At 41.3% G+C, this 1153433-nt stretch overlaps 3 protein-coding genes and 2 long non-coding RNA genes across 13 annotated transcripts; 2 read left to right on the top strand and 3 right to left on the bottom strand.

Annotated features, from left to right (window-relative positions):
• The first annotated feature begins 18293 nt into the window (after window positions 1–18293).
• LOC144930891 (uncharacterized) lies at window positions 18294–54639 on the top strand. The gene is made up of 3 exons (XR_013636366.1): window positions 18294–18361; window positions 53666–53769; window positions 54503–54639. It is a non-coding gene; the product is annotated as an uncharacterized LOC144930891 (long non-coding RNA).
• A 128846-nt stretch (window positions 54640–183485) lies between these two features.
• ANXA2 (annexin A2) lies at window positions 183486–234488 on the bottom strand. The gene is made up of 13 exons (XM_073303640.1): window positions 234405–234488; window positions 227477–227536; window positions 222243–222342; window positions 206140–206234; window positions 202507–202620; window positions 193054–193144; window positions 191299–191378; window positions 190844–190903; window positions 190025–190118; window positions 189168–189263; window positions 188135–188193; window positions 186179–186301; window positions 183486–183854 (listed from the first exon to the last, which is right to left on the bottom strand). Exons 2-13 carry the CDS (start codon window positions 227522–227524, stop codon window positions 183795–183797), a joined length of 1020 nt encoding a protein of 339 aa, XP_073159741.1. The 5' UTR covers window positions 227525–227536; window positions 234405–234488; the 3' UTR covers window positions 183486–183794.
• Window positions 234489–253528: 19040 nt separating this feature from the next.
• Window positions 253529–309484, bottom strand: ICE2 (interactor of little elongation complex ELL subunit 2). Of its 7 annotated transcripts, XM_073303631.2 has the most exons (16): window positions 309372–309449; window positions 308618–308874; window positions 307317–307421; window positions 293783–294050; window positions 291697–291816; window positions 287215–287349; window positions 286794–286916; window positions 285019–285178; window positions 278143–278327; window positions 276720–277683; window positions 272144–272322; window positions 267570–267699; window positions 259074–259158; window positions 258429–258479; window positions 256998–257256; window positions 253529–253751 (listed from the first exon to the last, which is right to left on the bottom strand). In XM_073303631.2, the coding sequence occupies exons 2-16, from the start codon at window positions 308644–308646 to the stop codon at window positions 253575–253577; spliced, it is 2970 nt and encodes a 989-aa protein (XP_073159732.2). In that variant the 5' UTR covers window positions 308647–308874; window positions 309372–309449; the 3' UTR covers window positions 253529–253574. The 7 variants fall into 7 exon arrangements, 6 of the variants coding, with proteins under 6 accessions (XP_073159732.2, XP_073159730.2, XP_073159731.2 ...); XM_073303629.2 differs by lacking the exon at window positions 308618–308874 and having other exon boundaries at window positions 309372–309484; XM_073303630.2 differs by having other exon boundaries at window positions 308618–309428.
• Window positions 309485–309646: 162 nt separating this feature from the next.
• LOC140894863 (uncharacterized) lies at window positions 309647–318092 on the top strand. The gene is made up of 3 exons (XR_012153966.1): window positions 309647–310173; window positions 312196–312328; window positions 314627–318092. It is a non-coding gene; the product is annotated as an uncharacterized LOC140894863 (long non-coding RNA).
• On the bottom strand, window positions 317367–862706 carry RORA (RAR related orphan receptor A). Of its 3 annotated transcripts, none has more exons than XM_073303639.2 (12): window positions 862454–862706; window positions 477893–477922; window positions 358077–358162; window positions 344271–344412; window positions 342310–342516; window positions 337958–338079; window positions 333717–333849; window positions 332927–333034; window positions 330814–330924; window positions 329822–329934; window positions 329093–329253; window positions 317367–318442 (listed from the first exon to the last, which is right to left on the bottom strand). In XM_073303639.2, the coding sequence occupies exons 1-12, from the start codon at window positions 862626–862628 to the stop codon at window positions 318382–318384; spliced, it is 1449 nt and encodes a 482-aa protein (XP_073159740.1). In that variant the 5' UTR covers window positions 862629–862706; the 3' UTR covers window positions 317367–318381. The 3 variants fall into 3 exon arrangements, with proteins under 3 accessions (XP_073159740.1, XP_073159737.1, XP_073159738.1); XM_073303636.2 differs by having other exon boundaries at window positions 342121–342516; window positions 862454–862705; XM_073303637.2 differs by lacking the exons at window positions 477893–477922; window positions 862454–862706 and adding an exon at window positions 413606–413798 and having other exon boundaries at window positions 317369–318442; window positions 342121–342516.
• Window positions 862707–1153433: the final 290727 nt, after the last annotated feature.

The raw sequence follows: 1153433 nt of genomic DNA, 5'->3' as shown, positions 1-1153433 counted from the left end.
TGATAGCTAAATTGATGGGTGAGTCTCCTGTCAACCTAGTGCTGTCTACACCAAGGGTTAAGTCCATTTAACTGCGTCATTCAGGGGTGTGGATTTTTCACACCCAAGTGATGCAGTTCTGCTGACCTAATTTTCTAGTGTAGACCAGGCCTCAGATTTCTTTTCTTTCTGTTTTCTCTCTTCTGAAATCTCTGGTGCCATTGCTCTACATGCTTACATTGAATCCCAGTCTCCTGAGTCCCAGTCCAGTGTCTTAATCACACACCATTCTTCCTCTCGTATATACTTAAGTGAAAACTCAGTTCAGTATTCTAAACACACTGATGGCGGCACACACAGCTCTGTACCGTTTCTTTCTGGCATGCAACGTATAAAGCCATTCTGAGGCATTATATTCAGGGATATCTTCTCGCTCTTGCTTCTGCACAGAAGATCCACAGAAAAGCTCTCAAATGCAAGGAGAATATTAAATTAAATGCACTGTACCGAGCCTGTGCCTCTTTTCTCAGTTGTCTTACTAGAGCATCTTTACCCATTTTCTGTTTTATTTACACATAACACCAAATAAGCCATCATCCTCTAAAAAGGGGGTTAACCATTGCTCAGGGAACCCACTTCGCAGTTCTAAATGACAGTCCAAATGTAGGAGCAAATAACTTCAACTTCTGCATTCATACTGGGAAGCAGATGAATTAATAAGACTCAATTTGTGGAACTAATTGATGTAATATGGAAGGCCAGGGCTCAATCTTACTGAAAGGCTATATTTTGCTCTTAAAGAAATTGAATCTATGTTGATTGAAGCGAGTTCATTAAAGCCACAAAAAATCTCTTGCCTGCTTCTGGATCTGAATACGCAGTTTACATGGGAGTCCTCCCGTTACTGCTAATATCATTCAGCATCAGCCAGTGCTTGGTCCAATAATCCTCAAGCAGAGAAGAGTGCAGAGCTCTATGCGTCTGTAGGCTTTTTATATTCCTTTGGATATTAGTGCAAGACAGAAGTGCTACCTACTAAAGCATAGCAAATTTAAAAAAAAAAAAAAAAAAAAAAAAACCTTGCCATGTTCGTTGTCTTGTCCTTTCACGTGTGGTAACAGAGTTTGGTCCCATGAATGTTAGTGGAAAATTAATCTCAAAGTCATGTGCACACACTTGCATGAAATGCATTTTTCAGTTCACACATGAATTTTGCTGAGAGTTCTCACTTTCTAATCAGGGGACAGAAATAGCATTACGTGACTTGTGACCAATCACAATTAACAAATCAAGTACTTGATATTAGAAATACAAGATGAATACTTGGGTATTACTCCATGAAGTTAAAATAATGCTGGGGGAAAAAACCTGTTAGGTGATTTGAACAAGTACATTCATAGAAATATTCCATGACAAAGAAAAGTAGGTACAGGTCATTGAACAAAATTATTCATAGTGAACTCTTCAGTCATCTATACTACTAACATTAAATTGAAATCCTTCTCAGTACTTCAGAAGCTACAGAGATTGGTGCATGAGAGATACAAATTTATCTCACTAGGCTTAATAGTTACTACTAGGCTGTTTTGTAAGCCACAAATTCCATAAAATTCCATTCCATAAAAGATTTGTTATCAGAGCAAGTTGAATAATTCAAATAATTTTGCCTCTTCTTTTCACAAAATATTAGATGAAAGAAAACGTTGAATTGCATATTCAATAATAATAGCTGACATTCAACATCTGCACTACGGTCCTGATAAAAAGCCCGCTGATTTCAGTGGGTCTTTGGAGCAGGCCCTAAATTGTTAGTTGTAAAAACCATTTTGACCAGCACAGCATGGAGTTCATAGTTTTCATATTGAATCTTCACAACTGTTCGCAAGATACTCATATGGGGGGAAAGAAATGCTGTAAAAAATACAAATCAAATCTTTGTATAATAAATAGAATTTACAATTTTGTGATCTGCCCTTGATTATTTGAGCTTATATTTTGTGTGAGAGAGTAAAGATAGTTCAAGCACAGTGAACTCACAAGGAGCTCAAGTATGATTACATGGTGATTAATTTTTTAAATCAAAGGACTATTTGCAGAATCTCTCCTTGTGCCTCCTTTCCCTCACTATTAAGCTCCGAATAACTAATAACTATATTATTGTTTCTTGATCATAAAGCCCAGAACTGGATTAGGAAGTGGTCATCCAAACATACTTACTATGCTCATGTTTATTTGTATGACCTCATATAACGTTTTGTCCATATTGCTCAACTGGCTGGCAAAAGCAGATGCATGCTTATTACAACACAAGGCACTCTTAATAATGTTTCTGGACTTAGCGGGGCCGGATTTACTTAAGTAAAATCAACACAGTCTCACTGCCTTCAGTGGAGCTATGCCAATTTACAACAGCTGAAGATCTAGCCCCTTCCTCCTTTTTTACTTTTAAATTCATTCTTAAAAACATTTTTCAGATGTATTAACTCCACAAACCCTGGCCCTTGCAGAGCACTGAGCTTCTCTAGCAGTCCCCTAGCAATGACATCTAGTTCATTATTTTTAATAATGTGGCATGTATCCAAAGCTTTTATCAGTGTCACTTCACTGGGCTTTAGTGTGTCAAAAGGTGCTCAGTGTATTAAGCCATATATTTCTACCTCTTTCTCGGAATCTGTTTTTAAGTTTAATTAAAAAGGATGCACAAATAGAAGCCTCTATGTATATTCTGTTTAACCAACACATTAATTCTTTCGAGGTAATGAAGTAGTAACTGATACAGCTTCATTAACATTGTAGAAGTGTACTTCATCCTCTAAGTTTTAGAATTTAAGTACAATCCATAGTATCAAACAAGCCTCATCCTGAAAACACCTATGCACATGCTGAACCTCAAGCATGTGAGCAGTCCCACTGAATTCAATGCTTGGAGATAAGCACACGTGTATGTTTTTCCAGAATCAGGGCCAACTTTATTTACAAACCCTGCACAGTGTGAATATGGGAGAAATTCACAACAATTCTATTCACAGCAGCTAGTGTCATATTTACCCATACATTTAGCATTCAGTAATGCAGAGTTGAGCCGATTTGAGAAACTGCAGAATAAATATTGATATATTATAACAGTCTATTACTCATTTTCTAAGTAAACCACTGATTTTAATTTACTTACAATTTTGCAGTAGCTTCAGTCCACAGAGAAAATTAGATTTTTATATATCATAGCAAATCACAAAGCCAAAATGTCAACTTCATATATCAGGCAATTACTTGTACTGTTTATTTTGGGGAAAAAATTCTACATATATTTACTCAGAAAACCACCCGGGTCCCTCCAAAATAAATAGAGGCTATAATTCTTGCCAAAAAAATCCACAGTTCCAGAGATCTGCTCATCAATTTCTTGCAGCATTAATGAGGAAAGGCGCTGAGATAGTCATTCATACTGTCTTTATGATAAGACTAACCTACAGGGCAGATCAAGATTAAGGACAAAAGGAAGACAAATGGATGGGAAGCATATCTAGTTCTGTTTTAATCCATACTTGAAATTTTTATTTACCATCTTAAGTTTGAATGCTATGCTCAAAGTATATATAGAAATTAGATACGCTCTTCAGGCAAGAAGCTATATAAAAAGGATGGTGTAAAGTTTTTGCAGTCCCAGGATTTTATGATCTTTAATTTTATTTGGTCTGCACAATAGAAGTTTACTGGGCAGTCAAAAATAATTATTCCCATTTTATCTGATTTCCAATGAAGGTTTTCAGTGAGATCTTCTGAATTTATAAATACAAAGTAATTGAATCAACTGTTGGACTTGTTAGTTGTTAACACACTTTTACATGATTAGGATGGGACTTCATCCCCAGGTAGTGTGGTCACCAGGGGACAGAGATACCTCCAGATATGGAAAGCCCTCCCTTGTTCTGAGTAAGGTGTGGATTTTGCTACTAAGCCATGATTTACAGTCATTTCTAAACACACACGGCCATTTATGACTTGCAAGTAATTAATGTTACTAAGTATAGAGAATACCAGACTAACAGTAATTGCTTAACAGCGGTAAATGGCAACATTTTAATGGTGAAACTTGCACACATGTAATATCCTCAAAAAACCCTTCCCAAGTTTCTGACTAGAACTGCTGAGAGACCAAAGAAGAGATCACCCCCAAATACGACATCTGAGGTTTTACCCAGGACATGCGGAGTAAAAATGAAAGTATTCTAACGTCCATTTTTGGATTATATTTATACTGAGAGGTCTATTATTTAGATGATATTTGGAAATATTTAGATCTGGAAAAAAGTCTGTTGCTAAGAGGAATAAAATGCAGGTTGTGATGGATAGGGACATGAGGACACAGCAGCACAGCTCTCTAGGTACTTATTACATGGCCCCAATATCCTGTACCTGAGCATGCCTCAAGACTTGGAAATCTCCCTCTGACCAAATATCTGGACACATACCCCTGACTACATGACAAGCTAACATCTTCTGTTGGATATTCTGTTGGCTCACCAGCATTCATGCTTTTGGGGAAATTTATTAGCTGGCCCACCTATCCCTAATGCACGTGCAGGTCTTGGGGAGTAGACATGCTTAATAAAGCTGAATGGTATTCACTCTTTTCTCAGTTCCGCTCCATACAATCCTGTTGGCATTAAAGTTTGGGTAAAATTTAGCCCTTTATTATACTCTCTCTCTGCTATTTCTAAGATAGTCATCGCCCTGGTACCTAGGCATGACTCTACTAAGTCTCATGAAATTTGAGATGTGACAATATGTCCTTTACTCCTCTGAGTGCCTTCACCAGGACAAATAGCTTCCCCATTCCTAGAGAAGATGTTTCAACATTAGAAAGATACCTTTTTGCTGGACACACAGTGTAGCTTCCAGTCTCATCACCACTTAGAGGAGCTACTTCTAGATGCAAGGTTGACTGGTGTTTGTTAACAGATGTTCCTGAGATTATACAGGTAGATTGATATTACACACTGCTCTATTCTTGGATTTTGTTTTCTGTTGCAATACCACTGGTATTTTTCACTTCTGATATAACACACTTGACAAACCCTAAGGAATTATTCTAACTTTCCGGTGAGGCAGGTAACTATTTTCCCCATAATAAATATATGGAAACTGAGGCACGGAGCAGTTATGTGAATTACCCGAGGTAACATAGGATGTCTATGGGAAGGCTGGGAATAAACCCCACATATCATCTACATCCCAGTCCTGCATTTTAAATCACAAGACAAACCATTCTCTCTTTAAGAGGGAATTACCCTGCTTAAGTGCCTTGTCAATGCTTTCTGTTGCCTTCTGTCTCCTCTGCTCCATTGTCAAATAGCTCTCATTCTATCTACCTGCCAGTACAATGGAAATTTCTAGCAAATAATAAAATTCATCACTAAGCCCCTCTAAATGTAGCACTAAGCCCTTCAAGTCCTTACTGAGTTAGCAGATTGGCCCAACTGATAACATTTCCTAATCCACATATTGCACATTTGACCCAATGGAATAATCATCATTGAAAAAGATTTAGAACATACTTAATTTGATTCTCAGGTTTCACTTGCTTTAACCCTATTCCCAGGGTCTGTGTCTTGACTCTCTCTCTTGTACGCATGCCCACACACGACACCCATACGAGACTGCATACCACTTTACAGGGAAACTGCCTGCTGAGCTAGCCACTTGTGCCAACTCAGCAATATAGCAACACTTCATTTAAAAAAAAAACACAACAAAAACACCCTTTCTTAGTTTTCTTTATTCCAAGCAGGTGGAAATCCTTTAATTACAACCACTCTGGGGTGTGGGGGGAGGTTAATGTATTTATTTAATTTCAAGCTCTGAAACCCCTGCTTATTATTTTGGTTGCAGTTTGGTATCTGCCTGCCAGCACTGAGAGCTACACAGCAGATTGTCAACTGATGTAAGGCTTCTATGAGAGGTGCTAGCCCTCTAGCTCATTCATCCCTCTGCCAGGTTCTCATTATCCAAAAACAAAAATAAAAAAAAATAAAATAAAATCTTCCTTCAAGCCCTCGTCAACTTCTGGCCTAACCAGATGGTGGGCCGGGGGGGACGGGCGGGGGACAGGACGCGGCAGAGAAGCAAAAGCAAAAACCTGCCTGTTCTTGCCTAGTAAATGTGCATAAAATTTACTGCCACTATGAGAGTCGGAGGGGGAGTCTAGATATATGCTAACATTTTATACCTGCCAACTTTGACAGACAGAAAGATGGGACATGCCATTAATCCAGCCCAGGCTCCTGGAGTTCTGCCTGTGGATGGTAGGGAAGGCTGGATGTTCTGAGTGCAATCAGGGGGAGGGATTTTTTGTTTCCTTGGGTGAAGGAAGGCCTGACAGCAACCTGGAAGCCTTTCCAAAACACATGGGAGCCCAGGAGGGAGTCTGAAAAAACAAAATGATTCTTAGCAGAAACAGGAAAGTTGACACCTCCATCATTCTGCAGCCTAACAGCAGCAAACAGGAACCTTGCTTACTTCCTCCAGATAAAGTTCACGTGGGGGTTGGATGCACTTATAGCCTGGCTGTTGATCCTCCTGATTATGCTGTATCGCTGGCAGACAAGGTGCTAGCTCACACCAAGGCCTCTAGGCCTCACTGAACACTGACAAATGCACAGCTGGGAACCAGTCTGGTTCACCTGTGTGTTAACATTGTTACAATAAGAAAAGGAGTACTTGTGGCACCTTAGAGACTAACCAATTTATTTGAGCATAAGCTTTCGTGAGCTACAGCTCACTTCATCGGACGCATACTGTGGAAAATACAGAAGAAGTTCTTATACATACAAACCATGAAAAAATGGGTGTTTACCACTACAAAAAGTTTTCTCCCCCCCACCCCACTCTCCTGCTGGTAATAGCTTATCTAAAGTGATCACTCTCCTTACAATGTGTATGATAATCAAGGTGGGCCATTTCCAGCACAAATCCAGGGTTTAACAAGAACGTCTGGGGGGGGTGGGGGTAAGGAAAAAACAAGGGGAAATAGGTTACCTTGCATAATGACTTAGCCACTCCCAGTCTCTATTCAAGCCTAAGTTAATTGTATCCAATTTGCAAATGACTTCCAATTCAACAGTCTCTTGCTGGAGTCTGGATTTGAAGTTTTTCTGTTGTAATATCGCAACTTTCATGTCTGTAATCGCGTGACCAGAGAGATTGAAGTGTTCTCCGACTGGTTTATGAATGTTATAATTCTTGACATCTGATTTGTGTTCATTTATTCTTTTACCTAGAGACTGTCCAGTTTGACCAATGTACATGGCAGAGGGGCATTGCTGGCACATGATGGCATATATCACATTGGTGGATGTGCAGGTGAACGAGCCTCTGATAGTGTGGCTGATGTTACTGATGTGTTACCAAAAATGTGTTTAGGGTTTATGAAATGCTTGTAAGTTGCTGCATGCAGCTCTCTCGTTTATGATATCTGTATCCCAGGTTATAAGGTAATAATTAAGTGCTTGCTCTGAAACTGGAACCCCCCCAAGTCAGGAGAGAATCATTACCAACTGTGAAATACTAGTTTACCACAGGACATGTTAAAGAAAGCCCATAGGTACCAGACAAATCATTGCAGAACATCAGAGGACAAAAGAGTTGCATGGGGACTCGATCCATCAGCTTGAACTTTGGGAGAAGAGAATAAAAATCCCTGACAGGAAGAAACCACATCTCTATGCTACTTAGACTTGGAGAGCAAGATTTCTAGGCATAAGCAAGAGATCCCCAGCTGCTTAGCCTGGGTTAGTCCTAAGAGGACATATAGAGCTTGCATATTACAGCAGCCTCTATTACCTTTTGGAACTCAACTCATTTGTGTGTGTATGTTTACCTGCTTTAACCTTGTAAATAACATTTCTTTTCTTAGTTAATAAATCTTTAGTTCATTTATTATAGGATTGGCTACAAGCCTTGTCTTTGGTGTAGGGATCTAAGGTGCAATTGACCTAGGTTACATGACTGGTTCTTTGGGACTGCGAGTAACCTGAATATTATTGTGATTTTTGGAGTAAAGGAGCACCTATCACAAAGGCAAGATTATGGGGGTGGCAAGATAGATTGGAGGGGACGGTCTGTGACTCCATGTTTAGGTTGTTCTAGTGCCTGAGGAGTTCACACTTGATACTTGGTTGGTGAAGTTTAAACATAGCACTTACAGCCAATTTGGGGTATGTGCCCTGCGTCTTAACCGTCTGCCCTGAGAAAAGGAGTACTTGTGGCACCTTAGAGACTAACCAATTTATTAGAGCATAAGCTTTCGTGAGCTACAGCTCACTTCATCAGATGCATATCGTGGAAACTGCAGCAGACTTTATATATACACAGAGAATATGAACCAATACCTCCTCCCACCCCACTGTCCTGCTGGTAATAGCTTATCTAAAGTGATCATCAGGTGGGCCATTTCCAGCACAAATCCAGGTTTTCTCACCCTCCACCCCCCCACACAAATTCACTCTCCTGCTGGTACTCATGCTCCTTAGCCACTCCAGATGCTCAGCAGATGCATGAGGCAGAATAAAATTCGGCTCCTAAACCCAAAGTTGTGCAGCATTAACAGAAATAAAACCATGGCTTGGCCATTAAAGTAAGCTAGCAGATATCATCCATCTCAACTGTCCCATTCAGAGGGCACACCTTAGTTTTTGGACACATCACTTCCCATTTTTCCACTCTGGAAAGCTCTCTTTACTCAATGTATTTCAATGACTCAATAGGTTAAAACCTATTTGTCTTGCTTATTTAAAGCAGACCAACCTTGGCAGTTGTGTCTCAAACACACAAGGGCCTACATTTTCAAAAGAGATTTGTGAGTTTGGGTGCCTCAGCTGAGACACTTTAAGGTGCGGAGCAGATTTTCAGAGGGCAAGTGCTCAGCACTTTTTGGGGGGAAAAGACATGTTTAAGCTGTTTCAAGTTGGGCTCCCCAAAAATGGAGGTAACCCAAAGACCAGTTCTTTTCGTAAACTGAGGTCAAGGAGCATGTATGTTAAGTAAGGAGGCACCTTTCTTTGTTTTTAGACATAATTCCTTTTGTGATATCCACACTAAGGATTATATATAACTGTGCAGCAGTCAAGCAGTCTCTCCTCAAGCCAGCAAGATCTCCATAGGAACCCCACTGGTGACAGCTGATATCAGTGCATTCCTCAGGCATCCTGACCATGCCACTCTCTAGTTACCCAATTTTTGCACTGTCCTGGTTTATCTGGCCTTTTGTGGGGGGTAACGCCAATGCTGGGGAGCCCAACTTGAAACTGCTTAAAAGTGTCTGTGTTCCTCCACAAGAGCTAAGCATTTGCCCTCTGAAAATCTGCCCCCACCTTAAAACATGGGCATTGTTTGGGGCGGGGGCATTGCCTGCTCAAACTGCAAGCCTCAGGCAGGCATGGAATTTGCCCTCCCCCTGTGACCCCATTGGCCTGACTGGAGCTGCCTCCCACTCCCAAATATAGAAGTCAAACTAAGCCTATGCCCTTAAAGTGTTTTTGTTACTTTTCATGGAAAAAAAAACAAACAAACAAAAAGACAGCCTCCAAGAAAACCTGTCATTTCACTCTGAAAGGGTGTTCCACAAGTGAAAATGGAGATCTTTCTGGGGAAAATGGTAAAAATTTGCCTTTGGGAAAGGTCAGGGAAATCCATGGTTTTGTGCTTTGCAAGATTTTAACAATGTTCATAGTGAAAAGCTGGGTTTTACTGATGGAAATATTCCTTCATCTAGTATATACTCAAGAAAGCCTCTGGATTACATTTGAGTATTTTGCAAAGTGAGAGGTAATAGTTTGACAGATTTATTAACAAGATGAAAGTAGCTGTGGGCCAAACTTTGAACTAGCTCAGAGAGACAGGTTACTGTAAAATGAGGCCAGGAAAACTGGACCGATAATGGAATGAAAAGCCTACAGGTCTGGAACGTGGTCCTGGTGAATAATGACCATGTATCATTTCACCATCTGATGGGAGTTTGGTGGCCTTTACTTAAGTCTGATGGCCTCTCTCCAGTTCCTGGCAGGCGGCTGTCCACATCACAAGTCTATAAGCTACTGTTGGCAGTAGCTGGTTTCAGCAGAGTGGTCCAAGATTAGATGGGCACGGAGTCTGAACTATCATTTCACCATTTGAGTGGCTGCTTTGGGTCAGAGCTGAGGTGCATTAGTGAGGCAGAAGAAGATACTTTCACTAATGTTATCCAGGCTGTATTTGTTATATAGATAAACAGAAGTCTTTAGTTTCTAGGACCAGAGCCAAAACAACTAATCCAGCACTAAATTCACATAAAACATTTTTATAGAAATGCTAAGATAAAAGGTATTAAAACCGTTTTGAAAGCAACACCATTTTGTGCAATGGTTAAGAAAAATCTTGAGGGAAAGTTGTCTCTAGAAACCACATTTATACTGCCTTGGAAACAGTCTTTTAAAATACTTTTCTTCCAGCACTTCAATTTAGCTCAATGGTACAGCCACTCCTGGGATTTATGATTTGCTAGGGGGGAATAAAGGGCAGTATACCTTTAAATAGTCCCCAGTACTCTTGAAAGAAGGTAGCAACTTCCTCTTTAGGCTGTTGTGAAAACGCCTTGTCTCCCTGATTTACACAGGTACGGAGTGAATGACTCAGAAGCTGAGGCCTGCTCAGCCAAACACCCATGTGTGCATGAAATTAGAATGTCAACATTTGATTCATGCTGCCAGGCTGTGACTGTGAAACAAATTATGTCAGTGGGTGGCAATTGCAATATTAGTCTAAGCAGATAACGTTTAGCTAAAAGGAGGGGCTCAGTCTGCAGTCTTCTCCCTACCAATATGTCAACATCATTAGACCTAGAAGGCTGGGAATTTTCTCAGAATGGATAAAATACAGAGGCAAACAAAGATGTTATAGGTTAAGAAAAGGGTTTACCATAAAGCACAAAACAGTGCAATTCTAATAAAGGCCAGGACTTACATTACAAACTTCTTCCCCCCCAATGCCCTCTCTGCACACACCAGAAAGTCCCTAAACTTCCTCAACACAAAACTTTAATTTAATGAAGGGTTTTTTAAAAAAAATTCTTGATTGAACACACACTTGAGTGTAAACTTACAACAGTATCACCTCCAGTACGTAAAAAATAAAATGTCTGCAGGGCAGGAGAAGTGCAATTTACTAATTAAATTTTTATAAAGAAAGCCGTGGAAATGTTTGGCTTGAGATATCACACTTTTTAAATAGAAAGTAAAAGCTAAATTTGGCTTCTTTTCAATTAAAGAGAGTTACAAATTAGTCTTTGGAAGTGAGAGAGAAAACAAGTTTTCAAAAGTTGCTCCTGGCACTTTCAAGCCCAAGTCATTTCACTCCCAGAGATCAACAGTGATATTTGAAAGACATGAAGTCAATATTTTCTAATAAATTAGATCTTAAAAACCTAGCCATGTTTGAAACCAGTTTTGGAGACATAATACTAGTTGTTTATTTTCGCAGTTTAAAACAACAACAAAAAATGAAAAAACAACTCCACCCTGAGAAGACAGGTCAGAGTTTCACACGAAACAGTTATTTTCTCCCAACTTTCTCAATTAATCCATAACAGGCCTTTAACTATAAATGAGAATTTTACCATGAAATTGGTCATATAGCTAGCTCCACTTTATTAGTCTCACTTCTTTTAACTAGCAATATGGCAAGACATCAATTTAAAGTTTTATTCCGTCCTAAACACCCATGTTGTTAAAGTTAATGCTGTGAAAAATCTAACTTGTAACAGTGAAATGTTTATGGAAGCAGCCATTCATTTAGCTGTAGAATGAGGCAACAGCCATCAGCCACATAGTTAATGTTCAGAAAGACCTTATTTTTAGGTGATTCTGCTGAAACCTAATCTACCAGTTTTACCTTCCAGCATATAAAAAATTAGCTTTATTTTAGGGATATCTGAAAGCCCCTTGAAGGGAAATGGCTTGAATGCTCCTGCCCTGCTTGTTAGCCAGTACTGTACATAACCCAGGGTATTTATACACCTTTGCCAGCACTCTTCTTCACTTTATTTTGATAGTAACCTGGGGAACACAGAAGGCTCAATGTTGCTCCTGCTAAAGGCAATGAGTTTCATTACTGGATCAAATGCTAATCACCCTTACTCACTTGAGACATTCCACTGACATTAACAGGCTAAATTAATCACTGGTGTAACTTAAGTAAGGATGAATTTGGTCCAATGGGAGAGTAGAGCTGGGTGCGCTCACTTCGATAGGGAAAAGATAGGGAACGTAAAGGTAAGTTCAAATTATTTACTCTTCATGCTTTGCAAGGATTGATGTCATTTGATTTCAGAACACACATTGCAATAAGGGGTGTCTCTGTGTGGGGGGGGGGTGGGGGGGCCTAACTTCCAATGCACAACCCAAACATACTTATGTTGCGCTGCAAATATAGCAATGGCATGTTGCTATAAAGTGCCCTTTAAAGCTTCAGGGTCAAATCTTGCTTGTCTTACTCATGTGAGTAATCCTTCTGAAATCAATGGGCTTGTTCATGTGTATAGAGTGTGTAAGATTTGGACTTCAAGGTCCTGCTGAATATAAATAGCTCTAATAGCTCTCATAGTATAGCTTAAATTTGCCACTTAGTGGAGACAGGTGATACAATACGGCCTTTAAAAATAAAGATAATCTCCAAAATATTCAGATGGAGAAAATTCAGGATAACAGATTGCAATACTTTACCTACTTCAGGGTAGGCTTTTTTGGAATCTTTTCAAACTAGAGTTTTTTTTCTTCCAAATCTCTCAGATGGAGTAAACAGGATTTTTTAAAAAAACAAAAAAAACCCAAGATTATTAAAATACCCTATTAAATTTCCAAAGCTCTAGCAAAAACACTAATTCACATAGAGAATTAAAAGTTACAGATTTGTCAGAAGTTAATGAAAAGATCTTTCTTCAGCTCAGTAAAACCACCACCACAAACATATGACAAGCAAAAAATGGGTGATTTAGAACATAATTTTCTTGTATTTGGACAACTCTATTAATAGCCCAAAAAAAATTTGCTTGGGAGAATCCCACAGGTTAAAGAACTTTGTTCAAATTTTTTAAAAGCTCCACTTTTTAACACTCTATAAAAATAACTGTATAAGCCATCTAAAGCTTTTCAGAAGGTAATTTGGTAATGTTGCTTACAAAGAGGAAAGGGGAAAAAAGACTGTTCTAAGACTGCAGGAAAGGTTCTTCCTTTATGGAGTAGTGACAGCCTTGTAACTTCTCCATTACGATGAAAACCATAGCATAAAGATTGCATTATCATCTGTGGTTAACTGTCAAATGCATTTTAATGCTTTATCTTGGAGAGCTAAGTTAAAAAAAAAAGCAACCCTCTTCGTCCTAATCTACCCACCTTTGAGAAAGTAAATACAGCTCATACTTGTGGGTCAGAATGTTGGGAGTTAACTGTACTCTTTCAGCTTCATGTAAATTCCTGAAGATCAGAGAGCTAAGTAAACAATATTTTGATGTAAACAGATTATCAACATGAGAGGAATGACCGTCTGGTCACCCGTAGGGGTTTATTCACTTAACACTTCCACCCCATAAAGACAATTGTGTGCAATCAATGCATATAGGGCCTTTCACTGAGTTGCTAAGTGACATGTAGTGTCAACAGAAAAATGCATGATGTACAGAGAGACTGCTCAACAGCCAAGAGAAAACAACACACACAGATGATATTTTAAACTTAATTCAGTTCGTTATGAAGATTGTGACAGGCACAGAAGCTGACCAGAATGCCATTCGCACTTCAAAAATTTGACTTCATAAAGTTCGATCTCCCATGTGTGTAAAGAGTTTAATTTGGTAACAAGTGAATCATGGTGCAGAACAGGAGCTGGTTCAAATAGGAAAAGCCAACTCAGCAGGGAAGCACTGAATATTCATTCAATGGAAGGCACAGCAGTCATTTTACAATCCAGGCTTCAATATATGAGCAGCTCATTTGTCTAAGATTGTATATGCATTCTCTCATTTTCCTCATCTCTGGAAACTATTTTAGTAAAAGCCCAGAAGCTGTTTTCAACAGTTGCTTCAGAATTTCTAAAGAAAGGAAAGAAACTTGAATGGCATCTCATTGCCCCATACAACCATGAAAACCCATTTTGTGGGACATTCTTGAAACCAACCCAGAAAGAAACCCTTAAGAGGTTTTGTATTTATTTACCCATTCTTTCCCCACCAACCACTTGATGGGCTTTATATTCAAATGCAAAATATTTCTGCCCTTGTTCTAAGGAGTCACTGTGATTTTTGTTAGATTCACAGAATAATCTTGAGAAATCCAACCTGTTGCCAAATATTATTTTAAAATAACTTCATGCAAAATGCAGAAAAGCTATAATCCCTAAAGCCCATCCTGACCACTTTCGGCTCTATTTCCGCTTAGCGCTATGTTCTTTGATTTCTAAAAGCCTATGAGGGCTTGATCAAATATATTGCTCATTGGTCAACCACACCATTTTCTATAGACCAAATTTCCTAAACTTGTAAAATGTTTTCCCCTAACACGATGCTGCCCTGTTCTGCATTCCCCAGAGGTTACTCTTGACAATCTATGGGCATGCAAGGCTTTGTAGTAGCACAGTAGGCAGGATGATGAGACTGAGTGTCTTGACCACAAACTTATTCGATTTTATCAGACAAGCTCAGCCAAGGTTGCAAAACCCCCAAGACTCAGTGGGGCAGATTTTTACTGCATCATTTTTAAACGGTTGTTTTTAAAAGCATCTTGCAATTTGATATTTTATAATCAGGATTTTTAGATGAAAATAAGAAGAGGTGGGGGGAACTGTTTGAAGACTTAATTTCCTGCCACTGTATGCAAGAAGTCAATTTTATGGGACTGTTATTGTAGTTTCTAAATTACAGGTAGTCAGACTCTGAGCTGTATGGGAGACAAAACTTCACAACAGGATTCGTAGGCCCAAAGCCTGCAAACATATGTGAGATTAACTTTAAGCATGCGAGTAGTTCTACTAAATTAAATGGGACAAGGTGAGCACATTATTATTCTGTTAATGCTTAGTGGTCAACCAAGAATGGGGCGTGATTGTGCTAGACACTGTACAAACACAGGATAAGACGGTCTCTGCCTCAAAGAGCTTAAAATCTAAATAGACAAGACAGAAAAAGGATAGGAGAGAGGGATATAACAAGCAGCAAGCTTGCAGGATCAGGGAATCTGTCAGCATTTCCTTAATAAAATAAAGGTAAGTCTTTCCTTAAGGAGTCATAAAAATACTGAGAAGAAAATAAAGAATCAAACTATTGAGCAAAGATAGATAATTAGGTTTAGGACCTTTACACTCAGTTGACCGACAAGAGTTATATTCTGAATTTCTGCAAATCTGAAACATGAAGAATCAATATGGAAATGTTTGCAAAAGGTATCCGGACACTTCTGTGTTTTGAAGGTGATAAAAACCAGTTTCCCAAACCTTCGACCCGCAGTGATACTGAACATATTACCAAATGTCTAAGTAGCTGCCATGGATATCTTTGGATTAATAGGTCAGATCTGATCCCTGACTGAGTTTTATTCTCATCCTTGACATGAGCTCAAAATGAATACTCAGTGCTAATAACCTGTAGGGGACTGGCAATTCTACTTGTAAGAATTGACTGCAGGGGTCACAGCTGGTCATTTGCCAAAATGCATCAGAGGAGAGGTTTGGTTTCCACACAGGGATCTCCTAGTGATGTCAAAGGGAGTTTTGTGTGAATAGTGAGGTTAGAATATCCTTCATGTATTTTTTAAACAATATGCTTTGGTTTTCACAACAATAAATATGAACAGCCAACAGAAAAAAATGACAGACACACAATTGTGCGAGTTCCAAAGCATTCACCTTGCTCCCAGCCATCCTCTCAGTGAAGTAAACAGGACTACTCCAAAGAGTAAGAGTGAAGTGAGCAGGATTCCCCTCCTCCCCACCCCCCATCTGTTTTATTCACATTTCTACTGAAAAAGTTACCTACATGCAAACAACACTTTACAAGCTGACAGCTGCAGAAGTTCTTCTAAAAAGGCTTTAAATACACACTTATTTTAGAGATGAGAGAAGAGTGTAAAATATTAGGCTAGATTTTCCCTATTCCATCCCTCTTCTGCTGCTTGGTTTGGGGGGCATGTCAGGGAAGGGGATCTCAAAGGGCATATCATCCTTTATAAGCAATAAACAGTTGTCCTAAACTATAATCTGCTCTAGATTACATTAGGGCGAGGGCAGTCTGAATTTGAGGACGATGTAACTCCCTGCTGGTCCCTGCACCCCACCTCCTGCTCCCAACGTATCTGGAGGGATAAGGTTGTTTTCCCTCAAGTAAATAAAGTTCCTTGTCAGTATTAGAAGAAAGCAACTTTCTGTGCTTCTTTAGCATGGTCACACAACACCGGTCAGTCATTCAAAGTATCTGTGCTTGGGAAAGGCTGTATCTAGGGACTGGTCCACTGGGCAAATATTCAGTTGCCTGGTAGCTCACTCTGAACTTGAAAATTTAATTTTAGATATTTTAAAAGGGACAATCTAACCAACATGTAGTCCGCTTACAATAAAAAAAAACACAGTTCTAGGCAGTTTCAGGCTCTGCTTATGCCCCTGTATCTAAGCTCCCTGTTTATTTTAGAAGTTTAATAACCACATCTTCCTGTCCATACAAATATTTCTGTCTTCCCGCTTTCCATGTGCAAGATCCACTCAAACAACAGGTAGAAATGTTTTAGAGTAACAGCCGTGTTAGTCTGTATTCGCAAAAAGAAAAGGAGTACTTGTGGCACCTTAGAGACTAACCAATTTATTTGAGCATAAGCTTTCGTGAGCTACAGCTCACTTCATCGGATGTGCAATTCAGCATTGGGATCCAGACCCCTGCTGCTCCCTGACAGCATGGACTTCTACACAGCTGTGCTCTGATGTTACCTCTGTGGTGCCCCAGAACTCCTTATAAGTGACTCCAACCAGTGCAGGGGGGAAGCAGATATCCTATCTCCAAAAGGCCATGGTGATCGGAGAGAAAGGGGAAATATGTTTATATAATGTATTCACCTAGTCCCAGACCCACAGCCCAAACCCCATGGTCAGAGAGGTTCTAGGTGGCCAGTGTAAGGAGGAAAAGATACCATGGAGGTGGCACTTACTCAGAACTAGGGCTGGTCAATAGTTTTTGTTTGAAATGTTTTTGATGAAAAAACGCAGGGTGGGGTTCAAAAAATGAAAGCAATATAGACAAAATTTGGGGTTTTTTTAAACCAAAACCCAAACATTTTTCAGTTTTTATTTCTCTTGCCATTTCTACCTGTTTACTCCAAGGAGGGGGGGAGGGGGAGGAGAAGAGAGAGAGAGAGAGAGAGAGAGCGCACGCACATAGACCCAAAAGAGAAAAACTTTCAGCAGAAAAACTTTTGAAAAAAATATTTTTGAAATTCTTCACGAAATATATTTGCCATTTTTCATTCAGCTATAACCAGAGCCATAATGCAACAGCTGCTTTTATGTTTTTGTGAAACAAAAGAATGTTCATCCCAGGGCTAAATGAGCTACTGAGTTTTCATATTAAACATTCTTACTTGCTGTTGAATGGGCAGTAATCAGGATGTAATTTTTTTTCTAATTTGAAAAAAAAAAAAAAGGGCAATAGCTATGGCACAGTAACTAAATAAGCTGCCTTATCACCTCTACTGCAGTAGGAGCTGCCATCCAGTTAGCTAAGAATTAAACCCCTACATGTACCTTTTACCTTAGGAGTTATACCACAAATAAAGGGCCTGATTCTGCTTCCATTTAAGTCAACAGGAGTCCATTTGCCACTGACAGTAATGGAAACAGAATGGGGCTCAAAAATCAGTTTAAAAATGCATTTGAGCTTTAATTTGATGAGTTCAGCAGTTGATTTCTGTAAATGCCCAACTCTCAGTTAATGCATAATCAGATGGCTATGCACACAGGACTGGTTTAGATTGTGAGACTGCACGGTATTATCCAAGGTAATCTTTGCAACACATTATATTCTTTAAAATATCAATATTGAAGAAAACAAAAGAAAAGCATTTAGATATTCTCTTTAGAGGCTCAATATAAGTAGCCTGTTGATCTCTGGTATGGTCTCAGAGACTCAAGACAAAGAGCAAAAGCTAATTTGCTGTGACCTCCAAAGGACTTGCTTCCCTGAAAACGTTGACAGGGCCAGCAATTTGCTACTGCAGCAACTCCTGCCTCACATTCTATGAGTGCAGAAGGCCTGACTGGCAGCAAGATCCACTGTGGTTCCACTTCATTTCAGAGGAGGTCGTTACCAAAAGCCCAGGTAAGAGATCTCCTTGTTCTGTGGAGTACAATTTTTGGGAATTCTCAGCACCACCGTGCTAAGGGGAGTTCCAAGTGCAGATGTCTGTACAATTCATGACTACAGTACAACAACATTCCCATTGCTTCCCTGTCATCTCCCCCTCCACACACACACACACACACACACACAGAGTACAGGTTGTAGGCAAGAGTTACTGAAGCTCAGAGGATCAGCTCTACTGCCCAGCGAATGATTCTGTTGCACAACCCTATGAACCTTCCCAGCCCACATAGTCAGGCTGTGCACTGTCTCCCTTTAGTCAGGTCTAGAGAAGAGTTGCCTGAATAAGGGATGGAGGATTTGACCCATTGCTATCTAAAGGGGACTTTGCAATAAAATATTGAGAGTCAAAATCACCAGTGGAATTAAGTTCAGGCTGAATGAAATCCCTGACTGAATCCCATAGCCACCCCAACAAATACAGAGGGATGGATTCTAATCTGAAATACAATTGTGTGTACTTTGAAAAATCCACCTGTAACAGAGTTTGGAAGCATTAACTCCCAGATGCCATGCACCTAGGGTGACCATACATCCCATTTTGATCAGGACAGATAGTGCCCTTTTTAAGTCCTGCCCTGGACGTCCTGACTTTTTTTTTCGGGGGGAAGCGGGGCAAAAGTGGGCATTTGTGATCATCAGTTGGCAAGAGCAAAAGGAACAAATGCCCAGTTTTGAAAAAAAAAAAATGGGATGTCCTCTCCTGGGGGCGGGGGGGCGATAGGAATGTGCAGGGGGGCAAATGGCAACTCTAGTTGTGGAGCGGCATGGGGCTCAGGTGAGCTGTAATGCCAGGTGACTCAGGCCAGCCCCTCACACTGGGGGGGGGGAGGGCAGGAAGAAGGGGTAGGCTCAGGTGAGCAGCAATACCAAGCGGTGTCCTGTTTTTACTTTGGGAAGTATCATCACCCTATACCCCCACTCAGAATTCGGCCATTACAGCCCAACTCTGCTCATTTCATAGGGGTCAGTTCCAACAAGTCTGGGGACATTGGTGCCCAAATCATTTACTCCTCTGTCACAGGATGCACTACTGAAGATGTTGAATCAGCAGGAAACAAAAGAAAGGTGGAAGTTTGTAGCAAACCTATGTCTACAGATTGGGGGAATGGGGGGGCACCACTACTTAAGAGCTTTAAAAGTGTAAAAAGTAGCCAATTTACTGTTATGGTTACACTTAAGTCAATTAAAATGTTTTATTAGCAAGGATCTGGATCTCTTACCTTCATTAACATTTAACAGTATATGGGAGAAAAAAGGTAAATAAAATATTATCTGGCTTTTTAAAGGTCATTCCAGACTCAGCATTATAAAAAGCTAGCAGGGAACACAGAATATGGCCCTTTGTGTGGGTACAACACCACTAGGCAGTGCAAAATATTAGTAGGAGAAAGACAGCAAATGAATATTCAGTGGCAGGTGAGTCTAAACTGCTACCGTTTAAAATATGCTTTACTGTGGCCACCCTTTTTTTTTTTTTTTTTTTTAAATCTGAGTTGGGATAAGATCCCTCCCCCCTGCAGTTAAATCTTACATTATAAATCATTCTGGCCATACAGCACTTTAACTGATGCTCCTGTTCTCAGCACCTGCTTTTAAACAACCCTAGGCTAATTTCATCAGTTTGGATTACTGCATACCTAATAGTCTGCATGCCTTTACCAAAGGAATATTTAGGCTCTTTCTGGAATCTGTGCCCTAGCTAGGCTAGAGGGTGCTTCAGGGGCAACCTCCCACTTATAATTAGAAAGCTATTTTTGGTTGCTGCATAAAACCTACTAGTACCACTAAAGTTAAGGGCTTGTCAGCATTTCTATTTATAAAAATAAAAACATTAAAGGATAGCAATAAAAATAATTCTGAGATGAATTTTACAAGGATTTTTATGAGACATTTTTATTTTTAAGTGATTTTATTTCAAAAAGTGGCCATAAAACTAAAGATGGAAGACTACAAAGTGGTTTTAATTTAGAATTCACCATGGCCTAAAGAAATATAGAATATTTCATATTAATGTAGACTAAAATATTAAGTTTATATTTAAAATACTGCTTTCCTTTACCCCTTTAAAATAATGCTTTCCTAGCTTCTAAGATTAAAGGGATAATTAAAAAATAAAATGTGAACCACAGAATTACCATAGCAAAATTACATATAATAAACCAGTCACCTCATACATATAAAAGTACTCAATACATCATCCTCTACATTGTAAACCTATGTATAAAAGCACAGAGTAAATCAGTTCTTCATCAAACTCAAAGCTTCATATACCATACATTGCAAAACTACATGATCAAAGTGCACTGAAAACCAACTTCAAGTAGAGGGGAAAGTGATAGCTTGGGAACCTTACAGGTATAAAATATGATCGAGATAAGCATTCACAGAGTAGGCTCAGCCAATCAGGGATCCTGCTGAAATAATGTGACCCAAATCATGTGATGTACTCTAGAGAACTGCTTGAAACTAAAACACAAAATACACAAATACACAAACTAAACTAACCATTGTAAACTAATACACAAAATTGTGTCCTGAAATGTCCATGGTCATTCAGATCGAGTAACTAGTTTTCTTCCCATATTTAAATTAAATTTTCACTGCTACAAACCCTTTAACAGGAATTGCCACATTTTCATGGAAGCTCAAACCCAGAAAATTTGAAGAGTTTTCAAATTTGCAATGGGTATTTCATGTAGCTCTTCCCCTCTCTATGCAAGCTTTATAATATATCTGCATATTGCTTGAATGTATATAACCATCTTTAAAAATAATTAAAATAATAAGAAAGGGCTTTCAGTATTTTTCCATTTGTTTCTTTCTAGTCATTTTAATAGAAGCTGGTATTTATGGTACAGATATATAAGCTAATGCACAAGCAAAGTGAACGATATACATTTTCATTGACTAGTAAAGCACTGTAGTGGCATCAATAGAAGTGATGACATTAGAAACAGTGGCTTTATTTTAAAGATGCTGGTATTCTAACAGTGGCTTATGTTATCAAGCACTCTGTAAAATAAAGCTACTATTTCGCAGTTCATCATTTTCAACAACGAAACAGAAGTACAATGGGATGAATATTTCTGTACTGGCTAGCTAGATGTCTTGGCCAGGTGAGTTGTTACAAAGGGCAAGACTATGAGTTCTGTGCTCTCTTTGGTCTGTTGCTACAGGTTCTATGAAAGGCTCCACTCCTGTAAACTAAGAGGGATCAATGCAGGTGCTACTGTCCACCCATGTGGATTTGCTTTCCAGAACAGGGACAGAGTCAGTAAATAAGTACCATAAAAGCTAACACTCTCCAACACATTTTTAATGAGAAATCTGGCGTTTTCTATGGGCTTAAGTTTTGAAGGGGAGGGCAGGTACTGTGATCCAATAATCCATTAGGCAAATTTCTAATGTAGTGGTTCTTTGCATACAACAATTTTATCATGCTTGAAATCAGTGCTAAGTTTTCAGTTTTTCAAAATTGTTTGGTTATGTTTCTGTTAAGTAAATAATTGCATGCATTGTTCAAGTCCATTGAACTCTCCAGTCTTGCAAGGCAAATGCTTCTTTCTCACACAGATTCAGTCAAATAAATTAACTATAAATAAATACGGTTAATCAGCAGCATTTACACAGTGGCTAAAAAGTACAGCTATGTAAATATGAAAACCAAGAGAAGGGAAAAAATAGGTATTTCCATATAGATCTAGGAACTGTACATCTGGGATGAAATTCTGGCCTCAGTGATCCTCATAGGGCTAGGATTTCACCTCCAGTGTAGGGTTTGAAGAAAGAGAAAGTATTCTATGTCTTTAGAAATTAGGAGGTGTTACTCAGAGAAACCCCCCCACCCCCCAGTGCTACATACCAATTAGCAGCTACAGAACAAGCTCTCCCATTTTATCCATTTCTTAAAATCTATTGACAGCTACAATGTTTTTGGATTTTTTTTTAAGGTTTTTTTTCAAGCCCAAACAATCTGATGAATTCATGAAATGTTTCAGTCGGCACGGATCTATATTTTTTGGTTGGGAAAAAGTTTTGGCCAAAAAATGTTGACCAGCTCTACTCAGAACACCCATAGAGATGGAGAGGTGGGTAAATATTATCCACATTTTATAGATGGGGAGACAGAGGGAGAAAGGTGCAGTGACTCGCGGAAGCCCACAGAGTAAGCCAGTGGCAGAGCCAGGATTAAGATGGGGGAGATCAGTACACTCCCTTAACCCTCAGGAGTCAAACCTGAAGTCTTCCTGTCACTCTGAGCTGTTAGTGCTAGTCCATTAGTAGCGGTAATAAAAATAATCTGTACTGTTCCATACGTGTAGAGAGCAAAATACAGATACAATAGGATTTAAATCACCATTACTATATCTAGGCAAGAGGCTGAAGCAATCCATGTTTTCAGACTCATCTCCTGAACAGTGGCCAATGCCTCAGAAGATATGTCTGGGGTAATTAAATGAAAACTCCATCACAGCTCACAGGCTGTCAGTTGAAACATACAGGATTAATTCTCACTATGTTTCAAAGGACAGGGCATAGAATATGTAAGGAAATAGCAAAGCAGGGAAAGAGAATGCTGCATAAGTTTAAGAGCAGATGTTCTAGGCAGAACAAAAATTAATATGAAACACTGGTTTCTACATCAGACAACCTCATTTTGAATTTCATAATTACGTTACATTGCAGCTCATTAATTGCGGTGAAAAAAAGCCTCATGCAGGAGTTTCTGCCTGCTGAGACAGCATGACAGAGCAGTCGACTCTCATGAAAAATGGGCACCTGCAGAAGGAACCCATCAGCATGCATGATAACCGGTATCAAGTGCCAGGTCAGAGACAAACCACAAAGAATTTGCCTCAATGTAATTAGAAGGTTTTAACAGAGCAGGTAATGACCTGAACATCTCAGTAATGTCATTTCTTCCCCCTGAAGAACTAGTATAAAATGCAATAAGTAGGCAAAATTAAAAATTAATACTTTTTCAGCTAACATGATAGAGGGAGTAAAGATTTTATCTGGTTCAACATATTCAATGCACATGTGTATGTACCTGCACCTCACCACAGCAAGTACTCTGATGAACAAAAATGCAACTTTGAGGGCAAATGAGGCATGAAACATATTGGCCAATAAACAACACTCAGAAGAAAGTCATACTAAATGTTATTTACCCAACAATAGGCTAGAAAATTTTGGAGCCAAGCACAGTCTTACAACAGCTCTCTGAGATTGTGCCTTATCTCAGACATAACACATCCTTTGCAAGTGGGATCACAGGTAAAATTACTGTGGTTGCATCCTATCACTTGTGATCATAGTATATAAAACAGATCTTAAATCTGGGGGCAAGAATTTAATAGGAGGTTTAGGAAAGCTGTTAACATGGCCAAAATAAAATAGAAGTAATATAAAACAGAGTGCTGGACTTGGATCATTCTCAATGGCAATACCAGATTAGCAGAAGCAGATGATTTTTTTTAAAAAAATCTAATTATTGGTAGTGCCTAGAAGTCCTGGCCATGGCCCAGGACCCCAAAGAGCTTACACGCTCAGTACAAGACTAAGGACAACAGATAGATACAGACAGAGAGGGAGCACAAGGAAACTGCAGCTTGCTTCAATAGCAGTTCCATGCCCATCATAGCAGAAAATAGGGTCCTGTAATAGGAGAGCTCTTGGCTACTGGAAAAAACAACAATTATTTAGAGCAAAGTTTGGATATATTCTACTTTCACCTCCAAACAAATGCTGGCTGTTGCTGCTTTCACACCATTAACTTATCCTATGTTCTGACCAACCACGAGCCTCGAAATAGCTACCCGGAAGAAATAAACTGAGTCTGAGATGCATGTGCTGCAGCTGCAGGTGGGCTTTTAAGCCCATGGGCACCCCACAATGCTACATTTGATAAAGCTCCTCTTTGCTCAATGTGTGGAGGGCCTGTGGGCTTGGGTGTGTGTAAGATGGGGGGAGAGCCAGGATCAGGGTACAAGAAATGAATCTCACAGGTATTTTCCCTGTTCTGTATAGTGAAAAAGCCAGACAGAATTTGGCCCAATATGAAGTTTACATTGTTTAACAATGTTATTCTTCTAATAATATCATAAATAGAGAAAGAGAAATGCTGCCCTGGATTATGTCAGCTTCTTATGACAAGCTCCCCTCCACAGGGCAGGCTCTTAGCCAGTCAGTACAGCCCTAAAATTTGGGCAAGCCCTGGCTACAGATTTCAGTCCAACCCCACAGCTGTCTCCACCAGTGGAGCTCTCCTATAGTGTCTTCCCCCAGGATAATGCCAGAGACAGGGCAGCACTGAAAATATCATTGCAGACCCCTGGGGGTGAAGAAAAAAGTGAGTCATCCTATCAAGAATCAGAATCAATACCATATGACTGACTTGGCCAACTAGACAGCACAAATATCAAACTCTGGAAGCATCAATGACAGCAAATAGTTTGCAAGCAATCCATAGGCTGGAGTGTTAGCCTAGGACAGTCAAGTAATCTTGAGTATCCAGCAAATTAGTAAAAATTGAACCTCATTGGTTGATAAATGGCCAATAGAGAGAAGGGTTAAAATAGATGGATTCCTTATTCACTACAAAGAGTTCACCTAGCTCTATCCTCCACTGTACTGAATTGGTCCCCTAATCCTATCACATGCCACAAACCCACAGGACTGACAGACCTCAGGCCCTCCACAAATGGAGCTAAGAGGAGCTTTATCAGACAGACATTTTCCATGTTGCAGCATTTTTATATGCAGCTTGTGGAAGTGGGAAGAATAAATAGGGCACCAGACTGGGACTCAAGAGATTTGGATTCACTTCTGGCTCAGTCACAGACTTCCTGTGGGACCTTGAGCCAGTCATTTGCTCTACTCTATGTCTCATCTATAAAATGGGGTAGTACTTCTCCACCTCACTGAAGTGTTGTTAGGATAAAAATCTATTAATGATTGGATACCACAGCAATGAGGGCCTTATAGGGAGACAGCTCATTTCTCTATATTTCTCAGTTATTCAAAGTCTATAGATATTTGGTCTATTTACATTGCACCCATCACTACGGTATGTGAACACTTAGTTTTGTACCATATAGTAAAACTATGTGGTTTGCTTCACTACCTGTTATCTGTACATACATTATGTTGCCATAGAGAAGACACTGGCTCTCTCAGGTATTAGTAATGAACTTACTATCTTTGGAAACAAGGTCTCTTTATGACCCTGTATCTAGGCACCAGGAGGACTGACAGCTCTAAACTAACATCTTAGAGATAGGATAGTCAAGCCCTCTCTCCATGGCAGGCAGAACTAACAGAGGACTAGTCCTCTATGTTTAATATTCCAAAATACGCATATTTATATCTAACATAAGACAGGCTTTGGACCCAATTCAGTCCAGTTTCATAAATGAATTATGAGTGAAAATGGGAGTTGCACCAGGTTACACCACACCTTAATTTGGGCCCATGCCTGTTGTGCATTGGTAAACTCTTGAATACACGAAGAAATTTGGGTAGAACTATCTTAAAAGTATTATTTGAGTCACACCTATATTCACCAGCCAGCAGGGGTCCACTCAAATTTTGTCATAAAAGACAAACCTGCAGCTGGATATAGATTTTCTAGGTCTGTTTGAACAGCCAGGACCATCCTGAGACTTTGAGTTCAAACCATACATACTGAGGTAAAGACTCCAGGGTCAAGTTGCAGGATATTTTTCTGTTAGTGCCCTTTAGTCCTATTTTCCATTCTAAAAAATCCTCAGAAATGAAAATGTGACACCCCCACATGTGAACCCAAACAGAGGTGTGCAAACCTGAATCTTACCTAGGGGTTTGTGGTGAGAGCTAACCATTAGAAAACCAGCCTCATCTGAGCCCAAATCTTTTTGAACCTCAGGCGCTACAGAAGTTCAAGAAAAACAGTTCTGGCTTAGAGACATTTTCAAACCTGTTTCATGCTCAGCTTGGGAGGGTTTTCTACTTTAATTTGAGGGAACTCATTCTCAGGAGCTCAGGTGTTATAGGAACCAGTTCCTCACTCTCATGTGTTATGTCTTGAACAAGCTGGACAAAATAAAGTCTTCAAAAACACATGAAAGTCAAAGACTAAACCTGGAGTAAACCAAGGCTCACCAAACCAGGCAATAAGTGTCTGGCATGTACTGACATGGCTATTTTGCTTCAGTAGCTCGGTAGTTTCATTATTACTAACATTCATCATGCAAATAGCTAGACAGAATGTTAGGGCTCCTCTAATTTTCAACAAAAATATTGACAAACAGCAACACCAGGACCTGACATGACCTCAGTTTTACCTTCTGAATACCTGCAGCAATCAGCAAGATCAAACAGAGTAGCAGCAATTTCTTTCAAAATTAAACCTATAATTAGTGCACAGTAAAAGGTGAGGGAGAACAATTTTAGGTTAAAAACCTCAAACAGTTCGCTGACAATTTAACACAATTTAGCAGAGCCATATGGCTCCCTTGATGAACTCAGCTTTAAAGTGCTTTACGAGCATTCATTAAGCCTTCCAATATCCCTCTAAGTATGTTTTGTTACTGGGCCCACTTCATTGGTAGTTAAGCCCAAACCTGAGTCTAAGAAAGGTTAATTGAGTTGAAAAGAAACTTGGAGGCCTGATTCCCAAGTTTCTGCTCTAACTAGTAGACCACCCTGTTCCTCCCCACCCCCCAAAAAAGTGAGTTTTCATAATCTGACATAGTTTAATTATACTACACATTTTTCTTTATTCTATTATTTCTGTGTTTGTGTTTAAGAAGCAGTTATAAAGGACTGATGGTAAATAGACTATATATAATTGTCATTTTATTCCTATTTAAAGAAAAAAAATGATCACTTTAAACCTGAGGTGAGATAATCCCAGAGGCATCATACAGAATCACAGCTGATATCTTGACTAGGGAGGAATATTTCACTAAAAGGAATCATCAGAGCTTTGTACTTTTCCATCATATTACAGTTTTGTTTGCAAGACTGAAATCTACTTTTCTCTGATACCTACTGCACACCTTGCACGCAACACTAAGTCCAACTCATCTATCAGGTTTTGAAAGAGGACTTCAATGGAGCTTCACTTTTTTCACACCTTTATAATTCATCACCTCAGAACATCAATAACTCATTGTGAATATGGGATTTTCATTTATGAAATGAATAAATCCTCTGCCATTTGCCCTGGCACCCCAATCTTAATACAATGCAAGAAACACAATTTTCCTTTGTCCTGCTTATCTGGATTACATACATCCTCAGCAAGATTCCTAGGGAAGTTCACAAACTATCTCACTATTTTGGCTTGAAATATGACCAGTTATATTCATATATATCCAGGGACTCCACTGTACTAGAATGCTTTTCTCAGGGCTTTGAAGTGGTATTCAATGGAATTACTAAAGCATAATGGACCAGGTCCTCCTGTCATACTGGTGTAAATAAGGAGTAATTCTAGTACAGTCAGTGGAGGAAAAAAGCAGTGCAAGTGAAAGGAGAATCAGACCTGTGTGTTCTTGATATCCTTCTGTATGCTACATAATCAGACACTCTCTTGAACCTTCTCTTTACTACAATGGCTGTATGTAGAGAGTCCTCACAAAAACTTAGGTAAGTTTTTGTTGTTGTTGTTTTTAAATATGGTAAAAGTTTTTCTGAGGCTTGGCTATCACACACAATGGATGAAACATACACCATCAGATTCTGGTATTAATAGTTCCCTATTACTTATATCTGTGAAAAGATAATTGATTTAACATAGTGTGGCAAATTGCCAGTATGATTATGATGGGTCCCACGCTTCCTCTTCTTGGGAGGGTGGGTTTTCAGGGTGCAGTTTCCTGCCCCTGAACTAGGGTATTTACTGTCCCGGGCCCGCTCTCTACTCCGGGTACCAGCCCAGGGGCCCTAGGGATAGTGGTAAACCACTTGAACTAGTGCTTCTTTCCCCTGGGCTACTTCCCTCTCCTGCTCTTCAGCTTGTGGGGCTTCCTGCCCCCTCTCTCTCTGCACAAGCCAGGCGTCTCTTTACCTAGGGTCTTGGTCTTCTAGCCAGCCATGGCACTTCTCCAAACTCTCCTCTACTTCAACTCCTTCAAACTGCTCTCTGCTCCAATTCCTTACCCTAGCTGATTGAAGCAGGGGGGTTTTATCAGGTGACTAGCTTCAGGTGCTCTAATTGGCTTCAGGTGCTTTTAATTAATCTATAGAAACCTTTCTTCCCTCTACAGGGAATAAGGCTTCTCCTCATCCTGGGACTTGCATATCTCTCCTCTATTACTCTCCTGCTGCCTTCTGGTCATGCTGTATCACAATAGTTACAAAACATGGATCCAGATGGGACACCCCAAAATTCATAGACTGGGGCTTTGATTCTGCCCATTGTACTCATCAGTCAGTTGCAAAATTTTTATCTAGAATTGTTACACTTACATCTGTGGTTGTGTGTCAGGGTCCATTATACAGGTCAGTCAAGAAGGACAGATTTTCCCAGAGACCCTTACAGGAAAGGAGATGTAATTTTCTACTGATCTAATAATAACCAAGATCTGTTTCAGTTGTAGAAATGTAGTGTTGAAAATAGAATTCACTTCAACAGAACAGCCATGCTGTAGGACCCACGGTGAAGCACAAATAGGAAAGAGAACTTTTTACATCTGCAACATCCTATCACTGTTTCTACAAGGAGGTGAAGCATCAAGAGCTATATCGAGTTGAAGAGCTACTCTCCTGACTCAGCTAGACAGCTGGACCAATTGGGTCTCATTAGCCTTCAGAGATAAAAGGTTGGTAACCTCTTAGAGGAGAAAATCTAGAGGCAGAAGCAAAAGCTTCTGTTGATTCAAGAATTAACAAAACAATTTATTGGGTTTTTCAGCTTCATCTCCTATCTAAGCCAGGCTATATAGTATGTATCAGGTAGTTCTCTCTCTCACTTAGATTATGAGCTCCTAACAGAGTCCAGGCTACTTGAGGCAGGGACTGCATCTTCTTCTATATTTTGTACATCACTGACAACAACATGAGTGATCAGCAATTTAATAAGATAAAGGGTGTTTTGTTTAAGCAAAATGTGCTTGAGACAAAGACCACCACTAAAAAGAAGTGTGACAGCAAATGATTTGGCAACCCCATTCATAGCTCTTTTCAGGACCTTGTGAACCTTCCAGGAGGAAACAAGCATTTCAATATGTGCCTCATTAATGACTTTTGCATTTTGTTTACACTACCCTAGTCTAACCCCCTCTAATGATACAGAGTCCCATGATGCTCTAAAATAGTTTGTCTTTCTGCAGATAAAACAAAATTACCACTTCATCCCACATGCTGTACTATACAATTGCATAACCATTTGTTAGGTCCTGCCTTAAAGCAAATTTCAAATCTTTTCTATGATCTCTTTTCAGAAGTGTCAAAGTCCTAGCAATCTAACTTTTCCAATTTCTTTTAACAATGTATTCTGCCATCTATAGCAAACTCCACTATAACTATCCACAGGTTATAAGATCCTTTGCTCCTCAAATGTACTGCACCTGACCTGCTAATTATCTGTCAAAAGTATGAATGAGGCACAAATCAAACTGGCAAAGAGAATTTGATCTAATCTTTTATTTTTCAATTTCTCAGTGTGTGTGACACATACATCAAGATGTATCTCGTTCTGGGACATCACAGCATGTTGGCACATAGCAGCAATTCAAGGCAATGCATCAGAAAGGCTTTAAAAGGCTTTTTATACTGGACAGCCGCGCACTAGCCAAAGAGTAAAAATAATTCAGTCTCAATTTATTGATGCAGATATATACAGTGTTTTCACAGATTGCCTGGTATCCCTGGGCTGATGATTATCCAGCTATTTCTCCGGTTCGACATTTTTCATTCCAACTTTTTCTCTTAATTTCTCTTAATATTTTATTAGAAAAGATTCAAAATATTATTTACATTGCAGTAGTGCCCAGAGGCCTCCACAAGAATGGAGGCTCATTATACTAGGCATTATACAGACATACAGCAAACTGATTTCAAATGGAGTTAGATGTCTAGGTGCTTTTAAAAATCCCATTAAGTAGGTGTCTATGTGCATTTTTAGGTGCCTAAATACCTTTATAAATCTAGCTTTGTCTCAAAGGGAGGAATTGCCTCAACAACAGTCACTGGTAGAGTTGCTCCCACCTAACCCTTAGCATAGACAAAGATGCTGTTTTCACTGGTGTAGCAACAATGGGCTATAATTTGGGGCAAATCCCCAGTTTACACCAGGCCTAAGAACGACAATTTACAGCTGGTCAGAACATGCACCTCCCCCATGGAAAAAATTCTATTTTTTAGCAAAAAAAAACAAACAAAACAAAACAAAAAACAAAAAATCAAAGCCCAAAACTGTTTCATCCAAAATCTTCCAACTGAAAGCTTCGATTTGCAAGTGCCACTGCAGTGCTTTATGGGAACTGTAATTTGGGTGACTCACGCTCTCATTCTCTGGTGTGGGTTGGGCTTCCTGACCAGACTACATATCCTGTGATGCACCCCGGTTTCCCCTCTTGCTGAAGAACAATGGTGCACTATGACAGTTCCTGGTCGCTAACAGTGTAGCATGTGAGATGTAGTCTGGCTGAGAAACCTGGTTCATAGAGAAGACGGGCATGAGGCAACTGAACAACAAGTCCCATGAGTTGCAGCATTTCTGAATGTTTCTGGAGTTTCATTTTTTTTAAAAAAAAAACAAAACCAAAGTCAACCTTTTCCAAAGAAAGCAGATACTTTTCATAGAAATCTGTCTTTAGTTGAAAACCAAAATTTCCCTCAAAAAACAGTGTTGGTGGAACAAATCTCACCACTTTCCTGTCCAAATGCAAGACTCACTTTTTCAACCCTTTCCCCCACACACCAATATATTAAGGGAGTGGATTTGATTTTATAACAGGAACCTTATTTCTGTGAAATCCTGCCGCCTCCCTGAGAATCCCTACTCCAACTGTGGAGCAGCTCTGTCCCATTTCTTCACTGTGCCAAATGATCCTCAGGATATGTCCAATTTAGAGAGCCAAGACATGCCCTTACTCTCCTGTTCTATTTCGCCTCCAAGCCACTTACTGCTGTGTATGACGGTTTGGCCTCTGGCATTTTCACAAACACTAAAGCTTACCTTTTAAAAGAAGGAACTAAAAAGGATTTAGATATTATAAAAAAAAAACAACTAAATGCTCCCATTTCTTGTGGCTTCAAAATATGAATGATCAGCTGGAACTGTTACTATGTGCATTTCTACACCAGTGCTGAGAATTTACTACAGCTCCATTTCACTTTATGCTCCCAGAAGAGAGCATGCACGAGGAATTTCAAACCCTAACCTATTTCATGCTGCCATCAAGGAACCTGCCAATGTATAATTTTGGCCAATTATTTGCCATGCTAAAAATGTGTTAGGATAATCACACACTGAAGGATTTCAATGCATTACCGTTTACCAGAAGCCTTTGTCTAACAAGGTAATTTATGACCTGTTCTGGAATCCAGTCTTTACAAAACAATAAATTCACACTTGTACTCAACTTCAAAGCAACCATTATCAGGAAAGGTGGCAGAAGGCATCAGGCTGCTGAGAGCTACATCAACAGATAAGTGAGACTTTAATGATTTTCTCCTCTAAGTCTGCTAACAGGACAAAGGCACCTCAGCTGCAGCTGCAGTTCAGCATTTGGCCCTGTTAATTGCAAAAGTTCACCACTGAATGTGCTACATCCCCTTTTGTGATGTGATAAAGGCTTTACTCACTCCGCTGCAAAAAAATCACAGCATTCACCAAGCTTTGAAAGCTATATCAACAACATACCAGTGCCCATTAAACAGCAAGCACCTTTTCTCTGGAAACACGGATATGTAAAAAACAGTTGGTATCTGTGTCCCAGAAAAGAAATCCAGCGGAGCAGCAACTGTTTCAATTTTAACAGCAGTTCACCACTGTAAAATGTATCTAGATTTTTGTATTTGTCACCCATCACTGCAGCATTTGAATGAACAAAAAGTAAGCTTGACCATCACCAAATTCTGCCTAACTCCTCCCCCCCAGGTGTAAAAAGAAGGCCAGATTTATTTCTGCTGCCAATCAAATAAAATCCTTGAGATTTGATTTGAAATATTCATTCTGGCCACCTTGGGAATTCGCAGCCTGGCGTGACTGGCATTTTTCAAATGATGCCAAGTTACTGGAGCAATAGCGGGGAGGGGAAGAAAGCAGGAAGCTGTCCGAGGGTGATTAACGGTTTTGGGTATCACCAATCTGCCTGATTAGCCACCCAGACAGCATGGGTTAGATCAGAAGCTGCTGATAAGGGGCAGTTCCTCAGACATGCTCTCTTGTTGACAGTTAAGAGCTCCCTACCAAGCCTTCCATCTCCTTTGGATTAATTAGTTGATGTTTGCACAGCGCTTTCAGATTTAAAGTGCTGAGTGTGATCATGGCTGCAATGGGCATGGCCTAGAATTTTTGTGAATATTTGCATTTAGAACATACATGGTACTAGTATGGAAGGATGAAAGTACAGCTGAGTTTATAAAGTGATCGTGTCCCACCTTTCCACCAGCAATAAAGACTTGTAGCAGAGAAATGTGGGTGAGTTTCAAAACTGGTCGAGGTCTTGGAAAGAGATTAGGAAAAAGACAGGTGCTCCTGGACACAGGTATGTGCACTGGAGGGCAGAGCACAATGTTGGTTCATTAGCCTCCAAATGTTATTGTGGACGTCCTATGTTGAGGCTGTGGTGGAATTGAAGAAAGGTGTCTTCTCTTGAACCAAAACATCTGCGTAACCCCAACTAGCAGGTGATCTGGAATATTTAGGCTGCTTTAGCTCAGGAGCAGTATTGAATGTTTTCCCCTGTGAGGAACTGACAATCTACTTTGCAGACAAAATCAATGGGATTCATACCAGGCTAACTGCCTCCATAATGGCAAAACCACCTTCTAGGGGAGAAATACAATCCTCTTCTAGGTTGAGTTTTGAGGAGTCTTGCTCCCTGAAGTTCTCTTTGTGTGAAGGGAAATTTAGGCTGCTGGCAGCATATTGGACTCTTAGCACCAGTGGGCAATAAAATCCAGCAAAAGATACTGAGTCTGTCTGCTGAGATTATTGATGAGTCCCTCACTGACAGGCTGGGTGCCAGGTTCAATCACATGAGCATTTGTTATATCCCTGCTCAAGAAACCACCTCTTGACACTCAATTATTGTCCTCACTGCAACCTTCCCTTTTGGGGGTAAGGCCCTAAAGTAGTTTTTAGTAGAAATGAATGAATAAATAATGGATCTTTTGTTCCAAGGCCCAAACTAAAAAAAATTATTTCAATTTGCACCAAAACTGATTGATTTTTCATTTCAGTGAAAACAAACAATATTGTTTCAAGTTGAACTAAATGTTTTGTTTGATTAACCAAAATTAGTTCATTTTTTTTAGTAGGTGGTTTTCCTGTTTTAAAAATATATTTGCAAAAAAATTTTGAAACAATTAAATTTTTAAAGAAAATACTTGTTTTGTTTTGGAAATGTCAAAATGTTTAAACATTTCCAATTTTTCTCTCTTTCCATCTGAAACTATTTGCTAAATTTGACCCAAATTCATGAGTAGTTTCAGTGACCCAAAAAAATGCATTTTTCTGGGAACCTGCTATTTCTGGGAACTTGCAGAACTTCTTTGCCCAGTTCTAATTTGCAGCAAAGTAATTCTGATGTCACTTGGAGACCTCAAACATCCTTCATGGCCTGGTGGGTGGGGGAGCCTGCACCATCTTTGTTCACAGAGGAAGTCTAGGGGTAGAATCCTGGCCTTACTGAAGTCAATGGGAGTTTTGCCATTGACTTCAATAGGGCCGGGACTTTATCCTGGGTGTCTATGCTAATTCTTCATGAAAAACATCTTCATGAGTTGCTCTGCCTGTGCTGGAAAGAAATGGGAGATGTCAACATCATCACTGTCTATAAAAACAAGGGTGACAGGAATGACTAACAACTATCGTGGTATTTCCCTTCCTAGTATTATGGGAAAAGGTTTTGCCCGAGTTGTCCTGAACAGACTTGAGACCCTTGCAGACAGAATTTATCCTGAATCACAGTGCGGCTTCAGAGCTGAAAGGTCTACTATCGACATGATCTTCTCGCTGAGACAACTACAAGAGAAATGCAGAGAACAAAAAAAGCCCCTTTGCATAGCCTTCGTCGATATCACAAAGGCTTTTGACTTTGTCAGTAGATGTGGACTATTCGCGCTTCTAGAAAAAACTGGATGTCCCCACAAGCTCTTAAGCGTGATTCGATCCTTTCATGAAAACATGTATGGCATAGTCCAATACAACAGCTCAGTCTCTGAGGCTTTCCAGATTTGTAGCAGAGTTAAGCAAGGCTGAGTTTGGGAACTCTGTTTGGGATCTTCTTCTCCCTGCTACTGAAACAAACTTTTGTTTCCTCAACTGAGGGAATCTACTTGCACACAAGATCTGATGGAAAGCTATGCAATCTTGCAAGACTCAAATCTAAAACCAAGACTTGGGAGGCCCTTATCCAGTACATCATCTTTGCCGATGACGCAGCGACAACCCACACAAAAGCTCATCTTCAAAGCCTAATGGACAGTTTTTCCAAAGCCTGCCAAGACTTCGGGCTTACCATAAGCCTAAAAAAAGATTAACAATGTGCCAAGGAGTTGAGGAAGCACCCTCCATCACGATCAACTATGAACTTGAAGTGAACGAGTTCACATAACTGGGGTCCACTATCGCAGTCAACCTGTCACTTGAAACAGAACTCAACATCCGCATTGGAAAAGCTGCCACAACAATGTCTAGGCTGAGCGAGAGGGTATGGCAGAACAACAAACTGATAAAACACACAACGATCTGTGTGTATCGTTCATGTGTTATCAGCACACTTTTATACGGGAGTGAGACATGGACCTTATACTCATCAGGAAAAGAGGCTCAACAGCTTTCATATGCATTGCCTTCGTCGAATCTTTGGAATAGCCTGGAGGGACAGAGTCAACACTGAGGTGCTCAAGCAGGCCAGTATACCCAGCATGCAAACACCCAACCAGAGATGCCTCCACTGGCTTGGGCATGTGTGCCGAATGAATGATAGACACAGAGGACATCCTCTACAGCAAATTGGCATCTGGAGAAAAACCCAAAGGATGCCCAAAATTGCATTTGAAGGATGTGTGCAAGCAAGACCTCAAAGAATGGACATAGATGTGGACAACTGGGAAGATCACACTCAAGACCGCAGCCTTTGGAAACAAGAGCTTAACTAAGGTCTCCGGAGTTACAAGAGGAAGCTGTCCAGTTTAGCAGAGGAGAAAAGAGCTCACAGAGGGCAGAGGCCAAAGGGTCAAAACATCACCTTTTAAATGTGCCAGATGCGGCAGAGATTGTCTCTCTTGAGCGGGTCTCTTCAGCCACAGTCGCGGATGCCATAAAACCAACTGAGTAAATTCTTTACCTCTCAGGGGCAGATACCCCTGGTCTCTTGAGACTGAAGGATGCCTACTATGCTAATTCTGTAGATCTGTCACCACCTTTCATACCACTAAGCAAAACGTTTTGTTCATTCACCTGAGACCCTAGTAAGGGCTACTAAGACTGAATGGCACAAGGGATACTGTACTTCACAGAGTGACATCACATAACTAGTTAGTGGTAAACGGCTGCTTGAAGCAGTGATATCATTACCTGAGATACGATGCCACATGTGAAAATGATGGCTCCAATGTTTGATATCACTATTGGGTGAGAAGTACCCTGAAACAACGCACAAGTGCGGCAACTAAGTGGGGGTCTGGCATTTCAGTCACTGCTCATCTCACATAGAACACAGCTGTGTGTGAAGTTAAGGCTTAACAAGCTGCATCGGCACAGCTGCACAATGCAGATGTGACACCGTAGCAGTTAAGTGAAGACACTCCTACACCAACATGAGAGCTTCTTCCGTCAGTGTAGTTAACCTTCCCGAGAGGCAGCGGCCTTGTCAACAGGAGAAGCTCTCCTGCTGATATAACATGGTCTACATGAGGGGTTAGGTCTACATAACTACATCACACAGAGGTGTGAATTTTTTACACCCTGAGCAAAGTAATTATACCAATATAGGTCTGTAGCGTAGATCTGGCCTTACTCTTTCCGACAACTCAGTTGCAGTTTTTCCTCTTTATAGTTTAATAAATAATAATAATAATAATTAATAATGCAGGTGTACTGTTACTGACCCAAGCACCTAGGAAAAACACAAGGCATAGCCAGATGTGAATAAAGAGCACCAGTAATCCACCAACAACAAACAGCTCTGCATCACAAAGGGAGGTACTCAAGCTAAAAGGCATTTGCCTTCTATCCATGGCTAAATGACATACAATTGAAGAAGAAATTGCTGCTGCGATTTGGAACAAACCTGCAGCAGGCAAGAGGCTGTAACACTTGTTAGAGTGCTGAAATAGACTGGTCAAGGCGATTTGGCCAGTGATCTCCAAGTTGCAAGAGACAGCTCTGCTACATTCAGTTCAGGAATAATTGTTCTTTAGATCGAAACAACAAAAAGACCATGATGACATGCAACAAATCAGCAACAAAAATCACAGACCAATTGGTTGTTCCTTGGGTAGTCATTAAGACTATTTAGGCCCAAGAGATCATTTATGCTGCTATATTTACACTCATCATGACCTACTAACAATGTAACTTATAATAAGATTATGGAATCACAGAAGTTACAGATTGGAAAGTCTTACTTGATCATAATACAAACAAATATAAGCCAGTAGATGATTAGTCCCAATATCATATTTCTCTGGTTTTATTCAATTAATTCCCTTCACATCATCTATGCCCTCCCATTTTTTAAGTTTTGTTGTCTTTTGTGTACTATTTTAAATTATTTTTAGGATGACACAAAGATTTGAGCTGGTCAAAACAGGTGAAGAATTTCATTAAATTAAAAAATATTTTTTTCTAAATTTGAAATTAATATTTTGACTAGTTGGATGAAAAGGGGAACTTGGGGAAAGGGGAGGATATTTGATTAATTTGTACCTTTTATTGAATTATTAGTTTTTTCACCAACTCTAATAAATACATTTCAGTTAGCTTCATACACTGAAGATCACATGCTATCTCACTTTAAGACAGATGAAAAACTTAATTCCCATGATCTTCTCCATAAAGCTCATAGCTCAATTCTCTTTTGACTGGCAGAAAGTTGTTTGGACTTCTTAAAATCCATTTTTTCCCTAGTGCCTGTAAAATAGTTGGATCAGTTTCACACCAGACCTAGAACGTGTTTCAGTATCTTCTCTTATCAGCTCTTTTACAAAATATTACATTCAGTTCAGACAACAAATATTAAATTATCAGACAGAAAAAGTTAGGCCCTATCCTAGCAACAGCAAAATTCTCATTGATTTCAGTGGGAGCAGTACTGAACCCAACGTTCATAAGTTACAATGTGAATTGTAACTATCCACCATAGTCTGTCTCTGTTACTGCCCCTTGCCACAGTTTTAGAAGAGTACGCACCATAGATTTTTTTTTTTTTGGTAGCTTAGAAAAGAAGCCATTATGATTAACAATGTTGCTACAACTTTCATAATCTTCATTTTGTTTTCTTTGGATAATGTGTACATTGCAATGACTTACATCTATCTTATTTAGAGACTTTCAAATCTGTATCTCATATCTTTATCGTATCTAGATAGATACCCATACTCCATCACATATCTTATTTTTCTTACTGATGTGCTTTGCTTATATGATGATGATGGGTGATCACTCGTTACTGAGTATGATCATCTTCCATGGGAGTTATGGGTCCTCAGGTGGCTAATAAGGCCAATCCTTGAACCACAAGTTCTATTACAATGAGAGCAGATGTTTTCAGGCTCAGCAGGAGGCTGTTGACCATGACTGGGAGCCAGTCTCTTCTTCGTCCTGTGCCTCTTGTCCTCCTCGGCTTGTCGACAAGCAAATTCAAAATGCAGGGGACCATCACGTAGGACTTCACTCCATTTTAAGCGATCCTGGGCAAGTGTGTCCCAAGTGTCAAAGTCAATATTACACTTTTTTAGGTTATCCTTCAGCAAGTCCTTATAATGCTTCCATAGTCCACCCACGTTACGGTACCCTTCTTTCAGCTGAGATAACAGGACCTGTTTTGGGAGGCGATGGTCTGGCATCCGGACAATGTGACCAGTCCAGCGGAATTGCTGACAAATGACCATTACCTCGATACTGGTGGTCTTTGCCTCTTCCAGAACACTTAGGGCATGGCTACACTGGAAACTTCAAAGCGCTGTTGCGGGAGCATTCCCACGGCAGCGCTTTGAACTGCAAGCGTGGTCGCGCTCTCCCAGCGCTCCTGGTAATCCACCTCCACGAGAGGATTAGCTCCGAGCGCTTGGAGCCTGTTTACACTAGTGCTTTAAACTTTAAACTAGTTCTGTCTTGCTGCGCTCAGGGGGGTGATTTTTCACCCCCCTGAGCCAGCAAGTTAGAGCGCTATAAAATGTAAGTGTAGCCAAGCCCTAATATTGGTGCACCTGTCTTCCCATTTGATCTTCAGAATCTTACGGAGACAGTGTTGATGGTGCCTCTCAAGGACTTTCAAGTGGTGTCTATAGGTTGTCCAAGTTTTGGACTCATATAACAGTGTTGGGAGAATAATGGCTTGCTAAACAAGAAAAGTCCTTTAATTGTATATCCTGGAACTTCAGAGAGTTCTCACCATTATTGTGCCTTTATCCTTCCAACAGAAAAGCCTGGGAATTGCTACTTGAAATGCAGGTAAAATAGCTGTATTTTGAAAGTAATATTTAGCCATAGCAGGGGCAGGACCCCTCTTGTGAAGGTTTCTTTGACTTGAGTTGTTTGGAGGGAATATTACCTGACTAGGAAAAAGAATACAACTTATTGACTGGATTTACCCTCTCTCAATGAATTGGTGTAATAAGCGCAATAATGACATGAACTTAGGCTAGACTTGTATTTAAACAGGTCTGATCGCAATGAATACATATATATCATGGTGAAGCAGCTTTATATACTCATATCCATGTAAAAACAGTCTGCTAATGTGGGACTATGCTAGCTTTCCTGGCATACATGGATAGGCAAGACACTTAACCACCTCTTCTACTGCAAGCCATCCTTCCACCATGATAGTAATACTGCACTAGTGCTATATGCTTCCTAGACAATGATGATATACAATAAAACAGTACTAGACTTTTGAAACATTTATAATTTTCATTTTCAAACGATAGCTGGTTTCTAGTTTCACGGAACTCATAACACAACTTATGTTGAGAAATGGCTAGCTGATTCCTGTCCTTTCAGGGACAAGCATGGTCTAAAGCCCAGGACTGAGATAGCATAAACTCTGTACGTTCCCTTCTGTGATCCCAAGATGATCTCAGGCTTCACCCTCCCAGAACTTATCATCTACACCAGACGTGACTTAAATAATTCCCCACTTCTGTAAGGAGAAATAGAGCTGCCGCCAAGACAATACTGGCAAGCCTCTGTCAGTGGTTTCACAACTGTCCTGTAGCTTTAAATGGTCCTCCACTTCCTGTACGAAAGATGAACTCCTTTCTGTTTCAACCTAATTTTACACTTCTGTAAGTTTCCAGCCCTTCATAATAACTATTGCTGTCTCTTTTGTCCTCTTCCATCTCTTATAACTACTTGTTTTCTCTCTTCTTAGATGTGGGTTGTAAGTGCTTTGGGGCATGGATTATCTTTTAGTTATATGTCTGTACAATGTCTAGCATAATAATAACAACAATTCTAACAGCAGCAGCAACGGAAGAGTGCTACATTACAAGTCACACACCCCAACACCAGAACAAACACATACCCACAACTGTATAATTATCCAGTGTATCTGATACAGAAAAAGGAATCAGTTACTAGTCATATCACAGCTCACAAATAAGCTTTGCAACACGAACAGCACATCAAGGATTATAGATTTACAATACTGCTTGACGTTCATTGCTCCAGCACAAGGAAACGTGGATCAGTGGAAAGCTTCTTGGTAGGTAGGCGGCAGAGAGGCCCAGTCTCAGACAGCTCCACCTACTTATGGGGATTATATGGCAACCAGCCAGAAAAGGTACATTTTCATGGTCAATGGGGAGACGTGAATAGACTGCTTTTGAAAATTGTGAGTTAGCTTTCCACCAATCATCCCCTACCACCCACACCTAACACTAGTAATATTAGCCTGGCCACATATCCTAGTGGGGAGTGCTGGAGACAAAGCAGTCTAACTGTTCTCACATTTTGAATTGCATATTTCAACAAGTAATGGATGAACTCAAATGTCCTAGTTTCAAACTTGCTCTAATATCATTGGTTGAAAATGTGAACTTAAACGTTACTGGGTATGTATTCTGTTTAAGGAGGGATATAAGGACAAAGGAGGCAGAGAAAAAAAAGCAGCCTATAAAACTGGGGTGAAATGAAGCAGAAAGAAATAAACAAATATACAGAGAATTTTGTGGATGGGTAGAAATGGCATAGAATAGTCCTATGCTCCCATTCTGAGAAATAACCAGCAAAGGATAAAGGAAATTGAGTTGCAATATATGGCATCTCCTGTATTTCTTCCATTAGGGTGAGGAGAGGAAAGGCAGCAGCTAGGGAATAGAAGAAGCTGGGGTTTCTGATCTCTTCATCAGAGTTCAATGGGAGGGCCAGGTCCTGTAAGTTTTGTATATAAATATTATACACTTTTAAATATGCAACTACTGCCTTATCCAAAGCACACTGGCATCCACAAGAGTCTGCCCATTGACTTCAGTGCACTTGGATTAGGCCCATACATTAGCGATGGGCCAAAATGGAAGGCCAAACCCACACCCCCACAAACTCTGGGAGAGTTCAATCCTGGAACCAGATCCAGTCTGGGTAGGTCAAGGCCATTAGTAATGCACAGATGAATTTACCATGTGAGTGGAGATTTTGGCCCCTGTAGCTCTCCCCCCTTTTCCCTCATAAGTTTCCTTTTTTTAATATTTGTACATTTGACACATTCACAGATTTGTAGGTTATAAGGCCAGAGGGGACAATTCTAATCATCTGCCCTCCTGCATGAAACAGGCCATAGAACCTCACCTATAAGCCATCCCCAAGGTGCAAAGTTAGTTGGGGGGAGCGGGGGAGAAGAGAGGGAGGAGGAAAACTCGTCCAGCCATCACACCTCCATCCATTTTGAATCATTACAGCTCTATTCAGCACAAAAAGCCCTGCCCAGACTCTGTTCTGTACAAACCTACTGCACATGCTGTTTTATTTATTTACTTTGCTGAACTGGGACCCTGATGCTGTCTCCAAGATGCCCCTCTGCACAGCCTTTCAGTCTCTGAAGTCTTTCGGGAGAAGGAAACAGCAGTGTTAACACACATAAAATGAATGAGTGAGTAAGCGAGTAGTCCTGAAAATTGCAAAACAACATAAAAATCACAGGATCTGGTAATTTATTGTTTGTCATTTTCCAGAGGCCCAGGTTTGTGATATAAATATAATTCATTTTGAAGTGAAAGCTTAGTAAAATTAAACTCCTGCTGTAGGCTATCCACTTTCAAGGGTGTTCTAAGGATAGGTGGATGGGTATAAGCCGTACATTCCAACCATAGTGCTAGAGGAACCAAGAACTGTAGTCTAGCTAAATACTATAAATGTCATAATAAAAAGGAATGTTGTCTAGTTAAATTCAGTTAAATGCATATATATTTCCCCCTACCCCTTGTAGTTTTATATCAAAGGCTTCTTTTTATTTTCATTCCTGCACTGTTCATGCCTGAAGTCTCAGGCTGGGATCAAAGTTTACTGGCAGTTTTAAAACATGATTTTCTATTTATAGAAATAAAAAGACATTTTACCAGTTTCAGTTTTGGTTTTTTGCACTTGTGAAACCCAAACTGCAGTGTTATAAATAGCTCTGATTAATCCAAACGTGGTCGATCTCTCTTGAGGTACAATTTTTTGTTTGGTTTGGTTGGTGGAGGGAGTAACTCGGAGGTTTTAGCCTTTACTAAAATGCAGTTTTACAAAGGGTCCTGTCCAGTCCTGCCCTTCTCAATGAGGCAAAACTTCCTTTTCATGTCAGCTAGATTTTAGCTTGTGTCAAGGATGGAAGACTAAGACCACAGGGAGCAACTATTTGCCACAAGGGCTGCCAGGCGTAATTTTTTGTATGAGTAATGCACAGACAATAGGAACACAGGAATTGCCAGACTGAATCAGATCCTTTGGTCCATTTTATCCAGTATCTTGTCTCTGACAGTGGCCAGTCCAGACACTTCAGAAGAAAGTGCAAGAAACCAGGCAACAGGCAGAAGTGGGAAAATCTGGCCCTGCCATGAAGGTCTCATCCTAACCCTTAATAGGCTATGTCTACACGTGGAGCTAGGGGTGTGATTCCCAGCTCATGTAGATTTTACTCATGCTACCTTTCATCAGAGCTAGCACCCTAAAATAGTGTAACCATAGTAGGATGAGGAGCAGTAGCCACCCTGAGTACAAACTCACCAGAACCCCCAGATGCACTGCTATTTTTAATGTGCTACATCAGATAAGAGCTAGCAAACGTATGCCTATGCGAGCTGAAAATCACACCCCTAGCCCACAGTGTCAGTGTAGCCTTACTCAGACATTGATTTAAGTCCTGAAGCAGGGAGGAGATTTTTTGTTTGGTTGGTTTTACCATTAACAGTATATGCAGATTTATTCTAGTTAAAGTGCGTCAAGTTACATACAAGTATAAGTGTTCAGGTTCTATAGGCCCAAACCTGCAAACTCATACAAATGGGCAGAACCCCATGCCCAGGCAAAGCTGGCTGAAGTCAATGGGCTTCTGTGCAGGAACAGGGATCCTAAACTTGTACTTATTACAGAAAAATATCTCACTAACAAGCCTTTTGAAAATCAATGTGGAAATTCACCCACAAGAGGAGAATGGCTCCACAAAAGCTATTACAGTCTGTCATATGGCACTACATGTTCAAAAAAAAAACCAAACAAACCTATGAACCCAAATTTACCCAAGTCATAAGATTAACCACCCTTGAAACATTTCCTGTCCTCATAAAATAATGCACATTTTACCCTCATTCAGGAAAAAGGATTCTCTTTTTTTAAAAAAAGCCCATAAATTGTTTTTAAGTGAGCAAATCCCAGGACAATTCAATGGTAACGAGACTTCAGGCTCAACTTTAAGCCATTGTGCCTTTTCTTTTTACAAAGCCACGAGTTAAGGTATGGAAGAGCTGTCACCCTTTACATTACATTTCCTTTGGCTGGTTTCACAGTTAAAAAAACCATTTAAATTATATTTAAACTTAGTGATATAATTATTTCATCCTAGTCTGCACAGAGCAAAATGTATTAATAAACTTAACAGCAGTAACTGCCTGGAATTTTTTTTTAAATCCCCTTTAAAAATAACCAATTTTACTCTAAAAACTGTCAAGGATGTAAGAGGGAAACCAGACTATTAAAAATTCCCAGGCTATGGGTTTGTGTCCAGCTATAGCACAGAGCAAAAAACATAATATATAAAGCTATACAAACCCACAAAGTGTAAGTTCTAAATTCCAAGAGTCGGCATTCAAAGGGTATTAGTGAGAAAAAAAGGACCCGAGTAGCACTATTCTCCTAAAAGAAGTGGGGAAGTTAAGTCTGTTTTTCATGGTTAAAGAGAAAGAAGTTAGGTCTTTCCCCTGGGAGCAGCTGTGATCTGATCACCACCAACAGTTATAATACCAACATCCACAGAATCCCCGTTAACAAGCCAATGCATCAGTGCTTCCCACATCTTGTCTGTTAGCTTACTGAGACAGGGGATGCACACTAAGTGCGTGAGTGCCACAAATCACAAGCTAAAATAGTCTTGCCTCTTCAAAGGGGAAGGAAGAAGATGATGGGGGTAGAGGGGGTAAGAAGGAGGAGAGATGCTTAAAGTGATTTACGACCCCCCTTTGAGAACAAGCCAGACATGGGCAAAGCTTTTTGCACCTGGGCCATTATGAGGCAACAAGGATGATCTCTCAAGGAGCAAAAGACATTCAAATGTACAAGTGGTAGATGGAATCATCCTAATCTTCCCTGGGATCAGTCAAGTTTTAATCAGAGAGAGAGAGAAAAAAAATTATATATATATATATATCTGTGTGTGTGTATATGAGATCTCTATTTCAAAAGAGCGAAAGGGAATGAAGATTAGAAAAAAGGTCTTGTGTATTCAAAGTGCTAATTCAGAACTTCTCTCTCTAATACACACATGAAACATTTTAATTGTCTGACTTGCATTCAAAAGCTTTATTTGCAACTCTTAATTGCAGGCAGCTTTGAACAAATAATTGAAATGCATGACTTGTGGGGCCTGCTTAAACAATTATAATGTGCTTTGCCAATAGATGCTGGGTCCCACTACCCTACCCCCATCTTTTTCATAATGAAAAGGAGCTAGCATGTTATTTGGAGCCAAGTTAAAACCTTGCTAATTTGCAGAGCTGAGATCTGGGACTGTGACAGTGGCCATACCTATATTACTGCTTGCATCAGCAAAATATGGCTCTAATAGTTCAACTGAATGTTAAGAAGACCTTTTCATTTTCTGCTGAGCGCATCCCTCTGGGAGGTTCTTTTCTAAATACAAATCCTTCATATGTCTGTTAGTTTTGCATCTGCATAAGATTTATGGAGCTGTTTTCCTGTAAATTCTCTTTGTATGATTTTAGCAGAGTCTCCCATTAATATATACACTCTTCCCCAGCACACTTAGAATAAGAATTTCAATGAAACCATATAATTTTCAAACACACTAAAGTAATCTGTGTCTGTGTTGACATAAAACTCTAGTGAGCAACGTACTCTATTTTTCAATTGGTAGTAATCTGCAAAGATGTGAGGTCTTTTGTAAGGAGGGACTGGGGGAGGGACAAGGACCAAATCGGCAAACTCACTTAAGCGTGCACATGCATATGCCTAATGTTCACAGTATACCAGTAAGAAAAGCAGACTTAATTCAGGTTCCCTTTCTGAGGCACAACTAGAATAATTGCTATATTTCGCACGTCTATGTTTGACAGTATCTTTTCCATTTATTGCTGGATGTGAGATAGGAGTTACATTTTGACCCTGACTACACTAAGCCCTAAAGTTTAAACCATGTTTAAGAACACAGGCTAAACTCATTTTAAATATTGGCCTACATAAACTGCTTTTTGATGATCAGTGTAGACTGGACCAAATCATTTACAAAGAAGTGTGTGCTTAGATTCCTACTTCTGCTGCAACACTAGGCAATATCAGAGTTAGCAGTACAGGCCACTTCATTCACGTTAGCAAAAAGACTTGGAAACCTTTAATTTGGGGAAAATAGTAATCTTTAAGAGCATCAAATCTAATGTTATATAGGTTAGAACTGGCCTTTCTATCTGAAAGCCTGCAACAGTGAAAGTTGTAATAAATGCCAGAGTTTTAAAAGCTATGCAGATATGTAGAATCCAGCCCTCTGCCATTCCCAAGCTACTGACTGCAAGGTAAAGACAAAACTTCTAGGCCATCCTACTAAGAACTTTGGCAAGATGTTCCTTATGAGCCCAATTCTGAATTCCTTTCTCTAGGTTTGATTCTGCAAGACGGAGACTGTCCTCATTTCCCATAGGCATTGACAGGGATCCACCACCTTGCAGGAATGAACCCTTAAACTATTTACACATTCAAATCTCACTGACTTCAATAGAATTTTTCCTTGGTAAGGGCATTAGTACTGGGATCACTGTATGGCCAATGTGAGATGCTGAGAATGTTTACACCTCTAGCTTAGTTTATTTTCATGCCAAACTCACATGGTTGAGCTAGCCAGGAACTTATCTCTAGTAAGATCACCCAGAAGTTCTGTATTTAGACTGGAACATCTTGGTGTAGGGAACTTGTACTATCTATGGAAAACACATGTGTAACTTTACTCACACGAATAGTCTCCTAGACTGCAATGGGACTACCCACCCGAGGACAGTTAGGCACAAGTATTTCAGGATTGGGGCCTAAGTTTGTAACTCATCATGTACATTTATGAAGCTGCATAAAGATTTTATAATAAATGCAATCACGCTCAGGAGTTTAATAACTCATGCTGAAAATATTGCCCATATTCACTATACGTTTCAGTGACTACTCCCATCAGTGACCCCTGTTATCTAAGGACAAGGGCAGCCAAGCAACCAAGATACTTGAAAGACTGTCGAGATGATCAAACTATTAAAGCAGATTGGTGTCTGATAATGAAAACAGAAAATTACACACCTGTAACCCTTTCTCATAACAAAGAGGGTAACAGAACAAAACTACACCACAGTTACTCACTTCTGAGGTTCTTTCAATGTGTCATGCAGTATGTGCCTGTCAGGGTTGCATTTCATTTGTGGCTTAATCAGCTAACATGGAGCACTCTCAGAACAAAGTGGCTATCATCTCCCTCCCCAATAAGCATTGTAATTGCATCATTTCCATAACAAACTCATCCTTCACCAGCAGGGGACCTGGAAACTTGAGTTCACTCTCAGATTCAGAGCCTGGTCTTTGAGCCAGCTATGTTTAATGCAAAACTTTGTAGCGGGCTAAAAAGGGGCAATTTCATGAGATTTTGGGATTATCCACTGGACAAAGGACTATAAATATTAATTTGAGAATTTTTACAATATAACTCACATTAGTCAGTGAAATTTAACATTCAGAACTGAAAACTCTAAACTTAATAAATAAGATGCAACACATTCTTTAGCACAGAAAATGTGGGTCAAATTCTCTGCTGGCATAACTAATGAGGTAAACTGATTTAATGCCAGAAGACCTCTTATCTGTCTCTGGTTACAAACAGATCACTTTCTTTCTATACCATCTATATTTTAATACATCACGCTAGGGTTATCCTTATGGGCAAAATAAGTGGAATGTTCTGGCATCTAAACCACATGACACTAACACATGAGGATATCTGTGTTACAAAAATGTAGCAGTGAACAGGAGAACTAGATTATATCATATAGGTATGAAGGAGAACTACTGTGTTGGAATATTCTATACTGATGCAAGCAATAACCTCATAGTCAATATTCTCACATTGCTTTCAGAGTTCAGTTCATGGCCCTCTTGGTGGTTTCCTTCACCCTAATACATACATCTGCTCTAGCTGTAGGTTCAGAAAGGCTAGAATTACACAATAGCACAAGCAGTTGCGCGTTTTCACTTAAAAACTTTTTTTTATTTTAGGCTGGCTAAATACATTAAGCTGAAAGCATTAAAGGATTACCATATGAATTGGTATATACCTAAATTTTCAGAATTGTTTGCACCCAATTTCATGTGAAATTACATGACTGCACACAGTTAAGTCCGTGCATTCAATTCTAAACATTTGGGCCTCCCATTCCATCTTCACCTCCCCTAGCAGGAACTGCATCAAGCCAGTAATAAGTTTCAAGATTCTAAAATGCATGCGCAAGAGAGAGAAAGAGATCAAGATACAGACTTTGGGTACTTTGGAGAAACAGAAAGAGTAGAACACAAATGGACAGAATCACATGATTGTCCACTACTCAGCTATCAGGCTTCTTTGCAAGAAGTTCAGGTGTTAGGAGAGCAGCATGAGTGAGTTTAAAAAGAGAGATAGGGAGGTGCAAAATGAAGTGGTTTGAGTGAGCATGCAGCCACCAATATACATTCTATAATAGAGATTTATTGCAATTCAGTATTAGAAACATTAGTACATCTAACATGGTCTACATTTATTCCAAGGTGTACCTCTGACACATGCAGCTGACAAAAATTACATTGTTCTACATACAAAGATATTTATTAACAGAGGAGGACAGAAATGCAGGTAGGCAAAATTCTTCCAGTGTAACCAACTGCAACACAGAGATGGCAGAAAACAAGTGACAGTGAGTTGACTGGTCTAATTGCCAACTTTTCATTCCATATCCTTGCTACAGCAACTTTAGCTTCATGTCAATTAAAGTGACTGTTTTAAACACCACAAAAATTACGTTTAAAATTGAAATGCCAACATATACATAACTACTCAGGTGCCTACAGCAACAGAGTTATTGCTGAGGTGTTTGAATGGCTTGAGATTTTCTGTTTGATTTTCACATAGGAGCATGATTTTGGAAGTAACTGGTGCAATCAATGTGCAAATTTGGACACATTTTGTGTGACAAGCATTATATCTGCAGATCAGCAATAGCACATCTCAGCCACTTTATCAGGGTGTGGAGGAGGAGTAGGGAGAAGGCTTGAGATCATGCTCAGAAACAAAGTGATTCTCAGATGCTTTTGTTCCCTGCTTTGTCAAACTCCTGCATTATTTTTAAGTAACAAACTCAGTAGCAATTCCCTCGTGTGAAAGGTTTGGATGTATAAAGCAGGAGTCAGAATACAAAAAGTGGATTATCTAGTGGCTTCCATACTCCAGTGAAAAGTACATTTCTAACTATCCGACATGATGCCTTATTGTGTGCTTAGGTCTGATTTTCAAGGATCCTGAACAATTCCAGTTCACCCAAAAGTTATTGGGAGAGGCAGGATCTCGACATCTTTGAAAATCAGATCATTCATGAACAGGAAACTGAAATATGGAATACTAAATGCTCTAAACCAGTGGTTTTCAAACTGTGGGTCACAACCCAATACTGGGCTGCGGAATGCAGGGCACTGGGTCACAGCGGCTCTGGTCAGCACCGCCAACCAGGCTGTTAGAAGTCCCATTGGCGGTGCTGTCCAGCTAAGGCAGGCAGATCCCTTACCTGTTCTGAAACCCCGCTGCATCCTGGAAGCAGGCAGCAGCAGATCCAGCTCCTAGGCTGGAGGGCCACGGGGATCCGCCTGCTGCCCCTACCCCAAGCACCGGCTCCGCACTCCCATTGGCCGGGAGCTTGGGGGGGGGTGCCTGCAGGCGAGAGCCGTGAGTCAAGTGGAGCCACTTGCCCATCTCCGCCTAGGAGTTGGATCTGCTGCTGGCCGCTTCCAGGGCACAGCGTGGCCCATGGTGCCCCATGGTGCCCGGACACGCAGGAAGCCTGCCTTAGCACCCCTGCTGCGCCGCTGACCAGGAGCCGCTGTACCCCAACCCCCACCCCAATCCCCTGCCACAGCCCTGAGCTCCCCCCAAACCTGGAGCCCGCTTCTGCACCCCAAACCCCTCATCCCCAGCCCTGCTCCTGCCCCCCAGGCCAGAGCTCTGGCCCCCCCCCACGCCCCAACCCCCTGCCCCAGCCCTGAGCCCCCCCCCAACCCGAAGCCCACTCCTGCATCCCAAACTGCTCATCCCGGGCCCCACCCCAGAGCCTGCACCCCAACCCTCTTCCCCAGCCCTGAGCCCCTCCCACACCCCAAAATCCTCATCCCCAGCTCCACTGGGTTGCAGGCATCAACAATTTTCTTCAACTGGGTCACCAGAAAAAAAGTTTGAAAACCACTGCTCTAAACCCTCTAGAATCTGAATCATTTTGGAACGGAGTAAGCAAAGCACTGAAAAGTATACCAAGACAGACCAAATGGGTCCTTCCCACGTGCAATGTGTATAGGCCAGATTGCTTATACTCCAATGGATTTCTGTGGATAGGAACAGTCTAGGAAATTCTGCAGGTTTGGTCTTGTGGAGTTTCCACTCTTCTCCTTGTGGGACTCTTCTCCCTTAGAGGACAGAGTGAAGGCAGAGAATGAGGTTTCCCCAAAAACTCCTGGGATTTTGTGCACCTCCCAAGAGTACATGCTTTAAAAAAAAAAAAGTGACCAGAGCAGAGTGGAGGATCTCACCCAAAGACTCTATAATAGCAAGGACAGCTAGAGATAAAGGATTGTCCAATGGTTACAGCACTAGCCTAGGAGTTGGAAGACTCCAGTTTAATTCCCTGCTCCACACCAGACTTCCTGGAAGACCCTGGATAAGTCACTCAGCTTCTCTGTGCCTCTTACTTAGAACGGGGATAACAGCACTTCCCTACTGGCTTGAGAGGATACACGCATTAAAATATTGAGAGTCACCCAGATACAGTAATGATGGGGGCCATATATTTACCTAAAAGAGGCAGACAAATTTAGCATCCAAAACATTAAAAAGCTGTGGAAGAATGCAAGTTTAATCAATGGCCTCTTGGTGTAGCCATGCTTCCATTCCTCTCCCTTCCCACCCTTCTCCAGTCTGCTTCTTTTCAGAAGCACTAACATTATGGCTGTTTGTCTCTGGCTAGGGTAGTGAATCTAAGTAGACCCTCTGAACTTCCTTTAGTAGTTGTTTTTCCTGCCCCCGCTCCTTGTTCAAATTTAACAACAAATGCACTGCTTAAATTGTGGCATGCAGCTGATTTGAACAGTGTGAATCAGATCTATATTAAGGATAGAGACAATTGAAATTTTTTTCACAAAAAAACAGTTTTCTGTCACAAAATGCAGTTTCATTGAAATTGATGTGTTTCACAGGAGCCTGTCAATTTTTTCAACATTTTCAACAGAAGAAAGGTGGAGTGAGTTTAGTCTCATTTCCTTTTGATGTTGAAACATTTCATTTCAATAAATTAAGAGTATTTAATTTTGACTATCATTTTGTTTAGATATTATATTAATTTTAAAATATTTAACATTGTATGCAATAATATAATGTTGCAACATTATCAAAATAAAACATTTTGATGGTTCTGAATCAAAAGTTTTCGGACTTTCCATTCTATGGGAAATTTTGGCTTTTTGCTCCAATTTGGACCAAAACAAATTTGGAAATGTCTAAGTTTTCCATGGAAATGGAAATTCAGTTTCTGAACAGCTCTAATTAAAGACTCAGCTTATATACATTCAACTCTGTAGTTATATGAACAAAAATATTTTTTCCTTGCAAAATCAGGACCTACAATTCTGCTTCACTTGTTTTTAATTTTACCTAAAATGCCTCAAGTATAGCTAAAAATCACTACTTGAATGGACTATTAATTGTAACTAGCAAAGAATTTGCTCAGCATACCACACTTGCACAGTTATTTAGCTAGACAGAACTGGTTGTGAGTCTGAGACACAGGCTCAGAGATTTCCAATCTAAGTGCCATAGAGTATTAACAGTCATTGTCAAAGCAAATAACCTGCAAGGCTGAACTATATTTGCATAAAAACAACCAAATAAATGTAAAGAAACAAATTAATAAAAAGAGTCAAAGTCCTGGATAGTTCAGAAACAGATAAGAGGTCACCTGGTTCCAGTCCTGCTTAAAATCATCAAAAGAATCCAGAGCACATATTTTATTTTGTTTGGCAGAAAACAGATTCTTTAGGGGGAGATTTTCACAGGCACAAATGGCGTTTGACTACCATTTGTGCATTTAAAAATCACCTAAATAATTTTGCAATCACAAAAGTTTCTATTTCATCCATATGTGCCCCCAAGTTTATGAGAGGAAGGGTTGCCTAGTTGTTAGGGTGCAGGTGTGGGGACCAAGGTTCAATTCCCTGCATTGCCAGACATCCTGTGGGACCTGAGACAAGTTACCAATCTCTCTCTGCCTCAATTCTCCATTTGTATCTCACAGAGGTGCTGTCAGGATAAATACTTTAAAAATTGTAAGGCGCTCAGATACTATGCTAGCAGGAGTCCTGTGAGTACCTTAAATAGATAAATACCAAGGCAAGCGGCCATCTAACAAGGAGCAGCAGCAGAGAGATAAAGGAGAATGAGTTCTTTAATTTTTAACAAGGCAAAGGCTAATAGTGGTTTCAGTGGTGGGAAGAGGACATAAATCTGAGTGGAGTGAATCGGTGAGGGAGTTTGAGGAGAGGAAATAATGGAACCAAAAGTAAATGGCACAATTCAAGGAATTTGGAGGTAAAGGGGAAGAGACATTGACCAACAGCTCAGGAAGGAGCTGGGGTCACAGAAGAGCTTTCTTTGGACAGGAACTAAATGAATGCTTAAAGAAAGAGGGAAAAAAGCCAGTGGACAGAGAAGTGAATGAGGGAGGGTGCAACAAAACAAGAGGGCATCAAGAAGATCAAGATGGAAGGTCCCAGGGTATGAAAAGCAAGGAGATCTCCAAGTCTGGACTAAACATGGACAGCAGGAAGAGGGGTGTGGAGAGAAGAGAAAGGAGTGGACAGCTCTTGCCAGTAAACTCAGTGTAAAAAGCTGGGGTAAGAAGAGGACGTAGTGGTAGCTAGGGAGGAAGGTTTGAACAGTCAAGAAGAAAAGATTTGCTGGGGATTGGAGATGTGAGTGGACAAAGGAGGAGAGGAAGAATTGCTTTGACAGGGACATAACTGAAGGAAGATAGCATGAGCTTCCAGACCCTAATAAGAGGTTTGTGATATCTCACAGAGACATGATATAGTCTATGTTAGAATCCCCTTTATGAAGTGCTTTGTAGCAGGTTTTTACAACTTCATCACCTAAGTAAGTTCATATTATTTGCTGATACTGCTCCAGGATCCTAACCCACAACAATTTGTTAGGAAAGAAGCAATGTATGTTATTACTATTAATAATTATTTAGATACCATTGGAAATATGCACAAAGATTTACAAAACAAATAAGGCAAGTTCCTGCACCAAATAGCTTTTATTAAAGTATTTATACTTATTACTCACATTAAAATAAATTAAGGTTTTTTTTAAAAGAACAATAAGATCAAAGCAGAACACACACAAAAAAATGACTGAGAAACATCTGCGAAAAATATCCCAAGTGTAATCAGAGAGTGGATTGTTCTGATATAGCAGTCTCCAATAGTATTTTTTTTGTGAAAATACATACACATTTTGAGGTCAAAGTTCAGAACACCCAGACAAGATCTAGAGTGCATTTCACTGTGCTTGTATGTTCTACTCCTTTCCCTCACTCCACGTCTGTCTTGTCTATTTAGATTGTAAGCTCTTTCGGACAGGGAGTGCCTGCAACTGTTTTTATATAGTGACTAGCACAATGGAGCACCCTTCTTGGTTGATCCTTGGGCACTACCATAATAAACATGGTTAATAACAAAACAGATGAAATGATAGCCTTGTATGTGGTCATGTAATTAAAGACTATCATAATGCAGACGCACAAAGTGATGCAATAAGGTTGCATGGGCAACCTTAATTTTAGCATTTCCTAACTTCTGAGCTTGACTTTGCAATCTTAATAATGTTGTTTTACATGCATGACCATCAGGAATACTGAATTATGAGACAAAAAGGCCCTGCACAAACAACGGAAACAAGAACTGAGTCTCTATATGGAATCTGACCATGGGGGATAAAGATGAGAAGATGAAGGTAAAACTCTCGTGTGCAATTAAATACAAACTGGTTCAAAAACCTATGTCTTGCTAATCACACTCCTTTTCACTCATAACACCCTCCCTCCTTCTAGGTAAGAACATTAAAAGACTTGATAAGAACCTGTAGGATAGGAAAAGATCATCTGGCCTCAACAACCTTTCCCTGCCTTGTCACTGTTCTTTACACCTTCTCTTGTACATCTTTTTCCGCCATAAAATAGTGAGCTGTCTCAATCTCATTTAGACTAATTGCGTCTCTGGCTTTACGGGGCACCTTATTTCCAATGTTTATTACTCGTTGCATTAAATAGTTCTGCCTGAATCCCCGGTATACTCTGGACGTAGTCTTCTCCCCCTTTATTTTAATGGCAACCCAAATTTTGATCTCCCGGACAACATGAACACTATCTCATCTCCCTTCATCGAGCTCCCAAGTCTACAGTCCTGTCATTCAGAGACAAAAGAGATGGACCCCTATTATTCAGCAATCTTCTATTAAAAATAAAAATAAAGAAAAAAAAACCCTAAACAAGGAAAGTGGCAGAAGGCATGTTAAGTGTTGTGAGGTACCCAAAACAAGGCACAAAGCGGGTTTTGTTTGTTTCTCATTTTTAGTCAGAAATACCTTAAATGAATCAAAGAAATACAGCATGCTAATTATCTAGGGCAGCATCAAGCCAATGATAGAAATAACGTTTGAGAACAAATCCTTCTTTCCTCTTTTCTAGCTTGTGGCTGCCAAATCAAACAGTGTATCATCTTGCATGGAACTTGGAATGAGGAGCACAGGTTGCAGGAGGGACGAGTTTGGAAGAAGTAGCAGGAAGTCAGTCTGTATGTACATGGCTTGGATGCTAGCTGCAGTTGAAGCACCTTTGTAAATAGTTCTCTTAATAAAGATCCAGTTGAGTTTTAAAGGCAGAGACTTTCAGTAAAAGTCATGGGTTTACTGACTGTTCCATAAATTAAAAATACCCTGACAAAATAAGGGGCACCAACCACGCACAGCAGCATCCAGTGCCCCGGCACCACAACCCTAATCCTGGCTTGGATGGAGATGGTGGGTGGGAGGACACTGGCCTCACTCACCCTGGTCAGTGGCAGATCATATGCCCCAGGGATTGGGCGCCATAGTAGAGAGTAAACCTGCCCCACACTCACTTCAGGCAGCAGTGGCTCCTGTGTTCCCCAGGGTAGAGACCCTGCTCTGCCCTCACCTTGGGCAGCAGCAGCTCCTGTGTCCCATGGGGCTGTGCCCAGCTCCCTGCTCTGGGTGTTGCAACATTGGCTTGCCAGATTGCTGTGCTGATCAGGTCTGGTGCCCCCCATCTGCCCATCATGACGAAGGGGCAGCTGGGCCAAATCTGAGTGGCATTATGACCTAGGGTTGCCAACTTTCTATTCGCACAAAACTGAACACCCTCATCCTGTCCCTTCCCTGAGGCCCATCCCCTGCTCACTATCATCCCCCATCCCCTGCTCACTACCTTCCCCCTTCCTCAGTAGCTCGCTCTCCCCAACCCTCTCACTTTCACTGGGCTGGGTCAGGGGGTTAGGGTGTGGGAGAGGGTGAGGGCTCTGGGCTGGGTCCAGGAATGAGAGGTTTGGGGTGCAGGAGGGGGCTCCAGGCTTGGGGTGGGGCCAAGGGATTCAGAGTGCGGAAGTAGGTGGTGGGTTGAAGCAGGGGGTTGGAGTGTGGGAGGGGGTGAGGGCTCTGGGCTGGGGGTCCTGGGTTTGGGGAGGGGGTCAGGGCTGGGGCAGGGGCACGGGCTTACCTCAGGCAGCTCCAGGTCAGCGGGGGAGCTAAGGCAGGCTGCCACATTGCGTGTGCCCCAGAAGTGGCCAGCAGATCCGGGTTCTAGGTGGGCCAGGAGGCTCCACGTGCCACTCTCGCCCGCAGGCACTGGCCTTCCCAGCTCCCATTGACCAGTTCCTGCAGAGGCCCGTGCAGAGCCCTGTGGCCCCCTCACCTAGGAGCTGGACCTGCTGGCTGCTTCCGGGGCGCAGCGCAGCACCAACCAGCACAGGTAGGGACTGGCCTGCCTTAGTGCCTCAGCACTGCCGACCAGATTTTTAACGGCCTGGTTGGTGATGCTGACCGGAGCCGCCAGGGTCCCTTTTCGACCAGGTGTTCCAGTCGAAAACCAGACACATGGTCATCCTATTAGGACCCCACACACCACATCGCAATGCCCAGAGCAGGGAGCTGGGTTCAGCCCTGTGGGATAGGAGCTACAGGGTGAGTTAGGGGGACACAGAAAAGTCACCAACAAATGGGAAAACATAACAAAAATCACACCAGCCATGACTTTTTCCTCCCACCATGACAAACCTGCAGCACCAACAATGACCTGGTCATCTTAGGTACTTACATGGCCCCAAAAGCATAGTATCTGTGGCTTCCCCATCTTTATGTATTTATCTTCACATATTCCTGTGAAGTAGGGCAGAGCTACTGTTCCATTTGTCAAATGGAGGCATGGAGACTGAGCGTCTTGCCCAAACTTACACAGGAAGGCAGAGCAGGCGATTAAATCTTGGTCTCTCAAGTCCCATGCAAGCACCCTAACCACGGGACCATTCATCCTCTCCAGTGGGATGCCCAACATCAAGGAGGCAGCAGCTCCCCGTGACGGCAGCACTCACCAAGTGAGCATGCAGTGTGGGGAGGGAGGAAGACGCAGGGCGGCTGGCTGTGGGCTGAGCTCCCTTCCCCTTGCTCCCACTAATGGGGCTGCTTTTCCTCCCCTGCTGCTGTAGTCCCAGTGCTTCCCACTGCCTACTTTGCAGCTCCCCTGCTTAGGTGAGTTGGACAGAGTGCATCTTCGCGATCAGGAAGAGGAACTGTGATATGGTGCTCAGCGCCAGGCAGCTCAGGTAGAGCCCCATCTAGCCTGAGAGTCCCAGGGTGAGAGAGAGAGAAGCAGGCTGGGGGGCGGGAGGGAGGAAGGAAGAGTGGAAAAGGGTGTGGGAGCAGACCCTGCTGCTTCAAAGCATCCCCAGCAGCAGCCTCCAATGTGCCTTCTCAAGGAGAAGGCAATTTGGGGGTGTCATGTTCCCCTCGCCCAACAAAAAGTGACTGATAATTTTCCAACTTGTTAACAGAGACAATGCAATCCCAAGCACCATCCCATCCTGGTGCCACCCATTCTGGGGGCACATGGGGGACTTTGCATCCCACCTATGTTGTCTCTTCTGTTGGTTTTGTTTTGAACACTTGCTAAATTGATTGAGGATAGTTCAGGCAGGGAGGGATGCCTGCAAACTCTGCAAGAGGCTGGACAGCCACAGGACAGAGTGCAGCAGGAGGAGGAGGTAGTTGCTAGCGTATGTTGTCTACATAATATCAAGTTTCAGAGGGTGGAGCCAGAGGGTTGGTCACATGCCCTCAGAGAACCTTTCAATTTTGCCCCCTTCCCACTCTCCACAGTTAAATGTCACGTCTGCTCAAGTCATTCAACTGCACTTGCACACAGTGCTTCAACAATGTAGCCACCAGCAGCAACAATGGGACATGCCGTGGTGAATACGAGGAAGAGAGACATGACCAGATGGAGGAAGGAGATTGAGGAAGCATGCTACCTCTTTTCAGCCTCTTGGCAATCAAGCCTAAGCAATGCAAGTTACTGATGCTGGCTGAGCATAAGTGCACCAGAAGAACCCTTTAGAGTAGGTGAAGACTGAACCATCAAGGACAAGAGCAGCAACAGTGTCAGTGGTGTTGGGAAGGCCATGTTAACTCTGCAGTCACAAGTCCCATCTCTCAGGGCATATCTACACAACAAAATTATGTCCACCTAAATTTACATCAGCAAACAGCCACTGCAGTAATTAAATCACTTTTATATGTCCACACTACATGCCTTGTGTCAGCGGCGTGTCTCCTCACAAGGAGCACTTGTACCAATTGTCCTGTCAGCATGGAGCATTGTGGGATGGCTTCTGAAAGCCAGTAACAGTCAACGTAAGCTGCACAGTTGACACTCCATCGACATTGACTCTACACCTCCCGTGGAGAAGGAGTTATAAAGTCAGCGTAGCAGGGCAGTTATGTCGGTAGGAGCGAAATTTTAGTATAGACACTTACACAGATAGGTCAACATAAGCTGCCATGCATTGATCGGACTCTGTAGTGTAGACCCAGCCTTAGAGGGGAGCAGTGTGGCACAACTAAAGATCTATTGAAGCCAGATATCCTTTCAGGGTAAACCTCCCCATTTGGACCATTTTATGCAGGAAGAATAAGATATGTCCAGTGATAGCTCATGGAATTCAGCGATGTCCGTAGTTAGATCACCTCGATATCAGGAGAAGATAATAAAAGCTATTGATTAATCTGGATATAAGCACCATAAATGAATGCCATCCTTAACAGAACATAGAATAAAACACATTCGCTACCCCCAGGGGCTTATAGTCCAAGGGCCTGATACAAAGCACATGGGAGTCTTTCCATTGCCGTAATGGGCTTCAGATCAGGTCCTAATACAAACATAAAAGTTGTCCATAAAGGAATATATCAGCAGCAAGTTATAACAGCTACAGCCAATACTATATAAGCTGGTTGTAGAGATACCAGAACCCATTTTGTATTAAAAATTTATCATGAAACTAAGTGCAGACAAAAGTAACTTTCATATCAGAAGACAAATACCACTGGTATAATAATAAAATAAAATAATAATAATAATAAAATATTAAAATATTAGAATTAGCTAAACTTAGAAGATAGTTAGATGGCAAAATGAATAATATATGCAAGTACAATCTAGAGTTCTGTTTTACGCATACAAGGGGAATAATTAACTGACCTGGAAACATGTAAATGAGAGCTTAGAAGCATTTCAAAAACAGCACATTCAATTTCAGTTACACACACAGAAGTTGCTACATTGTAATAATTAGATTTTTTTTAAACAAAAATTTATTTTGAATAGGAGTATTAAACATTATACTAATTACTGATTATTTTACTTTGTACCCAGGGAGAAGGAATGAATATTCATTAATTCCTAAAGCTACCAAACCTCAACAGACCAGACAGATTCCAATATAGCTACTGAGATAAGTATGGAAAACATTTGCTATGAAACCAGACTCACTCCACAAATCACGGCTTTGACTGTTTCACGTGATTAAATGAACTACAAGATACAGACAACAAATTGACCGTAACAGTTTTTAAATGTGAATTCTTTTTACGTAATCCCTTCAGGAAGGGCTTTCTATTAGTGTTATTTTGGGGAATACAGTAACTATCTAAGGGCTTGTCTACACTGGCAAGTTTCTGCGCAGTAAAGCAGCTTTTTGAGCTGAAACTGCAGACGTGTACACACCGCCAAGCCACTTTGTGCAGAGAAACTCCTCAGTTGCAGCACTGCAAAAAACCCACCTCTGCTCATTGTTTTGAACTTGGCTGCCCTGGAGGCAGGCGCCCCGCCCCTTTCAAAGCACCGTTTCTGACAGCCATTGCGTGCTGTGCTGATCTGCTTGGGGACACAAAGCAAACCATTAAGGTGGAATGCTCGTGCTGTTGAACACAGAGGCAGGTAGGGAGGGGTGTGTGTGCGCACACGCACACGTGCTGTGCAGAGAGCCCAGGGAGGGAGGCGGGGCCTGACGTCAGGGTTTCCCCCTCCCCCAGGACTGGTTGCTTCCTGCTGCTGTCTGAACTTACAAGACAGCGTGCTGAGACACTCTCTGTCTCGCAAAACACACTGTCTCCCCCCCCCACCTCGCCCCCCCACACACACACACTCTCCCTACTTCCAGGGCTGGATTAAGGCAGGGGCTTTAGGGGCTGTAGCCCAGGGCCCCAGCTCGGGGGGATGCCCACAAAAATTAATCACAGGCAGTGATCTCCAACTCCGGGCTGCTAAAAGTCCCGTGGCGCAGCAGGGGATGCCATGGCCCAAGGCCGCTCCCGTAAGCAGCCAGCCGCTAGCACTTCTCTGCAGCTGCTGGTTGTGGGGGGAGGCGGCTCCGCGCGCTGCCCCTGCCCCCAGCACCGTCCCCACAGCTCCCATTGGCTGGGAACTGGGCAATGGGAGCTACGGAGGTGGCGCTTGCAGGCGTGGGCAGCACACAGAGGCACGCTGTCCCACCCCTCCCAGGGGCCGCAGAGACGTTCTAGCAGCCAGCCACTTCCGGGAGCGGCATGGGGCCACGGCGTGCAGGCAGCCTGTCCGAGCCCTGCTGCGCCGCCAGTCAGGAGTCCCCTGTGTAAGCGCCTCCCAGGCGGAGCCTGCACCTCGCACCCCCTGCTCCACCCCAGCCCTCTGCCCCAGATCAGAATCCCCCTCTTGCACCCAAACTCTCTCACAGACCCCGCAACCCCCCCTGCACCACAATCCCCTGCCCTAGCCCCCTCCTGCACCAGACTCCCTTCCAGGAAAAAGACATGTATAGAGGGGCCCCACAAAATCTTATAGCCCCAGGCCCACAGGAGAGTTAATCTGGCCCTACCCACTTCAGTTGAAAAGCAGCTGGCAATGTAGTAGGATGCCCATGGAGCAATGGGATTGGGAAACCTGCAACATGTGATGCTGTGCCTGCCCCATGAGGCATTGCAAACCCTTCCCAAAGCATCCTGCGGCCAGCTGCACAATGGGATAGCTACCACAATGCTCTGCTCTCTTCGCCGTTGTAAGAGCTGCTAAGTTGGATGCTCTCCAGTGTCACAAGGAGCACAGTGTGGACATGCAACAGCAGTTTAATTTCAGCGTTTTCATAAAAGTGGCACAGAAATTTATGGCTCAGAAACTTGCCAGTGTAGACATACCCTAACTATAGTACCAAAAGGTAAAATTTCAATATCAGAGCTAGCCTTATGGGTGGGCAATGTAGGCAACTGCCCAGGGTGCTGTGGTCAGGGTAGGTGCCATGGTAAAGAAGCAAGGAGTGGGGTGGGGTGGGCCTAGGATACAAGGGCAATACGGCAGAGAGGGAGGGAGAGGCAGCAGGGGCCAGAGAGGATAGGGAAGCAGCAGGAGTTAGGGGCAATGGGGGGTGGGATGGCTAGGGAGCCCGGGGAGGCATCGGGGACTGGGGTGACAAAATACAAGTTTGCCCAAGGTATCATTTTCCCTAAGGCTGGCCCTGTTCAGTATATCCTGGAGATAAGTAACAATCAAAACATCTTTCATTCATTCATTCATCAGCTTTGTACTGCACACTCTAGTATTTATGCAGGCAAACCCTCCATTGGCTTCCCATTATCATAGCAACAACAGGGAAACATTTTTCTTTCACATAAACATAATGGCACATTGCATTCAAAACACAATCCATTTTCCAGGAATATTTCCACTTAACTTTCTATCTCAAATACCTGGAACTCATCCAGATTCTATGCTTTATTTTTGGTTACTCACTTGTTAAATCTGGTGAGATAATTGAGGCCAAGATTTTCAGAAGTGAAAAGTAATTTTTGGGTGCCCATCATGGTCATCACCTGAACAAAAACTAACCCTCCTTGAGATATGCCACATTTTGTGCTGATTTTGTGATGGGGACAAACCAAGTCTTAATACTGTGGAAGAAAAAAAAGGCGTTTTCATATTGGAAATTACCAGAGCTGGTGGTACGGCTGCAACACAGTCTCATGCTACTCTGCAGGAGATGCAGATTTCGTAAGTGTGACATATAAACAGACAGTTTAACAAAATGTGGAATTAATTCTTCCATTAATGCTTGGAGCTTGATGGGGTGATCCCCAATGCTAAGATGGTAAATTCCCATCTAACAGAATCGTACCGTACATGGTAGTGTTCATAGTTGTTGTGACCTTATTTAACTGAGAACTTCTTATCAAGGTAATTAAATTTGATAGCAAGGTACATAGCACTTGTGTCCCATCTGTGATAGGAGTATCCTCGAAATAAAGACCCCAAAGTCCTTGCTCTGTGTTAGTATAGCACTTAGTACAGTGAGATCTTGGTTCATGACCGGAGCTCCCACATGCTACAATAATACAAATAAATAAAATCCATCTGGGTCAGTACAGGTAGATTCTCTAGGACATCTTGGCCCTTTTTGGGAGAAGTAAATTATTGAATTCATTGCATCCTATTTTGTTTACTTAATATTTCTTTATATTTTATATATTGGGCAGAGTGTCTTTATTATAATGTGTTTTAATTTTAAGATTCTCAGAGGTTCCCTGGCATGAGAAACTAGAAATTAAGTTTCATTACTATTGAAATATTATTAGGCACATTTGAGTGCAAGGTTCTGTGTGGCATACGTAGCTATGCAACGTACGATTTTGACCTCTGTGTGTTACATCTTTGAATTGGAGTATACCCATAGGTGGATGGGTATACTCCAGGCTCATCTCTAGATGCCAATCTGCCCACAATCTCAGTATGGCCTAAAACAGGTAAGCAACAGAGTAAAAATCTCTGACTAAACAAATAATTTCATTTGATGATTGTGTGGCATTTCACTCTGATTTTCTGTTTAATTAGGTACAGCAGTACCTCTGGGTCTATTGAACTAGGCTACCAATTTCCCAAACTAACAGCTAGAATTTGTTGTAAGTAGTTTGTAGCCACTGTCTCTATAGTCAAAGTTATTAATGTCAGCCCTTCTTTAATTAAAAGTACATGGCTCTATGCCTCAGTTTCTATATTTTCTATTACCCCAAGTAACCACCAGCTCTTCCACTTTTCATTGTCAATCAGAATCCATACATGACTGTAAAATAAAGCTAACTAAATTTGGGTAAAAAGAGTCCAAGTCTTTAATTCCTATATTTTGTTAACTAATATGTCATTAGGCCATAAAGAATGCCTCAGCATGAAATCTGTCTCAATACATTTCTAACATAGGCCAGATTTTATCAAGAAAGGTCATGACCAGAGTTATTACCCCACTCTAAATAATAATTTAGACTCTGAAACCAGACTATTCACTCAGTTCTCTTATTTTGATGCATTCAGAAGATGTTGACAGCCCTCATTTGGGCACTCAAACTGACAGACACATTAAAAAGACCATTTTATGCACCTAAATACTGATCTACACATCCAAATTCAGATTGGAAATTGATCTGTGGAGTATTTAGCTGTGTAACTAAAGCACTGCACCTTTAAATCCAGTTTTACAGAGACAAGCAGCCACTGTTTTTATTTTAGTACACTGTCAGAAGAGAAACACACACATACACCACAAACACAACACACTCTCACAGAGATTTAATATTTACTCCTCCTCTTCAGAGCTTTTAATCTAAAATAGTGTTTCTACAAACTGAATTTACACAGTTGCTGCTCCTTGTGTATGGCTAAAACATAATTACAGTGCCCAGCATTTGAAAATTGACCCCCACACGACCTAGTGAAAAATTAAGTTTCATTGCAAGTTGTTTCCGAAATTCTGTAGTGAAAGTGCATTAAGGAAAAACAAAATAATCCAATTCCTCACAGCTCCTCCCGGAAAGAACCTAGATATTTACATACAAAAGCTACACACTGGCTCAAAACTTACTTCAGCTCCTTTGCCTCTACTGGGAATTGCACATGTGTGTTCCAAGGTGAGAACAGGGCCGAATTTGATTCAGATCTTTTTGCATTGTATTGTCGTTATTGCTAGAAACGCCAAGAGATTGAATCCTAGGTACCAACCACACATTTTCACATGGAGCTCCAGCCATGTTTGAACCAGTCTTAGTTCAACTCAAAGTCTGAACACGTACAGATGCAGTATTCTGAATGTTCTAGTGAGTAAAAATTAGTTGGCAACCCAAGTACTGGAGTCCCGGAAAAATAAAGCAGTACCAAATTCTTTATAACAAGCTATTAAACCACAGAGACAAAGGCCCTGATTCAGGAAAGTTTTCCTAGTCACTACAGCACTTAAATGCATGCTTAAGTTCTTTTGTGAATCTGGGACTAAGTACAGAAGTATATCAAAATGTGTCAGATAATTATTTCTACTTAGTCTTTTAGCAGATTCTGAAAACTTTCCTTCTTCTCTTTACACCAGTGATGTGGATTTATGGAATGTCATGATTGGTAGGAAATTATGACATAAAATGCATCATTAATATTTTAAAACCCAGTGTGATTTATATTATGTTATTTATCCATATAAAGAAGCTAATTAAACCAAACCCACTGAAGTGTAAATAGCATAAAACGTATTGTTCTGTAAACTACTGAAATCAACTAATAATTAAGATACTTGCCATAAGTCTAAAGCAATGCAGGTGGGATTGGGTGAAGCAGGCTCTGTGCGTGTGTGTAGGGAACACGAGACAGAATTATTTCCATTACTAATTTGTAAGGATTAATACAAAACATGCACTGAAACCTTTTAAAGAAAAATGTCACTTATATTAAATGTTAACTACTTGAGTCGGTGGAGGGAAGGTAATTATTTCAATTCTTACAAGAACGACAGAAAGAGAAAGTCTTGATTCACACACTTTGTAATCGGACTAGGAGGATGTTCAAAATTCATTACAGTACATTAAACTTGCACTGAATAGTTAGCTTCATTGCAAAATAAATAAATAGCCAATTCGCTTTGATCAGCAGAAATTCTGATAAAATCAGCAAAACACCAATTAAAATGTGAAAAATGTCACCTACTGTAGTTATTCTAATGGAACGGGAACATATAGGAAGGAACTGATTCAATGTTTATTCTCATATCAACTGTGACTTCAAACTGTAAATCATTACAGCTCTTACTTCTGTATCTCCTCCACAACCACAGCATTAATCCTATTGATGAACTTACTGTTTAGTACTAGAATAGCACTCACTTTACAGGGTAAAGGACTTTCAGCATGTGTATTATAAATTCCTATATTCAGGGGGCTACAATTGGGTCATAAATATGTGAGCTAGATTGAAAGTTGATGAGTAAGACTTTAGCCTGAAACTTTTTTGGGGGGGAGGAGGAAACGGGGGGGGGGGGGAGAAGAGATGAATAGTGGCAGTTTGTTTAGTTATAAAATTCTGTTTTGACTATTCTTAGTTTCCAAAACATTTGTCTGCTGTAAGGCTCATATCCTGCAAGCATGCACATGCTTAACTTTATAGACCTTTACACTGGAGCTTAAAGTTAAGCATGTGCATACATGTTTGCAGAATCAGAGCTTTGTATCTACAATATGGGTTCATTTTAAAAAAATACACCACATTTGTTGATAGGGCTAGGATGACATTCTCATCCCCTTGATCTATACTCAAGTTATCAAATGACCTATGTGTAGAGAAGGAATGAAATTCTCCTTCACCTGAAAAGTCAGCAAGGTGGCTAGTGTTGCTGTTTTCTATCAATGTTCTTTGTCTGGGGCAGCTGCTGAGTTTTGGTTTAAGTTGAGATAGTTTGGATGGATCAGCTCAACTTTTGAGCGTTTAGACTGAACGTTTTGAGTTTGGCCCACCACTCATTTGAAATACTGCATACCACCTGCCAGTCTTGGAAGTCCTTATGGATGTCACCACAGACATCAGCACTGAAAAAGCATCCTTATAGACTAAATGATCCCATTCACCTAGTTGTTAGGGATGGAAAATTGCAGAACATGAAGGAAAACTCTCTGTGGTACATTGGGTTAAGAGAGAATTAATAGATATACCCTGGCTGGGTTTTCTTTGCCCAAATATTTATTGCATGTGTCCAAGGATGGGGGTTGGCCCTACTATGTTCTACTTATTATTGTTAGGCCAAATCCTGAAGAGCTTTAATAAGTCTTTAATCAAGGAAATCTCATAGTGACTTGAACAGAAACTGAGTGAGAACCTCAGGGTTTGGCTCATTATTCATCTATTTATTGATTACCATCAGTGGTGTTCAGCACCATACAGACGGGGAAGACATGGAGTTACAACCTAAACTGTACACAGTACAGTTCTGAAACAATGCCCCAGGTAGTTTTGGATTGGATAGTTCAGTCTCAAATGGGTAAAGATACTTCTTTCTGAAAGGTCCTGTGATAGATTAGCATTGGCTGGCTTTGTAGCCGACACTTGTTTTACAGGAGGGATTTGAATGAAGACAAACCAATCATCTGGAACAGAAAGGAATCCTATCACAGACCAAGAAGTCAGCACAGAGAAGAGAAGGAGACTTGGGGTAGGCAGCATGGGAAAAGTGAAGGGAATGAGATGAGGAAGAAGCAGCAGAGCTGTACAGAGCTTTATAGTCAAGGATGAGAAACCCAAACTTGGAGAAAACTTGTGGGAGAGTCAGTGAAGGGATTCAAAAGTAATGACCACTCATAGGTAAGTAATCCACCTCCTTTTCCCACTCAAGTGCCCCCTCTTGCACTAGCAAAGGAAAGAAGCACCCTAACTCCCAGAGATGCAGACACACGCGGACTTTGACACAAGACTATTTTTCCCTGCCCTACTGAAGCAGTTGTGACTGATTGAACTGTGAGTGAAGCCTGTGATTGAAGTCTATGATTCTTTTTTGCAGACTAATTGGGAAAATACAGTGGAGACCTACCTAAGATAAGTGTCCCTGTAGGTTTATTAATAGAAATGCAGTATCTGGATGCCCTAAACCCTGTAGGAGGTAGCAGAAAGTCACCCTAATGTAAATCCAGCAGACAACTTTAAAATCCTTTAACTGGTCTTCTGAAGGATCACTAGCCCAAGAATTAACAGTCAAAATTTTTCTGCTGTAAAATCCAATTACTGAATGGAATCAATAGGTAACTTTTTTTTTTTTTTGGACTATGAAGTAAAAAAGAGTAGGGTTGATTTGCACAGTCCCTTACAAGACATCACAGTATGTCAGAGTGTTCTAGGTTCCTCACAGTGGCCTAGGTTCTAGGTGAATGGCTTCCCCCAAGACCACACCCAGACCCTGCCTCCACTCCACCCCTTCCCCCAAGGCACAACTCTCACCTTGGAGCAGCCATAAAGTCAGTACCTACGGTTATCACTGTGTTGCTTCCAGGATATTAGAGAGAGATAACATGGGTGAGTCAATATCTTTTATGGGACCAACTTGGGCCCAGGAGAGAAAGACAAGCTTTCAAGCTCCCCAGAGCTCTTAACTCAGGCCTTGTCTACACTGCCACTTTTCTCACTGAGCTGAAAGTTTCAGCTCTGTAAACACCCCCCTGAGTAATGCAACTTTCAGCACTGTAAAGAGACAGTGTAGATTGCGCTCCCAGTGCTGGTAGCTACTCCCCTTGTGGGGGTGATTTTTTTACAGCGCTGGGAGAGCTAAATGCAAGATGGAACAGATTGTTCAGCATAAGCAGTTAACACATATTTCAAGGTGAAGTGGTCTATTAACACCCCTTCAGATACAGGGAGGAAAGAAAGGAGGGAGAGGAAGCCCCTGGGGAGGGTGCTAGTGAGTTACAGATTGTTGTAATAAACCATAAATCCAGCGTCTTTGTTCAGTCCATGATTTTTAGTGTCCAGCAAAGTTATGTTTTTAAGCCCCCAGGCTCGTCTTTTGAATGTGCTGTGCAGGTTTCCTTTGAGGTTGAGGACTAATAGGTCAGATCTAGAGTGACTGCTTTGTGAAAAGTGTTTACTCACAGGTGATAGGGTGTTTTTGTCTTTTATCATTTTCCTGGGCAAGTTCATTCAAGACTGTAGTGACTGTATGGTTTCACCACCAGAATTGCTATTCATCCTAAAAGAAATCTTTCCTCAACCCCCTCTTCTGGCCTTCAAACAAACAACTCCTCGACCTCTTCAAGCTCATCATCAGAAGCAACCTCGTCACAGACCAGGACGCAGAAATACAAAGCAGCACCAGAACCTGACAGAACAACAGATGCCAAACCTGCAGACATATCTCCACTGCTGCAATGATCAACATCCCCCCCAACACACCTTTCGAGATCCATGGGTCCTACACATGCCTCTCAACATGCGGTGTACCTCATCCAATGCACTAAATGCCCCAATAGCAATGAGCCTGGGAACTTAATTTCATAATTTTGCTAGACAATAAAAATCTTGGCTGAATAGACACACTGGATCTATGGCCTATTACAACAATCTATAACTGACTAACAACCTCCCCTCCCAGCCACTCTATGACTTTATGGGCCATTTCGCCTTGAATAGTCCCTTGAAATGTGTGTTAACTACTTATGCTAAACAAACTGTTTCACCTTGTATTTAGCTGTGACACTCTGAGTAAGTTTCTCTGACCTGAAGAAGAGCTCTGTGTATGCTCAAAAGCTTCTCTCTCACCAACAGAAGTTGGTCCAATAAAAAAAAAAAAAAAAAGAGAGAGAGAGAGAGAGATTACCTCACCCACCTTGTCTCTCTTTTCCAGCAGTCATCTATAAAGAGCACACTGCCAAGATGACTCCAAAAGATCTGAGTCGTCTCCCATCAATTCTTAATTATGTTAAAAAACAATAAAGAAGGAAACTCATCCAGTTCGCATTAACATACATAAAAGCCATCACAGTCTGAGGGGAGGCTTAAAATTCGGGGTCAGATCCTTAACTTGTATATATCGTCACAACTCAGTTAGTTAAAGTCAATGGTGCTTTGACAATTTACATCAGCTGAGGATCTGGTCTGTCATCTTCTACCAACTCCCCATTGCACTTCAAGAAAACTCTCTCTACAGAGATTCAATCCCATGGTTCAGATCATGGTATCCAGATCCATGGTGAAATAGATAGGCACAACAGGCAGCAATTAAGGACAGAATCTCAGGCTTACCATTGAATATCCTTGGGTTTATGTCAGCTCTGTAACGTTATTTCAATGTAGCTTTTGTGGTTTAATAATTCATATAAGATGCCAGTGTTTACAACACCACCAGCTTCTGAGACATTCTTACTCAACTAATTCAGTGTTTTCTACCAGTCAGGAAAAAAAAAAGTACTCAAAATGCAATGTTATTTTGAAGTTCAGTAATTTGGATGGAAAGCAGCAGATAAATTGGTAATTGCAAATGGTCTGAAATTTGAATGATTGTTCCACTCCAATTAAATATACTGAGGAGTACACTCCAATAATTAAAAAGTGCTGAAAATAAGCAGTATTTGGAATTAATGGAAGCTATATATTCATCTTGTTGCATTTATTATTTTTAAATTATAGTTCCCACACATGAAGAAATGCAGTGAAGTTAAAATGAAGCAATTTTGTTGCTAAATATTGTCATTTAGATTAAAATATATGCATCTATTGAATCCAAAAGCCAAATGCTGCTGCTGCTTTTACAATTTGTAAAAATCTAAAATAAACTGCCAACCAGCAATGAGCAACAACAGGGAAAATAATGAAGCAAAAAATAGCAGGAGCCACAATTTTTCACACACCACCCCCAATAAACATTTCATTTTCCTGGTGTGGAAAGTACTTCATGAAAAATAGAGTGTGAACATGGCAAGAGACATGGACAAGATGAGAAGGTGATGCCTTATATTAAGTGTACATTTATATATAGTCCATGTAGGGTTAATAAATGATTGCTAGGTGTATTAATAAATGGTCAACTAATTGTTAGAGAGCCCAAAAGGTAAATAGGTTGCTTACAACAATCTATAACACCTTCTACCAATGTGCTAATTACCATCTATATTACTTAATGTGTGTCTAACATGCTTATAACACTTGCTGATAATTTATTAACCTTTTGTAAACGGATCCATAAAATGAAATGTGACCGATGACAAGTTACACACTAAGGGAAGACAATTGTTCCTATCCTGCAGCGAGTTCCATGGGAGCAGAACCTTGTGTGTACATACAGGCCATGGCAGGACTGGGGTCTAAGGAGACCCTCTGAAAACCTTGTCAAAATCGGTATTGATTTGATGGGAACAGAATTGTGCCCACTATTTTATCCAATATATAAAGGGAAATAGAACTTACTGTGAGCAGACAAACTCCTGGACAATTCTTAGGGCCCAATTCTCTGAGAAGGTAAGCACTATTTGCAAGGTGTGAAGTGCTCTCAACTTCTTTTCTTTAATGGCAACTGTGGGTTCCGAGTAACACACAGGACCAGACCCCTATTGCAGAATGCATCATAGCTCCTAATCAGTGCCCAAAAGAATGATCTTGGATGGGAATATTAATAGTGTTAATGACATGAAGAAAAAAGAGCCCTCACCCTAGATGCTCAAGAGATTTGGATAGTTCAGATAAGCCTGCAGATGCTTATGCCAGACAAACTTCAGGACATGGTGAGAGTTGCACATCATCACTAGCACGGAAATTCAGTTTTATGCTGTGCTGATAAAGGAGTGTTTTCCAAAAGCACTAAACTTCCTTCTAAAAATCCTACCACTTCACTACATATAGTAAAGTTTAACCGTGACTGGCATCATTTCCTTCACATTCTGGATAATTCAAGAATCTATTTTATATATTTACATAAGCTTTTACATTTTCCTTCACAATTATATATGAATTCTTATGAGCACTTCAACCACCATTTTTTCTCATCTTTTCATGGTATTATCCAGACCTTCTCTGGCTTTTTAATGGTTTCAGCTTGGGGGACTCTCTTATTAAATCAAAGAGTCACCATATTTTTCATATATTTAAACAAATTGACTAGGATAGCCTTTTTTATTTTTCCAAGAGGTCACCACTGAGTCACCTTTGCTAGCATTTGGCTCTTTTATTTTCATATCTTGGCACTTCCCTCAGTTGACCCAGAATTGGAAGGACCAAAATGCCACAAGAAAGACAGTTCTTATATTATGTTCAAAACCCAAAAGGAGATACGAGGTTGCAGAAATCCCACAGGAATGCCCGCTGTAAGGTGTCCTCCAGTAGAACAGACCAGAAGATGTCTGAATAGTTTAGACTTGAATTTGGAGCACTTACCTGAATGAAGACTTCTAGGATTTGACCATCGCTGTAGTCAGCATTGCATTTCCATGTCACTCTCCAATGTCATTGGTTGTTCTGATAGCAGCAGGTCCAAAACAATATGCTGTTAGATAAAAAGTATAAAACAGTGAAATGACATTTAAAGAAAAATCCAGGAAAATCAGTGCTAGCTGCCCTTTTTGTAAAGGGAAAGGACGTGCTGAAAGTGCTTACAAAACAGTATCAATAATTCTTCAGCAAGTCCATGTACATGAACACTGGGAAAATCTTTACAAATATATAATTCGTAAGTCAAGAAACAAGGAGTTTTCTTTTTGATGCTATTCAGTTATCTTGCTTATTTCCTAATAGTTCTACATCCATAAAAGGCCAAAGGACTCTGACCTTGGCAAACTAACTAAGCAGGAAAAGGCAATCATGTGTACAAGGTTGTCACCTACCCCACAAATTATGATAAAATATATCTCAGCATTGGAAAAAATAGCTGTATGTCTTCAGTGACATCCACTGTACTACATTTAAGGATTTGAATAGGACAGCAATTTATTTTGCAATAAATTGTTTTATGGTTATCATAAAGCATTATGTCTTCAGAGACTGAAAGGTGATGTTTTTATGGACTCCTGCTTCTTGTTGCATTATCTTCACAGCTCAGAAATTATCTCTTTTTAAAAAAGCCCCACTTACCCCCGGTTAATAAAGGATATCATACAATGGTTCAATTTAATAAAAGGAAACTCTGTGTTAAACAAAGGGTAGAAGGAACATATTTCTAACACAGAAGAGTTTCACAGTGAATGATTATCTGGTTAATTAGTGAAATAAATAATAATAATTGGCTGTCCCTCCTCATTAAAGTCTTTGAAAGAAAACAGCGCCCCAGAGCAGACTTCTAGCACTCTTTTGATTTGAAAAATTGGACATTGGTAATTACATTATCACTTTGCCAGAAGGCTAATCTTCCTGCATAACGTGAGACTGAGAGGAGGACAGACAGACTGGCTTGGTATGTAGAGGGAAAGATCCCCTGTTCTTTTACTATAGAGTGATTGTTTAAGTAAATCGAATAATTGGACTTGGTTGGTTAGTTGTTGATTTATCCCTGCTGTGGTGTCTGAACTACTAGGAAGTGTTAGGTAATCCGCTAATCTGAAGGGTTTCAAGTCTAAGTAAAATGTCAAAGCCCCCTTTCCTTCCAGCACATGTTCTTCAGGCTTTGCCCAACATCACTCTTGCACAGGGCTAAAATGCTTCTTCATGCTTCCCTCACTTTCTGGTTGCACTATTCTAATTCACGGTTTGCCAGGAATCCCTTAGAACTCCATCTTTAGCACAGAATTTAGAGTATTTGCCAAAGCCAGCACATCCAAACGTATTACTTGATGCTGAAGGAATTTCACTGGCTTCTAATGAGGCAGTGAATTGGCCTTAAGGGATCTAGTATCAATTTGATGCGTGCATTAAATGGAGTTACGCACACACCTCACAGAGTTAATCAATTTATCTAGGCATTTATGTCACTCTCATCACAGTAGTATCCGAGCACTTTAGAACAGATCCACAGAGGCCTTTGGGAGGAGCACCATAGAGAACAGGCCCTGAAAGGTATGTGTACGCTGCAATTAAAAACCCATGGCTTTCCAGCGCCTTTTGACTCGGGCCCACAGAGCATGGGGTAACAGGCTATTTAATTGCAATGCAGATGTTCAGGCTCAGGCTGGAGCCCAGGCTCTAGGACCCCGCAAGGTGGGAGGGTCCCAGAGCTCAGGCTGCAATCTGAGCCTGAACTTCTATATCGCAATTACACAGCCCCTTAGTCCAAGCCCAAGTGTGCTGGCACGAGCTAGCAGGGGTCTAATTGCAATGTCGATATTCCCAACGAGTCTTCTGTTCAGTAAGATGACACTGCACATTTTTCCCCTCCCAAGTACTTGCAGTTTCTCCTTCTCCTTCAAAGTTTCTTATCTTTGAAAACTCGTGGCGAACGGGGGAAGTCCCGGATGACTGGAAAAAGGCTAATGTAGTGCCAATCTTTAAAAAAGGGGAAGAAGGAGGATCCTGGGAACTACAGGCCAGTCAGCCTCACCTCAGTCCCCGGAAAAATCATGGAGCAGGTCCTCAAAGAATCAATCCTGAAGCACTTACATGAAAGGAAAGTGATCAGGAACAGTCAACATGGATTCACCAAGGGAAGGTCATGCCTGACTAATCTAATCGCCTTCTATGATGAGATTACTGGTTCTGTGGATGAAGGGAAAGCAGTGGATGTATTGTTTCTTGACTTTAGCAAAGCTTTTGACACGGTCTCCCACAGTATTCTTGTCATCAAGTTAAAGAAGTATGGGCTGGATGAATACACTATAAGGGTAGAAAGTTGGCTAGATTGTCGGGCTCAACGGGTAGTGATCAATGGCTCCATGTCTAGTTGGCAGCCGGTGTCAAGTGGAGTGCCCCAGGGGTCGGTCCTGGGACCGGTTTTGTTCAATATCTTCATAAATGATCTGGAGGATGGTGTGGATTGCACTCTCAGCAAATTTGCGGATGATACTAAACTAGGAGGAGTGGTAGATACGCTGGAGGGCAGGGATAGGATACAGAGGGACCTAGACAAATTGGAGGATTGGGCCAAAAGAAATCGGATGAGGTTCAATAAGGATAAGTGCAGGGTCCTGCACTTAGGATGGAAGAACCCAATGCACCGCTGCAGACTAGAGACCGAATGGCTACGCAGCAGTTCTGCGGAAAAGGACCTAGGGGTGACAGTGGACGAGAAGCTGGATATGAGTCAGCAGTGTGCCCTTGTTGCCAAGAAGGCCAATGACATTTTGAGATGTATAAGTAGTGGCATAGCGAGCAGATCGAGGGGCGTGATCGTCCCCCTCTATTCGACATTGGTGAGGCCTCATCTGGACTACTGTGTCCAGTTTTGGGCCCCACACTACAAGAAGGATGTGGATAAATTGGAGAGAGTCCAGCGAAGGGCAACAAAAATGATTAGGGGTCTGGAACACATGACTTATGAGGAGAGGCTGAGGGAACTGGGATTGTTTAGTCTGCAGAAGAGAAGAATGAGGGGGGATTTGATAGCTGCTTTCAACTACCTGAGAGGTGGTTCCAGAGAGGATGGTTCTAGACTATTCTCAGTGGTAGAAGAGGACAGGACAAGGAGTAAAGGTCTCAAGTTGCAGCGGGGGAGGTTTAGGTTGGATATTAGGAAAAACTTTTTCACTAGGAGGGTGGTGAAACACTGGAATGGGTTACCTAGGGAGGTGGTAGAATCTCCTTCCTTAGAAGTTTTTAAGGTCAGGCTTGACAAAGCCGTGGCTGGGATGATTTAATTGGGGATTGGTCCTGCTTTGAGCAGGGGGTTGGACTAGATGACCTCCTGAGGTCCCTTCCAACCCTGATATTCTATGATTCCCAAGCTCTCAGATGCATGCTATAACACTGCCACTGCAGAAGATAAAGATGCCCCTACCCAGCACAGAAGATTGGGCACAAAAGGCCACGGTAAGAGACAACAGGGTTTTTAAAAACAAAATCCAAATGTTTACAATAAATACCACAACAACTGCCCCCCAAAAATGTAGCGTGTAAAATCTAAATGACATACCCCAAAGATAAACCCAAAATGAAAGAGTACCCCCTTCACTTGCCAATATACCGCTGGCATTTGCATTCTCAAAGCGATCACCTGGAGGATTAATCCGTAGAGATTTCTCCGCACTCTCCTACCTAAACGCCTGCCCACTGGCCCCCCTCTTCTGCTGCCTTCCCTGTTCTCTTTCTACCGGAATGTGGTGCGTATATATTAAAGAGCTCCTGGCTTCTCCCCTTTTGCCAGCATGCTCAACACTTTGTTATGAGTCAGAGCAAGGCCTTCTCTCCCCCTCCATGGATATAAGAGCAGCTCAGACAAACTCTGAGGCTATGTCTACACTACCACTAATGTCGGTATAACTTTTGGCACTTAGGGATGTGACTAAACCACCCCCCAGAGCGGCGTAAGCTACACAAACATAAGCACTGGTTTGGACAGCTTCTCCTGCCGACATAGCTACCGCTGCTTGTTGGGGGTGGATTAATTAAGTCGACGGGAGACCTCTTTCCCATCGGTTTAGAGCAGCTATACGAGAGAGCTTACAGCGGCACAGTTGCATCAGTGAAGCTGCACTGCTGTAAGCTCTCTAGTGTAGACATTGCCCAAGTATCTTAGCTTCTCCAACAAGTGTGCCCTTGTTGCCAAGAAGGCCAATGGCATTTGGCCTCTATAAGTAGGAGCATTGCCAGCAGATCGAGGGATGTGGTCGTTCCACTCTATTCAGCATTGGTGAGGCCTCATCTGGAGTACTGTGTCCAGTTTTGGGCCCCACACTACAAGAAGGATGTGAAAAAATTGGAAAGTGTCCAGCAGAGGGCACCAAAATGATTAGGGGGCTGGAGCACATGACTTATGAGGAGAGGCTCAGGGAACTGGGATTGTTTAGTCTGCGGAAGAGAAGAATGAGGGGGGATTTGATAGCTGCTATCAACTTCCTGAAAGGGGGTTCCAAAGAGCATGGATCTAGACTGTTCTCAGTGGTGGCAGATGACAGAACAAGGAGCAATGGTCTCAAGTTGCAGTGGTGGGGGGTTAGGTTGGATATTAGGAAAAACTTTTTCACTAGGAGGATGGTGCAGCACTGGAATGGGTTACCTAGGGAGGTGGTGGAATCACCTTCCTTAGAGGTTTTTAAGGTCAGGCTTGACAAAGCCCTGGCTAGGATCATTTAATTGGGGATTGGTCCTGCTCTGAGCAGGGGGTTGGACTAGATGACCTCCTGAGGTTCCTTCCAACCTTGATATTCTATGATTATCATGGAAAGTCAGTTCATTCTATTCCAGGACCTTCAACCTCCCATTTTCAGCAAATAAGGCAAACTTATATTGTAGACCTTACACTGATTTAATTTAAATCAGTTTTTAAACCAATTCAGTGAAAAAAGTGCAAACACCTGTGTGGATGCTTATTTTGGTTTTAGTGTGGCTTATTGCAGTTTAACTCTGTTCCCAATCAACTTATGCTAAACTGAAATATGCCTGATTCAAACTGAAATAAGAGAGAGCATCCACACAACCTTTTGTACAGGTTTAACTAAACTGGACTAAAATCAGACCTTTAATTAAATTGATGCAACTTTCTCATGTACACAAGCCCATTGCCCAGATTGCTGTTTTTCCTACACTGCATCCCTAAAATTAATGGTAGACTTTTGGACCTTGCTTCTTCTTCTCAGACAATAGTGCGTTTAGACTTATAACTGCATCTGAATTAATTTAAGGTATGTAATGTAGAAATTACAAGTACTGTTTCCTCTATATTTTATCACTGCCATATTTGACACAATATGACAAAACTGTTTAAAATTTTAACATTTTGACTTCTCTGGATTAGACAAAGAATCACTTTAGGCAGGGAGTATCATATGAGCATCTAGAAAGGTAGGATCAATACAACCCTCCTTCAGCAAGCAGCAAGATAATGGTGCATAGCTTCTTGAATTACATTAAGTTAAAAAAAAATATCTTTATAACATCAGTCTTGCTCCATCATCAAGCTGTGTTTCCTACTGCAAAACTCAAAGGTTATTTTGTAAGCTTTCCTTGTATCGCACCTACTTTTGAGCTGCACCCCAAATTTGCCACACACTATTGTTAATTCACAGATGTGTCAGGGAGCTCTACCGGTGTTGCTGGTGAGACTTCCTTAACAGAGAGGAAAGACTCTGTATTGTTGAATAATGCAGAGGAGTATCTTCACCAGTGACTCATCAGTACAATCACCTATATTTACTTGTGCTCTCTAGCACCTTTGTTTCCTACATCTGTGAGTCTGTATTTACCTGTAGCTTTTCTCTGTTCATGGTGTAGGTGTTCCCTTGTCATTATAAAGTACTGACTCATGGCACCAAATCCCAAAGAAAACCACACTGAAATTTTAAGCACTTATTTCCCAAAGAAGTGTTGCCTTTTTTTTTTCAGAATCTTTTCCCCCACTCCTTGCCTATTCACAAGAGTAAATATGCTTTCAAATTAAATATCCAAGTCTGTTTTTCAGCAACATGCGCTCCCATCAACTGTCTTTTTAGAACTATCAAGCTTTCTTCCTCAGTATCTAGCCAATATGCCCAATTACGTAGCTGTAGGTTGCAATACCTGGAACTGCCCAGCAAATAAGGAGAGCCCACCCTCCCTCTCAGATACTGCAGAACCCAAGTAAACGCGTTGAAGGATCTTCTAGACTAGAATCAAAGGAGACTGGGGATTGCTGCTGCAGAGTACAGATGACTGGATGTAGAAGTCTAATGATTCAATTGCACCTACAAATCAGATAGCAAAATATTTAGAGCCCATCTGTTTTTGAGGAAAAACAGTTCTCACTGAAAATGTACTTGTTAATGTGTCCAAGTTCTAATCCTATTTGTATCTTGTTAGCCCTAGACTGAAGGGATAGGAATTAAACTGAAATCCCAGATTCTGATGCCAAGAGACTTAGATGTGTTTTACAAATAGCCCTTCACTTTATAACAGCCTGATCTAGAAGTTCAGCTCCGAACACCTCCCCATAAACTCTGGAGTGTTCAAAAGCCTGTCTATACATCCATGCCACAGCTGTTGAGTTTGGCTTCATTCCTAATCCAAGTTAGTGATATCAAACGGAGCTGAACGTGCCCGTTCGCCACTTTAATGTCCAATTAATTCCAGCTTCCCATTCCATGACAATATAACACAATTTGAATTAACTGGATGATCACGCCATGGAGGGCTAATATATTTATATTTTAATAGTGAAAAAATTTTATTTCTCTTTAAATTCATGACTATTTTCTCTTGACTACTCCTGCTTCTTTCTACCATCCAAGTGGCAAGAATCAAGAGAAACACATATACACACATACACGACATCTCTCAAGAACATAAACATCTCTTGGTTATCTGTAGATAAAGTTGTAATAAAGAATTCATGTACATCTAAGAAACCACACAGTAAGTGAAGGATCTCTAAAATTCCTCAGTAATGAGGAAAGTTTGGGGTGGTTTGTTTTTTTAAACACAGAGATGCAGTAGACATGTGGCAATAGTAATTTCTGTCTTCCCTTAATGATTTTGAGTTCAGTTGAAGTTACCAGCCAATGAGTTATGTAAGTTCTGGGCGGGCTGGAACACCATCTTCATGTTAGGGCAGCCCTGTAGCATCTTTGGAGCATCTACTCCATCTCTTGGCTCAAATAAAGAGTTGAAAATCCTGTGCACTCCCAACATGGGGTTTAGGTCAACTTACTCACTACCACTGACCACAAACCCCTGACTCTCCCTTGACCCAACTTTAGGGTCTTGCTGCATCTGCTATGGTACCAGAGGTTCTGCTACTTTAGGAACCTTCTGTGGACTTGAGCATGGTGGTAAGTTTCACCTTTTATAATAGCGTGGTACAAATTAATGATTTCTATGCAGTGTATGTATGGGAGAAAGGGACCAGACACTAATTTTATTTCACATTCTTTCCCCAGATATGCACTTTGCAATATAGTAGGTCTCCTAGCACATCACATAGCCTAGCCTGGTTCATATGAATTACATTTCCAAACAGCATGGAGTCAGAATTGTTCAGCTCTGTGATCCTTCTTTTACCTACTACAATGTCATCTTAAGTCATAACCTGACACTCTGAAATATTCCTATCCTGACTGAAAGCATAACTGCAGAGGACACAGAATACACCTTTCTTTAATACACCTTTACATTTAATATAGATTCACTTCTTACAAATATACTTTTCTACTTATCTAGCATACAAACAAAACCAAGAAAGCTCTCTCTAAACAATAAATCTCCATTATTGATCTGACTGGATGCTCCTTTGGAAATTCTTGGTAGAAAAAGAGAGAAGTACTGTATTATGTCTTAAAATGGGCACCTCTCAAGTTGAACCCCACAATGAGATCAGATGTTTAAATAAAAGTTGACAGCTGCAAATAAACCCTTTAATACTTCGGCATGACAGGTCCAGTGTACAACAGTTGGGTATAATGACCAACACCCAGCCTTAAGAGTATAAAATAATCAATAGAAGGCCCTTATCCTGCCATTAATAGCATGTGGATGGGCCCAACTTCAATGGCAGAATCAGGGCCTATGTGAAGACCTGAGCATTGAAAAAGGTTAGGAAAAAGGGTTCCTCACAGCTAGAGTCCAGCAAGGACTGAGTTAGTAAAGTGAAAACACACGGCTCAGACAGGGCTTCTTTGGCAGCAGGCTAGGCCCAGGGCAAAAGATTTATCCCAAGTTCAAACAATTAAAAAATAGGGCTTATTTCAGCCAGAGTTTAGGTCTCTCAGATGTCCAGGATCTCCTAAGACAAACAAGGCTGATTACTGGAGTCCCCAGATCACATTCCTTTTATGGTGACCTCTAGATTCAGTAACAGCTTAGTCCAGCCGCACGTCCAGCAAGGCTCAACTATCTGGCAACTTCTGCATTCAGGGCAGGCAGCCATGGCAATCTATTTACTGACTGCTGGAACAGAACTAGATCTGTCTCTCACCTTCCAGCCACAGCTTGCACACTCTGTAGCGGGGAGGTTGAGAACAGAGATGCAAGCTGCCTCTCCACATCCCAGCATGATCTCTTCAGAGAGGCCATATGAATACGCAAAACCCTTTATGGAATTACTGTAGTAGAGGCCAATCCAAAGCCCATTGAAATCAATGGGAGTCTTTCCATGGTGTTCAGTAGGGTTTGGATTAGCCTCTTATAGAGGAAATGCCGCTTACTTAAGCAAGCCAATATAAAACAACAGAGAGAAGTGGATCAGAAGTGGAAACCCTCATATCTGTGGAGCAAACAGGAATGTCTTCCTGGGTAACGACAGCCTGGTCCCATTTTTAAGCACATAGAATATAAATGAAAACATTAGCCCTTGCATTCAGATATTATGTGTCACCGCTTGTAAGTGTTCAAATTTAAACACTGAAAAAAAACAAAAATTAGTTTAAAACCTAGTTTAATTTGAGAGCAGGGCAGCTATGGGTCTGCTTTTCAAAGTGAGAGGAAGCAAACTCCCCACCAAAAATTAACTATTTCAAAAGATCTCATTAAAAGGTTTCGCTGTTTGCGCTGATTATTATGTAGCGGCAACAAGAATGCCTATAAATCTGACTGAATTAGGTTTTCAGGCCTTTATTCCAGATAATTTCTTCTCCCTATGTGGACTTTCCCAGGAAATGAGATTTAATGAGTCATAGTCCTCAGTGATAATCACAGGAGAGCTCATTAGCTTTTTGTCAGATTTGTACCTACTATCTGCCCTCAATATGTCTGACTTATTTGAGTTAAATATGATATTACAGAGAGAGTGGGTATGCACCAATGAAGCAACAGAGTGGATTTGAGACACTAGAGATACATATTTCCACTTACATTTACAGCCCATTGAGATCTGAGAGGAGAAAACCCCTCCCCTATTGACATCATTGTCTGGATGACACACATTAGAAAGCATTAAGAATGACATTTGATTTCCTAGGCTCATGCAGACTGCTCAGGAATTATTTTGGACCCATTCTCTGCTGATTCATGGCTACGGTCACTAGAGTACATTCATGCTCTCTAGAGTACAAAGCTACAGTTTACCATCACTTTGCAGATGCTTTGGGGGGCACTGAGATTGCCTAAGCACTGAGACAGGCATTCTACCCTACTCTATTCAGGGTCTGACCCCGCACCCATCACTGTGGCATTGAGTGCCCTCCATTAGTGCAATATGGGCTTGGTTCTGAGTTGATCTATGCACAGGCAAAGTATAGCTGAGCTGATGCATTAGGGAGAGTAAGCTGTGTCCATTCTTTTCCTGGCATACCTCTCCTCTCCCAGGAAGCAAGGACTAAATTGCAATTCAAAGTTCTCACACCGTCTCCTACGTAAGAACGGCCATACTGGGTCACATCAAGGGCCCATCTAGCCCAGTATCCTGTCTTCTGACAGTGGTCAATGCCAGGTGCTTCAGAGGGAATGAACAGAACAGGTAATCAAGTGATCCACCCCTGGTTGCCCATTCCCAGGATGGCAAACAGAGGCTAGGAACACCATCCCTGCCCATCTAGGCTAATGGCCATTAGTCCATGAATTTATCCATGAATTTATCTCCCATGTCTCCTGGGGCAGCACACTTATGTAGTGCCTCTTACTTGGGGAAGACTGCAAGGTGCCAATTGAGCCCTGAATGTTGTGACTAGCATCTGCCAGGTGTCCTTTCCTTCTGTCTCTCTGGTCTTTCACTCACAAGGTTTTTTCCAGAGTCTTATCTTACTTGAAGATGAAAACTTTTACTCTGTTAACAGAGCAACAAGGACCTTCACAAACTCCCATAATTTGCCAATGTATGCCATTCCTCCTCTGTTAGCCTGTAATGTGGCTACCTCAATAATAAGGTGCCAAATCCAGAAGGAAAGCAGAGGTTGGTGCTATTAACTGAACGTTAGCTTGTGCTGAGGCAGAGAATGTGCTGTGCTATACACTGTGTTAGCCAGTCCCTTCTCTCAGTGCTCTAGGGAAAGATCCTTCCCCCACTGCTTCTGCTTCCCTTTGCACGGGGCATGATTTCACCCAATTAATGTAAATAGCAGAATATATTTCCAAAATGAAATCCAGTCATATTGGTTCCACAGTGTGTTGCTGTAAAAAGCAGTGATCCTATATTAAGTGTGAGAAGGGCAATGGCAGGGTGTGTTATTTTCCCTACTAACTGCAGGTTGGGCATAAATACCTCAGGGGCATTAACAATTGCTTTCTTCAGCCTATCCTACCAACCAGCCTGGAGCCCCGAGGACTCATCCAGCATGGTGGGTTTTTGGAGTCACGTTGGAGTTGGATGTTAAAAACCTGCAGCTTGTACAGCTTTACTTTATTTCTGCAGCAGTCAGGGGAGCAGGATGAAGGGAAAAGGAGAGAAGATACATTATTTGGTACATTACACATGATTTTATTCTCTGCAAAAAATTATATGTGCAATTTGTTTATAAATGCAAATTAAATACCTTTCCACTTGGCAAGTGGAGAATTCTCCAGCGTTTGGCATCAAGGCAGCTTGTACTCTGCCATCTATTTCTGAAGATACTGGGTGCAGGTTTCTGAAAAAGCTTTTCTGGAGTACGAAGGTATTCCTAGTTGAGACAGGCCTAGTAGGTGGTGTCCAGAATATGATCAGGTTCAGGCATGAGGCCTATTAGGGGGCTCGAGTGAGGATCTGACAGTGCCAGAATATTGCAAACTTCTCTTGAAAGATTTCAGCCCTACTTTGTGCAAGGTCAGCTGGTTCCAGATTTCCACTCTCTTGGGCCCAACCTTTGTGAGAACAGCCATCTCAGCCAAATCTGGGTTGAAATAAAAACACAATAGGCCTCTTCTGATTTGGGATCTGTCCAGGTACCACACCCATGCACGCAGATTTGGATCCAGGAGTCTGCATTTAAACACTGCTCAATTTCAGAGTGATTCACATTCCAGCACCAACTGCTCCTTTAAGTTTAAAATCTGCATCATAACATGACACAGCTTGGAGGGAGGGGTGGCACTGATAGGTGGGGCCCATCAGCGGGCAGGAGGCACTGGGGGGCAGGGTTCTGATATGGTGGCTGCCAGTGGGTGCTCAGCACCCACCATTTTTTACCCATGGGTGCCCCAACCCCGGAGCACCCACACTGTTGGCGCCGATGCTCTCAGATGAACTTGCACAGGAAAATGATAATAGACAAACACCATATCACCTGTGGGTGAACACTTTTCACAAAGCGATCACTATATAGCTGACCCATCATCCTCAAAGGAAATCTGCACAACACGTTCAAAAGACAAGCCTAGGAGCTTAAATCATAACTTTGCTAGACACTAAAAATCATGGACTGAATAGACACTGGATTTATGGTTTATTACAACAATCTATAACGCACTAACACACACACCCCTCCAGCTACTTCCCGCCCCCCTCCTTTCCTCCTTGTGACTGCAGGGGTGTTTACGGGCCACTTCACCTTGAATGGTCCCTTGAAATGTGTGTTAACGATTTATGCTAAACAATCTGTTCCATGTTGTATTTAGCTGTTGGTTTCAGAGTAGCAGCCGTGTTAGTCTGTATCCTCAAAAAGAAAAGGAGTACTTGTGGCACCTTAGAGACTAACCAATTTATTTGAGCATGAGCTTTCGTGAGCTACAGCTCACTTCAAGCTTACGTTCAGATAAATTGGTTAGTCTCTAAGGTGCCACAAGTCCTCCTTTCCTTTTTGTATTTAGCTGTGACACCCTGATTAAGATTCCCAGACCAGAAGAGCAGCTCTGTGTAAACTGAAAAGCTTGTCTCCCTTTCATCAACAGAAGTTGGTCCAATACAAGATATTACCTCTCCCACCTTCTCTCTAATATTCTGGGACCAACGTGGCTAGAACATTGCGCACAACAATCTCAAGGATGCTATGCACCTTTGGGAGCCACACCTCTATTTACAGAGGGAGAGAGAAACTGAAGCTGGGCCTAGCAAGAATTCAGAAATATTCTTGCTTCTGCCAATTCTAGATGCACTACATTTCTAACAGAGACAAACCAGAATTTGACTCTTTTTAATAATCAAGAGCCCCTTTTGCTAAGATTGTTAATAGGGCAAGCTATACATATTTTTAAAATGTGTATAAAGCTATGCACTTAAATAATGGGCATTCTTCTCTCCTCTGCCCTCCCACCATGGTTTTTTGTTTTTAAGTATAATTCAGGACAACTGATACACCAGAGACTAGCACAGTGGTGCTGTTCAAGGTCCTGATGTATCCAGTCCCCACTAGGGTAACTTTATAGCAGGGAAATGAGTTATCATAGGATCTGTATTTTAAAAGGGAGAAAGGGTATGAGGATGGAGTAGCCTTATATCCCAGATAAACATTTGTGTAAAATCCAGAAGATCCTTTATATTCTGGATGTTAATTTTAATTTTGCTCAGTGTTCTCCATATTTACAATATAAAGGAAAACAACCCATGAGACTTACATTTATTGGCCTTTTTCTTTTGAACATATCTGCCGTTAAGACACAATGCTTCATAGCACCTTTCATCTTTCAAGACCCAAAGGGCTTATATTAAATATTTTATATAATTATCCTACATGTATACATAAAAAAATGTATTCTCCACACATATACTTTACATACTCTATACACATGCGTGCTGAAAGGCCGCCACCCTAGGAGAAGGTGGGGTGGGCAGCAAACCAACCAGTAATTTAAGTTCAGATTCAAACACTAACTGACTTGACCTCATTCACAAGGGACTGATTCGGGTGGCAGTGGACCTGCAAGGAGGCTATGTTCCTTTGGGATTTGCCATAAACAATGATCATCATTTTGTGTTCCCTTTCCAGGAGTGTTCGAGCAATATCCAACAAGTTCATGGAGAGAACCTGTTATGCTCAAATTCTACGGTTATTTATAACATTCAAAATGTTTATTGATTTGTTACATAAGTCAATCCAGTCAGAGAACAGAAACAGTATTATATACTGAACCAAACACAGAACAATGTTCAAAGATCAAATATTTGAACAAGTTGTTTGCAAGAAGCTATTCAAACAGGAAACTGTTTTTACAATAAAAAGGGCAAATTTCAAATAGAGAATTTCACAAATTGCTTATAAACAGAAAGGTGATAATACAATGAACTCTTCAGATAATTTACTGTTAGTTCTTTAATTTATTGACAGATTTACTGATGCAAAGGAATGACTTCAGTGGAGTTAGAGGGATAAATTTGGCCCGTAACATTTTAATTTATTTATTTCAGTACTTTTCATAATGCTCTAGACTGAAGATACACCAAACTGTTTCCCATCAGATCAGATGAAAGTGCACGGGATCCAGACTCCAAGTTTCAGATCTTGGCCATTTATTTCCCCAACATATTTTTGATTACCTGTTTATTCTCTAAGAAGGGTAGGGCTGCCAATAAGCCGACAAAAGATTGCAAAACAATGCCAGATCATCTCAGTGAAAAGCAGTTTCAAGAAGTATCCATGGCCAGTAGGAAGAAGTAAGGAGAAGGGAAAGATACTAGAACTCGCATCTTTCTCATCTGAGGCCAGATTTCCAGATCCAACCTTGGATTTTGCCCACTCACTTTTGCCTGTGCAATTTATTGCACCTACCAACATGAGTACACGCTCACTGCGCACTCACCAAAACACAAACACTCGTATTTGAATACTCTCAGGCATCAGTTGAGCTAGCTTTGTATGAAAAAAATTGGTGCATAACAGATCGCACCAGCAAAACTGGGTAAGTGGGGAATATTTGAGCATGAAACACCAGCAACTGGCGTAAGGAGGATAAAATTCCCCTGTGGTCTAAAAATCTTAGAATCTCATACAGCCCCCATTACAGTGACATCTGAGCACCTCCCAATCTTTAAGGAATTTATTTTCACAACACCCCTGTGAATAGGGAAGAACTATTATAGCACTGCACAGGTGGGGAATAGAGATGCCAGCACCCTAACCACTGGAACATCCTTTTTTCCTAAAAGACTCACCCAGCCTTTGAAATGAAATTGAATATGAAAAAAACATTTTTCCTACAAAATTTGCATGCATATCGATCAGGTCATTTGAGCTGAGTGCAAGCCCACTCCCTTTGCCTTCATCAGTACCCTAAAGACATTAATGGTTTACAGTATGACCTTGCATTCCTAGAACTACAGTGGAACCAAAGAGCTCAAAAAAATAATACTATCCAAACCCCGGTATGCCTCAGACCTCATGGCTATCTCAACTGAATCTAATTTCTCTGAAGCTGGGAACCCTTTGGATCAAAATGTAAATAATGCTTAGTTAGATATACACCCATATTTGGCTTCTTGAAGGAATCTGCCCAGGCAGCAGTGTGGATTGATGGTTGGAGCAACCGACCAATAAACTAGACTCTGCTACGGATTCATTGTGTAACCTTGGGCAAGTCACTGTCTCTGTCTCCCAGTTTCACTACCTGTAACTGGGGGAAATACCACCTTTGAGAGTGACTAAGATCATCAGATGAAAAGTCTTATGTAAACAAATACTGTTAGTTACAGATTGCGAGGAGATGACAGAACTATTTACTTCCAGGGAAGCTGTGTTTTGGGGTGGGAGGCAGTCCTACAGATCCGTCGTCTACTCTGTCTCTCTCCCTTCTCCCAAAAACGCCTCGGATCCCAGCGACTTTCCTTCTGACAAAGAAGTTTGCAGCCCAATAAAAGCACTTTTTACTTAGCCAGCAGAGGGTGCTAGAGAGTGACATGAGATCCTTTCTCCCCAGGCTATGAGCTTCTTGACCCACAGCCTCCAATTACGATCTCGGCATGTTGTACTGTCACTAGATTTTCAGGCAACCCACAAAGTTCTTTCTAAGCTTCAGCCCATTTACACATCTTTGTGTTTCTCACCTTTCTACTGCCCTGTCACCTCCACAGTAATAGAAGTGGAAATAACAGACTTGTGATGCCCCTTTTAAAGTAAGTTCATGGTATTAGTTTAAGACCTATTGAAATAAGGACACAAGAGAAGCACGAGTCTCATTCACTACCACTTCAGGGTTCCAGTGTCAGTTATTAATCAACTGAGCTGCACTTTCTGGGTTTATGATTTTGACGAAACCCCTCCATCTGAATTATGGCCTTGTGTGCAGCAGTGGGCCATGTATTATACTATATATAATTTTTAAATACAAAGACAAACAGCATGGAACAATTAGAATCTATGACTTAAAAGTCTAGCCCTCTTACCGCATAGGCAAACATAATGCTCTTCACTTTAGCCTATGGGTTCCACTTCATATGTGGTGTATTTTTCATACATCACAGCTTTTTATAAATGTGCTATATAAAAGCACCAGAGCTACTTTGCCAGCAAAATATAAGCAAAACAAATATGTCAGGGTAATGATGCCAGGACACTTCCTTATTGAAAAAAAGCAGTTTATTAATACCTTATTGCTACAAGCTAGATCTTATTATCATCTTGGGTCATTTAGAATCTTATTAGGTATTCTAATGGTGGATGAATAATCCTGTGATAAATTCTTTGCCATGTCCTTCACAGTTGTCATAGCAGGATCATAAACAGCATTTATAACAATCTAGCCTAGAGGAAAAGGCTTAGAAAGGTCTGTTTAGCATGCAGGAAATATTCAGATCGGCCATGTCTGGTTAGACTTGAGGCCCACAGGAGAGATACCAAAGTTAAATGTAGCATGGGCTTCTCTGAAGATTAGTTTTAAGAAAGGCGCTGCGTCAGGGACATGGGGACTAATGCCAGTCATGTGGCCACAAACAGAATCTCTCTAACAAATGCAGTAGCCAGTGTGGAAAAAAAGTAGTTACAAGCTAGGTCCTTAGGTGAGCCAATAATTGAACAGCACAGCTCATATTATTCGCAACTGTATGGTTTGCACTTCAATAATGTATTTCAAAAACTGTTACATGAAAGGAAATATGCACACAAATGGTGGTGATATCCATGTAATAAATTGCAAAGCCATGTGATAACTTACATACATCATGAACTTTGGAAGCCTCACCTGCATTCTGGATGCTTATCTCCCTCCTTCAAGTTTACTAACTCTCATTTCTAGTTATGCTGGGTCACATGGGATCAAATCTTAAACTATCATTGGTTCAGGAATGAATGCTTCTGTAATATTAGCAGTGAAGATGGATTAGTGGCTAAAGTGCAGATGAGATCATAAGTGCATTAAAAATGCAATTTTGTAACAACTTTAAAATGGCTAGTAAACATTGCATGTGCTTTCCTCTATCTACATATGCACATTCACACACACACCCCTTCTAGCACCATATAATAAATTACTAATGCATGTTGTTTCTTTTGTTTTTAGAGAGATTACCAATTCTGCACTAGTCCCTATTTTTTAAGGGCAGAGAATCTCTCTCAAACCAGCAGACTCTTTCCGAACAAAAGAAACTTTTATACTGCAAATACCTGTATAAATGCTTAAAAGGTCAAACAAAATTTGTTTTATTGGAAATGCTAGGTATACATTCAGGTAGTTGTATTAAAACTAGGATGGCCTACTGGAGGGGATGCTTTGGGCTGTATGTATATATACACATTTCCCGAGGCAGGTTATTTTCTTGCATTTGCATAAGCACAGGGATTGTGAAAAGTACCAAACTAAATTTACTTTGCTGAAATGGATACATATTTTCTTCCCACATATGTCAGCTTCATCAAATAAACTAGTTCTACAGCTCCATTCTCCATGAACTTTCAAGTAATTGAGTTCTGCTGATATAAACTTTCCCAGAAATTTTAAATTTGCATGCATAAGTATTCAATGCTGAAAAATGCATGGACACTCATCCAGCCAACAAATGGAAACAATATCGTCATGAGACTAGTCTGAATCCAAACTAACCAACACAAACACAGTCACTGATGCTGCAGATGCTTCTGCACGTGCTTAATTTTACGAGCAGGAGTAGCCCCAGTGATACCCAGGAAACTACACAAGGCAGTCAAGGTAAGTATCTGCCTGAGGGTTTGGAGGATCAATCGAGGCCATAGCTTGAATATCAAATACTCACAGTGAATTGTTTAAAAAGAAAAGGAGTACTTGTGGCACCTTAGAGACTAACCAATTTATCTGAGCATAAGCTTTCGTGAGCTACAGCTCACTTCATCAGATGCATACAATTGTTTGTGATCAGGTCTCAGGTTTGGTTTTTTTGTGTTTGTTTTTGTTTTTTATTAAACTGCTGAATACTTGTGAACAACAAATAAATGTGGGAATGGCCATCTACCCTGACATACTAGGTGAGCAGAAACAGAAAGTAAATTAGCCTCAACCAATTCAGCTCCCTTAAATGCTGTGCTATGCCCCTTTCCTCTAACCTTTTATCAGCTGCTTGTGAATTCTTTTGGCCAGGCCTGTGTCTCCTTTTATGTTTCTACAGTGCCCAGCACATGGGTGTGCTACTGGGTACTACAGGAATAATTATTGTAATTATGGAGATTAGAAGGATCACTGACGATATTAAGCTTTGAATTATGTGATTCAGAGCACAGATAGAGAAAAAGATTGTCTTTTCTAATTCAGAAAGGAGAAATAAGAAAAAAATAAGATACAAAAATGGTTTAAATTCAAAAGGAAATAGGGTTTCGAAAACTTTTCAAGTAGCTGAGTTAGTTTGTTTCAAATGAGTTCTTGATATGTTTTGTTGAAAAAGAATGGTTCTCCTCTAGCAATAACACACCATAAATGCTTATTACAAGACTAAAGAGACACACCTGAGCCACAATCATGGCAACAAACTGTCAAATCATACAGCAAACAGCGAGTAGCATATTGGAACACCCAACAAGATAAACAGAAGTGTCACAGAATTTTTTTTTTTTTTTTAAATCAGATGCAGTTCTGTCCTGAGACTTTTCTAAAAGCCACCTTGATCCTATGTGTAGGGAGCGACAGATTTAAATACCAAACTATTGCATTTTCCACTAGTGATCAGCCTGTGATGTTTCTGTCAGCAATCTACCCATGAAAGGCAAGATTTTGAAAATCACCATTTACAAGAAACAAAATATCACACCTTTTTCTGTAACAAAACCCTCTGTCTGAAATTTACTGAACAGCTGTAAAAAGAAGGAATAGCACATCTGAAAATGTTTCCTGTTTCAGGAGGATACTCCTCACACCAATACTCTCAAAACTGTACTGAAACAGACTGAAAAAGGAGAAATATTAGCGCTGTTAAGATCTCAAGTTAAATGAAAGTCTTCAGAGATTTAAAACTATCGAGTATAAATGCACTGCATCCCTCCAAGGCTGGCTTGCCTAATATAGTCACCTAGGTATATTAATTTATAGAAAGCTCTCTGCTATTAATACACTTTAAATTCCAGCCTATGTGGTTCTTATTCCTGGGAGTTAGTTTTGTACTGAACATTGGAATATAAATGCAGAAAATATCTGCTCTGCAGTTAGAGTTTTTTTAATTCAAAAAATGAGAAAATATGTTCTTGCCTTCGATTAAGATTGCTTCAGTGCCATCAGATCCCATTTAGCAAGGTACTTCAGGCTGAAGCAGAAGTCAGCATTATGGAGGTCAGCTCTGTACGAGACATTATCTCAAAATTAATCAGACACACACAGGATGAAATCTTTCCCCCTTGAAGTCAATGAGATTTTTGCCATTGAGTTCAGTGGGGCCAGGATTTTACCCATAGGTCTCAGTCTGACCTAATGTACATCAACCAGTTTCACACCAATGTAACCCCATTGGCTTTATTGGTAATTCCTGATTTACACCTGTATGCAATCAGACACAGCCCAATCACGTCACATGTGGTTCATACACAGCATTTTTATAATTTTTTCAACATAGATTAGAACGACCTGATTGCTATAGATATGCCTTGAGCTAAAAACTTTACATGACTGATGTCATCGCATCGTTACTGCATTGTACCCAGCACAATCCCGAGTTACTGGCCTTTGAGCTCCTAATTCACACACTTTAAAAACCAACCTTTTGGGACTTGTATTTATACCAGTTGATGAAGTTTTTCTTTCAGCACTTAGATGTTCAGATTTGTTCTGCAAAATACTTATCTGGGGACATTTTCGGTGCAGCTGGATATAAACCCACTGTGCAACATACCCAGTATTTTGCAAAGAGCAATTAATGCTAAGTGCTAATGATAAAACGTGCAAGTATAATCCACAGGTTCCCCGTGCTGATCCACAAAGGATGAGAGCTGTTACAGACCCTAGCTACAGAGCCTGGACTCTTTAGCTCATTTTTATGCGATTTAGCCGGTCATTCTTTTAGCTTTAGCTTCATCTTTAGCCGGTCATTCTTTTAGCTTTAGGAGTCGCAGGTTCAAGCTCCAATTGGTATGTCTACACTGCAGTTAAAAACCTGCAGCTGGCTAGTGCCAGCTGACTCAGGCTGCAGGGCTATTTAATTGTAGTGTAGACTTCTGGACTCAGGCTGGACTCTAGGACCCTGCGAGGTGGGAGGATCCCAGAGGTTGGAATGCAGCCCAAGCTGGAACATCTATACTGCAATTAAACAGCGCTGCAGCCTAAGTCCCCTGCAAGCCCAAGTCAGCTGGCATGGGCCAGTCACAGGTATCTATCTGCAGTTTAGACATACCCAGTGTGTCAGCCAAGAAGGCTGCCATCATATTAGATTCTCTACTCTACTCCACCAGCAACTAAGCCAGGCTATGGTAAAACACTCCTTGAATGGAGTGGCAATTGAAGCTTTCAGGATCAGGCACTAATACTGCCTGATTCCAGGGTCAAAGGTCATATCTGAAATCTTGTTGTAAACCTGGGAAATTACTTTTCAAATGAGGAGGAATTCACCTCCTACTATTCATTCAGAATTCTCTACATTGTTTATAGGAAAGGACATATGTGCCATTCATTATCACAAGAAAGGTAGGAACCAAAGTGTATCTGCCAAAGAAAGTACATAAATGTCTTTATAAAAAAGTTAATCCAACATTGTCCATTAGCAACAATGAATCAAGTTAGTGACTCCCCAGATGGGATGATTTAGTACTAGTAATTTATGGTAGTGTCCAAGAGTAAGAGTGAGATGTGAAAAACCCTACGTCTCTTACACCAATGCTGAAATGCCTGTGGGGGGGGGGGGGGTGAGTCTGCCTTCAATCATTCTGCTGAAAGCAAACTGAGTTACCTCTTTGTTGTGTGTGAATGTTGAGGACCCCATGGCCCCTGACAGCAGAGTGTCTTTGCTCCAATGTTCTTGACCAAAATTTACACTGACTCCCCACAGCTGGGCAGTATACTGTGCAGCTTCAACCTGGATGCTGAACCTGTCCCCAGATTATTTGGGGGGTGATGTCTGCGTAGGGTTTGTGAATTATTTTTAATTTGTTAATTATCTTTAGGTTGGAAGACATTAACATACAAAATAATGAAAATCATGCACATCAATAATGCCAAAGGTAACAGTTTTACAAATGTTTCCAGCTGTGACTTTGTTCCTCCATGCACTAGTGTACACTAGACAAAGACAGTGGATGTGTCTGCTGTGTACCATGCCCCAAGATTCAATCGCATAAAACATACAAGAAACATTGCAAATAGAAATAATGACTCCTAGTCATTCCAAAGAAACCCACCTGAAACTCTGAATGCATGTAGGACTCATTTTCTTCAGCCATGTATTTCAAGCACTGGGTTGGTTTGTTTTTTGGTTTGGGGGTTTTTTTTTGTTTTTGTTTTTTACAAAACTAATTTCAAATTAGAATATACAGTATTAAGTATTGAACACATTTTATTAATCTTCTACTGCAAGCAAGGTGTCCGATTGCCAGGCATGCTGCTTTTACACTTTACTAGGCATTTGTAAATACACTAAAGCAGGGGTGGGAAAACTATAGCCCACGGGCTTAAGCCGGCCCGCAAGCTGCATCACGCTCCTTACCCTTGGACACTACCATAGTTTACTAGTACTAAATCATCCCATCTGGGGAGTCATGAATTTGACTAATTTGATTCATTGTTGCTAATGGACAAGGTTAGTAAGAGTGAGCTGGTAAGAGTGAGAGCTGCAGGGGCAGTGCCTGCAGATTTGGCAGCATGTAGACCCACCTGGCTGCACCTCTACGTAGGAGTCTGAGAAGAGACATGCCACTGCTTCCAGGAGCCACTTGAGGAAAGCGTTGCTCAGAGCCTGCGCCCCCTGAGCCTCTCCCCATGCCCGAGCCCCCTGCCCCAGCCCTGATCCCTCTCCCACTCTCTGAACCCCTCGATCCCAGCCTGGAGCACCCTCCTGCACCCCAAGCCTCTCATCCCCAGCCCCACCCCAGAGCCCCCACCCCCCAGCCAGAACTTGCATCCCTTCCCACACCCCTTCCCCAACCCGATCCCCCTCCTGCCCTCTGAACCTCTCGGTCCCAGCCCAGAGCACCCTCCCACACCCCAAACTCCTCATCCCCAGCCCCACTCCAGAGCCCATACCCCAACCTCAATTTTGTGAGCATTCATGGCCCACCATACAATTTCTATTCCCCGATGTGGCCCTCAGACCAAAAAGTTTGCCCACCCCTGCACTAAAGCAATTGTCCTTTTGTATCAGTACTACTCAGCTATGAGTAAGTGATCTGGTCAATGGTTTGCCCACTGGAAAGATCAATCACTTCCAGAATTCCTAATAAGTGAATGTTACATTCCCACACTGCCTGATTTTACAGTGCCCAATTAGAGCTTAAACATCTAATTCACAGAAGAGTTCAGCATAAATGTCAAAGCTTGTTCCAACAGAAGTTGGTCCAGTAAAAGATATTTCCTCACCACCTTGTCTCTGTAATTCACAAGAAATAGATAGAGCCTTCCACTGTTGACTTTGGAGGACTATGACTCCACATACCATTATCTGCCATTAACTCTACCTGCACAACACAGTTAGGTCAAATGCATGTGTGACAAAGGCAAGGTGGCACATCAAATGCAAATACTGCCTGGGATGAAATTCATCTATTGTATCTTCATTTCTAAAAGCATGGTCTCTACTAGAATATACAAACAACAGTAAGGACAAGTCAATTATATTTGTATCCATTTATATTTTTTGCTACAGCAATAACCTACTGATTACATCGCTGTGGTGCAACAGCACCTGGAATTACTGCATTCATGCCTGGGCAGCCAAGTACCAGTAATTAATTAATTGTGACAAATCCCCACACCTAGGTCCTGCAATTTACTGTGTGCACGTAGACCCCTGAACCCACAGGAAGGCCCACTAATGTTAATTGCACTTGCTTTTAACACGTATTAACTTCATTGTAAAGGATGAAATACAGGCCTTCCTGGATATTTCCCTTTTTAACACCACACCACACACAATAAGTGGTATTGATACTCTAGCCTCAAGAAAGGAGATGGAAAAAAGAGCTGAATAACAGGCTTTCTGACCAACATTTACTGGATTCCATTGAGAGTATGAATATTTCACCAATACGATTACATGTGATTCAGATCAGCTTTAGAGCCGTTAGCTAAACAGCTGTCAATATCTTGATCATGAAATGCAACAGCATTACTCTGCTATTCAAAGCAATTTTTATTTCATGTGTAAGATCAGACCACACAACTGCCCAAAGCTACAGAAATAAATACAGTTTGGTGCTATCTAAGGTAGAAATCTGCTGAGAAAGATGTTTGAAACTGGCAATGAATGCATGCTCTGCAAATACTTTTTCTGCATAGATGTATGATGCACCAGAGACCAGATCTTATCATAAAAGCCACAGTAGCAGATGCTACTGAGATAATATTAGTAACGACATGGACATTCTACAAAAGTCAATGAGAAAAAAATCTTTTCAGGTATACCTGTATGTTGTTAATCATAATTAAGGCAGGTAGGACAGCTTCTTGGCAACAGATACTGAGTTCCCTTTCTTGGCACGCAAATCCTGCAGGAAAGTTCTCTCTTTCATCATCATTCTTTACACTAATATCATCCACTTGGAGTATGCCAGGTCTCCAAGAAAACTTCAGCTTTGTCAGTTGTTGATTCAACAGATCATGACATCATTTGTTGAATATAACTTTTGTGTGCTGAGGGGTGGGATTTCTCATTAATAAAGAAAGAGGTTTAAAAGCTAGCATTATAAACAAGTGCATACATTGTTATATGTAATGAGTTAGTGAATCCTGTCAAGTAATTGTGTACATCCTTATATACGGTACAACACCAAATATCAATGAATCACCAATATTCTCACCTGTATATAATATACCACTCCTTGTATAATAGGTATGCATACATATCTGGATATTTTTCAAAAATACGTACCTATAAACAGAGACGGATTTACCACAAAACATACAGTGCCCTGGCACTGGGCCCCCCCAAATACAGGGGGCCCCAGGGCCGGGCACTCAGACAGCCCGCTTCACAGGGAGGACGGTTCACCTGCAGCCTCAGGGGAACAGGCGGGAGGTACGGGTGGCAGCGAGCGCCACGAACGTGGGCCGGAGGAGCACAGGACAGCCACGCAGGCAGCCGGAGAGAAGCGGTGCTTTGAAGGGGAAACCGCCACCTCTCTCTGGCTGCCGGCCGCGTGGCTGCCCCTGCCCACATTTGCACCACTCACCGCTGCCTGGTGAGCAGTGGCTGGGTGCAGTGGCTGGGGGGCGGAGGAAGGAGGGCACGGCCAGGGGATGGCGCTGGCCGCCGGAACCGGCACAGAGCCCACAGGCAGGGAGGTGGCCGTGGGAGGTGAGCAGAGATGAGTGAGCGGAGGCAGCAGGGCACTCAGGTGGCTGCCGATGGAACCGTGCCCACCACCACCACCAGGTGGCTGTTCAGCCCACACAGGTCTCTGCCCGCTTCTCCGGGCCAGCCAATGCGGGGCCACACCAAATTCTGAAAAACCATGTGCGAAAACTGAAGCAAAAATCCTCAGCGGAAAAGTTTGAAAAGTACGATACTGCTGTTTTTACTCTTTTGTGGAACCATTTACTTCAACGAATTAATACCATCAGCAAATCTCTTCAAAAGGTTGATACAAATTTATTGAACGATGCACAATTGTTAGCCTCAGTTACAAGTTTTGTCATGAAAGTTCGAAATGACTACAGCTTGGTGGAAGCAGAGGCACTAACATTAACAGAAAATATAGGTTCCTCTGATATATCTGATAAGCGTAAAAAAACAGGAAGCTATTTTTCGATTAAACTAGAGACAACAAAATCAATTTAAAGGGAAAGAAGATCATTGTTGAGTCAATCAATGTTATTTGTGACACAATAATAGTGCAATTGCAGAGTAGAGGTGAATCTCTGAAAACTGTTGATTTATTTTGCGTGGTTTTTGACCAAAGTATGGATGAAAATGCTAAAAGCCACTAGAGTAAGAAATTAAGTGAATTCTACCGAGAGGACATAGACAAATCTTTTTGAAGATGAAGTGAAACATTTCATTCATTTTATCAAAAATGAGGCGGTCTGTGCTTCAAGATCACCAGTTGATTTGTACTTTTACGTGACAGTTTGCAGGCAACCTTTCCAAATGTAGAAACCATTTTGAAAGTACTTTTAACAATACCTGTCACAAATGCTTCTGGTGAGCGTTTTTTTTCTGTATTGAACCGAGTTAAAAATTATTTGCAAAATACGATGAGTCAGGAACATTTGACAAGTTCAGCAATATTGACAATTGAAAGTGCCTCTTTACAAAATATTACTTATGATGATGACTTAATTGATAATTTTGTAAAGAAAAAGTGTAGAAAAAAGCTATCTGAATAAATAATTTTTTTCAAATTGAGTAAGTTTCTTCAGAGGAAGTTAACTTTTATTTTTCCATTCATGCATCATCTATACTTTTTGTTTTTACACATTTTTCACGTTAGCGTAATGCAAATACAAGCTTTCATGTACACCAGAAGTTCTCAAACTGTGGTCTGAGAACTCCATTCAGGTGGACCAAGGAAAGGGTATGATTTTTTTTTATAAAGCGCTCTTATCCAAAGCACTTTACAGTAATTAGATAATGGTACAAACAATATTTGGAAAGTTCATTAAGTGGTCGGCCGAGACCCTCAACACTTTTCAAGGGTCTGTAAACAAAAAAAAAAAGTTAGACTACAAAAACAATCAAGGTATCTCACTTTATTTTCATTTACTTCCTATTACTTATAATATAGGAGGAGGATGAAGAAAAAAGAATGAAAAATAGGGGGCGGGGGAGATGAGAGAATGTTCTTTTTCTTGGCTGGGTCTAGTGGGGGGCCCCAAAAATGAAGCTGAGCACAGGGCCCCACTAACTCTAAATCCACCACTGCCTGTAAATATTCCTATAAAATACAATTAGGCAATTTAATGAATGAAAAATATCATTTAACTGTAACAGATTTTAACTTTTAAGCACATAAAAAATTAGGAGGCTAACTCAGATACTATGGTTACGGGGATCATAGAAGTATGATAGATTAGACAGTTTTTTCTGTTGTTTTACACTTATTTTCTCCATGGTGGTTATGCAGAGTCAGGCATGTTGCCACAAGTGAAATGAGACCCCGCCCATACCTCTGACTTTACAGAATCAGTGAGGAATAGGCAAAATTGTAGCAAGAGGGAAGAAAGGCAAAGAAAAAAAATAAAGGTGAGTTTGTGAATAACTTTATACTGTCAAGATGGGAAGAATCTCCAGGATCAAAACATTCCAGGGGTTATGTTTGCTAGGGGCAAGAAGATGAAGTGTATGCACCACTCGGTGAGCATTCTTGAAGGTATATCAATGAACTAATAACATCTTTGTCTACAAATCTCCATCTTCCATTTTTCCTGCAGAAATTTAGCCTTTTTTGGTCGAAGTATTTGAAGCCAACACAGATAACTAGTAGAGAAATAACTCAATGTTTCGTTTGGCTTTCACCATCATCCTACCAATCTCATCTGAGAACTTCTATTCTTTCCCCATCTTCCAAGCCTGTTCATTACTTTCTCTTGCTATTTAACTCCATATCTGTTATTAAATTCTGAAAGGCAATTTTAAGTACATATTAAATGAAAGATGTCATACAAAAGAAAGGCATATTGCATTTATTCTTTTTTTTCAGGTTAGTCAAGTTTTAGCTAAAACCTAATGCATATGTGAAATGCAACAGTATGTCTGGAGAAGGGTTCATGAAATTGCAATGAACTGTGGAAAAAGAAAGCAAGCAAGCAAGCCAAAGCTACTTTCAGTTAATTATTACATCAACCCTAATTACATTCAAATCTGAATTCACAAGACAAAAACTGCTGATCAGGGAATGACAAAATATTTGAAGAACTATGTAAATACAGATCCACATATACAGATATAGAGTTTAGCTGAGCAGTGACTAAGTTAGAGCATGTTAACAGTCTAAAAATGGCATAATGGCCAAAGACAGAAAGGAAATGCAGTGTAGTATGCAGGGATATAACTGCCAGTAGTGAGACCAAGTTATAAAAGAGGAAATTAAGGTGCAACACCAGCAAAAGCTCCTGCTGATGAGATGTACCATGGGGTGGAATTGTCTCCTTAGGGAGGCATGTGGAAGCTGCAACACTGGAATATATAAAAATAGAGGGGAAAATACATTCACAACGTGCTGCACTGGCAGAGAGATGGACTGGTCTTTTCCAAGTCTAACCACTACAGTATAAGTCTAGAAATGTGTTTTAAAAGCACCCCCTCTGCTTACTTTTGATTCTGTTTATTCCTGGCTGTATCTCATGTTAGTGAGATCCCATAGGGTTTAGCAATTAGCAGGAAAAAAGCAGTATGATAATCAGAAGAAATTAATGGTTTAAACATAATCTCACGCTTCCCCTGTGACCTGTTCCATGCAACTGGATACTTTAAAAAAAAACAAAAAACCCGAACAGTTAATTGATTCTTATTAAGAGAATTATCTGCCACAGAATGCTATTCACATAGAAAGGACTTTAAATTAAGATGATCTCAGGGCCAGTAAAACCTGTCCCTGATAGGGTATCCAAGGGAGAGGGGCTTTTGAACCTCTCCTCCACTTCCCTTTTACTCATACACAGAGGGGCCAAACATAAGGAGAGTCTTTGCGAGCAAGAACCCATATTTTGCACAGGGGTAGGGAGTGATAGGAAAATGGCAACGCTATTTCTTCCTCAGTCTCTGCCTGCAATGATCAGCAAGTCAGTCAGCTACAGAGGGGAGCACACACTGCACTCTCTTGAAAATCCTCCATAACTAACACAATAGCTTGTTCAGAAATACTATCAGCAGCCGTTGTTCATCAGGAGCTGCATTACATTTAACTAAGTCAAACGATAAGGGTAGTTATGTTCTGGAATAGGCCTCCAGAGTTTTTAAGAACAGGTTGGACAAACACCCATCAGGGATTGTCTAGGCATACTTGGTCCTGCCTCAATGCAAGGGGATGGACTTGACCTCTGAAGGACCCTTGCATCCATAGATTTCTATGGTTCTACAAGTGCAGAGCACACCTTCCTTTTATGATCTTCTGAAACGATAGACGCAGATTTTTTAAGGCCAGAAGGGACCATTAGAGCCTCAAGTCCAATTGCCTGCATAACACAGGCCACAGAATTCCATCCAGTTACCCATATACTGAACCAAGTGATTTGTGTTTGTCCAAAGCATATCTTCCCGAAAAGCATCCAGTCTTTATCTAGAGATATCAAGAGACGGAGAATCTACCCTTTCCGTGGGTAGTTTGTTCCAATGCTTAGTGGCTTGAAGGCAAAGCAAACTTGAAAATAAACATTAATTTCTTGGAAATCTATTCCCACCTGGACAAGTGTGGGAAAGATAGAGATTGTGAAAAAATCCCTTAGGAACAATATTTTCAAAACTTTTCCCCTTCCCCTCCCCCAATTAAAAAAATTAGACAAATTTCTACTAGCCCTCTCTAGGATATTACAAAAGGGACTGAATGGGCCAAAGACCACCTCTTCTGAAAGCAAATACTATTTTAGGACCCCTAATCTCAAGACAGAATTTGGTCTATATATTCTTTTCCAGCATGTTCAGACACCAGTATGCCTACTGGTAGCTAATATCTGGGACTTTCTAGTGGAAGAGAAATCAATGATTTAAAGGTATACTCTAAATGTAATTACACACATACTCCAGTCCTGGAGCAGAAAGGGTCAAACAACATTCAGCATCCTTCTGTTAGGAATGTAAGCCCCAACACCAGTAACCGGTTTGCCCAAAACAATTCTGCCTAAAGAATTGACTAATTAGAGATCAAGGCAGACAGCAAACTCCTGCTGCTCACACATCTCCCTCTCAAAGGACAAATGCCTCTATACAGAACCTTGCTTAACAAAATTTAACAACAACATCGCATGTCTTCTCAATATTGAATATTAGCACACTAGGAAAAGATCATGGAACACTATGTGTAACAGCGCCACCTAGTGATGCTTGCCATGACTATACTATACATTTGAACGTTCAGTTACTTCTTTTCCTTCCCTTCCCCCAATATATAAATAAGGTTGGAGGGGGTGGGGGCAGAGGAAACCTCGGCACAAAAGTTCTACAGTTGAGAATTTATATTAAAAAAAGTCAACAAGTTCATAATGGAAGGTCCCCATCACAACATGAATGTTGCCATGCTACAGTCAATATACACCAGCCCCTCGCTAGAACGCGTGTCTATATAACGCGAATTCGGATATAACGTGGTCACGGCCATGGATCCCAAATTTAAGTACAGTACAATTTTTTTGAGTTTTAAGTGACCTTGGTGTTCATTATAAGATTTTCGCCTGGGCAGAACTCGCCAAGGTACGTACGAATTTTTTGTTCTACCATCATTGCCATGCATGTGCGTACTTGCGTCGCTGAAATACACGAAGATGGAAGACGCAAGTTTCTCTGTGGCTTTCCATACAGGAAGACGGAAGTTCCTGGCGCCTGAAAGCGGACAATCAAAACAAGGCACACAAAGCATTTAATCATTAAAATCGCTTCCATTTCAAAACACAATTTCCACTGATGCCCCTGGTGAGTACAGTATCTTGCAGACTCGTTTTTCACGACAGTTCCGTGTTTTGATGCTATCATTAGCCCTCTATAACCTGCAAATACACCACTACATATACCTGTACTGAAATTTCGGTCACAAAAACATAATTTCATTTTAACGCAGTCCCTGCTATAACGTGATACTTGGCATGGATCCCAAATCCCCTGTTCTAGGGAGGGTCCGGTGTGCTAAGGTGCAACTTTGAAGAGCAGGAAGAGTATCTAAAAATCATACATAAGGCCGAGTTAATATTAGTCTTGGAACCTCAACTTTCTAATTTCTTGACTTCTGTGATTGAGGCTTGGAAGAAGTGTAGTGTATTTAGCCATGCAACTTTTAATAAAATGAATTGGCTAAATTCCCTCCACTGTTTTGAAAACCCCCACCTGTTTGTTTTGTTTAGAATCTTATCATGAACATTGCTTTATCCCTTAGAGTACTGAAAAGCAGTATGTCCCTTTCTAGAGCTCCTCTATTTCTGCTCCTCGACCATTGGGTGGGATCCCCTACCACTTTCTGATCCCCTCCAAGTGCTAGAATATTGCCCCAGACTACCTCAGCCACAAGCCCTGCCTCCCCACTCAGATAGGTTGCTGGCTCCACACTCCAGCTCCCTTTTTCTTACTGGTTGCAAGACATGGAATTTGGCATTGGGGTAAACAAGTCATGTCACAAGCAGTGGCCAGAAAGAGAAGGGAGTGTGTATTCTGGTATGAAGCAGGCCACCTCAGGAGGGCACACCAGGAGAGGTGAGGTGGATAGATAGTGAGAGCCAATTTCAACTTGCTCAGCCTAAGAGTCCCAATCTACACTGTCTTTGAGTGGGCAGAAAACTTCCCTATTCACAGTGAAGAAGGAACCACAGAGACACCTCCTGGCAGGAGACCAAGGCTAGATAGAGCTTCTTCAGGAGACCATCACAGCCATTCCATGCCTAGGGCAGCGGTGGGAGAGGGAAAGAGAATCAGAGCACAACAGGGCCAGAGCTTGAACTAGGTTTTCCAAGAGAATGATCTTGCCTCACACTGTGTTTCCTCCATATATTTTCTGTGTCTTATGGATCTGGCAGCCCTACAATCATGGAAAGTCTTCTCGTTTCATCCCTGATCCTGAAAACAGCTACATGCTTAACATCATGAACACATATAGTCCAATAGGCTTCAATAAGACTACTCCATTGCTTAGAGTTAGGCACATGCTTAAGTGCTTTGCAGGATCAAGCCCTCAAATAAAAATGCTTCATTTCTGCTGTCTGTCAAAGAGCAGGCACCCGCTCAATCACTGAAATATTATATTAATATCAAATGAGGTCAGAGCAGCTCTTTCCCCCCCAGACAACACCTGGCTGTCCTGCTTGTTTTTGTCATTCATACAGTACCGACTCTATGAGGACGTATTTTGTCATGTGATAAATTGCATGCTCAAAATGGCTTCTGAGGTCTCAAAGTCCACAATTAACCATTTCATATTCATAATGGTAAACATCAATATATCTACATCAAGAAACACTACCATTTGCATAAAATTTAACAAGTAGCAAGCCCCTTATTAATAAGTTAGCTGTATTCTGGTAGCATACCCATGACATTTTCTCTTTTAAACCTAACAATACTTGGTACAAAAATTACTGGTGGACATGCAGGTTTAACATTTTTTTGCAGACTCTAGTACACAAACGAATGTTATTAGGACCATAGGAGAAATGTACCTAATCTTCACAAATGAGTTTTCATGAATATCTCCTCTTTTACACTTCAAAACACTGATCATCCAAGACCATGTAAAGCATATGTTGGTTTTACCCACAGATACTTTGGTTTTGTTGACATTTTGCAACTCCTGACCTCACAGTCTCACCTTCCAGTGGGAAAATCCACTGATTCAACCATTATTTTTCCCCTCAACAAAGCTTCTCACCATAGAATTCAACATGCCTGAAAATAAAGCTGTCATATTCCAAAATGCAAACTGTCAAATATCTTACCATGAAATGTTCTGACATCTTTTGTCTTTAGGCAGAAAGACTTTTTAAAAGTTGATCAGCGCTGGATCCTTATAATATTGTTCTCTTACATTCTGTTAAGTTATTGAGAAGTTATCGATGGAAACTTGAGTTATCTGATGCAAACTGTCACAGTTTGTATGATTTTGGCAGTGGACAGTATATTCAATAAAGGATAAATTATTCATGTGCCAGGAAGGAAATAAATTTGGTTATGGAGAACCAGGCACTTTGGGAGGATCTCTCAGGTGCTACTATTCTAAATGCTTTCTGCAAGAGAACAGAAGCATGAGTGGACACACAAAACTACGGTGATATTAGAAACAAAGATGACCATGTGGTCCATACATGATGGAGATAAAGAATGGAGCAGACACAGATCGGGAAATGTGTTTAGATGTTTGTTGTATGGAGTCAAACTTTTTAATCTTAGAATTACGAAGATCATTATGTTTAAAAAATACTCCTATCTCATACAGTATGCTCTATTTGTTAGACATCCCAGATTAATGCTGCCCAAATAACTCTTTTTTTTAAACAAAGTGTTCAAGGCTGAAAGTGCATTTCAACTGCGGCCAGCGAACACTTAAAAACAATATTACCTTTACTTTACAAAAACAAAGTACAGATCTACACCTTTTAGAAAAGGCAAGCATTAGAGAGTATTGAAGTAAATGGTTTAAGTTACATCCATTTTCCCACTTCCATATAATCTGCCATCTCTACGTCCTCACCCCCACTTCTCCTTACTAAAGCCAACACAAAAAGTTCTGGAATTAGTCGACCAAGCCACTTAGAGGTATGGGGACACAAGTAAAGTTAGGAAACACTTTAGGGTCAACAACCAAGACATTTTAAAACATCATGGGCAATATTTTCAAAAACTGAACAGCGGCTTTGGGTCCCCAACTTGAGATACCGTAACAGGACTTTATTTTCAGGGAGCAGCCGCTCAGCACTTCTTGAAAAATCAGGCCACTAAGTTGTCAAGTTGGGTTTGTTAAACTGTACCAACCGAAAATCCTGAGTAACTTGAAAATATTGGCCCATAACTTTAAAATTCCTTCCCTGTTTTTTCCCCAAACTTTAAAGAAAAATGCTATCACGAGAAGAGAGGTGACACATAGAACTTCAGGGGGATTGGAGGCTAAACTAAGACGTATGCGTACGAAAAATTAGGTTTACAACGAGAGTCACCTTCAGCCATAGCTGCAGAGCACACACCGCTGCTTCAAAAAGCCAATATTACTCAACCACATAGGGTATTAGCTTCAGGCAGTTTGATATTTGTATTATTGCTAACACTCCTATTCGGATCTTTCCAAATGGTACCAAGCGTAAGCAGCAATTTCAAGGGATTAGAGACACATCACTAAACATCTGCCTTTGCCCAACATCTTCTATATCGGATGTTATCTAGTTTGGATTTTTAAGTGAATATAGTATTTAATTAGCAATTTTCTAATCTGCTGCGATTGTGAAATACTGATTAATCTAAATGATCACATAATTATAATGAAATCAGATGCACTGCTGATTGAATACAGGCACAATCTGAAGAAAGTGAAAGACTTTTAAAAAGATGTTGCACTTGCAGTAATAATGCGGAATTGGAAAACATTCTCAATGTTAACATTAAAACTTGGTTTCATGTATAAATATGAACACATACCTCTTTAGAAAAACATAAGAAATAAGAATATTTTAGACAACTGATCCTGTTAGTCCTTCTACCTCGATAGTCTCATGCATGAGGGAAAACCAGTTAATTACAGGATTTTTCACTAATAAGTGTTTTGTTTGGTTCATTTAGTTTTCATATAACTCAAACACTGTGGCTCTTTCACCCCCTCCTGAAATTGCTGGTTTTTTTCCCGGTCCTGGCAAAGGAAATTTGTTTCTTACAATGCAGTTTTGCTAACTCGTAAGCCTTCAAAAATCATGAGACAGCCTCCCAAAATTCAGAAGATTAGCTTTAAAATCATGGGGTTTAAGAGAAATAATTTTGTGTGTGTGTGTCTGTGTCGGGGAGGGGGAAGAATTGCCTTCTGGGTCTTGAAGCAGTAGAATTCACATTTCTAGCTTTTCTCCTCCAATCATGAGCGTTAGAAATTTACCCTCTCTTTTTAAAATGAAAGTTGAGATTTTTACTTGCTCACATGAATCAAGGAGCTGGGCTTTAACAAACACACCGAATAACTCATATTACAAACGTAAAAGTTGGCAGCACTGTAACATCAGTTTTCAAAGAGAAATTAATGTTTTGTGGTTTGCAGTTTAAAATCAATATTAGTCCTGTAATGGGGGGCATATCACCCCAGCACACTGGCCTGGCATCGCAGGTGAGCCCCTACCTCAGTCCCACCTGTGGTCTGAGCAAGTCCAAGCAGGCCTTTCTAGTATTAAAAAGCACATTCATCAGAGGGTCTGGTTTATTTAACAGAAAAGGACAACATGAAAACAAAAACAAAAGCTTCTGTCTGCTACTGCACCTGAAACTCTCTACCCCTGGTTGAATCTTATATTCTGCACCTCTAGCCACAGAGCACAGCACACGCAGGCCTTATTCTCTCCCTGGAGCTTGAGCCTGTAATAGTCTTTAGCCAAATACCACTCTTCCCCTGACAGCATGGAGCTCTCTGCTAAGCAAGCCCCTAGTAACTTCACAGGAAGTCTCATGCCCTGTTTGTTTGCCTGAGCTGATCTGGTCCCTAGCCTAGGAGCACTTTTACCTTGGGAATTGTTCCTCTCTCTCTGAGCCTCTGTTCCCAAGGAGGCACCACTAGGAGCAGCTTCCTACACAGTCCCCCTGAGGAATCTCTCCCCTCAGAGTCTTCCTCAAGCATGGCTTCCTATCTGAGTCCTTAGAAGCTTTTGTTAGGCCCAGGTGTTCCTTACCTAATTAACTGCCACCCAGCTTCTTAGGCAATTAACTACCCACTGGTAGGTCTGGGTTGGCTCATTCTCCTCAGGGGAGCCTGCAGCCCCTGCCTGACTTCAACTGGGGCCAGCCCCTGTGACAGCTCCATTTGGTCTACATATCAGAAACAAGTATTTCATTGGTAAATCTTTTCTTTAAAAATTACTTTGAGATCAAGTATAACCTTCAAAGGCTAACGATTAACCTGAGAAGCAAAAATGATCAAACAGACTGATCAATGAAGCAGGTGTTTTGAAAACATAGATTTCAGAATTTTTAAAATTGAGCTAGAAAGCATATAGCACTCAAAGAAATGTCTATGGATAATAGTGCTAGTAAAGAACAACTAGGCCATGTCTTGGTTCCAGGTTACACTGAACATTTCATTCTCCCTTCCCCAATCCCTGTATTTTTACTCAGGCTGTGTGCAATATGAGTAAATAAATTCCAGCTTCCTACATTCTCATGTTGACTTAATTGGATATGGTATTGCTCTCCACTTCTATCCCTAAAATGCTGAAAGCATTATTGGCACTATGATGATGGTTGCCACATTCCAGCTAGAGGTAACTGAATTGAGATGAAAGCGATACCAGTTATAGATACATGAATAGGTGAGTTACAATGTCCATTCTAACCTCCCTTTTGAGATGCTCATTAGTTATAGTCCTTTGGGGCTTATATATTTCATGCTTTGTCTTAATACAGGCGTTTTTAGTTTGTTTCTTTGTTTTGTTTTCTGATTAACTTAGGTGAAAAAAAAAGAATATTTCCCATGTTGGCATTAGCAGTTTTGTACTTACTTAAAAAATGGCTGAAGCCATTTCAAATTTAACTTTTTTATAGATCTGATTGGAAAATTTCAGCTAAGTCATTTTTACATGATGGCTGTTAAAAGTCAGCAGTTATATGCATGGACATTAGACGTTTCCTATTAATTTTTTGAACCATGGAACAGTTTATCATACTGCCAAAACTACCACAATTGAAGAACTCAACTGGCCAAACCGCTAGTTACTGGATTTACAAGAGACGCAGGCCATATATCTCCATAGCAAGGAATTTACACTGCCAGTTAAGGATGGCTTAGAAGTTACTGAATACTAAGACCCAAAGAAAAGAGTTTTTAAGAGAGAAATATTTCTGGATTCTCTCCTCCAAATAAATCGCTGGTCATATCATTCAATAACAATAACTAAAGTTCCAAGGACTCCTCGTTGTTTTTGCTGATACAGACTAACACGGCTACCACTCTGAAACCTTCTCATTTTGAGTTACCTATGATCAGATGTAGGATCATTATCCTGATTTCAGTGGATTACACTGAACATTTTCCTTGATTATGTGAAATCAGAGTTATCTGAATTTATCCAGTGTACTCCATAGCATTCAAACTATTAAAGATGTACTGTATTCATTTTACTAATCTTTAATAGATTAAGTCTCTAAAGAGGGTGTGCGTGTGTGTAAACAGCAAAATGACAATGATTGGTCAAAAATGAAAGCAGACTGCTTAGTCTAATTACTTCATTAGTTATCTGAATATAACACACATTTTATTTAAAATTGTTTATCTAGAAAAACAAGATTGCCACTGGAAACAAGAAATCCCTTAGCTTTCTTCTTTCCACTGGCAATCTGCTAACAGCAGCAAATTACATTCAAATTACACATCAACTAGTATTAGTATTAATTGTAAACCAACCTCAGTTCACTTAATTGTGGGCATAATGAAGTATTACAATTAGCCATAATATATTATTTAAATAAGAAATATCCATATTATTTAGAGCAGGTGCCAATTACAGAAGGCAATAAAGTATGCTGCAAAAATGCATTTCAACTATAAATTCCATTTTAGCAATGCCAAAGGTCCCTGTTGTTATAACAAAATGGCTAAGGGTACAAGCGGACACAGCTCCTTTCGGGGGGCCTGAGCCAAATTCTGCAACCCCACTGATTTCAAAGGGACTGTGTGGGACACGGGAGAGGATTATTGTAGCCAGAATCATAGACTTCTGAAGAATAGAACCTATAATGCAGTATATAAAACGTACATAAATTAGATACATCATTAATGACATTTCTCAACAATTCAGGCCTGGCATAAACTGGCACAATGTCGTTGGGTCCAAATTCAATGCCAACTTGCATCCCACGCTCAGTCATTCACATGCACCAGTACTTAGCTACTCAAGTCAGGGGCTTTGTTTCACATCTAGTTAACAACCACTGTTTGTTTGAGCTTTACTTTCCTGAAGGATATGGTAGAATGGACCACTTGGTTTCGCATGGGGTTGGGCAGCAAGGAATTCTAGGGTAATATCCTGGCCCCGTCGATTTCACTTGGGTTTCTATTTCCAACAACTCACTGCTTGGTCTTGGGCAAGACTCAAAGGATTGATTTTTAAAGGCCACGAGCATCTAGACGTTGACTTTAATGGGAGATGAAGATGCTCAGCAGTTTTGAAAATCAGGCTCCTAGTGTCTCTGCATGAGTTTCCCTAGGGGGATAAGAATATTCACTGAGAAGACTTGCTTTAAACACAATGTGCAAAGTATTGTAGTTCACGCATTTGCTACAGTTCAGTTTAGTCTGTGGTAGAACAGTGTCCCCACTGAGCTGAATCAGGCAATGAAATAACAGGCTGCTGTTGTAAAGTATAAAACATAGGCTAATCAATAAGAATTAACATTATATTGTAGGAAACTGACCCTGGAGCTGCCAAAATCCAAGTCATTGCTTGACATTTCTTACATCAGCCTTTACTATTAAAAGCTAAATGTAACAAATGTCAAGCGGTAAAAGGGTGTAAAAATGTAGATAGATTTTAGGGTCCCCAACTTTAAAACCGTTGAGTGTCCTCAATTCCCATTAACCTTCTTGCTAGATATACTCAATGCTTAGTAATTTTTTCCCCTAAAATTGTTAGCAAAACTATCCAATGAATGCTTTCTAACAACAACAATGCTTGGCACTGCTCTAGTGGTTTTTATCTTCAAAGTACTTACAAGCATTAGCCAGCTCCTAATGACACACTCTAGTAATGCAAAGTAAGGAAAAGATTTTGATCTGAGCGAGGAAAAGTTGAAGGAAAGAAACTGCAAGCTGAAATGTGCTGGGAGTGTGCTCAAGTTTCAGCCACAGGCCCACAGTGATAGAACTTTTCTTGCTGTACATTAAGATAATTTCAGCACACTACAATTATGTGCCTAATTAAAATTAAGAAATTAGAACACAGTTAAAAGGAATAATATTTTGCTCACAGCTAATTTCATTAAAGTATTAATGAACAGGACTCATTTTATGGCTAGAGGGCAACTACTTTCTGCGAAGTACTTCCATGCTAGCTAATTTATTCATGCATGAAAAACAATCCAATGAGAAATGAGCGAGCCGGGAACTGCTGGTCCTAATTAAAATATTTAAAACACCATGTCTATTCTGTTCCATCTAGCCAAATACCTAAGCTAGGAGTCAGCATGATGCCAATTAACATGGAACAAGCAAACACACAACACCCACAGATTCTGATTAAAGTGCATATAATTGTACCATACAATATATTGTTCTACACATATATGTAAATGTTTAATTAACCTGTGTCTAAATCTGCAATATTCAGGAATCGATACTTTAATCCCTAAACAAGTGGCAATCTGACTGCATGGCGCATTCACTTTTATTTATCACAGTGCTTTATTAGCAAAAAATATTTGAAGCCATACTGCAATCCACTTGTTAAAAGTATTTCTGAAGGAGGAAAAGGGGAGTGGGGGGGGGGAAGAGAGCAGAAAAAAGATTTTCGTCTCCACTCTTCAGACAGTGACAAGATTGCTAGTTGCCAAAGGCTTGTAAAAGGAACGCAGTGTTGGGTTAGCCTTAGGTAATACAATATTTTTTATTAATAATTGAAAGGAGAACCTGAGACTAAACCCATTTGTCAGTCTTGGACAGCAGCAAGAAAAACAAAATAAAAATGCTTCCTTTATCAGCCAAAGAGCTGTTTGGAGTGGAAGAACTCCCATTAGAGAACAACACTGAAAAGGCTCATAGAGAAGTTGGAGACTTGCAAACTTAGTAGAAAGCAGGATCGGGGAAGCCCTCTAAACTTTAGTTCACATACAGATGAGAAAAATCAGAGTTCAAGGAGACTTGAAAAAGCTGAAATTTTCCTCAGTTTGCACCAACACAGGTCTTTCTTTTTGAAAAGCTGCTTTTTTAAATTTCATCTTCAAGCAATTCGTGGGAAATCTAGTTCCCTACAGAGGTTCTTCGGCATTCTTCCCCCACCAGTTTCATTACCAAGTGCAGCAGAGGAAGGAAATCGCCTGCCCCTTGTTTTTTGGCTGACTGGGCAGGCTTTTTTCCACCCCTCCCTAACTGAATACAGTTTATAATATGATGGCTGAAATGTCGAAATTAAGAGGACCTAAGACTTGCCAAAAATCCCACTGGAGCAACTTTTATGAAAATTTCCCATTAACAAACCATGGAAATCAGTTAGCACTCTGTACTCATACAAACTAACATGTGATCAGGCCTCATGCACTGGTCACGGAGAGGCAAGTTTGTAAGAGATGAGCGTGCTTTTTTTCTGCCTCCTTTGAATTCCTCTGCGTTCATTGCCCTGGACTCAGTCAATGCTTTTGGCACCTTCTTCACACTCATCCGATTCCAGAGAAGATACTGAAAGCTCTAATCCTCCTGAGAGCTGAGGAAGCAGAGATATATGACCAGAAGAAACAGACATAAAGAGGAAGGTTGCTCAGAGAGACAGATTGGGGGATTTGAAAGTCAGATGAAGGAGCTGAAAGACCTAGGACGGGAAACTTGAATGACTCTAAGGAGCTCCTAGGAAGAGGTATTGGCCAGGGGAAATGAAAGACACTGGCAAAGGGAGCGGAGAAACATGTCTGGAGGGGAAGAGAACAAACAGAAGATCTGGGAGACAGTGCAGAAGAACAGAAACATGCAGCAGAGGAAAGACAGTGCAAATCTGCTGGAAGCAGACACACATATGCCAGGGGAGCCAGGGGACATGTGGAAGAGCTAAGAGATACAGATGAGGCTGTCAGCAGAACTCAAAGTAGGAAAACACTGATGGTTATATTCAGAGAGATAGGGGCTGGGGAGCTGAGAGAACTAGATAATGGAAGCTGAGCTGCTCAGTCAAAGTTCAAAGACACAACCTGGTGAGACCAAAATAAGGTATTATTACTAAGGATAGGGACAATGCAGGGTCAAAGTTCAGGGCAATTGTACCTGTATTTCCCTAAGAGCATCCACTCTAGGGTCCCAGCTCCTCAGCCATCACATCTCTTGGGCACAGATCCATGTCCCTCTCCCTCCTGACTGGGCTTTGTCAGGCTGCCTGCCTACACGGTGATATCTCCAGGAAGCCAGACTGCCTCACAGGCTAGCATCTGCACTTTGCTTTCTCTTCTAAGGCTATAAAGACCTGGAATTGCGACCCGGTCACCAATTACCACACAGCTCTTTATAAACAAGCACATTTATTCTTAAGGTGAAAGCATTGTAGAAAAAACATATAAAAACAATAAAAGCTCCTATGTGCACACTAAAATCTTACCAGAAGTCACTCATCAGTCTTATGGGGTCTCAGTAGACCAAAGGCCTTCCAACCCTTCCCAGGAAGGACTGGGGGGTGGGCCCTTGGACAGCAGGTCCTGTCTGTTCGCTGGATCAGAAAGAAGTGCTGGTAGGGTTTGGTTCTGATGTGCACCTAAGAGTGTGAATGTTTCTCTAAACCATTCAGAACTCATGTGTGTGAAAGTGGAGTAGGAAATATGAATACAGACTTTCCAGTCAGACGAAAAGGAAATGACAGAACTCTTAATGGAGGAAACCTAATAAAGATGGAGCAGAATAATACCCAGCAAAGCACTGAGAAAAATAATTGTCTTATGGGACTAAACAGGGACTCAGGAGATCCAAGTTCAATTTCTGGCTCCACCACAGAACAAGTCACTTAATATCTCTCTCTGCCTCAATTCCCCATCTATAAAGTGAGGATTATAATACTTCCTTACCTGATACCCTTTGGCTGTCTTGTCAATTGAAACTGTGATCTTTTCAAGGTAGGGACTCTCTCACTACATTTGTATGGTACCCAGCACAATTGGGTCTCAATCCAGTTGATACAAATAATAATAATAATAATGAATTTGGGGACACAATAGAAGGACATTAATAGGGGAGGTCGAAGTCTCTTGTGAAGATTTCACCGTAAGTCAAGAATAGCCTTTTTCACAGTAGTTTTGCACTTCCACTTCTAAATATAGTGTCCTACCAAAATAGAAATTAATGGGCAAAATAATTAAACTTTACTGAACCATATCATTTTGGGTATTTTCCTATTTCTTCTATGACAGGTCACCCATCATTAAGCCACTCTGGACTTCAATTTTAAATGTTCAACAGGACTTAAATATCAATATTCTGAACCTACATGAAATATGGATTTCAACCTTCCCTCTAAACTTGAGGTGCACATGTGTTGCAAGAGGAACTTACAATTAAAGCTGGGCAAAACTTCTGTCCAGTAAAAAATGCAGATTCAGGTTGACCAAAACATTTCACAAATTTGTGTCAATTTTGACAAATTGTTTGGGTCGGAAAAAGTAAAAGAATTCCCAAAAAGTCAAAATGTTTCACTTCAATATTTTTGAAATGAAATGTTTTGGACTTTTCAATTAGAAATTATTTTCTGTTTTAAAACTACATTTTAATCTCATTTTAAAACATTTTTGAAAGGGAAAAAAATCTCAAAAATCAAAATGAAATGTTTTGTTCAGGTCAGCTCAGGACAATCTTTAATTCATCTTCATCAATCTCTGAAAGCCACTAATGCTAATTATTATGAGACAGAAATATCTGAATTTCTTGAAGACGACTTGTACTAATCCACAACTTGAGCATCCTCCCTGCAAGCAGCCAGCTCACAAAGGGTCGTTACTCTCTGTGGAACTCTCAACGAGCCAATGGGAGTTCTGCAAAAAAAGCCGCCGCAGGATAGGAAAAAGGGCAAAGACTTCTACTTTAAGACTTGGAGTGGAACTTGAGCAGTATCCTCAGGTCCTCTGCATGAGGGTGAAATTCACCCCAAAAAATTAAAGGATCATCAAAAAGGGAGCAAACAGACAAAATCCTCTTAAGAAAATGTCTCTTCAGGCTGTTACTTTGTTTGATAATTTAAATGGCATTGCAAAACAGAACCTGCATGAGAGGCCTGAATTTCTGCATTGAGGGAGGAGAGGGAGATTTAGTTCTTGTTCAAAATAAGCATCTTAGGTAAATTTCAACATTTTCATGTACCAGGAGCAAAAGAGCACACTTCAAAGAAGAAGCCACATTTTTATGCATCTTTAGCCAGATAAACATTAGTCCTTCCCCTTAACCGAAGCAGCTATTTTAAAGAAGTTAACTGGATGCTTTCTAAATATGCATATGTTCTGTTGTCAGACGTCCACAAAGTAATGAACAGCTTCTTAATATTTAATAAACCTTGTATGTTGTCTCCAGGCAGGGAGCACAGACTGTTGATAGCCAGCTACTAAATGGCCATTAAAATACAGAATGTCTCTTTAAAATGTGCTTAACAAACAGGTTATATCACCTACCATGGAATCAGAGTAACAGCCGTGTTAGTCTGTATTCACAAAAAGAAAAGGAGTATTTGTGACACCTTAGAGACTAACCAATTTATTTGAGCATAAGCTTTCGTGAGCTAGAGTGAGCTGTAACTCACGAAAGCTTATGCTCAAATAAATTGGTTAGTCTCTAAGGTGCCACAAGTATTCCTTTTCTTTCTACCATGGAATTTGAGTTATGTCAGCTGTAAAAGTAGAATACTCCCATCCCTAAGAAAAACTGGATGGACCCACAGCAAGAGAAGTTAGCATGTCCAGCACTCCATTCAGAGTCTAAAATAAAACCTCTGCCCTGTGACAGATGCTTTTCCCTAGTGCTGTTAGAACTATATAGTATGTTGTGTGGTAATGGAGAGCGGTTCACAGGACTTACTGTAGTCAAAGGAGGCTATAGAGAAGTCGTTTATAATGCGACTTCATGGGAACCTTGTTTGTTGTCTCTTGTGTACAATGAAAGTACTAATATATTGCAATAATGATGTTCACTAATTGGATTTAGAAGCCATTAATACAGAACAATAATATTTGTGCACTTTGGTACTGGATTTTTATCTCATAAAAGCAAAAATTAATGCTAATGTGATCAGATGGAAATAGGAAACTCTTTAATGTAATTAGGACTAGATATTGCCTTTCCTGTGCTGGCACACCAGGAGTCTGAGAGGACATAGGAAGCCTCCATCCCTCCATGCATGCAGGAGAGCAGGATCTCTAGCCCAGATTTCCTAGAAATAAAAGAGAAATGATGCAACATAGAGGCATTGACATTCATAAACTTTCCATTCACTTTCTATGGATAAAAAAAACTGTGCACTAGAAATTAATATGGAGGGTCAAATTAGTTCAGCTGAACTCTAAGTAAGCTGGCAGAAAAATTTGGCCCAGTGTTTATTGGAAATGCATAGATATGAACACAATAGACAATGTGTTTTTAATTGAAAATCATGCACTAGTCTTTAAAACTAGTCTTAACTAGCTCTTTATAAGAACTTTATGGGTTGAAATGGCTTTTTAAAGCTATACTTCTTGATGTCTAATTATCTTAATGCTTGAAGAAAAGGAACAAACGTGATTAGAGATGAGTGAATAAGCTTTTAAAATCAGGATCCTCTTTGAAACTTAAAAACAAACTAGATCCAAAAACCTCAGACTGGTTCTTGTGAGGCCTGGGAGCCTCCAAAGAGTTAACTGGGACATAGTTAATGATTTAAATGTTACAGCGTCAAAAACCATTACAAAACATGTCCCTGCTGGAATGCAAGGGATACAATGGGAGTGTGTAATGACTACATATGATTTTACTCAGATATTTCTTCAGGTGGATAATCCATTTTTCTCCTTCTCTGCAGTGGGCTGTGGTCATCCTTTAACTCCATTAAACATATCAGAAATGGAGGAATGTTTTGAAAGGCCTTTACTTTCATAAGCATTTGAGAATCAAAGGAACTATCACAGGGAAAATACTTTTTAAGAAGGCCCATTATATAGAGTAACTAAAACTAGATGCAATATTTGTCATCAAAGAGATACCTTAGCGTGTTGCTGATGAGAATTTTAAATGCTTGATTGTGATACTGAAAAGCCATAGAAAGCCTGAATGGTGTTGTCTGCTCTAGATCCTAGAAGGTCCCTTGTTGCAGCAGCTACTCATAATGGAGATACAGCCAGAGGGTCAAGCTTCTACACAAGGAAGGGGTGTGACACATCTGATTTTAGCCCTGTGTTCTTCTGGGAAATGTAGTTTAGCGCATAGGTGGCCCTTTTTTTCCCCTGGTCTCTGTGTTTCTAATTGGTTAAACTAAAGAATGTGAGTTTAAGAATTATTATTTTTAAAATCTTAAATAGGGCTGATGAGTAAATATTGATAAGGGGTTCTTTGTTTCTGATAAAGTGAAGAAGCAGCTTTTAATTCTTCTAAGTGAGGGGTTTGTTGTATCCTTGGGGGCAGCAGTTTTAGGGTTATGAATGATAATCTCATTTTATAAAATAATTTGAACTGGGTGAATCAGGACGGAGTGTCGTCTAGACGCTGCTGGAAGGAACATGGAGTCATTTGCAGTGAAGTTCGTAGTGAAAGCATTTAATTGCATTGCAGTAGTTATGTTTATATTTTGCTAAATTTAATTATTTTAAAATAAAGAGCTTTTTGTCTTTCTGAGATAACATCTTCCCCTTCTAGTGTACTGCATGTCTGCCTGCCTACAAAATGAAACTTCACAATAACAAAAAGCACATAGATAGGCAGATGCCTTTTCTAGCATTTTCAACTAGATATGCTATATAGAAGCTTTTTTTCCAGCTAGGCATGCCTGTGAACAGACGGATCTTTGCACAATCTCTGGAGTAATGTACCTTCAGTGCTCGGATTGCTTCGGGGAGTTAGAAGAACCATTTGTGGAGTCAGGTGTCACTCAATGTGAGTAAATGTATCAGAATCTGGCCCTTAACTGCTAGTCCACCCAGCAATAGAAAAGAATAACTGACTTGGTGGCTTGGGAGTAATGTACTGCGTTGTTATGCAGTAAACACAGGTTTGTTTGGCAGTCTATCATTCCCAGGGGTACAAAGCTCTTCAACATTCACATTCAGTCCTTGAGTGGGAAAAGATCATCTTCCATTGTTCAAGAGTAGCCCATCTGGCTAATTGAGTAGCACTGACGGTCTCCAAAGGCCATCCCTTATCCCTTTTGTAAAGACAGTTATATACCCTTTTCTCATATAGTAAGGCTGGTAATGGCACATTATGGAAGAGAATAGATTCCTCCTTTCAACACTGGAAAATAAACACTGAACATACATCAAAATATTTTCTTTGTAAATCAGAGACTTTGACACCTCAAATCTTGAGCTGGGCGTTTAAAAGACTTCAAGTCTGAGCCGATAGTGTAATTAAAATAAATAAGCAAAGACTGTATGTAGAATGAAACAAAGCATTGTAGGTGTAGGTAGACTAACATGATTATGATTAATATTAAAAGATTGAATACTGTACCCATATCAACTTTTTGAATATTTCTTGGCTTAATAGTGATCTGCAAGATTTTCCAAGGTATATTCATGTGTAAATTCCTGGCACTAGTTAATTTTTATTCTAGCATATTATAGCTAAAAAAACAATAAATCTTTCACACACAAAAAAACTGGTACAGTTAGCTTTGAAATTGTCTTTCCTATTGATGGAGTTCCATGACACTATGCTTATACCCATAGCTGTCTCAATACGTATGGATACAGCTAGGCAACATCTAAGAAGAAGGGTCTTTAAGGCAAAGAAAATAAACCCTAAACACCCAGAACTGAATAACGAATGAAAAGTTTTGAAGCTCCCATGCAAACAGACTGGCTGACTGCCTATGCAAAGCAGAATCTTGAATAAAGATGCCACCAGTGCAGCATACAGGATCTATCATTTAAAGGCCCTATACAGCACGCATTACACAGGAAAACTCCTCCTGAAGTCATGTTGCTTAAGTCAATGGGAGTTTCCTGAGTAAGGAGCACTGAATATGGCCCTAATGAGGCAGAGAGTTATTATTCGGAAGGATCAAGGGCATGTTAAGAAAAGACGGAAATGCTGTGTACTGCAGCCAGCAGCTTGTGGTGCAAATGAGATGTGAAGTTATCAAGCAAGTTGCTTTGGTTTCACTAGTCCAAGTAAAACGTCCATGAAGGAAAAGCCACAAGTAGGTCAGAGAAAGTAGATGGGCTTATGTGAAAGAGCTGAAAAGAGCAAGGAGAAAAATATTGTGTTCTTTGCCTGAGGGAGAGATTTAAGTTGAGGAAAGAGAGGAAGGAAGAGAGACTGCTCTATCTACTGACAAAGGGAACACTTTCCATTGCGAGTCAGAAGTTAGCCTCTTAGATTACAAATAAAAAAGGAAAAAAATGGAAACTATTTCTAGTGAAAATACATGCACTGGGTATTAGAAAAGTTTGACTTGCTTCTGGCAATCTGCTCCAGAGATGGTTTTGTCAATATCTGCAGTATCCACAGCAATTTCAGGGTTCTTGTGGCAGATCAAAAGGAATTTTCATGTCTTTTTTAAGGCAGCCCCGAAAAAAAAAAGACTGATATCCTTCTAAGTACAGGGGAGAAGAGAGGTGTCCTCAAAATACAGGCATATTCACCAATGTTGGACTTGGTGAGTAAAGGCTTCCAGGGACAGGAGAGACGGGCCACTCAAAGTGGTCTGGGTAGTTGTGATTTCAGTTGGGTGAGATTTTTCAGCAGAAAGTATTCTCAGTGAAAATCAGATTCAGCAACATTGAAACATTATGTGAATTCATGTTCGTTTAGCTGAATTGTTGGTGTAAAAAAAAGTCTGAAAAGTTGAAATAATTTGTTTCAACATTTTTTAAATAATTTTGTGGATTTTTTTTATTCAAATGACTTTTTGGTTCAAAATTTCTTTCATTTTTTAAAATAATTCAAAAATGTTAAAAACACAGTTTAAATGAAACAAATATTTTGTTTGATCCACAATTAATTTTTTTCAACTTTTCAATTCACCAACAATTTTTAAAAATTGAAGTTTCGGTTTGACCCTAAATCGATTTTTTGGAGTTGCTAGGGGAAATGAAAAATCCATTATTCACACAGCTCTCATTGTGACCTACTGTCACTTCGAATGGTAGGATCTGGGGCTATGGGATTCATTTCTCTACCCCTCAGATAATGCAGTTGGAAGCATCACCATCAGACTGCATGGGTTCTCTGCTGCATCCAGATGTCTCTTAGGTTCACCTGAAACACATGTCCCCTCCTCTTTTATGCTGCCTGAGTTTGTCTCGGATCGTACCCCTTAATGCATAGCCTGGTAGCTTGCTAAATTCAAGCCCAAGACAATCAAAAAGTAACCAGAGCTGCCTCATGGGGCCACCCCACATGATAGATTTGTAATTTAAATTCTCTTGGGCCCTGGGATCACAGATCTGTGCCTGGTCAGCCACTGCTACAAGAGTCCTGGGGACCTCCAAGTTCTGGACACCACCCTGGAAATTTGCCTGTAGCTCTCTAAACCAGCCTGAGTCTCGATTCAGAGGGGCCAGGTTCTGCTCCCATTTTCTCTACTGTTAAAACTGTTGTTGAAAAATTTACGCTAGTGTAAATGGAATTGGTGTCAGACCAAGGGATTGCACTTTGATACATCTTCTGCATAGTGGAACACTTCCCCTGCAGCGTAAGGGATTTGATGAGGATTACCATAGGATAGTTAAACTTGGATACATAGTACCTATTATCCATGTCTCACTATATAACATGTAGGGAAGTGAAGTGGTGAAAGGGTCTCCTTGAACCTAGTTATTGCTAGAATCTTACTTCATGACTCCCTCTTTCTAGAAAGCCACTTCCAACTCTTTTGCACTTTGAGTGGAGAGAATAAGCCATGTCTGCCACAATGAGTCAACAGAGCGTCAGCAGCTTTATTTCCATATCTGTGGATGGTCCCTAGTGCCACAGAGCTCTGATTTCAGCTGGGCCCTGTATGTGCTACTGTAACACAAATAATAAAAATCATAATAACAAGGGACATGCTGATCTCTTAATTCAGGTTTCTGTAGTTGAAAACTAGTCTGTTTTACAAATTCAGGCCCTTTAAAACTTAAAACATTTCATCGTCTGCCACTTCGTTCAGGATTCAATAGCTTAAAAAGCTTTAAAGAATTTAACATCTATTTTATTTAATCTTTCAGCTTAGTGTGCATCAGCATCCAACCCTGAATGAAGCGCATAACATTTCGTTCTCATAAAGCTACCTAATAAGAGGGAGTCTCATTTTTCTTCTTTAATGCAATAGCTAATAAGCACTTTCACTTTCTGAACATTCTGGGTCTGATCCAAAGCTCACTGAAGTCAGTGGGAGTCTTTCAATTGATTTCACTGGGCTTTACAGCAGATCCTCTGAGAGGATGGTATTTTAGAACTTCAAAGAATTGCAAATGCTGATTGGTTGCTGTTGTGCCAGTCAATGATTCGTTTGGTTACCTTGACATTTCTACCCATTGCTAGATTAGTAAGAAATTAACTAACTGCCCCCATATATAATCACTAAAAACACATAGACTCGTGCTCTAAATAACCCAAAGATGTCCTGAATGTTAGTCTAAATAGTAAACAACAGAAAAAATACGTCATTAGAAGAGCCTGCTATCCTTCACCAGCCACATGTGCTGTGCTTTTTTAGTAAATTGGACTAACTTGAAAAAAAATAAAACTGCAGGTAGGATTTTACGTAGAAAACAGCTTTTTCATTTGGATCTCACCAAAAACCATTACAGACAACCTTCTCCCTCTGAACACAAAGACTTTATGTATGTACTGTAACTCTTTTCCCTGTGGGTTTGAAATTACACACAGTAGTGCCAAAGGTAAATCATTTCTAGACATTTATACATTTCTTGGGTTTGGTTTTGTTTTTTCCCTTTTCTCCCTCTTGTGGAATATATTTGTGGCCCACAGCAATCACTTTAGACTTTTTAGACACGTCCGGATAGAGATAGATGACACAAGTAATCCACTTATCTTCCTTTTCCATCACCAATAAAAGTGACAGCCTGCCTAATTAAGCCTAATAAAGCAGCAGCCAAGAGAGTGGCACAGCAGTGATCTAAAGAGAAATGGCATTGACCCATAGATACAGGTGCCGCCTTGAGGCAGTTCTGGTATTGCTTTATCTCCAACACATTACAGCTAGCTTATACCATATTCAAATGCAAGTAGCATGTTTTTCTCCTCAATTCTTAGATCAAGAACAAAAAAGAAAATCTCATCTAATCAAAAAAGGCACTGACAATTTTTCAGCCTCACATTAAAAGCAAAGAGTCATTCAGAACAGTGCACTCCATATTCTATTTTATAATATCACTTTAAGCTATTTCTTTGAATCACAGACATTTCTTTGTTAAAAAGGAAAATCAAAAATTCATCAGAAGAAGTTCTCTGGTTTCTTCTTCCTCCCTCCCCCCGCTTTCCCCCACCCCCACCCCTCCCCAAACAGGGCTGTAGCATTGGTTTTTGAGCTGGAACCAACGTTTGTAGAAGTTAGGGGTCCTTAAGCAATTATTAGCGATGAGAGTTTGACACGCTTGAGAGTTGTCAACAACTGACTTTAAACAAAGTGGAAGGAAAGGGAAATAAATGGTGCTCTCAGCAAAATTAACACGCAGCCCTGCAAATTAAAGATGTAATGTGTATTTTAAACAACTGAAAAAATCGTGAATTTTCAATGAAATGGCATTTTAAGTACATCTTTGCAAAAATTATCAGATTGTCAAATGGTATCAAAGCAAATCAGGTCCATAGCCATTCATGATATTTCCACATTTGCAAACAAATTTGTGTCTTGCTTTATTCTCTTTCTCTGTAGCTATTATTCACTCCTATTAGCCTAAGACGGATCCAAATTGTCTTAGGCTGTTTTTGTTTAATTAGCATTGGAATACTAGCACTTCCAGTGCATCTTGACTGGAGACTTGAGTTCACATCATGAAGGGATTCATTTAAATTTACCAATCACATTCTGTCTTTTGAATGAGATAGAAGCTCTTTTTGTGATCAAAGATCCCACAGTGTTTTGTGGAAAAGCCTGGGTTTTAACTGAAGTGCCCTTGTCAAATTCCAAAGTGCATGAAATTTTTACATCTGTTCTACCTAATGTTCCCCAATAGTTTAAACTTGAACAATTGTTACTTATCCCTCCTGAACAATGTCTCATGATGCCATTCAAAATGGCTCCCACATGGCTGCATTTTAACACTTAGTGATGGCTTTCAACAAAGAAATATTGTTTACACAGCATGCACTATTAGTCTGTGGAACTCATTGCCACAAGACATCACAGAGACCAAGACCATAGCAAGATTTTAAACAGGACTAGACATAAGAATATCCATGTATAGGTTTAAAATAAGCAAGCGTTCAAAGCATGAACCAACCTCTGATTAATTGCAGTTAGGGAGAAACTCCCCTGCATGCAGGTCATTTCATAGCTGCCTACTGCAGGGTCCACAGTCTTTCCTCTGGTACTAAATTAAACATTTAACATTTCAGTCTCATAAATCCACCTAATGAAAGGTAGTTTCGTTCCCTCCCCCATGACACAATAAGTAAAAAAGCACTTTCAGTTTCTGAACATTCTGGGCCTGATCTAAAGCTCATTGAAGTCAACAGGAGTCTTCTGAGTAGTTTAAAAAGAGACTGCAAATAATGCCTCCTCGACATTCCGTTACACTTTGGTTATCATCTATTGAACTACTTGGTCATTGCTGGTAGGCAAGTCTGTTTTTCACTTTTAGGGCCCTGCAGAGACTAAGGTACCTGAGTAATAAAGCTGCTGTGACAGCGTGGTTCTAATGTACATGTGCCAGTAGCTCTTAGGGTAAGATTCTCAGAGGTGCCCAAGATTCTTAGGGACTTAAGCCCCATTTTCAAAAACAACTTACTCCCAGGTGCCTACCCCTCCCAAATCAGGAATTATGCACCTACATGTCTTTGAGGATCTGAGCCTTAGGGGTCTACATTTTATTCGCTTTCCATAGAGCTGAGGCTGCGAAGTCACTTTAGTGCTATAAAAAAGTATACCTTAGGAGCTTCATTCTCCTTTGCCTTGTACTTTGGTTCATCATTTGCACCTATGTATAGTGGTAGACTAACACATACAAATCAGAATGGGAGCATTTTCCAGCCACTTTGCCTATCACCATAAGAAACTCTGGAGAATTAAGCACTAAAGGATGCCAGATAGCAGTTTTACTTCGAATTAATTAAATGCTACCTTTCAGAATGGTTATGGTTATTGTATTTGCAATATAATTGTGTTAGAGAGTTATGTCTCCCTAAAACAGTTTGATTTTCATTATTTCCCTCTTTGTTTAAATGTCTGTATGACTTAAGTGTAAGTGAAATAGTAGGTCTTTTTTTGTGCAATCAGAGGATGAAAGAAACACAGGAAGAAGAAAATGTGAATAAGCAGTCTTCAGGCTCACTAGGTGGGTACACCCTCATCTGCATGCACAATGTGGGAACTGAAATATAAACAGACACAATCTGCAACAGGACCAAAAGAAACTCGTCAAAGGATGGGAAATAGAAGATTGGTTGTCTTTTCCTGATTTGGCTTCAGATTTGCACCTTTCCCAGTTCTCAGATTGTGATTGTTGGAATTGTGTATGAACTAGCTATTCTTCTGCAGATATCATAAACAATAGCTTATACATTCAAAGAACTGTTATTAGGGCTGGTTTGTAAAAAGAGGGGGGAAAATATGAAACTTTTTGTTAAAATTTTCACAAATAATCAGAATCAGAAATGCAGAAAAAAATGTTAACTTGCTCAACACCAGGTCAAAAAACTGAAGGGGAAAAAATATTTCAAAATATTTTCCCTCCATTAAAACAAAATCAAATTTCAGAAATTTTCAGCCAGCCCCAATTATTATCATCAACTAAACCAATGATGTGGAAATTACATTGATCTGGAACTTCCACAGATTAGTAATTGCGGGGGGGGAATGGAAATAAAAATGAAGTTTAAGGGACAACATGCCTTGCAACCCTGTGCTTTTATTAACAAAGGATACATGGGCACTACCAAAAAATCCTAACCCTCGATGGAAAAAGGTTACATCCTTCTAAAAGGTTGTATAATACAAACAAAATGGCAAACACATATAACTACATGATTGGCAAAGTCAGATTCCCCACTTTCTCTTACATGAAAAGACTATTTCAGTTACCTTGTATTTCTCAGGTTGATAGTGCACTATTTTCACCTGCTTTCTTAGGCCCCACGCCTGCTTTGAAGCCCAGAAGATTCAGAGTGCAAAAATGCTCCAGTTACTCCCACTCTGTCTCCTCCCACTTCTGGCTCCACCCTCCACCAATAGGATGACAGTGTAGGAATATCTACATCAGCCCTGCTCCACCCATGAGCACAAATTAAGCACATGCTTAACTTTACTACTGGGTGTAATCCCACAGGATCAGGGCCTTAGATCCCAACCAAATAATGAGTTCTGTACACATTGACTTTGGCAGGGCTCTGGAAAGGCCCAGGGATTTCCCTACAGAGAGCTCACTGCAAGACCGGGACCTTGTTTTGTTTTGCTTACTAGATTACCCCCATCATCTTTTGTTTTCGGTGGTCTACTTTGTACCGGTACTTCCACCTTATTACCCATTTTATATTGCTCATCTAGCATTATTTTGTGAAACTCCAAAGTCCCGTTTCCCTCTGCCTCTCCTCCTTTGTACTGAACCCACAGCATAAATGACTCCTATGAGGAGACCAGAGAAGAGCTCCACCCCTACTGCAGCCATTGATCTAGTGGCATCTGCTGGCTCAGCAGTGCTAACTCAGTATAAACTGGTAATAAACTAAAATAAAACCCTTAACCCTTAATGAAGTGAAATAATGTAATTTAGTGAAAATGCTTGGCCCTTTTTATTATGATTATTTGAAAGTAACAGATGGAAGTCAGCTTGGGAACATAAAAGATAAGAACATAAAAGACATTTCTCTGCAGCGCCTTGGTCAAAGCGAATGCACAGTCCTGGGAAGCTACAAAAGTTTGCTTACCTGCCATAGCACCCTATTTATTTATAACACGCTTTCCAGTTCATGCAAATGGAACATTAACAGCATATGTTTTATAACTGTTTGCACTGATGGGCCTTCTAATGCATTAAAAGAATCTAGGCACCTTTAATGAGTTTAAAGAGTTGAGAATGGAAATCTTTTATCTAGCCCGGAGACCCAAGTTTCATCTGTCAGTGGGCTTTCTTGCAGCTGTGACACACCTCTTGAAAGATATCATGGCCGCAAGAATACAATGCAAGTCACTGCCAAGTCCAGCCATGAGTCCACTATGAACATTACTAACCTAATTTTCCAATGTGCTGCATTTCCCATTCACTTTCAGTGGAATTTGGGGGTGTTCAACTCTCTTGACAATCAGGCCACAGGTGGTGCATGAACCAGCAGCACCCCCCATCAAAAAGACATTCCCAACACAAATTACAAGCCACAGAGCTACCACACTAAGCTTTCTACTTAGCGAGGCATGTCCCACAGTACCTCTCGCTCTTGGGGTACAAGCAAGGCACAATGCATCGCTGTCACTCAGAAAGCTACATCACTCCTTTTAGACTCAAACTTAGCTCCATCTCACACTAAGCTGCTGTTATCTCACTATTTACTCCCATAACTCATTCATGTAAGAAATGAAAAATCTTGGAAATGGGGTCACAAAAAGATACATACATAGAAAAAGAAAGAACTCCCCAATCAACTCAAGTTACCTATTTCCTCATTTGGAGTCTAATTCAAAGTCCACGGAAGTCATCCTTCCATTGACCTCCATGGGCTTTGGATCAGATCCTTAGGCCCCAGTTCAGCAAACCACTAAAGCATGTGCTTAGCTTAAAGCAAGTGACTAGTTCCATTGACTTCGAAGAGACTAATTTCATGCTTAATGTTAAAGCACATGCTTAAACCTTTTGCTGGACTGGGGGCCTGGTTCGTACACCACTATACTATATATATAGCAGATAGTAGTGGAGGGTTAAGAGGTCCAGATAGTGAAAAAGAATAATATCCATCTGTACTTCTGTATGGCCACCTCTCCGCTCTCTCTCCTTCTCTAAATCCAGGTCAATGTCTGCTATCCTCAAGTAGGTGACATTGACAAGAGATTGCCAAACACCAGTTTCAATGAGGTATTACTTAAAAATTATCTTAAAAATACCATGGAACAGCTGCCAAAATATGACTTACATCCAAGGAAATAAACATTTACACACACACAATATGGTTAAATTGTAGAGCCTGGAATAGTGGAGGTCACCCTGCCAAAAATATGTAGAGTCACATCTTTTTTAATCTATCATGTGTCAGCATTTCTCTGTCTTTGTAGAGGATCATGGGAGTTTTCTATAGAGCCAGATCTAATGCAGAATGGCAGATGAAGGGTTAAGCAATGATGGTGCAGAAGAAAAGTTAGATATCATTGTAAACACTTTGCACACTTTTCATATGGCCTTAGCAATTAGTATATAGTTCTTCACCTCAATTAATAGTCACATGGGGGGAAAAAAGAAACACCAGTGCTCCAAAAGTAAATAGAAAATGCTAACCTTAGCATATTCAAAGGAGCATTTTAGCATGCAGCCATTAAGTTATCTCGTAGTTATTTATTTCTTCTGCTTGTTATTAGCTCTGTGAAGAATATTATTCTAATTATGTCAGCCCAATCAGCAGTATTGCATGTCCAGGCTCATTTCCATTAGTTTGAGCTTTGTCTTTCACACTGTGATACTAATTCAATGAGACATCAAACATTTAAATCGACCCGGGATGCCGAGGTCAGGCAGTTTTGCCCTTCCACTCTATTAGCACTCGAGTGTAATTGTGTTTGTCACTCTCCGCATGACTAATAGTATCAGGGTGACTATCAGAGCACAAATGAGCAATGCACTAATACATTATTTTGTTCTATAATATCAATATGTGTTTATTCAGTGGTTGTGTTAGCCAAGTTGAAATGTTCACTTTAATATAGTAACCTTAAACCATTCACTTAAACAGACACAGTCACTCATACAATTACGTTACAGCAATAGAATTTTGTCCAAGTGAGACAAATGAAAAAGTTGCTTTAAAATAAGCTTTGAGAACTAAACTTCAAGCCCTAAATTTGATCCCAGGCATCTAAAAACATCATAAATGATAAATATATAGAGAAAGAGAAAGCGAGATCCTTTAAACCATTTAAAAAGAGTTTGCTTCTTTAAGGCTAATTGTTTGGTCATTTAAACCAGCAGGACTTATGACAGCATCACTACATGCCCCAGCGAAAAAGAGAGAATATAGGTACATTCAGAGGGCCTCATTCTCTTTTTACTTACCACAGCCAAGGACCCCAATTCAAGAATGTACATAAGCATGTGCTTAACTTTGAGCATGTGCATAGTCCACAGGTGGAACTGTTAATGTGCATAAAACTAGGTACATGTTTAAGTACTTTCCTGAATTTGGCACCCTAATCAGGAAATGCTTAAATGGATGTATGCTAAAATGGGTGTAAGTGACTAAATAGTCAAACCCTGACATTTAAAAAAAAACTCAGTGTGACAGCTTGACAGCACTAATAGCCAAAATATCTCTCCCTCAAACTGATACAGCATCTGACTCTGAAATCTGACTCTGAATTGTTGTTCCATCACATGGGTTGAGAATCATTAAACTTAAAAACATGTCGTGCTTATAACGCTCTAATTTGAGAACGACCATATTTCCATAGCCCAGTGTCAATGGAAGTGAAGCAAGGCACACAGCACCAGTTTGAAAAGCAAGATACTCAGGCAGCGTGTAACCTCACACTGAACACTTGTTGGCAATGCCAGATAGAGTTGTGTAGTTGTGCCTAGCCAGTGAAACCTGAAGATGGCACAGAATTAATGTGGCCGAGAGCTGCTCAGCGAAAACGGCCTAAGAGTTCTACATAACCATGCTCTCAGTGTGCCTCAGCTATGATTTGGAGGGACCATTTTTAGAGAGAGGAGGGCACCGGAATTGACTCTTCATTCCTATTCATTCCATGCCCTTAGATATCATGGCGCAAGGGAGTTTACAAGTATGTAGACAGATGAAGTTGATAGCACAGAGGCTGAATTCTTGTTCCAAGCCTCTCCTCCCAAAAGCAGTCTCTTCAGATCATGGTAGAGGTGTAGCGGAAGGTGGTGATTGGGGCAGCTTTTATGATGGGGATACATAGGAGCATCCCCTCATTTCACACAGGAGAGTTGTTCAGTTGGCAATGGTGTCATTCATTGCTGACCTGATGCTACAGAAAGTGAAAACGAACATATAGTTTTGAAGTTTGCTGGGAAATTATATTTCAACTCCCATTGACTTCACGGCGGGCCAGGATTTCACCAACCGTATCAAGACATACACACTCTCACATTTTCTAGTACTACAGAAATTGACTATGAGGCTGATTTTGGCAATTCTGAAGAGCCAGAGTCAGAAATTTAATTCTTAAGTAGCATTAAATAATAAGCTCCTTCCAGTTATTTTTGCAAAAGTTTGATTCACTTCCCATCAACACGCAATTAGTCTCAAATATGCTACAAAAATTCCACAGCAAAATATTCAGCTTTTGTCCATTGTTAAAACAATGCGCTGAAAAAAAAGCATTAATCAGCTTGCAGAGATATAGGGAACATCCTCAGAAAACTTAGGCACCAGCCAAATGTGATAGCACATCCATTGCACATGTGGAAACCTAACATGTTTCAGCAGAGCACTTAAGCACATGCTTAATTTTACACTTATATTTAAGTCCCATTGAAGTGAAGCTTAAAGCTTACATTTGCTGATTCAGGACCCTAAATTGGTTAGAATCTGTAAGGCTAGAAATTGGCTCTGTGCCAGGAATTCAGATTTAAATTATGATTCCAAGTTTCAAGGGAAACTAAAGCTCTTCAACATCTATGGACTTATCAGCTCCTGCTCCAATGTTCCTGTTTACTGGCACATTTTCACATATGGCCACCGTATGTACTTGCAAGTGCAGTTAAGGATGCCAAACCAAAAATGAGTCTCATAACACTTAGGGTAATTTCTTTATTTTATTAGCAAACGGTTTGCCTATCCCAGTAACTGACCTAAATGTTCTCCTGAAATTCAGACTGAGCAGAACTGTTAACATTCAGAGAAACTTGACATGATCAAAACCTTTTGCTTGTGGCATGCTTCTGCACTTCCTAATGATCAACAAATAAGAAAAGCAAGCTTTGAGATCTCTAATCTGATAGCTCTAGAACAGAGGTTCAGAAACAGATCAAAGCTTTGGGAGATCAACCTGAATTTCACATCTGGAGGTTCGCACATCATTAAACGTTGGTGATCTGTGCTCTGCTTAAATTCTCAGCTTGTAATGAATTCTCAGCAGGCTGAGTTTGGCATCTCACCCAATCTAACATATATCTGCTCCAAATCATAAACTTCCTATACTGATGCTTGCCTGTGCACAGATATGCCTTGGAGTGGGGAGAGTGCAGGGGAGGGAAGTGGAAGTATAACTCTTCAACCTTTGCAGATGAATTCAACCAATGTGTGTTAATTGAAAAATTGATCTCTATACATACAGATTAGATTAAAGAGACACGCTTAAGTACATTTTAATAGTTTTTAGTTTGACCCTCCCTTGTGTGAACCCATTCGTTTTTATTTATTGTTTCTAATGGAATCCGTCTGTTTGTGCAGCAGCATTGTTAAGATCAGCACACTTCTCGGATTTATTACGTTTTCGCTCCCACTGTTAATTTGCATTGACAACACAAAGTATTTTAGACCTTGTCTACATGGGTGGTGGCATGTAGTATGTGTAGCTACATGCTGCAGTGAAAAGCAGCTACATCAGCATTTCTCAAATGCAGCCACCCGAGACTTTTCTTGAGGCCGCAGCCTCCTGGTCAGCCTTCTTTCCCCTCACCCTCCTTATTCTGTACCCCCCTCCCCATCTAGGGCTTAATTTGTCCCTGGGCTTGCCAGGGCTGAGTAATGTTTGTTAATATCACTTTTCACAGCAGACCTAGTAGCTAGCAAGTCTGTCTACATGCATACATACAAAAAAACCCAACCGAAAAAAGAAACAACAAGAAAAAAGACAAGAACATGCAAAGCACCTTACTTGTGTTTCTATTCTGTTTAGGTCCAGTAAAGAATAGAGACAACTCTACATTACTTTTATTATTGAGTCTGGAAAAAAAAATCCTACATAAATAAATGATGATTTGGACATGTATATGGTGCTTATTAGGTTTTCCTAAGTTCATTGTTTTAGGAAAAATTGTCAGAGTGGTGACAAGCAAGAGTTGGTGACAGCACTCGGCAGCTACCAAAAATTTGTTGCGAGAACTCCTGACCTAGAGGCAGCAGTGACAGAATCTGGCAGTAGGGAGGCAGCAGGACACGACACTGCTAAAAATAGCAGTGTGGTGAGTGTATGTATTGAGCTTTGTCGGGTATAAACCCGAAGATTCTAGTGTGTCTTTATTCTACTCATCTAACAAGTGTCTCACCATCTACACCGCTATTTAAACCCACATTAAGGAGGGGGATGCACTGTATGTACTCCACCTGCTACCGTAAGTGTAGGCATAACTTTAGATATTAAGTACAAGATGATGTAGTCCAGTGATTAGCAAGTGAGAATGGAAACCCAGAGCCCCGGTGCTTTAGTCTCTCGTCTATCATTGAGTTGTAGTGTGGTCTTGGGCGAGTCACTTAAGAATATCTTTGTAGCCCATTGAACACAATAGGAATATTCATGGATGTTGAACAGGATGGAGCCTGGGAAGCACCGAGTATTATTAAAGAGAAGCTATTTTGTCTAAAGCATTATCTATCTATGTCAGAGGGGTGGGTTAAAATGGGTCTCTGCCCTCATGTTTGCAGGCAAGGGTTTAAAAACCAGTTGAAAAAACAAACAAACACTTTTCTTTTTCATAAAAATGGTCTTTGAAAATAAAATCCAGATTTTCCATCAGAAATTTGACATTTTTGGTCAGTTCTAAAGTGTGTATGCATGTGTATGCGTGCACAGACAGTATAAGTAATTAGGGTTTTGTGCTTTCATATTTAAATTTAAAATCTTGTCAAAAATTTCTGAAAGAAAAATCGTATGGGCTCGGCTGCTCAGGAATTTTCTATGAAAATGTTTGTTTTTGACAAGGGGTGGGGAGGGGGAGAAATCTGTTTTCTGCCCAGCTGTAATTACACACCCACACACACAGTGTAAATGTATTATTTTGCATACTTTGTTTGCCTACCCAGTTGTGGTAATTAAACCCATGTGTATTAAATTTATTCTCATGTGATCAATCCTTTCATTTGACAGATCAAAAGATTAAACAAATACTTGGTTTCTACAAATGCTGTACAATACAAAACTGCTGCCGTTTAGTTGTAGCATCTTTGCTTTCCCCTGAAAACACACTGCTGTTATAAGTGATTCCATTTTTGGTTTATGGAATAGTTCTTTTCCCCAGTTTCCATTTCCAGTCACTCACACTCTGGATCAGCAACAGCTCTGTGGAGGCAGCACGCTGAGGCACCTAAGGGCAGGCATGCCACCCACCCTTCAGCAACCTTATAGCTCATTAAGGGTGGTAGGTGCTGCAGCAGAGGGCCCCAGGGACAAGAGTGGGGTGGGGGGGTTAAATTGGCAAGTCCATATGGATGAAGAGCATTGCCCAGCACCTGCTTTACCCCAAGGGGAAACAAATCAAATTCTTTGCATTCACTCTGCTGATTAAGTATGCAATGGAACTGTACTTAGAAAGGAATCACTGCAATTGGAAAGAATTTCTTGACTAGAGAATCCTCTGAAAATTGTATTGCACAGGCACTGGGGGCTAGGGATATCTTTCTTCAGCTGTACAGTCAGAGAAAAGCGCAGTACGGGGGAACAGGTAGTGGAGATTCAAAACAAAATTCCCTATAGGTATCCCAGGTTCAAGGGCTACATCTCTGTGGTTTCTACAAACCTCATATGTTAGGGAAGCACAGGAGGACTATACAAGAGAGGAACCCTACTGGATTTCTTGTCACCCATCCCTAGGGTTTCACTATAAGAGTACAACCTCTCATAGAAAAAAGCAGTTTGGACATTTGAGGATGAAGAGCTATTGAGCTATAATACTGTTAGATAAGTAGAGAGATACGTTGGAAGAAATACCTTTTATGGACCAACTTCTGCTGGTGAAAGAGAAGCTTTTGAGGTACACAGGGCTGAAAAAGATCTGTGTAGCTCGAAAGCTTGTCTCTTTAAAAAGAAGTTGGTCCAAAGAAAATACTACCTTGTCTCAAACACCCTGGGACCAACATGGCTACAACACCTCCGCACACATATTGTAATGGTCAGAAATTCCCTGTGTGCAGTAAATACATGCATTTGTGATTATAATATTGCATATATTCTGCAGTCAGTGTGGAATGAAGCAAAACCACACACAAACACAACAATTTTAAAGCTTTCAATAGAAGTGAAGCAAAAAAACCACAGCACCAGTTTGAAAGGCAAGGTACCCAGGCAGCATGTAACCTCACACTGAACACTTGGCAATGCCAAATAGAGTTTTGTAGTTTTGCCTAGCCAGTGAAAACTGAAGATGGCAGAGAATTAATATGGCAGAGAACGGATTAGAGAAGAAGGCCTAAGAGTTCTACATATCCATGTCCTTGTTGTGCCTCAGCCATGATCTGGAGAGACTATTTCTAGAGAGAAAAGGACACCAGAATTGACTCTCCCTTCCTATTCATTCCATGACCTTAGATATTATGTACAGGGGAGTTTACAAGTACCTAGATAAGTAAAGTAGATTGAACTCTTGTTCCAGGCCACTCTCTTCAGATCATGGTAGAGATGTAGCGGAAGGTGGTGATGGGGGTGGTTTTTATGATGGTGATAGTTAGGAGCATCCCTTCATTTCACACAGGACACTAGTTCAGTTGGCAATGGCGTCATTCACTGCTGACCTGCTGCATGCAGAAAGGTAGAAAGAACATCTATTTTGAAATTTGCTGGGAAATTTTATTGAACGTTTTGACAAAAGAAACAATTCTACCCTTTCCCGCCAGACTACGGAATAGAAAAAAAAATTAACCCTTCCACTGCAATTTTTGCACAAATGAAAAGCCAAGCAAACAATACAGCCATCAGCAAGTTGGAGGGAATTGACACAAACAGCATATTTTAGTCATTTATATGCTTTTTTTTTATTTGAAACCCCAGCTCTGTAGCCTGCAACACGTCTTTAGCATCTCCTGAGTAGAACATGACATTTAGTTCCCGAAAGGTTGTCAGCAGAGTTGTTTATATCACAGTGGTGAAGCGTCTGCTCATCTTCCCGCAGTGATGCTTCCTGCGAGCTGTAGTGTTGCCTACATCTCTTTCAGGGTTTCCAGTGGCTTTTGGAACAAGGTAAACTCAAGCACAAAAGCAACTCTGCACTCTCCTATGTCTTTATTTCTCCAGGTATTTCTTTAGTGTTCCTTCCCCCATTTTCCCCATCTACAGGCGGGTGTGGCAAATCACAAGTACATTTTTTTTAAACTACAAATTTTAAAAAGCTGCTGGTAAGGAGGAGAAATTCTATATTAAATCCAAACTGAAGAATAGCCCTACTAGACCAGCTCTATTTATTTCTGTATAATCTCTAGGTAGCAGTTACTTGTCCTAGAAGTCAAGAAATTCATACCTGTGGCTCCAGACCACTTTGGGGCTAGTTGCCTTTAATCAGAGAATAGTGCCATGGAATGAGACCATGTCCCCTTTGAGTCAAAAGGGGTTTTGCCATTGATTTGAATGGGGCCAGGATTTCACCCATTGTCTTTAAGGGGACAACTCACATGATTAAGGGCAGCAGTTTCCATTCAATTATTCTCTTGTACATAGGTTTTTAGATCACCCTCTTCACCATAGTATCTGTACAACTTCCAGGAGTACTTTAATCAACGTGATGAACATCTGTCCCATGTCGTTCATTCTATGTGTGGTGAGTGACCTCATTGTGTTTCTCTCCCTCTGCCCCTCCCGCTGATGCACTCTATGCATCCATCTACACTGCATCCATCTACACCACGGCTGGCCCAGTTCAGCTGACTCAGCCTCACCCTCACAAGGCTAGAGTTGTGGCATTGTAAAATTGCAATGTAGATGTTCAGGCTCAGGCTGGAGCTGCCGCCCGAGTCCCAGTCAGCCAACAAGGCGTATTTAATTGCAGTATGGATATACCCTATGTGTGAAGGTCCCCAAAATGCCTTGAGGTTGTACTGACAGATCCAGACATTCATCAGTACATTTCCCTCTACAGACAAATAAGCCCTGTGATTTTGGGTGGCTAGGGTATATTTCAAACCCTATTTTCCCCATTCACCTACCTCTGAAGTCAGCTCCAGCTTTTAGTTCTTTAGTTTCATGTCCCGTTTGGCTTTGAATTTTTAAAACATAGAATACGCCCATAAAGAGTGAACTGCAGAAGCCACAGTTCACAATTAATGTTTCCACATTGTTATTAATTTCAGGTTTAACTTCCAATTACTTTGGTTAGTCATTCCCTAGTTTCCTGCAAAAGAAAAAACAAAACAAAAGTCACGCAGGAACAAGAAGATCAGCTCAAAATATCATTTTACTGCAAGTTCTTCTAAAATACATGCATGCCCAAGGATGTTTTCATAGAATATTTCTAGAAGTACCATGTTCAATAATCATACATTTGGGAATTAAAGCTTTTCTAAGAAGCCCAAGGGTGTTAGGCACCCAACTCTTACTGAATTCCAATAAGTTTTGGGATCCTCACTCCTTGAGGGCTTTTCTTCATTACCGTGCTAGCTCAAGGTATAAATCAAATGTTCTCCTCTGGTTCTTACACAAAAATCTCTAGTTCAGATTAACTGGCATAGGCCAACAATTGGTTTTTCTTTGCTGTGTAGCCATACCCTCAGTGGTCTGGGTTAAAGCCAGAGTGCTGCTGAGCGCAAACTAATAATGCATTGGGGCCTCAGCTGCTCTATGCAGTTCATTCAGTTTCTCTGTGCTGATCAAATGTTGTTTTGCAGTGTGACCAACTTCACTTGAGCTTGGCTAATTTGAGAGGAGTTAATTTGAGCTAACACAAGCTGTAAGGCTCCTTTGAGGCCCCCAGCTTACATAAATACAAGAGCAGGTACGAGTAGCAAAAACACACACCCTTCCAGTCAACTGCAAGATAGCCCTGTCTTTGGAAGCACATAGTTTTAAAATAAAGCTGGTTGGCTGTTTCGCTAGCCAGGGAATGGAAATAAAGCATCAGGCATTGAGGCCATTTCCTCAAAAGATAAAAGCAAATCAACTGAAACCACTTGGAAATTATTCCCAAAGCATTTCTCTGCTTTAAGTGGAGAGGCGAGGCCATATCATTCCCCTGCTTTTTATACTCCACCCCAGCAGCCATGTAACAGAAAGGGAAGGACTTGCTAGCTAGCCATTTACCAGCTGCAATGCTCTTACCTGGTCATAGACATCATCTTGTTAAAAAACTTGCCTGTTCTTTATCTTTGTATTTGTCCAAAATCAAGCAACACAGCTCCTTTCCTCACACTCCTCCTCCAGACTGAATCACAGGAAAGCTCCATAAGTTAAATATGGCAAACCGAGGGGTGGGGAGAGAGAACCAGAAGATCTCAAACTTCTAGAATTCCATCATTGTATTTTAGAATTGCACATCTTTGGGGCTTTTCAGTGGCTCATGGTTAATTAAAGATGAAGAGAGAGAAGTTGCCCATGGAAAGCTCAATGTGGTGCAGAAGAGTTCTGGGTATTTTGCAAAATGGATCAGTTTAAAAACCAAACAAAGAGCACAAGGAAATTAAGAGAACACCAGCCCCAAATTATCTTTGATTAATTTTTCAAAGCTTACTCCCATAGTTCAGACACAGCCAGACCTTCCCTTATTGTTTTCTAATACAGACTGGAATTTGTCAGCAGAAAAAGCCATTATAATATGACTTGCAACTCAAGATGGGTTTTTTTCAAGTAACAATTTATTATACCTGCTTGAAGTGAGACACACAGGTGCGACATCTCAAGGGAAGGACTTGCCTTTATTTAGCAGACAGAACGAAGCAGACACGTCACATTTGCAGCCCTGGCCCTGACTTGAGTTTGTGTGAGAAATGTTGTCCCTTTGTTTGCTGCTGACAAGCGTAAAGAGCCACTTTCACTGCCGATAATAATGGTTAATTTATCACATAGAGCAGTGGCTGACCTTGTGTGTCCCAGCCCCTCCATCACCTTCACACCTGCTCAAGCTAATTGTTAGAGCCAAGTGTAAATGAAAATCAACTGGGCTAATAATGAATGGAGCCCATTACTCGCAACAGCACATTGCTTTACAAAGGTTTATCAAGCAACGTTATAACCAGTCCCTTAGTCACAGGTCCCTGTTTTCTAAATGAGGAGGATCATGCAAACACTTCAAGCCAGTAAATGAAAACAAGCTAATAGGACAAAAGCCCAATATTTGGCCCTGATTTTATAGCACCCAGGCAAGCCAAATCATGCCTTAGCATTAGGAAGTATAAATTAAAAAAAAAAGAAAAAAAAAGAAAAAAAAAGAGAAGTGTTTCTAGAATCCTGGGAAGGGGAAGCAAACTTCATCTTCACTCATGTGCCATGCCACTGTTCTGTCCTAAACTCAAGGGAGAAGAGGAGTTAATAGAAATACTAGCTCTTATATAGTGCTTGTCATTAACAGACCCCAAGACGCTTAATGTACTTGCAAACCTTAATAATATGCAAATCTAACTCGGAAGCCAGAGTTAGATCAACCCAGAGAATTTCCCCATAATAAAGCCAAACAACATGCAACATTTCACGAGCCAAATTTTCAGCTGGTGTAAGCTGCCGTTGAATGTCTCAGAGCAGAAATCCAAAATGCAGTGGGTTGGTTTGGATTATAGGAGTATCTATTCACGGGCATCTCACACTATTTCCCAAAAGAGAGCTCCACTTAGCTCAAAAGCTTGTCTCTCTCACCAACAGAAGTCGATTCTATAAAAGAGATTACCTTGCCCACCTTGTCTCCCCATTATTTCCATGTGTCACTCTGGCCATGATAAGACAAAGCAAGTTCTTGAAGGATCAGTTATTAGGCTAAGGGATTCAGTCACATAAACTAACAAGAGATTGCTGAAAGTGTAGCAGAGGATTGGAAATTGAGGACAGAGATATTTACAGGAGACACTGGTGTCTTTTTCATTAGACTCTCAAGCTCACAAATTCTCTTACATAAGGAGAATCCCCAAGTTGCCAGATAAATGTCTTTGAGGGGCTCTTTTGCATTTTTGTTCCCTTTTGGGGTGGAGGGGGGGGAAGAGTTAACTGTAATTATGGTCCACAAGCCAGTGTATTAATACATGTATGTTTCTATCATGCATGGAGTGCTTCCAGGTTCATAAAGGGTTTGCTTTAGCTTGCACTGATCTGCAATATCGGCCCCAAAAGCAACAAACAGCAGTATCACATAATGACAACAACCACTGAAAGCCCACATAAGTAAATATTTGCTTGCTTGTTTTAAGGGGTGATGCCTCAAAGAAAACTGAAGCAGAACAAGAGCCTGGAAAGGTGGCATTTGGATACAGCACTTTCCAAACCAGTTAGAACAGCACAGCTTCTTGAATTATACATAGATAAGCTGGCATTTGGGGAAATGTGGTGTGGTTTCTGATAAACAGCAGCCAGACTCTCCATGCAGATTTAAAAGATTTGACTGTCCTGCAGCTTGTCTGTGTCCTGCAGCTGTCCTGCAGCTTCTGACTGTGAACTCGGTTCTACATTATCCTGCAAGTGGCGTAGCTCAGTGCTACTCAAAGTGGTGATTCGCGGACCGGTGCCAGTCTGCGCGCACATTGGGAAAAAAAATTGCCGGTCCCCCACATCAGATAGCTTGAGAAGCACTGGAGTAGCTAGTCAGACCAGTGCAGATGCTACCATTCTGACTGGGCAGAACTTGCAGCCTGTTTCCATCAGTGCAAATGACTACAAAAGGCGCAGGCAAACAGAGGTCAGGCCCAACGTGAGCAGCCTACACATGCCCCCACACAGAACTTGGGCCAAGCTTACAGACTCTCCTGATGCTTATTTTGCACATCAAAGGGGTGTGCTAACAGCCTGGTCCTGGGGAGCATTGCTCAGCTGTTCCCAACTGGAAATCATTTTTCCATACACACACACCATGTGTCACTCCTAGGAAAAATAGGTTTGCTAGCCCAAATTGTTTAAGAACATCAGAACATTTATACTGGGTCAGACCAAAGGTCCATCTAGCCCAGTATCCTATCTTCCCACAGTGGCCAATGCCAGGTGCCCCAGGGGGAATGAACAGGACAGGTAATCATCAAGTGATCCATCCCCTGTCACCCATTCCCAGCTTCTGGCAAACAGAGACTAGGGACACCGTCTCTGCCCATCCTGGTTAATAGCCATGGATGGACTTATCCTCCATGAATTTATCTAGTTCTTTTTTGAACCCTGTTATAGTCTTGGCCTTCACAACATCCTCTAGCAAAGAGTTCCATAGGTTGACTGTGCTTTGTGTGAAGAAATACTTCCTTTTGCTTGTTTTAAACCTGCTGCCTATTAATTTAATTGGGTGACCCCTAGTTCGTGTGTTGTGAGAAGGAGTAAATAACATTTCTTTCTTTATTTTCTCCACATGAGTCATGATTTTATAGACCTCTATCATATCCCCCCCTCCCCCTTAGTCATCTCTTTTGCAAGCTGAAAAGTCCCAGTCTTATTAATCTCTCCTCATATGGAAGCCGTTCCATACCCCTAATCCTTTTTGTTGCCCTTTTCTGAACCATTCCCAATTCCAATATATATTTTTTGAGATGGGGCAACCACATCTGCATGCAGCATTTATATAGCAGCAGTATGATATTTTGCCTTATTATCTATGCCTTTCCTAATGATTCTCAACATGCTGTTCACATTTTTGACTGCCACTGCACATTGAGTGGATGTTTTCAGAGAACTATCCACAATGACTCCAAGATCTCTTTCTTGATTGGTACCAGCTAATTTAGACCCCATTATTTTATATATATAGTTGGGATTATGTTTTCCAATGTGCATTACTTTGCATTTATCAACATTGAATTTCATCTGCCATTTTGTTGCCCAGTCAGCCAGTTTTGAGAGATCCTTTTGTAGCTCTTCACAGTCCGCCTAGGACTTAACTATCTTGAGAAGGTATGTATCATCTGCAAATTTTGCCACCCCACTGTTTACTCCTTTTTCCAGATCATTCAGGAACATGTTGAATAGGACCCAGCCCAGTACAGAGCTCTGGGAGACGCTATTATTTACCTCTCTCCATTCTGAAAATTCTCAAAATGAAACATAAGCAATTATCAACATTAACAACCAAAAATATCTGTTCCACAGAGTTTGTCCAGATTCTCTGCTGATGTCAGTGGGTGCAGTTTAAAGGTTCAATGGAGCCAAAAGACCATGTAACGATCTTTTTTTTAAAGTGGTGACTTGTCTTACATATATAGGGTGACCAGATAGCAAGTGTGAAAAATCGGGACAGAGAGTGGGGGGGTAATAGGCACCTATGTAAGAAAAAGCCCCAAATATCTGGACGGTCCCTATAAAATCGGGACATCTGGTCATCCTATATGTATACAAGCCATGGCTGACCTGCAGTACATCATGCTCATTTGGGTTGGAAGGGATTTATAGGGGGTCATGTAGTCCATTCTGTGCATTGTAGGAAGATTTAATTTGTCACAGCACTTGAATATTACTAGATGAATGTCTAGTCTAACAGATCTCCAGCAGTTGCTCTTCTACAACCTACATAGGTAGGTTGTTCCTCTCCCTAATTTTATAACTTAATTATATAAACCTACATTGAATTGACATTTTATGTTAGACATGTTAAGTCCCATTACTTCTTGTTCAGTCTTCACTGACTAATGCGAATAATTTATTTAAGAGGTGGTGGGGAAAAAAGATCCATCCTATCAAGAGTTGCTAGCAAACTCGGTCCTCAGAGATGGGGCACAGGGCTCCACTGACTCAGTGACTTGATCTACAGACTTTACTACAATTAGAAAAAATGTGAAATCAAGAAACAAAGCAAACTCAGTACAGGCAGTTAAAAAAATTAACTAATTTTTAAAAATATTCCCCTCTACCATGCTTGGCATAGTGCTTAGTGTAAACACTGACTTCTTGACTGATAACCAAATTGAAAAACATTTCAGGAAAATCACCATACTTTCCCCACCTCCAACTCCCAAGATGCAGGCATAGATCACTGGAAAGATGTTCCAATAAACAAAGAGCTGCAGGCTATGTCATCATCCCCAGCCCCTCCTCCTCAGCTCAATTAGAATATATATTTTCTCCTCGGTCCTCTTCCTTTTATCTCTACTGCTCCTTATATTTTTCTGTGGTTTCTCTTTCACGCTCCAGCAGGGGTACAGAATGTTGTTGAGACCAATGCTTCGTTCATGCCCAGAAGGTCATTTGTGGGGTAATTTCTTCAGATGCCACACTGCAAGCCAATTTTGACCTGGCTACATGACCAATTAGAGGCTGCTCCATTCCTTGTTAGGATTGGGTACATTCACAGATACCTGGATACCTTCTGTTTTTCAGCACAAGTTCAGCTCTAGCATTCAGTAACCTAAAGAAAGAAAAATGCACCAGCACTGTGGTATCTGAGTAAGGGATTACATTAATCATATTAACTCAGTAACAGAGATCTTTACTATAGTCTGGAAGTGAAATAGTTCTGGAGATACAAATCTGATTTGTATTTGTAGCTTTTTTAATTGATAAAACAGCAGTGATATTTTACATACAAAGGCTTGTATCACCCATGCTAATAAGCTAGTCTAAACTTTAGAAGGACTAATTCAGCTTAAAAAGATAGATTTCCTGTTGAGCATTTTATTGCTTGGTTAGGATATCAAAATTAAGTTCTATCTGACAAAGAGAAAAAGGACCTAAAAAAAAAAAGAATTAACTCAGAAAAATCAAGGGTTCACTTTGCAAATAAATAAGTATTAATAAAACATTGAGATTAATATTTCCAAAATAATTAAAGCAACTAAACAAACTTAGAACAAGGTGCTATGAAAGCGTTACATTGTATGAAGGTGCTCATTAAAGAACAACATATAGTCAGATATAAGGGAAGTGAAATGAGCAGGTAGGTTACTGAGATCCGTTCATTAAGGTATTCAATAAATCCAGTAAAGGGAGGCAGCAAAAAGTGGTTTATATAATCAGGACACTCTACACCTCCATTAGGAATGCAGCATTTAAGAAAATTTACAAGCACTAACGTGAACTAGCGTTCCCAGCCTTTACAATTTGTGAGATGAACTCAGCCTTCCACAGACAGAATAAATTATGCTAATAGAAGAAAACTTTCTAAAAAAAGGCAACCAAATCTAAGAGACCTGCCAGCACTACTGTCATCGATGGAGCGATAACTAGTAAAGAGCAGATATCAAAGGCTGTCTTTTCCTTCCCCTTCATGCTCTGTTCTGTTTGAGCCCATGGTGGTCACAGTTCCTTTAACAATATTTATAATGAAGGAACAACGTTGGAGATGTCAACCTTGATTATTCAGAGAGGCTCCTCCTGCCCAGCTCTCCCTTTAGGCTAACTGTAAAAGTACCTGATTCCCAATTCTCAAACAAAAAAGCGCACAGAGCTTGAAAGCGGAGCTGACTAATAAAGTTTGCATATCCCTAAGAACAAGAGCACACAATGAAGAAGAAAAGGAATGGCAAGATTAAACAAAAACAGTAAGCTTGGATGGGAAATAATAAAAATTTTAAGAGGCAAGAACTTAGACTTTTTTTTAAACTCCTGTTCATTTACATTTCAGTGCATCCTGAGAAGCATCCGTTTCATCTCCTAGCTGCTGCAACAAGGTATAATGTACACCCAGGAAACTTAAATGAGTTTTTGGAGCTGGGATGACTGGAAGAAGTCTTAAGAGCTGTGAATTCTAGCGCACTGAGCTTGAACTCATGCTGCATCTAGAACAAAGGAGAACTCTGGCCCGGTGAAAAGGTTTCTGGTTTAGTGCTTTACTTTGGGGCCTTTGTTTTCTTCAAGTGTACATAAAGTACCTTCAAACAAACAAAAACTGGACTAACACATAATGATTTGCAATGCTGTAGCGCCTCTATGCGTCTCAAAGTGCTTGACAAACACTACTTAGGGCTAGAATTGTCTCAGCCATTGCTCACCCAACCATGGGAGTGAAAGCGAGTAAGGCTTTGCCTCTTCCTCTGCTCAGCCCTTGGCAGGGGCTTTGGAAGATGGGCACCAGTGCCCTGGACATGGGCAGTCTGACCTTGCAAGCAGCATGGAGTTCAGGAACCAGAGGCCAACAGGTAGGTCTGGAGTCAGACAGGAAACAGGACTCAAAGCCATGGGTCAGCACTGAGTTGGAAGCCAAAAAGAGATGTACCATAGGGTCGGCAGTCAGTTACGATGGTTCAGGGACTGGTATGAGGCAGAGGGCAGAATCCAGGAACAGGGTAGGGTCAAAACCAGGAGTCAGGAACAAGGCTGGGAGACAGGTGGCAGATGGCAGAGTGTGTAGCAGCAGCAAGCCAGGCTCCACCTTGTTGCACAGACAGCTTAGTGTGGCTCTTTCTGGCTTAAGTAGCATACCCAGCCCAATCAGTATGCCAGAGCTCTTCCCGCCACGTCCTTGTGCGCAGACCATTAGTGGATCAAAAGATCTTAGGGCTCCCAATTCTCCAGTCAGTAATAGAGCTGTTGCAGGGGGTGTTGTGGCTGCAGCAGAGAACTTGCAGGCAGAGAACTGGTTCAGGACCTGCAGACCATCACAGCCCTGTTCTCATTGTGGCTCTGGCTACTGCGGAGAGAGCAAGCACAGGCTGGGGAGGGGACAAAAAAGGAGCAGCAGAAGAAAGAGCCCCCCCAGTGGTCAGAGTAGCTGGCTAGCCATAGAGAGGGAGTGAGGGGAGTCACAATTTGTTCCTTATCCTGGTCCATATTTGGGGCAGATTGTAACATTCAAGTCTATCCCTTAAGCTTCCAAACACCTGTCTACATGAGAGACAGCGAGAGAGAGTCACTTCATCCACCTCCTGGGGAGAAACCTGAGTGCTGTTTGATAGCACACAGCTAGTTGCATAAGCAAATAGGGCCAGAAGTGATGAAGACAGTATCCAACTGAAGCTGCAGGGAGAATTTAGAGAGGCAGGATTACCTAAGTATGTAATCACCTACATGGGGGTTTGACCTATATACTGGGGGTAATAGCCCTAAACTTGCAAACATTGCTAAGGAGCCCTTGTCTTTAAGCCTTTAAATCTCCTTATTGATGTTTTCTAGATACAATGGTCCAAAGGTTCACAAGTGTGAGATCCCAGATTGCACATGCACAGTGTGTGCACAAATGTGTATTGCAGCTACAACAGCTAGCATCTTTAATGAGCACAAGCAATGAGCATTTGGGTTTACATCTCAGCCGGAGAGAGTGGATTCAGTCAAACTCAGCTACATAACTCAAGGCTCCATGGTTTATTTACAACTGCTAGTTAAAGAAGAGTTGTTTAAGGAGTGAGGAGGAATGAAATTAATTTGACTTTACCTTTCATACCAATGGACCTTGTTTTATGGCCTCTATCACAGAATAAGATGTCAAAGCATGTGGCTAATTACTGCATCATCATTACTCTAGGAATGATACACTTCCTAGCGTTTGTAAAAATATTCTTTAAAGTTTTTTGTTATGGAGATTAACTTAGGTAAAAACTAACCAATTTATTTGAGCATGAGCTTTCGTGAGCTACAGCTCACTTCATCAGATGTTTACCGTGGAAACTGCAGCAGACTTTATATACACACAGTTTATATACATAAAGTCTGCTGCAGTTTCCACGGTAAACATCTGATGAAGTGAGCTGTAGCTCACGAAAGCTCATGCTCAAATAAATTGGTTAGTCTCTAAGGTGCCACAAGTACTCCTTTTCTTTTTGCGAATACAGACTAACACGGCTGTTCCTCTGAAACCTGTCATTAGGTAAAAACTCTAGAAGATATAGTATATTAGAATGTACCATCTCAAGGCAACGGCTAACCAACCCTTTACCAGGCCAGAGCCTCTCCCCAGATAAAGCCACCATAGTTAGCCTTTCGCTGGTGCACATGCATACTTGGCTCCTCACGTCAGTGCTGCGTGTACTCATCAGGAGCCACTGTGTTGATGCACAATGCAATGTACCATGGGTGGGTATCCCAGGGTTCCTCTCACCACCATTCAGAACACTGTCTTCTGGGAAGTTTGGCAATGCATGATGGGGCAGAAGCTAGTCCCACAGGGATGACTTGGGAGAAAGGGTCAAGCTCCCAGCATGCACTGTTCTCCATTCCATAACATTACCTATGTCCCATAATTGTCACACATTTTTTTAAAAAATCCCACAAGCCCACAGAGCCCTCCTTTCTGGCTGCCATCTCTGACAGAAGCATGGAGCCTGCACAGCCTTGCACTAGTGTCATGAGCATTGCAAGCACAGGACATATGATCCTCCAGTATTTGCAGAGCCACTAGAACCACCAAATCAGCATGGAACCTGATTATTTCTTGGAGAACAGAGTGCTGTAGGACATAGCAAAAACCAGTTCAAGGTTGTTGGTGGCCTTCACAGAGCAGCTGCAGATGGTGGAGTGCTGATTCTGGGCCTGAGAAATGAGCACTGACAGGTGAGATGTATCCTAATGCAGGCTTGGGATGACTAGCAGTGGCTTCAGAACCTTCAGATGTGCAAGGCCACACTTCTGGATCTGTGTGCCAAGCTCACCTCAGACCTTCAGTGCAAGGACACCACAATGAGAGCTGCACCAACAGTGGAGAAGTGAATTGCAATTACACTATTGAAATGTGCAGTGCTGGATTGCTACCTGTCAGTGAGACATCTTTTTGGAGTTAGAAAATCCATTGTGGGGGGCCATTGTCATGCAAGTATGCCGGGTGATTAGCCATCTTGAGTGCAGGGGACTGAACTAGATGATCTCTCAAGGTCCCTTCCAGTTGTATGAGCCTATCTCCTACTATACAGCACTAGGACTCAATGTACAAGGCATAGTGGATGGATTTGCGGCAATGCGGTTCTTGAACTGCTGTAGGGCAAAAGACGGCATGTATATCCCTATTTAAGCACAAGAGCACCTTGCCACAGAGTACATCTGCAGAAAAGGCTACTTTTCTGTGGTTATGCAAGCATTGATGGATCACCAGGGATGCTTCATCAACAATGGTGGCTGGTCAGGGAAGGTGCATGACATGCATGTCTTTAAGAACACAGGACTTTTCAGAAAACTACAAGCAGGGACTCTTTCCCAACTGGTTGATTTCAACAATGCCAGTGGTAATGCCAATAGCAACACTATAAGACCCAGCCTTTGCTCCCGGGGCTCATGAATCCATACACTGGCCAGCTCAACATCACGAAGGAAAGATTCAACTACCATCTCAGCAGGTGCAGAATGACAGTTGAATGAGCTTCTGGTAGATTGAAGGGATGCAGGCATTTTTTATTCACAAGGTTGGCTCTCAGTGGAAAAAAACCACCAATGGTTATAGCTACCTGCTGTGTCCTGCGTGATATCCGTGAAGCAAAGAGGGAAAGTTGCTGTCAGGTTGGAGGGCAGAAGCGAAGCAGCTGTCTGCTGAGTTTGAACATACAGACACAAAGGCTATTAGGAGAGCTCAACATGGAGCTCTATGGCTCTGGGAGGTTTTGAAAGAGCACTTCAACAGTGAGTCACAATAATGCATGAGACATATACTGTGCTGTCCCTGGCCCTGCTAGGAATTGTGTGGTGCTTGGTGACCATCTATGACTATAACACTGTCAATGCACCTATTCGTTTCTTGCTATATATTTATGATTACATGGTCACTGATCCTGTGAGTCACTGAGATACTTGTTACTGTACAGTGTGACAGGAAGTGGGTGCTTTTAGCACTGTTAGGCATTCTGCACCCTATGTTGGGAACTAATAAATGTTATTTTCCAAAAATTGAATTTTATTCGGTAACAAAATCTGTGCAAAGAAAAATGTGTGCAGTTGAAAAGTACATTAAAACCTTTATATATTAATGGAACTGAGCTTAAGGGAAAAAAAGAGTATTCATATCCATTTTAGCTACACATAAAGCAACTGTGACTCTCGGTTATATGTATGTGAAGCTATGGTTGCCCTTAATGTATTCTGATGGGCAGTAGTTTGTTGCCACATGGAACACTGAGTGTGGGAGGGGAGGTGAAGGGAGATGGTATAATGGAGTTCTCTATGGACTGCAAAAGGAGGTGAGCTCATGATTTTTGAACCTATAGGTCCACAAGAGTCTGCAGTATCTGTTTGCACTGCTGGAGGAGCAGCGTGATGGCCTGGTGCATCTCCCTCTTTCCTGCTGGGACTTTTGCACCTTTCTCCTGTCTGCTCTCTCCTTCATACAGTATGCAGTATTCACCCTCCAGGCCCTCTGCTCACAGTCTGATGCAGCACGGCCTTGCAGGATCTCTCTGAACATGTCATTCCCAAGTCCTCTTCTTTCTATTCCTTTTCTGGCTTAGGTGTTCCACAGGTGTGGAGAGGGTATCCCTCCAGGCCACAATGGAATAAAAGTATATAAAAGTAAATAAGGTTTTTAAATGTTTAAGAAGCTTCTTAAATTAAATTAAATTAAATTAAAATGCAGAGGCCCCCGGACCAGTGACCAGGACCTGGGCAGTGTGAGTGCCTCTGAAAATCAGCTCACGTGCCATAGGTTGCCTACACCTGGTATAGGGCAATGGGACTGAATACTGACACTATTCCACAGGTGGTGACCATTTTAGCAGATCTCACTCTGGAAGGTGACAAAGGCACAAAGAGCAAAACTGCTGCTGGCATCCCAAAGTCACCCCGGCCTGTATGCTGCTAATCAGTTTACTGCAAGAGTGCCTGCTCCAGGTATCACTGACTGGGGTGAGAAAGTGCCCTGCCCCCTGGAAAGAAATAAGGCTACCCTCCCTTGAAACCTTCAGGAGGGAGTTGCAGACTACCTCCATTAAACTTTCATTGACATCTCTCAGCAGATTCAAGGGACATCCCTGGGTATGTAAACTGCTCATAATGCCCCTCACTCTACCTCTGCAGAGGAATAAAAAGCAGTTAACTACCTCTTCTAGTAGACAGGTTTCAGAGTAGCAGCCGTGTTAGTCTGTATCCGCAAAAAGAAAAGGAGGACTTGTGGCACCTTAGAGACTAACACATTTATTTGAGCATAAGCTTTCGTGAGCTACAGCTCACTTCATCGGATTTGTGCTGGAAATGGCCCAACTTGATTATCATACACATTGTAAGGAGAGTGATCACTTTAGATAAGCTATTGCCAGCAGGAGAGTGGGGTGGGGGGAGGTATTTTTTCATGCTTTGTGTGCATAAAAGATCTTCTACACTTCTGCATCCGATGAAGTGAGCTGTAGCTCACGAAAGCTTATGCTCAAATAAATTGGTTAGTCTCTAAGGTGCCACAAGTCCTCCTTTTCTTTTTGCGAATACAGACTAACACGGCTGCTACTCTGAAACCTGTCAGTATATCATTGTAATGAGAAATACAATTACACACTTACCTGAGGGTCCTTCCCCTACCTTGGGCTCACTGGTGCTCAACTGCCAGAACTGACTGGACTGTGACAGAGACTCAAACAGGTTCCAGCTATTCTGTGAGCCAGAACCCTTGGTCACACATCCCTCCTCCTCTTCTCTGTTCAGACCAAGGGCCTGTGACTCAGGCTCCTTGGAAGTATCCATGGTGGTCTGCAGGATGGCCATGGGATCTCTGCCAAATACGGCATGCAGCTCTTTGTAAAAGCAGCAGGTTTGCAGCTCAGCACTGGATTGATTTGGCCTCCTGATATGCCTGCCACAGTTTCTTCAGTTTCTTGTGGCACTGCTGCTGATCCCTGTCATACCCCTGCTCCTGCAACCCCTGTGCAATCTGCTCATAGGATGTCCACATTTCTATGGCTAGACTATATCTGTACCTGCACAGCCTTGTCTTCTCCACACAGGCCCAGGAGATGCAATATCTCCTGTCTACTCCAGGCCAGAGTGCATCTGGATGTGTAGCCTGTGTGGTCAGGTGGGCAATAGCACACAACAATGGCGAGCTGCGAGGTGTACTCCCCAACCTGGACAATCAAGAAAAGGCATTTCCAAAAATGTGTGGGGTTTTACACTGGGTGGGGGAAGTGGTCTGGTCTGAGTCCTAGGCAGTGGAGTTCACAATTGTGACTACAGCAGTCAGTGGAACAGCTGCTGGAGGACTGTTAGAGTTCACATAGGTAACATGCTGTCTACACCTGCGCTGCATCAAACTCAGTACATCAACCATGGCTCAACACCACCCAGGAAGGTGGCGTTACCATAAACAAAGAACTCAATATAGGGGGGAGACAAGTGTGTAGACATATGCACAAGTAGGTTGACACAAGGTGGCTGAAATCAACTTAACTCTGTAGCACAGAGCAGGCCATAGCCACAATGGAACTGTGATCCAGTGATCCTTGTTTTGTTCTTTATGTTACTATGAAGTAACTGGCTAATCCATTCAATAAGAAAACTCCATATTCACACTGCATCTTCTATACATATAAACATATAGAACTAGTTTAGAAAAGTCCTCCAGAATATACAAACTGTTCCCCAACTGCAGACCAGAAAATATTTCAAATATTGGCCAGAGTTCTGTGCATTGCAGAGCATAAGGGTCATTGGATGTTTTTATAAGTATCAGTAAAAGTGGCAGCAACAAAACAAAACAAAAATCAGTTAAAGCTTAAGGGGCTGTGCAGGTGAGCGAAGAGGAAGCAAAAGAGAACATTGGTACAAACAAATTCCCTTCGTTCAGGCATTGGACACTGGTCACTCTTCCTTCCTAATGCAGTTGCTACCTCTTCCCAGCTCTGTGCATTCCACCAGGTCATGTCACAATAGAAGTGATGGGGAAGTGGGAGTGGCCAGGAGTGACATGCCATGGAGTTGGCACCTGTGCTTCTGGCTGTCTTTTTTGGAGAGTACAGGGATGGGGCAAACTTTACTAGTGTCTCTTCCTTTGCTTGTTCACCACCATCTGAACCTGGAGAAACTGAATTGGAAGGAGGAGTCAACACTGTCCGCGGGACACAGCAGTTCCTTCCCGTGGAAATGACTGTGCTGCCACAGCTGAACTACAACTTTACTGTAGATCAGACAGGAAGAGGAGCCGGGCTCTTGGGCCAGGTGTATACTACAGACCTATAGTGGTTTAGGTGTCATTCAGGGGTGTGAAAAATCCACAGCCCTGAACGATGTCATTCTACTGACCTAAACCCCCACCCCACCCCACCCCCGTGTAGATAACACTATTTCAATGGGAGAGCTTCTTCCATCAACCCAACTACCGCCTCTCAGGGAGGTGGATTAAGTAGGCTGATGGGCAAGTAACAGGAGTACAAAATAAGGAGTTTAAACACAAATAGAGATTAGACACTAAGAGCATACTGTGTCTTTAAATGCACACAGAGGCGTCCTGAAGTACTCAAGGAGATACTCATGTATTTATCAAGGATCTGGTCCATTTAACTGAGCCGAAGTTCCAGTATATATGTCTCCACTAGCACTTCTATCGGTGTAACTTGTTTTGGTCGGGGGGTATGGACAAAGGTAGTTTGGTGGGAGACACTCTCCCGCCAACATATCTACTGCAGCTCACTGGGGGGGTTTAATTATGTCAGTGGGACAGCTCTCTGTCAGCACAGAGTGGCTACACAGGAGGTCTTACAATGGCACAACTGCACCAATGTAAGCTCTCTGGCATAGACATGCCCTTAAATTCATAACTCTGCTAGATACCAACAAACCTGAATTTAAGATACTGGATTTACAGCTCATTCAAAACCCACTAGCTCTCCTTTGCCCTATGAATGTAGGGGTTAACTGCCTACTTCACCTTGAATTGTCTCTCGTGTTGTGTGTTAATGCCTTGTCTATTCCACCTTGTATTTAGGGGACATTCTGAGTACCTTCCCCAGACCTGAAGAAGAACTTTGTGTAAGCTCAGAAGCTGGTCTCTTTCACCAATGAACTTGGTCCAATAAATATTACTTGATCAGCCTTGTCCCTAATATTGTGGGACCAACATAGCAACAACAACAGTGAACATCTATACCATGGGTTTGCTAAAGCAAGCACATCGGTGTTAGGGCAGTTGCTGAATTTATGGCAAGTTCTAGACTCCGGCCCAAATTCAAACATGGTGAAAGCAACATGCAACTTTTAACTTAATGGAGTGGACCCATTTACTTTGGGTCTGCATTTGGCGGTCTAGTGCAAAAGTGGGAGGACAAGGGATGCCACAACTGGGAAACAATTTTTCTCTTTGCCTTCTTCCATATCCCAGCCTCCAAGTAGTCTCTTTCCCTGTAAGCATTCTGGAGACTAGCAGAGCCCCCGACCCCGCAAAATCTCTGGTCATTTATTTCTTGATTCAGCTATTGAGAATCATCACTTGCTCAGAGCATCTTGCTGAGGCTGAGACTTCCTTACAAAATGGCATCTTCCAGCTAACATGGATATGCCATCACCACCGGCTATGAGACCTATATCATAGCTCAAAATCTGGTGCACTTAATCAAAATCATCATCAGTGTATAAGACCAGGCAGGTGACAAGCTTCAAAGTCTAGTGGAGGAAAGACACTTTTGATATCCTTATTAAAATCCTGAATTTCCTGACAAATCACTTTGGGGTGGGGGTATCAGCTTTTTAACATTTGCAGTGATGTGTACTCATGTATCTGACTGGAGGAGCCAGCCCTCACTTTCTAAGCCAGGCATTCAATTTAGATTTAATAAGACAGTAATTGCACATTAAATACGCATTGATTACCTAAAATGTATTTATTGAGATATAACAGCTATGTAACAGATCTCTCTCATATGTTCTTAGATATGCACATATTGTTACAAAGCCGTTAAATGGCAATAAATGTTTATCTAAAAAAATTAGCATTCAGCGAACATAAAATACACAACCTATTAAATCTAATTAAATGCATGCTGAAGACAATTAGAGCTCCTGTATGCTTGCTTGGATTTTCTGGGGAATGGAATGTTTTACATGTCTGTACTGAGTTTGAAATGATCAGTAACTTCATTCCGGGCAATTTCTGCAAGCCCAATGATTTGCTTCCTCCCATCATCTCTCCCTTCCTTCCCCTCCCCTCCCCCCCCCCCCCCCCAAAAAAAAACCCTGCTTTTTCCTGTCCGAACAAGTCCAGGTTGGAAATTTTGTTTTGATGTGAGAATTGATCTTAGATAAAAAATTGAAATTAGAAACATCAAGGTATTTGCATTTGTAAATAAAGCCTTTTCTGAGTGATGAAGGAATTATTTGCTGTGTTTTTTTAAGAAACACCTTACATTTGCAGACCTTTGTCTGAAATTAAACCAATTTCCTTAAATTAGAGCAGAATCCAAAAATCTCAGTTAAATTTCAAATTCACTTTATGTCTATTTCATACTGTTCCAAAGGAAGTACAATTGATACAATGATGTGTGTAACTGGTGCAATGGTTCTCTATTTCTGTAATGGCAGAGGTTCTGAGATGTGTCATTCACTGCAGGGCTGAACTAAATCTTAAGAGCATGGGAAAGTTGATCCTGCAAATACTAAAGCACATAAGTATCTCTCATATGGATGAGTGGTTGCAAGACCAGGCACTAAATAGGTGGTCTAAAACAGGTTGTTTCATAAAAATTTGAAGACTAGAAATTATTCTGCCTGTTGTCCATAGGTTGACTTCTGGGAGGCGGGAAGGAGGAGTGACATATGGACATGCTTTGTACTCGGATAACATCTGTAGTTATGTGAAATACAGTCTGTGATGGCACAGACTGGATTCAAACAAACTAAATATTGTACTGTCAAAGGGAGTTACAGGTGCTCAGCAATTCTGAAAAAATAGGCCACTTTGATTTAGGTGCCTAAATATAGATCTAGGAGGTCCAACTTCAGGCATCCATGCTTGGAAATGGCCTAAGACAATCAAATAAAACCCAGAGCAGTCTGTCTTCGGGTTTGGGTTTTAATTTTAGGAAAAAAATCTGAACCTAGACTGATTGCCAGTATCAGATACTAGTATGGAATTAATGTATACCCTAATCTCACTGTTCCCCAAACTCTGAAGTTTTTGAATTCATTCTGGGATTTGGAGATCAGGCCCATAGGGGACCTCTTACCATGCTTCTGTACTACTCCCTTCTGGTAGAATGTCAATTAGGTAATATAGCAGGTCAAAATGTTTCTGTTGGAACAATTTTCCCATCAGAAAATGCTGATTGCACTACATTTAAACATTTCACAGAAACATCATTTCTATTAAAAAAAATGTCACTGGAAATTTGAAATAATATTTCAACATCAAAACCAAAACCACTGGCATTTCAATATTATATTAAAATCAAAATGAGATTTGGGATTTTTCATGAAGATTGATATTTTTTGTACCAATTTGGATCTAAGCCACATTTCAAGTCCTTGGAATTTCCCCAAGGGACAGAAATTCCCAAATTTTGACCAACTCTAGTCATAGTAGTGGTGTGAGTTGCTGAAAGTCTGACTATGCGACCTCTGCAGCCTTTTAACTGCTATTTATTATAAGCGGCCACAGAATTAAAAATACTATCACTGCTAGTAATAATTCTTTGCATTTTTGTAGCAATGCTAATTAAACCTTGCAAAAACTTTGAGGTAAGTAAAACATTAGCACCATTTTATAAATGGGAAAACAGGCATAGGCAGGTTAAATAATTTGTTCAAGAATCTAGGTCAAGGAAATGGTTCCTGACTCTCAGGCATTTGCTCTAGTTACTGGCCCACATGACTGCGATGGCACAGTGAAAAATAACCTTGGCAGTTACTTAACCAACTATTAGAGAACAAAGAACTAGTTTTCTAAAGCTAGAGTTTGAGTGGCCATTTCATAGTTGCATGATTCATCCCTCACAACTAGCTGGAAGTCATTATTTCCCCCACTTGCCTAGACTGGTTTGGAGTAATTTTCTGACCATTGTTCTCAATCCCAACCTTAGCAACAGCAGCAAGAATGGACAGAGTGATGGAATGAAACTCCTAGGGCACCTTCTCCTGCACATTGCAGTCCCTCCAACCATAGCTAAGGCACATCATCAGTGTGCCCGTGTAAGAAAGCCTGCACTTCCGCTGCCAATTTGGTGATTAAGCAAAGCACTGCTATCAAATAGCATCTCAAATAAGAGCTAATTCACTTTTCAATATGAAGCAGATTAAAAAAGCCTATTGCTTAATAATGCACAAACCTCACTGAGAAGCAGAATATTTTTTAGTAAATGGCTGTTTATTAAGCACAAGTCCATTTGGGCTTTCAGAGTAAGGGAAGTAAAAAGAGTGAAGGTTATAAAGTAGAAACAGAATGTAGCTGTAACGTAGGTGCAGCTAATCATGTAAATTCTGTTTGAAGCCTCACTTGTCTGTTCTATTATGGATTCCATAGGCAGCTACTAATTTAGTGCAGCTGTTGCATTTCTAGTACATTAAAAATTCTCTCTGCTGAACTTTTGTAGAGGCTTTTGCATGACAAGTCCCAGTCGTTTCCAATTTCACAGTCACCAAGCTACAGTATTGCCATTCATGTTTGTACTCTAAACTACATCATGTAAAAAAATAGTAGCAATTTGAAACTTTTGGTAGCACTGGCTTTCATAGCAAACTACTCTGATCTGTCCAGGGTGAAATTTCCATGAGATAGGAGACATGGAATAGCTGTCAACAAGTTTGGAAAATTTGTTCAGAAATGCATAGCTGGCCAACGCTGTATGTCACACCATTGTCTTAGCTAAACAGAACTGAAGACAATAAAAAGATGATCAAATGCTTCTTCAAAATGCTCATGTTCCATGGTTTTCAACCACATGCTTTAAGAAAATTAAGATACATACCTCGATTACCAGCTAAGGAGGGGTAAAAAAGAATCACTGTCCTCAAAAGGGTTAACCCCACTAATTGAGCATTTAAAGCTTTTAATAGCAAACCAACCTTAAGTGCCTGACCAAGAACTGTACTGATTAAGCCTCTCTAGGCCCAAACAGGAGAGATGGATTCATTTTACTTCCCCCCTTTCTACCATCTACATAGACAGTACAGCTTTAGCTTCCATTTAACATAGTGAGTTTAGTAGCAGACAAATCAGTCAGGATCTGGCCCACTCAGTTGTATTTCACCTAAATAGTGACATATTACAAACAAATCCAGTAATCGTGGGGTAGGGGTGAGGGGGGAGAATATATTTGGCAGATAAACTCCTCACTTTCCATTTTAAATTTGACTAGGAGAAAATACTAAAAGACACTTATCAAAATAATTGCACTAAGCAATTTACTTGGGTTGAAGCATAACTAGTGCTTTTTTTCTTTCCCCCCGCCTCTTTCATTCTCACTTTTTGCCTAGAGCTAACTCTTTTTTGCTTTATATTGTCAACTAGGAACGGAGTTCCTGAGGAGACAAACAGGGGGTAAAGAAGACAAATCTGTCTCCTTTGTGTGAAAGCTGTAGGCCAGAGTTATCAACTCCTCAGCTATTCAAGGCAGATTTGCATATCCAAGGCCACCCGAGGCAGAGAAGGCATTTGGAGTCTGATTTTTCCACAAGAACACATCAGGGAGTGAAGCAAAATAAGGAAACTCCAAAAAGGATCCAAGTAACCACTCAAAAACTTTGAGGGGGAAAAAAAAGATTCCATTCAAGTACCTCTTTCTTGAAAGACACATTTCATACACAATGGAATTTCCAAATATACTTATTAAAGAAACTTTACAGACAGCAGCTTGGCACTCAAGAACTTCAAGACCACAGAATAAGAGGTTGGCATCCATTCCGTTTGCAGTGTGTGTTTATCTTAATACAACCAGCTTCTCAGAAGGCAAGGATCAGTGAAGGTCATAGCCAAAGTGGGGGGAAGAGGGGGGGAAGTAGCTTGCTTTATTAAAATAATCTTGTAAAGTATTCGCTCCTTGATGGTAGGGGAACTCTGTGCATATAGGTGCACATACAGTATGGTGCCTACATTAGGCATTTATTACTCCGTTACTCCAGGGATTAATTTGGATTTAAGTAAATCCTCCAATCACATTGCTGATATCATGCAATCAAATAACGCGATGGGAGGATTTACTTAAATCCAAATTAATCCCTGGAGTAACTCCATTGACTTCTTTGGTACTGTAGTAGCAGAGAGTCCTCCTGCTCCCCCACCCCGCAAAATATTCAGTAATATTTTTCCGCGCATACTTCTGACGCTTCCTGTAACAGTTGCCAGTGGAGAATGCAGCTTCTCCAAGCTGAAGTTAATAAAAACACATCTACGCTCCACAATGACACAGGAGAGGCTGGTCAGCCTTGCAACCATCTCAATAGAGCATGAGCTGGCCCAGACTGTGGACCTTCAGGAAGCAGTTCAAATCTTTGCAACCAAGAAGGCACAGAAAGCACCACTTTGATTATTCAAACAGATACAAATGCCAGTGTTTACTACGCAGACAAGAAAAGTTACATTTACTGTTCAGGCGCTGGAAAGTTAAGTGTTACTTAACATTTTTAACAAGGCATTTTAAGTTGTTCGTTCTCCTTTATTGGGCTAGGTAGCAGAGCAGTACCATGAGAGGAGAAGAACAGGAAGAAGGCAGAATTGAGACCTTTCAAAGTTTTGGCCCAAGCAAGGGGCATGGGGGCATCATTTGAGCTCCCCGCCTCAGGTACCAAAATGTTGTGGGCCGGTCCTGTCCCTAAACAAGCAATAAAAGACCAGAAGCCAACAGCAGTTTCTTTTTTTAAACAGATGGTTCTAAAAGTTATCAATTTTCTTCAACATTTAGCAGTAACATCAGAAATTAAACACATTATAGAACCATTAGGCCTGGTCCCACCCCTGTTGCTATTCTCGTTGTTTGTTAGTGAAATCATATTCCATTAATTTACACATCTTCAGAGGTGGCAGGAATTCAATGTTACAAAATTCACCGAACTAGCAGTTGAATTCTGTTCTCTTATCTCATGCCTGCCTGCTGCTGCCACCACCATTTTCCTTTAGGCTTAGAAACTTGGCAAATCAATTTCAAGTTTAAAGGTATAGTCCTTTATTCAGAGGATTGGCAGCCTTCTGAAACCTAGAACACGTTTCTCCTCTCATTTAGAAGAGTGATGTGGAAGATTAGGTGAGGACTGAGCATGTCTAAGAGGAGAAGAGATAGCAGCAGAATAGTTTAGAAGCTTTGACTAGCTCAGGTTTTTATTGGTCTCTATGTGGAGATACTTCTTACCATGAATGCTGCTTTATGCACTGCATATTTGGCAACAACATGACAGGACTCCATGTTTCTAAAAATTAAACTAGCTCTTGAAAAATATTTACAGAGGTACTGCAATTGCAGCTTGCATTCCAGCCATGTGCACACAGACTGGATTCCTGCGGCCTCCTTCATCTATGTTCCTTGCGCCAAGTTCCACCCAGGTGGCTACAAACGCAGCATAAAAAACCCAATTCTCATGCTTACTAGGAGTGTGGGATAGAGATTAATATCTCAAGTGTGTGTCATTTTGCAATCCTGCACTGAATTCCACAGTAACAAGACTGCAAACTCATGTCATCATCATAATGTGAGAGAAGGTGGGTGAGGTAATATCTTTTATTGGAGGAAGAGATAAGCTTTTGAGCTATACTTATAATTAGGAAGAAAAAACAATTTGAAGTACAGCTAGCCCAAGACTCAAAAAGTAATAGCAAAAAATAGCAAAAAAAATTAAGTATATCAGAAACAGAAAGCCTGCTAAACAACCAGTGGGGCCACTGGACAATTGATATGCTAAAGGAGGACTCAAGGATAAGGTCATTGTGGAGAAAGTAAATGAATTCTTTGCATCGGTTTTCACAGCTGAGGATGTGAGGGAGAGTCCCGAACCTGAGCCATTCTTTTTAGGTGACAAATCTGAGGAACTGACTCAGATTCAGGTATCAGAGGAGGCAAACTGGTTGAAACTATAGCAAAGAACAGAATTATCCGACACAGATGAACATGATTTGCTGAGGAAGAGCCAACATGGTTTTTGTAAGGTAAACCTGCCTCACCAGTCTGCTAAAATTCTTTGAGGAGGGTGATGGCAACAAGACTGCAGATGAAATTCAGTGTTGATAAATACAAAGTAATGCACAGTGGAAAACAACCTCAGCTATACATATAAAATGATAGGGTCTAAATTATCTGTTACAACTCAAGAAAGATCTTGGAATCAATGTGAGTAGTTCTCTGATTGCAGCGGCAACCAAAAAAAGCTAACCGTGTTGGGAATCCTTAAGAAAGGGATAGATACCAAGACAGAAATCATATTGCCTCTCTAAAAATCTTTGATATGCCCACATCTTGAATACTGTGTAGTTGTGGTCACCCCATCTCAAAAAAAAGATATATTGGAATTGGAAAAGCTTCAGAAAAGGGCAACAAAAGTGATTAAGAGTATGGAACAGCTGCCAAATGAGAAGCGATTAATACTGGGACTTCTCAGCTTGGAAAACAGACAACTCAGGAGGGGGATATGATAGAGGCCTACAAAATCATGACTGGTGTAAAGAAAGTGTTATTTACTCCTTCTCATAACTTAAGAACTAGCGGTCACCAAATGAAATTTATAGGTAGCAGGTTTAAAAAAACAAACAAACAAACAAAAAAACCCAGAAGAACCAGTATTTCTTCACACAATGCACAGTCAACCTGTGGTCCTCTTGGCCAGAGGATGTAGTGAAGGCCAAGACTATAACAGGGTTAAAAAAAAAAACTTAATTCATGGAGGATACGTCCATCAATGCCAGTTGGCCAGAAGCTGGGAATGAGCGACAGGGTATGGATCACTTGATTACCTGTTCTGTTCATTCCCTCTGGGGCACCTGGCATTGGCCACAGTCAGAAGACAGGATACTGGGCTAGATGGAACTTTGGCCAGACCCAGTATGGTCATTCTTATGTTCAGTTCAAAAAGCTTGTCTCTTCCACCAACAGAAGTTGGTCCAATAAAAGATATCACCTCATATACCTTGTCTCACATATCCTAGTACCAACATGGCTACAACACTGCAATCATCATAATGTGTTTAACCTATCCTTACCCACTCTGTAGACAAACTTCATCATCCAGGAAACTCAAGACCTTATTCCCAACTCAAGACCTCTACCCCCTTTGTAATACCCAGAAAGTCATAATATCTGGAAGACTCATTTATTTCAGACACTGTAGAACTCCCTCTTCAACAAATCAGTCAACAAAAGCAATTAAACACCACTCAGATGAACCTTGGGATTGAGCTCTTTTTGAGGGACAGTGGAAGCAGGGAGCTATATACAACATTTGCTCTACAGATATTTAGCATTTGTTTAGAATAAAGAATAGAGCATAGTGCCAGATGGTAATATACCATGGGTGGCTGGTGAACCAGCTGTTGGGGGAGGCTGCCCCTGCCCTGGAGTGGGTCTCTGGTCCAAGCCCTGGTGCGTTCTTGAGTCCTGGTGGCACACTGGCACACCCCCACTCAAGCCCCAGCCTCTGACAGCCTGGGCTAGGAAAGAGCAGAAAGGAACTGCAGAAAGGGTCTTGGGACAGAGTGTGGGTAGAGCCATGCCAGGTAGTTTGGGGAGGCACAGCCTCCTCCAGCCTATGATACCTGCTGCCCATGGTAATATTACACAAGTGCCACAAGCTGTACACCTTGGAAGTACAAAAGACTGTCACAAAACAGATATTTAGAGGCAATTTAGCTTGGTTACAAGCACCCAGTTCTTGATATAAATTGAAACAAACTAGAATTTTCAAGTGTAATAAGATTATCTTACTTATCGTGTCACTTTCCACTCTAAAGCATTCTAAGTTCTGTCCCTTATATAGCCCAGGACCACTAGACCTCAACAGCAAACTATACTTCAGAACAGAAAATCTCCCAGCTTAAAACACTGCTGAAAACCCTAGACCTTGGACCCCAAAAGATGATAGACTGCTTGATCTTCTAAATATATTATTCTTGTGGTTCCTGCAAACCAAATCGAGAGAAGCATATACTTTCTCTCCAAAAGGAGACAGTTACCCACCCTTGATGGCCAGAGGCAAAATGCAATGATTAAAGCAATTAGTGGCCTAGCGCTCACAGGAAACTATACAAAACATCAGACAACCCTGTGATGTTCAACAATCCCATTCTCAAACAAAAGTTAAGTAATATAAAACTTACAATCAGTTATGAACTACAGGTAACATTTTAAAGATGCAAAAGTCACTTTTGAGAATGGAACTTCAAGCCCCTAGATCATTTGAAATACTTTTGAAAATTTTCCCTTACACTACACTAGTCTACTCCTCACTGCATTAACAAGGCAATAAGAAAGAAACCTATTCAACAAACAGTAACTTTCCAGCTACACAGAGTTCTTCTTCAAGTCTGGTCTCGGCTAAATACAAGATTTAACAAATAGTTTAGCATCACAAGTACGCCTTGTGAGGTATCATTTGAGAAGTCATATGTTGACCATTACGATCCTGTTAAATTATATGAGTTACCGTTGTAGCTGAAGTTATACTATGTATGTTACTGAAATAAGTTGAGTCTGGGAGATGCCCACTGATGGCCTTTCAGTGGCAAAGGAGCAACTAACACCCTCAAGACAGATTTACATTTGGACTAGCTGGCCATGTGTAGATGGCCCATTAAAGAGAATCTGGTCTCCCAGTGGGCCTCTCCTGAAGCTCATAGACAATGGGGATTGCTTAACCCTTGACTCATCAAGGGACATAGAACATGTGATCCCTGACTCCATGTTTGAGAAAGCATCTTTCCATGCCCATGGATTGGGGTGGTATAAATTGGAGACTGGGACATCAGCCGAGGGCCTCCTTCCCCACTTTCTTCTTGTTGCTGTCAGAGTGACTTTGAACTGGGAAGATTGGTCTCAGGGTGAGCAAAGAATTCAGCCTTTATATTAGGAGCTGTGAACTGCAAAGCCCAGTGGGATGAGAAAAACTGCTGGATTCAAATCTTGCTTAGTCTGATAAAATCAGTCTACATTCTAAAGAAATAAAAATAAAGTTATGTAACCAACTTTCACCTCTATGCCTAGTAATTATAATCACTTAAAATCTCTGTAGTTAAAATTTTAATGTTTTATCCTTACCAGTGATTTTGTCTAAAGTGTTTGGGGAATCTGTTCCAATTACAAAGACTGGTGCATGTCCACTATCCTTTGACAAAGTGGCAAACTAATTAACGAGTTTGCATTGTTCAAGAGAAGTTCTTGAGCACCGTAAGATGGTACATTTCTCAAGTAAAATACTGAGGGGGGGGGGAATTTGCTAATGTCTCCTTCTGTATGGTTCATGAGTGGTTTGGGGAGCATTCATGCAACTAAGCTGAGTGTGTCCCTGAATATTGGTGAAGTGATCACAGCACCTAGAGGGGTTTGCTACTTGTCATTCATCCAGCATTGTGAGAGGCAGCCCAGATTGGAGAGTTAAGGGGACAGTGGTCCCACAGTTCCAGGTTGTACCCCAGGTGTGTGTCACAGCTGAATTCAGGGTGAAGTGGCCCATGAACACCCCTGTAGTCAGAGTGAAAAGGGAGGTTAACGGACTACAGATTGTTATAATAAAGGCACTGGATTTATGGCTTAAGACCATGATTTTTAGTGTCTAGCAAAGTTATAGAATTTAGGCACCCCAAACACCAAGAAATCTGTTATCAGAGTTCCTGACTCTAGATACCACAGAATCCAAGGAGAAAAAGGTGTATATTCTGGCCCAATATACTCAAAACTGCCTTTATCAAACAGCCACACTCCACTAGAGAAGTGGATTACATCATAGAATCATAGAATATCGGGGTTGGAAGGGACCTCAGGAGGTCATCTAGTCCAACCCCCTGCTCAAAGCAGGACCAATCCCCAATTTTTGCCCCATATCCCTAAATGGCCCCCTCAAGGATTTAACTCACAACCCTGGGTTTAGTAGGCCAAAGCTCAAACCACTGAGCTATCCCTCTCCGCCAATCATGGAACAGGCCACTCAAATACCCCAAGAGAACCTGCATCAATATAGAAATAAACCTCCCCTAGTTGTCCCTCACCACCCCACACTGGAACACATATGTGGGGTCACTACACCCCATACTCAATGGGGACCCCATCCTGAAACAAATCTTTCCTGAATCCCCTTTTCAGACCTTCAAACAACCTCTCAACTTCATCAGAAACAAGCTCCCCACAGACCAGGACACCAACACAAAGTGACACCAGACCCTGACAGAACAGATGCAAAACACTTCCCACAAAACACCTTTGAGATCCATGGATCCTACAAACACCTGCATACACAACATGTGATATAACTTATCTAGCACGCTAAATGCCCCAATAACTATGTGGGTGAAACCAGACAATCCCTATGGTCTCAAATGACCTCACACAGAAAAGTGGTAACACAAAAACACCACATCACCTGTGGGTGAACACTTCTCAAGGCAATCACTCTGTATCTGACCTATCAATCCTCATCCTCAAAGGAAACCTGCACAACACTTCAAACAAAACAAAACAAAACAAAAAAACCACACACACACACAAAACAAGCCTTGGAGCTTAAGTTCATAACTTTGCTAGACACTAAAAATCATGGACTGATCAGAGACACTGGATTTATGGCTGATTACAACAATCTGTATACCACTAACCTGCCTTTTTGTCCAATGAGGAGAGGGGCATTAACCACCACTTCACTTTGAATGGTCCCTTAGTCTAACACAAGTAGTTGGTCCTTATTCTATCTGTTCAGTCTTGTATTTAGCTGTGACACTCCAAGTACCTTTCCCGGACCTGAAGAGGAGACCTGTGTTGCTCCAAAACTTCTCACCAACAGAAGTTGGTTCAAAAAAAAAAAAAGAGATTACCTCACCCATTTTGTCTAACATCCTGAAGCCGACGTGGCTACAACACCGCATACAAATTGTTTGACACAGGTGATCACTTTTCTTTTGGATGGAAAAAATAAATAAACAAAAAACACACCCTACATTTCCCCCTGTGCTTTGTACTGAACACTTCTCTTTAGTGATGGCCTACATTTTCAATTGGTTTCTGAGCCACTGCAAAAAAAATCTTTTAAAGACAATAAAATGGGCTCCTGAATTAATTAGTACCTTCATTACAAAGCCAAATAATCCATTATATTATACAGTGAGACAGTGATAGAGTTTTGTGGACAGATTCCTCAGCAGATAAGCTGATGTAGCTCCAGAATCACACTGATTTACATCAGCTGAGAATTTGACCCAATAATTAATTGCCTGTATAGCTTCATAACAACATTTATCATCTATAAAGAAATTTACGAGAACAATGACAGAAGGATAAGAGATAACAATAGTGGAGGGAGGGGGTCTACCTCAGGTGCATCTGTATTCTCAAAAACTTGCAAACAGTTGATAGTCATTAAATACAATTTTTAAAATTAGCTTTAAATCTTGTCGTTTCCAAGTTAATGCAAACCTGCACCAGCATCCCATATTTCTCCTTCACAATACAAATATTTTTCCAGTGGTTTGCCTCAACAGCAGTAGTTGAATTTGGCAAGGTGCTGGATCAGTTTGTAGGCATGCATGAAATCAAGATTAGTCAACTGTGGAGTTACTTCAAATATGAAAAGTGTGTAGCCAAAGACTGACTTTTTGTTTAATTCGTGTCTTTTCTAAGCACAAATGGATTAGCAGCAGATTTGAGGTAATTAATTATAATTATCAACTTCCAAGGGCAATAAGGCATAATAGACTCATTACCAGAAATGTTTCAATTTGGACTATGCTTGGTTCTCTGTTCTAACACAGTATAACATTTGTTAAAATGTTTAGGGTCAGATACATTCCCTCACACTGAACAGTGCCTTTCTCCTCAAAGTAGCTCCATTGACTAAAGAAAACCCACCTGGACTCTTTTAAAGATTTTCAACCTATAATGGACAAATTCCCTTACTTCTGGGACAAACACCGTGGTCTTCATTTGAGTATGAGTCAATGGGAGTTTTACTTAAGTAAGGACCATAGAAATTCAGCCCTACAAATCCTTATTGCTATTGTCTTGACTTCCAAGCAAAAGAAGACCACCGCCTAGTCTACCACCCACCTCAATTGCATGATAGACTATTGCAAAATTACAATTTGTAAGAGCCACAATTATATTCTTAATCTTCTATTTGATGTTCCTCTAAGTACAGGAATATTTTACACCCTCAATTCATTACCAGGACATAGTTCAATGACACTCATGAACCGAGTATGTGGAGAACTCAATGCAGCCATTAATATACCCAATACATTGAAAACTCCACGCTGCTTTAATAAAATTCTACACATACCAGTACACTTGCAGTCTAAACCAGCCCAGCAACACCAAAACTGCCCTACAGTGCATGCTAAAGAGAGAGTGCCCATCACCACTTTGAAAGCAACGTTCTAACTATATCAACCAGTTTAAAAATCATTTAAGGAAGTGAAACTTTGTGCATTTTTCAAATAAAGTAGCTGTGAAAATGAGGAATTAAGCTAATTAAAACAGAATGTTTATTTATTTTATGGCCCTATGTGCACTCTGAAGGCTCAAATAACTTTCCAGCTTGTCTGTTTGGCTTAAGGACTATGTAAGATCACAAATAAGGTGATAGGGATTTCTACCAATTAAGCAATTATCCTCTGGGGGGTGAGGTGGAACCAACAGTTACTTTTGCACACTCTCTGGGCTGCAAAGAGGAATATTACAGACTTGGCTCAGAACTGTCATAAGTCTGAACCTTTCACATGATTTCAGTAGCGTATGTATGTCTGCTATCAGAATGGTGCAGGGCCTCTATGTTCTGAAATCCATTTTTACAATCAAGTAGGAGAGTAGAGACATATAATGGATTAATTAACAATGTTTGTGGATTAGATTCTATTCACTCTTTGCAATTACATGCCACCTAGTGTCCCAAGACATTACAACTCATTTATTCCTAAGGTGGTTAAAAATATACCTTTCAGATCACCCCATTTAACTATGTATTATTTTTATACCATATGCACCTCGTGTCTCTATACTGTACACAAAACATCATATTGTCTGGCGTACCTCTGCAACAGTCACCTCTTTGGGTAACTCAAATTTCCCCTCACCAAGTAAACTGACCTTGAGTCTCTGCTTAGTATGTGGCTTAATAGACTGAGTGCTGAATTTAGCAGATTGGCAATTCACATTGCATCCTATACACACTTCATTGCAATCATGTTTCAGCAACCCTTCAGTTTTCACCTTTGGACAATGATGGAGTTTCATTGGATCCCACTGAGAGGAAAAAACATTATATATGCTCTTTACACAGCTTGTCATTCTCAAATGAGTTGGGGTCACTTATTTGGGATATTCTGGCTCAATTTTAGCGTAATAGGATCAGGAGGCAATGTGTACAGTATCTTGCATTTTTTCTTATGGAACGAAAGGCCCCAATACAGCAGCGCACCTCTTTAATGTTAAGCACATGCTTAAGTCTATCCCTCTTCTGCAAAGCATTAAATATATGCTTAAATATAAGAATTAGGCAATATATTAATTTTAAGCATGTTCAGTGCTTTGCTAAAATGTGGCCTTATATATAAGGCCAACTTATTTTTTCTTTAAACAAGTGTTTGAATCATCCAATTTAGCAAAGCAAGTAGGACTAATGGAGTTAAAACATCTTCTACTGATGCAAAACTATTTTAGGATGAATAAGTCTTATACGGAGAGATGATACTAATGATTAAAAGCAAAATTGTGTCCCTCCATTTCATCAGGTAAATTAAGAAAGCAGAGACAGAAACATGGAAGCAGCTACTCAAAACAGACAGAAGAGATCAATCTGACACCTAAAATAGCAACAAACACTTTTATCACAAAAGTTCCTTTCAAAAAAATTCATGAGAATACATTTCAAAATCAAATGGAGTTTCAAGAAGCCACATAGAAAAGTCTCCTTTTCTACCCAGTCCACGTTTGTCACAGACTGACAGAAGGTACACGTTCCAGTTACTTTCTTTTGAGGAAAAAAAAAACATGGAAATGTATCCATTTTTCCAAAATGGAAAATTTCTGCAAAACATTCCATTCACAAAATAAAAAAACAAAAACCACCACACAACTTTTCCATTTGTTTAATATTTGTAACAGAAACCTTAAAGGATCCAATTTAGCCAGCTCCTTACGTGGAGACTTTTTTTCTTATTGTTTTTGTTATTGCCCCATGTGACGTTTGATTAGTTACATGGTGGGGCAGAAAAGAGGTTCCATTTTCAAAATTTTTCAGGAATTAAAAACTGAAACACTAAAAAAAATAATCCATGGACATTTTTGAAAAACTCAGAGCAATACATCTTTTCACCCTAGTACTTTATAATTTTCCATGTAAAGTGTGCAGCGAGCATTAGTAAAGCTTGTGTCTTTGTATCAAGCTTGTTGCCTGAAGAACCAGAATAACTTTAGTCAGCTGCACCTCAGAGCAGTTTTACTGAGTTTCTAGCTAAAACTAGGCTTTCCTCCAGTTAAACAACAACAATTTGTTTTAGTTTGATAGGTCCTAGTAAATAATGGTGTCATCAGTAAACATCTGGCTTCTTCCAAGCAGACTAGGAATCCAATGAGGAAAGTGTGTTTATAATTCTAATTTGAAACGCAGCACATTAATATGCTGATTCTCATAATGTTTGCCTTAACCTATTTGGAGAAATTATGACTACAAATATCTTGTACACAACACCTCTAAACTACCAGCTTGTACAAACAACATAAGAGCCGATGCAGCCTCATACTGATGATTAGAACCACTTCAAAGGCAATCATGATTAGCGCTTTGGCTCAAAGCCATATTTTACACATAAACAAAGCATCTGTTTCTGAGTTCTTGTCCCAAGCCAATAGACCCACCTCCACTATTACTAATAAGCACATTCAAGAGGGCCAGATGGCCCAGCTGAAACAGCCTTGTTTTTTTCTTGAGCGAGACATACTAGAGCTATAGAGCCAACATTGGCTCCAAATCAGATTTCCTTGGGCTCTAGGTACCAATAAGACAAGGTGTAAACTGGCTCCACAAAAGAAGAATGCAAATGCTGGGGCCATCCATTATTTAGAATTGGCACTAAGCCAGCTAGGGTTCCTCCTGAGCATCCCTTCACATAGGTACAGTGAAAACCGATGAAGTGCAGCGTGCTCCTGCAGGAGTCAGTGTACTGCAGTGTAGCTTGGCTCTATGCCTTGCAGGGCTCTGTGGACTCCGCAAATCCCTGTCTGCAGCCAAGCGGTACTGTTCAGCTGTCTTCACTGTATGTTGTACATATTTGACAATCCAAGCTGGGCTGTTGGAACAATCTGTAAGGTGCGGGTGCTGAGAGCCATTGAACTAAACTGGAAACCCTGTACATGCTGGAAACCACTTCAAACCAGGGGGTGCAGCAGCACCCCTAGTTCCAGCACCAATGAAGGAAAGCATCATATTTAGCAGCTGAACTCTCCTGAGCTCTTGAAGTTTACTGAACTGAACTGAAAATTACAGCAACTGAAAATGAGAGCCACATACAGCAGCACTTGGGTGACTCTACGGGGAAGCCCAGGACTGACTTGACCCAGGAGGACTAGTGGAGAGAAACTCTTTTGAAACGGACAGTTAGGTCATAGTTAATGACAGGGAGAGATCACCGTTCAGGTTCCTTGCACCATATAACTGGGTATTTAGAGAGCTTCCCTTCCCCTCACACCATGATGTACAGTGTGCTGTGTACACAGCTGACAGAGGTGACTGGGTTTCAGCAGTGTGAATGAACAGAGGGTTGTTAATTATATCATTATAAAGGACAATTCACTATAAATTGAGTTTCATTGTAACAGAAGCAAATCACTTATTCAAAGACAGCCCCCTCCCACACACACCCCACGCTTCACCTTGGGAGTGATAGCAAGCTTCTTTATCCTTCTGACAATAATGCAGCTGTGGCAAGCCCACCTCCTCTGTGCCACCACTGGGCTGCAGCCAGAGAGTCTTCTATACTTCTGCCTCTTGGGGAGTGGTAACTTTGGCCTGATCTACGCTACAGAGTTGGTCAACGTAAGGAAGTTTACATGGACCTAACTCAGTAAGCGTCCCACTAAAATGTAGCTCCCACCGATGTAACGCGCCCACTACAGCAATTTAGTAACTCCACCTCTGAGAGAGGCGTAGCGATGTAGTGTAAGTGTAGACACTGCATCGCTTACATTGACTATTGCTGCCTTTCAGAAACCATCCCGCAATGCCACACACTGACCATTAAATCAGTGCAAATACTCCTGGTGAGGATGCACATTACCGACACAAGGAGCGCAGTGTGGACACACAAAAGCAGAGTGACAAATCACAGAAGAAAAAGCCCACTGAAATGCACTGAAGCAACTCAGGACTTTTATTCCCCTTCATTATAAGCAGGTTCCATTGTAGCTTTAAAAATGCTTCAGGATCTCATGGGATGAAAGGCAAAATAAAAATGTGTAAAATATTATTCTTACTATTTCCCCCTGCTGCCAATCCTATGATCATTACAAGTGCAGACCCTTCACAGCATGGAACAGCAGAAATACTCTATCTGTGGGTGTGCACTGTCCACTGAATGACTCAGACATGGAAACAAAGATCCTGTTGTAGTAGATTTAATCCAACAAAGGTGCTTGGAATCCAGTCTATTAATAGAGCCACACTGTAGCAGAATGGTCTATCAGCTTTTATCACTTGAAGGATTCTATCAGGCAAAGATTATGGAATCGCAGGAATATAGGGCTTGAAGGGATCTCAAGAGGTCATCTAATACAATCCCCCTCCACTAAGGCAGCACCAAGAATACCTGGAAGGCATTTGTTTAACCTGCTCTTAAAAACCTCCAATGACAGGGATTCCACAAGTTTCCTTAGTAACTATCCCAGAGTTTACCTACCCTAATAGTAAGAAAGAATCTGCTAATATCTAACCTAAATTTCCCTTACTGCAGTTTAAGCCATTACTTGTTGTCCTTTCATCAGTGGACATGGAGAACAACTGATCACCATCCTCTAACAGCCCTTAATATATTTGAAGGATTATCGGCCACCACCCCAGTCTTCCCCGCTCCCACAAGACTAAACATACCTGGTGGGGGAGGGGTTGTTTTGTTTTAACCTTTCTTCATAGGTCAGGTTTTCTAAGCTTTTTATCATTACTGTTGCTCTCCTCTGGACTCGCCCCAATTTGTCCACATCTTTCTTAAGGTATGGTGCCCAGAACTGAACACAGTACTCCAGCTGAGGTATCACCAGTACTGAGTAGAATGGGACAATTACCTCCCATCTCACAAATGATACTCCTATTAATATACCCCAGAACAATACTAGCCTTTTCACAACAGCATCACATTGTTGGTTCATGTTCAATTTGTGATCCACTATAACCCCAGATCCTTTTCAGCAGTACTACCACCAAGGCGGTTATTCCCCATTTAGTAGTTGCGCATTTGAGTTCTCCTTCTTAAGTGCAGTACTTTGCACTTGTCTTTACTGAATTTCATCCTGCTGATTTCAAAATGGAAAATTGATCTGAATTCTAATCTGGTCCTCCAAAGTGCTTGCAACCCGTCCCAGCTTGGTGTCTTCTGCAAGTTTTATTTGTCTTTAGTGAAAATGTTGACTAGTACTGGACCCAGGACCAACACCTGCAGGACCCCAGTGGATATGCCCGCATTACTTGACAGGCAACCATCGATAACTACTTTGTTTACAGTCTTTCAACCACTTGTTTACATGCCTATAGTCATTTCATTTACATCACATCCCCTCGCTTGCTTAGGGTAGAAAACTTGGATCACAAACTGCTTTCTGCATCCTTACTCATAAAAAAATGGACCCTATTATACATACTTCAATAGCAACAGACATGGATGATTCCTATCTTCTCCATTTTATGCTTTTAGTTCAAAAGAACTAAAAGACTGCAGGAGTGGGAGCAGAAGGCACTTAAATATGACCTGAATTATCACCAATTTGCCTTCAATTCCACCAACTGCATAAAAAAATTGTCCTTTTGATGAGCAAAGCTGTTTTCTTCATCTGTGTCAGCCTTGTGACATTTGTCTAATTAAAAAGAACATTTGTATATTCAACAACACACACCACACACTAGTCAGGCAGGGTGAATTCTGGAAAAAAAACAAAAACGGTGCCCAAGAACGCTAATTAGAATCAAATCCATGGGCAGAAAACTGGCCTCCACAAAGATTGCTGGACAGCTGGGGGGTTAAACAAACATCTAACAAAATGCATCATTTCAAGCATTTCAGTCCCAGATTAGACCAATATGTGTAACTTGAAGCACCTATGTTTAAGTGCTTTGCTGGTCGGGGCCTACCTGAATTTGCTGTTTATGGAATGTACAAGATTTGACTTCCCTGACAAAGGTTGCCAACCGTATTTTACCAAAGAGACCTCAGACAGACGTCACTTCCCCTTTGAATAAATCTGAACACTGGCATGCTAAATTAATGTCAGATACCGCCTGCCATAGTTCCTCAAGTTCAAGATCTTTTGCCTGCATATTCCACTCCTGGTAAAATGCTAATGCCCAGTTTATTTAACACTTCCCTTGTGCCTTGAATTAGTTCACAGCATAGCTCTGGAATCCCTTGTGAGCACATGTCCCATTTGCACATGTCAAGCATCCGTTCTATTTAGTCCTCTCCCAACTGCTTAATTTCTGCACCAGAAACGTCCACTATATTCTTCTTGATCTAAACAGCTGATTTGATACCCCTGAACAAAAGGGGCCTGGTGTTTTGGTGAGCTCCCATGGGCTTAAGTACCACAAAGAGGGGCTTGTTGAATATACACGGGGGGGAAGGGGGAGGGAAGAGGGGGGAAGGGATAGGAGGCAGGCAATCTGATCTTTATGACCCACTGATTATTTTATCAATTAGCAGAAGTATAAAGTCTGTCCCCCGACCTAAAAGTACTATTTTATTTCCCTTTACTCTATTATTTTTTTCTTTTATAGCCAATAAAAGATGAAACCTCACTGAAGGTTATGTTCTCATCAATATTTTCACTAAATGACAATAAATTTTAAGTTGAACCAATCAGAGTTTGTAGCAGAAGCTGCTGCTACCATGACATTTGTTTGACTTTCTTTCTAAAGATGTATCACCACCCTTGGTACCACAAAACCCACCTGGAAACTTTTATACTGAATATGAAGTAGTTTAATTACCCTCTTTTGTTTTAATGGCAAATCTATACACTAGCACAATACAGTGTGCTTCAGTATTTCCTTCAGCAATGAATGGGCCCTGGGGAGCACAAAAAATCTTCCTTTTCTGTTTTTTAGGGCCTGATCCAAAGCCCACTGAACTCTAGAACAGCCTTTCCAAGGACTTCATATCAGGGCCTTACAGAATTTAACTTGCGCAGAATAAAAATATGGGAAAGTGGAAAGAGCAACACAACCTGGAGAACCATACACAGTACCGGCAACCTAGTTAAATGCAAGATGTCACATTCTTCAGCAAGAACTGTGAGGAATAGAGATTGGGCCATATTTTCAGCTGGAGCCCGTAAGTGAGGATTTGTATGTCGTTCTGTGGCTGCTAACTCTGGCACACAGGATGCTGTCAGGGCTGGTTCTAGGCACCTGATTGGTAAGCTGGTGCCTGGGGCAGCACGCTGGCTGTCCTTGGGGTGGCACTCCGGCAGCAGCCCTGGCGGCAATTCGGCCTTGCTGCTTGGGGTGGCAAAAAAACAGAGCCGGCCCTGGATGCTGTGGAAACCAAAGAAAAGTTTGACCCATTATGTCTATCTAAATGAAAATGACCAACAAATGACCTCATCTTTGCCTAAAAGCATCTTCTAGTCTCCCTCAACCCTTGTTTGAGCTCACACTTCCCTCTTTGTTCAATAGTATGGTACAACCCTTCAGAGGAACTCTACGCCTATTTCCCTATTAGGGCACTTCTCCCCTATTTTGCCAAGTAATGCCCATTTTGTGTGGATTAATGCTGCTTGGGTAGACCAGTCATGCCAGTTTCACACCTGATGGTATGAAACAATGCAGCATAAATTATGTTTGTCATGACAATCTCCAATGTGTGCAATGTCAAAACAGTGCCAACTTCCCCATAACGCCCTGCTCTGGAGGAGTGACCTTTAGGGCTTACACATTCATTCAATTCCCGACCTCTCCGGTGAGACTGCCAACAGGGTCACTACTTCGTGCAATTTGTGTTGTTGCTTTTTAAATGCCTGGTTCCAAATTCTCAAAATCATATTGAAAGCCCAACTGTGCAAGTTAGGGAGGGTCAGAAATACACACATGCATAGTAGGCATACATTCAAGCATTTACGTCCTTTTAATTTAGAATTGGACTGAGGCTGTAAAACTAATCGTAGAAACAGTTTGAGTCAAAAGATGACTGACAGTCATTACAGTTACTATAGACTTTGGCTGGAGCTAAACCTATGACTTGAGAATGAAAGGGTATATAAGCTATTATTAACAATTAGCACCACAACTGGAATCAGTTTGATTTGTAAAAAACACTTACTCTGAGATTGCTACAAGTGTCACAAAGACTAAAATTATCTAATTTTTTTAGATGGAGCAACTGAGACAGACAGGATAAGTGACTCACCCAAGGTCACATAGCAAGCCCTGGGACAAAGTGGGAAATAGACTCCAAGAACCCTGACTCTCAGACGCTTGTTTTAATAAGACCTCGCTACCTCCAAATTGAGGAGTTAACACTGATTATTAGTGTTTAAAACAGTCTTAATACTAAAAAAGTAGTCTTAGTTACACTGGAAGATGTATCCTGTTAGTGTGTTAACATGGTACTTTTGCCTACAGTAAAAACCAAGTACAGGTCTGCTTTACAATATATTAGCTGGTCAGCCCTACAGGAAATTGGCTGACATTTTTAGACACAACTTGTCCTGTTATACAGTTGATGCTGAGTCATGTTGAACATCACATTAGTTAATATGCTTTCTAACATGATGCATTTCCCCAGTGTAGATATGACTTGTGAGTGTGTTATGCCTACATTTAAGAAGAGGGGAAAAAAATCAAATGCACAATTACAAAATGGGGAATAAATGGCAAGATGGTGGTAGTAGTGCTGAAAAGGATACGGGGATATAGTGGGATCACAAATTGAATATGAGCCAACAGTGTTGGAAGGCAACTAATATTTGCCATTATGATCTCTCAAGATTCCTTCCAGCCCTACATTTCTATGGTTCTGTGCCAAAGTGCACATAGGACAGTAAATATCTCAGTAAATTTTGGATCAAACATACAGATTTGTAAGACCTAAAATACCCAATAAAAGAAGAGCACTATGAACTGACCAAAGTTGCATTCTGTTGCACAAAAGCTGATTCTTGTTCAGACAATAAAGTTCACAAGAACTGGAAGTTAATTTGCCCATTATAGGAATGAAGTAGAGAAAGGATGTGTGTGGCAGAAATATTGCCGAAATAAATACTTAGTTACACACACTTGGGAAAAAAAAAAAAACAACAACAATCAGTATTTCTCAGTGCTGGGAATGAATGTTGCTCAGATTCAGTGATATTTCATCTAACTCCCTTCTGCACTGTTCATTCCACACACTTATATCAAAAAGAGACATTTTAGATTACATCATGTCTTTTCCAAATCACCAAACATACAGTTATAAAAACCAGAGGTAGAAGGAAAACTTCTACTTTTGTTTAAGAATCCAGAAAAAATATTTGGAACAGCTAATGTGCATTCTAAATGGCTTATTCATACCAGTTGTAGGAAGGGCTCTAACCTGCCAAGAATGTACGGAAACAAAAGTCACACAATAATACAACTATTGTTTGAATGGGACAATACTGTTCAGATTAAGAGCTACTGTTCTGTCCTTTAACTCATACGGCAATTATACTTTTTATTGTGTTTTATCCGTGCATTAGCATTTGCTCTAAATCTTTGTCAGCACAAGCTCTGTTCTGTAAGTGTTTTTAAATTGCGAGTCCAATCCAGCAAACACTTATGGGAGTTGTACTTAGCATCAAGGGTACACCCTTTAACATAAATGGGATTACAAGGGATAGAAAATTACATTGCCAGACCCTCCCTACCCAACACACAAATTTGCACTGGTTTAGATCAACTGCTGTAAACTTCTATGTGGTTTAACTGAAACCTGTTCCCAATTTACTTCGGTTTAGCTGGATACTAATTTAATTCAGTTTGCCTTTTGTTTTGGTTGAACTAGATTAGTTTAAAATCCCACTTTCAGTTAAACGGGTACCACTCTCTGTATTGATAAGCTCTAATTTATGCAGCATCCAAATGCTTATAGCTTAACAAATAAAACAATGCCTGGGCTAAAAATATTCTTATCCACACCTTCATGGGCTTCATTTGTTTATTAAACCACACAAAAATAACTTGCTCTTTCCATTATTAAAAACCCTCCTGTATTGGTGAATGTTCCATTGTTTGTGATTTTAGCTCCCTTTTAATCTGATTTCTATCTCAAGAGAGGTATCAGAGCAGGTCATTCAGCTAACTCAAGGTTGGCTTCATGGCTTTGACCTGAACTAATCCAGAATACACTAAATACGGGTTTGAATTTTTTTTTAAAAAAGGCATTCAGGCTAAATCTCACAAGCTCTGTTCTCTTGCCTATATGCATGAGACACAGCAAGTGGGACACTCTCCAATGAAGCTTGTCAGTCCGTCCATTAGTTTATTGTAGTTCATTATTTTGAGCCTTTTGGCACCTTTCCAGTTCCTGTAACATGCTTTTAAAACACTGCATCAGTATCACTTATGATGAGAGGCTGAGGGAACTGGGGTTATTTAGTCTGCAGAAGAGAAGAGTGAGGCGGGATTGGATAGCAGCCTTCAACTACCTGAAGGGGGGTTCCAAAGAGGATGGTGCTAGGCTGTTCTCAGTGGTGGCAGATGGCAGAACAAGAAGCAATGGCCTCATGTTGCAGTGGGGGAGGTCTAGGCTGGATATTAGGAAAACTATTTCACTAGGAGGATGGTGAAGCACTGGAATGCGTTACCTAGGGAGGTGGTGGAATCTCCATCCTTAAAGGTTTTTAAGGCCCCGCTTGACAAAGCCCTGGCTGGGATGATTTCATTGGGGTTGGTCCTGCTTTGAACAGGGGATTGGACTAGATGACCTTCTGAGGTCTCTTCCAACCCTAATATTCTATGATTCTATCAACACTACTTACAGAAAAAGCAGCTTTATCCTGAAGTCACTGCTCTTCTGATTCCTCTCCATACCTCCTAGTCTTTTGAGCACAAAACAATAAAGAGACCAAATCCCACCTTATTAGATTTTCACTCTCTTCCACATGCCACACACGCATGCACACACCCCACAGTACTACTTGTCACCCAGGCAGGTCTTGCACTGCTGGGCCAACACTTGTTAAAGTAAATTAGTCTAGGAAAGACAGAGGAGGAACAGCTTCCCCTCCTCCCATTAAAATCTTTTAACATTCAAGCTTTGAATGTAACCAGAAAATATCAACCAACCAGTGCGGTTTTTTGCTTAAAAAAATAACAGAACAAAAAAACCACCCACCAACCCCACAGACCTAATATTAATTTATCAAGCTGTTATGCTGTCCCCCTGCACTTCCCCCACCCAACCCCTTTCCAGAAAGGGATATTTTTCTTGAACGTAGAGGATATTAAACCAGCATTTCATTTTGCGATTAAGAATATATTCACAAACTATAGGTTTGCAACGGGCTTGAGAGCTATCGTCTAGTAATCCGTCAATAGGAATATACGCTGTCTGGAACAACTAAGCAATTTTTAAAAAATTTAAATTAAAAAAAAAAACCCACTGCCTCTCCCTCCCCGCCACACACACACAAGGGAATACTGGGGACAGACAGTTCAGAATTAACTGTACAATAAAAAAAAAAAAAAACCCTCTAACACACCTAGGAGCATTTATCGTTCTAGCACAGATATTTTTTAAATTATAGCATTGTATGGTATATTAAAATGGATATCTGTTGCATTACTGATTTACTTAGAGATACAAAAGCAGAGATATTTATAATAAATGAATTGATAATCTTATTAGATTTATCCCAGTAAGATATAATGTATTGAGTCACATTTTGTAATAACTATGAAAAGCCAAGTTTATATTTTCTGAAAGTAATTAAAATATCTCCACATGCGCTAATATTTTACAAGTACTCATTGTTAAGTTTTGTGTGGTTTTTTTGGTTTTGTTTTTTTTACAGTCTACCTTAAAAAAGGGAGAACAATTCATTGATAGCTTGGAGGGTGCCACACCCAAACAGATCATTTGCAAAAAATAAAAAACAAACAAAAAGCAGTTCTTCAGGGGACAGTTTAATCTGTATGTTCAAAAAGTTGGTTTGAAGTCTAGTCCTCTTAATACTACCAGCTTATAAGTAAACTATTACCTAAAAATAAGTAGGTATAAAATAGCATGTTCATAGAACTTTGCTTTCTGGCAAAATTATTTAGACAGCCATTACATTAGGAAACCTCACAGTACACTTAACCTAGCTATATGTTTGATCAACCTTTTTGAGGTGTGCAATGTGAGTTTCCCATTAAGAAACAAGTACAATTATCTTTAAAAAGCCCCAATGAAAAGATGCAGCTCAATGGTATCTTCATTAAGATACTAACCTATATAACCTGGACATAAACAGTTGCTCCACCTAATTAAATTAATTCTTTCTACTAAAAAATTTTAAAAAGGTTTTCCTGACTGTAAACACATCACTCTGAGTGGGGAGGTACAGCACCCTAACAGCCATGAATAATTGGAACCATCTTCTTTAGCAAACTCACTTTAATAGCACATGTGCACATAAATTCTTCTAATTACTTTATTATCAGTAAAGATTGCAGAAGTGCAAAGGATGTTCAGAGGTTAGCAATTAAACCCTCAACTGCTAATATGAATACAGCAAAAGAAGAGAAGATGTGTTTAATTTCCCACTGAGAAAGCAAGAATAAGAATCCTTTTGAAAGAACCAGTTTCCATCAGTAAGCCTCAAATAATTGTTAGGACCAAAAACATTTCCTCTAAAGATTTCTTGTTGAGGGAGGAGGGGGGGAAAACGTCTCTTTGTAGCTAGGGCCATTATTAACTTGCTTTTTTAAAGGGATGTTTATAAAACCCTCTTGTTTTTGAACAACACAAAAACGTTTAGAATGAAAGGACTTGTTTGAGCCTCCAAGCCCTGTAATTTGCACTAGAGTCAGAAAGACCAATTATCACTATCTGGGATAATTATTCCCACTAAACGTGGCTTTAATTTTATATTCTGGGGAAAGTATTAAGTTGAAACAGTATTTTTTTTTTACATTAAGCTTTAGAAAAGGTTAGTCAAGAGTCTGAAAACGTAAATGTTTGTGGAGACCAGAGTTCACGATTTATTTATATTTCTTTTTTAAGATAGTGAAAGCTTGAAGCTTTCTCTGAGCTCCCTCTTGTGAGCAACTGCTAAAAATGCATCTCCAACCAGTTGCAATTTTGGATCAAGTTGTTTGTTTGTGTGTCATGCCCCTAAGGGTCTTGAAAACACCAAGCTATGGTTCCAAGAGTATTATTTGAATGTAAATATTTATCCCTAGAGGGAAACAGGTCAGTTTTCTGGGGCTCTTGTATATGAATAGGAGAAAACCGTTTCTAGCTGATATTTCTCCTGTGGGGCTCATCAGCTCCCACTGCAGTCAGCAAAATCAAACCTGAAGAACTAAGGGGCAAGCAGTGGAAAGCAGCTCCTACCCACACAGTGCAGCAAAACCCTGCTCCTTCACAACAAGACATAACTTAAATCACTTGGAGACCCGATAGCAAGAAATGTCTACTTTTGTTCAGTGTAAGAGGTAGATCTTGATTTAGGTCAAACTTGTAGTGTAGGCACCAGGACTTAGAAATCTGGGTCTGGTTCTTGACTAAGCCATTCATGTCTTGTCTCCTTACCAAGCCATTCTGGCCCTCTGTGCCTCAGTTTCCCATTTGTAAAATTGGGTTATTACCTCTCTGCCTTATCAGGGAATCATGACCATGATTTACTTAGGCCCAGATCTTCAGAAGTATTTAAGCACCTGGACCTGAGGGACTCACAAAGTACAAGAACAGGAGCTCTGTAAATATCTACACAGACAGAGCCATGAGCCACAGAAATAAGCATATTTCTTGTGATGGAACTCCACTCACTACGCTAGTGCCTCCTGCTGGTCATCTTGGGGATCAACTTCACAGGCCAGCAGTGTCTCACCCACTGTCACTTCTGCTCCTGGATCCACATTGCTCCAAGGACTGCGGCATCCTCTTCATGACACAGCCCTTTGGCTGTGCCACAATCTGCTCGCCCCTCTTCCAGAGGCCAGTACTGCAGTCCAACCACTTCCTCAGTGGCAAAGGGCAGGAGAACAACACCCAGATCCCATCCCAGGGACTCTGTAGATGGTAGCTATGTGCTACATCCCCTCCAACCTCTCAGTACATTTCCCTTAGCCATGGCCCTAGCACCTTCTTCCCCCTTACCTCAGGGCCTCAGAATGCCAGTCTTAGCAGCCAGCCAGGAGCTCTCTTTAACCTCCGCAGTCCCTGCTAGTAGCACGGCCCTGTCCAAGGTGTTGGTGCACCTTCCTTCTTACTAGGAGCCTGAACTTCCCGCATTGAGCTCCAGGCAGCTATTGACCCTGCTCTGTCCTCCAGCTCTTCTTAGATGGTTCTGCCAGGCCCTGGCAGCCCCCCTCATTGACTGCTTTTCAGGCAGCCTCCCTAAGGCTCCATTAACCCCTTACAGGTCAGGGTGGGGCAAATGCCCCATCACATTTTTGTCAAACAGCAGTGACACACCATTGTGATTGGACACTGTCAAGGTTCCTTCCCCACTCTGAACTCTAGGGTACAGATGTGGGGACCTGCATGAAAGACCCCCTAAGCTTATTCTTTCCAGCTTAGGTTAAAACTTCCCCAAGGTACAAACTTTTACCTTTTGTCCTTGGACCTTATGCTGCCACCACCAAAGTGTTACACAAAGAACAGGGAAAGAGCCCTCTTGGAAACGTCTTTCTCCCCAAAATCCCCCCAAGCCCTATACCCCCTTTCCTGGGGAAGGCTTGATAAAAGTCCTCATTAATTTGCACAGGTGAACACAGACCCAAACCCTTGTATCTTAAGAACAATGAAAAAGCAATCAGGTTCTTTTAAGAAGAATTTTAACTGAAGAAAAAAGTGAAAGAATCATCTCTGTAAAATCAGGATGGTGAATACCTTACAGGGTAATCAGATTCAAAACATAGAGAATCCCTCTAGGCAAAACCTTAAGTTACAAAAAGACACAAAAACAGGAATATACATCCCATTCAGCACAGCTTATTTTTATCAGCCATTTAAACAAAACAGAATCTAACGCATATCTAACTAGATTGCTTATTAACTCTTTACAGAAGTTCTGACCTGCATTCCTGCGCTGGTCCCAGCAAAAGCATCACACAGACAGAGAGGACCCTTTGTTCCCCCACCCCGCTCCAGCTTTGAAAGTATCTTGTCTCCTCATTGGTCATTTTGGTCAGGTGCCAGCGAGGTTATCTTAGCTTCTTTAGAGGTGAAAGGGTTTTTCCTCTGGCCAGGAGGGCTTTAAAGGTTTTACCCTTCCCTTTATATTTATGACAGGTGCCAATTAAAAACGTGCAAGTATTTTAGCATGCTTAACCTAACGGCACCCTGAGTAAGGCCTCAGCACTGGGTACCTCACGAGAGAAAGTGGAGATGAACTACAGTGGGCCATTGCAGTAGAATGCTGAAATCAAAGACAGAATGCCTATTGAATATAGGGGAGCTAGACTAGCCCCTAAGACTGTACTGTTACCAACTAACCCATATTTCTCACGATAATATGAGATAATCTAAGCAGAAAACCTAACATGTTGATCTTTCAAGCCTTCCTCTAGCAAACAGCCGCTAATGACTCCAGCCTATACCTTCTCCCAGGTAGCTCTTTTATATAGTTTCCCGATTTGCCCTGAGTGCCTGATTGGGCCATCAAGCTCCTGTGTTATGCCACTCTGTCTACCTGTAGGAGCGCTGACTTCACTCAAATGCCTCACCTGAGAAAGGAGTATTAGCCTATGTCTGCCCTGCCCTCATTCAACCCTTTACTCAAGCGACTAATGGCTTGTCTACACTGCCCTGCGATTGGGACTACAGGGGTGGGAACAGCAGTCCACACGACAGTGCCTTGCTGTATCATCCCTGGGTGGACACTGCCGGTGTGAACTGAAAGGGTCCTACTCCATATTAATGGAATCCTGTTTGATGAGAACTATGCTAAAGCAAACAAGGAACCTTTTAGTTCATGCCTGCAATGTCCACATGGGGGAGTTACAGCTCAGCACTTTGCCAGGCCCTGCTATTCACACCCCTGGAGGCCCAATTGTGGGGCAGTGTAGACAAGCGTATAGTCACTTGAGCAGCAGCTTGAAAGAGTAGGGGGCTGATGGCCAGATTTTCAAAGGTACTTAAGCACCTAACGATACAGATAAATCTCATTGGGTGCCTAGCTGCATCTCCAGGTGACTAAATACCTTTGAAAATTGGCCTGTTTATCTGTGAAAGAAACACAGCTAGAAAAAAAACTGCCATCATGGATAAATCCTGGCCCCATCGATGTCAATGGGAGTTTTGCTAGGATTTCAACCAATGTGTTTGAATTTTATTTATAGAGCAGGGTCTTTACCTAGACAACCATTGTAGGGATTTAAGAACAACTGCCCATATTAAGGAAGGGCTATATCAGCAATGTGCAATGATTTAGTCTGGCCCCGCCTGTGCCTCAAGAGCAGTGGTTCCCAAACTGGGGTTCATGAACCCTTGAGGGTTTGTGAAATGTATTGGGGGGGTTCTTAGAAAAAAATTCTGTAATGGCGGACAGAGCCATCCATAGGGACCCCAGGCGCAGAGGCCGGCAGCCCGAGACCCATGACCATGACTTCCTGGCAGAACAAGTTTAAGCTTTGTTGTAGTTGTGCATTGTTTGCCTGGACTGCTCAGGACCCAGATGGTTGTGGGAGGAACTCTTTAATTGCGTTGGCTTCTTAAATACCTTCATGCTGTTTCACGTCTGGTACTCCTTGATAAAACATGTAGGCAGCTTAATCGAAGTGATAAGAGCTACAAAAGTGAAATCTTGGAAGAGTTTCTGTTTTCATAATGTAATAAAATTAATAATGTCATGATAAATAGTATGTAATAAATGTGTCATTAAAAAAAACAAATTATTTCCCAGACTGCTGTTTCTATAATTTATCCTCAAGTAAGGGAGAAAATCCCTGGAAATAGTCATTTTTAGGAGGGGGTTTCACGAGATTTGATATTTTCGTGAAAGGGGTTCGCAGTTTGGTAAAGTTTGGGAACCACTGCTCTAGAGTCATGTTGACTACACAGCTATATGTCAACATCATTATTACTGTTAAGCATATTAGTCACACCCAGAGGCCTGGCAGAACTTGCACACTGCTGTGCTTGGCCCTGTACAAGCCCATAAGATGACACCTCTGCCCCAAAGATTTTATAGTCAAAAAGCATTCTGTTGTGTAACAAGCTCTTGAGGCCATGATGTGCTGAGAGTAGGACATCATATGTTTACCTCAGCTTTAAGAGCGAGGGGAATATTTTAAGACAATGGAACAAGCTACTTCCTGCCTGCAAAGGCTTTTATACACTCCCAGAGCTCTGCCCATGTGGCTCGCTCTCTGAGGAACCCTACCACGTTTCAGTTTGTAACCCCTCCTATTCCATGGGACTTGTAGGTTGGTTGGTGACTAGTCGTAGATTTGGTACTCATCGATTTCATTCATGAGCTTTGGGTCTGGCTTTGTGGACAAAGCACATAACGCAAGACTCTTGAGGCAAATATGATCATTGCGACATAATACATTGTATCATAGTTACAATACACTTGTTTTTCCTACCCTACCTTTCAAATCCATTCATCTGCCCTCTAATTTGGCTGGAGGAGGGGCAGCGTGGTTCACCTCTGGGGTTTTAGGGAAACTGGTATTTTAATTGGAAAGGCTAGTCCCCCCCAGTTAAGGCCCTAACCTAGGACTTCAGAAAGCCAGGTCCAGTTTTCTATTCCTCTACAGACTTCCTGTGTGACCTTGGGCAAATCACTTAGCTGGTCCGTGCCTCAGTTCCCCTTCAATAAAATGGGGAAACTAGCACTTTCCTACCTTACTGTGAGGATAAACACACTGAAGACTGTTAAGTGCTCAGCTATTATAGCATGATGGTCTGGTAAAGTCTGTGACTAGCTAGAGGGGTGGATGGCCTTCAGATAGAGGTACAGGACAGAATGAAGAGCACTAGAGATTTCCTTATCTCTGTTAACCTACTTGCTCTTGGAGGGCCTCAGTTTCCCCATTCATCAAAAGTCTAACAGCACGCAGAAGGTGTTACCTCGTTGTGCTGCAGTTTGGGCTCCTCAGACAGTGTTGTTGAAATGGAAATAATTATTAGTTGCTAAGCTAGTGTTTTGGATTCTCCATGGCCTTTGTGTACCATTGGGAGGAGAACTACAGCGTGCATGCATTGCTGACTAACTTCTGCAGGCAATGAAAACCAGGCCTTTCCTATGCTTGGGACGGCACAGATTTGCAAGGATATATTTTAAATGTCTCTTCCAAGCATAGTGGATGGCAAATGTTGTAGTGGCCATTTTAGTAAAATAGGGCTCGAAACTATACTGTTTAAAAAATTGCAATTCCACTTATTCATGCATTTTAGATACTGGCCTTGAAGAGAGTGAAATTTTTAGTGAAGTATTTCAGCATTGCCCAGTCCACAACACTAACTCCCAAATCCCACAGAGGCCTAATCTTGCAGTAAATCCATTTTGGGCAGAGACCCACTCTGCATTGCATGGATCAGACGTAGGATGAGGGCCAGATTTTGCAAATTTGTCACCAATGTTGGAGTCTCACCAAGGAATTGTTGTGAAAGTATGAACAGCATGATTCAAAACAAACATTTTAGGTTTGTACTCAAACATACCTGCACTTAAAAGGAAGCTAAAATATTTGTATATATTTAATTAAATTATATTTTTAAAGTATAAAGTATATTTTTTATCCTAAAAGATGTAAAGTCTGACTGTGCTTGGACTCCCACCCCCCCCCCCAAACATTGAGAAAGGTGCTTTAGGAAAAGAAAACCTGCATTAAACTAAAGATGCTTGGGGCAGTCGGTTCTTTGCCTTTTTGAAATGGGGGTCTCATTTTCACGACTGCTTTTATTTCTGCTCTATGTTCAGACAAAATGACACTGGCCTTCTAAATCACATAGGTTTATTTAATTTTGCTTCTCATTAACCACTTAAATGGAAATTCCAGAGAGGGGAATTTTGAATATCCTCTAGCAGTGAAGCAGAACATGTTAGCCATCAAATTCTAGTTGCTCATTCCATTGACTGGAAAAATGTCTGCCATCTGATTTCTTTTATAGGACCACATTTGAGAAAGCAAAAGTTTATAGAGCTGACTTATCTAATTATATTAAGTTAGTGATTTGCTGTCTCAGCAAGTAGTTTTAATATACAAATCAGAATGAAAGGTGTTTTTGTAAACAGGTGTCAATGGCACTGTTCCATCAAGCACTAAATTGGAGGTGGTCCTGAAAAAAAAATATTACATTTGTGCATGCAGATAGAGAGATTGCAGCTGAATTTTGGCAGTTGCAGACAGTGTTTCCACACCAAATCTTCAGCTCTGTGTAAAGCCAACTGCAGGTCAGCAAGAAAAATTACTTCATGCTTTAACAGCAATATGAACTGGGCTGCTGTTTGTGGCGCATCGTTGCCTTTCAGAAAGGTTGATTTAAAAAGAAAAAAATCTTAAATTATCTCCAGGGGGTAGAACAGTCTTTGCAATAAGGCTACAGGTCACGTAACATCTGAGGGACACAGCTGCTGAGGGAGGAAGTTAGGTTCCTAATATTTATATTGCACTGCGCACACACACACACGGCTTGGGCCCCCTCTGCTGAGCAGCGTGTAATTATATACAACAGCATCCAAAGAGCATACAGGGTTAAACCCCGAACCTGCATGGAAATACATACCAGCGTTCCCCTCCCTTTAGAGCTCCCTGTGGCCACAAGGGGCCCAGTGCATCATTGCCGGGTTGGAGCCCATTGCTTTTGTAGCTGTAAAACAGGATGGGTAAGGGCTGTGATTTTTTACCGATATAGTTACAGTGGTACTGCTCCCAAACATAGATGTAGTTATACTGGATATAAAGGACAAAGGCTCCAGCTGGTAGGAAGAGAAGCATCCAAAGCAAGGAATCATGTCCTGCAGAGAGAGGGATAAAATGAGGCCCAAAGCGGGTCATGAAAACCTTAAACAGTGCTAGAAAATAGCTTTTCTGACCCCAAAGTGTTTGTTTTTAAAATCTGCTATCATGGGCCTTTCCAAGGCTGAAAGAGTGCTGTGCCTCTCATTGGGAAGATGGAAATAGCCCCTTTCCAATGGTAAGTGGGAGGGTGGGCCAGAGCCTCAGATCCTTTTAGGCATTAGCTCACGTCTGTCATATTCAAGGTGCTGGGGGGCTGTGTTTTGGCCCCCTTACTTTGCACAGCATTCCCTGCAAACCACGCGACTGCGCAGCAACCTTCCACATACTGCACGTCACCAGTTGTGCTGCTCAGAACTTCCCTTGTGTCCCTGGGGCAGAGGCTGCAAGCACTTGGGCTGGGCTGATGACTCAGCTGGGCTTGGTCCCACTTCGGGGAAGGGGTAAAGCCCAGATGTCAGGAGCAGGGCGGCCAGTGACCCAAATCCCAGAGGGCCCCCTCAATGACACACCCCTCTTCTCGAATTACAATTGTGCATCCTGCCAAATGTTTTGCTATGCTTTTCTGGAGTTAGGGCACCAATGTAACCATCTAAGGTTGGGGTCAGAGCTAAATGAGAGGCGTAGAAAGGGCCTGATCCTGACACAAGTAGTCCTTGCTCCCTGTTTGGAAAAATCTGGCCCAGAATCTCCCTCAGGACTGGAAACCCATTGCACTTATTGACAATTGGGTTTCAACATTGACAGTCTGGAAAATATTAGAACTGAAATAAAGCAGAGCATGCTGGATGGGAGAAGTGAGTTACAAACGTTTATGAAAACAGAGAGGAAATAGAAGAAAGTTAGCTATTAATTAATTACAAGCCAGGTTTGATAAAATTTATAGACTAACATGATTTGGTCTCTGATGCCTACTCACTCTGCAGTTTACATGACTGGATTTAATTTTACCACTTGAGGTGTGTCAAAGGGGACCAGAAGGAAGGCCAGAAAGAGCCTCCAGATCAAGAATACCAAGGAAATTAAACACTGATTGTAGCTCTGCCAGCAATCCAGTATGGGACAGTTTTTCCCCCTAAATGAATTAAGAATAATCTGAAAAATAGGGCATGCTCCCCTTTAGAATTAGACATGGACGTGTTAAAGAGAAAAAGAAAAGTGCCAAGATTAGACATTCACTGAATGCTCCCAGCTCAAGAGGGGCATTTGAAACCAAATGAAAAAAACCTCAGTTTTCATTCCTGCATGGTCTGACTCTCTGCAGATTGTTGGATCCTGCTCTGAAATGTTTACCAGAGCCCTCCTACTCCCCCCAAATTCACAGTATAAAACTCCTGTTTTTAGATCAACATCACCACAAGATGTTGGATCTCAAACTGCCTCTGATCTAGCAATATTGCTCATCCAGGGTAACATGGAGAAGATTCCACAGAGAGAATAAAGAAGGCAACGAACAATGGATGTTTACACACCAACCTATGCTATGAAACAAGACACCCAAGAGAAAGACCTGTTTTCTTAAAGTAAAAATTCAGTTTTATTTGTATTTTAATAGAAACATTATAAGAAGAAGGCAGAGTCTTTCACAAACACATTTCAATTCTTTATCCTTGGAATGGTCATTTCTCTGGCCTTTTGCTTATAAGAACTTTGGTAAAGCCAAGCAATGCACTGTCATCTAGAGAAGTACAAGAAAGCAAACAATACCATCAGTCTTGCAAATACAGAGGTAAATTCAGGTTAGCTAGGCAAGTTGAGGATTACAGGAAGATGAAGAGCAGAAAAGCACATCTGTGGACATGGATTTGTTTGGTCACCGTTTTCAATCCTCTCCTCCACACAGGTTCAGCAGCGCCCTCTGGTAGTCGCCCTTTGTATCTTGCTACAAAATGAGGGAAGAAAAATGAAACGGAAACTTTATGAAGAAATGAAGGTTACATGAAGTCCTAGTGTGACTGCACTGTACTCTGGACTTGCAGGACAAAGTTCAAGTAGGAGTTTATTTGTAAGCTGAAGTTTTCTATAGTGTTTGGCATGTACCATGATAAAAGTGGGACCAGTAAGGGGAACTCTGGTATAAAATGAACAACCTAAGGGCAGAGAGCAAAGGGACACGATTCAATTCTGTCCTATGGTTACCATCTATTAGCTACCATCTATTACCTCTTCTCTAGGGTAGATTTGAATCAGTAATCTCATGGTGGAAAGGCTTCTTTATTAAACCCTCATCTGCCCACCCACTCTCCAATTTGGTTCAATTAAGCAAAACACAAAACATTTTGAATTGCACAGCTCTTCCCTTTTCCTGAATACTGGATAGAGCCCTGATCTCATTTGGAATACAATCAATAAGTAAACAATGCAGTATTCACGAAAGGGGCCTGGTTTACATTAGAAAATTAGGTCATTTTAACAGTCAGGTCAGTCAGGGTCGTGAAAAATCCATGTCCCTCAGCAGCACAGTTAAGCCAACCTAATTCCTTATGAGACCGTGCTAGGTCCATGGAAGAATTCTTCCACCAGTTTAGCTACCGCCTCTCAGGGAGGTGGATTAACTAAAGCAATGGTGGAATCCATCCTGTCAGAGCTAGCAGTGTCTACTCTGAAGCACTACAGTGGCACAGCTGAGCCACCATAGCATTTTAAGTGTAGACAAGCCCATAGAATCTAATGGACTGTAAGAGCTTTAGGACAGGAACTGATCTTTACTATGCATATGTGGAGTAAGAATCAGTTCCTGTCCTAACACTCTTACAGTCTAAATAGACCAGATGAATAGCGATACCTCCTTTTCTCCCACCCTCTATCTCCCTGGGGAGCAGAGGCACAGAAAAAGTAAGCAACTTGCTTGAGGCAACCCAGTAAGTCTATTACAGAGCTGGGGCAGCCAAATGATATTTTGGGCCCTATTGTTGGGCTGACATATAACGGTGACCTGAGAGTTCTAGCAGACAATGCTCCCATTGCTATGGGCAGTTATAATTCTTGTGTGAACTAGTTTAATATCCATCTAGTCCCTAATGGAATACATTGTATGTCACTCCCCAATATAAAGATATGGCCTTTTATTAGGAAACTCAGTGTAAATGAAAGATGTTTGCTCTCTCTGCCAGTAAAGAGGGACAGGGAAACTCCCCCTGTATATGAACCAAGAACATAAGATGTAGTCAGCCACATCTCTGCCCACCCTGTAGTGGAAACTGAACAAGATGTAAAGGACTACCTGGCCCCAAACTGTCTCCATGGCAGCTCTACAGCTGGGACTGCCACTGCCTACTCTGAGGGGGTACTTCCCCTTTTGGAAACCAGCAGCCACATACTTATTTCAGCTTTATGCTGCCACCAGGACTAACCCTTCCCTAGGGCCAGAGTCTCAGAGAATGCTGGGGGAGAGTGCACTAATAATGCAGGAGTGGCATGGGTGGTTGGTGCATAGCAGAAGTCATCTCAGAAGGAGCCACCTCACCCAGAACTGACCTCTTGTTTCAGAATTCCGCTGAGGTAAGAGAATGGGCCTGCTGGACTCAGGATTTTGATTTCAATTCACCCCATTGCCAGGCACCACTCATACAAATATTGGGTTGGGGAAGGAAGTTGAGACTCCTACATGGTGACTTGCGTGTGTGTGTCCATAACATATCTGGTGATCAGAGGCACAAGCCGCTGCTGCTGTGAACCTGTAACCAGGGAAACAAAGTCCCCGGTTCTCCATCTAATATTTATGGAGGAAAAAAATGGATTGAGACTTATCTTCCCCCACTCCTCAGGGGCCACAGACAGCGGTTACTCTAGCTCTAGGGCTACGGTAACTTCCACAGACAGCACAGCCTGGAATCAGGCAGGCATTTACACAACCTCTTTTTCCTTGGACAGCTCCAGAGCAACCTGATCTGTGGTTATTTTTTTCCTTCTGTTTGGCTTTCTGGGAAGATCCACCTTTTCCCCAGGGATGTGGACATTTTCCCACAGACTGGTGCACAGTCACTATATGCAGCCTAAAATCTGAATATAAATTTTGCTGGCTAGACTCTCAGGGCAGCAACTAAAAGCTAAGGGTGGGATTTTCAGAAGTGCTTGGCATTGATCTACTGCTCCCACTGAGGCCAGTGATAAATTCCCATTGACTTCAGCGGCTGCAATTAGACCAATGCCAAGTGCTTCTGAAAATCCCATACACTGATTATAACAAGGAGCCTTGTGATTTACCTGGATGAAATAATAGAGGGATTTTCCATATTTCCTCTTGAATTCACTCTTAATTTTCAGCATATCAACCTCTGAGCGGGAGACCATAATCCTGATCAGGATCTTATCACGGGTTCCTTTGCCCTAAAAGCAGATTTACATTGAGAGCTGTAGTATTGTGAAGTGAAAAAACAAGAGAACCAGTGTCTTGTGAGGAGGGAGAGAATCTACTGATGAACTGTACATTGCTGCAGGAAAAGGTCACAATCAATTACTTCTTTCTGCATTCACAACGCCCTCCTGAAAACCTGAGGAGCAAGCTTATTTTCCAAACAATACTGTCCTCCATTTGGCCAATATATTATTGTGCATTTTCCATTACAGCAGAAGCAGTACATTTTACATCTTTAGACACCAGCATTGGGACCCCAAGGGCTGCTGCAGTAACTTGCACTGTAGCAGGGTACTGGCTTTGCTCTCTATTCATTCTAGTCTATACAGTTTCTTACACCACCTTCATCTTATCTAAGCATTTTCCAATAATGCATTATACCATAAGGCTAACATTTGTCCCATGTGGTCTCTCATTCTCTCCCCACAGGGAGAATAGTGCATGTAATTTAGCGCTTTGTTTTAGTAGGGTTTTATTTCTGGGGTGTGGGTGTGAGAGTTTAATTCACAGTTTCTTCGTTCAGTGAAGGCTAATCAACGGTTACTCTAGAACCTGCAGAAACACTCTACTTCAATGTCACCACCCCAAAATGATGACTGTGATGGTATTTCAGTGCAGAAATTTTAAAAAATATTTAGCCTCCAAAGACCCCCAAAGATTATAACAATTTTAAGTTATAGCTGAGTCAGTCTGAATCCTAACCATTTGGCAGTGTTCCATTAAACCAATTTAAAGCACATGGGTCTGAGAGTCCTAAGGTTTAACCATCAGTTCAAAGAGGCTCGTCACAAATTTCTTTGGCATCTGGAAAGTTTCACTCATACTTGCTTAACAACTCTCTCTCTAGATAGCAGAGTTTTTATAGCCTTCTTACATAAAATAATCTTCCTCTTCTTTTAAACAATCTTGTTTCTTCCTTGGAGACCTTTTCTACAGTATGGTGACTGAACCAGGACACAAAGGTGATCTAACATGTAATGGTGCTCTAAAACAATTTCTTGTGACTTGTGTTCACTACCTGCATTTTTACATCCCAGAATTCTGGTAACTGCTAGGCTGAAGTCATGCACTTTCCAACGTTTCATTACTCCATTCCTATGCTCACTTTCTCTTGCTATGTACTCTGTGCATGGTGTCTCTTTTGACGCCTACCTACCTATGGGCCAGACACATTTCTCATTCACTTCAATGGGAGTCAGCTTGGGATATAGTTTGCACTTCATTTGAGTATCAAGCTTTGTTCTATCTGTTCATCTGTACTTCCAGCTTATCTAAGTAACTCTAGCTTTTGTCACTTTCCTCTATATTAATTGCTGCTTAACCCAGAAACTCCAGACTAAGTTTATTCTGGAAAAAGTGAACACTAATATTTCATCAAGGTATACTTTCCTGGCCTAAGGGAAAACATGCACATGAGAGACGGGTGCGGAAAAACTAACTGATGTTCACCACTGCTCTACACTTTGATGACAATAGCAGATTTGAAACAACATGTGTTGCGGGTTCTTACCGTTAGAATTCTCTCTGTTCTGCTTTTGCAAGCAGGTGCCATTAGTCTATTATTTTTTGCACTAAATACATCTGCTGACTTGAATGGACAAGATACATTAGATTAATTTTTCTATGCATACAATTTTTAAAGCATTCTTTTGAAGAAGGCCAGCCATGATGCCATCCGTAGGTATTCCAGTGCCATTTAAACAATCATAGATGTAATGGAAACTAAAGATTAAAATTTATTTAGACTATGAAGAGGAGCAAAACATTCAGTACTAAGAAACAAGGCCTTCTTTAGTCCACCCTACCTTCATGGAGTCATACAATCGGTCAGCAAAATACAACTGCTTGTTCTGTATACACTGGACTGCAAAGTGAAGAACATATTATTGGTTAAACATACTGCACACACTCAGATCTGCAAACTAAAATGGCTTAGACTCCTCCTTTATAGATCTGATAGTTGAACTAGGAGAGGGTTTTCAAGAAGATATGGCTTCCCACTCCCAAAAAACCAAACCAACCAACAAAAACCCCAGAGACAAATGATCTGTATTTGAAACATGTGTTACCTAGAAGTTAATATATTTAAGTAACTGTACCAAGGAAGGTTTTCAATGTAAACCCAGCGCCCTAAAATCAAATAAAGTATTTTTTTCTCCTCAAACTGCTATCACGTCTCACCCTGGTGTCCCCCCAGGATTCAGTCTTAGACCCATATTCTACTTGTCTAACACATTCTGGTCACATCCTTTCTGAAAATGTTAATGCAGATGACACCTAAATAGACTTCCTCTTCATGGTTCTGGCTTTTCTTCATTTCTAGTTTTGAACAAGAGCCTGCCTCTACCATAAATTTCTATCAACTCAGTGTATCTGAAAAAAATATCCCACTGCTATAACTTCCCTCCACCAAAATGCCACCACCTCAATCTCATTCCACAAACCACACATCCCTGTCCATTTCACAGAATACAGTCCCAAATCAACCTCCATTTTCAAGTCTCCAAAACCCACGGACTGGCTTCACCCCCATACCGCCCTGCCCCCCCCTTCCAGCCACCCACCCTCTCCAGTCTTTTTCAACCCTCCAGGTTTCCAAAGAACAAACCCTAAGCAAATATTTAATGCATCAGATTGGAGCTGCAATACCCCCTTTTTTACAAAGAGCCGAAGGAACAATTCAGTCTCCACTGAAGATTATAAACTGGAGATGAACTAACAGCAGATCATCCACTTTAAACAACTGGGTTCTGCCTCATCTCAGCAAGTAGATTGCAAGAGCACTGGAAATGTTTCACTGAAAGCCATTCCTAATAACCTTAACGATGGTTTACCTACCAAGATTAAGGAAGGCAACTTCCAGGTCTCCCTTGAGCTCCTTCTTGATGTTCTCCAACATATCACAAGGGCTGTAGCTCTTGTACCTCTCGAACACTATAATAAGGAAGAAAACAATTAAAAAGAACAGATGTGTACCTGAGTTGTACAGACAAATTCAGGGGGTCAGAAAGACTGTGTGCACAAAAAACTGCACAGTGCAACTAGAGTGGGGCCAGGGGACATTAAGACGTTTGACCACCAATATCTAGATACTATGCTACCTCATTTTCATATCCGTGAATGAATGTCTATATTTCAGGAAGTTCTTAATTAATCAATGATTTGGGAAAATGTTACTATATATTAGCTTGGTTTTCTCACTAGGATATATGAAAAATCACTGTGACAGACCGTCCATCAGATAGATATTGATCCAATCTGCATCTACTTCGCACTGTGGAATTTAGGCTCTCAAAAATAAAAGAACCTCTCAAAGGAGTTTCCTGGGTGGTGATTATGTAAACACCAGAGGCCACTCCTGGGATCCACTGACATAAGCTTTACATGTGTGATGTTTACATATGGCAATTGTATGCCTAAATGTAGGCCTTTGCAGGAGTGAATTTAGAGACCAATTTTGAAAGTGTAGCTTTTAAGATCTGCTGCTGGGTGTGTATGCATGTTCAAACAGGGAGATGTATTTACTCTAGAGATACAAATGTATTTCTTTTCAAATAGTCATGGCTCAGCACATAAACTTTTCACAAACATCGTCCTGTTTCCTGGGTTCTTGCGCTTGATTTAATCATTATTGCAGCCAAGCAATGACCATCTCCTTCTAACTCCTATGGAATTTTTTTTTCTTAGAACAGTACCTTTCTGGAGGTGGGGAATGCTCCTTTCAGTCATAATATTGATCCACTTAGCAACATCAATTCCCTTCCTCTTCTCACCAGCATCACAGAGGTCCTGTGGTTAGAATGTAAAGTGTTATTTTAGCCAGGGGTAAAATGAAAGAGCCACTGCAAAGCTATAGGATACCTCAGAAAACAAGTCCTACTAGAACCATATCAGAGGGGAATGTAAAGTGTAGACACATACTTAACCTAACCACTAAGGGGGATGCATACAGAAGGAATGGACTTACAGACCTGATGCTCAACTCACACAGGTTTTACATTACTATAATTCCATTCACATCAGTGAAGTTACTCTTGACGTCTCAGAGAACAAACAGGTCCTGGGTTTAATGGTGACAGGTGAACGGGACATTTACACAAAACTGTCAATAAATGTAATTCATTAAAAGAAAGATTTCTCCAGACTCTCTCTTGGAATCATCTGGGCATCATCATTTTTGAATCTCAGCAGAGGACCACTGCCCTATTATGAAACTCTACTAGGAAGTCTCTTTTTTTGTCCAGGTGTCCATGGAAGCAGTAAGACAGCTGTGTATGGGTGTCGGTGGGAAAGGGAGCCCCAACATGGAAATGGCTGAGCTCTCACGATCATAAGTGGCACACACTGAAATCAATATTATGTCCATAACATGCTAGGGAATAGGAACATGCACACTCTCTTTATGTGAAAAAGTAAGCAACATTTTGATATGGTCTATTCAGAGTTTTCCAAGATTTATTTTAAGACATAGTACACTTTGGGGAGTTAACTTACCACTGATCACCAGCACTTACCCTCGCATCTATGTCAATCAGCTCATAATCAATCACACAAGTGTCCTCAAACCTTTTACCCTTCAAACAAGAACAAACATTTAGCAGACGTATCCAAATTGAAATAGTGTAAGCTGCTATCTACATTTTTTTCTCTTAGTTCATGTTAGCCAACATTTGACAAATTAGCATTACAACACGTTCCATCTCCATTACAAAGGTCTGTTATGTTAGTTACTTTCTCGTCAAATTGCATTGTCATTCAGCATCTGCATCATGTTCTTTCAAATTGTCAGCTATGCAGTGACGATGCACATGAATCCAAATTTGCTATCAGTCAGATGGATGGATGCATTTCTGCTACAACTAGTCACAATCAATGTACGTGGCCTTCCACAGCTGGCAAGTGGACTGAGAAACATGACAGAATAAGGAAAACTAGACAGAGAAAAACGTATACCGCCTCAGAATCTTACCCTTGCCAGGCAAACCAGCAGCTTGCGGAAGTCACCAGAGGTGTCAGACACAATGTCCTTTTCCAGTTCTGTCTTGTACACTAGAATACAGCAAATACTTTTCTATTTACTGCTGACCCAGTCAACTGGAGGGATGATAGCTGCAAGTTACTTTAGATACTGTATTGGGAAGTCATATACGAACAACTGGCAAGTCTATTGAAACACAGCAACCCCAGGTTGTACCAAGGGTGGCACTGGTAGGATCCCTAGTGTAGGCAAGGCTCTGCCATCCAGGCTTGTTTTGCCAGCACTTATTAAACACAACCACACCACACCTAGGCTCTTGAGTGAGTGTTTTATTACAGCAGATTCAGATCACCAATCATCGATTTTTTAGACTGCTTGCAGCTAAGAGACAATTTTGTGCAAAATAACCAGTTTAAATATATATGCTTAAATAAAGGAGTGCTGTCTGTGTTTCTGGCCTGGCACTAAAGCATTTTATTTCTTATTATGGTAGCAATTTTCTTCATTGCTACAAGGCTGCTACTTTCCCTCTGAAATTCTATAGGCATCTATCCCTGGATCCTTCCATTTGACCATCTACATGGTTTCATCCAATTCATCACTATAATATTATTTTCATCTTATGCCATTAACACACAGCGGTCTTTGTTAATACTTTATTGATTCAGCCACTGCTACTTTATAGAATTGTTTGCAGCTATCAAAGAACAAATATATGACAATTTTCTCCAATTAACGCCAAAGAAAACACTTCTTGCTACCCATGAAAACGCTGGACACCTTTGTTACTGTTTGTGATGAATGCAACTTGAAACATGAAAGGGTCATAAGAAATCTTAAGCAATACTGTTTGATACTGAACTCACATTCAAATCACTTAAATCCAGTTACCATCAACTGAGAAATGCAGCTAGGAATGGATAATATCCTTAAGCAAAGTTTGCACGGGGTGGGGGGAGAGAGAATCCATGCTTTTATCAAGTCTTATCCAGATTTCTTTGTATGCCTTTTTTTGGCAGCTCTATCAATTAAGATAATAAAAAGGCTTCTTTAATAGATTCCAAATTCAGCTGCTCCACATGGACAGAATCTATGAGTAGGATTTTGCTCTCACTTACTCTGACTCTGTCTTCCTTACAATAAAAGTAGAAAATGGACTATTGTGGCTGTTTTCACAAAAGAGAAATGACTGGTGGATACTAGTTTACTACAAGGCCTGCAGTTGATTCCAAGGCACCAAACCTTGAGACCCAAATTTCTTCCTCCATGGAAAATGCTTCTGGGACTCAAGTTAATTTCAAGGCAAAAGGGTTAAGTGAAAACAACCTTTGGAAGGCATAATTCCAGCTAGCCACGATGGCACCTTAATTTGTGCATATTTGGTTATTAGAAAGGGAAGGCAGTGGATGAAATCCTGAGCTCCACTGACATCAACGGCACCAGTATTTCACCCTAGAACTCCTCCAGTATCCAAACAGTATGTATGGGTCCATAAATCATAAGGTGTTAGATACAGTATTTATAGTAGGCAGTTTGTCTAGGTCACGTTCAATTACACTGAAAACTTCATCAGTTATGCCAACATAAATACCTTTGCCTGTTGTATTTGACCAAAACACTAGGGATAATGAGAATCCCTAGGAAAGCCAATGGTTAAAAGTTTTCCAAACTTTCCCGTCACTCATACAAAAGGAGAAAACGGAAGGGCCTAAGTTCACTGTGTTGAAAACACGAACACATACTTACTTTCCTTGTAGACTTTGTTAATTTCACAAAGCTCCTGGTTTGTCCTGGAGCAGATGATCTCAATGAGAGTGTCTTCAACAGTCCCTAAACCCTGAAACACAGGTAAGGTTTTCATTTGACACTAAAAATGAGCAGACTGCTAGAATGGTTCTGAAACGTTTGGTACACACTTTGGTAGTACTCCTTTCTCCCACTCAATCTTTGAGAACATTCCCATCCCCAGGCAGATGTAAAAATTGTAGCTGCTGGTATTTTTGCCCGTGGTATTGACCCTACTGCTGATGGCTCAGCCTCTTTCTTCTCATTAACTAGTTTGCTACTAGGTTAGTGGCACAGCACTGAACACAGTGTGAAAATGACTTCTACTCAATATTTCGGTTGGGACCCATCCAACCACCCCCTGCTCCCTGTCCCCTGACTGCTGCCCTGAGATCCCCTCACTCCCTGCCCCCTTACCATGCCGGAGCCAGCCATGCCGCCATGCTGCCTGGCAAGAGCAGTGGGCCAGAGCGCTGGTGGCACGGCGTGCTCAGGCTGTAGGGGACAGCCGGGGCCTAGCAGAACAGTCCCGTGGGCCGTAGTTTGCCCATCTCTGGTCTAGCAACCAGTGTACAGAAGGCTAGGGTTCCAGGATGCTATTTCAGCTCTGCCAATGACTGGCTGTTCAACCTTGGGGAAAAGTGCCTTAGCTTCTTTTTTCCTCAGCTTGCCTATCTGTAAAATGGGGCTAATAATACTAGTTATCAACCTCCTAGGGCTGTCATGAAGCTAATTCATACTTTTTTAAAAGGCTTTTAAAAAGCCATGGATGAGAGGTGTTTAAGTGCCAAATATTATTCTAATAACCTTGAGATACAGTTAATAATATCAGTGATAAACCACAAGCCAGGAGTATTTCAACACCGATTTGACTGTCTCATTGAGTTTCTAGATGAGGTTAAGGTGTTGCTAGCACTATATATTTTTTTTCAACCTGTTAGTTTAGTGCACTGGATCAAAACCTGACCCCTTCGTATTAGGGGCTGAACTGGTCTCTCTCGTGCACACAAGACAACCCCCGACAGTCAGGTAGCAAAGCTACTATAAATATAAGACTTGGGGTGATATGTACTCGGAGGGCGGCACCTTCCATGCCACTGATCCAGCAAAGCGTTTAAGTGCATTCTTGACTTCAGGCATGTGAATACTCCCCATTTAATTTTCCATTTAAAAAGAAAGACAGACACTATTTTTATTTGATTTATTCTTTCACTGTTAAAGGCATTTGTATCAGAAACCAACAGGTCCTACTGAAAACAACAGTATCTCTTATTTCATGCCCCTGATCTAGCAAAGCACTTAAGTACATGCTTAACTTGAAGTTAATGGAACTACCCACATGCTTAAAGTTAAGCTCATGCTTAAGAGCTTTGCTGAATCAGCAGACCTAAAGTAAGGAACACTATAATTTTCAAGAGGAATTGTTGGTTTCTGGTGAAAATACCTTTTAACAGTGAGATAATAAGCCACATAAAAAGTCTCACCTCTACTTAGCTTTGTTTAAATCAAAAATTGAGACTAGTATTTTGTACCCACGGAGAATGTTATGCCTCCTGTATATTCTTTAGCTATTTTACAAGAGCAGAAATCAATACTGTAGCCCAAAACATACAGGGAGTTGGCAGTATTATTACCCATGTTAATACTAAGGAATAAAAGTGTCTTTAGCATGCTAGACTAAATATTCAGATTAATACATACATTTTGAACAAGCTGGATGTGTTGAAAGGACATGATAAAATATGTATTTCAAAGCCTGCTTTTGTGATCAAAGTCAAGATGTAATAATCAGGTTTCTATATTACTTGCCTTTCTTTAGAGCTATAGTAAAAACAAAATGTAGCAGCGCTACTTTGAACTATGTTGAATTACAACTGTTTAAAATAGAAATCAATGATTGGTGTTAATATAATAAGAAAATTACTAACCCATATGAAAAGGTGTCAGCTGATAATTAAACTCTATGGGAGTTCAGATGCTCCAAAACAGTGTAGTTCAATCAATATGCTCTTACCCTCAGGCTACTGGTCAATTGTTTATTTCAAAATTTTTATTATCAAAAAGAGAGCCAGAGCTATTTTATGAGCCCATTTCTTTTGCTGGCAGAGTTTTTCAATGCCTCATTAAATCTCAGGTATTTGTTATGCCAAAAACCCCACCTCCAAAATTCCTGACTTTATCAAGGAAAAGCATGTCATCAGCAAGATTGAAGTTATGTAGGTTACTTTTCTTATATAGGGTAGGAACAATACTCAATTCTGCTTTATGATAAAAGTAAAATGGTGGAAAATGCCTTCCACAAAATGTCCATACAGCTTTTCTGTATTAAAATGTCACCTTAGGGCCTGATCCTGAAAACTTACTACCAGGAAGAATGCTACAAAATGAAACCTAAAGGCCTGATCTGGCAAATACTACCGGAGGACTTCAGTGTGACTACCCAAGACAGCTTTTTAAATCTATCCATGATGCCTATAAATTGGGAAACTGTTGCAGCATCCCCCACAAGCTAGGTCCAACAACAAAAATAGATTAAAACCAAAAAAAGCCCAATCAAGCTTTTTTCCAAGCACATCCTATGGAGGAGTCATTCAAGTTGTGTGCTTAAGCCAATCATCATCATAGATGGTCAGAGTCAGTTACTGGACAGAAGGCTTCCTATTATGCCTACCATTTTGGGGCTGTTTGTCCGTGTAGGACTTGACATATTTTTGCCAGGTCATCTGGTAGTACTGGGCACAGTCTCCAGAACATAAGAATGGCCATAACTGGATCAGACCAATGGTCCATTTAGCTCAGTATCCTGTCACTGACTGTCAACTCTCTCCATTGTGAAAATTAACAATTTATTTCTACTCTTAATTTCTTATCTTTTAACCAGTTTCTGATCAGTAAAAGGACCTTCCCAGTTATCCCATGACTACTTAGTTTCCTGAAGAGCCACTGGTGGGGGCTGCAGAAAGCGGCAGTCAGCACATCCCTCGGCCCACGCCACTTCCTGCAGCCCCGATTGGCCTGGAACAGCAAACCATGGCCAGTGGGAGCTGCAATCGGCCGAACCTGCGGACGCTGCAGGTAAACAAACCATCCTGGCCCATCAAAGGATTTCCCTGATGGGCCGTGTGCCAAAGATTGCCAATTCCTGATCTAGCCTAAGCCACACAGAAGAGTCAAAGGTCATCTGTCTACAGGTCAAAACATTATTTTATATCTAAAAAATGGAGTAAATTATGAAGAAACCCACCATTCTGTAAGTGCTTCTTTAATAATAGTAGGAAGAAAGAAAAAAAAAAAAGAAGAATCTAATAGCAAACAATGTACAAAAAGGCTCACACATAATAGAAACAGGAAAATCCCCTCATTAGGTTTGTTCTAATAAATGTCTGGGGAAGGAGTAGAGATTAATAACAAAATACTTCTTATATTTTTGTTTTGCTTTCAGATATACTGGGGGGGAGGGGGAGGAGGCATGCAATGGAATTGTAATGAATACAATACTGTAGTTACCACAAACTAATTCTCAGCAGTAATCTTTTTCTGGAATAAAACAAGCTGTATATATATGAACAGGATTTTTCCCCCCTGTTTCAAACTCTCAAGATCTCTAGAAAAAGTACCCTTAATTCTGAAACTCCAGGAGACTTTGTGATGCAAATCTTTAGCCAGTTTAACAAATCATCTTAATTTTTGCTTGCATCCTATTTACGGGTAAAAAAAAAAAACAAAACAAAAAAACACAACACCCCAAAACCTGCATGTGCCAGCACAAATAAGTAAGTTTGAGGCCTCTCTGCCTGATCTGTGCATGTACATGGGCAAACGTGGATTTCATCCATACAAAAAGAGTTGCACTTGCATTTTTAAGGTTAATTTAAAGCCAGAATTGAACATTTGGCCCTGTGCATGGTAATTTGTTGATGCTCCTTGTTTACAAGATAGTGATATATACGAGTCTAAACATATCAAAAGGAGTTTATTAGACCAAGACTGCTTATAACTCTCTTAATGTATCGGAGCATATCTGACCCCAATGCATACAAAATGTAAACAAAAATTTCCGTGCCAAACCAGTGCCTCTTTATACATTAAGTATTCTCAAAGTAGGATCAGATCAAGCTTTCCACACTGGTTTTAGCATCCTACTTGTTTTGTTTTGGGGTTTTTTGGCTATAGAAAAGCAGAAGTCACTAAAAAAAAACCTCACATTTGCTACTGGCTTGGTGAAATCTAATTATAGAACACACCAGCAGTTTGGGTCATCTGCCCTGAGATAGGCACTCACGGTCATGAGCCACTCCAGACAGCATGACACTTGCATCTGTTCCAGAGAACGAGGCAAAAAAGCACATCAAAAATGTGCAAAGTGTAAAAATTTTGTATGTTCTGTACATGTCACCTATTTGTTCAAAGTATTCGGCCATTAATGCCTCTTTAATGTGTTTTCAGTTTTTATATTGTTGCTGTTGCGATCTATTTTTAATATCTAAACATGGAGTCAGTTAGACTCTGACACCTGTACAGTATGTGGCTTATTCTAGAACGTGTTTGATCAAGGGGACAGTTAGTCACTCCACCACAAGAACTCTACAGTGTGCTGCTGAATCTAGGAGAGTTTTAACTTGTTCATCGTTCACTGGTTACAACCATGTCTGTTTTAATTGCATCCCATGTGTTTTTCCCCCAATTTTGACATACTAGGAGTCTCCAAGACCCCAATGCAGAAATAGCTGAGTGATTTTTGGTCCAATATGAGGATTAATACCAAAAATTGCTCTCACCCTCTCTTCTTTTGCAGTAATTTCTCTCTGTGCTAGTCATTATGGGGGATTTTATGTATTTGACTTCCCCATAAATATTTTTCAATGAACATGATAATGATTTTTTACAAATAATTTTTTTGTAGGGATTTCTTCTTTTCTCATCTAAGATTCTCCTTGGATGTAGCTTATTAAGCAAGCTTCAAACAAAAGAAACTAATGAGTCAAGCCAAACTAAAGTCCAATCATGAACGGGCAGCATTTAACAACCATCGCTGAAAACTCTAACAGCAGACTCAGGATGTCAGGCTTCGGATCAGTGGAAGAGGCGGACATATGAGCTTATGAAGAGGACACAAGTACTCGGTCACCAAGTGAAAGTATAACAACTACACAATGCCAGAGGCAGTGGTTCTAGTGAGACCTTTGCAGCCTGGTCTTCTGACTACAAATACAGTACGGGGACAGTGACTATCCATAATTACAGACATATTAAAGACAGAATGAAAAACAAGCGTCATGATGAGGAATAAAATACAGCATCACTTGCCCCATAACCTCAGCCATGCGGAACGCAATGCCATCCACAGCCTCAGAAACAACTCTGACATCATAATCAAAAAGGCTGACAAAGGAGGTGCTGTTGTCGTCATGAATAGGTCGGAATATGAACAAGAGGCTGCTCGGCAGCTCTCCAACACGAGTTTCTACAAGCCATTACCCTCTGATCCCACTGAGAGTTACCAAAAGCAACTACAGCATTTGCTCAAGAAACTTCCTGAAAAAGCACAAGATCAAATCCGCACAGACACACCCCTGGAACCCCGACCTGGGATATTCTATCTACTACCCAAGATCCATAAACCTGGAAATCCTGGGCGCCCCATCATCTCAGGCATTGGCACCCTGACAGCAGGATTGTCTGGCTATGTAGACTCCCTCCTCAGGCCCTACGCTACCAGCACTCCCAGCTACCTTCAAGACACCACTGACTTCCTGAGGAAACTACAATCCATCGGTGATCTTCCTGATAACACCATCCTGGCCACTATGGATGTAGAAGCCCTCTACACCAACATTCCACACAAAGATGGACTACAAGCCATCAAGAACACTATCCCCGATAATGTCACGGCTAACCTGGTGGCTGAACTTTGTGACTTTGTCCTTACCCATAACTACTTCACATTTGGGGACAATGTATACCTTCAGATCAGCGGCACTGCTATGGGTACCCGCATGGCCCCACAGTATGCCAACATTTTTATGGCTGATTTAGAACAACGCTTCCTCAGCTCTCGTCCCCTAAAGCCCCTACTCTACTTGCGCTATATTGATGACATCTTCATCATCTGGACCCATGGAAAAGAAGCCCTTGAGGAATTCCACCATGATTTCAACAATTTCCATCCCACCACCAACCTCAGCCTGGTCCAGTCCACACAAGAGATCCACTTCCTGGACACTACAGTGCTAATAAACAATGGTCACATAAACACCACCCTATACCGGAAACCTACTGACCGCTATTCCTACCTGCATGCCTCCAGCTTTCACCCTGACCACACCACACGATCCATCGTCTACAGCCAAGCTCTGCGATACAACCGCATTTGCTCCAACCCCTCAGACAGAGACAAACACCTACAAGATCTCTGTCAAGCTTTCTTAGAACTACAATACCCACCTGCAGAAGTAAAGAAACAGATTGATAGAGCCAGAAGAGTTCCCAGAAGTTACCTACTACAGGACAGGCCTAACAAAGAAAATAACAGAACGCCACTAGCCGTCACCTTCAGCCCCCAACTAAAACCCCTCCAACGCATTATTAAGGATCTACAACCTATCCTAAAGGATGACCCAACACTCTCACAAATCTTGGGAGACAGGCCAGTCCTTGCCTACAGACAGCCCCGCAACCTGAAGCAAATACTCACCAACAACCACATACCACACAACAGAACCACTAACCCAGGAACTTATCCTTGCAACAAAGCCCGTTGCCAACTGTGCCCACATATCTATTCAGGGGACACCATCACAGGGCCTAATAACATCAGCCACACTATCAGAGGCTCGTTCACCTGCACATCCACCAATGTGATATATGCCATCATGTGCCAGCAATGCCCCTCTGCCATGTACATTGGTCAAACTGGACAGTCTCTACGTAAAAGAATAAATGGACACAAATCAGATGTCAAGAATTATAACATTCATAAACCAGTCGGAGAACACTTCAATCTCTCTGGTCACGCGATCACAGACATGAAGGTCGCTATCTTAAAACAAAAAAACTTCAAATCCAGACTCCAGCGAGAAACTGCTGAATTGGAATTCATTTGCAAATTGGATACTATTAATTTAGGCTTAAATAGAGACTTGGAGTGGCTAAGTCATTATGCAAGGTAGCCTGTTTCCTCTTGTTTTTTCCTACCCCCCCCCCCCAGATGTTCTGGTTTAACTTGGATTTTAACTTGAAGAGTGGTCAGTTTGGATGAGCTATTACCAGCAGGAGAGTGAGTTTGTGTGTGTATGGGGGTGGGGGGGATGTGAGAACCTGGATTTATGAAGGAAATAGCCCAGCTTAATTGTCATGCACATTGTGTAAAGAGTTATCACTTTGGATGGGCTATCACCAGCAGGAGAGTGAATTTGTGTGGGGGGGTGGAGGGTGAGAAAACCTGGATTTGTGCTGGAAATCACTTTAGATAAGCTATTACCAGCAGGACAGTGGGGTGGGAATAGGTATTGTTTCATATTCTCTGTGTATATATAAAGCCTGCTGCAGTTTCCACGATATGCATCTGAAGAAGTGAGCTGTAGCTCACGAAAGCTTATGCTCTAATAAATTGGTTAGTCTCTAAGGTGCCACAAGTCCTCCTTTTCTTTTTGCGAATACAGACTAACACGGCTGTTACTCTGAAACCTGTCAAAAATACAGACCGTATCTGTTTCAACCAGCAGAGGGCAGCATTTGATTGTCCAAAAGAACCAACTTTTTGACTACAATTTATTAAATGGTTTTGTTATTACCTGTACCTGAAATTTTTCTCTGAGCTAGGATGTCTGTTAACTAGTTCAGTCTGTTGCTGCCAACTTTAATTTTAAAAAAGTATTTGTGTGAACAATTTATATTAGTGAAAAACAATTTTAAAAACCCAAAAATTTACCTAACCAAGAATATCAAAAATTTAAGTGAGAAGGTAGGTGAGGTAATATCTTTTGCTGGAACAACTTCTGCTGGTGAGAGAGACAAGCTTTGAAGCCACACAAAGCTCTTCTTCAGGTCTAGGAAAGGAACTCCCAGCAAGGTAAGGGGCCACGCTACCTTGAATGGTCCCTTACAATAGATTCTAACTACTTATGCCTAACAAAAATGATTAGGGGGCTGGAGCACATGACTTATGAGGAGAGGCTGAGGGAACTGGGATTATTTAGTCTGCAGAAGAGAAGAATGCGGCGGGATTTGATCGCTGCTTTCAACTACCTGAAAGGGGGTTCCAAAGAGGATGGATCTAGACTGTTCTCAGTGATACCAGATGATAGAACAAGGAGTAATGGTCTCAAGTTGCAGTGGGGGAGGTTTAGGTTGGATATTAGGAAAAACTTTTTCACTAGGAGGGTGGTGAAGCACTGGAATGGGTTACCTAGGGAGGTGGTGGAATCTCCTTCTTTAGAGGTTTTTAAGGTCAGGCTTGACAGAGCCCTGGCTGGGATGATTTAGTTGGGGATTGGTCCCGCTTTGAGCAAGGGGTTGGACTAGATGACCTCCTGAGGTCCCTTCCAACCCTGATATTCTATGAATCTGCACCACCTTGCATTTTGCTGTGATGCTAGGAGTTCCTTTCCCAGACCTGAAGAAGAGCTCTGTGTAGCTCGAAAGCTTGTCTCTTTCACCAACAGAAATTGTCCAATAAAAGACATTATCTCACTCACCTTGTCTCTCTAATATCCTCGGTACAACTACATTGCATACAAAAATTTAAGTGACATTTAGAAATATGAAAGCCAAAACATGAGTTTTCTTGTAGGATTTTAAAAGCAAATCCTGGCACTGGTAGGTGTTCACAGTTTTTTTGCATGTGCACAAAGTTCGAGTCAGTTTTCAAAGCCATCCTTTCAGAGGCTCCTGGGGAAATTGGACTTAAGCACCTCCTTGTGTTCAGATTTTATGGAGGGAAAGGACTAGATATGAGACACCCTCTCACAATCAGTGATGTGACCCCGTAATTGGAAATGATTTATGTTCTATCACAGGAGTTTTTGGCTCTAGCTAACAACTTCTCTATTTTGTTTTAATATTGAAAACACTTTTTTTTAAAAAGTATGCAGAAATGCAATCAGGAAAGTAGTTTGCTTTCCAAATGCTCTTGTACAGGTGCCTATTCAAAGCAGCCGATCAGTTATGTCCTTAGCTTCATGTTCATTCTTCAAAAGTTATTTTTAAAAAGTAAGTGACAAACATTTAAATGAAAAATCTCACCTGGCCCAAGAATTTAACTAGTGGATACTGATTTTGGGTGCCTTATGTTGGACATCTGAAAACTGTAGCACTTAAAAATACGTGGCCATTTTTTAAAATCATGGCCTTAGGTAGCAATTCTAAAGGATGACAGACTTACTTGGAGCAACTTCAGTTTCAATTCTCATTTACCTTCATGGCACCTTTCAGTTCAGAAGCATCATACTGAGCCGGTGTCTTCAACAGGCCCAAAATCACTGCCTCCAGGTGACCTGAGAGAGCTGACTTCAGTGCTGCAGAAAGTTCCTTTAAAAAAATAAAAGGAGAAAATGATTAAAGCTCATTTTTGACCTCCAGACAATTCTGCCTTCAGTGGTTGTGAATCTCCAAGATTGTTACTGCTTTTCCTGGAGAGTGGATAAGGAAATGGAAGACAGGGTCTTTCAGTGAAATCTAGAGAGGAAAAATGAGGCAAGCAGAGTTTCCTTCACCCCTTTAAAAGAAAAGTATCACCAATCTGCACCAACCCTCACTGTCACTCACTGCTAGAGAGAATAATAAAGAGAGGCAGATGTGTCCATTTCCTAGGATGTGGTCAATTCAGGGAGCTACAGTTTAGCTAATCCATTCCAGATGAGCATGATCGATTCCAATTAACTTTGTGTGAAGTCTAATCTTTGCACTTCAGTGTAAAGGTTAAAAAGCATATAAACCAATGCAATGGGATTAGGGAAAACAAACAAACAAACAAAAACAAACACACACACAGTTTAATTCAAATGAGTTGGGGACTGTTAATTTCTTTCCTCTTCCCTCAGCTTTTCAACTTTGGGCTTGTCTACAGGGCACTGGCAAAGTGCACTAGAAGGGTGTGATTTGCAGAATGCTCTAATTACCCATGTAGACACTGCTGGTGCACTCTAAAAGGCACCTAGTTTGTGTTGACGGGAATCCAGTTCCAAACAGGATTATACTGACACAAATGAGCATCTATTAGAGCACACCAGCAGGTGTTAACACAGGGCAGCTAGAAAACACCCCTCCAGTTTGCTTTGCTGCACCATGTACACATGCCCTTCATTTCCTTTAAACAAATTTCTGCTTCAGTGGTGGAAGCAACAAACCAGGCACGAAGTCAGGGTAACACTAACACATGAAGTGCACCTCAACACTCCTATGGGGACAAGAGTTAAATGCATTAACGTTTCATTTTGTAGCTCTTCTCTCAAAGAGTGTGCATCTAAACATCTTCCAGCCATTTTACCGCAGGGCTTCAAACCAGTGAGCCAAGTGCAATGATACCATAAACCTGCACATGCCGTCATCACCAGAATAAGTGGTTGCAAGTACCATGGCTAGGTATATGAAGTGCTGAGGACTAATTCTATCATAAGTGAAACTCCCTAACCGGATGTAGAGAGAAGTATCAATAATGTTCTACGCTGCTTATAGTAAGTGATCTCTTGGCTCAGGGAGCTTCATTCAATGCTACTGGCATTTCCTGACCAGTTGGGCTCAGGAAAACAGAGCTTTTAGCTGATCATGAGAATGGTGTGAAGCCAGAAAGTCTCTTTTCCAGCAAAAACTATGTTATGCACACTGTAGGTGCCAGTTTAAGTGAGTTTACAGAGTCTGAGAGGTCTCCAGCTAGCTGTTCGTCACAGATACTTTAGGAGAACAGGACAAGTGTTCATTCACTTGAGCCAAAGGTAGATTAGTACAGCCCTGGTTTGGGATAAAATGCTAATGGAAGGGCTGGAAATTACTCTGTCTACATCCTTATTTCTAACTGCAGCGATGAAATTGTAGGGAGACAGTAGTAAGATCTGCTAGCAGCAGCATAATTTCCACATATCAAGCAGGGGATCCTTCCTGCCATTCTGTGCCACCGCTAGAAGTGAACCCAAAGGGAAACAGAAGGAAGCAAACACTTGCCAAGCTGCTCATTATTAAATCTCACACTTACAACCAGAAAAATGTTCCAAATTAAAATTAGAACATGGCAGCACAATCCCAAACGACTGTTGGCGAACGGATTCCCTATAGGGTTACAATGAGCAGAGCTCTGTGCAAGGACATACACAGGCAAGGTCCTAGGCAGCCTTGGATAACTCCTATAACACATCTGGAAAGGGAAGATTTAGCAGCTCCTGGGGGAGGGATGCTGGGTCCCAAGAGAAAGAGGGTCCAAACAGTGTTTGATTTTTCATGAATGGGAAGGGAGGCGGGATCATGAGACACACCCTTTAAAACAGAGATCCATACTATTAACAGAAGTTTGAGGACCTCTGCTGTAAGCCACAGGACACAGCAATTCCACCTTAGGAGGAACTCTAATTTAGCAATATAAGATGTCTCCAAGGAAATCTACAAGAGACTATCCCTAGAGAGCCCTGGGCAGGTGGAGCCCTGAATCATCAGACAGGATGCATCGATTCATGGGCTGTTTCCTGCTCTCTTAACACTGACTCATTTGTTTTCACAGTTGCATTGGAAGGTCTGTTCTCTTAGTTTCCATGGTTTCCACAGGCCACTCTACCTTTGGCACCAATACAATCCCATCTCTTAACTGGTATCTTTAGCATATTTGTGGGCTGGGAAAGGGAGGGAAATGAGTGAAGGGAATCAACATCTGGATAAAAATTCTGAAGATCGTCATCATGATCTCAGAACTTTGGCATATTTTTAATCAGAGCTTCAAGTCTTACTATTGAGGGTCCAGCTTATAACCACAGCTATCCTGACGCCCTTGCACAAGATGGGGGTTACACTCAGCTCTGTGTGCGCGTGCACGCCCAACTTGCATACACTCAGTAGAGTCTGCAGGTACCTAAATCAGGAATGCACAAAAGTTTGTGAATTTCAAAAACATAGCTCTGGATTTGTACTTGGTTTCAGCTGAGATTTCAGGGCTTCTATTTGGTGTCTGACAAATCTGAAAGAGATGCAGCTGTCAGAACCCAATGGGAATCTATGCATGTTTTTCCTTCTTTTATGTGGGCATAAAACTTCAATTAGAGGAATATTTTAAAACTTGTTCAAGAGAACATCTCTCGGCTCCCTGCTAGAAGGCTCATTTTACAGACAGCTATGCATATTTTATATAGTCTCCTTTTCATCATCAACAGCTTGGTACACTGGATAGTCTTGTCAGGATAACATCTGGTGATAATTTAGCCGGTGAGCTGACTTTGTTCAGTACCTGCATGATTCACTGTATAACTGATTGCAGTAGTTATTTGGACGGACTGTGTGAATGAAAGCTGGAAGAGTTTCCTTCCGCTAAGTTACCTGAACATGCATATCTTCCCTCAGTTCCGCTCCTTTTACTGGGTCCCAGACGTCAGGCATCACTTGAACAAAAAGGATTTTCACATGCTCAAGCACGCACACTGCTACACACACAATGGACATAGGAGAACATGCCTGGCTGGTGCTAAAACACTGGGCTTGATTTTTAGAAGTGTGAAGAACCCCTTCTCCAGGGGATTTCAGTTACAGATGTGTGTGCTTCGCAACCCTAGAAATCTGGCAGGAGAGGCACAGCTTTAGATTCCAATGGTGTCATAACCTGCCCGCAATAAGGTGGGCTTTAGAGAGATGGTAGCATATCCCCATCAGCAGCATTCCTGGTACTTTGGAATACCTACAGGAGTAATGCATCAACAGTCACCAGCTATTTCTTAAACTATCTTGAGCCAAGCTCAGCCACAGTAAAAGCAAGTGGACCTCCCAGTGAAATCAATTATAGTATGATCACTTCAAACCTAACCACGAATGTGACGGATAATACCAATCATAAACCAGTCTTGATGCTCTCGGTACCTTTTTAGTTCTCCTCTGATAGGCAAAGGCGATATCCTGCCTCTGTTCATTGCTGCGGTTTGTCAAAATGTTGATGATGGTGAGTTCGTCCACACCTACAAAGATAGAACGCAAAGGATTATTGAGAAATCTCCTCTTGCACTGGTCTCTTACTTATTAAAACAGTATCATTTGCTAGAAGTGCACTGTATGCAACACCCACAATGGGCTTCATTACTATCAACAATGTCCTGCCCTCATAGTAAGTGCAGCCAAACACCAGTTTTCAAAACAAGTGCACATAAAACATGTGCAAATCTATCTGTCCACAGACAGAGAAACATAGGTGCACTCAGGCATGCAACTGTTTGAAAAACTGGTCCTGGAACACGGAGATGATGTGCTACTTCTATCTCCTGCTTGGTTGAAAGTGTGTCACTCAGTCTCCTGCTAGGAAAGTCATGTGAAAGTATTTCCTGTAAAAGTGATGTGAAATGCAATTAATTACAGCCTGCTCATGTGGTTTCAATTGCGCAATTTCAATTAGGCTTCTTAATAAAGCAGTTATTTTTCCAATTCACCACAAATATTCCAAACACAGTGATCAGAAGAAAGGCCACTACCTTCCCTTTTTTTTCCCAGCAGCCCAGAGGTTCAAAAGGCTATGGCCCCTGTATGTCTACACTGCAATGTAAGCCCAGGGTCAAACTCAGACTCAAGCCTAACTCCCCTTCCATCTAAACACAAATTACACTAATCCAGGTCTTGGATCCAGGGTCCCAGGACCCTATGGGGTGGAGGGTCTGAGCCCAAGTCAAGCTGGGACCCAGACTGCAAGCACTATTGCTCTGCATCGTAGGTGGGGAGGGCTGCAGAGCGCTAGCTCAAGACCACCCTGAAAAGTCTACACCTCAGTTAAATAGCACCACAGCCCGAGCGCAGCGAGCATGAGTCAACTGATACAGGCCAGACATGGGTATCTAACTGCAGTGTAGATATACCTTACAAGTCCACCAAAAGTATCCCACAATCCCATGGGCTGACTTTCTTTTGTCCTCTGGACAGTCAAGTTTTCCCACACTGCACCACAAAGAGCAAGAGAAGCCACATTTTGGGAAGGCACTAGGAAGTCTGGGATGTGGATGGCTGGACTCAGGCCCGCTTCATGCGGAGTAGATGCTGGAGCCCCAAGTTGGGACGCAAGATTCAACAATTCTTAACCTGGGGTTACAAATGAGCGTAAACACTCAAGCCCTAGGTTAACAAACCACAGGTCTGCTCAGCTCTACTAGCCTGGGGCTTACATTGCAGTGTAGATTTGGATACTAATATCTAAATTGTATTCTTAAATTTATTCCCCTAAATTTGGGTTATTGCTGATTATGTACTGTATGTATCATATGACTTTTAAAGACAAACTTTGTATTTGTGGATAATCTAGCACTATACCCAGATGAACAGACACTTTTCTCAACCTGTGTATTACATAATTTTAACATTAGCTTTAAAAAAATGTTTATACTTTTTGATACCTATTGGAAGGAGCTATACATACACATTGCTTCCTGAAACTGTCACTAGGAGATGCAGGCTGAGGTTTTGCCCTAGAAGATGCTTCGTTATCCAGTCTTTTTTTTAGCAGTTGAGCTACAAAACAGTGACGTTTTAGTAACATTTGAAATGAAGGTTTCCAGATCAGTGTGTACAATACAGAGGAGAATTTGGATTCATTAACAGCTATGCTGCACTTACAGGGCTGGATTCACTGCCTGCCAACAGAATCTACATTAGAGGCACCTGGCTTGACCAGCCAACACTCCGTGCTCTGCTAGTAGACCCACAGTGTTAAAATGGAGCCTGACCTTCCCAAAGGGCTCTCACTCCTCTGCCTTGCAAACAGGCTGTCTTACACATCCCAGTCCAAAGCCCAATGAAATGAATTGCCACAGTTCTCATTGACTTCAATGGGCTCCCCATAACATCTGAAAAAGGAGGAGGAGGAGGAAAGCTGTACTGCAGTTAACCCCGTTCACCAGGGGCTATGAAGTGTTCCTGCACCTAAAACATGCTTTTATGTTGCCAATCAATAGGATTTTAATAATTGATTATTAATATATTCGAATACACTAGATGCCTGGGTGCTTCCTGGCATTAACTCTTTGAATACTTCACTCAAACAGAAAAATCAATATTTACATTTCAGCCACTAAGCACTAACTTTGTCCCAACTAATTTTTTTGGTGGATCTCTTCATGTAAAGACGAAGGTCTCTGCGTGCGCAGTGACCCAACCTCTACAGGACAAAAGAAACAATTGTTTAAAAAACCATTAGCCACCAGTCATCGGGAATAAAAACGAAACAAAAAGTACTGGAGCTGCCAGGGAACAAGGGGTTAATGAGATCTGCGTGGACAAGAGGGTTGGTGCAGTCACACTTCTGATGCTGAGTGGATCTGAACTGGTCTGTGGAGGTTAGGTTAGTTCAAGGCATTCTGATCCAATATGGTAGGCGGTCAAATTTTCACAAAGCCTGGGGTAAAGATATATTGCTGTTTAAGTGAAACCTTGTTATCAATTCAGGATCTTGCATCTCTAAGTTAATTTTCACACTCCACCTCCCTTTAATAAGAATAGCTGGTTTATAGAGGAGAAATAATACCTATTTCAACCTGGATTCAATTGTATGAAGCAGACAATATTTACCAATCCACCCCCCAAATGTCCAACACCCATTTAATTCTGTCTAATACTACAATTCAGCTGCAAGTTAGCCCCTAGATAAACTGTCCATTTTTATCAGATGTACAATACTGATTAAGCATAGCTGTCTGGACCTGCCACTCAAAGAAAGACAGAAGCAGAATGTTAAAATTGTAGGAAATATCCAGATATCAAATTCTTCCAACCAGAAAACAGTAGCATAGTATATACATGACCAGACAGCCCAAAAGGGAAGTCAAAAAGGTGGTCAGTGTTGTGTTCCAACAACATGCTGAAGTTTTCATTTGATTGAGTTCCGGTGGCTGATTATTTGTTCCTAGTCATGGATGTAATGATGCCTTTTGCAGCTGTATTATCTCATTGAGAGGCTGGGGCTTAGAAAAGGCAAAAACTATATACAGAGAATCGAATTTTGAAACCCAAGTGTCTAAAACTGGGGCACAATTCTGCATTTAGACACTCATATCGGATCTGTGATATGTAAAATAGGTATTTATTGGGAGTTGTGTGTCAATTTGTGAGCCCATATTTAGAACCGGGTTGCTCTCACTTAGATGCCAGGTTTGAAAAATAGAACCAAAAAGTCTCTACTATGCTCAGTTTTCCAAAACAATATTATAAATAGCATCCTACATAATTGTGCATATTATGGTGCATGCAATGGTGTCTGGAATACAAACAGGAGACTACAGAACAGAACTGTAATTACATACAGAACACACCCACTCTGGAAAAATCTAGCTTGTAACAATCATTCTCTGAAAGTTCGCTCATAATTATTGACCCAGTAAATACCCACTGAGATGCAGCATCTGACACATGGGGAAAGCCAGAGAAAATAAAATTATACAAATGCTGCCGTCTACAAAAGACAATTAAGAGGAACTTCTACAAGCCAAAACTAACAGGGCACTTTCTTTACATTGGCTTTTCTCCTGCTTCCATTGTTTTACTTTTAAAAATTACACTGAAACAAACAACCCACAACATGTCTTGGGAATCCTGCATGTAAATAGTTTCCTCATAGCAGCGCTGTAGCTTACTAACACCACAATGTCCTTACCTGCCGGCGGAATGCAACTACCTTACCTTTCAGGATTCCTAAGGAGTCAGATTCTTGTGAAAAATGGGTAGCATGAGAGAGTTTCCAAACTTTACACACTACTCCATTCATTTCCAGTCTAGCTTGAAGAATGACAAAGATAAGGCCCATCATTGCTAAACTGTCATCTCTGACTACTGTTACCCCACCACCAACTCCCTAGGATCTCCACTCTGTGCCAGTGGGAGAAGGAAGGCTGCCTTTTCATTTCCAATTCCTGAAGTCATCAAGCTCAGTGAAGTGTCCACATTGGACGTTCATGACGTGTCAACTCTCATTAGATTACAATTACAGTTGTCCCAATAAAAGATTATCTCTGTTCACAGTTCAGCCCAGATTCTATAAAGAAATCCACAAGCTGCATTCCTTACTCACATGTGGAGAAACTCTTGCTTCAATAGGGCTCAGAGAGCATGATGGTCCATGATTGCAGATCCCTTTGCAAAATCAGGGTCATAGACTGCTTCTACTTTTAAGTGCATATCCAGGGACAAAAAACCCTGGGAAGTTATCCCTTTGAGGTTCAACTTCCAAGTGAGGTGGGGTACAGCACTCTCCCAGCAGCCTGCCATTAAGGTGAGGTTTAGCAACCTGCTCTGCATCAAGTTTAGTCACACTAACTTCTTGGTTTGATACATGTGGACAGTCTTGGGTAAAGCTCTTTTCAGCTCCTTAAGAGAGAGAACGTGCCCCCCCCACCCCACACACACACACAAAAAGGCTTTTCACCTTTTGCTGCAGACCTAAACAATCAGTCTAGCTCAGAGCACTCAAGCTTCTTCTCTCGCTCTTTTTCCTGACTCCATTTTTTCCATCAGGGAAAGAACAAAGTCAGTAACTGATCCAAGGGATAAGATACCAGACTTGCTAAACCGGTGCAATCATTTTCAGATTCCATTATGAGCTAATAGCCTAGGCAGATAAAAATCAGCTCTCTTCCTCTTACTCAGAGAGGCTTTGTGTACATTGGGAAAAATGTGTTGCAGAAAAAAACGTGTTAACACATTTTAACTACCGTTATTGAAAACCTCTTGGCACGTTGTAGAGACAAATACGTACTAACTGAGTTACCCACAACTAGCCAACGTGTTTTTAAACATGACTGTTTCCTAACACAACTCACTGACCCAGTGTAGGAAAAGCACCCTCTCCCCCAACCTCTTCTAGGCCACGAGTCAGTCACAGGGTAGCTGGTCCCTATGGGCAGGTTAAGCCCAGCTCCCCAGAACCAGAACAGATGAGTCCCATCCAGCCAATTAAAGAGGGTGGGGCTACACCTGGGCCTATAAAGGGCTGCTAATAGGCAGCTGGTAGACTGCACCCTTAGCCCTGGTCTACACTAGGAGTTTAGGTTGAATTTAGCAGCATTAAATCGATGTAAACCTGCACCCGTCCACACGATGAAGCCCTTTTTTTCGACTTAAAGGGCTCTTAAAATCAATTTCCTTAATCCACCTCTGACAAGTGGATTAGCGCTTAAATCGGCCTTGCTGGGTCGAATTTGGGGTACTGTGGATGCAATTAGACGGTATTGGCCTCTGAGAGCTATCCCAGAGTGCTCTATTGTGACCGCTCTGGACAGCAGTCTCAACTCAGATGCACGGGCCAGATAGACAGGAAAAGGCCCGCAAACTTTTGAATTTCAATTTCCTGTTTGCATGGTCACCTGCAGCTTGCCACGCTGGCCAGAGCTCATCAGCAGAGGTGACCATGATGGAGTCCCAGAATCGCAAAAGAGCTCCAGCATGGACCGAACGGGAGGTACGGGATCTGATCGCTGTATGGGGAGAAGAATCCGTGCTATCAGAACTCCGTTCCAGTTTTCAAAATGCCAAAACATTTGACAAAATCTCCCAGGGCATGAAGGACAGAGGCCATAACAGGGACCCAAAGCAATGCCGCGTGAAACTTAAGGAGCTGAGGCAAGCCTACCAGAAAACCAGAGAGGCAAACGGCCGCTCCGGGTCAGAGCCCCAAACATGCCGCTTCTATGATGAGCTGCATGCCATTTTAGGGGGGGTTCAGCCACCACTACCCCAGCCGTGTTGTTTGACTCCTTCAATGGAGATGGAGGCAACACAGAAGCAGGTTTTGGGGACAAAGAAGAGGATGATGATGAAGTTGTAGATAGCTCACAGCAAGCAAGCGGAGAAACCGGTTTTCTCAACAGCCAGGAACTGTTTCTCACCCTGGACCTGGAGCCAGTACCCCCCAGACCCACCCAAGGCTGCCTCCCAGACCCGCCAGGCGGAGAAGGGACCTCTGGTGAGTATACCTTTTAAAATACTATACATGGTTTAAAAGCAAGCATGTTTAATGATTAATTTGCCCTGGCATTTGCGGCTCTCCTGGATGTACTCCCAAAGCCTTTGCAAAAGGTTTCTGGGAAGGGCAGCCTTATTCCATCCACCATGGTAGGACACTTTACCACACCCGGCCAGTAGCACGTACTCGGGAATCATTGTAGAACAAAGCATTGCAGTGTATGTTTGCTGGCATTCAAACAACATCCGTTCTTTATCTCTCTGGGTTATCCTCAGGAGAGTGATATCATTTATGGTCACCTGGTTGAAATAGGGTGCTTTTCTTAAGGGGACATGCAGAGGTGCCCGTTCCTGCTGGGCTGTTTGCCTGTGGCTGAACAGAAATGTTCGCCGGGGAAGGTGGGGGGTGGCGCTAGCCACGTGGTGGGGGGAGGCAAATGCAACCTTGGAACGAAAGCACATGTGCTGTGTATGTAATGTTAACAGCAAGGTTTACCGTGAAAGAGTGTAGCCATTGTTCTAGAAAATGTGTTTTTTTAAATACCACTGCCTCTTTTTTTTTTTCTCTCTCTTCACCAGCTGCATGTGTTTCAATGATCACAGGATCTTCCCCTTCCCAGAGGCTAGTGAAGATTAGAAGGCGAAAAAAACACACTCGTGATGAAATGTTCTCTGAGCTCATGGTGTCCTCCCACACTGACATAGCACAGATGAATGCGTGGAGGCAGACAATGTCAGAGTGCACGAAAGCACAATATGACCGGGAGGAGAGGTGGTAGGCTGAAGAGAGGGCTGAAGCTCAAATGCGGTGGCAGCATGATGAGAGGAGGCAGGATTCAATGCTGAGGCTGCTAGAGGATCAAACCAATATGCTCCAGCGTATGGTTGAGCTGCAGGAAAGGTAGCAGTAGCACAGACTACTGCTACAGCCCCTATGTAACCAACCGCCCTCCTCCCCAAGTTCCATAGCTTACTCACCCAGACGCCCAAGAACGCGGTGGGAGGGGCCTCCGGCCACCCAGCCACTCCACCCCAGAGGATTGCCCAAGCAACAGAAGGCTGGCATTCAATAAGTTTTAAAGTGCTGTGTAGCCTTGCCCTTCCCTCCTCCGCCACCCATCCTGGTGCTTCTCTCCTCCACCACCCCTCCTGGGCTAGCTTGGTAGTTATCCCCCTATTTGTGTGATGAATGAATAAAGAATGCATAAATGTGAAGCAACAATGACTTTATTGCCTCTGCAAGCAGTGATCGAAGGGAGGAGGGGAGGGTGGTTAGCTTACAGGGAAGTAGAATGAACCAAGGGGCAGTGGGTTTCATCAAGGAGAAACAAACAGAACTTTCACACCGTAGCCTGGCCAGTCATGAAACTGGTTTTCAAAGCTTCTCTGATGCGTACCGCTCCCTCCTGTGCTCTTCTAACCGCCCTGGTGTCTGGCTGTGTGAAACCAGCAGCCAGGCTATTTGCCTCAACCTCCCACCCTGCCATAAACGTCTCCCCCTGACTCTCACGGATATTATGGAGTGCACAGCAAGCAGTAATAACAGTAGGAATATTGGTTTCGCTGAGGTCTAACCGAGTCAGAAAACTGCGCCAGCATGCTTTTAAATGTCCAAATGCACATTCTACCACCATTCTGCACTTGCTCAGCCTGTAGTTGAGCAGCTCCTGACTACTGTCCAGGCTGCCTGTGTACGGCTTCATGAGCCATGGCATTAAGGGGTAGGCTGGGTCCCCAAGGATAACTATAGGCATTTCAATGTCCCCAACGGTTATTTTCTGGTCTGGGAATAAAGTCCCTTCCTGCAGCTTTTGAAACAGACCAGAGTTCCTGAAGATGCGAGCATCATGCACCTTTCCCGGCCATCCCACGTTGATGTTGGTGAAACGTCCCTTGTGATCCACCAGTGCTTGCAGCACTATTGAAAAGTACCCCTTGCGGTTTATGTACTTGCCGGCTTGGTGCTCCAGTGCCAAGATAGGGATATGGGTTCCGTCTATGGCCCCACCACAGTTAGGGAATCCCATTGCAGCAAAGCCATCCACTATGACCTGCACATTTCCCAGGGTCACCACCCTTGATATCAGCAGATCTTTGATTGCATTGGCTACTTGCATCACAGCAGCCCCCACAGTAGATTTGCCCACTCCAAATTGATTCCCGACTGACCAGTAGCTGTCTGGCGTTGCAAGCTTCCACAGGGCTATTGCTACTCACTTCTCAACTGTGAAGGCTGCTCTCATCTTGGTATTCTTGCGCCTCACGGCAGGGGAAAGCAAGTCACAAAGTTCCATGAAAGTGCCCTTACACATGCGAAAGTTTCGCAACCACTGGGAATCGTCCCAGACCTGCAACACTATGTGGTCCCACCAGTCTGTGCTTGTTTCCCAAGCCCAGAATTGGCGTTCCACCACATGAACCTGCCCCATTAGCACCATGATGCCCACATTGCCAGGCCCTCTGCTTTGAGAGAAGTTTGTGTCCATGTCCTCATCATTCTCCTCACCACGCTGACGTCGCCTACTCCCCCGGTATCACTTTGTCAGGTTCTGGATCTGCATATACTGCTGGATAGTGGGCATGGTGTTCAATGTGCTCCTAATTGCCAAAGTGATCTGAGCGGGCTCCATGCTTGCCGTGGTATGGTGTCTGCACAGAAAAAAGGCGCAGAACGATTGTCTGCCATTGCCCTGACGGAGGGAGGGGCAACTGACGACATGGCTTACAGGGTTGGCTTACAGGGAATTAAAATCAACAAAGGGGGTGGCTCTGCGAGAAACTGAATGGCCCCCCTCAAGGATAGAACCCAAAACCTCACGGATAGAACTCAAAACTGGGTTTAGCAGGCCGTTGATTTCACAGAGGGAAGGAGGGAGGGAGGGAGAAAATGAATACAAAACAAATCCGGTCTATTTCTTGTTTTGAGCCACTTCATCTATCTTTATAGATCTTGCTAGCAGCAGATTGTGCAGTACGACCACTAGCCGTCATCATCCCCTGGGTGCTCGGCAGAAGACGGTGCAGTATGACGACTAGCCATCATCTTCTGCTGGCTGGAGGTTAAAAGACAGTGCACTGCCGGTAGGACTGAATCGCCACGAGACGAAACTTAAAAGTGAAATGACCGGGTTGAGTCACTCTCATGTTTGCCCAGACACCCGATTAAAAGAGCACCCAGGACTACGTCGATGACGGCTACCAGTCATACTGCACTGTCTGCTGCCAAAAGGCAATTAACTGCTGCTGTGTAGCAATGCAGTACCACGTCTGCCAGCACCCAGGAGATATACAGCGACGGTTAGCTGAACGGGCTCCATGCTTGCTGTGGTATGGCGTCTGCACAGGTAACTCAAGAAAAAAGGTGCAAAACGATTGTCTGCCCTTGCGTTCACGGAGGGAGGGAGGGAACGGGGGCCTGAAGATATGTACCCAAAACCACCCGCGACAATGTTTTAGCCCCATCAGGCACTGGGATTTCTACCCAGAATTCAGATGGGCGACAGACTGCGGGATAGCCACCCACAGTGCAACACTCTGGAAGTCGACGGTTGCCTCGGTACTGTGGACACACTCTGCCGACTACATGCACTTAGAGCACTTGTGTGGGGACACACAATCAACTGTATAAAACCGCTTTCTACAAAAGCGATTTCTATAAATTCGACCTAATTTCGTAGTGTAGACAGGAGGGAAAGCGACACCACAGTGGAGCTAGTTCTGGTGGTGGGTCCCTGGAGCAAGGGAGCAAGGAAGCAGCCTTGGGGCTGGTGCTCCAGGAAAGTAGAGCTAATAAACAGGGAAGCTGCCCAGAGCAGGGGTGCCAGAGACCCCTGGGAGGCCTCAGGCTAAGGAGTAAGTTAAAAAGACTGTTGTTCTGTGTGTTTGCTAACCTCAGTTAAGAAAAAGAGCCTCCTTTCAAGACTGGGCATAGCAGCATATGCTTTGGAGCTAGGGAGAAGCACAGCCCAGCCCGATGACAGTCATACACACAACACTGTCAGCTTCTGCTCAGCCAGTGATTCACTGCAGCACTCAACCAACCTCTAAAACTGTTTAACAAAACAAAGCTTAATTCCTGGCATTTGAAACTGGGAAAATAAAGTCTGCAAGCATTAGAAAAGTGACAGAACAAAGGCCACAAATATTCACGTTAAAGTTTCCTGTTCACATGCTCTGGGGATGGAAACAAGTCTATTCATGGCTCTGGCATTTCATGGAAAATGCATGCTTGCATTTCAGTGCAGGGAAATATGCAGCTAATAATGTCTCTGAACAGGATACTGACTCACATTTGCTAACACAGGGTGGGGCAGAAGGGCTGATCTCATGTTGCTGCTTACTAAAGCTCTGGAAGTTAAAGTTTGTTTCCTTCAATCTTGATTAAAAGCAAACTTATTTTTGCTGAGCATATTTTTCTGGTATATTTCTACCTGTGACTAACAAGCAGAGTTGATAATGTTACTTTTTATATTGTCCTTTTTTTCTAGCATGACGACTCCTTCCAGGCTCAGAAAACAGACAGTTAAAATTTCCAACTTGAAAACCTTTTTATGAGAAAAAAAAATATTCTTTTCATCTACTGATAATTTTTCTTTCATACAAGCAGGCCTGCTGCTGCCATTGTGACTTCAGCATCATAGCTCAATCAGCAAGATAGGAGGAAGTAAAAACCTCAGCTGTGTAAATGAACAGACTGACTTATATTTGGTCTTTTGGGGGGGGGGGGGGGCTTTAAAAAGGGCCACTTATGAATGGGCTTCTCTTGATAAGCATCTAGGTACCAGAAAAGCCAGCAGATACTTGGATAGCCTCCCAGCAAAAAGTTGTGGCGTGCTTACAGCAGGAGGCAGCATAAGTGCATCAGTTTATTTATCACGAATCTTAGTTTTGCCTTTAATTTTCAAGGACAGCCTGGATGGAACGGCAAGGGACTATATCTCGGCAGTCCTGAAGGTAGGTCTTTGAATATAGGAATTTATCCAGGTGTGGTGTTTCAGGCTTACCAGTTTTGACATCAGCCCTTCAACTTTTAAGTACTTCAGATCAAAAAAGAGCACTAAGCTTTGTACAACTACCAAAACACTGGTTGAATCCACAATTCAATAAAAGTGCTGAGAAGGGATGATTTTTCAGAGAACTGTGCACCCACACTTCTCCAGGGAAAACAAATAAATGGTCTACCCCAGTTGGGGAAACAGCACTCCCAATAACCACCTTGTTTAAACGCAGCCATTGCTACCATGGTTTCAGCTCCCATATGGGTAGGTACAAAGATCAACTTGGTAACTCTGGTTGGATGGGGGAGGGTGGGCAAACAGATAGAGATGGAAATAAATAAAGACAAGGTTAGGCAAACGGCTTTAAAAGCTAGCACTGCACCACAGATAGCAACAAGATGGTGCCCAGTTTATGCGATTTCCTAAATAACAGCTATATAAAAATGATCAATTTTATGTTTATAGGAGAATAAGGGAAAATAGGAATGACATTCATAATTGTTAAGGGTAATGTGAACCAATGAGAAAGCTAGTATATTAATGAAGGCACCCAGTGATGCTGTTTTGGCATTAAACTTAAAATGCAATACTGTAAATAAATAAATTCAGGTTTGCAGGTAAGTTGGTGTGAACTATGCCTCCAGTGTGTTATTTCATGACAATCAGATGACTACACCATACAAAGTGCAAGGGAAGCATTACTATTTTGACTGTAGCTTTAGGCGCCTAAATATATTTGTAAATCTGGCCCCAAGGCTCCTTGAACTGTTTTGGGACTATCCAATTTGAATTGTGAGGTGTACAGTTTTATAATTCTTGGGAGAAATCCTGGCCCCATTGAAGTCAATGGGATTTCTGCCTTTGACTTCAACATGGCCAGGATTTCTCCTGTTGTATTTTCCTTTGTAGGGTTCTCTCTGTGAGGTATATTACAGCGATGCATCTCTTTGTTGCTACTATTAACACTCTGAACAAGTACATTTCTATGCAGTTTTATAGATTTCAGGGAGTATCTCCCAGAACACACTAGGCTGGATTTTCATAAATCCATGTCAAAGGAGGTTTCCTCTAAGATTTTATTCTCACACATTAAGAATATCATTAACATGCACAGGCATGCGGGACTATCCACATACAGAATACAAAAGGGGAAGAAAAATAACTCCAATGCCAAAACCACACCCAAGTGTTTCCTCACAGAATTTGTCAAGCTCTGAGGGAGGCACTCTCAATACTCCTGCTATGAAATAATTACAAGATAAAAGGGCATCCCGATAATTATAAAATGATCACAACATTCTCACAGTAGTACTATTGTCCAGACGCTGGGATCAAAAAGAATGGTGTGGGTTTAGATGTAATGAACCCTCTTCTGTATGCTCTCAAGCCAGAAACAAGACGGGCAATCTCCACTTTAACTTTCCATGCTTTATTGAACTGGACAACATGAGCGGTCCATTTGAATGCTTAGTTACCTACATAATCCAGTTGTCTGTTTAGCTATTTATAGCCTCTTATGAAATCCGCAGCTTTCTGCTCATCTTAAAACAATCCAAAGAGAATATATAGAATTATTCTCTTTCAATTCCATGATCCATTTATACAGCATTTTATATGTTTAAAGCACTATACAAACAATAATTACTGAGATGCATAAATATCAGTGATACTGGATGGAAACACAAGTTCGTATAGGTGGCTGCAGGTTTTATCAGCATATAAATATTGATCAGTCTTTCTTGTTAAAGATCTGGAAGATCCCACAAATATTTTCCTTTGTTTGCTTGCAGAAGTAATTCCTAATATTGTTATTACACTGTTTTTTCCTATTAGGTCATTTCTTGTCTGGCAGACACACCATGACAAACAAACATATGTTTAGACAGTTTGCAAATGGAAATTCTACTGGTCTTCTGCAGTAACAAAAGCCCAAGCTCCATATTCAAGTAATCAAACTACAAAGAAATGGAACTTTAAAGAATGGGTTTTCAGAATTCTTGTACTTTATCTCCCTTAGGCATGTTCTCTTTGGGTAGTTGTCCTTAAAATGGAACAGTCAACATAAAAACCAGAGAGTCTCCATTTACAAGTCCACACATTATTACTGTGAGCAACAACTTCTGGATAACAGATACAAGCCCAGTCCTGCAAAGACTTATACATATGAGTATGTTTTCTTATTATTTCTGTATCTGCAGCATCAGACACTACTTCTGGTACATTTAAGCAGGTGTGTTCCCCAGATCTGCCAAACAAATTCAGCAAATTGATTATTGTAGTTGAAAGAAAGTGAACAAACATTAGCCTGGCTTTTCCTGACAGGACAAGGCCTTCCATTTGCCAGGATATGGAATGGAAATTACAATAAATTAACAGCTTGATATGCTAGAGTAAATGTCTTGATCCAGAAGGCTTCACAGTACTTTTGAAATGTTTAGAGTTGCCCTGTAATCAGCACTGCAAAATATTGTTGATTAAAGCTAGACAAAACTACACACATACACAGCAGGGCCATGTACCCTTCATCAGCCCTCCCTTGTAAGAAGCTTGCTTTATTTGTTTTAAAAACATATGTGAATTTCAGATTTAAAAAGTCCACTCCTACTTTTGTAGAATGAGCTCTTAGAGAAAAGAAAATAACTATTTCTCCCTCTGTGTTGTCTGGTGGAGGTGTTTTGTTTTTTATGATAGTTAATTACAAAATAACCCTTGTAACTTTTTAAAAGAAAGCTTCCCTCGCATAGAAATGTCACGTTGTGAGGAACAGGCAATGGTTTAATGCCATCATTTGTTATGTTTCCTGGACACAACACTGAGGAATAAGAGAGGACTTTATTCAGATTCATAAAACTCAGCATTTCCTTCAGATGATAAGTGGCTCAGCTTTTATTAATGCGACTCTGTTCTGGCTTCTTGGCGAAACCTCAGCAATTCCAGCCACACCCAACTCTGTTTTCTGATCCAGAGCGGAGGAGACTCTGGAATATTATCCACACCCTTTCTTTGTTATGTAGGAGGATGAGACGGAGTTGCTGCTGCCCTCCATGTCCACGCTACAAGTGTAATGGAGCATTTTTGTAACCAGTTTGGGATGACAGGGTTGAGTTGTGTCCAGAAAGCAGTTCTTTCCCCACAACAAAAATACCACGCTGCCTAGCTGCATTTGTAAAAAATGCATTCTGTGAAAATCTGGGCAACTCTTCCACAGGGCCTGACCAGGGATAGATAGCCTGCAAGACACGGAGAGTGGTATGGGACACAGTAGAGGAGGTAGGGAAAAGGTTTTTTCTCTGTGGGAAATGTTGAGTTTTGGTGAAAAGCTGAAAAGTTACTTCAACCAAAAACTGAAATATTTCAACATTGAAATGCCACTGCAGCACAAGTTGCAGTTCAAGTGCTACATGCTCCCATTCTCTTCTGTAAACTGGAATCTCCAGTGGGGCTACTTCTCCCATAATGCACCAGTCTCCCCGCTTCGTGGGGGGAGATGGATCACCACCTTATTCAGACAGTCACCGTACATTATGGGAGATGAAGTGCAGCTGGGGAGCATGGTCCAGAGAGAACACTGGCACGAAGCACCCGAACTACAACTCCCATGAGGCATTACAGATCAAAATATTTTGGTTTTCAGGCCTTTTTTTTTTTGGACAATGATTTTAATTATTCTGCAAAAAGTAGATACTTGTTACAGCACCACACCACACACCAGCACTATTGAAAATCCAATTTTCCATTAAAAACAGTTTCAATGGAAAAATTTCAACCAGCCCTAACCAGCAGCCTAGGACACCTTGTTGCACAGAGAGCAGGGAAGATGGAAAACCTGTTGAACTGGTTACACAGGCACCCTTAGGACACAGCAAAAGAACAGGAATCAATTACTAGAAGACACTCATACTGCAGTGGGCTCTCTAATAAAGAGGATGCATGGCTACCTACCATAGTTACTAGCCCTGATCCTGCAATCTATTTAGTTTGTGCATGCCACCACACCCATCAGCAGTGAACTGTAAGACTGGAGTACAACTATTACCCTCGTGATACATGGACATAAGCCATGGTCTGAGCTAGCCAAACAACAAAACTGGTTACTAAGTCAGGTAGAAGTTGGAGGAGCAGCACAAGCAGGGCCTACGATACAGTAACATTTCAGCATCTTGACCATTTGCTATTTACGGCTCTGATTAGGCATGGTCACCTATTATCCAAGTTAAAATATCTGAATGGGAAAATTCCAGTTCAGAGATTATACTCAGGGATGTGACAACCACATAAAGGGCCATTTTAATGCTGTAATATTTTATAGAGGCAGTGGACACGGCACTAGACTGAGTCATGACAACAGGGTTCTGATCCCAGCTCGGTCACAGGTCTGCTGTGTGACCTCTTCTTAATTTCAATTGTAAATTCTTTGGGGGCAGAGGCTGTCTCACTATACGGTTGTACAGCCCCTAGCACGACTGGGCCCTACAATCAGCTGGGACCACCGAGTGCTAAACTGAATGCAAATAATGAATCATCATAATTATGCAACAATAAAATGATATTGTTTCCATTGCTGCATCACACTTTCCAATTGGGTCCCTTTACTTTTACACCCAACATTTCAAAATATTAAACTATTTTTCCATGGGGGGGGGGGGGGGGGGAAGAGATGAACTCCTTATCCTAGAAGACAAAAGATTTAAACGCACTGTTTAATTGGTTTAATCATTTTTTTCAAAGTTCAGATTAATCCCTGGGAAGGAAATATGGATTTTTATAGACTCGCCCAACCTTCCTTTGCTACAAACATTCAGATTTAATTACAAAACTTCATTCTCCTTCTAAAACTGTTCTACTGGCAATCTTAAGTCTTTCTCTGCCAAGATTTCAATAGTGCAAGTCATGAAGAAGAACACACAAAATAAATGCTCTGGATTAAGGACAGTAAGTGGTAGGTCAAGAAACACCACCTATCCATATTATATCATTTGTATATATATTTGTACATCATTTGCAAGTATAATGGCAGAGAGAGAGACCCATTTCCCCTACCTTTGGTCTTGATGGCTGTTTCAATGGCTGCAGCATCTCGGTCAGCATCAAAGTTGGCGTACGCCTTGACAGTGGCATATGCGCTCGGAGGAAGAGAATGCTGAGATTTAAAAAAAGCAAAATGACAGTCTTACACTTTGCTTGTGGTTAATGTATTATTCCCAAAAGGTAAAGTATCACTGTGTCATATTTCCCCCCCAACACCCCCACCCAATATGCACATGTGGGCAACCTATGAATATAACTGGAATTCAGATAAGAGCTACTGAACACCCAAATGTATTACTGTTCCAGGAATCTGCCCGCAGCAGTGCATCTGTCATTAGAGAAAGTTAAAAGGTTAAAAACCTTAAACTAATTGTGCTGGCTAGAATTCAAAGAAATTCATTCCATAAAGTTAGTATGGAAAAGGAGTTGAGTCAAAATGACAAAAGCCAGGAAAATTCAAATTTACAGCTGATAGTCTGCCTTCGATTCATACCGCTCATAATACTATGGTAGAGTAGGGAATCAGAATTAGTAGTGAATGAGTTATGTACAGTGAACCAAATGCTGTGCTCTAAGCAGCCGATGCATTTTACAGGATCAAAAACTTTTTAGCATTATTTTCAGGGTATAGTGCATCTTGAAAGCCCCCCAGTAATCACACAGGGAGCTTTGACATGCCTGGGGCCTGATTTCTACCCAAATTCACCAGCAGGGGGCTCACATAATAAACAAAGGTTTTCAAACACTTAAGACTTATTTCCTTTGTACCTTCAAATTCTTTAAGGCAGTGGCTCTCAACCTTTCCATACCACTGTACCCCTTTCAGGAGTTTGGTTTGTCTTGCATACCCCAAGTTTCACCTCACTTAAAAACTACTTGCTTACAAAAATGGACATAAAAATATAAAAGCAGCATAGTATTACTGACAAATTGCTTACTTTCTCACACTCATTTTTACCATATAATTATAAAATAAATCAACTTGAATATAAATATTGTACTTACATTTCAGCATATAGTATATAGAGCAGTATAAACAAGTCATTGTATGAAATTTGTATGGACTTCACTAGTGCTTTTTATGTAGCCTGTTGTAACACTGGGCAAATATCTAGATGAGTTGATGTAGCCCCTGGAAGACTTCTGCATACCCCTGTGGGTACATGTTCCCCTGGTTGAGAACCACTGCTTTAAGGTCAAATTGTTAAAGAAGGGCATGTATTCAAGGCATCCTCAAAAGCATCACAAAAGTTATCTGCACAACTATCTACCCAGAATAAAACAGTGGCATACACACTGTGCGCTCCTTTGAAAGTCTGAGCTACGCTGCAGAGACAGGGAAGCAAAAACATTACAGAATGAAACACCCATTGTTGTCCCTACCATTAACAGCCCTTTCAATCAAAGCAGCCAGAATTTGGCCCAGAGCCACACCACAGGATGCATGATTTTCCAGAATTGATACATTTAACTGCCAACAACAGTAAGTGGAAAAGCTTAATGCACTCCTGGAGAAATCAGTGTGCCTGAAAAATTCCTACCACAAAACCCACGTGTTACACAATACAAAATTGAAGGTTTCAACTGATTAACATGGCATAGTTGGATAACCTGGCAAAGCTAACCATATTAGCCCAGGAGAGTTAGAGCTGAAAAAGCAAGGTGAGAGATGGCACTTTGGTATCTCATTCCCTCCCTATGCATTGTATGAGCCACTGGAACTGAATATTAGGCTGACAAATGGTATCTGCAATGTAGACGGGAAAAAATGGTCCCATTTAAGTTTCAGGATTGGTTCTTCCCGAACTGCTCAGGCACTCAAAGCCATATGCTGCCCTTGGATATGCAAGTAGTTCCTACTGTCTTTCTATTGAGTTGAACAGTGTCTTGCTCATGCATCCAAAGGTATAATTTCAGCCCTAAAGTGGAAGCAACATGGGCAATTTGAGTAAAACCAGAGCAGAGAATGAAAATGCTTTTCACTTACACAGTGCCCTTCAGCTGTGGATCACCAAATGCTTCACAAAGGTAGTGCATTACAAAGGGGAAAATGAGGTAAAGGCCAACATTTCACAAGTGATGCATGACAGAGTGCCTCAGTTTTTTGGTGCCCAGATTGAGAAATCTTCAAGGAGCCTAATTCTCAGAGCAGGAGGGTGCTCAACTCTTGCCAAAAATCAGGGTCTCTTAAAGATAGCTGACACTGGGAACCGAAAATCAGTAGTCACTTTTGAAAACTGTGGCCTAAACAACTTGCTCAAGGTCACATAGAGCCAGTGGCAGAGTCATGACTAGAACCCAGGTTTCTTGACTCGCAGTGCTCTTCCCTAACCACAAGACAATGCTGCCTCTGAAAACTTTGTGGTAGGACACTGAGACTCTACCAGCAGTCATAGAGTTAGCTTCAGCTCAGCCTCCTCCTTCCAGAGAATATTGAGGGTAAGACTGAGATACTGCAGGGCTGGAGAGAGCAGCCAAATCAAGTTCCACATGAGAAATCAGGACCATCCTTAAGAGCAGTTGCTTGGGAGATGGGTGTTATTATGCCTTGGAACAAGGAGGCATCCTCATAGAAGGCTTGTCTATGCAGGGAGTTATTCTGAATAGCTATTCCTAATTAACTCCACATGTGGATGCTCTTACTCCAGACTACAAGTGCCTTGTTCCAAATTAGTTTTGTGGATTAGGCTAATTTGGAATAAGGCATGCTTAGTCTGGAATAAGAGTTTCCACACAGAGTTAATCAGGAACAGTTAATTCACTTTGAAGTCACATTTCCCTTATTCTGAATTAACTTCCATGTATAGAAAAACCTTTTCTCCCTACAGATCTGAGGCAAAAGGCACAAATATCACTGTCTGGACCATTCTCTACCGAGAGACAGCAGCTCACTAGTCATCCTAATCATTGTAAATCATCTGTATGGATAACATTTAAGAAGTTATGTATCTACACTGGAAATTATGTTCTTGAAGCCTTGAAATTAGCAGTAGCCTTCGACAGGTTCTGTTCTGACAGAGTGCGGTAGACATTTATCTTTCTGTCTGGTCATTGTGGCTCACAAGGAGTCTATTTACATACTGAGCCACCAGCTAATCAAGATTGTGAAATTGACAAGGGATTATGAAATCTATACAAAGGAACACAGAGCAAGAGAGTGCCTGGCTGATGAATAAAGATCAAAGGACTGTTTTGGTATACTGGGGGTGGAAAAAAGAGACTCAGGAGCCTTCACGTAGGGGACAAGCTGGCAGCATGTTTTGTCTCATGAAAAAAAGGAATACATCCAGGTCTACTTGGGGAAAAAAAAAAAAAAAACACCATTGGAAGGACTTTGGGGTGACCCTTGATCTAAAAGAAAAGAAAATATTCATTACGTCTAGGTTCTAGAATGCAGCCAATGAATTTTACATTTCCATTACTTCTACTTGAGATCTTTTGAATTTTTTCCTCTTTGTTAAATAAACTGCTGCTTGTTTTCACTATAAAACATACCTAAGTGCAGCGTGTTAAGCGAAGCAGTGATCTGAGTAAGTGATCTTGGTGAAACTGGTAAACTGGAGAATGCTACTTCTTTGGGAGCAGCAAATCTGTGAATATTGTGGGTAGCCAGTGGACCAGGAGCTGGACACTCATGGGAGATGCTCAGAGGGCTCGGGAGTTGGAACAGCCTATCAATAATATGCAGAGAAGAGAAGAGCCTGGGTAGGCTTAGAGGGGAGCGTTGTGTTGCCCAAGGCTGGTGGAGTCAGGACTGACCCAGAGCAAGCACAGATAAGGCTCTCACACTAAGGGCAGATGGTAGCAAGGTGCCTCACAACTCCAGGAAGCGTCACAGTATTCATTACTTGAAATTATCCGATTTTGGGAGGGTCTGGTTAATGGTTAATTTTAATGTTTGGTTTGACTGGACAATTCTCTGATATTATTTAGGATTTACGTTTTAATGGTTAAATGTGAATGGCCAAAGAAGTTTTTAATGAACTGAATATATTTGCAGTATTAACCCAGCTCTATTGTTTACTTGCATTAGGAGCAAGCTCCAAAAATAGGCAAAAAAGTCTGTGGTCACCCAAAACAGCTCTGCAAATACCAGCCATGAAAATGTACCCAGCCAGAAGAAGAAGGCAGTCAGAACTGCAGAGCTGGGATTCACTTCCTCCCCGATTACAATCATAGGCAACCACGAATTTATGGCACAATATTCTGCTATTCCATTGTGATATCATCATCATGTACTGTTGCAACATCATGGATCATACATAAAGCCACCTGTGACTTTCTGGGACTGCTCCACTAATACCCTAACACAAATGCAGACATGGGGTAAGCTAGCACAAGTCTGCTAACATTCATGGCCTCATGCTAGACCTGGTAGAATATTATGGGCGGGCAGGGGAGGAGAGAGAAATTGGGGTTTTTTTGTACAGAAAATTAATGGCGGGGGGGGGGGGGAGGAGCAACAGGGACACATCTGGTGTTTTGACCAAAAAAAAAAAACAAAAAAAACAAAAAAAACACAATACACACACGAACAAAAATAAAAACCACCAAAATTTTCAACTTTTAGTAATCAAAAACTGAAAAATTTCAGTTTTTCAATTTTTTTTGTGTTTTTTTTTTTTCAAACAAAAAGCTGAGCATTTCTGAAATGAAAATGAAATGAAAACACTTCCATTTTCATCAAAAAAAAATGATGTAGGAAAAAAAAGCATTTCCTGAGCAGCTCTAACACACACCACTTATACACCAACTCTGGAATTGGCCCAATCTCGGTCTTTTTCTCTTTCTTCTTCACTTCTCTTGTTGTTTGGATGGCATAAACTGTGGCGATGTTTCCCTCCCCTTCCTGCTGCTAACCCTCTTGTCCATCTGGAGAGGCAGGGAGGAATCACACCAACTCGTCTTAGTCTGTCTACTCAGAGTTCCCCGCATTGCCTTTAACATGTCAAGCAGCACAAGTACCAAGCCATCAGCTTTGGAGAATCCTTAATTAAACCCAGGGACTCCGCAAGAGATGTGTGGTGCCCTATGGGTCACATCTCTCTCTCACACCAGAGATGGAGTATCACTGGCCTAGCTTTTAGTCTGGGTCAGTTCAATTATGTGGAGTCTTATAGCCTCACCTTACAATCAGTACAGTTCGGTCTCAACCCTAATAAAGGCATCCTGGAAAGGAAACAAGACAGGCATTTAAGAAAAAGTCATACCAAATCTCTTTTCTAGCTCCTCACAGTGATACTTACATCTCCCTCAAGGCTGAGCTTGCCTAGAATTTCATGGACCGTGGACATCTTGAAAGGAAACTGGAGGGGGGAAAAAAGAGAGAGAGACTTCATAAACTTTTTTTTTTTTAACCAACAAGCTACAGCACATTAAACTAGCCCTGTTATACCATCACACCAAAGTTAGGACAATCCAGCAAGAGCTGAAGTAACAAGTAAGCGAGTATCTCAAGAGTATACAGTAAATGGCATACATCACAACTGGATAGGAATTGGTCTTCACTCTCCTATGTGTCAGTAGGTGACTATTATTAGTCTAATCACTTTTGCTGACCTTTTAAATTTCAGTCAATAAGTTTCAGGAATGCACTGATGTTGCCTAAATGCCTCCCGTTTACACCCTTGAAAAAATTCTACTCCTCATGATGATTTAGGACGCTCCCAGTCAAACAATACTACTGCCCAGGCAAAGAAATCAGACTTGTCAGATCTCCAGTAAGTTGAACTCCTACCAAAAAACAAAAAAACCACCACCCAAAAAGCCCGCAAACACATTTCCAAATCAATACCACTCATCAACTGAGGGCCATTTCCTAAAAATCAGAGTCATACTCTAATGACTGCTTTGCTAGATCACCACCACAGTAAGGATATTACATTAGTGATTTTTTGAACACACAGACACTGATCAACTTCTTTTTAGTATCAACAAAGTTATTTTAGAGAAACTGTACCCTTGGCCCAGACAACTGCCAAAAAGCAATTAAAAACAACTGCTTTAGGCAAATGATCTGCAACTCAGAGGTTAAATTCCTCAATCACAAGTCTTGAAATAACTTAAATTCGCAGAGGCCATTTGTATTTTACAGAAACAGCTGATGCTATTTGATCTGGAACACTTGAGCCAGAACACTTGCCTAACTTTACTACTTTGCACTTGAGTGGTTAAACAGTTTCTAATATTGCTACTAAAAAAAATAAATTACAAGCCAGTGGCACAAATAGTGATTAGCAGTATGAGTATCAGATCACAAATAATAAGGACCCCATCAAAATACAGGCCCCAAAAGGAACAATGCAATGGAGTAGGATAATCTGCATCATTGTGTGGGGTAGCCTCCGTTGCCAAAAAGCTTATCCATTTCACATCACAGCCAAGGCAACAAATTTCCTTCTCAGCAATACTTGGTGATGGAAACTAAGCATGCTGAAGTGTTTAAAATTCCAAAGACTATTGGTTTTTAAGCACCTAATATGATCATACTTCTAGATGTATGAAAAATAAGCCTAATGTGCATAGATTCTATAAAAACGAACACGTCAATTGGACAAGCTGATGCCATTATACCATTTTTCCCTGACAAGTCTGGTTTCTTTGCCTGGGCAGTACTATTGTTTGATTGGGAGGGTCCTAAATCATCATGAGTAAGAGGAGGAGAATTTTTTCGAGGGGTGTAAATGGGAGGAGTTTGGGCAACATCACTGCATTCCTGAAATTCTGGCAGGAAGGTAGGAGCTCCCAAATTCCACTAGCAAGGAGAGAAATGTAGCCATGTGTGTCACCTTCTGATGGTGCCACTGAAATAAGCAAAAAACAAAAAAAACAAAAAAAAAAAACAAACAAACAAAAAAAACACCAAGGAGTACTTGTGGCACTTTAGAGACTAAAATTTACCTGGGCATAAGCTTTCATGGGCTAAAACCTACTTCTTTCCACTGCATGCATCCAATGAATATACACACACAGAGAGAACATGAAAAAATGGGTGTTGCCATACCAACTGTAATGAGACCATTAACAATATTTATTAATAATTAATAAATAGTTAATAAGCATTAACTATTTCATCAGTTAAAATTGAAGGTTGCCTTCTAAGGACACCAGCACCAAGAAATCTAGTGGAAATGTCAAACAGGGAAAAGGAACTAGCTAGATTAGACAGAGGCATTTCTGCTAACAAGTGAGAAATGTACCCCTGCTAATACTACTAATCTTAGGCAGTACGCTATGTTAAAGTGTTGGAAACTAGACATTTGCACGTTTAGACCAACAGCACTGCCTGTACATCACCCGCATGCACAAATTTAGCACACATAGGATCAGGATATTTGTCCTCAGTACACTAGACCAAGAAACTGAACGAGAGTATATTCAACCTCCCTCTGAATTCCTCCCTCCCGGGGCCCTCAGCAATGCTCCTCCTGCTGCTAGTTCTCCTCTTTCTCCTCCCCATTACCTCGCTCCCCTGATCCATCTCCCTGCTCCCAGACACCCTACCCTGCCCACGTCCTTTCAGTCAGTCTTCCAACTGCCAGCCTGGCACTCAAGAGTCAGATGGGCAGCCAATAGCTCAGAGGCAGTTCACGTTTGAGGGAGTCCGTGAGTTCCAAACAGGAGAGATTTGCGGTGGGACTCCCTCTAGAAGAATTCTCATCCACTTCCCAATTGATGGAAACTCTCCCTCATCCTTGAGTTAGTATATCCTAACCCCTTACAATACAGTACCCAGTTTCCAAGTGTGGCTCTCTTGAAAGCAGATGAGAGTTCTAAGAGTCGATACCAAGCAAACAACCCTCTCTGTCACTCACATCAAAAGATGGGATGAGAAGATACAATCAGCCAGTGCTGCTAAAGACCATGATGATCTTGTCAGGAAAACATTCAAAAGAAAAAAAGCATTGGTCCCTAGATACCTTTGCAGTACTATATGGTATTGCTGAAAGAAGGGGCCCGGTGTAATACGTTATGTAAGGTAAGAAATAAGGCATTATATCTTTTAATACAAAAATAAAACCTACCTCTGCCCATATCCCCCAAGCACCATATTTTTAGCAACAGTATTATATTTGGCTAAGACGACAACATCATGAATGTTTATTTCTTTTCAGCCCCCACCCCGTCTGGAACAATCTCGGTGAGAAAAGAACAAAGTTTAAACTCCGCTCATTTTCCTATGGAATAATTAAGATATAGTATCTAAGGGAGGAAGTTTGGGATAACATCCACTGCATTGAAATAATCAGTCTTAGGACAGAAATCCAGAACAATCCAGGTCCAACCCTTAAAAAGAGGCAACAGAGAGAAAGACTTAAAGGTCTTGCACAAGCCTTAATCATGAGGATTGTGATATGGCAGTTACATTATGAAAGCCAAAGTACTTGTTATTTCTTAATAAAAGTTAATGTTACAAACAAGGCGATCTTTGTACTGAAGATGCTCTAAAATTGATCATCAAGACATATGACTAAGAAAACCTTTGGTCTCGCATGCCACAAAGAACTAAAAAGCTCCACTGAAAGCTGAAGTGAATGCATTTGCACTAAAGTCTTTCACACAGCAACAATCGCCAGACAGCTTTTTGCAAGCCTGCCATTTCTAAATCAAATAAAAACCACACTGAATCAGGCTTGTTGGAACATAAAACTTGAACGGAATCCAGTAACTGAGATAACACACCCTCTTGTACAGTTGAAAATGGTATGTTCATGGAGAAACCAAATAATGCTATAGCAACCAAAAGCCAATCAAAAGAAAACTGGCAGCATAATGGGAGTTTCTGTAAAATCAAGGTTGCAGATAAAGATCTTCAATTACAGAATAAATGTGAAGATAGTCACAAGTTCCTTCATTAGAATTTTGGCCCCATATCAGTCAAGACACACTCGCTGTCCTCAAGTAAACCCCCTTGTTACTGGTGAAGTTCTGACTAATACAGTTTGGATTTGGATGTATTTAAAATAAAAACCACATGCACGGTCTTGCTCTTTTTTAAACTGGAAGGAATCTGGGCCTCTATCCCCAAACCTTTAAGGCAAGACTTCATACTTGTAGACGAGCTGAAGCAATCTGTTTTTCTTTCAGAAGGCTATCATGTGATCCTGAATCACAATTTCACTATTTCTTTATTTTAATAATACACAGAGAAGTGAGAGACCTCAGTTATTCTTTGCTGAGAGAAGATGCCATTCAGATACTTGCAGGTCAATTGCCCACACTGTTATTGGTCTCTGTCTGAACCCCACCCACATAACAACCATCGGGCAATCTGGTGATAATGCTATAGGAGGTCATGTTGATTTAGACACAGCCTCAGCTCTCTTGGTTTCTGAGCACAGTTCAGATGTGTCATGAAAGAAAACATGCAGAGGTTCCAGAAAAAAAAATTCTAGATGTTGACTGAACAAGCAGCAGTCACGGTGAGAAGGCAGCTAACCTATGGTCCTACCCTGAAAACGTGGAGGACAGGAAAGGGTGTTCCCAGGTGGGGCAAAGAAATAGAGAATGAAAGAATGGAAGCTCTTACAATCAAAAGTCCATATGGTTTAAGACTTCCAACCAAGACAGGATGTGGCAACAGGGGAGCTTTGCTCAGAGGCTAGGGGGAAAGTGGGGAAGAGGAAGAAAAGTACCACAAAAAAGTAAAGGAACAGAATGTCTTTGAACAAGGACCAAAAGTCATATTTATTTGAACACGATGGTGACTGGAAATACAGCAGGTCAGGCTGTGTCCCCAAGCTGTACCCCAGAGCTTAGGAGGACAAATGAAGCCCCTGTCTGCGCTATGAATTGATTAAACTTGAAAGGAAAAGATTCCATAGGCCATATCTGAAAAACATTATTTCAATCCATTAACAATGCACAATATCTTAAGACTCACTCTCTTCCACCGGTCAATACTACGTAATCCAGGAGGGGTAGATGTTCCATTTTAGGAATATGCCAATTGCCTATATCATACATGAGTGCTTAACCAACAGTAAAGCTAGGACTTCTCTATATCTATATTTAAAATAGAATATTCCTGAGATCCTGCAGGAAAACCTATTATTAAAAACCATTCCATAAAAGAGCAACTAGAAAAATACTGAACAGCCACAGTGAGCGTACCACCAAACCAAGCAACAGAAGTAACATACAAATCCCACAACATCAACCCAAAAAGGAGATCTCTGTCTTACCACAAACCTACCCTGCACTTAATTTAGGAACTCAACAAGCAGGCAATGTCCGTGTATAGGACTAAGTGCATCTTTCAACTGAACTCTCTCAATGGCATAGAACATTAACCTTGACAGGTTTCAGAGTAACAGCCGTGTTAGTCTGTATTCTCAAAAAGAAAAGGAGTACTTGTGGCACCTTAGAGACGAACCAATTTATTTGAGCATAAGCTTTCGTGAGCTACAGCTCACTTCATCGGATGCACACTTTCCACAGTATGCATCCGATGAAGTGAGATGTAGCTCACGAAAGCTTATGCTCAAATAAATTGGTTCGTCTCTAAGGTGCCACAAGTACTCATTAACCTTGAGTAACTATGTCACCTCTTTCAGTCTTCATTTATTTCCACGTACAAAAGTGCTCTTTATTCAGAGTCCTAATGCATACTATTGCAATAGTTTTATGAATAGTGAACCCTAAACTGTCCTGTAACTGTCCAGTAATGAGCCAAATCTGTACATGGCCTCCCTGAAAGCACCCTAGTATTCCTCCAGTTATATTCCTCACTCATCCACAGCAGGGGTGGTGCAAAGCCTTCCCATCCTGACACCGATGCACAAGGCCAAAAGAGCAGCACAACCTCAGCAATTTTGCTAATGGGGGAAATGGGACATAAAACAGAACACCCCAGCCACACTACAATAGTCCATGCCAGACAGCACATACATTTGCATGGTTGGGGGAAGAAGGTATAAGAGGAGAAGTGAGGCTCAGTTATGGAGATTCGTTATCTAAAGCTACTTGTGTAGGAAGACTGCAGGGGCAGAAACTGCTAGAATAGCAACAGTGGCCCTGCTCCACCACACCCTGAGAAAGCAAGATTGAGCAAGTATTCTATTCTCTGTAACCCAGAGCCCCACAAGTGGGGCCCATTTACTCAGGTTATGTGTGGTGGTCACACTTTGTTCTGTTATGTCTAACATTAGCTTAGTTACACCTGAATGAAACTTGCATTTAAACTGAAAGTTTAAAGCTCAGCTAATTATCTAAAATAAATCTTCTCTGCAAAGCTTCTGGTTGAAAAGTGAATCTTACCTATGGCAAAAATCACTCATTCAAAAAGCCTTGATGTACTTTAACAGGGGAAGAAAAGGGAACTAGTTCTTAAATGACTTCTTAGTATTTTGGGACCAACTCCTCCTGGTAGGGGTTATTAAAGAAACCCCCTTTTTCTTCACCCCAGACAAGGATAATACTGACATATCAATACGGTAGTTTCATATTAACAAGTTTAAAAACAGGACTTATTTGATCATCTGAAACCACCTGCTTGTGCAACAAAACACCGAGAACCACCTTAAAAAGAGGTAGGGGGGGAAGAGAACAATGCAGCAAAAATTTTAAAAAGACGGGGGGGGGGGGGGGGGAGAGTTGGGAGACACACGCTACTCCCTGGAGGCCACACCCAACACTGCAGTCTGGCGATTTCTCTGACGAACAGCCACAACATCTAGCAGCCTAGCGAAGAGTCTGGTATTTGTAGCATAAGCAATTGTGTTAATTACTTTATTACAGGTTCTAGTTACTGCCTCCTAAGGCTGTTGTTCTATGCAGCCCCTCTCCCCGTTCCCCTCTTCTCCCTCTCTCCGGAGTCCTCTGCCAGCTCCAGTTACCTTACACCTCCTCCTGGGTTCCTTAAAATAAATTTCATCTGGAACATCAGAAGCGGGGTGTGTCCCTGGCAGAGGAAACTCCGGTGCGTTTCCTAGCCCTACACAGCCCAGCTCCCCTGCAGATACTCGGCTGGGAAACGGTCTTGCTCCCCGAGAGCTTGGCTCGGCGAGGCTGTTTCAAATACAAAAACTTTCAGAAACAACGTCTGCGAAACGAGCCGCCCGGTGCCCCGGGGCGCTTTTCTTCGCTAACGCCCCCGCCGCGAATGCCCAGGCGGTGCTAGCCCCCCGGCCGGGGGCAGCACGGGCAGCCAAGCGGGGGGAGGGGGCCACTTACCTGGGGCAAAGCACAGGCTGCGCCGGGCTCCTCGGGACTCAGCGAGGGAAGACGACGGCAGCTTGGGTGGGGATTTTGTACAGAGCCACATCCACAGTCTGGCCTAGTCCCCACCCCCTGGCGCTTCCCAGCCTCTCCCCCGCCCCTCGCCCAGCCTGCGGCGGCCTGAGGAGAAGCGCCCCACCCCAGGCTGCCTCTGACTCATCAGCCCTTTGACTCACGCCGGCTGGGCACACCGGGGTTTGGCAGCCTCCGGCGGGGAGGGGGGGCATTGCACAGCATCGAGCCCTCGCCTCCTGCTGCCCCAGCCCGTTGGTGGTTTGTTTGGGCTGCAGGGAGTTACGGTCAATTCGCGCTCTTTGTTCCTGAGCTAAATAGCGATGTGCTGTGAGCCTGCACAGCGCCGCACCTCCAAGCGCACTGCAGCCTCCCACAGGAGGGCACGTCTCCAGCACAAGGCAGGGCACTTGGGCAGCGTCAGCCTTGCACTGAGCACCCTCCGCTGGGGCCTGCTGTGTGGAGCACAGAAGGGGAGACAGTCTCCCTCCACCCTCAAGGAGTTCACAAGATAACCAGGCTATTCTTAATAATACCCAGCCCTTAGATCACGCTTTCCATCCCTAGCTTACAAAGTACTTTATCAAGGATGTCAGGCTAGGTATACCCATTTTACGTATGAGGAAACTGAGGCACAAGTTGGCACTGACATGCCCAAGGTCACCAGCTCAGCTGGGACCATAACCCAGGGCACAATAGTCCCACTCCAGTGCCCTAGGCCCAAGGCCACACAGTTGCTAACAGATGATTTAGCTATAGGAATAACACCTGCTGCATTGTTACCAGCTGGGGTATGCTCATTTATTAGGGTTACTCTTCTGGGCAGTTTGGGGAGGTTTCTGTCCTTCTATCAATGTACTGCTTGTGTCACTTGTGTTCTCATATGGAGCTCTACTTCTCCCTGATGCAAGTTCCCTCCCCATGGAGCTCTCCTGCAGGACCTAGATTCCCCAGGGCTAGGTTCTTCCAGCCCCAGAATCAGATGAACACACACACGAGCACTGTAACTCCCGAGGTGTGCACACTGCCAAGCCACTTAGTGCGCAGAAACTGCGCCGATGCAGAGCTCTAAAAAAGCCACCCCGAGGAGAGGCATCGAGGTTTCTGTGCTGTGGCTACAGCACTGCGATTGGCCTCCGGGAGGTGTCCCACGGAGGCCTGTTCTCGCCTCTCTGGCCATCAGTTTGAACTCTACTGCCCTGCCCTCAGGTGACCAACCGTCATCCCCACCCCATACATTGCTGTGCAAACCAGAGTCACGGTCTTTAGGAGCAGGATGTGATTAATGGCCCTGCACAATTGCATCCACACGACTCCAATGGTCGACTTTCCCACTCCGAATTGGTTAGCGACTGATCGGTAGCAGTCTGGAATAGCCAGCTTCCACAGTGCAATTGCCACATGCTTCTCCAGCAACGGGGCAGCTCTCATTCTCGTGTTCTTTTTCTTTTTATTTCTTCACCTGTTCTTGATCACATTATCAGAAGCCCCTATCTTTTTAAAATTAACCTATTAACCTTTACTTCTTGGCACTTTTCTCCTCTGTCCCAACTTTGTTTGTCTCCCTTGCAACATATTTTTTTTTCTAATCTTCATCACCCCCAGTTTGTACATTCCAGATATTTATCCTCCTGTCTCCCCAAACACAAACTTATTTACACACACACACATACACACACACACACACGGATTAGGGCCTTAATCTTGAACTCTTTCTGGTTCAGCTGTGGCCAATCCTGCATGTAAAGTCACCCCACCCTAACCAAACGATACACTGTGGTCATGTTGGCCTCTGCTTTTTTCACCCTGGGTGTTTCCATTCAGTTTGCAGAACTAAGACGACACAAATTGAGCCTATCACATTCACATCTTTAAGAGAAAGTGAAGCTGTCACCTCAAAATGATGTTTGAGATAAATCTGCTTAGCAAATGAAAAGAGGAGTTCAAGCCAAACTGATGTATAACCAGGGGGCAGACCAGCCTTTAGACTCCGAGAAAAATACAGATTTGCCACTCTCTTAAACTGATCACAGGCTACACAGAAGTTAAATATAAATATCAATTCAGGTTCTCAGGATAGTAAACATACATACACGACCACTATGAAAGAACAGACCTTCTCTGAAGGATCCTGCTTCAGTAGATATTAATCATTCTTTGTGAACATGTAAAGTGTTTAACCTCTTATGTCAGAACGTAGGATTTTCAGTAGTAAGGTCTGCAATAATTTACACACTAGAAGTCTTATATAATTGTAACTCTGCTGCGTGTTTAGATAGTACATTGTACATCAAAGCCATGTTTTATCCAACTCAATACAGCAGAGCCGGACATCGTGTTAGGTACTCCACCGAACAAGCTAATCAATGGGATGGGTTCTTTTCTGTGCAATGTAATTCCTGTGTACAGGTCATGTTCTGCTCAGAATTCAATTTACTTGAAACGCTTCCTTTTAAAGGGCTATAATTATCCCTGGGAAAGATCTTGTATGTAAGATAGATCTCACATACTCTCATTTGTATATTTTAAGGAATTCATCATTACAATAAGAAAAAAATGCAGGTGGAGTTAGGTTTGTATCACAGAAATAGAACTCCAGTTATATCTGAGCACATGGGAGGCAGTGTCCTCTAGTGGACAGGACACTGGACTGGGAGTCAGGAGACCTTGGGGTCTATTCCTGGCTCTGCTACTGATTTGCTGTTTGACCTCAGGCAAGTCACTTCATCTCTCAGTGCCTTCCCCCCCAACTTTTTGTCTGTCTTTTCTATTTAGATCATAAATTCTTCAGGGCAGAGACTGCCTTTTACTATATGTTTGTACAGCACTTAGCACAATAGGGCCTGAATATCAGTTGGGGCTTCACGATCCAATGGCTGGAAGTTGAAACTCAACAAATTCAAATGGGAAATAAGATATCATTTGTCAAAGTGAGAGCAGTTAACCACAGGAACAAGAATCATGGTGGATTCTCCAGAAAAGGCAATTTTAAAATCAAATGTGGAATTTTTTTAAAAAATGTTGTAGTTCAAAAGAAATTATTTGGGGGAAATTCTATGCCCTGTGTTATACAAGAAGTCAGACTAGATGATCACAATGGTCACTTTTGCCCTCGAAATCTATGAAATAATAAATAATAATAGCTGAATCCCTCAAGCTCCTGCAACTTCAGAGTGGCTAGAGGTTGCCTTTGGGATTGTCTGACGTGACTCTTCAGCCAAACAAAATCATGTTGTAGCAGAACTTCATTGTTCTGAAATTTGATTCTAGCCCTGTTATTTGAATTCAGCGTTGTAGTTTTGCTTTGTTTTCCTAATGGGTTGAGGTTAAAGATAATCCAGTACAATAGAAACACTTCTAACAACACTACATTTTATATTTCCACAACAGCTATGTAAACTATCCTAGACACTTACTTTCACCACAGCTACCGATGAAGGGGACATATGCTGTATGAAACTAAAGTACTGCACAGTTCCATGGCCACTGGCCAGCTTTGCATTGCCATCTGCCCCCCTCTGGCAGATGAACCGAATGAGAGAAATGAAATGGTCAGCTGGTGGCTGGGAAGTCCACTGAAAAGTAGAGGTCCACAAGAACAGGGCCATTTTCCAAAGATCTTGGCTGATCAGCACTCTACCTCTGTTCATCCATACCATAGCTCTTGGCCAGATGTGTTGCCTTTGATCTTTAAGGCAGCGCTACAGATCCACCTGATATTGCTCAGTGATAGGATGTGCATTTGCATTTTGTTGAAAAGTGTGCTAACTCACGGAGCCTGAGAGTTCTCCAGAAGTGAAGATGCTCAAGGGGGTAAATTATTCCATCAAGGCAATGGAATAAATTACACCCAACAAATTGCTTCAAGATTCACCTGTTTTGTATGATACATTAGGACCAATTTTCCTTAGTTAAGTCTACCCACTTCAGCCAGATGTTGTTGTCTGGGCTATGGCTTCTCAAACATTGATGAGATACAGATCTCACATTCTGCACTTATTTAGTGCCTCTCACTGGAGGATCTCAAAGCACTTTACAAACACTGCTTTGGATCTTAGGAGCCAACATTTTTGGTAGTTAGTAAAAGACCCCTTCCTCCTCTCTCCCATTCTGCTGGTGTGTCCTTAGCTTTCTCCTTATCTCCCAGTGCACCCTTATCCCTGGGCATGTCTTCTGCTACCACCTCTATGGTGACTACTTGCAGATATACTTCTCTGCTCTGTTCATTTTCATCTTTCTGATTGTATCTCATGACAGATCTTCCTAGATATCCCACCAAGTGGATCTCAGCTGAATTTCAGCTTTCTTCCCAAAGCCTTTCTACTAACTCTCTTGCCTATCATCACTGGAAATCCCCCCATCCTCCCTGTCCTTTGAATTCACAATTCACCTGTAAATGTTTGTCTCCTTTCCCGCCAGAAAGGTCTTTCCAGATACAGAGTAATGTCTAGGGGGAGTGGGATCTGACTGAGGGGAAGGGAGTGCTCTGCCCACTTCCTAGGAACACCTGCCAATGGTGCCAAAGAAGCATGCATGCATGCTAGGACTATAATTACAGGTGCAGTTTCAATGATGAAAAAGCCCTATTAAATATAGACACAGGCTAATAATAATAAAGCTGTTTCAAGGCAACATTGTACACACTGCTTTGCTAAAGTCGCCATTCCTGGTCAGCCTTGACTCGTTATGGCCAAATCCCACTCGGCTGATTGTCCAGTGCTAACAGAAACACAGTGTGAGATTAGCACTATGTTTACACATGTAGTGTAGGATATACAGAATGAATGAACGAACCCCACCCAAACAGGGCAGGTACCCTACTACAATTTGCTACCTATGTTACTGCCCTTCATTTATCACAAGTATTTAAAGACAGGCTTTATAGTTTTCTGAGCACACTGAATTAGTTCAGTTGGATTTCTAAATTGAAACACCAATGCCCAGCTATTTGGTCTTTCATTATGTAACATGGACCTACTAGTCTCATCCTATGGAGGTTAGAGATTGCGTACATACACAGGAAGAGAGAAATAAAAACACACTTGACAAATACCAAGAACTGAAAGTGTAAATGAGCTAAGTGTCTACACAGAGTGAATGAAACAGTCACAGGATACACAAACAAACATTCCTATTGTGTGGAATCATGTTTCAATGAATTTCCTGAATACAAGGAAGGATTTCCTGACACTCTGTTCTAAAGCAAAATATCTGGCTGCCTTCAGGGGGCTGCTCCAATCCATTACACCACTTTAAGTATAAAAAGACAATCAGACACTGAAAGGGGAAAATCCACCAAGCAGCCTCAGTGTGTCATTGGGGGGCAGCGACTAGTTATTCTGCCTGAATCTGAATATTTTTGCTGGCTTGTGTCTCAAAGACTCTAGGGACATTTTTTCAAAAATCTTCCACCATTGCTGAGACTGATTCAGCTCTGGTGTTATCGCTGTTAGGCATCTCAGGGCTTGGCTACCTCACACTATCCAGCTGCACACAAGTCTCTGTGTAGACCGTGCTGCCACACAATAAGAGGTCCCTAACTGCACTTGAATCTACTCCAGTTTCAAAATGGGACAGATCAAAGCCCATCAGGGAAATTTTTGTGTGTGGCAGCAGGGCCCACACAGACACTTAGTGCACAGCAGGCTAGTATAAGGTAGATTTACACCCCAGCTTGTGGCAAACTAAGTGTTCATATACACAAGCCCCTAGTGTAGATGGACTGCTGCTTCTGCCTGTGTTTTAAGCACCATCACAGTTAGGTTGTGAGCAGGATTAAATGACAGAGTACTTAAAATGTTGACAGCAGCCAGCTGTCTGGCTGCGCTAGCGTTCCCCTGGGTTGCTGACACCAGTGTTAGCAACAGTAGGAAATTAGGGAAAAAATGTTCCGAGTGCAAACAGGGCCTTTGGCAATTGAGGTGGAAACAGCATGTATAACTACTCCACAACTTGCTGTTCCTGGGGAATGGCATAGGAGCAACACTAGAAGATGGAAGCTTCAGAAAACTTAAGAGATTTTCTCCTTAGAAAGTTGTCACAGAAAATCAGCTCTATTGCTTACCAGCAAGCTACTCTTCCATTTCAGTGACTCACAGTATAGCTAATTTTGTAGTTTGGATAAACAACAGGCCCCTGCCAAAGGGTGGGAAGGTTGTAACAACGACTGATTTGGAGCAATAGTCTTGTAATGTTCAAGGAATGTAGTTAAGTATCAGATTCAAACTCATTTTAAACAATCCTTAGACAAGACACTCTTTCCCAGTAAAATGAATGAAGCAACTATGTATCAGTACCTATGTACTGTAGCAACTTTCCTGTATAAATACTTAAGATTGACAGATCTATCTCTACCATGCCTCTTCAAAAAACAAAACAAAACAAAGCACGCACACGCACACACACACATATCACGGAGATTAAAAACTCAGCACTGACAAGCAGCACTATAGTATTACAACAAGCAAACCCCTTTGGTGTACAAATTTTTCACTTGGCTTTTCAGACATAGAGATAGGTTTCTTTTTGGTTTCAAGACCTAGAGGATATCCCTCAAGAAAAGTAATTGCAAATCAAGCATTGCTGAGGCAATGCAGTGATAACCAGAGCCTAAACTGATGTTGATGAAATACATTCTGTTGAAACTTTTCAGATACAAAGATTGTTGAACTTTTTCTACAACCTCTCTCTGACACACAAACAGGCATGTGCACACCCCCCAATAACTAAATTACAGAAGGACTTTGTTGCTTTTACTTTCCCAATGTATTACTGAAGAGGCTGAGACAAATATAATCAACTTTTGTCCCACTTTTTTTTTCCAAAACATCTTTATATACACAAGGAAATCCATATTTTATACCATATTTTCAATGGTATAAACGCCACATTAGACAAAACATATGCATCTCACCACCTATACCATGTATACCCTTTCCTGTTCTGTGCTCTACCATATCTGAATAAAAGTGATGCTCAGGTTTTTTATTTATATTGTGGTCATGCCTAGGAGTCCAAATTGTGGACCACATGGAACAGAAAGATGGTCCTGTCCCAAAGAGTTTAAAATTTACAATTCAACAAATAAATATTCCTTTAGCAAACACAGTCACCAAAGCAGTAACTACTTAAACAAGTGTATTCAAATCAGATTTTAATTTAACAAATTCAAAGAGTACATTATCCTACTAAGTGTCTTCTGTGCCCTTTATCGGAAAAGGTCATTACACTCTCACTTCTCATATTTTCTACACTTTTTCCACCCTCAATAGAAATTTTAGAAGTCCTTTTCCCTTGGCATCTTCCAAAATCAGGTTCCATATGGATTCAAACCCCTCCATTTTATTGCTGGTTTTGTATATTCCTCATTTAAAAGCTGTTTTATCCAACTATCATGGTTACAGAGCAGGCTAAAGCTTGGCTCCTTTTAGTCCTTTTTGAGTAGCAAAAAATGCCACGTTAACCAATATCCCCTGATATTTAGCTACTCTACTAACCGATGTCAGTATAACTGCACCGCTCAGGGATGTAAAAAATCCAGACCCCCGCAGCAACGTTATACTAACTTAACCCCTGGTGCAGACTGTGCTATTTCAACAGGAGGCCTTCTCCCATTGACATAGCTACCGACTCTTGGGGAGGTGGAGTATCTATGCCGATGGGAGAAGCTCTCCTGTTGTCATAAGTAGCATCTTCACTGAGTGCTACAGTGGTGCTGCTGCAGCCCTGTAAGTGTAGACAAGCCCTTAGAGGGAAGAGTAGATAGTCAGACATTAAATATTTAGACTGTCAAGGTGCCCATATCCCACCAAAACACAATGGGAGCTGAAAGTGTAACTGTCTTAGGCCCTTTTGAAACTATAACCCCACAATTTCATCATCGATATATGACAAAGTAACTAATAAATATATCACTAAATCAGACAACATACAATCAAAAACAGGCCTAGAACACTTGCCACAAATCTCCATTTCCTATTTACTATCTCTGATGCCTAGGGCAGGGGTTCTCAACCTTTTTCTTTCTGAGCACCCCCCCCCAACACGCTATAAAAACTCCACAGCCCACCTACGCCACAGCTCTTTTTCTGCATAGAAAAGGCAGGGTCAGCTTTGGGGGTAGCAAGCAAGGTCAAAGCTGAAGCAAGGTATAGCTAACTTGGTGTCTAAGAAGACAGGGCATTCAGTGAAGGAGGGTAGCAGCAGTTAGCTCCATTTCTGTCAGGCAGAGTGAGACCTGCACTCTTGGAGCGGAGGTGCAGTTTTGAGATCTAGCTGAAGCGATTTCTGCCAGATAGTGGGTCAGATAAACATACAAATTGACTGTAACCTAAGTGCAGGGTTGGAAGGAAGGAAGGAATGAATGTTGCACAGCCTATGTGTAATATTTAACATATTTCATTAGCATCTTCTCTTTTGTAAACCTCTAAGAAATCCTTCTTTTATCTGAGCTGGAATGTTTTTGATTGTTGTATCCTGGGGACTGGCTGGTGTTCCCAAAAGGAACTGATTTCTGACCTCTTTAGGGAGGCAGGGAGAAGTGCAAGCGACATTAGATGTACAGTGTGGATATGGAGAGACAGCTGTCGGCTTTCCTCTAAAGCTGTCCCAAAGAAAGACTTGAAGATACTTTTGTGGCCAAAAAAGGGCTAAGGGACCAGCAATTCCAAGGCATGGCTGCAGAGATACAAGCTGTCAAACCAATAGGGATGCAATTACATACTTAAAAGTCAAAGGACACTGTACCATTCTTTATCCTGTCAGGCTGTGGAGTTGGCATGGAGGGGAACCTTTTATGTTTACATCTGTTCTTTTGATTCACAGATATGAGACATGACATGGGGTACATATCTTAACTGGTGAAGAGAGACAAACTTTGTTTACACGCACACACACTTAGTGCTTGTGAAACATGCCAAAGTGACAGTTGCTCTGATCGCTGATTGGCTTCTTTCTTTCTCCCTAGTCCCTCTCTCCCTTTCTCTCTGGTCTGCATGGCTCAGGGACTATCCCTGCCAAAGTTTTGGGTGAGAAATACAGAGACACCAGAGAACAGTGACTGCTCATTAATAATCTGCTATGGCTTCCGCTAAATGCTTTACAGTAGTTCATCAAGATTTCAGTACAATCGCTGATTTTCAGCCATGTGTTGCTTGGGACCATGTCAGAATGGACTGAAGGCTGGTTTCAGGCATGTATCACTGGAGCAGGTGGAGGGGATATTTCCAGGAAGTGGGAATAGGGAGAATCACTGGAAAATTTACCAACCTTGGATTCTGGTTCCTGCAGTGGTTCTGGGTCTGCCAGGTAGAAGTGCAGAATCACATGCTCCTCTTTGTCCAGCATGTACATACCCACACCCCTCATGCATGCTAGCTTACTTGTTGTGTGCTCTCCTTCAGGAACATGCTTCATATTTGGTCAATAGGGGGGTTATGGCACAATGCACATGTAATCAAGTACAATGGCAAGTGCAGACAGCCTCAGATTTACACTAAGGTGATTCATGTTTCTTTTGTGTAGCTACCAGAATAAACCTGTGTACAATGCACACCTATGGTACTGGGTACATTATATATAAAAGAATCTGAATTAAATAGGTGTTTGTATGGTCAGGTGATTCTCAGTGGGGATACTCTGCATTCTTTGAGTATAAGGAGATGTGGTGGAGGTTACTTTCTGTGCTCTTTTTTATGTTTGAATTCAAACTGCTATCTAAACTGCATTCCAGTAAAAGCTCATCAGGCACCATCTGAGAACACATATTATGGACAGAGCTAGTTGAAAAACTGCTTGAGTCCATGGGAAACATTTTCTCAATTAATTCCTATATTTTGTCCTTGAAAGAACAACTCTGCTTGTTCAGAAGTTTGGTAGGTGGAGCTCTGCAGGTATTGACATGTTCACTAGTTAGGGTGATGTTTATGTAGTTCGCAGAGATATGGGATAAATAAGCCTTCAAGTCTACAAAGGAGCCATGAATTCATAAATACATAAAATAGAAAGTGATTTATTCACTGCTAGAACAATTATTCCAAAACTGATTTTCAGCCATTACATTTATTATCTTCTTCTCATCCTGTTGATGGTTTTAAATGGGTTCTGGTAAAATGCATGAGGGACATTGAGTATAGGGGAAATTTGGCAGCACTCATCATTAGTAGCCGCACTTAAGTATTTGCACTAAATTCAAAAGGCCGTGTTCTCTACTTTCCTTGTAAATATATGCCAAAGGGGAGAATTTACTAGGGAAAATACAGGATAGCAGAGGGGGACTAGTTATGCTGCATCATCCCACTAAAAACACAGGATGGGGCGATTGTGGAAAGGCAGGGAGGCATGCACAGCTGAGGTGCCACTGTACTCTGTGACCTTCTCACCAACATCAACAGCACATCTGGGTCAAACTGACATGCTGCCACTGGTTTCTCACTAGTGCTTGTACTCCTGAGAATCCTCAATGGGTTGCACTAGCTGTCTAAGAAACGATTAATGACAGCTTACTTGGCCTAACTTCCATGATCTGTGATGTTGCTTTTTCAGAGGAATATTCCACTATCCCTCCTGCACCTCCTCCTTTTAGTTATGCACACTCCATTGATTGCATGATCCTCGTAATGCATGCTGGTTGGTGCAGGGCGATTGATTACATCAGCATGGAGGTGTGCAGCACTGCCAACTCCAGCAATTGTATGGAGAGTCTTATATTTGGTATATTTCTGAAAACCACACTCCTGGAATCCTATGATTATGTGAGAATCTCAGCTTTCAGTTTTAAAGAAGATTCTAATCCTCAGAGTTGTAGAGAAAAGCCTGAAAACATGACCCTAAAGGCTCAGAACCCAAAAGGTAAAAAAGAACCTAGATTCCCCTTCCTTTCCTCCCCCAATCTGATGATTTTCAACATTTTAGGTAAGTATAACACTGTGTATGGGATACTACCACAGTGTTCCTAAGCCCCTTTCTGAACAACTACTACTAATATGGCAGCACCTCAGGGAATGCAGAAATAAAAGCTGCACACTTCAATTTGGAGACCTAGACAGGTTGTATCATGCTCCTAGCTAATTGCACCATCTTATTACAGAAAAATTTCACCTGTATGTGGGAGACTATATAGGCTGATGCTCTGGCACAAGTTTTAATAAAACTGAGATGTTATCATACAGTCCTTGGAATAGCCTTTTTGAATATATCTATAGAGCTGCAGCTGGACCCATGCCATCATCCCAGGGAATGGGGCTGGTTGATTCAGACATATTCCTGGGAAAGAAAATTAGCGTACTGATTCTTTTGACTTCCGTGAAGAAGAGTATTACTCAACTGAAGATTAAGGAGCCTCCCTCCATTATGTTCTGCACAATATGAAGTACTGAAAGGTACATCTCTAGAACAGGCTATTTGTCAAAAAGGTTTTGTGAGGAGAGTTGGCTGAATAATGGTGTTTTTTTGGTTTGCTAGCAATTCTAAAAAATTGGAAAAAAGTTTCACTTCAGGTCAACCAGAATCTCCTCCCGACCCCGAGTTTTTTGGCAAATTGAGAAGGCATAAAACATTTTGAGTCAGATTGAACAAAACATTTAATGAATGACTATGAATGCGTAATGACTGGCACTGAATAGTCATTGGGCCAGGAAAAGAGAGTGAGAGTAACTCTGTAGCCTGGTGATTAGGGCACTCACCTACCATGTAGAACACCCAGTTCAAGTCCTGCCTACAATGACTATTTTATTATTTACACCAAGTGGAACAGCTCCCACAAGAGAGGTTGAGGAAGCCCCATTCCAGAATATCCCACAGCCCAGTGACAAGGGCAACCTCCTGCAACATGAGAGACTCAAGTCCAAGCCCTTCTCCATATGAATTGAAGCTGTCTCCCCCACATCCAAGGAGAGCGTCCTAACTACTGGGCTAAAAGTTACAAAGCAGGCACGACCACCACTGCTTCATTTCAACACCAACATTTTGATTTTTTGGTTCAGTAGCAACTATTCAGTGTACTGGACACCAATCTGCAAACAGTTTTGGGTCAAATGAAATGGCATCTTTCAACAAATAAACTATTTGCGAAACAAATTCCACCCTGCTCTAATTGTGAGCTAATTTACTATATACGAGGAACCAGGGACAAGTTTGTTAGATTCTGTAGTGAAAAATGTGCCCCTTCCCCTTTCCTCTGGTGATGCTATTTCACAGGCTTTACTACCAATCTCAATTTAAAAAATGCCCTGTATTTTTTAATAAAACACAAATCAATCAATGCTCAAACATAAATATGAACAGTTCTTGAGTTAAGGTCTTCATATAATTTTATTTTTAATTATCTCCAGTATTATACTTCATACAAAACTCCCACTTGGTCTTCAAGGCACTTTTTCCTGCACTAGTGTACTGACCTGCTCCTTAGAGAGGAAAATGAATAAGAGTGCGGAGCCCCATGGGCTCGGCCCCAGGACCAATCCCATTTAACTATTTTTAAACAGTTTGGAAGACAGAGTTGGAGTTTGCTGATGACTCCATTATCTTAATCAAAACAAAACAAAAACCTCCAGAGCACTCAACCCAGGAGTCCAGATGAGATATGCTTGGTACAGGATCCATGCAGGGGTGAGGGAAGGGCAAAGGTAGCTGCAAGCTACCTTTATGCCCTGCCTGTTCTAGGGCCAACTAGGGGCTGGTTTGCAACTTAGAAACAGTCTCATGGCTTCTCTAAATTATGCCCATCTGCAATGGTCCTCCCAAGGGTCAATCTGACAATTGGGAATTGCTGGAATACTGAGGCACTCCTGTCAACCTTTTCCTCCATGGACCCCCTCTATGCTGGGCGCTACAAGTAGTGGAAGATCGGTCAGACAAGGGTAATACATCCTTAACTGACCATTTAGGCTGGTTTAAAGTCTGTTTTGTGCCCCCACATTTGAAATGTAACTTGGATAAGTATATAGTAATACACATTTTCAAAAATAATCTAGTAATTCTGGTATAGGTTAGTGGCTCTGAACTTTCATGGCCAAAAACTTGAGAATCATTGTGAACAGTCAGACAAAAACATTTTAGCAAGTTTAAAAACAATAGCAAACACTATGCTAGTGAGCATTAAGCGAGAAGAAATAAGAGGACATATCTAACAATGGCATGTTCTTATGAGATGTACTATGTTCAATATTGCTTAGAAAAGATATAGGTCATTTAGCAACTTCTCAAAGGGACACTTTAGTGGGATATTACAGATATAGTGGGACTTCTAGAGAATGAGAGACTGTAAAAGGTACATTCATTTAGATATGGGGAAAGCTAGAGGAGACTAAAATGGAGGACAGTATTAAATATGCTGAAGGACAGCGTCTGAACTGATGATTTTCTTCTTTTGATAACAAGGGGTTACTTCAACTGGATGACAAATAAATTGAGAACAAAAGGAAATACCTCTTCAAGCAGCGCATCATTAAACAGTGGCCTTTACTGTGTGGGAGGTTCCCAAACTGTGATCCGTGGGGAGCTTTCTGGTCATATGGTGCCGGCTCTCCTCCTTGCTTCCAGCTGCTAAACTGCATTAAAAGACAGTGGAAAAATATTTACTTTCCTAATTTTTTTTGCACATAAACAATTTCTGTCATTGCCATGGGGATGTTTTGCAATTGCCAAGAGGAAGGGAGGAGCCCACGACAATCACATATAGGAAAGGAGGAGGTCCATAGTCTCTCCACCAATATGTGGTACATGCTGCGATAATGTTTGATTGCGCTTGCTATTGCAGGAATTAAAGAGGGGAAATTGCATTTTATGAACAATAGCCATTAGGGTTATGCATGCTAAGAAAGGGGACTTATAAAATCTCATGCTTCCAGATGTAAACTGATAGCCACATCTCACCCAGCAATGCACAACTGGCCAGCTATGTTACAGGGTATTTTCATCTTGTTCGGAAGCACCAAGTAATAGTCGCTAGTGAAGGGAATCTACTAGATTTGAAAGCGCGGTGGTCTGATCCAGTAAGGCAAAACCTACGTGGTTACGCAATGTGAAAACCTAACCTCATAAATTGGAGGAAGAGAAGGAGTTGGAGGAGAAAAAAAATCTTTTATTGTAAAAAGAAACTGAAGAGGAAGCGCTTACCTATTCATAGGACCTTTCCCACACTAATCAATGCCAAATAGCTCACCATGTGTCTCTGTTAAAAAGATAGAGAACCTCTTTTCTCCAGCTCACCTTGACCTATAAGGTAGTAGCAGTCCTTAGGTGGCCAAGGCTAAATGATACATGAACGATTTACTGTTTCCATCTGCTCTAGTGAAGGGCTGACTAAAAGCCTACCATCCATGAACCATGAACTAAACAGAGGCCAGATCACTGAAAAATCAACTGAAGTTCTCAAAAGCCCATTGAGGGAGAGCCAAACCAATGGAGATACCCAGGTGATGAATGCCATTATAAGAATTTAGATGACATACAGGAAGCGGTAACCAAATGTGAACCCACAAATTGGAGTAATCTAAATTTTATCACACATAACCATACTCTATTCTGGGCACAAAGTGGCAGGTTCAAAATGTAAGACCCTTTCAAAATTTGGCCCTAAAGGTTGTGGCTCATGTTCACAAAGCACATCAGTAGTAAAAACCAAGACCTAGACCTCAGGAGTACTTACTTTCCTTCACTCGCAAATCCCCCCTCTAACCAGTAAACACACTGCTTCTCAAAACATTCTACTCTGGATTGGGATTTTGAACATGTTTAAGAGTTCGTACTATCTTCACAGAATCCACAAACTTTTCTCTTCATTCATCTTCCCTCCCTACCATGGTTTGGTTACTAGCATGAAAAGAGCTCACAGCAGTAGCTGAGTACACAGCTCCATAACCAGTGTGTTTTGGGGTTGGTTGAAATCTATTTTACAAACACTTATTTTCCTGAAGAAATTCTCCTAAACACTTTCTCTAAAACATTAAATTGAAACCAGAAACTAGAGCTGAGGCCAGAAGCTCACTTAGGCTTTCAGTTCCTGTTATGTTTGCACTTTGATTAATCTAGTCTAATCTTGAGAGTTATTTTTGTACACAATTTCCTGTAATTAGAGAGATAATGATATTATTTCTGAGCAATCTATTGTGTAGTCCTCATCAACAACGAATTTTGTACACACAGGATAAAGTGTTGTTCCAATGGACAGAACTTCACTGATGCCATAGTGGAGGAAATGGAGTTGAATCTTTACCACAGCCATGACAGAGAATTTTAAAATACTTTTTTGTTAAGAAAATGAATCCATTCTAGATTTTCACTGTCCTCCTTTCTTGCTTCATCTTTCACTGGTCATTGATAACCATAGAAATCTTTACTGTGGATTCTTGAGGGCCAGATCATTTATAGTTGTGGATAGTTGACTGTATAAAAGCCCTAACACAGTGGTTTTCAACCAGGGGTCTGCAGATGCCTGGGGGTCAGCAGACTATGTCTAAGGTGTCCATGAAAGGTTGTCATTACCATAAAACAGTAGTTTTCAGCCTATGTCTAAGATACCCAAAAAGGTCTGCACCTGCATTTAAAGTTTTTTAGGGGTCTGCAAATGACAAAAGATTGAAAACCACTGCCCTACCAGGCTGCCAGTGCTGCTATCCAAAGGAAGGATGATTTTGCTCCCCAAACAGTTTTGGAATTATTATTTGCCTCACAGTAATTCCTAGATAATCCAGTTGGGGTTGGGATTCCAAAAATTTTCAATGGACTCCTAGGGAAAATACAAAACAGGGTTGTTGTTTTTGGTCCTGCAGCCCTGAATGAGGTCACTACGGGTGATCAAGATAGGTTCAAAAGTGAACCTACCTGCATAAGTAATGCCCAAGACTACTGGTGCATTACCCAAGGCTGACTCGAGAGTCATACTGTCCTGGGCCAATGCACCAAATCTCTCCTCTGCCTATATGCTGAAGTCCCCAAGATGATCAGTTTTGGCAACTCCAGGATCAAACATGACAGCATCTTTCCTCCTTGGTGGGAAGCTTGTCATGCCATTAGTTGAAGCATTGATACACTAGTTTAATCCCAAATTTCACCCACTATATGGGCCACTCAAAGATCTGCATCTCTGGGAAGAGGCATTCCACACATTTAATGCAACTTGCTAAAAGCAAGGGTGTGAAAAGAACCAGGGAACACAACCCCCTAATTTAGAGGTGGCCAACCTGTGGCTCTGGAGCCACATGCAGCTCTTCAGAAGTTAATATGTGGCTCCTTGTATAGGGCTGAAGCTACAGGCGCCAACTTTCCAATGTGCCGGGGGGTGCTCCCTGCTCAACCCCTGGCCCTGCTCCCAATGCCATCCCTTCCCACCCCCTCCCCTGAGGCTGCCATGCCCTCACTCTTCCCTCCTCCCCTCCAGAGCCTCCTGCATGCCATGAAACAGCTGATTGGGAGGTGCAGGGAAGGACAGGGAGGCGCTCATCAGTGGGGCTGCCAGGAGACACTGGAAGCAGGGCAGAGGGACCTGCTGATGTATTACTGTGGCTCTTTGGCATGTACATTGCTAAATTCTGGCTCCTTCTCAGGTTCAGGTTGGCCACCCCAACCGAATTCGTCATATTCAGAGTGGGCAAACTATACACAGACCCAGTTAATCCGGAACAGTTTGTACAGTCCAAATTTTATCTGAATCTGAAAATTTAAATGCAACAGTATATACAAATGATACAATGTATTACTCATTTAACCTTTAGATTCCTGTCCATTTTAACTGTATAATAACTGGGATTACACACTTTAATATATTATGAGAGTTGAAAGGTTAAGCCTTTCAGACACCCAGAAGGGAGGGATAGCTCTGTGGTTTGAGTACTAGCCTGCTAAACCCAGGGTTGTGAGTTCAATCCTTGAGGGGGCCATTTAGGGATCTGGGGCAAAAATTGGGTATTGGTGCTGCTTTGACCAGGGGGTTGGATTAGATGACCTCCTGAGGTCCCTTCCAACCTTGACATTCTAGGATATTAGGGCAAACTCAGCATGAAGTTAACAGGTCTATGTCCAAATATCAAATTCCTTGGTTGTTATAATACAATTTTTACTTTTATGCTGAAAACTATGCTTTGGATCCCCACCCTCAATTTTCTGGCACATGACTCATAAGCAAAATACTTCTCCATAGGAGGTCACAAAATGGATTTATGATTTGGATTTAGGATTTATGAATATTCATTATTCACTATCAAATATGTTGCTCCTTGTTAACATATTGCATCTAAAAGGAACAACTGAAGCAATGTCTGGGGAGTTAACAGAAGGTAAATAAAGATATAAATAAAATATAACAATATTGGTAAATTACAAAATATTTTATATTTCACAGAAGATTGGCAAATGTGCATTAAAAACTATCTGCATTGCTTTAAAACCTGTTTCTTTAATATATCAATAAGATTTAAAAATAAATATATAAATATATAAAACTAAGTATTTTATTAATCTTTAAGGGATATTAAAATACATTTGTATACAGTACATTTGAGTAGAACAACTTTGAACATAATGGTGCAATTAACTTACATAACATACAAACAAAACATTTTGAACAAACTCATTGCTAACTAAGGCCCTGATTCTGCATGTGAGTAATTTGTGTACATGTACAGCCTCAGTGAACACAGTCAAGGCCTATAAAAGAGCTCAGGCATTAAAACAAAGCTTACATTCTTTATCCTGAGTATTCAGGAGTAGCTCAACACCTCTCAAGATGAGACCCATACTAATTAGTTATCGGCAGCAATAGAAAAACCCTTCATATATAGCATAGAATTTAGCAATCATAATTTTCAGTTTTGAAAGTGTGACCTGCAAGTTGCCTATTGGATAAAACCTCGAGGGCGCTATGAAATATAGTAAAGTGCATAAAAAAAACTTTCCTTTGACAATAATTTTTATAAATGTATAACATTTATAAATTATTTAAATAACCTATGTATGTTGACAATCAATTTGTGGTGTATTGGCATTTATAATCTAATTTTTTAGCATTTTACAAAATGGCAATTTTACTGATATTCACTCAAACAGAAAACATGTAGTCACACCCATCGTTAGCCAAGAATTTTCCTCTCTGAATCTTTGTCTGAACTCACCCCTTTCAGCTTGGCTCCTAAACTACAAGTGAACTGCTGAGCCACAGCAAATGTCTGTCTTGTCTCTGTAATAATGACTAAAGCCCTCACCCTGCAACTTGTTGCATATGGGTGAAACTTTCTGTGCTTGCATGGAGCCCTACTGACTTCAACAAGCATCTGCCTATGAAAAGACACAGGACTGAGGCTGTAGTCATTCAGTACTACATTAACAACATACTGGCTCTTGAGGATTTGAAGTTTTGGAAAGAATTTAATGCCAAAAACTAATCTTGAGAAAACACAGAAGTCAATTTTAACCTTCTTATACTGTGGTGTACTGTAATGCTCACTAGGACACTATGCCAACAGGTATATCAATAATGGAATTCGAAAGACAACGCTTCTGCAAACATAACAAATGTTGCTCATCAAAAGCTGTTAACTACACAATCTTATTCTCAGGGGTAATATTTCCTTTTCAAACTGGGCACAACACACCCTGCTTTTTAATAACATTAACTAATTAAATTGAAACTGCTGATGCTGCATTTTACATTTAAAACCAGTACACAATTCAAATAATATCATCAAAAATACACATCTGCAACAAACTGGAAAAAGAATCAAGACAATTGGAAAAAGAAAGTATTTTTTTCATCTTTATGTAATATTGGTGTTAATTAATGCTTCTTTTCTCAAATTATATTTTTAATATAAAAACGAAAGCAGTTATGATATTTACTTTTGTCCACAGGTATTAATTGTAGACACTTGACTTTTCTTCTCATGTGCTAACTTAAAATAAGATGTTCACATTTGAGTTGCATTCTGTGAGTTAAGAAAGGGTTAAGGTATCATAGCATTTCACAACCTTCCTCAATATGGCTGTGCAGCTCTCCTCTGCCAGGGCATTCTGGCTTCTCTGAAGTATTATGAAAAATAAGCTCTTTGTTTGTCTTGTGCTTTTTCCAATCCATGTTTTCTCACTGTGGCTAAGCTATTCCTGCTTTGCTTGAGTTTGCTTTTATTTCTTTTTCCACTTTTTCATCTTATTTGCTTGTTTGCCATTATTTTTCTTCAGTTTCTTTGCAGCCACACCTTCATTTCTAACAGGCTTAGCTGACAAGGGATTGCTTTTTGTTTCCATGGATCCTGGCTTTTCATTGTTGGGTGTGTCTGTGTGCACTTTTGCCCAATTCATCTAGAAGCATTGGGGGAAAAAAAAAAAGTATTAGCTACTTCAGTCTGCATTAAATTTTAAACCTAAATATCTACAGGCTTATATTCAGAAATTTGCCAGCTACATCTAGTCCACAGGGCAGTCCTTTAGAGTATGTCACATTTATACAATAGATTAATATAAGGAACCCCTTGAAAAAAATACTGTTTGGATGTTCTTTACTTTTTAAAATGTCACAGTATTTGTACAAAATATTAGAGTGAATAGTTTGGATTTGTTAGTGGAAATTTGCACAGTTTGCGAAATGCATTGTTTACTCACTGCCCTATAGTTTGGGACTATGACAAATTCCATCAGAGGCTTCTCCAGACATAGATAATCAGTTCAATGTAAGTTTAACATTGTGTTACACTAAATCAGTTTACTTGTGATTTAATTTTAGAAGACACGGTCATTTTCGCACTGATAAATTCTTTCATAAAATTCATTTCTAACAAACTAATTATTAAAATGTATATCTTCATGCAACTTAGTCTGTGAAATAACGGAAAACACATACAGTGTGAAGGTGTTCATTTTTACTAGAAGGGAATAAGCCAGTCAAATAAAATTATGTTTATGTCTGAGACATCATAATCATATTTTCCTAAATAAAAAGGTAAATCACATGCCTTCAGACAAGGAGTGACATATGGCTCTTATTTTAAAAATAATCTTGTATAAAAATAAAAGGTAGCCATTTCCATGATTATTTCACGGTTTAAGAGGACATAATTTAGGAATGAGAATTTGAGTAACACCCTTTACCTCAGGCTCATCTCAAAAAGCCACCCGACTTGTAATTAGAATTTCTTCAAAGGCAATGAAGTTGTGTGGGACCAGAAGCAGGCAACAAGCTATTATATCTGCAATATGTTGATGAGAATTTGTCTCTCTTGATCTTAAATACTTTGGGGACTAGGTTGGGGGATTTTTTTTTCCTCTGTGGAACAGGAATACTGCTGTTTCTGCACATGCTCGTCATAAAAACACAAACCAGAGTGTATATCCAGAGGCTCTCCCTTCCCAAAAGAAGCAAATCAGGGTAATCAGTGAAATCAAGATGGGAAGAGGAGCAGTTATGTAAACTTTTGTTTAGAAAAAATCCCTCCTGAGATAGTTTGAGGAAAAAAAATGCGATCAAAAAGGACAGCACAAAAATCTGCCTCCAGAGCCAAAATTAGGAGGGAGTCCTTGCTGCAAACATTTTAGTCCCTGTTTAGTTGTGCTTGCGGAATGTTGATACACCAACTGCAGATGCTCCTACTGAAGAACCTGGCTCACCCGCTACACTGTCAGAAAGTATTGTTAGTCCACACAAGTTCAGCGAGCAAAGCTTCACCTCAGAACTTTCCTAGATACAACTTTACCACAAAACTGTGAAAAATCCATGTTTTAAAAATCCTTGTCAATCATAATCGGGTACCTGGAATAACAGCTAATTCTAGTTACTCATTAAATAAACAGGGATAGTTCCAGGTAAGTGAATTTGTGTGTTCTGTACTCTTGAGGGCTGTGGTATGAATTTTTCAACTAAGGATCTCAAGCCCAAAGGTGACAGACTAGTAAAATATCTGGTTTCAGAGTAGCAGCCGTGTTAGTCTGTATTCACAAAAAGAACAGGAGTACTTGTGGCACCTTAGAGACTAACAAATTTATTTGAGCATACGCTTTCGTGAGCTACAGCTCACTTCATCGGATGCATTCAGTGGAAAATACAGCGGGGAGATTTATATACATAGAGAACACGAAACAATGAGTGTTACCATACACACTGTAACCAGAGTGATCACTTAAGATGAGCTATTACCAGCAGGAGAGCGGGGGAGGGGGAGAAGGGGGAGACCTTTTGTAGTGATAATCAAGGTGGGCCATTTCCATTCCAAGGTGTGTCCATTTATTCTTTTATGTAAACACCACCCTGTAACAGAAACCTACTGACCGCTATTCCTACCTACATGCCTCCAGCTTTCATCCAGACCACACCACACGATCCATTGTCTACAGCCAAGCTCTACGATACAACCGCATTTGCTCCAACCCCTCAGACAGAGACAAACACCTACAAGATCTCTATCAAGCATTCTTACAACTACAATACCCACCTGCGGAAGTGAAGAAACAGATTGACAGAGCCAGAAGAGTACCCAGAAGTCACCTACTACAGGACAGGCCCAACAAAGAAAACAACAGAACGCCACAAGCCATCACCTTCAGCCTCCAACTAAAACCTCTCCAACGCATCATCAAGGATCTGCAACCTATCCTGAAGGACGACCTATCACTCTCACAGATCTTGGGAGACAGGCCAGTCCTTGCTTACAGACAGCCCCCCCAACCTGAAGCAAATACTCACCAGCAACCACACAACAGAACCACTAACGCAGGAACCTATCCTTGCAACAAAGCCTGTTGCCAACTGTGTCCACATATCTATTCAGTGGACACCATCATAGGGCCTAATCACATCAGCCATGCTATCAGAGGCTCATTCACGTGCACATCTACCAATGTGATATATGCCATCATGTGCCAGCAAAGCCCCTCTGCCATGTACATTGGTCAAACGGCACAGTCTCTACGTAAAAGAATAAATGGACACAAATCAGACATCAAGAATTATAACATTCAAAAACCAGTCGGAGAACACTTCAATCTCTCTGGTCACTCGATTACAGACCTAAAAGTTGCAATTCTTCAACAAAAAAACTTCAGAAACAGACTCCCAACGAGAGACTGCTGAATTGGAATTAATCGGCAAACTGGATATAATTAACTTAGGCTTGAATAGAGACTGGGAGTGGATGGGTCATTACACAAAGTAAAACTATTTCCCCATGTTTATTCCCCCACCTCCCCACCACCATTCCTCAGATGTTCTTGTCAACTGCTGGAAATGGCCCACCTTGATTATCACTACAAAAGTTTCTCCCCTCCCCCCCGCTGGTAATAGCTCACCTTAAGTGATCACTCTGGTTACAGTGTGTATGGTAACACCCATTGTTTTATGTTCTCCATATATATAAATCTCCCCACTGTATTTTCCACTGAATGCATCCGATGAAATGAGCTGTAGCTCATGAAAGCTTATGCTCAAATAAATTTGTTAGTCTCTAAGGTGCCACAAGTACTCCTTTTCTTTTTAGTAAAATATCTGTAACCTATGGAGCAAATTTGCTTATTTCAAATGAGCCAACACATTTATCTGCATTTAGTGTGGTTACTTACCTTCTGTTTTCTCGTAGTTTCTTGGGGTCTAGGTGGAAAGGTGCATGGGACTCTTCCATTATTAGTGTGATAGGGTAAAGGAAGGTTGGGATCTAATGGTACCCATGGAACTGAGAGGGTGGAAGGTACATTAGGCAGACTGCAGTGAGCTTTATGTAAATTATACGATGCTCTGGTCACTTTCCCAAGACAGCTCTGGTAAATTGCAACTGATGAATCTCCTGAAGCATGAGTCAATAAGTAAGAGCCTTCCTGCAAACTAAAGCACAGTCACATCACAAATCAAAATTCAAGACTTAATAAAAGGTAGAGTAAATAAAACAAATAGTATTTTTGCTTCTTAGTCCAACCATTTGATCTGTTCATAATCAGAGATGGTAAAAACAGTAAATGGCTTCTGCTGGATAAAGACTTGTTAAAAAAGAAAGGAGAACATAGCTGACACAGTGGGGCATCAAAGTATCTAATATTTACATTAAATATATTAACACACCTAAATAACGTATATAATCTGCAACCTGTTTATAAACGAAGGAATTAAAAAATATCTGGATGAAAATGCTAATTTATCTTCCATTTGTGTACTATTATCATTAGTTATTTAGGCCCTGATTCAGCTAAGCACTTGAGCACATGCTAAAATCCATCCCTTTTCAGCAAAGCACATAAATCATGAGAAAGCACAGTGATGAAAGCATAATTATGAATTCATACACTGGAAGCTTTTTTAATTCACCCAGGCTTATGTAGGTTTATAGAAAGTAAAGGTTCAACCAATTCCCCACCAGAAAAGTCTTAATTACATGTCATAAAGATTGGACCCAAAAACCGTGAAGCTCAAAACTAAGTAAGTAAGATGCTTCACATACATGCATGGCAAGAAACTGGCTTTTCGAAACACATTTCATATTTCCAAAGTGGCTAACAGCCTGAGAAAATTTTAGCAGTTAAATAATGCAAAATAAAGTAGAGAACAAAGCCGCAGAGAACTGGTGAAGACATATGGAGAAAAACTGTGCAACTATAAGTAAGGACAAGTGAAGCCCTGCAGGGGGATAAAAAACAACAACAATCTGTTCCCAGTACAAGCAAAAGGCTAGCAAAGCGTAAATGTTTCCCTTGAAGCACCAATGTTAGGGCCCAATCCTGCAAACTCAGTGAAGTGAGAAATGCCAGTGGGATTTACTGTCTGAGGAAGGTCTACTCTTGAGTAAGGGGGCTTGTAGGATCAAACTCTTATTCTGTACCCTATCTGTAAAGCATTTAGGGTTACTTTTTATGTACAAAAGAGTATGTAACTGTATTATCCAAGTTAAAATAGAAATAGCAGCAGAAGAGTAGACAATTACGTTACAAAAGAAAAAAAAAGATCTTTGGAGCCTCTGGGTGCTACTGCAACATAAATATTTAACAACAACAAAAAGTACTTACTCAATCACTTTCTTCAAGATATGTCGAAGTATATTTAATGGATTTGCAGGCCTGTGGGTAGAAAATTCACAGAAGGTAAATTTATAAGCCAAGAGAAAAGGAGTACTTGTGGCACCTTAGAGACTAACCAATTTATTTGAGCATGAGCTTTCGTGAGCTACATGCTCAAATAAATTGGTTAGTCTCTAAGGTGCCACAAGTACTCCTTTTCTTTTTGCGAATACAGACTAACACGGCTGTTACTCTGAAACCTGTCATTATAAGCCAAGATTTTCAAAAGTGACAAGTGATTTTGGGAACCCAATTTGAGACACCCTGAAGGAATCGGATTTTCAGTAAGTAATGTTTTGATAATCAGGTCCTTTTATGATGCCTCAAGTTGCTCATCCAATCAACAGAGGCACCTGAAGTCATTAGTTGTAACTGGAAATCTTGGCCATCATACTAAACAAAGCATTTGGGAGTCCTATCTAAATTTTAAACTAAAGCAAAAGGATAAAATCATGGTTCCACTTACACTCGGTGGGTGCTTTGCTACTTACGGATTAAGAACTATCATAAGAAATGACTTGGAAAAGGTTTGTTAATTCTGAAGCTGTTTCATCTTGATTTTTTTTTAAATTATGGACAATAAAGTTTACTTACTTAAATAATCCAAATTTTTCTTTTAACCGTTCTGGAGAAATCTCTTCAAGCATAATGAGCTTTGATGTAAAGGCATCAATATGTCCTGAAAAAAAAATTATTAATTGAATCTCTTCAGTAAAGAAATAGCAAGAGAGAACAAACCTGGTAAGAAAAGACTTTATTAAATGTGTGTAGAAGCCAAATCCAATTTAAAAAAGAATGTTACAAGTTTTGCTTATCTGAAAGTCAATCAGGTAAAAAGCATTTCTAGCCATTAATGCACTCTGTATAAGTATTTGCAAACAAAACTCTACATTGCTGTAATTTTTCTCTAAATATAGATGTCCATGCTCAGGCCTGTGCTTCCAAACTATGCTGGACAGAAAACAAAATAAAAAAATCTGGACCAGTTAAACAATCTCAGGAGCAGGTGGACTGCACTTATTAACCAGCCATACCCCATATCCTGCCTCTAAAATCCTGATGGAGTTCCCACTGACTGTAACCTTGCTCATTTTTGTGATAGTGTTCTGGGTATTCTGCATTAAACTTATTATTTGTATTATCATAGTGGCTAGGAGCCCCAGTCATGGACCAGGACCTCATTGTACCAGGGGCTGTATAATCATACAACAAAAAGACAGTCCCACTTACCATCTAAGCCCTGGTCTACAGTTGGGGTGGGGGAGTCGACCTAAGATACACAACTTCAGCTACATGAATAGCATAGCTGAAGTCAGCGTATCTTAGGTCGACTTACCTGGCCGGGAGGATGGTGGGAGTCGACCGCTGCCACTCCCCCATCAACTCCGCTTCCGCCTCTCGCGAGCTGGAGTTCCGGAGTCGACGGGGAGCGCATTCGGGGATCGATTTATCGCGTCTAGATGAGATGAGATAAATCGCTCCCTGATAGATAGATCACTACCTGCCGAGAAGACCTGCCCGAAGTATAAGACAGACAGACCAACAAGGGAGTATAAGGAAACAACAAGACAATATTGGTCAATACGATAAGCAATAATCATAGGGCAATAGCAGCCTAACCATTGTCAAGTTTTTTGTAGATCTCACAACAAAGTAGAGTTTTAAGGAATGTTTTGATAGAGAATACTAAGTTTTGCAGATGTTTACAGAGAGCTTCTCCCAAGCACGAGGGGCTTGACTTGTCAGTTTCAAACTAAAATTGTTTTATGATAAGAATGATTATGTTTCAGCACTTTACAGACTATGTGGGCTTTTCCTTTTGGGTTATATCTATGTTTGCTTTTATACTGAACTCCTCATTCTGTTATCCAAATACCTGGGTTCCTGTTTCTTTTTTCTATCTGGACTTTTCTTATCTGAAAAATTGTAATTTGCAAGTCTGAGTTTGCCATTGGTGACAACAATCTTGCTAAAAATGCTAAATGACCATTTTGACACAGATGTAAATCAGCGATTCAAACATCCCGGCTTGTCAAATTTTAAACAAGAGCAGGTCAGGAGAATGGTGAGGGTTGGCTAGTGCATCATATCCACTGGCCCACAACAACATATTGAGAGAGCTCCCTCCTGGAAAACCCCTCTCATTCTAGTTTCCATAGGGGAAATCAGAATTTCATTGTTGGAAATTAAAAAAAAATATATATATATATAAATTGCAAACTGAACATCATGAGTAGCAAGAGAAAATATTATATATTTTGTGGACTTCACAAGCTCATTACAAATCTGCAATTGTAGAACCAACGAATTTTAAAACAACCATTATATTCAAATGGCTCATCCCAGTTATTTTACATTCAATGCCAAACATTAGGTAATCCATTATTTGATGTTGTGGAAGATTACTGAAAAGACGTCTTTATTCTTAATGGATTAGAAACCGTAAGAGGACAACCGGCACAGAGCTGCTCTCATTCTACTCAGGAAAATAGAATATTAGGGTTGGAAGAGACCTCAGGAGGTCATCTAGTCCAATCCCCTGCTCAAAGCAGGACCAACACCAACTAAATCATCCCAGTCAGGGTTTGTGAAGCCTGACCTTAAAAACCTCTAAGGATGGAGATTCCACAACCTCCCTAGGTAACCCGTTCCAGTGCTTCACCATCCTCCTAATGAAATAGTTTTCCTAATATCCAACCCAGACCTCCCCCACTGCAACTTGAGACCATTGCTGCTTGTTGTGTCATCTGCCACCACTGAGAACAGCCCAGCTCCATCCTCTCTGGAACCCCCATTAGGTAGTTGAAGGCTGCTATCAAATCCCCCCTCACTCTTCTCTTCTGCAGACTAAATAACCCCAGTTCCCTCAGCCTCTCCTCGTAAGTCATGTGCCCCAGCCCCCTAATAATTTCCGTTGCCCTCCGCTGGACTCTCTCCAATTTGTCCACATCCCTTCTGTAGTGGAGGGACCAAAACTGGACGCAAAACTCCAGGTGTGGCCTCACCAGTGCCAAATAGAGGGGAATAATCACTTCCCTCGATCTGCTGGCAATGCTCCTACTAATACAGCCCAATAGGCAGTTGGCCTTCTTCGCAGCAAGGGCACACTGCTGACTCATATCCAGCTTCTCGTCCACTGTAATCCCCAGGTCCTTTTCTGCAGAACTGTCGGTCCCCAGCCTGTAGCAGCGCATGGGATTCTTCCGTCCTAAGTGCAGGACTCTGCACTTGTCCTTGTTGAACCTCATCAGATTTCTTTTGGCCCAATCTTCCATTTTGTCTAGGTCACTCTGAACCCTGAGCTGTTGATCACTACCCGCTGAGCCCGACAATCTAGCCAGCTTTCTATCCACCTTATCGTCCACTCATCCAATCCATACTTCTTTAACTTGCTGTCAAGAATAGTAACCTAGTCTTTTTTTATTAGCTTTTATCTAGGTACTTATGAAGGCCTGAAAATACCTTAATACACATAAAGGAATGACAAGAAGGGAGACAACTTAATTTTTTAAAATCTTTTTATTGGCTGAGAAACAACAGCTCCCATTTTAAACCAAGGGAGCTGATCTCAACTTCATTTACTGTGCTCACAGCAAGCATGAATGTCTTTCTTTGGAAACACATGGTATCAAGATCGTTCGCTTTGTTGCAAACTTGGAGCAACTGCACAGCAGCGTATGTCTATGCAGCCACTGCAGTGTACCCCTGGAACAGTGACTGCACAGATTCAATTGACCTCTCTCTGGCCTACCTCAGGGCTCCCCTTCACACAGATGTGAGTTGAAATCCCTCATTCTATGCCATTGATCCATCAATCCCACTCCCCACAATATAGAGTCGGGGGGGGGGGAGGTGTCAAGGAACATAGAGCGCTTTACATAGGCCTTTGTCAAGGTTCCTTCCCCACTCTGAACTCTAGGGTACAGATGTGGGAACCTTCATGAAAGACCCCCTAAGCTTATTCTTACCAGCTTAGGTTAAAAACTTCCCCAAGGTACAAACTTTGCCTTGTCCTTGAACCCTATGCTGCCACCACCACGCGTGTTAAACAAAGAACAGGGAAAGAGCCCACTTGGAGACGTCTTCCCCCAAAATATACCCTCAAGGCCTACACCCCCTTTCCTGGGGAAGGCTTGATAAAAATCCTCACCAATTTGTACAGGTGAACACAGACCCAAACCCCTGGATCTTAAGAACAATGAAAAATCAATCAGGTTCTTAAAAGAAAGAAAAGCTAAAAGAATCACCTCTGTAAAATCAGGAGGGTAAATAATTTACAGGGTAATCAGATTCAAAACATAGAGAATCCCTCTAGGCAAAACCTTAAGTTACAAAAAGACACAAAAACAGGAATATACATTCCATCCAGCACAGCTTACTTTACCAGTCATTAAACAAAAGGAAATCTAATGCATTTCTAGCTAGATTACTTACTAACTAACAGAAGTTCTGAGACTGCATTCTTGATCTGTTCCCAGCAAAAGCATCACCCAGACGGATAAACCCTTTGTTTCCCCCCCATCCCGATATGAAAGTATCTTATCTCCTCATTGGTCATTTTGGTCAGGTGCCAGCAAGGTTATCTTAGCTTCTTAACCCTTTACAGGTGAAAGGGTTTTGCCTCTGGCCAGGAGGGATTTTATAGCACTGTATACAGAAAGGTGGTTACCCTTCCCTTTATTTTTATGACAGCCTTCAACCTAAGTGGAAGCAAATTTGCAAGTATTTACAGATAAACAAAGTAATCAGCCTACATCATAGCAGAGTCTTGATAGCACTTAATCATTTTAAGTGCTTATCAACGTTTACATAACTACAAAGCAATAATGTTAATGTTGCCAAGGCATTATGGTTTAGATTTGCATTGAACATGAAGTGCGAATACACTCATCTTTTTCAGGCTGAAACTTCAATTATTTCTCAGCCAACATTATGAAACTGAGCACATTTCATTATGGGAAGAGGCCATGAAGCAGTTATACTGTAGGTTTCAAGGGAATCAGTACTCCACATATTAATATATTATACATACACGCAAAGCTCTAGCTTAAAGTCAACAAAGCCGGCAGACACACGTGTACATTTAGGTTGGACATACAAGCTGCAAAAAGGAGTCTTTATTGTTCCATTTTATTTGTTTTAAATAGTTACACTAACTGCATTGTGGTTCTCCTGGGATACCACAGGGTTCCCATGACACAAAGAGGAAAACTGCTGTATCAACTTGCACTGTTTCCCCCCCCCACAGGTTAGGGAAGGTGAGAATCAACAGCCAACGTGCTGGCTTCACTGCCTCTCAGACCCCACAAAGCTAGAACCCTGCTGAATTTCCATGGAAGAGCTGTGTAGACAGACAGAAGAGAGACGCATGTTACAGAAAGGGAACTCCCTTATTTCATGGAAGTAAGCATATTGACATATTTTATTTTCTGGTATTACTCCCAGGAAGAGGATGGTTGCCAGTATCATGCTAGTAGTTTATCATACACTTTAAATTACAAAGTATCTTAAAGCGGGTATGAGTATCATTAGGACTGGCAGTCATGTTTCAGAGCAAAAACTATTTTTACCTCAAAAAGAAAAGGAGTACTTGTGGCACCTTAGAGACTAACCAATTTATTTGAGGTGCCACAAGTACTCCTTTTCTTTTTGCGAATACAGACTAACACGGCTGTTACTCTGAAACCTATTTTTACCTCAGTGCTACTAGAAATGTAACCCGATAGACAGAATTTCACTAGCAGTCTTCCAATATACTTTTAGTCATAGCAAAAACAATTCAAAAGTGCAACACTCTAGGTTTATTTCCCACAGTAAAGCAGATGAATATAGAAAGTGATCAGTGTTCTTTTGCAGGAAGGTTAAAGGGATTCTGTCAATTTATGTCTGTGTGTGTCTACCTACTATTACAATTGCCATCTAGAATTACTACAGATGAAAGATTAGTGACAGAATATTTTCTTTCCTTTTGTTTACTTGATGAATATGACAACACTATGTACAATCAATTTAATTGTTTCCCCTGCCTAGGCACTAATCCTTTAAACCCTTACAATGAGGATTTTCAAAAGGCCTATGGAAGTGAAGTGCCCAACTTTCCAACTGACTTTCAATGGGAGTTTAGCACCTAATTCTCTTAGGCCCTTTGAAAACCCAAGCCTATATGCATAAATTTACTCAGAAGCATAGTCCACAGAGACTTCTCGCGTGAGTAGAATTACACCCATAGTCATTTATTTTCCTATTTGTGTGGTTTCTTCACATAGCAATGGAGAGAGAGAAAAAACAATTAAAATAGGAAAATGTGTTAGTAAAACCCATTAAAATTGACTGGTGAATTCAGAAGTAAGGATTACTTTTTAAAAAATTGACTAGATTTCACTCTATACTTTTAAGATTAGGATAAAAGGGGAAGTTTGTATGTAAAGGTTAGGACAAAAATAACTCAGCAGCTCTACGAAACAATTACAAAATCTTTTGCTATGAAGCTGTTATGTGTGGGGGTGGGGGGTGGGAACACCTAAAAGGGATAAACTCAGAACAACTGGAACCACAGGCCACAACAGTTGCTATAGTAACTAACAAAATAAGACAAGCTTTTTCTACAACAGGAAAATGAGGCAGTCCTAACTGTAGAACATTCATTCTCTATACAAACAGGATTCCTCTGACCACAAGCTGAGTGCCAAACTCATTTAAAAATACTTTTTTGAACAAAGTAGACATTACATCTGCTGTAAATTACCCTATTTATTAGCTAGCAGCAAGTTACCAATATAAAGATGACCTACAAACCTTAGTTAAGGATCCTAGTTACGTTAACGTGGGCCACATTACATATATGCAAGAGCTGGTTATTACAGATTTGACAAAAGTTTAGTCAAAACACAGGCAAGCTTCCCTCTGCAACTCTGGGGAAGGGAGAGACACAGCTCTACTTCCCTGCCTCTCCATAGCTCTGGTGATCAGAGATGCCCATGGCCGGGGTGCTCTGCCTCCCTATGCCCAGAGTTGGGGTTTGGCTGGGAGGAAGAGGACCCAGGCAGGGTTCCAGGGCCTCTGCCTCTCCAGCAGCCAGACTGGAATGGCTCTTGTCAATTTCACCCTGCGGGTGGCTGGGAAAGCAAAAAATTACATTTAGGCTCTCCTGAAACAGAGGTTTTTCTTTAAAACACTTTCCATGGAAAATGTGAAGTTTCCTCAGCTTTTGAGAAAGTTTCCTGCCAAAGTGGGACAAAACATTAAAATATTTGCAGAGAGGGATTTTTTTTTCAGCCAGCTCTACATATATGTAGTATTTTCTATTAGTTTTTGTTAAGTGTTTAGTTCAATATGTTTCTATTCACAGGATATGCCTCATGTCCACATTAACCTTGTTGTAGGAAGTTTAAGTTTTGCATTTCCGGATTTCAAAATTTTAATTGTACAATCGTGAACAAAGCATTAGACATTTTTTCCTTTGTAAGAGCTGTGTCTGTGGTACCTGGAGAGACAAGCGTTTTGAGAAAGCCACACCTCTACAAAATTAAGTCCTAAGTATTCCCAGGCTGTCACCCTGGCTTTAACCTCCTCTTAATTTTATTAAGATGATGTTGAAGTAAAAAGAAAATGGTACAGAGTTTAAGCATAGAAGTTTCTGGTTATCAGGGAATGAGGTACAGATTATCAAGGCGTGCGAAATTCAGTTTAGGAACGGGTGGCGTAAGAATCTGCAATCTCCCCGATTGGGGGTAAAAGTTTAATGGGGCGAAGTACCGACATTGAGATATGGGGGTATGTTGTTCATATAATGGCTATGTTCAAGTGTGTTCTAAGTTCCAAACTACATCCACTATATCTCCCATTGAAGAGCAGTATTTTTCCACAAGCTTGCTCTTTACTGACACATTCCTCCCATTCCATTTCAAACAGAAGTGGCTCCTCCCCTTCTTTTTCCTCTCTATCTTTCACATGTTAAGAGGACAGAGAATATTGAGGCCCCTCTTAGTCAGGGTTGTTTCTAATCACAAGGCATGTTGGGAAATAAGACCACAGGTGTCAGACAGACATGGGTGGGGACTAGCACACTGCTAGTTGAACATTGATGAGGATGAGGATTTTTTCACCTGAAGTAGGAGCAATTACTTGATGGAAAATGGCTTTGTTTTTCTAGGTAAGGTAGTTCTATGTTCAAATCTTCTGGGGAAAATTACAGATAAAACTAGAAGTTTTTGTCTACTATGTGATTTGATACTCTCTCCCTCATGTTAGGAGCTTTTGCTTAAAGATAACAAGACAACTGAAATCCTAATATTCTACATTCAATGCAATCTCTTAAAGATGTTTAGTGTTTCACAATTTCAAAACACAGAAATAGCAAAGAAAGGTTATAAAATGTTTTTACAGAATGCAGCGAAACCACAAACCAGAAAATTATTCCCAGTTCCTTAGATTTTTGAAACTGTACAATATTTTCAGTTTTTTTGTAATTAGCTGTATGAAAACTTTTGCACATGAAGTGTTTAAAGTGGAACAAGCAGTTTCAGAAAAAGGCAGGAATTGCTCTTGCAATTACGCTTATTTTTTTAAACTTTGACATATTAAAATTAAATATGAGAGTCACAATGTCTGGGACAGAGCGAGGTCAAAGAGGAAATTCTGTTTGCTATGACAGTCTCACTCACAAAGGCTAGAGCTTAGTAAAGGAAGACAGATTCAATGGTAGAACTTATTCAAATTCTCTTGCCTCTTATTTCATTCTCCGTTTATTCATCATCATCAAGGGGTTGAACACACAGGAAGTACTGCTCATCTCATATTGAAAAAAAAAATGTGGCACTTTACCTTTTCCCTCACTATAACATCAAACCAAATGACTCAATATTGTCTTAGCCAAATACCTAATCTCTCATTGCAATATGTAAATACTGTTTTGTTAACAAGTATCTTTAACATTATGGTTGAAATTGCAACAGGTAATAGCAAAGTAATAAACTAAGAGGCCCTAAGTGAATAAATCAGTTACCAAACGAAGAAAAACACCACTCTTGATTAAAATCCCAGATACAATACTCAAACATACAAATTGGACAAGAATATACACAAACTTACCAACATAAAATAAGCATTTAGAATGCAACAAGCTCTCTGTCCACAACCGACATATTTCACTTTCTGTAAGAGCTTCTACTCCATAATAGGCTTGATATTCTACTTTTGGTAATATGTACACTGGAATATGCTGTAAGTAAAAATAATATTAGCCAAAAGGCCATTAATTATCTACAAGTTATTACAGCACCTTAATTACTTTTTAGTATACGACAATCATCACAGCCTTCTAAATATCACTCACTCAAGAAGCAAGAGAATAATTACACAGGATTTTGGTACAACAGAACATTTTACATGAAACACTGTAAATTTAAACAAATATTATATTAAAGAAAGGTGAAAAATATAAAAAATAGAAAAATTACTCTAAGTAAGCTTTTATGTATAAGCAAACTACAATCTAATAAATTCCTAATTAGGTAAAGTTATTAGACTCTGCCATCTGCTGCCACCTCCAGGAATTCAAGAAAAATTAGACAATTGTTCTACTTCTGAAATAACCTATTAGAGGGAAAGGAAAATGCCATACATATTATATACCAAGAACACATTTAAAATCCAAAAATATAATTTCCATTTTAACACTAACATTTTGTGTTTAAAATACATAGAACATCAGTTTTCCTTTTATCTACAATGAATGGAAATAAAGCTTTCCCCCCAACCTAAAATTACTTCAGAAGTGTAGAGTTTGTACGCACAGCTTTAACTTTCAGCGGATGGAAGCACAACTATTAATAAATAACAAAGCTCATAATTATGATTGTGAATGAAAGCAGAAGCCCTGAAGAGCTGACAAAATGAGATATTAGAAGTCTTTAATCTACATGTAGACCTTCCCATGGAAGACTCCTTCACTATTAGTTCAAAGTAATTATTAATTTTTAAGATTTGAAATTGAGTGCAAATACTAAAATCCCATGAATCCCAAAATCAACACTTCAAAAATTATCCTTTTTGGGGAAAATGCGTTAAAACCTCTGTTAACATAAATCTCCCCCCAACACTATTGTCCCTCAGAGCTTGAGGGGAAAATGTGTAATACCATAGCAAGAAGCAAAAAACAGTCATCAGTGGGGGAGGTTTAGATTGGATATTAGGAAAAACTTTTTCACTAAGAGGGTGGTGAAACACTGGAATGCGTTACCTAGGGAGGTGGTAGAATCTCCTTCCTTAGAGGTTTTTAAGGTCAGGCTTGACAAAGCCCTGGCTGGGATGATTTAACTGGGAATTGGTCCTGCTTTGAGCAGGGGGTTGGACTAGATGACCTTCTGGGGTCCCTTCCAACCCTGATATTCTATGATTCTATGATTTAAGCAACGTACTAGGTAGTCACTTATGAGCATTTACAAGAAAGGAGCTAGTATCTAAACAGCGATAACTCCTCCAAATAATGTACTGATCAGTGAACCTTGGGGAATAATCAAAGCATAATGGAGACTGAATTCTGCATTAATAGAGATAGGCAATATGTGAGCATATTCCAAAAGTTTCACAGATTGTATGTGTTTTTAGGCATGAGGTAACATGCTAAATTCACCAAATGAAAGTCTTAGACTAGAGGATCTACTCAAAGCACCGGAATCCCCTGATGATTTCAGAGTAAGTTTTTGATTCCAAGCTAGGCAAAGTCTATACTGGAATATTAGGAATTCCCATGATACTGAGATAGACTTTTGTTTCTCAAGTGCAACCATCTGCTGTGAAACACTTCATAGCAGCTTTTTCAACAGAATGAAGTGGGTCTGTGGGCCTTCTGGAAACCGAGATATGATCTTCTGGCCGACCTGCAAACCAGATTCCTCCTACCATCCCCCTTTGTGTTCTGGGAAACTCTACGGCTGCCTCCAGTCTTTCTAGCAGTTTGGGACCATTTACTACCTTTACCTTTGATTGGCAAAGGACAGGGAAAAAAAGGCACGACAAAGCATTGTAGGAGTGACATGAGAAAATTCCACTTAAAATTTTTCTCCCTTTACTTCATTTCATTCAATATCACCTAATACATTGGTTCTCAGCCAGGGGTCCGAGGCCTTTAGGAAATCTCTGAGCAGGTCTCAGGGGGTCCACCAAATAAACGAAAGAGCAGGGCTGGCGTTAAGGCTGAGGGGCTGAGAAAGCCCTGCCCTGAGGGGCTGAAGCCAAAGCCTGAGCATCTTAGCTTCGTAAAAAGAACAGGAGTACTAGTGGCACCTTAGAGACTAACAAATTTATTGGAGCATAAGCTTTCATGAGCTACAGCCCACTTCATCGGATGCATAGAATGGAACATACAGTAAGAAGATAGATAGACAGACAGATACATATACACAGAAGGTGGAAGTTGCCATACAAACTGTAAGAGGCTAATTAATTAAGATGAGCTATTATCAGCAGGAGAAAAAAACTTTTGTAGTGATAATCAAGATGGCTCATTTAAACAGTTGACAAGAAGGTGTGAGGATACTTAACTTCAGGAAATAGATTCAATATGTGTAATGACCTAGGGACCCCTGTGGCATTGTGCCTGGGCAATTCCCCTGCTTGCTACCCACTAACACCAGCCCTGGCTTTTATATGCAGAAAAACAGTTGTGGCACAGGTGGACCATGGAGTTTTTAATAGTATTGGGAGGATGGGGGTGGTTCAGAAAGAAAAAGGTTGAGAACCCCTGACCTAATATACCAATATCAAGCAACATGTTTGTACCACCCAGGGTTACGTCCACCTCCTCTCCACTTCCAGCTATATAAAGGCTCCTCTGGTGCTGCTGCTAGGTCTGTTACAATGTGTTTCATATGCCAGTGCGGTTCTCTCTCTCTCCTCACCAAGATGCAAAAGGAAGGAGAAGTGAGCATTCTATAGCTTTACATGAGGGATTCTCCATAGCATAAAAAGAGCATGAACAACCCAGATCAGAAGGTGGAATTCCCTGATGTTTTAGTGAAAACCCTACTCCAATTTTATCACAAGGAAACCAAGGCCCACTACTGAAATAAATACAGGCAGAGCTGGCAGCAGTGCTTATAGTTAAGGTTGCTTAACACTTTCCATTACAAGACCCTGATTTCATTTGCTTATAACTTTGCTGAATTTGAACCATTCACCTGCAATTTTCTGAGTTTGCTTCATGCTGACCTTTCTTTTCAAATTTCAGTGTGAACGGCTGAAGCATTTCCAAGAATGGGTTTGGGGGAAAATACGATGTTTTTCCAAAGTTAAAACACACTTACATATCGATGCTTTGTAGCAGGGACTTGAAATGTGGCAGACAGGTCACTCTGATGCCAAAGAGGTACCTTTTGCTCTCTTCATGAAAATTCTCTTATATTTTGCTAAATTATAAGCTTTTGAAAATCATAATTTGCACGTGCTCAGTACAGGTTTGTCTGGTGCTGGCAACAAAGGCGTGTCTCATACTCCCCATCTAGTATCTGTCTCACATAGAGAAGACTCTGCTCCTCCCAGTTACTTCATTAGCTGCAGTGGTCAAGATGTTTCTGCTATGGATCTAAAGGTCCCAACCCTGCTGATGACCCATGTGAGGGTCAGTATGGTTCCACATCAGGGAATTTCTGGTTGTGTTCTGTTTTGTGGGGAGGGAGTGTTTCAGTTTGCTTTTTTTTTTTTTTTTTTTTTTAAAATGAGTAAATTATATTTTTCATAAAAAGGTAAAAGAATTTTAAAGTTGCAAAGTCAAATGCTAAAAAAGTTAAGAAATGTCAGAATTAAGGGGTACCTGGCACAACCTTAATTCAGCCCTCTTGTACATATGCAATTCCTAACTTTTGAGTGCTTGATTTTGGAACCTGAACATTGTTCTAATGTAGTTTTTTTGTATGTGATACATAAAATAAGAGTCCTTTGCATTTCTACAAGGAGTCCGTTGGCACCTTAAAGACTAACAGATTTATTTGGGCATAAGCTTTAGTGGTTTTTTTACCCACGAAAGCTTATGCCCAAATAAATCTGCTAGTCTTTAAGGTGCCACCGGACTTCCCTTTGTTTTTGTGGATACAGACTAAGATGGTTACCCCTCTGATACTCTGCATTTCTGCATCATCTTCCTAGGATCTAAATGCAATTTACAAATACTAATATTCCCACAACCCTTGTGAGGTAACTATAATTATTTCCATTTTACAAGCGTACAGTTGAGATTAACTGACTTGCTCAAGGTCACACAAAGTGTGAGAGCACGAGCAATAGAGCAGCGATCTCCTAACTTAATGAGACCAAATTTCCATTGTGGGAGTGTCACCACACTAAGTGTGAGGGATCAGACCCTAAAGTACTTAACTGCATGAACTAAATGGGGCTACACAAGTCAAAAGATATCCTTGCCTCTCTCCCTACAGAAAATAATTGCGCATCGGATAGAAATTGGACAGTTACAGAAATGAACAAAATACAAAAGGATGCATTAGTGAGGACTGGATGAAATACATTAAAGGAATAAGTGTGTGTAAACAATACTGCAGCGCTTGAGGCAATGCCTTTATCTCCTTAGAGCACTTTAAATAAAAGTTTTGTTAATGGAACAAGTTTCGGTCAAGCACATATGTAAAAGGTGCCAAAAGCAAGATCTTTACCTTTCTGATTTGTCTTTTATTATAGGATCGTGGCCCTGTCCTTACTTTTTGTACACTGCAACGTACGAGTAACAGCAGGTCATCCAGACTGAACAATTTATATACAAGATTGCCATCCTGAGGAGCTGTGTATTCTGACTGGTCTTCAACGAGCGTCTTAAGTTCACTTGGGAGCAATCCTTTTGAAAATAAATAAAAACAGAAAACAGGCTCACATAGTCTTTACAAGAAAGTAATTAGATTTTTTTCCCTCTCAGAGTAGAATAAAACATTTATTGTATTTTATCTTTTAGTTAGAGGTTTGTAAAATTGTCTTATCAAACCAGAGGGGTCACTTGCTATGAATTTCTAGATAAACCAAACCTAGAAAATGTCATGGACCAATCCTGTGTAATAACTAAAAGTATACTAAACACTTGCATATATTTTGCCCTAGTCACAGCTATTCTTATGCAAACAGAACACTAGGCTGCTGTTCTAATACAAATGGAGGGTCAGAGTCTGACCTCTGTTGCACCAGTGGACACCCGGAATGACTCCACTGAAGACAAAAGTAGTAAATCTGAATCTACTCTGCTGTAACATGGCAGATTCTGTCCCAAATACTGTGATCATCTGTGGAATCAGAGGTTGTTAGTGAATGTGAATTTAATTCTGTGATTTATTAAGATTTAGAGAGAAAAGATTTAGAATACTGTACACAGCTATAATCATAGTAGTTAGGAGACCAAGCCCATGGCTGGGGACAAGTGCTACAGGCTTAAAAAGACTAAAAGACCTAAAAAAAAGTGCCAGGGTTGCATGGGTACGGGAACTCTTATTGCCCGAAGCTCATCGTCAGTTTGGTTTAAAATGCATCTACTAAAATATAGAATTGCAATTAATAAAACTGGATGTCTTTCTTGGACCTATATAGATTTAGAGTAATACATAATTTTTGATGGCTTCAAAACACAGCAACAATGGTGTTTTGGCAGCTGCCATCTCTAAATGTAGGAGTTCTAGATTAATTGCTTTCATTGCCATCACTGCACATGACCTGTAGTTCTTTGCCTCTTTCTTTTTAGGTTTCATATTCAGAATAAAGACATTTTTAGGCTTTTGATCCAGCAGCTACTAAACTAGTGTATAATTTTGTGAAACACCATGTACGTGGCAAGATGTTTGATTTTTAACATATTTATGCTTCAAACTAAGAAAACTGACTTTCGAATGTCTCCCTCACCAACAGAAGTTTGTCCAAGAAAAGATATTACCTCACTCACTGTGACGTTCCGTACCTCGGGGGAACACCCAGCACCCCCATGTTCATCCTTGTAAAATGACTGTGGGGTATCCAATGCAAAGTTTGTCATATGGGGGGTCTTCGGAAGGCTCATGATGCACTGAGCATTGTTGTTAAAGTAATGTTACAGTAATTTATGGGTTTTAATTTCATGTATATAGTTATGATGCTGAAAATGTGTCCTCATGGCTTAAGGTAAGCCCAGGAAAAAGCTCCCCAAGACCAGAGGGGCAGTTCACAGGAACAAACGACATTGGCCTAGGCAACAGCAAAGGATCTGTCGGACTCTCGAGCGAGTCACCCCACTTCCTTTGGTCAGTTTGGGACTGTGATGAGGTAATGCTCACCTGACCCTGAAGGGGGGGCAAAGCCAAGAGGGAAGAAAGAACATGATACAAGGAGGGAGAGACATTAGCCATGCTCTTCCTCTCTCTTCCACCTCCATCTACAGACATCACCACCAAGTGACTGAAGCGCTGATCAAAGGGTGGAGCCTGGCTGAAGGGCAACCAGTCAGCCTGTGATAAGAAGCATCTAAGTTTGTAAGGGCACTGAAAGTGTTAAGATCAGCTTAGAATGCGTTTTGCTTTTATTTCATTTGACCAAATCCAACTTGTTATACTTTGACTTATAATCACTTAAAATCTATCTTTATAGTTAAAAAATCTGTTTATTCTACCTGAAGCAGTGCATTTGGTTTGAAGTGTGTCAGAGATGCCTTTTGGGATGCCTTTTGTTAAATTGACAAACTCACATAAGCTTGCAGCGTCCAGCGGGCACAACTGGACGCTGCAAGATGGAGGTTCCTAGGGTTGTGTCTGGGACTGGAGATATTGGCTAGTGTCATTCGGTTGCACAATCCAAGCAATTTACATGCCAGAGACTGTGCGTGAACAGCCCAGGTGTGGGGGTTCTCACAGCAGAGCAGGGTAAGGCTGGCTCCCAGAGTCAAGAATCGGAGTGACCTAGCAGATCACTTGTCCAGATAACACCAGACGAACGTCACACCCACCTTGTCCAAGACTCTGGTACTCACATGACTACAACTACAATGCATATTTCAAATGCTGACATCCTGCATACACTCAGGCCAGACAGAAAAGGAGTACTTGTGGCACCTTAGAGACTAACCAATTTATTTGAGCATAAGCTTTTGTGAGCTACAGCTCACTTCACAATGAAGTGAGCTGTAGCTCACGAAAGCTTATGCTCAAATAAATTGGTTAGTCTCTAAGGTGCCACAAGTACTCCTTTTCTTTTTGCGAATACAGACTAACATGGCTGTTACTCTGAAACCTGTCATCAGGCCAGATAGTCAGCCCATCCACTGGGGGCACACAAAAGGGCCAAAAAATCTATTTATGATGCCTTCTGAGAGTTACCTCCATGTAATAGCGCTGGATGCTTAACTGACCCCCAAACTGAGGAGCTGTGAGATGGCATACAAACCTACTTTTGCCCCTGTATCTCTGGGCCAAGTGTAAAAGAACAAATTTGTACCTCTCTGATTGAGGGCAGGTGTGAACACCTGAGGGTGTAATTCCCAGGTTGAGAGGATATACCCACTCTGATTGAGGGCAGGTGTGAACACCTGAGGGTGTAATTCCCAGGTTGAGATGATATACCCACTCTGATTGAGATAGTGTGCTAAAATTAGAAGAGTAGCTGTGGCGGCATGAGGGCTCGCTGCTCTGAGTGTGCACCAGCATCTCTGATACCGCAGCTACACTTCTATTTTTTTAGTACCCTAGGCTGATCACAGCTAGCATAGAATCATAGAATCATAGAATATCAGGGTTGGAAGGGACCCCAGAAGGTCATCTAGTCCAACCCCCTGCTCAAAGCAGGAGACCCCCTGCTCAAAGCAGGAACCCCCTCAAAGCATGGGTATGTCTCACTGAGCTGGGAATTACATCCTGAGCTGGAAGGGTAAATATATGGTTAGAGTGATGAAAAAAAATTGGATAAAAAAAATGGTGTCGACGAAACTACCTTTTTAAACCCTCATTTCAGCTTAATTGAAAGTTTCCCCAGGTTTTCTTCCTTTTACTATTGCCAGCACCACTCAGAGAGCTAACTTTCAACCACTACCGCCCTCTATCCCTTGCTTCTTAGTTATGGGGTTCCCCATTCATTCAGTATTACTCAGCTGATTCTGGCTTGCTGGCACAATGGCCAGGAGCATTAACACCAAAAGTAAGAAGAGAAAAATGATGTCCTATTGTTTACAAGTTGTACAATACCCATCTCCTTCTTTGGTCACAAATACCCAAAAGTCACCGTCCATTTATTTTCACCACAAAAGGATTAGACAATTTCTTTGGGACTGAAAAGCAGCACTTGATATTGTAAAGCAAACCTCCTTCCACCAGTTTGAATTGAATGGAACATAAAAAGATGGAAGAACACTCTGGAAGTACCTGTTACCTGCTGATGGTTGTTAAGCCAGGCCACAGAAGAGGTGCCCTACCTTAAGGAAAGGGGTGCAGGGACTTAGAGCTGAGACCAGAGGATGAATAGACAAATAATCCCAAAAGAAGCAGAGAACTAAGCCCTACTGGGAGAAAGACTTGTTTGGTTTGTACTGGGACTTCGGACTCTGCTACCCTTAAAGGGGTTTGAACTTTTGGAGCGAGCTGGCCAGAAGGCTGAGTCACATAAACCTCCGAACTGGACTCTAAACTCTGTCAGGAAAACTGAGGCAGAGAAGCTACAGCACTGTGTTCTGCCACAAAAATGCACATGGGGCAGTGATGCAGTGACAGGGACTAATTCTCATTGGCACAAATGATAATCAGACCGTAGATTTTTAGTGAAGATATAAATGAGATAGAGAATAAATGTATTTCAATATATTTTACAAATAATATGGCCATTTTAATGGACCATGAGTGACGAACACAATATTTGGAGTCCCACCAAAGCTTGAGAAGCTGTTGAAAGACCGGGTCCCTTCTTGGCCTGAAAGCTTAGGTACTGTAACTCTTTTTTGCTGGCTCAATAGTAAAATAAATCAAATAAAATTTTACCTTCTTTATACATTTTCCATCAAGGATCAATATAGCTACAAAGATTTTCTGCACATTTTCTGCATTTAAGCAGAGCATCCAAGATTTTCCTTATCACTCACACACAATAAAGTGCTGTTCCAAGCTCCATCACCTCTCCTCCACCCTCAAAAATTAACACATTTGCTACCACTACTGCTTTCAACAGGACTGAATTACGGCTTCTGTGGCTGCCTTATCAAATTCTCCTTCCAACTTTGCATACACTGAACACAACACTTACCCTTTGAAGCTCCCTGAAAATGTGAAGTCCATGTAAGTTTAGGTAAGCTGCTCATATTTGCAGCAGGCTCCACGCTGGAAGCTACAGTGGGTTTTGAAGGTGGTGGCACAAGGCTTGGTGTAGGATTAGAACTTTTATCACAATTTACCAGTGGCTGCTCAGGAGCTTTTGGGGAAGGCGGCTTAAGCAGTTCAGTTTGCATTTTCAAAATTTGTCCAAGAGGGTCAAATTCTTTAGACAGCCTTTTGAAAGGTTTTTTGGAAGCAATTTTCTTCTGGTCTGGGCTCTCTGAAGAGTTAGCCAAGCTACTTGATGAAGTTTGTATTGGGAAGGGTGATTTAGGTATATCTGCTCCAGAGTCTGGATTAGAACTGAACACAGCTGCTTTGCAATATTCCACACTTTTACATTCTGTGTCAATAATCAAACGTTCTTCATCAGTATCACTATTGCAAAAAGAAATGGGAGTCTCATTTACTTCTGTAATTTCAGATTCTCTCTTGAAACTATCAGTTTTAGCCGAAGTATTTAACTTCGTACAACTGTCCAATACTTTGTTTGTGGCCGTACCATGTTGCTCATCATTTAACTCAACTTCATCTGAATCAAGGCCTTTAATGGAGGACTTTTCATCAGAATCAGCCCACATGACATCACCAATCGATGACGGTAGTTGTGTCTTGTTCACATTCTGCATATTACTACATGCTGAAAATCCCTGCTCGTTAACTTTGCTTGTTCCCTCTTCAGCACCATCTCTTACAATAGATACCAACTGTTCCTCTATTTTTAGCTTGTCTGACAGAGTTTTACATATGTTAGCAGGAGGATTTTCCGTTCTGGATGTCTTCAAGGGCTTACATGTTGCTCCAAAGGTCTCCAATTCTGTGACATCATTGTCAAAGTCTAGATCCCTGTGGTCCAGAGTCTGAGTCCTTCTTAATTGACAAGCATCAGGAGGCATCTTCATATAACAAAGAAAAATTAAATCAACAATAAAGTGCATCACAGCAAAGTAAAACAAATTGCTAAATCTAATGCAACAGAGATGCACAAAATGTTGTACCCACCAGACATTATTTTGAAGACGCAAAGAAAAATATTTCAGTAATTTACGTATAAAACACCTCTAAATCCAAGAGTCACAAGAGCCTTTCAAAATATGAATAAAGGGAAGAAACAATATGAAAACTGCCATCTACGTAAGTCACACAAACAAATATATTTAAAGAGGGCACACATCAGTAATCAGACTAGATTGGACAGAAGCATTTAAGAAGAGAGAGATGCATTCAAAAAAACCTCACTCCATAATTCAGTGATAATAATGGAGAGAACCTTGTTCCCCCCCCAATATTACTGCAGAACACAAAGATCAAGGAAATAAGCTAGCATATTTTTGAAAAGACAGACAGCTACATACGTCCCACTGAAACATCTTTTCCTCAAATGGATTGTCCATCAACACAGCAGAGACTGGAATAATTGAATTTTTGGAAGTCAGAGTGTCCAGCGGGATTTCATGAAAAATCTGGTTCTTCTCTCTCACAGTTATCTCTTTTTTTGGGAGTGGTGAGTCAATATAAATCACTTTGACTGGTTTGGCACCTTTTAAGAGAAGGACAGGGTTTACGTTTCCCATACTCTAAAGAAAAATCATTAGGTAATTTAAATATTAAACTTCGTTCCTCTGACTTGTATTCAAAACCATTTTACAGTCAAATTAAAAAGGGTGAAAAAAAAAATTCGTTTCTATTGCTTATTCGTTGGGGAACAAATACATCTAGGAGAAGTGAAATTTATCAGGTTCCCATGGCAGTAATATGCAATAGGTTGACAGCTTACTTCAGTTTCACATACTATTTAAAAGTGCAGTTCTATCCTGAAAAGTTAATTTGTAAAATTAGCATTTTGGGGTCTCATATTCATTATATCTCACCGATTCCCATATCAAGTATGTTCAGTTTGCAAATAAAAAAAGATATTTTCTCCAACTGCCAGCCTCACAAACTGATCCACGGCTCTGAGCGTCAAGCTTGTTTTTTTCCATTTCATGTCTCATTACCAGCAAGGAATGTTCAGCAACCTAAACTATATCCTTAGCCACAGTCAGTTGTAATGCCCTCCTATTTTTAGACTTTGTCTTAAGTGCAACATTCATATCATAGACAACTTAATCTGAAGACAATGGAGATACCCTTGAAAATGTAGTTAATTTTACGGGGGGGGGGGGGGGATCAGTGAAATTAATCTTTACAAAATCATTTGAAGGTAAGACACACACTTTAAACAAAAAAAGTATACTGAAGAGTTTGGTTATTTCAGAGAATAAGACCACCCTCTTGATAACATCACACATGATGGGAGCCCTTTAAGTGATAAAGTGTTAATTTAGCATTCTACAGATTAAAGTGAAAACCATCAAATAGGTATGCATTGAGTCAATGCAGTTACAGATTAGACAGTTTGCAAATTTCATGTATTTGTATATGAAGCAAATATTTGTATTCACTCCTTCCAATCCCCTCTTGCCAACTCCCTCCCTGGTATGGAACTCCCATTATCACGGCTTGTCTACATGAACACTTATTTTACAGCAAGCTGGGGTGTGAATCTAACCTGCACCCAGCTCACTGCACACTAAAGCTACGTACACACTGCAGCTTAAGTCAGTATAAGTTACTCACATCCTTGAGAAACATAAGCGACGTTAAGTTATACTGACCTAAGTGCCAGGAGGAAACTTCTCCCGCTGACATAGTTCCTGTCCCTTGTGGGGGCTGGAGCAATTAAGTTGATGGCAGAGCTCTCTCCCTTCGGCTACGGCGGCACAGCTACATCGGTACAGCCATGCCACTGAAAGCGCTGTAGTGTAGCCATAGCCTAAGCGTCCATGTGGCGCTGCCAGCAAAACATTCTGCAGTGCACTTTGATCTGTCCCACTTTGAAATGGGAGCAGATTAAAGCACACCAAAAAACTTTGAGTGCACAGCACCAGGGTCAACATGAACAGAATGCACAGTAGACTGCTGTGGGATAGGTTGACACACCGGCTTACTGCGAGCTAAGTAAAAATTGGTTAGCAACTGTAATGGGAGGTGGTACAAAGTATTTCCCTACCCACCTAACTCCCAATTATTTGCCTTGGGTATTCAACAAATATTGAAGAAAATACATTTTTTTTTCATTCACACCAAATTTTGAGATTCCATATCACCATCAATTCACAATCCACTGACTCAAGACAACATTTTAACTTCTTTAACAAACTGGAGGAAACAAAGTGAAAAAATGGTCAGAAGGTAGTAGATACGTAAAAAAATTGGGAAGCCTATATTCAAACTTCTGCTAAGATTCATCTGCCAACAAAAAAATTTGTATTTGCATGACTTAATTGGTTTAGACTAGGGCTGTCGATTAATCGCGGTCAACTCAGGAGATTCACTCAAAAAAATTAATCGCAATTATAAAATTAATCACGATTAATAGCAGTTTTGAAATTTATTAAACATTTTGGATGTTTTCTACATTTTCATTTATATTGTATTCTGTGTAATAATTGAAATCAAAGTGTATATTATTTTTGAGTATAAATATTTGCACTGCAAAATAACAAAAAACAGTATTTTTCAATTCACCCCATACAAATACAAATACTGTAGTGCAATCTCTGTCGTGAAAGTGCAACTTACAAATGTAGATTTTTTTTTTGTTACGTAACTGCACTCAAAAAACAAAATAATATAAAACTTCAAGAAGTCCACCAGTCCTACTTCTTGTTCAGCCCTCTTCTTATTTACAGTGTCATCAGAAAGTGAGAACAGGCATTTGCATGGCACTTTTGTAGCTGGCATTGCAAGGTATTTACGTGCCAGATATGCTAAACATTCGTATGACCCTTCATGCTTCGACCACCATTCGAGAAGACATGCTTCCATGCTGATGATGCTCGTTAAAAAAAAGTGTTAATTAAATTTGCGACTGAACTCCTTGGGGGAGAACTGTACGTCCCCTGCTCTGTTTTACCCGCATTCTGCCATATATTTCATGTTATAGCAGTCTCGGATGATGACCCAGCACATGTTCTTCATTTTAAGAACACTTTCACTGCAAATTTGACAAGATGCAAAGAAGATACCAAAATGAAATTTCTAAAGATAGCTACAGCATTCGACCCAAGGTTTAAGAATCTGAAGTGCCTTCCAAAACCTGAGAGGGATGAGGTGTGGACGATGCTTTCAGAAGTCTTAAAAGAGCAACACTCCGAGGCGGAAACTACAGAACCTGAACCACCAAAAAAGAAAAATCAACCTTCTTCTGGTGGTATCTGACTCAGATAATGAAAATGAACATGCATCGGTCCGCACTGCTTTGGATTGTTATCGAGCAGAACCCGTCATCAGTATGGACGCATGTCCTCTGGAATGGTGGGTGAAGCATCAAGGGACATATGAATCTTTCGTACATCTGGCACATAAATATCTTCCGACACCGGCTACAACGGTGCCATGAGAATGCTTGTTCTCACTTTCAGATGCCATTGTAAACAAGAAGTGGGCAGCATTATCTTTTGCAAATGTAAACAAACTTGTTTGTCTAAGACATTGGCTGAACAAGAAGTAGGAATGAGTGGACTTATAGGCTCTAAAATTTTATATTGTTTTCTACATTTGTAAGTTCAACTTTCATGATAAAGAGATTGCACTACAGTCCTTGTAGTAGGTGAATTGAAAAATACTATTTCTTTCGATTTTTTACAGTGCAAATACTTGTATGCAAAAATAAATATAAACTGAGCACTGTACACTTTGTATTCTGTGTTGTAACTGAAATCAATATATTTGAAAATGTAGAAAACACCCACAAATATTTAAATAAATGGTATTCTATTATTGTTCAACAGCACGATTAAAATGTGATTACTTTTTTTAAAATTGCACGATTGAGACGCAATTACTTTTTTTTTTTTAAATCGCTTGACCACCTAGTTTAGACTAAACTACAAGTTTTTTGTGTTTTCTACTGGCAGGAGTTTCTTCTACTAACCTAACTTATTTATAGAACAGTACATTGTAACACTGGCCCTTTCAATTCCAGGAAGTTTTTACTAATTTGTTTTATGAAACTATAGGTGGATGTTTTTCTGAAGCTCTCTTATTATACAGTTAATTCTTCTATACCATCCCTACATTACTATAATTTATAAAATTTGCAAGGAACACATTTACTTACTTCACAAAGAGCACAGCTTACAATTTTAAAACACAAGGAGGGCATTTCACTGCAATAATGTGATATAAAATAGCGTGTCCAAACTCAATGTTAATTGCAATATCTCTAGAGATTGTTACTATTCTCAGTAACAAGGTAGGACAAGGTCTAAAAAACTATCAGTTTCTCTCCTTAAGAACAGAGAAGTAACTTCAGTAGCTGATTTTTTTAAAGTTTACTTTTTATGATAATTGCCATGAAACTGGACCTTTTTTCCTTTACAGAAAAAGAAATTTCCTTCTTGGCTCATTTCCAGATTATTATAGAAAACTGCCTCATGTTTTCCTTCAATGAATTTATGGAATAAATTAATAACTCCAGCTAAACTATATTAACTGAACGGATTTTTAACTGAAAAGCATAATAATATTGAGCAGAAAGGCCATGATACCTGCATCCTAGATGGCTGCTTCCTCCTGAAGCACCAAAATCACAGCTATAAAAATAGCTGAATTTTCATGCTCCCTGACTTTGTTTTTAAATGAAAGAAAAACCCAAACATGCAGATCATGGTACAACACTGAAATGTAATTCTGAGACAACTAATGGCTTTTATGAGATGGGATGGCATCTTTCAAATAATATCACAAGATTCTTCTTCCCACCCCCTTCTGCTTCATCAGAAGGAGTCTTGCTGTTCTTTGATATAGTTAATAGCTTTCACTTAACGGAATTATCTGAGATAGGTATTGGTGTATAGTGTTGCTACATTTGATATAGGTCACCATGACAGTAATAAATGTTATATAACTGAAATGAAATAATTCTGTTGTTGATGTGTGAACTAGATTAGAAACCAGCTTTGTCTCCCAGGGCCCCAGGGCTAACAGGTGGAAAAAAATATTTCAGTCAGAAAAATAAGTACACAGTAAACACACTGGAGATATTAAGGTGTGCCATTTTTACAGTCAATTTGTTGACCATAACTGCACTTTTACAGTTGACAAAAATATATCAGATACACATTAAACCATATTCACTGAAGATGATATGAGGTGTTAAATCACATCCATGTTTTGTTTTATTTTTTAATCTGATTACAGTATGTCTGGGTATATTGATTAATCCATTTTAAGTCATTGGTTTTTGCTTTTCAAAATGATCAAACACACTGGAAACACACAATATCTGAGTCAAAAATTCAAAAATTCTCAAGTTTTGGAACATCATTTTTGTAGGTGTTCATTTGCAAGGAAGAGCAACATACATACTCTTGAGAAGAACAAATCCTGTAGACTTTCAAAAGTGACACTGAAATGATAGGTGTGCCACATGTATGAAGTAATCTTTTGTTTTAAACCAGTGGTTCTCAACCTTTTTTTATTATAAAATTTATTAAAAAATTTTTAATGAAGGTGGAAATCTTAGGCAGTCTGTGGACCCCCAAGGTCCGCAGACCACAGGCTGAAAACCAATGTTTTAAACACTGAGATTGGTCATGACAATAGGAACAATTGACTTGGGTTACTTCTAACAGAGTGAGTGTATTTGATTTAGGCCTAAACTTTTAAAGGTATTTAGGCATTTAGTGCACACATCATTGCAACACTTAACTGATTCAGGAGCCTAAAGGTATGACAACATTACAAAATTAAGTCAACCTAAGTTACGTTAACATACAGTCACCGCAGTAATTAAATTGCTTTTGCATGTCCACACTACGCTCCTTGTGTCAGTGATGTATGTGCTCACCAGCAGCGCTTGCACTGATTTAACTGTCAGCGTGGTGCATTGCGGGAAGGCTTCTGAAATGCAGCAGCAGTCGACATAAGCAACGCAGTATCTACACTGACACTGCATCAACCTAACTATAATCGACCTAAGCACTACACTTCTCACGAAGGTAGAGTTATTAAATCGTTGTAGTGGGTGAATTACATAGAAAGGAGCTACATTTTACTGTGGACGCTTACAGAGCTAGGTTGATATATGCTGCCTTACGTCAACCTAACTCTGTAGTATCAACCAGGGCTCAGTCTCATTTTCAAAAAAGATTTAAACACTTGGAAGCCAAAAAGTGCTTAAATCCTCTCTGAAATTGAGATTTAGGCTCCTAAATCAGTTAGAAAAGCTACTAGAAACTTCCAGAAAGACTGTTGTGAACGCCGAGTAATTTTCTATGGGCCAATCAAGTCTAAAAACCAGAGTAACCCAAAAGGGCCTAAGCTCATCTCTCTCTCTGCTTTTGTTGGTTTTATTTTGTGTTCATTTTTTCCCTTTGCTTTTCTTTATTTTCTGATGCCAGTCATGAATGCCATGCCTATAGACTTGAAGTCAAGGAATTTCTCAGATTTTACCAATGAACTCTAGGTGATAGACTTGGTTTTGCCTGAACATTCTGATGGCAGTGCCACTGGTTCCTGTTACCAGGAAAGAGGGGGAAACTACATCTAGCTATGAGATTGTGCCTCTAATCCACCCTTTTCAATCAGAGAATTTACATGGACCAGACTCTGTATGCCTAAGGAAAGAGCCATAACCCCACCATGAAACTGTCTAAAATGACTATCCCCATCTACCACCAGACCAGAAAAGGAGTACTATTTTCTTATTTTTCCCTTCTCTTGTCTTCTTTTTGTTGGCCGGTGTGTGTTTATGCAAACTGATTTGACAAAACTTAAAAAGCCTGAATGCTCTATCTGAAACACAATCACCATTCCCTCATTAAGAAACAAAGCTGGTTTTGTAACTTGTAAATGTTTCCTGCACACTTAGATTAATTAAGTGGAAGGGTTAACGTGTAGTATGATTACTGAGAAGTTAGATCTCAGACCATTAAAAAGAATCCTAAGCTACAAGATAGCGGTGCGGTGCAAAAGAAACACCTAAGTAATCTTATAACAATGAAAACAGAAGCACATATTTGGCTAATAATTCATAGTGTTACAGGGAATCAATGTATAAGCATAAGTATGCATATGTAGGGAAAGACTATTTGGACAATTAGGATTTTGAAATTCTCTTCTCTGTGTACCTCTGGAAAGGTGACTATAAAAACCACAAACCCCGTGAACAAAACATACTGTACCTGCAACAGGGATCATTTTAACAGAAACTGGTATTTCCCACTGTTCCTTGTAGTTTAGTCCATGATTATTCAACAAAGTAAATAATGACTGACTATTTAAAACTACTTGTGGACAATATTTTAAAGCAAGCTTTTCAGCATTTGGATCCAAACTAATGTCCTAAAACAAATTAATAAAAAAAAAGAAATAAACAATGACATTTTAAACATTAACAAGCAAAAACAAGTTAATTAAAATATCCAGTTTTTTTTAGATTACTGAATAAAAAATATTTGAAAACAAATATTCAAACACAACATTAACGTTCGAGTTCAGAATCAAAGAAACTTTAAGGCAAGACCCTAGAAGTGTTCTCTGCATCCTATACATACATATTGTAGCACAAAAAATTACCAGGAAAAAAGGGAACAAAGAAAAGCAATAAACAGCTGCATGACACTTAAAACAAAACAACTCCCCCCACATCTCTCTCTCTCACACACACAGTTAGTACTTTGAGTCAGATAAATCACAAATACAAGCATATAACACAACACACTGAAGAGTCAATTTCAACTAATGGAGCATCACTCTTCTTGTTCATTAGAATATCATAGGATTCTCTTGTATCCTTGACATTTAGAAGATGTCATCACCTTATGGGCCCAGAAATAGCATTAGCAGTTCCAACACAAAAAAAAATTATGGTGAAGTTAAATATGCAGGCACACATCAGTGATCTGAGTAAATATTACCTTTCAAGAATGTTAAACACAAAATCCAAGTATGATAAACGCAAGAAATGCAGAATTAAGATTATGAAACTTGCCATGAATTATGCTTGTGCGTCTACACAAGCATGAGGATATTGTAATTGGAGGCATGGGGTGATGAGATGATGAGAGCTGGAATGATCAGAATTGGCAATGTGGGGAACTCAAGAGCAGTTCAGGACAGTACAAAAATGTGAGGAAGGAGGAACCACTAGCTATTTCTTCCTTTCTTTCAAGGTTCTTGCCAGTGAACTATATGTAGTTCACAGCAGCAGGACTACCCTTTGATGAACCATGGGACATGTTAATGGTTTCATCCTGACTTCTCTTGCAACTCAGACATTTCCAAGCCCCAACCCTCCAAAATCTCTGTGTCTCTTGAATGGTCAATGCATAACTTATGAACATAGCTCCTATATTAGTGTACAACAAGTTATGTAGAATACGTATTTTTTTAAAAAAGCCACATCACATGGCATTTGTGATAGGAGACAACTGCTTCTTATCACTTTATGTAAGGATACTAGTAATAATTTAAGATATCTTTTCAGGAAATAATCTAGCATATAGCCTAATAAACTATTTAACTCAAACACGGAGTTCACATTCTGTGACAAATAAATTCCATAAGGAGAAAAAAAAATCCTTTGTAAACTAATTTTTTTGTATAATCAAACTCTTTTCATTACATATATATTGATATTTTAATTAAAAAAAAAGATAATTTTAAAATGAATACAAAACTAGATCCTTAACCAGAGTACTTGTAAACAATAGCTCTATCTAAATTCATTAGAGGTTACAGATAGCTGGCATGTCACATTCTAAGGGCCTCATCCAACGTCTATTGAAGTGAACGGAATTTACTGCAGTGAGCATCGGATCAGGCTGTTAGTGCTATTTCAAACTTTAAAAATGGGAGGATGATTGTTGTAACAGAAACGCTACATTGATCATACACCACTAAAAAGAATGATGTGAATTACATTATTACATACATTATAACAACAATAGTTACTCACATTATGCATAGCAGAAGCTCTCTGTTCTGGAGTTGCAACAGATGCTACAGTTTTATAATCTACGGATAGCTGTAGTTGCGTATGCATGGCAGGTGACAATATTTTAAGAAATCTTGCCTTTCCCTTGAATAAAATAAAGCAGCATCAGACATTTATTGGCATCAGTGTTGGCATTTTGATTGTTTATATAAATTTCCTCTAAAAATGTAAGATTCTCATATTTTAAAAATATTCATACAGAACGGTTACCTTCCAGTCTCCAAAATAATTTAGTTATTAGCAAAGCAATGCAAGTTGTAACCTATAGTCCAAGCATGGAAGAATGATCTCAATCAATGTAGCATTACATAATGTAATGCATGTTTAATTCAGGTTATCAGAAAATAATATCTGAACTTAGAGAGAGAGAGAGAGATGTTACCAATGCAAGTAGTTTTTTCTCCAGCTTTAAGGTCAACTCTGTGCTAAATTTGCCTCCCATGATACTGGTGATTTCATGGAGAATGTAGAATTCAGGGTACTTCTTCACATGTCCAATACAAGCACGTAAAAATTGCTAAAGGGGGAAAAAAACAAAAAAGGATGTTACAAAGCCTATGTATCAATACCATAACAGTTTCATAAAAATTAGAATGCTGCTGCAAAAGTTACATCTGCCTGTATTTTCAGCTATGAGAAAGAATGCATATTTCATCCATTTCTGTGAATAGATTTGTTAAAAATATTTCTTTATTCTTCTTTAGAATTCAGTTTAACAGTTTGTGACAAGAGGAAAAAGGAAAAATTGAGGTTGGTAGAAGGCTGCTTGTTGTTTGTTTTAAAAGCACTGCCCCAAAAAGGAGGTGGGGAGGGATAGCTCAGTGGTTTGAGCATTGGCCTGCTAAACCCAGGGTTATGAGTTCAATCCTTGAGGGTGCCACTTAGGGATCTGGGGCAAAAATTGGGGATTGGTCCTGCTTTGAGGAGGGGATTGGACTAGATGACCTCCTGAGGTTCCTTCCAACCCTGATATTCGATGAACTTCTATGAACTCTATGAGGTGTGTAGGCGCTCATATAACACTGTGATGGAGGAAGAGATAGGAACCTAGAGAGACAAAGGGAATATCTTGTGGTTAAGAGACAGGAATGGAAGTCACAAGATGTAGATTCTATTCTTGGATCTGGCACTGAGTCCCTGTGTGATCCTTGGCAAATCACTGAGTCCAGATTTTTAAAAATTGGTCTTCAAAAATATCCACAAATTGTGGGCACAAACGCAATTAAGGTCTTAGAAGCCTAAGTATTTGATTTTCCCAAAAATCAGGTACTGAAACTACTAAATAACCTTAACTGCACTTACCCATTTGCAGCTACAAAAACAGGAGTTTGTATAAGGACCACATTTTCAGGCTGGTCTTAGATTTCTGAGGCCTCAGTTTCTTCAACTGTAAAATGCGCGAGACTACATCATTAATCCCCTAATTTTTCCAGAACTCTGAGTTCTTTATAAAGGTAGCAGAAAATAAGATGCTATCAGATAATGGGACATGGTTCTCTGCATGGGGTGTGTGTGAAAAAGGCTTTGCGGTTGCTGAAAGTAGATAATTAAGCCATTATAATTATAAAAGGTGGAAACATGCCAAACTTGGAAAAATTACATTCTGAAGGAACTAGGAAGGGAATATGAAAGCTTTTGGCTAAGTTATACATTGGTTTTAAGACTGGAGGCAGTATTAAAAGAACTAATTTAGTTTTCCATATTTAGGAAGGTATCAAGGGAGGATAGAGAAAAATTAAACATCTGCCGGCCTTGTTCCCAAGGGAAAAGATATTGGAAACAATGATAAAGAATTAAAACATCTATAAGTGTGAAAAGTATTAAAAGCAGAGCTCAGTATGGGTTTATTTAAGAAAGGATTGTCTAGATCAGTACTCTGAACAATCTAACTAAATTAATCAATTGCCAGAAGAGAAGAAAGTATATTCTGTAATTTATCATAAAAGCATTTGGTACTTTACCACGTTATGTATTACTCTGATCCAGAAAGCTTGGAAGTATTATAGAACCAAGACTACTGGTACGGATGAAATGTTGTTTTAGGGAAATGAAACCTGTCTTGATAAGAAAAAACAGTATGGGGTGGACAAACGTATTCAGATATAATTTGTATTGTGGTAGCACCTACATGCTCCAGTCCTGTACCAGGGCCTCAGAATGTGAGGCATTGTACAAACACAAAACAGAGAAGTATAGGATACAAATGTGCTTAATGGGTTTTTATTTTTGGTTGTTTTTTTTTTGCTGTTGTTTTTCCATTGCATAAAATACCATGAGTTTATCATTTTGAAAGTGGCTAAAAGTTCCTATGATCTTGTTTTGGGGGTTCTGCAGAGGATGAGGAAGGAATAAACAAAATCAGGGAAACAGATTACGGTAATCTTCCTATCTCCCACACTTTCCCCCCCAAATTTTAAAAGCCTTTAAAAAAAATAAATCTGTGTCTTTTTTTTCTTCTTCAAGAAGCCAGCTAAGTCATCTGTGACCGTGGTATTTGAGATCCATAGGTAACGTTTGTTGTTCTGCTGTACTGGAATTAGCACAGAGAGGGAAAAGCTCTCAGAAAACTTTTGGAGTTTTATGTAGAACGCAAATAAATACTTATTACTACTAATACATTTAGTCTATGGAGCTGTAATGATCACTGTTAATACAGTATATGAAGGCATAAGGAGTACTTAAAAATAAGGTTTTTATTCAGATACCAATCTGTAAATACATGTTTCGGCCAATCAGTTTGCATTGAACTAGTTAAGTCTTTCTCTCAGCAAATAAGCAACTTTCTTTGGAGGCTCAGCCTTCTAGTTGGACTCTGAAACACCCTTAATAATTCCTTTTTCATGGTATCTATTTTATGTAGGTTTCAGGTGAAGGATGCAAGGGTAAAGAGGAAGGGAATGTCCCCTGTGGAAACACATTCATTTGCATGTGAACCCTGGACGCGGAAAAAAATTACACTAATTTCACATCACCTACTCATGGACTTTAGTAATTCATTACTTGCACCAACTAAAAATTATTCCATTCTCTGTCTACAATTGCTGCTTCAAAGATGACTGGAGTCAAGTAATTTTGTTAAATATAAATCACAGACTAGAGGACATGGAGGAATGAGGCCACATTTTGTGACCAGATGTAGGGTCCTCTGTTTAAAAAAAAAAATGGACACAAACTGCAACAATAGACAATATATAACAAGGGTAGAGAACAAATTAAGGCTAATCTCAATTTTAAACAAATCTATGTTTTTATTCCTTATTGTTTCTTTTCTGAAACAACACTAAAGCTATAATGTAGAACAGGATTCTAATAATTGTGTCTACCCAAACTATTTCTCAACTACAGAACAAATCTGTCTTGTGTACGAGAAACTGCAAAGCAAGAAAATGTTAAGGTAAAATAAGATCAGCCTTATTACCAAATTTAGCTGAAGTAACTACTCACTAAGAAATATTGTAATTATTATGATGTGTGGACTGAGACAGTGCTCTGTGCTATAAGACAGAAAGTAACACATTTTCCATCTGGAAGAGTTTACCATTCTAACACAATAATAGACTATTTCACGTCAAGGTAAGTCACTACTAGAAATATACACAATTATCAAAATGTTTTATTTTATTAGTACTTTCTCCACTTCATCTCTAACAAATAAAAAAACTTCTAATTAAAATTTATATTTGCCAACTTCATATTCAGGGTCCCCCACATGTCTGCTCCCATTGCAAATTAGTACAGGAATAAGGCAGAAATTCAGATCTTGCCATTCATATTCTTATGATGCTCTTATTTTTGCCATTCACTATTTAACAGTTTTAAAGGAATATGTACCACTGTAGCAGAAAATATTTGGGACCTAACAGAGAGCTGCCTTCACCCTACTTCACTATGACATATGACATCAGATAGATAACACTGCCTTCACTTTTCTATGATAGTGATTTCGAGTGAGTCCAAGGAGGTATAGCAAAGTCTTATCTCATACTGAGGGAATTCTGTGCCAAAAATTAAAATTATATGCACATTTTAAAATTCTGCAAATTTTAACTGTCAATAAATAAATGTGGCTCCAGCCTGGCAGTGGGGAGCACTGGCCACTGGCTGCATTAAGGTGGGAGATCACCCTGAAGCTCCCACCTGCTGCAGTACAGGGACTTGGCAGTGAGGCTGCACCTGACCCTGACACGGTGCAAGGGCTGGGCTTGCCCCAGAAACAACCTGGGGCCTTGCCCCACTGTGCGAGGCACACCAGGTATGGCTTGGCAGGCTCAGCCCAACAGGATCCAAGTATGGAGGGGCTTAGTGCGGGGGGATCCAGGTGTGGAGTGAGAGGTTTCTGTGGTGGGGCAATCTGGGTGCGGGAGGCTCAGTGGGAGATCTGAATACACAGGGGCTCGTTGGGGGGTTCCGGGTGCAGGGGCAATGGGTTTCTGCAGGTGGTTGGGGCTCAGCATGGGGGTCTGGGTTGGGGGAGATGGGGTTTGGGAGGGGGGAGGTTTAGTGGAGGCAGTCCAGTGCTGGGGGGTGGGGCTTGATGGGGTTGGGGTCTAGGTGCAGCTGGCTGGGGCTCAGTGGGATGGGGATTGGGTGTGGGGGGCTTGTCAGAGGGGTCCAGGTGTAGGGAGGTAGGGCTTGTCAAGGTGATGGTTCGATGGGCCTACCTAACGGGGGAGCCCCAGCTGCTGCCGAAGGGACACTGCATGCTTCACTGATGACAAACTACATTTCTTTATTTATATTCAATTACCTCAGTTTACTGAATTTATACTCTGCACATCTGCTCATCCCTGGCTAGTATGTTATTTCCCCCCCGAATATTTTCATCTATTTATTCAATGAATGAATGCACAAACATTTCTGTTACCTCAGTATAAAGCAGTGCATCCTCAGAGATGGTATCATAATCCTGAACGCAACTCTTGGCTGCATTTTGTGCAAACTTCAAAAATTCTGCAATTTCACTGTTCAGAAATTCTTTCATTTGCTGAAACAAGAAAGACGACAAAAAAAGAGAGTCAAATTTTGAAGATAGCAAGAAAAAACAAAAAATAACCCCCCCCATAACTTAACTGTAATTGTAAAGGTAAACCCTTATTGCATATTTACAAAGCATCCAGTAGGTTATTTAAATCACACAAGAAGTGACATGTCTAGAAAGGCAATGCAGGTATCTTGGTGAAGAACTGAAGACATTATGGCCCAGATCTCACTAGATATTCTACACTGCTAGATCTTGGTACACCTCCACTGAAGTCAATACAAAAGAATATTACAGAATGGGAGCCTATTTCCTTAAGAAAAGAAGCTTCCTTCCTGCAACAAATATTAGTTTAACCAAGGAGCATGATGCACAGGCATTGTCAGAGCAAGTTGACACGAGCCCTGTCTACATTAGCACTTACAATGCTACTAACAATAGCACGCTAGCCCTGTTGCTGAAAAAAATGGGTACTAATTTTTCTAGTGTAGATATATCCATTGTCACAGCATAAGAGAATGGAATTGCCATAAATAAAGAACCACAAGACCATCAATGTAACGGAGCAACAGCCCCAGCCAATCAATCAGTTAATGCCACTTACAGGACTCATATCTAATGATGCACCCAGGGCTTTGGAGCTGTGCTCCGGCTCTGCTCCAGCTCCAGGCAAAAACCTGCAGCTCCACTGCTCCGGAGCTGCTCCGCACTCCAGCTCTGGGCTCTGCTCCAAAGCTCTGGATGCATCCAGCCAGCATGGGAAAGAAATACAGTAGCTCATTGTCTAGAACATTTTTGCTCAGAATAACTAAAAGAGTGAATATTTGTGCATTTCTACTCCAGTGAGTAGACTACGTGCTATAGCAAGTACTGAAGGTCAACATGAAGGTTTCCAATGGTGTTAATGAGTTAGTCTTGTATTACGGGATGCAGCCTAAGATATAATCAGCATATAGAATCATAGAAATGTGGGCTTGGAAGGAACCTTGAGAGGCAGGATCAAGTACACCTAGACCACTGCAGCAGTGTCTCTAACCTGAAAAACCCCCAATGATGGGAATTCCACAACCTCCCACAGAAGTGCTTACCTATCTTTATGGTCAGAATGTTTTTTTCTGATATCAAATCTAAATATCCCTTGCTACAGACTAAACCCATAATTTCTTGTCCTACCAGTGGACATGGAGAACAATTGATCACCATCCTCTTTATAACAGTCCTTAACATATTTGAAGACCTACCAGGTCTGGAGCCAGGCTGGAGCTCCTTTGTGTCCTCCCCCCAGACCTCTGCCAGCATTGCTCTGCCCGAGGTCCTGCAGCTCTCTCAGACAGACAGACAGAGCATCCACTCTCCTCCAGCTCTAACAGGGAACTGATCTTGCTCTGGCCCTGCAGCTCTTCTTATACTAGCCTGCTGGGCCCTGATTGGCTGCTTCCCACACAGCTGCTGTAGACAGCTTGAGGGACCTCTCTACTATCCTTTTCTGGGGCGGGATGTGGCAGGGCCTCCACCACCCGCCACAGAAGGACAGAGCCGTCATGATGCATCTAACTTCTAATACAGTTAAAATATTTGTCCATGACATTATGAAATTCTACATGTGTGTCCTCCACTTACTACTTATTTTATGGTCAATTCATCACTTTCATTTCTCCAATAACTACCATCATAGCAACTGACTTAAGGACAGGAAAGCCAGGAGGCATCAAGGCAACTATTCAACTATGTTTTTAGAGTAACATGACATCAACTATCCTAAAAAAGCCTCAGTAAAACAACAATGTACATTTTTAGTTATCTTTAAAAAAAAATCAAATTTCATTGTTGGGGAGATAAAACATGTCGGAAATTGGAAATGTTTAAGGACTTATAATTATTACAATCACATTTTTATCAAACGACTTTTAGAAAATTTCCCTTGGATTATTACAACAAGGAATATTAGGAGAAAAACAATTTTAACGCTTACCAAATACTGGGAATATTCTCTTTGATATGTTGCAGTAAATTGGTAGGATGCAGGGTTTTTTGAAAACTTAGTCATTAGATATAAATATGTTTTCTGCTCCTTCTCAGTTAGACTAGAGACATAAGGATACGGGATTCTGGGCTCTGGAAAAGGATTATCATCAGCTGTGGGTTTAACTTCCTCCTCAGCTTGAGCTGCAGCCTGTGTGTTAAATGATTTTGCATCTTCTACAGAGTTTATTGATGCCTCTACATTTTCTTCTTTATGTCTGAAAGAAAAGTAATAAGTGAAACAATTTACACTTTTCACATGAAGACTTGTATTTGAGAAAACTGATGCTGACAGTCATGGAAGACCTTAAGATTTCCAATCATTGGACAAAATACATCATAATTAAGGCTAAGTTTTATTCACAGGTACTTTTACTAAAAGTCAAGGACAGGTCCCAGGCAGTAAACAAAAATTCATGGCCCCTGACCTGTCCATGACTGTTACTAAAAATACCTGTGAATAAAACTTGTGGGGGGATGGTGCCCGGGGGCCCTGCGGGTGCTGGGGGAAGGCAGCCTGGCTGCGTGCAGGGGGAAGAGGGGGACAGGCAGTGGCTTGCAGCCTGGGATCCCTGCTGGTGCTGGTGGGGCTGGCAGGCTCCCTACCCGGCTCTGCACCACCCCCAGCAGCAGAGTTTGGGTGTGGGAGGGCACGGAGGGTTGGGGCATGGGACGGGCTCTGGGCAGCACCTACCTGGGGGGCTCCGGGAACCACGGCCAATGGGAGCTGTGGGAGTGGTGCCTGCAGGTGGAGCTGCCTTGCCACACCTCTGCTTAGCAGCTAAGCACGGGGGATGTCGCCACTTCTGGGGAGACCCCCAGGTAAGTACCACCCAGAGCCCGCCTCACCCCGTCCCACGCCCCAACCTCCTGCCCCCTCCCACACCCAAACATTGTTGCTGGGGTGGGGGGTGTGCGGTGGCCCGGGACTGATCTAGCAGCGACCAGCGTACCTGGTGCAGAGGCTGCCTGAGCTTCCCCTGGGCCAGGCACACTGGCCGCTGCAGAAGACATGGAGGTCCAAGAATCCTGACTTCCATAACCTCCATGACAAACTTGCAATCTTAATCATAATTAATAGAACAATGGTGTTATAACACCATTCCCCCATCTATATTTAGACACATCTAAATTTAGTCATATCCTAGGACTGATGAGAGTTTCACCACTGACTTCAAAAGAAGAAAAATGTGGTAATTATTTGTACTGGATCAACTCCACTTTTCCAGGAGACATCACATATAATAACATGTTACACTGGATATCTAGATGAGAGAGCTAATCACAAAACACAGGTCCTCTTTGTTCTGGAAATGTCTTCACTATGGATGAGGCCTCATTTCCTCATCTGCTGTCTGCTACTTATGTATACAATGTTGTAGCCACGTTGGTCCCAGGTATTACAGACACAAAATGGGTAAGGTAATATCATTTATTGGACCAACTGCTGTTACTCAGAGAGACAAGCTCTCTAGCTTAGGTCATGTCTATACTACAAAATTATGTTGAATTAACTTACATCAGCACACAGCCACCACAGCTACTAAACTCTTGTGTTTTTGTAAGCTTAACTCCTTGTGTTGACAGTACAGTTGATAGAAATGCTCTTGGCGAGGATGCACACTGCCATTGTTGGGCATTGTGGGACAACTCCTGAAAGCCAGTAACAGTCGATGTAAGCAACTCAGCGTCTACACTGACACTGCATCAACCTCATTACATCGACTGACTCTACAGGCTTGTCTATGCTGGCAAGTTTTGTCGCCCAAAATTTCCACACCTGCGAGAGACTTTTGTCTTTTCCCCTCCCTTTATTGTCAACAAACAGCCAGTGTACATACAACGCCTCCCCCCGCCCCCAATTTTATTGGCCTCCAGAAAGTGTCCGACAATTCCCATGCTGCTGCTCTGGTCAGCGGTTTGAACTCCGCTGCCCTGCAGCCGCCAACCCACCCCTCCCCCTTGCAAGCCCCGAGAATTTTAAATATAATTTCCTCTTTGGTGGCTTCCCAGGTAAGCATGGCTTGCCATTCCACCAACCGCACTCCTGCTTGGACCACTGGTAAGCTGTTGGATCTGATCGGTATATGGGGAAAGGAGTCTGTTCAGTCGCAACTGCAAATGACCCACAGAAATCGGGACACATATGGGCAAATTTCTTGAGGCTTTTCTCGAAAAGGGCTATGATCAAGACATGCAGCAGTGCAGAGTGAAGATAAAGGAGCTGAGGCAGGCGTACCATAAGGCGCGGGAGGCGAACCATTGCTCCGGTGGTGCACCTAAGACCTGCTGCTTCTATAAGGAGCTGAATGCTATCCTCAGTGGTGACCCCATCTCCATCGCCGATAGCCCCGTGGATACTGCGGAGGCAGCAGAAAGAGGAGGTAACCTGAACGCTGAAATTCTGGATGAAGAAGTGGAGCTAGAAGAGGATGTGGAGCTCCCAGCGGGGTCGCCCAGTGGGGCAGGCAGCCAGGAACTTTTCTCCACTCCAGAAGTGCTCTACGGGGAGCAGGAAGCAGATGAGACACCAGGTAAGTTGCTGTGGTTTGTGTAGGGAATCAAAAAGTGGGAGGCAGGTAATGTTTTGTGTGAGCTGGACATTGCCATGTGTAGCTAATCTGCACGGCCAAGCAGGGTGTCGATGGACATCGAGACCTGCAGGTAATCCTTCAGAGAGAGGCTCTGGAAAGTTTCCAAGTGGTACTTGTTAATCCTCTGCCACAGATTCCCAGGGATTGCAGCCTTGTTAGTTCCTCCATTGTAGGAAACTGTACCATGCCATTTAGCAATCACTGGAGCTAGAACCAAAGCGGCACATAGCTGAGCTGCATATAGACCCGGGTGAAAGCCGCAAGCATACATTAGTTGTGCCCTGGTTTCCCTGCTCACCCACATCAGTGAGGTGTCAGCAAGCAGGTTGGCTGCCTGTGAAAAAGTGTGAGATAATTTTAGAATGAGTTCCCTGAAAAGCTGCCATGCAAGCAGTGACTGTTTTGTCCGGACGCACAACCGCCTTCCCCCCACTCCCGACACTCACCATGATTGGGGTGCTCACAGAGCTGTGTGCCTGCCTAGAGTCAGTGAGAAAGTGATTGCTACTACTCGCAAAAGGCCCCACCCTCCTCTATGCCCACACATTCCTTTTCACTTCACAGCACTCCTGAGTTTCCCCATCACTCCATCCGCTTGCAGAATGATAGCTGGAGCTACACACAGTTGTGAGGTTTTACCCTTTTTACCAGTAAATAAAGGTAAAGAGTTTTTACTCTGTGTTCTACAAAAGCATATAGCAATCAATTCACTCTTGGGAACAGGCTTCTAAAGCATTTTGTTGCATGAATCTTGGGCCCCAAAATTGTATGTGGATGCACCAGGGAAGCAACTCCAAAGCAGACGTGTTAGTCCCCCTCATTGTCAAAGTGGTCCCTCAAAGCCTCTCTGATGTTAATAGCAGCCCTCTGGGCTCCTCTGACAGCCTTATCATCTGGCTGTTCAAACTGTGCAGCCAAGCACTCTGCCTCAGTGCTCCACATCTGAGCAAACATTTCACCCTTAGATTCACACAGATTATGCAAAGTGCAGCACGAGGCTATGACCATGGGAATATTATCCTCGGTAAGGTCTAGCCTGCCATTGAGACACCACCAGCAAGCTTTCAAACGGCCAAAGGCACATTCAACTACCATGCGGCATCTGCTCAGCCTGTTGTTAAAACACTCCTTGCGCCACACTCCATTTCTGCCTTCCCACAACATCTGGTGACATATGGTATCACCAGGCACTGTGGGATACATACTGTTGACAATGGTGCCCTGAATGTGGACATGATCTGTCGACAGGGAGCAAATGTAAACTCACTTTGGCGACTTTGCTTTTGTCGATTTTTTTATGTCAATGTTAGTCTCATCGACAAAACCTACCAGTATTGACAAGCCCTACTTTGCTTCGGGAAGTGGTGTTATGTCGACGCAGAGAGGCACTTATGTCAGCGGGACCCAAATTTAAGTGAAGACACTTCCACAGCTAGGTTGATGCAAGGCAGCTTACATTGCCCTTACCATGGAGTAGTGTAGACCAGGCCTTACACAGAGCTCTTCTTCAGGTTTGGGAAACATACTCGCAGTGTCACAGCTAAATACACAGCGGCACAGATTCTTTACCATAAGTAATTAACAAATTTCAAAGGACCATTCAAAGTGAAGTGGCCAATTAAAATCTCTCTAGTCATAGGAGGGAAAAAAAAGCTGAAAGGATGGGGGATTAGTAGGTTATAGATTGTTGTTATAAGCCTTAAATCCTGTGTCTCTATTCACTCCATGATTATTAGTGTCTAGAAACATTATGAATTTAAGCCCCCAGGTTTGTCTTTTAAGGTGTTGTGCAGGCTGCCTTTGAGGATGCAAACTGACAGATCAGCTATAGAGTGATCACTTTGTGAAAAGCATTCACCCACAGGTAATATGATGTTTTTGTCTTTTATCATTTTTCTGCATGAGTTCATTTGAGAGTGTGGTGATTGTCTTGTTTCACCCACATAACTGTTATTGGAACACTTAGTGCACTGAATGAGGTACACCACATATTTTAGGCATAGACCCATGGATATTGAAAGGTGTGTTGTGAGGGGTGCTGATTATCTAGAGTAGTAATACTCAGACCAAGGCTCAGGAGCTGCAAGTGGCTCTTTAATGTGTCTCCTGTGGCTCTTTGCAGGAGATGATATTAAAACACTGTGATTTAATTAACAACCAATCTAAGTTATTAACCAGTCAGGATACTTTTATTACATTATTAACCAATTGTAGAATACTTTGTCAGTCATTTTGCTGTGAGAATTATAGATATAACGGTGAATGAAACAATGAATTCACACTACTGTGGCTCTTTTGGGTAATATTGACCGCTAATTTGGCTCCTGAACCACAGAGGTCGGAGTACCATTGGTCTACATTTTGCAACTGATGTTCTGGCAGGTTCGGACACCACTTTGAGTCTGTTACTTATGTTTGTTAAACTGCGTGTCAACAACTTATAATCAACTAGGCCTCACTTACTCCTGAACCAAAGTTTTGATAGCAAATGAGAAGTACTCGACACTGAAGCCTCTTTTAAAATGGAAGACATATGGCTTTAACAGCAGGGAAGTCCAGATTTCAGAGAAGATTTTTCCCAGTAATGAAGCACACTATTCAGAGCTCCATTTATAATACTAAACAGTACTGGAATCAGTTGTTAAAGCAAGATAACACTGGCTGGACACGACAAGGAGGAGAGGCATGGAGGAGGAAATGGTCCTAGCAACAGGAAGCAAGGTATGTAATAAGATTGGTTCTTAAAACAACTTCAGTATAAGAAAGCTTACTGAGCCCTTATATATTTACAATCCCTATGCTTAAAAATGAGCATATTTAGGTTAACAAAATGAACATTAACTGCTGATCTTGGAAAAAACGTATTTTAGAGATTTGATTTCAGCACTAAAAAATGTCACAAGAGCTATTCATACCTAACAGTATCACGTCTGCAACTCTTAATACTTCACAGCTGTCTCACTGAATATAAGAATATGTCCATCCTTGTGGCACAAACTGGCAAATATAATTAAGCTGCAGCAGCAACAAGATGCTGATTCAGATTTGCCAATGTAGGAATGTCAAAAAATTCTAGCAGTTTAAATTGGCTATATTCAGCACAGTATTAAATGGCAACACATCAAGATTATTTCACTGTGCAATGCTGTCAAAATCTTCATTAGGGTGCATACCAAAATAATCCAACAGGGCCTTTCCATTCGTATTTGCAGTTTTACTTTATTTGAGCTGACGGTTTAAAAATTTGCCCTTCATTTTATGCAATCCACCCTCTTCTTAGCTACAGCTTCCATGGAGAGGGAATAGAAGCGTGGCATCTCAGTTAAATATTATCAGGGGTCCCTATATAGAGATTCACAAATTCCTGGAGTATTTGGAAAAGAACAGAATATTTCCCATTTGGAATGAGTTATTTCTCCGAAGTCCAAACTCCCCTGATCACAGCAATTCAGTAAGTCTCATCTCTGCCTCATCCTCTAATACCTCTCCACACACTCCTTCCTCCACCCTACAGCACCAAAATTGTCTTGGTAGTCATTTTTATAAAATTAAAAATTGAATTTAAGCAAAAAAGAAATTAGGGAACCGCCTGTCTCAAAAGAGCTAACTGCATACAGAGTACCGTATACAGTCATTCATTAGCCCGTTCATTTATAAGCTGACTCCCCAAGATGGATAGGTAAAAATGGGAAAAAAATGGTATGACCTTCTCATAAGCCGACCGTGTATTTCAGGGATTGGCAAACTTTGGCTCCCGGCCCATAAGAGTAAGCTGCTAGCGGGCCTGGACATTTTGTTTATCTGGAGCGTTCGCAGGCACGGAGCCCCTCAGCTCCCAGTGGCCGTGGTTCACCATTCCCAAACAATGGGAACTGCGGGAAGTGGCGGCCAGCACGTCCCTTGGCCTGCGCCGCTTCCTGCAGCTCCCATTGGCTGGAAACAGCAAACCATAGCTGAGGGGCTCCATGCCTGTGGACACTCCAGGTAAACAGAATGTCCCAACCTGCCAGCAGCTTACCCTGACAGGCTGGGAGCCAAAGTTTGCTGACCCCTGCTATATTTAAAAAGCTGGCATCACAAGAAACACTCAAAAGTTTTGCTAGAATTATTTTAATGTAATCTAACGAAAACCCTGCTGTTATAATAACTGAAAAAATATGTATTCACCTTCAAAATTACAGTCAGTCAATGTTTTAAACATCCATTTACTGATTTTAAAGTTTCATATTGTTCTAAGGTACTTATTCAAAAAGTCTTAAGATCCTTCAAAGTCCTAATCAGTCTCCGATTCACCAAACAGTTCATTAAACTCGGCTTCAGTCTCAGTTGTACCTGCATTGTCATCGTAGATGTTGGCAGTGTCATCTTCAGGCTCCGATTCCTTCTCATCATCAGTCTCTGTTGTGTCATCATCAAATATGGCATCGTCTTGTGACCCGTCGAGCGCACTACTGATACAGCATTTCCAAAATGATTTTTCTATCATTTCCGAGGGAAAGGACTCCCACAAGTACTTGACCCACTAGGTGACCAGATTGATTTCGGGCTTCATAAGATTCCCGCCTTTTGTCAACTTCTCCATGCCTTAGCACATCCATTCAGACCACATTTTGCATAGCCTGTCTTTAAAGGGTTTGTTCAGGCAGACATCAAGCAGTTGTAGGACAGAAGTTAAGCCTCCAGGTATTACAGCCAAAGTAGTTTTCATTTTTTTGGCCACATTTTTCACCTCATCCATCTTGTGTGCCCTGAACATGCCCCAAACGAGCACAGCAGGTTTCTTGAAAAGTGCTCGTGGTCTCTTATTCCACACTTTTCCCAGCCATTCAATAGTCCCTCTTTCATTCATCCATCCATCCCTTTACGTGTGCACGTACGATGATACCAGCAGGAAATTTCTTGTTTTTAGGCAAGGTTTTTCTTTTAAAAATAGCAATAGGAGGGAGCTTTGACCCATTGGCCAAACACGATAAAACCACCATAAAATGGATTTTTTCATCACCAGTGGTTGTAATTAAAACTGTATTTTCACCAACACCAGTTACTGTTCTGTTGATTGGGAGATCGAATGTCATCGGTGTTTCGTCCATATTTCGTATTTGTGACAGCTCAAATGCATATTCCTTTTGATGTTTTATAATAAACTTTTGGAAAGATTTGATTTTTTTCTTCCAAAGCTCTTGGCAGCTTTTGGCTATATATGTTTGCTGACAAAGAGAGACTGTAACGGTTCAAGAAGCGAGTACACCAACCTGCTGATGCGACAAACATTGACGGCTTTACTGACTAGTATTTGGCATCTTTCGACATTTGCAGAACACACAGACGAATTCCAGTTCTAGCGATGACATACGCATTTTGTCGACATTCTAACAACCCAATCAGTGAGACCTTTCTCCAGCTCAGGAAATGAAGCACACCTCATTGGACATTTTTTCTTGCTTCTTGGCATGTCTTTTAGTGATGTTTTATTTTTTCGCCATTCTCGTACTTGTGTCTCATTGATACAAGAATTCACGAGCAGCGGAGTAATTATTGTTTGCTTCTGCATATTCAACAACTTTATTCATATTCAAGTTTGAACGCTGTGTGATAAGCAGACCGTTTTCTTTTGATTTCACCATTGTTCATTTTATATACAAGCATGGAAATCTTAGAAAATAATAATTTAGTTATACATTTTACAGGACTTTATACAGAAACGTTACCTGCTTTATCACTGCCAAATTATTATTGTTCTTTGTTTATTTCAAAGCAGCCCTGTAGATTGGCATGTCTGTGGCGATAACAGGCTATTTAAATTTTATTACCGATTCCATCGATTCTGTGCGTTATATTTTCAGATTGACTCGAGATTTACGAGGTCCATTGGTAGAAATGCACGAAGAGATCAAATTACACAGCAGTGGACTGACACCAGTGCCATAGTACTATCGTTCATTGAATTTTTCAGATTGTCTTGTAAGGCGTAGCATTTTCATTTTAGCATTCATTTCAAGCCAAGCTAGTCCACTAAACGAAGCCTTTGCAACTTTAAAAGGATGCAGTATTGATATCAATAAATTATTTTACCATCAATATAAGTAAGCACTATAAAAATAAGTATAATATAGTCCTGTAGTAGAACAATACTAGGAAAAGCAAACAGCTAGTACTAGGAAAATTAAACTTTAGGGAAGCACGTGTTTTTAAGTGCTGTGTTTACATGGACATGAACTGAGAAAAATTGTATAGTCGATATCCATATGTTTTATTTATATTAATACTTCTTTTATCTCAATTATAACATAACAAATATACAATTTAAGTAAAAATAAAATGTTAGCAATTTTTTAAAGAAGAGAATCCAGAACTGACGTTCCATCGTCAGTGATCTACAACAGGGGTCAGCAAACTTTGGCTCCGGCCTGTCAGGGTAAGCCACTGGCGGGTCAGGACATTTTGTTTACCTGGACTGTCCGTGGCCACGGAGCCCCTCAACTCTCCGTGGCGCAGCTTGCCGTTCCCAGCCAATGGGAGCTGCAGCAAGCGGCGCGGGCCAAGGGACTTGCTGGCCACCACTTCCCGCAGCTCCCATTGGCTGGGAACGCCTAACCACAGCCACTGGGAGCTGAGGGGCTCCATGCCTGCGAATGCTCCAGGTAAACAAAACCAAAATGTATTAGATATTCAATTCAATAACTCAATAAAGCTTAAAATCATCCAATTTTGGTGTAGACGAGTTGATAATATGACCCCCGCTCTTTGATACTTCACTTTTTTACCAAAAAAAATCAGTTTATGAACGAGTATATACGGTATTTCACTGGCGGTCAGTGCCAAATTTCATCCAGGTCTTGGGAAATGCAAGTACTTTCCACAGGATGGTTCTATTTGCCTATGTGACAGGTAGCATCAGTCCAAGTCCTACTGGGCAGAGTCACAGCACAATGTAGTGACAGGTCAATGACTGACTAGGACTACTGTACTCCACAAAAGCCACTGTAGGAAGGGAAACCCGAACTCAGGTCTTGACATATACATGTAAATGAAGGAACTGATTTTCAAATGGTTGGTTTACTATCTATTGAGCGGAAATATTTAAACTATACATATTCCTGTAATTATTTGGTTTCTGAAACAGATTCAGTTATTTTAAAAAATACATTACTTATCCTATAAAAAACAAACAAAAAAAAACAGCGTCAGAAGACAGAGAAATGGATTAAAAAACAAAGTGTATACTCGGTTTACTGAAAAGAGGGCAGATTGCTTGTCACATTGCCTTAAAGTACTAAACACCTCTCAAAACACTGACTTCAAATTTGTATTCTGTTCATTTAGAATCCAATGCTCTGACATATAGCAAGAAAACTCCCATAAGCCTTACAAATGCTAGTCCTACTTTCAACAAGTGTTAGCAAAACAACAAGAAGAAACAAAAGTTGTGGCATTAACAGCACGTGTGCCAATATCGTTGCTGCTTTTTATTGCAACCCTTTTCCTTGCTAAATGTAGTTTGTTTAGCTTAGTTGCTCTTTGCTCTCTTCCTTGCCTATAAAGCGCCTAGATACTGCTGAATCTATGTAAATAGGCATAAGAATGGCCATACTGGGTCAGATCTAAGGTCCATTTTGCCCAGTATCCTGTCTTCTGACAGTGGCCAATGCTAGGTGCCCCAAAGGGAATGAACTGAACAGGTAATCATTGACTGATCCATCCCCCGTCGTCCATTCCCACTTCTGGCAAACAGAGGCTAGGGACACCACCCCTGCCCATCCTGGCTAATAGGCATTGATGGACCTATTCTCCATGAATTTATCTAGTTCTTTTTTGAACCCTGTTATAAGTTTATGGAGGGGATGGTATGATGGAATCACCTAATTCTGGCAATTAATTGATCTTGACTATTAGCGGTAGATATGCCCAATGGCCTTTGATGGGATGTTAGATGGGGTGGGATCTGAGTTACTACAGATAATTCTTTCCTGGGTATCTGGGTGGTGAGTCTTGCCCACATGCTCAGGGTTTAGCTGATCGCCATATTTGGAGCTGGGAAGGAATTTTCCTCCAGGGCAGATTGGCAGAGGCCTTGGGTTTTTTTGCCTTCCTCTGCAGCATGGGGCACGGGTCCCTTGCTGCAGGATTCTCTGCACCTTGAAGTCTTAAAACAACGATTTGAGGACTTCAGTAGCTCAGACATAGGTTAGCGGTTTGTTACAGGAGTGGGTGGGTGAGATTCTGTGGCCTGCGTTGTGTAGGAGGTCAGACTAGATGATCATAATGGTCCCTTCTGACCTTAAATTCTATGATTCTATAGTCTTGGCCTTCACAACATCCTCTGGCAAAATACTTCCTGTTTGTTTTACACCTGCTGCCTATTAATTTCATTTGGTGACCCCTAGTTCTTGTGTTATGAGACTGAATAAATAACACTTCCTTATTTACTTTCTCCACACCAGTCATGATTTTATAGACCTCTATCATATCCTCCCCCAGTCACCTCTTTTGCAAGCTGAAAAGTCCCCGATTTATTAATCTCTCCTCATACAGCAGCCGTTCCATACCCCTAATAATTTTTGTTGCCCTTTTCTAAGTCCAAAATAACTTTTTTGAGATGGGGCGACCACATCCGCATGCAGTGTTCAAGATGTGGGTGTACCATGGATTTATATAGAGGCAATAGGATATTTTCTGTCTTATTATCTATCCCTTTCTTAACGATTCTCAACATTCTGTTCGCTTTTTTGACTGCCGCTGCACATTGAGTGGATGATTTCAGAGAACTATCCACAATGACTCCAAGATCTCTTCCTTAAATGATAACAGCTAATTTAGGCTCCCATCATTTTATATGTATAGTTGGGATTATGTTTCCCAATGTGCATTACTTTACATTTATCAACACTGAATTTCATCTGCCATTTTGTTGCCCAGTCACCCAGTTTTGAGAGATCCTTTTGTAGCTCTTCGCAGTCTGCTTCAGACTTAACTATCTTGAGTAGCTTTGTATCATCTGCAAATTTTACCACCACACTGTTTACCCCTCTTTTCAGATCATTTATGATTATGTTGAATAGGACTGGTCCCAGTACAGATCCCTGGGGAACACCACTTCTCTCAATTCTGAAAACTGACCATTTGTTCCTACCCTTTGTTTCCTATCTTTTAACCAGTTACCAATAAATGAGAGGATGTTCCCTCTTAGGCCATGACAGCTTACTTTGCCTAAGAGCCTTTGATGAGGGACCTAGTCATCAAAGGATTTCTGAAAATCTAAGTACACTATATCCACTGAACCCCCCTGGTCCACATGCTTGTAGACCCCCTCAAAGAATTCTTTAAGACATGAATAGACATGTGTCAGAAGACAGAGAAATAGATTTAGAATCCCGTTTATTCATGTCTTTTAACTCAGACAACATCACCAGCCTTCTCCAAATGAGATAAAGATGGAGAGTCAGGGAGTGGGACACAGCCAGCCTCACCAAATGTATTAGGCCTCAGGCAGCAGGATCATAGAATCATAGAATCTCAGGATTGGAAGGGACCCTCAGGAGGTCATCTAGCCCAACCCCCCGCTCAAAGCAGGACCCATCCCCAACTAAATCATCCCAGCCAGGGTTTTGTCAAGCCTGACCTTAAAAATATCTAAGGAAGGAGATTCCACCACCTCCCTAGGTAAAGCATTCCAGTGTTTCACCACCCTCCTAGTGAAAAAGTTTTTCCTAATATCCAACCTAAACCTCCCCCACTGCAACTTGAGACCATTACTCCTTGTTCTGTCATCAGCTACCACTGAGAACAGTCTAGATCCATCCTCTTTGGAACCCCCTTTCAGGTAGTTGAAAGCAGCTATCAAATCCCCCCTCATTCTTCTCTTCCACAGACTAAACAATCCCAGTTCCTTCAGCCTCTCCTCATAAGTCATGTGTTCCAGTCCCCAAATCATTTTCGTTGCCCTCCACTGGACTCTCTCCAATTTTTCCACATCCTTCTTGTTGTGTGGGGCCCAAAACTGGACACAGTACTCCACATGAGGCTTTACCAATGTCAAATAGAGGGGAACGATCACGTCCCTCTGTCTGCTGGCAATGCCCCTACTTATACATCCCAAAATGCCATTGGCCTTCTTGGCAACAAGGACACACTGTTGATTCATATCCAGCTTCTCGTCCACTGTAACCCCTAGGTCCTTTTCTGCAGAACTGCTGCCGAGCCATTCGGTCCCTAGTCTGTGCATGGGATTCTTCCGTCCTAAGTGCAGGACTCTGCACTTGTCCTTGTTGAACCTCATCAGATTTCTTTTGGCCCAATCCTCTAATTTGTCTAGGGCCCTCTGTATCCTATCCCTACCCTCCAGCGTATCTACCTCTCCTCCCAGTTTAGTGTCATCTGCAAACTTGCTGAGGGTGCAATCCACACCATCTTCCAGATCATTTATGAAAATATTGAACAAAACCAGCCCGAGGACCGACCCTTGGGGCACTCCACTTGATACCGGCTGCCAACTAGACATGGAGCCATTGATCGCTACCCATTGAGCCCGACAATCTGGTCAACTTTCTATCCATTTTATTTTTATTTTATTTATTTTTCTGTCTTTGGAAGTTGCCAGTGAAAGGAGTTTTGCTTAAGTTTTTCTTCTTTGGTATCAGTGAGGAACCAGAAGATCAGACCACTACTCAAGGCCCCTGGAAGTCTCCTGCTTTACGAGGTCCCAAGAAAGAAGACAGAGACCAGTACATATCTGTCAAACCACTGGGTTTCCTCACATGCTGGGTAACAACATTTTTTTTTCCCCCTTGCTGTTTTGTTTTTCAATTAAAATAACAGAAAAAAAGCATGTTTTGAAAGGAACCAGACAGGCAACACGGAGAATACTCACAATACGTGAAAGAAAATACATACTTGTTTGACAAAATCCACAGTTCAGAGAGCGTTGGAGACAAAGAATATTTTTCATAAATGTCTCGTGAGAAAAACACTTCAACACCATTTTTTGGTGAAACATTCCTGTTTTAAAAAAAAAAAAAAAAAAAAAGACAACATGTAGTTGCAATTCAATCTCACAAAACACAGCACTGACTATATGGTTACTGACACCAACCTAAGAACAATATCTAAGTGACCGAACACTCAGAATTTGAAAAATGACTCTTTGAATCACTCAGAAATAAGGTATATAGTTCTGTGTGAAAAGGGGGAAAATGTTATCTAAAATGGTCACATCCTCCTCCCCCTCAGACAGATATAAACCCAATGCTTCATTTCAACATTAAAATGAACTTGTTCCTCACTATTCAAAAGAAAGCTTACAGATAGGATGGGGTACATTTCTAGAGCTGGTCAGAGAAAATTTTATGGAGCCATATTTTGTCGGAATATTGTGATTCGAATCTAAACACTTCGCAAAGTTGGGTCAATTTTGCTGGGATTCCATTTAGAAAATAATATGGAAAAAAGTTCTGACAATGTTGAAACTTCCTGCACTGTTGAATAGCCACTGAGAATTGCAGTGTGGCAGTCCCCCCCACCCAGTGACAGTCACTGCTCTGTGCCCCCATGCTGTACTTTAGGATTCTTCTGAATAAAAATAATGCAAATAATTATAATTTCTTCCTCTCTCCTACACTACCTGCTAAATAACCATACTGCTTCAAAGGTAATTACAATCCACCTCCCTAAAATATATGTGGTAATCTCAACCAGATAGGGTATTTTTTCAGTTTTTGTCCTAAACTTTTTGTCCTCTGTGTAGTGTTAGTCTGACATATTAAACAGGTCTTATTTTTCATCTTAGTGGTGGTTGTATTTCATTAGTGGGTGATTTCTTCATGAAACATAAAATTTGTCATTCTCTAAAATAAGCAATTGTAGATATGGGCCTTGATCCTGCAAAGGCTTATGAATGTGCTTACAGTTAAGCACTTGCACAAGCCCTTGCAGTGTCAAGGCTGTAAAATGTAAGCTCCTTACGGAAAGGATCTCATTTTATTTATCTGTAAAAATCATTGGTAGATCTATGTGCTGTGTTAATAAATGACCATTTAAAACATTATATAAAATTACTACAGGGGCATTAGCATTGCAGCATTAGTTCAATTAACTGCTGACCAACCCCCTTCCCTATGGGAAAGATGTGGGTGGAATGAAGGAGAGGAAAAACAAAAATATTATTTTTAATATGTGATCCCAGATGTGTCCAGTACCTATCACAGGTCAAGGCTAATGCAGGCATTGCTTGAAGCAGAGCCTCTGAACTGATCAGCTCTTAGTCCCATCCCTTGCTAGATTGCACTGCTGTGTCCATAGACTCTCCCACAGATTTCCCACCACTGCTTCCAAGCGGGAGAGTTATAGTACAGACAGGAAGCTGGCATTTTGCGCCGCATTGGTGCTTTTCAGTTGTTAATGGCTTCATTTTTATTTGTAGGCGATCACCGGGACAACAACGAGGCGGCAGCTCCTAGTACAGGGCATCAGACTTTCATTAGTTCTTATCCAGATCCCTCGCCACACAACGGGGCGGGGGTGAGAGCACGCGGTGGTTCCAGCAATCGCCTGTGCCCCGTCCACACTAGCGGGCCAAGTGCGGGGACGCCCCGAGCAGCTGAGCCAGTGGGAAAGGCGATGCGGAGGCAGCGAGCGGGGAATCTCGGAGGCTACAGCGATGGCGCGTTGGTTACACGACCTCAGCAGCAAGGGGATGGAAGACACCGGGGGCTCGCGGAGGCTCTGAGCTACACAACCCCGCTGCGGTGCGGCGGCCTGTCAGAGGGGCCCCGTCCCCCTAACGCGCACACACGCTCGGGACAGTCAGCGCAGCAGCGGTTTGTGCCCCCGCTCGCACACAGCACCGCGCCGGGGGAGACCCGACCTCAGCAGGGCCCAGGCGACAGGGTCCGGGGCCCCCATCGGGTCCGGGGCCCCCATCGGGCCCGGGGCAGAGCCACACGTACTCACCAGGTGAGCCGCTTCTCACCGGCCTCCATCTTGGCCGCGCTACCCCCCCGAAGAAGCCCGTGCCCCTTCTCCCGGCAACGGCAAACTATCCCTTCCACGAACCCAGCCACCCCTCCCTCACAGCGCTACCCAATCAGAACCTCGGAGCGCGCTGGACGCGGTCTCACGTGGGTGAGGCAGCCAACCAGAGCCGGAGCTCGAGCAGCACCTGCAGCTCCGTGAGCGGCCATCTTTGGTGTGGGCAGAGCGAGCGGCTCCTCCATTGCCCACACCGGCCCGCTCAGAGAATCCCACCCCTTCCCTCAGGGGGCGCTGCGGGGGCGGGGATTGATGGGCGGGAGTTCCCACCCCGAGCAGCCCGTCCCGTCCCGAGAGACAGAGCGGGGACGTGGGGGCGGCTCTCAGGCGGACTCCGGCCCAAGGCTGCTTGGTAGCAGCGTGGCCACGTCTGGGCTTCTTCAGAAGGCGCTTTGGTCGCCAGGGAGTTGCAGGGCTCTGGGCTCCTTTTATTTGGCGGTTGCTTATTTGGGCTGTTTTGTACTGGGCGACTTCAAGGCACAGTTAGTTTAAAACGGGTGTACCGTGTAGGCGTGGTGTTGGGCCCCTGCACAGGCAGTTCTCCGTCCCCCCTCCCCTTCAGTTAGGAAAACACACCCAAATTCATGAACTTTCTGGCCCGCCCACGTGCCAGTTTTTTGGTCCCACACTTGGGGTGCGCTTCAACCGTTCAACACAGAACTGTACCACATTGAGGCAAGAGACCCTGGGGATGGAGAGAGGGAGGATGCCCTTTTTTAACAACGTGAGTACACCCAGCTTTATTGTTTTCATATTTGGAATGCATTACTTACTGTTGTATGCAACAAAATTAGAACTACTGAAAAATGGAATTTGTATAAACAGCTCCTGCCTTCCCTCTGAATGGGGGGAGGGATAGCTCATTGAGCATTGGCCCGCTAAACCCAGGGTTGTGAGTTCAATCCTTGAGGGGGCCATTTGGGATCTGGGGCAAAAATTGGGGATTGGTCCTGCTTTGAGCAGGGGGTTGGATTAGATGACCTTCTGAGGTCCCTTCCAACCCTGCTATTCTAGGATTCTATGATGATTCCATGAAATGTGTTGGGCTTGTTTTGAAAGGTAGTGCCACTTTTTGCTCTCATGAGACTTGGCAACCCCATGTCCCCCCAGAACCACTGAGGGGAGACCTGCCTCCACCCTGTCCCGCTCCAAGGAGGGGCTGGGCCCCCTCAGTCTGGGCTGGGTGGCCCCCTGGATCTCCGGGCAAAGGGCGCCTCTGGGCATCCGGCCCAGCCTGGAGGAGAGGAGGGTGGGGCGAGCAGGGGAAAGGGATGGAGAAGAGGAGGTACACAGCAGGTGGGGGGGGGGTTAGATGAGGGGAGGAAAGAAGGCAGGCCCACTGACAGCAATTCTGGGCCCCAGGGCAGAATAGTCAATGGGCCCCCCACGCACACACAAGCCGTGCCCACGCAGACGCAGTCCACCTGACATTCGGGCGGTGCTATGTCTGTGTTGGCTAGTGCCCAGTGAGCTGCCGCCTGTGCTGCTGGGTGCGCTCTTCTGGCACGGTCAGGACTTCCATATGCCCACCCACTAAGGTTGCCAGCTGTCTAAACGAGCAGACCCAAAGACCCTTGCCCTGCCCCCTGCCTGCCCCTTCCCTGAGACCATGCCCTGTCCCACCCCTTCTCTGAGTCCCTGCCCCCTGCTCACCCCATCCCCCCTCTCTCCGATGTACTCCCCTACCCTCACTCATTTTCACCAGGCTGGGGCAGAGGGTTGGGTGCAGGAGGGGTGCGGGCTCTGGGATGGAGTTTGGGTACAGGAGGGGGTGAAGGGTGGGGCTCCAGGAGGATTTTTGGGTGTGGGAGGAGGTCTGGGGTGCTGGCTCTGGAGGGAGTTTGGGTGTGGGAGGGGGTGAGAGGTTGGGCTCTGGGAGGGAGTTTGGATGCGGGCTTTAGGTTGGGGCAGGGAGTTGTGGTACAGGAGGGAGTCAGGGGAGTGGTACTTACCTTGGACGGCTCCTGAAAGCGATTGGCACACCCCTCTGGCAACGGTTCCTAGGTGAGGGGCCCATGGAATATCTGGGCGACTGCCCCTGCAGCTCCCATTGGTCGCAGTACGGGCCAATGGGAGCTGTGGAGTTGGCACTCGGGGCAGGGGCCGTGCATGGATACTCCTTCCGCAGGGGCTGCAGGGACATGCTGGCTAGGTCCGTGAGCGGCACGGAGCAAGGGTGGGCAGGAAGCCTGCCTTAGCTCCACTGCCAGTGGCAGCCGCGGGCCCCTGCACCCTTTTAAATCGCCCAGGCCCCATGGCAATTGTCCCCTTTGCCCGCCCCCACCCCCATTGGCGGGCCTGAGAGGAGGGATGAAGCAGGCAGGGGGGCTGTGGGGGAAGAGGGTGGAGTGGAGGAGAGGAAGGACTTAGCAGGCAGCAGTGGGAGGGGATGGAGCAGGGATTGGAAGAGGCGGAGTGCAGGCTTATTGTACCTACCACATAGGATCCTCTTTCTTCCCTTGACTCCCTTTCAGGGGTGGTGGAATCTTCTTAACATTGGGGGGCCACGGGCACCCAAACTGTTGTTCCATCCCACAGTGCTGCCCCTTCCCCCAAGGCTCCTCCCCCCAAAGCCCCATTCCTGCACTGTCTCTTCCTCCCAAGAAACTCTCCCCCCTCCAGTTGTTCATCCTTATGGCCAGTAAAAAGTGGGAGGTCCATCACCCTCTGACCCCCACTGTTCTAGCACCCCTGCTCAGTTTCCTACAAGCACTCCCTTATGCCACTACCTTTTAATTTTCCACAGAGCCAGCTCAGCAGCCCTCCCTGTAAGAAATCAGCAGGGAATCACCCACTATGCATAGAGAAGAGTGCATCTCTGTCCTAATATTACAGCACTTAAGCTTTGAATAGAGAGAGAATTTTCTGAGAACTTACAGGTAAATTCATTATAGGAGTTTAAATTAATTTTAAATTAGGTCCTTTAAGAAATTTACCATTCTGTGTCTGCCCATTTCTTTATTAATAATGGAATAATACAACTCTTTCAACTTCCTATGTAGTTAAAACTCACTGCAATCTTGTGCATAAACTAAATTTCAACTTTTTAAAATTAATAGTAATTTTTTTCTATTATCCTTCAGAACTGAAAGTTTCCTCTTCAGTACAGGCTGAGCAATAACATTCTTCTATACTTGCAGGGGTTCTCAACCATTTGCTTTCTGAGGTTCCTCCCCAACACGCTGTAAAACCCCCCTGGCCCATCTGGAGTGGTAGGGGAGGGAGGGGGAATCGGAGTTCTGGTGGGTGGGGGCGGGCCCTCAGACATAGGCATAGTTTGACTTCTGTTTTGTTGGGGCAGGGCCAGGCAGGGCTTAGGCTAGCTCCGCACAGCGGGGTCTGGGGAGGGAGCGCAACCTAAACCCCACTGACTCAACTCAGCAGGCCACCCAGCCTGGGGGGAAAAGGGGGAGGGGAAAAAGGTGAAAACCACTCAGGGTGAAGGCAGGTGGTAGTTAGGAACTGTGTGCAGGTAGAGGTGTAGCTCAGGGTGCAGGGAGAGGGTAGCTTGGGGCTGTGTGCAGGCAGGGTGTAACTAGGGCAGGCTTCTCAAGTGCCAGGAGGTTTCCCTAGGGCCACAACAGCTTCCTGAGCCATGATGCAGGAGGCTGCAAAGCATCTGCCCTTCCCCCCACCTTCCCTGTTCCTCCTGGATGCACAGCCCTGCATGGCCCCTAGAGACAGGTATCATGCAAGTATTACTTGTCACAGCCTTCCAGATAGCTAAGTGTCATGTGAAAAGTGATTGATATTAACACGTCACTTTTCACAGTAATATTTTTATTATTGAGTCTGCAAAAAAACCCCTACATGAATAAATTACAGTGATGTGGATATGTATATGTGCTATTTATTTGCTTTTCCTAAAGTTAATCAAGTATTTTAGGAAGACGTGTCAGTGCGGCCACCAGCAAGAGTTGGTGGTCGCACTCTGAGGCCGCCAAAAAATTTGTTGTGAGTACCCCTGAACTAGGAGCTGTGTGCATGCAGGGAGTAGCTAGAGGCTCTGTGCAGGCAGGGGTGTAGCTCAGGTTACAGGGAGGGATTTAGGTAGGGGCTGTGGTCAGGAGGCCCCCTCTCTCATGGTTGCTACTCCCCAAGGGATCTGCCAGCCCCAGAGCCAGGTCTGTCTGCCTGGGTGGCTCTTACTGGGTCGAGCAGTCAAAGGGGGCAGGGAGCTGAGGAGCAGCTTCAGCCCTGGACACCAGGAGACTGGGATCACCACAGCTGCCCGCTCTATGGCACCAACCAGAGCAGCAGCTACCCTGACCTGACCTGGCCAGAGGAATGTGGCCTCCAAAGAGCGAGGAGGAGGGGTATTTGTGTGGAGCTGCCCTGGGACTGTCCCACTCTCGTTAAGGCACTGCAGTTTGAGGGGGGGCAAGGCCCCTCCATGCCCCTCCCAACTCTGCCCATGGGCTTGCGGCTTCTGCCCCGCCAGGCACTGGGGCTCAGGGCTTATGGCCCCCCTGAAACCAGCTGCAGATCCCCAGCTGAGAACTGCTGTTTTATAGTGAATTCCATGAAGAACTGCCCTTTTTAAAAAAAAAAAAAAAAAAGAGTACTTGTGGCACCTTAGAGACTAACCAATTTATTTGAGCATGAGCTTTCGTGAGCTACAGCTCACTTCATCGGATGCATGCCGTGGAAACTGCAGCAGACTTTATATACACAAAGAATATGAAACAATACCTCCTCCCACCCCACTGTCCTGCTGGTAATAGCTTATCTAAAGTGATTATCAGGTGGGCCATTTTGATAATCACTTTAGATAAGCTATTACCAGCAGGACAGTGGGGTGGGAGGAGGTATTTTTTCATATTCTTTGTGTATATAAAGTCTGCTGCAGTTTCCACGGCATGCATCCGATGAAGTGAGCTGTAGCTCACGAAAGCTCATGCTCAAATAAATTGGTTAGTCTCTAAGGTGCCACAAGTACTCCTTTTCTTTTTGCGAATACAGACTAACACGGCTGTTAATCTGAAACCTGCCCTTTTTAAGAATGGCTACCATCTTTCCATTATTAACGAGTGTGTGATTACAGCTGCCCTTTGCAAAAATGTTCTTTCAAAATGACCACCACGTCCCATTGTCTCCAGTAGGAGTGAGTGCCCCCATAAAACACTGAGATCCTCTGACAGCACCTTGTAACTATCAGCTCTTGTCTGTACATACAGGACCAGATAATGAAGAAGACTGGGACACCACCAGACTAATGCAGAGGTCAGAGATACAACTCAGAGGAAAGGAAAAGTACATGATTCCAGATCCAGTCTGCCCCTACTCCTGCTGCTGTGAGTAAAATGGTAGGCTTCAAAGGTACTTGGCCTGTCTGCCTTTCCTCTTCTCTAATATTCCTTAATATATATGGCAGCAAGTACAACTCTGATGTACAGCCACTGGCTGTATTCTTCAACTCTCTCCCCGCCCCTTTCCCTCACAGTCTCTTCAACTCAGCCTTACTCCATATTTGCCTTTCATATTGTCCCTCCTTCCTCTTCAGTGTTCCCTCTCACCCCACCATCTAGCTTATCCCTGCCTAACTAAACCCACCCAAACATGAAATAATGGAACTAAGTGACATTTGTTGCTATCACATTGTATGTGCATTGTATCCCTTTCCCTACCCTTCATGTGTCTTTTTTATTTAGACTGTAAACTTTTCAGGGCAAAGACTGTCTACTACTCTGTCCAATGCTTAACACCTTGGACCGCCATTCTTGGTTGTCCCATAGGCACTACCATAATAAAGCTGATTAAATAATAATAATGGAACAAGGGAATCTGTGAGATGAAAGACTGCAAGGTGGAGTGGAGAAGCATCCACTAATTCATCCCAGCACAAGGGTGCAGCCAACAGAAATGTTGGGAATCTCTGGCCTACTGCAAAGTGCAGTCTGATCCATTTATTCTCTGAGCTAGAAATCAGAAATCCTTTTTCAGTTTCAATCCTGTTCAAATCCCCCGTAATCATATTTTTTTTATTTCAAAAGGCCTGATTTACATCAATTCCTTTCCATAGAGTTATTTCTTTCACTGGAATAACATGAATTTTGACTTACCTGGATTCTCTTGAATCACAGACTCACGTAAACCCCCATGCACTTCAGTGATGCAGAATAATCAGGCACTAATAGCACTAGCTAGAGTAAGTAAATGCCTCAACTGCCAAAGCTTCCCCTACAAAGCTTTGTTAATATACATCATATTTTACTTGAACCAGCCTGTTATTTCAGTCTTGGGCCTGGTTGGAGGAAAGATGACCACCTACTCCACATTTCAACTCTGTGCAACCTTATCTTGACCTTCTTGGCCCAAATCTTCAAAGGTGTTTAAGCTCCTAGCTTCCATCGATTTCAATAGAAATTAGGAGCCTCAGTGCTTTGAGGCTCTGGGCCCTTGGCCTTGTGTGTATTCATTAGCACAGTCTATAATTCTAGGATCACATGCTATTTTTTCCATAGGATCCCTGTCTCATTCAGTGCACAGAATGGACCTGTTCTGTGGATGAATCAGGGTTATGTAGTGAAGCAGGTTGTTGTCTGTGGTACTCATGCATCGTTTGTTCAGAAGCGAAGGTTTGTACTAAATGAGAATTGTACCCAAAAAATTGTTAAAGTGATTAAATGCTGGTCTGGAGAGTTAGATTCTATCCTTGCCTCTACCACAGAGTTCCTTGGTGATGCTGGGCAAGCTACTTAAACCAAAACTTTTCACAGGTGGTCACAAATGCTTCAGTTTCTTGGTGCCTGGTGTGACACCCTGGGTTCTGATTTGCAGTACCGAGCACTCACATCTGCAACTGAAGTCTTGGGAGCTGTACTCTGAACACATGAAGCATGATATGCTAAGTACTTTGAAAAATCAGGTCCTAAATGTCTCAGAGTAGGCACCCAAAATTAGTAGATATTTCTGACCCTAATCTCTCTGTGCCTCAGTCAGTTCCACAAGTGTAAAAAGGGGGATAATAATACCCTCTCATCTCACAGAAGTGTTGTGAAATAAATACACACACATTTTTTTGAAGCACAAAGATACTGTAGAAAAGCCTATGAGGAAATTAATAATTCTGTCTTCAGAGCAGGGTTTGGATAGTGTGCAGTAAAAAAAAGGCATGGGCCACACATTAAACAAGGAGAAAACTAAATATTGAATAGCATCCATCCCCTGTACTGAATGTGGTTGGGATCCTGTGGAAAAAAATAGTACGAGATCATGTAATTAAAGACAGTATCATAATGGATACACACAAGGGGGCTGAATTAAACTTGCAGAGTCAACAGTAATCCTGGCATTTCCAACAGTTCAGTGCTTAACTTAATAATGTTCTTTTAAGGTAGTTTTTTGTGTGCAGTGGCTTCTCCACAATGCGATATCTACATACCTGAACCTGGACAGACTCTCTCTTCGTTACATGCCAGTACTGTTCTAGGATAACAGACCCTTGGATTCCAGTCCTCACAAGTGTTCACACTCCCTCTGCTAACATCCTTGATATTGTTATTGTTGAGTCTATATGTATCTAGTAATGTAGTGGGGTAAAGACATGCACCTAGATTCTTTACTATGCCTGACAGTGTCAAACGGTTGAACACTAAAAAACTGTATAGAGGTTTATTTGTTCAACAATCTACCATGACACATCTAGAGCTTGATTAACTTTGTACCTCTGTACAGCCACCAAGGAATAAATTTAACACGTAACACAATGCAGAAAATGAATATGATCCTAATGGAAAAAAATAATAAGACAAGTGTTTCCATTAGAAGCTGAAACTTTTATTACAGGATAACAGTACATAAAGCACATCTAAAATTGATGTGTTCAATGCACTTAATAAAGGTAATGTAATATTAAAGGTACAAGTTTCTAAGTACAATATAACAACATTCATATTAGAATGAAAATTGGAGTATTTAAAAGACAACATTAAATCTCTTATTTTTACAGTTGTATTTACAAAATGAATCAAAATACTTTTTCAGGACTCAGAGTAAAATAAACTGTTGAATATAAGCAGACTATTGTAAGAGTGAGTTTAAAAGAAGATTCAAGAAAGTGAAAAGTTAGGTGATAATGGGTAAAGATCATTAGCAAAGTTTTAATACAATACATTTTAACATTTCTCTTGATGGCTTATACTTTTATTGTGACTAGAAAAGGAATTTTTACATACTGTACACATTTACATGTACAGTATAATTTCATTTAAACTTGCATGTATTTACAGAAAAATGAGTATTACTCAATGAGGTTTGTGAAGTTCATGTGCTTAATCATCAAACCAACACACATTTGTAATCAGCACTTATTCTGGTCTCTTTACTTTAAACATTTAGTTACAGGAGAAAATATTACCAGAGGGTTTTGCATAATTGTTTAAGTTTAGTTGTTATATAAATCAGGGAGAACATTTTCCTAGCATAAAGTTTATGATGTATATGTTAGCAGATAAAAATTTAAGAGATCCTCCACTGATTGCTGTTTGAAAGTATCAAAAGGTGATGTAAATCAACAAGGGATTTAGAAATAAAATCATCATGGCTTGTATTTAAATAAGACTAACTCTGAAGGTTTTAAAAGTAATTGTCCTGATAGTGTTTGTAATTAAACTTTCTACTTATGAAAATATACCCATGGTGCAGTAAAGTTTGTATTTATTTTCAGGACAATAGTATGTTACTGTAAAAAAAATATTTTCCTTGGATTGAGGGTACAAAAGCAGTGCATGGAAGCCAAGAATCATGGCTTTAAAATTCACTACCTTCCCTTATCAAAAAGTGCAGTAAACAGAAACTTTACCTTTAATAAATTGCTCAAAAATCTTTGCTAAAGATCTTATAAATTCAGTAATATTACAGAAAAATTCTAATAAATATTTAAAAAGGTTAATTACCTCAGATATTTGATATCCATCAATTTTGTAAGAACTTAAATGACAATATTCGTGGGAGGAGAGAGTTGAAGCGAAGAGTAACTCCAAGTATGATTTCTAGATAAATAAAGGTATGTATAAAAATTCAGAAAATATCAAGTTCTCTGACTGACTGACTTCCACAAAGTCCATTTCTGCATTAACTTTAGGTGTCAAAGTTCATCCTTGGACATGCATGTGTCATTTTAATGAGAATCACATATGCATATATAAGGTCAGAATTTGGACATCAATGTTTCATGAAAGATTTACAGAACATTCCCATTGACAATAACTGGAATTAGGCATATAGGCATGATCATGTGACTTCTGGAATGGGAAGTGCCCTCCATTCCTGTTAGATTTAGGGGGAAGAAGGCACCCAGCACTTAGCAGGTTTAGGTCTATATCTATATCTCACATGGACTAACTGGAAAAGAGATCCCCCAGTTAACTACCTACTTCAACCCTTAAACTAGACAGCATTTTATACTGGGGAACTGGCTACATATTTTTCGTATGATGTGATATGCAGTGAAAGCATTTTAGCAACCCAATGGATAATAAACAGGACATAGCACATTTATCATAATATGAACATAGAAAAATATTTGATATCAAATATCTATTCTGTTGAAGTAATTTTCTCCTCATTAAATATACTACAGAATAATTTATATAATGGTACTATGTAGTTAAAGAGAAAAAACATGTCCCAGATCTAGTACTCTGATACAGGTACTTGTTGGACATATGTAGATTATATATATATATATATATGCTTGTGTGTGTGTGTATGTGTGTGTGTGTGTGTGTATATATATATACACACACATACATACACACGCATATATATGTTATAGACAGTGAAATTAACAAGACCCAAGGTGGTATTGTCTAGGAATAAAAGGGGTTTGTTTTTTTGTTCACAAAAGTAACTTATCTAGCACCACACATCAGAAAAAACACAAAAATAGCACACTCTAGTTCTAAACAGCTATGTCTAAAATAGATTATATAGTAAAACAGATATTATACAGCATAATGTGGTATTTGATAAACAGATAAATATTTGCACTGTGTAGGCTGTTTATAGCATAACTTTATCTATACAGAATGAAAGCAAAAAGTTAACCGTATAGAGGTGAGCAGAACAACATTAAATATGACTCAAAAGCAGAGACAAAGATAAAGTTGAAAGAACAGAGCAAGAGAAAATGTTTACAGGCCATTACAAATCCTTAAATTAATAGTAAAATAAGGAATTAGTTGCTGAAGTTTAAGAAAGCAGTAAACAAGAGATTGCATTTACATGCAGATGTCTAAAATTTGTATTTCTTTTTAAATCTATGCACAAAAAGTCATTTGTTTTTATTGCTTGACATTCAATTATGGCTAGAGTATTTTTAACCTTCTTTTTGTACTTTGGAAACAAGAATATGTTAAAGGTGCCATAAAAATGGACAACATTGAAATCAGTTTGCAAATAAACCTCCTAACACTGCAGTTCTTTATACATTTTAAAAAGCCTTGTCTGGGGTTTGTCATATGTTAAATATATTTAAATTGGGAAAATACACTGTAGCTTGAAGCCTCCCATTGGCCCAAACATCCAATACAAAAACACATCTCCATAAAAGGAGCAGGCAGACAATACAGTTACATATAAAGAAGCAGCCAGCTAATGTCCTAATAGTCAAAATATTTACCACTGTTCTTTCTATAAATTGTTTCAAAATTAAACACAAAAATGAGGAAAAATTTGGATTTAGAAAGATATTTACAGTACATATGTCTTTTGTGAAATAAAATTCACTGTATTGCTTATGAATTCTCTGCATTTAGGTATTATATAATTAAAGAGATTGCAAGTGCTTGTAAAATTTATGCATCTTTATTAAGATAGTTTAGGGGGAATTCAGTATATTAAGCAGATACAAACATGGAAAGCATGCGGATATTGCCTAAAAATAAAGTCTGATGTCATATATATTATGCCAAGCTAAACAACTTTCTTGTGAAGTGAAGCTCCAGAAGGTAATGAGATTGTGAGGAAAGATATCCAAGTGAATATTGAGGCAGCAAAATCTAAATGTAAAGAGTGTATATTGATTGCCTGCATAGTCAGAATATTTCATACATTTTTATTTTCACAATGTAAAGGGGCTAAACATTTCATGTGGCATCATGTTTTATTTCATATGTGGTTAGTCTACTTATTGCTCTAGAAGGTTATTGCTATATTCTACCTCTCATAAAGGCCAAAAAACCCAAACCCTCTGTCATTTGTCACTGGCAGTTCCATATATGGAATATAAAGGTAGAATACAGCTTTTATTGTGTTAAAATTCCTTTAAATACCTGAATAAAATTCAAAGAATGGAATAGATACTAGCAATTATCCTTTTATTAAATGTTATATATTTTCCCTCTTTACCTGGTGTCTTAACAGCATTATATTGGGCTGCTAAGGTACACAGTAATGGGAGCTGAGCGAATACTGCAGATATTTATCTATAAATGGTTATTTCAATTTTTAAAATTAATTTTTTCTATTGCATTTGGCTTCCTTGTATGTTTGCTTTCCCTGAACATTCCACCAAATAATTTAAGTGGCAGGAATATTCATGCAAATGTCACATTAATATTCAAACATGTTCATAGAAGGTGAATTTTAAAGTAATATATATTAATCATAAAAATCCAATTCTAAGAGGTGCACTCCTCCAATTAGGAAAAAGAAATATACTGAGTGTCCTAGGTGTCACAATCAAAACCAGCCAACACAGCTAAAATTTCAAACATTGAATACTCAGAGAAAACTCCTTATCACTAATTATTTCAGATTATTATACAGTAATTTTTCCTACAACAAATATTGATAAAATCCATTATCTGCCTGTGGGAGACTCAAATACAGAGCTGAACTGTAGAATAAATGATTAATTACAAACTGTGTGCACAGTTTTAGTAGTAACCCGGTTTCTGTATCTGTTTAAGAGTCCCTAACTCTGAAGACTAGGGAAGGTCTAAGCCAATCATTAGTAGACCTGGGCAAATTTTTTTTGACCCAAACTTTTTTTTTTGAGAAATATGCAGACTTGTTTTTGTGAACTCATGTTGATTTGGTTGCATTGTTTGCTTTGGAATACATATATTTTTAAAATCCAAATACTTTGACATTTCTGAAAAAAAATTGTCTCGGTTGAAAATGACTTTTGAAATTTGTTTTAATTTTATTTCAAAATATTCAAGCATTTTTAAAAACTTTTTGATTTGCCAAAAATTTCAAACATTTTCATTGTCAGTCTAATCCAAATGATTTTTTCCTTCTGACTGCTCAAAATTGCTAACGAATCAAAAAATCCATTGTTTACCCTTTATCATCAGAGAGTCCAGGAAAATACATGCACCAATGTCTGGGGCACTGAAATACAGAGGTAAAATTTATCTTGTAAACTGTACACATTGAACAGAAGTTGTGAATGATTTGCAAATATGAACAGAAGGATGTCAACCATTTCAGTAAATATCTTTAGACCTCTACCTTAGTCTTTACTCGTTCAGGATCAGCATTAGGGATTCTCTTCTAACAAAAATAAAAGAGAATGAGATCTGATCAAGAGACCAACCTTCTTAGGCAATTTTCTGTCTTAAAACTAAACCTGCATGCATTAGATAATCAACTGCATAAGCTTGTAGAGTGGTTACTTTAGACAGATTTCACTAGATTTATTTTTTTACATAAATGTAGAATTGGGATTCGTGTTATACAAGCGAAGAAAAAATGAAAACTCCCAAGAAAATGGAGAAATGATGCTTTTTAAAAGAATCATTTAAATCACATAGGTAAGATTTTGAGAAATCACTCTTCTTGCCCTGATTAAAGAGTCTCAAAATCTTGCCCATTGCATTTGTAATTTTTTACTTGTTTTTATTTTAGGTACAAAAGAAAGCAAAGCAACTCCATCAATTCTGCAGGGCTTCCAGAACCCAATATAGACATACTGTATTTGAAAAATCTTACACTAAATCCATAGAGTTTTGGCATTGACAGATTAGACTTTTCTGTTTCCTGCTACTACTGCAATTGCTGTAAGACTTAGATGTGGAAATGCAAAGATGTAGGTAGCTACAGTGCTTCTTTAAATGACATATTTTTGGTTTACAGTGAAGCACATAGAGCAACAGCAGGGAAGGTCTAATAACTTGTTCTCCAGGTATTCTTCTGGTTTTAATGGTGTTCTGTGCTATATGACTCAATGTAAAGATTGAATAATCATAGCATTTCCACACATATTATAGTGCATATGAAAAACTGAGTTCTCTTTGATAATTATAATTTAAACATTGAAGATTCATTTTTTGTTACAAAACACTCCTATGATTAAAAAATGGTGAACAGTGGGTCCTGAAATGAAATTTGAAGAATGATTTGTTTTCCAAGAATGTTTACAAAATTCTGTATGATTTTTAAAGTTCTATTTCTTCCTTTCTTTAATTTTTCATTAAATAAGACTGATGAGCAATGGGCTGGAAACTCAAATGAGGCACACATGGAGAGTTTAGACACATAAGAGTTCTACACAGTTCACTTGTGCCTTGGAGGGATGATGATATATTTTTCAAAAAGCAATTTGTCCCAGTAGTACTGGCCACCCTGTTGAAGAGTTTTAGTTGATCCCTGAGCACATTAGTTTCTGACTCTTAAACCCAACTCTGAAATAATAGGGCTTCTAGTGTTGATAACAAGATGGATTGTCATTCACAGTTAAGTCAATCATAAGGTGCTTATTTATTTACCCTTTTCGTCACCAATCAGCACAAAGAACTGTCAGAAAATAACTTTTATTTCTCTTTTTGAATAAAAGAAGGGCACAAAATGATTAAACAATTTTTATGACAGTGGCTTTAGGATTATTATCTGGCTGCCCCTCAACAACAAACAAGTGATTCAATCGACATTCCTTAGGAAAAAAAAGTAAAAAAAAAATCCTGTACAAATATGTATTTTTCCCTGAGGGATAAGGTTACACCCGCAAGTGCTCTATGTACATATTGCACTATAGAGGAATGAAGAACATGTGCAAAAAAGCAACAATGATCAAAGCTTACTAATCAATCCTTGTAATCATGATTCTGCTATGTTGTCTTGCATTTTGGAATGTCGTAACACAAATAGCTATATTCCTTTAATTAAAAACATAAAAAAAAAGAGGAGGAAATAAAACAAACCCCCCACACCTCTACTATGGCACATTCAATGAAATAAAAAGTTTTCCAAAGACAAATAGACAAATTCCATCAACAAAGTAATACAAAGTTCGTTCTTTTGTTTTTTGTTTTTGTTTTTTAGAAAAATTACATTACTTTCTTTCATTGTTTCACATTACAAAATCTTTTTTTTTTTAATCTTTACACAAATCACATTTTATTGCAGGAATATTTCAAGTGCCATCAAATATTTATAGAAGGGTTAAAAAAATAGAAGTCTCTCTAAAGTGGTCCAGACAAGGCTTTGTATAGAATAAATCTTTTTTCCACCTTCTATTTTTGAGTTAAGTATTTTGAATACATTTTTTATTCCACTGACAGCCTAGAAGCAGACACACACACATTCATGCATGTGTGCACACACACTCAGACCTTGGTCTCCATACTAGGATACATAAACTTTATAAAGAAAAACCAAACTTAAGAACAGCATCTCACATCACCTCATCCAATAGTTATTAAAAAGATGAACAGCATCAGTCACAAAAGTACATCAGAGTGGACCAACTGACACTGTACGGTAGTACCTCTTCTTTAAGAAAGCTTGAGAATGTTTCTTTGCCTTAGAACAGAAAACTGGATAGATGTCAACAACCCAAGACAATTTCTTTACAAATTATAAGGAGCAGCTCACTTAAGAGGAATAATTATTCCAATATCTTCAGCTATTCTCTGTAATGTCACTTTTTTTTGTGGTAGTGAGTTGGGAAGACTACAAAAGTTTCATACATCTGACATTCATTCACAGAGCATGAATGTGTATTTCAACTTGATATACTGCTGAACTTCTGGTCTTAGGCCCTTCAGAGGTTCTTAACAGACATAAGTCATCTGCCAATGTCCTGTTCCTATACTGTAGATTCATTATGACTAGCTATATTTAGAATCATTCAACATCCCCTCACAAAAAGGCTCTTTGGCAGCAGTAGTCTTTAAGTACATCTACCGCCCTGTTATCCTCAGAAAAAAAATCAGCCATCTTGACTACTAACAGTGATTAGGAAAGCACACTTATGTCAGGTGTACACTAATGGCCTGATTTTACAAGGTGCTGAGCACTCAGCAGCTCCCACTGAAGACAGTGAGAGCTGTGAGGGGTGCAACATTTTTGAAAATCAGACCACAAGTTATACGGCTTTCAGTTAGGGCTCTACTTGGCTTCTGGAGCAAACGTAATTGCTCCTGCAATTTTGTGTTCCCAAACAGTTGCATCTAGCAGCTAGATGTCAAATATCCCATCTGTTTGCACTCACAGACAAGGTAAAGTACTATTTACCAGAAAAAAAAAAGAAGGTAATGACAGAAAAAGGCCCAAAAATATTTAGCACGGTTACCTTACTTACTGTCAAACACAGGGTTTGTCTTTCACTCCTTGGAAAAGGTCAAGTCTTACTTACATTAGCTGACACTGGAATTAAGTTTAGTTGATCTTTAAGGGGCTAGCACCTGAGGCTGGTCACATTCAGAAATCTTTTGTTAGTAAAAAGCCTGCTTTAAATTAAATCCACAAATGCACAGATCAGAACGGAAATGCCACGTCAGACTAGTTATTCCAATAAAGTAAACAATGATTCCAGAAAACGCAAACTAAAAAGAACTGAGAGATGCATTTGACTGTTTTTCGCAGATACATTTTTCTGGGTCATTTTAAAGATTAGGGGCTCAATCCAAAGCTCCTTGCTTTGACTGTAAGGGGCTCTGGATCGAATCCTTGATGGTGAATGACTCTTGTGGGGGGCATGCAGGAGGGAATGAATGGTGAATGCTATACTCCTCCATGCTCTTTGACAATGCCCACTCATAACTTCAGCCTTTGCATTCATGAAAGTACAGGGACTTCTCCCTAAGTCTCCATGGGCACATCACTGTGAAGCAGGTGTAGAGAAGGTGAAGCACTGTCCCATCTCTGTCAGCTAGCAGAGCAGGATAGGGACACTAGGGAAGTAGAATGTGCCATCGGAGGCACAATCCATTAGAGTGTAGCAGCTCCATACAGACCCCAATGTGGGTCGCTGGTTAAATGCAATAATTCAAGCCTACGTGAGAGATGCTCAAATTATAAAAAAGGGAACACTTTATTTTGCCCATAATAACCCATTATCCTAATTCTCCCCTTAAAACAGTTTTACATCTGTGTAGCTCCATCTTCTCCAATTACTCCTCAGTTAACACAGTGTGAGAGGAGCATTAGGCCCCATAGATTTAAAGAGACACAGTCAACTTGAAAATCATTTGTCTGGAGGGTTTTTTTCTTAATAGTTACTGGCAACAACTACAGTGACTACAAATGAAATGTTAGTGAAAAAATATTCCTCTGTCTTATTAGTTTACTTTGTCTATATACAAAAAACTGTCATATGCACAATTTCACTGTTTTCCATACCCAGTTAGTTTCTACTTTGCTGAAAAGGCCCTTATTAACCTTAACGAACAGAGAAGCATAAAACCTTAAGAATTTTAATAAAACAACAACAGGCAATACTATTTAAAAATGTACTCTATACAAATGAATTTGAAAGACAAAAAACTTAATTTTATTAACATTCAAGTTGGCAGTGTCCCTTTAACACAATGTGTTGGAATGACTGCTATTAATTGTTAAAGTGCAGAGGCTCCAATTTGTCCAGGTAAATATACCATTCCTGCCATTTCAGTTTTAAAGAAAAAAAGGATTAAGTAGGTTTACCTGGGAAGTTGTTTAGGTATTTTATATATATACTTTACCACACAGATTAGTCACATACCAAAATCTTTTATTTAAATCTCTCTCCCTATCTCCTTCCTACACTAAAAAGAAAAAAAGTGATCATAGGAAAAGGAGCAGGGGCTGGATGGGTAGTGTAAAAACAATTACAGTGTGATCTTATACTCACACCAATCTTAGAAAATAAAGTTATTCATATTTTGGAGCATGCTGCCACTTCACAAGGTCTTTGGGGCATGAGCTGCCCTTTATTATATCTTTGTACAGTGCCTAGCAGAATATGGTGATAGCCCTTAGGTGCTACTCCAATTTGTTAATAACTTTAAGAAACTGTCTATATGGGAAAATGCAAAGTTTCACTTTGTTTCCATATAGCCCCAATTCAACACCCCAGTTGCTTCCAATTCAAAGGAGGCGGTTCCAGCTTTGCAGTGACTATTAAATGCCATTTCAGGCAAGCCACAGCTGCATAACACTTCTAACATGGGTGTAGACAACCGGGGACTAAACATTTAGGGATTGCATTAATAAATAAAGAAAACTGAATTTTGAACAGATTGTACATCTCACTTTATAATAAGTGGATAAATTTAATCCAAAATGACTCAAAGTGATAGTCAGTGGTTATATTATGATGTTTTATCTCTGGCTTCCCATATAAAACAGAAGTTGTCTACATTCCTGTCAGGCTTCATCCAATCTCAGAAGTACCATCGGAATGACACTGAGGCAGAAATTGGCTTTCCAGTGGCTGACTGAGGGCAGAGAGTTTGCCAAAGAAGAATTCCTGGATTAACATTCTGGTTCAATTGAGCTGGAAGATCAGGCTGCAATCCTAAAACTACTTTTCCAAATAAATATAGGGAGGGCTCCCTTCTCGTTCAAGCTAGATAACTTACCCTTAACGTTGTTTAATATGGCTCTCTCATTCAGAATTAATTTAATATTTTTAATTCTGACTTTTCTCCTCCTTTGGGACAAAATTCTGCCATCCATATTCAGGCAAAACTCCTTGTAAAGGGAATGGTAATTTGCATAAATAAAGACGGCAAAATTTGGCCCCTTATTAGTATAATGCATGGATCACAATCATTTTTGGAATTACACAACGTATGTTTATCATCTTACTGCTCATTCTATAGTCCACTCTCATGATTTTCGGGTTTCATGTAGAATATAAAATGCCTGCTTTCTACCAAAAGGATTGTGCCTTTATTTTATCAGTTTGCACTTATTTGATAAGCCTTAGAGAGTGCTTCTTTCCAAATAAACCTAGCTGTTTCTAGAGCCATACATATGTGCTCTAAAAGCAAAGGACTTCTCTGTTGTGCTGTGCTGGAGAAAATTGCTGGATTTTGAAAAACAGCCTGCTGAAGTCAATAACAAAATTCTCAGTGACTTCAATGGGACTAGGCTTTTGCTTTAAGTGCATTGTTTACCATGTGGAGTTTAAAAGTATATAACAGTATATATAACATACACACACACACACATATAATATATATATATATATATATATATATATATATATATATATATATATATATATATATTAGTATATGAGTATGTGTATATATTACACTCTGGTCAACATTTTCAAACATGGGTTCATAGAGTTGGGCATCCATACCCATATTTATACACCACAATTAAAGGCCCGATTTTCAAGGGTGCTTCACACTTGCAGCTGTGATTGACCTGCAGATGCTCAGCAAATTCTTGGCTGTGGGTGCTTGGCACTTCTGAAAAATCAGGGCTTTTATTTCAGAGGCTAAATATGGATTTAGATGTGCAATTTTAAACACACAGATTTGAAACTTTTGGGTTGTGTATAAAAATAAAAGCACCCTTTAAAAAGCAGCTGAGAAGCTAATTTGATTTTAGAAAATGTTCATCATTTTCAGACTCTAAAAATCAATGTCTTCATTTCAGGATGTGACCAGCCTGTCTTGAAAAGTAATGTTGAAAACAGCAGCATAAATACCTTCCAATGTATCAGTACCTTCCAAACCTTTTTCAGTTAAACTTGAATTTCTGGTGCACATGCAACACGACAATGAACACACTAGCATTTAATTTAAAGAAAAAGGTGCAAAATGAAAGTGCCTTATCAATTCAACAAGAAAAGCTATACCAGTAACTACTTTTTATATTAATTAAAACAATATATAAACATTATCTCTTTTTCTATATATAGTCTTCATGCCCATTTACCCTGTAATATATTATAATGCTATTGTTGCTATTGCTATGGACCCTTTTCGTGCCATTCTGCCTACTGGCAATCAATGGTAGATGAAAAATATTGTCCTTCATGAAACAATGAGCAAGTTGTGCAAACTGATGCTGAAACCTCTGCAGTACACACCAGTCGCTGGACTCTGCTGGGATCAACAAATTGATTGTTCTGTTGAAAGTCTGTGGGCAGTGAACTACAAGGAAAAAGAAACCTTCTGAGTTTAGTACCCTCATTCTGTGTAAACAGAGGTCAAAGATCGAGAAGTCAAGACAGAAAAAGGGTCCATATTTGTAGGCATAATGGAAATCATATGCATGAGAAAAACAAGTTCAACTTTGTTTCATTGTTTCCCATCCTTTGCCTGACCCCGACCGCCAAAAGATGTGCAGTGTGTTGGCTCCCTAGGTCTGTGCAGGGCCATATAAAGTGTCTTGGTTTTCTTTCTTTTTTTTCTTTTCTTTTTAACGTTTGTACTTCAGACATTCTAGAAGTGCTTAGGTGATATATTTACCCATCAATTTGCATTGCTGGCTCAAATTCTGAAGTGAACAACTCCTTGTACAATGGAGGAAAATGAAGTCGCACAATGTCTGGGTATATTGCTTTAAATGCCATAAGTTTTTCTGTATGTCGTCCACACAGTGCTCTTAAAGTAGACACTTTGCATATTAACTAGAAGAAAAACACACAAGAAAAATACAGTCATACACAAAACAGGCTCTCTTCTCTGATTTTGCTTTTAGGATCAACCACTTCTAGTTTACCTTGATTGTTTTCCTTAAAGATGAATTTTAGCAGCTAAAAGATGCACTTGCTTGTTTGATTCAAAGAGAGGAAATCATTAAACAGCACGGATTTTTTTGGGGCCTAATTCCACTTCTGTAGTAGGGCTGAAATAATAACCTGTGTGGCAAAAACATTCACTGGGGTAGTTGTGGGAACAGAGAGGGAAGGTATAAAGAGAGGAGACACTTGACGGCTTTTCATGAAGCTCAAAGTTAAAATTAGATTTCTCTAACCACTCTAGTTCTCTCTCCCCTCTACCTCAACCCTTTCTTCCCCCCTCTGGGTTCTCTTAGGAAGTGGTTGAAACTAGGCAGGCTGGATTTTGAACAAGCAAGTCTAGAAAAGGAGAGGGATACAAAGGCCAGATGAGAGCTGTTAGACAGTAATTATGCTGCTGTTACTAGTGTAGAATGCTTTCATGTTCAGAGGATGAGGCATAGTTTTTGGTGCTCACCTTTGTTAGAATTCCATCTTCTCGGTGATTCTTCTGCAGGACGTGCTGAAGTGCTAGCTGAATCTTCTGTTGGAGTTTTTCGATTTTTATCTTCTCCTGAAGCCATGAACGATCTAAATGTAAAGCAAGTGAATACTTCTGATGTTGCACACTGGCATCACAATATGCATAGAAATGTTCTTCGAGCCTATGCTACATTCATCTTTCCTGTTGCCAACCTCCCTTCCATTCCAGTGGAGTTTTATACAGGAGGTATTAGAGGATCTCGGCAAGCTTGAACCATATTTGTTAATGTGTCACATGCTCATAAGACTGTATTACAGAATATACAAAATTAAGCTAGCAATATTTTCATCCTGGAGATGACGAGATTATGTGATGAATGACTAACCAAAGGATTTTTGTTGCAAGGTTTTCTTTTTGACATGCAGAAAACAATTGAAACAAATAGTTTTAAGAAAAGCATATTTAAAAGAAATCATTCCTGTGCACTTCTTGGCAACCCAGGAGCATTACATCTGACATCGCCAAGGTGGCAGAACCAAACAATTCTGTGGTTCTTGCACTAAGAAAACACAACACTAAATACACTTGAGCTGCCAAATGGCAGGACAATGTAGCTACCATTCTGCAAATCAGGGGACACCTGCCACCCTTATTCACATGGTAGTATCTTTTGCTCCTCGAGGAGATCCATTAGTTTCAATGGAACTATTCACAGAGACATGTACAACTCAACAGGGACTAAGGGCAACAAAATTTGGGCATATATTAGGATGACTCATTTGAGCAAAATTACCCTTGCACCCACCTTTAAATATATCTGTTAAAGTAAAATCCAGAGTAGGAAATGATTAGGGAAGGGGCATACAAGAAGGTGATTACATTACATGCTTACGGGTTGCCTACCAGATTATCATTAAGGCATACTCCATAATAAAACCATCACTAGGTTCCATCAGACAAATGTAGAGTGATATTTTACATCTTACCTGCAGACATTAAAACAAATGCAGAAAACAAAGCAATCTCATCTTCTGTCAGGTGCATAGAACATAAGCTCTTTCCAAATTCAAACACAAAACTAATGAAGTCTTCACAACCTGCCAAAAGGAAGGTATGTATCATTCAGGATTTCTGAGGAGACTGCTTCAAAGTGATGGCACAGTTATTTTATTCTGAGGGAGGAGGCTAATGGATGTGAAATACCTACAAGACCAGGGCTCCTCTCTGTAAAGAAGTATGGATTGATGGTAGTTGTATCATAAAGTTGAAGCTAGTAGCCCATTATGGGCCATTTTTATACACCTCCAACTTCCCCCAATCTTCCTGAAGTTTTGTATCTTTTTCTGGTAAATTTGGTAAAAAGCAGATCATTTTATAACTTAAAGTCATTTAATAGACGTGAACTACCACTACACTTTCCAAATATCTAAACAATTTTTGGCTGACTTGATCTCTAGATGACTTGGCCTAAAATTTTAATATTGGTTTTGTTTTATTGATGAAGGAAGTGCCTTTGGTATTTTTGGGAGGGATTGCAGGGAAATGCATAAGGAGCTGTTTTAAAGTGTATCAAGAGCAACTGTACTATATATGTTCATAAAAATAAAATGACCTCCATCTGACTCCAGCTGCTGGGTGGTGCCAGAGGGTGAGGCAGGAAAAGGAGGAAGGAAGAGAAAGGAGACCGGGGGTGGGGTGGGGCAGGAGTATGGGAAAAATCATGAATATAATGGGTTGGGGACCTAGCAGACATGAATTGGGATAGGGGTGGCTCCCAACCTCGAAATGGGACTAGCTCTAGAAGATCCAAGAGGAGCAGGAACATCAGAGGAGACAGGACACTAATGAGGCAGGACAATAGTGATGAAGTGGAGTGCAGGGGAACCCAAAAACATAGACGGCAAATGAAATAGGATAGAGGAGATAGCCATGGAAGAAGATGCAGGGAACTGAGGGAGGCATATATAGGATGTATGCACAGGGAAATATGGAAAGAGGAGGACAGGGAAAAGCAGAGTGCTGCAAGGTTTTGATGTGGATAGGAGCCTCCCCATCTCTTCTTCCTTTCCCTTCCACCCCCATCTGCCATGCAGGTATAACTCAGATTACCACCACTATCACACATGCTTCCTACAATCTGCAGGAGGGGAGCCCCGCTTTAGAGGGCCTTGGAGGATTTGTTGGAACTGGGCTTTCCCCCGCAGATCTTATACACCAACCTGATTTAGACTTTTTGGTGCTCATGGAGAAAAAAATTAAAAAGTTAAGGTTGAAAGTATATTTTGGTGGAGTCCAGCTAGCAGCCCGCATACAATATTACTACCTGAACTGTTCATGTCCATACTTTGTACCTTTGGGTATTTTAAATACATGCAGAATATCTGTAAAATGATACAGCCAGTTCTTCACTGCCATATTATCCTTCAGCACTCAATGTTATCTTATCCAGCTTACACCCCATACACAAACTTAATAGTATCTCCCAGATAAAACTGGCAAAAATATACACAAAAGGTCAAAATGGCAAATTACTGGGAAATTGAAAAAAAATTCAATTTTTATTCAAGTGATCTACTTCCAATAATCTCACAGCAATGTTATTTTCATCTTTGTGTATATACGTTCTTGAAAGATTAAAAAGAAGACCAGGAGCTTTGAAAGGATAACATTGTGGTGTCCAAATTCACCCAAGAAATTGCTTTTCTGTATAGTTAGAATGTATCAAATATTACTCCAGTTATCAAATCTGGGTGCCTAAACTGAACGCATATTCAGATTAGCACTGACCTGTTTAAAACAGATATCTGGGTGCCTGATCTGAACACTAAGGGCCCAATTCTGCATTCTGTTACATGATTTCAATTTCCATTGAACTCAACTGGTCCCCAAATTTAGTCAACCAACTTTAAAAAGTGGACCCATACATAGTACCTTACATAATAAGCAATCCAAGACTAGATTTTGAGTTACCTTTAAACTTTTCCCTTTGTAAGCCTAACACAGTGTTTAAGTCCCAGTCTATTTTTTGTACATGGTCCTCTTTCAGTTTCTAACCTCTTTTCTACTTGTTTTTATACAGAGTACTTGAGATTTTCTTACCTAATGACTTGAAAACATCTGGGCTAGCGTACTTGCCGTCAAAGTATACTGTATTGTTTTGGGAGTCAAAGGCACGGCACATTCTGATAAACACAACCTCTAAAGATCCTAAATGCAAACAATACACAGAGTTGATTACACAGAGTTAATTATTTTAACAGAGATTTCAGTTACAAAATGGAAGAACTTTTTAAAAAGGGATTTTAAAATGTAATCTAGACTGCATTCAATATAGGTCCAGTACTCTACTGGTTTCTGCTGTTATAACTGAGAACGGTTTGATTTACCATGAGCATTAAAAGAAATCTCTAAAAAGTTAGTTACATTAGAATAAATCCAGTGTCCCTCCATTGAAGTCAAGGCAATTAAATTGGATTTACACTGGTGAACATATAAGAACTTCTCCATTTATTTGTAAACCACATCATTTGTATAATATCTTCCTTATAACAAAGTCTGAACTTCTGCCTTGAAAAGAGCTATTCACTGTTATCAAAACAAAATCAGAAATCTATATTATGTTCTAGACCCAGCCATTTGTACCCACTCAATACTTCCACTGTTTCTAATGGAAGCTCCACACAGATACATACACACACACACACACACTTCCATCCAGAACATCTAAGATGAACACATGTATCCAAGGAAAGAGCTATAAAACTTGTGTTTTTCAGTACAACCTAACAAGGAAATATCTGAAGTCAAAACTGGCTTCAATCATTTTACTTACATAACATTTCCCTAGGTTAAAAGCTCGTTAGAAGCAGGCCTCAATTCACCAACATACCTGCTTTTAAAAGCACGATTTGATCATTTTGACACAGTTCCATAAAGCCATCAATGCGTTTGGCAAACTCCACGACATACTGTATAGCTTCTGTTATTTTGACTGCACATAACTGCCACATTACCTCCCTCTGCTGTTGAAGAGAAAGGGATAAATCACTATTCAAGCTTGTGTAAGCCACTTTTCATAAAGGAAAATGAAGTTAAAAAGCAAAGCAGAGCTCCCAACCCTCGCCAACATTCATGAGTACAATTTAGGAGGCAGAGAGGGTAAACAAGCCTCATAGAGGCATATGTATACGTGCAGCACTCATTTACTGTTGGCAGTGAGATCTAGGCTGGGACTTCTTGTCTCAAGAGACAGATTCTCCCCTCAGACGCCTGGGTACTGCTTCCAGTGATTTACACTAGAATTGTATGCGTGCAACAGAAGGCAGAACTGGACCCAACAGACATAACTAAGCTCTCAAAAGCAATTCCATGCTTCTTACCAAGTACTCTGTTTCCTACTGAATTTAAATCAAACAAGGAGATCTTAAAATATATATATCCCATATTATTTATGGTATTGGTATCCAGTCATTTGCACCACAAATGCCTCAATTTAGAATGAAACTACTTATGTAGTATAAAAACTGGGACTTTTTAATACGATAAACGTTCTGCAGAGAACACAAGAAATATTTATCTGAACAATAGTGGGTTTAATACTACTTCCCAAGAACTGTTTCACTGGTAAGTGCTTTGTGACGTTCAGATGGAAGGTGCTATGGAAATACAAACACTAATTAAGCATCACAAAACCTTTGAGGAGGACAGCATTGTGCTACCCATTGTACAGGTACACCAAGGCACTGTGAAATTAAGTGACTTGTCCACAGTTGCAGAGTGACTCAAAGGCAAAACTGTAAACAGAAACCAGGAATCCTTACACCCAGTTCTAGGATTTTATTCTCCAAACAGAAATGCACTATCTTAAATAATAATTAACCTTGCACATTACATATTAAGCAGCCAGTGCAATTTAGGGGCCAGATTACAGCATGGCCCTATATTGTCATGCAAGAATGAAAACAGGAATAAGACACTTGCATTCTATTCCCTGGTGCAGCCTCCTTGCACTGTGGCTGGAAGTGCAGAGAACTGGGCAATCCTTCCCTTCCCTCACCCATCAAATGGTGGGCAGAGCCTCTGCTGCACTTCCCAAAGCTCTGGCCAGAGCAGCTGAGCTGGCAGAAGGGTTGAGTCCTTTACCAAGAGTAAAAGGTTCTTTAAGCCAGATAAATAAAAAGAAAACAAGCGAGAAAAAGTGGGACCGCTAAACACTGAGGATGGGGTAGAGATTAAAGAATTTAGATTTGGCCCGACACCTAAATGAGTGCTTTGCCTTAGTTTTAATATGGGTAATGAGGAGCTTGGAGGCAGTGGCAGGGTGGCTAATGGGAACAAGGAGTTGGAAGTAGAAACTACCACATATGAGATGGCAGGCAAACTCAAACAGCATAATGGGACCATATTGGGTAGCCCAGATAATCTCCATCCAAGAATATTAAAGGAACTGGCACAGGAAATTGTAAGCTGAATAGCAAGGAATTTTAATCAATCTGTAGACTATGACTGGAGAATTGCAAGTACAGTACCTATATTTGAGAAAGGGGGGGAAAAAAGTGATCTGGGAAACCACAGGCCCATTAGTTTGAGCTCAATTATATGCAAGGTCTTGGAACAAATTTTGAAAGAGAGAGTAGTTAAGGACATACAGGTAAACAATAATTGGGATAAAATACAACCTGGGATTACAAAAGGTAGATTGTGCCAGACCAATCCGATCTCTTTCTTTGAGAAGATAACTGATTTTCAAGACAAAGGAAATGCAGTAGGTCTACCTGGATTTCAGTAAAGCATTTGATACAGTTCCACATGGAAAATTATTAGTTAAACTGGAGAAGATGGAGATTAATACAAGAATCAAAAGGTGGGTAAGGAACTGATTAAAGGAGAGACTACAATGGGTCATGCTGAAAGATGAACTGTCAAGCTAGAAAGGGGTTACTAATGGAAATCCTCAGGGATTGATCTTTTGACTGATATTATTTAACATTTCCATTAAATGATCTTGGCAAAAAAAATAGAAATGAGCTAGTAACATTTGCAGATGACACAAAGTTTGGAGGTGTTGCCAATATGGAGGAGGAGCAGAATATCATACAAGAAGATTTGGATGACCTAGAAAACAGGAGTAACAGAAATGGGATGAAATTTAATAGCGCGAAGTGCAAGGTCATTTACTTATGGACTAACAACAACAATTTTTGCTGTAAGCTGAGGATGTATCAGCTGGAAGTGACAGAGGAGGAGAAAGACTTGGCTGTATCAGTCAATCACAGGATGATTATCAGACGTGACTATGAAAAAGGCTAATGTGAACCTAGGATGCATCAGGCAAGGTATTTCCAGTAGACATAGGGAAGTGTTATTACCATTATACAAGGCACTGGTGAGACCTCATCTAGAATACTAAGTCCAATTCTGGTCTCCCATGTTTAAGAAGATGAATTCAAACTGCAACAGATGCAGAGAAGGACTACTAGGATGATCAGAAGAATGGAGAACCGACCTTACGCGAGGAGACTTCTGGAGCTTGCAGGAGGTCAGACTAGGTGATCATGATGGTGCCTTCGGGCTGCACAGTCTATGAGTATTATACTTCTGCTTAGGGCTAGAAGTAGAATGATTGTCCCCAAGCGTGAGGAGCAGGAACAGAAGTATGACTCGGAAACCCAGTGTCAAGAATGAGGGCCTGCAGCAGAGCTAGTCTCAAGCCCCCTCATCAGTACAGCTGGCCTGCAGCAGGCTGCTTGATTAGCCACGCAACCGGATTTGCTGTTGAGGCTGGCTTCTAAGCCAGCAGCAGCTCGCTGGCTTTGCAATGCTCATGCCCACCAGTGTGCCTGCCCCTGTGTTACAGGGTTTCTGCTGCTCCTGTCTTGCACCTAGTCTTGCCTGAGACTCCAGTTCCTCTCCAGTTCTTGCCCTCTGATTTGACTCTTGGCTCTGGCTTCTAACTACAGGCTCCAGCTTGACCCACGACTCTGGTGCCCAGTTCCTGCCTTCCAGTTAGACCCTTGGCTTTGTTTCCTGGCTACTGACTACAGTTCTGACCCCGACCACTAGGCCTGCTGCCTTCTCCAACAACTAGACTACACTGCCCTCATTCCAGTTGGCTGATAGCCAGTTTCTTCCCAACGTTTCTCCCTGGGCAGCACAACTGTACATCTCCCCTTACACAAGGCAGGGACCAAATGCATAAACAAAAAAATACATTACAAAACTGGTTAACACACAAATAAAATGCACAAATACTCCAAAACATATACACTAAAAGAATCTGGGAAAGCAGCAATGTTGAAATGGACCCAAGGGTAATACCAAATTGCACATCAGTTTGCATGTAGGCTCTTGATTGAGCCTGACCCAGCTAACCTTTTATCCAAACTTCAGCTTTATTAAACAGTATTGCCAACTTTCAAGATTTTAACAGTAGTCTCATGATACTTGATACATTTCTTAAAGCACTAGCTCCTGGAGTCAGGCCATTCTAAGAGAATCTCAGCCTAAAAAAAAAAAAAAGTTTCCACCCCTCCAGGTTGTGGAGAAAAGCGTGAAAACATGAAAATGAAACATTCAAAAACCAGAAGAAAAATACCATGACCCAAATCTTATGGTTTTTAAATTAAATTCATGATTTTTTGAGACCTGACTCATAATGTTTGAGCACTTGGGATCTGAAATACAGCATTAAGATACTAGGCCATTTATTGATACAGCTTGATGTCAACGTAGGGAAGACAACACTGATTTCACTAATCCAGAGACTCATTCTACCATTTAGGAGTGGCACTCACTGGCTCCGTCTTTCTAACCCTTGTTCTTTAAGCATAGGTAACCAGGAGTATGTGCCACACCTGTAAAAACCCCACATGCAAGATCCAGAGAAATCACTACCCACTTGTGACTTTTCATTCCAGCTTATTACTGGTCACAAATTAAAGGTACAGGGTACATACTTCTCTCCTGCATACAAACAAACCAAAATTTCCTAATGGAAATAGAAAATTGAAAAAGCTGAATTTAACAGTTAACAGACTGTTATAAGATTAACAACTTTAAAAAACACCAGAAGGCCTAAATACGGTTTGTTTGGTTTTGTGTATTTTTTTTTTTTTGGTCATTTTATAATACCTTGTTCTGGTAGTTCTCAATTTCTTCCTGCAGAAAAGTCTGCCATGTTATCTGCTGTAGCTCTTCTCTCAAGTACTGGCAAGTTTCCATGTGTGACTTTGAAATATTCTGTGCAAGATGTTCTAAAAGAGAGAGCAAGAAGTGGCATGCATTAAAAGAGCAAACCTATCCCTGTGTGATTCCTGTCCAGCAGAAGAATGAACTGCAGAAATTATGGTAGAAACTTTAGTTATTATGAAAAGAACCTTAATCTATTTTCTGATAACTCCAATAGCTCCTTGGATTGTCCTTTTGAAAAATATTCTATGACATTTGCAAAAAGATACAAGTAAAAGAAAAAAAAATCCTGGTCCCTGAGGGTATGTCTATACTGGAGCTAGGAGCAGGTCTCCAGCCCAGATAGACAGGTTCATGCTACCTTTGCTCAAGCTAGCACATTAAAATTAGCAGAGTGGAGCAGCTCAGGCTAGCCACCCGAGCTTGGACCCAGGGGGTTGGGCAGACTTGGACACAGATGACCTCCCCGAGCTCCAGCCCTTGCTACAACATCCACATTTCTATTTTTAGTGTGCTAGCTGAAGCAGAGCTAGTGCGAGTCTGTCTACCTGGGCTGGGAGGCATGCTCCCCACTGCAGCGTAGACATACTGTAAGGGGCTATTTATACTGCAACTGGAGGTGTTGAACTGGTGAAGATTCCAGCACATGTAGACATACCCAAGCTAGCTTTAATCTAGCTAGTCCAGACACCAATAACAGTTGATCCATAGTAGCATGGACTTTAGTGCGGGCTAGCCACCTGAGTAAGTACCTAGCGTCCTGGGCTGCTGCAGCTTACCTGCTATTGGTATCCAAACTAGCTAGATTAAATCACCCCTGATTTAAATTAAATTAAAATATTCCTGCACTGTATACATATCCTAATAGCTCTGAGAGTGTTCCCACAGTGGTCGGAGAGCATCCAGTAGAGGGCAATGTACACCCATTTATGTATGTCACTGGTTCACAAGTGCAGCTATAGGAAATTTTCAATAATGAACAAAAACAGGTAGATTTGCTCTGTTATTAGTTCATTACCAACTTAAAGCTTAGTTAAGACGTCTGGGTGAACCTGGGCTGAAGTAGGCATATTGAGATTTGAGAGAAACAGCTCCTCTTTCCAGGAACAATGATTGCCAAATAGGTTTTTAGGGAGGAAAACCCATCTGAAGCTATGTAAAGGTGAAGCTCCCTGGAAACTTGAGAAAGCCTTGTGATCTGCAAACTCACAGTTTCACTTTGCTCTCAATGTAATGTACTGTACTAGCTGGTGGTCTTGGTGTTTTTACTGAGATGGAAACCTACCTGGGAAACTGAGCAAAAAATTAAACTCCTTACTAGGAGCCACAGAAGAGTGGCCCAGGAGTCAATGGGCGCATCAGTTTAGGATGGAGGCACATTAGTGGAGGTGGGGTGATGACAGCCCTGCTGGTGCTGTAAGCTGCTTCATGAATAAACAGCACTTCTTGCCAGGGCTGCCAAACTGGCATCTTTCTCCAGAACTAAATCCATGAACATTTGAAATAAGATAAATGTTTTCTTTAAAAAGGAATGTAAGGTATAGAGGACCCATCCTGCGAGATATCAGCTGGGACACTGACATAGAGGCTGCCTCCTTGGGAAAGGCAAGTTTCTTTTCTCTAGACATGATTTTTTAAAAAGAAATCTTGGTAGAGAATATAGTCTTTAGGGAACCAAGATAGAAAATTATACAAATGTCTCAAATTTTCCTTAGTTTTAAAGTAGTAGTGTAGCCATTTCGACGTGATGGAAGTTTACATACAATATGAAAAGTACTAGTGGCGCCTTAGAGGCTAACCAATTTATCTGAACGCAAGCTTTCGTGAGCTACAGCTCACTTCATCAACTGCATCCGATGAAGTGAGCTGTAGCTCACAAAAGCTCATGCTCAAATAAATTGGTTAGTCTCTAAGGTGCCACAAGTATTCCTTTTCTTTTTGCGAATACAGACTAACACGGCTGCTACTCTGAAATCTACATATAATATATTCATTCTAGAGGCCATCTTTCTTTTGCCAATATGCTTTGTTAAAACACATCTGAATGGCTTATCAATAACTGATTTGTACATATTTTGGGAAGAGGTTTTTCAAAGGCAGACGCCTAAAAAACTTGCCCTTAGACTTGCAACCTATCTCCCTACTCATCCCTATTTAAGCACATGGAAACAGATCTATTGAAGAGCAAAATCCTGGTCCCCCTACTTGCACAGTTCTGCAATCAGTGCTTCCACTGGGTAAACCACCATGAAGCTCTGGCCCTAAAATGTATCTGAATGGTCATCCATAACTCCCCTTTTAAGGCCCCTTGAGTCAGCTTTTCTGTGAAAGCTGTGTTTTTTTGTTTGAAAAATTCTTAAATAATAAACTCACACTACAAAACAGGTTGTTTCACATCATGCTAAATGGTCTAATTGAAGCCTTTTCTCAAGATCAAGAAAATTCAATAAAGGTTTACATTACAACCTTCAATAAAAGCTGATCATATGCACCATCTAAATTACACAACATAGGATATAAAGTAGTTGTTGCCACCACAGCTTTCATATGATCCAGCAGCGATTTCATACATATATACACTCAAAAACCAACATTAGAACCTAGTCACAACATCTGACAGCACGGGGAGGAGGATGTATTTGCAAGATACACTGGGCTAGATTTGATAGAGGGGCAAAGTACAAATCTAGGCCTCAATTCAGGAAAGTATTTAATCACATGCTTACATACTTTCCTGAACAGGGACCCTACATTGGAAAATACTTAAATATGGTCATTACAGTGTTTGGCCCTGTCCATGTTGGCCAGCCAAACCATATTACAAACCAGTTCAAAAGATAAGTAACGTAATAAACCACAACTTTAAGCCAGGCTCCAAACTCAGCATCTCACTTAGGATGAGCTAGCCTTCAATTCCCTTGCCTTTGTCGGGTTATCCTTTAATAATCACCCATGAAAACACAAACACAAAACCATTTGACTGAGACAAAGCTGCTGGCATAGCCTTTATTTTCCGATTTCTTCTTCTCATTTTTACTTATCTAAGGCTCAAATTATTTCAATTGAAACAGGGACGTAATCCTCTGGTTGTAATGTCACAACAAACTACACTGCAGAGAACTGGATTCCACAAGTAGAGGAGGAGGACTTCAAACAAAAAAAATAGGGAGTGGGAAATCAAACTTGTGTTATGCTGATTTGTCAAAGAATATGATATTTTTCAAATAGATTGTTTTACTTTTAGTGATGTTGTAAATGAGTATTTAGCATGAACGTTACAGAAATAAACAAAGCAGGCATTTTAAAACCACTGGTTGCTCAATTAAGCAAACTGGAATTTAAAAACCACTTGTGTAATGCTGGCAAGCCACCTTACAGAGCCCTTCTTAACACAAGTCACTAAAGTATTTTTGTGGAGTTCAGTATTCAAGAAGACATTCAGGGAGCAAAATGTAGGGCAGAACATTCTAAGTAAAGCTGTCGTTATAAGGGCCCTAGGGAAATTAACAGAACTTCCTAGAATTCATTCCCTAATGAATTTGGGACCAGATTCTCCTCTACTTCACACTTTCTGGAGTCACCTGAGTAAACTGAGTATAAATACCATCAGATTAGAACAGCATTCTAGACCCATATGTCACAGTTGCAAATGACACCAAAATAGTAGCGAATCAGGCCTATTCATTTTATGCTGGAAAATGGAGTAGAGGTAGGAAAAATATTAGGCTGATAATTAAAACAAAAACAATGCTATTCTTCATCAAATAAATCACTCAAGGAATATTATTTGCCCAGTTCTAAAAATGATTTTAACTAACTGCCAGCATTCGTGGTTCACCCCACCTCCAATAGGATTCTAAACCACCCAAATTCCACCAGCAAGGAGCCAGTGGGATTTGCTGGTCTGATTCTGTATGGTGCTGAGTGCCATCAACTGCCAGCTGAAGTTCAGGGTGCCGAGCGCTTCATGGAGCAGTTCTTGCAGCTGTACGAAAACAGCAAGGCTGTGTGTAATTTCAGAGCAGCATTCACAGAAGGCTAAATGTGTTACTCTGAATCCAAAGGGTATTAAAGCAATTACAATGGAAACTTTTCTCTCTTATTACCTAATTCTGCCATGGACACAGTTGGCGAGGTCTCCCCATTTGTAAAAGAACAATAAGGGAAGAAGCCCGATGCTGGTGTGTAGTCACATATTGGTTCTGGTTTGATTCCATTAATATCAAGACCCGACTGATCTGGAGAAGGTTGTATGTCTAAGTAGAAGCTGCTAACTGCAGAGTCTGCTTTGCTACCTTCAGGGGTATGCCCATCAATGTAATTACTGAGGTCATCATGTAGCTCTGTTAGCCCATTGGTGGTGATACTGTATGTTGGTGTCAGTGGTTCTGCCTCTCCAGGTTGCTGTTGGTGATCTCGCTGTTGCTGCTGCATTCGATGTTTCTGCACCTCTGCGTACAAGCTGTCCCTCTGTTTTTTTGACATTCGACCAAACTTTACAGCTGAAATACATACACAAAACACACTTTATTTCCATACATCATTACCACTGCACCATAACCATCCCGAGTGCTTAGATACCAGTGACGAACACATTCCGAAAACCTAGATCTGTGCAAGTATCTCCAGGTACCCACAGGAAACTCACAAACTTAACTACCACATTTCCTGCTACATCTTATATTCTTTAAATGGCAGTTTTAATAAAACATTTAATTTAACCATTTGCTTTTATTGTTATTTTGGTAGTTCATTAGCTCTCCAACTGTATAAATAATAGATAATATTCATTCCAGGTTCACCTCTACAGATGTCAGAGTTACAACATCCAGGCCGTCAAATCTGATCACTGTTGGACGACAATTAAAAATGAAATTTGGTGGTATAACACAAATAGCACAATTCCTATTGCATGTACACACATAAGTGTAGCCAACATCTGATTAGGTATAAACTGGTGGGCTCTGTCCACGAGAGGCTCAAATAGCAAGTTTTATAGAAATCAGGACTGAGGCGCATGAAAAAACTATAAAGCCATCTTGTGACAACAGACATTTATTAGTGTTCCAAGTCTGTCAGTGTGATAAACAAAAACATTTAGTCAATGATTTATAGTAAATAAATCCACAAGATAAATATGCTGCATGAAAAGATATATTCATGAACTTGCACATTAAAATCAGAAGTAAAAGACTTGTGTTGGCTTGGCATCAGTGGTTTTGCATATTACAGCACTTCCTAAGAACATGCTATACATTTTCTGGGACCTATCTCAGCTATAAAGGCTTCATGTTTTTGGGAAGAAAACTATCAGCATGTGTGTTTCTGTATCAGGTCAAACACTCCAAGAAACCTAGCCACTTATGAGACCAACCATTAGAGATTTTAAATAACAGTCAGGCATTTAATTCAACATAAAAAATAAGTCAAAGGCAGTAGGGTCCCATTTATTATGTGCACAAAGCAGTGCACTGTTTTCAGAACATTTTGGATTATGGGCACGGGACATTGCTGACAATATTGACTGAGCCAGATCCTCAGCTGGTCAATGTGGCTGCAGCTCCAGTTAAATCAATGGAGATGCACTCATTTACATCAGTTACGAATCTGGTCTTGTATTCTGTAATGTCCTTAAAATGTGTTACGTGAAATATTGCCTGTCCATTTTATTGCATACAAGTTGTCATGCATGCATACAAGGTGGGTTTAGTATGGAGAGCACTTAACATTTGGTCTTAGGAAGACATTAACTATCATGTTTAAAAGGAAGTTATAAGGTTTCTCTCTTTGCCAAGAAAAAATATTTTAAGTATTTTCATTCTGCAATTTTACTCTTCCATTCTCACACATTGTACATATCCAAATATTTGACTCATTCATGAATTGTAAATAATTCAGGTCTACACTGATCTAATGATTAGAGTCTTACTTTCAACAGTAAGAATCTGGGTGTAAAACACACAGAGCAAATGTTAGGACAGTTAGACTAAAAGTGGCATCTTCATGGGGTGACCAGGGACAAGCATGTTAGTTGGCAACTATAGCAAATGGGGAGAAAAAAACCCAAGTAACTGTTTAGCTCTCTGATAGCACTGACAGATTTTCATTATAGAATACAGTATATAAAAGCCACTGGGTATTCTCAGATATGAACATAGCATTCAGTAATGTTAAAGTCCTACATTAGGATTTATTTGAGCAGGCATTGTACTAAGTATTATTTTACACATGCCAACCCTGGAGTAGCAGCGCTCACCATCTCGAGACATCCCCACAGCAAGGCATTTCTGCAATCGACAGTGTTGGCAGCGGTTTCTGCTAGTTCGGTCAATCAAACAGTTCTTCTGACGAGGACAGGAGTACGTGGCATTGCTTTGCTGACTCCTCCTGAAAAAGCCCTATGATAAAATACAAGATGCTATCAATCACTGGATTCATAGGACACCATAGGCAAGATTCTGAATGGTATTCATGCTTAATAGAAAATTATGTTTAAGAGGAGCCCATTCATTAAATTAAAGAGCTAACTTTTTTTCCCCTGAGAAAAAAATACTTCTTTTCTAAAAAAAAATCCCCCAAAAAACTTTAAATGAAAAAATAATCTGAGGCAGGAAGAGTTTACACATTTCTTCTTTATTTTCAGAGATACTCTAATATACTTTTGTAACACAAATGTAACAACCCTTTTTGAGTAAGAGAAAGTGTTTCAAGATCAACTTCCTGGCCAGCCAGTGTCCTAGCAGAGGTGTTTTTCACTGCCATGGGAAAATCTAGGTGCCATTCCCGGTTTTTCCTGCTCAGCAGGGACAGCACATTCAGACCACAGGGACAGGGAGTGCAATGCAGAATCCTACCGCTCTACCTCCTTGGCAGATTAAGCTGTTGTTCTGACATCCCATTCTGTTCTTTTTGGATGGGAGGATGACAGACCTTGATGTGTAATCACAGAGGTGTGCGTGTAGCTGAATGTGTGTGCATGGGCAAGTGTGTGTGCAGAAAAAAGATGGAGGTAGATGGTCAGAGCTTCTCTCAGTCAGGAATGTGATCAACTCGTTATGGGGAGGGGGAAGAGATGGATTTTCTAGTTTGTTGCTAAAGTAAGTTCTTTCACTCAGTGAGGTGTTTTCTGTTCTTCTGAACTCTCTGTAATGGACAGTCACCAGGGTCATATCCGCAAGAAAACGTTAAAAACAATGAGAGCCTGGGTAGTGGTTACAACATAGTCCTGGTTATCAGGGCTCTTTGGTTCAATTCCCCACTCTGTCATTGGCTCACCTTGAGATCCTAGCCAGTTCACTTCATCTCTGTGTCTCAGACTCCCCACTCATAAATGTGCATGCATGAGTGTGTAATACCTACTTCACAAGGGTTCTGAGGTGGTGCTGAATGCCATAAAGAGGCATTTCAGATATGTGAACTCAGTATTTTAGTTTCACGTTAACACATAATGGACTAATGAACAGTATTGCAGAGAAAATAATTCCTCAGAAAGGCTAGGCACCCTTTAATTATTATTGGATATTTACCAATGTTTTATTTATTTGAAGCCCAAATCCTAAAGTACCTTGACACATGCACCTGGTGTCTAAGCAAGTGAGACAAACAGCATGGAGAAATTCTGCATCACAAGGAAGCAACTTCCCAGACGGTCTCTTGCAGACAAGAACATGACCCTAAGTCAATGCACAATGCAAAATCACATGAACCAAACCTACAGAAAGGTGTGGACAGAGTCCTACATCAGCTATTCCCCTTATATCTAAGAGTAGCTGACTGCAGATGCTAGGGTGACCAGATAGCAAGTGTGAAAAATCGGGATGGGGGTGGGGGGTAATAGGAGCCCATATAAAAAAAAAAGCCCCAAATATCTGGACTGTCCCTATAAAATCGGGACATCTGGTCACCCTAGCACAGGGGTGCACAAACTTTTTGGCCCAAGGGCCACACTGGGGTGCAAAACTGTATGGAGGACCAGGTAAGGAAGGCTGTGCCTCCCCAAACAGCCTGGCCCCCGCCCCCATCCGCCCCCTCCCACTTCCTGCCCCCCTCAGAACTCCCCACCCATCCAACCCTCCCCTGCTCCTTGTCCCCTGACTGCCCCTCCCAGGACCCCTGCCCCTAACCACCCCCCTGGGACTCCACCCCCCAGAACCAGCCCTATCCAACTGCCCCCTGTTCCCCATCCCCTGACCGGGACCCCCTGCCCCGAACCCCACTCCCATCCAACTGCCCCTGCTCCTTGACTTCCCCCCAGGATCCCCTGCCCCTTATCTAACCCCCCGGCCTCAGCCCCCTTACCATGCCGCTCAGAGCAGCATGTCTGGGAGCCGCGCCAGAGCCAGACACGCTGCTGCGCTGCACTGCCCTGCATGAGTACGCAGCCCCGTGGCCCAGAGCACTGCCTGCGCGGGGGACAGCAGGAGAGGGGCCGGGGGCTAGCCTTCCAGGCCAGGAGCTCAGGGACCGGGCAGGACTGTCCCGTGGGCTGGATGTGGCCCACGGGCTGTAATTTGCCCACCTCTGCCCTAGTAGATGTCCTCATACTGAAAAAAAAAGTGGGAGCTGAAGGTTCCTTCCCTCAGCCCTGTAGTGTTGTGGTGCTGTCTCTAATCAGCCACGCCTCTCTATTGTGACCCTGGTTGTTTCTTCAAGAGTGAGCTTTAAGTGACTTTAGTGTTTGTGAACTTTTTCAGCCAAAACCTTTTTGTGTGTGTGTGTGGCAGATTTAGGCTGGCCAAAACATTTTACAAATTTGTGTCAATTTTGGTGAATTGTTTCAGTAAAAAAAATTTTTTGGGGGGGTTTGGGGAATGTTAAAACAGTTCATTTTAACATTTCCAAAATGAAGTGTTTTGATTTTTCAGATTAAATTTACAATGGGATTTATATAACAAACATTTATTGGATCAGGGACTGGAATCTAGGTGTCCCTCTCCCAGGTGAGTGCCTTAACCACTAGGCTATGGAGTCAGTTTTACTCTCTGTCTCCGGCCCAATTAGTATTTAAGTATTTTTACAAAATGGAACTGCTTCAATGGGAGAGAATGAGAGAGACTAACCTCAAAACATCCAACAGCCCACTGGTGATGCACTCATGTGGGAGTAAGGTTGGGCAGAGACCAGTCCCTGCCCTTCATTTTTGTTGCTTTATATTATATATATAGTTTTAAAATGCCTAGAAACTAAACAGAGGATTTTGTTTGACCTGAAGAATTTTTTTTTCTGATTTCTAATTCACAGAAAATTCTGAAAAATTTTGGTTTTTGGTTGACACAAAGTTGGGTTTTTTTGTGAATTTTCAGAACTGCCAGCAAACCAAAAAATCAGTTATTCACACAGTTGTAATGAATAGTGCTGGACCGACATCACTGGAAACTGCTCTGAAGCCCTTTTGTTATCTGAAGGACAGTTGAAGTCCAGGGCCCTGACACTTCAGTGACCAAGAAGATAGCTCAATCTCCATGCTCACTGGCATTGTTAGTAACATGCCTAGTAAAGGTGCAAGTAGATACCTGCCCACTAGAAAATGGGACCAGGACTCCCTGGGCTGGATATCAACTTTACTGGTGACAGATGAAAGGTTCCCCTTCTCCCATTATTGGACCCCTAAACCAGCCAGTTCCCCAAACTGCCCATTCTCGTAGGTGCATTAATGTTTGTCCTAGTACATGAACTGTGCTATGTCTTCATCTCCTACTGCCAGACACTGGGATCCTGCAAGGCAACTTGATCATACAGCCATGGCCGAATTAATACATGAACAAACTAGGCACATGCCTGGGGCCCAAATTAGTAGGGAGGGGAGTCCAAACTGAGTGGTGCAGTGACCGCATCAGCCAGGTAGCAATACCACTCCCTCAGATTTGGCCCAGTCACCCCTCCATCATGACAAATGGGTGACCAGGCCAAACCTGAGTTGGAAGTGGGGCAGCCAGCATTGCTTCTCTTTGCCACTTCGTGGGGGGTTGGGTCAGCTCCTGCACCAGGGCACCTCACTCAGGAGCCTGCCTGGCCTCACCCTGCTTCCAGCAGTCCATGTCCTCACTGCTGCCTACAGGACTTGCTCAGCAACAGCCTCAAGACCTGTTACAAGTGTGGGGAGATGCACACACAGTGAGACTGTCCACACAGGGGACTCAACTGTAGAAGGGCAGTGGAGAGTCCGGGGGTGGACTAACAGGGCGGACCTGAAAGGGTTAAATAGGGAAGTGTCTGTGCAGCAGGAGCCAGTCACAAATAGATCTGGATAGGAGAGAGTTAACTAAGCAACAACCCTGCCACAGGAGCCCCATGTGCTTGTGTTAACAGATCACTAGCGCAGCTGTGCAAGTCAGGATGGGGTTAATACAAACACATTCCTACTACTGGAGCATCTAGTTTAGCTGTTCACTAGAGAGACCCACATTGTGTTTTCCTAGGACTCAGTGATGAGTTAATTTGGCCCTGCATGCAACTGGAAGAATGATAGCGTTCTTCTGGGTAAATCCTTAATTTGGGCAAGCAGACAATTTGTTGTGGGTGGCTACATTGCCAGTTAGCCTTTTTATATGGGGACAGTCTGTGGAAGGCTACTAAGGATCGGTTTCAAGCAGAGGGTTATTTTTCAATATTGTAACTGAGAAACTTACTGGGCTTTTTGCTCTTTCTAGATTTGTCCTAGAGACATATCTGCCCAGTACATTTTTGTGTACAATTTATCAACTAAGTTACAGCTTGCAACTAGATTTCAACAGTGCAGCACTGCCTAAAGAACCATGCCATCTACAACTGAGACCTTTAAAAGCATTTGCTGTTTACACCAGATGAATGTAGTGTAATGCTTTTAAAGATCAACTGTGCTATACTATGTGTGTCTACTGAAAACAACAGCATTTAAAGCTCAGCAAAGCCCAAGTCACAATTTTCAGAAATGGATCCAAACTTCCCCAGAGCTTAGGAATGTTCCAGTTAGGGGTTTGGGTTGTAATTAATGATGGGCAAACAAAAAAAAAGAAAAGCCAAATTTTACCTGAGTGGAGTTTTGTTTTTTGTTTAAAAATGACCAGGGTCATTAATTATATATTTTTGCCAATTATCTTAGAACTCTTTAACCCTTTGGACTCACATTATTACAAATGTATGTGTGAAAACCCTAACATCAAAGAGCTATTACAAGCAATTACAGTTCTTTGGAATTTTCTTTGAAAACAGAACACAACAATATACATTACTCTTGTACAATCTGCACTGTCTTGTCAAAGGTGTTGAGTTAGTCACGATCTTCCTGCAGGGAAAGCAGGGGTATGGGGGAAAAATAGAATATACATTAACATTTTTGATGGAGGCCAGCTAGAAGCCATATGCTCTCAGAATTACTGTTACCATCAGTATGGCTCCTAAACGCCATAGCCAAGTTAGGTCCTGTGATGGAGGGTATAAACTCCATACTGTCACAGCCACCAAAGGCTCAAGAGACAGAGTAGATAGCTCCTCAGCTGTACCTAACTGGTGGATCATCAACAGCTGGGATAAGAGCCTGCAAACCAGGCAGAAGGAGGCTGGTAGTGAGCCTGAGGGGACTGTATCAGCCACAAAACCGGCAGGAAATGGTGTAAGGAGTCAGAGCCAGGGGAAGAGCAGTGAGTCTGAGGAAGCAGACCGTAGCTGCTTACTACAGGGTCCCTGGGCTGGAACCCAGAGGAGAGAAGAAAGAGGGCCTGGTTCCCCTACCTGCCTGCAGGAAAAGGGATGTAAAAGCCTTCCTGCCTCAAGGGAGAAAGGACTACTGAGCCCAGGGTGAGGCTGAAGACCCGGCCTCAGGCCATTAGACTCTGTTTGCTGGACTCTCCACTATGCTAGAAAGGGGGTGAACTATAAGTGACCTGGCTGGAGGGCTGAGTGGTGAGAAGGGTCAAACAACCACAGTCGTGGAGGGGACTGTCGACAAGGGGCTACAGAGTCCAAGTGGCTGCTCCACTGTGCTTGGTCATGAGGGGGTGCACTGTCTGTGACTGACCCCTATACAAGCTCCACTGTGCAAGGCATCATACAAAGATATAAAATAAGTGACAGATCCTGACCCTCCCTAAAAGCTCACAATGGCGTCACTGACAGCACAATTTGGTTCAGGGTTTTCTGGTACTACATAGTTTGCACCGAAGGTGAAATGCCAGCCTTGCTGAAGTCAATATAAAACTCCCATCAACTTCAAATGATGCCAGGATCTCATCCTAAAGTCTCTTTTTGCATACATAGATTAAAATAGTTCTAGCAGAACAGAGAGGAGCAGAATTGAATGTTAGCTTCAACTCTGCCTTTCAAATTCCTATTTATACACAGCACACTATGTTTTTTCATAGAGTGCCAAAAAATCAAGTTTTTTGGGGAAAAAAGTGTAGGGGAACTTTTCATCTGCTTGTCAGCTTGGATACAAGCTTGTTAAAAAAGCAACTTTGAAATGTAAATATCAGTTTTCACCAAACCTATTAATAGTTTCAATAACTTTACTATTTAATGGGTGAGTATTATAGACATGTTGGTTTAGGTTCCTTCTTCAGGAGGGGAGAAATTCAATTGTGCTTCCCTGATGTCACAAATCTTACTTTATAGGTTCCCTTTCCGGCTAGGCACAGGCTGAAATGCTGATCTCATGTTTTGGTCTTTTGACAATTTTCATTTAATGAATTGATTCCTACAGTTCATTAGCTTCCCCTCTTCCACTGCTGTATACACATATGTCTTAATTAGCTGCTCATTGGCTGTTTAATTACAAGAAAACAGCTGACAGCTGCCTTGCTGCATACTAATGGCAGACGTTTTGGAATGATTATACACAAGCCTGTGACAACTAAGACTTATTCATAATCCCATGATTTATGGCTAATACTTAGAGACATCCACGTACCATTACATTTTGCAGTATTCTCAGCAACTAACAATTCTGAGGGAAAATCCTTTCCGATTTTAAACCAAACTCTTCAAATTTCTTTTAAAAACATAACAAGAGATAATTGTTACATGAAGAGGATGAACATATTCCAACTGTACTTGTAACCATTTTATGACAACTAAATTATTTTTTAGATTTCAAGGGGAAAGATTTTTGTGTAAGTATTTGTTTATAAAGATTAAGGGTTTAACAGCTCTGGAAACAAATGCAAAAAACAAAACTGGTAATTACATTTGAGACAGGTTTTCCTACAGTGTCTACCAGTTTATACAAAGCTCCTAATAAACCCAGTTTATAATATGATTAGGTTCCATCCATAACACCTCACCAGTTTTTATTGGAAACTGGTTTAGGCAGAACAGTATTTAAAAAAAAAAAAAAGAAAAAAGCAGCTTCCAAACAGGATTTAAAGGCAAATATAGCCAAAGTCAATGTGACCCTCAGAGTTAAGTTAAAAAAAATTTTTTTTTTTTATAAATCGGAGAACTTAGAACTAGCTGAATTCATGCATAAATTGAAGTCCAAGTGAAAAGAAAAACAAAAGTATTTTCCTTCAAAGCAACAATAGGAATACTCCAGTTGTATTTTTTACTGAAACAACTCTCACAGCTTTGAAGAGTGCCAAGAGAGTGAGTGCTGAGTGCCTTTAAACTTCTGAAAGTACAAGAAATGCCCTCAGGTGCCCTGTGTGAAAGGTGTTATGAAACTGAATGTATGCATTCAAGTAAGGAGAGTGGCCACACCTGTGTATTAACTGGCAAATTAGGCATGAGCTTGTCACCACTGAGAGAAGAACCTGAAACTAGTTGTATCCAGAGCGCTAAAGGCATAATTCAGAAGTAGGCATGGCAGTGCTCGATTTTTATTTTTTCATAATTTCAGCAGATATCAATCTTTATTTCTAAGCATTTTTCAATTTAAATTTTAACAGCTGTGGGAAATAGTGTGTGTGTGTGTGTGTGTGTGTGTGTGTGTGTGTGTGTGTGTGTCAGACAAATATTTAATGACAGATGTTAAATTCAAAAGTTTAAAGCTTTGTAACTGTTAAAACACAAATTGTCAACATCTCACATAAAAAATATACAAAGCTTTTATCCTTAAATCAAACTCTAAATTCTCAGGCATCATTTTTATCTTATTTTGCTTGTGTAAATTTTGATTATTATCGATGGAAATATTTTTTCAATTTATATGTCTGATGAAATTGGTGTTTACTGATATTTACTGAAAATCTAATCCTTCTAACCCTATTCAAATTCAAAACTCTGTTTCCCAATATCAAAGTATTTCACTGTAAGTCCCTACAAGCTATTCAGGAATTAAATTTAGAATATCAAGTATTACCTGAAAATAGTTTCTGTGTTTAGGGACAAAGCTGGAGATGATGCACTCAATCACTCTCCCTCTTCTAATGATTGTACCCAGCAGATTTTCAAGGATTGTGCTTACTAATCACAAATGAAAATTCAGTTCTGTCTAATACTGCTCAACAAAGCAAAAAATGACAATTGGAAGTATTACAGAGATAGGTACCTTCTTCCCTTCACCCTTAAACATGTTTTGTAAATTAACTCTCACAGAGGACATTAGCAATAGACAGATGAGGAAATTCATTTTTTTTTTTGACCAAAAAAGAGGGTGTTTTTTTTTAAAGAGGCATTTAAGCCCAAGTAAGAGGCAGGAGGCTTGCAAATGTTCAGTGAGGTTTTTATTTCTTTGTAAAACACAAATAAATATTAAATATAAATATCACTAGATTAAGGTAGAACAGCTAAAATCACAAGAAGTTAGGAAATGAAAGATTCCTGAGCAGCATTAACTTGGCTTCATTAAAAATGCCAAAGGATATAATAAAAAAAAATTGAAACCTGAACAGAAAACACTTCTAAGTATTATTAAATGTAATAATTACAGCACTGCAAAGGGGAATTAGGCCACGTTAACATTGCTATTGGAATCTTAACTTTTGTTCTTCACAGCTTTTTTGTGATTTCAGATGTGGAATCTTAATGCTACATTAGCGTAGATGTTTGCATTTAATTTCCTTGTATTTAATAATGTTAGCATTTAAACAATCCCATTTTGGCTTTGAAGTGCCCACCACACTGGGGTGAAAAGAGTGAGAGAGACAAAACCATCCAACTTCGCTGCTGTTATTGGAGATCATTTTCCACAAGACTGGCTTGAGAGGGTAGTAGCACTTCTGTTCACTTAATGATAATTTAGGACCCTGACTTCATTGGGATTTTGTATTAGTACAAGAGCCTACTCAAGTATCACAGTGCAGGACTGGGACCACTACCTTAATAGCTGCACCATCAAAGGAGAGTGTGAAACAACTAAAATTTAGGGTTTTGTTTTTTTTTTAATCAAAGGTTAGATTATGTGAAGAGTAGTATAAGAACATATAAAATTGCAGTGATTACAGCCACAAAAAGCTGGAAAACACACTGTGAGGAAATAGTACCTAACTGTTTCACACTGAGAGAAGCCAAGATACACCAAGTTGTCCCCCACCCAAAATTGCTCTCTTCAGTGAGACTTTGTTGCTTCTACTGTGGAAGAGTGTAACACAAACAAAATCCTTCTTTACCTTTACATCTGCCACAGCACAGGATTTTAAACATTTTTTAAGCCATGATCATTTATACTCTGAACGCAGTCATCCCCACCAGCACTCCCACATTTTTCACCAAGGTTAGGAAGATTTGAACTCTGTGAGTGCAGTATTGCCTTTTTAAAGAAGAGAACTATATGAACACACCCAGAGTGTCAGATACCTAGCAGACACGATATTTCATTTTAGCCCCAAAACTAAGAATGAGTGCAGGACATGAATGAGGTAAGCAGGATATTATTCACCTGGTTCAAGTGCATGTAGGCTTAGTTGTCCTGGCTGTACATAGTTATTATCCTATGGTCCTAATGCTCCAAGAACAGGAGAATATCCCTCACTTTGTTGTTTGGGCCTTTGTTTTATTGGGGTGGGGGAGGGCTTTTGCTTTCCCCACCATTAGCTTGGCTGACCTGGTGGGATTCTCAAGAGAAGATTAAGTTTTGCATTCTTCACTGCATAGGAGACCAGGGGAAACCATTTGCCTGACCCATATGGGAATCCATTTACACACCCCACTGTCAGGCTGGCATCCATCATTATTCTGATTGTAGGAGATTCAGACAAGGACCTCCTTGTCCTTCAATAAGTGAGGGATTTACATTTGTGAAGGAATAGCCATTCTGATGGAGGGATTCTCAATGAATGAACTTATGTCTGCTCAGGTGAGTTCCAATGGTTGATCAGGGGATCTTGCAGAGGAGGAGAAGCAGCATTGCTCAGAGTACTGTCTCCATGCAGATGGCCATGCATCTACTAGCTGAAGGCACTGGTAAAGTGAGACCTGCTAGCTTTGCCAAAAGCTCTTCTTGTGGAGATTTGCCCAAGAAACTCCTAGGTGAATGAGCTTCTCAGACTGGATGGGAGGAGCAATTCTGGTCATTGACAGAATTGTGAGTCTTGAAGATCTGGACAGTTCTATTCTATCTTCTTCACCATAGTATCTAAGGACCTTCCCACAGTGCCTTAGGCAATGTGCCTACTATATTATATGTGGCTTGTTTGCTTTCATCCTCTTCCCAATGGGAGACTGGACTGTTTGTGCAGTGTGGTGTTTTTTTCCATACAGACATGCTGCTACATGTTTATGTTAGAGAAAGTGGGTCAAAGAAATGCATCTTGTACTTGGAATGTGGTGGGGTTTGTGATCATCCTTAGTTCCTGTGGGAATTTGTTCCCAAGTCTGCAACCAGCCCCCAAGGAAGCTCTGTCTCCTGAACACTAGTTTTACCCTTACAGCAGAAAGTTCCACTGAGCCAGAGGAGTGGAAAGGTTGACCATAATCTTCATCCTGGAGCTTTAGGTGATTTTTTTAGATATCCTGTGCCCAGACTATTGACAACCTTGAAAATAAGGACAGAGACCTTGTGCTTGACTTGATATTCTATGGAAAGTCAAGGTAGAGTGTTGAAGGGCTGCCACTTCACATGAATAAGACTTTGATAAGAAGCCATAGAGGTACTGGTAAAATGAGATGCCCTGTGTCTCAAAGGTGGATGTCAGGATAACCACGCACTTTGGGAAAGCTTGAATGGACAATGACTATAACTGGTTGTGGCTTTCTTGACTTCGTATCTCAGGTAGCACTGGGGACAGAGGTAAACCAGAGTACAGAGACAGACCTTTGTGAGGTTGATCAATCACATGAAGGGGTTTTCTCTTGCATTAGAATAGCCAGTGTCTTCATTCAGTAAAAAAAAACCTTGACTACTGCTGTACTCCATCTGGACAGGACAAATACTGAGCTAAACTAACTGTTTTTTGTTTTTAGTCTTCACCCTCCCCCCCAAAAAACCAAACCAAACCAAAAAAATAACCCTGCTTTTTCCACTGAAAATGGAATGGACCCTAGGGTGATGACATGTTCCATGGAACTGTTCAGCACTACTTCCCAATTACTGGTGTCCTGAGGCGGGAAAAGAAACAAGAGGGTCAGAGAGGGAGCATCTTGAGATTCTATGCCTCGTCTCTGCTCTCTTAGAAAGCCCATTTGTATGGAGCAGTACCAACCTGGGAGAAGAAAACATTCGCCAATCTTCCAAGTGGGTTGTAATCATGAGCTAATAGAACTTCGCAGTCTGGAGGGGAAGCCATCTGAAGGACAGTATCTTTAGTCTGCTGGTATTTCTGTGATGACACAGGTTTTGGATTATTTAAGGAAATGAAGCAGACATTGAGGTCCACGGAGAGTTTGAAAGATTTGTCCAGCTAACTTGGTATGGTTCCTCTACAGCCCTGATGATGGGATCTTTTCTTCTATGTCCTGGAATCCACAGTATATCCAGAATCTCCAACAGAGATTCAAGCATTAGGAACATGGCTTTGCCCTTCTTCCTGTGCTCATGTATAGAGGGTCTATGGTTGTAAGGGTGTAGTCAATAAAATTCACGAGCCTCATCTCTTCATACAGGAAAAGGAGACCAGATAAAAGGATGAACATAGATATGGACCCTCTTCAGTTGATGACCTGGATGAATGCTTGGAGTGATTAACAGATCCCCCAAGAGATTAAACTCATTATGGCTCTTTCTAGTGTTTCTTCCCTTTTTGGGTTTGGTGTTTTGGAGGTGGGAGGAATCTCTTATCCTCTCCCTGTCCTCACCTCAAGTTGGAACTGCAGAGCAGTGATATCTGGCTGAGAACCTAGGAATACCGCAGACAGTCAGTACTAATGTGAAGCACATTGACTTTCTTTTAGAATCTCTCTCTGAACTCCTGCAAGACCTTAGACTTTGAGAGATGTGGCTGGAAACTGGGTGGCAAGCTGTGTAAAGAAATTAGAATGAACCAAGCTAACTGATGCTCTAAATTTCTAGGCATGGATGATGGGATGGGGAGGAGGGTCTTGCACATAGATGAAGATATGAAACACAAAGTCACTTGCTCAGGGCTGCTGGTGTGCATGGGTGTCCCTATCAAAAATAAAGAGGCTGATTTGAATAGAGTAGAGCAACCACCTGGGTTTTCACACTGCACATCCGAGTTGCCCTTTGGCTGAAAATGACTGGCTGATTCCTAAGGTAAGTGATGAAGAGGGGCAATGATAACTGTGACACAGTGAGGCAGCGTTCAGGCATCATGGCTTTGGCCTTCTCCAATATCATATATCTAGGACAAAGTGAACCTGTCAAAGCAGCAGCCTTGGCCAAGGTATGCGACCCTTCCCATCTCTCTTATGAAGCTGGCCCTTGAATCTTGAAGCTGCTCAGTGGTGGACAGAAGCTTTATCAGGATAAAATAGATGAAGATATTTTAGCAGAGCCCATCACTAAGGAAGCACTTGAACTTGGGAAATGCCCAGCTTCCATTACGATCCCCTCCCAGGAATCTCTCCCAACCAGGGCTGCTGCTAGATGGATGGGTGAGTCAGAGTAAAAAAATCTAAAATTCTGTCTAGAAGAGCACAGGATGAATCTCTGTCTAGCACGGAGACAGAAGCCTAATCTCTGAAGGTACTTGCAGTATCATGCGCCCAACAAGGGAAGCAGGCCAGCAGCTTGGGAAAGAGATGGCAAGAGTAATCTCTTATCCTCTGAAATGTGGGTTAAAGATGGAAAACCCATTAGTACTCGAGTGACAGCAGAAGGTACTCGCATGAGAGAACGATGCCCGCAAAGCAAGCCTGCAGCGGGGACGTACAGAATGTGTCGGGACCAGGTCGCGCATATGTGTGTATTTGCAGTATCGCCAGACAGGTGTCAGCATTAATGCGGAATTAATTTAATCTTCGTTGAAAGAAATTGACACAGAACAGAGGGTTAACACTGCTACTGAAATCTTAGTTTAGTGGACTTATTGAAGATTCAACTTCAGGAGAGAAAAAAAAATCCAGGCCTAAACCTCACACAGCAATCAATTGCACCACAGTGAACTTCTTCTTCTTTTTTTTTTTTTTTTTTTTTAAAAACCAGCAGGAAGGTTTTTATATCTTTAATACAAAAAATACACCCTGTACAATTTTTTCATCTCATGCTGTTTTCTATGCAGGATAAAATATATGTATAAGTCAGTACAATAAACTACAAACACACATTTACAAATGGAAACTTAAAAGCCTGAGATCTCAACTACACCTTTTCACTAGGTTTCTTTGCAATTTACCAAAAAACCTCCCCCAAAACACAACCAAACAAACAAAAACAAACCCAACCATGTATTTTACATTAAAAAAAAAAAAGAAATCAAGAAAACTGCAAATTCTATCTAAGTGAATCCATAAAACAGATTCATTGTGGCCTGCTGGAAAGGACTCATCTTTCTACTCCTCTTCTATCGCATCCATAGCACAACAGGAAGTCCTGTGATTTTGGAAGCTCTCCCAAGGGCTTGGGAAAAAAATCACACCAAGCTTATGCTTAAACTGCATTTTAAACTTGTTCCCCAATTTTTTTACTAGTTTTATCAATCAAACATAATCAACTTCACAGCAAAACAAAATCTGATGTTTATAAAATGAAAGAATCAAACTCAAATGGATAAACACAGATGTTTTAAGATTTAATTTTTTCCCCAAAGCTTACCTTGCAGCCTTCACATGTAATGACACCATAATGGATTCCTGATGATTTGTCTCCACAGATCTTGCATGGAATAATTTCAATTTGAGCTGCAACAGAAGCACGCAACCAGTTAATTACATTTTCTTTTAAACACCTTATAAAAGCGTTCCCTGATCAGCATTTGTACAGTGAAAACTAATAACCTACTAAACATTATACTGCATTAACTATTCATTGCTGAACTGTGAGGGTCCCCTTAGAGCCCTGGACTAAATTATGGCTGCTCGTTATATAATAGCTTTCAGGTTATTAAAATGGGTCATTTGAGAAGGTGTTTAAGAACCCACAAGAAGGCTAGGATCAGCATTTCAAAGCCAAAAAGAACTGGGGAGTTCACATTTTGGCTGAAGTACTAAATACTAAAAGGTTTCCTCCAATCTCCTTTCCTCAAAGTTGTTACAAAAGGTATAAAGTTTGTCCTGGCTGAAAATCCATTATATGAATGTAACGCTTTACACATAAGTGTCGTGGCCATCTAGTCTACACTACTGACCAGTTTTATACACAGATAAATATGGAAAATACTGGTAGCATTTTAAATGAAGGATCTCAAATTCACAAAAAAATTTAGATTGAATGTTTATTATTAATAATTTGTGTATTAACACCCTGAAACTGAAGAAGGGAGGAAAATATGGCAGTACTCTAGGTGCACTGGAGTATATCTTCTCTTCTTTGTATTTCTCTCCCTTTCTTGAGAAAGGGCCAGATGAACTCTATGAAAGCACTGCTTCTTTACTGAACTAAGTTTATCATGCTACAAAGCTCTTTCAGCATATATTGAAGTTCATAAGGTGCCCACCTGGGCAAGTAACACACATTACCAGGGAGTCTGTTCTGTGTAAATACCTAGGAATACATCCTCAAACTCCACCAGTGTATGTGGTTTGCATCCTTCGAAAGGTTCTATTACTAACAAAGTCTCTTTCCAAGCAGGACTTTTCACCAAGTATTGGTAATGTTTCACAGTTCAGAAGTCCAGTTTACTCTGTGTGTGTGTGCGCACGCACGCATTTTTTAAAAACGGTGTGTATCTGAGTGCTGTTGCCTTGTATGCGGTCTCCAAAATTCTGAGACTGGTTTGTGCAATGTTGTGGGACCAGGCTACATCAATTAAACTGGACTGCTCCATCCATAAGTTTCTCACAATCTCCAATGGAGTTTTTCCAAGATACAATGGGGTTTCTTACCATAATTTACTATCAGAAGAGCAGTTAATCTCCAATGAGGAGTTTAAAATCCATGAACACATTGTCTGATTACCTCAAAGAGACTTTATATTAACTTTGTTGAATTTATAGCTGTCCAACAGTAAACCTTAAAGTACATTACATCACAATGTTTGTGGGTACCTTAGCCTTTTTTCTCAGCATGAGTTCATATGGTAAATGTGTCTGCTTTTCTGATTAGAGATTGTGTATTGTTCTATGTACTGTTAAGCACTTTGAACACAGATAGTGTGAAATGAATAATTGTTAAGCAAGCAATGTCAGTTTTTCTTTCTGACCCACTTACATGCAATAGGGAGACTCACAGTTTAGGGTCAGGCATGTTATTGTAAGGGCCAGAAAACGTTAAATGAACATGTTTTAAATTTATTACAGGCATCTGGCAAATTAGAATGTTCCCCAATCCATATAAAATGCAGTGAACGAAGCAACTACTGAGGAATAGTAACTTGCTCCCATGATTTGAACACTAGCTACTATGCTAAGCTCAGGAAAGCAGCCCCAGCAGCTATGCAACTACACAGCTTCTTTACTGACATTTCTGTACTAGTGGTTCTCAAACATTTTCACACCGTGGGGCACTGTGTGCAACTGATTCTATACTGGGTACCTCCTACTTCCAGACATTTAATCCCACAATTTTCCTGGGGCAGTTATAATGATAGGCTGAAATGAAAGTGTCATATTAGGATTCTTAAGGAGACAGGACCCCTGAAACCTCTGCAGGCTTGCCTGTACCCTACATACAAGCGCCTTAATTTCACTTTGCTGTTCCGCTCGCACACTGAAAAGAACAGGGGAGGAAGCTACCAAGTGTTAATTTATATTATTTTATTAATATATTATATGCATTAGTAATTACTATACCACCTGAGTGCCTCACAAATGTTCATGACTGAAGCACCTCACAACAGGGCAAGTCATGCCTGACCAACCTGATTGCCTTCTATGATGAGATAACTGGCTCTGTGGATATGAGGAAAGTGGTGGATGTGATATATCTTGACTTTAGCAAAGCTTTTGATACGGTCTCCCACAGTATTCTTGCCAGCAAGTTACAGAAGTATGGATTGGATGAATGGACTATAAGATGGATAGATTGTCGGGCTCAATGGGTAGTGATCAACGGCTCAGTGTCTAGTTGGCAGCTGGTATCAAGCAGGGTGCGCCGGAGTCGGTCCTGGGGCCGGTTTTGTTCAACATCTTTATTAATGATCTGGATGATGGGATGAATTGCACCCTCAGCAAGTTCGAAGATGACACTAAGCTGGGGGGAGAGGTAGGTATGCTGGAGGATAGAGTTAGGGTCCAGAGTGACCTAGACAAATTGGAGGATTGGGCCAAAAGAAATCTGATGAGGTTCAACAAGGACAAGTGCAGAGTCCTGCACTTAGGAAGGAAGAATCCTATGCACCGCTACAGGCTGGGGACCGACTGGCTAAGCAGCAGTTCTGCAGAAAAGGACCTGGGGATCACAGGAGACGAGAAGCTGGATATGAGTCAGCAGTGTGCCCTTGCTGTCAAGAAGGCCAACTGCATATTGGGCTGTATTAGTAGGAGCATTGCTAGCAGATCGAGGGAAGCGATTATTCCCCTCTATTTGGTACTGGTGAGGCCACACCTGGAGTACTGTGTCCAGTTTTGGTCCCCCCACTACAGAAGGGATGCGGACAAATTGGAGAGAGTCCAGTGGAGGGCAACAAAAATGATTAGGGGGCTGGGGCACATGACTTACGAGGAGAGGCTGAGGAAACTGGGGTTATTTAGTCTGCAGAAGAGAAGAGTGAGGGAGGATTTGATAGCAGCCTTCAGCTACCTGATGGGGGTTCCAAAGAGGATGGTGCTAGGCTGCTCTCAGTGGTGGCAGATGACAGAACAAGAAGCAATGGTCTCAAGTTGCAGTGGGGGAGGTCTAGGTTAGATATTAGGAAACACTATTTCACTTGGAGGGTGGTGAAGCACCGGAATGGGTTACCTAGGGAGGTGCTGGAATCTCCATCCTTAGCCGTTTTTAAGGCCCAGCTTGACAAAGCCCTGACTGGGATGATTTAGTTGGTGTTGATCCTGCTTTGAGCAGGGGATTGGACTAGATGACCTCCTGTGTGTCTCTTCCAACCCTAATATTCTATGATTCTAACAGGTGACATAGCATTATCCTTATTTTACAAACAGGAAACTGAGGCATGGATATTAAGCAACTGGCTTAATAACACAGAAATTCTAAGACAACTTCAGGAATAAATCATCCAGCTCCCACTTCTGTACTTGAAATGTAAGACCCACTTTCGTCCCTGCTGTTGTGAGTTAACATCCTATTCGAACTCCTGTTGTCAGTCAATAGATAAGACTCAACTGGCCAGATAAACCTCAATATATAATTTAATACTCCACTTCTGTATATGTAATTCCTGTGTTGTTACATGTAGAAACTGATGTAATAAGGCTGTTTATATGTTATGACGAATGCATTCGTTAAAGTCTCATCTGAAGTTTAAGCATGCAATAGTTATTTCTTTACAAATTGTTAAGCAAGAGGACATTTGCAATTTGTTTCTGGAGAAATGTAACATGACTTCACAATACTGGCCTAAGGCTAAGTGATGAATAGTCTAAAAAGGGCAATAATTAGCCTAAAATGCATTGTCTGGAATGTCCTACGGCGATGATGAAATGGAATTTACATAAAACACAAGAAGGGAAAGAGTTAGACCCTGGGCACGGAAGCATTTACTGATCATTATGGATAAAGGGTAGTGGCACCAAATTAGATATGTTTTTAGAACTCTGAACTTGTCATAGAGTAGATTATCTTTAGTACACTTAGTTTCAATTATCACACAACATTTAATACTTAACCTTTACTTTTAACTTTTGAGCTACAATTCAGTGGAAGGAAGTTCGGAAGCATAAATTTCTTGGGATTGCCATAACCAATAATTGTATTAAAATTAATGCAGGGAAAGACATAAGATCAATTACTGTTTTAAGTGGTTGCTTTTGCAAATCATTATTAAAACAGAACCCTGTCACAAGTTCATATACCTCCTCTAAAATTATTAAAGGGCACAGCTACTTTATGGCTAGTGAATGCAAACTTTCTGTACATAAGCTACATGTTTTTCTTATAAGGGTGAAAATATGGTATCTTTTCTCTCATTTTTTAACTTTGACATACAACTATGCACTTGCTAAAATCTTGTTCATATGCAAACAAGATACATGGGCAACACTTTTGCATGTCAAAAATATGTTACAACTTGAGTTACTCACATTCCCAGTTCATGCATGAACAAATAATTTCTTCCATATGAATTGGAGAAAAAATAACACTCTTGTGGTTGCTTAGAAATGGCTATGGATACCTAGGTGACAGACATAGTTTGTACTGGTAGATTAGAATATTAAGAACATTTCATAATGTTCCAGAACCATACTGAAAGTGTCCTGTGCAGAAGAAGGTGGCACACTCCCACCCAGAAACGGAATTAAAAAACCCAAGCCACACACCAAGAATCCCAAATACAGGCTCAAGCTGGCAGTCACCTGAGTAGCACAACAGGCCACTGCAGAAATAACTCTTGAGAACACGAAGTGGCCATTGAGGGAAAGAGGCAGTCCTTCTGAATATCTATGGTATTTATACTGTCCCCATCACATTAGTGTCTGAGTACCTCACAGTCTAATAGTCTTCATCCTCACAACAACCCTGTGGCAGTACTATTATCCCTGTTTTACAGTTGGGAAATGGAGGCACAGAGAGGCCAAGTCACTTGTCCAAGATCACACAGAAAATCTGTGGCAGATCAGTGAATTGATCCAGTGTGTCCCAAGTGGTAGGCAAGTGCCCTAACTACTAGAGACTACTTTCCCATCCATCCCTGATGTTTTGATTTGGATGTTTTATTGACTGGCTATATTACCTCTTTGACATCCGTTTTGGTTGGTACAGTTTTGTTACATTTGCATTTTGAAAAATAAAATTATGTTTGTTTTAGCCTAATTGCACTCCCAACAGCCAACCAAAATCAGCACTAATTGGCATCTTTGTGAGCTGCCTATACTCAAAAAGCCTCCCTTTATCTCCTCTCACTCTGTGCTTCATTCCATCCAGGTCTGGAACAGTCTCCCTGCACTTCTCTGCCAAGAACCCTCGCTCACAGAGCCTCCCCAAAACTCATTTCTTATAAGAGCATAAGAACGGCCAGACTGGGACAGACAAAAAGTCCATCTAGCCCAGTATCCTGTCTTCCGACAGGGGCCAATGCGAGCTGCCCCAGAGTGAATGAACAGGACAGGTAATCATCAAGTGATCCATCGCCTGTCACCATTCCCAGCTTTTGGCAAACAGAGGCTAGGGACACCATCCCTGCCCATCTTGGCTAATAGTCATTGATGGACCAATCATCCATGAATTTATCTAGTTCTTTTTTGAACCCTATTATACTTTTGGCCTTCGCAACATCCTCTGGCAAGGAGTTCTACAGGTTGACTGAGTTGTGTGAAAAAATACTTCCTTTTGTTTGTTTTAAATCTGCTGCCTATTTAATTTCATTTGGTGGCCCGTAGTTCTTATGTTCTGAGATGGAGTAAATAACACTTCCGTATTTACTTTCTTCACACCAGTCATGATTTTATAAACCTCTACCTTATCCCTCCTTAGTCATCTCTTTTCCAAGCTGAAAAGTCCCAGTCATATTAATCGCTTCTCATATGGCAGCCGTTCCACAACCCTAATAATTTTTGTTGCCCTTTTCTGAACCTTTTCGAAGTCCAATATATCTTTTTTGAGATGGGCGACCACATCTGCATGCAGTATTCAAGATGTGGGCATACCATGGATTTATATAGAGGCAATAGGATATTTTCTGTCTTACTATCTATCCCTTTCTTAGTGATTCCCAACATTATGTTATACACTTTTTTGACTGCCGCTGCACATTGAGTGGATGTTTTCAGAGAACTATCCATAAGAACATAAGAATGGCCATACTGGGTCAGACCAAAGATCCATCCAGCCCAGTATCCTGTCTACTGACAGTGGCCAATGCTAGGTGCCCCAGAGGGAGTGAACCTAACAGGTAATGATCAAGTGATCTCTCTCCTGCCATCCATCTCCACCCTCAGACAAACAGAGGCTAGGGACACCATTCCTTACCCATCCTGGCTAATAGCCATTAATGGACTTAACCTCCATGAATTTATCCAGTTCTCTTTTAAACCCTGTTACAGTCTTAGCCTTCACAACCTCCTCAGGCAAGGAGTTTCACAGGTTGACTGTGTGCTGTGTGAAGAAGAACTTCCTTTTATTTGTTTTAAACTTGCTGCCCATTAATTTCATTTGGTGGCCCCTAGTTCTTATATTATGGGAACAAGTAAATAACTTTTCCTTATTCACTTTCTCCACACCACTCATAATTTTATGTACCTCTATCATATCCCCCCTTAGTCCTCTCTTTTCCAAGCTGAAAAGTCCTAGCCTCTTTAATCTCTCCTCATATGGGGCCTATTCCAAACCCCTAGTCATTTTAGTTGCCCTTCTCTGAACCCTTTCTAATGCCAGTATATCTTTTTTGAGATGAGGAGACCACATCTGTATGCAGTATTCAAGATGTGGGCGTACCATGGATTTATATAAGGGCAATAAGATATTCTCCGTCTTATTCTCTATCCCTTTTTTAATGATTCCTAACATCCTGTTTGCTTTTTTGATTGCCGCTGCACACTGCGTGAATGTCTTCAGAGAACTATCCACGATGACTCCAAGATCTTTCTCCTGATTAGTTGTAGCTAAATTAGCCCCCATCATATTGTATGTATAGTTGGGGTTATTTTTTCCAATGTGCATTACTTTACATTTATCCACATTAAATTTCATTTGCTATTTTGTTGCCCAATCACTTAGTTTTGTGAGATCTTTTTGAAGTTCTTTACAGTCTGCTTTGGTCTTAACTATCTTGAGCAGTTTACTATCATCTGCAAACTTTGCCACCTCACTGTTTATCCTTTCTCCAGATCATTTATGAATAAGTTGAATAGGATTGGTCCTAGGACTGACTCTTTGGGAACACTACTAGTTACCCCTCTCCATTCTGAAAATTTACCATTTATTCCTATCCTTTGTTCCCTGTCTTTTAACCAGTTCTCAAACCATGAAAGGATCTTCCCTCTTATCCCATGACAACTTAATTTATGTAAGAGCCTTTGGTGAGGGACCTTATCAAAGGCTTTCTGGAAACCGAAGTACACTATGTCCACTGGATCCCCCTTGTCCACATGTTTGTTTACCCCTTCAAAGAACTTTAATAGATTAGTTAGACATGATTTCCCTTTACAGAAACCATGTTGACTTTTGCCCAACAATTTATGTTCTTCTATGTGTCTGACAATTTTATTCTTTACTATTGTTTCAACTAATTTGCCCGGTACTGATGTTAGACTTACCGGTCTGTAATTGCTGGGATCACCTCTAGAGCCCTTTTTAAATATTGGCGTTACATTAGCTATCTTCCAGTCATTGGGTACAGAAGATGATTTAAAGGACAGGACATTGCTTTGATGCTCTTGACTCCAAGATCTCTTTCTTGAGTGGTAACAGCTAATTTAGACCCCATCATTTTATATGTACAGTTGGGATTATGTTTTCCAATGTGCAGTACTTTGCATTTATCAACAATGAATTTCATCTTACATTTTGTTGCCCAGTTACCAGTTTTGAGAGATCCTTTTGTAGCTCTTCACAGTCTGCCTGGGACTTACCTATCTTGAGTAGTTTTGTATCATCTGCAAATTTTGCCACCTCACTGTTTACCCCTTTTCCCAGAATATGTTAAATAGGACTGGTCCCAGTACAGACCCCTGGGGGACACCACTATTTACCTCTCTCCATTCTGAAAACTGACCATTTATTCTTCTCCAGGTAATCACCCCTCCCTTATTAATTCTCACATCCTTCCCTCTAATGAAATATTGTCCTATGCCTTTTCTTGGTCAGATTGTCAACTCTTCAGGGTAAGGAAGGAATCTAACTCTACATTTGTGAAGTGCTGTGTAAACTTACAGTTCTTTACAAGTTTTACAGTTTTATTATTTGTGTTATCCTGTGGAGAGTCCCAAGACCAGGGCCTGATTATGCTAGGCTCTGCAAGAGACAGCCCTTGCCTCAAATTTTTACAGTTTAAGACAAGTCAGACAAAGGAAGCATTATTCCCTTTTATGAATGGGAAACTGAGTAACAGATTAAGACTCCGATTCAGCAAAACACCTAAGAATGTTATCAACAGAACCAGTAGAAAGTTTTCTTATTAAAAGTTTTTTTCTGTAGAAAAATGAGGTTTTGTTAAAAACAAAATTTTTCTGCAAGGAATTTCATTTGACAAATTTGTCACTTTCCAAAACTTTTTCAGAACAAAAAATGTAGGGAAACAAATTCCAATTCTTTTTCAGAAGTTTTCATTTCAAAATTGTAGGGGCTCCTACACACTTTTTGACTGGTTTCCAACTGGCAAAAGTGAGACAGTCAAAGTGTTGATCGCAGAGAGAAGGTCACTTTTAAAAGCAGGTTCTTTCTCCCCACACACTTACTATTTCCCAACTGTATAGTAACTTGAAAGAATTGCTAAACAAAAGTGTAGGAAAACGTTCTCACCCCCAACCCTTTTGCAGAGGTTCAGAATTGCCTGCAGAAAAACAGACTGGATGGGAAAAAACAAATTGAGGGGAGGGGGGTAGAACAGTTTTCCCAGCAGTGGTAGTGATTAGTTTTGTGTATATACTCCTGTGGCATTGATTCCTGCTTCGCTGAGTAGAGATGGATTTAAGCACATGCTTAACTGCTTTGTTGAATTGGAGCCTATGCGCTCAATCCTGCAAAGCGCTAAGCATCTTGGCTCTGATCCTGCAATGTTCTTATGCAAGTGTTTTACTTCATTTACATCATTGGGACTACTTGCATGGTCAAAGTGGCTAGATTGACACTTCTGTGACTTGTTCAAGGCTGCACAAGTAGTTCACAGCAGAGTCAGGAGCTGAACCCAGATTTCTAAAGTCCCAGTCCAGTGCCTTAGCCAAAAAAGCTTCTTCCTCTCTACATAATAAATATTTAACAATGAAAAATCCTTTCCTGCATTTCAGTTAGATGTTTTCTACCTTATAGACTGTGCAGAATTTCTTTACCCCACACATTCAAATAGGGTGTTAAACTAGGTTAAGTATATAAACTGAGCTAACCTCCTGAAAGGCTGCGATTTGTGCTACACATCATTGCTACTGCTGTTTTATAAGTATATTGATTTAATTAGGAGTCATACATATTCATTGACACAAACAAGCAAGGTACGTGTAATGTGCTGTTTAAAGCAACAAAATCTGAGCAGAAACTGAATTAACAAGGAACAATTTTACTATATAATATTCTAATCCCCCTGCATTTTCAGCTTCATTACCTAAACAATTTGCTCTGTCATGCACCCTAAGTAATTCAACTCAGCTGCTAATTTCTCTCCTCCAAACATCTGCAGTTTCAATAAACCAAAAGCTAGTGGCAGCACAGCTCCACAAATTTCGTCAATATGTTACATTTAGTTAAGCGACCATATGACTGTTCAGATGCATTAAGCTATTTAAAACCTCATTCATTCTAGGACTATGAAAATGGCTAGAACAGCTTTGTTAGAACACATGCTATTTGTTTTGACAGAAACATATTGGGCCAAATTCTACTCAGTTACACAGGTACAATTCCACTGAAGTCAATGGGTGTGGTAAATGGGTGGACCCAAGAGCATCAAAGCATAAATTAAAAACAAAATATGAGGAAGAAAGGCTCCAGTGCCTGGCTTAAACTCCTTGTGCCTGAACATTGCTGGGACCCTGTCAGAAGGCCACTAAGAGTTTGAAAGTATGTAGATGGATAAACAGTATGGGGTCAAATTTTTAGAAGGATGGACTCCTGGCCTCTTCTTCTTTCTGGCACAATTTGGGCCCACAATATTAATTGCTGGTGAAAATTTAAGTCCTTCTGCCTCTAATACCCTGATTTGAGTGTGCCAGAGGGCAACTATGCTCTTCCATTCAGGTTCTTGTACCATGCGCATCATCCAGGTATCTGTGTGTATTGCTCTATATTACACCACAAGATGCAACATACAAATTTTAAGTAGCTCAAGCTTTGTTACTGAATTAAGAAACTTGCTAGAGTAACTGCAGGCTATATGAAAAATGGTCTGGAATCCATAAGGGTGTAATTACTGCTTTTTAAATAAGTTTTTGTTGTTGTGGCAGTGTCTTTTAACTGATCTGTTCAGTTGACTAACTGCCGGACAATTTTAAGTTGCCTGAGCATCTGCTAAACATTACAAATGGCTGGACCGATTTTTCTTCTACAAATAATACTTTCAATAATTAAAAAAACAACTGTGTAAAAGCAGATTCTCTTATAAGATAAAGTAGCACAACCTTCTAGAAGAATCACAAACACACAGGGAAGACAAGCAGTTACCTTAATTCAAAATTAAGTGGAAAGCATTTGGTGTGTGTGTGGTGGGGGGGTACAAAGTTCATCCCTTTCCTCATCCTTATAGTCCATAACTGAGCCAACCATGGGTTGACTTGATCTTGAGACACATGCAATTGTGTGGGCAACACAAAGCAGTTAAGAACTATTGAACAAAGTGTTGTGGGAGAACTCATTTGCATGGAGTTTTCTACCTCTCGATAAGCTGTCTAACTGTAAATGATTTCATCTTGCTCCTAGCTCTCCCCATTTTCTTGGTTTTACCTACACTTGAGCTAATTTCTTCCCTCTTGCACCAATGCTACTCTGGTATGTCAAGCTTATAATATCAAACACTTGACATCACGCATACATGTGAAAGACACCTTGACTTTTATCCTTATGTTCAGAGACACTTCCATTGGACTTCAAGCCATTCATTGATTTTTATGAACGCAACGGATGGCACTGAGAAAGGATAAAAACATTGTATCTTTTTATGTCTCTGTACAGGTGCCTGTTTGCTTGAAGGCACAGTTAGTTACACACACAAAACTGGACACTGTGGCTGAATAGAAGGATTTTTGTATTATGCAACAGACACCTGTCATGAACTAAACAGCAGTCCCTCTGCCACCCACAGTTGACTGCTGCCATAAGGCGAAAAAAGTGCAATCTAATTTGCATCTGAAAACTAGATGTTCTTCCCAAATGCTTGCGGAGGGCATGACAGGTAGAGATGGCTCTTGCATTGAACAGTAGCCACATTATGAAGCCACTTCATTGCACGCTGGAATACAATGCAACAGCAATCCACTAAGTGACAAGTCTATACCTAAGGAAGGATCAGGACTGTCACATCCAGAGAACGTGTATGACTCTGTTGCGTACATGAGCACAGATGTGCAAGGACAGCCAATAATGAAAATGCTGGCACCTAAGGTACACAGGCAAAACAGCTTAAAGCATTAACCATGCATGTTTTAAAAGTCTTCCCCAACTAGCTAATTATAACAAAATTTTAGACAATGTTTGTTTTTCTATTGGGAAGACACAAAGTTTGTTATTGCTCAAGAGTATTTGAAGTCAATAATGATTTCTTAAAGAGCAGTCAAACATTTGTTTTGGAAAGACCAAGAATGACATGAACTAAACAGATAAGAGAAGATAGTTCACATTTTGGTTTTCCCAACTTAGACAGCAGCATGCAAGCAGAGAACACAGCTATTCATAAGAAATACTGGACCAGATCCTCAGCTGATGTAAATCAACCTAGTGCCATTTTAGTCAATGGAATTATGACTGTACACCAGCTGAAGATCTGGCCTGTTATCAATGCATCTAGTCTTGAATTAAGCCTTCATTGCCAGACTGTTTACTTTAACTTCACTGTCTTGCTGGACACAAAATACATTTGTTTATTTCTACTTTCCATTCATCATGATTTTGTGAAGGACTGTGTGTGTGTGTGTAAAAGTGTTCCATCGGTTATTTGAAAGCTATTTCTTTGGAAAAAAAATCTCTCTTCATTAGCTGTAAAGCGTGCTTAAAAAAAAAATCACAGCTTTGTGAAATGCATGAAATTATAGAAGACTGGACATTTAAGAACAATTAATTCTTTAGATTAATCTTTTAGTGTATATTTTAATAACGTAGCAAGATGGTATTTAAGGATACTCATCTTGTAACATTCTTTGAGGATAAGACAACATACCAGGCATAACAAAAAACCCAATTACCAGCTGTGATCACAGATTCTGTCCCTCTCCCCGATGGAGAAGATGATGCAATCACCAACCACAGCATGTAGCATAATCATTACTTCACTGCAGTTTCAAAATAGATGAACTAAAATTACTGCAAATGGGAGAGGAGGAAAAGAGCAGAGAAAGGAGAAGGGGAGAGGTCCTCCTATACAAGGCCCTGTAGGTGCCAAAGCCAAGGTATTTTAAGACTGGTTTGACTATTTCAACAAGGTAAGAAAAGGCTTCCAAGTTTAATAAAATGGCAGGATCATCCTGTAACATGTTGGTTTCTCATACAAGACAGAGCTGGGATCCTTTCTCCAGTACCCGAATAGCACACATTTGTGAATCAAACATGTTTAAACAGTTCTGCCCCTTTCTTTTACTTTTATATTAACTGTATGGGCCATCCAAGGCATGAATGGGAGTGGAACAGATATGGGATATGTTCAATATACAACATGATTCTTAAATGCCATTTCAGTAAAACAGGTCTTCATAATCAGAAAAAATACATTGTGCAGCCTCATTTAAGAAATGGCAACAATATGCTTATCCTAAATCAGAGTTAACATTGGCTAGGACAGTGGTTCAGGAGATGGGCATTCTATTTCTGATGTCGGTGCTGTCCTGCTGTGTTAATTTGGACATCAGTCTGTGCCTCCATTTCCCTTCCTGTATAATGGAAATGATAATTCTCTACCCCAAATAATATCTTGAGCCTTAGTCTTTACAGTTAAATCCTCTACATGGTTGTCATGGAGGTGTGACTGCCCTGTAGTGCCTGCTACGTGTGGCACTGCAGGTACTCCCTTCCTCATTTTCCTCCTCCTGCCCCAGGGTTTTCTATATCTTCCAGGGTTCACATTGCTCAGCCATCCAGCAGGGTCACTGAGTTCAATACCCTTTCAGGATAAGAAGTCCAAATAAAAATCCAAAACAAAAGGCGTTTCTGACCTTTGGGGTGTCTCTGGAGCATATCCTCTTCCCAGTCCCTTTTGGGTTACCCTTCAGTCTCTCTAGCCCTCCTTAAATAGGAGGCCTCAGCTCTCCTCCTCAGAGCTGGGTTGTAAGTTAGCCAGCTTCTTTCTCAGCTGGCCCCTTTCCCCAGTTAGTACTTAGAGTGCACAGGACAGCCTTCTCCTGCTAGAGTCTGCCCTGCCATAAGGGAGGAAGCAGCATTTATCTTCATCCTTCCCCTTCCCAACTCACCCCTATTGTTTGGGTGAATGGACAGTCTCCTCCTGCCCTCTCTGCAAGGCTCCGGATCTCAAGGCCTTAAAGTCATACTGATGGGATTTCCTCCCATGAACCACTTACTTCCCAGACAACTTCCCCTCTATCAAGATCTTCTAGGTCCTTGTATACATGTCAGACCTTTCAAAATGTTAAAGGGCAACAACACCTCATCATGGGGACGGGGTGACTACTAGGCACCACTACCCTTAAGGGGGCAGGCTATCCCATCACACTGGTGCATAGCCAAATAAACTGGGACATGTATTAGGTAGCTTTATTGGGGTCAATTTGGAAATGAATTCTCCCCCCGACAGGCTATTTGCCCTTTTCATGCTTCTAAGGTGCTTTGAGATCCTCAGATTGAACTATCATGGACATGCAAAACACTGCTGCAAGGTGTCTTATCTCTAGAATTTCAGCTACCGTGTTAGATATATTTTTTTACATTTAATAAACAAGATTTAAGAACATAATTACATAGCCATAAAATACTGCCATTGACATGGCAATATCAAATATTTAGATGCACAAACACCCCAATTTACCTGTAATGAATTTTTTTTTAGATAAACTCAAGTTCAGCTTGTTGTAACAGCACTTGAGAATGGTGAACAGCAGCTTCTCTAAATACAGTTTCTGTTCTGAGTTGCTACTGCCTTTATTCAGTAAGCAGCTGGCAAACAAAGTTGACCCAGGCTGGATGATGTTACAGGACTCTAGGGTTCATAGAATTTTTGACTTAACCACTAACCTTGGTCACTTGTGAAAATGAGCACATAGCAGGGATACTTGTATGGTCCTATTGTTACATGCTGTACACTAGGGTGTTCTACTGCTAGGAGAGGCCAATCCACATTTTGTATAAAAAAAATAAGCTGGTAGGCCTGTGCTCCTGTGCTCTCAGGAGTGGTACCCTGAAGACTTCTGATCTTGAGGCTGTGTGTGTCCCCTTATGTCTTTTATCTAGCTAGGGGCTTGTGAAGTTTTCATAGTTGATTTTTCCTTGCGCATGTAAAGAAATAACGTGTACTGAATGAGGTCTACATATTGGTTTCTCTTTTGCTAGCGACAATGGAAAGGGATAGGAAAGCCAAATTTAGCACCTGCAGTGTAAATCTTGAATCATGCCATTTGACCAGCTGGTTGGACAATGGTAAGCATTTTTCTTGGAATTTTTTTTTTTAAACACAACCCAAATGCTTTCCATTTTTGGATGAAAAACTGAAAAAAAATTTTTTTTCAATCAAAAACCAGAAAATATAGAAATTATTTTCTTCATTTTGAAGAAGGCTCTCCCTCCCGCCTCAAAAAAAAATAAAAATCCATACTTTCATGGATTAACCCAGAGCAGAAGTTATCTCATGTTTCAGGCTAGATTTCCTACCATTAGCTGGTGAAATTCTAATTTCATTACATCCACATCATTTTCCCCAAGCTTCTTGTCCTCAAACACATACATTTCTTTATAGGAACATTTTTAAATGCTATGTTTTCCTACTACCTAAAAGAAAAAGCAGAAATGACCAAGTACCTAAAAAATTTTAAGCAAACATTTAACAGATCTGCCAGAAATATCACATCTCACTACACTGACCTTTATTTTAATGGGTTTTTTTAACATGTGGCAAGCATGCTTCTAAATCATTATATAACTATACTTAAGAAGCAACTGTTGTAGCCTCCATCCAAAAGGTGTATAATCATGCCATATGCAGGATTATGAAGTTAAATATAGCTGGCAGTTGAATTATGCTTGGTTTGCTTCATAGGGTGTCTTACACCAGCATTTTATAGTGTGGTGGGAAGGGTACTTAAGAGACGAACATTAGACATTTTTTAACTATACAAAACATTAAATATGGCTGCTTTTTCTTCAGAAGAGCCCCGTACATTTGTGTTATCTGTTTGCAAAATTACACCTCAGTTCAATAGCCTTATTACTATCCGTACTAGCAAAAATCAAATGACACCTACTATTACAAGAAAAAAGCAGGTGGGAAAGCTAATCAGCTTGCAATATTGTGTCAACATTATTAACAAGTTCAGCTAAATTCGTTAATGCTAACAAGGTGACAGTTAGGCTCCTGAATTGTTAAAAGGACACTTGTCAGTGTTAAGGAGGCTAAAATATGACCCACATTGTCGGTAGTGCCACCTTTTGCATCCTTTGCACATGCACACTTTTATAGTTAATAACACTGCAGAATATTGTTTAAAAAGCTGAGTGTGTTTAACAAACTGTTGCATCCCTATTCCTCTATCATAACACGTATGCATTAATCTGTTTACACGTACCATTAGGCTAAATCATATACCAGTTTAGTGGTAATTTCCAGAATCCAGAAGGTAAAATTAAACAGATGGGATCACAGTCAAGGTAGTGTCCCTTTAAATAGAGCATTTTATCATGACTTGGCTTTCTCCAGTGCCTTTGCTAGGGCATAGAGACTTCATTGGGGGTTTTGCCTCAGAGAGAATGGCAGGATGTGTTCCTTGGAGCACTCAGAAGTGCTACTCTGAGTGATTATGTTAAAAGCCTGTCAACCACAGATGGCATATAAGCCACTTCCCCACAAGAGAGCTGAGCTTTGATGAAAAACCACTCTAAAATCTGAATTTACCTTTTATAAAGTAAAGTGAGCAGAGAAACCATCTCACCCAGACAAGGAGTTCTTCCAAACTGAAGTGACTACATCTGCATTTAAAAAATATTTTCCTTTATTTTAGCTGCATGGGAACTTGATGTCACTTAAAAGATTTCCTTTGATGTTGCATGCCAAGTGGCACAATTAGTTTCCTATATAAAGATATACTCTGTCTAGTTTAAATTTTCATATTAAAGTGATTCATCTAATAGAAGTACAACAACAACCAAACATAGGCTCACAGTCTCAGAATAGTCAAAAAAGTTTCCACTCACTATCAGTCAACTTCTCTCCCTCGAAACAGATCTTCCTGGCTCCATTTGTGGTAAAAAGTTCTGGGCATTTATTCTGTATGTTGGGTTTCCTATAATACTTGGCTATTAAAAGCTCATCAATGTTAAAAATCATCAACAAATCAGGATCATCAGAGCTGTCTACTCGACCCAAGTCTATGCACCATCTCCTTATATTAATCCCTTTACCAGATCCAGAGAATTATTTTAACCACTAATAAAGATAAAGAAGTGTGTTTTTCATTAGCACCATCTCTAGTGCACCTATGCTGCTTTGCCTTTTCATAGGAAATGTAATCAGGTCTCTTAATTAAATAGCGAGACAACTATTTCAGAGGATGCCAAATCCACAGCTATTGCAGTCAGTTGCCTACTTAGTTTCTAGTGGCAAGCACCAAAAATATTGATTATAATAGATGTTTTCTCCATCTGAAGGGAAAGAAAAATGTATCTACAGACTTCTACTGACATCTATAAGCAAGAGGATAATTTGCAGTTCTTGTGCATTTCTTAAGCTGTAGATGTCACTGCAGTCAATGCATATTGGACAGTGGGAAGAGAAACTTAAACCTCATGCCAAACCCGTGTAAAAAACCCCACAGAAATTGGACTTGTTTTTGGCTTAATTGGCTTGCAAGTTACTTGTTGGCTAGTTTTTGGCTTGTAGCTTGTCAGGCTTGTAGCTTGTTACTCCTTTTTGTTTTTATCAGCTCCTGGCAAGCAGAGGCAAGCAGGGGTAAGGGGTGGGAGAGAGAGTCAGGGGTGCACAGCAGGCCCATCACAGTCCTAGACTGCACGCTGTGGGGATCTAGTCAGGGGGGTAGCAGTGTTAGTCTGTATCCACAAAAACAATAAGGAGTCCGGTGGCACCTTAAAGACTAACAGATTTCATGTATCTGAAGAAGAAGTGGTTTTTTTACCCATGAAAGCTTATGCCCAAATAAATCTGTTAGTCTTTGAGGTGCCACCGGACTCCTTGTTGTTTTTGTGGATACAGACTAACACAGCTGCCCCCTGATACTTAAGAACATCTAGCGTTATTATAGTAAAATGTTAAAAACAAACAAACAAACAAACAAGAGTTTTGGAAGAGATAAAACCTCAATGCTTCAAGGCATAAGCCAGCCTCTACTTAGTGGGTAAGTTATCCCATAACTAGCTATTGCAGGTTTCTTGCATCCTTCTCTGAAGTATCCACTACTGGCACTACCAGTGACAAGATACTGACCTAGATGGACTTTCATCCAGTCTGACAATTCCTAATATATAATTATTAAGCTATATACCCAAAATATGCTTATGAAAAGTATAAGAAAATAGTTGTTCTCTTCTTAATAATGGTAGCATTTAAGTAGCTCCAACTGGACTGAAGTTTATACTCCAACTTGCTGAACAGGATAGTAGAGGGGACAGTTTCTTTGCTACTGATCCTCTTGGTTGGCCATATAGTAATCACAAAGCAAACTGACAGCAAAAGTTAAAAAAAGTAAGGTCTCGTTCTCCATTGTGTTACTCTAGTTTCATGCTGGTGTGACTCCATTAATATGAATGGAGTTACATTAGTATAAAACTGCAGTAACACAATGGGGAATTGGGTCATTCAGCTTTATAAATAAGAGCTTAAAATTTGCAAAATGTTGTGAAATGTATAAAAAGATGCTGAACCATCTTAAGCAGGAGATACCATTATTTTAATTCATACTCGCAAATTTCTCTCCTCCTGGACATTAATACAATGGATTTTTGTTTGCAGAATATTTCAGTAAGACATTTCAATTTGCCACATGCAAATTTTCCCAGCAATACCCTGAAAGCAGCAGTTCACGGATCTAGGAAATTAGCAGTGCAATGTGATACTCAAGTGGATGGGAGTTCATAGGCTGTGTTTAAAGAAAACTGCTCAGATATCCAGTGGGCATGCTCAGATGTGAGTTTTCCATCACTTATAGGTTACAGCTCATTTCAGAATGCTTTCTTTAAACCACGCACTTGCACAGCTGCCCATTAGAATAATGTCCATGCCAAGATGCAAAATTCAGATGTTTTTGCTGTAGATTTTTTTCTGTGGTTCTCCTCCCCCCACTCTACCATATCTCAAAAATGGCTATGTTCAAAGCTTTTAAATCATCTTCTGTGAGAGACCAAGCATGGAAAATTTCATCTCCTCCCCCTCCTAAAAAACAGAATGGTTTAGAAAATTATAAGCCTGTGAAAAAGAGGAGATTCTAATGGAAACTGTTCTGCAACCATAATTAGAGTAGGTGCTACAATCTACCGGTATCCATCATAAATTCTTGTTTTGCACACCCACTTTACAGCATTTAATTTCCTGTCTGTGAATGGTAAAACCACCTCAGAGTGTAGATAAAACAGATCTGGTTGCTGTTCAGTATTAGTTATACTGATGATCTGAATTTGAAAAAAAAACCATCAACCATACATTTCCAAGGTATTTTCATATATGAATATTTTATGTTGCATCAAAATGTATCTAAGGTCAAATTCCACAGCAGCATGCTAATATATTGCTGAAAGTCATGAGAGCCTCACTATTATAGATCCTTAGTCACAGGACATCCGCATTATGTATATAGGTAAACTAAAAAGTTAAGTTTAACATATTTAACACTAACAAAAAATCTTCAAAATGACAGCGACATCATACTCTGCTTTAGATATAGAAGTGCCAAGATTAATGATTACATAAGTGTATCTCAGAGCCCAGGAACAATAATCAGCTCTACTGGTTTTATTTGTGTACATAGGTTATTAGAGTCAGCTGACACTCCAAAATCCAATTTAAAGTTGTTAAAACCCTTTTATGTATTTATTTTAGGTTGGAAGAAAATGGACATACTAATTCCATTCCCTTAGATTTGGCTTAAGGCAAAATAGGTTACTTTAACAAACAGGAAAAATTAAGCCTTGAAATACTGGCTGTAGCAACCAATATTGTCAAAAGAACAATACCAATAAAATCCGAATGTTTTAAAAGTGAAATTTTAAAATGAGTGCAAAACAAAATTAGCATCTTTCCCAGAGAGACAACTGTGTTGAGTCTGAGGTTTTTAATGACATCAGTCCCCAAATGACTGGTCACTTTTAGCAATAAACCTGCAAGAGAATAAATAATGGGGCTCAGTTTCCAACACCATTATTCACATAACTAGCCCTTCTTATTCAGATAAGTAGAATTACTTTCATTACCAGACACTGCTCCCTATGTCTCAACAGATTTTGGTACAGGAAATAGGAGCTTTCGTTACAGTGAATAGTCTACAATTGCAAATAATCTTATGTCCATAAAAGTTCTACAAAATTCAAAATATTCACCTTTAATTCTAACCAATATAGGATTGAAAACTAAGATTAGAAAAGTGGCTATTAGGAGTGTATACACTCCCCTTCTGCTGGGCAACATGACAGGAAGAATGGTGGATATGGACCTAGGTTTTTGTCTGGTTTTCAGTAGACAGTCCTGTTTTTAAATGGTTTGTCCCCTGCTTGGTACTGAGAAAAAACCAGATGTGGTTTTAGTGGTATCTCAAATGCGGGATGCCATTTTGAAGATGTGTCACTCTACCTCCACTGGCATGACCTCACACACAACCTGTGTGTGCGCATTTTTCAAAATGGCATCCTTCATGTGGAATTACCTCTGGCGGGGGCAGGGTCACCCCATTTTCAGAAACACTGGAATGTCCATTATTTTGGGGATGCATGAATGGCCACCTTATATGTGCCTGCCCTCCCAATCCTACCACACAGGCACATTTAGCCTCTCCGATGCCAATGGTACAAGCTGGACACTGAGCAGCTGTGACAGGTGTAGCCAGCCAGCCAAGTGTGCGGTTGGTAAATGGGCACTCTGCACATCAGGTTTCCCTCTCAGGGGAGAAGTTGATCACAAATTCCCTCTGTGGTTTTTATATGCTATGGAAGGCAACAAGGCAGCTACAGATTGCTAGGCTATTTGGGGAGCGAATGATGGCATTTACAGGCGGTTTGAGACCATCTGCAGGTTATGATCCTGTTTGCATGGATCTGGGCCTTCTGCTGGCACTGGTAGCTACATGTTCTGGGCATCCCACCAGCCCACTCTGCCTCTACTATTAGGGGGAGCCTGCAGTGTCCCAGGAACCAGAAATCTCTAGAGACAATGGGCCCAGTTTAGCACTGTGGCATTCCAGGTTCACTCCAGTTTAGCTCCCTTGATGTCAATGGAATTCTGAGAGAACAGCGGTGAATCAAGCCAAAGGTGTTCATTTATGAGATTTCTTATATATAAAGGGCCCATATATTGATGCAATGAGATGCTAATTCTGGTGTTCTTGTTTAATAGCCTCAGAATATGGGACTGCTATGGACTAAGTGTAAAAGTTTTTCCTTTATGGTTGTGAAGATATTTTCTAGTGTTCCCTAAGGTAAAGTCAATTAAGCAATAACTGCATCTGTGCTGAGAGTATTCGAAGCGTTAATATCTCCTCACTGATAAGTCTACAATTTTGCCTGTCTATTTATCACCAGCATTTAGAAATTATTGCTGTGAATGGTCCAGTGCCTTCATCCATTATCTTTGCGATCCTACCTCTTTCTAACAAAAAGGCAGGAAGCACAATGCATAATAGCGTTACCAGTATGACCTCAGCATGGATTAAAATGACAGCGAGCAATTAAATATCAGCTGATCTATTGCCTAGTTGATGCTAATATGTTCTGATGCTTTCAAAATTACTTCAGTTTTTCATCCCACCTATAGCTTGAGAGGGAATTGTATGTCACTGAGGACTTGTCTACAATGGAAAATGACATTGTGTTATAAGATGTATATCCCCACTTGGAGTTTGCAGTTCCTGAACTCTGGACTTAGCCTCTCTGGCTCCTACGCTATAAACTACAACTACCCGAGCCCTCAGGTGCCATTTCTCAACATCTCTGGAGCCAGGGGTGGGGACAGAATGGACAAGAAACTCCTGTTGAAGCTTATAGAGAGGCTTCTGCATGGGATGCTATGGACAAGTAGTGTGCTGAATCAATGATGAGTCAGGGTGCTCAGCTCCCTTAGTGGGAGGGGATAGCCTGACTCAGGGGCAGGAGCTGGATTCATTTTCAATTATAGCTTTGAGTTTGGGGAGGACTGGAGTGGAGAGAGACGCAGAGCCCAGGGAATCCGATTAACTCTCCCTCCCCACAAAGGGAGTCTGATCTGCTGCATGGCTCAGGCAGTTCTAGCCCTGCAGAGACCAGCATCCAGAGTGTCAGAGATCTGACCAACACCCCCCGCCCCGCCCCACAAAAAGAACTCTGGACCAGGGAGCCAGGAAAGGACCCTGCCCAACCGAGGGGAAAAGACATTGTAAGAGCCCCCATTTTTGTTTAAGCTGGCCAACATTCACAGCGCTGCAGCAGTCGTCCCCAGACTCATCCCCAGTTTACCATCTGCCTGGGAAGGTCCCAGGGATGAAGCTGGGGGTTGGGAAAAAGTTGTGAGTGTTGTGAAGTGGGGAACTGGTTGATTTATTAATGTTTAGTACTTAGTTAACCCTAACTCTTTCCTTTCCCACGTCCTATTTTCCTGCTCCAAATAAAGCCCCCCTTTGCTGTATTGTTACTTTGGGGACTCCATTCGAAAAGCACATTCTCATCTCAATATGTGGAGATTTACTTTGCATGACATTGGCCACATACATTAAATATGCCACATTCTAAAACATTAATGCAGCAAAGTGGAAAACACTGGAAGTGAGGCAGAAAGTGAAACATTAAAACTTGAGAATGTGCTACTTTTCTTAAAGCACCACAAATTGAAAAAAAGTGTTAATACTTTATTGTTCATATTTTCAGTAGACCATACAATGATGTCTTAAGAGGAATTCTGAATCTTAAACACTAAGATGATCCAATTGCTTTGGTTTAAAACATAATGTAACTTCCAGCACAAGGCCTCAGGAGAGGTGTATCTAGTGGGAACAATGAAGAAAATAACCAGCCTTCTAACTCACAAAACTCAACAGATTGTATCTATTCAAATACCTCATGAATTCCTAAGATAATTTTTTTCGAGTAAATTATTGTTTACCAGCCAGATGTCACTAAGCCCATTCTGTAGGTAAATGCTTTAGGAATTGAGTTCAAATTTGTTTCATGTGATTAACACCAAATTAAAAAAAAAAAACTGATACAAATCCAGTTGGATAGGAGTGGATGTTTATTAGCTGCATTTGGTTTGTGTTTGCTATACCAAATGACAACTGATCAAAAGTTAGTAGAGACTAATACAAAATAGTAGGTGCACTACTATAATCCTCCTTTCTATTCAAATACATCAAAGGACCTTACAGTCATTAATAAGCTAAACCTCACTCGGCCAAGGAGGTAAATAATATTATTGCTATTTTACAGCTGGGGAAGCTGAATCATAAAGTAGTTAAGTAACTTGAAGAAGATCACACAGTGATTCAGTCAGGGCCAGGAATAAGATCAAGATCTCCCATTTTCCCCATCCTGTTTTTTACCAACTAAACTATATCTTTGTAGGTAAATGAACTCACTATTCTCTTGCTACTTGTTAATGCTTATTTTCCAGCTTGCATTCTACCTTTGCCAGAAGATGAGATGAGAATAAACATCCATAAACAATTCAAAATTGTTTGTTTAGAAATGACAAACACAGTTGCTACATTATTTTTGATAAAGGATGAAAATGTTTAACTAGAACTCCCACATGCCTCATCTCAAAAAATACTTACAGTGCAACCCTGATTACCCTGAGCTACCAGGGGACAAGTGAAACTTACAGATAGTTGGGGCGGGGGGGGGGGGGGGGGAAGACGGGTGCCAGCAAACATAGTGCAGAAACAAACCTGACGGATGGATTATTGGCTAAGTTCAGGTCTAAAGATTCCTATATTCCTCAATGCACCATCCAGAAGAAAAGTAGACTTGGAATAACCAGGCATGCCAAATCCTAGACTAGTAAAAAACATTTTGAGAAGTAGAGAATTATTGTCTTGCTCAATTTGCCACTTGATTCTCCAAAGAGACAGAGCGCTGTCGCACATTAGTTTAGTTGAAATAACATGCATGGTAATGACCCATCGAAAGCTTCAATGGTTAAGTGCATCAATCTCTTTCAAATCATGATTTCCCTGAATGATACAGGAAAAACATGGAAAACCAGATATTTCACAAACCTTGGTGTATGTGGAAAATCCACCAAAGAAGGAGAAAAAATGTTTTAGGGGCTGTTGGTAACTACAGAAAAGTTATAGCAGTGTAAATTTGGACTAGCTCCAGTGAAGATAGCGGAGTTACTCTGAATTTACACTGTCCAAATAGATACGAATCTGGTCCTAGACACGGGCATATTGAATAGGAACAAATATGAATCTGTGCTCACTTACTTAGAGGGGAATAGACAAGTACAGAGGTGCTAAGAAATTAAAACCACAACAAGATGACCCTATTTGCATGATTTCCTCACCAATGGTAGCAAAGTGCAGTGGGAATTGAAACCCTCAGCTAAAAGAAACAGCTGTACTGATTTTTTCCCCTTTATTCGCCTGGCTACATATAAACGGATGTAATTATCTTTGACAATGCCATGAGTGTAATTTTCAAAACAGAACTATTACCATTGCCTCTCTTCTTTAATAATGCCTATACGACAACCAAATAGCTGCTTCACATCCTCAGCTGGTGTAAATCAACATAGCTACATTGACTTCAATGGAGGTACAATGATCTATACCAGTGGAGGCTTTAGCCCCTAGTATCCAATTAGGTTTCAATTATATACCAATTTAAATAAAAGTACCATAGAACATTTGCTGTACAATAAAAGAAAAGGGTACACTCTGCTGTCCAGACTCCAGAAAGCCAAACATGTGCAGTGGCATGGTGAGAGTTATGTATCCCTGTTTCAAAGAGCAAGATGAAATTTCGGTATAAATTTCTGCTCACAATAACACTTTAAAACCTGTAATTATTTATACTGTACTACTTTAGGAAGCCTGTAATTATTCTGTAAGATCTTGCCAATGTCTAATCTATTTCATAATTGCCAACACTGGCTTCAAAGAAATTAGTGACTGTGTTAAAATCGGTTTCATATTAAGTTACTATTGAAGCAAAGTAATTGCACTGTTATGCTACATGACTATAGTCTGCATCTGCGGGGTTGAGGGGAAGAATCAAATCTTATGCCTCTAGGCAAAAAAAAGGGGGGTTGCTAAAAAGACCTATGAGATGATTAAACTTGGGTACCTCTGAAGCTAGTCTGGGACCAGCAACTGTCCTGTATAGGTGGCAGTAGCATTGGAGATAGGCCACTCCCTGCTCCCTCTCCCAACATAGATTTATAGCTACATAGTCCATCTGTCCATGTTCTTGCACTCCCCAAAGAGGCCCTGTGTTTCTTCCACAACTCAGAGACAATGAACTGTGGAGATTTGTCACAAAGACCAGAAGAGTCTCAGGGTCTCTGCTGCTTTAGTTCCACCCCAAATCTTTACAGCTTTTAAACTACTTTTGGCCACAACACGTTGAAGTTACTTGCGGTGGAAGGAATACTCTCACTGCCTGAAAAATTTTACCTGCCAGATACTGAAAAATATGTTTCATTTTCTCTTAAAGTGGTTTCTTAAATCAGGAAAACACTTTGTTTCTCTTGTAGAGGAAGATATTTGTATTTCCCCTTTCATCCTTCTTCCTGCCTTATTCATAAGCAGCAGAGTTGTTAGCAAGTCCGGAATCCCTGCTTACATTTTTTGGTTTATAATTTAATCAGTCTGAGGCCCACTATTCTACACTTTGTCTTTAAGTCCTACTCACCTGAACCTGCCATTCAAGTCAAGGAGCAGGGTTCAATATGGCCCTCCATTTGGGGGCTAAAATACAGATCAGTGTAACAATCTGGAAACTGCCTGTTTTAAACACTACCTTTTAAAGAAAGCTATCAGTAGAACAAAGGGTTTCTCCCTCTGCCCGAGACATTTTTATATAAAAGCCACAGCAAGTTAATATTTGTCACCATAGGTAGGTACCCTAGGGACATGGGAAAAAATCACTCCTAAACCTCAGCCCCGTAAACACTTACACATGCTTAACTTTAGCCATGGAAGCATTTTCCTTGATTTCAGTGGGACTACCCAAGAGCAGAAGTTAGGTGCATGTGTAAGAGCTTGTCAACATGAGAAGTTATACTGGTATCAGATGTTATTTTTAAATAATGGTGTAACTTCCCATGTTGACACTCTTAGGCCTGGTCTGCACTTAAAAGTTAGGTCAACATAGGTTCGGTGCTCAAGGATGTAAAAAATTCACACCCCCGAGTGCTCTAGTTAAACTGACCTAAACCCTACTTAAATGCAGCAAAGTCAACAAACCCTCTGTCAATCTAGCTACTACTGCTTTGGGAGGTGGATTATATAGCTAGACAGAAAACCTTATTCTGGTATAATAGGGTCTTTTTTTGCTTTAGCTTATGTCACTCTGGAAGTGGTATAAGATAAACTGAAGAAATAAACTCTTATTCTGGAATGAGAATGTCCACACAGGGAGTTATAGCAGTTTAACAATACTGGGGTAATTATACTGGTATAACTTTCTATGCAGACAAGCTGTAAGTGTTTGCCGGATCAGGGCCATAGTGTTCCCACAATTTTCTTGAGCTCCACAAGTCTCAGCTGTCCATCACAGTGCTTGGCCATTCCTTGTGCAGATTTTTTGAACATGGTTAAGAATTCAAAATGTACAATCCAGACTCCAAACAGTGACAGAACCAGAAGCAGGGCAGGGTTACTGTAAGGTTTAATCTTGACTTTTTTTTTAACATTCCTACATTATTCTGATAAATTAAACAGTGTGGGGGAGATGGGGCAAAAGATAAGCGATTCAAATGGTAAATGTGGCTTTTGTTTGGGGTAACAAAAACTGAAGAGGAGGAGGAGGAGGAGGAGGATGGAAGGATGTCTGGAGGCTAAACTACTCGATAGGATGAGGCCGAAATAAGTAACTTGCTAGAATAGATGAGACAGAGCAGTGGCTGGGTAATAGGGAGGGGCAGAGGAGTCAACATGTTGTTTTTGCTGGATTACTTTCTTACATAATGAACCCGAGTAAGTGTTAGTTACTTGACGGTAAGGGACAAAGAGTCCACTGTTAATTTATTTTGTGGGCGGACATCCACGTAATCTAATAGCTATGGCCCAATTTCCAGTCACAAACCTCATGTCATGAGGAATTGCAACTAAGTGCCCTGTGTGTATGCAGAAAAGTTACTGCATTGTAGAAAGATATTTGAGCAAATAATTAATTTGGCTTTATAACACTTAATGGACAGATTGTCCCACTCCGTATCTCTAACTTGATAGGTAAAGCCTTGCAAATCCGCAGGTATCTGCTTTATATCTGTGGACCATTTCTGTGGATAGCAGCGCGGATGCAGATACAAATTTTGTACCCGTGCAGGGTTCTGATGGTAAGAGCCGGACGGGCAGCTGTGAGAAACCATGGCACAGATCGAAAAGGAGTACTTGTGGCACCTTAGAGATTAACCAATTTATTTGAGCATAAGCTTTCGTGAGCTACAGCTCACTTCATCGGATGCATGCTGTGGAAAGTGTAGAAAATATTATATACACACAAAAAGCATGAAAAAATACCTCCTCCCACCCCACTCTCCTACTGGTAATAGCTTTTCATGCTTTTTGTGTGTATATAATATCTTCTACACTTTCCACAGCATGCATCCGATGAAGTGAGCTGTAGCTCACGAAAGCTTATGCTCAAATAAATTGGTTAGTCTCTAAGGTGCCACAAGTACACTTTTCTTTTTGCGAATACAGACTAACATGGCTGTTACTCTGAAACATGGCACAGATCATCCACCTGCCCTAGGCAGGGAGCCTGAGGGGTGGGGATACTGGGCTGGGGGCTTCTTGGGCCCCTCGCGCAGGGCGGGTGGAGGGTCAGCCATGGCTCCTCACAGCTGCCCACCCGGCTCTTACTGTGGCCAGGCTGCGGCTTCAAGCCGCCCCCAGCGAGAGCTGGGTCTGGGAGATCTATGCTGGCAGCTGTGAGAAGCCTAGGCCTCTACACCTGCCCTGGACAGGGGGCTGGGACACTGGGTGGGGGGCTGCTTAGGCCCCTGGCCCAGGGCAGGAGGAGGGTCCACCGCGGCTCCCCACAGCTGCCAACGTGGCTCTCCCCAACCTGGCTACAGCCAGGAATGGGGGCGGCTTGGAGCTGCAGTCCGGCCACAGTAAGAGCTGGGTGGGCAGCTCTGGGGAGCCCTGGTGGACCCTTCACCTGCCCTGGGCAGGGGGCCTGATCAACCCCGGGGAAGCTCCACTGGTCTCCACACTTCCAGGCCAGCATGGAGCCCAGCTGGGGAGCTGTGGCGGACCTTCCATCTGCAGGCAGTGCGGGTGGGCGGGGGAGGGCTGAGAGCAGCCCCCAGATGGGTCTCCGCCCTCCCAGGCTCTCCACCCGGCTGAGGGCAGGTGGAGGGTCCACGACTCTGTGCAGGCTCCCCAAGGCTGCCTGCGGCTCTCCCCAACCGGGTTCCAGCAAGGGGGATGCCTTGGAGCCTCAGCCCAGCCCCCAGTGTAGAGCCCTGAAAATCCATGGATATCCGCATAATAATTTTTGTGGATAGCGGATTGGATGCAGATACTCATTTGTGTATCCGCGCAGGGCTCTACTGACAGGACACTCATGAACATGGACCTGCTACTGGCTGCATGGCAGAAAATACTACACCCCTTTGCATAAGCAGAGTGGAGGAAACTCCACAAATATCTGAGGAGTGGGCGAGGGCCAGATGAGACATACCTCACTCCTAACAATCAGTGTGATGATTTTAGTATGAGGAAGAGTTTATAGATACATAGATTTTAGACCAGGATGATCATCTGTCTGACTTTCTGCATAACACAGGCACAGAATTTCACCAAGTGCTTCCTGCATCAAGCCTGTAACTACTGGTTATGCGACAGGATCTTTTTTAGAACAACCACCAATCCTGACATAAAGACATCAAGTGACGGAGAATCCACCCCACTCATAGGTCAGTAGTTCTGAAGGTTTGTTACCCTCATGGTTAAAAACATGTCTTTTATTTCTTATATGAATTTGTCTAACTTTGTAAAGCAGAATGAGAGGAAGGTAAGTTCGGTGGCTAGAGCAGTAGTCTAGGATTTGGGAGCTCAGGGTCCAATTCCCTGCTCCACCACAGACTTCTTGTGTGACCTTTGGAAAGTCACTTAGCCTCTCTGTGCCTCAGGTCCCCACCCATCGAACGGGGATAACAGCACTTACCTAACTCACAGGGATGTTGTGAGGAAAAATACATTAAGATTATAAGATGCTCAGATACTGTGGTAATGTGGCTCATATAAACACCTGAAATAGACAGATAGATATTCAGCAACTGGATCTTGTTATGCCTTTGTCTGCTAGATTAAAGAGCCCTCCTGGTTGCAGAGGAAAGATAGAAAACACGAACCTTCAGGCTCAAAAACCAGAAGGAAAGTAAGAACCCAATTTTGAAAATAAAATAAAATAAAATAAAAAAATCTCGCGTTTGGTGTACCAAGCTAATGATTTTTTGGGGATCTGACTCCTGATTTTGAACTCTTGGGATTGTCACCCAGCAAAGATAATTTAACTAGTCTGTTGCTTTGACCATGTCATCCCTCTCTTTGGATTCCTCCACTGGCTCTCTGGTCTCTATCACATCAAACTTAGTTGCCTGTATTCACTTTCAAGGTTGTGCAGTCACTCCCCACTCTACCTAACAGCTCTCATTCACTCTCAAACTTTCAATGTGTCTTCTGATCGGTCCATGATGTCAGCCCCCTCTGCCCATTTGTTAAATTTTCAAACAAAGCACTTTGGGGATTTCTCCCATGCTGCTCCATATGTTTGTCCCATAAATTTTCATACAAACCCATGTCATTCCTTCAAATCACTCCTCAAAAAACTCTTTTGCCACGATGCCTGCAAAAACCTTAATAGTTAGGCTATTGGTGTGCTGACACTGCTGCCTATCATGCCAACCAATATTGTTCAACTGTTTCCTTGTAGTTCCCAATCTGTCTATACCCATCTGTTGTCTCTTGTTCTACACTTAGGTCTTGTCTACACTAAAGGGAAAAGTTAATCTAAGCTATGCAATTTGAGTTATGTGAAGAGCGTAACACAAATAGACGTAGCTTCGATCTACTTACCATGGGGTCCACACTATGCAAAGTCACAGAATCACACAGAATATCAGAGTTGGAAGGGACCTCAGGAGGTCATCTAGTCCAACCTCCTGCTCAAAGCAGGGCCAATCCCCAATTTTTGCCCCAGATCCCTAAATGGCCCCCTCAAGGATTGAGCTCACAACCCTGGGTTTAGCAGGCCAATGCTCAAACCACTGAGCTATCCCTCCCTCCTGGAGGACGCTCTCCCATTGATTCCCCTTACTCTTCTCGATCACATGGAGTACAGGAGTCGATGGGAGAGCGACCGGCGGTCGATTTAGCGGGTCTTCACTAGACCCACTAAATTGACCGCTGATGCATCGATCACCGCAGCATCCATCCTCTGGTAAGTGTAGTCAAGCCCTTACATTGTAAATTCTTTGGGGCAGAGGCTGTCTTTTTGTTCTGTGTTTGTACAGCACCTAGCACAATGGGGTTCTGATTTATGACTAGGGCTTGTAGGTGCTATGGTAATACAAATAATATAAATCCCATAAAAAGGAACACATTGGAATCTTCCTTTCTCTCTTGCGGGGAAGTAAATATTATTCTGTATATTGCATTGATGGCTAAAAGTTAATAGAAAATTAAAAAGTATAAGGCCATTGGGATTTGTACTTGATATCACTGAAATACAAGGCAGGCAAGAACTTCATACTGCTATGCAGTCTTTTGTTAAATCAATGGGAATATATAGGTACTATTGGGCTTCTAAAGCAGATCCTTATAGTTCCTATGGACAGAAAGGGAGTACAGTTTACAAGCTATTTCAAGACTCAAATTTTTTGTGCTGCCTCTGTTTTTGCTTGGCTTTTATTTTTAATTAAAATAAAAGAAGGAAAGTCTTGTGGTTAAGGCAGTGAAATAGGACTCTGAGTTGTAGCTTGGATCACTGGCTTTGCCACAGGCTTCCTGTGTGGCCATGGCCAAGTTACTTATTCTGACCCTCCGTCCCCTATCTCTCAAATAAGGATAATACTCTCGGTGGTGTTGTGCAGATAAATTAATGTGTGTAAGTGAGTTGCTTATATAATCCAGTAACAATTAGCATGTGTGCACACACCCACACACCAACACCACTACTGGATCAAGCACAGAGTAAGGAGCCAAGAGATCCTGAGTTCTAGTCTTACCTCTGCCATTCACTGTCTTTAATATACTTTGCAATTCTATAGCACTTAGAAAACCAGGCTCTGCCACTGGCCTGCTTGGGCAGGACACTTCCCTCCCTGTGTCTCAGTTTCCTCATCTTTACAATGGGAATACGATATTGACCTGCTTTGTAAAACACTGAGAAATCTAAAGATGAAAAGAGCTTTACAAGATAGGTTTTATATTATTAATTATTATTATTATATAATAGTTATACAACTATCTTCATTTTACAGATGGGAAATGGATATTCAGAGATTAAGTGACTTGCCCAAGGTTACACAATCAGTCAGTTAAAAAAAGTGTCTCAACTCTTACACCTAATTCATAAAGCCCCACCTCGGCATTCAAACCATTCCTGAACCTCAAATCCATAAAATGGGAATCACCAGCATTCTTTTGCATCTCCCTTAAAATCAATACGGAGCCAGCCTAAAAAGGTTGGGGGACATAGGTCAAATTTACATTTTGCAGAAGTAAGCTTTTACAAATTTAAGACCAACAAAAATAGTTCCTTGAAATATTTTTTAAAAAATTAAAATAGTCTATTTAAAATAATCATCATATTCTCCTACAATGATAGCACGGCATAAACACCAATCTGGAAAGTTGTGTTTCAATATTATGCTGATGTGTGAAAATCAGAAAGTGAAATTGACTAGAAATAGTATATTTTTGCTTCCGTTTATAGTCTAAGTGCCTATACTAACTGACTTAGTAAAGACAAAAAAAACAACCCCACCTCCATCCACCCCAACAACTGAACAGTGAAAACAAACTACATAATTGGAATAATTGTTTTTTAAAATTTAATTTATAAGCAAGAACAAATAAGTTTAAATACATGATTTAACTTAAAAGAACGCTGTCCTTTTAAGTGTCAACTAATATTCAAACAAAAATCAAAGGGTATAAACAAGTTAAAGGATAATTACTAAGTCTGTGGCCACAATATTTGAAGTGACTATGTAACTTGAAAGTTAATAGCATGTTATTAAAACATTTGTGCTTGGTTGCAGCATTCTATGCTTTGTTTCTGTTAAGGAAATGTACAAATATTTCCATGTAAACACTAGTTCTACAAAACATATTAGCTTAACTGTTACGGAAACAAAATACTCATTTCCATCTTTAATTGTAAAAGACACAAACCAAGACTGGCAAATGGTTACAGTAAAGCAATGAATTCACTTTCTCCATTTCATATATCATACTGTAAACATTATCATTTCATTGTCCTGCAAATCGCTGAACAATAAGGACAGGTCCTTAGAAGAAATGTGGAACTGCACATTTTTATACTTCTCAAAGCTCAGGAGAGCATGGCCTCTTTTTATTTTGAGTTTGCACAGAGAGGACAGTAAATCAGCCTACAATAAGCAGTTCAAAAGATGATGGAGAAGCTTCTGCTGAAATGTTAATGAAACCCTGAAAAGAAACATGTACAGAATTTTTATACTTCCAAGTTTGTTTAAAAACAATAGATTGCCTTTGATTTTATACACAATAACTTTTGCTTATTTCAGGGGAATAGCACCCAATTACATTTCTACAAATATGTATTCACCCGCACTCTCAGATGACCTCAGATAAGGGACAGAGGATCCCTCACACCAACAGTTTGAATTCCCTTTCCCATATGCAAGGACCTCAGCTCCAATAATTAAAAATTATGAAACAACAGCATGAGTGGAACTCCGGTAAAGTACAGGAAAGTACTTGGGAAAAGTACAGTCTGATGTAAAGGGACTCAGTGGCATTGGATTTCAATGGAGCTCTAGCCTGATTACTCCTAGAAGGAATGTGGTCCATCAAATTTAATATTTTGTCTTTAAATGCAAAAGATATAAATAATTATAAACTAGAAAGAGAGAGATGTTAGATTTCTCTTACACATCAAGGATAATATTCTTTGATGAAAAAAACTGGATAAAAGCCACTTCTAAAATAGACAATACAAATTTGTGGTACCCATCTCAAAAGCACCCATTAATTTTTTTTCTTGTGATGGTCTAACCCTGGATTTCTAAAGGTGGCAGGTACATCACATATCTCAGGCTCTAGTAGGTCCCCTTTCAAAAGGCAACTCTCAAATCATTCAGACTATTTTAAGAATATAAGAATGGCCATATTGGGTTAGACCAAAAGGTCCATCTAGCCCAGTATCCCATCCTCCAACCGTGGCCAATGCCAGGTGCCCCAGAGGGAATGAACAGAACAGGTAATCATCAAGTGATCCATCCCCTGTCACCCATTCCCAGCTTCTGGCAAACAGAGGCTAGGGATACCATCCCCGCCCATCCATGACCGTATCTAGTTCTTTTTTGCTCTGGAGTCACTGAGCTTAGGGGTATAGAAATTCCTGACCATCCACACTTGCATAACTTATGTGGAGGAAGCACAGAAGATTCAAATAAGCCATATGAAGGGAGGAGGCCTTCCTCCATGTAGCCATGCATTCAGACAGAAGTACTCTGTTACTGGACTTCCTTCACACTTCTAGTATGAGGTGTCCTTTTGCTCTCCCATGACTTTATCTTAAAGGTATGGTAAATTTCTAGTTCTTTGGCAAATATTGCCACATTTGTCCAAGTATAAATAACCTTATCTGATTATTTAGTATGCACAGAGTTCTTATTGAAAGCCTATTAAGTCAGTGTAAAGGCTCCCATTGCTTTCAATAGGATTTGGCTCAAGCTTTAGCCACAAATAGTATATATCTTACCTTTATTCCAGTGGTGCATGCATAAACATGATTTGAAAATATCATGGCTTCTTGATATTAGTATTAAAAATCAAGCACTGCGTAAAAACTAAACCTTGCTAAGCTTGTAGACATTATTCCTACGGCAATTACCATTTATGTTCTCATCCCACTTTTCTTCACGGTATTGCCAGCACGTAGGCATTCAAAAATCATGCGTAAGACCCCAAAAGTCATGCGACTGGCTTAAAAAAAATCATGAGTTTTTAAAAATAAGTTGGAGGGATGTAATTTATTTCCTGTTTTTGAGCTTCTTCAGTTCACATTTCCAAACTTTTCTCTGCAACCGCGAGGGCTGGAAATGTTATTTTTTAAATGAAAGCTGAGGTTCTGACATATTCACATGACCTCAGAAGCCGAGGCTTGAAGGAAGAAGGTTCAAGCTTTCCACAAAGTGCTTAGTACAGCAGCAAGAAAGAAGGCATGTTTCTGCCCGCAGAGATTATCCTCCCCATGGTGAGGTGGAATATGCAGTTAGAGATGCCTGATTTGCGATGAGGCCTGCAATAAAATGATGAGAGTTGGCAACACAGCTGTCAGGAGTTACCAATGAAATTTTCTGTGACATTTGAGATAAGTCTATCTAATTGGCCAATTTCATGGTAACACTCAGCAGATTTTGGTGGAATACACTAAAAAAACCCAAAAACAAAAAACAAAAACCCACCTTGGAAAACTGTTTCGCCTATTTATACAGTAATGTCAAATCAGAGCAAGATCCTCCATCATACACCAGAACCACAGCCACAAGCACTCCATGCCTGTACCCCACTGACTATTCTGTCTGCCGAGCACTTAGGGAAGAGTGAGTTGGTGAAAGCAGAAATGCACCAAACTACACAATCCAAAGATTTAAAAGGGCATATCACTCATTTACATTTGTATCTGCCCCATGTTTCCCATATCCTCGCCCATATTAAGTATACAATGAAGCAGATAACACAATAAAAGGTTATCAGATCATGACCACAATTTAAAGGAAGCCAATCTTATGCCAAAATGAAAACTTTTCCTTATTGCAAATGTTCCAGCCTCGGAAGCACTGATTGGTATTAAGGTGGGAGGGATAGCTCAGTGGTTTGAGCTTTGCCCAGGGTTGTGAGTTCAATCCTTGAGGGGGCCATTTAGAGATATGGGGCAAAAATTGGGGATTGGTCCTGCTCTGAGCAGGGGGTTGGACTAGATGACCTCCTGAGGTCCCTTCCAACCCTGGAGGATAATCTATGTTGGGAGATAAATTTCTTTTTGATTTCTGCACTATACTGAGCACTTCATGGAATGTTTCAACCTTTTCCAAAAGAGGAACTGGGATAGATCTGTGAACTCTAAAAGTCTCCCAACTGGCTGGCCCTTTAAGGGGAGTTGGGCCCAGTCTCACCTGTGACTAATCTGTTACCTACCAGGTGAGAATGATCCGGTGATTATGAGTTGTTCAGTTGGGGTGGAGACCTATTCCAAGTAGGCTGGCTTTCAGGAAAGTGGGAACCTATAGGGAACAGATAGTCCCTGGTTCAGGAAAAAAAAAAAAAACGGGTTTAATCTCTGGAGCTTGTGTTGAACTATTTTATTGTAAAGAAATAAAGCTGAAGCCCTGAGAAAGAGTGCCTGGACCAGACTTTGGGGGTGGTGTCAGTCCTCCCCGGACTGGGGAACCAGGCCAGCAGCCTTCAGCTTTGCTTTGAGAACTGCATAATTGTTTCCCAAGAGTTATTTTGATATCCTAGTCAATCTTTCTTGGCTACCGCATTAAAACAATAGCCAACATTATTAGCACCAGACTACAGAATATTTTAAGAATTACATTAACTTTTTTTGTATGATTCCTTGGGCAAGGGAGAAGAGGAAACAATAGGTAGGTCCTACTTAGATATATCCTTAGTTTTGTTATTATTATCATGGTAGTGCCTAGGAGCCCTAGGCCCTACCGTGCTAGGTGCTGTACAAAACAAAATAAAAAGGAAATCCTTCACCCAAGGAGCTATAATGGAAATTATATCTTCTTGTGTATTTTTGGTTGTTCCCTGTCATTTTATGTTTTTTTTAATACTGCAAGGCATTAGGGGAACTGTAGCTGTGATTTGTAAAGCAATTTGTTAGTGTGTGCACATAGCAGACTTTCACCTCATGCTAGTTAATTTTGATAATTCTTCATTTACTTAAGTGATAATTCATTTACTTAAGCAGAGTTCTGATAGACCCTGTGCTTAAATCTATGTTGCTTTATTCTTAAAAGCAGTTTTTGATTCAGTCATTGAACTAAGTATCTAAATTTTGACCAGATTATTTTGTAGGTACTTAGGGAGCTTATCTTTAACAAATACTGAGGATATTGCAGCAGTTGTGTTCTTTCATGGTAAAATATTTCCACACCTCTTTTCTTCAGCATTCAGAAGCTGAGAGCAACAATTTTTCTGCAAATTAACGGGTCACGCAGGAACAAATTTAAGAGCTTATTGAGTGTGCCAATGAAAGTGTTGATGGTGTCCCTGCAAAAAGTGCCAAAAGGTAGTAATAAAACCAGAACAGTTTTAGAAAACAATGTAGCTCTATGGACCAAATGTGAATGTTGGTACACTGGAAAGACAATTAAAGCCCATCTGGAGAAATGGTTTCCTCCAGTTGTCATAACTCTAAGCACTCTGGAAGGTTATTATATAACACTACTAAAGTAACAAAGACCTCTATAAGAACCGAGTTAGAATGGTGATGTCTATAGAGATGTCCTATACAGCTATCTTTCATTCTCTTTGTTAATATGGTATCAGGATGAAGATGCAAAACATAGCTGGCTATGAAGGGTACATGCTGATCAGGATCGAACAAAGAGCATGAGATGTATAGACTGGGTTATTACTCCTACTGATGCTAAAAATGGAATTAAGCAGGGGGACTAGCAGTATGCTTTGAACAGAGACTGACTGTAAGAAGAGTACAAGAAAGTGAATTACAACTGAAGAATGTTAATAGGAATGGGGAGGAAGTGAAAGTGATTGAAAAAGAAGTCCCGGGAATCTACACACCAAAGGAAAGGGAACTGCACAACATTTAGGCAAAATAACCATGACATATATCGCATACATATGCCAGAAGACACATTAATCTCAATATGAAATGGGATTATTTCAATCCTAGTTGAAAAACAACAACAATTGGGCCTGTCTTCACGCCCTTGGCTAAGCAACGAGCATGATTTTAACATCTTGCAAGTTAGAACCTTGAAAACATACAAAGGAATCACGTTAACAGTGGTGCAATAAAGGGCTCAGTACTACAAATCACTTGCTCATATGAGGAGCCCTTTTGCAAGAAGCCAGAGATATCAATCAGTCAACTGAAAGAGTTTTTTTCAGAGGAGCTGAGCACCGGCATCTCCTACAGCCCGCAACTGGATTGGAGAGTGCACAGCATGTTTAAAAAGCAGGACCTCAATCTATTTTGTTCCTAATATCATCTAACACAGACGTTTCAAACGGTGGTGCAGTGGTGGTCTACAGAAAACTGTGGATCACAGGGTGATGGTGCCCCTTGCCTCCAGCTACAAACTGCATTACCAGGCAGCTAAAAAATAAATTATTTTCCTAATGTTACCACATAACAATTGCTGTCATTTGCACACATATCATATGCAGTAGCAAGTGGAAGGGGATATGGCCCACAGTTTCAAGGAGAAGATCTGAGACACTCAAAATTTAGTCTCACACTTTTCTGTAGTGCAGAGACCCGTGATACATAACTTAATTGGTATCTCTTTCAACTGGAGTTTTTGTTACATCAAGATTTTAGTTGTTGTTCATTGGTGCATTAATACTTTATGTTTAGCTTCTTAGACTTTATGTATTAATAGATTTTGGGAGCAGGTGTCAAAGCATTTGATTCTCTTTCTTGCATTAAGTTGCTTGGATGGAGCATGCAAATTATCGCCATTAAAAACACATCTGAGAAAGTTTACCTTGATGTTTACCAATCTGACAAGAATTAGTGGATTGGTTATAAAATGTTCTTGTTTTTGTGTACTCTGTAGTATGATTACTGCATCATCAGAGATTCTGTTGCAAAACCAAAACACTGATATAATAAAAGAAAAAAAAGCACTAAGTGCGTTAACCAACTTTTTAAACAAGGATTATCTTTGCAGTATATCAATGCATAATCAAGTTTCCATTAATACCATTGATAGAAAACCACTCACTGTTCATAACTCAAGAGGCACAAAAACCTCCCCACAAAAAGTTCTGTTGTCATTTTTATGCAAGGTCATTTGATGCCTCTTTTGTTTAATTATATACAGCTCACCTTAAAAAATTATTACAAAATGGAATTAGCGCAACACTATATGGCCATCAGTATTTATATCTTTCCAGTTATAAATCATAACTCAGATGCATATTGTGAAATTTCTCAACAGAAAATTCAAATGGTGGACTTCTCTATAACCTGGTTCTAAAACCGTCAGTACTTTGAAAAGGACTACAAGCTTTAACGAAACTTTTAATTTTAAAGCACACTGTAACACCAATAGGAATAGACAGACAAGTATCAAAGAGGAGAGATTTTTGCCTCCTTTCATTGTTTAGTTTTTGTAAGAACATAAACTGATCTGCAGCCACTGGAAAAAAACAATCCTCTCTCTCCTAGATAAAAGTCAATACAGCTTCTTAACCCATCATATTGTCACAGTGTCATAATAAACTCACTGTATCAATTTATAACAAGAAGGGAAAACTCGAGACTGCAAAACCATTATAGAATATCTGTCAGTCTACCATCCCTAACAGATCCCTACACAGACAAATCCTTTTATAATAAAACCAAAGATATTTTTTAAAGCCCTCATTAAATCAAGATGTTTTTGTCTGAAAAAGACAAGCAAGAATGTACATATAGTTGCCTATTGCTAATGATGTTTTATGTAGGAATGCAACCCCACAGAGGGAGTCTAGGCTGCATACTAGATCTAGAATTAATTTTAGGTGGGTTCAGGAACCGAGTGAAAAGAATAAATATTTATATTCACAACCACACATACGCAGAGCCTATGCATACAGCAAAGTAATACAGCTTTGTTTTGTTCCTGAATTCTGACTGGGCTGTGCTTCTTATAACAATGAATAAGCTCAGGCTCTGTAAGGTTTTATTGAAAGTTAATGATTACTTTACTCCTTTGAGCTCCCCTTTTCCTGGCAAAGGGGAGCAAAAATCACGTCTGTAAATCACTTCACTGTGGTGAAGAAATGATGTCCCTCAACAGTAGACATCAAATGAAGCTGCAGCCATTAATTGTTTATACTGGGTCTATTTACAAAAGGATGAAATTCACCTAGCAGCACAGGGTCTGAAGAAGGCCCACAACTCAGTCAGACCAATGCGTTTTGCTAGTGACAAGTGGACAGCTGATCAGGAAGTTAAGGATGAGGGATTCTACACCCCTTCCCTCAGTAGATCTGGACCCTTTGCTAGCTCAGTATGGGCCAACTTGGAGGGGGACTGGATGCAGGTGAGAGGATGGGGATGGGCAGGACTATTAGAAGCTGCTTAGGGGTCACAGCTCCTGTTCCCATTTAGAGCCTAGCACAACAGTCAGAGATGGTGCAGACCTGTCCTGTGCCCTTGGGTTGGGGTGGATTTCTGTCCCCTCATGGCTTCCCACACAAAGTTTGTTTATGCTGGCTTTGCGTGTGGGTGGTGTGGACTTTCACCAATAAACGAACAGAACACAGATGGAAGGCATAATCCCACTCCAGATGATGGCAGGACAGCTATTCAAAACCACACACTAGAGACATACTTTACAAACTGGAGGTTTTTCTCTCATCTAAGACTATTTATGCAACATACTGCATTTTAAAACATTACCATTTATGTCACCTAACAGCTAAGAATATCTAGGTCTAGAGGTTTCTGATAAATTTTATACCCATTGTAATTCACCGCCTCTGTCATTAAAAAATGCAATGATTTCCAGTCAACAATGCTTCAAAATGCTTTAAAATAGTTCAAGCTGGTTATTTAACTTGACTGTCCCAATTATTTACAAGTACCTGAACTTTATTTAGTACTCGAGCTAACACGTATTTGTCATTTTCATTGTGCAGCAGATATTTTTCCATTTAACATGAAACCCTTCTAATTTCTGAAGTGTATTTATAATATATTGTACTAGATGTTTCCTGAAAATAAATAAAAACCTTAAAACTAGTTTTCTTGATGGGAGATGCCTTTTAATCCAGCATGTTGTGATAAACTACCTTGAATTACTGGTATGTTGTTCTTATTCCAGTTTTCAGCATAAAAGGACATAGCCTATAATGGTGTAAATATGTAAATATGAAACTGCAGAAGACATTATATACACACAGATACCATGAAACAATACCTCCTCCCACCCCACTGTCCTGCTGGTAATAGCTTATCTAAAGTGATCATCAAGTTGGGCCATTTCCAGCACAAATCCAGGTTTTCTCACCCTCCGCCCCCCCCACCCCCCAAACTCACTCTCCTGCTGGTAATAGCCCATCCAAAGTGACCACTCCCTTCACAATGTGTATGATTATCAAGGTGGGCCATTTCCTGCACAAATCCAGGTTCTCTCACTCCCTCACCCCCCTCCAAAAACCACACACACAAACTCACTCTCCTGCTGGTAATAGCTTATCCAAAGTGATCATCAAGTTGGGCCATTTCCAGCACAAATCCAGGTTTTCTCACCCTCCGCCCCCCCCTCACCCCCCCCCACAAACTCACCTCTCCTGCTGGTAATAGCCCATCCAAAGTGACCACTCTCTTCACAATGTGTATGATAAACATTGTGAAGAGAGTGGTCACTTTGGATGGGCTATTACCAGCAGGAGAGTGAGTTTGTGGGGGGGGGGGGGCAGAGGGTGAGAAAACCTGGATTTGTGCTGGAAATGGCCCAACTTGATGATCACTTTAGATAAGCTATTACCAGCAGGACAGTGGGGTGGGAGGAGGTATTGTTTCATGGTATCTGTGTGTATATAATGTCTTCTGCAGTTTCCACGGCATGCATCCGATGAAGTGAGCTGTAGCTCACGAAAGCTCATGCCACAAGTACTCCTTTTCTTTTTGCGAATACAGACTAACACGGCTGTTCCTCTGAAACCTGTCAAATAAATTGGTTAGTCTCTAAGGTGCCACAAGTACTCCTTTTCTTTTCACCTTACCTGATCACTCTCATTACAGTGCGTATGGTAGCACCCATTGCTTCATGTTCAGGTTCTCATAAAACCTCCCTACTGTATTTTCCACTGAATGCATCCAATCAAGTGAGCTGTAGCTCACAAAAGTTTATGCTCAGATAAATTTGTTAGTCTCTAAGGTGCCACAAGTACTCCTTTTCTTTTTGTGGATACAGACTAACATGGCTGCTACTCTGAAGCAACAAAAATAGTTAACCTCACACAATGGGAAATCAATCACAAGAGAAAATACTAAACTATGGATTCCTGCATTTATTTTTTCCCCCAGCACTTTCCTAAAGAAGTATTTCACTAGAAAGAAGAGGACCAGTACTGCTCCATCGAAGATTAACTAGACTATCTCAGAACTAGGGTTAAGGATTTTCTTTGAAAACATTTTAATGAAAAGAAGTTAAGAATTTTTGTTTTCACTCTGAAATAATAGGGCTAAGAATCTGTCAGGTGACATACTTAAAAGCCTGGAAAGAGACTCTAGAAAAGTTTTAAAAAATACTTTCAAAAGATTCCTTCGATTTAGCATATAAATTGCATTCACTTAATTAGTCAGTCATTCTAAAATGTAAAGTGCCTGCCTCTTTTAACCACATTCCATGCTAGCGAGCAGGCCAGGATTTGACACCCTTCGGTGAAGAAACCTGCACCTACTGGTAACATCCTATGAACATGTCTATAGCTAACTGCTGCATGCCAGGGTACACATATTGTAACCTGAGCATTGTGGTCAGAGTTTACAAATCAACGATTATAGTTTGTTCAGCTAAGACTCAAAGTGTCAGCTGTTTGAGGGAACCAAAGGTACTCAGTACAGTACTTCACAGGAATGCTCAAGCACCTGGCAAGCGTCAAGCCAATTATGTATTATGGTAAAACTGCAATTCACTGTATCTCTCTCCATCAACAATTTGCAGACAGATCGAGGCAGTAAGTACATTAGCACTTTACTATTTTGCAAATATACACACACATATATAAAAAAGAAATAAACCTGTTAAAACAATATATTTGCCACATTTTTTATCAAATAATAAGAAGTAAAATTTTCCTGAATCAAGTTAGTAAGTGACCCACATGCTCCCTGAGTCAAATGCTTCACTGGCATAAATTCTATAGAAATCAATGGAATTACATCAAAGTATTTCACCCAAGGTTTTAAACTCAATAACTGCAGAGCCTCATTCATCCACGTGCCATGTGACCTACATTGATGGTTTCTACCTACATTATAGCTGCACTTTTGCGGGGTCATTTTGCAGACAACCCTGAATGTTGCCAACAGAAATGTTGTTCAGAGGATCTTGCTCTATATTAACTTACAGACTATTCACAAACAGACAACTATTTGGAGTATGTCAAAGCATCCAAGACAAACAGCAGCACAAATTAAGGACCCTATTCAATATTTCAGAGACAACTTAATTATTAAAAAAAGTTTCATTTTATTTAAAGCATAATGCTACCAAACGGAACATTTTAATAGCACTTACTCAATACTGCTTTTATAAACATGTCAATATAACCCACTACACCCTCTCAAAACCAACATGAAAGTCCTAAGAGATACCATAAACAGTAAAGCTAAGCTTGCCTGCAATTGTTTCATTGCTCACAATATTGTTTCTAAACTCCAGTCTGAGTCTTGATGTTTCCCCTGGCATCAGTGCCCTCACAGAGAATTTTATGTCCTTTCACCAGATGCAAATGTTGGTTCCTCCTGAGATGCCTTATCGTTATTTCCAAGCCTTGATGTCTTCACACAATTCCCAGCAGTTCTTAGGCTCTTACATGTTTACTGATGAACTATTTTAGTTACTGCACTAGCATATCATTTAATTTCATGGTGGTATTTTTACTCAGGTTTCCCTAGGGTTTTTAAGAGAAACTCTTTGTATTTCTTAATGACAGCATGAAATCTGTTAAGTATGTTTAGTTCTGGAAGAAAAACATTAAATCCAAGAACACCTAAACTTGGGAAATTCATATTTGGATCCAGACCTAAATTTTAGAGCTCGGACGTGTCTCTATAGTCCACCAAAAGTCTTCATTGACAGGAGGGGAGGGGGGAAGAAAGGAGAACTATTTCAAGTGCAGTGATGTAGTTTTTAGGAGGTCCCACTGAAGCTGCTGGCAAAGCTTCCATTGACTTTAATATGAAAACAAAACCAGCTATAAAATGGTGCACACTAGTCAAGCAATGGAGTTTTCATGAAAAAAAAAACAAACCCTCTTTGTTGTGAAATTGGACCTGTGTTTTTCAATGCACAATATTAGGTCTCCTAGAGCTAGAAAGTCAGGCACTTCTTTATTAATGTAAATACAGTATAAAAAATCTGAACTTCTTTTTAAATATGATAGATACCAGAAGCTTGAGTCAGCAAAAATTACATCCAGCTTCCATGCTGCAGAACCTCAGAAAAAGAAAAAGTCGGCTTGTGTGGGCTTTTGCGGTGTGGAAACTGGACGTATTTTTGGCTGAATTGTGCCTAATATTAGCTGGAATTATAACTGAGAATGCATATAGAAAGCTACTTTTAAATAAAAGGTGCTATTATTTTATACCAAGGAGACATTTAGCAGTAACTTTTGTTCATGTACTTTATGTACTTTTTGCCTAATTTCCCCCCATTTATTACCAATATCATAATTTAGGTCCCAATCCTGCAGACATATACCCGCTTGAGCAAATTTGCTCATATGAGTTGTACCACTGAAATCCTGTGAGTTAAGTTACTCATACCCATATAAATTGACAGGACTGGACTCTTTGGTTGCGTTCTTCATTCTTACTTTACACACTTTTTTTTTTTTCATAATTCAGAAAAATAGATGTACCAGGGATATTTTCATGTTTTTAAAGGCGCTCTCTGTACTTTTTCATGAGGACCTGGGTGTAAAGCTATCTGTATATCTATACAGTTTCTTTTGTCCTGTATTTGCTCTTTGATGTGAAAGAGTAAGCAGTGATCTCTCTGATGTTGAACTTTTAGACTTTATTGTAACTACATATTTACAAGAAGAGCTGACAGTCATTTTCACTTCTCAATATTCACATTTCACTATGGCACCTACTTTACAAGCCAGAGTTTTGGGGAAAGTATTAAATTACCACAGTGCACTTCAGAGCTGCCATTGTCTGTGTCAGGGTTTTCATTTTAAAGCACATTTTAAATGGTTTTACCTCAACCATTAAAAAATAATTATTTGGAGACATTCACAAGGTCTCTGCTTTAGAACTCGTCTGTTTTAACTATAACAAAGCTAAATACTGCTATTTGAGGGGGGAAATAGAAGTAAAAAGCCATTCTGAATAGCCAAGCTAACCAGTTTTAAAGTGATATTTGTTAAGTGATTAAACCCATTTTATAACTTAATCATTTGGGTTGTGGAGGAGGGAGAGGAAAGTAAGATGAAAGAAGTTACGCTGCAGATATCACTATGGAAATCTCCAGCAGCGAGACTTCCACTGAACAAAACACATTTGCCAGTTTAGTAATAAAAACTACTAGTCACAGCCTTGACCATCTCATGCTCTGGAGAAACCCACAAGAGGAGAGTGGAAGTGGGTTAGGTAACTCCTTACTGGTGATGTCATCGAGTTTCCAAAAAACATCCTTTTAGGTGGAAGCTGTAGGAGGTAAAGGGGTGTTATTTTTATGCCCACGGAATTTGGGACACAATGGAGAACTGGTCCCCTTCACATAGCTCTTCTCCCACTCTTCACTGCTGTGAGCCACCACAGTGCAACACCATGACATCTGTTGTCATTAACCATGGAAAACTGTTGCTCCCACTGCCCTCTACAACCCCAAGTTCCCTGCAGTGCATCTGGAAATTCTCAGGGAGGAGGATGTTGTGCCAGACATGGCAATCCCCACTTCTATTGCCCCTGGGGGAAAGCCTCCCACACAGAGGCTGCTCAGCTCTTAGACAACAGAGGGCCCATATTTCCGTCTCATTTATTAGATCACAATCCCCCAAAAGGAAAATTTATAGCTGTTTATATAACTTGTTTTTAATTACCTGTTGATGCAATAATCTACCCAGCAATTATAAATGTGCATTGTATTCTCATGTTTTAGCCAAATGTATGTTAATACAGTAATGCACTCGCAGTACAAGAAAAACTATCCAGAGTCTGGTACAATGCATCTTATGTAAGTATAAATTGTTGGGACTGTTCCTTTGAACAAAAGCCAAAGATAAATGTAATCCCAGCTATTCTGGAGCTTCTCCCACAATTTGGTCCTCTTTGTGCAGCAGAGACGTTATAGTGCGGTTTGGAAGACATTTTCTCCAGATTCCTCAGCACTTCAGGCTGCTGTTTTAAACTCAGTATCAAAGGATAGCTTCTATTTCATTCACGTTCTCCAACATTCGCTATTAATATAACATCTAACACATGAATATTTCCAAAGTAAATATGAAGGGCCCAATTCAATCAGAGGAAAAAATGTATTTCTAGGCAAAGGATGCAGAGAAGAAGAGGTTTTATGCAGTGCAGAAGCTTGGTGTATTAATTGCTGAACGGGGCTTGAAGCAGTCACAACACATCAGCTAGAAATTTTGTTTTACACAGTAACTGCTCTGTGGCAAATCAAATACAGACAAATAAGTGGAGATTCATTTAACTGAGGGGAAAATGCATCTGTTAATAAGCAATACTAATGTTTAAAGTTAATATAGAATGCCAACAGGTCACACTGTTTCTTTTAACCCAGTAAAGCAAATCACACTGCTCTAATGAAAGTCAGAATAAAAGCACATGAATTTCTCTGCACTAATTAATTCTTGTGATGACAACAAACAACACACCTTTGTCTGGCTGTCCATCCCCTGTATGGAGTTTGTGCTTCAGGCAAAGTGGAGACTGGAGTATCATGTGCTTAGAGAGGATTCATCCTCCAGTGAGAATGGTGAGGACTGAATGCAGTTCACATCACCTCCCCTAGAAGGTTCGGGGGTTGAGGGATGGGAAGAAAATGCTGCCCTCCTTCTCAGGTTAAGGACGAGAACCAAATCAAATGTCACCTCATGTCTGCAAGTTCCAGGGGTATCTGTCTGAGCATTAAGAGTATAGTATAAACTCTTTAAGGCAAGGATTGCCTTCTAGTTGTGTCTGCATACACTACTTAGCACAAGGAGACCTTGATCCCCAGTTGGGTGCCTCTAGGTTCTAATGCAATACAGTCTTAGAATCCTAGAATATCAGGGTTGGAAGGGACCTCAGGAGGTCATCTAGTCCAACCCCCTGCTCAAAGGAGGACCAATCCCCAATTTTTGCCCCAGATCCCTATATGACCCCCTCAAGGATTGAACTCACAACCATGGGTTTAGTAGGCCAGTGCTCAAACCACTGAGCTATCCCTCCCCCCAACAACAAACGATACTTGGATTAGGGAAAAACATTTGATATGTCAAACTCTGGTTTCAGGGATTTGGTGGGAGGGGTAGAAAATCTGATGCCTCAACCCCATGGCTGTGTGCACGCGTGTGCATGTGCACACCCCCCTCCCTCTCCTTCCCCTGCTCACCTTCGCTTGACCCTCTGTAGAAGTGAAGTGGGGAGGTGGGATGCCTACAGTCCAACTGATTTAACTCAACTCTGTGAACACTCTTATTTTATAGTTTAAGAATGTCTTATTTTGATTTAGCTTAAACCCAGTTTAATAGACTTCAGCTAAACCAAAATAAGCCTGGTTTTAAATTGCAGTAAGCACACCCATCTAGCCTTTGGCACCAGTTTAACAAAATCCATCTATCTCTATGTAGATGAACCCTAATTCCCTGAGGCTCACTGCTTAGTCTCCAGGGAGAAGAAGAGGCAGAGGTGACACTGTAGAATTCAACACCCTGTTCCTTGGCCTCGATAGGTAGGGCCCTACCAAATTCACAGTCCATTTTGGTCGATTTCACAGTCATAGGATAAATTTCATGATTTCAGCTATTTAAATCTGAAATTTCATGGTGGTGTAATTGTAGAGGTCCTGACCAAAAAAGGAGTTGTGGGGGAAACTCACAAAGGTTATTGTGTGTGGGTTGGGGGGGTTGTGGTATTGTTACCTTACTTCTATACTGCTGCTGGTGGCAGCGCTGCCTTCAGAGCTGGGCAACTGGAGAGTGGCAGCTGCTGGCCAAGAGCCCAGCTCTGAAGCAGCAGCACAGAAGTAAGGATGGCCAGGTATAGCATTGCCACCCTTACTTCTGTGCTGCTGCCTGCAGAGCTGGGCCCTCAGTCAGCAGCCACCACTCTTCGGCTGCCCAGCTCTGAAGGAAGCAGCACAGAACTAAGGGTGGCACGGTATGGTATTGCCACCCTTACTTCTGCACTGCTGCTGGTGGGGCGCCACCTTCAGAGCTGGGCGCCTGGCCACCAGCTGCCGCTCTCTGGCCACTCAGCTTTGAAGGCAGCGCAGAAGAGTGGCAATACTGCAGCCCCCCCTAAAATAACATTGTGACCCCTCTGCACTCTCTTTTGGGTCAGAACCCACAATTTGAGAAATGCTGGTCTCCCCCATGAAATCCATATAGTTAAAAGATCCCAAAAGACCAGATTTCATGGTCCGTGACACATTTTTCATGGCTGTGAATTTGGTAGGGCCCTATCTATAGCTATAAGAAGCAGCAGCCATGGCAGTAGCCTGGCACTCAGCTGCATCTTTCCCAGGATTTGTTTGATTTGTTTTCAGTTAAAGAGGCTTTTTTATTATTACTGTTTTATAAATTACATACACACGCTGAAGGAAGAGGACACCAAAACAAAAAGCACATGACATAAGAATATATGTTTATAAGGCATTCAGATAACCCAAGGACCTTTCCCTTATTTTGAGTCATGGTGCAGCAGCTATTTACCAGATATCGTGCATGACTGAAAGACTCCATGAGACCTTGTTTGATAGATACAGCTCCATTTTGGTGTCACTTAAATTTGCGAGGATTCATTCTAATGATCAATGTGCAACACTGGGGCAGTTGTAATCAGAGTATCTGATTAATTACATTCTCTGTGATAAGCACCAATTTGAATATATGTCAAGATTACACATGAAGTTTGATTCGTTTTTGTATTTGAGAATTATCAGTTTCTTCCAAAATTTAAAAATAAAGGCTAATTGGAGCAGTTTTATGAAGAACCTCGTTCCCTGTTTCAATGGCAATAAACTGCACCGTATTTCTGAGAACACAAACATTACACAATAATTACACGGCAGACACCATATATTATAACCATGCTGAATATTTTACTTGCATTGTTCAATAGTGAAGAGGTTAGACCTATTTACATTTAAGTAGTTTTAATTAAGTTAGAAATCAACATTCTTAAAATGAAGACTGGATTATTATACCTCTCTTGGCATTGATTTTAGCCTAACTGGCTTTGTACATAGCATGACAAAAAGCACAAAGGCTATAGTCACACAACCAGAAGGACTAGTAGTTCTTATGCTACTGTCTATTATGCAACACAGAGGGGAGCCAAAGTCATGGGTTGAATTCCTGACTCCCTTGAATTCAATGGCCAAAGAACCATGGACTTTAATAGGGCCAGGATTTTACCCCTGCTGTACAATAATGGGAATCAGCAATGGGTGCAGCTGATCATTGCATGTACAAACCATGACAAACTGTGTCCACCAACAGCTGTTGTCGACAATGAGAAATTTTGCTAGGTTTGACCAGAATGCAGGTGGAACACTGGCCTGGCTTTCCAAAGGGTGATGGAAGCATGCTGCAGAGCCCCTACATACTGATACCATGTGGTGGGAGCTCCAGCAATTTTTGGAGAGGGCTGTTGTAAAGACTGAAGGTTCTGAAACTGGGATGCAGATACACTATGCCTAGTGACCCAGCAGACATGCATGTGCAGATGCTAATATTTTTTCTCAGAGCACAGACTTCAACTTTATGCCTTCATCTCCCATATAATGGGTTTAGGGTGCAAATGTAGCAAGGTGAGCAGTCTGGAAGGGCTAACTTACAATGCCTCAATGCTCTGAGATCTGGGGATGTGGACCTCGAGTTTTCTGTGTATCCATTAGTTCCACACAGCATGGAGACCGTTTTCCATGGCACCAATAAGGAAAGCCATGAAAAGCTCCATTAGTTTCACTGGGTTTTTGAAGAGTGAGGGCAAATAGCCCTATTTGTAAAAATGGAAACAGAGGCCCAGGTGGTGTCTAGACCTATGTGCACATACAGGCCCAGATACTCAAAGGTATTAATTTCCCTGGGAATTAGGTGCCTAAATACCTTTGAGGATCTGGACCACAATCCCTGTCCTTGAGCTCAGCGAGTGTAAGGACTGCTCAAGGCTAATGCCACTAGCTACACCAGTCTCCCCAAAAGGTAGTGGAGAGGGGTGGGGCCATGGCTCCATCACTCATTGCATCATCATGAAGATGAGCAAAAGAATTTTTTTTTTTAAATGCAACTAGACTGACTGCTCTTGTAATAATTTAACTGATTCTTTCAGGAGCTTGCCTGGCACATGGAGTTATTTTGCAGCCTACAAAAGCTTATCTCATGAGAATGCAAAGGAAGAACATACTGCATCCCAAGTGTCTCTAACACTAGATAGATAATTTACAAAGTCACAGAAGATCAGAACTGCATTTACCTACTGGAGAAAGAGACAAAGAATAGCCACATTCTCCTTAATGCAGTCTGATTTCTTTTTTATTTTATGAAAAACAATCCTATCTTTGAAACAAACACATCCATATGGAAAAGGAAAAATAAGAATGATCTCTGGTAGTAACAATGAAACATTTTACATTACATTAACACACTTGTTATATAGTGTATTCAATTAACATACAACAATGATCATTTTGAATACTATATTGCTGGTAATATACCCAACACTCCCAGAGAGAGGATTTAAAACTCCATAGGTGAATTTTTCAAATGCTACATAAAGCCTGAGAAATATGATTCTATATGGAAGTCTTGCATGAGGGGGATGAGGGGAGAATGAGAAATGAAAATTACATTGTAAATGTATTTACTACTGCACTACTGCAATACAAATAAAATAATAATACAAACAGATACTCACCTATCTACCCTAAGGCCAGGCAACAAAGCTAAATTGCAGTCTTTTTGTGACCAGTTTCTAGGACTACATGCTGCAGTTCCTCACTAACCCCATACCAGGCCACTGGATTTACAACATGAGCTTGCCTCCAAGTTGCCCTCTGTGCTGGCATATTGAGTTGGCATGTAGACCACCTCCAAGACTCTTCAGTGCATGGTCCCTGCATTCCCACCTCTCTGCCCATGCTGAATGACATCATTCATTCATATTTGTGCAGCATGGAGGTCCTTGCACAGATACCCCATAAATAGGCTGAATTTCATTCTGAATGTTCAGAATAATCCCCAAATCATTATTTTTAAAATGGTGTATTGTCTTTCTACTGTCAGCCAGTTTAAAGAGGCTAATGTTTTTATCATTCACTATCATTCAAGAGCCTGATCCTGCAAGAAGATCAGTGCCTGCAATTGCCATTGACTTCACCAGGAGCCTAGGCTGCTCTGCACCTCGTGGGATCAGTTTTCAAGAGAGATTTGTATGTTGCAAGATGCCTTCTACGAATTTTCCACAAAATTAGGTACACATACAGATTTCACCATCACTACCACCACCAGCTTTTATTGGAAAACTCATAGTCAGAAAGCCCGAAATTGAAATGTAAAGGACAAACCTCAAGATCAGTCTGGCACTGCCAACATGATGTAACAAGTATGTTGACTTAGGTAAATGAAGATCCGTCAGAACTGCTATATTAATTAATTTTCCAAGAAAATAGACAAACTCTCAGCTGCCAATTCCACAGGCCTGATCCTGCCACTACGTCATATGAGGCACTCCCCTTGATGTCAACAGGAGTTTTGTATTAGAGTGCTCGCTAGAGCAGGCTTTGACTTTTTATCAGCAGTAAAGTTGCATAGCAAGTTAAAACAGGCTTAAAAATCTAAAATTAACTCTGTACCTGGTGGTTTACTAGCAAAGAACACATCCTCCCTTCCAGAAAGGCCTCATAGTCAGTGGTCAGTGCCAATAAATGTGACCAAGAACTTCTCAAGAGGTCAGACTCGATAGCTTCAGAAAAGCTCAACCACAGTGATCAGTTCAGCTAGCCTGTTGGGTCCAATCTTGTGAAACAAAGGGTATTGTACTCAGCAGAAGCAAAGGGTGCTCAGGAATCTCAGGGAACTGGGGAACACTAAGATCCTGTCAACAAATGTACACTGATTGTGCTACGACAGGCAGCCACTGAACGAAAACAAACATTGACACTAATAACAAAACCCACAGATCTTCAATAAAAGTATTTAAGCGGATAATACTTTAAAATCACTAACAGTACACACGCTCAAAGTATATATATAAATATATAAAAAAAAGCCAGCCAAAATCAGAGCCATATCTTTCCATGGTTAAACCATAAACTCTTAACACTTATTTGATTTCTAACAATATTATAACCAATTTAACCCAGGAGTTTTTCCTTGTTTGTTTTAAATTCTGCTTTGTATTTTTTATGCCTGAACAGTAAAGATCTGTACCAATAATTCATATGAAGTACTTCAGTGTTTTGTTACTAATAAATATATGTCCAATACAAAGAAGTTGGAAAAGTTATATACTTACTGTCCTCTAGGATCCTCTATTTGTGAATCTCCAACCCAAACCTAGTAAAATACTTCTAGGGTCGTTTTTACTGAAGCTATAATAATTTGTCCAGCATATAGGATGCTACTATCTCGGGGCCTGATGATACTACCAGCTGAGCACTTTCTGTGGCGAACTAGCACTCTAAACTTCCATTAACACTGGGCCTGATTCACCACTGCCCTGCACCGTAGATAGTCATTTTCACTTGTACAAAGTCATCCCAAAGTGGCTGTAAAAGCCAAATTCAGCATAGGTTGCTTATTTGTGCCTTGGGCCCGTTCCTAGTTATGACATTTTGTCAATGAGAGTTTTTAATCTGGTGCAGAGTATTTTACACCCATTCATAGAATTTACTGAGTCCTGCTCCTGTTCAAGTCAATGGCAAAATGCTAATGTGCATCGGATCAGGAATAACAAATATTCAGATCCACCCAAGGATTAATCTACTTAGGAAAAGCATGTCTTATTTCTTTTTTTAAACAGAGGTATAAGACAAACACAAAGCTGCACTCTTTCCTTAAATAAAAAAATATAGCCTGAGTATATTCATGCAGTACAAGATTTGCTTAATCAACTTTTATAAGTTTGTGGAAATGCATAAACAAGTAAAAAAAAATCAGTTAATCCACAAAATATTTCCTCTAACATTATGGACAGAAAATGTTTGATAACTGCTTATTTCCAAAAATAGAAAGCTTTCCCCTCACACTGAAACCAGAAAGTTACATTTCATATAGGGCAACCTGTCTTAATAACATAATCCATCCCCTTTTCATTGGCTGTGCCTTGGCTTACCAGTTCTTTGAATGTACCAGTGTAGCCATGAACATGCTGACAGTTAACCATATTCTTTAAGTCTTTCAAATCAAATAAATCTAATGTATATATTTCCTATATACATTAGAAATCTCTGTATATTTCAGAATGAAAGAAATTATTTTGACAGAACATTTGTTTTGCATGAAAAATACAATCACACAATTCTTTTCGTACGAAGTCAATTTGAGTAATCAGAATTGAAGAACAGAAGGGAAGAATTTAATATACTTCTGCGTCACTTTAAAAAAAAATCTGGTAGGGAAATCTGTAACATTTCACTTTCTCCCACAAACCATCATTTTCTTCACTGTAACTTCACAGCAACTATAAATGATCACATACCTCCAAAGTGCTATTACAGCATCAGGAACAAATAAAATATTCTAATCACCTAGACTTAGACTTAGTCTGTTTCTCCCATGTGCATTTGAGCTCATACAAAAACTGTATTCCCAGTGCTTCTGGTCTACTTCTCTTAAAGCACAATACTGTGGATCTATTATTTCATGGCAGCCAGAGGTCACCCAAGACAAATGTGTAGGCAAGAGCTATGGGCTTTGGAAGGGGGAAAAAATGGTGATTTTGATTAATCTATTTGTCAGTGTTAATGTGGAACACCACTTTGGTAATAGCAGCACAAAAGCAAAATACCTCTGTACACTGAAACCTTCAATACCAGAAGAGAGTAATATTAAAATACACTTCCTATTATTGAAGCTTATCCAACAAACCATACAAAAGTCACTAGTGCAAAACTGTTAAAGTAATGAATACACTTATTGATAGATAAAAAAGATTAGTGTGAACTTTCAGTGAAACTCACCAGAGAAATAATATGCCTCGCATTACAGAAAGAGCAAACATCAACCTAAATAGTTATGAAATAAAACCATTTTATAACCACATTCTGTAAGCACAAAAACTAAGCTTTAACAGTTTGACATCTATATGGAAAATGGCTTAATGAAGCCTCAAAACCAGGGAAGCAGACAACTTTGGAGTTGAGACGCAGAGTTTTTCAAAATCATCTTACTGTCATCTTACAATATTCCAATATGTTTCTTCCAAAAGCATTCTTAAGTCATTTATACCCTAAGGATATATTCTTCATTATACATTCAGTTTTTCCTATTTGGTTACATGTTTGCAGAAGGATAAGTAAAAACAGTATTTTGTCAGTACAACTTCCAGAGTTTTGAAGAATTGTTATAATTCCCTATAAATCACACTCATTTATGCTATTTTTGTAACAGAAACAAATATTTTGGATCAACTTGGTTACAGTCTATTGTCAATCTAATTTAGAGATGCTAATGGTTAATGGATAGTACTATCTTTCTATTCACCTAGTCTTCCCTGTTAAAAAGAGAGTGAGAAGCTTAGCAACTGTAAATTATCATGCTTCCACTGCACACTGATACTGGTGTCCTTCACTTAGTGCATTTGCAAAGTAAAAGACACAATCAAGCAAACATTTCAGTCTCTAGTAGGATCATCATTAAATATTCAATTTCAAATAGTTCCTTTTTCAAACAAGATCTGTGTACAAAAAAAAAGGCTTAGTATTTTTAGTTGGGAAACTAAATTAATATATTTACAAAGACTGGATTACAGAGAAAGAAGGTCCTATTTAAATAGAACTGTTACAATATTTAGATATGTGCTTTTTATGGTTTCCCTGATTTAAAAATATGCTGCAGTGCATAGTTTATCTGTGGATCCCACAATATTAGAAAACACCACAAATTATTTGAAAACATACCTTTAAACTTTTGATTTCTCATGAAAAAACTTTCTCTGACTCTTCCCATTGTCCCTCAGGAAGGACTGGGATTTGAAAGCACAGGAAGTGTCAGATTTTAAAGTGTCATTTCATAATGCTCACTTTTCCTTTCAAACCAAAAACTCTTTAAAAATGTACAGATTCTGAGCCTGTCATTTTTAGCCACACAAACTGTCTACAGGACACCACACACTCTCTCTTTCTATCTGAAGTATGTTTACTGTAAAATTTTAGAGACAGATTTTATTAGGATTATGCAGCACGTCTCTGCTTTATGCAATCCCAACCATGTTAATCATAACCTCTCCCTCTGCAAATCATGTGGGAAGATAAACTCTCTCTTATCCTCCAACTTTTATGTAAAAGTATATAGTACAAGCCTCTAAACACACAACTGGTCTGGGCAAAAACAAAAAGGGAACCTCTCCGCACGTGCCTGGTCACTTTCACTACGTGATTAGCTCTAAATCAAACCACAAGCAAACACCAGAAGAAGAGGTAGATGACACACCCCAGTGTGAGCTACTTCAGCTGTAAGGATTAATAAGAAATAGCCTCTGCTCTGCAGTAGCTGGCCCAGACGGGTGTCCCACTCGCCGAGAAAGGTAACTGACGAGCCAGTCTAGAAGGAGGGCAGGCGCTAGGGGATAGACCCTCCACAGCAAGCCGGAATTTGCAGCTCCCCGGGGGGCCGGCAGCGATCGCAGATGCGTTCGGCAAGGGGAGACGCCGGGCTAAAGCGCTCGGCAAGGTTTGGTGCGCGGGGTCCCAGGGTGGGTCAGAGCGGCACGGTGAAGCAGCACCAGCTCCAACGGACAGTCACCCCTGAGGAGCCAGCCACGGGATCGCCGTGCCGAGCAGCACTCTCTGGGCACGGGACTAGCCCCACCAACTCGCCTCCTCCCCCTCAGCCACCCAGGCCGAGGCAAAGCCCCCGCTCTGCGCCCCGGGCCGCTCTCCCCGAGCCGGCCCGGCTCCCAGCGGCACGAACGGGCCTCGGGAAGGGGAGCAAATCACAAGTAACCCGACCACCTGAGCGCTGCCCGTGGCACTCCCCGCCCCAACCCCCCAGCGCACCTGCTCGCCGGCCGGCCCCGTGCGCCCAGCTCCCCGGCGGAGCGAGCGCCCATCCCCGGCGCGGCACGGCACGGCACGGCGCGGCGGCTCCCCGCAGGGCTGCGCCTACCTTTCATCGCGGCGATCACAAAACACATCATTTGTCAGGGGCGACGCGGCGGGGAGCAGAGCACCGAGGGCGGGCCGGATGGGCTGGGTGCGCGCTAGCCGGGCCCCTCTCCTTGTACCACCGCCTCAGCAGCATCTGCCGCCTGCCAGCTGACAGCCTGCCACCGCCTCCTTCCCCCGGCCCATATGAGACTCCATGTGACCCGCTGACATCAAGCCAGCCCCCCCTCCCTGTTTACACCGCTCGCCTCCTCCCCGCCCTGCCGCGGCTGAGAGGCAGCGCCGCCGGCCACTCACAGGCAGAGAGGCGGCAGCGCCGCCTCCTCGGGACTGGCCCGCTGGGCTGCCGCGGCGGCTCGCTCTATCTCCAACGGCCGCCGCGCGCCCGGCCCCCTCCCGCTGCCGGAGACCACCCGGAGCACGAGCGCTCCCGGGCTCTCCCACTTCAGCAGCCGGCGGACAGCGAGCGAGCCGCGCGCCTGCACAGCCAGCTCGCCCCATGCACGGCGGCGGCGGCGGCAGCAGCAAGGAGCCCTGCCCTGTGCCAAGACAAGCCGCTCGCACCAACCGCTGGTTTAGGGGGGAGAGCGTCCAACCCACCCCCTTCCCCAGCACTGACGGGCCAAGGGCCAGAGCTGGACTCTGGGTCTGCCCCGAAAGAGACTACGCTGGAATTAGGGCTGCTTTGAGGGAAGGTGCTTAAGAGAAGGGCTGTGGCAAGCACCCTTGGCCTTTCAGGACAAGTTACATCGCACTGAATGTGCTAAAACAAGGAGGGGTTCGCCCGGTGGAACTTTAAAGACTAACAGATTTATTGGGGCATAAGCTTTCGTGGGTAAAACGCCCCACTTCTTCAGCTGCATGGAGACTGTATCTGTAATTTTCACTCCATGCAGCTGAAGAATTGGGGGTTTTTTTTACTCACAAAAGCTTATGCCCCAATAAATCTGTTAGTCTTTAAGGTGCCCCCGGCTGACTCCTTGTTTTTGTGGATACAAACTAACACGGCTGCCCCTCTGATACTTGAATGCGCTAGTGCCTCCTGCAAACAGCTTCCAAACGAGCCACTTTGGCGTTATGCTGAACGCTGATCATCAAGGAAGGGGCCCTGCCGAAGATCTTCAGAGCTCTCTCCCCTTTGTGAACTTAAGTGCTGTAGTGTTAAACCAAGACACTGATGGAGGGAAAATGGCCTTTCTCTCTCCCCTCTTCCCCACCTGGCCCTTAGGAGAAACTAAAAGCAGCAATTATTAGGTTGTGATTGAATGAGGTGCAGATGTTCTCAACATAGGGTCTGTGTTTTCGGTTGTGGCAAGCACATACATAATTGAACAGAACTACATTAAAAAACATCACAGCTGAATACCTGAAGGTGTATTTCTAAGCCAAACGCAGCTTGCGCTTGATCTCTGTTTCTGTTTACACTTTTCCACAGGATTGTATTTTGAATTGAAAATAACATCTTATATTAAGAATAGGGCGCAGGCAGCATGACAAAACTACAGGTTTATTGGTTATTGATTTAGAGTATGATCTAATTGAACATTTCCATTTTAAGTATATTCTGTGATGGGTTCATATTCAGTCAGAATTTACTGTAAAATGGATGAAGCATAATTCCATCATTGGATTTTTTTCAATATTCTGGATAGCAAGAGCTGTCACCAAACTGGCTATCTGTTCGCATGACTAAATTTTGTAGCTTTACTATGTACACTCTATATACACACACATTCAACTTATTCAAGTACACTCTGAAGAAAATTGTATTAGCAAGAATGTTCATTTTGCCTAATCTTGCCCTAGAAATGGGAGCAGAGAAATTCCCAAAATAAGAGTACAGTAGGGCATAGATACACTATAACAGGGGTAGGAAACTACAGCCCACAGGCCTCAGCCGGCCCGCGAGCTCCCACTGAGGAGTGAGGTTTGGAGCTTGCCCCACTCCGGTGCTCCAGCTGGGCGCCAGGTCGGGGCCGCACCGCATAGCTTGGCCCCGCTCCGGCGCTCCAGCCGGGGCGCAGGATCGGGGGCTGCTCCACGAGGCTCCTAGAAGCCACATCATGGCTCCGCTCTGGCTCCTATGTGCTCCAATGGCCCCCTCCGGTGCTCCAATGGGAGCTGCAGGGGTGGTGCCTGAGGATGGGGCAGCGTGCAGAGCCGCCTGGCAGCGCTTCTGCGTAGGAGCCAGAGAAGGGATATGCCGCTGCTTCTGGGAGCCACTTGAGGTAAGCACCGCTCCGAGCCTGCACCCTGGGCCTCTCTCCATTCCCCAACCGCCTGCCCCAGACCTGATCCCCCTCCCGCTCTCCAAATCCCTCAATCTGAACCTGGAGCACCCTCCTGCACCCCAAACCGCTCACCCCCAGCCGCACCCCAGAGCCCGCACCCACAGCCAGAACCTACCTCCCTTCCCACACCCCTGCCCAAAGCCCCAGCCCCCTTCTTGCCCTCCGAACCCCTTGGTCCCAGCCCAGAGCACCCTCCTACACTCCAAACTCCTCAGCCCCACCCCAGAGCCCGCACCCCCAACCAGAACCCTCACCCCCTCCCGCACACCAACCCCAATTTTGTGAGTATTTGTGGCCCGTCATACAATTTCTATTCCCAGATGTGGCCCTCAGGCCAAAAAGTTTGCCCACCCCTGCACTATAATGTATATAATAGAAGAAGAATGACAATAATGAAGCTGTCTGCAGTGTTGCTGTAGCTGTGTGGATCCCAGGATATTAGAGAGACAAGGTGGGTGAGGTAATATCTTTTACTGCACCACATTCTGTTGATGAGAGAGACAAGCTTTCCTGCTACATAGAGTGCTTGTCTCTCTCACCAACAGAAGTTTGTCCAGTAAAAGGTATTACCTCACCCACCTTGTTTCTTTAATAAGGAAGCTAGCACATAAGCTTAAAAAATTACATAAAGACAGACCAGGGGCAACGGGAACATCTAAATGTTTGAAATAAAGATCTACATTTGAGAGAACATTTAAGAGATGAAGGTATATGCATCAAACTTTTGTAAATGTCCCATAATGGATTATTATTATATAGTTTAATAAAGGGCACAATACATTATGGTATTCTTTACATGTGATTATAAGTCACTCAGGTATTCCTAGCCATTTATCAGCTTGGCCATTCAAGTCACATTAATGCAATGTTTTGACTTTTTATATCTTCATAGTTTAAAAAAACCAAAACTAGAAGAACTGGACTGATACAGTGATGCTAGAATTAGGTTTCCTATCTTTGGCATACATCATTTGATCCATTTTGCCATCCTGACTTTCATTAAGTAGAGTCTTACTTTTCAACAAGCAGAATAAGGTACTACTCAATGAGCAAGGGTGGAAGAATACCACCCCAAATTATGTTGTTCTTCATAGTACTTCACCTATAAAACACATGATACACTGAACAGAAATTATACACGACATGTTGGACTGGATTAAGTTCTGTTACTATTTTGTTTATAACTTTTCAGAAGCTGGAAAATGTTTCTTTTACATTTGGATCAGTTGTTTGATGCCGCCACACTTTGAAATTTAGATGTACTAGGATAACTTACAGTGTAGAAAGAAAGAATGATGTCTTAATGTATTGTAGTGTAGATTTAGACAAACATTTCATTCTGACACAACAAGTAATGTCAGACCTAGGCTTGAAAAATGTCATAGTCCATTAGCACCAGTCTGGTTGTCAAATATTTAACCATAAGGTACATAGCCTTACATTATTACTGATCTGTATTTATTTCCAGTCAAACTGAAATGAAACTGATAATCTACAATGACATCTGATGTGCTAAATGGCTCCAATAATAAGTAGTCAACACAGATTTTTATTCCTACATTTTACAATATTTGCTTCATATATTTACAGATTAGACATTTTAAATGATGAATAGAATAACTGTCCTTATACCTTTAAGCTTTAGAATGTCAATACCACACATCTGAGGGAAGCAGACTTTTTTTTCCACTATATTCTATACTTTCACATGAAATTCCCATCTAAAACCATCTTCAAAATTCTGTTTTTCTAGCATAAGTAGTCAGTGTTTAACCTACACACATATCCAATTAGCTCTATCTTCCAGATGCATCATTCTGATCATCCAATCCAAAACTGACTTCTGTTTTTTAACCAAGAGTGTTACAGTAACTGTACAGAGTATTACATGAATTTAGTCAACATATGAATAGCAAGAAAAATACCTTATTTGCTGTCATTTTTCATATCCTGTTCCCACAGTGACAGTCATGTAACAGTTAACTCAGCATTACAGTTTACTTGACCAGAATGTATTCTCACTTTTTCGTATAAGTAATTTGTCAAAGTTGAATCAATTAAGTAATATGAAGAATACTTGTCAAGTATCAGAAACTTACATTATACTTGGATTATGTACTACTTAATGACAGGTTCCAGAGTAGCAGCTGTGTTAGTCTGTATTAGCAAAAAGAAAAGGAGTACTTGTGGCACCTTAGAGACTAACAAATTTATTTGAGCATAAGCTTTCGTGAGCTACAGCTCACTTCATCGGATGCATTCAGTGGGAAATACAGTGGGGAGATATATATACATAGAGAACATGAAACAATGGGCGTTACCATACACACTGTAACCAGAGTGATCACTCAAGGTGAGCTATTACCAGTGGCGGGGGGGGGGAGGGGAATCTTTTGTAGTGATAATCAAGGTGGGCCATTTCCAGCAGTTGACAAGAACGTCTGAGGAACAGGGGGTTGGGGGGGAAATAAACATGGGGAAATAGTTTTACTTTGTGTAATGACCCATCCACTCCCAGTCGCTGTTCAAGCCTAAGTTAGTTGTATCCAGTTTGCAAATTAATTCCAATTCAGCAGTCTCTCGTTAGAGTCTGTTTCTGAAGTTTTTTTGTTGAAGAATTGCAACTTTTAGGTCTGTAATCGAGTGACCAGAGAGATTGAAGTGTTCTCCAACTGGTTTTTGAATGTTATAATTCTTGACGTCTGATTTGTGTCCATTTATTCTTTTACATAGAGACTGTCCAGTTTGACCAATGTACATGGCAGAGGGGCATTGCTGGCACATGATGGCATATATCACATTGGTAGATGTGCAGGTGAACGAGCCAATGATAGTGTGGCTGATGTGACTAGGCCCTATGACGGTGTTCCCTGAATAGATATGCGGACACAGTTGGCAGCGGGCTTTGTTGCAAGGATAGGTTCCTGGGTTAGTGGTTCTGTTGTGTGGGGTGTGGTTGCTGGTGAGTATTTGCTTCAGGTTGGGGGGCTGTCTGTAAGCAAGGACTGGCCTGTCTCCCAAGATCTGTGAGAGTGATGGGTCATCCTTCAGGATAGGTTGTAGATCCTTAATAATGCATTGGAGAGGTTTTAGTTGGGGGCTGAAGGTGACGGCGAGTGGCGTTCTGTTATTTTCTTTGTTGGGCCTGTCCTTTAGTAGGTGACTTCTGGGTACTCTTCTGGCTCTGTCAATCTGTTTCTTCACTTCAGCAGGTGGGTACTGTAGTTGTAAGAATACTTGATAGAGATCTTGTAGGTGTTTGTCTCTGTCTGAGGGGTTGGAGCAAATGCGGTTATATTGTAGAGTTTGGCTGTAGACAATGGATCGTGTGGTATGGTCTGGATGAAAGCTGGAGGCATGTAGGTAGGAATAGTGGTCAGTAGGTTTCCGGCATAGGGTGGTGTTTATGTGACCATCGCTTATTAGCACTGTAGTGTCCAGGAAGTGGATCTCTTGTGTGGACTGGTCCAGGCGGAGGTTGATGGTGAGAAGAAAATTCTTGAAACCATGGTGGAATTCCTCAAGGGCTTCTTTTCCATGGGTCCAGATGATGAAGATGTCATCAATGTAGTGCAAGTAGAGTAGGGGCATCAGGGGACGAGAGCTGAGGAAGCATTGTTCTAAGTTAGCCATAAAAATGTTGGCATACTATGGGGCCATGCGGGTACCCATAGCAGTGCCGCTGATTTGAAGGTATACATTGTCCCCAAATGTGAAACAGTTATGGGTGAGGACAAAGTCACAAAGTTCAGCTACCAGGTTTGCCGTGACATTATCGGGGATGCTGTTCCTGACAGCTTGTAGTCCATCTTTGTGTGGAATGTTGGTGTAGAGGGCTTCTACATCCATAGTGGCTAGGATGGTGTTTTCAGGAAGATCACCAATGGATTGTAGTTTCCTCAGGAAGTCAGTGGTGTCTCGAAGATAGCTGGGAGTGCTGGTAGAGTAGGGCCTGAGGACGGAGTCTACATAGCCAGACAATCCTGCTATCAGGGTGCCAATGCCTGAGATGATGGGGCGTCCAGGATTTCCAGGTTTATGGATCTTGGGTAGCAGATAGAATACCCCAGGTCGGGGTTCCATCACTCTCACAGATCTTGGGAGACAGGCCTGTCCTTGCTTACAGACAGCCCCCCAACCTGAAGCAAATACTCACCAGCAACCACACACCACACAACAGAACCACTAAGCCAGGAACCTATCCTTGCAGCAAAGCCCGTTGCCAACTGTGTCCACATATCTATTCAGGGGACACCATCATAGGGCCTAATCACGTCAGCCACGCTATCAGAGGCTCGTTTACCTGCACATCTACCAATGTGATATATGCCATCATGTGCCAGCAATGCCCCTCTGCCATGTACATTGGTCAAACTGGACAGTCTCTATGTAAAAGAATAAATGGACACAAATCAGACGTCAAGAATTATAACATTCAAAAACCAGTTGGAGAACACTTCTATCTCTCTGGCCATTCCATTACAGACCTAAAAGTTGCAATTCTTCAACAAAAAAACTTCAAAAACAGACTCCAACGAGAGACTGCTGAATTGGAATTAATTTGCAAACTGAATACAATTAATTTAGGCTTGAATAGAGACTGGGAGTGGATGGGTCATTACACAAAGTAAAACTATTTCCCCATATTTATTCCCCCCCCCCACTGTTCCTCAGACATTCTTGTCAACTGCTGGAAATGGCCCACCTTGATTATCACTACAAAAGGTCCTCCCCCCCACCCCCTGGCTCTCCTGCTGGTAATAGCTCACCTTAAGTGATCACTCCGGTTACAATGTGTATGGTAACACCCATTGTTTCATGTTCTCTATGTATATAAATCTCCCCACTGTATTTTCCACTGAATGCATCCGATGAAGTGAGCTGTAGCTCACGAAAGCTTATGTTCAAATAAATTTGTTCGTCTCTAAGGTGCCACAAGTACTCCTTTTCTTTGTGCTACTTAATGAATATGAATAAATATTAAGATTAAAATATTGTAAATACCCATACATTTGTCAGACAGGAGAAATGACACACATGATTAATTTGTGTGTGAATTTGTGTGGGGGGGTGGAGGGTGAGAGAACCTGGATTTGTGCTGGAAATGGCCCACCTGATGATCACTTTAGATAAGCTATTACCAGCTGGACAATGGGGTGGGAGGAGGTATTTTTTCATATTCTCTGTGTATATATAAAGCCTGCTGCAGTTTCCACGATATGCATCTGAGGAAGTGAGCTGTAGCTCACGAAAGCTCATGCTCAAATAAATTGGTTAGTCTCTAAGGTGCCACAAGTACTCCTTTTCTTTTTGCGAATACAGACTAACACGGCTGTTACTCTGAAACATGATTAGATGTAATTCATTCATTTGTTTATGGATCCAAAGACCACATGAATGTATCGAGACCACATTAATGATCCTGTATATGGTTTACACTAAAGGCTGGGAGGAGGGGATGGAGGAGATAAGGAGGGAGACTGTGGATCAGGACTCTTGGGCTCTATTCTCATCCCTCCCACTGATGGTGTACGCATGTCCAGGTCACTTGGAACTCAGATGTTGCTCTGTGCGTGGTGTGTAGCTGTATTAAGTAGGTGGAGCTCAGGAGTGACTCTCCCTCAACCACTGCTGGTACCCTGAAGAAGTATATACTGATTAGCACATGCATTCAAGAGAAGTAACATGACCCCTTCTTTGCAGCTAACCACTTCTGAGGTGGTGTGTGCGGTAAAGGGAGCAAGGAAGGAGCATAACTGAGCCTGGACCTTGCACAGTAGACACCCATTTACAACATGACTTTCTCCTGTGCACCTGAGCAGTGGCCGGCCACAACTTGGCCTTTAACTTTCCTTTGCCTCACTTCATGTGAACTAGGTATAATATCTACCACACAGGAGTGTTAAGAAGCTAATATTTGTAAACCACTGGAAGATCCTTTTACTACATTCTATAGCAATGCTGTCTATATTACAGAATGTAAATCCTCTTGTAATCAAATTACTGCATGCTGCCTCTGTTACATGTAGATGAGAACCTTGCTTATTCAAGAACAACTGTGGTATAAACAGCATTAAATAAAATGGCCCCAGATCTATGTATTTTGGATGTCAGCAGAGAAAAAGTTTATGGATTGTGTTTAAAAGCTACCTAGAGCTAACTTTTTCTTAGGAAAAATTTTTTTATTGAAAAACAGTTTGAAGCTTTCATAACAATTTGGTGACATGAATTTTAGTTTTCCATTTTTCGTTGATGTTTTAGTGTATTTTTATTAATAACAAAATTATTAGTTTATTGAAAACCCAGTTTTTAGTAAGAAAAAGAGGTCTTCGGTAAATTAAAAACTTCAGTGATTTCAAACCAGATTGATAAAAATATAAATAAATTTTTTCATAAAAGTATCCAAAAATTGGGCAAAAATGGGCTTCCTTCTGCTAGTGAATTGGAAACAATTTGAAATTGCAAACTTTTACGAACATTGTTTCCCCATTTTTAAGCAGCTCTAAACCTAACCGCTTTTGGCCAAAACTTTGGGGAGGGGCTATCACTAATGAAGGGTAAATATAAGCAGTTTCTGGCAATAAGCACTGGCAGAATCCTGGTAGATTAGGAGTTTAGTACAGAGAATTCTGGCAACCATTATAATGCATAACTAACTCCAAACATTGGAAATCCACTTTCTTATGTCTTTTGCTCCTTACATACCATTGATTATATGAAAAAAAAAAAAGGCACATGGGCACAGTGGGGTCCAAATAACCATGTTTATTAAATATACACACACAGAATGCCTAGCTACACTGCTGCTCTCAGTTGTTAGCCCCTTAGTGGTGCTCACTATTTAAAGGGATACTACCCAATTCCTACACACCAGCAGTCCAAGGCCCCCTGGTGGGCTGCAAACAGGTTTCAGGGGGTCCGCCAAGCAGGGCTGGCATAGACTCACTGGGGCGCAGGACAGAAAACACAAAGCCCCACCTCCCTGAGCCCCACCACCCAGGGCCTGAAGCCAAAGCCTGAGAAGAGTAGTTATGCAGGGCCCCCTGTGGTGTGGAACCCTGCGCAATTGCCCTGCTTCCTACCCCCTAATGCTGGCTCTGGTTTTTATATGCAGAAAAACAGTTGTTGTGGCACTAGTGGGCTGTGGAGTTTTTACAGCATGTTGTGGGGGAGGGCCTCAGAAAGAAAAAGGTTGAGAACCCCTGCTATACACTATATACATGGAGGGAGAATGATAGTCCCTAAATCTCAAGATTAATTTCTCTGTAGCTTTTGCTAACATTTTAATTCAACTGATTTATTTGCAGCACTACAAGCAGTTAATCAGTGAAGCTGAATATAGCATTGGTCATCCCAGCTCAGGTACCTCTTTTGTTATTTATAATGGACACTAGCACTCCTAAACTGCCATACTACCTTGCTTCAAACACAGCATGCCCCAGAGTTCTTATCGGTGCAGTGTGCTTTCATACCACTCCCAGTGTGAGACTGGCTATATGTCACAATCAAGCCATTTTGTGAACTCCCCCACTATTTTCATTGAGGTACATTATTATTCACTTCCTTTCTTGAACTATTGCATTGTAGCTGCGCTCTGTTAAACAGCTGCTGCAGTTCTGCGGTTGGTGAAATAAAATAAAGACTGACACAGAGTTTGCAAGTGCTTTGGAATTCTTCTAGATGAAATGTAAGTCTACAAAGTCATTATCATTATAATCAGCTAGATATGATGTTGGCAGTGAAAGGTTTGAGAGATCTAGTCACATTTATTGTCACCCAAACTCCTCCAACTTTGAAAACCCTTGAAAGGACAATGTGTATCCAAATGTTAGATGTCTTCCTAATTACTTTAATTCCAAAGTATACTGAGGTTAAGATTATGACTGATCAGCGGTCACTGATTGCACATCAGACCATGAAATTATAGAGAGATTACCAACAAATGTATCAAGCTGAATTTGATAAGATATATGAGAGCCCTAGGTTGGGGTTAAGATGCAACTAGTATAGGTCACTCTGCTGCACTGCAGAATCCTTGCTTGAGCTCACAGTGTTTCTCTGCTGTGGTTCTGAAGTCAGGAGATTGCTTACCCTTACCAGCAATTAGATTACCTCCCTTCACTCACAATTACACACCATCTCAACAGTCACATGACCTGTGATGCTTGCGGAGAATTGGAGAGGTATACAGGATGTTGTTGGAGTTGATTGTTGAATTCCCTCAAAGAAACAACTGTTGGACCCTTTTTCATGGAGTCACCTGTTGACCCAGACTGTCTCTCAAAAAAAGCACTCTGCCTCAAAGTTCACACTTTGAAGGAAAATTGACTAGATTGTAGTGAAGCAATTCCAGAAATTCCTGGAATCTTCAAGTCCTTTTGACTCTAGCCACCTTGGTTTGAGGCATGGCTATAGTATGGAAACAACTCTGATAATGTTGGTTGATTATCAATCAACCATCCTCCTGATGTTGGATGAAAATAAGTATCCATGCTGAAAAGACATCAGTATGTCTATAATGCATCTGGACTCCTAGCACGCGTCTCTGGAGTTGTTTGAGTGCCTCTGCCCCCTTCCTTCTGAGAGATCCCCAGAGTAGTATTGGAGAATTGTTTACCAGCCTGAAGACTCTCTAGTGTAGGGTACAGCACAGGGTTCTGTGTGGTTATCCCTTTTTTCAATGCGTGTTTTGGAATTAAGAGGGTTAGAGAGGAAGTGACATCTGGTTACAGTGTCTCCAGTACACCAGTGACATTCAGGTCTATATTTACAAACCTGCCTGTGCTACATCTAACAGAGAATGAGAGATGGATGAGCATTCGTTAGACAAGACTGAGATAATATACACAGAGCGGGGAAGCAATGGTAGAAATGATATCAGTAGTCTCACTTGATGGAGTTTGCCGGCCACTTTAATCCATGGTTCACAGACAAGGTTGTTACTGTCCCCAGCTGTTTCTGTAGAAGCAGTTGCGCAGCATGCTTCTTATCATCTGCCCTTGGCAAAGAGATTGCAACTTATGGTTGAATGTGGTCTTCAGTAAAGCTTGGCACTTCATGGTTAGGTTACCTAGTGGTACATCTTCAGGCTATTCAGACATCTAGTTTGAAATCCAGAATCCCAATGATTAAGTAGCATTTCTCTCCAAGCGCACATCATTGCAGTGCTCTGTGATCTGCACTGGCTAGTGACTGAAGTTGAAGGAGTTGGTCTTGACCTGCAAAGCCAAGAAGATTGAAGTCTTGGCAGCTTGAGAGACCACTTCTTTCCTCATACGATAATATACGAGTTGCAATTACCTGAGATGCTAGATGTAACATTTCCTTTCAATGGGAGAGGGCTAGCAGCAAAACATATCCTTACCTTTAGATATGGTGGCAGCCACTTGTTTTTCCATAGATGAAGGGGAGTGCTGGGGATGGTGGGAAGTGGGACTGAGCAGAGGGCATCTGCTTTGAAACTGGGATTTTTTAACATACCTGTTTTCAAAATTGTTTGATATATTTAAAAATTGTATCTTTAATTCAATGTGCTTAGATAATTACATAGGTGCAGCTAGAAAGAACTCTGAATAAAAACAAGCAAGGACTTGATTGTGCAACCTTTCTTTGCCCACAATGAGTAGCACTTACTCACAGTAGTCTCACTGAGACTACTCAGGTGAGTAAAGGCTACGGAATCTACCCCTAAATACACTATATTTGCCCCCTCACTTCTTTCCAGTTTGGGCAAATTTAATCTAAAAACTCTATGCCAGTGTTTTGATTCCCTCAAGTCATGCCTTATCCATCCAGCCATTATAGGTGACAAAAACTCTCCTTATTTTTGATGTGTGATTAAGAACAAGGCTTCATTCGGACAAATCAGCTTTCTCTGCTGTTAGTGCTCTGAGAACAAATACGGAAATTATTTTGCTTTCATTGGAAAATAGACGTTTCTGTCCAGTCAAGCAAACTAATCAATTATTCTGCGTTATGAAATACTCTTTTTATAACTATTGACATTTCAGTCAGTTGTGCCACATGTCAATAGTGGTTTTACTGCTCACATTTAACCTACAGCTTACCGGACAGGATTCATCTAAGTTGACATTGTCTGATCAGCAGCATATTCCCTGCTCCCATGAGCATATACAGTATTTATACAGCATTGCATTGAAGAATATTTGTGCTAGGATGAAAATAATTAAGGCATATTTTCATGTTCTGATACAAAACGTAAGTTTAATACCAAATATGCTCTCTAAAATAATTGAAGTTTAATTTAATGCTGCTCTCCAGCATTATTTTTCAACCCACTTAACATGAGGTTCTAAGCTTCTCTGACTCCCATTCTTCAAGCACAATACTTACGACTGGACACATCTGAGGCACTGCGCGTAACTCATTCCCTTCAGTTCCTCCCAGAGATTAATTCTGATCTCTAAAATGTTAATGAATTTTGGCAAGGCTAGAAGTGCCTCTAATGACACACAGTATATATACTGTTCATTTGTTCCATCCCTTTCCTCTGTTGGTAACAGGCAAACTGTTTTTCATGGATCAAATACTCCTGCTTTAATAAAACTTCATGCCCAGCCCTGAAGTCTTCATTCAAGACACCCTCCTATACCAGACCAGATTTACAGAAGAAAGCATATTACTGTACATTGCTCTTAGTGAAAAATAAAAAATAATTGATAAGCAGATGAAGGTCATACAAGCAGTGTTGTATGAAACACTTTCCAAGTGACTGCTTATTATAGCTTTTAAAGCATCAAGGATATAATAAACTTTAATGATTTTATTTTTAAAAAAGCCCCCAAATATTGAATGAAACAAACAGAAGGCTACCTGGCTATATAAAATGACAAATAAGCTGCACAAACAATGATACAGTTACTGGGCATGAAATCCATACAGATCATTCCCTTGAAAAATTACGATTATCAGACATGATAAAGTCACACTGTTGAAGGATATTAGTCTTTAGTGGATGCAAAATAACAAGATGATTCACTGACAAATGAAGCTAATTATTAGGGAATATTGTTTACCAAGTTCTGAAGAGAATACTTGCATAGTATAACCTTTTTCCAGAAAGAAAGAAACATTCTAAGTTGATGCATTTGATTACAAAGCAGGGTATATAGGGCAGACCACCTACAGTGACTGATGCATTGCTTCATATAAAGCCTATCTGGTTTCACAACCTAAATTTATATTAAGCTAGCTAGAGAAAGCAATTTTTATTTTATGCATTTAGAAACAAACCATGGAAAGTACTTATAAATGTCTCATTTCTTACCTTAATAATTTAGAATGAACTACTGTTGCTTGCTTGATAAGAATCATTCTTAACTCAGGATTTAAAACTCATTAGCATACCTTTATCTGACAGAATGGAATTCGCCAAGTATTTTTCACATAGGCACATCATTTCTGATTATTTCAATTCAATTTTAAATGATCTTTGACAGGGATACCGAAAGGCTTGTCAGAGAATAGAGAAACATTATGACATTCCTTCCCCATATCCCTTTCCAGAACTTGAAATAGGAGGGGCAGTTAATAGAATCAAGGCTAATTTAAGACACAGTTAATCTTCACTTTAAGGCTGTTATAACTTGGGGGGCTGAGAGAAGGTTACCTCTAACACAGCAGCACTCTGGCTCACAACTGTATTCAGATTCTAACACACACCCCAGTATTAAACACAAATACCTTGGTTTCAAAGCAAATGCACTGCAAGGATGTACTTTGCAGACGACTGCTTGTGGATGCACTTGGATTTCAAGACATTTTAAAAATGTCCAAATATTATTTAAAATTATACTCAGTCTTTTAAATCATTCGGTTAATTATTAATTGAAGAGTACTGAATGATTTTCATATTATAATAAAAATAGTAACCAAGGTAGCATTTTTTTAGTGCATTTAGTTAAATGACTTATTTGTCCGTCTCCTAGCATGTGCAATTCTACCTGATAAATGAACAGTGTATACTTGATTTTCAGTTAGGTGCATCAGAGGACACTGCACACACTTACCTGATTTGGGCATGTTAATCACATAACACCATCATGTTTGTCTCTCCCTCAGGGTCTGATCCAAAGCCCATGGAAGTCAAAAGAAGCACTCCCATTGAATTCTATGGAATTTGGATCAGGGCCTGGGTGTGGTGTTGAATAAAGGTTTGATCAATATGAACTGGCATGGCTGCTTACTCACAAGTGGCAAATCCATGAGTAAGTTATGCAGATCATCCCAAATGAGTACTCATAAAAAGTTTATATCACTGCGGACATATATTGTTTTATACTGCATATTTTTCAGGAAAAAATGTTTTGTGAATATTTTAGAGGGTTTTTTTTTTTTTTTTTTAAACTGGTACTATGTTTTATATCTCTAAGCCTGTAAAGCCAGGTTGCCTTATCAACATGGCTCCAACTGTATGGGTCTGAAGAGGAAGAGAAAAAATAATGGACAAATATTGGAAACCTCTAAAATTCAGAAAATTATATACGTAATATTGTTGTAATTATAAGAATCCATGTTTTACAATCTACCAGGTGACCAACGGAGTTGTCCTATTAAAAAGGCGGGATTTCCCATTCCACAGTGTCATAAAGCACATGTGTTTGTAGCCTTTATGGTTCCATTCATTACTGGACGTTAAACCACACATGGAGAGGTATATACACGGTGGTACAATCTATGTGATAAATTGTGGAATCATGGTATAAACTGCATTTTTCATGAACTTTTAACAGTTCTACTTGCTCGTTGGCCAACAAGTTTAACTCTTACTAACATTAAAATCTCTGAACAGTTTTTGAATGACCACATGTTGAGTAAAATCCACCAGATTAAAAAATGCTTCCTCACAAGGTCACACTATTTTTAGGTACAGAATGAGCAACGTTCAGTCCTGGATTAGAGACAGCACACACAAACACACACAGTTTCCACTCACAATGTTAAATACATGTTCATCTAACTTGTTCCTTTTTTCTTTCATGCCTGCTTTCCACCATTTATACATCAACACTATTTTTAATCCCTGCTACTCCTCCTATGTATGGGACATGTTTCAACCTCAAAGATGAAAGTTTCAGAAAACTGACTGAGTGAAAACAAAAGGTTTAGATTAAAACCGATTTGCAGCCTTAGCTATCACATACCATCACAGCTGCTATAAAACAGTGTGCTTGTATATATGTTGTATTAAACACAAAATGGTTAAACATAAAACTAATAATTGAAATCAACGATACTACTCCCACATTTAAGGCAAACAGGATTTGGTTCAGTACATTGGCTCACCTGCACTCCTGAGGACCACATATAAAAAAACTGGGTGTTTTGAAATATGTTGAAAAGTTGAATAATTATCAGGAGAAGCAGTAAGAGGTGCATATAAAACAATGAAAAACAAGATTATACGACAAAATGCTTGAGAAAAACATTACCAAACAAGACAGGAGACATGCCAATAAAAAGTGAATTAGCAGAAAAGGCTTCAGAAGATAAAGATATGTTCAATTTCTATGTTACATGATAGCAGCAAGAAGAACCTCAACAATTCACTGATCAAAGACAAAGTGGTAGACTATCTGCTGTTGAGGAAGAGCTAGAGAAGGATGGAAATGAACTCTTCTGCAGATGACTGAACGGCTAGAATGTGCTGAATGAATAGATAACACCATTTCTGAACAAATCCCTGACATGAAAGTGGAAGCTGGATCACTTCCAAAAGAAGAACTGAAAAAAGCCATCAAAGGAGGTAGAGAATAACTAAAGTCCAGAGGTAGTGATGAAATCAACACCAAAATGCTAAACTGTTCTAAGGACAAAGCTTTTGAAGCACTACTGAAGATATGCAACACAATGGGAAAAGAACAGGAATTGCTATCAAATAGGAACAGAAATGCCACTGTGAAACTGCAAAAGAAGGGCAACCTAGCTCAATGTGGAAACTGGAGAGGACTCACCCTATTTGCACCCAGCAAAGTCTTTTTTCAACATTTTTCTTAATCATGCTAAAGATCACATAGAGGAGACACATGGAGAAAAACCAAAGGGGATTTTGACAGAAGCAATTGGTTAGAGATCGCATCTTCCCACAGCATGTTATTGAACAATGCAAAGTGCTAAAAGCCTCTCTGAGTCTCAGCTTTGTGTGTAAGAAGAGAATATTTAATAAATACTATCAGGACATCTTGGCTCTTCTGAACATCTCTGTTAGATTTGCTAAACGGTACTATGACACACTGTACAGTGAAAATCAGGCATAAAATAAATGGGAGTCATCAAAATCATGGCACTTTATACTTAAGACCAAGCGACACTAAAGGAGAACAGATGAGAGCATTTGGCAGCTGACTCAGCCATTTGCTAAAACTAGGCAAATATCTGCAGTTCCCTTCACTATAATGGTATTTGTCAATAGACTGTGGTCAAGCCACTCCTCAGAGAACTCTGGTCCTGCCTGGTTTACAGTGAAATCTGGATTGTGAGTAGACACCGTTGCGGTTCATCCCACAAACAAGCATATTCAGTCGAAAGGCCAATGTGGATTAAGAAGCCTATGTGTTTTTATGATGTGAGAAGGGGGTATAGTGAGAATATGGTGAGTTATCCTGAAGAGTCAGTGTATGTAACATTCAAGAACGATGACTGAATTAATCGTGGTCTAAATCCTCCCTTTCATCTGTGCAGACAAGGGAATAGGCAATAGGCAGATCTTAGCCTGGGGGCTGAGGCATGTACTGCATCTGTTGTACTGCATTTACCTCTCCTGGTCTCCATGATGCTGTTGATCTATACAAGGGGACTGGTGCCTTAAGCCAGGGCCTCCTTAAAACCCGATTCCCTTGGTACTTCCCCACTGCAGGTGGAGAGGGAAGAACTTAAGTTAACACTTAACCTATGGGTGTGTGTCTAGGCAGTGAGGCTCCAAAGGGACCAGGGGGAAGAAGTACAGAAGCTCAGGCCCTTTTTATGGATGGTGCTGGCCTCCCGTGGCTCCTCTGAGATTTCTTAAACACCTTTGCAGATGGTGGAGGGGAAAGGAGGGAAACAATGCATCTTGGGGATAGATCCCCTGGTTGTTCCACAAGGGTACAAACAACCACACAATGAAGGAATGATCTGGTTTAAACTGTGAGGAGAACCTCAAGACATTTCCAGTGCCCTGTGTAGGGTTTTCCCCAAATGTTGGTCTAGACCAGGGATAACAAAAGCAACCAAAGGATCTGTGCCAAATCTTCTGGTACCTCTGAGAGAGAACCTTGCAGTCATGATGCATCCCCACCATAGCGGTGCCCCTTAGAACAGGGGTTCCCAAACTGTGGGCTGTAGCAAATAAATACCATTGCCCAATACAGTGGGGTTTCTGGCAATCCTTATGAGTCAGATATGGTTGCTACACATTTTCCAGATGCAGCAGGGGAAAAACCAAATCTTAAAATTACAAATTTGGAAGGAAAATTTCATTTCCCTGAAAAAAGTGTTATGGCCCCAGTCCTGCACTGAGCTCAGAGCAAAAGAAATCAGCCTGCAGGGAGCTGCTTGCAGAATCTGGGCCTTCGACCTCATCTACATTCGGATTGCAGCCAATGTGTCACTGTCTGAAACTAACTAAAACTGAGATGCTGTCTGCACTAGGTGTTTCCACTACGTGGCTGCACCTGTACAGCGGAACGGGAACCTAAAACCTCATTGTAGACCATGCTGCAATAGTGGTATTTTTTTAAAGGTAAGCCTGAGTGTCTCCTTGGTTTGGGCATACATTCCTGCCCCATCACAACTGAACTCTCAATACCTGGATACAGATCTAGAGGTATCCACAGATAATACAGTTCTGCCCACTGAAGTACATGGAGGTGCACACATGTGACACAGACAACATTTGGCTGAATGTGTTTGTAGAGTTCTCATCTCAAGTGAAAACACTCAGATAGTTTGTTAGGGATATTCACCTCCCACCCACAAAAGAATCAAATGTTTCTTTTTGGTTAGCTAGAGATTCAGACTGTTTCACACCCAGCCACGTAGGTCCTTTAATTTCCATCTTCTCAAGGATGAACAGAAGAGCAAACTAGAGAAGCCTGTGCTTGGCATTAGCTGGTCCTCACCATAATAATGTCTCTCATAAAAATTCTCTTTCATGTAACACAATACTGGATACGCAGCAATCCTCCAAAGTTACGCAAGCAAGGGCTCTGTCATGTTACAGCTGCTCACTGCTAGTGTATCTGACAGATTCTTGACATGATCCAAAATACAGCAAAGATATACAAACAAACTTAAAGGACAACAGTAACATGAGCAGCTGAATGCTTTCTGTTCTGCATGATGAAGAATCTCACCAGAAATAGAACTAAATTGTTCCCTAAGATGATGGAAGTGAAGAAACAAACAGGAAAGTACCAGCAAGGACAGCAAATACCCCAGCCACTAACTAGTGATGTGCATGCAAATGCCAGAGTGAGGGGAATCATATTATAGTCCCTCTATACCCTACAGTACCAGATGAGGTAACAACAAAACACTAAACTGAGCAAGGATATTTAAGAGAGTCACAGTCTCTTTTGAATCTTAAAAGAGGTTATTTGTTAGATTCCAGATTATTTTTCTCTATCACAAAGAATTATGTAGTATTGTCATAAATATAAAGGGAAGGGTAAACCCCTTTAAAATCCCTCCTGGCCAGAGGAAAAATCCTCTCACCTGTAAAGGGTTAAGAAGCTAAAGGTAACCTCCCTGGCACCTGACCAAAATGACCAATGAGGAGACAAGATACTTTCAAAAGCTGGGAGGAGGGAGAGAAACAAAGGGTCTGTGTCTGTTGGTATGCTGCTTTTGCCGGGGATAAACCAGGAATGGAGTCTTAGAACTTTTAGTAAGTAATCTAGCTAGGTATTGTTAGATTATGATTTCTTTAAATGGCTGAGAAAAGAATTGTGCTGTATAGAATGACTATTTCTGTCTGTGTGTCTTTTTTGTAACTTAAGGTTTTGCCTAGAGGGATTCTCTATGTTTTGAATCTAATTACCCTGTAAGGTACCTACCATCCTGGTTTGACAGAGGTGATTCCCTTACTTCTATTTCTATTAAAAGTCTTCTTGTAAGAAAACTGAATGCTTTTTCATTGTTCTCAGATCCAAGGGTTTGGGTCTGTGGTCACCTATGCAAAGTGGTGAGGATTTTTACCAAACCTTTCCCAGGAAGTGGGGTGCAAGGGTTGGGAGGATTTTGGGGGGAAAGACGTGTCCAAACTACATTTCCCAGTAAACCCAGTTAGAGTTTGGTGGTGGCAGTGGATATTCCAAGGACAAAGGATAAAATTAATTTGTACCTTGGGGAAGTTTTAACCTAAGCTGGTAAAAGTAAGCTTAGGAGGTTTTCATGCAGGTCCCCACATCTGTACCCTAGAGTTCAGAGTGCAGGAGGAAACTTGACAAGTATTAATGTTTCCATTCACTTATGCTGCAATACACCCTCTTGAGTTTCATACATGTACATTTTGTTTTGAACTCTGATGCTGTACAGTAGAGATGGAGGCAGGAGAGTTGAAGAGTAGAGGGCTGAATCTTATCTAAACGAAATGGTCAATCAAGTCTACCTGATGGACAGGTGTCCTTTAATGCAGTGCTACTCAAAGTAGTGGTCCGCGGCCCGGTGCCAGTCCGCGAGCCATCGGCTGCCTGTCTGCGCGCATATTGGAAAAAAAATTGCCGGTCTCCCACATCAGATAGCTTGAGAAGCACTGCTCTAATGTCACTGTGTGAAGCTGCAACATTAACATCACTTGATTTCTTCAAATGAATTAAGATCTCCTACACTGATCAAACCTCCACTGATATTTCCAAAGTGGGATGATTGGTGTTTAGCATTTGTTTTTCCCCATATCCAAAGACTAAGCATACACTATGTGTCTGGACGACTTGTGTTTAGATTAGGAACACAGTGTGTGTGTGTTTGTCCCTTCTGCACAGACTGCAACAATGAGAATAAAAATGGATGGCATCTCTTTAACCAGCCAGATTTTAGAAATTTAAAGGTGTGGTGCACAGGAAACAAGGACGTCAGTTGCCTAGTTACAGACACAAAAGCTTTGGAAAAGTGCAAAGTGTTGTGCAATTTTTTAATGGAAAAAATTCCCCATTTTTTGACCAGCTCCTAATCAGTATGGATGGGAAAGTGCCTTGGGAAATATGGACACTCATTTGCTGTTCAAGATAGAATGTTTGGTTAGAATATGAGCAGAATATATAGTAGAGGAAGTAACACTTGAAATCAGAAAGGCAATAGTGGAAGCCTGCAGAGTGTTCAGAAGGTAACAAGTGGTCTGCAATGAGATATTGTGGTTCTGAGTAGAATTCAGATAAGTCCGAGGTTGTAAGTTATTCAACAGTGAGTTAATAGGAGAGCTCCTTTATAAAACAAAGGACTACAGAGCGCTTTTATTGAACCACAACATCTTTGAAAGGCACTTGCTGTGGAAACCAAGTTCTGTGAAAAGACACAGGAAAGAAGGGAAACTACAGGTACACTATGTCTGAACCAACTGTCTGGCTGAGGAAAAAGGAGTTTTAAATGCTGGGGTGGGGTGGGGGTGATTGGATAAGTAGATAATCTTTGTTCAACAGAGACATCGTTTGGTATCCTCTCCTGAGGACAGTAGTTTTATGGTGATAAAGAACAAGCTGTTAAAGTCCTCCTCTATACTGCACTCCATCATCTTAAGAATATTTTATCAAAGATAATTTTTAAAAGGATTTGGTAGTTTTAAAGGAATTTTCAGCCATGAACAGGAATAGTAAACTCTGCTTGCTGATCGTTTGCCTAACTGATCCATCCATAGAGAGAAGGGCTGGAAGCTACATCCTAGATTGGAAAGTTACATCCTTCAGAGAATGTCTGGGTCAGCCAATGGTCAAGGAAAGCAGAAACTCCGTTGACAAGGGGTACAAGGAACCTGCAGTGAGATCAAGCAGAAGTGCTGAGGCAAGAGGCGTCTGTCTGGTTGATCTCTGGGGACCCAGAGGCCTATGGCTGAAATCCCCAGCAACTTCTGCAGAAAGGAGGCCCACATTTCCAAAATAAGATGGTGGCATCTCCAGTGACCCATCAAATAAACTACAAAAGGGCAAACTGGGCCTTAATTACTGTGCATCCCAAACCCCAGCTCCTAACACTGAAATATTGCAGATGCATTTTTCTGTCTAAGATATAGTTGGATGTGCCAGTTAGGTAGCTGTGCAATCATTTTAGGCAGCATGTATAAAAAGGCAACTTGCATAAAAATACTTGCGCTTACAATGCTGCAGGTGCACTTTTAAAGAACGAGTCTAGTCCATTCAACATGTACTGGTTTAAAATTCACTTTTACATACAACTAATCCACAAGTAATTTTGCATTTGGTTTTAAGTACAAGGTATCTCTTTGTTACATCAAACTTGTTGCTTACAAAAAAAATCCAGTCCTTCATTAGGATTGTACATTTTGAAAACATTCTCATCAATCCCCTGTTTCTGCCAGGCTTGTGCTGCACTAATGATCCAAAAGCAGAAGAAAATCCATGGAAAAGTTTTGTTGCTTCACAAAATCATGTCAACAGTTTCAAGTTTGCCGAGCTATAGATTTCCATATTACATGTCCACACCCAAATGGTGCACAGTTTGAAAGGGAGTGGATTGAAGAGAACTAGATGTTCCTACTTCAGACTACACCTATTATCTACAAACTAGTACAAACATTTCCCATAACAACGTCATGCAGGAGCCTCAAAAGCTGCTTGTTTGGCATCCTTGTTGCGTTTCATTAAAGTAATAACTGGCATGTTACCTGACTTTGGAAAGGAAACAGAGCCATCTTTATTCCTAATTGTGTAGCCAGAAACGACTCAGAATGCAACTGGTTGAATAACTGTCTCTGCCCCTGTGTATTTTAGAACCACACAGCCTGTTTACTTGAATGCCACGAACTAGAGAGTCTGTCTTGCAAACCCTTTACAACCAATATAGTCGGATTGTCGTCTACATCAAACAGAACTGCCAGCTAAATTCAGATTCTGGAATCTGTAACTGGTGAAGTTTGCTGTTTGCAGTTAGAAAAATCATTGCTTGGCTTCTGAAGTGAGCAAATGTGATGTGGAAATTAGGAAGAAGAAACGCTGTATTTTGAGTTCCTCCTCAGTTTTACAGGGTATAATGGCACTTTCAGTAAATTTAATATTTCTTTGCTATTTTAATATGGCAAGAGAAAGTAAAAGTAATTTTGTGAAAGTTACCTTTTGCACTGCCATTTTGAACCTGGTATTATTGCAAGCCAAGCCCGCAAAACTGTTCCAGTGTTCACAAGCCACTTCCTTTTTAGTATATACACTACACTGTACCCTGCACTGAGAAGCAGTCATTTCAGACTGCATCCGAGACAAGCTACCTTGCAGGACCATATCTGCATACGCAACTCTTCAGCTGAGCTCCCAACCACCTGGTTTGCACAGAAACAATTATGTGACAGTTTTGGTACCCAAAGGCGGAATCAGCCAGAGCATTTGGAGGTGAGGGTAGGAAGTACCTTCTGAACAAAGCCACCAAAAAGAGTAAAAAACTTTCAAAAGGATTTTGTAAGCTACTCAGCTTATACTCAGTGACATATATGCAAAGAACATTGTTTAAAATACTTCATTTTACTTGCTGTCCCAGAAGGCAGTGAAATGAAGCAGGAAAATATTTCAATGCGCAACAGGCTAGGGGCACCTTCTTATTTTGACTCTTGTTGCATTTCCTTGGGTCAGAGGCAACCACTGCAGGCAATAGTATAGCACGTCCATGATTACTCAGTCCTATTTAAATTTCCCATATACCAAGCGACTATTGCAGAAGGCTTACCATAGACTCAGGATTTCTCCTTTTATAAATAACGCACAATTTGCTGAATTGATTCCACAAAATAGTAGTGCAGTACATCTGTGGTAACATGGTAAAATAGGTAAATATGCATTATGTTTTGGCTGGCTTATAGCTGTGTTTTGATGGCTACATTTAGTACAGCTGGCACGACTCAATCTGTGCATGTTTACTGGGTATAACATTACTACATTTACATAAACTAATGTATCCAAATATATTTTGGGGACAGCAAGAAGTTAAGGGAGTAGTGACTGAGTCAGGATCCCACATATTAGGTTTCCATTTGGAATTGGTTTCCCAAGATATATAATTTCACTTGCAGCGCTGCATGTCTGGGGTTTCTCAGTGTCTAACTGATGGAAAATATTATGTCTGTGTTTAAATCCAGTTCCTGAATCCATTCACTTTATATAGTTACAAGCATTTTAGGTGGGTATGCCAGACGACACATTTTGGTATTGCCATACCAAAGAAATCATGCTAGATTTTCCAGAAAGGGAGTAAATTCCTGTGGCTACTTGATCTTCGCTTTTTAACTATTAACTAATATGTCCAACAATACATTCTTTGAGAACTAATCACAAAATTGAGACACCAAATATGTGACTAATTCCTTACAGGTTTATAAGGAGAATAATTAACTCCTGGGCAAAAGATTTAGCGTTAAAATATAAGCCTTGCAGGAATTGGGAGAAAGAAACACATAAATAACAGGCAATAGCTACAAGCTTGGATTTTGATGCTGTAGGAAGATGGATCACTTGTTAATCACTGAATCAAAGCATTAGGAGGAAAGAGTCATTTAGTCAGGAGGAGAAATGGATGAAGATACCATTCTTCCTTCAATCATAATGGGCCAGATTCACGCCTGATATAATTCCACTGTAATCAGTTGATTTGCAGCAGGAATGAATTTGGCTCTGTGGTTCTAATCCAGCAGTTCCCAAACTGCGATCCCACGGATTACTGGTTGGTGGTCCAAGGACAACTGACTGCTCACATGGTTCTGGCTCTCCTCATTTCCAGTGGAGACTAGCAGGACAGATGAGAGGGGATATAAGATGATAAGCAAAACTAGGTAGGGGGATTCATCCCTCTCCCAAGAAGTACAAGTCTCTTAATAGCTTAAATACACAAATGCTTTCTCAGTGTTACTCTTCCATTCTCGGAGCTGTCATAGGGATGTTGCCTGATGGCAAATGGTCCATGAGAAAATTTTTCTACTAAAAATATAGTCCACATTATGGGATTTCCTGTTCTAATCCATAAAAGGCATAGAGGGGAGAAATTATAGTGAATATGGAAGTAAACCACAACTAACACGTAGTAGATAAATTTGGGAAATAATACTGATGAAAGATGTTAAAGCAGAAAAAGAAACAGAAGAGTTGATGCTGCATGTTCAGATGTGGATACAAAATTCCCCCTTTGGGTGCATTTGGCTCCAGAGTAGTGGTCTAGCCCATTACATAGTTAGGGGCTAGTTGTAACGTTCAAATCCTGGCTACCCAGAAGTTGGGGTGTTCAGACCAGAGGTTTTGGTCCAGGCCCATCCCTACTAAAAACCAGGTGAAAGAACAAAAGTTCAGCCAAAGAGTTCCAGTTGCTATTCAGTTTGCTTAGTGGCCACAAGAATACCACAGATCCAAAAGCAAACATACCTATCACAAAGTGGGGAAAAAATTACCTGTGATTTTCATCACAGAGAATCTCTGAAAATAACATTCCTGATTCTGGTTCAATATTCACAATGCTCAAGAGATCCATTTTTTACTCTGAGATTGTAATAAGATGATCTGTCATGTTCAAATAGCTATCCTGTATATACATTATATTAATGATTCAGATATGAGTATTTGTATGTTATAACTGGTATTACTGATTTGAAACCATGAGAGTAAGATACCCCAGTGTGACTTATTCCTGTTAATATTAGTGGAGATTACACTTCTGTGGGAGAACAGAATCTCTAGTGTTCAACCAGCTTCGGTACTTATCGTATTGAAAGATCATGAGAATTAGAACCTTAGGGAATTCAAGACTCATTAACGAAGTGTTTGCCTGAGAGTTCAAGAACACTTATTCTAGCAAATGATAACTACATGAAAGGATAATCTTCCACTTACAGCATGGGAAGGACAGAATTAAATTAAATCTATGTAAACAAAGCTCCTATGCTCATAAGAACAAAAATGACAATTCATGACCGGGGGAGAGATTAAATCAGTACATTTAACCTTTATATTCCACAGGACTGCCAAATCACCTTATTTTGGCAAGGATACTTGTGTAAACAACCATCAATTAAATTACAAATCTGGACGATAAATCTAGTTGAATTCCTTCTGGGAATGACTCTTGTAGATGTAAATCAAATAGCAGGAGAGGGAAAGACCTTAATGGTGATCCCTATAAATTCAAGGTTTATCACTGTTCCTGCACATCCATAAGCCTTGGAAAATTAACTCCAGACGAACCAATAGTGTGTTACATTCAAAATGAGAGCATTTAAAGGGACATGCCAAAGAGTTTAAGACCAACTGTATGGGGCAGAGGATGAAATTTTGCTTTGTTATATTTGTAGTTCAATATCCAACTCACCAAAACTTCCTTTGGCCTTGAAGTAGTTGATTCCTATTTTACTCCTGGGGGAATTCTGTGCCACTGCGTGTGCACAGAATTCATGTCCCCTGCAGATTTCTTTATTCCCCCCCCCCCCCCGCCCCAAAAATGACTTTCTGACAGGGAAGCAAAGGGAAGCTGCAAGAGCAGTCATCCACCACTTCCTAGCTGCACAGGTACATTGTTTCAGGCACCTGGAGCAGCTGGCAAAGAGGTAAATCACCTTAGGGCTGGGGACACCCCAGCCAGTGGCTCCTACCCTGACCCGAGATCAGCTGCTTGTCCCGGCTGGGCTAGAGGCAGGAGATGACAGGACTTCCCCTTCCCCTGCAAGGAGTGGCTAGGGCTGTGTTAGACCCACCCCCAGAAACCTCCCTCAGCTGCAGGAAGCTCAGCATCCTCTTCTGCTTCCTGTCCCCATCGCTCCTCAGCTGCAGGGGAAGGGATCACTGTATGGGGAGCTACTCCCCAATCCGCATGCATCTGGACCTCCCATAGCCAGACACCCCCACTACGCCTCACCCCGTACACCCAGAACCCCCTGAGCCCTCCATACCCAAATCCCACCAAATCATAGAATCAGAATTGGAAGAGACCATGAGAGGTCATCTAGAACAGCCCCCTGCACTCAAGGTAGGACTAAGTATTATCTAGACCATCCCTGACAGGTGTTTGTCCAACCTGCTGTTAAAAATCCCCAATGACAGAGATTCCACCACCTCCCTAGGAAATTTATTCCAGCGCTTAACTGCTCTGACAGTTAGGAAGTTTTCCTAATGTCCGACCTAAACCACCTTTGTTGCAAGTTAAGCCCATTGCTTCTTGTCCTATCCTCAGAGGTTAAGAACAACAATTTTTCTCCCTCCTCCTTGTTACAACCTTTTATGTATTTGAAAACTGTTATGTTCCCTCTCAGTCTTTTCTTCTCCAGACTAAACAAACCCAGTTTTTTCAATCTTCCCTCATAGGTCATGTTTTCTAGACCTTTAATCATTTTTGTTGCTTTTCTCTGGACTTTCTCCAATCTGTCCACATCTTTCCTGAAATGTGGTGCCCAGAACTGGACAGAATACTCCAGGTGAGGCCTAATCAGTGTGGAGTAGAGCAAAACAATTACTTCTCGTGTCTTGCTTACAATACTCCTGCTAATACATCCCAGAATGATGTTTCCTTTTTTTTTTGCAACAGCTTTACACTGTTGACTCATATTTAGCTTGTGATCCACTATGACCCCCAGATCCCTTTCCACAGGACTCCTTCCTCGGCAGTCATTTCCCATTTTGTATGTGTGCAACTGATTGTTCCTTCCTAAGTGGAATACTTTGCATTTGTCCTTATTGAATTTCATCCTATTTACTTCAGATCATTTCTCCAGTTTGCCCAGATTATTTTGAATTTTAATCCTATCCTCCAAAGCACTTGCAACCCCTTCCAGTTTGGTATCGTCCGCTAACTTTATAAGTGTACTCTCTATGCCATTATCTAAATCATCGATGAAGATATTGAACAGAACCGGACCCAGAACCGATCCCTGCAGGACCCCACTCGTTATGCCCTTCCAGCATGACTGTGAACCACTGATTACTCTCTGGGAACAATCTTCCAACCAGTTATGCACCCACCTTATAGCTTATAGCTCCATCTAGGTTGTATTTCCCTAGTTTGTTTATGAGAAGGTCATGCAAGACAGTATCAAAAGCCTTACTAAAGTCAATATATACCACATCTACCACTTACCCCCAGCCACAAGGCTTGTTACCTTGTCAAAGAAAGCTAACAGGTTGGTTTGACACAATTTGTTCTTGACAAATCCATGCTGACAGTTATTTATCACCTTATTATCTTCTAGGTATTTGCAAATTGATTGCTTAATTATTTGCTCCATTATCTTTCCGGGTACAGAAGTTAAGCTGACTGCTCTGTAATTCCCCGGGTTGTCCTTATTTCCCTTTTTATAGATGGGCACAATATTTGTCCTTTTCCAGTCTTCTGGAATGTCTCCCATCTTCCATGACTTTTCAAAGATAATTGCTAATGGCTCAGATATCTCCTAAGTCAGCTCCTTGAGTATTCTAGGATGCATTTCATCAGGCCCTGGTGAACCTCAACCCCTGTATCTGGAGCCCCCCTATACCCAGACCGTCTGCCTCTGCCCCCCATACGTGCACCTAGACCACCCCCACTGAGCTCCCTGCACTCAAACCCCCACCTGATGAGCCCCACATCCAGACCGCCATGCCACTGACCCCCAACTAGCTGCACCCAGATCCTCACCCCACCCACTCACTCTCCCCCAGCACTCAGACCCCTCTGCTGAGACCCCCCACACCCAGACCCCTCCGCTGACCCCCAACCACTTTCACCTGGAAGCCCTTGCATAGTCCCATTGCCCCTGCACCTTAAACCCCCCCAACAAGCCTCTTTGCATCCACATCCCTCCAAACCTAGGACCCCCCACCACTGAGCTGTCTGCACCCAGATTGTCTCGCACTGAATCCTCTCACCCCACACCTGGATCCCCCCTCACTGAGCCCTTCCACACTTGGAGCCTGCCTGCCCCACACCAGGTGTGCATGGGACAGGGGGGCTGGGCCTCAGGGTGTTTCTGGGGGCAGGCTCAGGCCTTGTGCTGTGTCAGGGTCAGGTGCAGCTTCACCATTGAGTCCATGTCCCGGGGATGGGGAGGCTGCAGGGTGATCTCCCACCTTCATATGGACCAGTGATTCCCAAACTAGGGGCGCTGCTTGTTCAGGGAAAGCCCCTGGTGGGCCGGGCCAGTTTGTTTACCTGCCGCGTCCGCAGGTTCGGCCGATCGCAGCTCTCAGTGGCTGCGGTTCACCGTTCTCGGCCAATGGGGGCTGTGGGAAGTGGCGTGGGCCAAGGGACGTGCTGGCCGCCCTTCCCACAGCCCCCATTTGCCTAGGGCTTTGGGAAGGGCGGCCAGCACGTCCCTTGGCCCACGCCACTTCCCAAACCTGCAAACGCAGCAGGTAAACAAACCGGCCCAGCCCACCAAAGGCTTTCCCTGAACAAGCAGCGCCCCTAGTTTGGGAACCACTGATGTAGACAATGGCCTGTGCTCCCCACTGCCATGCTGGAGCCTCTGCATTTATTGACAAATAAAACTTGCAGAATTTTAAAATACTGTGTGCAGAATTTTTAGTTTTTTGGCACAGAATGCCCTCAGGAGAATCTTGTATAGCATTTGAAGTGTGCTAGCCAGTTTAAAAACACATCCCTGCCCTGAAGATCTTCCAGTGTAAGTTTAGATACAACGCAGTAAAAGAGCTAACAAGCAATGGGGTAGGGAGAATAAGACTTTCATAAATTTGCTTGTGCTTGTAGTTGAATGGTCCTACACTCAAATGATTTCTAAAGTACATTTGTGGGCTATGATGTTCTGCAGAAACCAAAAGAATCCTCTTCCCTCTTACTTCTGCTTCCAGTCCTGTGACCTACAGTGACAAAGCTGGCAGAGAGGACATTTGGGGGTCATTGTATCAAGAGTGGAGATCAAAAGACTAGAGAGTTTTTCCAGACTATCAATGGGGCCACTCTGATGAACAGACCTTTTCCTCTAGGCTGCCTGGCAGTTTGTTGGTTCTTTCCACCAGCCTCCAAGAATGGATCAAGACTGGACCTCTGCCCTTTTGCAATATCTGTGCCCCACCTTCAAAGTGCTTAAGACAATGGTTGGTCCAGGGTAGAAGAGTGATATCCAACTCTTAGCTCGTGATTGAAATAGCAGCCTCAGGAGTGTGCCCAGCTGAAAGTGTGGAGCCTATATCCCATTCGGGACAATCCTAATTTGGGGAAAGAACTGTACAGTATAACTTCTTTAGAATTCCTAGTCATTCACGCTATGGTTTCTAAGTGCCTCATCTCTACTCTGTCTTGTTTACTTTGTGAACTCTTCAGGGCAGAACAGTATGTTTCTTGTGTCTGGTGCAGCACCAGACTCACTGTCAGCACATAAATAAAGTGTTACCATTGTACACAGTATATTTAACTTCACAATGCTGTTATAAATCCTTGAATTCTTACTCTGGGGGAGATATCTCTGAGTTGGGACATAGGGCCCAATGCTTGCCTTCACCTAGGTAAAAGGAGTGACAGTGGAAGGAGATGGGATGTGAACTCAAGAGAAGGAGCAGCCTCTTTGTTACAAGCTCTTCTGTTCCCTAAACCATACCTTGCACTGGATTTCACATAAACCCCCCTTCACAGCGTCAAGGCTCAGCAGCTCGTGTGGGCAGATGGCAACAGGGCACAGCTCTTTGGGGCAAGCTCATGGTGGAACCATGTGGATGTAACGTTAACTCCCATTCCATGCCTGTCTTTCACTCTAAGAAAGAGGGCAATGTGCAGCCACAGGCAGAATGAGTCATAAAGGATCAATGCTTCCAAAAGATGTGGGAGACCATGACCCATTTGTACTGTGGATATGAGGCCCTTTTGTGGGTTTATTTTTACATATCTGGGGTTTGGACCTGACAGAATCTCTTCATGGTTCACTGGCAACTACATTTAACTCTTACTCATATGGAATTATAGTTGGGGGGGTGGTGGTGATGGGAGGAGTTTCAAATATCTAAGTAGGTGGGATTCACAAAACATGAGCTCCCATTGGCCAATTGTGGACACGGGCACATGCCATCAGTCCATTTATTCATGCAAAATACCAACTTGTATATGCAAACGCAGGGTGTGTCCAGTACAAAGAGGAGTGCATTCAATCTTCACGCCTTACCCATCAAATAACTTCTGACAATTTGCCCTTTAGTTCCTCATAGGGGGGCTGTTGCTTTTATACCTCCATTTCATAGTTGGTGACCATAAGACAACCGGAAACAGACATTCCTTTGACCAAGCTGGAGAAAGGGCTATGGTCAAACGTGCTCTCATTCGCTTTTTGGCAGAGATTCTGGAGCTATTGCTTGCCTGTACTTGCTAGTGTACATTATGTTCCTATCACATCTCTGGCTGGAAGCTGTTCAGGTTGTGACATCTGCCATTTCAAATACCCTTTTAAAAGATTAAGGTGGGGTTTTTCATAGAAGTCTAAGAGCAATATGCTCCCAAATTCCAATGGAATTCAGTGAGAGTGGGACACTATAGATTCATTTGAAAATTCCAGCTTAAATCATTTTGGCTGTGATTCAAGGAAGTCACTACATGAAGTCAAATCTTGTTCTGGGTCCCTGATAACCATCTCACTAACTCACTCTTTGCCATATCTCTATGATTAATGCTTTGGTTAGCAGGCGCAGAACCCTTTAGACACCATTTCCTGCCTATGTGTCAAGCAGGTTAACGAAACACACAACGTATTTCATGGCCCCCAGCTTGCTTTTTAATAGTTCCTGTCACCTAGTCATTTGTCTCTACCGCTATGACTTTGCAGAACACTGATCGCTTGATGACTTAGTGCCTGCTTCAATAATGCAGCTGCACGGTCACCCCAAAATTGCAATTTCAGAGCTTGCTGCTAGGCCAGGGAGATATTTTATTTGTAGGTTTCTCTTGAAAATCCCAACTTGGACAATAATGTGATACATTAACTTATTTTTAGTGCCAGGGCCATTAAACTTGCCTGTGACAAGTGCACATTTCTGATGCATATCCTGAGACTTGTCTAGAATACAGGTGTTTATGCAGGCGGTGGCAGTGGAGGTGGAAGACGTACGATCATTTCTTTGGTTCTCAGAGTTCTTTAGGCTGCTATTAAGGACAATTCCTGTTCTGACCCCCAGTGGCATGGTGCAGTGTGTCCCTTGGCACTGGAACTGGTGCCGTTCTGTTGAGGAAGGAGGGAACGAGACTCAGGGAAGGAGACGGATCCAGAGGATGCAGAGGAGCAGTGACTACTCTCTCCACAGAATCCTCTTCCAACAGGAAGCTGCACAACAGCACACAGAAAAGGCAAGGATGCTTAGAGCTGGGCTGTGGGGAAGGGGAGGATGCTTCACTGTGCGGATCCTCCAGCTCTTCCCCTGATGAGATTGCCTTTTACTTTTTAATGGCCTTACCATTGCCGGTTAAACAAGGACAAAATGGGCATGACTAAGGGCTTGGCTACACTGACATTTTATAGCGCTCTAACTCGCTGGCCGAGGGGTGTGAAAAATCACCCCCCGGAGCGCAGCAAGTCAGAGCGCTTTAAAGCACTAGTGTAAACAGGCTCCGACCACTGGGAGCCATGCTCCCAGCGCTCGGAGCTAATCCCCTCATGGAGGTGGATTACCAGGAGCGCTGGGAGAGCTCTCTCCCAGTGCTCAGAGTGCACGCGACCACACTCGCACTTCAGAGCACTCCCACAGTAGTGCTTTGAAGTTTCCAGTGTAGCCATGCCCTAAGAAAGGAAGAATGACCAAATGCAGGAGCTGGGGATTGGAGCAAGCTGAGGAGGGAATGGATGGTGGTATTTAGACAAACAACAAGTTCTCATGCTCATTATCTCCTATTTAAGTGAAGCCCTCTTCCTCACCTGTACTAGTCTTATCCAGCTGCCTACTTCCATTTATCATGCAGCATTCATTAACTGGTTCTAGGGCAGGCACAGCAATTGAGAGTGAAAAATAATTATCTGACTGGCAAAAAGAATAAGGGCTGGAGTCTTAAAGGTGACCTTTGAGGGATTTTTTTTTTTTAAACAGTTGGGCCCTTTTCACTATTTTGTGGTGTATAAAGGACATCTGACTTAAAAGGGGAAAAAAGGCTGATTGGTTTTTTACCCAAAAACAAATTGGGAAAGCCATGGCTGATTTTGCTGGAGCACATATTGGGGTTTTCAGGAGTTGTATACTGTTAGCTCTCACAGCTGGACTGATCAGTAGAGCATGATGAGGCTTTAACACAAATGTCATTTATCCATAAGGTTAGTCAGTCATTGAGGGTATGTAAGTGTCACCAGCTCTATCTCACTAAAAAATGCCTTTTCCCTTAGTTGATCAGCTTCCTTTAGCTTTGCTCTCCAGTTAGTGTCTTCCTGGTTATACCCTGCTACTAGCCGCAGCAGTGAATCGTATCATCCTGCCTGCGAGGAAAGTAGTAGGATAAAGAGGAACAGAGGCAAAGCAGTCTATTACACCAATACGTAATAATTTCTAAGAATGTCTATTACATCAATACATAATAATAATACAAGTCTAATTTCTCAAAGTGGTTACTGGTCTTGACCCCCAAAGTCTTTAATACACAGACAAAGGCCTCTTTTCAAGCAGGTGAGTCACTCCAAGCCCCTGCCTGTATATGTTCACAAGTTTTCCCTCGTCCACAGACCTTTAGAGCAGTGGTCTGGGGCCCACTGGGGGGCCAAGAGCAGATTTCAGGGTGTCCACCAATCAGGGCAGACAGACTTCATGGGGCCCAGGGCAGAAAGCCAAAGCCCCACCTCCTGGGGCTGAAGGTCAGGGCGCCAGGCCCTGCCACCCAGGGCTGAAGCCGAATCAACTTAGATTCACAGGGCCCCCTGTGGCATGGGACCCCGGTCAATTGCCCTACTTGCTACCCCCTAAAGCTGGCCTGCTTTTATATGCAGAAAACCAGCTGTTGTGGCACGGATGGGCCGTGGAATTTTTATAGCATGTTGGGGAGGCCTCAGAAAGAAAAAGGTGGAGAACGCCTGCTTTAGACAGCACGTTCTCCTCCCTGGCAACGTCCTCTGAAAAATAAGAAGCACAAGAGCCTGCAGTAGAAGGGATTTGAGACTTCCCAACATGCTGGCTTCTTTCCCTCCACACTTTTAGCAAAGCAGGATTGCTCCAAGAGCCCATGTTCCAGGTAAGGTTATGGATCCTACAGAATGATGGACTCAGGTTTGGACAGCCACACAATCAGTTTCAGTGATTTTTGTTTCAGGAAACAATGGGTTAATTGAGGCAACAATTATAATCTTTCTGTAGAATGAACCTCCTTAGCCCCTCCATTTGTGTTTATCTTTGTCCCTTTTCTTTGTCTCTCTTCATAGTCAGCACTCCAGGGGATGCTTCTTAATGACCCTTTCATGAGTTAATGGGGAGAGGGAGGTAGGGGTTTGGGAAAATCTATTGTAACACTAAATGGGACCTATATGAACCTACTAAAAATGAGTACTAAACTATGATCAACCCTTTCTGTAATGGAAGAATAGTCCTGAGATGGGCTTTTAGTAGCTAAACAGAGGGGGTCAAATCATTTGTGGTATGATCTGGAAGTATTAGAGGAACATTTCAGAATACTGTGTAAATTAAGTCTTGGCAACTATTTTCACTATTATTAGTGCCCTGATATATTCTGTAAATTTTGGATTAACTTCCCATTTGCCTGTATTTGGATCTTTTAAACATTTTATTTGGAAATTAAATGGACATTTTAAGATTTTGAGGAAAGCCTTTTGAAAGGTATTCATTTTCATGTCTCTCCAGTGCTAGCCTTCTAAAGCGATCTTAAGCGTAACAGAAGCTGTCAGAGTAATTACATCTTGTCTACACAAACAATTAGATTGCAGCAAACTAAGGTGTGAATCTACCTTGCACTAGCCTGCCACATTCCTACTGTCCATATGTACCCTGCTGATGCATGTGAACAAGCCCTTAGCTTCATGGAAAACGTCCTCTGGAAGTTTCTACAAGCTTGTTTTCTCCCTCAAAAATTGTGCACCTGAGTTGACTTTGGAGAAATCCTTGCACACCGAAAGACTAGTTTCCTTAAGAGGTGAGGTCTTAGGTACAGACCATTGGGAATACACATAAAAACTACCATATATAGTAGTGTGCATTACCGCTTTAGCTTTAGCCTTGTCAACCCTAGATACATTGACAAAAGATTCCTATTGGTGCAGCTACACTGGAGTTAGCCAGGTTGGGAGCCACTCCCACGGCTGCAGCAGTAGAACATGTCCATTGGATTTGCTCTGACTAGGTTTCATAGACAAGATGCTCAAAACAGTGGTGGAGCTTTGTACTAGGGTCGCAACATGGATAATGGGTTTAGTTTCAGAACACTTGCCTAGCCCAGATAAGGTCAGATCTTGTGGCAACTTCATGCATAAAGTTTCCACAGAAAAAGCATTTTTGTAAGCTAAACCACAGCTACAAAGTCATGTATTTCCTATGCATGGTCACCTGGATAGCATCTACTACAGTGGTAGCGTCATGCAGTGCATAGGACCTAAGATCTTTTCCCACATCTGACTTGCTGTGTGACCTTGAGCGAGTAATCTAGCCTCGCAGTGCCTCAACTTCCCCATCTGTACAATGGGGATACAACTTCATTGCCTCCATATAAAACTCTTAGATACTAGAGATGAACAAGGGTACAAAAATGAAAACAGCATTAACTACAGCACATTAGTGTGTCTTCTTGAAGTGTAGATAGGCCCTGGTTTTTATAGCAGAGTACTCAGAAAAAAAATCCTATCACATTCTTTGAGGAAACCATGCTAAGATTAACTGAACAGAGGGGTCAACTTGTGGGATAATGGTTTAGAACAAGCAAACTGGCTTATGATTTTAACTTTGGGCTTCTTTTGAAAACATAAACCTGTTCCAGGAAGCAGACAGGGACTTATTTTGGAGCCACTAATATTCAAATAACTGATGCACACTCTAAAGCACCATTACAAATGGCTCAGTGCACCTGGTAATATGCAGACAAAACTCTGGTTCAGGAGAGATCTTAAGTTCCCTGGTGAATTTGAGCCAGAGAAGGATGGGACTCTGCTAATCACCTCTCTTGCCATATGAAAAAAATGTTCAAAGAACCAAATCCAGATTAGTGAGCCAGTGAATAGTTTTGGAAGTGGGATGGTCTAAGTCTGAGGCTATGTCTACACAACCACTTACGTCAGTATAATTTACGTTGCTCAGGGATGTGAATAAGCCACGCCCCCGAGTGACATAAGTTACAGCGACCTAAGCACCGGTGTGAAGAGCGTTATGTTAGCAGGAGAGCTTCTCCAGCCAACATAGCTGCCGCCCCTCGATGGAGGTAGATTAATTAAGTTGACGGGAGAGCTCTCTCCTGTTGGCTTAAAGTGGCTACACTAGCCTGAGATACCACCAGCAAACAATCAAAGCAGGCATTCATTTATAATGTGGTCCATAGTTTGTGATTGGTGTCCATCATCATACTGGGTGTTGTCTCTCATCTTCCAGTGATGTAAAAAGATGACAGCCTCTGCCACGTGATGTTCTGAAATGATTCAATGTGGACCATTGTTTCCAGGGTAGATTGAAGCTTGAAAGTTCTTTTTGTGGGGTTGGTAATCAGGTGTTTGGTTTGGGATATTAGCATTAGCCCAGAATTTTTTCCAGCGTGCTTCAGGATTGAATGAAGATGCTTTCAGAGTTGTAGTCCGATCTCAGAAAAAGGCTTGGAAGATTTCAGGCGTGCATTTGGAAGGTCTGAGAGTTCTCATGAACTGCTACATTCAAGTGGGCCATGGTTCAGTTGTACTCACCAGCTGTATGTCTCTCTCTGGAATTTGGATGGGGGATATACGTGCCAGAGTGGGCAACCATTGAGGGGACTCTGGGGACACTGGTTTTAGAAGGCAAGCAGCAGGCAGACGTAGTGCCCTTGGAGACTACTCATAATTCACTGAGTAGCATCATCAACACAAGTTAATGTTGTCTGATTAATCATCTTTCAGATGCTGCAACTTTGTGGCTAATCGTTCTGCAGTGCCTGATGAGCTACAGAACAATGTGCTCCCACAAACTAGAGTGTCGGGGGGGAAAGGAAAGTAAAATCATGAGCACATGCTGTTTGCCCTCCTGTACGCAGACACAAGTAGCGTGGAGCAGAATCAATGTGCACAGGAGATAGTGTGCACAGATGCCTGGGCAATGGGGATGCCCATCAATGGAAACACAACACAGCACACTCAGAGCTGAATAAATCTCGGAGTACAGCAACTTACGTATGAAACAATAGGTTTAGTGTAGATAGGCAAACGAGGTTACAATGAATCTTGAGGGAAAGTAGGATCACATGGGAAGGTTAACTCACATTTAAGAGGTAATTGATTTAGGCAGTAGGTCATAAGAAGTTGACTGCTGGAGTGTGAAATAAAACTGGTACTTTCATTATACATGGAAACACTGTGTTGATTGTCAGGAAAATATTGTTGCCTCTTTGCTGAGAGGTTCAACTGGTTATATCACTGCAATAACAATGTAAAATGAGAGGCTCATCGGCATTGTGCATCAGCTTTTGATGTAGGGTGTGGAGAGAGAAGGATCCTGGATTCATTTTTGCCATCTGTGTGATCTTGGACCATCAAATTCTCGGATTCTATGTGAAGTAGAAGTACTCTTCCTACTTTTTTACCATTTAACGTCTTCACTTTTGGATTAAATTAAGGAAAGGAAACATAAAAGTCAAACATAGAGCAGATATCTGCAAGTAAGCATGTAAAACCCAGATGAAAAGACAGCTATATTCCACGTAGTTAGAACTCTGAGAAACATTATATTTCTGCACTTGAGTTTCCCCTCTCAGTTGACCCTTGAATAACCAGACAAAAACTCTTGTGCAGGTCACAATATTCAATAGCTAACAAAATTGATCATGAGGTTTACACAAAGCTCTTGAAGGCTTGGTTGAAATCTTCTCCAAGATACATTTTTAAAATGCACTTTGTTTCGTACTTTCAGTGTCAGATTGTTATGAATCTGGGTTTCTCTAAGGTAGCTGCAGTAAATTTGGGTTATCAAACACGTACGGTATTTATGAATTTGAGGGTAGTTGACAATCAAATTAGAAAAGTCAGATTTTAGCTCCTGAAATCACAGAAGATAAGAGGAATCAAAATACCTGAGATGTCTCTAGCCTCCTGGCTCACAACTGTTAGATCGTCTTTAATTAAAGACTAACAGAGACCAACACAGTGTCATAAAGTGAACCTTTGCAACAAGTATATAGTGTGGTGAAGGAATACAATGTTTAGGACTGAAATGTGTATGTAATGTCCCTAATTTCAATGGCCATCCTATACCCCAAAGGAAAATGCTTTTTCTATGATACACCAATGACATAAAAATACCCTTTTTTCACAAGTATGCCAATATCCAACTTATGGTAAAATTAATAGGCCTGTGGAAATATCTTTTCACTCCAGCCACTTCTGCTATATTTTGGAGCAAGTTTGGTGTTCTTGTGCCCGATATCCTATACAATAGAAATACAAAGAAAACAGCAAAGGAGAAAGGATGAAATAACCTGAAATAACAAATCTTGCTCTGGTAAAGTGGTATGCAAAGTGTGTCCTATATGTACCTCTCACCAGGAGTCTTTAATGACAGGTTAATTCTGAATGAGGCAATATCAATATGATTTTGCAGTTAGTCCTCAGAGACATAGCGTACTAAAGGATTGTTGCACATCTATATAAACTATATCCTTGTTGGCTCCTTTTGTGCAGATGTCATGACACCCCCCCAGGCTGTCCCATATTTTCACACTGAATGTATGATCAGTTTACTCTAGGGTTACCAGACGTCCCGATTTTATAGGGGCAGTCCTGATTTTGGGGGCTTTTTCTTATATGGGCACCTATTACCCCCCACCCCCGATTTTTTACACTTGCAGTCTGGTCACCCTAGTTTACTCTGTAGGGGAGGAGAGGGAAGGGAGAGACCAGCTTGCTTCTTGCAGGACTATCACTTATTCTGGGCATCAGCTACTATTGACTCAAACTGGGTGGTGGTCTTGTGAGCTAGCTCTAAGAGGTCAGATCATATGTAGGTGTTTGAAAAAAGCAAGGAGACTTGTGGAAGAAAAAGACAAATGGTGAACAACCATTATTCCCCTATGAAATTTCCAGCCCTATTCAGAGATCACCACCATCTGGACTTCTGTGTGTTTCCATCTGGTACCTTTTAGGTTTGTCCATCGCTGATATGAAAGAGTACATCTGAAATGTGCAGTTGGGAGTTAGTGGCACAGCTCCCATTAATGTTAAATGAGAGACACGTTGCTAGATTTCACGATACTTCCTCCCAGCCCTTTAGCCAAGGCTAAGAATCCAGGTTTTCACTCTATTATTCTGTCAGACCAAGAAAATCAGCAACTTTCAGGGAGACAAAGAGGAAGAAGTATTCTACTTCTGTGTCACCAGTTCAGTTCAGGTGAGCTTGCCATCCTGGTTCATTATCAAATAATGTATCGTTGACCACACCACACGATCCATTGTCTACAGCCAAACTCTACGATACAACCGCATTTGCTCCAACCCCTCAGACAGAGACAAACACCTACAAGATCTCTATCAAGTGTTCTTACAACTACAATACCCACCTGCGGAAGTGAAGAAACAGATTGATAGAGCCAGAAGAGTTCCCAGAAGTCACCTACTACAGGACAGGCCTAACAAAGAAAATAACAGAACGCCACTCGCCGTCACCTTCAGCCCCCAACTAAAACCCCTCCAATGCATTATTAAGGATCTACAACCTATCCTGAAGGATGACCCAACACTCTCTCAAATCTTGGGAGACAGGCCAGTCCTTGCCTACAGACAGTCCCCCAACCTGAAGCAAATACTCACCAACAACCACATACCACACAACAGAACCACTAACCCAGGAACCTATCTTTGCAATAAAGCCCGTTGCCAACTGTGCCCACATATCTATTCAGGGGACACCATCACAGGGCCTAATAACATCAGCCACACTATCAGAGGCTCGTTCACCTGCACATCTACCAATGTGAAATATGCCATCATGTGCCAGCAATGCCCCTCTGCCATGTACATTGGTCAAACTGGACAGTCTCTATGTAAAAGAATAAATGGACACAAATCAGATGTCAAGAATTATTCATAAACCAGTCGGAGAACACTTCAATCTCCCTGGTCACGCGATTACAGACATGAAATTTGCTATATTACAACAAAAAAACTTCAAATCCAGACTCCAGCGAGAAACTGTTGAATTGGAATTCATTTGCAAATTGGATACAATTAACTTAGGCTTGAATAGAGACTGGGAGTGGCTAAGTCATTATGCAAGGAAACCTATTTCCCCTTGTTTTTTCCTACCCTCCCCCCCCCCCCCCCCACGTTCTTGTTAAACCCTGGATTTGTGCTGGAAATGGCCTACCTTGATTATCATACACATTGTAAGGAGAGTGGTCACTTTAGATAAGCTATTACCAGCAGGAGAGTGGGTTTGTGTGTGTGTGTTGGGGGGTGTGTGTGTGAGAAAACCTGGATTTGTGCTGGAAATGGCCCAACTTGATTATCATACACATTGTAAGGAGAGTGATCACTTTAGATAAGCTATTACCAGCAGGAGAGTGGGGTGGGAGGAGGTATTGTTTCATGGTCTCTGTGTATATAATGTCTTCTGCAGTTTCCACAGTATGCATCCGATGAAGTGAGCTGTAACAGCTCACGAAAGCTTATGCTCAAATAAATTGGTTAGTCTCTAAGGTGCCACAAGTACTCCTTTTCTTTTTGCGAATACAGACTAACACGGCTGTTACTCTGAAATGTATCGTTAGTGATGCCTTAAAATTCAGTGATGTTTAATACTGACACATGACACATCCCCTTCCCAAGTTAAACCCAAACACTAATGTTTAAGATCCCAAATACAAACAATTGCAAGAAAGCACCGCCGGTGGAGCTTACTGCATGGTATCCAGGGGTATATCTACAGTATACAGCAGTACCATTAAATGAAAAATGGCTGCTAGGCAATGTCTATAAACATTCACTACCCCATCAGAGTTTCAAACACCCATTTCAGTCACCTAAATCTGAAATTGACAAATTTACTATCTGCTTTGTGTTTATGTGTGTGACAATAAATAACCAGCATGTGCCCTGAGAGCTAGGATTTCATGGAACATTAAGCTTGTCAGCAAGGTAGCTGTCTATCATTAACTATGGTTTGAGGTGCCGGGAGATGAACACAAAGACAGAAGTTAAACTTCCAGGGAGTTGTGTTTAAACATGGTGCTCATGTAAGTGAGTGTAAGGCTCAGATCCTGCAGCTTGTTCCATGTGGGTGGAGCTCTGGGCTAACACAGAGCCCCACTGGAGTCACTGGCAGCCCTGAGGAAACCAGGGTCCACTCGCGTGTAGCCACATGGGCCTCAGATCAGACTCCACTTGGAACTAGTTGCCCAAATGAGGCCCATGAGCCCTGAGCAGGTGCTGAGCAAGCTCTTCATACAAAGCTCTACTCAGTGCACATGAGCTGTGATCTATGTGATTGCAATCCTATGCATTGATTTGATCCACTGTATTATGGAGAGAAGTGGTGCATAAAATGCCTCATACATAAGAAAATGTTTGTACATTTTCTAAGTGAAAATATAGCTCAGTCAATCTGACCATGTGCATGCATAATTCCACACACAAACAGTAAATGCTTGTACAGGCTAATAGCTAGAGCTTTAGTTTATATTGCCATGTTCAGATGGCCATGACTACATATACAATCACAATCACAATATATCCATGTGCAATTTATGCATAATCATTTATGCATGCATGCATTTTTGCACTGTTGTGCATGCATTTTCAATACATCCTGTGACAATGTAATCAGACTAGTAACATCAGCACTATCAAACAGAGAACAGTTTAAAAAAGAGAAGCTGATTTTAGTTTCTTATTTTCAAAGTAAATATTCTCTTTGCCTTCTCTAGTACCAAAAAAGTCAGTATTGAGGTAAAATGTTATCGCTGCACTTGTAAAAAGGAATACATCGGACACTGAACAATATTAATGCAAAACATGTGGCTTTGCTTTATTTTTGTTTGGTGCAAATATTTCCCTTTTTATGACAGTGAAGACGAAATTTCTCCTTGTTATTCCTCTTGCATCGTCTTTGTTTTATATGCATCTTTTACTTTTCTTACTTACTCTCTACCAATCTGATACCGAAAATATCTGCCAGTGAATTGATGGCAAGCTTTGATATTGTTGTAGTTTCCCCATAACAAGGACCAGTTATTGATAACCACAGTTCATTCAGCATGCTCTACCCTACTGACACAGTACTTTGTTGCTAAGAATGTTACCCAACAGGCTTTCTGTTCTAGCAGACACAAACCACTTTGAAAGTAACTTTTCAGCCTGTTACAATCTGATCCAAGAACCTGCAGTTAAAATTCCCCAATGGTTAGGCAATGCCAAACCCCTTGCTCCAGTCCTTCAGATCAGTCAGCTCCAGTAGCCTACAGGGTGTTGAGTCATGTAGAGCCATTTTCTCCCCAGTTTCCTTTTTTTTAAAGAAGCGATTTCTGTAATGCATGAGCTGAGTGCTGAAGTTAAATGTGCACAGACAGCTCAAGCTCCACCAGGAAGCACTGATATTTATAGCCAGCCCATACTAAGCACAAATGAATTATTTGTCTTGACATTGAAGCCACCTCCTTACTGTCTTTTAATGTCTCAGGATATTCAGATTAAGAGCTCCTCTTATCTTAATAGAAGCCTTGCAAACAAACACTCTTAAATTTCTTGCTGTCTGCTAATTGAAAAGAGACTTATTTTTCCTCCTTTGAGTGTGGGACTTCAGACCTTTTCCTATCTGAATACACATGATATGGCAGTTTAAGTTTAAATTTACATCATAAAATGCTCCGATACAGTTAACTTGCCAATTTCAAGATGACTGTCATGAAAACATAAAATGTTTGCCAATTAATAAGATTGTGTTTTTATAGAAATACAATGTGTTGTACATGTTTGTTTCCATGAAACACATGGCTGGAATTAAATGGCTTCTCTGTATAACAAGCACACTTGCCAGCAAAATACTTAGTGGGAGTGGAGAAATTCTGCCTTTTACATTTGTGGTGAATCTACTGAGGGTGTAATAGAACTATCTTTAAAGAAAATTGGGATAAGGATACTTTTGGAAAGTATTTTTATTTAAAAGCATTTTAGGACAGAAGGGTTGTACGTTATAATGGAAAATATTTAGAGAGAATGCACTATGGAGCAGTGCAATATAAAGGTTGTATCAACACGCATTGGGAAGACTGCATTATATTATACACAAATGGCAAACCAGTCCCTACTGCATGAGGTTTTGTTTTTTCTCCTATTCATGAGAATTCCTTTAATAAACAGTTTTTTAAAAAAAGTTAATCAGTGACTAAAACAGAGTATGCTAACATGTTAAGGGGTAATTTGTGCTGCCAGGCGACAAGTTAAGAATAGTAGCTTGCTACTGAGCATGATCCTGCTCTCAGTGAAGTTCTGACAATGACTCCACTGGGCTCAAGACTGGGCCTATAGTCTTCCTCTTATCTATATGCCAGTCAATATGTCTTTGTCCAACACTTACAAGTATCTTCTTTCTCTAGTGGTAAAATTCTTGTAAGGGAGAACAAAAGTGGATTTCTTGGCACAACTATGAAAATGGGATGGGGAAAAGTTATATAATAAGTGATAGTGGAATATAAAAAAACCACTGAGTATTAAGATTATGAAAAGTATCTAATATAAATCTACTGTAGCCACTGTTCTAGGAAGATTCCTACAGCAGTGCTCTTAGGGTGCTATTCTGCAAGATCCTGAGGGCTTTGGCCCTGATCCAACAAAGCACTTAAGCACATGCTTAACTTTAAGTATGCAAGTTAAGTATAGTCTATGTTGCACTTGAGGTTAAGCATGAGCTTAAGTGCTTTGCTGGATCAGGGCCAGAGCACTCAGCACCTTGTAGGATGGAGCCTTTACTCTGCTACCTCTCCATTTTTGTTGCGACTTCTTGCTGCATGCAATGATCCCCAGCGAACCTATTGCTTCTCTCCCTACTTACTGCATGATCAATGCAAATACAAAGGATCTGCATACAATATCTAGGCAGATAAATGGTAAATAAGCTTCAATTCTTCCTTTTTTGGAAGATTTTTTCCTTTTGTCTTTATCACCCTATAGCTGTAAGTTAGTGTAACAAAAGTTGCCAAGAAAAAAAAATTATAAAGACTGATATGAACAAAAGATATGGCAAGCGTATTTCTTGATAAAATCAACCAAAGAGGTTGCCCATTTAATTGCCTTGAGTCAGAAGCTAAAAGTAAAAAAGACTAAGTTGTGCTAAGACTATTAAAATAGTCAATTAAAAATGTCTGCTGGATTTATCACACAGCTATGAAATAACAATTATTATTAAGTGTTATTTTTGGGTATGCCACTTAAAATTAGTATTTTGGATTCAGCTGGTTTTTCACTTTGGACAAACTAATTTTGCACCCTGAAAATGTATTGATCCTATAATACATGTGTATTTGATGACAGTTGCTGAAGAGGAAGCTGGAGGGAGGCCAGACAAAAAACAAAAAACAAACAAAAAAACTTTTTAGTGGGTGTTGAAACTTTACATCTAGTTGCCAATGTCAAACTAATACTCAATAATTCAACCTATAACTGCTGTCTGCTCAACCCAAAGCCAAATCCTGCAAATAACTAAACCAATCCATTTCTCCTAATTCTGGCTTATCTCATTCACATAATCTAATGTACAAACATCCCCTATATTGTACTGTAGTGACAGCAGGATGGACTAGATGAACTAGTAGAGTAGTTCTTTACTAATCTAATTTGATATCTAACATTCTGAGAAAGAAATCTTAGATCTTGACACTTTCTCAGGCTGTCTAATGATGGGTTCAGATGACTAATTTTAGAAACCTAAGTTTGAAAACTTTAGCTCAAATCTGTAGCATGGTTTATTTGCTGTAAGACTTTTCACACTGCTGGATTTTAGCTTTGGATGCACGCTGCAAATAGCAGATTCCCTATTCAGGCAAATCTTGCTATGCAGAAAATTTAGTGGAAGCACAAAGCAGAGACTGCTTAACACTAAGCACAATACTTCTTACTCCTATTATTATTAACTCTAAAACATTACTTCTACTGGAGGCCTAATCCAAAGTCCATTTAAGTCAACATGAATCTGTCCACAGATTTCAATAGTCTTTGGATCAGGCCCTAAGTGAAGGAGGAATTGAAGAATCATGCAAACTATATATAGTTTCTCTATTACTATTTTGCAAATACATAAATTAAACAGGTGGCCTCTTCTCCTTAAAGAAAAATGCCTGGATCAACCTATTTCATCCCTGACACAAATTTCACATTAGGCAGCGTGGAACCCAGAAAATTTACGAGACAAGTGGATACCATAATGGCCTTTAATTCAAGGTCAGCAACGTAGATTATTTTTCCTGTTCAGTCTGAGGGTATGTCTACACTGCAAAAAGAGGGGTCTTCCTAACTCAGGTTACCTAACTTGGGTTAAAATAACAGTGAAGTCTTTTAACTCAGGTTAGCAGCTTTAGTTCAACTCCAGGCTCCACTATAGGCTTTAACATAAGCTGCTAACCAGAGCTAATAGCAGAGTCGTTGCTATTTCCAACCGTGTTAGCTAACTCAGTTTAAGAGCAAATCTTTTATTGGAAGACGTACCCTGAGAAATCTCTCTCTTCTGGTACATATGCAGGCATGTTGCAAGCTACTCTGGTTATTCTATGTTTTCTGTTGTTCATCAAACTGAAAAAAATCAATCTAGAATTATGCATTTGGTGCACAAAGGGAAACACTGCACCAGTGACATCAATGGGACTTGATTACGGTCTTCAACAGGCACTGGATCAGATTCTTTTCTCTAGTGTTTAATAATTTACAGATGGGAGAAGCAGTGTGTAACTGAGAGAACAGGCAAGTAGTCCAATAGCCTTTCCCTTTTCATCACAATGGGACAGTGGCGGTGCTGTGCCTGTTATATATGCCCATAGGATAAGAAACCATGTTAATTTCCTTGAGAGGCATTTAGAAGCATGTGTTTTCCTAGACAGCTGCTTAGTGGCAGTAATGCATAGCAAAGTTACATAATGGACGTTAATAAAAAGAAAAGGAGGACTTGTGGCACCTTAGAGGCTATCCAATTTATTTGAGCATAAGCTGTAGCTCACAAAAGCTTATGCTCAGATAAATTGGTTAGTCTCTAAGGTGCCCCTAGTACTCCTTTTCTTTTTGTGAATACAGACTAACACGGCTGTTACTGTGAAAATGGACATTAATGTGACTCTCACACTGAAATCATGGGTACAATAATGGAAATGTTTTTTCTAGGAAAAATTAAGAAGCAGATTCATTTTGCTTGCTAAGACTGTTGCATTAAAAAGCAACCATATTACTTCACCATCCACCCCGATTAAAGTGGTGGATGAATCAAGTTACAGCTAGTGGTATAGATGCTGATATAAACTGGCAGAGCTTCACTGAAAGTAAAGGATCTGGCCCAGTGAATTTTAAAAAATTAAGAGCCATATTCAATTTAGGCACCAATGTCCCAAATGACATTCCGTTCATAAGAGCTTGTTATATTTGATATGGCCTACCACTGATTCTGCTGTTTGCTATTCTATTTTAAACACTTCCATAGCACCTCCCATCTGATAATCTCAGGGCACTTTAAATATTTAAGCCTTGTAACACTTGTGTGATAGATAATTATCCCCATTTACACTTGGGGAAACTGAGGAAGAGAGGTTAAGTGGCTTGCCCAACATCGTTTTACAAGTTTCTGCCTTACTGGGAATAGAATCCAGATTTCCTGGCCAATAATCATAGAAACAGAGATGGGAAATGACCAGTTACTGATAGTTTTATTTGTGGATACATGGACTGGATGAGCTGTACTTTAATGATCACCCTGGATTTCCTATTATGCTAATAGAGGCAAAATTATATTAGTCTTTTGTTCAGGGCCAAATTCTTGTACAAACCTCCATCTAAACAGATACAAATCTTAACAATGCGTATTGAAGAGAATTAAGGGAGTAAGTCCTTAACAAAAGAAAAGGAGTACTTGTGGCACCTTAGAGACTAACAAATTTATATGAGCATAAGCTTATGCTCATATAAATTTGTTAGTCTCTGAGGTAGCACAAGTACACCCTTTTTTTTTTGTGGATACAGACTAACAGGGCTAACAGTTACTCTGAAACTTAACAAAAGAGTAAAGCCAGACTGTAGCCCCTGAAACAGAAATATAATTCACAGTGCTCTAACAAACTCGTGAAGGGTGAGCCTTCAAAGTTTTAGAAGATTCTTTCTGAGTCAACAAGAACTCAAATATCTGACCATATCATGCCTGTAGAATTTGGTTGAAAATCTCATGAGTACTAGAAACCTTGCAAGAGTTTGCTGTTTTGCTTCTGCTCCTGACTGCAACATGAGTGCAGAGACACAAAACTGAAAAATAATTAAAAACAAAAACCAAGCTAACTGAAAAGTGTGCATTGGGGATCGGGAGGAGGATTAAACTGCAAAAGCTGAGTATTATTTTGAGCTGGTTAGCCCATATCTAATAAAAAAGGGGCAGTTCAGATTTAGTTTGGCTATATGATGTGACAGGGTCGGGTCAGATGGCTACAGGAGAGTAATAGCCCCAGGTTAAGTAGATCCCTTAGAGATATTAGCCCCAGGTTAAGTAGGTCCCTTTTCCCTGGGTAAGGTAACAGGGAAAGTTTTTTTTTTTTTTTTCACTTTATATTATTATTTTTATTACAAATATTTGCACTGTAAAAATGATAAAAGAAACAGTATTTTTCAATTCACCTCATACAAGTACTGTAATGCAATCTCTTTATCGTGAAATTGCAATTTACAAATATAGATTTTTTTTTATTACATAACTGCACTCAAAAACAAAACAGTGTAAAACTTTAGAGCCTACAAGGCCACTCAGTCCAACTTCTTGTTCAGGCAATTGCTCACATTGTTTACATTTACAGGAGATAATGCTGCCCACTTCTTGTGGACAATGTCACCTGAAAGTGAGAACAGGCGTTCACATGGCACTGTTCTAGCTGGCATTGCAAGGTATTTACATGCCAGATATGGTAAACATTCGTATGCCCTTTCATGCTTCGGCCACCATTCCAGAGGACATGCTTCCATGCTGATGACGCTCATTTAAAGAGAAATGCATTAATTAAATTTGAGATTGAACTCCCTGTAGGAGAATTGTAGGTCTCCTGCTCTGTGTTTTACCAGCATTCTGCAATACATTTCATGTTACAGCAGTCTCGGATGATGACCTAGCACATGTTGTTCGATTTAAGAACACTTTCACTGCAAATCTGACAAAACACAAAGAAGGTACCAATGTGAGATTTCTAAATATAATGTGACAGGGTCAGGCCAGATGGCTACAGGAGAGTGATAGAAGGCAGATATATTAGCCCCAGGTTAAGTAAGTCCCTTTTCCCTGGGTAAGGTAACAGGGAAAGTTCCAGAACAATCAGGAACCTTCTGGAGACAATTAAAATGACAGGCTGATTAGAAGACCTGCAGCCAATCAAGAAGCTGCTATAATCAATTAAGGCAGGCTGATCGGGGCACCTGGGTTTAAAAAGGAGCTCACTTCAGTTTGTGGTGCGCGTGTAAGGAGCTGGGAGCAAGAGGTGCTAGGAGCTGAGAGTGAGAATGTGTACTGTTGGAGGACTGAGGTGTACAAGCATTATCGGACACCAGGAGGAAGGTCCTATGGTGAGATTAAAAAGGTGTTGGGAGGAGACCATGGGGAAGTAGCCCAGGGAGTTGTTGCTGTTGCACAGCTGTTCCAGGAGGCACTCTAGACAGCTGCATTCCACAGGGCCCTGGGCTGGAACCCGGAGTAGAGGGCGGGCCCGGGTTCCCCCCAAATCCTCCCAGCTCCTGGTCAGACACAGGAGGAGTTTACCTGGACTGTGGGTTCATGAAAACGGCCAAACTGAGGGCTGCTGTGAAGCTCCAAGGTGAGCAAATCCGCCAATAAGTGCAAGACCCACCAAGGTAGAGGAGGAACTTTGTCACAATGGTTACATACATTGTGGCTTGTGTAGGCTGTTAGGATATTCAGGCCTGTCTGTAAAGGCCTATACTCTAAGAATTTAGGTGTATTCTTATCACTTGGCTAATTATAGAGGTATAAAAGAAAGAATCAAAATCACTGTCTGCTGGTGTAAGGGCCTTCTCTTACTGTGACAGTCTGAGGCCCTGTTCTTAGGCTAAGGCCTTTGGCTAAGCAGCAGAGGCAGCCATAAGCTGGGAAGCGAACAGTCACATCCTCACATTCCAAACTAGTCACATTGAAATAAGGTGCTATTGGGCTGTTAGGCACTATCAGGACAGGATTGTATTCCTATCACCTCCAGAGAAAGGGAAGTGCCTAGAAAATGTAAAAGGAAACTTAGTTTGATAGCATCCTGTCTGGCAAGAACTCACTTATCAATAGCTGGGATGTGAAATCCTCGCTTCTGTATTGTCTTGTCATTATAATTCCCACTTTGCTATTGTTTGTCTGTATAATCTCTGTCTGGTTCTGTGATTATTCCTGTCTGCTGTATAATTAATTTTGCTGGGTGTAAACTAATTAAGGTGGTGGGATATAATTGGTTACATAATCATGTTACAATATGTTAGGATTGGTTAGTGAAATTTCAGGAAAATGATTGGTTAAGGTATAGCTAAGCAGAACTCAAGTTTTACTATATAATCTGTAGTCAATGAGGAAGTGGGTGTGGGTGGGAGGGGGTGGGTGTGTGGGAGATGGGAACAGGGAATGGGGGTAAGAAAATTGGAATCATGTTTTGCTAAAGGGGGAAATGGGAACAGGGAATGGGAGTAAGGAAGTTGGAATCATGTTTGGCTAAGGGTAGGAATGGGAACAGGGACACAGGTGTAAGGCTCTGTGGTGTCAGAGCTGGGAAGGAGGATACTAAGGAAGGAAACTGGAATCATGCTTGCTGGAAGTTCACCCCAATAAACATCGAATTGTTTGCACCTTTGGACTTCAGGTATTGTTGCTCTCTGTTCATGCGAGAAGGACCAGGGAAGTAAGTGGGTGAAGGAATAAGCCCCCTAACATAGGCCAAACTCTTTGCACACTCCAGGGGCTCCTTGAATCCCTCCATTTGAAAAAGAAAAGCAGCTGATTTGTAAAACAGAAGCTGAACTCCTATTTTAAACTACCTTGTACAATCTGCTATCCTGTCAAGGGACAACAGCAGATTAACATGGGATGAGGAGAATGTTTGATGACAGATGATGTTGTCAAGTGTAAGCTACTAAATTTGTTTCCCTAAATATTCTTTTAGTTAATATACTATGTTTCTCATCAAGGCATTCAAGCCCACCCTTGTCCTTTAAGGGCAATTAGGATTATATCTTCCCATGTGTCCATTTTCATTCAATTCAAATGGAAGCAAAGCTGGAGTAAGTATGGTAGGCTACATAAATTTCCCATCTGCAAGCAGACAATGGAGGGAGGGGAAAGGAAAAAGGGGCCAAAGGAAGAGATATGTCAAGATTTGGAACAGGAAGCTTCTCTTATCTGTGAGAGTTGTTTCAACAGTCAGCTGATATCACACCTTCATATCTGTAAAGTAGCAATAACAAAGATAAGGAATCAGCTTCTTCAGATAAACAATTGGCGGGAAGGTTGGTCACTTACTATATCTAGAAGGAAATCTCTGAATGGCTTCAGTCCACATTCTGGTTTTCTGAAATCTGAGAACCCCAGAATGTTCCCCTGCCTCCATTGAGCACAGTGCATGCAGAGATTAAAGGAGGTCTGATTTGAATTTCCAGAAAACTGCTAGATTAGCACCATTGTTGTGTGCAGCCTTTTGAAGTCAGTGGTAAACCTTTCAGAGAGGGGAGGAAGTGTGCTTCGAGGGTGTGTCCATTCTGTTGTTCAGCTGGATAAGTCGTTAGAAGTATCTGAAATAACTTACTGCAGCTGACTGCAGATGTTCACTTCGCAACATGAAACATGCCTGACCAGAGAGCAAAAAAGTCTCTATACATATTATTTACCCCAGCTGCAACAATTAGTTATTTTTGTGTGTGGCTCAGTGTAGTTAATGGAAGTATGTGCAAAACTTCCAGTCTCCCCCATCTGAAAAAATACATAAGTTAATATATGATCTACATCAGTGGTTCCCAAACTTGTTCTGCTGCTTGTGCAAGGAAAGCCCCTGGCAGGACGGGCCCGTTTGTTTACCTACTGCGTCTGCAGGTTCGGCCGATCGCGGCTCCCAATGGCCGTGGCTCGCTGCTCCAGCCAATGGGAGCTGCTGGGACTGGAAGCAGAGGAACAAGTTTGGGAACCACTGATCTATACATTGCACATCTTTATTCCATTGCTTATGCATTCTGGAGTTACTCCTTCAGGGTAACAGATGACAGTCTGTATCCCTATGTCCACCCTTTTTCAAGACCATAACAACTTTTGTACAAACTTTGCCTTGCAAAGTATCATCTGAAAACTCAATATTTACTGATTTGTATTGTTCTGGTAAAATATGTATGGCAACATTGTATGTAAAGTTATAAGATTCTACTGTATGATGTTACTAAGACATATTTCAAAACTGGGAAAGCAGCCACAAACCAGTTCCTCAGAGACAAAAGGCCTCAGCCAGGTGTCACCCAAATCAATTGGACTATCACCTGTTTAAGCAGCCATTCTTTGTCAGGAAAAAGGGTGTGAGCAAGAAATTTACACCTGGGCAAAGAAAGAGTCTGAGACTCCCATCCCCACATATTTTCTGTCTCCCAAACCCCAGCTGGAGATGATTCTGAAAGAAAAGGAAAAGGTATAAGAATGGAGAACAGATGCCCCAGGATATCTCGTCTTTCATCTCTAGTCATGGCACCAACAACACTTGAAGGACAAAGGAAGCATCATTGGACTGGAGAGGGATCCTAGCAGAAAGGAATTCATCATGTAAGAGCGTTAAAAAATGAGGTGGGAAAGACTTTTGCTATGAATTCACCTAGCTTGTTAAATTAGATGTTAATTGCATTTTACCTTTTATTTCTTTGTAACCCATTCTGACTTTTATGCCTCATTACTTGTAACCACTTAAAATGTATCTTTCTGTAGTTAATAAACTTGTTTTATTGTTTTATCGAGACCAGTGCATTTGGATTGAAATGTGTGGGAAACTCCATTTGAGATAACAAGATTTGTGCATATCATTTTCTAATAATAAATGACGGACTTTATACAAGGTTTCAGAGTAACAGCCGTGTTAGTCTGTATTCGCAAAAAGAAAAGGAGTACTTGTGGCACCTTAGAGACTAACCAATATGTTGTCCAGGAGAGGGCTGGGCAGTACCAGATGCACATTTCTGGGAGAAAGCCTGGGACTAGGAATTTGCTCGTGTTGCTCTGCAGTGTAATTCAAGAGTCGTGGGCCATAGCTGAGAGTAATTTACATGCAGGAGACTGTGTTTGAGCAGACCGTGTTTGAGCAGACCAGGAGTGGTTGATCTCATGGCAAAACAGTGTAAAAGGTACTCCAGGCTGAAGAACTGAGGGGACACAGACTGTAATGTCACAGCACCCAATCACAGGACCCAAGAGTTGTACCATTGACTTCAATGGGAGTCAGATGCTCATGATAAGCAGTGTTCCAAAATCCCAGATACAATCCCTTTACCCCCACAAACCTGGTTTTGGTGAGAAGGGGAGCATATTGCTCTTAAAGGTTGCACCAAATTCCAGAACCAGACACCAATGCACTTCATGAAGATGAGCCAAGGTGACCATCTGGGTTTCAGGCCAAATCGGAGCTATGGTTTAGGTTCAGGAAAATAAAAAAATCTTGTGAGCTGCTTTTGTGAGGTTTTTTACCTATAATAGGAAGAAATTAGTTGTTGAGGGGTCTTCTAACATTTGTGACCAGAAAATACGACTCCCTCCTGTTCTGGATTCAACCTGGAACAAAAGCTTCAAGGGTTGGTGTTGTACTATGGATTTGAATGTAATGGAATTCAATAATGTTTGTATCAGAAAATCCAATTTTGTAAAATACCCATGTTAATTAAACACAGTATATAATACAATGAAATTTCTTATAGACTCGTATGAACAGTGAGATAATTCATGTAGTCTTCAGACATTGTCTTACATCTCACCGAGGTTGAAAATCAAGGCGATTTTGTTTATTTGCAATACTAGAGCAGCTGATGATTAGTGCAGGAATGGATGTTTTAATACTTAAAAAATGAAGAGAAAATAGCTAAAAAATAAAGCTATAACAAATCATACCACACAGGGAGATCAGTTGATATTCAGAAAGAATCTTATTTCACTATTGTGACTCTATTCTAGAAGTCAGATGAATATGTTATTGATCACTAGCAAGACAACTATATTTTAATTGTGTTTTGCAATTGACCCAAATGGATTTATTATAGCATTGCAGAAAAATTAGACTTTGTTTTGTGTGTTTAACACTTAGTTGTCATAATATGAGAACAGCGGTATTTATTTTCCCTCTGCTTTAATGTTAAAGCACTGCTATTAAAATGTCACAGGAATCATCTATACTAAAGTAGCACTGATGGCCATATTTTCTAACAGCAACCAGTATACCTGTGCCCAGAATTTTGCATGCAGTTATCACATATGAGCATGCAGTTTGGGTAAGTAGGTGTCCATCTTCCCAAGTTACATGTTAAATCATGGATGCAAATATAGAAGCCTGTTAGGGGCCCTGTTGGAAACTTAGGCCAAAGCATCTGTCACTAACTTTTGATGTACTATTCCTGTCACTTGCCATTCAGAGGCATTCACTGCACCCTTACTGACTGCAGCCTGTACCAGGGCAACACTTTTAAGGGGCTTGCCAAGTTGCCTCAACCAAGAACTCCAGGATATGCACCATTTTCTCCTCAAATGCCTCTCACAAGAGATGAGAAGAACGTACCACAGAGACCTTTTACCTCAAAAGCAAAACACTAAAATGGTCTCAAAGCAAGAGAGAAAATCAGATTAACACACAAAAAGTCTGTAAAACACATGGCCTAGACACAGCAAGAGCTCTGTAGGCACATCTTGAATCAGTTGTATGGAAGTAACAGCCTTAGGTTTCCAGAGACGATTTTCCTCCTGTCTTCTTCCTGACTCTTTCAGATGTTCAGCCTATCAAAGACTTGATTCTTTCATAGTTTCCATATCTGACTCTCATTCCTGTTCTTACTTTGCTGGATTGTTTGTGCTGGGTTTATCATTATATACTCCTTTTTATCACCACCCCTCCATGGTGTTTCTGGGGGTCTGTCCCCAGAGTCCATCAGGATTGTATAGAGTTTGGCGGCTAAACTGTTTCAGTCCCCGTTTTCCTGTTCATCCTTTGCATTTTCCTACCCAAATACACCCTCCCTGGTCTCCAAGGTTGCCTTCCTTTTGTGCTGGCATTAATAACCTTGCTTTTGACATGTTAATTGTCTTAGTGGGTGATGTAATCATGACCAGTAAAAATTGCTTTTAAAGACAAGGATTTCATATGATTATGTCATTTGTTCTCAATATTAATTCTAGTCTATATTTGATAGGAATCATAAGACAGTTTAACTGATCTGTCACAGTGATGCCCTCTAGGTTAGCTTCATAGAGAACGTGTCCCCTGATTAGAACAAAGTTTTAAGTGATTTCAGGTTAATATTTACAGAGAATGGCTGTAACAGCTTCCAATAGGAGGGTTAGACATCAAGATACATTGAAAAAACAACCTGTCAGATTCAATAGCTGACTCAGAGTGGGGAGGAAGCAAGCGTGATGAGTCATCCCTGAGCCACCCTGAACATGACGAGTCATTCCTGAACCAGAAAGTGTGTTGAATTTTCAGAGGTAACTTGCTGTGTCTAGGCCATGTGTTTTACAGGTCTTGTGATAGGTCCCTCTCTATTCAATCAGGGTTCAGCCAATCCATGGTGAGGACCCACCCAGGTAAACCCAAGGCAGGTATGTAGACTCCTAAGGGGAGCAGTCTCTCCAGTAGTTCAACATCACTGTCTGGCTGGGAGCACTCCCATTGTTTAGTAGTTGTGACAGACTGCTCATGTTCCAGCTGGTCTTTGCTCCTGCTCTTGCTCCAGCCCATGCCTGTTTCCATGCTAGCCAGCCCCGGCTCCAGCTTGGATACGCTCCTGCCTCAGCCAACCTCCCAGCAAGTCTGACAGTAAGTCTAACGACATACTGCTATATGAAGACAGCCATTGGTTTCAGAATTCAGATAATAAAATGTGCTTTTTTTTTTGTTCAGAGACCAATCTGGGAGCAGTCTGTCTGACCCACCTTGTTTGAGAGTCATTATAGTTGAACTTTCGTAATCATCCCTGCTCCATCAGTGCATAAGGCAGAAATCAAATGGCTCTTGTCATCCCTATCCTGTTGTGCTAGTTTTTCCAGAAGTTTTATAAGGTTAACTTTACTGCAGCAAAATAACCCACAAACAACATAAAGGCAAGTGTTGGAAAAGCCTTTCCTCCCCACTGTGAGTAAATGCACTGCTGTCTGACAAAGAGCAGCTCTGTGAAGAAGCATAAAATTAGAGACAGGCCAAGTGCAAGAAAGCTTGAGGATGGACTGTTCTCATCCCTTCCACAGAGGATATCAGCAACTCCCACTAACTCCAGTGGCTGTAGCTCGTATTCTGTAGGAGAAGAATCAGTAAGTTTCTGGGTCCAAACTTTTTGTCTGGCCCATAATTTTATAATGGACCAAACCCCTTGTGCACTTGGATGTGAGGTGCACGTAACAGCTCAGACTCATCCCTACACAAAGGTGAAAAAGGAGGCCATGTGAATGGTTTGGTCGACTCCAGTCAGTTTTACATCTGCACTTGAATTCTGTTCCTGCAGCAGTGAAGTCAATGGGAGTTTTGCCATTTACTTGAATGAAACTGGATTAGGCTCAAGAAGAACACGAGGATTTTGAGACCATACTGATACATCTGTGTTCAGTGTTGTGGCATTTCTCTGCCTGTGAAGTTAAAGCTACCCGGCGTACTTGGGACTATTCAGAACCACAGCATGCCATCTTGTACTTTGCTCAACCTCCCTCAGCTAGTTACGAAAGCAGCAAGCCACAAACACTGACGCTTCCTATTAGTTTTCACAGTGGTCACACTGCAAAGGAGCAAGAATGCCAAAAACAGATTTGGAGAACTCCACACTGTCCGTTTACTAGCAAACCCTTCAAGCTGGAAATGGTATTTCAACCCCCGTGACCGCCTGCCACTTGTAAACTCAGGTGTTTTCAGAGTTTGATTCGAATTTTAAAGTATATAGAATAGCACCTATGCTGAACTCTGAATTCAACCCTTCCTTCCTCCCAACACACATACTTTTTTTCTCTAACCACAATACTGAAATTGTGTGCATCTGCTACGAGCACCAAGGTGGAGACATTCATTTCTACAAGAACAGCATGAAGTCTAAAGCTAGGAGACACTCTTAATTTTTTTAAAAAGTTACCTCCTTGCTGGTGTTTTGGAGGCTGATCCAAGCCCGTTCAAGTCAATGGGAGTCTTTCCAGTGGCTTCAATGGAATTTGGATCAGGCCCTCAGTTTCTTTGCTAGAGTGCAGAGCACAGGATATAAGTGTTGTCCAGGCTCCACTTCAATGTGTTTCACATCAAGCAGGCTTCCCTAGGAATTACTGAAACAAAAGGAAGAAGGGGCCAACAGCGTCAGTGCAGTATTTTGAGAGATTACTCTGGCAGACAGGTACCACACAGCCATAGTACTGTGCAATGAATGAATGGCCCCTGACTTCTTACAATAGAAACAGTGCTGCTTTTTGGGCAATTGACTACAGAATGGAAGGGATTCTTAAAGCATTTACTACCTAAGGCTGAAGACAGTGTAAAATTAATTCTGTTAGTTGTTTTCTGAACATCTTCCTGAATAATGGCTTCCAGCAGCTTAGGAGTTCATAGCCAGAAGTTATCAGCTATTTTCTATTGGTCTTTAAAACAGCAGCTCCAAATCCATCCTTTCAATAATAAGACAATATTGAAGAAAAGGTATACACCCATATTATACACTTCACACAGCAGTACAGTGAAATAAATGAAGTGTGAAACAGAAATGGATTTTATTAATTTATAATCTCCATTAGTGTGTATTAGAGTTGAGGAGTGGGTCAGAATTTACCTATGGATAAAATGCTGCACAATTTAGGAGTTTCATTTCACATACTTTTCCTGCCTGAATTTCCATATGTAGCCAAATTGTACCTCTAAGGGACATACTAATACTAACAATTCCTCTGGTAGAAGCGGATTAGAGTCCTGACTTGCCAAACTTCATCTGCATCCCAGTTTGTTAGTCGCTATTCGGCTTACTCTAGTGCATCTGGTGCTCTGCAGACAAGACAAACAAGATCCATGTTATAGCATCCACCAGAGATCCCTGTTATCAGAAAGCACCGTAAGAGGGGGTAGCAAACCAATGTTCAGAGCCAAAAGTCATCCATGGCTAGATGCTGCTCTATAGACCAGCAGAACTGCTGGAGAAGTAAGAGGTGGCTGCACCGTAGCTGGAGTCCCAAGTAGGAATTCTAGCAGACTCAGCCAGAATTCTCCTAGGCTGTGCACAGGGCTTGCCTGATGTGCCACTCTTGCAGAAACTACAAAGTACTTTTAATGTCTGAACCCAACTCTGCCTGGTGGTGAGGTGGAGTCTAACCAGGAGCCTACCCTCATTCAAACACATAGCAGCTGTGTAGAGAATAGAAGATAGCAGGGTCCCAACACACATCTGAACATCTTGCTATCTTTGATGAAAGCCACACATCCAAGCCCAGTTGCTGTCATTGTGCTCCCAGCCTCATGCTTACCAAAAAAATTAATAATCAATCATTTAAATATCCTCTAATTCCACTTCCTTAGCTGGCAGGAGGAATCCTCTGTTAATCAAAAGGATCAGTTCATGCATGAAGGAGTGTGCTTCACTATTTCTGCCCCAGTATTCAGTGTTTTACCTATTTATGGAGAGAAGATAACTTAGCTTTTACACACACACTCTCTCTTTCTCAACAAACCAACCACTGAGAGGCTAATTTCAGAGTAACAGCTATGTTAGTCTGTATTCGCAAAAAGAAAAGGAGTACTTGTGGCACCTTAGAGACGAACAAATAAATTGGTTAGTCTCTAAGGTGCCACAAGTACTCCTTTTTTTTTCACTGACAGGCTACTGTACCTGGGAGAGAATAAAACTGATTCATTACCGGTCAGTGCACTAAAACCAAACATTTCCCTATGACAGCTTCAAAAACAACTTAAACTTACATAACCAGCGGGTGAAGAACAGGTGTCCCCTGGCTCCCACAAGAAATCAAAGCCTAGAAAAAAGTTTTAAACCAGGAGAAAAGCCCTAGATAGTTGTCTCTAGGATTCTTCAGCAGGGCAAACAGTGCTTCAAGGACAAACAGGAAAGTAGCTGCTATTTGAGGCAACTTCATTATAAAACCATTTTTAATAAGCATTCTTAACAAAGAGAAGGAGCGTGCTGGCAGAAAAGCCTCCAAGGGCTCTTAAGGCTGCCCAGTTAAGTTATTAGGAAGTTATACATAGGGGACCAAACAGCTTTTTTATTGGCCCCAAGGGACAGGGTTTAGTTTGTCACCTGTTCTCTAGAGGCATAGTCACTAACAGCAGATACTGTTAACCATCAATTTTCTGCCTGTTCCCACTCTGTGAAGGAAAGTATATTTTTGCTTACTCTAGTTGGCACACAAAAGCACAGTGTAAAGTAAGCAAAGGTGTAATTTATGTACTAGGTATTCATAAGTCTGAGCAGTAAAGATGAATCCTTTGTTCTCTTCTTCCCTTTAGCACAATTACATAATTACTACATTTAAAGAAACAATCATAAGACAGGGAAGTCCACCAATGTTGTGACCAGAATGAGGACAGTATGGTAACATGTATAGTATAAGAGGGACACATGGAAGAAGAAAGAGGACTAGAGTCAATAAATTGCCTGACTTTTTGAATCAAACAGAACTGAAAACCTCAGTCTGCTTGCAATAGTTTGGTGACGACGATTTAAGATTATTTGAATATCAAGACCGCTGATGAGCCTGCTGCAAAGTTGTCCTCCCTCACTCTCTGACAAGCCATGCCCTCTTTTTAACATCCGTTGAGGGCTGAAGATAGTAAGGACCCGATTCAGGAACGCATACCTTAAACACATGCTTGAAGTTAAGTATGTGCTTAAATCCTACTGAAGTCAATGCTTAAGTGCTTTTCTGAGTCAGAGCCTAATGGAAAACTGGTGTAGGAATAATGCCAGAACTTATTGTGGGGATGGTACAGGGAAAGCACAGAGAGGCAGCATCTATGGGGCTAGGAAGGAGCTGCGTGGGGAATTCCATTAACCAAACTTGCAGGGATTGATTCACTTCCATCTTTGTTAACCAAACTGCTTGATTGGTTTGTGAATGCTTTTGTTAACCAAATCCTGTGAGGCTCACATAGTCTTCACCTGCTTTAGCTATTGAACAGGAGCTCATGCTCTTTCAGATTAGCACCCATTCTTTTAAAAATATTCCGCAACTGCCACTGGAAAACTAAGGGCTTATCTACATTTGGAAATCGTTATTCCACAATAATTATTTCCTAACAAGACCCACTGTAACATTCCTATTCTAGAACAGGAGTATCCACATGGGGTCTTGTTAGGAAATAATTATTCTAGAATTATTCTGCAATACATTGCCAAGTGTAGACAAGCTCTGACTCTGAACCAATATAGGACAGGCTACTTCACAAAGTAGGCATCACCAACCATGAAAAACTGAGTGGTGGTATGGAGACATCTCAGCAAGTATCTGCACTGTGGCCACTTAAGTAATTTTCACTGAATATGGTTAGGAAGTGAATTCAAGATGCTGGAGGTGAAATGCTACCATATTCACTTATTACACTTCCATGGCTTGGCTTGAGCCAAAAGGCAGCATTACAAAATGCGGTATGGTGGCCTCTTTTTGTTCAGACTTTCAAGGTTTATTTTTTAAAAGGGGTCTCGAGCTGTTATAGTGGTAAGGAAAGTTTTGAAAATGTCAGCTCAGCGTAACAGATGCAGTGATGGCTGTCTGAGTTTCCAAAGAGCCTGAAACTGTAGGTTCTGGGAAATGTGAACTGCCCAGTTCATCTCAGTGGGTGTTAGCTATTATTATTGTCATCTAAGTGAATGCAGGCATTTAGAGTATTTCTTTACTCATAGCATAGAACAGGATGGACAGACTTTTTGGCCCAAGGGCCACATCTGGGTATAGAAATTGTATGGTGGACCATGAATGCTCATGAAATTGGGATTGGGATATGGGAGGGGGTGAGGACTCTGGCTGGGGTGCAGGCTCTGGGGTGTAGGAGGATGCTCCAGGCTGGAACCAAGGGTTTCAGAGGGCGGGTGGGAGATCAGGGCTGGGGGAGGGGCTTGGGGCATGGGGGGCTAAGGGCTTTGGGGTGGTGCTGGGGGTGCAGGAGGGGGATCGGGGTGGGGCAGGGGTTTGGGGCGTGGGGGTGGCTCAGGCGTGAAGGCTCCAGGCGGCGCTTACCTCAAGCAGCTCCCAGAAGCAGCAGCATGTCTCCCCTCCGGCTCCTATGCAGAGGCGCAGCCAGACGGCTCTACTGCACGCTGCCCCGTCCACAGGCGCCGACCCTGCAGCTCCCATTGGCTGCAGTTCCCAGCCAATGGGAGCTGCTTGGGCGGCGGTTGGGGTGGAGCCCTCTGGCTGCCCCTATGCATAGAAGCCGGAGGAGGGACATACTGCTGCTTCCAGGAGCCAAGCAGAGCGGCCCCCAACCCTGCTTCCTGGCTGGAGCATCAGAGCAGGGAAAGCCCCAGACTCCATTCCCCAGCAGGAGCTCAAGGGCTAGATTAAAATGGCTGGTGGGCCAGCTGCAGCCCGCAGTTTGCCATCCCTGGCATAGAAGAAGGCAGAGGCGGAGCATTTTATGAAGAGCAGTACAACCTACTCTAAGGGAACTGCCACTTTGGTGCCAATGGGGTTGGGCATGGGGGAGGTTTCAGCATAAATTTACCATCATCTTTTTCCCTAATCAAGAAAAATCAAAGTCCAGGGAGCCTAGCAGAGGCCAGAGAGCAGAGGCATACAAGTCCCAAGGAAGAGGAGCCAAGGTCAAGAGGCCGAGACAGTATGCGTCATCCTGTTTTGAACATCTGCTCAGTCTCCTGAAAACAGTGCCTCAGTCTCTTGTGTGGACAAAGCTTATTCTGTGGGCAAAGCTTGGAAGAACACCACTCTCTTGTAGGGTTTCTAGTATTGTAACTCACAAATTCCCAAAGGACATAAAATAAAGATGACATTACAGAAGCTGCCAGAGAGAAACAGTGTATTTTTATTTGGTGAGCTATAACCACAGAGCATTACTGACAGGTTGTACTAGCAAGAGCTTAAATCTCTCAGGTTTTATTCAGCTAATTAAATAGATGGGAGACATACGGCTCTTCAACAGTATTTTGCATATGCAGGAATACTTGTTTAGGGTTTGATTCAGAAGTGAGTTCAACTAACTAGCTGTCTTTTGCCCAACAGTTAAATTTCACCTAATACATAATTTATCAAAGACTAATATCAAGAAGACTACCACAAGACTATTTACTCCAGCCCAACACAATGGGTGATATACAAACAGAGCTAACCTGCTGCCCAAGATGGCTATGTTCCACAAAATCAGCCAAAACTTCCTGGCATGTTTACTAAACATGTGACATTACAACACACAACACTAACTGGGTCAGAAGGTCATTAGAACTCTTCTTCTAAAATCAGTGATGGGCTTTTAGCCAATCAGCACACTCAAATGCCCCTGTACTTGGAGGAACTTAGTTTGATAGAACTGTGAACTTTTGCTGGATCCCTAAATAGTATCACATACAGCACCCACGTCACGTGCTGCTTGTAAGAATGCTTTTGGATTTTCCTTAGAGAAATCCTAATCTATTTAACTCGGCTTATTTTTGTTAAATTTATGCTCATGGTGATGAGCATGCTGTGGATAAATAGATTAAACATACAAACACAATGATTTGGCATACACAAAATGCTTGTCAGAAAAGAGTGTCAATTCATTTGCATATTATTAGGCTCCATAACAGCTCAGATTTGCTTTGTGATTCTTGCATCTGGGTGCCGACATGAAACTACACTTGTCTGAAACTATTCCACAATTGGACATTTTAATCTCTAAGCTGTTTTCTGCACAATTATAGGAAAAAAGACAAACTTAGTGTGCATTATGACAAACTGTTAAGGATGCATAGTCTGAATAAATTCCTGATTGAAGAGAATTAGTCACACTGTTATTTAGTTCTCAAGGAACTTCAATCAAAGTTGAAGGAAAATTCTTGTGTTTATCTGCAAATGGTGACTACACAACAACTTTTGTATATTACTCATTTTATTCCGATCCTTGCCTAATGGGTAAGCTCATCTTTCCATTGCTCAGAAACTTTCTTGTTATGCTTCAGAGAAGCGCATAGAAACATCTGCTAGGTACCAATGTGCAAAGTGAGAACCACACTCTGCCAATTCTCTTTAAATTACAAACAAGTAGATCTTTCTTCATATGTATGATGCCACAGAACAGGGCCTCTAATATGTGCTTGAGCTAGTTCATAGGGCGTATGTGTGATCGTTAACAGCACATACATTGTGATTGTGTCTACCGCACATAATAGAACACAAACAAAACTTTGCTTTTCTGCAAGCTATGAATCAGAATATCTTTCACTGTTACTGATACAGAACGATACTTTCCCATCATTAGTCAGCACTGTCAACAGTGACTTAGCATAAATCATCCAGTACAACAAATTAGGTTTCCAAAACAAGAGTGTTTTCCATAATAGGCCCCAGACGCACAATCCATTAAAGCATAAGTGAGGACAATTCCTTATTAGTCTGACATGGATTAAGAAAGTCTTTCCTACAGTCTTCAGGTCTCTGGCTAATGAATAATTTCGCGTATGTATGGCACTACAGAGTGAAAATGGAGAAGTGGCGTTCCTGACAGCGGGTCAGTCAAAGGCGCTACCGTATATAAAATATATAGTCTGGTGGTTTCAGCTTATTTCCAGGTGGACTGGAGTCCATGTCACAAACCACCATGTACAGTAAGCACAATCACTAGCCTCTGCACAAGAGAGGCCCAGGACTGAGCTAACATAAATTCTGAATTACTTACCACCTCTAGAGAGGGTGGTCCCTCCAGGCCAGGGTTGAGCTCATGGGCAAGGCTGTGCAAGGAAGCTGTCTGTACAATGCCTGGCCTGCGGATATACAGAGGACTTCAGTCTCCTGTACTGGCAATCTCAGTCAGTGTGAGCTCAAATATTCACTAAAAGCTAAGGGCCAAAATTTTCCCTCAGATGCCCACGTGTAGTTCCCATTTGTGTCAATGGAAACCACATATCTATACATCTAATGGGAGAATCTGACCCTAAAAATGAGTCTTTAGTACTACACCCGCCTATGCAGAGGACCATCATTGTGCTCTAAACAAGTTTGTGACATTTAACATTTCAAACAACATGACATCAGAATGTCTTGTATCAACAAACCATAGACTATAAATCTGTTATTAAATTTGATAAGACATTGTTTAGTGGTACATGATTTTAAAGCGTGTTTTTTCTTAACATGGATATTTTAAAATGATGAATGAAATAGGGAGTGAAATTAATGTATAGGATTTTATGAAACTGGTTTCACCCTATGAAGCTGTGGTAAACACACCTCTAAGTCTTGTCTTTGTTAAAATACATCCTAACAAGTCTTGCAAAGCAGAGCGTATGATTCTGATACGAGGCATTCATCAAATTCTATATCCATTAATTTTTCCTCCTTCTATGGATACGTGAAATGGTGGGCAAGTGCAATCACTTCACTCTACCTGACTTCCGTGACATAATGATTTCGGAACATTGAAGTGTATAATATCACTCCCTAGTAACAAATCATAACATTTCCTCAGCTCTGAACTTTTGGCTCACTATGGAGTAAGAATGCGGGCTGATCCCAAAAGTAGCTGTCTGTGACAGGGGGGACTTGGAGTAAATATGTGTTCAGTCAGTGCACACGTCCATATAAGTTCCCACAATGTCATTTACTATGGCTGTGTATATGGATGGCTAACAGAAAAATGTCTAATTTCCAACCAGAATTCTCCTTAAGCACAAGCACAACATCATCTCACTTATAGACTAGTGGACAGAAAGGGGGAGGAGATTTAAAATAAAATTTAAAAATAGGTTTTCATTTGAAGCATATCGCATATGTAACAGGCACACAAATGAAGGGAGATCAGAAGGTAATTGTCCTCTCCCTTGGCTTCAGGATACACTAGTTACCAGCTGACTAGAAAGGCACATACATCAGAACCCAGAGCTTTGCCTTGCCTCTTCAAACCCCTTCCCTTTCCTTCCCTTCCCTCTCTCTGCCCCACGACACACACACACTGCATACTCATTTTGATGAAATTTCATCCCTGGGCTGAACCACTCTGTCTTGGGAAGCACACTAGAGTTTGTAAAGTGGAACTTCCCCAGATCAGACAAGCAGTTAATAGTCTGAGAGGCACATCAGTCAGACTACCATGAATTCCATTTGTAAGAGAAGACCAAATCAAAAGGTATTACTTACATGTATGTGTCTTCTTTGTTACGGAAATACCTGGAGGGAAGAAATGATACCATTGTTAGGAAAGTCACCATTGTGTAAACTCTTTTGATACACATTTCATTGTTAAACTCTTATCACAGTCATACGGCTGCCTCTAAAGAAGAGGGATGAACGTCACATTGATTTCAACATTAGATTCAGGAGTATCTCCCTTCTTTGTGTGCAGGTTTTAATGTTATTCTGTGTCCTCCTCCCCATAAACGAAGGCTCAGCTACGTATCCACTGAGATTTTGTTGTCCAAAAGCCTATTCAAGTTCAAACTGTTTTGAGACATGTGGCTGTTCTAAAAGGCACAAGACTACATTCAGAGGGCCTCCACCTTTTATTTCCCATGGTAAAGAATTCTCCCACATTCATACCCATCAATGCACATCAACCTACCTGCACAGAAAAGATCTGAGCAAGACAGAAATTCACTTGCTATGGCCATTAAGTTCAAGTTGTCTTTTCACTGCAAGCTGCAGGTCACGCTCATTAAAACCAAATAAACAGCATTATGAATACGGGCATTATTGGCTGCTATTCTAAGCTGGAAGCAAAATAGATATAACCTGTTAAATATATTGTTGAAGTAATAAAGATGTTTTTGAAGTATTGTTGAAGTAATAAAGATGTAAAGAGGCTTGTGGTGACAGTCAGCGGGGATGTTCCAGCTCATGTGAAATTTGAGACATTTTAAAAAATGCAACAAAACAAATGGAACTAGGCAAGATACATCATACCAAATAAAGACAATATTAACTCCGTTAAATGTCATCGGAATTCATGCTTGAACATAAACAGTGTTGTCTCCACTTTAGTAGATAACTGGTGCTCTACCCTGAGCTCTCAGTATTTAAGCTTCACTCTGCTTTGGGGGCATTCTGTCAGAGGGGAAAGAGACTACTGGAAGTAATAAAAGTATTTGAAATGTTTAGTTCATGATTAAGACCTGTAATGAAATCTTGGATTGGCTTTGCTTGCAATGTATGAAAGTAAGGCAGCTCTGTATCTCCTTAACCCCCAAAACAAATTTATACAGAAAGAGTAAGCTTTTATTTTAGCCCTATTGCTTGGTTATGGAACTTCTCAGCGAGACAAAGTGGATTCTAAAAATCCACAAAAAAACAGATGATGTCATTTGTAAATTTACACTTGACCTCTAAAGATGACATTTTCAAAGTGTCCCTATTTTCACACACAATTAAATCAATATTAAATCAAGCATTCAAGAATCGTGAGGCACAGGCCTCCTAAAAAAAAAAAAATCACAAGAATGGCTTAAAATCACGAGCATTTTTTTTTTAAAAAAAAAAAGAGTTTTAAATTACCTTATGGTTTTTCAGCCTTTAGGTTTCACATTTTCAAGATTTTTCTCCATAACCACAAAGAGTCAAATCTAATTTAAAGGAAAGCTGAGATTCTCACAATAACACACCTCCAGACTTTAACATCATATATCACAGAAGTTGGCAAAACTGATGATGAGACCTAACTCAGAGGCACTGAACACTGCAGTAACACTGCAGCCTTACTTACTTGAATTTGAAATTATAGCCCTCAACAAGAACACCCATTTTTCCCCCAAGAGAGAAAGTCTTTGTTATTATTCGTTTTCTTGGTTGATCTACAGAATAGCACTCACATCTCCTTACAGAAGTCATCACTACAAACTTTCCTAACATTTCCTTGATAGAAGCCCTCATCTCTGCTGTAGCTTATTTGACTAGCCCCTACAATCTTAGGGGTATTCTACTGAATCACACACGCAGAGAAAAAAAAGAGTCTTTAATCTGAACACGATTTGCAACTCTCTCTCAGAACTCTAGTGCTAATAAATTGATACATCAGTGCTCTTTCAGCATTATGAGAGCCATATGTGTACTCTTCTCAGAAAATAATGCTTTCGGTGAAATCACTTTGAACAGAGAGTGCTTAAGCTGTCACTTCTGATTACTCACAGCCTCATCACAATAGGGTTTGCCACAGCACAAAACAGACTTAGCTGTATTTGCTGACTGAGGGACTACTTTCTCCTGACGCATGAAGCACTGATGGAAATATCAACGTTTATATCTTTCTACTTAAAATTTTTAAACAAGTGTGGTATATTTAGCAAATCAAACGTATCTGTAATAATTACCGATTAGCAGCCGATAAGGCTTAAGATCTTTTACACACACATTTTTAGATCTGTTTAAAAACATACATCATCTGGATTGCAGTCAATGATGGTGTCTTCCGCAGCATTACAATGGCATTAGCTGTATATAAATCAAAGGTATTAATTTTAATTGAGCCTTTATTGAAACCAATTTTGGTACAAATGAAATCAATGTGAGATTTGCCATTGATTTCAACAGGACTAGATTAAAATTAACTAGGAATCTTAATTATATTTTTAAAGAAGTATTTTTTAAATTTGTAAATTTAAAGATTCCTCCCACATAAATAATTACACATGGGGAAACTTTGAAAAGCAAAGCTACTGGGACATCCAACCAGTTAATCAGATAGGATACTTTATAACCACTGCTTTAACAATAAATATGCCATGCATTGCTAGGTCATTGTAGCATATCTTGTCTAGTATTACGATACGAAAACAAAGGCATAGTGATTCTAACCACTTATGTTTAAATAATCCCCTAGAAACAGACAATTAAAAGTGTGTTTTGAAGGGAAATGTACAAATAACTCTGAAGAATCTGTCGATATGAGGCATAAACTAAGCACTGTCATGAATTTTAAATCATTCACAGCAAATACTAACGCTATTAATGTCCAGATTTCTATTTCTCTTCTATGGGCCATATCTCACTAGTTTTACAGAAGCAGTCAATTCCACTGAAATCAATGGGATCACTTAAGGATCTAAATCTGCAAAGTCTAATGCATATAATCAACTTTACTCACTGATTAGTCCCATTCAGTTTAATGGGATTACTTGTGTACCTAAATATTTGCAGGATTGGATGCTAAATTTGTACAATGGAATAGAAAATGGAATACAATGGAAAAATGCATATGGTAAAATGGAAATGGCATGGATGATCCACAACTCAGCATGGGACCAAACTCCAAGATGTGTCTAAAATAAAGCACCAGGTGTTATTTTTGTAAACAAGTGGGAGCATATACAATCCTTTGACCTCAATTAAAAATGCCATTTAAGAAAAACTCAAAATTGTTAAATCAGATTACAGTACGTTTCACTTTACATACATGGGTTCATTTTCAATGTGATTTTCTGAAGTAATGTGTGACAACTTAAAGAGATTATCACTGTCTTAAACTGCCAATTTTTCATTCTAATTTTGAAACAAAACCAAACAGCTTCAGTGTTGCTAATACAGAAAGATTTCCTGATTTCAACTGGCCAGACTTCAAAGTAAAGCAAAGGAAATGTCACGAAAATACCACAGTATATCATTGCCATGGTTATCAGTGAGTGAAAGTTTCAATATTACACTTATCACGGTGTTTATCAATTCAGCAGCGTGACTGGACATTCCCAATCAATGCCAAATCCTAGTCAAGTTAACATGTTGCTATGCAATTCTCTATGTGGCAACAAGCAATTTCATTTTGTTTTAAGTGAAAAGAATTTATATGACACTTGTTTTTCCACTCCCACTAAATATACATCATTTGCCATTATGGGTGATATTTACAAAAACAGGTTTCTCTATGGAATAAACTTGAGGAAGAATACCTAGCAACAGGGATAGGATATAATTTTGCAAGCAGTTAGCCATATGACCTTCACTAGCCAACTTCAAACAGAGATAAAAATGTCTTTTGAGAATAAAAAAAACCCAAACATTTTATAGATCATAAGCCATTTCTTGGAGTTGCTCACCCAGATAACATCTAAAGAAGCATAATGAAACATTGCTTAGTCTGTGAACTCGGATTATTACTGCTGTTATACAATTGTCAACTTTCCATATTTCAAGGGGAAAACTTCTGTACTTTGATGTAAAGAATGATAAGTAAAAAGTCCCATCTGGCAGAATTCATTATTCTCTAAAACATCCAAGGGAATATTTGCTTGAGTGCAGTAGTTACATACAGTTTTCTTAAACCTCTGAGAAAACTGTTCCAAAAAATTTTGTCTTTAGAAAGGCCTGCAGCAATGGCAGACCACGTAACTGGGCATCAGAATGCTTCAACCAGGATAATGTTTTATTTTCTTTACTTAATATTAATTTAAACTGACTTTATAATACTAGCTCAGCTCTTTAAGCCAACATTAGTTGTTTATCAATGGCATGGTTACAAAAAATCAGGAAGTCAGCACTGTAACTTTTGGAAATTCTGGAATTTAGTGTTTTTATGGCACATTATAGACCTGTCATTATGGAATCAAAAACATTACAACTTTTTAACTCTAGGCTTCCCACCTGATGTATTGTGTAAAATCAGAAAGAAAATGTATTACAATCTTCCGGATCCTACTGTGTTTCTATCCATCCCTCCACTTCTCTTTTACTTTATCGTTGTTAGAAGCTAGCAATTAAGGTGGTAGATTATACATAACACTTGGGTGCTTGCAGAGAACCTCGAAAAGCAGAATAATAGACTTGAATGTACTCAGACAGGAATACATTCTTTTAGAATGTTTAACAATGGTTTATATAAAGTACATAGGGATCCCTGGCTCGAAGAAGTCACATGATCTTTCTTGGCACTGTTTTTATGATGGTCAAGGTAAAAGTAAAATGCACACATATATTGTAAATGCAGGCTGAGCGGGTCTGACCAAACAAAATGATGTTACAAAACAATGTCCTTGTCTAGGACAAAAGAACTGTTAATGATAATCAGTACATATTACTGAAAGTGCTCCAAGTACTTTTGTTTCAAAAATTGTTAATGGACACTAATGCTTACAGTTCACTCAAAAGAGAAATAAATTATGTGCTAGGGTTGCAAGGACAACATACACTAGACATCAAACAATCAGGAATATAAGAACAATCAAGCATTCTATAATTACATAAAAGCTTTTTTAAAAAAATCACTTTAGAAATTATGAGAATAAAAATATTTTGTAAGGTTTTAGCTTTCCTAAAGCTTGCTCATACAGAAAAGGGGATGTCTGGCTGTTACCGATAGAACAGCAGCTCACCATGGCAAAAACAATTTCTATTTTGGGCTAGCTCATGCTTTTTTATTATAAAGGAATGGTGTACAGGGGGAGCACTCAATGTCTCTTGGGCTCAGATCCTCAAAGGTACTTAGGTGCCTAACTCCCATTGATTTCAAATGGAGTTAGATGCCTAAATACCACTGAGGGTCTAGGCCTTTGACTCCCTGGTTGAACTGGAAATGCTGCATACTCTTCCCAGGGCTGGATGAAGGCCTGGGTACTTTGGAGTTTTAAGTTCCTGGGTGACACAGGAGTTTTAAGTTCCACTTATTTATTTTAAAGCAATTTTCTAACCCGCAGAGTTAGGGAGAACAGCTTGGAAATGTGAACCAAGCATAATCATTGCAGTGATGTCAGCAGACAATCTGAAACAATTCCCACCCAAGCAGAGAGAGCCCAGCAGTTGAGGTAAGGACTGGGATTCCCCATCCTGCTGTCCCTGCCTCTCCAGAAGAAGAGAAGGGACTCCTGCTTCCAATCCTGGTGGGGAAAGAAGGGAGTTCCAGGCTGCTCTCTATGCCTCCCTTGCAACAAAGGAAGACACCCTGCCACAACTACCCCAAGGTGTGGTCAAGGTCACGATATAAGGGCAGGGCCAGAGCCATGGAGGGAGACATGTATCTAGGGCCCCTGCTTGCTCTACTCCAGTCCTGATTCTCCCATGTCTATAGCCAGTTCTGTTGACACCCTGCCTTATTTCTACCAATGGAGATCTGTTGTGGTTCTTAAAATTCCAACTATATTTGGAGTACAGATCACCCTTGTGTCCAGACAAGATTCTCCAGACATGTTGCTTAAACTCTCTTCCTCAGCTTCCCCATATGTAAAATGGGGATAGTATGAGACCTCCAGATGGAAAAACACTGAGTATTTAAAAAGTAGTTTATGACGAGGTTAATGGCCTGATTTAAGCAAGTGCTGAGCACCTGGCAACACCATCTGACTTCCAGATACTGACTTACTATGTGATCTGGAAACATCATTTTATAACTTCATTTTTCATAAAGCTGAACACCTACACCTCAAAGTGACTTCACCTCTGAAAAAGCCAATAAAACTATTATTGTTCCTCCAGAAACCCAAAATACTCATCAAAAAGAACAAATGTCATTGTCGTTACAAAGGCTATTCTCTCACTTTGTAGAAACCCTAACCCTGAACATTTGCTGATATTTGCTCTCAACATTCCCACCTCATAAATTCTTACTGTCTCACCTCAGGTGCCAAAATTCCAGAGGGCAAAAATCTTGACTCTAGAGACAAATTTCACTTTCCAACCTTAAACGTTTGGTACTAGGATAATGCGACTATTACACACATGCACTGAGGAATAACCCAAACAGTTTACACTGATGCACAACACCCTTTATTTACCAGAAGAGCTGGCATGCAACATTCTCCCCAGTATATAACACTGGACAACCGGCCAGCTATATTTTTTAAAAACTCTTCCCATAAAGCATCAGCTATTGGCCACTGCCAGCAGCAGGAGAAACTTCAACACTGGTCAGATCCTGCACAGAAAATCTTCTCCTCGTATTGATCATGAAAGCAACATTTCACACTTCTTCACTGCAGTGAAACCCTGATTTTTGCTAGATCTTGACTGAGTTAACTCCTAGTTAACTGGACGTCAGTTATGTCCCCTTGAGTTACTGAGTCAAGCTTTACTCCTGCAGAGCTCCTCTGGAGTGGATTAAACTCTCTGGTTCCCCTTAATGGAGAATGCTGGTGTAACTAATTGGGAAAACTGATGAGCTGAGCCCCAATTTTAAGGAAGTTTCTGGTATCCGGCACTTGTTTTCTTGGACTTGCTTTTTCTCAAGGAGGTCTTTCAGACCTTTAAGTATTTTCTTTTTCTTCCATAAATAAGTAATGAAATAGATAAGAAAAAACAGACAGACAAAACATATTAAAAAAATCTCTACATTTTTATATGGCAACTATCAGTGTAGTATATATTTCTATACAGTTGACCTAAATTTATTTTCCCTATTTGTACCTAGTGTATTAAAAGTAAAATATAATTTAGAATTGTATCTAAAAAAAAGAGGCTTCATAGGAAAACTCTGAATTAGTTTTGTTTTAATGACTAGTAATTACACAATTGACTGAGCAAACCATGAAGTAAGGATTTAAAAATAGTCTTACAGTGCAACACAATTATGGGGAGCGAATTCAGTTTAATGTACAGCATTCTATAAATCCCCCCCCCACCACTGTTCTTCAGATAAGCTACAAAACATAAAGAAATCGTACATCTCTTAAAAAGAGGCCTTCTTATTATAAATTTTATCCAAACTGTGAGTCTTACTATAAGCCATCATTTTATATAGTTTTAATTATGACAGTAAAATATTGCCACAAGCGACAGACTCTCTCTCTATAAGCCCTGTACCTTTTCCTTGCAGTGACATTCAAAGCACAGAGTCTCCTTCATTTAAAGGAGCTGTCCTATCATCTCACTAATGGGAACAATTCATTTAACCTGCACTAGATATACAGCCAAGGAGCTCTGTAATGTGTGCAGCTTCCTGAGGGGAATCAGTCCTTATGGTTGGCCCTTCCTGCTATTTGATTCATTGACTAGAGTTCCACTTTCTTTCCACTTTGTCTGATTTTAGACAAAAAGGACATTCCAGAAAATGTGAATTGTTTAACGATTAGCATCATTTTAGCAAGCTCACTGTTTGATATGACCACAAGCAGCTCAATACTATGAAGCAATGGGAGCTTCTTGATTTCAGACATATTTGTTGTATTTTGAACATCTTATAGCCCATATTACTCCTCTGATGACAGTGTGGGAGTTGCTTCTTCTTGCATCTTGGATTATAAAAGGTTAACTTTTCCTGATTGTTCCCCTGACCTTCTGCATAAAACAAAAATGCGAGCATATATTTGTTAAAAGTTATATTTAGAAGCAATACCTTATTTAATTATGTAGTCTAAAGAAGTCTTACATCAATACACAGAAGAGGTACAGAATGAGTTGAACAAGCATCTCTGCACTGCCCTATTAATGTACACAGCAGTGCCAACCCCAAGCATTCAAAAGTCTTGAGGCAGGCTGTGACGGGGTCTATAAACCCCACACAGACGAGGAAGGTGCCAGAGAAGCCCTGGTGGTAGGGTTGACCCTGCCCTTCTGATCCTGTCAATCTTGTATGATAGGGAGAAGGCCTTTAAAATGGAGGAAGCTGCAATGAGCGGGAGGGAAAGGGGGAGACGCAGGATGCCCTAAGCAGCAAACTGCTGGAATGACTCCTGAAGCCATGGAGAATGCAGTGGACTTCCAGAGCAAAACAGGCAATTTTCCCAACCTCCCACCCCCACATGTTGGTGCTGGATCGTTGGCATATCAGTTTGACTTCAAGTATCTGGAATCCTTCCTGATGAAAGTCACTAAATATGTATCATGTTGATGTAAAATATCATTTCTTTAGATTCATAAAAACATGCAACATTAATTTATTTAGTCTAATGCATTATGTACATTACAAAATACTTTAAAAAGTCAGAAGAACTGAAGTTTGCTTTAACGCTAGAGAAGACCCCAAATCAAAACCACAGAACACTTCAGGACTGTGGGAAAGTTCAATTCCAGATCTATGCAGCTAGCCTCAGTCTTTGTAAGAGGTTGAATAAAAAATTGGATCAAAAACCATGGTCAGCTTTGCATGTTGAAGCAAACTCTGCAGGTTGGGCTCATCTGTATTAGAAAACTAAGCGCTCTCTCTGGATTTAGTCAAATATGCCCATGTCCTTGGATTTCTCTAGATTTAATTCTAGGGGTCATGGAGATTGTTATGGTTTCAAGTAAAGGACACACCTTTAATTATCCTACACACATAGCTGCATTACCATTGTTGTTTCCCAAAACAGTTAGAACGCTGAACAGACAGAGGATTTCTCCCCATTCAAAATAAGGAAATATGCTCATTTAAAAGAAAAATATTGGTAGGGTCTCTGAAACAGCTTATGTATGGGAAGTCTAATCTGTACACTGACCATTAAATTGGATTATCAAATACAATTTACTAATGAATTAAAGGGAGACTAATTCTCTTGCATGACATAATACAAATGCTACCTCTTCCATCCCTTGATGCCAGTGGTTACTGCAAATACTGAAAAACTGCAGGCAAAAGGGAGTCCTCCTGGAAATCCAGCACTAAGGCATTCATATGTTTTTTAAAATAGTACTTCAAAATAGTACTTCAGCTTCTGTAGCATTCAAACTGCTGGGCAAAATTAGGATAGTGGGCAAACATTATAAAATGTTTGAATAAAGCCAGTATTTCTTTACTGGCCACTGAAAGTTCTGTATAAAAATGGAAAATAGCATTGAACATTTTGATTCAAAAGGAGGAGGGAAAGCATTGACTATAAAGATGAAACTGGATTTGGCATAGACTTCAGAATAATGATTGAAACAGTCTTTGAACTAACCTCTGAATTATCTACTGGTTTGGAAATACAGCAAATTGGTAGATGCTGTGAGGTAACCTGTATTTGTAGAATACCATACTATGTCTCTGTACATTTGTTGTGCTGTATGTTGCTAACCTTCTGTTTACTAATAATGAACGGCAAGGTGCTTAAGGAACACAGTTAAGATGGTAATGGACAAGATCCACTTTTATGATCAATGTTTGAATTGAAAATAAGGGTTATTTCTATGTAGTCTTTATTTGAGCTTCTTGTGGTACTGTTGATTTAGTCCTGGTGCTGTATTTTTACTGCATGGAGATATAGAGATAATAGTTATCCCTTGTATAGCTTTGGTAACACTGCTGAATCACCAGGGTTTTTCTATACTATGGTGCAAAAGGGTGGCTTGCCTGTGGGGTGGAGAGCCTGGGGCTAAAACAGCCCTAATTACAGGACAAGTCACACTTGGGTTGAACCAGTGGCCCCAGGGTAAAACGCTGCAGGGATGGGGTCTGCAGAGTGAAGCTGCAGTGGGGGTCTGCAGCGGTTCTCGAGGAAGGCACAGTTCCTCAGGAAGTGGGGGGGGGGGGGGAGCTGTGCCCAGCTAAAGCCAGGATAGAAGATTTATTTGTGTTTGTTTGAGAACATTGTTAATTTAATTAAAATAAAAAGACCCTAAGAAGGGCTGTGACTGAAAGAGAGACTCCGGAGTTTGTTGCAAGAGGTCTGGTGAAGGGGAAAACAGGTTGGACACAGCAGAGGCACCCTGGCCATGTCGGGGTGCTCAGGTGGTGGCTGGCCCTATTCATTGGGCCTGAACCAACACACACACTTGGTTGTGGTAGGGGGCAGGGTTCCAACTTCAAATCTCAGAGCTGTCACATCCCTGGAATGAACTAACCAAAGCCCCTCAGCTCAAAACTCTTGAACTTTCAGGGGGGTTAAAATTCACATTGAAATTTTGCAGCCAGAGCCTGGCCCATGTCTAGTATTTCTTGACCTATGTCCATAAATAGTACTACTTATTCAGATAAAGATACTTCCCAAGTTTAACATACTATTTTCATCTAAGGTTTAATAGAAAAATAATTAGGTTTGAAACACGAGAAACTCAAATTTCTGTCACATATGTATCATTTAGTTAGTGACATACTAACACAGCTAAGAATAGATACATTAGAAAACAATATTTTAAAGAACCAAACAGCGCTCCCATTTGACTTCTATTGACAAGATAAATCTTATCAGGTATTTAATTTTGTTCTCATTAAGTTGTGAGGTTAATGGCTTTACGGTTCAGTCCATGAGAGAAGCAATGTCAGGTATTCACCTTGAGAAGTTATCTTAGCAGAACTACATTCAGGCGTTAAGCCCATTGTAAAATATAGTACTAGGATGTGTTGTAGAGCTGCATATCAAAGAGACAATTGTATTGCTGGCTGAATTCCAGTTTGGCTTCAGTGCATATTTTCTTCAATTAACCCTGGTGCACACAAATTGCACACAGGCACAGAAGGATTCCCCATTCTCTTCAAGACTGTACATAAGGGAAGACTTCACATAGATGGAAATCTTCACACAAGTTTTGCATAGAAAATCCTTCATCAGCACAGTAGCTAAAGGGCAGAAAAAAATACTTATACAGCTGAGAGAACGGGGTAACTGTCTTAATAGTTTAATCATGGTAATGCCTTGGAGAACAGCAACTTTCTCCCAAATTCTGGTTGTTGCCACCCTCCAAAACCAATATTCAAGCCATTTCTAAGCTTATAATACATATCTTGTTTTCTCAATTGCATGCTTCTCCTTGTCAATACAGGTAAACATAAGAAATGTCTAAGCACTGCTGGGATACTATGGTGGCTGTGGAAAGCCACCTGCTATAGGTCTAGCAGTAATACCATACTGTAGAAAATCACTGGCTCCTATGCCTGAGTGGCTTGAACTTGTATATATTACCTGAAAGATGGCACCTCTAACAGCCCAATATCAACTAGTACAACACACGGACATTGGTTCAATACTGTCTAAGGAAGAAGTGTACCATCTATTGAGTCACCAGCTCCATTCTAACACTCAAGCAGTCCTTGGAGATCTCCCAAGGAAGTACTGACCCAGTATACCCCTGCTTAACTTTTGACAAAAAACAGGAATGCAGTAGCAGGTGGTATATTTGCAGACTACAATTTTTTTTTGCCAATTCCTTATGTAATTTATAATCAAATTATTATTATTATAATTTGCTCCCCATAACAACTGCATGTAGTGACTAACTAGCAAGTGCTTTACCTTTCAGGTGGAGTTGTAACATTTGCAAAGATATGAGCAATGCAGTGAAGGAATTTTATAGTTACATTGAAGTAAATTTGAAAATATGAAGATTTATCCCATATCAGAAAAGTATTCAACTATACAAGGAATGCTTGGTGTGCTCTCCTTGCAGTTAGTGCAGATATAATAATACTTAGCATTTACTTTATTCAGTGCTTTACATCTTCAAAGCACTGTGCAAACATCTCAAAATCCAAGTGTTATCCCCAATTTACAGACAAGGAAAGAGACACAAATGTAATTATAAAAGTTGCTCAAGCCCACAGAGCTGGGATTAAAAACACATGGGTGCCTGGCTCCTAGCTGTAGTCTTCATTCACAAAGGTATGAGAGTAAGGAGTTTCTCACTCTGTCCTCTATCCCAATGACTCCTTCTGCTTATGTGGTGACATCCTTATCTTCTCCCTTTGGCAACCATTTCATAAGGCATCAGAATGATTGTGATGTCACAAGATAAGCATTCTGACATCACTGAAAAAGGGGTCACGATAATAAAAATAACCACTTGTTTAATCAACAGACATCTTGGATTTGAACACTGGGCCTATGTCCTGGAGATAACTCTCATAATTTTCTAACATCACATCAGGAGTCTCAATTTGGGACATTCTCCAAAAACACAAAGAATGACTCCCAATATCACCGGCATTCCCCCCTCCACCATTTTGCTTTTGAATATTTTGTTTTGTAAAATGATGATGGGGAAAATATCCTGATTTACTGGATTTTTTTAAAAAAAGTTGAACCATTGTGACTGCAGCTAGTATATATTTAATCAATATGGGTGCAAAATAATATCAGTGGCAACTGTGAAAGCATGCTAAATAAGAATAAAAAAATTAAGAAATAACCTATGGAAATTAGTCTAAAATTTTAGGATTTCATTCTTTATTAAAATCTTTCTATAATTTTTTAAACCATCCCATAGTATTTAATAGATAATTACGGCCTTGCTACAGAGTTTTCAGTGTTGTTTTTATAGTCTTATAGAATTTAAAATTCTGTCATTCAAAATCCTATAGGGCTGTTCCATAAGGAAATGTTAGTTCTAGTGCGAAATCTTTTTTAAAAACTATGGGGAGAGTTTATTGGACTGAATTGATCTCTGGTGTAACCCCGCTGACTTCAGTATGGTTATAGTATGAATGAATTTGGCCCATTATTTTTCGAATGGAAACAGCAGTGGACATCAACTTCTTATTACAATTGGGGGACTATTTTAACCCTAATTAAAAGATAAACAATATTCTCTAGCAAGGAATATTTTCTCTTTGCCCAATGGCTCTGTTATAGATTCTGAAGAATGGTCTTTTTTCAAGGAGTATTTATGATCTGGAAAGTCAATTTCTTGTGTGCTGCTTGATTTATCCCAACCGAATACTATATCACCAATGTGCTTGTAAATTTGACTTTCATAATTCTTCTGAGATTAACTGTCTCAAAAATGGCATCTTTTCAGTAGGCTCTCTCCATGGTAACTTTTTGAATTTTAAAGACGAGTTCCCTTTCATTTCAAAAATATACTGAATTTCAACTTCTCATTGCTTTGCTCTCCTGGGGAAGAGAAGCAGATTCTATTATGTCTTGATCAGCTGTGGATGAATGGGGGGAAATAAGGAGGGGGAAGGAGCTATGCTGAGGACTTGTGCAAAAAGTGAGACTTGAATATAGCACAAGTAGCACTTCAACACTTCAGACTCCTTTAGTGCAGAGCTCCCTGGAGAGTTCCGTTTAAATCACTAAACTTATTTCAGGGAAGGGGAAAACACCCTAGAGAAAACTCTGTCAACTCCAGCAAAATTAATAAACTGGTTGCCACTGATGGGAACTACATTTCTTGACAGGAGTTTGACAAATTTGTAATTCCCACTAAGCCATCTTGTGAGCACTGTACTTGTTGCTATTGTTTTTGAACAACCGTTTTACACTACTTTTTTTGCACACAACAGGGGTGATAAAAATTGGGAAGTGCAATGCCATTTCTAATCTATAAAGCAAGGCTGTTATGACCAATCTGAAATCCTGTCATCCAAAAAGAGTATTCTTTTCTCATTGTAAAATGTTCACATACTAGAAAAAAAATTACTTTTATTGCTTAATTGATCACCTGAGCTTCTTTCAACACAAATGCATAACATAATGGAAACTGATCTTAAACACAACTCTAGAGAGAATTACAGTTGAATATTATAGTATGTTAGGTTCAACTTTGCAGTTCTGACCCAGGTAAAACTCCCGCTAAAATGAATCTGATGTCTCTCCTGCTGTGAACTGGAATTCTCTTATAGGCGACATACACTGACAATATGGGTTAAATTAATCTTTGATCTAACTCTGCTCAAGCCAAGGAGTTACACAAGGGGTGAATTTGGCACAATATGTTAATACATGTCTCCTCTCCATACTAGTTTTCTATATTTTGCATTTCTCCTTATGGTGAAATGTCATGGCAAATCTTTTACTTTCATGTGCCTTTGGATGCCAGTTATATTGCAGTGTAAAGTCTGCTACATTGTTATCATGGCTGGGAATTCATGGCACAGTCAAAATGTCTTCAGATCCCTGTGCATAATGAAACTAGTCAAAAAGATTAACTCCTTTGCTGAGATGATTATCTTCTAGTGCTTAAATCCAGCATGTAAAAAATTACAGTGGTCTGAAAAATACTGCAAGGTGATAATGAAATGTTTTAGCCCTTAAGTATCTTTTTGACCTTTTATAATAAAAAGGTTTCCGAAATATCTGAACTACAGTAAATAATGAAATCAAATGTGAACTTAAGAGTGAGTGGTTTTCCTTTTTATACCATCTGTAGAAAGGGACATTTGCGGTCTCAGGAAGATCAATATCTACAGACAGAATGAATCAATATCCCAAAAGGTTAATATTTATATTTTCAAAATATAGAGACTTTTGTATCATTCTAAGTTTTTCTTTTGGGGGGCGGGGGGTAATAAGGGGGAATGTTTGTTTGTTTTCATTATTTAGGTTGAATTTGCCACCATCATACAAATGTCATTTTCTCTCAGATTGCAGTATAGCTCCAGTGATCCTGCATCCTCATTGCCAGGTTAAAATACCATTGACAATCCTGAATGTACAAGCTCAGACACAGTTGCACTGACCCATCGGCACTTTACCAATAAGAATCCATTAGGAAGGTCAAAGAGTCTGCCATAAAAGCTCTATTTTTAGTAGTGAAATATCTGCATGGGGGTTGGGAGAAGTGTTATTTTAAATCAAGTGAAAGTTTGCTGTCCTAAAAATACTATACGCAAAAGTGGGAACAGAAAGGGCTGCAGTGTTGGAGCTGGGGGCCTGTGCATCTGTCCCGCCAGTCCCCCGGTAGATTTATAATCCTATTAACGGCAATTGGGTGGCTATTACTGATTATAATACATGGTAATAAATTTGTGTAACAAATAAAATATGTCTTATCCTCTGCTGTTGGTATGCACACAGGTTTCACAGTCAAATCAATTGGCTCATGGTAGGTGCTTCTGAAGCCAGACTATGGCCCAGGGCTTTGAATTAAATTGCTGGGTTAGTCTTTCAATAGAGCCCACTTATGCTTTTAGCTTTCTAACTTTTTTTAAACTTGAAAAAATTCAGCAGAATCTTTTCAACAAATATTTACATTAAATATGGGAAATATGCAGAGCAACTTGGCACAGAAATAGGCTAATTTTGGTACTAAAGTGAAGGAAACAGCCCAAATTCAACACTCTTTTTCAACTGACTCTGCTCTCTTTTCCTTCCGTGTACTGAACCCTCAGGAGCTTAGCTGTGTTATATATCCCTTTTCTTACACAGGCTGATATGGTCTACACAGCATGGTTGAACCTGCCAGATTTAAGTTTTGTGGTTTAAATGTCAACAGTGTATAATTCAAGAATAAGAATGGTTTTGTGGTATGAATAGTTTAGCACTCAGGAGATCTATGTTCAATTCCTTGTTCAGCCAGAGATTTCCTGGATGACTTTTGGCAAGTCCCTTAATCTTTTTGTGCCTCAGTTTCTTATCTGTAAAATGGGAATAATATACTCTGCTCCTCTGACCCTGTATCTTGTCTATTTCAATTGTAAGCTATTTAGAACAGGGACTGTCCCTCACTAAGTGTTTGGACCGATTTCAGTTGCAGCCCCTAGGTGCTACTGTTATATTGCTATTCATACCCTATTTGGGCAAACTTCAGTATCTCAGAGTCATCACTAAGGCAAACAACCAATTATGTAGAATCTGAGAAATATGGTTAAAGGAAAAGATTTTTCAATTCATGGCTGCACTTTATACCAACTTCCCTTGCCCCCAGAAGAAGCTGGGATCAATCTCCAATCACCGTTAACTGGCAAAGTGGCTATGGGAACATTTAATTCTTTCCTTAAACTTTCTGATCCCTGTAGACAGCATTCCCCTCAGGAACTCAGAGAGAGCTTTTGCAAATGCTTGGGAGCAACAGGAAGGCACTGTAGCTGCAAAAAGACATGAATATCTCCAAATAATCCCACACTAGTTATTTTCAGGGCTCCAGGGAAATTAAACAAGGGGTGGGAGGAAGAAATAACCTGGCTCCTTCACATACATATCTCAAATTTGCAACACTAGTGATTGGAGCCCAAGAGCAGAATTTTGAGCAGAATTTTACTCTGTAATTCATTTTAACGGCATCATATCCAGGACTATCCGACTTGGGGGGGGGGGGGGGAGGTGACTTGAGCGTGGGAGGACAAGGCAAGGGATGGGGGAGGAGAGATTTTGTGTTTGAGGCATTTAGATTTAAGAGTGCTCTTCACTGACAAGGTATCTTATCTGAGAGAGGGCTTTGCTCAGCTGCTGTAAAAACCCTCCATATTTACTCAAACTCAGCACATTCCCGGCAGAATCAATGAGCTCAACAAACTCTAAACGTTCTAAGTACTATCTTACAAAAAGGTATTTCCATATAAAAACTTACTCCAGGCAAACACAGGGTGTAGGATGGCTTGTTCTGGCGCCAATTTAAAAAAAAAACAAAAAAACTTTTTTAATATGTAAATGTAGTGCTGGCAAAAGTTGCTGGATTCACCAGAGTTCTCTTTAATCCACCAAGCCTCAGCAGTGCAAGCTTCCTCGCATTGTTCATTAGCTTCATTTCATAGTATGATAGACCCTCTCAAACAGAGAGACGGAAGGAGTTCAGTCTTCAGTCCCATTCATTCAAGGCATTTAAGCAAATACCTCAGTTGAAGTATGTGCTTAAACTTTCCAAACTTGAGCCTCAACACTTGACTTCTACTGAAGCTGCCAACACGGGTGCCAGTTAGTGCCAAGACAAACTGGTGAAAAAGGTGAACAAAGCTGTTGGGGGACGCTGGTGGAACTACAGGTGAAAGAATTGGTAGGACAATGGCGCTGATTTCAGAAGCTGTGTGTGTGCTCAGGTAACTCAAACCCTGTTCTTTAACAACCTTGGCAGGCTAATAGTCAATATTTGAAGTATTTGGTGGAAGGCAAATACGACCAAGCTATTAGTGTAGAAAATGATTTTACAAGAATTTTGTAAGGATTTTTCATCATTACTTTTTGCACAGCAGATGGAGACTTAAAAGTCCCTAGGCAGCAGCATAGGCTCCCTTGGAATTATTCTTAAAAAGGCAGAACACCCAAAGAAGCCCTGTGTTAAGAAAAGATCGTTTCAGTTTCAATCCACGAATGCCCCAATCCTGCCTGCTGATCCGTGGAGGTGGAGTGCTGCTCCCATGCAGATCACAATGCAGGATTAAGGTGTAGGTCAGGAAATTCAATGGGTAGGATAAAACTCCACTCTTAACGTGACATGATCCTCTCCTCAGGCAGGAGATGTAGAATAGTGGAGAATCGTACAAGAATCTTGGATATTATAACCAACTTTTAGCATTATTTCTTCTCCCTAACTTGTCTTTAATCAGATTTGGCACTGAGCGATCAGAGTTTTTTTCTGAATTGCTCCCAAGGAGGGTAAAATAGCTGAGGAGTTCCAAAGTACTGCAGGGCTACTCCTATACTCCTTATGCAAGCAAAACGCCCATTAAATTCAACAGGACCATATAAGGGTTGCAGTATTGTCCCCTGAGCTGTTTGGTACTCATGACATAGTTTGGAATATGCTTTGAACAATCAACTCACATGGCTTATAGAGCTAAGTTTTAAGCACGGTAGAACCTGGCTGTAGCAGACATTTCTAAGTACATATTTTAAGTTCTTACTAGTTAAAACATGTAGTAATCAGTTTAAGAGAGATAATATCTTTTATTGGAACAACGTCTGTCCAACTACAACCTATACTCAATGGGGACCCCATCCTGAAAGAAATCTTTCCTGAACCCCCACTTCTGGCCTTCAAAACAACCCCCCAACCTGTTAAATTTAGCTGTGACACTCCAAATACCTTTCCCAGACCTGAAGAAGAACTCTGTGTGGTTCAAAAGCTTCTCTCTCTCACCAATACAAGATATTACCGCATCTACCTTGTCTCTCTAATATCCTGGGACTGACACAGCAGCAACCCACTACGTACAACAGTGTTTAAGGGCTTGTCTACACTGGCAATTTACAGCGCTGCAACTTTCTTGCTCAGGGGTGTGAAGAAACACCTCCCTGAGCGCAGCAAGTTTCAGTGCAGTAAAGTGCCAGTGTGGACAGTGCACCAGCGCTGGGAGCTACGCCCCTCGTGGAGGTGGGTTTTTTAGAGCTCTCTCCCAGCGCTGTGCCAGGACCACACAAGCCATGTCAAAGCACTGCCATGGCATCGCTTTAGTGTTGCCAGTGTAGGCTAGCCCTTAAGAGACAGTGAGGCTGAGGTGTTCACCCCTCCCCCGCATACATACTATGCCTAAGCAATGGCTTGACCAATGCTCATTTATAATCAGGTTGTGGGGAGGCCATTTGTATACAAAAACAAAAAGAAGAAAATTCTTGAAGAGACTGTAGCCTTCCACGTAGCGCGAAACACACATCCTGAAAATGCCTTTCCAAGAGACCTTGCTTTAAATGTGAACTCAACACAATGGAGAAAAGTCCACTGTGTTACATCAGTGCAACCCAGTGAGATATCGTGTGGTATCCTGGCATGATCCACGTACTCATTCTTTGTGGTAGGCAATATATCTGGTTTTCCATGGCAGGCTCAGAGTTGGAGAAAGTTAAGGAAAGTCATCATAAAAATGTTTTCTTGTCTTTCTGCTCCTCACCTCTGTTGTAAATAAGAAACCCTGAGAAACTGCAGCTCAGGTTTTAAACACTGTGGAATTCTGCCCCTTCAGTGATGCTGCATGGATGCTACTGCCAGCTGCACTTGACCAACAAGATAAGGAAAGGTTGCAGAAAGGAGAGTTGAAGAGCAAAAAAGTAACATTTGGGTATTTTCCACATTCAAGATAAATCAGACGTTTAAGTAAAGGCACTAGAGAAATTTTCAAAACAGCCCCTCAATTGTACCCTTAAAGAAACTCCATGCACCGGACCCTGCATTTATATGTACACACAGGGAATTTTCACGCACAATAGCATGTGTGAATTTTTGATTGCACATCTTCCCAAGTGAGTGGGCGATTTTGTAGGCACACCCAGGGCTGGAATTTTGAAACCATGACCCTTTTTGCTCATCACCGAGGAAGGATGGTCTTTTTGCTAAGACACTGCACTGGGATTTGGGAGATCTGACTCTATCGTAGACTTCTTGTGTGTCCTTGGGCAAGTCACTCTGTTCCCCATCTGTAACAGAGGGATCATGGTGCTCTGCCTCACAAGGATTCTCAGGATAAATGCACTTATGTTTATGAGATGCTCAGATATGACAGGGATCGAGTTCATGTGAGTATCCTGATAGATTCCTAACCTGCTGCCATCACAATTTAGCACTTAGTTACCTGTCAGATACTGAATGATAGCCTTGCCAGTCAGCACATTAAAGTTTAAATCAATAATTGCTATTCAACTTTTTTTCCATTTTCCAATCAAGTAGTCAGCACTCTGTAAATATAATGAAGAAATAGCAATTCAGCCAAGTGGAATTCAGAGATACATTAATTCACAAAGCTCTGTTAGGATCCCTTAGATTTAAATTCACCTGAGCCTCCATGCCCCACCTCCTTCCTACGTCAACTGCAGCACTTGGCAGGGGTCACAAAAGGAAATCGTTAACATGTTGAAAAGGGGCCTCTTCTAGACGTGGAAAATGAGCACCGTTCATGAATGAACATCATAAAGGAATTGTATAAATATTTACTAGGCTGAAGGAATACTAGGCTCAAGTGCTGGCCAATGCTTTTCACAAATCAATGAAAGGGAGTCTCTAATTAATGAAACAAAGCTGTAGGGTTTACTAGGCACTTAAGACCAGTTCTGGAAGCTGAATACAAATACCTTCGTTCAGAGACTGCCCACTGGACTCTAGTTCTGAGCTGACTGCTTGCAAAGTGAGAAAAGGTTTAAGGTGGATGGATCACTGCCAAGTTAAATTATTCTGCAGGATGGGAAAGGTCCCATAAGTTACTGTTTGTTGAATATGTTCCTACAAATTTCTTAGCCACTAGAAAGATATATAAAGCTTCCGCCCCCTCCCCCCAGAGGAAAAGGATGCTCTACTGCACTGACTACAGCAGGATTATAATCACATGCACTCACTGAATACAAGTAATAACTAAATAAAAAGCAATAATTAATGACCAAGGCAATGTACATTCCATTAAGTGGAAGCAGCTGTCATAAACATCTTAATTTAAAGAGCTGCTGGTTGGGGAATTATAGCACTGTAAAAAGCTTCTTCCTTCTGCTGCTCCACAGAACTGGAACATATCAGGCCTTTAAATTTTTAAACATGGCTTTCAAGTTCTTTAGAGCACAAAAACCTTTGAAAAGTTAGCTTGTTAGGAGATTCACCTTACAGAATCCTACCTTTAGGTCTAGCTGGGGTGCTTCAGTGCTTTGAATAGAGATCTTTCTGGCGCATCAGGGTTTTTAATGTTCTTATTGTTTAAGCAGTACAATAGCTTTCTCTATCTGATTTAGTGGGACATTCTCCCTCATTATATATAGAATATATACAAATCTTGCTGTTAAAATGTCATATTCCCTTCCAAAACCATACAGAATCCAAGATCATACTAGCTTTCTCTTCCCACAAAAAAAGGGTATGTCACCATAGTTACAGCCCAAACCACCCTCCCCCCCCAGAAATCTGAGAGCCAGGCCATCCTTTGCATTCAGGCTTGGCAAGAAAAATGCCAGGAGAGAGTAAAAACAGCATATTATTAGGCTATATCAGGATATTATCTAAGGAACTAAATAAGCTTTATACATGTCCAAACTCCCATAACAAAGACAGCCCACTGTTATCTGTCCCCATCTTGCAACTATCTCAAGAGGAACAGATCCTTGCACTATTATCCTGTCTAGTAAGCCAAGTCACTTTACTTGCTGCACTATATTGAACATGTGTGGTTTTTTACTGTCTCCCCTTGCCAGTAAATACTGACTAATAGCTGTCATTTTGTAATTTCCCAGCTTAGGTGGTTACTATTTTAAACAACCTTCCTTATCTTTATAGAGTATCATTTTGGGGAAAACTGTCTTTTATATTATATTTTCTCCATTTCATGTCTGGTTAACAACTCCTCAGGCCCTAACCACGCCATGGCTGACAGCAGGCTAAGAACCATGTTTAAAACTACTGCAGGTTTTTACAACACGGTGATAACATGGCTATAAGAAAAATGATCTGTCCACACTGCCAAACAAAACATGACAATGTGTTACTACTTAACTGACTCCCAAATTCCTGGCTGAACCACGACAGGAAGCACTGGCTACAGGATATGCTAGTATGCCTATCACAGAAAAGCTTCCCCCCTGCCCCCAGTGGCAAACACCCTACAAAGTCCTTGCCAGCAAGAACACACAGAATTTCAGAAGTTTGTTCCCTAAGTGGACACATGGCTTCAGTGACTATTTTCAATCCCTACATGTATGCGCTCGTTCCTTTGGGACACAGAGCAATATTTACGGTTGCCAACTTTCTATTTGCAGAAAACCCAACACCCTTGCCCCACCCCTCCTCTGAGGCCCTGCCCCTGCTCACGCCATCCCCCCTCCCTCCGTCGCTCGCTCTTCCCCACCCTCGCTCACTCACTCATTTTCACTGGGCTGGGGCAAGTGGTTGGGGTTTGGGCTCTGGGGTGGGGCTGGAGGTTTGGAGTGCAGGAGGGGGCTCCAGGCTGGGGCGAAGGTGTTTGGGGAGGGGTATGAGCTCTCTGTTGGGGGTGTGGGTTCTGGAATGGGGCCAGAAATGAGGGGTTCAGGGTGAAGGAGGGGGCTCTGGGCTGGGACAGGAGGGGGGATATGGGAGGGTGTCTGGGCTGGGGATGCAGGCTCTGGGGTGAGGCTGAGGGGTTTGGCGTGTAGGAGGAGGCTGCAGGCTGGGGCACGGGGGTGGGATGCAGGAGGGAGTTTGGGGTGTGCGCTTCGGGTGGCGCTTGCCTCAGGCAGCTCCCAGGAAGCTGCAGGCATTTCCCTCTGTCTCCTAGGCAGAGGTGCGGCCACGAGGGCTCTGCATGCTGTCCCTGACTGCAGGCACTGCCCCCGCAGCTCCCATTGGCTGGGGTTCCCAGCCAATGGGAGCTGTGGAGCTGGCACTGAGGGGGTAGCAGCGCACAGAGCCCGCGTGGCCGCCCCTTAGACTAGTAGCCAGAGGGCGATGCCAGCAGCTCTCTGGGAGCCGCGCGGAGCTGGGCCAGCACCCTACCTGCCCTGCTGTGGTTGGCCCACCGGACTTTTAACAGCCTGGTCAGCAGTGCTGACCGGAGTTGCCAGGGTCTTTTTTCAACCAGGCATTCCGGTCGAAAACCGGACACCTGGCAACCCTAGCGATATTAAACATGCGGTCTGAAATTCAGCCAGTTGCATAAGAGCCTTAGAAGGCCCCTCTGACCCTACCCCACACCACAATGCAGCTGAACTGCTGCAGTAACAGCAAAGTGGTGGCTACAGAATAAGCACACGTGAAGACTTTGCATCCACCTCTGCAGATCTCATGCCCACTGGGCAGTGTCTTTGTCTCCACGATGTTGCTTAATTTTTGGCTACAAACCTCCTCATAGCGGGGTGGAGAAGTGTTGGACCATATGAGCAGCTGTGAATCTGCTCCACGCAACTACTCCCCAAACCTTGTATTGTGCCACTCCATATAGTTTGTTTACAAACCTTCGAGCTCTCCAACTACAATACAGGAGACACATCTGAGGCCAAAGACATTACATTAGCTTTCCTATTTAAAGGGACGAATCAGTACAGACCTCCAGCCAGGGCTGCCAATTTTGGTTGGACATATTCCTGAAGGTTTCATCACATGACATAATCTTTAATTAAAGATTAATCATTACTTCCTACGCCACAATACTGGAGGGTTGGCAAACATAAGTAATCAGTAACTAAACAACATTGTATAATCACTTGCCTTTCCTGTTAAGCCATGATTATATTCATTTTTACCTTTATAAATGTTTAAATGGTATAAAGACAGCTGTAAATGGTTTATTTGTGTTCTTCCAATATGTCTTTTAAAAAGAACACCTAGAGCCCAGTTATTTACTGGGGCTGAATTTGACAGAGTGGCAGAACCTCATTTGTGGATATCAAGTCTTAGAACCTGCTGTAGAGGTGCAGAGCTATTCTGTGGATCCATGCTGACAAGCAAACCAGGCGGATCTCAGTTCCAACTCAGCAGCATAAAAGGCTTAGGCACCTGGAGATAGGAACAGGAAACCTCCCTCCCTAGCAGCTCACACTAAAGCCTTATTGCGTAAGGGTTCTATTATTTAAGTTTAAAGGTAAGTAGACAAGGTTTTGCACAGTAACCAAACTGTATGTATTGGGAAACATGAAGACCCTATCTGTTCACAGACCACTTAGGAATTTGCTTTATATTTTAGTTGGCAGAGTTTAACAAGAACAAAGACCTGAAAATAATGGAAAGATGGTCTCTTTCCTTGTTGGTGCTAAAGCAGAATCTAAGAAGTGTTTTTGTTTCAATATTTCTTTTTCTGCTTTTTTTTGCTGCAGGTGTTTTTTGTAAGTAGGAAAAATGGCAATCATTCATTTTGGAAGCAAGAGAGAATACGAATAAGTGACTAGGGAGTTCTAGTCCCAAGAAACACAAGTCTGCAAGCTCAGCACACACAGCTGGTGCCAGTGTATTCCAGGAACAACATGCAATTTTTCCTTCTTCCTGTCAGTTTAAAAAAAATTAATACAAAGGGACCAAAATGTGCTATGACATTCTGAAGCACAAGATGGGGGCGGTGGGGGAGGCTGAGGTGGAAAGCAAGACAAGACGGGCCTGAACCTGGACTCTGGCTAAATTCAGATCCAGAATACCACAGCTCAGACTCAGTTCTAGCTGTGAAATGTTAACAAAGGCAGCACATTATGCCCGTCCTTCCCTTGCCAAGCTATTCATTTCCAGAACTCCCCAGATCTCTGCTCTGATGTGTCGAGTGCTGGATAACTTTTTCCAGCAATCAGAAATGTTTCTTTGCCCCTCTCTCCCTAACCTATGCATCTAAGTTTAGAGAGCCTGTGAAAGTCACAGCCACGCCCCAATCTTTTTGGTCTAAAATACTTGGGGGGAAATATTTTAGGAATATTTTCAGTGAGGCAGCCAATAACATGTGCTGTGCATTAGTGTCGCCACTCACAGCAGTGAGTCAGGATACCCTGTCTGACACAAAAGGGGTGAGATAAAGAAGAGAAATGAAGCAATTATCTTCCTCCAAAACAGTGTTTATTATTACCAGCAAACACAATTACTTGCATTTAAACGAGTTCCCAAAAACATTAAGTGATACTGATCTCTAAATGAGTCTCCAAAATACAACCAAGTGCGCTTTTTTCCACGCAGGATAGCCCTTCCCAGAATCCACCTGTATGTTCTTGTCCGAGTTTCCCTTTCCTTGGAACCCTTGCACAGCAACTCCTTCCTGAACAGTATTCTTCTAAGAACTAACTATACAGTAGAAGGGCCTGCATTACAAAGGACACAAGACAACCAACTCCCCTTCCCAGCATGCTTTGTTAAAAGGAGATTGACAGGTAAGCTGCCTTTTCCCCACTTTCTCTGTGGAACATGCTTGCTATGCACCATGCTCTCAGTCTCTTCCCCAGGTAAAGGATCATACGTTAGGATCCATTTCTGGGGTCTCTTTTCCCTCTGAAACAAGTATGCTACCACTGGGGTAAAAAAAGAGGACTAATCTGTTCTTGTCTCTGAATCCTGTCCCTGGGAGAGAACAGAGAGAATAAGACCAGTTTGTTAAAAATCATGGTCTCTTTTTTCTCCATACCTCTTCCCTAATTCCCAGTGTCATGGCTTGTCACCAGTATCTACCTGTTGTTTTTTTCTCTACTTAACAATATTATTACTTTTGCAAATTTCACTATCACTGAGGAGCCAATAGAGAGACCAAGTACAAGTAGTGTCCACGCGTCTTACCTGTTTCTGGAACAAAGAATAATTTATTACCTTTGTCAGACAGCATAATTCCAGTAATCAAGTACGTACAGATGCTCCATTCCATGCTAACATGCATTCACTTCTAGGGGCAGAAGGAGGCAAACATTCTTTAGTCTATTCAGGTTCTTATACCTCCAGTATTTGCTTCCTATCACTATTAATTAGATTTTTATTATAACTAACTTATTGCATATCACATTTTAAAGGTACACTATTAATCAGCTAGCCCTCAAATTAGACCTACTTTTGATATGGTATAACGCAAACAAGAAAGTCCTTGCTCCTAAACACTTAAACTATTTCATTTTAATTCCTCTACTTTGTCAACTAGTATTTTTAAAAGCCACCATTTTAGCATCATCACACTTAAATGCAATCTGTGCCCTATCAGTTTGATTTTGGCCTGCTGGTCATTAATGAAAACCACCTAAGTCACACCCAGTGTCCTTGTTCCGCTGGCCCATGTACATCCCCACTGATGTACGGAAGCTGACTCTGCACACAGACTGGATCAAAATGCTTCAGTGGAAGAATGCTTATTAATTATTTTATCTGAATTTATGAATTTCTTGTTGTTTGTAATCTTGCCTTTGGAATTCACTGAGGACTGACATAATTCAGTTCACTTGCATTATTGACAATGCAAGAAACCACTGACCTTTCTATTAAATATTCAAATGCTAATTAACCTGAGGGGAAAACTTAATGATATTAAGAATCATCTGCAATCTTTAGCCCTTCAAAGAGAATTAAGTGAAAAAATGTGCATGTTTCTTTTGTCCAGTGGACTGGATGAAGGAGGGGGATACTGTTTGATAAGATAAGCATAGCCTTGTCTATTCTTCAGACTAGCCCCAATTCAATAAACTTACTGCAAACCCCAAGTATAGATTAGCAAAGTTGTGATTAGCACCTCTCCAGTTTTCCTGGTTTCAAGCTTAATCAGAGCATATTGCACCTTTCTGGTGCTTACACTTAAGGTGTTTCACCAGTTGCTAAAAGAAAAGGAGTACTTGTGGCACCTTAGAGACTAACCAATTTATTTGAGCATGAGCTTTCGTGAGCTACAGCTCACTTCATCGAAGTGAGCTGTAGCTCACGAAAGCTCATGCTCAAATAAATTGGTTAGTCTCTAAGGTGCCACAAGTACTCCTTTTCTTTTTGCGAATACAGACTAACACGGCTGTTACTCTGAAACCCGTCACCAGTTGCTGGCCTCCAATGGCTGAATCAAAGTGCTGACAAAGTCTTACTTTACTTGCATATCTGAAGTTGAAAGTGAGTTATGTTAAGCTTGGAAAAAACAGACAACGCGAACGCAACCACATCTCAGACAACGTCTTAATGACCACAACTCTAGCTAAAAGATCCTGTCTGAAATGGATATAAGTAATAAACAGTGATGAACCAATGTCCTCTTTGTTTTAATGAAATGAATGATCAGGGAAGGTACCTTGAATTAATAGGCAGCATGTAGCATGAATTAAGGAAAAGGTAAGTACCGCATTTGAGATGTCATCACAAGACAGCTGTACGCGAAACAGAGAGAATTAACAGAATACACCTCAGTCAGTTAATATAATTCAGGTTTCCCAGGGATGAGCGTATTCGTTGACTACAACAGTAAGTTCAAGGTCATCTTGTGTCATGAGCGGAACACAGAAAATATGTATGTTGGGATTTTAGGCGCCAGAGAGACAGCCAAACATAATGCTGGACACATTTGGGAGAAAAACAAAAATGGTAGGGAAATAAATTTCAAACAAATAAATAAAATAAAAATAAAAAATAAATTTTCAAACAAGATTGATGGAGTTTGGCAACCCAGTCTCCCCATGGGAATCCATAGGAGTGGAGTGATTAAGACCCTTGGAAAAAATCTCAGCCTATATTCCTAAGGGACACTATGTCATAAAAGGAATACTCTTTAAGCTTATAAAGAAAAGGTAATTGGTAATGGACATTTAAACTCACATTGCTCATCTTACCACCTAATGGTCTGCTAAGGTGCACTAGATCTCATCTTGCCAAGTAAAAATACATTCGAGGTTCTCTGTTCGCTCTCAGCTCATTCGTATGCAGACTAATGCCTGACAGATGCTTAGAGATTGCTTCAGGATAGGCAAAAAGAGCCACTGCACAAAAATGCTGGGATCTTAGAGATGGTTTCTGCTGTTAGTGGCGCCACAGAAGCCATAACACCCTTCTGTTTATTCAGAAAAAAGTAGTCAGCCTCTCACCCTTTGGTAAGCAAGAGGTTAACAGTCTGTTTTCTAAAAAAAAAAAAAAGAAAAAAAAATACCTCTAATACTAAAATGTTATTTCTATTGTATTACATTTAGGAGCCCTCAGGGTCACAGGGTAGATAATCAAAAAGGACAAGGAGAAAATTAAAAAAGAGAGGAAGGCAATCAAAAAGAGCATTGAGGAGGACCATAATCCTCCATAGGAAGAATACTAATTATACTACTGCATCATCTTATAATTAACCCTAATCTAGAGTTCTTTTTTAGCAGTAATAACTTTCACATGTACAATCATTTTGATTGCTAATTGTTCCCAGCATTTCTTGAACAGCTATTTTAGTTTGTGTCGCTTCTTTTCATACAGCAGTTAACTCTCATTTATAAGAAATAAGACAAAATATTTAGTCTCTTGGATAATTCTGTCATCAGACATTCCAATAAGTGTGCTGGCTTCATTTTATGTTTGAGCCATGGGTAGAACACATTCTCTTCCCTTCCCAAATAGTCCTCTCTCTCTAGTAGTGAAATGAATCACTGGTGTATATCTCAGGTAGCACCCTCTCAGGCCAGCAGCTGAAATTGGCCATAGGTCTTTTTAATGACTTCCATCTGCACTTTCATATTTACTTTAATAAATGTGGGATATTATTATAGTAAGCACACTGAATTCCCCACATACTTTCCTTCCATAACAGATCCCTACTTGGGCTCATATTGTTCCTGGACAACTGGGCACATGTTGGTATGCTATTTCTAAAGAGTTACAAACAAAACCAAGTTTATGCCAGATTACATAAAATGGGTGGGGTCCAAAAGAAGAGGCCTTGGTGATGGCTGCTCCATCATTAATGAAATCAATATTCCCAACAAGCTAACCTGAGGTATAGAGAGACTATGGAAATGCACAGATGATTTTACACCCGGTACGTGGAGTGAGATACACAGGGAGCAGTGATATATAACCACTCTGGATGAATGTAGAGGGTAGGAAGAGGACTAGGAACAAGCAATTTTGATTCCTTATGAAATTTGCCTTCAGAGCAAGGTATTTACAGCATTCCCATTACTTTCAGTGCTTGTTTTCATTCAGCACTGGTTGCATTCTGCTCCTGTAAATTCACTCCAATTACAAAAGACTGTCTGCTCCCCATCTGTATTTGGATTCTTGATTAAGTAAACCATGGCAAACATTATCTCCCGCTGAATTTTTTGTTCAGAAGAGACACTAGAGTAATCCCTCCCTTCCCCTTGCTCCCCTCAAATACCCCTAAACTATTTTGTTCCTTGGCTCTAAATGTTCAATTAATTCCCAGACAATTAATGTAAGGAGGGCCTCATTCCAACTCGGCTGAGTCACACTAGGAAAAAAGGTGTGTTGAATAATACATTAAGTAGTAAAGACAAGGCCTGAGAGTTTTGAGCTTTATGTTAAAGGCACATCAGCTTCTCAGAAATCTAGTGAGTATGCTTCTGTGAACAGCAACTGCTAGCTGGACAAACACACTGCTCCAGTAAAGCAGCACTGTAGGCCACACACGCACCTGGTGATACTTTCCTCCTCTTCCTGGCCAGGTTTACACATCAAAATATTATCCCCAGAACTGATGATTTAATCTTGTTTAGATGGCACATTACTGAATACTCTTTCGTCTTGCTCTACACTCACTGCTAAAACAGACTTCAGCATTACGTCGATTAACATGATTGCTGGCAACTGTGTAAAGGCACAGTGACATTTTTCATTGTAGACCTGGTCTCTGGGAGGGTCTCTCAGATCTGAGGGAAATCCTGCCCTTATCACCCAAAATATTTGGGTAAGAGTGTAAACTTTACTGAGCTTTACAATGGGGCTCTGGGAGTTAGGCACTCAACTCCCATTTCAAACCGAAGGCAGTAAACTATCTAACTGCTTTAGGCCCATTTGAAAATCTTAGCCCCGCTTTTCATTGTACAATGCAAACCTTAATCTGACTGCACATCCTTAACATAAACATATATTACTGTAATGTATACAGTATTATTGTTGCTTCACGGCTAAAAGGCATGTAATAGCGAATATAATCGCTCGATCATTTGATTTGATGGTGGGAGAGCTTAACTTAGATCTCTTAAACTTGATGATAATTAAACTTCTACAGAAGTTACATCATCAGGCAGCTAAAGTTGGGGATATTCTTACAGTAATTACTTATTCAAGATATCACTTCCCCACATCTTATTCCAAACCACTTACTGCTGCGGAAGTGATTTCATCATGGGAAATTGCCACACCTGTCAGGTTTTTCTCTTTGCCTGTTATTTTAGGAAGCAGGTAGCAGTGAAGTGAAAGGAGCTCAGTGGCCTCGTTAAGGACCTGTCATTCCTAACATTTGCCCACCCTCTCATCATAACAGAGCAAACAATAGTAAGCAGCTAATAATCAGAAACAAAATCAAAAGCACAAAAATTGCCATCTCCAAATGACCTTTGGTCAGCTTTGAACCTTGAGCTACACATGTCCCCTAGCATACCCAACCAAGCTGTGCCTTCACAGCATGCAGCTAATGAGGTTGAAAGTTTTCCTTATTAAAAGCTGAACAGTTACATTACCACTTTGCACAGTGTTCTTGCCCTGGATCCTCAAGGTGGAACTTGGTTAAGGAGCCGAATGCTTTGAGTTCAGAATATAAACAACAGGGAGTTTTCTGCAACTATGGTTAAATATAGCCCTTTTTGTTATCCGTCACCAAGAGCCTGACATGGGAGTCTTTTGCTACGATTGGTACAACACAGTGTCACACTGACAAAAATAAGAGGATTTCAGCTGCCTTGAAACACTGCATTGATGAAGGTAACACAAACAGCAGGAAGCAGCAGTAGCCTGCTTGCTATTTATTTTTTCCCTTCACAGCAATCAAAAAGGAACTCCACCATAAAGGGCAGTTATCAATTCCACTCAGAAAATTTGGAAAACCAAATGGCAAACTATATTTGGGAAGGTTTCAGAGTAACAGCCGTGTTAGTCTGTATTCGCAAAAAGAAAAGGAGTATTTGTGGCACCTTAGAGACTAACCAATTTATTTGAGCATAAGCTTTCGTGAGCTATAGTACCTCCGGTATTTTTTCATGCTTTGTGTGTATATAAAAAGATCTTCTACACTTTCCACAGCATGCATCCGATGAAGTGAGCTGTAGCTCACGAAAGCTTATGCTCAAATAAATTGGTTAGTCTCTAAGGTGCCACAAGTACTCCTTTTATATTTGGAAAACAGTTGGACAAGGTTAAAACATTGACTTATATAAATGGAGAAACAAATGTTAAGGGTAATATAGTGCAACACTTTTATGTGTATGTATGTATTACTGCTGACTAGATTAAGCTTTCCCTTTAAGAAAAGAACTGGGGAATCCTAAATTTTGTGTGCTTGCTTTTGCAACCTAAATATCATGCTTTTAACTGAGGTCTGGTGGGTGAGGTATTACTGGGCCAACTTCTGTTGGCTAAAACATTGACTCATAAGTGGAGGAAAAAGAGTGTAGGGTGATACCATGTAACATTTTTATGTACATGTATGTATTACCGCTTGCTATATTCAATCAGATTCCAGCACGTACTATAGTAGCCTCATTTTTCTATAAATGACTTACTCCAGGAGCCAGCAAAGGGACATTTTTAAAGGGTATACTCCTGCTGGGGAAGCTCCTCATAACTTAATACCTTATTCCTGAGAGAATTAAAGGTGCAGAGACTTGATTATGCTTTCCCCTTCTTTATTACAGATATACTAAGCCAATTGGGGAACAGAAAAATTCCTCATGGCTAAGGTAACCTGTCACATCAGCAATATTGAATAAATGCTGCAAACACAATTTGCAAAAAATTTTCCATGAGACAATCAAATACTTTCAAATCATAAGTGAATTCATGAAAGTCAAAGTCTGTTCGTGGCCAGAAAAATGGGTGAATTGTGTCAAATAACTTGGGGATTTTGTTGAAAAAAAAAAAACCCCAAACCACCAGAATATCCCTCCAAAAATGAAAATTTCTTGCAAAAATTTCCATTTTCAAAAATTGCCTTTTTTCTTTTCATGAAAGAATTTTGTTCAAAAAATTCAACCATCTTGAATTTTCTGTTCTAAAGTTTCCGTCTTGCACTGTGTTGGGGGGGAGGTGAGGGAATGAAACAGGCAGAGATCTTTCTAGCTCTCCAAATTTGGGAATTAATTCCCTCAAATTAATTGAGGGAACAGTGGTCCAGATAACGCTGCTAGGAATCTAATTTGCCATGAAGAGGCCACTTAGGAGACAGAATGAGAGAGGAAGCTAAAGATTTTCAGTCCTCTCCCCGGCCCCCAAACTCCAACTTAAACACATCAGGGGAAGCTGTGGCCAACTTCTCTCAAACAGGCTTCAGTTCACAGATGGCATCTCTGCTGGGCTCATATACGACTTGGAATTGTACATGTTTGACTAGTCAACGTGTCCTGAGTCAGAGTTCCCCACTCGCACAGTCTCAGTCATCTCATTGATTATCTAATCTGATGAACAGATGATGACATTACCTATCCTACTTAAAGGAACCAAGAGATAGGATCATTGCAGATACAATCTGCAGACAGTTTCTTGCCATGTAATTCTTTGCTCGAAGTTGCTCATTTCAAGATTATTTCCTCAGATGGGTATACTCCCAGCCCAAAGGCAGGTTCTTCTGCTCCCCTTTATGATACCTTTGCATTCCAACCCTTTCCAGTGTTTGGGTGCAAAGTAACCATCACCCCCAATTTTACCACCAGATGCTCATGTGATTGCCCTCTTCTTCCAGTGACTCTTTTCTTCCGTGCTGAGATTAGCTAGGTTTTTCTGCAGGTAGGTGTAATTTATACCCAGCTGTTGATTGATCATTCAGTCAAAACATAGACCTGAAAGTGAAACTCTGCCTGAGGAGAAAGGTTACGATGGAAAATAAAATGAATCAACTACTGTACCCCACAGCCCTTTTTGGTAGGGACTATTTGAGACCATGTAAGTGCTCCCTCGTTTAGAATCTATTTTTAAACTACCATCAAGCATTCAAACAAGGGTCACTAAACTCTATCTCTGTGTAACGTTAAATGCTTAGATTCCCAGAGGAGATGGCAAACCACAACAACATGCAGACTATCAATTCACAAGAAAAATCACCTTACACAAAAGTAGACTACTAAAGCAAAATAGCTCTAGGGGCATGTAAAGTGAAAACTGATATAGTATATGAACTTTGACTGTCCATTTAAAATGCAAAAACTCCAGCCTACTCAAGGCTCAAAGTGTTGTCTGGAAAAGCCATTCATAGCCTTGATGTGAACCGGAGCCTGAGAAATCATTAAAGGCACCAGTAACAGTACTGTGAAAGCTTTGTCAAAAGCAGTGTTGCCTCTGTGAAATGGCTCTCTGGAGTGAACTGGAGTAAATAACAGTAATTGCTTTGTTAGACTGCATGCCAGGAATAAAGGCCTTTATATTTATGCAGCGTAAGAATCAAAACCATGGTGGGAAAGACTCTTTTTCAGCATACAGATTGTCATGAAATAGTTCTGGTAGTTCTGCTGGCCAGAAGCTTCACCAGGCCTTTGATATGGCAATGTCCTACAATGTACAGTAGAAACCTGGTAAATGAAGGCTCTTGTTGCACAAAAAAATTATATTCTTTGAACAGATCCACTTATTTCCCCTAACTGCTTTGCTCTCAAGTGATCTCCACGGTCTCACCTTTGCTTGGTGCTGCCTCAAGCTGTACAGTGCCTCTGTCAGAAGAAGGCTAACACTGATGTAAGGCCCCTACCATTGTAATGGGTTGTTATAGGAGTAGAATCTGATTAATTTGCCTCTTACCAAGGCTTCCTAGTCCCAGATGAACTCACAAGACACTTCAGTTTCATTCACAAGCAAGCTGTTTTGTTTTTCTAGTGTATATAACGCCCACCATCCGCCCTCTCTGTTCTCTGCTATGCTCTCCACCAACCACTCCTGCCTTCATCTGATCACTGGGCTCGCATGCCCTGGGAGGCCAGGGTTCAGCACCAAACGACCACAATCTTCACTCTGCTGTGCTCGGCTTCTTCCAAAAATGTCCTTACACAAAGGGCTGCAATGCAGGTGTTTTGCAGGTCAGCTCACTCTTAAAGTTCCCAGTAGGTATTTGCTTTTTATCGCCATTTCATTTCATTAAGGGAAATAAGCAACCATGAGACACTAATGATTTTTTGGTCACTACCAACCTAGCCCAAATACAAGGCAAGTACACTGATAATCCTTCAGCCATGCAACTGGGGAGTATTACATCACCCAGTTTCTCCCTTAAAGAAGTAGACAAGCTCATCACTGTAATATACAGTTGGCTCCTGAAAACTCATGCAGGGAGGAAGCACTCAACACTTATTATATGTGCTTCCATTTTTCTTTTGCTCAGTTTGCTCCACCTTTAACCCCAACAAGGAAAACTAGAATACCCTGAAACAGAGAGCTGGCAAGCAAGGTCACTGGCATTTTTATTTTTCAGATCCAGCCAGTCTGACTTAAAATATTGCTTTAATATTCTATGCCCAGACTTTGCCTTCAATTACTTGAACAACTCCACTGACTTTAATGGTGCTGATAGCAGTATTTGGCCCTTGGTACATGCAGACAATATGTTGTTCCCAGACAGTCTTGGGATTTTACCTGGCCTTTGGGGAATTTGCTTTTCTGAGGCCTGCTCCTCCTGTCAGTACCACATGGAGAACTCCCATTTAACTCAACTGACAGATAATCAGACATAGTCATAGTCCTGACAGAAAAGTGCCTCCCATTTTTTAGAGCACTGATCAAAAACAGTTCCCACCTAAACAGTTCCCACCTAAAAACAGTTCCCAGTTATTGGGAGCAAAGTTGTTTGCAGGTGTGGCCAGGCGCAAAGTGTATTCAAAATCTCCTGGGGAAACCATGCGCAAGTCTCTGCCCCTACTGTGGCCTGCCCAGCTCTCATCAATCACACAGGAAATACATGCTGCTTCCAACTGTCTCCTCTCTCCTGCTGTGTTAATGACTGAAACCTGATGCATCAGGCAGAGGGAAGGTTTCTGCTTTCCTGGTCATCAGCGCAGGAAAAGCTGAGAATAGCTCATGGTGGCAAAAAAGGGTTTTCATGTTTCTTCACAGCACCTCAGCCTCTAAGAGAGTGGAGATCTCATTACAAGACATAACCAAGTAAATGCCAGCTATCGTTAATAACTGTCCCTTGAGATTCTATAGCTGTTCTCCATCTAATGGCTATGCAAGTATTATTTTTTCAGCCAATTTTCCCCAATATTGTAGCAACAACAGTGTCTGCTTTCTGCGAAGTGCATTAGTTGTCATGAATAAATCACAGGTTTCAGAGCAACAGCCGTGTTAGTCTGTATTCGCAAAAAGAAAAGGAGTACTTGTGGCATCTTAGAGACTAACCAATTTATTTGAGCATGAGCTTTCGTGAGCTACAGCTCACTTCATCGGATGCATGCCGTGGAAACTGCAGCAGACTTTATTTATACACAGAGAATATGAAAAAATACCTCCTCCCACCCCACTGTCCTGCTGGTAATAGCTTATCTAAAGTGATCATCAGGTGGGCCATTTCCAGCACAAATCCAGGTTTTGTGCTGGAAATGGCCCACCTGATGATCACTTTAGATAAGCTATTACCAGCAGGACAGTGGGGTGGGAGGAGGTATTTTTTCATATTCTCTGTGTATAAATAAAGTCTGCTGCAGTTTCCACGGCATGCATCCGATGAAGTGAGCTGTAGCTCACGAAAGCTCATGCTCAAATAAATTGGTTAGTCTCTAAGGTGCCACAACTACTCCTTTTCTTTTTGCGAATAAATCACAGTTAACCTGCTGCACTTTTTCCACTTGCAAGAGTTGCCCGCTGTGGATTTGGAAGTTTTCTGCCACTTTAAACAACTCCATGGTTTGGCGTCTCCTCTTCTGAGCAGTTTAAAGCCACTCATTTCCTGTGTACCATCAACATTCAGCCAGGAAGAATGAACAGTATGAGAAAAATGTGTAACTTCAGTTTAAAGTCCATCCTGAAAATATCTCAAACTTCAAAACACAATTCTAATGTATGCCCTATGTATGACGTAGGTTTTTTTTTAAATCACACTTAAAAATATATTCCATATCTCTTTGCTGATTTTTCACGTACATCCCCCTAAAACCAACTTTGAATAATTGCCATGAAGAAAACTCAGTCATCACAGCACAGCTGATAAACTGCAGGCTGCTACCAAATATGGCAATGAGGAATGATATGCACTAATGCAGGGGTTTTTTACTTCTCTTATAAGTACTTTAAGTGACTGTAATTCAGGTGGAAGGTGTCCAACTGGCAGCCCCCGACACTGAAATATTTGATCCCATGTGCCTCAATCCTCATCTGGTGGCATCACCTCTATAACTCAGAGGGCAGTTCTATACTCCTGGCTCATATAGGGCCTGATCTTGTTCCTGATGAAATCCGTGATTAAAATCTCAGTTGACTTCCCTGGAAGCAAGATTGGGCCCACAATTCATGGGCAAACTGTAAAGACTCTGAACAAAGACACTAATTACTGGCAATTGTGTTGGTGGAAGATTTGATGATGCAGAGAGGGATAATGGAGCACAGAGTTGAGTTAGCGAGTGGCAAGCCTGGTGAACAAGGCTGGAAAAAGCTGGGAAGCATTTCCTTCTACAGCTACAAGCAGCAGACAGAGAAATAAAATATGAACATAAGAATATTAGCTGTACACAGATAGGTAACATGTAAAAATGCTAATTTATCAGTTGATCCATAATAGCCTCTTGCAGGTGTAAGCCACTCGTAAACATGCGTTACAAGCCCCTCTGTGCCACGCCACAGAGGATATGAATTGTTAAAGCTCCCAGCTACCAAACTTGAGCTCAAGCTGTAGGGGCTCATGTTTTTAGCTTGAGAGGTTCCCAGTTCAATAGCTAGTGCGTTGGCCAAGAGGGCAGCTATCGCGCCTGCATATCCTGAGCGGCATTTTATACGACAAAGCATTTCTCAAAAGATGCTTGCTTCCTAGGAGGTTGGAACACAGCAAGACCACCTAACCTACCAAAGTAAGGGCCACCTGGCCAATCGTCAGCATAGTGCATCTGCTTCCGTGTGCCTGGCCGTTGCGGGTTGTTACATAGGGAGGGCCATGGCCCACCTCCTCCTCAGATCCTCTGGGGAACGTGGTCCCTGGGATGCACTGAGGGAGCAATCTCTGTACTTCCCAGATAGAGGGAGGCCATTCTGAAAGGCTCTTACATGGGAAGCAGAAGTGGTTCCTTAGGCCCATTCCCCAGGCACCCATAGAAGGCCCAGACACAATCGGACCCTGAACAGCCGGTACTGTAACAATAACTACCATCCATTCAAATTCATCACATGAAAACTAATGTTTAATGGCTTTAGTTCCACAATGCTTCATCTCCTTAGAGGCACAGCCATTTACATCTTAAGTGGTACTTTGCTCACAGCACAAACCTATGGTGGGGAGATTCATTCTAAAATTACTCTTCATTCTGAAGTACAGTAAATGTATTGCTGGTCACAGGATACCAGCAAAGGGACATTGTGCTAAGCAGCAGCAGCTTACCTATTTCTTTCAGCAGCAGAGTAATAATGTAAGAGGCATCCCTTTCATCCTTTTACTTTTTAAAACTCATCTAGGTAGCCAGGGCCTCAGCAGTCACTTTCTGGAGCAACAATAGAAACAGGCTTCTGTTCTAGTGCTTTTCCTTTTGTTTTACAATTGATACAGATTTCCCAAAAAAGTCATAAATGATTTAAACATCATCCATATTGCATCTAGCACTTGTTAAAATTTAAAACATTTCAAACAGGCAACACCCTTGACTCCACTTGCAAGAATCTCACCATGGAAGTAGCATACCTAGTGCTCGGAGAACAGGGGTAGGGATAGCGTCTTCTGGGTTCTGTTCTTGTCTCTGACCCTGACTCCCCAGGGCAGCTGAAAGAGATGCAGGTAAAGCGACATATTAGTAATAAAAATATCCCCACCTCCAAGGTACCACGTGGGGTGGTGCTGATCATGCAGAGTGATTCCAGGGGAGGCCACAGCAGCCTGCTCTATTCTTCAGGAATTGCGAAGATTCTGGTGGACTACTCCTCCATTCCAGCTATATTGGGACTCTAAGGGAATGCTCCTGCTGGACACTGTTCCCGTGGCAGTGCTACGTAGGAGGCACTTTCGATCTCCCATCTCCTGCCCACACTTGGATCTCCTCTCACAGACTAGAAGGATTTGTAAAGCACCTACCACTGCATTCTTTACATCATGCTTAAAAATACAGCAAGAGTTACCCACAAGTAGTTAGTTCAGTGATGTGTTCAGCTCTAGACATAATGCAGCTCTCTGGCTGGATCTCAGTGGCTTCCTCTTTCAATCCCCAGTTGTAGACCAGCCTCTTTTCATCATCCAGGTAACTAACCACCTCATTTTTAACTCAGACACAATCAATGCCATCGGTGTAGAGATGCATGTTGCAATTTCAGTTTCCGTATTCAGAGTGTTGAGTGGTATTAGCTGCTGCTCCTTTCTTTTTAAAAACTTAAGTATGTTGCACACAGTTTTGGACAGTCAACATTTTTTCGGACGCAGTAGAACAGCAACTGAGGAAGCATCCTGTAGGCCAGTCACAGTGAATATATAGCTCTGCTGAGGCCATAACAAAGGCTCTGTTGTGCTGCACACACAGTTCAGTTTGCAAGCTTAACTGTAATGCGTTGCTCTGTACATGGAAAAGTGTTGGCACAGAGGAAATTGATTACAACATTACAGGGTCTTGGGAATGGCAATTGCTGTTCAGCACATACATGCACTTCCACCGGCAAGGTGCCAAGTTGTCCTGGTTTTACATAGCTTCTTCCTCCCCGAATATCATTCAATCCTCTCCTTGTCCTCTTCCTGAAATTCCCAGATGTTTACCCATCTCTTTTTCCACCTTGGAACTTTTAAGATAGCTAAGCTGGTAATATAAAGGTCAATAGCCGCAACACACTACTGCTGTGGGGGAAATTTTCTCCGGAAGTAAACCAGGTCTCTCTCACAAGCTCATAGAGTCTGATGCCATGTGACATTTTCTTTGTTTTGTTAACACTTACTCTTGGTTTTGTGTCTTGATTCTGTAACAACTTTTGTGGAATATGTCTCATTTCTTAACTGGACTTTCTGCTTATCTGCAATATCTCACCACTTCCTCCGCTGTAAATTCATGTGGAGGATTATTTAGCTGGATTTCAACCGTTTCCTGCGGTCTCCAGCAAGATTCATCCTGTACTAAGAGGCCTAACTGAGTGAGGCACAAGAAAGTCCCTTTTTAGTTTTATTTGCACAAGTTAGGCTGCACACTTACGAGTAGTAATGAGCTCTAAGGAACTGTGGTGCTATTGTGGGGATATGACTGAACTGGGCAACAGCAGGTAGACTAGCAACAATGATTTGCTCTTTGGGAGGATCCTTCGAGGAAAAACTCTACTGTGTCGCAGAAGGTTCTGGTGAAATACTGTTCTCATTATGTCTCTCACTTGCACTCAGATATAGTAGCAATGCCTCAGATGGCCCCAAGTAGTGCATTGCTTTTCACTGTGGAGTATTTTTTAGGATGAGGAGTATCAATATGGAGCAAAAAGAGGAAGAACGTGTGTGATGCTGCTGTGCAGATCTACACTGGGAATGAGAACAAAGAGGTTCAATGTGTCAGGACTGACAGTACAGAACGTTTCCAATCAAACCTTCAGATTAACTGTTTTCTCTTGTAATCTCTCCCTTTCTGTTTAGTTTGCCAGGCAGGTTATGCTAAAGGCACAGACCACGCATCATAGCTGCTTTCCAGTACCTCTGCCAGGCCATGTCCCCAAATTCATCTCCAAATGTGAGATTTTGCTACAAATTTTCAAGAGGATGAGGCAGCAACTGGGACTAAAGAGAGGGACCATCGCAGCATTTTTTTGTGCACCAAAAACTCTCCTATTTTGAGAATGTACAAAAAATGCTGGTCCAGCCTTGAATAGTGCTGTTCCCCTCCGTGCAGTCTGACCATCTCTATATCACATGCTTCTGCTAGAGACCGCATGGGGACGGTACTGAATTGGGGTTAGGAGCACTGGAGAAGCAGAAATCTGCAAATAGCGGGTAGTATTTCTTACATCACACCCATGCACAGGAAAAAATGCTGACTGTGCCCAGTGATCTTTCTTCCTGGATCGGATACTTGAGGGTTCATTTCAATACTATTGCCAAGGTACTAGATAAAGAGGGCAGTAAGGGTGGGGAAAGAACTACAAAGAAATCTCCTAATGAGTCCCTGGCAACAGCACAAATCCAAAAGGAATTGGAGAAGGAAACAACAATGGCCCCTTTGTGTATTTTCTCCTTCTTACACATTTGTTTATTTGCTGCCCAGGGACTGCACACGAAGAAACACTGTGGAGTCGGAGAGTTAACTTTGCGTCTTGCACTGGATTTTCACAGATGCAGATAAATACATAAAGGGCAGGATTCTGCAATGTGCTGAACCCCTAGGATCCCACTGATTTCAGTTGGGACATGAGTGTTCAGCACCTTGCAGGATCTGGACCAAAATGCAGATTGATGGAGAAGAAAATAACATGGATAGAACTGTTCATTCCCAGTGAGCTCAAGCCTGCAAACTATTACTCAAATTGCCACATTGACTGTGAGTAAGGACTATCTGCAGGAGCAAGTGTCAGCAGGATTGGGCCTCAGAAGTGCTTCAGCCCTAACTGAACAGTCTATTTTAGTGGCTACCTTTTGCACTCCAGAATGTTCCTTTCTGTTATTTCTGTCGGCTCCCAACCCTGTGATGTGATTAGAGTGGATGATTACGCTTACATAACAGCATCAAATTAATTTGCAGCACAGCACAACAGCCGAGGAAATTGTTTGAGTTCTCAAATCTCACCCTCCCCAGTTTATTTTAGTGACATCAAGGGATTAAGGCAAAGTGGGTCAGTAGAGCACTGCTGGGAAAATAACCAAAACATCAGACCTGACCTTGTAAACTAAAGTGGGAAACAGTAAATAAAGAAAAGAGTTTGTACCAGGTTCTATTAAAAGAGCCATCAGGATGAATCAGCCTCCTAAACACACATTTCCATTTGAAAGTGCCAAGGTGATGGCAGGGCGAAATAAACAGTACAAAGTCTTTCAGTGGAACAGAGTTCCTTTTTCCTGCTGTGCTCTGCTATGCTGTGCAAGGACTTGGAGCACAGACATCATTTGAGGTTTTATTTTTATTTTTAAGTGGAGGAGGCCTCAAATTTTCCTCTCAGCAGCGCTGCCATAAAAACCTCACATAACGGTTTTCACTCCTTTTAACAAAGATGGGATGGGCACCCTTCAAACACTGGTGTAAAGAACATCTTGTGTAGGGCTGGGTGCATGTGTGGTATATTTTAATTCCCCATCACTATGCTCAATAACTTCAGATTTTTGATTTTTTGTGCATGTGCCTGTAAACTCAACTTCCCACATGAGGATTCTCAGAAGGGATAACCTCACAGGAAAACAGTCAAATAACTTTGAGAACTCAGGACACCATTTGGTATGTATCAAAACATGAAATACATAACCACCTTATTAATATTGGTATTTTTGACATTTAACAGATGTGTGAAAGCAACAAATTGTCCCTATGTATTAAACTGATCAGCTGGCTGCAGTGAGCTAGTTGGTTTGCGATAATTGCTGAATGTTTGTATACCAAGGGAAGTGACTAAATATTAACTCTTCAGTTGGAAAATAGGGAGATGTTTCTTAAAAGGACACTTGTAGGCACTGTTTGGATAGAGTTAAATTTGGGCCAACCCATTCTGAAATTTGTAAATTACTCCTTTCACTACTCATTGATCCTTCTCTACCTGCAAACAGCGGTTCCTCCTCCCTCCCTCCCAAAGTTTTTGAATGGTTCTGAAATTCACATAACACTATTAATTTAACGACTTCAGCTTTACAGCACCTAGACAGGCCAAAACAGCATTCTTTGTGCCCTGCCAGTTTCATCGACTGAGGTCAGCACAATGCTGACAGTAGTGTGTGTTTGGATGCTATTGCTGTGGATTGCACAGAAAGAATGATACCGTGTGTGTTCGGGAGGAATCTGAAACAGGTGGCATTTAAAAAAGAAATCCAGTCATTTAGGATTTGGTAGACTCAAATTATAACACGACAAGTCAAATATTTCCCCCTCCTATGTAATATGCCCTATAAACAATTTGGATGCATTTTCATACATTACATTGGCTTTCACTCTTTGGAGCCAAATTCAGCTCTGGCTTAAGTGGCACAACGTCCAGTGTATTCAACTCCCATTATACAATGGGGTTTGGAAGTCAACTGGCATTGCACCTGCTTAATGTAGGACTGTATTTGGTCCATTGTGTTGAGCCAACACACATCAATGGACCTAACATCCACATTCCCTTCCCCCCCTCCCCCCCGACACACAAAAAGCCAATCAAAATGCCTGATAGCAACTCTCTATACAAGAATCTTGTCAGAGGATCATGAAGATGAATGGTGAAGATCATACAAAACGTATACTGTTCTGATTTCCCTCCACCCCCGCCCCACACAAAGTGTTATAAAAGAACCCAACCATAATGTACTGAACTCAGGCTGAAAGTGTAGGCTACAAACCTACTTTTCCTGCTCTACTGGGTTTGTTTTTCTTCTGCATCACCTTCACAATCCTGTGATGAAATGCATGTGTATTCACGCCAGATATATTGTAATTTGTTGTGTGTGTTGCCTTTTACTACACTTGTAATTTCAATACAACTAAGACAGCTTGTTGGTATGAAAAAGACTTCACAAATCATAAGAAACCTGTTATTCTGTTGATGTAACCCTACAATCATAAAATGTGTTTGTCTTTCATGTGACTGGATTACAATAGTCTAATCTGTGGCCACCTTTATTATATGTATTATGTGTACACATAGAGAGATACTGCAAAAATGCTATGTGGAGGATGAAATATCAAGCATTGAAAAGTCTGGACGTTAATGTTAAGGTTGTTCCTACAATATTGCACATTCCATATACTTTAGTCTATAAATAAATAACAAACAACAGTAGATTAAGGTTTATGTTTAAGAAGGAAACCAATAGGTTATACGATTTACATTAATATTGTGACACTATCATTGGAAATTTCCTTAATTTTGAATGCTTGATATTTTAACTTTTAATATTTTATTAATGCTAGTTTTTCCCTATAGTTTTCCTTGGTGTGAGGGTAGGGGTTTTGGGAGGGGGAGGAGGGTTTAGCAATACCGATAAATGAAAATATTTGGTTTGGGGATCTTAGACTGTTAATTGCACTAGCATAATTTGTACATTCCTTTATTCTGGTTCTATGCTAAGGTTTCCCCTGCAACTTATAAATTCCCTAGGCTCCCGGTCCTAGCAGCTGTCAGTGAAGCATTCACATCTTTCATACCAAGGTGCTACATAGAATGGCCTATGGCCAAGATTTTCAAAAGTGACCAGTGATTTTTTCAGTGCCTAAATTTCTGGGTTCCCAACTAGAGCCAATGTAAAGTGGTCTGATTTTCAAAAAGGAAGGTGCTCACCAGTCTGTAAATCAGGCCTCTTTGAGGTGTCATTGCTTGGACATCACATCACTGAGGCACCCCAAATTACTAGTCTTTTAGAAAATCTGGGCCCTAGACTTTACGAATTCCTTGATATACAATTGTTTGGCCTGCTGATCTTCCAGGCTCCTCCAACTTTGCCTGCAAAGTGTGTAAGATTCGTGCCACATGTCTGTTAGTCTTAGAGACTGCAGTATTTTACTACTTACTTTACTTAAACTTGAAGAAGAGATTACAGTGCAGTCTTTTCATCTGCAGGCTCATTATCACTATCACTAGGGCCCCCTTGAGTCAAAGTGAGTCAAAGGTCAATGCTGGTGCTACCCCTGTACCAATTAATACAGTGCTAAAAGAAAGCAAAACCAAAACCCTGAATCAATTTCAGCTGCTATTCCCACAAGCATCTAATGAGCAAGCTCTGTTTTTAATAGCATTAAATATTGGTCTTTCAGTCTGGAGATCGCATTTCGTATGAACCTTTAGGTCCTAAGCCAAAAAAACCCTGGTTATCTTTGCTCAGACCGTTCCACAGACTGTCACTGCTCTAAATTAAACCACTTTAGTGTATCCCTAGAAAAGTGACACCCATATGGTACTAGGGATGGCACGTTGTCTGTCTGCAACTCAATCTATTTAATGTGCTGCCCCTTTAAATTATGGGGCACCTGGGATATATGCGTGGGAATGTGGCATGTAACTGACCAGGAGACTTGAACTGTACAAGAGTGAAAGCTCCAGGAAATCTTTAAAAGATGGAAAACAAGAAATGTAGAGGTCCAAACACCAAATGACACATAAAAAGACCCATTTTTTTCTTTTACACTCTCAAGATTTCTTTTATGGGGGAGGGAGTACTGACATTCATGATTTTTGAAACCTTGGGATTGGCAATACTGGGTAGCAGAATACAGCTGCCTATACTGTGGTCACCTTTACTCATTGGTGCCCCTCCAAGCATAAAGAGCTTTCTTTATTCATTTTTGTGTGCCTGTGTGATGCAAACGTCTGTAAGACAATCTGGTGGTAAATAGCCTTAGAAACACAAATGACAGGAAACAAGATGAAGAGACCATTTTTGCCTGGTTAGCTGTCTTGCTGGCCTATGGATTTAAGAACATTGGAATAATCCCTATGAGGATGATTTAGGGATAGGTAAAGATCTTCTGGCCCACCCTACTATCATTCCTCCCACCCCTTATCTACATTCCCACTGTTTTGCATAATTAAGGATTAGCCAAAATTGTGCTTCCATCCTTGGGGAGGGGGGGGTAATAGATTATCTTGGGAAATGCCTGTAGCATTTTATGCATGGATGGGCAGAAATTGAAATGCCACAGTTTTCCCCAAGGTATCTTGGCACAGTATTTTCATTAGGGTTGCGAACATAGCTTTAACTCCTTCCATACTCCTTTGATTTGCATTGAGCCTTAGTTCAAAGGCTGAGTAGCAACTATTGTAAGCGTGTCCACAATGCATTTCTTTCCTTTCTGAGTAAGACGAAGGAGTCAGAACTGTTGGATTCTGTCCCTACTTCTGTCTTGAATTGCTGTGACAAAGTCCCTTATATTTGGGCCTCAGATTCCCTACCTGTATAAGAGTGATAATAGTTTTCACACTGCAGCTGAAGACATTGTGAAGCACAGTCCAATTTATGTTTGTAAAGTACTCTGAGATCCTCAGAGAAGGTCTTGCATAAACGTCTTGTCAGCATTTGAAGGCATTTCATGGAACACAGTAGCATGACAGTGTTATCATACTGCAGATCCCGGCTAACACAAAAACGAGCATTGTTATAGCACATGACTAAAAGAGGCAGAGATTTTTCAAATCTGAAATCAGGACCTCAGTCCTGCACTCCTTGTATACTCCCACTGATTACAACTGGAATGATGAATTTGGCATGAATGCAAAAAAAAAAAAATGCCACCAAAAACATTCAGGAAGACAGTATTACAATATTTTACTGCATCCAAATATGAGTAAAAAGAACAGGAGTACTTGTAGCACCTTAGAGACTAACCAATTTATTTGAGCATAAGTTTTCGTGGGCTTCAGCCTACTTCATCGGATGCATAGAATGGAACATATCGTAAGAAGATATAGATAGATAGATAGATAGATAGATAGATAGATAGATAGATAGATAGATAGATAGATAGATAGAGAACATGAAAAGGTGGAGTAAGAGGCTAATTAATTAAGATGAGCTATTATCAGCAGGAGAAAAAAAACTTTTGTAGTGATAATCAAGATGGCCCATTTAGACAGTTGACAAGAAGGTGTGACGATACTTAACTTAAGGAAATAGATTCAATATGTGTAATGACCCAGCCACTCCCAGTCTCTATTCAAACCCAAGTTAATGGTATCTAGTTTGCATATTAATTCAAGCTCAGCAGTTTCTCACTGGAGTCTGCTTTTGAAACTTTTCTGTTGCAAAATTGCCACCTTTAAATCTGTTACTGAGTGGCCAGAGAGGTTGAAGTGTTCTCCTTCTGGTTTTTGAAAGTTATGATTCCTGATGTCAGATTTGTGTCCATTTATTCTTTTGCGTAGAGTCTGTCCAGTTTGGCCAATGTACATGGCAGAGGGGCATTGCTGGCACATGATGGCATATATCACGTTGGTAGATGTGCAGGTGAACAAGCTCCTGATGGCGAGGCTAATGTCCTATGATGGTGTCACTTGAATAAATATGTGGACAGAGTTGGCATCGGACATTGTTGCAAGGATAGGTTCCTGGGTTAGTGTTTTTGTTGTGTGGTTGCTGGAGAGTATATTTGCTTCAGGTTGGGGGGCTGTCTGTAAGTGAGGACTGATCTCCCAAGATCTGTGAGAGTGAGGGATCATTTTTCAGGATAGGTTGTAGATCTTTGATGATGCGTTGGAGAGGTTTTAGTTGGGGGCTGAAGGTGACGGCTAGCGGCGTTCTGTTATTTTCTTTGTTGGGCCTGTCCTATAGTAGATGACTTCTGGGTACTCTTCTGGCTCTGTCAATCTGTTTTTTCACTTCAGCAGATGCGTGTTGTAGTTTTAAGAATGCTTGATAGAGATCTTGTAGGTGTTTTTTTCTCCTGCTGATAATAGCTCATCTTAATTAATTAGCCTCTTACTCCACTTTTTCATGTTCTCTGTATGTGTATATATATATATCTATAACATAATAGATATATATAGATATATATATAAATATATATCTTCTTGCCATATGTTACATTCTATGCATCCGATGAAGTGGGCTGTAGCCCACGAAAGCTTATGTTCAAATACATTTGTTAGTCTCTAACGTGCCACAAGAACTCCTGTTCTTTTTGTGGATACAGACTAACATGACTGCTACTCTGAAACCTAATCTGAGTAGTAATACTTTGTAATAACACTTTAAAAAGAGAGAGAAAGCAAGAGAGTACTTTAAAAGTAATTGCTCAACAACTTGCCTGGTGACAGGGCTTGATCCTGTACATGCACCTCAGACCAGTCTCCCAGCGCCTTCAATGGGTGTTTGCTTAAGTAGGAGTGCAGCAGTGGTCCCTTAATTTGTGCATACACATATCACCACTGCAAGGTTCAGTTTATTTATTTCCTCAGACAGTCAGAGCCAAATGAACCTAATGAATGACATTTCATCTGAAGTTTTTGCTGTTTATAATAATACACCTTGCTTTATTCTATAGTCTCTGCAATTTCTCTAACAGCTGACCCACGATTATGTCTCCGAGAGGGGCAATACTGGTGTGTTGTAAACTGCTGCTGTTTCTTCTCTTGCCATTAATGAGTTTAGAAAAGGACATTCAAGATGTAGTTTTGCCAATTAGAGCTGCTGCTACCTGATTCTTGAAGGACATAGCTATGCCTAATTGTATGCTCAGACATCTTAAGTAGTTGTTTTCTGCTTCTTGTGCTGATAGTCTCTTAACCTTCAGAAGCAGAGTCATACAACTGGTAACAGCAACAAACAACAAAACATCTACATCCACAGAGGCTAAAGCAGCTAGTTCCAGACTGCATAGGATTTTGACCATCGGATTTCCTGTCCCAAGTCTTTAACAATAGTGTAAAAAATCTACATACCTCATCAAACCCTCAACCTAACAAACACCATAGCAGTCTTCAAAGTAATTGCACACAGGGCAGTGAAAGTGGGAGGCAGAGGGATTTCAGAGCCATGTACTGGGTTTGAAGATTAAGGAAAATGTTATGTATGGGACAGGGAAAAACCAAAATTAGACGTTTTTCTATGGCACTGCCTAGATGTGTAAATGAAACCAAGTTGTGTTTTCCTTTCAAAATGTGACTCCTCTAAGCAAATACTAGTGGGCTAATTCTAACTTTTTCTATGTAGAGGGTGGGAGCTCTGGGTAGGCAGCCATGAGATCAACGCTTGGGACATTCTGCCAGTGGATGCCAGCAGCATGTTTAAACAAAGACCATTGGAATTTGCACTGAGAGTATGCTACTGTCCCTCTCCCAGTATCTTGCCCTCTCTGTTTGTTCCCTAATTGGTGGGACGCTAGGCATACCTCTAACCCACTGACCAAACTCCCTTGGGACTTAGTAATGACTACACATGACTAGTTAATAACGAGGTAAAACATTTATATTGCTTACTGTGAAGAGATGCCACCCGGCTGCTTGTATAGGGTGGGAAGGGAGAAGTGGAGGAATAAGTTGCCTACTCCGTACACTGTCTTAGATTTATCAGTTTGGGCACACATCGAGCAACTGATAACCCCTTCCTGGAAGTGGGGTGTCAAGGAACCCAGAACCATTCCAGTTTCATTAAATATGTGAGAATAACAAGGAGCACATATACAAGAACATAAGAACGGCCATACTGGGTCAGACCAAAGGTCCATCTAGCCCAGTATCCTGTCTACAGACAGTGGCCAATGTCAGATGCTCCAGAGGGAATAAACAGAACAGGTAATCATCAAATGATCCATCGCCTGTCGCACATTCCAGCTTCCGGCAAACAAAGGCTAGGGATACATCCCTGCCCATCCTGGCTAATAGCCATTGATAGACCTATGCTCCGTGAATTTATCTTATTCTTTTTTTAACCCTGTTATAGTCTTGGCCTTCGCAACATCCTCTGGTAAGGAGTTCCACAGGTTGACTGTGCGTTGAGTGAAAAAATACCTCCTTTTGTTTGTTTTAAACTTACTGCCTATTAATTTCATTTGGTGGCCCCTTGTTCTTGTGTTATGAGAAGAAGTAAATAACACTTTCTTATTTACTTTCTCCACACCAGTCATGATTTTATAGATCTCTATCGCATCCCCCCTCAGTCATCTCTTTTCCAAGCCGAAAAGTCCCAGTCTTATTAATGGAGTATGAACAGGCTATAGAAGTGAGACAGCACCTGCCGTAACTAGATCATGCCCCCAAATGCTGCTACTGACCCCTCCTTCATTAGTTAGCATTGGCCCTTCCTTTCCAACCAGGGTCCCAGTCTCTCTTTCTCACCTAGTCGAATGGCTTCACCTCAGAATCCCAATCTCCTACCTGTGTTTTCCCAGCTCTTGAGCTTTTTAATTTTCTGCTGCCTACCTACTGGCAATGGTGCTGCTACACGACCAGCAGGCTTTGTATGCTACTCCCACCGTGACTGGCATATTATTAATGAAGGGTAGCTGGTGTCTCTCATTACACCTCCAATGAGTGAAAGCACTTCAGAACTCATTTAGCTTTCTCTCGCTGGGGAAGGCATGCTACACCACCAACAAGTTCACTTTTCTGCTGCCTTTAGCAATAAAGAAAGAAATTCTCTTTTTTGGCTTTAACATTAATAAGGTGAGAGAATAGAGAATTTCCCAAAGAAATTAAGAAATGCATAAGATAGATGCAAGTACAGAGGATCCCTTTGAGCAAGTACAGAATCCACTTCAGAGAGTATATATGCCAAAAAAAAAATTTTTTTTTAAAAAAACCAGATATGCAGGGCCAGAAAGAACTCCACAGGCAAACTAGCAATAACAAAGCCTGTGCCTAGTGCAGAGAGTTAAGCAGGTCTCTGGACCATTAAACTTTCTTCCTTGTTTATTAAAGTTATCTGTGGCAACAAATGTGACATTCCTCTGGAACTAAAGAGCCTGGAAATAATTTTGCTCCCCAGGCTGAAAGGGTCAACTAGACTCAGAAATGTACAGCAAGAATAGAAATCTAATTAGAGACCACACTTCACTGGCTAAAAGGAATCAAACTCACAAAGCTTTTATTTGAAAAATATTTTTACAAGACTTTCCTTGAATTACTAATTTATTTACTGATAGTGCACTCACTCTGTAAGGCTCTGCTATAGCTTTTTACCTGACATAAGCTACTGCATCTCAACTTCCATCTCTATTACATTTGCTATCATTACCTTTTGTTCCAATCACTTCTTTTTATTTTACACTTAATTGTCAGCAATGCTATTAAAACAAGGATGACACATTTTATTTTGTGCCCAATGACATGGCACCTTCCACAAAGATTAAAAAAGCAAAAGACTATGACAGTGTGTCATGCCCAGGGCCTGGTTTACACCTTACATGCCCCTAGGCAGAGCATCTTCAGCATCCCGCCTTCCTCTGCCCGCCGTCTACAGCTGATATTTCTGTTGCATACAGTTTTAGAGAGGTAAGGTGCCCCTAGAATGCTGGCATCCCTAGACATGTGCCCACTGTGCCTAATTAGAAATCCAGCCCTGGTCATGCCCTGGATGTCAGTGGGCAATATGCACATGCACAAAGAGAAGTTGATAGACCACAGGATCAAAGCCCACAGGAATGGAGATCAAGGCAGACACCTATTACCACATGCATCTAAAGGTTTTCCAGTAATGTAGTAGAACTGCCACCTAATCACATTACTTGCACAGACTAGGATCAATGCCTATCCTCATTTAAGGGCCAAAACATGCTTTCCTTACTTATGAGAGGAGCCTCATTTAAATTCGTGGGTGTTATTTTCTTTTTACATTATATATGAGTAAATTTCATGCTCAGAAAAGATAGGGCCTAAAAGCATAAAGGAATACTAGCATATAAGCAATAAGTGTCACAGACTAGCCTGGACAATCATTATGCAAGCTTCTCAGTGCAGTTGTGCCAATGCACCCGAAAGCTGGGCAGTCGTTGCACTGTGGTCACAAAATGGATTTAGGAGATCAGAAAACACATTTACACACCTGACTTCATCCAGTATTTGAACTACTGCTAGATATAATTTTGCTACAAACAACTATTTTCTGAATGATATTTTACTTAATGTTCATTTTAGCTTATGCAGCTGGGACAGCATTTTCCATTTCTCATACTGTGCACTAAGCACCGAACACAAAATTAAACCCAGTGGTGATTCAGGTCAGAATTTCTCCCATGAGTGGTAGAAGCCAGCTAAAGTGCCCATAGTTTAACATCCCTCCAACCCCCGACCCCCACCCCTAACCCCCCCCCCAAAAACAGTTTAGCAGATTGATCATCAACAAAACCCCCTTAAAAGACTGTGAAATAATCTGGGTAGCAAATATACAGGCCAAATGAGTGTATACAATGGATACAGCTAGTAATTGTTATTATCTGTGAAGAAATCACTTCCTATGCCTCCCTAGTACACAACTGTTGCCAGGGAGGATTATTAGCATATGGACTGCAGTGGGGATCTCAGCTACATTATTTACTCATCTGTGACATTTAACTTAATAAACTGTTCCAGAATTAGTTATCTTTGGCTTGATCAGTGCAGTTTATAAAAAAAAACCCTCGATATTAAAACTTTGAGTGCAAGCTACACTAAAATGTGTCTCTATCATTTCAAAGGGCTTCCTACTGTCATACTGAAATGCCCAGATATGTAGACTGCTGTGAAATATGTAGGCGATGCCTGCTGACTGATTTTCAGATGACGAGGAAGCATTTGAAAGCATCAAAGTTTCCTGTGTGGATGTGTGTACATTAATCCCCTGCCTTTGTGATATCTAGACTTTTTATTGTAACTCACTGTTTAATGGATTGCAAGACTCTGCTCTTCACACATGGAACCCTAGTTCAGAATGTCCCCGTTCCCGTCAGGCATCTTACTGAGTCTAACTTTCAGACTCTTAACACAATGGCTGCTGAGAGAAAACAGCATTTGAAGGCTGAATTTACACCTCTCTTTCAGTTTGTCATCTTCCCTAACACTCCTTCGCTGTGTTGTACTAGAACTGAAGTGCTCCGGGTTCCCCCGCTATCAATTGTATTTAGTGGGAGGAAAGGATGGAAAAGGAAGGGGGAGGTCTTTGGATACAATGCCTGTTCTTTGACACTCCTCACTGGTTAGTCCATCCTTAGTTCTGATTAATGAAAGAGACAAAGCTCATGGGTCTATTATTTTAAAATAAAACAGCACTGCTCTTAATGAGGACAGAAAGGCAGGAATAGCTGGGCTTAGTTTGATGATGATTATAGGTGCTCAGGTGATGAAGGTCATTAAAGTACCTAGACATATGTTTTATGTCTTTGACCGTAAGTCCCTAGACAATTTTTCTAGCTGAAAGTTTGGGCTGGCATCTCCCATTCCATTTAATGCGTTGGGCTTCATCCTTCAGGCCCCAGTAAAGTAAGGTATTTTGGCACATGCCTAACTAGAAACACATGAGTATAGTCCCATTGGCTTCTGCTGGATTACTCATGTGCATATAGTTAAGTATGTGTTTAAGAACCTTGCTGACCTGAGCCCTCTGGGCACAAAGGGGAGGTGCTGGTATGCAGAGCAGGTGCACAGGTACCAACCACAGAGTGTTTAAAGGTGTGCTGTACTCTGAAAGGTGAGCTGTACCCATTCCCGCTGCAGCACCAACAGGTACATCTGCAGCAGTATGCAGAACCCTCCCTCATCAAGCATACAGAAAGGGGTGCTTGCCTTGGACAATGAATACTTCTTACAGAGAGCAGGAACACGTCAGTCCTGAGCTGCTTCACCACTAACCCCTCTCAACAGTGAGCAGACCCACGCTGAAGTGAGCATCCCTCATATATTAAACGAGCTCAGAAAAAAAAGAATTTAAATAAAAATTCCGCATTCGCTAGTGTAAACAATGGGCTAAGCCTGAGAACATTACTTCATAAGTGACAAAATGTGAGCTTGATTTCATGAGACCTCGCAGGTCTAATTTTGCTCCGAGAGAACTGACAGTAGGAATGGGCACTTGCTTACATTGCATTGGGTTCAAACATAACAAATATACTTAGCAATATGATTTTACTGTTCATTTGGTATCCTCTTCAGGCCCTTCAGTTCAAGCATTTTACAAAATCAATCACTGCCTTGTTCATTCTAGGACTGCTCCCAACTCTCCTTTAGCTCTCTTCTGGTCCTTCCATACAGTCAGTACATTAATTTACCACAAACACTACTTGTCAAATTTCCCCCATTCTCATTTCCATTTCCCTGCATTTTTCTTGCTCCTTTCATTTTTTCCCCTGTGTGTGCTGATTCCCTAGTTCTTCCACTAAATTATGCTCCATTATTTCCACAGCCTGAAGAATTCACAGCTGAAGCATTATTTCTAACCTTAGTTTGTATTCCTAGCATGTGCTCTAATCTGTTTTGAGTTTTATTTGCAGCCAAGATGCTGACATAGCACCAATTTTCTTTTCCTATTTTGATTGGGTAGGAGAGTAGTTTACTATGGGCACTGAGGTAAGAATACTCTTAGGTATCCAACACATTTTCAGATCACCTTATTTTTTACCACATTGTTTGTTATTAATTCTGTAAGTCCTTGGGTATGTCTACACTGCAGATGGCAGCGAGCCTCCCAGCCTAGGGAGACAGACTCGCACTAGCCTGAGCCTTGCAGTGTGGACACTGCTGCTCAGGCTGCAGGTTCAGGCTTTCAAGCCCACCAAAACCCTTATGCTTAAGAGCCTGAGCAGGAATGTTCACACTGCTAATTTTAACACGCTAGTTTGAACCCCCCCCCCGTACGAATCTGTCTACCTTGGCTGGGAATCTCTCTGCCAGCTGCCTTATTGACATACTCCATGTTACTAGCGACTTGGGGTGGGGGGATCAATATATTCATGTCAAATATTCTTTTTTCCTATTTTAATTTGGCCACTCATTCCTGAAACCCCGAAGCAGTTCAACATACACGACCAGCCTACATCAGAAGGTTCTGTAGGTTCAGGGCACGAGACTGCAAAAGTCTTTCAAAAGCAGTATTTATCACTTGAGGCACCTAGATGCTACAGTAATACCAATAAATAAAAATAGAGACTGTTGTGTGCCTTCCCTTCCCAGCTGTATTAATAATTCCTAAGTGGGCTGTATAATACTAGATTGCTTGGTTGGGTTCCTTTCTCTCTCAAGCAACCATCCTCTTCCATGGCATAAGTTACACTGGACACAGTTAGCTACTACATGATGAGCTTCCTTCTAGAAACCTAGCCAGGAGACAATTCGGCACCAAGGGTTTTACAACTATGTATTAGAAACCCCAAATCTAAACCCCTAGATCCAAATTCCTCTGAATTTTAGGGAAAGACCACAATCCAAACCGGATCTCATTTTTGGAACAGGCCCCTAATAGCTGAACCAACCCTGGAGATCAGGGTACTCAAATTTTTTCTCAGATCTTAACTTTCTGGGTTGGACTTATACAAATCTCCAATTTTTATGACAACTTTGTTCTTAATTTTGCCCCAAATGGGAATACACAATAGCAAGCTTGACTAGAGGACATACTTTCTATTTTTTTATTGTATGTACATAGATTGCAAAAAATTAAAATCCCAGACAAACATGTAAATTCAGTATCTTAGAAAAATAGCACATAAGACATTGTTACTATTGATTGTAAATTGCTTCATGCAAATTGAGCATGAAGAATTAAAGAATCATGTAGAATTAAAGAAGCAACCGTTTTATAATTAAGTAACAATTAACGACAGAAAAACCTGACTAGCTATAGGGTTTAACCTAAAGCAATGACAGAAAGTGATATAAAATGTAACTAACCTAAGTATATAGGCAAGCCAAACTTACCTTGCAAATTTCTGAATAGGAAGTGGCATGAAGCTAAGGAGATATAGTCAAGGGAACTGCCATCCTTACCTCAAAAGACAAAAGGATGTGTTACAAAGCAGGAGACTGCATTACTTTAAAAGAGGAAACAGGCTGGGTTTTCTGGCTCCCAGATTCTTTTCAGCAGAGCCTGAGAGGTTTCTCAATGACAAATCAGTGTTGCAGGTGCCCTTAAAGTGAGTCAGCTTCTCCATAACAAATACATTCCAAACTTTAAGGGACAAATCACTTAGTGAGACTGGTCTGGGGACTACCAGTTAGCTGTTACTGCCTGGCTGGCTGCCATTAGTTGGGTGAGGTTCAAGAAATTCAACAGTCTTGCTCTACAAATTGAACCCTGAGCAGTTATTTGCACCTACCATAGTTCAATATATCACTAAGTGTCCTTCCAAAAGGAGTAAATCTTGGGTCATGTCCACAACATGCTGAAGGAGTACATCTTTTTAAACACACAGGCACTGAATCCTGTGACATGAAGCTTCTTTGTTATCTCTCATAGGATCTGCTATAAAGTTCTTGAGGAGTAGCGAACAGATAAGGCTCCATCATTCAAAGAGGATCCATATGTATGCTTTAACTTAGGGCTGGTAACAATCACCATGAGGGCCACACAAGCTGGGGATTGCCAGAGAATAGCTAGCAATGTTATGCTCCCTACAACGGGGGCCTGTGCTGGCTCTGTGCCACCAGGAATTCCCCCATACTGGGAGAATCCTCAGTTTCCCAGTTGTGGCAGTTGTATTGCCCCTCTGTGCTGCTTGAGTGGTGCAAAGGGTATGTGTCAGGGCCACGGGTCCAGCCCAAAGCGTCTTCAGTCCTTTAACACAATTTGTAGAATCTTAATTTATTTTCTTTACCGACACAAAAATGTGTACTCCTGATATGCCGCATTACCAACCTTCTGCCTGCTCATGAAAATGTATAGATTGAGCAGAAGAATTTGTATCATAAGGTATACATGGCAATGGCTCCAATTAGACATTATTTAACATGTACTGTGATTGTGTGTTAACTACAGTTTACACTAGCACGTTAAGAAGTGTAGTTGGTTACTGTGTATACAATAGCTGCCTTTTAAAGTCTTTGGATCTCAGCCATATTAACGAATTACTAAAGGGATATAAACAATGTCGCCAACTCTTACAACTTTGTTGTAAATCTCCTTTGTTAATTTTTTTTAAGGGTCTTCATGAACTTAAATTCTACCTTCAGCTCACAGGGTTTTGCTCTTATCCAAAATCGCCACTGTCTCACACTGCTTTTAAAGCCACAGGCTCTCTTCAGATAAACTGATAGCATGTTCCTTTAAAATTCATAGATGAAAGTGAGGATCCAGTGGAGTTGAAGCTAGGTTGCCCTGAGGGAAATTGGTGGCCATTTGACGGCCAGGCAGGGGAAAGGAGAATGTTGAGGTGCCAAGAATGAGATGTGTGGGGGGCAAGGTATAATGTTGGGAAACAGGGCAAGAAGCTAAGGTAGGGTAATGTGGGGAGCAGGGGGCATACTGAGGAAGTTGAAGGGGAATGGGGCAGCAAGAGGCTGACTGTGGTGAGGCGAGAGGGAAAATGTGATGAACAAGGAAAACGGTGGGAAACATGGGAGGGCAAGTGAATGTAAGGGGACAGACTGAGAAAGTAAGCAGGGACAATGAGAGTGGGGTAGCTGCCTATCTGCCTAACTAGGGAGGAGAATACAGAGGGCTAGAACGATAGATTCCTGTGCCTCAGGGATAAGCCAGGGTGAGTGGAGAGGATACCCTTCTATGGTTGACCAGGAGAGCTTGCATTTGTCTGTGTATATTTAAGGCTAAATTGAATGGTATTACCATATCACTAAGAAGCCCCAGTCATGGACCAGGCCCCTCTATGCTAGGTGCCATGCAAACACAGAATACAATCCCACAAAAGTTGAGGAGATGTGTGACTTCCCCCTAAAAGCTGAAAAAAGCCCAGAAAACTAGTGAAAACCAATGGGAATGAATTTTTTGGGTTCTAGCTATTAATTTTTTAACATTTGGTGTTGGCAATACTGTTGGAGGTTCAGCTTGGATACAGAGCATCCCAACATTTCAATGCTTCTTTGAACTGCTTTGGCCAGGAGACTTTTATTTCTCCTATTTTTACCAGGTCTTAAACTATCTCTGTACTTTCAATTCTGCTCCTGACCAAAATCAGAAAGTGCAGTGGCAGCAAAAATTAAACCAACTTTATCGTACCTCAAAAAAGTTTTGAGTTAGTTCAGTTTGAGTTTTTGGTAGCAGCTCAGGTGAAATCAGATCAACAGGTTTATACGTTTTCTTGTTTACGGGTATTAAAGACTATCCTATACTTGGACTCTTCTTAATGCACACTTCAGTCTAAATGGATATTTCTTTACTCGGGTGCACTGACATCTTTTGATATATGTCACATTAAGACTCAAAATTCTCATGCTACTAGTCACCATCTTACATTTTTTTCTATTTTTTTCCACTCCTTTATAGATCTTCTAGTTCTATTGTAACAGAAACATTTACTCATGTTGATGGGCTTTCAGTGTTTTTCCAGTTTACTTGAAAAACCCAGGAGCTCCCCCAATACTAACCACAGTCAGGAAGTCCTGTTTAATCTGATTGAACTAAGTCAGCTATCACCTGACTTCTCTTCTCTCTTTTTATGTGGCTTAATTTTCTACCCGTTGGCTCTTCCTTTCTCTCTGACTCACTCCTGACTCTTATTCTCATTACAATCCTACTGATGCTTATTCTCAGCAGCTTCAATTTCCACATCCAGCCAATTAGCAGCTCATATCCTTGTTGGAGCTTGAACATTGAATTAACTCTTCCACTCAACAAAACAGCCACTCACTGGACATCGCCTTCACTATACACTGATCACTTTTTGACCACTCAGTTTCCATATTATTCATCTCACATCTTCAACATGGACCAGCTGTAGTTCACAATTCCATGACCTAAAACCATTGATGTCCAAGACCCCTCTAAGAACGTAAGAATGGCCACACTGGGTCAGACCAATGGTCCACCTAGCCTCGTATCTTGTCTTCCGACAGCAGCTGGTGCCAGATGCTTTTGAAAAGAGCTATTTATTGAGTGATCCATCACCACTCGTCCAGTCCCAGCTTCTGGCATTCAGAGGTTTAGGGATACCCAGAGTATGGGGTTATGTCCCTTACCATCTTGTCTAATAGACATGGATGGACCTATCCTCCACAAATTTATCTAATTCTTTTCTGAACCCAGTTATACTTTTGGACTTCACAATGTCCTCTGGCAATGAGTTCCACAGATTGGCTGTGCGCTGTCTGAAGAAGTCCTCCATTATGTTAGTTTTAAACCTGCTGCCTATTAATTTTATTAGGTGACCACTGGTTCCTATGTTATGTAAAGGAGTAAATAACACTTCCTTATTCCCTCTTATCCCATGATTGCTTACTTTGCTTAAGAGCTTTTGGTGAGGGACCTTATCAAAGGCTTTCTGAAAATCCAGGTATACTATATCCACCGGATCACCCTTTTCCACATGCTTGTTGACACCCTCAAAGAATTCTAATAGATTGGTGAGGCATGATTTCCCTTTACAAAAGCCATTTTGACTCTTCCCCAATGTATTACGTTCATCTGTGTGTCTGATAATTCTGTTCTTTACTATAGTTTCAACCAATTTGTTTGGTTGAAACTATAGCCTCTGTCCCTCTCAGACCACTTCACTCCCCTCTGCTGACTCATTTCTTGACTCTCTCCCACCACAAAGTCTGCCCCTCCAACTCCAATCCTTACTCTACCCCAACATCCACTTCCTCTGCTTTTTCTCCCAGGTCTCTGAATACCTTTGGAGAAAGTTGGACAAGAATGTGGACATCCTCCACTACAAATACGTTCTCTCCTCCTTCACCTCTGCCATTTTCCTTGCCAAACAAGTTTTCTCAATATCATGTCCCATTACCACGTCTCGTTTTCTGTTTGCAGCTATTCACATAAACATCAGGATGCTTCCTCCTTTCCCCAAAACCCTCCATGAACTCATTCAAAAGGCCATTACCCTATCCTCAAGATGCACCTCAGCCATGATGCTTGTAAAAATCAGGCAGGCTTGAGGAGCACATGCAGATAGTTTGCACTCATTTAAATATTTATTACTCTCAGAGGAAGAAAATTGCATTTTATGAAAAAAAATTAATTTCACTGTATCCTCTCTGTCTGACATTTAGCTTTTTAGAGAGTATAATCTTTGAGGCGTGGCGCTTATCTTCATATGTCTTTGTAAGCAGCCTAGCACAAAGAGGCGCTGATCCTGAAAAGGAGACTTTGGCTGCTATTGCAAAATAAACAAGTAAAGTTGTGAGAGAAAATTACTCACTGATGCTAACAGGAAACTCTCCAACCTCTCCATGTCCAATAAAATATTCCAAATTGTAGTGGAGGTACCTGAGAACAGATTAGGTTTTATTTCCAGACCGTGTCATTGCATGTTGATTTTTATTTTATTTAGCTCTATAAATATATAGAATATATATAAAACTTGTTCAGGTGTGAAATTCTCTGCTGCTTATCTTCCAATTTGTACAGGAAAAAACAACCCTCCCCCAACACTTATGTCAACATAGGAATGGACCAATGGATCAGAGTGAAACTATTCCCAAGAGGAAAGCAATTAATGAACAGTTTGTTGTTTCAAACTCATGTAGGCTTTAATTTAATAAACACAAATAGATGAATGTGCTCATGGGATGTCATCTCCTTTAGGCTTGAAATTACTGACACAGAAGAATTGTCATACTTCAGTGCATTCAGTGGTACTCCCTAGACTTTCAAAGCTTGCTTATTATGGCAACAATTAAACATAAAAAGCCAAAATTTGATTTTGTGACTAAGTCTTGCTCCCTTTATTGTGTTTGATTCTTTTGCCCCAGAATGTGGATTGGGGAAGTTACTGTATCCTGAATAGATATGCGCTCGGTATGAAGTAAGCCAGTTTGGCTAAAAGGAAGATTGAACCTGACCAGGAACGTTTTGGGAGGTTCAAAAGAATAAGGTTAAGTTTGGTTCCCATCCTGCAATTGACTTCAGGCTGATGAACCCATGTTGAGCCCACTGAAGTAAATGCCTGCATGGAGCAAATTTCAGGGTTTTGGTTTGTTCATTTATTTTATTGAATTTATTACATTTTCATGCAACTTGAACACATGAGAGAGCTATTCTTGCAGTATTTCCAATCCAGTTAGCAACAGAATTCGCATCCATTGGCAGGAGCAAAAAAATAGAGGGTTAGAAATTTCAGATTTTTTTACATCTATATCTGAGCCAAAAGAAATCCAACATAGAATCATAGAATATCAGGGTTGGAAGGGACCCCAGAAGGTCATCTAGTCCAACCCCCTGCTCAAAGCAGGACCAATTCCCAATTAAATCATCCCAGCCAGGGCTTTGTCAAGCCTGACCTTAAAAACCTCTAAGGAAGGAGATTCTACCACCTCCCTAGGTAACGCATTCCAGTGTTTCACCACCCTCTTAGTGAAAAAGTTTTTCCTAATATCCAATCTAAACCTCCCCCACTGCTTGAGGTTGACAACTTGAGACCATTACTCCTCGTTCTGTCATCTGCTACCATTGAGAACAGTCTAGAGCCATCCTCTTTGGAACCCCCTTTCAGGTAGTTGAAAGCCGCTATCAAATCCCCCCTCATTCTTCTCTTCTGCAGGCTAAACAATCCCAGCTCCCTCAGCCTCTCCTCATAACTCATGTGTTCCAGTCCCCTAATCATTTTTGTTGCCCTTCGCTGGACTCTCTCCAATTTATCCACATCCTTCTTGAAGTGTGGGGCCCAAAACTGGACACAGTACTCCAGATGACGCCTCACCAATGTCGAATAGAGGGGAACGATCACGTCCCTCGATCTGCTCGCTATGCCCCTACTTATACATCCCAAAATGCCATTGGCCTTCTTGGCAACAAGGGCACACTGCTGACTCATATCCAGCTTCTCGTCCACTATCACCCCTAGGTCCTTTTCCGCAGAACTGCTGCCTAGCCATTCGGTCCCTAGTCTGTAGCGGTGCATTGGATTCTTCCATCCTAAGTGCAGGACCCTGCACTTATCCTTATTGAACCTCATCAGATTTCTTTTGGCCCAATCCTCCAATTTGTCTAGGTCCTTCTGTATCCTATCCCTCCCCTCCAGCGTATCTACAACTCCTCCCAGTTTAGTATCATCCGCAAATTTGCTGAGAGTGCAATCCACACCATCCTCCAGATCATTTATGAAGATATTGAACAAAACCGGCCCCAGGACCGACCCTTGGGGTACTCCACTTGATACCGGCTGCCAACTAGATATGGAGCCATTGATCACTACCCGTTGAGCCCGACAATCTAGCCAGCTTTCTACCCACTTTATAGTGCATTCATCCAGCCCATACTTCCTTAACTTGCTGACAAGAATACTGTGGGAGACCGTGTCAAAAGCTTTGCTAAAGTCAAGAAACAATACATCCACTGCTTTCCCTTCATCCACAGAACCAGTAATTTCATCATAAAAGGCGATTAGATTAGTCAGGCATGACCTTCCCTTGGTGAATCCATGCTGGCTGTTCCTGGTCACTTTCCTCTCATGCAAGTGCTTCAGGATTGATTCTTTGAGGACCTGCTCCATGATTTTTCCAGGGACTGAAGTGAGGCTGACTGGCCTGTAGTTCCCAGGATCCTCCTCCTTCCCTTTTTTAAAGATTGGCACTACATTAGCCTTTTTCCAGTCATCTGGGACTTCCCCGGTTCGCCACGAGTTTTCAAAGATAATGGCCAATGGCTCTGCAATCACAGCCGCCAATTCCTTCAGCACTCTCGGATGCAACTCGTCCGGCCCCATGGACTTGTGCACGTCCAGCTTTTCTAAATAGTCCCTAACCACCTCTATCTCCACAGAGGGCTGGCCATCTCTTCCCCATTTTGTGATGCCCAGTGTAGCAGTCTGGGAGCTGACCTTGTTAGTGAAAACAGAGGCAAAAAAAGCATTGAGTACATTAGCTTTTTCCACATCCTCTGTCACTAGGTTGCCTCCCTCATTCAGTAAGGGGCCCTCACATTCCTTGGCTTTCTTCTTGTTGCCAACATACCTGAAGAAACCCTTCTTGTTACTCTTGACATCTCTGGCTAGCTGCAGCTCCAGGTGCGATTTGGCCCTCCTGATAACATTCCTACATGCCCGAGCAATATTTTTATACTCTTCCCTGGTCATATGTCCAACCTTCCACTTCTTGTAAGCTTCTTTTTTATGTTTAAGATCTGTATGTTTAACATACAGAGGTTTGTTTATTGCTAATCTGTGGCCTTGCTAGCCTGTCTCCTAGAGTATAAAAACCTTATTGTGCACACTTTTCTTTTAAATATCTTCATCCTTTAGAGCAGACAAGGGAAAGGGAGAGTAGTGAAACTAGCTAGCTGTATCAAAGTCCAGAGACTTACCTCTACCAGTGGCTTCTCTAAAGCATTTTGGAGTAGCAGGAATCAAATTGCAATCTCATGTGCACAACAGGACATATAAATATACCAATAACCTCTACCAGCAATGCACATATTTTATTAGAATGGCTTAAAAAGTATCACAACAGTAGAAATGGCTTAATGCAGCCAAACAAAAGCACACCTGGAACGTCACATCACTCTCATACATCCTTGAATATTGAGCCCACAAAAATAAATGGACTTGAGTTTAATCCAATAGTCAATACAAGATTCTGTTGTGTAGACTATTGACTTAAAACTCAAGTATAGCCTCCAGCAAGAGAAGTTCAACAGAAACATACCATGCCGCAAAGCTGTATTGATGTATATCACCAGCGTTTGTTCCTTCAAGAAGAAACAATTATCAAGAACTGAATTTTGTGGGAACAAGGGTAATCCAGAGATCAATACAGTTAATAAAAGCAGACCTATATTTTTCAAGGATTTTTGATCTGTTTTATAGCTTAGCTAACACAAGCTTGTTAATTTAGGTATGTTGTGAAGTTTCTGTAACAAAGAAGATTATGCTATTATAACACATAACTTTTCCCAAGGAAGTGTTGTTTTCCAAATTCACATAGAAAATCTACACCTTCCCAAGCACAGAGAAGTGTCTCTTCATCTATTCTTCTTTTATCACTCATTACGGGCTCTATCTTGCAGCCTTTATTCAGGTAAAATTTCCTTTGGACTTCACTGGCAACACTGCCTGAGTAAGAACTGTAGGACAGGTCTCTGATTTAGCAGAGTTGAGTCTAACTCTGTAATGCAGTTTATGCAGATACCTGTTTGCAGACAATGGCCTGCATTTTGCCATTGTAGTATGAGAGACATCAGGATAAATTAGCGGAGATGGAAATTAAAATCATATTAAGTTTAATACTTTAGACACGAACTTATGCCCCTTAGAATTCACAGCAGACTAGCAGAACCATCTCCATGTTTTGACTCCCCTAGGATTTTGGGAAGGCAGATTCAGGTGGAAGAAGGAAGGACTTTCCAAAGCTACACAGTATTGCTTTCCCCTGTTGGAGTGCAGGGGTCCATCTCTGCGCCATGCCTAGGAGTCTACAGTCTACACCTTCGCAAACTTGGATGCCATCTTCTCCATTGCACTTCAGCAGACTACTGATTTTCACCTTGGTCCTGTCAGGGCATTCATCGCATGTAATATCTTAGTACATTAGCAGTTTCACTGCTTGCAGTGCATTCCTTTAAATGAGAAAATGGCAAAAGGGATCAGAAGCTCACCCGATGGGACACAGATGCTAAAACCTGTCAGACACATTTCTTGTCTCAAGAGGATCTGGCATGTTTCACTAGCTTAGCTCTGCTGAGACAGGAGTGGTAAATCTCCTTGCTTACCACAAGCTGCTGCAATCAGCCACAGAAGGCAAGAAGAGTCGATAGTGGACACCAGTAAGCGCAATTTAGAGAAAAAGAGAAAGATTAAAAGGCCAACAAATTAGGTAACCTTTCAACATAAAACCCCCTTGGCTGATACCACTAATCCACAAGATGCTTAGAAGGATGAAGCTGGTAGTCACTTTGGATGAAGCTGCACAAGATTTCTTACAAAAACATCTCAAGAAATAGAGCCCTCGCTGACCTTCAAATGATAGCATGCTTTCCTAAAGAACATGGTGCCACTCATCACTGCCCTAAAGTGAAGAATGCCTATGCCTTTCCCGTGCATTAAATTAACCTGACTTCTGCACATATTATGGGTCCCATCCTCCACTTGGGCACATGGCACAGGACTGGGCTCAATGGTAGGCATCTTTCCTTCGACTTCAGAAATCAGAGCAGGGGAGTCTAGACAAAGTAGTCTGTTTCCTGGGTAAGGAAATCCTTCTACTCCCAAATTCCCAGTGTTTCATGCTATATGACAGAGGTTGCCAAACTGTGGCTTGCGAGTCACATGTGGCTCTTTTACTGTTAAAGTGCAGCTCTCAGGGCTCACTCTCATTCTCCATCTACCAAACTGGGGGAGAAGGGGAATGCAGGACCTCTGCCTTGCAGTGGGGTGGTAGGGTCGAGACTTCTGCCCAGCAGAAAGGGGCGTCTCAGGGCTTCTGCCCAGTGGGGTGTGTGTGTGTGTGGGGGGGGGTCCTCAGGGCTTCTGCCCTGCAGGGTGCACCTGCTGGAGTGGGGCTGAAGTCCTGAGCCCTGTCAGACACCTTCCATGGGGCTGAAGACCCAAACCCTGGCAGGTGTCTCCCGGGGGCTGAAGCCCTGAGCTCCCGCAGGTGTGCCTCATCTCTCAAACTTCTGAAGCTTGTCGTATGCAGCTCAGAGGGTCAGTAAGTTTGGCCACCCCTGCTATATGATATACATATCCCCGTCATGCTTTTATACAGGTGCCTGGTCCCCTTGGTGCAGCAGTGTATACGAAAGAGTGCCCAAGCACACGTGTTACAGAAGGACGAGGGAAGATCCTCTGACAGTAAAAAGGCTGCATATTAACAGTCACTAAAAATTTTAACCATCCCTGAGGAAAACCTTTATATACTGTTATTGAAAATGCATCATTTTTGCCTGAATCCACACTTCCTGGATTTGACCAGGTTGGAATTAAGAAGCACAAAAGAACCTCATCAAGGGGATCTTTGTTTCACAGCACTTCTAGTATGACCAGAAACAGGAGGTACTGAAAATTTTCTGAAACAGCCTATTCTTGTGAGATTTACAGCTCAGCTTTGCAGGTCCAAGTCCTGTGGGTCAATATCCACATATCTGGGGCTTTATCCAGATTGAATCCATATATCCAAAGTTTGTACCTTATCCTTAATGCCCTATCAAATTCACAGCCATGAAAAATGCATCACAGACCATGAAATCTGGTCTTGTGTGCTTTTACCCTATACTATCCAGATTTCATGGGGGAGACCAGCATTTCTCAAATCGGGGTCCTGACCCCAAAAGGAGTTGCAGGGGGTCACAAGGTTATTTTAGGGGTGGTCATGGTATTGCCACCCTTACTTTTGCACTGCCTTCAGAGCTGGGCAGCTGGAGAGTGGTGACTGTTGGCCAGGCGCCCCGCTCTGAAGGCAGCGCCCCGCCAGCAACAGCACAGACGTAAGGCTGGCGGTACCATACCATACCATGCCACCCTTATTTCTGCGCTACTGCTGCGGGTGGTTCTGCCTCCGCTGCTCTCCAGCTGCCCAGCTCTGAAGGCATAGAAGTAAGGATAGCAGTACTGCAACCCCCCGCCCGCCCTCTCCCCCACACAATACCCTTCTGGCTCCCCAACTCCTTTTTGGGTCAGTCATTTCTACCTAAGCAAAATGAATGCTAAATGCTATCAGGTGGATAGCATTATACATTCACTTTGTGCTGGGATAAAGGATTATCATAAGGTGCAAGACAGCAAAGAGGCAAGACACATTCAAGATGGTCAGATTTCCTCTCTGAATTTTCCTGATGATGTTTAACTCATTTTACAGAAAATTGTGACCATAAAACAGACAAAAAAGGCACTAACATAATAGTGGTATTTCTATCTGTAATTGTTATATGCTTGAGTGAATCCCATCTCTTACATAGAAGTAAAACTGTCATATATTAATTTTTGTATTATTGTGAGTCATGACTCCAACTTCTATGGCTGGATTACTGAATATCTGAACTTTTTTTTTTCTTTAAAATGAGCAAAGCCTTTTATTTGGACTCTATTAGATGTTTGTTATTTTCTTTCTGGGTTTGATTTCATCTGGTACAGTTACCTAGTACCAGGGTACTATGAATTAAGCTTCCTACTGGAAAAAAAAGAGAACCTTCCAACATGGCACATGGACACACACATCCATTTACTTTTCACCTATATGCATTAAAAAAAATCTTGTCTCTCCTGTTAACTGAAATATTTTCTATTTAGACTGGCATCATCCAGTAGTTTAGGCCTAATATTTAAGTTATGTATATTAAAATGGTGGTGTTTTAAGAAGCCTCACATGACTAGAAAAGTGAAACAGAAAAATATAATTGCATCCGATGAAGTGAGCTGTAGCTCACGAAAGCTTATGCTCAAATAAATTGGTTAGTCTCTAAGGTGCCACAAGTCCTCCTTTTCTTTTTGCGAATACAGACTAACACGGCTGCTACTCTGAAATGTGCCATAATGTTACACACGGACAAAGCAAGGTACAGAGAAGTTAAGTTCCTCACCGAAGAACATCTGTGAGAGAAACAGGACTAGAATCAGATCTCCAGGTTTGTAAGCCTTCTGCTTCAGAAGGATACTTGTCACTGCCTCCAAGAACATGTCATAAGGAAGATGAGGAAAATACTGCTATCTTCAGGATAAATTTTCCCTTAAGTAGACTTGTTAACATCTTTATTTGCTGGATCTCAGATTTTTTTTAAAGAAAAAAATGCATCTATGTCTTAGTTACAAGAACCACCATGTTTCTTTTAGAAACAGTATAAAGATTAATCATATTAGTGAATATCAAATACCATATTAGCCAATAAAAGTGTGTGGTTATTAAAATGCCTTTTAAACCCAAACCGTTCATCTCTGTTTGTGCCACAGTCCTGCCTGCTCAAATCCATTTTCTGCTCAGAACAATGAGGTTGAATGAGGCTGAACTAAACAACTTTGGAGTTTAAGGTTTAGGGCTTTGAAAAAAGCCCACACTGCAATTTAGTCACTATGTGGCCACATACTGTTGACTATTTATTGTTAGAAGAGAGTCTGCTGCTTCCATGAGACGAATACTGAGTACAGTAACCTCAGCTTATAGTGGCAAGGGCTAAATGCAGTCTGTGAAAACAGGGCCATTCATTTTACTGATCAGATGCTGTACTCTGCTCAGCATGTTTACCAATACTCCAAACGGCATGAAGTCAGTAACCAACAGCATAGAGCATTAAATGTAGCTGCTCTGTAACACTAAGTCATCTATTTATCTTCTAGCTGTGCTTCTTCAAGCAGTTAGCACCACATTTGTGCAAGTGTACTAAGGAGAATTCACACTTCGCTACAGTTCAATAAGCTGAACTCTGATGCTACTGGTAAGTTGGCTGCAGTGTCAAGTCACAGTTATATAACGCACTGAGCTGAATGCCTCCCCATAGGGGGAGGGAGAGCACACATAGGAAAAACGAAGATGCAGGAACCTATGTTTCAAAGGCATTATTAACGTAATGCTCAAAAAACAGACGTTGAAGACTTCTCATCAATTGTGATTTTGTAAAGGTTTGTTTCTTATTTTCAACCCTGCAGAGCAACCCTTTCTGAATCTGTTAGATACCTAGTGAAAAAAGTGAAATGAGCTGATCTCAACTACTTGCCTACTGTAGGCCATACTCTACAAATGTACAATACAGCACAATCCTCTGCGTTCACTCAACTGAATGTGATGATTAGAAGTGCGCAAACTAAAATATTGTCGTGCCCAGCCCAAATCACAGGCACCTAACTCACTAAAGAAAGCCCTGAACGTAGGGTTGCCAGGTGTCCAGTTTTCGACTGGAACGCCCGGTCTGGTCGGCAGCGCTGCAGGACTAAGGTAGGCTAGTCCCTACCTGTCCTGGTCTGGCTCTTAGGTGGGGGGAGCACAGGGTCTGCACGCTGCCCCCACTTTGAGCATTGGCTCTGCACCCCATTGGCCAGTTGGGGTGGGGCTAGGGTGTTCGGTTTTGTGTGCGATTAGAAAGGTGGCCACCCTCCCTGAATGGTGTAGCACAACTGTCACTCACTTGGAGTCTCTGGCACTGGGGAGTGAAAGAAATTGAACGAAGGCTCTGAGGGTGTGTGTTATGCTAGTAGCTTCTTGCAACAGTTCACCAGTGATTTCAAGAGGGGTAAGAAATAAAACATCCCTGACGCCTCTTTCGTGAAGATTCAAACCAACAAAGCTTTGCCCAGAGATACCCTCTAATGCAGGCATTATAATCCTGAGCTAGTGTAAATGAGCATAACTCCACTGACTTCAGCATAAATGAGAATAAATCCACGGTGCCCTATGGATCCTTTAGCCCACAACCATTTTTTGTGGTTTAATTGCTGAACTCCCTGCTAAGGGCTTGTCTCCACAGAAACACTCAGGAAAGTTCATTCAAATTAATGCATAAAGATTAGTTCAGTGGTTCTCAAACTGTGGGTCGACACCCCAAAGTGGATCGTGACTCCATTTTAATGGGGTCACCAGGGCTGGCATTAGACTTGCTGGGATCCAGGACTAAAGCCCAAGCAACACCACCCGCGGCCAAAGCTGAAGCCCAAGAGCTTCAGCCCTGGGCTGCAGGGCTCATTGACAGGCCTTCTGCCTGCGGCTGAAGCCCTTGGGCTTCAACCTTGGCACACCTGCACAGGGCGATGGGGCTTGGGCTTTGGCTTTGTCCCCCTGCCCCCACCTGAGGCAGCAGGGCTCGGGTGGGCTCAGGCTTCAGTATCCCTCCTGGGGTCATGTAGTAATTTTTGTCAGAATGGGGTCACAGTGCAATGAAGTTTGAGAACCACGGCATTAGTTAAACCACATTAAGAATGTCCAAACAGGGATTTATTCAGAATGGCCGTAATTCAGTTTCCAAAGTGAACTAAACTAAACCAAATTAAGGTCACTTTAATCTGAATAACAGCATCCACAAAGGGGTTTAATGTGGGTTAACTAATCCACTTTAAAATTCACACATTCAGTTATTTTGGATGAGTTTTCCTGAGTGCCATGTGTAGACAAGCCCTGAGACTGCCATAAGTGGTGGAGTTTTGGATCATGGTCACCCAAGAATGGGACTAAAACAAGCAATTTATTATTTCACACCACTGAACAACAGTTACATTGTAACAAATTTCTGTCACTACTAATCTGGGTTGCAGTTGACTCATTTTGACATCTGTAAAAGTCTGGCTGCCCATTAACAGCTTTGGACACTGCATTTCATAGAAAAGAAAAAGAAAATATTAGCAGTTCGATTCCACCACCAAACAGCTCTGTTTCTTGTGCCCATAACTGGTTGAATACTTATTCCTTCCTCTTGGAACTCTTGCATATTTCATGGAATTTGGTTGGGGACAAGAGTTGAGGTTCTTCTCCCAGAAAGGTATCTGAACAGCAACCAGATGGTCCTGTTTGGATAATCAGGATGGAGAAGTCTAATATGTTGGAGAGAGCATCCTGGGGGTAATGGGCTCTGCAGAACACTGCTGCAAGTCAGTAGACATTCGTTTCTGTAGTTTTGGACATGACAAGGACATATACAGTTTTGAACAAAGGCGAATCCTCCATGCACCAATGACTTGGAATATGGTGAGCTGATCAAATGAGATAAACAGTAACTCTAATATTAACTAGTTTAATTGAAGGAGAATCGGTTCTTCCAGCTAATTAGGAGCTGGTCAAAGCCTTCAGTGTCATGATTCTATTTTATTTCAAAGTGATCTAATCTGCGAATCCCATCAAATGTCCATAGGGACAAGATTAACCATTTCAAATAAAATTAAAGCCGGTCCAAATTTTAATCCAAGTCAGTAATTAAATCTGAACTCTGAGGTTCAAAAAAAAATCTGGTAATTTATTTTCCCCCGTTTTGCAAGTGTTGTCTGGTCAAAACCGGAAACAGAAGCATTAAAATACCATGCAAAGGCTATTTTCATGTTACATTAAGAATCATCTGTATTTTCAGATGCCTATTCAAACTGAACTTCCAGATAGTTTGAGGCCCTAATAACATATTACTCATTTCAGTTGCAAAAGAAGCAAATCATGAAAAGGAACAAACACGCAAGAAACAATGGATCTGGCAATAAGCAGTGTTGGAAAGGAGAAAATACAGCTTGCTACAGTTGATGGGGGCTAATATTCAGTCCCCAATAAGGGAAGTTTCAGAACAGAAGATGCGGTCAAGAGATCTAGGTTTGATTTCTGATTAGCTTAGAATCTAGAGACAAATATGAGCAATCCTGACCTCCCTTCCTATTTGCACAAGTTCTAACTTACCCTGCATAGAAGGTGCAGCACACATGTGAATTAACTATAAAGAAGACAATATAATGTACCTTATAAAGATTGTGATCCCGCAAAGTGCTTGAGCATCTTCAATTTCCATTGAGGTGAATGGGAATTGAGGGCACTCATCACATTACAGGATGAAGCTCATATAACAAAGCACATATATTACAGAATCAGCATTCAGATTCCATTCATTCTGCAGGGTAACTTTATGCATGGCTAGTGCATTAGCTAACATCACCTTTGTCCCCTATAAGAAGAACAGGAGTACTTGTGGCACCTTAGAGACTAACAAATTTATTTGAGCATAAGCTTTCGTTGGCTACAGCTCACTTCATCGGATGCATAGAATGGAACAAAAAGAAAGAGATAGATATATATACACACATACACACACACACACACAGATAAGTTGGAAGCTACCATACAAACTGTGAGAGGCTAATTAGTTAAGTTTCAGAGGAACAGCCGTGTTAGTCTGTATTCGCAAAAAGAAAAGGAGTACTTGTGGCACCTTAGAGACTAACCAATTTATTTGAGCATGAGCTTTGCCCCACTGTCCTTTAGATAAGCTATTACCAGCAGGACAGTGGGGCAAAGCTCATGCTCAAATAAATTGGTTAGTCTCTAAGGTGCCACAAGTACTCCTTTTCTTTTTAATTAGTTAAGATGAGCCATTATCAGCAGGAGAAAAAAAAAAACTTTTGTAGTGATAATCAAGATGGCCCATTTAGACAGTTGACAAGAAGGTGTGAGGATACTTTAAGGAAATAGATTCAATATGTGTAATGACCCAGCCACTCCCAGTCTCTATTCAAACCCAAGTTAATGGTATCTAGTTTGCATATTAATTCAAGCTCAGCAGTTTCTCACTGGAGTCTGCTTTTGAAGCTTTTCTGTTGCAAAATTGCCACCTTTAAATCTGTTACTGAGTGGCCAGAGAGGTTGAAGTGTTCTCCTACCGGTTTTTGAATGTTATGATTCCTGATGTCAGATTTGTGTCCATTTATTCTTTTGTGTAGAGACTGTCCGGTTTGGCCAATGTACATGGCAGAGGGGCATTGCTGGCACATGATGGCATATATCACATTGGTAGATGTGCAGGTGAATGAGCCCCTGATGGCGTGGCTAATGTGATTAGGCCCTATGATGGTGACACTTGAATAAATATGTGGACAGAGTTGGCAGCAGGATTTGTTGCAAGGATAGGTTCCTGGGTTAGTGGTTCTGTTGTGTGGTTGCTGGTGAGTATTTGCTTCAGGTTGGGGGGCTGTCTGTAAGCGAGGACTGGTCTGTCTCCCAAGATCTGTGAGAGTGAGGGATCATTTTTCAGAATAGGTTGTAGATCTTTGATGATGCGTTGGAGAGGTTTTAGTTGGGGGCTGTAGGTGACAGCTCTGTTATTTTCTTTGTTGGTCCTCTCCTATAGTAGGTGACTTCTAGGTACTCTTCGGGTTCTGTCAATCTGTTTCTTCACTTCACCTGGTGGGTATTGTAGTCTTAAGAATGCTTGATAGAGATCTTGTAGGTGTTTGTCTCTGTCTGAGGGGTTGGAGCAAATGCGGTTGTATCTTAGAGCTTGGCTGTAGACAATGGATCGTGTGGTGTGGTCTGAATGAAAGCTGGAGGCATGTACTTACATATAGCGGTCAGTAGGTTTCCGGTATAGGGTAGTGGTGATGTGACCATCGCTTATTAGCACAGTAGTGTGCAGGAAATGGACCGCTTGTGTGGCTTGGTCTTGGCTGAGGTTGATGATGGGATAGAAATTGTTGAAATTAATGTGCAATTACTCCAGGGCTTCTTTTCCATGGAGCCAGATGACATGAAGATGTCATCAATGTAGTGCAAGTAGAGTAGGGGTGTTAGGGGACAAGAGCTAAGGAAGCATTGTTCTAATTCAGCCATAAAAATGTTGGCATACTGTGGGACCATGCGAGTACCCATAGCAGTGCCGCTGATTTGAAGGTACACATTGTCCCCAAATGTGAAATAGTTATGGGTGAGGACAAAGTCACAAAGGTCAGCCACCAGGTTTGCTGTGACATTATCGGGGATACTGTTCCTGATGGTTTGTAGTCCATCTTTGTGTGGAATGTTGGTGTAGAGGGCTTCTACATCCATAGTGGCCAGGAGGGTGTTTTCAGGAAGATCACCGATGGATAGTAATTTCCTCAGGAAGTCAGTGGTGTCCCGAAGATAGCTGGGAATGCTGGTAGCGTAGGGCTTGAGGAGAGAGTCTACATAGCCAGACAATCCTGCTGTCAGGGTGCCAATGCCTGAGATGATGGGGCGACCAGGATTCCCAGGTTTATGGATCTTGGGAAGCAGATAGAATACCCCTGGTCGGGGTTCTAGGCATGTGTCTGCACAGATCTGCTCCTGTGCTTTTTCAGGGAGTTTCTTGAGCAGATGGTGTAGTTTCTTTTGGTAATCCTCAGTGGGATCAGAGGATAATGGCCTCTAGAATGTGGAGTTAGAGAGCTGCCTAGCAGACTCTTGTTCATATTCCAGCTTATTCACAAGTACTCCTGCTCTTTTTGCGGATACAGACTAACACGGTTGCTCCTCTGAAATTTGACCCCTATGTACATCTGAATGGTGGATTTTATTTGTTTTGTCTGCATGGACCCAAGAATTTTCAGTAAGCAGTTTGCCTTTAGCTGCATGCACATGAGAAATAAACATCAATGTGCATCTCTCTAAAGGATCTATACGTGCTGTGACACAAAATTATGACACATTCAGGGAAAAGAGCGTGGGTTTTGAAACCAATACAATCTTTCTGCTTCCTTTATCAAGTCTCTGTTGAAAATAGGGTGGGGAATTTCAGTGAAATGTGCTAAATATTTTAAATAAATGAATAAGTAAATGGAGTAGGGATTTGGATTTTGTCTGCAAATTGCTGAAGCACAAAGAGGCCAAAGCAACGGATGCAAGTGTTGAGACAATCTTTTGCTCCCTCTTATGCAAATACACATAGTTTTGAATAAAAGGAACAGCAAAATAGTACTGTATGGAGAACACTATATGACCTTACATCATGTGGACATTCCTTGGTAATACATAGAGTCCCTGGACCACTTACTCAGATAGCCTGAGTCGAGAAGCTTAAGTTCTCTGAATTGTGCCTACAAGTTGCAGTGAGTGTATTGCTCAGGAATGGAGAAATTAATGGCAGATGTCAAATCAGCAGCTTGGTGAGCTTTGTAGCTTAAGTAATGATCATCTCCAGGGGTTCTGCCACCCTATTTTGCAGTTACCCACACCCCCATCAGTGGCTGAATGTTTTGGTATCCCCAATATTTTGTCTCCCTAGGTGACTTTCTGTTCTGCCTGTAGCAAGTTTAGCCAGTCTATCCAACGTGATTAACGGGACATCCCTGGGGGCACCTGAAGCTTTTGGGGTTGGCCCTGCAGGGTTTGACTTAATCAACCCGAAGAGTAAAAGTCTGAGTACAGACATGAAAGTCTACAGTCTTCAATTATGCATTAATTCTAGGTAACTATTAATAGTTTATGAAAAAAACTCTGGACTTTACTACATAAAGCCTGCTGGGCCTGCTGTGTCTTGTTTGGGCACTAGACTTCAGAAAGCTGGATGAAAGTCTTCTAACCCTCACTTATCCACAACACCCAAATAGAGTTAGTGAGTGATTATTTTTCAGATACGTCTTCTTCACACAAACAACATTCTGCTGTATCACTTTGAATCTGTACATAAATTTACCCATCTGTGAAAAGGGTACAAGCACTTACTACACAGCAGAACTGAGGGTGAATGGATGTTTATGGAGCATATTGAGTTCCTTCTGTAAAAGATATAATTGTCAGTGCAAATTATTTTTATTATAGAATAAAATACAGGATACTACACCATTGCTACAAGGCAGGCCAGCTAGGAAGACTAAATAAATGTCTTAAACAACTTTCACTAAAATAACTGTTCTGAACAAAATGTTTTGCGGCTTTATTTGATTTGGCTTACTGATCATTCAAATACTGAACTTTAAAAGTGGTGATGTTTAATGACAATAAGTCACTGCAAACCATGTGTTAATTCTGATTAATGCACTTCCCAAGCATGCTGGAAGCACTTGGCTTGCCTTGTACCTTACACTATACACCCAAGGCGTGGATTCATCAGCACTACTGCTCAGTCTGTCATATCTTATTGCTTAACTAGTGCACCATTCTCAGTGTGTTTGCTCTGAGCCTGCCTTGGTCCACTTACATTACACCACCCACCCAAACCCACAGTTTTGCGGTTCACCCAGCTCTTGCTGATCAGGGCCCTGTATGTTTAATAATATTTTACTCTGCCAGTCTAATTAACTCCGTCACTGTATCTGCAGTCAGATAAAATGCTCATTTCACACCACATTAATTTTTATCAGTTGAACATTAAGTAACACAAAGCTATCTATGCTTGGTTTAATTTACATACTGACAGTTACAAAGCATTACTGCAGTGACTGCAAAGCAAATAAGTAGAACTGGTATCAAACATGGCTCCTTCAAAAAGAAATATAGATTTGGAAGGGTGGTCATCCTAAGAACATTTGAAAAAAAGAAAAGAAAGGAAAGGGAAAAAAAGGAAAGAGACAATGAGAAATTATTTCCCCCATCTCAGCCCCAGAATAGTCTTGTGCATTGTAACCAATAGCCCCTTACATGCCATTGCTTGAGAGGAGTGCTCAGATTAAAGCTGGTGCTTTGATTGGCTAAACGGAGTCAGGAGCTTTGGTAATATTTCTCATCACTGAGTTTAAAAGAAAAAAAAAAGAATGACAGCATGTCAGAGAGTACATCAGAAAAGTTCTCCCCACTCACTGCTTTGCAGCAGGGAGACCTATCTGGTTGAATTTAATTCGGCAGCAAAGCTGAGAGTGTTCTCTTTTTGCAGGTTGGTGGTCAGAAAGGAAATCTGAAGAGCAGGGTGGTGTGCAAGATACTGGCATTCCAATATCTGAATAAATGAGCTGGAGGAAAATTCAGTGGACTTAATCACGGCTTAGTGAAAATCTGAAGTCTTCCAGCTCAATTAAGTTTTGTTTTATGACCCCACAGTTCCCAGAGCATCAGCTGTCCACTTGTAGCAATCTAAATAAATATAGCCATCAAGATCAGGTGTTCCCAGCTTTTAAAAGTAATTGTACCAGTTTAATTAGATAAAGACTTTGGTTTCAAAAGCACTAACCCCTATCTTCCACTCAACTGTCCAGGATCAAACCAATGCTCGAACCATTTGGATTGCCCACAGATTCAGTGCATCATCATAAATCAGCACAAAATTGCTCAAGAGGTTAGTGAATGGTGGCAAACCCTGGTGTGAACTTGAAGTTCCCATCTAAACCAAAAACCAGGTAAGTTTAATATGGCTGTGTTGCAACATTTCCTACAACCTTATAATCCAGGGGTGCCACAATTAAACTGCTGCTTTTCCACCTCAAAGTCACCCTGTGTGTTCAATATAGTATTTTTAATTCTCTATTCCAGTTTCCTCAAGTCTCTGAATGTTTTTTTTTAACAAAATGATGTTTTTTTCAAGTTCCTCAGACATTCTAAACATTTAGCAATTGCTTTGCTGAGCGACATAAGATTTCGTTCACAGAAGTGCAAGAGGTCACTGGCACAAGCAACTCCTGTGTAAGTAAGCTCAGAGGCCTTGGAGGATGACTACATTGTTAATATTCAATGTTTCTTCCCCCTGCGGAGGAGCTTTTGTAAGACTTGAAACGTTTTCCAGTGATTTGTTAAAGAGATAGGATTTAGGCCCCATTAAATTGCATGGCTTGCCTGCTTCTCTGTCCGGAAAAGTTGCTACTGGTGCTTTTATAGTTAAAATGCTCTGTGACATTTGAAATTTTGTCCCCCTTCCTGCACCACTGCCTTCTGTGCTTCCCTGCCCACTAGATCCAAGTGGGCAGAGGAAGGAATCCATACTGTACTGGTCAGACATGGAATTGCTCCCTGAGGAATCTGGCTGCTGCTGTGAAGTCTTGGTTGCTGTGGAGGACTCCCCTTTCTGAGGAGAGTCCTTAGGCATAGTTGGTAACCTAATAACACTGATGTTCACCTTGAAAGGCAAGTGAAAAATCATTTCAAACCAGGACAAAGCATTTAAGCTGTTTCTCTTTTCTGCAGTGTAATTCATTATTGTATTTGAGCAGTCATTGAACATAACTACATTTGGAAACAAGTCAATTTAAAATGTCACATTAATTATTTACAAATACTGAAATGAAGATTTGACTGAAATATAACTTGGTTCAGTGCCTAACATTGCCTTCCTAATGAACATAACAGGGAAATGCTGAATAATTTTCTGCTTACCCTGCCACAATCTTGGCTTCTCTTCCTTTCACTGCTACACATACAAACAAAAACCTCCGATCCAAACACCCCTGAATATTGGAGGTATTATAAATCACAATTAAAACTGGAACCAAACACTGCCTCTTTCCAATCCTACTGAATTGCCTGATTTATTTTTACAGAAGTCCTTCAACATACGTTACAGTTAGCGTCTCAAGGCTGATACACTTTATTTTTGGCTCCCCTTTGAAATACAAGAAGGAAAATAACCCTAAAAAACGACCGTAACTAAAATCAGTGAGTATTTTGTAGTAACTATCATACATAGACTACAGTGGAGTCGCATCATACGTGCATTTAAATTACGTGAATTCAACTATACACGCTCGGCAAAAAAAAAAAATTACAATAACTAGCTGCAGTGGAGTACTGTACAGGAATCGATGGAAGAGTGCTTGGGAGTCGATTTATCACGTCTGGTGCTCAGCCGAAGAAACAGAGATATGTTTCAACACTGAAGATAAAACTGGCTGTGTTGGACTTATTGAGAGACGGTATGTCGGTCTCCAATGTGGCGCGTAAATATGGCCGCAAAGAATCTAGCATCTGTGCCATCAAGATTCGAGAGAGAGAAATTCGTCAAGCCGTGGCATCAAGTGCTCCAATAACTGCTAAGGTGATGAGCTAGGTGCATGATATGACTTTAGTGAAGACTGAAAAGGCATTAAACTTATGGCTGGAAGACATGAACCATAAACATGTGCCTACCGATGGCAACACGTTGCGAGAAAAGGCTCTTAGCCTCTACGCACTGTTCAAATCTTCCGCTGAAGAGGGACAGTCTTCTGATGAGAAGGAATTCAAAGCCAGCCAAGGTTTGCTTAACAGTTTTAGGAACCGCTTCAACCTCAAAAACTTGCAGACTACTCGTGAAGCTGCATCTGTCAATGAAGAGGCAGCAAAAGCCTACCCTGAACAATTAAAGAAAATCAGAGAAGAAAAGGACTATCTTCTGGAACAAGTTTTTAATACTGACGAGACTGGGCTCTTCTGGAAAAAAATGCCCAACTGCACTTACACTTCGAAATCAGAAAGACAAGCCCCTGGCTTCAAAGGAGCTAAAGACCATGTGACTGTGTTGTTTTGTGGCAATGCGGCTGGGCATTTAATAAAGCCGGGCTTGCTCTACAGGGCTGCAAATCCCCGTGCCCTAAAAGGCAAGAACAAAAATCTCCTGCCTGTGTTCTGGCAATCAAATAAAAAGGCTTGGGTGACGGCAGCATTATTTCTCGATTGGTTCCACTCGTGTTTCATTCCAGAGGTCGAGCGGTACCTCGAAGAGAAAGGACTTTACTTTAAAGTGTTGCTGATCGTAGACAATGCTCCTGGCCATCCTGAGGCACTCCGGTTTGCGCATAACGACGTTGAAGTCATCTTTCTCCCTTTTTTATTCTTTCATTCTTCCATCTCTTTCTCTCTTTGTCTATACGTGATTTTCACCTTATGCACTGACTTTAGAACCTAACCCCCGCGTAAGATGCGACTCCACTGTATGAACTTTTGATGACATCCTCATCAGGCTGCTATCAGACAGTGTTCTAAGCTATTAAACCATCAGGAGCTCAAAGGATAATATGACTTCTAACACAAGGTAACTGAATGGAAAAAAACATCTGGTACTAATTAGAGCTGTACTGTGAACTAATTTGCATCCCTATTCTCACTGGTTTTGCAAAAAAAGGATGGACAAGTGGTTCTTGCCTCACATCTTTTGCTTCTTTCCCACACCAAATGGGCAGTTTTGGCAGGTGAAAAAGCCATTTTGCTGCACACAAAAAAGGCATTGCTTCCTACTGCGACAATTTTGGTCCGTGGCAAAGAAAAATTGTTCTTTTACAGCAAACACTCTGGTGGTAGAAAGGAAGGAAATCTGTCCCTTGATTGAATCTGGGAGTTCTTGTGTACACACAAACATGCCAGTGTTGCTGTCACAGAAAGTCTCAGAGATACATCTCAGTCATTTCACACCCCCATACAGTAAAAGTGCAAGAGAGAAGTTTGTCCATTGTGGAGAGGGACAAATCAAGCCCTCCACATCACTTTAACCCCACCTTGGGGCCTAGTGGAACACCAATTAGCGGTGTCGTTGTGCAGAGTTGCGTCCACACCCCTCATGTGCCGTGAAAAGGATATCCATACTCTACACGGCAGGGCCAATGACGGAGGCCAGAAAGTGGAATGACCAAAGAATCCTCATTTGCCTGGTTCTGCTGCTCCAACACACAGTGGATGTTGTGTGGAGTGGTTGTGGCATGCCATCTCCCATTTAAGTCAGGGTGTCTATGCTGTGGCCCCAAGTCCTGACTCTGTGTTGGGGTGTATTTTACCTCCCCAGTTCTCTCACATTTCAGCTGCATGGACACCAATTATTTTAGCTTTTTTGCAAGTGAAGCTTCACTAGCAATGCAGCATAAATACCAAGAAACCCTTCAAGCCAAGACTGAAATTCCTTTGAAGGTTCAGTACCTTTCCTTCCCTCAGCACCAAACCCAGAACTAGTTCCACTACATTCGAAACAGACTAGAAGGGACTCCCATCCTTTAAATCAAATCTAGCCTTATGGCTCGAAAAAGCTCACTAATGTGAATGCTGATTTTCATCTGTTCCTTGACTTTGTCTCAGGAGTACGTATAAGCCCATGCCATGGAGCTCAGATCTGGATTTAATTTCTACTCCAACCATCGCTAAAGTTTGGGGAAGGGGTGATTCAGATTCAGTACCCACTTCAGGATCATCTCTACATAGCACTATGACTTCCCCGTTTTACTGACTTAGGGGAATCTGATTTTTTCAGATGGCATTTGGAAGGAATCTGAATTTTTTGATGTTTCCTTGAATAAATCCTCCAAGGAGGTTCACCCATTTCAGAACACCATTCACTAGTCCCTTCCTTCCCCTGATGGGTGATTTCTCTTCAGCCAGTTGAAGCCTGTGAGAACCTTACTTATGACAGTGAATTTCTCAGCTACTGACTGGCACACTCTCCCCACCCCGCTTTTTCCCCTCTGCGCTCTGGTTTTGCTAGCCCTTCATCTGGCTTCTGTCTTTTTATGACTGAAATAGGTAGTTTATTGCTATGCAAGCTTCAAGAGTGAAACGTCACTGGCTGAGAGGGAGCAAGTATTGGTCTTGACAGTTAGGATGCTGCTTCTTTTCTCAGAGATGTCTTTTTTGACAGCACCAGAAAGCTTTGCCTGCTTTCAAACTCTGAGATATGACAGGGGCTCAGTGTGCAGGATGAGACAGACTATGCCAGGTCAGTGTTTTTGTCTACATGAGCTTATGGTCTCTTTGAATTTATAAACTAGCTGAGCAAAAGAAGCTGTGGGGAAAATAAAGTATCTCAGCGTCTTGCCACAGCTAAACTTTCCCTGGCCATCTCCTGAGGTAGTTGGGGGAAGTATAGAAACTGTATGCTTTCGTTAAGCATTATCTTCTGTGAGTAATTGAGAAATGATTCTTGATAAGTCCTGCAGAGCTCTTGCACACAAATGGGAAAAAATCATCTCACGGCAACTCATTACGTATTCTTTTCTTTTAAAACTAGGAAGAGTATAAAGAGAAACACCCCTGAGATGAGACTGAATGAGTTATGTAAGGTTTTCACACATTCCACATAACCTTTGTGCTCACAAGCCAGGATGCTTAGATTTGGAAATATTCTGTTGTATATAAAAGAAACATGCCTTTTTATTTCTCTCTCACACAGCATATAAACATTTCCATATCTATGTTTAGCAAAGAGGAGCCTCCTCTTTCCTCCCTGATTCTTTGAATACTCAAACAACTGCCATGCAACACATGTTGGTCTCAAGTGAAGCAGTTTACAGTGTCTATAAACTGGCTCAGCTGAAGGTGTCGTTGCTGACAAGCAAATTGACCCTTCATTGTGGTACACTGAAAGCTTAACAACACACATTAAACATTTTAAATCATTAACATTTGTCATGTCATTTCTAGAAATGTCATTGCCTCAGAAATCTAGCCCAACAGAATGATCTGTTTGTTGGGTTTGGTTTGGGCTTCCAGGAGGAGTCCACATCTTTCCAAAGGTTTTGTCCATTGAAACTAGCAGCAAGTTTCTGGCCTCTCTGAAAAGAGATTACTCTTTGGGAGAGCAAAAAATTAGCAAATTCATTGTGTACTGCATGTTGATCTCGTCACATATGTTTATACAATTTTTTGAGGGTGTTCACCTACAAAATCAGCAATAGCTATATAACACAAATACCACATAGTTAATCCTAATCACAATTGATACTCTCACTCCAAGTACAATATAACCTTCCTTTTTACTTGCAGTGGGGTGGGAGGATACTTTCTGGGTTCTCAGGCCCCATGGATCTCTTCTTTACACTGACCCTTAAGTAGTACCGTAGACAAAAATGACGGGACAGAGCTCGCGTACGAGTATTTAATCTTAACACTTATAATCTTCTAGAGAAGTCAGTGTTCCGTGATGTGAAATACTGCTTCCATCAAAGAGGCGCAAACTGCACACGGACATATTACAAGGCTCGTCCTGTCGTCCTGTCACTTCTTTTCCTTTAGAAAATAAGCGGCACATTGAGGCACCCAAAATTATGAGGAACTTCTGAAAAACTTAAGCCAAAGCCAATTTATGCCCAGACATCTTGAAGTGGCCTGATTTTTCAGGCAGTATCAAACACCCAACCTCTAAAAATCAGGGCCTCTTAAAGCAACTCAAGCTAAGCCCCCAAACCACCATTTTCTGAAAAAGTAGTTTATAACATGATAGTGTGGCCCTTTCCTTTCCTGACTGTGGAAGCGTACAGCTAGGATGATGTTTTCTATATCACAAATCTGGTCAAAGATAAAGATCGCACAGTAGTGGGATAACTAGTGATAGATAAAGGATTAGAAGCCAGAGACACCCAGAAGTTTTGATTTTAACCTTAACTATTTCAGCCACAAGGAACTGCAAAAATGAATTCAGAAATCTAAGGAGAAACCAGCTTCCTGATGACACTTTCTGTAATTCTTAAGAAAAAAAAAAACAACGGGGGGGAGAGGGAGGGGAAATCTGCTACAAGCTAACAGGTTTTGAGGTTCAGAGAGGGAAAGCTTCCCCTCCTGTAAAGAATTAATGTGACTGGGTATCAGGACAGAGGAGAGTGCATGCAAAGCACATATTTGCAAGCTCAGCCTTCTCGAAGAGCAGAAATTGCAGGTATCCTAACAACTGTCTAGGGGCATAAAATTCACCCAGAACTTCCAGTGAAAACTCTGGTTTGCTAAATTTAATAAATTTCTTTGTAGCATGTTGAAAAGGTTGTGTGTAAAAACCTTACCAGTTGCCAGACTTTCATCAGTGCAGTCATACTGAATGAGATACCTTCTGACAACCCCAGAGAAACAAGTGTGTGCTTCAGAAATTGAGTTGCTTTAATTTATTACGTTCTGGCATTCAGCTACTATGATAACTATGGTATAAACACATAGAACAGACACCAATACATTGACTAGGTAGACAGAGAAGATTAATTACATGGAAAGAAAAATCTCTATATTATGTAAGGCCTAAAAGAACATGTTACTTCTTCCCCTGGAGTAACTCATCTCAATCTCCTCCTTCCAAATGCAAAATATTTCTTCTGGTTCTTAAATTTCAGTCATTCCAGGTGGCAAGAAAACTGCCTCATCCGTGGATGGAGGAAGATTATATGGTGTGACAGGGTCGGGGCACATGACTACAGGAGAGAGATAGAAGGCAGATATATTAGCCCCAGGTTAAGTAGGTCCCTTTTCCCTGGGTAAGGTAACAGGGAAGGTTCCAGAACAATCAGGAACTTTCTGGAAACAATTAAGGCAGACAGGCTGATTAGAACACCTGCAGCCAATCAAGAAGCTGCTAAAATCAATTAAGGTAGGCTAATCAGGGCACCTGGGTTTAAAAAGGAGCTCACTTCAGTTTGTGGCGTGCATGCAAGGAGCTGGGAGCAAGAGGCGCAAGAAGCTGAGAGTGAGAAGGTGTACTACTGGAAGACTGAGAAGCACAAGCATTATCAGACATCAGGAGGAAGGTCCTGTGGTTAGAATAAAGAAGGTGTTGGGAGGAGGCCATGGGAAAGTAGCCCAGGGAGTTGTAGCTGCCACGCAGCTGTTACAGGAGCCACTGTAGACAGCTGCAATCCACAGGGCCCTGGGCTGGAACCTGGAATAGAGGGCGGGCCTGGGTTCCCCCCATCCCTCCAACTCCCTACTTGATAATGGAGGAGTTGAACTGGACTGTGGGTTCCACCAGAAGGGAAGGTCTCTGGCCTGTTCCCCAATCCACTAGGTGGATCAGCAGAGACTGTGGGGATTGTTCTTCTTCCTTTTCCCCATGCTGGCCAGTGATGAGGCTAACTGAGTGAATGGCAGATTTGAGCTACGAAAGTGGCCAAACTGAGGGCTGCCATGAACCTCTGAGGTGAGCGAATCCACCAATAAGCACAGGACCCACCAAGGCAGAGAAGGAACTTTTGTCACAATAGGTTACTCATTCTACAACTATTAAAAGCACTCTATACATGTCCTCTGCTAGCTACATTATAAGCAATTAAAAAACAGAGACATCACTCTGTCCAAGGGGTTTAGTGGTAAGAATCATAGAACTGGAAGGGACCACGAGAGGTCATCTACTCCAGTCCCCTGCACTTGTGGCAGGACTAATTATCTAGACCATTCCTCACAGGTGTTTGTCTAACCTGCTCTAAAAATCTCCAGTGATGGAGATTCCACAGCTTCCCTGGGCAATTTTTTCCAGTGCTTAACCACCCTGACAGTTAGAATTTTTTTCCTAATGTCCAACCTAAACCTCCCTTGCTGTAACTTAAGCCCATTGCTTCTTGTCCTATCCTCAGAGGTTAAGAAAAACAATTTTTCTCCCTCCTCCTTGTAACAACTTTTTACATACTTGAAAACTGTTATGTCCCCTCTCAGTCTTCTCTTTTCCAGACTAAACAAACCCATTTTTTTCAATCTTCCCTCACAGGTCATGTTTTCTAGACCTTTAATCTTTTTGCTGCTCTCTGAACTCTCTCCAATTTGTCGACATCCTTCCTCAAATATGGCGCTCAGAACTGGACACAATACTCCAGTTGAGGCCTAATCACAGTGGAGTAGAATGTAACATCAGTGAAAAAAGACTCATTCGTTTTCTTCTAAAAACGAAGCAAGGCATTAAGAAAGAAAACAACTTTAGCTGCTTAAATATTTCTGAATACAAATGGAACCCTGGGGCTCTGAAATACTCCAGTACAGTCTCCAAAAGTCCTATTCCCCGCCCCCCAAACATACTGGAAAATTGCTCAGAATATCATGCCAAATGTAAAAATGAAAAACATAAAGGATATTTGGACTGTATCTGAATTACAGATGCCTTAAAAACCTAATGGCATAAAGATGTGAAACCGACTGACCTCAAATGCCCGTATACCCAGCCTGTCTGAAGGTCTCAACTTAATTTCTTTTTTCCTTTTCTAACCTGGCTGGTTGGAAGAGATAGTAAGTATGATATGATAAAAAAAATCTCAGAATCTCATATTCCTTTTGTTCACTTAAAAAAATTGCATGTGCTTCAAACATATACATTCTTAAAAATGCCAGGCAGCTGCCATGCATGACAACTCAGGGTTTCAAGAAAGAGAGTTGACCAATAACCACACACAAATCAATACCCTCTTTGGAACATGACAGACTGATGAGACAGGTCTCTCCGTCTCTCTCGCCCCAAGTCGTTCAAACTCTAAGTACAGTACTATTCACCTGCAGTTGATAAAACCATATTTGTGTTTCTAAAACCTTTTCAGAAAGAGGCTGAAAAGAGGAGTCTGTTGGATAGATACTGGCATCATTTCTAGAGAAGACAGGAAATCTGTCAAGGTTTCATCCCTTGTTTTCTTCACCAGAAACTTGCTATGTGAGAGGGCACATGGAGTAACAATAGATAAAGATTTTCTGTGGTGTAATTCGGTTTTACTTTTACAGGAGAAAGGAACAGCCTGCAACTCTCTGGAGCGCTCATGTATTACATTTATCACACACCCTTGATTTCCCCCTTTTAACAATGCTTTTAACAATGGTGTTTTTATTTTGATTAATGGCAGGGTTATCGCTGGGATTAGTGGAAAACCAAAGCAATTGGGCCTCCATGTTTTCATCAACAAATTCGAGAGCTTATCTTTAGAACTGTATCGTTTTAATATCTCTCTCTCTCTCCATCCATCCCACAGGAGGCCAATAAATTTTCCTCATGAATACAGGGATCTGCATCGCTGGTAATTTTTCATTTTTATTAGGAGTTGGGCTGAAGCCACCTAGTTCTCATGCAGATCCAAACTTCCCTTAAGCCCATCTCTAATTGCTACATAATACCTTCAAGATACACAGGACTTGTCACTTCAAATTGGGCCTGGAACAGGGACCCCTTTCTGCCTGTTACTAAAACTATTTGATGACAAAAGAAAAAATAAATCCTGGGAGTGAAAAATGGAAGGGAAACCATCTACTGCTCGAGCCTGCTTCCTCACTAGGCCCTTCACTCTGGTCTACTGTATTTCCCCAACTAGTGCTGGGCTGAGGCTGGAGTTGTACAAGGGAATGTACTACACAAAACTGATCAAGGATAATGCAGGGCATCATGCTTTAAAAAGCCAGTCTTGATCACTTGGAATGTGTTCTGTGATATTGGGAGGTCCCCTTGCTTCATTCAGTATGGTCAAAAATTGCCCATTGGCTGCCTTGCACTTATTTCACATCACTAAAATTGGACACAAACCAATACTCAAGAGCCAATCACTTTTTGCATTTTGGGTAAGTCCAGAACTGGACTCAAATTTTGCAGCTTGCATACATCCCTTAACTAGGGAAGTTGTAAAACTGACCCAATTTCTTTCTGGACTCCAGCCTTGCTAAGCCCTTTCCTATGTATGTATTTGGGAGAGAGGGAGAATGGGACAATCTGCAGTCAAGCAACTGTTTCTGACAACAACAAAAAATGCTGGATTTACTTAGGGTGCAAAAATTATCACACAGTTCAAGTTGTGACCTTTTCCAAAACTATGAATCATTACTTCAGCATAATCCTCTGCCTAATATGCAAGTGAGGTTATCCAACTCATGAGACTCTGTTCTGCTGATTTCCCCTGACACGGTAATTAAACTCTTCCTCCGGCAGCCAAAGGAACACCCGCCTCCACATGGATTACTTCATTATACACAGTAACTTTGACAACAACCCAAATAAAGATACCTCATCTGAATGAGGAACAGTGGTTCCAGTTGAAACTGGACACCCGTTTCCCACCCCTTGCAGCATCCATGATCACGGTGTATAAAGCAAAAGCAGAAAGGTACTCTTTAAAAAACACCACCACCCTCTTAAGAGCAAAATATCATACAGATGATAATGAGCATCGTGATACTATGGTGATGGTAGGAGAAAACATAAACCATAATTCCCTTCAGTGATGGGAGTGAGAAGCGCCACAACTCCTCTCCTTTCACTTGTGAACAGGATTCTAACCCTCCAGCACAGAATTGAATATTTAGCTCTATAGCTCATCTCCAAAGAACCCCGGTTGCAGCCAATGTATCTTTACTAAGCATTTTAGCCAGTGAACTGATGTTTTGAACACTTCCCTTTTCTTAGAAAAGTCAAAAACCGTCAGGAGCCTAAATTGTCTGTTCTTGATTTTTTCAGTAAGAAACAAAATGTAAAAAAAAAAAAAAAAAAAAGGAGGTGGGGGCACAAGAGAGAAGACAACATGCATATTGCAGCTGGAAAATGTATTATGATTACACAGTGTTGTGATTTATATTACATGCATAAACCCAACAACAGCCCTGTGTTAAAAGAACATTATTCAGGTTGCAAATTCAAGCACTCAAAAGTTAGGAAATGCCGGAATTAAGGATGTTTGGGCAACCTTAATTCAGTCCAGCGTGCACATGGGTTATGAGACCGTCTTTAATCACGTACTATTTTTTCCCAGAAGCTCCCCTTCTTTTAAGTGAGTGTGTGTCTGTGTGTGTGTGTGAGTGAGAGAGAGAGACTTCCTCAGTTTTAAAAAAATAAAAACTAGAAAAACCCAACCCTCCAGAAGTTCCATCGTGTAACATCCTATTGACACCCGCATGGTTCATCAGCAGGGTTGGAACCTTTAGATCCACCACACGAACCTTTGCCTTTTGTGCTAATGGGGTACTTGATAGCAGTAGAAGGTAGTCATCCTCTAAGGGGGAGCAGCACTAAAAGGGGATGGGACACTTTGCCAGTGGGTTTCACAAATATTTGCTGACAGCAGAGAAATGGTGAAACTCAAGAAACTTGGTTTGCAGTCCCGGCTCTGGAGAGGAGTGTGCTCTAGTGGGCACAGACTCTTCTGCCCAATTCTCCAAGCCTGATGGCTAATGCCTGCCTCCTCCAACGCATCACTGTCCAAGTTCTGTCTCTTTCCCTTCCCCCAGGCTCCCCATTGCAGTCCCGTTTTCTTCATCTACCCAATCCCAGTTTCCACTCCGCAGGGGTCTCATCCCAGTCTCCTTGTCCAGCAACTCCCAGTCACCCCCACCCCACTTTCCCGTTTCCCTCTTCCAGCTGCCAACATCCAGTCCTAGTCCCTCCCCTGCCTTCCCAACTCCTTATCCCAATCGACTGCCCCTGCCATCACAAAAGATCTGGCTCTTGTCATCTCTGCATTTGAATCAGACAGCTTTCTCCTCCGTACTGCCTGGGCATCTTCATGGGAGGCCCTGATAGCACAGAGGAGACTGGATCCCTGCTTTCAGTTCTGTAACCAAGCCACTGCCCAGAGCTGCAATTGCTGGATAAGTCCCGCTCAGCTCTCAGTTTGAGCATGCTCAGTGCGGATAGAATATGAGGAGAATTTAGCTGTTAAAACCTAAGAAGTCTCTACTGAGAAGGTACTAATTGTGATTTTTATAACACGGCCAAATTTGGGCAGATTTTCACAGGGATTGCAAAAGGCACCTCCCTCACACAAAGGCCTCCCCCTGCCAAATTTCTAGTCCCTGCTCCAAACATGGGGGCACTAGAGTTTTTTGCAGAATTTTTTTTTTGTGGGCAAAACACCATAATTTCCCTAGCCTCATTCTCAGAAATGGTTGAACAGTTTTGGCTGAAAATTTCCGAATAATTCAGCCTGAGGCAATCACCCAGCATGCAAGATTTCAGCTCAAACAGTTATAATTTGGTAAAGTTGTAAGCAATTGGAAACAGGGTCTTATAATGGAAAATGTTGGGCAACCTTAATAATGGGCGGTGCTACCAGCCCAGTCTATAATACTGAGTATCAGGACAGTGACTTAAGCCAGGCTACTGTAGGAGCACTGTTGTTATTGTCTGGTACCCAAGGAGGAGGGAAACTCTGGGATATTGCCCTGACAATACTAAGCATTAAAACTTCATAATTACTGTGTTTTAGAATAGATCTAATCACTGACATCACAAAAAAGTCATTTTTATACAGTTTAATGAAAAAATGTAGAGCTAAATGTAGGAAAATCCACATTGTTCTTCATTTTAATTTAATAAAAGACTGTCAATTATATCTAGTTTTCATGAAGTTTTGCATGGAGGTAGCTCTTGGTATTCAACAAGAAACAAGTCTGTTTGTGAACTAGATAGCTTTCATATTAAATGTATTTAGATTTTTTTTTATTTCTCTGCAGTGATGAGGAAAGACAATTGAGACCAGTAGCTAATGGGAAATTCTAATGGGAAAGGTCATATATGCAACTTAGCAGATAGCTAAACTAGTCTTGACAACTGGCTTTACTTGCCCATTCTAAAGGGATTACTTTTCTAGCATGGTTTGTTTAAATAAGTACCGTGTTTATAATGAGAAACTCAGATAACCTCTTTACATATGGAGTGGTGTAAAGTGCTCCTTAGCATTCTTCTGGGATGGCAGCGTGTACTGTGGTCAGCATGACTGTGTGGCTGTGTTTCACACACGTGCAGATATCAGTCTAAAATAGAGAACAAGGATTTGGCTTGCATTTCTGTAATGATAAAGGGGACTCTGCTCTTTTGAAGTTGAACTTCTTGCCTTGTTTCTCCTCTACTATTCTTTTTGTTTAGTCGGTTGGTCTCTGTAGGAGTTGTCTATCTGTTACATCTAGACGTGTAGGAAGAAAATAACTAGCAGGCTTTATGACACAATTTGCATTCCCCTTTAGCTGACTTAGGGGCAGGTCACATTTGGGGGAAGGGTAACTTTCTGCAATGTGGCTACTTGTCTTTCCAAGCAGTTTGCCTCCTGCAAAGGACAGAGGTGCCAGACCTTGGTTAGCCTGTTCATCTATCTGCCACAGCTACAGCTTCAAGTGTCTTCTTGGGATTGTGTTTACTGCCGTGGGTCTGATGGAAAAACTGACTTTCGATATAAATGCATCTGAAACAAAGGATGGTGCATTAACGACAGTTCAGTTTGGGATTGAGTCTTGTCTTCATTTCTCTGGTGGTGCATGCTTTATATATTTATATGTACACACTTTCCTTATCTTTATTCAAGCCCCTCGTGACATCAATTAATGGGTAGTGAACACTACAGCCTTCCCTATGGCCAAGTCCTGCAGTGCAGATCATTATCTCATGCCTAAATATACTGGTGGTTTCACACTTCATTTTTCTACCTCTAGATTTCCCCTCCCTAGGGGGCATTCGATTAAAAAAAATGACTCTCCAGCACAGAGCATCCCTATTCTCCATCCTTGTGATTTATGCTGCTATGCGAACAGTGGTCCTCGAAAGAAATATCATCCCAGCTGTAATGAGGCCGAAGGTTTAGTTAACTAATAAATCCTTCAGGAATTTACTCTGGATCTAGATGAACTTTTCATTAAATTGGACTGTATGTGGAGAAGTTTTCTCAAATATAATGTTTTCCAGACATGTATCCTCTATGGAATTGAACAACGTACACAACTACTACTTGACAATGAATAAGTTATACATAAAGAGTAACAGTGTGATAGTAAAAAGTTCCTGGGTCTTTCTGGAAAACTACTTTCTCCTTTTCTATACAAAGTCAAAAGAAAAGCATGATAGTGATTTAATCAGAACATGCAAATGAGGTCAAGTTTCTTGAAGGGTTGTGGGATTTCCCCAGAGAAATTTTCAAAATATCCTAGCTCAGAGATTTTTTTTTTTTGAGTCACTGACTTTATTTTTGGTGGTTTTAGACCATTGTGTAATGCCTCCTTGTCAGTTTGCACTCTCTGCTGAGCACAAATGCTCCGAATGGGTAGGTATAGATTTTAATTTCATTTTGAATGCCTTGGAGTATACTAAACTTTAGGAAATAATATAGTTACGGTTTCTTATGTTTAGACATTATTATTATTATTATTGTACTAGGTGCTGTATCCAGATAAATATTATTCTCACTAACAATGAAGTCAAACGATAGTGATGACAAATCTTAAAATCATGGTCAAAACAGCTGCTTTTTCCATTATTAGTTAGACTCTGCTTTCTTTCCTTTATTTCCGTCCAAGTGGAAACTGACTTTGCCTCTAGACTGAGGGTGGGGTAAGAACTGTTGCTATTTACAGACTCTCCCCAGAGAAGAGAACCCAGAGTTTCAGTCCAATATCCTATACCCTGGACTAAGCTCCCTTTGTGTGCATTTGTACCTCAGATCCACCTAGAAGTTACTGTTCTTTTACTTTAAAATTGATTTTTAAAAACAGCAATGTTAAAATGTCTAAGAATTAAATTGTGATATATTAACATATTTTAACTATTACTAGGAATATTCAGTGTAACTGAACTGCAGAATTTTAAGTGCGAAACATTCTTCCAAAAATATTATCAGAAAATTAAAAATACATCTGTCTCATTACAAACATCAACATTTTGTCCAGAAGTCTTTGGCAAGGTTTTGGTGAAAGACTACGGAAAAAATTAATACACTAATGTGAATGTATCTTCTTGGATGACTCAGGATATTTTAAAATGACAGACATGGTGGATCAAATTGATCTGAAGTCAGTGAAGTACGTCTACGAATGACTGTGACCCCATGTTTCTTCCTTGCATGTGGGCAGCAATGGAGTTTCATTACATATTGAGACAAAGTGGGTGAGGTGATATCTTTTAGAGGTCCAACGTCTGTTGGTGAGAGAGACAAGCTGTTGAGTTTATACAGAGCTCTTCTTTAGGTATGAGAAATCTACTCCAAGAATCACAGCTAAATACGAAGTGGAACAGATTGTTTAGCATAAATAGTTAACACATATTTCAAGGAACCATTCAAGGTGAAGCAGCCTGTAAAGACTCCTCCAGTCATAGGGGGGAAAGGTGGGAGGGGAAAAAAGGGCCCTCTGACTGGAGGAGTGTTAACGGGCCACATCACCTTGAGTGGTCCCTTGAAATATATGTTAACTACTTACGCTAAACAATCTGTTCTATTTTGTATTTAGCTGTGACACTTTGAGTATGTTCCCCAAATTGGAAGAATAGCTCCATGTAAGCTTGAAAGTTTGTCTCTCTCACCAACATAAATTAGTACAATAAAAGATATTACCATAACCACCTTCTCTATTAACCTGGAATCAACATGGCTACAACAACACTGCCTACATTATATTACTGAGTAATTCCGCAGCCCTAAAAATACTGGTGAAATTTGCCAAATTTGGACTCCTGATCATACCTATCATGTAAGGACCCAACAGTCACGTGCCCGTTAATCTTCAATTTGGGCCAGACGTCTAAAAAGCAAAGGCTCATTTATACACATTTTTGTGAATGCGTCTTTGCACACTCCTTTACTGCATGAGCAAAATGCCGAGAGATGCTTTTTCGCTCATGCTCACTGAGTAAACCAGAGGAAATTCCGTATACGTCAGTGGAGCAATACCAGTGTACACGAGTAGAGACTGAAACCTCTAATGCTGGCATGCCATTGCTGTCATGATGTGCGTAAAAGAAATACGCACAAAATATACAGTGATCATGATTGTCTTTTTACAAATGTGTCCCTTAAATTCATATCAGATCTAAGCAAGACACGACACATTTCTGTAAAATCTATTATGGGGGTTAAAACATTACTCATTAAAAATTGGAAAAATTGCTATAAATTTAATGGCACAGACCAGATGAAATTATTTTGCTAATTTAGGTAAAATCACAAACGATAATTTTGAAAATGTTCAAGACTTCTGTTCTTACTTAATAAATAGCAAAACTAGTTGTTAACTAATTACCTTCATGCTGTTCATATAGTATATCTTCATATTTATTTCACACTACTTTGTGGTATATACCTGTCTTGCAGAGAGCACCTGTGAGCATTACATATAATAATGTTTCATGTTAATTAGTATAACAAAACCCTTAAATTCCACCCTCCACCCCCAACCCTAAAGAAATGGAATTTATCTTGCTCAGTCATCCAGTTTCCAACACTGCTAATGCACAAATACTTATGAACCAGAAACGTAGGGTTCAAAATTTTGCAACTCAAATAATGTCTGACAGGCAGAAATAACTGCAGAAACGGATCATGACACCACATCTATCTGGAGATTTGTTTAATTTTTTGCCCTAACCTCTCAAGGAGGAAATCTAGGAAAGGAATTCCCTCTAGAGTAGACTCATCTTATATTGTGAGGCTGACAAGTGCAAACTCTTGATTTCAGTGGTTTGATTTACATCCCAGCTTTACCAGGGACACTGGCATGTTAACTCCTGCTATTCAGATTCTAGGTCTGATGATACCTGCACCAGCTTGATGTGCTAAAGGACACTTCTTGTATGCATTACATTTAAATGAAGAAAGAAATTGGCTTATATATTTAGCAGCTCCAGCACTAAAACTCATTTGACAAAAGCGCCAAAGGGACAGTTAACAGGGAGTATGACGCCCCTCCCCCGCCCATGGAGGAAGACAAGGGTATAATTTATCAGAAACTGACTGGAACTTTCCTGGCCTGGGGACCTAATTTTACTTGATACCTTTTAAAGGGACACTATCATCTTTTTCTTCCCACTATATTTCAACAATAGATATTACTCTTCTTCCTCTAAATGTAAGTTATTTGAACTCATATAACACTATTGATCTAAAAGATCTGAAAGGCGTCTCTACATATTAATTAAAACTTGCAGCACTTTTCAACTACCCTAAATGAGCCTAACTATCACTCTTATGCTCATTTTAAAGATGGACAAACTGAGGCACAAAGATTAACTTGCCCAGTATCATATAGTATGCCAGTGACTGAGCAAAGAGCACTATGCATGAGTTCTGATTCCCAGTCCTCTTCTCTAATCACAATGTCACGCTAATAAAACAACAGGTCAGAGCCTTACTGCACTTCCGTAAATACTGAATAACTACTCTCACTTCATTGAGTCACTCTAGACTTACACAGGAATACATGTGCTCAGCATCTGGCACCAAATGTTTAATCAGACTGTGGATGTCAGTTTTCAGCTCAAAGTGATTTCTTACAGCTGAATCATTATCCTATGAAAATATAGTTTAAAACAGTAGTGCTGACTGACTAGTAGTGGTACATATCTGCAGGGCGATGATTTGGTTCTCATACAGTGGGCCTGCTTTTGCTCTGACATTTGAATCACTCCTGATTTAAACCACGATAAGAGAGAATAGGATCAGTCCCAGGCTATAAAACAGTTAGGGCTTATTTCTGCATGGACCTGGCCCTGACCTGGCCAAAAAAGTGAAGAATGTGGGTAGTCCCACTGATTTCAATAGAACTACTCACATGCTTAGGGTTAAACAAGTGCTTAAGTGCATTTTTGGATTGGGGTCCTTACACTGTACATGCACATATTCACTGTAAAGACACAATGTTCTGTGACTGCTAGAAAGAATTATTATCACTGTTAGTGCGGTGATGCTTTTGACTGTAGGTGTATCGTATTCCATGTAAGATCCCGTCATAAGCTTCAGTCTACATAAAATAAGGAGAATAAGTAGAGGAAGTTGCTTAAAGGATAAAACCACAATGCTATTTCTGCCCCAAATCTACAAGTATAGATTAACAAAAAACAATCATCTTAATTGAATGGCCACTAAAGCAAAATACTTCCAACACTGAAAATATTGAATTATGAAATTCAATTATGATAAAAAAAACCCTTCAGATTAAATTAATTATCCCACTGGAACAATAATTTTTCCGGGCATCAAACCACATTAAGATTAAAGAATAATAGATGAAACAGCCATTAAAATAACAAAGCTGCTAAAACTGTATAGGTCAAATTTTATTCTCAGCTACAGCATCACAAATCTGAAATCATACCCTAGACTTCAGTGGAGAGGCTCTAGATATACGTTAGTCCAGCTCAGAATCCAGCCCAGGCTATAAGACACATAGGGCTCAGTCCTGGAAGGTATTGAGTATTCCGTCTATATGTGTTATGAAGATTTAAAGCCACATTGCACAAGTGCATAACTAAGGATGGCGGAAGAGTACAAGTTGCCCATCTCATCCCTTGTACAATGAACTGGATATAGCAACAATATGGCTGGAGAGTGCAGAACCTGTGCTCTGTGATCTCAGTGGATATTCCAGTAGACTCCTTCAGAATCCTTGAAATGGTTTCTGGTGGGTTTATTGGGAGGGAGAACCAGTAGCCCCAAGAACCAATAAACCAAAAGATCCCTTGCTCTTTTCCAAAACCTTATTGGCCCACTGGAACCAGTTTAACGTTTTTACATGGAATTTCCAGTAGGACCGCTGTGGTTGTACTGGCCTCCTTAAAATGTACAAGGAGGCATGGGACAGGCATGGGTTTCTAGCTCAAACCCCATTCTCTGCACCAACTGGGAAGAGACAGGGAGGACGTGCTATATAATCTTCCAAGATGGAGGAGCTGCCACTGCAGCATTTGGTCCCTGGTAGCAACCAAGAACAACTCTGGCTGAGTCAACTAGAACTCCTCCTGGGGATTCCCTCTGCAAAACAACCTCTCCAAGTCCCTTTCCTGCACAGCCCCGATCAAGGCCGCCTAGAGCCTCAAATGAGAATGAGATTTACACTGTGTTCAAGTTGAAAACAGATGTTTCTTGATTTTCTACTTTTCAGCTGTCTTCTTAATCAAACATGTGATGTACTGATCCATAGTTTAATCTATATGTTATTTTTTTACTGTGATTATTGTACAAAATAATAAAGGAAAGTACAGCCCCTGTCTCAAAGAGCATACAATCTAAGATGAGATCTCTGAGACTTGAAAAGTAAATGCTGAACTGTGCAGCAGTATAATTAACTTCACCTCCTTAGCAGGATTTTGCTATCATTTTAACTTTAGAGAATGCTGCTAACCCCTGGGCAGCGCACTGATTCTAAGAATGAAGATAACTATCTTTGCTCTGTCACACCACACGAGAGAAAAGAACCCACCCACCTGCCTGTGTAACACTACCAAAAGTTCAAAGAAAATCAAAGACAGTTTAACACCAAAAATAATAGGGGGGAGAGGAGGAAAAAAAATGTAGAGACTTACCAAAGGTGAAGTGATTCATTACGCTCTTTGTCTCTGCAAACAATAAGGGGAAAATTCATTTCCCAACTTGTTAGCCTCTGCAAGATTGCAGCCGAAATAAGCTTCGAAAGAATTTATTCATTCCACCACCCCACGTAGGTAGCTGAGCCCTCCTCTAGCTGCCATGTAACTGAGGCGTGGCCACTTGCCATTAAAGAAAATAATCAGCACATTGTTGGTGTTTTCACGTTTTAGAGGTGTCTGGGATTATAAACCAAAAGCTACAAACAGGAAAAAGAGGAGAAAAACAAGCAAAAAAACCCCAAAACACCAAACCCACAGACACACTCGGAAATAGGCGAACATCTTCTGTTAGCCAGTAACATTGCTAGCTGAGGCCCTGGGCAGAGCACAGCACCTGTTTGTGGTAGGCTTTGGCTTACAGAACGCTAGGGGAGGGTGGACGCACTGATGAATCAATCAGAATGATCTTTCTGGAGGTAATACCTGGGAATCTGGAGAGAAAAACAAGGATTCCCTTGACACCTCCAGATATTTGCTGCCAAAATGAGGGGTGGGGTAATCTTCACTGCTTGAAGTGGAAGTGGGCTAGAGCTACTATTGTCCCTGAAGTTTACATCTTGTCAGCAAAGTTTTAACCCCTTCTGGGTTGCTGAGCTCCCTTTCTTCCATTCCACTCATTCTCCTCCTCTCCCTGACATGATTGATACAGCAAAATCTTTTGCCCATCCTCAGCCTCTATCGTGTTGCCAACTTTCACAGTTTAATTGTGAGTTTACCATTACTTGCTGTTTTTCTTAAAGCCCAACTTCCAGAATTATATTGTGTCTGTCTGGGCTTTTATTTAAAAAACAGTATATTTCTTGTGGTGGCAAAGAAACACTTGCAAATGTAAGCCCGAAAGGCTCAATACCGAGAAGGCAAATAAAAAGACCAAACAATTATTACTTAAAAATCTCATGATTTTCGGGCTCCGACATGATTTTTGAATACTTGGGTTAGCAACAATCTTTCCTCACTCAATTTTTATTTTGTCCTGTTGCTCTGTATCAGTAGCAGCAGTTTCATCCAACTTTTTACACTGTCCAACTACTAAAGGGTGACATTCAAGGCCAAGCAATCCACATACTATCGCTCCAGCTGGTTACTGACAGATGGTATATAGAGATGGCCACTAGAGGCCTCACAAATGATTTAAAGCAGTAGTTCCCAAACTTTAACAACCTGTGAACCCCTTTCACTAAAATGTCAAGTCTTGCGAAACCCCTCCAAAAAATGAATATTTCTAGGGATTTTCTCCTTTACTTGAGTATAAATTATAAAAACAGTGATCTTGGAAATATAAAATTTGTTTTTATCACATACTTATTACACACTAGTTATTAATTATTATTTATCATTACAATATTTTATTACATTATGAAAACAGCAACACTCTTCCAAGATCTCACTTTCGTAGCTTGTATCACTTTGGAATAAGCCTGTTATAAGACAAGGTTCCTACGTTTCGTCAAGGAGTATCAGATGTGAAACAGCATGAAGGTATTTAAAAAGCCAACTCAAAGAGTTCCTCCTGCACAAGCATTCAGGTCTTGAGCAGTCCAGGCAAACAACGCACGTTGCAACAAAGCTTAAACTTGTTCTTCATAATAAATTTAAAAACAATACTAGCTGCCTATTTAATTTTAAAAACAGCAAAAAATACCCACCTCCCTTTCCATTTCTTATAAGGAGTCTTGAAGTTTAAAATCTCCTCAGTGTGATAGATACGCTTGCTTTGATCTGCTTAGCTCTTGGAAGTCCAGGGGCTCCAGGCTGCTGGCCCCATGTTGCCCGGGATCACTAGGGACACCTCTGTCCACCACTGGGGAATTTTTTTTCCTGAGACCCCCCTGTAACATTTCGGGAACCCCAGTTTGGGAAACACTGATTTAAAGGGATACTACTAAATTCCTATACTCATGATCACAGTTTCATTCCCCTAGTTAGCTGGGTTGGGATTATGAATTAGTACACAGAATAGCTCTTTGGAAACAATTATTCTGTAAGAAAATGGCAAACACTGTAATGGCTACTTTGCACATAGACCAAAGACTGAGGTACCATTGAAGGCAATGGAACAAAGGATTCAACACTTATCAGTTGCAATGAGACTTTGCACTCAAGAGTGGAGCACTGTCTTGTACAACTGAGCACTATCCCTGCCAACACAGAATCCTACAAGAACACACTGAAATTATGTTATCATACAATAAAAAACTTGAGAGCATTCAATTCCAGTACATCTGAGTGTAAGCTGAAACAAAGCACTCCGCTAGCTCAAAGCACATTCGAAATGGGGGGCAATAATTCAGCAATCATGGATCACCAACATGAGGGTCCCACGATCGGGCTTTGTGTTTGCTTAAAATAAAATGTTGCTGTATAAATGTTACTGAAGTTTATATGTTTAATATGAGCCAGACGTGTACCCAGAAGCCTCCTTCTGCAAGACAAGCCCAAGAAAGAAACCAACAAAACTCCACTGGCCATCACATACAGTCCTCAGCTAAAACCTCTCCAATGCATCGTCAGTGATCTACAACCCATCCTGGACAACAATCCCTCACTTTCACAGGCCTTGGGAGGCAGGCCAGTCCTCGCCCACAGACAACCCACCAACCTGAAGCATGTTCTCACCAGCAACTACACACCCCACCATAGTAACTCTAACTCAGGAACCAATCCATGCAACAAACCTCGATGCCAACTCTGCCCACATATCTACACCAGTGACACCATCACAGGACCTAACCAGATCAGCCACACCATCACCGGTTCATTCACCTGCATGTCCACCAATGTAATCTACGCCATCATGTGCCAGCAATGCCCCTCTGCTATGTCCATCGGCCAAACTGGACAGTCCCTACGTAAAAGGATAAATGGACACAAATCAGATATTAGGAATGGCAATATACAAAAACCTATAGGAGAACACTTCGACCTCCCTGGACACACAATAGCAAATTTAAAGGTAGCCATCCTGCAGCAAAAAAACTTCAGGACCAGACTTCAAAGAGAAACTGCTGAGCTTCAGTTCATTTGCAAATTTGACACCATCAGCTCAGGATTAAACAAAGACTGTGACTGGCTAGCCAACTGCAAAAGCAGTTTCTCCTCCCTTGGTGTTCACACCTCAACTGCTAGAAGAGGGCCTCATCCTCCCTGCTTGAACTAACCTCGTTATCCCTAGCCTGATTCTTGGTTGCATATTTATACCTGCCTCTGGAAATTTCCACTACATGCATCCGACGAAGTGGGTATTCACCCACGAAAGCTCATGCTCCAATACGTCTGTTAGTCTATAAGGTGCCACAGGACTCTTTGCCTGTGTTTACTCAGTTATTTTGGTATGGCTAATCTATGTTAATGTTTAAGTCCAGAGTTGACTCTAGAGGTGTAATTACATAAGGCTGATGCAACAAGTTTTGGCTCAGATATCTGTCTGATTGTTGTCTTTTCTTGGGTCGCAAGGTATTGCTCTCTCCCTGCAACCTGCTAAGGCGTGTCACACACCAGACACAGGATAACACTCATGGTTTCTTTAACAAATTGGTTAGTCTCTAAGGTGCCACAAGTACTCCTTTTCTTTTTGCAAATTAACCACAAACATTCATGTTCATGTCTCAAAATGGGAATGGAAACTTACACTGACTTTTGGGTTATTTTTGTAACAGAGTTTGCATAATCGTATATGAACAATGTGATGTGACTGACACAGGAAGATTATTTTTCTGTGCGCAGATATCTACAGTCATTTGGATAACACATTGTACCCCTTTGAATCAACATTAACATGTCACAGGTAGGGAGGAAACCTATGACTTAGAAGACTGGAATTGGGGTATGGTGCCTTTCAGCTCTGGTTTACTGGGCCAAATACATGGCTATCAAATTAACAGCATCTGACAAGTGGTAGGTGGCACATGAGTAAGATGGTCTCAGTACAATTCCCAATGGAAAACTGTCACAGATGCCATCACAGCTGCATTAATTCCCTTGTGGAAATGTTCAATGAAATTTTACAGGGATGAAATCATAACGGTGCTTCATATGTTACTCCGAAAAATTTAGAGTGTAATTAAATATCCTTTCTACAATTTTTTAAAATAAACCATTCTACAGAATTCTGTAAGGATTCAGAGATTGGGTATTAAATTAATTGGGGGGTTCAGAAAACACAGAAAATTTAACATTTTTTATTAAATTCCATGGGATTTTGCCATAAGGGTTGACAGCATGGCTGGCAGAATCAGAAGAGAAGCCACCTATTCAATGGGCCTGGAGAATGAATCCCCATCTGACCTGTGAGTGGTCCCTTCAGGTGAAGGTGAATCATACTAAGGAAGCATGAAGAATCTTGCCCTGCCAGTGCCCACACTGTACTTTTTCTGTAGATAAAGAGAGGTCTCTAGAGCTGTCAGTCCATGAATACAAAAGACACACAAGTGAAGGTGTGGGTATAAAAGCAGCTACAGTGCTCACAAACTTCTGCAAAATTTTATTTTCGTCTATGTAATTAAAGCCTCTGTATGCTTCAGAAGAGGTCTTGTATTTCTTGCAATTCTCTCTTTCTCTAATAGCATTAAGGGAAAAGGTTGGTTTGTGGGTCAGGCACTGGACAGGGAGATCTAGCACTTTAGAGACCTCAGTTCAATTCCCCGACTACCTGTGTGACCTTGGTAAAGTCACTTAATCAATCTGTGCCTCACTTTCCCATCTGTTAAATGGGGATAATAATATGTCCCTTTACCCGCCCTTTGCCTGTTTAGTGTATTTTAACTGTGAGCTCTTTGAGGCAGAGCCTAACTCTGTGTCTGTGGAAAGCCTAACATTACAGGGCCTCTAGGCACTACTGTAGTACAAACAAATGAGACAAGAAATACATTAGATGGAATTTACAATGATTTTACCATTCGGAGCCAAACTGCTTCAGAGATTGAGGTTGATTTTTAAGCTGCCACTTGTGCCTATGGGCTTGACTCCCACTGACTTTCATTACTGCCAATGAGAACTTTACCGATGATCCTGCACTGAGAGTGGAAAAGTTAGAAAGAATAGGTGCAAGCACCTCACCATTTCTTTAGGAGAGGTGGCAGGATCTAGAAAATTGAGCACAGGTCGGGTGTTTGGAACTCCTGAGTGGCTTTGCCACTGCCTCCTTGTGTGGCCCATGGCAAGTTGTTAATAGATCCTAAGCTTCATTTTCCCCATATGTAAAACGGGGATAAGTAATAGTTACCCTGCAGCCCCACTCAGAGGTGATGTGAGGATTAATTAATGGTTGCACAGTGCCTTTGCTTTTGGTTACACTGATCCATCCATACCGACTCCAGTGGAGCTGGATGGGTGTGACAGAGCAAGTTTTGGCCCATAATGTGACATAAAAATGGTAGCAGCTGTTATAATGACTGACATGCAGAATGTTGAAGATTTTCTAGGAAGAGGCCTTAGCATCCTCAGATCCCAGACAAGGCTTTGGAATTTTCCAAGACTGCCATGCATTTTAACCACCATCCTGAGCCACTGCTGATTACAAAGTCTATTCCTGCCTCTGAACGACATGTCTCTGACTGTCTAGATTATTACATGGAAGAGGTGGCGGTGACATTGTCTGAAAGAAGCGTGCACAGTCAGAGAACAAAAATACTCCAGCACCAGCTTGTCAGATTGTTGATTTAAATCAAAGGAACATTTTAAAAGTAAATATTATATGTGTATGATAATATATTACATAGTTAAAGAAAAATCTCAATATTTTTCCCCGGTAAAGAAGACACCAGAAACTTTAACAGCTAGACTTTCTTTTTATCACTGCAGAAATTTCAGAGTGTAGCAGCAGATTTTTCTTAGCCGCTGGATTCAAATCCGAAAGCCAAATATAAAGCTCCCTTTCAAGTGAAATTTACAACTGAGATCACCCCTGCTATGAAACCCTCCCACCACGAACCAAATGTCATTAGTCATAATGACACTAATCAAAAAATGGCTGTCCAAAATGTTATTTGATTAGTCTTTGCGAAGGATTGCTCATGATCCTCAATCAACCCTCCAACATAGTCATATTGGCATTACCTGCTTCCATTTAATGGAGGAATAAAATACTACTTTAAGAGTAGCAAAGGGGGAAAAAAGCAATATTTCGGAGAGGTTGAAAGCTGTTCTGTAGGACTCAGCAAGGCATACAAGATCAACACGCTGCACCACTATCACGTGATGATGTGGGTAAACCCATGCACAAATTACAGCCTGACAATGCTCAGTTAAAATCTAACCACATTTATATTTGTATGAAAGAGATTAGATAATAAAATAAAGATTGCTGGAATCATATTATTGTTGCAAGTCGAGATGCAGCTTTTACAGCAGGGATGATTCTCTCTGATAAGCTCAGATATCTGGCTAACCTTTATCGAACCGTTTGTGGCTGAAAGCCTAACCAGATAGTGTCTAAGTGCAGCTGCATGACCCATGCAGGCTGAGGAAATAATACTGCAACACGTACAATCATAATCATCCGTGGGCAACAGAGAGCAACTCACCTCAGCCAAAATTTTTCAAATTAAAAAAAAAAAATGGTGGCTCAAGACTACATCGCTTTCAGAATTGTCGCTTTAGATCAGCATCAAGGAGACGATCATGTTTGTTGCCTGAACTGATTTTAGAATTACATGTTTTTTCTCCCCAATAGGGTCAGATTTTCCAAAGAGCTCAGCTCCCATTTCAGCACCAAAATAAGGGGCCAGATTTTCAGAAGCACTCAGCCTGGTGAGCACTGAGCTCTTTGGAAAATCTGACCATAAGGATCACAAAGGCAACTGCTGGGTACTTTTCCATATCTAGCCCCAGTGATGGGTGCCAAGGACTTGAAAATCTAAACACAACATTTTTGAAAAATCTGGCCCATCCTGTAGTCTCTCTTTTTCTTCCAACTCCCCTTACATGTAAAATCAAGGTCTCCGGTGGTATTCTCTTTACAGTGCTCTGTTACAAAAAACACCATCCGCAGCTATTCTGAACTTCCAGCACAAGCATTAGCAACACCTCACTATAACATTTAAAGGGTCCAACTGGAGCAGGAGCATAGTTGTGGGTTGCATGGGGTCCTAAGTAGATGACACCCAAAATATGTAGTTGATTATGATGGCATAAAGGGAATTGGGCTGCATGTGAAATATGTCATTTCTTTTGAGTGTGAAAGGAGAAGGTAGGATATATTTATAATTAAAAAGACATGTAAAATGGGCTTATATAGATGGGCTGAGGAAACCATATTTAGATTCAGATTAGGTTTAGGCTAGAATTTGGTCTGAGGACAAAGGGCTAGATTTAGATTTGACCATAGTTCAACTGTGCTTATGCTGCCAAAATATCACAAGCTGTTATCGTTAAATTTAGGCCCAAATTAGTGGAAATAACTTCAGTTATTCAACTTGGGTTGAAACCTCTGAGAGTGACCATTCTTGTGAGATTTCAATTACATCCCTACCAAAATCAGGCTAAAGCTACTCTTGAAACTTTTGCTGGCACAGATATACCAGCAAGCCTTTTCTAGTGTAGAGCTGGCCTCAAAATATCTGTGTCCCTTAAACACTTCTAGAATGTCTATGCCAAGATTGCAAGTGAGATCCAGGGATTTGCCTGATTACAGGATCACTACTAATTTTAACCATGTTGCAGATAGATCAAGGAATAACAGTATTTTAACTGGGATGCCTAATTCAGTTATACTTATAGTGTAAACTAGGCCTAAAAGTGTGTATCTAGGGGTATTTTTTTCCTGGCTAGATCCCTCCTTTGATACTTTTCTATGAAGCACAAGGATAACACCATTACGTGAACACAAAAACAACAAAGATAAAAAAGACCACTTCCTCTGAAGCACCAAAAAGCTGCTGCTGCTTTTTTTTTTTTTTTTTTTGGCCACAAAGCATCCAAGCACATTTCATTCACTCTGTTCCTGAGTTAGTGGGTGTGAAGATGTGGTACAAACAATGGAAGTAGCAGAATGCTATTGTCACATTTCTTGTGAAGCCAGGGGAATTTATATGATGCAGATGGAGCTTCCCTGCAAGCTTCGTTACTTGAATCATCAGGAACAAAAGCGTATAATCCTTGACATGGTTCCATGGCAAATAAGGAGAATTTGGACTTGCGAAGTAAATTGAAATAAAAGTACATTTCCTCCCCAATGGAAAGGCAGCCCCCCTCCTGGGCCAAAGTTTATGTGGGATGCTGCAGTAGAGGGCTCATTATGGTCAAACTTTCACTTGTCAAATTGTCACTGTAATAAGAAGTTACAACAGAGTGCTTTCTTACATTGTCAACATAAAGTCCCCCATATAGACAGGCAAGAGCTCGAACTTAACATTACGGGGGAACTTCCTGAAGGGGCAGACTCCAGAAGGACAATAATATTTGAGACCAAATTCCGTACAAAGTTACATTAAAACTTTTCTAACTTCATACTAGGTAACACTCAAAAGGCCTGGAGTATCAGATCAGTTTGGACTAACAGGTGAAAATTGTAGATGCTCAGAATCTTTTGAGTCTGGGTTGGGTATCTGAGAACAGGCCTGAAAGGACGGGAAGTGCTCCTTACTTCTGCCTGGGAAACACAGTCAGAGGAATCTTTATCACAGACCTTTAAACACTTCCACTTTCAGTCTCAGTCACAAGCAGGAAGTACAAAGATAGCCAGGACAAAGGATGTTTTAAAAAAGTAAAATTAATCAGACTCTGTGTTTTCCAGAAAGGTGTGTGTCCGTATGAATTTTTTGAGAATTCTCAGACCACATCCTATTTCAACAACAGGCGGGCAGAGTAGGCCTTATGCTCTAGTGGGCAGATTGGTGGAATTCTCTGCTCTACCACTGGTTGGCTGTGTGATGCTGGACAAATGACTTCACCTCTATGTGCCTCTGTTTCCCCTTCCACCCTTTATTCATCTTGCCTATTTAGATTGTAAGCTTTTAATGGCAGGGACTGTCTTTCACTATGTATTTGTACAATATGTGGCACAATGAGGCTCCAACATGGTCCCAGTTGGGGCCTCTAGGATCTACTGTAATTACTCCTGGGGGAATTCTGTGCCAAATAAATTAAAAATTCCACACACAATATTTTAAAATTCTGCAAAACTGCATATTCTAGTTGTCAAAATAACACAATATAATCATACCAATTTCAATTATTTTGGTAATTTATATCAAAATACTTGTCAACTACTATGCCTGTAACAATACGGACAACAAAAAAACATTCCCCCCAGGAATAGAGAGTTAAAGAAACTCCTTACACAACCCAATTCCTGTTTCTCTGTTATGCTTTTGTTGGGCGCTTCAGTATGGATGTCAGATGTGCCAACTGGGCATATCTTGGAGGAAAACTCTGCCCCTCTGATCTCAGATACTCACACTCCCTAACCACCAGAGCCCAGCCGCAGGATGCCCCCCGAGCCCAGACACCCACACTTCCTCCCCCTTCCTTCAGGATGTGCTAGGAACTGCAGCTGCCTGGAAGCCTCCAGCTCTCCCTCCCACTCGACAGAGTCCTGTATATGCCAGCAGGAGAGCTGGGCTCTGCTGGGTCCAGCAGCCCTTAGTGGTAGCCAACAGCACTGCAGCCCCAATTCTGCAGGGAAAAATGAAATTCTGGGCAGAACATTAATTCTGCGCAAATTCTGCATTGTGCAGTGTTGCAGAATATTTGTATGTAATACTACTACTAAATATATGGAATTTAAAAAAGCTGAATTTAAGTGCTCAGACACAATCACAATGACCATACAACACCTAGTTAGATACAATAGGTCAATAACACTCCACTAGACAAATTTGCTTGATGGGTAGAACGTCGTGCAGAAGTAAATCCCATCACACACACAAGTATGGGGATAATCTTCCTTTATTAGCAGATCACCAGCAGTCTGCTCCACACTTTTACAGCTCTTTCACTAAACTAATTTCCAGAATAGCTGAGGTTCACAAGTTACAGTACAGTTAACCAGAAGGGAGACACCATTAGAAAAGGAGTTTCCTCCATTCATTCCCAACACAGTCCTGCAATGAGCTGACTGTAGGCAGAATGCTGCATTGGGGCAGAGCCCCACTGGCCTTGACAGACCTATGCACAGGCCATTGTGGCATCAGGGCCTAACATAATAGAGTTCCATCTCATTAGCAATCTTCGACACTTCAATCAAGCAAGGAGTGGCATGGAAGAGATATTTCTAAACTCTGTTGAAAATCTTCCGGTCACCAGTTGTCAGAAATACTGTATTACCAGTAGGGGGAGATTTGTTCAGTCACAAAGGAGTCCTAAACACTAGTTTGCTGATCCAGGAAACAGCTTACAGCAGAAATGCAGTGCGGTCATTAATAAACACATTGAAAATAGACTCCAGGTGACCAACAGAGGTGGTCAGGAAAACAGCACCATCTAAAAGCCTTTCCTGGCCTAACAGCATCGCACTGGGCCCTGACACCCCCAAAACAGAATGCAATTTGACGTCTCTTAATAGAGAATGGGAATAAAAGATCTTCTTCTAGCTAGGGTGCTGTGAGGAACCTTCAAAAAGGTAGATTTAATTTTAAGAACATTGGCTTGTTCCAGGGTGGCAAACCTAACAACTGGGACTGCTATGTACTATGATAATACACATAAATAAATAAATAACCATCAATTATGGTATCAGGTCTCTGACAGTGGCTTGCACCCTCTGCCTCAGAGGAACATCACTCCCTCCCCACAGTCCTGGTGCGCGTGGTCAGTCGCAGTACTCTATCACAGATGCACCTGGTCTCCTTACTGATCCCAGATGGCGATCACTTATGCTGTGAAGCAGGAAAAGGCATGAAGCATGACAAAAATCAATAAATCAACAAAGCCTGTTCATTTTTTTTTTTTATCGGTAACGTTTAGATGTTTGCCCAAACCCCAGCTCCGGTTTTGAACACCTCTGGAGTTTTTGAGGGGATGGGAGGAGGGTGAGGGTGTTGCCCCTCAGTAATCTATGGTTTTAAAAATTCAAAGAACCACCAAATTTAGATAACACAAGACAGAAAAGGATATGGTCCTCCAAATCAGAGCTCCTTGATGGAGGACTTATCAGATCTTAAAAACTCACCTCACATTTTATCTGAGCCTCCATCTCTGTAAAACTCTAAGAAACTTGTATGATGAGTTGGGCCATTCAAGAATGGCCCATTTGTTAAATCCAGTATTCACAGTTAAGCTAAGCCTTTAATTCTTTATATCTGCAGAAAGGACAATTAGTGCAGATATGCAGCGTGGTCTTGTGAGCGAGCTCATTTATAACTGTGGTGCTGCCAGACATTTGCACATTACTAACCACTACCAGAGTTCGGGGCCGAAGCTGATTCACACTATCCATACTTCCAATTAAAATAAAAGAGTGGCTAAGAATAAAAAGCCAAAATCGTGTCACAGAGAATGAACTATCACCGCCCACTTTGGACTGAAAGGTCACTATACCACAACCTGGGCCATTATCTCCAGTTTTAAAGGTCAGAATGATTGCTTAGCTTTATTGTACAGGGTTTGTAGCTTTTAGCCGACCTCTTAAATCATAGAGTCATAGATGATTGAAGCTGTGACACCTAAAGTAGTTAGGGAGCTCTTAATATAACAACAAAATTGGTAAAACACAGAGTGACCCTGACATTTTCACTTGGTCTCCTTCGTCTCCATAAAGCAAAGTCACAAGATATAAAACAAGAAGTTTTCACGTTCTACTACAGACTACAAGGTTGCTGACTTAAATGGGCAAGTTACAACCACCTATGCCATCTTCCAGCAAAAAACTAAGCCAGACACTGAGTGAGAAAGTAATGATGAGGAGCAACGCTCATACCTATGGTGAAAAAACCAGCTCATGACAAGAGAAACTGGTAAGACAATGAAGGGCACTAACCATTCATGTCCTCAACCGGTAGTGTCGCTCGGAGTATTTGTGCTAGCAGGCAGGGACCTGCGGTTGCCTCTACAGTGTATTCTGTTTCAGGAAATGACTCTGTTTTAATGTGAACCCATTTGCTGCATTACAGAGCTCCCCCTCTCTATGAAGGCTCTACTGGGAATCAAGCGCACATAGAAATGGATGCAATGGACTTAAATGTAGTTGGGAGTGGAGCTAAGAGAAATTTCTACAACAAGATCTGTAAGTAGGCTAGATTTCTTGCTTTCATGCTTCATCACAAACCTGAAACAAAGGCAAGGTTCACTAAGGTGCACCAACCTGAACGAAGCAGAGTTGAGCTCTTAATGACCCTGGGCCAATCTATAGAAATTGTACAAAGCTAGGTGGGGTTTGCATGCATGAAGTCATCCAAAAATCAACAGCTTGGGATATGTTTGAGTTTTTAAGGTCATTTGAATCCCAAATCAAAAATTCACATAAAGCAAAACTGAGGAATTATTTCCAGGTGGCCCTGAAAGTCAAAATCTTTGCACAGTGTTTGCCAGCAGTAATCGGAAAGTAGAGAGATCTTTAAGCTGTTATACCTGCCTCCCCTCCTCACTCGTACATTTCAAATTCACTTGCACAGTATCCATACACAACATGTAAGTAACATCACTGACAATCTGTGGAGCTGCAGTAGGCTGTCCTCATAACTTGGATACACAGCTTTGCTGTGCTCTTAATGCCCAAACACTCACTCTCCTAAAAGTAATTCATAGCATCAATAATCATATGCATACCTGGGAATTACAAATATGTGGGGAGGCAATAGACCATCTATTGGAATCCCACGTGAGAGAGACTTCTGGAGAGAAGTAGAGCCCTGATACAGTCACCCTAATAACCAAAGCAAAATTTTATTGCACGTTGGCAGACATGTACAGGATTTGATATAGACTCTGTCTGTGGTGTGAGCTACTTCTTGCTTGCTCATGTGTGCTTGGTTCTTCCATTACGTGTGGCAACGAATTCTTCAGTGGAAAGCTACTGGCTGCTGCTATTTTGTTTATAGCATCATCACTTTGGACATGGTACAATTTGTGGCACAGGCCACAGTTCATCAGAGCATTGATGCACTTAAAATTTTCCTTCCAGTTCAGCAAAGCACGTGCTTAATTTTAAGCATGTGAATTGCTGAGTAGGGATAGGCTGTTGAATCGGGGCCACAGAAAGGGTAAGACAGCTGCATGCTCCTCCTCCTGCATCTTGGCACACATTCACTCTAAGCCAAAATTCACTATTACCAGAACTGGAGCGCACAAGGATTTGCATTCTCAGCTTCACTATGGTGAAATGCACTAGAATCAGATTCTCTGGTGTATAAATGACGGGTTATGTCCACAGAGTTCTGTGTACCTACGTTTATTTCTACATACTCATTGGCTATCATAATATTTATGCCTGCGCTGAAATGATGATATTTTTGTGAAGTAATGTTTATGTGTTCCATATTTGTAATATAAATACAATAAATACAAGGCTTTAATTTATTTCTCTTCTGGGGTATGTTGGATTAGAGAACTGCAGTCCCAGCACTTCAGCTGAGGAAGGAATTCCTCAAGGAATTCTTCAATTCAAAACACAAATGAAATTCCTCATTCTACTAATGACCTGAAAATTAAAACCAACCTTCATCCCCCGCAAAGCTAGAAGACTTTTCCCTGCAACATCTCTCCTATCTATGGTATTTCTAAACAGATTCTATATTGAACAGTTTTCACTGCACATTTCTTCGTGTACACTCAGCTTGCAGCATGGCACACTTAGAACTTGTGTGATTAAGGAAACTATATTCTCCTAGGTTTATATTTGCAGCCACCCACAAGCGACCCTTCTCTATTTTGAAACAAGACCATTAAGGGCTGTCCAAAGGAGCCTATCCTCTCAACCGTCTTTTCGTGGTTCACAGAAAAAATCTGCATGAGGACCCTGATTTTGGACAGAGCAGCTGAGCACCCAACTGCCACAATACTGTATGCAATATGGTTGTTTTGCACAGTGAGTAACATGCACAAAAGTGGGGGTGTAAAATTCATCCAGGGCTGGAATATTTAACCTTGTCAGTGCAAGAGGGTAAACAAAACACCCCACCCCAACCCCAAACAAGCAAAAAATATATTTGTATATTGTCAAGTCTGGGCTCAGTCTATTCATACAGTTGTCTTCCGATGTGTAATGGTCTTTCTGAGCTAGATCACTGCTGCAAATAGTTACGTTTTATGATGTCTGGAACTGGTACAACAGGATATAATGAGAATGGTGAAATCTGTGAGACACCTGTTTTCACATTCCTTCCTGCTCCCTGGAGCAAGATGTATCAAAGGAAAACAACAGTGCTTTATGAACTCCTGCCTTCCCTTTCATGTTGTATAAGAAGATAAAGAAGAGCTCCCCAAAGCCAATTGTTATTGCACAGGCTCAGCGACTATATTAACACATGTATTTATATTTTATTAGAGATATGCTTCAAATGAAAAGTTCAAGAATTTAAGAGATTAGGAGATGATTAACAGAAATGCAACAATTGCGTGCAACAATGTTACAAGGAAATCCAACCAAAATATATTTTATTTATATTTATGTATTTTATTTATTTATTTACGTGTTTGTTTCCAATAAACAAGTTAATTAGGAATATTGTTTGCATGTGCACTATTACCGTACATGCACCTTAACATGTGATATCATTCTAATCAATCAACTCTCGTGATTTGAATACTAAAGTGTACTATATATACTTACACATGTCATATGTTTGTATGTCACTATCACTTATCCAAGGTGACACAAGTCAACTCTTAGTGGTGACTCAGCTATAAGATACCTTAACTTGATGTCCCATAATTATTAGTACAGTACCATTAACATAGCTTCCGGGAAACAGTAAAATGTTACCAAATACATCACGTGGGCCTACGTATGGTTTTTCATGGAACGAGTAACACACAATCAGGTGTGCAACATGAATGACACCTAAGATCCATGGCCAAGTGTGAGGCTAAGCCATTTTCAAGCTCAAGATAAATATTAATTCATTCATTCAATTCATCTATATCATGGAACATTTTACAGCATATTTATGCTATAATAAATTTAAGAAGGTGCCTGAGCATGTCTATGTTATTTAATGACTTGCTTATTTGGTGTAGAAGAAATGCCTTTTTAAAACATACCATAGACACACACAAAGCCATCAGCCAGAGCGACATCTGCTACGCCCTTTGAAAGGCTGAAGAATGTGTTCCCCCAGTGCACGAGGCCAACATGACTAGCTAACGTCTGGCACTGCACTCTCTCCTCTTTCCCGACTTTGTAGGAGGTTAGCTCCACCATCAGCACTGGACAGAATCAATCCTTGTATTCCTTGTGGGACAACGAGTCTGATTAGATCCTGGTCATGGTTTCTTGCACTCTCTCCTGACCCTGGGCAAGCTTAGTCACAATCAAGCCCATAGTATTTAGAAAAGTTAATTTTTAATTATTTTTTTTTGCTTTCAAAATAATAAATCAGGATCTCATGCAGTTAAGCACATTCTGGAGATTTATTAGTCTCATCAGATGGTGACATTGGTGCTTCAACCTTAGTCATGTATTGCAGCTCTGCTGGCATTTCAGCATGAGTTGTAGCAGTTTTAAAGAGATCTCAACTGCAGACCCCACCACACTCAGTCACTCCGTCTGAAGAATTTTCAAAGCTTCTATAAATGATTTATTTTACTCAGTAATAACCTGGTTCCTGGACAGTTTATCCACTCAGTAACTGCATTCTATGGCCAGGCATGCCTTCTATTATCCCTTAATTTGAGTCCTTTTGGAATTGTTTCCTCACACACATGCAATAAAGCCTTGACCAAAACAAGTAGTGATAACATTATATTGAGCTTGTTTATAGTATAACAAGAAATGCACAGCCTGCTTTGGCATTAGTCCAGACATGTTTGACTGTGCAAAATCCACAATTGCTTCTTTACCTCCCGTTCTTGCCCTGCCTTTTCCCCACTGAAAAGGGATCCTGTACTGAGAAGTTCATTCATAATGCTTAGTTAATCTGCAGGCTTTGAGAATGACAGTTTTATAACAGAGAAGACAAAAGCAAATTTGATGGCTGTTCCAACTGAGCTAATATATAACGATTAAGCCAAGGCCAAATAGCTTCTGAACTGGCCATGTTCGTAGCCCTGGTTTCTTGGTCTAAAAAAAGCTGAGAGGACACTTCCCTTGCAATGCATACTTAATCCACAATTGGTGCGAACAAAGACTAGCATTCCTTCGAAATCCTGCATACCATATAACTTAATGTGACACTGAAATCATGTCTAAATGGCAAGGATGGCTGCCAAAAGCATTTTAATTCTGAGCACTACCAAAAATCATGTTCCCATATGAGTGTCTGTATCCACATCACCTTGAACCACTCTTACAATCTTTTCAAGGACAGGGAAATAAACAAGGACTATTCATTCTGCGAAAAGGTTTACTATATGTCTCGGTGCTGATTTCTTGTAGTATTTGTATTTGTTTCCAATAGAAACATCAGTATTATGTTGGCATGAAAGCATACTGCAGTGCAGCCAAATACGAAACAGACTTGGCCTCTGAATATAGGTTCTGAAATTGAAAACAGGTGACACTGTCCAACTAACAATTTATTTAATACAAGAGACTGAAACATGATGACAACCAAAGTAAAATTCATTTGCACTTAAGACCCGAAAACACAAATGTATAGGAAGCACTATATAGAAGCTGGTAGTAAAGTGATTTTGAAGAGAATTGCTTTCATGTGCATGAGGACAGATTTGAACCTGCATAACGTAACATAAAACAAAGCATTAGCAGTAACTATCCAAGGAGATTGTGACATTTTGGGGTTCAAACCAAACAAGTGAGAGGCTGCCTCACCACCTGCAACTCTGGATGCCTTAAAGGTTATGTTGCAGTGGCTCACATCCCTGACACCAACAGTCAGCAGACAACCGTGCAGGTCACACCCTGGCTTCCCCTGCCCTCTTTGCAGGGTGACTTCAACACTCTCCCAGTCCCTAATTTCCCCCAAACCATCTGCTCTGTAGTGTCCAGTCCTCCTGACTGTAGCACTCACAGAACCTTATTAAGTTTGTTGCTCCTTTAAAGAGTCAGTACACTGTAGCTCCTTAATTTAGCTGGGATTTGACAAACACTCTTATTTCAATCACAGCATTGAATTTGGTTTATAGTACAAGTAAAACAAGTATATTTATTCAAAGAAGAGATAGGTTTTTAAGTGAGTTCAAGGGATAAAGATAGAAAGGGTAAAAAACAAACAAACAAAAGTAAAAATATGCTTCTTAGAGTAACATTTAATTTTAGCGAGTTACAATTTTTGCCTAAGCAGGTTTCTCACCTACATTCAGGTTCCCAGAGACTTCAATCCCCTTGGCTGAAGGGCCCAATGTTCTGTGATTTCAAGAGCTTTTTGGACACAACCCATACATATATCACAAAAGATATTAGTTTTCCAATGATATATTACATGCCACCTTTTGGTATATATGATGACAACTGTGTGTGTGTGTCAGGTCTGACATGAGTTGCTGACTCAAAGTAGTAAACTACCAAATGGGCCTGTGTGTTACAGAGATTGTACCTTTTCCCTTCTTTCACAAAACAGACTAGGAAACCCCATTTCTTTGTCTACCACGTTGTTACTCTGATCCCCCTTTGAGTCATATCTTGGTGACCTAGTTCAGTGACATTCCCCCGCCCCAAAATGGTCTAAGTAATTTGTCGAACTGCAACCTCCCATATTTGCATAGGGTTGTGTGAAAGAATCAGGTGAGGCTCCGTGTGTGATGATATCCAATATAACCCTATGTCAATAATGGGACATCAGAAGCCTCAAAAAAAGAAAGAAAGAAAGAAAGAAAGAAAGAAAGAAAGAAAGAAAGAAAGAAAGAAAGAAAGAAAGAAAGAAAGAAAGAAAGAAAGAAAAGCCTGTGTGTTATGGCTCATCTATTGCACACTCTTCTGAAGGTTTTTGGGCTATACTCAGAGACTGTCTGAAATCAGTTCCTCCTGCTTTCGATTTAATTACAGCAAATAAAAAGGGGAAGAGAAAAGATGGTAACTTTGTACAATAAACATGAACAAAGCAGGATGCTCTAATATTACTGCTATTTGATGGCTATGTCTACATGTGAATTAATGTCATCTACACTTGTAACACTGAGAGCCCGTTTCTCCACTGCCTTCGCTCTGTGTAGTCATTTACACATGCAGGCAGTGGGTGTGAAACTTTACCCATCAGATTCTCTTTTCACTAATACTGGGGGTAGTATTTCACACCTGCTTAACACAGCTGTAAATGATTACACCGGGTGCAAGGTGGTGGGGAATCAGGAACTGTAAGCAGTGTGCACTGTAATTATGGTTTATGAATCACATATGGGTGATAAAAATGACTTGAGCCTCAGTGACTCTGGCACAAATACCCTGGGTAAGTTAAAATCCTTACTAGGCAATAATAGCATGCTCCTCCAGCAGAGAAATTACCTTCTGCACCAGCTAGACAGGAACCTCACGATGCTCTACCATTACCATAGACTGACACACAAGAATGGGAAAGCAATCACCCACAGATCCCCTAGGAGCCTGACAATCTACGGGTGGAGGACTCATCAGGAAGACAGTGCGGCTCTTGTCAAAGAAGGAAAAAGTGTGCAGCCAGCAAGCCTGGGTGTTTGCTAAGAAGAAGGGAGCAATGGGTGCCCCCTTCCAGCAATGGGACAGCCAGCCCAGGTGTCCTCCCACTAGGAAATTCCAGGATCCTATCCCCCACCCCCATCGGGGAGTGCAGAAAATGATGAGTGCACAGTTTGGCTCTAGAACAGACATTTTGGGTGGGTGCAGAAAAAGGGGCAGAGCGCAAAAGGGGAAGCAACTTCAAAGCTGTAAGAAATAGGAGGCCTATTTTGAGGTTGCACTTAGGAGGGCTATCCTATCTTGCCACACCACTGCTTAACATAGGAGAACTGCAGAACACTGGGCAGCCCTGAGCTCTATGGGCTGGTGAAATGACACAGTCATAATCAATACATAGCGACACCGATTAAGTCTTCCCTATGCTCTTCTGACTTTGGGCTTTTACACACGGTATAATGTATGTCACTCAGGGGTGTGAACAAGACACCCTCCCCCCAGCAATGTAAATTAGACCGACCTAAGCACCAGTGTGGACAGCGCTATGTCAGCAGTGCCAACATAGCCTCTGCCTCTCGTGGAGGTGGAGTTATTATGCCGACGGGAGAACTCTCTCCTGTTGGCACAGAGTTTTTTCACCATATGCGCTATGGTGACATCAGGGTAGCTGCACCGATGTAGTGCTTCTAGTGTAGACTAGCCCTAAACATCTGATTTCACAGGTGAGCAGAAGAACATGGCTGATAAGATTCACCCTGCACCCTACAATGTAAGATAAAATCATTCCACCAATGACAAGCTGTGAGTGGAGCAGGGGCTGGGGAGAATGAGCCTCCAGGATATGTAACACAGTTTGAGAGCTGGGCATAATTTATATTCCCATTAGTTTAGGTATTCCCAACTATGTCACTAGTCTGCTGGGTGACCTTAGGCAAGTCATTGCACCTCTGTGCCTCAGTTTCCCCAACTGTAAACAGGGATAATGATACTGACCTTCTTTGTAAAACACTTTGAGACCTACTGAACAAAAGAGCTAGGTAAGGGCTAGGTATTATTGTTGTTCTATCACTTTGTCCTCCCCTTAGCACAGTGGTCACCAACTGGTCGATCGTGACTGACTGGTCGATCCTGGGAACTCTCCAAGTCGATCATGATCTCTGGTGGTGCAACAGGGCTGCCGCTAAAGTAGGCTCTCTGCCTGCCCTGGCCCCATGTCACTCCCGGAAGTGGCCAGCGCAGCCCCAGAGGAGGAGAGGGCAGGGGTCTCCGTGCACTGCTCCTGCCTGCAAGCACCGCACCCGTAGCTCCCATTGGCCAGGAACGGGGCAACTGTGGCCAAAGGAAGCTGTGGGGGCTGTGCCTGCCGAGAAGGGTAGCACGTGGAGCAGCACTGGTCCCTTCCGGGAGCAGCGTGGGGCTGGGGCCGCCCAAGGTAAGTGCTGCCCCATTCAATGGGCAGGTTCTGAATGGCTCTGCAGCATTAAGACCAGGAGTAGCAGGAGTACAGCAGGCCCAGCTTTGCTGGACCAGCATTTCTCTTCCACCACCCAACTTGCAGCCTCCTGGAGGCAGTCCCCCATACCTCCTCCTGCACCCCAAATCCCTGCACCAGCCCTGACCCCCCTCCCAGAGCCAGCACGCCATATACCCTCCTGCACACCAACAGACTGCCCCACCCCGAAGCCCCCTCCTGCACCCAAACTGCCTCCCAGAGCTTGCACCCCTCACCCCTTCCTGCACCCTACCATATCCCTTGCCCCAGGCTCAGCCCAGAGCCCTCTCCCACACTGCAAACCCCTCAGACCCTGCCCAGAGCCGGTTCCCAAACCCCAAACCTCTGCCCCAACCCGATGAAAATGAGTGAGGGTGGGGGAGAGCAAGCGACCGGGGGGCAGGCAGAGGTGTGTGGAGTGAGCAGGGCAGGGCTTCAGGGAACGGGTGGAGCCTTGGGGAAGGAGCAGGGTATATCTGGGGTGCCCTTAAATTCAAAAAGTGATTTGGGGCATAAAAAAGGTTGGAGACCACTGCCTTAGCAGATCTGCCTCCGCCTTACACCTGAAGGAGGAAGAATTTCTAACATGCTGTATTAGTTAGGGACAGTGTCAAGAGTGAAAAGTCCCAAGAAACATGGAAGAGAAGAAGGAGCTTTTTACATGATCTACAGCATATTTGCATGGAGAAATATTTTAATAGAAGAATGAATCTAGATGGGAATGTGATGGCGTGAAATGAAATATTTCATACTGTGTTTTCTAAAAAAGCTTGTCCTGTCTGTATCAACACAGTAAAATAATCAAATACATCTTTAGATTCATTGCATACATAACTTCAGGAAGGAGCCTTCTTCACTGCAGGGTGCAGCTCAGAGAGCTACAACCAACAACATCTGCACTTTAATGCCTTCAGACCACTAGTTTTAGACACCTGCTTCCAAGAAGATTAAAATGCAGGCCTCTTGGGGGCAGCCACAAGAAAATTGCTTTTGCCAATATGTAATCCAATCCCCATCCGCACAGACAGCAAATTCAGTGCTATAATGAAGGCAGTACATTACAGAGAAACTCTAACGCAAAAGGTTCTATACAACAGAGAACTTGGAAAGTATGACTTCTTGACTGAATTTGTTCTGAAGCTATATGATTCTCTTTGGTCTATGAGTGAATTACTGCACATAGCAGTTAATCCAACATTTCTAAATGTACATCTGGTATAAAACATCCAGCTCTTTTATTTAGAATTTCTGTCACAAAAGGGCCAACAAATAAGTTCTGCACAAAATGACACTGCTGTATTATGCTGTGAGTGGCTGGGTCATTACACATATTGAATCTATTTCCTGAAGTTAAGTATCCTCACACCTTCTCGTCAACTGTTTAAATGAGCCATCTTGATTATCACTCCAAAAGTTTTTTTCTCCTGCTGATAATAGCTCATCTTAATTAATTAGCCTCTTACTCCACCTTTTCATGTTCTCTGTATGTATGTGTGTATATATATATATATATATATATATATATATATCTTCTTACTATATGTTCCATTCTATGCATCCGATGAAGTGAGCTGTAGCCCACAAAAGCTCATGCTCAAATAAATTTGTTAGTCTCTAAGGGGCCACAAGTACTCCTGTTCTTTTTGCTGTATTATTAGTCCATTTAAGGATTGAAAGACATTTTTAAATGTAGTCCCAGGGGCTGAGAAAGTAAAGGGTGAGCCTATTTCAGTATAGGATAAAGTATTTTAATTTATTTGTCCTATTTTATTTTTAAAATTTTCAAAATGAAATGGTCTATCCTTCTTCCCTGGGCACATGTGCGTGCGCGCACACACACACACACACACACACACAGAATAATGAATCTCACAAATAAATCTGAAACAGATTATCCTGTTCTATTCATGTTCTTGGCCCTGAGTGCATTCTCGCTCTTTCCCACCGCCTCCATCCTCTTCTTGAAAGCCTGAAGGAACAGAGAGAGCTTGCAATTCCATGGTACTCTGCAGAGTGACTCTGTCAGACCCAGAGAGGAGGGAGCGCCAGAGAGAAGGGCTCTCCTCTGAAAAAACTCCTGCCATCAGTCACCCTTCAGGAAGCTGCACTTGAGTGCCTCAACTGATCTCAACTTTGGTGGTACCATACAAGAAGAGAAGCCATTGCACAGATAGTCAGAAGTCACCCAATTCAGGTAATTACAGATTAAAACCAAATACCCTGAACAGAATCCAGAACTAAAACTAGCTTGCGTGGCTAGAACACCTAGGACAGATAGGGACCTCAGTAATAAACTATTGAACTGTTAGCTACATAGAGAAAGAAAGATTGCAGGGATGAAAGGAGGGAAACGGGACAAGGCCTCTATACCCCTGACAACACATAGTCTTGGATGCTCCTAGAATGTCATAAATGCTTTTTCTGCTCAGGAATCTGACAACTACTTTTCCATTACCTAGTTTACATGCTGCAGAGAAATCATTCCAATGCTGTGTTCCCACTCTGTTGGAAAAACACAGCTGTACACTGTAATGCTCAGTCACCGTTCACAGTTACATTCCTGCTTTATTGGATTATGCTTTTCTCTTTTCATGCTCCTTACTTGTGCTGCCATTGCCTCCCACCAGGTGAGAGGGAGAGTTGCTGTAAAAGTTCAATATTACCATATATTCAATGGCTATAACGACTATATCCCATAAAAGTATAGCAATTGACCTATGCACTCAGTAATACATTAGTGAACCCTATGTAATAGAGTCTGTCCTGTTAACCCAGACTCCTTTATACAAACTCTCTTTGATATGCAGTACACCACTCTATTACCATTCTCATAAAGACCTAAACCCCACAGTAACCATTTTCATAGCACGTAGACTTTTTTCTGTACAATAATTTCTAAGTATTTCTAGTATGCAGGCCTGGCACACTTGTGTAAAGCTATGATGATCTATTCTGTTAATAACCCCGAGGGTAAACAGCACTCAAGTACCCTTGACATGATGGACAGTAATACTGTCAAAGGAGTCATTAGTGTCTCTCCAAAAATCCATTCTAGAATGAAGTCTTTAGCTGCTGATTTACACACAAGACTACAAATGTGTAACAACAAAGAAATGTAGATGTAAATGACTGACAGAATCTATCCAGTGGAATCCATTAGGAAAATCATAATATATACTTGGAAAAAAAGGCTCCCTAGCTGTTCATTTAAAAGACTGTCAAAATATTTACACAATAGACCATAACAGAGGTCTCCTCTCCATGTGGGTGTGTGAATCCCTTTCATGTTAATGATGCTCTTGCAGCACATGGACAGGCGATATACACTCATAGCTAGTGCACAAATAGGCATTTTCAAATTCTGTGGCTTTCATACACACACACACACAGATTCTCTTTTCCTTATCAATGGTAAGCAAAATCAAGGAAATTCATACAAAATCCACATTGATATTGTGTTAAAGGTCCAAGAAATTAGGATTCAAAGTTGAAGTCTGTCCTTAACCAAGTTTGGCAGGCCAAAGGAAGTGATTTAGCTGCTGTGGTCTTCGACCAGGTAGATTCAAACAGTGGGTGATCCTCCATACCCTACTGATGACACACTTAGGCACAGCAGGATGAATTAAGGTTTGCATTTCTATTGGCCTTAACACTGACTTTTCATGACTTTTAGCAGTTAAGTCAAACACTTAACTTTTTTCTTATTTTTTTTCATTATGGGAAAATACCTTTAAGAAGATAAAGCAGCAGAGAAAATTACTGTCTGAACTACTGAAAGTGACCGCTGAAGCAAAACAATTATTCTATTATAAATTAATAATGAAATTCATTTGTAATCTATTATTGAGTCTTAAAGAATAGTTTGTGCTCAAATGGACTAAAATTCTCTCTAGAACCCATTTATTGTATAAGATAAATTTAAAAGGTAGTGTCACAATTTGAAAAATGTTATTTTATTGGCTGCAATTTTTCATGGTACCTGTGGGGACTGGATGACAGCTCAACACTGCAATTGTCCTTCATGTTGATATCCTTTTTTATTTGAAACTGTCCTGGGGATATACTAAATGTGATTTATTTTTCCCTGGACCGGTAAAGGGTTTCAGACCCGTGAAAATGGATGCATGGCTAGTAGGGGAGAAATGGGGGATGAGTCCAGCAACTGACTTATTTAGTAGAAACTAATAACCAGTGGGGAATATATAATCTCTTCATATTACAACCTCATAAGACTTTTGATGGAATCTTCCCCTCTGTGTTCCTACTCAAAAAACCAAACACCCACAATTAGCAGCAATCAGCATCTGCTTTGCAGTGTTCTCAGGAGCCAGCTGGTACTCTGCATGTGATTGTGTGGCTAATTTTCCAAATGAAATAACCCTGCCATGCTTAATTTTACTAATGGGCACTAGTCAACATTCTCAACTAATGGGCTATACAACTTCAGTTTGAACAAATTATACCAGTTTTGAGTTAATTTGTGTTTGTTACCACCCACAGCCAAATTTTACTTAGCTACACCAAGGTGAATCTGGATTTAGCCTACCAACGTTATCAGGTTACTCTGGATTTAACTGGTACAATCAAGATCAGCAATTAGTTCCTCAGCCACAGTAGGCCAGTAGGAAAGAAAAGGTGTCACATCTGAGCTTGGATCAATTACATTCTCATTTTATACACTCCTGAAACCAGGGCATTAGTGAAAAAATGTAGATAGATCCTTAATTTACATAGGCTAAGCATTAGCCTCATTTGATGATATTCCTTCCTTTGAATTGGTTAATTGCCCACATCACAGTATGAAGAGTTTCTTTATGCTTTTGGAATGTACAGCAGACATGTCAAAAAGCTATTGTTTGTGTGCACAATAGTACAGTGCCCATGAGCAGGGCTGTGTATTCTCTTCTGCACTCTGATTCCGCAATTTGTCTCACAAGGGCAGACTGCTGTGCTCTGGATGGATGCAGCAGTCCACCTCCCCACAACCAATTGCAGGATCAAGGCCTCAGTCAACCAACGGCAACTTTTGAGAAGTCTCCTTAGGTTTGTTTCTTAGCAGTTAATACACTAAATTTGTCTAAGCAAAATCTTCTTCCTCTCGAAGCATGAAACATAAAATGGATTTTAAGAGATTTTTCTTATTTTGAGGGTGATCTTTAATATTGCACCAACCGTAGATGGAGATTGAATTTACTAGGAAGGCAAGGTATAAAACCTACTTTATACCTCTCAGTCAGCCACAGTTACTATTAACTAGATTATTCTTATGCCAGTGAAGCATCCCCAACCACACTTCCTTTTTAAATTTATTTTAAATTCTTGTTCTGTAAATTGACCCTGGCGATACAGAGGTTTTGAAATACTGCTCTTAGATACGTATTTCCCATAATATGATGTAAAATGAAGCAGATTTATTAAGAAGTGGATAGGCTTCAGTTTAAAACAGTAAAATCCCAAACTCACACATGCAGTTAAAGAGCTGTGCATTCCACCTCAGAGGTTTCTGCACTTCAATAGTAGGTGAAGCCATCCCTATGATATTCATATGTATCACTGAAGCTTCAGGGCTGTTGGGAGACTTAACTTGTTAATGTTTGTTAAGCAATTTGGGTGAAATCCTGGCTCAACTGGGTTCCTTGGATGAGAGGCACTATGGAAGTGCAAAGGATTAATATATTACTAGCCAGAGAGTACCCCAAATTTGAGAATGGCATCACAGTCATTGTGAACAATAGACATGTACAACTAGAAAGGACCTTGAGAGATCAATCCTGTGCCCTGCACTCAAGGCAGGGCTATGTAATCACTAGACCATTCCTAGCAGGTGTATGTCTAACCTACTCTTAAAAACCTCCAATGATGGAGATTCTCTAGGCAATATATTCCAATGCTTTACTATCCTGACAGTTAGGAAGTTTTTCCTAATATCCAATCTAAAACCTCCCTTGCTGCTATTTAAGCCCATTGCCTCATCCTATCCTCGGAGGTTAAAGAGAACAATTTTTCTCCCACCTCCTTGTAACAATCTCCTATGTACTTGAAAACAGTTATGTTATCCTGTCCTCCCCTCACCTTTTCATGTCTAGATTAATCAAACCTATTTTTTTCAGTCTTCCCTCAGAGGTCATGTTTTCTAGACCTTTAATCATTTTTGTTGCTCTCCCCTGGACTTTCTCCAGTTTGTCCACATCTTTCCTGAAATGTGGTGCCCAGAACTGGACACAATATTCCAGTTGAGACCATGTCACCGCAAAGTAGATGGGAAGAACTACTTCTCGTGTCTTGCTTACAACACTCCTGCTTATACATCCTGCAATGATGTTTGCTTTTTTTGCAACAGTGTTACACTGTTGACGCATATTTACCTTGTGATCCATTATAACCAGCAGTACTCCATCCTAAACAGTCATTTCTCATTTTGTATGTGTGTGATTGATCCTTCCTAGGGGGAACACTTTGCATTTGTCCTTATTGAATTTCATCCTGTTTACTTCAGACCATTTCTCCAGACTGTCCAGCTCATTTTTAATTTTAATCCAAAGCACTTACAATCCCTCCCAGCGTGGTATCATCCACAGACTTTATAAGTGTATTCCCTATGCCATTATCTAAATCATTGATGAAGATATTGAACACAACCAGACCCTCAGGGCCCCACTCGTTATGCCCTTCCAGCTTGACTGAACTAGTGATAACAACTCTCTGGGAAAGATTTTCCAACCAGTTATGCACCCACCTGATAGTAACTCCATTTAGGCTGTACTTCCCTAGTTTGTTTATGAGAAGGTCATGCAAGACAATATCAAAAAGCCTTATTACAGTCAAGACATACCACACACCATTTGCCCCCATCCACTAGCCTTGTTACCCTGTCAAAGAAAGCTATGAGGTTGGTGTGACATGATTTGTTCTTGACAAATCCATGCTGACTGTTACTTACCACCTTATTATCTTCTAGGTGCTTGCAAACTGATTGCTTGATTAATTGTTCCATTATTTTTCCAGGTACTGAAGTTAAGCTGACTGGTGTGTAATACCCTCTGTTGTCCTTATTCCCCTTTGTATAGACTGGCACCATATTTGCCCTCTTCCAGTCCTCTCAAATCTCTCCCCCTCTTCTATGAGTTTTCAAAGATAATCACTAATGGCTCAGATATCTCCTCAGTCAGCTCTTTGAGTATTCTAGGATGTATTTCACCAGGCCCTGCCAATTTAAAGACCTCTAACTTGTCTAAGGCATTTTTAACTTGTTCTTTCCTTATTTTAGCCTCAGATCCTACCTCGTTTTCACTGGCATTCACTATGTTAGACGTCCAATCACTGTTAAGCATTTTGGTGAAAACAAATAAAAGGTCATTTAGCACTTCTGCCATTTCCACATTTTCTTTTATTGTCTATCCCCTTCATTAACAGACCTACCCTGTCCTTGGTCTTCCTCTTGCATGAATAAATTCACCAGATTTCTATTAGCATAACACACTGTGAGCATTTCCAGTTAAGTTCATGTGGGCCCTGTTATGAACAAGGTTATTTGCATTTATTTGTACAGTGTCAAATCTGAAAAATATTGTACCATGCACAGTGAGAAAAGGAGGGAGAAACCTACAACGGCTAGGAAAGACTATTTGTTGGTTATCTAGCTGTGGTATAACTTTTGTAAGCTAATAGCCTGCTTGTAGCATACTCTGACAGTTGTTTGTTTAACCTCGTTGCTTTGGTTCATCTCCATAATACAACATTCTCCAGACTGAGATGCCATTCTGAAACTACAATTTAGATGCTGAAAGCTCATGTTCAGTGGCTGTCAACTTCATGCTAAATTGTTCAATTATGCTTCGCAACATTTTAAAAGTATTTTGATTATGTTGTCTTTCGAAAAGTGTCTCATTTGTGCAGGGGAAAACATATTTTGATTGTAACCATCATGAAATTATTTTCCCTTGGCAACACACTTAGGAGATGTCTACACTGCAATTGGGGATGTGACTGTGGCTTTCTATTCTATATAGGTTTTTATACTGTGCTCATCAACACGACCTGAGTGCTTTCAAGTAGTGCATTAAGCACCACGATTACATATATATCACATGCTGTTTGTTCTCTTATCCTCTCTCCAGAAGGAGAAGCATGTGGAGAGGAGCATCTTGATTGGGTGGGGTTTTTAAATATACCCTTTGCTTTGGGTTTATATTAGGAAAGGCAAGATCAAAGAAAGGCACCTCGCCCTAAGAGCAGAAAGCGGTGAGGATTGTGATATCCATAGTTCCTGGAAGAGTTCATTTCATAATCTTGGACCAATCCCAGAAAAAGTTTGTCTCCCACCCAGTCAAGCTTTACCCTCATTGTTGGGTGTTCCATTAGAAAATAAAAATGGCCATACTATGTCACACCAGTGGTCCATCTAGCTCAGTATCCTGTCTTCTCACAGCAGCCAGATGCTTCAGAGAGAATGACAAAGGATGGATCACTTGCTAATTGCCCTGCCCTGAACAGAACAGATCCATCCTCTGTCATTCAGTCCCAGTTTCATTGTGGCAGAGGAGTGAAGCTGTCAGTCATAGTCTTCCTCACAGAGATTCAAACAGTCTTTTAGGTATCCTGAGCTTCATACAGGCATACCTGAACTAGCTTTATTCTAGCTAGATTGGCTAAAATAGCAGTGAAGACACAGTGGCACAGAACCCGGCATGCACTAGAAATGTGAGTGCATGCCAATGGTTACAGGAGGGCTTGTAGAGCCTGTGCTGAAGCCCACATCCCTGCAGCTTCACTGCTATTTTTTAGCATGCTATCTAGATTAAAACAAGCGAGGGTATGCACAGCTGAGTTAGGTGCCGACTTCAGCCACTGAAATGATGTAGTACATTGGAAAAATTTCCTAAGACATAAAAAACAAATTAATTTATTTTTACTCTTTTAAAAAGTTTGTTATTGTTTTTAATCTAAAATCCCTAATACAGCAAACCCAAAGTATTTTATAAAATAGCAGAACCTGGCGGATATCGAACTCAGTCTTGCAAAGTTCTATTCATCCACAGTTATGTGGCCAAACCCAAGAAGTTGTTCACTTCAGTTACATTCTGAAGAACTGACAGTCTGCACCTAAAGTGTGGGCAAGTAGGTTTTGCATCTGGGACTGTGAATCGTCACAAGATTCAGACCATCCCGATGTTATACAGGCTACATATACTCAGACAGAGCCATAAGCAAACAATATTTATTCTGGTAATCAAAATATTCAGAAGAACTGTCATCAAATATAGCAGTATGCACACAGAAATTTCCTGCTCTGCTTGGCCACCTTCAAAAAGAGACTACGGTCATTAAGTGATTAGACAAGGGAAATTATAAGCATGCAACCACTCCTTGCACCTTCACAATGTAATAAAATACAAAACTAGCCACTTCTTGACAAATTAACTCTATAGAAGCAGTCACTTCTGCACTTTCACCAACCCAAGGTACTTTGAACAAAACAGAAAACAGAAGGACTAGGAAGCTTTGGTACAAAACTGATACTTTAAAAATAACACAGAGATAAGGAACTGCAGGGTATTTCCAAACCCCAAGATGGCAAGTGTCTCATATATAAGATGGGTAATAATTTACTTATGCAACTAACTACTCCCGGGTGATTACACTACCATACTAATGACATTCCCAGAAATCCTCAGATTCGACATCTGAGCAGTGGAAATGCTGACTGAGGCGCTTGATTCTGATGCTCGCAGACGCAGCGATTTCTAAAGGCAAAACACTTAGGGAAGGTGTAACATGGCACTCTGGTTAACACCTTTAGCTGTTGGTTCTGTCCAGTTTTCTGAAGCATGGGGCTATTGTAGGAAATAAAGTTTTAAGAATTTAAGAGCTCAGAGTTTGAGTCAACATTGTTCAAGGCCACTGAAGTGGATTTCAGGGAGTTTGCTGCTAAGCTTTTGAGTTCCGCTCTCAAGTGCAATGTGCTCGAAATACATGACCCGCATTGAACCACTGCCCTAGCAAGCTGTAGCTATTATTCACTTCACAATACAAAGTCTATAGTACCAGAAGGCTCCATCTACATGATATATTAACTGCTTTATGAACACTGCTTGCTTTAAGAGACTATGGCCACATAAGCTATGAACAATACCATTTATCAAGTAAACCTCACAAAGGTGTTTTTCAAGTCCTCCACCTCTTTTTCACCCAGATACATTCCTTAAACAGAAAGGGAAGGAAAAAAAAGGTCTGGTTTGAGACACAACCCTAAGGTTGTTTTTTGCATAAGAGAACTTCTTCCCTTGACTCCCACTCCGTCGCCCAATTAAAGTCCCTGCCCAATGCTGTCAGCCTCCATATGTCCTATGTAATTAATAGCTTATGGACTGACTCGATGCTCGGGCAAGTAATTAGTGGTAAAGTGAGAAACGTATCTCTAAACAAATGTAACATTACATCTTTTCTCAGATGCCTTTGCCTTGATCCCAAACAACCTTACAGCTGCAGTATGAACTAATTGTCTGCCCCATTAGAGATTAAGGATAGATTTGGCGTTTCTTAAGAGAAGCTACGAGTGACACACAATATAACTAGCTAGATCATATTTTTCCCCACTTTTTTTTTAAAACTCGTGAGACACTAATGGTCCATGCATTTTACATCTGATGACTGGGCATAGGAGGCCATCTTCAAAGAAAAGGTGCAGTTTTGACACACTGGTTTTCTGTACAGTCAGTCTTATGACAGAGTATGCAGCTGAGCTAAACTCTAGCAATGAGATGACAGAGCTCTATTATGACAGTATCAGATCAGAGGAAGCATATAAAAAGCTGGTTATCACCACTACATGGTGGAAATCACCTTAAAAAGGGGGTGAAAATTATAAAAAGTGTATTAGCTGAGGCTGGAGGCATCCATACATGCGCACTTGGAAAACAGATTATTACTTTCACCTCATACAGGAGAAAATACAGTTGAGCTCAAAAGCTATTAAAAGGATAGCAAATAAAAGAGAAAGGAATCTGAATCTAAACAGCTGATAACTTGTCCTAAATTAAAGGATCACCGTGATCTGTTCCAGTCAGATTAAGACAATTTCTGGAACACGTAGGACTATATTAGGTTAAAATAAAGTGTGACAAGTGAAGTAATACCAGGGTTGAATTTGGTCAGTTGTTATAAATGAACCTACAGATGGTGGAGTTTGAATGGATCTTCTGGATTATTTATTCCAAGCACCTAGCATTCTTACTGTTATATTGTTCTACCACAAATTCAGCTGATATATTTTCTGTCCAAAATGACTTCAGTAAAACAACCAGAAAGAACAAAAGAAAATCCCCATAAAACATAGCACAGAGTAACATCAGTGTAAGAAGCCACAGAAATTTCCAGAACAAAATGGCTGCTTACGTGCGACTGTTGCCAGCTCTTGCAATTTTTGTCACAAGTCTCAAAATATTTGGTGTTTTATTTCAAGCACCAGCTTCTGGAGTTAGGGAATTATGTAAGAATCTCAGCTTTCATTTAAAAAAATTAAGTTTCTAGCCCTCATGGTTGTGGAGAAACGCTTGAAAATGTGACATAAGTGCACTCTAAAGTCTCAAAACCCAGAAAGTAAATAAAAGAACTCATATTTTATATAAAATCTCATTTTTGGGGAGCCTGACTCATGATTTTTGAACTCTTAAGACTGGTGAGACTGGAATTTTTAGAAGCGGAAAGATTCATCACACTAAAAGCCAAAGCCCTAACATTAGGCAACACATATCACTTACCAATTAGAATTCCAGCACACAAGGAGTATCTGCTATTTATTTTCACACTCCAGTTATAAGAGAAAAATGTTAAATACTAATATTATAAAACAATCACACAGGGGAATCTGATAAACTTCTAAATAGTAAGGAAAGTTAGAGTCACGGTACGTGACATCATCATCCTTTACTCATTGTTGCTAGATGTGGCAGAGCTCATGATATGTAAGATAAAGGGGTTAAAATATTTAGAGATTCACAGGATGCATTACAGCTAAAACTCCTTTGTTTCAAACACTTGAAACAGTATTTCAATTATATCAACACATTGACATCACCATTCAGGTATTTAGGAGATGTATTCCTCATTAATAATATTTTTAAATGGCCAAATATTACAATGTAATGACTGTGGTGTGTTAACAATGTATAAATATTTAATTAGAAGACCATCAGTATCAATATGCATATCCATGGATACAAAAGTTTTCACACAGCTGAAGTTGAGAGGTTCAAAGAAGAGCAGTCCTGGATATAGCATACAGCCCTGTATGTTTTGTGACTGGTATTAATTATGGAGAGGGGGAGGAAATGTAACTAGGAAACATGTTGTAGGCCCCAATTATTAAAGCACAGACATAAAGTTAAATATTATACTCTACAAATCTTTCAGAGAAGGATCTTCAAAAGATTTGGAGTTCCACCTTGCTTCAGATAAGCATGCAAAAGTTTGGATGCTTATGGCTCATCTTATATCTGAGCTTGCAAAACTGCTTTGGCATTTCTCCAAGAGCAGGCTCTCTCCTGAGATTTCCCATACTTCCAGTCCTGTTTCTGGTTGTTCGTACCATGAGAAGAGTATTACTTGTGATATTTCAGCACTTCTGGAAATGGAAGACACTCTTATTTGAGCTAGTGAGAACCTTCAGAAATTTTTGGATTAAATTTTATCCTTAAAAAGTGGAAAAAGTTTTGGCTCTGCACAGGAATGGATATTCAAAATAACAGCAAATAAAAAAAACCCAAACAAACAATCTTACCCAGTGCCAAAACCATTCCTTATTTCTAGAGTCAAATGCAGCCAGAGGTTTGAAGATTTCCTTACCTACTTTTCCCACTATTTTTCTTCCTGAAACCTATAGCATTTCTGCCTTGTGACAGAGAATGAAAGCACAAATGTGAAGAACCATGACTAACAGTCTGACTGCAAACAGGGACAGCTGGAAATCTGCTGGGAAACAACATTCTCATCAGATTTGCAATCAGATCTTGTAGACCAAAGTATAACTACTCAAAATGAACCTGCAAGCATTTTCTGGTTTATCCCTCACTAGAGGCTTCTTGTCAGTCAGGCACTAAAAAAGATGCAAGAGACCCTTTCCTTCCTTTAGAGTATGTTGCTGAAGGCTACAGTAGCCCAAACAAGTTTCTGAGACTGCAACTATGTCATCTCAAATCTCTTTATTTTCCCTAATAACCTCCGATGGCTCTTATTTCTGGACAAGGGCATCTTTTCATACAGGTTGGCTATATTCCAGAAAAAGGAATCAGTTTCCTCAATATGAGGTGACAATAAGGCACCGAAGACAAAATTTATCAAAGAAATGTTATACTTCTACCTGGGTAATCCATAAACTAGGGATATATCAGCATTTCACTTTCTAGCTTATGAGTAATAGCCTCAAGTTTTGCAGGTAAGCCATATTCACAAGGTCAGACTTATGTTAGCAACTACTGTGCACTGAAGAATTAACTCATCAAAAAGATACTTAGGCCTGAGTTCATTCTATAAGTCATTACATTTGCATGTTTGTTCTCGAATGTACAATGTAATAGCCAAAGAACCAAAGTGAATCCACAAAAGTACCGTGTCACTAGTTTTTAAAGTAAAGCAGAAGTACTGTGCAAGAACAAATGAAAATAATGCATCGCTTGAGGAAGAGGTAAGTCTACTTGGGTATATCATGCCAACCTAGTCTTACACATAGTACATAAGGAAAGAGTACAAAGCGTTCTTTCCAATATTCAAGATAGACAAGTTCTTTATCAATTTGCAGATTAGGCTCACATGCCAGGAACCTAATATAATATACAGTATTTTTCAACTTAAACATGAATCTTTCCAAGCCATATGTCAGGTCTCTCTTAAAAAGTCTCATGTTTACCTTTTATGTATCATATGCTAACCCGCAAAGTGCACTTTCAACAATATTTACAGTCTCATTTTGGACCAGATCGAGTAAAGTACATGTCTTTCCCTTAAATTTTCACATTCCACATCTTTTTTCTTTATGTTTCGATCTGTGGCAGCCAGGAGAGGAAGGTATGAAAATAGATCAGTTGCAATATGGTGTACACCATATGCACAGCCTTCCCAAATTCTAGTCTTCCCCTAATTTACAGTGAAAATACATGGGACCTGTTGCCAAAGGCCCTTTGGCAACAGTAAAAGAGGTGAGAAGATCTGTCCCAAAGCAAGATTTAAAAGTGACTACAGCTCTTAAATACAGCAAACGCTTTGACAGGTTATACTTCACAATGTGTCTTTTCTGTTCTTATTTGTTTAACTTGTGGCTCTCTCTAAAAAGCAGGATACTTTAGTTTCTCTAGTGCTGGCAAGAAACAGTGATTCTGAAGGAGTCAATGATTTCTTTTAATGATATTATGCGCTTCCTAAGTTCCATATTTCTCTACTTCTTAAGGCTAATCATTAAGCATCATAACACTTATTCCTTCAAGATGATGCTCTCCCAATGATTCACCAAACGGATGTGATTCTCATTTACACTAAGGTTCCTTTCCACTGCTGCGGCGTGGGCGGCCCTTCTTGCGTCCCCACGCCCCAGCTCACCTCTGCTCCACCTCTGCCTCCCTGGGCCTGAGCGCAAAGCCGCGGCTTGCTTCTCAGCCCACTGGCTTCCCACACAAACAGCTGATTCATGGGAAGCCGGGGAGGGGTGGGAGGTGGAGAAGCAGCCGGCGGCTTCGCGCTCACGCCCAGGGAGGCGGAGGTGAGCTGGGACGGGGAGCAGTTCCCCTGCGCACCCCCCGCCCCCGCCGGGTTACTTGCTGAGGTGCGGGCGGCCCTCCTTGTGCCCCCCCGCCCCAGCTCACCTCCGCTTCGCCTCCCTGGGCCTGAGCGCGAAGCCACCGCTTGCGTCTCAGCCCTCCCAGGCTTCCCGCATAAACAGCTGATTCGTTGGAAGCCGGGGGGGGGGGGCGGAGAAGCAGAGTGGGGTGGTGCATTCAGGGGAGGAGGCAGAGGCAGAGCAGAGGTAAGCTGGGGCCGGGCGCGGTGGGGAGCTGCCGGTGGGCGCTCTGCACCCATCAAATTTTCCCCAGGGGTGCTCCAGCCCCAGAGCACCCATGGAGTCAGTGCCTAAGGCGCCACTTTTGGCCAGTTGTTAAATTTAGAAGCCCTTTTAGAACCGGCTGTCCTGGCTTCTAAATATAACAACCGGTTCTAGCGAACTGGTGCGAACCGGCTCCAGCTCACCACTAATTATAACCACTTTCAAGCCTCTTCACGCTCCCAAGAGGGGCCTAAACAGGCCACTGGGTAAATGAGAAATCAGGTCCAAATGTGTTTGGGCTAGAAATACTGGACCTGATTCTCATTTATATTAAAGCCCTATATGCCATTCTGGCATTGTAAAAGAGCCTCAAAGTGAGTGCAGGCTGCCAAGCACCCAAAGGGGTGTTAGTGCAAATGAGACTAAAGCCTGCTTATGCTAAATGAGTGAATTAGTCTGTGCAGAATGTGGGAAATGACATTCATATACCCCCAAATGAGATGTTTTGCATTATATTTTGATTCAGGGAAACTGGACACACTTTGTGGAAAGCCTGAGAAATTTCATAGATTTTTGCTTGAAAATGGGATTGGGAGATGGCCCAGAAGTAAAGAATTAATATATTGGTGTGTAGTGGGGTGGCTGTCCCACTCCTGCAGAAAAGGAGTAAAAGCAGCCCTGGAGAGGGCTGTGGCTGGGAACAGCTAGGCTGATTGGGGGAAGTTGGAGAGGGCTGTGGGCCAGAAGCTGGAGAAGTCTCACTGTAGCCCTGGAGTAGGAAGGGCTAGCTGCCTGGGAGCAAGGCACCTAGAGCCAGAGCAGTGCTGGAGAAGGGCAATGGGAGCTGGGGAGCTCCAGCCTGGTAAACCCCCAGGCTGCAGGCCTTGGTAAAGGCCCAGAAAGGTATTGGGGCTGCAGAGGGGCAGCCTGGGAATAGGCAGAGGCAGCAGGTCCTACCCCCTTGCCAATGTGAGTGGCCATTACACTGCAGTCTGCCCCAGGGAGTGGGGGCTAGATGATCACTGGCAGTAGCCACTGAGGCAAGGTGGGTTTAGAGGGTTGGGGGTTCCCCTGGGAAGGGAGACCCAGAGTGTGGGGGTACTGCTGGGGGAGAACCCTGAGGAAAAGGGCACCGGGGTCAAGGAGGGACATGGGGCCGGTGGCAGGCAAGACACCGGCCAGGAGGAGGCGCGCCGAAGGCTGGCGAGACCACCAGCAGGAGGCGCCGCACCAGTGAGCTGTCGCCACGCTACACGGAATATGCTCTTGCTATTTTCATGTGGCCCAACTAGTGAAAAAGGGAATAGCTAGAATACCAGGGAGTATTCCTATTCAAAAGAATTCTTCAAAGAGGACCCAGGTCCCTGGGCTTCCAGTAGAGAGAGAATGTCAGATGAGAATTCCATTGATTTCTAAGAGTTTTGCTTCAGCTGAACTCCAGTTTTTTTCCTGGGATAATCAAACCTTTTGGGGATGAAACTCTCTGGTTTTTGTAGTTTGCATGGTTTTGATCCGAGTAGAGAGTAACAAATTACTCTCACTGCAGTCAAGGTTACAATGTATGTAAAAAAAAAAAAATCTGCATAAAGTTTTAGGAACAGGCCCTTACTCCCAAGTTAAAACACAAATCTTTATTCTTACATTTAGATTAAAATATCTGATACTGCAATAATATTTCTTCCTGCTTTTTAGTAATGTTGTCCAGTTCTGCCTCCACAGGGGGACTGCAGTAAAAGATTATAATTATATGGTCTTTCACACAAAGCACATCCCAAACGGTTTTTTGAGTAAAAAGATATAGTTAAAAGTTACAAAATAATAGCAGGTGGAGAGAGAAATTAAGATATGAAGGGAAGTGAGAAGAGAGACATTTGTAGGTGAGGTATATGAGAATAGATGGTGTGTTAATATGCAGACGGAGTCTCAGGTAAGCTGCTTCAGATGTCAGGAGCTGTGGAGTGGAAGGCTCCCTTCAATAGTGCTGAGCGTGTTTAAAGGGACAAGAGAGCCAGTCAGTGCTAGGTGACTAGAACAGAAGGAACAAAAAAGGGGATTAAAACAAGGAGAGTTTAAGTTGCTGAAAGTCAAGACTGTGTAATGCCTGTTCTGTGGCCACTCCTCCCTTCAGTTCTTCATTACAACTGATCTTCCATCTTACAGAAAAACAGTATTCCATTTTAAGAAGGTGTTCTCAAGTGCCCACTTACACACAGACTGGGTGGGATGTCCAAGCACACAGGTGATCATGACCGCAAATCTGGGGTGTGCATCACTGAAGGCCCACTGGAAATTTACTCAAATGCTCTGATCATGCAAACTCAGGTGAGGAACTTTACAATTTGAGCAGCCCTACTGAACACGCACCCGTACATGTTTGCATGTTCAGGTCTCATTTAGTCACTAAAACGTTGCAGGATCAAGAACTTTACTGATTTTGCATTCTGCTTCGGAGAAAGTATGGATGTAGGACCATGGAACAGAGAGGAAAAATTCTGTATAATATATGCATTTAAATATTATAATGTTTCTTTATCCTTTTCTCTGACCCTATATCCACAGTCTCTACCAAGCAGAATGGGGGAATCAATAAAATTCATGCTGAACTATATATGGCACCCACTTGCCCTAGTTTAGCTTGGATAATGTGAAAGTGTTCTTTTATTCCTCATCAGAAAAATATTAATATGTTTAATCCACAAACATGAAAGAACAGAGGCCATGAGAAATGAAATTTTTTTCAGAGTTTGGAGACACTTCAAAGAAATTAAAAAGTAATTAGAATGCTATAAATGGTTCTGATATTTATATCTTCTCACCTTAGAGAAATCTGTCCTTCCTGGTTTTGATTCTTTATTGCTTCACTGGAATGACAGTTCATATAACTATGTTATTCATTCCTCTTTAGTTGTCATATAATTAGTCTTTATCGATTTGCTAGGTAAAAAAACTCTTACATTTATTTAGATGCTTACATACCACGATGATCGACACACTTAAAATGCATAGACTGATGTGGTTTTGTTTTCTTTTTGCTTAAATATAATCAAAGGGATTAGATACATATTTAAGAGGCAGTAACACATTAAGAACTAGTATGCAAAATCTGTCTTTTCTCCCTCTTTCTATTTTTTTTCCACTTAAAAATGTTGCCAAAATAAATGATAAACCAGCTATATTGTGTTGGGGGGTGTGTGTGTAAAAATAATATCAAGAAATTGCTGGACTTTGCAAACTGAGATGAAAACTAAGACTGGAAAAGTAATCTTTACTCATCTCATGGTATTTTAGGGAAAGAAGTTAAACTAATGAAATCAAGAACTACTAGTGAAGAATAGCACATCATGTAACAGATGACCACAAGGGTGCTTCAGACAAATTAATTACAGCATTAGAAGTGTCACCAAACTCCTCAGAATCTCATTTTGTCGCCATCATGCTGTGAACACCTGTGACTTGCTGACAGCACATTTATTTGCAGTGTGGGAGACATGCAAGTTCAAAACTAACTTCTCAACACAGTTTCCCCAACCATTTGTACATCTATAAATAAGACCAGGAGGAGCAAGCCCCATATCAGCTACACTTGTTAATGACCTTAGGAACACCACAGGCATCACAGGCAAAAAGTCACTAGGGAAGAAGATGATTTCAGAAGCATGATTCTGGACTGCACACGGAAAAAGGAACTCTCTTGAATGTATGCTCGAATTCAAATAGAACTCCTTTCAAATAGGGGCCACAAAACCCCCTCAAGAGTCTCTCTTCTGATCCAGCTCCTTTGTGCTATCCAGGAACCAGATTCTAGCAGTAACTAGGCATCTGAGAATGTCACCACAGGACTGGAAAGAGGCAGGGGCCTGGGGAAAAGAGATCTGTGGGTTGGTGGATCCTGTTTCAACAGTCCCCTCCATTCCTAGCATGAAGGAGTGAACTGAGGCAAAGTTCCGCTCCTCATCCTAGCTGGCAGATGGTCTGCGATGGCTTTGTCTTACCTCAGGGTTGTGGGTGGTGGAGTCCAACCTATAAAATCATCCACAAGTGACCCTCTCACCCCACATCTTGCACTGAGTGGATCTTCACCACAAGAGAGAATCAAGCCCAAAGTGACTTCAGGAATGAGCTATAGAAGAGAAAAGCTGACGAAGAGTTCCATTTTCAAAAGGGCCTAACTGGCTTCGAAGCCTAAGTTCCATTTTCAAAAAGCTGCTTCAGCATTTAGGATCCTAAAATTTTCAAAAGCATTTTTCAATGAGCCTTGAGCTCCTCAGTACTTAAATCACTTTTGAAAATGGGTCTTTGATACAATTTTCCTTATGGTCAATATGTACTACCATCCTGCCAATTTCCATTTATTGTTTTACTATATTCTTTCATATGACATATTGCTTTTCCTGGCCCTATGCTTCCTCAAGACTCACGCAACACCCCAAATTCACACTAGTTCCTGCCACACAATGCATACTTAAAGATCGAATATACTAACATTCAAATCTAAAGCTCCGTTTGACCTCTGATGCCTGTTGGTGACTTCTGCAGAAGCCAATGAGACACCTCTCAGGACAGAACACTACCGCATGCTTCCATTTATCATGATTACTTTTCTTTTTACAGATAATTCCATGGGAAGGCCACCAGTTTGAATGCTGTGTCTAAGTTCAGCTTGCATTTCAGAACTCTTCTGTTCCATTAGCTCACGCAATATTTGCCACTTTCATCTTGAGTACAGGGTGAAAAACAACAAGCAACTCTTGTTGAATAAACAAGTACCTGTGATGATGAAATAATTATTTAGAAAGCAAATCGTTAGTAGTTACATAAACAGCAATGTCACAATCTGCAAGCAACAGTAAGACTTCCTTATAGTCTCTCTATCCATTTGGCACATCTACAAAGTGCTGTGGCACGCATATTTGGAAAGAAAATAAATTAAAAATACAAAGCATTTCCAATGACAGATCAGAAAGCTATACTCTCAGACACTATATCTAAACAGAAAAGGAGGACTTGTGGCACCTTAGAGACTAACCAATTTATTAGAGCATAAGCTTTCGTGAGCTACAGCTCACTTCATCAGATGCATATCGTGGAAACTGCAGCAGACTTGTGTGTGTATGGGGGTGGGGGGGATGTGAGAAAACCTGGATTTGTGCAGGAAATAGCCCAACTTGTTTGTCATGCACATTGTGTAAAGAGTTGTCACTTTGGATGGGCTATCACCAGCAGGAGAGTGAATTTGTGTGGGGGGGTGGAGGGTGAGAAAACCTGGATTTGTGCTGGAAATGGCCCACCTGATGATCACTTTAGATAAGCTATTACCAGCAGGACAGTGGGGTGGGAGGAGGTATTGGTTCATATTCTCTGTGTATATATAAAGTCTGCTGCAGTTTCCACGATATGCATCTGATGAAGTGAGCTGTAGCTCACGAAAGCTTATGCTCTAATAAATTGGTTAGTCTCTAAGGTGCCACAAGTACTCCTTTTCTTTTTGCGAATACAGACTAACACGGCTGTTACTCTGAAACCTATATCTAAACACGAAAGCAAACGTAAAACTGAAATACCCACCCTTGCTGTCCCTCCTGGTTGGTTGGACTATTGAATAACTTTAACATTTAAGAAAAGCAGTGAGTGCAGCGATAAACGTCTGCTCTGATTTGGCTTTCAGGACATGCAAAATACAATAAGGATGACGAAGAGAGTGCAATTATATTACCCCTACAATAAGATAGCATCCTTTGCAACAGTACCCAGAGAGGGAATTAGAAAGATGGACTTAAAGAACCATTTTTGCTACCAATGCTTTAGGAAATAGTTATACAATACAGTAACTCCTCACTTAACGTTGTAGTTATGTTCCTGAAAAATGTGACTTTAAGTGAAACAATGTTAAGCTAATCCAATTTCCCCATAAGAATGAATGTAATTGGGGGGGGGTTAGGTTCCAGGGAAATTTTTTTTTGCCGTCCAGTACAGTACTATAGTTGGGAGAGGCCCCCGCCTTACCCCTCACAGGCACAGCCCACTGGCACTGGAGACAGTGAGGCAGGCAAGGAGGCTGTAGGCTAGGAGAAGCAGCAGCAACGGCAGCTCCCCCTACTCTGCAAGCAGCAGGGGTGGGGGCTCAACCCTCGGCCCGCCCACTCCACCCCTTCCCCCAGCCCCCACCCTTAACCCACCTCTTCTTCCCCCCACTCCTCTCCCTTTACGCCACACGCTGCGTCCTCGCTCCTCCCCCCTCCCGCCTGCCTGCGGCAATCAGCTGGCTTGCAGCGTTCAGGAGGCAGGGGAGGGAGGAGGAGCCTGCACACTGAGTCCTCCCCCCTCCCCTCCCTCCTGAACACTGCAAGCCAGCTGATTGCCACGGGCAGGAGGAGGAGGGGGAAGGCACTGATCCACGGGGTCCGCCAGCAGGCAGGAGGTGCTGGGGGGGGTCGTAGGGGAGCTGGTAGGAGGGCTGACATCTGTGAACAAAGCAGGCAGCCAAACAACGTTATAGCAAAGTATTACACAACTTTAAATGGAACATGTTCTGTAATTGAGCAGGGACGTAAGATTGAAACAATGTTAAGCGAGAGGACGTTAAGTGGGGAGTTAAGCGAGAGGACGTTAAGTGTACTAAGAGCTCTGAAGTCTAAGGATTAGAGATAGATATCAACTTAGTCTCAGAAGACAGAAGATCACCATCAAGGACTAACATATGATTTAGACTTTCTTATGGACCAATGCCTTATGATGGAGCTGAACAATGAGTTCTTGTTCCACAGATGGAGAGTCAAGGGTCCAGGAGCCAGGTATCAAGGATGTACAGCTTCAAGGCTCTGCTGTGACAAATAATAATTCTCAGTATAGTATTTTCTGATTACATGGAAAAATATATCCCACAGTTCAGATGTATAAGTTTTGGGAGCAGTATTAGTGATTGTTAATTATAGTTCTCTCTCTCTAAATTCCATTTCTCCATTTAGGCCATCTTTGGCTGTGCAAGGTTCATAAACATGCTTGGATCCTGCAAATAGCTCTGTGGGGTTCTGCATAGGCACAGGGATCTACCTGCATGGAGTTGTTTGTAGGGGCACAATTAACGTCATTTTTTTCTGGTCATTTCCCACTAGGTTTTCCCCCCACAATACATAATTGCACGTTTCGCTCAAAACCCCAGAAGAAATCGTGTTTATTCTCCTCACCTGACCACAGTCCCTAGAAGTGCCTTTTTCCTAGCAGATTAAACAACCACATGCAGTTTCCTCTTAAAATTAAAGTGAACAGGTCTAGACTAGCTAGTACCACATCCAGGCACCAAAGCTAAGTTGGTACCTACTATGTTCTTCACATCCACAACCTCTTTCAGTGCAACAGCTGCTAGCTCATCTCTTCTTTTGATACTTCACCCCAGCTCTTGTCAAACAGCTGAAAGTATGATATTTGCACTGCAAAAGTGGTGCTCTGTGGCACTCTCATCACTAAAAACTAACATCTCCAAGCCAGGAGACTTCACCTACTGGAGGAGGGGCATATTTCCATCATCTCCTCCTCGGCTGTGAGGTTATATAAATCACTAAACAGCAAAGCAGGCTCTTATTGTCTCTTTTCAGACCTTTCTACCAAGGTGAAAAATAAATCCTTAAACTGCTGTATGAAAACTAATCCTTGTTCTAACAGTTTAGGCAGTTCCCTTCAGCCACAAATTACATTACCGTTGACTCCTGCAGCTATGCTGCTGTAGTGCTATAGTCTAGACATTTACTACAGCGATGGAAGGGGTGTTTAGATCATTACAGTAAATTAATCCCCTCAAGAGTCTGTAGCTAGGTAGACAGAAGAATTCTTCCATCTACAGAGGGGATTAGGTCAACCTAATTGCATCGCACAGGGTGTGACATTTTTCACAGGCCTAACTGATGTAGCTAGGTTGGTCTAAGTTTTATGTTCAGACAAGGCCTGTATGTAACGTTCCTTCTGGTGTTACAGTTTGATCCTCCACCGAAGGATCACTCTATCCCACAGAGTAAGATTTTATATGTAAACATATAAAGGGTCTGGATTCTCATCAGTTTGAGAGAGAGCTGATAAACATCCAGACCTTTTAGGTGCTTAATTGACCTGAACCTGAGCTCTGAATCTTTTGAGGTTCACCCATCCCAATTTAAAGAAACAAATTTGGAGTAACAAAAACACCCACATTATCAGGGTAGCGGAAAAGCTCTATTACCCAGAACTTTTGTGGGAGATCTTCCTTTAGAGCATTGAGTAAGAATCATTTGTCAGGATGAGAGAGATGAATACCTCACCCATTGAGTTCCCTGCAAGTTCAGGGACAGGAACGGAGGGAACCTGAGTGCATCATCTTCTGCAGTTCTAGTTAAGAAGATCAGCATTTATTGACTGAGGGGAATAATCACTTCCCTTGGTCTGCTGGCAGTGCTCCTACTAATGCAGCCCAATATGCCGTTAGCCTTCTTGGCAACAAGGGCACACTGCTGACTCATATCCAGCTTCTCATCCACTGTAATCCCCAGGTCCTTTTCTGCAGAACTGCTGCTTAGCCAGTTGGTCCCCAGCCTGTAGCAGTGCATGGGATTCTTCCGTCCTAAGTGCAGGACTCTGCACTTGTCCTTGTTGAACCTCATCAGATTTCTTTTGGCCCAATCCTCCAATTTGTCTAGGTCACTCTGGACCCTATCCTCCAGCATATCTACCTCTACCCCCACGTTACTGTCATCTGCGAACTTGCTGAGGGTGCAATCCATCCCATCATCCAGATCATTAATAAAGATGTTGAACAAAACCAGTCCCAGGACTGACCCTTGGGGCACTCCGCTTAATACCGGCTGCCAACTAGACATCTAGCCGTTGATCACTACCCATTGAGCCCGACAATCTAGCCAGCTTTCTGTCCACCTTATAGTCCATTCATCCAATCCATACTTTTTTAACTTGCTGGCAAGAATACTGTGGGAGACCGTATCAAAAGCTTTGCTAAAGTCAAGATATATCACGTCCACTGCTTCCCCCATATCCAAAGAGCCAGTTATCTCCACATAGAAGGCAATCAGATAGGTCAGGCATGACTTGCCCTTGTGAATCCATGTTGACTGTTCCTGATCACCTCCTCCAAGTGCTTTAAAATGGTTTCCTTGATTATTCTCCTGTATTCGTCACTGGTGAGGCCACACCTGGAGTATTGCATCCAGTTTTGGGCCCCCCACTACAGAAAGGATGTGGACAAATTGGAGAGAGTCCAGCAGAGGGCAACAAAAATTATCAGAGGGCTGGGGCACATGACTTACGAGGAGAAGCTGAGGGAACTGGGCTTGTTTAGTCTGCAGAAGAGAAGAGTGAGGGGGGATTTGATAGCAGCCTTCAACTACCTAAAGTAGGGTTCCAAAGAGGATGGAGCTTGGCTGTTCTCAGTGGTGGCAGATGACCTAACAAGGAGCAATGGTCTCAAGTTGCAGTGGGGGAGATCTAGGTTGGATATTAGGAAACAGTATTTCACTTGGAGAGTGGTGAAGCACTGGAATGGGTTACCTAGGGAGGTGATGGAACCTCCATCCTTTGAGGTTTTTGAGGCCTGGCTTGACAGAGCCCTGGCTGGGATGATATACTTGGCGCTGGTCCTACTTTGAGCAGGGGGTTGGACTAGATGACCTCTTGAGGGCTCTTCCAACCCTAATCTTCTATGATTCTGTGAATCTTCTGTGTGTCCCTGTTTAGCAGCAAGGAAGTAGCTTCCCGTGGAAAAGAAGGGTAAACCCCATGTAACTCCCCAAGTGCTTTCCTCGGACGTCACGGAACTCTTTGGAAGTAAATGTGATGTGTTTGTTTGGGTTTCAAGGTAAAAACATACTAGCTTTTGTACCACTAGATTTTTCTGTATAGACTTCTTGACTGTGCAACAACCAAAAAGTACATAATTCCCTCACTCTGTGTTCATTTTATAAGCTGACCACACATGCAATCCAATCACAGACCCTCTTGAACGGAGGAGCTGTGCTACTCTCACAGGTGAGACCTCAACCAGCCTCACACAGGCATCTGCTGTGGATCCTGGTCACCATCAGCTACGTTGATCCTTTATTTCACCTCCACTATGTTTATTATTACATTTGAAATTTTGAAAAGCGAAGTCACATGGTTCAATTTTCAAATCGTTCTTCTGCAGAAAGGAAGGAAAAAACAACCCAGAGACATTTCCAAAACATTGGCCTGGTATCTTTAACAGAAATATCCATGCTGAAATTAGGACCTTTCAGCCACCTGAGCAAAAGGGAAGGTAGAGAAAATAGTGTGATGCCTATAAAGCATGCACGTATCACAACGCTCATCCCAGAACTTATGAAAATATCTGTCTATTTACACTGCACTTTCTAAACATAAAGTAGGCTTAGTTTCCACTGTCTGCTGAGAAGGCCACATGACACACTAAATGAAATCCAAACTCCCAAATACCCTGAGGGCAAGAAAGAGAACTGAAGCTCCAAGAAAATCAGAATGTTCCTGTATTTTCACAGTAAACAATTCTGATTGGATTCTCCTCCTACTTCTGTGCATACATGAACTCCATTAATAAACGTGCATCAAAAAGGCACTGGAGGACAAATCAGTAATTGCTCTTTTATAGCAAATCAGAAGTTACTGAGAATCTTCTATAAAGGCTCTGTCAAAACAAGTCACTTAAGGATTAGTGGGAGCTAAATCCTCTGGCAGAGAGATTTTTCTCAACAGCAGTAAATGGGTTTTAGTATCTGAAAAATCTTAGACTATATACTATTCTCTCACTCTGAAGGGACACTGCACCCTTTAGAAGCACAGAGTCTTTTTCTCCCCCTTTTTGTTTTTTGTATAAGCTCTGCTATTTGTGGCAAATGAAATCAGTCATTTGAAAGAGTTGCCAGCTGCTTAATTTTTTTTTAACTGTTTTTTTTCCCCTATACTGCAGGACAGCATCTTTAGGTACATCAGCCTAGCATGAATTGAAGACAATTACCAAGATTTGAGTTAGTCTAATATAATAGTTTCAATATAATAGCACACCCTATGCCTGGAAAAACACATTTCAAGTTAAATTTCAGTGTTCTCTTTATGGATACAGGCTGTAGAGTCCTATTGCTTGACATACAAGTCAATGCTTTTGCTTGCAGTCTCTAGGAAATTTTGTAGGCAATTGGTTTTAAATAGTCAGAATCTTGACACATGTCAAAGCCTTTAAAACTCAGAGTTTTAAGAATTAATATTTAACATGCTGTCAATGAGGAGCCATCACATTTATTGTCTTAAAATCATTTGGACAAGTCTTTCATTTTGACTTGTCACTTGAATTTATATCACTAGCAGAATGCAGTGTCTGTCTCTGCACACTGAGCTATGGTGAAGGAAATAACTTTGCAATCAATAAGCATTTACAAACAATTCAGCATTTTCTCCACACACAGAGGATGGCCCAGTGAGATGTGCCAGCATGATCACATTCACAGCTGCTTCTTGGATTGTAACAATATGCTTGCTTTTCCCAAACATTCTCCTTACTGGAGTTTGCAAACTGGACACTTTGCACTAATCAACAGCAAGATAAACTTACATGTTTAGTTTATGAATGGACCCCCCCTCCTTATTTGTCAAAGTTTGCTTTTTCAAATACCATCTGAACAATTTCCAGCACTCAGTTTTCTTTTCATCACAACAATTCCTTTCCAAAGCTGGATATATGAAATCTTTTGGGTCTGCAAATTATGCAAAACCACAATCATTAATCAACAATGGTTTGGTTTATATGTCAGAAGTAGGGCCATTAAAAAACAGACACATTTACTGAACCACATCATTTTTATTTATGAAAATATTTGTGGCATTCCCCATATACAGAATGGAAAATACATCTGATGTAAATTTAACCACTGAGCATTATAAGTATCCATTTGTTATTGGCACCCACTGTACACTAGAGCATTACAATGCTGTATCAGTTGCCTGTACAGCACATCGCTATATAAAGATACTGTGTAGCTACCTGTCCTGTTAATTTATTTTTGCACTAATCTTTAAATTTACCTGTAAATAGATTTATACCCTTGTTCAGCAAATCACACAAGCACATGAGTAGTGCCACTGATTTCACTGAGATTACTCATGTGCTTAAAGTTAAGCACTTGATGTGCTATTTTGCCCTAAAATTCTAACACAAAAAAATAAAGTTATTAAAAAAAAGTGAAAGACCAGTTCCTTTCATTAGTGGCTCAGAATTCTAAAAGATCCCAAATTCCAACTCTTATTCAATGCCTCTCCAAAGTAGAGCTCAGTGAGTAAATCATTTATCTAACAAATTTAGCTTCTTGCTGTTCATGGAAGATTGTGAGTGCCTCAAACTTATAATCCTGGTTATTCAAATTTTCCTTTTTGCAATTTAAAAAAAAAACCAAAACCAACAATGGACAGATCGCAAACAGCTCACTGAGTTAAGTACTCGTGATTAAAGCTGTGCTGCTTCGGCGTACTAGACTGGTAAGTCACATGGTATTATTACCATTCTTTGATCCAGTGAACAAAGATGCAAGCACTTCTGCAGCAAATGCTCATGGGAGCAATTCTAAAATTTGGTTACCATGAACGACTGAATTCAAAGCTTTATATGTTGTATTGTGCCTTGGCAGCTCACAAATGCGGCTTCTGATGCTTAGTACTATAGCAACAGTGAGCAAACTCAAGGCAAATGCTGTCTCCTGAAAATGTCCTGCTCCTGGAGTTATAGTCACAACATCTCACAGCAAGAGCACTTCCACTTGTCTCAGTGAGAAGCAGAATGAGGGATTCTTTCAGATCGACAGGTTCTAGAGAAGGGGTGGGCAAACTTTTTGGCCTGAGGGCCACATCTGGATCTAGAAATTGTATGGCAGGTCATGAATGCTCACGAAATTGGGGTAGGGGTGTGGGAGGGGGTGCAGGCATTTTCAATCCTTTTTGTAGAGTCGTTAAAATGGAGATAGCCACTTCCATTGAAACCTCAATTGTCCCGAAATCATGCACTTAACACCTGTTTAAGCTGCAGCACCAGAATTATGAGAGTTTAAGCAAATGATGCTGTCCTAATTTACATGTTTACGAATGGACATTCTCTTACATACAAAATGGCCCAAATACCAAAAGTCACGCTGGAGTTGCGATGTGGAACAACTCCCAGAACCAAGGGAGAGCAGGCTAGAGCACTGCCCAGTGTCGCTCAGACTAGCAGTAGCTCCAAGTCTATGGCTCTGGGTGAGTTGGAGCACTCTAATTATAAAGATCCTGTGTAGAGTAGTTTTTAGCAGCCCCAAACAGCTCCTACTCTAAATCAGGAAAGATAACAGGTCTGAATTTACCACAAGGTGCCAAAGCCTTTGCTCATCAGAACAGCTTTATACAGAGAAAGCACTGGGTATGTTTGTGTACGACAGCTGCTCTGCACCCATTCCCACAGGCACTTCTGATATCGCTGTACTCTTCCACATATCCCAGAATGCACTTGTGCAGATGAAAGCAGGTCTGAGGCATGGTCGGGTGGTCACGAACAGGTTCAGGAAAGCTTGCAACCACCCTTCTTTTCTTTACGGGAGGGAGTTCCTGCAACTTTTGTTGTAACTTGGCTTCACAAGATGAAAAAGGTCAAGAGCCGCAGCTCTGGGGCAGAGGATAGAGGAAATCTGTTATTTTAATAAATACACAACTGCAAGAATGAGAAAGATGATAGAACTATTAGTTTATCTAGAGCTCCTACACATGACTTGTTCTGTCAGCAAAATTAAGCATGTCGGTGGGTATTTTCATAGCTTTAACAAATCTGCTCAAATTCAGCAGTGTAGATTAGAACTGGTTATTTTTATTTATAGATATATTTTTCTGTATCCAGGCACTGCACTTGTACATAATTTGTATGTTTACTTCCTACAATCATTGCTCAGATGGAACTCCCTTGCTGATGCTGCATTGGCAAAAAAGGATAATTATTTATACCTCACATTTATTTTTTGGGTATACAAAATGTTTTCATACAGATGTCAGTGAAACACTGATAAATATTTTAGAAGCATGTCATAAATATGGAAGCAAATCTACAAGTGATTCATTTCCTCTAAAAAGTTATTTTTGCCATAGTCTAAGCCTTTTACTGTGATGATATCAAAACAACCTGTAAAGATTTTGCAGTGGGCTCTCGTTTGGTGTCTTTCCTATATGAAAAATTCTACCATTCCTCAAATTAAAATGTATTTTCACACTTGCAACATTATGCAGTTATTGAGTGAGGGAAGCTCTACTTTTAAAATAAATAATAATCAATATATACTGGGCTAGCTAATTCCTGCCTGTAGCCTAAATCATACTGCTGTGATCCCTAGACTTTGAGAATTTTCCCATAGATGCTACAAAATGAACCAGTAAATTCTGAGCTGATGAATTATAAGCATTCTTCTATTCAAGTGTAATCAACAGAAACGCAAAACTGTCAACTGCAACATTACAGTTTCATTGTAGCTGTAGTGCTGAATGCCAAACCTCAAATGGGGCCCACTTGAAGAAGTTCCCCAGCTGTCTTTCGTTTGCATAATACATTTGAAGTGTCATATTCCACTCCATCCTAAGAAATTCTTCTTTTCAGGCTTCTGTAAACTAAAGGAGATCAACTTAAAGAATAGAACAGGTTAAAGAGCTTTATCGCATATATTGTTAGCCAGTTAAAAGTTCTATCCTTCAGACTTTCCCTTGGAAAACCTGCTAATAAAGGCCTTCATCCAGTGGGCAAATGAGTCCCCAAGCTCAACGTTCAGGATTCACAGAAGCCCTCCAGACTTTGTGATGCCTCAGGATCTTGCCACTGCTCCTATTCACTGCATAGCAAAGCAGACAACTTTATAATCCCAAGGTGAGCATTAATTTACCCACAAAGTCCAGAAGGTTTGAGTGATAGGGTGCAGACAGTGGCCATCTCAGTTGCTTCACATCCCCAACTGGCCCCCCTCCCATACTGCAGAAGCCAGGCCATACAGTGGGGGAAGAATATTGCACAGTGCTGCAGTGCTGCTAGGTTTTGTCCGTTCTGTCTATATAAACTGAGGTGGAACAGAGGATACGGCCTAGAAATACAGCAGTTATTTGCTATTATCTGTACACTGTCGTCTCTCAAACACGTATGCAGTAATTTAGTGACTGCCAACTTCTTCACCACTGCTGCCAATGTGTAAGCGTGTGCTATACAATATATTGTATTGGGAGATAAACCCTCAGGGATTAGCATGGAATTACATTTGTGAGTTTTAAGAAAGATCGATTTATGGTCTTGAGCAGGTTACCTCAATCCATTCAATAATCAAATGGCTAACATCACAGGAAAAGAATAGTGCATTATTACTTTGAACTACTTCATCGCTCCCCAGCCGGGGTACACTGCTGTACCTCAGTTACCCCTCCTTCGTAGCCACGGTAATACTCACACACTACACAATATATGATTCAATTAATATTCCCCCGTATGGGGTCTGATTTATTAAGCCATGAAAGAGAACATAAACAGTTGCCTCAGCCTACCTAAAGAACAGCCGGTTCCTTCCCTGGTTAGCAGGGCTTGGCAGATCAGTCCACATTCCTTCCCAGTGCTCATCAGCCCTTCCAACCCCTCAGATTCTCTCAGTTCTTTCTACTCACCTCCTTCCACCCCAATGCCTTCCAGCAACTGACTTCCTACAGAGAGTGGGAGGGAGCCCTCCCCTTCCTTTCAGCTGTATCAACCACCTCCTGAGTGCCTCTGAAATCAGTGCAGACTGCTGTGGTCCTTCATGGAGAAGGTGGGTTAACCATTTCCCTGCTAGCCCAGGGACAGGGTCTACATGCTCTGCCACACATCTCCATCACAAAAAAGGACAAAGTAATATGAGGATCTCAATTCTGTGATTTAAACCACTAATATATAAGCAAAAAGAAAAGGAGTACTTGTGGCACCTGAGAGAGTAACAAATTTATTTGAGCATAAGCTTTCGTGAGCTACAGCTCATTTCATTGGATGCATTCAGTGGAAAATACAGTGGGGAGATTTATATACACAGAGAACATGAAACCATGGGTGTTACCATACACACTGTAACCAGAGTGATCAGGTAAAGTGAGCGATTACCAGCAGGAGAGCGGGGGGAAAAAACCTTTTGTAGTGATAATCAAGGTGGGACATATTCCAGCAGTCCACACAAGAGATCCACTTCCTTGACACTACGGTGTTAATAAGCGATGGTCACATAAACACCACCCTATACTGGAAACCTACTGACCGCTATGCCTACCTACATGCCTCCAGCTTTCATCCAGACCACACCACATGATCCATTGTCTACAGCCAAGCTCTACAATACAACCGCATTTGCTCCAACCCCTCAGACAGAGACAAACACCTACAAGGTCTCTATCAAGCATTCTTACAACTACAATACCCACCTGCGGAAGTGAAGAAACATATTGACAGAGCCAGAGAGTACCCAGAAGTCACCTACTACAGGACAGGCCCAACAAAGAAAATAACAGAATGCCACTAGCCATCACCTTCAGCCCCCAACTAAAACCTCTCCAACGCATCATCAAGGATCTACAACCTATCCTGAAGGACGACACATCACTCTCACAGATCTTGGGAGACAGGCCAGTCCTTACTTACAGACAGCCCCCCAACCTGAAGCAAATACTCACCAGCAACCACACCCCACACAACAGAACCACTAACCCAGAAACCTATCCTTGCAACAAAGCCCATTGCCAACTGTGTCCACATATCTATTCAGGGGACACCATCATAGGGCCTAATCACATCAGCCACACTATCAGAGGCTCGTTCACCTGCACATCTACCAATGTGATATATGCCACCATGTGCCAGCAATGCCCCTCTGCCATGTACATTGGTCAAATGGCACAGTCTCTACATAAAAGAATAAATGGACACAAATCAGACATCAAGAATTATAACATTCAAAAGCCAGTCGGAGAACACTTCAGTTTCTTTGGTCATTCGATTACAGACCTAAAAGTGGCAATTCTTCAACAAAAAAACTTCAAAAACAGACTCCAACGAGAGACTGCTGAATTGGAATTAATTTGCAAACTAGATACAATTAACTTAGGCTTGAATAAAGACTGGGAGTGGATGGTCATTACACAAAGTAAAACTATTTCCCCATGTTTATTCCCGCCCCCCGCCCCACCGTTCCTCAGATGTTCTTGTCAACTGCTGGAAATGACCCACCTTGATTATCACTACAAAAGGTTCCCCCCTCTCCTGCTGGTAATAGCTTACCTTACCTGATCACTCTGGTTACAGTGTGTATGGTAACACCCATTGTTTCATGTTCTCTGTGTATATAAATCTCCCCACTGTATTTTCCACTGAATGCATCTGATGAAGTGAGCTGTAGCTCACAAAAGTTTATGCTCAAATAAATTGGTTAGTCTCTAAAGTGCCACAAGTACTCTTTTTTGTGAATACAGACTAACACGGCTGCTACTCTGAAACCTGTAATATTGTAATGTTGTAATGCTGAGCCAGAATGCTGGGAAAAGAGATTCCCAATGTAATACAAAGCTGGGTTTCTTCCTTTCTTGTTAGCGCACAAGCAATATGACATTATGCAAAAGTTTAACAACAAATTCATTGATGTTTAGCAAACTATATTTAGTGCTTGAAAATGCCTTGGTTATTATCAAGCCACAGAGGGTATTGGCCAAGAAGTCATGCAGCTGTGGTAGAGATATACCTGCCAAGACCTATCTGAACTATGAAGGCCCCTCATTAATATTTTCTGAGCTAGAAGTAATTCCTTTGATATTCAAAAAGTAATCTAAAGGTGATATACTGTGATACTGAAACCAATGAGGCCATATGTTGATATTGATTAACTCTCCAGAATAAATCAGAGGCAATAGATACATTTCTAAATCATCACTAAATCAACAGACATTTCAGAACATTTGATTACTGGTGATGAACACACACCAAAAACCTTTGATGTATTCAGTGGAACAAGCTTTTAGAAAAATGTCCCCTCAGATCCAGCTTGGAAATGCAGCATGCAGTGAAAAGTTAGTGAATTAACTAACTACTTTCTCGCTGTAACTTTGGACAACTCAGCTGTCATTAGCACACACAAACCTTGCATTTACAGCTGTTTCACAAACCTTTCGACCTCTCTTGGAAGGTATGTCTTCACTGCAGAGTGAGCCCACGAGAATGGACCTGGGCGTGAGAATCTGGGTTAGCCTATCCTAGCTGTAAGCAGTCACACTGCAAAGTCCTAGGCGATTTACTTTATCATGTGTGTCACAAAGACTTCTGGGGGCATATCCCATAGCTACAGTAAGCTGAGCCACTCCCCTCTGTGATTCTTTCCCAGTGAGAATTTGTGGGAGAATTTGTCCGTCCTTCTGGCACATGGGGGAAACTGAGAAAGCACTGAAGGACAATCAGCACTGGCATGGTTTAGCTTGCACCCTCCCTGCAAAGTGGGTGGGTGAAAATGAAAGTGGAATCCAGGCTCCAGCCTATACCCCAAGCAGGGCCAGCTAGCCCAGGTTGAAAGCACCACTGAACTCAGGCGAGAAATTTTGTGTGTTGACAGGAAGGGGATAAGGTGCAACACCAGGGCCATCCTTAGACATTTTGGTGCCTTACGTAGCCGCCCCACGGAGGGGCTGTATGGGGCCCCAAGCCTCCGCAGGGGTGGGGTGGGCTGGCCCCAGGCCTCCACGGAGGGGGAGGAGGGGCAGTGGGGAAACTGCCCTCCAGCAATCACCGGCAGTGCAGAACGGGCTGGGGCTGGGTCACTCCACTTCCTGCCGCCCGGTGACTGCAGGGCAACCAGGCCCAACTCCGCACTCACGGGGCAGCGGGAAGTGGAGTGACCTGGCCCCAGCCTGCTCTGCTCTTCTCCCCTGGCTCCCAGCCTTAGAGGGTAGTGGGGAACCACCCCCCACCACTCACCAGCAGAGCGGAGCAGCCTGGGGCCAGGTCACTGCACTTACAGCCAACGGTGAGTGTGGGGTCAGGCCTGGCTGCAGTTCTCAGGGGAATGGGAGCGGGGCTGCGGCGGAGCAGAGGTGGGAAGAGGCGGGTGGGGATGGAGCAGGGGCTTAAGGGAAGGCGTGAGCGGGGGCAGGGACTGGAGCAGCACACAGCTGTATAGGGCACCAGGAAATTTGGGGCATGGTGCCCTTTACAGCTGCGTACTTTGCGTATGCGTAGGGACGGCCCTGGGCAACACCTAAGTAATAGCTGGGCTAACTCTGCAGTAAAGACATACCCTGAGATACCAGATGTTATAAGTGGAAATTCATCATGAGCAATCTCACTTGAAAAAATGTATCTGTTGGAGCTGGGGTTACCATCTATTGAACAAAATCTCTTAGTAACAAAAATAACGCCATTAAACAACTCCATCTTGTGTCCAGAGATCATTAGCCATTTCTGAAACATAAAGGTTATATGCCATATTTACCTGGTCTAACTGAACAATAATGCCGCACCTTGCTTGGGTACACATTTTTTAGTGTGTTTATAAAGCTTCTCCAAATGGAAGAATTTAGGACATTAGCAGGGTCTGTGAACCTAGTTATGCTGGTCCCCAGCTCAAACACATTCAGGATTCTTGGTTAAATAAACATAACTGGCTCTTTCATCTGATTTTAAAACACAAAGGACTATTAGAAGTATAGCACTATAGAGACACCGCTAGCAAGCTTTAACTATTAGGAATACTACCATTGCTGATCAAAAATATTATCTCATAAAACACAGTCAATTAGTGCAAAAAAGTATCATACAGAAGTATAGCACATACATTGTCACAATGCCACACTCAGATAGCAGTTGTTTCCCATGAAGGTGATATACAAATCTACTTGTCTCTCTCACCAACAGAAGTTGGTCCAATAACAGATATTACCTCACCTGCCCTGTCTATACAAATCTATTTGACATTTTTTCAAAGCTCACATTTGAGCAGCTGCATTAATCTGTAGCCTTCAGATGCAGAACTGATTTGCAAAGGGAAAAAATAAAGACAATTTCTTAGCTGCTTACAGTCATATCACCCAGCATACTAATAAAAGTATGATATTCATGGCAAGGCATTATATAAATTATATGTATGTCCATGGAGCAATATGGATTTTTTTGAGGGGGGGGGTCAGACATAAGCTGTTATACTCCAATGGACAGGGTCTGTCATTTGAGCTATGGCTACTAATTGGAAGAGTACTGAAGTGTCACTGCTTATATTTCTGACCTGATTTACCAGGATCCTTGCATTAAGATTTATCCTAAGATTTGAATATCTCAGCTAACCAAGTAACTTCAAATTGCCTAGGTATTTCTCTGCCTTTCGTGATATTTAGGTTCAATGTTATAGGGAAATTTAGGAAAATAATGAGACACTTGTCCCCTCATTAGTGCCACTGGGAGTTGCTGGTGTAACTTAGTGTTGCAAATAAGAAAAGAACTGATAGTCTGGCTTGGTAACTCTTGGAATGGGTTTCAATTTGATTTTCAAAGAATACATTAGCAGTATAAGATTGTGGATCCCTATGCAGCTGCCATAGAATCATGATATGGCTAATAAACTGTCCATTAAATCTGTATAGGTAAAATTTTGGGAAACCAGTCAGATGAGACATATCCCTGGGCACAGAAAATACTAATACCTCAGTGTACTATCAGTCAGAGAGTAATACAGACTGAGCAGAGAAATCAAAAGCTTTCTCTTCAGGTAGCTACACAGCAATAAATAGTCTCTAGAACAGATAGGCTTTGAAATAGTTTTCTGAGTGCTCCTGAAAAAGAGGAAAGTGATTCTTACAATGAGGCCTTAGGGCTTGTCAACACCATGCAGCTTTTGTAAACGCTCTTTGTCGGTACTTTGTTGGCATTAGCTTTTGCCACTTGCATCGGCAAAACTTTTGTCTTTCGCGCGGGGGTGGGGGAGGGTTTAAAGTACCTGTGAAAGACAAAAGTTTTGTCGACAACTTCACATTGTAGACATACCCTTAGAAATGGAGCAGTTAAAGCAGGAACCCCTGTCGGCAGAACTTGTAAATTTGTAATCAATGATCACAGACATGTTCAGGCAGGAGTAATTTAATCTATTTGGATTAGATACTCCAAACTGGTATATGGTGCTGGTACTCAACTGATTTCAAAGCTGGAACCTGGGGAAAAAAATTAAACTACCATCAACAGCAGCAACAGTCTGGACTGGTTTAAGACAGCTGGCATTCAAGATGCAAGCAGCTTTTAAAGCAACCCTTCCAAATGAGGACTTTGGCATCTGTACAGTGCCACCCTGACATTATATGCGGTTAATAAATAGAGCTGGCTATAAAATTTCAATTTTTTTTATGGATAACGGACAAATTTTTTAGAAAAAAGAAAAGGAATACTTGTGGCACCTTAGAGATTTGAGCATAAGCTTTTTCAGAATAATTCTCATGAATTTTTCTTTTCTTTTTTACCAGCTCTATTAACAAAAACTAAGTACGACTTTGATGGTCAGCAAAGTTTTCTGTAGTAGCAGACAACAGAATCTGCAACAGCACTAACAACAAAGTGCTGTTAGACAACCAACCCAAAGAATTATGCCGGGTTTTTCAGTAAATTGCATATGCCCGATTCAATCCTAGATCACTCTGAGATTAAAAAAGCACCTGGCCAGGCTCAAAACCTGTCTGATTGCTAGACTATATACATTCATTATAATAACAATGATCAGGAACCCCAGAAAATTGTTATGAAATATTCCAGTTGTCTAAAGGACACTTGTTTAAAAATATTTCCAACTTCATCTCCTGCAAATTCCTTACTGCTTTTGGAAAATGTCCATCATTTTATTATAAAACATAAAAATATGGTAGAAACCAAGAAAAGTCCTACAGTGTGGACAAATCTAAAACAAAGAGGAAAACAGGAGTCAGAAAATAAACAGGAAAACTATTAATTCTTCTGTGATAGTTTCATTTTCACTGCTGGAATTTCTAGTATTCTGCCTTTTATTACAAATACAAGTTTTTATCATCCACTCAAGGCACATCAACTTGAAATGGAGACTAAGGCGCCCAAATAACACTGAACTTATATGGTGAGAAGGGCAGTTCTTTAAGTATGATCTATGGACCATCAGTGACCTATGGAAAGTTGGTAGGTCACATGTGGTGCTGGTGCTCCTCATTTTCCAGCTGCTAACGATTGTTGAATGAAGTTATAAATCCATTATGGTGAAGGTTATAAATGTACACAGCCCCAGCATGCACCTAACTGAAAATGAAGGGATTATCGTGAATGCTAGGAAACCAGAAGAACTTCAGCTGGAACCAACTGCCGTTCATATAAAGTTTTATAAAGCCTTCCAAAGGGTCTCTTTGGAAGAGACACAAGGGGAAGAAACTCTGACTAGAACTTGCATCTGAGCTTGTACACCTGTTTGGAAATCCTTCATCTTGCCTAAGAAGGAGGCCACCTAGCTCATGTTGGGACAGGCCTGAGAGACTGGCTGACGTAGACTGGCCCAAAACTTGATAATTACTTTAACTTGGACTTGAGTAAGCCCATTTGTAAGAGGTGCAGTTGGTCTAGAGCAACTGAAAAAATGGCTCTTAAAGGGATAGTACCCATGAGGTATACAGCCACAATTATGTACTTTCCTAATGTTACTTTTACAAGTAAGCAGCTGCTGCACTTTCCACATGGATGTTATTCAACTACCATTGGGAAAGGAGGTGGGTTCATGAGAAAATTTTCTTATTGACATGCTCCACAAAATGAAAAAGTGTGAGGACCTCTGGGCTAGAACAATCCTACATGGGATTGGGTAATTAAGGTACTTAGATATTATTAAAAATTAATATATAGCAGAGAATTATGCATGAAACAAGCATCCCAAACATACTAAGTCTGCTACCACTGTGGTTTTAAAAATAGGTTCAGTTGCACAATAAAATCAGTATTCAATGTATTCTGGTCACAGCACGCCACTGGTTTCAGAGCAGAATCCAAAGACTATTAAACACAGTACAAGAAGCTAATGCGAACTAGCAAATAGAGCAATACAACAGCTTTTTTTTTATTCTGCCACCTGCTGGGACTTATTGACACTACCTTCCACGTTTTGCAAAAAATAAAGAGAGTACAGCCAAGGAAAAATGTAACGCATTTTCCTTTCAATTTACCATCCTCGCTCACCTCCCATATCTGGTTAACGTAATGATTGCTTTCATATGGCAAAGGCATTTTCAGTAATAGCTTTGTTTGTAGCTATGGTTACAAGAAGTTTAACAACATTTTTGGAATATACGTCTACCGTGTTTCAGCAGTTCTTTATCCAGCGAGGGCTGATCCTCCCGCTCATCACAGAGTAAGATTAATAGCAACATTAAATTTCTGGCTGATGTAAAGTGTGCTCCCGCTTTCGCAGTTTGATTACATTTTGGAGTGCTTTAGTCCCAGTCTAGACATGCTATCAAAATTACCTGCTAGTGCACCATTATCTAGCCTTCAGGTTTGTCTTTCTTCTGCTGTTTGTCATACTGAGAGATAAAAGACCAAATGAGGAAGATTAATGTTTCTTACATTTTGTCAATCAGAAAAGAATTACATCAGGGGTGTTCTGTGAAAGGGACTGTTGAATTTTTGAGAAGGCAAGTGGGTGTTTGTGACATGCACCTCCTATATCCCTGTTTTCCCTCCACTCCTCTACTCCCCCCTGCAACAAAAATCAGATGTAAAAGAAAAAGCTTACACCTGTACCTAGGGAGTAGAATTGGAGTGGTCTCTCCAATTATTTTCCCCCACTAACCCTTTTTACCCCTGGATGAACATATTGGGCCTCAGTAAAACTGCAAAACAATGGGGCCTTTCTGTAACACCTTTGATTAAAAATCAGGGATAAAACCCCCCGGTACTATTCCACAACTGGAGCGCGACACACACAAGCACAGTAGCTGGCAATGGTAAAGCACATGATTCAATACAATACTGAATGGATGGGTTTAAAACAACGAGTAACTTTTCCAGAAGCAAGTGTAAGAAAAGAAATAAACGTATCCTTAGAAAGTCTAAATGAGGCACCTGAAAGAGACACACTTTCTCCCACATAACTAGCTAGCTTGGCTGGCCACTTAGAAATCTCATATTACTACTAACTAACCAACCATGTAATTCTAATTTGTTATCACAGAGCAGGTACTGTACATGCTTATTTACGGCATCCACATGACAGGGTAATTTGTAGTTATATAATTTCATGGTAATTATAGTTGGAATTACCATGTACAAACTGGGCATTTCTCATGTAATTATCAACAATTGGCTACTACAGACTCGAACGCTATTGACACAATTAGAAGTGCCCTTACAAAACAAAGTACCATGTAAGGCTGTCTTTTTTTCCTTGATCTCACTTTCCCTCCTTTTCAGTTGGAGAGCTGAAAATCTCAGGAAGCTGGAGTTTTACGACAACATTTTCAAACCTAGGTGGCTGACATTAAATGCCTAAATCTATGCTTCGGCACCTAGATAAAGTGACTTGATTAGAGATGCTGACCTCCCCTCAGCAGCCACTGCTATCAATGAGAACACACATTTGGAAATGTCCCTACGGGAGGATTTTGTTTAGTTTAGTTTTTATTTTAATTGATAGATTCCAGCAAAAGTTAAATGAGGAAGCTAGAGTACCATCTTAGATTTCCCATTTAAATGACACACACATTTACTTGGATGGTTGTGAAGACCCTTAGAATAAGGCCCCATATGTAGTACAAATTAAAAAGATGCCAAAAGCAAAAGGCAGAGCACCTGACTGTTAGTTTCCATTGTTGAGGATGATTATGATCAACATTTGAGAAAACCTAACTGCTGAGAAAACCTGCAACAGTGTTACCAGTAGGTGTTACATATGAAGTTGCAGCAAAATAAAGAGAGCGGCGAAAGAAAGATATAATTTTTATTTCTTTGTTTTTTTAATTTATTTTATTTTATTCATTGCTTATTCAGGAAACCAGAGAACAGCAAGAGCTGGAGCAGAAATGTAGAGAATTTACAATACTGAAGTTAAGTGATATTTCTATTAGGAATAAAAACATATCTTTTAAAAGGTTAAAAATAACCATTTAAATTAACTACCACATTTTCCCGATAAAAATTTAGATACTCTGGGAAGTAGAATAAAGAACAATAAGGTCTAAATGTATTTGCAATAGGCTTTTGGTTAGAAGTGATTACTTTTACTTTATACAGAGCAAATTTTGTTGGATGATTACTGAGAGCAACACCATAAAGCCAGAATATTCCCACAGTCTCCAAGCTGAGAGTTCTACCCTCTATTAACTCTTTTATTATCAGTTCATAGAAAATAAATGAGAGAGAAAAATCAGAAAGGGATCTAATTCTCCTTCTGATGTGGAGTTTGTCTCTCTCATTCATGTTACCAGGAGTTACAAAAATCCTCTGAGAGAAGTATACACTGCACAGTGAGTACAAAGTCTAACTGTAACTGGGGACAAGATGATGCAGGGCACCGGTAATGGAATACAAACCCTTTTACCTCTGAGTGAGTCTATAAAGATTCAGGCGAAGGTGTGCTTGAGTCTATAGTCACATCACGCCAAGGTTCAATCATGGCTCTATATCCTGTGTGATTTTATGGCACCTAAAGATTATAGTAAATTGTTCCAAGCAACAGCGGTAGTTGTACAATATTCACAGCTCCCCAAATAGCATCCCTTAACAAGACTAGTAAAACAGAAATGGTGACATTTGCTGATCGTATAGCGTCATGAAACCCCCCCATCCAATGCAATGGCATCCAGGTGACTGCACACCCACTACCTGGAGTGAAACTAAACACCAGGTCTTACATAGGCTGGCACAGAGGTGAGCAGGGAGTATAACAAGGATGTGAACCGTAGGCTCCTTCACTGGGGATGTGCACATCCTGCATCTGCTACTGCAGCCCTGGGACTGGAACAGCTCCAGAATGAGCACAGCCACAGGACTGGATTTTCTTTCCACAGCCCTGCACAAAACTGGCTTGCTCAGACTTTGATTAAGGGGAAGACAGACTTTATTATCCCTACTAAAGAACAACAAACTGAAGCATCAAGAAGTCAAATGACTTGACAAAGGCCACAGAACAAGTTACTAGCAGAGTCAGGAATAGAACTCAGGCTTCCTGACTCCCAGCCCCGTTATTCCATACCATGCTGCTAACTAGACATTTCATTCTAATGTGATTTAAAAAACTACTAAATCCACAACTGCAATAAGGGAAAAGAAACCCAGACAGAGTGTTTGTGAAGAGTGCTGCAGGTGTGGGGCTATGAGAATATAGTATGAGAAATTCTCATCCAGAGAATCTCAAACACCACCCCATCAACAGACTGACACAAACAGTGATCACAGCATCATGGGAAGAACTTACATCCTCCCAGTCAGGTAACTGCTACCTCAGTATCCCTTTCTTGGATCCCCCATAATTGCACAGAACCCCGCGAGTAAACTAACCTCCTTTCTTGGCGTATGCTTTGTTATAACATCACTGTTCAACATCAGCTCAGCAGCAAATCTGTAACAGACTCTATAATTCCTTCCCAGAAACAGGATCTGCTGCCTGGCCTTTCCTAAAGCCTCTCCCCTGTTATGGTTTCTATTCCCGCTTCTTGCGGGTACCTTCTGCGTGGCTGCTGCAGAGATAAACTCAACGAGATTCTTCCCTCACCTTGGCTCTCTCTTCTTGGTTTAGACTGGCTCCTTCTTAGAAGAAGTGCCACCTCTGTCTTGCTGTCACATGATTCTTGGTCACCAGACCCAGCTTGCCACGGAGCACTGAATAGGGACACACTCTGGGACACACTCTTACACTCAGCATCTCTGAATTATGTATCTATATCTAGCGAGAGAATAGCCTTGTCTGTCTGTGGGGAAATGTCCAATTTCTTTTGCTCTGATGTCATAATTATAACTCTCCACGCATTCTGATGTCAAAATCCCATCACCTGGCAACAAGGGTGTTGCTGGAGCAGCAGAAAGAGCAAAGGAGAAGGAGGAAAGACCTTAGGGTGATGAGCACTATATCCATCTAGGAGACAGGCCACACCTTTATTGACATGTCAATTTCACTGCTCAGTAACACACAGGGCAATTCATAGGGACATGAGGAGCTAAAGTGGGAGAGGTGAGAAACATACACACTCCTTCTTGAACACTTCAGAAGTACACAGGAGAACCCCCGGGAGCCCTGGACTTGTTTACCCCAGCTCTGGACTTTTGCTGCTGTCTCACCCCTTTCATTTCTCTCTCTAACAGTTTCCAGAGTAGACACAAACAGGCATTTTCCTTCTCCTTCCCTCCCTCCCCCTTTTTTGTTCTTTGCTTTGAGCACCAACACACTGGAAAAAGCATTGTACAGTGCCCCTGCTGCGCCTACAAGTCTCTTTTTCGGTTCAATTAATGAGCCATAAATAACCTGATGAGGGTGTCAACAAAGAGTGTAATTTATCATTACTTGTCAGAGGGGTGATTCTTGTGAGGAGAATGCTCATTCACAGCCTGGTGGAACATGTTAAGATTTATTCCTTGCTTGGTACCTCCTCTTTCCCCCCCGCTCGCCAAAATTTATCTTGTGCTGGAACCCTCACAGGTGTGCTGCTTTGACAAATATGCTGCGAAGTCTGGTATTCATCACAAGCAGGTCTTTGTTGCGAAGGAGGCAGCAAGAAATAAATTTGTTTTAGAAAGAAGGTACTTGTGATTCAGTGTGCTCAGGGGTATAGGGAAAGGCAGACAGGCTCATTATTTTTAACCTCCTTGTGTCTGCAAGAGGAGAAAATGAGGTAATGCAGTTGATGTGACATTACGGTCCCTGACTTCATTACTTACTGCATGGTTAAACAACCATCTAGGTAATTATTACTGCTACACTCTTTCTTAGTCCTCATTTTATGCACCTATTCTGACAGTTATATCCAAAGGGTGGGGCCAAATGAAGGATACTACTGTCTTTTATTGGAGGGATTCTTCTCTTGGACAAACTAATATAAATTAAATTCCAGCTACTTTAAAGAACAAACAAAATCTTGGCTTTTCATGACAAGGGCTTGTCTCCCTCCGTTCTGTCTGAAGTAGCTCAAGTTGTGGGCTGAGACACTATCATCTGTGTCACCGCTTTGCAAATGATTCATATTTGCATGAGACAAGCGTCATGATAAAAGATTCTAAATGTTGGTGCCACAAAAACCCCAGTCATATTTTTACTGTTGATATCACAATAGCCTTTAACCTGGAAAAGCAACACAGAAGAGACAAAATAATACCATCTTCATCCCACACATTGCCAGAAATTGGCTTCAAAGAAAAACTCGGGGTTCACAGCCATTCAGCAAGTTGGTACTTTGTCACTGTGGCTGATATCCTGTGTTCCAGAATCTAGGCACTCTTATTTTAATAATAGTCTCTAGCCTTAATGGCTGCCGAGATAGTTTTCGCTGAGTATTCATTTTGAAAGTTAATGTGACAATGTCTCCCTGAGTCTGCAGAGAGCCTTAAACAATACCACCAGTCATCTTAATGGAGAGTGAACAAAGTGTAAATACAATCTTTTTCTCTGAGGATCAAAGCACACAAGGATGGAGAGTGATATCATAATGATCTGCACAAACTTCTGTGATTGTTGTCTCAAGTGGTCAGGGCTTGGGAGACTTCCATTGCTTCCCCCATCCAAACTCAAACTTTTCCAAGACTAATTCATATTAGGCCACTGCAATTATCTTTGGACTCTTAAGTTAACACCATTAAACTATGAATTGAATAAAAGTTAGTTTTCATAAGCCGAAACACGCACACCAGAAAACCCAGCTAGTGGGTCAAATTCCATTCTTAATTACACTGGTGTAAAAGTGTGAAATAATTCCATTGCCAACAGTAGAATGACTCCAGAATTTCACCAGTGCAGTTGAGATTAAACCATGGTCCATTATCAATTCATATTTCCCCAAATAATAGGAAAGTTACAACAGTATTTTAGAGAAAGGCCTGAACCAAAACCACACACCCAAATAGTTACAGATCTTTGTGGTACGAATGCTGGTAAAAGGGAGGGCAAGCTCACCCTTGACTTGAATTTGAATTTTGCAACTGGGTTTTCTGGCTATAAAGGACTGAACCAATAGCGAAGATCCAATACTTCCAAACATTATGAGGTTTGAAATTCAGATCTGGATCCAAATTTTAAAGCTTGGGCCAAGTTCTGTCCATATAGGAACTGGCACGACTCTGCTGGTTTTCAAGTAAGTCAGAGACCAATTTCTAGCAAATGGGCCACTCAAGTTCAGCTGAAATGCACTGACAGTTTCACGTGTAGGACACAAAAAACAAAGCAAAACTCTGATTCCTAGAACATTACAACAAAGGACTTGACTCTGACATGAAAGAATCATATGCTAGAAAAGGACAAAGATTTTTCTACCTATTCATTGCTTCAAAGATCTATGTTTGAGCCACATGAGTTTTTGCGAAGGAGAGAGAAATCTATTAAGACATGTTCAACAGTATTCAGATTCCATGATGTTCTCCTATCAACATAGCTAAATATTTGATCTCTAGGGACTATATTGTTAAGGAACAAAGAGGGTTAAATTCAGTTTTACTGAATAAATTACATTACTAGTTGTTAAAATGAAAAGGTAAGTAAATTAAAAATTACAGAGTTTCTATGTGCGCGGAATGCTGTCACTTCACCACTGGGAACGGGGTGACTATTCTGCTAGGATTCTCTTACAGCGGTAAGACAGAAGAAAGCTCTGAAAAGATCAGCACAGCTCCTACTAATGTGGACAGAAGTAAGCTGTTTTGAGTCTCCTGGTATAGAAACTGCCTCTGCATTCGGGGGAACCCTTGCTCCAGTCTCCAGCGTACATGGTGACTAAATGTTCCACGAGTTGGCAGACACAGAAATAGATGTTGAGCAATATTTCTCAAGGTTTTCAGGTTGGTGACCTCTTCTTTGAAGTCAAAAATTTTCATGATCCCCTTACATTTGCTAAAAAAAGACTAAAAAATTGAGATGTATCAAAGATAACCATAAGAGGGGTATGAAATTCATTTGCATGTGTTTCAAGTAGTTGACAGAATGGAATGGAATGAATGGAAAAGGTGTGTGGTGAGTGGGGAAGTGAGATTTTCTTCACTTTGGATTGTAACACAGTTTCAAAGCCTCACAAATCCCTGATTTGCCTGTTGTGACCCCTGTGAGGGCCCCAACCTACTCATTGAGAAACACCGAAACAGAGGATGCAAAAGTTAGAGCTGTTACTGGGCAGAAATAAAAGGAGTACTTGTGGCACCTTAGAGACTAACCAATTTATTTGAGCATAAGCTTTCGTGAGCTACAGCTCACTTCATCGGATGCATACTGTGGAAAGTGTAGAAGATCTTTTTATACACACAAAGCATGAAAAAATACCTCCCCCACCCCCCCCTCCTGCTGGTAATAGCTTATCTAAAGTGATCACTCTCCTTACAATGTGTATTACCAGCAGGAGGGTGGGGTGGGGGGAGGTATTTTTTCATGCTTTGTGTGTATAAAAAGATCTTCTACACTTTCCACAGTATGCATCCGATGAAGTGAGCTGTAGCTCACGAAAGCTTATGCTCAAATAAATTGGTTAGTCTCTAAGGTGCCACAAGTACTCCTTTTCTTTTTGCGAATACAGACTAACACGGCTGTTACTCTGAAACCTGGGCAGAAATAGTATTTGCAGTCTAATCTTTAGAAAGACAGTCTACTTTTGTGAGTGGTTAGTTAGTATCCCTTTATAGCCATTTATTTATTTGGTATACATTTTTTTAAAACCCAGTTTACACCTATCTGAATGGTGCTCTGCTAAGAAAAGCAAGGACTACTTATCCAATATCATGCAGAGAGGAAGAGGGGCTCTGGGCATATATAAAACAATGAGTTCTAAGGCTTAGCTCTCAAAAATATCCATATGCTGCACATCTAAGAACGTATCCATCCCAGGAATACAGGGACATCAGATGCAAACCTCTCCTTACACACAAAATCAAAGCCAGCAGATCTATCAACCTTGAAAATGTCCCTATAAGAAGATATACGGTTAGGACTAGGACTAGATCAACCCAGTCGTAACTACGGGCTCTAAAATGAGCTCTTGCACACTCTACCCCTCATAATTATTTATTTTCCTCTTTATTTATTTTTCTAGTTTACAAAAACAAGCACAAAGAACCTCTCCTCACCAAAATTGTTGCTTTGCCCTAGGCACCACAAAGCTAATATTTAATACTGTCCGAATAAGACCTTGTGTCTTCCAGGTCATTTACAGCTGAGCTGATGCCAGTGCAGTGGTTTTCAGATAAAGTAAGAACAAGCACGCTCTGCGTGCTTCGTGTAGACTAGAAAAACACATACACAAAGAAAGTCACAGACAGCTTATGGTTTTACACTTTCAGGCAATGTTCATGTCACTTTTCTTCTGAAGTTAAGGAAGGCACATTTGAAACTAGCAACTGACAGCCTCCCTGCTAAAGAAATACCTAATTAGCATAACATCAGCAACACACTAAACAAATTAACTGCTGTAGGTCACAATGGCCTCAAGTTGGCATAGTTCCAATCAAAGATTTTTGTTTTGCTTTGTTCTAAAAGGCTGCATTGATCTGTTATAACAAGTCTCTGCTTGTTAACTAGCATCCTACAGGCAGCTACTGCAAAAGCTGCTCCTTGCTGAAAATACCTTTCCTAACAGACATCTACAATGTTTGGATGCAGCCTGTGAAACTTACATAATGGTGCCATTTAAGGATCAGCCGGTGGAGAGAGTTTCTAGAGAGAGATTGATCTGCTGTTACATAGCCAAGAGCTTGCCCTCTTCCAGTGGTAGGGTGAAGAAAAAGAACTCAGTGAGAGGGGAAAAGTGAGTGGATATAGACAGAAAATCTATGTAATTAGCAGCAGTATGTTATAACTGGATGAGGAATACTGGTATCTTGAATAATACAGAAAAAAATCATTTTATTTCTATATGGTAGTACAGCAAGCGAGAAAGGTAAGCAGATCATTCCCTGGATGCATGTACAGAAATCCCATTAATACTAATGGCAACCACATACACATACACACCCTGCCACAACAAAGAGGAGTAAATAACCCCAGTGAATAACCCCACAAGAATTTCATTTTTCACAAACAGTCCACTACAGCAACCTGATCCACTACAATAGAAGCAATTAATCATAAGTATTCATTTATATCATCATTAACATAAGAATAAATCTTATTGAACATATAGAGTTCATGTTAAAGGGATTATGTAAGATCTATATAACAGTGATATTCACCATAGTTAATAACACCGTTGTGTCCATCTAGTAATAAGGTTAATGATAAAGTCAACATACTCACTGTATTTTAATATAACTTTAGTTGTAGTAATTATTTGATGGTTTTATATTATTGTTCATATCATTTCTAAATATATCATGCTCAGTCCCTTCCATTGCATGTGAAATTCTGGCTAAACTGCTTCTTCAACTCTTAGCTGAACAGTCATTCGTTCACCATTTGGTCCATTCCTGTGCTGCTGCAGTGGCTTGATGGCCCAACATCAGAACAGACTTGATGAATCCATGTAATGGGGGGTCTGCCTCTGAGCCTCCTCCACCCCTCGGTTGGTGGTATTTTATCCCGGATGTTACAACCTACCCGGAGAACAATGTTTACTGGAGTGCCTTGTGGCATTCTCACAACATGTCTGAAAAGCATAAGATGCCATCTGCAGACAGTGGCCCCAGTAGTCTGTAGACGTCTGGGAGCAACCGTAAATATCTGGATGACAAATGAAGTCACTCCACTTTATGCCCAATATACAATGTTGGCATTTCGTGTGGAAAGCCTCCAGCTTGCCCCATTTGAGCGGCATAATGTCCATGTTTCACAATTGTACAACAGTACGAAGAGGAGACAGCTCAAATAAATCCTGAAATTGGTTGTCATGCTGAGATGATGTTAATACCATATTCATTGTAAACAACCCATGGCAGATGCTGTGATACCAATCTGATGGAGACTCTGTGTGAGAGTTGGAGAAACTGATGAGTATAGAACCCAAATAGCAAAAGCTGGAAACTGCTTTGACAGTTTCATTATTTAAAGAGATTGGAGTCACAGGTGGACCTGGTCCTAGATTTTGCAGCTTTGTCTTTGACCACGAAATATGGAGGCCAACCTTAGTTGACTCCTCCTCCATTTGCTGGAGTGCCTCATGAAACTTGTCGGGGCTCTATACTAGAAGAACAATTTCATCAGCATAATCAAAGGTCCGAGAGTGAGAGATAACTGATCTTAATGCCTATGCACTTGATGAAATGCTGCATTATGAAATCCATTGCCTGTCAAAAGAGTGCAGGGGCCAAGCTGACACTAAATACAGATTTAAAAGGTGCCGATATCCAATTCCCCAGATGTACATGGACAGTGGTTTCATTATGCAGCTCGTAATAAAGTCACCAGAGTGGTTGGAAAAGCTACATCCTTTCAGTTCTATAGCGCAACTCAATCAACTGAATAAAAAGCAACCTTCAGATCAACATACGCCATGTGCAGGGGCATCTTCAACTCACGGTGTATCTTCAACAACAAGCGGAGGGCCAAAATGGCGTCTAAGGTGGACCTGTAAAGCCTGACTGTTGGGGGCAACATCTCTGATGTAGCAGGGGCTCCAAATGTGCCAGACATAGAATATGCACAAACACTTTCCCTGGCATGGACAACAAGCTCTTACATTCACTGTGTGGTCCCTTGGCCTTATAAAGTATAAAGTGAGATCACAATACTGTCCTTCCAGGCAATTGGCAAGGTTCTACTTCTCCATACCAGACAAAAGATGACCAGAAGTGATTCCACTACAGGGTTGATAGCACATTTTAGCAGCTCTTGGGGGAGGCCATCAGTGCTGACTGTGCGTCCAATTTTCAGTTTGCACTTCATCCAACATTGGTGCATCAGTACAATGTCTGGGTTCGAAACCACAGTGGATGCCAAATTGTCTAGCTTTGAACAAGCAGCAGTTGAAAGGCGGTTCTACCCAAAGTGAGAGGATGTTTTAATTCAATTTACATGGATGGCCTTGGCCATCATTCCGGATGCCATTCGTAGTGACTATCTCTTGCCTGCTGAAGTTGTAGAATGCTGGTTTTAAGTCTTCCCTGGCTAAGCCAAATTCAACATCTTCAAGCCTCAGGATTGCAGAGTGCCAGGGTGTTGAACTTTCACTTCAGCTGATTATGAGAGCGCTTATCACCTTGCAGGCTGTGGCCTTCAATTTAATGGTCTAGAAGGCCTCCTCTGATAGCCATGGTTGGTGTGCTGGGCGCCTATAGCCGATCATCTGCTCAGTGGATTGGTGGAGGATGGAGGTGAACAGAGACTAGGCAACCTCATCATCATCTGGCAGGTCAGCTAGAGCTGAGAATCCATTGCTGATGTCAATACAAAACATGCTTGCTAAATCTGGCACACAGAGAAGTGCATCAATGTCAAACTTCTTCATCATCGCAGAGGACTTACTTATTCATCGGAGCGTCAACGCCATGCGGGCAACCACTAGGTGGTGATCTGTGTTCGTGCACCACAATATACTCTAAAGGAGGTGAAGAGACACCTGTCACATGTGATGACATGGTCCAACTCCTTTGGAGTGACACCATCATGAGAGATCCATGTGTTAAGTGTGTGCGTGTCCTCTCAGGTGTAATTCGTAACACATGACATCCGGTGTATGCATTACCACTTGAACCATGACCTGAGAATGGAAAGATTCTGAGAAGGGCAAAATGTGGGCAACCGGCAAGAATTTTCGTTGAGTATAAATTAATGTAATGGCCAATGACCTGTTCAAGCCCAATTCACAGGGAGCCAGTAACTGCATTTAGGTCACCCAGGAGCATGAGATTATCATATGGAGGGGCGATGCTTACTAGAGATTCCAATTGATCATAGAAATGATCTTTGATTGAATCAACAGATTTGTCTGTTGGCATATAGACTATTATGACAGTGAGGTGACCGTGCTGATGTTTAAAACGTGCAATAAGTAATCAAGAAGACATGGGTATCCAGGTTGTCAAGGAGGACTTGGCCTCACCTCACAATAGTATTACTACCCTATGTAAGTGGTTTGGACCACTGGAATACAGAAGAAATTAATCTTCCACCTTGTGGCATCAATGATTTTCCACCTCGTGGCATCAGTCTTGCTTCCGTTAGACTTGCCATGGATATGCCAAGATAGTCCATTTCGCATGAGACAGCAACCTGATGACCACACCTGTGAAGAGATGCAACATTCCAAGTTGCAATTTTGATGGATTGACGGAGATCCCAGCTATGACAGAATACATTGTCAAGGTTTACTGCAGACATGCCTGCCGACATCAGAAGACACGCAGCCCCAGGGGGGGCTTTTGCACAAGCCTGTCACATTTCTGCCAATGGAAGACAGCAACAGCAGGGCATCTACAGCTAAGAGTAGAGCAGGGTATTTAATCCTGGTGCTGAGTGCTAAATTATCCATGTTGATCAAAAGCAAGAGCAAACAATTGTCCCAAAGAATACCTCCTCTCACTGGGATGAGATGGAGGTGCGGTAACACAAACCTTTTCCTGGTCTACCAGAACTGGCCCACACTGTTGAGTCTTTTTCAGCTAATTTCTTCACCTCAGCTAGCTAGGTGCAGCTGCTGCCCTGCATCTTTGCTGCCTGTGTTAACCATCATTTACAGGACCTGTCTACCTCGCATAATGCCCAAGATGATATTTTGGACCAGCCTTCATGCTGATGGCATAGCTCCAATAAGCAATCTCCTACTTCACATGTTGCACCCCTCCACCACAATGAGGTACAGGTCAGAGTTGGGGGGCTAATCTTCTTCACACATTAAATACTATGAGTCAGGCTCTTTTGTGCCAGAGCTCTGGTTGGCACGGAATAGTGTACATCAGAGAGCTGGTTCCATCCACTTGACTCTGGGTTGAGCCTAACCCTGGCTACACTTATAGTTCCACGCTGCGGAAGATAGATGTAGGGCAGATGGCACAGGGTTTGGCAGTGACAGTTACCAGAGCAGAGAGTTCCACACCAATAAAGGAGCTACAGCACCTTTGTTTGCTCCACATGAGCAGCACAAAGGGGCTATCACTCAACAGGGGATCTGTCTCTCTCTCTCTACACATACAGCCCCTGCCCTCCTCCCCACACACCTATTTATAGCATCACAAGTATACAGTGCATACACTTCATATTTCATCATAATGCAATTGACTGGAACATGTCAGTGTTCTAAGGGGTAAAATCTTTTACAGCTAGGACCTTTCCCCCCAAAACATGGGATCTCTCGTCTCAAGAAAAGTTAATGGGAGTGCATGCTTAACACACCCAGGGCTCAGTTATCAAAGTGCTTTGCCTAGCTGTGGAACTGGGAGACAAAAGTAGTTGTAAGCCACTTCTTCTACATCTCCTTTTTCTGGATATGGCTGGAGACCAAACTAACTCTGGATAGAAGTCAGAGCTGCCAAAGGACTGCTCTAACATAAATCAACATGGTGCACTTCCTCTCCTCTACTCCCAGAATCATAGAAAGCCAGGGCTGGAAGGGACCTCAAAAGAGGTCCTCTACTCCATCTCCCCAAACTGAGACAGGATCAAGCAAACCTAGGTCATCCCTGACAGGTGTCTGTCTAATCTGTTCTTAAAAACCTCCACTGATGGGGATTCCACAACCACCTTCCCCCCGTAACCTATTCCAGTACATAACTACCCTTATAATTAAAAGTTTTTCCTAATATCTAATCTAAATCTCTGTTACTGAAGATTAAGCTGATTACTTCTTGTTCTTATTTCAGTGGACATGGAGTACAATTGATCATTGTCCTCTTTATAACAGCCCTTAACATATTTTAAGACTTATTGAGTTCTGTCTGCAGTCTTCTTTTTCCTCAAGACTAAACATACCCAGGTTTTGTAACCTTTCCTCAAAGGTCAAGCTTTCTAAACCTTTTATCATTTCTGTTGCTCTCTTCTGGATTCTTTCCAACTTTTCCCACATCTTTCCTTAAGTGTGGTGCCCAGAACTGGACACAGTACTCCAGCTGAGGACTCACCAGTGCCAAGCAGAGCAGACTATTTACCTTCTGTGTTTTACATACGACATTCCTGTTAATACACTCCAGAATTATAATTAGTCTTTTTGACTACTGCACAGCATTGTTGGCTCATATTCAATTTGTGATCCACTTGTGATCCACAAGATCCTTTTCTGCAGTACTACCACCTAGCCAGTTATTCCCAGTTTCATATTTATGCATTTGAGTTTTCCTTCATAAGTGTGGTACTTTGTACTTGTCTTTATTGAATTTCATCTTGTTGATTTCAGACCAATTCTGCAATTTGTCAAGGTCATTTTGAATTTTAATGCTGTCCTCCAAAGCACTTGCAATCCCTGCTAGTTTGGTGTCATCTGCAAATTTCCACTCCATTGTCCAAGTCATTAATGATTAAGTTGAATAGCACTGGACTCAAAACAGACCCCTGGGGGTTCCCACTAGATATGTCCTTCCAGTTTGAACCATTGATAATTACTCTTTGCGTATGGTCTTTCAACCAGTTATGCAAACCCTGTACAGTAATTTCATCTAGACCACATATCCTAAGTTTGCTTGTGAGAATATCACATAGTACTGTGTCAATAGCACACTAAAATCAAGCTATATCACATCACAGCTTCCCCTCTATCTACTAAACCAGTTACACTCCCAAACCCTGCCTCCCCTAAGTCCAACCCTCCTTTACATGGTGGAATGGTGGAAATGGGTCAAGTAGGGGATTGCCCTGTAGAGGGTGAAATATGGTGGCAAGCTTTGCTCTCCAGGCTCCTACGGTAGCCATGAAGGCCTAGAAGTATTCAATCCAAAACACTCTGGCTAATGAGGCTCTTGTTAGCCTGGGTAATTGGGCAACTAGTCTAAGAGATGGTTACTCTGAAAATAAACCAGCTGACAGCAAGTCCTTCAGTTGTCTCAATTCACTTTGCCACTGGAAATGGTCTTGTTGGACAAGAAAGAATGTGAGCTGATGCACAACTGCTCATCCACTATAAATAAAATGCTCGCACAGCCTTCAACATTCTAACAAGTCCTGCAGCAATGTGGGGAGATGGCAAAAGTGACAGGCGATGGACTTTGCTGGAAGTCTCAGTGGTGAACCTGTACACTGGCAGGTCAAGATTCTGGTTGATCTGCATTGACCTGGGGTACACTGTAGTCCAGCAGCATCTTGGTCAATGGAGTCACACAAAGTCCCACTTGTACAAACTATGATTGTCAAAGTTGTCCTCAAAATTGAGGCGACCAGCAATATCACAACCCTGTCAAAGAAGGCAATTATGTTGCCCCCACCCCAACCTGACATGACTCCTGTACATGTAGGGTGCTGGTGCAGAGCTAGCTAAATCAGTTTTATGCCGGCAGAGAACTTCTGCATTCCCATTTCAGCTGGTACAAAGGCACCTTTGCTGGGCCAAGGATCTGTCCCTCAGGCTCCACAAATTCAGAATCTGGTTCTTAGTGGACTCCTCTAACATCTGTACATTGTCTATCTGTATTAGGAAGGCTAAATAGTATTTTCTATCAGCTGCCTTTTTGTCAGACCACAGGCTGTCTCTTAGAATATTTGCTTGACAAAATCTATTAACCTAGAATGACTTTAAATAAAGGAGGTGCAGGAAAGATATCCTAGGCACTTGCTGTCACAGAGGAACATACACTTTAAGTTTCTGAAAGAAACTTCAAAACAAATTTGGTTAGCATAAGCAGATTTGGATCAGTTTTGTAAACGTTTGCCTTGGATAAAAGAATTTCTGTTAGCAAGAGTTTGGAACAAGCAATCACATTTGGAAGAAAATGTGTGTGACTATATAGCTAATTGTGCAAAGGATAAGACTACTTCCTACACACATCACCATCATCTTCATTTTGAACTCACTGCATTTGAGCTGATCTGCTGATATTAACACAGCAGGGACAAATGCATTTACTTGTAAAACAAAGCAGAGCCTGTTCGGAGGTGGATACAACAATCAATCCAGTTGCCGCAGAGGCAGTAAGTGTTCATTTACCATTAGGTGACCTGTAGCAATAATATATTATGTCTTTTGCCAGCAGGATCCAAGCCAGCTGCAGTACACCATGACTTTGTCAGCAATCGGTCACAAATGTCCTATACAACCTTTTGTTCGCTGCTCATTAAGGTGAATTATAACAGTGGGATGGAAAAAAATTTCGGTGAGCATCCTTCAGCTCTAAGAGTTAACACACTCCATATTGCTCCAAGTCATCTGTTTCTGTTAAACTCAGAGATTGTCCCATGTATTTCACCTCCTGCACTTCCAGTCCCAAGACAACTTTGTGCACACTTTTGTCTGAGCAGGAAGGAAACCCACTCAGCTCTGTTTAAAATAAACATTAGTGCCTGCATTGTGTATAGCCCTGTCATCATGTCCACAAAGGCCTCTAGAGAATAATAGATGGTTTTATAGTACACTGAGCGGGCCTGCACATTAGCTTTGTGAAAGCACTTTGTACTTGTGTATTCTAGTTTCACCAAGAATAGGGGTCATTCTGGAAGTCACTAAAATTGACACTGTGGGATGGGGTTTTTTCAGGAAACTCACATTCTTCTTTAGAGCTTTTGTGAGCCCAGTTTCCTATGCACTATGCTGACAGCACCACCAGATATTATTTATACATATTTATAATAAATAATCTAACAACTTCATCTCCATTTAGTTACTAATAGAATTACAATATTAGAATGTGCTATATGCTCTTATAGTCATATTCACTTTTCACTGTAACAATAACCCTATCGATATCTGGCAACATGGAACTCTGAATAAATACATGGACAAAGCAGGCAGGAAACAATGGTTTGTTCTATGTCTCCTGACAACCCTTGCTAGAGAATTAAGCATGGGAATGAATGTAGTCTTCTAGTTCCTACCTATTACAAATTACAGCTATATAGATGGACAGAGCTGTTGCTCCCTGCAATGCAAACACTGCTCCTCCATGACAGCCAAGATCTAGAAAACATCAGGACAGTTGGAGCTTACACAAAGTTGATGTAACTAGGGTATGTCCACACTGGCAAGTTTCTGTACCACAAGTTATACTCCTTTTATTAAAACACTAGAATTAAACCACTGTTGCGTGTCCACGCTGTGCTCCTTGTGATGCTGGAGAGCATCCACATTAGCAGCTCTTGCAACGGCAAAGACAGCCATGCATTGTGGTAGCTACCCCACTGTGCAACTGGCCGCAGGGAGCTTTGGGAAGGGTTCGCAATGCTTCATGGGGCAGGCACAGCATCACATGATGCAGGTTTCCCAATCCCATCATTCCATGGGCATCCTACTACATTGCCAGCTGCTTTTCAACTGAAGTGTGGTGGGGGGGGGGGGAAGTGTGAGTGTATGGAGTGCGGGAGAGAGACAGTGTGTTTTGGGGGACAGAGAGTTTGTCAGCATGCTGTCTTGTAAGTTCAGACAGTGGCAGGAAGCAACCAGTCCTGAGGCAGGAGGAAACCCTGACATCAGCCCCCGCCTCCCTCCCTGGGCTCGCTCTCTCTCTCTCAACACACACACCCCTGCCTCTGTGTTCAACAGCACGAGCCTTCCACATTAATGGTTTGCTTTGTGTCCCGGAGCAGATCAGCACAGCACGCAATGGCTGTCAGAAACAGTGCTTTGAAAGGGGAGGGGTGCCTGTCTCTGGGCAGCCGAGTTCAAAACAATGAGCACAGCGGTCACTTGAGGCATTATGGGACAGCTCCGGAGGCCAATTACAGCGCAGAAAGAAATCAAGTGTGTACACTGGCAATAGAGCACTGGAGTCTTTGCACAAATAGCCTTATGGCTCTCATCGAGGTGGGTTTTTTAAACTGAGGAGTTTCTGCGCACAAAGTGGCTTGGCAGGGTGTACACATCTGCAGTTCGAGCGCAAAAAGCTGCTTTACTGCACAGAAACTTGCCACTGTAGACAAGCCCTAAGATACCCAGAAAGCAATGACAAGCAGGCCCTATAGAAACAAAATGATTATTATTCTAAAGGCTCTCACAGAGCTCTGACAAAGTACTAAAATGGTGACACTGAACAAAGAATAGCTTGAGCAATTTATAGCCAATTCTCACCATTACCCCATCTTTCACTGCATTTCAAAATAAATTAATAAAGATTTCACTTTTGAAACTGATTTTAACATTTAAACTGATTTCCTTATAAGCCCTGTCTATATAAGAAAGCTGTACCCTATCTCACCCTCACACTTTTAAATGGATTAGACTGAAATCAACAGTGTACCTTTAAGAGCCATATACTGTTACAGCACAATTTTGATTACTATACTGGAGACATCTTTAGAAATATGACTGAAATTCTTTAAAAGTTACTGCTTTTCAGATCAGAGGTCTGAGTACATAAGTTACTTTAGTCCAAAGCAATCAAACCTCTTTACCCCAATGCCCCCATATTTCAACTTAAAAAAAACCACTATGACTAAAGAGCAGAGTAAAACAGGCTGTGAGAGGCAAAAAGTCATCCTTTAAAAATTGGAAGTGAAATCCTAGTGAGGAAATAGAGAAGAGCATAAACTCTGGCCAGTCACACGTAAAAGTATAATAAGGCAGGCCAAGGAAGAATTTGAAGAGCGACTAGCTGAGGACACAAAAACTACCAGCAATTTTTTTTAAAGTACATCAGAAGCAGGAAACCTGCCAAAGAAGTCAGTGGTGGCACTGGATGATCGAGGTGCTAAAGGAGCGCTCAAGGAAGACCAGACCAATGCGGAGAAGCTAAGTGAATTCTTTGCATTAGTCTTCATGGCAGAGAAAATGGGGGAGTTCCCTAGAACCAAGCCATTCTTTTCAGGTGATAAATCTGAGGAATTGTCCCAGATTGAGGTGTCAACAGAGGTAGTTTTGGAATTAACAGTAATATGTCACCAAGATCCAGATGGCATTCACTATCTGATGGCATCTGAGTTCTGAAAGAGGAAACATACATGAGTTACAAGCCAATCCTGCAAGTACTTTCACAGGTGCTTAACTTTATATGTTGGAATAGTCTCCAGTGGGACTACTCATACATGTGAAGCTAAGCACAGGGACACCTGTAGAATCAGGGCTACAATTCATAGCTAGTAGAGTCTGTGTGGATTGCAAGGACAACGTGTCTCCAAGAAAAGAGAAAGACGTTGGCAGCGTATGTAGTGGTGGTTTCCTATTGGCTTTGGCTCAAGAAACAGTCACTCACCTTACAGTACTTCACATTAAAAGTAAACATTGTATTGTGGTTGTCACAGAAGACAACATTAGGAACAGGCTCGTTGTCTTCCCTCTAAGTCATTGCAGCCAGAAACAATACTTAGTAGGAAAGAAACAGGCTTGGTAACTATTTCAGGGATCAAAACAAAGAAACCTGTCAACCACAGACAATCCAAACTAAAACAAAGAGCTTCTGCTGTATTTTGGAAATAAATTAGTAATTAACAGTATGGTCTTCCAACCATATTCAAGAAAGATATTCAAGGCCAACTGTTAGCTAACTAAATTTTCTCATCTTATTATACGAAATATCTCAAGCTTCATTTGTTATAATGCTTATTTGTTAGCTGCTTCTTCCTTTCTCTCTCTTGCAATGTTGGTAGCTCTGCAAATTTCAACTCCAGTGGATCTCACCACAAAGACCAGCATCCCACTAAAATAATTGTTAAAAGCAACAATAGCAAAAAAGTAATTTCCATATGTCTACAAACCATGTAAATATACAGCAGACAGGACATCTCTCTAGGAGATATGAAATTTATTTTTTCAGCTGAGAAGCGTCAACACCACAAGTGAGTCATACAATTCACTTCTCTCAAGCAAGATAAATTCCATAGCCCATACTCCAGCTCATTATTTATTCTATTATGATCATGGGCAAGTAGGGGTGGGGTAGGAAATGTATTTGTATTGCTTCTGTGTGAGGTCAGCTCCATTTAATAGCTGAATGCAGCACACTACTTTGCCCATGTCACAAAGCTCTCAGAAACCTGATGTGCTACATGTTGAGAACCACTGCGAGAAAGCGTCTCAGGATTTCATGATTATAAAGTAGCCTGTAATGATTGTTGTTTATACACAGAATTCTATCCTGCTCCATCTGTGGTAAAAATAAACCAGAATTCAGCTAGTTCTTAGGAGAATGGAAATCTAATACCGACTGCTGCTTTTATTATCTCCTCCCTCCCCTAAATTCATTTACATTATACTATGATATGAGGGGGCTCTGAGTTCAGTGCCCTTTGGCTTCATGAAGTTTTAAGTGACCATCATATGCCTCATAATGACACAGAAAAAATTGTAAATTAGTGGTAGATTTGTTACAACGTCTCCCTACTTCACAAGGGTGTTGCAAAGACTAAGTATAGTGCTTGTGAGATGCTTTACAGATGGAAAGTACAATAGCAGGTAACATTTTCAAAAACACCTTTGTCCCCTTTACAAAAGTTGCTCAGGAGCCTAACGCCTGGTCTATAGCTAAACACAGGTCAATCTAGCTACATTGCTCAGGACTGTGAAAAATTTTGTGCCCCGTGCAATTTAGTTATGTTGACCTAACCCAGTCCCCCAATGTAGATAAAACTAGGTAGACAGAAGAATTCTGTCAGCCTAGCTACCACCTCTCAGAGAAGTGGATTATCTAAATCAACAGCAGTGCCTCAGCTGTGCCACTGTACCCACTGTAGTGTAGACCTATCCAAGTCCCAGTGAAAGTCAGTGAAACTGAGGGCATATCTACACAGGACACTCAAGAAAGTTCAGTCAAATTGACTAAAGGTGTGAATTTAAAATCCGTTAGATCACTTTAAACCCCTGTGCGGATGCTCTCATTCAGCAGCAAAGTGGGCTTAGTTCACTTTAACTTAAACCAAAGTTGGGTAGGAGGATACTGCCATCTTGAATAAATCATCATTAAAACAGGTTTTAATTTATTATGACTTTAAAAATAAACCAAAATGATCGTACTAAAAAAAAACATTAACTATAACAGGTGCAAAAAGAGATGTGGGTGAAACTATTAAGTTGCTGTTAGTTCCCCAGGATATTTCCAAGGATTCTTCAGCTTGTTCTAGCAAAAACATAAGCCTTCAGAGATTCTGTCCCAAATGTACAAAGATTCAGATTAAAACAGAAGGAAATCAGACCAAAGATTGACAAAGCTTTTAAGGAAAGCAACTGAATATTGAAAATGGAGATTTAATCAAAAAGAACATGGTAATTACTGGCACTGCACGACAGTTTAGAAGCAAGATATTTTTTGCTCCATCTGACTTTCTCCCCCTCTTAAAAGAAAATTATTTCACCCGCTGTAAATGGGAAATAAAAGTAAAAAACACATTTCACTCGCTGTTTATTTCCAGAATTAAAACATTCGTAATTAAAACGTAATTATTCCTACTATTGCTGCGACAAACTGTGGCCCAGAGAGCCACATGCTGAAGGGAGGGGTTTCAGCCATCTTCATAGCAACGTCTCCCCCTGCTAAAAGAGTTCCATAGGGCTCTCTGTGGGGCTGGGACACAAAGGAGGGGAGGGCAGCATGGGCTGAATGGGCTGTGGGGGAAACAGTGTCCCCACAGCAAGTGACTGGATGCACACTGTGTCCCTCCTCGCATGCTGTGGAAACTCCCTGGTAAGATAATACAGGGTGGCATTATCTTTTCCTGAGAGCCCCCTCAGTGATGGTAATTGTTGGCCAAGGGGAACCTGTTAGTGAGGCTCCATTGGGGCTGCGCTGTCAGGAAGGTGAAGAACCACCAGGGGCCAGAGCCAGCATGAAGGTACAGGGCCTGTGTGCAGAGGGCTCTGGCCACCATGGGAACATAGCCCATCTGTAGGGTTTGGAGTAGGGCTCTCCATAACAACTCTCAGAGCCAAACCCCATCTCCTTGACAGATTGACCAGGGATCAGAACCAAGAGGGGATTCTCATGGAGTTTGTCTCCCCTTCCCAAGGATTTAGCCATTGAAGGACATAATACAGTCTAACCTTTAGGTTTGGGGGCTTGTTTTGTTTTTTGAGATGATCATGTTTTTTTAAAAAATGCAGAAGTGAATGAATAAATGAATCATCATCATTATCTAAGAATTTTTATGGGGAAGTTCTATGTTATACAACAGGTCTCAGAATAGGTGATCACAATGGTCCCTTCTGGCCTTGGAATCTATGACTATCATGTATCGCAGCAGCAGCCCCTGCAGGCTACGTGCTTGAGATCTACACCTGCAATTTGGAATAGCTGTAGAAGCCCAAGCTCACATTCATGTCATTTTCCACTAGTAAGTTAGGCAACTTATTGAAATGTAAAAAATGAAGGGGCAAATCTGGAAATTTGCCCATCATCTTGAGTGAAAACCAACTGCAAAATAAAAGTGTCAGTGCAAATGGCATACTATAATATCACATTTTTTGCATCCTTATATTATGGCTTATCCTTATGCTGATGATTTACTGCTTTACTACCCCAGTATGAACACACAACCAAATTAACATATCACCGCACTGACTATTCTGTTGCATTAAACTCCAGGGATTATTCATTTTATCATCATTAGGGATAGGGGAAATCATCAGATTTTGCCGAATATTAAAATCAAATACCCTAGGGAGCCTTAAAACCCCACTCCAGGAGTATTGTTTGCATTCCACTTCAGAAAAAGTAGGAGGAGGAAAGAAAAATACATTGGGACCCATAAAATGATAAATTGAATGTAAAAGAAGCAGAGAAGAAAGAATTAATAAAAGAAGAAAGAATGTTTTCTCTCTCTCCATCCTAATACAAATAAAGTGCAAAATATATACTATGTAGGAGCTATTGACTTGTGCCAGCCATTTGGGAGGGTAGGGGAAGGGGGACAGAATGTGTGCATGTCCTTATTCATCTATTGCTAGACCTTAGCACAAGCTTCCCTTCAAGTAGAAAAGTGTGATAATGTTTTTAATTGAACTGCCTTGGGTAAAGGAGAGGGAATGCTACTCCACAAATTTTGCCCACTCTCAATTTTTTTCTTTCCTAGTTGTTATATGCCGCCAGCAAAATCTCTCTTTTGCTTTCAGTACATTTATAAAAGGTTACTTTCTAAACACTGTCGTTTAAAAAAAAAAAAAAAAGAGAGTTTCTAAATGGAAAGTTTCAGCCCTGAAACAAAATTTTCATGAGCCAGTTATAAACCCCATTTATAAATGAAGCACTGGCAATGTCAGCAAGAATAGCACCACAAATAGGAAAGAGAATATTAATGAAGTAGATAGTATGTTATTTAAGGTCTGATTCAGGGCAGGACAGGAGTGGTGAGAAATTATATCTTTTACTAGTGGGAAATGTCCTTGAAAATGTAACATCTGCATAGGCCGAAGGAAAGTGGAAAGAAAAAGTATAACAAACATTTTAATCCTTCAGTATACGCTGTCTACGTGGCAGGTAGAGCTGTGCAGCTCACGCTAATGTAAGCAATCACTAATTTGATGGCATAACAAACTATAAAGTACATAAACAGCAGGAAAACTCAAGACACCTTTTATCCTGAACTTAAAATCATTAATTGATGCTTTTTCCATTCATACATGTACATATAGGTCTGTGTATAAAGACAATCTATTACGTTCAGATATAAGTTACAGCTTTTGTTGTTGCTGCTGTTTTTACCACAACTGTGCTTGAAGTCTGTTACTTATGGGTTTTTTTATACTTATTTATTTTGTAATGAAAATCTGCAAGTGTCACTGTTCAAGTGATTAAAATCCCAGTACCCCCACCGCAAACGCAAAAGACTGGCACTTCCTTCGTTGGCTGGAGAAAGAGCTGGCAAAGTTAAAGCTTAAGCCAACCTTTTAAGATTTTTCCGATTCCACCCGTTCATTTTTTTTTCTCTCTCTCTCTCTAAATCTTGGAGTAAAAGAAGATTAGTGCAGATGAATGAAAATATTCTTCCACTTCAGCATTTGCTGTCACTATGGAGCACTAAGCAGGTTCTCATATGGTTTCACTGGAAAGTTGGAAATTCCTGCACTTCTCTTAAATATAATCACCTTGCCACAAAGGGAGGGGAAAAAAACACCTCTGGCTGCTTATTTTGGCCTAGGTTCCTTGCGATTTATCCAGCATGAGGATCTGTAAACACAGTAACCTCTCAAATTGATGCTTTGCCTTGTATTAAAGTTCAGCTGGCTTCTGCTGCAGCACACTACACCAATCAGTTTCTGGCTCATTGCATCGAGCAAGTAAATTGACCCGGACTGAGGAAAGCCAAAAATATGCAGACAAAGTAATCTGCCTTGCTGAGCACTCAGTCACACAGTTGGATTAATGGCCGGGAGTGGGTGACACTAGCAGCAGGGAAGCCAGGTATCAGTTTGTCCTCTTAGCTCTATCAGCAGATGTCACTATCTGTAAGAGTGGAACAATACTGGATGGGAAACAGAGAAGAGACCAAATAAAAACCAGAGTTAGCCATCTCTTTAAGGCCACCTTTAGGATCTGATTCACTATTTTGTTACTCCAGTTTCATGCCTATGTAACTCCAGAGAGTTATGGCAATATAGAACTAGAGTAATGCAGTAGTGAATCAGGCCCTTTCAAGCCCAATTTTGCCCAAATGTAACTCTCTGAAGTTAAACAGGACTTCATATATACCAGCCCTGAATTTAGTCCATACAGTCCCAGTTTTGGATGTGGGTACCTAATCTGAGCAAGGCAGTGCAGCCTAATGGCTAGAGCACTGGACTGGGATTCAGGAAACCTGAATTCTATTCCTGACTCTGCCACCAGATTGCAGGGTGGCCGCATCACCTCTCTGTGCCTCAGCTATTCCATTTGGAAAATGGGGATAACAATACTGACCTCCTTTGTAAAGCATTCTGAGATCTGCTAATGAAAATTATTATTGAACATTACACACAAGTCCTATATTTAGGCACTCAAATTAGCACTGACATGGGTAAAAGCCTATTTAACATGGCTAACTGCAAGTTGTGCAGCTCCTGTGCAGAGCAGAATTTAGCCCAGCACTTTTTCCATTACTGCAAAAGAGCACAAGAGCAAATAAATATGAAATGGGAGCTCCTGCAAACATCACATTGAGCCTCACAGGATCGACTTCAGAGAAGACTCTATTGCAAGCTGCTTGTCAATGTGTTCGCTTTTCTAATAAATATTCAAATTACAACAGGGTTCAGTCATAAGCGATCATGTATCATTATATAATACAATAAACAGAGAAGAACACGCATCTTAAGAACTGGATGTATCTGAGTTAAATGCCATAAAATCGCCCTGTTTGTTTCCTGCAGGAAAAATAAAAATAGCTAGCCAGATATTCATAGAGACTTTAGCAGCTGATCAGTCAAGCATGCCAAGCTGTATCTAGGCTATTTCCACTTTAAGGAGACTTCCTTTGAAAAATAACCATTTTGATTAAAAATGTTTTCCTACCTTTTTTTAATAAGTTTTATAAGTGCCATGTTTCATATCCCTCCATATGGAAAGCCAAGACTTCCTTAATTCCCATGAGTCTAGCTGATTAAGAAGTAGAATGAAAGGAAGAGAGAAATTGTAACAACCCAGTGTAGAAACCTCTAACTGTTCTAAAATAGCTTTCCCATTCATAATCATGTCATTTTATTTCTAATATTCCAACATGCCCACCAACTTGACATTGTGCTGGACCCTTTGCCTCAACTGAATAGAGGCGTTTAACACCTCTTGGGAGGCATTCAGCACACTGCAGAATTAGGCCCTTAATATGATAACAAAATAACCTATAGTATCTCATGACTTTCCTTTATTGGCAACAGAGCTAGTTAAACCAGTGGCTTTTTCTGGCACCTATCTCCTCCCCCAGCGTCATGTCATGATATGAGTCAGGTTTAGTTTTGTTAAACTGTATGACTTTTACACACAGAACAAGAATCAACACTTGTTCCAGATTCCCCTGCCCTTTCTATTCACAGAACAAAGATGCATCAGTAAAGTCATCCTGGACAGCAATCTGAAATAATATTAAACTGAAATGAACTTGAGGTTCTCAATTCAGCAGGAAACTGTGGTCAACAGATACTTCAAAAATCACCCTCAAGCTACAGAATGTCAGGAGATTCATCCGTTACTGTAGAATATTATCTGTATTGACAGGTCAAGGCTGAAGTTCATCATCACTCCAAACCATAGAGAAGATCCACATACCGCTATGAATAACACTATTCCTGGGGAAATTCTGCGCCACTGCAGTGCAGCAGAAAAATGCCTTTCCCACTCCACCCCCCCCCCCGCAGATTCTCTTTGCTTTCTTGCAGAAAATGGTTTCTGTGGGGAAGCAAAGGGAAGTTGCACCAGTGCTCACTCACCCCACCTCGAAAGCTAGACACATCTGTTCGAGCATCTTAGGAGAGGTAAATCATTGGGGGAAGGGGGATCTCGGGATGCTCCAGCCACCCAGGGACAGTGCAGGGAGAAGGAGGAGGAAAATGGAGATGGAGTTCCCCCTTCCCCTGCCCTGCACAGCCAGCCAGGGCTGGGTCAGATCAACCTCCAGAAAGTTCCCTTGACTACAGGAAGCTCTGCACCATGGGGAGGCACTTGGCCGGGGGGGACGGGGGCTCTGGGTGGGTGGGGGGCGGGTCTGGATGCACAGGGGTTGGGCGGACAGGGGGAGCAACTCTCTGTACAGTGACCCCTCCGCCCACCCATGCACCCGGAACTGCCCCGCACTGAACCTCCCCTGCATCAGGAGCTCCCACAGCAAGAACCCCCCCGAGCCTCCCGAACCTTCGCACCACCAAGCCTCACCCCCTGCATCAGGAGCTCCCCACACCCAGAACCCCCCCTATTGAGCTCCCCCTGCATCAGGAGCACCTGGCACCCAGAAACCCCCCACTGAGCCTCACCTCTGCATTGAGAGCCCCCCACACCCAGACCGCCATCCCACTGAGCTTCAACCAGCTGCATCCTGAACCCTCACTCCACCAAGCCCCACTCCCGCAGCACTCCCCCACTGAGCCCTAATCACCTTCACCAGGACTCCCCTGCAGAGTCCCATTCCCCCTGCATCCAGAACCCTGCACCGAGCCCCTGCGCATCCAGATTCCCCCCGACACCCAGTCCCCCACCCAGATTGCACCACATAGAACCCTGATACTCTTGAGGGAATTCTGCACCAAAAAATTAAAAAATTTAAAATTCTTCATATTTTGTCAAAACAACACAGAAACAAAATAACAATATAATCATACCATTTTCAATTATTTTGGTAATTTATTTCAAAATACCTGTCAGCAAATAATTGAAAATGGTGTGATTATATTGTTATTTTGACAAATGAAATATGCAGAATTTTAAAATGTGTGCAGAATTTTTAATATTTTGGTGCAGAATTTTTAATTTTTTTGGCACAGAATTGCCTCATGAGTAATAACACTGACAGGGAAAGTTTCAAAGCAGTGCTTGGGGAGGTGTGCAAAGATCCCTTTAACAAATAGCAAGGATTATCTATATATCTTCCATAACTCTCTTTGAAAAGGTGCTGAGTCTCTCAGCCTTCAGCCTTGAAGACTAGGCTCCATTGGTCCTTCTTGCTCACCTTTCGCTAAAAATTTTCACTTTGAAACTTGTTTAAAAAATAAATAATGAACTCTAACAGACTGGGAGGCATGGCCTCACTTTAACATTATTCTACTTACAATCGAGGCTGTTCCTGTGACCTCCAAGGCCAGATTAAGGAGGGAGTATATATATGCAATGGAATTCTGTAGGAGGAGACTCTCTAGATTAACAGAAGGAAGGCATCCTTAATAGTTTGGATTCTGATATAAACTGCAAGCTCAGCTGTATTTGTTGGGATTGTTTGGATTTCTACACATTCTACATATGACAATATCCACTGATTTTAGCAATTAGGATCCAGCTATGGCAAATTAACTCTTCAATGACCAAATTACATATGCCAACAATCTCTCCCAGAACTGCTAACTCTGAAATAAATGTTTCTATGTGTTTCACAGCTGAGTCACTGGATCATTTTGGTTATAACTGTGTAGCTCCTGATGTCCATTTTTCTAACCCCTAACTTCAAAAATCCAGTAGTAGATTCAAGGAAGCAAACTGCTCTACAAATCCACTCCAGTAAGTTACATTCAAGTTTGAAAACTGACAGATCATTTTCCATTAGAGGAGAGATATTAACCCACAAGGTGATAATATCTGAGTCAATTTTAGGAGGTCCTGCTGGATATATATGTTCATCTCCACGCACCTTATACAGAACTCCAAATTACATCATATGTCAAAAATCTTCCAGGCAATGATGAGAGATTCAAAAAAATCCCAAATTTTGTATTCAGAAGTCCCACAAAAACCTTTTGGTGCTGGCATTTATTCAGTTAGCATCTTGACGGCTGAATCGTAAAAGCAATATGACTGAGACATATTGTGGTACTTAAACAGATTAGTCAATCAGCATACAGAGACTTCTACCTTGTTTTTGTTACACCTCTGATTTTGGTCATTTGGACATGCCCCATCTGACTTAAGTGGACTGTGAAGCATACCTAGATTCAGTGAGCTGTGAAGGTTGTAGGTTGTACTATAGCCGAGTCCTGCTGAAGCTCAGTTATAATATCTCATGAGGATGTCATATCTTTCAACTATGATTTTCAGAGGCTTTTGAGAGACAAACTCCAGTACTTGGTATTTTAAGGTCAGCATTAGGGTGACCCGAGAGCAAATGTGAAAAATCAGGACAGGGGTAATAGGAGCCTACATAAGAAAAAGACCCAAAAATCGTGACTGTCCCTATAAAATCGGGGCATCTGGTCACCCTAGTTAGCATGGGTCATACCAAAAGGAGAAACTATATAACATTTCCTATGTTCATAAAGCAAAAAAGGTGCCAATTTCTGGTATGACACTGTAACTTATGAAATATATTTGGTAAATAGCCTGATTAAGCACTAAAAAAACCTGGCTAGATGAGAGACCAGAAATGTCAATATTGACAACATTTGAGATTTTACCTATTTTGCAAAACTTTCCAAATATGCAATATGCTAACCAGAATTTCCAAAACTGATACTCTATTATTTTTCTTTTCAATAAAAGATACTCTTAGATTAATTACAATGCAATTTCTATGGCCGCATATCATATTCACCGTGGAAACACAGGAGTTCATCATGATGAATGAATATCATTACAGTTACTAGCAAAGGACTTTTATGCACTAATTAGACTTTACAGAGTTAACACTTATATAAGTATATATCACCATACTGTGCACATATGCATACATTATAGAGAAAAGAGAGCCCTAGAATATTAGCCAGCAGGAAGTTTTACCTGTCGATGACTGCTTGCTTAGGTTTTGGAAAAACAACACTGGCTGCGCTAAGTTTATTAACTTAGTATTTTTCTGAATTCCCAAGAAATCCTAAACCATTGTTGCTGTCAGTTGTACAACTGCCATATTCTACTCAGATGTATTCTGCCACAGTATAAGTGGTAGGTTAAGTGAGATTTGTTTTGTTCTTAAGAAATACAGATGAGCCCAACTTGCAAACTTTGGATCCAGATTTCAAACCTTTTAATTTCCAATAAATTGTGCCTCTGGATTTTTTTAAATGAATAGTGATGATAGAAATGGAAAGTTTTTCTTTGTTTGAAATTTTAAAATTCTTTAGTGCATGATGTCTCAGTTGACCAAAGAGTTTAAATCCTTGTTATTTATCTGCCTAAATGCATAAATTAGAGTTAAGGCTAGACTTTGTTGGTTGGAAATTTCAAATATATTGCTGCCAAGAAGTTATTATTTCTATGAAAGTGTGTCCCTTATTGTATTATAAAATATTTCTCTTTCTTCTGTCTGCTTCTATTTTTAGAAGTAAAATCCACCTCTTTAAACCTGAAAGGTTGTCAGCTACATATCCGAAAGACGTTTTTGGTTTGAAAGTTCCCAATAACCCTTCACTGCTTGCTAGGGTTAAAATAAATGGTTGGTAAAACAGCCACAGAAATGTACGTGGAGAGCAGAGCAGGGAAAATTCAAACACTCTTTCAAAAAGACTTTCTGGCAAGCGCAGCTAAGCCATGAAAAGTTCCTTCTCTGCTATTATTCCAACTGAGATTCTGACCACAGAAAGACGGGATTATATAGTCTGTCGTTGCATATTATTTGGCAGCACCTGTTTCTGGAAGTGACGGGGAAAGACAGAAATATTCACTACGCTCACCAACTATCATAAATGTTTATTTCCCACATATTTTGGGAAGACAATCCATGAGCTAGAATGTTAACTTGAACCACTGAACTACAATATGGCTCTACCCTACAGATCCATTTTCAAAGTCAGCTGAAAGAGAGAAAGTTACCTGATAAATGTGACAGCCTCAAAGACACTTCAAGGTCACCCTTCTAATGCTATATTTACTGGCACATGGTTTCATATTGTTTTACATAAAACAAGTATTTATGCTTTTATTTAATAATACTATTTCATAAACACATACTATTAATACTATTTAACAAAGATACTATAATAACAATGCTGTTAGTAAATTGTAGTATTTATAGGACTTGACATCTTCAATGGCTCTGCAAATATAAATAAATCCTAACACACTCTGAGGTAAGTAAGGGGTTCTTATACATTCAAGCATTTATTCATTCTATGAGGTAAACTTTAAGTTCCCATTGTCTATATTATACAGCAGCTTCCTTGGTTACCTTCGTATTATAGAAGTCCCTATATTTTCATTGAGCAGTTGCTTTAAAACCATCCTGTGTTCATCCTGTGTTATGATTGGCTAGTAAGTCAATCTTTAATAGCCAATAAATGAGCAATTTTCCACTCCTGCAGTGTGCTAGCAACAAGTTAGGAAAACAAAACTGAAAATACAACATAAACTAGACTGTCAAATATGTTTTTAAGAGCTAAAATCATTTCTTCAAAACTACATCACTACTGGGTTACAAATGGTGATTTAGAAAACTCAGTGTTCAGTTACACCTTGGTTATTAACCAGAAAAATGGCTTATTTACAAATATTATTTTCCAAAGAAATTTACTGCTTCACTGCCAGAGGTCTCAATATTTTTTAAAACTTCTGTGTTTCCATCACTGATCTCCTGTATGTTAACAGTCAGTTCAAATTTTAGGTTTAAAAAAAAAATGCAGCAGGAACACCTCATTAACTGCTTAACCGCTTGAAACCAAAATCATAAAAATTTCCCATTACTCAATAGCAAAACTTAATGGAAAATTGTTGACTAACCACCAATGCTTCCAACAATACTGAGCTGTACTTCACAGCTCATAACTCTCTTGGGCTGAGACATTATTTTCCCAGCATTCTTTTTCCCCCCTCCACTAACAATTTTACATCTGTTAGTCCCCCCACAAAAATTAAAAATAAAAAAGGTGAAATATTGTGTTAAAATAACTGTCAAAGAAAATATTATGTGAATTGTGATTCCTCAGTAATTTACTGGCACAAGATATTTTTTAAAATGGTTTGTCATACCTGTTATCATTGATGGCACATGTTTTATTTGTGCTTCGTCAAAGAAATCTGTATCATGTGTCTATATTGCTTATTGGTAAAATAGCCAGAGAAAGCTCTATTTGCAGATACAATTGCTGTGGCTAGCTAAATAAAATAGCCATTAGGAGCCTAAATGAAAGGTGCGTGGGGGCTTTTTAGGTCACGAACCTGACATTTGCACCATAGCCTATCCTGCTCATGCAGAAATAGCTAAGAAATGAATTGCGGTGATGGAGAGAATAAAAAAAAACCAACAACCCAAAACAACAGAACTTTCTACAATTGCTCGTTTATTGCTTGATTCCCTTCCATTATCAATACATTTCCACGTTGTTGGTACCAATATTTACAGTGCTTTCCACAGGAGGGAGTAACTCTTCTTGGTTACTGTTGTTGTTAACACCAGCTGGAGAGCCAAAAATACCTGAGCACGCCAACTCTGAATTTGCAGGCACACACCCTTCAAAGAGGTAGATAAAATTCTCACCATATCTTCTCATTGCTTCCCTCGGTGTGTCAGCATAATCCCCATTTTAGCCATAGGTTTCTTCAGCCATCTTACCAATAGCTCTCATTTGTGCCCCAACCTGAACCAGACACCAGAAAAGGCACTAAGCAGCAGTAGATGGGTTGGATGAGACAGAGACACACAGTTGGGTGGTATCAGTGTACTGAAAGCATTGTGACCTGTGATGTCTCATCACTAGCTGTCCCAATATCACACGTTTACATTGGATGGGAGGGGAAATGAGACAGAGTTGTCTGGCACCACACACCACTCAAGGACAAACAGAGGCAGAGTGGCCTAGTAGATAGAGCACTGGACTGGGACTCAGGAGACCTGGATTCTATTCCCAGCTCTGCCATGGGCCTGCTGAGTAACCCAGGCAGCTCACTTACCCTCTATGTGCCTCAGTCTTCCCATCTCTAAAATGGAGGACAGTAGTGCTGGCCTCCTTTGTCAAGTGCTTTGAGATCTACTGATGAAAAGTCATAGCTAGATATTTTATTAATTATTATTATTATTGTTCCAAACAATTTTCCAAGAAAGAATGTCAACCACGCAAGAGCATCGCCATGCGCTCCCATTAAAGCTCATGCGTAAGTCAACTGCTCCTCACAACTACTAGCAATATATAGATACAAACACACCGCAGCTAGCAGCTGGCGCAGCTTCCGTATTCTTTGACTCACCACATATTACCTCATTGCCACCTGGCTGTAGTTCCAGGTAATCCCAGCACTTGCTTCTCAGCTTTTCTGTTGCTGCAGTATCGTTATTCCTAGAACAACTTCTTCTGGTGGTGGCCTTTACAGGAATGATTTCGGGAGAAGGGGGAAGAATCACACTCCAAAAAACTTTAGGTAATACAGACATCAAAAGTTCCCAACAGGCAGCAGTGCCAGCTATCTTGGGGTCTTTTCTGCCATATATATATGGGTATGGTATTGAAATCATGCAGTACCTTGTAACACCAATGTGCTGGGTGTTTATCCCTTTTTACCCACTCAGGCCTTTTGTGGGATAATCAAAGCTGTGACAGCTTGCACCTAGAAGAGAGTCAGAGCTGAAAAGCTGATTGATGATGAAGCCCAGCGGGGCAGGGACACACTCAGCTGGCATACAACCAGCAAGTGGACCTCAGGAAGGAACTGTCCAGTCACTCCCTAAAGAAGAGGAGAGTTTGCAAGAGAGAAGAAAGTCATCAAGGGAGAGAGTAAACCTGGGGATCCTGCCTTGGTCTACAGATTCTGGCAAGAGCTCAAGAAGAGTCAAATACCCACAGGAAGCAGAGGAAGCTGCAGTGGTAACGCAGAGTGGGGCCAGAGATAGGGAAGGAATATGAGAAGCAGGCCAGGGAAACAGCAACAGCATCTGGGATTGCGTAATCTGCAGTTGCTAGATATAAGGTCCCTGGGATGGATGGAACCCAGAGTAATGGCCGGGCCCAGGTTCCCCTACCCGTCACTGAGGAAGTGGCACCGTCTGGGCAATAGATCAGAAGACTGCCTGAGACAGTGAGTCCAAAGAGATATTGATACCCTAGAAAGGGAAAACTATAGTGACTTGGCCAAAGGGCCAAGTCACGAAGAAGGAATGCCCTGAGTTACATAGAGAAGGAGCAAGACCACAGGTAACTGACCGAAGGTGGGGGTATCAGACTGGTCAAGAACTAATCCCCCAGTGTGGCCACAAGTCAATGAGTAGTAAACCCTATGACAACCACCTTAGGGCCTTTTCAGTGCTGTAAAAGCATTATGTTATCAAGGTTGTGTTATCTGGGAGCAAAGGGACAATGGCTTATCCTAATCAAGGGCTAGAGTAAGAGATGTACAGTCAGGTTGGAGCATCTGTCTGCAAGAAAATATCCTGAAAACATTCCCAGAGTTCCAAATAACAAAAGACAACTTGATATAAACAGAGTTTTCCAAAAAAATAAAATAAAAATAAAAATCAAGAGGAGATGGGTGCAGAGAGGAGAAATGAATAAGAATAACGACTTGTAAAACTTCTTCTGTTTCTGTGCTTCCCTCTTTGAAGAGGCACAGCTGAGCCAATGCAGCTGGCTCCTTGACAAATGTGAAAAAATAAGCCAATTTGAGCTGGTTGTTAGCAGTCAGAACACAGTGTCTCAGATAAATGAGTGTCTGCCTCAGGTATGGCAGCAGATCTTCCTGAACCATTCCAAGAGACTTGCCAGCACCGCAGCAGGCCTCAGCCATCAAAAGCAGTATGAGAGCTCTCTTCGATCTCCCATCCCCAACTTCGGTAAAAGGTGACCTTGAAAAAGGCTTTTCTTCCTAAAACCCTCCCCTCTTCCTCCTATTCCATCCTTTCCCCTATCTGATAGCTACACGCTTTCTAGTAATAATCAGATATTCCCTTCAGCACATTGCTCAAGCTGATCTGCCCGGGATGTCACCCATTTAACTAGGTGAGCCTAGCTATACCTCTGAGCAGTATTTTGATGCAGCTATGTACTCTTGCCAAGAGTCCCATTTTGGCTTGCAGGATCTCCATCTATTGGCCTGTCCTCAGCTGCTGCCTCTTTGCCATGGGAAGAAGAGACTGAGCAGCATTTTCATGACCACTCTCCTACCAGATGAATTTTTAATGCTCCACCTACTGAGGTTGCTCCATTCCCTATGTTGTTTCCCCATCTGTGACAGAAAAAGGTATCTGGAGACAGAAAGTGGCAACCATCAGAAACCTTACTCACTAGCCATAAACAGCGTCTTCAGGCTCTCATAGGTAAAGCAGGAGAGGAAGAGAATGGGGTGACTCTACCCAAGGGTGGAGGGAGACCCCAAAAGGCAAAGGAGTCATAGGTTCAGAGGGGAATAAAAGTGGAAAGTTTAGGAAACAGATGGGTCAAAGAAAAGAAAAGATTATATGACTCACAAAGGTTATAGGGAATAGGCAGACCTGCCACTTCCTCTCTAAAAGATACAGAAGGGAGATGTAGGTTTGCCAGTGACTTCTGTCATACCAGATGGGGATAGCAGGCATCCTCTCTGTAACCAGGACCTGATTGGGAATTAGGCGTGGCTGTATGTGGAAGGGTCACGGGGGCTGATAGGTGGTCTCCACATGTCAGTAAGCATCCACACTTTAAGATCCTTCTTGAAACTGCTCCCCAGCACCAAACATTTAAAGGTTCTCCTGTGGCTTTATATAGAGTACTTTAATAATGTCTCATCATTGTAATAAATATCACATTTCGATGCAACATCACAGTATGCTTTATATGGCAAGAATGGAGGATTTGGTGGGGCTGTTTGCTGGTTTGAGGCTAGTGAAAAAGTAGAAGTTTCAAGGCAGCTTGAAAAGCACATTAATTTTGCGTCTATTATTAAGATATTTATATAAACAATAACTTAAAATTCTCCAGCCTATATATATAGCCTGCCAGTGGCCCCCATACAGATTGCTTTTTAAGAGAAGTGTCCTAAGAAAACAGTTTAATTGATGTTAAGACGTACAGGCCCCATCTGTGTTAGGCTCTATCTACATGAACATATTGTGAATGCATCCGATGAAGTGAACTGTAGCTCACGAAAGCTTATGCTCAAATAAATTTATTAGTCTCTAAAGTGCCACAAGTACTCCTTTTCTCTTTGCGAATACAGACTAACACGGCTGCTACTCTGAAATCTGTCATACAGCGAGAGAGAGTCCTGCCTGAAGGATTTATAATCTAAGATCTTGTCTACCCAAAAACTTGAACCAGTTCAACTGAAACTGTTTTAAAAACTGACTTAGTTGAACCAGTGCAAATGCCTGGGTGGACAGCTCTTATATCAGTTTAAAACTGGTTATATTGGTTTAGCTTGTGAATTTACTAATGCAAGTGTAATCAATATAAACCAAGTACAAGCCAGAAAAGGCTTCAGCTATCTAGGGAGAACCAAAGGACTGAAAATACCCCCAGTTTAAAATGAGATTTCTGAAGAGGTTTTTCTTTTCTAAATATACCGTTCCTGCTTTCTCATTTGCTGGTAACTTCCAAGACGACTTCTGCAAATCTCCTGCTTCTGGGGCAGGATTTGGCTTGTGGCCATAGATTTCACACTTGGCTTCATGAGCAAAATCTAAACAGGTCTAGAATGCTAAGACAGTGTGGAACAGCTGAGTGCAGATGGACTTTTGTCTTTTTTGTAAGAAATAAAAAAAAATCCTAACATTTAGAACCACTTAGAGGCTGCAAAAGCAACTTCCTGTAAAATGTTTAATGTTTCGAGCAGTTTACCAGCTGGAATAGCAACCTTTCTGGTGTTAACGATTAACAGTTTGAGCCACTCAACAGATGGAAAATTACAGAATATATTTAATATGTTGAGGTTCTTCACTGGGTAGAAAAATAACTTACAAAATACATAAGTCATCTGGAACCGTTCAGAGGTGGAAGGAAGATTTTTTTTTAATAAAGCCTGAAAGAATGGTATTGATATTATGAAACTAATGTGTAGCTAATGTTAAATAAATTCTCATCTAACAGACTAAGGGGAATATTAGAAATTAGTCACTGAGCAGTTTCATTTCACAGGGGGTTGTGCCAGCATCTTTGGTTTTGATCCACATGGGGACATGTCCTGCAAGTTTCCCTTCGTCAAGCCCACATCTCAAAGTTAATTGTAGACTAAACCACAAGAGTTTTCAACCGGTCAAAGCCAGAAATCTAATGAGTTAGTTGGTGGTGAGACGGAATCAAAGCCCCAGAGCTAAATACTCACAAACTTTAGGGAAATCTACATCCACAAATGGCCTCTATCATTTTGAATTCACAACAAAAGGCAAAAGAGAGTGAGTTTCAATTAGAACTCAAATCCATACCTTCCCCAGTTCTGCACAAGACTAAAGCCTAAGAATCTCTGAAAGACATAAACCTGAATGCCATCATGTGATGGGACACACCTCTGTATTCATACCCTAAGCACTATTATAATAATTTTTCTACAAAATATGCCTTGTAAGGTATCATTTGAAAATTCATAATTTGCTAGTCAGTATTGTCCTGATAAAATTACTCCTGCGGGAATTCTATGCCACTGCACATGCGCAGAATTCATGTCTCCTGCAGTTTTCTTTGCTTCCCCGCAGAAAAATGACTTTCTGACAGAGAAGCAAAGAGAAGCCTTAAGAGCAGTCACACAACCCTTCCTAGTAGCACAAGTACATCACTTCAGGCACCTGGAGCAGCTGGCAGAGGTAAATCACCATGGGGCCGGGGAGTCCCCAGCCGGTGGCTCCCACCCTGCGCCTGGATCAGCTTCTAGTTCCAGCTGGGCTGGAGAGAATGGGACTTCCTCTTCCCCTGGAAGGAGCAAATGAGGCTGGGTCAGACCCACCCCCAAAAACCTCCCCCGTCTGCAGAAAGCTCAGCATCCTCCCCTGCTTCCTGCCCCCATTGCTGCTCCGCCACAGGGGGAGAGGGTCACTGTATGGAAAGCTGCTCCCTCATCTGCCCAACCCCCGTGCATTCAGACCCCCTGTACCTAGACCCTCCTCCCCCACCAAGCCTCACCCAGTACACCCAGAACCCCCGCAGCCCTCCATACCCAAACCCCACCCAACTGAACCTCAACCCCTGCATCTGGAGCCCCCCTGCACCCTGCCTCCAGACCCACTTCTGCACCCTGCCTCCAGACCCACTTCTGCACCCAGACCACTCCCCACTGAGTCCCCTGCACTTGAACCCCCACCCCAATGAGCCTCACCCCGCTGCACTGGACCACCCGAATGATCCACCCACCCCCAGCCCACCAAGCCCTACTCCCCAGAACCCAGACCTCCTTGCGAAGCTCCCCACACCCAGACCCCTCTGCTGAGCCCCAATCACCTTCACCAGGAACCCTCTGCAGAGTCCCATTGCCCCTGCACCTGAACCCCCTCCCCAATGAGCCTCTGTGCATCCAGCTCCCCCGCATACACCTTGACCCTACACTGACCCGCCCACACCCAGACTGCCCCACACAGAACCCTCTCACCCCCACATTGAACCCCTCCACACTTGGATAATGCCTGGTTGAGCCTGCCTGCCCCACACCAGGCACGTCTGGAGTGAAGGGGCAGGGCTCCAGGGTGTTTCTGGGTTGGGTTGCCAACTTTCTATTCAGACAAAACCGAACAACCTTGCCCCACCCCTCCTTCAAGGTCCTGTCCTCTGCTCACTCCATGTCCCCTCCCTCTGTCACTTGCTCTCCCCACCCCCCCTCACTCACTCTTTCATTTTCACTGGGTTGAGGCAGGGGTTGGGATGCGGGAGGAGGGAGGGCTCCAGCTGGAGATGCAGGCTCTGGGGTGGGGCCGGGAATGAGGGGTTTGGGGTACAGGAGGGTGCTTCGGGCTGTCGGGTGGAGCTGAGGGGTTTGGAGTATGGGTTGAGGTTCCAGGCTGAGGCAGGGGTTTGGAGTAGTGTGGGAAAAAATATTGTGTGTGGAATTTTTAATTTTTGGTGCAGAATTCCCTCAGGAGTATAAAATATGTGTGGCAACATTGTATGTGAAATTATAAGATTCCCTGTATGATGTTATTAACACATGTTCCAAACCCCACAGTCCTGTCCAAGCAAAGTCTGGTTTGTCCCAAACAAAGGAAGGAATGTGGGCTTGCCTTAATTTGCATTTAAGCAGTAAACAGGGTTATCAAGCAGGGAGGGAAAACAAAGGAAGTTCGAACAGGTGGAAAAAACCAGCAGGGAATATCCTTCCATACAGACACTTTGTCTCCTGGATCTCGGCTAGAAATGTTTTTCAAGACGGGGACTGAAACTATAAAAAGAAGGGATAAACACCCCAAAGCTCCCTCCTCTCACCCCCCTGCCCATCGCATTCACTGCAGCTGTAGAGACAAAGGAAGCAGCCATTGGACTCTGCGGGAGGGGTCCAGACGTAAGGAGTTTGGTCAGCAAGACTGCTGAAAGCATGTGGCGAGAAAAACTAAGTTAAGTTCAAAGCAAAGTTAAGTTAGGCCCTAGGAAGCAGTTTATTTTTCTTGTAACCAGTTCTGACTTTTATGCCTCATTACTAAGGCTAAGATTTTGTCACGGATATTTTTAGTAAAAATAAAGGCAATAAAGAAAAATTCATGGAAGCCTGTGACCTGTCCCTGAGCTTTACTAAAAATATCCATGATAAAATGAGCAGATTGGACAGCTGTGAGTGGGCTGGTAGCCCCAGGGGTCCCCACCACTGGCAGCTCCAAACTCCAAGGGTTCCCCCTGCCTCCACGGAGACCAGGAGCTCCGGAGGTCCCTGGGCTTCCCAGAGTGGTGGGGAGCGACGGGGGTCCCCCCTGCTGCCCACGGTGCCCGTGGGCTGCAGGAGGGGGAACCCTGCAGCTCCCAGCCAGGGCTGGCTGAAGTCACGGAGGTCTTTGGAAATCACGAAATACGTGACCTCCGTGACTAAATCGCAGCCTTACTCATTACATGTACTCACTTAAAATCTCTCTTTGCAGTTAATAAACTTCTCTATTGTTTTATCTAATTCAGAGTGTTCAAGTTGAAGTGTCTGGGTAAAAAGCTGTGTGCCTATTATTTCCTTAAAGGAATAACACTCAATATATTTGTGCTGTCCAGCAGAAGGCTGGGCAGTACAGAACATATGTTTGTGGAGGGGGGGAATTGGGATTGGAAGGATGTTGGGGTCACCCTGTGGTAGTCTTAAAGGCTGGTAAGAGCCAACGAGCGGCTGGCTGGCTGCAGCACACACACAGAGTTGGAAACGACTTTTAAATGCCGGTGGCTGTTTGTGAGCAGTCCAGGTTGGAAGCTACAGCTGCAAGGCATGATAATGGGCACCCTGTAGGGGTGATACAGAGAGTCATTGGTCTGGACTGTACCCTGGTATGTCACCCATGAAAATACTCCAGAACGTAATGGGCTAAAAAACAAGAGGGCATGAACTGAAGCCAAGAAAGAATGCAGCAAAGAATGCAGCATAACACATCTGTAGCAACATACATCTGATGCAAACAACACTGTCATCAATAGAGATTGATCCTACAATGATCAACACCAAAAACTCAGGGCTCTATCACATTAACTCAAGGAAAATTCCTTTAATGTGAGAAAGTAGCAAGTTCCTTTCTAGGCGGTCTTTGGGGTTAGGCACTTGAAGGAGACATGATCATACAAACTAGCCCACTGTCTTATCCAGGCAGTAAGGGAGGTTATGTATAACAAATGGGTGTTAAGGAGTCATAGAATAAATACAAGGTGCAACTTTTTTTAAAAAAAGTTAGACAAGAATTTTTTGGGGGTAGGAAGGGAACTGACCAAGGGGAGAGGGGGAGTTTCCAGGATATATATGTTGAACAGATAGGTGTGGACATTGCTAGATAGGGCCATGGCCTAAACCCTTCCCAAAACATTACTGTGTTTCCATGAACGTGTTGACATTGCTATACACGACACATGGCCTAATCTTTTCACAAAGCAGTTCTGTGTAAACAAGAACAAATGGCAAATGAGTTCAATATGCAGACGACCTGAGCCACAACCATTCAGTCACCACACTCTTTGCAAAGCAGCAAGAGAAATCAATACACATTATGGCAAGTTACCGAATGCCTTGGGATCTGAGTTACTACAGAGAATTCTTTCCTGGGTGTCTGGCTGGTGAGTCTTGCCCACGTGCTCAGGGTCTAGCTGATTGCCATATTTGGGGTCGGGAAGGAATTTTCCTCCAGGGCAGATTGGCAGAGGCCCTGGGGGGTTTTCACCTTCCTCTGCAGCTGGTCACTTGTTGGAGGATTCTCTGCACCTCAAAGTCTTTAAATCACAGGGCTTGAGGACTTCAATAAAAGGTTGGGGGTTTGTTACACGAGGGGGTGTGTGAGATTGTGTGGCCTGCATTATGCAGAAGGTCAGACTAGACGATCCTAATGGTCCCTTCTGACTTTAAAGTCTATGATTCTATGATTTGCATGTGCGTGCACGCACAAAGCAAGAAATCCATATGGGAAGTAATTTCTTACTGATAAAACTGTTGGCTTTTGAGTCACAGCCACCTCACTTTATAACCATTTCTGTCTCCAAATGAAAATATTATGAAGCAAATTACACATGTTACACAGACGCATTGTCTGAACTATTAAAGCCACAAACCAACAGTAAGGAGACAAGTTATAGGGGGAAATAAAGTGATCTCAGTGGTATTGCAGCCACATGGCAAGCTTTATTCTGTTAATTTAACAATCAACTGATTATATTATTAACTCAATTCAATAGAAACAGCAGGGGGAATCCTGCTAATTTACTCTTGAGCATTGTAGGGGCCTCTGAATGTGTGAAAACAATGAAATACAGGAGGAATTAGAGGACTGATATCATAAGGGGGAGGAAAGTTTCCATTTCCATATAATGCTTACCCTAAATTAACAATTGATAAGCCTGCTGCTTATGTAAAGTAAGGATAAGTCCTATATAGAAATTGCCATTAGAAAGTCAACATTTTGAAAACACTTATCACATATAAGTATCTCTAACACCAAGGTTTTCTCCTGTTCTAAGGGTAGGAAGTAACTGCAGTCTCACATATCATTGTATAGTTAATAACTGCTCAGAAATGCTGATTGTCCAATGGTGAGCACTATGTACTCCTGATTAGGTGGTAGATGTATTTATTAATGACAAAGTCTTCTGACTTCAACCCAGGAAGCTGATATGGTACCAGTAAGTCCTGTAGATATGCCAGCACCTGTGACTTCCCTAACTTTCAGACTGGAAGAGAACAATAGACTGTTGGCTCTATTATTGAATACAGACATCTTCAACACAGGCAAAAAACCGTGAACGTGGATGGTCAAACCACCACAGAGAACATTTGTATTCTTTAGTGCTAGTTTGAGCATTCAAATATCAGATGTTTATGTTCCACTTAGGTAACAAATTTGATAACTGAACTTTGTTTTGCTTTCTAATGATCATACTCAAGCCACATTTTGCATAAGAACATAGAAAAATCAAAGTGCATAAGAGAAAAATGTTCTCAAAATTAGATATCTGGACATTTGCTATTTATAGGAGTTTTATTTATAATTCTAATAATAACTGGAAAAAACAGCTGGACAAAGATGACATAGATCCCCAAAGCAAGACCACAAAGATGCTTTTCAACTCCGGAAACTGTATTAAATCTGGAGTGCATGGGAGATACTCTGTCAACTGGCATGTCTGCAACAAAACGGTCTGTCTCTCAAAATGAGAATTAACACAAAGTCAGCTGACTGCACTAAAAATGCCAGATTTCAAAATTAAAAAATCAAACAGTCGACATTAGTACACTGATCCACTCTAAGTTGCAGCTTTGTGAATCATCTCAATCGTTTAACAGAGGAGAAAATTCAAGTTAGCTGTGGTAGCAGCCATTAGCAAAGGAAAGAAACACAAAGTGCTCTAACTGTTGCATCTTGAGTTTACCATTAATCTTTTTATCAGTGCCATAATTACACTAAACGTTTGTATGAATAGCTGTGCATGTTCATCCTACACCATTAGGCTGCGCTTCTCCACACGCCTGTGGGGTTGGGAAAGAAGCTCAGTAAAAGCAAATACTGACCGTTCTCAGAAGGGATTAGCTTGCTTCTGTGCAAACTGTGCATAATCATTCAAATTAACTTCAAACAATATAAAATGGTCAACTTACATAGCAACCTTTATTCTGTTGATCTTAAAGGCCTTGCAAACATCAACTAATTAAGCTTCAACACTAGCACAAGGAGAGGCAGGTATTACTCACACATTTTTACAAATGCAGAAACTGCAAGGTATCAAATGCAGACAGAGGTTCAGGACTTTCTCATGGTTACACAGCAAACCTGTGACAGAGCTGTTATTAGAAAACAGGAATCCTGACTCTAACTGCTACATAACACTCCCTTGGCGGCAAACAATGCTTATCTTGCCTTCTTCTATTTGCTGGAGAAGACATTTCTTAAATAAATGCCTTCAAGGCAACAGTACAGAACTAAGGATATTTAACTAAGGATATTTCTCAACATTAAGAAGACAGCCCTCATCTTCACAGGCAGCTGATGTGTGGAGTCATTTCCTCAGACTGGCTGTACAAGAAGTGCTCCCATTGCTGGGCTTATGCCATGAGAGCCAGGAAAAACATCAAGCACTCTTTTGAAGAACCTGGCCCTAGTTCCCAAGGGTTGACTGAAAATGGCAGCAGCACAGAATGGCGTCCTGCAGCTGATCAGAGCTCTCTCCTTTATGACCGGGAGTGGTGCTGTCTCTTCCTGATCAACGAAGGCTGCTACTCAAACCCTAGCCTCCATAGTTTCTACAGGCTGCTCCTTAGGCATGGGCCCCAGTCTCCACCTTTGGAGAAGTGATTAGAGTGAAGTAGCGTTGCTACTTACTGTGTATGCATGAGGTAGGGTGGGTGCATGTGTGCATAAGGGTGGCATGGAGCATTCAGGTGAGAGCAGACAGGGAGGCGTGAGTGCTGTGGAGAGAGGAGGAATGGACAGACAAGATGATCCAATGGCTAGGGTATTAGCCTAGGACTTGAGAGAACTGGCTTCAATTCCCTGCTGCGCCATAGACTTCCAGTAGGACATTGAGCAAATCACTTTGCCTCTCTGTGCCTTAGTTCCCCATCTGTAAAATAGTAGCTCTTCCCTATCTCACAGTGGTTTGTGATGATAGCTACATGAAAGACTGAGGCGCTCAGATATTATGGTGAGGGGAATCCTACAAGCCCCTTTGCTATATAGAAGGGTAGATTCAGAATGGGGAGAGAAAGGGGGGAAGGGGAAGAAAGAAGGAATAGCAAAAGGAAAGAGAAAGGGCAAAAGCATTGAAAAATGATAACATAAAACCCATAAAGAAGGTGGTAACAAGGGTGTTTAGAGACCAAAGGAAGTTCATAAGAAGAAACAAGGTAGCACATGGACAAGATAAATAAGATGGGGCTGGGATTAGGGGGGAAAAACAAGGAGTATACACTGATTTTTTAATAGTGATAAAAATAGAACATGATAAATATTATGTCCCTGTAAATTAATGGCATTCCCTCACCTTGAACAGTGCATTCAGTCCAGGCCTAAATATACAGTAGAAGGAAAACAGATTCTAGGTAGTCAGCTAACATGGTTATAGCCACAGGACTCCTTCCATATGATTGCAAAGACTGGGATTCTTTTGTTTATAGAGGAGATGAACAAGAGGGTACAAAACAGAGGTATATGAAACAATGAACAGTAATCATGCAGTCCTGTTTCCCCCTCTCACGAAGGGAAAGAAAAAGGAACATTCAATGGAACAGAAAGAGAACAGATTTTAAACCGAGGGAAGGAAATATATTTTTACATAACACATAATTAACATGTGGAACTCATTGCCACAAGGTACCATTGAGGGCTAGAGCATTAAGAGGACTCAAAAATAGGAGATATTGACATAGTTAATAAGAACATCCTCTCTTATTTGAGACAGGATAAAATGGATAAGGAGCACGTGTAACCCCTCATGCTTAAGGGCATAAACCAATCACTAAAATGCCAGAGTTTGGTAAGTAACTTCCTATGGTCAATTATTCCATAATTATCAACTACAGGGTTTGGTATCCGTGGGGTAGCCGTGTTTGCCGCTTTTACAGATCCAGACTAAGAGTCCTGTGGCACCTTATAGACTAACAGACGAATTGGAGCATTAGCATTCACCCATGAAAGCTTATGCTCCAATACGTCTGTTAGTCTATAAGGTGTCACAGGACTCTTTGCTGCTTTTACATGGTTTGGGGTTTTTTTGTTTTGTTTTGTTTGAATCTTTCTCTAAAGCATCTGCTATTGGCTGCATCAGAGACTGATCACTGGACTAGATGGACTACTGGCCCAGTTTGGTGTGGTAATTTCTATGTTCCAAAAACATAAAGAAGGGCTCAATGGTTGGTTAACAAGAAAAATAGATGCATTTTTCTGCTTTTGACCAGAATGGGGTTACTGTGCACTTTCTGGATGTTTATGTTTCTGCAACTTCTACTCCCACCCAATATTTTCACTAGATACCCTTGCCCTTATTTATTTGAGCTCCACTCCTGTTGGTTAAAGGTTAGTAGGAAGTCCTTTCTAAAAGAACCTAAAAGATATAAGATACAAGATATGAGATATCATATCTTCCTATGTTACAGAACTCCAGTAAAATCCTTATCTTGCAGGACCTCTGCTCACAGATGTCATAAGGCATGGAGGAAGAGAGTTTTCTACTTTAAAAAAAGTTCTCAGCCAGGAACTTTGCAGCACAAAAGAATTCCATTTTTTTCTATTTTTGACATTTTCTTCCATGATTTAAATTACTTGTTATGCTCCTGCTCTCTTATTGACAGTGCTTCTTGACAGGGGAAAGATTAATTTACCTTTAAAATATGGAAGACATAAAAACACCCACTAACAATGAGAAATAATGTAGCAAGAAGAACTTCCACTATTTTAGGGTATGCATGATGATTTTTTATGTTTTTTTTAGAGTAAGCCTGTGACCCTTTCTCCTCCTCAAGGGCATTTATGCTTCAACCAAGTCTGGGGTCCCAACAAATGTGTCAATGACCATGACAGCTGGACATGGACATTTTCTCAAATAGCTCCCAAAGGGCAGTGAAAGGTGCAAGGATTCATCAGAGACCTTTAGAGCCAACTCCCAAGTATGCTCTTCTATCAGCTATTGTTTAACAATCCTGATGCCCTCAAAAGCCCTTGCAAAAACAAAGTAAATTAGCTGTCTTGCTATAAACTTTGTGCCACTGAGCTTGGGCCTCACACAAAAATCCCTCACCTTCTAGAAAATGAGAAAAAGTAGATTAGATCCAGGATAATGGCTCTCATGGTTAAGTGAGGATGAGGTCTTTACCTAATCTCAGTGAGACTAACAGAAGGCAAAATTCATGAGCAGAAGTAGATATTTAAAAAAACTCTGTCCTCTGTACACACCTCTGGCTTAACTACACTGATTTCTCTGGCCTTCTACCAGGGCTGAATTTGGCCCCTAACCATCCTCATTACGTAGAAGAAATCCATTGAAGACAGTAATTTTGAACTGTTTACCTGTTAACAATCAGGAAAAACAAAATTTCTTTATAGCCATGTCCTTTCCCCCATGGTTTTCAGGCACACTGTCAAAAGACAGCCAATAATCCTGTTGCCAGTTTGGGTTTCAGGTCTGCTTGGCTACACATGCTGAAAAACCTGGACAGCAAAGGCTACATCGTGCTATGGTTCCTAGTTGATACTTTGCATCCCATGGAGAAAGTAACAGAAATAAAGCTGTGCAGATTAACACACCGATTCACTACAGAAAACTGCTAATTCATCTCCAAATGAAATTTAACAGTTATCTCCATTGTAAGTAATTAAAGTGTACAGCAAAATGCAAGGTATTTTGAGACTCTTCCTCAAAGATCAATAAATGTAATAAACCTACAGATCTATCTCATTTCCTGAATTCAGCTTTAGAAGTCATTTCCTCTCACTGTTAAATTTTAGAACAATTCACTTTTCAATTTTAATTTAAAAAAAAACCCCTAAGGATATCACAATTCAGAGCACTAAGTGGCTAAAAAACAACTCAGTAAAAACACACTTGTCTTATAAAATACACTGCTTAACTTACAATGTACAGGCTGGAAAGTATTTTACACAGCTCCATGCTTAAGCTGCTTTTATCACGTCAGAGCGTGAATTTAACAGCAAAGCACTTCTGAGCATTCTTTAACTTTTCATTACAGCTGTATTGTATGCACTTTCTTAGACTAAAGCTCTGCAGACCCAAATTCCCAGTGAATTCAATGGAGTTCTACATGTCGTATGTATTGCAATCTGTGCATGGAATCATTCTGCTGAGCAAGGCCGGCCCCAGGCACCAGTTTTCCAAGCAGGTGCTTGGGGCAGCATTGAGAATGAGGCGGCAGTCCGTGTCGCGTGGTGGCAATTTCGCGGCAGCTGCTTGGGGCGGCACAATTGGTAGAGCCACCCCTGCTGCTGAGGCCAAGCGTACATCAGTCTATGTTACAGATTGTGTGTTAAGTATTTGTGAATATTTGGTCAACCAGATTTTCAAAAGCTCAGGGCTAGGATTTCAATGGCTAAGAACAAGAGTTGGATAAATCCATGAAAAATGCAGTTTTGATCAACCTGTAACGACAGTATTTGTGCATTTGACTTGAATAGGTTCAGCCATTCACAGAGTGGCCAGAAGAGGAGACAGAGGAGATGGAGGTATTGGTGGTGGCACTGCTTCACCCATTATACCCTTTAGTCCAGCAGTTGGAGCATTCACCTGGAATGTGAAAGACCTGGGTTCAAAGCCCTGGTCTGGAACAACCCCAAAATGGACTTTTTCAATTCATCAAAAATTCTGAAAAATTTCAGATTCAGTCCAACTCAAACCTAAGGTGTTTTGGTTTTTCTCCCACAATTTTTTCAGAACTGCCACCAAACTGAAAAATCAGTTATTTCCCTAATTCTATTCAGCTCCCACAATTGGCGCCAGATATTAAAAAAAACCTTAGCTCTCATTTAAAAAACAAGTAAGACCAGATTTTCTAAAGAGCCCATCACTCAGCAAGTTGAGTTCTTCTGCAAACCTAACCACATATTTAGGTGCCTAAATGGGAGATGTTCTATTCTGAAAATCTGGTCCTGTATGTATAAATGAAAATCAGTCAGGCAACACAATTATAAAGTGAGACAAGTATTTTCAAAAGGCATCTATGTTATTTTGTTCATCATGTGTAGCCAAGTTATTAACCCTATTCTTTAGTTAGACATTAAGGAATCTACTCTCTTCTTCATTAAGATATGTAGCTGCTTTTAAAGCTAATGGAACTTACAAACATGCAATAAGAGATTGCTCTATTTTTGAGTTTTGACAAATTTCCCATAATAAAAAAGTTTTCTTTTTGCTATTAAATGCCAAATATTGTTTAGTAGCAACTATAAACAAAACCCACTCTAATAATTAGACTTGAGCTCAAACAATGTATAATGGTCACAGTTAAATGCCTAATAACTGTTACATACAGCCAATCATGCATGGCAAATTAAATCTACCAAATGAAAGACACATTTCATTATATTCAGGGCCTCATGTATTCCCCAATTCTAGGGAATTCACCATTTGGTGCTAAATTGTGCATCAAATCTGAGCTTTCATTTAAAAAGAATTATGCTTCTAGCCCTCTTGGTTGCAAAGATAACCTTGAAAATGTGAATCAACTTAAATGCAAACCCATGCACTGTTGTCCACCTGAGTCTGCAAACAGCCTGAAACAATATTGGAATGGTGTGACCTGCACCATTTATCTCAATGGGCTGACAACTCTGATATTTAAGGATGACAATTCAAATGCTAAAATAGTTAACTATTTTACTGCTGATCCTTTTAGCTAAATGCACAACCTGAAGCTACCTCTTCTCACCTCTCCATATGACAGAAGCCCCAATGTTTTCCTACTCACCTACTAAATCCTCCAGCATTGTTAATACACAAACAGTGGCACCTGAAATCAGAAGTAACTTCTGAAAATGTAAAAAGAAAAGGAGTACTTGTGGCACCTTAGAGACTAACCAATTTATTTGAGCATGAGCTTTCGTGAGCTACAGCTCACTTCATCGGATGCATGCCGTGGAAACTGCAGCAGACTTTATTTATACACAGAGAATATGAAAAAATACCTCCTCCCACCCCACTGTCCTGCTGGTAATAGCTTATCTAAAGTGATCATCAGGTGGGCCATTTCCAGCACAAATCCAGGTTTTCTCACCCTCCACCCCCCGCCACAAATTCACTCTCCTGCTGGTGATAGCCCATCCAGGAGAGTGAATTTGTGTGTGGGGGGTGGAGGGTGAGAAAACCTGGATTTGTGCTGGAAATGGCCCACCTGATGATCACTTTAGATAAGCTATTACCAGCAGGACAGTGGGGTGGGAGGAGGTATTTTTTCATATTCTCTGTGTATAAAGTCTACTGCAGTTTCCACGGCATGCATCCGATGAAGTGAGCTGTAGCTCACGAAAGCTCATGCTCAAATAAATTGGTTAGTCTCTAAGGTGCCACAAGTACTCCTTTTCTTTTTGCGAATACAGACTAACACGGCTGTTACTCTGAATTCTGAAAATGTAGGTTCTCAACATCTAAATTACTCCTCACATACTGGCATTGATTGAGGTCATATGCGATTCTCTGATGTAAACTATCAGCACATTCGCTGTAAGTCCCTGCTTATGGAATCTGTGTGCAAATAGTTGGCGCTCATACTGCCATCCCAGTCCAGAAATCACAACTGTAAATACAAACAATGTTCTCCTCTTCCTTTCTGGGCACTGTCCAGATCAATATAAACCAATATCTGATTATATTACAGCAGTGAAACATCAGGGAAAGGGAAAAGCAACATTCTGGGAACTGGACTTAGCACAAAACAGCCTCAGTAACAGCAAAAGTCTGGGTCACAGCATTTGGAGGTGGTGATTCTTATTTCAAAGTGGTCCTTTGCCCTCAGCAGCAGCCATCTACTTTCTTATGTAGCAACTTATCAGTCAAACCCAGGAAGAGTCACTGTATTGAATACGACAATCGGGTCACATCGAATCCACAGCTATCTCATTACAAAGACAACTTCTTCCTAGTCTGGCTCACATTTCATTAGCCAGCTAGGAATTAATTTTGAAAGAGTTGCCTGTCTCCCATCTCCTTTCTATCATGAAAAGGTGACAGAGGGGAGATGGAGACACCTCCAACTTACTTGAGGTGTCCATCACCCATTAGTGCACATGAACAAAATTGTCCCCCTAACTCTTACCATCATGAAAGGAAGTTTGAGGACAAGTAATAGCCAAACCAGCATGTCCAGAATCCATCTTCTCTGTTGGGTTTGCTGAGAGGCGGCCACTCCAGCTCTACTTCCCCTGGACTGCATGGACCCAACATAGGGCAAGGAATGTTCTTGGACTGTAAGCTCTTTGGAGCCAGGACCATTTTTTGCTCTTTGTTCGAACAGCACCTAGCTCAATGGGATACTGGTCCACAACTGAGGACTTGTCTACACTTACCGGGGGATCGACGAGTGGCAATCGATACATTGGTGGTCAATTTAGCGGGTCTTGTGAAGACACACTAAATCAACCACAGATCGCTCTCCCGTCGACTCCTGTACTCCACTGGATTGAGAAGAGTAGTGGGAGTCGATGGGAGAGCATCTCCCGTCAACATCAGGTAATGTGGACCCCACAGTAAGTAGATCTAAGCTATGTCGATTTGAGTTACGCTGGTCACATAACTCAAATTGTGTAGCTTAGATTGAATTTCCCCTGTAGTGTAGATAAGGCCTAAGACTCCTAGGCGTTACTGCAGTATAAACAGTAATAATAATAAGGAATTACAGGCCCATTATTGGTAGCATTTCGGGACAGATGGAGAAGAGCTCTCCCCTCTCTCTCTTACCCCCTGATTGTCATAAGCAGCCACACAATCCCTACTGCAGACCTGTTCCTTTTAAGGGTTGTTTCTTCTGCATGTGCCAGAGCACGGAGGAATTAATTTCTTTGGCCTCCCAGGTCATACATGGTCCAGAAGACTTCTGCAATTTTGAGCTGAAAGAGCTCTTAGTGAAAGACAGTGTGTGCATAAGTATGTGTTTTATGTTACTTACAGAACAGGAGATGTAATTAGTCACCAAGGCCTTGATTCAGCAAAGCACCCATACACATGCTTAACTCCCCTATTCAATCAAATACTTAAGTATGTTCTTAAAGTTAAGTTTGTGATGAAGTACTTTCCTGAATCAGGACCCCAAAAGTAAACAGTGTGAGATTATGAAAAGGTCACCAAGAACATATTTTATAAAGCAGCAACATCACAACAAATTCTAATAATCAATTACAAACAAAGCATTCTGAGACAGATTTGGATCTCTCTTTTGTTTTCCAATAACATCTGTTTATTATAAGGGTTTTATTAATCTGAAAGATTCTCATTAGTAAAACATTAATTTGTTATGCTCCATTTTCTGCATTATTCTCATGCTTTAGTTTCTTGGTATTTAAGACAAGTGCAGGATCCCTAAGCTACCCTCCAGCTTGTTAAACTCCACATAATAGGATATAAGCAGCACATTAATTACCATCATCAAGAGAACTAGTGCATCTATCTGTAAATATTAAAGCAGTAATTTTACCTGGTAAAAGAAATCTCCAAATTGGGGGCACTTAAGAGTTCATGAATTTCAAAACTGAGCTTACACTTCAGCAAGTACAGAAATATACAATTAATTTCAGACATTATTTTTAAACAATTCACACAACTTAAAAATGCACTTGAACAGAAAGACATAGTGGGTGAAGTAATAGGTTATCTTGAAAGCATGTCTCTCTCACCAACAGAAGTTGGTCCAATAAAATATATTACCTCACCCACTTTGCCTCTCTTAAACGGAGAAGTTGTTATGGTATAAAATGACTTCTTCTAGCAAAAGACTCGTGGGTTCAATTTCAACCTCCATTGCATACTACTTGGACATGTGCACTCCTGACAACAATCACTTAACCGCTTCATGACTCAGTTTACATAACTGCACAATGAATATAATAGCAATAGTCACCTACCACAGAGGAATCTTTGAAAAAATTAAATGTTTTGGAAAAAAGCTCCTTAATATTCTTGGACGAAAAGTTGCTATATAAAAATATGTTTACTATTATGAACCAAGAAGCCAACTACTTATCCACAATGAAGTGATTTTTACAACAGCAAAATCAGAGCTCTTTTCAATCAAACTGATCCCTGGCACAAAGGAAATATTCTGTATTGAAGCAAACCCAGAACCAGAGTTCAACTGCACAGCTGTATACTAGGTTAGCCTTCACAGGCTAAAATGTCAGTTGTAGAGTTCATGTAATTGTTCTATGGTCTTCAGAGAGGTAGAATGGTCTAGAGGAAAGAGCATTAGAGTAGGAGTCAAGGTCCTGCATTCTAATCCTCCTACTACCACTGACTTGCGCTGAGCAACTCTCTAGGTCTCTGTAGCTCTCTCCATCTGTAAAGTGGGGATAATCTTTATTTATCTTCATATTTTTCATAGGACATTTAACATTAGTATTTCCAAAACATTGACAAACCAAAGTACTTTGAAAATACTATGGTTATTAATTATTATTATTAAAGTTGCACCACTCTGTGCATATAAACCAGCCAAAGTCTTGTCTACACTATAAAGTTTTGCCACTTAACGACAGAGAGGCAAACCCCACCCTCTACTAGGGTGTTCACAGTTATAAAAATGCTTATAACAGTATAAATGCTTACAAAAATCATATAAGGCACCTTTATACCAGTGTAACTACATCCACATTAAGGCTTACACCAGTATAACTGTACCAGCAAAAAAAAAGAAAACGAAAAAATCACAACCTCCAACTCACAGTTTTACCCAAATCGCTTTCAAGTATAGACCAGGCCTAACTGTGCTAATGGAACTACATTTGGCAGGTATCTTCTCCCACTACTGGAACTGTGCCCTCATTGGAATCGTCTCCCACTAATGGATCAGGAGCAGATGGCTGCTTTGGGCTTCAGTTCAACAAGGCACTTAAACATGTGCCTAACTTTAAATATATGAGTAGTCTTAAAGATGTCATGGCACAGGGCTTAAGTTATTAGGCATTTCAGGCTACCTTGTCACCCAGCTGGGACAAGGTGGGAGTATCTGTTACCATCTTGAATAAGCTCAAGAGCACACTGTCTTATACGACTTGAACCTGTTCCCATTTAAGTGAATGGAATCAGTTTGATTCACTTTAATGGTGCGGGATGAAGTCCATACTCATCACACTGCAGACCTCCAAGTAAACCTCAGACCTGTCTGTTTGTGACAGCTGTCTATAGAACAAATATATAGAAAAAAGGAAATATCAAAGCAGGTAAATGGAGAGAGGCCCTATTATCCATCAGCAGATCAGAAGGAAATTGTAGACGTTTTATTCATTATTCGTAATTTTTCCTATTACTTAACAGCAGAGACATAAATTAATATTTCACTCTATTGGTCTATGTAACTCACGTGGAGTATGAAAGTCACTTTCTAGTTCCAATCAGTGATAGAATCAGACCTGAAGTCTGTCTAAAAGGAATCTGCCTCTGTGTGATCTTTTATTAGCCTAATCACTAGCTGAGTCCAAGCTGTTTTCATGCCTTTTTTATGAGAGTCTGAGAAAGCTGACATCATCATCATCATAAAATAAAAAATGTTGATCCCTTAAGCAAAAAAACAGACATAGTTTTGCTGGGTAAAATACAGGCACTTCTGCCCCAGTGCTCTTTAAATAGACTATTCAAGATGTAAATCTGCATCTTTTGGATTGCATGGCTTTGCATAAACCTAGAAATACAATGATTATTTGTCCTGTTAGGTAATTTGTTCAGTTTCTTTCTCTGACTTCTTGATATTTGTACAATTTCCTCTTGATTTGAGGTGGATAAAAAAAATACAACCAAAGAATTATTCTGAATTTAAATTTTCCCATTTCTATCAATTAGCAGCTCCATGTTCTGGAAAAAAAAGTACTGTAATAAAACTATATCTTTTGTACATATGAAAAACCCCAACAAAATCATACATACAAAGAGCAAACACCACGCAATACCCTCACACGGGCTTGTTTCTTGTAGAAGTTTAGATCTTACAACCAAACCAAAATGCTGAACCAAAGCCCCAACAAAGAATTCCTTTGGAGTTTAAATCCAGATTGGAATTTCGTAACTGACACCTATTCCTGTAGCAGAATGAACACCTTCAAATTTGCAGAAAGTTTTGATCTGGCTCCGAACATTTTGGCTTGTGCCCATCTCCACTCAGTTTGGTGTGGAAGCTATAAGCCTTTAAGCCTTTCTTACTGCTTTGTTAGATTAACACCAATGGTTGTCAGGAAACATCCTAACGAATTTACAGCACTAAAAAACCCCCAAATTTCTGAAGACAGAACACCACATGCATTGTGAGTGACACATATTTTCTATGCTTATTTACAATATTGGCTGTCAATGGTACTCAGTTAAAATGATTATTGCACACAGCATGGCTAACTTTTTAATGTAAATTGCATGCAAATGTATGCAATGCTATCTTTAATGCAGATGTAGCAGAAAGTATTAAGATGTGGAGGGCCTAATTAGGTCCTACATCAAAAACTATATATAAAACTTGACTCCAAAGTCTCAGCAAAACAAATTTAAGCTAGAAATCCCAGTATACATATTTAAGAAGAAAAAAAATCTAATTCTTTCCCCTCTGACTTCTGCAAGCTGAGGAATGCATAGTACTGAAAACGAATATCTTATTTAATTACTTTTCCTGCAAAACATAGTACCTTCCTTTATATTAAGACCAGAATATGAATAACTGCAAAGCTGTTTTATTCTCGTCAGTCACTTAAGGTTTTAAATGATGACAGATTGCCACATCATAATATGTGGCAATATCTGAAAGCTAGAAATAGGGACAGATCATTTAACTTCACTGAAATGTGCTGGACCAAGTGACATTTGGACTGGGTGTAAAAGTAGAGCAAGAAATATAAGGCTTGGCCTTTCTCAATAAGAGCCTGGTGAGGTCACTGCGAGTTTGGCCACTGAGTTCATAAAGCAGGGCTGGATTGTAAAAGAGATGAGGATCCTCACTTGTGAGGTGCTAAGCACCTCCTCCAAGGTGCTGAGTGCCTTCAATTCCCACTAATCTCAATGAGAAGTAAGGATGCTCAGCAGCTTGCAGGGGCGGGGGGGACTAAGCACTTATCACAGCTGGGTTCTTTATAAGTGCTAAGTATACTTCAGTGGGAACTTTACCAGAATCCACACTGATTAGTAACAGCAGGATTTGGCCCATGTTGTTATAACCAGGTAGGGGCTGTTTACACATTAGCAGTATTAGTATATGTGTTTGCATCCCCAATCATATCCAGAGTTCTTCCTCTCCTTCCTTCTCTTTTATTCAGAGGGCTCACAATTAGCAATTGTGCATGAGTGAGCACAAACAATTTGCTTGAAACCTTTATATTCATGGTAATTGGTGAACCAAACATTACGCAAATATCCAAGTGGGATGGAGAGAAACATCCACTCACTCCCTCTTCTCTGGAGGAAAGAGGACTGAAACTCCCTGTCCCCAGTGCTTTAGAGCCTGCAGGAGGAAAAATGAAGGCCCCACCAGTTATGCTCAGGGAAGGGGTATGAATCCACCCCATCTGCACCACGTCTTTGGAGGAAAGGGAGATGGAGCTCATGGAACGGGTGCTCGCGCTCTTTGGAGTGATATCATCCCTTTCGTCTCTGGTGTTTACCATTCCAGTGATGCCTGGGTGATGCTGAGCCTCGGGCATCTCTATCTAAAAGCTCCTCCCCATTCCTCCTCCCCACACACTTATCTGAAGCTGTCTTCTAGATGGGCTGGCCTGGAGGCCTTTCCCCTCCCTGACCAGCAGCTGACTTCAGATACTCCCTTTCCTAAATTAGGGCACCCATCTGTGATAATCTGGGTATTCAACTGGTATTTGTGTCTTCAGAAAATTTAGCACTCAGTTCCCATAGTCTCTGGTGACTGCACAATTTCTCTGACCAAAAGCTTATGAATTCCATACTGTAGAATTTAAAAATTACTTTCAATTTCTTGTTCCCTCTCCATCTTAGCCTATAGTTCCCTTATATCTATTCTGCTAGTACTATGAGGAAAAAAATGGAGTCAGCATATCAGCACAGTCCAAGCTAGACCTAACACCCTGCGTACGCTGCGCAGGATATTTTAAAAAATGCCTTTCATTTCTCTGCCTGGTTAGCAGCTCCACAGAGGCAAACACAGAGTTTACATCTCCAAGAAGTGGTGGAAGAGCAGACTTGCTCAGCAGGTGTGAATATCCATCTTTCAAAAACAGAGTGCATGAAAAAAATTACTGGTCAAATTTCAGATGCTTCTTTTATCTTTAAAAACCTTAGAAATATATCATGGACAATGTGTTTCACTAGCTATCAGGTCAAAGGCGGCACATTCATCCATCATGTGTACCACTGCTCTGGACAAAAGAATGCCTGTAAAGTGGACCACTATAATTCCAAGGGACCGCTAGAGATGAGATTATAAGCACTGATAATTCTCCAGTCTAATAAACTGAAGTTAATATAGGAAATAAATGAATACAGTAGAGGCAGAAAAGAGATCTTCAGAAAACCAGCACCTTTCACTAAACACATCATAAAAACACTTTCTCAGTTGCCTTTGTGCACATAATTTGCCATCCCTGCATTCTTTAAGGCACCAAAGCTATGTTCATGGCCTTGTATTTGAATTAACCAGGCCCAGAGGATAAAACTTTCAAATTAAACACATTCCTACAGGATTTTGGGCTCATTGTGTATGCACCAAGGAAACATAACATCCTAAAAATAATACATGTACAGAAAGAATCACATTTTCCAGACACATTAAAGTGGAATATGAATTATGACTGAGCTCACGGGAATAGACATCTGATTACATGCAAAATGGAGCTTTTGTAAATAACATCATTCTTTGTAAGCTACCACAATTATTATCAGCCATTTAATTTTACTCTCTAGCAACACATCCATCACAGTTAAAATTGTCCACTTTTGCTTCTCCCTCCTGAATCATGAGGCTCCAGATTTTATAAAATTTAAGGGAGCAGCTACGTAGATTACGAATCCAACAGCTAGAGTTCAAAAGGTTTTAAGTCTCCAAATATATGCAGCCTTCTATGTTTGCTGTAACCTACCAGAAAACTGCAAAAATTAGAATTTAAATAATATTATATACTGTATTTTTTTAGACTTTATGTAAGATTTAATTGATGTCAATAATGAATGCTTGTATGTCAGGATCTGAAGAGTGAAGAAATTTACTGTCCCAAAGTATTGAATTGTCCTATCCTTACACAAAAAGTAATATGGTATTATTCAGAAATGACTCCGAAAACCGCACTAACTCTATCGCAAGTTCTAATATTTAGGAATACTAATGGAAAATCTTAAGTATTATTTTTTGGGGGGGGTTGCCTTTTTGATACAGTGGTATAAGGTCCCTAAACTTCAAATAGCTAACTGTGACAGAATATTTAAGGGCTTTGTACATTAAGCCCAACCATAAATTCAAAATCCTTGACTGGCATTAGGTATTTAGCCCTAAGCTAATTAGATATGTTATTTCAGTAAAACCACAGTCTTTCAGTTGGCCCTCAGCTTAATTTTCCTGATTAAAAAAATTAATAGAAGTCATTTTGCTTTGCTACAGTTCCTTTCCTACAAGCTAGCTGAACTGGTGGAGAGAAACTATGATCTGAACCAAATGAACTGTGAAGTTCAGAAAGGGCCATTCCCCCCACCCCACTTAATTTATTATTTTAGCTTATCACTGAACTTCTGGGCTGGAAAGGGAGGTGGGACTTGGGATGATCTTGTGGTGTACATACTGGACTCAAGGAGACAGGAATTCTCTTCCCTGCTCTGCTACAGATTTTTCTTTGAATTAGGGCAAGTCACTTATGCCAACATTTTTTTTTATTTAGGTGTTTTAAGTTAGACACAGAGTGAAGTCATCATGAGCTATGGGTGCCCAGCACCACTGAAAATCAAGCCACCTAACTTTAGGCACCTAAATTTGAAAATATATTCTCAGTCTCCTTGTTTCTTAGTTTCCAACTACAAGAATGGGAATAAATTATGATTTCCCACTTTACAGGCATGTTAAGAATATTCGATTCATGTATATGAAACAGTCATATACTAAAGTGAAATTATAAATAATGTTACAAAATACTGTGAGAAAGCCTGTTCAAATCAGATTTAGCTACCATTTTGCAAACCAAAGTGTTCCGGACAATCATCAAGGTTTGGAAGGCTGTGTCCAAACCAAATTCAAGCTCAACATTTTCATTAAAAAGGAAGAAGGTTAGAAACAGAGTGAGAAAGGCCAAGATTATCAATCTCAAGAGCTGGTGCTTTGAACAGAGTTCTCATAACAGACCACGCTTACTCAGCTAAAATGATGTTCTATCAAGGCTAAAGTTGGTGTAATTGGGCCCAATCTTGCTCAAAATGAAGTTAACAAGAGTTTTGCCAATGATGTCAATCCATGCAGCAACAAGCCCAGATCTCATCCCTTTGCTGACATTAGGAGCACGAGTGCCATTCTACATTTCAACATTATTAATTAGTTCACTGATGATCAAAAGCTCAAAGGAAAGAAGAGGGCATTATGAAGAGCTTATGAAAGTACCCCTTTTTTTTTTTTGGCCCATATGAATCCATGGGGATGGACCCCATAATCAAGAACACATGAAGACAGTTAAAAGAAATACTAGAATTTATGCTAAATCCTGCATAGTCTATGCACACTATAGCTTTTCATGTGTGACAAAAGTCTCTACGTTCAATTAATGACCAACATTTTTGTATTTCTCCCAAGCACTATAAATATTCTTTCCAGATGTTTTAACTTTGGTATCAGATCTGATTTAGCTGTTGTAGAAAGAAGCATTTCTCCACAAGTAGAGAGTTGCAGAAGGAAAGTGATTTTCTAGCTGATTGCTTAAGGTAAAGGCAAAGCTTTCCAAGCAATGTCCTTTTTGTGCCATGGGAAAAGGACACCACTTGAGGTAAGATATATGCTGTCAGGCTTAGCATACTCCATATCCAGGAAAAACAGTTTAGTTTATGGAGAAGTTAACAAAACATACATTTGTAACAGTGCAAAATTCAGAAGAGAATCCCTACAGTGCCTTGCACATCACCTATAACTAATTGTGCCAACCCTTTACAGATAATTAAACAAACTAGCCAAAAAATGCCATAGAATCATAGAATATCAGGGTTGGAAGGGACCCCAGAAGGTCATCTAGTCCAACCCCCTGCTCGAAGCAGGACCAATTCCCAGTTAAATCATCCCAGCCAGGGCTTTGTCAAGCCTGACCTTAAAAACCTCTAAGGAAGGAGATTCTACCACCTCCCTAGGTAAAGCATTCCAGTGTTTCACCACCCTCTTAGTGAAAAAGTTTTTCCTAATATCCAATCTAAACCTCCCCCACTGCAACTTGAGACCATTACTCCTCGTTCTGTCATCTGCTACCATTGAGAACAGTCTAGAGCCATCCTCTTTGGAACCCCCTTTCAGATAGTTGAAAGCAGCTATCAAATCCCCCCTCATTCTTCTCTTCTGCACGCTAAACAATCCCAGCTCCCTCAGCCTCTCCTCATAACTCATGTGTTCCAGTCCCCTAATCATTTTTGTTGCCCTTCGCTGGACTCTCTCCAATTTATCCACATCCTTCTTGTAGTGTGGGGCCCAAAACTGGACACAGTACTCCAGATGAGGCCTCACCAATGTCGAATAGAGGGGAATGATCACGTCCCTCCATCTGCTGGCTATGCCCCTACTTATACATCCCAAAATGCCATTGGCCTTCTTGGCAACAAGGGCACACTGCTGACTCATATCCAGCTTCTCGTCCACTGTCACCCCTAGGTCCTTTTCCGCAGAACTGCTGCCTAGCCATTCGGTCCCTAGTCTGTAGCTGTGCATTGGGTTCTTCCGTCCTAAGTGCAGGACCCTGCACTTATCCTTATTGAACCTCATCAGATTTCTTTTGGCCCAATCCTCCAATTTGTCTAGGTCCTTCTGTATCCTATCCCTCCCCTCCAGCGTATCTACCACTCCTCCCAGTTTAGTATCATCCACAAATTTGCTGAGAGTGCAATCCACACCATCCTCCAGATCATTTATGAAGATATTGAACAAAACCGGCCCCAGGACCGACCGTTGGGGCACTCCACTTGATACCGGCTGCCAACTAGACATGGAGCCATTGATCACTACCCGTTGAGCCCGACAATCTAGTCAGCTTTCTACCCACCTTATAGTGCATTCATCCAGCCCATACTTCCTTAACTTGCTGACAAGAATACTGTGGGAGACCGTGTCAAAAGCTTTGCTAAAGTCAAGAAACAATACATCCACTGCTTTCCCTTCATCCACAGAACCAGTAATCTCATCATAAAAGGCAATTAGATTAGTCAGGCATGACCTTCCCTTGGTGAATCCATGCTGGCTGTTCCTGATCACTTTCCTCTCATGCAAGTGCTTCAGGATTGATTCTTTGAGGACCTGCTCCATGATTTTTCCAGGGACTGAGGTGAGGCTGACTGGCCTGTAGTTCCCAGGATCCTCCTTCTTCCCTTTTTTAAAGATTGGCACTACATTAGCCTTTTTCCAGTCATCTGGGACTTCCCCGGTTCGCCACGAGTTTTCAAAGATAATGGCCAATGGCTCTGCAATCACAGCCGCCAATTCCTTCAGCACTCTCGGATGCAACTCGTCCGGCCCCATGGACTTGTGCACGTCCAGCTTTTCTAAATTGTCCCTAACCACCTCTATCTCCACAGAGGGCTGGCCATCTCTTCCCCATTTTGTGATGCCCAGCGTAGCAGTCTGGGAGCTGACCTTGTTAGTGAAAACAGAGGCAAAAAAAGCATTGAGTACATTAGCTTTTTCCACATCCTCTGTCACTAGGTTGCCTCCCTCATTCAGTAAGGGGCCCACACATTCCTTGGCTTTCTTCTTGTTGCCAACATACCTGAAGAAACCCTTCTGGTTACTCTTAACATCTCTGGCTAGCTGCAGCTCCAGGTGCGATTTGGCCCTCCTGATTTCATTCCTACATGCCCGAGCAATATTTTTATACTCTTCCCTGGTCATAAGTCCAACCTTCCACTTCTTGTAAGATTCTTTTTTATGTTTAAGATCCGCTAGGATTTCACCATTAAGCCAAGCTGGTCGCCTGCCATATTTACTATTCTTTCGACTCATTGGGATGGTTTGTCCCTGTAACCTCAACAGGGATTCCTTGAAATACAGCCAGCTCTCCTGGACTCCTTTCCCCTTCAAGTTAGTCCCCCAGGGGATCCTGGCCATCCGTTCCCTGAGGGAGTCGAAGTCTGCTTTCCTGAAGTCCAGGGTCCGTATCCTGCTGCTTACCTTTCTTCCCTGCGTCAGGATCCTGAACTCAACCAACTCATGGTCACTGCCTCCCAGATTCCCATCCACTTTTGCTTCCCCCACTAATTCTACCCGGTTTATGAGCAGCAGGTCAAGAAAAGCGCCCCCCCTAGTTGGCTCCTCTAGCACTTGCGCCAGGAAATTGTCCCCTACGCTTTCCAAAAACTTCCTGGATTGTCTATGCACCGCTGTATTGCTATCCCAGTAGATATCAGGAAAATTAAAGTCACCCATGAGAATCAGGGAATGCGATCTAGTAGCTTCCGTGAGCTGCCGGAAGAAAGCCTCATCTACCTCATCCCCCTGGTCCGGTGGTCTATAGCAGACTCCCACCACTACATCACTCTTGTTGCACACACTTCTAAACTTAAGTGATTAGATAAATAATCTAAAGCAGGGGTGGCCAACCTGTGGCTCCGGAGCCACATGCGGCTCTTCAGAAGTTAACATGCGACTCCTTGTATGGCACTGACTCTGGGGCTGGAGCTACAGGCGCCAACTTTCCAATGTGCCGGGGGGTGCTCCCTGCTCAACCCCCAGCTCTGCCACAGGCTCTGCCCCCACTCCAGCCCTTCCCGCCCCCTCCTCTGAGCCTGCCGTGCCCACGCTCCTCCCCCTCCATCCCAGAGCCTCCTGCACGCCACAAAACAGCTGATTGGGAGGTCTGGGGAGGGAGGGAGGGAGGAAGGGAGAGGGAGGCACTGATTGGCAGGGCTGCCAGTGGGTGGGAGCCAGAGGTGCTTGGAAAGGGGTGGGGGAGCAGAAGGGGGGTTGCTGACGTATTACTGTGGCTCTTTGGCCAAGTACATTAGTAAATTCTGGCTCCTTCTCAGGCTCAGGTTGGCCACCCCGATCTAAAGCAAAGACTGGCATCAGATGCAACACCCAAAGCTCCAAATACACAGAGGGAAGCTTCTAGCTATGACTTACACATAGCTTGGCAATTCTGACCGTGCAGAACAGGCTAATAAGAGCATTTAATATGTCTTGCATCTTGAAAACCTTGGAATAACAATAAATATTGCATTCCCCAAAGGACCCCATGCCCTTGAAGTCAAGACCATACACCATTTATAAAATCACTACATAGTATGGCATTGTCTACAACAGGCACTCAGCCATGCCCTCCAGAACAAACTGAAGGAACATAAACTTCCATTACAGCTGTTGCCTAACATAGTAAATCCTGTTCTAAACACAGGTGCATTTGGGTGACTGCTATATAAAACAGTCTTCCCATTTCCTCGACACCAGGATTTGGAGATAGGTTTTAATGAAAGAAAACAGTGGTAGGAGTCTCCTTGAGTCTTGTAGTAAATAAATAAATAATCTAAGAATAATATCTAGCTCTTATCTAGCTCTTTTCATTAGCAGATCTCAAAGTGCTTTACAAGGAGGTAAGTGAATCATCTCCATTTTATAATTGGGGAAATCAAGGCACAGAGAGGCAAAATGACTTGCCCAGCAGGGGGCAGAATAAAAGTTCTCCAGAGGCCCATTCCATGGGGCTATCCACTAGAATACATTGCCTATTTCCCCATAAAAATTAATTACTCAAACAAATATCCAAGTACCGAATTCGTGAAGACTTCAGCACATTAACCAAGCCTTGTAGTAAAGCCACGGAGACCTGAACTTACTTAAAGCCTGAAATACAAGGCACCAAACTCCCCCAGTTCCCATTAAGGTCCTCTGGAGACACTCAGTATTTCGCAGAACTGGGCCTTTAAATAGTTAGTCACATGTACAGCAAACTGATTGATTGATACACTCCAGAAGATGCGTGGAGCTGCCCAGACTAGTACAGAGCCAGAAATAGTAGTTAACTGATTTTTAAACCAGTTTTAATCTGGATTGTTTTGTACAGACCATATAGTGTCTTTTCTTTATGAAAACCTTCTATAATTCAATATATTGCACTACTGTATATTTAGCACATACCGAGTGCTATATATTTCATTTCCAGTTTAAATGCATTACTTTGACTTTTTATGGCATCATGCATGGGCTCATAGTTTTAAACACCACGTAGCGTTTCATCAGCAAAACTGCATTAACATCTTACACTTTTAGTCAAAAAGATTTAACGGAATATGTATTCATTGTCCTCCTGACTTTCAGTGGAAAACAATACTAGGGAGAGATGTGAAATGTGCACTCTAATAAGTAATATTGTTAGTGGTCACTTTTTAAACGAGAGGGGCAACAGCTATCACACTCCAGTCAATATCTGTGGTCTACTTACACATACATACTATAGATAGAGAGGAGAGAGAGCGTATGTGTAGCATGAGTTTGTATGTATACATATACACATCCCACAGCGAAGAAAATATTGAATAATTCAATTTTTCTTAGTAAAACAGATTTTTTAAATTTCTCATGCCTTGGCTGAGTAACTGGAACATCAGCAAATTCCAACTTCAGACTACTGCAATGTAATTTAGGGCAGAATTTAGCCCCATGTATATAGAAGTCTGCATATCCACCTTGTAATCAGAATATAGAGTGGTTACTAAAGATGTGCCAAAGAAACGTAGTTCAGATCTAAATTCAAAATTCCCTAACCCCCAAGAGTGCTCAGATCTAGGGTTTAGTTTGGGCCCATCTCTGTTTTTTTAATCGCATGGATTTGCAAATATTCTGTAATGAAGTCAACCATTGATAAGAACTTCAGATGCCAGAGTGCCCTGTACATAATGGTGCTGAACAACAAGTTAGTCAGGAAAAAAATAAAGTAGTTAAGCCCAGGCTTATAAATTTGTTTCTGGAGATTTCACTTCTAGGCAAAGTATAACAGATAAGCCCAGAAACTAATACCCAGATCTGAAGTCAGCTTGGGACAGTTGAAAATACTGTTTTAACAATCGCTAATTTTTCCCCACTTCCGTCTGTCATAGAGAACGTGCGTGCATACTTCATTGCATTTATTTCTCATTTAATGACCATTGTTCTGGTCTGTCAGAGTAGCTACAAGCTTCCAAATCTGTAGGCAAATATTTTGACAATGTTGTATGTCTCTTTTTTTTTTTTTTTTTGAGAAAGAATAAAAAGGATTTTCGAATAACTTCAGTGGATTTCTTAATTAAAATGCTACAAAGAACCAAATGGCAGATTGAATGTAATTTTCTTGGCAAATATAGCACGTTTCAGATAGCTTGCTAGCTGTTTATCCATTGCCACCACAGGTACTTACAAACATTATAAAGAAAACAACATGCATATCAAATAGAAGCTGTTTTTAGACAGAGATATTGCTATATCCAAGGAGCAGAGTGCGACAAGCAAAATGGTGAGATGGGCTGTTAAAAAAATAAAATTAAATTAAAAAAAAAACTTAGATAGGCCCAAGCAACAAAATTAATTTTGCAGTTAAAACCTCTAACAACTGGTGGTGTTTGGAGCTAGGAGTTTAGTTTGGCCCAGCAAGACAAGGAACTCCTATAAAATCTGAATCTGGGTTAAGATTCTAAACCCCAACTCTAATTCCAAATTTCCAAGGATTCAACCCCACCGTTTTGGTTTGGGACCATCTCTTTAGAAGCAGAACTAAACAACCTCCAGACTAAGTCTACACCTCCAGTGTAGAACTACTGACACCAACTGACTTCCACCACGTATGGATCTAGACTCCAGAAAGTAACTACAAGAAGCAAAGAGCACTAATTTAGTTGGGAAAGGAAGTTTCTGGACTCTCCCACTCAACATCTTGTTTTATCTTTTAGTGACGGAAACGTGAGTCATCAACTGAAATTTGTGTGGCCTTCTGTGATAGAAATTATGGCCAAAAATGTTACAAGAACTTGATGACTCGGCAAGTTTTCACGGCACACATTCTCTGTTTCAACTGCTCTGTTGCTCCTTCACCCATTCACAACTTCATACCTTCCTCTGTATATCCCTTGTACTTGGGACTAACCTTCCAATAAATGTATCCTAACTCCTCTTTGAAAACACTCCTGAAGTCCCACTGGTAGCATTCCAGCTGCAAGAGCCTACTTTGCACACACTGTTCTCTATTGCTTTGTTCAGTAGAATCATAGAATATCAGGGTTGGAAGGGACCTCAGGAGGTCATCTAGTCCAACCTCCTGCTCAAAGCAGGACCAATCCCCAATTAAATCATCCCAGCCAGGGCTTTGTCAAGCCTGGCCTTAAAAACTTCTAAGGAAGGAGATTCTACCACCTCCCTAGGTAACCCATTACAGGGTTTCACCACTCTCCTAGTGAAAAAGTTTTTCCTAATATCCAACCTAAACCTCCCCCACTGCAACTTGAGACCATTACTCCTTGTCCTGTCCTCTTCTACCACTGAGAATAGTCTAGAACCATCCTCTCTGGAACCACCTCCCGGGTAGTTGAAAGCAGCTATCAAATCCCCCCTCATTCTTCTCTTCTGCAGACTAAACAATCCCAGTTCCCTCAGCCTCTCCTCATAAGTCATGTGTTCCAGACCCCTAATCATTTTTGTTGCCCTTCGCTAGACTCTCTCCAATTTTTCCACATCCTTCTTGTAGTGTGGGGCCCAAAACTGGACACAGTACTCCAGATGAGGCCTCACCAATGTCAAATAGAGGGGAACGATCGCGTCCCTCGATCTGCTCGCTATGCCCCTACTTATACATCCCAAAATGCCATTGGCCTTCTTGGCAACAAGGGCACACTGCTGACTCATATCCAGCTTCTCGTCCACTGTCACCCCTAGGTCCTTTTCCGCAGAACTGCTGCCTAGCCATTCGGTCCCTAGTCTGTAGCTGTGCATTGGATTCTTCCGTCCTAAGTGCAGGACCCTGCACTTATCCTTATTGAACCTCATCAGATTTCTTTTGGTCCAATCCTCCAATTTGTCTAGGTCCCTCTGTATCCTATCCCTACCTGCCACTGTATCTACCACTCCTCCTAGTTTAGTATCATCCGCAAATTTGCTGAGAGTGCAATCCACACCATCCTCCAGATCATTTATGAAGATATTGAACAAAACCGGCCCCAGGACCGACCCTTGGGGCACTCCACTTGATACCGGCTGCCATCTAGACATGGAGCCATTGATCACTACCCACTGAGCCCGACAATCTAGCCAACTTTCTACCCACCTTATAGTGCATTCATCCAGCCCATACTTCTTTAACTTGCTGACAAGAATACTGTGGGAGACCGTGTCAAAAGCTTTGCTAAAGTCAAGAAACAATACATCCACTGCTTTCCCTTCATCCACAGAACCAGTAATCTCATCATAGAAGGCGATTAGATTAGTCAGGCATGACCTTCCCTTGGTGAATCCATGCTGACTGTTCCTGATCACTTTCCTCTCGTGTAAGTGCTTCAGGATTGATTCCTTGAGGACCTGCTCCATGATTTTTCCAGGGACTGAGGTGAGGCTGACTGGCCTGTAGTTCCCAGGATCCTCCTTCTTCCCTTTTTTAAAGATGGGCACTACATTAGCCTTTTTCCAGTCGTCCGGGACTTCCCCCGATCGCCATGAGTTTTCAAAGATAATGGCCAATGGCTCTGCAATCACAGCCGCCAACTCCTTTAGCACTCTCGGATGCAATGCATCCGGCCCCATGGACTTGTGCACGTCCAGCTTTTCTAAATAGTCCCTAACTACTTCTTTCTCCACAGAGGGCTGGCCACCTACTCCCCATGCTGTGTTGCCCAGCGCAGCAGTCTGGGAGCTGACCTTGTTCGTGAAGACAGAGGCAAAAAAAGCATTGAGTACATTAGCTTTTTCCACATCCTCTGTCACTAGGTTGCCTCCCTCATTCAGTAAGGGGCCCACACTTTCCTTGGTATAGTAGAGCACCTACTCACATCTTCAGACTGTATGCTTCTAAGGCAGAGGCTAAGTTTTTGCACCTTTACACAATGCCATGGCCATCCATAGAGAGCTGATATATATAGATATAAATATATGGAAGATAGTGATAATTATCAGTACTTAGTGCAATAAATTCTTTGCAATTAAAAGCATTTTGCATTATATTTAAGTATTTCCCCTTCTGATCTCATATACAAAGCAGGAAAGCACACAGGTTATTAAACAGAAAAGTTAACCTTGCATTTTGATACTCAAATATAGCTTGGATCACATTCTGGACAAATATCCGGGTCAGATCTTTCTTTATATAGACTATTTGTCTATCTGTCATCAACGTACAGATCGTTTTGCAACTTGTACTCCCACAGCCTCTTCTACAACTGTCATAGGGTACAGAAATGCCTACTTAAAGGAAAGAAATGTGTTAACACACTATCAGTTATATGACTGGGAGCTCTGAGCAAGCCAGATGCCTTTACAGAAAGGCTAACTTTTTAAAGAAAAAATGTAAAGAAAAAACACTGAGATAATGTGATGTATTCTGTCAAAAAGATGATCGGCTTCACGAATGGATTTTAATTCCTTGATCTCTGAGGCTGAGCTTATTGATACAACACTGTAAGTCTGCAGGGACCATGGACGAGGTACTGGAGATTTAATAAAAAGCTATTTTTTTATTCAGATGACAGCTGCTCAGAGGAAACATGCTCATCCCTTTTTATTTTCCTTTTTTATTTTAGGTGAGCAGAGTTAACTTGTGGGGAACAAGCACTCAAAGATCCTTACTGTATTGAAATTGTATATCAAAATCTCTACTGGCTTGTAATTTCACTTACTGCTGTATTCCTTTTGGTGGGGGGAAATGGCAGTTATTAATTGAAGGGAAGATTGCCTAGATACTAGAGTACTGCATGTGTAGAGTGGGAGACTCCTTAGAAAAACTCACTCAAGAACTTTGAGCCTCATTTTACTCTTCTGTGAGATGGGTATAATAATCTCCTGCACCTTTACAGGAACTGTTGTGAGGAATAATCAACTAATAATTGTCAAGCACTTTGAAATCCTTGGCAGAAAGTTAAGTAAATAAAAGTTCAAATATATTACCGTAACTTGATCATTTTATGTTATTAACATATAAATATCCCTTAACTAAAAATTAGACATCTTGACTTCTAGCAGGTCACTTACACTCATGGAAAAGTCCAATAGAATTGATTAAAAATGATAACCTACATTGTTTTAAACATCCTATTGAATTTAACATTGACAGAATCATAGAAGATTAAAAACATATATAGCAGATGACATCCTTTGTATTAAACCCTATTGACTTTTTGACTAAATACTAAATTAGCCTATTAAATTTCTGTATGCTCTCTTCATTTCAACACTTTTAAATTCTACTCAGACTTTTTAGTCACAAATCAAACTTTGTGAAACTCTACATTTTAAATGCTTGGCATTAAAGAAAAAAGCAGAACAAACTTAAAAATAATAAGTATCTTTTTTCTCACCTAACCAATTTTTAATAACATCTCCAGACCAGCACAGGAAGTAGGTATCGATCACAGTGCACAATCCAGCTACAGTCACCTGCTACAGCAGGTTGCCATCTCCATGGTAACGCTATGATAGAATCAATCTGAATTCAATTTCAAGAGTAACGAGAACAGATAATTTTGCACTCAATCAATCACTGTCAGCAGCTGTTATCAGCCAATCAGTCATTACGTCAGTCAGTCAGTCAATCACACTTTCAACAAACTTCTTCCATGGAATGGTCAGGTCAGAAGAGAACATTTTGACATCTAGAAACATCGACTTCTCTTGCGGGTCTGAGATTTAAAGGTGCAGCATTCACATTGTTTCCCTGTGGGCAGTGTAAAAGAGTGAAGATAAAGAATCTGGAGTGAGGAGCCACAACAGCAGTTACTAACACCTAAGAATGAATAGAACTCCTAGATCCTGGCACTGCCACTTATTACAAACTAAAAACTTTAGAAACTATGCACATGCACAAATATAACATATAATATCACAGCTTTTAAGGTTCGGGAAACCTTGCTGAATTCCACTAGCCCGCTCTTAGGGAGAGTCATTTTTGGCAAGTGAGCAAAGAATCTTTGGGTTTTCTTTCCTCCCCATCATAAAAGGGACAGGTAAATTAATTGTGGCAGCACTGATGACTTCTTGTCTGCTCTCAGCCTTGTCATCCCTGTTCCTTCTTACTTTCTTCCACCGATATGGTTGTTGCCAATCTCCTCCATGTTTGACACTTTTGCCCCTCGCTCCCATTACAAGGTCAACCCTGCCAATCCCTGCCCTGGTTAACCCCCGAAATCTGTTTCCTCCACTCATGCTCTCCCACTGTGGAGCATCTTCAGCAGAAATCCCATGACCAGGCTGACTTCCTCCACTATAAATTTGTGTTTTTTTCTTTCAAGTCTGCCATCTTCCTAGATAAAGAACTCTACTTCTCTAACTTAACTGAATCCTGTGCCCACAATCCCTCCACCGTTTTGCCACCTTTGATTCACTCAAACCCTTCCCTCCTCGTATCTCCACTTCTCTCTCTGCACAGAATCTTGCTCATTTCTTCCAAGAGAAAATTGGCAAAATATGACATGACCTTCCCCTTGCATCACCTTCTCTTCTCCCCCATCACAGACTGCAGTAGTTTATTCTCTGTTCTTCTAACCCCTTATTTTGCTCCAGTGACTCCATCCCATCCTATCTCCTAATCTCCCTTGTGCCAAATCTCATTCTTTCCCTTACTCTTCTCCTTACCATCCCATTCTCTCTTCTCTGGCTCTTTCACCTCACTATACAAGCATGTTTTAGTCCTTCCCATCTTAAAAAACCCACCGCTGCCTCTCCAACTACCACCCCTTTTCCCTTCTCCCTGTCATTTCTACGGTCATTCAACACTCTGTTTAAACTCATACTCTGGAGTTCCTCTCTTCCAATTTCCTCCTAGACCCTGTCCACACCTTGCACTCCACTGAAATCACTCTCACCAAAGTCTCTAATAACCTCTTTCTGGCCAAAAGCTCAGAACCAGTACTCCATCCTCATCCCCTTGACCAGTCAGCTGCCTATGACTCCGTCGACCATGCTCCTCCACTTGACATTTTGTCTTCTCTGACTTCCATGCCTCATCCACAAACACAAGTGCAACGACCATCTCTACACTGATGACTCACACATCTACCTGTGTACTCCAAACCTGTCTCCTCTGATCAAGGTAAAATCCCAGCTTCTGTCTCTGACATCTCCCAGTGGATATCCAGCTGAACTTGGTTTTTCATCTTGGTTCCTCTCTGCTACCTTCTTTCTTGATCACTATGACCACCACTACCATCCTTCTTGTCACTGAGACCTGTAACCTGGGTGTCATCGTCAACTCAGACCTCCCTCCAGGTCCTCACATCTAGCCTATGTTTAAATCTTGCAGATTTTTTCTGCGTAACATCTCTTAAGATATGGTCTTTCCTATCCATCTATACTGCTCAGCCTCTCTGGACTCAGTATCAGAAGTTTAAAGTACATAACCTCAAATTGTATTTTCTAGGCAGGCATTATCATCCTTAAATACCTTCTTATTCTTCCTCACTTGGCATGATACCCTTATTTTAACCTAAATTATCCTAATTCTATATTAATACATTCTTTCTGAGCTCAAACCAGGAACCCAGAATCAAAAGCCCAAACACTGGAAATGTTTAGATCTGGATCCAAATTCTGCAGCATGGGCTCATCTCTAAACAACAATGCTGATGAGCTGGAAGAGGTTCATAAAGTATGTGGAGTCATTTACTTTTTATGGTGAGTTTTTCTGCCTCTGTTTCACTCCCAGTGCTTGCAAGAAAACTACCTAAAAGCACAAACTTGAACGCTGTCTATCCAAAGGCACTGGTTAGTGCGAGCAGAGATTTAGCCATCAACAGAACAACTGAAAAAGTTCTTTAGTGTTAGAAAGTGTGATTTTCAAATATGCAAGATGTGAATATTAGCAGTAGACTTGCAGCTTTAAGTGCCAACCCAAAACTGCGCAAGTCTCAAAACACATTACAAGGCTGGGTAAAGTATTATTATCCTCATATTATAAACAAGGTAGCTGAAGCACAAAGAAGTTAAATGACTTATACAGGGGCTCAAAAAGCTAGTGACTGAGCTAGAAACAAAACTCAGTCTCTGGACGCCCAGTCCTGTGTTCAATGCACTACGTAGGTATCTAGACCCCAAATCTCCCAATCTGCATACACAGAGGTGTTTTGCAAACACAAATCCAGAATTATTCACATGAAATATGATGGACACAATTTTAGAAGCCAGGCTGAGGACCCTTTATGTTGAAACAGAAATGCCAATATAAGAGCATCCCTATCACCAACAGACTGTTTTCCAATATCGAAGCCAGACAATCTGTGTTTCAACTGAAAATTTTAAAGATGCTTTTGAGAAGTTCTTTATTTTTAGGCTTCAGGGTAAGGGTGGTCATTTTCAGATGGTTTCTGATCAAATCAACCGAGATATAGATGCCAACAGCTATCAAGCTTTGCTGCAGTGAGAGAGAAGAAAGGAAGTGCTGCTAGCAATCACAGATAATTTATTTCTCAAAACTTCTTTTGTACAAAAGTAAGTGTGTAATTGGTCAGCCACAAGAAATTAATTTCTCTCTCTCTCACTGTCTGGAAGAGATGGTGATAGTTCAGTAATTGGGGATGGAGTCATATAACAGTGCCATTACTGTTTTTCCTCCCTTCTGTTCTGCCTCACGTAACTTTTTTATGACCTGTTTATTGAATTAGTTGTTAAATATTTTCTATTTCCCCTCCACTGCCCTGATAGATTTTAAAAGGGATTCTGAATGAAGGGTTTCAAAGATACCCCACAGAAAGATTTCACTTAGTGAAGATCACACATGCTCAAAACATGATTTGGTTTTATTTGCACACACTGAAGGCCTGATGGCTAGAAGACATTTTTCATAATTCTGGTTAACAAACTAAGAGGGGAAATAAAGTGAGCTCACTGGTACAGAGTAAACCTTCTAGGTGTCTCTCAGCGCTCACACACCAACGTGATAGGCAACAGTTGTGAGCTAGAAGAGAAAAAACAGTTACCTACCTTTTTTGTAACTGTTGTTCTTTGAGATGTGTTGCTCATGTCCAATCCATTCCAGGTGTTTGCACTCCCAAGTGCACAGTTGTTGGAGATTTTTGCCTTAGCGGTATCCATAGGGTTGGCTGTGGCACCACCTTGAGTGACGTGCTCACGCATCAGTATATCAGGCGCCGCCGGCCCTACACCCTCTCAGCTCCCTCTCGCCGGCAACTCCAACAGAGGGGCAGAAGGGCGGGTAATGGAATGGACATGAGCAACATACCTCAAAGAACAACAGTTACGAAAAAGGTAGGTAACCATTTTTTCTTCTTCGAGTGCTTGCTCATGTTGGTTCCATTCTAGGTGACTTGCAAGCAGTATCCTCAGAGGTGGGCTCGGAGTTCACAGTCTTGCAGCTTGTAACACTGCTCTACTAAAGCCAGCATTGTCCCAGGCCTGCTGGAAAAGCGCATAATGGGATGTGGATGGATGACCAGCTGGCTGCCCTACAGATGTCCTGGATTGGCACTTGGGCTAGGAAAGCTGACGAAGAGGCTTGCGCCCTGGTTGAATGGGCAGTTACGATCGCCCAAGGTGGCACCTTTGCCTGACCATAGCAGTGAATGCAGGCAGTGATTCAAGAAGAAATACTTTGAGTGGACACTGGATGACCTTTCATCCTGTCGGCCAGCACAATGAACAACTACATCAACTTGTGGAATGTCGAGTGCCCTTCAGACATCTAGGGAATGCAGCTGACGCTCCTCCTCCAACTTGTGCAGCTTTGGAAAAAAGACAGGTAAATAAATGTCTTGCCCAGTACGAAACTGTGAGACCACCTTGGCAGGAAGCCCAGGTGTGGCCACAGCTAGACCTTGTCCTTGTAAAAGACTGTTCTGAGGTAAGTGCCCTAATTTCAGAGACCCTGCTGGTTGAAGTTACTGAGACCAAAAATGTGATCTTCCAGGAAAGGAGGAGGAGAGAGCAGGAAGCCAGAGGCTCAAAGGCAGGGTGGGGGTGTCCCATAACTCAGGACAACACAAGATTCAGGTCCACGGAGGGATAGGGTCCCTGAAGTGTGGGTAGAGGATCTCGAGGCCCTTGATGAACCTGGCAGTCATGTCTTGGGCGAAAACCGACCTGCCCTCAGGCAGCAGATGGAAGGCCGAAATAGCAGCCAAATGGACCTTAATAGATGAAAGGGACAGGCCCTGGAGCTTGAGATGCAGAAGGTAGTCCAGGATCAACTGCAACAAGGCCCGCTCGGGCCGAATACCTTTATCTGAGGACCAATATGTGAACCGCTTCCCAGGCCATCTAGAGGGCGCCTCTTGCTACTGCTCTGCCTTCCTCCACCAACGTGGTCCTGTGGAAGGGCATCCTTTAACTTGTTTAGGAGTCCCACAGGTTGAAGATGTACCTGCCTAGACACCCGAATTGCAGGCTGGCTGTTGAAATTTTTTTCCTGCCGAACAAGTCCAGCCTCGTGGCATCTTTATTTTTTTGGTGTGCCACTAGGCTTGCCCTGCCTGCCCCTCTCGTTGACAGCAGATATGACCAAGGACCCTGCTGGAGGGTGAGTATGTAGGTATTCAAATCCCTTTGCGGGGACATAGTACTTCTCTCCTGCCTTCTCAGAGCTAGGCAGAATGGAAGCGGGGGGTCTGTCATACTGATTTATCAATTTTAAGAACCCCTGGGTGGAAGGGCAGCACAACCTGGGCTGGGATACTGGAGGATGTAACGTTAAAGCAGTCGTCGGACTCCTTTGCTAGCTCCTTTACCTCCAACTTCAGATTGGCAGCCACCCTTTTGAGGAGGGCCTGGTGCTCCTTGAAGTTGCCGGGTGTGGGGGGGAGGGAGGTGTTGCTCGTTTGGGATGGACCCGCCACCATTTCGTCCAGAGAGGACAATGATGACAGCACTGCAGGGGGAGGTGCAGCTTCCCCTCCTTGTCTGGGAATGGCTCCTTGGGCGCTGGAGCCTGCTGTGTTGCCCCCATGTTAGATTCAGCACCGTGCTCCAATTCCAGGGCCGGCAGTGGCTTGTCCAATGTGGCCAGGGAGGAACGGTGGGAGTACAGGACCAGCATAACAGGTACACCCCATGGGTTCCAGTACTGACACTAAGCAGGCAACTGTCTCTGCTGCCACGCCGCCCCGCAGAAGCCACACACAGCCTCACCTTTCCTTGGTGAGGGGCTGAACTCCTCCTCCGACTCAGACCATGGCCCTTCCGGCGACCAGGGTGGAGCTGTAGAGGCCTGAGTCTGCCGACTGACCCTCCTCGGTGACCGGTAAGGAGAGGGCAAGGATCGGTGCCTGCCTGAAGAGCAGTACCGGGGAGCTGGAGACCGATGCCGTGACCATGAACAATCCTGCACCCGAGTGGATCAATGTCAGGAAGACCTGCACCATGGTGACCTGCATCGCGGCAATCTCTGGAGAGAGGTCCGACAGTACCGTGAGTACGGGGATCGGCACCTTAACTCTGGTAGCCTGTGCCTCGTAGGTAGAGATCGAGGCATGAGAAACACTACAAAAATAAAAATGTCTTGTCTTCCTATACAGCTCTGAGTTGCTTGACATCTAGAAGTAACTTTCAGGGTTAACAAAGAAAATGTTGGTGAATGACAGAATGTGAATGGATGTATGAAGAGATGGTGGTTGTGGACAGCTAGTTGGCACTCTTTCCTCTGAGTCACAGTTAGCTGAATTTTAGCAAACCTCACAGGATCGTGATAAGTCAAAGCAACAACAACTGGGCTCAACAACTGGGCTCAGGACAGGTGCTAATGCTGAATTTATGTACTTGCTTGTGTGTAATTCCACCTCTCAAATGAGAATCATCACTGGAAACACAGAACTGCTTTTGTACATTTTCACTCCAAGGATTCCTCCAGCTGGGTTTTGCAATGTGCTACACAGCACGGCCCACTAATTTTTAATGTAAGAAGTGGAAGCAGATGGCTCACCTAAACCTGACCACTTCAGTGCAGAGAGGAAAGAAGAAAGGCTGCTTCATCTGGAATAACCTCCCTTTTTCCCTCACCCACTCAGGGATGCTGTAACAAAACACAGGGGATGATTAGTTGCACTTGGAGTTTTCCTTCTTTTTCCAACTGCACTCTGGCAAGACTGAACTGACAATCCCAGTGTCTCTCTTTTCCAGCAGGATCATTTTTAAAGAGTGTTTAACACTTGAATTATCTGGTGAGCACTGCAAAATGAATTCCTCTGTCCATTTCTTAATTTTCCTTGAGAGAGGGAGAGACAAGGTGAGTGAGGTGATGTCTTTTATTGGACCAACTTCTGTTTGTGAGAGAGACAACCTTTTGAGCCAAAACAGAGCTCTTCCTCAGGCCACTGTAATTTTTCATTCTGTTTGTGGAAGGTACTAAGCTTCAATGTGGGAATCATGCTGCCAGAATTGCACCTCCTTAGAGATGACAACAAGACCTGTGGTTAGAACTGGAGACTGGAATCAGAAGTCCTGGTCTATATTTCTGAGCTCCCACTGACTTGGTACATGGCTTTGGCAAGCTACTTTGCATGATCAGATAGGGAAAACTGGACAGAACACTGGTGAGATAGAGGCAGCTTTCAAGACATGTTAAAAAGGGACATACATGAGATAGCAAAAAGGACCACTAGGTGGTCAATATACCACCAGTGGAAGCACCAACACAAAAAAATCTATTATTGTAGACATATGCTTGACCATTCAACTACAGAGAGAGCAGGAAGACACACAACAAAGTAAGGGGTTCTCCATATTGCATGGGGAAGAGCTGGTCTGAAAACAATTTTCCCTAAGGATGTCTTTATTTTCACACATTGATTTCAGCAAAGCTCTGTCTGCACAAACCTCCTGTACATCACAGCCAAGGAGCCCAACCTACTTCTAATTAGAGTGCCTGACAGGACGGAAATGCTGGCATGTGCAGTGCTCAGCATTTCTTCAGTTCTGTACTATGGGTGGCTGTGATGTCAATCCCAGCATGAGCCATAAAAATCCCCTTCAACAACTAAACCTCTTCTACATGGGAAGCCCCACAGAAGCCCTAGGATCTACGATTAGTGTGGGGTCTGGTCTTCATATTCATGACTTAGTTAGAGATGGGTCAGAACCTGACAATTTGATTTGGAGCTAATGCTCACTGAATTCAGACGTGTTCAGATTTGGGGTTTCCACTTGGACCGTCTCTCATTTAGTTAAGAAACAGATCTCTAGACACAGGACATTAATGATTAGCTAGGAAGACCAGATGGCCTGAAAGTTTGTTACAGACCCAAGACAGTTATTAATGCCATTGCCCCCAATATAATTAATGTTATTTTAATTATCTTATAGAATTCATAAGTAATATATGTATGTGTAGAAAGTGTGCAGTTACATGAATTAAACTTCCAGTCCTTTACTAGTTGTGGATAGAAAGATCTCCAGTGTCTGAGCCATCAGTATAAGACCTTTTGTGGTCACTAGATTCACACATTTCCATTTATTTCTTAAGTGATTTACAAAATCTACATAAAATATACTTCTGTACCAATGTGCCAGTATAAAACTGTATTCCTCTGGAGGTAAATCTCACAAAGAAATAAAAACACAATATAACACAGAAATATTAATTGTAAGCTCAAATATGGGTCTCAGATCATCTTAAATGTCTCTGCCTGACCTCCAAGTTGGTTAGTAATACATTCTAAGAACATTAATGTATTCAGATCCCTAATCTATTCTGACATCAAAAGTACACATTCTGTTGTCCAGCATCTCATTACAAATGTTCTCGCTACTGACAATGTTATTCCCATCTGTTTGCTTTGATGTCTCTTTAATATAAGAACTTTGAAACTATTTTAAAAGCAGACATCTGGATTAAAGAAACCAAAACCATCCAGAAAACCTCTCATATGCTCTCTATTTTGACAAAAACTTAGATATATTTCTTCATTCCCAATGACAGGTAAAGAACCGCCCACCTTTATTGGATGCTTAGCACCCAGTTATGAAGAAGAATTAGAGAATAAAAGCCAATGATGTTAACTAACTTCATTAGTTAGCTAGTTAAGTTCACTGGCTTTTATTTCAAAAAGTTTGTTGTAACATTCATTTTCCTTGTCAGCATGTGGCTGCCATCACCGATCTTAGGTTCAATCACCCTTATTAATTATTGTTATTCATCTTAACTATTACAATAGCGCATAGGGTTTGACCAAGATCAGGGCCGCATTGTGCTCAGCATTGTACAAAAAGTCTCCACTGTGAAGAGCTTACGGTCTTTTCCAGTACTTTTGTCTGTGTCTTTAAAATATATATACACACACACATTCACACTAATAGCTGCAGTATAACAATTCTTTTTCAAAAAGGTTGTGTGTTCTGTTCAGATTCTGACATTACTGGAAAAAATAGTTTTCAATTTGGTAGACTTGGGAAGACTAAGTTCTTTAGTATGTGGGCAGTGTAGGATTTATAATAGTCTTAACTATTCATTTCCTTTTGAGTGCTTGGGTTTTGTAAAGGATGTGATAGATAAATTCTTCACTGTCCCCGAGCAATACTGATATATTTAAAAACCAGTTTTTCCATTTTGGGATTTCCCTGTTTTCTTTCAGATTTTTTTCTTTAATCACATCTTTTTTTCTTTTATATCAGTCAGTGAAGACACTGTTCTAAAATTTTTAATAAATTGGACAGAATGTGCCAGTGGATTATAAAAAATAAATAAATAAAGCAGTGACTGGTGCCGCCCGAACTAATGATGGCTCCCAGAGCAGAGTGCACCTGCCAAGACAGCTCCACTGTGAATATGCAGGTGCTAGCCACTCACACATGGAAAGCGGAGGCTCTCTTCTTTCCAAAGACTGGTAAAAAGTCTCAGCGAATTAACATCCCAATCCTGAAAAGACACATATGTTTAACTTCACGCACACTAGTAATCCCATTGACTTGCATAAAGATAAGCACAAACAAATATTTCTATGGTCAGGGTCTAAATCTCAGACGCAAGACTAGAATGCACAGTTTCTTAATTCCATAGCCCATGCCTAGCTCATTAGGGTGCAATGCCTCCTCACCAAGTCCCTGAACTTCCCCGAGTGTTGGTTACATCACTGGGAAGGAAAAAAAAAAGACTACTAATAATGACCTGCACTTATCTACTGCTTTCCCATCTGTAGATCGGAAAGCACTAAACAAAGAACAGTGAGAATTAGGATATTACAGTTGTGATTGGAAACAACTTTCACATGCTCTATTGGATAAGATATGTATCTACTACATTGTATAGCAGGACTGTGTGTCGAGCTGTCAGATGATTCCTATGTAAGTTTTCATCTCTGGTCCTGTTACCAATCTAGAGAATGCCAAGCCAAAGGAGCACTTTGATGAAGCATGCTGAAAGGAAGAGTCATTTTATCTGATCCTGAAATTTTCTTTCACTTTTGAAATGGGATCTGAACTCCATGATAAAAATATTCTCCATCACCAATTTTCCCCCTTTCTTATTACAGTGGACTGAGAATCATGTCTAGTTTTCAAATAATGGCAATCTCTTCAATATCTTACTATCACAACCCTAAAAAATGGCCTTTTGCATCATCCAGTGTTGAAAGCTACCCATGGACTCAACCCACTCCAGCAAAGCACTTACGCACGTGCTTAAATTTAAGTATGTGACTGAAGTTCTATTTCCTCGTGTGAATTGATTTTGTTTGGCAGATTGAGGAATACAAAGAAACATCAGACACTGCAAATATTTCAAAAAGGAAATCAAGAAGCATTTGCTCAAATTTAATGAAGACATTCAGAAAATGTTCCAGTTGTCAATGAGCCTTGAACACTCCGTATTTGAAAATCTGAGCATTTCTTTCCCCTCTTTTCAGAGTTACAAGGGGGAATCAGTTCAGCCTTATAATGGGACTATGGCTGCAACCTTAAACTATGAAGAAGAGGTTTTTCTCTCTCCATCATGTACCTTCACACATGGGCTGAACTGAGCTTGCAATCCCACCCCTTCACCTCCACCAATACAGGTTCCACCACTTCCTCATAATTAGCCAATCAGATTCTGGGAATAGTTTTATTCAGTTGATAGCATCAGGATGGTAAAACTTTTCATGTCACATGACAACAGTGTTACAACCCAAACTCACAAGAATTGTAAAGAGCACAAAAACAAAATGTGAAACTGATTAAAATGAAGCTGGCCCACCCTATTGTTGCTCTCCAGGTGAAAAAAAAAATCAACTTCAAAGGGTGAAAAGTAAGCTTTTAAAATTCTTTCAGTGTCCATAATATCATGTATTGGAAGGTTGATTTGTTTAAAATATTTCAGTTTTATCTTTAATGTGCCCCCTTAACAAACAGATGTATTAAACTGCATGACTTGCACAAGATTTGCACAAGTTTGTCACTCACTTGTGAACAAATACTGCAAAACCTTTATCGTAAACTCAAGGCCAAAACTGTGTTCTTGTTCATGAATATGGGAGATGAGTGCACATATCTGAAAAGTGAATTTGGTTGCACTCTTTCAGACAACTATCTTCTTGCTATGGTGCAAAAATATTTGCAATATGTATCACGTTTCAGAGAAAGTATTTTAAACAGTAGAAATACCTTATTTTATTCATCTATATTTCTAAATAAAGCACTATTTTAGCATTGAAAAATTACATTTAAATAAAAATCAAGTAAATGTAATTTAGATCCATACACATTTCACATACCATACATCAAACACTGTATTTGTACCTCTCTCCAGGTTTCAGAAAGGCGGATTTCCTGACAGAATCAATACAGAAACCATGCCTTATCTTTACATGGAGAAATTTTTCAATACTATTTCCATTATAAATAAATTTTCACTAAGGCCCTGATCTAAGAAAACAGTTCAGCTGATGATTTAACTTGGGGGATGAACTTAAGCATCTTTTTGGTGCTCAAAGCACTTTATGTATGTGCTTAAAACTTTAAGTGCTTCCCTCTATGAGTTTATGTGCTGATTCACTCTAGTGAATGTGTATGTCATAGCCAGCTTGAAATGTACAAGACTTTCCCTAATAATTTTAAAGAAAGAATAAACCTCACTTTTGGTAGAAAGACTCTTTCAATAAATCGTTGGAGAATGCTTTTTCAAGCATGCAAGAAAAGGAAAGAAAAATATTAATTCCTCAGCACTGTTCTCTGTATTAGCTTGTGATGTATTAACAGAAATATGTTGAGTTCAAAAGGCTAGCTCTAACTTTTGTATGACTGCATACACTCGCCTACTTGCTTTTTTCCATTGTAGAGTCAGTCCAGTGATTCTCTGTTAAGAGAGTTTTATAAAGGACCAGAATATACTGTCTTTTGAACAGAAATTATTTCAGACTACAGTCAAAGATACAAACAATTGTTACAAGTGCGGTTTAACACGGATGGTACACCAGGATGGTTATGCCACCTAGTGATATTTGTTATGTACTGTTCTCATCCCAAAATGAGAACTCATACAACTGCCATGCTGAACCTGATGTTTAGCATACCTAACAAACATTTAGAATTTAGAAGTTCTCAGCCCTTGAGCAGTGGCAGTGTTTACTATTAACAGCAGGAATCATCCAGGCTTACCCTATGGGGAAATTATCTTGTGGAAGAAAGAACTTTTTTAGGAGACACTGGGAAATAAGCCTCTGGAAAAAAGAACGATTGAAGCTCAAGAAAGGTGTCAGCAAAAGACAATTCTCAAAAGATTTTCTTTACATATTGTATAGCCACGTGCATAATCTACTAAACAAACAGCACCAAGAATCTGCTACAGCTGCCCAACAGGGGGGAATCTTCGCAGCAGTAGGAATAGCCTTTGAGCTTCAAATAAATCAAAGGCAAAGCTAAGGCAGATAAGGAGGGCAAATCACAGTCACACAAACAAACAAGAACAAGGATCAAGCTAACACTACTTGGGCAGTTGCTCTACTTACTTCAAAAAGGGGGATGTTTCTCCATAAGTAAGTCACCTATTTATGACTTTGGTTTATTCTCTTTACACTCTGCAGAGATTCTGTCTCACACACAATAGGTAGTCATTTTCTTCTCCATGCATATCAAAAATAGCCCCATCACAAAGGGTCCTAATGAGTTTTACAAGGAGATACAGAGTAAAAACTATATTAGAGATGTACCCAAAATAAATATGCAGGATCTAAAAACACCCTGTCTTTAAATATGGGTCTGAAATTTCAGGGCTGGGCTCTAAGTCACCAACTAAACCAAAATCCCACATATAAATACCCTGAACTATACAAAATCTGGATTCTAACTTTGTAACTGAGGCACCTGTCTAAATTACTTCTGAACAGGAATTACTTCAAACAGCACTGGGGTAGAACACAGTAGCTTTCTAACAGTGCACAGAGTCATGACATGACAGTGTTAAGACAGGAAGGGAAGAACGACTTTTCCCACACTTGAACCTTAATGGGAGGTTTTCAGGCAAGCAGAAGGATGCTACACAAGTCAGAATACCAGGATCAACAATCCAAACACTTGTGAGAAGTGCCATAGTTTTGGGGGAGTGGGAGGAGGTGAGGGTTCGTAGCCAGAACTGGTTAGGACTTTGTTTTTAACGATTTAAAAGAAACCCATCCAGCACTACTGTGCCCCCAAGCAACATATTGCAGCATTCATCACTGATTCACAAGAAGAGAACACCACTTGTTGATTCATTAGCATTACACTTCCTGCAGCTACTTGGTATTCCCTGGAGGTCCTGCATCCAAATACTGACCCATCTAATGAGAGCTCAATATAAATGGTGGTATGATGGCAAGGAAAAGGCAAAAATAAAAGTTGGCAGTACAGAACCTTTTCATGGGTGGTCTAAATAGAAGGTTTGTTGCTGTTTCAAACGCTCAGAATCTCTCCTACTCACTTTCTAAACACTCAGTGAACCTCTTGCAGGACAGGCACAGAACCAATAGGACTTAATTTTCTCCTTAGCAGAAACTACAATAGTATTAGGCTATTGCTCTGCCAACAGCTTCACTGAGCAATCTGCAAATAATTCAAAAGCAAGATGGCTAGTTAGGCATGACGTTGTCAGTCCTAAATTATAGAAGTGTACATGCAACAATATTACTGTTTTCACAGCTATCAACAAAGTTTATATCAGTGCAATTAACACTGTTGGTACTATAAGACTGAAAAGATCAGCCATTACTACAAATGTCATAATAAATGTGACAGATTGGACCATTAATTTTCAGAATTAGAACTTGCAGGTATTTTATTAACTGTCAGATGAAGAGTAAAATAGCAAAGATATGCTACTGTACATATTTTTATATCTTCCTACAAAACCTATGTAGATTTTATTAGATAGAAGTGGTAAAAATGATTTTTAAATTGGTGAGTTTCATTATTTATTGTGCATGACAACTGCTATCATTTGAACAATAAAATTAGCTCTTTTGCACAATAAAATGTGCTCTTTTGATGATTTATTTCAAATCCTTTATTAGACTGGTTATTTTAAATTAGCATTAGAGAGTATTCACAGTACACCTACCTTCTGGGATGCCATTACATTTTCAAGATACATATAGGCAAAACACCCTATTTAGACAGCTGAATGGACCAAACAGATAGACCCCTTTCTTCAACTGATTTCAGTGGAACATAGTAGGCTAAACTGGTAATGTAGGTGACCAACAGTGGAGGAGATCACTCAGTGTACGGGATTAAGCCACAGGAAAACCCAGGAGCCAAATTTTCAAAAATGTGTGCGACTTAGGCATTTTGGATATGTCTACACTGTAGTGTAAACCCAGCGTTTGAACTCGGGCTCAAGCCAATCCTCATTCCACTTACACACAAGTTGCACTAACCCAGGGCTCAGACCCAGGATCTCACAAGAGTGGAGGTGCCGAGCCTGAGTCAAACTAGGACCCAGAGTTCAAGCCCTATCGCTTTGCAGCATAGATGTACCCCACTGGATTTGTGCTCTGGAATCTGCCAAATATATTCCATAATCCCACAGACCGACTTTCTTTGTCCTCTGGACAGCCATGTTTTCACACAGTGAACAATGAATAAAGGACCAAAGTGGCCACGTTTGGGGAGGGTGCTAAGAAGTCTGGGATGTGGTTGGTTAGATTTGGGTCTCTGTATTCCACTGTGGACTTTGGAGCCCTGGTTTGAGACCAGGTTAGAAAATTCTTAACCTAGGGTTGACAATCAGTGCAGACACTCAATCCCTTGGTTCTCTAACCCAGGGTCCTCTGACTCGAGATCCACTAACCCTAGACTTACATTGTGGTATAGACATACCCTTTGAAGCCTAAATGCAAATGACTTGCAATGAGACTTAGGCTCTTAGGTCGCTTCTGAAAATGGGACTTAAGCTACTAAGACCTGATCTACACTGTGGGGAGGGGGGATCTAAGTTATGCAACTTCAGCTATGTCTTCACTCTGGTGAGTCGACAGCTGACACTCCCCCTTCGACTCTGTCTGCGGCTCTCACTCCGGTGGAATACCGGAGTCGACGGGAGAACACTCGGCGGTCAATTTATCGCGCCTAGACTAGACGTGATAAATCGACCCCTGCTGGATTGATTGCTGCCTGCCGATCCTGCAGGTAATGTAGACAAGCCTTAAGTCACTTTGATGTCTGGGAATTTTGGCACAAAACTTTTTTAATTCATCCCAGTAAAAATCTGATTTTTTTCTCTTGTTCTGCCTGAAATGCAGACTGATTTCAAGCCGACCAAAACCACCCAACTGTTCATTCTGTCCTCCAGCTTCATACCCCAATTAAATTACAAGTTGTCTCAACGATGTACCTTCTGTTTTCATATGATCAGGGTTCACACGGGAAAACATAACAGCCTGGTGATTGAGACACGCAATATATTAAAGCTAAAGGAAATATGGTGGTTTCGTAAAAACACAGCTTGACGAATCAGGTAACCCTTGTCCCTGATGTAATATAAATGTGATGACACTCATCAGAGTCACCTGATTTTTTGCTGCTCTGTTAGAGAATGGAACAGAAAAGAGCAAGAGAACAAGAGATCAAGTTCATAAAGTACATACCCAGATGTGTTGCAGTGGGGTTTTTTTGGGGGGAAGGGGGCTGGAAGGACCCTGTCCATTTGTAAGTGCCTTAAACTGCACTTTTTATTTTAATATGCGAAAAAATTTAAATACATTTATCCTTTTAGAAAGAGTTAAAATAAAACAGGATGTAACTTCAAAGCATTACCTGCATCTTGCATGGGATGTGCACATTATGCTTTAAACATTTATTCAGAGCGCCCCTTAAAGTATATTATTATACTGTCTGATTGACAAAAAAATGTATTTTTGCAACAAAAAGTGCTTTCAAATTAAATCTGCTTTTGTAATTTATGTTTTGCGTTCCCAGTGCATATATTTTTGAAAAGACATTGTTCCTTAGCAAAATCTATTGTATTTCACCTGCCCATGAAAACTATAGCATGGTTTGTGTATGAAAATGTAGCGTTTCTTCACAATAAGTCTACTCAGAATCAGTTTAATGGGAAGGAGACTAGAATAGCAGAAATTTTCATATTATTCCCCCTATTTGTAATAACTTTGTACAAGTCGACACTTAAAAGCAGGATAGATCTTCAAACTGTCCCTGTCTTTCTTAACATTTAGCCCACATCCTTCTCCTCCTCTATCCTGCCTTTCTTTGACACTGGTGGATTTGTTCGGTTTTGTTTGTTTTTTGTTTTGTTTTGATGACCACAATGGAACTTAACATGGCTTTATCTGTGCACCAGCATCTTCATTATGGGTTTCCTAGTACACCAATTCTCCAACCTAATCATTCCAAAGGTCACTCCTTTTAAAAATAATCATCTAATGGAGAACGCTTTTCTCCTGGGTTTCAGAGTAGCAGCCGTGTTAGTCTGTATCCACAAAAAGAACAGGAGTGGTAAGGTGCCACAAGTACTCCTGTGCTTTTCTCCTACTCTCATAACCTGCCTGGTTCTCAAACTGCTTCATGAAGAGCCATTAATGGGCCATAAACCATAAAAAAAGTGTGGCGTTAACTTGAGCAATATCTGCTGGCTTTCACAGCAGAAACCAAAATAAATTTTTTGTCTTGGTCCTATATAGTGGTTAAAAAAGAAAACAACGTAAGTGATTAACAGTGCAGTAGGTATTTTTAATAAGTCTATTTGTAATCCAGATATCAAAGTCAGTCAGTGAGAAAAGTACAAAGGGGGGTTGTAGGCAAATCAAGGCCAAGCCAAACTCTGTGAGAAAGAAGAGAACGAGTTGAAGAAGCAAAAGATGTACCAGGACGCGTTACTGTAAGTGATTGTTTCAGTCCTATTATAACAAAGTTCTGTTCAGTTCAGCCTCACAAATGAGTGCTCCTGCAAATGCCCTCTAACCCTCCCTTCAGTACAGAATAGAAGATTAGCGATATGGGGCCGGGGGGAGGGATGGCATGAGGCTGTGGTGACAAGGGTACGCGGTTCCATGCACTTAGAGTGCAGGTGTGAAGCAGTGACAAGAGAGAGTGTGATGGTGGGTGGCGTGCTCCTGAGTTCGGCTGCGGGAGCTGTAATGTCGCTATGTGTGTTCCTGGGGTGGTGGCATGGCACTGACCATGAGGACACTGGTGGGGGTAGTATAGGGCTGTCAGCATGCTGATGAGGTAATTGCAGTGGTCGTGAGTGTTCATGTGTCAATGGGGGAGTGTGGGGCAATAGGGTAGCATGTGCTGTTGGTTAGTCATCCATGCTGGCCATATTGGTGGGGGTGGGGTTGATGTGGGGTAGTGTTTGTGAGTGCCTCTATTGGGTAGGACAGAATATGCACATGTTGGTGGCCTGAGCTTTTGAGAGTATTGTGTGCATGCCTGGGGATTGTCGTGTGTGTCTATGTATACGCAGTGGAAACTTACAACTAACCCCTCCTCTCTTTCTTCCAATAATTTTCTGAGTGCATCCTTGAAAAGGCATCAACTTTAATGGAATAAAACTCAACAGGAGTTGAAATTAACCTTTTAGTGAATTTTTCACATTCAATGTGAAATAACAGAGCAGGTTGTTATATGACATTTTTGGAGGTGAAAACATCAAAGGCAGCCCTGACACAGTCTGATCTACCTTTGAACACCCAAGGGTACATGATACTGCCAAGTCTCTGTAGACTAGACAGAGAGAAAAAAGAAAAAGAATGAGATCTGAGATATTTCACTGTTTAAAGCAAAGTCATTCTAACTAGAATTTAATTCAATCTTTTACACTTTGTTACTGCTGGGGAGGGGGGGAGGTTTGATACACAAGTCAAAAGGGAAATTCAGGATAAAAGGCAAAGAATATTATTTCTCACTGTCAGGCCATAAGCCATTAAAATTTAACTGGTACCATTTAGTCTCTCTCCTCAGCTTCAATGCCTTAGACATATCTTTATTTAGAATATGCAATAAACAAAAAAATAAAAGTAAAAAATAAAGGTTCCTCCTCTTTGAAGGACGGTGACTGCAGTACAATAATGTGATTCAAAAGTCTCTCCCTGGTAGCCTAACAATTTGGAGTATTCTCGATCCATTTTCAGACACTGACCATATTTGCACCTTTATTTTGTTTCCTTAATTGTCTTTGGTGAAGATAGAAGGTGCATTAATGCAAGAAAGCTTCAAATAAAGATACGAGTCTGGATATAAATCCAGCTTCTACAAAGTTCAGGGCAGATCCATTCTGATGTTCTGATCTGATGTTCTCATCTCTACTTTGGTTGTAAACATTTTGCATAGTTGCAGTTATGATGCTCGCACTGTGCAAATCAGACACAGGACATTTTCTACTATCTCACTTGTAGTAAAAATTTCCAAGCACATTTAGGTACTATTCATCTATGTATAATTTTTTTAAGTCAGTGGTCTCTTTCTTGCACTGGATTGTCAATTGCTAATTAATAGCTTCCCCTAGATACCACATTTAATGCTAAACAGTTGTAAAATGAGTTTTCTGTTCCTACCCATCCCTTTGCTTTCCTGTTATTCAGTCTTTCTTCCTGATTTTTATTTCTTTAACTACCTGATCTTTTGTGTCAAAGGATGCCCTACTTTGGAGGACTGGAACGGACCTAAGACAGATTTCCAGACAGATGGAGTTTTCAAGCTAACCAATTGTTCTGGGTTTTACCAAATAAGAAACATCAAATCAAACTAAAGACTGTCTGCATGCAGTTTTATAAAGGCATTTAAAAAGCTATATTTTTCATATGTGATGATTCAAAGTTATCACACTTGGTAATTTCACAAGGACAATTTTGTCATTAAATAATACTGTGGCAAAACACTGCCATGCAACAAACAACAGAATGTGGCCAAACACAAGAAAAAACAAAAAGACTAACAAAACAATTTCAACTACATGTGCACGAGATCACTGCAGAAGGTCAAGCAAAATGGTTCAGACAGGTTTAATTAAAGGGATCACCATAAATATATCAATATATCCTTCTCTTCAATACTCTCAATATCATCTTCTGAAATAAATACTACCCTCACGCTGTACTGAAATCTCCACGGAAAGTTAGTAAACCCAGTTTGCAGTAGCAGCATGACACTTAGTATGATACCTACCGGTATATCTGAGAAAATATGAGAGATCAGTCTAGGGTCATCAACTCTGATTGTCTCTCAACAATCAAGCTACAAACCCGCCCCTTCCCTGAGCAATGAATTCTCTACAGGAACTGGATTTCCCCAGCTAGAGCACATGGCTGGAGATCTGCAATTTTTCCTGCTGGCTACCTGACCAAAGTGGTAAGAGACAATAAATAAGGAAGGCATGGGTGGCGCGTGAACCACTACCTGTGGGAGGCTAGCCCCCAGCCCTACCCCTTCCTCCCAAGGCCCTGCCCCTTCTGTGCCCCCCACCGGAGGCCAGAGGGCCCCAGGCTAGCGGCCCCAGCCCCAGAGCACCCCCACAGCCTTCAATCCCCCCAGCTCCAGAGCATCAGGAGGGCAGATGGCGCAGCCCCAGCCTACCCAGCCCCAGGAATGTGGGTGGCGCAGGCGTGGCCTGAGCTGGGGCCACAGAGACTAGTGGAGCCTCGCCAAGCAGGAAGCAGGGTGGGGCTGGGGTAGAGTGTGAGCAGGGCCATGTGTGGCTGTTGGGAGAGGCATAGCCTCCCCAAGCCTATGATACCCATCGCCAATGAAGGAAGGGAGTTTTCTGTGTAAAGGGGACAAACTACCACCATCATGCCAGAAGACTAGGCCACGGAGGAAAGGAATGAAGGGCTACCTATGGACACTGATCAAACTCAAGACTCACAGGAGCAGTGAGATTACACTCACAAGCGTGCATTCAGGACTATTCATTGTTTTCCAAACTCTGCATAGCTGTTTAAGAGTAAAATGTCTATGGGTAAGAAATTTCTTTGTTAAGCCTCTAATTCTTTGCTTGCCAGCCTGCCACATTGTCCCTGGAGGGGTTAATTGAGAAGCTCTGAGTGCCCACAGAAATGTGGGACTCTCAGGGAATGTATGTAAGCAACTGAGGGCTCAGGAGGGCTGAGGAATGCGTTCTGGGTTTTCCAGTGGCCAGACTGCATAGCCCCACATTCCCAGAAAAGGGGGCAGACATGGGGTCAGTACCTGGGAGGATGCCTTGGGGACCCAGATTGTTAAGAACAGTGACCTGGCTCTGCCCAGACACGGTTAGCTTAGGAGCAGGTGGGATCAGCAGTTCGGTCTGCTCACAACAAATTGGTGTCCTTCCAGAGTGGAATGGGGCCCAGCTGTGACACTCGGGTTTTACTACTGCTTTTTTTCCCCTGGCCCATATAACAATCTAGCTGTCCTCAAGAGACACTGGTGCTTAACATATACAAACTAGTAATATTTATGATCTGCTACTAAATACATTTTAAAAAAAACATGCTAGGGGAGGGGATACATTACATTTGGTGCTACCTTCAAGTTATGCATAGCTTCCTTCACACAGAATAATCCAGTTTCCACCACATCTGAACTTCCCTCATGAAACAAAATTTTAAATAGCCTGCCAGGAATCTCCACAGGGGGACTGTCTCACCTTCTCAAATCCAGAGCATGAGAAATTAAGTGAACCACTTGAAAAAGGAAAATTTTTAACTGGTCTCTCTTCTGAATCCACTCAAATGTATTTGAACTTGGCTTCAAAAAAATCCATGAGATCACACATTATGGGGAAAATTTTTATATTTCTCAAGTTTCTTTTGCAGCCACTAACAATAGACACAGAGGAAGCAAGAGGAGGGTTCAGAAGCTAGCCAGAGATGCAAGGGCTTAGATGAAGTAGCTAATTCTTACCCCACTTCCTCCCACCAACAGCGATTCCCCTACCTTGACTTCATTTATCTGGATCAAAAAGCACCAACTTCAATGGAAAAAGAAAGATCGACTGAGCCACAGCTATCTCACAGTTTGTGTCAGCAGAGTAGTTATGGGGCATGGTTTCATCCACTAAAAGGAAAGATTTAAACCACTCTGCATAGGAAAAACATGGTTGTTTGTACATTAAAAACCTCTGCATCAAACAGAACATCTCCTCCCAATTTTTGTTTTTCAGTATTATAAAACAAGGGGAGGAAGAAAAATGCTAAACTCGATGATGAGATTGTTAACACACAGACACAAAAAAGATAAATATTCTCTATCTTATGTTAAAATCTTAGGCCACGTCAACAGTGATAGACCCAGGCCAGTTGGGTACAGCAGAGTAACAGATATACTGGCCACGGCATTAACAGCTTTCTGTTCCCTGACTGACCAGAGCAGGGGCTACTCCAGGCTAATGAGAACACCTGACTCCAATTAACCTGCAAAGAGTCAGGTGAGGCCATTAAGCTAATGTGATCACCTGACTCTAATTACGGCCCCTCTGATAATATAAAAGGGCTCACTCCAGTCAGGTAGAGAAGAGTAAGGGAGCCAGAGGAGAGGAAGTATGGCTGAAGGGCTGGTTAATGAAGACACCCTCCAGTCATTGGTAAGGGAGCCCTAGGATAAGGGAGAAGTAGGAGAGCTGTGGGGAAGTGGCCTAGGGAAATGTAGTGACTCTGGCAGTGAAAGGTTGGCTGCCATTAGGGTCCCTGGGCCAGAACCCCGAGTAGAGGGCAGGCCCGGATTCCCCACAACCCACCACTAAAGAAACACCTCCTGGGAGGGGACAACAGGCCCCTGTCAGGACAGGAGGCTAAACTGTTTTGGCATGAGGCTGTAGGAGCAACTGAGACTGTGGGAATTCTCTCACCAACCTCCATTGCTGGTTTATGATGAAAAGGGCTTAGTAGACTGTATCCCTGGGCCTAGAGAGAGAAGGGCTATGTGGCGGGTTGCAGTGAGCCTCTAAAGCTAGCATAAACTGCCTGGAAGCATAGGACCCACAGGGATGTGGTCGGAGCTCTGCCACACTACACTATGGAGACTATACCAGCATAACTTGTCTCTGTAGCTATGCCGGCATAACTCCATAATGCACATGTCGCCTATACCAACAAAATGACACTAGCTACGTTGACCAAAGCATTCTTCCATCAGTACAGTTGTGTTCTACACTGGGGATTGGCTCAGCATAGCTTTGTCAGTCAGGGGTGTGGATTTTTCACACCGCTGACCAACACAGCTATGTCAACCTAACTTTTAAATGTAAATCAAGCCTTTGGATATGTCTACACTAGAAACGCTCCAGTGGCAGATCTGTGGCACCGCAGCTGCACAATTGTAGTCCTGTAGTATAGACACTTACTACAGCAGGGGTCGGCAACCTTTCAGAAGTGGTGTGCCGAGTCTTCATTTATTCACTCTAATTTAAGGTTTTGCGTGCCAGTAATACATTTTAACGTTTTTAGAAGATCCCTTTCTCTAAGTCTATAACTAAACTATTGTTGAAGTAAAAAAAAAAAGGTTTTTAAAATGTTTAAGCTTCATTTAAAATTAAATTAAAATGCAGAGCTCTCTGGACCGGTGGCCAGGACCGGGGCAGTGTGAGTGCCACTGAAAATCAGCTCGCATGCCGCCTTTGGCACGTGTGCCATAGGTTGCCTACCCCTGTACTACAGCAACAGAAAGCATTCTTCCAGGACTGTCCATATTTGTCACAGCCCTGAGCAATGTAGTAAGTCTGTACTTAACTCAGTAGTGTAGACAAGCCCTTAGTTTCCATATCAGCAGGAGAACCATCTATGATGTTGCATGCAATATGATTTTATGAAAATGTGCTAATGAGTGTGAATATAATGTAACTGGAATATGCTTCAAGCAAAAGGTCTCTTGTAAAGTATCACTACAAAGCTTATAATCTACTGAGTGTGGTCATCCTATTGGTATAAATGTATCACTCTAGTATCTGAAACTAGAAATATGAAATATAACTCTTGAGGTCCATTGTAATTATGCAAAGTGTGGGCCATTAAAGGTGGTTTGGAATCTTGATGGCTCCCATCAGCTAGGGCAATTGACTGTACATGGCTCTGTTTACTTGTAAGTCTTCCTGTATACGTGTGTGCTGGAAAGTGTGTAATGAAGGCCTTCAGTGACATGTGATCATGTCACCTGAACTGGAATCCATCTTTAACCTGGTGCTTTTCCGTTTAGAAGGAGGGGTGGGAACTCAGAGGGACAAAGGATTCCTGCCTTGTGCAAAAGATATATAAGGGGGTGGAACAGAACAAAGGGGGCTGCAAGCATGAGAAATCCCCTAGCTACCACCTGAGCTGGAACAAGGACCGTATCAGGGGAAAGGATTGTGCCCAGAATAGGAAGATGCCCAGTCTGTGAAAGAAGCTTATTAAAACATCTCTAAGGATGAGATTTTATCTGTATTCAGTTTTCTTACTGTATTAGGCTTGAACTTGTGTTTTACTTTATTTTGCTTGGTAATTCACTTTGTTCTGTCTGCTATTACTTTAGAAACACTTAAATCCTACTTTTTGTATTTAATAATCACTTTTTACTTATTAATTAACCCAGAGTATGTATTAATACCTGGGGAGGGGGCAAACAGCTGTGAATCTCTCTCTATCAGTGTTATAGAGGGCGAACAATTTGAGTTTACCCTGAATATGCTTTATACAGGGTAAAATGGATTTATTTCAGGTTTGGACCCCAGTGGGAGTTGGATATCAGAGTGCTGGAGACAGGAGCACTTCTTAAGCTGTTTTCAGTTAAGCCTGCAGCTTAACCCTGCAGGGGGACATGGTTCAGACTTGGATCTGTGTTTGCATCAGGCAAGCGTGTCTGGCTCAAACCAGGCAAGGGACTGAAGTCCAAAGCTGGTAGGAAAAACAGGCTCAGAGGTAGTCTAGGCACATCAGGAGGCAGTCCCAAAGGGGTTTCTGTGATCCAACCCATCACACCATCCCCTTCTGGAAAAAAGCAAGTGCTAATGGCTTGCACATTACAGGCCATTGATGTATAAGCACTGAGGGTGAAACTCAAAATCTCAACAGAAAGAGCTAAATATGCCATGCAGTAACCGTACACAGTCATTAATGGGTGTTGTGTGGTGGCTTAGAGTCTTTGCCAGTAGTCCTTGCTGAACTTCCTTTGCATGGAAAAGCAGCTGCACAAAAGGAGGGTAGGTTCACCCTTCCAGGTCATGTGGCCTCTGTGAGCAGCCTTGGACTAGGAGTTTTCCAGGTGAAATGTGAAAGGCCTGAGGGAGGAAAATGTCAGAGTTCGTTAAGCAGTCAGATTTATGTGAAGCCCTAGAGAGGTGATGCAGGGGGAACAAGACACCTGCTTCTGCAGACAGAGCAGTGGTGCCTGACCCTTGAAATCATGTACAATTTATTACCACCCTGGTTCAAGGGAACAAGTCTTGTGTACATTTTGTAAATAAAAAAATGACACTTAAAAAAACATGTGACAGCTCCAGTTTCTTTTCCAAATGGGATACTGCTGCATTCTGCTATTGCTCAGCAAAGGTAACAGCCAGGAAACATGGAATATGATCAGCTCCCAAGTGTCGCTGAGAACAATCACAAAAGAATGGTAAACTAGAAAATTTTCCACCTACAAAACTTCAGGCTTGATTCTGCAAGACTGTGAGAACCCCTTGATAGGGCGTAGTGCCTTCAAGATCCTTTCACTTTAGCCCTAGCCCTGTGCCAAGAAAGGGAGTATGCCTTTTGCCTTGGCTCCACCATAAGCAAGACTGGGGCCTTCCAATAGGGTTGCCAACTGTCTAATTGCACAAAACCAAACACCCTTGCCCTGCTCCCTACCCCACCCCTTCTCTGAGGCCCCACCCCTTCTCACTCCAGCCCCCCTCCCTCCATTGTTCATTCTTCCCCCACCCTCACTCACTTTCATTGGGATGGGGGTTGGGGTGCCAGAGGAGGTGGGGGCTCTGGGGTGAGACTGGGGATGAGGAGTCTGGAGTGTGGGAGGGGGCTCAGGGCTGGGGCAGGGGGTTGGAGTGCGGGAGAGGGTGAGGATGCAGGCTCTGGGAGGGAGTTAGGGTGCGGGAGGGGGTTCCAACATGGGGCAGGCGTTTGGCGGGCAGATTCCTGCCGGGTGGTGCTTACCTCAGGCGGCTTCTGGAAGCGGCCAGCATATCCGGCTCTTAGGGGGCTCTGCACACTGCCCATCCTGCAGGCGCCGCCCCCGCAGCATCCATTGGCCACAACATGGAGTCGGACATGCCGGCCACTTCCGGGAGCCGCACAGAGGCAGGGAGCCTGCCTCAGTACTGCTGCGCCACCAACCAAACTTTTAATGGTCTGGTCAGCAGTGCTGACCAGAGTGGCCAGGGTCCATTTTTGACTGGGTGTTGAGGCTGAAAACCAAATACCTGGCAACCCCACTTCCAAGGTTGCTGGGGGTATTTGGAACTTTGCAAGATTAGGCCCTTCCTCTGGCTATTTCAAGGCTTGAGAGTTCTTATTGCTGGTTTTGATTTCAAGTCACTTCACCCTTGCCTGGCTTCACTTAGGTGAGCATGCCACATCCCCTTGGACTATAGGGGAAGAGAGGCTTGCAGCAGTAGAAAATCTTATAAAGCCAAAGAAGGAGTCTGCTACTGAGGATGCAGTAGAGGAAGTGACTATGTTGTCAGTCTCTGCTCCCATGGGCACCTGCATCACCTGTGGGAAATATCTGCCTCACAACATATGGCTGCCCATGCCTCTTGTAAAGTAGCCAGAGCAACTAGCTGTTCAGTGCCCCATTTCTGACCCTCCAGTGTTGACCAAGAGCAACACCAAAGTGATGTGAGACTGCTCATTTGGGTCACCGCCTGCTCCCACTCATTGGGAAGCTCCAACACCTACTGTCTTCCTTTGGCAAACACTGGGCCAGAACACCAGGGGAATTCAGTTCCATGTCTCACCCGAAGGCTGCACTAACAAGGCAGAGCCCGATAGCACAGAATGGCACCAGGTCAGCACAGAGCCCAAGTAATGCTGGGAAATGGGAGCAGAGGACCTTGTGGGCTAGTAGTGAGAGCACAGAATAACAGTCTGCTAAAAATACTTGCAGTATGACCTGAATAAGCAACAGCAGCATCACTAGGAACCCTTTCTTCTCTAAAACACCAATATTTCCTGGTGTGCAGTTTAGTTGTAGCTGTGTTGGTCCCCAATACTGGGGAGACAAGGCAGGTGAGGTAATACCTTTTATTGGACCAACTTAAAAGATATTACCTCACCCACCTTGTTTCTCTAATAATTCATGGCGCACACAAGAGGAGCTAACTACTTTTCTGATGTTATGGATCACAAATTCTTGAGATTCCTAATAACGGTTTCTGGTGTTTTTTTTCTGTTTTTTTAACACTGATGCGTGGTATGGGGGAGAAAGACATGAAAAAGCCTTTTCTTACATATTAAAAGGTGCCACAATATTTAGTCTAAACATTGGAAATGAACAGATACCTACAACTCTTTCACACAATACTTTTAAATCCATTTGTCACACTATAGACTTGGAGAGACTCTGACCAACGTGCCAACCTGCAGTGCTACAAATACACTATCTATTGGTGTTTGAAGGTTCCGAGGCAAAGTTCATCCCTTGGACCATACACACAAGTGAAAAACTCCTCTCTAATTTCACCATTTAAAATATTGTTCACAAGACACTGTTAGAAAACGGGTAGACCATGTACCTCAAGAAGGTTCCTTGTTGGGACACATTGGCAGAGGAGATTATACCAAGTTTCACTGCCACAGGCTATGTCATTTGTGATCTGTAAGAGGTAGAAGTATTCTATGTCATGTCTGCAGTTTTTTATTAGAACTTTAAAAAATGCACTAATTTTTAAATAGGTCAACTAATATCAAGCTGCTGCATTCACTACGTTCTTTAATACATGGGGCGAATAATGAAATGCTTCTGCACAAAAGAATTAGGATTGCTTCCTTCTAATGCGTGTTGGTTTTTTTGTTTTTTGCCTTTTTTACCATTACTGTTTTTATATCACTTTACAAACTGTACAGCCCCAGGCTAAGTTGTATTAGGTAACCCGAGATGGCTAAACCTCTTTATTTATGCAATGGGTAAGACGCTTGAACGCATAACATGGTATAATTTTCATAACACACAAGTCAGTACAGGAACATTCTCCCTCACAACTAAACAGATGCAGATGTGATGCAAAAACTGTACATGAATTTATGTATCTACATGCAAATCGTATGCAAATCCATGTCATCTACAAAGATACAGGTATTGTGTGTTAGCTGTAACAACTCCATTGTAAACTATAGGGACATACTGCTTTATAAGAAGTGATATAAATGATTGAAGTGAGACATGACAACACACAACATCTTCCTTAATATGCAAAAGGTTCCGTCTGGATTATTTTGAAATACTAATATATTGTGATTAAAAATGACTCCTAAATAAAAGTAAATCTGTAGTATAGATTTACCATAAAAGTATGACACTCCAACAGTCTTCACTCAGGCAAAACTCATGGAGAGACAGAAAGTAAGAGTAACATCTTATGAACATGGGTAAATGGTGTGCAAATGTGTGATTAGACAATATGCTATCTCCAAATACCATTCCAGATAACTGCATACACTCTTATGTTAAAAATACCAAGAATTTTCATTAATCTGTATACAGCCATTATACGTGTTCTCAGCCTATGACGGATAAAAATAGAATAAAATCAATTAAAACTAAATACAGTTTTTAAAGAAACAAACATATTTAAAATTAAATTTGAAACTCGCAACCTATATTATGGCCTAAACTTACTATAATCTATCAATTTAAATTCGATACAAAAAATAATATTAACGAGTACATATTTGCTGCCAAGTTCTACATATAGTCAAACCACTGAACTGGGAGAAGTCACTGATTAAAGCATGTGGAACCAGAGTTGTCCAAGTGCTAAACTAGCTTTTCACAGCAGTAGCCTCTTCTGAAGGTGCAAAGAGACTATTTTCTTCATTTCAGTTCATCCAAATAGTTCAGTTAAATGACAAGCTCACTCAAAGTTAAGAAGCCAATTGTGAGTTGAAAAAGCAGGAAAGAGTGTTCTACTCTTCCACTCTAAGAATAAAAACTGGATATGTGAGGATAAGATCGACTGGTTCTAAAATCTTCATGCCAGAAACAAATCCGAAACAAAACAATTCACTAACTACAGATAATGTCCTTTGTTTACTAAATCAGTTAGTTTTAAATGCAAAACATATTTTGATAAACTTTTTCTTTTGTATCCAGAATTTTTAAGTTAGTTTTATTTAACAAAATTAAAATGCTAGTTTGTACATTTTAATTGAATTTTCATCCTAATAGAGCCTGACACAAATCACAAGTAAAAAATTAACTAATTAACATTTAACTAGTAAAATGAAAAATGCACCATGCACCCTTTTCAAACGTAACAAAAATGTAACCTGCAAATCAACATGTTTTAATGGTTACCAATCAATGAAAATCAACTTTTTTTTAGGAACGTAACCAAAGTACAAATGTAAAACACTATTTAAATTCATGGTTGAAATCAAGCTTTCCTTCTTTCTGATTTAAATCATGATTAAAACCAGTGATTTAAATCGCTAGGATTTAAATAACTCCACTTTGTCTCTGCCCATCTCATCCTATCATCATTAACACTGTGACAGCGCCCAAAGACCCTTACTCAGAATCAAGGTGCCATTATATTAGATCTAAAAATACATAGTAAGATCAGTTGCAGCCCCAAAAGTATACACTCCAAGGTCCTGGTCCAGCAGGTGATGTGCACAGAAAGATCTCTGGCTTTCATTTTCATTAATGATTTTGGTTTCTACACTTTTGACTGTTGAACTTGAGACACTTTGAATGGAGCCTGATTGTCAGAAAGCTCTGAGGACCTGCCCTCTGAACCCTTTGAGGATGTGTCATGTTGGACAACCCAAACCATTAGCCTCTATTGAAAATTTGGCCTACTGAGCCTGCAAGCAGCCCCCCTCTCTCCTATGAGGCTCCACCAGAGCATGAGGGTCCTCTCCTACCCCACAGGTCTGATTGTGAGACTAGTGTCTAAACAGGGAAGACTGACCAAGAGGTCAGGAATACAACATACAAACAAAGGCATCACGTTTGTGGTTGGCAAATGTCTTGAGAGCTGGTTTTGGTTTTATTTGTTTGATGTATCAGAGTTTTCAAAGCTTCAGCGGCAGAGAGTTGTGGGGATGCTTCAGGTTACAGCTGCAGAAAATAATGCGTAGCATTCTGCAGTATTATAAATAATTTAAACTACATATGTTAAAATAAATTAATCAAGTATGTGATGATGCATTATCCTTGCCTTTGAATGACTGTTCATTGACTTAATTACTAATTTGCCAGGTAATAGTAATTCACAGTGGGTCACATGCTCCAGGTGTAACTGATGGCTATATGTGGGGTAAGGAAGGAATTTTCCCCCAGGTCAGATTGGCAGTGACCTTGGGGGCTTTCCACTTCCCCTGCAGTGTGTGGGTGCAGATTGCTAGACAGGATTATTGAGGTATATTTCTATCAATTCCCTGCCATTGCAGTGCACCTCGGTCCCTCCTATTTTCTGGCCATAACACACAGAATAGTCTAGACTCCTTTGGGCTGTAATGTTTTGGTGTAATTTCAGTTGTTGGCATTAATGTGAGGATCTTGGTGGTGTTGGTGGCCTGTGATATGCAGGAGGTCAGCCTGGACCATCTGGTGGTCCCTTCCTGCCTTAAACTCTATGCCTATGATTCACTGAAAAAAAAACAAAGCTCTGCTGTGTGAAGTGAATGAGAGCATATCTTCATCTATTCAAAGGACTGAGCACTTTCAGCAGGTACTTTTGCTGAGATTACTTTTCACTTAGCATGCCAGAGAATGCAATATGATATCAAGTGTATGATAAACTTAGCTTTCAGCTGTATTTAACTAGTGACATCAGTATGGTCAAGCTAGACACTCGACAACACTGTACAGTACACAACACTAAGATTCTGCTTTTCTGTTCCTGCTTTTGTGTGTGTGTGTGGTTAACCACGAAAACAACTAGTAATGAAATTCATTGGGCTAAGAAAGAAAAACAGTAGGACATTTGTTAAAATACTATAAACAAAGATTACAAACTACTTAGCAAAGTGAGAAGATATTCATTTGGCCACATAATAGAGTAGAATGGAACCTCCTGCCACTAAATGTTTGCCTGCACTCTATTTCTGCACCACCAGAACTCCAATTCTATGGATGACTTGGTATGAAAGAGTGGTATACATAAGGCAGAACAGAGGGGGGATATATTCAGAACCTACAGGAACCATTTATGGATCATCTAAATGAGGATGAAAAAAGTATATAGAGTGAAGAGCATAATGTATGTTCTTGTTACATTTACTTTTGTTTAATCATAAGAAGCACTACGACCTTTCCTTCTGGTTTAGTATAGGATTGTGGTGGGGTGGTGCCCCACCCCCATGCCAGATTGGGCTACAACAGGCCAGAGCAGCTGCCAAGGGTAGCAGCCAATCAGGAAGGGCCTGTTAGAGAGCCAATCAGGGCCAGTATTACAGCCAGCCAATCAGGGCCAGGCTAGGCCCTATATAAAGCCTGCCTAGGAAGGGAGCAGGCCGTCTGTCCCAGGCCTTCAGAGGGTGAAGGTCTGTCTCCTGTGTGAGGAGACTAGCACCAGGGACAGCGTAGCGCTGGGGGAGCAGAAGGGAACTCCCACCTGGTACCTGCTGGGCTGTGGGCCTGAGAAAAAGGGCCTAGCCAGTGCAAAGGGGCCGAAGGGAAAATGGCCCAGGGAGAGAAGGAGGGCAGGAAGGCTGCAGCCAAAGGGTCCCTGGGTCAGGACCCAGAGTAGAGGGTGGGCCTGGGTCTCTTCCCACTTGCACTTCCACCTGGCTGTTAGGAGTGGCTATCCCCTGCACCAGACCCCTGCCAAAAGGGGTTAAACTTTGGGGTGTAGTTGGCCATTGTGGCTGGGGTGAAGAGAAGGACTGCTAATAACACCAAACCCTGGGAAGTGGGTGAGACTGGAGCAGTGGGCACTGCCAGAGGGCAGTGTCCTGAAGAGGACGCTGGGAGCAACACAGGTCGAGATGCCAATCTAGGGCAAGAGACGGACGGGACACCACTGGCAGAAGGCGCTCCGCATGAACTGAGCTAATTCCCAGAGTGAACAGCAGGAGGTGCTGCGGTGGTGAGTCCCAACCCTGTCACAAGGATTAATCTTCAACTCTTCTTCCTGCCCAACTTTCTGCTTTTGGGGAAACACAATGAGGATACTGAACTGAATCCTGGTATAGCTAAGGAATAGGAAGAGAAAGTGTATGTATAAGATTTGTCAAAATATCTTGGAATATAGTTTGTGTAAAATCTATAATTAAGTCCACAGGCTGAGTTGCCAGTATATTTATGCATTAAGTTACATGCACAAATACTAGATGTGCATTTATGCCTTCAACAGTTGTCTATACCTAGCTTTGAAAAAATCTCATCCTAAATATTAAAAAAAAGGATAAATTTACAGGACTTTTGCTGTAGCTTGTTACAGATTAGTTCAATTGTGATGTTCTCAAACCACCCTGTCATGCATTTTCCATACAATATTAATGGTCATTTCACTTCCTGCTTAGTCAGTGAAGACTCTTAAAAACTGTTAGTAAGAGACTGAGATCCTTGGGGTAGAAACTATTGATATAGTCCAGGCAGATAAAAAAAGAAGGAAACAGAAGGTAAGCATCATCATCCCATTTCACAGAGGGGGAACTGAGGCACAGAGAGGCAAAGTGACTTGCTCAAAATCACCCAAGAAGCCCATGGCTGGACCAGGAATTGAACCCAAACCTCCTGAGTCCCAGTGTCTAATCCAAAGACAGTCTTTCCTCCTCAGCACTGGTGTTTTGTATAGACAGACATTCTTACAGAATGTTCTTAAAGAATGGAGGTGAAAATGGAAATGACGTATGTCTATGTACATTTCTTGGTCTATGGTCCACAGATTTGCATATTTCTGTAGACACTGTAAAAATACTCATGTGGCATTATTCTTATCACACACAATTCTGAATTGCTAAAAATACCATTTATGTAGACCAAGGGTACTTAAGTTTTCTTCCTGGGACGCACAATATATTGTATGTTCCCATAAATTAATATTTATACACAAAGACACTTATACAAACTGTTTTCCTATTAAGTTTTAAATATTGTTCATTTGCCACAGAAGGCTGTTCTTAGTCCCTGGCTAAAGGATCCTATTCTCAGGTAGAGTTTCATAAGGTTGGAGTAATTGTGCAGAGTCCATGTAGGAATGCTAATTGATCAGTCATTACATTACTTACTGTGATATGCTGTACTATACCCAGCTTACCAAGTTTCAGTATTATATTAAAGTAGCAAAGAGCACCTCCAAATAATGTAGCTGAGCTAAATCCTGTCAGAAGAAAATAGATTTTGGAAATTTTTAATTTAAGTTTTATATTAGAGGTGGTATATAAACACAGAGAGAGCACATGTCCTTTCTCTAGAGGTTTCTGACTTTGCCTCAGTGAAATAATGAAAGAAATCACCATCACTGCAGCAATTAATGAAACCATGAGCATATTTGAATAGCTATAGCTCCCACCTCACCCTGCCACCCAAATCCCAGACTCCAGCATACAAAGAAAGCTGGTACCAGCCTTATTGCATATACGAAGCAGCAAAGCCACATCGACCCATCCTCAAAGACCACTGAATCCCCATTCATTTCAGGAACTAGTTTTTTAAAAAAAAACTGCTGGAATTCCTTGTTTTAAACATTTCTAGAAGCTTGTACTAACCTACCTCACAAACCTTGCTCCCCTTGATTTCTTCCCGTCACATAGTTTTCTGGCCCCACACATGATACGGCCTCTGTTGGTGCAAGTGCCTTCACCCTGGCAGTTCTTGCAATGTGACATAGCTTTCATTTACTGCTCTGCTTCAACTTTCTAACTCACTTCACATCTTAGCTAAAGAATACTTTTCTCCTTGGGAAAACCCAGGACTGGAATAAGGGACGGGATTGCACATCTGGGGTTAATATCACCTGTGTGTGTCATGTAACAAGAAAGTGGGGTTAAAAATAAAGGAGTCCTAAAACTGAAAACCACTAAAGCGCTTTTAAGACTCTCGCCCTCAAAAGTATATCAACCCCTAATAACCCAGCATGTGTGGTCTGTTCTTTCTACTAGTCACACAACTCTCAAGCAACAAGATGACACCTGACAGAATCATATCTGTTTCTGCTACAGGGAATCGGACATTAGACTGGTTGCTAAAGAGGTAATAGCAAAGCCTTGAATGAAGCAATAAAATACCCTGTACAATACATTTCCTTCCATTTCTTTCATCATCCACCTTCAATTTTAAAAATAAATTAGAAAAAGGTTATTCAGCCACTTTTGAAGTACAAAAATACCTGCCTCCAAACACTCAGAGATCTAATTGTATTCCTTCCAACAAAGCAACCAGTCAATTGCTGTAAAACGAAACGAAGATTAAAATGATGAAGGTGGATGTCAGAAAACATTCCCAGAATCATATTTTTGAAGGCATGCTGGGAAGAGAGAGGAAACCAAAGCAGAGAAAAATGCCAGAAAAGAAGATAAATTTGTTTAGCAAAGTCACAATGAGAAAAGAGAGATGAGAGAGAGAGGAAAAAGGATGTAGTGTCCAGGGAGGGAAGAAGGGCGAGTGGAAACAGCTGGAATTGTTCAGCTGTGTCAACATTCGGCTGTTTCACAGATTGACTAGCAAAGTGTCATCTGAAACCAATTACATTCCCAAAACCCCATGGACGCAGTTCATAACATTGATTAATCCACATTGTGAAAATGTCCCCAAGCAAAACTAGAACAGCTGTCAGCCCTTGGAGCTCAAAAACCGCATTTGACTTAAAAAGCAACTTTTATACCAATTTTTGTAATTTACAAAAGACGACCTTAAGTGTTTAAAAAACAAACAAACTCCATTGCTAGGAAAAGTCTGTTCAACATTAGACCCAGGAAAACACACATCCCCAAGGATTGAACACCTGCTTCAGAACCAATAATACCTTAAAGATTACTTTCCTTCCCCTAGGGACTGCAATTTAGTTTGAAGAAAAAACTTTTTTGTCCCCATTTCAGGAGCACTGAATACCCCCTTCACGCACATCAGTGGTGTTATTCAGAAATGATCAACTGTTCTTACAAGGCAAAATAATTTACTTAATTCTAGAAAGCTATTCATTTATGAGCAAAGTGTCCGGTCAGCCCAGTACTAAACCTATCTTTCTCTTGTGCACTTTTTTGTGGTGGTTCTTGACTTTGAATGAGGTGAATTAACGTTGAGGCAATGTCTGTTCTTTAGGAAACAAACACATTAGCAGTCTAACAGATGAATTTATCTTCAGAAGACACTATGTTTTGTACAATAATATAAATTCCAGTCTCAAGTAACTGAGACAGCCTACAGGGGAAAAACAAACAATTCACCTTCTTAACAGCTTGAGTCATGATGCTGACCTCCAATTGCTGTAGACATGGGGTAAATATTGCTGATCTCTACAAGCAGATTAAAAGCCACCTCTCTGCTACCACTATAAGGGCCCGCAAATGTCCAGGGTGCCACCGTTTGTGCGGGGGGGGGGTGAGGGGGGACGATGCACATATCAGCAGAACCATCACTCTCACCTCCACCCCTGGAATGCTGAGTTCTGTGCCATTCCCAAAGCACTTTGCAGAACATCCAACCAAAGCTTGCCCATCCCCTTGCACAGCAGAAGCACACCACCCCTTCTGCTTAGGGCTCCTCCTCAGCCCCAAATGCAGCAGAAGAATTTGCACTTTATATTTTATGAGAGAGAGATCAAAGTGGGCACATTCTGATTAAATCTTTCTGGACTGCAGAAACAAATCAGGACAAACAGAAATGCAATGTGGTGCAATTAAGGTGAAGATAACCAAAGAGAAAGTGGGAGGGACAATTGTTTTGTCTTTTATAACTCTGCACAGTACAAGACAGGTAAAGAAAAAGGAAAATGTATTCCATTACTATGTTAATCAAAGCACAAATTATAATTTAATTTTATGTGGAGATATATTCTATTCACTCACAAATAAAAAGCTGTTCTAAAATAGTTTTAATGAATATGAAGGCTCTTTCAGCTACTCTGAGACCTTGGACTTCAGCTGCAGTAGTCCTCCTGCAGTTCCATCAGCAGAAATTGCTGTCAGTATGTAACACGAGGAGAAATTTTGTGCCATGCTGTTGTTTTTGTTACTATTTCTAGTTACAAAGTTTAGTAAGAGTGACATATGAGCATCAGAACATAAGTCAACACGAGCAACATAGTTCAATCACATTGCCATACTGTTCCAAGATACTGTTGAAGTGACAATTCCCTATTCCCAATGAAACGCCTTGTATTTATGTAACTTACTTACCATGCATCTTTTGGACAACAGACAGCTCATAGATTTAACTAGAGATGCACAAGCTGAGCTTTGCTTTGCCTCACAGCCCTCTATTAGAATTTAAAGGAATATACTCAACATTTACTTGGAAATTAACTTATCAGATTTCTTATTACTTACAATAAAGAGACAGTTACCTATACAATGCAGAAAGGTCTGAAGTGGAAATTAAACATACCAGAATTAAAATCTATTTACCCTCCCTCACTCCTGTTTCTTTCCTTTTTGCTACTGGAGATGTTAATTATCATAATTTATTATTTTAAACATGGGCTCCCCAGCCCATTTTGAACATTAATAGTTTATTGAATTTTCACAAATAGACCAAAAAATCCCTCCCCGCAAAACATGATGCATATGATCAACAACATCAATTCAACACTCAGACACAACTGCAGTCAACTAATGATTTATTCCACTCTCCTAAAATAAATATGAAGCACTAAACCACCACATTATACAGTCACCAGACTGACCTCATTTTCCAAAGGGAAGGGACAAATGCACGCTTCCAATTCAGCTGGGTGCCAATCAGTATTTCCTTTGGTCTCATCACAACATATTGCAACTAATTCCTGCGTTATAGAAATCGGATACATCAAGAATAACACCGACATTTATTATTTGTATTGCAGTAGACCCCAGAGACAGGTACCAGGTTCAGCACCCTACTGTGCTTGGGGCTGTACAAATATTAATTACAATCTGAACATCAGGCTCCCTATTTTGCTTGATAAATGCAGCCTACCCAGAATAAATCACAACACTCAAATATTGTCCAAGGCTACAAAATTAAATAGCCCTTGCAAGTATGCTTAGTATTAACTTTGGACATCCATGAATGCCAGTAATAGGGTTTCCAGTGTATTTATCTCCTCCCCCCACCCCCACCACACACACAGGAAAGTACTTCATACATAAGAATTTTGTGATATTTACATGCTGTTCTAGTTTCTCAAATGTCAGAAATGAAAAATTGCCACTGGCTCGAATAGTTAATATTCGGAAAAGAAAAAAAAATCAAGAAAGCCATTAAATACAACTCAAAAATCATAACAACCCAGGAATTGTTGTACTGGATCAGATCAATGGTCCACCAAGGAAAATGTCCTACTTGCAGGAGTGGCCAATACCTTCACAGAAAAGTGGATGAAAAGGTATAATGCACATCAGTTACTGTGAAAAGTTGAACATGGTGGCACTGAAACTTCCTTCCTGACCTCAGCAGCTATGATCTTATTTTTATAATGCCCTCACAGGAGGCTAGATTATTCTTAACATTTGCTTTTATGCATATCAAAGTAAAAGTCAAAATATTCAGCTCTTATTAAGATCCAGCCACAGAATTTGAAGTCATTTCCCCGTACATCTTACATGAATCCAGCCCTTCATCCTGTTAAGTGCTTAATAGTGCCTAAAACTGAGAGCCCAGCATATGTAAACTTAAACAAACCATCATTCCAAAAACGCAAAGACTGCAAATGCAGTTGTATAGCGTCTACCACTGTTACACATTCATCAAGTCATAGACTTTAAGGCCAGAAGAGACCAGAACAGACCATTAGATCAGTGCTTCTCAAACCTTTTTTCTCGCAGACCACTTGAAAATTGCTGAGGGTCTTGGTGGACCACTTAAATGATCTTTCCAGATGTTGTTTGTACCATTAGCTAACTATTGTAAAGCGCTTTGGATAAAAGTGCTATTAAAAAAAACCTTAATAATAAACATTATTTTGTTCTACAAAGAAAAGCACACAACTCATATTTTAATATCAGTAGTCTTACCTTTCTAATGCGATGGATGTGCCCTCTCTCCCCTGCTGTGGCAGCCCCCTAGCTGGGGCTGGGAAGAAGGGGGGTCTCTCTCCCCCGCCACAGCCGCCACAGAGCTGGGGTTGGGAAGGAGGGCCATCTCTCCCCGGCAGTCGCAGCTCTGGAGCTGGGGAAAGTCACCTATTTCTCTGGCCACCACAGCCCTGCACATCCCAAATTCCCCCTACCCCCTCTTCTCACCCCACTACCCCCTCCCACCTACTCCCTCTTCCCTCCAAGGCCACCGCCTCATCTTACATGTGTGTCTTTTCCAGGGTCCAGGCACCTAATTATTTGAGGCGTGGCTCCAGTCATTAGGTGGGTGGCTGCCCAGGCGTGAACCTTACAGGGAACTATCCGCGGACCACAGTTTGAGAACCTCTGCATTAGATCATGTAGTCTGACATCCTACGTAACACAGTTCACTAACTTTGACCCAATTACCTCCTGTACAGAGCCCAATAGCTTGTATCTGGCTAAGCATATCTTTTAAAAAGGCATCCAATCACAATTTGCAAACATCCAGAGATGAAGAATCTATCACTTTACTTCGTAGTTTGTTCCAGTGGTTAATTAAAAAATTGTGCCTAATTCCTATATGGCACTGGCAGCTGGCTAGCTCAGGTCCAAACCTCAAAGAAGTGTTAAGCGTACCAGTTCACTTGTGTTTGGGCATCAAAGAGATGTTAAGTAGACAAGTAGACATAGGCCCATTCACTTGTGCTGATAGGAATCAAAAGAATGCCAAGAATCAGAGGGATAGTCGTGTTAGTCTGGATCTGTAAAAGCGGCAAAGAGTCCTGTGGCACCTTATAGACTAACAGACGTATTGGAGCATAAGCTTTCGTGGGTGAATACCCACTTTGTCGGTGCCAAGAGACACTCTAATGGGATCAAGCCAATTCACTTGTCTGTTAGAATAGTACAAATAAATGTTAGCGCTAATGTCTTCACAAATCTGTAACCTGTTAATTTGCATTATGTGTGTATACCCTTTGCTTAATTAACCCTAGAACAGAGGTTTTTGTTAGCATTACAGTGAGAGTTTGCTTGATGTGTAAACTTCCTGAAAACTAATGAATGTTATCTGTCATTTTTTCACTTATCTATTCCTATTGTAATGAATGGTTGGCAATTCCATTATTTAGATCACTGTAACTGTATTACTTGTGTATGCACAGGAAGTAGAATGTTAACTTTGAAGCAAGGGTCATTTCGTGTTCCAAAATGGACATTCACAGCCCAATCAGCAGCTGCTACTCATCAAAACCCACATGGGTGGAGACACCCGTCAGCTTGTTTGCTGTGAGCAAGATCTATAAATTCTGGTTTAAAGGGAATATCTTTCATCTCTGGACTGATGACTTCTGACAGGCTGGAGTTCTGAGTATCCCGAGATCCCTAGAGCCATTCTAGATAACCCAGAGAAACTATTGGAAACCAGCAAATTACTACACCCCTGCTGTCATATTGGACATACAAACTTTAATTCACCTGTATTTACCTGCTTTAACCTCTCAACTCTCATTTCTCTTCTTAGCTAATAAATCTTTAGTTTAATTTACTAAAGAAATTGGCTTCAGCGTTGTCTTCGGTGAGATTTGAAGAATACCCTGACCTACGGTAAGTGACTGGCCTTTGGGGCTGGGAGTAACCAGTGTGATGATTTTTGGTTTTAATAACTGTTCATCGTTATGTCCAGTTTGTCTAATATAGGCAGGAGTGTCTATGGGTACGGGTTATGTCTCCACAGTAAGTTAGTATAGTGATCCAGGTGCACACATTTGTTGCTGGTTTGGTTAAATCTAATTCTAGAGTATACCACCAGTTTGGAATGTCTGCCCTGTTTTCTGAGTCTGACCTGAGATGCATCCGATGAAGTGAGCTGTAGCTCACGAAAGCTCATGCTCAAATAAATTGGTTAGTCTCTAAGGTGCCACAAGTACTCCTTTTCTTTGTGACCTGAGATTGACACTTTCAGCTCTGACCCATCTGCAGACACCGTGACATCCGAATTTGAATTTTTCTGGCTTCAGCTTCCAGTCATTGGTTCGTGTTTTGCTTTTTTCTGCTAGATTAAAAAGTCCTATAATATCCAGCATTTTCTCCCCCAGAAGATATTTATATACAAATCAAGCTACCTCTCAATCTTTGTTTTGATAAATGGCACCCAAGGGAAGAAAGAGAAAGCAAGAAAGGACAAGGAAGAACTTGCAGAAGACAGTGACAGAGGATGCTGAATGCACTGGCATCACCTGGGAAGAATTACCACAACTCACAAATAATCATAATCAGTGGCGGGACCGGACTCCCTGATGTGTCAGTGGCACAGGAGGAACTAAAGTCTAAGGCAAGATTACGAACAGTTTAAGCTCTTTAAGTCCCTCATTGTAAGGCATATTCTCTAGCCCTCTAAGCATTTTTGTAGCTCTTTTCCTCACCCTCTCCAATTTTTCAACATTCCTTTTAAAATGTGGACTCCAGAACAGTAAGTAGTATCCAGCATCAGTCTCACCCAGGCTATATACAGAAATAAAATCACCTCCCTACTCATCACTACTCCCACCTATACATCCAAAAATCACATTAGCCCTTTTTACTACAGCATCGCACTGGGAGCTCATGTTGAGCTGCTTGTCTCCTATGATCCCTAGATCCTTTTCAGAGTTGCAGCTGTCCAGGTACAGTCTCCCATTCTGCAGGTTGTGGCCTCCATTCCCTATTCCTAGATGTAACTTTGCATTTGTGTCAATGTATTTTGTTTGAATGGGCCCAGATTACCGAATGGTCCAGATTGTTCTACATCAGTGATCTGTCCCCACCATTAGTTACCTCTCTTCCATACGTTGTCATTATCAGCAATGGTTTTCTATTTACTTCCAGACTGTTGCTCAACATGTTGAATAGCTTCAAGGTCTAGCAGTGATCCCTGTGGAACCCCCTAAAAATATCCCCATTTGATGATAATTCCCTATTAACTATTTTTTTGAGGTCTATCAGTTAGTTCTTAATCCATTTAAACTGTACGGATATTATATAATTTTATTTTTAATCAGATTTTATTTGATTTTTAAGCAGAATGTCACGGAGTACAAGTCAAAGTATCTTATATCTTTGCAGTCACCTTCATCAACCACAGGTTGAAAGCCAGTGATATACAAGTAATTGTTAAGAGGATCCAGGAATCCATAACAACGGCCATACTGGGTCAGACCAATGGTCCATCTTAGCCCAGTATCCCGTCATCCAACAAGGGCCAGTGCCAGATGCTTCGGTTGGAAGACAGGATAATGAGCTAGATGTGTCGTTGCTCTGTCCCATTATAGCTGTTCTTATAGCAATTCCTACTGCCGTGCTTCAGTATCAGTTTTTTTTGTGCCAACACCTTTGAAAAATATGTAACAGCACAACAGATTGAACTTTAAGGTTCAAGTGCTAAAGAGGCGGTATGAAATGGGGGACAAAAATAAGCAATGAAGAATAACAGAAGGGATAGAAATGCTCCCTATATACAGCAATAACCATATAGAGTATACTTTTCATAGCTGATAAGTGTTTGATGGCTGTAGCACTTCCATCAACGCTGTCATCAGAAGATATTTCTCACGAAAAGACTTGGTGCTGTACCAGTCCCCTCAGTTATTTATTTGAATTACGATTGCATCACCACCTCATTTTTCCCTGGAGTGACTGAGATGTGAAAATGCAATAAATTAGCTACGTCCCATATTTACTGAAAAATGCTGCATGATATTTTACATAAACTGCATGGTGACCATGAGAAACCGTGGTAACTATATGGCTACCTGTATCATTTCATGTCATCTCCAGTTAAATGTTTAAACCACCAATACTCCTATTGTCACAAGTGTCCATCCAGAGGAAAGGAGCTCTGACAATGTCATGCTTCTCAGCTGAGGTCAATCTCATGCATCTGCTACCAGATATTACCAGTCTCCCAGTTTGCACATGTATGCATGTATGTATTTAGGTATAACAAATATGGATGGTTGCCTATATGTATTCTTTGCCTGCCTTTGAAAACATGACCTTAGGCACTATCAATCACTAATGCACTGAAAGGCACCTGCACTATAGCTACATGGCTGACAGTCACAATAATATGGAAAACCAAAGTTACTGTATGAAGCGACAGTTCTATAGATGGCCTCAGTGACAATGAACTATATAAATAGAGAAAAACATGTTGGAGTACAATGAGACTATGGCATATGTAGTAGGAAGGCCTGAAACATAAGCCCTTGTATTAGAGGCCTGGGCTAAAGAAGTGCTTAAAGCTTTGCTAATATAAAGCAAAGTCAGGCTATGAGCTAGGCAGGGCCTGCTCACAGAACCTGGCAAGAACAGAGCTGGTATTGCAAAAACTCACATTCCTAAGAATGTGAGGCACAGGCCATGCATGCACTCATGTTCCAGAAGGGTGGTACCAGAACACCTTGATACCAACACAGTCTCCAAAAGGTAACAGGAGCACACTGACCCATCTTAAAGATAAGGTCAGGATCACAGCATGATGTTTTGACTGAACCAACAGGTATAAGGTAAAGGGTGGTGGTTAGCTACATCCGAGTGAGCAGTAACTAACCTCATCAGAGAGTGACACCTACCTACGTCAGAGGGGTAGTACATAACTTGTTTGTATTGGGGTATAAAGAGGCATCTCAGAAGGAATGTCTTTGTCTGGCCTTGGATGGGTAACAGAAAATCCCACCATTCACTGTGCCCGTCCATTGTAACAGGCATACATGTGTCAGTGGTCCTGTAGAGTCTGTGGGATAATAGAACTGTGCCTCATCTACAATAAACCTGGCCAGGTGCCTTCGTACCTTAACAGATCTTGTGGTCATTGGGCAGTTCGCTCAAGGTCTGCCATACCAGCTGTCTACGCAGAGCTGGGACAGCAAGCTGAAAGAACACATACACGCAGCCAAACATTTAACAGCAGCATATACTGAAACACTCCAAGTCACCCAGTTTATAGGTCTTATTTTTTTCAATCTAGAAAATCTCTCCAGACTTCATTTAATACATGCGGAGCTGTATAAGTATTACTCTTCTCATTACATTACAAATTGCCATGGCATATAGATCTTTTATTCTAAATCATCCTTTGAAGACAAAACAAAGGGAGCAACTGCCATCCAAGCCTTACACCAGGAAAACGACATGAGTAATTTGATCCAGTTGTCCCCAGACCGCTGATGTCTGTCCCCTTCTACCACACTTCAGCCACCGGCTTTCATCGAGCTCCAGGAACTTTCATACATGCCAAATTGCAAAGGAACAGCCAGCTTCAAACAGGCTTCATCAAGTGGTTGCATTTATTTTATTTTATGCTCTCCCTTCCCCTACAGGGCAACAGAGAAAGAGTAAGCTTGAATGCAGGAAACAACTGTTGGCCAAGCTTCTGCCCCATTTCCCAAATTCGTTTTAATTGGTACCAAAATTGGCACTAGAGTTGCCTAACAAAATTTCAGAGTAGCAGATGTGTTAGTCTGTAACTGTAAAAAGAAAAGGAGTACTTGTGGCACCTTAGAGACTAACAAACAAATTTATTAGAGCATAAGCTTTCATGAGCTACAGCTCTCTTCATCGGATGCGTACACACATACATCACAGCCAACATGCAGACTAGACCAATGTTTTTTAGACAGTAAAAAAATAACAGGCTGGCAATGGTCAAACAGAGGTGAGAGCTAAGGAGGAGGCATTAACACAATCAATTTGTTTTTTATTCTATTTGCTGTTTAGGAACAATTCCATGCCTTATTGCAAGGACTCAGATGCAGAAATTACTCATCAAGGATTTAGCAGAGTGAAAATTTTGCTGATGTGAACATTTTTTTTTATAGCAAACCTACTTCTGTACTGAAGCAGGGAATGTATTATCTCCAGCCTCAGCATATACAAGTTCTACAGTTACCCTTACCCACAGAGTAGTGCCTGTGAATTTAGCCTTGCAACATTCATTAAAGTCAATGAAAGCCAGACTTCTGTGCAAGGCTCAGTAACCATATGACTGATTTGGGGTTAGAGCTTTGGGGAAAGAACTCTCAGATCCAACATGCACTGTGATGCAAATTGCACATCCCCACATCACATTTCTTCCAAGGACCAGTGTTGGAAACTTTTTAGGCACTGCTGACCCATTTTTAAATGGAACATTGCAGCCACCTTCCACCACTGCAACCACTGCCTTGCAGCCTTTCGGCTACTGAATGTCCTTTACCACGGTTTATGTGCTTCTATCACAGCTTTTTATTCACCCAGTGTGTGAAAGATCATACTGATTGATTGATTGAAACATTGTGGATGGAGGAGCAAAGGGGGGAACAGACTGATCACTGTGTATGCAGAATTCAAACTAAAACCGTGATAGATATACACTCTAGGGGTTCTGGAATTCTGTAAGCTTTGCTTCACTGGAGGCTACACATCATCATTAGCCCCACAGCTCTGGCATCCTGTGTAATCAGTAAAATTTTCTGCAGCATCTTTTTGTCAATATGAAAGAAAATAATCTGAACGCTCCCCATAACTCTGGAAGACAGGCACCAAGGAAAACAGTAAAAGACGTAAGCTATTTCATGCAATTCCTTTATTCATTCAGCACCAAGCTATACTATACATATATTTTGCCACTCTGGCCTCTCTCTTGGTCTTAAGCTGGATGGAACAAGCCATTTCACATGAAGAAGTAAGGAATTTGCAGGAATCCTCAAGCAACCCTGAAGTGCCAACATGAAACCACACTCCTAAGTAGAGCAAGATCTATTTGTTTGTTGAGCTTTCAAACCAGGCTGGCTTCCTAGTTTACATTTCAATACAAGCCAGCTTTGGTACATATACAGGTTTTCTAGAGCAAGTGCTATTAAACACAGAACTCACATGAGGACTCCAGATTTTGCAATGGTTAGAAAAATCTGTTCATCTCATTTTAGATTTAAAAGCACCAGAAAACAACAATGCCATTCACCCACCAAATTTCTCCTCACCTTGGGCTCATACAGATAGCTGTCATTTGTTAACCCATTAGTACCAGGACTTTGGATTTCTCAATGTCAAAAGTTAATTTCCAAACATACTTCACACAGAGAAATGTCACATTTAAGGGCTCATTTGAACTCATGTAACACTGAAATATACGGTCACATTTAACTGCAGTTTTTACCCCTTAAGCTAAGCCACTTTCAAGGGGGGAAATTTTCAGGGAAATAAGAAAAATATAATTCTTGAAGAAGTTTCTAAAAGCTCTGAAGGTTAAAAAAACCTAGGCATATTGTTCACTATAAAATCAACACATAAATGCTGTTATTTTCAGCACTGATGGAAAAACGTACTTCTACCAACACTTCTAACCACTATACTTGTAATACAAAGATACTGCCCACAGTACACAGACCTTTTATTTTAATCTAACTAATTCTCGAGTAAGTCCTGCAAGAGGAAGGAATCTATTAATGTCCACATGCCCAAGTGAAATGCCTTCAAAACAGCAGAATTCACTTTGCACCCACTATCACCCTGATGTAAAATATTCTTACTATTTTCTTTTTATGCTCATCCTTTCACATCTCTCATGAATCTCTCTCATCCTCAATTGATTGATTTGGGTCTTTTTTTTTTAAATCAAGTTTTAGTTATATAATATACATATTTGAAGTGAAATCATGGCTCCATCCATGTCAAGGCCACAGCTCCCATTGACGTCAACTGAGCCAGAATTTCATTCTTGATATCCAAGAAGGAAATCAGCTTTGTGCCTTATTCTGTCCCTGGGGTAGACACATACATAAGATCATTGTACAACTTGCGCATTATTGATATATTCCTTTGCCATATATACCCATACACTATAACAGACCATGCCACCACCAGATTTTGCACCTTGCTATGCAGCCACTGCCAACTGTTTCAGAGTACAAGTCTCTCCCCTGCACCACTATAACTGTGAATGCTTCCAAGAATGTTATTGCATGGAATGGTTTGATAAGAGTGATGAGTCGTTGTACAAAAAAGCAATGTATGCTGTACACCTTTCTGGGGAAAGAGATTGAGACATTGGCCAATATTTGTTCAGTAATCCCACATTATGGCACCAAGGCAGAGCAAATTTGAACTATGCCTTTCATTCTTGCTGAAATGGATAGCATTATACTATCAACTTATCATACAACTAATGGAATGATAGGGGCATGGCAGGAGGTTGACTGTATATATTCCTCACATTTTGTTCACCAGTGTGAGGAATGGAACTACTGGAAGAAGTTTGGACTTTTCTCGGGGACAGATGTCTGTAGCAGAACAGTTATATTTCAATGAGTTTACAACTTCGTGAAATATATTTAAGCAACTGACCTTTCTGAAACTTTACACTACCTCGTCAGCCGCTGACAGCCTTGGGATGTAATTCTTGCTTGTGTTGGTAAGTACAAGTTCTGGGTTCAAATTCCAGGGAAGCCCTGCAGGTGGAAATAAAAATCTACAGGGTTGATGCAGGAATTACTGAGGGAAACGTTATGGCTGGCATTATGCATGAAGTCAGACTAGATAATCATAATGTTCCCTTGTGGCCTTAAAACCTAAAATATATTAATGTATTCAGAGATTAAAGCACTTTCTCTTCCACAGACAACGTTCCTTTTTCGCATTGTTTGTCTTCTGCCAGTAGTTTTAACAATCTGTTTATGGGATTTTTTTCTTCTTTCTGGCTGGCTGAATTATCCCCAAGCCTCTCTAAATCCTCAGCAGCAATTCCCAGTGATTGCACTGACATGATGATAATGGTGGAATGGCGGCTCCCCAGCTGCTAAATTCAGACAGAGATCCTCTGGGGCACTACCTTTTAAAAAATGTATTTATTTATTTATTATTGAAGCCACTCCACTACACAGGGAGGCCAGTCGGATTTTACAGCAGGCAAGGAAGGATTTTAAAAGACAGCAATAATAGGAGAACTGTTCCTTTTTCTCATTCTGCTCTGCCATCCCACGAGTGCTTAATTTGTAATGACAGAGGTGCTGGGGCTCAAACAATTAGGAGCTGGGGCTCATGCAATTTTTCTACATTCATAACTGATGCAGCAAGCCCAGAGGTGCCAGGGCTATGAACTGCCAAGCCTAGAGATGCCAGGGCTTAGCCCTGGCAAGCCATGGCACAAATTAAGCCCTGTATCCCACATTCTTAACAGAAATTTGTTTCAGCAGCACTGTGCACTGATGCCACCAATCACATCACTGACCAATCAGTGCCAGAAGCAAGAATTTCTTGTTCATTCCTCAACAGATGCTGGTTCTTGGAAGTGCCGGTACAGCATTGGCTGGGACAGGCAAAGTAACTTTCACTGTCACTTTTTCATTGTAAGACATTATGCTAGATTTCCTTTTTTTTTTAAATTAAAGAATATTACATTATTATTTGTAATCTACGACCTTGATTCTTAACTCTTCTACACTGGACATACCTAGATAAACTGTCACATCTAGCCAAGATACTTGCATACAAACTGGACATAGCTGTGAAAAGCCAAATGATATAAATCAACAAATGAGCAACTGTTTAGAGATGCACAAGAGATCCCTTCTTTTGGCAGCAATCTTTCCATAGGTGGCAAAGTTCTCAAGGTAATTCTGGTCCATGTAATGTAAAAGGGAAGCAAATATCGCAGCATATGAATATTGCAGAAAGCATTGATGCATCAGTACTAATCTTAATTGAAGTACAAAAAATATTTCCTGAACCCCTTCATGGAACAGTTGAAAAAAATCAAAAAAATTTCATGTAATATGTCTGCTGTTGTGCAATCCCTTTATAGAGCTGGTAAACAAAATTTAAAATGTAAATATATTCAGAAAAAGTTATAGAGCTGGTAAACAAAATTTAAAATGTAAATATATTCAGAAAAAGTTATCCAACTTTTAAAACTGAGCCCAGTTCTGATAGTAATGTTATACCTACTTCGATGATGCAGGATGAGATTATTCAAAGGTGGCTAAATGATTCACAATCATAAATCTCACTGACATTCAATGGAACTTGAGTTCCCAAAATCATTATTTTTGAAAATGCTACTTGTAAATAAGTGGGGGTTTTAACTAAGAGTCCAGCAAAAGATATGAAAAAATCCTGAATCTTGTGACATTAACAAATAGACCATGTGTGTCACAAAGAGATGTTACTGTAACTAACTAATTTATTGAATGTATTTTTCAGATTCAGTGTGAATGGGGTTGCAGAGCTCTTGCCAATAGCGGAGATTTAACTTATTTATATCACTATTAAGTCATTTGCGTAAACTAAATATCCCCGTATTCAAATCTGAAAAAGTGAAGTCATTTCTTGTCACTGAAGAAATGCAAAAACAAAAACAGCCAACCAGAAACATCAGAACATTTTTTTCTATCCTATAAAATGTTCAAATTCACAAACTTTTTAACCAGGAACAAAACTAGCAGCAACAGTAGGCTGGTGTTACTATAACACAACAGTTCAAACCATTCACTTTGTGATCACACATATAGTAGAGGAGCAAAACATTATTCAACATAGACAAAAGAGCTTATTCACCAGGTTTTACTGCTGGGGGAATTCTGCACCAAAAAATAAAAAATTCTGTGCATAATATTTTAAAATTCTGCATATTTTATTTGTCAAAATAAAGCAATATAATCACACTGGTTTCAATTACTTTGGTAATTTATTTAAACTACAATACAGTAGATGGAGAATGGGAGTGGGGAGCACTGGAGGAAATCCCCAAACCCACTTTGTCTAACAGTAATGAAGCTAGGTTAACCTTTATTTCTAGTTATTACTCAACAAATTTATGCAGCCATATGCTCAGTGTTACATCACAGGCAACTGAAGAGCAAGTGAAGGCTGGGGAATCAAATTCACAATTTATATTGGCTATTGGCCATCTCCAGAAAGGTAACAAACAGTTCATGGAGCACATTTTGATAGGAAATTTTTTCAGTCCAAAAATTTAGACCAGTTCTAATCACAAAAGCACCATAAGCATTTATAAGGCCATACTGTCTTTACACCACTCTGGCACTGGAAAGGAGCCTATTTACACCTGTTTTATACTCCTGGGGGAATGCACAAAGACAATGGGAACAATGCACTAAGCAGGCAGTCTGCTACAATCTGCTCTGCCTGAGGGGATAGAGCCTGCCCAATACCTACCTCCTCAGAAACACCCCAAAGCCCTGCCCCTCCAAGCCAAATGTGCTGTAATAGCAAGCAAGAGGGACAGAATCTCTCTCTCTCACACACACACACACACAACTGCCCAGCCCCTCCCTGCAGTGATTTATGTCTCTACTGGCTGCTTCAAGCACTTGAACCGACCTGACTGAGCTGCTGGGGAGGAGTGCATGACTGTTTTTGTGGCTTCCCTTTCCCTCCCCATCAAAAGTCATTTTTCTGCCAGGAAGCAAATAAATCTGCAGAGGACATGAATTCTGCACATGCACAGTGATGCAGAATTCCCGCAGGAGTAACCAGGTTTATAAATCAGCTGCCTGCTCAAAAACTAGGGGCCTAAATCTTATTTACTGCAGAATTAGCGTGGGTAATCAACACCAGCCTAGCTCTGAGTACCAGCCTAGCTCAGATGTGAGCAGTTACACTGCAAAGCCACAGTCAAGTTAGTGTGTACTCATTGGTACTGCACTCCCTGTGTGTGTGTCACTAGGACTTCTGAGGGCGTATCCCAAGGTTCTTTGTGCTGTCATATGTTGCAACATTATGAACTCTTTCCAAGTGAATTGTGGGAGGGCACTGGAGGACTATCAGCACTCGAGCGATTCAACCTGCATCTTCACTGGAAAGAGGGAGGGTTACCAGCCTAAATGAAAGCAGAACCAGGGCTCTAACCCACAACCCTAGGTAGCCTGGGTTGAAAGCACCACCCATTTCAGGTAAGATGGTTGTCTGTGTGGACAGGAGAGGGGTTAGAAGGAATACCCAGGTAAGAGCCCAGGCTCTCCCTGAAGTCAAGACAGACCCTCACACATAAGGCAACTGTATATTCCTCTAGCCATGTGAAGGGGCTTTAAATTAACTTCAATGTACTCCCATTTTAAGGCTCATTTACACTGCCGCAGCAGTATAAAGGGACCTGAGTGTAAGTGAGAGTAGGGCCCAGACGTTCATGACAAAACACTGTTTTTTGCGCATCAATGCTTTTCTGGTTACCCAGTAGCTATTTCACTTATTAGCTCTTTAATAATGCTTTTGGTAAACAAATCATGCCAAATACTCTCACCTTAGAATGATCATGGTTGCTTGTCACGTGTGCAGTACGCTACTCGGCAAGGGGGGGAAAAAATGTTTCTCCAAGAGAACTGCTGTATGTCCGATTGCTACCATGGGGACAAGACAAAATGAAAGAACTTCAATGTGATTAGAGAATATATCTGGGTAGCCTTAGGCTGTGCTTCTGCCACTTCCTAACAGGAGGGGCTAGCCAAAATAACAACATATTAGATACAGAAAGAAACTATGTTATCTGTCTACACACACACAGGCATAAACAGACATATAAAAGCACAATTGTCACCTGGCGGGGGCATAACTTAAAGAATAATAAAATTAGGCATAGACAAGAATAATTGTCACAAGTAGGTCCAAGTAATACAGTTTTCTGTTTATCCTGATCTATTTAAATAATGTGCATCTAAACAAAATTTACTGATATCCAGCAGTGCTGTTTGCGAGATACCCACCTCACCAGTCAAGACATGCATCAAACAAGTTGCCTGAGAACCACTACCGTACCTGAAAAAAAAATCCCTTTGAAATGTTTTTTATTTTAAAGAGAAGTGTCTAATGTTTAAATGATGTAATGTCCTAATGCTCTTAAGAGACTTGGACTTCAAGAGCCAACCCACCCACAAAGCAGGTTCTGCTCCAATGGATACTGACACTATGGGACACTACTGAGATTTTCTGTGGGACACTTCTTCAATATGAGAGAGGAAAAGAATGCTTTTCTGCTATCAGAGGCTCCAGTTAATATTTCAATATTCTATCACTAAAAGGAAGGCCATTCTATTGGTAAGCTCATATAATTTCTCTGGGTCAGGTAGCCACCATCCTTTGTTCTTCATGGAGTTTCTCTCTGTGTCTGTACAATTGAATATAAAATATCATTTTGTCTAAGACAAACGCATTTGCATTTGGAGCCTTATTTGGGGCTGAAGCTGGCTGGAACACCAGAGTGAGCAAAGTAGCCTTGCCTCTAAAGGAAGGCAGTGAATGGAGTGCATACTAGGGCACAGACATGAAGAAGGCTGCTGCCTTCTTCCCCAAACGCTGTTGCAGGAGGGCTTGCACTGACCACTATGGTCACTGAGAACACCAAGACTCCAGCCCTGTGCACACTTAGGCACATGAGTCCCACTAAGCATGCAAGAAGTTCCACTGAGCTCAATGGAGCTCTTCCCGTGCATGTTTGCAGGCTGGCAAACAGCCATGACACTATTGTAGTTAATAATTACATGGCATTAGTAGCTGAGTGGTGGCTATGGAAACAGATAGCACAAGCTTTAAGCTGGAAGAGACAGATACATAGGAAATGAAGCAGGACAGAGGGCTGGAGATCAATAAAATGAAACAGTTGAGCTGGGCTAAAAGGTCTCTCTCTGTTCCTGAAGTGTCTTATGTTCTATTAATACTCTCTTTGACACTGTTTCTCTTTGTTTGGTCCTTTATTCCTAATTGCTATGTTAGAGTTACTGGATTTGTGTTGCAGTTGTAAGTGATAACCAACTGACTGCTACAAATTTATTTATTAATGACCTAATAATAGCAACAACTAATGACTCCCCCTTCCTGCCAAAAGGTAGCTATAAACGTGTCTCCATTGTTCTGTACTTTCAAAAAAAAATTCTCTGGGGAGCTGAAAGAAAGAAATTCTCTGGAGAGCTCAGACCAACAGAAATGCATTGTCTGGAATGTGAAAAAAATGCAGCTTAATAAATCATCATCTGAAGTTGCCATGGCAATGGTAAATGTATAGTCACCTATATTGTTTAGCTCCATACATCCATTCCTGCAGGACTAGGATAATGCTGACTCCCAACACTATTAAACCAAACTTGAAATTCCTATTTAACATGAAGGCTAACAGCTCTACCCAAGTATTAGGACAGAGTGTGCAGCTCATTGTAATCAGACTCAGAACCTGCAATGCTATTTGAGGTGAAGGAACATTTTCTTCATGCAAGTCAGCTATACGCCATCCACTCTGTGTGCTTTTTGCAGAATTTTCTTTCTGCTTCAGACATCTCTTTAAAGCAAATGGCCAGAGAGCTGTGCTTGCCTTATAAAAGTGTAAACTCTACAGTGGTCAAGTGAGGATTCCAATCCCACCTGCAATGCCATACAGTAAATTATTATAGCTATCAGTAAATATACATATACGCACACACTACAAAGATATAACTACATGTATCGATATAGATTTCTTTTTGAGTCAGAGGAAGAGAGACACTATGATACAAAAGAAAGGATGGTGTTTGGTTCCATTATCCAGCTGGTTTAGTAGATCTCCCAAAAACTTCCTTGAGCAAGTTGCTTAATACTGTTGTATCTCAGTTTCCCTACCTGCAAAATGGGGATAATGCTTCCCTTGCTCACCAAAAAAATTAATTCCTTAGTGTGTGTGTGTGTGGGGGGGGGGATTTGAGCTCCTAAGGCTGAGGGCACTATAAAAGAGAAGAATGTAATAGCTTTAAAAACTCTCTATTCCCAAGAGGAGTTTGAGAGCATAAAGTTGATGGCAATCCCCAGCGCTAAAGAACACAATCAGTGTTTATAAAACAAAGACAAAGCATTTCCACTTTTCACAAGGAAAGAAATTGCCTAGTCATACTTCAAGTGCCATAATAAGACAGATGTGTAAATAGACAGTCAAGAAATAAACAAAACTGACAGCAGCACAAGCTGCAGTTACTTACTAGAGATGAAACAGCTGAAATGCCAGGGGAATAGGAAAAGCCATTGGCTTTCCAGTGAAGGGGAAGAGCAGCAAAGCTGAAGGGAGATTTCAATACTCTGAAAATGAATCATGTTTTCCAGACAGTGGTTAGAAATGCTAATTGTTCCATCTCCAAAACAATACCTGTCACTTACACACGCAGTGGGAAAATATGGCTTTTCCCCAGCATGATGGTTACCTGCCTGGTTTCCTAGTGGGGTAACATTTCTAAATGGGCTAGTTCTTCCAAAGAGAATTTTTAATCATTGATGATCGATGATATTTCTGCATTTGCCAAATACCAACACAATAGAATATTATGCACAATTATTTCTAAATATTTTCTATTTTGATTTCATTTTTAAAAAATGCACAGTGCTCAGGAAAGGTGACAGAATGACAATGCTAGACAGTGAAGCCCACTGCTTATTGACCCAGGACATATAGCATGAGTAATGGCAGTGCAAGATTCCCTCTTACTGTCTCAATAACGTGCTTCAACTCTGATTTAGAGGAACCACAATTAGAAACGGAAGGGGCAGTCCATTCTACATACCTTTGGATCTTCTGCTGGGACAACCAACTAGGGTTCTGAGTAGTACCCAGTTATGATTATGGCTCTTGTGATGCCAACACCTGTCCGCTAAGAAGTGGAGAAAGATAAGGAGCTCATTTCACACAGGGTCTGAACAGCTATTCATGCATTATGAAATACTTGCTCTCAGTATTTTTAAATGCCTAGTCAAAACCATCCCAAATTAGTGACTGATTTGCATACACTAATTATGAAACCATAATTCCAAAGGTAAAGGAAAATCCCCATGCAACATCATATGAAAGCATACTGTACATATTTTTTGTTAAAAGAGTTCTCAGAATGCAGTGTAACAGCTCCAAAATGAGCACTAAGCATGATGCATACAATTCAGTTAGCCCTTCTTGTCTTTACGGTAGTCCCTCAAGGGTCTGCTACTCTATATGCTGTAAATTTATATTAAAACAATAAGATATAAAGTTGGTCTTAACACATTTTTTTCTTTTGTAGCTCTTATATGAAATACTTAGTAATGCACTTAGAGTTCAGGAAGTATGAAGAGTTTTTAGCGGTGGATAGTAGGCCCGCAGTATTTTGTTCTTATCATCGCTTACAGAAGGGGTTGCCACTAAAATCTTCAGTTTTGTCTTTGCACATGGACAGCATTACCGTGCTATTCTGGATCTACCTGCCAGTAATGTTATTGGCTCGCAAAAGCAGTTGGGATGATTTTAATAGTGGCTTACACAAATTAACTTTTAAATGTACAGGGAAAGCATTGGCAGATGGGTGGTTTAGTGGTATTAAGAAACACTGGCATGTGGGGAGCCCCTCTTACAACACTGAACAATGTTGCCCTCTCTCATGTTGGAAGGGTCATTTACCTGAATTTATAAACAGCACCCATACCTTGGCAGGCACTTCAGTGAAGACTGCAACTCTAGCAGGTCCGAAGTGACAGGATGCAGAATTCTAGAGAAAGCCTAATTCCTGCTGTCAAACAGATTGTGACATCCCATGAACATAAACCTGGGAGAAATGGGCCGCTCTCTCTCTACAGCTAGAGCTGTACTCTGTCAGAAGAGAGCAATCCTGGATACAGACTAAGAGCAGAGGGAAGGTCATGCCTGACTAATCTAATCGCCTTTTATGATGAGATTACTGGTTCTGTGGATGAAGGGAAAGCAGTGGATGTATTGTTTCTTGACTTTAGCAAAGCTTTTGACACGGTCTCCCACAGTATTCTTGTCAGCAAGTTAAGGAAGTATGGGCTGGATGAATGCACTATAAGGTGGGTAGAAAGCTGGCTAGATTGTCGGGATCAACGGGTAGTGATCAATGGCTCCATGTCTAGTTGGCAGCCGGTATCAAGTGGAGTGCCCCAAGGGTCGGTCCTGGGGCCGGTTTTGTTCAATATCTTCATAAATGATCTGGAGGATGGTGTGGATTGCACACTCAGCAAATTTGCGGATGATACTAAACTGGGAGGAGTGGTAGATACGCTGGAGGGGAGGGATAGGATACAGAAGGACCTAGACAAATTGGAGGATTGGGCCAAAAGAAATCTGATGAGGTTCAATAAGGATAAGTGCAGGGTCCTGCACTTAGGATGGAAGAATCCAATGCACCGCTACAGACTAGGGACCGAATGGCTAGGCAGCAGTTCTGCGGAAAAGGACCTAGGGGTGACAGTGGACGAGAAGCTGGATATGAGTCAGCAGTGTGCCCTTGTTGCCAAGAAGGCCAATGGCATTTTGGGATGTATAAGTAGGGGCATAGCGAGCAGATCGAGGGACGCGATTGTTCCCCTCTATTCGACATTGGTGAGGCCTCATCTGGAGTACTGTGTCCAGTTTTGGGCCCCACACTTCAAGAAGGATGTGGAAAAATTGGAGAGAGTCCAGCGAAGGGCAACAAAAATGATTAGGGGTCTAGAACACATGACTTATGAGGAGAGGCTGAGGGAGCTGGGATTGTTTAGCCTGCAGAAGAGAAGAATGAGGGGGGATTTGATAGCTGCTTTCAACTACCTGAAAGGGGGTTCCAAAGAGGATGGCTCTAGACTGTTCTCAATGGTAGCAGATGACAGAACGAGGAGTAATGGTCTCAAGTTGCAGTGGGGGAGGTTTAGATTGGATATTAGGAAAAACTTTTTCACTAAGAGGGTGGTGAAACACTGGAATGCGTTACCTAGGGAGGTGGTAGAATCTCCTTCCTTAGAGGTTTTTAAGGTCAGGCTTGACAAAGCCCTGGCTGGGATGATTTAACTGGGAATTGGTCCTGCTTCGAGCAGGGGGTTGGACTAGATGACCTTCAGGGGTCCCTTCCAACCCTGATATTCTATGATTCTATGAATGAAATATGGCATTTCACAAAGCCACAGGTAAAAGGCTCAAGCCATGGGGTGCTGTAACAATTTGTATAGTGCGGGTGCTGAGAGCCATTGAACCAAACTGTAAATCCTGTAGATGCTGGAAACCACTTCAAGCCACAGGGTGCAGCAGCAGCCCTAGTTCCAGCACCTATGTCTCAACTCCCATTGGTCAGAAACTGGACTGTGTTTCCTAACAGGCTCCCCTCTTGCTTGGGTGGTAAAACCACAGGAGAAAGCCAGATGGCAACTGTGCAGCTAGAGGAGATTTGGATGGCAGCCTCTAAGATCAGGAGCGTGCACAAGGTAATCAGAGATTAAACAAAATGTTAGATTTTCGTTATTAACCTTTCAACTCTGGTTTCCCTCCTTTAAGGTATATAATTCATACGCCTGAGGTATGCACCAGAGTTCAAAGCTCAACAGTAAACATTTAAAGCTTTGAACAATTACTTGCTGGGGACAGGTGGACGTTAAACAGCATCAGGTAAGTCTATGTAATTCAGTGGTCCATCCATTTCTTTTATCAGATAACTAAAGGACTGTTGTTGCTTGATGGAACCATCACTGAATACAGCCTTGGCAGCCTAACATTGCAAGTCTGAGCTCCAGATGGAAATATAAATTCATAATAGGTTTAGGGCAGACATCCAAAGTGCCGTCACACCAAGGTTGCATCACAGTGGAAGCAATTTGCAACCTCACTGGAAATACGGTGTAAGGAATCAAAGTGCTCCTTTGAGGACAAAAGCAAGACCAATATTTTCTCTTGTCTACACAAAGCAGTCCACAGCATAATATTAAATATGCAAAAAGGTTAGAGTCAGGACAGTTGCCTTTGAAACCTCGTAATGCTATCCCTTCCTGAGCCCTTTTCTGTCTCTCTATAGAAACCAACATACCAAAAGCCATTTAGATCTCCTACCTGTGCACACATTGTTTTCCTTTAGAGTCAGTTTCTCAGCAAACTCCTAACTTTACAGGTCAAAAAAGAGCCTCTTGAACAAAGAATAAAATAAAATGTTAAGACTTCTCTTTGCCAATGAGTGAAATGTTGCAAAACATGGCCTTCTAAAAGTAGATACCTAACGCTCTGCAAAGCGAACAGGTATGCACACAAAACAAGCACACTGAAATGCTGAGTTAAAACAAACTGAAAATTTAACCCTGGGTGTATCTCTAGAGTAGAGATTGTTCAGTAAAGCAGGACTCATGTATGTCAGTCACTGGAGGTTTTCAGATAATGGCAAAAAGAAATTGAGGCCACTAAAAGTAACAGAGTTAGAGGATTATATTCTGAGAGGAATTTTTCTGTATTCCTGAACAAGAGTCTTTCCAAGATCTTTGAAGTAACATACAATAAATGTTTTAAAGTATAGTTCTATATACCTCAAACGAGATATATCCAAATCTTAACACCCTGTGGAACAGATTATACTCCCCAATGCTGGGTTGTTTTTTTTTGTTCGGTACAAGACCATTTCCTTATCAATAAGGTGGCTCTGATACAGAGTACTGTATCTTCAGGAAGCAGTTACACTTTCCTATTATTCCTAGTCCTTTCCTTCAGCAACCTACACCTAGATTTCCATGACCCTTTTGTATGTTCTCCACTGTGTTGTGTTGCACAGATGCAGAACATTACAACTCAAAGGGCAGATTAACAGTCATAACCTTGACTTGCTGACTGCATGGTTTATTACAAGTCAGAGTAAATTAAAAGGATATAAAAGGATCTTTTTTCTTTTGAAGCGTGTGTGTTTGGAGGGGAATCCCACACCATGGCCAAGACAGGGCCCTATATCATGTGAAATTACAATGTCCTCCCCAACCAGTCACTACCCAGTTTCTGAAGCATTCAAATCTCACGACAGCTCATAAGTAAGAAATCCTAATTCAGGTGAGTAGTTTCTTCTGGGTGAAATATGCTCCAAACCCACCAGTTTCACTCTATTGCCGAAAAATAAAACAAAAACCAACACCCTTCTGCATAGTTTTCTTTTTTTTAAATTTAGAAAAATATATAACACACAAAACTGGAAAGGTGTATTTATGATATGCCCCTGGGGGCGCCTCATCTGACCAGACTGTCCTCTCAGTCACGGTACGTCTTTCAGAGATTTCCATCTGTATCATCCATTAGGCTTCAGAGTAACAGCCGTGTTAGTCTGTATTCGCAAAAAGAAAAGGAGTACTTGTGGCACCTTAGCGACTAACCAATTTATTTGAGCATAAGCTTTCGTGAGCTACAGCTCACTTCATCGGATGCATACTGTGGAAAATACAGCAGATGTTTTTATACACACAAACCATGAAAAAATGGGTGTTTATCACTACAACAGGAGAGTGGGTTTGTTTGTTTTTGGGGGGGGGGAGAAAACCTGGATTTGTGCTGGAAATCGCCCAACTTGATTATCATACACATTGTAAGGAGAGTGATCACTTTAGATAAGCTATTACCAGCAGGAGAGTAGGGTGGGGGGAGAGAAAACCTTTTGTAGTGATAAACACCCATTTTTTCATGGTTTGTGTGTATATAAAAACATCTTATGTATTTTCCACAGTATGCATCCGATGAAGTGGGCTGTAGCTCACGAAAGCTTATGCTCAAATAAATTGGTTAGTCTCTAAGGTGCCACAAGTACTCCTTTTCTTTTTATCCATTAGGCTGTACACCTACTACAAGGAGTGCCAGCCCCCACAGCATATATTAACCAATTTTATGTTGCTTAATTTACATGGTGCACTGGATACAGTGCATCTCCTATGCTGCCCCATACACCAGAGGTATCATCTACTGTAGCCTCATCTTTTCAAAGGGCAACAAGCCACATCCTGCTATTGTACAGAAACTGCAGCAGAGGTCAGCAGAGAAAGGATTAATTAATATAACAGAGCAATTTGGAGTAACACAGGTACTAGCCGTGCTCAGTCTTGCAGTGTTATCAGACAGTGTAGTGAAATGTGTGTGATTTATTCCATTCTCTTCCTTTTCATCTCCGAAAACTGTCAGCATTGTTGTACCAACAACATACTGTTACAGTGGCATTGTGAATAGCTCTTGGATAGCAAACAAGAAATATTAAGTGAGCTTTGCCAATTACTTACCGTATGTTTTGCTCACAAACTGACTTATTCCCTTTGAATTTCTATTGTTGCAACGTCTACCCTTTTAAAAATAATAAGCACCACTTAAGAGCAATTGTTATTTTAATTGCGAATTGCGATCGTAAATCTTTTGTTTAAAAGGCAATTGAATGTTCTGCTGAACTCTTTTGAATGTGCTGGGCTTTAATTCCCTTGCAGGCAACTTCGGTTATAATGAAATTTTTCACTTGCAAATTAGATTTGCTTGTAGCAGGAAACAAAAAGCCATCATCAGAGAGACAGTAAAAAGGGGCTCATCCTTACCTAGGATGAACAATTAGTTGCAGTGTCTGCCATTCGGAAAGCCTGTTTTTTTCAGCTGGATATGTTGCTTTATGATCTCAGGGCAGGACTACGTTACCACTTAAGTCGATCTAACATATGTCGCTCAGAGGTGTGAAAAAGACATCCCCCCCGCCCGGGAGCGATGCAAATTACAGTGATCTCAGTGCTATCCACACTGGCACTGTGTTAGCGGGAGACGATCTCCTGCCCACATAGTTTCCGTCTCTCGTGGGGGTAATTATGCTGTTGGGAGAGCGCTGTCCCATTGGCACAGAGCATCTTCACCCGACGCGCTATATCGGTGCAGCTGCATCGATGCTTCTAGTGTAGACCTGCCCTCAGCCTGGATTGAGAAACATGAACTGGCTATGCCTAAACATTGTCTACTTGGATATAGTGATTTTTAAAAAAAAAAAAATCTAGAAATTGAAACCACTCCAAGGTTCCCTCCCCCAAGTCCTTTGCTGAATAAGCTAGCACAATACGCACACTATTGCGTCAGTGAACTAATAAAGTCATTGCCTCAGAGAACACCGCTCCCCATCTTGAAATCATTTAGGAAATACTGGCATTAAAGTGTAAAACGGCCCCCTTCTCCCCCAAAACCATACCAAAGTCTCTTGCATACCTGCTCCTCTGATCTCCCCTTCTAGCTGAGCAGGATCTTTTGAGATAACTTGATAAAATAACCACCACTTTCACAGTGCAAGTCTTACAATGGAGTCAAGAAAAAGAAATTGCAAGCGAATATGATTGGGGGGTAATTTGTTCTTTAACCAATGAGCTGTTAGTTTCTATTTATATAGGGCCAGAGCCCCAGCTGATGTAAATCAGTGTAATTCCATTAACTTCTGCGGAGCTAGGCTGATTTACTCTAGCTGAGGAGCTAGCCCACAGTGCCTTGTATCACCCAACTTCACTTGAAAGTGCAGGACACAGGGTACGACTGGACAGCATGCCACTGGACATAACTTGTCACACAGCAGTGGGGATGGGAAATGTGGACCCAGGACATGTGGGAAACTCCTGCTCTTTGGCACTCCAGCTCAGCAACTACTTAAGCACATGCCCAACTCTTTGTGAGTAAAGATCCTTTTGCAACCAGTGAAACTATTCACATGGCTGCAGTGGGGCACGTGCATAAGCAGCTTCCTAATGGGGTGTCGAAGGGTTCGATAGGATCTGTAATGAACGGAGCAAACCGGATTTGCTCCTTCAATCTCTCACTGGAAGAAAATTCAAACTCTTTGTTCCTCCCCCGAGCCCCATCTCCTTCAGTTCCACATCCTTTCCTCAGTCTCTTTCCATGTAAATCATGGCTATTGTCAGCAATAAATCCAATATCTCATTTACAATCAATTTATCTTCACCACTCCCCCATGAATTAGCAAAGAATTCTCATTCTCATGTTACTTTAAAAAAAAAAAAAGCCAGGTAACTGAGACACAGACAGATTAAGCAACTTGCCCCAAGGTCACAAAAGAAGTCTGTTGCAGAACCAGGATCTCCTGAGTCCCAGCCCAATGCCTTAACCACCAGACCGTACTTCCTTCTATATTATACATACACACACACACACACACACACACTTCTTTACAGAGAATATTGGATCTAATTTAAACTTGAAGTTATGTTTCCTCTGACCTGGCATCTTGTTTAAAGTTCCAGGACTTTGTATTTTCTTGAGGCCATAATAATTCTGGCATTGTACAATCAAGTTGTTATTTCAATAACTAAAGCACATGTGAGAGAGAAGTACTGTATTTTTAGGCTCGCTGAAGGAAGCATTGTTCATTTTTATCCTTTCACTGGGTGATCTTTATCTCTGGCTGCCTTTGGGATTTCTTCTTTTCTTATTCTTTTCCCCCCCTGTTAAAAGAACACCAAAGGCATTTTTACAAAGCTCACCCTAACAAATCCCCATCTCTAGGAACAAGCCACAACTAATTTGGGAAAGTCAGCAGATGCGAGCAGACACGCAGAGGATAATGAACAGACACGAGGAGAACGATCCCCACATTCAAGCAGAAATAGATAAGTAACTGAAAACAGATTCTTTTAATGACACTGGCATTAGGCTCAGCCAAGGCTTGAGGCTTTGGAACTTGACACACTGTACAAAGAGAAAGTTCTTCCTCTGGAAAAGAAGAAAATGTCATTTGGGCTTTTTTAGGGGACATAGTTTGACAGCATCTGCTCACAGCTCATTTCTTTTGATAATGGCAGCAGAGAGGAGCATAGGGATTCGCTCCACTCCAGCTACCCTCTTAAAATCTTACACTGTGGTTTCAGTGTTTTTAATCAGCTCCAAAAGCAATATCTAGACAATAGTGATCAAATGGGGGGGGGGAAGGAAGGGTACAGAAGGGCCTTCAGCCCCTTGATCTGGCAGAAGCTAGCTCTGATTTGGGAGCTGCAAGACTTTTGGAATTGTCCTCCTGGAGCTGTGACGCAAAACTGTGGGCAAAATGCAGATGAAGACGTTGGACTATGACTCTGAACCAGCATGTTTTCAAGCTTAAAAAGTTCAAAATTTCTTATTTTGTTTCTTTCTGCCTTCTGTGGTATAATATATCCTGTTGTGGAATAGTTAGGATTATATCCTGACAAATGGGCAGCCAACTGGAGTGGAGTGGAGGAACCTAGAATTTGCTAGTCTGAATCAGACCACTGATCCATAAACTCTGTATTCTGCCTTCAGAATACATGTACCATGCCTGAGTCAGAGGAAAATCACCTACACTCCATGATCCACTTTGCCAAGTGTGCAATGCTGTCTCTGTGTGAATGTGTTGGGGCAGTGACGAAGCAGAATAATCTCCCCTTCACCCCCCTTGTTCTGGTGAGCAATTTAAACCTTTGGGGTTTAGCCAAATCCTCAGCAGTGGTTCATTTAATCCCCTAATACTATTGACAGCTTTGGAGTCTTACCTCATAGAGCACTTGCTAAAGGTGCACTGATTACATATATATTTGAACATTGTTTTTCCCTGTTATTTTTTGTCAGATACCCACCCCAAACAGTAAAAGGTGTCTAGGGAAGAGAAGCATGTATTCCTACTTTAGTTCAGTGTGGAATAAAGTAGGGTCTTCCCACAGGACACAGAGTTTGCAAGTCAAGGCTACCTGTTTACAAACTCTTTGATGAAGCTGACTGATACATTTATCAGTTGAGGGAGCTGCAGACTGATCTTTCAGTTCCAAACAGCTCTCTGGACATTATGCTTGTACCTTTTCTCACATACCACCCCTGAATTACATTTAGTTTGCAAAATGAAAAAAATAAATAAAGATTGGCTTAAACTAAAAGGTCCAGTTCCAAATAAACTCCAACTGGGGATCTTTGTATCCAAGTTCCAAGGGCATTACGGTAATATAAATAAATAAATAAATAAATAAATTATTTTTAGTGAGTCAAACAAAAACGCTGGATCCATAACATCACCCTGAACTTGAGGGAAGTTGGGATGTGAATCTAAAATTTGTGCCCATCTCTGTAAAAATCCAGCCACTCCTGAAACCTGGCAAAGTAAGTTTTAACTAGTTTTGTGCCAGGGGGTTTCTGGGTAAGATGCAGGAGTGGGCATTACAATGAAGTTTCCTTCCCACAGGTGAAAAGGGAGGACCTTGGTAAATGGGCCCCAACATTCCTTCCTCCTATGACAACTCGACAAGATGAACCCTGGCAAACAGTAATGCTGGAGCTAGCCAATGTAAATCCTTCCAAATGCACAAAAATGGTGAGATGTGATCTTTCATCCCTCTCCCCACTGAGCATGTCACTCTCCTCCTCAAAAAGAAAATCAAAGTGCTACCTCAAGCTGTGCACAGCATCATCTGCTGTTCAGTAACATCAGGGCCATTGCAGGGGAACCCTGGCTCACTTGCTTTCAGCTCCTTACTCAACCTAACTCCCTTAATGCCATTTACCCTTTAACTTCAAGGCTACCTTCCCTGCATGGTGAAGTCTGACAGCTTCAGTATATCCCAAAAATCATTGTGTTTCATCAGTTTCTTTCTTCTTACAGGGATTTTCAGTGTATCACTTGCATTTCACGTCTCTGTGTGGCGATACATACACACGGGATTGTTGTGGAGACTAGTGTGAAAGATAAAAAGAGTGGCCGGTCTCTCCGGTACTCTCAGCACCCAGAAAAAGGTCAGTTTGATACAAAGATTGAGAACAGAAGATGGTCTGAGAGCTGCCAAGAGAAGCAGTGGTATAGTAGGGTCGGAATTATAGGTGGTGCAGACATCATCTATAGTCAAAGCTCCATAAAAGCAAATGAAAAAAGAGATCTTAAAACTTTGTCAAACATTAACCATTCAAACTGAAATTCTCCATACTGGGTGTCTGCCTCAGGCTGATTTTTGTTTTGGTTTGGTTAGGTTAGAATTTTTTTTTTTTTTTTTTTTTTTTGGAGGGGAGCGCAGAGAAGCGAGAGGGGAAGATGGTTCTGCCGTTTCAGAAAAAAAATTGCAGTACTGATAAAACCGTTAAATCCCACCATCATGTATCATTCATATATATATTATACACACACACACACACACACGCATGCACCAAATGATCCCATTCTACTACTATTTTGCTTGGCAGCACTCAAATCATCTTTTGTTTTCTTTCCTTACATCATGCTGACTTTTTCCCTGTCCTTTATTTATTTTGGGTTTTTTTAAATCCTTCAAAGCAATTAGTATCCCCAACAATTCCTTGTTGTTGGCATGAAACATCTATACATCTATCCCTGGAGGGCCATCCCTCCTGCATCTGTAACGGATTTCTTGAAATCCTGAAGTTCCATAATTAAACTGAGAAATACTTTATGTATGGGGTGCATGACATTTAGAGTTATAGTAACAGAGCTCTTGGTTATGTTTTGCTTTTGTTTTAATCTTTAATATTGAACAATATTTCCGTCTAGGAAGAACAATTTGAAGTGACGGCTAAATACACTGCTACTTTCCTCCAATTTAGAGACTTGTTGACGCTCTAAACGTTCCGTATGTGTTTGCTGAAGACTATCCTGAATACTCTCTAGAAGTATAATACTAGGTGCAGTGCATCATGTAGCATATTTTAATTCACTTCACATTTATAAAATACTGGCTCCAGACACCTCGAAAACCTGTGCCCAGAAATCACTGGGACACAAACAAAGGACTCTGCGAACATTGCAACTCCAAATCATTTGCATGCAAGAGGAGATTAAATTCCTTTCATTTAAACTTGCTGAATTTGCCTTGCAACCTCCATGAAATGCCACTTTGCAAGTACAGTGTGTTTTATGAATCTAAAAAAGGGACAACGTCAAACTCTCTTAGATCTTAACAAATTTGATGGAAAAGGTGATTTTTTTCCTCTGTTTTTTTCTATTGAACGCTGTGCTAATTCATTTCAATTTCTTTTTTAAACTAAGCACAATTATATTCAACCATGCTCTCCATTTTTTAAAAAGCTTATTTCTGCCTAGGAGGAACAAGGAAATATGTACATTTCAAATAATTGCTTTGAAGATTTAGCAGCAGGCAACGAATCCCAGACATTCTACCTTCTTTTCTGTTTACCTGTCAACTTTCTATGCCTCCTAATTTCAAAACCTGCACTCCCTTGTCACGGTCAGCAATGCAAAAAATATCCTTCTGTTCCCCGAGTCAGATTGAAGAACTTCATGCTATGCAGACAGATCACCAAGGGAACCAAGAAAATTAACAAACCCACTTAGGTGATTTCCTCTATGATTAGCCCCACAGCCTGTAGGCTCCGTCAGTTTGCATCCAATATAAACCCTGACAAGCATAGAGAAAACTTCTAAGATCTCCAATTTACTTAAATAAATTACCCTTATAATGAGCAAAAATAGTTTTGCCTAAACCAAAACTGTCTACCTGCAGTTGTGAGGTGATGGGGTAACAATTGATCTGCAGGATTAACTAGAGACAGAATGATTTCTCCTTTATTCTTCATTTATTTTTATTTATTTAAAGAAAAGGTTGTTTGTTGCTCTGACTATCAAAAAGGAGTAAGGCTTCCATCGACTCAAAGTCCATATTCTATGCAGCTGGGTCTAGCCAGCCTGTTATTAAATGATGGCCAGGTCCAAGGAAAAATTCCAGTACTTCTCTTGATGCAAGGTCAGATTAAATGGAAATAGCCCATTTTTATAACGCATTACTTCTGGCAAGACAAACCCAACATGAGATCCAAACCTGAGGTGAAATCCTGGCCCTACTGAAACCAATGGGAGTGCTGCCATCAACTTCAATGGGGGTGCCTTATATAGGGAAAAAAGGTATGTTCTTACCCCGAGGTAACTAACACCTAATACATTTCTAATAAAGGCAGTTTATAGCTTTCACCCATTTTTAGGTTGGCCTGCTAATATGCATGAAAGCTATGAACTGCCTTGTCTACCACACATTAGCTAATGTAAGGTAAGAACGGGCCTTTTTTCCTAGTGACAACAAGGCCAAATGGGCCAAGATTTCTACCCCAGATTTTTTGCAAAAATGAAACCTTCATTTATATTACAGCAGCACCGAGAGTCCCCATCTGAGATCAGGCTCCCATTGTGCTAGTTTCTGTACAAACACTAGTGAGAAGCAGTCCCTGCCATGATAAGTTTATAATCTGAACAGACGATGCAAAAGGTGGGAAGAGAAACAAAAGGGGCAAAGAGGTGAAGTGACTGGCAGGTCACCAGCAGAACCCAGGAACAGAACCCCGGTGTGCTGACTCTCAGACATGCTTCCAGAATTCAATTACAAAATTCAGATTGAACTACTTATCCTTCATCAAGTCTTGGTCCCGAAAAAGACAAAGTATCTGTCTAACAACTGCATTATTTTATTTACTATTATACACACAGACAAATCAAAAACACACTGAAAGAATGTTAAGGTTCAAAGTCAAGGATTCAGATGTTAGAAAATGCCAAAATTATGGGAGGAGGGGAGCAGGAGGGAAGAGATACTTCACTTGAAAACCTTTGCGCCTTTTTTTTCCAGTTATTTTTGGTGATCAAGCTCAAAGAGCAAAAAACTAAGAGGGGCTGAGCATCTGCAGCTCTAGAAGAAGTCAGTGGGAGCAGAGAGTGCATAGCACCTTTGAAATCCAGAATTTCTGTTCTCTCCTTGCTCATTTTGACTACTGTTTCTATTTATAAGTTTGAGCACTTTTGATAAGCTCATTTGATGTAACATAAAAATTGGGCTTTAACTAAGAACCGCTCTGACTCATCAACGTAATAATAAATGCATGAAACCTTTATGAGAACTTCCACCCAACACAGCACACCACCACACAACCATCTTTAATGGAAGACACATGACTGATGCTATTGATCTGGCATCAATCAAAAGATTCCTAGTAAGTGGATGCATTCTATCTTAAAGTTTCAGGTTGCTACATCCATCATACATGAGCACATTAAGACTGTGAGCAATCATAAAATGATTCAAAACACTTCATGAAACTCCATTGAATTTTAAACAATGGTTAGAGGTTTGTGTGCATCACCTGGCATCTGGTTTGTGCTTTGCCCGCCTTCATTATCAATGCAGGTCAGTCGCTGGAAATGCAAAAAGATGTGACCATCCCACATCTCCTTTCTTATGTAAATAGACTATTTGAAACATATATTTAATATAATAAAGGTTCAGTAAGGGCTCGTCTACACTTGGAAACTGACTGGAATACCTATTCCGGAATGAGTGTCCACAGAAGAGTTATTTCAGAACAGCTTTTGTCCTTTAAATTCACAACCTAATTTATTCTAGTTTTGCCCTAATTGTGCAGGTCAAACCACATGGTTTGCTACTTAGTATCCAGAAGACCATGTTTACCAGCAATAGACTCATTACCACTAAGCCATAGGGTTGCCAACCTTCCCAGTTTCGTGGGGAGTCTCCTGGAATCAGGCTCTATCTCCCAGAGGCTACTGAAGCCAAACTGGGAGATTTTAGGTGCACACTGTGGGGCTAAGGCAAGCTCCCTGCCTGCCCTGGCTCCTCGCCACTCCCAGAAGTGGCCAGCATGTCCCTGCATTCCCTGGGTCTCCATGCACTTTTCCCACCCTGAGTGCTGACTTCATAGCTCCCACTGGCCGGGAACTGTACCCAAAGGCAGGGCGCGGAGACCCCCTGCCCCACTTGCCCCCTCGCCAAGGAGCTACTGCCAAAGGGATAGGCCAGTTGCTTTCAGGAGCCACCCAAGATAAGCACCACCTGGCCGGAGCCCACATCCCTCAACCCTCCCGCACCCCAATGCCCTTCCCCAGCCCAGAGCCCTCACCCAACCCCTCTCCCAGAGCCAGCACCCCTCACCCCCTCCTGCACCCAAACTCCCTCCCAGAACTCGCACCCCGCCCTGCACTCCAACCCTCTGCCCCAGCCTGGTGAAAGTGAGTGAGGGTGGGGGAGAGCAAGAGATAGAGGGAGGAGGGATGGGAGTGAGCGGAGGTAGGGACTCAGAGAAGGGGCAGGGAAAAGGTGTTTGGGTTTGTGCAATTATACAGTTGTCAACCCTACCAAGCTATGACCCTTCAAATTTCTTTCTAGTTTCACCAGTGGCATTCTCAGAAGCCTAGTCTACACTACCAAGTTAGGTCAATGAAAGCCACCTTGTGTCGACCTAGTTACGCCTGCTTCTACACAGTTTTTTCCCCCACTGATGTAAGCGCCCTGTTACGGCTACACAGTAATACCAAGTTCCCGAATGACACTGAGCCATGGTCCATGTGCTGCAGTCGACGCAGTGCAAATGTAGAGGTTGCATTACTTATACCGACCCGCACAGTCCTCCAGCAGCTGTCCCACAATGATCGCTCTGGTAAAAATTGTGAAAACCACTGCCCAGGGGTCATAGAGATCAAAAAATCTCCTCCCATACATACACACTTTAAAACCCCACACATATTTCAAATGCTTTTCCTGATTGTCCAGCTTGGCAAGCACCTAAGAGCTCTCCACTACCATGCCAGCACCGTGCTCCAGATGCACTCTGGCCTGAAGTAGACAGGAGATATCTCCTGAGCCTGTTGATAAGAGACAGTGCAGGCACAGCTATGGACCAGCCACAGAAATGTGCACACCTATGAGCCGATTGCTTGCGGGATCTAGGAGAAGGGGTACGATGGGGATCAGCAGCAGGGCTCCGTGAAAGCGAAGGAACTGCGGCAGGCATACTAGAAGGCCAGGGAGGCCAACAGTCAATCCAGTGCTAAGCCACAGAGCTGCTGCTTTTACAAAGGGATTCATGCCATACTCGGTGGACCACTGCGGATAAAGCGAGGAAAAGGAGGAGAATGAGGAGCATGCGACTGGCAAGTCCCACTATGCCGCAAGGTAGGTCCTTTTTGAGACTCCACCGCAGACCAGTCAGTCCTAGCAGTCAAGTACTGCCAAGCCCATTGCAGGGGAAGGCACCTCAGGTAAATGTGTCAATGTATTTCCCATTACAATGATGACATCTCCACTTTTGCAGGACAGCACTATTACCTTTTCATTTACTTGTACTAGAAGAGGTAGCTATACAAAGAGAGGTGGAGTTATTATCTGCTTGTCATTTCCCTATAGGTTGGGGAGCAGTGTTTTTATGTACACAAGGATGTCCCTTGAATACACCTGAGAGATCTCAATGAAACTTTCATGGAGGTATTCTGCAATCCTCTCCTAAACATTTCTAGTATTGGCAACCCTATTTCTTCCTCCAGATGAGGACATTTTCCCCTGCCAGTCTGCGAGAATTTTAGCAGGCACCATTGCAGTACACAGACTAATGGCATACAGGCCTGGGCAGCTTCAGGACACCAGCAGCAGCGATGCTCCCTGTGCCTTTGCTACCTTCAGGGGTGAGATATCAGATAAAACCACCACCACCTGTGGAAAATGGTGCCAGTTAGGCAAGCCAGTGCTGCATCAGACCATGAGCAAAGGGACTGGAGGGTGAATATTGCAGATAGCCTTGGAAAGAGAAGGAAAGAGTGGAAAGAAGCAGGAAAAGGACAGGGAAATGCTCCAGGACATAATGGGGCTTCTACAGCAGTAAAAACAGATGCTGCAGACTCCTGTGCACCTACAGGTTCAGCAATCCCAGTGTGATGGGTTCCCTGCCGGAGGGCCACTTGGAACTGGGGTACCACTGAGCCTGCCTGACCCACCAGCCTGGGCTCCTCTTTACACTGCTGCTGTGACAAGTTGCCAAGCTCTCCAAGCTTGCGTTTTCACCAGCATACACACAGGTAGAGACACATCCAGCTGCAGCTAAACACACAGAAGCTGAGATCAGCTCTGCATGGGAAGGCTCAGCTAAGGAATTGCCCAGTACTCAAGTACACCCCCCCTCTAAAGGGTAAATCCAGAATTGTACCGTCTTGCGCTGCACAGAGAACTATACAGGGTTAGCTCATGAAATTCACCCCCTCCCTCAATGTGGAGAGGGATATGCACCGCTCTCTACCCCAAAGTTATAATTTCCACACACACTGGTTTTAGACAAAACAAAATAAGTTAATTAACTACAAAAGCTAGATCTTAAGTAATTATAAGGGATAGCAAACAGATCAAAGCAGATTACCCAGCAAATAAAACAAACAAGCAATCTAAACTTTAAGATACTAAAGAAACTGGTTACAAGTAGTAATATCTCACCCTAAATGTTGTTTTAGGCAGATTGCAGAGATTCTTGAAGGCCAGCTGCACTTGGCTGCAGCTTAAAACTTCAGATATCTCATTCACAGGCTAGATAACCTTCTAGTCTGGGCTCAGTCCTTCTCCACTCCTTCAGGCTTTTTCTTAGATGTTTACAGCAGTCATCTTGGGTGGGGATTCAGTGAAGAACTAACCCTGATTATGTCATGGCCCTGCCTTAAATATGTTTTACATATGGAGGCAAACTTTTGTCTTCCAGTCTGATTCTCACACCCAGTCAGCGCAAAAGTACTAATATCATCAAGTCCAGTATCAGGTGACTTGATCCCATGACCATACAACCAGAACGCAAAGGCTGTTTGCAGCATCCTTAGGAAGGCTTTCCCAGTGAAAGATTTGCATCTTCTAAGACCTACTGTTCTTCCTAATGGCCCTTTCCAACCAGCAATCTACACTTAGTGCATTCTGTCTAGTGTGTGTTCCGCAGGTGTAAAACCTTTGTAATAGGTGCATAGACAATATTCCTAACTTCAGATACAAAAATGATACATGCATACAAACAGGATAATTGTATTCAGTGAATCATAACCTTTCCAATGATACCTCACATGCCTTATCTTGCACAAAATACATCATAATTATGCCATACTCATATCATAATATTACTATGAAGAATATGGGGCATAATGCCACACCCGGGCTCACATCCCTTTGCAGTCCATGGAGAACTCCATTTCAGCACTTCCCTTCAACATTCCATGTGACATCAGGGGCCAGATCCTTATACCTACCACTCTGCAGTGGGGGACAGTAAGGACAACCACAGCTTCGCATACACTCATCTGGGAGAGCCACAGTTGCTCTATGGATATAACCAAAATGGACATAAATGTTTATTCCCCTTGTTAAGCTCTGTTCTATTAATTTATTAAGTTTTTTAATGTATCTGCTTTTAAAATTGCACAGATTTGTTTTGCACTGGTTTTGTTACTCAGTAAAATTATATTTTTTGGAAAATAATTCATCTTTATTAGTTCACAACATATGCTGCAGAATGACTGGCAACATTGGAAGCACTCACTTACTTGTTATTGTATAGTATGACAGAACTCACACACACACACACACACACACACACAGTGTAACTATCATAAATATACAACATGCACCACATAGTTCCTAACAGTCCCCCAAATTCCAGGTCAAGGCAGAGCACAGTTCACCCACAACACATCATCATGAATCACAGTTAAAATGCTCTTTCAAGGCCTCCTTCAGCCTCATAACTTTGTGCTAAGCTCTCCTAATAGCCATTGTTTCTGGCTGTTCAAACTCTACAGGCAGCTGCTCCACCTCCGCCCTCAACCCAGCTGTGACTCTTCCCCCTTTGCTTCACAGATATTATGCATGACAAAGCAATAGCTATGACCACTGGGATTTTTTTCACTGAGATCCAATCTTGTGAGTAAACCATGCCAGCATCCCTTCAACTGACCAAATGCACATTCAGCGGTCACTCTGCAGCTGCTGAGACAGTAGTTGAATCTTTCCTGGGTGCTGTCGAGGTGGCTGGTGTACAGCTTCACAGCCAAAGGAGCAAGGGGTAGGTGTGTCCCCCAGGATCACTACTGGCATTTCAACATCACCAGTGTTAAGCCACCGGTTGAGAAAGAAAGTCTCTGCTTGCACCTTTCTGAACAGTCCTGTTTTCTTAAAAGATATGAGCATCATGCACCTTTTCTCACTATCCAACATTGATGTCTGTGAAGCACCTCCGGTGATCCACCACACGTGCATAACCTTTGAAAAGTAGCCCTTTCCATTGGCATACTCTGAATCAAGGTGGACTGGTGCCAAAATAAGGATGTGTGCACCATCTATTGATCCCCACAATTCAGGAACCCCTTTGCTGCAAATCCATCCACTATATCCTGCACATGACCGAGAGTCACAGTCCTGCGTAGCAGGAGATGATTAATGGCCCTTAGCACTTGCATGACAACTCCCACAGCACATTGTCCAACCCTAAAATGATTGCCCACTGACCAATAGCAATCCAGCATTGCAAGTTTAGACAGTATGATGAACACTAGCTTCTCCACTGACAGCACTGATCTAATTCTGGTGTCCCTGCACTGGAGGGATGGGGCAAGCTCAGTGCACAGATCCGGGAACGTGGCTTGCCCATCTGTAAATTCTACAGACACTGCTCGTCATCACAAACCTGAATTATGATGCGATCCCACAAGTTGGTGCTCGTTTCTAAGGCCCAAAAGAGGAACTCTGTGAATGCCAACAACAACTTTGAACTGGTTTTCACTATTTCCCAGAGAAATCTGTCTTCCAGGAAATCATCATATTCCCCACTGATTCGCTTCTCTTTGAGGCTCTGCAAATACCATGGGATCATGCGTCCTGTGCTCATGACAATAGTGCAGAATTGTGCAAGGTTCCATGCTTCTGCCAGAGATGGCAGCCAGCGAGGAAGGCCATGCGAGTGGGTTTTTTAAAAAAGGCATGAAAATTATGGGACGGAGAAAGTCGCATGATGTGAACTTGACCCTTTGTTCCCAGTCCCCATTGCATGACTTGTTTCTGCCCCACAATGCATTGCCAAAACTTCCCAAAAGACAGCGTGCTGGACAGTGGTGAGTTGCACACTGGAATACCCTAACCATGGTGCACCACACTGTGTATCAACACAAGCACTGCAGGTGAGCACATGCAGCACCGATGCAAGGAGCAAAGTATGCATGCACAAGAGCAATCTACTAATGGCGGTGGCTTTATGCCAACATAACTTGCATTGGCGAAAGTTTGTAGTTTAGACATGGCCTTACCCAATGCTAGAGACTGCAACTCACTCAGGACTGTGTAAACTCTCCCAGGGAGAGAAGAGAATTAGGGCAAGTGCCAACATTACTACAAAGGCACAGCCTTTAAGAACAGTGAGTAGGGAGGCCCCAACTGAAAAGAATAAAATAATAATAATTCTTTTATAATAATAATAATAATAATAATAATAATAATAATAACAACAACAACAACAGTTTTAACAAAACAAACACACAAACCAATCAGACAGTGACCTTTTAAAGCTACTTCACAGCAAGGTGGTAAATTATTTATCAACAAATACTTATGGCTTTTTAAATTCATTTTGCAAGTGAATACTTAAATGAATATTTCTTTCATCTTGTGTACTAGGGTCCCAATTCAGCAGAGCACTTAGGTGTATCTTTGACTAAGCATTTTCTCAAGTCAGTGGACATATGCACATGTTTAAAGTGCTTTGCTGAATCAGGTCATTAGGGCCTAATCCAATGCCAAATGAAGTCAATATAGGGCATCCATTCGCTTCAGTGGGCATTGGATCTAGTCCCGGAACATCTCATCATCAAACATACTGGTACCAATTTCAATATATGGAAAAATTTAAAAAGCCACATTGCTCATCTCCACTTCATCTATGCACACTAACATGTTAAATTGACAAACTTATGGAAGAGAAACTGACATGCCAAAAAGCTACCCGTGGTATCATTAGAGTTTTTTCTTCTTTGTTTTTCCTCTCAAAATTTTAACTTTGGGTATTTGACAATGGACAGCATGAAAATGATTTCCCTAGCTTATGATCCATAACTTATGCAGGTTATCATAATGTGAATAATGAAATGATGCTTTTCATAGTTTTATTCCTATGGGCTATAAAAGAAAAAAGCATTGACAGTGTCATTGCAAATGGTCCCAGGGTTTCTCACTTGGATTCATGTTAATGAGGAAAAGAACACTCAGACAAAATCTGCTGTGGGCACAGCGTACAGGAAAAAAAGTTCACAGAATCCCAAAGAGACAAAGAAGAGAGGGGAAAATAGCAGGCAAATCTCTAATGAATAAAGTAATAGAGTTTCAAAGATCTCTACAAGCAATTAAATAGGGGTGGGTGAAGAGACAAAATAAAAGACTATGTAAATGGCCTCATAAAATTTGAAAAGGACCCAAACTTTAATTCAAATTCCCCCTCACCCTTATTTTTGTGTGTCTATCCTCTTTCTGTTTCAGTTTCAGGCAGAATCGATAACTCAGACTCATAGATATTAAGATCAGAAGGGACCATTATGATAATCTAGTCTGACCTCCTGCACAATGCAGACCACAGAATCTCACCCACCCACTCCTAAAATAAACCTCTCACCTACGTCTGAGCTATTGAAGTGCTCAAATCATGGTTTAAAGACTTCAAGGTACAGAGAATCCTCCAGCAAGTGACCCATGCCCCATGCTGCAGAGGAAGGCGAAAAACCCCAAGGCCCTCTGCCAGTCTGCCCTGGAGTAGAATTCCTTCCCAACCCCAAATATGGCGATCAGCTGAACCCTGAGCATGTGGGCAAGATTCACCAGCCAGATACCCAGGAAAGAATTCTCTGTAGTAACTCAAATCCAACCCCATCTAACATCCCATCACAGACCATTGGGCCTATTTACCATGAATAGTTAAAGATCAATTAATTGCCAAAATCATGTTATCCCATCATACCATCTCCTCCATAAACTTATCGAGTTTAATCTTGAAGCCAGATAGGTCTTTTGCCCCCACTGCTTCCCTTGGAAAGCTATTCCAGAACTTCACTCCTCTGATGGTTAGAAATCTTCATCTAATTTCAAGTCTAAACTTCCCGATGGCCAGTTTATATCCATTTGTTCTTGTGTCCACATTGGTACTGAGCTTAAATAATTCCTCTCCCTCTCCAGTATTTATCCCTCTGATATATTTATAGAGAGCTATCATATCTCCCCTCAACCTTCTTTTGGTTAGGCTAAACAAGCCAAGCTCCTTGAGTCTCCTTTCATAAGACAGGTTTTCCATTCCTCGGATCATCCTAGTAGCCCTTCTCTGTACCTGTTCCAGTAACTGCACACAGTATTCCAGGTGAGGTCTCACCAGTGCCTTGTATAACAGTACTAACACCTCCTTATCTCTACTGGAAATACCTCGCCAAATGCATCCCAAGACCACATTAGCTTTTTTCACGGCGATATCACATTGGTGGCTCATAGTCATCCTGTGGTCAACGAATACTCCAAGGTCCTTCTCCTCCTCCGTTACTTCTAATTGATGCGTCCCCAGCTTATAAGTAAAATTCTTGTTATTAATCCCTAAATGCATGACCTTACACTTCTCACTATTAAATTTCATCCTATTACTATTACTCCAGTTTACAAAGTCATCCAGATCCTCCTGTAGGATATCCCGGTCCTTCTCTAAATTGGCAATACCTCCCAGCTTTGTATCATCCGCAAACTTTAATAGCACACACCCACTTTTTGTGCCGAGGTCAGTAATAAAAAGATTAAATAAGATTGGTCCCAAAACCGATCCCTGAGGAACTCCACTGGTAACCTCCCTCCAGTTTTACAGTTCACCTTTCAGCATGACCCGCTGTAGTCTCCCTTTTAACCAATATCTTATCCACCTTTCAATTTTCAGATTGATCCCCATCTTTTCCAATTTAACTAATAATTCCCCATGTGGCACGGTATCAAACGCTTTACTGAAATCTAGATCTATTGATCTAAAAAATCTGTTACTTTCTCAAAGAAGGAGATTAGGTTGGTTTGGCACGATCTACCTTTTGTAAAACCATGTTGTATTTTGTCCCATTTACCATCAACCTCAATGTCCTTAACTAGTGGTTTGAGCATTGATCTGCTAAACCCAGGGTTGCGAGTTCAATCCTTGAGGGGGCCATTTAGGGATCTGTGCCAAAAAAAAAAAATTGGGGATTGGTCCTGCTTTGAGCAGGGGGTTGGACTAGATGATCTCTTGAGGTCCCTTCCAACTCTGATATTCTATGATTCTATGATTCTACTTTCTCCTTCAAAATTTTTTCCAAGACCTTGCATACTACAGATGTCAAACTAACAGGCCTGTAGTTACCCTGATCACTTTTTTTTCCGTTCTTAAAAATAGGAACTATGTTAGTAATTCTCCAGTTGTATGGTACAACCCCTGAGTTTACAGATTCATTAAAAATTCTTGCTAATGGGCTTGCAATTTCATGTGCCAATTCCTTTAATATTCTTGGATGAAGATTATCTGGGCCCCCCGATTTAGTCCCATTAAACTGTTCGAATTTCGCTTCTACCTCAGATATGGTAATATCTACCTCCATATCCTCATTCCAATTTCTCATGCTACCATTATCTCTAAGATCCTCATTAAAGACTGAGGCAAAGTATTTGTTTAGATATTGGGCCATGCCTCGATTATCCTTAACCTCCACTCCATCTTCAATGTTTAGCGGTCCCACTTCTTCTTTCTTTGTTTTCTTCTTATTTATATGGCTATAGAACCTTTTACTATTGGTTTTAATTCCCTTTGCAAGGTCCAACTCTACTTGACTTTTAGCCTTTCTCACTTTATCCCTATATGTTCTGACCTCAATAAGGTAGCTTTCCTTGCTGATCCCTCCCATCTTCCATTCCTGTATGCTTTCTGCTTTTTCTTAATCACCTCTCTGAGATGCTTGCTCATCCAGCTTGGTCTACAACTCCTGCCTATGAATTTTTTCCCCTTTCTTGGGATGCAGGCTTCCGATAGCTTCTGCAGCTTTGACTTGAAGTAATTCCAGGCCTCCTTTGCCTTTAGATCCAGAAGTTCTTCAGTCCAATCCACTTCCCTAACTAATTGCCTTAATTTTTTGAAAGTCAGCCCTTTTGAAATCAAAAACCCTAGTTGCAGATTTATTTTTATTGATCCTTCCATTCAGTTTGAACTGAATTAGCTCATGATCACTTGAACCAAGATCATCCCCTATAACCATTTCTCCTATGAGGTGCTCACTGCTCACCAAAACCAAATCTAAAATGGCCTCCCCTCTAGTCGGTTCAGCAACTACTTGATGAAGGAATCCATCATCTATCGCATCTAGGAAAATCTGAGCCCTATTATTATTACTAGCACTTGTCCTCCAATCTATATCTGGGAAGTTAAAGTCTCCCATGATCACACAGTTTCCATTAGTATTTACTTCATTAAAAACATTAAAGAAGGCTCTATCCATACCCAAATTAGATCCCGGTGGTCTATAGCACACCCCAAGTACTATCACAGGGAAGGCTCTAGTAGTTTTCTTCCCCAACGTGATTTTTGCCCAGACGGACTCTGTCTTATCCATTCCATCGCTTCTTATTTCTTTACATTCTACCTCATCATTGATATACAATGCTACTCCACCACCTTTACCTTTATTTCTGTCTTTCCTAAACAGCACATACTTCAATAGCTTCAATAGCTATTCTTCAATACCTGTACTCCAGTCATGACGACTATTCTACCACGTTTCTGTATCCCTATAATATCTGGTTTCACTTCCTGCACCAGTAGCTCTAGTTCCTCCATTTTGTTACCTAGGCTACTCGCGTTGGTGCACAAACATCTTAATTTTTGCTGTTTGGCCTCACTCACATTCTTTACCCGATTAGGCACGGACATTATACAGCCAGTATGACCTATTAGACTGGTATCCACTCTGCCCTTCCTCCTTATGTTCATTCTCCTACCCACGACTGTATCCTTTCTTACTTTGTTTTCTTCCCTCTCAATGCTAAAATCCGGCGTGGAGATTACCTGGACATCTCCCAACCATCTTCCCCAAATTCCTAGTTTAAAGCTCTCTTAATCAGTTGTGCCAGCCTCCATCCTAGAAATCTATTTCCTTCCCTACTCAGATGAAGTCCATCCCGAGAGAACTGTCCTCTGTCCATGAATGCCTCCCACTGGCCATGCATCCCAAAGCCCTCCCTATAGCAACACTGCCTGAGCCATCTGTTGATAGTCATAATCTTGTCACACCTTTGTTGCCCTTCTCTAGGAACAGGCAGAATCCCACTGGAGATCACCTGAGCCTCGATTTCCTTAAGCGTCTTCCCCAGCCTGGCATAGTCTCCCTCGATACATTCCAGCGAGAATCTAGCCGTATCATTTGTTCCCACATGAAGCACAAATCAGTGGATTCTTTCCCGCTCCCTTTAGGATCCTTTTTCAACCTCAGGTCCACATCCCGTATCTTAGCACCTGGAAGACAGCACACCCTTCTATTCTCTGGATCAGCTCTGGTTACAGGCCTGTCTATTCTTCTCAGTAAGGAGTCCCCGATCACGTAGACCTGCCTTTTCCTGGTGACGGTGCGATTCTCCGGTCTATCCCCTGTTCCCTCTGGCTGCAAGTTCTTTCCATTCCTATTCTCCCTTGTAATCCTCTTCAACCCATCCTGTATCCTCCTGGAGCTCCTATTTGGTGTAGTCTCCATTGACTCTTCCCCTTTTCCTATAGGACTAGCCGCTCTTCTCTTCTTCCTTGCCCTTCCACCTTCAGTGACCACCTACTGAGCCCCTTCTTCATTTTCCAACTCTGCAAACCTATTATTGAGCTCTATTTCTCCTTCACTAGCCCGTCTTTTCCTCTGCCTGGTTCTCTTAGTCACATGCTTCAACTATCCATTTTCTTCACCCAGCAGTCTCCCCTCAGAATTCTTCAGTCCTGCTTCCATCTGCAAGTCTGAGCTTTTCCCTTCAGTTGCCTCATGTCTTTGCTCCTTAATCTGCTCGAACCCCCTTCTAAACTCAACCAGACTTTCCACCTGCATCTCCATTCCTCGGATCTTTTCTTCCATCAGCTCTATCAGACGGCACTTCATGCAGACAAAACTCTTTCCAGGTACCCCCTCCAGGATCATGTACATACCGCAGCTTCCACATCCTGTCATCTTCATTGTGTCTTCCACTACATGGGTCCCTCCCACTGCTGCCTCTGTATCTGTCATAGCCTTCTCCTCCAACAGAACTCCCACTCATACTCCCCTGTTTACAGCTCTGTTTGCTGGCTCCTGTGCTGCTGCAGCTGTCTGTGCCGCTGCCTGACTGGCTGGCTACCTTTTAGGACCCCTAGTCAGAGAAGCCCCGCCTCCTAATCAGGGCTCAGCTTCTCTCCCAGCACAAAGCCCCTACAAGCCTCTACACATACAGATACAAATACAAAACCAAATACAAATACCTTCTCCTCCAGCAGAACTCCCAGAGCACACAAAAAAGAAAATAAAGCTGTTCTTAGTCCAGCTGAAATCTTTAGAGACATTTGACAGTTTCTTTGGATAAGAAAAGTTAAGATATTAATCTCCGTGTTTTGGCTTGGAATCCACTGAACTTTAGGCAGAGAAAATGGCAAACCTTTTGAGGCTCAGCCATCACTACTACTAAGTAAGGTAATGAATCAGATTGATTAATTGGATTCCCGATAGACTTTCTAAACATTTGTCTCTGATTCATAGACAAAATATACATATATGCCACAAGCTTGTTAGGTAGATGATAAATGGATAGAAAAAAAAAAACAGTGTACATATAGCTGTTCTTAGTTGGAATTAGTTGATAGAGCATTTCAAAGACCTTTGGAATTCTTTTGTGACCATCATGTTATTTTCCCCCTCAAAGTTTTGTCCAGAATATGTTGAGTTCCTCGATGAAAACATCGAACTTGGAAACTGCTCAACTTAATCCTATAAAGTTCATCAGCAAACTCATCAAGGGTCTAGCAGTCACTCACTAACTTTACAGATATCTTACTCTGAAAAGGTAAATAAAGTTTACCAGATAACCTAAAAAACTTTAAAGGGGCAGGCAGGGGTCGGAGGATAATTGGATACACCCAGTGAAGATGGGATCCCTGCAAGCACTCTCCATAAAAACATTACCATGTTCTTCCCTTCATCTTTTCTCCTTTCTGCTTCCATGCACTGTTGAGAACGTCCACCTCTATTGGGCAAATTCTGCTTACTGTGCATTAAAACCATGGCCCCAGTGTGGATAAATGCACCAGACAGGAGAACCTCTGTGCCCACTTGTAGCTGTTTGGAGAACTGGAGCCCATCCCTATATCTGTTAAAGAACTCTGGGATGCTGGGGATCAAAGGCACAATTATAAATGCAAGTTATGACTATAATGGCAGCCTTGGCCAAAATGTAGGGACAGTTTAACAACGCCAGAGTCACAGATGCTGTATGTTAGAACCAGAAAGACATTTGTAGTGTGTCCATGTGGAATAGGATTTGTTCATTACCTTCCACCGTGGCATTCGTTACATGTGAGAACATTGTCCCTCTTTCAGGGAGATCCATTTCATTACCGTCAGTGGAGCTATGGTATATTTCCTATAAATACATTAAATGACACTCCCAGGAACGTATGCAGTGTTGTAGCTGCATCGGTGCCAAGGCATAAGAGAGGTAATATTAGAGAAGTGGGTGAGGTAATATCTTTTATTGGACCAACTTCTGTTGGTGAGAGAGACTAGCTTTTGAGCTTATGCAGAGCTTTCTCATCAACAGAAGTTGGTCTAATAAAAGATATTACCTCACCCACCTTGTCATTCCCAGGAATGCACATTTTTACCTCTAAAAGCAATAGGTTTAACCCCTATTTAACTCTAAAAGCAATAGGTTTAACAATATCAAATATGGTTGGTTCACTGTCAGGGGAGTTCTGATAATTAGAACAAGATGGGGAAGAGATTTCATTGTCTTTCCTATTCTGTATCTTCTCTCACTTTGTGACATTCCCTTTCCCTCATCCCACCCTCACACGGAACTTAGAGGTGAAAAATAATGGCAAAGATTTTAAATGACAAGCCTAACTCAATTACATATTAATTAAATTTCCATTACAAATTTAAACTCCCCGCTTTAACAAAGGCAGAAAAAAAGGCAGATGGTAACCGACAATCCAGCAGGAAAAAAAGGCTAGATTTTCACATCAGCATTGTTTCCATTACTGAAAAACTATTAAATTAATATGACATTTAACAGAAAACTGCATGGCAATCAATATTTGGTGTCATGCAAATTGTGTGTGCATGCTATATTTACAATTAGCAGAGTGTTTATTGCTTTGAGATTAAAAAATAAGAATCCACACTGACCTCAGTGAGTTGCTAGAAACAAGTTATTTGCATTAGTGTTTCAGCAGCTATTTTTCTGCTGACATGCATTCTTAGACAGCCTATGAGGTCCTGGTAAGGTATGCCTACAGCTCAGCATGCTCTGTCACAGAGCCCTGGAGGGCTATACCAGGCTCTCTCATTATGACTACAGCGGTCATAATGAAAAGTCAGGTTTGCCAAGAGATACCAGGGTTAATAACTATTTCGTATACTAGGGAAAATCTTTGGTCTCACATACCAAGGTTTGGTAACAGCAGGGGGAAAAAAAAGTGCGACCACTGTATTCTACACCTAAGGAAGGAATGACTTCTAAGTGACAATATATTTGGTTCATAATCACAGAAACAGATGCCAAAAACCAGATGGGCCTGTTAACATGTTAACGCCAGTGGGAAATGGGGGCAAAAGGGATTGCTGCTGCAGGCCAGAGATTCAGCAGTAGAACCATGTGGTTCCACACAGAGAGAGGAGAAGGTAGCAAAACGTGGATGCACTCAAGGAGGACTAAATGGGGTCTTTCTGAAGTGGGAATACTTCAAGAAAATCATTTTTTTTCTCTGACAAGTCAAGTATTCTGAGCATCAAAACTTGGTGATGGTGATTTTCCTTCTCTGAAATTCTGGCATTTCCAAACAAGGTCCATTTTTCCCTGAGCAATGCTAGCCTCAAACTGTCTGCCGACCATGTCAACATAGCAAGTGTCTCTTTTAATGAAAGCAGCTATGTACTTGTAGGTGCCTCAGATGACTGGTGTATAAAATGCTACTCAACTGAAATTAATTGCATATTAAATTAATAATAGTTTGCATATTTTTCCCCCTTTGATAGAAGCACTATTGGGAAGGAGGTGGTTACTGAATTCTGACCCACAAGATAATGAGATACACAGTATGGAGTGGTTGGAATGCCCATTGATTAATCACCTAACTCTTCATTTTAAGGGTGTGATTTTTCCCAAGCAGTAACATTACCCCTGGAAATCACAGTAATTCATCTCCCAGTACAATGCCAAAATATTTCATCTTAAAAGACTAAAACATTCCTTGGACTCCCATTTGAAGAAAGACAGTGTACTGTAAAATGTGTTAAAATAGCGGGAACTCTATCTCACAATGAAACGTTACAGACACAGCATTCTAGTACAGCAGGAATAATTTTCAGAAAAGCAGTCAAGCTTCAGGACAGAAACCTCATGCTATAGTACAAATTTAGGGTGAAATCATAGAATCATAGGACTGGAAGGGACCTCGAGAGGTCATCTAGTCCAGTCCCATGCACTCATGGCAGCACTAAGTATTATTTAGACCATTCCTGACAGGTATTTGTCTAACCTGCTCTTAAAAATCTCCAATGATGGAGATTCCACAATCTCCCTAGGCAATTTATTGCAGTGCTTAACTACCCTGACAGTAGGAAGTTTTTCCTAACGTCCAACCTAAACCTCCCTTGCTGCAATTTAAGCTGATTGCTTCTTGTCCTATCCTCAGAGGTTAAGAAGAACAATTCTTCTCCCTCCTCCTTGTAACAGTCTTTTATGTACTTGAAAACTGTTATATTCCTCTTTTCCAAACTAAACAAATGCAATTTTTTCAATCTTCCCTTATAGGTCATGTTTTCTAGACCTTTAATCAGTTTGTTGCTCTTTTCTGGACTTTCTCCAATTTTTCCACATCTTTTCTGAAATGTGGTGCCCACAACTGGACACAATACTCCAGTTGAGGTCTAATCAGCACAGAGTAGAGCGGAAAAATTACTTCTTGTTTACAACACTCCTGTGAATACAATCCTGCAATTCTCATTGAAGCTGAGGGGAGATTTGACTGACCAAGGTCCAAGTACTGTAGGAACTGGCCCATGGGATAAGTTAATGAGAATGTTGCTTGAATAAGGAATGCAAAGTTTAGGAAATGGAATTTTATCCTGTGCTGGTGTCATGTTCTGTCCCGATGATACTACTCTGACTGGGGCCCAAAAGGACACACTTTCAGGTGGTGCTCAAGAAGAAATTTACCTTTAAATCAACTAAATACTATTATCCGAGTTGGGAGGTGTCTAGGTCTTCCTTAGATGCACCTTCATGGTCTCTCAATTTCCTGTATGTCAAGCCTGGTTGGGCTTTTTCTTGTTTGTGTGAACAAGGAAAGTACTGAATGTCACTCTTATGAAACAGATTCTCAATTTAATAGACTGCAGTATTGATGATGTGGTCATAACCACCAAGAATTTCAAGAGATCTTCTCTTTCCTTAACCTCATCCAATTATATACTATGCATCTACCTACATAAATAATATTTTATTTGGAGTCTGAGACATCTCAACACTGTGCAATTACTCCTTCAGTACTGGTGAGCTGGAACACTAAGGCCCTTACACTAGCTAGCTAACAGAGTACTGCATGACCCAAGAACTGGAATTCTTGCCTCTTATGAAATAGAACAGCATATAACAGACACACAGTTCTCTTCTATTCCAAGTTGCCCAGTAGCAGTGAGAGGAAAGGACACGAGAAGGGGGAAAAAAAACCTGTATCCATTATTTTCTGCTCCTTTCATATTCCCTCTTTATAGTCAATTCCTTTCTGACCAGAGAGTACTTACATTGAAATGAGAAATTGCCATGGTTCTTGTCCAATGTTGGAGTATCTAAACCAGGGGTTTTCAGCCTTTTTCATAACACTGTCTTTATTTTATCCCAGAACCCCTATCCCATTTAGCTGTGACATCACTCCTATTCAGGGAACATGGAAAGGTCAGGATGGTCATAACCAACATCTATTTATGAACTCCCTATGATTAGTCACCTGGGTCTGTACTTTTGATTGTCTCTCATTACAATCCAGGAGAGAGTCCTTCAATATATTTAACATCTCAGCAGAGGGATTATACCATTTTCCAAACACAAAAGGGGTTGCCTATATTTTTTTTCTCCTACTGAAGTTAGAATAGAGATTGCAAACCCTGCTGCATAGACACTGCCACCCAGTCCATACGTTAAACAGACCACATCCACTCTGAATTGTGACCAACTAAAGCGTAAGTGTCTCTCATTTTCTTGATAGCAGCTTTTGACGGGATCAATTCCTGTGGTTTCTTCTGCAGACAGGACATTGTGAAATACCTCTTCCCTTTTCCTCAAAGTTCTCTTTCGAGTTAAAACCAGGAGGGTTGTAAGAATGTCTGATGCCAAGAAAAGGCAGGGAAAGAGTGCATTTGATTTGGGAAACACATCCTTGCCAACCACCACTTGTTCAGCTTCTCCCTCCTTGGTAATCTACTGTTCATGAAACAATTGTCTACAGCCCTTCTACTTCAGTTCCAGTTTATGATTTTCACCAGGGCCTAGGCCTCCATTTCCCCTAACTATTGGCCTGTTGACTCCTGAAGAATGCTGAGGGTTTCACAAGTCTGGCCAGTCACTCTGTACTTCACCAGTTATATTTCATCCAGGAAATCTGACAACTGATGAAAGCTCAACTGATTTGTTTCTTTTTTGTTTGTCACTTCGTAGAAGTCCAACATTTCTTGGAAAAATCTTTCGACCATTTGTAAGGAGAGATGAAAGCCAGATAACCACTCTCACCAACATTCCCCCCGCCCCACACACACATGCACCCTTTTCTTGTGAAATATAGTATCACTGAAATCAGATATTGAAAAAAAATCACTAGACAATGGACAAGGAAGGTTTGAATTAAAGTTTGTGGTCATTGCAAGTGAGACAGAAAACAGGATGTAGAGGATGTTATTCAGACAGAAAACAAGATGTAGAGGATATGAAAAATATAGAACTCTTCTTACTGAAGAAAGTGTATTATTACAAAAAATAGCAGCAACTGCTAGCCAGCTTACAATGGTGTTTGGAATCAAATCCTTTTCTGAAATACCAAGTTGCCTAATTTTTACTATGAACTTTCTGGTTGTGTTGAAAAACCCGAGATCTGAAGTGACATATCTTGAGGAATTACATGAAGGACCTAATCATTTCCCCAGTAACTTCAACTGGGAAAATGGTCATGCCCTAAATGAATTACTGTATATTTTTCCATCGCTCTTGCAAAACTGCATTTGTTTCCAAATATCAGATTGTCTGTCTATACATACATGTAAGAAAAAGAATTGTGATTTAATGTTGTCTGTGGAACGTACAAACAATCCCTGCCCCAAAGAGCTCACTATCTAAACAGAAAAGACAGACATGGGGCAGAGGAAAGCAATAACACACACACCAGTGAGGCAATAGCATGGCAAAATTCAAAACGGATTAGACTTTCTCAGTTCTGTTACACAAGATTACACAAATATGGAAGGGAGATACAACCTCATGCTTCAGGGCATATGCCAACCTTTAAGTGAGGGGAAAGAAATTTCACCTGTGGGAAAGCTACTCCATTACTGGCCCATTTTGGGTTTTCTTGCACTTGCTTCTGAAAAAGCTGCTACTGGTCATGGTCAGAGATAAAAATGGGACTGAATGGAGCACTGGTCTGCTCCAATATTGTAATTCCCGTGTTCCTATGGGACAGTACATGATAATATAGTTGAAGGGGTATCCATCCCTTGCATGGTGAGCATTACAAAAGTATGAATAAAACTGATTCATTCTAAGGCATCTCTACTCATGTTTCATGCTGAATCAGCAGAATCTTTTTGTTCTTATAAAGGTATTATATATTCCAGTATGTCTTCAATTCATCTTGCTCCTTTTTTCCAGGCTCTTGCATTGCAGCAAGAGCACAGAACAATGAAGTCACACTGCTGACCTAGCCTTTAAAGTGACCTTAGCTTTTCCACTCCTCTGTATTCAGCCAAGCTGAAGAGATGAATAGCTACTTTAATTTCTGTCATCTTTAACTCTGAAAACCAGAGTCTATTTTGGTTCCATTTCACATTTTTCTCACCTTGCCTTGCTTTCTCTCTTCCTACCTTTTAATCTCTTCCTGCCTTCTTTTTTCGCCATTCCCTTCACCTCTCTTATATTTAAAAAAAAAAAAATCCCCTCTCCCCCCTAATTTTCACCTTAACCCACATCCCTTACTTAATATCTAACCCAGTCCAATTCTTTAACAGTTTCTTCAATACCCCTTCTCCCAGCTTGGTAATACAAGGGACAGTTTAAGACTACTGGGAAAGTTACACTTTTCCTGCAGTGCTATCCATCATTGGCACCAGAGGCATGTTTAAACACAGTTACTGCTAGCACTGTTTCAATCCTAGCATGAACAGTGCTTTTATCATGACAATGGTGGCTGAGTATCTCAGGAGAGGGTGATGGGGGAGACTGACTACCTTCTGCCTCTTACTTGAGTGTTCACCCAGTTCCCCAGTCTCAGTTACCAAAGAGCCAAACCTCATTAGCATGCAAGCCTCACTTCTGACAGTCAATAAAACCAAAATGCTTCTCCTGCTCTGTTGAAGCTGGATTAGCCATAAGAGTGACGATTTTCAAAAACTGGTGCCTAATATTAGGCTCCTGATCTATATTTAGGCTTCAGAATGTGTGGCCTGATTTTCATAAGTGATGAGCACCTGGAGTCTTTAATATAGAAGAGTATTAATTAGAGATAGGCCAAAGGACCTAAATTTAGAATCATACCTGTACTCAACCCAAATTTGGAGTGTGTGGATCCAGAGTTTTGATCCTTAGCAATGATGGGGAAAACTTTAAATAAGTCTGATAGGTTTATCCAGAAGGATCTAAATGAAAACAATAATAAATTCATTAACCAGACTACAGAGTTTTGGATAAAGCAATATATTGTTAACACACCACAGTCCTGCATCCACCCGAGGTAACCCAGCTGGATGCTGGGAAACTCCTCATGAGGGAAGCAGGGGAAAAGATCTCTCCTCACCAAGGCATGCTCTGCAGCCACTAACTCCATCCAGCCTAATGGCAGGAGCTGCCTCCATAAAGGGCAAAAAGAGAATGGAGGAGCCCCAGCATCATGGATCCTCTGGTCCCTCTCCATCTCTACCGTAGCTCAACTTCAAACCCCAACAGCATACTGACACACAGAAACCCCTGCAGGGTTAGAATCCATTGCGGGGTGGGGTGTGGTGGGTGGGGAGAGCGCACAGTGCCTCATGCAGCAAAACACATCAGTTCCACTGCAAGAGGGCCCCTGCACAAGCAGAGACAGGTTTTATCCCTTGGTTCACTTTCTCAGTGTACTTTCCTATGTTCTGTATAAGTTACCCAGCAAGATGCAGAAGTTCATTTCCATCACTGCCCCTTCGGAACTAGAAAATAATAATAATAATAATAATAAATTAGATGACCATTAAAATCCAGTTATAAAAATATTACAGCTTTAGACACCTATCCAGGAAAAGTGTGGCAAGGGGCATTCTCCACACAGCAATAAAATCAGAGTCTCAGACCTGGTATCACAGGTACCCGTGACTGTGCCCTCCAACCTCAGGTCTGCACTCAACAAGGCCTCCCAGGGTGGATCCGGGAACCAGATCTGGTTCTCATGACTAAGTAGATTTAATATGACTATTACCAGCCAATTTACTTCAGAAAATGACAAGTGAAGAATATTAAATCTTCGTCATTCAAATGATTAAACAAATGAAACTCTGAGTGTGTCACTGATGAAACAGGGATCTACTAAGGATTACAGGCATAAGGTTTTGTCTGATGTGAAGAATATCTTTATAAATGAAAAGAGACACTCCATGTTGCACATTGTACAAGACAGTATGTTCTGGAGTGATAATTGCTAAGGGGATTATCAGAACAGTTCTGTATACAAAATCTTCCAAATTCAAACAACCAGCTCCACGTTAATAATTCAAAAATCTTTACAGAAGTTAGGACAAAAACAAGTATTTATGAGAAAACACATGTGAAATATGTCAAATCTTATATAGTTATACCTATTTTCCCCTTTGATTAAGTTTCTGGAAATAATCTATAGAGACAGTAAATTTTATTTTACTTTAATCTGATTTAACATTGCAGGCCTTCGACATTTTACAAATTATTTCACAATTTGATAAAGAAGACAATAGGGCTTAATGAACACCACTGCTGCCACTTTGTGCTTACTTAGTACTTTCTATCATAGGATCTCAAAGCACTTTACAAAAATTAATTAACTGACATAACAGGGATAGTGGGATTAAGTGACTTGTCCATGGTGACACATTATGTCTGTGACTGAGGTGGGTACAGAATCCTAATTTCCTACCTCCCACACCTATACATTAACCACGAAACTCCATGCTTCCTCTTATGTATCAATGTAATTAGGTTGCCAGGCCCAATCCGCAAGATCTACCTAGACAAAAAGTTTTTTTTTTTAATTATTTTTTGGAATTGGGAAAATCTTCACAGATCCATTTATTGAATCCTAATTTTATTTTTAAACATCCAAGCACAAGATACCATCTCACACTCCAAAGGAAGAATCATTCCTACAAAACCAGGATGTTGATTAAATGATCGACAACAAGGGGGAAAATTCAAATGATGATGCTACAGGAAATGCACTGATCTTCAGAGCACCTTGCCCTAAGGCAAGTAGCTTTAAAACCGATTTTGGCTTCGTGATTAGTATATATACCAATAGACAGTAAAGGATATAAGCATGAAGAATATTTGGAGCACAGAGCAAACTCATTTGTGATGCTAACGAATGGGGGAGCAAAGCTAACAAGGCTATCAGGCAGAATTCACATTCACTGGGTTTTTTTAAATCACTTAGCATTATGAATTAAAATGGGTTAAAATGATACAATGAATAATCTGAGAATTCATATGTCTCTAAAACTAAATGGCTTTCCAGCTGGGCATAAAATCAGAACACACATTTGGCACTTTTACAAATCTTCATAGAAATATTGCAAGTCTATTTTTTCCTCCAGCTCCCAGACAATCCCCCCACATTAAACATGAAGAAACTCCTTCAGAAGGATGAAGTGAAAATTTATTTCCTTGGGGAAGAATGGGAGAGATAGGGATAAAAGGACAACTCATAAGAAACGTGAACCAGTTCAGTTAAAGAGAACAAAACTCTTTTACATGGGAGTAGCTAATTTGAAAGTAAAAACAAACAAACAAACAACAAAGAACCTACAAAGTACTAAACAAATATTAATTACTTCATAACATTTCCATCAGGGAGCTAAGTATTTCTACACCCACTTTTATTCTATTGATTCTATGCAAGGTGTCTGACCCTATAAATCCATATTTCCAAATGAAAACAGTAGTTCACTGAACATACATTCATTTTCACTCCAGATAATTTCTCCAAAGATAAAATTCATTCCAGCGCAGAAGAACTGCACAAGGCCCTCAGTCCCCATGTTAAAGACTGAATTGATGAGGAAGAGCTTACATAAAACTTCTGTGCTGGACGCAGGAATGAATTTCAACACAAAATATTATAGTATTTTGTATTTACATCTACAAATCCCAGGGGTTTCTTGTTAATGTTTTGTATTAAACAACCTCTCTCAACATCAAAGTGCCTAAGGTCAAACATTAATACTAATGATAGCACTAAGGAGCTCAGATATAAGCAAAGTCCCAAGTATAGCTTCTCATTCAAATGATGGGGAAATTCCGCACATCTTTGCCTGTTATTTTTCAGTGACTGCATGAAATTTATCATCTCTCAAAACATTGTTTAAAAAAAAAATCCAAAAATTATTTCACACAATTCTGAGTATTTATTCTGGGGTATATAGAATAAATTGGCCAGTTAAAGACTGGGTGGGACATCATACATGAGAAAATGTTGTGGAATGTCATTTAAGAAATGAGACTGAATATATCTACTATTGAAAGAATAAGTATCACTAGTAGCTGAAGGAATGCCAAGGAGATGATGGTCATATCCAAATTCTGATTAAGCACAGGGCTTGCGGGTTGATGGAATGCAAAGTCAGGAATATAGTTCAATAGTGATTAAGATCTATACGCTGTTCTTGCCAAATTTCAGACCCAAATGGAAGAAATCCATTGTTTTTACAATATTTCCACCATCTTGATCTTAAGACACAGAGGAAAAGTTCTCAAAGGATTTTGGCTTCTTCCAAACCAAATTTCAAAAATAGGCCCATTCCATTTTTGGATCTAAGCTAGGTCCACAACTGCACGGGATGGCTCAGATGAAGCAATCAGAGTTGCAGGACCCTTTCTGGCATTGTAAGAACACCTGATTTATAACACGTGCACACATATGAGGTGGAAGGGAAAACTTAGCTACACCAGCCTATTGGGATCTGTTCTGAGCACTTCTGAAAGTTAGGTAGGCGCCTACATGTGGGTTTAGGGTAAAATTTTCAAAAGCCTTGAAGTCGCTTGGGAGCCAAAGCAATACACTACCCTTGTATCTGCTGTCTATGCTTTGCCGATGGTCATCAAAAGGATAATAAGCAGATGTAGGTCCTGAAAGTAACAGCTCCCAAAACCAAAGGTTTCAGAGTAACAGCCGGGTGGGAGAACGTATTTTTTCATTCTTTGTGTGTATATAAAAAGATCTTCTACACTTTCCACAGTATGCATCCGATGAAGTGAGCTGTAGCTCACGAAAGCTTATGCTCAGATAAATTGGTTAGTCTCTAAGGTGCCACAAGTACTCCTTTTCTTTTTGCAAAACCAAAGGGCAGACCTTGAAAATAACGCAAAATGCTCTTGTACTGCAAATGATGGAGACCGAATAGACAATCTTCAAGAAAGGAATAACTGACCTGATTTTTGCTCCAGTGGATGACATAATGCAACCACTATCCTGGCTCTGCCCTATACACCGCAGTTTATGAAAATAAATACTAACTGTCCAGGCTTCTCCATGGTCTATGCGTTATTGATAGCTCTCAAAATGGTGATTTAAAATTGGTTATTGATTTTACTGTGTAGGAAAAAAATCCTCTCATCTTTTGAGAAAAAACAGTATCAGTAATTATATTACAAAAAAAAGAGAAGAGATGGAAAATTAAAAAAAAAAAAAAAACTATCTGTGATTTACAAGTTGCATTTAATGTTAACGATTCTTACCAGATGAGCACATAGAATTTATTGTCAATAATTTAGGTACCTTTGTCCTCATTGACGATTTGACTCTGTTAGAACTTCTGTGTTTCCAGTTTAACCCCCAAAATAGATTTCATACACTTACCCATATTAGACAAAATACTTGTTTGCACGCATCTCCTTTAAGATATTGCTTCAAAGGGCTTTCCAAATGGACCTTTAAATCCTTGGGATTTTGCTAATTTCAGGACAATGGGATCAGGCTATACATTTGCAACCTCCTATTATGGATGCAATTCGCTGATCAACATGAGCAGAGATAGCAACATCCAATTAGAGAGTATCAAAGCTAATAGTTAGATTTGCAGAGAATTTTAAAAGATCTCTATCTTTGAACAAAATTTATTAGTGCTCCATCAGCCATTTGAGCTGTTTTAATGAAGCTGAGACTCAGCTAAGTCTGCAGTTATTTTGCTCTGACTTACTTTGAAGAATATTAATTTTTGAAGCTTTAACATCTTGTAATTAAAAAGAATTCTTAACACATATTTCAAAATAAAATAAAATATATAAGTAATTTAAATTACAAGTTCTGCTTCCCAATTTGGTCTTGATATTTTGCCAAATGCTGTTAACCAAGAGGCACTCTTTCATCTATTGCTACTCACTTCTTTAAGATTGTTAAAGATCGTCTAAGCTTCCTATTCAAAACTATAGCAATACATTTGAAAATTCCTGGTTTTGGCAGCCAGTTTCTCTGCCCGCAGTGCCTGCTGCATGCTAACATTTACCTACAGCAGTGCACATCTATTCAAATGCCAAAGTGCAAGCCCATTCCAAACATGCAAGTCATATGAAGAGATTAAACACTTATTCTCATTGAGCCTTAAGGCAAAATGAAACTCCATTTGAGCATTTACACATTTTCTTGAATCCATACTCTTGCTCACAAAAACAATTTACATTCTATTAAGTCAGCATAGCAATGGGCTTATATAAAAGTATCCATGATGCGTATTGATGATGATTAATCTATAGGTAGTGACACATGACTTCTAATGTAAATGTAAGATCATTAAATCCTCTGAACAGTAAACAAGAATCTTAAAAACTGCAGTTATTGTGCCAATTACCATCTAAGAACAGGATAAAAACAATCACACACTTAATGGGCATCAGTTGATATGAAATAATGGATTCTGAATACATTTCACAACAAACTGGTGAATTCTTAGCCTGGCTAAATTTCACATACTTCGTTTATATCAAGTGACTCTAAGTACCTCAGGTCACAAATGCTCTTTCAATGGATCATACATCTTACCATGTAACCTTGCATCATTTCAGCATGCAAAAGCCTCAGAAGGCAACATTCCTACTAAATCAGCGACACAGAAGTATATAAATTAGGTTTTTAAATGGAATAACTTGTGGCTTTTATTTTCATTTTAAAAAGTCATTTAGGTTCATGATGTACTCTTCATTAATCACAAAAGGGGACAGACAGAATCAGAGGACTGATATGGGATGCCTAATAAATGGCAAATTGTTTATGGCCATGAAAACAAACAGCTTCATAACATCACCACAAACTATTTGGAAATTTCTGTTTTTTAAGGTCTTTGTTGTGGTGTTATACTCTGCAGATCCAGGGCATTACTACAATTAATTTGTATTGCAGCAATACTTAGATGCTTCAATCTGGATTGGGGCAAATCATGCCAGGTACTGTACAAATACACTCAAGAAAATAAAGAGTTACATTTTGAACACCTGTATACACAAAACACTGGTCTTCCTTTACAACATTTACTAGAGATTTTTTTAAAAGCCCCTTTAGCAAAACCTGCAAAGAGGGACTCCTTCCTGAAAGAGATGTTCTGAAACAATTCTCGGTGAGAATTACCTCCATGTATTGCTACAGTCTGTAAAAACATTACAATCAAGTAAAGAGTTCATTTCAAGAGCCATCTTAATCTATTACATTTTTCTCTGACTTCAAATCACTGCCACCACTGTATCTTGGTTTATATCTGTGATTTCCCAAAAATCATTCAGGATGCCTTAATAGAGGCAGCAGGGCCACCCCTAGGTATTCTGGGGCCCTAAGCAGCCACCCCCGCGGGGGGGGGGGGGGGAGGGAGAAAGGGAGGAGGGCTGGCCCCAGGCCTCTGAGTGGGGGGGGGGGGGCAGGGCTGGCTTAGGGGACAGGGGGGAACCACCCCCCAGCACTCACCGGAGGCATGGCTGGGGCAGGGCCACTGCACTTCCTGCCGCAGGTGAGTGCAGGCCCAGCCCTGCTGCACTACTCAGGGGAGTGGGCACGGGGCTGGGGTGGAGCAGGGGCAGGAGGAGGCAGGGCTGGGGCGAGGACAGGAAGAGACGGGGCAGGTGCTTTGGGGAAGAGGTGGAGTGGGGGCAGGGCTGGGACAGAGCAGGGGCGGGGGCCACGGGGAAGAGATGGAGCAGAGGCTGGAGCAGCATGCAGCTGCACAGGGCACCAGGAAATTTGGTGCCGCAAATTTCCTGGTGCCCTACACAGCTGCGTACTTTGCGTATGGGTAAGGACGGCCCTGAGAGGCAGTCTAAAAAGATCACCCCACACTTTTTTTTCCCCCCCAAGTTCCTACATGTCCTTTCCCTTTTCTTTTTTAACAGCAAACCAATAAAAAACTGTGCTAGGGTTTGGCTGGTTTCATGGCAGCAGTAGCTGTGCTGACAACTTACTGGGAAACGTGTAACCATCCTGGAAATCTTCTCACAATGGCCCAGTACTTGAACTCCAAGCACATTGAGGATCTGATATGCTCACCCATCAGAAAAAGCCAAGAGCCTTACCCTTCCTTGTCACCCATTTCTTACCAGCCTAGGATCTGCAGGAGTATTGGCTTGGGGTGGGCAGCAACAGAGCTCCGCCTTCCTAGATGAATTCTTTTGTAGGGCAGGATGGGAAATAAATGAGAGAAAGGACTGGTGGAAAGAAAGAAACTGTATGAAAAAACACAAAAACACTTCAGGGAAAATGTTTGCTGCTCCCCCCCATTATTATTATTTTCAGCTCTCTTAACCTGTGGGAAAATGTTTTGGGCAAAATGAGATAGCTCTACATGAAATGCAAGCTTCTGATGTAGACAAGAAATCTTTTATTCCCCCCAGAATATTTGGCTTGACACTTCAAAGGCTTATTTCTCACATTGCAGTGATTCTTCTATAAATATATCTATCTACATGCACACCGAGACTGCAACAAATCTGTGGCCGCACAGGACTTCACAGTCATTATTTATACCAAACACCATGGCCTATAGACCCCACAATCAACAACAGGGAAAAACTCTAGATCATCCTCTCCAAAAAACACAGGCCCACTCAAATGATCTAATGGAAAATGTCAGATCTAGTCACATGAGGTATTATTATATGGACCAGACATTATTAGTCAATATGGTTAAAGGCACTTGGGCAGGTCTGACATTCTATTTTCCACGTAGGGATGCCAACTGCATAATCGCACAAACCCAAACGCCCTTGCCACACCCCCTTCCCCAAGGCCACTCCCCTGCCTCGCCCCTCCTCAGAGGCCCCATCCACCTTCCCTCCATCGCTCGCTCTCCCCGACCCTCACTCACTTTCACAGGGCTGGGGCAGGGGTTTGGGTGCGGGAGGGGGTAAGGGGTGTGTGCTCTGGTCTGGTGGTGCTTACCTGAGGCGGCTCCCAAAAGCAACCAACATGTCTGTCTCCAAGGCTCAGGGGCAGCCAGGCGGCTCTGCGCGCTGCCCCTGCGTGCAGGCACTGTCTCCCACAGCTCTCACTGGCCATGGTTCCCAGCCACTGGGAGCTGCGGTGTCAGCACTCAGGGCAGGGGCCAGCGCTCAGAGACCCCCTGGCTGCCCCAGCACCTAGGAGCCTAAGGGATATGCTCGTCACTTCCCAAAGCTGCGCAGAGCCAGAGCAGGTAGGAAATTTGTCTTAGCCCCACTGCGCCACCATACTTTTGGCAGCCTATTAAAATCTCACAGATTGGTTGCAGTAGACGCCGGGAAATTGAGTCCGATTCCAGGAGTCTCCAGGCCAATCCCGGAGGGTTGGCAACCCTCTATCTCCAGAGGGCAGTGGTACAAACATACATTAGGCAGTATGCTGCACACACACAAACTGCCCCTCACATATGTCTGATCCAACTACAAGGGTAAATATAACAGACAGGCTGGCAAACAAAGAAGGAATAAAACAGAGAGAATTTTGATATTTTCTAATGAATATATTTCCAGCACTTCCCAACACGCTCTCAATATTTTCGTTGGTTTCTTATTTTCTATGGGGTTATGGCTTATTAGCGTCTGCTGCCAGTTTATGCCTGAATTACACTATTTAATCTCCCATAATGAATAATAAATGAAAGGAGGCACCACTGAAAATTGTGACAACCTGCTTGTCAATAAAAGCTGTTTTTCACAGAGAGAAACCTTCTGCTCAGAACACCAAACTGTACCTACCTTCACACACATCATATTCTATTTACGGTGCACCTATCTGTTTTTAATCACACCAGAGAAGTGTAAATTCTATGGGTAAATCCTTTCATCTTGAAAGCCAAGAGAGGTATCAAAAAATTAGAACCAGTTTCAAAATATTATAAGCACATTTTCAGCTTCCTCACAAAGATGTATTTATAGCATAAAGGAGGAGGGAGTAGTGCAGACTTTCTGAACCAACATTTACAAACGCACCATACCTACAGTACCACCATCTGAAGTATATTCATTTGCATGATTATGTTAAAATCTTTGATTATTTTTAAAAGGGACTTTTAATAGCCTAGTCTCACATTTCAGGTTTTGGTAAAAAACACTATTGTGTGGAGGGGTGGGGGGATGTTTTATCATACTAAGAGTACAAATATTTTCATTATTATTTTTAACAACTGAATGAAAAAATGTTTTAGGTACTGGAAATGCAAACTCAGTGGTATTGTGCTAGTGCACAGAAACCACCTTTACAAACAGAAATGAAATTAACCTATCTACTTTAACTTCCCAGGCAGAGGGTGATATAAACATTAAATAAGGAGTTTTAAAGTATGCCAGTATAATAATTTAAAACACATTGAAAAGGATATTTTAATATGATTAGTTTAAGTAGTCAATAAATTAGGCTCTAATCCTGCAATGAGTTTCGCATCTACCTAAAGTACTCATATGGCTAGCATTAGTGTAGTATCTGAGAGCTTCACAGTCTTTAACGTATTTGTACTCAGAACACCCCGTAAGATAGGGACATGCTATCACCCCATTTTGGAAATGGGGAACTAGGGCATGGAGAGGCTAAGCGACTTGTCCAAAGTCTTTGGTGGAGCAGGGAACTGAAAACAAAAGTCTCCCAGGTCCTAGGCTAGTGCCCTAACACTGGAGCATCACTTGTCTCAAAACTCTGCATGGATATAGAAGTCTGCTCACAAGGAGCTGCCTGTAGGATCAGTACCTTAGCCAGGACCTTCACCATTCTGTAAACGGTGGAGTGAAGCATGACCACAAGTAAAGTCACAATTACAGACATACACAAATTCACTATTTGCAGTTGCCTTGTGTCTTTGTTGATTTTTAAAGAAAACATGAACAAAAACAAAGCCCTGACTGTTAATAGCATTCCCTCCGCTATTACAATCCTTACTGTGTCATCTCATTTACTTCTCACTTGCAAGTTGGCCTTTTCCTCACGTACAAAACAGATTCCTACATTGTTATATGACAATCTTCAGCCTGTTCATTTTATACAGTCTTTCATTTTTCTAAATATGTACAAGGCTTAATATTGTTTCCCTGAGGCCGCCACTGAGCATCTGGGGCTGTGTTTTCCAGAGACACCCCCTCCCCGGCCATCTTTCCCTGAGCACATCCAGCCACATTTGTCATCTCTTCTGGCATCTCTTCACTCCTGAGTGATATCTGTTAGCTCTTCCATCTTCATCTTTCAACTCAACCAGACACATCTGTTAGTTCTGTTATGATTGATTAAATCTTGACAATTAATAAACATGACACACTTAAGGTTTTGTTACTTAAGTACTGGGAATTCCAGGAAAGGGACTGTTTTTAAATGAGATTTTATAGGTAAAATTTCAGCAGAAGCCAAAGGATCTTACGTTCAGCCACATTAAGATCTTTACTCACTCCAGCTAAGCCAGTAAGATTCCCTGGCACCACAGTGATGGCACCCCATAAATCCTTCTAACAGACAGTAAACATTTTAGATGTACTTAAATGCCCCACTGCCCTACACTACAATACACAATCACGATTTGAAAGCTGAGTAACATGGCAACATAGCATTGCAGTTCTTTAGTATAAGCTACATAACATGGCTGTTGATTTTATGCCAAGTGAACTTTGGCAATGCATAGTGTAATGTCCTTGCCATTGTAGGGCACAGTCCTTCAAGTCAACCAAAGATACAAGACTCCTCCCCCTCAGGCTAGCTGTCAGGATTGGGAAACAGAGAAATCGCTGGCCTTCAAGAGCTGGAAACAACCTTGAGTTAGTAACTGGATCTGATGTCCAAAACCATTCCATTTAGTTTGTGTAAGGGTTTTATGTTGCTACATCGGCCACAACTACCAACAGAAGTTCCCACATAAAATTCTTACACAAACTGAATGGAAGTCCGCATCCACTACTGGGTACGGAGTAAAACCAATGGGAATAAACTGAGTTAACTTGCTCCAAGGATAAAATTCACTTAGGGAGTAGGGACTGCAGAAAGTCCCTGAGGCAGTTGTCCTTTATGGAGATTGGGCATGAACAGGGAGCTGCAAAATGGGCACAGCAAGTGGACTCTGCAACCCCTACCCTGGGCAGATGAGTGTACTGCATCAGCTCTCCGTCGGCCTCCACTGAGGAGTACTTTTGGGGTGGGTCTAATATTGCTACTGCATCCAGGATTACACAGATCCAGATTCCACAACCCCCTGCAAATAGCCATAGAGGCAAAACCGAATAGGCACAGTTGTAGGGAGCACCAGAAGGATATCAGCAAAATACTAGGTTGCCAGGAGGAGACAGGTCTCCTTCACCTCTCCACCTTGATCTCTGAGAATGCATGGGAGCAACAGCCTCTGCTCCAGCCCAGGGCAAGTTGTGGAAGAACAGCAGAGCTGCCATGAACCTGTCTGCCTTTTAATCTTTTGCTATGCCCCCATCGCTGTAGACCCTGAGTGCCTCACAAACATGAAGTTGCCCATCTCCACATACACACCTTTGTGGTAAGGATCTGCCATTCTTACGTGAAATTACGTGATTTGCCCCAAGTTCACACAGGCAAACTGCAGAAAAGCAGGAAGACTCCAATCGTTGGAGTCCCAAAACGGCCATCCTCTCATCTCTGGAGTAGAGATGCAGTGGATGTGGGTGGGAGAAGAATAGTTGTACTTCTCCAACTCCACACAGTCCCTTACCCACCTGCCATTTACTTGGGTTTTAAATGAAGGAGGCGAATTTTCCGGGTGCATAGTGATCAAGAAACCTTTTGTTTTTTATCTAAGAACAGGTGGATTTGCAGGGGGCATTTTTTTTATCATAAGTGACCCAAAAGAGAACATATTGCTAACAAGGCTAGAGTCCTAGATTTTCTAGAGATTTGTTTCCCAGAGTCCAGATGAAAGAATAAATTGCTGGAGCTTCACCGTCAGTTTATTATGTCATCCAGACCCTTCAGATGAGATTACTTTTGTTGTTCACTCCAGACCATCTGTTAGCCCTCTAAAGAAAGGATGTAACATACTGATGTTTGTTACTGTACAACAGAAATGCCCTCTTCCTGCACAATATCACCAATTAATTGCTGTTACTTTAAGCTCTAAGGGAGTAACATGGATCACCACTAAGGCACGCACACAGGCAGAAAACACTTTCATCTATAATTTAGGAAAATGGATGCAGTTCAGAAACAGTTAAAGATTCATCTCTTATGCTTTTTGTGCATTTACATAATTGATTCATCAGATAATGCACTCTGCTTCCTTATTTAATAAACATGTTAATGATTTCAGACAATTATTCAGAACTGCCTACAAGTGTCTGTCTAAGACACCCAACAAAAATAATTAAAATGAAAATACACACCAAAAGGCACATCCTTCATATTACATTACACAAGATATTAAGTCAATATGTCACACTGTCACCAGTCACTTGCTACCTGCTGTTATACATTTATTCAAACTCTAATGTATTAACTCAGGCTGGAGCACTAGCTAGATACCCATGTGGGCTAAACAGGGAGCTAGAGAATAAAACTGGTGTTCTGTCAAAGGAGAGAGGCTGTGAAACAGAAGGAAAGGAGGAGGGGAAGCAGAGAATACATACTAGATAGAAAAGATTAGAGAAGACATCTCTGTCATGAAGTCTTTTGGGAGCTATAGGGAAAAAATATGGAAAAACCAATCTTGTTCTATTTTTTCCTCCATAGCTTGGAGAAGGCCCAGTAGACAAACATATCACTTTGAATCGGATACACCAGCACACATTTCAGCCATTCTTTTGTTTGTTTGGAAAGCTGTAGAGAGTCGTCTGATCACAGGGCTGGGATTCACAGTCACACATTCCAAACGTCCAGGGGATTTCAGCCATGGTGAATTGCGAGTTGCCACCAGGAGGGGTGGAAGAGATCTTGCTGCTGCACCTGCACAGAGCAAACGCCACAGGGAAGGCATTTGCAGTCACCCAGGCCAAGTGCTCTTCTTTTCTACCCTTCCATTACAAGTCACAGTGAGTATGTATACGGATCCCTTTGGAAGCAGTTGAGGATGAATAGAAGCAGCAGGGGAGAGAGAAGCCACCAACTAGTTCAATAGCTGGTACCACAATTACAACATAAAAATCTAATGAACTGCACTTAGAGTAAATTCCAGCAAAAGGGGCTGTGAGTTTGATCTGCTACTTGGCTAAAACGTGTCATACAGCAAACGTCAATTAGATTTTGGAAAACTGGTTAACACGATGTGCTGCATAAGGACATCAACGAAGCTGGCCTGTTGGCTTGACTGCACTTTTTATGCTGAAAAGAAACCCAAAAGGTTGCTACTTGCCACCCTTCCTAGCTGGAGGTTAAACTGCTGCAGTAATAGCTTTCATCCAAAAGGGTAAAATAAAGGGTAAGATAAATTTTCAGCACCCTTTATCTATAGTTTTTAATGCAAACAGGTATTTTCAAAATTGCTATTTCACCCTGTGTGTTGATGTAGCAATTTGGGGAGAGGAAGGAGGGAATCAATAGCAAAATATTATATGACACCACCATTGGCTCCAGCCAGGCAAGGTTAATGGAAGAGCATCAGCAAGATGTTTCACTGACTCTAAATAAAGAACTAGAATATACACATTACTGTGCACTAAACTAGAAACAGCACATTATGAAGAGACTGTAAAAAGCCTGTGAGAAATGGGTTGGTTTCATTCTGCCATCATAAAAACTTTACAACTGTAGTTTGCAAGTCATCAGCATCACACTGGTATTCCCTATGTAATCTATATCAAGAACAGGGAGTACCATAGCAATCTTAATCAGACAAAAGCCATAACTGTAAATATTGTCCTATGTGTAGATATATAATACATATGTAGGTGTATCATACATTATATTATCTCTATACTATAAAACATTATAAAATCATGGATATTATACCAACCTTAACAAGCTGTCAGAGTTTACTAGCCAAACAAAAAATATGGTCATCCATCCATCCGTCATCATGACAACTGATCATGAAAACGCCAACATTTTATTTCTCTGCCTAAATTCCCTGCTCTGGGCAAACAGGCAAGTAGAGTTTTTCAGTACTGACCCAGACATACATTGCATTGTATGGATGTGTCAGCAGTGCAAAATTCTACAAACTACTGAAGAGTAATTTTTGACAGATGAGTTCTGGGTCACACACACACACACACACACACACACACTACACACTTAGAAGTTTCTACCAGTTTTAAGGTTTTGACCAGTTCTGTTGGGATTTGGCATTTGACATACAGGAAATCTCTTTCAAATTGGTAAAATCTTTCGAATTGGTGGAACCACTGTGCAACCAGTACGGATGGAATTTGGTTGGGCAAGCAAATATCAGTCTCTTCAGTATCTGTTGTCATGGTGAACTAAACTGATAATTTTGTGAGGCTAGTATAAAGTCCATGACATTAGCATGTTTTAAAGGTGTTCTGTTAAACTAAAAAGATCTTCAATTTAAACAAATTCTCTACTTCTGGATTTTCATTTGCATTCTATTTCCAAATTATTTGGTAATTGGCAGTATTGCTGTTTACTGCCTTTATTCTCACACTCACTACATGCAGCAACAGTGCACATTAAAGGTTCAAGGTCATTTCTTCACTCTCCTCCTCCTCTGAAAAGCAGCATTCCTCCCCCCGCCCCCCCATCTCCAACTGCCTATCATTAGCTATTAAGAACATTCATTCTAATTGCTTTGATTGCAATTCCCAACCACATCTCTGTAGCTCACCCCAGTCTAAGAAAGATACATACAGACATGGGCTGAAATACAAATGAAATGTTTCGATCAGGCTATAAATTTGTACTCTGTAGGATACCTGAAAAATAACAGAGGGAGAAAAGCCATAATTAAGATAATTAATTCAGGCCAGAACAGCAGTGAATAATGAACACTTCACACTAAGATCTGTTTGTAAATCTACTCCAAAATTGTGTTAATCCAAAACCAAACTGTAACTGGATCACAAGCTTTGGCATATGATTGGCCAAATCAAAGACATCTGATCTGGGATTTTCTCCGCATGCAAAAAAATTTCTCCCTTACCAATTTATGTATAACTTTTTTTAAAAAAAGAAGAGTAATCTGTGAAGATGCCAGATTAAAAAGAAGTCTCATTTCATTTTACTACAGATCACCCACAAGCCCATTTAGTGCACTTCTGTTGTACCTATCATTCAGCAACCAAAGCAATATTCTGCAAGAGACCACTGGGCAATTCATACCACTTAGATGTCCATCAAAGATATTGGTTACTATTTTCTTCTTAGTGTCCTGTGATGCAAGATTTCGGGATCTTATCAACTCTAATTGGGACAATGAACTCAAACCTGACATTTACTCACCTGGTACTGCATTCATGTAATGTTGAAACCACTTCACATATAATGTTGCTATTCAGTTTTCTTTATGTGGAATCTAATATATGGCTATCTGTTCAATAGCCTGTCCCTGGAAACTATAACTAAAATACTCCAAAATAAATAAAATACTAAAACCTTGTTAATATCCCAAATTGGGAAAAAAATAGGTATAGTTTTAAAAGGCAAGAGCCTGTCACTGCAAACTTTCACTCATATTATAGGCCAACAGAAGTCAAGTCTTATATCTCCCCCTTCACAGTCTATGAAGTCCTAAGTTTATGTGAGTAATCCATTGAATACTCATACTTATAAGGACTTGCAGACCCAGGTTCCTAAGTGGTTCACTGGGAATTCTGGGTGCACAAAGGATGCCAAATAGGGCCTTCATTTTGTAATCTATTTAAAAAATATACATCATTGAAAGTTTTCTTTACCCCTCTTCCCTGCATACAACGAAAAGAGGAAAACACACACAAAACTCCAAACCTGAACATTACAATTACTGCCAGCTTTATACTTCATACGTGGCCTAATTCTGTTCAGCTTCCTCATGCAGAACTTCTATTGACTTCAATGGGAATTTAGTGTGATCAGAGTGCACGGTACATGGCCTACACAGGTATATGAAATTCCTTTGGTATTTAGTTATTTTACACACCTCTTGCTGTCATGGACCTTGTGAATTCTCCAAAACTTAAATTAAAAAAAAAAAAATAAAGGAATTTTAAAGAGGAGTTCCTCCTTCACCAAGCTGACATGACCCAAGTTCAATTTTCTTCTGTGGTTCTTCCACTGTTGGTGATATCACTGTTATCTAAAGCAGGGTAAAGACCATAGCCAATGTAAGTGATGTCATCAGCCATTACAGGGAAATACTGAAACCAGGACTCAGGTCTTAGGGGCAATAGCTAAATCAAAAAGTTAAAGCAAGGACGATTGACAGACAGCACATGAACAGTTCCAAATTGCAACGAAGAAGTGTTTCAGCCAAACCACAGAACAACACAAAATGACCTAATGATTTTTTTTTCCTATACAGAAAAAAAAAAGCACTGGAGACCAGCAAACAAGTAAGAAGCAAACTTTTGGCAGAACGGCAAGACAGACCGTGGGTCTGATCAACAGCAATCACCATGAATTATCCCTTCATGTTGTTCCAGGCTCAGTTTTCTTTTACAAGGGAGTCTTAAATAAAAGTTTGCTTCTATTTTTGCATTGTCTGTGTCACTGGCAGTTCTGTTGCAGACACCCTTATGTCAGAAAGAAGTGGAGAGGGAATGGGCCGGGGTAGGGAAGAATGGAGCAACTCTGATTTTGGGTATTTGGCCGTGCCAATTTAAGGTCAGTGTTAAGGTACAGGATCTGTCAGTATATTAGAATAAGAGGAGCAATGCTCATGAAGACTGAAAGGTCAATTTTGAGCAAAGGGCTTAAGTTTATAAGATGTGTTCCTCTCCTCTCACACCCTCTGACGCCACTCCTCCTTGCTCCTTACTGCCCCCTTTGGGCCAAAACCTCAGCTGGAAGAAAGTGGCATAGCTCCATCAAAGTCAACAGAGTAAGCTTAATTACACCAGCTGATCATCTGGTCCAAAGTCTCCTCTCAAGCATTATTTCCATGCCACTCATAGTGCCTAGAACAGCTTTCCTTCCCCAGGTACACTAAAAACATCTCTCTGCTCTCTCAATCAGCTCACTGATCTCTGCTCTGGGCCTATCTGCTCCTAAGAGTAAAAATAGTGACCTTGCTAAAAACAAAAATTCAAAACAAAAAAGTGAACATTGGATCTGATCTCATGAGAGCTGCATTGCATCCTCCCCCTTCCCCTCACCCTTGTATCTTTTCCATCTGTTCCCTTTGAGCTGTCTTCCTGGTTATCTATTTCATTTAGACTATAAGCTCTTTGAAGCAGGAGCCTGAATTCTGGTGGGTTGGAAAAGCACCATTGTACACTTAGGACACTCTATTAAAAGAGCTATTAATAACTGGCTCAGTTTGCGGGACAAAAGTGAGGGCTCAGTTGTGATGCAAGTAGCAGTTCACAAGGCACCTACACATTGGTCCTGTCAGCCACTATTGGAGTGATGTGTAGATCAGGCAACCGTTGCCTTTGGGTTTCAGTACCATTTGCGAGTGCCTGGAAGAGGTTTATTTTATTTAAGAAACTGAACTTCTGCAGCAGAAAGTAATCTGCCTTTGTAAGCTGAAGTGTTCCACTTGTGCAATTCTAACATTAGGCTTATTGCACATGTTAAATTATACATAGAGCCTGGTGTTAAATTATACATATAGGAACAACTCACGTAAGTGAGGTTAAGCCTCTTCAGGTCTTTCCACTTTTCTCTTGCCTAAAAAAAAGCCACCACTTGCAGTCAGCAGAATGGAAGGAGTGTTAAAGGTAAACACTGGGTTAAATTCTGCTCTTGGGGCTCCAACAAATGCTTAATTCTTCTGGGCCTATCTGAACCGAAGGTGAACTCTGAATTTCCTGGCAGTCATCCCTTCACCAGTCAGGTCATCTCCAACAAACGTGAAGTGTACTTTCTCCCACATATTCCAAAGACTCAAGCATCACTTCTGAGGCTGACAGGATGCTGCTGTTTTCCTTTCTCCAGAGGATCAATACAGTGGGTGTTTACCTTGTAGTACTGGTTTTTGACACAACAAAACAATGTGCCAAAGTCAGGGTAATGCCATGTCGGAAGATACCAAGGAAGTGGGGGTGGGGGGAAAGAGAGTCAGACAGGATAGATGAAGAGTGTTGCAAAGGATGTCTAACTCACTGCAACCTATCATAGCTACTGCTCCTAATATTAGCTAATGTATTTAATCCAGGCATCATTTATCCACTCTATGTTGCTGTCACCCAAGATGGGAAGGAAATCTTCCATATGGGAAAGGTATAACATGAGGAAACAACATAATAATTCATTACCAAGTTGGCTGAATGCCAAAAATGTGGCAATTACCAGTTACCGGAAGCAATTTATTGTGTGTACACACAGTATTACTCTCAACTATGCATTACGGTTACTATACAGAAATCATTAGCAAGTACTATAGTGATGAACAGTTTAACTGCCCACTTTTTCTCCCTTCCTGTTGAAGAGCCACCATCTTTCTTGGATTTCTGGTTGGTGCAGTGGTGATCCAAAGCAAGGTGCCAGAAAAAACAACAGATCCAAGAGATACAACTGACTATAGTGTCTGGCAATTTTTCCACGGGGGGTTTGGAAGCAAATCATTATTTTTTTCTGATCTATATCGGATGTGATTCTTTTTCAGTACAATACATCTCAAGAGAACACTCATCTAGTGCCCATATGTTGAAAAGCCCTTCAAACTGTATTAGCTATAAATACTGCTACCACATGTGTGCACGTATGCTTGGGTGTGAACTGTGGCCATAAGATGGGCACTGAATCATTTTCTCTAGGCTTGGTTTTATGTAATTTCCCTATATTTTCAGTTGCGGCCCATAAATGTGTGTCCAAGAGTTTGTATGCACATCAGTTTTGTAAACGCAAATAGATATTTGCGCACACATACTGGAAAGCTAGCATCCAGTCACATGATCTGAAGACACCATTGCACATGCATGCAATGCTGTGGATGCAAAATTAGAGGCTTGTTTTAGGCCAGCTGAAAAAAAAAGATCCAAAAGGTTTAAAATTTAGATAAAATGTAAATACATTCATATTTGATTTCATTTTGGTAGCTCTAATGTAACTATCAGTTCATGTAATTTTGTTGGTGCTCAGAATCTAAAGCAACAAACAGTCTCAAAGGGCTCTGTTTTCCTCCTTCCCCAACTCCTTATACAGCATCAAAGTTGCATAGCTTGTTTGAGTTTCAAAGAAAGCTTCATTAATTCATCTTCAGACCACTCCTTACAGTTGCTATGGTAGGTTGGCGTTTGCAAAGAGGCAGGTCTCACATTAAATTCAGAGGTGGCAAGATGTTACATTGACCTGTGTGGTGGAAGACAATTTCATAGTTGAGCCTCAGCAGTCGAGAAAGCCCTCTTCCTTTGCCCCTACGAGCTTCATCCTGGGCACCCACAGCTCCAGCACCCTAATAATGCACAGTGGTTGTGCAGAAAGAATCATTGAAATAAATGAGGCCCAGCACATTGAGTATAATTATCAGGATCTTGATTAAATCTGGTATCCAAAAGGGAGGCCATTGTCACACAAGTAACCATTCAGTGATGTGTTTTTGTCATCGCTGGGCTGCTAAAGGGTGAACCACCTGGAACTCTCTCATCACCTCCCTTTCCATCCCTAGGCGAAGTTCAGAGAAGCAGCTGAGCCTGGTTATGATGAACAGATGGACCGACATGGCCACGTTCACAGCTGAAAGGCACAGGCACTGCTTCCTGGACAGCTGAAGAGGGTGAAAAGGCATTGCCATGCACTGTCACTATAGAGGTAGGCAGGAACAGTTTGGGATGCTGTAAAACTCAGGCTGCATACCACCATCCAGGCCATGAAACAGGAGACACCTTCCAAGGAGAGAGGGGTTATAGCTTTGGCTAGTTCTTCAAAGTGCTTCTCCTGTCCCACCAATATGAACTCTGTCTTGCTAGGATTAGATTTTCCATCCAGGGGTTAATCTCACCCTGGCACTGGGACAGCGGGATGATGATGCGGTCTGCATTGTTAGCTAACAATGTCTGGGTTGCTTCTTCAGCTGGAAAGTAACAAAATTCAGAATCTTTTCTTCAACAACAATAATGATCAGGAATTAGCAATAATACAGTAATGGCTGAGGATGTATTTTGAAACCAAGTCAGGGCTCCAAACAAATATGCTAGAACCAGAAGAGATGGCAAGAGTCAAGAAGACAGATTTACACCATGGACGGTAGCTCCCCCATCCCATTCCCAAGCGCTTAACTTGATGGGGGTAAGTCCTCTGGAGAACAGCCCCTTAGTAACCTGATCAAGTTGGGTGTCCTCTTCTCTCCCCTTCTCCAAGGATTCTTCCTTCTCCCAGCTATTGATGATCTCCATTTCCACCAACCTGGGGGTTGGGCATCCCAGGCCACTGACCTTTTCTGTTCCTTCCAGCTAGGGAGGTGGAGTCTGCTTCTCCATCTCCTCTTGCCCCTGCACAAGGGTTAGCGGTACAGACAGAAGGGCTAAGAGAAGTTCCATAATCTCTAGGAAGGCATCATTATTTCTGTGTCACAGCCTCAAAGCAAATAATTCTTCTCACTATTCTGAATCCTCTCTTGCCCTTTTTCCAAAGTTTGATTTTCCCCTCCTCCTTGTAGCAGCCACATACAATGGAACTGAAAATCTAAACTGCTTTCATGTTTTTAAATGTTACTTTAAACTCTGACTGGCTTTCCCATCAGAAAACCCTTGCAAAAATGCTCTTTGTTGCATGCTAATTTCACTGCAAATACCTGATCTGAATGCTGAGTAATTAGCAAATTAGGTGACCTCTGAGAAGCTGGTCTTTCTTCATATGCATTGTCACAGAGGGTATCTTCAACTCAAGAACCTCTACAGTCTGAAACCTTAACGTTGTGTTCAGTAACACTAGATAATATTCCACTTTTACTTTTTTTTTTTAAGGGAATAATGATCACATTAATTAAATCTCTTCTCTCTATACTGGCTATGGGAAAAGCAGAAGATAGTCATTCTCAGATCATATATATTACACTGATACTGCATTGACCATGCACATTTTCACACATTTATGTGAAGTTTATCCTTCTTTATATTATATTCATATTTTAAAAAGAAAACTAACGTGGAGCTGCCATAGCTAAGTTTGATTCTTTTTTATGCTGAGACACTGTAATAATGAAAGAGCTGCTTGTTCAATGCCCTTATCGTTGATGCTTAAGTTATATGCAATGAAAGGGAAGGTCTCTAGAATTGCAAAGAGTGTACATTTGACAGATAAAGGCATTTTGCATGCATCCCCTCAGTTAAATTAATTATAAGACTTAACTTAGTGAATTTTTACTTTCTTTGCCCCACACCACGCAACAAAAAAAAGGCAGTTACACTTGGATGTACTAAATACAAAGCATCTCCAGTTTATTGCACAACCATGGAACTTATTCAATTGTGTCAAATGCACCATTTTAAAAGTTACATATCTACTGTATTGCCTAGACTATAGGGAGAAAGCAGACATGTTTTTAAACAGCATTAGAAGATCAGGGTTTTTTTGAATGTATGCATTTAATATGCATGAAAGATACTTAACAAGTAGGAGCCTATAAGTGTTTAAATCTTTACCTAACCCAGGGATTCATGATTCCACGGTGCAAGAACACTTTCCAGGCAACAGGCCAGATATTTAACATGGGACACATTTAAAAAGCTAATATTTTAAAACCACTGAATCTATGAAAGAGTTGTTTGGTATGCCCAGAAATATGTCTCCTTGAAACAGTAAGTCCTCTCTGCACCATATTATATTGAACATTATATTACTAATTAAACCAAAGCTCATATCAAATAATGTTCTTTGGAAGATGTTCCATGGTAACTATTATCCACAGGCTTAAGCTGTGCTCATTTGAATTGCTCTTCCTTATGTCTTTTTAAAAAAAGGGGGGGGGAGGGGGCGGGAATTGTTCCTAAAGGGATAGATCATGTCAAGTGTGCAGAGCCCCAAGAGAGAGCACAACACAAGGCTGCAGCATCCCAGAGGAAGCATGGAGAGTCAGTCTGTAGTGTGCCTCCTTGATCTTCCCAGCACACAAGGGGAGTATGACTTCTATTACATACCTTCATGGGGTACAGTCTGCTCCCATATGCAAGCTGGTGCCAGGGGAGTAGGAACTGAACAGTCCCTGATTTCCCCTAAGCACAGGGACTGCATTTCTGCTTGGTTCTTACAAGGGCTAACTGCACAAGGTAAAAGGGAAGTTCCTCAAGCTCTTCCTGGCCACACTGCACACTGGCATAAGAGCCACACAGACTCTGGTTTAGTGCAAACTACCCACACTGCATTGTGTAATATGAGAAAAGCACAGAATCCACAGTGCATGCATGGACTTCACCCTCAAAGTTCTGAGTGTAGGAGTGGGAATCTTCCCATCTCTTCCCCTTGGCATTGGGAGTGGTCCCTCCACCATCAACCACAGAAAGAGTAATATGCAGCACAGAAGTCCCAGGAAGAATGCAACGCAATGCACTTTATTTCCCCCACCTATGTTCTTTACATGCACAAGAAGAATCCCACTGTAGACTAAAGAGCAAAGGATATTTTTATCATGATGTTTAAAGAAGAGAAGGGGCTCACTGTGACAAAGACAGTGGCAGACACCACAGAAGGAGCAATACAGAAGACAGACCAAATTGTGGGGATTAACAAGCGGCTAAAACAGCAGCAGCAGAATGAGCAGGTGGGGAAAGTGGACACAAGCTCTGCTCCAGCTGGGAAGTATTGCTCATGTAAACATTCCAGGTGAAGGGGTTCCAGGAAGCTGAAGTTCAAATTCCAACTGAACTAAAGCTTGCCTCTACCCAGTGAGACACAACCCATCTCTTGCCAAACAGACACAAGTACTGCTGTAATGGTGTGACTCTCAGCATGTACAGCCCACTGTTCTAAGGCAATAAAACTGTTCCTATTTTTTGACTCTTCTGATGCTTCAGCAAGAGGAGCATCTATGTATCTTACGTAGTTCTATGCTTGCTATTGCCATAGTATGTAAGCACCTCAGAATCTTCAACGTGTTTATCCTTACAATTCCCCTGGGAGGAAGGGAAGGAAGTGGTATTACCCAATTTACAGATGAGGATCTATCTGAATAACTTTTCCCGTAACAGAACAGCAGCCTGGGAGACGAGCACTGAAGTCTCTCTCTTTCTCATCATCTTCCTCCTCTCATTTATGGGACTCAGGTTTTGAGCTGCAAAATACTAGACACAATTAGAGTTACTCCTTTAATTTTGTCCCCAATGAGACACTGAAGGAGAAAGTTTAGCAAAAGAAGGCAGCAAAGGAAAAAGTTGCCGTAATCTGTCCTAATGGAAGGAGAAAGTGTTATGTCTGAATATCCTTAGTGTTAGACAAAGGACAATGGGATTTGTACACTCTTAGTGGTTGCACAAGTTACAATTCTGAGGACTGCCATTGTGCAAATGGGTGTGCAAGACATGCACAAAGTTACTCCACAGGCAGCTCCTTAGAACATTTTCAGTCTCTTTATACACAAGTTAAGAGCTCAGTAAACAAGAAGTAAAGAGGGATGGAGTGTTATGGAAGATGTTTCAGTCTTAAAAATCGGTTTGCTTTTACACCTGGGTTCAAGGCAGAATCTTAATGTCACTTACATAAATAAACTATACTGTAGGTGACACATATGGACATGATCTTTACCTAAAGATCTAGCAGCAGATCAAGATTCAAAGTTTTATCACGCACCAACATTGAGCGCTGAACTTAAAAAATTGCTTCCCCCCTCCGCAAGTATTACATTTAAGTGGATTGTTCAAACAAAGCACATAAAAAGGCCTTATCCAAGTAATTCCTGGTTAAAAATAAAACAAATCGGCAAGCCAATAATCACAGACCTCAAAAAGGCCAGACAAACATTCTAAAATAGGAAGTCGGAAAGATACATTGGCTTCTTATTGAATCAGTAACCCAAGAAAATTACTTTATAATCAATATGTGACTTCAACAGAGAAAGTTTCAGATCTGGAGTGCTGAGATCCAATTCTAGCTTCCCAATTAAATGATAGCACAAGGGCTTGTCTACACTGGCACTTTAAAGTGCTACAACTGTTTCGCTCAGGGGTGTGAAAAAACACCTCCTGTTGCTATTCCCCTCATGGAGGTGGGTTTTTTATAGTGCTGGAAGAGCTCTCTCCCAGTGCTACGCCGCACTTTAATGTTGCTAGTGAAGACATGCCCTTAGGGAACTCATATTCTGAGAGTTAAATAGTCAACCCTTGACATGACAAAAGAAGAACAAGAACAGTTATGAGCATGTGGCATTTTTATCAAATTATCACTATCTCCCTAAAACTTTTACTGCATCAAAAATCTCTCCCTGGTAACACTTAACCATACAGTATCTCCTCTGGGGAGAGGAAAGGAATGCATTCAAGGAACTCCAACATACACCTTTCCATTCAGACATGGCAGCTCCCTTCAACCAATTAAAGGGTCTCTCTTTGTAAAAGAGTTCTTAGATCACAACTTTGGATCACATCAACATGACTACACCATCGCAGTGTAGGTATTTAGATATAACCCTGCCTGACTGAAACATGAACATATTAGCATTTCTTGGTTGGCGGCAGATGAGGATTTTAAGCTTTGCACAGGGGACTATTTACAGTGTGTAGCATCTCATGAGAACAATGCAGACTAAAGGATGAAGGCTAGAAATGAAAAGATGTGACAGGAACCACAGTAACTTAGTCCAAATTTCTGACAAGGAAACTGAATATTCAGCGTCTGGGGCTTATCTTTAAAAAAATACATTCTTTTTATACTCTGCATATTCTGTACAATACTATGCCATATACAAGATGACAAAAAGAATATCTACATAGTCCATTACCCCCTTGTTGCAGGAGCGTAAGGATCAGCTCTTACCAGAAGTATCAGGAAAACAAATTACCAATTATAAAGTAATTTAAAGTAAGTGGATTTATGAAATCAACTCGCTTCCTGGATCTTAAGAGACCATTTTTGCACTTTTGTGCAAACTTTACTGAAACTGAAACAGAAAAGTGTCATTCAAAAGGGCTCTAAATGAGGCTTTACAAGCTAGTTAAAAGAACCCTACATTGAATGAAATCAACATATGTTGTCATTGACTTTTCTAAGAACGGCTAAGGCCTATTGCTTAGAGTATATAAACCATTACTTCAAAATGACCCTGATGCATCCTCAAAAGGTCCAATCTGCTCACACCTGCTATTTTTAAACTTAATCTCTGCCTCAATATATTGCAGTGGGAAAAAATATAAACATGCAAGGTAACTTGTTAGTATATAAATACATTTTATTGTCACTTGTTAGTTCAATGTTCCATCCTCATTGAGAACTTGAGTCTCAGATTCTCTCTGATGTGAATGAACACTAACTCAGGGCAGGTCTACATTTAAAACATTGCTATTACGTTGATGGGAGAAGCCATCCTGTTGACACAACACTGTCTACACCAGGGGTTAAGTCGACATAACTGCTTCACTCAGGGGTATTCATTTTTCACACCCCTGAGCAACGTATGCATACCGATGTATGTTTGTAGTGTAGACCAGGTCTCAGTGGGTGAAGTCTGACTCTACTGAAGTCAGTGGCAAAACTCCACTGACTTTAGTAGGTTCAGTATTTCACCCAATGAGATTGGCTATATTTTTCAACTGGAATTCACTATCCTCTGTTTATTCCTGCCTGAGGTTTTGGCTAGCATAGTGATAGGGATCTTTATAGTCTATCTATTGGACAGAGTCTGTACTGTTATTTAAGTGGCCATCCAGAAGCTCAGGTGTTTCACTTCCATGCAGGCCCATGGAAAGTCCTATATTCAGGAATGAACACTTAACATGGCTGCATGCTTCTAAATAATCCTCGTGACCTCATGAACTAAAATTGAGGAAGGAGTAAGTAAAATTGCAGTTTCTATTTCTGTTTGAAACAAGAATTCGAATTGGTTGGCTCTGAAACCATTCCCATCATCTAACAGATCGAAGTGATAAGTGCGACTTAAAAAATTTTGCCATAATGTCCAGTCTTCCTATTTGTCACTATTATTAAATTGAACTCTATACTAACTGGCTCTCCAGACTATTGCCACCTGTCCTGGTCTTTGATAAGATGTCTCCATTCAGTGTGATCCTGTTTTTATGTTCCAAGCCCTTTTGTTCACTAAACGGATAAATTGAAGGGCTTGCGGGTTTTTGTTGGTTTGACGATCTGAACACCCTATTTTAATAGTTTTTTTTATCCTCAGACCTGCTCTGTGGATCTCAAACAGCACTGCAGAATAACACACCACTAGATAACAAAGAGTATAGTACATTCCTTACTGTTCAGGGTTTGCAACCTAAGGCCACAATCCTGCTGTTATGTACACGGATGCTTAAAGTTAACAACAGGGAACGAGGTCCTTAGATAAACAAAGCTAATGCAAAACAAAGAAAAACAGTTCAGAAACGGGAGGATGCAGAAAGGTTATTGGGGAAAAGGAAATTATATGAAGTATTCATGAAAGAATTTGCTTGTAGGATAAAATAGAGTTATTTTCCATATAGGTACTGATACAGTTTCTACAGAAAACTAAACATATGATCAAACCCCATATTTTTGGTTAACATAGTTGAACACTTGCTTTTAGATCTGATTAGTATTTGTTAAACATACATATTGTTATGATTAGAAGATAAGAGATCAAATGCCAATCAATCATGTAAGTTAGTTATGCTCTGTACTGTTCGGTATGTTTTGTATTGCCATAACGAACCAAGAGCCAAAATACACAGCATACTAAAAACACCATAAAGCTGATATTAAAGTTAGCATTTGCTAGTGACCACACAGTAGTATCTGAGATTACTAGAGTTTCCCCTATTCTGAGAATACAAGAGCTCCATATAACTGTGTAATACGGGTTGGCATATGTTGACTTTACTGGCTATTGTCCCTATAATTAACAAGCTAGCACTGATCACGAAATTTTAAAATTGTTTTAACCTAATAAAATCCAGAGTTACACTAATGTGCTGGAATAATTCCACTGGTGACATCGCTGTGGATCAGTAAGGTATACATTTTGAACCCTAGTCTAGAGGACAATTGCATTATATCCAGTATACCGCTAGAGCCAAATGCTAAAGAACTCGAGGTATCGCATGCAAACCGTGTGCTAATGGAGGGAAAGGCCATCAGATGAAGTGTAAAACAAAAAGATCCCAAACTTATGTTTCCAATCTGATTGTTAAAAATCCTTTTTTTACTATTAAAAGGAAGTATAATTCACTGCCCCGCTCTATAGCCCCAGTGTCCTGGTCCATACCTCGTCTATCACAAACAATCGATTCACAGACTTGCTGTGTCTTGCTCTGATATTTACAGAAACATACTGCATGAAAAGTTACGGTCAGCATCCAGACATTTTGTGTGTAGATTATTCCATACTATATTTATATGACACACTTCTGGGAATAACATTATAAATATTACACCGTCCTAGGGTGACTGGCCCCCATAAATGAGGTAAGTCCAGTTCCCCTGAGCCAGAGCAGGTACTCCCATTTTGGGCCAATTTAGGAAAGGTAGCAGCTGTAAAGTTTCAGAGATCCAGTAGGCTGATGTCCCTGAAGGAAGCCAGGAGAAGGAGTCCCAATGAGTCAGAGCAGACGAGAGCTGCCAGAGACCAGGGGCCTATCGGTGGTCCTGGAAAGAAGCCGATGGCGGTTCCTGGGGGAAGGCTGAAGACAGGACAGCAGCAAGAGGGGTTTGCTGGTTGGCATCCCCAAGCCACATAGCCAGGGTCAGAGGGCTGTAGTAGGGTAGCAGCAGAGGAGCTTCCCCATTGACACGGCCAGGGCCAGAGAGCTGGACCCAGGGGAGCCATGAGAGGGCCAGAGGGGATGAGGGATGCTCACTTGGCTAAAATGCTCCCAGCAGGGAGGCTGGGGGCAGGGCTGTGGTTTCCTGCTGGGAACAGAAGGGTTGCTCTCCAGTTGGAAGGGCTGGTACAGTTATACAGGACAGGAGAGGTCCGTGCTGGGAAGCTGGGGCAGGGCGAGGGAGACTGGGGCTGCATGCTGTACCTATTGTTTGTGGGAAATCTCAACTAGGGTTGTGGGACTTTTGTAATTAATGAAACCCACAAGGGCTATAGTTATACTTGGGGAGAGTCTGGGGACTATTTCTGGGGACTCTAGAGGAAGGAAAACGCAGCAGGTGTCCCTGTAAAGCTGAGACCTACTGCAGGGGGGCACCCCAGATATCTCACACACACAAAAATCTTGATTCAAGTAATTTTGTGTAACTGTAGCACAAAGGAGCTGGACTGTAATGACTGTTTAAAACCACTCGGTTCTGCTTAAGCAATTTCAAGACCAACAAATCCAACCATACATCAATACTGCAACTACTAAGATGATAGTTTCAAACAAACCCTTTTAATATCTATATGTACTATTCCAGACTAACAACAGGGCCATAAATATGCAGAAACAGTCACGCTGCATGACTTTAAAAAAAAAAGGAACGAGAAATTTTCAATTCTAGCTGTTTTCAACAGGAAAAATCAGCAAATACCAGAGGAATTATAGTAATTATTTGACAAATATAAAAAGAAAGCCCAAATTCCCACTACCCCTAGGTCCATGTGAGATCTATGACCTTATTGCAAACTTCGGAAAAATTACATTTTCAGTGGCATATGCCATGACTTTCAACTTGTAGTAATATAGACTACTCAAACATTCAGAATTATATCTTTTTATAGTCTACATTTACCTTTCAAATGATTTATTTTGGGACAAAACCAAAGCTAGAGATATGATCCTGTGGAGTTTTTATTTGCTATGGAGTCTGAAGAAATGTACCTACTTGATTTATAATCCTGTTACTCAACGTTTCTTCATGAACAACTTATTTAGACAGTATGGATGCACTGTATATTTTAATCATCATCTAATGTAACAGGAGCAAGAACTGTTTTCTCTTTGATGAATGAACCCTACAATGTACCGTAGGCTGAAAGGGATTCTTACAGATAAAATGTATGTGTAGAAATCGAAGTCCATACTGCTCCTTCATCAACCAGTGAGTGAACTGCAAAAAATATGAGTTGGATTTTGATTCTCTGTCTCTCAGTGCTATAATTCAATGTAAAGTTTAAATTGCAAATGAGTCTCACTACTGAATAATACTTTTAAGCCTCAAAAAAAGCCAAAAGGGAGTCACGGAAAATCTGCAAGAATTGATACGGTTTCACCAAGAAGCATCAAACTTTAATAGGCATATCTTAATAAGAAAGCTCTGTTTTAATTACTTATTTTCTTTTAATTTCAAATTAAAATTACAATAAAAATAAAACTGATATGGTGTTTTTGAACTATACACCAGCTGGACACACAGACCAGTGTTTCAATTCAATTTTCTATTCTATTTCACCTTTTGGCTCACTGGAACAGCTGTCTTTCATATTTGTTTCCTTATCAGGTATTAATTTTTAAAGGATTCACTACACTACTGTATACAAGACAATTTTTGTCTGTCATCTTTACCTGAGTAGCCACAGTGGCACTATTAGGAATAAAGCAATCAGGATCTGACCCTATACTTTTTCCTCTGTGCACAAAAACATAATTCATCCGAATTCTGTACCTTTTAACAGGCTCATGAGGACTGCACCATCAGACGCGATCATTTTTTAACTACTAATCATGTACAAATTTATATGGTTTACACCATCATTCTCAAACAACAGGATTTTAAGAATTTAACAGTATCAAAGTTCCCACTCAAAATTCTGGTTAGAGACATGAATGATATCTGTCTCCTGGGATCCTAATAAGACATGGCATTGGAGTGCTATGCCCACAAGGACATTATCATTTAGCTGCACTGTTAAACCCAGACTTTTCTACTTTATAAGATATACACTAAGAAGAGCGCACACCCTGTATGTCAAGATGCATCTAGGACAGTTTTACTACAAAGGTGCCATTCCATATTCACCGAGTTAAATGGTTAGGAAAAGGACAAACTCCCAAACCAGAAAACACTCCACCTCGCAGATTCTGACATAACATAGGAGGCTTATAATGGCTTTGAAAATTTGATTTAAAAATACATAAAAAACCACATCACTCAGTCCAGTACATTCAGATTTGTATCTTTACAGAGCAATTTATGAAACAATGTCATTAAAAATACTGTATAGCAAGCAGAGTCTGGCCAAAGCCATGACATTCAGACCCGAATATTAACTACCAAAGGTTTGGATCCAGTGTGCCCAGCTCTACTACTAAGGTGAACAAAGCATCCTGAACTCAGCATGGAACCAGAGAAAGGGCCAAGGAGTCAAGAATCAGAGGCAGTGAGAAATAACTTCCAAAACCAGCTGTTGAGCAGTGTGAGGACGCAAGTGAGAAAGGCCATGAAGAAAGGAATTAGATAGGCTTGAGAAATCATTGCCAAGTCTAACAGTTCTGCAAATGTGCTCCATAGTCAATCAAACTTTGTCACTTAGTTTTAAATGACATGTTCATTGCTGATGAACACTACATTTTCATTAGCTAAGCAGAGGAAGCATTTGTATGTTAAGGATAAATGCTGGCAGAGAAGTGGATTAAGTAGGTCATTAAGTGCCAAGCCCAAAGAACACTGTTAGAACCATAAAAACAGACCAGGGCCATTCAAATTCAGTAAATTAAGAGACAGCATCTTAGCAGTTGTACCTTTGGAAATATAGTACTCCCGTAATTGTGATGAGTGTACTCATTTAGGTTTAAATGAGTATTAATTAATATTAGCAGCTCCTCCTCCTCACCACCTTTGAGGCTATCATCCCCTACACTGTTGTGCTCTCACTCTTCCATCACAAAACACCAGAAGTCACTTTCCTCCACTGACTGGGTACACTAGTCCGGAATCACCTTGTGCTAGAAACACCATAGAAAAAGTGATCTCCATTATTTCAGTAATCGTATGTTAAAGATTGAAACTATTGTTTAAATATTAAGAGCCACTGTACTTAAGGCCTAGGGCTTGTCTATACGGCGTTGCAGTCCGGACTCTGGGAGTGTGAACTGTAGAGCACTCTGAAGTGTTCCACTGTAAGTACCCTGTGCAGACCCAGTTGGTGCGAACTAAGAGGTGTAGAGTTTGCGCTAACATACTCCCATTCCAAACAGGACTACGTTAGCGCAAACTAGGTACGCTTTAGTTCACATCAGCTGGGCCTATACAGGGTAATTATTGGGCAACGTTTCAAAGCCGCTCTACAATTCACACCCCCACAGTCTGGACTGCAGTGCCGTGTAGACTCTACTACAACACAGTGTAAATTCTACTACAACACAGTACAGTGTAATACAGAATTGAACCATTTGCTTTGTCAGCTTGATCTAGCTGAGAATTTTAGTGGAAGTTGTTACCAATCCTCTACAGAAGAGCCCAAAGTGAAGCTAGTGATGTCAATACTGTAATCATACTGAGTAATTCATCTGTTTGTTGATGATTTTACACAGAGAGGGGTAATGTGCATTTCCTATAAATATTTCTCTCTCTCACACGCACATGAATGTTAACCTCCAACTCTTTTTGTAATAGCATCTTTAATCTGGCTGGCATTGTCCTGATATGTTTTTTTAAATACATGTATAATTTTGGAATTAAGCACTTTGACAGAAAGAGAGAGACTAAGATAATCCAATACGTTATAAAATTAATCCAATTTCAAGATGGGCAAAATCAAGCCTCGCTGCAAGGGCCCCAAGTCCAACTGATGCTCTGGTCCCCACAGCTCCTTTGGCTTCATGAGTCCAGTTCCTATAATCCAGCCTACTGGATTTCCCTGGATGTTCCTTAAATGCCTGGTTCACTTTGCCACCTGCAGTTCCTCCACGGCTGTCCTTCCGGTCCCTCCAGCACAATTAATTCCCTGTTATCAATCTTTCCAGAACTGATCTCAGACAACCAGTTTCTCCATTTGTTTGCTGGATGACTTGTGACTCTAGTGGTAATTCACCAACCACACAGCTCTGGCTTTCATTGATTTACACACTATATTGCTGTTGGTTATAATACCTTTAAAGTATTTTTTTTAACTAATGGACTGTTTGATCGCTACCTGGAAAAACTGAACCAGCCCAGATCATAAAGGCTCCCTGGTGGAAAAGGCAGCCCAGCTTAATTATTGCTATGAAAAAAATGACTTTGTTCAATTTAGAAATGAAAAAAAAAGTCTTTGTGTAGAACTGGAATCCCCAAGAGGAAAAACAGAAGACAGAAGAATAAATCTGAAGCAAAATATTGATCACGCACACTGAAAATATAGGGTCAAATCCTGCTTTACCTACACTCGTGACAATCAGGGTCCACATGCTACAAGGGGAAAACAGGGAGCTTGCATTCCAAAGAATAAGCAATTGTATATAATGTTATTGTGCAAAAAACTATGTCAAGTAGGGTCTTTTATTAAGTTGAGAACAATACAGTCTTTCAAAAATCATTATATGTATAGAGGCTCTGGCTGTGTGCGGGTTTGTGTGTGTGCACATACATACATCAGCTCCACCTCACAGCAGGACAGTGAGTGATCAGACAGGATAATGCACCTCCCAAGATAGGTCTTTACAGAAAAGCCAGACTCAAGTAACGATCAATTGTACAACCCAGGAAAAGGCAATGATGGACTGAAAAAGTTAATGGAAAGACACTGAAACAACTGGGGATTTCCCCACTTCAAATATCTATAGTGACTGAAGGGGAAAAAACAGCAAACCCTTTTAAAATGGAAAGGGTTTGAAGTCAAAGGCAGCTTGAAACTGAGGGACAGTCTCTAGGAGGGAAGCTGTCCATGAAACAGTGGATCCCCCCTTTAGCTAGGGGGTACTCTGCAAAACTGTTCAAAAGTAATAAGTAACTTATTTTAGAAAATGGATTTTATCTGATATGGCAGTGTAAAGCCTAAGGTTGAATCTTTATATTTATTTACTGCATAGCTTGTATGTTTGCTCTCCCTTACTATTTCATCTGTGAGTTTTCTATTAAATAAACTGTTTGTTTATTTTTACCCCAAGCAGGTCTCTACTGTGCAAACTATGTGGGGAGCATGCATGCCACAGTGAACTGATAATTCGGGGGCTAGCTTCACGCCTCCAGGGCTGACAGACTGGAGAGGAACGGTACTTAATAACTTAGGAAGGACAGATCTGGGGAGACTTGGGACTCGCAAGGGCCATTGGTGTTACCCTGAAAGGAGTAACTAGACTGGTGGAAGCCATGGTGAGACTCTGTGCTTGTTGGCAGGCTACTAGCATCAGGCATCTGAGCCAGAGCAGCACAGCATTAAGGCATCCCAAGGTTACAAGACAGGCAGTGACAGAACCCCTTAGTGGTCCAGGTAATGCCCAAAACATCCCACTTCTGCATTCTCTCTCACTGCAGAGACCACGATAGAATGCCGGGAGCAGCTCGCTCAATGCAAAATACGTTACCCAGTTGGGGAGAAGGAAACTTTTCCTCTTTCGTGTCCTTATTCCTGACTAAATTGAGGGAGATGGCAATACTTGAAAGCTTCTTGAGTAAGAAGGTAGCTGAAGTATCAGTTATGATTCCAGCCACTCTCTTATTTATGCTGGGAAAAGCTATATTTTCTGGGACCATGAGGCTGCCAACTGGCTGCTCTGCTGAAAGACATTAAGGCATAAAGTCAAGGAGGAGTATTGGAGGAGTGAGACTAGGGAAGAAATATAGCTAAAATTTAGGGACTCATATTTTCTTTTGACAGCATAATATAGAACTTAACACAGCAGTTACTTTTCCAAGACCATTAGAAAGTCTGTGTGGATTGCTGCTGTCCTTTCATTCATTTAGTATTTGAGCCTTACAAGTTTATTTGGCAACAAAACCAGGAGGCAAATTTTGCTCACAGTTACACTGGTGAAAATCCAAAATAACTTTACTAGAGTCAACGTAATTACTCAAGATCTACATCGGCATAAAAGATTAGAATTTGATTGTAACTGCCTCACATCTGTTAGCATGTCAATGATAATAAGGACAGAGAGAGCTTTATAGAATGATTGCTTTTTTCCATCTATTTGCCAAAGTTTTCCCTCCTAATGACAGAGCCGTTATTGTTAGACTGAAGCGCTCCTTGCCTTTATGTTCTAGAACCTGAACCATGGTAGTTACACCCTCTGGAGTTGTATCACTGGGCATGATGAGAGGTGTGAGGAAAAGTGAACAGAGCCTAGATAATGTATTTCTGTATATTAATCGTAGGCCCCCCAAAATTTACCAAAGCTTCACATGTGCACATTACCCACTTCAGCTATTGGATGTTCTTACTGTTGTCATCCTTTTCCACCCCCCATCTCAGCATTTGTCACCTCCTCCAGTTTTCTTTGCTTAACATACACAGAAAGTTCCTGCTGGTAGAGAATCCATCTTTGTCAGTGAAACACCATGCACATTTATGTCACATACATAACACATTATTAATAATGAAATTCAACAAAAGACAAATGTAAAGTGCTACACTTAGGGAAGAAAAACCAAATGCACAAATACAGAATGGGGGATAAGTGGCTTCGCAGCAGCACTGCTGAGAAGCATCTGGGAGTTGCAGTGGATCACAACATCAAAATGAGTCAACAGAGCGATGCTGTTGCAAAAAAATCAAATGCAAATTTTAGGTTGCGTTAACAGAGGTATAGCATGCAAATCATGGAACATGACAGTACTGCTGGCTAGGTTTCAGCTGGAGTACTCTGTGCAGTTTTGGTCACCAATATATAGAAGGATGTAGAAAAACTGGAAAGGATCCAGAGGTGAGCGACAAAGATGTTCAAAGGGATGGAATGCAAGCCATATGAGCAAAGGCTGAAGGAACTGGGTATGTTTAATTTGGAAAAGAGGACATTAAAGGGGGGACATGATAGCAGTCTTCAAATACTTGAAAGGCTGCCATAAAAAAGATGGAGGAAAGTTGTTCTCTTGCCACGGAGGGCAAGTCTATAGGCAATGGGTTCAAACTACAGCATAGCAGATTTAAATTAAATCTCAGGAAAAACTGCCTAACCATAAGACAATGGAACAGACAACCTAGGGATGTCATGGAAGTTCCTTCACTGGAGGTTTTCAAAAGGAGGCTGGATAGCCATCGATCTTGGCAGAGGGTTAGACTCGATGACCCTTGCAGATCCTTCTAGCCCTATGGTTCTATAATAAATGAGAAGTCTCTTATGTTGACAGTAAACTGGTGGGAAAGAAGAGCAAGGAACTCATGTATTCTGTACTTGAAGGGACATTAACATCAGCACAGTATGACCCCTACTATGGATTCTCTTCAGTGCTTCCAACGTGCCTGTAACCTTTCCCCTCCGGAAGCACTCAAAAATAAATTCATTTTAAAAATCATCACCCACCACAATTGGTAGATTCAGTAGAAAGACCAAGGACTGAACAGACAAGGAAGCTTGAGACCTGCATATACAGAGAAGCTTTACGGCTAGAATAGCTCAGAAAATTCAAAGTGGTTGTTTTGCACGCACACACACACACACACACTCACTCACACAGTTATGTTTTTCATCACAATTTCTTTGACAGAAATTCTCTGGCCAGCTCCATTTAGAACTCTATTCCCTCTAGCACTGGTCCTTCAGGATTAAGCACACTGGTGGGAGTGATGTCAGGAAAACATCGCAGCTGCCCATGCTGGACCTGATAGAGGACTTGAGCCTTCAGAGCCGTCAGCCAGTACCACATTCACGTTTTAAAAAAAGATCAGTTTGGGTACAAACATGTCTGCAATGACATCCCAGATTGCCAATGCCATTATGGTCTGCTTTTCTGCCAAGAGCAGAAGGACAGCAGAGAAGAGGGATTTGAAGATGAAAAGCATGGTCAGGATAAACAGGTATGTTTTGTGAGTCATATTCAGCTTTTGCCCCATCCTGATGCTGTTATGGTGGGGAAAAAAAAGAAAAGAAACCGTAGTTCCTCCCATCTCACACACATTTTCTGTCTCAGGGCTATAAAGAGGTGATCCTATCTGGTGTGCCTATAGCCTACTTATCTGCTATCTTCGAAATGGCAGGGAATTTGAAAGGCACTTTGTCCAATTAGAAGTGTGGAGAAATATTCATCCTGTCCCTGACTAAGATGAAGCACTTGTTTCAAAAGCTGTCGTGGCACAGTGCCAACTTTAGGGAGTCCAACTATTCTGTGCAGAGCCAACAGTTATTAATTAGTTTTATTAGTGGCAGGTCCTTAATGTGAAGTGACAGGGAAAGAGAGACTATCCCATCAATACCGAAATATAAATTGTCCAGATTTCGGTTGTTCTGTTCATAACACGTACAGGCGGCCAGCCAGGGAAGAGTGAGGAAAAGTGAACACAGCCAAATGTCTGTCTTCAGTGTTCCTGTATATTAATGGCATGCTGAAAAGACGAAGTTACCTCAGGTGGCTCTCTGGGGAACTGCTCATGAATTTTAATTATGAGGGAGGGAGCATCATGAAAAATAATGCTCCCGACATGCTAGCATTTAACATAGTCTGAGCTACAGCAGTCACGTCCCAGGAGAACAAAAATAGATAAGATTAGGGGGACAAAACCCGTTCACATTTTTCACTTTAATGGGGCGGCTTGCATGAATGAAGTGAGCAGGATTTGGCCTCAAAGCTGGAATCAGCATCAAGTGACCACCTTAAAATTATGTTCTGAGGAAGAACCACATTTATTTTTGGGCACACTAAAATAGGTGGAAGCAAGGAAATTAGATTGCATGCTTCAGGAAACAGAAGTTATCATTACTGTTATTCCCAAATACAGTCTTGTTCAGTTGACCAGAATCTTAGCATCAGACATTGTCTATTACCAGCAAATCCTGTTGTCCTGTAAATTACAGCTTTTAAAAGGAAGGAGAGAGAGAATAAAGGTGAGTTGTGGCCATTATTCAAGGTTCTAGGTATGCATGGAATGCCCCGTTTCCTATAGTGTGTCTTAAGTAAGATAAAAATGACCACATTTCATAACCCTAGCACAGATAGGGCAAGTTGTATTTTAACACATTAGATGTTAAAGGGTTCACTTCAACCAGCTAAAATATGGTAGAACACAACTTGCCCTGTCTACATGAAGGCTTTCTAATGATTTAGTTAAAACATGTTAGCTAACATGTTTAATAAAACCCCTTTTGTCTTTGTTTAGGCACACTAAGAGATCAAAGAATAATGTACATACACATGCGGAAAGAATTAATTCCTGCTGAAGTAATTTATCAGTATAATCAGAAGATGTGCAATACTATTATCATCATTATTTATTATTTGTATCCAAGTAGTGCAGAGATGTCACAATCAGGGATTGTGCTAGCCATAGTAAGAGACAATCTTTGTCCCAAAGAGCATACAAGCCAAACAAAAGAAGATAGACAAAGGATAAGAAGGGAAACCAGGGCATGGAGTGACTCACCCAAAGTGACATGACAGTTTAGTGGCAGAGCTAGGAACAGAACTCAGATCTCCTGCCTGCAAGTCTGGTGTCATACCCACTTGCATGAAAAATGGAAGAGGATAACGGCTTAATTTCCACACACACACACCCCAAAAAAGAAGGGAAAAATTACGCCAGTAAACAAAGATCTTGCACAGTTCCTACAATCAAACCATTAGGAAATTTTTTAAAGGAGAATGAGAGAGAACTCCAGAGACTGGGTCCTTAACTAAACTCCTAAAATACATACTTATGCCTCCTTTGCAGTACAACTGTCCAGTCAGAACAACACTCTACAGTCCATGCTATACAACTCAGCTATCACATGGTTATCTCAGAGTAATAGTGCACCTGCAATAAAAGGACCTGGAAAATATTAATCTGGTAGAAAGCTTTAAAGCAGCAATGTTAAACAAAAGACAGCCAAGGCTATCCTCTCAAGTTCTGAAGTAAATAATTTCCAGTGGAGAAGGATCCCGATAGATCTAACTCAGAAGAACCGTATGATCAAATGGTAATATTTTTAATTAAAGTCGGCTTTCTCAGATCAGCAGGCATGACGAGATACCCTAAAGAAAACTAACCTTAAAATGGGGTAAAAAGAGAAAGAAAGGACTATATTTGTTTTCAAAAATCCACAAAATTCAAGGAAACTTCAATACACAAGTCAAAGAGCCTGTATTATTATTTCAGGTATAACAACATGAGAGTTATACAGGAAACTTCACATTGTGATACCTCATAAGGATAACGCAAGGATGGTCACCTTGTCAAAAAAAAACCCAAACCAACAAAAACAACCCTCCCAACGCTAGCTCTACTTGCTCAGCTACAAGACAGTGAAGAACAATTGCACCAATCCCCGGGCACCACATTTTAGAACTCGAACATTTGGCTACACACAATTCCATTCTCAGTAACAAATAATAAATGCATTTATTTAGGAGGAAGTGGTTTCACAGGCATAAATAGGAGTTTGTTCTCCATGGAAGTTGTGTGTCTTTTTGTGCCTTAGAAAATCTCCCTTAAGTGCCTCAACGGTTCTCAGTGTTACACAGGACACAAAGAGAATCACAGTCTTGGGAAGTTTATAATCTAAAACTCAACACATGCAAGACTCCCTGGAAGAACCAAAAGTTCTTTGAGAATCACATCTCTATCATACCCTCAAAGAGGGAGCAAGTCCATAACTTATTTCCCCCCTTTGTTTTCCTGCCCTCTTTTGGGAGCAAACTCATGTAATCAATTGATTCTGCTCTTAATGCATTTTGGACTTGAATCTATATTATTGTATTATTTGGGATGTTTCATTTTAAAGTCCAAATTGTTCATTATGAATTTGCTCCTGCAGTACTGGATCTGTAAATTTATTAGGTAGAGCTGAATGAGTTTGGACAGACATGAATGAACAAAAATCTCACTCCAAAGTTAAACAAAACCTTTTATGAGATTCATATAGTTTGGATTAGTTTTTTCCTTTCCATTACTTTTCACTGTTATATTCCCCTGAGTCCAAGTTCTGGCTATGACTGGAACTAGCAATAATGAAATGTCACTAAAAGGCCTACTTACATGGAATTTCATGCTGGAGCACAATTCATGGTATGAAGCACTGGAAATCTCAGTAAAATCAAAAATCAAAGACAGAATCTAAAGAGTCTGCTGATTCTTTGATTGCTGCAGGTGTGCAATGTCTATTAATACGAATGGGAGGGAAAATGTGTGCTCACTGAGAACAGACAGTAAAAGGGAAGCTTACTTATTGTAAGTGGAGTTCCTGGAGATGTGCAGTCCCTATATGTATTCCACTGTGGGTACACATGCACTCCAGGCCCCTTGGGACTGGAGGATTCTTGCAAGCAGTGTCTGATGATCCATTCCTGTGACCCTGCTCTCCTCATGCTCTCCCTTGAGGATATGAGGGGCAGAGTGGACCAACCTCCTCTTCAGTTCTTTCTCTACTGCAAATTGAGTCATAATCCAAGCAGAGGGTAAGGAGGGCAGCTAGCAGAACAGAGACAGGGCCCCACACATCTCGAAGAACTCCAGTTGCAATAAGGTAAGCAATGTCCCTTTTGTCTTTGAGTGCTGGTCCCTATGTGTATTCCCATGGTGGGTGACTGACAAGCAGTATTCAGAAAGGAGGAGGGTGTGAGGATACAGGAGGTATAGCTACTTGTAAAACTGCTATTCCAAATGATGGGTCAGTGCAGGAGTCCAGAACCAAGGTCTAATGTCTCAAGAATGTGAGGATGGAACTCCAAGTAGATGCCCTGCAAACATCAAGCAGGAATGCCTCTTAAAAGGCCCCTTGTGCCGTTGTAGAGGGAGTCCTCTCCCCATTTTGGGGAGGAAGCTGTGTCAATGGATCGACAAGGATAAAGCCAGAGGTCCACTTAGAGATACTCAGTTGAAATAACTTGACCTTGGACTTGTTCTGCTATAGTAACAAACAGTCTACGTGACTTTCTAATCAGTTTACTTCTTTACAAGTAAAATGCCAATGTTCGTTGTATGTTGAGGGAATGAAGTCTCCTCAGCTCACTAGAGACATGAGGCTTCAGAAGAAAAATAGGTAGTGAACTGACAGTTTTATATGAAAATCTGAAACTGGCTTAGGAGTGAGTTTTGGGTGTAGACATGGTGAGACTTCATTTTTTATGGGAACATTGCTAATGGTGGATCAGCCATGAGGGACCTCAGTTCACCTATCCTTCCAGCCAAGGTGATGTCTACAGGTAAATACAAGGGCTGTGAACCATGTGTTCTTTTCTAGGGATGATACTATCAATGCCAACATAACCATACAGAATTTTAGTTTGCAAATAAAAACAGAGTCATCGCAGGTCAAGAATGCATCTTCATCCTCCCTTCTTTGAGGCCAGGAAATATTTTAAATAGAACCCTTGTCCTTCATGTGAGAGAGGCACCCGCTCTATTACTCCCCATTGGAGGAGAGATTCTGCCTCCTGGAGAAGGATCGCCTCGTGAAAATAGTCCTTGAAGTGGGACTGGGAAGAGTTTTGAAGGGAGTAGGAAGAGAAACGCGATAGCATAGCCAGAATGCATGATATTCAGCACCCATTTGTCCATTGTTATTGTACTCCAGTTGTGGGGAAAGAGAGAGTGCCAGATGGTCAGCAAAGGACACGTGAGGATTGGATGGTACCAACAGCAGTTCACAACTCCCGAACATTGCCTCCAAAGAGAAAACGAAGAGCAGACACTGACCCAGGGGGTCGGCAACCTATGGCACGCATGCCAAAGACGGCACGCGAGCCGATTTTTAATGGCACGCTGCTGCCTGCCGAGTCCGAGCCACCAGCCACGCTCAGCCTGCTGCCAAACCCAGGCCGGGACCCCGGCAGGCAGCAGCATGCCATTAAAAATCCTGCCCGCCCCCGCCCTGTGCTCCCCCAACCCCCAGCCTGCTCTTTCACCCCCAGCCCTGTGCTCAGTGCACTCCCACCCTCAGCTCAGTGCAGAGAGAGAGGAAGAGAATGGGCTGGAACCAGGGAGAAGGTAGGTAACCACTCTATGTGGGCAGAGCCGGGATCCCAGACCAGCAACGGGCTGAGCCAGAACCCTGGCTGTCAGGAGCCGGCAGACTGATCCCCAGACTGGCAGCAGGCTGAGCTGCTAAGCCCACTGCCTACCTGGGGTCCCGGCCGCCAGCCCCGCTCAGCCTGCTGCCGGTCTGGGGTTCTAGCTGCCAGCCCCTTGCCAGCAGGGGTCCCGGCCGCAGGCCCCGCTCAGCCTGCTGCCAGCCTAGGTAAACGGAACCCCAGGCTGGCAGCGGGCTGAGCGGGCCGGTGGCATAAGATAAGCATTTTAATTTAATTTTAAACAAAGCTTCTTAAACATTTTGAAAACCTTGTTTACTTTACATATGACAATAGTTTAGTTACATAATATATAGACTTATAGAGAGAGACCTTCTAAAAAACATTAAAATGTATTCCTGGCACGTGAAACCTTAAATTAAAGTGAATAAATGAAGACTCGGCACACCACTTCTGAAAGGTTGCCGACCCCTGCACTGACCTGTTTAGGCAGTCTGGCTTGCTGGGAGTATCATGGTGTAGGCAGGGAACTGTGCGGCTGTAAAGATTCCCCAGTCAGGAGAGAGCGAGATGCAGGACTCTGCCCATCAGAAGTCATGGCTAAGGATGCAGGAGTCTAAAGTGGATGTCCTTGGTGGACCACAAGGGGAAAATACAGGTTCAGTGCCCTGAACTGTGACAGTTTCATATTAGTGTTCCCATAAATACAAGTAAAACCAAGAAAATAAAAGTCCAGGATGAACACAGTTCTCAAACAGTTATGAGTATATCTTCACTGCATTCACCCGAGAAAGTGGTGCATATATTTTCTGCATTCACTGATCCCTAAATAAAAAGCCTACATGTAAAGGAGAGGTGTATAATGGCTATTAGCTCATAGGTTAGCATGTAACATGTTCAGGGTAATTATGTCAATGCATGCTATCCAACACCAATGCAGGTCTATTTAACTCAATGTTACTTTGTAGGTCCTGTGCACTTTATTTGTGAGCAAAAACAATGTTAATAATGCCTGAACGTTTGACTTTCAGTCATTAATTCTTGTTATTTATGCTTATCAACACAGGTAGATTGTATTTAACATAACAGTGAGATAACATTCTGGACATTTCATTTAAGTTTTATTGAGGTGTCCATTTGCCTGAAGCACCCAACATTGCTTTTGTATACAAAGACAAGCATAAACCTGAGTAGCCATGACTGTTTCCAAAATATTAGTGTGCTCCTATCCACTTCGATATCTGTGTTATGCTGTCAGTCTTATGGAAAAGTCCAATAGCCCCACAACTTGGCTGTAAGTTCCCTCCCCTCATCCTCCTGAGACTTCCCCTTATGACACCCAAGACCTATCTCCTAGTGATCGCAGCATGGGAGGTCTTCCTTATGACAGTGTGCCTGCAATTTTACACTGGGCCCCTGACACGGTTGTGCTCAGCTCTCTCTCACACTCTGTGGCTTTCCTTCTGAAGTTAGCCTAACAGTACTCTGTGCACTAGAGCATGAGAGATTCTAATGGAGCACTGCCAGGCCCCACTGCAGACCATGGGCACACTGCCAGAAACGAGAGACATCGCTCACAAGGGATCATCTAAGGTACAGTCCTTCAGCCTTCAAGCTCTTAATAGCATGGACAGTCTTTATTTTTGTTTCTTGTACAAGTGCCAAGCACAACGTTGGGACAAAACAAATAAAACCACCATCACCAAAGAAGAGTTCAAGGCATCACTGGGGTGAACAAGGCAACTTTATAAACTCAGCAAGGATGCAGGAATGGAGAAGGGGAAGCCTTAGGGAAGAGAAGACAAACCAACCTCAAGCTGCATGAATCCAAAACTCAACTGTGTACACCCCTAGAACATTTCGTCGACAGCAGGAGCTCAAGGGAGGGCTCGTCATCTGACTAAACAAATGAGAATTTGGAGGAATAACCTTTTTATTTGATGAAATGCCGCAAACATTCCCACATGGAATTGGAAAGTGAGCACTCACAAACAGAACTGACCAGCACACAATCTCAGCAGGGTTCAAAAATGTGAGCCATAACCTATTAATAAAAGGATTCTCGATAGATTATATGACCTCCATGACTTCTGAGTACCCAGACGTAACTTCTTGACACTGTAGTTCAGGGGTCCTCTTCCCAGTGCTGTTTAGAAACTTCTCCATATGAACAGCGTTACGAGTAGTCCCACAACAGTATACAAAAGCTGAAGTGCATTTTTTCCTCTTGCAGCACCATAAAGGATCAGGTAATGGTTTTAAGGGGGTATGGGGAAAGGGACATGACATTTTTTCATCTGACAGAATAAATTAACAAAATTACGTATCACTAACTTAACAATTAAAATCTTAAATAAGTCACCGGACAGCACAAAATGCAAGATAATGGGCATAATTCTGACAATGTAAATGTAAAAAATTAAAAGGCACATTATCCTATCACCTATGTAATTACCTTGAAAACAGACAGCTTTCTCATGGGCTGTTTTATCAGTGTATTTGGATTAGTGCAACATGAAACGCAGCAACTGCTGTTATGTAACTAAACCCTGCATATACAGTTGTCATTCTGGGTAAATTTAACTCTGCAGGTTTAGGTCAGAGCGGTTGCTAGAGAAGGCCACAAGCAATAACAGAAATTTAAAGACATATCACCCTGTTTGTTTGTGTTGAGGAAGGGCAGAGATTCCACAGAAAGAATCATTCAGGTCACTCAGACATCATGTTTTGTAAGGCAACATTCTGCTTGTCACAGAAACACGGTCGCATTAGCCATTCTAATAGCAAGTTTGAGAACAATGAATCCTGACAAGAGCACGGTTGTTCATTTACGAGGTTGGCCACATTTCCCTCCACCTGCATTCAAACAGCAGGCGTTGGCAATATAGATACTTATGGGGTTTAATACAGTTATGAGCCAAAGTATAAGCACTTGTACAGAGAATATGTCATAACAGGGAGCTTTATAATGAGAAGAGAGTATATTATTAGCATTGTTATGAAACTGCTTTAGCACTTGCAACTAGCGCATCCCCATGGCTGAGAGTTATGGCTAATCTCTGTAAGTCTAGTTTTTTTATTTTATTTATTAACAGAAAAAACACTGGGTTACCTTTAACTGAAGTTGGCTAGTTAGCACTTAAGTGCACACATGTAGCCCAAACAATAACATTACAGTAAAAAATATACAAGTATGGAGATGAACATTAAAGGAAAGAAAGTACATATACAAAAATCCCCAGTTGAAATAGTCTTATACACGCACATGATTCTCACATCATTTTAAGGCCTTTTTACGCTGCTCTAGCAGGGTAATAGGGCCTTAGTGTAAGTGCAGGAACGCATATGATTACAATTCTACCTTAGATGACCAGCTAACGTGTCCCACAGAGATACCTGAGAGCACTTTTCCATCCTTATCTTTTATCCAGCATTCCAGATCACCGGGGTCCCTTGGACTCCTCCATCTATGAAATCCTGCAGTGTTCCACTAACATATCATCCCTTTTTCAAGAGCAGTAACAAGTCTTGCCATTAATACAATGTTCTCATATGTGCAGTTTAGAATAGAAAATGCCATGGTATCTTTACATTCATCTGTTCCAAAGGAAATGAATTCAAAGTAACTGTGCTTAAAAAAATTCATAGGCTAAAACCTCCTGACCAAGGCATTATGAAAGGATGTACCAAGGATTCATCTACATATGATTTAGTATATTTTAAAGACAGCCATCCGTGGACGTCCCTTTGCCTATCAGCATGATGCTACACTCTTGAGGCAGGTATGACAGCTTTTCTGGGAGTTGCCACTGGCATTGTGGTTTTACCCAACCCAAAAGAAAGATCACTATTTTTCTTCCAGAAAATGGAAAAAATCCAAAGTTTTACCAAATGAAATGCAAAACAAAACACGTGCTATGTGATGCAAATATATTTATTACTCAAACAGGTATAAATATTGCCCGAAATATTTGAAATGAAATGAGTAACCTGCAATTCCATAAATAAAACATAAGTAGACAATAATCAAGTCCTGAGGCTAATAATTAGATAGATTTGTTAGAGTGCACTAGGATCTAAAGGCAGACACATCAGCGGCAGGCCTAGATATTGTTTTCAGCAATTAACCTTTCATGAAGTTTCAGTCAAACCAAACCCAATGTGTTAAAAACATGTTTTTTGATGAAGAGCTAGTCGGACAATAATGCAGGTTTTCTAAAATTTAACAAAATTATTAATAAAACTCATTTCTTCCTTGTTTTCATTTCTAACATTTTACTACAATGAACTGTGATTCAGTCTCCTTTGGAAAATCTGGGAAAGAAATATGGACCTCTAATGTAAATGCTAGAAGAAAAGAAAGGAACTCAGGATTCGCAAAAAGAAAAGGAGTACTTGTGGCACCTTAGAGACTAACCAATTTATTTGAGCATGAGCTTTCGTGAGCTACAGCTCACTTCATCGGATGCATACCATGGAAACTGCAGCAGATATTATATACACACAGAGATCATGAAACAATACCTCCTCCCACCCCACTGTCCTGCTGGTAATAGCTTATCTAAAGTGATCATCAAGTTGGGCCATTTCCAGCACAAATCCAGGTTTTCTCACCGTCCACCCCCCTACACACAAACTCACTCTCCTGCTGGTAATAGCCCATCCAAAGTGACAACTCTCTTCACAATGTGCATGATAATCAAGGTGGGCCATTTCCAGCACAAATCCAGGTTCTCTCACCCCCTCACCCCCCTCCAAAAACCACACACACAAACTCACTCTCCTGCTGGTAATAGCTCATCCAAAGTGACCACTCTCCCTACAATGTACATGGTAATCAAGGTGGGCCATGTCCAGCACAAATCCAGGCTCTCTCACCCCCCCCCCTTCCCCCTCCCCCCGCCACTCTGAACTCAGGATTATGTTCAGTCAGGCACATTTCAACTTCTTCAGCCTGTGCTGGGCTCAAATGATTTTCTGCTTTTTATTTTTAAAATTATCACAAATCCTTACCTCTTAATTCATGACATTCTTACATTTTAACTTGTAGCATTACCTTTTTTCCATTTTATCACTCCATTCCTACCACCTCTTTCAATTTCAGGCATGTTGAATCAGACATTCATATACTGATGATCCATAAGCTACACCGCTCACCACAGTTACCCAGGATTTCACATTCTCCCCTTTCCCTCAAGGCTTCTCCGATGTTCTCATCACTTCTTCTTTACCTTTCAGAGTAGTTAACATTTTCATTTACTGACTGATATTAAATCTTAATGGCTCTAGTATGAATTTATCTGCTGACAAGTTCAAAAAACTGTTAAAAAACAAAACAAAAAAAAAATCTTACGGAACTCACGGACTGGGCTTTCTTCTGGGAGGAGTCTTTTTTTCCCCTGAACCCTGATTTGAGACCACTTTCCACCACTCAGGATGAGGCCTGTAAGTCACTCTGCATTCATTGGTCTTGATGGAGTCCATCTTAGCCAGGGAGATGGAAGTTTTAAATATATTCCTCCTAACTATTAGAGAGAGATTAAATTTCCTTTATACGATCTACTGTATATATTGTACACGTCTATTTTTTTTCTAGCATATGCACCAGGTTTACTGTAGAGCATGAAAGAAACAGGAAAACGTAATTCCATGAGACAAGAATTCTCAAAGCTGTTACACAGTATATCAGGGAGCAGGCATCAGGCTGACAAATAGGAAGTATCCGAAGAGGAACATTCAAGGTCTCATTCCCTGGTTCATACATTAGTTATATACTGGAGACCTGCATGCCTGTGATACACTGTGAGGTAAGACCTAGAAACAAGTGCTCCAACCTCCCATGTTGGGCAGGTATTGTGTTGAAGAATGCTACTGCATTTATAAAATCTTTCCTGGTACATTTTTATAAATATGTATGAAAGGATCCTCTGACTTGCATGGCTACACTGGATTCTCTCAGTCAAATCCTATACCAGCCAGACAAACGTCTCCATTTATAAAAATATGTAACCCTGCAACCAAATCTGTTTATTGGCCACCATTCTAGGTCATCGCTACAGCCTATGGAGAGTTAATAGTCATAAATGTGGCATGAGCAGCACTCTGAGGGGATACAAAATGTGTACTAGAAGATCTTCCCCATCTGATAAAGGCAGCATGAACGCATCCCTTTTCCCTTGAAGAAATGAGATAACTTTTAAAAAATAAAATGGCTTTTGCCTTTTCTCGGCTGAAATTTCCAGGTAGAGTTGTGGGAGCAAGAGCTTGCTTTTTTATTACACAAACTCAACTGCTGTCCATGCTGAGTCAGCGTACAACACTAATGAGGTAATTATGGTTTAGATAAGCATCCACTAGTATAAATGCTTATTTAACCTTCTAAGAGTAATTCCAGCCACACCCCACTTCAACATCCAGTGACAGTGGATTCCACGCACAAGCCAAGACCCTCACACAGCCCTCACCCCATTTTGAGACTTCTCTCCTGCAGTCCTTGACTCTCTCACTTCCCCTAATTTCCTACTCAGCAAGTTTCAGAGCAACAGCCATGTTAGTCTGTATTCGCAAAAAGAAAAGGAGTACTTGCAGCACCTTAGAGACTAACCAATTTATTTGAGCATAAGCTTTTGTGAGCTACAGCTCACTTCATCGGATGCATCCGATGAAGTGAGCTGTAGCTCACGAAAGCTTATGTTCAAATAAATTGGTTAGTCTCTAAGGTGCCGCAAGTACTCCTTTTCTTTCTACTCAGCAAGATGACCTCAGCCTTTCCTATGGCAACCTGGAGACAACAGCAGCTTCACAGGACAGCAGCTCTTCTTCAATTCAAAGCCAAACAGCTGGCTTCCCCCTTCCTCCACAGCAGCACTTGGCCTATTACTTTATCTGCTAAGTTTCCACTGTTATTCCTCCTGGAGCAAAATCTGGTGTAGAGAACTCAAGACATGAACAGAAGCAGATCCCAGCAGTAAGGCTGACACACCAGCTGATCTGAGAGGGAGGATGTAGGGACTGGACAGTAGAAACCACAAACCCTGGAGGCTGACTTACTGTAAGAATCGGCACCTGGAAAAAAGATTTTAGTTCGTTTCCAAGGGTCAGGGAAGGCCTGGATTTTAGCTGCATACATCACCGGTTTTGGCTATAATTGCTGGGGAATAAAACGTATTCATCTGGAATCAACTGAAAATTCACAGACAAGGGACTTAGGTTAAGGACTGTCTGGCATAACAGCAATAAAAAGGATAGTATTATTATTTTTATTATTATTTATTATTATTATTAATAGCTCATCTTTATGCGCTTGCACCCCAAGGCGTTTGTGCACCCTAACAAAAAATAAACTCTACAAGATAATTAAATTAATCCTGACGTAACTTACTTAAAAGGGCTCAAGAGCAAGTACAAAAAAAACACAACAGAACCCCAACATTCCATACTAGTATGTAACAAATGAAACCAAGAAAGAAAGGTAACAGAAAGCCAGAGTTGTTTTATTTTCAGGCGCCTCCTAACATTTCCTTTTTGCATACCAGTGTGCCTTTTTGGCTGGCTGAACTAGTTACTGAAAGCACCTGACAGTTTCAGCTGACTCAAGGAACACATTTAAGCTTTATCAGTGCTGCATAGTTATTTGCATCAACTCAGAGTCTGTTCTTTTGACAGTTGTCTCATTTAATTGAGTAAAAAAAGCTGTCAGTCTAAAGCAACTGAGCCCAAGGTAAACTCACTTTGAACTAACCATCTGTCAGAGTATCTCCCAGGACAGTCAACACTTAAGGATAAGTTGAATCCAGTTCTCTGGATCCCTAATTAAATCATTCCTGAATTAAATCTTCAACTGCCCTAAAAATCAACACATACATTGAAACTACACAGCACAATCCCATTCCTCTGAATATGGGGAGGCGGGGAGAGACAGATACATTTTCTCACTTTGATAGCAATGAAATAAAAAGAAAAACATTTTTATGGTAAATTATATCCATACTGCAAACCTCAAAATAAATTTTAAAATAAATAGAATAAATTTTGAAGTGATTCTTCTGCTTTAGATACAGTTTTTCAGTGTGAGCATTATATTGTGGCATAACAGAAGAATGCAGAGCAAATACTATACAAGAGGAGAAAGCCGATAATGCTGCCCTAAGTGAAGCAGCTTTAGCTTCAGTTCCCAGCACCACAGCAGATTTAGTCAGGTAATTTACCAATTAGAGGGGAGGTGTAGGATGCCATGTGATTGCTGGAAAATTCACAGACTTGTGTTCAATCTATAGTGGTGAAAATGAAAGGTTGCAGAACTAAACTGGTGGATGGATATACATGTAACTCCGTAACCAACCCCTGAGTTACCAATGCAGGGTCATACTCACCAATGACTGTCATCACTGGTGCTATGAAAGGGGGTGGGGAAAAGTAAATAATCCTTGGGTCCAAAGGCAGGGGAGAGAAAAATCCTTAAGATTTCCATATTAACAAGAATATGCAACCAGGTCAGAATGATTTTTGTATCCACATTACAACCCATCAACTGTTTCAACCTCATCATCTTAAATCAAAGGCAAGTGAAACAACTCAAGACTTTGGGGTTTTCTTAAATGTACTGTGAAGTTACATGTATCTAGTTATCTTTAAGCTTCTCTAAAAGTCAGGTGAGACCATTTATGGGGCTGTAACTAAGCATAGGCAAGTTAAAGATTAATTTAGCTCAGCAAGACAGACAAATTAGCTCTTTTCATCTTTATTCCAGGTTACAAGAGTAATTGGTGTCCACTCCGACATGGAAAATAAAAGCTAAAATTCAGGTTAGGAAAAGGTAGTTTGAAAAAACAAACTGATAAGCAGTTTGCTTAAGAGTCTGCATTTGCAGAAGGAGGTGGAAGGCAAGGGAAATAAACTTGTAACAAAATATGGGGCTCTCTTCTCCATCTTTTCGTTCCCTTTCCCCTTCATCCTTAGAATCCACACTTACCTAAATAAACTCTTTGGCAGCTAGCTCAAGTCGTAAATCACTGAAAATTAATTCCACAATTGTAGTTTCTTGAATATGTTCTCAAGCCCTTGAAATACACACGGAACTAACCCATATAAAGCAGTCTCTTTTTAAAAGCTACCACTTTTCCCTTGTTTTAAAACAAAGGTGCCAAGTAAATTTAGCAGTCTCAGCTTTACAACTTGCCGGGGCACCTGGTCATGATCTAACAATCTTTAAAGTCGATCAACCCATGAGTGTTTCCAGTGCAAAACTATTCATTCTTAGGAGGAACAGAAATAGGGAGAGACAAAAGTGGAGAGGTTTTGGTGTTTTAAAGGAAACAATGGAAATTTCAAATAGAATAATTATTCTAATTACATAGAAACCACAAGCTGTTAAAATATAGTAAATATAAATATTAATCCCCATGACTTGTTTCTACATTATGTGATGATTTGGGGGTCCTCAGTACCACTTCTGAATTGTGGATGATTGCATGAAATTGTACCATGAAATTAGTGTGTCATGGGAAAACGATGTGTAGGTGGACCCACCCTAAATTAGCAGGATTGTGTCTTGTCTCTGCCAGGCCAGAGACAATGGTGAACAATCAACTCACAGCAATCCTCTATTCAGAGTAAAACACCTTGGTCAGTGAAAAGAAAAGGAGTACTTGTGGCACCTTAGAGACTAACCAATTTATTTGAGCATGAGCTTTCGTGAGCTACAGCTCACTTCATCGGATGCATACTGTGGAAACTGCAGCAGACTTTATATATACACAGAGAATATGAAACAATACCTCCTCCCACCCCACTGACCTGCTGGTAATAGCTTATCTAAAGTGATTGATCATCAGGTTGGGCCATTTCCAGCACAAATCCAGGTTTTCTCACCCTCCACCCCCCCACACAAATTCACTCTCCTGCTGGTGATAGCCCATCCAAAGTGACAACTCTTTACACAATGTGCATGATAATCAAGTTGGGCCATTTCCTGCACAAATCCAGGTTCTCTCACCCCCTCACCCCCCTCCCAAAAACCACACACACAAACTCACTATCCTGCTGGTAATAGCTCATCCAAAGTGACCATTCTCCCTACAATGTCAGTGAGTTTGCTCTAGTTAGGAGAAGACACTCCTTTCTCTTGTCTGAAGAGGTCGGGGTTTGGAAGTAATGGAAAGTGATCAGGAGAACAAAAGAAGCAGATAACCCCAGCAGGAGTCTATAAAGGGACTCATGGGGGAAACTGGAGGAGAGAGAGCTGTTTTGCACCTGTTTTGAGATTAGGATGAGGGAAGCTACTGCAGGGGCAGGGTAGGCAAGGGGGCAGAGGACCCTGCAGGCCTGACGGAACACAGATGATCCCTCAAGGACTGCCAAGGGAAGGGTGAACTAATGAGGGACGCTGCGGTTAGGATGTTTTTCTGTTTTCTCTGATCTGTACTCTCCTGTGTATTATATGAATAAGGATAAAAAAGCATGAGGCTGTTATATTGTACCAAGTATGTGTGTGTTAACTCCTTCACAATTGTTGTGTGCCCCTGAGAGAGATAAACTGTAAACCAGAAGCTTCATACCTCTTCGCCGGTGTTCTCAGTACTTAAACACACCCCTCTTCCAGGAGTCTAAAGGATCAATGCTGCCCCCCCGGGGGGCTAGGCAGTGAAACACTGCAACCTGAGAGTGTGCATAGGGACCCCAAGATTGGGGCAGTGGCTGGACTCTGTTCAGGCTCCAGGAATTTAACACACCTCAGGGGATCCAAAACACAGGACTTGGATTCCCCAAGCAGCAGCCCTAGTGGGTGGCAGGAAGGGACACTCGCTAGCATCTGTGACGCATCATACAACAAAACAAAGGCAAGGAAAGCACCACTTTGATTATTCAAACAGATAAAAATGCCAGTGTTTACTATAAAGAAAAGGAGTACTTGTGGCACCTTAGAGACTAACCAATTTATTTGAGCATGAGCTTTCGTGAGCTACAGCTCACTGCATCGGATGCTGTAGCTCACGAAAGCTCATACTCAAATAAATTGGTTAGTCTCTAAGGTGCCACAAGTACTCCTTTTCTTTTTGCGAATCCAGACTAACACGGCTGTTACTCTGAAACCAGTGTTTACTATGCAGACAAGAAAAGTTACATTTGCTGTTCAGGCATTTGAAAGTTAAGCGTTACTTAAAATTTTTGAAGAAGGCATTTTAAGTTGTTAGTTCTCCTTTATTGGGGTAGGTACCAGAGCAGTACCATGAGAGGAGAAGAACAGGAAGAAGGCAGAATTGAGACCTTTCAAAGTTTTGGCCCAAGCAAGGGAACATGGGGGCATCATTTGAGCTCCCTGCCTCAGGTGCCAAAATTTTGTGGGCCAGCCCCTATGAAAGTTATACTGTGGAAAGTGAAGCATTACAGGGCATAGTTTATTAGCTTCTATTCCTCTTTCCTATGGATACCTTAGAAAGAGGATCCTGGTGAAAATGAATAATACAGTAATAGTTTCCTTACAAGGCAACAGGTAAATTATTAGGACTTAATGACTGCTATGGAAGAGATGGGGATCAGTGCTACTGTAAACCCAGACTTTCTGAGCAGATTAGGTGACAGAATAAACCATCTTCAGGGACGCTGGATTTATTTTATCGTGCTTGTGACTCTTAATAAAATATTGCAGTCCAGAGTCATGGGCATATGGCTCATAGTATCTACAGTCAAAATTAAACACTTGAGCAATCTCAAAACCGTAGAGTACATAAAACTCACTCATCTGATTTCCATGCATCAGAAGTCTCCCAGGACAGGTCCTCCCATCTCTGGCTCTTTCCCAACCCATTTTTTGAGTCCCCTTAATTAGCTCATTACTTAGCTGTCACACAAACACCGGTCTCAGAGTGCTTTTCCTCAGACTGGAGGGGAACACTTACTGACTCTACAAGATTTCTGCTTCATCTACCTAAAATTCGGAAGGACTTTTTCTACTTTCCTGCCAGTAGTATTTGGCTTCATAGACATTATACTTCGCAATACAATTTACAAGGATGATGGGGCAATTATCTGGTGTAAAAAGCAGAATGTTTCTGCCCCAGGATGGTTCCCATATTGAGTTTTGAAGGACTTGTATGTCCCATATCAGATTAAATCTTCAGCAACTAACTTTGGTTATTAACAATCCCTCTCTAACAGTGATGAGTGCTCTTTAATTCAGTCCTGATAACTAAGATAAGAAGAGAGTCCATATTCAGTGACTTTTTTTTTTTTAACTTTAATAGCAAATATTCTGACATCTAAAACAAAATAGAGTCAGATGCCACATGCACAGCAAGTGTACTAGAAATAAGATTTCTTTAAAATAACCTGGCAGTACATTACAGGGTCATGATTTATGATCCTGTAATGTGTTAAGGATCGTAGAGAAGCACAGCTTTTGCTATTAAGGAGCTCATTTGAAAGCAATTGTTGATTTTTGCACTATAGGAATCAAGAGGTCTGTCTGTGTTACATTCTATTATTTGTATTTCATGTCTATTTTATAGTGTAATACATTTTGTATATCCAGAGCCATCATTAAAGAAAGGATCTGGTACCACTTATACTTTTTACAGTTGTCAAAATAAAATGACAAACAAGTGAAAACTCATATGAAATATTCATGAAACTCCTCAGACTCATTGCCATGTTCATTATTATGACTCCCAAGTCTAGGATGTTCAAGCCAGACTTCATATTCACTGGGCTAAATTCCACTCTCAGTTTCACCTATGAAATGCCATTGGGCCATAGAATTTAATCCAAAATTACTTTTTAGAATTATTCTGCATCCAGTACTTACTTTTATGGGAGGTCTAAGGGATTCTATCTAAGGGATACAATCTAAGGGATTCTACTACAGAAAAGCAGCCTCCCCCCTTCTCCCCACCCCCATATTGTGAGTCTGTAAAATAGAAAAAAAAAGCCAATAGGTCAGATCCCCAGCAAAAAAATCCTAATTGTATGGCCAAGGCATCTTCAAGAATAATTCCGCTAATAACTCCTGTTATTCAAGTATTGATTGGAGCTGGGGTTGTTTTTCCAAGGAACAGCAGATAATACCTCTTTACTATTCAGAATTGGTAGTGCATACTGCCATTCCATAATCATAGCTTTCTCTTAACAATCAGCCAATGTTACTTGTCAAATCTGTGTGCAAGAAGCACACGGTTGGAGCCTAATTTTGTCTACCCAGAAGGAAGCTTGTTAGGACAGCAGGGAGCAAAGCTAAATTTTGTGATACTATCAAGAAGTTTACTCGTGCTGAAAAACATCCTTCCCTGTAAATTGGGGAACAAGATGTTTAAGGAATAAATAAATGAGAAACACCTCAGGGTGAGAGAACTGAAATATGAACAGCTAGGAAGAGACAAAACAGGGAAGAGAAACACTACTTCAACACGAGACACAGATGAACCTCACAGTCTTTGTTAGTGCACAGTGAAGGGGAAATGCTTCGTCTATTAAACTTTCAAATGTATTAACAGAACATGCAACAAATTAGTAAAATAAAGATCTACTAGACTAATATGTGGCTTAGTATTATCACTAGCACTCATCCTGGTGCAAAAAGAACCGAACAAGAACACTTACCAAAAAAACCTGCGCAGCTGTTTGTCTTTCAGAAGCAGCACTACAGTACATCAATTTAGCAATTTGTCAACGTACTTGCATCTGCTCTAGTTGTTTGCTGCATCAATTTTCTGAAGCAAAACCTGTTTCCATTAATTGGTCATTACAACATGTTGAACCTAATGGTCCATCATTTGTTATAATTTTGTCATTAAAAAAAAAACAGCCTGGGAGATGATCTTTGCTAATAGGATACCACATCCCTTGCATTTGTTATTTTTCTAAAGCCTTCTCTACTGTTATTAAATTATTTAATAAAGACTCTTGTTATATGCCAGAGTCCTGCATTTGAATGGAATCTCTATACGTGGGGTCTTTTATTGGCTAATAAATGGAGCAAAATTCTATAATTTGGTACCTCTATCTTCCTTTCCAAAACCTAGCTCTTACATTTTGAAAATAAAATTGGGTACAGATTTTTAAGTGTACTCAGCATCTAGCATTGAGAACAACAATAGTAACAGCGTACATACCAATCAAGTAGATCTTTACTTTCCTAATACTTCCTTGCCCCCTCTTGCAGGAATAGAAATATTTCACTTAAAACTTGACTTTGAAAACAATTAGAACTGCTGAGCTCTTTGGAAAAATCTAGCTGAGAATGTTCTGTTATTATTTGCGACAAAATATTTTCTATATCTTTTATTTAGATTTTAAGAAAATGATTTCACATCCTTTCTGAATGTTTATTTCCTATTATTTTAGGACTGATAAGGGTTAAGATTCTGATCTCGTCCCCTTTATCCAACTCTCATCCTTCTAAAAAAGAAAAAGAGAAATCAATGTACTTTCTCTGCAGATTTAACACATACTATCTGACAATAGTTTGCATTAGCAAGACCCAGACAGAAAAGAACCAGCAGTATTTTAAGTCTTTTTCACTCTAGTTCAAAAGGACAAGGTGTTTGTGTGTATTGTAAAAGAGAGAAAACAAGTTTCAGGAAACATTTCTTTTCCAAAAGAAGGGAATTTTAGTTCAGAGAGTAGTTGGAATGAGAGAGAAGATGGAGAAAATATACTGTCAAAAAGATATGCATTGGTTCTCATGAGACTTTTGAGGACTCTTTAATCTACCAGCCAATTCCGTTGGCTGGAAGTGCACATCAACAAAATTCAAACTGGAAATAAAATGCAAATTTTAACAGTGAGGTAGTAATCATTGGACCAGATTACCCAGGCATGTGGTCAATTCTCCATCACTTCGAGTTTTTAAATTAAGATTGAATGTCTTTCTGCAAGAAAGGATTTATTCCAACTTATGTTGTTGGGCATGATGGAGTAAATCACTGGGTAAAATACAGGTGGTCACATTTGATCATATTAATGTCCTTATTTGGCTTTAAAAATCTTTAAAATCCTTTGGTACAAAATGCAATTCCTACTTCTCCCACTTCCTCAAATGCAAACAAATCCCCTGCCCTTCCAAATGTCATACAGATATGTGATCATCAGCCATAATCTGTTAATAATAAATTAAGCTCAGAAGCAGGGTAGGAAGAAAAGTGAATGTAGAATTCTATTGTCCCCATTCCCAGACTCATCTATTCACAAGCATGATTCACTGCCTGGGTTCCACAGCAGAACCCAGGCTGTGGATTTTAGTGGCAGAAAGTCCACTTGGAAGAGTCAATTCAAGCAAATCTGACTCACCTACCCCTAACACCCCCAGAAAACCAACCCATTCATTCGTGGTTCAAAGATTCATCATCTGTTCCAAGCTCTTATACGTTTGGAGTTGGGGCGGGGGGGGGGGGGGGGAGAGGAATGGTTTGGGAAGAGTGGAGGAGTTTTCCTGTTTAAAAAGGAGAAAGGAGGGAAACTTGTGACATGCCCAAACTAGGGCCTCGAAAAAGTAGCAGAAATCCTGATTCAACAGTGTGTTCGCATTAAACAGAGCTCCCAGTAATCACGAAGCCATGCACACTGCATAGCACACCACACCGTAAGAAGAGCAATGAACATCACTCTACCATTGGTTTGTCCCTAGCAATCTTTTGAAGCGGCAGCAGTTTGATCAGACTGTCTGAGTCTGCCAAGTGGGGACTTGTAACCCTGCAAATGAGGGTTCATATAAAGTAGGGCCATGGCACCTGCAGCTTCCTACAAGGACTGTACCTACAGACAAATCAAATGCTGTAAGTGAGTATGCTCAATCCCATCACCGGCCATTAGCAACTTAATTCATTACTGTTGAGCAACCTCAATAGTGTTGCTATGCATTTTTAGAAGTGCTTCCCCTGCCCCTTTGTATACAATAACTCTGTGGAAGCCGACTACCCAGGGGATTGAATATGTTGTTCCAGGAAGTGCCCTGCAGTCTCCACAGTGCCTACATTCACAGTTTCTTCACCATGTGAAGTGTTAAACAAATTCTAAGGAACAGGCACCTTGTCATTTGGAATATTCATGAGCCAAATCCACTAACGATGCATAACCTGAATTTATGATCATGTCTATATCCTTCTAAGGGCTCTCTTTATTCCTCTGTGTGACCATGTTTTCTTTATACAGGTAAAACACTAAGATGCCATTTGTTAAGGCAGTACCTTAAATACAGTACGAGTTCCACAGTATGTTTTTATGAAATAACTATTGTGAGCAGAGATATTCATGCTTAAAACAAAACACTGAAAAATGAAAGTCTTGTAAAAAACAAACACCAGACAAAAGTTTTAAGAGATAAGTTCTGAGAAAAAAAATCTCTCATTGGAAATAACAAATCTATGTTTAGTACCTTGTGTTAATTTCAATTGCTCTGACATTTACACTTATACTCAATTGCAATGATTAGACATTAGATCAAGGTCACTTCATGACAAAAACACACCTTTCTAAGACCAAGAAAAGTTGGAAAACTACTCCGAAGACCCCACATGCGATGTTACAAACACACATACAATATATACACACACACAAAATATACAATGATTTTATTTCCCACACCAGGGGGAGGAGGGAAAGGGGGGAGAGTACAAGAAGAGGGGGGAAAACAAAGTTATCCCCTAGTTAAGAACTGAGGTTAGGAAATGTGCAACCTTAACTCTAACATGCTATCATTACTCTGTCCCCTGCTGTGCATAATAGAATAGTATTGGTCTCATAATTGAAACTATTGCTCTAAGGCAATACAAAATTCATTGTATCTTAAATGCATAATGACTTCAATTTCCTGCCCTCCCCCCCACTACCTGCAGAAATTTCATTATAGCTCGAGACCTTTTTTGTATCAAATACTGTACACAGAGAGGAGTAGCTACAACATAAATGTCTAAGGGTATGTCTACACTACGAAATTAGGTTGAATTTATAGAAGTCGGTTTTATATATTCAAGTGTGTGTGTCCCCACGGAAAATGCTCTAAGTGCATTAAGTACATTAATTCGGCGGAGTGCTTCCACAGTACCAAGGCAAGCGTCGACTTCCAGAGTGTTGCACTGTGGGTAGTTATCCCACAGTTCCCACAGTCTCCGCTGCCCATTGGAATTCTGGGTTGAGATCCCAATGCCTGACGGGGCTAAAACATTGTCGTGGGTGGTTCTGGGTACATGTCATCAGGCCCCCCTTCCTCCCTCCCTCCGTGAAAGAAAGGGCAGACAATCGTTTTGCGCCTTTTTTCCTGAGTTACCCGTGCAGACGCCATACCATGGCAAGCATGGAGCCCGCTCAGCTCACTGTCACCATATGTCTTCTGGGTGCTGGCAGACATGGTACTGCATTGCTACACAGCAGCAACAACCTCTTGCCTTGTGGCAGCAGACGGTACAGTAGGACTGGTAGCTGTCATCATCATGTCCGAGGTGCTCCTGGTCGCCTCTGTGAGGTCGATCAGGAGCGCATGGGCAGACATGGGCACAGGGACTAAAGTTGGAGTAACTTGACCAGGTCATTCTCTTTAGTCCTGCAGTCAGTCCTATTGAACCATCTTATGGTGAGCAGGCAGGCGATACGGATTGCTAGCAGTCCTCTTGTACCATCTTCTGCCGAGTAGCCATGAGATGTGGATGGCATGCAGTCCTTCTGCACCGTCTGCTGCCAGCCAAAGATGTAAAATATAGATGGAGTGGATCAAAACAAGAAATAGACCAGATTTGTTTTGTACTCATTTGCAACCTCCCTCCTCCCCTGCCTCCCATCTAGGGGACTCATTCCTCTAGGTCACACTGCAGTCACTCACAGAGAAGGTGCAGCGAGGTAAATCTAGCCATGTATCAATCAGAGGCCAGACCAACCTGCTTGTTCCAATAAGAACAATAACTTAGGTGCAACATTTCTTATTGGAACCCTCCGTGAAGTCCTGCCTGAAATACTCCTTGATGTAAAGCCACCCCCTTTGTTGATTTTAACTCCCTGTAAGCCAACCCTGTAAGCCATGTCGTCAGTCGCCCCTCCCTGCGTCAGAGCAACGGCAGACAATCGTGCATCTGAGTTGAGAGTGCTGTCCAGAGCAGTCACAGTGGAGCACTCTGGGATAGCTCCCGGAGGCCAATACCATCGAATTGTGTCCACAGTACCCCAAATTCGACCCGGCAAGGCCGATTTAAGCGCTAATTCACTTGTCAGGGGTGGAGTAAGGAAATCGATTTTAAGAGCCCTTTAAGTCGAAATAAAGGGCTTCATCATGTGGACGGGTGCAGGTTTACATCGATTTAACGCTGCTAAATCCAACCTAAAGTCCTAGTGTAGACCAGGGCTAAGACATTAAAGATCCTTTGAGACACTAACAATAAGATTAGGCTAAGGCGATGAATATAAAATATCACTGAAAGAAAGATTATATTCTACCCACACACACAAGCAAAGGGGTAGCACATGGGGCAGATCAAATTCAAGTAACAGAGTAGCTGGAGTAACATAAATATTGGATTTAGTCTGTAGTTCAGCAGAACCATCTCTTCACTAGGTTTTAAAATGGTTTCTGTTCAGATTTATTCAGAACGCTTTTAAAAACAACAACAAAACATAGCTAGTACTAGGCTCCACTGTACCGTTGAGCACATTTCCGGGGGGAAGGGGAATTGAACATGACCCAATGGAAGAGGATGGATCTGGCCTTAACTTACTGAGAAGGTGCTGAAGAACTACCTGAACTGCTGCCAAAAAAAGCAAAATCTGAAAAGACAGCAAAAAAAGTCATCCAACAAGTATCACCCAATCCTAAACCTTTCCCTTTGCTTTAAGAAGCACCAGAGAATAAAATAAAAACCTCTTTGAAGGCACTTTGGGGGCTGATCTCAGCTTTTAGGTTACAAAATGCATTTGCTCATAAAGCCGCCTTACAGCACCCTACTGTTAGATCACAACAAAATATTTTCCTAATATTTGCATTGCTCCTGGACCATAAAAACAGCCTTTCATTTTAATCTGCTTAACACTCTGTGGGAAAGGGCCTCTAATTTCCCAGCACTGTGATAAGACAAATAATTCATATAAAACGTTAGCACAATATCTACAGTGAAAGCATTTAGTCAGAGCTCATTGGAAACAATGGGGTGCTGGAGCAAAGCTATAAGAAGCATGTATTTGAGACCTCATCATGCATTAAAGCACATACCGTTGCACTTCAGAGTAAAGACAAGGTCATCATTTACAAAATGAGAGCTGTGCAGAGGCAATGGATCAATTGAATTTTTTTTTTTTTTAATATAGATGCTTCAGCTTCTCCAATTCCCTCTGCTTCCCCAGTCAATCCAGTGCCATCTCCATTCCCCAGTCCTCTATGCCAGGGGTTCTAAACCTCTCTCTTTCTGAGCCCTCCCTCTCCACCCCAACCTGCTAGAAAAACTCCACGGCCCAGCTGTGCTACAACCACTGTTTTTTCTGCATATAAAAGCCAGGGCCAGTGTTAGGGGGTGGTAAGGAGGGCAACTGCCCAGGCCCCCACACCGCATAGTGGGCACCATGAAGCTAACTTGCTCAGGCTTTGGCTTCAGCCCCAGGTAATGAGGTTTGGGGGCCCGGGCTGCAGTCCCACGATGTCTGATTTGTGTCCATTTATTCTTTTACGTAGAGACTGGCCGGTTTGGCCAATGTACATGGCAGAGGGACATTGCTGGCACATATGACATTAGTAGATGTGCAGGTGAATGAGCCTCTGATGGTGTGGCTCATGTGGTTGGGTCCTCTGATGGTGTCGCTAGAGTAGATATGGGGACAGAGTTCAAAACTTCAAAAACAGAGTTCAAATAGAAACGGCAGAGCTACAATTCATTTGCAAATTTAACACCATTGATTTGGGTTTGAATAGGGACTGGGAGTGGCTGGCTCACTACAAAAGCAATTTTCCTTCTCTTGGTATTGACAGCTCCTCATCTATTATTGGGAGTGGACCACATCCACCCTGATTGAATTGGCCCTCTCAACACCGGTTCTCCACTTGTAAAGTAACTCCCCTCTCTTCATGTGTCAGTATATTTATGCCTGGATCTGTAATATTCACTCCATGCATCTGAAGAAGTGGGTTTTTTACCCACAAAAGCTTCTGCCCAAATAAATCGGTTAGTCTTTAAGATGCCATGGACTCCTCGTTGTTTTTCCCGTCTAAATAGTTGGTTGTGAAGGTCCCATTAGGGTAATGGGCCATTAGGAAAAACAACAGGCCTTAGGAAAAGCTTATACCCTTCCTGGTGATCATTCCTTGGGCAGTTTGGCCAGTCTGTAAGCAAAGGCTGCTATGACTCTCCAAGGGCACATGACCAGCCCACATGACTCTGGACTCCATTTTGAGGGTCTGTGTTTTTCCACAAGCTGGTCTGGGAACTGAGTTTGGAACAAAGGATGCCCGCCCTGTGCTAATGCTATATAAGGCAGGGAGTGACATCACTGGTTGTTCTTCACTCCCCCACAACTGAGCACCTAGGAGAAGCTCCAAGAGAGAAGGACTTGGAAGAGGGGTGGGGATCCTGCAAACCAAGTGCAGCTTGTGCCTTGAGAATCTGCAAGCCTGCTTGTATCATTAGTAGGGCTGTCGATTAATCGCAGCTAACTCACATTAATTTTTATTGTAATTAATTTTTGAGTTAATCGCAATTAACCACACTGTTAAACAATAGAATACCAATTGAAATTTATTAAATAGTTTGGATGTTTTTCTACATGTTCATATATATTGTATTCTGTGTTGTAACTGAAATCAAAGTGTATAATTTATTACAAATATTTGCACTGTAAAAATGATAAGAAATACTATTTTTCAATTCACCTCATACAAGTACTGTAGTGCAATCTCTATCATGAAAGTGCAACCTACAAATGTAGATTTTTTTATTGTTACATAACTGCACTCAAAAACAAAACTATGTAAAACTTTAGAGTCTACAAGTCCACTCAGTCCTACTTCTCATTCAGCCAATTGCTAAGACAAAAAGGTTTGTTTACATTTATGGGAGATAATGCTGCTCACTTCTTATTTACAATGTCACCAGAAAGTGAAAATAGGCATTCGCATGGTACTTTTGTAGCTGGCATTGCAAGGTATTTACATGCCAGATATGGTAAACATTCATATGCTCCTTCATGCTTCGGCCACCATTCCAGAAGACATGCTTCCATGCGGATGACGCTCGCTAAAAAATAATGCGTTAATTAAATTTGTGACTGAACTCCTTGGAGCAGAATTGTATGTCTCCAGCTCTGTTTTACCCACATTCTGCCATATATTTCATGTTGTAGCAGTCTCGGATGATGACCCAGCACATGTTGTTCATTTTAAGAACAGTTTCACTTCAGATCTGACAAAACGCGAAGAAGGTACCAATGTGAAATTACTAATGATAACTACAGCACTCGACACAAGGTTTGAAGTGCCCTCCAAAATCTGAGAGGGACGAGATGTGGAGCACGCTTTCAGAAATCTTAAAAAAGCAACACTCTAGTGCAGAAACTACAGAACCTGAACCTCCAAAAAAGAACATCAACCTTCTGCTGGTGGCATCTGACTGAGATAATGAAAATGAACATGCATCAGTCCACACCACTTTGGATTGTTTTCGGGCAGAACCAGTCATCAGCATGGACGCATGTCCTCTGGAATGGTGGCTGAAGAATGAAGGGACATATGAATCTTTAGCACATCTGACACGTAAATATCTTGTGATGCTGACTACAACAGTGCCATGAGAACACCTGTTCTCACTTCCAGGTGACAATGTAAACAAGAAGTGGGCAGCATTATCTCCTGCAAATTGTAACCAAACTTCTTTGTCTGAGCGATTGGCTGAACAAGAAATAAGACTGAGTGGACTTACAGGCTCTAAAATTTTACATTGTCTTATTTTTGAATTCAGGGTTTTTGTTTTGTTTTTTTTACATAATTATGCATAATTCTGTAATTGTAAGTTCAACTTTCATGATAAAGAGATTGCACTACAGTCCTTATATTAGGTGAATTGAAAAATACTATTTCCATTTTTTATAGTGCAATTACTTGTAATCAAAAATATATATAAAGTGAGCACTGTACACTGATTGAAATCAATATATTTTAAAATGTAGAAACATCCAAAAATATTAAATAAATAGTATTCTATTAACAATATGATTAATCACACAATACAATTTTTAAATCAAACAATTAATCACGATTAATTTTTTTAATCGCTTGACAGCCCTAACCATCAGTCAGGGTGAGAGGTTGTTAATTCAAATCCTATCCTTCTAGTATGTTAAGCTTAGTTTGTGTTTTTGTTTATTTACTAGGTAATCTGCTTTGATCTGTTTACTATTACTTAAAATCTATCTTTTGTAGTTCATAAACTTGTTTTATGCTTCATCTTAACCAATAAATTTGTAGTGAAGTGCTTGGGAATCTTAGCTCTAGGGGCAGGGGCTGTTGTATTTCCTCTCCACATTGAGGGAGGGGCAAACTCTACAAGTTTACATTTTACAAATACCTGTGCAGTGCAAGATGGTACAATTCTGGGTTTATACTCCAGAGGTGGGGGGTGCATGCCCAGCGAGCTGGGAAATTGGCTGCTGTCTGCTGGTTGCATCAGGTAGCCCAGTTTGGGTGAGTGACAGCACCTGCTGTACTGCTGGGTGAGAACATGGCCTGGGTGAGGCTGCCTGTGTCCCCAAACCTAGTTGTGAGTCTCAGGGTGGGCGCATTGGTTCCCACAGCTCCCAGACTGCACTCCAGGGGTGACAAGCTGTCACACACTGCTCTATACTGTTAGCTTCCTTTGGGCCTTTTCAATACCCTCTCTTGGGTGTCCTGGCTTCTCCAATACCATCCCATGGTTTCCCACAATCACTCCGTTGCTCTCTCATGGTTCCCTTGCCCGTAACCCAAGTTTTCCTACTGCTGGCTGTTCTAATCCTCTCTCACCTTTCAAATGCCTCCAGAGTGCCCTGTCTCAAAGGTCTGCCAGGACTGACACAGGTGGAGACAAGCAGCTATGCAAATATTTTCTAAGCATCTTTCAGAGGTGCCAGGAAGGCTTGCACATGCCCCTATCCAGCGACTGACCACCCTTTATCTAAGTCCCTGAAGACATTCTAGTTCTGCAGCCTCTGCTGAGAAAAGAGGGAGGTGGCACGATAGGCAGTGGGAGTGCAGAGGAGAGGCAGCAACCGAAACATCCCAGGCAAACCACTCTTGCAGTTTCAAGCTTGGCAGAGAAGGATAAGAGATGAGTTGGGAGATGTAAGCCAGCCTGCCTGCCTCTGACACACTTAAGGCTACAGCTGAGAGATGCAATTAAGACAATCTAAGCCCCAGCACAGACACCCATATACTGCCAATATAGGTAGAGTTCTTCCACCAACCTAGCTACTACCTCTTGAAGAGGTGGATTTACTATAGCAATGGAAAAAAAGCCTTCCACAGCTGTAGTGAGTGTCAGCACAAAGCGGTGTAACCGCAGCGCTGCTAGTGTAGACATAGGCAAAGACAGGGAAGCCTGTCAGAGCGGCAAAATGCATCTTAACTAGTAGTAGACCTCAGCCTCTATCCTGCAAACATCAATGGACATGCTTAACTTTACACATTGTGAGCGGTGCCACTGACTTCAGTGGGGCAACTCACAGTGCATGTGAGTTAACTCAGTGCATGTGCTTAAGCATCTGCAGGATGGGAACACTAGTTAGGAATGTAAAACACTCCCAATCTAGAATCCAAAATTTGTTTTCATGTTGGTACTGCATGACCAATTACTAACCAGAAACTGCACACTGATTTTCCATGGAAGTAAGGTTAATACAGTTAAGGAAGTACACTGCGATTTCAAATATGAAATAAAATGCCACTACAGACACAGTAATAAAAATCAAGAGGACCTTTAATAGAACATTTTCAAATATTTTTTAAAATTATCCATTGCTTATAAACAGGCTCTTAGAAGTATTAAAATAACATCTCTTTTGCTGTTTGTTTTGTACTTTCCTAATGGTCAGCCAATTACTTGGAAAGAGAGAGAGAGTATTTAACAGAGTTTGAAATTACTGTAAAAAGAAAAGGAGTACTTGTGGCACCTTAGAGACTGACCAATTTATTTGAGCATAATAAATGCTCACTGCTACAGCTCACTTCATTGGATGCATACTGTGGAAACTGCAGAAGACAATATATACACTGAGACCATGAAACAATACCTCCTCCCACCCCACTCTCCTGCTGGTAATAGCTTATCTAAAGTGACCACTCTCTTTACAATGTGTGTGATAATCAAGGTGGGCCATTTCCAGCACAAATCCAGGTTTTCTACCCCCCACCCCCACCCTTTTTCCAAAAACCACACACACAAACTCACTCTCCTGCTGCTAATAGCTTATCCAAAGTGACCACTCTCCCTACAATGTACATGATAATCAAGGTGGGCCATTTCCAGCACAAATCCAAGTTTAACCAAAACGTCTGGGGAGGGGGGGGTAGGAAAAAACAAGGGGAAATAGGCTACCTTGCATAATGACTTAGCCACTCCCAGTCTCTATTTAAGCCTAAATAAATAGTATCCAATTTGCAAATGAATTCCAATTCAGCAGTTTATCGCTGGAGTCTGGATTTGAAGTTTTATGTTTTAAGATAGTGACCTTCATGTCTGTAATTGCGTGACCAGAGAGATTGAAGTGTTCTCCGACTGGTTTATGAATGTTATAATTCTTGACATCTGATTTGTGTCCATTTATTCTTTTACGTAGAGACTGTCCAGTTTGACCAATGTACATGGCAGAGGGGCATTGCTGGCACATGATGGCATATATCACATTGGTGGATATGCAGGTGAACGAGCCTCTGATAGTGTAGCTGATGTTATTAGGCCCTGTGATGGTGTCCCCTGAATAGATATGTGGGCAAGGTTGGCAACGGGCTTTGTTGCAAGGATAGGTTCCTGGGTTAGTGGTTCTGTTGTGTGGTGTGTGGTTGCTGGTGAGTATTTGCTTCAGGTTGGGGGGCTGTCTGTAGGCAAGGACTGGCCTGTCTCCCAAGATTTGTGAGAGTGTTGGGTCATCCTTCAGGATAGGTTGTAGATCCTTAATAATGCATTGGAGGGGTTTTAGTTGGGGGCTGAAGGTGACGGCTAGTGGCGTTCTGTTATTTTCTTTGTTAGGCCTGTCCTGTAGTAGGTGACTTCTGGGAACTCTTCTGGCTCTATCAATCTATCTTTCAAGGCCAACTATCTGCAACTTTCATAATCACACTGCAACTGACTAACAAAACCCTTATCTAAAATTGTGCATCTAAAATATTATGCGTGGAGAGAAGACTTCCTGGTACACCCCATTTTCTTTGGGATTGGTTTCATTTTATTTTTTAATATACACAGGATTTAGAGTATGTTTTGTGCTGACAGATTTATGACTTCCAAAAAAGTATTAACAAAAGTTGTGTATTCGCTTGTCTTAGCAAATGTCAAGTCTTCTTTCAAAGGCATAGTTAAAATCATCTCTCTCTGTCCTTACTTACAGTAGTACTTGGCAATCGCAGGTGCACAACTGACAGACTATTTTACCAAGCAAAGTCTATCAGTTTGCAAGTTCTATATGAATAGCCACTGTTTTCCATTTATAGGTGATCAAGAAGGAAAAATCTCAATTTAAAATACTCTCACACTCATATGACGGGGGCAGGAGGGAGGGTGGAATCCTACAACCTGTGTTTCACAAGCCAGGGCCTTGATTTTATTCTTGACTGTATATCACAGACCTCGTACCAGTGTCAAAGCAGTCAAGTAAAACTCTATTAATACATAATTTAATTTTCCCCACCATGTCCATAATTGTATATGTGTTTCAGCAACCTGTTTATACGTTACTTCACAGGTACACAGAAAAATTGCCCTCTAAATGCTGCCAAATCTTAATTTCCATTGGGTAGGTAGGTGATGGTTCAGATAAAGTTGTACTCAAGCATATCCCATATACGCCACTGTATATCAGGGTTTATTTTTTCCTATTGGCTTCACTCACACACACACACACACACACTCTTTTTCCAGGCAAAGTTTTTTTATGGCAACTGGTAAGTTGTAATGTATTTCATTAAGCATTTAATGCATAGTGAGATCTAAAATATCTAAAAGCATGCATCTACTAGTGATTCCCACTGTGTGTAATGACATCTACTCTGGGAAGCTATGGAGCTAGGGGCAACAGATCAGACAGTGCGTATGTACTACCTTCAAAAGCTAGCTCCACATGATCAGATATACATACATTATTCTTTACACAGAAACTCTCTTCCTGTGAGAATACTGCTGTATACTGCAAATTCTGACCTTCCCTGGGAAATACAAATTAGAGAAAATCGGTGCTTACTGCTCAAACCCGTTTTAGTATAATATTATGTTCTTACATTTTAACCGTATTTCCATTATTAGATATATTATATATTAGATGCCTCCAACATGTTTGAGTGGGCATGGAATTAAAGTGCATAAACATACAGTCAATTAATATAAAATATCCCACAACTTGTACAAAATAAAACATTTTGAAAACAGCAGTACTGTAGTTTTTCATTCCTGGATCACCACATCTCATGTACCTATGTGTGGTAAACGCATAGTACAACTACAAACTAACATCAATAAAACCTTTAACAAGATTAATTTGATTCTACAAGGGAGGTTATCATAATCCAACTCTGCTTTCTCACCTTCTGCTAGCAATTTCTCTCAGCTCCAGTTCAGCCACTAACTTTGTTCTCCATCACACCATCTATTCATGCTGCTGTAATACGAGCTCAAACACTGTTTGTAACAGCACAGCAATTCATCAGAAGTTGCCAGTTTCATAGTGCGCTGCTTTAGAAGTGAATGGAAATTGTTAGATTAAATTACAAATGAAACACTCTGCAGTAGGGCACCATTACTGGATCATTTATGTACATTTGGTTGAGGGTGAATTTTAACTGTTGTCCCTTAAACGCTGAAGCTTCTGTCCATGTGATTATTTGGGGGGGGGGGAGCTTATGTGAGAAGAGGAAATTAAGTAGGTTGGGTAACAGCCATACACTTTCCCCATACCCCAAAAAGAAAAAGCACATTGCTTTATCTAGAACACATGCTTCATGACAAGCTTCTTAAAGCCTCTGGTAATACCAGGGCATTTGGTATCATGCTTTGTAACACATTATTAAAGAAAGTAACTTTGTATAGAAATCTGTTTAATAAAGCAACGCAAGCAGGACCTGCAGACATACCACTTCCAGCTTCAGTTTTGTCAGATCTCAAAACCCAATGAGGCTTGGGGTTGCTCAGTGAATGAATGCAGACATATGCAATGAAGCTTACATAACTAGTAGTCATGAATTAGTAGACAGCACTCTTCATCTGCGACAGCACTGATTACTGATGTTAGAGTGTACTGTGCTGCTGGAAGTTGTGTCTTTCTGGTGAGATGTAACAACAAATACAGTCATGGAAGATTGCTAAGACTTCTTCCACAGGAATACAACAGTCCATCCCAGTGTTCTGACTGGGTAACTACATTCTATCTATCTATCTAAACTCTCTCAGAGTGATGGTATTCTTCACTTGCTGTCCTGTCCTATCTGTGCTATTACACAGCTGTCAAATTCCACACAAGAAGTGACTGGATTTCAACAACAGTTTAAGTTGTTTCTGATAGCAGTACAGTGTTTAAAAGTACCTGAGGATCCTTCCAAAGGAAAGATGCTATTAGGACAGGAATAATTATGAGATTTAAACTGTGGTAACACAAGCACATACAAATAGCAACTTCATAAAGACGACGTACTTTACATATGTAACTCCTATTGACATGCACCACTACCTACTGTTATGAGTTTATCAGCACAGACCAATAACAGGTATGCTGAAGTGCTCAACTGAAGTTCGTAGACAGAGAGAGCAGTGCTCAGTGTGGCAGTTCAGATCTCACAAAAGTTCATGCCAACCTCCTCTTCACTTTCAGTTAGGGAGAGAGGACAACCAGTATTAAAACAAACCCAAAAAATAAAAATGTGAAATTTGGTGAGAATTTGCAAGTTTCACCCATCAGAACTTTGTGAAACTGAATTTTCACTCAAAACTGGTCCCACGCTAAGTTGAAAAATGCATTAAGTTTCTGAAGACATAGGGCTAAGCTTTGAATTTATGTAGTTTTGGGGAAAATTAAGGTTTCACAGAGCTTGGTTAGGGAGACTGTTACATTCCAACGTCATTTACAAATCCCTCTTCTAATGACTTTTTTTCTTGTCCATGGATCAAGTAATTCTGCCATGACACTGCATCAGCTATTGCAACACACCACCATTATGAGTAGAGACACCTGCGTCACGGAGCAGTCTTTATGAATTTGAAACTCTAACAGCACTGCAAGCTAGGTTTCTAGAACAGAATTCAGCCATATCTGGCAGTCCTGTCATGCTTCCTCGCAACCCAGCTGGATCCTCATATATCCACTGGACTGAAGGGATGGCCTGCAATTGCTCCTCACTGCCATCAGCAGCAGCAGTTCCCCTAGATCCAAAGAGAGGAAGAGGAGGAGGAGTCATCAGCAAAAGGTGGCAGTGGCAGCAGCTGGCAAGGACAGAAGGCAAAGGAAGAGACAGAATACTGGCCACAGATTCTTCCACCCAGATACCCTCTTCAGATAGACAGACACCTGCAACTACCCACATAGCTTGGGACCCAGTGTCCCGCACCCACAAGCGGTCACCTGCACCCACCCATCCCAGACACATCAGCAACCTTACCACCTTTCAGACACCCCAGCATCCCTAGCCCCCCAACTATCATACACCCCCACTGCCGGGTCCAGGCACTAATGCCACTACTTCTCCCCACCCCACACACCCTGCCCCAGTCAATGAGAAATGTCACAAATGGAGCTACGCACAACTTGGCAGCTGTCAGGTTGACAGGTGTGGTTTCTCTGCTGAGCTTGAATTTCTTATAGGTGACAAAAGGAAATCTCACTTATTTATTGTCCAATTAGAAGGAGCTGGGGAGGGGAGTGGGTTAGATGGACTGATGCCTGACTAAATATTTTTTAAAAAGACATAAATGATGACTAAGGAGGAGGAATGGAATAGCAGGCAGCGAGAAAAATTGAGGTTCAAATGAAAAAGGTGAGGACAAATGGGATGAAAGCTATTTTAAAACAGTATCAGGAAAACATGACAGTGTTGAAGAGTTTCCCCAAGGTAAATGGTGAAAGCCCCATCATTTGAGAAATTTGAAACAACCTCTAAAACACGACTGCACCACATTAAAATGTACCATATTAAAGTATTTTCAACACATCCAAAATTTACTCAACTTCACTCTATGTTACTAAAAAAAAAAAAAAAAAAAGTGAAGCAGCAGCAGAAAGTTCACACCCCAAACAGGCAGCTAAAATTACAATGTTTTCTAACCAAGCACCATTTTGAATTATCTAAATTTCTCCCCCTTTTCTGGTGAAATACACAGCACCTGGGTCTGAACTTGCCAAAATAATCACTTAAAATATACCTAATGAACTTAAAAAATACAAAGTGATTTTAGGAATTTTATTTCAAAAAGAAACAGTGTTTCCCTTCCTTTTTTCCATTTCAATTGTGTTCAAAATGCAATATACATACGGTTTTTTAAACCCAGTCCTTAATACAGTCAGCACCAAGCCTAACGTAAAGAAAAATGTATTTTTTTTAAAAAAAATTGTACTTAGAACAATTATTTCATAATTATTTTAAACTGAAAGACATTTATTCTATTATATAGGTTATGCATAGGGCAGTTACCCAAACTTGTTGCTAACCGTCAAAATTAGCAAACAATATTAAAGCTAACTGAAACTTTTAAATTAATTATGTGTGCTGAACTTGGTGGTACCAGTTTCTCTTTCTTTCTCAAACATATTAAATCTATCATTTATCAACATTTTAATGAACATATTTTAATGAATTTTAATATTTTTCCACAGAGTACTTTTACTTCCCAGTTTTTTGGACCCATTATCTTACAAACTTAAATAACTCAAAATACTCAATCTTAAATATTGATGATGAAATCATTTTAAGGTTAATTTTAGACATTATAAAACCTTAGGGCTAGATTCTTCTCTTCATTGCAGTCAGGTAAATCTGGACTAAATCCATTAACCTCAAGGGAGTTACTCCACATTTCTCCAAGGCCAAATTTCCTTAGAGTAGGAAACAAACAGTAGAAAAATCAGAAAAGGAGTACTTGTGGCACCTTAGAGACTAACCAATTTATTAGAGCATAAGCTTTCGTGAGCTACAGCTCACTTCATCAGATGCATATCGTGGAAACTGCAGCAGACTTTATATATACACAGAGAATATGAACCAATACTACAGCTCACTTCATCAGATGCATATCGTGGAAACTGCAGCAGACTTTATATATACACAGAGAATATGAACCAATACCCGGAGGTATTGGTTCATATTCTCTGTGTATATATAAAGTCTGCTGCAGTTTCCACGATATGCATCTGATGAAGTGAGCTGTAGCTCACGAAAGCTTATGCTCTAATAAATTGGTTAGTCTCTAAGGTGCCACAAGTACTCCTTTTCTTTTTGCAAATACAGACTAACACGGCTGTTACTCTGAAACCTAGAAAAATCAGACAATTTTCAACAGCCAAAACTGTCCTGCCACTCAAATACAGTTCTATAACCTGAGCTATAATAGTCATATTGCCAATTAATCGCCATTTCCAAATGTGTTCTTCACTGGTTTACAGAGCTACAGAGATACGTTTCAAGTCAATAAAATAAAAAGACTAAGTTATGGTTTTATTGCAACAAGGGAACAGGACTGTTCCTGAGAAAACAATGCAAAAGTGGTATTATTGCTCTCACTCTACAAAAGGTTTAAAACTAAATGATTGGGGTTTTCTTTCAGATGCTTCATAGTACATCTCATTTACCCAACAGGCAAATCTACAGTCCTAATTCAGAAGCAGTGCTTCCAGAACAGCACTCAGTGTGATAAAAGTGTTCTGGAAATTTAAAGAAAATACTCAAAACTTGAAAACGCAAAGATCACGCACTAAACTGACAAATTTTGTTAGATCACAAATACTCTGTTTAGAACATCTGAAATATTTGCTAAGTGTGCAACTGCAGATGGAGATGTGGAATAAAGGGCTGATGCCACTATTCATTGATGTTATAATCAAATTACTCACAGCACAGGGCAAAAAATTAAATAAAATAAAAATCAGGAAATAATTAGTTTCAACTGGTGACAACAAAGACCCAAGTCCCAGCAAGGGATTGGGAAATGCAAGCAGACACTCAATTCATCAGAAAGACTTCAGGAAACCGTCTCCTACGTGCACGTAGCTTTCTGATCACCCCCACAAAACATTTAATACAATGTCCTCCAACAACATGAATGCTGCCTTTAAAATGTTCAAATTTCCTAACAAGATACCTGAAAAATGCATTGGGGGACATGAATAGGAAGTTTTACTAAAACAATTTCTGTCTCTTCTCTCAACTGAGGGAGAACTTCTTTTTCCCATTTACTGACAATGCAAAAAAACAGAGTAATGGCCCGGAAAAGAAAAAATAACATTCTGCTTTCTAGTCCTCGCTCTGATAAACAGACAGGGGAGAAACTGCAGGACAGTAGAACACAAACCCCTCGGCAAAAACTACTGCAGCTGACTGACATACTATTGATGACAGAAGGTGAGAAAAAAGCCTAGAGAACAAGAACTTGGCTCCTGAGATTTGGACAACTGATGTTTCAGATTTAAAAAAATGAAAATGCAACATTTAAGCTTTGATGGGATAACAGAGAGCCCAGTCCAACATTTGTTATAATTTTTTTTTCAAATATGTTCATTTTTAGAAGGAGGTAATAACACTGAGAGTCATAGACTGTGGTGTGTGGAGCACTTCCTGCTGATCCACAAACAGCTGGCTGGTCACATGATTCTGGCTTCTCCTTGTTTCCAGATACTCAATAATTCATATATATTATATATACTCTCCCAGTATTACTTAACCATGTAAGCAACGGCTGTAGGTGCCTTAGGAATATTCTATGACTGCAGATGAAAGTGGAAGTGGTATATGCAATTGTGACTAGGGTGTGCAAAGTAGTCAATGAAGTCAATGCATGCTATGAAGACATCTGAGAACATCTGTACAGTAATTAAACATGTATGGATTAGGGTTTAACCTAACGGAAAACTGGAAATCTACTGCCCTTACGTTAAAATAAACAACTAGAGTAGGTGACAACATCTTTATTTGAAAATATCAGGCTTTTTATCTGACTGTTGGCCACTTTTTTCAACCTAGTGTGTCATTATTCTTCCACACTACTCTATACCATTACTCAGTACCACCAGTCCACAGGTGATCTCTTTCTCACTCACATACACACTTATTAAAAGCATTTGCAAAGCAAGTAGTATTATATATCCAAAAGCACAAGAATTAATTGTTATAATAAAGACCAACCTGTCAGAACAAAAGTAAAAATACCCACCCATTAGCAAAATTAAAAATAAAATAAAGCTATTTAGGGATCTGACACACCAGATATATAAGTGGTATCAGATACAGTATTTCAAATGTTACGGTAATTAAAGCTGCAGTTAAGAATCTAACCTCTCATCATCTTTTTTTCCCCTTAAGAGTCATCCACTACCCTTTTCTTCAATTCTTTATTTTCCTCAAATTCCCTGCTAAGAACAGCTAGTTTGGCTGCACAGCCCTGGGTACAGGTTTGCAATGGTAGCAGCTACTAAAATAGATGATACAGAAGAAATATTTCCAGTGTTTTAACTTTACTGATTTAAAAATCAAGGAATGCTTTTCTGGGTACCAATTCTGCAAACTGACCTGCATGTGTGTCTGGATGTGCCTGCATGGAGCACATTCCAGGATAACAACCTAGGAGATTAGTTGATGTGCTGAACATGTACACAAACACATTATTTGGCATTTACCTGTGTTGCAGGGCTATTCTTTTCACCTGTACTCATACATGTGGTATTCATGCATTGTGAGGTCACCCCAATGTCAAGAAAATTTCCATATACTATATATTCCCTTTATATGAAAAAAGCATAAAATCAACCTCAGGAATCTTTCAATAAATAAATAAATCACAAATCGGGAGGGGGCTCAATTTCACCCAATATCTCCACCTAGGTCCTGCTTTCAAACAGGCTAAAAATGTTAATTACAATTCTCTGGTATTTTCTTGCAAAGTTACAGACCTTCACCTTTTAAATATTAGAAAGGCATAATCACCTAGTGTATAGGTCAATTTATTTTCAACACTGTAATCTATGTAACATTAATCCTGAATGCCGGCTCTAATTTTCTTATTGTTTGCAATCTAGGAGCAGATTTATATTTCCTATCAATCCCATTACATCATCCCTAAACCCAAGACATTTTCCTTCTTTAAATCATTCCTATCCCTACCCTCACCCCTACAAGGCACAAACAATTATTGTCCCTAAAAAACATACACTCTCTCAGATATTAAAGACACAATTTCCAGGAGCTTTTGCATTGCTGCATGGATGCCTCCATCACTGACCTTCGTTTTTTCATTCAGATTGTTACATAACCTAGTGCTTGCGTGCAGTGTGTGTGTGTGTTTTTGTGTGTTAACCCCCACCCCATTTAATGCTACACAAGGGGGAGGAGGGACATATGGGTCAGCAGGTTAGCGGTAGCAAAGCCTAAACGATTCAGGATCACGAGCAGATCACCCCCATCCTCAGATATATTGCCTTCTCTTTTTATACATAAATACCTTACTAGCAGTCCATTACATAATTTATAAGGTCTAAAAGTTACAACGTCGCAAGACTAGTCTGAAGGTTGCCATCCCTCTCTTCCCACCCCTCTAAAAATCCCCATGTGCCAGCAATGACAATTAAAGCAGATTGAAACATATAGACTAACAACCACAAACTACGGCCGCTTTGAAAACATTCAGAAAACTCCTTAGCATTATTAAGGAAATTTTCTCTCGTGTTTCTGATTAACCTTGTTACATAACCGGCTTGCATTCCAAATCCACTGTCTCAAGCTCTAAATATATTCTTTGCAGCCAAAAGCTTTCTACACACAAAAACCTTCCCCATCCTCCCGTCTTCTCCAGAGCCAGCTCTTCCTCGCCTCCCCCTCTCTCCTGCATTTGCATAACTGCGTGGTCATTATTCGGAAATTGCCTCTAATTAAATGTTTCAGCTTGTGTCATCTTGCTGGCTTTTACTGTACTCGGATTCCCTGAGTGGGAAACTGCCTGGACAGGGGGGCGTGGCCAAAATGGGAAAAATACTGTAAAACACAAGCCAACACATGATCAGCCATATTCCAAACAACAACAACAAAAATCACACGCTCCGGGAGGAAGCAGGTTTTTCCCCGCACCACCGGAAAATGTTCCCCGACTCCCTGCAATCAGCCCGCAGCTGGCACAGGACCCCGGAGCCATGAGAGGACTGTGTGAGCAAGCCTGGCTGTCATTTCTTTAACAGATCAGTATATGTATTTTTATTTAGTTAGTTTCCACCCTTCACCCAATGATCCTACCGAGTCAGTTCCCCCTGGATGATAGCAGCGATTTATAAATTATTGACAGCGGGAATTAAAGCGGCATCTTTGTCCCTCTCGCTTTTTGTTTTTTCACAACCCTACATATATTTAAAACCCATCGACCTTAACCGCTCCTGTGCAGTGGGAAAAGAGGGGCAGCGGGTCTCTCCCTCCCTCTATAGCAGCAAACAGCTAGCATACAATGCTGCTGAAAGACAGTTACTTTCAGTAAAAGTGGGCAGGTAATGCTATAAACAACGCCGAACTTAAACTGGCCAGCACACGTTTCTCGCTGACCCATACTATTAAACATGCGGTTTGTATCATGAGAATGCTTAGATCATCATTAAACCAGCAATTAAAGGCTTTTTAAAAAAATTGTTTGCAATATTTTGTGACGGGGGGGGGGTGGAGGAAAATCCATGAGATCAGGAAGATCCTTCTCTGCAAAGTTGTGTACCTTCAAGAAACGCCAGGAGATCAGCAACTTTTGGGACAGGGTTTTTTTTCTTTAAACACACCGAAGAAACAAATTAAAAAACACAGCATGCAAAAGAGTGGAGCAGTCAATCGCAGATCAGCAACCTCCTAATTAATCAGCGAGATCACATAAAACTCCCCCATTCCCAACAACAAACCTCAGCACGTCAGAGAAGAAACTGTCAAAAGCAGAGAGACAAGGAAAGGGTGGGGGAGAAGGACACTGCAGCTTTAAAAGTTTCTTTCCTTGAATTCTAATGATCCTGCTGGGGGCTGTTTTGTGTTTTAAGAATGTAATTCCAGGGGCATAGTTCCCATCTGAGTTTTGCAGGCGAGAAACTGGGAAATGGGAAAGCACCGAGCAGCTCCCTCTCTCTTTCAATATTTTTCCTCGAGTCTGTCCCTCCTCCTGCAGCAATTAAAAGGAGCTGTAAAAGTTTGCCAGGTTGCATGGAGTGGGGAGTTGCTATTTTGTACCCGGCTCCCAATAAATCCCCCGGTGGCTTAATTGCTGCATCTCGCCCTTCTCTCCTACCCCGCTCTCTCCATTCCCACCCTCCCTATCCCAGCGCTCCCCCCTTCCCCAAGTCTCCCTACCTCTGCTGCCGCCGCCGCCGCTGGAGTAGCTCTGCCTGCGGACTGGAGCCGGCGCTTCGCTTTTCCGGGCAGGCTCCAGGTTGACTGGGGTGTCCCTGGCGCCGGCGGCCGGCTCGGAGACGCTGCTGCCCGGCTCGGTGGCGGCTGGATCGGGGGCTGCCGGAGCGGACTCCATGTTTTTCCCGCTGTAGATGGCTTGGAGATGGCGAGCTCCTGCACTCCCTCTATCTTCTGTTTGCAGCGCGACTCTATGGTCGGCGGCAGCGGGGAGAGCGCGAGTCGGAGCCGGATGGGAGGCGAGCGCGCCGGGCTGTGACCACAGGCAGCGCTAGCGAGAGCCCCGCGTCCCCCCGCCTTCGCCGCCACGCGCGGCGCGGGCTGCCCTGCCCAGCCCCGACATGGGGGGCGGGGGGCTCCCGCTGCACAGCCGGCGGGGACACGCCCAGGCACGGCCGAGGCCCCCGGCTGGTGGGTCAGGGAGCGGGCTTTGTACCACGCGTGGCCCCCCCCGCCACCCCCAGGGGTTCAGGCAATTCTCCCCCTCCCGGGGCCAGGGCTGAGGCAGTAGCGGGGTTGCGTGGGACAGGGGAGGGGAAACCCAGCGCTGGGCATGGTGCCCCCCGGCTGCCTTCCTCGCAGGGCCTGAGCAGGAATAGCCTCCCCTGAGACCTAGGGCCCCAGCTCCCTGCCAGAAGGGCATGAGGGGAGGCTGCAGCAGCTGCCCGGCGGCGAGGGGGAGGGGAAATGAAGTCCAATCACTACACCCCCCACCCCAGTACCAGGCCCCCCACCTAGGGACACCGTCTGGGGCTCCTGAACAGGGCTGCCCGCTCTTTGTGCCCTCCTCTTTCCAGCTAGGGCCCTTGGAAGAGGAAAAGCCACCCCAACACCAGAAACTTCCTTGCCCGGAAAGGTGCAGAAGCAGCAGCAGGGTGTGCCAGGCAGGGCAGGTGCTGCACAACTCATGTGAGACTCCCCCCTTTAGCAGCTCTGTCACACATCTGCACAACATGCAAAATCTCACACTGTCCCCTTCTCTCACGCACACCAGATTAAGACTCTTTCCAGTGAAATACCCTTTAGCCTACTCGGGGAAGGTCCCCCCGTTTGGGAGCCAGAAGACCATGAGTTATAGGCTCATTTCTTTTAAAATATGTAAAATATATTTCTGCTGCTCTTCATAACCTTTGTTACTGACCAAAGCCTCATATTTCCCATTCCAGAAAGCAGACAACTATCAATCACCCTCTTTTATAAGATAACACAAGTTTTACCAAACCACAGTGGCCAGAATTGGGAACAAAATGCACCTTGACTATGACAGAGGCAAATCTCAGCCAAACTGCCTTTTAGACGCAAAGTGACAAATCTATGTGCTTGGCTATCCTATTTGTAAGCACTACTCCAACAACTACACCATGCCCTTCATCAGAGCCAGGAAAAGAACCCATGATTCCCATATCCAACATTCATAGTTGTCTCATATGTAATTGTATAACATACTGTCTGCCATGTACAGCTCTAGGGCCCTGTTCACAAATTGGACAACATCCAATTCCACTTCCGGTTGTTCTTTTAGCTCACATGTAAAATATCTTGGCTGTGGCTCTGACGGTCCTGCTGGTCACTGACCACCTGTGCAGCAGGGGGGAAAATAACCATATCCCACTGCAAATGTACAATTGGGCTGAACTGAGATTTTAGCATATGTTAGGAGGAGACAGAGAGCAGCATAAGATTTTGCCTTTGTGCCCGGAGAATGCATAAACTCTAGAAGGTCGGAACTTTATTTAATAATGTCACCTTTCATTGCACCGAAAGGCTACAAAGCTTTTTCACTTGCATCACCATTCTGAGACCACCTCAGCTTAGTAGGGATCAGAAGTTGTTCCCATCTAATGGATGTTTGGTGGCCCCTCTATGGTGCAAGTTTAGTGGGTTTGAGTTGCAACTTCGTATGTCATGACTCTCTTTTTACGAACTGGCAGACTCAGAAGAGAAACCAAGAATTGCATAAGCCACAGAAACTTAACTACCTGTTTCTCCCACCTCCCAGATCCAGATTGAGGCCTGCTGACAAGGCAATGCATATTGGGAAGCTTGCCTTGTTCATTAAAAGAGGACTTCAATCTTCAAGGCTATCAAACCAATGCCTCTCACCAGCACTGGAAACAATGAAACTACATGTGAGGGTAAGGATTACGTACATGAGTGTTTGCAAGACATGATGCTTTTAGAATACCATATACTTTCAATAATCAGGGATCTTTGTTCGTTTGTTGATTTTATATATATATATATATATACACACACACGCAAACAGAGATTAATACACATGCTATTTATGCATAAATATTTTTACATAGATACATAGATATTAAGGTCAGAAGGGACCATTATGATCATCTAGTCTGACCTCCTGCACAATGCAGGCCACAGAATCTCACCCACCCACTCCTGCAATAAACCTCTCACCTATGTCTGAGCTTACTGATGTCCTCAAAACATGGTTTAAAGACTTCATGTAGCGTTCATTTTTTCTGCTTGCAAAACAAACAAATCAAAAAGTTATTGTGTTCCTTTTATTAAGGGAGAAAAAAGAAGAGAGGCGTTGAAGGCTGTGGTAGGACAATATACAGTAGGGTTTGGTTGCTGGAAAATGAGGTTTCTTCAAAAACTAAAAATAAGGCAAAACAGACCAGAGGAGAAAGTGCTAGTGTTTGTAACAGGGATTTGAATCCGTGCAGAAGAGAGAGTCTCTCTTAACACCACCTATCCTCTATAATTCACGAGAAGCAAGAATCAGCAAAGACAGGCTAGAGCCTAAAGTAACAGCTCAAAACGCAATATCTCTTTACTGGAGTGTTTCAGTAACATCCACACAAGAAATGGACAAAGTGGCCCTGTTGCTCAGTAAAAACAGAAGACAAAGGCTCTGGAGAACCTAAATTCAGTGTCAGAGAAACGATAGCAGCAGGAGCTTCCTCACATTTTATATAATTGGGGAGAAACAACTATTATTGCAGTCAGACTATGGGGCATTATGTCAGGGGCACTGAAACAGATTATTGCTCAAATTAGCTCCCTAACTAGGCTGCTATCAAGCAGCCCTTGTCGATCTTGCAAGCTCAAGCATGGAACAAACAAGCAAGCAGCTGAGCCCACTTCACTACCGCATACACAAGGTCAGTGGAAGGCCACAGACACATACACCTCCTCTTTTCCCCAGGAACCCTTAGACACCATTTCCATGCTTCTCTGACCGATTTTGTGACTACCCAAGTGAAGTTGACTGCAACTTCATCATTCTCTAGGGAAGGCTTGAGCTACAGCCAAATATCCTTAAACAAAGCAAAGACCTGAAGGAAGGAGGGCTACATTTTGAGCTGATATTGCACTGGCAGGACCAGTATTATTTCCTCAAGATTAGTGAAAGTAATTAGGAACAATAAAAAAGCCTATTTTGGGGTCCCACATAAGTCCCTCTACCAGTAGGGCCAGCAGCACTGGATTTTCAGTGATTCAAAGGAAAGGAGTATTAGGAAAGAAGCAAAAGGTGGCAATGGGGAAAGAAAAGAAATGGATTTGAAGAGGGAGAAGAGCAGAGGTATATTATTCAAATAAATATTGGCACTACAACATTCCCCCATGCTGTCAATCCCTAAGGTCAAGTGTCCAGCCAGATTTATATATAAGGATATAATGAGAGTTGGTCAGAAATTTCCCAATAAAACAATTGTTTTTTTCCCGAAAGTGTCGATTTGCTGAAGCAAACTGGCCAAATCTATTATAAATCTGATGAAACTTTAGTAAAAACACAAGCAAATTTCCATTGCCAGTCCTGGATTCCCAGCTGTCTCCACAGATTTTCTTTTGGTAACACTATGTTTCACTGTTTCCAAAACCAAAATGTCGAAGGGTCTTCAGTTCACAAGAAATTTCAAGTCAACTGGCTTTTGTCCCAATTCAGAACAAATTGCAAAATACCAACATTTTTGTGAACTGAAATTCCTGAGTTTCAGCCAGCTCTAGGTACATTAAGTATCACTAGGCCCACAGCCAGCCTTAGACTGATGTGACTTATAGATAAGGTGACCATATGTACTGTTTTGGCCAGGACATCCCTTTTTAAAGCTGTGTCTTGGATGCCCTGACTTTTTTGGCAAACGTGGGCATTTGTCCCATTTTGCGAGTTGCAAGTTGCTCTGCTCAGTTGACAAGAACAAACAGAACAAATGCCCACTTTTGCCCAAAAAGTGGGCTGTTCCCTTTAGGGGGGTGTGGAGGAACATTTAGGGAGGCCAGTGGCGACATGAGGCACTGGGCGGCAAGTCTCAGGCAGTCAGCCCAGGCCAGTGCGGGGCTCAGGCAATCAGCCCCAGTCCCAGGTGGCAGGGAGCTTGGGCAAGCAGCAACACCAGGTGGCTCGAGACAGCCATGTGTAGGATGGGAAGGGGGGCTCAGGCGAGAAGTGATGCCAGGCAGCTCAGACCAGCCCCACGGGGTATCCCAATTTTACTTTAGTAAATATGGTCACCCTACTTATAGAGACCCAGGTAGTTCTCCTCACCACACAACACACCATGTGCTAAGCCCCAAGCCATCCCCAGTTCTCTATCTGTAGGCGTTTCAGATACTTGTGGAAATGAGCCATGGCAGAAAAATCAATTCCCTGAATGACCTGTCTCATGCTTTGTACTGAAAGTTAAATTCCTCTTCCATTTGTGGTTGTCAGGACCTTTTGGGAAGCCAGGATCCTTCTGTATGGTCCATGGAACTTCTTTATACAGGTGAGATGGTGTTGCTGGCATAGAGAGGTATGCAGAGGAAGCATGAGGAGAAATGTTTGTTTGGAGAAGGTGTTACATGAGTTCCTGCAGATGATATTTCCCTGTGGCCCCACTAAACCCAGGACCACCGCTGACAACTTTCTGTAATAGCATATTTCTCATAGCAAGATAAATACAAAATAAATTTGTATGCATTTTGCTTCTGATTCTGCCAATGCTATGTCAGAGAAGTTGGGACCTTTGCATAAACTATCATTCATTTTGGTAAGAAATTGTGTAATACAAGTATCATTGCATATATTAATTTTTGGAACAATGTCTGCAGAACACAGAAATGAACCCACAAATGTTGGAGCAATGCACATCCACAGTGTGAAATAATATAGGTGCTCTGTCAAGGTGGTGACATAGTAGCATAAGTGACAGAGAAGGAATAATGCACGTAGCCATCAAACACAACAGGCAGCATGTATCGGCAGCAGCTATAGTGTGCGACAGGCCAAACTGTGGCTACCAGACACTTCCTAAGGACTAAAATCATCATTTGAACAATAACTAGACAGCATCACTCTGGCCTACTGTTTATGACCCATCAATTCACAGAACACACATTCTAAATTTGAGCCACATAACGCTACATGACTAATGCAGCCATTTAGATGCTTTAATTTTAAGGAATGCCACACTACAGTATACCCACACACCAGCGATTGCACTGTCCCACAACCCCCTTCTGTGCTCCCACTGGACTCCAATGAGATCAGGCTACAGCACAGGATGGGCTCTAGCCAGTCTCACCCATTCCCTGCTTGGGAACTGCTCACTGGCTGCATCCTATTAGCTTCTCAGTGTGTATCAGGAGGTGGGTCTCCACAGGTTGCAAAGCCAAACAGATGGACAGGAGAGGTCTCAATGAGATGACAAGGATTTCAGGCAAGGAGTTAGATGTTGGAGATGGTGGGAGAGAGTAGTAGATATTCAGGAGAAACTATTTCAGTCATTGATGGAGAGGGACCTGTGATGTGTCTTCAAATGCATCAGTTCATATGGAGCGGACTATATGAATTTCTGTTGGCAATACTAAGGATATACTCACCTTTACATAATTCCCTCTTAAAATAAGCAGTTGTATTGTGTTCAGCCATTCTTCGCTGCCGTATCCTCAGGTGTATATTTTAATGATTTATATGACGTAATTGAAATTGTTTTGCTGGTTAAAGTTGGCATTGCAATTACAACAGCAGACATGGCTTCCACATGAAATATCTGCTACCTGTCTGTACCTGAAAACAACTTTCTGTAACTTACCCAACCCACTAATCTCTAGCAAAAAGTGCTGGTTACATGTCTGGCACCCGAACATTTGGCAGTAATTAAATCAGACATTACTTTAGCAGAATTTTAAACATCTGCTCTAGGAGAAAAAACTAGAAAATAAAAAGGAGAGCAATATGAAGGGGTAGGGAGAGGCATTCTGACTAAATTACCAAAGCCTTTTAATTCGTATTTATAACTATACATGCACACCCACAAATGTAACCAAATATCATTTATATAATGATGGGTGCTCTTTCCTCAGCCTCTAAATGAAGAGGAAGTGTGGTTTGCTGGCCTCAGATACAGCTTAGCAGAAGTCACTGGTCAGATTCTTTTTTGCAGTAGTCTCCTCTATGCCCTGCAAACTCACAATGTAACCCACTAGTCTTTCTTCCGCAAGCTCATTGCTTGATGAGCTACTGCTTTCACTTCCCTCTCCTGCAGTTTGGATTTGGATCCTTACTGGATTCCTCATTATGTAAATGGCTGAAATAGAGAATATGTAAACCAAATTTGTTCTTTAGCACGCATCAGTATACTAGTGAGCATATTCACATTCAATATCTCCTAATGTAAAGGGTAATAGTAACAGCACCAAAGTATTTCTAACAGACCAATAGTCTTTCTCACTGAAGTAAGGCAAATGGCACAGTGATTTCTGTCTCCCACAGTTGGCCCTCTCAATACCTTTTCTTTCATTGCTGTTTTCCTGCAATTTGTTCATAAAATTACTGAATATCGTCCTGAAGGAATCTGAGCAGCTTTATGAGGTTCCATACAATTGCAGACAAGCCTCTTCCTCCCACAAAGTTGAGCTAATTGAATTGTGAAGAGCAATACAGCTTGTCATCAGACCCAAACTATCTGGTGAACCAAGTGAGGCATGGATGAGAAAATCTCCAAGGATGAATTTTTTCTCCTTAGAAGAGGGGAAAATTAAGTATTTTAATGAAGACCAGAAAAAGAGAGGCCATTTCTAAAAGATTTCAGAGATCAGACTCTATTCAAGTTTTAATTGTTATTGTTTGTTTTTAATTAAATCCCCTTCATATATCTAAATTTTAAACACAGTTTCCATTGACTAGCCATTTCCCCAAATGCAGTGTTGTTATGTAATTCAAACAGTTGGCCTACCCATTAAGTCTGAATGATAATTAGCACATTTTGTACAAAGATTTTTGCAAAATATAGTTGGACTAGCAAACTTTTGAGGGTATTTAAAGCTGGGATATAGGAAAAGTAGCTGAATTGTCATAAAACAGAGTTCTTAGCATTATCTATGCATATATTGCTCAAATTGTACTGAGTGCCTATCATACGCCCATTGAGCTTTGCCAGTGATACTCCTCCTAAATATCTTATCAGAGAGTCAATGTGTTCCAAGTTATTTTTTCTTTGGGGGAGATCTTGAAAACTCAAATAGTTCAAACTCAATTGGAAAGTTGAGTTGTATTCAAAATAAGAAAAATTTTACATTGATAAACCAACAGAATGTAAAAGCAGAAAGATTAGTGTATATCTCCATCAGTATGCCTAGTCCTGCGTATAATGTAAGGCTGTAAAAATGGTACTTTACATTGTATTGCTCAAAAAACAGCATACAAATATGTAATCGAGGGAATAATTTCATAGGCCATGTTGTAGTGCATCCACCCAAGGAGGCAGAGTGAAGACTAAATGCTTAGTGGTAGCTTTGGTATTTCCTGAATCTAGTGCTTAATGCACAACCTTAATATTCTCCACAGAATGTATTTGGAATTTCCTAGGCGTAAGAAAAGAAAGACTATTAAAAGGAAACAACTGCACTTTTCAACCTACCTGAAGTCACAACCCTGTAGAGCTGTGGCAGAGGGGCTCTTATGGGTTCCTATTGGGGAGGGGGATGATGTTGAAGAGGCAAGCCTGCCCCCTCCTCCCTCCCAGTGAGTCCTCTCCATTAACAGTACTTTGTCTTTCAGCTAGCTTAAAACTTTAGAAATTGCACCCCTAATGTCTGAACAAAAAAATTACACTCCCCATCAGTCTCTTCAGCACAAGCACAAAACTGAGATGTTGGGGTTTAGATTAGCATTAAAATTGAATTATGTCACAAAGACAGAGTGGAAAGCTGCAATTTTAATTTTAATTAATTATTCAGCTTTTACATAATATCGGGCTTAATTTATTTAACATGGTAGCGAGTAAAATATTTTTATTTGAAAATAAAAGAAGGAAGCTATCCACTGTGTGCAAAGGTAATCTAGCATGGCAAATGTTATTGAAAATATATGTCCTCTGTTTATGTAACTTTTAGAGAACTTAACATCACACAGTACAAAACCAGAGTGAGGACACAAGGTTAGAGCCAGGGAAACAGCACATAGGAAGACTGCATCTGAAACATAAAATGGAAAATCCATTCAGTCATTACATTTGCACTGGAAATAAACACATATATTCTTACTTAGTGAGATGCTAAAGTCAAGCAACCGGGCTTCGTCATTTGAGTGATCATGTGATTATTTTCACTCTAGTTTCACACAGCTGACATGAGCTATGGTGTGCAATCAGGTCTTGTTACCAGGCTTTCAGGTAGTTGGAAAACTTTTGTGGGGTTGGGGTGGAGGATGTACTGACAATCTAACAGATCTGCAGGCAGTGCATTACCTATATAAGATAATACTGATGTCAGGGTTCCTTGTGTTTGTTACTTTTAGATGATAAATACATTGCATGCATGTTCCAAGTCTGCAGCATCAGGTAGTGCATGCATGCGCGCGTGTACACACACAAATTTGTGCTTGCAAGGAAGAAGACTCACTCATAATAGATATAATAAATTCCAGTGTGTCGAAGGTTTACAAGGCAGGAAAAGAAGGTTATTTTCTCCCATGTATAGAGATGAGTGAGAGGAGAGGAAAGTAGCTACTGACCATACATAACAGTTATAATAGTAAGAAAACAGGCAGGATTCCTGTGATTTATTTTCACCATGATGTTTTCTACATTCCTAGTGTGTAATGAAGTATCTAGTGGCTGCTTGATAGCCTACATACAAAGAGTCGGTGACTTCGGTCAAATTCCCAATAGACATATGTCCACATCATGAAAACCAGACCCCTTATTAATATTCTCAGCATAGGCTCCAAGTCTTTCTTAGAAATCAGGATGCAACTACTCTCTCATCCCTGGAGTTGGTCCTTCAAAGCCTTAAAATTCAGAATGTGTGCTCTGCAAATTGATGGGCTATAAACAGTAGGCCAGAGTGATGCTGTACAGTTATGGTTCAGAAGATGATTTTGGCCCCTAGGAGGTGTCTGGTGGCTCACATCTCTGGGCCAGATCCTCCAGTCTGGCCAAGATGTGCAAAAGTAGCTTTAAGCCACAAATCTGGATTGGCCCAGGACTCTGCTGTAAATTAGAACAACCCCCGCGCCCCCCCCCCAACAGGCTATTCCAGGGCCAAGCATCTGTGAAACATAGAGAAGTTATGGCCACATATCCTATTGACCGAATGCATCTCTTGCACCACGGGCAGTCCAAGGACACCCTTAGGCAGGTGGAATCATCTACTGAGCCAGCCAAGCCAGCTTTAGGGATAGAATGGGGCAAAGCACCTAGCCATACCATTGAATAAATGACCAACTTGTATGTCTAGGGCCATGAAGCCAACACCTATCAGAACAAATGAATAAATAACCAAATAAGAATCTCCCTCAGAATAATTATCTAAATGACAATAAACCGTAGAAATCAAAGACAAAGACAGAAAACAGATGGCAGCATATCCGGTCCCGTCTGCCCCCCATAGCAGTCAAAGGAAAAACTTTAACAAAGACCTCAGGTTTAGTTTTAAACGTTTTCCAGGGTGTGTGGGGTTTTTTTGTTGTTTGTTTTTTTTGGTAATCATATATCAACTTGAATTTCAAGTGGCTGGAGAAGGTTGGTAACAGAATAACTATTTTGAGCTACTCATCTGACATGGGATTCTTGTTACATCTTGAATTATGCAAATTAAATGTAAAAATAACTCACTGTTTCTTTAAGTCTTCGTTACTCTGATTCAAAGAGCACAGACAGAATTCTCTTCAAAATTGTCAGTGTGGGTTTACCACCCTCCACTAAAGAGAACCAAGTTATATGCAGTAGAAAAATCTTTCCAAGAACACAGTGTCAATGCAGTTAAATAGGAAAGTTAGGTTTCTTTTTTCCCCCTGTGGAGGGAATCACTTTTCTTACACCTAAAGTCATTATTTAAAAGTAAAAACAAACTATGAAGAAAACTCACACTAACATATCTCAGACATTCTTATTTAAAAAAGAATAAAAAACCCCTTCCCTATACAAGTTTGTTTTAGCTTATGTTTGAATACTGTGATAGAGACATTTTAGGGTTACCCATACAGTTGAACTGAACTTGTAAAGGAAGAGAAAGAACCTCAAGATACTCTTCCATTTGAGCTCTTCACAAGTACCAGATTATATGCTATGCTTTTGCTATCCTATCTTCCATACTGCATGAGAGTCTTTCTGAGTGGGACTTCTAAGCTTACATTGCCTCTGCAATGAAGAAGTTTCCCATATTCTATTTGTTTATATTGTAGAAATTTAGCTATCGATCAAAGGTACTGCAAAGCAGCAGCTCAGGGAAAACCATTAAAGATAAAAATGCAGAAAATTCTACTCAGGTGACAACTCAATGGGTGAATTAAAGTCAACTCATTACCTATCTAAAGATAGACTAATTTTTGCCTGTCATCATAAAGCTATAGCCATTGATAAGAGTAAGTTAGCCCATGGTTACATTCATAATAAAACAGCCACAGACTTTTTGCTCCAACATCTTTTTGCCCCTGCTCACATAAATTCATCAATACGGACTTCCCATTACTAACGCAAAGAAGTCAAACTTTAATTGCCAACATTATACTATTGTTCTCACCTTAGCATGGATGCCAGTATTTGCCCTCACCTTCAGATATCCAGTACTCTAAACAAATGGTGAAGAAAATTCAACAGTTGTTAAGCCATTCACTTTACACTGACATAATTTTGCCTTTCCTCATATTATATATCATCTGTAGACTTGCACTGACATTTTCCCAGTACTTACACCATTGGGGCCTTCTGTTCAACCTTTCCTGAGCCCTGATTTATAGCTTCATGAGACCTTCATGTTGATATTAAATATTCAAGTGAAGGATGAATTATAGCATTGTCACAAAACCGTATGAAAATGCATTTTGCATGTGCTCACTGAATCATTTTCAAAGGAGAAAAAATGTTGGCTCACTTTAAGGGCTAATTCCATGCAAGGCTTTGTTGCTTTCAATTAAATTTAGGCGTAATCAATACGTACTTGCAACAACAATGGAAAACACAGATCTACTAAGAGGTTTTCAATAGTTGCATGTTAGAAGATTAAGCTAAATCACAAATATGTTTTAAGTTCTTTTATTCATTTCCCAGAGGTGGTGGTAAAGCTCTTCAGAGATGGAAGTGTTTGAAACTCTGATATGTGAATATGTGATGCAGAAAATGTTGGCCTCAGTGATTTTACAACCCTCAACAATTGTATTTCTTTGGAATCAGATATTTTCATTTTGAGAATGTGAAACTTTATATTTCAAAATGAAATGTAACACATTTTGTCTGTCAGTTTTAAAAGGTTTCCATTTTCAATCCCCCACTTCCAAAATAAGACAAAATATAGTGAAGTTTTGGCAATATAATCCCATTTTCAATATGCCAAAACACTCAGAATAAGTAATATGCCTTCTGTTGTGAATTTTTCTTGCCCCTCTAATTAAAATGGGGGGGGGGGGGTAAAAAGTATGACATTCTCCTGAAATTAATAGTATTAGCTAACAAATGATTCCAACTTAATAAACAGGACAAAGGGGAGTCATTTTGTGCCTGCCACCAAACGATGGTTCATATTTTTCTACTTGAAAGTGTTCTAGTGATTGTAATGGGTTGCGTCACAGAAACTGCCTTGGAACTGCCATCTGATGTGCTGAGACTACCTCTGAGCCCATTTTCCCTGGCAGCTTGGGACTTCAGTACCCTGTTTCGTTGAGCCAGACACGCTAGCCTGCTGCAAACACAGACCCAGGTCTGAACCATGTCCCCCCAAAGCAGCAGACTTTACTGAAAACAGCTTAGCAAGTGCTCCTGTCTCTAGCACCCAGACACCCAGCTCCCAATGGGATCCAAACCTCAAATAAATCCATTTTACTCTGTATAAATCTTATACAGGGTAAACTCATAAATTGTCCGACCTCTATAATACTGATACAGAGATATGCACAGCTGTTTGCTCCCCCAGGAATTAATTGCTTACTCTGGGTTAATTAATAAAGAAAAGTGATTTTATTAAGTATAACAAATAGGATTTAAGTGGTTCCAAGTAATAACATACAGAACAAAGTGAGTTACCAAACAAAATAAAACAAAAACATGCAAGTCTGAGCCTAATACATTTAAGAAACTGAAACAGAGATGTTCCAATAAGCTTCTTTCACAGACTAGACTCCTTTCTAGTCTGGGCCCAATCCATTCCCCTGGTACAGTCCTTGTTCCAGCTCAGGTGCTGGCTAGGGGATGTCTCATGACTGCAACCTCCTTTGATCTGTTCCACCCCCTTATATATCTTTTGCACAAGGTGAGAATCCTTTGTCCCTCTCTAAGTTCCCACCCCTCCTTCTAAACGGAAAAGCACCAGGTTAAAGATGGAATCCAGTTCAGGTGACATGATCACATGTCACTGTAAGACTTCATTACCCACTTGTCAGCACACAGGTATACAGGAAGACTTACAAGTAAAACAGAGCCACCTATAGTCAATTGTTCTGGTTAATGGGAGCCGTCAAGATTCCAAACCACCATTAATGGCCCACACTTTGCATAATTACAATAGGACCTCAGAGTTATATTTCATATTTCTAGTTTCAGATACAAGAATGAGACATTCATACAAATGGGGTGAACACACTCAGTAGATTATAAGCTTTGTAATGATACCTTATGAGAGACTTTTTGCATGAAGCATATTCCAGTTACATTATATTCACACTCATTAGCACATTTTCATATCATATGGAGTGCAACGTCACAGTGATATTCAGGAACCTTGTCTTCCTGTATGTGACACTATGGGACCTTCCAATCCTGAATGTGGCTTTTGGGCTTTACCACAATATAAATAAATAATAACCATTGAAACACAAAATGGACTCTTGCAATGGACTGGTGCTCAAAGTGTCCGCTTTGTGTAATACAAAGTTTATATTCCTTTTTATCTGATCTCATATCCCTCCCCTTTCCTTGGGGAATAAATAGACTCTTGGCCTGGGATGTTGGAATTAAAAATTCCTTATTAATTAATTTTCAGCGTACACAAACCACATCCTTTTTAAGTTCAGTAAGAACTGCAAGTCTGTTCTCCTTGTTTAACCACCCATAATTAAAGATAAATAAATAGCTCAGCTCTGTTTTTGACTCAAATAAATTTGTTGATTACCATAGTAGATTTTTCCATAGAACTATGGACTTTGGATGAGAATATCTTTTATGAAGACCCCAATTCCACAAAACCTTATTCCCATGAGGAAAGATATGTTGGAATGGGTCCTAAATTGGTCATAAAATCTTTAGGAAAAATTTATTTTTGGAAAGCATATACAGAATGATTAGTGAAGAATCCTTAATTTTTTAAAGAATCTTTGAAAACTGGGTATTTTTAATACATGTGCTCTCTAACATTTCCCCATACTTCATTTTATGTTTTCAAATGAATGTCCTTCTCTCTCAGTCTGGGCTCTACTTTGCCAAGCCCAAAACTAAGTGCCCTAGGTTTTGCACACCCAGAAACTTGGATTTGTTCATGAAAAGGTATTTCCTCTCCCAAATCAGGCAAACAGATTGTCTGTGTGCCCCATTCGGCCATAAACAATCAATATTTGTGTGCACACACATCTGATTTTGGGGGCATGCAAATAATGTAGATACCCAAACATTTGAGGTTAATGGAGTTATGGTGATTTACAGCAGCAGAGAAATAAGACTTCGGCATGTCATATTGAATGCACGCTTTGATAACCTGCTAAGCAACTTATCCAAAAGATTTACATTGGTTTGTACTTTAAAGGGGTTCAATATTGCCCTTCTTACTTAGGCAAGACTCTCCATTGATTGGAAAAAAAAAGTTTTGCCTAAATAAGGAGGGAAATTCTGGGTTCACTTTGGCTTAAGAGTTTGTCTTTAGGGAAACATTTTGACCAATCTTGAGAAGATTCAGTCTTTATACAACACAATGGAATGGAACGGAACATTTTACCAATCATTTTAGAATGCTATATCAATGTACTTGCGTCCTTCTGTTGATGACTGAAGTAGAAAATCATAGAAAATATTTAAATTCTTATTTAGCAAGGTTCTAAACATGTATTATGCTTATTGTATGCATATTTGGTTTAGTTTTATCGCAGTGCTATTAGGAAACAAACAGGAAGGTAACCTAGACACTAGGAGGTTGCTTAAAGATCTGGAGGGTCAGTAAAGGACAATGCCTGAGCTATCAGCTGTGAAGGCACTATTTCCATGCGCCAGCCACGTTACAAGACTCGGTTGGTCAATGCTGGGAGCAAATGGATCAAAAGGTCCACAAACACTTAAAACAGTTTTTCTCAATCTCTTTTGAATCATGCCCCAGCTTAGCATTTTATTAAAATTACTTGGAGCCTCCCTCTTCCTCCCCAAGTCATGACAGAAGGCAAGGCTGCCATTTCAGATTTCACTGGGGGAGGGCAACTTTCAGCGGGAGTCCAGGGGCCACTTACGTCCCCCCGGCAGCTCTTTGATATTTACATTTTAAACTTAAAAATCCATCTATTTTAGAAGCATGTGCTGTTGTTATATCCTACACCACTCAGCCTTGCCCCCCATTCCCCATGCTCCCCCCTCCAATTCACCTGACAGCGCCCTCACACCCAGCACTGCCCCCACTTCCTAAACTCCCCCCAGTTCAGCTGGCAGCACCTCCTTCCACCTTCATACTGCCCTAACCCCACCTGGCAGTGCCCCAGCTGCAAATGACGTGGCTGTTCCCCCATCTGGTAGCTCCCTTTGCCCTCAATCATCCATCCATGGCCCCTGCCTCTAGAGACAGTGGAGCAGTCAGAGAGAGGATGAGGAAGGGGAGGCCACATGGAGCAAATTCTCCTGGGCGGGGCAAGGTTTCCTATTCTACCAACTGCCCCCTCCAGAACTCCCTTTCCCTACTCACCTGGGTCAGCACTCCCTGTCACAGGCTCATGTGGAGGTCCCTCTGACCCAGAGCTACGGTGATTGACAACACCACAGGCTAAATGTGGCTTTCCTGTGGGGGCGGGGCTCTGTGAAACAGCCCTGGGATCCACTCAAGAGCACAAACTGCAGCCTGTCCTCCATCCTCAGGCCAGCAGGCAGTTTGGCCCGGCTTGCCATGCCATCCTAGAAAATTTGATACACTTCCCCAGCTGAGAATCTCTGAATTAAAAAGTCTCTCTGTCCAGACATCAGAGAGCTGTCTGTGGGGAACAGAAAGAAAAGGAGTACTTATGGCACCTTAGAGACTAACCAATTTATCTGAGCATGAGCTTTCGTGAGCTACAGCTCACTTCATCGGATGCATACCGTGGAAACTGCAGCAGACTTTATATACACACAGAGAATATGAAACAATACCTCCTCCCACCCTACTGTCCTGCTGGTAATAGCTTATCTAAAGTGATCATCAGGTTGGGCCATTCTGATGATCACTTTAGATAAGCTATTACCAGCAGGACAGTGGGGTGGGAGGAGGTATTGTTTCATATTCTCTGTGTGTATATAAAGTCTGCTGCAGTTTCCACGGTATGCATCCGATGAAGTGAGCTGTAGCTCACGAAAGCTCATGCTCAAATAAATTGGTTAGTCTCTAAGGTGCCACAAGTACTCCTTTTCTTTTTGCGAATACAGACTAATACGGCTGTTACTCTTAAACCTGTGGGGAACAGACTGACAGATAGACAAACAGATAGACAGACATACCCACCTGGGGTTGTGAAGAAGTTACGTCTTCCTAAGTTTCCAGGGGGGTGGTAAGCTATTGTTTCTCTTACGTTTTGCTCTGTTCTTAATGTTAAGATTCAACCATATTTTGGTATGGGGGAGGATATTCACCCAGCTCTACTTTCTTAAAGCACTTTCTCCACAAATATAGAAATTCACTAATTAGCTTTCAAGTTATTCGTTACACTTCTAAAGTAGATAAATAATTAATAAGAGCCAGTTATTCATTAGAATGCAACACCTTAAAACGATCTATTATCCCTTTTTGATGAATCTGACCCAAGGTTTCCTTTCTCACTGGAGGAGACTGAAATTGTATCTGACAGAATAATGTGCTTTAATTATAAGGAAATTTACAGAACAAAATTAGTTTACAATCTGAATAGGAATTAAGCTACTTAACAACATCTGTCAAAATTCTAGACAAACTTCCCTTAAAGATGTCTTTTGTAGCATGCCAGTGTTGACCCTTTGAAACTAAAGATGCCTAAACAGTATGCAGGCCTTCAGGATGTGGAATAGGCCTTTTTGACTTGTTCAGCAGAAACTTGGCTGCCTGACTAATTACTAAGTCAGTTCCATGTGGACCCTGAATGGAGATACAAAAAGCGGTGGGGCTCCAGTTGGAACCTCTCTTCTCACCATTACAGGACGTTAATCCTGACTCATCAGTGCCAGGGTTGCTTTGTGGTCGCAGAGGATTTCTTTTTCTTTGTTCTTTTATTTTCTTCTTTATTTTATTTCCAATCTCAACTGGAACAGGGATGTCATAGCCCATTATTCAAAGAGGTGGGGTTGACTATTGTGTATTTCTGAACTTAAAGTACCACATTTAACATTTCTATTTTAGCTACACTAATTATGGAGAAGCTGTGAAATTTTACATTGGTTGGTCACTGACTGTGTCACCACTGCAGCTGGTTCTTTGCTTGTCAGAAATCACAACCATGTTTAGCAGGATCTTAAAACAGATAGCTCACAAGATGGTGTGTCTGTTTCCATAAGGCATGAGCATCAAGCATTTGTAAGTCCATACTATTCTGTGTATAACCATACTAGCACCAGTTGACAAAGGTGGTAAAAATTCAAATAACTAATCACTGAAGGAAAAGCATTCTAGAGCTCAAAGTAGCTGGGGCTACAAAAAGGTAAGTCCATATTGTAGTTAGAAGAAACCTACAAAAATATTAAAACACATAAAAAGCATTGAAAATATTAAGCTAATGAACAAAATTCTGCAATGGCCCAAGTAGTCATGCAAATTACTAGCTGTGTGCAAAGTACAGGTGGAATCATTCAGAGCTGTGCATTTACAGTAGTTCCGTTTACATGGCATTTGTCATAATGCCAAGCTCTGTTCTGTTAGAAAAGCTCAAGAGAAAAGTTGCAGTTGGCCATGCAAACTTTTCACTGGCCCCTTCCTGCTGTACCCCAGAAACCGTAATTTTAGTATGTGTGCATGCTCAAAGAGGCTCCTTAACAAAGTAGCTGTTGCTCCCTCTGCCAGTCTCCACTAGTGTCAATCTCCTCTTAGACAAACTGTGGAAAGAAATATCCCAACCTTTAGCTGCACGCACCAGAAGAAGGTTGTTATTTCCTTAGATTCACAGAAAATGCTAGAGGACACCTATCTGTGACATTACTTAATAACACAAAAAAGCCTGATATCCAAGCAGTACAGCAGAAAAATGCAATATAACCTATAACTAGCAAACCAGGCAATTTCACAGCTTCAGTTGCTCCCTTCCACTTCAGCAGTTCCCCACCCTTGCAATTCAGAGACTGTTCTCAAACACCCAGGGGCGGGGAGGCTGGCAGGGGAAAGGAGTTTTGCAGCACACCCTGAAAGTCCCCAGTTTGAGACTATTACAAACCAAGGTCTGTGCGGAGAGGGGAATTCCAAAGCTGGGATGCCCATCCAGAAAACGCACAGAGAGTAGCCCTTCTCACATATCCAGCGGGGGGCTTCAGCTTCCGCATAGAGTGATGCTGAATGTGGTGGAATGACACAGTGAGAGAAAGAAATCTCAGGTTAGTAGGGCCTAAGCCATAGACAATCTAGGTTTCTATTTGTGGCATTTTGGGGAAGACCCAGACCACTAAGGAGCTGTGTCACCACTTGCAATGTAACTTTGGGTGCCTTAATGCCATGCTGCTATGGCTCGGAGCCCTGACACCAGTAGCCAGCCCACAAGCATCAGGTCCCACCCTGGCTCTCACCAGCCCAGTTACTCCTTACAGGGGGACCCCAACAACCCTTCCAGTCCCATGTCTCCCCCAAATCCGTCTACCCCAAGTTCTTTACTACCAGACACTTGCACTTTCCGCCTATGGTTTATTACCCCCAGAGATGTGAAAACAGCCCCTGGTTATCAGTTCCCTTGAGCAGGAGCACTCCACACAGTTTGCACACCAGCAACCTGCTTGGGGTAAAAATAAACAAAAGGTTTAACAGTCTAGCATGCTTTGCACCTTCCCGCTTGATCTGTTTTCACCTTGCCCGATTGCTTCATCGCCCTGCTATGAGGTGGAGCTGAATGTTGCAGCACGGTTCTAAACATGCACAAATACATACAGTCAAAATAACAGTTGTACAACTATCTCCTAATGACCAAGTACAGAACATTACAAGCTTTCATAAAAGACCTGACTTGACATTTTTATATACAATATCAATGTATACCACCAGTTGATTCAATTGCTTACTCTTTGGTGTTCAGCCCCTGTTCTCCCCGGGATGTGTCTGGACCCTGATTGTCACATTAATGTTTGAAAAAAATATGCACAGTAACTATGGCCAGCGTAATATTACTGTGGCCTAAGCATTGAATTAAGTAGGTAATGTCTTATTTTTTGGTATTGTCCAGCCAGGATAACTTTTAAGCTGCATACTGATTTATCAAGCTGAAGATGCTGAGGAGCAAAAACTGGTGAATCTGCTGCCTGCCCAATTGATGTTTCACTGGGGACTTGTGCTAATGAGATGGGCTGTGTCTGAGTTGCTGTTTGACAAGTTTTCTGCTACTGAAGTGCCCAGAGGGGCAAAGTGGAACTGCTGAGCTGGGGTGTTACCCAATTGATCTGCTGCAACCCCCTTTTATGTTTCTGCTTAGAAGGATAATCCAGTTGAGGACTTTCAAGGGTAATTTTGAATCACTCTTGGTCTTTAAGAAGTTCTAAGAAAGTATAGGGCTATAGGGATATGGGCTGATGGATGCTTTAGTGATTAGCATATTGCTTTCTATTTTATTTTACTCTACATATACGCTTTTAAGAAGCACTGAATTTAATTACATTTCATGAGCTCAAAGGTAGCTCTTTTTCCATACTTTAATTTAGAGTGGGTGTTTTGGATGCTTTCCGCTACTTTTTGTTAAGATGTCTCTAAAACGATGCCCTAAAAATAAAAAAGCTGAAGTAATGGAGAATTTTTATCTGTTGAATATTCACAGGAGGCAAAATCTGCTCAGAAGGCCCACACAAATTCTATGTACCATTTAGGTCCCTGGAAGTGGCAGGTGGGATTGCTGGCTGATCTTAAAAACTTGAAGGGAAAATGGTGGATTTTGGTGCTCTCAAAGGAAAAGCAGTTATAATCAAAACAGAGAAAATGGAGAATAGTTTTGGGAGATCATCAAGCATTGTGTCTCCCTAAGAGGAGTAATGGAGATGTTCTTTGTAAAACCTTCACTCTTTTGCTACAATCTCCTTTCTGGAGAAAGAATTATCTGTCTTTGCAGATATCTAATATATTTATGCTTCCTTTTAACTCTGCATCTTTCTAAACAGAACCATGCAGTAACTTAACAGTAATTCTGTTCTCAGTTCCACTTGTGTAAATCAGGAATAAATACAGTCAAATCAATGTACTTATGCCACTTCGGTGTAAATGACAATTGGGTAAGGCATAGCGTGTTAACTAAGTCATATATTGCTGTTTATTTTGGTCAGAATGTAGATCACATTATGAGTAAAGTTTGGATGTATCAGATAAATAGTTTGAATCAAGAGGAGAAAATACTCATTTTCCTAGATATTACTCAAGCTACCTAGACCCAAAGAAAAAGTTTCTCAAAAATGCTAATTTCTTTGGGGGTTAATACTAATATTTTATTTCCTGACAAATTTTGACCTTTTAAATCAGAAGAGGTTTCTCTTTTCTCCCATCTTGATAATTCTAGACTGCATTGGGACAATCTCTGGCACTAGAAGATCAGGATAAAGATATTTTATTTGTGTCGCTCTTATTAGGAATGTAAACTATAAATTTGTTTTTGGGTGGTAACGGTGATTCTGGTTGTTTGCAAATCATGGAGTAACGTTTCCAGAAGTGTCCAAGTCCCATTTCAAAAAAGGCTCCAAAGTCACTTTTGAAAATGGGACTTTGAGACACAATTAAATACAGAATAAAATTTTCAAAAGCACCTAAGTGATTTAGCCTCCACCTATGAGTTAAACTGTTATGGTAGAAGACTGTATGTGAAATAGTTTCACTTTTTTGCTTATTCAAATTTTGTTTTCTATTAATTTAATAGAAGTTTTATTTAGTAATTCTTTCAGTTCTATTCATTTCTAATTTGTTTTGATGCAAATAATGCATTTTTATTATGTGTGTAATATTTTTTATTAAATATACTGGTTGAGGGAGAGGCTATGTGCTTTCAAATGTTGTTGCAGAACAAAGGAAGGAGAGTCAGTCACAGTATGCTGAAAAGGAAAAAGGAAGAGTCACTGTGGTTCTGGAGGTACAGTAGACCTTTTCCAGTTAAGGCCAGGTACAAGAAAACCATCCATGACCCTCTCTCAATTCAGATTGAACAGAGTACCTGTGACGGGTTTGTGTCACAGTAAGCCTCTTGGGAACTGCCAACTGATGTGCTGAGACTTAACCGTAAGCCGGTTTCTCCTGGCAGCTTGGGACTTCAGTGTCCTGCCTGGTTTCAACCAGACTCAAGTCTGAACCATGTCCCCCAACAGCTGCAGGCTTAACTGAAAACAACTTAAGAAGTGTTCCTGACTCCAACACTCAGATGCCCAATTCCCAATGGGGTTCAACCCCCAAATAAATCCGTTTTACCCGGTACAAAGCTATACAGGGTAAATTCATAAATTGTTCGCCCTCTATAACACTGTTAGAGAGATTTGCACAGCTGTTTGCCCCTCCCCCCGGTATTAATCCATACTCTGGGTTAATTAATAAGTAAAAAGTGATTTTTATTAAATACAAAAGGTAGGATTTAAGTGGTTCCAAGTAATAACAGACAGAACAAAGTGAATTACCAAGCAAAATAAAATAAAACATTCAAGTCTATACCTAATACAGTAAGAAAGTGATTACAGATGAAATCTCACCCTCAGAGATGTTCCAAAAAGAAAAGGAGTACTTGTGGCACCTTAGAGACTAACCAATTTATTTGAGCATGAGCTTTCATCCGATGAAGTGAGCTGTAGCTCATACAAATCAGGAGGGCCAGATCACACCTGGAGCTGCAGCTAGCAAGAGATGTTAAGAGTAACCAGAAGGGTTTCTTCAGGTATGTTGGCAACAAGAAGAAAGCCAAGGAAAGTGTGGGCCCCTTACTGAATGAGGGAGGCAACCTAGTGACAGAGGATGTGGAAAAAGATAATGTACTCAATGCTTTTTTTGCCTCTGTCTTCACGAACAAGGTCAGCTCCCAGACTGCTGCGCTGGGCAACACAGCATGGGGAGTAGGTGGCCAGCCCTCTGTGGAGAAAGAGGTGGTTAGGGACTATTTAGAAAAGCTGGATGTGGACAAGTCCATGGGGCCGGATGCGTTGCATCCGAGAGTGCTAAAGGAATTGGCGGCTGTGATTGCAGAGCCATTGGCCATTATCTTTGAAAACTCGTGGCGAATGGGGAAAGTCCTGGATGACTGGAAAAAGGCTAATGTAGTGCCAATCTTTTAAAAAGGGAAGAAGGAGGATCCTGGGAACTACAGGCCAGTCAGCCTCACCTCAGTCCCCAGAAAAATCATGGAGCAGGTCCTCAAGGAATCTATCCTGAAGCACTTACACGAGAGGAAAGTGATCGGGAACAGTCAGCATGGATTCACCAAGGGAAGGTCATGCCTGACTAATCTAATCGCCTTCTATGATGAGATTACTGGTTCTGTGGATGAAGGGAAAGCAGTGGATGTATTGTTTCTTGACTTTAGCAAAGCTTTTGACACGGTCTCCCACAGTATTCTTGTCAGCAAGTTAAAGAAGTATGGGCTGGATGAATGCACTATAAGGTGGGTAGAAAGTTGGCTAGATTGTCGGGCTCAACGGGTAGTGATCAATGGCTCCATGTCTAGTTGGCAGCCGGTATCAAGTGGAGTGCCCCAAGGGTCAGTCCTGGGGCCGGTTTTGTTCAATATCTTCATAAATGATCTGGAGGATGGTGTGGACTGCACTGTCAGCAAATTTGCGGATGATACTAAACTAGGAGGAGTGGTAGGTACGGTGGCAGGTAGGGATAGGATACAGAGGGACCTAGACAAATTGGAGGATTGGGCCAAAAGAAATCTGATGAGGTTCAACAAGGATAAGTGCAGGGTCCTGCACTTAGGACGGAAGAATCCAATGCACCGCTACAGACTAGGGACCGAATGGCTAGGCAGTAGTTTTGTGGAAAAGGACCTAAGGGTGACAGTGGACAAGAAGCTGGATATGAGTCAACAGTGTGCCCTTGTTGCCAAGAAAGCCAATGGCATTTTGGGATGTATAAGTAGGGACATAGCCAGCAGATTGAGGGACGTGATCGTTCCCCTCTATTCGACATTGGTGAGGCCTCAGCTGGAGTACTGTGTCCAGTTTTGGGCCCCACACTACAAGAAGGATGTGGATAAATTGGAGAGAGTCTAGCGAAGGGCAACAAAAATGATTAGGGGTCTGGAACACATGAGTTATGAGGAGAGGCTGAGGGAACTGGGATTGTTTAGTCTGCAGAAGAGAAGAATGAGAGGGGATTGGATAGCTGCTTTCAACTACCTGAGAGGTGGTTCCAAAGAGGATGGTTCTAGACTATTCTCAGTGGTAGAAGAGGACAGGACAAGGAGTAATGGTCTCAAGTTGCAGTGGGGGAGGTTTAGATTGGATATTAGGAAAAACTTTTTCACTAGGAGGGTGGTGAAACCCTGGAATGGGTTACCTAGGGAGGTGGTAGAATCTCCTTCCTTAGAAGTTTTTAAGGTCAGGCTTGACAAAGCTCTGACTGGGATGATTTAATTGGGGATTGGTCCTGCTTTGAGCAGAGGGTTGGACTAGATGACCTCCTGAGGTCCCTTCCAACCCTGATATTCTATGATTCTATGATTCTAACTCTTAAAAGCACTAGGAAATTGCAGCTACTGCAAAATACAGTGGGAAAAGCTATATTTAATAAAACAGTAGCTCACAAAGCAAAAAAAAATTGACACAAAAACTCTTGCCTGGATTGTGCTTAGAAAGGTAGAGGTGACAGGGTGATTGCCACTCTGTGCATGGAGTTCTTTATACCAGACAGTCACTATGATACCAAGTTCTACAGAGTAGAGTGGAGCCTTCAAGTTTTAAACATAAATTCTGCTCTTATTTTTGCTCATGTGAACACATTGACTTTACTGGGGCTTCATCCATGAAAACCAGGCAAAATTTGGCCCATAATATTCCTGTGACAGGGTGCTGAGTGAGAAGCACTTAATCAGCCCCTGCCACTCCAGCCCCAATAAAGGGGAATGGATTGGGGCTGGTTGGATAGCCCTGTGTCAGCCTGGTAATGGGCAGCCTCATTAGCTAGGGCTACAAAGGCTGGGAGGAAGCCAGAGGGAACAGAGGAAAAAGAAAGGCCAGGTAGGAAGGTGTCTGCCTGCCTGCCTTCTGGTCTGTTGCTGGTCAGGCCTGCACTTGGCAAAGTTGGCTGTGAAACTTGTACATAGGTGGAGGGAAAACAACTGTAAATAAACAACTGGAAAACAACTGTAAATAAACAACTTTAAATACACCTGTAAATAAAATGGTGTTGCATCAAGTGGAGGCACTCCTGACTGATTGGAGAGGGCAACAGGGGCCGAAACCAGAGGGGCCTAGCTTGTGCCTCACTACAGTTCCCATAGCAAACAGGTCGAAAGATGAGCCACTGTTTTTGGTTTCTAGGCTCTGATGTTGGTAACTGATCATACAACTTATAAATTCTAAAGCCAGAAGGTCCCATTGTGATCATCTAGTCTAGCCTCCTCCATAACACAAGTCTTAGAGCTTCCCCAAGGTAATTTCTGTTTGAATTAGCACAGATATTTTAGAAAAATGTCCAATCTTAATTTAAAAATGGCCAGGGTTGGAGAATCGACCACACCCCCTAAGTATATTGTTCCAGTGCTTAATAACCCACATGGTTAAGCACCTTATTTCCAGTCTGAATTTGTCTAGCTTCAACTTCCAGCCATTTGTCCTTGTTATACCTTTGTCCGCCAGCTTGAAGAGCCCATGATAACATTTTTGTTCCCCATGTATGTACTTATAGATGGTGATCAAGTCACCCCTTAATCTTCACTTTGTTAAGCTTGAGCTCCTTAAATCTATCATGGGCATGTGTTCCAATCCTTTAATCATTCTTGGAGCTATTCTCTGGCCACTCCCCCTACATCAACATGAGATGAAAGTTAAAGTTCTCATTGTCTGTGGTCATCAGCAATCCCCAGGGCCTTTTCACAAGCATAGATGGGGGAAGTGTCTAGGCATAAGGACATTTATACTGCACTTCTTGTGGAATCCAAACATGTTTACTTAGGCATTTGAGTTCCAACATCCTAACTAAAACTCTGATTGGGTAAATGATTCACTTACCCAATATTCCCCTTCAGGAGAAAGCATTGTTCTGTGTCCAGAAGTATTATATATTATTTGTGTACACTGATTGAAGAGTACTGCCAACTTCCATCCCTGGGGCTGCTGCATTTCAGTGATGGGTGAAGTAACTGCTCTATATCAGTGGCTCTCAGTCTTTCCAGAATACTGTACCCCTTTCAGGAGTCTGATTTGTCTTGTGTACCCTCAAGTTTCACCTCACTTGAAAACTACTTGTTTACAAAATCAAACATAAAAATACAAAAAAGTGTCACAGCAAACTGTTGCTGAAAAATTGCTTACTTTCTCATTTTTACCATATAATTATAAAAGAAATCAATTGGAATATAAATATAAATGTTAGTGTATAGTATATAGAGCAGTATAAACAAGTCACTGTTTGTCAGAAATTTCAGTTTGTACTACCTTTGCTAGTGCTTTTTATGTAGCCTGTTGTAAAACTAGGCAAACTGGGAGGGGAGGGATAGCTCAGTGGTTTGAGCGATTGGCCTGCTAAACCAAGGGTTGTGAGTTCAATCCTTGGGGGGACCATTTAGGGATCTGAGGCAAAAATTGGGGATTGGTCCTGCTTTGAGGAGGGGGTTGGACTAGATGACCTCCTGAAGTTCCTTCCAGCCCTGATATTCTATGATTTTAAATATCTAGAGGAGTTGATGTACCCCCTGGAAAACATCAGTGTACTCCCAGCACTACGCATACTCCTGGTTGAGAACCACTGTTCTATATCGTTTGTATGGGTGCTTTGGACTCTCATGTGAAAGCTGCTATATAATTTACAATTACTGGCTGATAATGTCATCAATGGTAAACCATAATACTACTTGGAAACGTCTTTCCCCCCAAAATACTTCCCAAAACCTTGTACCCCACTTCCTGGACAAGGTTTGGTAAAAAGCCTCACCAATTTGCCTAGGTGACTACAGACCCAGACCCTTGGATCTTAAGAACAATGAACAATCCTCCCAACACTTGCACATCCCCCCTTTCCTGGGGAATGTTGGATAAAAAGCCTCACCAATTTGCATAGGTGACCACAGACCCAAACCCTTGGATCTGAGAACAATGAAAAAGCATTCAGTTTTCTTACAAGAAGACTTTTAATAGAGATAGAAGTAAATAGAAGTAAAGAAATCCCCCCTGTAACATCAGGATGGTAGATACCTTACAGGGTGATTAGATTCAAAACATAGAGAACCCCTCGAGGCAAAACCTTAAGTTATAAAAAGATACACAGACAGAAATAGTTATTCTATTCAGCACAATTTTTTTCTCAGCCATTTAAAGAAATCATAATCTAACGCATACCTAGCTAGATTACTTACTAAAAGTTCTAAGACTCCATTCCTGGTCTATCCCCAGCAAAGCAGCATATAGACAGACAGACCAGACCCTTTGTTTCTCTCCCTCCTCCCAGCTTTTGAAAGTATCTTGTCTCCTCATTGGTCATTTTGGTCAGGTGCCAGTGAGGTTACCTTAGCTTCTTAACCCTTTACAGGTGAGAGGATTTTTTTTCTCTGGCCAGGAGGGATTTTAAAGGGGTTTACCATTCCCTTTATATTTATGACAGTCCTGCTTTGAGGAGGGGGTTGGACTAGATGACCTCCTGAGGTTCCTTCCAACCCTGATATTCTATGATTCTAAATATCTAGAGGAGTTGATGTACCCCCTGGAAAACATCAGTGTACTCCCAGCACTACGCATACTCCTGGTTGAGAACCACTGTTCTATATCGTTTGTATGGGTGCTTTGGACTCTCATGTGAAAGCTGCTATATAATTTACAATTACTGGCTGATAATGTCATCAATGGTAAACCATAATACTACTTGGAAAAGAACAATTTTTCCCAAAATCAGCTAAATCAATTATAGGGCTGTGACAGGCTGCAGAAGCATGGCTTGGTCCTGGATAACAAGAGACTAACTCCAGCTCAGTACTCCCCTCACGTATACCCTCAAAAAAAACCAGCTGTAAGAGTGGCAAGAATATTCAAGGGTAAATCTCCAATCCAGAAGCCAACGGACTGAGTTCACTGCTCCACCTTCTACAGTTTTCTGTTCACTTTTTTATTGTCTTACCAATGTCTCGCACTGACCACATTTGTTGAAAATGGCTTCCAGAGAAACTTGAAAACAGGTGCTATTTTCATTGATCGAACAGCAGCGTATGGCACACTGGCCTGCTCATGAAGGTATTATGGGTCCTGCTACCTTAGGTCACAGGTGTCATTGAACTGTTCCTCTGCAGAGTCCATATGGGGGAGAAGACAAGTGCTTGGAAATGACAGAGCAATGGATTACCCCAGGGCTCTGTGCTTTCTCCAACCCTGTTCAACCTTTACATCAATGACCTGCCAACAACTGAGTCACAAAAGTTCATTTACGCAGACGACATCTGTTGCGGTACCCAGGCCTGGACGTTTCCCGAGCTTGATGCCACCTTAAATTGGGACATGGTAAAGTTAAATGACTACTGTAAGACTTGGTGCCTCCAGCCAAGCTTCATTAAAACAGTCTCCAGTTTGTTCCATCTTCATCACACCAGCACAACCTGAAAACAGAATGTTTATCTGAATGGTCAGAAGGTGAAGCATGAAGTAGAACCGGTCTATTTAGCTGTGACTTTAGATCGCACACTGAGTTACCATGCCCACCTGAAGAAGACAGCAGTTAAAGTTAAGATGTGTAATAATCTTCTTAGTAAACTGGCAGGTTCGTCATGGGGTGCCTGTGCTCCAACTTTGCGGACGTCAGCTCTTGCCACCTCATATTCAGTGGGGGAGTACTTTGCACCAATTTGGAGTCGATCATGACATACAAATTGATGGATATGCAGTTACATACTGCCATGTGCATCATCTCCGGCACCCTGCATCCGACTCCACTCCCAGGGCTTCCAGTTCTGAGCAATATTGCTCTTCCTCATATCAGACAAGAGGTTGCCACTGGCACGTTATTGGAGAAAGCATGCGCCAACCCAAGCCTGCCTCTGCACAATAACCTTTTTAAACCACCACCTGCATGTTTGCCGTCACGTTGCCCATCATGGTCTCAGCCGCCACACCAGGATGGTCGGGCGGAAATACTCTGGTGAGAGGAGTGGATATCTGTTATAATCCCCAACCAGTCCCTCGTCGCCGACCCCACAGTCTTCCCCCCTGGTTTTGAACTGACCCGTTGTCAATGGTCCCTGTTGAACAGGTTCAAAACCGGGCAAGGTCTCTGTGCAGCTAACCAGTATCGCTGGGGCTTTCATGGCAGCCCTTTGCACAGCTGCGGTGCAACATGGACGATGACGCACATTGTTGATGAATGCCTGCTCACTAGGTTCAGCGGTGGCCTAGAAGAACAGCATCACGCCACTGAGGATGCCATCACTTGGCTAGACGACTGCACACGCTAAATAATATTTTCCTTCATTATTAATATATATAAACTTTTATTATTCATGTTGCAGTAGCCCCATAAGGCTGCATTGTTAGCCACTATATTCACATGTAACCAAGAAACAGCCCTTACCCCAAGTAATTTTTACAAGAGTCTTGCTCATTGCAGTTGGGTTGTGTTGTTGTTGAGTCTTTCCACCAGTTGACAGCTCTCCATTTATGCCACAGCTACTAAATGGTTACTAACTATTGTATTAGTTACAGCTGAACCTCTGAGCATATATAATAAGGTCCAGTAACCCTAACTGTAATGATAATAGACCCTGCAGCGTTTAGGCACCGAGTTATGGGGCTGTCTCATCGTAGAATGCCCTTGCTTGTTTCTGGTTTACATTACATCCTAGTCTTATTTTTTTATACTGACAAATGTTTCTCCCCTATAATAATCTCTTTGAGAACGTATAAAAAGTGTTAAGTGCTTCATTTAAGAAAAAATCTCAATATTTGTTATTTATAACAAGCTGCAAAGTATAACGTTAGCAATTTTATTAACATTTTTAAGACTTCAAGGCCAGCACCACTATTTTTAATAATATAAAGTAGGTTATGCAAGTACATACTTGCTTTAAGTTATCCAGTTAATTTGACTGGCATTCAGGGGATTTTTCACACCTCAATTTTTACATATATACACAAGAAATAATTTGTGCACTTCTGCTGCTTGAAACTGCTTTGAGGCTGAGAGGCTATGTATAGTAGAGAAAGTAACAATGACAAACCTATTCAGAGAGTAGAAGAAGAGAAAAATGAATAATGTAGTTCCTCTCAATTCACCTTATAAATAAAGCTGGGTGTAAATTGCATATCAAAACCAGAAGTAAGCACTGTAGTGTATGTTCTAGTATCAACTATTATTGTCCTTCATGACTGAAGATGCTGCAGATGATGGTATTAGACCTTGCGAGTACAATTGTGCCTAAAGAAGCTGATGTGGGAGTGGTAGTCCTTTCTGCATTGAGTGCATATGTAGCTCAGTGTTGAGGAAGGGATAACTGACTGTGCCCACTGAATCTGCCGTTGTTTATGACTCAGCCTTTGTGCCTCAAGAGCCGTCCAGTGATTAATCTCAAACTGAATAACCCCATCGTTAACTGCTGCTCGCCAGCCTGATCTATCTCTTGCTGACAACTTCCAGCTGTCGATGTCAATGTTGCACTGCTTCACGTTATGCTTCAACGTATCCTTGAAACATTTCTTCTGGCTGCCTCATGTGTGGGTACCCACTTTCAGTTTGCCATACAGCAACTGCTTTGGCATTCTGGTGTCATCCATCATCAGCACATGACCAGCCCAGCATAGCTGTGATGCAATGAGCATGGCTTCAATCCCTGTGGAGTAGCTACATTCCAAGCTCTCATTATTGGTAGCTTTATGCTGCTATTTGAGGCATGTAGATGTCATAAATTGATCTTATCTAGAAGCTTGATGTGATACCCATACCAAGTCTAGGTCTCACACCCATACAACAAATTGGATAGCACTGTACCTTTAAATATAGGAAGTAAGCTGCCATTGAAAGGGAGAGGTGCTAAAGAGAGAGAGATTCTACATGTTTCCCCTTTGGGTTGTTCTTCTTCCTCATTGTGAACTACAACTCATCCAGACTCAAATTTCTGAGGTCCTGAGCACTCAGTTCCCCCTCAGCTGATTGAAATTGTGGAGCAACAGGTGTGAAAATCATGCCTAAAACACATTGGTGTGTGTGTGTGAGAAAATGATACAGGAAGAGTCTGAACTCTGGTAGGAATCACTGACATACATGTACTTCTTGGGGGACAGTGGCAACTTATTGTTTTTACCCAGCTCCACAAGAACTCATTGGCTTTGGCAGAGTTTCAGAATTGTGTCAGCCTGAAACTTTAGGTAGAGAATGTAGTGTAAAAGCTGGATCCGGAGCCTATTTTAGTCAATGAAACTCCCCTTCATTTCTAAGGAACCCAGATGGGGTCTTCTGAATGTCTTTGTGAACTAAAGCCACGAGACTTGGCACATCTTCACATGTGACCAATATGGATTACAAGGTTCTCACTCATGACCCAAGGCTGCAGTGCATTGGTTTGCTGTACACCACCCATCTCATTGGTACTCTGTTTTCCCTGTAGGCTTGTCCCTCTCCCCTGCAAGGGCTTTTTAGCTTCTCAAGGGCTTGGGTAGCCCAGAAGACTACAAGATCAAGTTCAGCTGTCCAGTTTCATTACAAAACCAATATGAAACCATCAACCTCCACCTCTTAAAAATATGCACTCAACAGGAACAGCAAGGAAACACTCATTTAAAAGGGATGACGCTCATTTTATTTTCCAAGTTACCCATGTGCCACCAAAATGTGTCATTCCCCCACTGTTGAAAATTATATCTGTAAATTAATAATAAAACTGATTATATGAGGTTATTTATACTAAGGGAAGGAATCACAACATTTTAAATTTTTCATGTGACTATTTTTGTTTGTTTGTTTGCTTCTTGCACTTTGGGTCTGCATCTCACATTTGCGTCTCAGAAGACAGACACGTATGGATTTAAGCTGTGCCAAACATTTATAAGGCCCACTTAGATTCCACCCACCCCCATCTATGAACCCAAAGCTAGCTGATTTTCAGGTGCTTTTTGGGTATCACTGCAAAAGGATCACATAGCTCTAGTTATATATATGGGAGTGTTAAGGCAGTCAAATAATTCATTTTTTTCAAGTTGTCCATGTGCAGATTTCAATTTCCTCAAATGCATTTATTATTCTAAAATATTCACTCTACGATTCCAACAAATAATTATGGGTCTAAGTGAATTGTTTGTGCATAAGAGACTATTTGATATCTGAGCTGTAAAAGCTTTCTGATACAAAATCTCATGTTTATGCATTCAGAGTTTGATTTTCACAATAGTTTCCAATATTCATGTGTTTTTGTGCATATTCCTGCCATAAAAATCATCCATAGAAAAATGTATAAAATGAACGAATCTGAAATTTACAAATTTTAACAGTTTTAGATTCCTTATTTTGCACAGAATTCAGCCATGTTTAATATTAGATATTGCTAATACATTTTAAAGGTTTTTAATTTGTTTCCAAAATTAATATGATCAGTTTTTGTACATTGCTTATAAAACTGGTTTCTCCTTCTTAGGAAACATCTTTTGTGGGCCTGATCTAGGTGTCTCCTAAATCAATAGGAGCTCTGCAATTAACTTTAATGGGAATACAACTAGACCCAAACATTAATTAAGTAAATGCATTTTCCGTCTGGTATCTTACCCATTTGCTACGAGCCCTATATGATAAAGAATTCTTATTCAGGGAGGAATGACCCTAAAATGTTTCCAGTTGGAAACTACAAAGAATGCAACATACATATTATATACATAGTTAATGTTCTGCAAGATCCTAACACTTTACAATGGAAACATTTCATGAGAAACTCAACTTTGTCTCCTGCAATTGGTCTTGACCTTGCTGCTTTTCTTCCTGATGCTGACGCTGCCTGCTATATTTTTTCTTAATTCATTCCTGCCTGATACAGTTTCCTTGGAGAGAACTACTTCTGGGAGTGCTTCATGCATTAATATGCAACATTTTTTCAAGGAGTCACAGTCAAAAGTGCAAATGAATAAGGAATTGCTCAAATATAGCCTACATCACTGTACATGGCTAAAGTTACCTCATTGACATTCAATCCAATCTTAGAAATAGAGATTGGGGTCAATCCTGGAGCTGAACACCTTCAGCTCCGACTGAATTAATGGGAGTTGAGGGCTCAGAACCTTACAAACTTGGACACCACTTTTTTTTTTAATATCACAAATCTCAAATTCTTGAAGCATCAAAAAACAGCACGACGTACAATACAAAACACACTAAACTGCCCAGTCCCAACCCATACTTCAACATCCAAGTTAAATTCCTTGTTCTTTCCAAACTTAAGATAATAAATACCCAGACTAGTTCAGATAGTTTATTCCTATCCCTAATGGGATGAAGCAAAACCTTTGAACATCCCCACCCCCAAACTTTTTGGATCTGAATTTTCCCTAACTTCCTGATTCAAGTTTACCTACTTAAAACAAACACACCATGCCAATCAATCTATTTCCCGTTCCTTTTAAAAAGTTCAAGCTTATGAACACTGTAAAATCTTGTCTAAAATACTCTTCAAAGAACTGTGGAAAAAACAGCACTCCTTACATTCATCTCTCAGGGCGTTGTGGTTTTGTTTCTTTTTCCTTGTACAAGTTATTAGTCAACTTTGTATTCCCAAGAATGGTCAAATGTATTATCCTTTCCATAGAACTTTGATTTGGTAGGCAAGCAGTACTTTGCACATTTCTGTTTTAGAGCACCTCATGCACATAGAAGTGGCTGGGATGTTCTACAATGCATAACATTCTCATCACAGCCTCATCTCACCCCATTTCGTGTTACAAAAGCAAGTTGCTCCTGTGACATTTGCAGTCCTTTACATGGATAACAAACCAGGAAGAACTTTATAAAGTATACTACAAGGTGCTTCGGTTTTCAGACGAATATAAAATATCAAAAGTAAAAGCTCACTTACATCTCAAGTTGAAGCACTCAGTCAGCTAATGTAACTCACATAGTAACATTAATTCTGGCTGTTAGTTGTCTTGCACTGTCTCTACCAGATACTATTTCTGAAGAAAGCTTCTTGATCTACCAGATGTAATAAAAGTTTGAATACACTAAGGCCTTAAACCTCATGACCATGTTCAAAAATGGACAAGGATCTTGCAAGAGAAAGGATGGTAATATATCTTCTGAAATCAGACAGGAACTGAAACTTTTTAAAGGCATTAAAAACACTGGATATTAATTAAGTTATTTTTAACCACATACCTACACTTCTGAGTTCTACCCAGAAGCACTGAATTAGTGTAAGAAAGGTTCTTTTCTCTGTATTATCAACCCAACCAAAAGCAAGAAGTACCACAAGTTCCATGGCATTTTGTTTTGTTAGTTGTAATGCATTCAAATACTCAATATAAAAACCAGTGACATAAATCCTTGCTCAGAGGAGGTAGTCCTGTTAAGAACTACTCACATGAATGAGGGTTTACAGGGTCGGCCCCACCTAATGTAAATTAAGGGCGCCAAATTCTGCACTGGGTGGACCTCAGCACCTGCTCCACTAAGCATGGAAGATTCTTAAAAATCAATTTTACTTTTCACTATTTATTCATCTTGGACATTTAGGCCTGGTCTACACAGTTCTCATACCACTATCATGTCAGGTAGGGATAACCAGACTGTATAAAGCTACACATACAACTATCATTGCATCCACCCTAGGGGCTCTGTACCTCTTTACTAGACAAGTACAGGTAAAGTATTAGAACTTTTGTGTTTAATCATAGAATCATAGAATATCAAGGTTGGAAGGGACCCCAGAAGGTCATCTAGTCCAACCCCCTGCTCAAAGCAGGACCAATTCCCAGTTAAATCATCCCAGCCAGGGCTTTGTCAAGCCTGACCTTAAAAACCTCTAAGGAAGGAGATTCTACCACCTCCCTAGGTAACGCATTCCAGTGTTTCACCACCCTCTTAGTGAAAAAGTTTTTCCTAATATCCAATCTAAACCTCCCCCACTGCAACTTGAGACCATTACTCCTCGTTCTGTCATCTGCTACCATTGAGAACAGTCTAGAGCCATCCTCTTTGGAACCCCCTTTCAGGTAGTTGAAAGCAGCTATCAAATCCCCCCTCATTCTTCTCTTCTGCAGGCTAAACAATCCCAGCTCCCTCAGCCTCTCCTCATAACTCATGTGTTCCAGTCCCCTAATCATTTTTGTTGCCCTTCGCTGGACTCTCTCCAATTTATCCACATCCTTCTTGAAGTGCGGGGCCCAAAACTGGACACAGTACTCCAGATGAGGCCTCACCAATGTCGAATAGAGGGGAACGATCACGTCCCTCCATCTGCTCGCTATGCCCCTACTTATACATCCCAAAATGCCACTGGCCTTCTTGGCAACAAGGGCACACTGCTGACTCATATCCAGCTTCTCGTCCACTGTCACCCCTAGGTCCTTTTCTGCAGAACTGCTGCCTAGCCATTCGGTCCCTAGTCTGTAGCTGTGCATTGGGTTCTTCCGTCCTAAGTGCAGGACCCTGCACTTATCCTTATTGAACCTCATCAGATTCCTTTTGGCCCAATCTTCCAATTTGTCTAGGTCCTTCTGTATCCTATCCCTCCCCTCCAGCGTATCTACCACTCCTCCCAGTTTAGTATCATCCGCAAATTTGCTGAGAGTGCAATCCACACCATCCTCCAGATCATTTATGAAGATATTGAACAAAACCGGCCCCAGGACCGACCCTTGGGGCACTCCACTTGATACCGGCTGCCAACTAGACATGGAGCCGTTGATCCCGACAATCTAGCCAGCTTTCTACCCACCTTATAGTGCATTCATCCAGCCCATACTTCCTTAACTTGCTGACAAGAATACTATGGGAGAGGTTTAGAGAGGTCCTTAGTCAAAATTTCAAGTACGGTTATTGTTCATTTTCAAAGTTCTTAGTACTGTCATGTCTGGGTTGCAAACACTGTAGAAAACTTTTAAAACCAGTCTTTCAATAGGAATTTTGAAAGGAATCATGCATTTTAGGTTTTATAAAAGCTTCTTTTAGCAAAAACCATAATTTGGGGGCAAATTTTAATTGACACAGTGTTCCTCTACTGTACCACCTTTTTGCTACTGATCAGATTTTTAGTCCACAATTAAGGTGATATTAAACAACCAACCACCCAAAAACAAACCAAAACGGTTAAAAGAGTGTAAGGTTGCAAAATCAAGCACTCAAAAGTGGGGAAATGCCACTTAATTCAGCGCCCCTTGTTTGTGTGATACTGACTTTAGCTACACATGACTTCTTTCCACTGGACCGCTGAGTCATTTCATATTTCTTTTTATCCTGATTATTCAGTGTGTGCCATCAGAGCCTTATTTGCTGTATGCCATTTAAACCCTGCACTGAATGCAGAATTATTAATTTCCTTATGGATTTTTGTATGGTGCTCATTAATGAATTTATCTTCACAACACCCCTGAAGGAATATGGTATTATTATCCCATTTTACAGATGGGACCTGAGGCACAAAGAGATTAATGAAAGAATTGTCAAATGTTAGTTTACTTTGGGGTTCTCACTTTGAGATACCTACAATGTGATTTTTCAGAATACTTAGCACATTTTACATTCAAAGTGCAGTTCCCTTTGATTTTGATTACAGTTTTTAGGGTTTAGCACCTCAGGGGTGAGGTGTCTCAAAAAGTTCTAGATCATGAGGAACATGCAATAAGTGACCACCCATGAAGAGTTTGGTTTAAGTGACTTGTCTAGCATCACACAGGAGTTCTGTAGCACAGGCAAGGATAGAATTCAATTTCCCAGGGCAGCATTCAATTATCTTAACCGTGAGACTCTACTTTCTCTTCCTCCAGTCCTCTATCTTATTCACTATACACCTTCCAACTTCTGGAACAAATGAGGCAAGGGTCTTACCGACAACAGCCTCCTTCACTACATAACCCAGAGCCGGTCTATACTGTGCACAGTATGAGCAGGGGTCCTGTGATCATGGAATTAAAGACTGTCTCATAATGCACTCACAAGGGGGGGGGTGAATAAAAATTGTATGGGTCACCTTATGTTCTTTTAACACTTGTTTGAATGTGATTTCTGAAATTTTTATAAACTGAATCCCACTCCCCACAAAATTCTACCATGGGGAATCATATCGCCCCTCAGCATGGGTCATAAGCAGCATTGCAGCCTTTAGATCCACAGTGTAGACCTTTTGTCTGCTTGACTTAATGGAGTAATTGGCAGCAGTAGCAAGTTTCTCTCTATTTGGACCACCCACTAGAGGGGAAATAAGACATTTTGCCAGTTGGTTTCAAAGATGAATGCAGACTGCAGAGGAATTTGAGACTCAGGAATCCTGGATTCATTTCCAGGCTCTGGAGGAGAGTTTGCTCTAGTGCAGGGGTCAGCAACCTTTCAGAAGTGGTGTGCCGAGTCTTCATTTATTCACTTCAATTTAAGGCTTCGCGTGCCAGTGGTACATTTTAACAGTTTTTAGAAGGTCTCTCTCTATAAGTCTATATATTATATAACTAAACCATTGTCGTATGTAAACAAGGTTTTCAAAATGTTTAAGAAGCTTCATTTAAAATTAAATTAAAATGCTGATCTTACGCCACCAGCCCGCTCAGCCCGCTGCCAGCCTGGGGTTCCGTTCACCTAGGCTGGCAGCAGGCTGAGCGGGGCCTGCGGCCGGGACCCCGGCTGGCAAGGGGCTGGCAGCCAGAACCCCAGACTGGCAGCGGGCTGAGTGGGGCTGGCGGCTGGGACCCGAGACTGACAGTGGGCTTAGTGGCTCAGCCCGCTGCCACTCAGCCTGCTGCCGGTCTGGGGTTCAGTCCACCGGCTCCTGACAGCCAGGGTTCCGGCTGCTGGCCCCGCTCAGCCCGCTGCTGGTCTGGGATCCCAGCCCTGCCCATATAGAGTGGGTACCTACCTTCTCCCTGGTTCTAGCCCATTCTCTTCCTCTCTCTCTGCACTGAGCTGAGGGTGGGAGTGCACTGAGCACAGGGCTGGGGGTGAAGGAGCAGGCTGGGAGTTGGGGTGTAGGGTCTGGCCAGGAGCTAGAATGAGGGAGGGGGCTCAAGGTTGGGGTTTGGGTGTGAAGTGTGGAATGCTTACCTGGGCAGCTCCCATTTGGTGCGAGGGGTGCAGGTGGCAATGTAGGGGATGGGGGAGTGCAGGAGTTCCCGTTTGGAGCTCAATGTGGGGGTATGAATGTGGGAGGTGCAAGAGTCAGGACATGGGGTGTGAGGGGGCTGGGTATGTGTTGGGGGTGCAGGAGTCAGGGCAGGGGGCTGGGGGCATGGGAAGGGATGCAGGAGTCAGGGCATAGGATGTGGGGGGGCTGGGTATGTATGGGGATACTGGAGTCAGGGCTGGGGTCGTGGGAGGGTGCAGGGGTCAGGGCAGGAGGCTGGGGTGTGTTGGGGGTGTAGGGGTCAGGGCAGAGGGCTGGAGGTGTGGACTGTGGTCGTGGGGGTGCCCCCAGCCCCCTGCCCAGAGCGGCTCACAGCAGGGAGCTGGAGGGGATATGGCCTGATTCCACCCTCCTTCCCCACCACCCCATCCCCACCTCGTCTCCGCCTCCTCCTGGAGCAGCGAGCGCGCTGCGGCTCCGCTTCTCCCCCTCCTGCACAAGGGTCATCAGCTGATCGGCGGCAGGGAGGGAGAGGAGGAGGGGCAGGAACGCAGCAAGCTGGGGGAAGAGGCGGGGGAGGAGGGGAGCTTGCCTGCCCTGTAGCAGCAGCCCGGGGTGAGTGGGAGGGCGGAGAAGAGCAGGCAGGATTCTTAATGGCATGCTGCTGCCTGCCGGGGTCCTGGCCTTGGTTCGGCAGCGGGCTGAGCGGGGCCGGTGGCTGGGACTCGGCAGGCAGCAGCGTGCCATTAAAAATCAGCTCGCGCGCGCCGTCTTTGGCACGCGTGCCATAGGTTGCAGACCCCTGCTCTAGCGGTTGCAGATCCTTCTGCCCCATCTCTTCTAGCATATTCCTCTTCTCTCGCTCTCACCCACCTCCTATTCTCCCTCTTAACCTTCTCTGTTCCTCACGTCTCTGCTTTCCCCTGAGGTTGTCCTTTCTTCTTTATGCTACCTGCTCATCAGTTGGGGGATCATTAAGAACACAGCAGAGGCAGCGTCTTTGCTCTCAATTCCTGTGTCCAGCAGCACCTGGCACCTAGAAGAATCAACTTCAGGGAAAGTCCTACTTCCTACACCATATTCACCGAGTTCTCTGAGGTTGGAGCACACTCAACACAGAAAGAATCTTAGGGAGAATTTTGGTGACCAACTCCAACAAGCCCCTACCAAACACGTGCAAATAGCAATTTTCTGAGACTTGTAATATAGCCAGATTTGAGTGGATTTTTATGGGAACAACAAAAGACCTCTGATCACAGGATGGCCCTCTTATCAAGTTTGAAGTTCCTGCTCCTAAGCATGGAGTGCTAGAAATTCCCAGCAAAACCGTAAGAATACACCTGAGCAAATAAATATATTTGTTCCCTATATCATTCTCAGAAATGACAATCATTTTGCTGAAAGTTTGCCAAAAAAATGTGAGAGAGAGATGATCATGGAAAATTTCAACCTTAATAGTTAATGTTTGGTGAATAATAGAAAGTATTAGTCAACCTTAACTTGAGCATTACTGCCAGCTCTATCTATAAACACACACAGAGGATATACATAAGCAACCAAGCAGGTTGTATCTGGGGCAGGAAGCAGGTCAGGTCAGGTCCAGCAAAATTACCATTTATTCATAGATGCAAAAACAGGTTTTCTATAAGATAACATCTCACAGTTAAGATGAAAGTTTTTTTTCTCAGCTGTCATTCTTTTCTCATCCTCATTTCTTCTGTATCTTGATAGATCGTTCATCTTTCTGTGCCCTTTATTTCCTACAGACTAAGTGTTAGTCTACATAATATGTGCTACATCGGTGCAGCTGAACCCTATGCCAATGGGAGAGAGCTCTCCTGTCGGCATAATAAAACTACCTCCACGAGAGGCGGTAACTATGTTGGTAGGAGAAGCTCTCAAAGGAAGATCTGCTGCCAGGATTTTATGCTGTCCCATGAAAGATAAAATTTAAATCTGTATTTCCAATGCTAACTTCAGGCTGAAATAATGCTTTGTCATGGGGTCCACTCACTGATGATGGCACCTCATCCTGGTCACTTTGAGGATTAGCTCTGGCCAAGCACTGTGCCCTCCTCTGGCAGTGACTCTCCCATTGTCCTCTCACCCTCTAGACCCCTCTTACTCTAGGAACTGCAGCCTTCTCTTCGTGACTCAGCCCTCCAGCCGGGTCTCTACATAGTTCCCCTCCTTTGGGGGGGGAGGTGAAGATGGTTAACAAAGTCTTTCTAAAACAAATCATCCCAGGCAGTCCACTGTCCTCTGCCTGGTCTGTGCCACATCCTTAGTGGCTGGTCGGGGAACCCAAGCCCACCCTCTACTCTGGGTTCCAGTTCAGGGGTCCTCTAATGAGCTGCCAACGTCTGCACTCCTTTTCCTTGCTGCTTTTCCTCTGAGCCTTCTCCTACCTTCTTGGCTTCCCCAATCTTTGGGTTTGCCAGCCTCCCAACTCCCTCCTCACAGTGAGTAACTGTGGACTGCCCTCTATAGTCCCAACACACCTTCCCTCATCCCCTTCAGTTGCCAGTGACTTGGCTTTATACAGGCCCTTCCTGCCACCATCCAGCTGAGCCTCTTGTCTGATTAATCAATACCTGTTCCCTGGGTGGCACCAATAGGTTAATTGGGCTTAATTTATTTTCTCAGGGCCAGTGTGGGGAGTACATCCCAACACATGCCTACTTACTTCCAGAATGTTGGAATGCTTTGTAAAATTAAAAAGCAAGGATAATTGTAACTGTATTTACATATTATGTAAAACAGACTCATTGACTTATTGCTATGTAATTGCAGTTCTAACATCCATCCGTCTAGTTATTAACTTCCCAAGTCATTATACGTTATCTCAGATACAGACCCATCCTTGGCTCTTCAAGATCTCATGGGATCAATTCACTTGAATGCTACAATTTTTTTCAAATCAATTTTTGGATGCAGCACCTGGGCAAACCTGAGCATACCATCACCAGACATGCTCAGGCCCAGCTCTCCTTCCCCTCTCTCTCTCTCTGTCTGCGAACACACCTGTCTTCAAAGTACCAGCTTTGCTGAATGTTACTTGGAACACCTCTCTTCCTAGGCCTGAGGAAAAACATGCAGGGAAGCTCCCCGCAAAGTAGTGTATGAGAATGATGCAAATTGACAAGCCAGTGAAAGAGCCATAATCTTAGGAGCTGTGTGTAATGATTGCAGTTACAAAATGGTTCCAATGGAAATGTGATTGACAAGCTGACTGTTCTTTTTAAGTGTGAAAGAATTGAGATCTACACAAAGTTACAAAGAAACACAAAGCAGTTGTTTGAGTCAAGGCTAGTCCTCAGAAAATGTTTATTCATCATTTTCAGGCAATTCATTACTTGGAGTGAATAACTTTGGTGGAGTTATATTAGGATCAGTTTGCCCCTTATTCAGCATAGAACAACTCCCTTGCCAATTCAAGATTGATTTTCTTGCAATAGTTTCTACATTATACATCAGTTACTATAAATTTTATTGAGTAATATCTAAGTCATTAGAGAGATGTCTTAGAGAGTAGTTAATCTTCAGTGAAAGTTTTTTTAGTCACTTCTAGATGTTTGCCTTTTGGTTATACTAAATAGTTATTTAGTGTTGCTGTCTATTCCTCATACTCTCAGACCAAACACGTGTAAAATTCTAATAATAATTCTCCAAAGGGTGGCCAGAAGGGCTTGATTGTTGCGTTAGATGAAACTTCCACTCTTAAAAACACTCTGAACGAGGATGAAAAATCACATTACGAACAACAAAATATTAAAAGAAACATTTTCAAGAAGGGTTTTTTATCTGTGTCATCCAGATAACAAAGATAACAAATTGCCCAAATGCTCAGCCCAAAAGCCTGCACAGAATCGAGGCCACCAGACCTGATTTTTTTTTCTTGGCTCTGCAGTTGCTGATACCCAAGTGAATCCTGAGAGGAACTTCCTTTCTCAGCCCAAAGAAGTTGTTTGGTGATGAACGCTTTACAGTAAAGAGAGAAGAAATCCACGTCAGATTCCAGCAGGGAGGTGCGTGAGTCACTAAGCAGGCAGTGCACAGAGTTTGCCTATTTCTAATACTTGTGTTCTAATTCTTATAGACATATACGCCATGTAACATGAGTGCTAGCATCATACTTGGTGGATGTCCAGTCCACGGCATCAGATCTTCCTTGAACCTTATCTGGACAAGACAGATATGCCGCTTCTCAGCTGTGAAGTTCATAGCAGCTTTTTTCTTAATCGCATAATTCTTCAGTTTGCAATCAAGTTATTTTCTCAGTCGTCAGAAATGTTTGAGATTCATGTTAGACCTTTGAGAAGTATTTCATCTCCACAGCGAGATCATCTTGCTACCATTTGAAAAGGCCATTGCCACGCAATTGTCATTTCCATCTCAGGAAACTTGAAAAGGCAATTTACACTTTCATCTCTTCCTTCAGGATTAGATTACTGTAATTCTTTATTGGCTGGTTTGCACAACAGGGCTCTGCAAAGTCTCCAGCTGGTACAGGCTGCTGCTTCATTTCTGTTGAGAAAGTAATGATTTGAACATATTTTGCTGATTGCAAAGTCTTTCCATCAGTTACAACAAAGTCAATGAATAGATTAAAAAATTGCTCTGTTTACTTGTAGCACAAATAAGGGACATACAGTAATGGTCAGGCACATTTTACCAATATTTTAAGAATTCCTGTCCCTGGTTGTATTCTATACTATGTAGGATCGCATCTTCTCCCTGTCCCAGAGTTTGCCTGAAAGATGCATGAAGCAAAAGCCTTTAGCTGCCATATTTTAAGTGTTAAACGCCTCCATCACCGAGGCACCATGTGCTGCTTAAACTGCGTCTTCTTAAAATTAAGGTTGAAATCTCTCTCTTCTTGGCAGCTCATGTTGCTAAAATTGATTTTATGATAGGTTACTTTACTTCAGTACTGATTTTTCTATCTTGTTTTATTAGCTGTATTTTTGATAGCTTGCTTTATTAGTTTTAGCCTTCCAGACTTTGATTATTTACTGTTCTTTCTATTGTTAACAAGGATAAAATAGTCAATTGCCTTTAACATACAGGCTTCTTCATCCAGCCTCTTGTAAATTTGAACTATAACCTCTTGGGCCTTACATATTTTAGCAATCCCTCTCATGCTTCATTTACTGCTATGAGGCACTGAACTATGTTAGCTCAATTTGTGGTGTAGAGCAATTTGCTTACCTACCTAATCTTACATTGCGGCTGGCTAACATTATTGTCCGCAAACAGATGTTTAAAATCTTCTGGTTATCAAATTGAGTGATCTTTATTATTGTTATTCTGTTAAGTGTAATAAGACTTTTCAGGATTATACATGACTAATGAAAAGCTACATCTACTGGACCCACATGAGTTTAAGTATGGAATAACATAAATGATTTACAGATTTATACAGGTATTGGACTAACAGAAGAAAATCAAGCCCATTCTCTTAAACACAGTCCTAGCCATGTGCTCAGTCACCAGATTCTCTGACTAGGCTCTTCACAGGATGTTACTATCCCTTTATCCATCACTGATTCCTATTCCTGCAATAGCTTCCTTTCCCTCTCCCGTGTGCCAGGCTAGTTAGTGGCCTCCTTAAGTTGCACCTGGAATAATTTATTTTGGCTTTCTTTCCTCTTTGGCACTAACAGTCTTCAACTACTCTCTTCCTTCAATACAGTTATAAATATATATTATAAAATATTCTTAAAGATACACTGGAGGTACAACACATGACAAAAATAATCCAGGCATGTCACATACCTGAAACATGCCTTTCCTCAGCCCTCAGTCTGTTTTTTTGTCTCATTTAGATTTTAATCAGGGTCCTTGTCTTAGTCATATGAATGAAGACCCAAGCATCCATGGTAATGGAGAAACATAATTGCACTTTGAATGGTTTCTTGAGACATTTATAGTGGGACTTCTCTGCAATGTAATATTCTCAGTGTCATTTACTTCCACTGGTCCTAGACTCCAAGTACCGTCATAGTGTTACTTTAACGCCTACTGAGTTGATTAGTCACAGATTATCTCTTTGGAGCTGCCTTGATTTAGTACAATCATATTTGTTCCCAGCCACACCTAGAGTTTTGGATTGTAGTAAGAGAGCATATATTAGAGAGAACTGAAAACTTTCTTTAGAACAAATTCCAAGATAGTTTGAGCTTGTTCATCTGAAATGAACCCAAACATGAATATCCACTTGGTCTTTTTCCTCTCCAATTTTTTATTTGTGCATTCCTGTCCCTACCTGCTTTTTGATGCCTTTTTGGTGGCACCTTTTGTTAATGCTTTGTTTAATTCTCCTTTGAAATACTGTGATGTTACTATACTTTGTTTCAGAAGCCTTCCTTAAAACCAAGTGTGACTGATTGTCAATACTACATTTGACAACCTCTTCCTGTCCTTTCTATGAAGCATACCAAGATCCGTACTACACAGTAACAGCATCATTAAGTTTATATATCCTTAAACCAGAAGAATACCCAAAACACCAAGGAGATTAGAGAGATGCTCTTCCTCTCTACCTCTAAAGAGGTGGTGAATTCCATTTTGATTCTGTATCAGCAGCTTTACCCAATGAGGCAAGTGAAGAATACATTCTCCCAATGAAATTTAAAAAGGATTTTTTCTGTAGACAGAATGTTACTCACTGCCCACAACAGATTTTGATTATGCTGGAAGTGTGCAAAATATTAATGAGGAAAAATATGACACTAGCCAAAATGGAAGATTTTTTTCCTCATGCAAAATTTGACTCACTTCTGAAGAAATTACATCTAACAGAACCATTTTCTGAAAGAAGATGGTTTTCGCATAACTTGCATGAAATCTGTTCATGATTTTGATGTGCAAGTAACATCTCAAAATTGCAAATAAAGCAGAAGTTAGAGTTGCAAGAGTTTCATGAAAAGAAAGCATTGAATACTGCAAAAAATCTACCAAATCAAAATTTCCAAATTTCCATTATTCTAATGAACACTCCTGCTCCTGTACTTGGGCTTAAAACTCACCCACTGGACAGAAACTACTTTGTGAAGTGCATTACAAGATTCAGAGATTAGTATTTAGATCCCAAAAAAGTAGCATAAATGTAATAAATAGTTAAGATGGCAAGGATTTACCCCAAGCTTCATAACTGGATTGCATTACCGCCTGGATATCCCTTTTTGGCAGAGAAAGGAGAATTTTCTACAACCCTAATTTATATGTTTTCAGGCTGTTTTCATGCATTTTGGAGAAATTTTAAAAAGAGAGACGATCAATGGAGAACTTTAAACAGAAGATCACCTCATTTGAAGGTGAAGCAGAAACTGGGTTGGTGTCCAAATGTTCACCAAACTCAGCTAATACTACTGGAGCTCTGGAGGTCACAAGAGTCTTTCAAATGAAACAGTAAATTGGGGAAACCTGCCTAGGACATTTGATAAAGAATATTAGCTATTTAGAAAACTAAATAGAAAAAATGTATTTAAAGGATGTTAGGTGCTTAGGAAATAATTACCCTGTTGTATCTCTAAGACCCAAGAAGACTATTAGAATATTAAAAGAGATGGTGGGGCAGATTCTTTCCTACACCATAACTCCACTCAGTGTGCAGGCAAATAGGAGAAGGATGGGGCATCCAATAGCTGGTTACATCTCCCTGTGTCTGAAACTCGTCTGCATTGGCCCAACATGGAGTTAGAGCAGCCATAAGGCTGCTGTAATTTATGTATCAGCATAAGATCCCAAAAGAACCATTTGTCAGTTGAGGATCAGTAAAGTGGAGCTCAGCTCCATCCACTCATGCCTCCTCCTTCCCCTGACTAACCCTCTATGCTGAGGCAATGCTTAGCTGTGCTTATGCTGAGGCAATGCTTAGCTCCTTTGCAGGCCTGCCAATGGGTGGTGGGGCAAAGTGGGCAATTGCCATGGGGCCTGGGTGATTTAAAAGGGCACAGGTGGGACATTACAAAAAAGGGGGGGAGCAGAAGAAGCCCCCCTTGACTCTTGCCCCTCCCCACCGCCTGCTCCCCTTGGCCCACCTGCTGGCTGGCTGAGGGGCGGGAGGGCTTCTCTCCATCCACAAGGAGATAAACAAGGTAGGAGCTGGCATGGGGCAGTGGGTGCTGGGAGGGACTGGGAGCCATGCAGATTAATGCATGGACCAATGGGGCCCATGCCCAGGGCGCCCCTGGCCAATTTGGGGCCCCCCAAAAATGGGCATCCCAGCAGACAGACAGCCCAAGCCGTGGGGTGGAAGATGCCCCAAGCTCGCCTGGGTGTCCCAGCAGAAGCCGCCCCAGACAGGTGCGTAGGTGGGTGAGGGAAACCCCCGGCTCAGGCAGACACCACAGGGCAGGGTGGGGGTAGGGGTGGGGGGGCGGAGGGAAGCCCTGAGCCCCAGTAGAAGCCATGCCGGACAGGGAAGCCCTGGTGCTTCGGAGAAGCTGCAGTGCAGGCAGGGGGAAACAACAGTTCCAGGACAAACAACTCCCATTAATTTCAAAGGAGATTTGGCCCTGAGTAAAGAATGCAGGCATGAGGGAAATAGATTAGTTCTAGCCTTGCCACTTTTTCTTTGGGTGTGGGAGGAAGGTGTTAAATATGAAACTAGAAGAAAGGTGATGAGGAAGAGATGGCATTTGTCAGTCCTCTCCTGTTTCTGCTTCCTAGCAATTGTACTAATAAGAATAAATATTAATATAATTGGCTCCGAGGCTGTACCTGAATTCAGCAACATGGGGAGCGTAGAAGTTCCACTTCTTTATGTGGGCAGCCCTTTTCTAAGAGCTCAGTTGTGAGCTGTCTACATTGTGCCCACAGTGAGAAGTAAGAGATCAGAAAGGCATCACCATACAATGCTGCACATGGAGAAAGAGGAAGGGGAGTCCAGGGCAGACAGCATGTTTGGGGGAAGTAAATTGTGCCAGAAAATGGGCAGGTTCCCCCAGTGGAGCAAGAGGGAGGGGAGGAAGAGACCAAATAGTGATGGAGTCACAATTCAGTACCTGATATGAACATGAGGAAGCACAACTATGTGCTGTCCCTCACTCAGGGTGGCTTATAAGGTAGTGTTATTAACCAAGTGACATTATTAATGTCACTGAGGTGCAAGTGTATGAAACCAGGACCTGCAGATTTTCCTCTGGAAAATAGAAATAGAGCAAGGACCTAATGGGAAGCAGTTGTTTTAAGTTCAAGTGAACAGGAAGAAGCAAATCTGTGTGTGTACGTTTAGTGAAACAGAGACTTACATCTCTGTGCTGTGAGAGTTGTGTTTCCATCTTGGTACCCTATGTAGCTGGTCAGTGTAGGTTCTCCTTGTAGTGTTAAGCCCCAGGGTTGGGGGAGGAGTGGAGCAAAATCTGAAATGGGAGCTTCCCATCCTTCCAAAACGACAAACCCCCTGGCCCCTGGGCCTGTATACCAAGCTCCTCCCAGGAGCTCCTGCCTCCCCAACCCTACTCTTTGCATTACCTCTCCCTGCTGGTGACCCTCATAGTGAAGGGTCCAGGAGTTGCCACAGTGGCCTGGGCTCTGTGGGCAGCTCTTGCTAGGCCCAGATCTGTGTGTGTTGGGGTGCTAGGGAGTGGGGGTTCTGTGTGGGGTGCTGGGCAGCTGTGGTGGGGCTGTGGGAAGGGGTGGTGGTGTGCAGGGTGCAGAAAAGGCAGTTCTGCAGAAAAGGACCTGGGGATTACAGTGGACGAGAAGCTGGATATGAGTCAACAGTGTGCCCTTGTTGCCAAGAAGGCCAACAGCATATTGGGCTGCATTAGTAAGAGCATTGCCAGCAGATGGAGGGAAATGATTATTCCCTTCTATTCAGCCCTGGTGAGGCCACACCTGGAGTACTGTGTCCAGTTTTGCCCCCCCCCCCCCACTACAGAAGGGATGTAGACAAATTGGAGAGAGTCCAGCAGCGGGCAACAAAAATGATTAGGGGGCTGGGGCACATGACGTATTAGGAGAGACTGAGGGAACTGGGGTTATTTAGTCTGCAGAAGAGAAGAATGAGGGGGGATTTGATAGCAGTGTTCAACTACCTGAAGGGGGGTTCCAAAGAGGATGGAGCTAGGCTGTTCTCAGTGGTGGCAGATGACAGAACAAGAAGCAATGGTCTCAAGTTGCAGTGGGGGAAGACTAGGTTGGATATTCAGAAACACTATTTCACTAGGAGGGTGGTGAAGCCCTGGAATGGGTTACCTAGGGAGGTGGTGGAATCTACATCCTTTGAGGTTTTTAAGGCCCGGCTTGACAAAACCCTGGCTGGGATGATTTAGTTGGGGTTGGTCCTGCTTTGAGCAGGGGATTGGTCTAGATGACCTCCTGAGGTCGCTTCCAACCCTAATCTTCTATGATAAGGTTCTGTGCATTTGTGGTTTTGGGGTCTGTAGGGGGTGTGTGTGTCTCTGGGCAGGGGACTTTAAAAAAGGGAAGAAGGAAGATCCTGGGAACTACAGGCCAGTCAGCCTCACCTCAGTCCCTGGAAAAATCATGGAGCAGGTCCTCAAAGAATCAATCCTGAAGCACTTGCATGAGAGGAAAGTGATCAGGAACAGCCAGCATGGATTCACCAAGGGAAGGTCATGCCTGACTAATCTAATCGCCTTTTATGATGAGATTACTGGTTCTGTGGATGAAGGGAAAGCAGTGGATGTATTGTTTCTTGACTTTAGCAAAGCTTTTGACACGGTCTCCCATAGTATTCTTGTCAGCAAGTTAAGGAAGTATGGGCTGGATGAATGCACTATAAGGTGGGTAGAAAGCTGGCTAGATTGTCGGGCTCAACGGGTAGTGATCAATGGCTCCATGTCTAGTTGGCAGCCGGTATCAAGTGGAGTGCCCCAAGGGTCGGTCCTGGGGCCGGTTTTATTCAATATCTTCATAAATGATCTGGAGGATGGTGTGGATTGCACTCTCAGCAAATTTGCGGATGATACTAAACTGGGAGGAGTGGTAGATACGCTGGAGGGGAGGGATAGGATACAGAAGGACCTAGACCAATTGGAAGATTGGGCCAAAAGGAATCTGATGAGGTTCAATAAGGATAAGTGCAGGGTCCTGCACTTAGGACGGAAGAACCCAATGCACAGCTACAGACTAGGGACCGAATGGCTAGGCAGCAGTTCTGCGGAAAAGGACCTAGGGGTGACAGTGGACGAGAAGCTGGATATGAGTCAGCAGTGTGCCCTTGTTGCCAAGAAGGCCAATGGCATTTTGGGATGTATAAGTAGGGGCATAGCGAGCAGATCGAGGGACGTGATCATTCCCCTCTATTCGACATTGGTGAGGCCTCATCTGGAGTACTGTGTCCAGTTTTGGGCCCCACACTTCAAGAAGGATGTGGATAAATTGGAGAGAGTCCAGCGAAGGGCAACAAAAATGATTAGGGGACTGGAACACATGAGTTATGAGGAGAGGCTGAGGGAGCTGGGATTGTTTAGCTTGCAGAAGAGAAGAATGAGGGGGGATTTGATAGCTGCTTTCAACTACCTGAAAGGGGGTTCCAAAGAGGATGGCTCTAGACTGTTCTCAATGGTAGCAGATGACAGAACGAGGAGTAATGGTCTCAAGTTGCAGTGGGGGAGGTTTAGATTGGATATTAGGAAAAACTTTTTCACTAAGAGGGTGGTGAAACACTGGAATGCGTTACCTAGGGAGGTGGTAGAATCTCCTTCCTTAGAGGTTTTTAAGGTCAGGCTTGACAAAGCCCTGGCTGGGATGATTTAACTGGGAATTGGTCCTGCTTTGAGCAGGGGGTTGGACTAGATGACCTTCTGGGGTTCCTTCCAACCCTGATATTCTATGATTCTATGATTCTACGACTGCTGTCAATAGCGAATTGGGGGCTTTTAGATGGGGGGGGGGCTGTGTGGGACGGCCGCTGAGGGAAGGGGCATACTGACAGCATGCTGGGCCAGGTGGGCCAGTTGCGTCTGGCAGCTGTTGATTTGTAAACAGTGCCCTCGCACTGGGCTGGGTGGACCGGGACTGGCCTCTTCATGCCATGCCCTGCCCCATTGCCCCGGCCAGCCCCTCGCTCCAGGTACTGACCTCCCCATTGCCATGCTCCATTGCCCCCATGGGGGCCCACAAATATGTTTGGTGCCGAGCCCACAAAAGGTTAATCCAGCCTTGACTGGAAGACCGCACCCAGCAGTGCAGCCGGCAGCTCACTGGGCACCAGCCAGAGCAGACGCAGCACCGCCCAAATGTCAGGTGGACCGTGTGTGCACAGCTTGTGTGTGCGTGCACTAGCTGCCGCACGTGGTCCAGTTCTGCGCCCATATGGTGATGCCACGCCAGGCCATCCCTTTCTATGGGGCCCATTGACTGTTCTGCCTTTGGGGCCTAGAATTGCTGTCAGCGGGCCTGCTCCTTTGCACCACTCAGGCAGCTCGAAGTGCCAGATTGTGATAGAGGATCTGACCCACTGTGTAGATTTACCTCCTACACCTGAGATTTCATATTATGGTACCAGGGTGATTTTCAATTATTATTATTATTACAAAACATTTATATAGCACTGTATTTATGTAACACTTTACAAACGTAAGTGTGGCCTGACCTCTGCCCTGAAGAAAAGGCAAGACGGGAGAACAGCTTGGAGGAGGCGTGGCACGAGGACTGTTCGTGATCAGAAGGGAGGAGGGATTGTTTGCAGAGGTTCCAAGGAGGAGAGAGGAGGCCACCTGAAGACTGAGAGGATAGTGGGTTCCATGCATGGTGGGCAGTATGGTAGGAAACAAAGACAAGGGTGGGAGACTGAGGTGAAGGAAAACTTGCGAAGAACCTAGAGACTGAGCACCTGGAGACACAAGGACAGAGATATAGATGGGAGCAAGGTAATTTAAAGTTTTGTTTGTTCTAAACTTTCATTTGTAGAAAAACTGTGTCCCCAATCAGATTCTTCTTTCTCACAAAGAGAGGCAGGATTTATGACTGTATTTTTCCATTTATTTCCATTTTCTTTCTAGGATTCTCCATATCCATCTATTTTTATTGCATTTCTACAGCATCATCAACCACTGTGTCACATGCTGAATTAGATGTACCTATTCAAGATTAGGACTAAGATTTTCAAGTGAGCCTAAGGGAGTTAGACACTCAAGTACCATTCAAGATCAATATGAGTTAAGGTGCTCAGTTCAGACAACAGCTTGTTGAATTACTTGTTTCCAATAAGTTTCTTATGAATTTAACTTTTTTTTCTGGTCCCAGACTGATACTGCTTACCTCAACATATGTTAGTTATTCCTAACTATTTACCAAAGATTTTGAATATCTTACCGCTTTACGGGTTATTCCTGGAGCATTCCCAGAGACTGTTTGTGCTGCACATGTTTGACAGCTGGGTCACAAAGCATTGTTTCTCCTCTCTGGCTGGATCACTGAAACGATTTAAATACGAGAATAAGAAATGATGAACAACAAAAGGTAAAGACACTCTCTCTCTCTCGTGCACAGTACTGTTTATGTACAAATACAGCCATTCATACAAAGTACCGTCATTTCCCATATAGTCAGATAACCGCAAACCTGTTCTCACAAGTGTCCATAAACAGTCACATTCACAGTCTAAGCAGCTAACAGTGGTTCAGAATACAAACAGATACTTGCAAACACAATTTGTGCTGTAATAGACAAGTTCCTTTAAGGGTTTCAAGCATAATACATCTTCAGATTGGCTTCTTTTAAACACCAGTAGCAAGGTGACTTTCGTTAATGGATACCTCAAATCAATTTGCAGTATAAAGAAATTCACTATGTCAATCCCGAGCACGACAGAAAAAGCTAATCATTGCCACAATATTTTGTGACTCTTTTAGAGTAATTTTGGTATTTTGTGCCAGTCCTTATTATGGATTAATTACAGTGCTGATACATAGTCTGGAATTCATATAAACAATGCAAAAAATTGTTACCGCACCTGGACTCCATTTAAAGTTATGTAACTTAGTTTAAATTTTTAATATAGAACTCAGTTACTGTATATTGTGCAGAATGTCATTAAACATTAATGTCCAAACTCTAATCTTGATAACTCCACCTCAGAGATTATTGCAGAATGTTTCAGAGTATTAAGCTTTTAGAAAGGCATCTTCTCTTGCATTCAGAGTGGTTCTAGCTGCATACAAGTAGAGAGAAAGAATAGTCTTGTGGCTAAGTTACTGGGCTGGCACTGAAGATCAAGGTCCAGTTCTCAGCTCTGACACAGAGCTCTTGTGTGCCTCCCTTTGCCATCTGAGAAAATAGAGATAACCTTTCTCCTACCCTTTGTCAGCCTTGTTTATTTAGACTTTAAGCCCTATCTCTTGCCATGTGTTTGTACATTGCCTCACACACTGGGGCCCCCAATCTCTAGATCGGGGTGGGCAAACTATGGCCTGCGGGCTGGATCCGGCCCGTCAGGGCTTTGGATCCGGCCCGCGGGATTGCCCCCCGCGGTACCGCAGGCCCCACACCGCTATCAGAAGTGGCTGGCACCGTGACCCTGTGGCCTGGGTGGGGGGCGGCAGAGGGCTCCGTGCGTTGCTCTAGCCTCCAGGCAGCGCCCCCCGCAGCTCCCATTGGCCAGGAACAGGGAACCGCGGACAATGGGAGCTTTGGGGGAGGTACCTGGAGGCGTGGCAAGGGCAGTGCGCGAAGCCCTGTGTCCCCCTCCAGGGGCTGTGCAGGGACGTGGTGAGGGGCACGCCACAGCGCGGAGCCAGGGCAGGCAGGCAGGCAGGGAGTCTGCCCTGGCCCCGATGTGCACTGCTTCCACCCTGGAACCGCTTTAGGTAGGCGGCACTGGGCCAGAACCTGAACCCCTCCTGCCCCCTACACCCCAACTCCCTGCCCTGAGCCCCCTGCTTCACCCTGCATCCCCATGCACCCCAGCCCCTGCCCTGAGCCGCCTGCCGCACCCCCCCTGCACCCCAACTCCCGCCCTGAGCTCCCTTCTGCAGTCCGCCGCCCTCCTGCACCACTGCCCTGAGCCCCCTCCTGCATGCTGCACCCCTCCTGCGCCCCAATCCCCTTCCCTGAGCCCCCTCAGACATGCCGCACCCCTCCTCTGCCCCAATCCCTTGCACTGAGCCCGTTCCTGCACACTGCACCCCCTCCCACACCCCGCACTCCCTCCCGCACCCCAACCCCCTGCCCTGGCCCTGCATACAATTTCCCCACCCAGATGTGGCCCTCAGTCCAAAAATTTCCCCACCCCTGCTCTAGATGATACTGTAATAAAATAATAATAAAGTGCCTTAATTAGAACTCCTATTTAGTCTGAAAGACTAAGTCTAAAAGTATTTATTTACTAATGATGGGTAAGGCTTGGAGTATGTACTGTGAATGAGCACCCAGACATCTTGACAAGTCTTTGGATATTTGAGAAGGCCTTCTCCTAAGCCCTTCTTTCTGCACGTGTGTGCACACACACACACACACTTTGCAATAGTGGAGTCTTCCTCTATGTCACCCCAAGGAGTAACACCCTGGAGATGAGAGGTTAGGCATTGCCATTTGCTTAAGGCTTTAAAGGTAGGTTCTATGTCCTCCACCCACTATGAAAGTATTTCATCATAGTTTTGGCTATTTGGGTTGGTTAGACTATCTCTCTGCAACCCTTTCAGCAGGAGTCTGAGGTTGACTCTGTTCTCTCTTCCATTCTGTCAGCAGAGACAGTGCTGAGTCTACTATTTTTGGCTATTTTCAATTTGGTAGCCCTGGGAAATCTGATGTGGCAATGACCCAGCACACGCAGCATGCCCGGAAATCCTCCTGGTATGTAGTTTGGAGCTTAACAAGCACACCGCACTCTAAGGTACCTCTAGCAGGTACTAGAGGTACTTACCAACAGGTAGGAACCCACAAGGCAAAAGACATGTGTTGTAATAGGGAGAAGTTAACTCAACAGCTGTCAGATCTTCACTACACCTCTTGCAAGGAGCTGATTTAATTTAACCAAGCTAGAAGTTATCTTTGTGGCTAGTTACCAATACTCCTTCAGCTTTTTCATGGTAGGGGCGTGATGGGAAGATTAGGAGATGGGGCTACCTGCATCATGGCTCATATCATTTCACTGTGTAGCCTTGCCTTACTCAGCATTCATCTGAGCATTCTCATTTTGGCGGTATGAAGTAGTTGTTTTTCCCCTCTTCCTCACTGGCCAACATTCTGACCCATATATCACGGCTAGAGTAATCATGATCTTATACACTTAGATCTTTAGTTTAGTTGGCATATTCTTATCACAGAGAATTCCAGCCAATTCTCTCCATTTACATCAAACGCTCTTCATTTGGCTCCTAATATCTATATCCCCATTCCCATCATGGCTCAATGCTGAACTGAGGTATATAAATTGTGGCACGGACCTTAACTCTATACCATCTAGTTTTCTGGCTTCTTCTTGACCCTCTCCATGAAGCATCACATGTATTCCGTCTTTGGCCAGCTGATTTTTAAGCCATGGATTGTATTCTAAAACCACGAATATAAATGTTGGAAACAGGACTAAAGAGATGCAAACCACACCACCCTGGGGAGCTCATTTGCCCCGCAACGTGCAATACACTGAGTAACAAACAGGCAAGGTATGTCTGTACAGCAACCTCAGGCTGTGATTGCAGTTCACGTCGGCATCCCTGGGCTAGCTTTAATCTAACAGGCTTGAGTACTGGCACCACTGAAGCCACACCAGCATGGGCTGTACAAGCCTACCTGGAACCACCCGGGTAACTACTCAGGTAGCTAGCCCATGCTGGCGTCTGAAGGCTCATTGTTACCAATACCCAAGCTAGCTCGATTAAAGCAAGCATGAATAGGACTACAAGAGCTGCAATCACATCCTGTGACTGCAGCGTAGACAGACTCTCAGAGAACCACGGTGAACTAAAATCAGCTCCGTTACACTGCTAGCTGATAATGGCAAAGAGGCTGGCCAAATGAAGGGAGTACATGGCCTCTCTATGCAAAACAAGATGTTTTTACTATTAACCTCATATTGCAGTTATATCTTGTCCTCAGCCAAGATTCGAGTAAGGACTTCTTAACTGCACATCTGTCCAGTGCCCAGCACACTGGGGCTCCAAATCCTTGATTAGCACTTCTAGGCACTACAGTAATAAAAATAGCATAAACAACAACAGTGACATTCATGAAACCCCACTGACATAAATGCAGTGCCCTCAATTTATATCTGTGCAATCCAAAAGGGAATGAACACGGTTTAGTGACATGAAAGTGCACGCCCACTTAGCAAAAAGATGAGCCAGTTTGTATTTTTGTTTTTTACATTTGACTGATACTGTGAGATTTAACAAGGGTGCATCGTATTTTCCATCTTCAGAGCCTTCCTATGGTCATATTGGTCATATTTTGGATGGTCCCAAATCTGACTGTGGTAAATAATAAAATAAGATGGTTGGAGGATTGTTGTTGTTGTTTAGGGAAAGCATGTAATATAAAACTTGAGACTTAGTGGAGAAGTTCAGATTTTTCTCAAAAAGCCTCTTTTCTGCTACTTGAATATTATCAAAGCTAAAATCATTCTAGTGTGTCTGCGTATAGCTGCCCTGCTGCCCTGGAGTCTTAGCCTCACTTAAGGTGCAAGAGACTCTAGGTTAAAATCCCAGGGAAATCGCAGAGAGATTAATATTTCTAACATCGGGCTCATTTCTGTGAAATGCCGCACTCCTCCTGATAGGTGTGGAGTGCTGGCTGCTAGATTCTGAACTCCTTGTCTTTTTTATATGACCATAAAGTGAAAAGAACACCTGAAGGAATAAATACATTCAATTTCAGGTAAAATACCACTTAAAATGATTGAGATTAAAGATCACTGAAGATTGGTAATTTGTGGTAGAAGTGCTATTCCCTATTCTGCAGCTTCTTCCCCAATGGATGTTTGGCCAAGGTCTCCCATTTTGTCCCTGAGCAGAGACTGTGAAATGTAGACAGAATTCAATCTGTGGAAAAGTAAAAGGGCTTTAGTTTTTGTACTAAATTTACCTTCTCAGGAACACTGTTCTCAGGATTAAGCATATCCATTGAGTTCAACTGTCATTTACAATCTGTTCAGGAAGCCGTGTCCTTGAAAATGAGAGTCTTTACACTGTCACTGCCTGCACTGAACTAGTTGAATTGATAAAAGATACTTCAGGCCATTTAGAATGGGCATCTAATGCAATCAAAAACATGTGCCCCATAAGTAGTCCAGCATAGTAACTAAGTGGATGTGCTCCTATGGGGTAGTTGGCCACTCTTCTGTACACCCTTTTAATATGACTCTCCATATTCTTTAATCAAGTACATCTAGTACCAAATGCGGCTGCAATTTTGACTGGCACCAAAGAAGTCTAACTACAGTTCTACCTTGATGAATTACTGGATGCCAGTCAGATTGATGGAGCTTTTCTTGCTTTACATTTGGAATTTTGGTCTAAGCTACAGTCTCTTATTTTCTGGCCACTCCTTCTGTTCTTATGCCTTAAATGAGGCCATTTAATATTGGCTTGTTTGTCTTACCAGTATCTAAACATAAGTCTTGGGCACCATTTAGCATAATCTTTCTGCAGTTCCCTGCACAGAAACGTTCCTTTGTTCTTTAAACCTAAGCACAAGACATTCATTTCCCTTTCTGCTTTCAGTCATTAGCTTGACACTCTGGGAAATATATAGTATTAAATTATTGTACTTCTTGATACATCAGACTTATTATTAAAGCTTGGTAAATTGAGGAGCAAGGTCAAGTGGTTTGTCCAAAATCACACAGTCAGAAACTGAACCCAAATTATTCCTCCTACTTTATTGAACCAATTTGGTTCCAGAAAATAGCCAGTGAAGTTGCTTATGACTTTCTGCCAAACATTTGTATTCCCAGGACAAAATTTCCAAAAGGACTCACCATAAACTTTGTCCACTGCAGCAATCTTGAGGAAGACAGATATAAGGGAAAACAAGTACCTTAAGGATGATTTTTGGGGAAGGACCAGAAGTCAGTGAAGACAAAACAGTGATGAAATTTCCTCATTGCCCTCCAGGTCTCACTGAATGTTTTCTCTCTGACTTGTGTGGAAAGTCATGAAAAACCTGGCAGACTTGCAGACTTCATTTAGAGAGAGTCAATTAAGCCACTTTAAAAGGTTAATTGATATGTGTGAGTTACTGTATGCTCCTCATCTTCAAGGTTAAAGACTGTTTACCAGAACCCTGCCAAATTCCAGTTATCTGAAGGGAATCAGAAATCATTTCTGTTGATGACAGACCTCTGAGCAGATGGTAAGTAAATCACGGTCTTGATGTGAAATGTTAAAGCTTTTATACAGGAAGACACTGTTAAAGTATTATCCAAGCTAAATCAGATATGGTATAATCCTGGTTTACTAGTAGTCAGGCATGAAGACTTTCAGTGAGGAAATCTGCAAGATTTATAGTCACTGTGACGGAGTATGGAACCACGCACAAGTTAAAAAAAGTCACTCTTTGTTAGTAGATGCAGCCACGCTAACAAAGCTATACCCATATCTTCCCACCTGGAGGTTAAGTAAGGTGACTGAGGATGGTTTACTCATTTAAAATATAATTTCTATTCTTGTAGTTGAGTTAGAACCATCCTGTATCACTCACATGGAAATATTTCATAGATAAACCTCAGTAAAAAAAAAAATCAACTAGCGAGGCAACATCTGAATGGGAATTCCCTCAAGGTTACCACTTGGATATGCCAAGGTGAACTTTACAGTTTAGAGAGATTTTATTGAGAAGGTAGTCTTGAAATGTGAATCATCATTTTAAGATATCCAGAGTATAAGACAGTTGGAAAGGACTAAGTACACTGCAAGTCATGGGTAAATAGCACCTTGTGTTTTGAGGTGGTGGTTTCGATGACCATTTTCTCAAAGAGAGCACTGGACTTGCATGGGAAGATTGGGAGAAGGGGAATAAGTAGTTTTTTAATGCTAAGAGTGAGGCTTAGAACCAAATTCATTTAACAGAATAAGAAAAGGTCATAATCCTTCTCCAGCTGACAATGCGTCTAGCATGTTGACAGCTAAAATTACATATAGAACCATTTGGCATAGTATTACAGCGTCTACACTTTCGACAACAACATTCAGAGGTCTGTAGATTTGGTAACATTGTATAATTTTTGGTGAGGCTGTATAATTTTTAAAACATTTTCTCTAAAATCAAAACAGAATATAAGTAATATAAAAGCAGTTCATGATTGAAAAACATGCAATAGATATTAGAAGACCATATTCTGGCATATGACCTAAATTATATATCTAATTCTTTTGTAGTCTGCAATGATTAGTTAATATTTTCTACAACATTAGCATTCTTCATGTCATCAATATTTCAGAAGGATGATTTCTCAGGGGGCAGTACTGACTGTAAAATGTTCTGAGGCTACAGAGTAATTTAATTTGTTATAGGAAAACTTGTTGATTTTTCTTCTTGAATTTTCCAGTATTTTCCAGGGACAAAGAGAAGATTTGGATTTTAATTAGTTATGTAAAAAAATTGAATGAAATATTCAACACACACAGTCTTCATGTTGTTCCATTAGGAGACCGGTTTCAGCATAGCAGCTAACGCCATCTGGGATCCCTGATTTTTTTACATTTGCCCTACTTGCCAGAGGAGATGCAAGTGTCACGTCACACTGTCATGGTGGTGAGCGAGCTCATTCAGTTCATACTCTACAATCATAGATATATTGACCATGGATTCCTAGATCCAAGCCCTCTTGGGGTCTGCCATTGAAACTACAGATTAAGATCAGGCAAAGGGTCCATAAATATGGTCTGAACTCTGCCAAAAGACTTACTGTATTAACATTTCAATAGATGGACCCCTTTTCTCTCTAGTGGATAGTGAAAGAAAAAGGGGTCACTTCCAACATTAATCACCTCTGAGTGGAGTGGGGGTGGCTGGTGGGGAGAATGCAATACCATTGCTTTCCTTCCCTTACATAATAGGAGGTGGAAAGAACAGAGGAATGAGCTACCCATTCCAGAGGGCTAGGTGGAGGGTGTGGTGAAAGAGATTAATAGAGCAGATGGCCTTGACACACCTTTGGGTGAAGGGAAAGCCACTGAAAGGGAGGTTAAGAATATGCAAAGACAGGGAGATGGATCATGGCTCCAGCTTCTTCTATGTCCTAGAAAAAAGGAGGGGGGCCAAGAAACATGTCACCTGCCTCGTGGCAGGGGACAGGACCCCCTCACAGATCCAGTGGAGATGCAGGGCAGGGCCAGGGCCTTCTAAGTCAGCCACTTCTCCCTGGCTCTGACCAATGCTGATGCCTGTGGGGTGCTCTGGGATAGATTCCCAAAAGTCAGTGCTGGCAACTGGTACTTGCTGGAGCTGCCTCTCACTCTGGCTGAGTTCTCAGAAGCCCTCTGTCTGATGCCCACCAATAAATACCTGGGCATCGACGGGCTGACCGTGGAGATCTACTACGCATTTTTGGACATCGTTGGTTGGGACCTCACCATTGTCTGAACTGAGTCTTCAGGGAGCGGGATGCTCCTCCTGTCATGCAGGCAAGCCATGCTTACCTTGCTGCCCAAGATGGGGGACCTCTGTGACCTTTGGAATTGGTGTCCTATCTTGCTCCTCCACATGGACTACAAGGTTGTAGCGAACGTCATCTTGCTGCATCTGGGGTCGGTGCTGGCAGACATGGTTCATCCCAACCAGACCTACACTGTCTCAGGCTGTACCATCTTTGATAATCTGTATTGGGTCAGGGATCTCCGACACTCAGGTATAGGGATGGTCTGTTGTTCACTCTCCTGTCCCTGGACCAGAAGAAGGCATTTGACAGGGTGGACCATGAATATCTCCTAGATACTCTGTGGGCATTCAACTTTGGGCTCTGATTTGTGGGCTTTCTTCAGGTGCTGAACACTTCCATGGAGTATTTGGTCAAGCTCAACTGCACCTTAACTGAACCTGTCAGCCTCAGACAAGGGGTGCATCAAGGCTGTCTGCTGTCAGGCCAACTGTATGCTCTGGCTATTGAGCTCTTCCTCTGTCTCCTCAACAGGAAGTTGATGGGGTTGGTGCTCCATGAGACACAGTAATAGGTGTTCTTGTCAGCGTATGCCAATAACATGCTCATCATGGTCCGAGACCTGGCGCATACTCCAGGAGGTGAGGGCAGCCTTACCACCTGCCTCTTGTGTCTTCCTTGAGCGGGCTATGGGAGGGTGCTCCCTGTCTGCCTCTTACCCCTGGCCCTCTGGAACTTGTCATTAGGCTTCTGCCTCCCGATTCCAAGTTGCGGGATCTCCTACCACCTGTGGAATGTGAGGAACCCTGGTGGGCCAGTATGCGTTCCACCCTGCTCCCACAGCCCGCTGGGGATATTAGTTGATAGTTCCTTCATGGAGCTGTGAGCACGGACATGTACCTTTACCCCCCTCCTTGACGCCTGCCCCTTCTGAGGCGTAAGGGATACCCTGGCGCACATCTACTTCGAGGTTGCAGCCCCTTTTCTGGCTCCTCCAGACCCTTCTCCTTAGATTCTGGCTGCACTTTTCCCTGCACCTTTGGATTTATGCAAACCCCATCCATGACTCTATGAAGTCATGAGAACCTCCTCGTCAACCTCCTCCTGGTGCTGGCCAAGGTGGCCATCTATCATACCAGTAGGAGGATACTGGACAGGGAGGTGCTCTGTGACTGTGGGGCCTATTTTCACTCCTCCTTTGGCTCGTGTATCCAGGCAGAATTCATCTGGGCTGCATTGCTGGCTCCCTGGACGCCTCTGAGGAGCAGTGAGTGCTGTCTGGGGTTCTCTGCTTGGTGTCCCCTTCTGAATCCCTGATTTTGAACCTGTGACCCTCACTCCCATCCCTGTTTTTCATTGGTTGTCCCCCGATTCTAGTTAAGAGCTAGGTTCAGTGGCTCCTCCCCTTAGGCTTGGGGAGGGGCCTTTAGATGAGGGCAGGCTTGCACCCGCCCTTCCCCAGCTTCTCAGTAAGTACTCACTCCTTACACACTGTCACAGGGGCCTTTCAGGATCTTCCCTGTCTCACTGTCAGTCTGGAAATTACCTAACCCTTACTAGGGCATTTAGGGAAGCTCTGAGCAAGTTCATTTCCAAAAGAAGGGGGAAGCACTGAAGAGGTACATAGGGGAGAGGCAATGACCTCGTCTTTGTGTGGTGTTTGAAAATAAAAGACCCTTCAAAATACTGAGTAACAGCTTTTTCTGTGGAGCCAAAGAGACCACCACCTACTGCATGCTTAAAATAAATTATCAGATAAACCAACTGTTTCTCTACTGTAGCACCATGTATAGACAGGATAGGGAGCTAAACTGTGAAGCTGGGATTTTCCAAGGAGTCTTGAGGAGGTAGGCATCCATATCCCCTTGAAATCCTAGGCTCCTTGAAAATCTCACCCTCTGAAATTAAATTGTGTGCTTTCAATGAGAGAAATACACATGAATTTTGCACACTGAAGTTTCAGTAGGGTCAAGGCTTATTAACGTCCATTCTTGTCTAATAGCCCTGGTTTGTGGCTATCCCATGAAGCTAAACAAAGTCACCCGAGAGATCACAACTGTGAATACTTAGAGACCTGCACCGTACAGTTCAACAACAGAAAAGTAGCAGTGTATGCATCACAATGTGGCTGACCCCTATAAATGAAGTAGGTCCAGCTCCCCTGTGCCAGAACAGGTGCTCCCTCTTGGCCAGTTAAGAGGGCAGGGCAACACCTGGGGCTATAAAATGATATGGGAGAAGAGGCGGGGGGCACAGCAAGTGATCAGAGCTGCTTGAGTGAGAATCAGGAAGGACAGAGGAGAGTTGCCGGAGCTGGAAGGTGTTTACTGGGGGAATGCTGAAGGCAAGGAGAGTAGGAAGGGGGGTTTGCTGGCTGACATCCCCAAGGCAGAGACCCAGGGCTGGAGGCAGGAGCAGCAGCAGAGCGAAATGCCTACTGGCTCTAAGTCAGAGAGCTGAAGCTGAGGGCTGCAGAGGGCTGAAGGCAGGGGAGCAGTGGAGGGGCTTAAACACTGACTTCTCCATGCCAGAGAGCAGGACCCACGGGAACAGTGAGGGATGCTACTAGGATGACCTCCGAGCAGCAAGGCTGTGAAGGTTCCTGCAGGGAAAAGGGGGTTTAATCTCAGGTGGAAGCACTGTCCCAGCAGAGGGACAGAAGAGGACCAATAAAGAACCAAGGTGTGGCAGAAGACACTGGACTGTGGTATGGAAGAACTCCCAGTGGAGGCTGGTTGGGATGCCCACTGGGAAGAATGGGGTTTTGAGGACTATCTCCACTGGGTGTGGGAAATAGACTATGTCTGGGTCTTTTGTTGATGATTCAATGAACTTTTTGGTAATAAACAGGCCTCATAGAGGGGCATTATTTAAGCAAGAGATCATGAAGTAGACTGGGGGGAGGGATAGCTCAATGGTTTGAGCATTGGCCTGCTAAACCCAGGGTTGTGAGTTCAATCCTTGAGGGGGCCATTTAGGGACCTAGGGCAAAAATTGGGCATTATCCTGCTTTGAGCAGGGGGTTGGACTAGATGACCTCCTGAGGTTCCTTCCAACCCTGATATTCTATGATTCTACAAGGGGAAATCTCTCAAAGGGGCAACTGAGGCAGGCATGCTTGTTATGCTATGACCTGCAGCAGGAGGGCACTCCAGTTGGGGTCACTATGTGTATGTGGACAGGCTTATGTTCAGAAGTATCCAGAATCCTTCCCCACCTCTTCAACACACTAAACTAGATTGATTTCACTCACAAGCTGTTAGTCAAAATTGTTTAACAAAAAGCCCAGGCCCTGATATTCAGAAAAATATCCAAAGTAAAACAAAGATTGTAGAGAAATCATTGTTCCCTTATGTTTACTGTTCCCATGTAAGTTCATATGTTGAAACTTCCTTTAAGCAACACTGAGATTTATTTAAAGCACTCTCGGGCCTGATAACAATAATCCATAGCTTAAAAAGAAGGAGAAAAATTTCACTCACTGTTTTGGGATGGTCTCCAATAATGATGATGGTCTCCTGTACAAACTGCATTGTGTTTCATCTAATGCATGGTGAAGAATCATTTCTTTGGTAAGAAAAAATGTAATGTGGAAATTAAGTAAAAAAAACCCCAAACAACTAACAACTCTACATCTATTATTAAATTCAAACATTCATTCACCTGTCATCAGTTTTCTTTACTTATATCTCTACCAAGTTTGTTAGAGATTGGCCCAAATCTCAGATCCAAACACCCCTGAACTCTGTTGAAGCACCCAGTTCCCCAAATGATTTATCCAAACCCCTAAGCCACTGTTATAGAAAATTCAGAGTCATCTTTGAATTAATGAACTTGAGTTCACTGCAAACAGGGGAGTTTGAGAGGGGAAGATGGAGATCCCTCTGCTGAATGAACAATGTGCGAGTACTAACTTTGGGGTGAGTGAGTTTGTTTGGCTGTTTGTGTGTTTCATTCTCTTTCAGGTTATTTCATTCATTTCAGTTACTGGGTCAGTTGGGATTGTGTGTCTTGGGACTATTCGAGCCTTTGTTCCCAGGATCATCCTTGATCATCTTTGATTAGCCTCAATCAGCCTTATGATCACCGTCCCCTTCTGTGATTGATAAGGGGGTCGGGCTGACCTAGGAGAGAAGGCCTTAAAAGCCAGAGGCTCAGTGACCAACGGGAGCTAATGAACAGGGGACTGCAAACAGGGGAGTTTGAAGGAGGGAGTTGTAATATAGTCGCTATGGTTAGGAAGGCCTGCATCACCAGTGCCAGTGCAGCTCCTGTCTTCTCCGCCTGCACCTGTATCCAGACAGCCTGACCATGGGCGCCTCTACCCAGATCCTGGTGTGGATTTGCAGAGACTGTGGCCTGAATTCCCCACTCTCAGAAAGCCAACTGGGGGGACCATCCAGTGCGAAAGGTGTCTGCTGCTAGAGTCTCTCAGGAAGCAGGTGGGAGAGTTACAGGAGGAGGTGGCTCGGCTGAGGAGCATCCATGCCCATGAGGAATTCCTCAAGAGTATTCACATGGAGATATCCAAGGTTGAGGATGTTATCCAGCTAGAGAGGACTGCTGTCTCATCACCGGGGGAGGAGGGTAAGGCTCTGTCACAGGAATGACACTGGCAGCAGGCAGTGTTCCACTCTTACTCCCAACCCACCCACCATGGTGATGGAAAACTGATATGGCAACGACCGATGAGGAATCACCCCCAAAGGAGGAGGAGAAGCCACGTACCCCCAAGGCTGGGACGATCGCAGCCACCACTCCCAGGAGGAAATGCAGGGTAGTGGTGGTTGATGACTCTCTTCTGAGGGGGAAGGAGGCACCCATCTGTCGCCCTGACATGACATCCCAGGAGGTATCCTGCCTGTCGGGGCCCATATCCGAGATGTTACAGAGGGATTGTTGAGGATCATCCAGCCCTCTGACTACTACCCCATGCTACTCAGACATGTGAGCACTAATGATACTGCAAGATATGACCCTCAGTAGATGAAAAGTGATTACAGGGCTCTGGGGGTATGGGTGAAGGAGTTTGGAGCGCAGGTGGTGTTCTCTTCAATACTTCCGGTCAAGAGTAGGGGCTCAGGCAGAGACAGATGCATCCTGGAGGCGAATGCCTGGCCGTGAAGATGGTTTTCGTCAGGAGGGCTTCGGCTTCCTTGACTATGGGATGCTATTCCAGGAAGAAGGACAGCTAAGCAGAGATAGGGTCCACTATTGAGGAAGGGGAAAAGCATATTTGAATACAGACTGGCTAATCTAGTGAGGAGGGCTTTAAACTAGCTTAGAAGGGGAAGGTGACCAAAGCCCACAGGTAAGTCAAGAACATGGAGACCTGGGAGTAGGTTTGGAACTTGGGGGGAGCATGGGCTGTTATAGCAGGGATAAAGGAGAGCCAAGACAGAACTGGAGGGGGAAATCAAATCAGTATCTTAGATGTCTGTATACTAAGGTGAGAAGTATGGGGAACAAGCAGGAAGAACTTGAAATGCTAGTAAATAAAGACAACTGTGAAATAGTTGGCATCACAGAGACCTGGTGGGATAATACGCATGACTGGAATATTGGTATAAAAGGGTACAGCTTGCTCAGGAAGGACAGGCAGGCTAAAACAGGAGGAGGTGTTGCCTTATATATTAAAAATGTATACACTTGGACTGAGGTTGAGATGGAAATAGGAGACAGACTTGTTGAAAGTCTCTGGTAAGGATAAAAGGGGTAAAAAAGGGGTAAAAAACAAGGATGATGTCATGGTAGGGGTCTACTACAGACCATCTAACCAGGACGAAGAGGTGGATAAAGCTTTTTTTAAACAACTAACAAAATCATCCAAAGCACAGGACTTGGTGGTGATGGGGGACTTCAGCTACCCAGACATCTGTTGGGAAAATAACAGATTATCCAATAAGTTCTTGGAATGTATTGGAGAGAATTTTTTATTTCAGAAGGTGGAGACATCTACTAGGGGAAAGGCTGTTCTAGATTTGATTTTGACAAATAGGAAGGAACTGGTTGAGAATTTGAAAGTGGAAGGCAGCTTGGATGAAAGTGATCATGAAATGATAAGAGTTCATGATTCTAAGGAATGGTAGAAAGAACAGCAAAATAAAGACAATGGATTTCAAGAAGGCAGACTTTAGGAAACTCAGGAAGTTGGTAGGTAAGAGCCCATGGGAAGTAAGTGTAAGGGGAAAAACAATAGAAAGAGTTGGCAGTTTTTCAAAGAGACATTATTAAGGGCACAAGAGCATACTATCCCACTGCGTAGGAAAGATAGGAAGTATGGCAAGAGACCACCCTGGCTTAACCAGGAGATCTTCAATGATTAAAAATCAAAAAAAGAGTCCGACAAAAAGTGGAAACTAGGTCAAATTACAAAGGATGAATATAAATAAACAACACAAGTATGTAGGGACAAAATTAAAAAGGCCAAGGCACACAATGAGATCAAACTAGTTAGAGACATAAAGGGTAACTAGAAAACATTCTACAAATACATTAAAAAGAAAAGGAGTACTTGTGGCACCTTAGAGACTAACAAATTTATTGCTCAGATAAATTTGTTTGTCTCTAAGGTGCCACAAGTACTCCTTTTCTTTTTGCGGATACAGACTAACACAGCTGCTACTCTGAAACTGACAAGTACATGAGAAGCAAGAGGAAGACCAAGGACAGGATAGGCCCGTTACTCAATGAGGGGGAAAAAATAATAACAGAAAATGTGAAAATGGCAGAGGTACTTAATGACTTCTTTGTTTCGGTTTTCACCAAGAAGGTTGGTGATGATTGGATGTCTAACATAGCAAATGCCAGTGAAAATGAGGTAGGATCAAAAGAGGCTAAAATAGGGAGAGAACAAGTTAAAAATTACTTGGATAAATTAGACGTCTTCATGTCACCAGGGCCTGATGAAATGCATCCTACAATTCTCAAAGAGCTGACAGAGGAGATATCTGAGCCATTAGCGATTATCTTTGAAAAGTCATGGAAGATGGGAAAGATTCCAGAAGAGTGGAAAAGGGCAAATATAGTGCCAATCTATAAAAAGGGAAATAAGGACAACCTGGGGAATTACAGACCAGTCAGTTTAACTTCTGTACCCAGAAAGCTAATGGAGCAAATAATTAAGCAATCAATTTGCAAACACCTAGAATATAAATAACAGTCAGCATGGATTTGTCAAGAACAAATCATGTCAAACCAACCTGATAGCTTTCTTTGACAGGGTAACAAGTCTTATGGTTAGGGGGGGAAGCAGTAGATGGGGTATATCTTGACTTTAGTAAGGCTTTTGATACTGTCTCGCATGACTTTCTTATAAACAAACTAGGGAAATGCAACCTAGATGGAGCTACTATAAGATGTGTGCAAAACTGGTTGGAAAACCATTCCCAGAGAGTAGTTATCAGTGGTTCACAGTCATGCTGGAAGGGCAGAATGAGTGGGGTCCCACAGGGACCAGTTTTGGGTCCGGTTCTGTTCAATGTCTTCATCAATGATTTAGATAATGGCATACAGAGTAAACTTATAAAGTTTGCAGACGATACCAAGCTGGGAGGGGTTGCAAGTGCTTTGGAGGATAGTGTAGGAAGGTCTCAGTTTGTCCGCCGAGCCGCAAGGGGGCGGGGGGAAGTTACTGCCTCGCCGAAAGGCCTTGGTCACACCTCTGTTGACGGGGAATTAACGGAGGGAGGTGTACTGTCGTAATTGGCGCAACACAAGAGTACCGTCCAGAGTCCGTGACAAGCCCCTCAAGCTAGGGAGCACTGGCAAGAGTCAGTGACGTGCCCCTCAGGCAGGGGAGCTCCAGCAAGAATCCTTAGCTCTTTATTGGGGTTCTGCTACCTGACTCCACAGCGTTCGAGCCCCAGGGCCCTGACAGTGGCAGAGGGTCCTGCCATTGGGTCAGTGGGGATCTGTCTGCAACATGCTGACCAAATACTGACTCACTGCACTGTCCAGTTCTGCCCCTGGGCTACTTCTCTCGAGTGGATCCCTCTGGTTCCTCCAACTCAACACGATATTCAGCCGCTAATAGCCCTGGTAGCTCCAGCTTGCCCTCAGCGTCGGGATCACTTGGGCTCGGGTCGCTGCCCAGCTCCTCCTGTTCCTCAGGGTGCTCTGCGGCTGGCAGTCCTGGTAGCCTGAGTCCTTCCTCAAGGTCAGGTTTCCGCTGGTCCAGGGCCTCCGCTGGCTTGGCAGCAGGGTCTGCAGGGAACAGCTAGCAGTCTGTGCCTGTCTCCCTCCCTGGTGCTGCTCTGACTGGGCTAAGGGCTCCACCGTTTGTACTTCCTGTTCCACCCTTCCCCTTCCAGGGGGTGGAGTAAGGTTGGCCTGGCCCTGCCCACTCAGGCTGAGAGAGTGGCTCTTTACCCTCTGGTTCGGAGGGAGGCCACCCTGGCTCCCTACAGATAGGATTAAAATTCAAAATGATCTGGACAAACTGGAGAAATGGTCTGAAGTAAATAGGATGAAACTCAATAAGGAAATTCAATTTAGAAAGGAACAATCAGTGGCACACATACAAAATGGGGAAATGACTGCCTAGGAGGGAGTACTGTGGAAAGGGATCTGGGAGTCATAGTGGACCACAAACTAAATATGAGTCAACAGTGTAACACTGTTGCAAAAAAAGCAAACATAATTCTGGGATGTATTAGCAGGAATGTTGTAAGCAAGACACGAGAAGTAGTTCTTACACTCTACTCCACACTGATTAGGCTTCCGCTGGAGTATTGTGTCCAGTTCTGTGTGCCATATTTCAGGAAGGATGTGGACAAATTAGAGAGAGTCCAGAGAAGAGCGACAAAAGTGATTAAAGGTCTCGAAAACATGACCTATACGGGAAGATTGGAAAAAGTGGGTTTGTTTAGTCTGGAAAAGAGAAGACTGAGAGGGGACACGATAACTGTTTTCAAGCATGTAAAAGGTTGTTACAAAGAGGAGGAAGAAAAATTGTTTTTCTTAACCTCTGAGGATAGGACAAGAAGCAATGGGTTGGACATTAGGAAAAATTTAAGCACTGGAATAAATTACCTAGGGAGGTTGTGGAATCTCCAACATCGGAGATTTTTAAGAGTGGGTTAGACAAACACCTGTCAGGAATGGTCTAGATAATACATAGTCCTGCCTTGAGTGTAGAGGACTGGACTAAATGATCTTTCGAGGTCCCTTCCAGTTCTATGATTCTATGATTAGTGGTGAAGCCGGATTCTAATTTATTTTCTTTTAGACAGGCAAAGAAAGCACATAAGATGTGACATATATGTCCAGTCAACACCAGCCCATACAGTTTCAGGGGTGGGAATGACTTTCAATGGGATCTTCTGCTTCCAATTGCTATGGTGCTTTTGAAAATATCACCCCAAATTGCTAACGTTGGACTCTCACAATGAAGTGCTCACAAGCCACCTGCAATCTAAGAATTATTCACAGAAAGTATTCAGATAATTTTGATTAATTAATAAATTCAAGAAAATCATAAGCTGCTGGAAGGCAGTTTTTGAACTATAATAAGCAAAATTAGTGGAATATGTTATTTGCTATGAATTCTATCTAGGCATTTATGTTACATTCTATTATTTGCCCCGCTCTAGAAACGACCTAGTGCACCCCCTTAATAGCACAGAAAGCTCTGTCACTGAATTATACTGTTGTTGGCTCATTATCCAGTAGGAAGCACTAGTTCAGTGGTGCATTTAAATCTCCATACCCTGCTGCCAGGAGCAGGCTCCCTCCCCCACCATGAACATGAAGATCCATAATCCCTGTGCTAATGCTTTCATTGTCCTGTAACTTCTGGAGCCATTTCCAGCTTACGCTCCAAGGGGTGGGGGGTGGGGAAGAGTACAATTTGACAAAGACCGTAAGTGATGAATACAGCTTTAAGGGAAAGAGATTTGCCCCCTAACCCTTTAGTCTTTTCATTCACTCTCCAAATGCATTGAGATTAATAATGCCTCTAGGCCATTGTATGCAAACCTCCACTGTGCACGCACAGAAAAGATTATAATTGAATACCCTATTACGATGGGGAAAAAAGACAGACAAGGCTCAAAGGCTGAATTGGCCTGGTTTGGCGTTGAGCCCACAGCACCTACAATTATTCTGCAATGATTTTTATTTATCTATTTAGTGTTCCCACTAGGCAGGGAAAGAATCTAGTCATAATTTAGTGCTCATGGTTAGGCAGAGAGCTCTAAATTGAAAAACTTATTCAGATGGATAATGAAATGTGGCTGGACTCCTAATGTCCCACTCAGAATGAAAATAGCAGAAATCATAGGCCTTTTCCAATGGTTTACAGTTTGTTAGTGATGAGTTTATGGGAGGATTTTGCTAAGTTATATTTTATAAAACACATCTGAAGGAGCAGTACTAGACCTTTATACTTACATGGATGATCAATAGCTAAAGTTGCTGAGCATTCCTTCAGCTGATATAAAAAGTAGAGGAAAAAAAGACAACCTTGAATGAGTAAATTACCTGGAACCACAGTGAAATCTATTGAAGGAAACAGTACGGAGCCTCCAGAACTATTTCTTTATGACACCTACACCAGAACTGCTGTTAATAGCAAAAGCCTAGGTATCAATACATGATTTTAGTTTAAGTGTTTCATATCACGTGGTGCCCATAAGGAAAACATCACATATCAAAGTAATACAGGGGCAACAAGCCTCCTTGTTATATGTTGTAAATCAAAGCCACAAGGAATCTTTCCCTACCAGCATGCAAAAACGTAGACTGATTAATGAGCGTGTTCAGCATATATAAGGGGAGTTCCATGCAGAAGAATTGAGGACATTGGACCAAATTCTAATCTCCATTAGACTATAAAAAATCCAGAGTATTCCCATCAAAAATCTAAATCTGGCCCAGTAAATGGCCCTTAATTTGAATTAAGACTGGTTTCCTGTGTTATTTGAAGCCAAGATATTATGATTTGTACTTAAGTAAGTTAAATTAGAGCTATTAATAATTTTTAAGAAAAAATAGGCAATGTTGTCTTCATTTTAATTATTTCATAAAGCTTTCCCAGAAAAAAAAAAATATATCAAAAAAATTTATATGAACACAGCATGAACAAATTCAAAGTGACAACAGCATGGAGTCTATGACAGAAATGTTTTAAATATTAAAGCAAACCTTCTTAATATTAACAATTAAATGCACGGGGGAGGTGGTTGTTGCTCAATGGAAGTACAATTTGAAGTCTAAAATAAATTCAACAAATCTAAGAATCAAGTTTAGCTTACATGGAAGGCTAACACTATATTCCAGAACATAATCAATTTATTATCTTATCATTGCCTTTTCAGAAAGAGACCAACTCCCACCATTGCTTAGCACAGTACAATTTATATCTAAGACTTTGGAAAGCAAATAACACAAAAATATGGATTAAAATGATAAAATAATTCCAGACATGATTAGATTCACTGTGTTGTGTAGCCTGCACAGCAGGTGGGGAATCCTCGAAAAAGAATTAGAGAAAGGTTTAGGGAAAGCAGATTAATGGGGAAAAGATTAAATGTGTTTCAGAAGCAGGACAAAACATATTTTTAAAATGACAATCTGTCTAAGAGCAATGTTAAAGGATACTCCTGAATGCAAAACATACATGCTTCATAGAAATACAAGTGCTTCCTGCTAATAATTATCGAGTGCACTACGGTCCTTTAAATCATATGATGGAGAAACATTTGACATTAAGTGGTGCTAGTGACCTGACTTCTTAGTTACAGAATAGTCACTTGTTTTGGGCACAAATTAGATAAGGGTCTATTCTCTCCTTCATATACACATGCAATACTGCATAATAATTTAACTTCTGTTACAAGACCTTCACTTTGGGAGAAGGATCAACCAGCTGTGTATTTTCAAATCCAGTGGCATGTTACAGTAGAAAACTAAAATGCTGCACTCAAACGCCTAGAAAAATTTATCGGCACATATTGATAATGGTACCAAAGGCTTAAGTAGTTTACAGAGCCTTTAAAAGCAGCTCTGTATTTAACCTAAAATCAAACCATGGTGGTAAGGGACTGATTCTATAACCCAGGGATCTCAGTGAGCACTCTTCAGGTACAGAATGAAGCCGCACTGATATCAAAAGGCATCTGTTGAAACATCTGATGCCTGAAACATCTGTTGGTGCCAAAGGTACAACACAGTGAAAAAGTGCAAGCAGCAAAGCAAACATGTGTGGCCATTTTCATCCAATCCAAATGGGTGCCCCTGTATGTGACAATACAGCAACACCCAAAAGGAGTGTTGCCAGCCCCAAGCATTAAAAAAATCTCGAGATTAAAAAATATATGTATATATTTTAGATTAGTTTTATTTACCTTCTGTTTTGTGAATCTTTGTGATACTCTTGGGTCAGATTTTTCTAGCTTTTCTCTGAAACCTTGAAGGCTAAAATTTATTTAAAAAAAAACGCAACCTGAGACTGTCACCTAATCACACAACTCCTTAAAAGCTGAGGGAATACACCAAATATCATGAGGCTCATGATAAAATCACAGAGCTGGCAACATTGCAAAAGGATTCTGCTTGCAGAAGAGAGATTACAGATGCTTCCACAGGCCACGTGTATAACTGATCTCATCACCAGCCAATTTATTTCTTCTATGCTAGATATCTCAGAGTAATCTGGAAAAGGAACATCATTTACAGGGTAATTTTCCAACTCCAAGGCTCGAGAAATCTGAGGATACCAAGGGTAGGTCTGAACTAGAGGGGAGCCAAGGACAAGATTCCACTTAGCAGCCTCCCCTTCCCCATTTAATGGGCAGGAGCTCCTGCCAAGGTCAGCATGTGGGGGTGAACTTTGGGGAATCCTCAGAGCTCTTTCACTAAAGCGGCCAGCACTAGCTACAAAGTTAGATGGGATAAATCAGGGAATTCCAGCTCTATCCAGACTCAGAGTGGCTTTCAGAACCTCCAGATATCATATTCACCCAATTTTAAATCTAGGACTCTGGATTTTTTCTCATTTGCTCTACTGCCATTGATGGATGATCTTCCTTCATCCTACAACTTTTATATCACTGGTCCCTCAGCTGCCTAACCTCACTACATCCCGGTCTATTCTGTTTCTCACTGTAGTGGGGTGGCTGCCCCACTCCTATCGTGGATGGGGCTTCAGCAGCGCAGGGAGGCAGTGCAGGTGGGCTGCCAATCAGAGAAGGCTTGCTAGGAAGCCAATCAGAGGCTTAGTTAGAGACTGCCAATCAGAGCCAGACTCAGCCATATATAAAGGCTGCCCAGGAAGGGAGTGGGCAGTCTCTCCTTGGGGGTCAAGGGAGGAGGATGATGACTCCTGAGCTGGAAGGTAGCAACTTGGACAGAGCAGTGCTGGGGAAGGGCAGAAGGAGCTGGGGCACTCCAGCCAAGGAAAACCCCAGGCTGCTGGCCTAGGCCAAGCAGGTGCAGAGGGCCAAAGGGGAAGTGGCCCAGGGACAATAGCAGGGCAAGGAGAGAGAAGGAGGGCAGAGAGGCTGCTGCTAGAGGGTCCCTGGGTTGGGACCCAGAGTAGTGGGTGGGCCTGGGTCCCGTCTCCTCCTCCCCACCCCCCGTGCTACACCTGGCTGAAGAGGAGCGTGGCCTGATCCAGGTTGTGGCTGGTCCCTGTGACAAGGGGCTAGACTTAGAGGCTGCAGCTGGCCACTACAGCAGGTGCAGATTGTGGACTGCTGATAACACCAAACCCCCAGAAGGGGGTGAGACTGGAGCAGTGGGCACTGCTGGAGGGCAGTGTCCTGAAGAGGATGTTGCTGAGCGGGGAGCAACGAGGCTCCCCAAAGCAGCAGAGCAGATGAAGGGCAAGGCACCATGTGCAAAAGGTGCCCCATGACCGGACAGAGCTAATTCTTGGAGCAACCAGCGGGAGGCACCAGCAGTGGGGAGTCCTAACCCCGTCACACTCACCCATCTCCTAATTCACTTTTTTAATTTTGCAAAGACCACAGTAGCTAAAAACCACTCTCTCATCAAACAAAATTCAGAACTTGTGAATTGAGATGTGTACATCACTCTCAAAGCAACCAAATGATGTTGTAACCATGTGCTTTTTTCACTCAATCCACCCCCTTTGTTCTCTTGCATCCATTTCTTTTGTAATGTATTTATTTAGGTTATAATCTCTTCAGGGCAAGCATGTCTCACGTATGTTTTGGGAAGTGCCACTGTATAGTAGCAAGAATCAGATCTCTCTGTTTCCCCGTTTGTAAACTAGCAATGCTAATGCAGTACTTATCAACCTCACAGGGGAGCTGGCAGGCTAAATTTGTTAATGATTGTCAAGCTTGTGGAGGTCCTTTTATGGAGAACTCTACAGAAGTGCAAAGCATTGTTATAGGTAAAAAAAATCGTTAGCTTTCCATTTTAACTATTGAGAAACTAGCATCGCTCCATAATTAAAGAGGGGCTCAACTGAACAGTAAAAGCATTATTTATAGTTTTAGCATGTTAACTTGGAAGTACCAAAGGGAGGCACTTACTGAGCACTCTGGGATCATGCAGAGAGATGAACAAAAATAATGTTTCCTTCTCCTTTGTTTTATTTATTAGTTCAGCATGAAAAAGGGGCCTGTCAGGATGTCAAGTAAGTAGCAGCCATGGAAAAACAGGTTTCTAATTTAACGTTCATAATAAGAAAGCTCGTATTTTCCACTTTCTTCCTCCCTAAAAAACTGCCAACCAACTGCATAGTACTTAGGCATGTAGAAAGGAATGGTTTCAGAGGAACAGCCGTGTTAGTCTGTATTCGCAAAAAGAAAAGGAGTACTTGTGGCACCTTAGAGACTAACCAATTTATTTGAGCATGAGCTTAAAGCTCATGCTCAAATAAATTGGTTAGTCTCTAAGGTGCCACAAGTACTCCTTTTCTTTTTGTAGAAAGGAATGTTATTGTTATATGTAAGAGATTTTTCAGTTAGCTTCCCTCTGATTTTATTGGAGGTTTTTTATAATAAATTTGAAAGTGCTCAACATGGTATTTCCTTAAATTTTTCATAAGAATTTTGGAACTGTTTGGAGTATATTCAAAGGGACTTCAAACTCATTACATCAGTGCCTCTTGGTAGTAACTATTCAATCACATTTATGGTAAGTTCAGGCTCCTATACTTCTTTCCAGTTCTGATTTTGGTATTGGCAAATATCATAACTTTACAAGAAAGAAGTAAATCAATCCAACTTCATCATTATTTCTATTATTTCAACTTTTAATTGGCAACAAAGTTGTTAAGAGGGAGAATGCTGTTTTCAAGTAGCCTGCAGTATATGCACATAAAAATTCATTCTGGGTTGGAGAGGTCATGAGGTTTCAGAGGATTCATTATACTTATAATGGGGAATACCAGTAGATTCAGGAATCTCTGGAGCTTTTTAAGCATTCTCACTGGAAACTTCATTTTATCACTCTATAAAATACAGTATTATTTTTGTTGTCTAATACCTTAGGGAAATGTCTGTTTTTAAATATGATACTCAGAGCTCAAGTTGGGGGCACACAATCAGAGCATTCCATTACCTCTTTATACAGTACTGTAGGAATGCAATAAAGCTGTAGCATAACCCATACATCAAGATTCACAAAACAACACACATTTAGTGCTGATACCTGTTCTCTGCTACACTGACATGCAAGGGGTAAAGGAGTTGTCGTTCCCCACACCCACCCCAGAGGCAGTTAGGTAGAATTCCTCTATGGTAACACACACCTTTGTGCACTGGGAACCACACCTGGCTAATTCACCAAGGAACAGACTATAACCCCAAAGGAAAAGTGATACATTAGAGGAAGGATGTATAGTCCTGTCCACTTGCCAGACTTTGTTCCATCAAATTATAGGACAAACACATGGTATTTTATGGGATTATTCCCATCATCTACAATACCTAGAACCATATATCCAGTGTGACTGGTTGGATCACAGAAACCCCCTGGGGGCTGCCACCTGATGTGCCAAGACTACTTCTGCCCCTGCTTTCCCTGCCCTCCCAGCTTGGGACTTCAGTGCCCTGCCTGGTTTGAGCCAGACCCGCTAGCCTGCTGCAAACCCAGACCCAGCTCTGAACCACGTCCCCTAACAGCTGTAGGCTTAAACTGAATGCATCTTAAGAAGTGTTCCTGTCTTTAACACTCAGATGCCCAACTCCCAATGGGGTCCAAACCCCAAATAAATCCGTTTTACTCTGTATAAAGCTTATACAGGGTAAACTCAAATTGTTCACCCTCTATAACACTGTTAGAAAGATATGCATGGCTGTTTACCCTCCCAGGTATTAATGCATAATCTGGGTTAATTAATAAGTAAAAAGTGATTTTATTAAATACAGAAGGTAGGATTTAAGTGGTTCCAAGTAACAAGAGACAGAAAAAAGTGAATTACCAAGCAAAATAAAATAGAACACCCAAGTCTATGTCTAATATAGTAAGAAGACTGAATACAGATTAAAAACCTCACCCTCAGAGGAGTTCCAGTAAGCTTCCTTTTACAGACTAGTCTCCTCTAGTCTGGGTCCAGCAATCACTCACCCCCCCTGTAGTTACTGTCCTTTGTTCCAGTTTCTTTCACGTATCCTTGGGGGTGGAGAGGCTGTCTCTTTAGCCAGCTGAAGACAAAATGGAGGGGTCTCCCACGGGCTTAAATAGACTCTCTCTTGAGGGTGGAGAACCCCTCCTCTCTCTAATGCAAAGTCCAGCTCCAAGATGGAGTTTTGGAGTCACCTGGGCAAGTCACATGCCCATGCATGACTCAGTTTTTACCGGCAGCAGCCATTACTTACCTGCTACCTTTAACGTCCTCATGTGGACTTCTTCTATGGATTGGAGCCTTCCAAGATCCATTGTGCGTTAAGTGCTTCTTGACTGGGCACTTAATTTGCACATTCCTTTCTCAAGAAACTGACCAAATGCTTTACTAAGGCTACTTAAAAATCAAGCAAGTACACAGCCAATATTCATAACTTCGAATACAAAAATTATACATGCATACAAATAGGATGAATAGATTCAGTAGATCATAACCTTTACAGAGATATGTTACATGGCAAATGTAGCATAAAACATATTCCAGTTATGTCATTATACATTCATAAGCATATTTCCATAAAGCCTTATGGGGGGCACTGTCACATCCACCTCATAAGAGAAACTCATACGATGTATACATTAAATAGTTCTATATGATGTAACCCTCATCGTTTCCATACTCCACAGATTGCTTGCCCTGCTTTGCTGTCTTATGTCCTGCCTATCTAGCCTGTGAGATCCATTTAGCCAGGGGGTGGGGTGGGGGACAACAAACAAGTTTGCTGTAAGTAAATAATTACTATTAATCCAAATAGCTCTTCAAAAGTGGTATTGCTTAGAACTTCACCGAAGATGAGCTATTCAACGTCTGTCACTGATTTTGACAAGCCAGGTGACAGTCAGTGTCTCTCACACTTGTGTGTGCATCTCTCCATTTGTCCTCATTTGAATTTGCCACTTCCTGGGACAACTGTCATCAAGTTGTTGAACGGAGTCTTCTTGAAACGTCAGTGAAGAGCCACATGGAGTAATATTAAAAGCCACTTGATTCTTAGCATTCTGCACCTTAGGTTTTCGACATGCCTTACAAGCTAATTAGCATGGCTCCGTGGTAAACATTTTTTCCTGTTTCACTTAGGATGGCTTCACGCTCCCAAACTGGAACTTTCTCGTGAAGTTTCAGACAGTGGCTCGTTCTCTGTCTCTCTCACTTGTGAAGAAAAAGGAGACGGTTTTTCCTTGAAATATGCTCATAGATATTGGAGCAGCTGTGCATTCTCTAGCTTTTAAAGACAGGAATCATTATATAAACAATTATATTTGGCTGGCCTGGCACAAAGCAGGCTACCCACTGTTATGCACCATACCCAGCCCAGTGTCTGAGGCCTCAGGGAGGAGAGCTGGGTGCCGACTCGTTGATCACCTGCCTCAGACTGCAAAAGACTGTTACCCAGTATGTGGCATCCTGAAGTTGCATATGCACAGCCCGACATCCTACTCTGGAGTACTAACTCTCCTCCTCTTCTCTCTCAGAGTTTCCTCCTTCAAAGATAACCCACTGGGTGTGCACATGTTTAGAGACAAACAACTTTGTCCACCTGCCTGTTGTGATCATCAAGAGAGATATAACATTCCCCACACATCTGCACCACAGTGAAAGCTACCAGAAGTTCGTGCCAGAAGTTTTCCAAAAATACTGTTCTTTTTTGGTTGAATAACTTTTGAAAGTCAGCCAACTCCACTGCTCCTTCTTGCCATTGCTAACTGCTCTGTAACAGTGTGCTTATGTAACAGTGTTTCCAGACATAGTGGCAACAGCAGCCACCTCATATTCCCGGCAACAACTTGTACCACAGTCTCTCTTGTTCAGGCAAGTAAATTGCTGACTGACTGATCTTCCTGGTTAACTATGGTCAATTAGTTTTGGATTCTTGAGCTGAACCTCTTTGAGACAAGCACAACTGTGTGCTTGGGAAGTGGACAGTATGATGGGATACCTTGATAATGGTGACTTTTGGGGAGAAATGAGTTGTGCAAGACAAAGTGTGTGACTATAGAGCTATTGCTGTGCTATTCACCCTCTTCATTTTGTGAGAGGTCTCCCTCCTGCCTCAGTTTAAGAGAAGAGAACTCCGGTATTTCTCAGGGGGCTGGGTTCAAATGTCATTGTGGTAATAAGCAGCAGCACATTTCGTTTTAGAATCCAATACTAAAAAAAGGAAACTCAATAAGTAGAGGAAGTCACAATCAGTTCCCTGTCTGAAAATCAAGGGGATTAAACCACGGCAATAAACTTCAATCAATTAGTTCCCTCAACTCAAGGGGGAATTAAGCAAGACTGTGGCCAGTCAGGCCTCAATTATGTACTGTTACAGACACACACAAGGACTGGCATAGGTGCCAACCGAAGCTTTGAACCAAAAAGGGCCTACACACTGAATGAGGAATTCAGTCCTTCAGGGTTTGTGCTACAGGTCGGTAAGAGCCTCACCGTTCTTGAACCCTCTCTTCTGGCCTCCTCCCAACCTCTCCAAGCTCATAATCAGAAGTAAGCTCCCTACAGACCAGGACACACCAACTCAAAGCAGCACCAGACCCTCCCAGAACAGATGGAAAACCTGCAGACATATCTCCACTGCCACAATGATCAACACCCCACACAACACACCTTTCAAGATCCATGGATCCTGCACACACCTATCACAACATATGGTGTACCTCATCCAATACACTAAATGCCCCAATAACAACTATATGGGTGAAACAAGACAATCACTGCGCTCTTGAAATGAATTCACACAGGAAAATGAAAAAAGACAAAAACACCCTATCACCTGTGGGTGAAGACTTTTCACAAAAAGCAGCCACTCTGTTTCTGACCTATCAGTCCTCATCCTCAAAGGAAACCTGCACAATGCTTTCAACAGACGAGCCTGGGAGTTTAAGTTCATAAACTTTGCTAGATGCTAAAAATAATGGTCTTAATAAAGACACTGGATTTATGGTTTATTACAACAATCTGCAAGCAACTAACCCCCATTTTTGTCCTATGACTGCTGTGGTGTTAATGGGCCACTTCACCTTGAATGGTCCCGTAGCATGTGTGCAAACTTCTTACGCTAAACTATCCGTTTGATCTTGTATTTAGCTGTGACACTCTTATTACCTTTCCCAGGCCTGAAGAAGAGCTCTGTGTAGCTCAAAAGCTTGTCTCCCTCACCCATAGAAGTTGATCCAATAGAAGGTATTACTTCACCCATCGTGTCTCTCTAAGGAGTCAGTCAGCACATTGCTCCCCTGGCTATGTCACCTGCCAGACAAGAACTTGCTGCAAGTCTGTACTGAAACAGTCTCCCCAGGGGAGGATTTCCTACTTTGGCCCAGCATCTGGATTTGCAGTGATCTGGTGGGCAAATCTGGCCCCAAAGTCTATGTGAGTAGTACAGGCAGAACAGCTTAGTCATCCCTGTTAATACCCTTTACTACAAGTGAGTGAACAAATAATAGAGAAAATATGTTTTAAACACTGTGGCTAGGATTTCTAAGGGGGTAGGGAGTTGTGCAATTGCCAGTGAAAGTCAGTCGGAGTTGGATGCTTGTGAAAAATACAGGGTGGGATTTTGGAAAAAAGTTTTGCAAACCTAAGAGAGGAATATTTAACATATTTTCAGTTTTGTTGCAAATATTTCACTCTGCTCTGCAAGCAGAAGCATTCACTGTCCATAGCTTCTTTCTTGCCTTCTTTAATGTAAATGCCAAGTAAGCACTGTGGGGTTTTTTTTCTGCAGCAACTCAGACATTTCGCTCTCTCACTTCTTTTGGCCATTGTGCTATACAAACCAAGGACAGAGACTGAAAATCAGAAATCATCATGTTTCTCCTTTTATTCCTCACATCATAGCTCATTCTGCTAGAAGATCTGCATTAATACAGTTGCCTTCTATTTGCCAATCCTTTTGTATCTGATTCAATAGTTTTCCAATATTTCTCTTTTCCTTCCAATTACGTGTCTACAAACCGTCTCTTCAGTCATTTATAAAAAAGAGTTGATATTCAGATATTTAATATAGGTCTCATGAGTATATAATACTTTTTTAGTATGAAAAAGTGCCATTCCTCAGGCTGTGCTTCCCCTAAGGACAAGCCCCTTCAGATATTATAAATATGTCAAGATATCCACGAGGATGTATTTGAAATCTGGTCTAAACTTTTGGGACAAGTTTGCAGAAACTTCATTCATGTACTGGTGATCACAATGGTCCCTCTGGGCCTTGGAATCGATAAATCTACATAGATGATGTTGGCATACCTCCATGGCATGAGAGCTGTGCAGCACAGAGACGGGGTAGTCCTTCCTGGATCCTGAGCCAGACCCCTGAACTAGTTCTTGCAGCCTGTTATGCCTCACGCTTCTGCTACAGGTACAGCATTATGTTATTAATGCCTATACCCCTCAAGACTTCTAAATGATATCGCATTGTTCTCAGTGTAGTCAATCCAAAGTAAACAGGGCCATATTCCAGTTATTTAAACAAATACATGTTCAAAAATAAAATATTAGCTACTTATGACACATATTACTCTGACAAAAAAGGGCAGCAAAAGCAAATTTTTCCCTATTTGAGGATTTCCCATAGTTTATCAACCAAACCAGCATCCCGATAATATCCATCTGTAGTAACAATTCGTAACCCCATCCGTATGATCTTCATGTAGGTTCAGATTTCTTGTAGGGACTAGTATCCCTGAATTTGAGTTGCTAACATAATAGGGCTATACCCAAATACAGTCCCAGGGCTTTCTATACACTTTACTTTTCTTCTTGGAGCAGGTCCACTCGCTGCTTGCTGCTCAAAAGACAAACTCTAGACCCTCAATGAGGACCTACAAACTAACTGTGACATGACACAGCCTCCTGGCAGGCAAGAGCCCCAGAAGTCAGGCACGTAACATAACTGTTACTTGATTGGCCACAAAATGTTGCCACCTCCCTTTTCAGTTTGGATTCACTATTTCCACTCTGTTCTCTTTTCTCAAGTGAGATGCTCCAAAAACAGGTCAAAAGTCAAATTCATTGTAATGCGCATTTCCCAGAAACCTGCAATATCCAAGTTCATGCAAAATTCTTTGCTGCCCTGTATACTTCAGTTGACACGTATTCAAATGGTTCTCTTGTGAAATTTCAGTACTGGCTTGAAAATGACTGTACACTAGTTTCAATTTCCAAAGTATGAAACATACAGGAGAGGGATTATTTCTGTCATCCACTGCCAAAATAATATTTTGCTTATGGAATTAAAATTTCAGGGGCTTTCCCAAATCCACAGCATGTTTTTTGAGTGCATTAGGTCATTTACATTAGCACATATGTGTTAAAGACACATCTTGGCAGCCAGCTCCTATTGGTTACTCATCCACAGCTGCTCCAGAGCATTACTCCACCTAAAGCAAGGATTAATGTATGCTCCTGAAACAGACTTCAGTTACAGGAAGAGGTTTTCTTCAGCTAAGTGGCTTTTCCCATCTACTCTTAGCATCAGGACTGCAAGCATCTCTCCGATGTCCACTTGGCTACAATTACCTATGCATTCCTGATTCTTCCTTCCCTGCTCCCACCCCCCTACAGGATTGCTGCACTATGCTCTACAGGCACTATCCCATAAAACCTTGAAACTTCATCTGGTGCAGAATGCCCACCTTCTTAGCAGAGTGGGCCGCAGTCAGGACCTTGTATATTTTGTAATGAAAGAATCCATCCTTTGCCACAGATGGCACATCAGAATGCGAGCGCACAAATGTGCACGCACACACACAAAAACTAGGTCTATATTAGGAGCACTTCACAGATGTGGAGAACGTTGAAATGTTTGTAATATTTTATGAACAAGCTGAGTGACTCAGTTTACCCACTCAGTCTGTATTGCCACCAAGTGTGAAGGGGTTAATTTCTCCTCTGGGACACAGGGAATAAGAGATGGTTTTTTAATCATGTAGGCAAAGGTGCGCCTGGGTGGGACGCAAATGTACCCTCAAGAACTGAATGGAATCAACTCACATGAATGGGGCATCCTTAAGAAACAATGGAAGATCCAAAAACCAGACACTGACTTCTAACGACCATCAGCCAAGGAAGGTGTACCTCCGCCCCCACCCACTGAAATAAGATATATCTGCAAATACACAGTTTTTCTGGTATAACTATGTCTGCACTAGGGGCTTTCACTAGCACAATTATGTCAATCAGAAATAATCCCTTGTCAACAACCCAGAGAGACATAGGCATACTGGCAAAAAAAATGTGCGCGCACCTGGCCTAGTTTTTCCTGGTTGCAAAGATAATCTTGAAAACATGAACTAAGTGGAAACCCATGCTATGTCTCTTCCAAGTCTGTAGACTGCCTGAAACAAGAGCACAGAACAGTATGAACTATCCATATATTTCAGTGGGGTGTTAAGCCTGAAACCTATATCGTTAACTATTTCCGTGTTTACAGCGGAAACATCCAGCGAATGCGCTTACTTCAGAATCCCAAATTATTCCAAATTACTCCCTACACCACTACAAGTGCCGGTAAGTCTCCAGATGCTCTCTGCTCAGCTGCCAGAATATTTCGCCATGGTAATTTCTACATTGCAGCGATCTGTCCATTGTGGACGTCAATCTGTGTCATATCAAAACCTGAGAACAAAAGGACCATGTGAAATAAACTTCAGGTACTATCCAAATAACAGACATGGGGCTACTGCTCTAATTGGCTGTTCATTTGCGTACTTTAAAAACCCCTCCCATTGTTTAATTTAAAGGAGGCTGCTGAAAAATTTCAAGTCTACTAAAAATTCACCACAAGAATTTCAAATCTGCTACAAACTCAAGTCCATGGCCAAAGGGGGAACGTTATACCAGTGCACCATAGATTGCACTAACTTCCTATTTACTTTCAGGTACAGTTAATATTCATCTGTAAAGGGCCTTTTGATTTTGGGCTTTGTCACTGTCAACTCACCATTGTCATATATAGAAAAGGAGTACTTGTGGCACCTTAGAGATGAACAAATTATTTGAGCATAAGCTTTCGTGAGCTACAGCTCACTTCATCGGATGCATTCAGTGGAAAATACAGTGGGGAGATTTATATACATAGAGAACACAAATCAGACGTCAAGAATTATAACATTCAAAAACCAGTTGGAGAACACTTCAATCTCTCTGGTCACTCGATTACAGACCTAAAAGTTGCAATTCTTCAACAAAAAAACTTCAAAAACAGACTCCAAGGAGAGACTGCTGAATTAGAATTAATTTGCAAACTGGATACAATTAACTTAGGCTTGAATAGAGACTGGGAGTGGATGGGTCATTACACAAAGTAAAACTATTTCCCCATGTTTATTCCCCCCCACCGTTCCTCAGACGTTCTTGTCAACTGCTGGAAATGGCCCACCTTGATTATCACTACAAAAGGCTTCTCCCCCGCACCCCCCCCACTCTCCTGCTGGTAATAGCTCACCTTAAATGATCACTCTGGTTAAGGGTGTATGGTAACACCCATTGTTTCATGTCTATGTATATAAATCTTCCCACTGTATTTTCCACTGAATGCATCCGATGAAGTGAGCTGTAGCTCACGAAAGCTTATGCTCAAATAAATTTGTTAGTCTCTAAGGTGCCACAGGTACTCCTTTTCTTTTTGCGAATACAGACTAACACGGCTGCTACTCTGATAATTGTCATATATGAATGAACTTTCTTTCTGCACTGCACTGATGGAGCCAGATTTGGCTGATCCTCAGTGCTCTCCAAATGCTGCCACAGCTACTCCACTCACTCACCCCATTTCAGAGAGAAACTGTGGTCTGGTAAGTGGGCTACAAAGGCCTTTGTGCTCCAGCTCAGTGCCAACTCGCACACAGCCGCCAGATTCCCATTCCAACAGCTCACAGATAGGCTGACTCCCCTATTCAGTTTACTTACTTGTTCTTTCCCACCATTTAACCTGCTTTTTTCCTTGTCCCACTCACTTGTCATGTTCAAAACTAAAATCGGATTGCAGGCTCTCAGGCAGACCAAACTCTACTGGTCTGTAAAGCACTGATTGATTTTAAATAAACCATAATGTCCAGAAAGGACTCTGACTATTGGAAGGGGAGGTCACGTTCAACCTCCCATATATTTAGAGTGGTAATTGTAAACTTGAGTTTTGCAATGGTTAGTTAGGCATCTCTAGCCACACCATTCTCCCTTTTGGAATTCCAGCCTCTGAATTACACAAGACACTCTTACAGGGAATTCAGAGAGGTTTGGGAGCTTGCAGAATCTTTCAGATACATGGTCAATTCCAGCAGGCCAGACTTGAAACCAATGAGATTGTTCATGTGAGTAAGGCGAAAAGGATTTGGTCCTCCTAAATTAAATATTTTGGACTCACGTCAAAACTTCCCTTCAATTCCCTCTCAGGAATAAACCAATCCATGTCTAAAGGCACATTTCGTCTCAAAGCACTTGACTGGTAAATCAGTATTGAAATCCACTTCCATCAACACATTTCTCCATTTTTGTCCAAACTTTCACACTCCCGCCCTCAAAGTCCCCCTTGTTGGGAGTGTAAGCCCTGCTACTTGAGTGGATATTGATTCAGACCATGACATTGGCTCACATCATACAGAATTTATTCTGTGACAGTCTGACTGCCTGTTGCACTCCAGATCACAAACCAGGGGCATAGCTATGGGTGGGTCTTACACTTAGCATCCCGGCCCACTCAAATTTGAGCAGGAGACACCCAGCAGCCTGCATCCTTCCCTCCTCGCCAGTGACTTTCAATTCACCTGCAGGCGGGTCGGACGGGAGCGGCGCGGAGGCCTCCTAGTAGGCCGCAGCACAGCACAGTGGGAGGAGCCGAGCTCTCAGGCTGGAGGAAACCTGGCCATCCTCCCCCCCCCCCCCCGCCCCTTCTCCTTGCCAGAACGCACACTCTGCTCACCTGGGCTGCTCTATAGCTCTCCCCGGGACTGGAGTCATGCCACCAACATCCCCACCCTCACAGCAGGGAGAGGGAGTGGGGTGAGCCGCCAAGTAAGTGGCAGCAAAAGTTTGATACTATCCGCCCTCAACCTGCAAAATGGTCAATGCTGCAATGTAACAGATTTCTCCTTTTAGGTTCCCAAAGTCTGCAAAATATCAATAAAAAGTGGCTTGTTTTTGTTTTGGAGGGGTGTGTGTGGGGTGGGGGGGGGGGCTAATCTGCCCCATCCCCTCCACACAGTGGCACATGGCAGAGAGAAGCCCTGGATGCACATGTGCACGACCTACTCCTACCCCTCCCCGCTTCCATGCTCGCCTCTGCCCGGCTGCCTTCCCTTCCCCCGGCCGCCAGGCCCCTGCCTGCAGGCTGATGGCACAGCTAGGAGCGGAGATTTGGGTGGTAGGCACAACCTGTCATTGCCTGCCTGCCCGAAAGTCAGGGCCCACCCAAATTTCCACTCCTAGCTCTGCTACTGTCACAAACATTGTTCTGGTTAGCAAAAACTTTGAAGGTTCCATTTTCCTGAAACAAGTACAAAGTCCATTCTCACAGATACTGAGTCAGCATATAATTAAACCAGAGTCCAATTTCAGACTGATAATAGTGGGCCATATTTTCAAAATCATAAGCACACAACTGCATGTTCACGTTTGATTTAGGCCAATGTTTATTTTTAATCTCATTCCTCATGCATCTGTAGATGGGTGCGGATACAACATCGGGTTTGCAGAAAAGCCATAGATATATACATGCCTATGCAAATGTACACAGTTTTGTAAATTTATTCCAAAGTATCATTTCATAATAAGCAAAAAAAATTTTGAATTCTGAATCAAAATCCTCTGCTCATTAGTTTTCAATAATTTGGATTGTAGTTTACAAGTAAATCTTCTGATCAACTGCTGTTTACCTCCTCCGGGTATGTAGTTTCTCCCCACTCTCTCTGGATAGTACTCAGAGGCTCTGAATGCCATGCTGTAGAAGTCATTTTAGTAGCAACATTTTCCTCCTTGGTAGAGTCCTCAAGCGGCTTTGGACTCGCCTGTGGATCTGTCACATGACTATTTTGCTGATGGGGTCTCTGGGCTTTTCCTGGGTACCATTTTCTATTGGCTTGTCTCAGATTTTGAGGGACACGCATTTGTAACAATCTGGATTTCTATCCCTCAGAAAACTTGTATGTAAAGTTCCTGTGTAGCTGTTTCACCTACGAGTACTGTACCCACATTTATTCTACATGTTACACTTTGTTTTGTATTCCTTTGGGTTGAGAACTTGTTGAACAGGTTTTAGCAGAGTTTGTAAACACCTTAGCAACACAGTAGACAGACCCTTAAACCACCAAAGCTATAATAAAGGTCACATTTGCCCTTGTTCCCTTATGTTTTATGAACCACATATTTGTCCTCCATTTTTTTTTGGTCTTGATCATTCATATTTGATGTGAGGGATACTTGACCTTTTAACTCATATTAATTCTTTATTCTGCATCACAAACACATTCTCCAACATCCTGCTTTCTAAAGACTCATTACTATCTGAATTGATTGAACTTTGTCATCTATTAATAAGGCTTTAAACAGGCTTCTGACTTGTACATGTACTCTAGTGTTTTGTTTCATAAATTATTCAGTGCTACTGCTCTTCCATCATCCATCTCTGGTTGGCTCTATTCTTCCCTTTCTGATGAGTTCTTGACTTATGAATTGAATTGCCAGTTATTTTGTCTTGCGTGTCACACTTTGCAATTAATTAATGATGTGGATTTTTGTCCAATATGCTTTGTTATGCTGTAATGTTCAAAGTTTTTTTTTTCCTTCCAAACTTTATATAGTACTCAATCTTCTGTAAGCAGGGGTGGTTATCTAATACTCCGGACCCTCGCTAGAACCTGGGATTTGGAATCCATTCACGGTACCATGTTAACGTGGGGACCGCGTTATAGCAGGGACTGTGTTAAAATGAATTGCAATTAAAGTAATTAAATTTGGGATCCATGGCCACGACCGTGTTATATGCGAATTTGCCCTATATAGATGTGCATTCTAGCGAGGGTCTGGTGTACTATATATTTTACCCGCTGATAACCTTACGGGGTATATCTAGCCAAGTAAATTGTATGTACCAGCAACCATGCACCCAAGTGCAGACCCCAACCTGATGCCTAGCCATAATTTCCTAAGGCTGATGCATTTAAACATGTAGCAGAATGTTACTAATAATTTGTGTGAAGAACCAAATAACCTGTTACAGCCTTGAAAGAAATGTTGACTTATGACAAAATTATATTAGCTGCTTAGATATAATAAGTAGACTTCGACAAATACTGTTTGCAAGAATGTTTCGTGAGCACGACCCTTCCTGCTAATGGACTGCTATGGCTCAAGTGGTAGAAACGTATGCCTTTAGCACTATGGGTCTCAGGTTCAAAATCTACCATGAGCACAAGTGGAGTCGGGTATACAAAGCAGCAGTAGACACACTGTTTGATTGACAGGATTAAAAGGGAGAAGAAGTCATTCTACATGCTGATGTCAGTATATGCACAAACATTGACTTCAGCAGAGATTAGAGAGACAAGGTGGGTGAGGTAATATCTTTTATTAGACCAACTTCTGTTGGTGAGAGAGTTTTGCTTTTGAGTTTACCGAGAGTTCAAGTTGTTTAAGCTGGAAAGGTTGTCTTTTTTACCAACCGAAGAGTCCACCTCCAAAGCAGAAGTGTCAATAATTATGTCTTGTGTAAAACTTTAGGGGAGTAAGGGAAGGGTGTTGTGAACCTTAACTTTTCTTTCCCAATGCAACGACACTGACATTACCTCTGTGCGTTTTATCTGTAGCTGCTGCCATTGCGGTCTTCAGGAGCACCCCCACCACATCCTTGGAACGTCTGAACCAGATGAGGAGAAAACAGAGGACTTGGGATGACATTCAGTGGGATCCTGCAAGCCAGTGCTGTATAACACCGTGATCAAAGGGCCTAGAAGGTAAACACTGCAGTCTATATGGAGAAAGAAAAAGCAGGCAGGAGAAAGTCCCAGGAGTCCCAGCAGAAAAAGAAGAGAGAGATGCACCAGGACACATTGGGGCTTATCCAGCAGCAAACACAGATGCTGCAGACTTGTCTGGTCCTACAGGTTCAACGATCGCAGACTCACCTCTCTTTGCAGTCCAGAGACAACTCCATTACAGCACCTTCCTTCAGCCCCACTCACTCAACATTCCATATGGCATCAGGGGCCACATTCCTCTCCCAAACACTCCACACTAGGGAATGGTAAGGGCAACCACAGCTTCACTTAAACAGACCTGTGAAATACACGGTTTCTGTATGTTTGGCTAAAATGGACATGAATTGTCTTTCCCCTTCTTAAATTCTGTTCCATTACTATATAAAGTTTATAATGTACTTTCTTTTAAATTGAACAGATTTTTGCACTGGTTTTGTTACTGAATAAAATTCTATTTGGAAAATTTTTCATCTTTATAATTCCCAACACATGCTGCAGAGTGCCGAGCGGTTCTCAAAGCACCCACTTACTTGTTACTTTACAGTGTGACTCAACTCATACGATCAGTGACAAACAGTGTAATAATAATAAATGTACAGCAAGCACCACAAAATTAATCGGTGTATTGACAGTGTTATATTCATAGATGTGCACCAAGTACCACACAATTCCTAACACAGCCCAAAACAGCAGGGTCAGGTAGAGCACAGTACACCACAGCGCATTACTGTGTCTCACTGTTAAAATGCTCTTTCAAAGTATCCCAGAGTTGTATTGGTCCATATCGAGCTCTGATAATGGCCCGTTATTTAAATCATTGTTCATACTCAGCAGACAGCCGCTCCACCTCTGCCCTCCACTAGTTAGCAACTTTCCCCTCTGTGCTTCATGAATATTATGCAGGATGCAGCAGGCAGCTACAACTACTGGGATGTTTTTTTCCCCCCACTGAAATCCAATCTTATGAGTCAACAGTGCCAATATCCCTTCAATCGAGCAGAAGCTCCTTCAGCTGTCATTCTGCACCTGCTGAACCAGCAGTTGAATCTTTCCTTGGTGCTGTCGAGGTGGCTGGTGAACAACTTCCTGAGAGGGGAGAAGGTTGGACAGCAAGGAGGTCTGTGTGGATCCATGGGATTTTTTAAAGAGGCACAAAAGTTATGGGATCTAGATGACATCGGATGGAGACAGTGGCACTCTGGGATGCTGAGCCCTTGCTTCTAGTCACCCCTGTGCAACTCCTTTCTGCCTCCCCAAGCATTGCCAAAACACTGCGCTGGATGATGGCGGGCTTCCAGTGCGCTGGATGAATGGGGTACTGTGCTGTGCATTAATACAAGCACTCCTGGTAAGTATGTGGAGCACGGAAGCAAGGAGCCAAGTATGCAGGCACACAAGCAGTGTACTACCTGCAGCAGCTTTATGCTGACGTAATTTGTGTCAGCCAAAGTTTGTAGTTCAAACAGGGCCTTGATTTGATGACTATTCATAGCAACAATTACATTCAAGATGCCAGACACAAACTTTCCCCCAAATATTTACATGTCTAAGTAATTTCAAAATTCTCTTTCCAGAAGTATTCTTGCAAACAAAAATTCACTCATATAATTGTTTGTGTGAAGTGAACAGAAGATGCTGTGAATACATCAACGAAAATGCACAACTGATTTGAACAAATGGTCATGAATGCTTTTTCCAGTATTAACTCACCATTAATAATAGTTTCACTATGCACTAATATAGACCTTTGAAATCCTCTTGATTCTAATGTACTTCTTCAGAGCACAGGCCATAATGAAACATGTTCTTTTAGACTCACACTGACTAGACAGTTTTATTTCCACCATAAAATAATGTACAACCGTGACCTGAGAGGATCCTTATGAAAATCTGAAATAAATTTTAAAATAGCTGTTTAATACATGAAAACTTCTATAGTAGATTTGCTGCAAAGCCCTTTAATAGCACCTTCACTCCAATGATATATTACCTCTAAGGCACCAGAAGTCAGGAGTCCTCCATTGAAGCTGATGAATGACGATAGCTATGAGCCTGAAAAATTGGTCTCCATTGGAGATGTTACCGTTCAAGTAGCCTTCCATACTTTCTCCAAGGGCATAATCAGGAAGGCCAGGATAATAAGAGATTACCCTTCATAAGGGAAAAAACTTTCATTTTTTTCTAAGAATGAGTTTTATTGTTTTCTATAATGCCCCCCCCCCCAAATAAACAACCCCCCAACAACCTCCTATCCTTCGAAATGTGAGAAAGTGAACAAAATGGGAAAGAGAAGAGGCAGCCAGGCATGTGGCAGAGAATTCAAAATAAAAGTAATTAATTAAAGCAGTTAAAATTTCTTAGCCTGCTTGAACCACAACTTTTTCAGACTTCTTTGCCTGGTTATTAGATTTATCAATCCCCAAATGTGACAATTAATGCTGTTATTTCAGAAAGGTTTTGTTGTTGTTATTTCAAGGGACCCCCTCAGACAGCTTCTCCAACTTTTCTCTGGATCTGAGAATCAGGAAGCTGGGAGTGGATTCCTGATACCCCATGTAGTGCCTTAGCAGAGGAGATAACTTGTCTCATTATTTCCTGACTCAGTATTTTCAGTTCTCCAAAACCAAACACCACTGTTGCCTTGAAACACCCTCCCTCCCCGCCCCAAATGACCAGAATTCGCCTATAGAATGTGCACAAATAGATGCTGTGCCCCTTCTAAGCCTGTCAATGTGACTTTGAGTCTAAGCCGGAAAACTGCACTGGGAAAAACATTCCCTCCTGCAACTTCCCTCCATAGATAGAGCTCACAACTCCAACGTTATTATACTCTGGGTTGTGCATCCACTATGCCAGCCGATGCAAAAATTAGACACAACACATGCAAGCTTCAACATAAATCAAAATGCTTAACTGGGGGGAAGGGGGATAGTCTACTGCGTAATAGTGGTAGTCTTACCCTGCGACCACTGGAAACTGGAACTAGGCTTCCAAAAGATATAGGTAACGACTGGCAATGCAGATATTTGGGAAAGACGCGTATCTCAGTGTGACGCACATTCCAGACAAGTCTGTTGCTCTTTTATTGTGCTTCAGTCTAATTAGAAAAAGCTATGCCCTCAGACCAGGGATCCTATCTTCATACTTGTTTATAAAGCATCACGTGCACTTATGTGGCTAACCAAATAATAAGGCAGTTGTGTTGTCAGAGGGTGTTCAGGATATTTGTGGCTTATATTCTGGGTTGGTCACCGCTCACTATTTTAATGTAGATGCATAAAATGTAGTATTGCTCTATTTATACTGGCAATTTTTACTAACTTTACACAAGTGAAAAAGCCTTCCAGAGACCTAGTAGCAGATCACTGACACTGTTAAGGGGCCATTAAAGTGGCAATGAAGCCATTTAACAGGCATTTGCCAATGCCTAGGAAGCCTTTGGCCACATTCAGCTGACTTTTATATTGTAGGAAAATGTGTTATTGGGGTTAAAAGGAGTTTACAAATGACCCATCAGTTATTCTCTGTACCCAGCAGAAGTATTTTTGGCTAACCTCACTCAAGGGGAGCTGACATAGCCAGGGAGTTTATTTCTTGATATAGTCATTTTATTCATACCCAGTTTAAGTAAACAAGTCTGGCAGGGAATTCTGTGTAAGAAAGGTTATTAAACTACTGCCTTAACACAGGCTGTCAATGACAAACACTTTTTCAAAAGGAGAGATTAGGCTTCAGTTTGGTGCAGGTTGCCTGGCTTTTCATCTCTCTCTGTATAGTATACACTGAACTCCCCGCCACGCAGAGGAGAATCCATCTGGTAATTTATCTATGGCTGTTGTCTGTTCAATTCCTTTGGGGAATGTCATTAGTGCTTTAAGGGGGGCAGAGGGTCTCACAGGGCAGGGAGCAGGGTGAGGAGGTAAGCCAGCTGCACAGCAGGTGGGGCGGGGGTCTTGTGGTGGGCGGGGGGTGAGGAGGCGAACGGAGGGGGGACCCCATGGGGGTGTGTGTGAAGAGGTGAGTGGCGAGTCAGCAGCAGGTGGGGGCGGGGCCTGGGGAGGAGCAGGGGTGGAGTGTGGGTGGGACTGTGGACAGAAGAGGCAGGACAATGAACTAGTCTGCCCCAGGAGAAGTTTCACCCACTTAAGAATCCGCCAGCCTGTTTATCACTCAGAGTAAGAATTTGCTAATTCATCTAGTATGTTCAGATCAGTTTGCGTTTTTGTTTATTTACTAGGTAATCTGCTTTGATCTGTTTGCTATCACTTAAAATCTATATTTTGTAGTTAATAAACTTATTTTATGTTTTAATCCAAACCAGTGTGTGTTTGACTAAGTCTGGGAAAAATCTCAGCTTGGTTACCACAAATGTGCATGGTCCTCTTCACATTGAGGGAGAGGCAGACTGGGTATTAAACCCATATGTGACGGGTTCGGTCACAGAGACCCCCTTGGGACTGTCATCTGACATGCTGGAATTACCTCTGAGCCTGTCTTCCCTGATGGCTTGGGACTTCAGAACGCTGCCTTGTTGAGCCAGACACACCAGTCCGCTGCAACACAGACCCAGGTCTGAACCACGCCCCCAAAGCTTCAGGCTTTAACTGAAAACCACTCAGCAGGTTACCTATCTCCAGCACCCAGACATCCAGCTCCCAATGGAATCCAAACCCCAAATAAATCCATTTTACTCTCTATAAAGCTAATACAGGGTAAACTTATAAATTGTCCACCCTCTATAACACTAATAGAGATGGTAAATGGTAAATTTTCAGAATGGAGAGGAGTAACTAGTGGTATTCCCCAAGGGTCAGTCCTAGGACCAATCCTATTCAACTTATTCATAAATGATCTGGAGAAAGGGGTAAACAGTGAGGTGGCAAAGTTTGCAGATGATACTAAACTGCTCAAGATAGTTAAGACCAAAGCAGACTGTGAAGAACTTCAAAAAGATTTCACAAAAGTAAGTGATTGGGCAACAAAATGGCAAATGAAATTTAATGTGGATAAATGTAAAGTAATGCACATTGGAAAAAATAACTCCAACTATACATACAATATGATGGGGGCTAATTTAGCTACAACTAATCAGGAGAAAGATCTTGGAGTCATCATGGATAGTTCTCCGAAGACGTCCACACAGTGTGCAGTGGCAGTCAAAAAAGCAAACGGGATGTTAGGAATCATTAAAAAAGAGAAAGAGAATAAAACGGAGAATATCTTATTGCCCTTACATAAATCCATGGTACTCCCACATCTTGAATACTGAGTACAGATGTGGTCTCCTCATCTCAAAAAAGATATACTGGCATTAGAAAAGGTTCAGAAAAGGGCAACTAAAATGGTTAGGGGTTTGGAATGGGTCCCATATGAGAAGAGATTAAAGAGGCTAGGACTTTTCAGCTTGGAAAAGAGGAGTCTAAGGGGGGATATGATAGAGGTATATAAAATCATGAGTGGTGTGGAGAAAGTGAATAAGGAAAAGTTATTTACTTGTTCCCATAATATAAGAACTAGGGGCTACCAACTGAAATTAATGGTCAGCAGGTTTAAAACAAATAAAAGGAAGTTCTTCTTCACTCAGCGCACAGTCAACCTGTGGAACTCCTTGCCCGAGGAGGTTGTGAAGGCTAGGACTGTAACAGGGTTTAAAAGAGAACTGGATAAATTCATGGAGGTTAAGTCCATTAATGGCTATTAGCCAGGATGGGTAAAGAATGGTGTCCCTAGCCTCTGTTTGTCACAGGGTGGAGATGGGTGGCAGGAGAGAGATCACTTGATCATTACCTGTTAGGTTCACTCCCTCTGGGTCACCTGGCATTGGCCACTGTCAGTAGAAAGGATACTGGGCTGGATGGACCTTTGGTCTGACCCAGTATAGTCGTTCTTATGTAGAGATATGCACAGCTGTTTGCTCCCCCAGGTATTAATCACTTACTCTGGGTTAATTAATAAACAAAAGTGATTTTATTAAGTATAAAAAGTAGGATTTAAGTGGTTTCAAGAAATAACAGACAGAACAAAATAAGTTACCAAGCAAAATAATACAAAACACGCAAGTCTAAGCCTAATACATTTAAGAAACTGAATACAAGCAAATCTCACCCTCAGAGATGTTCACAGACTAGCCTCCTTCTTAGCCTGGGCCCAATCCTTTCCCCGGTACAGTTCTTGTTAGTTCCAGCTCAAGTGGTAACTAAGGGATTTCTCATTACTGCAGCCCCTCCTTGTTCTGCTCCACCCCCTTTTATAGCTTTGGCCCAAGGCGGGAATCTTTTGTCCCTTTGGGTTCCCACCCCTCCTTCTAAATGGAAAAGCATCAGGTTTAAGATGGATTACAGTATCATGTGTCGTGGTCACATGCCTGTGAGACCCCAAGCCTTCATTCTTTCTGGCCTGACTCACAGGAACACAGGAAGTCTTACAAGTAAACAGAGCCATTTACAACCAATTGTCCTAGTTAATCAGAGCCATCAGGATTCCAAGCCACCATTAATGGGCCACACTTCAGATAATTACAATAGGACCTCAGAGTTAACTTCATATTTCTAGTTTTAGATACAAGAATGATACATGTATACGAATAGGATGAACACACTCAGTAGATTATAAGCTTTGTCATGGTACCATACAAGAGACTTTTTGCATAAAGCATATTCCAGTTAGATTATATTCACATTCCAAGCATATTTTCATAAAGCATATGGAGTGCAACGTCACACCATAGACCGGCCAGATTTGACCAGGGCAGGATGGTGCTGCTCTGGGGTCTTAGCCTGGGAGGCTGGTGGTTACAGAGCCTGCATGTGACTGCAGCTGGGTGTGTCCCTACCTATGTGAATGCTGCTGGAAATGCAAGCTTAGAGGGCTTTGCAGCTTGTCAAAGCAGCACAGTGTGAGAGGGAGGGAGCCCAGGCTGGTGGGTCAAAGGGCTCGGTGGTACCCTAGTTCCAGGTGGCACCCTGGGGGCAACCCATCACATAAGCCTCCACCATTCAGGGTTTCTGACTTTGAAAGACTGCTCTGAGGAGCCAGCCCTGAGGCCCCTCGGGCTGGGTAAAAGAAGGACTATGTCATAAAAGTTGGGAGAAGTGGCAGCCCTATGCTCACTCTATGGTTTCCCTGCCGTGCTGTTCAATCAGAAGCAGAAAAGTAACAAGTAACCAAACCGCCACCACAGAAACCTCTGACATTGTAAGTACAATGAATTACTTCCATATTGCCTCTGCACATTGTAAAATGGAGAATGTTGGGCAACAATGCAGAAATGGGGGGAGCAGGGTGAGAAAAAGAGCTCAAATATCTAGGAGCTAGGGCCATTACCAGACTTCCAGACATCACTGCATTTATTTTCTATTACACCAATATCCTGATAATACACTCACTATGCAGCAATGAAAGCTCAGCACTTCAATGCCAAGGTATGACCATAGTCCTTGTGAGGTCCTTTCCTCTCCATACACAGGTTATACACCTTGTGATACAACTCTTCCTCCCATTCCTCATTAGCCTGTTAGTTTCTCTCTCTGGGTTTTATGGTTATGGTCTGCCACATCTTCATTTTTTGTCTGAAATCATCCACATGGCCCCCATCTCCAGATAATTGATTTTTAATGGGGGAGAGAGGAAAGAGAAGAAAATCCACCCCTCCAACACATCAGTGAGGTTTTGTGACTGTTTCTGCTACTGCAAAGTTCCTTCTCGGACGGCTGCATCTTGGTTGAAAACAACATCCTTTTTCTATGGTGGTTTTCTTAAGAATTTATGTGAGCCATTCCAGAGAGGGCAATTTATATTTCTGAGTGCTGACACACAGCAGGAATATGCTACTGAATTTCAAGTGTGATTACAAATGTATGTTTGATGAGCTATAAATGCCATTTGTTCTACAAATAAACACCCCCAGTAGTTGCACAAAGCAATAGGGTTCTTTCATATGTGCCATGATGTCTACAAAATTGCTTACACTGGGATGAAAAAAACAATGCATGCATTTCTAAAGTTATTTAATTTAAAAATAATGTATATCACCAAGATTTCAGGGTGGAATTAAGTTGTACTGATCAGTGGAAAGATGTTGTTAGCTATATCTGTGAAGCGTTTACAGTGTAGTAGGTGCTTTAGAGACAAAAATACCCCCTCAGGGTCTCTGTCCCAAAGAGTTTGCAATTTAAATGGACACAGATAAAAATGCAGGAAATGGGGTGGAAACAAATTAAGAGAACCTCCTCCTCCCCCAGTTTGTCATATGTAATCGGCCAAGTTCATAAGAGTTGAAGGATCAGGACCATGAACTTCACCAATGCAATATCTTGGAGAAAAATTCTATTCTATCACCATGCACAAAATATCAATGCTCACAATACATACTGCTTTACTCGCACTTTGATGACTGAACCTTGAAGACAAGGTTCTCGACTCAAAGATTCTACAGATACACCTTGCAGAGTTTAGATAATACTTTAGATAATAGCATGAAATTTAGTAATCCTAAATATTATGAATCTCAGCGATTTCAAGCATTATTTGAATCTTTATGAAGAAAGTTGAATGAATAAAGCGTGTGTGTGTATTATCAGCATTTTAAAAACAAATCAAAAAGTCTCTTCGCTCAGGAATTCCAGCTACAGAATTTATTTCAGTTTAAAAATCTAATCTATTGTAATGAAATATAAACCAGAAATAATTAGAGAGAAATTGGCAGTCACCAGATTCTAAACTTTACTCAGAAGAATTATTTTATAATTCAAGTAATGATTCTAGATTTTGCAATATAAAATTCTGTTCTAGGTCAGGAATATATACAATATATATATGCCAAGCTAAACTAGCATCTTGTTATGAGTAGCTGCAAATGAAATGGAACAAACAGTGGCTAGAGGCATGCTGTGCTCTGCAGAATACTCTTTTTGTCTATTGTTTTGCTTAAACACAGATCCATCTTGAATCTAGTTAGTTAATAATTAAAGCTGTGCAACATTCACCATTTTTTCCCCCCAGAGATGAGCTGCAATACCCACCAATTTATGTCCCATGCTTTCACTTTACCGAAATTATGCTTTATTTCCCATTACTACAAAATGGATAGTTCATAATGTATTTTTGCATTTCAAGTATTCAGACATGTTTGTTTATTGTCATGTGTATTTGGTGCAAAAAACATTTATTCTTGAAAAATTGGTCCATTTTTACCTCCAGAGTTGGCCAATTCACTAAATATTAGTTAGTTTGATTTTTTTTGAGAATTTGCACATCAGCACTACTGCAAAATTTTCCCACTTGAATCATTTGTGAATTAACATGAAAAACCTTTGAATTCTGAGTAGCATTTTCTTATGAATAATTCACACCACTCCACTGAACTTGCAATTAAACTGACATTTCTTTAATTCCTTTTATTATTCTCTCAATCATACTAAACATAAACCAAAAATGTTATGTTGTTTTTCCTAAGGGTTAGCTTATTAAGGATATTGCATTGATTTTATATTTGTAATTCCAAATATGGACTTTCATTACATTTCAATGGTAAGAAAAGTCCCATCCTCTTTTAAAAGTCAACATTTAAAATGAAATAAAAATCAACTGGAACTTATTTCTAAGTGCAAACTAAATATTCTTGTTGTGTACAATTCAACAACAGAAAATTAAGATTGACACCTTTCTCTCATATAAAGACAGAGGGTAAAAAAAAGAGGAGGGCAGTGGTTTTCAAAGATCAGTTGAAATACAGTTGTCTAAAGTACTGATGGAAAGTGAAAATGCAGAGCGAAGTTTCATGAAAAGGCAAAATCTGCCTGAGTTTTTCAGCCTTAAAGCAGCATGCACAGTTGCTTAATGCTGCGAGGATGGGAGCTAAATGTCAAAGGACAAGTTCTGCTTGTGAGATATATTTTTTGTTTGCAGCCAGGATTGGAATGAGAAAATGCCAAAATACTAGGAGAAAAAGGGTTTTCTAAGAATGATAGGAAGAACTGAAAATAACTCAGAAAGCCAGTTTTATATCCCAGTTTTACAGGCTTAAATGTGTTGAGTACTTTAATTAGATATTGTATCGAACCCTATGAATGCTCAAACCAAACCAATCTCCCAACCTTTGAAATTTCCCCTTCCTAGTGATCAGCAAAAGCTTGGAAAGAGTTTCAAGCTAAATTTGTTTCTATGGCTCATTCTCTTCCCTGTCTTTGTTGTAGGGTGAAGTTTCATTTCAGATTTTTATTTGGTGAAATATCAGGAATTTTTCCAGTTCATGCATAGTTTTCACTAATAAAGCAAAACACAAAGATTTCATCCTGCTAGCTTACGGTTCTACTCCAAATTTAAAATGTCAGCCAATCACAGGCTAAAGCATTATCAATGAAGTCTGGGTTCAGAACCACAGCTGAGCTTCAGGGCCACCTGCCAAATTTTTAAGTGGCATTATGTAAGCAGAATTTTCACAGTGAATTAACACTTGCAAATACGTTGTGTGTGAAGCCATGGAAAGTAAAACTCCATTTAGGGATGGGCTACACAATTCAGATAAAGAACCCCACACTTTTTCCCAGTACCCAAACTGAGCCTTTTAAAAGGTGATACATTTATTTTTTGCAGTTTTTTTACTTGTTTCTGCACTTCTGAGTTCCATCAGTACAAGCGTGAGAAAGACTTCACATAGTAAGAGGACCAAAAAAGTGCCACCATGCCTGAACAAAGTAAAAGAAATGGTTAGAGGCAAAAAAACCCACCATCCTTTAAAAATTGGAAATGAAATCCTACTGAGGGAAATTAAAAGGAGCATAAACTCTGGCAAGTCACATATAAAAATATAATTAGGGAGGCCAAAAAAGAATGTGAAGAGTAACTAGCCAAAGATTCAAAAACTAACAGCAAATTTTTTGTTAAATATATCAGAAGCAGGAAGACTGACAAACAACCAGTGGGGCCATTGGATGATCAAGGTGCTAAAAGAGCACCCAAGGAAGATAAGGCCATTGTGGAGACGCTAAATTAATTATTTGCCTCAGTCTGCACTGCAGAGGATGTGAGGGAGATTCCCATACATGAACCATTCTTTTTAGGTAACAAATCTGAAGAACTGTTCCAGATCGAGGTATCAGTAGAGGAGATTTTGGAACAAATCGATAAATTAAACAGTAATAAATCACCAGGGCCAGATGGTATTCAGTCAAGAGTTCTGAAAGAACTGAAATATGAAATTGCAGAACTACCAGCTATGTTATATAACCTATCATTTAAATCAGCTGCCGTACCAGATGACTGGAGGATAGCTAATGCGACACCAATTGTTTTAAAAAAGACTTCAGAAACAATACAAGATACAAAATTACTCAAGATAGTTAAGTCTAAAGCAGACTGCGAAGAGTTACAAAAGGATCTCACAAAACTGGGTGACTGGGCAACAAAATGGCAGATGAAATTCAGTGTTCATAGATGCACATTGGAAAACAATCTCAAGTATACACACAAAATGATGGGGTCTAACTTAGCTGTTACCACACAAGGAAGAGGTCTTGGAGTCATTGTGGATGATACTTTGAAAATATCCACTCAGTGTGCCGCAGCAGTCAAAAAAGCTAACAATATTAGGAACCATTAGGAAAGGGATAGATAATAAGAAATGATCCTAATGTCACGATATAAATCCATGGTACGCCCACACCTTGAATATGGCATGCAGTTTTGGTCACTCCATCTCAAAAAAGATACATTAGAAATGGAAAAGGTACAGAGAAGGGTAACAAAAATGATGAAGGATAATGTACAGCTTCTGTATGAGGAGAGATTAAAAAGACTGGGTCTTTCCAGTTTGGAAGAGAGAAGACTAAGAAGGGATATGATAGAGGTCTATAAAATCATGAGTGGTGTGGAGAAAGTAAATAAGAAAGTGTTATTTACCCCTTCACATAACTCTAGAACCAAAGGTCACCCAATTAATTTAATACACAGCAGGTTTAAAACAAACAAAAGAAAGTAATTATTCACAAAATACATAGTTAACCTGTGGAACTCATTACCAGGGGATGTTGTGAAGGCCAAAACTATTATGGGATTCAAAAAAAAGGACTAGATAAATTCAGGGAGGATAGGTCCATCAATGGCTGTTAGCCCAGATGGTCAGGCATGCAACCCTATGGTCTGGGTGTCCCTAGCCTCTGATTGCCAAAGTTGAAATGGACAACAGGGAATGGATCACTTGACTGCCTGGTACCTAAACGCTACAGAATTTGACACATGCATGGTTCTCCAGAATCTTGTTGGTGTAAATAGCTCTCGAGATGATATATTGCATAAACATCTACTTTGCTTGAGGTATTTATCAACTCTGAGCATCACCAGCAGAGATTTTAAATGGAACAGAAGATACTACAACTTTTGCATCTGCATTTCCAAACTTTCAGTCTGCTCTTTGAAATAGAAAGTGGTAAGGTGAAAGGGTTTTAGACGGAGGAAGAGAAGGCCAGATTTTCAGAAGATCTCAGGACCCAACAGCTTCTGTTGTTCCCAGTGAGAGCTGCTGAGCACATCTGTAAATATGTCCACTTGATTTAATTGCTTAAATGAATGCTTTTAATCGCTTAAGAGGAGCTCAGCTCCTTTGAAAATCTATCCATTGAGTTCATAATTCTACCTTACATTGGTTCTCACAATAAGTCAGCATTAACCAGTTGTTACCCACTAAATACTAAAGTATTCTTTATTATTAATATTGGGACATACCGTAATATCAGACATACTACTGTGATATAATGGCCAGCAAAGGTTGACTTTTTTATGTTTACCACTGCAGTATATATTCTGTTTATGTAACATTCACACAATTATTAAAACTATTCTTACAGTGGTTCTACTGCTATTCAGTACTTTTCTTTTGCAAAGTAAAGTTTTGAAGTTCCATACTTGTCATGAAGAAGCCAGCCAACTTAACAAGATATTCCAAGTGTGAACCACACTTCTCAGGTACTGCAATCATCACTGTAGTCAATAAGTTTCAATTAAAACCATATTGACTACTTAGAGAGAGTCAGGAAAAGCTTGGGGAGATAATAAGAACAAAAGGGATTGTACCAACATCAAATTCAAACCGTTACATTCAATTACTGTATTTCTGAAGGAGAATATTGTAAATAGCTGGTGCTGTCTGCATCCCACAGAATGGTAAAGCTTACAGTGTATTTGTAATTTGTAAAGCAACAGACAGTTGCTGTGTAACATTTCTCTCAGCAGGGATAGTGGGGCAAAGCAAGAGCTACTTATTGGCTGTAAGTAGAGCTCTCGAAAGGTTCTGTTACCTATTATCATGAGTCCAAGGCGAGCAAGTTCACAGTAGTGATAGGTGAACCTCAAAAGTAGAGATGGATCTGGTTTTCCAGTTCAGCTGTGAGTCCTTAAGATCTAAGGAAGCTCAGGGCTGAATTCAAACATTTTGGCTCAGGCCCATCTCTGAGAGGGAAACCCTAACAAGAATGACAATTTACTTCTCCACTGAACTTTGTATAAATTGAGATTTGGATCCAAACTCCTCTGATTCCGGACAGTTTCCTGAGTTGACCTCAGCATTTTTGGGTGAGCGGCCTAATTTTTTTTCTCCAGGCAGCACTTTTCCCCTCCCGTCCCCCTAAAGCCACCTAGAATACTAACATGTCACATGATCATCACCCCGCCAATAATCTAGCTGCTTTTCTGAAACCCCTGACTCTTTTTTCTCCAAAATTGACCTAAAAGTCTAATTAGGGGGGAAACAAACAAACCAAGATTCCCTACTGACATTCTTTGTACCTTTCCCAGTACCTGCTTTCTTCATATTCTGACACCTCAAGGTTCACAAAAAACCAAAATCAACAGAACAAACAAAAGTTTGAACCTTAAAAACTATGGCTTGCATCTGGATGACATTTCAGGCGGGGTTCTTATTTTATATGAACTGTTTCCCTTATTCCTAATTCATATCTAAAAGCATTTGGCTTTTGAAATATCTGTGTTCACACACTTATCTACCTAGGTTCTTAGGTCATCTGTCACCATAGAAATCCAAGTAGACTATTATACACACACATTCGGAGTTATGTACACATTCACACTGATCATATTCAGTACCTTAGTCAGAATTTTGATATAGGCTCTAAGAAAGAAATGTGAATAATTGGAATGATTTCATTTGCTAATGTTGCATAAGGAAAGTGCAATTACTTCAGAAACAGGGAAGGAGACAGAAGGATCATCACTGGTAATCATAAAGTTACGTGTCAGTCACATAGTCTGTCTTGTTACTTACAGCCAATGAATGGTCAGCCTTTGGTAAGGCACTAGCCAAACTACAAAGCCCTCATTTCCCTGTTTTATGCCCCTTTCCCTTTCTATACCAGAGAAGCTTGTCCCCTTCTCTCTCTCTTGGATATGACTGGTCAAAAACATGTAGGTTGTCCAGGCTCAACAGTGAAATCATCAGGACAGACAGACATCTAATATCTTTCCAAAGCTCCCTTTCTTTAGCCAAAATTTCTGCCTTGTCCATGCTGTCAGTGCCATCTGCCAGCAGCCTCCTCAGCTCACAATACCATCTGCCAGCCACTGACCTATAGTTCTGTCTGCTCTTAATGCCATGCTCGCCTAAGCTTTTTCATTTCCAGATCTCTCTCAATACTCCTGCTCCCCTCACATACACCAACCCCCAGATTTACAGATTCAGACAAATATGACTAAGCCAACAAGAATGGAAGGCATTGAGTACTGATAGTCTCTCCTCTGTTAAAAAATAAAATAAAAATGTCACCCTTTTTTCCAGTAATTCCTAGGAAGTATAGATTTGTGTCTATGAACTATGAACTTTCAATTGTTCTCCAATAAGAAATGACAACACTATTAGAATAATTGACAATTCCACATAATCATAAATGAGGTGATTTCAATACACGCTACGTATTGACAAACATAAAATAAAATTAAGAAAATGGAAAGTTTTCTATTGCATTATTACACATTGTACTTCTTGTAAAGTGACCCATATAGCTGACAAACCTTCACTTGGTGGAATTTTATCTCTTTAGAGTCAGAGTCAATGAAAATAAATGATATTTTATCTTAATATATTGCCTTTCATTTTGAATGATCACAAAGCACTAGAGAAAATACTGTTTCTATTGATACAGAAGTACAGATATAGAGCCATCTCTGGGTTGCAATTCAACCCAAATGGACTGAAGTGAAATTCTGTTCCATGAAATGTGGACAAATCTAGATGACTATTAAAAGAGCTATGGAAATCTCCCATGTCCATGCAGAGCAGACAGGATCTCATGATTTAAACTCTCAACTGTATGACTTCCAACCCATAAGACAAAATCCCTGGGATTCAATACATTTGTCTTGAAAGGGCAAAGAGCAGAGATTTCATATTGCAGAAAAATATATCTAATGTTAATACCTTTTACTTATGCCCTCCCTATTACACTCCAATCCCTGGTGGCCCCACTGCGTACCCTCACCAAATCGAGACAGCCACATCCCAGGTATGTCTGACCCTCCCAACACTTTGGCATCCTGTTCACTGCCCCCCCCCCCCCCCCCGCGCAGCAGTAGGAGCTTCAGGAGAGCTGCTTGAACCAGTGCCTCCAGTATCAATGCAGCTCTGCCGGAATGTTCTGCAGAACATGCTTATCCCAAGGGTTGTCCTCCTGTCTTTTTAAATAAAATGCAGATGAATTGGTATCACAGGATCTTTATATTAGCCTTTCTGGCACTTAAATATGCTAGGCACATATTTCCCAGAATTTGTTTGCTTCAAAACACATTGGTGCAAGTTCCTCCCCCTCCCCCAACTGTGAAATAGTTCATGTTTTAATTGTTTCCCCATGTTTTTTCTTGGGAAATATCAGCCTGCCATTCTGGTAAGCTTTGTGTCACTTTGTTTGAAATGCTGCTCTGTTTTTTTCTGTAGAGCCCTCTTGGTTTTTTCCCCTCTCTCAGTTGTAGGGCAGACGAGAATCTAGGTACAGCAACCGCAAAACCCAAACAGAGAATTGCCTGGGAGAACGATGTAAGTTGAGCGGTAGGAACAAAAACTTCATTTACAACGCAGAGAACAAACAGAAACCTCTCGCTCACTGAGTAGCCAGATCTCCAGTACAGCTGGTTTGCATGCAATTACGACCAAGCATAGGGAGGAATAGAGTCGAGACTCACTGTTCAACAAGTTTAGAACCACCACGGCCACCAAATATGTTGAACAGCAAAAGTCTGGGCAACTTTCATAGAAACATGGACTCTTCCTGTGCAGAGTTTGTCACTCTTATTTTTCTATGGATCAGAACTACAGCCTTTACATTGCTTTTGGCCCTGGTGCAAGAAGTGCCTCGGACACTTGATCCACAGTCAACTCAGATAATGAAGCTCAGATGCTGAAAAGGCATGAAGAGCCCCAATTATACATATGCACTGCAATGAACAAATCACAGTTCCAGTTAGCATAGCTCCACTGACAGTTACAGTTCTCATCTGTGTGTGGGGAGAGGGAATGGATTTCATGAGAAGAGGCTTCCATTCTAAATATTTTTATATTAAAATGAAAGAAATGCTGCCTCGTAGCTAGAGAAATGAACTGGGACTTAGGAGGCCTTGAGTCTATTCCTATCTCTGCTATTGACCTGCTGAGTGACCTTGGGCAAATCACTTTGCTTCTCTGTGCCTCAATTTCTCCATCTGTAAAATAGGGGTAAAGATACTGACTTCCTTTGCAATGTGCTTTGACACCTACTGATGAAAAGTGCTATACAGAAGTTAGGAATGATATATGAGATACTTTAGTTTAGAGTCCCTAGAAAATAAGTAATTCCAAATATAATTAATACTTTCCTTTCCCTGCTTGTTTTAAATCATTAATACCAGGTGTGAATGGTAGTGATATTTCATACTCTCTTTTTTGGCATTTATTTAAGGTATTTTATTTTTGGCTATTCCAAGTTTTTTCCCCAAAGAGCACTAGAAAGGCTCTTATGCTCTTCTTTTAAAATACATACACAGAAAAGTTTTCCTGCAGTACGTCCCATAGGTTTTGGGTTTTTAAATTTTTTTAAATCATAAATCCTAAAGGAGACAATTGTTAAGGCAAACCTAGGAATCCTTGTCTAACTGCTTAATGCAGGAACTCTACCCCATGCACTGAGAGCCTGTTAGCAACACAGAGATCCTCTCATGGGACCCATCTCTCCTCTGAACACACCAGTCTGCCACTGTCAGGTTGGTTCACCAAATGTATCATTATGTGGATCATTATGCATGGCTCCACAGAGCATCAGCGCTCTAAGGGTACATCTATACTGCAATTCAAAATCTGCTGCTGGCCTGTATCAGCTGACTCAGGCTTGAGGGGCTTGCGCTGTCAGGCTGTTTAATTGCAGTGTACACATTCAGGCTTGTGCTGGAGCCCAGACTCCAGGACCCTGCAAGGTGAGAGGGTCCCAGAGCCCAGGCTGCAGCCTGAGCCCCAACGTCTACATCACAGTTAAACAGCCCCTTAGCTCAAGTCCCTCAAGCCCCAGCTAGCTGGCACAGGCCAGCCACAGGTGTCTAATTGCAGTGTAGACATACTCCAAGAATCATAGCTGGAGAATCTCTGGCTCATTGGCTTCCTTTGTCCCATGTCATCTGGTATTTGTTGCTCAGTACAATTGTCAGGGTTCAGTATGTACTTACAGAGCAGCATTTTTGTGTTAGAATTTAGAAGTTTTAATATTTTAACATGCTATTAAAGCCTGCAACTCAGGAGATTGGAGTCTATGTATTGTATTGTCTATGTACTGTACTCCAGCCTTGCAAAAGTACTCATAACAAATATTTATTAGGTGATCGAGACATTCATTTTATCAACCATCATCAAGAAGTAGGACAGAATATTGTGTGTCTGGGCTGGTACATTTTCCAAGACAATTTTGCATAGATGTCACAGGAGTTTTGCACAAAAGAAATATGGGCCAGTAAAACAGAGAGTTTCCAAAATCCATGAAGTACAAACAAAGCTCAAAAAGTCAAAACTTCAGAGTAGAAGAGAACTAAAGTAAGATGAAGATACAGCATAATCTAAGCTGGTAACAATTGGATTTAGAATAGAGAGTTAACTTTAATGACTCCATGAATGTCTCCTGCCAAATATTTTTAACAACAACTCTGTTTAATGAATTCTATTTAGTATTTTCTTTTGATTTTTCTTTCAAGGCCTACATGACCTTGCCTGCCACATTTCCCTGGCTGTGACACTGAGCTCTGGTAACCAATGTCACTGCATAGCATCTTTAACCTTCACCTCTATCACTGACGCACTTTCTACTATGAAAGTAAAAAAAAAGTCATCACCACCACCACCATCAATGAAAGTATTTGCCTGAGGTGAAGTTGGCAAAGTTGACCCAAGTGATAGGTGAATTCTTCTGCTTGGAAATGAAAATTGTACTGTATATATTTAACTATTCCTTTCTTGAAATGTCATCTAGGTTACATGGCACAAACTTTCACATAATAGCTGTATAATAAAATTAACTAGAACTGAGAATAAATGTGGCCTCTCTTTGCAAAAATAACCACAAGCAGACCACAATTTCCTTGATTTTTTTCATTACTGAAAATGATTCAATTATTTGTAGACTATTTTTCTCAAATCTGGATTATTCAAGTTTTAGTGTTACATGTTCACTAATAGAAAAGGAGTACTTGTGGCACCTTAGAGACTAACCAATTTATTTGAGCATGAGCTTTCGTGAGCTACAGCATCCGATGAAGTGAGCTGTAGCTCACGAAAGCTCATGCTCAGATAAATTGGTTAGTCTCTAAGGTGCCACAAGTACTCCTTTTCTTTTTGCGAATACAGACTAACACGGCTGTTACTCTGAAAAATGTTCACTAATCAAGCTGTGTTGATTAGCTGCTATTCAGCAGTCAAGTCCCAGGATTTTGGTGTGTGACCTGATTTGATGAGTGTGTAAGCACTTCTGATGCAAACCCTTACACATGTGGATGTAATATACTTGTCAACATGAAGTTAAAATTCTCCCCAGTAAAAACTGTCACTTCAAGTAAGGTGAACGTAAGGAATGTAGAAGTATTGGTGAATTCATCTCAATTTCTAACTGGATAGCTACAAAGAAGATGAAGGGTGAGTTGAGGAAAAAAAGCTCATGTCCAAATTGGCTACGATCATTGGAGTGATCCAAGGGCATAATGGCTTTATTTCTTAGAGGCATCTGAAACCCAGCCAAACCCAATAGCTTGCAAACACCAATAGAACCTCAGCAAAGATGCTTTGGTTCAGTGGCAGCTATGCACGCAAGGGTACAGTTACTACCTACTGAGGTGATGATTTCTCCCCTCTGACCATTGCACCTCACTTTAAAGGGGCTATGACAGTGATACACTAAGAGACAACATTTTAAGGAAGATTTGCAAAATTATTTCCATATAAAGGCAGCGAAAATTTAACTTTTTTAGTTTTGAAAGTGCTGCAGTGGCATCTCCCAAAAGGTAGAAACCGTAAAGGTATTCCTAGTTTCATCTAGCACAGGACATTGGAATATGATTAAGTCCACATGCTGTAGGATATACCCCAGCCCCCCAAAAGCACATACAAAGGGCACAAAGTGGCATCTTGAGCTCTCAGGAATTGTATATTCTAAAACAAGATGGCTCCCAGAGATTATCAATCACAGAAGCCACATGAAGCTAGCTCATCTACAAACCACAGTGTATGAAGGCTTTGGATGAGCAACACACAGAGAATAATGTTCTCTTAAATATGAGGACAGCTGATGTTGGAAAGACTTCTGGTGCATGTTCTGCTTGTTTCTATGCCCATCATATGATCCCAGATCTGTAAAACAAACAAACAAAAAAACCCACTGTCTCAAAGAGCTGACTATTATAGTTGGCAAAAGGGAAAAATCGATATGAGCAGATGGTGAAAACTGTAGGTGCCCTAGGAAAGACAGATTACCAGGACTTTACGATATGGTAATTCAGTTTCTCTGAGTCATAGCAATGAATCTACATTTTTAGACTGAATGCTCATTCTATGTCTTATGCTCAAAATAGGAACACTCAGTACATATAAATTAAAAGCGGGAGCCCGACAAAAGGCCCTGATTTAAGAACCTGAGGGCCAAAACTGTGTTGTAAAAAAAATTCTCTCTTTCCAGACGTGGAGTTTAGATCTATATTTAAGTATTGTCATTTAGCATCAACCTTACTTGAAAACAGCTGTAACAAACAACTGAAGTAATATCTAACTGGATTTAAAGAAAAAACAGAACATTAAAGAAGCGACATGAAAATTTGAGTAAAATAATGACTCCAGATCATAGACTTCTCTACCCCAAGATCCATGTGTCTAGAACACAGAGCGGTGTGGCCTAGTGGAGAGAGTACTGGACTGGGACTCAGGAAACATGGGCTTTATTCCTGGCTTCCCCACTGGCTGTCTGGGTGACCATGGGCAAGTAATTACCGTATGCTGTGCCTCAGTTTCCATAGCTGTAGAAACACTTTGAGATCTGCTCATGAAAAGTGCTATACAAGAGCTGGGTATTATTATGTCAACAACAAAAAAGTACACAGATACAGTATGTACAGCATGTGGGAGTGAAGGGATGGATAGTTAAGACAGAAATTATTCTTTCTGGATCAGATTACTGGTCCATCTGCTCTACTATCCTGTTTTGACAGTGGCCACTGGCTAGGGCAAACTCCTCTACAATCACCCCTGCCAATTATGCAGCGCTCTGCAGAAGGAGCAGAGTTCTTACATAAACTGTGAAAGTCATCATCCGATGCCCTGCAGCATTAGCACTCTTAACATACTACCCTCTTCATAATCTTAGCTTGCATAGCAACAAAACATTCCTATCACTAGACTCCTGCATCTGTGAATTCTGCAACTGGAAAAGTAAATTACTACAGTAACTAAGAGGAGTTTAGGGACAATGTAGTGTCAATCTTTTTGGCAGTTTGACTTATAGTATGCAGTGAGTAGTAACACAGATGTAAGCAGTGTCAGAATGAGCTCCACCCTGACATCTGGTGGTGAGGTGCGGCAAGTTGTGGAAAAGAACTTCAGGGGCCGATCTCATTTGCATAGGCACACCCATCCTGCCTAGAATGAGGCCATAGCTGCCCAAATGGTCACTTTGGCTGCTGTGGGATCCCCAGTGTCTCTGTTATTGGGGCAGGAAGAATAAATTGTTATTACCCTGATTATGGGAACTGTGCTTGGAACTGTACGTGGCCTTTTGTTATGATGGAGGGACTCACCATCAACTAAGTAGCACTTGCTAGGCAAGGGACATAGGTTCCAAACTCTGTGAATTGAGAGGGAGGCTGGGAACAGGTATTACTACTTGGTGGTATGGGCCTCACATGCTAATTGCACTTCCTCCTCTCTCCACTGTGGAATATCAGAGCTAATTTTGATTCCCTTAGGAGTCTAGTTACAGGCTGCTGAGCTCACTTTGGGCTAATGATGTACCAGCACTGAGGCTCCCCTACTACAAGCTGAATTCACTTAAGAGCTGAAATCACTGAGTGTTGTGTTAAGTAGTGGGGAAGCCTGAAGATATATTGTGGAGCAGTTTCTGGGACGGCTGGAGTGCCTTGTGGACAGGCTAGTGGAGCAGTTCATAGGACGGCGGGAGCTGCTGGTGGGATGCGGAGCAGTTCATGGGACGGCAGGAGCTGCTTGTGGGGAGCAGAGCAGAGCCGAGCAAAGCAGTTTGTGGGGTGGCTGGCGGAGCGGAGCGAAGGCCTATGGAGCTGTGGGGCGGTCAGCTTCAGATCATGTAAGGTGCCCCTTACCTCTTCCCTCCCCGCCCCCATCTCCACCCAGGTTGGGAGGTAAAGCTCTGCAGATAAATTTTTGAAATCTGGGGCTGCCCTGACAAGGGACAGAGACTTTTGGCTCATTGGACTTTTGGGACTTTGGGTGATTTGGGGTTGCTGGACTCAAGAACCAAAGGGAAAGGGCATGCCCCAAATTTGCTTGGGGTGGGTTTTTGCTCATGGGTTGTGTTATGAATCCTGTTGGTGGTGTTTCCCCAACATAATGCCACATTGTTTCTCTCTGTTATTAAAAGGCTTTTGTTACACTCAGACTATGTGCTTGCAAGAGGGGAAGTATTGCCTCTTGGAGGCGCCCAGCAGGGGTGGTATATATTTGTCCCAGGTCACTGGGTGGGGACTCGAGCCGGTTTGCATTGTGTTATTGGAATGGATCCCCTAGATATTGAACCGGGCCCTTGTTGCTGCCAACTCTGACGGGCAGAAGGGTTACACATAGAACCTAGATGTATGGGTAGCTTATATGAAGAAATCTGCCTTCTTGGCTTCCAGTAAAACAGTTGGAAAATTTGCTACCCACGCCATCCAGCTGCTGCAATGCAATTACAGCAGAATTTTGTTCCTATTTAAGTCAATGGCAAAACTCCCATTGACTTCAATGGGATCAGGATTTGTCCCTTAGAGATTTAAGTTTTTTTCTTCTCAGTAGTACATTACTGGAAGAAACATTCACTTTTGGTCAAAGAATCTAATACAGATACATCCAAACCAGATGCTTTCAAAATTCCATTCACCCAAGAATTGAGTGCTGCTTTTTAAAGACTCAACATTGTTTTCTGAGCTGAGCAAGTAATTCATTCATTGAATTCAGCCTCTTCTACTTCATAGGCTACCAATGAAAAGATCATTATTCCCTCAAATATAGTCCTTATTCGAATGTGATGAATATCTTATCACATATTTCTGTGGATCCTGAATAATCTAACTCTGAGCTGTGTTACTTAGCTGTGATTTGTCAGATATGTCAAATGATATTTGCTGTTTGATCAGGTGAGCATGCAATGCACTTTCAAATACAATAGAAAGCTTTAAAATGTATGTGCCAACAGTGCCACTACAATTTGTGACATTCAAACTGATAACTCAAATGTTGGAGGAAAATGACACTAAAAAGGTACCAACTCCAAAGTGAATCAATTTTGAAAACTGAAATATTCAATAAAGATTTTGCCCATTACTTGCCTGGCTGTAAAAGTTATAAGCAATATTTGATTATTGTTTCTGAGATTTTGGTTTTGTCTAAATAGGTAGTGAAAAACCATGCTCTAATGAGACAATACTGATTCAGAATTTAGAGGTCATTTTTCAAAGGCACAACAGGCTAAGTTAAGTACCTAACTGTGTCTTTGAAAATTTCCACCTTAATAATGCTGTATTCGTGTCAACATTTGATACCTTTTAGGAGTTAGCCATAATTAGTCTGGTCTAATACATTTAGAATCAGATACTCTAGAAACCCAAGCCAGAGCCTGTAAAATCATTACATTTTGTGAACCATTTAGTAAAGAACTATTCTTATAGATTTGAAAGGAATATACTAATACCAGCCTCCAAAACTGTAAATCACTACCCAAAACTAGCTGTAGTCATAAACACTGCCCTTATTATTATATATTTGAAATCTTTAATCAAAAGGAAGAACAGATGCCAAAACACAGCCACACATTTTAATTATAGCTGTAAATGAGTATGATTTTATTTTCTCTGACAGAAAAATCTAACTTGAGTGGGAAGTTACTGAGTGGAATCCTCAATTCCATACCTCTGGCTAAAGAAATAAATTCCCTACAGAATGTGTCAAAGTTGGAGTTGAGAGACTGAGACATTTTGATGATAATTCAATACTTGTCTCAAAACATCCTGTTGCTTTTAAGTAATTGGTGGTAGGAGATAAGCTATTAATGCTGAATTTATTTGAAAGGGGTTGTATCTTATTCATAAGAACTCCCCCCATCCCCTGATATCTCTCTGAATATTGTTGGCAAGACATTGTACATTTAAATCAATGACTGGAGCCAAGACTGGGTACACAACTATTAATATAATTCAGTGTGCCTCTTTAGTAGATCAGAGGAGATGAACCTGCACGTTTCCAAAACTTTCAGAATTAGCTATGAAGGTGTTAATTACCCTCTCATTTGTGAGGGTCATTTCTTCAAGGAATGGAAGAACTCATAGTCAGGGCAATGTCAGCTTGCACTGTGTTTACTCATGATATACATGGTATGAGGACAAACTGCCAGGCCTAATTCTCATCACTGTCCAATATGAGACTTTGAAGGAGAGTTCCTTCGGGTGGCATCCACCAATTCCCTACATTCTCTCTCAGAGCAGTGAGTGTTGTCTGAGCTTCTCTGCTTTGTGCCCCTTCGTGTCCCCGGATTTTGAATTTATAACCTGTATTTCAATCCCTGTTTGTGCATTCTCTCTCCCCCTGTAATTAGTTGATCTTGTCTTTCATAGACCTACAATTTTTTTGTTTTCTTGAGACATAGGGCTCCATCTATTCCTAGAAAGATCAAATAGGCTGGCTTCTTTGGACAATGTTAGTTACATGAGAAAATAATCCTAAAATCAGAGATGGAAAAATCACTTTAAAAATAATTTGAGAAGATTAAGACTCAATTAAACTCATTTCTAAAACATCAAAAAAGGATCTTTGCAGTAACAATAAACTACTGGGAAAAGACTAGGACAGAGGAAGCATTGAAATCATATGAAGGAAGTTTAGCATGCCCTATGATTTCTGATTCCTTTCTTCCATTTGCTGCTGATAAAAAAAATGTGCTTTGCTGAAATCTAACAACATCCATATTGTTAAGGAATAAAAGAACAATCCAACATGGAGAGAGGAAGATTTTTTTCCTACTGATTTACTGAAAGATATCTCCCCTAATAGTGATGTTCAAACTATGTTACCTATGTCTGATCACAACCCCATCCATCTGATCACAGCTACTTGGACAGCATAATTAATGACAGCCTGGAAATCAGAATTGTTGCCAAGGATGCAATCCAAATAATTATGAAATATCCAGAAGGTTATAGCTTATGGAAAGCATAAATTTATGGCGTAATATGTAAGAAACTCAAGTGGTGGGGGTAGCCATTGTAAGAAGATGAATTGTTTATTTAAAGAAACAAATGGTGTTTTCTGCTTTTGCTGTTGATCATTCTTAAACTGTTCAAATTAATGTAATGACTAGAGGGTCTTTCACCTGGAAGAACAAGGGAAATTTTATGTCAACATGAGTGATTGCCTAAGCATACAGACAACATAGGGAGATATGCATACATAGTTGGAGCTAGAAATCAGGCTTTATAAGCCTTGCACAACCGACAGCCACAATCAAACGTAACTAAAAAGGGAAAACAGTACCAGGAAAGCATGGTGGAGCAGCTATTTGCTATTATGCAGCGCTTAGCAGGACACTCTGTCTTCAGGTGATTTCAAAATATTGATGGTAATTGTTCCCGGTCTAATAGAACTTGTCAACAAATTTGAGCCAGATTTAAAAAAACAAGCAGAAGATGACAAAAGGCCTCAATGAAGTTTCAGGTTATGGGCTAAGAATAAGTTTACAGGATGAAAGAGAGCAGGTTTGGGACTGCTCATGTACTAGTAGGGCTGGGGCCATCAACTCTCCAAAACTACAATCTGACTGGTCAGGTTAAGCCTTTTTGAAATCACTGTGATGTACCACCTCCCAATGGGACCTTACCACTAAAACACTTTCAGAAAATGCCAGCAGCTATTTGTGAGGGAAAATATTGACCATTACTGATTATTAGTGTGACCAAAACAAAGCAGCCTAATATATGCTGGGTCTCAGTGTATCCTACATTACTGAGAATCATTCCGTTTAAAAACTTATTGGGTTCTTCTGTTTGTTTGTTGTTGCAAAAGCTGAAATTTTAGTTGCTGTGGACCAGGACATCACAATATTATGTGTGCATGCTGTTTAAGCTTGAGAGTGTGCTTCAGCTGGTGAGAAGCAGCAAAGTTCCTCTAGAAACTTCATGACCAGCTTTTTCCCAGTGCCCGAATAAGTCAGCCAGAATCCCTTTTGAGACTCTGAGGAAGCACTCAACTCTTAATTTTGCCACCCTGTGAAAAAGTGCTCTCCCCTACTATGAGTTCAGTTCTAATGGTCAAGAATGGGGAGGAGGAAAAGCTGGGCTCTGGCTGCATCCTCACTGTACTTCCTTTGGGTGTATTGGGAGCTACCAGAATCAGTTATTGCACTCAGGAAACACAAGGGTTGTGACTGTGCAGTACAAGATGCAAGGTGGGGAAAGATCCTTGTGCCTTCTCCTCTCCTTATACTATAGCACAGGGACAAGTCACAGATTAGCAAGTCCCAATACATGTACTCACACTCTGTCAGGCAGCGTGTTACCAACTGGTCCATCAAGTATGTAGCAGGGGTAACCCACATCCACTCAGTGTTGTGCTCTGTCCCACTCTAGTGTGGCTGGGCCACAGACAGAGATCGATGAGGCTGCTACAGTCTTGGCTATTTACACAGCCAGCTTGTTTACAAACTACAAAAGATTTGCTCAAGTAGTATCTCTCTCACAAACCATTATAAATTGGATGAGGACAGTTACAGAAGGCCAAAGACAAACAGCCCAGGGGATAGCAAAGATCTCAGTTCACCAGACCTCAAATTCTGCACAGACACCTCCAGCCATTTGCTGGGTATGAAAAACTCTCACTCAAGTAACACTTCATCCTGCTGTCAGTCTTGACAGAAACTAAGCAAGCAGGATGCCAGCAAGCTTAACAATTACACTGTCTCAGTGAGAGACACCTGTGCAATTCCTTTGTCACCGTCTGGCTGTGATTTGAAAAGGAAAATGGGTATTATTTAGAAAAACTATAAATAAATAAATAAAATTTATTTCTACAGACACAGAATGAAAATCTGCAATAGGTTTTTCTGTTTCTGGATCTGAAAGTGTATAGTACAGGGGAAACAGCTGATGCAAATGGAACTGTAGCAGTCCTTTAAAGGACAAAGGAATGCAATGTTCTATCACAGGGTCACCATGAGAACAGGCCAGAAAATGGAAATCCCTTGCCGTGAAAAATCTCAGATTTTTTAAAAAAAGTTGTCCCAAACCAGGCTAAAAAAAAGTCAAGACTGCGAAATGTATTGCAGGAAGGGATTTCAATAAAAGAATCCATCTTCCGAGCCCCGAAAATGGAATTTTCTGGTTTCCCAGCTACCCGCCTGTCTACTCCTTTCAATTTCACTTTGGCTGCTGGAGAAGCAGAAAGCTGGGGTGCTCAGCCTCTTCCGCCCCAGAGCTGGAGATGGGGAAAGAGGGAGGAGGAGCACCCTGTCTCTCTCTCTCTCACCCCTGAGAACGAGGGAGGCAAAGAGTCAGGGGACTAAGTCTTGGCAGCCCTCCTGAAGACTTCTGTCCACCTCACTTTCTGACTGTAAGCAGGAAGTGAAGTTGACAAGACCTTTCTCCGTTTGGGCAGCTGAGGAATCCATCATTTTGATTTTCCTGAAAATTGCAATATTTTGATATGGAAAATTCAGATTTTGCAAAAAGGGCATTTTCTCTCAGAAAAATCATTCCAACAAAAATTTCCTGACCAGCTCTAGGCACTGTGACCGTAAAGGTAAGTTTAGATAGCCATGGTGCACATTACTAGGGGGCCTTGATGGGTACACAAAACCTGGGGCTACCTGACAATTAAATCAAGACAAGAACAAAAACAGGAAATAATTATTTGCCAACACCAAAGAGGGAGAGAAATTGTTGAAGAAAGTGACTTGTCCAAGATCATAAAACAGATCAGTGGCAGAGCCAGTGACAGAACCTAGGACTTCTGACTTCTAATCCAGCACCCCATCCACAAGAAAATGCTCACAAGGCAAAGCTCCCGCTGACTTCAATATGAGTAAAGTGAATCCTGCGTCTTCTAATGCTGCCTTTCCTACCTCATTAAAGTCGAAGCGGCTGTTTCAAGTATTTCCTTTTGAACTCCCTTCCCCTTAAAGCTAAGGTTCATGCTTTAAACTTTGTTTTGGATTTTGTTACTTTATAAAAAAGAGTTTAGGTATCTATTTTCTTTGCCCTTTAAAACAGGTATCTGCAGAAGTGTTAAAGCGTAGGTGAGACACGCAGAGATATATACCCGATCACTGACAGGCAAAGCTTGAAATGATCTGGTTCAGTTTAGACAAGCATCCAACAGGTCAGAGGCTTACTCCAACTGTATTAATCTTTTGAGATTAAGAAACTGGGCTGTAAATCTTAGGTGAGCAGGCTCCTTTACAGCCAGAAACTGGAAGCAAAAAAACATTCCCTCCAAACTTGTCAAAACTTTTAAAAAAAATTGACTGGACTTTGGTTTTAGAAATGGGTAATGGTCCAGCATCTGATCAGTGCACAGGGAGGTGGTGGTGGTGGTGGGGTTAGCGCAGTGAGGTAAAATAGGTGTTTTTTGAAGAACTATTCAGGTATGAACATTATGGCAGGTGGAAAATTTTCCATCAGATTTTTTGGGACTAAATGACACGTTTCACAAAAACAGTCCCTTCTTCCGAACATGAACTTTTCATCAAAAAGCTAACACGCCTCACCCAAACTGAAAAGTGTTTGTTTTTCATCTGAAACGCAGTAACTTTTGGCCCAAAAGCCTCTCTTCAGAAATGCCCCCGGCATTGGCAGAAATGCCTAAATAGAATGTTCTTGACGTGTCACTGTGGTGCCTCTTGGGAGCTGAAGTTTGGGCAATACTTGCCCCCGTTCTCCTTCATGAGTGGGCTTCCTAGCCAAACCACAACTCTTATGACGACGCACCATGGCTCCTCAGCAAGAGGGGAGACAACAGTGCAACATGGAAGCTCAGCCCACAGAGGAAAATGGGGAATCAGACCCCAAACTACAACTCCCATGAGGCACCACAACAACATTCTCCAAAATAAAACGTTCTTCTTGTTTTCATTTGTCAGCTTTTTATTTTTTGTCAAGAAGTCCACATTTTTCATAGAAAATTTTGAATAAGACTTTTTAAAATTTTTGTCAACATTTTCAGCAGAAAAAAATAATTTTCCATCCAGCGCTAACCACCATCTATACAAAACATTTCGAGATTGGTCAAATATTATTTGGGTTTTTTAAGTTTCTCTCCTCTATATACTTTCTCCCCATCTTTCCACCCGTTGCATGTTAAAAAAGATGTGAGTGGGGGGAAGCTGACGAGATTGCCCCTCCCCAGTGTCTGCATGGAACTCCCATCAGCAAGCCCTGAACCTTGCAACGGGCTATTTAACGGCAGCACAAATGCAGTGGTGCCAACTCTCATGATTTTATTGTAAGCCTTGCAATATTTGGGCTCCGGGAGTGATGTGAAAATGCTCGGATTTCAGTTTTCATTTTAAAAAATGCTCAAGTTTCTAGCCATTTTTATGGTCGAGAAAAGCTCGAAAATGCCATCCCAATGCAATACAGATACCAGAAGGTAAGTAAAGAAAATAAAAAATGTATTGTTTTATTTCAAGATTTTTAAACCAATTTCATGATTTTTGGGGCCTGGCTCATGATATTTAAACATTCTGGATTGTCAGTATTGACAGTGACTAGCCAGGGCTCTAAGTACCCATATTGTTGTTAATACAACACCAAACAAAAGGGCATTACAAAGCCAAGACAGTAGCTCTTTTCTCCCCTTCCCACAACCACCACCAGTCAATACGTTTCTCAGATGTGTGTGTGTGTGTGTTAAGTACTTTACTCCGTGCCCAAACCACATAGTATGATGTTGACAGTAACTAATATTACAGTCATATCTTTTTACATTATTATGCCCGTAACCCTTCTTCTACCTCTCTCAGCTTCCTTACTGATAGCACATGAGTGAACTGAGCAATGTCTGGAATTATATTATAAGAACTCTGAAGTTGGGACCATGTCTTCCTGTGTATTAGTACAATGGGGCCTTTGGCTATTAACAAAATGCAAATAAATAATAACATCAGTCAAGTCTCCCTTACAAGAATCATTTGCATTGCAAAGACACCAATTTAACCCTGGATGGATAACTTACTTTGATAATCTACATTAACCTTCAAGATAACCCTGGTTGTTATCTAAATACGTTCCTTACATCTCAGTTCTGTTCAGATCAACATAGCTTTACTGTCTTTTTTCCATGCATTTCAGGAGAGCCCTGTTACACCAATTGCTTGGGTTGGTTTGGCAAATTCAGCCTTACGGAGTGCCAAATTCTGTGCACAGATGTATGTGCCTGGCTGTCACTGAAACAGAAATCAGAGGCTTTGACTTCCTTCTTTTCTGTTTCCCCCCTGGTACGGAGGACAGTCCATCAATCATAACCAAACTGAAAATGATTTATACACACTCCCCACCCCATGGCTTTATATACAAAAGAAAACTGGGCCACTTGCATTTAGAAGTGCTTTTATGAAGTGGGCATTTAGTAACTGCATTTACAGCTGGTGTTTGGGAGATGTATTCAGTCCTATGGATGCCATTCCTGAAAACAACACTGGCAACTAACCAAAGGCTTGCAGCAGCAAGTGCCTCATTCTGCAGATGGGTGGTAGTAGCTTTTGGGCCAATTCACCACACCATGGGGACTGGACGCTGCTATTTCCCTGCCACCCCTTCCCCCACTATAGTTTCAATTTTGGCTCCTTTAAAATGCTCAAGGGTTTCTGTGTGGCATGGCACAGGAAAGGAGAAAGAGAAAAGCAGCACCAGACAAGGAACACAATTAAAAAAATTAATGCTCTTCTTCCCACCCCCCACCCCCCGCTCCACAGCAGAGCTGGAGAGAGGGGCTTGTAAGCATTCAGTTATGTGCTTTAGCCAAGCCCTCATTCGTGGCTGCCTTCTCAGCCTTTTTTACCCCCCTGACACCCACACTTTGGCCAACATCAATGTACCTTACAACATCTGCAATCAGGAGGATGGAACACCCCCCATTATTTCACAAACTCCGTCCTTCTCAAAGGATCAGAAGAAAAGCAGAATCAACAGCATGCTATATGCCAGGAGGGGTTATCTTTACCATACACCTAGTATCCACTGCAAGAATGTGTGTGTTACAGTCACTCCTGGCCACATGGCAACCTAGAGAACAGCTACCACAACAGACCTTCTCCTCAGGCAGAACATTCTTTCCCCCATGCCTTCAAAAAGGAGATCAGCCTTTAAGAGATAGGCTCACTAGGCTTAAAAAGCTGCTGCTTAAATACCAAATACATCTGTTAGGAATTTTTCTTTTAAATTTACAATGCCACCAGCCTGCATTGGTGGAACATTTTCTATTTAGGGGTGTCAAGGTTCCTCCCCCACTCTGAACTCTAGGGTACAGATGTGGGGACCTGCATGAAAAACCTCCTAAGCTTATCTTTACCAGCTTAGGTCAAAACTTCCCCAAGGTACAAAATATTCCACCCTTTGTCCTTGGATTGGCCGCTACCACCACCAAACTAATACTGGTTACTGGGGAAGAGCTGTTTGGACGCATCCTTCCCCACAAAATACTTCCCAAAACCTTGCACCCCACTTCCTGGGCAAGGTTTGGTAAAAAGCCTCACCAATTTGCCTAGGTGACTACAGACCAAGACCCTTGGATCTTAAGAACAATGAACAATCCTCCCAACACTTGCACCCCCCCTTTCCTGGGAAATGTTGGATAAAAAGCCTCACCAATTTGCATAGGTGACCACAGACCCAAACCCTTGGATCTGAGAACAATGAAAAAGCATTCAGTTTTCTTACAAGACCACCTTTAATAAAAATAGAAGTAAATAGAAATAAAGAAATCCCCCCTGTAAAAGCAGGAGGGTAGATACCTTACAGGGTAATTAGATTCAAAAACATAGAGAACCCCTCTAGGCAAAACCTTAAGTTACAAAAAAGATACACAGACAGAAATAGTTATTCTATTCAGCACAGTTCTTTTCTCAGCCATTTAAAGAAATCATAATCTAACACGTACCTAGCTAGATTACTTACTAAAAGTTCTAAGACTCCATTCCTGGTCTATCCCCGGCAAAGACAGAATATAGACAGACACACAGACCCTTTGTTTCTCTCCCTCCTCCCAGCTTTTGAAAGTATCTTGTCTCCTCATTGGTCATTTTGGTCAGGTGCCAGCGAGGTTACCTTTAGCTTCTTAACCCTTTACAGGTGAGAGGAGCTTTCCCCTGGCCAGGAGGGATTTCAAAGGGGTTTACCCTTCCCTTTATATTTATGACAAGGGGATACCATCAAAGGGCCTAATCACACCAGCCACACTATCAGAGCCTCATTCACCTGCACATCTACCAATGCGATATATGCCATCATGTGCCAGCAATGCCCCTCTGCCATGTACACTGGCCAAACGGGACAGTCTCTACGTAAAAGAATAAATGGACACAAATAAGACGTCAAGAATTATAACATTCAAAAACCAGTTGGAGAGCACTTCAATCTCTTTGGTCACTCATTTACACACCTAAAAGTGGCAATTCTTCAACAAAAAACTTCAAAAACAGACTCCAAGGAGAGACTGCTGAATTGGAATTAATTTGCAAACTAATTAACTTAGGCTTGAATAAAGACTGGGAGTGGATGGGTCATTACACAAAGTAAAACTATTTCCCCGTTTATTTCTCCTCCCTGCTGTCCCTCAGACGTTCTTGTCAACTGCTAGAAATGGCCCAGCTTGATTATCACTACAAAAGGTTCCCCCCCTACCTCCCTGCTGGTAGTAGCTCACCTTAAGTGATCACTCTGATTACAGTGTGTATGGTAACACCCATTGTTTCATGTTCTCTGTGTATATAAATCTCCCCACTGTATTTTCCACTGAATGCATCCGATGAAATGAGCTGTAGCTCACGAAAGCTTATACCCAAATAATTTTGTTCGTCTCTAAGGTGCCACAAGTTCTCCCTTTCTCTTTGTGGATACAGACTAACACGGCTGCTACTCTGAAACCTGTCATTTTCTATTGAGTGTCATTTTGGAGGCTGACCCTGCAATTCCATGTTCACTAGCTCCCATTGAAGTTTTGGGAAAGCAAGAAAAATGAAAGACTGAGTATGCAGTAGTGGGCTCTTGATACAGAATATTACTAAATGTTACTGTTTCTTCATAAAGATTAGTGTAGAATTAGGGTTTTATTCTGCGTAGTCGGGGAAGGAAGATACACAGGTATGCTTTGTTGCATAAGTTATTTGATTAAGTACAATTTTAAAATTGGCCATTTTATATCTGATAATCTAAAATCATTCTTAGAACTATAGCCAAAATGGCCAGGATATATTTTTAAAATCATTATTACGTGGTGAGGGGGACACAAAAGGATCTAAATATGGTTTTCACTGTTTGATTTCATGTGTATTAAAAAAAGATTAATATTTTATGGTCTTCACTTTGATCAAAAATAATTTTGTGCATGGCATTTCAGCATTCCCATAGATCATTTACAGCTTTCTGATTGTTAAACAGGGAAATAGTGATGTTGTTGTTGTTGAATATGTTACAGAATACCACAATGATATGAATACACCTTTCCAATCTCCTATATTCAGTTCAAGGACATTCCTGTTAGAGGCTCAACGTTCTTTTTCCCTTTTCACTATGCTGGTCTTTAATGAAGCACCCACATTTTTCTTGCTCCAGAAATGCCAAATATAGTTGAAAGTACTCCTTGATATCATGTTTTTGCTAAAAACTACTTATATTAATAGATTCCTGACAGTTTGCTTCATTTTGATACAGTCTCTCTCCATTTAGTATGCTGTTTCTAATTTTTTTTAAAAGCCTCATTTTTGATTTCGGATTCAGAAAAACCAGAGCTCTAATCAGAAAAAGAAATATAACTACATAAAAAACACTTACTCTGTGTACACAAGTATATTTAAATGGCCATGAATCTTTTTAAAAGGAGAACATACAACAGATTAAGCTGTAAAATCCAACCTAGCACAGTTTCATACTTTGCTGCTTCAAGCAGTGTGAATCAGCTTATTATCTTTGAGTAGGAAATGGAAAGAAAGATTTGCTCTTTGTGTACAGCCATTGCTGAACATTTCTTTAAGATTAAGAATACGTTTCTTGAAGACTGGAAGTACATACGGAAAGAGAAAATGATCCTGAGCATCAGAAAGACCAAGAAACTTATTTACTTCTCCTCATGATCGTTATTGCTTTATCGTAAGTGCAGCTGGAGAGTAAGAATATGTGACAAACAGCTAGTGAAAAAGTGATATAAACTAAAACAGATAAGCTGGTGGTGAAAACAAAGCAAATTACAACATAGCCCAAAAGTTGAAGACATAAATCTGCAGTTTACACTACATTTGCTTGCATCTGTTTTAGTGATCTGTAAAATAATGCATAAAGATTCAGGACTAAGCATGTTTAAATGTTACTTGAATTGGAATGAGAATAATTATTAATGTTATAATACATCTGTATGCAGTACTACATACCATAGTATTCTATTAAATATTTTTGAGCTTCCATAAGAATATTCATTAGGGCCAATGCTACACCTTTTTAGGGCCTCTCTGAAAAATATCTCATTTCAGCAGCTATAGACTATAAAGACTATAGTCTTTCCAGGAATGGTAAATGTACAAAAATACTAAAACTTGTTTTATCTGCCAAATTTACTTTGGGCTAATTCTCTGCTTTGAAAGGTATACAGAAAAGGAGTACATTGCTGGTGCTTATCTTTCCCAATCATTTAGATAGTTAAAAAAATTGTAATATTTAGCCCATTCCCTGCAGCTTGCTTTATCTTTCTTGTATGTGGGGTCTTACATAATATAGGTCCTGTAGGGATTACCATTTTAATACTGGTGTAAATACTATCTGGATTATATCCTTGGGGTAACTGTGCAACATGTTGTGGCCTAATGGCTAGTCCACCGAGAGCATGAAGGCCCACTACTGCTAACACCTACTGGAGTTCCTAATTTATTTCCAGTGAAAGAGTCCCGCACCTTAAAATGCCCTGTATTCTATTCCTGCTAAAGTGTACACAATACACTGTCTCCTTCCCATTCATCTAATGGAAGTGATGGCCAAAAAGGTAGCTATGTAAAACTGACATCATCTCACGCACCCTACCTGTTGACTTTACTGAGTCAATAGTTCCTTGCATTATAAATGACACTTACCTCCTTTGCAAAGCATTGTGACATGTATTGATGAAAACTGCTATAAAAGAGCTAGGCATCATCATTATTGTTGCAGAGCCAAGTCAGCTTGAGAAGAGCCTGACGGGTTTTATTGGGCAATGCATATCAGTAACATAATTGTCCACTGAATTCTGAAGGAAAGACCAGTAATACTAGGGAGGACATTGGGAGGCAAAAAAGGCATGGATTGATGGTCAATCGTCAGTCCAGTTTGCTGAGCTTATGAGTGACCCCCACATTGTTTGAACAGACACCCTTTACTCAGATTTAAATGTTTAAATTCTAGTTCTGCTGTTATTATTTTCTGTATTACAGTAGCACATAGGGCCCTGGCAGGTCAGGTCCCATTGTGCTACATGCTTTACGTATGTAGTAAGAAACTGTTCCTGTGCCAAAGAGCTTAGAATCTAAACAGCTAAGGCTTACACTAGGAGATTAAGTGACTTGCCCAAGGTCACGAAAGGAGACTGTGTTGAGTGAGGAACTGAACTCAAATCTCCTGACTCCAAGTGCAGTGCCATAACCACAAGACTATGCTTCCTATCATTTTCTCTCTTCCCCTTTCTCATTAAAGATATAAGCCTGGCTTTTCTACAGCTGCAGGTAAATGGGCCTGTATCAGGGTAAGAATCTTAGCCAAGGTATCTAGCAAGTGATTGCTGAATTACATTTGAAATTAGTAAGAGAAATAAAGACCTTCCCAAGTCCACCCAGCTAATTTCATCACATGCCATGGACACACACACACATACATATAGGTACCCTGGAGTCACCAGTGGGGATCAAACCCAGGAACTTCAGCAGCAAGAACATAGGCTTCTAATATGTGAGTAATTTAACTCCTTTATCTATGAGATACAGTAGCACTAAACTGTTCAGTGACTGGAGTCAGCCAGTAGGAGGGAAAAGTCATTATGTGATTTGTAAAGTGAACAGAACTGACAAAATCATTAAGAGAAAATAAGTGTGGAACCCCATGATGCTTTATTTTAAGTCACTTTTCAGAGGATAACTGTACTTCAATTGGTTTTCCAGCCTTTGTAATACCCTTTGCTGCTGCCACCATGCTCAGCAGACTGATTAAGTTTAAATATTAGCTGGACCAGGTGGGACACTCATATTGTAAAACACGACTGTGAAGGGACTCCAGCAGAGTCAAATCAAATCTCAGAAAAAACAAGCTAATGCAGGAGTTCACAATGGAAAGTTCTTGGACCAATCACAACCCAAGTCCAACAAAGAAGGAAAGAAAAGAGAATGTTGGCTTTTAAAATAAAATGAAAATGAAAAAGAAGGAGAACTGAAGAGGTGAAAGAGAATTCATTGGTTTAGTCAGAGAACAGATGGAAGGAATGCATAGAGAATGATGAAATAGGACAAGCATGAGACTAGGATGTTACATGGAGACATGGAGAACAAACAGGGCTCATGAGTTACCTGGACTGTCTCCACTCAATTCCCAGGTCTTTCTAAGTCAGGACTGACAGCTAGGGGAAGCATTAGCTCTTAGTCCTGTGTTCTGTTCTATAACCATTGTAGCCCATAGGACTAAAACCAGCTTTTGGAAACTTTTGGAAAGAACATCCAACTGCAAGAGTGACATTGCAACTAATTGATGTATATGATAATAAATTAATATATTAACCTATCGAAGGACGAAACCTCAACATTACAGGATGAGGAAATACAAATAAGAAAGAGGGGAGAGACCCTTACTGAATATGCATTAGCCATAGTGGTGTCAGTGTAACATATTATAAAGTTGTATCCCAGCCTGTGGGCGGTAGAAGAGAGAGATGTAGCCCTTGGGAGGTGCCAGAATGATGGCCGCTAATGATGATGAGGAAGGTGATGGTGAAGAGGAAGATAATGGCTAACATTTCATGTTCTGCAAGGGATGGTGAGAGTATGGATGTTTAGATGTACATTCTGTATTATTTCTATTTACCTTATTGAGTTGGAGTGTTTGTGACTTTGCTAAATGTATTAATACATTATTGTAAATATAGACGAGTTCCTGTATTATGAGTTTTGCAACCATGCACATCAGGGTTCCCAACTATATAGTAATTTTAATAATACTGGACCTGATCTTGGGACAAGAACCTATCAATGCTCAAAAGTGATAACTGGGAATTCTTAAGTAATCAATATAATCAATACATAATCTATAGGTCAGGCTACACCATTAAGTATAAATAGCCCCATATGATGCAGTATTACTGTAAATTGTGCTCTTTTAGACAACTGCAGAACACAGTAATGTGTATACACACAGAGACACACACAAACACACAGATATGTATATCTAGACACACTATTACTGATGCAGGATAGATAATCACTTCTGAAGTCTTCTGCTCCTCAAGCTCAAGGGAGATGGATTTGGGGGCTTTGGGAATACAGTATTACGAACCAGCAAGTAAGGCAGAGAGAAACGTAGGTAATGACGTGTGCATAGTTTCAACATTTAGTAAAGTTCAAAGAAAAAGATATAACTTGCAGCAGAAAATTCACATAGTAGCTACCAAGCAAGATATGATACCCACAAGCAAGTCTGCATTGTCCAATGGTTAGAGCAAAAGACTGGAAACATGGGATTCTAACTGCATCTGATTTCTATCTTGCTCTGTGATCTTAAAGGGATCATAACTTCCTGCATGGCAGCCAACTCACTTGAGAAAGAGCAAAAGGCAGCAGCTCCCAGAAAATTCAAACACTGGGTCTGTCAAAGAGCTTTGTGTGATTGTTTTGATTCTTTCCTAAAGGGTTCTGAAGTCTGGAGATGAACTTCTCGGACTATATCAAAAATTAGAGATCAGAGTATTAATCCTTTTAAGTGAGATTTTAAATGATAATGGATGCAGTGAATCAAATAAGTAACATAGAATAGGACAGCTACAGGTATTAACAAATGTGCAGATAGTGAAATAAATCCCAGTATAGACTGCAGATTAATTGATCTATAACCTCATTATTAGGCAGAATACTTTAAAAGGACATATTTTTGCTATTAAAATATGAAAGCTATTGCAAAGACTTTTCAGCAAAATCAAATTGTTACAGGTTTGCATGATGAAATCAGAGTTATGTCCTAATACGGAAATACATGCTCATTTGTGGGTGATGCCAGTATTTTTCTAAATACTATAGTGATAGAGGCCATTTAAGAACTGATACAGGCAGGATTTGTGCCTATATTTCACCACAGCTGAATGCTATTTTCTTCTCCATGACATAAAACCATTCCTAGAGGCACCACATTCTAGAAAATCAGGTGATGTAGAATGCTTCAGCTCAGAAATCAGCAGACAAACAAGTGAAAGAAACAGAAACTGAATTCTGAGTCAAGAACTGGTCCACATAACCAGCCTTTCTGCAGAAAGGAAGTCAATACCTACTAGCAGACAAAAATAAATTTGTTCCTCATTTTGTTATCTATAGAACTCCTCATGTAAGACATATAGACATTAAAATATGTGCTTCCCTTAATTCTTATTAGTGGTTATTCTTGTCCCTAGCAGTCATCATATTTATGGAACGTAAAATTCATACTATTCAGGTTATCGGATGACCAATTAAAAACCTTTATCAGACTAATTTGAAAATATGTTCTTTCCATTTTTTATAAAGATTGGCCAAACTCTGTCTGTGCCCTTGTAGTCCCATTGAAGTCAACTGTTCTCTTGATGTGATAAAGACCTGATCCCGTTAAGTGCTGCATACCTATAATTCTCATTCCTCAGTCAGAGCTGCAAGTACTCACCAACTCACTGGATCAGGCCTTAGGTCTTCTATTAACTGCTATTTCTCAGGAAATTCACGAGAGGACTTTGGGGATTTTACAAATGTGAAATTGTATGATATATGTGTGATATATGACTATTTTATACAGCAAGCGAGTTTCAATAGCAGGTATTTCACTGGCCAGTTACCATGATGTGTACGGTGAGAACTAAAAAACAACAAACAACAACTAAAACAAAACAGGACAAAAAACCACCTATGAAGCAATAAAATGTAAAAGGGAAAGGCAGAGGACTAAAATGTGAGGCTACTCTGAACAATTCCAGAAAATCCCATCATTCCTCCCTAAAAACTAAATAAATAAAATCACTGTGACCTTTTCATGGATCATGTGCTTTTTGTACTTGCCAACACAAATGTATACTGTATTTAGTAACTCACTGAAAGATTTACATCTATTACATTGTCACAGAATACAAATGAGATATTTTAAGTAGCATGTTCTGATTATGTTATAAGACAAATTGCCACATCTGTTTGAATTCCTTTTTTAGCATATTCATCCTTCAATCCCTCCCCTCTTTGAGACTTTCCCCCTCCTTATCTCTATACAATTACTAGCTGGAAGTTTGTGTATGTTTTTCCAACTTAATTCAGAAGGATATAAACCTGGTAGTTTTGTAACTTGCCATCTATTCGATTAAATTGAGATATTGTTCCTCTAACATGGCAGAATAGTGCAGTGGCAGTCTTCTCAGATAACGTCAGTTTAATCAATCATTTTTAAATACCGGCCGGCGCGAAGCACAGAAGTACTCAGATCTGGTATATAGAAGACTGTCAGGGTTCCTTCCCCACTCTGAACTCTAGGATACAGATGTGGGGACCCGCATGAAAGATCCCCTAAGGTTATTCTTACCAGCTTAGGTTAAAAACTTCCCCAAGGTACAAACTTTGCCTTGTCCTTGAACAGTATGCTGCCACCACCGAGCATTTTAAACAAAAAACAGGGAAAGAGCCCACTTGGCGACGTCTTCTCCCCAAAATAGCCCCCCAAACCTTACACACCCCCTTTCCCGGGGAATATCTTAATCAGTTGATTACAAAATCATCAAAGACCCAAACCCCTGGATCTTGGAACAATGGAAAAATCAGTCAGGTTCTTAAAAGAACGATTTTATTAAAAAAAAAGAAAAAAAAGGAAAAATCATCTCTGTAAAATCAGGATGGAAAATACTTTACAGGGTATTCAGATTCAAAACAGAGGATCCCCCTCTGGGCAAAACCTTAAAGTTACAGAAAACAGGAATAAACCTCCCTCTTGACATGGGGAAAATGCACATAAAATGAAAGATAAACTAATCCGCCTTACCTGGCTTACCTATACTGGTTGCAATATTGGAGACTGGGATTAGGATGGGTTGGAGAAGATGGATTTCTGTCTGGCCTCTCTCAGCCCCAAGAGAGAACAACCACTTAAACAAAGAGTACAAACGAAAGCCTTCCACCCACCAAGATTTGAAAGTATCTTGTCCCCTTATTGGTCCTTTGGGTCAGGTGCCAGCCAGATTAGCTGAGCTTCTTAACCCTTTACAGGTAACAGGATGTTGCCTCTGGCCGGGAGGGATTCTATAGCACTGTATTCAGAAAGCTGGTTACCCTTCCCTTTATATTTATGACAAAGACGCTTTAAATGCTTGAGGTATAATTCATCACACATCTTAACCACGGTACCACCAGTATTAATTTTGCCCTCACACTTCAAGTAATATTAGTATATCACATTATATGCACACACTGACAATACTTTTGTATCATTCAGGTTGCGGAACACTTACCCCCTGCATCTACCCCCCCCCCCCCCAAAAAAAAAAGTGTGGAAGGGGAACAGGTAGTTTCATTTCTTTGCAATCGAACAGTAAAGGCAAAGACGCTTTACATTCTTCATTTAATACTTTACTTCCTAACATGTGGAATTCATTAAAAAGAAATTAATCAAGCACTTAATAGCCATCAGTTATTCCAAAAGCATGGCACAAGAAGTACTGCATCTACGTACCCAATTCTTTCAATGTTGTACCAAAATCTGTAGACAACTACTGATCATATAATGATGTGATATGTCCTTTAATGTATGGTCAGCTGTCTTTTTGTTAATATCAAGTGGAAAAGAACATTCAGCTTTTCAATAGTATATTTATTGAATATTATATTGTAATACAGTGCACAGTAAAGGAACACACTGTATGATTCACCCAGAAGTCCTATAATCCTATCACGGTTGGTTGCCAGCCTATTACTGTGCATCAGAGGCTAAAAATGGCATAGCATTGTTGTAAGAGGCTGACCTTTTGAACCTGACCACCTGATGCCAGGAGCAACCCTCCACTGGATGGATGTTATGAGCATCAGGTTCTTAACAGTTCCTACTTTCTTTACCAAGTGCTCATGTCAGACTCACAGTGCAGCTGAATGGAAAACAGACAGCTTGAATGTCACAGCAGCACAGCATAAGAGATCGACAACGGTCAGCCTGCAGTTTCTTTTGGCCATGATGAACTGAGGCCTAGGAAAGTAAAACCCTATGCAATCAGAAAATCCATATAATCTATGAATTCAAGGTTTTCCTGAAGACCTCCCTCCAGAGAAAGACAGAATCTCAGTTTTCACTAAAAAGAACAAGTTACAGCCATTCCCACTGAGAAGATGGCAAACATTTCTTTTTGCATCTGCAACAGAACAGACTTTAAAACAGTATTACACAGAGAAGTGCCTTGACCTCCCATTCTTTGCTTTAGCATGTCAACTTTGAAGCCTATACATAAACCACTTCAAGGCCAAAATTGTTAACCACTTCACATCTAGCCACCATCATCAATCTAATCTGCTTGTCTAGAGCAGTGGCTCTCAACCTTTCCAGACTACTGTACCCTTTGCAGGAGTTTGATTTGTCTTGTGTACCCCCCAAGTTTCATCTCACCTAAAAACTAATTGCGAATAAAATCAGACATAAAAATACAAAAAAGTGTCCCATCACACTAGTACTGAAAAATGGCTTACTTTCTCATTTTCCATATAATTATAAAATAAATCAATTGGACTATAAATATTGTACTTACATTTCAGTGTATAGTATAGAGAGCAGTAGAAATAATTCAATGTCTGTATGAAATTTTAGTTTGTACTGACTTTGCTCGTGCTTTTATGTAGCCTGTTGTAAAACTAGGCAAATATCTAGATGAGTTGATGTACCCCTCGAAGACCTCTGCGTATCCCCAGAGATATGCATACCTCTGGTTGAGAGCCACTGGTCTAAGGCAGCTGAGTGAACCTGTTATTTCATTCATTAGAAAGTATATTGTGTAGGAAATTTATTTTTGTCCTTGCTTTGGAATTGCAACTTAATGTCTGCTTGTTTCTTTGCTCTTGTCCATTTCCATTCTTCACCTAGCCCCTTTGCTCCATCTAAGTGGCACGATAACTCTTCTTCCTAAACATTACAATATGTTTCCACAACGCCTATTTACTCCACTTACCATGGTGAGGAAGACTCTACAACACATTACATTTTTAAATAAGTAAAAAAAACCACTTTCCAATCTCCACACCTGGATCAGCTTGCTTTTGTTGCATCCCACGTAACATCCCATTATCAAAACTTTTCTGTCAAAATTGTTTTGGCAGATAACTGTTTTTGACCAAATTTGTTTGATAGAAGCATCTTGTTTCCAAGGAAAGTTTCAATTTGTCATGAAAAAACTGAATGCCCCACAACAAATATTTTGATTTGGAAATGCCACTGCATCGCCTCATGGGGGTTGTAGTTTGGTTTCCTCATGTTCCCATTCTCTTCTATGGGTCAGATCCCCCAGTTGGACTGGTTATCCCATGATACACTGCTTCCTCCCACCAAGATGAGAGACCATAGTGCATCTTGGGAGATGCAGACTGACCAGGAATCCCAGCATGTAGAAGACTAGGGGAATATGAAGTGCCTCAAGTACAGTTCCTAGGAGGCACTGTGGCAGCATTTCCAGATTGAACTATTTTGGCTCTCAGCTGAAATAGTACAGTTTACAGCCAAAATACTTCAATGTTTTGCCAAAAAGTTGAAAAATTTTCTGGAAGAAAAAAAATTCTATCAGTTCTCATCCCATGTTCATTGTCAGTTTAGCTTGTAAACTCCTTACAACAGTGACCTTGTTCTTTATTTGCTTGTATGGTGTTCTCAGCACACTGGGCAATGAATAACAAACAAACTGAAGCTGCAGCTTTAGAATATGCAAACATGCAAACAGTCTGTCAGTTTGGATACTGAACCTTCCCTGCTAGCTGCCATCTTATGGATGAGAAGAAAATTAAGATTCCTAGTCTTTTTACTGCAACTTAAAAAAAAAAATGAAACCCTAATTTGAATATTTTCGTCGCAGTTAAGTGGTATATATTTGGTATATATTTCGTGGCATATGCCCTGACTGTGCACCTTCTGCTCAGAGGTGAATTTCACCCTACATGTGTATTTGGTATTACTATTTATAATGACCTTCAGGATTTTGGTGGTTTTGTTCACTTTCGGATGCCTACACAGCAATTAACACCCATAAGTGGCCTTTGTCAGTTGACTTGGGCTTGTGGGGTTTGGGCTACGGGGATGTTTAATTGCAGTGTAGGCATTTGGGCTTGGGCTGGAGCCCAGGGTCTAGAACCCCACATCAGGGGAGGTCTCAGAGCCTGAACATCTACACAGCAATGTTTAGACCCACAGTCTGAGCCCCATGATCCCGAGTCAGCTGACCCAGACCAGGGCAGCCGTGCTGCAGGTCTCTCATTCCAGTGTAACTGTACCATCAGTGTGTCTGCTTTTTTCTTATTCAAGCACACTCCAAAGAGCAGCAAAGAGAATACCACTGGTTTTCTGTACAGTGCTTCTCTTTTATATTAATCAAGTAAAACTAACTAATTATATATATAGCTGGATTGTGTGATGTTACTCTTTCAGGGCTGGCAGATCTATTATGAAGACATACAGGAATGTTTATAAAAGTAGATTTAGCTTTATATGAAAATCAAAACCTTACCTGGTAACTTTGTGAACGGTTTATTTTAATGTTACATATATATATGCTACCCTCAAAAGTATTATTTGAAGCTGTTTACCAACTCAAATAATATCAAATAATATCAAATAATAAAAGAATATCAGTGAAGAACTATAACTGATGTCTTTGGAACTATAGTTATAGAACTATAACTGAGGTCTTTGGAGTTTGTGCTCTTTTACTTCCTTTCCTCATTGGTGCTTTTAAGTTCCTTTACTCAGTAATAATTACATGTATCATTTGTAATTAACTAACTACATTAACAATGCTTGTAACTAATAGCATTCCTAGGAATATTTACCATTTGGTGTTCCATTTTGAAAGCAATCAGTGTATGGGCCCTGATTCAGGGCTGCATTCTGAGCTCTTTATGCCACTCCTCTTGGAAGGCAGGAACCAAGAACTCTCCTAGTGCAGATGCATTTTCCTGGTGTAGGGCTACGGTAATAGTCACCGCCCCAGTCCAGTTTTACTGAGGAGGGAAGGGTATGTGACTGGAGTGCTCTGCATTTCAGATATCCTGGACTGCTAGTTGATCCACTGGGGACTGTTGCAGTTTGGGGTCAAGTTGTACAGCTGTATAACCTCCGCAGCTCAAGAGCCTGCAAGGTGCATAGCTCAGATTAAGCCATCTTGACCCTGCCCTCCTGAGCTGTACAACAGAGTTGAGATCATAGACTACTAGCACTTTTCCCCATAAAACCACAGTTTAGTACCTACTGAGCCAAAACCTGTTACATTTGACTGAGAAAAATTAAGCCTGCTGTGTTTAGTGGAAAAAAAACACAAAAGCTTTATTTGGATTGCCTAGAACAGCTTAAACATGAATATTTCATTCAGAACGTTGTCTAAATTGACTTTCAAAAACATCGTGGCTTATGCATTGAGCAATTTTATCGCAAGGAGAATAAGACTACAAATGCAACTCTCCTTCTATTCATTCTGATCAATTGCACCAAAATCAAATATTTTTAAAAAAATATAAAACATGTAAATATAACCATTGTAATGGGTTGGAGGTTTTTTTAATTGTAAAGATGTAAATGAAAAGTAGAAGAGAACTCCCATAAATGATGCTTTCTGATGGATGAAATAAATTGATGCATTTTTTTCACAGTACTTTTAGAATTAATACCCAATACTATCTAACCACTCTAATGAATGTATAATAAGATAATATCCAACGAGGGACGAGAGCTATTCACCCTAAAGCTTCTCTGTAGATTATTTTACTAAAGGTAGCATTGAGATACAACTACCTTGTGTATCAGAGCCATATGAAACTGAACAGGACAATAGAGGAGGAAATAGCATGCTAAAGTTACAAGCATCTTCCCTTCCTCTTGTCAGTGTTCAAGACAGTACCAGTTTGCACTGTACAGATACAAAACAAGTACAACTCCCATGAGACTCGGTAATGCCACTGGTATCTAATTTCTGGAGTGAATCTACATATGTGAATCTACAAATGAATTACTGGGCTAAGATTCCATTGAGTGACAGGGGTGTCACAGTCTTCTCCCCTTTGTCCCACCCAACCCCCCTCCCTGTATCTCCTAACACAAAAAGCCTGGATGATTTAACAGGGTACGCTTACTTGTGGCACCCTTAGACCAATGCAGTTGTATAGGCCCCACACTCTAACACACCTGTCTCTGCAGGGTGCCATCTACTCCCACAACCTTCACCTTAGATTTCGAAAGCTCCATTCCCTGGCTTCCTCATTCATGCAGGGGAATCACCAGAGACCGAAAAGCCATGCAGATAAGTAGGCTGTGGCAAATTCCCTCTGTGCATTAGGATGGTTGCAGGTAGGAAATAGAAGGCTTAGAGGAAATCAAGGGTTTGTAAGAGATAGGGTGAAACTAGTGATATGCAGCGAGAGCACATACTGGGTTTCTCTATATATGTGCTCATGCTTCTCCTAAGATCAAAGCCTCTAAGGCCATTCCCAATACTAACCTAACCTGCTTTCTAGCACTTTTCTCTGGGCACAACACAGCTATCTGAAATTCCTTAAAAACGTGACAAAATCCTTCTAGCAATCTCCTCCTATCAATTCATGATGCTTCATAACTATGTGTACAGAGGTAAGCCCTAACACCCTTTGCCTGAAGCTAGATTTGGATATTGAGCAAGATAAGTGTAAGTCACACCAGCACCATCTGTTGGCAGCTCAGAATGCTTGTACTGCATAAACAATACAACTATATTAACCTAAAAGTTTCATACTGTGTCAGTCTGATGCATGCTCTAAGCAGGAAATACTTCGTAGCTGGGTAAAATATTATCCATAGACAGGGTTCAACGTTTTTGAAGTGCTTTAGTTTGGTTCAAATGACAGAATGAAAAATATTTCTGAATTGCTTTATACTTGTAAAATGCCTCGTACAAGAAAGCCATGTCAGTTCAGAAACTTTCGGAACCATGGTGATGAGTCAAGTATAGCTGATAGCTAATAACTGTGATGCGGTGACATGCAGTATTACCTTTACATGCAGTAAACAAGCGCTCACAAAAATTGCTGCTCTTGGTTTGTGATAACCATGCAGTTGGGGTGTGTCTGTGTGCTCACCAAAAAGGAGTACAGGAATGACTGTTCAACTCATTTGCTTTAACATTTAAGGAAAAAAATATTTTAGCTTGGCCCATTCACAACTCCTGCTCTGAAGAGCTTCACACTTTGAGGTTTTCAGAATCTGGATCCAAATTTGGTGGCATTTGAGGCTAATCAAAACTGTAACCATTCGCTGGAAGTGTTTGGTTCCCCAAAAGTAAACTGGAGGTTTTTAACAAAGTAGAACAATAAGTGGGAGAAAGCAAGACCTTGTAGGAGGGCAGCATGGTTAAACACAATTCTGGAAGTTTGGGGAAAATGGTTTTAAAATACCTGACTCTTGGTCAAACCTCATGCATTCCAACAACCAAAAATTATACTTTATAAGTATTGGAAGAAACCCAGAACTAAGTTTACTTTGGAAGAGCTGATTTAAGAATATCAAGACAGGACAATCCCATGAGAGGCCAGGAAATCATCCACAAACTTCAAGTTACATGGCAAAGTTTTAACAACAAGCAACAAAACAACACTTCAGAATGCTTAATCTAAACAACCTATGTATTCCAGTTAATAAAGCTAATAAGCCAAGTTTTTTCCACCACAATCCCCAAATTTTCTTCAAATTGTAGGTCAGAGATTTTCCTCTGTTCGAGTTCTATCTCTTATGAGTCTGAGTGTAGCTGATCACGTCAGTAAGAGCCAGCTGTTTTTTAAAAAAGGCATTATACTTCCGCTACTCCTCACTATGCTCTTATTTTGGAGTCATTTTGTTAAGCAGGATGGCTACTGAAGCGTGTGTGCTGTGTTTCATTACTGTGAAATTTGAAACTGCTCTGTATTTTTTTAAAAAGTCAGTGTGAAGAGCAGGAGGCAGTTTGCCTCTGTTTCTTCTACTTGACACACGTGAGCTCAAATTTAAAAAGCTCAGCCTCCCTTCTGGAGCCTGTACTTTACATAAATAAATAGTTGTGCGTGCAGTTTATACCTTTCCGATATTTGTCCGAGCCCTGTATTTCAGATAGCTAGCTCAATAAATGCTAATTTGTGCCTGCAAAATGGCATTCACCAAAAGTGAGGCTCGGATTCCAACCAGGCTGGAAATCAAATACAGAATGTTTGTATATTGGCTCTAAATACATGGCTCTCGAGATATTTTATGCTGTTGTAACATTAAGGAGAGTATGAGTTCAACATGACCAGCAAGGTTTTTTGTTTTTTTTTAAAAGGTAACTAAATATATGGGCAAGTTTTATGTGCTCCTTTATTCCAGACATCAGGGGTCAGGAAAAACCAACAAATACTGGACCTAGAAGGGATGTGGATTTCCCCCAGGCAAGACAAACAGGTTTCATGGAAGTCCATGATTGGGAAAGGTTTGGGTCACTTCATGCGATTTTTGAAGTTGAAGATCCGTGGCATGCTCTCCTGCAATCATAGGAAGGTTGGGGAAGGGAGTTAACAGCAACAGCTCCCTGGCCTGGAGAGAGGGTTTCCAAAAGTAGGGAATCTCCTAACTCACTCTACCCAAAAAACAAACAAACAAACAAAAACAACTTACTATGAACTTTAAAAAATACTTTTAAAAATTAATTACAGAGAAAGGCTGAAGAAGTCAACACTCCACCCTAGACTACAAGCAGTAAGAAAGAACTAAGATGATGGTGGTCCAGCAGCCCCCTTTATTCCCTCAGCGCAGAACATGAGATGAGCGGGTATGCATGTGCAGACCAGACACACTGCGAGGGAAAAATCTCTGGCCTTGGTGCATGGAGCACATGCACAACCTGAAGTGCACTACATATAGGGACAATGACTCAAAGCAGAACTAAAAGTTTGTTCTATTTTGTTTTTTTAAGTATATTACAATGCACAGTCCTTCAAGTTTTCCTGTATTTCATTTTGAAGCAGGATTGGACCCAAATACTTCATCAGCAGAGCCCTCAACTACAATTTTGGCCATGTACATTGGCTGGTAGCATGGTTCTACCTTCTTCCTTTTCCAAAGGAGTGAAGTCCAGAAATGGTTGCTTTGGTAAATGGAAGATTTATTTGTCTTATTTGAAAGCTAACAAGTATGTCCAACTGTTCACAAGAGAACTGCAGAAATCAATTGGTAAGTATTTCTGTGCTGAGCTAAGAAATAATCATTTCCCTATATTGTACTGGTGGGGAAATATTAAAGTTTGGTCCCCTAGCACAGAGGGCCACGACTGGGATTCACTGAGTATTGTTTTCAGTATCTTATTTAGGACCTAATTCTTCCCCACTGAACTGACTGAAAATTTCCATCATCTTCAATAACAGCAGGGCTCCTTTGTCAATTCCCTTAAGAAATAATATTTCTCATCTTTCCCAGAAAGCACAACTTTTCCATCTTAATTCTGTAGCAAACTGTATTTCTGAAAACAAACTCTTTGCATTTGTTTGTTGCGTGCATTCTGAGTTTGTATGCTACCTCTGCAAGCTGTGCATTATCTTTTTGGGAGTAAAATGAAGAGCTTTACTCTTGCAGTTAAACAGGATTCACAACTAGATACTAGAAACAGGTGAGTTCCATTTGAACATCAAATGCAAAAGTAAGATACATGTATAACACATGCACAATATTTTGATGAATATTCACACTTGGCCTAAATTTTCAAAGTAACTAATGATTTTGGGTGTACAAGCTGAGACACCTTCAAGTGGTCTGATTTCCAGAGGTCAAGTGGTTCAGCAGTTTTGGAAAAGGAAGCCCCTTTAAGGTGTTTCAACTTGAACACGCAAAATCACCAGTCACTTTGAGAGTCTGGGCCATGTGGTCTTAAGTGTGTATTTGTCCCCTTACAGAATAAGCTGTACTACAAGCATGTGCCATTAAAAAGAGGGCAAATACCACACAGTAGCCACTTTGTAGCTGGCAGCTGGGTGGATGTACAAGGTAAGCAGAGAATGCATGAAGTGTCCTCCCACCATAAATCACAGACCTGGCACCCTTCCAATCATAGGAACCACCCACTGCTAATGCCCTGGGGTAAAAGACTCCAAAAAAGTGAGGCATGAAGAAGGCACAATCCCCTTGCTCCTGCTGACACCACACAGGTTCACTCTGGTCCCCAGCCAGAGCCATGGCTAAGAGTCACAATACAATCCTAAAACAGGAAGGTACTTTGACCATGGTGTAGTCAATGATTACTTTGTATTAACAGCCACTGTTTATCAACTGTATGACGGAGAAGACTAGATTATTACACACTAGCTGGGCAAGTTTGCCATATTTTTAAAAACCCTATATTTACAACATGAGGAAACATTTACTAATAATTAAAAAAAATAGACAGAGGGTTTGTCTACATGGAAAAGTTTCACCAGTTATTATAATGCTGGTCAGATTACCTGCGTGGACATTCTTATTCTAGAATATGAATGGCTTTTTGCAGCTTACTTTAAATTGCTTCCAAAAGTGACATAAGCTAAATTGGAAAAAAGAAAAAAGTCACTCATGCCAAAGTAAGAGTATCTACCCAGTGGATTAACTGCTTTAACTATGGTGGTTTAAAATTCACACTTGACTTTACAATGAGATAACTTTCTCGTGTACAAAAGCCCTGATTCGCAGTATAAAAAAACCCCCCAAATCAGACAGCTAACCACCTGCATTACTTGCATCCTGGCATTCGTTACATTTATGCCAGGAAAATTTAGGTTACTACATACAACAAGCTCTATTGTTTATCCAAAAACTGGGATCACATCTGTGCCGAATGGCAGCTAGGCACAGCCATCTGTCATTTTGGGGTATCCTAATGGGATCTGGCACAGAAAGATGAGGTTCTGTAACCAGGTAGGGATCAAGGGATGCTGATAACAGCCTCAAGGCTTCAATTGCCTACAACTTCACATTGTGCTGCCTTTTTTGTAAATCTGTTACTGGGAACCACGTTAAGTGCAATTCACTGATGCTGATGTTTCATAGTTGCAGTTTTTGGAACAGAATACCATGTGAAAGTGGAAGCCTTAGTCCTATCACTGGGGAAGGGGTAAAAAAATAAATTGAATTTCATTGTTTGATATTCATGAATTTGGCCCAATGTCATCATAATTTAGTTACCGTTGACAAGTCCTTTATTCCCAGGTACTGATCTGTATTTATAGCTTTTATATTGTTCATTTTGTCCTCCTTGTGCATGTCTTTACATTCTGTGGCTCTCCTTGTCATCCCAATGTATTGTTCCAATATAGTGAAAATGCCTTGTGGACCCTGCTTCAGCAAACTACAATTCAGCTGCGTGCTTTGATGTACTTCTATAGGAACTTTCAGTGCGCTATTACAGGTTCCACGTGTCCAGTGAGGGTGCAGCAAGCTAGTGCACTGTAGAGTCACACCCTGGCTTGCCATGAACTAACTTGCTGTGTAGACAAGCCCTAAGTGACTCATTGTAAGTTGTTTTCTCCAGATGCACAGTTTTTGTGCTTCTTCTTTGCACCTGCTCCAATTTTTCAATATTTTTTAAAAGCATGGTCACCAGTGCTGGATGTAGTATTCTAATATGGTCTCACCAATTCCATATACAGAGGTAAAAATCACCTCTCTACTTCCCCATTTATACATCCAATAATTGCATTAGTCCTTTTTGGCACAGCATTACACTGGAGCGCACGTTCAGTTGTTTGTCCAATATAACCCCTAAAGCCTTTTCAGAGCTGCAGCTATCCAGGATACAGTCCCCCTCTCTGTAGGTTTGGCCTGCATTCCTTGTTCCTAGATGTTTAAACGTCCAATCAAACGTGTTTTAATACAATCAAATGTAAATAGGCCCAATTTACTGAGAGATCCAGATCATCCTCTGTACTCTTCATGATTTACCACTGACCCAATCTGTGTGTCATCTGCATGTTTAATTAGTAGTGATTTTATACTTACTTCCAGATCATTGATAAAAATGCTCAATAGCGTCAGGCCTCTTACTGATCCCTGCAGAACCCCACTAGAAACATCCCCATTCAATGATGATTCCCCATTGACAACTACCTTTAAAGATTTATCAGTCCAGTACTTAATCCATTTAATATGTGCTCTATTAATATTCTATAGGGCTATTTTTTTAATCAGAATGTCAGGCAGTATTAAGTCAAACACCTTACAAAAATCTATGTATATTACATCTACACAATTACCTTTATCAACCAAACACATAATCTTATCAAAGAATAAAAACAGGTTTGACAAGATCTGTTTTCCATAAAACCATGTTGACTGGCATCAGTTGAATGCTGTATGAGTTTCTCCATTATTTGCTCAGGACTGATGTCAAGTTAACCAGCAGATCGAGGGACGTGATCGTTCCCCTCTATTCGACATTGGTGAGGCCTCATCTGGAGTACTGTGTCCAGTTTTGGGCCCCACACTACAAGAAGGATGTGGAAAAATTGGAAAGAGTCCAGCGGAAGGCAACAAAAATGATTAGGGGACTGGAACACATGACTTATGAGGAGAGGCTGAGGGAACTGGGATTGTTTAGTCTGCGGAAGAGAAGAATGAGGGCGGATATGATAGCTGCTTTCAGCTACCTGAAAGGGGGTTCCAAAGAGGATGGCTCTAGACTGTTCTCAGTGGTAGCTGATGACAGAACAAGGAGTAAAGGTCTCAAGTTGCAGTGGGGGAGGTTTAGGTTGGATATTAGGAAAATCTTTTTCACTAGGAGGGTGGGGAAACACTGGAATGCATTACCTAGGGAGGTGGTGGAATCTCCTTCCTTAGATATTTTTAAGGTCAGGCTTGACAAAGCCCTGGCTGGGATGATTTAGTTGGGGATTGTTCTGCTTTGAGCAGGGGGTTAGACTAGATGACCTCCTGAGGTCCCTTCCAACCCGATATTCTATGATAATTACCCTAGTCATCCTGCTTGTCCTTTCAGAATATTGGTACAACATTAGCACTCTTCTAGTCTTCTGAAATTTCCCAGACATGCCAAGATTTATTACAAATCAGCAGGCCCGAGATCCTCTGAGAGAACTCTTTGGTGGAAGCTTTCTGGGCCTGCTGATTTAAAAATGTTTAGCCCTAGTATATGTGGTCTAACATCCTTTTCAGTTACTAATGGGCTGCAAAGTACTTCATCAGCCTCATAGAATTCCAGTATATCATCTTGTTTCCTTCCATATACTGAACAGAAATATTGATGGAACACTGCTGCCTTTTCTACATCATTATTAACAGTTTTATCATCTCCATCTAATAATGGGTCTATGCCATTGCTAGGATTTCTTTTGTTCCTAATATATTTTAAAAACTCCTTATTGTCCCTTGCCCTCCCAGCCAGGGATTTTTCCCTGATGTCCTTAACTTCTCTTATAAACTGGAAGTTATGAAGCGCAGAAAATTGACATCAATTGCTATCTTTTTTTTTTTCTATTTGTTATATTGCTCTTTGTTAGAACGCTCACTTTGGTTAAAAAGCAGCACATTATGTAATGGAAAGAAATAATAGGCTCAAGGACATTGGAGCTGGAGATATTTGGTGAGCCTGTGGTTTTTAATCTCTAATATCAATTCTGTGTAACCTTAAGAGAACTTAAAAAGAGAGGACAGGATAAAGAAAAAAATAAAAACGTCTGATTAGCTATTCTCCTTTGCACTCACCATGGTGGGCAACTCAAAATGATACACATGGGGCTACTAGTTTTTTTTTTAAATACATCCTTACTTGAACAACAGTCCCTGCACATAGAAGCAACAGAACTGCCTCGTGCTTCTAAGCTCCATTTTAGAGCTGCAGTATCTGAAACTGCTGTCTAATAGCATAGCATGTCTTCTGGCCTCTAACATTATGAATAGACCCGTGCAATGATGACACATGGCCAGACTACACAAACATGAAAATTAAAAAAAATAAAGAAGGAGAAAGTTTAAAACTTGATGCCAGGGTTCAGTTAAGCTTATCAGTGTAACTCAACCTGCATTGACAGTCTATATAAGTTACCCCAGTAAGATAGCAAAGTCTCAGAAAATAAAATTTTTCTTCCTTTGAACCTGATAGAAAATGCGATGGACTCAATGTTGTAGCAAAGAGGAGCACACATCACCAGTTGAGCTTTTCTTTGGGATTTAAATATTCTTTTTTCCAAACATAAAAAAGTTGCATTGTTCATAAAATTTAATGCTTTAACTTGTCCAGTTTCAGGAGGCAAATCCTAAAAGGCTCAATGTGGCATTTTTAAAGAACTGCCATGACAAATCTCTGGAATTTTGTGTCTAACCTTGCTTTTAAGTGCTCGCATGACTAATAAAGTGTGACATTGCTGAGATTTGCTAGCCTTCTTTTCTGTAGCATAGTTTCTAGCTGACAAAATATGGCTAAATTTAGGAACCTGCATCAAACAAGAACCTTCAAAACAAAAAGTAGCTTAAGGATTAAAATCAGCTGTGACATGTTTGTGCTCCAACATACGTAAATTCATATAACCCCTTGTCTGCTGCCCCATTCACAAAGTGAAAAAAGTTTGCTGAATTCTAGACAAACAGTGTTACCTATTCGGATTGCTGTTGCTGTTCCGCTGGGTTTCACCACTTTGGCAGATGGGGCTCAGTGGGTCTTTCATCTAAAAATAAAATGCCATTTCACTAAAAAAAAATGGACAGAAAAATATTCACTCTGTAGATACAACAACTGATTGAAGAGATTCTCAGAAATACAGTGAAAATACTGTGAGGCAGAATCTCCGTACTGTAAATGCATTCCATTAACATACTGTAGTTTTCTCCTTCTCAATTTACTGCATGCCTTTTAAAATATGAGAATGCAGCCGAGTCCTTAACTGTTTTCTTATTGAAATCCTCCCAGACCGTTTTTTTTTTAAAAAGAAGAGCCCCCTCAATATTAGTAATAAATGTGAGTCATCTGATGTTTCCTATGAAAAGATGATTTACAATGGGAATAAAGCATGGGGAAATGAAATAAAACAGGAAAGTGGATGTTTAAATCTTCTGGCTTAGTCTCAAGATCTCAATTTTGTTTTATTTTATTTTTTTTGTTTTGTTTTGTTTTTTTTGCATCAAATGGACACCATAGAAACTGAATAAAGATGATTTAATACCCACAAGCATGTTGGCCTTATAGTACTCTCCCTGGTAGATTTAGTCCCATTATTTAAAAGATAGTTCATCTTTAAGTACTTGCAAAAAGAAATGTCTTTAAAAAAAGAAAAACTGAAGGACCATTGAAAATTTGAATTTTCAAGCCATTAACTTTACCTGACTAATCCAGTTAGCATATTGAATGGTTGCTAGATGTTCTTATAACAATATCACTTCCTCTAGTTCAGGCATTTTATTTCACTTGCAACAGACAAAACTTAAATATACACCACAAATAATACACTTGCAGTAAGAGAAAGCTTAATTTTTCCCCCCAATATTCTTCACAAGGAGTGGTGAATTTATGTCATCCAGAAGATAACTATAATGTGGAATGACCACTATCACAACCCCAAAGACCAGTAAGATTGATATGGTTTTCTGCAAATTTGTACATGTTCAATGTAGAGAATACTCACTGGTTCAAATATATTTCTGAATCCTCTTACCAATGCAGAAAGACCCATTGAAGAGACAGTGAATCTAGCAACAATTATCAGTGAATCTAGCAACAATTTTAGGACCTGGTCCTGCTATGAACAGAACGTGCAGTTCCATGTGGAACTCATAGCAGCTTTAAGGGCCATACATTCCAGTTAGATTGTTCACAAAGTCAGTGGACCAAATTCATACCTGATGTAAATTCACTGAAGTCAGGGGATAACATTGAACTTTGAAGACCAAAGTTAACAGTAATCAACTAACAGTATTTTCTAATAGAGAAATTATCTTTTGATGATATGTAAAAGGTTCAAACATATAATTTTCATCATGAGAAGGATTAAAAAAACCCCATATATCTGTTATACCAAACCATCTTTATGCAATTTTGTTGATCCAACTGGCTTTAAATAAGACAAAACTAACTCTGAATATTTGAGAGAGAGTCAGAAGGTTTACTCCATTCTTTCATATTTAATTCACAATGAATTATTTTTTCATATGTGATAACTCAGCAACTTGTTAGCTTGGGCTATTATTTTAGGATAAACAACCCAGACAGGTGTTTTAACCAACAGCCAGCTTCCCTATCAAACATACACTAATTGTCAAAACAAGAAAAAAATTGATTTTACTGTTAGTGGATTGGGACAATACAAGATAACATTGGAATGACCACAAGACTTTAGACACTCTAGCACTAGAAAATGCTAGAACTCATCGCGTTTGGCGATGGAAACTATCTTGTAACAGAACATAATCCTGGTTACATTTTTCTTTTTGAAGCTGTATTATTCAGTGACTGAATTTTTCAATATTGTCTGTGCATGTTTGATAGTTGTTCTTAAAATTCAATAACATTTTCTGAGAAAAAGATAAATAAATAGAGGGTGGAGTGGGCAGAGAACACACTGCCTATTCTGCAGTGGTATCTAAATGAGGGTTCATGTGATTCTAGTTTTAATCTGTCTCTCCTTTGTAAATTCCACAGCACCCACTTAGCTCAAGTGTCTCAGCTATGACCTCCAATCCCTTTATCAGGATGATTGCAATATTAATAGTACTGCCACATTAACTGTCTTTAGCTAACAACCTCTAACAGAGGTGGAAGGTCACTCCACTCTTTTTACTCTACATGGGGGCCACATGCAGCCAACCCAAAAGGGATGAGCAGAGGCAATAACATCATAGGTGCCAAGTGGGAGCATGACCCCCGGCAATGTATGCTGCTATGACTCTGTCTGTTCTCATGGTCCAAGAGCTGTACATTAACTCTTTCCCCATTCACCTCTCCCTTAGTAGCATGAAAACACACAGCGTAAAGACACAAAGCATGACAACCACTGCATAATCATGCCTCACAAAAGAACTCAGAGTTCTCTGTAGCTCCTGTGATCCCCAGTGTCATAAGAGACTTCTGGCAGTATGGTGCCTGAAGCTTGAATACCGGTAAAACCCATTTTAGTGCTTCAAGGAAAAGTGCCAAGGGCCACTAAAGGGCAACGGAAAACAGGAGAGTCACAGAGAAAGGTACTTTGTCCTATAATGCAACCCCACCTGGGAAGAACAGAAAGACATAAAAGGAGAAGTACTGCTAAAAATATCAAGAGGAGGGCAGAGGTGCCATACAAAGCTCAGAGATCCGGATGCCACAATATTATACTTTCAACTAATTTTAACAAGAGTTCATTGAAACATATTAAATATATTTTGTGGTAATGATTTCCCTCCCCAAGTTTTCCATTCACATTTTCTGGTTTGGGTGATTTCCCTCCTTCTCCTCTTCGTTCTCCACACCTCTTTTTGGTGTTCTGTTTTGCCACTTGAAGAGGAGTGTGTGTGGGGGTTGGGTGGGCATTGAAAGAAAGGAGGGAGATCCCATTAAAAGACCCTCAACTTTTTCATTACAAAATAGAAAATTTTGAAAGAAAGAAATTGAAATGTTCATTTAAAATTGATATATTGGGGGAGGGACACAGGGATAAGCAATTTTTCATAAAACACCTGGGAATGAAAAATTTCAGCCATCTGTAATTTTAATCAACTTTTAGATAAAAGATTATAAAGTCATTGATCTGATATATTATTCTGTTTTTAAGTCCTGAATTTATCAGTACCAAGACAGAATACAAACAGCAAAAAGACCGTCTTTGTACCACAAAACGTCATCCTGGGCAACCACAAGGAACAAGCACCCCACAACATATCAGGAAACCTAACTCAGCTCCTTGATGAAATAGAGGAACAACAAAGCTATTTAAAGTGCAATCTTCTGCTGCAGGAATTGGGAACAAACCACAAAGCTTCAGACTGTGATTCAGATACTGAAGTCAGTCAGGCTAAAGTTGGGTTTTAGAGGAAACAGCAAGGTAACGAGAAGCAAACCTTCAAATTAACAAAGATTAAAAAATCCACCAATCAAATATTTTACTGCTTCGGATGGGCGGGGGGACTTCGAGAGAGGCACATTCAAACTCTTAAAGTTTGGATATTCAGCCCGACAACCAGGAAAGAGAGAGACAAGGTGGGCGAGGTAATATCTTTTATTTGACCAGAAGGTAAAACTCAAGGATCTGTTCCACCTTGTATTTAGCTGGGATACTCTGAGTATCTTTCCCAAACCCAAAGAAGAGCTCTGTGGAGCTTGAAAGTTTGTCTCTGAGTTTTTCACCAACAGAATTTGATCCAACAAAAGATATTACCTCATCTATCTTTTTTCTCACGTATCTTAGGAACAACATGTCTACAAGAGCAATGCTAACAACCAGAAAGTGTCTAACTTGATCTAATTCATGGATAGGATATAACTACACATTTGACAAAGGCATTCTCTGGATATCCATATCACCTGCAACCATTGAAAAAAGCACCCCGGTTTGTTTTATTTTTTTAATTTGAGTCTCAGGACTTTTTAGGACTTCAGCATTGGGATGTGTTAGATAGGGCTGTATTTGCTTTAAGGAAAACTGTTTCCATACCTTAAATTGGGATTAATACCAGGCCAGGGTGATTTTTGGTACTGTGGTATGTTTTAAATGTTGCCCAGTTTATAGTGGTTGTCTGAAAACCACCAACCACCAGTTTACTTGTCTTCCTAAAACATAGGATTGTGGAGTAGGGCATGGAAAGCAGGCCACACCCTTTGGTTATCAATCAATGGCACTGTTCCTCAAAGACAGTAGCATCTTAATCTTAATCTTGCAACAGCACCAGGATTGGCTGACGGGGTGGTAAAGCAGTATTCATCAATATCTATGTGAGTTCCTGCTTGACATTAAATGGATTCTTCTGTTCTTATTCCTGGGTCTTAACACTATTATACCATTACGTTTTATATTATGTTATATTATATATTATGAAACTGAGACTTCTTTCAAGCACAGTGGTATATCTGGCTAAACCGTGGCTGTTGACAAAAATAAGTAATACTTGCTCAGGGAACGTTTCCACTGTACTTTAGAATGGGAAATGCTAAACAACGCAGTAAATTTAAACTACTTCACGCCCACTTTTAAGGACACCCAATTTTCTGAATTCAGGGCACAACGCTCATCAGTGGAAGTCTTTAAATCATTGGATTATGCCTTTTGTGAATAACTTTAACAATGATACACTCTTTTTTGGAGAGATCACCTGCAGTACTAGATTACATCATACACCTAAACCAACCAGATTTCATAGAATGAATAGTGCTTTATGGGCTGCCACCTGCAGAACACTGACCTTGTGTTGTAGTAGCCAGGCAAGGTACTAGCAAACTTCAACAGGACTTTATTTTTTAAAGTGGAAACTTCTTTTCCAAACTGCTGCTGCTGTACCCTCAGTAGCTCTCCCTCAGCCTCTTCAACTCCTCCCCTCTCCTTCCTGTTTCCTGTCCTTTCAGACTCCCAACAGCCAGTGCTCCCAATTCTAATAATTACAAGCAAAATCTAAACACCACACCTTGTTAAAACCAATCGGTGGGACAAGCACTCTTGGAGGCTTTCAAGTCTCTCTACATAGTAAAAACTTTATGTAGCTGCAAACAAAGATGGTGACTGCCCAACGTATAGGCTGTATAGCAAACCAGAGCAAAACCTAGAAAAATTAAGAGGGGTTTCCCTCGTTGAAGTTCAGGGGCTAAAATATCAGTTGCAGACTGTGGCTAGGTCTGCACCTAAAACTTATTGCTTTGCTATGTTGGTCAAGGGTGTGAAAAACACACCACTGATTGACACACACCAACAAAACCCTTAGTGTAGATGCAGCTGCTCTGACAGAAGAGTGCTTTTCTCAGCACAGCTAATGTCATTCAGGGAGGAGGTGCTCCTACATTGCAGAGAAACTTCTTCTATCAGTGTACGCTGCGTTTACACTAGGGGACTATGCTGGCATAGGCTCCATAGGTTAGCCCTTTCAGAATGTGCCTCTCCCTTCCTTCCACCATCCTTCCTCCACTGGTCCACAGACTAGTACTGTTCAGAATGCTGGCCAAGAAATGCACAGACACAGTGGCACAATGACTGCTCATTATAGTTTCTGATAAATGCTTTACCATGGTTCATGGGACTTCAATTAAATAACTGCTTTACAGCTTTATCTTACTCAGGGACCATGTGGTGTGGTGGGGAGCCAGCTTGAGGCATATACTATTGGAGCAAGAGGGGATATTTCCAGGGAGTGTGTGGGACTATTGTAACTTAATGGCTTTGGAATCTGTTTCTGGCTCAGTGTCATCTTCAGGCTCCTTAGGGGGCTGTCCTCAACAACGCCCATCAGGTAGAAGTACAGAATAATGTACTCCTCTTCTTCCGGATCTCCCAGGGCTTCCTCTGGGACTTCCTCCAAGGTTCCAGTGGCCTCCTCACCCTGCTCCTCATTGGTGTCCCACCGTATGAGGAGGCCAGCGGGTTTGAGGAGGAGGTCATGAGTCATTTCAGACTCAGTACGCACAGCCCTTGAGAGCACTCAGTCTACCTACTTCTCCTGCTGGAGTGATTGGTAGAGTTGTTCACCCTTCAGAATAGCATCCTGAGATGGGATGGAGTCCAGTGAGTGCTTGCCTCCTCCACCTTCCATGCAATCTCCTGCTATACGGGTATGTTCCTTCTGGTATGGGTGAAGTCATGGAGGACAGTGCACTCGGGCCACATACTGATCAGCACCCAGGTGTGCTCTACAGACCAGGAGGCAGCTCTTGGAACATGATCCATGATTGCTGGTGCTCATCAATACAGTTCAAGGAAGAACTGATCTTCAATGCTCAGTTCAGGTCTCTACTACCACTGGCAATGGTGTGTGTGTGTGTGTGGGGCGGGAACCTTTATAACTTAGGGTAAGGGTCAGTCAGCAAAGGGTTCAGTGCATTATGGGGATGGCCCTGGAGGACTATCGATGCATGTAACACAATATACACCCCTTGTTCCTGTCCACATTTCACTATGAAATAGATATGGGGTCATGTACATACTGTGACAGGGTCAGGCCAGATGGCTACAGGAGAGTGACAGAAGGCAGATATATTAGCCCCAGATTAAGCAGGTCCCTTTTTCCTGGGAAAGGTAACGGGGCAGTTCCAGAACAATCAGGAACTTGCTGGAACCAATTAAGGCAGGCAGGCTAATTACAACACCTGGAGCCAATTAAGAAGCTGCTAGAATCAATTAAGACAGGCAGGCTAATCAGGGCACCTGGTTTAAAAAGGACCTCACTTCAGTCAATGAGGGGCATGCAAGGAGCTGAGAGTGAGAGGGTGTGCTGCTGGAGGACTGAGGAGTACAAATGCTGTCTGGCATCAGGAAGAAGGTCCTGTGGTGAGGATAAAGAAGGTGTTGGGAGGAGACTGTGGAGAAGTAGCCCAGGGAGTTGTAGCTGTCACACAGCTGTTACAAGAAACCCTGTAGACAGGTGTGATCCACAGGGCCCTGGGCTGGAATCCAGAGTAGAGGGTGGGCCATTCCTCCATCCCCCTCCCCCATATTGTAAATAAGAGGAGTTGACCGGACTGTAGGTCCCCACAGAGGAGGTCCCTGGCCTGTCCCCTGATCCACTAGGTGGATCAGCAGAGACTGTGGGGATTGTTCTTCCTTTTCCCTATGCTGGCCAGTGATGAGGTTAGCTGAGTGAATGGCAGGTTTGAGCCACTAGCAAAAGTGGCCAAACTGAGGGCTGCTGTGAATCTCTGAGGTGCGCAAATCTGCCAATAAGCACAGGACCCACCAAAGCAGAGGAGGAACGTTGTCACAATACTCACACCCCTCACGCTAGCTTCCCCACACTACACTGTCTTTCAGGGCTACAGATGTGGACAATAGGAGGGTTATGGCACAACAGCCCATGTGCAATCATGTACACTCACAAATGTGTAGATGTAGCCTGAGTGTGTCAGAGGCAGACAGCCAGGATGGGTAGTGACCCTGAGAGGAAGCAGAGACACAGAATTTCAGTAGTATAGAGCTCATTGGAGGGACAAACATGGGGATTTCTGAGCAAGGACACTGCCTGCTTCTTTTTGTTTACACTGTGTTCAGGCAAACAGGACTTTAAGTACATTTTTTTGTAAATAAACAAGTTTATACCTAGAATAGGCCTGGCCCACATAATTGATTTCTCATCCTAATGGAAATATCTCTTCCAGGGCCTGAATTCTGGCTAACTGCTGCAGCCAAAATGGGTTTAGGTTTAGTCTTAAAGATTTCGGAGACTAAGCCTTTGGTTCACATTTATTCACAGGAGCAGTCTTACTGACTCCAGTGAGTAAAGATTACTCACAAGTGAATAAAGATTGCAGGATCAGGCTCTGAGTGATGTGAAGAAACTGGAAAAACACTCATTATGCTGGGGAAATGATGTTTTTCATCTCGTACTTGACAAAATTCATACCATCGTTCAGAAGACCACCTGCCAGCTTATTCTTAGCTTAGACATACTGCTTCTAATTTATAAATTATGTCTTCTCAGGAAAAAAAAAACAACCCTCAGTTCTGACAGTTATAGTTTGTCTTTGTTTTTTAATTACCACCATCAAAGAGAAAAGGCTTTAATAGCAAGTGAAATGTGCACAATCCTTCTACCACAAAGGAATTCATCAATGTACAGCACAATAACATGTAATTAATAGTTTTGCTTAAGAAGTCAAGCTAGGCTTATAGTAGTTGTTTGCCAACACATATACATTGGTTCTGCTGTACACAATATATTTTACCTATTGTTTTTGTTAGTCACTCAGCTGGGTGAACCTGTGAATAGAGACCAATGTAAAGAGATGGTGTGGCATGACCGGAAACAATAGGATACTCTAGACTCTTTCCATTATGAATGCTCACTTAACAGGAGAGTTACATGGGAAAGACTAACAAAACAAACCCTCTACTAATCTAGGGTGCTCAACTTTTATTGCATAACTGCCAGGCTCATTTTCTCTTAATTCAGAACATAATGAATTTTTGTTCAGGGCTCATGCTTGTTTCTCAAGTGCCGATCACAGCTCTGACCCCTTATTTTCAAATTGCTTTTCACTGTCAGCCCCTTATTTTAAAACACTCTGAGGTGAAATTTTCAAACTGAAGTTCCTAAAGTTTAGTACCTGATTAACAAAAGTTGTTAAGCACCCACAACTCACTAACTTTAAGAACAAGTTGCAGGTGCTCAGTTTCAGTAGCCCCATATTTAGGTGTCTAAGTACGGATATGTATCTGACTTTAAGAATCCATGGTTGAAAATGTTGATCTTTGATTATTATGGTAATAGCCTTAGATGTTCACAGCTTTACTAGAGTTGTGATATAAGAAATCAGTTTGTGACTGTCCTGCTTTAATATGATAATAAGCAGAACCACATTGGAAGCTGAGCTGTAGTACCCAAGTGTCTGTAAATAGCATAGGAGATTAACAAACAGCTAAATAAAATGATAGTGCAGCTAAGAACTGGAAGCAGCAGGCTAGTTATGTATTTCAAGCTGCGACAAAATCCTAGATAAGTATTTAGATACTATATTTACTTGTACATCATTATCTGCATTCACTTCTTTAATTACTCTGCAGAGATGAAGTGAAGGTTCAAGTCAGAGATTATCCAAGGCCTCTGAGATCACAAATCTTGGGCATCACCTATGATCAACCTACTTAATGACTCTGCCTGGAGGAACTATTGTAGATAAATATAAGCATGTAACAAGCTGGCAGTATTCTCCTTAAATACCAGTGCCTGTTAGTAGTTTTTGATCCTGCAGGGAAAGTGTTAAGTAGGTTCTGCTGACACACTAGCACAGTTGGCATGCTATCACACGTGGATATAAATGAGGTGGGAGCATCCTTCATAGAGATGGGGGGAAAAACCTAGGGTTTAGGACAAGCAGATCTTGGGGGAACAAACCCTAGGAGCTGCAAAACCTGAAGGGAAAGCTTAGGCTGGAGCTTCCAGTAGTATTTTGGGATTAACATTTTTTATTAATAAACCAAAACCCAGAAAGCATGACTTTCTTTGGTTTGATGAGTGGGTAGTTCAGAATTGGAGTAGGAACTCCAGTGATTACAAAGCTACTAGCCCAGGAAACAGAAAAACCTTAAAGTAATGGTTAAATTAAGCCTTAGCTGTTATCTCGTGATCCTGTCTGTCTGTACCCACCTGTTGTCTTATGCTTACCTTGTAAGCTTTTTGGGGCAGGGACCCTCTTTTTGTCCTGTATTTTTATAGCTCCTAACACAATGGAGATCTGGATTTCTTAGATGCTTCTGCAATATAATTAATAGTGAAACCCGTGACACATGGGAACAACACTAGGGACAATAACCAGTGGTTTCTCTTATAGCCAGAGAAGACATGTGATCACTTCCACTTTCAGGAGGATGAGGCCCTTACTCTGAGTCCTCCCCTGCAAGATGCTGGGCCATTGCTATTGATCTTCAGAGAAGAAGAGGCTGGACATCACCTTGGAGGATTGGCCAGTTGACTTATTTTGGGAAGTGTGTCAGGTTGTATGAATGATTGAACAACTTTTATGGTGAGAAGTCAAGACAGTGATTTTGATTTCATCTGCTAGCCTCTCATTTTAGAAAGCATGAACTCAACAACTCTAGGAAGGGAACAAGTTGACATATAAACAAGGGAAGGAGAACACAAGGTGGGGCTCCAAATGCAGCACCATTCATCTGTCTTTTCTGCTCTGTTTTAAAGGTACTACACCGACCACAGTGACAGTACTATTACTAACCCATTGCTCCCCGCCAGTTCTGCCTTCAGAGGGTAGAACACACGAATATAGTGAAAGGGTGGCAGAGCATGCAGGGAACAGTGACTCAGTGACTTAGCCTTTCCTTCTTGGATCCCATGAAAGCCTCCCACACCCATCGTGCACTGGAAGATTGAGACCTTAAATATCCAAAGGGAATATAGCGAGGATGGGAGGGTGCCCGTACTCTCTCTTTTCCATACAACAGGCTAGCTATTCCCTGGGAGGCCTGCTGCGCTGAGGGAGGGTGGTGGACGCACTTTGAGAGCCTAGGTCCCTTCCTATTTTATCTTTGGGCAATAATCACATCTAACGGAATCTGTAAGATACTTCAGGGGATTGGTTGCATCTCAGTTTGTGCTCAGATGCTAGAATGATCAATCTGCTGTATATACTGCTGAGTGGGAAGAGAGATCCCTCTAGCTTCCATGAATGATGAGATGTAGACACTGGAAATGTTTTGAAACCATATGGCAATCTCTATGGCATTTGACAGTGTGATTAAGGGTACAGCAGAGATGTCTAAAGACCTTCCTTCAGCACTAGTCACAGTAGGGAAAAGGAGGCTAAACGTGACAAACTTTGTTTTCTCTCCTCTCCTAACACAAGGCATTGTTAGATTTAGGGCATATCTACACTTTAAATGCTGCATCAGCACTGCTGTAGTGCTTAAGTGAAGATACTCCTATGCCAATGGGATTGAGCTCTCCCATTGGTGTAGTTAATCTGCCTACGTGAGAGATGATAGCCAACATAGTGTTGCCCACGTGGAGGGTTAGGTTGGTATAACTGTCGCACATGGGTATGGATTATACTGATATAAATTTGTCGTGTAGACCTGACCTTCAGCTCATCTATCTGGAACATTTCCTACTGGGAGAGCAGTCCTCCCCCATCCCACCAGCTGCACAAGTCACCAGGTTTTGGAGAGACAGCAAAGAGACTAGTTCAGCAATAGTGAAGACACAAAAATCCCAGCCTGCTGGAAATACCTACTGCATCTTATCCTTAGCCTTTCCTTCTTATAGATTAATAGGGGTTGAGAGCACCTTTTAGAGCCTTACAAGACTCACACAGTTAGACTTTGACCTTATGTTTTCTCTTGGAAAATCTACCCCCCACCCAGTTGTGGATTTAAAAAAAACCCTATCTTAATAAAGCATTTGTTTATTAGAGGAAGTTGTATGATAATAAATTATTAAAAGTCACTTGTCATGCCTCATGCTGATTGTTTGCTATTTATATTTCACTCTGCTTCAAACACAAGAATAGGTAAGTGAGTTTGGATCTTGCACACCACGCTGGTTGGCATGCAGGGAGAAGTTTAAATGCCTACAAATACTACTTCAACTTGTTTTTTTGCAATTATGCAAACTCTTTAAATACAAAACCTGGGTACATTCTGCTCTCCCAAACTTACACCTAGGTAACTGACCAGAGTTCAGTCATCTCACTTCAAGTCAAAACTAACTGACAGTTTTCCTTAACTATAGCGAAGTCTATGCAAAAAGTATGCCATTAAGCAAGTATGTTTGTTGGCAGGTGTCAGTGTGACAAAACATTCAGAGAGCTCTGTAGAGATGAATGTACTGCATCCAAAGTCCATATATAGAAACCACAGTTACTAGCTGTCACATGGTAAATAAGCACCCTAACTTTCACAATGAGCCAAAAATTAAGCTAATCCCATTTCAAAACAAGCCAATCCCTAAGAACCAACACTCCGTGACTAGATCCCCGTGGCATGCAGTCTGGGACCCCTGTGCACCGCTGACTCTCTTTCCCCCCCCCCTTGCCCCGCTTGCCTTTCCTTGCTGGGAGCTGATCAAAAAAAAAAGAAGCTTCAAGCCAAAAACTAGCCAACAAGCAACTCTCAAGCCAACTGAACCAAAAACTAGCCCAATTTCTCCATTTTTTTCCCCGCAGGTTTGGCATGTCTGATAGAAACTGGTATCTTGTGTGTAGGGCTGATCTAGAATTATATATACACCTTCACTCAGAAATACCAGGGGTGTTGTGCTTCTCTCAAGCTACCTCATACAGTGAACCTAGTGGCTTTGGCCGGAGTCCCTGACAGGGGCCTCTGTCTCCCTTGTCTTAAGCTGCCCTATTCACCCCTTTCTTAATGGAAGAGAGGTAAATCTGTGCATGGGGGCTCCCTCCATGCCCAGATCTGCAGGCCACAATTCCCCCATAACACACCTGTCACTAAACATGATCTGCTTAGGAAGAGAGGGTGTGTGTCAATTTATCTACTGAAGATTGTACATTCACAGATAGGGGGCACTACCTGAAATAAGTCAACTCTTGAAAGGTGGTAGATCTAGCCAAAGCAAAACAGTGAGGGAAACGTGTGAGAGGATGTGGGCACGTGCACATACGCATCTGCATCCCTACGCTATGATGCATGTGTGTAACTAATAGTATTATTTATTTACAATTTGTTTTTATATGAACTCCACAACCAAAGGGAGCACTCGGGGCAGTCTTGATATACACTCAGAAACCCAAGAGCATAGGAAATTGTAGTGAGGCGGAATGGCCTCCCATGGACCTGGAGAGGGAGGAACCCCACACTGAAACTTGGTGGGCAGAGCCAGGCCATGCTCAACCTTCCCACTGGAAGTCTGTGGATGGGACAGGAAATATAACAGGCAGGTCTGAAAGCTTAGTTGGGCTGCAGCTGCTGGAGGAGCCAGATGCCTCCTGCTTGCTCCCGAGCTGCGAGACTGCTGCCAGCCTGAGGACTGGCCAGAGCCGTACGCTGACCTGACCACAGAGGAGCTGCCAGCACTACCACAGGCCTTCTACCCAGATGATCTGGACAACTCTGTACAGACACAGGTACAACCCAAGGGGGAGTTAGGAAGTGGCCTTGTCTGGCTTCAGCACTGCCTGAGCATATGTCAGCGTGTTGTGGGCAGGATCCCCACTGACCCAGTGGCAAATCCCGCTGGCACTGTTAGAGCCTTGGGCTGGGGCACAGTGGAGCGGGTGGGCCTGCCCCCTCCATCCCACCCAAACCCTGGAGTGCCAGTCTCCCCCTCTCCAGGCAAAGGAGCCAGTGTTTGTCAGCCATCTGTCAGAGCTAGAATGCCCGAACCCCTAGACTCCTGTTGCCCCATCCTGACTGAGGGCCTGGGCTACTTAATTGTATCTGCTGCTCGGCCCTGAACACAGGCCTGTTTATAGTTGGTGCTGGTCTTGCTTTGAGCAGGGGATTGGACTAGATGACCTCCTGAGGTCTCTTCCAACCCTGATATTCTATGATTCATTGACCTTTGTTGCCCCGCCCTGCCTGAGGGCCTGGGCTATCTAACTGTGTTTGCTGCTCAGCCCTGAAGCAGGCCTGAGCTCTAGACTCATTGCCCCACCATGCCTGAGGGCTTGGGCTATCTAACTATGTTTGTTGATTGGCCCCTGACTATTGGCCCAAGCTAGAGACTCTTGCCGTGCTGTTAATTCCCCACGATAAGCGACGTTCAGAGACGTAATGAGGCAGACTAGCCTCCCACGGACCTGGAGGGGGAGGAAACCTGCCGCTGAACCACTACAAAAAGAAAAGGAGTACTTGTGGCACCTTAGAGACTAACCAATTTATTTGAGCATGAGCTTTCGTGAGCTACAGCTCACTTCATCAGATGTTTACCGTGGAAACTGCAGCAGACTTTATATACACACAGAAATCATGAAACTATGAGGTATTGTTTCATGATTTCTGTGTGTATATAAAGTCTGCTGCAGTTTCCACGGTAAACATCTGATGAAGTGAGCTGTAGCTCACGAAAGCTCATGCTCAAATAAATTGGTTAGTCTCTAAGGTGCCACAAGTACTCCTTTTCTTTTTGCGAATACAGACTAACACGGCTGTTCCTCTGAAACCTGAACCACTACAGAAATGCATCATTTCACTACTAGGGATGTGACCAATACAGTTTCAATTCCCCTGTTGTACTTGCCCACTAGAGAAAAATCCTATGTTCAGCTACTACTGCCAATGCCTGCCCAGCTAGATCTATTACTCACAACTCTATAGTACGCAGGTTAATATATACACTCACAGACACAGCAAACTTGTATTTCTGTAGGGTTGTTTTTCTTTTATAGAGATAGCCGAGGAGGTTGATATTGATTAGGACCTTTTCTCTCTGCCGTCTGTTACTTGCTTTGATCCACTGCAGAGCTGAGACACCATAAAACCTCCACTGAGGTTTCATGAGAATTCTCACTCATGAATGTAAAAATTAAATATTCTGACTACATTGGTGAATGCCCTTTCTGGGAGACACACATCTGTTTCAGTGCCAATTGCTTTCTATGACTCTCTATGATTAGAGAGAACGTGTGGACCCCATTCATACATGGGGTATTGGTGGTTGTTAGGGGGTGTCCACAAATGCTTCTAAACATAGTGGTCTTCTACACTTTTATCCTTTTAAGATCAGATCCTATGAGGTACTCAGCTCCTTCAATTCCCATTTACTTCAGTAGAAGAAGTGGCTCAGCACTGTGCAGGACCATTAGGGCCCAATGCTGAGAGGTACTGAACATTCCCAAATCCCAGTGTGTTCCTGGGGGAGTTGAGGGTGCTCAGCCTCACAGAACTAGCTTCAAAGCCTTAAAATATTTATTTCACTTTCCATATTCAATGCTGATATTACATTTTACAGTTGACAAATTACTGTACTAGATGAAACGAACAATTCAATTGTTCGCTTGTATCATGGTGTGAGGGCCTGATTTTCAGAGGTGCTGAGAACCCAGACCACCAGCTGAGGTCCACGGGAGCAGTAGGTGCTCAGCGCCAATGCAAGTCAGGCCCTTAGATGGTAAGGCATTGCTCTGCACAGGATTAGATAAGTGGGAGAAATTTCTAGCATTTCCCCAGGAGACTGGCTACAGCTAATGCAGTTTCTTAAGCTAACTCACACTCTTTGGAGGCTGTTTAAACACAACGTATATTATGTACTCACTAGGTTGGAATCCAATCACTCATGAACCATACACCAGATCCTCAGCTGGGAAAAATCAGTCTAGCTTCAATGAAGTCAACGGAGATAGGAGGATTTTCACCAGCTGAGTATCTTTAACCCAGTTAGTACACAAACTATATATGCTACATCTTATTAAATTGCAAGACCAGTCTCTATTTATTCAGGACATATTACCTTTAGAAAAGTCCTTAAGAAAAAGTATATTACACTTAGAGTTGCCTTAAAAACCCAAAGGTGACCAGGATACACTGCTTCAGTAAGTTTTTTAGGACATAATGCAACCAGGTCAGTGCCACAGATGGTATCTTATGACAATGGCACAGGTAATAGGCCCAAGTCAGTGGGAAATAAGGGCATTCAGGATCTCTCAGGCCCAGGCCATCTGTGTCACTGATTTGAAAGCATGCCAGGTTTTTACACGGATAGGTAAGTTATTGTATTGCTAGCTTGCAAAATTTCACTTTTTACATTAAAATTACTAAATATGCCAGTGGTTCCCAAACTTGTTCTGCCACTTGTGCAGGGAAAGCCCCTGGTGGGCCGGGCCGGTTTGTTTACCTGCCGTGTCTGCAGGTTTGGCCAATCGCGGCTCTCAGTGGCTGCAGTTCGCTGCTCCAGGCCAATGGGAGCTGCTGGAAGTGGCGGCCAGTACGTCCCTCGGCCCGCACCGCGTCCAGCAGCTCCCATTGGCCTGAAGCAGCGAACCGTGGCCACTGGGAGCCGCGATTGGCCGAACCTGCGGACGCGGCAGGTAAATAAACTGGCCTGGCCCGCCAGGGGCTTTCCCTGCACAAGCGGCTGAACAAGTTTGGGAACCACTGAAATATGCAAATGTCCAAGTAAGGCTTAAACTTTATTCATCCATAATGGGCCTGAATCCGCAGCACATTGCTATCTGCCACTTTGAGATGGCAGAGCCCCTGTCCAGCAGATGGGTCTTGGCAGCTGTGTTAGACCAAAATCAGAATTACATAGCCACATTGCAGCTCCCAGAGTGTCTGCAGGGTACGCAGCCATCGAGACAATGAGAACTTTAATTTGGTAGTTTCTGACTTCCTAGCTTATGAACAGGCTTATTACATGCCAAGGATGGGCCTGAACCCAAAACTCCAGATTGGAACAAGTCTGAGTTTTGGGTCTGAATTTACAGGTCAAATCAATGATATTCTATAAAGGGCCAGACTTGGTCACTGACTTTGAATACTCTACAATATTTGCAAAGGTTAGTTTGACATCTAAAATTCAAACTGCCAAATTCTGGAGTGTCCAGAGCCAGTGTTCTGCCTGATATACAGGTCTGAGATACAAATACATGGATTCAGCATTTGTTCCTAGAGTTTTAATTTGGTCTCACTCGATAATGTGCTGCTTTATTTGAACTGTTTATATTCTAAGACATGCATCAGATGTAAAACACTTGCATTCATACATCCAACCATGCAGCTAAGGTCTATGGGCCAGGTTTTCAAAAGAACTCCCTTAACTGCACTGGCAACATATGCAAGAACAACCCCTCAGTCATATTCACAAATAAAGTGAGTCCCGGTCTACTTATTTGCATGTAAAACTACCGGATTTGCATATCTAGGGCAGCCTTTGAAAATGTGGCTCTATGTAGCAGCACTTAGCCTTGCGTAGAAAACAGATTTGTATCCACTCCCCATCTCTGAAGGTAACTGTCCCCAAAAGAAATCCCTTAGGTGAAACAGAGTGCAAATGAAAGATTATGGAGTTTTTAAAGAGTTCTAATGCCTATCACTTAGTGAAATGATCTACAAATGCAAAGCATGTTGTACTGCTATTGGGAATTGCATGAGGAGAGGGAACATTTTCTAAGACATCTGGAGGGAATATTTTACAAATTGAAGTATGTTTTTCCTTAGGAGACTATTTCATCATTTCATTTGATTATCCATGATGTTTTAAAGGTTTTTCATAAAAATGAAATTCTGAATCAAGTGGCTATGAAATCCCAAAGGGGGAAATGTTTTACTAAGGTAGCCAACCATGAGATATAGGAATTAAAATGGAAGTGGGGAAGATAAATCAGTCTATGCAAAGATTAAACAGACTGAAAAAAAGGTAAGGAAAAATAATGCTAGCAAATAAATCAGTAAGGTTTGAGGTTATTTTGTTTCATTGAGACGCATTTAGAGTAACAAATTAAACAAAAAACAATAATGGCAAGAAACATTGAAAAATTCTACACGTACTCCAAGTCTGATTGTTCTCTCAGGTACAGCAGTGTCAATCCAGTGTAACTGGTCTGAATCTGAAATATCTGCTGTTAATTTTTTTGTGGTTATCACTACAGCTAGGCAAAATTATTTTGGCCAACAGTAAGTTCACCAAAATATGCATTTTTGGGGCACCAGAACCATTTGAGAATTTCGGTCAAATCTGGTAAATAATTTTGCTCAAAACCAACCAACCAAAAAAACCCTCCAACACACCCCAGAAAACAATTTTAGAAAATGTCAAATCAGTCCATATAGAAAATGTCAATTCAAACTGACATTCAAAATGTTTTGTTTGGCTCAAACAACCTTTCCCCCCCCCCAATTTTTTCTTTTGTAAACTTAAACATTCAGTTTTCATTTGAAAAATTGCTGAACTGAAAAATAAATTATTTGCTCAGCTCTGGTAATCACCTATCATTTGAGGTGGTATAATAAATCCGAGAATTTTGTTCCGATTACTTACACTGGCATAAGTCAGAAGTAATTCACAGTACGTGAAGCTACAATGGTCTAAAACTAGTTTAAGGGAGGTCAGAATGCGACAATGTAATCTTGCTTGTGGTATAAAATTTCCCTCTTTTGCTAACCACCATTTCACTTATCACTGGTCATATCAACAGCAGTTGTGCCAGCATAGACAGGACTCCAGACAGCTGCTAGAATTTTAATCACCATACTGCGTAAACTTGCTGTGATGAGGGTTAGACAACACAGTGCTGTGATTGCCTAGAACCCAGTCTACTCTAGCGTTCCCAATTTTACCAGAGGAGTTGAAAGATTGGTAGCCTTGCTTGGATATATTAGCACAAGTACACGAGGGTAGACACAGACATTGTGTTTGGAGTTTATTATGGGTGGATTATTCTTGCATTTTGCTTCCAGTTTACATAGTTGTACAACTGGAGACACAATCATAGAAATGTAGGGCTGGAAGGGATCTCAAGAGAGAACACTAAACAAATGGGAATCCATATTGCTACTCAGTGCTTCTCTGAACTCTATGATCGAGGATCCCCAAGCCAGTGAAACTGGCATGATAGCATTAGTTTTATAAAACTAGTGGTGGCAATAAGTTGAAATATTTACAGTGTAATTGGGAAGAGCTGTTCCAAACATCTGGATTTGGTTTCACTACTGAGTGAGGATCAATCCAGGAAAAGGCTGAGAGAAACCAACTCCCACTGAAATTAATACCAGTCAAAAGTGTTCAGCATCTCAACTCCTGCCCCTAACTACAAGGCAGTCTACTCTAGAATGCTCTGCTATGCTTCCACTGTGCAAGGGGAATGGGCAGAATTTGGGTAGGGGAGGACTGCAGATGCCCCCAGTTGGTCCTGAGTTTACGAAGCTTCCCCCACATCTCTCTTCGGACCATGTGATGAACCCTGAAATATGCAGTTATGGCTATATCCCCTGCAACTTGCCTACAGCAAACAGAAACCATAACTAAATTATGCTGCCTGTGATTTCCATATTAACTACAAATGAAAGCACCTTAGTACAGTGACAGATGATCCACAGTTCACATTATGCTATCATTCAAAAACCTGCTCTGGAAGAAGTAGACATGAGGAGAAAAACAAAATATCCAGCCACTAAAAAAGAAAATGGACCAAGCTGCAGAAAACTGGGATATTCAGTTGTACAGCAAAGAAAATGTACAGACTTCACTGGATAACTCATGGAATTCCAGGTATTTTTACACTCCAAGCAACAGTAACTGAGGGGCTGAGAATGCAAAGTAAAAAGGAATCTTCTTGCCACTATGCATGTATATAATGGCTCACTTGAGGTCATTTAACTCATAATTTAAGCAATATTTCCACACTAGAATGCATGTGGGATAATACTGAAGGACTTATTAGCCCCTAATTATCACTGATGTCTGAGATACTGAAGGAGAGCTGTAGCCAATCAACTCAATTTGTGATTTTTTGGCTGGATAACTCAAAATTCACTTGTAAGACTGTAGACATGAGTGACCAACCGTAGCAATTTTTTATTCTCTATATTTAAAAAAAAATGTGGTTAGATGTGACATAAGGATGCAGTATGCTTTTTTTTGTTAAGCATACACATTTTCACTTTCTTACACCCCAGCTTCCCAAACAGTAAGAACAGCCTCACTTTCATGATAGCTGAACTTCTCTGCTTTTAGTTCAAAGCTATAGTTAGGTGGAAGATGGGTAGCCAGTCTACTAGAACTTATTTAAGTTTGAGATCTATTCATTCAGGCCACTTTTCAGGAAAGCATCCCTGCTCAGGAAAGCACTTCAATATATGCTCTAAGTTCTTCTGAAGTCAATGGGCTCCAGCACATCTTTCAAGTTAAGCACGTGCTTCAGTCCTTTGCTAAAATGGGGGCTTGAAGCTGGATAATCCCTTCCATGTAGAAACCCGCTCCAGTTCTTATGGCTCAGATTCTGGAAAGCGTTTCAGCAGAGAGGCCCAGAAGTTGCTGGCCGGTGTCAGAGTGTCCTGGCAATTGTCCAGGAGGTGGGAGGGGTTTCAGGGTGTCGAGTGAGGAAGCGGCACAATCTGCCACACCTGTGGATCTGCAATGAACCCTTTTCCCCACTGGTGGAGTCCCTTGCAGCTACACAATAGCAGCCATCTTCCAGCCTCCCCTCACTGCAAGCATCATAGCTCTTGCTGCTCTACCTACTGTCTCCTCTCTGACAGAGCTCTCAAGGCCCATAGGAGGGAAGCAGTTTATCAACGGCATGCTGCTCCGAATAGTAACCCAGCCAGTCCAGGTCAGTGGAAACAGCATTGTATCCACACTGATCTGTGGAAGGTCTGGAAAAGGTTGGCTATTGATTCTTGCCCTTGCTGCTGTCCTCAGTCTGGATAAAGTTTCCTCTGGCTGACTCCCACTCTATCCTTTTATGGCCAACGGCATGGGAACAAACAAGGGAATCAGAAGGCACAACAGCAGGCAGAGCGACTCAGGAGTAGAAGGCCACATTTTCATTTAGACTGATGCAACCTGACAAGGGCTAATAACGTGGCTATTTGCACAGCTGCTTACTTGCTATATACACAGGGCCATGGTCCTAATTAATCATATTTAAATGTGACAAATTGGTAGTTCATAATAGCATTTATTTTCTTTTTACCCCCAAAAATTGAAACTCTTTCCATTTCATGCAGGCAAACCCCTTTCTATTTAACTAGAAGTTGGGTTTTTACTGTGCCTAGTACTTACCAGTGAATATTGACAATACTGATTGTGCCACTGTAGCGGGGTAGTCACCCCACTCCGGCCCTGGAGAGGGCTGCCTGGGGGAACCAACAGTAAAAGCAGCCCTGCAGAGAGCTGTAGCTGGGAAAAGGGATTAAGAACAGCTGGGGGAAGCTGACTATGTAGCTGACCACAGGTGTGGTTGGCTTAATCAGGGCCCAGCTGGCCCTTAAAAGAAGCTGTGGACCAAAAGCTAGAAGAGTCTCACTCTAGTCCTGGAGTAGGAAGGGCTAGCTGCCTAAGAGGATGGTATCTGAAGTAGAGCAGGGCTGGAGAAGGATAAAGGGAGCTGGGGAGCTCCAGTCTGGTAAACCCCCAGGCTGCAGGCCTTGTTTAAGGCCAAAAAATCCTGGGGCTGCAGAGGGGCAGCCTGAGGATAGGCAAAGGCAGCTGGTCCTAACCCCTTGCCAATGATGAGTGGCCATGACAGACTACGGTCTGCCCCAGTGAGCAGGGCTAGATGATGACTCGCAGTAGCCACTGAGGCAAGGTGGGTTTAGAGGGTTGGGGGTTCCCCTGGGAGGGGAGACCCAGAGTGGGGGTACTACTGGTGCAGAACCCTGAGGAAAAGGGCATCAGGGTCCGGGAGGGACATGGGGACAGTGGTAGATGAGACACCGGCCTGCAGAGGGTGCTCTAGAAGCTGGGAAAGAGCTAATTCCCAAGATGACCAGCAGGAGGGACTGCACCAGTGAGTCTCTACCTTGCTACAGCCACTTAAAACTCAACTAACATGTTAAAATCGGTATAAAGGAGAGGTCTCCACCAAAATCTCAAGTCTGAAGCTGACTCAGGTTTCTAGGACTCTGCGCTGTCTGGTTCAGGCCTGAACTTTGCTTTCCCACTTTCTAGGGTGAGAGAGTCCCTGAGGAGAGGGAGTGCCCATGCATTGTCAGATTCCAGTCCTTTCTGCCTTTGGGAGATCCAGACCACAATCTGATCACTTTTTTTGGTGTGGGAGGGTTAAAAGATGGGAATATGAGAAGAAACCTTCTTGGTTTCACTGAGGGCATATAGGAAAAATAGAGTACAAACCCAATTGCAGCAGACAACCTGATATTAGTTATAAATTAACATAAATTTGAATCAGATGTAACTACTGATCTTTGCAAACCTTCAAATGCAGTTTCAGATTTAAATACTGTGGTTAGGACGGCCTATGTGATGGGCCTAACCCAGAACCCTGATTCCAAATACACCCATGTTTAGGTTCTCATCTTCATGGCTCAAGTCCATGAAGAGTTAGAACAGAGTCTCTTGGAACGCGTGGTTGGTTTTGTTGACTTTTCACTAGGACAGTCAGACCTTCTCCTCCTACTCAGCAAAGGGGATGAATAATTATTCTTAAAATTTATAGCAGGGATGTGATTGAAACAGTATAATTTTTGATATTTATGATGTAATACATTATATTACATGATTTGATTTGCCATTTTCCCCAGAAAAGTGTTGTAATTGAACAAATCCATTTTTTTAAACTTGAAAACAATAGCAGGAGTTGCAATTTTTAAAACTACTTTAGAAGTGTAAAACATCTTTTTGGTGGCTTATCTGCAGGCTATAATGTTTATGGAGTTAGAGCTGCTCCTGATTTTAGGCACTCTACCCATATTCCTCATTTTCCTAAGAGTAAATAGTAAACAGACACTCTCTCTCACAAGGGAGGCAGGGCTGGGGTGGGACACTATTTGAACCAAAGACCTCATGGAAAACTCAAGATGCTGTAGGAAGCATTGTGGAGGTAGAGGGCAACCTTCCTGTTGAGTCATTACTGAATCAGCACCCCAACAGAAGAGCAAATCCCATGCCCGCTACCTTTTGGATGAACACTGAGCTTAAATGCCATTCACATGAGGTCATTAAAGTACCAATGGTAATTTTCTTTTTCTACAGCAATGGTAGCCCCCCATTTCCTAGCCCACTTCCAAATCAAGTTATCTGCAGTTTTAGATGGATACAGTATCTCTATTTCATGTACTAAATTTTATGTAATGTTACTGTGCACTCTCAGATAGACACTGCATTCTACCCCAGAGGGGATTCCATTCTAGTAGGGCAGGGTGAAGTGATCCCACTTCAGAAGATATGAGTTATCATCATTACAAATCTAAGGCTTTTCATAAGTAGCAATAACACATTATAGACACACTTCTAGAGTAAAAGTCTCTGTAAGATTACAATTTTGCTGAGGCTGGAGTTGAGTTTATGTATTTGATCAATTGAATATGAGCACTACTGTGGTTATATGGTGGCAGGGATTGGGAGTTTGCTGTGGAGAGGAAGTGTTTTGAGGTGGGGTGGCAGTAATAAGCTTTGAGGCTGGTCAGGATAGTGGTCCTGGATTTGTAGTGAATGCATGGGAAGGAAACCAACTTAAGTGACCTTAACACTAAGGCATGCTTGTGTGTCTTTTTTTTTTTTTTTAAACATGGGATAAATCTAGCACTGTAGCAGATTTCATTTGTTGGAATGGCGCATGAGGAGAGATGCTGTTTCTGGGATAACCAGGACCTAAACCATATAGAGTTATGCATTCACAGTGTCCATATATAAACACCACTATATCTGCATAATAAATTTAGGACCAAATTCTGGATATTCTAATATGAGGCATTCTGTGTTGGAGGTGAGGAGCAGGTGCAGGGGGGTGAAGATGGCTCAAAGGAAGGGAGATATCTAGGGCAACATATTTCATACTCTTCATTCATAGCTACCAAGTTTTGTGTTTTTAATGCAAAATATTTGTTAATATGCAGACTAACTATAATTTTTCCAACATGCAAATATAAACAGAGTATAAAACGCCAGCCTAAGGACAATATGCTCTGCCTGAAGCAATGGTGGGGGTTGGATATGGAGCTGTCCAGAATATGGCAGCTGTGTGGGAGCTGACGGGTGTAGGACTGTCATGGGGAGAAAGTCAGGGCAGTTTGATTTGCGAGGGTGTCTGGTCGGAAGATGGGAGAACTGAGTGAGTGGGTGGTGGAAGAAAGAGGATGGCACCTAAGGGAAGCAGGGTTTCTGGGGATAGCTAAGGATAGAAGTTGAGTAAAGGAGCAGCTGAGTGGGGTGCTTGGGGGGAAAAGTAGGTTTGAGGTGTTCAGCAGGACAGTTGAGAAGAGGCTGTTTGGTAGCTGGAGGTGGTGGCTAAGGAGAGAAGGGGACAGATAGTTGAGGGGGCTGGGAGTGTCCAGATGGGGGACTTATTGGTTGCTGGTTAGGAAAGCCTGGGGCATGTACTTGGTCCCCCCAACCTATCCCTGCTGTCTCTATTTGCCTGCTCCTCCCAGCAGCTCCCTGCCTCCAGCAGGGGCAGTTTGGATACCTGCTCAGGAGCAATTACGGGCCATTTCTGTAGCCCAGCAGAATATGTGACGCTCAGTCTGGGCTGCGGGAATGTGATGGGGCCGCCTAGATATATGACACTTGCCAGGTATTTCATAACCAGGCTCCTGCATTAATATGTGTCGGGAATGAAAAGGATCTCTGAAGTCTTACCCTTCACCACCCCAACATGGCCAGGGCATGTAAAAGAGCTGGGATTTTATCTTTACTATGGGCTGTGTACTCCATCTCCATCTACCTACGGCACATACACAGCAACTCCTACTAAAACCTCACTATCTTGGAGACTATTGAGAATTTTAGATTTCTAAACCATTTGTTTCAAATGTGGAAAGGGTGTCAGAATCTAACCTCACCGGATGGTGAGTTTTGTCCTGTTACACTGCTGTATCGTTTGCTGTTTTCTTCTCACCATTTTTATTGCAAATAAAGATTTTTTGTTTCTGTTAGAGGAAAGTGGTTCTAGGCTGAAAATCTACTTTGTTTTACATCCCCCTCACACAGAAACGGCAGTGTTCATGATTTTTACAGTCTGTAAAACACAAACACAGTATGTGGTCCTGGGCTGAGGCCCTTTACATCTATTCAGCCTGGAACATATTTTTATCTCAGACAAAATGACTGCTGTCTCAAACTTGTTTCAACTTAACACTGAACTTCTAGGGTTTTTTTTTTTTTTTTTGGTTCATGTTTTCCAGCGATGTTCCCCCACCCTCCAGCATATTTCATTTCACTGGAAGAAAATTAAATTATTAGCTTGTGTATAAGACACTGAGCTTAAATAAGATCCAGCCTGTCAAAAATGTGTCTTAATGAGTTAGACAATAGACTTTTTCTAGAATTGGCCTGTCAGACAAACTCCCCCTTGCTAGGATATTTTTAGTGAATTCAGTTGTGGGATTTTAATAAGACTACATCCTGCTTCCTGTATAGAGAAAGATTTTGTGTGTGTGTGTGTGTGATTTTTTGGTATTTCTTCACCTTCTGGGAGGCCCATTTAAAATAATGGGCCTAATTTTGCTATCATATCTGTGTAAATGAGCAACTTCACTGAGGGGAAAAAACAGAGTAAGATGGGTTGGGAAGGGAGAATCAAACCGAAAGCTTCGAACGAAGAAAAATCAAATGAAGAAAAACCTTCTTGTTATACTATATCCTGGAAAGATCCTTCAGGACAGGGGCACTAGACTACACTGGTGCCATGAAACCTTGGGTTCTAATCCTGGCTCAGCCACTGAGCTGCTCTGTGTCATTGGCCAAGTAATTTCACCTCTCTTCCTATGCTTAAATGTTTGTACAGCTCTTAGCACACGGGGGCCTCTTATCTCTTGGTGCCTTTAGCCTCCACTGTAATGTTAATAATTATGGAGGAACTAAGTGAGGATCCATAATCAAGGATAAGTTGGGTTTAGGACTGAAAACAGGGATTCAACCTCTTTATGTAAGAATGCCAAGGTGCAGCTACTTCTAAATTACAGTACTTAATCTTTCAGCACTGAGTTTCCAAATAAATCTCTTAATTAGGTTGGAGTTCAATTTAAAAATATTTCCTTGAAGAAATTTAGCATCCCATGCCAGACTTCTTTTTCCCCTCAAATGATTTTAACAGGAGGTAGGTTCTTCAAATTTACCAAAGAGATTAAGCTCACTGAAATCTTACACATGGGCTAGATTGAGTTTGTTTTTAGGCTTAATGGTAATTTTCCCCATTATTCTTCAAAAGTGAAAGTTTCTTCTTCAGCAGAGGCTGAAGAATATTGGTCTTCTATAGAGAATTCCACAGGAATCACCCTCTTTCAAAATGACAGCTGTGGTTTTCAGACTGCTCTCAGGTGGGCTTTTGAGAAAGACATCTTGTTCTCATTGGGATTGAGTGTCCTAATACAACAGGTAGCCACCATCTTTGCTGGGTTCACTGTCTTTGGGACCAAAGGGAGATTGTGGCCATATTTAAGGGGGACAATTCCTTGAGTTTCTCTGCTAGGGAAGATTTTATGCACTAGCCTCTGATGACAAACTTGTAGCTATGAATGGCAAAAAGCCCCACAACCTACCATTAATCCTAAATACTACTTTTCAAAAGCAATCTGTGGCACCAAATCTATCAGAGGCCAGGACGAAGAGAGAACCTACATTGCAGAAATGGGTGTGCGGCCAACCCAGGGGAATGTGGAATGCAGGAGGGAGGGAGAAATCAAGGTGTTTGAACTAGCTGCTTTTCACTGCTTTGGTGAAACAAAGCAGCTGTAAACATGCCTAATTTGCCAGTATACTCTGGCTGCTCTGCACTGTTCCAGAGAAGTCTAAGGCAGTGAGAGAATACTGGTATATTTAGCCATCAAAGTTAGATTTAAGGTTGATAACTTCATATTATCAGACAATTAGATATCACATGGTGCCATTCTCTTTGAGCTTTAGTTTTATGCATGGAATTTTTAATTTTTAAAAAAAAGGGGGGGGGGTGAATTCCCAGACCAAAAATAACCCAGCTATGCTAAAATGGAGTTATGGCTGAGTACACATCAGTAAGTTCGGGTAAAATACATTACAGGATGTTATAATTCTCCCAAATCCCCCACCCTCATGAATTCAAGGTTAAAATTAAATTTTAAAAATACAAACACATTTGGTATGAAAATGAAGTTATTGAACCCTAAATAACATTGCCTCAAACTATCAGCATAAAGGAAAAAAATAAAATAAATGTGCCTTTAAAAATCAGTTTAATCTAATCTGGGAGCACTCTAAGTGTTTAGACACTAAAAGGTGATGAGCACAATATAAATATGTAAGTAGAAAAGTACAGAGTCACAATAACAAAAAATAAACACTTTTTTTTTTAAAACCTTGATCAGAAGTTTGGTTTGGTTACGAGTAAAAGATGGTTCTTGATCGATCAATTCATCCTTACAGAAAAGGATTTTAATACAGCACTGAAGTTTCCCATGATTGACTGCATTATGTCCAGAGGCATGACATATGCAAGATCCTCCATTCTTCTGAGACCACTTTCGATGCATTCATATGTTTTCTCCCCCAAACACTGAACTGCTGGGAGTATTTCATCATTTTGAATGTAATATCAGAGTTTTAAGTCTCCATCTGAGTTCTTTTGGTATCATAAGAATGGCCATACTGGGTGTGACGTTCCGTACCTCATGAGAACACTTTACACCCCCATGTTCATCATTGTAATATGACTGTGTGGTATCTAATGCAAAGTTTGTCATGTCATCCGTCTTCAGAAGGCTCATGATGTACTGAGCATTGTTATAGTGATGTTATAGGTTGCAATTTCAATATATAGCTATGAGGCTGAAAATGTGTCCTCATGGCTTAAAGCAAGCCCAGGCAAAAACGCCCCAGAAGCAGAGGGGCAGTTCAGACCTCATCAGGGCACATATGGGACAAACCCAGCCCAGCCTCACAGGAACAAAGGACACTGGCCTAAGCAACAACAAAGGATCTGTTGGACTTTTGAGTGAGTCACGCCCCTTCCTTTGGTCAGTTTGGGACTGTAATGAGGTAATGCTCCCCTAACTCTGAAGCAAGGGAGAGGGGGCAAAATCAAGAGGGAAGAAAGGACATGATAAAAGGGAGAGACGTTTGCCATGCTTTCTCTCTCTTCCACCTCCATCTACAGACATCACCACCAACCGACTGAAGCTCTGATGAAAAGGGAGAGCCTGGCTGAAGGGCAGCCAGCCTGTGGTGAAAAGCATCTAAGTTTGTAAGGGCACTGGAAGTGTTAAGATCAGCTTAGAATGTGTTTTGCTTTTGTTTCATTTGACCAAATCCAACTTGTTATGCTTTGATTTATAATCACTTAAAATCTATCTTTGTAGTGAATAAATCTGTTTGTTTGTTCTACCTAAAGAAGTGCATTTGGTTTGAAGCATGTCAGACTCCCTTTGGGATAACAAGCTTGGTACATATCAATTTCTTTGTTAAATTGACTAACTCATATAAGCTTGTGGCATCCAGCGAGCATAACTGGATACTGCAAGATGGAGGTTCCTAGGGTTGTGTCTTGGATGAGAGATACTGGCTAGTGTCATTCGGTTGCAAGTAACTGGAAGACGCTTACATGCCAGAGGCTGTGCATGAACCGCCCAGGAGTGAGGGGTCTCACAGCAGAGCAGGGTAAGGCTGGGTCCCAGAGTCAAGGATTGGAGTGACCTAGCAGATCACCGATCCAGATAACACCAGGGGAACATCACACTGGGTCAGACCAAAGGTCCATCTAGCCCAATATCCTGTCTTTCGACAGTGGTCACTGCCAGGTGCCCCAGACGGAATGAACGGGTAATCATCAAGTGATCCATTCTCTTTCGCTCATTCCCAGCTTCTGGCAACAGAAGCTAGGGACACCATTCCTGTTCATCCTGGCTAATAGCCATTGATGTACCTATCCTCCATGAATGTATCAAGTTCTTTTTTGAACCCTAAAGAAAAGATACCCCCCCCAAAAAAAAAGTTAGAGGTACTAATGTTGACATCATAGCTAAGTGGCTCATATCACAACTGTGTAAGTACTCACATGGCAATTTTAAAAAATGACTGGATCTTGCAACTGTTAAGTAAATTTACTGTGTATGAAGGGTGCCAGACTCAGTCCTGTAGACCCAAGGCTTCTATTAATAATAACAATTTGCACTTTTAAATAGCACTTAGTATCTTTTTTTATCAGATTATCTCAAATCACTTTACAACGATTACACAGTTAAGAGTTGCAGCAGTTAGGAACATACAGCACTAGGAAAAAACAGCTCTTATTATATGTAACCTTTCTGCCTGTCAGAGTTGGCAGCAACAAGGGCCGGTTTCAGTATCTAGGGGTTCCATTCCAATAACACAGTGCAAAACTGGCTCGAGCGCCCACCCAGTGACCTGGGACAAATATATACCACCCCCGCTGGGCGCCTCCAAGAGGCAATACTTCCCCTCTCGCAAGCACATAGTCTGAGTGTAACAAAAAGCCTTTTAATAACAGAGAGAAACAATGTGGCATTATGTTGGGGAAACACCACCAACAGGATTCATAACACAACCCATGAGCAAAAAACCCACCCCAAGCAAATTGGGGCATGCCCTTTCCCTTTGGTTCTTGAGTCCAGCAACCCCAAATCACCCAAAGTCCCAAAAGTTCAACAACCCAAAAGTCTCTGTCCCTGGTCAGGGCAGCCCCAGAGTCCAAAAGTTTATCTGCAGAGTTTTACTCCCCAGTCTGGGGGGGGGGGGGAAAGAGGTAAGGAACACCTTACATGACCTGAAGCTGACTACCCCACAGCTCCACAGGGCTCGGCTCCGCTCCGCTCCACACCACACGGCTCCACTCGCCGTCTCACGAATGGCTCCGCTCCGCTCGCTGTCCTGCAAACTGCTCTGCTCCACCAGCCACTCTGCTCGCCATCCCGCAAACTGCTCCACCATATATTTTTAGGCTCCCCCACTACTTAACACAACACTCAGTGATTTCAGCTCTTAGTAAATTTAGTTGTTTTGTGATTTCAGCTTGTAGTAGGGGAGCCTCAGTGCTGGTGCACCAATGGAATCAAAATTGGCTCTGATATTCCACAGTGGAGAGAGGAGGAAGTGCAATTAGCTTGTAATGCCCTCACCAGGAGGCCCATACCACCAAGTATTAATACCTGTTCCCAGCCTCTCTCAATTCACAGAGTTTTGGAACCTATGTCCCTTGCCTAGCGAGTGCTACTTAGTTGATGGCGAGTCCCTCCATCATAACAAAAGGCCAAGTGCAGTTCCACTGTCCTTGATTCCCATAATCAGGGTAATAACAATTTATTCTTTCTGCCCCAATAACAGAGACACTGGGGATCCCACAGCAGCCAAAGTGACCATTTGGGCAGCTATGGCCTCATTCTAGGCGTGGTGGGTGTGCCTATGCAAATGTGGTCAGCCCCTGAAGTTCTTTTCCACAACTTGCCACACCTCACCACCAGATGTCAAGGTGGAGCTCATCCTGACTCTGCTTACATATAATCGCACTGGGAAGAGGTACAGTTAGTTCACTGAAGTCTTCCTCACTCTACCCTGTGACTATGATCGGCCCCTTCAGAATCTTTGAACATCAAGCCCCTATATTTTCAAAGAATTGTGATTCAGACTCCTATCAGCTTTCATGGGAATTGTGTGGCTAATCCAACAATGCAAATACTTGAAAGTCTGGAGGTTAGATCTTGTAATTCATCTGCACTTTAGAATGTCAGGGCTGTCACACATTTAAAAAAAACAAAACCCCACATTGGCCCAGATCTTCAAATGTATTGAGGCACCTAACTCCCATTGAAATTGATGAAAGTTAGGTGCCTAAATATATTTGAAGAACTGAGCCCTAGGAACTAATATTTCAGCCCTTACTGAGGCAAAAGTTCCACTGATTTTTATAGCTTGACAGTGGTCTTAGCAGCAGGCCCATAGCCGGTCAATTTGAGTCAGAGCAGACACATAGCATGAATACCACCCAATAGCCAAAATCAGTGTCTAAAGACTGAATATTGGATGTAGGGGCTTATGAACCGGTATAATACAGCAGCAACCACAAAAAGCCTACATGAGTACTCCTCCATTCGCTGGCTCCAAGTTGAGGATCCGGTTCCCCTTTGGCCAGCTGTGGGCAGGGACCATCATTTGATCCTCGTTGGAATAAAGAACAGATATTCACCTGGCTGTCCCCAAATCCCTTCCAATACTAAATTGCCTTGATTTCATTTCTTCCACCTAACTCTGAATAAGAGTTCAAGATTCTAGTGCCTTTATTTTCAACCAATCCATAAAACTAATGTGCACCTGGGAATGACGATGCTTAGCCACCTTGGTAAAATGCTACATCATCTTTGGATGACATGCCCTATATAGATGAAAACTGTTAGTATAGTAGCCATGTACCACAACAGCTTGGAGCACTGTCCTAGTAATTCCTTTCAATGCCCATAGTATGACTGTTGCGATTTACTGATGCAAGTTTAAGTTTTCCTTTTTTCCCCTCTAGTAGTTATCCTCTGATGCCATTGGCTTGAAAACAAAGGGTTTTTTAAAAAAATGTAGAAGCAATCCAGAGTTACTTTATAACTGTGATGGCAACAAACCACTAACTTCAAACATTTACTTCAGAAAATACTCTGGTGTACTCGGGTCGGGTGAGGGGGGGATCTATTTTGTCCTCAAAGTATTGTCTTTAATAAATATATCTGGACAGTTTACAAAGTCCTCAGAGGCTGAAGAGTTAGCTGGAACAAGTTCTACACCTGACATTTTTCTTCAGGGTAACTTGCTTCATTCAAAGTTTTAATGATTTGGGCAGCAGTTTATTTAAACAATCTACAAAATCATTCACTCTGGGAAAGTTCTTCAATCCTTCCTCCCTATTTAAAGTCAATTTATATGCTACACCACAGCTAACTCAGAATACATTTTACCACTTTCCCACTCAGTTTTCTAGCAGCTGCTCTGTGGTGTTGGCTGCTATATTTTCAGCCAGAAAGCCCACAATATTTCATTTTGTATCATCACATCTAGTACAGTTGAGAAGCTATTCTGTCTTCTCGAAGGATTTTAGGTCATGTCTGTATTTTAACAGAGTAAAATGTTGAGGCCCAACAGCTGGACACATCTCCTATTCTTTGCTCATTGACAGTGACTGAAGAGATACCATGGCTATGGGCTTTGTTGTATCTTAAATAAGGTGAGGGGGGAGAGAGAGGAGGAGGAGAAAGAATTTAGGCTTTATTGATCCCAAACTATTTATTTCCTTTTCATCACCGAATGATGAGACAAAACCCCTCCTACTCTTCAGTTTTTAAAGTACTTAAAATATGTATTAACAGTTTAGAAGGCACTTTCACATCCATCTATAAAAAATAATAATTTAACTCCTCAGTGGCCCACTTAGCTCAGTAGGTTATGAGCCCAGTTAAGCAAAGGACTTGAGTATGTGGCTTGAGCTAAGCATATGAGTAACTTATGTTATTAGAGAGGGGATTACTCATGCCCCACTGATGTTCAAAAGATGCATTAAAGTTAAGAATATGCATAAGTATTTTGCTGAATGGGGGCCTCATGTGCAACACAACATGAGGATGTCACCACTGGTTTCCAGTACTATTTCCAGTCATTTCCATGCTTGGGCAGCATATAATGATACTTAGCACTTTTCATCTAGAGATCGCAAAGAACTTCAAAGTAGATGGTGAGTATCATTATGACATGAGAAAACTGAGGCAGACTGGTTAAGTGACTTGCTCTTAGCCACAAAGCAAGTCATCAGCTGAGCAAGAAAGCGACCTCAGGTCTAACATCCTCCAATTTTCCATGCCCCAACCATTGGACCATGTCGCAATCTCTCAGATACTTGTTACCCTTTGCTTTCATATCACATTCAAGTTCACAAATGAAGTGAGAATGAACATATTCATCTACTGAGTCATTGTGAGAGGAGAAGGTTCAGAGTAAAGAGAGAGACTAACTAATTCACCAACTGCCAGGAACCAGACACTAGTTTCTTTAAAAAAAAAAAAAAAGTGAGAAGAAAAACACTCATCTGAAAGGGTCTTCCTTAATGCTCTTCACTGTCTCAAGCCCCTATTGATTCAGCTGTAAGCCTAAATTGGTTGATATGAGCAGTCAGAAGTAGGCAAGATCAATACCGTGCCTTCATTCAAACATCCCTTATACTCTAAGAAGACACACGACCATGAAAATTAAGCTGTTGAGGAGGTTTGTTGGAGAAAACAGGCCCCTCCAAAAGAAGCAGACTGTTTCAAAGCAAGAGAAAGGAAATTAATCTTTTAATTAAGGAAAGTTACTTGAATATTTTAATATCGCATGTTCCAATAGCAAATATTTAAAGTGACACGACCACTCCAATGTTTGAATGTATTTCCTATGGAGAGGAGATCTTATTCCTTTCTTGTCAGGAAACTACAGTAATTTAAAAATGCCTAAAAAAGTTAATTTAGGAAATCTGTCTCCATTTTTGTGCCTCTTAATGTCAGGACTTCATTTCCTCCTTACACCAAAAAGTTCAAAACTATTTATTTAGAGACTCTTAAATAAGTGGCCTCATTTACCAAACTGCTGAGCATCCAACCAGTTCCCACTGATTTTTTGTCGCATCCCAATTTCAGTTTGGAACATCAGACCATTTATTAAAGAGCATAAATGTAGATTTAGGAACTTAACTTTAGGCACTGATTTATAAAAAAATTTTGGCCACAATACCTTTATATTTTAGGGCCTATAGAATACAGCTAGCCGTGGATTGTACGAACATAACGGACCTTGCTGGAAACAGAGAAAGAGGAAAACAACATTCAGCATGAGACAGTGGGACCATCTAAATCCATAACAGCAACTCACACTCTGACAAGTATATTATCCTGCTCCTCACAATACATTACTACCTGCTGTTGAATTGCAAATCTATAAACTTGTTGGCTGCAATATGGGTAAGTAGTGAATACGTTTTTGCCCATAATTCTGAGGGCAGAGGAGCAAGATGTTTTAACTCAAGAAGAGAAGAGACTGAGGGTCTCTCTACAATGCAATGTAAACTCTGGTTTAGGAGAACTCAAGTTAGCAGATCCCCCGGGGTTTGTTTAGCAAGGGTCTGAGAATCCATACTCATTTGTAACCCTTGATTAGGAATTGTTGAACTGTGGGTCCCAACCTAGGGCTCTTGTGTCTACACTGCATTATGTGGGCCTGAGTCCAACCATCCATAACCCAGACTTCCTACTACCCTCCCAAAATCTGGCTGCTCTTGCTCTTTGTGGTGCAATGTGGGAAAATTTGACTGTCCAGAGCACAAAGAAAGTTGGCCCATGGGACACTTTTGGCAGACTCCCAGAGCATGAGTCCAGGGGGCTGCATCCACACTGCAAAACAATAGGGCTTAAATCTGGTCCCAGCTTGACTCAGACTTGGACCCTTCATCCCCATGGGACCCTGAGACCCTGAGTCCAAGCACTGGGTTATTGCAATTTCTATGTAAATGAAAGCGGGGTTAGGCTTGAGCCAGAATTCAAACCCTGCAATGTAGACAGACGGTGAGAGTGTGTGGCAAATTAGAACAGATTTTTGGAGTTAATTACACAAGCTCAGGAGCTGAATCCATGTCTGGAAATGCAACAACTTTGTGAAAAAACAAAATTGAGAAAATGACTAAGCGACTTAGGAAGTTCAGAAAAACAGCTCAGCTGTTGCTGCACATTCCTCTGAGACCACAAACAGGGAGAGATAGGAGGAGGGGGAAAGAAATCAGTACTCCAGGACAGTTTTGCCCCAAGAAATCCTTCACTGCTCATGTACTCTTACACTCACTGAGTGGAGGAGGAATTTAGAGAAATAAGGACATCAGAGAATGTGAGAGCAGGTCAGAAAGTAGGAAGAGAAAATGTACACGCGCATGGCGTCTGAATTCTTTAATAGATTTTCTGCTAAGTATAATTAATCATTTTCACATGCATTTATCAGTAAAAGACATTTCTTTATATGTTTTATAGCTTTCTTGGCAGGTAAAGACTATTTTTCACATTCAAAAACCTAGAGCATCACAGAGGAGGGTATTTGAAAAACAAAACATATAAAAAGCAAAGCCAAATGATCTATATATTTTGACATTTCAAAGACAGAATTGCCTCATGTGGGTTTTTATTAATAGGGTAGACTGTGAAATATTGCCTCCCAGAACTATGGGAGCTTCTGAGGGACAAAAATGCTCTTATTCCTTTTTATAGGTGCACAAGTAGGACTTTGGGCTGGTCTACACTACAGTTAGTTAGGTCTACATAAAGCAGCTTGTGTCGACCTAATTACATCAGTGTCTACACTACAGCCTTCCTTCCGCTGATGTAAGGCCATGTCTACACTACCAGCTAAATCAGCACCGCTGAGATTGCTGCAGAGGGGTTGATTTAGTGGGTCTGGTGAAGACACATTAAATTGATGGGAGAGCGCTCTTCCATCTACATCAGTACTCCACCTCCCCAAAGGGCAGAAGCTATGTCAATGAGAGAGCATTTCCCATCAACATAGCACAGTGTAGACATCGCTGTAAATTGACCTAAGTTATGTCGACTTCAGTTACGTAAGTTACATAATTGAACGACGCTTCACGTGTTACATAATTGAGGACGCTCATCACCAACCCAAGGAGGGTACTGTGGACATGCACCACTGCAGAAATATAGGTCAACTTACGTTTCTAGTGTAGACATACCCTTAGTAACTAAATACAGGACAACATTTTATACTAGGATTAGATCTAGTTGGCTTCTGAACTTCCTCTACTGTTTCCTTTTTACTTTTAGTATCTAGGAATAGGGCAGTATACCGCAAAAGAGTTTGTGAACTCTCTAGTGGCCCTCACTGTGTTCTAGGTTTTAGAAGCTGCCATAAACCAGTCAGAGCAATAATATGTATGCTGCTAGGCCTTGCACATTTGAGTAGAGGTAGCAAATAGTTATTTGGGACCTAACTGTGTCCATATGGTTTCTTTCTATCATAGTTGCAAAGAGCATTAGACAAAACTCTGCTAGCAGAACCAGCATGGAGAGAATGTGGTTGGTGGCCAGTCTTATGTACAACTTGATATTCTAACGGTACTACTGCCCTAGTCTAGTTAAGGTTAAGACTCGCTTACTGTTTAACTGCTGATTTATCTCTAAGTCCTCTAAAATCCACACGCTTACTTGGATTGTCTTGAAAATTGCTGTGCTTTGTGTTGCTTGGGGATAGACAGGGCCAATGGTGCAACCTGAGGTAGTTTTATTAGCTGATATGTAGTAAAACACACCCCCTTTTTTCTGGCAGAAAAAACAAGACCAAAGAGGGCAGAGTTAAGGTTACAGGGTAGGGCTTGTGGTACCTGAACACTATTCCCTGGTTTTCTGAGGTTTACAGATATATACACATTTGCCACTCTGGAAGAGTCCCTGCCAGTCAAACTTAACTAAATTTTTGGGCAGCCAACATTGTCTAACATGACAGGCAATTGTGCTATTGTTTAGATCAGTGGTACTCAATGTTTAACAGCTGAAACGACACATCATAATTCCTCCTAACCTTGCATCATGATTTAAGTGTTATCACGAAGTTGCATGAATACAATCATGCAGTATCACTTGACAGTTGGGATTCTCTCACCTCAAAATCCTGGATGCTTGGAGAGAGGAGTTCTCCCTCCTTTCTCATTCTTATCTCCAATAGGTCTTTTTCCATCTCAAGCTCTTATGAGACTATGGAAAACCTACTGTAGGGAAGAACTCTACATCTGCAAGGACCTGGACTGGATGGTCTAAATGGTCTCTGCCATCTCCAGTACCTGTGATCCTTTGTTGATGGGAAAGAGGAGAAGGATAGAGACAAAGGAATCTTTCCTGCTCCTCCTCTCATCCTTCTTGTTATCAGATAGGAGAGGGACTGCACTCTTACCTATAGAAAGACCCCAGCAATTCCTTTCTATTATCCCCTATAGGGTAGAAGGAAATTCCACCACTCCCATTTGATTAGTTTGTCCCCTATTCCCTGATATAGCAAGTAGAACACCAAACAGTTACCCACCCTGCAAGAGCTACATGCTGCTCTAGAGCAAGGGAGCCTCGCTAGTTTAGAGATTATATAATATATCGTGCAGATAGTCACTGCTGCAGAATCGTTATGACCTTGTTTCACTGCTAAAAAAAGAGCATGTTTTTACCTCCGTGTGACTGCCATGTGTGAGCTATCCCCACGTGAAAAACACAGTGAAGACAAGGCACCTAGACTAGATGAGGAGATATCATGCTGACCTTGTCTCATTTTACCACCAGTTCAAGGTAAAGCACCTTGTCTTCTTTACTGTGGTTTTTAACCTGGTAATAGCTCATGCTACGCTGGTTACCCACAAATAAAAAATGCACCTTTTTTAGCAATGATGATAAAGATAATATGTATGTCTCCAACACCTCTGTGATCATTTCAGGCACATCAACAACACATGGTGAGTTAAAAACCACAACAATGAAAAAGACTGAGGAGGCAAGGTGAGAAAGGATAGCCAGCCACACATCCATCACCCCAGTGGGTGGTCTGCCTTTAGGCAATGGGAGGCATAATGGGAATTGCTGAGGGGGGGTTGTTTTGCTAACCTGTTCACCTATTTTGATAACTTCAATTACAGCTGCTCACCGTTCTAATAATACTAATACAAATAAAAGGGTTGGCAGTGTCCATGTGGGACTCAGGTTGTAGCATTTTAGAAGGATTGGTTGGTGGTGGTGGTGGTTGTTGAGAGGGTTTCACACAGGAGAGAGCAGGGAGAAACTTTGTCCTTCCTTTAATAAGCTGGTTTTGTTATGGAATCAGTTGGTATCATCGAGAGCACAAGGGCAAGTCTCCTGAAAGGATGTTATGCCCCCACCCTTCCAGCCCATTCCCATTAGCGGAATTAGTGGCATCCCATCTCCTCTTGTACTTTCACTTATCCTCTTTGTACCAAAAAAATGGGCATAGGGCTTTTCTCCTGTGGTGCAACAGCCTCAGCAAGGAGGTCGGCTTTGCTTAGGGTGATGACCAGACACACTGAATTAGTGTCTGCCCCCAAAGAGCCTACAGAAGACAGAACGGGATGGTAAACAGAGGCCAAGAGGGGTGCAGTGACGTGCTCGAAGTCACACAGCAGTGGCAGAGCTGGGAATGGAACCTGCTCTCCTGTTTCGCAGCCCACTGCCCTATTCTTGTTCACCCTTCCGTCTGCTTTCCCTCAGCCAAACAAAAAACAACTGACAGGCCGCATCATACGGCCAGCCCAGCTCTCGGTAAAACACTATATAGCCCATGTAGCACACTTCCTGAACCTCTGCATTAATGCAAGGGAAGGAGAAAATGTACCTAAAACCTGTTTAAAGGAACAACTATGTCAAGAGCCTGGAAGAGAGAGTTCAGGATGGGAAAACCACTCTGCAATAGTCTTTCAGTATCACATTTTGAAATGTCATTTGTTGAGACTGAAGAGAACTGTCAGGATTTTATAGTTATTTCTCAGTGCTCCCTAATTCACTGTGCTCCTTAATATGTTTTGAGGTTTAAGTACAACTGGAAGAGTTAAGGACAGAAGAATGACATTATTTCAGTCTGCAGCTCATCTGTCTCGTTTCCTATTAAAATTCACAAGGAAAGGAAATTCAGAATGAAGATTAAAAATCCAGGATGTGTTCATATTACTCAAACAAATTTAATGCAAAAAACACTAACTTTGCCATGGAATTTATTCCTAAGAAACAATAGGCCCAGAGTATTTTTATTTATATTCAAGCCATATTTGCATTATGACCAAAAGAAAAGCTCAATTCTCCATTAATTTTTTTCAGCACTCAGATCACTTGCAGATTAGGAAACCAAGGGCCAAGTTGTGCTCTCCGATACATGCATGCAACTTGCATTGATACTCGTGGATCCGAGGGCGTAATTTATAACTGTATTATGTATATTTTTAACAAACCCATCGCTGCAGTACGTAGGTATCCTTTACATAGTACAATTGATGAACGTCTCTCAAAACCTGGAACAATACCCTCCACTTCACTTTTTCTGAAACCACTTAAAATAAGGAAACCAAACCCTGATTGTGCCAGGGTGGCCAGCCAGGACATAAGAGTCAGAAAAGAAAGACCATACAGAGATGCAATCCCAAACAGAAACTCCTGAGACTTGGCTACAATGGACGTTCATCCAGAATACATTCCATGGTGGAGGACCCTCTTAGAGAATGCCTAGCCCCTTGCCCCTACGAAGTCAGCCTTGATGTCCAGAATCCAAAGTAACTTCAACTCACAATAGTTATGCCAGATACCCAAGAGACAATCTACTGCTACTGGTACTAGATTGGCAAGTGGGGGAAAGGTGCAGAATACTAGTGGAAACTGCTGTTATTAGTCCACCGCATTCTCTATGCAGCTTCTGGACATCCCTCGGGGGAAAACCAAAAAGAATGTATTGCAGTAGTCTATTCTGGAGGTGACAGACCTGGATGACCACAGCTAGGGATGGATTCTGGAGGAAAAGACATTTTTCCTGGCTTAGCAAATATGAAAAAAATCATTTCCAGCCACATCTATCAGGGATATAATGAGCAGAAAGGGGTCTCGTAGAACTCCAAGGTTGTATGCCACTTGGTGGATAAACTTTTAACAAAGTTTGGGGTCCCTATCCATCAGCTCCTCAAAATACCTGCCCGTTATTATTGTTACTATTGCTATTGCTATTATTTATTTGCAACATGCCAACAGCCTTTTAGGTGCTTTTATATTCATCCAGGTATTCATATGGCTCACCTTACCATGACCTCTTAGTATCGCCCAGGTATTTACAGATAGAAATGGCTTTTGTTAAATGAGCATCATCTCCATCTTACCTGGCTTGAGTGTTAACCAGCAAGTTATCATCATCAGGTCCCTGCCGCAGCCAGACAGTGAGAAAGCAGGAACAATTTCCCCTGGCCAAACTTGTTGGCCAAACTTGTTAAAAAAGAGACGTAGCCCTGGATTCCATAAGCATACCAAGGACATCTCAGCCCTTAATGTCTGACGTTTCCCCCCTTTTTCCCATCCCAGGGTCTCACAGACGTTGAGCAAGGGGAGTAATTAATTACACACGTCTCATGGAATCTCTCAGAGCAATGAATTAAGCCTTCTAAAAGTGACTCCACTGAAGATTACTTCTTAATGTAGGTGAGTGAATAACACCTTATAATCAACAGTGCCACAGGCTGGTTTGCAAAAAGAAAAGGAGTACTTGTGGCACCTTGGAGACTAACAAATTTATTTGAGCATAAGCTTTCGTGAGCTACAGTTCATTTCATCGGATGCATTCATTCAGGCTGATTTAGATCCAGTATTATCAACAGGGATACCTGAGCCAAATTTTCAAAAGCATATGTCTACATGCATGTACAATTTTATGTGACCAAGATTAAGGCACAAAAATTTCCCAACTCAAGTTTGGGTTAAGAGTGCCCACATAGTCTTGAGCACCCAGAACTCTGCCCCAATCTTGCATGAGCATCATGCATGCCTATGCTTAACGTGTATGTCCACGTGCATTATGCAAGGACATGCTTGAAAAACGTTGGACTTGATCTCTGTTCATTGCCATGAGCACAAGGCCAGTTGGTCCCTAAATTTCTGGACAGTTGTTAAATCATCAGTACCAATAGCATAATCAATTTCTTGAAAATAACCTCTCTGTTTTCTTATCAAACATCTTCCTTACCGATTTAAATGCCAAAGTTACTTCTATTTCTACGCTGTTTGCATTTGACTAGCCTCAATGGACTTAGACTATTCATTTTAACTTTGGTGTATGTCCTTTTTCACTTTGCGGTTCACAGAAATTAGACAAAATCTCTAAGATTTACTTTATCCCTTCCAATGATTTGAGATTGTTCCATTAAGTTCACGTCCTCTAGTGCTTCATCCTGTCTTTGTTGGGAGGCAAAAGGGTACTCTTTCCTCCTGACGCACAATTCTGGTCTGTTTAGATTTCCTACACTGCAGGGGACTGCTTAACTGCTTAAATCCCCCAAATCTCTGTGCTCATTTAAATTTAAAATCATTAATAAAAACATTGCTGTTCATATTTAAGTTTAGCACCATTTGATAGAGCCCTTTTAAAATCAAATTCCCCTCACACATTGAGCAATCTTCTACATCAAAATGCCTTCCCAGAATAATATTGATGGTCTTGCCGTAACCCCAATAAATATTGCTTCAAAATGAAAGTGCTGACACAACATTAACTACAGTAGGTACTTCTGTAATAACACCTTTTGATAACTCCTAAAATGATTGGGTTTAAAAGATAGTGTTATAATGAGAGTGCAGGGTATTTAGAGCTGCAGGTGGCATTGTTTCCAATCTAAGAGCACAACTGGGCGCAGAAAATGTTGTGTGCTCTGCCTTCCAAATAGTAAATGCTACAATGATGTATCTTGCCCTGTATGGCTATGAACAAAGGATGAGGTGGGGAACAGAGGCTGCATTATGATGAAGATGGAGTGGAGGGAGATTGACTTCATAATAGAAAAATGCAGGATTTCAAATGTTGCTGTTTTAAGACAAAACATTTAACATTACATGAGAGCTGCATTGCAATCTCTCCACACCAAAATGAGATTACTGTATGTCATGATGAAGAGGTCTCACGCAGACTAAATAGCTTTGGCCAAATTCTATCTTTTATATACGTATATGCAGACCTTCACTGAGTAGACCAGGTATGGGCAAAAAATTCGTTGTGCATTAGAATACTGTAGACAACTGGAAACTGGCTACCATGTCTGCGTAGTAAAAATGTGAAGTCAAAGGGTTTTGCTCAGAGAGAGAAACCTGTACCCCTCTGATGCATGAGAGTACATATGCTTGCTAACCCTCCAAGCACCTGCTGCTGCCTTGAAAAAGGAGAGAGAGATGCTCCTTGTAACTCCTGTTCCCCTTCTCCATGGACAAGAGGTAGGAAGTGGGTGGAACCACAGACGGCAATGATTGCAAAAGGAGAAACACACAGAGGGAGTAGAGAAAGGGCTATGACATCCTCGGATGGAAAGTATTAGGTCAATGAACAGAGGAGGGACAAACGATTTATGTTTGCAATGATATTTCTCCGTTTAAAGGAAACAAAGAGGGCTTTTGGTTTTGATGGTTTGTAAATACACAGTAGCGTAAGCAGAATAGAAATCAATATGAAAGGATCTAAGCTTTCCACTCAGGCCTTGTTTTATGGCTACAGCAGCCTGTTTGGAACCTACCGGGGTATGCACAAGTGACATGCCTGGGATGCCCAATTAATAAAAAGCAGTATTGCCAAATCAAGGAATTTGTTACTCAAAAGGTGAAATAAAATAAGGGCAATCCTCATTCACATGGCACACAGCCCTATGCCCCATGTGTATGACAACAATATAAGAACAAAGTTGTTTTATGACTCCCAAAAGGCTATTTATGGCCCTTTGAAATTGGGACCGGCTCCACAAAAGAGTTCAGATGGATCCACCTTAATCAAGGTCAAGAGAGGCATCTCCGAAATATGGGTGGAGCACTTTACTGTCAACCCGCAGGTGCTTGAGGTACTAACCCTGCACCTCATACATGATGAAAGTACCTACTGTTGAGTAAGTGCAAAAAGTTCTCAAACAAATGAAGTCAGGTAAATCTCCAGGCAAAGATAAAAAGAAAGTGGAGTGCCCCAGGGGTCGGTCCTGGGGCCGGTTTTGTTCAATATCTTCATAAATGATCTGGAGGATGGTGTGGATTGCACTCTCAGCAAATTTGTGGATGATACTAAACTGGGAGGAGTGGTAGATAAGCTGGAGGGCAGGGATAGGATACAGAGGGACCTAGACAAATGGGAGGATTGGGCCAAAAGAAATCTGATGAGGTTCAATAAGGATAAGTGCAGGGTCCTGCACTTAGGAGGGAAGAACCCAATGCACAGCTACAGACTAGGGACCGAATGGCTAGGCAGCAGTTCTGCGGAAAAGGACCTAGGGGTGACAGTGGACGAGAAGCTGGATATGAGTCAGCAGTGTGCCCTTGTTGCCAAGAAGGCCAATGGCATTTTGGGATGTATAAGTAGGGGCATAGCGAGCAGATCGAGGGACGTGATCGTCCCCCTCTATTTGACATTGGTGAGGCCTCATCTGGAGTACTGTGCCCAGTTTTGGGCCCCACACTACAAGAAGGATGTGGATAAATTGGAGAGAGTCCAGCAAAGGGCAACAAAAATGATTAGGGGTCTGGAACATATGACTTATGAGGAGAGGCTGAGGGAACTGGGATTGTTTAGTCTGCAGAAGAGAAGAATGAGGGGGGATTTGATAGCTGCTTTCAACTACCTGAGAGGTAGTTCCAGAGAGGATGGTTCTAGACTATTCTCAGTGATGGAAGAGGACAGGACAAGGAGTAATGGTCTCAAGTTGTAGTGGGGGAGGTTCAGGTTGGATATTAGGAAAAACTTTTTCACTAGGAGGGTGGTGAAACACTGGAATGCGTTGCCTAGGGAGGTGGTGGAATCTCCTTCCTTAGACGTTTTTAAGGTGAGGCTTGACAAAGCCCTGGCTGGGATGATTTAATTGGGTATGGGTCCTGCTTTTGAGCAGGGGGTTGGACTAGATGACCTCCTGAGGTCCCTTCCAACCCTGATATTGTATGATTCTATGAAAAGGAGTACTTGTGGCACCTTAGAGACGAACCAATTTATTTGAGCATAAGCTTTCGTGAGCTACAGCTCACTTCATCGGATGCATACTGTGGAAACTGCAGAATACCTCCTCCCACCCCACTCTCCTGCTGGTACATGGCAGAGGGGCATTGCTGGCACATGATGGCATATATCACATTGGTGGACGTACATTGGTCAAACTGGACAGTCTCTACGTAAAAGAATAAATGGACACAAATCAGATGTCAAGAATTATAACATTCATAAACCAGTCGGAGAACACTTCAATCTCTCTGGTCACGCAATCACAGACATGAAGGTCGCTATCTTACAACAAAAAAACTTCAAATCCAGACTCCAGCGAGAAACTGCTGAATTGGAATTCATTTGCAAATTGGATACTATTAATTTAGGCTTAAATAGAGACTGGGAGTGGCTAAGTCATTTTGCAAGGTAGCCTATTTCCCCTTGTTTTTTCCTACCCCCCACCCCTCAGACATTCTGGTTAAACTTGGATTTATGCTGGAAATGGCCCACCTTGATTATCATACACATTGTAAGGAGAGTGGTCAGTTTGGATGAGCTATTACCAGCAGGAGAGTGAGTTTGTGTGTGGGGGGGGGGTGAGAAAACCTGGATTTGTGCTGGAAATGGCCCACCTTGATTATCATACACATTGTAAAGAGAGTGGTCACTTTGGACAGGCTATTACCAGCAGGAGAGTGAGTTTGTGTGTAGGGGGGCGGAGGGTGAGAAAACCTGGATTTGTGCTGGAAATGGCCCACCTTGATTATCATACACATTGTAAAGAGAGTGGTCACTTTGGACAGGCTATTACCAGCAGGAGAGTGAGTTTGTGTGTAGGGGGGCGGAGGGTGAGAAAACCTGGATTTGTGCTGGAAATGGCCCAACTTGATTATCATACACATTGTAAGGAGAGTGATCACTTTAGATGAGCTATTACCAGCAGGAGTGTGGGGTGGGAGGAGGTATTGTTTCATGGTCTCTGTGTATATAATGTCTTCTGCAGTTTCCACAGTATGCATCCGATGAAGTGAGCTGTAGCTCACGAAAGCTTATGCTCAAATCAATTGGTTAGTCTCTAAGGTGCCCCAAGTACTCCTTTTCTTTCTGCAAATACAGACTAACACGGCTGTTACTCTGAAACCAGGCAAAGATAGTATACCAGCTGAAATCTTTTATCTTGAAAGCCCCCAAACTGTCAACTATCTAAATGACATTATTAAGGATATCTGCGAATCTGAGCACATTCCTCACGATTTCAAAGATGCAATCAGTTACACTATACAAAAATAAAAGCAACAAATCTGACAGTGGCAGCTACCGACGTACCTCTCTGCAGGTAATAAAAACTGCACTCTTATTTTACTCAGTCGGCTTGTCGAAACAGTACCAGAGAGGCTTCTACCAAAGACTCAGGGTGGATTTAGACCAGGTCGTAGCACCACAGTTGAAATTTTCATTTTGAGACCGATTCAAGAAAAATTAACTGAAGAAAGCATGGAACTGCATGCTGTCTTCAATGATCTAAAAAGAGCATTTGACACTGTGGGCAGAAAAGCCCTCTGGAAAATCCTAAAAAAGGTGGTCTGCCCCCACCAAATTCCTGAACATCATATGTCAATTTCACAAAAAGACATGACTGGCCAACTGTTCTCGGATGGTGACCTCTCAAAACCATTCCCCAGATCCAATGGGGTGAAACAAGGCTGTGTGTCCTCTTCTGTCTCTTCTTAGCAGCCATTGTGAATTATGCAACTAAAAAAACCTTCAAAAGGGCGTTGACACAAGGTTCAGAACTGAGTGGAAACTCTTCAGTCTCCAAAGGGTCACTGCTAAGACTAAAGCCCTTGGGGAACTCCCATGCAAAGCCCTTTTTGCAAACAACTGTGCTTTAGTCATAATGAAAGTGACCTACAGCTTATCCTTGACAGGGTCTCAGAGGCACCTATTGAAGCACGGGGGTGGGTGGGCTTCCACCCACCCATATTTAAAAGGCCCCTCCCTCTGCATAAGGGGAGGAGCCACCGGATCCAGGCATCAAATAATGATGAGGAACAACAAATGAAAACCAGGGACATACGGGAAGGTCACAGGTATAAAATCAGGGAACCAGAGGGGGACACTGAGCAGAGAACCCTGGATAGTACTCACTACTTCTCGAAGGCATCCAGGGGACATGGCCCAGAGGGACTCTGCTCGGAGATGTGATTTGAGGGAGGATCGGATGTATGCCTCACAGTCTCAGAGCACCCCGGTCCAGCTTCCTCCTCCTGGTATGGTGGATGGCCAGTGCTAGGAGGAGGTTGATGAGGAGGTCTCACGACTTTGTGGGGTGACGGGTGAGGTGCAAGCAAAGCAGGAGGAGTGGGGAGAAGTGCAGCCAGAACCAGAGGAGGAAGTTCTGGAGGAGCCAGAAGAGGGGCTGCAACCTGGCACACTTGATATAAATGTGCGCCAGGGTTTCCCTCTCACCTCAGAAGACGCAAGTGTCGGGGGAGCTAATGAACCATGCCAGGTACATACCCATGCTCATGGCTCCATGAAGGACCACCAACTAATATCCCTGGCGAGCTGTGGGACCAGAATGAAATATGGACTAGCCCACCAGGATTCCTCACCCTCTTTGGGTGATAAGATAATTGGTGTCAGGGTGCAATACAAGAGTGAGGAAGTGAAAGGTGCAGAGCATGGACAAGTACAGCTGTTTCCTGGGCATGGTTTGGAGATAGACTGGCTGCATGTCTCACAGCCAGCTTAGATTAAGCATGGGGAAGCTTGCGGGGAGAGGCCCGATGGTAATGTCTGTCGGGCCAGCATGAGGAGAGGGCAGAGAGAACCCTTCTGCAGGACTCACTCAAGGAAAACGCAAGAGGCAGGCGATAAGGCCACCCTCACCTCCTGGAGTACATGACAGGGGACATGAGCAGTGGAGAGCCCTATGCACCAAACGAGCACCACAGGGTCCAATCCAGTCACTCTGGTTGTACTCCAGAATCTCTCTGATCCTGATGGTGCCAGCCAGGAGCAGTCTCTGGCACACCAAGGGGAACTCTGCCACCTGCACACTGAGCTGGGGCCTGTGTAGCAGGAACTCTGTAAGAAGGTCCTCACCCTTGGTGACTGCCACTGACTAGGTCACTCAGATTAGCTTCCAGGTCCTGTGGAGGTCTTGGTAAAAGATTGACAGGTTGGAAAGGTCTCACGGGTGACCCTTTAGGTGGACACAGAAGAGCGGCCAGTCGTATCGGAGCCCTCGGAGGCAGTGGAGGAAGGCATGCGCCAATGCGCTCCTCACCAGACTACCTGCACCTTGAAGGAGGCTCTGCAGCACTTGGAGGCAGAAGACGTGGACCTGACTGCAGAGGAAGAGCAGGTCCTATCTGCCATCCTCTTCCCTAGAGGCCCATTGTAGCCCTGACCAGAAAAAATCCAAAATCGTCTTCTGGAGATTGGCCAGAGTGCCTGGCAAGAGGCACTCAGAAGCAACTGAATAGCTCAGACTCACCATCAGCCTAGCAAAAACTGAAGACCTCTTCCAACCAGCCCCATCAACCATTAGCACTTTGCCAAAAATTATGATCAATGGTACCAAACTACAGAATGTCAGCCACTTTACATCACTGGACAGCATCATCTCAAGTGACAGTTTCCTGGATCAGTTTTCTGGAACTACCAAACAGAATACGGAAGGCAAGCCAGGCTTTTGCAAGACTTTGTCATAGGATACTTTAACCAGCATAGTGTTATACTAACAACATAATGTTTACATTGATCTCTCATACCTTAACTGAAAGAACAGAGTGATGTATCTTACCAAAGATGTTTTCTAACCCTCTACCCACAAATGTCTAACGCTGTCATGAAACTGTTTTAAACATTCTGACTAATAAATAAATTAATTAAATACATGAAATAAAAATCTGTTCCTCCTCAGTTGGCTAGTTTTCAAGTCTCTTCTCTTTTATATTTCTATTATGCTAACTAGTCACCACAGAAACACTGGGAATCTGAATTTTTAATAAAAATGGGGGGTAGGAGGAAGTGAAAAAACTTTTCAAGCCTTCTTCATACATCAGAAAGTAGCAAAAATGGGACAAGCCCAACTTTTCCTTTTGAGTGACCTAAGCCCCTTCTCAGCGTAAGGAAGCAGTATCCTCAACTCACCAGTAAGGCAACTGCAGCCCAGAAAAGGTTACGTTACTTGTCCACCATCACATGGGAAATCTGTGTATATAGATTTTTGTACACATGCCCATTACCATATTATCCAAGTCCTTGGTCAGTGTCAGTGCTAAGAAATTATAGGACTGATAGCAAGGCAATCTGGGTTCTGATTACTCGACCATGCTCTTTGTGAAACCAGATGCAGCTAAACTAATTGAACATGTGCAAATTCTAATCTCAAAATTTAAGGCACCATTGGCTTTGAATTATAGCTGTTATTTCAAATTTGGGAAAGACCCTTTACTTTGGAAGCTAGAACCTGAATTTCAGGCCCACTCATAGCTACTCCGAGAGCTAAATAGATTTATTGCCTATGATTTTCTATTACAACTCCATTCTCCTCTGAATTTTGAAGAGATCGCAAAACAAAACTTGCCAATAAGACCAGTTCAATTAACCCAGGTTTCCTGTGTAACGTTGCACTCATCAACTGCTTCACTATGCAAAGACCAAAGCTGCACTTGACTACATGCAAAATATATTCATGCTTTACTGGATAGTCAAAAAGCAAACCTTGTTTTTATACCATAGGGACTTGTTTTGGTTAAGGTTCTGTTAGCTAAGTTCTAGCAATTCATTTGCCTTGTTTCTCCCTTGCAATGCAGTAAAATACAAACTGAAAACCAGAAGTAGCATATGAGACTTTGCAACATATTTAATTGTATTTTATGACTGGGGCCTCCAAAATAAACAGTGGCCTTAATTTGTTCACGCTCCACCTACATCAGGCTCTGCAGGGAACAAAACTGTTTCTAGATTAAGATGTATTTTAAGGCAGGAGGCTGGGTATTGTACCTTCAATTACAATATACCACCACATAATCATCATTTCACAACATGCATACACACGTATGGACTACTTGGCCGTATTTATCTCCCCCTCCCATTTATATTTCATAGATTTAAACATATGTAAGTTTGACATCTATCTACAGGTTTCTTCTAAACAAACTGACACCTGGAAAAGACCTCAAATGAAATAATAATCACCACATTGTAGGAGTGATATAGTGCTTCGCGCCTTCACACAATTGTATAGACATTCTATATTCAAGCCCTAATCCTGCAAAACCCGTGCTTCTGTGGAACCCCGCTGAATTCAGTGAGGCTCCAGCCAACCTCAGGCACCTGCCTGCACAAAGATCACTGCATGATCAGTGCTTGTTTTTCACATCCCTGATAAGTAGGTGGATAAGCATCATCATCCCCATGTTCTGAATGGGAAAACTGAGGCAGAAAGCCTATGTGTGACTTGTGACAAGGAGTTAGTGACAAAGCTTGGATTAGAATTGAAGACTTCCCGTTTCCCAGCTGTGAGTGGATTCCTCTTGGGTACTTCAGTACCTAGCTGTATCTACGTACAAGGTAAACTAGAGAGTACCTTTTGGTTCAACCCTGCATCTTGGAAAAAATATCTAATACATATTTAACATCATGGAATTATTAGGGCATAGAACATGCCTATTTCAATTTAAAGGAGGAGGACTGAAGTAAGAAGATTCCTAAATATCAAGAGCACTTCGTCAATTATTTAAAATTTTGTCTGTAGGTTTTTCTAAAACATCACAGAAAGTTATATTTTCAGCAAATATATAAATGATCCCTGAGATATACACCTAACTCATAATTCCATTTTATTTTCTCCTTGGGAAAAAAGGCAGAAGACTACTGAAGAGGAAAGTAAAAAGATCATGCTGCTGAATAAGAACATTTCTTCACAAATTGGACAAATTAAATGCACATCATCATTTAAAATATGTACTTGCTGGAGCAGCAATCACATTACTACCTAACCCAAAAGAATGTTCTACCCAGCTCCAGGAGAGGCTCTTAACCTAGCAAACACAAAACACTAGTCACTGAGAAAGGTGACTTTTTTTGGACAAACAAGGAAACTTAATGAATTCCCCACTCCACAGACGACTGTGGTGTATGTTAGCGCACCTGCTGCAACTCACTTCATATCACACTGCGGTTATGAAAAATAGTTTGCTATTTTGGAACCCTCTGGCAGCCAGAGTGAATCACTAAGGGCCCAAAGCTCATTTATCTTGTGTCAGAACTGAAGCCAAATGAACACCATCTTGTCCAGCAGCTGAAAAATGGGGGGAAGGGGAGGGAATCTCTTTGAGAGTAAAAATAACCAAAAGAGCACACAAGTGCTGCAGAGACGAGCTTCTCCAAGTAAGTAATATAAAGCTTTTCACAACTCACTCAAGCTTTTTACAACATATGTCTTCTCTGCCAAGGAACCTTTTTTGCAGGAAAGGAGAGGGAAGAGAAGAGAAAGTTTATTCTGTGATTATACACATCTGTGTAGCTGTAGGTGAAACATCTGGTTAATGCTTATTAGAAATATTTTTAAGACCAAAATGTTAAGCAGCAAGCAATAGGCTGGCACTGAAATGTTCAGGTTAGATTTGAGTGGACCAGCAATGCTCTGCGTTGGTTGAGTGCACCATCTATCCTAAGAGAGTTCCCACCTCTTCAGAAATGACCCTGTAGCAGCTAGAGAGAACAGGTGGGGGAGGTAATTTCTTTTATTGGACCAACTTTTGTTGATGAAAGAGACAAGCTTGCAAGCTACGTGGAGTTCTTCTTCGGGTCTGGGAAAGGTACTCAGAGCGTCACAGTTAAATACAAGGTGCAACTGATCGTTTCACCATCACCAAATCCTACCCTCAGGCCAGGGGTCGATCAAGGCAGTGGGTACGTGCAATGCCTCTCCAACTATATGGGGAATAATCATACCTCTGATGATTTTTGAGTCTTGTCCCCTCTTCAAGAGCACTCATCTTAAAAAAAAAAAAACCAAAAAAACAAAACCCCAAACTGAGCTGTCGAGCAGCAATGATGTCAAGCCTAAACTCTCAGGGATTTGTTTCAAAGTAAGCTACAAATAACTAAGAAGAATATGCTGTCACCTGTGACAGTAAACCCCCCTACCCCCACCCCAGCAAATTAATGGAAAATATTTGAGAGAGAGGGAGAGCTTGGCACATAATCTCCTAATCTAAATTTGCCAAGGACGAAATGGCTGACACCAGAATTTGTTATATCAAAGACCCAAAATTAGGCACTCTCTCCCCCTCCCTCTTTCTCATAGACACATATTAAGGAATTGTATGAGATTCAAGACATTGACAGAAGCAAAGTTTTTCTTAATAAATAGAAATCAGCATTTCCATGGCTCCAATGGCACCACAGTATGCATCTCCTGGACACTCCCCCTTCTGAATAACTTCTGGGAAGCTGTTACGTCTCAGAATGGCTTGCTTAATGAAGTTTTTACTACATTGCATGTGGAAGGCCTTCTCAGAATAAATGACTTCAAATCCAGTGATTAAACACCATTCTAACCTTATACTGTTAATGTTTACTTGTGCAAATGGTGCACTCTAAGGTATTGATGGGAAATGAATCCCTGTCACTGATCAATCAGCTGCCAGAAGTTTCTCAATCACTAAATTTGTTGTATTTCCCACAACACTAGAAATCCTATTTTGCAACAAACTACAAACAAAGAAATCTAGACTCTATCTATTTAAGTAGATGAGCCAAATTTTGATATTCTTATAGAATGAAGGGGTAGCTTACTCCATATATAGTCTATTGACTTTAATGGGACAACTCATAGAATAAATTCAATGTAAGCAGAGGTATCACACTGTCCCACAGTAATTCCCTCATTACAATTAACTAGTGAAAATATCACCTCATCTCACCCCAAGGTGATCCACGTTGGTAATCCATGTTAATACTTAGGTTCCAGCAGCAGTTTCATTTGAAACTGACCCTTTCATCTCATGAGTATTAGCTCCTTGATAGACTTTATATACTCCATTATTTACTGAAAACATCGTGCAGTACAAGGTGATAGGCCTGTTGTGTATTGTACTATGGCCATCGATTTTAGCTCACTCTTTAGGTATTTAATTCTAAACATTTTTACCGTGGGGCCCGATTCTGTAGTCTATAGGCAACATTCCCACTGAGTACCACATATAGGTGTAATTTTAAAATTTGAATTAATAAATGATAAACATTCCAAAACTATGTGATGTTTGACATATGGATACTCCCTCTTAGCAAGCTGTAAAATTCTGTAACGTGTGTACATATTGAGTATAACCTGTGTAACAATTTTATGATCATTTAGGAGGGAGGTTTATAGATATAGAGGTACTTGCTTTCTGTCTACTGGCCTTTTTATGATTGGCAACATATCCATTGTTTGTGACCAGGAATTTATTCCAGATTTCAACTCATGACATGGCAAAATATATCTTCATCAAGAAGACTGGAGTATTTGCAACCACTGTACAGTGAAGAGTAAGACTCTTTTGAGGAGAAAGTAGTGGAGGCAGAAACTGATCTAAACTTAGTCTGAATTATGCATAAGTATGACTCAGTTTCTAGTTGCTCTGCAAGTGGCACACAGGAGTAGGGCATTTTTTTACTGCAACTTAAGTCTTCCTTTCTTTTAACAGACAAAGATTTTTGTCTAGGAACATGTTTATATTTAGTAAGCTGCCTTCTAAGCATGCCAAGTGTCTGTTTTGATGGTTTATGATCCTTCCTCTAGTTGTAATTAAACTTGAACTGCTGAACAACCTAACAGAGTCAATTTTTGTGAGCTACTTTAACAGACTTTCCTCATACTTTTTAATATTATAATTAACAGACTCTTGCAGATCCAATACATAGATTTACTGTGTGATCCATGTAGGGTAGTTACGCCTCTAGAGCACTTCTAGTAAAACCTGTGCATAGTTGTGATTTTTCTTTCTCCCAACTGTCAACAAAAGGATTCTCCTTACAATCTCTGGAAGCAGCTGGATTAAAATAAACCAGTGCCTGTTGCTTTAAGTACATTTAAGGGATCCAACTGTATAAGTTCATCTTCAGGAGGCATAATTCAGGATGCTTCCCATACTAATGGTCATGCGTTGAGTACGAGAGAGGAGAAAATATGGAGCTTGTGCCATGAAGTTGTTACTCAAACAAAAGAGTAATACTTTAAAATCCACTGTGAATAGAGTTTTAGTCAAGGGTTTTAGAGTTTAGTCAAGGTATTGCTGGGATATTATTTTAACTGGATTCTTCATTTAGCTTACAAAGAAGTATTGATCTTTAGTCAATACCTTTATTGACAGGTTTCAGAGTAGCAGCCGTGTTAGTCTGTATCCACAAAAAGAAAAGGAGTACTTGTGGCACCTTAGAGACTAACCAATTTATTTGAGCATAAGCTTTCTTGAGCTACAGCATCCGAGCTGTAGCTCAAGAAAGCTTATGCCCAGATCAATTGGTTAGTCTCCAAGGTGCCACAAGTACTCCTTTTCTTTTTGCGAATACCTTTATTGCCTCTCCAACTCCCATTGAAATGGATAGAAACACTGCCAGTGCCTTCATTGGGAGTCAGGTCAAGTCTTTTATTAGCTTTAATTACTTATCATTCCTGGTTTTACACTGCCGACCTTAACCATTTGTCATACCAAGCTTTGTAGTGATGATAGCTAGTAAGTTCAAAGGTCTCTATCAATTCCAATTACATTATCTATGAAATCTTTATTGCACTAAAGGGAGGTCCACAAGCCTGAAGAAATGTTCTCAAAAGTAACAATGAAATATCGATAGCACAAGTGCTGTAGTGTCATAAATCATTGTTTATAAACAAAAAATAATGAAAACTAAGTTATAATGTCCTGATAAAGCACAACAGTGAATCCTAGCATGATAACTCAGAGGATTGCTTTGATAGAGTCTTAATTCATTGAATTGCTTTTGTGCAGTTGTCCTCCATGAAATCAAGATGAGCGTGGCATATTTATATTTATGGCAGATGAACACAACGACAAGCGGTCACAGGGCTCTCAACTCCGTTAGTTAGAAAATAGGAGAAAAGCCATTCGGACAATACTATTGTCAATGAAGCCCTGCGTCTAGTGGTAGAAGGGCTATATGCTGAACCTGAGCAAAGAGAATTAAGACAAAGCAGGTATGGTACAGAATGGTCATAGGGACCCTTCTTCTATACAGTGGTCAAAATGAACGGGGATGGGAAGTGAGGATATGCTCCCCTACCCACTTCTTAGCCATACAGATATCATTAAAAGTTCCCAAACCTGAGCCAACATCAGCCTGATAACTATTCCTCAACCTGGGTTCCTATCTGCTCAGATATTTTCACTCTGCCTAGTCTACCCATCTCCGATCTGGAAAATGGAATACGCAGTGATATGGGAAATATGCAGATGACAAAATATTATTTAGATTAGTCAAGGCTGGAGAAGAGTTTGAGGAACTTTAGAGAGACCTATCCAAGCTAGATGAATGGTTAACATGTTGGCAAATGCATAATAATGCACATTAGGGGGAGTAATTTGAATTACTCAGGCACTTTACTCACTCTAAATTAATTGTAGCACCTCAGGAAAAGACCTGGGCATAACTATGGATAGTGAAGGCTTCTGCCCAGCTTGCAACAGTGGTCAAAAAGTTAAACAAAGTTAATATACATAAGGAGGATGACAGAAAATATATTGGAAAATATCCTAATTCCATCATATAAATCAAGGGGATGCCCTCAGCTGGAATACTGTAGTCAGTTCTCAAGAATTTACCCACTTGTGTCTCTGCTATTTCAGGTAACAGTGAGAATGATTACAAAGATTCAAAAACTCAAAATAAAAATGGATTGGAAAGAGATGATGATGCAAGGGGATGTAATAAAAGTATACAAAATAATGAACAGCATAGAGAAAACAAGTCAGGAACTTTTATTATATGAGAATGAATAGAAAAATGAGGAAATATTCAATGAAAATGAATGCTGACAAATTCTAAACAGATAAAAGGAAATACTTTCCTATATGACTCACAAATTAGCCTATGAAACTTACTGCTACTAAGACAGAGGTCGAGTTTAGCAAAATTCAAGGAAGTCTATAAAGAATATCCATATTGAAAATCACCAAGACTTTTGTATCTGACATAAACCCTCATGCTTCAAGGCATACACCAACTTCTACCTAATGGGGCTAGGAAGTAACTTTTCTAATGAGCAAGGTATTCCATAACTGTCTGAACAGTTTCTTGCACCATTCTCTAAAGCAACTGGGCCATTGTGAGAGAGAAGATATTCGTCTGATCCAAAAAGTGACAAACTATGTGATGAGAGTTTTATTTCTGGCTTTGCCAGAAATTTCCTCTAGTACTCGATTCTCTCTGAACCTCCAGTTTTCTATTTGTAAAATAAGGATAGTAATAGAACTTCTCTACCTCACAGGGATGTACAAAGAATCATTTCAGCCATGTTTGCAAGATGCACATCAGCATAGTACCACAGAGAAGCTTATAAATAAAATATAAAAGATTGGGCGCACCATGTAGGCAGTTTCAGGTACTTGGGCCAGGTGAGGGCAATGTGTGTGGACAGCAAGAAGTACCAGTGTGGCATGGAAGTGTCTACAGTCCTGAAGCCTTAAAAGGTGCACTAGCCATGCTGATGGGGGTTTATTTATTTAGGCAGAGCCTCAATGCTATTCAATGAGATTTATTTTTCCCTGCAGAGCAATAAATCCCCTGAAGAACAAGAGGAACATAAAGGAACCAGGACTAGACCTAATAAATGTCTGCAGACATTCGATAGTGCTCTACATGGAGGGTGAGCTCTGCTTTAGATTTAATTCTCTCCACCACAGGCTGTCCTCAAGCCAAACATTCAAAAATATCTCTGCATGTGGATCAAGTGCAGAGTATGTCACTCTGAGGTCAACATGTTTCTAATGCCAATGATTAATTATCCAGCAGCTGAAGATTAAGTTGAAGTACCAAAGTTACATTCCAACAGTACAGTGAAACTGAAAGTGATTCTACCAAGTAATTTTAAAATAATTTGCAATTCCCTCCTCCCCCAACCTATCACTTGTAATAATCTTACAAACATTTTTCTTGTACTAATTTGGTCCTTTTCCATTCGGCTACTCCAATTTCCAACCTCCCATCCCCCTCACATTTTTTTTTAAAAAAGGATCTTCAATTCATGTAATTTCATTTTAACCACAGCCTCAGCTTCAGGCTCCAGAATATGGATCACCTGTTATGCCAAAGTATCTTTGTACAAGAGCATCACTGATTGATGAAAAGGATGGCTCTTGGAATCATTTCCCATTTAGCTGCGGTACCAGCAGAGGGAGCACAAAACAAGACTTAAAACTAAATCACTAATTTCTCAGCTCTGAAGAGATCATTAGTTTTGAGTGAATATTTTTACATTCCAGATGGGTGTCCTGACCCAGTAATTCTGAGACAGATAATAGCTGAACTTAAAATCGTAGTGTCTCTTTAAATCTGTGATACCATGAACCAACTGACCAGTTGCAAGGAAGGAGCATGCCACACAAACCTAGACAGGTTTGTGCATGAAAGTTGCATGAAACTGTTGCATTCTGAAACCACTGTGGGCAGGGCAAATCACAGTTCGAGGGCTGCTTTAACTTATACTGTCTGGTGTCAGTATAAGAGGTCTATGCAGCAAAGGCTGGCAGCAGAGAGATACTTTATGTTGGCTCTATAATAGTAGAGCATCTCAGTTTAGTGGGGTCATCTCCCTGGAGCCAGATAAAAGTGGTGGTATGAACATCCCTTAATGGTGCAGTGAAGAGAAGCCATACTGAACCAGACCCACATTTTCGAATGTATTTTTTCCTAGTATATTCACATTTGGAATTTTACATTCCAATCAGGGAATGCAACATTATATTCAGTGATGATTTTACCAATTTATTAATACACAATTATCTTGTACCTACTTAAACTCTCAGCTGAAATAAACTAAGATAGGGCAATTATTACTATTATTAGCATTGCAGTGTCACCTAGAAGCCTTCGTCATGGGCCAGGACCCCATTGCACTAGGCACTGTATAGAAACACATAAATACAGTCCCTGACAAAGAACAAACAAGAGACAACAGATGGAGACAGACAGACAGATGGGGGAATACAAGGAACCAAGATAATACTGGTCAGCGTGTGAGCACACCAGTGACCTAACAGTTGTCAAGTTTTTTGTAGACATCAGAAAATGAGAGTTTAAGGCAGGATTTGTTTGAGAATAATGAAATCGCTTTGAAGAGGTTTACAGGAGCTCCTCTCTAGCATGAGGGAAAGCAAGTGAGAAAGCACAAAGGAGCATGTTTAAAAGTTGAACAAGTGGGCAGTGGAAGCTGGCATCACGGATGGATTGAAGGCAAGAGTTGGCATTTTTGATAGTGAATGAATAGGACAGGAATAGATTGTGAAGAACCTTGATAGAGAAAAGGTGTACTTTATGTTTGACGCTAAAGAGGAGGGATAGCTGGTGCAGGGTTGACCTGGTCAAAGGAACAGGCTAGGAGAATGACCTTTGTGGCAGCATTCAGGATATAAGCTGGGCAAGATAACACTTGTCAAGGCCTGACAAAACGATGTCGCATTAATCGAGATGTGAGATCATAAGAGCCTGGATGAGCATTTTAGCTACATGAATGAATAGGAAAGGAGGCATCTTAGAGATGTTATGCCAAGAGAATCTGCAAAATTTAGGCATAGCCTGAATGTGAGGATCTAGATGGAGGTCCAAGTTGAAGATGACACCCAGGTCACAGGCCTGAGGAAAAAAGAGATGAGGAGAGGAGATTAAGAACTCTGTGTCAGCCATGTTGAGCTTGCTCTGACAGGCATCCACAAAAGAGATGTCCAACATACAGGCTGAAAATTTATTTTGGACAGAAGAAGACAACATAGGAGTAGAGAGGTAGATTTGTCAGCTGTCAAAATAGAGATAGTAGTTGAATTTACATTTGCATACAAGATTATACAGAAATATGGTGCATTTAATAAGACCCGTTAGGAGTGAATTCATGACCATTTCTGATTCTGACATTCCTCAATTCATCCACTTGAAGATGGCCAACGAAGATGCAGATACTTTAACAACAAAACTTCACTAAATTATATTTTAGGAATTTAGTAGAATTTTCATGATTGCTCGATTTTTTTGAGAGAATACTCAATACCTTCAGAAATAATCTGCCCACATGCGTCAAAATCATACAGAGGGGAAATACCCACAAAGAATTCCCACTGTCACCATCTGTAGCATAAGGCTGATTATCAAAATCATTGTCAAACTGTCATTCTCTCTGGAGGTGATTACACTACAGTCAGTGGTGTCCAATCTACTACTTTGGGGTGCCATCATGTTTTCTTGGTGTCCTTCTTAGCTGAGCTGTGAGAAAAATAAAACGTTTTCACACGAAAATGTTTGTCCTTCCCTTGTGGGCTGTTTCACAGCCCTAAAGTTAAATGTGCATGAAATACCTATGAAGCAGGAATATTTCATATTGAAACACAGGCAAAATTTGTTTTGTGTTTTTATGCTAACTCATTTGCGCAGGTACAACAAAAGACTTTCCCTAGTGTCTATTATAGTCACTTAATATCTACTCTCTAATCCAAAAAGAAGCTTTGATTTTTAATTACTTAATATCCACAGCCCAAAAACTAATTGTGAGATAATCAGGCAAGCTTGATCTTTTAATTGTCAAAGTAGATTCTCCCTGTGTGTACACTCAGAGTAGTAAAGTCATAGCACTGGAAAGTATTGAGCCACATTTAAAGATTAATCAGAAGACTTCAAGACTCAACCTGTTAATATTGTCATTTGACATGAGCTCAGTCCAAAGTAATATCATAGCTACATTACATGGGTTTTTGCAGCTTGCAGTCCGCACATGTGGCGAACACTCCAAAGATGAAAAAAAACATTGTTACTAACATACTCGAACTCTTTCACATGCAAATATGTCAGGCAACTGTAGCCCCAAGGGGATATACAGAACCAATGAAACAAGAGTGGAATGACCTGTTCAATAGAGTCATTTCCTAATCAAGAGAGAAAACTAAACAGTTTCAACTTTTATTTATTTATGTTTTAGGGATGCATAAATTACATTGTGCTCTGGTCATCTATTCTGCTTAGAAAGAGACCCTTTGGAGAGGCAAAGGCTATGCATTGTCTGACTTTCACCACAGGACAGGAAATATTACTGCTGTCATAAGAATGCCCTTCAAGCAAAGACAAATCTGTGTAATGGTTCACAAACACTTACTTCTCATTGGAGGATCTCAAATCACTTCATAAAAACTATGAATTAAGTTTTAATACCTCAGTCAGGTAAAACAAAATCCCATTTTACAGGTATGGAAACTGAGGCTCAAAGAGGTTACGGGACACCCCAAGGTCATATAGGAAGTTTGTGATGGAACCAGGAGCAGAAACCCAAAATCGAAACTCTCAATTCCACACTTCAATCAAAGGGATCCACCCATCACCTGCCGCTGTATATTGGTTTATTAGTATTTGTTGGGAGGCAGGGAGGCTGTTGTTTAGAAGTTTTCCTGCAGTTGTCTCCTACAGAAAGGCTGCCTCTCAAACAGGTTTTAATACTACACATCTGCTGGACTTGCTTCTTCTGCCAAACAAATGTCACATCAAGAAGGTCACTTACACAGTGCTAACATCTTAATATGTCATTGCGTTTCCATTTGGCTCGATGCTTTAATACTTGGAGACAGTTTGAAGTTTTCCACATTATTAGCAAGCAGCTTACTCAAAAACTGCAGATGTGAAGGTTACATTGAATATGTCCTTAGACTTTCCGATAGAGTTCATGTACTGGATTCCACAGCAGCCTAAGGAAGCTCAGTCCTCATTCATCTAAGTTTTGAGGCTGAAAAATCCAGCATCAAAAGGCTTTTCTCCCTTACTTATATGCAATTTCTGTCCCTCCACTTTCATTTTAATTTTCTAACTGTATTACTTCACTCTCTAAAGCATTTGCAGAGACAGATTGTGATAGGCCCTTTGGGATACAGATTTGGTAGTAAAGGAAATTATTTATATTTCAGTTTCTATCTCCTTTATAATATGTCAGGGTTCCCTCCCCACTCTGAACTCTGGGGTACAGATGTGGGGACCCGCATGAAAGACCCCCTATGCTTATTTCTACCAGCGTAGGTTAAAAACTTCCCAAAGGCACAAATCCTTCCTTGTCCTTGGATGGGTACTGCTGCCACTACCAAGTGAATTAGACAAAGATTCAGGAAAGGGACCACTTGGAGTTCCTGTTTCCCTAAAATATCCCCCCAAGTCCCTTCACCCCCTTTCCTGGGGAGGCTTGAGAATAATCTACCAACTAAACAGGTAAACCAGGTGAGCACAGACCAGACCCTTGGATTTTTAGGACACTAAAAACCAATTCGATTCTTAAAAAACAGAACTTTATTATAAAGAAAAAAAGTAAAAAGCACCTCTGTAAAATCAGGATGGAAGGTAACTTTACAGGGTAATCAGATTCAAAACACAGAGGATTCCCTTGTAGGCAAAACTTTAAAGTTACAAAAAACAGAGATAAATCTCCCTTTTAGCAAAGGGAAAATTCACAGGCTAAAACAAAAGATAACCTAACGCGCCTTGCCTTGTTTACTTACACTTTTTGTAATATCAGAGACACGTTTCAGGATTGTTTGGAGGAGACGGATTTCCCTGACCTGGTGCCTCTCTGCCTCCAGAGAGAACACACAGAAACACAAAACAAAAAGCTTCCTCCACAGATTTGAAAGTATCTTCTCCCCTTATTGGTCCTTCTGGTCAGGTGCCAACCAGGTTATCTGAGCTTCTTAACCCTTTACAGATAAAGGAGGGATTTTATGCTACCCTTAGCTGTATGGTTATGACACATGCACTTTACTTTTAACACAGTGTACCAACAGAAAGAGAACAAATATATGGTTCTGTGACTGAACACACTGCCCCACGCAGCTTCTGCTGAAATCTGGTCTATGGATAGACTGTATTCTTAATGGCAGGAAAATACTTCAGATTAAATTACAACACAGTGATCCATGATACATAGAGTGAAGAATTTGGCAGTCACCTTTGTCAAACTGGCTCTACCTAGAGAGTAAGACTTTGAAACCCAGCCCTGGTAGCTGCACTGGGTTTTATGACAGCAAATTTCAACAACTTTTTGTGCCAAGTAAGACTGGGGAGTGGTAAAAACGTCAAGAGCTCTATCTGATGAGGTCGCACACAGCAATGCTAAGTCCTTTCCCTCACCTTGGGTAACACCAGAGGAACTTAACTAAACACCCAGGCAGAGGAGTGATGTGACAATTGCTCAGTCAGCAAGGGAGAATCTGGATGCTTGGGCTTCACTGTATCACAGCGGTTTCATATTTCACTGAATAGACTATTAATCAGCTTAATTCAGAAAAGCAATTGGTCCTTAAACATTCATTATTTTGGAAAATAAATGGATTAAAACCGTTCAGAGAACGTATGATTAGCAGCCCTGGATTTTTAAAGGTATATAGGCATTGTTGCACTCAGCTTCTCAATGCGCAATTGAGGGAGGAGTGGTAGATACGCTGGAGGGGAGGGATAGGATACAGAAGGACCTAGACAAATTGGAGGATTGGGCCAAAAGAAATCTGATGAGGTTCAATAAGGATAAGTGCAGGGTCCTGCACTTAGGATGGAAGAACCCAATGCACCGCTACAGACTAGGGACCGAATGGCTAGGCAGCAGTTCTGCGGAAAAGGACCTAGGGGTGACAGTGGACGAGAAGCTGGATATGAGTCAGCAGTGTGCCCTTGTTGCCAAGAAGGCCAATGGCATTTTGGGATGTATAAGTAGGGGCATAGCGAGCAGATCGAGGGACGTGATCGTTCCCCTCTATTCGACATTGGTGAGGCCTCATCTGGAGTACTGTGTCCAGTTTTGGGCCCCACACTACAAGAAGGATGTGGATAAATTGGAGAGAGTCCAGCGAAGGGCAACAAAAATGATTAGGGGTCTAGAACACATGAGTTATGAGGAGAGGCTGAGGGAGCTGGGATTGTTTAGCCTGCAGAAGAGAAGAATGAGGGGGGATTTGATAGCTGCTTTCAACTACCTGAAAGGGGGTTCCAAAGAGGATGGCTCTAGACTGTTCTCAATGGTAGCAGATGACAGAACAAGGAGTAATGGTCTCAAGTTGCAGTGGGGGAGGTTTAGATTGGATATTAGGAAAAACTTTTTCACTATGAGGGTGGTGAAACACTGGAATGCGTTACCTAGGGAGGTGGTAGAATCTCCTTCCTCAGAGGTTTTTAAGGTCAGGCTTGACAAAGCCCTGGCTGGGATGATTTAACTGGGAATTGGTCCTGCTTCGAGCAGGGGGTTGGACTAGATGACCTTCAGGGGTCCCTTCCAACTCTGATATTCTATGATTCTATGATTTAGGAGCGTAAATCATTTTCAAATGGGATTTAGGCACTTGAGTGTAAAGTCCAGTCAGTGGGATTTAGGCTCCGGTAAGTGCCTGAATCCATTCTGAAATGAAATTTAGGCTCCTAAATCAGTTAGGTGTTGCAACAATGAGTGTAGCAGCTTAAACATTTTTAAACAGCTTAAAAAACCTATGCCAGGGGTCAGCAGCAGCATGCCATTAAAAATCCTGCCCACCCCTGGCCTGCCCCGGTGGGGGTAGGGTGAAGAAGCTTGGTCCTGCTGGCGGCTGCTGCAGGGCAGGCAAGGTCCCCCCTCTCCCCCCAACATGCTGGGTTCCTGTCCCTCCTTCTCTCCCTCCCTGCTGCCGATCAGCTGATGGCCCTTGTGCGGGAGGGGGAGATGCGGAGCCATGCTCGCCACTCCGGGGAGGAGGCAGAAAGGACGAGGGGAGGAGGCGGCAGTGGGGAAGGGAGGTGGAATCAGGGCATATCCCCTCCAGCCCCCTACCATGAGCTGCTCTGGGCAGGGGGCTGGAAACACCCCACGACCCTAGCGCACACCCCCAGCCCTCTACCATGACCCCTGCACCCCCTCACACCCCATGTCTTGACTCCTGCACCCCCTCACAGGTCCCCAGCCCCCTGCCCTGATTCCTGCACCTCCCACACGTACCCAGCTCCCTCACACCCCATGCCCTGACTCTTGGACCCCCCACATTCCCACCGCCACCCCTCACAACAAAATGGGAGCTTCCCACGTAAGCCCTCCACACCCCAACCTCCTGCCCCAACCCTGAGCCCCCTCTCTCTGTCATAAATATAAAGGGAAGGGTAAACCCCTTTAAAATCCCTCCTGGCCAGAGGAAAGCTCCTCTCACCTGTAAAGGGTTAAGAAGCTAAAAGGTAACCTCGCTGGCACCTGACCAAAATGACCAATGAGGAGACAAGATACTTTCAAAAGCTGGGAGGAGGGAGAGAAACAAAGCATCTGTGTATCTGTCTTTATGCTGCCTTTGCCGGGGATAGACCAGGAATGGAGTCTTAGAACTTTTAGTAAGTAATCTAGCTAGGTACGTGTTAGATTATGATTTCTTTAAATGGCTGAGAAAAGAATTGTGCTGAATAGAATAACTATTTCTGTCTGTGTATCTTTTTTGTAACTTAAGGTTTTGTCTAGAGAGATTCTCTATGTTTTGAAACTAATTACCCTGTAAGGTGTCTACTATCCTGATTTTACAGAGGGGATTTCTTTATTCTATTTACTCCTATTTCTATTAAAAGTCTTCTTGTAAGAAAACTGAGTGCTTTTTCATTGTTCTTAAGATCCAAGGGTTTGGGTCTGTGGTCACCTATGCAAATTGGTGAGGCTTTTTATCCAACATTTCCCAGGAAAGGGGGGGAGGGTGCAAGTGTTGGGAGGATTGTTCATTGTTCTTAAGATCCAAGGGTCTTGGTCTGTAGTCACCTAGGCAAATTGGTGAGGCTTTTTACCAAACCTTGTCCAGGAAGTGGGGTGCAAGGTTTTGGGAAGTATTTGGGGGGAAAGACGTTTCCAAACAGCTCTTCCCCAGTAACCAGTATTTGTTTGGTGGTGGTAGCAGCCAAGTCAAGGACAAAGGGTGGAATATTTTGTACCTTGGGAACTTTTTGACCTAAGCTGGTAAAGATAAGCTTAGGAGGTTTTCATGCAGGTCCCCACATCTGTACCCTAGCGTTCAGAGAGGGGGAGGAACCTTGACACCCTCATTCTAGCTCCTGGCCAGACCCTACACCCCAATCCCCAGCCTGCTCCTTCACCCCCAGCCCTGTGCTCAGTGCACTCCCACCCTCAGCTCAGTGCAGAGAGAGAGAGAAGAGAATGGGCTAGAACCAGGGAGAACGTAGGTACCCACTCTATGTGGGCAGGGCCAGGATCCCAGACTGGCAGCAAGCTGAGTGGCAGCGGACTGAGCTGCTCAGCCCACTGCCGGTCTGGGGTCCCGGACGCAGGCCCCGCTCAGCCTACAGCCGGCCTAGGTGAATGGAACCCCAGGCTGGCAGCGGGCCGGCGGCGTAAGATCAGCATTTTATTTTAGTTTTAGATGAAGCTTCTTAAACGTTTTGAAAACCATGTTTTCTTTACATACAACAATAGTTTAGTTTTTATAATATAGAGACTTATAGAAAGAGACTTTCTAAAAAACGTTAAAATGTAGTACTGGCACGCAAAACCTTAAATTAAAGTGAATAAATGAAGACTCGGCACACCACTTCTGAAAGGTTGCCGACCCCTGACGTAGGCCTTAAGCTTTAAATAGGCTTTAGGACAATAGTCAGATTTTTACAGAAAAATCCAGGACACAGCCCTACCATCAGATATGTGTACACAACTCACTGACTTTGGAGTGAATTCTAGGAGGTGTATAAGAGCAAAATAAATAGCCTCTCTCCTACTTGCTTTCTGCCTTCACTACCCTAGCCAGCCTTACATTAAAACAAGACTCTATTGTATATATCCTGAGTATCACTGTTGAACCCATGAAGAACAGTGCAGTGTTTTTTTAAAAAACAAGGACACTAAAAACATGTCAGTTCTTTTATTTACTTTCTCCTTGCTGCCTTAAAATTGATGTTGAGTCTCATTTTTATCATAAGCCATCTAAACGGTGAACCATTGCACTTTGTAATTCAATGATTTGAAAGCATGCTTTCTATTTTTAATTAGCTTTTTAGGGTTAAAATGATAGAATACAAAGGCTATTAATAGGTACGGGGACAAAGCAAAAGGCTAATTGCTGAAGAGGAAGAAAGGGAAAAGGGAGCAAAAACAAAAATCAAAGTTTTACAAGATGCAAAGGCAGGGAGTCCTTTGAAAGAAAAGGATTTTAATTTCCATAAATATAATTAGAACAGAAATCAAAAATGGTGTAATATGTTTGCTATTATGTTAAGTATAAGGAATGCCAAGCGGGGCTTAGACTTCTGGAAAGGTTTAATTCTTTGTTTGGGAAGAAGTGAAAAAAAAGATCAAAGACATTCTTAATTTATTTTTATTTATAAAATAAGCACTTCGTTCATTTCAGTGTAATCAGCTAAATGGATAACATGACCACTGGCACTGAGAATATGCTATTAGCTGACTCTGCTGGAGTTCTGGAAGTTATGTTCAAACCTTCAACCAGGCTGCTTTCCAAAGACTGTCCCAAACTAATGTGAAATTTTGAACTGTAAAATACCATAAAAATTTCTCCGCAAGCATATGTGCTTGAGCTGACACACAATAATCATTCCATCCAGCCTCCCAGTTGCATACTAACCCACATGGGGCTTGTCTAGTTTAACTAAAAGGGAGCTTATTATAAAACTACAGTATTATATTTGAAAAGAACATCAGCTTTAGAGCCCATAGGTGATCATTTTCTAATCTATGTTCATTATTTAAGTGTCTAAAGTAGGGCTATCGATTAATCGCAGTTAACTCACATGATTAACTTAAAAAAATTAATCATGATTAATCGCACTGTTAAACAATAGAATACCAATTGAAATTAAATATTTTTGCATATTTTTCAAATATATAAATTTCAATTTCAACACAGAATACAAATTTCAGAGTGGTAGCCATGTTAGTCTGTCTCAGTAAAAGCAATGAGGAGTCCTTGTGGCACCTTAGAGACTAACAAATTTATTTGAGCATAACCTTTCATGGGCTATAACCCACTTCATCAGATGCATGGAGTGGAAAATACAGTAAGCAGGTATATATATATATAGCACATGAAAAGATGGGAGTTGCCTTACCAAGTGGGGGGTCAGTGCTAATGAGGCCAATTAAATTGGGGTGCATGTGGCCCATTCCCAACAGTTGACAAGTTGAGGCAAATATCAACAGAGGGAAAATTACTTTTTGTAGTGCTAACGAGGCCAATTCAATCATGGTGGATATGGCCCATTCCCAACAGTTGACAGAAGAGTCTGTCCTATCTCTGGGCCTCTCCTTCTGCCCCACCACCCTCACGAACAGTTCTGCTGTGACCCCACCATCAACCTCAGCCTGGACCAGTCCACACAAGAGTCCACTTCCTGGACACTACAGTGCAAATAAGCAATGGTCACATAACCATCACCCTATACTGGAAACCTACTGACCACAACACTTACCGACATGCCTCCAGCTTTCATCCAGACCACATCACAGATCCAATGTCTACAGCCAAGCTCTAAGATACAACCGCATTTGCTCCAATCCCTCAGACAGAGACAAAAACTTACAGGATCTCTATCAAGCATTCTTAAAACTACAGTACCCACCTTGGGAAGTGAAAAAACAGATTGATAGAGCCAGAAGGGTACCCAGAAGTCACCTACTACAGCACAGGCCCAACAAAGAAAGTAACAGAACACCACTAGCAGTCACCTACAGCCCCCAACTAAAACCTCTCAAGCACATTGTCAAGGATCTACAACCTATCCTGAAAGACGATCCCTCACTCTCACAGACCTTGGGAAACAGGCTAGTCCTTGCTTACAGACAGCCCCGCAACCTGAAGCAAGTAGTCACCAGCAACTACACACCACACAACAGAAACACTGACCCAGGAACCAATCCCTGCAACAAACCCTGTTGCCAACTCTGTCCACATATCTATTCAAGGGACACCATCATAGGACCAGCCACATCATCAGAGGCTCATTCACCTGCACATCTACCAATGTGATATATGCCATCATGTGCCAGCAATGCCCCTCTGCCATGTGCATTGGCCAAACCCGACAGTTTCTATACAAAAGAATAAATGGACACAAATCAGACATCAAGAATTGTAACATTCAAAAACCAGTCGGAGAGCACTTCAATCTCTCTGGACACTCAATAACAGACTTAAAAGCGGCCAGTCTTCAACAAACAAAACTTCAAAAACAGACTTCAACGAGAAACTGCAGAACTGGAATTAATTTGCAAACTTGACACCATCAAATTAGGCCCGAATAAAGACTGGGAGTGGTTGGGTCGCTACAAAAAATAATTTCCCCTCTGTTGATACTACACCTTCTTGTCAACTGTTGAGACTGGGCCACATCCACCCTAATTGAATTGGCCTCGTTAGCACTGACCCCCCCCACTTGGTAACGCAACTCCCATCTTTTCATGTGCTCTATATTTATACCTGCTTACTGTATTTTCCACTCCATGCATCTGATGAAGTGGGTATAGCCCACAAAAGCTTATGCCCAAATAAATCTGTTAGTTTCTAAGGTGCCACAAGGACTTCTTGTTGTTTTTACTGAGACAGACTAACATGGCTACCTCTCCGAAATTTGTATTCTGTGTTGTAATTGATATCAATATATTTGCATATGTAGAAAACATCAAAAATATTTAAATGTTATTCTATTATTGTTTAATCACACGATTAATCACAATTAATTTGTTTAATCACTTGACAGCCCTAGTCTGAAGCATTGATGGTGTGATTTACAGTGTCATTAAGTCCAGCTCATTCTGGGATCATTTCCTACAATAGCTGTTTTGTTTAGCCCTTCTGTAGCAAGTGTCACCTCTTCTACTGCCCCCACCAAAGCACTGATTTTATACCTATAACCACTTTTGCAACAAATTGTTAGGCACTTAACTACTTTTAAAATAATTGTTAGTAGTTTGGCTTCCTTTTTTAATTCTCCATTCTCAGCCTACCATCATGTCATGCCCTGGAATTACAGAGCAGGTGTGTAAAGAAGAGTGTTGTAATAACATGTGTCCATAATGATGCAACTGGACCATAGGCTAGTCTATTCACACATGCATCACTGTGGAATCTGAATTCATCTGCCCTGTATGCTAAACTCCTATTGAAGTTGGTGAGTTCTGCATACAGAACAAGGTAGAAGACAACAAAAATACAGTGGCAGCATCAACTGAAGTTCCCTGTTTTCCTGGGTTTGTCAAGGCTTTAATGTTATTTGACAGCTTTTCATACAATATTTATTATGGCTGCAATTTTTCCCATTAACATGTTTTAAGCTGAGAAAATGTCACTTTTACTGTATTAAATATACACAGTCTGTGACATTTTAAATGAGCTTATCCTGAGTACAGGTTTATTTTGTTCTGTTTGTTTTTTTTCTAAGATGCTGCTCACATCTTCCTGTGGTTTTCTTTTGATGTCTATATACTCCCTATATTTGGGGCATATGTGTTGCAATGATTCTGAGCACAATGGAAATCACAGGTAGCACTCAAGTCTTAAATCATTATTGTTCAAATTAAAAGTGAATATAAAAAAAATTTAGTAACATCAAAGTTAGAAGAAGTCACGTATCACAGAAATGGGCCAGAGCTTACTTCTTTGGGCAGCCTAGATTCTCTTTGATGCATCAGCATTTTGAATTAGCAGGTGCACATGTGCAGTGTATACAACAAATTGGTTAATTTGCTGCTTGATAGGATTAGATATGTTAGTATTTCAGTCACCTTGCAGTTTATCAAGTGGCTTGAGACAACTAATCACTTATCATACTACATATGATCTAGATTGCTAGCAGCAAAGGGGGGTGGGGGTGGGGGTAGGGGGAGTCATAAGATTCCTTTCTGAAGTCACCAAAAGGCAATTTCCCCCAACTATTATTTCTTTCCTGTCACTTTTTTTTTTTAAAATAGTCAACTCATACAAACTGAAGTTTGTATCTGCTCATCTAGAGCTCCTGCCATGCATCAAAATTGAAAACATAATTTTCATTCCTTCTACATGAACTGAATTGTTGTTATTATCCGGTTTTCCAGATGTGAAAAATCTGTCATCTCTGTCAAGTTCCATGCATCTAAATTTGTATTTCAGCAACCTGGCTTACAGGTCTGAAATCACGCTGTGTATCTAAAAGGAAAAGGTAATTTCTTTTCCTCCTACAACGAATGCCCAATTGTTATGATTCTATTCTCCCTTATGAATTTGTCCCTAATAATATATGTAATGTATCTAATATCCTGAGTAGCCTAGAATTCCTTATTTAAATCTTTACTCTTTGCTGAGATTAGAAAGACATGTTTTATCATTTTAATCGTTAGTGCAGCGAGGGTGGATTTTTCACAAGAAATTACTTTTCCTCATAAAAACATGTTTGTTTGTGAAGGTTTGTGAAATGGGAAGCAATTCTAGTAACATTTACAAGAAATTCTAGTAACATTTCACATGAAAATTTTTATAATTAATAAAATGACCACATTGTGGTGACACTTCATGGTTGCAAAATAGTCACGCAAATGAGAAAAGAAAATTTTAAAAATAACTGACAGTTTCTGATTCAACACATGAGCACTATTCAGAGTGCAGATTTTATTTATTTTTTTTTTGCAACTTAGCGTTCTAATGAGTTTATCGTGCACTTCTGGGCACTGCCACTAACATTTACTCTGAAGAAACAGCTTTGATAATGTCTACACTCTACTCAGCTTCTCTGTTCACTCCAAACATTGTTTATCACAGTGAACACTTATTCACTTTGAACTGCTTTTCCCTGGTGAACAAAACACAAATTCTACTTAATACAGCAATACATATTGAACAAACTTTGTACAGTGACAAACATCCAAACAGTTAGAATGATATGTAAACAGGGACACTCACGGTGTCCCAAACAGAAGTTCTTGGGACAATGTACAAAAGCAGAGTGTGCCTATGATTCAGCCGTATGGTGTCTCACAGAAGAGAAAACTTCAGATATGTGAACAATTGTCCACAATCATACTCTAAATCCTACCATACAATAAAAAGCCAAGCCACCTCCAAAATGGATCTATTACTGCTAAGAACCCTAGACTTTTGCACAGCTTCGAGCTTCTGTTGATGAGATAGGTCTGTGTATGTTCGAAAGCTTGTCTCTCTCACCAACAGAAGTTGGTCCAATAAAAGATATTACCTCACACACCTCGTGTCTAATATCCTGGGACCGACACAGCTACAACAACACTGCATACAATGATCTGAGGGCTCAGTCTGGGAAACAGTGATGTAATTTGTCACGCATTAATTGTCATGTCCTACTACAATTTTTGTTCAAATGTTTTGCTGTAGAAATAGCATGACCTCATAAATTAGCAATCAACTCAGAATATTTGCTGCAGGATTGTTCTTCAACTCATAAGGCTACAAAGTATTTTTAAAGGAAGTTAAATTGCCCTTTGTTGTGCAAGGAGATTGTTCCTTAGAAAACAGAAAACTTCTTACAATCCTTTTAAAAAAAAGAATAGTATGTTGCTTCTTATGAACATCTTACTCATAAAATTGAGGCTGTGTTATCTATTGATGGGACTGGATTTAGAAGATTTGGATTCTATTCCCAGCAATCCCATTGATATGCTACAATACTCTGGTCACATCCCTTCTCCTCTGTTTCCTGTTTCACATATCTTGACTATTTAGCCTGCAAGCTCTTTGGGGGCAAGGACTGTCTTTTCCTATGGTTTACTGCAGCACCTAGTGCAATCTTTAGGTACTACTGGAATACAAATAATAAAGATAAAAATGAAGATAATATGGAAATAAATGTATGTCTTATCTGGAGGAACACGATTTTACAAAAGAGAGGTATATGAGACTGCTGAGTAGGTGCTGGGAGTAGGAAGGATGAGGTGGTGTGCAGGGCTTGGTTTCTGCAAAGCATCTGCATGGCATTATTTGATTACTTTTATGGTTCCTATATTTTATGCTGCTAAGTATGGTTTTGAATCATACTGTCTTTAAGGCTACCTTGCATTTGTGTATACCTGTTTTTGTTTACGAAAAGTTGAGTAAGTGCACTTTACTGAAAGAAAAAAAACAAAACAGGAATTCACCCTGTTGTCCAGACTTCCTGTGCCTCCTTCTGGCTTAAACTGTGCCACTGGACCCATCAGTGGGTGCCCCTGGTGGGGCCAGTTTTCCATTAGCTACTCAGCCTTCTAATTACTAACAAGTTGCCAGATGGTAGGTGGAATGCAATGATGGCCCGTGGACCTAGATTCCAGACCAGTGGATCTGGGTTCAAGACTCATGGATCCGCACATGTAGCCTCAAGACCATAGTTCATAACGCTAATTCTCAAAGCCAAGCATCTTCTCAAAAAATTCCAACATCCATGAGGCCTGCAAATAAGTGCAATTCCTTAAGAAGTTTGAAATTTCAAGATGACAACTTGGCTGCTGCTAGGAGGAACCTTATATCATAGCCTGTGATTATCCCTTCTACAAGAAGGGGTGGGGGAAAAGACTACAAAAGCCAATTTAAAAATCAGACTTCTTAAATCTTTAGTTGCTGATCACCTGAAGTGTGTATACAGCTGTTTTGATTAATAATTGTTTTAAATATTTTTGATGGATGATGTGCATGAAAATGACTGGGTGTACTGCTGCTTGTCATATGCTTCTCACCAGGGCACTACTGAAAACAAGACCAAAATATGGCAACAGGTTATATTTCCTGGCAAAAATATTGTTAAGAAGGTAAGTAATGTGAGAAGTACTGTCTGGGTCTCTTTTCCAGACATCGTTAAAAGCACATTCAACAATGTTTTCTACAAACTACAGTTTAGTTTGCTATGACTCACAAGGGCATATCAGTTATTCACAAGTATTCTGACAACTGCTGAGTATTCAGGAAAATGTTCTCATATCTGAAATTTCAATTAATTTTAGTGTTCCTCAGAAAGTTGGACAGGAAGTTCACAATTTGTTATTCTCCTGATCTCTTTGCTGGGCAGTCACACTGTGATGTGTTGGATCACAGAAAACCCCTTGGGATCTGCCAACTGATATGCTGAGACTACCTCTGAGCCCATTTTCCCTGCCAGCTTGGGACTTCATTGCCCTGCCTACTTCGAGACAGACATGCTAGCCTGCTACAAACACAAACCCAGGTCTGAACAACATCCCCCAAACACTGTCTTAACTTAACAGGCTTAACTGAAAACAGCTTAAGAAGTGGGGTCCAAACAAATCCGTTTTACCATGTATAAAGCTTATACAAGGTAAACTCATAAATTGTTTGCCCTCTTAACACTGATAGAGAGATTGCACAGCTGTTTATCCCCACCATCAAGATATTAATACATACTCTGGGTTAATTAATAAGTAAAAACTGATTTTATTAAATACAAAAAGTAGGATTTAAGTGGTTCCAAGTACTAACAGACAGAACAAAGTGAACTACCAAACAAAATAAAACAAGCAAGTCTAAGCCTAATACAGTAAGAAAACTGAATACAGATAAAATCTCACCCTCAGATGTTTCAATAAGCTTCTATCACAGACTGGACACCTTCCTAGTCTGGGCACAATTCTTTCCCCTGATACAGCCCTTCTTCCAGCTCAGGTGGTAGCTAGGGGATTTCTCATGACTGCAGCCCCCTTTGTTCTGTTTCACTCCCTTATACATCTTTTGCACAAGGCAGGAATCCTTTGTCCCTCTCTGGGTTCCCACCCCTCCTTCTAAACAGGAAAGCACCAGGTTAAAGATGGATTCCAGTTCAGGTGACATGATCACATGTCACTGTAAGACTTCATTACCCACTTGCCAGCACACAGGTATACAGAAAGACTTACAAGTAAACAGAGCCATCTACAGTCAATTGGGAGCCATCCAGATTCCCAACCACCATTAATGATACTTTGCATAATTACAATAGGCCCTCAGAGTTATATTTCATATTTCTAGTTTCAGATACGAGTGATACATTTATACAAATAGGATGACCACACTCAGTAGATTATAAACTTCGTAATGATACCTTACAAGAGACCTTTTGCATGAAGCATATGCTATTTATATTATATTCATACTCATTACCATATTTTCATAAAATCATATAAAATGCAACATAACACACACTATATGCAAAAATGAATTTCAAATAGTCGCAAGTGAATTGTTTGAGATTACCCATATGCAGGCTTGGCAGAATTCAATATTTTTTTTAACATTTTGACAGATAATGTCTGTGTTTATTTTTAATCGTTTTTTAGATTATCAATTTAAATTTCCACACTTGAAAGAAATTATGGGGTGCGATCTAAATTGTTTAATGACAGTAGACACAGATTCAAAAAGTTAAAGCTTTATACCCACTAAAACAAGTTATCAATATCACAATATAGAAAGTAATTATCCCTAAATCAAATTCTAACAAGTTTTCAAGCAGCACTTTTCTTACTTCCTCTATCTGTAAATGTTGAGTATTGACTGAAGGATTTTTTCACTGGGGTGTGTACAATGAAATTGTTTACCAACATTTACCTGTAAAAATCTAACCTTTCAAAGCCTACCCATTATTTATCCAAACTGCTTAGCAGATGCTTAGAAACAATCCTCACCTTGATAGCCAGGATATGTCTTTGATGGGTCCAGAAGCAATGGTGACATCCCACACCCTCTGAGAAGATCCTGAAGAACAGGCTTGGATGGGGCTAAAAGCATGCAGACATGGAAACAGAAACATGTACATCCCTCCCTGGAGCATGAGCATAATGTGGAAGGAGGGAGGATGCTGCTTCTTTCTCATGCTCTCTTTCCCTTACTCCCAGTGCAGAGGCCTATCCCACATGTTTACAGGTTAAAAAGCCTGTCATGCCCGCTCCTGCTGCCCCTGAATGGCTCTCTCCTGCTGGAGTAGGAGTAGCAACTTCTGTTTGTGAGTAGCCATTTTGGACTCTGCTCTTGCTGCTGGGGAGTAGCCATTTTGGGCTCTGTTCCAGCCCCATCCCTCTCTAGTGAGATGGGCCTCTTATGATGCCAGGGGATAGTCTGGTTATCAAGTGTTGTTTGGAGACTGGAAGGGATTTTTCCCACTTGGCAAAATTGGTAAATTGCGGTGTTGGTTTTTTCACTTTCCATCCAGCACCTCAGACACTTGGTTTTGAGAGTTTAAATTGCACTGTCACAAGTTTGGCAGATTCCAGCAGGGCCGTAACCAGGGTGGTACGAGTGAGGCAGCAACCCACAGCGTGAAGCTGCTGGGGTGGAAAAATGGGCAGAAACAGAGGAGCTACATAAAGCCCCATGCGGCGGAGCTCGGGGGGAGCACCACCTCACCTCACCAGGCCCCCCAGCCAGTCTGGACTGGGTGGGTCACAACCAAAAAATCTGGGGGGGCACGTGACCCCACGTGCACCCCACTCCATGCGTCACCACTTGGTGGGAAAAGTGATGAATAAAACAGTAGGGGGTGCCAGTATGCCTGCTCACCCTGGGCGCTAAAATGCCTAGTTACGGCTCTGGATTCCAGTGCAGTTGGGGTGTTAAAGGACCTGATGCGAGATCTCTGAAACCCAGTGGGCTATTTGGGCCTGGGCCCAGAGCAGGATATTGCACAGCAAGGGGGTATGCTTGCATGCCACAAACAGCCTGGGACTCCCCATATCTCATCTCTCCTACCTCCCTGCATGCAGGAGTGGGAAAGGGTACTTTGGCTTCAGCTTTCAGCCAGGATACTCGGGCAGGCCTGAGCGTCTTCGCATTTAATCATACCTTAGCATACATGTTTGTTCCCGTGTCCACATCCTAAAAATCTGGATTGGTTGGTGAATCATTTACTAAGGGAAATTAATTTCTTACAAATAATACTCTTACAGTATATTTTGGCCATCTTTGGTAATAAAGTGCTGATTAGATTGTAAACCCGTTAGGGCAGGGACTGTGGTTTAGTACTGTATTTGTACAGCACATAGCACAATGGGGTCCTGGTCCATAACTAAGGCTCCTAGGTGCTACCACAAGGCAAATAATAGTAGTCTTCTTTAAGAAGAAAGGTTTTGAATCATAAATATTTCAACGGTTATCTACCATAGCATCAGAACCTCTTTCCTGCCATCCATCTCCACTCTCTGACAAACAGAGGCTAGGGACACCATTCCTTACCCATCCTGGCTAATAGCCATTAATGGACTTAACCTCCATGAATTTATCCAGTTCTCTTTTAAATCCTGTTATAGTCCTAGCCTTCACAACCTCCTCAGGCAAGGAGTTCCACAGGTTGACTGTGTGCTCAGTGAAGAAGAACTCCTTTTTATTTGTTTTAAACCTGCTACCCATTAATTTCCTTTGGTGGCCCCTAGTTCTTATATTGTGGGAACAAGTAAATAACTTTTCCTTATTCACTTTCTCCACACCACTTATGATTTTATATATGTCTATCATATCCCCCCTTAGTCCTCTCTTTTCCAAGCTGAAAAGTCCTAGCCTCTTTAATCTCTCCAATCCATATGAAGAAAGAGTGCGCATGTTGGGTTCCCATTTTCACTGCTGTCCTCTATTTCAAAAGACCTGAAGAGTTAGATGCTACGTTCTGATGATAAATAAAGATGATCCTCCAGGCTCTAACAGAACACTGCTATTAGTTTATTAGCCTTTATTTCTAGTATATATTTTAACAAATCTTAATTGGTGCCAACAGTCTTACCCAGTTTCTCTGTCACTTTGGTAAGTACCTAACTTCTTTACAGTTTTTTTAAGCTTCTTGCAGTAATATTCTTCTCTCATACAGTAACTGAAGTTCTTAGAAATGTGTGGTCCCTATCTGTATTCCACTGTGCGCTAGCATGCATCTATGCATCTCAGACTGGAAGATTCTTGCTAGCAGTGCCCATTGGTCTGTGCCAAGGTAAGAAACCTTTTTTCTTCTGAGAGTGGTGGTCCCTATGTCCACTCCACTGTGGGTGACTCAAAAACAGTGTTCGTTGGAGGGGAGAGTGCGAGGACCCCTGCTGTACCACTGATTGCATCCTTCAGCAGAGCAGTCCTCCATCAGCCTACACCAGGGCATAATGTTTCATAAAGGCATGAACAGAGCTCTATGTTGCCACTCTGCAGCTTTCCAGAAGAGGGACATTAAAGAGAGGTGGATCTTACTCTTCCTTGAGTGCTGATGTAAGACACAGCTGTCATGTTGTCTGACATGAATTGGACATGCAAGGTCTGAACAAAAAGTAGGAACAGTTCGCAGGTCTCATAGCTCCAGGGGGTTTATGTGTAACAGGTCCTTGTTCTTTGCGTGGCCTGTTTGTTTAGATAGACTCCCCACCCTAGTAGGGAGTTCTCAGTGGTCAGTTTTTTTGTGGGAGGGAGAGACATGAAAGAGATACCCTTCCACCCCCCACACTACCTCTTTGTAATCCCACCAGGAGAAAGAAGCCCATACCTGTGGGGGACAGAGTCGAGTTTGTCCAGGTTTTGTTTGTGGAGCAGCTGGCAGAGCAAGTTGGCTCTTCACACTGCCGTTGGTTGCTTGCTCCGCGATTGGCCACTCTGCTGCCCACTCACTCTGTGTCATAAATATAAAGGGAAGGGTAAACCCCTTTGAAATCCCTCCTGGCCAGGGGAAAGCTCCTCTCACCTGTAAAGGGTTAAGAAGCTAAAGGTAACCTCACTGGCACCTGACCAAAATGACCAATGAGGAGACAAGATACTTTCAAAAGCTGGGAGGAGGGAGAGAAACAAATGGTCTGTGTGTCTGTCTGTAGTCTGTCTTGGCCGGGGATAGACCAGGAATGGAGTCTTAGAACTTTTAGTAAGTAATCTAGCTAGGTACATGTTAGATTATGATTTCTTTAAATGGCTGAGAAAAGAACTGTGCTGAATATAATAACTATTTCTGTCTGTGTATCTTTTTTGTAACTTAAGGTTTTGCCTAGAGGGGTTCTCTATGTTTTTTTAATCTAATTACCCTGTAAGATATCTACCATCCTGATTTTACAGGGGGGATTTCTTTATTTCTATTTACTTCTATTTTTATTAAAAGTCTTCTTATAAGAAAACTGAATGCTTTTTCATTGTTCTTAAGATCCAAGGGTCTGGGTCTGTAGTCACCTAGGCAAATTGGTGAGGCTTTTTACCAAACCTTGTCCAGGAAGTGGGGTGCAAGGTTTTGGGAAGTATTTTGGGGGGAAAGACGCGTCCAAACAGCTCTTCCCCAGTAACCAGTATTAGTTTGGTGGTGGTAGCGGCCAATCCAAGGACAAAGGGTGGAATATTTTGTACCTTGGGGAAGTTTTGACCTAAGCTGGTAAAGATAAGCTTAGGAGGTTTTTCATGCAGGTCCCCACATCTGTACCCTAGAGTTCAGAGTGGGGGAGGAACCTTGACACTCTGCCAGTTGCTCTGTCAGCCACTTGCTCCGCCGTCAGCTGCTGCTCCACTACGGGGGGTTCCAGCAACGCAGAATGCAATGTCCTCAGGAGCGGTGTATCTATCCCATGACACAAAGGAGTGGGACAGACTCCTTTCTTTCGGTGGCACTGGCAGTGTCGATCTTGTCCTAGTCTTCAATACAGGTAACTCCTTTACATGGTGGATCGGTGCCATCAGTGTAGGAGGTTTCCACGGTTTTTCCCTCCCTGATACTGGGTACCGTCCCGCACCTGTTCATAGTGTCCGTTTCAGGGCACTTTTGTCCTTTGGAGCTAGAAGAACAGTCCTGTGGTCCTTGTGAGCTCCTAACTCTTCTGTACCAGGGCACAACATCTCACCCTGCTTGGAGGGTGTCGGAGAAGACGTCCTGTTCTTGACTGAGGATGTGGAGGAGGATCTCTCCCATTTTTGTGAGAGTTTCTTACCTCCTCACACTCCTGTTTGAAGGTGTCCTTTGCTCTACTCCTATCAGCCCTGGAGCCCTTCTCAGTACTTCTGCCCAATGTATGGGGGAGGAGGGAGCTGATGGGCCAGGGCCTGACTGGGGCCTCATAGCACAATCCATTAGGAATCTTCACAGCCTATATTCATGGGCTTAATGAGTTTGGCAACGTAAGTATTGGCCAGTGCCGCACTTTGTGGAGATGCAAGCTTCCCCAAGTCAATAAGAGGTTCTTGAGGTGGTCATTTTTGACCAGGAATACGCAGGTCAAGATACACAGTTCTTGAATCATGGGATTTGGAGCATATTAGTCACCCCATACAGGAGAAGGTGTTCAGGTAAGCGGAGGTCCCAAACTGACCACTAAATCTATACTTATCTAAAACTTTGATCTAAAAAACTATATACAGATAACAGTTAGACAAAAGAAGCTAGCTAATGCAGCAGACGGTGAAAAGCTTCAATCTCAGACCATGGACAGCAGAAAGGAACTGGAGAGGTGATTGGTCCACACCGCTCTTTATGAGCTCTGTTCAGAGTATGAGGAGGAGAGGGGTGCAGGCACAGACCAAAGGACACTGCTAGCAAGCATCTTTGGGTTTCAGATGCATGGAGTGTACATGTACCCACAGTGAAACACAGGGGGCATCACTTGAAGAAACATTCTCTATCTTCAGCATCACATGGAAACTATATATTCCTCTAGCTTTACCAGTGGAAGAATATGTTACCAGCTATGATAATATGTACTACTGGTCCAGAGCAAAAAGCTCTTCACTTTAAATGAAATTTCAAAATAGTTTCACTAGAATTTTTTTTTTTTAAAGAAAATCAGCAAAAAAATATTTTCACCAGGGCTGAAATAGTTTATGGTATAGTTCAGCTTAGGGCAAAGTTCTAAAGCCAAGTTAGAATCTATTAAAATACTAATTCATAAAACAGGTTCTGACAACCTGAAATACTGTACAATTATAATCAGGACATTTTCTCTGTTCATAATCAGAACTGCTAATGTTCTACGGGTATTCAAATAAGTCATTCAGGTCCTGACACTTCAACAACACCAAAAAAACCACCACCAAGTTTCAAAAATTGCCTCCTGTACTTAGCAATATTCAAAACTTATTTTAATCTGCATACAACAACAAATATTTAAGATTAATATATTCTCCCAGTGTTATCTATTGCAACTGTTCCTTTCTGTATAGTATTATGACAGAGAAATTTATATAGATATATATAGGTTTCACCCAAGAGAAAAATTCTTGTATAATTCAGTGCTACAATTAGAGAGCAGAAAACCTTAAGGCCACAATATGTAGTTAATATTCAGAATTAAGTCAGATTATTATGCACCAACTGGTAGGTCAGATTCAGCTTTGTGTGCTATAATTTATAATACAGCTTTACGCCCAAAGCAACATACAGGCCGTGAAGCAACACTCTGAATTACTACAACTAAATCTCAACACTACCTGCCAAAATATACACCATTGCTTATATTTCCATTGCATGCAGACTATAAACATGATTTCAGATCTCTCTCTGTGCTGCAAGGACATCTAAATAAAATATCAGTTTCATGACCCCCATCAGCATTTAACAGCTTACTTCCTATTGTCTTAGCAAGCCCAGCTGCTTCAACTAGTTAAGTAACTGTAATTTAAGGGTCTTTATAACTATGCAACAATTAACATAGCTCTCTCCCTTAATGGCATTGCAAATAAAATTGTATGGCAGTTTTGATAAGTATTAAAATTCTGCTTAGACTGGGATTTTAAATGTAACATTAAGAAAGAACAATCTGGAAAAAAGATTCTAGTGTGAATTATCACTAGATATTTGAACTAATTTGCTGTGTGTTTCACTGTAATGCTTGGTTACACTTCAGCCCCCTGGTGCCTCAAACTTTCTCATGCTCCAACAGCTAACCCTAACAGCAGAGTCCCCACGGTCTATTGCCAAATCTACTCCCCCGTCCCCTTTACACTGATAGTTAGTGGGGGGAGACTTAGGAATGAGATGAAGGACCTATGGTTTTATGGAGGAGTAGCACAATGGCCTTGGGGACGACCATCTCTGAAACTACAGTAAGGACTCATGAAGCAGCCAGTTCCACTGGCACTCTATATTCAAACGGAAGAGAATTCCTTCCCTTCTGCACACTTCCCCCAAGTGGATGTTACTAGGTCCAATGCCAGCCACTCAGACTGTGTTCTGAGGCCAAGTTTTGGACACAGCTAATAGAAGGTTTAATGCTATAAATACTGCCCACCTGCCCAGAGACTGGATATGCTTATACCTATAAATCACGACCAATATTTTTGAGCTTTAGCTTTATTTAGAGGATACTTTCCCAGAGTCCTCAAGTGGAACTCATTACCTGGAAACTTAGTTCCTTTTCTATCACTCACAAGTTTAGGGTTACCCTGACTGGATCAACTGTTGCATGGTTATGAGCTGTAAATAAGTTTGCAGCTTCCATTTTGGGGGAATCTTCTTCTTTCTTGTTTTCCTGCTAGAACCCTTGAAGTAAAGTATAACAGACTGTAACAAATATACTAACAACAACAAGACAAGCACTTGCTCAAATATCAGCTTTGATTGATTCATTCCCAGCATTTTCATGCTTTACCGGGGCATTTCTGAGGGGCCTTATTCTTATATTCCTTACAGCAATTTTACACTGACACAGCTCTACTGACTTCCTTGTAGTTGTTTCTAAGTTACACCGTCAAGAGATCAGACCCAAACACCCAGAGGGTTAGGCCTCATCTAAATTAGTTCCTGATGTGAAACTAATTAGGGATTAATTGGCTAATATCTAAATATTAGGGATTAATTAGTGTTTAGAGAGTTCAATGCTTTGAAAATGTAAATTGCTCTGTAAGTACTATTATTTGTCAACTAACAGTGTTTCTTAATTATTGAATATGTACTGTAGCGTCTGCCACCTACATGTTTCTTCATGATCCCTTCTGTCTGTATAGTCACTGATTATGGATCAGCTCATCCCATCTCATAGAAGAGTTCAGAGGGGAAAGGGAAGCGTTTACAGGGGAAGCATCTGCATCTCACAACTAGAGCCGTAAGAGAGAGAGTTCCCCTTCATACAGCCCAGAAAGGAGGAGTGTCCTGCAGGACTATAGCTGGGAAATCACAAGATGCAAAGATTTCACTCACTCCCTAACCATATAGGGAACAGGGCCCTCTCCAATATTCTGACATTTCCCTTCTTCATTGGCTCTTCCTTCCCAAGCCCTCACTCCTTCAAAGATGGATAAATAGCACAGAAAGGGAGTTTATGGAGTTTGGCAGATTAACTCTTGTGCAGATGAGAGATGTGTATGTTCTGCCTAGCTAAAATTCTCACTCTAGTTTTGCAGGGATAAGGTAGTCACTTCTTCTTGCATTAAACCGTTAAGCAGTGTCAATTTGCACCCTCAAAGAGCTGCTCCAAGAGGTGGCTGTGTTTCAATGATTTTCATTAACGTAAGTCATTCCCATGATGAGTTTTCAATCTAAATGTGTGTACCCTCGTCTATGGGGTTAAACTTTTAAGCAGTGTGATTATTAGTGAATTAGGGTCAGAAAATGAAAGCATTGGGCCAGACCTGGAGGTGGTGAGACTTTTCTCTCTTCTTTCCACAAATAAGGAAGAGTTTTAAAACTTGTGTCAGACAGTGCATAGGCTTTTCTTTTCCTTTTTTTTTTAAAGTCATGATAGGTGTGATTTCACAACATGGACTAGGCACATACAACTGGTGAAAACCCAAGATCAATTAGTACAAAACAAATCAGATTTAGGTTTAGAACAACTTTTCAAGATTTATAGACTACCCTGCTAGCCTGCACTAGTCCAACGTCTTAAAGCAGTAGACCATAGCAATAATATTACATAGTGATATTGCTGAGCACACTTAGAATATGCCAACATTGCAAAAATGTTTCTTAAAGGTAGCACTTTACCCCAAATTCCCTTCTCTAAAATCTATTAGTTTGTTGAAAACACTGACAAATGAGCAAAAGAAAATCTTGTGGTAAATAACTTTTCATAGGAAAAAAATGCTGGCATCTAAAAGCTTTTTTACTTCTTTTCCAGTATTGGCAAACTCAAGGTTCCAAAAATGATCAAATCTTTAGCAAGAAAAAACATTTGAAAAATTTTAGGACAGTTACATGCTAGAACAGACCATACCCAAGAAAACCTCCTTAAACAGGAGAATTCCTACAGAGCAGTGGTTAAAGCAGACTCCTGCCAAGTCCCCTATTGTTTCCAAGTTACACAAATAAACTAGCAACCCAGTAATGAATGTATCTCAGATAACTTACACACAGTATGCTCCTAAGTCACAGTTCTCAGTCTTCCTCTTGCCACAACAGTGAGCTCTTCACTAGCACACTGCTTGTAAGCACTCTGATTAATTCAACCAAACGATTTCAGGTGCCTGCAGTTTCAACAACAGATTTGTTCCCTTGACAATAAACTGACATGCTCTGAACCTCCATACAAGACAATTTCAAGGCACGTGGGTAGGAAACAGTTTAATACAATATTCCTCCTCAACCTTGTAGTGAGCAATGCAACTACCAACAACTGTGCAGACCTACAAATGATCAGGTGATTTGTGTGTTAAATGAGGATAGTGTTAACAACATATGCAAAATATTCATTTTGTCTGTGCTACTTTGTGTTTATATGGAAGAGCTCTTGCTCATATTGCCATTTCAGTGGGGACCAACAGGTATCGGAGCTCAGAATCCTCAATGGAAAGCTGCACAAAAAGAACTGATCCTGACAGAAAAATTTACATTAATGACAACAAACTTAATCTAAGACAATATAAAATAGCTAATTTGCCAAACTCTTCTTTCATAAGCCATCAAAACTGTGTGTGCCAGGGTGTTTGTTGCCCCACTCTGGGAAGCCCTACTTGCCTTGGGCTGCCTTCTACTCCCGAAGAATGTGTCTGGGAGGGGCGGGGGGGAAGAGGAAGCAAGTTTACACTTGCAAGAGTCACCCAGGATCATCAGCAGGCAAAACCAGTGAGAGGTGGTTCTCCCTCCACTAGAAGAGCAGACAGGAGGCAATCAGGGTCCAAGATATGCAATACAAGGGGCTGGCTGCTTCTGCATAGGGTCAGTGCTTGGTTGGGATGGGGAGGGCTTTCCCAGCTATGGGCCTAAGTTTGACTGCACCTTTTTGACTGAGTTAACAGAAGGCGATTTCATTTACACCTTGTGGAATTGAAAGCCTAGGTCACCACACTGAGTTTGGACCTCAGTTTAAGTGCTGTAAAACTTAAAGGGAGCTTGCTTCAGGAGGCGCTCTGTTGGTTCAGCTGCACCCATGACACTTACCAATAAGGAGATGGTGAAAGGCTAGAAATACTATTTAAGCTTTTAGGGTCCGAATGCAAAGGCTAAACTACTCGTATCCCATTTAAATTATACTTCCAGCGGAAGAAGCAACCTAACTAAATAAACGTAGAAAAAGGATGTCATTTAAAAGCATACAGCAGGATATTTAAATCTGTGGCCCCATGCCTCCATTGTCTCTTGTTGATTTTTGGGATACACCATTCAGTTTACCGAAACGTATTTGCATGTCTAACAAAACTATTATCATTAAATTACTGAGCTCTGAAATGCTTAGTCACAAAACTGAGATTGGGGAAAACTGGTTACATGTTAAGAAAATAACAGAACACCGCTAGCCGTCACCTTTCAGCCCCCAACTAAAACCTCTCCAGCGTATCATCAAGGATCTACAAACTATCCTGAAAAATGATCCCTCACTCTCACAGATCTTGGGAGACAGACCAGTCCTCGCTTACAGACAGCTCCCCAACCTGAAGCAAATACTCTCCAGCAACCACACACTACACAACAAAAACACTAACCCAGGAACCTATCCTTGCAACAAAGCCCGATGCCAACTCTGCCAATATATTTATTCAAGTGACATCATAGGACCCTAATCACATTAGCCAAGACATCAGGGGCTCGTTCACCTGCACATCTACCAATGTGATATGTGCCAGCAATGCCCTTCTGCCATGTACATTGGCCAAACCGGACAGTCTCTATGCAAAAGAATAAATGGACACAAATCTGACATCAGGAATCATAACATTCCTGGGTAGGAGAACACTTCAACCTCTCTGGCCACTCAGTAAAAGATTTAAGGGTGGCAATTTTGCAACAGAAAAGCTTCAGAAACAGACTCCAATGAGAAACTGCTGAGCTTGAATTAATATGCAAACGAGATACCATTAACTTGGGTTTGAATAGAGACTGGGAGTGGCTGGGTCATTACACATATTGAATCTATTTCCCAAAGTTAAGTATCCTCACAACTTCTTGTCAACTATCTAAATGGGCCACCTTGATTATCACTACAAAAGTTTTTTTTTCTCCTGCTGATAATAGCTCATCTTAATTAATTATAGGTTTCAGAGTAGCAGCTGTGTTAGTCTGTATCCACAAGAAGAAAAGGAGTACTTGTGGCACCTTAGAGACAAACACATTTATTTGAGCATAAGCTTTCATGAGCTACAGCTCATCTGATGAAGTGATCTGTAGCTCACGAAAGCTTATGCTCCAATAAATGTGTTAGTCTCTAAGGTGCCACATTTCAGAGGAACAGCTGTGTTAGTCTGTATTCGCAAAAAGAAAAGGAGTACTTGTGGCACCTTAGAGACTAACCAATTTATTTGAGCATGAGCTTTCGTGAGCTACAGGTGCCACAAGTACTCTTGTTCTTTTTGCAGATACAGACTAACACGGCTGCTACTCTGAAACATGTTAAGGAGTTGAATCCCCAACATCATTTGAAGCTTCTTGCAAGATACCCTATGTTAGGTCTACTGCAGGGTTTTTAAATCACACATTTTAAAGGCAATGGCACACGTTTGAGTGTTCCAGTATCTGTTAACCATCTACTAAGCATCAAAGCGTATTGCTATTAGTCATCCACAGGCCTTTTTCTCAGAAGCTCTTGTCTTTGTGACAAGGATCAGATCCATTCATAGTTTTGGTAACCACTGTTAGATCTTAGTCATTGTCAGCAATGGGTGTTTGTCTAGTACAGACAGAGACTCAGGTTTTGTCTATGTACCTTGCTTGGGAGTGCCACTATTATGCCTGCTTGTAGTGAAGTCAGAGTGGCTTAAACTTACAGGCAAAAGTGGTCCCCTTTAGGCAGAAAAAAGAGTGTTAGAAGTAACAAAATATGGAGTGCCTGAGCTGTGAGATTTTACTAGTGTGCCAAGGGCAACAAAATTATTATGGAATATCCCCAGATCAGCTATTGGGTACAGCAGTTTTCAGATAAAAGTGAAAGTCCCCCTCCTTACCCCCCAAAAAAACCTCCAAAATTGATAAATACCACAAAATTTCTGTATAGTTTTCAATCTAGGGCCTCTTAGGTTTTTGGGATTTGTTTTTTTAAAACTTTGTTTCCCCAACTACACCCACTTAGATGGTCTCTTCCCACACAAAGCCGGATTGTGAATCTCATTTTCTCATGGAAGCAAGCTTGGCAGCTAGGACACTAGATCTTCCTTCCCTGGCAAGGGCTATCTGATGAAGTGAGCTGTAGCTCACGAAAGCTTATGCTCAAATAAATTGGTTAGTCTCTACAGTGCCACAAGTACTCCTGTTCTTTTTGCGAATACAGACTAACACGGCTGCTACTCTGAAAAATGTGCCATACTGTTACCTTGGCACTATTGGCACTTGGAAGATAGTGTCACTGGATCCTTCCCATTTGACTCACAGAAAGAGGGTTATCACAGAATACTTAAAAACTACCATGTTCACATGTGGACTCACCTAGTGTTTTCTAGAACACTGGTGGATGGTTTCACTTCCCCTACATGACTGCAGCCATCAGCACACACACACATACACTCTTTTCATTGCAAAGTGCACACCTTTAATCTATACGTGTTCATACCCCGTAGAATGTAAGATGAAATAGGAATTGTGTAATGAGAATGCAGGAGGTGTGAAAACTCATGTGTTGCTCATTAATTAGTTGAGTCCCCAGCTGCCTTCCTCATCCAAAGCTGCTGGCTAGCTGTTTTAGGATTTTTTTTGCAAAGGGAAACTTGCACCATGCACCCAGCTTGTATTAAAAAGGATTTTGTCTCTGCAGTATTTTACTTGTACCTTTCAGTATTCAATGCCTCTTATCAATGCCTCCTATGCTAAAGGTGCTCCATGGAAAGCTTTGGAGAACTTGCTGGTCACATAGTGCTGATGGCTCCTTTGTTCCTGCTCAAAATTGCACTAAGGTACAGATGAAAAGATAAATGATATTAGGGAATTCATGTCTGCACAAGAAACTGCTGTTTCCATAGGTTTCAGAGTAACAGCCGTGTTAGTCTGTATTCGCAAAAAGAAAAGGAGTACTTGTGGCACCTTAGAGACTAACCAATTTATTTGAGCATGAGCTTTCGTGAGCTACAGCTCACTTCATCGGATGCATACCGTGGAAACTGCAGCAGACTTTATATACACACAGAGAATATGAAACAATACCTCCTCCCACCCCACTGTCCTGCTGGTAATAGCTTATCTAAAGTGATCATCAGGTGGGCCATTTCCAGCACAAATCCAGGTTTTCTCACCCTCCACCCCCCCACACAAATTCACTCTCCTGCTGGTGATAGCCCATCCAAAGTGACAACTCTTTACACAATGTGCATGATAAGAGTTGTCACTTTGGATGGGCTATCACCAGCAGGAGAGTGAATTTGTGTGTGGGGGGGTGGAGGGTGAGAAAACCTGGATTTGTGCTGGAAATGGCCCAACCTGATGATCACTTTAGATAAGCTATTACCAGCAGGACAGTGGGGTGGGAGGAGGTATTGTTTCATATTCTCTGTGTGTATATAAAGTCTGCTGCAGTTTCCACGGTATGCATCCGATGAAGTGAGCTGTAGCTCACGAAAGCTCATGCTCAAATAAATTGGTTAGTCTCTAAGGTGCCACAAGTACTCCTTTTCTTTTTGTTTCCATAGGGACATTATGAGTATGAGAAGGAAGAAGGATAGCCCATATACATATGAATATCAAAGGAAATGGTCCATGAGACAATTGTTATACAACAATGTGGTTGACCCTATTTTTTTTTTAATCTCTATTGATTTGTATTACAATCATGCCTGCAGGCCCCAATTGTCATCAGTCCAGTTGTGCTAGACACTGCACAAACAGATAGTAAGAGACAGTCCCTGCCCCAAAGAGCTCACAGTCATCATCATCATCATCCCAGCTCTTATCAAGCTCATCAGTAAATCTCAGAGCACTTTACAAAGGAGGACAGTCTCATTGACTGGCAAAGAGTCAGAGTAAGGAAGTATTATTCCCATTCAATAGACGGAAAAATAAGGCAGAGGTGGGCAGTGATTTGCCCCAAAGTTGCACAGCATCTGTAGCAGAGACAAAAAGTTAATCCAGATCTCAGAGATCCAGTCCAGTGCCTTAACCAAGAGACCACTGTTCCTCTTTGGCCTCAAACAATTTCATTGTTAACTATAATTACCGATCTATACACAATTGTTAAAATTCCTTAAAAACAGTATACAAAGTAGCATTGATAGTAGGCTGGTTCTTGCATCACTGTATGTGCGTGTGTACACACAAACTCAATGGGGTTATGCACATACATCCAGTATAGGTGTATGTACACACACCCACACCCATTATAGTTTTCATAGTCAGGGCTTTTTCCTGATCCAAATAAATACTCAGCTTTCTTTAATGGTAATTGAAAAAGTCATTGCCATTCACAGACTTCTCACTAAGCTTTTAGTTTTAATCAAAACCACACACACAGTAGAAATTAATCCAAAATTAAGCAGGGCACTTTGCTGAGACATGTCTTTCTGCAAGGTAAAGGAAGCTTAATTGCTCTCTTTTTAAGCCTACCATTGATAAAGGCCTACCCAGGCTGTAAGGGTACCATTCAGAAATGTTTTTCAATTGTTTAGGTCTTCTTCTTTTACCTAATTTGTATGAAGGACAATCTTGAGCCATCTGGTGCCTATTTAATTTTTAACCACCTCTCACTTGGAATATTTATTTCTTTATACTTATTTTGTCTTAACAAATTGGCCATAAGCTAAACCGCACCATCTGTGACTTCCAGTAAATACAACTGTTACTAATGAAATTACCCAGCTTCATCATTTTGATTTAAATGCTTTGCCTGCTTTTTCTATGACCTTTCATTGTTTGCCATCAAATAACAGCTTTCACACATTTAGATACATGCTCATGTAGGTCAGGTTTCAGGAATAAATCTTATCTGTGAATCTGAAGAAGCTTGGCCAAGCTTGCTCAGCAGGTTGGCATAAGAGACCCCAGCCAGGGCCATGCTAAGAAATCATTATGGCATTTGTGCCCATCCAGCTAGGGGCTGAACACTGTGTGTATGTATCATGCTCCAGGGCAGATCCCCTGCCATTTGACCAATTGGTCACTGTTCCTTGCCTCCCATTTGTTAGACTGACTGAATTAATGATTCTAGAAGCTGAAAGCCATTCTTTGGACTCCTTGTTCTCACTTTCAATAAAAGGACTCATTTGACCGGACTGAACAACAGTAAAGTCGCAGCGAAGATTTGGAATCTTACATTAGGACAAGTGTACTGTGAATATGGGATATACATAAAGGGAAGAGGTGTTTAATGACAGTTCAATACGAGTTTTTGTGAACTTTTATATAGTACTTCTCAAATAGTTTCCAGTATGATTAATATGTACATACAGGAATCAATTCACCTACTCCCTGAATCACCAGCTCTAATTCCTTCAGCACTCTGGTTTTCCCAGGTCTCCCGTCCATGCACTGACTACGTTTCCATAGGCAGTGATCATCTTGTGGCATCTTTATGATATTGCAGCCTGAGGTGCCACGGCTACACCTGGAGATTTGATCCAATTGTCACCTCTGTGGATGCACATTCACTCAAAAAATCAGCCACTTTAAAATTGTTGTGTGGCTGATGTAACGAAGAGCTAGCTAGCACAACACAAACTTTTACAAAAATACACAATGATCCAGGCTCAGTTACTATAGAAATTGTGCATGCTACACACAGAAAGAACACTCATACATGGTTTCCTGCTTGGATACCATGGAACTAACAGAACAAAGTCTCAGCTAGTGTAAATCTGGTGAAGCCAGTGGAACTAGTCAAATTTACACTAGGTGAAGATTTGGTCTCAATAACAGCAAACCTGAGAATGCAGTAGAGATCTGCAATGGAGTTCACTTACCACTGGGGTGCATCCTTGTGGTTGGGAATTAGCTCTTTTCAGGTCAGATGCCCCTGGTTGCATACACCAGCCTGCCCCTCTCTTCGCTCTCCAAGACATGGTGCTCCCTCTTTGTGAGTGAGCCCTCCTGTCAGGTTGCTGGATAGTCCTCCCCTTCAGGTTATCCAAGTCCCACTGGATCCACTGTCCACATGCCTTTTCAGGCAGTCTGCTGATCAAAGGCCAGGTCCTGTGCCACTTTCCCAGCATCTGGTAGGGGAACCCGGGCACACCCCCTACTCGAGATTCCAGCCCAGTGACCCTATGTCCATCAACAACAGTCTGCTCACTCCCAGGACCTGTCGCTATTCCCCTGGACTTTTTCCCAGTTCCCTTCTCTAACTTATAGGCTCCCACCTCTGGGTTTACCGGTCCAAACACCCTTCTCCCAGGGACTAAATGGAAACTACTACTCCTCCTCTCTTTCCAGACACCACAGCCCCAAACAAATCTCCTAGGGAGTGACTGCCAACTACTGCCCCTGCAGCCCCGTCTGGTCTCCTCTTCATCCCTTCATACAGGCCCAACCTGCCCCTTCTCAGATGAACTTCATTTGGCTTTATTGAGCCCTGGCTGTCCTGGTGCATTATATAAGGTCAATTGATCTAATTTAACCTACTCTGCTTCATGTGGGGTGGACACCCCATCCCAAGCTCATAGAATCAGATGCATGTGAAATAGGAAAATAAACTGAAGAGTTCATTCTGATTGCTCTTTCAATTACCCTGAATCAAGGTGTAGAACTATGAAGTGCAGGTAAACCACTGCATATTTTAAATCAAATCATAAGAGTTTGAACAGACCAGCATGGAAAATAAGCTCCGCTTCAACAATGACAACAAAAACCTTTAGAAGCTCGCGAGCCACAGAAGAGCTTAATAAAATGAATTGTAGGTGTGAAATTTGGTTACTTCTCCTCTGAAGCTGTGTCAGAGTGAGCATACAGATACTATATTGTAAAATGAAAGGTCTTAAAAATGGTCTTCTCTGTTCTTCTACTCTCATTAGCAGGTGTCAATTCTGATCACCACAGAAAGCTGAAAGTCAAGACAATGCTTCAGTTTTCTACATGTAAAATTGCATACATCAATGGGCCATGTCTAATTTAACTACAAATCTCCCTTGTATTCAGCCTGCTCATCTTCTCATTGGATTCATTTAGGGATGTTGCAATCTACTGTTTACATCACGGCTGTTCAGGCTGAGACAAAAGGTTATGATGTCACAAAAATGTAACTCTTGGTAATTTTACTAAATGAACCAGGCTAGAGGGCTCATCAGCAAGCAGGCAGGTCATGTTTGTACAGGGATACCTTGGTAGTCAGATGGAAAAAGGGCAAACAGCTAAGGGAAGCAGGCATTTACAATGTAGTTTTTGATAAAATATAAAAGGTTTGTCAGACTTAGGCAGGGCTTGTGTAAAGAATATGTGTGGTTCTTTCTTCCCTTTGAGGAAGGTGAATCACCTCTGTAACATTGCACTTGTCTCATTTAGATTTCCAGGAAAGCTGTGGATGCCAGCTAGGCTTCACTCATGACAGCACCATGCTTCCTTGCCAGTTTTCAGCAACATATATGTTGTTAAACATGCTGTTCGCCAAACTGCAGTCCACGGGATTTGCAGGTGCTCTTCGAATTTGGCCTATATGTACTGTATTCATTTTCTTCACTAGCACAGCCAAAGTTCAATGTTTAATAAGCAAAATATTTACAGTAATCAATAATTAAGTACACGGAATCCAACAGTGTTTTTCTTTTCAGCGTTAGATTCCACAGCACTGAGGAGTCAAACCTTTACCCTGAATTTTATGAAAAATAGCAGAAAGCAAGGATAATTTTTCTTCAAGTAAAGAAGATATCTGGCTGGAATACAACTTCTGGCAGCATAACATGCTCCATGATATCTGAAGACCTGGATATTTTAGTATCAGAGGGGCAGCCGTGTTAGTCTGTATCCACAAAAACAACAAGGACTCCAGTGGCACCTTAAAGACTAACAGACTCCTCGTTGTTTTTATTAATATTTTAAAGTCTCAAATCTATATACAGAGACAAAGCTGCAAGGGCAACAGTATGGACAGCATTGTTCATCTGGAGAGAATTCTGAGAGTCAGCCCATGGGAACAGTTAAGGCTGGTCAGAATGAAGGGTGATATATTCCTGCTAGTGGATCGATTTGCTGAATGTACATTTACAGCACACAAATCCTGTGATCTAGAAAATGAAAAATTCCAGCAAAAAGGATCCCCTGATACCTATTAAATATGCTTGAAAGTATTTTAGATATGTAATGTACAGTATACAAAGAAAGACAGAATATTTAGGCTGTAGATGTCTTGTAGATTTTGAATTAGTTTCCTATTATACATATATACACACCTGCAATTGGATGATCACAAAAATTCATGACTTTCCTTCCACAGCACCCTTTTGTATTTGAGTTGAATATTCAAGAGAAAATTGAACTTGCACAGCTATTCATGAAAGGTGAATTTTAAGATTACAGACTAAAGCACCGTAATTGATAACATTTTACATGGGATGGAATGCAACAAGAGGAAAAGGGCTCCCAAATCAACTTGCAAAGCCCAAGCACAAAGACAATTAGACCCTTCACAGCTAAGACTATGCATGCTCTTTCCACAACTGTCTCTCAACAATTGTAGTTATAACAGAAAATTGAAATGCAATTTGGTATATTTTATTACATGGAACTCTGCTTACACTAGAAAGATAAGGTTCCCTAACCTCGCTGTTAGAGCCAGACACACATGCAGTTAAACGTGCCTGAATGATTATCATGGAGTCAAATTTCAGAGTAACAGCTGTGTTAGTCTGTATTCGCAAAAAGAAAAGGAGTACTTGTGGCACCTTAGAGACTAACCAATTTATTAGAGCATAAGCTTTCATGAGCTACAGCTCACTTCATCAGATGCATATCGTGGAAACTGCAGCAGACTTTATATATACACAGAGAATATGAAACAATCATATGTTTTTCATCATAATAGCATCACTATGTTCAATCTGAGATTTCAGATGTAAACTCATTCAGCTCATAGATCTGACAACTGCATGTATTTTCTAGTGTAAAGATTTTGGAAAACATTTTATAGGGTATATTAGAAATCGTTAATCTATTTTATCAGATACACCTCCAAAAGTTTCAATGTTGCATTGCTCTCTTCACTTTCTCCTGATATCTGACAGCTGTATGTATCCAATCAGTGAACAAATACCCTAACACCAATCACAGCTAACAAATATATCTTGAAATTTGCATATCAAATATATGCAGACAATTTTTTATAATGAACCCACAGAAAAAAAACCTTCACAAAAAGATGTTAAATAACTTTGAATGATTTAGAGGAAATCAGATTCAAATATTCCATAAGCAGTAGAAAGGGGCTAAGTTTGTTGGGAAAATTATTTCATAATCTTTATTATACAACAACTGTTGTGATGCCATGGTCTGTCAAACACTAGTGGTCTGTGATGCGCTTCTTGGGGTTTCACATGATGAAACAGTGGAGAGTTGGACTGATGGGAGGGAAAGAGAGTCTAGTGAGGTGACTTCTATTATGAAACATTCTGTTATGAAACCCGTTCTACAAGGCATACAGTGTTCTATCATCAATGAAACCACAACACACACCCCTTCTAATTAAGTTCACATTACATGATGCCCAGCCAGAATGGTTTTACACAGAAACCATTAAAGTAGAGGGATTTATCCAGGCATGGAGAGGTTTTGAGGTGGAACAATAAAAGGGTGAAAAGACTTGTTTATTTATATGTGAATGTACCAGGATGACTGGGTTCATCCATTGACCCACCGTAGGTTGGAACCCTGCAGAGAAATGCTAGTTGATTCTACTGACCCATTGCAACAGGAGCTGCATATTAACTCCACCCTGCATATGAGAGGGTAGGGGTGTGTGAAGCTCTTTGAGGCCCCCAACTGGGGGCCTAATAGTCCTACAACACCCCACCCCAGGAGAGGTGAAGTGAAGGTGAGTCCTCCAGGCCTGCCTAGAAAGTGTGTAGGGAAGCAGCCAATCAGAGCACAGCAGGCTCTGACAAAAGGAGCTGCAGGGCTTGAGCAGGTCAGTTCCTGGCTGGGACCTGCGTGGCAAGGAAGAGTGCTCTGTCCTGGCCACAGGAGCCTGAGAGATAAGCAAAAGTTAAGTTCTGACTGCATTTTGCTCTTTGAAAGGACCTGAGATCTGTAATCGTAAATTAATAATTGAAAAGGAAAGAGACATGAGAGAAGAAGGCCAGGGAAAACAATAGCAGCTAATTGAAGGAGTTGAAGGGAGCAGTATGTGACTCCTGTTCAGAGGAGTTGGGACCTGAGATAGTGGGCAGGCCTGGGTTCCCCCAACCAGCCAGGGAAGACCCTGGTGAGGACTGACCAGGCCCAGAGATGAAGATCCTGGTATGGACTAACCATGTGTTGAACTTTGTTACCCCAGAAGGGGTTCATCCATTATTGACTGTGTGACTTGACCAAAGGGCTGAGCCACGGAAGACCCACCCAGCAAGGGCAACAACCTACAGGGGGCACCAGAACCAAAAAAAGGTTGCAGCATCACACCCAGCCCACAAGAGGCACTGACGAGAGGTGAGTATGCCCTGTCACAGGGTGTTTCAATGGGTGGAAGGTATTGGGTCCAAGACAGAGGTTTCTGCAGAATAACTCTAAGAACAGCTAAGATTATTGAGGAAGTTAAGGCTAAGAATTAAAGATTTTTGTTATTTGAGGTACCAGTAAAGAAAATCCAGAAAGAGGGTAAGCTTGGACTAAATACATATGTAGGATATTGAGAGTAAGAACTCTATCTACTTAAAATTCTAATCCTTTGTGCAAAGCCAAGGAAAAGGGCTTCTATTATATTGGTGGTGGTGGTGAAGGTAACAGAGCTTAGACAGATGTTGCATTTTTTTTTCTAGTCTTTGTCTAAAATCTCTATTTCAGTTTAATGACATTACATATACATGGAGTAATTCACTATTCCCAGTAGCTTGTTTGTTCCATGTTATTCAGGTTACCATCACTGAGTTCAAATAGCAGTTCAGCTAGTACATGCCCCTTTTAACTTTTCCTCCCTGTTAACAGAACTAAATTAAGGAAATGGAAAGCTTTCTAAGATACATTTTCAGTGCTTAATGGGAACTAGAAATGGGACAGTGGCTGAGCTGGCATTTAAGAGGGTAACTACTCTGACCTTAAATTCAAAGAGTTTTTTTTTCCTCTTAAAGACTTGGAAATGTATTATTACATTAGCATCAATTATTTTTAATAACTAAGATTTTGTTAAAAATTCTTATCTTTCTCAAGTTTGGTTTCCTGGTTTTATAACCCTGTGTCCCATTCCTATTAATATTCATTAAAGGTAGTTCAAATTATCTGAAACTTTAATAAAATCCTTAGTTTAAGATTTTCGTATTCACATCCTGTATTAATGTTTTCATTATTAGTTTTTATTGCATGGTTTCATATTTGTGTTTTAGTATTATATAGAGACAAGAAAAATAGTTTAAAATAACTTAAGACTACTAAAGCAAGCCACTAAAAGCAATCAATTTCTATTGAAATGTCAGGCTGACATTCTGTTTTTAACCTTTCCCTCCATCCTCACTTTATGTTTGCTGGTTTTTCCACTGTGACTTCTACAATAAAAGCATTGCATTATGAAGTTTGTCACTGCATAGCCACATAACTTCATGTTGTGATAACATGTTGACCTTTAGATACTTTGGGATGCTGCTAGTGTCCGATAATAGATCTGTGGGATAATAGACAACTTCGTGAAAGTCAGGGCAGTTGCAGTTTTAATTTCAACAGTCCTAGCTGCTATGAGAAAGGCATTTCAAAACATACTTCTGTATGTTTTTCTCTTATGCAATTTCACTCTCTAATCTGAATTTTTCATTTTACTATACACGTGAAGTTATATAACGTGAATCTTGGTTTACGCTGCCACTGCTGTGTTTATAAAAGATGACTGATAAAACTTTTTGGAACAAAGATAAGAATCATTAGCAAGTATTTTTATTGGAGGTGCAATTATTTGTGATAAACAATCCAGATCAATGGCTGAAGAAAAAGTTATGTATACTGAATTTATATTAAATTCCAATGTCCTTGTTAATTGTGTATGTAGATCAGATCTTGTAGCGAGAGTGAATATTACTGAGATGACACTTGTTAGGAACAGAGATGAGTTTGAAGCTAGTTCTCCCTTTCTTGCTTTCACAAGGCCTTATGTATCCTTATGCCACATGAGGGCATGAGAAAGTGCAAGGAGCCCATAACATGTGCTTCCCAAGGTGTGCACATTTATCTTCCTTAGTAATGTTTGTGATGAGATTTCCCAGTGTATGTCTCATTGTAAAGAGGTGTTGGCCAACCTGCAGAATCCGAGGGGTTAAATAGATATTAAAAATAAGACCATGTGGTGTTGTAGTATAGCTATAAAAGAATATGGAAACCATAAAGAGGATACATGTAAAAATCAGTAGCATTCTTAGACCTATACCAAGAACCCAGTACTCTCAGTAGTATCAGAAGGATGGATAAATTCAAGGCCAGAAAGCTGCATAGAAAAATAGCCATTTATTAATATTAAAGAGAGAGAGTGTGTGTGTGTGAGAGAGAGAGAAAGAGGGAGAGATCAGCTTAACTTCAGTACTTAGAAAGATAATGGAGCAAACAATCAATTTGTAAGCACCTAAAAATAAGGTGATAATTAACAATCAGCATGGATTTGTCAAGAACAAATCATGTCAAATCATCCTCTCCTCAATCACTGACAGGGTAACAATCCTTGTGGAGAGTGAGGAAGCAATAGATGTGATATATCTTCACTTTAGTAAGCCTTTTGATACTGTCTCATATGAACTTTTCATAAGCAAAAACTAGGGAAATATTGCCTTGACGAACATACCACAAGGTGGGTGTACAAATGGTTGGAAAACCATACTCAGAGCAGTTATCAATGGTTCATAGTCAGGCTGGAAGGGCATATAGAGTGGGATCCTGTAAGGATCTGTCTGGGTCTGGCTATATTCAACATCTTCATACATAGTTTTGATAAAGGCATAGAGAAGCATAGAAAGGCATAGGCTTATAAAGTTTGTTGATGATACCAAGCTCAGAAGAGTTAGCAAGCAATTTGGAGGACATAATTAGAATTCAAAATTATCTTGACAAACTGGAGAAATGATCTGAAATAAAAAGGATGAAATTCAATAAGGACAAATGCAAAGTACTATGGTTAGGAAGGAACAATCAGTTGCACTCATACAAAATGAGAAATGACTGCCTAGGAAGGAATACTGCAGGAAAGTATCTGGGGGTTATAGCGGAACACAAACTAAATATGAGTCAACAATGGAATACTGTTGCAAACAAATAAATAAACGTACATCATTCTAGGATGTATTAGCAGGATGTTGGAAGCAAGACACAAGAAGTAATTCTACCATTCTACTCAGCACCAATAGGCCTCAACTGGAGTATTGTGTCCAGTTCTGGGTATCACACTTTAGAAAAGAAGTGGACAAATTGGAGAAAGTCCAGAGAAGAGGAACAAAAATGATTACTTATCTAGAAAACATAACCTATGAGGGAAAAATGTGGAAAAATTGGGTTTTAGTCTGGAGAAGAGAAGACTGAGGAGGGACATAAAAGTCTTCAAGTATATAAAATGTTATTACAAAGGGGAGGATGATAAATTGTTCTCCTTACCCAGTGAGAGCAGAATAAGTAGTAATGAGCTTAAATTTCTGCAAGGGAGATTTAGATTAGACTTTAGGAAAAACTTCCTAATAGTAAGGGTAGTTAAGAACTGGAACAAATTACCTAGGTAGGTTGTGGGATCTCTGTCATTGGAAGTTTTTAAGAACAGATTAGACAAACATCTGTCAGGGATGGTCTAGATAATATTTAGTCCTGCCTTGGGGCAGGGGACTGGACTGGACGACCAACTGAAGTACCTTCAGTCCTACATTTCTATTATTTAAAATCAAGCAGTGAGGACAGTCTAGCAATCACTTCATAGTGTTCTGCAAGGCCTAGAGAAGGAACTACAATTGGAGGGGCTTCACACAAGAGTCAGAGAAGTAAGCTATTCTTCAGTGACCTGAAGAGACCTCCTCACAATTACCACTCTAACTGGCATCCTGTGTAGTTCCTGAAAGGGCACCCAGTAATCTTTCATCGGGACACATTCTCTCTCTCTCTCTCTCTCAAGAGAGGAAATTTTTCTCAGTTAACACACTCCCCCCAGGATCTAACACTCACTCCCATCTCTACTGGGAGCTGAAATCCAATTAACTTATCCCTTTCTGCGGCCATTTGGAGAATGTCTATGTACAACTTAGGAATACCGTTTGATATTATGAACTGTGTGTTTAAATCCTTAAAATTAATTTCCTACTCCCAACATTTCAAGTGGCTCAAGTGAGATCCAGCACTACTCAAGTTTGGCCCATCTGCCTCTCCATCAATGGAGTCGCAACACCACTTGGTTTGAGAGTCTTCTCAAATGAAGGGCCAAGGGTAAACTGCTTTCTCACACACACACACTTACTTTTGGACAGCCCTCAATACAGGTGGTGTTCACTTCAACTGGAACAGAGGGTTTTGGGGTCAAAGTGGACAGGGCAGTGAAGTCCAGTTATTTGTACTACATTCTTACCTTTTACTCCTGGTGCTTAGGGGAGGTAAGTGGTGCCTGAATGGCTTTCTCTCAATTAGATATTCATTAATGGCTATCATCAACAGGTTAATAGGCTGTGCCAGAATAGAACAATGGGATGGCTGAAGCCCAGGGAAACCAGATCTCTAAAGGAGAAGGAATGGAATTTCAAAAGAAGGGGAACAAAGACTGAGGTGTTGATATCCTTTACAAACAAAAAGACTGAAAAGTTGTGAACGGGACTCGACTTGGAGGAACAAAGGGGCAGGTACCCGGAATGAGGGGGAACCTTTTTGACTGCCAAAGGAGTTGGAGAACATTGACTGCATAGGTGAAGACAGACAGACTCTGGAGGAGAAGACATGTGCAAATGGAAAAGAGGAGAGGGAAAGATACTCAGCTCCTTAGAAGATGCTGACCAGGTCCCCAAGAATGCTCAAAAGTGGTGAGGAAACTGAGGCAAATAATAGTGTACAGGTGTTTATTGTTTTGCCTAGATCTGTGTAACTCTTGTGCTATGTAGTGTTGTTGTAGCCATGTTGATCCCAGGCTATCAAAGACAAGATGGTTGAGGTAATATCTTTTATTGGACCAACTTTGGTTGGTGAGCGAGACAAGCTTTCGAGCTTATACAGAGTTCTTCTTCGGATCTTCTGCTGTTTAAAGCAAAAAGAGTGATTGTTTTAAGAAATCCTCCTGCAAATCTATGTCTATTTATTTCAACTATCACATGTCCCCGAAGGCATAAGCTCTAAACCAGAGTGCCCACAAGGCTGGGAACCTAGGAAAGAGTGGGCTTAAGCTACTAGGCTGTCTTGGGGATGTTCAGCACTGATATTGGGGAACTAGGACAGCTGAACTGTGAGGTCCCACTTCCAGAAAGGGTAAAAGACAGTACGTCTGTGCTTAGGAAGAGGAACATAGAAAGAGACAGTGCTGGAGATTACTAAGACCAAGGGAACCTTAAATGCACCAGGGTCCAGTGCTGTGATCCAAACACCGCAGTCTGAGGAGTATCCAAGCAGGTGGAGTATGACTAGGGCTGTGAAACCTTCCAATTAGGCTCCTTACAAAAAGGAACAGAACAAAGAAATCACAGCTGGACAGTCAGACAGAACAGAGAGAAAATAAGGAGACTTCCACCCAGTGGGGAGGATTCTCCCCATCACAACCCTCACCAGCCACAGCAAGTAAAATGGAGGGGGTGGGAGGAGGGAGAACAGAAGCTGTACATAGTGTGAATCCTATCACTATCCAACACCACTCCCCTTGCTCTGGAAAACACTAGATATCACAGGACCCATTAGAAATACCTAGGATACGTTGTGCTTAGTTTAATAAATGAAACAGAACTAACTAGATCAGCTCCTGAAATTGTATGTGTCAGGAAACTCTCAGAGTCAGCTTCTTAAAAAGGAGGATTCTCACTAAAAATGAAGGGGCTCCATAGGGCTGAGCAGAGTACAAAGCCAAGTGCAGTGCCTTACAGTATACCAAACCCGACAGCAAGAAAATTGGTACTATTCTAGATCATCATATATGAAGGGACAACATGCTCTATACATTGTCATACTATTTTAGCTTCCAGATGAAATTTTTTTAGGTAGCAGGCACTGAAGTTAAGTTTTGATTTGTGGCTTTAAAACCAAAAACAAGGCACGAGGTATATCAAGTTCAGTGTGGTTTTTTTCCTTCTCCCGGCTGATGCAAGTTTGAAATGCAATGCTAGTAAGAAAAGTGACCTTCAGTAGTGAGTTTTATACTTCCCCCCCTCTTTCAATGATTTCCATATCAACTTAACTCTGTTTTAAAGTCACACTATATTCCCTTTCCATGCCCAACTTGTCAGAACAGCAAACTCAGCATGGATGCTCAAAAATCAGGCTGCTTTCTCTGCCTCCTGTGTTATCACTGGCAAAAGATTCTGCAGTTGGAACACAACTGCCTCATGCATCATCAGCAGAATTGTCAAACTGGAACCTAGGTTCTGTCCTGGCTTTATTTGCTCTACAGGGCTAACAGCAGGAGAAATATGATTTTGTCAGAAAAGTTAATAGCTATGGCAAAAGGCACAGTGAACACAGAGGTTACATAACAGGGCACCATTCCAGTCACTGTTCTCAGTTCCATGGTGTCATGGGGCGCTCTACTTACCGCTAGAGTGCCTCCTTCTGACTGCACCTAGGGATTAACTCTGCTGGGCCAATGACCTTCCTATGGTTCTGTCACTCTCCCAGTCTTGCGCTCTCTAGACTTGACTGCTCCCTCTTCATAGCTTGGAGCCGGCCAAGTCACTGTGATTTTCCCCTTCCAGGGAAATTGCATGCATCAAATTTTCTCAGGACTCACTGTCCCTGACAGTCTTCTCTTTCACTGCCTCTTGACAGTGCCACTTCCTCAGTGGCTGATAGGGGAACCCAGGCCTGCCCTCTACAGTGGGTTCCAGCCCAGGGATGCTATAACAAGCAGTCCAGGTCTTCACAGTCCCATCCTTTATGGCGGTATCCCTGTGCTATTTCCTACCTTCCCTTCACTCACCCTGACAGTGACTGTAGCCTCTCTCCCGGCAGCCTCCTTCTAGTCCAGCTAGTCTGCTTTATACAGGGCCCTTCTGTTCCTGTCCAGCTGAGCTTCCTCTTTAATTAGTCCCCATTGCTCCCTGGCCCCTCCTCCAAGTGAGCCTAAACAGTTAATTGGCTCAGCTAGCCATCTTAACCTCCTCAGGCCTTGTGGGGGGTGAACATCCCATCACGTGTCTCACAACAAGCCTGAAATTTGACTACACAGTAGTAGGACTCTAAGGGAGTCCTTACATACAGCCATCTAGTGCAGTAAAATCCAACAGGAAGGGAAATTGAGGACCAGGAAACTGAGGACCAGTTTCCAACAAAGAAACTGAGTTGCGCAAGATCATACAGCAAGTCAGTGGGAGAGCTTATAATGAAACCCTTCTCTCTGGACTCCCAGTCTTGGATTTGAGCCAGTATTCCTGGCTGATTAAGAACGGCAGGATATGACCCCTAGCCAGCCAATTCTCTATCTAATCGGTTTTAGAAAACCATTTGTTTCTCACTCTGAGTTCTCTCTTGGACAATTGAAAGCAATTTGTGAAATTTGTCTATAAATCTAGTAAAATCTCAGTCTCCTGTGAGTCACCCAATAGTTATTGTTCAAGGTGGGAGGTTGCATTTCAGCCTGGACAATAGGCTTTAGAACTGCAGTGGGAATATTTTGAGTTATTTCACCTTTCCCTTATAATGATAGGCACAGTTCAAATTTCAGGATCTGTCAATTTAAAGCATGCTTGGGCATTGTTTATGGCCTTCTTACACTATTAGAGTCACAGAAGACAGTGGAGTTTGTCCTTTAACAAGGTAGCACAGAAAAAAAATGTACAAAGACCAAAAGAAATAAACTTAAGTTATTTCCACAAATCTAAATCATGCTTGCCTTCAGCATATACATCTTCTCTACAGGTTGATGGGAGATTTGTATGTGTAGGGTGTATAGGACATGGCCCAAATTGTTACATGTGTCACTATGTTCCTTATCCAGAGAGCCCTTAGGCGCCAGGCCAGGCCTTTGTACTCACCCAACCTCTATTCTGTGACATTTGCATGCTCCACCACCCCTGTCCAGTTATAAGACATTCAGTCCTCCTGCTGAACCTTGGACAGTCCACCCCCCCATTTCAGGGCTGTCAGCTAACAAACACACATGAATTGTCCCATGGGTATGGGAAGGGTCTCTTTCTTCAGTGGGCTTCTGTAAAGCTGTAGCCCCAACTAGGCTCACAGGCTAATATGGAAGAATAGTCCCATCAAAAGTGGATCAACGTTAGGCCCCCCCTTCCTTCAGGGTAGAGCCATCAGGCAGCAGTAGTTCAAGGAGCTCTTACCTTCAGCCAAGCCCTGCTCCAGGAGTTGAGGACTGGAGGCCTACACTCCTCTCTGGTCTGCCACCAACTGTGCAGTGCTTCCCCTTTTAAAACTGCCTCCAAGTCTGACATCTCTCACAGGTGTAGTGGGCTCACTGAGCCCACAATAGCTCATTAACCCTGTATTGCTCAGTGTGGGGGTTGTATATTCCATCAGTCACAGAAATTTAAATCAAGGGCATTGCTCAAAGAATACTGGAAATCATTTTCTTTCTATTCAGGTGGCTTCAGAGAGAAGAGACTGCACTACCTGATCAGATAACGTTACACTTAAAAACCACAACACATGCTGGATGCTTCATCTGTGGGGACTGTGCAGGGTAACTGCCCCTGTTCTGCAAACAGATTTCACTTTCACAATGTATGTCCATGTCTCTCCAAAATTCAACTTATTAATCAACATAGATAAACTTGTTTCTTTAAACTTTCCTGTTAACATTATTTATAATTAATTTTCTATCTTCACCTGTCTGTTGTCCAAAGAGTTATACACAGCACAAGACTGCTGCGTTTGTCCATTGGCGCCTGACACAAATTTACATTTTTTACCTCTCAATTTACTATACAAAAATTCAGCAACACTTTTAAGTGCCCTCGCTGAATCATCTATAAAAACTTGTTTCTCTCTCCTCTACATTAGATTTCAAACATAACGTTTCATAGTCAGGGCTACCTCCCTATTTCATACTCGCTTCTCTAAATGTAAGAGGAGCAGAGATGTGGATAGAATTTTTAATATATGTAGCCTCCCCTACACACATTATATATATTAGATTATGCTGACTGCTCCTCGAGACCTTTCTGGAAAGCTTTCTATCCCTTGTTTCCCATCCTGTCTTTTAGGTCTCAAGGTTGTCAGTTATTTTGAATTTCATGGGGTTTTATGTGCACACATACTTTTACCTGAGGTACAAAATTAGGGTCAATAAGGTAGCATATGTCAGGTGCTATCTAAGTCACTGTAGATGCTGAGACAAGACCAGGATCAAAATCAGAAGCTGGTCTTTTTCAGGCTTTTATTAACATGGTTGCTAATTATTTTTCCTTATTATGTATATAGCACAAGTGGGGCAGTACAGCCTGATATTTAATGTGGGACTCCGCTAAACTCTCAGAAGAAATAAGATTCTAACACTTCATCAGGCCCTTTTTTAGGATTAGTGTGTATCAAATATATCCTTATTTGCAGTTCAAGTTACATAAAAGCAATTGCTGCCAGACTTTGGAAGTGGATAAAGGTTCTAAAGCAAAGCATTTAATGTGGATCCCCCTCCCCCACCAAAAAACCCACACACAGAGAAATAGTTCACAACAAAAAATAACCCTGAAGATCAATGTAATGTCGGATAGCAATTATATCACAACATGAGTATCTGGGGATCAATTGAGATCAGTGAATAATGGCCTGGTACTTTTGGGTAATTGCTCTTCTGCCCTAAGGTCTCTCCCAGGTGGAGTATCTCAGGAGCTTGTGTCTTGGTTACCTGTTCTATTCAACACGTACATGAGGATGTCAGAGGAATTCTGCAAAGTCTCAAGAAAGTGACAGTAAGAAGTTAATGAACTAGGAATTATTACAGGCTGCTCAGGTAATATTGCCTTTAGTTAAGGTTGCCAAACACTTCCGTTAGAAGACCCTGTTTTCAGTAGCTTCTACCTTTTGCCGGACAAATCATGCAGGTTGAAATGTCCCATGCTGGTTGTTAGCCTCTGGCTGAATTTTATTGTAAACTTCAGCAAAAACAGCTAAGCAGAGAACAAGGTAATGGAAAAAATATGTTTTGTGCATATTAAATTTCATACAACTGTTTTGATGACCAGCTTTAGTGCTTCCATGCTCTGCAGCAGGGACTTGGAATTTGGCAAGGGGTTTGCCTTGGTTTCAGGGATCTCTCTCTTTCTGTCCTTGTGAAAATTCACACAAATTTGCCAAGTTTTAAGCCTCCAATCAAAAGCAGTCTGCACAAGCTCAGTAGAGTGTTTAGCAGCTAAATTCTCCCAAGATTCCATCTGCAATGAGCATTCTTCATTCCCAACCAACTCCTGCATGACAACCAAGCTGAGCATGCACCATCCCACAGAGCAACTGAGCATGCTTTAGCCAAGGCTGCAGGGGCTAAACCGGACAATTGATAAACACCATAAAAAAAGCCCATGAGGAAATAAGTCTGTATTCAGAGCAGGGTTTGACTAGTGTGCAGTAAATAAGGTATTGACCATGCATTTAATAATGATAAAACACAACGTTGAAGGGCTGCTTATTCAGTGAGCACTACCCATCCTGCACACAGAATGAGGCAGTGGCCCTGTGAAAAAACGGTACACTATCATGTAATTAAATGTATAATACTAACACACCAGGGACCAATTTAATCATGCACGAGCAACCTTAATCCTGGCCTTTCTTATCTTGAGTGCAGCTCCATTCTAATAAGTTGACAACTAAAGATCTGAAATTGTGAAACTTTATTAAAATTGAAAACCATAAACTGGACACAATGTGCCAATTCAGCATTATTGAAAAAAAATGTGGTTTAAAAAGCTGTAGCTTGTAAAGGCAAGCAGAGCTGGCAAAAGTTATATATTGCTCAAGGCATGCACAGGTGGATGGAACTGCAGGCCAGGTCAAAAAAAAAAAGATTTATGTAATGTGCAAAGGAAAGGGCAGAAGAAAAATAGCCCATCCGGCTGGGTTGCACTGAAGTGAATGAAACAGCTGTTCATACAGGGAAGGAATGGTCAGGTAAGACAGGTTGGAAATAATAATCATAGGGCCATCTGCTGACCTGGGATTGTATACCCTCAAGGTATGAAACAAATTTTGTCCTCTAGGAGCTCAAGCTGTGGAGCAGCTATTAGCCTGTCAAGTAAACAATTCCTGAACAAGGCATTAAAGTTCCATGGAGTTTCATGCAAAAGTTGCTTCACTAGTTGAATTCAAAATATTAACTCAAGTGAAACCAATCCTCTTGTATTTAGTCTGTCCAGTCCAACCAGGGCACCCATAAATACAAAAATGGTGCAAACAGTTCATCATGTCACCACTGTTTCTAACCTTTGCTTTACAGTTATTCTGGGATAAGCAGCCAGCTGCTTTGTCATCTCTTGAAATGGATGATCTCAAACTACAGCAAAACGCCCATTTTTGGCCAAAGCTTTTTGTAAAGATTGAGGCAAAGCATCTATGGCAATATCTGAAGCCCTCAATCCAAGTATCATCTCTCTAACCACAGTCAGTTTGATTTCAGGCTTGGCTGTGCCTGAAGCTGTGCTTGTTGGAATGATCAAGGATTTCCTCATGCAGATGAAGAACATGGGTGACATCCTGGCTCCATGCAAATCAAAGAAGTTTTGTCATTGAATTTAGTGGGGGCCAGGTTTTCACCTCACATTTTCATGCAGATTCTTCTAGGTGTGTCAACTGCTTTTAGTACCACTGATCATGCCCACGTTGGTGGCAAGCCTGTAATCCATTGCAGGGGAAATGGAGTTGCACAAGTGGCTCCAATCCCTTCTTTTGGAGATGTGCCAGAGGGGCCATGTGTTGGAAATTGCTCTTCTGCCCTCATGGCTCTCCCAAGAGGGGTATTGCAGGAGCATGTTGTGGTCGTCTCTCCTGTTGCACGCACATACAAGGAAGTTGTGAAGGTAACAAATTGTGAGCTCTAATGTTGGTGGCACTCAGCTCTGCCTGCATCTCACCTGGCCAAACCAGAATAGTTGAGGGTCGCACTCAATATCTGGCTGAAATGGACAATTGAAAAAACCAACCAGCTGAGGCTTTCCCCTGATCAGACTGGAATAAAGCTTGTAGGATGGAGAAAGCAACTTGTGGTGTTGATATCAGTCCCTTTGATTAGGGAAATGCACCCCACCATTCATCACAAAGGTGAAGTAATGTTAAATGCCCCAGCTGCTACTGGAGGCCAGCTGCTGAGGCCAACAGTGCTTTTTCACCTATGCTTATTGAGAAGGGTGCAGACTTTTCTTTCAGATGTAGTCCTCACTGCAGTTATCCACACTGCAGTCACATTGAGATTACTCTGCTTCCATGTGTGACACCTCAAGACCATTTGGAAAATTGAACTAATGTACAATGCAGCTGTTTGCTCTCTCAGTGGAGCTTGAAGCAGAGCACATGTGGCTCAAGGTCTGCCTCCACACTACTTACTTATTAGATTATGTGCTGTTCAACACAGGAAGCCCTGAACGACATGGGTCAGTGCTGTCCCAGTGACTGCCTCCACGCCTATGTGACACTGCCAGAGCTGCGTGCAGAGGATGTGCTTGAGCTACAAGCCCTGTCTCGGAAGCGAGGGTTGGCTGGTGGCATGGCATTTTCAGCCAGGAGACTTTTAATTTGGAACTGAGTCTCCTTACCTAGATCCAATGGAACACAACTTTGATAGCCTTCAGGCCACTCTGCAAAGCCCATTCATTTCCTAGGGCTTTACTGGGAAAGGTGGGATGTTATGCTTTGGCTTGTATGTCTTAGTAGGTAGGCTCCCGTTTAAATAGAAACGACACTAGATTGGGGCTAGGATTGTGCTGGTAGCTATTACTTGGGAGACAGGATTCTTTAATTTTATAACACCATACCACTGCAAGGAAAAGGGGGAGAACTTTTTTTTTCCCAGATGACCTATGCAGGGAGGCATTGCCATAGGGAGAAATGAGAGAAGGAAGTGGAAATGACCTTGCATTAATGAAGAGCACACAACACTGGAACAGTGGCCAACATTAGTATGGCTTTGCTCTAAGGAAGCCTGCAGCAGCTAAGTCTTACCAATACTAATGAGTTTCATTATGGCCACTTGTAAAAATGAGCCAAATTTTACACAAAGAATAAAGGAGGTTGGGGTTTGGGGAGAGATTTACGATGTAATAATAAAATACAAAAGTTAAGACAAAATGTCCCTTCGGAAGCTCACTTAGCAACTGCTGATGCACCAGGGTCTGAAACACGGAGTTCAAGCAAAGAACTCCTCAATTATTAGGATTAACAGAAGCATGTCAGAAGTGTGCTGGAACTCAGCATAGCAGAGTGTAATCCAGCACAGCAGCCCAGGTTAGGACATTAGGGGGGTTTTCAATGCCTTTTTCGTCTTTTATTTCATCTTTTGAAGTAGTGAATACTTGATAGATCACATTTTTCACAGGTATCTTAGGCAGACTAAATTAAAGAGAGGAGGGAAATAAACCATTAGGCCATGCATTCCATTCCTCCTTCTCTACTGTCTGGCCCCTTCCCTCTTTACAGGTAACCAAGGTTCTTGTCCCCAGAACTGATACGTGCATGTTTTACAGCAGGATTTGAAAACACTAATAAGTGACAGTTATTCTAGAGATGTGGGGAATGTGGATATGGGGGAGACTGGGCTGGAGAGAAAGGAATGGGAAGGAAAAGCAAAGTCTCTTTGGGAGGGTTTTTTAAACCTGTGGTTAGAGGCTATTTTCTTTGCTTTTTGGGTCCCATCCTCCCTCCCTTCCCTCGAAAATGTTGTAGTGCTTAAGCTTCGGCTAAGAGGAATCAGCTCTGACAATCTGAGTACAGGAGCCAATCGCAACAGAAGAATTTCACTAGCCAGAATCAAAAGAGCTGTACACTCCAGGTTATGGTTATTCAGAAGTGACAGTACAGCAATGAAAATTGTCCCCCTGCATTCTGATTGGCATTCATGCCTGCTAACTTACACCGATTCACATACTACATATTAATTCAGAAATAACCATGCAACAATTATGCAACTGAGGCCTACCAATTGGACTGTATGGAATTGTCAAACAGGAAAAAAATTGTACAGCTCTCTGTCAGTAACTCAACAGCAACGCCTCACTCTGATTGGCTGGAGAATCCATTTCAGTGTAATGAGGTAAATTCACTGTTTGGGTTTCTCATAAGAAAGTTAGGTACAGTAACTTATTTTATCCAATATACTCAGATTGGTTGTATGTGGATTTTGGCATATTAATGTTCTAAAAGCCTTGGAAATCATTGAGCACTCATTGGGTATCAACAGTTGGACAGTCTCGAAGCTGGAGGCAAAGCCAAAGGCAGTTAAATCTGCTGTGGGCATTATTTAATGGAAGTTTGTACCTTATCAGATTTTTTTTAACAGTGCAGCGGATGTTTAATTTATTGCATTTGAAAATTCAGACTATAGTAATGCCTATGTTAACCCCAAAACTGAGGAGCAGTGATTATAAAATAATGATTTGAAAGTCACCAGAATATTTTTACCTCAGATTGTTAATTATGAAATATATGGCTATGGGTAAATCTATTGCCTCCCATTCCAAGTTACTTTAACATACAGTCACACCATAGTGGACAGACTCCTGGGTATTCTGCATAAAAACATAACTGGTTAGATCATATATTGTGTAAAATTACATGTTTTATAGTTCCTCTTACATGCACAATATTGCATTTGTTAAAAAACCTTCCCAGAGGATAAGCCAACCAGAACTTCTTGCTCAGAGGAGTATGGTGTAACCAGAGGTGAAACTGAAAACCACATGCCGTCTAGCTTAATTGGATCAGATTTTACTCCCAAGTATCTACTTTGCTATTTATTATTGTCCACAATTCAGACTCTGTTGCTGCTAGCATTCCCTCCATACTTTAGAAAAGGATATGAGAAAACCGTTACAGGTAAGAGAAAGAGTGAGAATAACAAAATCAATGTGTTATGGCTTAAGTGCCAGACCTACAACCACACCTATACAGATAGATCCCTATGGGAGCAATGATACCTCAGAATAGACCCAAGTATTTTAGGGACAGTAATAAGAAATGCCTCCTATTTGTATCTTCACATTTCCCTACTGTTAAATGCAGTACTTACCTAATTTTGCATTTCAGTATTAGCTAGCATTGCACTTATTCAATGGACTGCTTATGTTGAGAAACATACATTGAATAGAAATGCCTCCATGATTGGGCCCTTAGTGAACATTTGCATAAAAACAAGACATTTCCAGATTACTTCATTTTTATTTATTTTTTCAAAAAGGACTCATGTACTTCTCCCAACCAGTTGTGTGTATTCTTTAACTCATTGTTAGTAGTCTGCTTCTAGAAGCTGGATGGGAAACAGTTTTTCAGTTCCACAAGAGTTTGAGATTTTTGAAATATTTTCCCCATACCAAATTGAGAGAGAGTTGAAATTTCCAAAACTTTTATGAACCAATCTGAAAATTTTTTTGGACCAGCTTAAGATCAAAAACAAAATGAAACTTTTTGATTAATTAACTACCATTTCAAAACAAGTTGCTTCAAACTGAAAAACAAAAAACTTGGTTTCAAAAATCCCATCTCAAACTTTTTTGAATCAGGAGATTCATCAACATTGACTCTTGCCTGCCAACAGTTTAGGTTTTGCATTTTCCAACTAAAATGTTCATTGGAAAAGTCCCAACCAGCTCTAGAAACCGGGAAATATAGTTTCTCCCTCTACCAATTTTGTCCTTTCCCATCTGAAAAAAAAAGAATGTTTTTTCTTGCTTGAGGAGAACACAACTAGCATGATATTCCTGATCAATATTTCTTATATGTACCAGCATTGCAAGTGTCGGTGTCTCTATTGTATTAGCAAAAACAACAAGGAGTTTTTGTGGCACCTTAGAGACTAACAAATGTATTTGGGCATAAGCTTTTGTGGGCTAAAACCCACTTCATCAGATGCATGGAGTGGAAAATACAGGACCCGGTATAGATACACGAAAAGATGTGAGTTGCCTTACCAAGTGTGAGGTCAGTCTAATGAGACAAGTCAATTGAATAAAGACTGGGAGTGGTTGGGTCATTACAAAACCTAAACCGAATTTCCCCAGTACTAATTTCCCCCTACTGTTACTCACACCTTCTTGTCAACGGTCTGAAATGGGCCATGCTCATTACCACTTCAAAAGTTATTTTTCCTCCCTTGGTATCCTGCTGTTAATTAATTGTCTCATTAGACTGACCACTATTTTTTTTAATATAAGGATTTAGTAATGGATAAAACAAACCTTTGGGGTCTCAATGGCAAAGGTTGAGTACCTTTTATTCTTGGCATGCAATTACCAAGCATAGGTTAATGCCATCATGTGATAAAAAGCAACCAGCTAATCTCTTTTTGGTTTTGTATTTTTTTATTTTTCTACAAATACATAGGTGTGTGAAATCTAAGGATCCAGAGGTGAGCAACCGAGATGATCAAAGGGATAGAATGCAAGCCATATGAGCAAAGGCTGAAGGAACTAGGTATGTTTAGGTTGGAAAAGGGGAGATTAAGGGGAGACATGATAGCGGTCTTCAAATACTTGAAAGGCTGCCATAAAAAAGACGGAGGAAAGTTGCTCTCTCTTGCCACAGAGGGCAGGACAAGAGGCAGTGGGCTCAAACTACAGCATAGCAGATTTAGATTAAATCTCAGGAAAAATTTGCTAACCGCAAGAACAGGAGGACAATGGAACAGATTGCCTAGGGAGGTTGTGGAGGCTCCTACACTGGAGATTTTCAAAGAGGAGGCTGGATAGCCATCTGTCTTGGATGGTTTAGACACAACAAATGCTGCATCTTGGCATGAGGTTAGGCTAAATGACTCTTGCAGTCCCTTCTAACGCTATGATTTTACCTGGGACTGCAGGGACAGCTCCATTTGTCAAGGCAGGGATAGTTACTTTATCTCAGAAATTCTTATCTAGCCTGTGCAGTAGCTCAAGGTCATCACTTGCCTTTAGATCATCACAGCCTTGAGAAAATTTGGACTATAGGGATATAGCTCTCTCTTCACTCATTTATTTTCAGGACCTGTCTCTCTTTCCAATTGTTATGCAATAATAAATTGCAAGATCCCTCCTACCAGAGCAGTTCTCCCAAAGTGAGTGTGTTAATAGTCACAAACAAATACCTCTTTCTGATTCAGAGTATGATACAAATATTGGCTTCAAATGTTAGCCAGCTGCACACAGTCACTTAATGGGGAAAGAACATTTTGGGGAAGAGGCACTATCATTCTTATCTATTAAAGTTAGTGTGTGTGTTAAGACATTTGAAAATGCTTAAATTTGAAAATCTAGTGGGCTGCTAGTGCCCACGAAAGCTTATGCTCAAATAAATTTGTTAGTCTCTAAGGTGCCACGAGTACTCCTGTTCTTTTTTTAAGTTACAATTGTTGTCTCCAAGAGCTAAAAAGGGCAGTTGTGGAAAGGAATCGTGCTGCACGAGGTTAGGGTGCAGCAGAATTAAGCAGCTGGGTGGGCTGCTGTGTACCTGTAGAACTGGACTACACATTAATCTGTACAGAGTATTTCTCACTTCCAGAGAAAAAGGCCACCACTTCTCCTGATAACTTTCTCCTTCATCAAGTCACTTCCGCGCAGAGAACATATGGTTCAAGCAACTGACACCAACTCCTTGAGATAATGGCTTATGCTTCATTTTAAAGTGTTTATTAAATATCAACTTGTTTTTACAACTTGCTAATTGTACAGCTTGAACTAAATGCTTGATTGTGCTCATCAATCACCTTGCAGTCCAGCATGTTCAGATAGAATGTAAGACTTTGGCCAAATGGGGGGTGGTTGTTTTTTTGCAGAGGGGTTGGGGGGAAGAGAGTATTTTTTAAACCAACTTAAAGCAGATGCAAGCGACCAAAGTGCTGTGTTCACTGGAGATTAATATTGTAGAATCGGGTTGCAAAAACTTCCTGATTGATTATTTGGGAGGTAGTAGAGAGAGCAGAGGTTCGTCCTGTCTCTCAATGAAACAAAAGAAAAAGAATTTCTCTTTCACACAGATGAGCTTTTATGCCTCTTTTACAGCTAGTTGTAGAGAAGAGCAAGGAAAAGCCAGCCACACCTGAGGTCCACATAAAAAGATGATTTCCTCAGATCATGTATCGACACTCACATTGCAGAAGAAACAAACATTTTGTACAACAGCATGATATACTGACACAGTGATAAGAAAAGGAGTACTAGTGGCACTTTAGAGACTAACCAATTTATTTGCTCAAATAAATTGGTTAGTCTCTAAGGTGCCACAAGTACTCCTTTTCTTCTTGCAAATACAGACTAACACGGCTGCTACTCTGAAACCTGACACAGTGATGTTTATATCCTTCTAATTGACCTTTACACAGTAGAAAACTGGGCTCCTTCTTGTAATCAATGTCTTCTACTTTCACAAACACGCTCATGGAAATTTAAACCAAAACAAAGTTTCAAGTCTAGCTTAAAAGGTTGTCCTGTGGACAATGTCTAAAACATCTGGCCACTGCAATTGTGGGTTTACTTTCTTCTTGATGAGTGCACAAAACTTCTATTAACATTACTGGAGAATAACATGCATGCACCCAGAAAGAAGACTAAATTGATTTGTACCCATTTAAAATGTAAATTTGGTGGTTGCTTAGCTGGTAGGTCAGATGTGATTATTTATTTACTTACAGAAGAATCGTAAATTGTTTACCTGTGCTGTGTCACAGTAATTATTTCCTCTCCCATCTTTTTACGTTCTCCTTTATTATAAGGTTATTCTCCTATCTTCTTTAAGGAATCTAACACAAACTAATCAGTTTCACCCTATAATTTATGGGCTATTGGCCATGAAATAACTCAAATCACTTTAAATTAGGGCTATCAAGCCATTTAAAAAATTAATTGTGATTAATCGCACTGAAACAATAATAGAATACCATTTATTTAAATTTTTTTTATTTTTTCCTACATTTTCAAATATATTGATTTCAATTACAACACAGAATACAAAGTGTACAGTGGTCACTTTATATTTATTTTTATTACAAACATTTGTGTTGTAAAAAACAAAAGAAATAGTGTTTTTCAATTTACCTCATACAAATACTGTAATGCAATCTCTATCATGAAAGTTGAAGATACAAAATATAGAATTACGTTCAAAAAAGTAATGGCATTCAAAAATAACACAATATAAAACTTCAGAGCCAACAAGTCCACTCAGTCCTACTTCTTGTTCAGCCAGTCACTCAGAAAAACAAGTTTGTTTACATTTGCAGGAGATAATGCTGCCTGCTTCTTGTTTACATCACCTGAAAGTGAGAACATGGCTCTATTGTAGGTGGCGTTGCAAGATAATTCTGTGCCAAATGCGCTAAAGATTCATATGTCGCTTCATTTTCAACCACCATTCCAGAGGCCATGAGTCCATGCTGATGACAGGTTCTGCTCAATAAAGATCCAAAGCAGTGCAGACTGACGCATGTTCACTTTCATCAGATGCCACCAGCAGAAGGTTGATTTTTTTTTTTTTTTGGTGGTTCAGGTTCTGTAGTTTCTGCATCAGAGTGTTGCTCTTTTGACTTCCAAAAGCATGCTCCACACCTTGTCCCTCTCAGATTTTGGAAGGCACTTCAGATTCTTAAACCTTGGGTTTAGTGCTGTAGCCATCTTTAGAAATTTCACATTGGTACCTTCTTTGCATTTTGTCAAATCTGCAGTGAAAGTGTTCTTAAAAAGAACATGTGCTGGGTCATCATCCAAGACTGCTATAACATTAAACACATGGCAGAAAGCGGGTAAAACAGAGCAGGAGACATACTATTCTCCTCCAAAGATTTCAGTCAAAATGTAATTTTTTAACGAGCCATCATTAGCATGGAAGCATGTCCTCTGGAATGGTGGCCAAAGCATGAAGGGACATACAAATGTTTAGCATATCTGGCATGTAAATACCTTGCAATGCCGGCTACAACAGTGCCATGTGAATGCCTGTTCTCACTTTCAGGTGACATTGTAAATAGGAAGCCAGCAGCATTATCTCCTGTAAATGTAAACAAACTGGTTGGGCTTAGCAATTGGCTGAATAAGAAGTAGGACTGAGTGGACTTGTAGGCTCTAAAGTTTTACATTGTTTTGTTTTTGAGTGCAGTTATGTAACAAAAAAAATCTACATTTGCAAGTTGTACTTTCACGATAAAGAGACTGCATTATGGTACTTATATGAGATGAATTGAAAAATACTATTTCTTTTGTTATTTTTACAGTGCAGATATTTGTAATAAAAATAATACTGTAAAGTGAGCACTGTACACTTTGTATTATTTGTTGTAATTTAAATCAATATATTTGAAAATGTAGAAAAACTTACACAAATATTTACTAACTTTCAATTGGTATTCTATTGTTTAACAGTGCGATTAAAACTGTGATTAACCGTGATTAATTTTTTAAATCATGATTAATTTTTTTGAGTTAATCACAGGAATTAACTGCAATTAATCAACAGCCCTACTTTAAATGTTTGTGGGACTGAAGGTTTACCGTTGGCTACTTGTAAACAGCACTTGGGGCCTGGGAAGATCTGATTTTTTTCCCCCAACATCAAAACTTATGAATTCTCTACAGACACATTTAGAATTTTGTTAAATATAATATGCTGTTCAGGGAGCCGGGTGCAAGGAGGTGAAATCCTATAGGAGAAGAAGTCCAAGCAATTAATTTTGTATTTTGGATGCAAATTTGATAAGTTACTCATAATTAAATTATGCACAGATGTTCTCTTAGTCTTTCTTTGAGCCACATATCCAAACAAATCTTGTGACATAGTTATGGGGGTAGGGGTGTTAAGTCGCTGCAAGCCTGCATAATTTGAGCCCATTATTAAACATACATGTTGTATTGAGACTTAGAGGTGTCAAATCCATTTTGCACGCACACCATTCTGCTTCACCATAAACAAATTGACATGTGTTTGCAGGTACCAGGCTCAGCTTGGACAAGTGTGAAACCCACTGAAAATGGGGCCATCATCTCTGGAGCTGAAACAGATATCCACATTTGCTAAAACATTTTGTATATTGTTGACACAGATAAAATATAGGGCAGAGGGTAAATCTAGCCAGTTTCCAGCTTCAATCTCACCTCACTACGTTGATAGCACAGCAATATATTTAAAATAGTTTTTGTCTTGTTGATTTGATGTACGAGTTGTCTCCTGTCAGTTCCCAGCTGTCAAGGTGTCTGTAGTTCAGTATATACTATACTAATCTTCAAATCTCTCCTTAAAAGTCATTTCTGCCATGATTCCTACAAAACACTGGGTGATGGCAAGGCTTTTAGTATGCTGTGACCATTGTATATTACACTTACAATTGTCAAATTAAAAGGAGTACTTGTGGCACCTTAGAGACTAACCAATTTATTTGAGCATGAGCTTTCGTGAGCTACAGCTCGGTGAGCTGTAGCTCACGAAAGCTCATGCTCAAATAAATTGGTTAGTCTCTAAGGTGCCACAAGTACTCCTTTTCTTTTTGCGAATACAGACTAACACGGCTATTACTCTGAAAATTATCAAATTGTTACTGTGTGTTCCTCCATCTGTTTCTTGTATCCACCTTTTGTCTCTCATTTTACACATTGATTTTAAGTTCCTTGGGGCAGGGCCTTTTTTTAAATGTATATGCACAGTGTTTACCACAGTGGGGCCCTTATCCCTGATTGGGACCACTAGGAGCTAACTACCATAATACAAATGGTAATTAATAATGTTTATCATATTTTAAAAAAGGCAAGCTGCTTGTTAAAAGCAGCCAGTAGGCCAACACCACCACCCTTGTTCATTACCTCTAGCTTGAAGACTTGCAAGAGTGGTACTTTTGATCCAAATTCTTCTTGTAGTGAAGCCTGTATATGACATATTTCTAGGAAATTGTCCATCAATGATAATGACTACCTACACATGAAAGAATGTGGGTTATAGGTACAGGAATCTTCGAGGGTGTACTGCAGAATTTCAGAACCAAGAAAATTCAAGCTCCTTTTGCAAGAGGCCTGGCTATTGTTTAGATGTCAAGACTGACCCAAAGATAGAAATGGCATTTTTCTTAGAAATTTTGTAGATAATTATTCAAATGTCAACGAAAGAGTCTTCTGTAACTGGAAATAGCTTCACTCTTGAAAACTTGAGCTTTGCTTAATGCTACATTAAATCTCTGTGTGTATTGTTTAATCTCAGAACAAAGAAGGAACCGCACAGACAGGTTTAGTCTCTAATAAACAGCAACTACTGCTGTTGAGCCCTTTGAAGTATTGGCTCCCGGTCTCTTGCTAACACAATAATTGATACATGAAAAATTCAGTTTAGGAATCAGGATTGAAGTCATTGGCTCTTGGTTCTGAAATAACTATCAATTGGACATTTGAATTGTCAAGTCACATGTCACTTTGTGCATTCAACAAGTAAGCCTTGATGCACTCTGTTCTGTTACTTAGGAATTAATGCTACCTTAGTTTACTCAGGTTTTTTCCTCCCTTAAACCCAGTAGCAGAGACCTTAACATACATTGCCATCACGACTGAATATTAAAAGGGTGCTTTTAGCCACTTACCTAAAAAGCTGGACAACACCCCTCCCACCCAGTTAAAGGTGCGGTGCGGTCATTCATGTTGTAAAATGTTCACAGAATGTGGTTTGGATGGCCTAGTGTTCACATTTCTGCTAAAATGCTTAGCAACCTACATAGAGATGACTTAAGACAGAAAAGGATTATGCAATCCAGCTAAGTCTATCCCCCAATATGTCTGTCTTTAGTTGTTGGAGCTCACCTGTATTTCCAAATACTTGTCTAGAACACTGAACATTTTCAAGCTTGTAAAAAGAAAAGGAGTATTGTGGCACCTTAGAGACTAACCAATTTATTTGAGCATAAGCTTTCGTGAGCTAAAGCTCACTTCATCAGATGCATTCAGTGGAAAACACAGTGTGGAGATTTATATACATAGAGAACATGAAACAATGGTTGTGAGCTGTAGCTCACGAAAGCTTATGCTGAAATAAATTTGTTAGTCTCTAAGGTGCCACAAGTCCTCCTTTTCTTTTTGTGAATACAGACTAACACGGCTGATACTCTGAAACCTTTCAAGCTTGTGTCATTGCATTTGCTTGGTTGTTCCATAGATCAACTATGGAGAAATCTTCCACGTAGATTCCTTTAGCATTTAACTCATTCGCTTATTATTATACTTTACTTCCATCTTGAGGATCTCAAAGTACTTTAAAAGTATGAATTATGCTTCAGTACCCCAGTGAAATAGCAAATACTATATGCCTATTTCAGTATGTTAATTTTTTACTCATATAAACTGAGGCAAAGAAACAATAAGGGACCTGCCTACGTTCACACAGCAAGTCAATGGCAGAGCGAAGAACAGAACTGTCTCTGCACACTTCAAGCCACAGACCCGGTTTCCTCCCTTAGATGACTGCTTCCTACATTTTGACGTTGGGTCAACAACCTTATCGTGCCTATTACTTCTCATTGTTTAGGCCTTCGGGGGAGTTTCCCTCAACCTTCTCTTCTAAAAGGAATGCAGTCCTACTTGGACAGCCTGAATCCCTGTATCTTTCTCATTGTTACTCCTTTTGACCCGAGCTGTTAAACAGTATTCAGGATCTTGCAAGTCACTTTCATTAGGAGGAGAAAATGATGTAATCAGGCATTTTTGATACAATACTGTTTATTTACTAAGAATGGACATAAAGTCCTCTTTTGCTGAAGATGTAGAAATCAAGCAACAAGAGACACTTTCTTTTCTCACAGTTCCAAGCCCTTTTATAGCTAGTGCGCTGAGCGAGCTCTCAGCTTTTTCTCAGGATCATGCTACAAAAGCTTCTCTGGTGTCTCTGGGGCTTCCTTACTGCCTTCTCTGTATGCTTCTGTGGTGTTTGCTGCCGCTTCTCTCTCACACAGCCCCCTACAGCAATACCAAGCGCCCTGCCCTTGCATTCGGCCCCAAGTCAAACCTACCCACATAGCTCAATTTCCTCACTAGCCTTGCCATGGCTTGTGTTTCCCACAGTGACACCTATTGTTTCAGCTATCTATTCAATAAAGGAACTTTATTGCTTATTATATTTATCTTGAATGAAGGACAGCTGTTACACTTACCATCTTCAGTGAGGTTATACCCAATCCCCCAAACAACATGCTCATGGTCAAGCTCACCTGTATTTTCCCTAGCTGTTCTTTTTCTCCCTAGCAAATTTTAATTCTTATAAAAGGTCTTAGATTATCCATGATGAGGGCAAAGGCAACATAAGTTTCCTTATGATCTCTTGCCACCTGTCCCTGTGTAGGTCACTTCTGGGGATTAAAGTGTAGACCAGTTTCATTCTGGAGAGAACATGGCAGAGAAAGGAGCTTGCCCGCTGCTGCTTGAACACCTCTGGCTGGGCTTCAGCACACACAGAGATGACGCACAACTGTTGGAACGCTGGTAAGTTGGTTCAGTCATAGATCCTGTGGTCACAAGATTGTCCCTTACACCCCAATGGCAAGGGATGACTTGATGATGTGGACATATGGGGAACTAAGCTGAGACTGCAGCACTCATTTTCACTTGAGTCCAAAACCAGGATTTCATTTCAGGAGTCAAGAGGTGAATAGTTAGTGCACTTGTCCCATGTCTCAGTTATTGGTCACCACGCCTTCTTTTGTCCCCAGTACCAGCAGTTCAGAGCCACTCAATTAAATTTAGTAAGTTACAGGGAGAAAAATTCCTAAAGAAAAATCACAAACTTCCCATCCTGGGAACAGTTTTAAGCATCAGCTAACAATCTGATTAAAAGCACTTGTGTTGGTTAAGTACCATGTTTATTTTCAGATTTAGTTCAACAGCTCATCCATGATTTTAATTCCACCTGTAGTATGATGAGACAGTGATGAATGAATATCAATATCTTTTGGCTATTGCTTCTGCATTACAGCCCTCCAAGGATTGGAAATTTAGTGAAAACACAAATAATTCCTCCCCCCTCGACCCCAACAGCAGGTCTCAATCATTCTAGTCAGTCTTTTAATGGTACTAATGGTATACTGGCAGTCAGAAATAGAGCAGTTATAGAGGGTTAGAAATTATATGGAGAAGTCACTGAACTTACTTGTATTTAATTAATGAAATCTGCATTCCACAGTACAGGATCAGGACATGGTGAGGGATGAGCATGGCACAGCATGTATAAACTTTAATTTGCTTTAGCTTCAAAGAGATTTATATTAATAGAATCTTAAAAGCAGCCATGCCTTTAGACACTGTCAAAGCAAGGCAACCTTTCACCCACACTAAGCCACAAACTGTCAGTTCCCTAATTCTTTACTGTGGCTAGGAGGCCCTCAAAGACATGCTGAGAGAGTGAGATGTGTGAGTGGGTGAGAACTGATGACAGTTTTCTTTAGGCCGTAAGTCATGTCCGTGAAGGTGGCAAGGCCTCTGTAGACTTGGAGCCAGCTGTATCCATTAACTCTTAACTCCAAAGGAGAAGGTTGAAGTGGCTTCTTTGGAATTATCTCCTATTTTGATCCCAGGGTTTTGGTATTTTTGAAGTAATCACACGCTTCAGGTCTAAGATGGGTATTGTAAAAGAACTGCCAGTTGAAAAGGGGAGCTTGCCAAATTAACCAAAGGTCATCAAGACAGCTCACTGCTGCTCAAGCTTAGAGCATGCTGTTGGTGTGCAAGACTTCTGATGCCTTGAATTGCATAGAGGACCTCTAGGAAGGTGCCATTGGGTGTAACCAGCTAGAATCACAACCTTAAAAATCAAGGTAAATGCAGAAAATGTCATCTTCTCCTCTAGCCCCCAGAACACCAAAAAAGGCTCATGTCACTACTTTCCCTGAGCTAGTCCTAAGTAAAAAGGAGACCAAACTGACCACAGTTCCTGTCAGAAACAATACCTCACACTGGCCAACTGGCTTCTGCAGAGCAACTAGCTGGACAGGTTGACACATTCTGTGGTCATCTTAATCTCCTTTTTATTTAGGACTAGTTCAGGGAATGTAGGGGCATCAATCTTTTTTCAGTCTTCTGGTGGCCAGAGGGGAAGATGACATCTTCCGCATTTACCTTGACTTTTAAGGTCAAGATCCTCTGAACTGCAAATCCTGCCTCTGATTTTCCATAGATGCAGTGAGCTGGAGAGGAGATTCCTTTTCTTGTGTTTCCATATGTTGATATAGTCTTGAGAATGCTCACAACTAATATTATTGATTTTTCTAACACTTTTTAAGGTGTGAATGTGTATGTCTGTTAAACTAACTGTAGGTGCATAAAAACGGATATTAGGAAAACACCGTTAATTATTCAGTAAATTCTATAAAATTTTATAAAATTCTAAGCAGGTTGTACCTTGGACCACACTGCATATCTCTGGGTTATTAAAAGCATCACCATTAAACTACTCTGCTTGTAAAGGAAATCATGAGCTGTGATCACTCCTGTATTAAAAGCAGAGAAATTCACTGTGAGGGGAGACAACCAAGTACATCACTGAGTGGTACTTTAAAAGGGGTCTGGGTAATACTTCAAGAGCTGAGAAACAAACCATGTCTCCTTAAGCTTCCAGGTTTAGTATTTGCATGGATTGATAACATATTCCATTGACCTCATGATCTGATTATCTCCTGCATTCATTTGATGACTTGATCAATTGGTGGTGATCCCACGCAATGCCATTGTGAACTTGTTGACTTAATTCCAGTTGTCACCTTGATTAGATTATTGTGTTTTATTTTAATAAATGTAGCAAAGTCACAGTAATTTAGTGTGACGTGGCTGTTTAGTTCTATATTTGCTTGCTTATTTTTTTAATGAACTCCTCAAAAAGCACACAGCTATTTCTCTCTCAAAACTGCAACAAGAGAACATCAGCCCCCTAGGCAAATGTACTTCAGTTAAGACTTGGATGAGACACTTGACTCTGCCCCTAAATTAGTACCTATGTCCTGAGTCCACTAGCCCTACTACTTTTTTACCCTCTATCCCAGGGGTCTCAAAGTGCCTGCCCACGGGCCATCTGCAGCCCAAGAACCGCCCCACTGCAGTCCGCGGAGGAGAGACGCAGGCAGACACGCTACCAGCAATGTCTGCTGCAGCCGCCGCCGCCGCCCCCCACCCCCAGCAGCTCCCATTGGCTGGGGAAGAAGGACAGAGATACCATCACTAGTCACAGGGCAGAGTCAGCCATGGAGGCAGCATCATTAGTTGCCGGGCAGAGTCATCCTTGGAGGCAGCATCACTTTTTTCCACAGTGAATATCAACAAGTCAAAATACTGAACACAACTATCTGACGCCCACCTTGCTGCAATCCTGAAGCTTTCAACTGCTCAGTCACTGAGGCCAAACATCAACAAACTGACAGAACTGAAGCGTTGCCAGGTGTCTGGCAAACACTAAAAACTCTCTGGCAGGGGAAGAATTGTATAAAGTGTATGACCATTTTATTATTTCTAAGAAATTTGGAATAAAAAATACAATATACACGTTTTCTTTTCTAAACACCATCTTCAGTAACATTATTGGTCCGCTGGGAGGATTTGAGGACTGGCACTGGCCCTAAGGTGAACTGAGTTTCAGACCCCTGCTCTACCCACACCATGACCAAGAATAACTCAGTGGTTCATTCATTGAATAAGGAACTTTCACTGCCAGGTCACCACAAATTCAAGCCCAGTTGAGGTCAGTTGTCTATGAAAAGTTGCTTCCATCTTATCTCTGATCCTGCTTTCACTGAACTCAATGCAAAATTAGCTATTGACTTCATTGGGAGCCGGTTCAAGTCCCTAGTGAATGTTAATTGGCCTAAATGAAATGAACGTGCATTCACAATACAGAACCATCACCACACTAGAACATTTGCTGATGGCTGCAGTAGAAAGGCCTAAGAGGGAACAGGCCTGGAAGTTACTTCCTATAAATAGATCCCTCCATGGCAGGGCTAATCACAGTGACTGCAAAAGGAAGTTTGTGCTGTTACTATCCCTAAAGTACATATCCCGTGGATAGTTATATGTTGCATCTGTACAGCACCTTTCATCAAGAATTTTTCAAACTACTTGCAGACTGCTTCATTCAAATGCAGTCAAGGTAGTAACCAACAGGTGAATTGCACACAACACAATATAAAAGGGAAAGGAAAACGTTGGACAAGGGCACCACGGCAAACTCCTGCAATACAAACCACCAATCTTTAAAGTGCACAAAAAGCAGATAACATCCGAAGACCCACGCCAAGTGGACAGCATGAAATTTAATTTTTCTGCCTTGGTAGGATGAAAGACTCAATTGCCCATGCTAGGGTTTGAACTGTGGATTCAGGTGGTTATGTGTTTCAGACGAGAAGCTGTGTCTATTAAGCTGTCCTCTCTGGATAAACAGGGCTGCCAGCTCGAGAACTGCCAAGCCATCATATTTCTCAAGTAATAAATTCACTAACAGCAAATTTAAAAATAAATACATAAAAAGCAGGCTCTTTTGTAAGGAACTTAGTTGTGTTCCTCAAATTGAACGCTGACACTGGGCATCCCTCTCCCTGACAGTAATACAGGACATAAAACTGCAGAGATTATTTACTGTGCTAGAGAAGAGCAACACAATGGGTCTCAAAAAGTCAAGTGAAGAGTGACATTTAAATGTCTTCTATTATTCTGTTCGCAAAGAAGTAACAATCAGTCTTGGCACCTGAAAGCAAATCGAATACTCGACAAATACAAGAATGCTCAGCCATTTTAAGAAACCGGTACCCTGAAAATGAAAATGGTTAGTATGTCTCTTTTCCAAGAAGGGCTACAGACAAGTCACGACTGGAAAGAAATTTTGAAAAGAGTCATAGCAACAAAGCATCAAAGACATGTCTCCACACAAAGTTATTCACCTGCCAGAGGTGCCTGGGGGATATGGCAATACGCTTCATAACTTACCTAAATGTTCTTCACCTGAATTCTTCATCTCCAGATCGTTATAGAAAGAAGGGATCCCTTTTATTTCAATAGGGATGTGTGTTATGATTCAGAGATTCCAAGGCCAGAAGGGACCATTGCCATCAGCTAATCTGAACTTGCATATCACACAGGCCAGAGAACTTCCCCAAAATAATTCCGAGAGCAGATCTTTTAGAAAACCATCCAATCCGGATTTAAAAATGGTCAGTGATGGAGAATTTACCATGGCCTTTGTTAAGTTCCTCCAGAGGTTAATTATCCTCACTGTTAGAAAAATTACCCCTTATTTCTGGTCTGAATTTGTCGAGCTTCAATTTCCAGGCACTGCAGAGATGACTCGCGCCTGCTGGTAGTGAGGAGGTACAATGTAAAGGGGGTGGGGAGAGGGAAGGGCTGTGTCACCTCTGGGAGGAAGCTTCCATCTCCCTAGGCCAGGTCCTGCTGGCTCCTGGGACCACAGGAGCAGGGAGCATGTGCCTCTGGTCCAGGCTGGGGCCAGGTCCGGCCTGAGGAGACTCTCAGCACCAGTGTCTCCCCAGAGCTGCCATGCGCTTGCAGACACCTCAGCAGGGGGAGGGGCACAGGCAATGCCCCTACCTCTGGCTGAACAGAGGGACCCTGCACCTGGCACCTTCCCCAGCAACCCCACACCCTGTGTCCAGCGTGGGGCCGCTGCACTCTCCCCGACAGAGTTGCCTGCAGGGGGGTCTCTGTCCTCCCGCTGCTCCTCCCTCTGGCATGTTTCTGGCTCACTCGGACCCTGTCCCAGGCAGCCGTGCTGGGTGGGGAGTGGAGGGTGTGGGCTGTTGCTGCCTCCCCAGCTGGGCTCTCTTGCTGGCAGCTGCCACGCTGCGCAGAGGCAGTGACCCTGAGCCGAGTCAGCCAGCATGAGAAGTTGCTCCATAATGTCCCCTCCGCTCCCTGCCCAGGCTCCGCTGCCAGGGGAGGGGCCGAGTGAGCTGGATATGTGCTGGGGGGAGACACAGAGCTCTCCTTCCCCACCAGCAGGCCGAGCAGAGCAAGTGCTGCAAGGGCAGTTCAGCACTGGCAGAAATCTGGGGGTTGCCTCTGAGCCACTGGACTGTGTTATAGCAGCTAGATGGAAGAGCCCTTTGTCAAATATTTTTTTCCCATGTAGATACTTAATAAACTGTGATAAAGTCACCCTTTACCGTCTCTTTGTTACGTTAAGCAGATTGAGCTCTTTCAGTCTATTCCTATAAGGCATGTGTTCTAATCCTTCAGTCATTCTTGTGGCTCTTCTCTGAATCCTCGCCAATTTATGGGCATCCTTCTTCAGCTATGGACACCAGACTAGACACTGTATTCCAGCAGCGGTAGCACCATTGCCAGATACAAAAGGAAAAAGAACCTCTGCACTCCTACTCAAGATTCCCTTGTTCATGCATCCAAGGACTGCATGAGGCCTTTGGGCTACAGCATCAGAGGGCGCTCAGGTTCAGCTGATTATCCACCACAACTCCCATCTCTTTTTAGAGTCACTGCTTCCCAGACTCGAGTCCCCATCCCTTAGTATAGCTTACCTTCTTTGTTACTGGATATTTCCATTTCGGCATACTAAAACACATTGTCTCCTTGTACCCAGTTTACATTATTTTATAGCTGCCTTGACTTCCCCTCTATACCAGGCCAGTTTTTAAACCAATATGGCATTCTTCAATTGTGATTTTTTGGTCAGCTAGTAAAGTGTTCTTAAAGAATACCCAATTACCATTCACATTTTTCTGATTAAATTCTTCCAGCTATAATTGCTCACAGTGTTTGCTGCTTTGTGAAACTGATTCCTTTAAGCCACCTAGAATATATATTACTGATCTGGACTTTATTCTGTTTGCACATTACCTTCCTGTCTTCAAAGATCCTGATTTATTATAATACCTCACAGAATGTTCATCTATTTTATCTTGAGACATACTGTACCTGTCACCGCTCTTGATGGGGATTTTCCCAGACAGGGATTTTCCCATTTATTGAATGGGAAGTGTGTGTGTGTATCAATGTTGGCGATTTCACACAAACACAAACTTATGCATACTACTACTAGTACAGTATCCTTAAAACAGACAGCTTGAGGTTGGTCTACCTAGCTTTCGATACAGTATTATTGAGGATTGCAAATGCATATCACAATATCCATGCACCCCTTTAGTGGATGCTTCATTCTTGTGAGTAGTAAGAAAGTATGAAACATTTTGGTATGCATTTATTACCACCAGCTTTACCTACATATGAGTGTATACCATGTTAAAACAATTGACAGCACTGATGTCATCTACTTGGGGAAAAGGAGGAACTTTAGCTTGCATAGTAATTGTTTGACTAGCACTCAGCAAGTTAACAAGATGGTAACCATCCAGCCAACTTCTCCATGTTCACTTCCTCCTTTGCTGTTTCTACATACTCAGACTCTTTGGTGAAAGAATTTATGGAAATCATTATATTTTAGTTGGGAGGATGGAAAATCCTACAGGGAATGAAGGGTTGTAGAAACAGCACAGGATTTCAATCAAAGCCAAGCAGATATGCGCATATTACAACAAACAACATTTAGCCCTTACATACCCCGTATACCAGGAATTTCTTCCTTTCCCAGAAGGACTGGAAGCAGACAATATGTGCATCTGGTATCAGCAAATATAGGAGATTAGCTGAAATAAAAAGGAAGAATCTAAAATGGGGTCGTTGCAACTGGTGTTAAAGAACTGTCACATCTTACCAAAACAGTTTACAAGTTTGTTTCCAAAAGACAGAATGCTATCTAAATACAAAACCCTTCCATGCCCCTATCTTCTCTGAGTAGGCAGGTACAGTAAGTGATGGAAGGCAATAGTGACACACACACAGAGTTATGTTTTGAATACATTCCCCTCCAACTTTACGGTAGGTCATCTCGGAGGACTACGAGGGCTTCTTCTAGAAGACTAGTTTCTGATGCAAAATAGTGCTGCAGGCCACTTCGGTGTCAGCATAATGCAGAAATGCAGTTAAATGAGAGTTCCTCTGGCGTCGATGTCATCTTCTTCATGTTTTTTGTTCTCCTTTAGCCTGCTCACTTACTTTAAGCTGTTTAAAATTATGCCCTCAGCTGCATCCCTGCATTTCCGAGAATTAAAAATTGAGAACTGCGTTTCTCAGTGATACTTCTGTAGTTCACTCTAGCTTTTGCTGTACAAGTCAGCGTATGCTATGTGCCCAATTTTGTGAGCAAGCACACAGCAAATTCTGTCTCTGATTATATGTCATAAGGATTGATAGGATGTTATTTGATCATCACTGACCTGCACTCAAATATCTCCAATCTTTTAAGATCCTAAAAGTAGTTTTGAAAACAGTATTCTGCAATGCTGTGCTCATGAAAACTAAAGTAACATGGCTTTTTAACTCAATGAGGTTATCTGGTGCTGTAACGGAGTCCCTAGTGGTTCCTTTCTCAAGGGAAGCAGGGGGAACCTAACCACTTAGCTACACTGCATGGTCAAAACCCAGGCCTCACTTCCCCACTATTTGTCCTTTGTGAACCTCCTTAAGTCTCTCCTCCAGCTGGGGGATCAAAATGAAAGTCACAAACCCCCTTGCCTCCAGGGACACGCTCTCCCTGAAGTCCCAGCAAAGGGCAGGAACAGCGAATCTGCAGTGCTGGCAATGATCCAGCCCCAGCACAATGGATTTGGGGAAATCACTCTAGCTGGGACAGGATCAGCCTGTCTGCCTTACCCTGTGAGTGCCTTACCACTGCATGCTCCTCAGCATCAGGGTGAAGGCTTCTTCCTAGGAGTTCCCTCCACAGCTTCAGGAGTCAGTCACTCCTGCAGTCTGCTCCTCAGAGCAATCCTCCTGCCCCTGCTGACTGATTGACAGGGCCAGAAGAATGGGGTTAGCCCTGCTGCCAGGCCCTCTCTGGCCCCTTCCTCGTCTGTGTGAGGTCTATAAACCCTGTCACAAGTGCTAATCCTTTTACACAATATCTTGCTTCAGTTGTACCTTCCTTGGGAGTTGCATAGGCAGCATATTTTAATACAGTAATAACACAACTCTTACTTTTATAGTTGGATGGAACTTTCTCATCACCTACTTTGGACTTTTAGTCTGAGCAGAAGAAATATCTTCTCTTGAAACCTTAACAGAACTGTACATGTACATCTGGAAGGTAGCAGTCAGTTCCATGGGATAAAATGAGAAAGGTGTTTTTTAACCATCTTGTGCTGATGCTTTGGACACTAACAAGAGATACCAGTATACATGCAACAAAGCATTGGCAGCCATGACCACTGTCAGACTGTTATGAGACAAAAGGAAACAATGGATTCTTCACTGGAGAAATTCAAGTGACATTCTTCAAGGCCAAGATTTTCACAAATACAAGCCTTCGTTTATGTTCCTAAACCCAAAGGTGCTAATTTTCTTAAAGGCCAAGCAGCCAGTTTCTCTTTCTGATAATAATGGAAGCTTCTCGGCTCTCAGAACTTTTGAAATTCAGGCTACTTATTTGGATGCTTATTTGTGGGCTTCCCCCGCCCAAAAAAAAATCTGGACTAAAAGTGATGAAAAATCTTTATATAAATTTTCATCATGCTTTACACAGTAATTTACAACTTTTCCGTGCCCTGAAGAGCATATATTCTTGACTGGCACCATTACTGAGAATCACTACTGTCATAAATATAAAGGGAAGGGTAACAACCTTTCTGTATACAGTACTATAAAATCCCTCCTGGCCAGAAGCACAAAAACCTTTTACCAGTAAAGGGTTAAGAAGCTCAGGTAACCTGGCTGGCACCTGACTAAAAGGTCCAATAAGGGGACAAGATACTTTCAAATCTTGAGGCGGGGGGAGGAAAGGTTTTGGTCTGTCTGTTCTGAGTGCTTTCTGGACACAGATCAAAGAAGCAAGCAATCCAACTCCATTAGAATTTTAAGTAAAGCAAGGAAATGCATTAGTTTATCTTTTGTTTTAGCTTGTGAATTTTCCCTGTGCTAGAGGGAGGTTTATGTACTTTTAAGTTTTGCCTAGAGGGAAATCCTCTCTGTTTTGAATCTGATTGCCCTGTAAGATTATCTTCCATTCTAATTTTACATAGGTGCTTCTTTTACTTCTTTCTAATAAAGTTCTGTTTCTTTTAGAATCTGATTGGGGGTTTTTTTGTGTATGTCCTAAAAAAATCCAAGGTTGGTCTGTGCTCACCTTGTTTATTTTTCAAGCCTCCCCAGGAAAGGGAGTGCAGGGGTTTGGGGGGATATTAGCAGGAAGTAGGAACTCCAAGTGGTCCTTTCCCTGAGTTTGTCAAAATCACTTGGTGGTGGCAGCGATACCTAATCCAAAGCGCAAGGGAGAATTTTTGCCGTGGGGAGTTTTTAACCTAAGCTGGTAGAAATAAGCTTAGGGGGTCTTTCATGCGGGTCCCCATGTCTGTACCCTAGAGTTCAAAGGGGGGAGGGAACCCTGACAACTATTCTACCACAACTACTAACCAGCTGCTCTACGACACTGAAGTCTTAAATGGGATACTGCAAAAGGGAAGAAGATCTTGTGCTCTCTGCGTGGGGTTTGGTTACGAGGATAGAGGAGAACTGAAACATAAAACCAACTATCTGTGTTCCCAAGAGCAGATTTACTTGTTCAAGAACTAGAACAGAATACTAGGTTTCAGAGTAGCAGCTGTGTTAGTCTGTATCCGCAAAAAGAAAAGGAGTACTTGTGGCACCTTAGAGACGAACAAATTTATTTGAGCATAAGCTTTCGTGAGCTACAGCTCACTTCATCGGATGCATGCAGTAGAAAATACAGTGGGGAGATTTATATACACAGAGAACATGAAGCTGGGTGCTACTATACGCACTGTAACAAGAGTGATCAGGTAAGGGGAGCTATTACCAGCAGGAGAGCGGGGGCAGGGGGGAAAAACAAACAAACAAAATACACCTTTTGTAGTGATATTCAAGGTGGGCCATTTCCAGCAGTTGACAAGAACGTGTGAGGAACAGTGGGCAGAGGGGAATAAACATGGGGAAATAGTGTCTTATACGTGTGAATTTATAGGAACACTTATATTTAACACCAATACATGAAAACTCCTTTTAAAACCAGTGCTTAATTTGTGCTGTGGCTGAGCTCTGGCACCCGCTAGGTTTGGCAGTTCCTAGCCCCAGCACCTCTGGGGTCCTGGCCCGCAGCCACCACTCTCCGGCTGCCCAGCTCTGAAGGCAGTGCTGCCAGCAGCAGCAGCGCAGAAATATGGATGGCAATAGACCATATCATGCCACCCTTACTTCTGCGCTGCTGCTGATGGTGACAGTGATGCCTTCAGAGCTGGGTGCCTGGCCAGGAGCCGCCACTCTCTGGCTGCCTGGCTTCAGCCCCGGCACCTTTTTCATTACAACTTTGTTTTTTTCCATCAGGTTCTAGTTCTTGGAGTCATTACGTGAGACTCTCAGCTTTCTGTTAAAGAAAAAAGTAAGCCTCCAGTCTTCATGGTTACAGAGAAAAGCTTGGAAAAGCAAAACCAAAAGGCAAATAGAACTGCCAAAATACTATTATTTTGTTCTCATTGCTTTTAAGCCAGTCTCTATTTTGGGGGGCCTGATTCATGGTTTCTGAATGCTTGGGTTGGCAAGACTGCTAAAGACAAATTTGATTAAAAACAGCCAGCTTGTTCCGTTTTAAACACATTCACTGAATTAAAAGTTTGGTTTTGCTCTTGCATCACATCTTTTCCGGAACTGTCAATGCCAAACTCTCAAACTCCAAACTCTCATCCCTATGAGCCAAATATGAAAAATAAAAAGATACACTGTGCACAGTGTAAGTAAAAGCAAAAGCAGAACTTAACCCAGCCACTCATTGATCAAGCTTTGCTGCTCCTCACTTTCAGAGAAAGGAACAATGGCAACTGCCAGCTGCCATTGATCACCTGTATTATGTTTAGAATGAATCTTTAATCACGGTCTCTCTGTAAAGAAAGAGAAAATGGAGATGGATACTGAAGTGTCAAAGGCAAAGAGCTTTATAATTGAGGGTTTTTCATTGGCTGTTCAAACTATTGAGCTTTCAGCTACCTTGATGACTCAGCACTCACATCTTTCAGTCCTTGTACATTCTCTTTCCTCAGAAAAATGATAGGACTGATTTCCTAGCTTTGTGTGTTCTGTGGATACTCAGAGCACTAGCCACTCCTTTAATAGCATACATGAGATAATTGCCTAGGACCACACTCAAATTTGAAAACTTTTGGGGTCAGACTCATATCTACTATGGCTTTAAGCAACACGTTGGATCTCCAATGCGGTCTGCTACCGGGCAACTCTCATGTTGGTGCATCACTATGACAGTAGCTACAGTGGATAGTATTTCTAAGCACAAGTACTGATCAGTACGTCTCATTTTTAATGTTTAAAGCAATATTTTCAAGTTTTTATGGAATTTACTTCCCGCTTAGATCTGGCCTTTCTGGCTCACCCCACACAGGCTTTCAGAACACACATTCAAAGTAAATAAGTTATGCCTTTTGAAGTTAGCAAATGCTCAACATCTCAGAATATTCAATGATTATATTTACAATCCTTTTAAAGTTCTTAAGCAAATTTCTAAGATAAGCAGTTCAGAGTGACTAGCCATTTGAATTGACTCTATAGATTAGACCTCACTTGACATAGGAAAAACATAACTCCAACATCTCTGGAATGCAGATATGTTGAGGACAATTGTCAGTATTATCTTTTGTTCCCCATACTATAGTGCCATTTAGCAGCCAGAGGGATTTATTTAGTACTTTTATGTAAAGGTTGAATCTCTTACTGCTTTACAAATTCAAAAAAGGCATTCTGTGCAAACTGTTAACTTTTAGATTAAACACAGAGATTGGGTCTCTGGTGTAATGCTGGGACCCAATCCAGGGAAGGCATGGATGGCATCATAAATTATAAGACAATACTGAATCTGGACTTCCACTTTGTTTCAGCTCCAAAGGACAGTGGATTATTTATTATGCAAATAAACTTTGTTTAACTTCTTGGAGCAAACACAAAGAATTAGAGCTAGGTAGATCGTGGTAATTCAATTGCATGGAGGATTTCAAGATTTCAAAAATTGGTTTCATTCTAATGTGGGAAGAAAGCCAAAAGTTCCAAAGTTTTCATCTGAATGTTTCCGAGGCTCCCCAAGCTGTCCACAATGGTGACAACCTGCCAGATGGGCATTCAGGCAACTTGGGGAACCTAGAAAACAGGTGGGCTAGCAAGAAACCAGGCAGGTTTCTGGTGGAATTTAATTCAAACAATTCAACCCTCCCAGAACATTTCAATTTCTATGTAACAGCAAATTCTGCAGAAAAAAATGTCTCCTCAAAGTTTTCCTGAGCATCTCTCTCACAATTAATAAAGAATTGAAAGTCAAGGTGAATGGACTGGTGGACAAGGTTTATTGAGTGTGTGTGTGTGAATGTAAATAAAATATAGACTATATATAATCTAGAGACATCAGCCAAAATGGACATACATGTTAAGGGCTGAGTACAGTATTTGGACTTATATAGCTCATTTCATCTCAAAGGACAACGAAATGTGTCACACACTTGACTGTTATTTATCACCTTATTATCTTCTAGATGTTTTCAAACTGATTGCTTAATTATTTGCTCCATTATCTTTCCAGGTACAGAAGGTAAGCTGACTGGTCTGTAATTCCCCAGGTAAACCCCCTATTTCCCCTTTTATAGATGGAGACTATATTTGCCCTTTTCCAGTCTTCTGGAATGTCTCCTGTCTTCCATGACTTTTTAAAGATAATTACTAATGGCTCAGATATCTCCTCCATAAGCTCTTTGAGTATTCTAGGATGGATTTCATCAGGCCTTGGTGATTTGAAGACATCTAACTTGTCTAAGTAATTTTTGACTTGTTCTTTCCCTATTTTAGACTCTGATCCTACCTCATTTTTACTGGCATTCACTATGTTAGACATCCAATCGCCACCCCCTCATTGAGTAACAGGCCTACTCAGTCTTTGGTCTTCCTCTTGCTTCTAATGTATTTGTAGAATGTTTTCTTGTTACCCTTTATGTCCCTGGCTAGTTTGTTCTAATTTTGTCCGTACATACTTGTGTTATGTTTATATTCATCCTTTGTAATTTGACCAAGCTTCCACTTTTTGTAGGACTCTTTTTTGAGTTTTAGATCATTAAAGATCTCCTGGGTAAGCCAGGGTGGTCTCTTGCCATACTTCCTATCTTTCCTACACAGTGGGATAGTTTGCTCTTGTGCCCTTAATAATGTCTCTTTGAAAACCTGAAAACTGTCTTCAATGGTTTTTCCGTTAGACTTGCTTCCCATCGGCTTTTACCTACCAACTTCCTGAGTTTGCTAAAGTCTGCCTTCTTGAAATCCATTGTCTTTATTGTGCTGTTCTCCCTCCTACCATTCCTTCAAATCATGAACTCTACCATTTCATGATCACTTTCACCCAAGTTGCCTTCCACTTTCAAATTCTCAACCAGTTCCTCCCTATTTGTCAAAATCAAATCTAGAACAGCCTCTCCCCTACTATCTTTCTCCACCTTCTGAAATAAAAAATTGTCTCCAACACATTCCAAGAACTTGTTGGATAATCTGTGCTCTGCTGTGTTATTTTCCCAGCAGATGTCTGGGTAGCTGAACTCCCCCTTCACCACCAAGTCCTGGGCTTTGGGTGATTTTGTTCCTTGTTTTAAAAAAAAAAAAAAAAATAGCCTCATCCACCTCTTCTTCCTGGTTTGGTGGTCTGTAGTCGACCCTGACCGTGACATCACCTTTGTTTTTCACCCCTTTTATCCTTACCCAGAGACTTTCAACAAGTCTGTCTCCTATTTCTATCTCAACCTCAGTCCAAGTGTATACATTTTTAATATATAAAGTAAACACCACCTCCCTTTTTCCCCTGCCTGTCCTTTCTGATCAAGCTGTACCCTTCTATACCAATATTCCAGTCATGCGTATTATCCCTCCAGGTCTCTGTGACAGCAACTATGTCATAGTTGTGTTTAATTTACTAGCATTTCGAATTCTTCCTGCTTATTCCCTATACTTCTCAGCTTAGTATACAGACATCTAAGATACTGATTTGATTCCCCGCAACCCCAGTTCTGACTGGTCTCTCCCCGCAGATGCTGTAACAGTTCATACTCCCCCCAGATTCCGACTCTTCGCCCAGGTCTCCATGTTTTTGACTTACCTGTGGGCTTTGGTCACCTGCCCCCGTCAAACCTAATTTAAAGCCCTCCTCACTAAGTTAGCCAGTCTGTAGCTCTTCCCCTTCCTCGATAGGTGGACCCCATCTCTGTTTAGCAGTCCTTCTTCCTGGAACAGCGTCCCATGGTCAAGGAAGCCGAAGCCCTCCTGGTGACACCATCCTTGCCTAATTTGGCATTATTCTGAATGCCTACACTGGAGTTTTCTTTTTAAATCTGAAATAAAAGGTTGCTTCTAGACAGAGTGCTGTTAAGCCAAGTTTAGTTCTAGAGTGAGTTTTAAAACAAAGGTTTGTAGTGGAAATGCTGACACAATCTTAATTATAAAACAGTTTCTCTCAAGTGGAAATGCGTTGACCTGGAAGACTCCATTTCCAAGCCCCTCTCACCTGTAATAGAATATGCCTAGTGGAATAGTGTGTGTAATACATTATGCATCTACTTATCCTGTGATCTCCTGGGTGCTAAGAAAAGGCTCTCTTTAATAAGAAAAGCTGGTATTGGAAACACTTAACTGCATTACGGACCAGTGTAATCATTCTACTCTGTATTGCTTTGCATTTCATATTAACTGAAATCTATTTCAGGTTCTGCTGAAAATGCAAGGAATGTCTCCTGGCCGGAGTACTAGGAATTTGACTGGCCTCAGTTCAGAGACAGGCTGTGGTCTCACACCATCTTTCCTGAATATTTATAATTTAAAATGTTAAGAGGCCTTCATACAAAAAGTTCCTTGGAAAGCATTGTTAACTCTCAGTGATTAGGTAACAGCTGTCATTCCTAACATCTAGATGTGCTTGTGATATTGTCAGAATTCACCCTTAAATCTTTTACTTCCTTTTGTCAGATGTCACTATATTTGGGGTTTGAATCATGTTCAGTTTATCACACGCTAGCAGGTAAGTGGATGTGACGGGGTTGCCCTACTCACCGCTGTATGGCACAGCCTTCTAGCAGTTGTGTGGATTAGCTCCATCATGCAGACACCCCTTCCAGCCATTACACTCCATCAGTTTCTCCTCTGCAGTGCTTCTCTCGTTCCAGGAACTGCAGCATCCTCTTCCTGACTCAGCCCTATGGCCAGGTCACTATTGTGGAGTGGGAGAGTGGCTCAAACTGTCTCAGGTAGTCTTCTGCTTCACTGCCTCACGGTGTCACTCCCACAGTGACTGGCAGGGGCACCCAGGCTTACACTCTACTCTGGGTTCCTGCTTAGGGACCCCCTACACCAGAGGTTTCCTGACTTTTTTTCTGGGGACCCAGTTGAAGAAAATTGTTGATGCCAGTGACCCACCAGAGCTGGGGATGAGGGGTTTGGGATGTGGGAGAGGCTCAGGCCTGGGGCAGAGGGTTGGTGTGGGCGTGATGGCTACAGGGTGGGGCTGGGAATGAGGGGTTCAGGGTATGGGAGGGGACTCTGGGCTGGGGCAGGGTGCAGGAGGGGGTCAGGGCTCTGGGCTGGGAATGAGGGTTTGGGGTGCAGGAGAGGCTCCAGGCTTGTGGGGGGCTCAGGGCTGGGGCAGGGGATTGGGGCACGGACTTATCTCTAGTGGCTCCCGGTCAGCGGCCAGCAGCAGGTCTGGCTCCTAGGCAGAGGCACACAAGCAGCTCCACGCGACTCTTGCCAGCAACTTCAGTTGCTGGCCAATAGGAGTGCAGAGCCAGTGCTTGGGGTGGGGGCAGCATGCAGAGCCTTGTGGCTGCCCTGCCTAGAAGCCAGACCCACTGCTGGCAGTTTCTGGGGCACAGCACAGTGTCGGAAAAGGTAGGCACCGGCCTGCCTTAGCTGAGGAGCACCGCCAATGGGACTTTTAACGTCCCAGTCAACGGCGCTAACCAGAGCAAGGCGACACAATGCCTTACGTGCTGCAACCCAGTAGTCGGTTGTGTCCCATGGTTTGAAAAACATGACCATACACAGCAGCCAAGGTCCATTCTCTGCCCCTTGCTGCCTTTCTCTGAGGCACTTCCATACCTTCTGACTCTCCCCACTCCTCTGGGTTTGCCAGTCCCTTCACTCCCTCCTCCCAGGGAGTAACTTCAGGCAACTTATCTCTACAGTCCCTCCTGGAGTGACTACAGAGTCCTTTCCTGGAGCCCCCCTTTGGGGGCTTCCAATTTCCTGTCTTTTGTAGACCCGCACTTGTCCCTCACAGGTGAGCTTCTCTCTAATTAGCTGCCTCCAGCCTAAAGCTCCCCATTTTCAGCTTAATTAGCTGATTGGGCCCACCTGGCCTAATTTAGCTCTTTCAGGGCCAGTGTAGAAAGCACACCCAATCACACTGAACTAAAACAAAATACATCTTAGTGGTGCTGGAGAGTTTTTTTATTTTTTCAACATAGAGCCATAGGCTTAGCTGCCAACTTGTTGCCTGTCTTACCCACCTGCCCTAAGCCTTTGTAAAAAAAGTCATACAGTCGCTTATCTGGTGGTAGATTGATGGATTGCCTGTGTGCCTGCTAACAGCCTCTCTACTAAAATTGTACACTCCGTGTGCTCCACTCCTTTTATCTTGCGGTTGCAGTGCTTTATTGGACTGCACGTCTGCCTCAGGGGCTGCAAGGGTATTGGCATAACAACCCTATAGTCTGCACATGTGCTCCAGAATATGAACGTGCCTTTGCTTAAATTGAGACTATTATACAGACACACATCACTTGATCTAGTCCTCAAGTTCTCTTGTGAAAATTTAGCTCTACCATTCCTGTTCCCCATATTCCTTCCCTCTCCAAAGGATATACATCACACACCTTTCCACTTCATAGTTTAGGATCTAATATAAAATTTACTAGCTATGTTTCCTCAGCAGCCACAGCTGCGTTGGGTGCCTTCAGGAGCTGTGACCATTAGGAAAATGCAGTGACTCAGAACAGCTTCTTCAAAGCAAAGTATTATTTATTTATCCATAGGCAGGCAGCGGGGGTGGCCAAACCATAGCCTGCAAGCCACATGCGGCTCTTTTACAGTTAAAGTGCAGCTCGCAGAGCCCCCCCACATTCCTCCCATTCTCTGCCTACCAGACTGGGGGAAGTTAGGGGGCTTCTGCCCCACGGGGGGGTGTGTGTCTCGGGGCACACCTGCCAGGGCTCAGGCAGGAAGAGGCTGAAGCCCCAAGCCCCAGTAGATGCATTCAGCATGGTTGGAGCCCCGAGTCCTGGCAGGTACGCCCCATCTCTCAAACTTCTGAAGATTGTCATCTCGGAGGGTCAGTAAGTTTGGCCACCCCTGACAGATAGAAATCGGAAATAAAAGGATTAAACTGCAGGAAGCCTATATGCATATTTTCTTACCTAAAGCTTAGTCTTTTTTTCCTGAAGTCCTAGGCAGACTTAAACTTATCCCAAATACCCCAATAGCATCTGGGAATGAAATCCAGTGTGTTCCCCTACAGACACTGTGCCTCTCTGCTTCAGGACTAAGGATTTTAACAATTTGCATTTTTAAGGTTTCCTAGGTGAAGGGTCCTATTAGCTCTCTGAACTCTGTCTATTTTATAAAACATAAAATACTATATTTTATGTACAGTATCATCATGCTGAAGGTATCCATGAGTAACAATTACAGACTTCCTCGGTGGACTACATCTCCCATGATGCATCCTGGTCTCTCCTTGGTGGTGAGGGTAGGAGGTACACCATGGAAAGTGAAGACTGGCTTGAAAGCCTGGCTCTTAAAGAAGATTGGGAGCATGAGGCAATGCAAACTACGACTTCCATGTGATGGCATTTCAGAATTGAATTGAAAGATTTTGGCTTTCAGCTGACAACATATAACTTTTTGGTTCCCAGTATTGTTGGGGGGGGGGGGGAAATCCATGCAAAGCAGACATCCTCTGTCAAAGGTTAGTTTAGCAAAATAAATAAATTCACAAAAATCTCTTTTAGTAAACAGTTTTGATGGAAAATTTTCAACCAGTCCTAGGCAACACTGGTTACAAGCCCAAACCACGCTGTGGGATTTGAACCTCCAGTCAGTGGGAAGACAAGTATGCTAGCAAAGAACCATTGTGTTGTTACATTAATTCTTCTTTCATGCTTCCCATGGTTCCTCTCATGTCATTTTCCCTCCAAATATCTTTCAAGGATGTCTGATGACCTCACAGAAACCACCCATTCAGCTCCCCACAGTGGAATTAACTCTCCACATTTCACTCTGCACCTCTATAGACTTATACGTGGTCATCAAATACAAAAAATTGACAAGCCTGGAGAAAACTGTTATTATCTGAAGAGAGATGTGCTTTTGCAGTGAAGTTTAAAAATGAATTAGGGTAATTAATTTCTCTCTCAGACTGCTGCAATTTTGAAATACTGCATTAGCACAGGATAAGCCATCATGGGTAATTTAGTAGATTATGTTTCCATGTTTGTATCATAGCACTTGATTAAGAGGATGATAAAAATGTTGAAAAATGATGGTTATTTCCCATCTTATTTTTCATGAGATTTGTACCCAAAGCTATTAAGATAATCAGTGACATGCTAGTTTCTCCCAAAATTAAAGTAATGCCCCTCATTCTGGATTTATGGTCAGTTTGTATTTGAACTACAAAAATGGAGCTAACAGAACCTGAAGAATGGCAAAAGTAGAAGTTGCTGTCTTCTTATTCATCAAATGTACGCTGTAGACAAAGGCAGTAAAGCATGTTAATGAATGTAGGGCTCTTGGAAGATGATAGGATTGTCAGCTTTGGAGATGAAGTTCTGTGTTTCCCCACCGTATAGGCACAATATTCATAGCTGCAGTGTGAGCATCCCCCTATGCACTATTCCACAGAGTTTATTTTTACATTCAATAGTTTGCAATAAAATGTGGAGTAAAGAGTTGGTATTTCTGCCCTGTTTACAAAGGGATAAGCTAGTTCATTTCTATTATTACTGTATTTAATCCTGAAATCACCACATTCAGCATGGACTGCCCCCCCACACACACACCACAATTTGCCCACACAAATTAAGTTCTACCTTTTTTAAAAAAAGAATTCCTGAATGCATTTATTTCCATTACAGAAATTAGAGTGATTTCATTAATCCAAGAGAGTTTCTTTAAGTAATTCTTAGACTACAAGTGTTAGCATTAATGATAAATTGGTTCTAGTGGAATTTTAAAAGCATGGCTAAGAAAGAAATGCCTCATGCAGAGAGAATACAGTGTCACACAAACTATCTCCTTTTCTTGGAATTGGGGGTGGAGTTGGGTTTCCTTCTTTCTCCATACCATTTAATGTTCCCTTTTCCTCATCCACTCTACATAATCCTCCTTCAAGCAAGTCTGGAAAGTGCCACAGAGTTGACTAGAGGGAAAGGAGAGAAGCTCTTGACAAAGGACTACCATGACACTGCTCTTAACCGCTGTTATTGCCGCCAGAGGCGGCTGAGGGCAACACCTCATGAACAGGGAAGCCTTTAAAGCCAAGGCTTCCAGAGGGAGGCTGCTATGAAGAGAGATGAAGGGTACAGGGTCTGGGGCTTCCTGCAGAGAAGAACCAGTTGAAAGACTGAGGAAGAAATGTAGATCTGACCTTCTGACTCCCCAGACAAGCTGCACTATATGGAAGGGGTAAGTGGTCAATTGTTTTAGCCCTCTCTTCTCATTTGGCTAAAACAATTAGCAGGAAGCCGGGACTGGATTATATTTTGAGAGGGATAGGAAAGCAAACTTGTTGCAAAGCATTAGTGTTAAGCAAGCATCCTCTGCTTCCCATGACAGTTCCCAGGCCTTTAGAGTGGCTCAGAGGGTGGGAGGCAGCAGCCTCATTTCCCCACAGGCATGGGAAGGAAGGAGCTTATGCATGTAATTGGAGGAGTTGCTGTGGGCCCTTAGAGGGAGCAGGAGGCCAGGGATGGGAAAAGCCAGAACAAGACTGTTTTGAGAATCAGAAACTAATGGGAAAAGCAGCAGGAGTTAATGCAACCCTATAGCAGCCCTTCTCCCAGGTTCATTCCAGTAATCTCCAGGCTACCTGTTGCCCAGCAACTGCACTCCCCCTTAGGCAGTCTGGTCCCCCTTACCTTTAACTTCTCCCCATGAAGTTGTCTCCATCTCCCCACATCCTTCCCCTGCCTGTCTGAGCGGAAGGAAAAAGGACAGATGATAGAGATGGTTGAAATTTTTTTGATGAGAAGTTTGTAAAAAAACAACAACAACAAAAACCAAACCAGTTTAATCAAACATTTTTGTGAAAAAAATTTCATTTGCAATTAAAAAAGTCTTTCCTGCAAAAGAGTCCTTATTTCACAATTGTAAAATTCCCTTCTCTCTTCTCTTTTTCCTTGCAAGAAAAATTTGGAGATCATTGAGAGAAAATGTATGTGGGAGGGAACAAAACCCCCTCTATTTTAATCCCCCCCCCTATAAAACTGTGTTTACTGTGTGTCATTTTTGTTATTTCAGAAGAGAAATGGTTACTTATTTCACTATTCCATTACAACCAACCAAGCTCACTTTTCCCATGTGGGAAAAAGAGAGAGAAAGTATTTTCCTTTCCTTTTTTTGCCAGTGAATGTAAATCAATGTTGTGAGGTTTTTTCTCCCCCCTTCCTCCCCCACCCCTTTCTGCCCTCTTTTGCCCACCCTCTAACTATTATGAAGATGGAGACTTTTTAAAAGTGAGAGAAGAAAATGAAAATCTGAAAAAATAGTCTGGATATCATTCATATTATTTCACTATGCGGCAAAAAGGAAAAAAATAAAAAAAGTGAGAGAAAGGGGAAAAACCCCAAAATGCAAAAATGATTTTAAAAAGATGGTTCCATTTTGAACTCCGCAAAAACATAGCTTGGAAATTGAAATTTTTTTGAATTTTCTTTTTTGCGTTTTATGATCTGTTCTCATACATATTGGGTGAGATTCTCACCTCCCTTTCGACCCCATTATGTTTGGTAAAAGGGCTGGATTGGCATAAAAGGAGTCTTAAGCTCTATCCAGCCAGTACAGAATTCTCCTGGTGTAAGAATTGAGGAAGAGAGCAACTAGCTGTCCTCAGAGGATCCTGTCACAAGCGCTGAAGATGGGGTGCATAGTAGGGGTGAGGCTAAGGATGGGAAGGCAATGCCAAAAGTGAGATCACAGAACAGCACTGTAGAGATTCTGGGCAGCCCAGTCATGCAGAAGAAGCAGGGCACAGGCTGTTGTAACTGAGACAGCTCCTCATGTCTGCCTAAATTAGGGGCCACTCCAGTGTAAACAATAGTGCAGAGTCACAAGGGTGTAAGGGCAGCTTAAAAACACACCTTAGCACCACTAAACCTCATGCTACCCCAGATTGCAACGTCAGTGCTGTGTCCCTGAGCAGTGCAGTACAGACCTTCATCCAGTACATTATTTTTTTAAAAATCACATTGCTTCTAAGGTGTTTTATTGCATAATACACAACTGCATGTATGTGTCCGTGCGCCTATTCTTTCTGTGTAGTTACACACACACACACCTTGGCCACTATAAAACCCCTGAAGTGACTGGCATTTTTATCCATAACCAAGACTCAAAGTTCAGTGCCATGAGGGGGCTATTGTGCAGTTAAAACATTTTTTCCAAGAAGGTTCCTCACGTTCACTGGTATGAAGAGGAGGATGGTGAGTCCAGAATGAAGGTATGCTTTTTTTAAAACAATGCTTTCCTCAGTGTCCCGACAAAGAGAAAGTAGCAGCCATGACCCGTGTTCTGAACCACCGTTCGAGCTTTTGGGCTTTTTTAAAATCAGCAAATCTCATCTAATTTTTGTGAGTATAAAATATAGAAATTGTCCAACACAAGCCAAAAATTTTGAACTCATGGATCTTTCTAAAGCGTTTTCCCCAATGGTCTCATGTGTCAGACATTTCATTCTGTTACACAATCCTTAGACCATTCCATTCCTAGGGAAACAATCACTTCTATTCTCCCAAAAAAATGAAAATTAAAATTTCAGCTGAATATTGTGAAGAAAAAGAATGAATAATCCCATGAAGAGTTTTGGGAAGGCCTAAACAGGGAAGGATCTCAAATATTGTCAGATCCCTCTGTGCCTGTTATTCTATACAAGCAAAAAAAATAGTACAAAATTGATATCATACTCTGTCTTATACAAAGATCTACACACAAACTTCTGCATTTCAGTATAGCAGAGAGATGAGTATGTTGAGTGAATAAACACAAAGGTTTTACTTAAACCTCAAAACTAATATCCCTTCAGGTATGTTGTGCATTTGCAAATTGGGCAGCAATTCATATTTCACAGTGGCCACAGCAAGAATTTGGGCAAGAGGATTCTTTATGCTGTATTTTTCAGTAGTCCTCCATAAATCACTGGCTTTTGTCCACAACTGGCAAACTTTATAACATCCTCTGATATACAGCTTATGTCCTGAATTGACGATTCTAATTCCTTTCACCAGTGTCAGTACATGGAAAAAATGTTAAAAGGCAGCAGCAAAACATAAATGTTAAAAAGAAAAGGAGTACTTGTGGCACCTTAGAGACTAACCAATTTATTTGAGCATAAGCTTTCGTGAGCTACAGCTCACTTCATCGGATGCATACTGTGGAAACTGCAGAAGACATTATATACACAGAGACCATGAAACAATACCTCCTCCCACCCCACTCTCCTGCTGGTAATAGCTTATCTAAAGTGATCACTCTCCTTACAAGGTGTATGAAAATCAAGGTGGGCCATTTCCAGCACAAATCCAGGTTTTCTCACCCCCCCACCCCCATACACACACAAACTCACTCTCCTGCTGGTAATAGTTCATCCAAAGTGACCACTCTCCCTACAATGTGCATGATAATCAAGGTGGGCCATTTCCAGTATAAATCCAAGTTTAACCAGAACGTCGGGGGAGGGGGGGGTAAGGAAAAAACAAGGGGAAATAGGCTACCTTGCATAATGACTTAGCCACTCCCAGTCTCTATTTAAGCCTAAATTAATAGTATCCAATTTGCAAATGAATTCCAATTCAGCAGTTTCTCGCTGGAGTCTGGATTTGAAGTTTTTTTGTTTTAAGATAGCAACCTTCATGTCTGTAATTGCGTGACCAGAGAGATTGAAGTGTTCTCCGACTGGTTTATGAATGTTATAATTCTTGACATCTGATTTGTGTCCATTTATTCTTTTACGTAGGGACTGTCCAGTTTGACCAATGTACATGGCAGAGGGGCATTGCTGGCACATGATGGCATATATCACATTGGTGGATGTGCAGGTGAACAAGCCTCTGATAGTGTGGCTGATGTTATTAGGCCCTGTGATGGTGTCCCCTGAATAGATATGTGGGCACAGTTGGCAACGGGCTTAGGAGAGTGATCACTTTAGATAAGCTATTACCAGCAGGAGAGTGGGGTGGGAAGAGGTATTGTTTCATAGTCTCTGTGTATATAATGTCTTCTGCAGTTTCCACAGTATGCATCCGATGAAGTGAGCTGTAGATCACGAAAGCTTATGCTCAAATAAATTGGTTAGTCTCTAAGGTGCCACAAGTACTCCTTTTCTTTTTGCGAATACAGACTAACAAGGCTGTTACTCTGAAACATGTCATAAATGTTAAGTCATTCCTCCATCTTGTGGGCAACAACTGAAACAACAATTCATGGCATCATGTCACAATATAGTGTAATACAATGCTACAATAACCAACAGAGGCATCCTGGTTTATTTAGCAAACTTCATATGTTATAGTTAACGTTAAGCGTTGAACTTTAAAAATCCTAGCAGTGAAATCAGAAAATTAATGTAGTATTTTCTACTTTTTGCAAAACCCTATAAAATTAAGGATGTATCTGTTTTATGCCAGTACAGGATATCACGTGCAGAGAGCTTAGAAGAGTGAAAGAATTTAAACACAGAGGATCAATGTTCACCAACGACGGTGCCCTCCTGACTGATGCCTGGCAGCATACTAAAGCTGCTTGATGGAAATGGTGGGAGTGACCCCCGTTCTCTTTGAAGTTAAAAGGCAGAATGTACTTTGACCCATCTTAATGTACACACCAGAGACCTGGTCAGTCATTAAAGAGAAACCAGTATGCTCTCCACGGAAATGAAGATGTTCAGATGGTCGAATGGTTGGGCACTCCGTGATAGGAAATGAAATTAGGTTGTAAGGGGCCTAATGTTGGTTACTCCAATTGAAGACAAGTTGAGGGAAGCTAAGCTGGGCATATGCAGCAGAGACTGGAGAGTTACATTGGCAGGATGATTGCAATGATTTTGGATGGAAGATGACCAAGTAGGAGACTGAAGACTTGGTACATGGACCAGATATCAGCGAAACTCAGAGAGATCAATCTCCCTGACAGTCTGGCATATGATCATAAGGTTTAAAGGAAGGCTGTAAAAGTCACTCACCCCAAACAGGAAGGTGACAAGAAAGGACGAGATACCGATTCTCTTGACATTTATTGCTAGCAGCAGCCTGTTTTTTAAGCTTTCTTTTTAATGGGTTACATCAAGATGGTTTCATAATACTGGCACAAGCTACCATTAAGGAAAAGTTAGACACTTTGTGGTCCATTCTAGAAGAATCTTACGTATAAAAAAGGATAACGAACCACTCCTCAAACAATCTTCATCACACTGATATATCATTCCAATTTACAACAGAAAAAGTCTTGCACAAAAATTGCACAACACTCACATTAGATTGTAATTAAACTAAGGTATTAACCATTGTATCTGATTGTTTTCTGATTATAAGCTATAAGAAAGTTGCAACAGCTCAGGTAACTTAAGTTCTAACTCCCCACCTGTCCTCTATAGCATATTAGCATGCAACAATTTTATTGGTTGTAATGAATCAGTGGGACAAGCCAGAGTGGGCACATATGTCAAAAGTTTTCACAGGTACATTTAGCCCAGTCTCATTGCTCTTTAAAGATAATACTTGATCTGGGTATCAGATCTTGAAAGGCTCCCACTGGCAATGCTGCCTCATCTCCACTGGGCACAGAGGAGTCCCTGTGGCACCTCAGAGACTAACACATTTATTTGGGCATAAGCTTTCGTGGGCTAAACCCCACTTCATCATCAGCATCCTCATTGTTTTTGCTGATACAGACTAACATGGCTACCCCTCTGAAAACTGGGCACAGAGGCAGCAGTGCCAGGGGAATGGAGATATGAACATATGGGAAAGCCTAAAACCACAGACATATTGGAACTCAAGACGTGGGCTTATTACCCCCACCCTCCTTTCAGTGTCTCTATCCTATCCTGTAACACAGCGCTGTAAATTAATTGCAGATTAAGGGTGAGAATAACAAGTACACTTTGACTGCTTTGCACTGGCTCTGGAGCATCACAGAACCATCCACAGCCAACGGTTCAGAGGTAGGTCTGGTAAGAGTGGAATTTTTACTAATGCTGTCCTGAATAAGGTGACATTGACATTCATTCGGCTAATTTGGCTCCCCGGGGACATCTGAATAAAACGGTGGCCCAAGTAAGTGGCTATGACATTCACTGGTGTACAATCTGGACCGATGGACAGCTATGCTCCTTCAATTCACCAACCTGGGATGTCTTACACTGCTTCACAGAGAGCAACCACTCCTGGTCTGCTCTCTCACAGTCTCCAGCATGCAGATCACTCCCAGCTATACTGTATGAGTGCTATAGCCAGCCATTCATGAATTATATTGCAGGTGACACTAGAAGACTCCTAGTCCCAGACTTTTCCCCAGAAATGTATCTTATATTGCACAGCATCCTCCTGGACAATACAAGCTCATATAAAGTCCATCATTTCATTAATAGAAAGCCTTGTTATTTCAAAAGGAGTTTCCCAAAAATGTCAATCAAAGCACACGCTCATTTAAGACAAGACAATAAAACGAGTTTATTAGCTATGGAAAGATAGATTTTAAGTGATTACAAGTAATGAGGCATAAAAATCAGAATTGGTTACAAAGAAATAAAAGGTAAAACACAAACTAAATCCTAACTTAACAAGCTAAGTGAAGTCAAAGTGAACATCTCTCTCCCCACATGTTCTAGTGTAATTCGTGAGTGGCTGGCTATAGCACTCACACAATATCGGTGGGAGTGATTTACATACTGGAGGCTAAGAGAGAGCAGACCAGGAGTGGTTGCTCTCACTGCGAAGCAGTATAAGAGGCATACCAGATTGGTGAATTGAGGGAACACAGTTGTCCATCAGTAACTTGGGGACTCTTACAGTGGCACATACTATACTTTCAAGAGTGAAAACTGCTCATTATGATATACGAACTCCAAACATGAAAGATGAAAATGTAACCAAAGTACCAAGTCCCTTCCTAATGTTGAACATCAGGCAAACAACTAAGTGAAAGCTACCTTCTCAACCACAGTGAGAGACTGATACCAACCAAGTTAAGGCATTACCATTGTCAAATTCCACAACCTGACCATCTATAGAGAGCGGGGAATTCATCTGTCATGACAGAACAAGGAGTAATGGTCTCAAGTTGCTGTGGGGGAGGTTTAGGTTGGATATTAGGAAAAACTTTTTCACTAGGAGGGTGGTGAAACACTGGAATGCGTTACTTAGGGAGGTGGTGGAATCTCCTTCCTTTGAGGTTTTTAAGGTCAGGCTTGACAATCATTTAGTTGGGGATCATTTAGTTGGGGATTGGTCCTGCTTTGAGCAGGGGGTTGTACTAGATGACCTCCTGAGGTCCCTTCCAACCCTGATATTCTATGATTCTATCCCTCTTTGGGTAACTAACTTGAAACTAAAAAACAACAAACAAAAATTAACTTAGTAAAGAAGTTAGATAAATAAAAACAGACGATGTAGGAGAGACATTACAGCAAAATCAGAAAAATATTATAATAGATGTAACTATGTGGCTAAGAGATTGAGACCAATAAACAGTAATCACAGTATAATACAATCCAGAATTCTCCTAGAGTGCAAAGATTGAGCTCCGATTCCTCAGAAAGAAATTTGGTTTATTTCTACTGTGACAAAGTTCCTCCTCTATCTTGGTGGGTCCTGTGCTTATTGGCGGATTTGCTCGCCTCAGAGATTAATGGCAGCCCTCAGTTTGGTCAAATCTGCCATTCACTCAGTTAACCTCATCACTGGCCAGCATGGGGAAAAAGAGAACCACCATCCCCGCAGTCTCTGCTGATCCACCATGTAGGTCGGAGAACAACCCAGAGACCTCCCCTCTGGTGGAACTCACAGTCGAGGTCAACTCCCCCTGTGTCTGATCAGGAGTTGAGAGGTTTGCGGGGGAACCCAGGCCCGCCCTCTACTCCGGGTTCCAGCCCAGGGCGCTGTGGATTGCAGCTGTCTAGAATGCCACCTGGAACAGCTGTGCGACAGCTACAACTCCCTGGGCTACTTCCCCATAGCCTCCTCCCAACACCTTCTTTAGCCTCACCACAGGACCTTCCTCCTGGTGTCTGATAACGCTTGTACTCCTCAGTCATCCAGCAGCACATCCTCTCACTCCCAGCTCCTTACGCGTCTCTCCCTAAATGAAGTCCTTTTTAAACCAGGTGCCCTGATTAGTCAGCCTGTCCTAATTGATTCTCGCAGCTTCTTCTTAATTGGCTCCAGGCTGCTTGGGTCCACCTCCCTAAGAGTGAGACCCTCTGGCTTCGGGCCAGTATTCGGGTTCCCAAGGCCTTAGCTAGCTGCCCTTCTTTCACTTTTCGTCTTTCTCCCCTATCTAGGAGTGGAGAACAAATCTGGGGATATTTCTGAGACGATTGGCCGTTGACAATCTACTGTAGATGCCTCACTAATTTCAGGGTTCCCCTCTTTCTCCAATCCTCCTACTGGGAGTAAGTCTCTAAGCCCTGGAAAGTCCCACCCTATGAGCACCGGGTATGGGAGTTTAGGGACTACACCTGCTGTTACCTCAGTAGTGTTCCCTTGGATTTCAATTTTTACTGGGATGGTGGGGTAGTAACTAACTGTCCCATGGATGCATGTTATCTCCATACGTTTAGCCTGCAGCGGCTGACTACGCTTCATGAGCTTCCCTGATATAAGCGTGATAGCACTCCCCGAATCTACCAGGTGTGACTTAACCGGTTCCAGCTTGTTCTGGAACTGCCCCTGTCACCTTACCCAGGGAAAAGGATCTACTTAATCTGGGACTAATATATCTGCCTTCTATCACTCTTCTGTAGCCATCTGGTCTGACCCTGTCACACTACTTAGGATAAGAGAGGAAGGAGTAATTCTCTTATAGAAATTGATGGATTATACTAAGAGGCAGTTGGACACCTGGGTTAAGAAAAAAAAGAAAATTGACCATGTCAAACTATTTGGCCTCATATAGACTTGTGATGCAGAAACAAATCTGGCATATACTCATCTCCTTCCACCCTCTCATCAGGACAGAGGTTCATACATCTGCTTAATATCATGCCAAGGCAGGATGGCATCCAACTCCTGATGCCGCTAGGAGCTTTGACCCGGGAACAGGGCTGCCACCAGTCCAGGGACACAGTGTAGGAATAAGAGGAAAAGCCTTAAAATATCCAAACGTCTCAGGGGATGATAGAAACCTAAGAGCAGCAACTGTAAAGCAATGGAGATCGATGTCCAATGATCTGCCTTGCTGCAGGGAACCACCTCAGGATGTCACTCCACACTTCCATGCTCTTTCTGGAGCCCATCCTTCTACCAGAGCCCTCCCAAAGGGATGCAGCTCTCCATGAAGACATGCTTGTCTGTGAACAGTCCGCACATGGGCACCCATATGGCCTTCTTTGTGTTTGCCCCAATCTCCGATTGTGCTCTTCTTAGGAGATGATTCAGTTGAAAGAGGTGATGCCTCCCCACCCACTGGAGATCATAAAGTTTGAGCTTGCCAGTACCCTCAGGTGCAGGAGAATGGGACTGAAAATATAGAAACACGGTTTAGGAAATTTATCACTACAGAGGCAGAAATAATGGGTGGCCACTGGTGCATTTGAGATTCAGTTGCAACTCTCCAAGAGAACTCTTACCACCTAGGTCAGATTAATTATGAACCAGCCGAACAGGGAAGCAAGACTGGAATTCAACATTCTCAAGGGAATAATGAATATACACAAGTAGGCTCCTTCCAAACCCTCTCCTTGGTCCCCTGTTGGTGCAGATTGCTGCACCTCCTGTCCCATACCATCATTCCAAGACTATAGATTCGGAGAACATAAAGAACTCCTGTGTACATAGCCTAACCCCATAAATCAGCCCAGAGTACAATCTTCACCTTCCCACCCCAATAACATTCTTCCTCAATCACACCTGCAGCAAAGCTGCTGACCAATCCCTCCCTCCTTCCCAGACTTGTACTTCTTTCACTGAAAGAAGAAAAGAGGACTTGCGGCATCTTAGAGACTAACAAATTTATTTGAGCACAAGCTTTCGTGAGCTACAGCTCACTTCATCTGATGAAGTGAGCTGTAGCTCACGAAAGCTTATGCTCAGATAAATTTGTTAGTCTCTGAGGTGCCACAAGTCCTCCTTTTCTTTTTGTGGATACAGATTAACACAGCTGCTACTCTGAATCCTTTCAATGAGTTACCCACTCCACTCCAGGAGATCGAACTCAACATATGGCCTGGGGTTTTTGCAAAAATGAAAGCAAGAAAAAGAGCAAATTTCTGACAGTGGCAACATTTTACTTGTCTCTTCCCCTTCATCCCTCCCCCCCCCCACCAGTTAACAATTCTTGGGCTTACTCTCCTTCTGTTGTGTAGCTGGATGAGGTATTTTCAGTTTGCTGATGTAACAGAAATTGACGTATGCAAAACTTTAGACCACCTTTGCTTATATGAACTTTTTAAATTTAAAAAAGTTCGACCTTTTTGAGATGTCCTTTGCTCCTCTATGCCCATCATCCCATCTTCTCCTTCCTCATATCCTCTTCCTCCTCAACCCACTGAAACCCATCTATTGTTTGGAGGCTTTGGAAGGGGGTGTTGGACTCCCCTGATATACGTCATTTTAGCACAAATAGACAATAGTTTTTCTGGAATATAAATCTCTGCTGACCTGTAGAAAGAATGAAAGGAGAGAATGGAAGGAAATGAATGCAAAGTTTTAACTTCAGAAGTTCGTTTGACAGGTCAATTTATTTTCAGTATATTTTTCCCCTTTCACATACATTTCCAGCTTTTCTGCTTCAGCTAGATCAAGTGAATAGATGGAACTACCATCTTAGTTGCTGACAGAACTCCATAGGAGCAAATCAGAGCAAAGAGATTATAGTAGCCAGAGTTGGGAGATTTGCATATCCACAGTATTGTTACTGAGACATAACAATACAGTGATTATGCAAATAAAATATCCACAGTTTAAGGAACTGCACAACTGGAAGGACATAAGCATTCATAACTGAACACAATTCCTGCACTTTGACGAAGAATATATATATTTCATCTAGACGCATCACAAAAATGTTTTAACTTTGATTTTGTCCTTCATATGGTGATATATGGTTTTCATCAGTTGAAGGTATAATAAAAACAGAGCCCTAATCTGTTTAAGATAACTTGCACATCAGCCAAATGGCATCAGGTGCTTTCTTCTTACAGTCGTAATGTTACTCCCCTTGAAGTTGGTAGTCCACTGGCATCCATTTTGAGAGCTAGCCATTGTTCATATTCACGCTTTGATACATGACAATACATATTTGTAAAATGTTGACCTAACTGATTCAGACTGTATTAAATTTACACCAGCTATTATCAAAAGGTTTACAAGTTAATTTTTTCACATTTTAAATTAAACTTTGACCTTTTTCATATTTTATGTTTTTTCATGACTTGAGATGTCCTGGGGAAGAAGTTCTTTGCAGCCAATTGAAGATATATATCATGTTCTATTAATTCAATAATTATATTTTCTCAGATTTTTTTTGAATACTACAAGCCATTAGCTGAAGAATCCATTGAAAACAATATTCATATTCCTGCTATGATAGCTTCAGTTTGAAAAGTACTGCGGAAGACAAAATAGAATGGTATCTGGAGAGGAATAAGAAAGGGAGGGAAACAGATGGGGTTTGCAGGAGTCAGGGAGGAGGATGTAGAAGAAAGTGAGGGTTGGCAGCAGCAGAGGAAGTTGGGGCATATACAGGTGAAGGAGAGGGACAGGAGCCAGGGTGCAGGGATTAGATAAAAGGAGTGTAGAATAGAGGCAGGAGCTAGGGTAGGGAAGATAGATGCAAAGCAGGCAGGATTTAACTAGTGGACCACATTCCCATACATAATCTGGAATTGAACCAAGAGCATGGAGTCTTTACGTCCCTCTTCTGTTAGCAAACAGCTGTGATACCCACTAGGAAAGTGTACATTTAGGATCCCCTCTAGTGGCTGGCCCACATAGTTGGTAA

Source organism: Lepidochelys kempii, chromosome 10 (assembly GCF_965140285.1).
Source record: "Lepidochelys kempii isolate rLepKem1 chromosome 10, rLepKem1.hap1, whole genome shotgun sequence".
Taxonomy (NCBI): Eukaryota; Metazoa; Chordata; order Testudines; family Cheloniidae; genus Lepidochelys; species Lepidochelys kempii.
This window is presented reverse-complemented; position numbering and strand designations above follow the sequence as displayed.

Excerpts from the sequence above, each read along its gene's own strand:
- ANXA2 (XM_073303640.1), bottom strand. The coding sequence starts at position 227,524 with ATGTCCACGGTCCATGAAATTCTAGGCAAGCTCAGCCTTGAGGGAGAT. Across the intron at positions 222,343-227,476 it reads AGCTCAGCCTTGAGGGAGAT|CATTCTCTTCCTCCGAGCGC; the intron begins GTAAGTATCACT and ends TTTAAATCTCAG. Across the intron at positions 190,119-190,843 it reads TGATTGACATAGATGCGAGG|GACCTCTGTGATGCTGGTGA; the intron begins GTAAGTGCTGGT and ends TTCTAACCACAG.
- ICE2 (XM_073303629.2), bottom strand. The coding sequence starts at position 309,400 with ATGGAGGCCGGTGAGAAGCGGCTCACCTG. Across the intron at positions 291,817-293,782 it reads GAGAATATTCCCAGTATTTG|CAAATGAAAGAATTTCTGAA; the intron begins GTAAGCGTTAAA and ends TTCTTGTTTCAG. Across the intron at positions 272,323-276,719 it reads TTTTCAGGGAGCTTCAAAGG|GATTGCTCCCAAGTGAACTT; the intron begins GTAAGTGTTGTG and ends TATTTTCAAAAG.
- RORA (XM_073303636.2), bottom strand. The coding sequence starts at position 862,628 with ATGGAGTCCGCTCCGGCAGCCCCCGATCCAGCCGCCACCGAGCCGGGC. Across the intron at positions 358,163-477,892 it reads AACAAAGAAGACACATACAT|CTCAAATTGAAATTATTCCA; the intron begins GTAAGTAATACC and ends CTTCTGTTGCAG. Across the intron at positions 329,254-329,821 it reads AAGATGGAATTCTAACAAAG|TTAATATGCAAAGTGTCTAC; the intron begins GTGAGCACCAAA and ends TTTTTCTTCTAG.